Source organism: Typopeltis vanoorti, chromosome 11, assembly GCF_054136105.1.
Source record: "Typopeltis vanoorti isolate ZY-2024b chromosome 11, IOZ_Tvanoo_1.0, whole genome shotgun sequence".
Taxonomy (NCBI): domain Eukaryota; kingdom Metazoa; phylum Arthropoda; class Arachnida; order Uropygi; family Thelyphonidae; genus Typopeltis; species Typopeltis vanoorti.
The window spans coordinates 124,561,414-125,686,807 of NC_143559.1; the positions used below are offsets into that span (position 1 = coordinate 124,561,414).

The following is a 1,125,394-nucleotide window of genomic DNA, read 5'->3' on the forward strand; positions in this document are numbered from 1 at the left end:
CTCCTCTTGCTCTAATTCCTCAAAGTCGTGCATAAATGCTGGAAGAAGTTTTCACCATGCTCCTTTTAAACACTTTGCTGACACGTCGTTCCAAGCTGCCTCAATGTTGTTAATGCCCTTCAAAATATCGAATGACCGCTAATAGTCTTTAATAGTTTTTCCTGAAGTGTCCAAGACTCTTACCATTTCCATAAATGTTATACGGAGGTAATAGGCTTTGAAGATTGATATAATTACCTGATCCATCAGTTGCAAAAGCAATGTTGTGTTTGGGGACATGTAAACAACCTTGACATTCAATGGTGTTCTTACTTCAGCAAGGTTTTGAGGATGTCCAGGGGCATTATCCAAGAGAAGCAATGCCTTGGCTGGCAAATCATTTTCTTTACAGAAGCGAAGCAAGGTAGGACAAAAATAATTTGTGTACCAATCTATAAAAATGTCTTGTATAACCCAAGCTTTCTTGTTCCATTTCCAATAGACCTGCAGCATGGCTTTTAGACCTTTGAAGGTGCGTGGTGTCTGTGAATAGTACACCAACATTGGTTTAAGTTTCAAAGTTCCGGAGACATTTGCACCCAACAAAAGCATAAGTCTATCTTCTGCAGCTTTAAAACCTGGAGCAGAACGTTCTTCACAGGAAATGAAGGTGTGTGATGGCAATTTTTTCCAGTAGAGCCCAGTCTCATCAACATTAAAAAGGAGATCAGGAGGATAACTTCCTTGTTCTACACAGTCTTGAAAATCTTTAGGAAAAGCAGCTGCTGCCACAACATCTGCAGTTGCTGCCTCAGCACATAATTTGACACTGTGGCACTTACTTCGCGACTTAAATCTTATGAACCAACTTTTTCTTCCTAAAAATGTTTCTTTGCCTCCATCTGCCTTTTTAAGATCCTCAAAAATTGTTTTTGCTTTCTCAGTTATAACAGCCTGCATCAGAGGAATGTTTTTCTGATTCAAGTCATCCACCCATAATGATAATAATTTTTCCATTTTTTCATGAAGTTTACCCTTGCTATGACGTACCATTTAGTGCTGCCATAGATTGTTGCACAGACGGTTTTATTCTATCTGCATTTTTCATAATTGTAGTAACAGTCGATGGAGGTAAGTTCATACTTCTACAGACATTAGCACGTGTCTGCCCATCTTCCATTCTTTGAATCACCTCCATCTTCTTTTCAAGTGTGATTGATTTCCGTGCCTTCTTAACACCAAGTTCTGCTAATTTTTCTGCACTTCTATTATCAGACATGGCATGTAATTATGTACTTTATCAATTTAAACACGTATGTACGTAAAAAAAATTAAATAGAACAATTATATAGATTCAACATTAAAACTAGGTTTGATACATATGTCATAGTAGCTCGGTAAACACTCAAACACTAGAGTGCTTGCTAGTGTCTTTTCTCAGTCAACCACACTACAGTAAGAAAGCACGCGTAGGCAACCACCGTTATTGTGAACCGGCATAAACCGAGGGCTGCCTGTATATAATTCAACAATCCATCATATGAATGAAATACGACAGATTAATCACCATCTCAAAATAAAATTTTATTCTAAGACATTTTTATTGTATTTGATTCTTAATGTTTATATTACCCATATTGTATGGAGGCTGGTCATCATCATCATCAAATTCCTGCCATGTACCCTCAAGGGGTGTACAGGATATGATAGTACTACATGAAAAAAATTACATCATTATTAATTTCCTATCTACAATTTTCCTCCAAATCAGTCTGTTACTTGTCAAGACTCCAACATTATCAGATCTTATATTTCTATCGTCTAAAGCACTTTGTATCGTATCAATCCACCTATATCTTGGCCTTCCTCTGGGTCGTTTTGCTGCCACCCTGGCAGAGAACACTTGTTTTGCTAATCTTTCCTCGCCCATTCTATTTAAGTGACCATACCACCTGAGATTAGCTCTGCTAACGCATTCCTGGATGCTGACAATGTCAAGAGTTCTTTCCTAATATCCTCGTTTTTAATATGATATTGCCATTGATGCCTCTAATCTTTCTCAGGACTCTCATATCTGTGGTCTCTAGTCTTTGGTCAAGTGTTTTACTTCTGACCCAGCTCTCAGATCCATAAGTTAAAACTGGTTTGAACACTGTCTTGTATACAGCTAATTTAGTGTTCCGAACTAATTTCTCTCTTATTCCATATGAATTTATTCAATTGACCTCCCACCATACCAGCTTTGCTGATTCTGTTGTCTATTTCTATATTTAATTTACCATCTTCAGTAAAAATCGTGCCTAAATAGCTGAAATGTTTTACTTGTTCCACAGGTTCTCCATTCACAACACAGTTGACATTTTCAATGATTCTGCCTGTTTTCATTGTCTTTGTCTTTTTATTGCTGACCTTCATACCATATCTATTACAACAGCTATTCAATTTAGTCAGAGAATCTTGCAGACTTGTAGCAGATTTATTTAGAAGTATAACATCATCCGCATAAAGCAAAGAGCTGACATTTACATCTCCAATTTTGATATCATGTTTAATACCACTTTCCTTCATAATGTGATCCATATAGATAATGAATAACAGAGGGGATAATGTACATCCTTGTCTCACACCAGATTTAACATTAAACCATCTTCCTGTACTTCCTTCAATTCTGACTGCTGACTTACAACTCAAATAAAGACTAAGTATTGCTTGATATAATGCCCCATTGACACCATATAACTGAAGCGTATTGAATAGCTTCTCTCTTGGCACCTTGTCATATGCCTTTTCCAGATCGATAAAACTTAAATACAGATCTTTGTTATATTCCCATGCTTTCTCGACTATTTGTCGTAAAGTGAAGATCTGATCCTGACAGCCTCTATTTGGCCTGAATCCAGCTTGTTCTTCACCAAGCTTTTCTTCCACAATTCTTCTCAACCGTTTCTCAAGTATACTTGCATAGGTCTTGCCAGGAACACTCAGTAGGGAAATACCTCTGTAATTCTCACATGCAGTTTTATTTCCCTTTTTATATATGATTACTATGAGAGCTCTACTCCAATCATCGGGAATTCGTCCCTCTGTCCAGGCTTTCTGAACTATGCAGTGCAGCCACTGTAATACTCTTATACCACCATACTTCAGCATTTCTGGTCGAATATCATCTACTCCTGCTGCCTTTCCACATTTCAAGCCTTTGATGGCTTTTTCTACTTCAAGTATGGATATGTATTCCTGACTGCATGCCTGGTCAGTGTTTTTTACCACTGTGCTGTCATCACTGCTTGTTTCATTTAGCAGTTTTTCAAAGTAATTACTCCATACTTCAAGGATATCTTTTTCTCCCATTTTCAAGTCACCTTTATCATCTCTAATTCCTTTTACAGCACTCTTTCCTCCATTCTTAAGTTTCTTCAACAACCTCCAGAATATTTTGCCACCTTCTTGATATTTATTTTCTATATTCTTGCCAAAGTCCTCCCATGACTTTTGTTTCGCTAGTTTTACACAGTGTTTAGCATTCTTTCATTTGTCTCTATATTCTCTAAGAGCACAAGCTGACTTATTTGCCAGGAACTTTTGGTATGCTTTCTTCTTTTCCTTCACTGCCTCTTTAACTTCCTGTGTCCACCAGGGAGTTCTGATTTTTTTATCCTTACAAACAACCTCACCACATGCCTCTCTGGCAGAATCAATCAATGTTTTCTTCAGAGTTTGCCACTGAATCTCCAAGGTTTGATTCCTGTTCTCAAACTCTTTCATTTTTTCTTCAATAATCTTTGTGTATTTTAGTCTACAGTTCACATCTGAGAGCTGCTCAACTTTTATTCGCTTTAAAACTTTCTTACATGTTATTCTTTTCAATATGAAATTCAATTTTATCCTGCTCAAGACTAAATAGTGATCACTTCCAATTTCAAATCCTCTGTACACTCTGGTGTCCTGCACCAGGGAGAAAACATCACTATAAACAATAACATAGATAATGAGACTTTTCTTATTCCTAGCCTCTTCTCTTCATGTGAATTTGTGCACATTTTTATGTTGGAACATGGTGTTAGTAATGACCAGTCCATGTCCTGAGCAGAAATCCAGCAGATATTTGCCATTATTATTAGCTTTGCTCTTTTCTCCAAATTTTCCCAAAATATTTTTGTATGTCTCACAATCATTTCCTACTCTGCTATTTAGATCCCCAACAAGGACCAACTTTTCATTTTTCATTGTGTCAGTTGCTTTTTCTAAAGCCTCAAAAAATTCCTCCACTTCTACCTTAGTAGAACCTTCTGTGGGACCATAGGCACAAATAAGTCTCATTGTCCAGTTCCCCATTCTCATATTTGCCCACATTACTCTACTTGAGACTGCCTGCCATTCAAGAAGATTAGCCTCGTATTTTGTGTTGAATACTATGGCTACTCCTTCTTTTCCTTGATTGTCATTGCCTGAATATAACATTTTGTATTTATTGCTCAGAAAGAGCTCACCAGTTTTGGTCTTTTTTTGTTTCAGTCACCCCTATTATGTCGATCTGGTACTTATCTAATTCCTCAGCTAGCTCCATTTCTTTGCCATTCAGGCTTCTTACGTTGATAGTACCGATCTTTAACTCTGGTGATGTTGAGTTGGGGTTTATTTTCAGATTTGTTCCAGTAGCTGACTTTTCGCTTTTCGCCCTGGTTCCCTGGCGAAAACAACGGGGGCCTTGTTTAACCGGGCGACGCCCCAGCCGGCATGAAATTTTGTCATGTTGTACCATCATTCTATATTTTGGTTTAACCAATAAGAATACAATTTGGTCGGCTAAATCCCATCCCAAATTGCCAGCCCATCCTTGTCCATTCAGTATCCAAGTAGATACCCAACAGGGTGCACCACGAGAAGGTGATGATTGGACATTAGGTCAGAAGCCCTGGTCGGTTCTCTGCATTCCTTTAAAGGCTATGTGGAGGTCTCCTCTCAGTTATACAGCTTTGACCCTTAAGTACCCCTTGGAGGCTGGTTAGGGACAGAATCCAAATCTGGATTGATGAGAATGAAAATCTTTTGAGAGAGAGCAACATGGGTTTGACAAGGGGAAGTCATGCTTTAGTAACTTGGTTACATGTTATAATAGGGTGACTAGCATAGCAACAGTAGTTTATCATGCAGTACTTGATCAAGTACTGCATGATAAACTACTGTTGAAATTGGGAAGGATGGGGATGGATAGTCATTTGGTTAAGAGACTGATTGACTGATAAGAAGCCAAAGAATTGTGTATGGAGGTGCAGTGTCCCAAAAAAGGAAAGCGACAAGTGAAGTGCCATGGGATTCAGTTCTGGGACCACTCTTGTTTAACTTATACATCAATGATACAGTTGTTTGCTGATGATGCTAAATTAGGAAGAGCAATGTCAGGAAGTTCTGCTGTGTTGTTGCAAGAAGATTTGAATAGGTGGTGCCTTGGACTGAAGAATAGGGAAGTCATTTTAATGTTAATAAGTGTAAAGTTATATTAAACTTATTAACATTAAAACATTACACTTTGGCCAGAGAAGATGGAATGAGGTTTACCACATTGAAGGAACTTTGCTTTAGGAGGTGAGGAGGCAAGGGAACTGGACATCTTGGTGGATAGGGAACTGAAGTTCGGGGGATACATTGTGAAAGTTATAAAGGTTATCTAAAACAATTGCTGCTATAATGCAAAGAACACTGGCATGCATAGATGAGGAGGTAATAGTTACACTCTAATTAGGTTCACCTGCCTATATTGGTGATAAGGAAATATTGGAAAGAGCGCAGAGGCAAATAACTTTTAAGGACTCTGGAATATTGAATATAACGGAGTGAGGGAATGTGGTCTTCAGAGCTTGGCATACAGGATGTGAAGGAGTGATATGATTGAGACATATAGGCTGTTGAGAGGAACCTATCAAATGGATACAGGGTAATTATTACATAGGATAATGGGTGATGCAAGACCAACAGGTCACCCCCAGAAACTGTACAAAGGTCATGCGAGTAAAGAGTTGAAAAAGAGATTTTTTGCTTGATAGGTGGTGAACAAGCGGAATGTATTGCCAGAGTGGTTAGTCAGTGCTACAACACTGAACATGTTCAAGGCAAGGTATGATAGTCACTGTGGTCTGTGAGTGTCTGACCTCTTGTGATGAATCTTTGGACAAACTGGAGGCATGGAGTTAATACTAATATTTTTCAGTAATAGATAAAATAAAATGTTCACATCCTCTCAGGCAATGTATTCCATGCTCTTACCACTCTTCATGCAAAAAACTTACTTCTTACCCTTTTACTCATCACCTCCTGTTGCAACTTTGGGATAGCCTCTTGTCTTTGTTCCTTTCCCTTGTTCCACCATATAAAAAATGTTTTATCAACTGGTTTGATGAAAATGACAAACAAATCTGGTTTCTGATTGATAGAAAACAAAGCTTTCCATACCTGTCAGATTGATCCAAACTATTCTTTTAAAAAAAAGAAGGTATGGGAGAAGAGGTATAAAGGGAAAGAATACATGTTCTGAAAAATCAGTGGTAGCTGCAAAAATCTAAGACAATACAATGCTTTGTTGACATTTGCCATGGTTTCTTTAGTCATCAAAATATTTTATGCACCTTCTATTCAAGGCTCGAATCCAATGGATGCCAATCCTCCTCAAAGACACTGCCTCAGTGAATCTTGTTGCAGAGAACATTTCAAAGATCTCTCCAGAACACAACCATTACTAATCAATTGCTTAGCATTTTCAAGAGTCAATTTATATTACCTTAATTCTCTGCTGCTTTTGAATAAAGATGTCTTATGAAGTGTGTGAAATTCAAATGAGCCTACTAGTCCTGATGACATCTGTGCTAAGAAGGAGGAGAGTAGAACTCAAAAATCAGTTTCACAGTCTCTTTGTTCAAATTTTAAATATGCTGTCTGTAATTAACATCTTCAAAAAAAAGGTGAAAAATTAGACCATGACAGTTATCGGGATATTGATGAAACGGTTATTTTCGATCACAAGAACTATAGGAATGATTGACTTCTATTTCAATTTATAAGTCAGATTTATTTCAAACTAAGTTATACCAACTAGTTTTGCCAACTATAGCTGTTGGCTTCGTCAGGGTAAAAGATATATAGATGTAAGAGCGTGTATGATCTCACTTGTTGTTATTATATAGGAACGTTCTATAATTTGTAGCAAAATTTAATTCTGGCAAGTTTAAAGATCTAATGAGGGTCTTCCAGATCTCAGACAGAATTAATCCTTTGTTTCTATTTAGGTTTTGTTTTGAATGAATAACTGTTGTGGCTTCTTTTATCATTCAGGAGTAGAAATCCTCCTCTAAGTAAGGCATGGAGCTTTGTCCCATTCTATGGTATGGTTTTTCCTAGAGAAATGAAAGGCTAACCCCGATTTGTCTTCTCTATTATTGTTTATGTCTCCTATGTGTTCCTTTTTCCTGATTTCAAAACTTCTAGAAGTCTGGCCAATATAGTTCAAGCCACATGAGCAGGGGATGTTGTAAACTCCAGCATATTTGTAAAAAGGATGACTGTCTTTTGGAGATCTCAAGAATTGGCGGATGGTCTTCGAAGGTTTAAAAATAAAGAAAGAAAATAAATTTAAAAATTTTATAAAAAAATCACCTTACTTTTTTGAAGAGATGCAGGAACCATAATATCATTCCTAAGTTTCTCATTTTGAAAGAACGATTCCATTCGAGACAAGCTAAGCATATATATTTTAAAACATCTTTGAAGGTTTAAATATGTGGATGACATTTTTATTGTTTGGAAAAACACTGAAAAGGATATATTCAAGTTTCTAAACAAGATCAACTCTTTGCACCACAAAATTAAATTTACTTTAGAACTTGAGAAAGAAAACCAATTACCATTTCTGGACACTTTAATTAAGAAACAAACAGATGGACCCATCAGCCTTACAGTTTATCGTAAACCAACGAATACAGGTCGATTCTTGCACTTCACTTCTTCACACCACATTTCTCAGAAACTTAGCATTGTACACATGCTAAAAAATAGTCTCTCTCATTACGACAGATGATAAAGCCTCAAAGATGAACTCTCCCTGATATCAAATAACCTTACAAAGAATGGTTATCCTAGAAAATTGATCCACAAGATACTTTTCTGTGATCCCCCCCACACAGACAGCCTCAAGATATACATTATAATTCCACTATCATAATTCCGTATATGGGGAAAGTTTCCAATAAGATTGCCAGACTCCTCAAGCGACATAGAATACGAGTGGCTTTTAAACATACAGAGACCATCTGCCAATTCTTAAGATCTCCAAAAGACAGTCATCCTTTTTACAAATATGCTGGAGTCTACAACATCCCATGTTCGTGTGGCTTGAACTATATTGGCCAGACTTCTAGAAGTTTTGAATTCAGGAAAAAAGAACACATAGGAGAAGTAAACAATAATAAAGACAAATAGGGGTTAGCCTTTCATTTCTCTAGGACAAACTATACCATAGAATGGGACAAAGCTCCATGCCCTATTTAGAGGAGGATTTCCACTCTCGAATGATAAAAGAAACCACAATTATTCGTTCAAAACAAAACCTAAATAGAAACCAAGGATTAATTCTGCCTGAGATCTGGAAGACCCTCATTAGATCTTTAAACTTGCCAGAATTAAATTTTGCTACAAATTATAGAACATTCCATATAATAACAACAAGTGAGATCATACATGCTCTATGTGTGATGTATGCATTCTTCTGTTTTTGTAAAAATGCAATTATATTCGGTTCATTTACAGTTTTATTGTAACAGTTTTAGCGTTTAAGTGGTCTTACATCTATATATCTTTTACCCTGACAAAGCCAACAGCTATAGTTGGCGAAACTAGTTGGTATAACTTAGTTTGAAATAAATCTGACCTATAAACCCAAATAGATGTCAATCTTTCCTATAGTTATTGGAATACTTATTATGAATTGCTAGGAAACTCTCCCTTGACGAATCCTTTGATTCCAAGGAGCTCAGATGTTTATAATAATAAAATCTTTGCTTACATTCTTCCTAGCTGGTTGCCTCCTCTTACTGAAAAAAACTTCTGAGACTTTTCCATGAGTTTTAGACCATCTCGTGAAATAATCAGCATGATCTTCAGTGCACATCAACTCCTAAAGAAATATTATGAACAAAAATTTCTCACCCTTAAGACCTTTACTGATCTAACCAAAGTACTTGACTCAGTCAATCCAGGAAATCCCTGGAAAATTATTCTATTGAAAATTGGTTTTTCCACCAAAATTCAGCTTATTTATAGAGGAATCTGTGGCATAGTATAATTATTAAAGAACATATAAGTCCACAGTAATAACTTTTAATTAATAAATAAGGGTACAGATATTTTATACTAAAACTAATAGTACATCTTCAGTGTTACAAACAGATAGGAATGGAATATAAGTAACGAACATTCGGTGGATCACCTATCCTATTAAAATACATTGTTGTTGCGAGCAAGGAAATGAAAGAAATTAATAAATAATTAATATTTAAGATAATTGGTTTTTTTAATGATTACATAAAATAAAAGTCTCCCAGATCTTCGAGAGAGAGAGACAATCATTTCAATTTAAATTCAGTCGATGTAAAATAGCTTCACAAGTTTCTTTAAAGAGGCGTTCATATTTGAACCTGCATCTATGAAGGAGAATAGCTTTATCCAACTGGATATTATGGGTAGTGGTAATACTGTGTTGTCTTTCGAAAACCCACATTTACTGGCAGATATATTCATAAAAAAGTCTGCTCACCACACATCTCAAAAATTTGGCATTCTTAAATCTGTAATTAATAGAGCACATAAAGTTTGCTCTTCTCCAGAAATCTTACAAGAAGCACTTTCCATCATTAAAAAGTTAATGGAATCTATTAATTATCACCCTAATCAAATCCAACAGATAATTGAATCATATGTTCCAATACCTAAGGTTTCTTCAACAGTCTGCAGAGTTTCAATCCCCTACATTCCAGGAATCTCAGAACCCATAGGTAGAATTTTAAAAAAGTACCAATTGATTCTCATGTATATTCCTATCAACAAAATTTCTTCCTTATTGCCTTCTACAAAAGATAAACTGTCATCTCTATCTTTGGCTGGTGTTTACCAAATACCATGTGAATGCGATGTTTCTTATTTTGGACAAACTGGCCGTTCTGTGGAAAAAAGAATTAAAGAACATCAATATTATATTATTATTATTATTCCGGGCAACTCCAAGGAGTCGACAGACTCATCCAGGGAGGCCCTAACATCATGTCAAGAACTATTCAACATTCACACAGTATCTATCATACCTTGCCTTGAACTCATTCACGGTCGTAGCACCCACAACAGACTCTGGAAGCTTATTCCACTCATTTACCACTCTCCAAGTAAAGAACCTAGCTCTAACACCCTTGTCAACCACGCTCTTGCCCAGCTTCCATGCATGGCCCCTAGTCCTCCCACCACCAGTCATATTTTCAAATATATCTTCTGGATCAATCTTATAAAAACCCTTCAGTAATTTGAATGTCTCAATCATATCACCCCTCCTTCGCCTATCGTCCAATTTCTGCAACCCACAAATCTTCAACCTATTCTCATAAGGTTCATTCCACAGACCTGCTATCATCTTGGTCACTCATCTCTGGACCCTCTCCACTTCCTCCCTATCACAAAGAAACCCTGGTGCCCATAGCTGGGCACAGAAGTCCAGATGGGGTCTTATCAAGGCTCGATACAGAGGAACAACAACTTGTTCGTCTCTGCATGTTATTTTTCAGAAGCCAAGTGATTTGGTGAGCTGTTTTAGTTACTTTTGCAATGTGCCCCCTAAACTTCAACTCCCTATCCACCAACACTCCCAAATCCCTGGCCTCATCAATCTCCTGGAGTATGGTTCCACCAATGCGATATACTGCTGCTATTCTCCATTCTGCTAATATCCAGTGGGATAAAGCTATTCTCCTTCATAGGAGAATAGCTTTATCTTTAAAGAGGCGTTCAAATATGAACGCCTCTTTAAAGAAAGTTGTGAAGCTATTTTACACCGACCGAATTTAAATCGAAATGATTGTCTCTCTCTCTCGAAGAGCTGGGAGACTTTTATTTTTTGTAATCATTAAAAAAACCAATTATCTTAAATATTAATTATTTATTAATTTCTTTCATTTCCTAGCTCGCGACAATAATGTATTTTAATAGGTGATCCACCGAATGTTTGTTGCTTGTATTCCATTTCTATTTGTTTGTAACACACTGAAGATGTACTATTAGTTTTAGTATGAAATATCTGTACATTATTTATTAATTAAAAGTTATTACTGTGGACTTACATGTTCTTTAATAACCAAAATTCAGCTGTTTTAAGACTGCAACAAATGTAATCAGTAACAGTCATGCAGGAGATAAATTCATTTTAAAAACAAGTATGAAGTAAGACAATCTTAGTGTCTGTGATAATTGTAGTCTTCGTTTCAGCAATTCTTCATTTTAATAATTAAAAACTTCCTCAGTGTAGAAATAACCTATAGTATGAAGGAGATGTGTTTTTAACTTTAATAGAAAAACAACCAAAATGTCACTTGTGGAACTCCAGTATGCTCGCAACAATGGCATTTGGAAAATGAAATTTGTCATCATTGACAATTTCAAAGAAGCGTGTGAATAAATTGGTCTAAACATAAACATTAAAAAGACTTCAAGTGCTTCAAAACTTACTCTAACTGATTCAGCACAAGTTATCATTCAGTTAGATGGGGCAACACTACTGGAAAATGTGAACCATTTTACTATTTCAATACTCATCTCTCAGCCAGTGTTGACAGCGATGAGGAAATTCACTGTTGTTAGAAATGTGTTAGTGTTACTTTTGCATGTTTGAGAAAATTAGTCCACGATGACCAGGACATCCATGTTGTGATCAAACCCTGGTTTCAGCTACTGTTTCCCAATTGTTGTATGGTTGTAAAGCCTGGACCACATACCACAGGCACCTGAAAAATATCAAAATATACCACTAGTACTATCTTCAAAGAGTCCTCAAAATTCAGTGGAAAAACTGATTCCCTAATGTTATTGTTGTGACTGAAGTTAACTGCACAAAGTACTGAGGCAATGATTATCCACCATCAACTTGATTGGATTGGTGTCCTGTCATCTGTATGCTAAATATGTTCCTTTCAAAACAGATTCTTGAACTGAAGGAATGAAAAAAAAAAAAAAAGAAGTATTTAAGGAATAGCTTTAAGGTGAATATTATTATTAGTATTATTATTTTTCTGATCCCCATGGAGTTACAAGACTCATCGCTGGAAGTCAACACTAGTGAACACAGTCTATCATACCACTCCTTAAAATCATCCAGTCTGCACATTCACCACCCTCTCAGACAATGCATTCCATTCTCCTACCATTCTCCGTGAAAAAACTTCTTACCTTTTTACTCACCTCCTCCTTTTGCAACTTCCAGGGATGGCCTGTTGTCCTTGTTCCTTTCTGTCATTCTACTATATGAAAAATCTTCTCTGTGTTAATACGATAATAACTCTTCAATGGCTTAATTGTTTTGATCATATCCCCCCCCCCCAGGCCTTCTATTCACCAAACTGCAATCCACATGCTCTCAATCTATCCTCATAATCAACATTGTAGTCCTGACATTTTTTGTTATCCATCTCTGCACCCTCTCCAATGTTACTTCATCCCATTCAAGTCAGTCCTGGTGATCTCAGCTGAGAATAGAAATCCAGATATGGTCTGATCAAAGCTTTATATATGGGAGCAATTTATCTCTCATGGTCAATTTTCTCCTCCACATTGCCACAATTCTCTAAGATGTCTTCACAACCTCTGCAATATGTCCCAGGAACTTTAAATCTCAATCCACAATCACCCCAAGATCCCTTGCTTCCTCCACTTCTACCAGTATAACTCCACCAAGTAAGTATGAAGCATCCCATCTATGGATCCCAAATTTAAAAACTTTAATCCCCATGCCTCTGCCCACCCATCCAGATTATTCAAATCCTCTTAGAGCTAAAGCATCAGCACTATTACTAATAACCTTCCAAGCTTCATATCATCTGCAAACAACTGAACATCTCCCTGTAGTCCTCTGACAATGTCATTGACATAAAGAGTGAACAGCAATGATCCCAGGATCCCAGGACTGAACCCTGTGGAACTCCACTTGTAGCCTTATTACTCCTTGATATTGCTTCCCCATATACAACTCTCTGATGTCAGAGAGCCAAACACCAATCCACTAACCTGATATCCAAACTCATATGATGCAACTTAAAAATCAACTTGTCATGTGGCACCCTGTAAAATGCCTTGAAAAAAAAAAAAAAAACAGTGTATGTCTTACCTTCATCCACTGCTATTGTTACACTACTATAAAAGGTAACCAGGTTACTAAAACAAGAATGCCCTTTAACAAATCCATGTTGGCTCCATAAATAATATTACCCTCAACTGCCCCATTCTATATACATGAGTTCTTACCAATTTTTCTAAACTCTTAACTACAGAAGAAATACAGACAGTCCTATAGTTTAATTCTTCTATTCTACCACCACCCTTATGTAATGGTACTATCTTGCCTTCCTTCCACTCTAGGAACCTGACCCTATCGCAAGACTTTCAGTAAACAGCCAAGTTAACATCACAGTCAGTTCCATAGCCCATGCCCTAGATGGTGAAATTCCATCTAGTCCCCTTGTCATTTTACCATTGATATTTAGTGTATCAGTATTCAGAATACATCCTCTTCATTCACTTCTAACACTTCACCAATCATTATCCTTCTAGGAATAAAGCCTGTAGAACTAGGATGAAACACTTTAATAAAGTGATAATTAAATAGCTCAAGTATGTCATCTGCTTTGGTCACCCAATTCCCATCTCCATCTTGCAAGATAATCTGCCCACTATCATTTTTCCTCCTACTCATCACACAGTGAAAAAACTCTTTCAGATTCTCCTTGAATTGCAATGGCAGTCTCTTCTCATATTCTAATTTTTCTCTCCTTACAATGCTAGTCACTTTCCTAGCCTGAGCCTTATATTCCTCATGCAATTGTTCTCCACCTCTCTCTTTACACAATGCCTTCCACCATCTCTTTTTCTTCTGCAATTCCCCTTCTATTCCTTTTGTTATCCATTTGTCTCCAAATTGCTTTATCTTCTTCACTTGAGGTATACAATGTCATTGCTGTCAACAATTTTTTTTTAAGTATCTCCCATGCACTAATGACTCCTTTTCTTTTAAATTCTTTCATCCATTGCATTGCTGCAATCTGGTTTCTAAGTCTATGATAGTCACCTGCCTTATAATTCCACATAACTTTCTTCTGTTTTGATACCTCCTTTTGATTCATCCTCCAAGTCAGGACTATGTGGTCACTCTCACCAAAGGGGAAAGACAAGTATGCCATCTCAGTCATAATCAGAACCTATGATGCTATGACAAAATCCAGAACTTTTGATCCTTGTGTTACCTCCACTACATGCTGTCTAAGACAGTTGCCCCTCAAGAAATCCAAAAATTCAGTTCCCTTATTACTTTATGCTGTCTCCTCTGCCCAGTTTATATCATTATAGCTGAAGTCCCACATAATGATCACTTGCCAAACTAATTTGCCTAAACATTTCCTGCTCATCACCATCTATATTCCCTGGTCTGTAGCAACATCCCACTAAATATCTTGTCCTATAAATATCCATTAGTGTTATTTCCAATGAGATTCTCCACCTTGAGAGCACATAATTCATTGCTTATCATGACTAACACTCCACCACCACATTTACCTTTCCTATCCTGCTGAAAGATGTTATACTCTTCGATTTCTATCTCTGTTAAAACATCCTCCTCAGTTAACCAAGTTTAACTAATATGAAGAAGAGTAACATGAAAATAAACAACTAGGAAGCTCTAGTTCTATATTGGTCAAAACTGGAGAAAAGTAGAGTCTACAGCATCTCTGTATTTTGAAATTGTATGGTATATGCCAGAGACTGAGTGTACAGGAAAAGCATTTCCTGAAAACATATCATAATTGTTGATGATATTTATATCATGCCTACTTTGGATATATATGAGCTTTAGTAGGAAGGGCATTTAACCTAGCCCTGACCAGATCTATATATTCCCATCCAGGCAACATTCTTGTTCCTTTACAGATGCAAAGATGTCGAGACAGAACCTTCTCTGAGCCACTGAAGGGTTTCCCATTGAACTGCAAGATATAGAACTCTTTCCCATCTCTTCCCTTCAACAGAGTTAGAAACAATATGCATTCCGTTATCAAAGGTCCAGCATAGTGTTTTAGTTAATTCTTGTTGAATCAAAGAATTTCTAATGGCAGCTATGGTAAAAGGTGAAGATGAAGGTTGGAGTTTATTTAACCTTAGATGTTTTAAGCAAATCCATTTCACTGTATGAATTCCTAATCCATCAGATTTAACATCCACATGAAGATAAGCAATCGGAACATCATGTGGTGGTCTCAGTCAAGATCTTGTTGATGTACTTGTTTAACTAGTCTATTCAGGATAGTCAAAGTTGGTTTTTCTAATACTACAGAATGGAATAATTTAGGTAACACAAAGGATTTAATAACACAAAGCATTGCAAGTACCACCCAAGTACCACCATTCATCCAAAATATCAGTAGATTAATAAGGCTGTTGGAAACATTAAAGTCTTTCGTTTTCCTGTCATGACCTAATGGTATTAAGGTGATGGTAAAAGACTTGTCTTCATTAATAGCAAGACCACTGGGAATAAAACACTAAGCAGCATGGTCTAAAAACTGCTGAAGATCCATCTTAGTTTCAGCAACAAGTATCAAATCATCTGAAAATGCCACTGCATTTATTTGGCATCCATTGAAATTAAAACCAATATATGGCAGCATAGATGAAAGAAGGCCATCAATAACAATAAAGATAAATGATGATAAGGGATCTCCTTGTCTAATGCCATGTATAGAAAGAATAGACAATGTTTTATCTCCAATACTAATTGTAATGGATGACTTACTATATAACTCAATCCTTGAAAGTGCTTCAAGAATAGCAGTATGGGAAACATTATCAAAATATCTCTGTAAATCCAGCGAGGCAATCATAAATGGAATTCACAATTGACAAATTTCACTTATGATTTAATTAAGGCAGCTATTATGATGATATTTTCAGTATATTCACCAGCAGGAATAAGGCTTTCTGCTTGACATCATAAAGTAAATATCATTTATAAATATCTTTACCAATATTTTGTGGAATAGTCTAAGAAATATAGGAGCTATAGTAATAGGTCTGTATTGGGGCGAATGAGTAGCAGTTGAATTTTTAGGGATAAAAATGGTCCTTGGCTTTTTTAAGCAATGGAGGAATATGATTAATATAGAAGAGAAGATGCTAAATGTCCTGTAGGATCTTGAGAGGAATATTCTTCATTCAATGAATGGCAGTAAAACAATCAAGACCAGGAGCAGAATAACTTTCTGGAAAGGCAGCTTTAACAGTCAAATTTGCTTTCATGTTGATTCTCTAAACCAATTCAGAAATGCATTTGTCTAAATGAAATAATCTCATGATTAATGAAAGATAATCTATCTTTTCATTAGTTTTGCTTTCAACATCATAGTGTATATACCAAATTATTACCTAAACTAGCCATCTGCTATAATAATACAAACAAACAAAATATACTGTTAGTTCCATTTCTTTTATTTACTTTTATATATATATATATATATATATATATATATATATATAATGCAGTTGGAATATGCTCCATTCAGGACCAAAATACAATTATTGTATCTTCCATTTCACATCATTCAAATATAAAAATGCTTTAAATATATGTATTACATGGTCACAAATATCACAAATATCAAATATCAACATTTTAGATGCTTCAGTGCCACAGAGGTCTACTGTATGTACGTTGTATGTAATAAAACAACTCTCAAATTTTTTGAATAAGACAAATGTAACAAATTATATTCTTTATAGTTATCATTCTATACAATTTACCCATCAGATATTTTTTGACATAAAAATTTTAAAAAGTACAGTCTCTTTTGCCTTTTTTTTTTTAAAGTAACATTATAACAATTTTAGAGAACTGGTATTAAGTAAAATGTGGTCACCTGATGCATTTCACTTATATATTAGTATAATCACTATAAACATGTATTTTATCATGGTATGTTATCAGGTATTATCACAAGTCATATATAAATGCATTAAATTGAGATAGGACTGACTCACTAATTTTAGCTGTATACATTTCACTGTATTAAGCCAACCAAAATTTACTGAATCATCAAGATTTCATGTGAACCAGTTAGGTGTGCATCATTCATACCTTAACAAAATTCTACAAAATAATCAGAAGCTCAAAATAAATTAATACATCAATTAGAAGTCATTCTGTTTTGATGGGAAGTTCTCTAGGACAAAATTTTTCTCTCAGTTTCTGGTGGATGACTAGCGATGTAGTTATTGTATTCCCAAGAAACAAAATAAAAAATATCACAGCTGAGCAGAAGACCTAGAATGGAAGAAATAAGTAGAACTGATTCATTAGCAAAAAAACATTTTGACATTAACTGTTACTTTCATAAAAAGAATAAATGCTGAACAATATCTAATATTATATTTACACTTTGTGCAAGGATGGGTTATTCAAAAAGGCCTTGATATTAGTCTTCTAATTTTCACCAAAGTTGTGCACTGGGCTTATCTCATATCTAAGACAGATCCTAATATTATATACACTGTGAAATATATAGTGTAAAAAAGTAAAGTGAAGGTGGACAACGCTCAATACGTACTGGAGGTGTAGCTGTATACCAGGGAATAAATGCCTTTCTGAAATTCTTCAAGCAGCATGACAGAGGGAGTGCAATGATGAAAATATTTTGGATTTAGTCAGAACATCAAAGGATGTTATTGTAAATTAAATGCCACCTCTACTTCCAGCTGAAAGTATCAATAATGTGGTCTTGAGTTGTGATGTGTGTAGGCAAATAAAGATCCAAGAAGATAAGGGATTAATGGGGACATGCAAAAGTCAACAAGTTAAGGAAGATACCAGTTAAATGTGACCATGTATAAAATTTTAAACTATGGGATTCAGAGAAGGAAAGCAGTACATTCTGTTGGTAATATCCTGAAAAAAAAGTAGAGAAAGGGATCTTAGGTGATGGTTAATAAGGGAATCGAAATTCAGGAGAGGTACACTGGTGAAGACTATACAGAGGAACACTATGATGGTGAGAAGAGCACTGACCAGCAAGAGATAAGGATGTGATGGTTCCATTGCACATTGGGTTATTGTGCCCCAGATCTTGTCACCTGGATTTTGAGCTGATGAAGAAACTGAAAAAGATAGATAACAAGAATGTCAGACCAATCACAAAGGAAAACGCTTCTAGTCTATGTCTAACATCAAGACTTTGGAATATTAGAGTGGAAATACAGAATGAGGAAATACAATCTACAGAAATTAGTAGACAGGAAGAGAGGAGAAGAGATATCATCATCATCATCACGAACCATGGGCACACTGTCCTTTGGTGTCCAATGCCTCCTTCACTATCTTCTATCACCTTTCTTTGTCCAATGCAAATTGTTGCAGTTTCTGTAACCCCATTCAACATCTATCTATTCTCTGTATGGCCTACCTCTTCGGTTTACACCATCCATAATACCAAACATGAATGCCTTTATCTTTTGATACGCCCTCATTCTGCAGATATGCCCAAATAATTGCAGCTTCCGTTGTATAATTTTCTGCATTAAATTCTCCTTTTGTTGTATCTTTTGAAAGAGCTCTTCATTTGTGATTTTTTGTACCCTTTCTATTCTTAGAATCTTACTGTAACAAGTTCTTTCAAATGTCAAAATTCTTTTTCTTAATTCCTTATTTATTACCCATGTGTTAGATCCATACAGTACACACTAAAGATAAATGTTTCTAGTACTCTTTATTTTGTTTGCAGGCTGATCGCTTTACTTTTCCAGATGTTATCCATGGCCTTCAGATTTGTTCTCTCCTTTACAATCTTGATCTTTATTTCTTTTTTCCAATCCAAGTTGTATGTCATGTTTACTTCCCAAATATGTACGGAGATTCCTTAGTAAGAGGTGTGATAGTTGAGAGTTTAACAAAATCGTATACCAACCTGGTGCAAACATTAAGGATGTAAGCGAATCAATTAGAATGCAAAAGCAGCAGGTGAAAGAATTCATAGTAGTAGCAGGTACAAATGATTTGAAAGGAGACAAAATGGCTATGAGAGAGGATTTGAAGGAATTCCTGTAGATAGCAAAAGAGAAGAGTGACAGAGTTAGGATGGTGAGTCTGTTTCCACGGTATGACAGTGAAGAGTATAGAAGGAGGGTCATAATCGCTAATGACATTATGAGTGAATTATGCAGGAGGAGTGGTGTGGAATTTGTGGAGTGAGTTCGATAGGCGAAAGGATTTATATAAGATGAATGGTTTACATTTGAATGGATTTGGTGTATGGAGATTTGAAAAGGTGTTGAATGTAGTGGAAGTGGATGTGCAAAATCAGGGAAACTAGAGTTATTAAGGGGGGGGGGGGTCGTAGATATGCAGACTTTAGGGAGATAGTTGATTTGGATGTAACGAATATATCCACGTTGCCACCAATTGGTGAGTGATCATAGGTCTTGACTTGGGAGGTGGCTAAAAGTGTGGAATTTACAATTAAGACATGGTACATGCAGAATTATTGGGTTGGTAAGTATGACAAGCTTAGGAATTTGATTGGTTCGGTGCCATGGCATGTAAAACTGCAAAGGCTAGCTGTTGATAGCAGTTAAGAAGTGTTTGCATGAGGCAATGGCTGACTGTATACCTAGAGTCCGAATAATAAATTAAGTTGGGGTTAAATGGATGAATAACACCATTAAGCTTGAGGTGCAAAAAAAGCAACAACTTTGGAGGGAATTTAAGGAGAAAGGTGACCAGCAGGCACATGAACGGTATAAAGCGCAGGCCAGAAGGGTAACGAGTGTGGTAAGAAAAGCAAAAACAGATTATGAAAGAACATTAGCCATGCAGGCTAAAGAGAATCCCAAACAGTTTTTTCAAGATGTTGCAAGTAAAAGAAAAAATGTATATGGCAGAATGATTTTAAAGAATGCCGATGGTAGGGAGGTAACCGAATCAGTTGATATAGTTGAATTACTGAGCAAGCACTTTGCAAGAGTATATCAACCAGGTGGTGACATTGCAGGAATGAATGAACCAATACATTATATGGGAATTGTGGAGAATGAAGTGGAGGTGAATAGTCTATTACAAAATTTCATCTATCCAATCTTGTATTTTTCTCTTGACTAATTTCTCCAAGACCTTGACAATGATTCCTGATATGCTAATCGGTCGGTAATTTACAACAGCAGTCTTGGAACCTCCTTTATGCAGTGGAACTATTTTCTCCTCTTTCCACCTCCTCGGGACTAACCCATACCCGAGACTCAAATTAAACAAAATGGTCAAGGGCACTGACAGTTCTTTAGCCGCTTCACGTATGACACGAGCTGGTATACGTGAAGCGGTTAAAGAACTGTCAGTGCCCGTGACCATTTTGTTTAATTTGAGTCTCGGGTATGGGTTAGTCCAGAGAAGGTGGAAAGAGGGGAAAATAGTTCCACTGCATAAAGGAGGTTCCAAGACTGCTGTTGTAAATTACCGACCGATTAGCATATCAGGAATCATTGTCAAGGTCTTGGAGAAATTAGTCAAGAGAAAAATACAAGAGTGGATAAATTAATATGGGATACTGTATTGGGGACAACATGGTTTTGTGAAGGGTAGATCATGCCTCAGTAACTTGCTCACGTTTTATAACACAGTGACGGCTGAACTAGATAAGGGTAATGGGTTTACAGTGATTCTACTGGACCTTGCTAAGGCCTTTGACAGGATACCACATGGAATTCTAATCAGTAAACTGCAGAATATGGGGATGGATACTGGGTTGGTGAGATGGATAGGAGGGTGGTTGATGGAAAGAGTGGTTTATTCAGGAGTATAGTCTAAAAGACGACGGTGTGCCACAGGGTTCTGTTCTTGGACCACTACTTTTCAGTTTGTTCATTAACGATATAGGAAAGGATCTGAGAGGAAGTGTTAACTTGTTTGCTGATGATGCAAAGTTGGGTAGAGCAATAGTGAGTGCACAGGATGTCAAAATTTTGCAAGATGATTTGGATACTTTGGAGGACTGGGCTAAGGAAAATTGATGTCAATTTAATGTGTCAAAGTGTAAGATTATGCATTTTGGGGTGAAAAGATTAGCAGCAGTATATATCACATTGGTGGAACCGTGCTCCGGGAGATTGATGAGGTCAGGGATTTGGGAGTGTTGGTGGATAGGGAGTTGAAGTTTAGGGGGCACATTGCAAAAGTGGCTAAATCAGCTCATCAAATCACTTGGTTGCTTAAAAATACTTAAAGCAGAGACAAACAAGTTATTGTTCCTCTGTATTGAGCCTTGATAAGACCCCATCTAGACTACTGTGCCCAGATATGGGTGCCAGGGTTTCTTCTTGATGGGGAGGATCCAGAGACGAGTGACCAAGATGATAGCAGGTCTGTGGAATGAACCTTATGAGAACAGGTTGAAGATTTGTGGGTTGCAGAAATTGGTTGATAGGCAGAAAAGGGGTGATATGATTGAGACATTCAAATTACTGAAGAGTTTCTATAAGATTAATTCAGAAGATATTTTTGAGAATAGGACTGGTGGTGGGAGGACTAGAGGCTATACATGGAAGCTGGGCAAGAATGTGGTTAGCAAGGGTGTTAGAGCTAGGTTTTTTACTTGGCGAGTGGTGAATGAGTTGAATAAGCTGCCAGTCTGTTGTGGGTGCCATGACTGTGAATGAGTTCAAGGCGAGGTATGATAAATACAGTGTGAATGTTGAATAGTTGTTCTTGACATGAATGTTAGGGCCTCCTTCGATGAGTCTGTCGACTCTCTGGAGTTGCCCATAATAATAATAATAAATATTTGACTTGTTCTACATTTTCTATATCAGTTCCATCCACTTGTATCTTTTGTTTCATGTTCTTCTCACCAAATACCATTGTGTTTGTTTTTTCCGAGTTCACAACAAGTCCAAATCTCTTCCCTTCCTCATTTAACAGTTTCAGTGATTTTTGTAGTTCTCTTTCGTCTTCAATAATAAAATATCATCCGCAAATCTTAGATTGTTAATTCTCATCCCATGTACTGATATTCTGTTTGCATCTTCCTTCATTTTGTCCATTGCTCTTTCTAAATGTGCGAGAAAATGCTTGGTGATATTGTGTCGTCCTGTCTAGTACCTCTGCTTGTTCTAAACCATTTTCCCAAATCCTCACCTAACTGTTGCCATTGCATTCTTATAAACATCTTTTAATATGGCTATTAGTTTTCTGTCAATTCCATAGGATTCTAACACTGCTAATGTCACTTTCTGGTCAATGTTGTCAAATGCCTTCTGAAAATCAACAAAGCAAATATATATGTTATTGCTTTTTCTCCTAGCTTTTTCTCTGCTATTAACTGCATTGTCAAAACTGTTGAATTGTACTTCTATCGTTCTTAAATCCTGCTTGCTCATTGCAAGATATACTTCCAATTGTATTCTCAATCTTTCTGTCAATATATTCATCACCTGACCTAGGTGACTTGTCAAAAGCAATTGTTCTATAATTTTTACATTCTAGCTTATTTCCTTTCTTGTATAATGTCACTAATATCAATTTCACCCACTCTTCTGGCATTCTCCCTTCCTTCCATACCATGTTATATAGTTAGTGCATTTCTGCAACCATACTTTCGCCAACATAGTTAATAATTTCTCCAGTGATGTTATCATTACCAGGACTCTTGTTGTGTTTTAGCCATCCTATTGCTTTTTTACCTCTCCTCTTAAAATGTCTATGTCATATTCATTACCTGGTGGTGATATCTGCTTTAATTCTTGAATCAGTTTCCCAACTTCATCTAGTTTTAGTTTTTCTTCATACAGCTCACTACAGTATCTTGTCCATTGCTGTACAATTTTATCTTTATTCATCAATACATTGCCTTTTTCATCTTTAATTGTGATCTGTTTTGGTTGCCACCTTCTATTAATAGTTCTAATCATTTTGTACATCTCCCTAGTGCTGTTCTATATTACTGCATTGAGCTTCTAACCATTTCATCTTATCCATTCTGACTGCTTTTTACACCTCATTACACTTTCTTCTATATTGCTCCTCTATTTGTTCTGATGTATCCCTTCTTATTCTCAACTTTCTCTTCTGTTGTACTAACTTTAGTGTTTACTGTCTAATCCACTTCTTGATCTTCTCTTCTTCTGGTGTGGTTTCTTCAACTGTGTCTTTTATCGCCTTCATTATTCCTTTCATTCTTAGATTCAATTTTTTTTTCTTTTTCCACACTTTTTTAGTTACTCCTCTAACACTGTTCTGTATCTTCTTCCTATTTCTACTTCACTTATTCTTGCTGTATCTCTTCGTGTTTGATGACAGGATTTATACTTTCTTTTTAATTCTGACTTGATATTTGCAATCACTAAGATGCGATCGAAAATCTATATCTGCTCCTTGAACAGTTCGACACTGTCGTAATCATATTATTCATGTTCTTGGTTTTCTCATCATTCGATCGCCATGTCCATTTTCTACTTGCTATCATGATTTGTTCATTGACTGGTTTGTAGCCTAACAGTGTCTCTCTAGCTCTTTTGTTAAGAAGGAAGCCAACTCCTGCTTCGTGCTTGGTGTCATGCCCTGACCATATGACTTCGCATCCATTTATCTCTTCTGATGATGTCCATCGCATCTCCACAAGTCCTAGTATATCACATCGATATCTCTTCATTTCCTCGCAAAGTATTTCTAGTTTTCATCTTGTGGTCCACAGCAAATTCTAACATTTTTTCACCTCGTTCCTTTCTTTCTCCAAAACCATATTTTCCCATGACGCTTTCCCAACCATCATTTTCTATTCCAATTTTGGCATTCCAGTTTCCTTCAATAATTAGTATATCTTTTTTTTGGTATTCTTTCTATTGTCTCTGTCAGATCTTTGTAAAATAAATCAATATCCTCATCTGTGCTGTCAGATGTACGTGCATATATCTGGACTATTGATATGTTAAATGGTTTTGCTTGAAATCTTGCTATCATGATTTGTTCATTGACTGGTTTGTAGCTTAACAGTGTCTCTTTCTAGCTCTTTTGTTAAGAAGGAAACCAACTCCTGCTTCGTGCTTGGTGTCATGTCCTGACCATATGACTTCACATCCATTTATCTCTTTTGATGATGTCCATTGCATCTCCGCCAGTCCTAGTATATCAAATTGATATCTCTTCATTTCCTCGCAAAGTAATTCTAGTTTTCCTGACATCCAAATCCGTACATTCCATGTACGGATTTGGATGTCAGGAAAACTAGAATAACTATTATCCCTACTGATAATAGTTCTGTCAGTTTCAGTTTCTGTTGAGAGACATTAAAGTTGTTAGGAAGGGAGTTTATTTACCAAATACTTCGCTAAATAGACACTATGAAGATTTTTCAAAGAAAAGGAGTGTGGGAGAAGGACTATTTCTGTGGAAGTTGTACAAGCAAGAAAAAAATATATTTTTATTCATAAGTTTAATGGAATGAAAACATTACAAAGAAATCACTAAACACGGGTTTAATAGTTCAACAAACTATTAATTCCAAACTCCTACAAACTCCAAAGAAACAGTTGAACATGAGGCACACATTACAGTAGTCTGTTTTGACTATTTTTGTTCTAAACATTTATTGTTCTACTATCAGCTGTTTTCTTCATTTCTCCTATTATAGCCCTGAAGAAGCCTCCAGAATACAGGTGTTGAAAACTATTTCATATAATTTGTTCTAGTGTTAAGTAACAGCTATTCTCGAAGAGGGGCATCTCCCAGCTAGAAGATCCTACAAGTTATGGTAGGGTAGTTTGAATATAATGAATAAGGACTTCGTTATATTCAAACTACCAATAGGGCCATATGCCCTTATCTTTTTATCACAACTCCTTACCTTATCTTTTTGGATGACTTTGTAAAAAACAGACAATGATTTTTAAACTTCATGGAATGCATGAAGTTTAAACAATAAATATCATGAAATAAGTTCCATATATATATATGTGTGTGTGTGTGTGTGTGTGTGTGTGTGGAATGGAATGGATAAAAGCAGAAGAGCTACAGCTGGTGTGTCTATCTTCATAAAAAGAAGATGGAAGAACCAATAAAAATATTGGAAAGAAGTAAACAAATCAGCAAGCTGATGCAAATAATTATTCGTGTTAGGAGACTTTAATAGTCAAGTTGAGCAGAGTGATAATCACTGTGCGGTGCAATGTTATGAAGAAGATCATGTTAATGACAATATGACAACGGGTGTAGGTTGATTTAAGCGTGTTAAAATGAGAGGTGTCAGGTGCTAAATGGATATTATCAGCATAAAGATATACACAAATATACATTACATGGACCCAACCAATTAGAGGTTTGAAGTCAATAACTGATCTAGTGATAGCTAGACAGGAGCAAATAGTAGTAGTGAAAAATCTGAAAATATTCTGTAGAGCTGAAAGTGGAATAGATTCTTATATGGTTACAAGTAAGACTGTGTATCTTGTTACATCTAAGAGGCCAAATGCATGATGATGACAGTAGAGCTATTGAGACTCCCTCCGATACAAAATAGGACTATTAACAAGATGACAGTATATAGGATTTATATAATCATCACCAGAGATGAATCTGCATCTGAGTTGTATGATGATTTAAAGAATTGTATACATGAGGTTGCTAAAGAGGCCCTTGGAAGGAAAGGTAAGATGTAAGGAAATATAGAATAGATGAGTCAACAAGTGAAGCAGAAGATAGAAGAAAAGAAGAGAGCATACAAGAGATGGTTAAGTGGTAACACCTTTCAAGGACAGTGGTGTTATTAGAATGGTAATTAAGGCTAAAGAAGAAGTGTAAGATAGAAAGTGTGGTGAAACTGAACACCTGGTCAGATATAACTGCTTTTCTGAGGTCTAGCGATTTGTGCAACAGGTATGAGCTCCTTACACATCTTGAACAGGACTTAATATCATCTCCCTTCAAGATTTTAAGATACTATGAAGCTTTATTATCAGCATGCAACGGGTATGAGCTCCTTACACATCTTGAGTAGGACTTAATATCATCTCCCTTCAAGATTTTAAGATACTATGAAGGTTTATTATATGAGGATAGGGTGGAATATCAAGAAAACATATTTTCAATTGTAGGCTAAAATTGCATCATAAATTTTTTTTATGATTCTTTTAAGTATGTGGTGAGATAACTAGTGTAAAATGAAATCTTTTACAATGCAAAACATATTGCAATTTTTCAACTGTGTAATCACATAAAATAAGTACAATGTAAACTGAAGGTCGACTGAAATGGAAATTCTTATACTTACCTGCCACTCAATGCATTCTTTGTGTTTACTTAAATGATAAAGTGTGTAGGCATTATATAGTTGAAAGCCCTATAAAAGAGAATTCTGACTATAAATGAAATATTATACATTTGAAGAAAAAAAAGTTTTAGAACTTATATGAACTAATTGCTAATACAGTAATCTCTCAATTATCCAAACCATCAATGAAACTCCCTTTTAATGAGTTAGTGCCTCAACTGACTTCTGGTATAGCACTATTTAACAGTACCTTCATTTTTTCGATTTTCTGATTAAACATTTTTACTACAAAGTTATTGTATGTGACTTAATACCAGCATTACAGTTTCATCAGTGGTGGTAGTGGCTTAAGACTGACAGTGTCGAAATTGGGGTAAGCAGGAATTTTAAATACTTAGTGAGAGAGAGGGATTGATGATTTTGAGAAGTTTGGGCAGGTGAGATTGGTGAATGATAGGGGACAATGCTTTATGACTAACTTTTGAATCTGGAAACAGCATAGGAGAATGAATTTTTGAGTTGCAAGATGTGGTGGAAGCAACGCGATGGATGGGAGTGATGGATTTAATAATAACACACATAATAAAATCTCACCATAATATGTTACCAGTTAGTGAGAGTGATCACATGGTTTTGACATGTGATCTTGTGAAGGTTGCCAGGTAAATGCATTCTACCTGGAGAAGAAATGAGTAAACTATAATAAACTTAGAAAATAGATTATTGACTTTCTTTGACATGATCAGTCACAAGGGAGGGAAATCAGTATCATCTAGAACTTGGTTCAAAATTTGTTAATGATGGCAATGTCGGATTGTGTCTCAAGAGTTAGGATAAATAAAATGGAGGCAAATTGGATGAATCATGAGATCAAACAAAATCTGTGGAGGAAGATGTTATGGAGGCAGCATAAAGAGGAAAGACATTCAAACAGTTGCATTAAGAGTACAAGATAAAGACCAGCAATGTGATGAATACATGAGGAAGGAGAATGATTGAGGTACCAACTCAAAATCGTAAAGAATTCCAGTTATGAATTTAGTAGAAAAGAGTGCACTGCTTGCCACCTGTCTTGAAAGAGAAGAGTAATAAGCAGGTGCCACAGGATTCTTTCTAGGCCAATGTGCTTAATTTATATATCAATAAACAGTGTGACAGGAGATATTCAGTTATTTGCAGATGCTAAACTGAAGGAGGATAACTGCCCACAACTTTGATGTGTTTTAGTTACATGTTTGAGCAGATTTAGTGTTGGTGTATTCACTATTCTTCCAGTGCATTCCATTCATTCACCACTCACCAAGCAAAAAATTCTACTTTTCATTTCCGTACTCACATAACCCAGTACATCTATGAGGAATGAGCTTTTATTCTCCTGTTGATTATGCTATGCGATAATTCACCTATATCTAATAGGCCCTTCTTACCCATATATATCTCAGTCATATCATCCCTTCTCCTATCCACCAGGCTCTCTGCAGAGTACACTCCATCAATCTGTTCTTGTACTGAATATTTCACAAAGTATTAGTCACTCACCTCCAGATTTTCTGTTTCCTTATCCCCCAGATGACTAGATCTGTGTATATAGAAAATCACATGTGGCCATTTCAGTGCCTTAATTGCACTGATATCAGAGTAAGTGATTGGACCAGGAGAATATAAATGGTAATCAGACCATTACAGAGGCCACCCATTGGTACTACTACTTCTTTGGTGCATCAATCTGAAGATTGGCTAGTTATAGCAGCACATAACATCCTGTCTTGTGACCTCCTTTTTATCACTTCATAACTCTTAGCACCAGTTAACATCATTAAGTTATTTATATATGAAATTCTTGGTCTGCCTTGTAGCCTCTTTCCTTCTACAGTCCCCTCCATTATTTCTGTAATCAGTCCCCCATGCCTCAGATGGTGTCCAATTAGGCATTTTCTTCTCTCATTGATGTGGTTCATTAGTGGCTGCTCTTCATGAACTATATTTAGAACTTCTTTATTACTTTTTCTTTCTGTCCAACTAATTTTCATCATATTTCTCTAGCACCAAAGTTCAAATGCCTCCAACTTTTTGATGTCTTGTTTTGTTAGCATTAAGGCCTCACAACCATATAATACAATGTTCCATATGTATGTTTTCACCAGTTTTTTTTTTTTTTTTTTTTTGAGCTGGATGCAAAGTCCTTTACTGGTATAAAATGTTTCTTCTGTTGTAGAATGCTTTTTAATTCCATCTTCTGTGATAAGACTTCCAAGATATTTAAAAGAGGATACCTATTGTGTTAGGTTATTATTTAATTCCAGATTTATTTTCATTGGACTTGCTTTACTTGTAACTAATAGTTTTATTTTCTTATAATTAATTTTTAGGCTGTACTGTGTGACAATTTCTTCCATCTTTGTCAGGGTGGATTTCAGTTTATCTTCATTATCAGCTATTACTGCTATATCAACTGTAAACCATAACCAGTTAATATCAATTCCATTTATCTTAAGTTTTTATTAGTTCTTTCAATTTATTTATTGCATCTTCAATGTAGAGATTAAACAGTATGGGTGAAAGAGAGCACCCACTGTCTTACACCTGTACGTATTCTTGCTATTGCGGTTTTTGTTTTATTGCTGGCTGTTTATTTTAGGGCTTCTTGGTGCTTGTCAAGATTAAATATGAGCCTTCTTATCTCTCCAATCTACCTTTATTATTTTTAGGAGGTGAAACATTTGGTTCCAGTCAATACTACCAAAGGCTTTCTCCAAGTCAAGAAAGCCTATCAGAGTATTTTGATTCTTCTCAAATCTTCTTTCAATAACTGTTCTTAGAGCTAGGATTGCTTCTCTTGTCCCCTGCTGTTTCCTGAATCCAAACTGGTCATTGCCAATATACTCTTCAGCCTTATAATAAATTTAGTTTAATCCTTTATCCAAGTGTGAGCAAACAAAGTTTGCACCTGAAAGTATCTTCAGGACTGGGGTAAGGTGGTGCAACACCAGGATGACTCCTTGCAAAGGTGGAGCAAGCTACTAACACTCCTATCTCAGTATCTCCCATAATGCAAAACACATCTCCTTGCAGATATGTCTAATGTTATGCATTAAGGGAAGGGCCACTTGTATTTATAGGCTTTGTATGTGTTTTGGGTGTATGGTAGTTTGATAATTTTTTGTGTAGGGAAGTTCGTTTTGGTACTTGGGTTGCTCACACTTGGATAAAGGATTAAACTAAATTTATTATATTCTAACCAAGTGAAAAATAAACTTTCAACATCTTTCTCTAAATCCAGAGTAATTTATTAAAAAGGTGGCACACCATTTGGCAACTCCTATAGGTAGAGATGACTTTGCTAATGCTTCTGGCTGGTATCTCCACTTGGGCCTGGCTCCCACTGAAGAGACCTCAATAAAGGTGAAGGGAAGGGCCACTAGTCTGGGTAGTGGCCCTTCCCTTAATGCATAACATTAGACATATCCGCAAGGAGATATGTTTTGCATTATGGGAGATACTGAGATAGGAGTGTTAGTAGCTTGCTCCAACTTTGCAAGGAGTCATCCTGGTGTTGCACCACCTTACCCCAGTCATGAAGATACTTTCAGGCGCAAACTTTGTTTGCTCACACTTGGATAAAGGATTAAACTAAATTTATTATATTCTAACCAAATGATAAATAAACTTTCAACTCTTCAGCCCTCTTTGTTAGTCTTTTTTGTAAAATTTTTAGTAGTATTTTTGATGCATGTGATATTAAGCTTATTGTTCAATGATTTTCACACTTGTTTGCATTATTTACTTTAAGAATGGGTATGACAGAGCATTATGTAAAATCTTTGGGAATGATCCCTGTTTCATATATATCCTTTGTTATCTTGAAAAGGTATAACTTAGTTATGTTTCCTGAATATTTTATTAATTTTGAGGAGATGTTATCAATGCCTGGTGCCTTGTTGGCCAACAATTCATTTAGTGTCTATTCAAATTCATCTTTTAATATAGTTAAATTTCTTCCACATCAAGTCTTGTTTCATCTTTTATAGCCTTGGCATCTAGATCTTTTACACTATATAGATCTTCTAAGTACTCCCATCTTTCCAAAATTTCTTCCTTATCTATAAGTATGTTCCCCCCCCTGTTTATTTTTGATAATTGTATTTCTTTTCTTGTTTTACTGGCTTATTCCTTTTATAATGTTATAAGCTTTATCGATTCTCCCAGTCTTTGTTAGATCTTCTATTTCTTTACATTTCTCTGTATACCATTGTTCTTTTGCTTCTTTATACTTTCTATTTATCATATTTTTTATATGTTTATATTTGTCTTTGCTTCTTAATTTAGGGAGGTTTTGTATTTTCTTCTTTCATCCATTAGATCTAGAATGTCCTGGGTGATCCATGGCTTTTTTTATTTGCTTTTTCCTTAATCCTATGCAGTCATTGGCAGCCTTGATGATTGTATCCTTCAATGAGTCCATTTTTTCTCTATGTTTTTCTTTTTCCTCTCTCCGGTTTAATGCTTTCATCAGTTTGCTGTTTATAGTTTCTATGGTTTTCCTCTGCTTTCAGGTTATTTGTGTTCCATTTGGACATTTTCCTTGGATATGACAGCTTTTTAAATTTCAGATTGCATTTCAATAAAATCAAATTGTGGTCACTGTCGACATCAGCTCCTGGGTAACTTTTGCATGGTTTTACTTGATTTTTAAATCTATTTCTTATCATAATATAATCTATTTGATACCTTCCTATATCCCCTGGCATTTTCCAAGTATATCTTCTTCTTTTTGGTACCTCATACCAGGTATTAGTAATGATCAGATTAAATTTGTGATAGAACTCCAAAAGTCTATCTCCTCTTTCATTTCAGCATCCAATTCCATACTTTCTCACCTCTTTACAATCTTTGCCTTCGCCAATGATTGCATTCTAATCACCCATGACAATAAGATTATCTTCCTTTTTGGCGAGTTTGATTAGATTCTCAATATCTACATATACTCTCTCAACTTCATCATTACTGTGGTCGCTAGTAAGCATATAAGCTTGTATCATTATAATATTTGTTGGTTTTGTTTCTAGTTTTACCATTATCAATCTGCTACTACATTTTACTGAGTTCATTACTCTTCTTCCCCATTCCTTATTGAGAACCACCGTGATTCCATTTTTTGCCATCTCATCACCTGAATAAATGATTCTGTAATCACCACTCCAAAAGTCTCCAGTTCCATTCTATTTCATTTCACTAATTCCCAATATGGCTATTTTTAATCTATCCATTTCTTTCTTCAAATTTTCCAATTTGTAGGAGGGTTCTCACATTCCACGTCTTAATGAATGTGCAAGGATTTTGCTAGTTTACGACCTGGGAAGCCTTGCATCTTCCCCTGCCATGCACAAGTATTTCACAAGTATCCATTGTGCGCTTTACTATCTCTTAGATGTCCTACTGCTAGCTTACTAGAGAAAAATAGAACAAGATCCCCTTACCTTCCTTATCCAGCAATAGTCTTCTAAAGAGGCTCACTATACTAGCCATTTCTCATTCTTTATGAATATCTGCCTACCACTGTCACTTATGGTGATCTTCTGCTAATCAGGATGAAAGTTGTTGCAGCCCCAACTTCCAGCGGGCTGTAACTTATTGAATGGCGGTTACATCTCTCCATGTCACATCCCCGTCAGTGGAAATGTGTGGCTTTTTAAAGAAATAGCCATGCTACTATCTCACCACTTCCTGTTGGTAGATGCCGTCCCACTGTCCACGACTGCTTATTCACAGATTTCCCTGTTTATTCATCACTAACTTCTGAATCCAGAGGCCATTCCCCTATCTGCAACCTGAGGAAGCATTTGGCAGCATGGGACCCATGTGACACTGCTATAATGCTAAAAAAACACAGAAATTTGGACTAGCTGAGGAAAGAAATTTCCACGACGAAGGAAATGTATATGAGATTATGGTCTGAGAGAGAACTCTATAGTGTATGCAGAAGAAGAAGAAGAATTGACTAATAAGAGGTCAGAGGATGGTGAGTATTCTGCTAGCCTGATGGAAAATTTGTTTTAGGTCACTGCTAACAGCAGCTCTCTGAATCTATGCATATTTGATTACAAGTACCAAGAGATTGGAATAGTTTCATTGTGATCTTATATGTTGAGGGGGGGGTGTATTTATTTTATTTTTTATGTTGCTAAATACCTTAACTGAATTCTGCAGCAAGAGCTGTGTTATCAAACAGCCTTACCACTAGAAAGTAGGAATAATGTTTCTTGAACAGTAGTAGAAAATTTTCAAAAGGAATGCAAACAGGAGTACTTATCAATACTTTAGGTAGGAAAAAACCATCAAAAAACTTGAAATATGGAAAAGCAGCTGGAGTAGATGATATTTAAATAGAAATACTCATATAGATATAAAAATTTTGCAGTGACTACACTGCATAATTCAGAAGGCCTAGTCAGAAGGTTGAATTCCAGATCAGAGTAGAGTTCATAGTTTGGATCTATAAACAAAGGAAATAAACCTGAATATAAGAATAACAGAGAAATTTCTCTAATAAGAATTAAAAGTAAGACTTATGCAAGCATGCTTTAAAAGAAGCTGAGAATAATTGTGAAACAGAATCTGGGAGAAGATCAAGATGGGTTCAGGCCAAATATAGGTTGCAAAGATCAGATTTTCACTTTATGACAAATAATTCAGAAATCTGGAGAGTATGATGAGGATCTGTAGTTACGTTTTTGTAGATCTGTAAAAAGCATACGACAAGGTACCCAGAGAAAAGCTTTTGAAAAAATTACAATTATATAGGATAAATGGAACATTATACATAGAATTATACACAGTTTATATTTATGGTGTAAGTCAGCAGTAAGAATTGAAGGAAATACAGGAAGATGGTTCGATGTAAAATCAGGGTTAAGTCAATGATGCAACATTATATCCACTCTTATTATTACGGGTATCTCCATGGAGTCAGTAGACTCATCGCGGGAGACCCAAACTAGCAAAACAATATCTGTCATATCGCTTCTTGAATTCATTTACAGACGAAAAGCTCACAACTAAGTCAGGCAATGAATTCCACTCATTCACCACCCTCCAGGCAAAAAACCTTGTTCTGACACCTTTGTTAACCACACTCTTCTTTAATTTCCAGAGATGACCTCTTGTTCTTCCATCACTATCACACAGCTGAAACATTTCCCCTGCATCAATCCTATAAAAACCTTTTAGTAATTTGAATGTTTCTATCATATCCCCTCTTCTTCGCCTATCAACCAATCTCTGCAATCCACAAGCTCTCAATCTATCAATGTAGGGAGCATTTTTTATATCACTCACCAACTTGGTCACTCTTCTCTGAACCCTCTCCACAGCCTCCTCATCTCCAAGGAATCCAGGTGACCAGACCTGAGCACAGTAATCCAAATGTGGAAGTATCAATGCTTTATAAAGGGGAATAATAACCTCTTTATCTCTGGATGTCAGTGTGTTCCTCAACAACCAAGTAATCCTATGTGCAATCTTGGACACCTTAGCAATGTGTCCTCTGAACTTCATCTCCCTATCTACCAATACCCCTAAGTCCCTAGCCTCATCAATCTCTTGGAGTACCTTTCCATCGATGTAGTACACAGCTGGTAATCTTTTAATCCCAAAATGCATGACTTTACACTTTTCCACATTGAACTGACATCCATTTTCTTTTGCCCATTTTACCAGCTTATTTAAATCCTCCTGCAAACTTTCAACATCACCTTGATTTTTTATTGCACTACACAACTTTGCATCATCAGCAAACAACTGAATATCTCCCTTTAAGCCGTTTCCTATATCATTTATATACAAATTAAACAACATTGGCCCAAGCACAGAGCCCTGAGGCACACCACTGGTCACCTGCCTCATTCTGGACTCGGCTCCTCCATACACCACCTTATGGTATCTCTCCCTGAGCCATTCTCCTATCCATATCACCAATTTATTATCCATTCCCATCTGCTCCAATTTGCGTAACAGTGTTCTATGGGGTATCCTGTCAAAAAGCCTTAGCAAAATCCAGAAGTACCACTGTGTAGCCAGTTCCTTTGTCCAACTCAGATGTTATTCTATTATGAATAGTTAATAGATTGCTAAGGCAGGATCTACCTTTAACAAAACCATGTTGGCCTCTATAGAGTATCATATCCTGATCCACCCATTCTTGAATTTTGTCTTTAACCAACTTTTCCAATACTTTTACCACTACTCCTGAGATGGTGATTGGTCTGTAATTCAATACCGCAGTTTTAGAGCCACCCTTATGCAAAGGAACCACTTTGCCTAACTTCCACTCCTAAATCGATTCATCATCTTCCAGATATTCATCATCTATATGGATAGCATTATGAAAGAAAGCAGCATTAAACCTGATATTAGAACTGGAGTTAGTCCACTGCATTTTGCAGATGATGACATAAACCTGATATTAGAATCATAAATATCAAACTTTGCTCTTTGCTTTATACAGATGATGTAGTCCTAAACACGTTCAATGCAAGTCTCTCTTCTCTAGGATTCTCGGATTCTAAGAAATTTGGCATGAAAATCAACAATAAATAAGACCAACATTATGAAAATAGGTAGGACCATTGAAAACTTGAGCTGAAATCTGAATGGAGAACCTATAGAAGAAATAAAATATTTCAGCTATTTTGACACAGTTTTTAGTGATGAGAAAATTAGAATTGGAAATAAACAGAATAAGCAAAACTAGTATGGTGGGGGAGCTAGTTGAATAAATGTATATGGAATAAGAGAGAAATTAGCCAAAACACCAAACTACAGTATACAAGACAGTGTTCAAACCAGTTTTAAGTTATGACTCTGAGAGATGGGATAGAAATAAAGCACTTGATCAAAGACTAGAGACCACAGATATGAGAGTTCTGAGAAAAATTAAGGAAGTGAACAGATGGCATTAATGACAGAATCATATTAAAAATAAAGATATTAGAAAGGAATTTTTCATTGTTAGCATTCAAGAACATGTGAGCAGAGTTAATCTAAAGTGGTATGGCCACTCAAATAGAATGGGTGGGGAAAATGAATACTGATCACCATGTAATATTAAAAGAAAGGGTGAGAAAAGGTTAGCAAAGCAAGTATTTGATACCAAATACAATATTCAACAGTATTAGAGTGCAGCACTGTCACATAATCATTATAAAAGGAGGAACAACAATAAAGAAAGCAATTGTATGCAATTAATTGCTTACACATAGTGTCTGTGAATGTGTTATGTATTGGTTTAAATTTTTTTTTCTCTGTATAATGCAAAATTAATTTCAATCTTTTTACTCATTATGCTAAAATATGAAAGTCGTTCTAACAATTCAATAAAAGCTTAAGTTCATAAACAAATAAAGTTCATTTACCAACATCCCCAGAAAATCAGAAATCTACCATGATATAATATATCATATTATATCATGGTAGATAGATTTTTATCTACCATGATATAATATCATATAACTGATATGATATATATAATATGATTATCATAATATATATATGTAGAAAGTATTTTACCTTGGGTATAATAAATGTTAAAGATACCAAGCTATTTTAAACCTGGTTTTACTCCATTTCCCAAGTAAGCAAACAGACAAACAAGTCAAGTTTGTGCCTGCAAGTGTTGCAAGTCTAGCTGACCCTGCACGTAGTTCAAGACCAAGGCAACTCATGGTAAAAGTAGAATAAGCTCTGATGACTAATCTTAATATTTACCCATAATGCAAAGCACATCTCCTGGAGGAGATGTATGATGCTTTGTATTAAAGGCAAGGAGCCACTACCCAGGCCAGTTTCGACCTTTATTGAGGTCTCATCAGTGGGAGCCAGGCTTAGAAGTACAAAGGTTTAAGTAATACAGAGCTTATAAATATTTTACCAAAACAAGTTACCATAAGGTGCTTTGACCTTATTAAATAAAAATCTCAGGAGGAGATATAAATATAGAAAGTATTTTACCTTGGGTACTTTTACCATTAGTTGCCTTGGTCTTGCACTACGATCAGGGTCAGCTAGACTTGCAATACTTGCAGGCGCAAACCTGACTTGTTTGTCTGTTTGCTTACTTGGGAAATGGAGTAAAACCAGGTTTAAAATAGCTTGGTATCTTTAACATTTATTATACCCAAGGTAAAATACTTTCTACATTTATATTTCCTCCTGAGATTTTTATTTAATAAGGTCAAAGCACCTTATGGTAACTTGTTTTGGTAAAATATTTATAAGCTCTGTATTACTTAAACCTTGGTATTTCTAAGCCTGGCTCCCACTGATGAGACCTCAATAAAGGTCGAAACCAGCCTGGGTAGTGGCCCCTTGCCTTTAATACAAAGCATCATACATCTCCTCCAGGAGATGTGCTTTGCATTATGGGTAAATATTAAGATTAGTGATCAGAGCTTATTCTGCTTTTACCATGAGTTATCTTGGTCTTGCACTACCTGCAGGGTCAGCTAGACTTGCATTACGTGCAGGCGCAAACTTGACTTATTTGTCCATTTGCTTACTTGGGAAATGGAGTAAAACCAGGTTTAAAATTGCTTGGTATCTTTAACATATATATATATATGATAACGAAGCCTTTCTACAGCTTCGTTATCCCCTCCAAACTAAGGAGACCAAATCTGTACACAGTAGTCAGGTACAATTAAGGCAATGTAAAGAAGCAAAATGACCTCCATATCACTATACATTGTAGTGATGTAGTGATATGGAAGTCATTTTGTTGAGTTGTATTTGCAAACAATTTTTTGCCATGTGGCCTTTGCATTTCAAATTTCTGCTCACCACAACTCGAAGATTTCTAGCCTTGTCAGTTACTGATGGACATCTCATCATACCAAAGGGCATGAATAATATTACACTTACTAACATTGAATTAACAGCAATTATTGTTTATTTGCCCATACTTCCATCCTATTGAAATCACCATGTAAATACTGTATATATCAGTAAAATCTCTGATTGCCTTGGCTATCTTTGTATCATCGAACAATTGAAGATTGAATTAACAGCAATTATTGTTTATTTGCCCATACTTCCATCCTATTGAAATCACCATGTAAATACTGTATATATCAGTAAAATCAGAGATTTTACTGATATCTCTGATATCAGTAAAATCTCTGATAAAATCTCCTATCAGCCTCTTTCCACCCTGGGATCATACTACTGGTCACCTTAAACCTAACAATTCCTCCCTCCCATATAATACTTTGTGGGTGATTGACAGATACCTATCTGTTAGACATCCACTTATCTAGGCCAACAGTTTATATAACAGTCCCATATTCTCCAGTTTAAACAACACGATTTCATGTAGCAGCCTATTGAATGCCTTAGTAAAGTCTAACAGTATCATAGTGTATTTTCCCATGCACTGCTGATATTCTTCCCATTCAATAACCAATACAATGGGACCAAAGATAATATTATCCAGAGTTTGTCATAATTTCCAGCTTTTTCAGTAGTTCAACATCTAACCTGTCCTGAATGGAACATCTATATAGTTAGTTACTTCCCAGGTTCATTATACAGGATTGCTGTCACAAACTGGTGGCAAAATGGGCACATCCTTAACTGAGATGCCTTCTCATGTTATGATCAACAGGATTTCATGGAAATGAAGAAGTGGAGAAGATCTAGAAACCAGCAAACAAGATTGTGGCAAGTCTGTGAAATTCTCTATATGAGGAAAGACTGAAGGTCTGTGGTCTACAAGGTTTAAGGATTGACAAAGACTTTTCAGTGCATGTTAGGAATGAAGAAAACAAAGGGTCACTCCTGAAAAATGAAAGAGTGGTTAGCAAAGGTGTTAAGATTAGATTTTTTGCACAGAGGGAAGTGAATGGGTGAAGTGAGTCGCCAGAAGTGATCTTAATTGTTTCATTAGTCAATGAGAGGTATAAGGTGTAGGTTTCTTGTGATGAGTGACTCCTTGGAGATGCCAATGAAAATAATAATAAATATTCGGGATGCTTAAGGATCAAGGCTCGATGAGTGGGAGGGAGACCACCAGATGGCCTTTTGGGAAATGCGGGGACCCAAACACAGCTTCTAACCTGCTGTCCAATCTTCACAATCTTATGGTGAACCTTGTTGGGTATCTACCTGGAAATTGAACGATCGAGGATGGGCTAGCAATCTGGGGTTTAGCTGACTAAATTGTATTCGTATTGGTGGTACAATATGGAATTTCATTCCAGTTAGGGTGTTGTCTGGATAAACAAGGCTCCCATTGTTTTTGTCAGTGAAAAAGAGTAAACTGCGAAAAGTCAGCTATGGAACAAACCAGAACCCCAACTCAACATCAGCAGAGATCAAGATTAGCACCATCAATATATGAAGATGGTCTGAATTGGTTGGCCTCGACCATAGATGGCAACACTTTCGGCAAGATTTTTTTTTCTACGTTGGTACATCTGTCATAAGCATTCATGTGAAACTGCAAGTCATTCTATCAAATAGTTTGTTTTATACAGCTGTCTGAAGCAAAAGTGCTGTATCCCATGAAATGAATAAAATTGAGTATCGTGCGGTTATAAAATTCTTTGTAAAAGAAGATTTATCGCCAAAAGAAATTCATTCGAAGTTCATAAAAGTTTATGGGCATCTTCTCCTTTTTTCAACAGTTAAGAAATGGACTGCTGAGTTTAAACATGGCCGTACCAGCCTTGAAGATGATCCATGGGAAGGACATCCAAAAAGTGTAACAACACCAGAAATTATTGATCAAGTGCATGACATAGTATTGGATTACCGGCAAGTCAAAGTGCATGAAATTGCTGAGACTATAGGCATTTCAAAAGAACATGTAGGATATATTTTGCAGGAAGAATTGCAAATGAAAAAGTTTTGCGCAAGATGGATGCCACGCTTGCTCACAGCAGATCAAAAACACACTCACATGAAAATCTCTGAGCTTGGAGCGTTTTAACAAGAATAAAACTGATTTTGTGCATCGATTTATTAATATGGATGAGACTTGGATTCACTATTACACACCAGAATCCAAACAGCAGTCAAAACAGTAGACAGAACCTGGCTGTTCAGAGCCAAAGAAGACAAAGTCGGTTCCATCACCAGGAAAGGCCATGGCATCGGTGTTTTGGGATGCTAAAGGCATTTTTTTTATTGATTATCTTGAAAAGTGTAAAACAGTAACCGGACCAGACTAGATAAAAAAAATTCGTGAGAAAAGACCTGGTTTGCAGAAGAAAAAAATAATCTCTCAGGACAATGCAGCTGCACACAAAGGTGTTTTGGCAATGGGAAAATTAAGGGATCTGCACTATGAATTTTTGGAACATCACCACCCCTATTCCACAGATTTGGCTCCCTCTGACTTCTATCTCTTCCCAAAACTAAAATTCTTCTTCGCTGGTCAGCGTTTTTCTTCAAATCAAGAGATGATTGCAGATGTAGAGGACTATTTTGCAGATCTTACAGAGAACCAATACATGGATAGGATAATGGTGCTGGAATAAATGTATTAGTCTTAAGGGAGATTATGTTGAAAAATAAAAAGAATTTTGAAATTATAAATTTGTTTTTTTCATTGTTAGACTGTGAACTTTTCAGACCACCCTCGTATAACAAAGATCTGTATTTAAGTTTTGTTGATGTAGATAAAGCATATGTAAAAGTGCCAAGTGGAAAGCTGTTCAAAATGCTACACTTATATGGTGTCAATGGGGCATTATATCAAGCATTACTTAGACTTTATTTGAGTTGTAAGTCAGCAGTTAGAATTGAAGGAAGTACAGGAAGATGGTCTGATGTAAATCTAGTGTGCAACAAGGATGTACATTATCTACACTGTTACTTTATGTACTTAGTTTACTAAGACTTAGTAAAGTAGTACTTTTAGTACTTTGTTTACTTTATGCAGATGATGTTCAGAAGTATAACATCTGAAATCCAGTACAAATCAGCAAGATTCTCTGAGAAAGCTAAATAATTGTTGTAATAAATTTGGTAGGAAAATGAGCAATAAAATGACTAAGATAATGGAAAATAGGCAGAAATATTGAAAACATCAACTGCATCCATGGTGAACCAGAACAAGTAAAACATTTCAGCTATTTAGGCACAATTTTTATTGAAGATGGTAAATTAAATATGAAAATAGACAACAGAATTAGTAAAGCTGGTATAGTAGGAAGTTAGCTGAATAAATTTATATGGAATAGTAATGAAATTAGTGAAAACACTAAATTAGCTAAATACAAGACAGTGTTGAAACCAATTTTAACTTATGGATCTAATTGCTGGGTTACAAAGAAAAAACACTTGATCAAAGACTGGAGACCTCTGATATGATAGTTCTCAGAAAGATTAGTGGGGTGAACAGATGGCATCAATAGCAGTATCATATTTAAAATGAGGCTATTAGGAAAAAACCTGACATTGTTAGCAGAACTAATTTCAAGATGGCAGAGAATGACCCAGAGGATGACCAAGTCGATTGATACAGTAAAATGTGCCTTAGAAGACAAAAATATACGATCTGATAATATTGGAATGTTGACAGATAACAGACTAATCTGGAGGAAACTTGTTGATTGGAGGTTAGTAATAATGTAACTTTACTATCATAAGATCTTGTACATCTCCTAAGGATATATGTCAGGAATTTTATGATAATGATAACTTTTCTAATACTTCTCATTATAATCTATATATAAAGCAGTATGTTTTCTATGTTCGCTTATAACTCGAGAACAAATTGACCAATTTTAATGATGTCTTCACCAATAGATAGAAGATGTTCCAAAGATGGTTTATGTGTATTTTCATCAATGTACACCTCCAGATTGTGGGGCAGCGATTAAGTTTTTTTTGTTTTTTTTTACCTCCCTCCACAGGCATTACTGCAATTTAACAATATCTGGCAGATATTGTTAAATTCTATTGTTAGATATTGTGATATTAAGTTTTTTTCATTATTACCCATTATTATGTTTATTAGTAGTTTTTATAATTATTAGTATGAATTTTATTTATTTATTTGCAATATGCCACAACAAAGAGCAAGTTCTATAAGTGGCTCGACTTCAGCAGCAGAGCGAATGAGACAGAGTGAAAATAGACAGAGTGAAAAATATTGAATCAAACCATCCTGTGCTTCTAGATACAAATTTAACCCAAGAAACCTCATACAATTTCAATGAACTTTGGGATTTATTAAGTCGGCATGAACAATTACTAACTTCAGATCAAGCTGAAGTTTTTCACAATGTTTTAAAAAGCTGTGAAAATCAATCAGAGAAACTATTTTTCTTGGATGCTCCAGGTGATATCGGGAAAATATTTTTACTAAATTTGTTATTAGCTAAGTTGAGAAGTCAAGGTAAAATCGCTCTGGCTGTGGCATCATGAGGTATAGCAGTTACTCTATTTCAAGTGAATTGCTTATTCTACTTTCAAAGTACCACTTACAAATGTGATTTATACCACGAACAAAGTAATTTGTCAAAATTATTACAAAAGGTTTCTTTGATTGTCTGGGATGAATGTACAATGTCCCATAAAACATCTGTTGAAACAGCTGACAGAACACTGAGGGATATGATTGAAGAATGGGTGGAATAACTGTTTTATTTGCTGGTGATTTTTGACAAACACTGCCCATTGTATTCCATGGAACCAGGGTGGACGAAGTGAATGACTTCCTTAAAAAATCATCACTATGGCATGATATAGAGAAGTTTCTCTCAAAGTCAATATGTATGTTCACCTACATGGAGATTCTAATGCATATTCCTTCTCCTAAAAAATGTTAAAAATTGGCAATGGTGAAGTACAGCAAAGAAATGGAAAAATTATATTAACACACCTAAATATTCAGAAAATTGTCCAAACTGCAGATGAACTGTTGTGCAATGCCTACCCATCTATTGAGAACATAACAGAAAAGTCACCTTCTTGGTTCAGGGAGAGAGAGCTATCCTCACACCTTGAATGACACTGTGTCAATAATGAACGAGTTGGTTCTTAATAGGGTTACTGGATCTGTTAGTATTTACAAATCAATAGATGATGCAGTTCATTTTTCCATGGAATTTTTAAATTTGTTTAATCCACCTGAATTGCCTGGTTATGAAATTAAATTGAAAACAGGTGTTTCTTTTATGTTGCTCTGAAATCTATCCCCCAAATCTTTGCAATGGAACTAGGCCTCAAGTAAAATCATTGAATCTGAATATAATAGAAGCTGTGATATTTATAGGTCCTGGTATCAGAGAAATTGTCTTCATTCCTCGGATACCCGTCATTCCTTCAGACTATCCGTTTGCATTCAAACAGTTACAATTTCCAATAAGAGTTTGCTTTGCAATAATATTAATTATTATAAGATCATTAATCCCAAGGAGACCCTTAGATATGCAGGTTTAGATTTAAGAGGTGAATGTTTTGGACACAGGCAGTTACATGAAGCATGTTCTCGAGTTAGCAGTCCTGAGAATTTAATTATTTTTGTCGAGGATAATGAAACTCAAAACAACAATACTGTTGCTTTGTGGACTTTAAACAAATGTTCAATAGCATCAACAGAGAAATCCTTCTTAAAATTCTACTAGAAAAAGCAATAGACAAATATATATATATAATACAGTTTCTGATAAAATATTACTCTAAGACAAATGCAATAATTAAAAAGGACACACTCACAACAGAACCCATAGAGATCCAAAAAGGAGTAATGCAAGGATGCCTATTCAACATATATTTAGACGAAGTTGTAAAGAGGACAACAGACAATGAGCCTGAAATCAATGTCAATGGTTTAAACATAAATAATAACAAATATACGGATGATCTCATCCTTATTGCAAGAACCCCAAATGAACTACAAAGGTAGATAAACAAGCTAAACGAAACTTGTAAAACATATGACAGGACAATAAATATACTAAAGACAAAAGTGATGAAAATAGGGAGGAAAACAGAACTACCATCTCAGCCACCCTAAATGGAGAACAAATAGAACAAGTAGACAACTTCATATATCTTGGATCAAAACTAACAGAAACAACAGATGAACTCAAATAATTCAAACACAGAATAGCAATAGGATGGACCATCATGGGAAAATTACAGAAAATCTGGAAAACAAACAAGATATCTAAGCAAGCCAAAATCAAATTATATGAAGCAATAATTATACCAACAGTCATCTATGGAGCAGAAGTGTGGACAGTTAAGAAAAGAGAGGAGAAAAAACTACTGGTATTTGAAATGGAAAATAAAAGAAAATAAAAATATTTATTTTTCTTAAATTTGAAATTTAAGAAAAATAAATAGAACGAGTTAAATAGAAAAGAAAACAAACAGCACAGTCAGACAAGAATTATTGTATAAAAAGACAATAATAAAAAAAAATTAGAAAACAACAACTGAGATGGTTTGGTCACACTGTACGCATGGACACGAACAGACTTCCTAACGTCCTAATCAATACTTTTCCAGCTGAAAAAAGAAGACCTGGAAGACCAAGAATTACCAGGCTGAAATTAATAAAGAACATCTCGGGATGCAGAACATATAAGGAACTTTTTAGAACAGCAAGGAATAGAGAAGACTCAACTCGTCTTAGACGGAAGAGAAGAAGAAGATAATGAAACTTGTAATGTTGTTTACAAATAAGTGTTATAATGCTCACAATTCTACACCATGATGAAAGAACCAGCACCAAAAACTTTAGTAAATACCTTAAGTGAATCACTGGCAGTATAAGTTCACCTCGGTGAAGCAGGAGGGCTCAGCTAGTACTATATATGCCACAGGTATCATCTCTAGTCATAGTTAGTTATTTGCTGTTTTTATGCTATTTTGTTTCTTAAATCACATTTCACGCATCACTCATCTGGTTTCACAACAGCTGAATAATGCATCCTGTAACGTATGTGATTATTTCATTTTTGCTTCAAAACTAACAAGCTATTTTCCAATTGAACTCAGAAAATATGAGAAAATGGTTTTCAAATGTGATTAATTAAATACTTCAGTTACTTTTGAATAATTTGAAAGGTTTTATTCATTACAATAAGTTCAATACTTAAAGTTGTGTAGAGGAACAGATTCACTAATTTTTTTTTTTTTAATGACAATTCTGACTGCAAAAGGTAATAACTTCACACCATATGTGAAATAAAGGTTAAATAATATAATATGGAAATTCTTCTGTAATGACCAAACATGGCACCATAAATTAAAGATACCAAGAAATTATATACTTGATTTCATCCTTCATCCAAGCGTAAGCAAAGTTTGCACCTGAAGTATTTTCAGAACTGGGGAAACTCGTGGTAAAGGTGGTATGATTTCACATCACTTTCCTTAGTATCCCATAATGCAAAACACATCTCCTTGCAGACATGTATACTGCTATGCATTATGGGAAAGGTCAAAACCCAGGCCGGTTTTGACGTTATTGAGGTCTCTTCAGTGGGGGCCAGACCCAGAGGTGATGCTAGGGTTGCAGAAATACAGGTCATAATTTCATATACGAGTTGCCAAAAGGTGTCACACCTTATTATTAAATTACTCTAGATTAGAGAACGATGTTGGAAGTTTTTTCCCACTTGGTTAGACTATAAATTACATATTTACTTTAATCCTTTATCCATGTAAAAACAAATTTTGCATCTGAAGTATTTTCAGGACTGGGGCAACTCGTGGTAAAGGTGGTATGACTTTACATCACTTGCCTTAGTATCCCATAATGTAATGCAAAGCACATCTCCTTGCAGACATGTATACTGCTATGCATTAAGGGAAGGGTCATACCCAGACCAGTTTCGATATTTATTGAGGTCTCTTCAGTAGGAGGCAGACCCAAAGGTGATACTAAGATTGAAGTAATGCAGAAGTCATATTTTCATATACGAGTTGCCAAAAGGTGTCACATCTTATTATTAAATTACTCTGGATTAGAGAAAAGTTGTTGGAAGTTTTTTCATTTGCTTATGCTATAAATTAAAGATACCAAGAAATTATATACTTCGTTTAATCCTTTATCCAAGTGTAAGCAAACAAAATTTTGCCTGAAATATTTTCAGGACTGGGGCAACTTGTGGTAAAGGTGGTATGACTTCACATTACTTGCCTTAGTATCCCATAATGCAAAGCACACTGCCTTGCAGACATCTATACTGCTATGCATTAAGGGAAGGGTCATACCTAGACCACTTTCGATATTTATTGAGGTCTCTTCAGTGGGAGGCAGACCCTGAGGTGATTATTGTATAGCCATATACATGTCTGCAAGGCATGTATACGGCTATACAATAATATACAATAATAATATAATCAAATACATCGGTGAAAGACCGATGTATTTGGTTATATTATTATACATTCGAACCATCACTGGTATATGACGACAAGCACAGATAAGCTCTGGTGGGGGGTCGAAACGACAAGCCGAGAAAATGTTACGAACCTCAAAAAGAAAATTTCTTCCTGCTCAAATTGGTGATACCGTATGAACACAAGTCCCTGATGTCAACCGTGGTCATACAGATGCCCAAAATGTGTTGGAGGTTGTTGTTGGAATAGAAGACTCTGACTTTTATAAATTAGCAAACAAAAATGGTACCCTCAAGCAGCTTTATACCCGTAATCAGTTCGTAATTTGTAAAGAAAAGTTACTTTCCATAGATGAGATTTCTTCTCAAGAAATGTTGCTGAGAGAAGCAGCTGCAACTAATTCGAGGAGTGGAGGGCAAGGCTATACATGCTGTAATTGCAAAAAGAAGTGTTCCACGACTAAATGCAGTTGTAAAAGCAAGGGACTCTTGTGCAATTCAAAGTGTCATAACAGTTTAAGTTGTTGTAATAAATAAGATTGTATAACGTTAATCACATAATTTATGCGTAAGTTTATTATTGGTATTATTTTCTTTTCTGATTTAGAATGTACTGTTCGTTTTAGGTTCAACAGTTGATTTACATGTGCTATTACTTAAGCTTTCTCCTATTTTGACATATATCATAATATTATTTCTCCTATCCTGACATATATCATATATTAAAAAGTTGCATTTTTGTCTTAACGTAATAAAAATATTTTTATTCAACATTCACCATCAGTGCATGCTGAATGTTGACATTTGCCGGTGTAAGTGAGAAATAATGATATTTAGCAAATATTTCGTACATACACCAAGCGACTATGTGAATGCTGATATTCACCGGAGAATATCGACATTTGCCAGATATCGGTCTCTCACAGTAACATATACAAGAGATAACCAGCCGTGTTTTTGGAACGTTAAAAAAATATGGATTATACATAAACCTACAAAAAACAAAAACAACGATAACCTCAAAATCAGACATTGAATTCTTAAAGATACAAATTAGCAATAAGCAAATTGAGAATGTAAAGAAGTTCACTTATCTAGGAAGCATGTTGAGTCAAGCTGGTCATTCAAAAACCGACATTAAATACCGAATTGCTAAGGCAACCGTGGCCCTACAGAAGTTAAAACCATTGTGGGGAGATAACAGAATAGCAATCACAGCCAGATTAAGATTAACTGACACCTTGGTGAATTCTGTCCTCTTGTATGGTTGTGAGGCCTGGACTTTATTGAAGGAAGATGAGAGGAGACTCCTGTCTTTCGAAATGAAAACTTACAGAAGACTTTTGAGAATTCCCTATACCGCTCACGAAACCAATGAAAATGTCCGAAAACTGATTGATTCAATAGATGGGAGAAAAAGGGAAAATATTCTGACAGTCATCAGAAGAAGACAGATGAAATGGTTCAGACATGTGGAGAGAGCTAATGGCATTCCAAAGCAAGCACTAGAAGGAATCATTCCGGGATCAAGGATTAGGAGCCGACCTTGATTAAAATGGACTGATAACATCAAAAAATGGACAAATTCCTCCCTTTCTCAACTGACATCACGAACAAGACACCGAGACGACTGGAGGAGACTACCAAAGAGTATCACCTACCAGCCATGAATGACCCAACGGTTCATTTAGGATTACGGGAGAAGAAGAAAATACATGTTTGCAAGGAGAGGTGCTTTGCATTATGGGATACTAAGGCAAGTCCTTTACCACGAGTTGACCCAGGCTTGAAAATACTAACTTGAAAATACCTTTTCAAGTTATCAGAGCTCCAAATAAGTCAGGTAATATTCTCACGCTGGGCAATGAAATAATCAGCCATATAAAGAAACTAATATCTATCCATGCCAAATTGAGATTCAAACACACAGCCTAAAGGCTAAAAAAGCAGAGACACTATCCACCCCACCAACAAAGGTGACAATTTTCTTTGATAAAAGAAATAAGATAATAAATAAATAATTAGCATGAATGATTTCTTTTCATGCTATGAGATCATACACTTTTTAGTCAATGCACTGCTGTTTGGTTTACAAGTTATACTAAAAGAACTAATCAGCTCTCTCTCTTTCTTCCTCCCTTCACTGACTACATATTCCTCCCAAAGGTTAACATTTTTCAAAATCCTTTCTAACAAATATGAATTAATTTCCTTTGCTCTCAGTTTCTGAAAGAAAAAAAGAAAGCACTGTTTCAATAAAATTTAATGCTAGCAAAACAAACTTAATCTAAGCAATATTATAAGAATTACACAATATGAGTCTCAAATAATGTGTGCTACTTGTAATACTGCTTGGTGTCTGACATATGCTGTCAGACTTCTTGTAAGCTTGAATAATCAATAAAACAGCTAACTACCTCATTAAATGACAATGAAACATAATACTTACATAACCAAAATAGAGAAATGGCAATAGAAAACTTAGTCCTTTCCACATCCAGGAATGGAAGCCATCTAATTATAAAGAAGTTTTCACTATTGAACTGTCATCAAATATAAAAATCTTTTCCCAATTAAAAAAAATATATATACAGCAATTATCTTTTTACACGGCCTTTTTTTTACATGATTTTGAAATAACACGGTTTAAAAAACAAAAGCCATTCTATTATTACAAGGTATATTTTGATTTAACATGGCTCAAGTGGCACTTATTTTTAAAATTTCTGTTTGAATTCAGTTCTGTTAAAAAGGGTATTTTCATTATAATTATCATTTCCTAGAATGGTACATATGTACTTATACTAGAATCTTGGGGACCTCTCAAGTCACAATTGAATGATCACTCTTCTCACTTGGAGACATAAAGGTTAACTCATTTATAGACAGATTCTCAGATGCTATTACTAAATTCAATGTTCTTGTGCTGCAGGTCTCTCTCTCTCTCTCACATGCTGTTGAAGGTAGTTATTCCAGAGTAATTCTAAAACTTGAATTTCTCTCATCATGTATGCTTTCTCCACCCTGTATTCCCACAACTGAAATCATCATAATGATGATATTTCTTGTATCCCTAAGGTTCAACTGTGTAGGCAATTCACAGTCCTCTTCAGATGATCTTGGTCTACGGCCAACTGTCTATTCTGTCCTGTTAATCTCTGTCTTTCACCTAACAACAAACCCATTTCCTACATTACTTGTATAATAACTACCATTTTAGAGTTCTATCCTCTTCTCTAATCAGTGTTGATCCTTTCTGAATAAACTGAACCTATCACATTTTTCTTTTATGTTAACCAAGTCTCACTAATGCTAATATTTCACTACATCTACCAATACTAAGAACTCCTTGCTTTTATTCCTGATGCTTCTGGCATTAGTGTATGTGTGTGTGTGTGTGTGTGTGTGTGTGTGTGTGTGTGTGTGTGTGTGTGTGTGTGTGTGTGTGTGTGTGTGTGTGTATAAGGGCTGCTTAAGGGTCAAAGCTAAATAACTGAGAGGAGATCTCCACCACATAGCTTTTAAAAGAATGTGGAGAACCGATCAGGGCTTCTGACCTAATGTCCAATCCTCAACTTCTCGTAGTGCACCCTGTTAGGTATCTACCTGGACACTGATTGAATGAGGATGGGCTGGTAATTTGGGATTTAACCGACCAAATTAAAATGATGGTACAACATGACAAAATTTCATGCTGGCTGGGGAGTTGCCTGGTTAAACAAGGCCCCATTGTTTTTGCCAGGGAACAAGGTCAAACAGCAAAAAGTCAGCTACTGGAAAAAATCCTAAAACCCACCCCCAACTCAACATCACCAGAGTTAAAGATCGGTACTATCAACATAAGAAGCCTGAATGGCAAAGAAATGGAGCTAGCTGAGGAATTGGACAAGTACCAGATCGACATAATAGGGGTGACTGAAACAAAAGAGGCAAAAACTGGTGAGATCTTTCTGAGCAATAAATACAAAATGTTATATTCAGGCAATGATAATCAAGGAAAAGAAGAAGTAGCCATAATATTCAACACAAAATACGAGGCTAATCTTAAATGCAGGCAGACTCAAGCAGAGTGATGTGGGCAAATATGAGAATGGGGAACTGGATAATGAGACTTATTTGTGCCTATGGTCCCACAGAAGGTTCTACTAAGGTAGAAGTGGAGGAATTTTTTGATGCTTTAGAGAAAGCAACTGACAAAATGAAAAGTTGGTCCTTGTTGGGGATCTAAATAGCAGAGTAGCAAACGATTGTCAGACATACAAAAATATTTTGGGAAAATTTGGAGAAAAGAGCAAAGCTAATAATAATGACAAATACCTGTTGGATTTGTGCTCAGGACATGGACTGGTTATTAAGAACACAATGTTCCAACATAGAAATGTACACAAATTCACATGGAGAGAAGAGGCAAGGAATAAAAAAAAGTCTCACTGACTATGTTATTGTTGATAGTGATATTTTCTCACTGGTGCAGGACACCCGAGTGTACAGAGGATTTGAAATTGGAAGGGATCACCATTTAGTCTTGAGCAGGATAAAATTGAATTTCATATTGAAAAGAAGAACATGTAAGAAAGTTTTAAAGCGAATAAAAGTTGAGCAGCTCTCAGATGTGAACTGTAGACTAAAATACACAAACATTATTGAAGAAAAAATGAAACAGTTTGAGAACAGGAACCAAACTTTGGAGATTCAGTGGCAAACCCTGAAGAAAATACTGATTGATTCAGCCAAAGAGGCATGCAGTGAGGTTGTTTGTAAGCATAGAAAAATCAGAACTCCATGGTGGACACAGGAAGTTAAAGAGGCAGTGAAGGAAAAGAAGAAAGCATATCAAAAGTTCCTGGCAAATAAGTGAGCTTGTGCTCTTAGAGAACAGAGAGACAAATGTAAGAAAGCTAAACACTGTATAAAACTAGCTAAACAAAAATTATGGGAGGACTTTGGTAAGAACATAGAAAATAAATATCAAGAAGGTGGCAAGATATTCTGGAGGTTGTTGGAGAAGCTCAGAAATGGAGGAAAGAGTGCTGTAAAAGAAATTAGAGATGATAAAGGTGACATGAAAACAGGAGAAAAAGATATTCTTGAAGTATGGAGTAATTATTTTGAAAAATTGCTAAATGAAACAAGCAGTGATGCAGAACAGTGGTAAAAAACACTGACCAAGCAAAGTCAGGAATACATATCCATACTTGAAGGAGAAAAAGCCAGCAAAAGTCTGAAATGTGGAAATGCAGCAGGAGTAGATGAAATTCGACAAGAAATGCTCAAGTTAGAGGTATAAAAGTCTTACAGTGGCTGCGCTGCATAGTTCAGAGGCCTGGACAGAGGGATAAATTCCAGATGATTGGAGTAGAGCTCTCATAGTACCCATATATAAAAAGGGAAATAAAACTAAAACTGAATGTGAGAATTAGAGAGATATTTCTCTACTGAATGTTCCCGGTAAGATATATACAAGTATACTTGAGAAAGATTGTGGAAGAGAAGCTTGGTGAAGAACAAGCTGGATTCAAGCTAAATAGAGACTGTCAGGATCAGATTTTCACTTTACGACAGATAGTTGAGAAATCATGAGAACCCAAGATCTGTATTTAAGTTCCTTTCTTTAGTGTTGCACGGTGATCAGCATTCATTTTAGAAATTATGGACTTTACAACCGTGTTATAAAAAACTATTTTAATTTCCCGACGTTTCGAACTTCATATTAAGGTCATCGTCTGGAGTATATACAAGGACAAGCTGAGTTACATTTCACGCAGTAAGCTAAAGTAATAATGATTTGACCACCGGTTATTCTACTACCAAAACACCTTTTTATATATGACCTCTAGTGAAAAAAATACAGATAAAATTAAACATTAATTATTTAGAAACCACATCAAAGCTAAATTCTATTTAAGATAACATGAGAGAAACATTCTTTCATATAGATAGTTTTCTTACAGTAACAATGATGATGTCCTATTTTTAACATTAAAATTGTTATATTAGATTTAGGATTCTGGATTATCTACAGTCCTGTTTATAGTTAACTCTTAGGAAGAAAGGTTCCAAAGGTAGAATATGCGCCTTCCATCCATATGCTTGGGATTTTTAGACCATCATTATTGTTCAGAATGGAGTGGTTGATAAGAATCTAACAGCCTTCCTTAAATTTGCATTCATACCATATTTTGGTGTGATGTAAATAACTGGTGCTTTTCCAGTCAATGTAAAGTCAATTCTATGTAAAGTGTTCAGCGCATGATCAGAAAGGCCAGCGTTACAATAGTTATTATATTTAATGTATCGTTTATGTTCCTTTTGTATGACAGGAATTGTGTATTTAAGTTTTGTAGATCTGAAAAAGGCATATGACAAGGTGCCAAAAGAGAGAAGCTATTCGAAAAGCTACAGTTCTAGTGTCAATGGGGCATTATATCAAGCAATACTTAGTCTTTATTTGAGTTGTAATTCAGCAGTTAGCATTGAAGGAAGTACAGGAAGATGGTTTAATGTTATATTGGGGTCAGACAAGGATGTAAATTATCCCCTCTGTTATTCATTATCAATATGGATCATATTATGAAGGAAAGTCATATTAAACCTGATATCAAAATTGGAGATGTTAATCTCAGCTCTTGCTTTATGCAGATGATGTTATACTTCTAAATAAATCCGCTACAAGTCTGCACGATTCCCTGACTAAACTGAATAACTGAGAGCTGGGTCAGTAGTAAAACACTTGACCAAAGACTAGAGACCACAGATATGAGATTCCAGAAAAAGGTTAGGGGCATGAACAGATGGCATCAATGGTAATATCATATTAAAAAGGAGGTTATCAGGAAAGAACTTGACATTGTCAGCATACAAGAATGCATTAGCGGAGCTAATTTCAGGTGGTATGGTCACTTAAACAGAATGGGAGAGGAAAGATTAACAAAACAAGTGTTCTCTGTCAGGCCGGCAGGAAAAAGACCCAGAGGAAGACCAAGATATAGGTGGATTGATACAGTAAAAAGTATCTTAGAAGATAGAAATATAAGATCTGATAATGTTGGAGTCTTGACAGGTAACAGACTGATTTGGAGAAAAATTGTAGATAGAAAGTTAGTAATGATGTAATTTTTCATTTAGTGCTATCATATCCTGTCCCTTGAGGGTATATATATCAGGAATTTGATAATAATATTTATATATAATTTCTATATAATATATATAACATAATCTCCCTTAAGAGTAATACATTTATTCCCCTCTCTATAGTGATTCTCAGTAAGATCCGCAAAATACCCCTCTACAGTTGCAATCACCTCTTAATTCGAAGCGAGGAAGAGTTTTAGTTTTGGGAAGAGACAGAAGTCAGAGGGAGCCAAATCTGGAGAATAGGGTGGATGTTCCAACAATTCATAGTGCAGATCCCTTAATTTTCCCATTGCCAAAACACTTTTGTGGGCAGGTGCATTGTCCTGATGAAAGATTGTTTTTTCTTCTGCAAACCAGGTCTTTTCTCACGAATTTTTTCGTCTAGTCTGGTTAAGAGATTGGAATAATATTCCCCAGTTATTGTTTTACCTTTTTCAAGATAATTAATAAACAAAATGCCTTTAGCATCCCAAAACACCAATACCATGACTTTTCCTGCTGATTAAACTGACTTTGTCTTCTTTGGTGCTGAACAACTTGCCTCTGTCCACTGTTTTGACTGCTGTTTGGATTCTGGTATGTAATGGTGAATCCAAGTCTCATCCATAGTAATAAATCGACACACAAATCAGTAATTTTATTCTTGTTAAAACACTCCAAGCCTGATCAGAGATTTTCATGCAAGTGCATTTTTGATCTGTTGTGAGCAAGCGCAGTACCCATCTTGCGCAAAGCTTTTTCATTTGCAATTCTTCGTACAAAATAGATTCTACACATTCTTTTGAAATGCCTATAGTCTCAGAAATTTCATGCACTTCGATTCACCGGTCATCCAATACCATATCGTACACTTGATCAATGATTTCTGGTGTTGTTACACTTTTTGGACGTCCTTCATGTTGATCAACTTCAAGGTTGGTACGACCATGTTTAAACTTGGCAGCCCATTTCTTAATTGTCAAAAATGCAGGAGAAGAGTGGCCATAAACCTTTATGAACTTTGAATGAATTTCTTTTGCCGTTAAACCTTCTTTTACAAAGAATTTTATAACAGCACGATGCTTAATTTTATCCATTTCAAGGGATACAGACAACGTTTTTGACAACATTTTCAAGTGATATAGACAACATTTTTGACAACATTTTCAAGGGAAACAAACAACGGACAGCTGTATAAAACAAACTACTTGAGAGAATGACTTGCAATTTCACATGGATACTTATGACAGATGTACCAACTTAGAAAAAAAAAATCTTGCCAATAGTGTTGCCGTCTATGGTCAAGGCCGAGAACTTTTCAGACCACCCACCAGCCCACACACACACACAAAACAAAACTAACTACTCTGCTGATGAGTTGACTCATGAACCAAATTTCCTCCTTCCCATTTCTAAAGTGAATTCTTTTGTTTCTTGACAAAATTACTGTATTTCCTGGTCTCATTCCTAAAAAGCTAATTACTTTCACATATTTGTTATTATACTCACAATTCCAAATTAATGCACACATCCTCACTTCCATGTAATCTAGACATTTCTAGTTTTTCTGACAATTTCCATTCCCACTTTCAATCATCATCATCATCATACTTTTCATGGATTTAAGCCTATAATAGCCTGTTCTGCCTCAGAAGTCATTGTTGAATCTCTTCAGAGGATGTCCTGTGTTTCTTTTTTCTAATGGTTTGTAATTTAATACCTGTTTTGATAATCTTTCTGTCTTCATTCTTTTCATGTGTTCCATCCATTTCAGTTTATATTTTATATTTTTTTCTGTTACTGATTCCTGATTTAATTCTTTCATACTTTCTTCATTTCTTTTGTAATCGAATAGGGTATGCTTTGCAGTTTTTCTCATAAACTTCATTTCAGCTGTTATTAATCTTTGTTTATCTTTTTTGTATTATTGTCCAGATTTCATTTCCGTACAATATGACCGGTAGGGCTAATGCATTATATACTTTTAATCTAGTTTGTTTTTGAACTAGATTAGTTTTAAATACAAAGTTTATTACACCTGTTATTTTTAAATATTTCATAATTTTTAAGTTTATATCTTTTTCAATTACATAAGTAATTATACATTCAAAGTAGTTAAATGAATTCACCTGTTCTAAAATCTTGTTATCTATTACTATTTTAGTTCTTACTAGAACTAAAATAAAGCCTTTGGTATATTTTATTAGTTTGTTATTTAAAATTAAGGTATAAGTATTTAAGTATAAGAGTTATTTAGAATACTTATACCTCTATAGCTTTTAGGGTCATCTCTATTACCTTTTTTAAAAAATAGGGATCACTATTACTTTTTTCCATTCCATTGGTGGGCTACTTGTTGAATAAATTTTATTTAAAAATAAGTCTTTCTTTAAATTCTTTCAAGCTGATTTCTAATTCCTCTTTAGTTATTTCTGTTTCATTTAATGTTTGCCTGTTATCTGTTTTAAAATATCTGCCTGTCCACAATTCTGTATAGAAATTCTTCTAATTTCAATTCGGTGTTTAATTTTATGTTTCTTTAGTATCTGTACTAAATTAGAAACAAATATGTTCCATGACTATGTCTTTTTCTGACTTCTCATTTAGCTATAGCTCTTATTCTTTTATACTCTATTTCATCTTCTAATCTTTTACTGCTTAACCATTTTATGATATGTTTTTTTTAATTGTATCATTCCATATCTTCAGTTTTTTTCTTTTTACTGATTTCTACCCTTCGTTTTTATCTAAACATTGGTTAATTCTTTATTGATAAATCCATTGTATATTTGTGCCATTTAATAATTGACTTTTATAAAAAGGATGTTTTAAATTTTCATTCTGTTCTTCTTATTTGTAGATTTAGTTAAAATAAAATTTTAACAAGTGTAGCCACATGTTAAAATAAAATCTTAATTTATTGTAACAAGGAAATGGTCACTACCTATTTCATATCCTCTGTGGACTAACATCAATAGAAACTTTGATGTCTTTTTATTTAAAATAAAGTAATCTAATATTGATTTCCATCCTCTTGCTGTCAATGTATATTTATGTGTCTTTATGTTTATAGAAAGAATTCATTAATTTAATATTATAAATTAACGAATTCTTTTACTGCTTAACTATTTTATGATATGCTTCTTCTTCTTTTTTTTTTTTTTTTTTTTTCTTTTTGGTTATTTTTTTGATTGTCTCATTTCATATCTTCAGTTTTTTTCTTTTTACTGAATTTTTTTTGGTCTTTCCTAAGCTTTCATTTGCTGCTACAAAGCCAATCAATTTTTACCATTCCTGTTTAAAATATATTCTCCATGTATTCCTATATCATTATTAATTTTTGTTTTTCCAATTCTTGCATTTAAGTCTCCTGCTAATATTACATAATCATTTTTATTTATTTTATTATACATATTTTGTAACTGATTATAAAATTCAATATTATCTTCTCATCCTTCTTGTGTGTATATAAACCAATTATTGTTAAATAATTGGTTTATATACACCAATAACCTCTGTCTATTTTTATTCTAGCTTCTATTATTCATTCATTCCATAGTTTATAATATGTTGACTGTTTTGAAAGGGAATTATGAATCCAAATCATAACACCTGCTTGTGCTCTTTGGTCTGTTGACTCCACTATATATTACATTAAAATTTTCAGTTCTCATGATACCTTTTAATTTCTTTTTTGTTGCAGTGATTACTGCTATTTGAAATTTTCTTTCATTTAATATTAAATCTAATTCTATTTCTTTATATGCTATGCCTCTTACATTTCAGTTTGCTATGTGTATTATATTTTTCATTCCAGGGTCATTTTACATAGATTAATTTCTAAAATATTTCTCTATCAGCTTAAAAGTTAAGTGTTCTCCATGTCAGGTTACTAGCCTGGCAATGGATAGTCCAGTGGTAGGGCTGCTAACTTAAAGCTTCTGAACTTGCCTTCTTCCAAATTTAGACCTGTAGGAGGAATAGGGTGCATTGAAGAGAAAAGAAATGATTTTAGAGGAGACATCAATATAGACCAGAAATGGAAAGACCCAATAGCTCCCAAGTGCTCTAATAGAATAAGGATCATAAAATAAGAAGAGTTGGCTTATAAAACCTTATAGGAAAGGTTAACGTGAGTGGATGTGGATCTTCCTCACATTCACCAATGGGGGTGACCAACAAAGTCGCCCCCATGTATCTACATACCGATTAATTTGCAAATGCAGTTCTGCTCCTCAGCTCACTCCTGCCATACTATGGCAATAAATCCAAAATCTTTGCTCTCTTCTTTTTTGCTTACATTAATGACTCTTTCATATTCTCTCTATGGTACTAATTTACTCCTGTCAAATGACTTCTGCCAAACTGCACAATCATATCATCCACTTGTTCTGCTTCCTTTATATTACATATTGTTTCAGTCACATCTTGAATCTTCACATCTGAGAAATACAATTTCATTGCTTGCATGTCCAGTATGTCTCTGATCATGAAGCAGCATATATCACCATATTATTTTTCATCCATTTATTTTCTTTATTTTTTCTTTACCTTTTCATGTTTTCATCTCCTTTTCTGCTATTTGCCAAATGCTTTTCCACTCTCTTTGGTTCTTGTGTAATATTGTGCAGCACTCATCAAAGCTTCAAAATTTTCAATACTCTCTCACCTCTTTAATACTGGTATCAACGTCTTGCATTCTAACACTTTGTTATATAGTGTGTGTGTGTGTCCTGGTCTCCTATTATTTATTCTTTTATTTTATTTATTATTACTCTATTTTGTTATTATTTTTATTATTACAGTCGCAAATATCAATTGTATCGCATATGTCTCTATGTTGAATAGATTTGCGTTATTGTTATGCATCCCACATTAATAATAATAATAAACTAGGCCTTATATCGCGTTTCTTCTATGATTTTCTTTCTTAGCTTAACCTTTAGGGCCACCAGAAAATTACCCGTTCCCTGAATCCTATATATTATCCTTATTACTCAAGCAAATTTATTTTTTACTGCACCAGCTTGAGCCTTAAAGTTAGGGATAGACACTACCTTTAGGTTAACTATAGAATCTCAGGTGTTACTGGCGATATAATTAAATTCCTAGAAACTTAGAATCTCTGGCATAATCTTATTCTTGTTTGCAGTCGTGCTCTTACTTTCACTTGGGGTATTCCCGCACACTCACACGTACTCAGGTTCGATTTTTATGAAGGGTCAGAGTCAGTCAACATGATCAGATACACATACATTTAAAGAATCAAACATTTATTAAATCCAATTAATGAAGCTACACAAATTAAATTGATTATCAAATTCTAAAGTTAAAGCATTACCTCTCATTCACTCCCTCAGTCATAAATTAATTTTAGTATTCTACCTCAGAGTATAGCAATTCAATGTCTCAATACATAATACACTTATAATTATAATTCATTTTTAACACTAAGTTCAGAATATAAGCAAAATTTCAATATCTCAATAACTCAGAACATGTTACATTTAAGGTTTACAATTCACTTTATACATTAAACTCAGAGTATTAGTAAAACTCAATACTTCATTAACTCAGTATATGTTACACTTACAATTACAATTCATTTCTCTCATTAAGGCACTTTAACACACTCTTCGAATTCTCTCAGAACAAACATAACAGAATCTTTATAAGGTTGAAAGTTCCAAAAGTTTGTCTCAAGAAAACAGAGTCATTTATATTCAGATCTAAACTTTTCACTCTTTCCTCTAATACAATCTTAAATTCCTATTCTCTTAAATGTAAGTCAATCTCAAAAAAGGCTAGAATAAGTGAGAGTACTTATCTAATTTTGTCTTCGGTTTTCTTGCCATCCTTCGTCCTTTGTTTTCGAATCTGGATTTCTCGATATCAATGCCACATGGGTTACATGCGCTCGTTGGGCTGGATGCTATCCTTCTGCCTAGATTTTTACGTAGTTGGACTTCTTACTACGGCCTGCGATTTTATCTTGCCGACTCTACTATGGTGACATACTGAACTCTGTCGTAAGTTAGCCCTCATATATGAGAGCTGAGCCGCGAAGACTTCTCGAAGCACATGGAGAGAAATTTCAGGAACAAGAAAAAACGGGGGGGGGGGTCATTTCTTTCCGTGTTACGGGTTATATACTTTCTCCAAGAGTGCCACCTTTTCACGTTTGAAATTTCCCATCGTTTCACCGATTGGTCTCCATTCGGGTGACTACACTGATTTATATACGGGATTACAGTATGCGTCAGCGTGCTTTTTAAGATATAGTGCCCTCAGGTATTTCTCTGATCTTACTGCATTTAGGGCGATCTTTGCCCTATGTCGTTGAAATAGTTCGCATTCTTTCTTTGCATTATTTTGTTAATAATTCCCCTCTTATTCTGCCCTTTTTCTGACCTACATTTATGCTAGACACTCAGGTATAGAGTTTCAAAATTCACAAAATTATTATACAGAGAGTAGTTACAAACAAAAAACACTTTTTTTCTGCTAAAAGATAAGTATGCAATTTTGATCTTATGTAAATTGTTAGATTCTGGAATGGTGACGTCAGATAAATTCCGAAGTCGCCAATTTCAGATCAAACAACTTCCAATCCTGAACATATCATATAATGCATGATTTATACCTTATATATTTATGTACATCCCACCCATTAAAAGCTGCAAATCTTTGTTACATTATTACTATGAGAGAGCAAAAGGTTTCAAGAAACTTGAGTATTCTCCACTAAGAAGACATAAGAAAACATAAGAGAATAAAAAATCATCCACTATTTATCTTTTCCTATTTAATATAGATTTTTTAAATAATTCATAACTAATTTGGATGATTTAAAAAATTGTTGAAATACATCTCATCATCTTACCATTATTCACACTGAAAAACACTACTGCCAGACTAAAATCTATTCTGATTATAATTCAATCAATAAAGTAAAAGTAGCTAATGAGCACAAAGACAAAATAAATTGAATTAACATGAATACTGCTAGTTTGTTATCGTTATTAACGTTAGACTTCCAAGACCATCACAAGACTCATTGCAAGGGGGGCTTTCACTTTCACACATAAATATCAAACCATGTGAGTACAGAAACATTGTGCAATGTTTCTGTACTCACATGGTTTGTACTCATTCGCATGTACTCACATGCTCTGAGGTTTGCACCTGGAACGCATTCAACACACAAATCTTTCATCAATCTCTTACTTAATACCCCCACCCCCTCTAGCACTGTATGATCAAAAAATTCCTGATAACCTTAAGGGATATACAGAATACAATTATATTTCTATGTGATTAAGTTTACATTACTGAATCCTTATCAACAATTCTACTCTAGATCGGTCTCTAATTTTTCAGGACTCCAACATCATCAGCAGTGTTTTCCAAAACAAAAATCGAAATTTTTGTTTTGGAAAACACCAAGCTGTCTCATGAGGTAATTTATCTAAGTGAAGTGCTTTGATAAGTGGCAACTGAAAATTTAAATCCATATCATGAGCACATGATGATAAATTTTCAAATCCATGGGCATAGTTGTGACATGGATGTCCATTGTCCATGTCTCAGAGCTTAGGAACTGGCAGTGTATTATTATCAGATCATGAGTGATAGCAACTTTCAGTATTTTACAGAAGTAAAAACCATATGCATAGTCTTCAGACTTCATCCATACTTACTGGATGCAGTGATATGGACAAATGAAATGAAATGACAAGTGCACATTATTCAACCATCCTCTTAAGTGCAATGCATATCAAGTTCAAAATGCAGGGAATACAGGTCTGGTTCCAATCTTTTGCTTTACATCCAAAGTTAGAATAATAAACAGTAATGAGAAAAAGATATACAGATTGGGCAATTATGACACATGCTTCCTTGTTTTTAACTGTTATGCTAAAACATTCCACTTAATAAAAATAAGTTTTTTTCCATGTTATAATTTATTATTCTAATACTTACGACTTACATTTTGATCTGCTGCCATACATCAAGCACAGACTTTATCAATCAGAGGAATGAATGACTGTTTTGCAGATTTTAATGTCACTACACTACAGACATAGCAAAATGAATCTGCACTGTTTATATAAGTATGAGATATCATGCAACTACAACTTAAATGCAGCTGGCGCTTTGTGCAACAAGTTACTTTCACTTAACTAGTGTTTCATGATTGAAGTGACTATGGGAAGTGCATTTTGGTGGAGTGGCTAAATTACTTGGGAGTAAAAACATAACACGATGCTCAGATCGGTAGCCACGAACCCGAACCTGCCTCCTCTCACTTAATTGTTAATGCAATCTGGACTTAAAAACAACTGCAGAGAGTTTCAGTATTGATACCACATGTTTTAAGATAATTAAAGAGTTTAATCCAGATTCTTACATCTAGCAAAACCTCCACATCATCCCATGAAAAAAAACAGGTGTTTATGAGATTCATTGCTTGCTTTTGTGGCATTTGCTACATAGGCCAAATGGGAAGGTCATGAGAGATCTGCATGCCTGAACACATAAGAGATGCTGAAAAAAGAAGAAGACAGCATAAATCAGGTTTGGCATTGCATACAACTACCACATGCCATCAAGTAATTTGACAACAAATAAAAATGCCTTATATTGATCATAATTGTTTTAAAACAAGGAAGACTCTGAAATGCTGTAGATCCCACATAATGTAACAAAAACCAACACTTAATCCTATACTAAGTTCGGTCTGCTTTCATTAAAAATCTAATCGTTGCAGACCTAAGATATGATATGCGTAATGCTACAGAACATGACAGCAGAAACTAGCATTGTTCCAACATGCATACAGTAACTAAACATTTTTATTCTGGTCGTTTATTTATATGTACGAATTGTGAAGTTCTGATAACATCTACTATATGTAATTAATTGTTTCTAGTCTCTTTTCTGTACAACTTTTGCTAATACATCTCATGATGTAAGTCTGGCGACTTATGAAACTTGTAAGGTTATATTTTATTAAACTTGTTAATTATCTTAAAACATGTAGTCTCAATACTGGAAAGTATCTAAACCACAGAAACTTACACATTCAATATTGAATAACAATCTCATTGTACAGTGATAGAGGCATATACATCTGCCAAATGATGTATTTCTTATATATTTGCATACTCTCTCTGTGTCACCAGTGAACTGACTCAATGCAGCTCACTTCTGAACAAAAGACATTTTCTTAAGTAACTTTGGATGTAAAACAACAGTGATATTAATTTTGTATTTCAGCACCAATTATGTTAAAATCACATAAAGGCAAGTTTCTATGAGCACTATATAACTATACCACTTATCTTTCTCAATTAACAAGGAATTGCCTGAATATGTGTAGTCCTGTTTAGTAAAAAAATTTTTATATCAAATAGCATAACTTACCTATAGTAATATCCATATTGTATCGTTCACCTAAAGCACGTAATCGATACAAACAACCTTGCTGATAATTATACTGTAGAAACTGGAGAAAACCTATTAAAAACATTTAATAATTATTAATTCTGGTGATGTCCAACTTGAACAATTTAATTTTTTTTTTTTTTTTCAGCTTTATGGTTTATGGCTCCTGTCCAGTTATAAAGTAATATTTTCTTCATATTGATCTTTAATGATTTCAAAATTAAAAAAAAAAAAAAAATTATAAATAATATATAGACGTCTTTTTCAGATATATATATATATATATATAATCCCAAGTGTGCAAACTTAATTGTTTGCACACTTGGGATTAGGAGCTAAAATAACCAAGCATATAAAATTGCTTGGTTATCCTAATATATATATATATATATATATATATATATATATATATATATATATATATATATATATATATATATATATATATATTCTCTATATATAAAAAGATAAGCCGAAATTTGAAATGTTTTTATGTCATGTTTTTTGTCTCTTCATTGTTTTGAAACGTCCAACAATGTGTTTGCCTTCATGAGACAAACACAGGGGGGGGGCTAGTATATATATATATATATATATATATATATATATATATAGTCAGAATTACTACAGAATTAGAGATTGATGGCCCTCTTCCATTCCGGAATGTCAAACTCACTCATGTATCTGACAAATTAAAAATTTCTATTTACAGGAAACCAACTCACACCAATAGATATCTCCATGCATAGCCCCATCACTATCCATCTCAAAAACTTGGCATTATTTCTACGGTAGGCAAATGTGTTCGCTCCTTCCTCTATGAAGAGGAAGATATATATTAACAAAGAACTTCAATTTCTTCTTACAACCTTTCAGCAAAATGGTTATTCAAAACAAACAGTTAATAAGCTACTATTTAATCCATCTCCTTGCCATACTGAAGATAGAAATAGTTCAAAAGGCTACATATCCATACCATATATCAGTTCTGTTTCACCAAATTTAGCCAAAGTTCTTAAAAAATATAACATACGGACTTCTTTCACTCCTCTACTTAATCTCCATTCCTTGCTCAGTATGCCCAAGCAAAAACATAACAACCTGAAATATCCTGACATTTACTGTATTTGGTGCAACTACAACATGCCTTATTTTGGCCAGACGGAAAAATCCATTGAATTACATCTAGAAGAACATAAAAGAGATGTCACATATGGCAGAACCAGAGCAACTACTTTGTTGAAACCATGTCCTGAATTCTGCTGATGCTAACAAGGAAAACTATCATTCATCAGTCTTATGGGACAGATCAGAAAATATCGTTCGATGCTATGATGAACTGGAAAGAAGAATTGTCGAATCTAAAAAAATTGTCCTCAATCCAGTACATCTCGACACTAACCTCCGCTATAATCTCTCACACTGTCATTGCACTACTATCCAACTTTGGCATTCACGAGACCTTGAACGCATGTGCACGTCCAACAATAAAGAGATACACAGAAGAGCTTCAAACGTAAATATGTTAACACTTTTTTTCTTTCTTTCTTTTAAGTGACACTTTTAAGGAGGTCAGCATTTATAGTTAAGAATTTATGGAGACACAACACACGTGTCAAAATAATTACTTTACTTAACTTATATTTCCTAATATTAAGTAAAGTAATTATTTTAACACACGTGTTGTGGCACCATAAATTCTTAACTATGAATGTTAACACTTGAATGTATAGATTTTTTTGTCTTTTGCAATGTTTTTTGGTAGTTACCTAGTTTTCTAAGAAGAAACTAGTTATGCAGTTTACTTAATTAAAATAGTGTTTCCATTTTTATCTCTCAGCTTATAGTTATTTAATCTATTTAACACACACACACAACCAATAATTGTCCAGACACTTTAGCAACCTACAACTGATACCAGCAGGCAAACCCTAATATCAGGTATGTCCACCTTTGGCTTTGATCACCTCCAGCACTCTTTGAAGGAGACTTTCCATCAACGTGTGGCAGACATCAGGCAGAATTTGTCTCCATTCCACCACCAAAGCAGCACTGAGTTCAGTGACAGATCAAAGACGTGCTGCTCTGGACCTCAATAACTGCTCCAATTAACCACAGGCATTCGATGGGGTTGAGGTCAGGACTCTGAATATGCAGGGCAGTCGTTTAACACCCATCTCTTCATACCATTCCATAACAGCTGCAGCTTTGTGGCATGGGGCATTATCATCTTGATAGTAACATGGATCTGTTCCATAAAAACTCCACAGTGAAGAGAGCACCTGATTATCCAGAATATCAAGGTACTGAGCTGCCTTTATACAACCATAGACAACAACCAGTGGTCCCACTCCAAACTAGCTGAATGCACCCCACACCATTACTCCTCCTCCACCAAACTTTATTGTTGGTAGAACACACTGTGGTAACAAGCATTCACCAGGCTGCCTCCACACCCACACCTTGCCATCAGACTGGAAATAGGTGAACATTGATTCATTGCTCCAGAGTTACTGTTTTCCACTGATCAACTGATCAGTTCACACGCTCTTTGCACCAAGTTAGATGAGCCACCTTGTTCGTTGTTGTAATGTTTGGCTTGTGTGCTGCTGCTCTTCAGTGAAACCCAGTAAATGGAGTTATTTTTGTACAGTAATAGTGTTCACCATGGTTTACTGGCTCTGGAAATCATCGTGAATGGTCTGTGCCAACTGCACAGATCATTCACTAGTTAGTAAATAGGTGGCACGCAAAAACTAGTTTTTGCGTGCCACCCATTTAACACCCTCCTGTCCCTGTCTGAGTATTTTCTTGACCTAGTGATTCCAGAATGTCTCCATTTTTTAATCGCATCGCCAACTGTTGATTTTGGATGCTCCAGCTGAGCAGCAATAGCGTGTATGGACATACCACCAATGTGACAGCCCATGATGACACCTCTCTAGAAGTCCCTGAGTTCATGTTGTGTTGCCATATGTAGCAGTTGAATACCACCTGTATTCAAGTGCTACAATGAAATGCTGCTTTCTGCTGTACACCAGTTTTTATGTTATTAACAAACCCAAAATGTTCCATAACTTCAAATAACAGGGGTGTCCGGACAATTATTGGTAGTGGTGTGTGTGTGTGTGTGTGTGTGTGTGTGTGTGTACATATATATATATATATATGGTCTGAAATGTTCTCAACTTAACAATGAAAAAAAAATTTATAATTTCAAAATTATTTTTATTTTTCAACATAATCCCCTTTAAGACTAATACATTTATTCCAGCGCCATTGTCCCGTCCCTGTAGTCATTCTCAGTAAGATCTGCAAAATACTCCCTCTACAGCTACAATCACCTTGTGATTTGAAGAAAAATGCTGACCAGCGAAGAAGAGATAGAAGAAGAGATTTTAGTTTTGGGAAGAAATAGAAGTTAGAGGGAGTCAAATTTGAAGAATAGGGTGGATGTTCCAACAATTCATTTTGAAGATCCTGTAATTTTCCCATTGCCAAAACACCTTTGTGGGCAGGTGCATTGTCCTGATGAAAGATGATTTTTTCTTCTGCAAACCGGGTCTTTTATCATGAATTTTTTCCTGTAGTCTGGTTAAAAGATCGGAATGATATTCCCCAGTTATTGTTTTACCCTTTTCAAGATAATTAATAAGCAAAACACCTTCCAAAACACTGATGCGATGACCTTTCCTGCTGATGGAATCAACTTTGTCTTCTTTGGTACTGAACAACCGGCTTCTGTCTACTGTTTTGACTGCTATTTCGATTCTGGTGTGCAATGATGAATCCAAGTCTCATCCATAGTAATAAATTGATGCACAAAATCAGTTTTATTCTTGTTAAAAGGCTCCGAGCACTGTTCAGAGATTTTCATGCAAGTGCATTTTTGATCTGCTGCAAGGAAACGTGGCACCCATCTTGCACGAAGCTTTTTCGTTTGCAATTCTTCATGCAAAATACATCCTACACATTCTTTTGAAATGCCTATAATCTCAGCAATTTAACACACTTTGACTCACCAGTCATCCAATACCATATTGTGCACTTGATCAATGATTTCTGGTGTTGTTACACTTTTTGGCCATCCTTCACATGGATTATCTTCAAGGCTGGTATGGCCACGTTTAAACTTGGCAGCCCATTTCTTAATTGTCAAAAATTTTATAACCGCACGATACTCAATTTTATCTATTCCAAGGGATACAGACAACACTTCTGCTTCGGACAGCTACATAAACAAACTACTTGGTAGAATGACTTGCAATTCCACATGGATGCTTATGACAGATGTACCAACTTAGAAAAAAAAAAAAATCTTGCCGATAGTGTTGCCATCTATGATCGATGCCAAGAACTTTTCAGACCACCCTTCATATATTATACCTGACAAGATGCTGGCAGATTAAAAATTCACAATAACATTCTCAAATCAGAAACTAGCAGGCTTTTCATAGGGTGCAAACGTGCTTAGTACATTATTATTATTATTATTATTATTATTAAGAGAGTCTTCCAGGGAGCCAAGATATCAATGAGGGAGGCCATACCATTCGCACCAGCTGTGATACCTGTTCTTGAATTCATTACACTACTTGTACATACAACATCCAATCCATTCCCATCACGCACCACTCTATGAGAGAAAAATCGAGCTCTCACTCCATTCTTGACAGCATTCATTCTCAACTTCCAAGGATGCCCTCGCTTCCTTTCCTCACCTTCCAAAAAATTAAAAATTCCATTTACTGAAATTCTGTATAACGCTTTAAATAGTTAGCAAGTTCTCGAGCATATCATCCTTTCCTTCTGCTGTTTGCTAGTATCTGCAGTCCACAAATTCTCAATCTATCTTCATAATCAGTATTCCACAATTCTGATATCATTTTTGACACTCTCCTTTGCACTTTCTCCACTGTATCAGAATCATCATTTAAACCCGGAGACAAGACCTATGTGCAATAGTCCAAGCGAAGTCTTAACAAAGCCTTGTATAGAGGCAAAATGACTTCTTTATTTTTACTTTTCAAGGTTTGTTTCAGCATTGCCATTATTCTCTGAGTTGTATTTACAATTTTTGGTATATGACCCTTGAACTTCAAATTCCGGCCTGCTAAAACTCCACGATCTCTAGCTGATCAGCTTCTTCTAGCATAATCCCACCAATATAATACAACATTGGATATCTAATCACACCAAAGTGCACAAGTTTACATATATTAACAGTGAACTGACAGTCATTTTCCCATGCCCCAATTCCAGCCTATTCAAATCATTCTGCAAGTATTGCATATCAGCAGCATTCCTGATTACCCTACCTATCTTTGCATCATCAACAAATAGCAGTATGTTGCTTATCAAATCCTTTCCAATCTCATTAATGTTTAGATTGAATAACAAGCAGACCAAGCACTGATTCTTGCAGTACACCACTGGTTATTTTATTTTATTTTATTTTTTTTAATCTTTGTACTGGTTATGGGCAGTACTACTCTTACATCACATCCAGACATCTCGTCCAAACTTGATATAGGCTTAAGCCTTTACAAGTGTTTTACCCTATGCCTGTTCTAATTATCGTAGTCATTCTCTGGTGGCAACGCCATGCCACCAGTATGCCCTGTAGGGCCCTCAAGGAAAGAACTTTTATATTCTTCTGCATAAACCCAAGCTATTTTAAGTCCTTATAGCTATTTGTGCTCCATATGCCATGTAAAGAGATGGAGGTGCTGTTAAAAATTGGAGTTTCCCCATACTCCTCCCGTATCTTACTAACTAGATCTTGGTTATTCTTATAATAGTTTACCTTATTATTATGGCTATAGGCTAGTGGGCATCCTATTTCCACCACCTGGGCATCAACTACCGAAGCGTCACCATCTCTTTTAATCACTAAGTCTGGCTTATGCAAACTCTGCACATGGACCATGGGTGTGGAAGCAACACTAGGCTATATGAGACAATGTCTCACTGTAGTGGCAGCGAGCCCTACAGTTTGAGTTGTCACTAGCCCATCGAGCTGCGCAGGCTTGCGTGGGAAGGGCATTGATTCCCGTCCTGATAAGGTCAATATAGTCGAACCCAAGGAGGAATCTGGTGCCATCCCTTACCCAATCATGCTGGGGAGGCACCAGATATGACTCTTTTAAAGGAGTGCCATCTACAGAACAGTGCAGCAGAGATGCCCATCTCTTATGTTCTGCAGGTGCTGACTCAATTAAGGTACCTTGATAACGAGACCAGCCTTTAGCCCACCTAAAGTATTCTTGTATTAATGGGCTACAGCAGTGATCGGCAACCTTTTTTAATATGAAGGGCGCAATACTGCGGGTGCCATGATGCTCGTGGGCACTGTGTTGCCGACTCCTCCTGATTTAAATAATTAAACTTAAAATTGCAATTGGCATGAATGGTTTTGAAATGTCTTTCAATATTACTTTTTTTTTTAGAAATAGCTACCCTATTATTGCATAATAAACAAATACATTTGCCATTATGATTGATAAAGCAAGGCACTCGCATCTAATCTCACAGATACATGCTAATTGTTAACATGAATATTCTCTTTTTGTATTCATTTTTTATTTTTTATGGTATTTTATATTCATTCATATGTGACAAAAATATGTTATAAAAGCAAGGTAAATAAAATAATGTTAAAATTTGAAATCTCATTTTTCTTAAAAACAACTAATCAGAATTTCTAAGCCTCAAATGAGAGAAAAATTGCCTGTGTCATGAGCCCTCCATAATTTTCAAATTTTATATTGCGTTCTTCTTATTAAGAAGGTTGCTAACCTCTGCAAGATGTGCTTTACATTTATGGAAACCACTGGAAATATGTATTATATTTGCAGTGGTTTTTTTTCTTTATGTTTTCTTACATTTTAGTACATACTAGTAATGAATGTATCTCTCAGATATACTGTGATCTACGCTGCAAAATTACCACTGCGAGCTCCAAAGCAGTTTACAATAATTTCTCTGAGGGCACACTAAAAATTCACTGCAGGTGCCATGGTGCCTGCAGGCACTGCATTGCCAACCTCTGGCTACAGAAAGCCTCTCTGCAGATAGGGGAAGAAGATAGTTCTAGCTTCATGATTCTGGACAGCTGCAGGCGTGGGATCACCCATCTAAGTGATGGAACCCTGAGCCCGCCGTCCTTCACCCTCATGTGGAAATATGCAGTAGGGGGGGGGGGTCAGGTGGCAGGCGGAGTCGTGATCTCATGGCTGAACGGATAGCCATGTCCGTTCAGGACAGTACTAAGATATACATCCTACCAAGCACCAAATTGTGGTAAAAGCGAGGTAGGACATAGTGGGAAAGGAGAAACAGTCTTTGCTAGGGCTTGAGAGGAGCTCTCCTCAGAAAAGTGATCCCAACTTCTAGGATAGGGCAGAAGACCTTCCCTTTGAGGTGAACATGATACTTCGAGGTATCTCCGCTCTTCCAGGATGGTCAAAGCATGCAACGGCCTCCCGTGCAGGGAAAACTCTATAATCTTGACTTTAAGCTTCTTGTCACAACCAGAGGGGACAAGAGCTAAAGAGCAAGACTTCTCTACATTAATAGAAAGGCCTCGAATAGAAAAAAAGTCAACTTCCCGGTCAAGGAGTTCCTGCAAGCCTACCCCTTAGTAGAGGCTATGAGAATAAGACCGTCCGCAAAGGCCAAGCATTAAAGGAAGAAGCACTTAGAGAGTAGCCTATATGGCTAGGAAGAGAATGAAGAAACTCATCTATGATGCAGTTAAAGAAAAGGGGAGATAGAGGATCACCCTGGTGAACACCCCGCACTGCAGGAATAGAAGCTGCACGAGACCCTGTAGTGATAGTGATGGAGCTACCCAAGTATAGCCCCATAACACAGGAAAGAAAGGGTTCTGGACATCCAGCAATAGACAGCACTCTAAGGAGAGCAGGAAGGGAGACACTATCAAAGGCCTTTTCAAAGTCCAGTGAAGCCATATATAGAGGTTTAAGGTGGTGTCGGGAATCGGAGAGAAGAGAAGAAAGAAGATATATATTCTCAGCACAGCCGTCCAAAGGGACAAAAGCTCTCTGTCCATAATATGTTGCTGAAACTGTTTGACTAAGATTTTATGATAGAATGTAAGTATCACAGGGGAGATGGTAATAGGTCTAAAAATATGATGCATGGCTTGAAGTTTCTTTCTTCGGAATGAAGACAGTTCTTGAGACGGGTAGGTATGGTGGTATTGCTTTACTATGAAGAAACTCATTTTATATGAAGAAACTCATCTATGATGCAGTTAAGACAGTTCTTGAGACGGGTAGGTATGGTGGTATTGCTTTACTATGAAGAAACTCATTTTATATGAAGAAACTCATCTATGATGCAGTTAAGACAGTTCTTGAGACGGGTAGGTATGGTGGTATTGCTTTACTGGAAAGGAGAATGTCCAATAAATCTTGAAGAATCTTCAGCAGCACCTTCTGAAGCCTAGTCGCAGGAAAGCCATCAGGTCCGGAGGTGGAGAAATTGGATGGAAGAGCTGCTTTGATCTCCTGGATGGAGACAGGCTGGTATATTTGAAGGGCAGGAATGGACATCAATATCGTAGCCTGGTCATCATTAGGAGAGTGTGGAGGTGGAGCAGAAAAGACTGTACTCCAGAATTTAACAAAATCATCACGTAAGTCTGCTAGAGGTGGAGGGGAAGCACAGTCAAGGATGTTCTTGGTACATTGCCCTTTATTCTTTTTATAGCGGGCAATGCACCAAGTCTTGTAGACGCACATCCCCCATATACCACTTTTTGATATCTGTCAGTCAGCCACCCTCTTATCCATGCTAACATTCTATAATCCAAACCCACATTCACCAATTTATGCAACAATATACCATGCTGTATTCTGTCAAAAGCCATAGTGAAATCCAAAAGTATCATGGTGTATCTGTTCCCCTTGCCTAACTCAGTGGTAACATTATTATAGAATGTGAGCAAGTTGCTAAAACATGACCATCTCTTAGTAAACCTAGACTGTTCATTGCAAAATAGAGATTCTTTGTCAACTCATTTCTGAATTGTTGGAAGTTTTTCATGATGTGAAGTCATACCACTACGAGTTGCACCAGTCCTGAAAATACTTCAGGTGCAAACTTTGTTTGCTTACATTTGGATAACGGATTAAACCAAGTATATAATTTCTTGGTATCTTTAATTTATAGTATAACCAAGTGAAAAAACTTTCAATAGCCTTTCTCTAATCCAAAGTAATGTAATAATAAGGTGTGACACCTTTTGGCAACTGGTATAGGAAAATATGACTTTTGCATTACTTCAAGCTTGGTATCACTTTGGGTCTGGTTCCTATTGAAGAGACCTCTATAAAGGTCGAAACTGATCTGGGTAGTGACCCTTTCCATAACACATAGCATTATACATGTCTGCAAGGAGATGCCTTAGTATCCCATAATGCAAAGCACAAGTGATGTGAAGTCATACCACCTTTACCATGAGTTTCCCCGGTCCTGAAAATACTTCAGGCACAAACTTTGTTTGCTTACACATGGATAAAGGATTAAACAAGTATATAATTTCTTGGTATCTTCAATTCATTTCTGAATGTGAGCCCTAACGAATGTTTCTAAAATCTTCACCAGTACCCCTGAGATACTGACTTGTTGATTGTTGGTCTTTGCACCACCCTTGTGCAATGGGATTACCATACAATCTTTCCATTATTGCAGAATCTTTCCTATTCTGAGATTCAACTTGTATATCCTGCTCAAAGGCCTGAACATTCTTTTAGCAGCCATGCTGTTATCCCATCAGTACTTATTGCAGAATTCTTATTCAACTTGTGCAACAGCTTTAGTACTTCTTCCTCATGAGTTTCTTCATGCAGTGAAGAGGTAGCAGTGAGTTCAATGTTGCACATACCAGGTTGACAGCTTTTAGCAAAATAGCTACTCATTAGTTGAACAATCTCTTCTGTATCATCAGTCACCTGTATAAATCAGCATTCAGTAGAGTAATTCATTCTTTGTTTTTTACTTGCAGCATAATGATACAATTCTTTTGGGTTGTCTTTAACTTGCAGAGTCAGTTTCTTTTCATATTCAGACTTAGCTTTCCATGCAGCACTTGTGAATCTTCTCGCTTGCTGCTTATAATTTTCATAACAAACATCATTATTATTATTATTATGTGACACCTCCAGGGAGTCCAAAGACTCATCGAGGGAGAGTGTGCCAACAGCATCGAATGATTGATCTCTTCCAACTACTAACTGCGCTTAAACTTGCTTAACTTTTTTTTTTGTGTGAGCCATTAGTAGCAGAGGCACTACCAATCAACCAACCTTTGCTGGTAAAGGTTGCCAGCAAAAGTTGCTGGCACTCGGCTTCAAATTATGCACTTGGTATTCCTTTCACATCATCTTTTTTTTTACAAATCTCTTGCTTAATTAGATTACACATCCATTTCACCTTCAAACTCTAAGGACACATTCTGATTTTGCATCTTTAAGTATTTTTAAACACTTCCCACGCACTGTCAATATCCTTCCCATCCAACAATGGATACCATGGCACAGGACTTGGCATACTCCTCGAGCGGTTATAATTTCCAGCTTTCTTGTTCATCATGTAACCTTTCCTGAATGGAACATTCATAAACTTTACAACTTCCCAAGTGAGTACCGTATGATTACTATCTCCAACCGGAGGCAGAATTGTTATGTCTTTAACTGAAACTCTCTCTGACACTATAATCAGATCAAACACTCTTTGACCACAAGTTCCTATTGTCATACGTTGCTTGAGGAAGTTGTGTCACAACAGCTCAATAAATTCAGTTTCATTTTTCTCATGAAATTTCGCAGCTATCCAATCAATGTTTGGATAATTAAAGTCGCCCATTATGATTACTCTTTTTGCACCATTATCTTTATTGATTGATATATTTTTTCATCACTAGCAACCAATCCACAAAGTCTGTAACAACATCTTCACTAAGCATTTGACCTTGTTAGACCACTTCACACCAGATGGCTTCAAACTCACTGCCACATGAAAGACTGTTACTAGCATTGCAGCTATAGGTCTCAACACTAACTGGATTCAAGTCATCCAATATCATTAGTAGTACATCCCTCCTCTCCTATGCTGTCTATTGTTCCTAAAAATACTATACCCTTTACACTCAATAACAGTTAGTATGTCTGCTTCTGATAGCCAGACCTCACTAATGCTTATAATCTGAGGTACCAATGTACTGACCAAGGCAACAAACTCTACTCCTTTATTTTTGATACTCCTAGCAGTCATGTACAGACATAATAAGTTACTTGCATGCTGTTTTGCACACACTTATCTGTGTGACACACTTGTTTTTATCTAATGTCTTATTTATGCAGACATCTTTGCACATGTTTGATGGGTCTGAACCGGATGTACACTTTATCATTCTCTCTCTTCATAATCATTTCCATAATAATAACCATTCCCAGCATTTACCTGACATTGTTGCTCTTACACACAGATTATCACAATTCCTCCCATCATAATTCCCTGAATCTCTGTGTTAGATCTCATATTACTAATTTCTCAAGACTGCTGATGCCAAATGCATTTGGCATATGCATTTAAGTGTAGGTTATCCCTCTTATACAAATCTATTCTTCCCTCAGACTCACTCCACATATCCAAAAACTCACATCCATTCCTTCTACACAGTTTATGCATCAAATCGTTTGCCATAACAGTCCTTATTCATAATTCATTTTCATCATATCTAGATAATATATTAATCATTTTTACTTTCTCACACTCATTTCTTCCAACAACCTTTCATATTCTCTCACATACTAAATTTATCACTAGTTATGTCATTGGAACTTATCAGAATTACAACCTCTTTTGATTTTCTGTTCTGTTTTTAATTGCTTGCACTATATTTGTAATTTTTTCTCCAGGAAAACTTGACATTATAACTCGCTCATCAATGGCATGTTTTATGATAGAATCACCACACCAAATAACATCATACTTTGTACAATCAACTTTACTTACCTGATTTTTGTTGTTATGCAACAACTTACTTGATTTCATGCTTTGTTGTTTTCCATTTTGCTGCTGAACTTTTTTTATTCTCCATGTGTTCCTCTAAATGGCACATGACTTTCTGTAATTGCTTTCTTGTCTGTCTAATAATCTGCTTAAAAGCAATTTCAGAGGTTAAAGTATTCTTAACATCGTCTTTAGTGGAGAAAACCTTCTTCTCTACTTCTCTGTTCTTGTTATCATTCCTTTTATGTGTTTTTGGTACAATTTTATAGTTGTATTTAATATTACAACAGTTATATATGAATAACAGATTTGGCATTAGTGTTTCCCACAGCAGAATACTGCTCTTCAGGTTGGCTTAACAGTACTCACTAATTGATGTCAATCTATTAATGAGGTGTGAGCACTGTGTGAACCAAGCCATGAAATTTATCTCTGGAACAATAAGATCAACACGAAATCACTGGCCTTTATTTTTTTTTTTTAATTTTGTTTAGGATTTTAAGCAAACTATAGAATAATTACTGAGAACAGTGCTTGTCCATGCATGAAGAAATTCTCCATATTCTGATGTGCAAATGTTGCATGAAGCCTTTGTATATCTATGGTCTATACTTAACTAAATCAGGACAGGACATAGGAGATGAAAATAGATGCTCTACAACAAATGGAACCGGACAGACTCTCCATACTGTGATTGTGGGAACGTTGCCCAGCCCATTAACCATATTGTTAGTGATTACCCTGTGTTTTCTTATCCTGGAATTTATCTGGAATTTTTTTATGTTAAACTTGAAGCTTTATTGTGGACTCAGAATCAGACTGATGATGCCTTTTCTGTTTTATGTAAAATTTCACCTGTTTATTCTCTTATCACTTATCATTCTCTAAATTAACTTGACAACAAATTATATTCTTGTTTTAATCCTATATCCACGTGTAAGTGTGAACATTATGGGAAGAATCACTACCCAGACTAGTTTTGACTTTTACTGAGATCTCATCAGTGGGAGCTAGACCCAAAAAGATACTAAGGTTAAATCAATGCTGAAGTCACATTATTAAATACTCTGGATGAGAGACAGTATAGTTGTGGAAAGTTTTCTCCACTTGGTGTGAGGAACTTAGGATCTTTCTCAGACATAGCCAAGTTAGCCAGTCTTGGGCATGGACTACAGGGTTTTTCTCCCCAGTTTATCTAGGATTTTTCATCCTGCAAGAAGGCAAACCAGCCTTGAGGACTCAACACTGGGAGGTATAGGACTAACCACCTTATTCTTGTGTACAGTTGCAGTTAAATTAATAGAAAACCCTCAACACCACAATGTAAAAGAGGGAAAAAAGGAAGAAGAAGAATACAATATATATTACACCTGATTTGAAGGGTCACTGCATACATTAGTAATGCCCATTCTAATAGTGACACACTTGGATATAGAATTAAAACAAGAATATAATTCCTTGTCAAGTATAATATACATTGTAACCAAGTAGAAAATCTTTCTATAATTTTCTTTAATGTTCATAAATCAACTTTAAAAGATTACAAGTTTTGTATGGGATTTAAAAATCACTGTTTCTTAGTCTTAATCTGCCAGCCTAGTTGGCTGAGTGGTTAACATATCCACTCTCCAACCAAAAGGCTGCGAGTTTCATCGCCCAGTGCAAGACACCACTACACCACTTATTGGAGTCTTGAAGTGGCTTGAAAAAGTTACATGTTTGGTCTCTAAAGCAAGGTTTCTGAACCTGGTATAAAATAAATACAATATACAAAATCAATAAAAATTGGAAGAAAGAAAAATCCTTAACCAAACTGAGGTATGATCTATAGGTTTATAGAAGCCTTCTGTGGGAGGAAGGGAGCCACATTTAAAAAAAAAAAAAAAAAAAATCAGAAGAGGATTCAAACAAACAAGAACAAAACTCTGAAGTATATCTCTCAAGTATAATATATATACATATATATGTGATATAATTGATTTACTTAGCTGAAAGCAACTGTTTAAATAAACAGCACTAGTTGTGCAGTTTATTTAAACTAAAATAGAGTTCTAATTTTTATCTCTCAGCTTATGGATATTTATTCAGTTTCAAAAAAAAAATATATATATATATATATATATAATTTTATAAAGAATTGAATGACTAGAACCGAGATTTAAGTAAAAAGGTTTTAATATAAAAACACGACTAGTTTCGGCTTAACAGCCATCATCAGGTGAGATTATAAAAGAAAGAAAAATGAAAAAACACTAAAACACCAAAGCTTAAATAAACTATGAACATCATAGAGAGTCTCTATGCATAACTGACACTAAATCGTTGCGGTTGTATTTAAAGCTGTTCTTTCATTAGTTATATTGTTCGGAAAGTGCGTGCTAGTAGCATCTCGTGAACGCCAGTACATGATTGCAGCTGAATGACAATCTGGGAGGTTGTAGCTCAAGTTATTATTTAGATGAACAGGAATGAAGATGATTTCACTAGATTCCACGATTTTTCTCTCTAGTTCAACATTGCAACGGCAGATGTTAGTAGATTTTTCCCAGCAGACTTTGTGACTTTGCATTTCATCATTAGGATTAGCTGAGGAAAGGATATGACTTGATAATGCACTGGCTCGCTGTCTCTTGTAAGTAATGTCCCTCACGTGTTCTTCCATACGCAATTCGACAGATTTGTCTGTCTGTCCAAAATAAGGAATATCACAATCACACAATATTTTATATACACCAGGGTATTTGAGTTGATGATGACATGGTTTCGGGTGGCTTATTAAGAAACAGATCTTTGGAAGTGGAGTGAATAAGTTTCTGATATTGTATTTTCTTAGAACATTTGCAAATTTATGTGAAACTGTACTTATGTAAGGAATAGATATATTACCTTTGAATCTGTTTGTTTCTTCTGAGTGATGTCTAGGAGGATTAAGAAGGTATTTTTCAATGATTCTCTTGGAATATCCATTAACTTCGAAAGAAGTTTTCAGATGGTTTATTTCTGTAAGAAGTTCATTTGGGTCATTCAGAAGAGAACGGGCTCTGTGTCCCAAGGTGGAAATTATTCCAAGTTTATGAGGAAGGAAGTGATGGGACTGATTATGCAGATATCTGTTGGTATGTGTGGGCTTTCTATATATCAATATTTTGAATTTACCAGAAGAGCGAGTCAGTTTGACATCAAGAAAAGGCAAGGAATTATCCATTTCAAGCGTGGCACTAAACTTAATACTTTGATGTCAGAAAACCTTACGGTTTTCCGGGCACGAGGAAAACCATAAGGGAATCATGTCCATGGCTCCAAATAATGAAGACATCATCTAAATAGCATTTCCAAACTTTAGGTGTTAAAATAAAGGAAGAGATAGATTTGGTTTCAAAATCCTCTAAGTAAATATTTGCAAGTACAGGGGATAAAGGATTACCCATAGCTAGTCCATGATTTTGTTTGTATATATTATCTTGAAATTTGAAGTAACCGGACCTGATGCAATGTGTAAGCAAGGCTAACATTTTTTTGGATAACTTGTCCTTGAGTAATGTTAGGACTTCATCTGTTGGGACATTAGTGAACAGAGAAGTTATGTCCAAGCTAGCCATAATTTCATCTTCATTAAATGTTATATCCTTGATGTATGTAACAAAATCTGTAGTGTTCTTGATAAAGGATGGTGACTTGATTGAAAAACTTTTTAGGTATTTGGCAAGATATTTTGAAAGGTTGTACGTTGGAGAATTGATACCTTCTACAATGAGGCATAGTGGGGTGTTCTCTTTATGGATTTTAGGAACACCATATATGCGAGGAATTAATGGAGGGAGAGAGAGCGCAGAGATAAGTAAACGTTTCGGGATAATTCAGTGGTTGTTTTTAATAAGTTGTTTGTACGATTTTGAAGTTCACGAGTTGGAACGTTGGAGAATTGATACCTTCTACATTGAGGCATAGTGGGGTGTTCTCTTTATAGATTTTAGGAACACCATATATGCAAGGAATTAATGGATGGACAGAGAGAGCGTAGAAATAAGCAAACGTTTTGGGATAATTCAGTAGTTGTTTTTAATAAGTTGTTTGAACGATTTTGAAGTTCACGAGTTGGATCTCTCTCGAGTATTGAATAGGTATCATCTTGTAGTAATTCAAGCATTTTATCAGGTAATCTTCAGAGTTGAGGGTGACTGTTGCATTGCCTTTATCCACAGGAAGGATTATTATATCTCTGTTGTTTTTTAAACTTTTAATAGCTTTGCGTTCTGTTAAAGTAATGTTATCTGCAGGTGGTTTTGCATTATTGATAATGAAGATTGATTCAATACGTAGAAGTTTAAGAAACGACTTTGTCATATTGATGTGTGGTTTTGAGAAGTTCCTATTATTTTGTATTCTTTTTAATGTTTCAAATTTTCTTATAAGATTTACTTTGTTATTATATTGTATTGTGGCTGCTTGAGATTCACAGTTTATATTAAAGGTATGCCAACTTTCGTTATCTAGAGATTCTTCCAGTTTCTCCGCTATAGTTGTTTTTTATTGAAAAGAAAAGCGAGAGTTCATTTAGTATCCGAGATACTTTCAGACAGTAGGTCTAATTTAGCTTTATGATATTTTCTCCTTGCACGTTCAGTTGTTATATTTTCTTTAAAGGACATAAATTTAGGAAAGACAGTGTGAAATTTGCAACGTTTCAAGAAGACCAACCTGTTGATGCTTAGTCCAATCCTCTTCAGTGTTTTGAAGTTTCTTTTATTATTAATAATAGAAGCCTCGTCATGAAGATTATAGATTAAAGAATGATCAATAGCTCGGTTAACATACATATTTTTTTAAAAGAATTGAATGACAAGAACTGAGATTTAAGTAAAAAGGCTTCAATATAAAAAGACGACTAGTTTCGGGTTGTAACAGCCTTCATCAGGTGAGATTATAAAAGAAAGAAAAAAGAAAAAACCCTAAAACACTGAAGCTTAAATAAACTAGGAACATCATAGAGAGTCTCTATATATAATTGACACTAAATCGTTGTGGTTGTATTTAAAGCTGTTCTTTCGTTAGTCGAATTATTGGGAAATCTCTCCATCCGTTAATTCCTCGCATATATGGTGTTCCTAAAATCCATAAAGAGAACACCCCACTACGCCTCATTGTAGAAGGTATCAATTCTCCAATGTACAACCTTTCAAAATATCTTGCCAAATGCTTAAAAGCTTTTTCAGGCAAGTCACCATCCTTTATCAAGAACACTACAGATTTTGTTACATACATCAAGGATATAACAGTTAATGAAGATGAAATCATGGCTAGCTTGGACATAACTTCTCTGTTCACTAATGTCCCAACAGATGAAGTCCTAACATTACTCAAGGACAAGTTATCCAAAAAAATGTTAGCCTTGCTTACACATTGCATCAAGTCTGGTTACTTCAAAATTCAAGATAATATATACAAACAAAATCATGGACTGGCTATGGGTAATCCTTTATCCCCTGTACTCGCAAATATTTACCTAGAGGATTTTGAAACCAAAGCTATCTCTTCCTTTATTTTAACACCTAAAGTTTGGAAACGCTATGTAGATGATGTCTTCATTATTTGGAGCCATGGACATGATTCCCTTATGGTTTTCCTCGTGCCTGGAAAACCATAAGGTTTTCTGACATCAAAGTATTAAGTTTAGTGCCACGCTTGAAATGGATAATTCCTTGCCTTTTCTTGATGTCAAACTGACTCGCTCTTCTGGTAAATTCAAAATATTGATATATAGAAAGCCCACACATACCAACAGATATCTGCATAATCAGTCCCATCACTTCCTTCCTCATAAACTTGGAATAATTTCCACCTTGGGACACAGAGCCCGTTCTCTTCTGAATGACCCAAATGAACTTCTTACAGAAATAAACCATCTGAAAACTTCTTTCGAAGTTAATGGATATTCCAAGAGAATCATTGAAAAATACCTTCTTAATCCTCCTAGACATCACTCAGAAGAAACAAACAGATTCAAAGGCAATATATCTATTCCTTACATAAGTACAGTTTCACATAAATTAGCAAAAGTTCTAAGAAAATACAATATCAGAAACTTATTCACTCCACTTCCAAAGATCTGTTTCTTAATAAGCCACCCGAAACCTTGTCATCATCAACTCAAATACCCTGGTGTATATAAAATATTGTGTGATTGTGATATTCCTTATTTTGGATAGACAGACAAATCTGTCGAATTACATATGGAAGAACACGTGAGGGACATTACTTACAAGAGACAGCGAGCCAGTGCATTATCAAGTCATATCCTTTCCTCAGCTAATCCTAATGATGAAATGCAAAGTCACAAAGTCTGCTGGGAAAAATCTACTAACATCTGCCATTGCAATGTTGAACTAGAGAGAAAAATCGTGGAATCTAGTGAAATCATCTTCATTCCTGTTCATCTAAATAATAACTTGAGCTACAACCTCCCAGATTGTCATTCAGCTGCAATCATGTACTGGTGTTCACGAGATGCTACTAGCACGCACTTTCCCAACGATACAACTGACAAAAGAACAGCTTTAAATACAACCACAACGATTTAGTGTCAATTATGTATAAAGACTCTGTATGATGTTCATAGTTTACTTAAGCTTCAGTATTTTAGTGTTTTTTCTTTCTTTTATAATCTCACCTGATGAAGGCTGTTAAGCCAAAACTAGTCATGTTTTTATATTAAAACCTTTTTACTTAAATCTCGGTTCTAGTCATTCAATTCTTTAAAAAAATATGTATGTTAACCGAGTTAATGATCATTCTTTCATATATATATATATATATATAAGGGGCGAATATTCCAGGTGTACTAGGTGTGTGATGCTCATCTATAAAATATCAGTATCACCAATATTATATTTTTGTATTTATTCTCGTTAAAGACTCCTCCAATTGTTTGCAGACTTCACGCGATTCCTAAAATCGAACACAATATACTAATGCTTCATTGTCCTCTTCACGGGGATAATAAAGCATTAGTGCTTCATGAAAAGTGCACTTTTCGATGCATCACATTCGCGTTAATAGCCCAGGTGTGCTTTCAAAATGCACACACCTTTGAGCCCTTCGAAAAGACGTAAAGAGAGTGCAACGGGTCAAATTCTTAGCGTTTTTGTATTTTTAAACGGCTGAGAAGGCGAGACTGGGTGAGCTAACATTTTGAGCTCATCCAGCACCTAGTGGCTGTGGTTAGTTATTGTGTCAACCAATCCAATTGAATGTTGTCACTTGTCATGAGTTGAGCGCTTTCTGTATCCGATGGCTGTATTACAAACAGCTGTTACACATGTTTTCTGGAACTGAAAATTTGAAAGTGGATATTAGGAGAAAAAAGCTAAATGTTTCTCATGCAGTATAGCATCTGTTGAGGATACAAAGTTTTTTAATGGTATAGAGACATTTTTATTCTAGTCTTCAGAAACAAAAGACAGTAAAAAAAATATCTATTCCTGAATAAAAATGAATATTCTGAGTATTATAAGATGTTGATCTACAACAAAACACCAACATATGTGAGATTGATAAGACAGAAGAACCCTGATACTAAAAGGGAAAAAAAAACCTGATGAATTTAGGATTCCCGAAAGTGTGGATAATTCTGATAATGATTGGATGTTATGTATGAGTCTCAGTTAAAAAAAAAAAAAATTCTTGGAAAACGGAGCAAAATATGCACAAACCAGAGAAATACACATAACATGGGCAACAAATTTTAAAAGATGATTTGCTGCTCCATCAAACAATATTTATTCCTGCCATTCTCTGTCTCCTTGTAAGTTTTTTTTTTCAATTATGCCATCATAAATTCACTTATTCATGTCTAGACTTTATAGGATCATGCTATTCGCTCTACCCAGCAACTTATAGGACACACATATCACAAATGTCAATATTAATAATTCGTTTACCACTAATGAAAGCATTTCTACTCACACTTATTCTTTCTTTTCATTTCCTATTCTAACATGTCCTATAAATGATGGCTCACATATTTTCATCTTTGAGTATTTCAAATATACCAACCAACCAACTATAGCATTCTCCTTCATTGTTGCTTTCTAGTAAATCTTAAAACAGATTGTTCCCCCACTCTACGCAGAAATATTCAAAATTATCCTGCAATTAATTGCACTGGACCAATTAAGATCAGCACTGATGTGCTATGCACTCTCAAAACTTTCATACATCGATAAAAATGCAATCATACGGTCATGGGCGTCTGCAGAGGGAGAGGGGGAAAACGTGGGGGGAAATCCCCCCATGGCTCGAGTAAAAAATTCCACAAATTATAATCGTAAAAGTGATTGAGATGTATAAATTTAAACTCTCTACCATGGAAAGCTTTGTCTGTCTTAAAATTTTATTATGAGTTGGCCTGTTCCGGCCCACAGCAGGGTAGCCATAGAATATGTGTTTTATTGCAGCAATAAAACGTGTTCCTGTTTTTGGTTCATCTTTATCTGATTTGTGAACAGCGAGACCAATTCGTTTGCCATCTGTGTCTAGTGAGTCACTGAGTGAAGTGTAAACTGTAAATTTATAATGAAACAAATTTAAACAGAAAAATACATTTTTAAAAGGTAAGTGTATGTAAATTAATATTATTTTACTTAATAGTTTTATGATTTCTTTTGCTTTTAAACTGAAATAATTTAATTTAGGGATTAATTAATTAGTTGATTTTTAATAAAATATGCCAGTAATTTTTTATATATGAAATTGTGCTAAAAACTATTAATTCTGAATACTTTTTTTTTCCCAAGAATTAAAGATCATTAAAATTGATGTAAATGAAATAATGTACTGTATTTATAGTTTACATTGATAAATAATTACATCAAAAAACTAAAAGACGTTTATTGATGTAATTATTTAACTAAATCAATAATTATAAAAATTTATTGATGTAATAATTTCTCTCCAAGCTTCCCCCCCCCAATACTGGAAAACTTCCTGTGGATGCACGCCCCTGCATACAGTCAAACTGACGTGAAATTTATAGCATGTGTTGCATAACTCACATGACAGCACACCCAACTGAAATGGGCATACGACGCTACTGATATATATTCATCATCATCAAATTCCTGACATGTACCCTCAAGAGATGTACAGGATTATTACTATTACTATTATTACGGGCAACTCCAGGGAGTCATTAGACTCATCGAGGGAGGCCCCAAATCATATTCATCACAACTATTTGACATTCATACAGTATCTATCATACCTTGCCTTAAACTCATTCACTGTCACAGCATCCACTACAGACTCAGGGAGCGCATTCCACTCATTCACTACTCTAAAAGTAAAGAACCCAGCTCTAACACCTTTACTAACCACACTTTTGCCCAGTTTTCATAGATGTCCCCTAGTCCTCCCACAACCAGCCCTGTTCTCAAAAATATCTTCTGAATTAATTTTATAGAAACCCTTCAGTAATTTGAATGTCTCAATCATATCTCCCCTCCTCCGCCTATCAACCAATTTTTGCAACCCACAAATCCTCAACCTGTTCTCATACGGTTCATTCCACAGACCTGCTATCATCTTGGTCACTCGCCTCTGGATCCTCTCCACCTCCTCCCCATCAAGAAGAAACCTAGGTGACCAAATCTGAGCACAGTAGTCCAGATGGGGTCTTATCAAGGCTCGATAGAGAGGAACAATAACCTGCTTATCTCTGCTTGTCAACGTATTCCTCAGCAACCAAGTGATTTGATGAGCTGTTTTGGTCACTTCTGCAATGTGTCCCCTAAATTTCAATTCCTTATCTACCAACACTCCTAAATCTCGTGCCTCATCAATTTCCTGGAGCAGGGTTCCACCAATGCAGTAATCTGCCGCCAATCTTTTCACCCCAAAGTGCATAACCTTACATTTTGCCACATTAAACTGACATCCATTCTCCTTAGCCCAGACCTCCAATCTATCCAAATCATCCTGCAAAATTTTGACGTCATCTGCATTCACTATTGCCCTACCCAACTTCGCATCATCCGCAAACAAATGAACTGTTCCTCTCAGATCATTTCCTATATCATTTATGAACAAATTAAACAGCAGTGGTCCAAGAACAGATCCTTGTGGCACACCACTAGTCACAGGCCGTCTTGTGGACTCCACTCCCGAGTAAACCATTCTATCTCTCCATCAACCACCCTCCTATCCATCTCACCAACCCCATGTCCATTCCCATATGCTGCAATTTACTGATTAGAATTCCAGTGGAATCCTGTCAAAGGCCTTGGCAAGGTCCAGCAGAATCACTGTAAACCCATTACCCTTATCCAGGATATGATAGTACTACATGAAAAATTTACATCATTACTAACTTCCTATCTACAATTTTCATCCAAATCAGTCTGTTACTTGTCAAGACTCCAATATTATCAGATCTCATATTTCTATCATCTAAGGCACTTTGTACCATATCAATCCACCTATATCTTAGTCCTCCTCTGGTTCGTTTTCCTGCCAACCTGGCAGAGAACACTTATTTTGCTAATCTTTCCTCGCCCATTCTGTTCAAGTGACCATACCATCTGAGATTAGCTCTGCTAATGCATTCCTAGATGCTGACAATGTAAACTTTCTTAATATCCTCGTTTTTAATATGATATTGCCATTGATGCCATCTGTTCATGCCTCTCATATCTGTGGTCTCTGGTCAAGTGTTTTACTTCTGACCCAGCTCTCAGATCCATAAGTTAAAACTGGTTTGAACACTATCTTGTAAACAGCTAATTTAGTGTTCCGACTAATTTCTCTCTTATTCCATACGAATTTATTCAGTTGACTGCCTACCATACCAGCTTTGTTGATTCTGCTGTCTATTTCCATATTTAATTTACCAAATATGGAAATAGACAGTGAATTTCCATATTTACCAAATATGGAAATTCACTAAAGTGCCTAAGTAGCTGAAATGTTTTACTTGTTCCACAGATTCTATATTCAAAACACAGTTGACATTTTCAACGATTCTGCCTATTTTCATTGTCTTTGTCTTTTTATTGCTGACCTTCATACCATATCTATTACAACAGTTATTCAATTTAGTCAGGGAATCTTGCAAACTCGTAGCGAATTTATTGATAAGTATAAGATCGTCCACATAAAGCAAAGAGCTGACGTTAACCAATTCTGATATCATGTTTAATATCACTTTCCTTCATAATGTGATCCATATAGATAATGAATAACACAAGGGATAATGTACATCCTTGTCTCACACCAGATTTAACATTAAACTATCATCTTGTACTTCCTATAATTCCAAATGCTGACTTATAACTCAGATAAAGACTAAGTATTGCTTGATATAATGCCCCATCAACACCATATAACTGTAGTGTATTGAATAGCTTCTCTCTTGGCACCTTGTTGTATGCCTTTTCAGATTGACGAAACTTAAATACAGATCTTTGTTATATTTCCATGCTTTCTCAACTATTTGTCGTAAAGTGAAGATCTGATCCTGACAGCCTCTAGTTGGCCTGAATCCAGCTTGTCCTTCACCAAGCTTTTCTTCCACAATTCTTCTCAACCGTGTCTCAAGTATACTTGCATCTATCTTACCAGGAACACTCAGTAATGGAATGCCTCTGTAATTCTCACATTCAGTTTTATTTCCCTTTTTATATATGAGTACTATTAGAGCTCTACTCCAATCACCTGGAATTCGTCCCTCTATCCAGGCTTTCTGAACGTTTTACATTGCAGAAGTCTTACATTGCAGCCAATGTAAGACTTTTATACTCCACACTTCAGTATTTCTGGTCGAATATCATCTACTCCTGCTGCCTTTCCACATTTCAAGCCTTTGATGGCTTTTTCTACTTCAAGAATGGATATGTATTCCTGACTGTATGCCTGTTGAGTGTTTTTTTTACCACTGTGCTATCACTGCTTGTTTCATTTAGCAATTTTTCGAAGTAATTACTCCATACTTCAAGGATATCTTTTTCTACTGTTTTCATGTAACCTTTATCATCTCTAACTCCTTTTACAGTATTCTTTACTCCATTTCTAAGCTTCTTCAACAACCTCCAGAATATCTTGCCACCTTCTTGATATTTATTTTCTATGTTCTTTCTATTTTCAAAGTCATCTCATGACTTTTGTTTAGCTAGTTTTACACAGTTTCGCTTTCTTACATTTGTCTCTGTATTCTCTAAGAGCAAAAGCTGACTTATTTACCAGGAACTTTTGATATGCTTGCTTCTTTTCCTTCAGTGCCTCTTTAACTTCCTGTGTTCACCATGGAGTTCTGAATTTTCTATCTTCACCACATGCCACTCTGGCTGAATCAATCAGGGTTTTCTTCAAGGCTTGCCACTGAATCTCCAAGGTTTGGTTCTTGTTCTCAAACTCTTTCATTTTTTTCTTCAATAATCTTTGTGTATTTTAGTCTGCAGTTCATATCTGAGAGCTGCTCAACTTTTATTCGCTTTAAAACTTTCTTACATGTCATTCTTTTCAATATGAAATTCAATTTATCCTGCTCAAGACTAAATAGTGATCGCTTCCAATTTCAAATCCTCTGCATACTCTGGTGTCCTGCAGAAGTGAGAAAACATCACTATCAACAATAACATAGTCAATGAGACTTTTCTTATTCCTTGTCTCTTCTCTCTATGTGAATTTGTGCACATTTTTATGTTGGAACATGCTGTTAGTAATAACCAGTCCATGTCCTGAGCAAAAATCCAACAGGTATTTGCCATTATTATTAGCTTTGCTCTTTTCTCCAAATTTTCCCAAAACATTTTGTAAGTCTGACAATCACTTCCTACTCTGCTATTTAGATCCCCAACAAGGACCAACTTTTCTTTTTTTCATTGTGTCAGTAGCTTTCTCTAGAGCCTCATAAAATTCTTCCATTTCTACCTTAGTAGAGCCTTCTGTGGGACCATAGGCACAAATAAGTCTCATTGTCCAGTTCCCCATTCTAATATTTGCCCACATCACTCTACTTGAGACTGTCTGCCATTCAAGAAGATTAACTTCATATTTAGTGTTGAATACTATGGCTACCCCTTCTTTTCCTTGATTGTCATTGCCTGAATATTACATTTTGTATTTATTGCTCAGAAAGATCTCACCAGTTTTTGTCTTTTTTGTTTCAGTCACCCCTATTATGTCGATCTGGTACTTATCTAATTCCTCAGCTAGCTCCATTTCTTTGCCATTCAGGCTTCTTATGTTGATAGTACCAATCTTTAACTCTGGTGATGTTGAGTTGGGGTTTGTTTTGAGATTTGTTACAGTAGCTGACTTTTCACTGTTCGCCCTGGTTCCCTGGCGAAAACAGCGGGGACCTTGTTTAACCGGGCAACGCCCCAGTCGAGATGAAATTTTGTCATATTGTACCATCATTTTGTATATTGGTTTAAGCCAATAAGAATACAATTTGGTCGGCTGAATCCCAAATTGCCAGCCCATCCTCATTCATTCAGTATCCAGGTAGATACCCAACAGAGTGCACCATGAGAGGGTGAGGATTGGACATTAGGTCAGAAGCCCTGGTCGGTTCTCTGCATTCCTTTAAAGACTATGTGGAGGTCTCCTCTCAGTTATACAGTTTTGACCCTTAAGCACTCCTGATATTTTTCATAGTAAGCGTAACTGATTAGAGCTTTGTGCATTTGATATAGATGTTTCTTTTACTAATTTTTGAAGTTTGCAGTGAACAACAACAGAATGGAAATATGAATGGGATCAGCAAGTCATGCAGTGCAAAACCTCACAGCATGGACTTTTCAAGAATGGTTTGTTGTCATGAGTGCAACATGTATATGTGGCAGAACATGGAAAATATGTTAGTGCAGACACTGAACAGGAGCGAAGAAAATGTATCGATATGTTGAAAATGTAATATTCTGCTGGATTACAAGTTATCAGTAAATGTGAAACTGAAGGTTGGAACAAAAGATAGCATCATTTCAGAAGCAAAAGGTTATGAATGAAAGTGAGCAATGCTAGAAGATGAGAGTAAAATGAGGAAAGAAAAGACAGACTGACAGATATTGCCAGGATGCAAGACCTGAAAAATGAGTTGATTAGAATGAGAAGTTAGGTGAAAAATGTGTGTAGTAAGATGAGCTGTTTGGTGAAAAAGAATGAAATAGTGCAAAAGGATAGGATGAAGGAAAGCAGAGAAAAGAGGTGATGAAGACTCAAGAATAGAGATGTTTAGAAATTCCATTATTAAAGGTGTAGTAAATGAAAGATTACACAATGTGTGTTTTCCAGGAGAAAGAATTGGCAGGAAAACTGATTTGCTGGAAATGAGAAGCACATGAGCAAATGAATTAGTGGTGGTTGGAACAAGTGACTTTTTGGACATGAAGAGAATGCGAGGATGGTATTAGGAGGTTGCTGAAGAGAATAAAAGACAACGGCATAATAGGAAAGGTAATCAGTGTGTTGATAAGGTATGACAGTGACAAGTTGAGATAGAAAGCAGGGATCATGATTAGCATATTGGCAAAACTTGTGTGAGAAGGAAGAGGGAAGTTTGCAAATGCATGGGATGCATTTAAGAGAAGGATGGAATTTTTTTTACAAAACTGACAGGTTACATTTAAATACATTTGGTGTGAATCAGCTGAAGAAACTGTTGTTAAAAGAAAGCGCGATGAGTAACGTGAGCAAGAGTTGAAGCGAAAGACCAGAACAGAGGAAATTGGAAGACTGAAGCAGTTTTAAATGGAAATAATAGTAGTGCGAGAGATAATGATGAGAGAACAAGAATGCAAGATGGATAGGAAAATACATGGTGTAAGGAGAGTGGATATTGAAAGTAGTAGTGAATGTGTGTGGGGGGGGGGGATGGTCAGCATAGCAATGGAATAGCCTGGCATGTAAGTGTGGGGATAGTTAAATCTGATTTGGTTTTGGTTTATTTAGATTTACATGACTGGGCTACCTGTATATAGAAGCTGTTGACTTAACATTAATTTTCTCACTATCTCATAATGCAAAAACAGGGAAGGGCTGCTACCTCAACCATGGTATCCTCCTAGGTCTGGCTGTCAGTCATAAGAGCTCAATAAAAATCAAAACCAGTCTGGTTAATGGCCCTTCCCATAATGCTTATGCATTATGGAATGGGCCACTATCCAAGAACGGATTAAACAAGAACATAATTTATGTTGAATTTTTTCTTGACAATTATTTATAAGACTATTACGCTTTTTTTATATAATCTTTGTCGAGTAGCTTTATTTTATCCTCCTACATGTTTCGCCAATTTTTCTATTGGCATCCTCAGGGAATACAAACTAGTAAGCTAAAATGAAGGTTACAGACTAGGTTATAACTGATGGTTCTAATTCATACAAAAAATTGGTATTGTGTGTGACAATGTGCGTGTCTCGTTAACGTGATTTATTCGTTATGGCTCATGACATAATTGTTATGGAAGTTCATTTCTTTGATATTCAATGATCTGATTAAAGTTTTCCAAATTTCTGTTAAAATTAGACCTTGATTCTTGTTTAGGTTTTCAGTTTTACGGGCAACTGTAGCTGCTTCTTTAAAGGTTCTTAAATGGTAGTTATCTTCTATGTATGGCATAAGGCTCTTATCCCACTCAATGTGATGGTTAGTAGAGGCAAAGTGGCATGAAAGGCCTGAAATGTCTTGTCTGTTATTTCTGACATATCCTATGTGTTCTTTCTTTCTCATTTCAAAGCTTCTAGAGGTCTGACCTACGTAACTAATACCACATGAGCAAGGTATATTATATACTCCAGAGTACTTGTAGAATGGGTGAGGATCTTTCGTGATCTTAAAAATTTACAAATAGTGTTGATCGGTTTGAATGCCACTCTGATCTTATGTGGTTTTAAAAGGTTAGCTAATTTTTTGGAAATGTTGGAAATACCTCAACCATGGTATCCTCCTAGGTCTGGCTGTCAGTCATAAGAGCTCAATAAAAATCAAAATCAGTCTGGTTAATGGCCCTTCCCATAATGCTTATGCATTATGGAATGGGCCACTATCCAAGAAAGGATTAAACAAGAACATAATTTATGTTGAATTTTTTCTTGACAATTATTTATAAGACTATTACGCTTTTTTTATATAATCTTTGTCGAGTAGCTTTATTTTATCCTCCTACATGTTTCGCCAATTTTTCTATTGGCATCCTCAGGGAATACAAACCAGTAAGCTAAAATGAAGGTTACAGACTAGGTTATAACTGATGGTTCTAATTCATACAAAAAATTGGTATTGTGCGTGTCTCGTTAACGTGATTTATTCGTTATGGCTCATGACATAATTGTTATGGAAGTTCATTTCTTTGATATTCAATGATCTGATTAAAGTTTTCCAAATTTCTGGTAAAATTAGACCATGATTCTTGTTTAGGTTTTCAGTTTTACGGGCAACTGTAGCTGCTTCTTTAAAGGTTCTTAAATGGTAGTTATCTTCTATGTATGGCATAAGGCTCTTATCCCACTCAATGTGATGGTTAGTAGAGGCAAAGTGGCATGAAAGGCCTGAAATGTCTTGTCTGTTATTTCTGACATATCCTATGTGTTCTTTCTTTCTCATTTCAAAGCTTCTAGAGGTCTGACCTACGTAACTAATACCACATGAGCAAGGTATATTATATACTCCAGAGTACTTGAAGAATGGGTGAGGATCTTTCGTGATCTTAAAAATTTACGAATAGTGTTGATCGGTTTGAATGACACTCTGATCTTATGTGGTTTTAAAAGGTTAGCTAATTTTTTGGAAATGTTGCTGACAAAAGGAATCGTAATTGTACTGATGTATTGGATGTCATCACGTTGTCTATGTGGTATATCAGTAAAGAGAATCTTGTTATAGAGTCTTTTTGGGTAACCATTTAAAGAAAGTTCTCTGGATATTGTAGTTAATTCCGTTAGTAGGTCATCCTTGTCTGTCGTATACTGTACAGCTCTTTTCTTGAGACTATGGATAATGCTAAGCTTCTGAGATATGTGATGAGCTGAGTTGAAATGGAGGTAACATCCAGTATTTGTAGGTTTTCTGTACACAGATAGGTTGATACTATTAATGGTTTGTTTCTTTATTAAAATGTCAAGGAATGGCAGTTTTTCATCTTTTTCCATTTCTAATGTGAATTTGATGGTATTGTGGAAACTACTGATTTGGTTTAGGTAATTCATTAGTTCTTCTTTCGTATGATCCCAAATGATAAAGATGTCATCTACACATCTGTACCAAATTTTCGGTTTTGGAATGATCTGGGATAAGATTTTTTTCTCTAGATCTTCCATGAATAAGTCAGCACAAGGAGGTGAGAGGGGGCTACCCATGACTAATCCAGTGAGTTGTTTGTAGATCGTTTTTTGCCAAATAAAATAGAAGTTAAACAATGATTGAACAAAGTAGTGATGTTTCTTGGGAACAAGCTGTCTAAGATGTTGATGACTTCAACCACTGGAATGTTAGTAAACAGAAATGTAAAGTCCAGGCTTGCTAGTATATCCTCTTTAAAGATAAGGATGTTTTTTATTTGATCTATAAAATGTTTTGAGTTTTTAATATAAGTATCCGAGATGTGAATGTGTTGTTGTAAAATCTTCGCAAGATACTTGGACAGTCGGTAAGTGGGAGAATAGATTCCATCAACTATTGGACGTAACGGTATACCTTCTTTATGAATTTTTGGAAGGCCATACAATCTAGGAGTTAGTGGGTGCATTGATTTTAGATTTCTTATTACTTCTATAGGCCAGTTATTCATTCCACGTAATAATTCATTGGTGTCATTATGGTTTTTTGTGGTAGGATCTCTACTGAGAACTTCATATACAGACCTGTCAGATAATAGATTTTTAATTTTTTCTTCATAATTTTTAGTATTTAATATAACTGTATTATTACCTTTGTCGGCTTTGAGTATGATGATGTCTTTATTATTCCTTAATTTGAGAAGCGTTCTTCTTTCCATTTGGTTGGAGTTGGAGTTAGGAGATCTTGACGGAGCTGAAACGATTATGCTGCTTTTTAATCGTAAGTCATTAGCTATTGGAAGTGGTAGTAATGAGAAGGCTTTTTCTAAGTTGCAGATGAACTCTATTTTAGGAATGACAGTGGGTTTTAAAGCAAAATTGAATCCTTTTTTGAGGATAGAGATCTCAGGTTTACTTAAAACGTGTTTAGATAGGTTAATTATCACTTGGTTATCTGGTAGAGACGGTTTGTAGTTGCTATGATTATCATACAGCATGTTGAATTTATCAATTTGTGTCTTTTTGCTGTGATTAAAGGTTTTGGTAAAACTGTTGCTAATCATATTGTCTAATAGTTGCCATGTCTCAGCATCAATTTTACCAGAAATTTGGAAAACTTTAATCAGATCATTGAACATCAAAGAAATGAACTTTCATAACAATTACGTCATGAGCCATAACGAATAAATCACGTTAACGAGACACGCACATTGTCACGCACAATACCAATTTTTTGTATGAATTAGAACCATCAATTATAACCTAGTCTATAACCTTCATTTTAGCTTACTAGTTTGTATTCTCTGAGGATGCCAATAGAAAAATTGGCGAAACATGTAGGAGGATAAAATAAAGCTACTTGACAAAGATTATATAAAAAAAGTGTAATAGTCTTATAAGAACATAATTTCTTTTCAAATATAATTTACGTTTAAAAACTTTTGACACAATTATCGATGTTTGCAGTGACTGTTGAGAATCCACTGTTACATAAACAAAAGTGGATTATTCTACTCGATAGTCACAGCAACAGAGTAGAATCCTAATTGGCTTAAAAGTGTCCATATTCACTATTAATTTTTAATTTATCGATTAATGCACTGTCAAAATTTATCAATTTATTAAAATTGTTCTTCAAAATTTTCTATGTTATATCTAAGCAGAGATCTGCTAGAATATTTTCTTCTTCAATCACATACAGGACATTTGACTGCCAAAACTGAATGGATCAAAAAGAAATTAACTTATGCTATAAATATTATCTCTGGAAATTTTCCATGTTACTCCTCTAAAATTTATATTAATATTTATGACTATTCTGCCTATTTTTCTTAAGGATTACATGATTGGCTTTTTACTCCAATTTACTTAAAACATTAATGGTATTTTAAAGATATAAATTAAATGAAAAATATGGAAGGAATAATTTTTGAACATACCACTGCAGAATCCTCAAGACATCCTTTTAGGGAACAGCATCAGAAATATATTGATAGAAATTATATAACTGAACTTTAGACCTTTAGAATGAACTCTGGATGATGGACTATAACCATTTAGATAAATACATCATTGCTTTTTTTCAAAAAGAAGTGGTGTGTGTGTGTGGGGGGGGGAATATGGAGATACTTTGTCGAAATGGCTCACATCCGTAACTCCCACTTTTAATCTTTATTTATTATATTTTATGTTTCTCCTTTTTCTAAAAAAAATTTTTGTAGTTCATCCTCGATACAAGGTCATTATGAAATTACTATATGCTTCTAATTTGCATATCAAAAATTCCAAAGATTTTTGCAACCACCACTGATCTAAAGTACTATTAATTGCAGAATTTACCTAGATCTTAGTTTTTCTATTTTTCCTATCTTCCTGACACTCGCTTTGCTAAACTTCCTATCATGTTCTGTTTAAGTAATTATACCACCTTAGAATAGCTCAGTCCACACATACTTGAAGGCTAATAAATGAAGCTCATTTCTTTCATTAATGCCTTCATTTTTAATAAGATTCTGCCAATGATCCATCTGTTCATTCCTCTAATTTTTTTTCAGAAATTCATATCTATGGTCTCTAGTTTCTGATCAAATTTCATATCTAAGCTCATTCTCAGTTGCATAAATTAAAATTAGTTTAAACACACACCAAGCTAACTGATATAAATTTATTCAAGTGGCTCTCAAAATATTAAGCATTTACAGACATAACAAACAGAAATTTAACAGATAACAGAAATGTACAAATATAAAAATCAAGTTAGTTACTATACAATTTAAAGAAGAAAACACACACACTTAACTATTTAAAACTGAAATTATGAAAAAATAATCTACTTACTGATATAACACGTATACCATGTAAATTGTTTGCGAAACTGGTCATACATAAAGCCATCTGGCCTATAAAGTTAAAATTCTGTATTATAAACAAAAACTAATTAAAACAAAACAAATATCCACATACAGGAAGGTCTCATTTTACATTTCTTTTCCTCTATTTATAAAGATCCAAATTAACAAACATTTCAAAATCAATAGCAAAACATCAAAAACATAACAGAAGACAAGAATGAAATCATAAATGTAACATGTTGGTAATATCAGTGATCGTCATTTGTTTTATATTCTATGGCATTGTGAATAGAGATTACAAAAAAGTTCACGTTTTGGTCCACCATGAATTGCATTGTAAAAATGACTAAAAAGTGAAAATTTTACTAATATTAGTATTTGAATAAATAACTTAAAAATGTCATCTAAATGTACAGCTGATTCAACATCTTCTTCAGAAAAAAAAAAAAAAGCACAAACCATTGAGTAAAACATGGAAATGATTCAACGGATCAAATCAGGCAGGCATCATTCTATTATACAGTATTTTTGCTTTAATTTATAACTTACTGTGTTATGTTATTTATAAACATAAATAATAATAAATATAAAGCTACTAACGCCTTTTATCCTCCTATTGGGAGTAAGTGAGGCTGATTTTTTCACTGGTAGCCAATCAGAGATAGCCCAAGGCTATCATGAATAATTACACAAAGAATCCAGTGAAGAGAGGCAGCTGACAAGTGCCATCATCAGGCATGACAAATGCCTAATCCTAACTATGTTTTACAGTCTGAAATATTGTGGATTCTATGGTTGATTTTCTTGAGTTTAAAGGGCAAAAAAATCTGAGTTTCTGGCAGAAAAAAAAAAACCTGCCTCCTGTGCCAAAGATAGATCAACTCTTTCTTTGCTTGTTCTTTGTGTGGCCTAGTGCCACGGATGAACACACCACTCCCACTGAGCTATATATTTATAAGCATTATTTACATAAAATAATTATAAAATCAATCATAATTGATTTTTTAAATATTTGCAATTTTATAAAATTGCAAAATATTATCTTGTAGAGGCCAGTTTTCATTCTGAAGAAACCAGACTCAAATATACATCGTAATTTTACCACAGTTTACAAACGATTCTATTTATAAAGAGTTAGTTGTGAACCTAACCCCTTCACAAAATTAGGCCTTACTGTATTTCACAGTGAAAAAAAAAAATCAATTTGAATCTAATCTAAATTTTGAGAGCTGCTTAAAATATCCCATGGTGAAAAAGAACTTTGGTTATATTAATTTATGTTATTATTATTAAGTTTCTTTTATTATTAATAATAAAAGAAACTTCAAAACACTGAAGAGGATTGGACTAAGCATCAACAGGTTGGTCTTCTTGAAACGTTGCAAATTTCACACTGTCTTTATTAAATTTATGTCCCTTAAAGAAAATATAACAACTGAACGTGCAAGGAGAAAATATCATAAAGCTAAATTAGACCTACTGTCTGAAAGTATCTCAGATACTAAATGAACTCTCGCTTTTCTTTTCAATAAAAAAACAACTATAGCGGAGAAACTGGAAGAATCTCTAGATAATGAAAGTTGGCATACCTTTAATATAAATTGTGAATCTCAAGCAGCCACAATACAATATAATAACAAATTAATCTTATAAGAAAATTTGAAACATTAAAAAGAATACAAAATAATAGGAACTTCTCAAAACCACACATCAATATTGACAAAGTCATTATCAACAAATCTTTTTATATACTTTCAGATGTAAAAAAAAGCATCCTTAGTAAAGGTCTAAACTTTATTCCTTCCCTCAAAATTAATACCAAAGGAGACACTACTTACAAAAGTAGAAAAAAGCTACTTCTTTTCTCCCTCCATAAGATGCAAAACTTCCACATATTGAATCAATCTTTATTATCAATAACACAAAACCACCTGCAGATAACATTACTTCAACAGAATGCAAAGCTATTAAAAGTTTAAAAATCAACAGAGATATAATAATCCTTCCTGCGGATAAAGGCAATGCAACAGTCATCCTCAACTCTGAAGATTACCAGAATAAAATGCTTGAATTACTACAAGATGATACCTACTCAATACTCGAGACAGATCCAACTCGTGAACTTCAAAATCGTACAAACAACTTATTAAAAACAACCACTGAATTATCCCAAAACGTTTGCTTATCTCTACGCTCTCTCTCCATCCATTAATTCCTCGCATATATGGTGTTCCTAAAATCCATAAAGAGAACACCCCACTACGCCTCATTGTAGAAGGGATCAATTCTCCAACGTACAACCTTTCAAAATATCTTGCCAAATACTTAAAATGTTTTTCAATCAAGTCACCATCCTTTATCAAGAACACTACAGATTTTGTTACATACATCAAGGATATAACAGTTAATGAAGATGAAATCGTGGCTAGCTTGGACATAACATCTCTGTTCACTAATGTCCCAACAGATGAAGTCCTAACATTACTCAAGGACAAGTTATCCAAAAAAATGTTAGCCTTGCTTACACATTGCATCAAGTCTGGTTACTTCAAAATTCAAGATAATATATACAAACAAAATCATGGACTGGCTATGGGTAATCCTTTATCCCCTGTACTCGCAAATATTTACTTAGAGGATTTTGAAACCAAAGCTATCTCTTCCTTTATTTTAACACCTAAAGTTTGGAAACGCTATGTAGATGATGTCTTCATTATTTGGAGCCATGGACATGATTCCCTTATGGTTTTCCTCATACCTGGAAAACCATAAGGTTTTCTGACATCAAAGTATTAAGTTTAGTGCCACGCTTGAAATGGATAATTCCTTGCCTTTTCTTGATGTCAAACTGACTCGCTCTTCTGGTAAATTCAAAATATTGATATATAGAAAGCCCACACATACCAACAGATATCTGCATAATCAGTCCCATCACTTCCTTCCTCATAAACTTGGAATAATTTCCACCTTGGGACATAGAGCCCATTCTCTTCTGGATGACCCAAATGAACTTCTTACAGAAATAAACCATCTGAAAACTTCTTTCGAAGTTAATGGATATTCCAAGAGAATCATTGAAAAATTCCTTCTTAATCCTCCTAGACATCACTCAGAAGAAACAAATAGATTCAAAGGCAATATATCTATTCTTTACATAAGTACAGTTTCACATAAATTAGCAAATGTTCTAAGAAAATACAATATCAGAACCTTATTCACTCCACTTCCAAAGATCCGTTTCTTAATAAGCCACCCGAAACCTTGTCATCATCAACTCAAATACCCTGGTGTATATAAAATATTGTGTGATTGTGATATTCCTTATTTTGGACAGACAGACAAATCTGTCGAATTGCGTATGGAAGAACACATGACGGACATTACTTACAAGAGACAGCGAGCCAGTGCATTATCAAGTCATATCCTTTCCTCAGCTAATCCTAATGATGAAAAGCAAAGTCACAAAGTCTGCTGGGAAAAATCTACTAACATCTTCCGTTGCAATTATGAACTAGAGGGAAAAATTGTGGAATCTAGAGAAATCATCTTCAATCCTGTTCATCTAAATAATAACTTGAGCTACAACCTCCCAGATTATCATTCAGCTGCAATCATGTACTGGCGTTCACGAGATGCTACTAGCACGCACTTTCCCAACAATACAACTAACAAAAGAACAGCTTTAAATACAACTGCAATGATTTAGCGTGAATTATGTATAGAGACTCTCTATGATGTTCATAGTTTATTTAAGCTTCAGTGTTTTAGTGTTTTTTCTTTTTTCTTTCTTTTATAATTTCACCCGATGAAGGCTGTTACAAGCCGAAACTAGTCGCGTTTTTTTATATTAAAATCTTTTTACTTAAATCTCGGTTCTAGTCATTCAATTGTTTTTAAAAAATATGTATGTTAACCGAGTTAATGATCATTCTTTCATATATATATATATATATATATATATATATATATATATATACACACACACATATAATCAATAAAAAGTTAGGAAAGATTAGCTGATTTATAAAGTTCTATCTCCTATAAAGGGGACAGACATAAACCGTCGGATCTGTTCAAGTTAGGAGAATGAAGTAAAGTTTCACATGTTTTTTTTTAAAGCCATTCTATGAGGAACCGACTTTTGTGAAGGACACTTGACTTTTTCCAACAAACTCTATGTCTAGTGAAGATGGCATGTTCTGCAAGTCCAGACTTTTCAGGTTTAAAGTATTCAATATAAGATTGGTGTTCTTCTAGCCGAATAGAGGCACATCTTCCTGTTTGTCCGAAATAAGATAATCCACAAGAATACGGAATCTGGTAGACACCTGGATTATTAAGATGTGGAGCTTGTCCTTAGGAGAAGTGAGAAAGAAGGAGATTTTTCTAAATGGTCGAAAGGCAAAAAAAATATTCAGTAGTTCTATACGTTCACTAATTCCTTGTACATAAGGAATAGGAATGTGCGTTATTTCTTCTGTATTCGAAGAGGAAGACATATTAAAACTACTCAAAGCTCTTTTGATGAAGGAATTCTTATATCCATTAGATAGAAAGGAAGAAGTAATATATTGCAGTTCTTTCTGTAAAAGATCATCTGAAGAACAAAAGGAGTGGGCCCGATGAGTGTTTTAATAGTTCCTGCCTTTTGACTGGAATGGTGATGAGATTCAGCATGGATATAATGGTCTGTATGAGTCTTCTTTCTATAGACTGAGAAATGTAGGTTGATGAAGAATTAAAAATCTAAAAAGGCTAACTGCTTATTTGATTCTACTTCTAGGGTAAACTGTATCCTAGGATGAAGTGCGTTTAACATAGTGAGAAACTGTTGAAGTTCATCAGAAGAGCCATTCCATATAGCAAAAATGTCATCGACATATCTGAACCAATGAGTAGGTCTGGGAAAAATGTTGTCAAAGATACGTTGTTCAAAATGTTCCATAAAGAAATTGGAGATAGCAGGAGAAAGAGGAATGCCCATTGCTGTTCCTTCAATTTGTTGATACAACTTATTTTTAAAGGAAAAATAACCAGAATGTATTACAAAATCAAATAATTTTACAATATCTGAAGGAAATTCCTGTTGCAGTAATTCAGTGCTTTCAGAAAGACACACATTTGTAAATAAAGAAACAACATCTAAACTGATCGTGATATCAGAAACGTCCAAATGAAGATCTGAAATTTTATTTTTGAAATCCGAAGTATTTTTTATACAAGTATCAGTTCTTCTAGTTGAAGAAGAGAGTAATTTTGATAAAAATTTTGAGATTTTGTAAGTAGGGCAACCTATACAATCTACAACTGGTCTCAACGGAATGCCTGGTTTATGAACTTTCGGAAGACCATACAATCTAGGTGGATAACCGAAGAAGGTTTTAAGTTTTTTCTTTTGATCTTCATTCCATGTAGATACATTATCTATAAGAGAATTAAGTCTCTTCAATTGACTCCCCATAGGATCTGATGTAAGAGGCCTATAAGTTGAATAGTCACAAAGTAATAGAGACATTTTTCTCTCATATTCCTTCCTATCTTGAAGCACTATAGTATTAAAAGTTTCAACTGTTAAAGCAGATTCTAGAGCGTTTTTGATGTCCATAATTTCCCTATTTAAGAGGGCTAGAGATTTTTTAGCTTCGTGTAGCTGATTATTTAAAAGAGACTTACTAGCTTTTAAGTAGATCTGATGAGCTTTTGGAGAGCTAAAAACTTCTTTTATTTTACAACAGGTAGGAATAACCTGAGCCATCTTACATCGCTCAAGGAATATTATTCTGTTAATGCATTTGGCCTTCTTTACCAACACTTTACCGTATCTAGCAGACTGTTTGGAAATAGACTTTCCATGAAGTCTAGCAATAATTTTGTTAGTATTTTTATGAATATGCAACTAAATCAGAGCTTTAGTATTTAATAAAGTTTCATGAAAGTGGATGGAATGGAAACCTGTCAACTAAATAAACTCACACAACCAATTTACAAGTTTCAGACAATACTGTCTTATAAATTCTCTCTCTCTTACACACACACACGAGCATGAATGTAATTTCATGCACAAATATTCAAATTTGTTTGTCTATTTTTTAGAATAAAAAGACAAATTAATCAATAAGAAAATGAATAATGTTGGAAATATAATGGACAAACAATGTTACATATAATATACAATAATTACATATGAAAACTCAATGTACATGACACACGTTTGACATAATGCAATAAAAATGAAAAGATCATAATTAAAATAGATAAATGAGTTATGAGAGACAATATGCTAATTAAAATAGATAAATGAGTTATGAGAGACAATATGCTAAACTTATAAACAATATACCACATATGTGAGGGTGTGTCAAACAATTTTCATACACAAAATGGTAAATCATTCTCATGGGGACTTCACACTCATTTTATAAGCAGTTTTAATTGTCTGATATATGTAGCTTCTTATATTCTCAGTTTTCACTTAATAATTCTGTAACTTGGTTTAAGAAGGTGAAGAAGTTATTCATAGTAACCACAAAACTAAGGCTAATCAATATATAAATAAATAACAATCTTTTATGTATAACAATAGCATAAAAATACAAGGAAGAAAATATAATTTCATCAGTGAAGTGGTAAGAATGAAGTGAGACAATATATCTCATATTTAAAAATAACTAAAAACATTACACAAAACAATATTAGCAAATGAAAACAAAATTTTTACCAAACAATGATGACTCCAGCTTGGATAGTTGTGATGAAATGGTTTGTTCGCCACCAACCTTTCATGCTGTAATTAAATTTTGTTCGAATAGTAAAAATTACTTTTTATTAATTCTAAAAAAAAAATAATAAAATCATTTGCTCAATAAAAAATAGTAAACAGACTAAATACAAATACATTCGGATTATATAGCATAATCATTTTTATATCTAATAATTATTATCTACCTACCCATACACATCTTTACAAAAGTTCCTCATTCAGACTGATCAAGTTACAGCAGCCACTATATTAATACACACACACACACACACACACACACACACACACACACACACACACACACACACACACACACACACACACACACACACACACACACACACACAGGGTGGTTCAAAATTCCACGTACAAACATTGAAGGGAGGTAGAGAACATCAAAATCAACTATATTCACATAGGAAAGCATGACAGGAAATGCCACTGGAAGGTACTAACAGGGACACAAAGCTACAGAAATAACACAAGGCAGTAAGTAGTGTAAAAAACTTTATTAGGCATAACTGAACAGTTCAATAGTAGTTGAATACATAATATGATAAACGAGGTGCATGTCTGCCATCTCAGTGTTTGTAAAACGATGTGTTCTTCGTACGATCGAAAGCTTGAATGAGGAAGCCCCAATTGCTCACCTGAGCTGGCGAACAGCATACCTATCACTTTTGGGTGGCATTTCCAGTCATGCCTTCCTATGTGAATATGGTTGATTTTGATGTTCTCTACTTTCCCTCAAAGTATGTAGTAGAATTTTGAACCACCCTGTGTGTGTGTGTGTGTGTGTGTGTGTGTGTGTGTGTGTGTGTGTGTGTGTGTGTGTGTGTGTGTGTACACACACACACACGCGCACGCACGCACACACACAGGAATACCTTGTATAGCGCGGTTTTGAACAACGCGGGTTTTGGTCTAACGCGGTTTTTATTATTATACTTATCATTATTACACTGACTGGCGACTCCCAGGCACCACAAGTGACAGTTGAGAGCCAGTAATTATTTGATTGGTTCTCACGTAGACACGTTCTTTCCCCGCGGTATTTTATTCTTTACGTTAATATTAGTATTTAAAATTTTTTTATTATTTAAGTATGAGCAAAAAGAGACAAAACAATGAAGACACTGTTGGAGTAACAAAAAAACACGAATGGTTGACATTAGAGAAGAAACTTGAAATTATAAAATGTCACGAGAATGGCGCTTCATTTGCTAAAATAGCACGTGAGAATTCAATGAATGAGTCATCTGTACGAACAATTATTCAGGGCAAAGAACAGATTAAACAACATGGAACAAGCACCACACTTCTTCTATGTCAAAAGTGATCACGGGAAATCGATCTTCTACAATGGAAAATATGGAATGCCTTCTAATGATCTGGATTGAAGATTGTAATCAGAAAAAGATTTCTTTGAGTCAAATGATAATCCAGGCAAAAGTAACAAGTCTATATGACAAAATAAAAGAAAATGAAGGAGGTACAACCAGTGAAACTTTCATAGCAAGTCGCAGGTGGTTCTACAATTTCAAAAAGCATATGGGACTCCATAACGTAAGAATCCAAGGTGAAAGCGCAAGTGCTGACACTAAAACTGCAGAATTATTTTCCAATGAATTGAAGGAGCTTATTGAGAAGGAAGGCTACACAGAGATGATCAAATTTTTAACGCTGACAAGACTGGCTTGTTCTGGAAAAGAATGCCATCGCACATTTCTAGCAGAGAAGGAAAAAACACAAGCTGGGTATAAAGTGTCAAAAGACTGATTGACACTTTTACTAGGAGGTAATGCATCAGGTGATTTAAGCTTGAAGCCCACTGTTAGTGTACAGAGTGGAAAACCCAAAAGCTCTTAAGAGCTTTACAAAGAACAATTTACCTGTTCATTGGCGTTCGAATAAAAAAGCGTGGGTGACTTGTTCAATTTTCGGAGAATGGTTTAAAACTTGTTTTTGCCCTGAAGTTAAAAGCTATTGTAAAAAAGAATGATATTCCTTTCAAAATTTTTTAATAAACAAACTAAATTGAAAACCTTTATAAATAGACCTTGAACAACACGGTTTTACATAGCACGGACACTTCTTGGAACTAATTAACCGTGCTATACAAGGTATTCCTGTATATATATATATATATATATATATATATATATATATATATATGTTAAAGATACCAAGCTATTTTAAACCTGGTTTTACTCCATTTCCCAAGTAAGCAAACAGACAACAAATCAAGTTTGTGCCTGCAAGTGTTGCAAGTCTAGCTGATGGTAACTCATGGTAAAAAATAGAATAAGCTCTGATCACCAATCTTAATATTTACCCTTAATGCAAAGCATATCTCCTGGAGGAGATGTATGATGCTCTGTATTAAAGGCAAGGGGCCACTACCCAGACCGGTTTCGACCTTTACTGAGGTCTCATCAGTGGGAGCCAGGCTAGAAATACCAAGATTTTAGTAATACAGAGCTTATAAGTATTTTACCAGAACAAGTTACCATAAGATGTTTTAACCTTATTAAATAAAAATCTCAGGAGGAGATATAAATGTAGAAAGTATTTTACCTTGGGTATAATAAATGTTAAAATACTTTCTACATTTATATCTCACATTTATATCGCATTTATATCTTCTACATTTATATAGGTAAAATACTTTCTACATTTTAATCTCCTCCTGAGATTTTTATTTAATAAGATTAAAACACCTTATGGTAACTTGTTCTGGTAAAATACTTATAAGCTCTGTATTACTAAAATCTTGGTATTTCTAGCCTGGCTCCCACTGATGAGACCTCAGTAAAGGTCGAAACTGGTCTGGGTAGTGGCCCCTTGCCTTTAATACAGAGCATCATACATCTCCTCCAGGAGATGTGCTTTGCATTAAGGGTAAATATTAAGATTGGTGATCAGAGCTTATTCTATTTTTTACCATGAGTTGCCTTAGTTTTGCACTATATGCAGGATCAGCTAGACTTGCAACACTTGCAGGCGCAAACTTGACTTGTTGTCTGTTTGCATACTTGGGAAATGGTGTAAAACCAGGTTTAAAATAGCTTGGTATCTTTAACATTTATTATACCCAAGGTAAAATATTTTCTACATATATATATATATATTATTATACAGCTTTGACCCTTAACCACCTTTATGTGTGTGTGTGTGTGTGTGTGTATGAAAGTGCTTAAGGGTCAAGCTGTATAACTGAGAAGAGACCTCCACATAGCCTTTAAAGGAATGCAGAGAACAGAACAGGGCTTATGACCTAATGTCCAATCCTAACTAATTCTTGTGGTATAACCCTGTTAGGTATCTACCTGGATTCTGAACAAACGAGGATGGGCAGGCAATTTGGAATTTAGCTGACCAAATTGTATTCTTGTTGGAAGTTTTATCCACTTGGTTAGACTATAAATTTTTATTTATCTTTATCCTTTATCTTATCTTAATATTTATCTTAATCCTTTATCCAAGTGTAAGCAAACAAAGTTTGCACCTGAAGTATCTTCAGGATTGGGGCAACTCATGACAAAGGTGGACTGAGTTCTGATCACTTTCCTTAGTATCCCATAATGCAAAGCACATCTCCTTGCAGACATGTATACTGCTATGCATTATGGGAAGGATCACTACCTGTTACTGACTGGTTTTGACCTTTATTGAGGCCTCTTCAGTGGGAGCCAGACCCAGAAGTGATGCCAAGGTTGAAGCAATGCAGAAGTCATATTTCCATATGCCAGCTGCCAAAAGGTGTCACACCTTATTATTAAATTACTCTGGATTAGAGAAAGATGTTGGAAGCTTTTTTTTCACTTGGTTAGACTATAAATTATATATTTAGTTTAATCATTCATCCAATTGCAAGCAAACAAAGTTTGTGCCTGAAGTATCTTCAGTACTGGGGCAACTCGTGGCAAAGGTTGACTGAGTTATGATCACTTTCCTTAGTATCCCATAATGGGAATGCAAAGCACATCTCCTTGCAGACATGTATAATTCTATGCATTATGGGAAGGGTCACTACCAAGACCAGTTGCGACCTTTGCATTATGGGATATTAATGAAAGTGATCAGAACTCAGTCCACCTTTGCCACGAGTTGCCTCAGTCCTGAAGATACTTTAGGCGCATTCTTTGTTTGCTTACACTTGGATAAAGGATTCAACTAAATATATAATTTAAATTGCATTCTTGTTGGCTTAAACCAGAAACAAAATGATGGTATATGTCAAAATTTCATGCCAGCTGGGGAGTTGCCTAGTTAAACAGGTCCCCCATTATTTTTGCCAGGAAACCAGGGCACACGGTGAAAAGTCAGCTACTGGAACAAATCCTGAAACACACTAGATCATTCAATATCAGTACTATCAACATAAGAAGTCTGAATGGCAAAGAAATGGATCTAGCTGAAAAAGTGATAAGTATCAGATTGACAATATAGGGGTGACTGAAACAAAAAAGACAAAAACTGGCGAGCTCTTTCTGAGCAATAAATACAAAATGTTATATTCAGGCAATGACAATCAAGGAAAATAAGGAGTACCCATATCATTCAAACTAAATATGAGGTTAATCTTCTTGAATGTAAGGCAACATCAGGTAGAGTGATGTGGGCAAATATCAGAATGAGGAACTGGACAATGAGACTTATTTGTGCCTATGGTCCCACAGAAGGTTCTACTCAGGTAGAAGTGGAGAGAGAGACTTTATAGAAAGCAACTGACAAAATGTAAAAGGAAAAGTTGCTTCTTGTTGGGGATCTAAATAGCAGAGTAAAAAATGATTGTTAGATATTCGAAAATATTTTGGGAAAATTTGGAGAAAAGAGGAAAGCTAATAATAATGGCAAATACCTGTTGGATTTCTGCTCAGGACATGGACTAGTTATTACTAACACAATGTTCCAACATAAAAATGTACACAAATTCACATAGAAGAGGCAAGGAATAAGAAAAGTCTCATTGACTATGTTATTGTTGATAGTGATGTTTTCTCACTAGTGCAGGACACCAGAGTGTACAGAGGATTTGAAATTGGAAGTGATCACTATTTAGTCTTGAACAGGATAAAAGTGAATTTCATATTGAAAAGAATAACATGTAAGAAAGTTTTAAAGCGAATAAAAGTTGAGCAGCTCTCAGATGTGAACTGTAAAATACACAAACATTACTGCAGAAAAAATGAACGAGTTTGAGAACAGGAACCAAGCTTTGGAGATTCTGTGGCAAGCCCTGAAGAAAACACTGATTGATTCAGCCAAAGAGGCATGTGGTAAGGTTGTCTGTAAGGATAGAAAAATCAGAATTCCATGGTGGACACAGGTAGTTAAAGAGGCAGTGAAAGAAAAGATGAAAGTATATCAAAAGTTTCTGGCAAATAAGTCAGCTTGTGCTCTTAGAGAATACAGAGACAATGTAGAAAGCTAAACACTGTGTAAAACTAGCTTAACAAAAGTCATGGGAAGACTTTGATAACAACATAGAAAATAAATACCAAGAAGGTGGAAACACCTTCTTGGTATTTATTTTCCAAGTAAAAGATATCCTGGAGGTTGTTGAAAAAGCTCAGAAATGAAGGATAGACTGCTGTAAAGGGAATGAAAGATGATAAATGTGACATGAAAACTGGAGAAAAGATGGAAAAGATTATTTTGAAAAATTGCTAAATTAAACAATCAGTGACAGCACAGTGTTAAAAAAATATTCAACAGGCATGCAATCAGGATACAGATCAATACTTGAAGTAGAAAAAGCCAGCAAAAGCCTGGATTGTGGAAAGGCAGCTAGAGTATATGATATTTGACAAGAAATGCTCAAGTTGGAGGTATAAAAGTCTTACAGTGGCTGCAATGCATAGTTCAGAAAGCCTAGATAGAGGGACGAATTCCCGATGATTGGAGTAGAGCTCTCGTAGTACCCATATATAAAAAGGGAAATAAAACTGAATGTGAGAACTACAAAATTATTTCCCTACTGAGTGTTCCTGATAAGATTTATGTAAGTATATTGAGAAGGATTGTGGAAGGGAAGCTTGGTGAAGAAGAAGCTGGATTCAGGCCAAATAGAGGATGTCAGGATCAGATTTTCACTTTATGGCAAATAGTTGAGAAACCATGGGAATATAACAAAGATCTGTATAAGTTTTGTAGATCTGGAAAAGGCAAATGAAGGTGTCAAGAGAGAAACTATTCAAAATGCTACAGTTGTACAGTGTCAATAGAGCATTATATCAAGCAATATTTGGTCTTTGAGTTGTAATTCAGCAGTTAGAACTGAAGGAAGCACAAGAAGATGGTTTAATATTAAATCTGGTGTCAGACAAGAATGCACATTATCCCCTCTGTTATTCATTATCTATATGTGGTATTAAACCTGATATCAAAATTGGAGAAGTTAATCTCAGCTTTTTACTTTATGCAGATGATGACTTCTAAATAAATCCAGTATAAGTCTGCAAGATTCTCTTACTAAATTGAATAATTGGTGTAATAAATTTGTTATGAAAATCAGCAATAGCCAGACAAAGATAATTAAAATAGGCAGAAGCATTGAAAATATCAACTGCATTGTGAATGAAGAACCTACAGAACAAGTAAAACATTTCAACTACTTAGGCACAATTTTTCGTGGAGATTATTAATATCATTATACAGGCACCTCCATGAAGTCCGAAGACTCTTCGTGGGAGACCCAATCTATCATACCTCTACTTGAACCCATTAACAGAAAAAGCACTCACAACTGACTCTGGCAACCCATTCCACTCATTCACCACTCTCCAAGCAAAAAAATCTAGTTCTCACACCCTTACTGAAAACAACTTTATTCAACTTCCAGGAAAGACCCCCCCCCCTTGTTCTGGGCACTCTAGCCAAATGCTGAAACATTTCCCCTGAATATATCTTATAAAATCCTTTAAGCAACTTAAATGTTTCTATCATATCTCCTCTTTTTCTACTATCGACCAACTTCTGAAATCCACACACCTTCAATCTATCCTCATATGGCACATTCCACAGATCACACACCATCTTGGTTACTCGCCTCTGAATCCTCTCCACTGCTTCCACATCCCTAAGAAACCCTGGGACCAGACTTGAGCACAGTAATCTAGATGTGGGCATATTAAGACCTTATAAAGAGGAATTACAACTTCCTTAGCTCTACTTGTTAATGTGTTCTTCACTAGCCAAGTAATCTTATGTGCTACCTTAGCAACATGTTCTCTAAATTTTAACTCTCTGTCTACCACCACCCCTAAATCTCTAGCTTCACCTATTTCCTGGAGTACAGTGCCATCAATGTGATAAATGGCTTGTAATTTATTTATCCAAAAGTGCATAACTTTACATTTCTCGACATTAAACTGATATTAATTGTCTTTTGCTCATACTGACAGCCTATTTAAATCATCCTGCAAACTCTCCACATTGCCTTGATTAACTATTACTCTAACTAATTTCGCATCATTAGCAAACTACTGAATATTTCCTTTCAGGTTATTTCCTATATCATTTATGTATAAATTAAACAGCAATGGTCCCAGCACTGAATCTTGTGGCACACCACTACTCACCTGCTTTTTGCCTCAATTCTGCCCCTCTATATACAGCTTTTTGATATCTGTCCAGCAGCCACATTCTTATCCACTTAACCAGTCTCATATCCATCCCTATTTGTTCTAATCTGTAACAGTATTTCATGTGGTATTCTGTCAAATGCCTTTGCAAAATCATCATGTAGCCATTTCCTTTATCCAACTCAGCTGCTGATCTATTATAAAAAGTTAGTAAATTACTAAGGCATAACTGACCCTTCAGAAAACCATGTTGACCCTTATACAGTATCATAGTTTTTATCTACCCATTCTTGAATTTTCTTTTCTACCAATTTTTCTAATACTTTTACCACCACATGAGATACTGATTGGTCTATAATTTGCTACTGTAGTCTTAGAACCTCCCTTATGCAAAAGAATAATTCTGCCCTCTTTACATTCCCTTGGAACTCTACCAGAGCTGAGACTTAATTTAAACAGGTTAGTCAAAGGCATTGCCAGTTCTCTTGCACATTCTCGCTAAACCCTAGCTGATCCCATCTAAATCCACAGCTGTATTTACATTGAGATTCTGAAACATCATAAGATGGTAAATTAAATATGGAAATAGAAAACAGAATCAACAAAGCTGGTATAGTAGGATGTCAACTGAATAAATTGATATAGAATAAGAGAGAAATTAGTCAAATCACTAAATTTGAACACTGTATACAAGACAGTGTTCAAACCAATTTTAACTTATGGATCTGAGAGTTGGTTAGGAATAAAAACTTGACCAAAGACTAGAGACCACAGATATGCGAGTCCTGAGAAAGATTAGGGGTATGAACAGACGGCATTAATGGTAGAATCATATTAAAAAATGAGGATATTAGGAAAGAACTTAATATTGTTAGCATCCAGGAATGTGTTAGCAGAGCTAATATCAGGTGGTATGGCCACTTAAACAGAATGAGTGAGGAAAGATTAGCAAAACAAGTGTTCTCTGCCAGGTTGGCAAGAAAAAGACCCAACTATTTGTCATCAAGTGAAAATCAGATCTTGAAAACCTCAAAACTATTCCCAAAGTTTCTCCACTATTTGTTAAAAAGTGAAAATCTGATTTAGATAACCTCCATTTGGTTTTAGCATAATTTGTTCTTCTCCAAGTTTCTCTTCCACAATTTTTCCCAACCTTTTTTCGAGTATGCTTACATAAATCTTACGTTAACTACTGGCAGACAAATTTCTCTGCCAGTAGTTCCCTTTTTTCAGCTTTATTCCCTTTTTTTTTTTTATAGATGGGAACTACGAGATCTACTCCAATCTTCTGGAATTCGACTTTCTGAATTATGCAGGGCAGCCACTGCAAAACCTTCATATTTGAATATTTCTAGTTGAATAATAACAACTCAGGGCTGCAACTAACAGACAGGATGTTAACAAACAGCAAACAACCGGGAACTTTCAAATCTGAAAGATGAGAATCAGAGAAACCCTGACCTCTGTTTTATCACCAATCATATGGAAGGAACTCCTCTCAATTCAACCTATCAAGTACTGCCTCCTTTTCTCCATAGCCAACATAGATCCTGCTAACTATTGCAAAACTATTGTATAATCCCCAGAATAAACAGCTTCCCAATACCCTGATGGAATCTTGGGAAAGCAAAGTAGCCAAAATTTACTAAATTCATTGAAAACAATATCAACATAATCCCACCTACAATTGATAACCATGAAAAATTCAGTGAATGGGTATTCAAGAAGAGAGTAAGACAACAGATAATGGCCTTTGAAATGTGGTGCTACAGGAGAAATCTCTGAAAATCTCATGGACAGATTACATGACAAATACAAATGTTCTACAGAGAATGAGAACACACATCTTTATTACAGGAAAGGATCCAGAGAAAAATGAGATTGGCAGGACATGTACTGAGAGGTTCAGCAGGACAGAGGATACTAACAGTTTTAGAAGGAAATATTATGGGAAAAGGATCAAGAAGTAAAAAATGAAGGACATGGTTTGAAGATATAAGATGATGGAGAGGATCACATGGCTGTGCAGAAACAAAAAGGAAAGCCACCAAAAGAGAGAACTGGAAGGACATGGTGCTGCACCCTCTCTCTGAGGATGCTACATGATGATGATGATGAAAAATTCAGTAGTCTCATAGCACCTGGCAAGAAAAATATCTTGAAGAATTCAGAAAAATCTACACATCATGCTGGTCAACTGAAAGTAGTATTCTTCTGGGACCATCCAGACTACTTCTGCTCTTTTAAGGTGCTTGGATGACAGTGTCTTGGAGTTTTTAGATAAGAAGTTGAAGTTCAAAGGTCAGAGAGCAAAAATTGCAAATACAAATCAGAGGGTAACTGCAATGTTGAAACAAACATTGACATATAAAAGTAAGGAAGTGATTTTGTCTCTGTACGAGGACTTCATATCACTGCACCTGAACTAATGTGCATAGATTTGATCTCCTGGGTTAGAAGGGAGATAGAGAGGCTGATGCAGAGAAGAGTAACAATAATGATATCAGGATTATGGAATGTAGTTAGACATGTGAGTGAGAGAGAGAGAGAGAGAGAGAGAGGGGGGGGGTCTATGATCTTCTAAAAGGGTGTTATTATAGGATATCAGATGATGAAATTTATTGCTATTTGGAAGGTGGGGAGAGGACAAGGGAGCATTCATGGATTTTAAGTGCGCTTAAGGAGTTCGATGTTGTTCAAGCAACAACCTCAACACTTTGTTTCTAATGCTCCTGACATTTGTGTACAAACATAAAAATTACCCCCTCGCTTTTTCTTATACTTAAATCTACAATCTGTTTGGTCCAGTTAACATCACAATAAATAGAATACATTTTAAGAAAAACTAGAAATAGAAAAAAGCTGAAATAGACAAAATTCAGAATGAGTTGTTAAAATATGGAGAAAGAAATAATTTTTCAATTAAAACTATTCAAAAGTGTTTTCTAAAAAACAAATACCAGATGGATGCAGAAAAATAATAACCATATAGGGAATCTATTATCAGTTAACTTGAAAATGTGTACCAAACTTAGTCACGAAATTATAAATGCTGTAATATTTAAATAATGAGCAACAAGATTTAAAATCTGAAAGATGATGCACAATGACACAATATTTATAGTGAAACAACAGAGACAAAAATGAATATAATATGATGTTTCAGTTTTAAAATGTTTTATATATCTACATAAAGCATTTGAAGGAATAACATTGCAAGATATCTTAAATAAAACAGTGAAAAGCAAAATAAAAACAAATGGTAAAGCTTAGAAGAGAGACATTTATACAGATAGTAAATGTGTAATAAGATACTGCAATAATGAAACAAAAGAAACTGAAATGATGAAAGGAATTAGATTGATTTTTAAGCCTACCACTGTTCGATATTTAATGGATAAATTAATTTATCACTTTATTTTATCATTTATTATTTTATTAATTAATTATATTAGCAGGATTATGCTACAAGAAACTGGAGACAAGGGATCTTGGTGACTGGTGGATAGGAATTTGAAGTTCAAAGGTCACATAGCAAAAACTGCAAATACAACTGAGAGGATAATTGCTTCTTTATAAGGCTTTGATAAGATCCCACATGGATTACTATGCACAGATTTGGTCTCCTGGATTCCAAGGATATATAAAAAGCTGTGGAAAGGATGCAAAGAAGAGTTACAAAGATTATATCCAGATTATGGGATTTAGATTATGAGAACTGATTATATGGATTACAGACTCTAGTTAACAGGAGAAAGAGGGGAGGGGTGATATGATAGAGGTCTATAAACTTTGAACAGGTGTTATAGGATATCGTCTGATGAAATTTTTCGTTATATCGAAGGTGTAGAGAGAACACAGGGGAATCCAGGAATTTAAGTTTGTTCACAGTCAAGAAAGGGGTAAGAGCTAGGTTTTTCCTCTCATAGAGCAATGAGTGAGTGGAATAGTTTGCCTTTTGGGATTGTGAGTGCATCTAGTGTGAATGAATTTAAGGAAAGGTATGAGAGCTGGTTTGAGTGATTCATAGCCTCCCTCAATGAGTCCTTGACTTCTTGGCAGTCTCAGATAATAATAATAATAACTGAACTAAAAGATAATAATAATAATTATTATTATTAAGAGAGACCTCCAAGGAGTCAGAGACTCATCAAGGGAGGCCACATACTACACACACCAGCTATCATACTTACTCTTGAATTCATTCACACTGCTTGCATTCACAACATCTAATGGTAATCCATTCCAATCAAGCACCAATCTCTGAGAGAAAAATCTAGCCCTCACACCCTTCTCGGCAGCCTTCATTCTCAGCTTCCAAGGATGTCCACCATCCATAAATTGAAAAATTCCATCAATTGAAATCCTGTATGACCCTTTCAGAAGTTTGTAAGTCTCAATCATATCACCCCCTCTTTCTCCTGTTGTGTCTGCAGCCTACAAATTCTCAATCTGTCTTCATAATCAGTATTCCACAATCTGATATCATTTTTAACACTCTCCTTTGTACTCTCTCCAATATATCAGAATCAAAACGGAAACCAGGAGACCAGACCTGTGTAAAATAGTCCAAGTGAGATCTTATCAAGGCTTTGTAAAGAAGCAAAATAACATCCTTATCTTTACATGTGAACGTTCGTTTCAGCATTGCAATTATCTTTTGAGTTGTATTTGCAGTCTTTGCCACATGGCCCCTAAACTTCAACTTCCTACCTGTTAATACTCCAAGATCCCTATCCTCATCAGTTTCTTCTAGCCTAATCCCACCAATATAATATGACTTTGGATATCTAATCATGCCGAAGTGAATGCCTTTACAGTTACTCACGTTGAACTAACACCCATTTTCCCATGCCCACAATTCTAGCCTATTCAAATCATTCTGCAAAGACTGCATATCAGTTCAGTAGCATTCCTGATTATCCTACCTATCTTTGTATCATCAGCAAATAGCTGTATGAGAAGGATTGTGCCAAATCCTTCTCAATATCATTAATGAATGAATAACACTGGACCAAGCACTGATCCTTGTGGTACACAACTTGTTACCTTAAACCTTGCAAACTCAGATCCCTCGTATACCACTTTTTGATATCTGTAAGTCAGCCATCCTCTTATCCATGCTAATATTGTATAACCCAAACCAATTTTCTCCAATTTATTCAACAGTCTACAATGCTGTATTCTGTAAAAAGTCTTAGCAAAATCCAAAAGTATCATGGTGTATCCATTCCCCTTGTCTAGTTCAATGGTAACATTGTTATAGAATGTGAGCAAGTTGCTAAAACATGACCTTCCTTTAGTAAACATATGTTGTTCATTGCAAAGTAGAGATTCACTGTCAACCCATTTCTGAATACAGGTCCTAACAAATTTTTCCAAAATCTTTGCCACCACTCCTGAGATACTAATTGATCTATAGTTGGATACATCAGTCTTTGCACCACCCTTGTGCAATGGAATTACCATACATTCCTTCCATTCCTGCAGAATCTTGCCTGTTCTGAGACTCATATTAAACATCCTGGTCAAAGGAATGGCCAGTTCAGCTGAACACTCTTTTAGCACACGTGCTGATATTCCATCAGTCCCTATTGCTGAATTCTTATTCAGTTTGTGCAACAGCTCTAATACCTTGGCCTCACACACCTGCGTTTCTTCCTCTAGTGAAGAGGTAACAGTGAGCTCAATGTTGCGTTCACCAGGTTGATAGCTTTCAACAAAATTGGCACTCATTAACTGAACAACCTCTTCTGCATCTGTAACCCACGTGCCATTTGGATTTAGAGGAGTTATTCTTTCATATTCATTCTTTCTTTTACTTGCAGCATATTAATAGAATTCTTGTGGGTTGTCTTTAGTACGAAGAGCCAGTTTCTTTTCATAATCAGACATTGCTTTCCGTACAACAGTTGTGACTATTCTAGCCTACTGAGCTGTTATGAGACAACATCCTCAAGCAGCATGTGACAGAAGGAACACGAGGTCAAAGAGTGTTAGATTTGATTATAGTGTTAGTTAAAGACGTAACTGTTCTGCCTCCGGAACATTCATAAACTTAGTTACTTGCATTTCTTCATCACCAGCTACCGATCCACCAAGTCTGTAACAATACCCCGCTATGTAATTTGTCTTGTTAGATTCCACCTCACAACAGATGGCTTCAGAATTACTGCCACATAAAATACTGTTAGTAGTACTACAATCATAGGTCTCAATTCTAAATGGATTCAAGTCATCCGATATCATAGGAGCATGCCCACTCCTCTCCTATCCTCCCAAAAAAATACAGTACCGTTTACATTCGATACCAGTTAGTATGTCTAATTCAGATGGCCTGGTCTCACTAAATGCCTACAATCTGAAGTCCCAACATATTGACCAAGGCAACAAACTCTATATCACTTTGTTTTTGATACTCCTGGCATTCATGTACAGACATAATAATCTACTTGCATTTTCTTTTGTATACTCTTGTCTGCAGTCTACATGACAACACAGTTGGACAACTTGCAGATCTCTATTCTTCTCTAGTGGCTTATACATGTAGATATCTTTGCACACGTTTGATGTGTCCGAACCGGATGAACACAAAGTCAAAATCATTTCTCTCCTCCTCAACATTTCTGTGGAAAAGTTCATTCCCATCATTAGCACAGTTATATAACATTGCTGCTCTTACCCTCAAATTCGGACTATTCCTCCCTTTACAATTTAGTTTCCCTGACTCTGTGTTAGGTCTCATACCAGTAATTAGTTTTTCAAGACTCCTGATACCAAATGCATTCAGGTGTAGGCCATCCCTCTTATACTAACCCAATCTTCCCAGAGACTCACTCCACACATCCAAAAAACTCACATCCATTTCTTCTACACAGCCTATGCATCAAATTGTTTGCCATCATAGCTCATTTTTATCATATCAAGGTAATATGCTGACAATTTTCACTTTCTCACTCTTCACTCTCAGCTCTTCAAACAACCCTTTCATGTCCTCCCTTAATATGTAACCTTTTTCATTATTTCTATTTTCAATACAGTGAGGAGGTGGTTTCAATAGTAGCTTTCTAACTATGTTTTGAATAACCATTTTGCTGAAAGGTTGTAAGAAAAAACGGAAGTTTTTTTGTTGATATATATTTCTTCACAGAGGAGAGAGAGAGCATGCACATTTGCCTAGCATATAGATAATGCAAAGTTTTTGAGGTGGATAGTGATGGGACTGTGCATGGAGATCTTAAATTTTTCAGATACACAAGTGAGTTTGACATCTAGGAACGGGAGAGAGCCATCAATCTCTAATTTTATAGTAAATTGGGTTTTCGGGTGTCGACTGTTGAGATGATCTAGGAAATTCTTTAAGGAATCACGACCATGACTCCAGATTAGGAAAAATGTCATCTATATATCTCTTCTACAACCTAGGTTTCAATGGAATGAAACCTAAGTTGTAGAAGAGATGGCTTTTTTCCTCAAAAGATATAAATATAAATTCCAAAACTCTGTAGTGGTTCTCAGAAGGTTCTTGGTATACTCCTGGCATTCATGTACAGACATAATAATCTACTTGCATTTTCTTTAGTTGTAATTGGATTTGTTAATAATCTTTAAGTCTTTAAGGAATCAGGACCATGACTCCAGATTAGGAAAAATGTCATCTATATATCTCTTCTACAACCTAGGTTTCAACGGAATGAAGAGATAGCTTTTTTCCTCAAAAGATATAAATATAAATTCCAAAACTCTGTAGTGGTTCTCAGAAGGTTCTTGGTATACTCCTGGAATTCATGTACAGACATAATAATCTACTTGCATTTTCTTTTGTTGTAACTGGATTTGTTAAGAATAATTTTATGGAGTTCATGAGTTGAATCACTGTCAAGAATAGAGTAAGTATCTGTTTGTAATAATTGAAACATTCTGTTATTATATTCCTCAGTATCCAGGATGACAACTGAGTTACCTTTATCTGCAGGTAGAATTATTATTTCTGTCTCTTTTATTATTGTTATTATTTTTTTTTTACTGCTTGGCATTCTGCTGGAGAAATATTATCTGTAAGAGGTTTTGCATTATTAATTATAAAAATGGATTCCATACGAAGTAAATTAGCTTCTTGAGTAGGAAAGAAAGAGGTAGCTTTTTAAACTTTTTTAATTAACAGCTCCTTTGGAATGCATTTTGGGCACATAACATAATTAAAGCCTTTCTTAAGGATATTCTTTTCAACATTAGAAAGGTTATAACTGGATTTGTTAATAATAATTTTATCAAGAGAGAGTTGAAACTTTGATTTAGATGATTTTTCTTGTTTTAGAGCAGTGGTTGATATAACATTGTTAGAGGTCAATTCGGGCTCGGGTCGAAAGAAAAATATAAGACATCATTGCACGGGTAATATTTAATTTTCGGTTAACTTGGATTACCTCCATCCTGAATGACAATGCAATTAAGAGTGAATCGTGGGAACAGTGACATGAATAGGACCTATAAGATGGAGCAAGGTCATGAAAATAGTTACGGAGGCCAATCAAGTAGGCCAAAATTATGTATTTACCAATAAACGAATGTCGGTGGTTCACGCCCGGCTGGTGTGGCGGGAGCAAGATTGCAACACGTATGCGGTTCTTATTTACTTATACTTGCACATATTCAATCCCAGTCTTATTTTTTGCGCATCGACATACAAGTAAGCATTAATGTTCTAAAATTCATCAACATACATATTATAGTTCAATTGTTATTCATTCACGAACTAAACTTCTGTATGTTGAAGAGTTGAGCAGGGCTGGTAGTAATACTGGTAGTTTATTAATATCAGTATATTAATATCACTAGTAATACCAGTGATATTACTAGTGATAGTAATAGTAATATAATAACATATACTATATTATATATAGTATACGTTATATATTATATACAATATTATATACAATAAACACTGTAACTATAAAATAAACAATCTAAAAACTCACGTCTTTTTTTGCTTGTCCTATTATAATTACGTAATAGTAAAATAGAGGGGGGGGGTCGATAAAAAGTCAAGAAACTCTTGAGGGGGTTGACAGTCAAAGAAGTTTGGCGACCCCTGTTTTAGAGCTTCGAATTTCTTAATTTTATTTTATTGGCATTTTGAATCTCGGAAGCCTGTAATTCGATCGTATCTTTAATAAGTTTCCAAGTATGGTCTAAAGTTTGTTCTATAGTGGTAGATAAAGAAGCTTTCTGGGAAAATAAATGTGCTAAGGTTCATTTTGTATCATAAATTCTTTCATTAAGAAGTTCTTTTTTAGTTCTATAGTATATTCTTTTGCAGTTTACTTAAATAAAATAGTGTTTTTATTTTTATCTCTCAGCTTCTAGTCATTTAATCTGTTTCAATAAAAAATATCCAGCCGTGGGTATGGATGTTTGTGATTGTCCTACAAACTTTGTGTGGAAAGGGAATCTGCGACCCTACCACTTATTGTAGCAGAAGACATTACTGCCAAAACCATGTGAGGTACGGCAGCGACCATACAGCGTCTACGGACGTCAAATGTGAAAAAAAAAATTTATATATATATATATATATATATCAAAAATACGGAAAACAACATGGTATCTAGTTAATCCTCTCAAGGGAGTCTGAAACCTCTAGACGACACATCCCTCGGTGGTGGATAGGAGAATGTCTCTTAGATATGAGTGGTAGGAGAGAAAAGAAATACCCCCCATGGACCAACAGATAACAGCAGCATCTGATATCCATAGTGGGCAGCTGCGAACAGCGTCTGTTCCCAGTGTTAAGGATGGCTGAACAAACTGTTAAGACTGGTAAGATGAAAAAAAATCATCTAATGTGACAACAGTACAAAAAATGAAGTAGGAATTGGATTCCTTCTCAGTAAATGAGAAAGAGAAGCATTACTAGGATACAAACCAGTAAATAAAAGTATAATAATGGCAAGATTTGCTTCAAGAGCATGTAACATCACAGTGGTCCAGGTCTATTCACTCATTTCAGAAATTATTCAAGAAGAAATAGAGTTGTTCTATAGTAACTGTCATTACTATAGTGACTATAGTAACTATATAGCAACTATAGTTGCTGTCCAAAGCATGGTCAGCAGGTCCTGAGTGGCTGTATTGGTGTGACTCTAGGACTGACATCAGTTGTTGTCTTCAGCCATATTTGTTTAGTGTTAGTGCCTGTGTGCACATATCATTATTTTTATGTTCCCTGAAGATGGTAATGTAACATTACCGAAATACAGGAAGTATTAATTATAGTTTTTTAATTAATATTATAGTATATGTCGTCTAAAAATCTGACCGTTAAGATCAATTCTAATACCTATTCACAAATAAAAAGGAAGTAAAATGGATTTCAAAAATTACAGAATAATTACTCTAACAAGTAATGTGTGAAAAGTACTTATGATGATATTTAACATAAAAGATAAGAAAATTAACAGCGAAGAAAGCGCTATATAAGGGGGAGGGAGAAATTATGCCTGTTTTTTTAACTTTCAGAAGGCATGTGACAGTACAGATCACAATGAGGCAGGCTGTGTGCTGAGACAACAGCACCCAGAAATCAGTGGCTGTGATTGGTTATTGTCAACCAATCCAACTGAACATTATCATTTGTCATGAGTTGCAGCTTTTGTTTTCTGAGTTTCATCTGTTTTGTGAGCATGTGTGAACTGGCATGTTTAGGACACCGATATAGACAAATTTTGAATATATAATTTTTTATAAATAATTTATAACTTTTTGGTCCATATTTACAATGGGTAATAGTGTTGACGATCTACTGAATATCCCATTTTCAGTCCGAGCTTTTGCAGATTGCATGATTATAGTCAAAGAAGATTGGAATTTGGGTATAAGTAAGTAAAACAAGTTATTTCAGCCTTTCTTTGGTTCAATCCAGAAAAATAATAATTTCCCAAAGGATTACTTTTTCCAATTTCTGTGCATGTTATATGGCTGTTCAAAAATCATATCAAAATTCAAATTAACTACATCTCACTCTAGTATTTGCCAATGATAATCTAATATCACTACGAAGCATAAACCCTTTGTGCTTCTCACATAAACATTGTCCATGAAGTATAGCTATTGTTCATTTGACCTTTATGCTTTCCATATTTAAAATTATATTAATTGATAACTTAAAATATTCAAAGTTATCCTTCAATTAATTGCACTGGACCAATTAAAATGAGCAGTCATGCACTATGCACTCTTAAAACTTTCATACATCAAAAAAATGCAATCATACAATCAAATTGGCGTGAATTTTGTAGTGCAGCATAAGCCACACCATTGCACACCCAACCTAATTGGGCATGTGATGCAACTGATCTTCATCATGCTTTTGGAAAGAACAGTGGATGTCATAAAGGAAAATATAAAGAAATTCATATTTAAGATGCAAAAATCAATAATTTGCAATTCACAGATGATTCAGGTTTTCAATTTCTTCAGTAATGAAGAAGATGAAGAACCAGAAAAAACAGTGCTGAAACAAAGAAGGAAAGAGATATGAGCTGATAATAGACAAAAATAAAACAATGATATTTGGAGAGAAGAGGATGTAACTTTGATGATAATGAGCAAATAAAGGTCAATGGACATGATTTCAAAAAAGTTAGGAACTTCACATACCTAGGATAAAACATGACACATGATTTAGATTGTAAAAAAGAAACAAGATCTCAGATAACAAAAGTAGAAGTAAACCTACAGGCAGCAGATAACATATGGAAAAGTAAATCAGTAAGCCTTGCTATAAAGCTTGTGGAGCTTGTGGAACTTGCATATTCACAAGTGCTCTCTATAGTGGTGGGTCATGAGTAATAGTCAAAGACTTTGTAAGCCAAACATTGGCTTTTAAAAGAAAATGTTATAGAAAGTTTCTACAAATTAGATGGATGCAAAAGGTAAGAAATGCAGAATTGTAAAGTATAAAAACAAACTGAAGAAAAGAGCCTAATGCAGACAATAATACAAAGGAAACTTAAGCTTTCTGGACATACCTGCAGGTTGGATAAAGTAGAAAGATCAAACCTTGATGTTTGGTATAAACAGCAGAGAACAGCTAAGATGGCAATGCATAAATAATATGCAGGAGTGGTGTGGAAAGAATTTACAGGATTTAAGTCATCTGTGGTATACCAGTGGTTTATTAACATTTTTCTTTTCTGTTAACAGGGTCATATCTGGGATATTATTATAAAAATAAGTTAACTTAAGAATGAAAGAGATTGAGAGAGAGATAAAAAAAATTCAAAATTAATATTTTACTAACAAATAATATTAATGTAAAGTATGGTATTGCATGAGCGTAAAAGTGTGTGTAAAATGTTTGTTTTACACGTCTCTACAATTCTGGATTATATCTTAAACTTATATTCTAAAGATAAAAAAGGCCCACAGACTGAACAGCAGACAAAGAACTTTCTCCACTGCAAATCTTCAGAACAATCTTGCATTCTGAACTCACAAAGTCATCATCATCATCAACAAAGTCGGTGACTTTTATTTCTTGTGTTTTGTTTCCATGTGAAAAGGTGCACATTTCTATGTTGCATGCAGTTGAGAAACAACTAGTTTATGTATTTAATAGAAATAGAACAGGCACTGACCATGACTATCCTTACCTTCCTGTCCAAATTTTCTCAAAACATCTCTATATGTATGGTATTCATTTCCAACTCTGCTGTTTAGATCTCAAACAAGTAACAACCCCTCTTTCTTTCTTTCTTTCTCCATGTCAGATATCCTCCTCATTAACTTGGAAAATTTTCACCCTTACAGAACTTTTTGTGGAACTACAGGCATATTTTTAATATACATATATATATATATATATATATAGATGCTCTTATTCTAGCTATGTGACTACATATCTATTGTAGTCATGTCTACATTCATTTGCAACATGTGTTTTAGTGTTCTCGTATATTCAAACTTTTATCTCCTGTTCATTCCACATTGATGATTTATGAGATGTAAAAAATATTTGCCAATGTGGCATGTGTAGTGTGTAAGTATGAATAATAGTCTATTCCATTGCTTCCATGCAATGGAATAGATATCAAACAAGAAAGAAAAATGATTATAGGATCGGTTAATTCTGTACAGTTTTGAGGACAATTTGAGGAATATCATATTTGGATTTGGGATGGTTTTTCTGCATCACTTGAAAGATGCAACATAATATGAGTATGAAGATGGAGTTGTTGTTGTTGTTAAAGAGACTTCTGATATGATTTCTTGGGCTGATGCACTTATTGGTATGAGGCAAGGCCTGGGTGGCAGTCAGGAATTTTGAATGGCATGAGGAATGAAGCCCTTATTCCAGTTGGAATTACTTCTGTTAACAGATGAAAGCAAGTGTTTGGATCAAAAGAGAAAATATAGGGATCCAAGAAAATGGAAGGAAAACTTGCTACATCCTTATAAACTCTGATTCCACTGATGAAGTGGAACTTTCATTTAGATTCTTTGATAGTTTGCTACAGTGAGTGAATTCAGTAAAGCATATTCAAGTATAGCATTTGCTATACTTGAATATGCTATCTCTTCAACAGAAGAATGATTTTTTTTTATATATTTGAGTATAACACTCAGATCTTGAGAAAGAATATGAAGTAGCTAAATAAATAATTTGCTGCAATATTAATAATACGTTTAGTGATCTCTAGCTGTATGTATTGTTGTTAAAGATAGTTATGGCAGGGGCGGCTCGTCTATAGGAGCCGGGCCTCACCTATATTTGTATAAGTAGCCCAATAATTGCAGCTTTAAAAAATATGTTTCTTGTAATTATTATTTTTTGATCTATTTCCAACACGTTTTATTGATTAATAAAAAAAATACTGTAGTATTTTGTGGCAATATTGTATAATGAGACTTAGTACAGTCTCATTATACTGGGGCCAGCCACAGTTGGCTCTATTTTATACGTGTAAAACACAGGGCATGTATGAGCACGTACACTAGCGATCGTATTTGTTTACTGGGTGCAACACTTATCTTGGGGCCAGTTTAGTCTGGCCTAGTCACTGTGTACGTACATAGCGTGCGCTTTTTTGATTGTGAACCACTTGCACTAGCAATCGTGTTTGTTTACCGAGCACAACGCTTATTTTGGGGCCCGTTTAGTCTGGCCCAATCACTACATTTGTACATAAATAGCGCACACAATTCTTTCACTGTCTTATTATTTATTCTCGTTGTTGATCTGTTTTATTGTTTAATAATAAAATTACTGTAGAATTTTGTGGCAATATTGTACAATGCGCTTAGTACGGTCTCTGGGGCCAGCCACGACTGGCCCTATTTTATACATGTAGAACACAGGGCATGTATGAGGTACATGCAATAGCGATCGTGTTTGTTTACCAGGCGTAACACTTATCTTGGGGCCCATTTAGTCTGGCCCAATCACTGTCTTTGTACGTAAATAGCATGCAATTATTTCATTGTCTTATTATTTATTCTCGTTGTTGTTCTGTTGTATTGTTTTTAGTGTGTTTAATTATTGTTGTTGTTTTTTGTTATAATTTATTTTAAAGTTTAAATTTTTATTACGTCCATAAACAATATATTTTAACTATGAACAAAATCGATAGTTTATTGGAAAAACGTTTCTCGTTTTTCCAATTTTAAAAAAATTAATAGCTCAATGCATCAGTGGAGTCTGACTAAACATTATTGTAATAGAAATAACAACTATAAATCCATAATAGAACCACTATATAAATATAAAAAAAATTAAGTTGTTTTTGGCCCCTGGTTCCATCTGTTTCTATTGTCACCAGTGGCCACTGAGTTATGGGTACTGCTATCTTTAATATTGGTAACGTGGAGCAATCATAAGAGAAAAGAAATAAAGCAAGCATGAAACAGGAACCAATTAAAAAAAAAAAATCAGCTAAAAGAGGCCAAAAAATTCAATACAATAACCACTCAAACTTACCGTGAGCCATTAACAACTAATATGCTTTCTCTTATAGTCAAGGTGCAATAGTACCATACCATAAGAAAATGAAGAACAGCATCTAGTACTCTAAAGAAAATTGTTTTCAAATTAGCAAAAAAGACAGAAAAATATATTAGAAAATGTATATTTTTATGTATGCGTAAAAATTATAATTAGGCTATCGATAAAATCATCATTCTTTATTATACTGAACAAAAAATACTAAAGTTTTAACAAACAAAATTTATCCCAAATTCACTTAAAAAATAAGGAAATTCTCTAGCTTTAAAACATCATAAAACTTCAGTAAGCTTTCTACATCATAAATACCATGATCTCTGGATTATCCAACTTTAAATAACTGAACTTTTAAGTAACCAACCCTTGAACAGTATATCAGTCTGACTTCTGGTATAGAATGACATAACTGTACCTTCAGTTATTTGACCAGCAAAGTGATTTCCCTGTTGGGAAAGATAATTGGGGATCATGTAATTTAGTCATTCCTCCTCTAGATAGTTTTCTCTTTCATTTAGTATCTTAGAACAGTGTGATCCAATGATAATGATCTCTAGATGTATGCATTGTTGTTAAAGATGGACCACATATCCAACTTTGGATATGTGGACCAGATCCAAACCATTGTCTACAAATCATAACATAAAATTTCCAGGATATAAATCTCAAATAAATAAAATTAATGATTAATAAAAATAAATAAAAATAAAATTAATTAAAAATAAATAAAATAAAATAATAATGGCAAATACCTGTTGGATTTCTGCTCAGGACATGGACTGGTTATTACTAATACCATGTTATAACATAAAAATGTAAACAAATTCACACAGATAGAAGAGGCAAGGAATAAGAAAAGTCTCATTGACTATGTTATTGTTGATAGTGATGTTTTCTCACTTCTGCAGGACACCAGAGTACGCAGAGGATTTGAAATTGGAAGTGATCACAATTTAGTCTTGAGCAGGATAAAATTGAATTTCATATTGAAAAGAATGACATGTAAGAAAGTTTTAAAGCGAATAAAAGTTGAGCAGCTCTCAGATATGAACGGTAGACTAAAATACACAAAAATTATTGAAGAAAAAAATTAAAGAGTTTGAGAACAAGAACCAAACCTTGGAGATTCAGTGGCAAGCCTTGAAGAAAACCCTCACTGATTTAGCTAGAGAGGCATGTGGTGAAGTTGTCTGCAAGGATAGAAAAATTAGAACTCCATGGTGGACACAGGAAGTTAAAGAGACAGTGAAGGAAAAGAAGAAAGCATATCAAAAGTTCCTGGCAAATAAGTCAGCTTTTGCTCTTAGAGAATACAGAGACAAATGTAAGAAAGCGAAACTGTGTAAAACTAGCAAAACAAAAGTCATGGGAGGACTTTGGCAAGAACATAGAAAATAAATATCAAGAAGGTGGTAAGATATTCTGGAGGTTATTGAAGAAGCTTAGAAATGGAAGAAAGAATACTGTAAAAGGAGTTAGAGATGATAAAGGTGACATGAAAACAGCAGAAAAAGATATCCTTGAAGTATGGAGTAATTACTTTAAAAAATTGCTAAATGAAACAAGCAGTGATAGCACAGTGATAAAAAACACTCGACAGGCATACAGTCAGGAATACATATCCATACTTGAAGTAGAAAAAGCCATCAAAGGCTTGAAATGTGGAAAGGCAGCAGGAGTAGACGACCAGAAATGCTGAAGTATGGTGGTATAAAAGTCTTAAAGTGGCTGCAATGCATAGTTCAGAAAGCCTGGATAGAGGGACGAATTCCCGATGATTGGAATAGAGCTCTCATAGTACTCATATATAAAAAGGGAAATAAAACTGAATGTGAGAATTACAGAGGCATTCCATTACTGAGTGTTCCTGGTAAGATAGATGCAAGTATACTTGAGACACGGTTGAGAAGAATTGTGGAAGAAAAGCTTGGTGAAGAACAAGCTGGATTCAGGTCAAATAGAGGCTGTCAGGATCAGATCTTCACTTTATGACAAATGGTTGAGAAAGCATGGGAATATAACAAAGATCTGTATTTAAGTTTTGTCGATCTGGAAAAGGCATATGACAAGGTGCCAAGAGAGAGAAGCTATTCAATATGCTACAGTTATATGGTGTCAACGGGGAATTATATCAAGCAATACTTAGTCTTTATTTGAGTTGTAAGTCAGCAGTTAGAATTGAAGGAAGTACAGGAAGATGGTTTAATGTAAAATCTGGTGTGAGACAAGGACACACCTTTATCCCATCTGTTATTCATTATGTATATGGATCACAATATGAAAGAAAGTGGTATTAAACATGATATCAGGATTGGAGATGTTAATGTCAGCTCTTTGCTTTATGCGGATGATGTTATACTTCTAAATAAATCCACTACAAGTTTGCAAGATTCCCTGACTAAATTGAATAACTGTTGTAATAGATATGGTATGAAGGTCAGCATTAGGAAGACAAAGACAATTAAAATAGGTAGAATTGTTGAAAATGTCAACTGTGTTGTGAACGGAGAACCTGTGGAACAAGTAAAACATTTCAGCTACTTAGGCACGATTTTTACTGAAGATGATAAATTAAATATAGAAATAGACATCAGAATCAACAAAGCTGGTATGGTAGGCAGTCAAATGAATAAATTCGTATGGAATAAGAGAGAAATTAGTTGGAACACTAAATTAGCTGTATACAAGACAGTGTTCAAACCAGTTTTAACTTATGGATCTGAGAGCTGGGTCAGAAGTAAAACACTTGACCAAAACTAGAGACCGCAGATATGAGAGTCCTGAGAAAGATTAGAGGCGTGAACAGATGGCATCAATGGCAATATCATATTAAAAACAAGAATATTAGGAAAGAACTTGACATTGTCAGCATCCAGGAATGCATTAGCAGAGCTAATCTCAGGTGATATGGTCACTGGAATAGAATGGGCAAGGAAAGATTAGGAAAACAAGCGTTCTCTGCCAGGTTGGCAGGAAAACGACCCAGAGGAAGACCAAGATATAGGTGGAATCATATGATAAAAAGTGCCTTAGACGATAGAAATATAAGATCTGATAATGTTGGAGTCTTGACAAGTAACAGATTGATTTGGAAGAAAATTGTAGATAGGAAGTTAGTAATGATGTAAATTTTTCATGTAGTACTATCATATCCTGTACACCCCCTTGAGGGTACATGTCAGGAATTTGATGATGATGATGATAAAATTAAAAAAAAGATCTCAAAGGATATGGAAAAATTAAATTTTTAACATTTTTTTCCCTCCAAATTTTCATAACCAGCATATAAATCTCGACAACCAGAAGCAAATTTTGAGAGACCCTTAAGGTGACTGAAGGTGACCAGGATTTCATCATCCCGCTGAAGGATGGTATGAAAATTAAAGGTCTCGAGTTGGTTATTGATCTTTTAGTCAGACATTTGAGTACCGCAAGGTTTATCATGTGAGTAGGAGGAATAGGCAGTGCTATCAGCAAAAACTATGAAAAGAGTTTGAGATCAGAGAGAGAGAGAGAAAATAAGAGAGAGTATTATTTATGTATACAAGGAAGAAGGTGAGTGAGACAGAGCCCTGAGGAATACTCATATTAGTGGAAAACACCCTCCACCATTATGCAGAAACCTGAGAGAAAACTGGTGATCCAATTACAAAGAATATGCATCACAAGCAATATGGGATACAGATGTCACATCTCTAGGGTATAGATGTTGCATCACCATGTCATACTCAATGTAGCATTTAAAAATGGATAATTTTAAGCATGAGGATGGTGCTAAGATATAATAGTTATTTTATATAAGGAAGATGATAATATATAATAGTTATAATATACAAGGAGGGTGATAATGTATAATAGTTATCAAAAGCAGTAATGTACACACACACACACACACACTCGTTCAGGTGCAGGAGTGAGTGTTGGCAGCTAAAGATAGAAATAATGCAGTTTGTGGACTCCACTCAAGGTTGCCTTGATTTCTTTTAAGTGTAAACAAATCAAACCAAGGAAAATCAAATTTATGAGCAGAACTTCAAGATGTTTATTTATTGTGGATGATGACTGTTTGCCAGCTGCCTCACAACACAGAGTTTGTTTTCTTTAAAATATAATTTTATTCAGAAGCACCTTGAAAAATATATGGATTCATATATTTTGTTGAATTGAAAAGCAAGCCATGGCACCTTTCTTCCTAAATAAGTCTGGTATGATTAGAATTTTAATCTAAGAATTACTGCTAAGAAAGAAATTAGTGCAATGGTAATAGGTGCTGATAAAATTCAGGTTAGATGTTTAATGGAATAAAAATGAATGAATTAAACAATTTAATGTTTCAAATATCTTATATTTGAAAGCCTAGATTGTAACTTGGAATGTCTAAAAATTATCGTTTCCCATATTCTAGAGAGTTTAACACAACCATGCTTAAAGGGTTTTTTTTTTTTTAAGACAGCTACAGATTCATAAAAACTTCAAAAAAATCTTGCATCGAGGAACAGTGTTTTCCATTTGATTCTGTAAGTTGTATTTATTATTATTATTATTATACTGATTGTCAATAGCCATGTTTTTTTGCTCTTCCAATATGACCATAGTATACCAGCCTTGCAGATATACAAGGAATCCTATACATGCCTAGGAACTGAAAGAAGATGGAGCTGGTCCTTAGAGGAATGTATAAGGACAGCTAGTTTTTTTTCTGAGTAGAGCTCGAATGCAGTGCAGGGATTGTATTTTTTCAAAATTCTGGCTATTTTTCTGATGTGTCCAAAACATAGCTACTAGTAATCACATTACTATGATCTGCATAAAGAAAAGGCTAAAGGATTATGGGAAGGATCAAGCATTTTAGGTTTGATATGAAGATATGAAGATTAGATATTAGACATTAGATATGAAGGTCCACATATATGGTTAAGTGCAACTGTGAGAATATATGTCAGTTTAAATAGATTTTCTGCATGTGTATGTGTGTATACACACAGAGCTTGACAAATTATTCAAAATCCTACTCACCACATAAAACATTTACTCGCTCAAGAACCCCCCCCCCTTATTTTTTTTTTAATGATATATCCCAATAAGTCAATAGGTGTTCCACAGAACAATTAAAGCATTCTATTTTGTCCAGTTTGCAGCTACTCATCATTGGCGAGTAGGAAAGCATATCTGTCGAGCCCTGTATATAATAAAAGAAAAGTTGTCATTTGAAAGATGTATTAATATTGTGTCTAGAAAAGCTAAACTGCTGTTGATCTCTTTTCCATAGTAAAACAAATTAAATGTTGACTATTGAGGTGAAGAAGTAAAACTGAATATATCTTAATCAAATGGAACTTAAGTGGGGCTGTTTCAGAAGCATGCTTTTCAAAACTCCATATAAGAATTGCCAAGTGAAATAACCCATTGCACTTTTAAGTATATTTGTCAACCTACCTGTATATTTTTTTTCTTCCAAGAGAAGTAACTATGAATAACAAAGTAGAGATCTGTGATGTTGTGGGGGGGAGGGGGAAGCATAAACATTTTTTAAACACGTTAAGATGTTATTCAGGAGGATTTGGGTGAAGAGAGAAGTGTTATCAAAGCTGACCATAATAGAATTATTTAAAATTACATTTCTTGCAAAAGCCTTTTGCTAATTGTTTAAATAATCTCTACAAGAGGAGAAATTCGTAGCATCTACATTGGGTCATAGAGGATTACAGTGGTAATTTCAGAAAGGCAATAAGTTACTTTTCTGAGTAATCTTTTCATTATTTTAAAATGAGATTTGATAAGATTGTAATCAAAAGGATTTTAAAAGATTTAAAAAGAATTAAAGTTGAGCATTTTTTACAGTTAAACTGGAGACTCAACTGTACAAACATTATTGACAAAAAAATGAGACAGTTTAAAAACAAGAACTAAATCTCGGAGTCTCAGTGACAAACATTGAAAAAAACATTGACTGATTCAGCTACAGGAGCATGTGGTGAAGCTGTCTGCAAGAATAGCCAAAAGCTCCAGGGTATTAGAATGGCTGAAAGCTCAGTCTGTAGTGAGCTGATGGCTTATTAGTAGAAATGGGCCAGTACAAGCAGCAGCAGCAGAGATTAGGAGGGATCTGACTATACACAGTCAGGTCTAGCAGGCCATGCCTGGAGTTATTCAATATCACCCACAGAATCAAATAGGAAATGCACACACTTTTGTTTCACTGCAGCAAATTCAAATGTGAGAGGATTTTTTTAAATCTTCAGCTGTCCTTAATTCTTAATTTTTGTATTTTTTTTTTTTTTTAAATACAAAAAAATACATACAAATTGATAAAAATAAAAAATAATAAAATCCTCGATGGTACAAAATATACTATAGGTTTGCAAATAACCTTTCATGGGTGGGAGCAACATAAAAAAAAATTCATTCTTTATGCTACTTTCAGTCTATTAAATGGCCAAATCATATTAAAAATGAAGACATTAGGAAGCAACTTGACAATGATAGCATTCAGCATTGTGTCAGCAGAGCTAATTGCAGATGGTGTGGGACTTAAAACAGAATGGGGCAGGAAAGGTTAACAAAACAAGTGTTTTTTTTGCCAGGAAGAAGAGACTCAAAAGAAGATAAAGATGTAGGTAGATATGATGCAGTTAGAATTGCCTTACAAGAATAAAATTAAGATCTAACAATCTGGAGTCCAGACAGATAAGACTAATTTGGAGGAAAGCTGTTGATAGGAAGATAATAATAATGTAAATTTATCATGCAGTACCATCATAATATCCTGTACATTTCTTGAGGATACATATTATGAAACTGAATATATTTGAGCATTTCTGATTAAATATCATCTACTCCAGCAGCCTTTCTACATTTCAAGTTTCTGGTGAATTTTTCTATCTTGAGTACTGATATATACTGTGACTGCATTCTTCTCGGTGCATTCTTTTCTACCCCATTCGGTCACCTAACATTTCATTTAAGTCTCAAAGTAATTATTCCAGATCTCTGTTTTCATGTCAATTTATCATATAATTCCTACATCTACTTCCATTTCTAAGCTTTTAGAATACCTACCAGAACATTTTGCTACCTTCCTGATATTATCTTCTATATTCTTATCAAAGATTTCTTTGTTGTGAATTTTGTTTAGCTAATTATTATTATTATTAACATCTCCCTCCATGGAGTCAGACATTCATTGTGTGAGATGCACACTATCGACAACAAAGCTCATCTGCCTGTGTCTAAAACTGATTTAATGTGTCTACATCCACAACACACTCAGGCAATGCATTCTACTTACTAACCACTATTCGTGCAAAGAACCTACTCCTCATTCCTCTGCTCACACCCTCCTTATACAGTTTTCAGATATAGCCTCTTGTTCTATCCTCCCACTCTCCTATTGTATAAAAAATGTCTTCCGTGTCAATCTGATAACAACCCCTGACTAGCTTATATATCTCAATATCCCCCCCCCCATTCTCCTCCTCCTATTCACGATTCTTTGCAATTCACATTCAGATTAAGAATCTGTCCTCATACTACTCCATATTCCAAAGACCACTGACTACCTTTGAGTATCTTCTCTGGACCCTTTCTAACATATCATCACCATGAAAACCTGGTGCCCAAAAATCTGTGCACAATAATCCATATGAGCCTTATATAATGGAATCATAACCCCTTTATTTCTGCACATCAGGGTCCTTCTGCATCATTGTCATTATCCAATGTGATGGCTTCACAACTTGTGCAATGTGGCCCCTGAATTTCAGGTCCTTCTACACACCCATTCCCAGATCTCTCATCTCCTCTACCACCTTTAAAGTTTCCCCCAGCAAATATATACAGCAATCCCTCGATTAATGTGCCTAATGAGGTCTTAAAAACAGGCGCATCAAATGAAAACACACTAATCAAATATAATAACCTATAATTCATTCCTCAAATTTCTTTTTTGACCCTTAATTTTTTTATAAAAGAATTAGGATATATCTCAGGGGCTCTAGTTAGAGGAAAATCATGAAGCTGAAGGAAAATAAAACATATTCAGAATATAAATTTATTATTCTACTTCTTAACAAAGAATTAAGCTACCGTAGTTTGACAGACATTCTGTTTCTATTTTTCATAAAACTGATGGTATGGCACTATTGCCTCTTTTACTACTGCAAATTTTACTGCCTCTCTCTTCATCAGGGTCAGTCTCTAAGCATTGCTGCTTAAAAACTTTGAATGTATGAAAAATATTTTTAATTATTTCTGTGAAATCTCTTCGGGCTTCTCAGTGATTAAATTTTCTTCATATTCTTCAGGATCTTCCCATTGTGCATCTAAATTTAGCAGGTAGGCAGGTAGGAATCACTCTGTTTCTCAAAATAAGATTTAATTAACTTAGATTCATGTGAAAAGCCTCTAAAATCATTTGCAAAATGTGGAAGAATGTGCTTCCAAATGGCTTGCATATTGGTAGCAGTAATTTCATTCTGCTTTGAGATTTTATAATCATCTGAGATTTCTCTGTTTCTTGTAGACAGGCTTATACGTTGGTTATGCATTTCTAAATCACTTAGGGAATTGAACAACGTAGATCCGAATATAAATTAAATTATACTTTAATAAATATTTCCAATATTTCGGCAACGTCACGTTGCCATTTTCAAAAGGAACTTACAAAAAGGCACGTGCACGCAGGCACTACAACACAGTAACTGAGAATGAAGATATGAAGCTATCATTCTCCTAGAAGTCCTGATTGCCCTCTAGCGGGCTAAGTAGGTGTTCTTGGCCGTTGGGCTGAAGGTCTGCTGATGTATGCCTCCCAAATTTGGGGCAGTCGCATACAACCAAATTTGTTGAGGTTTGGAGAGTTTCTATGGCTGAGGCTGATTCCATAAATAGTCTTTCGAATTTGTATTTGCTACGGTGTATTACTGTAGCTTTCCTCCACCGTATTCTGTGGCGTGTATCCAGAGCATGGTCTGCAAGACCAGAATGGCTGTACTTGTGAAACCGAATGTAGTCCTTGTGTTCAAAAATTCTGATATTCGCTGTCCTGCCTGTTTGGCCAAAGTGCGACAGTTTACAACTGCAAGGGACCTGGTATACACCAGGTAGGTCTAGGGGAAGTGGTTGGTCTTTGATGGAGCGGATAAGGGATGCCAATTTTCTGTAAGGCCTGTAACAGGAGGTGAGGTCATGTTTCTTTAAGATTTTGGTAATTTTTTCGGAGGTGCCTCAGATGTAGGGAATAGTGATGGATTTAGAGTAATCTTTGTTGTGGAGGGGGGAGGCTGTGGTTTGTAGGTTTTAATATTTTTTGGATTTTTTTTTTTTTGGGGGGGGGGGGCAGCCATTGGCTGAGAAAGTGTTGAGGATGTGATTTAGTTCAGTGTTTAGGGCCATGTCGTTAGAACAGATTAGTTTAGCCCTGTTGTATAGTGTTTTCACCACTCTATATTGTTGTGAGGGGGAGGGGGAATTGTTAGTGAATGTATCTGCCTGTATGGGTGGGTTTTCTATAAACTGAGAAAACCAAGGTTCCATCAGGCTGGCAGGTGACTAGTGTGTCTAGGAAAGGGAGGCTGTTGTTTTCCTCTTTTTCCAGGGTGAACTTGATTCTAGAGTGTTGGTTGTTTAAGTGTGTAAGGAAGGAGAGGAGTGTTTCAGAGCCATGAAACACTCCTCTCCTCCTTCTTAGCAAACACATTATCAATGTAGCGAAGCCATATGGTTGGTTTTTGTGGCGCAGAGGCTAAGGCTTTTTCTTCAAAGGTCTCCATAAAGAAATTGGCCAAGGGTGGGGAGAGTGGTGAACCCATGGCTGTCCCCTCTATTTGTTTGTAGAATTTTCCCTGCCAAACAAAATAGCCTGAGTTCATTGTGAACTGAAATAGGGCTGAGATATCGGGAGAATATTTAGCTTGAATTAGCTCTAAAGTTTCCTTGAGTGGGACATTTGTGAATAAGGAGGAGACGTCAAAGCTGACCATTATGTCAGTATGTTGGAGCGTAAGGTTTTCTATGCTGGCTTTGAAGTGGGCTGAGTTTTTTATGTGTGATGGTGTGTTGCCAGTATTGTGTGAGCTCTTTGGCCAAATGTTTAGCTAATTTGTATGTGGGGGAATCAATGCCATCCACTATGGGAAGTAATGGCAGATTTTCTTTATGTATTTTTGGGAGTCCGTAAATACGGGGGAATATAGAGTTAAACGGCTTTAATCTGTTGGTAACTTCTACAGGCCAAGAAGTGACTCTCTTAAGGAGCCTGTGAAGTTTTCTAATTTGAGAGTTGGTGGGACTGTAATTGATAAGGAGGTAAGTGGCCCAATCTGATAGAAGAGCATTAAGCTTACTTTTGTAGTCCTTTTGGTTAAGTACTACAGTTGCATTTCCCTTATCCGCTTTAGTGATAACTAATTCTTTATTATTCCTCATTTCCTGCAGAGCTTTAAATTCTTTGTTGGATATGTTGGTTTTTGGTGGTCTTGCTTTGGAAAGGACACAAGCTACATCCAGTCTCACACTGTTGGTGATTTGATGTGAAAGGTGGCAGATTCCCCTTTCGATCTGGATCATAATATCCTCACTAGGTATTTTTTTGGGAGCAATGGCGAAGTTGCAGCCACGTGCAAGCACGTTGAGTGCTTCAGGCTTCAGGGTGACTGAAGAAAGGTTGATTACGGTGTTGGTAGCAAGTTTTGGATTGACGGTAGAATTCTAATCTGTTCTAACGACATGGTCCTAAACACTGAACTAAATCACATCCTCAACACTTTCTCAGTCAATGGCTACCCCCCAAAAAATATTAAAACCTACAAACCACAGCCCCCCCCCCCCCTCCACAACAAAGATTACTCTAAATCCATCACCATTCCCTACATCCGAGGCACCTTGGAAAAAATTACCAAAATCTTAAAGAAACATGACCTCACCTCCTGTTACAGGCCTTACAGAAAATTGACATCCCTTATCTGCTCCACCAAAGACCAACTACTTCCCCTAGACCTACCTGGTGTATACCAGGTCCCTTGCAGTTGTAAACTGTCGTACTTTGGCCAAACAGGCAGGACAGCGAATATCAGAATTTCTGAACACAAGGACTACATTCGGTTTCACAAGTACAGCCATTCTGGTCTTGCAGACCATGCTCTGGATACACGCCACAGAATACGGTGGAAGAAAGCTACAGTAATACACCGTAGCAAATACAAATTCGAAAGACTATTTATGGAATCAGCCTCAGCCCTAAGAAACTCTCCAAACCTCAACAAATTTGGTTGTATGCGACTGCCCCAAATTTGGGAGGCATACATCAACAGACCTTCAGCCCAATGGCCAAGAACACCTACTTAGTCCACCAGAGGGCACCATCAGGACTTCTAGGAGAACGATAGCTTCATATCTTCATTCTCAGTTACTGTGTTGTAGTGCCTACGTGCACGTGCTTTTTTGTAAGTTCCTTTTGAAAATGGCAACGTGACGTTGCCGAAATATTGGAAATATTTATTAAAGTATAATTTAATTTATATCCGGATCTACATTGTTCAATTCCCTAAGTGATTTAGAAATGAGATTTCTCTGATTTGGCCAGAAAAGTCTTGGAAGGCATCTGCTTCCAAAAAAGGCCGGCTTCATCGGCATTAAATATTTGTTGGCCACAATAGCCTCCTTCTTCCACAATGTTCTTCAAAATCTCTGGATAATTTGCAGCCACCTCCTTATCTACACTTAGGTAGCTAAGGAGGTGGCTGCAGCTTCGCCTATGATTAGAACATTATGTAGGCTATACTCTTTTTGAAACGTTCAAACCACCCAGCACTAGTGTTGAATTGTTCTTCTTTCCATCATAGATAGTATTTTCTTTCAAGGTTGCAAAGAGACTTAATGCTTTTGATTTAATAAGGTCAGTGTTTAGCGAGATCAGTTTTTGGTTACAATCTTCAATCTATGTAAAAAGAAGTCTCTCTAATTCAATCATTATAATACTTTGATTTCAAGTGATGCATGATGAACTTGAAGCAGCCTTACCTTTCTCTTTGTATTCAGCAGCTTTGCTTAAAATTGCTGATAGTTGTTGATTCACCTATTTTTGTGTCCTTGTCTTATCTTTGCTCTGGACTTGCCTTGTTCATTTTTCTTTATTATTTCAAATTTTTCTTCCAATGAGATTACTTTTCGAATCATTTTCACACTTCCACTTTTTTGCTCACTTATGATGAAAGGTTGGGAAAATACTTTAAAATAAAAAAATAAGGAAAACAATTGCAAAGGAGGCACGAGATAAGATCATCAAAATACTATGTAATTAGCAGATGACAAATTTTGGCTATAGCCCCAAATTGTAAGTTGTAAATTTGGAACATAGTGTACATGAAAATAGTGTAGTACTGTAAGCCATTAAAAAATAACTTTGTAAAATGTTTTAAACTGGAAATTTTTTAAATCTGTAAAATTTATTTTTAAGATGTATGTAGGCACACTAATCGAATTTGGGTATAGAAAAAAAAATGACGCACTAATTGGAGGCATACTAATCGAGGGATTGCTTTACTAGACATCCCATCGCTGCTTACCAAATTTCAAAACCTTACCCTTTGCAACACTGAACTGACAGTTCACTTACCTGCCCATTTCATAAAATCTATTCAAGTCCTCCTGTAAGGCTTTTACAGGAGGATATACAAACTGAACAACAATGGCCCCAAATACAGACTCCTGTGGCACACCACTAGTGACCCCCCTCCTTTGGGACACTGCACTCCCACATACAACTTTCTGATAACCTATCTGACAACTGATCACCGATCCAACTCACTGGTCTATTATCCATTTCAGTTTATTTAAGAGTTTGTCATGTGGCAGTCTATAACAAAAGTTTTTGCAAAATCTATGTATACTACTGTATATGCATCTCTTGTCCAAGACATTTGTCATCATGTTATAGTACATAAGAAGTTAGTTAAATATGATCTACTTTTAACAAACCCATGATGACAGGCACAGAGAATAATGCTGTTCTCACCACTCTCTGCAGTATCTTAACCACGATTGCAGATATACAGATCAGCCTATAATTTGTAGCCACAGCCTCATCACCACCTTTATTCAGTGAAACAATTTTATCTTCTTTCCATTCTCTTGGAACCTTCTGTTGTTATGAGACTCTTATTAAACAGGCATATCAATGCTACTGCTAATTCCCTGGAACATTCGCTTAAGACACGTGGTGATATGTCATCAAATCCTATTGCCTTATTGACATGAAGCTTATTTATTTCTTCATATACCTCCTGCTTGCTCACAATTAAGCCATCCACTTCTATGTCCTCTACACTTGAGTTTTTCATGATTTCACCCTAATAAGAATGAAATGTCCTTATAAATTGTTTACTGAATACCTCAACAATGTCTTCTGCAGCAGTCACTATTCTACCATTTTCATCCATTAACATCATCTTACCATAATTTTTCTTTCTACTTGTCACATATCTGAAAACTCTCCAGGGTTTTTCTTGGCCTGATTTACTAATTTCTGCTCACACTGTAGTTTTGCTGTTCTTACCAACTGGATCATCTTTCTGGCCTGATATTTATGCTCCTCATGCAATTGATTGTTACCATTATTCATCTTGTGCTGCTTGCACAGTACAGTATTCTCTTCTTCCAAATTTCATGATTAATCCCTTTATTCATCCATTTTACACCTACTTTATTCAGTCTTTTGACATTCGAAATACATTCGCACACCAATGCTGTTAAATATCTTTTGGTTACTTCCAACACAGCATTTATCTCTCTCTTTCCCACTTAACACATTCTATACTATAGTTCCAAGCTGTCTCCTAAGCTTTTCAAAATCACCAGCCTTGTACTGGTGATTACTCCCACATATCCTTTCCTCACAGAAGTCTTCATATGGCTAGTCACAACCAAGGAGATCACTTCATGATCACTTGCACCAACTAAAGAGGGGAAATGTGACATCCCGCTCACAATCACATCCTCTGATGCTATCTGTTTATTCCAATCTACACTGCTATAATTAAAGTCACCCATAATAATCGCTCTTCTCTTGCTCACTCACCCAAGTTGCTTATACATTTTTCCATCACCATCCTTCACATTCCAGGTCTACAGCAGCATCCAACTAAATATCTCTTCCTATCAACCTCCACCTCACACCATACTGACCCAACGCCATTGCCACTATTTACATCTCACATCTCTGCTTTGCATGGACACATCTTTCACCTTCTATCATCAACAGCACCCCCCCCGACTTCTTGTGCTTTCTATCCAAACGAAAAACATTATATACTTCCATTTCTAGTCCTGTCAGGATATCATGTTTCATTTATTCCAACAATTTTTGGGCAAGTAAATTCAATCAACAAAACCATTTCATCTCCCTTATTTCTGATGCTCTAGGTGTATAACTACTCCTGCCCATACCACTTGTAGGTTGTGATTTCCCCACACCTAACCATTCCCAATTGTCTTTATCACCACTTAAACCTATCTATCTCTTCAGACTCGACTACATCCCAGGCCACACCATTCTCATATTGACTATTCCCATATACTATTACTTCCAACATCCATTCTCGTTATACTGTCTCTCCCTGTCCATCCTGACTCTCCCCCCCCCCACCCATTTTTCTGTCCATCTCCCATTCTTGTTCTATCATTACCTCTCACAGTAGTAGTACTACCACTACTACTATTATTATTATCATTTATGATAACAGTCTCACCAGTTCTGCTCTCCTGATCTCTTGCTTCACCTCTTGCTCACATCACTCGTTCATCCTTGTGGTAAGTCTCTCTGATTGACTCACATCAAATTCATTCAAATGCAATCCATCACTTTTGTACATTTCCATCTTTCATAATTTTACATAAATTTTTGCTCTTTATTCTCTTGGGGAAACTGATGTTTTACTTGAATGTTTTGATATGATTTTTTCTTTTCCAGGACTGTCTGTAACTTCTTGATGTCCACCAATATTTAGATTTTTTTTTTTTTTGCAAATAATTTCACAACATGCTTCTCTGGACAATGAATTTTAAAAGATTGAGTTCTTATTTTTGATTGTTATTCTCTCAGAGAAATTGATATCTTACTTGTTGAGAACTTTGATATGATTTCTTTTCCAGCTAACTTCTTGAGGTCTATCAAAATCAGATTTTTCTATTCTTGCAAACAATTTCACCATGTGTTTCTCTGGCCAATGAATCTTAAAAGATTTGGTTCTGATTTGCAAACACTTCCACTTTTTTCTCCAATAATAATTTGTATTTGGGTCTCAAGTTCACCTCTGAAGCTCAGCTCAACTTTGATTCTTTCTGAAATTTTTGTATCCCCCCCCCCCTTTAATGTGAAATTATTTTTATCCTGCTCTAAACTAAATGACAATGATCATTTCCCATTTTAAATCTCCTATATGCTCTTATCCTGAACCAGCATAAAGATACCAATCACTATTAGCAATAACATGGTAAGACTTTTCTTTTTGTATATTTTCTCATCTTTATGATGGAACGTGATATTAGTAATGGCTAGTTCCATATCCTAAAGAGAAAACCAGCAGGTAATCCAACCATGATCATTAGTTTTGCTCTTTTCTTCAAATTTTCTCTAAACATTTCTATATGTCTACTATCCGTTTCATACTGTGTTTAGATCTCCAGCAAACACCAGTTATTCCGTTTTTACTTGTCTATATAATGAATGTGGATCAGACCATAGGCTGTACTAGCAAACCTAAGAATAAAGTTAAAAACTGAAAGGACTTTTAGAGTCAAAAGGAGACTGAATGTAAATTAAATATAAGACAATAATATTCTAAGAAAATATCAACTACAAGATAAAAACCTGAAGGAACTACCAAAACAGAATATGAGCATTAAAGAATGTTGGTGCAAATTAAAGGAAATAATATTAAAATCAGCAATAAATACAATAGGTCACACAGAAAGAGAGAGTAAAAAGGATTGGATCTCGAATGAAATAAAAAGGTTAAGTGACCAAAGGAAAAGCATGAAATTAAAACAGGACTATAACAGAAATGAATATAATAGCTTAACCAGTGAAATTAGAAAATTAGTTAAAAGAGACAAGAATAATTGATTAGAAGAAAAATACAAAATGGCAGAGAAGTTATCAAAAGAAAATAACCTTCATGGATTATATAAATGCTAATGCATGCAGCAGAGCTCCGACCTTCAGGGACAAGTGCTTTTATTAGACCAAGATTAACCAGACTTCAGTCCGAAACTCCTAGTGACTCTGGATAACTTTGAGCAGCTCGCACGGTCTCGTACTGGCGAAGCATCTTTCCAGTGTCTGCCTTATCAACTGTCAATGGTAGGTTATGCACCTACCATGGTTGTAATGGGGAATCAGAGTCTGATTCAGGAGAGGGAGCCTGAGAAACAGCTATCACATCCAAAGAAGGCAGCAGGCATGCAAATTACCCACTCCCAGCTGGGAGGTAGTGACAAAAAATAACAATATGGGACTCTATTGAGGCCTTGTAATTGGAATGAGTATACACTCTAAATCCTTTAACAAGGATCTATTGGAGGGTAAGTGGTGCCAGCAGCCATGGAAATTCCGATCCAATAGCATATATTAAAGTTGCTGCAGTTAAAAAATTCATAGTTGGATCTCAGTTCCAGATGGGTAGTCCACTGCCCGGTGGGTACTGTCAGGCCTGAACAATCTCACCAGATTTCCTTGATATCTTTATTGAGTATCTTGGGTGAATGACACGTTTACTTTGAAAAAATTAGAGTACTTAAAGCAGGTGTAATGCCAGAATAATGGTGCATGGAATAGGTTAGAGTATCCACTCTCCAGACAAAAGGATGTGGGCTCGAATCCTGCCATGGACATGGATGTTTGTGATTCTCTGTGAAAATGCTAGTGGTCGTGGTGGTCAGTAGATGGCATTGTTGTAGATGATGAGGTTCGCTGTAGTTGGTGGACGGAGTAGTGGAGACAAAAAGTTGTAGAGTAGGTGCCCTCCCTTGATGAGTCTTTGGACTCCCTGGAGGTGTCATGTAATAATAATAATAAACAAATAGATCAAATTAGTAAGATATGGACAACAAAAATGATAATGATCAAAAACAAAGAGGGACAACTAATTGAAAGTAAAACAAAAAGAATGGCCATATGGGAAGAATACTTTAAGGACTTATATAATAAAAACAGCTCTCAGGATATTATTATTCCAGCCACTGAAATGGAAGGGAAAACAATATCTTTACCAAAGAAACAAAAGCACGCAGCATAGATAAACTTAAAACTAGGAAAGCACCTGGTAATGATCAGATACATGCAGAAAAGGAACACCTTCTGGAACCATTAAAAACATTATTTGAAAGGTTCTACACAAAATCCTATACACAAAAAAGGAGATAAAACAGAATGCGATAATTACAGAGGCATTAGCCTCCTCAGTATTCCAAGTGACATTTTCAGGAAAGTACTCCCAGAACAAATGAAGCCATATATAGAACTAGAATTAGAAGAAGAAGAAGAACAAGCAGGTTTCAGACCAGGGCCAAACACAATTGATCAATTATTCGCCTTAAGACGGCTAATAGAAAAGACTGTAGAGTACAACCAAAGTTGCTATATAAATTTCACAGACTTTCATCAGGCATTTGATTCAATCCGTATTAGAGAACTATGGGAAACTATGAAAGAATTTTGAATTCCCAACAAAACTATAAGAATAATAAAGAATCTATACAAAAAATCTGAAAGTGAGGTATGAGTGAAGGACACCTTAAACAACTGGTTCCACACAGAGAGAGGAGTAAGACAGGGATGCAATCTGTCACCAGGCTTGTTCAATCTCACACTGGAAGAAGCAACAAGTAAGGACTTAAACCACATATGAACAACCTTGGCCGGATCCAGCCCTAATCTATTTCGGCGAAGTTTGTCTGATACATGGTGGGAGAAAACATGATGTGTTCTACTACCTCACATTAAGCTGATGTCATATGACTTGTGCAAAACACACTGTTTTCTCCAACCAAGGTCTCTTTCTTACTTTGACTAGCGGTGTGTGTGTGTGTGTGTGTGTGTGTGAACGTGTTACAACATGTCAGTTCGGTACTTGCGTTGGTGTTGTGCTTCGTTCAGTGCCTGCATTGATCTTATGTTCTGTTCAATGCCTGCATTGACGTTGTGTTCTGTTCAGTGCCTGTGGTATAGTAGACGGTTTTGTTTGACAGTTCTGAATATTGCTTATAAATTTGGGACAATGTCAGGGGTTATTGCAAAAAAAAAGAAAAGTAGGTGCAGAGAATCGTCAATTTCAAGACAACTGGATGGAGGATTATTATTTTATTCTGAATAAAGGTTTGCCTGTATGTTTGCTGTGCAACGAATCCGTATCTGTCAACAAAGAATACAACTCGAAGAGACACTTTACTTCAAGACATGTGGATCACCCAAAAATTGATGGACAACTATGAAAAGATGAAATACAGAAGTTGAAGAAGAACTTGGATACCCAGCACCAAATATTCAACAAGCAAAGAACGCAGCACCACAGCATTGTCAAAGCCTGCTTTATGGTAAGCGAAAAAATCGCTAAGCATTCTAAGGCATTCAAAGGAGAATTTATCAAAGAATGTCTGCTGGATGTTGTAAGTATAATATGTCCTGAAAAGAAAAAAGACTTTGAGAATATTCGTTTGTCGAGACGTACTGTTGTCCGAAGGATAGAAATTGTGGCTGATGATATCAAAAAAAGTTTAAAAGAGAAGATTGCTAGATTGGAAGCATTTTCAATTGCTTTGGATGACAGCACAACTAGCAATATTTATTCGAGGAGTTGATGCGGATTTCGACATCACAGAAGAATTATTGGCACTTTGGCCGTTAAAAGGAACAACTACCAGTAAAGATATATTTGAAACAGTCAACACAGTCTTCGAGAGATTTGGGCTTAAATGGAGTTCACTATCTGGCATATGCACTGATGGAACCCCCCTGCAATTGGTGCACAGAAGGGATTTACTGGAATAGTTCATGAAACAGCAATGGAACTACACATCCATCCGGAAAATTTAACAAATTTTCACTGCATCATCCACCAACAAAATCTGTGTGCAAAATCAATTAAATTCACAAATGTTATGAAAGTTGTAGTAGCCAGTATCAACTTTATTAAGTCATGTGCACTTAATCACCACCAATTTAAGGAGTATTTGACAGACCTATTTTCGGATTATGAAGATGTGTCATTATTATGAAGTGAGGTGGTTGAGTAAAGGTAAAATGTTAAAACGATTTTATGATCTGGGACAAGACATTGCAGATTTTTTGGACATAAAAGGAAACACAATTAACCAAGTAAAAGATGATGAGTAGGTGTGTGATTTAGCATTCCTTGTAGATGTCAACAGATACCTAAACGAACTGAATCTTAAATTGCAAAAACAAGGACAATTGGTTCATGAACTGCATGGACATGCAGTTCATTTATTAAAAACTTTTTGTAATAAATGATTTATTACAAAACTTTTTGTAATAAACTAAGATTGTTGGAAAGTCAGATAAGAGCTAAAAATTGTTATCATTTTCCTACTCTAGCAACTCATAAAAATATCCCTTATATAATTGTTATGGAGATGAAAACTAATAAGAGCAATTTGATACAAGATTTGCCGACTTCAAAAACAAAGACTCCACATTCGCTATATTTTCTCATCCAATGGATGAGAAAATATATGAATAATGTGCCAGAAAACTTACAGATGGAACTTATTGAGCTTCAGGTGGAAGTGCTAAAATCACAATTTAACAACATTGCTTTGACAAATTTTTATAAATTTTATTTGGTGGAAGAAAAATATACAAATTTACGTGCCTTTTCAAGAAAAATCATTTGTCTTTTCGGCAGCACATATATGTGTGAACAGTTTTTCCAAGGATGAAATACAATAAATCAAAAATTCGGACAAGAATAACGGTCGAAAACCTCAAAAATTCTATGTGATTATCCTTAAGTAATATTGATATTGATAGTACAATATTGATAGTACAAGGCCAATCTTCACATTAAATTGTTATGTCGTTCATTATATTATAAAATTTATGTAGAGCTTTATACCAAAGCATTATATTATAAATAAATGAAATATGAAGTAGCAAGTTGTTTTAAATCATTTAATATTAGTTTATTTTATTTAATAATTTGGTCCGGCCCTTGACTCGGAGACAGAATGATAATTTGGCCCCCAAATTAGGAAAGGTTGCCCATGCCTGCCTTAAACAAAGAAGACTCTGGAATCAAAATATATGGGAAAAATACAACAAACTTAAAATTTGCAGATGACATTGCATTACTTGCAAGCAGAAGATCTACAATGAATTTCTGATAAAATAAAAGAAGAATGTATGAATAAGATGAAAAGCCAAAAGGCTATTTGGATACGCTGACAGTTCGTCGTCATGAAACGTTACAGATCGTAGTGTTCGATCTTAGTTTCGCTTACTGGCTGTAAAACAAGAAGGGATTTTTATCCCCTTAACTTATATCAACCTCGCCAGAAAAAAATAGCCTTTTGGCTTTTCATCTTAGTTATACTATGTTATAATGTAATATAGTGACACACCTTTCGGTCAATCGTTTAGCAAAAGTATGTAAGTTTTCTTCACTTAAACTCTGATATTAACTAGGTCTAGCTACTCACTGATGAGACCTCAAATAAGGTTGAAACCGGTCTGGGTAGTGACCTCTCCTCATAATGTAAAACAGTACTACATCTCTTAAGAGCTGTGTTTTACATTATGAGAAAATATCAAGAACAGTGAGGAAGCTTGCTTCACCTTTGCAACGAGTTGCCGTGGTGTGGCACTACCAAGTGGTCACTTACGCTTGGATACGCTGACAGTTCGTCGGCATGAAAAGTTACAGATTGTAGTGTTCGATCTTAGTTTCGTTTACTGGCTGTAAAACAAGAAGGGATTTTTATCCCCTTAACTTATAAGAATGTATGAAATTTGGATTAAACCTAAATATAGATGAAACAAAATTTATGCAAATAGAAAAAAAAACACCAATCTGAAAATTGAAACTGATAGTAAGAATCTAGAGCAGGTAGAAAACTTCACCTACCCCGGAGGAGTAATTGAGTACAACAGTGAAATTACAAAAGATATAAACAGACAAATTAGCCAAGCATCCCAAACTTTTTGATGACTAAATAAAATATGGAAGTTAAGAGACATCAAACAAGTAACAAAATAAGAATCTATGAGACAATGGTCTTCCCAATACTTTTCTATGGAATGCTGGAATCTCAAAAAAAAAAAGCTGAGGAGAAAAAATTATCTTAGTCTATCCAGCAGAGCTACATGGAGTATCTCTGCTGGATAGACTAAGAAATGAAGACATAAGGAAAAATGAAAACAAGAAATAACAATAATAGACAAAATCCAAGAAAGAAGAATGCGATGGTTTGGCCATGTGACTAGAATGGGAACAGAAAGATTATCAACTAAAGTCCTATATACAACGATGGAAGGTAAAAGATCCAAAGGGTTGCCCAGAATTAGATGGATAGATAAAATAAAAGAGGACCTGAAAACCAAATCACAACAAGTGACACCAAACTGGACAGAACTGCTTGGACTCTCCAGGGACAGACAGAAGTGGAAGAGAAAAGAAGAAGAAGATATAATGACTAAATTCCTCTCCATCTTCCTTAACTAGAACCTTCTGTGGGGTCACAAATGCAAATAAGTCTTACAGTCCAATTCCCCATTTTTAAATTTGTCCACATCACACGAAACTACCTGGCATTCAAAAAGTTTATCTTCTTTTACATGCTGAATATGCCTTCCTTTCATTGAACACAAATGCCTGCATATAACATCGTAGTTATTATTTATCAGTATCTCACCTATTTTAGTCTTCTTCATCTTAGATTCATCAAATATGTTACAGCACTTCTCTAATCCTTCTGCAAAGTTCCACTTCATTTTTATTAATACTTATGTTGATCATGCCTATCTCCAATTCTGCTAAGGCTGAATTTACTACAGTACTGACTTTTTGCTCTCTGTTCTGGTATTCTCAGAAAAAAACAAGGTCCTTGTTTAACTGATGAAAATTAAAAGAGATAATTCAGAGGCTGCAGATGAGTTATACCATCAAAAATGTAATGAAGTATGGAAAGAAGCAAGATCTGATAAAGCCAAATGGTTGGAGGATCAGTGCAAAGACATTGAACAGTACTATGGAAAATACAAAACTAGAGAGGTCTACAAACTTATAAGAAATGTCAATAGGAAGTGGCAAACAAGATCAGTAGCAGTCAAAGATGAAGATGGTACAGTATTAATGGACAAGACAGAAATCGTACACAGATGGACAAGATACTGCAGTGAACTATATAAAAATCAACTAAATAATACTGCAACAGAAGTTATCAAAGAACTAAAAGCAATCTCTCCACCAGCAGAGATCTTTGAAAATGACATCTTGGAAGAGGAGGTGAATAAGGCTATAAAACACCTCAAGAGTCCTGGAGATGACAACATAATAGGCAAGATGCTAAAATATGGGGGAAAATCAGATGTAAAATGCATAAGCTATGTAACGAAATATGGAGATCAGGGTATGCCCCTGAAGAGTGGAAAAATCAGTCTTGGTTGTTCTTCATAAGAAAGGTAGTGCTTTAGAATGCACCAATTACAGAACTATTGCATTAATGAGTCATCTTGGCAAAGTGCTGATGAAAATACTAACAGAACACCTGAAGGGTCATATGGAGGCACATCTTCCTGATGAGCAAGCCGGATTTCAAAAAGATCGAAGTACAGTGCAACAAATATTCACACTAAGACTAATGTGCGAGAAAGCTCAAAGAAAGAACAAAAAGATATACTGCTGTTTTGTGGACTTCCAAAAAGCTTTTGATAATATTGACCAAAATATAACATTGGCTGTCTTGGAATCCTATGGTGTGGACAATAAATTGATCTGTCTGCTGAAAGATATAAAGAGCCAAGCACAAGCAAAAATCAGGATAGCAGGTGCGACTGGAGATTGGTTTGCCAGTAGTCAAGGCATAAGACAAGGGGACTCAATATCACCAATCATCTTCATCACACATCTGGGAAGAACACTAGATAAGATTAAAGAAGAAGGTGGAGGCATTTCAATAAATGGCATGAGAATAAACTATCTCTGCTTTGCAGATGACATTGTCCTGATTGAAGAAGATGCAGTAAGGCTGGAACAGACATTACAAACACTATACACAGAAGGAAAAAGATATGGACTAAATGCCAACTTTGAAAAAACTAAAACAATGATATTTGGACAACAGGAGTTACTAAACAGAGTTACGATAGACAGATTTCAACTGGAAAATGTGGAACACTTCACATATCTTGGATGCCACATGATGCATGACTTGGACCCCAAAAAAGAGATAAAAATTAGAATAGCCAGAACAACAACGATTTTAAAAACCATGGAAAAATATGGAAGAGCCGAGCTATAAAGATGCAAACTAAACTGCGCATTGCAGAAACCTGTATCTTCAGCAGCATGCTCTATGGATGTGAGGCCTGGGTACTCCTGAGAGAATCTGAAAGGAGGATATTAGCATTTGAGAGGAAGTGCTACAGAAAGATCTTGAGAATAAGCTGGATCCAGAAAATAATCAAAAGGAAACTATGTCTCTTTGGCCATATATGTAGAATGAACAATGAGAGGAAAATAAAAATGCTGCTGTTTGGGATGATTGAAGGAAAGAACAAAAAAGGAAGACCAAATAGAGAATGACATTTTCAAATGGTGTGGAAACTCTATACACAAACTGAGTCATCTTGCGCAAAATAGAATGCAATGGAAGAATCATATCAAGATGGCATCAGACACTTACGTGTGTTGGACCAATGGTTGTTGATGACGAGTACCATTTTTGTTGTATCCTTTTTTTTAAGACAATCCAGAACACAATTTGATCAACCGTGTCTCAAATTCCCAGCCCTCCATTTAAATATCCAGATAGATACCTAATAGTGGAGCAAACCCTAAGGTGAGAATTAGACATTGGGTAAGAGGACTTGATTGGTTCTCTGCATTCATTAGAAACTATGGAGGTCTCCTCCCAGTTAACTTTACACTGTAAGTTTGCTAAATGAAATAGCAAGAATATAACAAATTTTTTTTTTTCATTTAAATTCAAAACTGTCAGCCCATTCTCATTCACTTAAGTGGATACTGATTAACAGGATACATCACTGAGAGGGAGAACTTTGCAATGGATCAGAAGCCCTAATCAATTTCATTTTCCACAGGATATGTGAGTTTCCTACTTTCTAACTATTTCAACATCATAATATGATCAGCCCATAGAAGTGCATGACCATGCAGAACTGAATGTCACAAGGGTTCTGTATATCATGAAATTTATTAATCAAATGTCAATATCACTAATACAGTAAGTCCTCGACTTACATGGTTAATTTGTTCCAAAGGTTTCTGTGCAAGTTGAAAATCCATGTAAGTTGAATGGTGCTTAAATGCGATGCAATTTTAATATAATTTTGACGTAAACACATGCAGTATGTTCATTTCAAAGGATAATTAAAGTTACAACAGCTTTTGTTTACAAAAAGAAAACAAAGTTTATTCAGAAGTCTATTGAGTACATAAATATAAAATCATATGTAATTATAAAAAAATTTAATAAATTTAATACAAGCAGTATTATCATATATTCATTATGTAATACTGTATATTAGCTTCTTTATATGAATTGCCCCAGTCCTGAAAATACTTCAGGTGCAAACTTCATTTGTTTACAATTGGATAAAAGATTAAACCAAGTATATAATTTCTTGGTATCTTTAATTTACAATATAACCAAGTGGAAAAACTTCCAACATCTATCTTTAATCCAGAGTATTTTAATAATAAGGTGTAACATCTTTTTGCCACTCATATATGAAAATATGACTTTTGCATTATTTCCACACTAGTATCTATCAGAATTATCGTCCAATCAGTCTCATCTCCAATCTGGGTAAGGTTGCAGAGAAGGTCATCCTCTCACGACTCCAAACCTCAGTAAATGACCTAAACATCCTCCCTAAAGAACAGTTTGGATTTCGACAACACCATAGTACTACCCAGCAAATCCACAGAATTGTGGAATATATCACCACCAGCTACAACTGGCGCCAGTGCACAGGAGCGGTATTCCTAGACCTATCTAAAGCATTTGACAAAATCTGGCATTTTGGACTCCTGCACAAACTTATCTCAGCCGGTATCTCACTAAAAATGGTTCATCTAATCCGTTCATATCTTCAGAATAGATCAATGCAAGTTAAAATTAACGGTACTACATCGTCCCAGCGCAATATCTTTGCTGGAGTGCCGCAGGGATCTCTACTGGCTCCATTGCTGTTTTCTGTATACATGTCAGACATCCCACACAATCCGATGACTTCCATTTTAGCACTGTATGCGGACGATATGGCAATACTAACCAGATCTCTCAAACCCCACTTCGTTACCAGAAAGCTTCAAGAAAATCTTCTAAAGCTGGAGGGTTGGTTCTCCAAGTGGAGATTGGAAGTCAACCCCCTGAAAAGCTCAGCGGTTCTCTTCTCAAAAAGGCCAACGTCTCCTGCAGGAGATGTATTACTATTCAATACTAAAATTCCCTGGCAGAAAGAAACAAATTACCTGGGTGTGATTCTCGACAAAAAGCTATCTTTCAACCAACATATCAAGTCTGCATGTGCAAAAGCATCTAAAGCCATAGCTCAGATCTACCCACTAATTAATAGAAATAGCAAACTCAGCAACAGAATCAAATTGCAGCTATACCAGATGACGATTGGTCCTATAATCACCTATGCCTCTCCAGCCTGGAGCCACACCTCTAATACTAACATTATTAAGATACAGCGAGTGCAAAACAAGTGCTTGAGAATGATTTTGAACGCCCCGTGGTATGTTAGAAACAGCCAACTCCACAGAGACACAAATATTCCCTATATTCTCTCTTATCTACAATCCTCAGCTTCCAAATTTTTTCTAAAGACGTCCACACATCCCAATGATTTGGTTCAACAAGCTGCAGCATACGAGCCAACGGACATATTTAAATATAGAAGACCAAAAACTATATTAGCCTCCTATAGCGATACATAATCTCCATGCCCATTCAGGGCGAGCAAACTGCTCGTAAATTTTACCCTCACTGTAACCACGACAGATAGCGGGGAATATGAAAAGCATTGTGCTTCACCCTTAAAGAATAAATGTCAATTGTCAGTCAAAAACTGGTATCTATCACCTCTGGAGTCTGGCTCTCACTGATGAGACCTTAATAAAGGTCAAAACCAGTCTGGGTAGTGACCCTTCCCATAATGCATAGCATTATACATGTCTGGAAGGACATGTGCTTTGCATTATGGGATGCTAAGGCAAGTGATGTGAAGTTATTAGTTTCTATATATAAGAGTTGCCCCAGTCCTGAAAATACTTTAGGTGCAAATTTTGTTTGCTTACACTTGGATAAAGGATTAAACCAAGTATATAATTTCTTGGTATCTTTAATGTACTACTGCAGATTTTACCCTTGTAAATTGTATAGCAAGCAATATTTTGGGTTTTCTCTTGCAAAAGCATGAGACATTGACATTCATTGTTACGTGTCTTCAATGAAAATTGCCAATAATTTTTTCATCTATTAATATGCTTCTTTCTAGGAAGTGATCAAAGATTGTATTAGCTAAATGTATTACGTGCTGCAAAATTTTCTTTTATAATAGTTCTAATAGTCCATTCATTTCATAAGCACTTGTAATATGTATGAACTTGAAACCTTTTTTCAAGTCATTTTAATAATTTCTACTTTTAGACTCCATTGTTATAATGTGCCTCTTCTCATTATGAATACGTGTATTATCATCACTTTTACATTTCTCCGACATATTCGGGGTTTATATTTTGTTTACAATAAATACCTATCTAGGATCACTAACAACATACAACTTGCACTCAAAGCAGAAACAAACTAAATGGCAATGATATTATCAACTGTGCATTAGCTTACTAAGAAAGCTTTTGTTGGATGTTTGCCCAACAAAAGCCAAATGTGCAGGCTCCTGGAAAGTGCAAATAAGACACATTCTTGTAAGCATTATGTTGAATTTTCAAAATTTTTTTAAAGTTTCTTTCCATATTTGACTGTAAAATATAGCTGAATCCTAATATCTGCCATTTTAATATCGTACCTATGCCAAACTGAAGCCTTGGCTCTATTTTAACCATCTATTATATTCAAGGAGTGGCACTTGGTAGATGGCATCACTAGTCATAAGATGAAGTATTGCAACTGCATATCCATGAATATGCATAACTCAAATTCATGTAACTCTACAAATTAAATACTTCCTTATTTCCTGCATGAAATGTATGAAGGAATTAACCACTAAAAATGCAAAAATTGATTTTAAAAAAAAAATGCATTTTTTTTTTAAAATCAATCTATGCTTTAAGATTGCAAGTACTCCAAAAAAAAGTCCTTAAAACTAAACTTTCAATATATCCTATTGACATCCTATCCTATTGTGTGAACTAAATTCTATTACATGTTTAAAAGAGACAAGAATGACATAAAAAGAAGTGCTATCATGCATTATGTGTTCTTGGCCTGAATTTTTTGAAATTCAGGTCAAGAACCTCATTTGGTTTCAATAAGCAAAAATGCTAATCTGACAAAAACTGGTTTCTAAAATGTAACTTTAAAAAGAACCAAAATGGAAATACAGGTAGTTCTCACTTTATGAATTCCCAGTTTGCGAATTTTTTGGATTGAAATTTTTACTTTAAATTGTGCACGGTGAAGGTGATTAGGAGCATGAATGGGGAATTACACAGTATGTAATGATCAGTTAGAATGAGCCTCAATCACTCACGAGCCTTGGCGACGCGAGTGTGTTATTTGTAGCTTTCTTCAATTACACCTGATTTTTTATTTTGTTTTCTTTTTAACTATAACCCTTTCACTTTTCCAAATATAACAAAAAGAAGCAACAATGCAAAACTAGAAAATGAGCAAAAGAAACAAAGAAAAGCAATTATGTTAGAGAAAAAATATGAAATTATTACCAGCCGTCAAGTGGGTTGCACTGTTAAAGTTCTTTCTGAGAAATTTTCTCTTGCCACTTCTATAGTTTGCACCATTTGAAAGGATAAAGAAAAATATTTGAAAGAAGTAAAAAATGCACAATCCATGCAGACTACATGGTTGTGTAATCAAGAAACAGGCAGTATAATTCCTCATATGGAAAAACTGTTTACCAAACTCAATGATTAAACATGCCTATTACCTATGCAATGATTTGTACTAAAGCATTAGCCATTTTTAAAATGCTGAAAGACCAAAAAAAGGGGATGATTGCAAAGAAACTTTTGCTGCTAGTGGGTGGTTTGACTGCTATAAAAAGCAAACTGGTTGGCATAACATTAAAGTACAAGGTGAAGCTGCAAAACCAGTTGCAAATGGAAGTTTTGGAAGGTGATGTTAATGAGTTGTTTCAATCTCACACTATGGAACTCTCATCTAATGTCTCCTTGAAACTTCTCGAAAAAGCTTAAGCAATCTTTGAATCACAAGATTCAGACTTTGAACAATTTAGTAAATTTGCCCATGAAATGAATAATGCTTCTGCTTACTTTCGAGCTATTTTAAATGAAAAGATGCAAAAGTCAATGAAGCAGATGACACTCGAGGCCTTCTTTGAAAAAAAAGATGCACTGAAGCTTCCTAATATATCTCCTACTACCTCGATGGCTGCCGATTCACCAGGTGATTTAGAAATGAGCTAATTTTTTTTTTCAAAGAACCTTTTTTTAAAGAAAATTTTTCTTATGTTATTTTTTAAATATGTAAATCTTTGGCCAGTAAAGTCTTTTCTTATCATTTAATATTCATTTTATATATTCCTTCTTATGAATGTAACTCTCATTTATAGCATTATTTCTAAGGCAAATAAACTCCTGCTTTATGAATTCCCGATTTATGAATGGTCGCAAACAGGAATTGTAAAGATAAAGGCAGGAACTACCTTTTTACTGGATTTGGAAGCTGTTCAATTAATCTGATTAAATTTAATTTATCATCACTAAACTAAATCTATTTCAGGATTAATTACCTGTAGGAAATTAATATACCCTGAATGGATAGCAGCAAAATAATGGTTGTCACAGTAAGCTTGAATCTTTCATATTCTTCTTTATACTTGAATCTAAAATACCAAAAAATATCAATTAACATTTTTAATGTTAAAATGAAATGCATAAAATGCTTTCATGTACTTACTAAATAGTAATTAAGTTATAATAACAACAACAACAAATCACCTCTTTCAGGGTCACAAGCTGCTTGCAGCATGTATCCTCTAATCTTTTGCCATAAATCAATCAGAAAACCCTTATCAGTCCAGACTATGCTTAACACCTTCCCAGAGTTGACACCTAATGTGTATAATTATCTATATATAGATAATACACATTAGGTGCCACATTACTAGATATATATAGATAGCTATATCTATTATCTCTATATCATATTCATTTGGCATCTACCAAACAGCATGGAAATAAACCTTGGTCTAGCCTTTCCCCAGATAGAGAGACAGGGGTCAGTCATGAAACTATCGTCCCACAGCTCTCACCTCAGTACTCTCAAAAGTGATGGTGAGTATCACAGACAACTGGCTTCTTAACTATCTGGAGAAAGGCTAGACCAAGGTTTACCTTTCATCATCTTTGGCCTATGTCCAAAGATGAGGAAAGGTAAATAAGGAGGTCCACTGCAGAATGTCAGAATCCAAATTGGTGCTCATTAATTAACCAGTGGATCTCCTTATTTACCTTTCCTCATCTTTGGACACAGGCCATTTGGAAATATTGAAAATATTTCCAAATGCCAGACACAATCAAATACTTTGTAATAGCAACAGTAATTTGTGATCACTTGAAATTTCCAGAGCATTTAATTACATCTGGCAATGAGGCCTTCACAGCAAATTATGATCTTTTGGTCTCCTTCCTACCTTCTTTAATGGATTAAAAAGAGTAGGAAGGGATCTATTCACTGCATGTCATGGTGAAGGACAACTTCCTCTCATCAGATTTCCGTATCAATGCTAGACTGTCCAAGGGTTCTATGTACTCACCCACTCACTCTTAATGATTTGTCTCTCGTTCTAACCTCAAGAACACAAGCAGCCACTGGACAACATAGACACAGTTCAACTCCATACATATCAAGACAAACTCTGATAGTGCTTTTTGCAATGAATACAATCATCAGTGTTGAAGAAACTTTTCAAGAAACTTGTTAATAGAATCCTTCCTTCCTCAACCACCTGCCTGCACATGGCATTATTGCACTATACGTCCTATGTCCTCTCATGTATGTGGCCAATATAAAAAAGTGAAACCAAAACCTAAATATTAATTTAGAAAACTGAAATGACAGAAAAAGTAAACATTTTTATTTAAATGATAAAGAAGTGGATTCTAAATTATTATTTTGCATTATAACAACTTGTAATATTTGGAAGTTTTTCCACTTGGTTATACTATAAATTAAAGATACCAAGAAATTATATACTTGGTTTAATTCTTTATCCAAGCACAAGCAAACAAAGTATGCACCTGAAGTATTTTCAGGACTGGGGCAACTCGTATATAGAAACTAATGACTTCACATCACTTGCCTTAGTATCCCATAATGCAAAGCAAATGAGACCTCAATAAAGGTCAAAACTGGTCTGGGTAGTGACTCTTCCCATAATGCAGAGCATCATACATGTCTTCAAGGATATGTGCTTTGCATTATGGGATACTAAGGCAAGTGATGTGAAGTCATTAGCTTCTATATACGAGTTGACCCAGTCCTGAAAATACTTCAGGCGCAAACTTTGTTTGCTTGCACTTGGATAAAGGATTAAGCCAAGTATATAATTTCTTGGTGTGTTTAACTTGTAATATTTGAAACTTTGTTTTTTAGCTGTCCTTAAAGAAAAAAGTTTGCATATTATATAAGTATTTTTTTATGCTTGGTTACAAAGTATATTACACTTGACAAGAAATTACATTCTTGTTTTTTACCCAATTATGAGCAAAGTTTAAGTGTCTCTTTACAACTGGTATAAAGAGGTTATTGACTTCATATCAATCCTCAATATGCCAATATACACATCCAAAAGAATATGCACTTTGCATTATGGAATACTGAGCCAAATTATGTGAAGTCAACAACTTTTATATACAATAGATTAGCAATGAAAATACTTTACACACTAACTTTGGTCAAGGATTACACCAAGAATATAATTTGTCAAGTATAATATTATTATTATTATTATATGGTATCTCCATGGAATCCATAGACTCGTCATGAGAGACCCACACAAAAAAATAAACACAAAAGCTATCATGCCTCTCCTTAAACTCATTTACTGTCAGTGCACTCACAACTAATTCTGACAATCCATTTCACTCTCCATGCTAAAAATCTAGTCTGTAAAATCACCTTGTTAACTACACTCTTACACAACTTCTACAGATGATCCAAATATAATATACTTTGTAACCAGACAAACAAAAACTTTCTAAAACTATTTCTAATGTAGAGTATTTTAATAATATGGCGATGGACAATTTTATTACTTGTATATGGAAAATATATGATTTCTGCATTGATTTAACCTTAATACCTTCCTGGGTCTGGCTCCCACTCATGGCATAGCATAGCATTTTGGGTAAGAGCTAAGAGATAAGCAAGAGATTTATAAGATCTTTGTTTTGTTGGAAGCAACACGAGAGATTCAATTTTTAGGTCATGATGAGTTTCGGGTTTTCTGAGGATACAGAACCAATGAAATCCTTAATGTCTGTCTTTGGACATTAATATAGCAGTTCTACTCATAATGGACATAATGTAAGTGGCTGTACCTGGTAGCTGTTTTGTCCGTAGCTGGATGGAGCCAAGGGCTTGGCACAGCTTTGTCTAGCAGAACCACCATTAAGTGTCCTGGAGTGATTCAGGTCAGGAGTAATGAATTTAGAGCAATCCTTTCAGATCATTCAGTGAGTTTTTGGAGATTATTCCTCCCCCCCCCCATGCACACATTTTAATAGAAAGTTTAAACTGGTCAAGATAGTGATTTTTCCTATGCAATATACATGAATGAAAAGAATTGTGTTCTCTGCATTAGGGAACAGAGATAATTGAAGTGAAGTCAACAGCCTCTATACAGATGTAAACTAGTCAATAAAATACTTATGCATGGTTAAAGGATTAAAAACATTAATATAATTTCTAGTCAAGTATACTATACTTTATACAGATATATTAATCGTACGATTAAAAAAGCATGTTTCTAAGTAGACATGCATGCATTTCTAAAACTCATAATGAGCAATGTACTCTAGATGTCACTATGTTTTTTATATGTTCTGTATATTCGTCTCACATCAAAGCAATCGCTCAAATGATGTTCCTCAAAACATGAATAGTAGGTGAATCAGCACTATGTGAGTCATTATTTAACATACAAAATTCATGATAATTTCTCATACTGATGAAACTAAAGAAAATTTATTACAATCAAATCTATTAATGAACATAGTCATATTCCATAAATGATAAAAAATATATATATTAATCTCCATGTTATAAATAAAACAAGCATAACATTTGAATATTATATTTTAATGGCCAAAAAATTGTACTGCTTTCATTCATCATTATCTAGCATAATAATCAAATGATAAAAGTTTACTCATGAGTACTTCATGACATGATATTTGTGTAATGGGAATAGTTCACTTCACTATAAGTTGCTCAAAGTATCCTATAATACAAGTCACACTTTCTGGGGTATGTGTTGCCATGTATTACTATGAGGGTTATTTCCCAAATCAGTTTAAACTTTTAATGAAGTCTTATTGGTGGGAAGCTAAATTCATGGAGACACTGCCGATATATACCATCAAGGGATGTTCGGGCTACTAAGACAGCACTAAATGATTAAGTTTACATTATTATTAATCTCCTATCAGCAATTTACTTTCAAATTAGTCTATTATTTTCAGCACTCCAATACTGTTGTATCTAACATTTTGTTCTTCTAAAGCATTTCCGACTGAATCAATCCACCTTGGTCTTCCTCTGGGTCTTTTTCCTGTTATCTTGGCATCAAACATCTGTCTTGCTAACCTTTTTGTTCAAGTGACCATACCACCTACGATTAGCCCTGCACACACATTTTCGAATGGTGACAATGTCAAGTTCCTTCCTAATATCTTCATTTTTAATATGATTCTGCCATTGATACCATATGTTTATTTCTTTAATCTTTCTCAGAACTCTCATATCTGTGCTCTCTAATCTTTGATTGAGTGTTTTATTTTTAACACAATGCTCAGACTTGCATTTTTATTATATTCCCATGATTTCTCAATTATTTGTCATAAAGTGAAAATCAGACCTTGACATCTGACCTGAATCCAGCCTGTTCTCCAAGTTCCACTCCCACAATTTTTCTCAATCTCTTTTCAAGTATGCTTGCCTAAATCCTTAGTAGAGAAATTCATATGTAATTATCACAATTGGTTTTATTTCTTTTCATATAGATGGGAACTATGAGCTCTACTCTAATCATCTCGTCAAATTCCAGATGATTACTGTGCATAGGTTTGGTCACCTGGTTTTCTAAAGGATAAAGAGGAAATGAAAAGGGTCTAGAGATTATTAGCTAAGGTACCTTCTACTCACTTGAATACAAAGTATGAAGCAAAATTAAGGAAATATAGCTTGCAGAGTCTAGTGGATAGGAGGTGGTGGAAATTAACCCTCAGAAGAAAACAATACCTACATCATAGTCCATCCAACCTAAGTGCTGGAAAATGGGAAAAAACAAATGAACCACATCAAGAGTATTCACCACTGTGACAAAACCAATACTCATAACATAAGTGGCCAGCTCGCATATATTTACTCTCAGCTTATTTCATTCTCTATTCCACATCTTGGCTGGGTTTTTTAATTATTTTTACATATATATTTATAAGTAACACATAACAAAAATGATATTGATGTGTTTTATACTAAATTAGAAAATCTCTCTCTCTCTCTATATATATATATATAAACTTTCTACACACACACACACACACACACACACACACACACACACACACACACACACACACACACACACACACGCGTGTGTGTGTGTGTTTGTAGAAAGCTTTTTTAACTTGGGTATACTATGTTAAAGATACCAAGCAATTTTATAAGCTAGGTTTTAATCCTTTTTTTCCCAAGTAAAACCTAGCTTATAAAATTGCTTGGTATCTTTATTGCTGGGTTTTTTAATTATTTTTACATATATATTTATAAGTAACACATAACAAAAATGATATTGATGTGTTTTATACTAAATTAGAAAATCTCTCTCTCTCTCTCTCTATATATATATATATATAAACTTTCTACACACACACACACACACACACACACACACACACACACACACACACACACACACACACACACACACACACACACACGTGTGTGTGTGTGTGTGTTTGTAGAAAGCTTTTTTAACTTGGGTATACTATGTTAAAGATACCAAGCAATTTTATAAGCTAGGTTTTAATCCTTTTTTTTCCCAAGTAAAACCTAGCTTATAAAATTGCTTGGTATCTTTAACACACACACATATATATATAACTTTTATAATTTTTTTATATAACTCACCCTCATGAACAAGTGTAAACTTATAGTGCATTAGTACTGTGAGTGAACTAAGGATTTTTTTTTGTTTTTATTCATTTTGTATAATTTTTTTTTGTATTTTTATTTATTTTTACATAATCCAGAAACCTGCTCTAGAAGTCAAACAAGAAACTTTTTCAAGCAATTTCAAGTCTCCAATAAGTGGAAGGCAGTAATCTCACAATGAGATGAAATTCATCACCACCTAAATATGGTTGCAAACATTCATGCCCATGGCAGAATTCAAGCCTCTTGGATAGAAAGCAGATATGCTAATCACTCCTCCATTCAGGCTGAAAATTAATCCATCTTCCAACATAAGTATTTAATTCTTTTTCAAAGTTAGTTAAATTTGTCACTTCCAAAATCTGCTAGCAAAGGTTCGTTTTGCATATTTTCCACCATAACAAAAAAACCTTCATACTTCCATTCTTCCTCTCTCTCTCTCTCTTTCATCCTCTGGTAGAGCTCATTATTTATTTATTTTTATTTTTTTAATGTGAAATTTTATCTATAAAAGATTGTAAACTCATAGTATATTAATATTGTGGAAGGTTTAGATATTCTGAAAATCCTGTTCTGCAAATTAAACACAGAATTTTTTTTTAAATCATTTCAGCCCTGAATAAGGATGTAGTCTCGCACTGGGCAAAGAAATTCATCTATCACCTAAAAGTATTCACAAGCATTCATGCTCACAGTGGAATTCAAACCAATAGCCTATTTGAATGAAAAGCAGATTTTATATTGATTTTATATTTTATACTGATGACTTTGCTCCCTGTCACATTTCATAAATTCAACAAGTTACAACTTACCAAATGATTCTCATGACTAATATAATATATCCTCTATGCACTTAATTTACATTAAATGTCTTTGATTCTTTGACATCCTTTAAAAACCTTGGTGAAAACAGCAACAGCAATAATCTATAATTTGTCTAAACTAGTAAAGCCTAGAAGGTGAGTTTGACTCATAACAGTATCAAATGTCCTTTCTCAATAGATGAGGCTTCTTTTAAACCCATCTTCTGGGCTTTACTGGGCATTGCAGTAATTCCTGAACTTAAATGGTGTAGTCATTTCCTTTATCCAACTACAGAAATTGAATTTAGAATTAGGTCTCCGAAGAAAGTGCTGTCAGTGAGAGTAAGTGGATCAAAAAATGATCCACTTACTCTCACTAACAGCAGGGGAGAGTAGTGAGAATAAGAAGGATCAAAAAATGCTGAAATATAATTTCTTATACATGAACTTTAAATAATGTCAGGAGCATCAGGTATATAAGAAACAGGAGTTTTTGGCAATGGTTGTCCTCCTCTCCCCGCCATCTCATTTTCCTCAACATGTTAGGCTAAACAGCTTGTCACAACACGGTAAAACCTGATTAATATACAATAAGGTGGTTAATCCTAACAGGAAAATCAATATGCTTGTTTACTGAGTGTATTCTTCTGGATAGTTAGCCTGTCGTGGAAGACAGACTATCTAGAAAAACCCCATACTAGCCAAAAACATAATGCCATCTTCATTTAAAACTAATTCAACTTTAGCTGAAATCCCAAATCAAACTTCTTTGTGTCCTAGACAAAATTCAAGCCCAGGTCTGGCCTTTTGCCCATGGTATCATCATTAATTACTGAGTTATGGAAACCAATGGGTTCTCCTTGACCAAAAATTATTAGCAATAGTGACATATGGCCGGAAAAAGGATCATACACAAAAGAATTATTATTATTATTATTATTATACAGGTGTCTCCATGAAGTAAGAAGCCTCATCACAGGAGATTCATTATTCACACAATATCTATCAAAACTCTCCTTAATATCATTCACTGACAGTGCACTCACCACCACCTCTGGCAACCCATTTGACATCCTCCAAGCAAAAAATCTAGTCCTACCACCCGTGCTAATCACACACTTACATGATTTCCATGAGTGATCCCTCATTCTGTCCTTCCTGCAATGTACACAGGAGATCCATTATTCATACAATATCTATCATACCTCTTCTTAAACTCATTCAATGACAACACGCTGGTGCAAGCATGCACACACACACACACACCCCTGCTAACCACACTCGTATATGATTTCCATGAGTGACCCCTCATTCTGTCCCTTCTGCTAATGTACTAAAAAAAAAAAAGTCATCAGTGTTAATCGTATAAAACTCCTTTAATAATATACATGCTTCTATCATAGTACTCTTTTTTACCTATCAGTTAGTTTTTGAAGCCCATAGACTATCAATCTATTCTGATAGGGAGCATTCAAAAGACCTGAGACAATCTTTGTCACTCATCACTGGATCCTCTCCATCACTTCTTCATCCCCACAGAATCCAGGTCTGCAAGCAGTAGTCTAGATGTGGCCTTATTAAAGTCTTATAAAGGAGACCAATAACTTCTCAATCTCTAATTGTTAAGAGTGTTCTTTGACAACTTGTAATCTCTCCTCTATCGTAATATAGAGGAGATATTACAAATATCTCCTCTATATTACAATCATCCAAGTCACTGGCCTCATCAGTTTCCCGCAGTTCAATTCCATCAATATAGTACACGGCTAGTGATCTCTTCTTCCTAAAGTGCATCACCATATACTTGGCCACATTAAACTGGCAGCCATTTACATTTGCCCATAATGAAATCTATTAGAGTCATCCTTCAGAATCTCTACATCACCTTCATTTATCATCACTCTTCCCATGTTTTCATTATCAGTAAACAAATGAATGTTTCCATCAAATCATTTCCTGTATCACTGATGTACAAATTAAACAACAGAGGACTTGACTGAGCCCGGTGGTACACCACTGGTTACCTGCCTTTTCATGGACTCATCTCCTCCATAAACCACTGTTTGATATCTGTCCATCAACCATAATCTAATCCAAATCACCATATTCAGAACCATCCCATCCCTATTTACCCTAATTTATGCAACAGAGTTCCAAGTGGAATCCTTTTTCAAATGCTTTTGAAAAGTCCAGCAGCATCACTGAGTAGCCATTTACCTTATTTAACTCCATTGCCACTTTATTATAAAAAGTAAGTAAATTACTAAAGCAAGACCTATCCTCAAGAAAACCCATGTTGCTCCCTCCCTCCCCCCTTATAAAGCACCATATTCCTGTTCATCCAATTCTAGATTCTGTCTTTTACCAACTTCTACAATATGTTAATCACCACTCGTGAGATACTGATCAACATATAATTCGCTACCCCTGCCTTGGAGTCTCCTTTATGCATTGCAACTGTTTTTCCCTCTTTCCACCTTCTTGGCCTTTCCTGAACTGAGGCTTAAATTAAAATAGATTGATCAGAGGAGCTGAGAATTTCCTTGCACATCCTCGCAGCACATGGGCCAATATGCCATCTAATCCCATGGCTGTATTCACATTGAGGTCCTGCAATATTCTAAGCATCTCCATTTCTTCAACCTCTATTTTCCCATCAGTCAATGTCACATCAAGCATTGCAACATCACTACCTAGATGGTACATCCTTGCATAATGCTCACTCAGTAATTCAACTATTTGGTTTACTTCTGTTACCACCAGGGGCGGCTCGTGCATAGGCACTGCAGAACTGAAGCACCCCCAATTTTTCTCGATATATATTTATGAATTTATTTATATTTGCTTGTAATATTTAATTTTATCATCAACAATCCTATACAATTCTCTTATTTTGTATAAAAAATAATAAAAATCCATCTTGTAGCACTTAGGAGGGTGAAGGACGCTAGCAGCACTGTGTTTACCACAGCGTCATATTGCTAGTATTTGCTACGTGTGCAAGCATATGCATGTCATAGTGAGATGCGAGCTATTAGCGTAATGCGGCACTGTCCGTCACGCAGTTCCACTGTTGTTTATATGCAGTTTGAGCCAGGAGTAGTAGAGTGTTCATAGTGCTTATTGTGTTTATTCTGTCTCTTTAAATATTTGGACATTACAATTAAAGACATAACATTTGTTATAGTTTTTATTTTAAAACATTATTGGGGTTATGATAATGGATTTTATTTTTAAGTAATTTTGAATTATACTAAACTGTATAATTTTTAACGATAATAAACAATATTTTTCCATGAAACAAAACAAGAAGAATATACTTTATTTTTAAGTAATTTTGAATTATACCAAACTGTAAAATTTTATCAATAATAAACAATATTTTTCATGTTTAATTTTTTTTTTTAATTTTTTACCATAATTTTGATATTTTATCCAAACACATACACACTGTACTTACAGCGTGTATGTATATTTTGAAAGTTGCAGTACCCCTACGATTTCAAGCCACGAGCCGCCATTGGTTACCACCATCAGCACTTTTTAAAGTGCTAGTTCCATGGTCATTCCTCCTTTTATTTGTCACACAATGAAAGAGCTCTTTAGGATTTCCTCTGCCTCATCAGCCAGATTTTGCTGAAAATCAGCTTTGGCCTTCCTTAACATACAGGTCACCCTCCTTGCTTGTGCTTCATACTGCTCCTAGTCATGCTGATCACCTTTTTCTTTATAATCTCTCCACAACTTTTTCTTTGTCTGCAACTCTTGCTTAGTGAAACTATTCATCCATCTAACTCCTATCTGATTTATCCTTCTGACTTTGGGTATACATTCTGATAGTGCTTTCTTCAAACACCCCTTAACCACCTGCCATGCACCACCACCATCTCTCTCCCATCCAAGTGCTTATGCCATGGCACTTCTGAAAGGTGACCCCCCCTCAGCTTGTCATAATCACATGCTTTGTAATTCCACACATATCCCTACTTAGCAGAAAATTCCACATGCCTGGCAATCTCCCAGATCAGGACTACATGATCACTTCCTCAAGTGGATGCAGTGTAGATAGATTGGTTACTGTTAAATTCGTTGATGCAATGACCAGATCAAGCACTCTCGATTATTTTCAATTTGATAAGATAATTATCTCTCAGAAGCTGTATAAAATCCATTTCCTTCCTTCCTTCCTTCCTTCTTCCCTCTCTGTGCCCATTCCTTCTCCTAATCTGTCTCCATAGTTGAAATATCCTACAACAATTACTTGACCTACACTCATTGTGAGCACACATCATCTACATTCCCCTTATACCCCACAGATTATATCAGCAATTACATATTTCATCCTGCTGGCCTCTATCTCACACTAGATAGCATCAAATGAACTGCCCTCTGCATCCCTGCCCTCCTACTCTTTCTTTCTTCAATTCCTCTACTATGATTAACAAAACCCTTCACCCATCATGCTCCTTCTGTCCTCTCTGAAGATACTACATCCTTCGCATTCTATTCCTATGACTATCTTCCTTGGTCAATCATCACGGGATTGACCAATCTCATGATCATTTTTACCTATGTATTGTTCCCTGCATGTGCATATCTTTACATTCAAATGAAGAAAAAGCAAAAAATCATAAGTTTGCTACTACTTGAGCTTGATGGGACACATGTGGCCTTGGAGTTGATGATCAAAAGATTATGATTTCTAAGATGTCAGCTCAGTTTTATGTATCCAAATGTACTGAGCACAGATGTTTTCTCAAGGCTAATGCAAATTCAAAAAAAAAAAAAGTATGCTTCTATTCGCTTTTGTGAAGATAAAGTAAGACAGAGGCTTTTTCTTTTTCTTTTTTTTTTCAACAGTCTCTGGAGCAGATATCCAGAACAGCCTGAAAGTGCTAAGTGGCCATAGTGGTGGTACCAATAACATTTTACTGGTACCAACAGTAACTTATGACCAGTCAGGATTTGCTCAAGACTTCATCATCAAATTCCTGACTTGTATCCTCAAGGGGTGTACAGGATATAATAGCACTACATGAGAAATTTACATAATTTCTAACTTCCTATCTACAATTTTCTTCCAATTCAATCTGTTACCTGTCAAGATGCCAACATTATCAGATCTTATATTTCTATCTTCTAAGGCACTTTTTTTTTACCGTATCAATCCAGCTATATCTTGGTCTTAGTCTGGGACTTTTTCCTGCCAACCTGGCAGAGAACATTTGTTTTGCTAATCTTTCCTCGCCCATTCTGTTTAAGTGACCATACCACCTGAGATTAGCTCTGCTAACCCATTCCTGGATGCTGACAATGTCAAGTTCTTTCCTAATATTCTCGTTTTTAATATGATATTGCCATTGATGCCAATCTGTTCACGCCTCTAATCTTTCTCAGGACTCTCATATCTGCGGTCTCTAGTCTTTGGTCAAGTGTTTTACTTCTGACCCAGCTCTCAGATCCATAAGTTAAAACTGGTTTGAACACTGTCTTGTATACAGCTAATTTAGTGGTCTGACTAATTTCTCTCTTATTCCATATGAATTTATTCAATTGACATCCCATAAAGTCTGTCTGCACGGTTAGCCTAGTGGCTTTGCGCTTCACAACTATATGCCTGGGGAAGGAGTGTCCTAGGTTCGATTCCCGTTGGTGACGTGAGGAGCTGAAGGATCTTTCTCAGCCATAACCAAGTTAGCCAGTCTTGGACATGGGCAGCAGGGTTTTTCCCCCAGTTTATTCTGGGGTTTTTCATCCCGCAAAGCAGGCAAACTGGCCTTGAGAACTCAACACTACAGGCCATAGGATACACCGGGACATAAGGCTGACCACCTTATCCTGTAAACGGAGTGAAGTCCGATGATCAATGGACCCTCGACACCGCAAGGTAAAAGAGGGTATAAGGAAGAAGAAGAAAGAAAAAAGAAGAAGACTATAAATTTATTCCAGCGATGTGCCAGTTCCATTATCCCATCCCTGTAGTAGTTCTCAATAAGATCTGCAAAATATCCCTCTACAGCTGCAATCACCTCTTGATTCGAAGAAAAACGCCAACCAGCGAGGAAGAGTTTTAGTTTTGGGAAGAGATAGAAGTCAGAGGGAGAAAAATCTGGGGAATAGGGTGGATGTCCCAACAATTCATAGTGCAGATCCCTTAATTTTCCCATTGCCAAAACACTTTTATGGGCAGGTGCATTGTCCTGATGAAAGATGATTTTTTTTTTCTGCAAACCGGGTCTTTTCTCAGGAATTTTTTTGTCTAGTCTGGTTAAGAGATTGGAATAATATTCCCCAGTTATTGTTTTACCCTTTTCAAAATAATTAATAAACAAAATGCCTTTAGCATCCCAAAATACTGATGCCATGACCTTTCCTGCTGATGGAACCAAATTTGTCTTCTTTGGCACTAAACAACTGGCTTCTGTCCACTGTTTTAACTGCTGTTTGGATTCTGGTGGGTAATGGTGAATCCAAGTCTCATCCATAGTAATAAATCGATGCACAAAATAAATTTTATTCTTGTTAAAACACTCCAAGCACTGTTCATAAATTTTCATGCGAGTGCATTTTTGATCTGCTGTGAGCAAGTGTGGCATCCATCTTGTGCATAGCTTTTTCATTTCTTCATGTATATTTCCTACAATTCTTCATAATACGTTGCTGTACGTTCTTTTGAAATGCCTATAGTCTCAGAAATTTCATGCAATTAGACTCGCTAGTCATCCAATATAATATCATGCACTCGATCAATGATTTCTGGTGTTGTTACACTTTTTGGACGTCCTTCACATGGATCATCTTGAAGGCTGATATAGCCACGTTTAAACTCAGCAGCTCATTTCTTAATTGTCAATAACTAAGGAGAAGAGTTTCCATAAACTTTTATGAACTTCGAATGAATTTCTTTTGCCATTAAACCTTCTTTTACACTGAATTTTATAACCGCAGCGTACTTAATTTAATCCATTTCAAGGGATACAGACAACACTTTTGCTTCAGACAGCTGTATAAAACAAACTACTTGGTAGAATGACTTGCAATTTCACATGGATGCTTATGACAGATGTACCAACTTAGAAAAAAAAAATCTTGCTTATAGTGTTGCCGTCTATGGTCGAAGTGGATAACTTTTCAGACCACTCTCTTATATCTTTGAGATATGTTACTATGCAGCCTAAAGAATTAAACTGTGTAACCTGTTCAATTTATTTATATTCTATGACTATTTTTGATCTAGCATGATGTCAACCTTTAAATGCCATGATTTCTTTCTTTTCTAAAATTATTGAATTGTATTTTTAGTTTATTTTAATTTATAAACTGATTTTTGTAATATTCTTTCTTTTTTTTAAATTTCTATTTAAATTTTAAATTTGTAAATTTCTTTCTTCTCTTCTTGCTCCTTCCCCCGAATGCTATTAGAGTATTCGAGGGGAATCTTTCCTATCTTTCTATGTCATTTCATCTTGTGCTAACAGGACATTATCAAACACTGTAACATGATCAGCCCATCAAAAAATGTTCATACCGCATCATCCGTTGCGCGGGTTACCAAGGGATGTGTTCGGGTTTTAGGCAGAGGGACCAGTTCGAAAAATATGTTACAGTCTCCCTTAGACACCACTCCTCAGCATTCTGCTAGAGGAAACTTCATCAATGGGCCCGCTACCCGTTTGGGGAGGTGTTTAGGGGCAGCACAAAGAAATGGTTCTGCAAAAGGACGGAAATGGCAATGACAACGGCACCAGACTATGACTTTAGGCAACTGGAACATCCTCTCTGTGACAGGGAAGGAGTTGGAACTGGTTGGGGAAGCCAAGCGCTACCGGCTAAACTTAGTCGGACTTTCTTCAACCAAGAGGAGAGGCTCTGGAACTGTCGACCTGGATAAGGGGTGGAAGCTCTACTACTCTGGTGTGAGCCCGACAATGTCTGCTCAGGGTGTGGTGATACTCACAAGCACCCAGCTGTCGGACTGTGTTGCTGAGTGGATCCCATTGGGGGGACGGGTATGTGTGTTAAGGCTTCAGATGAAAAACCATGATTTGGCTGTGGTGCAAGCCTATCCACCTAATCTGGAGTCAGAATACTCTGCCTTCCTAGAGGAAGTGGATGCTGCTTTTGACAGGGTGGCAGACATGGAATCAGTCCTGCTAATGGGCGACTTCAATGCACATGTTGGAACAGATGACCAGACATGGAGGGGTGTGGTTGGGAGGAATGGTGCCCCTGACCTTAATGCGAATGGGTTGAAATTATTGGACTACTGCTGTACTAACAGCATGTCCATAATGAATACCTTCTTCCAGCACTGAGAAATCCATAAGTATACCTGGTACAGGGATACACTAGAACAAAGGTCTCTGATTGACTTCTTTATAGTCTCAGCAGACCTATTTTCCTCGGTGTTGAACGTTCGTGTGAGAAGAGGGGCAGAACTGTCAACTGACCACCACCTTGTTGTGTATACTCTACAGCTTCAGAAACCAGATGCTACCATCAACGGTGGTAGGCCGAAGCAGTTATACCACGTGAAATGGGAGACATTGGAAAATGAGGCTGTGGGGAAGAATTTTGCAGATGACATTTCCTCCAGGTTCAAAAAGATTCCCAAGCATACTGCAGATGTTGAGGAGGAATGGAAACTGTTCAGAACAGCTGTCACTGCCTCTGCACTCTCATGGTGTGGCAGAAAGCGGCTCAGCGTGGCAACGGGCAGTGAGAAAAGAACACCTTGGTGGAACCAAGAAGTCCAAAAAACTGTCCGGGCAAAAAAAGAGTTTTACCTAACATGGCTTAGAGTCAGGTCACCTGAGATGTGTTTGCGGTATGCTGAGACACGAAAAACTGCTGATAAGGCAGTAAAGACAGCAAAGCAGAAGGCTTGGGAATCCTTTGAAGAAAGATTAGACTCATCCTATGCAAATGCAAGCAAAGTATTCTGGCAGACCATCCGCCGACTTCGAGGGAGGAAATCGTGCACAGCAAGGGCAATTAAGGCCTCTGATGGTGCACTTTTAACAACCAAGAAGGATATCCTCTACAGATGGAGGGAATACTTTGAGAGCCTTCTTAACCCGGGTGGCCCAGCAATTGTGGACATCCAAGAGGTGCAGATCGGGGCAATGACTAGTCTCACAGCAGAAGAGGTCCATTTAGCAATAAAATCACTAAAATCAGGCAAGGCTGCTGTCAATGATGAAATTTGGCCCGAAGTGCTAAAAGCCTTAAATCAAAACGGTGTTCTCTGGCTGACTCGAGTGTGTCAGGCTGCTTGGATATCTGGGCAAGCACCAAAGCAATGGCAGACAGGCATAATAATACCAGTCTTCAAGAAGGGAGACCAGAAGGATTGCAGTAACTATCATGGCATCTCTCTCTCTCTCTCTGCTCAGCTTGCCTGGGAAAGTGTATGCTAAGTGCTTAGAAAGACTGTGCAGGAGCATAGTTGAGTCAAAGTTCCAGGAAGAACAATGTGGCTTTTGTCCTGGTAGAAGCACAACTGACCAAATCTTCACTTTAAGGCAAGTCTTTGAGAAATCTTGGGAATATGCCAAGAATGTCTACACATTTTGTGGACTTGGAGAAGGCATATGACTGGGTTCCTCGGGATAAACTATGACAAGTAGTACAGGCGTATGGAGTGGATGGTCAATCAACTATTAGCTGCCATCAAGTCCCTGTATGAATGCCTAGAGTTTTGTGTCAGAGTAAACAGCACAAAGTCTGAACCTTTCACAGTCTCCGTTGGCCTCTGCCAAGGGTGTGTTCTGTCACCCCTTCTTTTCATAATATTTATGGACTGGATTGATAGGCACAGCCAAGGCAGTGAGTGTGTCAGAATTGGAAAACATAGCATTGGACGTCTGCTTTTTGTAGATGACCGAGTTCTGTTTAGCTCTTCCACAGATGACCTCCAGTGGAACCTGGATAGGTTTGTAGCTGTTTGTGCAGACGCCGGAATGAAGATCAGCGTGGCCAAAACTGAAACATTTGTGGCCTCGAGACAACCATCCCAGTGCACTCTAAATGTAAGTGGAGTCCCAATGAGGCAGGTGGAGAAGTTTAAATATCTTGGGTCCATATTCACGAATGATGGAAAATGGGACGTACAGCTAGATACTCGAATTGGCTTAGCAAGCTCAATATTGTGGGAGCTTGGCCGTTCGGTAGAATTGAAGTGGGAGTTAAGCCAGAAGGCAAAGTTGGCTGTCTTCAATACAGTCTATGTTCCCATCCTCACCTATGGTCATGAGAGTTGGGTAATGACCGAAAGAATGCAGACATGAATCCAAGCGGCTGAAATGAGGTTCCTTCGAGGGGTTGCGGGGCTGACAAAACTCAACAGAGTCAGAAGCTCTGCAATTCAGGAAACCCTCAATACTCAACCGCTGCTTCTCCGTGTTGAGAGATCACAGTTAAGTTGGTACGGGCACCTGGTCAGAATGCCACAAGAGAGGCTCCTTCAGCAGGCCCTCTCTGCCAAGCCAGAGGGTGGGAGGCCACGTGGAAGGCCAAGGACTCGCTGGATAGATTATATCCAAAACCTTGGGTGGACACTTTTGGGAATCCCACCAGAACACCTGAGCTTGGTGGCAGTGGATCGTGACCATTGGAAGTTCCTCTTGTAGCTGTTGCCCCCACAACCCAATTAGGAGAGCCTTGAAGATGTATGTATGTATGTATGTATTTTTGTAATATTTGTTGTCTTGTAATGTAATCCGATCATCTTCATACAGCATTGTATTTATAGCAGCTCTTCTTGTTAACTGGATACCTTGTTTTACTGTTGTTTTCCATATTTGAATAACCTGATCAATATATATCCACCTCTATTCTATATATATAGAACAGAGGTGAAGATAAGCTACATCCCTGTCTAACACCTTGATTAATTTCAATCTCTTCTGCTAATTTATTAACAAACTATATTTCTGTATCTTTATATAAACTTTGTATAGCTCATACCAAATGTAATGGATATACTTGTTTTTTTTTCATTATTATTATTATTAAGTGAGACTTCCAGGGAGTTAGGGACTTGTCAAGGGAGGTCACATACTACACACACCAGCAATCATACTTGTTCTTGAATTCCTTCACACTACTTGCACACATAACATCCAATGGCAATCCATTCCAATCATGCACCACTCTATGAGAGAAAAATCTAGATCTCACCCCTTTCATTCTCAGCTTCCAAGGATGCTCCCTCGTTCTTTCCCAGTCCTCCATAAAATGAAAAATTCCATCTATTGCTATCCTTTATGACTGTATGACCCTTTCAGACGTTTGTAAGTCTTAATCATATCATCCCTCTTTCTCCTGTTTGCTAGTGTCTGCGGTCTACAAATTGTCAATCTGTCTTCATAATCAGTATTCTACAATCCTGATATCACTCTCTCCTTTGCACTCTTTCCATTGTATCAGAATCACCACAGAAACAACAAGACTAGACAACAAGGACAAAACATGAGCTAAAGTGACTGGAGATGTGACTGGCATGTGGTACAACAGGAAAGAGAAAAGTATAAAAGTGCAGAGAAACTGGGAGTAAAGATAAAGTAATGTATGAGGATTCAATGATTAGAGGTGTACTTAATTAAAAAGTGACAAAAAAGTTTCCCAGGTGTGAAGATCAAGGATGTTAGTGAAATTGTTAATTTCTGAAAAAGGAAGTGAAAGAGTTGATTGTTTTGACAGGCACAAATGATTTGAAAGGTGAGAAACATGCAATGAGAGAGAGAGAGAGGGGATATGAGAGTTTTTGAAAGAAGTGAAAATAAAGAGTAGGAAAGTAAAGACTGTGAGTCTGTTATCTCAGTATGATAGGACAGAAGTGAGAAGAAAAGGACACGATTGTTAATGAGTCAATGAGAAGACTGTGTAGGAAGAATGGGGTGCAGTTTATAGATATATGAAGTTAATTTTATGGACAAAGGAACTTGGTATAGCTGATAGACTGCATTTGAATGGTTGTGGAGTCAGATCTTTGAAGAAAGTGTTCAGTGAGAGTTTGAAAATGTAAAATCAGGGAAACTAGCGATATGGAGGAGCAGAGATGTGACAACCATGTGTCTGGTGCCACCCTGGGACAAATGAATATGAGTGCAGAAATGATAGTTAATAGCTGGGTGCGGTTTTGAATCTTAATGGGCTGGTAATGATATTATGCAAGGGTAACTGTGGGCCCAAGGGGGGGGGGGATGTTGAAATGCATGTATACAAATGCCAGACGTATCAGAAAGGAGGGGTTTTTGGGCATGGGTCACTTGACTTGGTCAAAAATTATTGGCATCAGTGAGACCTGGTTGACAGAAATGATGTAGTTACAGGGATTGAAAGTAAGGGAAACTGTATTTTCAGAGAAAATAGAGGGAATAGGACAGAAGGAGGAGAAGGGGTGGGGGGGGATATTATTAATGATAGTTGAAGAACTTAAACCAACAAAAATAGAAGTTAAGGAGGATTGTAGATCTGTGGGAAATGGTTCATTTGTGTACGAGATAGAGACACCAAATTCCTCTGGAACCATAGGTCTGTAGTAGCAACCAACTACAGACCTATGGTTCCAGAGGAATATGTGGATGCCAAAAATAATGAACAGATGGCAGAATAAATATTCTTAAATATGGTGCCCTTTCTCCCTATTCCAGTTTTGTAAATATTAATATTCCATCTGTAGAATCTGTAGTATAAAAGTAAAAAAGAATATTTACAACTTTTTAAGATGCAACAGAAATTAGAAAACTTAAATCAAAAGATTACTTTCACTGTATAAGAATAAAAATATTATGAAAATCAAATTAAAATCTAAATAAATAATACATAAATATATAAAAAAACTATATTTTGTGAAATTTATCTTGCACTGCATTTACTTTTCATATATTGGTATCAATGCAATATCATTTCAATTTTCTAGAGAATAACATTTTCAGCAAATTTTTTCTGCAATGAATTTTCCCATGAATCCTTTTATAGAGCAGGGGATGTAATGGATAATGGGAACAGTATGCATCAGCAAATAAGCTGAAAGAGTGGAGAATGAGTAATTATTGTGGGAGGGCTTCAACTATCGAAATATAGACTGGAAGCAGGAAAGAACACAATGGAAGAAGGAAATGAAATTTATGCAGTTACTAAGGGATAATTACCTGAGGTAGCATGTGATGTAATGTACTAGGCTGTTCAGAGTGCTAGATCTAGTAATTGTATCAGAATTTGCATGTAACCACGATGACCACATTGCCTCCAATGGGTGAGGGTGATCATATAATCTTGACCTGGGAGGTAGCTGAATGTGTAGAATTTTGAGTTAAGAAGGGGTATATGCAGAATTACAGGACTGGTAATATGAAAAACTTAGGAAATTGCTTGAATTAGTGCCATGGCATGTGAAACTGCAAGAGCTGGAATTTGATATTGCATGAGAAGTGGTAAAGGAGTGTTTGAGGGAAGTAACAGCAGACTGCATACCTACAGTCAGAAGAATGAATCACGTGGAAGTTAATTGGATGTATATCATCATTAAGCTGGAGCCACAAAAAAAGAAAATAATTGTGGAGAGAATTCAAGGAGAAAGGTGAAAAGCAGCACATGAGCAGTATAAAGCATAGGCCAGAAAGGTAACGAGTGTGATAAGAAAGGCAAAAGTAGAGTATGAAAGGAAATTAGCAGTACAGACCAAAAGATAATCAAAAAAGAGTTCTTTCAATATGTTGCAAATAAAAGGAAGAATGTTCAGGGCAGGATGATTTTCATCAATGTCAATGGCAGGGAGGTAACTGAATCAGGCAAAAGAGTAAAATTACTAAGTGAACACTTATCAAGAGTATATCATCCAGGTGGCAACAAGGGAGGCAAAGGCCTATATGGAAACTGAGGTAAATGAACTGGAGGTGCACAGCATATTACACAACCTTGATGTGAATACATCCATGGGATGGATCAAATGGTATATCAGCTCAAGTTTTACGAGAAGGTGCTAGGGAATTACTAGTGCTTTGACCACGTCATTTAATCTAAGTCTCAGTTCTGAGTTAGTCCGAAGAGTATAGAAAGAGGGGAAATAGTTCCACTACATAAAAGACTCATGTAACAAATTACCAACCAATCAATATATCAGGAGTCATAGTCAAGGTAGTGAGGAGAAGTTAGTCAAGAGCAAAATACAGGAATGTATAAACAGATATGGGATACTATATGGGGGTGGGGCAACACAAGTTTTGTGAAGGGGAGGTCATGCCTCAGTAACTTGCTCACGTTTTACAATACAGTGACAGCTGAGCTGGATAAAGGTAATGAATGGGTTTACACTGCTGGACTTCGCAAAAGCTTTTGACAGGATACCGCATGGAATTCTAATTAATAAAATGCAGCAAAGAGTAGAATTACTTTTTGCTGCATTGGGGTTGGATATAAAATTGAAGTGGATATGATGGTGGTTGATAGAGAGAAAGCAGAGAGTAGTTTATTAAGAAGTAAAGTCCAGTAGAAGGCCTGTGACTAGTAGCATACCACAGGACTCTGTTCTTGTGCCACTACTATTTAATTTTAACATTAACGATATAGGAAAGGATCTAAGAGGAACTATTCAGTTGTATTCGATGATACAAAATTTGGTACAGCAATAGATAATGTTCAAATTTGCAGGATGATTTGGATAGACTGGCAGTCTGTGCAAAGGAGAATGGATATCAGTTTAATATGGCAAAGTGTAAGGTTATGCATTTTGGCATGAAAAGATTACTAGCAGTGTACCACACTGATGGAACTGTACTCTAGGAAATTGATGAAGCCAGGGATTTGGGAGTGTTAGTGGATAGGACATTAAAAAGTTTAGATAGCATGTTACCAAAGTGGCTCTAGCAGCTCATTAGATTACTTGATTACTGAAGAATACCAGAGCTGGAGAGGATCCAGAGGGCTAGTGGCCAAGATCATTCCATAGAGCAGGTCTATGGAACACCTCTCCTATTCTGTTTAAGCAACATACCATCTTAGATTAGCAATGTACATATATTCTTGGATGCTGACAATATCCTAATATCTTCATTTTTAATATGACTATTATATGTTCATTTCTGTAATTCTTCTCAAGTCTCTAATCTGTAGTCTCTAGTCTTTGATGAACTGTTTTATTTCCAACCCAACTCTCAGATCCATAAGTTAAGAATTGACTTGAACATTCTTGCATACATTAGTTTAGTATTTCGGCAAATTTATCTTGTTCCATATAAATTTTTCAATTGGCTTCCCATAGTGAAGTGAACCAATTAAATAAAATGGCTTTGATGGAGGGGTAACATTAAAAATAACCGAATCCTAATGGCTGGAGAAATTCTGAATCGAACACAAATAACAAACAGCAATCAGAAGAAAATGTGACCCAAAAATGGATTAAAAATTAGGCAGTACTTTTTGTTTTCCCATTAAAAAAAAATGATAATAAAAATATCAAAATTCAATGTGTATGATCAGCAATTATGGCTAATCTAATTTTCCTTATTTCATGTCCTGGTATGGTAAAAGATAAATTTAAAGAAACAAAATGCTTACTGTTCTTAGGTACACTTAGTTTCAACCTACTTGTCTTCTCTATTCATAAGTGTTACATTTATTCCTCCAAGTATTATCCTGAGATATAACCTAAATAAAAAAAAAAAAAAGAAAAAAAAAGCATCCTTTAACAAAAGGTTTCAAAGATATATCATTAAAGCTAAATGATTTTAGAATAAATTATACATAATTTGCTGCACACCACATAACATTTATCCATTTTTAGTTTAGAAGAGCCTGAAGACTACAGATTGTTGATTAAACTATCCAAACCAACAAAATATATTTCCTCTCCCACCTCTCCAATTGGTGCAAAAAACTGAAGCCTCTGAGAGTAACAATGTTAGTCCAGTTTATGTACCATATTTGCTCACCAGTTCACTTATAGTACTACTTAAAACATAAATCCCAGAAAGAAGAAAATGCTATATGAATAACAGTCTCTCTAGGTGACTCAAATAGTAAAAGATTACTTGTAATTGCTTGAGTTCCAGTTTGTTTCAAAAATAAAATGTATGAAATTTAAATTATTAGATAGTACACTGGACCGAAACTGACAGTAATGAATCAGGGACTTTCCTGATTATGGATTTCCTCTCTCAAGTATTATGGATGAAACATTTTCCCATAAAAAATACAAAAAACATCCATAATACTTGAGAGGAAAAAAAAAAAAAAGCTTCCATTTCTACTTTTCTGACATTTGTCGTCTTAACAGCAATACAAACTGTGTGAGCCACCATTTACAGTTATCCGAACCAGACCTGGTTTGGATTGTCCAGATTCCTAACAGAATTTTTATGAGCTAGTTAAAATCCATAAAGATAATGTGCCATTATGCTCAACTGTTGGATTGCACTAAATCATCTACCTATAAATTAATCAAATGCTCTCTCAGAATACTGGGAAATACCTCTTCACACATAAAGAACTTTGCCAGCTTTAAGTCCAGAAGAGAAAACTTCACTCTCTATAAAATTAATTTAATGGTCAACTATGATGTTTCCTACTTATCCATTAAACTTTCCCCTTAAAGACAGAATAATTCCTTATTCTGGAATTTCCAGAATTTCCGGCAGAAAAATCCTACAAATAAATAGAGGGTTCAGACATTTCCTCCACAATTAGCCAATTTCTTTATGGAGACATCTAAAGAGACAGCTCTAAACTCTGCCCCTCACATACTACACTATGTGAACTATGAGTTCTCCCATTTGGCCACAAGGCTCTGCCACACTAAAAATTCTTCTTTAACACATCTTAAGTCAACACATCCAATTCACTTTAGAAAAGAGAGAGTAAAACTTTAGTACTTTAGCAGAGAGAGAGAGAGAGAGAGAGAGAGAGGAAAAAGTGATCGTGTTGATGAGATGGCCTCAAAGAGTAGAGAATTGTTATGCTTCTGTACTAATGTATGGAGTATCAGAAATAAAGGTACTTTATTTGTAGCATTGATTGAATCAGTATGCTTTGGGCATACTGATTCGATCAACTGGGCATACCTGCATTCACAACACACACACACTGAAGGCAGTGTATATAACTTCAAAGCTCATTGCGATAGACATGTTACTGGTTAAGTGGGCCTCCATGATGAGTCTGTTGACTCCATGGAGGTTACCAAATAATGATAATAAGAAAACAAGTTTTCCCTTCCTAAATCTCCATGATATACCACCTGGATACTAGACATTCTCCACCAACAGAAAAATTATACAGGTGGATACAGCTACTAACAGTGACACCACCATCCCTCTCAATAATATGGCATCATAAAAATTTTATTTGACAGAGCAAAATTGATTTGCCCTGATGATAATACCCTGATCACTGAACTTAACTATATACTCAATACCTACTTTTTGATCTGGCAAGGTCTGTGACCAATGACTATAGTTCTCATCAGATCAAAAAATACAGACTACAATAAAACCATCACCACTCTATATCTGTGACACATCTGAGAAGCTAAAAACCATCCTTGATGATGATTTAATCCTTCAGTCATATTCGACTCTTGGTAACTTTTGTAGACAAGTGTTCTTGCCACAAAATATTTCCAGTGAGATTATTACAGAGTAGTTCATCATTGCTTTCCCCAACCTCCCCCATTTTCTCCAGGCTTGGGACTGGCATATAGCTGACGAATCAGACCTATGGCTGGGATGCAAGTATTCATGGCTGTAAACCATGTGTGTTCATGTAGCTGGTTTGCCGGTTCACAACCATTCTTAATTTAATCTAATTACCACCTTCAGTCCACATAAAGAATCTGCATCCCTTACTTGCTCTCCTAATGACTGGCTATGTTTCTTATATGTCCTTGGGGGTCTACAAAGATGTAGACCCCAAGGACAAGGGCAAGAGACAGCCAACATCAGAATTTCTGAATATCCAGTATGATGACTAACTGTACACAAATGCTCTGGACTTGCAGATCAGGCCTTGACTACCTATGAAAAAGGGGGCCTTACTTCACAGAAGCAAGCATAATGCAAAAAACCATTCCTTGAATATGCATATGTCTAAAAACAATCCTAATATGAATAAGTCTAAATTCAGGTTAGTCTAAATTCTTGGAAATGCTTATTCTCAGGCCATTTAGAACGTATGAAAGTGGGTCCATAAGTTTCTGGCCTGACAGAGGTGATAGAAAGAAAACAACATTTCAACATACTCTCCCTTTACTTCAACACACTTTTCACATTTTTGAATTAACATTTCTATGCTCCTGAAAAAATAGTCTGTACTTTTGTCAACAAAATGGCCTAAAACTGCATCTTTCACCTCATTGTCATCTGCAAATTTTCTTCCTCAAAGGTCTTTCTTCAGTTTCAAGAAGTAATCACTGAGTGCTAGATCTGGAGTGTAGGGTGAATGTTCAATCTCCTGGAAGCCACAGTACTTCACTGCAGTCTTTGCAACAATAACCGTATGGACTCGAGCATTGTCGTGAAGCAGGCGAACACCATGACTCAGCATGCCTTGTCTCTTCTCCTTTATGGCATCATGCAGTTTGTGCAGGAGTGCACAAACTTGAATCTCGAAAAAAGGAAGGGGATCTTTTACAATAAATTAGAGAGATGTACAGAACAAGAACTGAAGCATGACATGTTTATTCTTATGGGTGACATGAATGCTAAAGTTGGCAAAAGAAATAATGAAGACGAAAGAGAAGTAGGTAATGAAGCATGTGGTCAAAGAAACGAGAATGGTGGCTTTCTATGAAATGAATAATCTTGTGATAAGAGGAAATTTATCACCAGATGGCAAAAGCCAAACCCAAATTGATCATACTGCAATCAAGAATAATTTTAAGAGTTCGCTCTTAGATGCTAAAGTAAGGCAAGGAGCTGATGTAGGATCTGCTCATTACTTAGTAACATTAAACTTAAATCAAAACTGCATGGGAGTAAAAAAATTAGAAATCAAAAGGGAAGGATAAGATATGATAGGTCTAAATTAAAAATGAATGAAATAAAAGAAAATTTTTCTATTGTGATAAAAAAAATCAGTTTCAAATTTTGGAAAATGAGAAGCTAGAAAGTGAAAAATAGAAAGCTCAGAAGACAAGTTGAGAAGCAACAGAAAATTTTCTAAAAGGTATATAATGTGGTGGCAAGAAACACTGGCTATCAGACAAAACCTCGAAACTCATAGAAGAAAGGCATAAAATAAAAATGTTTGAAGATCTGTAAGAGAAGACATTAGGCATTATGTGAATAATTTGGCAAAAAAAGCACAAAAGAACGGTATGAGGTGACAAAAAAAAATATGCTCTGAAGAAAAGAAGCAAGTTAATGCTTCTTAAAGATAAAAATGGTTTGCTGCTAACTGAAGAGGATAACACTGCTAGAAGATGTAATGAACAATTTTTCTTGAGATTTTAAATGTTCAAAATAAGATAACTGACGTGAACAGAACTTCAGTAATGGAAGAATCTCCTATAGGAGATTTAAATACTAACTAGAACAAATATCCAAAAATGAAATAATGAATGTAATTCATCCATTTGTTCATTGGACATCAACAATGCTATATGGTCACTCAGATGCTTGATGATGTGCCACACCAGTCCTTGCCATATGGTCCTGTTGTATGCTTTTCTGGAGGTTTCAACTCTTTGAAGATCAATTACTCCAGACACCATCTATCCATCTCATTGATGGTCTACACCCTTCCTCTTTTTCCAGGAACTTTACCTTCTATTATTACTGTTCTGAGAAGTCTGCCTTCCATCCTTTCAATATGTCCAAAGTATTTCAACTTTCTTCTGTCAATAATAACTTGAAGGGGCCTTCAAGTTCTACCAATCCTTTCTAGTGCCCATCCACTTGTCTACCCAACTGTTGCTGAATTGCAACTTTTTTAACATGTCCATTCTACTAATTTTAACAATTACTAGAATAGACTAGACTAAAAAGATACTCAAACACTGAAAAGAAGTGGAAATGACAATTATAGATTGAAAGAAGGACAATCTTATTAGATGTAAAAACTGGAGGAGAATTAGTCTATTATCAGTACATGCAAACGTTTTTTTGTAAAATATTGATAAATGGGATTAAAAATGAAATAGAAAAGACATTAAGGCATGAACAAGTAGTTTTAGAACAAGTAAGAGTACTGTGCATCATATTTTTATCTTAAGGAACATTACTGAACAAAGTATAGAGCTTGTATCTAAATTTTATAGATTTTGTCAAAGCATTGGACAATACTGATAAAGAATCATCATGGTTAATTATTAGAAGCTATGGAATTCCTGACAAATATCTGAGAGTAATCAAAAAAATGTATAAAGGAAGTAAAAGTCGTGTTATTATACAGCAAACAACACTGAAATGGTTTGAGATAAGGATTGGGGTAAGATGGGGTTGTGTAATGTCTGGTTTACTGTTTGACAGTCATTGATTGGATTATGAGAAAAGTTAGGTGTAAAAAGAGGAATTAAATGGAATCCTATGTCACAGGTTGAAGATCTAGATTATGTAAATGACATAGCCTTGATATGTCATTTGCATAATCTGAAATGCACTGATATATAAGCAAAATCAGAAGCATTAAATAAAACAGCAGAAAAGTCTTAAAATAAATATGACTGAAATGAAGGTTCTTAAATTGAACAGCAAATAGCACAAAGAAATTAATATTAATCAACATACAGTAGAAGTTAAGAATCTTGGAAGCATACTTGAAAGCAAATGTAGATACTTGAAGGTGAAAATGACAGGGATATAATGCAAAGATTGACAAAAGCAAATACAACTTTATACTGCTTTCAGAAAATTAAATAATATATGGAAATCATTAATAGCTTTAATGGAACATGTGCACTAGACATATTAAAGTAAGCTTCATGACTTATACATATAACAAAAATTACATAGAATTTATTCAAAAACTACAACATATTACATCCAATGTTACGTGAATATCGTCAGGGAGATAGACCGTTAACTTCATTCAAAAAAATTAAAATAATGAGTCATAAATCATGCGTATATACCATTCAGTATTATCATAAAATTAATATCTTATTAAGAGATAGATCAACCTACAATGTTATCAGCAGAGATCCAACAATAAGCCAAATCAGTAAATTAAACACAGTATTAGACAATGAACAATCGTGAGATGTCATCTGTGTCAACTGTGGGATTCGTAACTGAGAAGTTACGAATTCATCATGCCTGTCTCTCTCATTATGGTCTTCCTAAAATGCATAAGGATGGCAACACTAAACCCAATAATGGACTGTACCAGCTCTATAACTTACTACCTTGCAAAACACCTTTCTCATCATCTTCGGAATCACATCATATGAGCTCTTATATCAAAAACAGTCTTCGCTTCAAAGAGAAAATAAAAGATCTACATTTGTCTAAGAAGATTATGGTTTCTGTTGGTGAGTAGTCTCCCTTTTCACCAACATACCATTACAAAAGACTCTTCACTATTTACAATCTGATTCTCAGAAGACATTGTCAACCTATTTAAATTTACCATCAATGCAGGTTATTTTACATGGCATAATAAGTTGTTCAAACAAATAGAAGATATAGCAATTGGCTGTCCTATCTCACCAGCCTTAGCCTGATTATGTATGGAACATCTAGAAAAAAAAACTGATACTATATTCCCTCAGCCTCATGTGGATACGTTTCATTGATGATATATTTTCAATCTGGTCTCACACAGAGTCAGAATTACTTCAGTTTCTAGAGAAAATAAACTCTTTGTGCTCCCGTATCAAGTTCACTAATGAACGTGAATCCAATAACCAACTATCCTTTTTGGATACCACAATAATTCGCAATTCCACAGGTCATGTTGAAATTTTAGTTTATCGGAAGCCAATCTTGAGTGGCAGATACATTCCCTCATCCTTCTACCACCATCATTCATCACAAAAAAATGGGTATTATCAAGAGTCGTATACACAGGGCTCATATGATCTACTCTTCTTATCCTCTTTTGTTAGATGAACTGAATAAAATTAAAAGCAATCTGATATGTAATGGATACAACAAAACTACCATTCAAAATGTATGGATAATTATTATCCATCTACAATCATACGTGAAAAGAATTTGATACCCTACTTTAAAGGAACCTCAGAACAAGTAGCAAGGATTCTTCATAAATTCAATCTATATACTTCCTTCAAACTAGATTGGGAACCATCTTCCTTCATACCATCAACAAAGGATACATTATCACCTCTTTCCTTACCAAGTATCTACTGAGTACCCTGTTTATGTCATCTTTCCTATTTTGGCCAGACTGGCATTCTGCCTTGATTGGAATTAAGAACATGAAGACTATATTACATTTTTGGAATCTGACAAGTCTAGCCTTGTTTCCCACGCTATTGACACTAGGCACAGAGTTCTCTGGAACCAGACAAAACTTCCTCAACCCAGCAAGTTCAAATTTTATCATCTTTTCCTTGAAACGTGAAATGCTAAGAGATTGTCTGAACCTGAATTAATCAGACTGTATGCCAATATCCAAGTTTTGGGAAGTAATCACTATTAATTATTATTATTATTAGCATCCAATCTCCATGGAGTCAGACTCATTGTGAGATAATTGTTTGTAAGTTTTTGTTCTTTTTTTTTTAAATTCGTAATTATTACACACACACATATGTATTTTATCTATGCCATTCACTACATTAATCCTTTGAACTCTAATAGTGTAATATCACCTATTTCAGATGCGATCAAAACATGAGCTAATATATCCACGCTTTATGACTCATTATTTTGAATCATCTTTTGAATGTAGTTAATGGTCCATCATTTGTCAACAGGTTTAGAAGAAAACATACTGCCCTAGAGATTGGCAAACATCAGTATTCATCCCAATTCCAAATAAATCAAATTCCAGAGATTGAGAGCATTACAGAACCATCGCTTTAATTTCACATGCAAGTAAAGTCATGCTGAAAGTGATCCAACAAAGGTTAGACCATATTTATTATTTAGAATTTCAGAAGGAAGTATTCATCTGTTTTATTGATTATAAGAAAGCTTTTGATTGTGTGGATTACAACAGACTGAAATGTAATCAGATCAATGGGAATACCTAAACATCTAATTCTCTTGATAAGAGAGCTATATGACAACCAAGAAGCTTCAGTAAAAACAGTCTTTGGAGAAACAGTTCAAGTGGAAAAAGGGGTGTGGCAAGGTTGTATATTGATGCCCTATCTTTTTAATATTTCTACTGAATATATTATGAGAATGGCTGATTTAGACAAAGATCCAGCTGGAATTAAGATTGGTTTCAGTAAAATAAATAACTTAAGATATGCAGATGATACGATCCTCATAGCAGAAACTAAGGAAGATCTGAAGCGGTTGATTCTATTGGTAAAGACAAAAAGAAACAAAGCTGGGCTTAATTTAAACATCAGCAAAACAAAAATGATGACTTTTTTTTCTTTTTTATGGCTGTCTCTTTAACTTCATGATTTTTTTATCCTTGGAGACAATTTGCTACATGTCCCAACAGCTGAATCAATGTTTTGTTCAGTCTGCCAGTGAATCTCCAAGGACTGATTATTGCTTTTAAAAACCTTCAATTTTTTTTTTTCTCAAATAACATATATATTGGACTCAGTTCTTATTTGAAAGTTGCTCCACTCTGATTCTATTTTAAAACTTTCTTAGACACTTTTATTTTCAATATGATATTCAATTTGATCCTGCTCTAAACTAAATTCTGATCACTTACTATTTCAAACCCACATGCTTTTGTCAAGTAGCAGTGCAAAGAATGAAACTTTTCTTATTACTTGTATCTTTTCTCCATGTGATTTTGTGCACATCTTTGTTGTGAAGTATAGTATTAGCAATGCCTAGTCCATCTCCTGAACAAATACCCATCAGGTACCTATCATTATTATTAGTTTTGCTCTTTTCTCCAAATTTGCTCAAAACATTTCTGTGTTGAGATCTTCAACAAGTATTCCTTTTCCTTTATGTCAGCTGCCTTTTCTAACAACTCGATACCTCAAAAAATTCCTCCACAGTAGAACCTTCAGTGGAACCACAGGACCAAATAAGCCTTATCATCCAATTTCCCATAGTGATGTCCGCCCACATCACTACTTGATTTTGCCTGTTATTCAAGAAGATTATCTTCATGTTTAGTGTTAATATACTATAGCTGCTCCTCTCTTTCCCAGAGATGATTATTGTCTAAGAAGATTCAAACCAGTTTTTGTCTTCTGCTTTGTAACATCAATTATTTAATGTGATACCTCACTAATACTACTTCTGCCAGTTTCATTTCTTTTTCTTTGATATTTCTTTCATTAATGGAATCTAACTTGAATGCTGATGATGTGCTGGTTTTTGTAGCTGACTTTTCATTTTCCCTTCATTCACTGACCAAAATAGCAAGGACCACGTTTAACCAAGTGATGCCTTAGCCAGCATAGCATTTCATTGTGTTGGACCATTACATTTGTTTCTAGTTTAAGCCAATACAATTTGCTCAGCTAAATCCCAAAATGGAAGACCAATCGCATTTACTCTGTATCCAGAAAAAAAATTACAATGTAGTGCACCACAAAGGACTGAGGAATTGAAATTAAGTTAAAAGTCCTAGTCAGTTCTCTATATTCCTTAAAATACTATGTGGAGATCTCCTTCCAGTTACCTAGCTTTGACCCTTAAGCCACCCAAGAAAGATTGTGCAAAATCTATATGTTGCAAATGAAACCTTGCGCAGACTGATGAAATTTATATGCAAATTACAAAGAAGCAGCTAGAATAAAAAGATAAGTAGAATGATGGTTTGATGAAAACAGAAAATAAAGCATGGTTATATGCTATTGCTACTATTATTTGTAATTTACATGAATCACATTATTAAAGAAACTGGTATCAAACCTGATATTCAAACAGACTTTTCCTTTGATACTTCTTTCATTAATGGGACCTAACTTGAATGCTGATGAGTTGTTTTTGTAGCTGAATTTTCATTTTCCATTCATTCATTCACTGACAAAAATAGCAGGGGTCTTGTTTAACTGAGTTATGCCTCAGTCAGCATAACATTTCATTGTTTTGTGCCATTACATTTGTTTCTGGTTCACTATTTTGAGTGAAATTAAGTAACTGCTCAAACAAATTTGGAAAGAAAATCAATAATAAAAGACAAACTGTGAAAATAGAGGTAGAAAAAAATTTGATAATGAAGAACATGTTATGTATTTCAGTTATTTAAAAATAACTTTTAGTAAAGATAGCAAATTAAATGGGGAAATTAGTTTCTAGAATAAGTAGAGTGCCTTGTATGATAGGAAGCCTGCTAACTAAATCATTATACAGGCATCTCTTGAAGTTCAAGGACTCAATGCAAGAAACCACATTAACGATTATTAACAAAATATCTATCATACCTCTCCTTAAATTGAATTCACTAAGACTGCACTCACTATAACCACCTTTAGCAATCAGTTCCATTCATTCACAACTATCCAAGCAAAAAATCTAGTTCATGCTCTTGGTACAGAAATATTTACATAACTGCTAGGAATGATCCTTTGTTCTCCCATTTTTTTGTCATGAACTGAAAAATTTCTTTTGAATCATCCATATAAAATTCTTTTAATAACATTCCTCTTTTCTGCCTGTCAACTAAAATTTGTAATTACAAAACTTCAATCTATTATCAGAGAGAACATGCTACAGATCTTTCACCATCCTGATATCTAAACTTCATGTTGGAGGCTTAATAGATTGTATACAGTACTCAGAAAGGATTAAAACAGAATTTAATACTTCCTATATTTCGTCTCAGTCACTGAGACATCTTCAGGGATTACAAAAAAACTAATGTAACATATACACAAATACCACACAATACTAAGCTCAATCACATGGGTGACTCTAAAATCCTATCTAGATGGAGCACCCTCTAAGGGCAGTTGTAGGTGGCCTGGAATGTAAGGTGGGATCTCTGATGATAAGTGTTTCTCATATCTTAGGAAGCTTAATGCAACCGTATTTATTAAGATTTGGTTGATTTCTGAGAGCTGCTGCTGATTCTAAAATTAGTCTCTCTTTTTTGAATTTGCTGTGGTGAAGCATGGTGGTTTTTTCCCATGAGATCCTGTGGGTTGTATCCAAGACGTGGTCAGCCAGGCCTGACTAGCTGCAGATGTATGACTTATGTTCCTCCAGGCAGATGGTTGTTGATCTGCCTGTCTGTCTAAAGTATGCCAGCTTACAGGAACAGGGTACTTTATAAACTCCAGGCACTGAAAGAGGAGAGAGCTGATCTTTTGTAGAACAGATAAGGGTAGCAAGTTTGCAGTGGGGCTTAAATGCTGTGTATAGGTTGTACTTTTTTAAAATCTTGGCTATTTTTTCTGATGTGCCATGGATATAGGATATGGTGATGGCATTTCCAAACTCTTTCTGAAGAGAAAATCGGGGAATGGGGGAAGGAACTGATTATTTTTTTAATACTGTGATCGCTGTAGCCATTGGAGAGCAAAGTGTTGTGCATATGGTCAAGCTCAGTTGTAAGGGCGGTTCCACCGGAACAAATATTGTGGGCTCTCTTGGTTAGAGTTTTAATAAGGCCATATTGTTGAGCATGGTGGTGGGAGAGTTTGTGAATATATCTGCCTGTGTGCTTAGGTTTTCTATATACAGTGCAAGAAAGTGTACCATTAGGAAGGCGTGTAACTAAGGTGTCTAGGAAGGATAAACAATTGTTCTTTTCCTTTTCCATCGTAAACTGGATTCTTGGATGTAGGCTGTTGAGGTAACTGAGGAAGGAGTCTAATGTGTCTGGGCCATGAGGCCAAATAGAGAACACATCATCTACATATCTTAGCCAGATAGAACGGATATCTAAACCCTGGATCCCATCCATCACTTCCTCATCCCCAAAAACCCAGGCAATGAAATATGTGCATGTTAGTCAAGATGTGTCAATATCAAACTCTTATTTAAAAAAAAAAAGGGATAATAAGCTTTTCTCTTTATCTCTACTCCTATGTGTGCTCCTCATCCAAATATTCCTTTGAATTTTTACTGCCATATTTTGCAATATGCCATCTGAACTTCAACTCCTTATACATAAATCCCTATATAGTAATTCCATCACTGTAATATATAGGTTGCTAAAGCACTTTGCTACACTATATTACAAATGGGGTGGGTAGAATTAAACAGCTTTAATCTGTTGGTAACTTCTACAGGCCAAGAAGTGACTTTCTTAAGGAGCCTGTGAAGTTTTCTGATTTGTGAGCTGGTGAGATTGTATTTGATAGGAAGGTAAGTAGCCCAATCTAATAGAAGAGCATTAAGCTTACCTGTGTAGCCTTTTTGGTTAAGTACTATAGTTTCCCACTCAAGGAAACTTTAGAGCTAATCCAAGCTAAATTTTCTCCCGATATCGCAGCCCTATTTCAGTTCACAATGAACTCAGACTATTTCGTTTGGCAGAGAAAATTCTACAAACAAATAGAGGGAACAGTCATGGGTTCACCACTCTCCCCACCCTTGGCCAATTTCTTTATGGAGACCTTTGAAGAAAAAGCCTTAGCCTCTGCCCCACAAAAACCAACTATATGGCTTTGCTACGTTGATGATGTGTTCGCTATTTGGCCACATGGCTCTGACACACTCCTCTCTTTCTTAACACACTTAAACAACCAACACCCCACAATCAAGTTCACCCTGGAAAAAGCGGAAAACAACAGCCTCCCTTTCCTAGACACACTAGTCACCCACCATCCTTATGGAACCTTGGTTTTCTCAGTTTACAGAAAACCCACCCATACAGACAGGTACATTCATCAACAATCCCCCCCCCCCATACACACACAACAATATGGAGTGGTGAAAACACTATACAACAGGGCTAAACTAATGTTCTAATGACAAGACCCTAAACACTGAACTAAATCACATCCTCAACACTTTCTCAGCCGATGACTACCCCTCCCCCTAAAAAAATCCAAAAAATATTGAAAACAACAAACCACAACCCCCCCCTCTCTCCCCCCTCCACAAGAAGGATTATTCTAAATCCATCGCCATTCTCTACATCTGCGGCACCTCGGAAAAAATTACCAAAATCTTAAAAAAACATGACTAGACCTCCTGTTACAGATCATACAGAAATTGGCATCCCTTATCCGCTCCACTAAAGATCAACCACTTTCCCTAGACCTACCTGGCATATACCAAGTCCCTTGCAGCTGTAAATTGTCTTACTTTGGCCAAACAGGCAGGACAGCGAATATCAGAATTTCGGAACACAAAGACTACATCCGTTTTCACAAGTACAGCCACTCTTGTCTTGCAGACCATGCCCTGGATGCATGCCACAGAATATGGTGTTAGAAAGCTACAGTAATACACCGTAGCAAATACAAATTCGAAAGACTATTCATGGAATCAGCCTCAGCCCTAAGAAAATCTCCAAACCTCAACAAATTTGGTTGTATGAGACTGCCCCCAATTTGGGAAGCCTACATCAGCAGACCTTCAGCCCAATGGCCAAGAAGACTTACTTAGCCTGGTAGGGGGCACCATCAGGACTTTTAGGAGAACAATAGCTTCATCACTTCATTCTCAGTTACTGTGTTGTAGTGCCTACTTGCATGTGCTTTTTTGTAAGTTCCTTTTAAAGATGGCAACGTGATGTTGCCGAAATATCAGAAATATTTATTAAAGTGTAATTTAATTTATATTCTTATCTACATTGTCAATTCTTTAAATGATTTAGTAACACCCCATTTTAGGATGTTGAGATCAGTATTCAAGTCACTGGTTATGTTTACTGATGATCAAGTATTACTTAGAGACAGCCAGTCTATAATTTGGTGCCTTGGTTTTGGAACTTCCTTCATGTAATGGAACTATTTTGTCCTCTTTCTACTACCTTGTGACATTACCAGAGCTGAGGATAATATTAAGCAGACTAGTCAGGGAGACCACCAATTCTCTTGTGTCTTCTTGTAGCATGTACACTTGTATTCCATGGCTGGCTGCATTCACATTGAGATTATGTAATATGATAAGCAATCCAACTTCATCTACTCTACTCTACTCTTACACTGGTCCTTGTCACTTATATCAATAAATTATCTCTATCTTGATGATACATTCTTGCAAACTGATCTCAGTAATTCAAACTATTTCTTCTTCTTCTGTCACAATCCCATCATCTGTAGTCATTAAATTTATCCTTCCATAATCATTCTCCTTTCTACTTGCCTCATAATGAAAGAAATCTTTGGAATTTCCTTAGGCCTAATTAGTTAATTCCTCTAGTAATTTGATTTTGCTTTGTTGCCACCTGGCCACCCTTCTATCCTGCACTTTATACTGTTCGCAAACTCTTTAATCACTTCTCTTTATATTCTGTCCACATCTTTTTCCCAGCATCTACTAAATGATTCTAATCATCATTTAATTCCTACTTGATTTATTTTTCTCATCTAAGTAAGCATATGGTACAAAAACAGCTTCCAAATTTTTATTTCATGTAACATGAAAGAAATAAGTCAATATGAATGCTAGTATACAAGACAGCATTCAAACCAATCTGACAACAGATATGTTGTCAGATTGGTTTCAATCCAATGGGAAAGTGAGGAGAATGATTGGATCCAAGGGAAAGTGAGGAGCAAACATGGCATTACCATATTAAAAAAAGGTATAAAAAATCAACATAATTAATATTATATAATGTAATAATCACAAGCAGCTATAAGTTGCTTGACCAGAACAGAAAATAAAAAAATAATAATAATCAAGTTTTGAAGCAAAAACAGCAGAGGAAAATCATCATAAACTCCAAGTACAGGAGTATATGTTGTCTCTAATTTGATCAGCACTTACATTTCCATTATCTATAATCCCACAGTTGGCTAATTGGTTAGCATACCTACTCTGAACAAGTCATGGGTTCAAATCCCACTGCAGGAATAGATTTGTAACTGTCTTTAGGAGGGAGATGAATTTCATCACCCCATGTGGGACCACTATCCTGCTTACTGGAGGTATGAAGTGGTTTGAAAAAAAAAGTCCATGTTTGGTCTCCAGAGCACGTTTTATGGAATATGTAAAAATAAATAAAACAGATAAAAATAAACCTTAGCCCACCCTATAGGTTTACTAAAAACTTTTCATGGGTGGGAGCCACCTAAAAAAATAATAAATAAATAAAAACAATAGCTCTTAATATAAGAGAAAGCTGAAGATAGGAAACAAATCATGAAACATAATTATGTTAGATTGTCATAATGTCTGATACATTCTTTACAGGTATGCACCAGAAATGATAATGAAACAGATTGCTGATTTCATTCTTGAAGTCTAATGCTTTTGATAACAAAGAAGCACTCTTCCTGATAATGAAACCAAGAATGGGTAACTATATAACCAACTATATAACTATATAACTATGAAACCAAGAATGGGTAACTATGAGTCTTTGGATTCCTTGGAGGTGTCACGAATAATAATGATATAAGTTGACCATTCTTACAAAGTAAAAGAAGGCCAAACTATTCCTGACAAAATCATACTGTATTAGTAGCAGGAATTAAGTGAAGAGAACAATTGTCATGAATAGCATAAAAATACAATTACATTATATTACATAATCACACAATCACAGGTAAATATACAAAGTATACTACTTTCAGATAGGAAGGGAGATGAGTGAATGTATTCCTACACACATAATGAAGTAAATAAACTTTATTAAGAGTAAAAAATAAACACCTACCCACTCTTTTGAGGTAAGGTAGCACAAATGTTGTTAACCTGTTTTCTTCTCCTTGTTATTTTCTGTTCTAAATCTTTCTTTCTTGCCTTTTCTCCTGGTGAGCTTGAGGGAATTCTATATTAAAAAAATCAATGAGATTCAGTATATAAAAATATTCAATAAACTATAAAGAAATAAACAAAGGCAAGATTTTTAGTTGCATATGAGAAGAAAATAAGATCAAATTCCATTCAAATTAAATTCATATCATAAAATGAGAAGTATTTTATATATTTTGAGAAAATGAAAACAGTAGGAGAGAGGGAATGAGAGAGAGGTATGGGAATGAAAGAAGAGGAGAAAATGGAAACAATAGGAGAGAGGGAATGGTAAGAGGTATAATGTATGGGGACTCAATGATCCGTGGTGTTCAAGATAGGATGCGTGAGGAGTGTTTGCCAGGAGGAACGATACAAAGGGTGGCTTTGGCAGTTAAGAGCGGTGAAAGGGTGGATGAGATGATTGTGATGGTGGGAACAAATGACTTGAGTGGTGGTGTAAATAGGGCAGCGAGAGACAACCCCGACCAATAGGCGATAACACAAACACTTCAAAAGCAGAAACACCTAACCGACCTGACATAGCATCCACGTCCTCCATGTGTTCAGACGACGACCAAGCATAGTCGAAACAGACTGCACCCCGTCAACCCCCTTTTCCCACAACCCCCCCCCTCTAAAAATCAGTTGCTGTTTTCACCCTTTCCCACCCTATATAAAAAAACGCTCTGCCCATCCCTAATAATATAATATATATATTATGCAAAAAAACCCGGTTTTTTTCCATTTTCTATTTTAATTCTCCCACACTGCCTACCCCCCCCCCCACCACCACCACACACACACACACACATACACACTTCCTTCCAAAACACCCTAACTGCAGTAGTTTGCACATTGCAGAAACAAGAAAAGCCACAACACCCAGAAAAAGGTATGTGTAAATTTCTCTTCCTTTATGCTACATATATTTATTGGTAAATATACCCTAAGAATCCATGAGTAAAAAGCCAATGACATTTAAACAGGGGCACTCCTAAACAGAAGCAGGCAAAATAGCCGTAAATATAATAGTTTGTTAAGAGGAGTAACATGGGAGTTTTCCCAGAAATAATATCCATAATAATAATATTTTAGGAAGTTTAATGCAACCATATTTATCTAAATTAGACTGATTTCTGAGAGTAGCTGCAGATTCCAAAAATAGTCTTCCTCTTCTAAATTTACTGTGATGTAGCATGGTTTTTTTTTCAACTGTTTCTATGAGCATAGTCTGCAAGGTCTGATTGACCATAATCATTACAAGACGTATATGTTTTGTGCTCTTCTATGTAGATGTTGGCTCATCTTCCTGTCTGTCCATAGTAGGCCAACTTGCAGGAACAGGACACTTCATATACTCCAGACACCAAGAGAAGAGGGAACTGATCTTTAGTAGAATGTATAAGGGTATCAAGCCTGCAGTATCTACAAACATGCTAGTTTTGCTCTATTACAGGAAGAAATTGCTGCTACAAATGCAGCCATTAGCTCACTGCAATCACAGCTCTCAGTGATGATCCATAGTTGGGGAGTACATTTGTATAATTTTCAGTTGGTAACTTTTATTTATGAAGAGACTTAGTTCAGCTATTCTTGATGTTATTTTATTAACAAACAGGACACTGTCCTTGATTGTTTTATTTATTAGGAATCCTATACCACCAGTTGAGTTTCTGTCATATTCACAGTGGTAGAGTAGATGTCCATCTTTTAATCGCATGAGAGTTTCTTCTTTCCTTCTTATGTCTGAAAGACCCACAACATTCCATTTTATAAGGTCCAATTCATCAGTTCTTCCAATCTATCATCATCCCATAGAGATGTGCAGTTATATGTTCCTACTAATATCCTTCTATCATTATGTACTATAGGTGGACTCATTGTAGCTAGTGGAGACTGCAGCATATTTTTCGACCTAGGCCCTCTGCCTAAGTCCAGGACGCATCCCTTTTATGCTGGGTGACGGATGAGTCAGTATGTAATTTTCCTACTTTATTCATCATTTGCATTATCCTCATAGGGAGGTATTTGTTATTGTAATAAGCTTTGCTGTTTAATACCTCAAGGTATTTGGCCTTATGGCACCAAACTGGCCAGATGGATTGGTGCCTCACAATAGTGCATAAGATGAAATGACACAACAAAATAGGAAATATTCACCCCTAGCCATCGAATACTCTAATAGCATTGGGGTAAGGAGCAAGAAGAGAACAAAGAAGGAAGGAAGAGGATGGACCAGTCTACAGATAATATAACAGATGTATATTACATGAAGTAAGGCATGGTTCCAGCATCAGGTACCTCGGGTTTGCCACGCCCGTACTCACTAAAGTGAGCCCCTGAGACAATCAGAGAACTAAAAGTATCCTAATCATGAAGTATCTTCATGACCAGTGACTGTTTACTTCACATCAACTGCCTCAGTATCCCATAATGCAAAATGCATTCTCTTTTAAGACATGTATACTGCTACGTATTAAAGAATCAACCCAGAGATTGGTTTGCATTGAGATGTCTTCAGTGGAAGCAGACCCAATAAGATACTGATGTTGAATCAATTCAATGTCATTATATTTTCCCTCTTCTTCTTCTTTGGTGCATCAATCTGAAAATTGGTAAATATAGCAGCACATTACAACATCCTGTCTTGTGACTTCCTTTTTATCTATTCATAACTCTTAGTGCCATAACTCTTAACTCTTAGTATATTTTCATAACTCTGAGTATATTTTCCCTATATAGAAATAAAATGTTGTATCATCATACTATTGAAACACTCCAGCTCAGAGATAATTGGAGAATTGCTTATTTACTTATAAACTAAAAGTATACTTGATGAGAAATTAGATTCTTTGTTTGTTCATGAAGTATCTTCACACACAAACTTTGTAGACACTTGGTTTAAAAATTAAACAAGAATAGAATTTCTTGAGGTATTAAACAGCAAAGCTTATTACAATAACAAATAATTATCAAGGTAATTATACCCAATAAGAATACCCAACAACTCTTAGTGTATTTTCCCTATATAGAAATAAAATGTTGTATCATCATACTATTGAAACACTCCAGCTCAGAGATAATTGGAGAATTGCTTATTTACTTATAAACTAAAAGTATACTTGATGAGAAATTAGATTCTTTGTTTGTTCATGAAGTATCTTCACACAAAAACTTTGTAGACACTTGGTTTAAAAATTAAACAAGAATAAAATTTCTTGAGGTATTAAACAGCAAAGCTTATTACAATAACAAATAATTATCAAGGTAATTATACCCAACAAGAAATTATATTCCTGCTTTAAATCTTTATTCAAGCTATTGCTGATCTGGGAGCATTTTAATAATGTGATGATACATTTACTATCTATATATGGAAAATGCAACTTAATTTAACCTCTGTCTTGATTACAGAAATGGAAATGCAATTACTGGAGTTGTATTCAATGATTGTTACAATTTACTTGATTATTGAGTAACTAAGTCAGTTAAGTACCTATTATTTAGTTTCAAAAGACTGATATTTACTGTATTAATTTATTTTTCCTTTTGTAGATTATACTCAGTAATTTTATCCTCTTTCTCTTAGACTTAGAATTGACAACTGCATTATTAGTTCCAAATGATCCACAATAGGAAGCCTAGAATTCAAACAGGCATTTGCAATGTTCAGAAATTTCTAAGAATTCTTCCAGACCAAATGGTCCAACTAATTACAAGGTGAAATTGATAGATCATTGGTCACCCTAGACATTGACACCAGACAAAGTCCCTGACTATATATCCTCAAAGCTCAAAGTTTACCCAGGAAACAGCTGAAGAACAGGTCTGTAAAATTCAACAGAAAAAGAAACAATATGTACCAAAACTACAAACAACCCTGTGGATGTAGTGACTGATCACTATAAGGAAAGAGCTCTTCCAGTCATACTGTGAGCTAAGGAGCAATGGACAACAATGCCCACAACCTCAAAAGTCCAAAGATCAAATTCAGAAATGTCAGATACGAGGGTTGTTTGAAAATTTTGGTAAATTTCCAATAGACAGTGACACAATTCGTTCATTCATACCAATGTCAGCACATGTCATCTTTTTCATGCTCACTGGCAAAATTTTAGACACATGCGAAGCGTGGTTCTCATTTGGCAAACATTTAAAATGACCATGTTCGCATTTTTCATAAACATGGACTTCTTCAAATAAAACTTTTATTTTAAGAAGTGGATGGCCGCACAGATCAAAGCCGAGTGAGATTCAGTTCATGGGGACTCTGCACCAGCATTAAAGACTATTTATTTTTGGATAAATGAGTTTAAATGTGGTCGTAAGTCCATCAAAGATGAAGTGTGCTCTGGACACCCGACTGAGGTCATACTATGAAGGAAATGATTGACAAAATGTATGGTATCATTATGGAAGACTGCCAAGTGAAAGTGCGTGAGATTGCCGAGATCGTAGGCATCTCAACTGAATGGGTGTATAATATCCTGCATGAAAAACTGCTTTGATTGACAGTCAACGATTGTTGACTGTCAATCAAAAACACATGCAAAAAGTATTTCAACGCAGTGTTTGGCGATGTTTAATCACAATTCACAAGCTGTTTTCATTGATTCGTGACTGTACACGAAACTTGGATCTACCACTACACACCTGAGTCCACGCAGCAGTCAAAACAGTGGATAATGCCTGGTGAAAGAGCACTGAAAAAAGCGAAGACCATTTTGTCAGCCGGGAAGGTGATGGCTATTGTTTTTTTGGAATTCCCAAGGAAATTATCATGATAGACTATTTGGAAAAGGGTAAGACAATAACAGGAGTCTATTAGGATCATTGTTGGATTGTTTAAAAGAAGAACTGAAAAAAAAAACTGCCAACATTAGCACACAAAAAAGTGCTCTTTCATCAAGACAATGCACCATCCCACACATCGGCCATCGCAAAATTGCACAAATTGAGGTTCGAATTGGTTTCACATTCACGGTATTCTCTGGAGTTGGCCCCATGTGACTTATTCTTGTTCCAAACTTAAAATTTAGGCTCAGTGGAAAAAACTTTTCTTCGAATGAGGATATCATCAAGGTTGTCAATGACTTACACAATTTGACAAAGCCTACATTTTAGATGGGATGAAAAAATTGGAAACTCGCTGGACCAAATGTGTAGACCTCGATGGAGACTATATAGAGAAATAAAGGTGATTTTACCAAAAAAATGTGTAACTTATTTTTTTACTGACCTTTTCAAACAACCCTCGTACATAGTTCAATAGAGTCCAAAGACAGCTGCATATGATAGCCAACTACTGAATATTAACTATACTCTTGAATGACAAAAATGTCTCTTATAATACCTTTCATTTAGTAAATGAAAACAAGAAAAAAAAAAAAAAACTTGAAGATAGTACTACATGTCATAACAGAGTCCTCAACCATGGAAGAAATCACTGCAGTTCATCTAAACCACAAACTAACTATACCCCATTAAAGTTAGCCATATACTCCAAGCAGACCTGGTAGAAATCAAGAAAAATAATAGAGATCTACAAACTAAAAACTATCCAATATCTGGCTATAGAACTAGAACCATTGCAACAAAAGGATCAACCAAACAATGCATGATGCCTGCATTAAATGTGGAGATAAACAATACAACACATTCCTGTAAAAAATCAAAATTGAATCTTGTGCAACTACTGCTTAATGATATTAAGTAGTGGCTGCACAGTATTACTCATTCAATTAATTCCATTTATTTCTGCTCTTGGATATGCCCTCTGAACATTAATTCTCTGTCCACCATTATCCCCAAGTCCCTAGCCTCATCAATTTCCTGCAATCCAGTACCATCAATATTATTATTATTATTCAGGCCTCCATGGAGTCAAAAAGACTCATCGTGGGAGGTCCTTCCTAGGAAACACAAAGTCTATCATACTGCTCCTTGAACTCGTTGACCGTTCTTGCACTCACCACTCTATCAGGTAATGCATTCCACAGTTTAACCACCCTCCATGCAAACAAACCACTCCTTATCCTCTTGCTCACAGCTTCCTTTCGTAACTTCCAGAGATGGGGGCCCATTGTCCTCGCTCCTTTCCCCAGTTCCACCAAGCAAAAGAACTCCCCAGTGTCAACCCTGTAACTACCTCTCAACAGTTTAAAATTCACAATCATATCACCTCTCCTTCTATCTACCAAACTCTGTAGTCCACATTTTATTAGCCGATCCTCATAACTAACATTGTAAGACCTGAAACCATCTTTGTTTTCTGCCTTTGTACCCTTTCCACAGTTAATTTATTCCCTTCAAAACCTGAGGACCAAATTTGAGAACAATAGTCTAGTGTGGTCTGATCAGGGTCTTATACAATGGAACGATAACTCTTATCTCTGCAGGTCAGCATCCTTCTCAGTATTGCAGCAATCCTCAGAGATACCTTCACCACATTTGCAATATGTTCCCTGAATTTTAAGTTTCTATCAATCATTACCCCCAGATCTCATGTCGCCCCTACGTCCTCGAGCATAGCTCCTCCAATCAAGTATGCAGCCTCCTATCGATGTATCCCAAACTTCAAGACTTTACATTTTGATGCATTGAACTGATAATCCCATTCATTGGCCCAACTGTCTAGTTTATTCAAATCCTCTTGCAGGGCTGCCACATCTGTACTATTACTAATAACCCTTCCCATCTTCACATCATCTGCAAACAACTGAATATTCCCCTGCAATCCACTGACAATGTCATTGATATAACGGTTAAACAATACAGGTCCCAGTACTGAGCCCTGTGGGATCCCACTTGTAACCTTCTGCCTCCTTGATAATGCCCACTATACACAACTCTCTGATACCTATCAGACAGCCAATCCTGAATCCAGTTGACATCTAAACCCATGTGCTGCAACTTCAATATCAGCTTATCATGTGGTACCCTGTCAAAAGCCTTCACTAAATTCAAGAAAATGGCAGTATATGCCCTTTCCCTCATCAACTGCTCTTGTAACTTTATTATAAGAGGCAATCATATTACTAAAGCAAGAGCACCCCTTAACAAATGCATGTTGACTCTCACAGATAACATTACCCTCATCTGCCCAACGCTGCATATGGTCCCCCAATAATTTCTCCAAGATCTTAACAACTACTGATGAAGCACAAACTGGCCTATAATTAGACACTTCCAGTCTGCTTTTCAATGAAAGTCCGTAACCAGACTTTCATTGAAAAGCCAGGTAAACGGAGCTGTCAGTTCTTTAGCACATTCTCTCAAAACTCGTGGTGAAATACTATCCAGTCCTACAGCTTTACTGACATCCAGAGTACTCAGTATTTGGAACATGCTCACCTACCCTATCCCTCTAGTATTAAAATTATTTTCCTAGGTTGAAATACTCCAATAAAGTGTCATTGAACAACTCCACCATGTCCTCTGCATCAGTCATGCTATTCCCATTTTTATATCCCACAATCATTTCTCCTCCTACTGGCCATATAGCTAAAAAATTCCCTAAGATTTTCTTTAGATCTTAGTGCCAATCTCTTTTCATATTCCAGTTTTGCCTTCCTTGCCATACTAGTCACTCTCCTGGCCTGAGTCTTATATTCTTCACGAATCTGCTCTTCACCCCTCTCCTTATATCTCTTCCATAACCTCTCTTTCACCCAGTTCCTGTTTGATGTTGTTTGTCATCCACTTTGTCATACACCAAAATGTGTCCCCTTCATCACTCATGGAACTCATGGAATACAGCTTACTATTGCTGCTAACATTCCTTCACAATTTCAAACTCTTGCATGTCTATTCATCTTCCAAGTCAATACCACATGGTCAATCTCTCCAACTGGGAGGGGGGGGGGTGCCATTTCACTTATAATAATCAGCTCTTCTGATGCTATGACCAAATCCAAAACTCTTGAACCATGTGTTCCTTCTATTGCATGATGCCTAAGACATTTGTCCCTCAAGAATTCTAGAAATTCCATTCCCTTATTACTACATGCATTTTCATCTTCTCAATTTATATTGCGATAGTTCAAATCTCCCATAACTATCATTCTTCTTGCACTTGCCAAGCTCAACTGCCTAAACATCTCCCACTGCTCACTCTCTATGCTTCTTGGCTTGATAGCAAGACCCCACTAAATATCCTGTCTTGCCCAAGGACTCCATTCCGAGATGATATAAGTCATCACTTATCATAAGCAGTACTCCACCACCTTCTTTTTCCTTCCTATCCTTTTGAAAAATGCTGTACCCTGATACTTCTATTCCTGTTATTATATCATCTTCTGTCAACCACATCTCAGAAAACCCAATAATCTTTGGCCAGGCTGATGCTATCAGTGCCACCAATTCATCTCCTTTATTCCTGATACTCCTGGCATTAGTATAAAGCATACAAATGTCACTGTTTCTATACCTTTCATTATCCCTTCCAGACTCCACTGGACTCAGTGTTACCTGATGTTGTTTCCCCTTCCTCCCAAGCACTCATTCCCACAAGAGGCCACCTCTGCTACCACCCACCCTGAGAATTCTAGTTTCCCTGCATTGATACACCGACTTGTCAGAAAACAACAACATCTTCAGATGCCTATGTCCTTCCTCATTCAAATGCAAGCAGTCTCTCAAATACAGTTCCTTTCTGTCTTCAAATGTCCTCCAAGCATCCACATATTCCAATCCTCTCTTCTGACACATTCTGGCTATTATGCTATTCATTATTACTGCTCTTCTGCTCAGCTCGTCAGTATCTCACACACACACACACACACACACACACACACACACACACACACACACACACACACACATCTTTCCTCTCTGCATTTTCTTTTGTACTATCCTCCAAGCATTAATCTCAGATCTCTTGCCAGCCGATTTACACTGCCTCTCAAGTCATTCGTGCCCACCATCACAATCATCTCATCCACCCTTTCATCCTGCTTAATTACCATAGCCACACTTTCCATTGTTACTCCAGATAAACACTCCTCTGGCATCCTATCTTGCACACCTCAGATCATCGAGTCTCCATACATCACACCTCTGTTCCTTGATTGCTCACCTGCATCCCTCACTCTCTCCTCTTACACTTTCTCTATGTGTTCCCCTGCTTACCTGCCATCACTCTATCCCTGGTTCCAGCACTCCCTCACATTCTATTCATTCCCTCTTTCTGACTGTTTCTATTCTCTCCTCTTCTACCTGATACACCGATCTCTTCTATCTGATAAATATGATACACCGTATGCAACCTTTTCAATCCAAAGTGCATAACCTTACATTTTGCAACATTAAAGTGACAATCATTATCCTTTGTCCACAATGCAAATTTATTTAAATCTTTCAGGATATCTACATCACCTTTATCAACTATTTCTCTCTTCCCATTTTTGCATCACCAGCAAACAACTAAATATCCCCTCTTAAATATTTCCCTATATCACTGATATACAAATTAAAGAATAGTAGCCCTGGTGCAGAACCTTGAGGTACTCAAGTAGTCAACCTCATTCTACCAGATTCCACTCCACCATATACTACTCTCTGGTGACTGCCTGTCAGCCATCCTCCTATCCACGCTACTAGCTTCATATCCATTCCCATTTGCTCTAACTTTTGTAATAGCTTTCCATGAGGTATTCTGTCAAATTCCTTTGCAAAGTCCATCAATATCATGGCATCGCCATTTCCTTTATCCAATTCTGTTGTCACTATTACAAAATGTGAATAAATTACTAAGACAGGGCCTGCCTTTTACAAAGCCGTGTTGCCCATAGAGTATTGCATCCCTATCCATCCAATGTTCGATTTTATCTTTAACAAACTTTTCCAATACTTTAACAACCATCCAGAGATAATAATTGGTCTATAATTTGCTATATAGCTACTTCTGTCTTGGAGCCACTTGATGCATTGGAACTATGTTATTCTCTTTCCTTTCATCAGAGGCAGTGCCAATTCTCTTGCATATTTATATAGTACACTCACATGCTGCCCAGCCCTACTACTGTGTTTACATTCATATTTTTCAACATGCTGAACACCTCCTCTTCATTTTGATATGTGTCTGACATTAGCAACTGCAAAATCTCCACCTGGATGATACACCTTTGCAAAATGATCACTCAGCAACTCAAATATTTCTTTTGTCTCTGTCACCTTCCTACCAAGAGCATTGTTTAAAGTCATTCTACCATAGTCATTTTTCCTCTTAATTGCTACATAATGAAAAAACTCATTTGGGTTTACTTTATTATTATTATTATTATTATTTAGGCCTCCAAGGAGTCAAAAGACTTATCACAGGGGGTCCTTCCTAGGAAACAAGTCTATCAAGACTCATCGTGGGAGGTCCCTCCTAGGAAACACAAAGTCTATCATATCACTCCTTAAACTCATTGACCATTCTCACTCTCACCACTCTATCAGGCAATGCATTCCATGGTTCAACCACACTCCATACAAAGAAACCACTCCTCACTATCTTGCTCACAGTTTCCTTCCATAACTTCCAGGGATGGCCCCTTGTTATCACTCCTTCCCGCTGTTCAACTAAGCGAAAGAACTCCCAGTGTCAACCCTGTAACCACCTCTCAACAGTTTGAAAGTCTCAATCATATCACCTCTCCTTCTATCCACCAAACTCTGTAGTCCACATTCCCTCAGCCGATCCTCATAACTAACATTGTATAGTCTTCAAACTGTCTTTGTCATCCGTCTCTGTACTCTTTCTACAGTTAATTTATTCCATTCAAATCCTGGGGACCAAATCTGAGAACAATAATCTAAGTGTAGTCTGATCAGGGTCTTATACAATGGAATAATAACTCTTTTACCCCTGCAGGTCAGTGTCCTTCACATTATTGCAGCAACTCTATGTTACCTTCACCACCTTTGTAATATGTCCCTTGAATTTCAGGTTCCTATCAATCATCAACCCCAGATCTCTTGTCTCCCCTACTTCCTCCAATATAACTCCTCCCATAGAGTATGCAGTGTCCCATCAATGTTTCCCAAACCTGAAGACCTTACATTTTGCTGCATTAAATCAACCCCCCCCCACATTTATTCCTTTCCAGGGGGATATTCAGAGGAAAACAAAAACCAATAACCCTTCCCATCTTCAAATCATCCGCAATATCCCCCTGCAATCCACTGACAATGGATTGCAGGGGGATATTCAGTATATATTGATATATATATATATATATATATATATATATATATATATATATATATATATATTGATATAAAGGTTAAACAATATAGGTCCCAATATTGAGCCTTGTGGGACTCCACTTGTAACCCTCTGCCTCTACTAAATCACTTAAGGAATTGACAACATAGATAAGAATATAAATTAAATTACACTTTAATAAATATTTCCGATATTTTGCAAAGGGCATGTGCACGCAGGCATTACAACACAGTAACTGAGGGTGAAGTGATCAAGCTATTGTTCTCCTAAACGTCCTGATGGTGCCCCCTAGCGTGCTAAGTAGGTGTTCTTGGCCATTGGGCTGGACTCCCAAAAACACAAAGAAAATGTGCCATTATGTCTCATACTGGCATTGATTCCCCCACATACAAATTAGCTAAACATTTGGCCAAAGCACTCACACACTATACTGGCAACACACCATCACACATAAAAAACTCAGCCCACTTCAAAGTCCAGCATAGAAAACCTTACACTCCAACATACTGACATAATGGGCAGCGTTGACGTCTCCTCCTTATTCACAAATGTCCCATTCAAGAAAACTTTAGAGCTAATCCAAGCTAAATTTTCTCCCGATATCTCAGCCCTATTTCAGTTCACAATGAATTCAGGCTATTTCGTTTGGCAAGGAAAATTCTACAACCAAATAGAGGGGGACAGTCATGGGTTCACCACTCACTCCACCCTTGGCTAATTTCTTTATGGAGACCTTTGAAGAAAAAGCCTTAGCCTCTACCCCACAAAAACCAACCATATGGCTTCACTATATTGATGATGCGTTCGCTATTTGGTCACATGGCTCTGATCCTCTCCTTCTTAACACACTTAAACAACCAACACCCCAGAATCAAGTTCACCCTGGAAAAAGAGGAAAACAACAGCCTCCCCTTCCTAGACACACTAGTCACCTGCCAGCCTGATGGAACCATGGTTTTCTCAGTTTACGGAAAACCCACCCATACAGGCAGGTACATTCACCAACAATTCCCCCACCCCCTCACAACAATATGGAGGTGGTGAAAACATACAACAGGGCTAAACTAATCTGTTCTAACGACAACACCCTAAACACTGAACTAAATCACATCCTCAACACTTTCTCAGCCAATGACTATTCTCCCCCCCCCCCCTCCACAACAAGGATTACTCTAAATCCATTACCATTCCCTACATCCGAGGCACCTCGGAAAAAATTACCAAAATCTTAAAAAAAAATGACTTGACCTCCTGTTACAGACCATACAGAAAATTGGCATCCTTTATCTGCTCCACTAAAGACCAACCACTTCTCCTAGACCTACCTGGTGTATACCAGGTCCCTCAGCTATAAACTGTCTTACTTTGGCCAAACAGACAGAACAGTGAATAGCAGAATTTTGGAACACAAGGACTACATCCGTTTTTCACAAGTACAGCCACTCTGGTCTTGCAGACCATGCTCTGGATACACGCTACAGAATATAAGGTGGAAGAAAGCTACAGTACACAGTGTGAGAAAAGTGGATGCTCCAAGAGGAGGTGAGAGTATGTGTAGGAAGGAAAGGAATGGGATGACCAAGGATCAAGAGGAAACAGTTGGAACTGAAAAGGGTTCTAAAATGAAGAAGCAGAAAGGGAAATGGCCCCAGTCTAGCATGGAGAGATCACATCGAGTGAGTGGTATCAGCTGAACTAGCTGGAGATCCAGAAATGAGCTGTTGTGTTTGTATACCAATGCTAGAAGTATAAGAAACAAGGCAGATGAAATGGTTGCACTAATTGCGTCTGTTTACCCAAAGATTGTCGGAATAAGTGAGACATGGTTGGAAGAAGATGACATCCTGACAGGAATAGAGATGGAAGGGTATGATATGTTTCGTGAGGATAGGTTTCGTGAGGGGTAAAAAGGGAGGGGGGGAGTGCTATTGATGATAGAAAAAGAGTTATGTCCATACAAAGTAGCGATGCAAGACAGAAATAGTGCCAGTGGTTTTGAGGCAGTATGGTGTGAGATAGAGGTGAATGGAATCAAATACTTGGTGGGATACTGTTATAGACCAGGTAATGTGAATTGTGGTGATAGTGAAATATATAGTCAAATTAGCCAAGCAAATAAGAAAAGGGTGATCATTATGGGTGATTTTAATTATGGCAACATAGACTGGAATGATGAATTAGCAATTGGAAAAGAAAATGAGTTTCTTGAGTTTTTGATGGATGACTACCTCAGACAGTATGTAACAAAGGGCACACGAGGATTAAGGATCTTGGATTTGGTCATCTTATCAGAGGATGCAATTATAAATGAGGTGTCAAATCATCCACCAGTTGGTGAGAGTGATCATGAGGTGATTACCTGGGTGGTTGCTAGCAGTGCGAGGACCCCTTTGAGAAAAGGGTACATGTAGAACTACAAAGAGGATGATTATGAAGAACTCAGGAGACAGCTTGCAGGTGTAGCATGGAATGAGGAGTTAACTGGAAAAGAGATCAATGCAGCTTGGGGGATTTTCAAAAACTATCTAGTAGATGCAATGTCTAAATGTATTCCAAGGGTGAGAAGGTTAAATAAGGTAGATGTGAGATGGATGAATAAAGAGATTAAGATACAGAGAAAAGGGCATTGTGGAGGCAGAATAAGAGAAATGGAAATAACCAATTCTATGAGGTCTATAAAGACCAGGCAAGGAGGGTGACTTGGTTGTGAGAATAGCTAAAGAGAGATATGAACAGCAGTTAGCTAATGAAGCCAAAAAGAATCCTAAGGAGTTCTTTCGATATGTAGCCAGCAAAAAGAAAGAATGATTATGGAAGGATGATATTGATTGGAGAAAATGGTATAATGACAGCTGTTGCGGAATGTGTAGTGGAGATACTTAATGAGCAGTTCATAAAGATCTTTCAATCTTGTGAATGTGACTTCATGGAGAGATTGAGAGCAGTTAATAATGGGGAGGAGAGACTGACTGTAAGTGAGCAAGAGGTGTTTGGGGAGTTGAGTAAACTAGATGTAAATAAGGCTGTGGGACTTGATAATATATCACCGTGTATTCTGAAGTAATGTGCCAGGGAGTTGACACGCCTTGGCATATTTTTTTTAATGCAAGTCTTGCACTTGGATAAGTTGACAGTCAAACTAGAGCAGATGGGGTTGGATATTAGATTAGTGCATTGGACTGGAGACTGGCTATCTGATAGGTATCAACAAGTTGTGAATGGGGGGTGCAATATCCAGGAAAAGGAAATTCACTAGTGGAGTGCCTCAGGGGTCTGTTTTAGGGCCATTACTGTTTAACTTGTATATTAATGATATTGGCGAGGATTTGGATGGATATATTCAGTTGTTTGCAGGATGATGCAAAGTTGGGACAAACCATGAAGAGTAGTGAATATGCTGTGGCCTTGCAAGAAGACTTGAATAAATTGAGTGATTGGGCACGGAATTGGACATGGTAGTTCAATGTTGCAAAATGTAAGGTTTTAAAATTTGGAAAAGAAAGATGGGATGCAGAATTTATGCTTGGTGAGAATATATTGTTGGAGGTAGAGGAAATAAGAGATCTGGTGGTGATAGTGGATAAGGATCTGACGTTTAGGGGACAAGTAGCCAAAATTGTGAAGACAACACAAAGGCTTCTGGGAATGATGCGGAGGACATTCACTTATAGATGTAGGGAAATTCTTGTTCCATTGTATTGGACATTGATTAGGCCACACATGGACTGTTGTGCTCTGATTTGGTCACCAGGTTTTCAGAAGGATGAAGAGATGTTGGAAAGGGTTCAAAGGCGACTGACTAAGGTAATTTCTGACCTCTGGAATGGTGAGTATGAGGAAAGATTGAGATGTAATTTGAAGAGTCTGGTGGAGAGGAGGAAGAGGAGAGATATGATAGAGACCTACAAGTTGGCAAGGGGTTGTTATAAGATCAATGTTGGAGAAGTTCTACAGAAAATAGTGGGAGATCAGGGGAGAAACAGAGGTCATCCCTGGAAACTGTATAAAGAGAGTGTGAGTAGGGGAGTGAGAAGCAGGTTTTTTTCATGCAGAGTTGTGAATGATTGGAATGCTTTGCCTGAGAGTGTGGTGTCTGCAAGGAGTTTGAGTGTGTTTAAGACACGGTATGATGAGATGTGTGTGGGATAAAAGAACCTCCCAGATGGGTCTTTGATTCCATGAGGTCTTGGGATGATAATAATAATAATAATAAAGCTACAGTAATACAACGTAGCAAATACAAATTCGAAAGACTATTCATGGAATCAGTCTCAGCCCTAAGAAATTCTCCAAACCTCAGCTAATTTGGTTGTATGAGACTGCCCCAAATTTGGGAGGCTTACATCAGCAGATCTTCAGCCCAACAGCAAGAACACCTACTTAGCCTGCTAGGGGACACCATCAGGACTTTTAGGAGAACAATAGCTTCATCACTTCACTCTCAGTTACTGTGTTGTAGTGCCTACGTGCACGTGCCTTTCTTGTTGCCGAAATATCGGAAATATTTATTAAAGTGTTATTTAATTTCTATTCTTATCTACATTGTCAATTCCTTAAGTGATTTAGTAATGCATAACCAACGTATAAGCCTGTCTACGAGAATAACCCTCTGCCTCCTTGAAACTGCCCCACCATACACAACTCTGATACCTATCAGACAGCCAATCCTGAATCCAGTTGACCAACCTGACATCCAGACCCATGTGCTGCAACTTAAATATCAGCTTATCATGTGGTACCCTGTCAAATGCCTTCGCTAAATTCAAGAAAATGGCAGTATATGCCATTTCCCTCATCTACTGCTCTTGTAACTTTATTATAAAAGGCTAGCATATTACTGAAACAAGAGCACCCCTTCACAAATCCATGTTGATTCTCACAGATAACATTACCCTCATCTGCCCAATGCTGTATACGGTCCCTCACTAATTTCTCCTAACTACTGATGACACACAAACTGGCCTATAATTAGACACTTCCAGTCTGCTACCACCCTTATGCAATGGCACTATCTTACCTTTCTTCCATTCCCTGGGCAACTTTCCCGTAGCCAGACTTTCATTGAAAAGTCAGGTCAAAGGAGCTGTCAGTTTTTGAGCACATTCTCTCAAAACTCATGGTGAAATACCATCCAGTCCCACAGCTTTACTGATATCCAGAGTACTCAGCATCTGGAACACACTCTCCTCCTGCACTTCTAACCTCGAACCTGCGCTATCACTCTAGTATTAAAATTTACTCCTCCAGGATGAAATATTCCAATAAAGTATCATTGAACAACTCCAATATGTCCCCTGCATCAGTCACTCTATTCCCATTTTTATCCCACAATGTCATTCTTCCACAATCATATCTCCTTCTACTGCCCATATAGCTAAAAAATTCCCTAGTATTTTCTTTAGATCTTAGTGCCAATCTCTTCTCATATTCCGATTTTGCCTTCCTTACCATACTAGTCACTCTCCTGGACTGAGTCTTATATTCTTCATGAATCTGCTCTCCACCCATCTCCTTATATCTCTTCCATAGCCTCTTTTTTACAGGCAGCTCCTGTTTAATATTGTTTGTCATCCACTTTACACCAAATTGTGTCCTCCTCTTCACATGTGGAATACAGCTTACTATTGCTGCTAACAAATATTCCTTCACAATTTCCCAAGCACTAATGATATTCTGGCCTTTCAATTCCTCTGTCCATGAAACTTCCCCAAGTTGATGTCTAAGACTATTATAATCACCTGCCTTATAATTCCACATATGTTATCGTCTCTTTGATACTTCTGCATGTCTATTCATCTTTCAAGTCAAAACCACATGGTCACTCTCTCTCCAAACTGGTGGGAGAGATGCAATCTCAGTTATTATCGACCTTCTGATGCAATGACCAAATCCAAAACTCTTGAACCTTATGTTCCTTCTATTACATGTTGCCTAAGACATTTGTCCCTCAAGCATTCTAGAAATTCCATTCCCTTATTACCATATGCATCTTCCTCTCCCCAATTTATACTGCTGTAATTAAAATCTCCCATAACAATCATTCTTCTTGCACTTGCCAAGCTCAACTGTCTAAACATCTTCTGGTCCCCACCCTCTGTGCTCCTTGGTTTGCAGCAACACACCACTAAATATCCCATCTTGCCTATCTCTACCTCACACCATATGATTTCAAAATCATTAGTGTCAATGCCTTCCAAAGCCTCCGCTCTTAGAGGACATAAGTCGTCACTTATGATAAGCAGTACTTCACCACCACGCTTTCCCTTTCTATCCTGCCGAAAAATGCTGTATCCTGCTACTTCTATTCTTGTTATTGTATCCTCTTCTGTCAACCACGTCTCAGTGATCCCAATAATCTTTAGCTAGGCTGATGTTATCAGTGCCACCAATTCCTCTCCTTTATTCTGGATACTCCTGGCATTAGTACAAAAGCATAAAAATGCCACTATTTCTTTGGCCTGCTTAGCTAATTTTCTCTGAATCTGATTTGACCTTTCTTACCAAAGTAGTTATCCTTCTTGCTTCCACTCTGTACTGTTCATGAGCATGCTGATCACCTTTTTTCTTTATATTCCTTCCACAGTGTTGTGTTTTTTTTTTGGTTCCCCCCGCTTTTGCTTTATATCTCTGCTCATCCACTTAATTCCCACATGGTTTATTCTCCTAACCATGGACATGCAGTCTGATACTGCTTCTCTCAAACAATTTTTGACCACTTCCAATGCACTACTGACATCCTTTGTTTGTAGCTTCTCAAGCCATGGCAATGCTCCAAGATGATCCAAAATTCATCATAATTTCCAGCTTTATAGTAAATCTTTCTTCAAGAGAATTCCACCTGTTCGGCAACTTCCCAGAACAAGACTGCATGGTCAATCTTCCCAAATGAAGCAAGAGTCTACCTTGGTTATGGATATATCTTTTGATGCTATGATCAGATCCAACACTCTCGCCCTTCTCCCCTCTATAACATGTTGTTTCATATTTATCCCTTAACAAAAATGTAAATTCCACTTCCTTCTTGCCATGCCCGTTTCCACCCTCCCTCCAATCATGTCTCCATAGTAAAAGTTTCCCATAATAATTGTTTAGCCTGCATTTATTGTGCTAATCTACTGATACATGGCATCTACATCTTCCTGTGGACCTCCTTCCCCCCCCCCCCAGTCTACAACAGCACTTAATATTTTTTGTCCTATTGGCCTCTATCTCACATCAGACAGCCTCAAATGAACCATCTCAAGCAACCCATACACCCTCAAAGGGAGCATTCCACAGACCTGTCACCGGCCTGGTTACTTTTCCCTGGATCCTCTCCATCACCTCCCAATCCTAAGAAACACAGGTGGCCAAATCTGTGCACAGTAGTCAACATGCTGAATCATAGCCTTATAAAGAGGGATAATCTTCTTCTTTCGCTACACGTTATTCCCGCTTCCTATGCAGGGTCCGCATGTTACTTAGATGCGATGTTATAAAGAGAGATAATAACCTCCCTATACTATTTACTTTAAATTTCTTATAGTAAGTTTATTTTAGAATAACAGTGATACTATTGGGATCATGTGTCTAGTTTACTATATCAGTGTCTGCTAAAGTACAAGTTAACTGTAAACTGAATGTCTTTACTTGTATCCTATTCATGATATAATAAAACCAAGCAAATGGCTAACCAATGTTTCTTCTCAATACTTATTGTACTAAATTTAATTTTCAAAATTATGTTTTTTACATTTCCAAGAGCTAGTGCATGTGTCCTCACAATGATGTGTTAAGGGCTGTAAATTGTTTTCCAAATGATCAAAAACGATAATAAAAAAAAGACGAAGAAAAGAAAAAAATTTAAACCATTTGCTCTACTTAAAAAAAAAAAAAACTTGCAGAATTTCAGAAACTTCCATAATATTATTAATTACCATGAATAGTTTTGCAGTTTTGAGTAACAACCAGCATCTGAATTGAATTACTTTTTAAACATTAGAAAGAAGGGATGGTTAAGTGTCAAAGCTGTATAACTGAGAGGAGGCCTCCGCATAGCCTTTAAATGAATGTGGAGAACCAAACCAGGGCTTCACACCTAATGTCCAATCCTTATCTACTCGTGGTGTACCCTGTTGGGTATCTACCTGGACACTGAACAAACGAGGATGGGCTGGCAATTTGAGATTTAGCTGACCAAATTGTATTCTTATTGGCTTAAACCAAAATACAAAATGATGATAAAACATGACAAAATGTCATGCCAGCTGGGGTGTCGCCCAGTTAAACAAAGCAGCCCCATCGTTTTCGCAGGTTGATACCCAACAGGGTATCTACCTGGTGAAAAAAAGAAGGAGTAGCCACAGCATTCAACACTAACACGGCTAATCTTCTTGAATGATAGGCAGTCTCGAGTATAGTGATGTGGACAAATATGAGAATGGGGAACTGGACAGTGAGACTTATTTGTGCTTATGGTCCCACAAAACGATCTACTAAGGAAGAAGTGGAGGAATTTTTTGAGGCTTTAGAGAAAGCAACTGACGCAACGAAAAAGGAAAAGTTGGTCCTTGTTGTGGATCTAAGCGTAGGAAATGATTGTCAGGCATACAAAAATATTTTGGGAAAATTTGGAGAAAAAAAGAACAAAACTAATAATAATGGCAAATACCTGTTGGATTTCTGCTCAGGACATGGAATTGTTATTACTTACACCATGTTCCAACATAAAAATGTGCACAAATTCACATCGAGAGAAGAGGCAAGGAATAAGAAAAGTCTCATTGACTATGTTATTGTTGATAGTGATGTTTTCTCCTTTGTGCAGGACATTAGATTGTACAGAGAATTCGAAATTGGAAGTGATCACTATTTAGTCTTGAGCAGGATAAAATTGAATTTCATATTGAAAAGAATAGCACGTAAGAAAGTTTTAAAGCGAATAAAAGTTGACTCACAGATGTGAACTGTAGACTAAAATACACAAAGATTATTGAAGAAAAAATGAAAGCGTTCGAGAACAAGAATCAAACCTTGGAGATTCAGTGGCAATCCTCGATGAAAACTCTGATTGATTAAGCCAGAGAGGCATGTGGTGATGTTGTCTGCAAGGATAGAAAAATCAGAACTCCATGGTGGACACAGGAAGTTAAAGAAGAAAGCATAACAAAAGTTCCTGCAAATAAGTCAGTTTGTGCTCTTAGAGAATACAGAGACAAATGTAAGAAAGCTAAACACTGTGCAAAACTAGCTAAAAAAGTCATGGGAGGACTTTCGCAAGAACATAGAAAATAAATTTCTTAAATATAAAGAGCCAATAGGCTTCATTTCGGTGATGTAACATTATTTTAAATTAAGGGGATATTAAATCCCCAATTGTTTTAAAACCGAGTAAGAAACTCAAAGATTGGAATCAAACAGTTTCATGCAGAATATAGTACAGTAAACTATAAAAGTATCAGCGACTACCAGTGTAAGCTAAAGCACGTAGTACATAGTACAAACTAGGGCAACTCGTGGCAAAGGTTGGTAAAGCTCTGGTCACTATTCTTAGTATTTCCCATAATGTAAAACATATCTCCTAGGAGATGTATGATGTTATACATTATGGTGAAAGGTCACCACCCAGACCAGTTTCGACCTTTATTGAGGTCTCATCAGTGAGTAGTTAGACCAAATTAATACCAAGGGTATAGTGAAAAGAACTTATATACTTTGCTATACGAGTTGTCAAAAAGATGCACCCATTAAGTTACTTAAATATAAAGAGCCAATAGGCTTCATTTTGGCGATGTAACATTATTTTAAATTAAGGGGATATTAAATCCCACATTGTTTTAAAACTGAACAAGAAACTCAAAGATCGGAATTAAAGAGTTTCATGCCGAATACATTATATTAAACTATAAAAGTATTGGCGATTACTAGCCTAAGCCAAAGCACATAGTAGTACAAACTAGGGCAACTCGTAGCAAAGTAAAACACATAGCAACTCGTAGAAAAAACACATCTCCTAGGAGATGTGTTTTACATTATGGGAAATACTAATCATATGGGAAGTACTATCATATCCTGTACATCCCTTGAGGGTATATATCAGGAATCTTGGTTTTCCTTTGTCACTTTCTCAGTATTCAAAAATAAAATCTACACATTTTAAAAGTTTCTCAATTTAATGGACTATTAGGGGATAAGGGTTGTCGTAAAATCAAAAGTCCTTTAAATCACAAATCTTAGGAATAGTACTGAAAATAAAACACTTTCGGTGGTACAGTATTAATATATTTCAATGAGAGCATTTTTATGTAAATACCGTTTTACTGGGGATTGGGCTTGAAAAAAGAATTAAGTTTTTAAGTTGCTTTCCACTTTTAACACTGTTTCTTAATAATTAACGATCAAAATTGCCAAAAATGTTCATAATAAGCAATCACCTCTGGATCTGAAGATGCACCTATAAACGAGATGATGTCATCCATGTGTTCTCTAACCCCCGATAGTTTCAGACCAGCTGGAACCATTTCTTCTTCTTCCTTGTTGTCAACCTCCTGATCGTCCCATAGAACATCTTCAGCAATCTCTTCCTGGCTGAGAATTTGGTAGCCTGGGTCGCCCTCGTTGATATCTAGCCACTGTTCAATGTCATTCTCACTGACATTATCACCAGCTCAAATCAAAATTTCATGGAAATCAGAGGTTTCAAAACCTCTGAAATCATATTCTGGTTCACTCCTATTCAGTAACTTGGTCCGGCCATTAGCCAATGTTGTAGTCTTTATCTCCTTCCAAGTGGCAGCAAAATTAAAGATGGCAGACGTGGCGTAAATTTTGAAGTATCTTGGCTTCTCTTGTATCTTCTTTGGGATTGTTTTTTTGTTCTCCAAGACAACCATAACCTCTTGCAGGCAACAATGACTCTCTGGTCTATAAGCTGTATTATAGAAGTGGCATTTGGAGGAAGATACATTTTATTCTTCCATTCCGCTTGTATCCTGTATCCCACTTCCTTCTCAGCCTCTCCATCCTCTTCCATTGTTGAACTGCAAGAGGTTGGAGCTGGAAGGAAACGTCATCAGGAAGGTTAGTATCTAAAGTCCCTAACCTTCCTGATGATATTTCCTTCCAGCTCCAGATCTGTCTACTGGCCACCGTCCATTGCAACACATATACTCTGTCTTACTTCTGCTCAGTCTCATACCTCTCTCTTCCAGTACTTTCCTCCAGCTTTCCAGTTTAGCTACCACTTCTTCCCTTGACTCTGCACAAAGCAAGATGTCATCTGCATACAATGTTGTCCAAGGCACGTCTTCTCTCACCTCCTCTGTCACCACCTCCATTCACAATATAGGAACGGACTTAATGCTGACCCTTGATGCAAGCCAACTGTCACTTGAAAACTTTCTGTCTGTCCCAGACAGGTCCAAACTCTTGTCTTCATATTTCTGTACATCTCCTAAACCAATCTGACATATTTCTCCAGTACTTTCTTCTCTGTCAGACACCTCCAGACTTCTTGCCTTGGCACTCTATCGTACGCTTTCTCCAGCTCAATAAACCTCAGATGTAGCTCCCATTGTTTCTCTCGAAACTTTTCTATCATCTTCTGTAACCCAAAGATAGCATCTTTTGTTTATCAACCAGGCATGAAGCCAAATTGCTCCTTTGCAATCACCACCTCCTTCCTCAATCTTCCATCAAGAACCCTTTCTAGGATTTTCATTGTGTGGGACATCGACTTTATTCCTCTGTAATTCTTACAGTCTTGTGCATCCCCTTTACCCTTATAGATGGGGACAAGAGTACTTTCCCTCCATTCCTCGGGTATAATTTCCTGTTGGCAAACTTTCATGAACAGGTCCCACAGCAGATCAATTCCTTTTTCCCCCAGTGCCTTCCATCCTCCACTGGGATCCTGTCAGGGCCCACCGATTTTCCATTCTTCATCTTCTTCATGGCCTCCTTCACTTCCACTCTACTGATGTTCTGTAACATCCCCTCAGAAGGCTGCCCATCTTCTCTGTGAGTCCTTGCATTTTCCTCATTCAAAAATCCTTCAAAGTATATTCTCCATCTGTTTCTTATATCCACATCTCTCCATAATACTCTTCCTCCAGTCTTTGAACTGCCTCACATGTAAGATGTCCTTTGATGCTTTATTTCTACATTTTGCTTGTGGGGAAATTTTTCTCTGTCCTTCCTTTGTTTCTAATTGATCATAAAGATCTTGATATGCCATGGCCTTTGCCTGTGCCACAACTCTCTTGGCTTCTTGCTTTCTCTCTTTGTACGCCTCTCTGTCCTCTTCCACTCTTGACTCATCCCACTTCTGGTTTGCCTTCCTCTTAGCCATCACTGCTTCTTGTACATTATTATTCCACCACCAATCCTCCTTCTGCTCTCTAATCTTTCCAGATGTCTCACCAAGCACCTCGATTGCAAAGCTCAGAATTGTTTTTGAATTATGTCTTCACCAATCTTGTACACTTTCTAGTCCATCCAAAATCCTCTCTAACATCCTCTCCTTAAAACAGTTACTCACAATCTCTTCTTTTAAGCGAAACCACTTAATTGTCTTCATCCCATGGCTTCCCAACGTTCTTATCTTCGATCATATTTTAAAGTCTGCACACAGCAGCCAGTGTTGCTGCACCACTTGATCTGTTGGGATTACCTTACAATTTGTCACTTCTTTAAGATGTTTTCTTCTAATCAAAATGTAGTCAATTTGTGAACGGTTGTTACCACTTCTAAATGTTATCAAATCTCCTTCCCTCTTGTAGAAAAACGAGTTCACAATTGCCAGATCAAACACTACTGCAAAGTCCACAATCCTCTCTCCTTCGTGGTTCATCATTCCTACTCCATGGCTGATGTGCACCCTTTCAGAGTCCCTATTCTGCATTCCTATGTGTCCGTTCAAGTCTCCTCTGACAATCACCATCTCAATTTCTTCCAGTTCCCTCATTTCTTCATCTAGCACATTGTAGAACTCATCTTTCTTTGCTGTACAGCCAACTTACAGAGCATATACACATAAGACGACTATTTGCTCTTCTCCAAGCACCAGTTTCGTTCGCATGATCCTGTCGTTCCTCCTACCTACTTCAAGTACTTCGTCCTTCATTCTGCCACACACCATAATTCCAACACCATTTCTTTCCGCTTTATTTGCTCCAGAGTAGAACAATTTATACCCATTTTCCAGTTCCTTCGCCTTTTCCCCTTCCACCTTGTCTCCTGCACACATAAAATGCCTAACTTCCTCTTCCTCGTCATATCTGCCACCTCTCTTCCCTTTCCAGTCATGCTTCCAACATTCAATGTTCCCACTCCCAACATCCTCTCCACCTGCTGGGCGGCTTGCTTCTTTACCTGCATCTGCCCTTGAGGTAGCCCTTGTCCATTTCTCACAGCTGTAGGGCGATGTTGCTGTGCATTGCCTAAGGGATACGTCCTAGCCCTTGAATCACTTTCTTTTTCACTCATTAGATCACAGCTAGAGCTGGCAGTGAAGTTTTACGACCGGATGCCCTTCCTGACGTCAACCCTCGCCATTTATCTGGGTTTGGGACCAGCACCTATTGAGGCTAGCTTGTCCCCTTCAATAGCTGCATAAGACAAAATGACAGCAAAATAGGAAAGATTCACCATTAGCCCTTGAGTACTCTAATAGCATTGGGGGGGGGGGGGGGGGGGGGGGGGGGAAGAAGAGAAGAAAGAAGGGGACGGACCAGTCTACAAATAATACAACAGATGTATATTACATGAAGTAAGGCATGGTCTAGCATCAGGTACCTCAGATTTACCATGCCCATACTCACTAAAGTCAGCCCGCCCTTGAGGATATTTATTTGTCAAATTATGTCTGTTAAATCCAAAGTCCATTGAATCAGGGTCCATTAAATCAAGAGTTTACTGTATAAACAATCCAAACTAATTTTTCCCTAGTCAGAGGATTAAAAAACAATGTTTAAAATATGATTTGAAGAAAATACAGAGAATGATGATTTATACATGCTTAATGTAACAACAGCAAAGAAAGGTAATGTGAAATTGCAAATATCAATGCACTGTCAATTCATTACTATGTTATGCTGAATTCACCATGAGCATCTTGATTGCAAATCATATTACTGATTCTGGCTTTTAGCAGCATTCTTGGCAAAAACCAAAGAAAGGTAATGTGAAATTGCAAATATCAATGCACTGTCAATTCATTACTATGTTTTGCTGAATTCACCATGAGCATCTTGATTGCAAATCATATTACTGATTCTGGCTTTTAGCAGCATTCTTGGCAAAAACCAAAATACAAATAATGAGGATATGTGTATGTTCAAGTTCAAGTGTATTTTTGGTACTTCTGAAAAAAACGACCTTCCCGAAATAAGGAATTGGTTCTTCAATGTATAATCTCCAAACAAAATTCTAATGATAAATGAATTTTGCCAAAAAACATACTTGCCTTTCTAAAGAATGAAACATTTGGCCCATACGATAATTTTGATGTTCTATGCCTTTCGTGCATTGTCCTTGTAACTTAATTAACTCTTCACTTGTCTTTATGTATTTTTTCTGAAGAACCTATATTTTAATATATAACAAAGCATTCCTCAAGCTATTTTTGAATTTTCATCTAGCAATCTATTTTTAACATTAGCACAATAATGTACAAATAGACAAAATTTTAACTATTTAAGAATTCAAGATTTACATTATAGATATGTAAATAGTAAAATAAACTGAATTACTAGTATTTGCTTTTTGTAAACATTGTATATTTAAAAAATAATTTACATATAATAACTAAATGAATGCTCTGAAAAAAAAGTATAAATCCCAAAATCCATAAAAGTTATAAGATGGCTTTAGTTGCTGATAAGCAATTAGGTTGTCCTATTCAAATTTAAACCCCCCCTTTTTTTTTTAATATGAGCCCATTCATGAGAGATCACAAAATCTATAACACACTGATGCCATGTGTGAGCAAGTGACAAGAAAATGTTAATGTGTTCTGAAGAGCTAGGGTTGTATTCATCAAGGAAAATGGTATTACGTGATACCTCCAGGGAGTACACAGACTCATTGAGGGAGGGCACCTACACTACAGCTCTCTGTCTCCACCACTCAATCCACAACTACAACTAACCGCAACTACACCAACACCATCTACCGTCCACCACCACTAGTATTTCCACAGACAATCACAAACATCCATGTCTACGGTGGGATTTGAGCCCACAGCCCTTTGGCTGGAGAGTGGATATGCTAACCACTCAGCCAACCAGGCTGGCTGGTATAGAGAAGGAAGAAATGGTATAGAGAAGGATGTTCTCCATACTATTTAAAAAAAAAAAGACGTGGATGAAATGAAGGAAGATGAGAAGTTGGTGCAATATGATTCACAATGAATTGTGTATGGATGTTGAGCAACAGTTTGTTGTGTTACACATAATTAAAGGAATGTCAGTAACGAGAGAGAGAGAAAGTGAAAACTACCAAGTTTTTTTAAGGCTATGAATATGATGTGATGTGTTTATGCCAAGATAAGTTAAATGTGAAAGTCAATCCAAGAAGAAAAAATTGATCTTGTCAGGAACAGAAGCATTATTAAAAGTAAGTGGAAGTTAAGTAAGATCTTACACTCAAATAAAACAAGATTGGGTTCTGATAGCATTGAAAATTATCTTCCACCCCACTTAAGAATAGTGAGATCAGATTTTAAGATATTGGTTATGAAGATCTTGAAGTTGGAGTCGCCAGGGGACTACAAGGTTTCTCAAATGAGAAAGAGGAATGGAGTATACTGTCATCAGTAAGACTACTGATAAGGATAAGTAAGGGTTGGTGAGAGAAGGTCACTGATGTACAAGAAGAAGAGCACAAGAGTGGAGCACATTCCATAGTGAAAAGTAAATCCGATAAAAGGAACTGTCCACCATATTATGCAATAAATGACCACAATGAAAGCTTGCAATCCAATCAAAAGGACAGGAAGGAGACCACAAGATGGAAAGCTGTAAGAAGATCTCAATGCCATATCCAGTTAAATCACTTGGAAATATCAAAAGCAACCAGGTAACTTTCTTCAAACTGACAATGTCATGGACAAGAATTTTACATTTAGACAGCAAACAAAATAAAAAAATAATCAACTGACTATTTCTTGACACATTATTATTATTATTATTATTATTATTCTTACCCAAGCCCCCATGGAGTCAAAGACTCATCTAGGAGGTCCGGCTGATCATACCATGCTTTAAACACACTCAAATTCGTTGCAGATACCACACTCTCAGGCAAGGCATTCCAATCATTCACAATTCTGCATGAAAAAAACCTGCTTCTCACTCCCCTACTCACACTCTCTTTATACAGTTTCCAGGGATGACCTCTGGTTCTCCCCTGATCTCCCACTATTTTCTGTAGAACTTCTCCAACATTGATCCTATAACAACCCCTTAATAACTTGTAGGTCTCTATCATATCTCCCCTTTTCCTCCTGTCCACCAGACTTTGCCAAGTTGCATCTTCTCAATCTTTCCTCCTACTCGACATTCCAGAGGTTAGAAACTACCTTAGTCACCTCTGGACCCTTTCCAACATCTCTTCATCCTTCTGAAAACCAGGTGACCAGATCAGGGCACAACAGTCCATGTGTGGCCTAATCAATGCCCTATACAATGGAACAAGAATTTCTCTACATCTATAAGTGAGTGTCCTCTGCATCACTCCCAGAAGCCTTTGTGTTGTCTTCACAATTCTGGCTACACGTCCCCTAAACTTCAGATCCTTATCCACTATCACCACCAGATCTCTTATTTCCTCCACCTCCAACAATATATTCTCACCAAGCATAAATTCTGAATCCCATTTTTGTTTTCCAAATTTTAAAACCTTATATTTTGCAACATTGCACTCACATCTCCATTCCCGTGCCCAAAACTCAATTTATTCAAGTCTTTTTGTAAGGTCACAACATCTTCTCTACTCTTCACAGTTTGTCCCAACTTTGCATCATCCTGCAAACAACTGAATATCTCCATCAAAATCTTCACCAATATCATTAATATACAAATTAAACAGCAATGGCCATAAAACAGACCCCTGAAGCACACCACTAGTAACTTTCCTTTTCCTAGATATCACTCCCCCATACACAACTTATTGATACCTATTAGATAACCAGTTTCCAATTCAATGTACATCTAATATTCAACCCCATCCACTCAAGTTTGACTATCGCCTTATCATGCAGTAATCTATCAAAAGCCTTTGCGAAATCTAAGTATATTTCTGTGTATCCTTCTCCTCTGTCCATGGAAGCAGTCACCTTATTGTAATAAGTAAGTTGATTACTAAAACATGACCTGACCTCCCTTTAGTAAATCCATGCTGTCCACGAAAGATAATACCATTGTTGTCAATCTAATTCTGAGTCCTAGTTCTCACAAGCTTCTCCAACAACTAAACTACAACATCTGACACATGGATAGGCCTATAGTTTGATGCTTGAGTTCTATCATCTCCTTTATGAAGTGGCACAATCTTGTCCTCCTTCCACTCCTTAGGAAGTTGACCCAGTGCAAGACTCGTATTAAAAAAGTATGTCACAGACGGCGTCAACTCCCTGGCACATTCCTTCAGAATACACGGTGATATATTATCAAGTCCCACAGCCTTATTTACATCTAGTTTACTCAACTCCCCAAACACCTCTTGCTCACTTACAGTCTCCCTTCCCCATCATCAACTTCTCTCAATATCTCCATGAAGTCAGATTCACAAGATTGAAAGACCTTTATGAACTGCTCATTAAGTATCTCCACCACACATTCCGCAACAGCTGTCATTATACCATTTTCTCCAATCAATATCATCCTTCCATAATCATTCTTTCTTTTGCTGGCTACATATCGAAAGAACTCCTTAGGATTCTTTTTGGCTTCATTAGCTAACTGCTGCTCATATCTCTCTTTAGCTACCCCCAACAACCAAGTCACCCTCCTTGCCTGGTCTTTGTAGTCCTCATGGAATTGGTTATTTCCACTTCTCTTATGCTATCTCCATAAAGCCCTTTTTCTCTGTATTGCATGCTTAATCTCTTTATTCATCCATTTCACACCTTATTTAACCTACTCATCCTTGGAATACATTCAGACATTGCATCTACTAGATAGTTTTTGAAAATTGCCCAAGCTGCATTGATCTCTTTTCCAGCTAACTCCTCATTCCATGCTACACCTGCAAGCTGTCTCCTGAGCTCTTCATAATCATCCCCCTTGTAATTCCACATATACCCATTTCTTACAGAGGCCCTCACACTGATGACAACCACCCAGGTAATCACCTCATGGTAACTCACCAATTGGTGGGTGATTTGACACTTCATTTATAATTACATCCTCTGATGAGATGACCAAATCCAAAATCCTCAATCCTTGTGTGCCCTCTGTTACATATTATCTGAGGTAGTTATCCCTCAAAAACTCAAGAAACTCATTTTCTTTACTTCCAGTTGCTATCTCATCATTCAGGTCTATAGTGCCTTAATTAAAATCACCCATAATGATCACTCTTTTTTTATTTGCTTGACTAATTTGATTATACATTTCAGTCACTACCATCCACATTTCCTGGTCTATAACAACATCCGATCAAGTATTTCATTCCATTCACCTCTATCTCACACCATACTGCCTCAAACCCACTGGCACTATTTACCTCTTGCATCTTTACTTTATATGGACATAACCCTTTCTCTATCATCAATAGCACTCCCCCTCCCTTTTTACCCCTTCTATCCTCACGAAACACATACTCTTCCATCTCTATTCATGTCAGGATGTTGTCCTCATCTAACCATGTCTCACTTATTCCAACAATTTTTGGGTGAACAGACTCAATTAGTGCAACCATTTCATCTGCCTTGTTTCTTACACTTTTAGCATTTGTATATAAACACAACAGCTCATTCCTGGATCTACAGCTAGTTCCACTGATATCACTCATTCGATGTGATCTTTCCATGTTCGACACTGGGGCCATTTACCTTTCGGCTTATTCATTTTAGAACCCTCTTCAATTCCAACTGTTTCCTCTTGATCCCAGGTCATCCCATTCGTTTCTGTCTACAGATGCTCTCACATCCTCTTGGAGCATCCACATTTCTCACGCTGTGTACCCCTGAGCCTCCCCATTTCCCTGTTCATCGTGCATACCCATTCTCTCATTTTCCATGCTTGTGCCACTTACTTCCTCATTCATAACCACCTCTTCAATCTCTCCTGTTATACTCTCCTGCTCTTCCACATCACTTCCCACTTGATTTGATTCATTCTCTGTACTTACTTCTCTACTTTCCAGCAAAAGTCTCTCCAAGTGACTCACACCATAACCACTCAAATGCAGTCCATCGCTCCCATACAGTTCACTTCGTCCTTCAAACTCATTCCACACATTTACAAATTGTACTCCCCTCTCCTCACACATTTCAGCCAACATATCATTCATAATCCTTGCTCTCCACTCATCTCACCATAGTCATACCTGGGCAACACACTTACTACCCTTCTTGTCACACTAGTCTCTTTTATCCGTCTAAGCAGCCACCTGTTATCCATTCTGACGTACCCTTTGTCTTCTGTCAAGTCATTCGTATCTATTAAAACCATCAACTCCTTTGCTCGCTATCTCCTCATATCCAATGCCTCAATCACTCTACTCATTTTACTGCCTGGAAAACATACCTTGTGCATCCTCTCATCCAGCACACCTTTAATAATGGAATTGCCATACAACGCCACTCGCTCATCTTTCGTATCAACTTGATTTGTTTTAATTGTTTTCACCCGAATTTTCTTAATATCACTCCTCATCCATTTCATCTCTTGCCTCATCCAACCCAATTCAACTTTCGAATTTTGCGCCACATTCTCTCTATCACTCATTCTTTCTAATTTTTGGACTCTTGACTCCCGCTTCGCACTCATTCATCTTTTTGAGTTTCTGTACTTTCGGTCCATGCATCCAACTCTCATTTTCATTCATTCTTTCCATTTTTCCCACTTTCGAACCATGTTGACACATTAGTCAACATTTGAAAGACAGTTCATTATCTTTTTCTATTTACAGAAAGACACACACACACACACACAGAGGAAGATAAATGAACAATCACACAACCATTCAACCAACAATAAGATTTCTTTAAAACAACAATCCACAGAGAGGTTATTTGTTCTAATGACACAGTTCTTGCCACAGAACTTCACTACTCAGTACAAGTGTTTAGCTTGTACTGAGTAATGGTTACAATCCTTATAAAACAGATAAAAAAAACAATCTGCTCTTTCCTATTACCCCTCCCCTCCTCACCAAATACACATAACCAAAATACAACTATTCCTATTCCCTACACCTGGAGTACATCTGAAAAGATCTGCTAAAGTACTAAATAAATATAACCTTCACACCCTGTTCAAACCACAGCTCAAATGAGTAACCCTTATTTGTTCAAGGAAAAACTTCATTCTCCATCGTATTCAGGAGTGTAAGAAATGCCCTATAGCTGTAACTTGGCCTATTATGGACAAGATCTGCCTCAGAGAAATTAAAAATAAATAAATAAATAAATAAATAAAAATTGCATTATGAAAGTTAGGACTAGCAAACCACAAGCAGTTTTCTTCCATGAGATGAAGCAAACTATAATGCTATATAAAAACATTACAAGTCAAAGAGAACATTTTTGAAGACAGAAGCAGCAATAACACTTCTCTAACCCCAACAAGTATGGTTATATTAATTTTTTACCTAAAATTTGGGAGACAAGTCATTTTAAGATAATCTCCTACCCACCAAGTGGAACCTTCTGGAGAGTGGATACGCTAACCACTCAGCCAACCAAGCCGACAAAGAAAGTACTCCCCGGCACGGAATCGAACACCAGTCTTCTGTGTGACAGGCGGGGATACTAACCACTATACTACAGAGAAACTTGTCATAATGACATTGTTTTAAGCATCAAATACTGATATACAAAATACATATATTTTCAAGGACAATATAACTTAAAACATTTACCTAACAAACATGTAATAAAGAATGTGCCTGACTAATCCCAGGAATCATGTATAAAAAACATTTCATCACAGAAAAGGAAGTGATGGAAAAACTGTCGAATGAGGAAAAATTAGTATTTCATCTTAGTTTGATACAACTTGTAAAACCAATACATATATAAACTCTTAACAGGGTGTGATCAGGTCTTGTCTATTGAACTTATTACTGAATTAAAACATCATGGCTTAACATATATCAATGCAATAAAAAAAAAACTAATGGAGAAAATCCTAGTAAATTTTAACATAGGAGAAGGGTTAATTTATCACTGTGCTGTTTTAAGGAATATAACTTTAATTTTGTTCATATTAAAAGGGAGAAAAAAAAAATCACCTGTGGTGGTGATGGTTGTGGGCAGTAGATGGAGTTGATGTAGGTGACTGGTAGTAGACGTTCGGTGTAGTAGTGGAGACAGAGTTGTACAGTAGGTGTCCTCCCACGATGAGTCTTCAGACTCCTTGGAGGTGTCATGAATAATAATAATATCTTCCATACACTATACCATTCACTTGATGTCATTTTCCAGTCAACATATTTCTCACCTGTAAAAATGCTAACACTATAAATCCCAAATCCTCCCAACAATAGAATATTGTTCCCACAATCAGGGTAGTACACCAAAAACCCTCCGTAAAAGTGGTTGATGTTACCCAAAAGAGAGCTGTGTGGTTATCTTATAAGTCCTATCTCTGAAAAACTCATTCCAGTCACTTTTGCACAGATGTTCTTCTGCTTCCTTTTCATGAATACTGTTCCAAAGAAATTACTACCATCAACATCATTTACTGTTCAGCTTTAAAAACTTGCCAAACCAACTTCTAACCCTGCAGTTTCAATCTATCTGTTCCTGTTTTATGGAAGCCTTCCTCACACAGCTTTTTCCAAATTGCAAACTTCAACTCTTCAATAAAAACATCAAAAGATGCTACTTCTCCTTAACCTCTTTCCAACATAGTAGATTATTAAACTACTTGTTTGGAAGGCTGATTAAGAAAAAAAAAAAAAACGATATACACAAACACAGAATTTCAGATGCTTTATAATCCAGAGAAGATTCAATTCTACAACTGAATTAAATGAGGTGTGGATTCACTAAATCAAAAATGAACTAATTATTCTGCAATTCATAGAAATATAGAGGTGGCTATTTGCAATATTCAATATTTTATGCAATTAGAGATGGGATGTGTGTGTGTGTCGAATTCCTATATGGAATTTATATATCACCAATTGCAACTTAAAATATAAAAATCCAAAACAATTCTCCATTCAATTTAAACTCAAGGCATCTTTAACCCTTATAACTGAAATTTCCATGTCCTCGTGAGTCAATGAAGGTACAATTTCTTGTTTGTGTGATGACACAACAGCAGTGTTCATGAAACCATTTCATCTTTTAGTGTGAAACTGCTACTTTATGTAATACACTAAAACATACTATTTGATATGCTGCTAAAACAGAGGAGAAACTTCCCACCAAAACATTGAATTTAAAAACTCATTGTGTAATTATATGACATAACATATTCACATACCAAATCCGAAAAACAATCTTGCCTTGAATATTTTTCTAAAATATATAAATCATTTGTGATTTTTGTTTCTCAATTTCTTGGCCATGATGGCCTCAAGAAGGGAAGATGGGATATGAGATATGTTAGTTCCAACTTATATTGTTTATATTAGCAAACTTACAGTGTATATTACAAAAATATGTTACAGTAATTAATATAATTACGGCTATCATAGCCTGTTTTTGTTTAGGAGTGTCCCTTATTTTAATACATTGGCTAACATTACTCAAAAAAGGGGTATATATATATATTTTTAGGGCATTATGGGTGAGTATAGAAGGCAATTATGGCAGAATAAAAGAGGTGAAAAAATTTTGTACATACCTTGTTTTTGGTTCTATGATGCCTTCCAATTTCAAGATCCTGCTGAAGGTTGTTTATAAATGGGGGGAGGGGGGAAGGAACATGGGGGTGTGTTTTGACATGGAAAATAAGTTTGGAAACCCGGGTTACTATTAATAATATATATATAAATATATATATATATATATTATTTTGTTTAGGACTGCATTTTGTGTGTGGGGGGAATGAAGGGGAAGGGTATCCTTATGTGGAAACTGGGACAGGGGTTAACAGGGTGTGGACCGTTTCGGTCATCGCCTGACCATCATCGGAACCTTGTCAGAAACTGATGATGGTCAGATGACGACTGAAACGGTCCAGACCCCGTTAACCCCTGTCCCAGTTTCCACATAAGGATACCCTTCCCCTTTGTTTTCCCCCCCACAAAAAATGCGGCCCTAAACAAAATAATAATATATATTATTAATAGTAACCCAGGTTTCCAAGCTTATTTCCTGCATCAAAACACACCCCCATGTTCCTCCCCCCCCCCCGTTTATAAACAACCTTCAGCAGGATCTTGTAATTGGTAGGCATCATAGAACCAAAAACAAGGTATGTACAAAATTTTTCCACCTCTTTTATTCTGCCATAATTGCCTTCTATACTCACCCATAATGCCCTAAAAATATATATATGTATTTTTTTTTGAGTAATGTTAGCCAATGTATTAAAATAAGCGACACTCCTAAACAAAAACAGGTTATAATAGCCGTAATTATATTAATAGTGTTTAAGAGGAGTAACATGGGAATTTTCCCAGAAACTATACTTAATGTTACAGTAACTTCTGTTAGTATGTTTACTGAAATAAATCTTAATTTCTTGATGTATCAAATGGAATTCCATAACTAATGTATCAAATGTAACATATTATAACTGTGAACGCATCTACTGTTGCGCTATACAGATTTCTATTTCATACCCTCCAGCTTTTTGAAACCAGGTCTCAAAATGTACAATATATCGACAGAACCATAATTCGGTTACTACCGGAGTATTTTTATAATCAGCACGAATGGTTGAGTGACCAAAAATAACAATATATGCCATAATTGTTGTTGGAGAGCTTTTGTAAGGAATATTTATGACCATTAGGGAGTATTCATAAAGTACATTTGTGGTTACGAAAAAGCTATATTGGGCCATCCAATATATAATTATTAAATACAGCATGCAATACTAATAACGTATATTAAACATAAAATCATTGCTCCACGATTGTATGATACTTTTGGCTGAAATGAAGCCAACAAATCTGATGTGAAAGAAAGTAAAACCATTGTTTTGTTTAAACATCAGTAACCTTGCATATTTAAAAACCTCACCAACTAACCTCTAATTCTTTGAATTCATTATCTAACACATTCCATTCATCCGATAACGAAGAAAGGGTTTCCTCTCCCATAATACGTAACTTACAGATTTTGCTTACAAGAAGAATAACAGTTTATCTAACGCGATGCACTGAAAGGATCACACAAACCATTTCATCCGAATATCACGAAAACGAGTAAACTCTTTCCTTGCTAATAATAACCTTGTAGTTTCTAAGGTTACCTAACCAACATCTTCTCAGAGACACCTATAAATGAAAAAAGTATTCATAATAATAAAGATGATTGTAAATAATAACTATTTAGCTGAAGAATAATAAATATTCATAGTATTTTATAGTCATTTGCTTAAGGAAATAGTATATTTCCTTAAGCAAATGACTTAAGAAATATATCAGTGTGTCTGTTGCAGACTGTATTTCTAAACAAAAAGTACTGTGTTTAGAAATTTATAACAATTTCAAAACGGACGGAGTTTACAAAATTCTCCAATATAATTTCCAATAATCCAATATATAGAATCAGTTAATAATATTCAAAACATGGCCTCCTTAGAGCAATTAGTAGAACGACGGTACGTTGCTCCCTTCGATTGGAAAAGGCATTTGATTTGCCGATTTGCCAGCCTGGTTGGCCGAGTGGTTAGGTATCCGCTCTTCAGCCAAAAGGCTGCGGGTTCGAATCCCGCGGTGGACATGGATGTTTGTGATTGTCTGTGAAAATACTGGCGGTGGTGGTGGTGGTGGATGGCGCTATTGTAGATGAAGAAAGTAGTTGTAGTTGATGGATTTGAGTGGTAGAGATGGAGAGTTGCGGAGTAGGTGTCCTCCCTCGAATGCTTGGACTCCCTGGAGGTGTTATGTAATAACAATAATAATAAGTTCGATTCTCGTTTTGATGAGGAGAATCTTAATAGGGGGATTTTTCAATTGCAGGCGAGTTAGCCTATCTCATACAGGGGTAGCAGGGTTTTCCTTCTGCATACAGACACATCGGCCTTGAGTACACAAACAATTTACAGACAAAAAATACTAGTAGTGGTGGTGGCACATAGCGTTGGTGTAGATGATGGTAGTAAAGGTTTGCTGTATTTAGTGGATTAAGGGTGAAGATTAAGAGTTATAGAATAGGTGCCCCCCCCATCGATGAGACTTTAAACTCCTTAGAGGCGTCATATAATAAAAATAATAATAATAATAATAAACCTTTGGCATGAGCTATTCCAGACCATCAAAAACTAATCAGGAATTAGCTGCATGTTATACCTCCTGTTTAAAAGTTGTACATGTTTCATAACCAAAATCTTGATGCTGAGTAAATTATTATTAATTTTTTTATTATAATTCTGCTAACTCCTTTCCTCCTATAGGAAATAAGCTAAGCAGTTTTAGCTCTATCTAAATTTTGGAGACAGCAGACAGATCAGTCTCTACTAGAAACCAGTCAGAGAGATGGTTGGCCCAAGACTATCTCCAATTATAAACAGCATACGGTTAAGAAATGGCTGACAAGTGCCGCCATCTCGTGATATCTTACTCTAACTTAATATATTTTTTGTCTAAAACAGTGTGGGTTTCAAGGTCGATTTTTTGAGTTCAGGGAACAAAAAACCCCGTTTGTCTGTTGCAGAAATAGACTGACTCGGGAGCAGGTCGAACAAAAGATTAGAAAATGTGCCTCAAGTCAGCAAGTACATTCAAATTGAACGGCTTTGCATCCTAGCGCTATGGACACAATCGCCACTTACACTAGGCTACATAGGCCTTATTATTATTATTATAGACTATCTGTATGGAATCAGAAGACTCATCGAGGGAGATCTATTATTCAAACAAAACTTATCATACTTCTCCTTAAAGTCATTCATGGTCGAAGTACCCACAATTACCTCTGCACCCCTCAAAAAAACAAAAAAATCTAGTCCTAACATCCTTGCTGACCAGAATCTTACACAATTTCTATGGGTGACGCTTCATTCTCTCTATCCCTGCCACGCAGTGAAAAATGTCTTTAGTGTCCGTCCTATAAAAATCCTTTAATAACTTATATGCTTCTCTCATCTCTTCTCTTTTTCCGCCTATCAGCTACCTTTTAAAGCCCACTGATCTTCAATCTATTATCATAGGGGACATTCCATAGACCTGCCACAAATATTCTGTCTGGTCAATGAAGAAAGGGCTCTTAAACTAAAAAATAATGCATATTCTTTGTTATTTGATTGAACAAGTAAAACATGTTGCTTACTTGTCTCGAAACTTGTACAAAATCTACAAGTTTCGGGAGGAATCAAGAGCTTGAGAAAATACAATTCTCTGGAAAAAAGAAGCTTTGGTGTTATATACATTAAAAGAAAAACCAACCACTGCCGAAGATTTCCTTAGCATTCCTATCACTTAATGCTTTTTATTTACTGCCCTTAAAGCTGTTACCAGTTCTTGCACGATGGATTAGACATCTGGTTCCTTATCCCAGGCCCATTTCTACATTTTGCGCCCCGCAAAATGTAAAAGTGCGAAATGGAAAAGCGGGGCCCCTGAAAGTTAGTAACATTTATGGAAATTTTAAATGGAAGAATATCTTGTTAATTAATTAATTAAATCAAATATGAAAAATATTTATGCCCATAAATAAACAAGTATGCTCTTTAGCATCAATTTAAGTAAAGGGAAAAAATTAGTTAAAAAATAAATGTGTTTGTATATACATGATATATTATTTTATTATGTAAGTACGCATTATCATATAAATACGCCAGAACAATGATTTATTTAATAATATAAATAGTAATATAAAAATATGAAAAAAATATCCCTTTTTACTATAAAGAATGAAATATATGTATAACAACTTATAAGATTTAAAAGAAATCTTAATATATTAAATTTTATTTAACCTAATGCGCTTATCAATAAAATCATTTATAACGCTATCAAAATTAAATTCATTGCAATTTCATGCTCCTCTATAGATATTATTGCCAGGGACGACAAATGTTCTTGAGACATAGAAGATCGCAAATAGGTTTTTATTCATTTTAATTTGGAAAATAACCTTTCTGCTGATGCGACCGTAACTGGACTGGTCAATAATATTTTAAATGTCGTAGTAATATTTGGATAAATATCCGACAAATTATTCGCAATTATGAATTTTAAAATATTAATAGATGCATCTTCTGGAACAATATTTCTAAAAATAATGAATTCATTGTAAAAATTCAGATTCATCAATAAATGTATTTAATTTTTGATACAGCTGTTTGCAGCAAAATTTTAATTAATTTTCTGTCATTTTTCTTATTAATTTCATATCATAAAGAAATCCAAATGATTTTTCGTGAATTTCATACAATTCAAATCTCTTATTGACAGATTATAGAGCAGTATCTAAAATTACAAAAAAGAAATTTATCCTAAAATTATCTTTATCACCTATGTGTGATTCATTAGGCGTTTCATAATCAAAAAATACTTTTCTTCGACGTACTCGACTTTCTTTAAATTTAATTTCTATTTCTAATAGATTTGACAGTTCTTTAGCAATCTCAAAACAGCTATCATATCCTGATATTCTCTGCTCTTCAAAGTAGTGCACTAACTCTTTAATATGCTTAGTTGCTACGTCTATGAAAATTTTTGCATTTTGTAATACTTTACTTACTAAATTAACTTTTGACCAGTGGCGGCTGGTGAAAATTTAAAATGGGGATGCTGCATATAAAAAAAATTTAAATATAAAAAAAAACATGTTTTCCCCCTGATCAGTAACGAATTTATTAATAAATAAATTCACATATTAAAAATTGCTTTATTAAAAATATTTCATCCTCACCACGAACAAACACCAATAATGAAAGTTTCGTATCAATAGCAATGACAAGCGCAAACGAATATCGGCGTTAGATCGCAGTGCATTTGTTTTGTAGCTGCAGGAGTTTGCAGCAGAAACCCAAGCAGACATCATCCTCATAAATGAAACACATCTTCGTCCAAGTGACAAAATCAGAATCAACAGTTATAGTACTTCCGTACACACAGATGCTTTGCTAGAGGTGGAGGCACTGCCATCTTTGTGAAAAGAAATATAAAACATAATTCAATAGCCGAACCCCAAAACTACACACGGAAACTACAGGAATAGAAATACATATGGAAATGACAAGCAGCATTACGATATATGCAGCCTACAGCCCCCCAAATAAAAAGCTTCTTGAATCTGACTTAGATGTGATGCTAAATACAGGCAGAGCAGTGATCATAGCCGGAGATTTTAATGCCAAACATTTAGTCTGGAATAGCAGAAACTCAAATATTAACGGAAGAATACTCAACTCTTACACCACCTCAAGAAATATAACAGTAATAGGACCCACTGAACCCACACATTACGGAGCAACCGGATGTCCTGATGTAATAGATATAGCTATATTAAAAAACATAGCGCACAGCTATCAGATAAAGCAATCAACGACTTAAGTTCTGATCATAACAACTAGGCACCATACAAGATTTAACGGAAAATACCACCACATTTATAAATTATTAACAACTTCCCTCAGCCTTCCAGGAAACCTTGGTCCAATGCCGAATTTAATATCTGCCAAAGATATAGAAAAAGCAGTGAAAACTCTTGAAAAACAACTACTGACAGCTATAACACAGGTAACAAATATAACCAAATGTGCACCATCAAATAAACTCCCGGAGGATATAAAACGTCTTATCCAAGAGAAAAACAGATTAGGAAGACAATATATCAGAGAACAATGGACCCAGCGGATAAACAAGCAGTCAATAGAGCAACAAACCAGGTTCAATATGCCCTAAAAGCCAACTCTGGAATAACAAAATTCACCAATTAAACACAGAGGATCAATCAATATGGAAAATGATGAAAACACTCCGTTCAAAGCGTTTTACATTTCCTCCAATCCAAGGTGAATCTAATGTTGTCTACAACGACGAGGAAAAAGCTGAAGCATTTGCTGAGAGTTTAGAAAAACAATGCAGCCCCAATTATATCAATACGGACATAAATTTCATAAGTAAAATTCACACCCAAGTGCGTAAAATAACTGAAAATGCCTCAATCCAATCCAATAACAAATCCGTGTCACCAACAGAAATATATGAGATTTTAAGAAAACTAAATAACAAAAAGGCTCCGGGTTCAGATGGAATAACCAACAAGGTATTCAAGTTACTTCCCCGCAAAGGGGTTATGCATCTGGTAGCCATCATTAATGACATCCGCCGGCTAAATTATTTCCCAGAGCGATGGAAAATTGCCGACGTTTCCTAAAACCTGGAAAAAATACACAGTTTCCTGAAAATTATAGACCAATCAGTCTTCTTTCATGCATAGATAAAATAGCCGAAAGTGCTATTCTCATGGGTTCAAGAGGCAACAGATATCAACCATGTCATTCAAGATGAACAATTCGGCTTTAGGAAATATCACTCCACAACGCTACAAATTTATAGAGTTATCGAACATATAACCCAAGGGTATGTATGACACCAACACTCTGGCGCAGTTTTCCTGGACATCACTCAGGCATTTGATAGAGTGTGGCATCACGGACTAATTTTTAAACTACACGAAGTTGGTATTCCATTACCACTAGTTCTACTTATCAAATCATATCTAAATAACAGAAATTTTTGTTATTTTGTTATTTTCAGCCCAAACGGCAGTGTATCGTATGACGTAACGTGCAAGCCCAAACGAATATCGGCGTTAGATCGCAATTATCATTACACGAAACAAATGAAAAAATATAATTCTTTTCATATTTTCGACAGTGATACATAGCCCAAACGGCAGTGTATCGTATGACGTAACATGCAAGCCTAAATGAATATCAGCGTTAGATCGCAATTATCGTTACACGAAACAAATGGAAAAACATAACTCTTTTAATATTTTCGACCGTGACACTCATCATAATTCAGCCTTGTATTTGTAATAAATAAATAATTATATGTTATTTTAACAAAATAAAATAAGATTTACAAAAAATAGTTCACAACTCACACACACCAACAATAAACGTTTCATATCTCACAGAAATAACGCGCGGAAGCATACTAAACATACACTGCCGTTTGAGCAGTTAGAGTTGGGAATGACGTAATAACGTGCAATGACAAGCGCAAACGAGTATCGGTGTTAGATCGCAGTGCATTTGTTTCGTAATCTAAAGCGTTAATAGTAGAACAATTCCAATTATTAACTATTTAATCAATGTCGAAATATAAGCTGTAACCTTAAGCATGTTGTATTGCATTTATATAATGTTGTAAGCATTGTTGTTATTTATAAACACAAACAAAATTTAATTTTTTCCTTTTTTCCTTGGGGGTGGTGCAGTGTCGCTGGGCCGCCACTGCTTTTGAGAAAAGTTCATACCAAATTACAAGGCTTAGTATAAACACAAATGAATCTATTTGTTCATATATTGAAACGCTTCTACTTTGATAGTATGATTTGATGCAGTTTTAAATAACTCTTTTAGTGCATTTAAAAATTATGAAATTTGAAAACGTATAGCTCTAACTGATTCTATTGTACATTCCCATCTTGTATCACATATCGGTTTTGGAGTTAATTTTTTAACAAATTTCTTTAATATGTTCCAACGTGAAGTTGAGGCTGCAAATAATGTATAATTTTTTGTACAACATTAAAAAAAATTATTGCTCTAAATGATGATTTTGCGACATCCCCTAAAATCAAATTTAAATTATGACAGGCGCAAGGAGTATAAAATGCCTTTTCGGTTTCATTTAAAATGAACTTGAACTTGAACTTAATTGGTTGATGGACTGAGTCCTTGACTCTTTATCCCTTCATCTGGATTTTAGATTGTGGGTGATGAGATTATTGTGGGTAATTTACCCGCTCATTGTGAGCATTGAGGCTCTATCAGCTTTCTCTTGCGATGGAGGATTTCGGTTTTTTATGTTTGAAACGATCTGTGGGCTTGTAGTCCGCTGCCTGTCGAACTAACTGATTTGGGTGATTATCCGTGATTGTGAAGAATTTCTCTGCAATGCTTGTCATGTAGGTCTCAATATCTGGAAGATTGGCTTCTTGATGTAACTGGATGTTTCTGATGAACCATGGGGCATTAAATGCCATTCTTAGGCATTTATTCTGTATTATCTGAAGTCTGTTGATGTTGCTTTTAGTCGTGTGACCCCAGGTTGGAGAGGCATAAGTTAGTTGCGGTCTAATTACCGATTTGAAAAGTAAGATTTTGTTGCTTATGCTTAGGAAGCTGTTCCTGTTCAAAAGTGGATATAGCTGTGCTATAGTCTGACTTGCCTTAGTGGTAACACTATCCATATGTGACTTGAAGTTTAGACGTCTATCAAGATGAATTCCCAGATATTTGGTAGAATTGCGCGAAGGGATGATTTTACCAAACATTTGTATGCTTGTATTCGGTTCTGCTTTACGTCTGGTGAAAAGTACTGCAGAGCTTTTGTTTGGATTAATTGCGATACGCCACTTGGTGTACCAATCCTCCAATTCATTGACTGCTCTCTGCAGCTTGATTGTGACCAGGTGTGGACGGAGGGATCTGGCTATAATGATTGTATCGTCGGCATACAGAGCGGTGATAGCTGGAGACAGTTTGGGGAGATCTGCCATGTATATGGAGAAGAGTAGGGGAGAGGTACTCCGGCCGTGATTCTCCTCTCCGTGGATCTGATACCGTTGAGTTTTATTTTAAATTTTCTGTTGTGTAGATATGATTTGATAAGTAGCACTAGTGGCAATGGAATACCAACTTCGTGTAGTTTAAAAATTAGTCCATGATGCCATACTCTATCAAATGCCTGAGTGATGTCTAGAAAAACTGCGCCAGTGTGTTGGTGCCATTCATACCCTTGGGTTATATGTTCGATAACTCTGTAAATTTGTAGCGTTGTGGAGTGATATTTCCTAAAGCCGAATTGTTCATCTTGAATTATATGGTTGATATCTGTTTCCTCTTGAAGCCGTGTGAGAATAGCACGTTCGGCTATCTTACCTATGCATGAAAGAAGGCTGATTGGTCTGTAATTTACAGGAAACTGTGTATTTTTCCCAGGTTTGGGAATTAGGAAAACGTCGGCAATTTTCCATCGTTGTGGGAAATAATTTAGCCGGAAGATGGCATTAATGATGGCTACTAGATGCATAACCCCTTTGCGAGGAAGTAACTTGAGTACCTTATTTGTTATTCCATCTGGACCTGGAGCCTTTTTGTTATTTAGTTTTCTTAAAATCTCATATACTTCTGTTGGTGATACGGATTTGTTATTGGATTGGAATGAGTTATTTACGCACTTGGGTGTGAATTTTACTTATGAAATTTATATCTGTATTGATATAATTGGGGCTGCATTGTTTTTCTAAACTGTCAGCAAATGCTTCAGCTTTTTCCTCATCGTTGTAGACAACATTAGATTCACCTTGGATTGGAGGAAATGTAAAACGCTTTGAACGGAGTGATTTCATCATTTTCCATATTAATTGATCCTCTGTGTTTAATTGGAGAATTTTGTTATTCCAGAGTTGGTTACGATGGTCCTTTAGGGCATATCGAACCTGGTTTGTTGCTCTATTAACTGCTTGTTTATCCGCTGGGTCCATTGTTCTCTGAATGTAAGCACGGACTCCCTTATATACTCCTTTCATATTCGCTCCGTTATTATACCCTTGCCCTCTACAATCTGACAACTTAAGATTTAATTTATTCAAAAGTGCTTTTATATTTTCAAATATGCCTTTACCAGTAGTGTCATTAGTTGTTAAAAACGTCAAAAAGTGTTCAGAAATTTCAATATCTGCTTCAAATATATGTAAAAATTACTGAATTTTTGTCCTGATGACTAACATCAGAAGTACAATCGAGAATTATTGAATAGTACTTTGCCTGTTGTATCATAATTACAATATTTTCTTCAATTTTGGTTCCCATATCAACAATTAATTCATTTTGCACAATGGGTGATAGATACGAATTTTGTTTCTTACCTATAATTTTTTTCCCGAACATTAAATGATCTTTTAATAGTGAATCAAATTCTGCAATTAATTCTATAATTCCAAAAAAATTACCATTATGGGCTGTGTACAAAGTATCAAAATTACCTCTAAAATCTAAATTATGTTCGGATAAATAAAGAATTGCTACTACTATTCGTCTTAAAACATTTCTTAACCGTTCTGCCTCAAATTTTATGACATTTTCATTTGTCTGATCAATTGAATTGTGATTTTTTAAATTACATTCCATTTGTGTCCATGAATACATGCATTTCATGTGCACTGGATTTCGTTCGTGCGACTTTAATCTTTCGCTTACATGTCGCCACTCAGAGAAGGCATTATTAGATAAAAAATTATCATCAGAAGAAAATAATTTGTAACAAAAACAAAAAAATAGAGTTGGAAGAGTTTGAATATACAAGCTATCTTCTGTTTTGTTTCTCTCCGTTTGTGATTGTCCAAACATAGTGAGCTGTGGAAAAACACCTCTTGTTGTCATCTTTTGAAAAATCATTTTCATTCGGAGGAGACGGTGGATCACGTTGTACAATTTGTGTTAGTGTTGTGTTGTTCAAAATTTTGGGCCATGTTCCTGGATCATCAATAGTAAATAGTTCACCTTACTTTAGGATCTACAATACTCATTGTTTGACCAAACGCGTCATGTTCTCCGCTTTCTTTGAGTATTTCAGAACTCTCATTATTAATTAATGTTGAAGCCGAAGAACCGTTTGTAGTTATTTCAGAACTCCCGTTATCAACTGATATATCTGAACAAATATGAGTTCAACTTCATAAATTTAAACAGTGAAATTTCTTTGACGTTCCTCAGCCGCTTCTTTTTCTTATTTTCGCTTTCGTTTTTCATGACCACTTGGGTATTTTCTTCGATAATAATCTCTCTCACGACTAGTCATACTCTAGAATTAAATACGATAGATTAATTATAAAATAAGTTAATAAATTAAAATAAAATTACTTACCATAAATAAAATATATCTAAAATAGATAATATTAGAAAATAAATAAATCTAATATACTTTGAAAACTGCTATTGAAGAAAAGTTCTGATGTCGTTTAACCTAAAACCAGTTTATAAAATATATTTTTTAAGATGTTTTGCAAGTAATGTCACATAAAAAAATTGCCATGACAGTACGTGTATATACTTACTTGTTCATAAAATCATAAACTAAAATAAAAAAACTCCTTAAAATTATTAAAAACACACCTGGTTTAAATGCACTTTTCCCTATTTAACACTATGTTAAATAGGGAAAAGTGCGATATTGTTATATATCTTAGAGTAGTTTCAAATACTACCGCTCTAGCGCTACAATCTTATTTCGCTTACTATAACAACAATAGCTGCTTGTAAAATTATATACATATATTTTTCTATAGAATAATATTTTTATATAATAATTACAATATTAATTTATATAATAATTTAAAAAAATAATTGATTTTCTTTTTTCAATTTTTTGCGCTTTGCGGGGCCCCTGTGCCACCGCACAGTTTGCACACCCATGAATACGGTCCTGCCTTATCCCTTATTGGATTTGAAAAATAAATTATTGGATTGAAGGTGATTAGTGAGCTTGTGGTTAGCCTATTATGGGCTATTTGCAGTTAGTTAAAAATAATCTTCTTCTGGTTCCCATCTGCCATACAGCCGCGGGAGGGTAGCTAAATGCTACCATTCTAGGGAGAGATAATTATGAGCAAGGTGGTTTCCCGTTGCCTTCCTTGCCGTAAGTATTTATGACTGTAACCTGTGTGTTCACGGGGCCGGTTTGCCTGCTTGCGGGATGAAAAACCCCAGATAAACTGGCTGAAAAAACCCTGCTGCCCACGCCCAAGACCGGATAACTTGGCTATGGCTGAGGAAGATCCTTAAGCTCCTCACGTCGTGAACGGGAATCGAACCTAGGACACTCCTTCCCCAGCCATATGGTTGCGAAGCGCAAAGCCATTAGGCTAACCGCGCGGACTTAAAAATAATAATAAAATAAAATGAAAACTTTATTTTTATATTTTTATAACTGACACAGAACAAAGATATTCGTTGATTGTAGTCTACAACAGATTTGGAATGTTATGGAACCTTTGGCTCATCCATTGTGTGCTTCTGTCAATAATGATTTTAAAACCTAAACTCAGTACGTTTTGGAGAATTTTATGTCTTATACAATCATATTCACTGTAGTATCTTAGCAGATTAATAGATTATGGTGAGCGTCGGCATTTGCAAAGAAATTAGCAACCTTGTCATCTAGAAAATTCTTAATCTCGGAGATACACGCTTCTAGAGGAAGCCACACGTTTCTTACGAACCAATGAGTGTTGAATGCTATCTATTCGTAAGAATTTCCACAGGATTATCTAATGTGATGAAGTTTGAGTCAATCACGTGACTGAAGGCGGGAACGCACACGTTAGGATTGGCCTGATCAATATCTTGTGAAAAAGTTATTTGTCTGATGCTTAGCTGTCTAGGCTTACACTAGGGTCGATTGAATAACGGTTATAAAACCTTATTGCCCTATTTGAATTTCCGAAAATGGTCGTTATGGGTCTTAAAGTGAAGCACTTTATCTGGTTGTACCCCTAGATATTTGGGTACTGATTTTCATGATATGTGGGTGCCGACGACTTTCCAATACGAGAATACTTGTCTTTGAATAGAACTGCGCTGTTCGTGTCTGCATTGACATCGATTTTCCATTTTTTTATACTACTATTCAAGTTCTGAGGGTGAATTGTGCATTTGTTTTTCATTTTGTTCAACTCACCAAGTCAGAATTGCAATCGCAAATTCCAACTTGGTGAGTTGACCGTTTTTAATGGAAATTTAGCTTCCAATAGTTTGAAAAGAAGCCTATTCCGAACTTTGGAAATGTCTGGGAAAATCGCTCGTTTGACGTGCTTCCAGTTTTACATTATACTGATGTTCTCTATGATTATGAAAATTTGTTGTTTTTGGAGTTGTTCTTTAGAATCAAAATTGTACATCGGGAGATGATATTTAACTGATTTGTGACTTTCTCTAGTCTTATTATTATTATTACCTTCTGGGGGTTTACAGTCTGTACGTAGAGCGTTGGTAATTTTCGAGCGAGTCTGGCCGCCTCTGTTAAAGGACAGAAATTTTGTCTCCCACTCTTGAATTCCATAGTTTCTAAGCGCATATCAAATTTGTTCGTAGCGCTGTTCAGCCCTTGTCGGTGTTCTGGACTAGCGTTCTGGATATGGGCGTCAGACATCCTACTTTTCATGGATGCGGTTTTGGAATTCATCAAGTGTTGGATGGCATTTGCATGTGATATGTTAGCAGGACAGATGTTAAGGTAGTTGTCTGCTTCCGGATTTTGAAACTGAGACGCTTTTGAATTCATAGTAAGAACTGGGTCACTGAATTCGTATACAGCGCTCATTAGTTTTGCTCATTTGATGGTTGGAAACCAATCGGGTTTAGTGTTTCCACTTTGGTGGAGTAAAACTAGCTTACAGTCAGTGCTGAGATCATCGATATATTTTTAAGTATTACTATGTATAAAACATTGGGAGGTCCTGTCACGTTGTAGTGAGTTCTGGAGTTCTGGAATCACGACGTTCCTGGTGAAAGAGTCGTTAAGGATACCGCGTTTCGGTTTGTAGTTCTCCTCTTGTAAGCTGTATGCCTGGCATTCAGCTCGCATGCTACTAGCACTGCTTGATGTGTCAATCATTTCAAGTATATTTTATTGTTTCCAGTAATGTTTGTCTGGAAAGTTATATACAGTATATATTTTCTATTTGTTGCATTTTCAGTTTCGACCTCGACAGCTGTGATTACATGTTCGTGTTGTGGGATTTACATTTTCATTCTGTGCTGCATTGTCTTTGAAACAGATGGCCGTGCTGCTCCTCTAACGTTCGTTATCAGCGTTTCGACTATAAGAATTAGCTTAGCACTGTAGCAAATCATAAATTTTTGAAGTTTGCGCATTTTATTTCCTAAACCTCGAGCTTTTCTTAATGAACACATTGTGTAGGGAGTAGACTTTCTTGGATGTGGTAATCATCAATTAAAGTACAGTATTATTATAAAATCGCACTGTACCACAGTAAAAAATTGATTTCTTACACAGATATTTCGACTTACGTATTGCAAGACATCATTACTGAGGACATTATATATATATATATAATATATTGGGGGATCTTCCCCCCCCCCCCGCCGCCTATGGCGCCCAACCCTCTGAGTTATGGGCTGGTAGGCTGGAAAGACAAAAAAGTGACATTAAAACGTTTCAAATTTCGGCTTATCTTTTTATATATAGAGACTAGATATATATATATACTAGGGGTCTACGCCCCCCTGGAGCCTACGGCGCCCAACTCCCCCGAGTTTTGTGCGGGTAAGCAGGTAAGAGCCGGTAAGACAAAAAAACGTGACATAAAAACGTTTCAAATTTCGGCTTATCTTTTTATATATAGAGAGAGTAGATATGCATGTGTGTGTGTGTGTGTGTATATATATATATATATATATATATATTTTTTTTTTTTTTTTTTTTTTTCAAAATTCATTTTTACTCGGTTGGAATATTATAAAAAAGCTTTAATGACTGTTACCGAGAGATAAAAAGATGACAAGATATATTTAAAAAAGATACTACTAGTTTACTAGTTTCGTTACATGAACATCCTCAGGTATCACAATCAAAGAAGTATATAAAAAATTACAGAGACTTAAAATTGTAATAACAGAACAAGTATAAAAAGACAGTAGCGTGTTTGAAAAAAATGCAAGTATGAGTTCCAAACAAACGAATACTACGCGCTGTCGCGAGTGCGCCACTACTGAACAGAAGCAACGTGTGCGTCAGAGAGATTGTAACTCAGGCTGTTGTTGATATGAGAGGAATCTAGAGAAATTTCCCTAGATTCAACAATCTTTCTTTCGAGTTCATCGTAGCACACATGGATGTTAGAAGTTTCAGTCCAGTTTACAATGTGCTGGCGGCCTTCGTCTGAGTTAGCTGAAAAAAACGTTTATTAACAATGGTTTCTCTCCAAAGAAAATTGACAAATTTCTTTCCCCCAGGCACTCAACTACTTCTGAAGATCCCTCTTCCCCAAGAGCATTCATCTCCTTGCCTTACATCAGCTCTCTTTCACCAAAACTGGCCAAGATTCTCAAGAAATTTAACTTCAAAACGTGCTTCACTACGCTTCCAAAACTTCGTTCATTACTTAGCAAACATAAACAGAAACATCTTCCTACTCAGTTTCCAGGAGAGTACAAGATTTTGTGTGATTGTGAAAAGCCATACTATGGACAGACTGCTAAATCCATCCTTCTACGTTTGGATGAACACCGTAGAGATATCTCCTATAACAGGACTAGAGCTAGCGCTCTCTCTAGCCACGTTCTCTTTTCAGCTAACTCAGACGAAGGCCGCCAGCACATTGTAAACTGGACTGAAACTTCTAACATCCATGTGTGCTACGATGAACTCGAAAGAAAGATTGTTGAATCTAGGGAAATTTCTCTAGATTCCTCTCATATCAACAACAGCCTGAGTTACAATCTCTCTGACGCACACGTTGCTTCTGTTCAGTACTGGCGCACTCGCGACAGCGCGTAGTATTCGTTTGTTTGGAACTCATACTTGCATTTTTTCGAACACGCTACTGTCTTTTTATACTTGTTCTGTTATTACAATTTTAAGTCTCTGTAATTTTTTATATACTTCTTTGATTGTGATACCTGAGGATGTTCATGTAACGAAACTAGTAAACTAGTAGTATCTTTTTTAAATATATCTTGTCATCTTTTTATCTCTCAGTAACAGTCATTAAAGCTTTTATATATATATATATGAATACTATTATTAACTCGGGGTTGGGATATGTTCATTTTTAATATAAACTGACTATAAACCCGAGAATTATAACAAATTGAGATTTATTTGCAAACGCAACATGTTTCGTCGAGACAATCTCGACGGAACATGTTGCGTTTGCAAATAAATCTCAATTTGTTATAATTCTCGGGTTTAAATCTCGACGAAACATGTTGCGTTTGCAAATAAATCTCAATTTGTTATAATATATATATATATTCTATACTATATCCATAGAATAGAGCATCGGTGCGTATCTTGATTGGTTTAATGTAATTAATATAACTTGAATACTTTAAATTATCAATTAATTGTAACGAAATCTATGCAGAGGGGGGGGGACAAAAAAAATAAATAAATGAGCTAACGCCTTTTTATTCCCTTATAGGAAGTAGGCAAGGCCTTTTAACCCTAGCTAGCTTTTGGAGACTGAGTGCGCAGTTCAATCTCGACCAGTATCCAATCAGAAATAGCTGGCTTGTGATTATCACTAATTATAAGCCACTACCGATGAAGAAACCGGCAACTAAGTGTTACCATCTCTTGGTATACCTAAGAGAATATGTTACTGTCTGAATTAATGTGGGTTCTAAGGTCGATTTTCTTCAGTTTATGGGATGATAAACCCGAGTTGCCGTGCCTGAGGTCGACTAACTTGGGAACCGTCGAAGACAGGCTCAGAAAAAGTTCCTGAGACAGCAACTAGACTTGAACAGTCTATCGTCGGGCGGCCTAGCGCAGAAGATGCGAGTACCACTTTCACTGAGCGACACGGGCCTTTTGAGAAGTGGGGTACAATGTGTTTGTTTTAAGATATATTAAAAAACAATAATGAAGGAGAATGCTATATTTGGTTGATATATTTGAATTAGTCAGAAGTGTAAAATATGGAAAAGGAGGATGAGGCTTACCTCCTTCGAGTACAATACTGTTTTCCATTGTTCATATGGGCAAAAAAGTTATAAATTTATCGAAAATGACATATTAAAAACTTGTCTATACTGTATTATATATTATATTATATATAAAAATTTGCCTGAAACGTTATTCACACTTCACACACAGAAAACAGATGAAATTCAGAAAACAAAAAGAGCTAAATCTTCCTGGTACAACTCTTTGTTTACCATCTGACCACGTAGTACAAATTCATAATTGTACAATGACTTTCCAATCAAAAAACAAAACCAACATCACCTTGATCTTTGACCAACTCATCCATCGACGCTTAAACAACTCATAGTACTGAGTTGGGTTCATACAGTCCTCCCCGTATGGTTGGTTAAGCAACTGAAATGTCTCCGTAAAATTTCTACCAAGTTTGCAGCACGCATACGTTGAGTATGCGTGCTGCAAATTCAGCTCATTGACTGATCCGACGAACAGCTTGTGCACGTGCTCACTTCAGTGGATGACTAATGGTCAATGACTGATGCTCATAGCAGAACCGGCAAATGGTAGTTTTTGTCAAAACCTGCAGCTAGGTGCGCTCAATAGCCTCAGCATGCTCCCTCTGTGCCGAATGGCATGCTATTTAAAAAGTTTGGTCTTTTTGTGAATACGCCAAATAGATCTAAGTGAATTTTTTTTATGTAATTTCGGTGAGCCGTATATTCTAGGGGGTCTTTTATGTTCTGAAAGACACCCCCACCTAGAAAGACCCTATAGAAGAAGATCCCCACGTTTGTGTTCTAAGCCTTTTGGTGGTCTCTTGACCTATGGATGTCATTTAATCCAATAACTTGTTGAGTTTAATGAGTTGACTTTTGGTAGAATCCGTATTAAGTAGGGAGTATGCGTTTCGATCACGAAGAAATAATTACGTTTTCCGGTCATAAGATCTGGATTCTAAGACTAAATTGGTGTTCCCATTGTCCACTTTGGTGATAACTATATTAATATTATGTTTTAAGAACTTCAGAGCCAGGGCCAACCCTAAAAATTTTATCGCCTCTTCCCCCTAAAAAAATTCTTTTAACGTTTTGAAAGCCATGATGTTAAGCTAGGCTTCAACATGTCTGATTGTAAATTCTAAATAGTAGCATTGGCTAACGAAAATTCATAAGTTAATGAAAAATGAACATAAACTATAATTTTTACAGAAAGAGAGAGACAATTAACCCTTTAACGGTGGAATTTTGTTCTGAAAATATGCATCTGCATGGGTAATTAAAATCAAGCGAAGACGAGTGTACTCGTCAAACGCAGAGTAAATGCAATTTTTGCGCCTCATGCAAATGCACGTGTTACACCGTCAGTAGAGTCGGCCCTGTTCAGAGCTTTTAGTTCTGATGCCTGTGCATCATAGATCAATTTAGCTACTTCAAAACATAGTCTGTTAACATCATCACCAAACATGAACACCGCGATTGTTTTTTTTTCAACGTTATGCACGAAATCTAGATAGGGAATTCCTCTGGGAAATCACAAACTTTGTCGCCACGAGATAGTACATTCAGTTCGTCTTCTGTTAGGGACAGCCCTGATATATATATATTCTTATTCGCGACACCTCCAAGGAGTCTGAAGACTCATTGCAGGTCATCTACTGTACAACTCTCCTTCTCCACAACTACACCGAACCTCTATTACCAATCACTTACATCAACGCCATCTACTGCCCACCACCACAACTAGTATTTTTGTCTGTAAATTGCGTGTGTTCTGAAGATATATTTGAAATATTAATAACCATATTTTGTACGTCTTTATTTAATATATATTTGACAGATCAGAGATTGGAGCTCTAGCTCTGTAGTTTTCATATTTAATGCAATTAAAAATAAAAAAAATAAAATAATAAACCCGTAAACGTTTGCAATTCTTTAAAAATCGGATTCCAGCAATTAGCTTACCCTGTTTCTGTTGTTTTTCTAGTAAGTTCTTCTTCTGTTCTGTAGACAAATTGTGAAGAAATAAGAGTCTTGTATGTATAATGACACCTATCCGATATCCATTATTATACAATCACACGTGTACCAAGGTAAAATATTGCCTGATTACACAGATATTTCGCCTGACGTAGCATAATATCGTAAGACGTGGTGTTATAGTGTGGTACAGTATACATAGATGGATACCAATGTAGCACATGCGTTTTACTGTTTCTTTTATTTATATTTCTTTTTTTGTTGTTCTCTCTCCACACTGATAAGATCTTATGATTCATAAGATAAAATATATGTATAATCAATCAAGTTTCTTTTTTTTTTAAGCTCTATAATAATGGATACCACACGGGTTCGTGAAGTCTCAGCTGAGATGTTTTTTGCTGAATTCAAATGGTATCTCACTCAAAATGGCTACTGATTGCAGCAGCTTTTCTACTTTTCAACGCTTAGCGACTAGATCAATGCTTGGGTGCACTGATTAACTGTTGCTGAGTTATCAGCATTTGAAACGGGTGCCCGTGCCCTTGCAGTTGTTGGTGGGGCTTTGATTTACTTTTGGTAGTGGCCACTATTGCTTGTACTGTCTATAGATGGCAGGATGTGATCTGCTATACATAACACATTTACCGTATAGGACAATAAGAAAAAAATTGCGGAAACATAGGATCGTCTTTTACTCCGGATATGATATATGATCCTTTCAACTAGGAGATGGAAAGCAACGTCCAGCAACTACAGTATATAATGAGACCCATGTACTGTATTCTAATAAGCGTTTGCTAGAAAAATTAACATACCGACGTATGAATTTTGTATATAAATGCTTATCTGTTAAATATATTCCATAGCAGGACATGTTTTTTTTTTTTTTTCATTTAAATCTCAATAGTGGCGTGATGATTACAATTATTATTATTACGGGCAACTCCAAAGAGTCCTTAGACTCATCGAGGGTGACCCTAAATATAATATCAAGAAAAACTATTCGACATTCGCACAGTGTCTATCATACTTTGCTTTGAACTCATTTACATGGCACCCACAACAAACTCTGGCAGCTTATTCCACTCATTCACCACTCTCCAAGTAAAAAACCTACTTCTTAAAAAGTTACTAACTGCACTTGTGCTCAGATTCCATGGATGGCCCTAGTTCTCCCATCACCAAACCTGTTCTGAAAAATTTCCTCTTAATTAATCTTGTAAAACCCTTTCAGTAATTTGAATCTCTCAATAATATCACCACTTTTCTGCATATCAACCAATTTCTGTAACCCACAGATCTTCACCTCCCTATCCACCAACACACCCAAATCTCTGGCTTCGTCAATCTCCTAGAGTACAGTTCCACCAATGTGATATACTGCTGCTAATTTTTTCACCCCAAAATGCATTACCTTACACTTCATCATCAAATTCCTGCCATGTACCCTCAAGGGGTGTAAAGGATATGATAGTACCAGATGAAAAATTTACATCATTACTAACTTATTATCTACAATTTTCCTTCAAATCACTCTGTTACTTGTCAAAACTCCAACATTATCAGATCTTACACTTCTGTCTAAGGCACTTTGTACTGTATCAATCCGCCTATATCTTGGTCTTCCTCTGGGTTGTTTTCCTGATAACCTGGCAGAGAACACTTGTTTTCCTAATCTTTCCTCACCCATTCTGTTTAAGTGACCATACCACCTGAGATTAGTTCTGCTAACGCATTCCTGGATGCTTACAATGTCAATGTCCCAATATCCTCGTTTTTAATATGATATTGCCATTGATGCCATCTGTTCACGCCTCTAATCTTTCTCAGGACGCTCATATCTGCGGTCTCTAGTCTTTGGTCAAGTGTTTTACTTCTGCCCTAGGTCTCTGATCCATAAGTTAAAACTGGTTTGAACTCTGTCTTGTATACAGCTAATTTAGTGTTACGACTAATTTCTCTCTTATTCCATGTGAATTTATTCAATTGACTTCCTACCATACCAGCTTTGCTGATTCTGTTGTCTATTTCCATATTTAATTGACCATCTTCACTAAAAATCGTGCCTAAGTAGCTGAAATGCTTTACTTGTTCCACAGGTTCTCCATTCACAATGCAGTTGACATTTTCAACAATTTCTGCCTATTTTCATTCTTTGTTTTTTTTTTTATTGCTGACCTTCATACCATATCTATTACAACAGTTATTCAATTTAGTCAGAGAATCTTGCAGACTTGTACCGGATTTATTTAGAAGTATAAAATCATCTGCATAAAGCAAAGAGCTGACATTAACATCTCTAATTCTGATATCATGTTTAATACCACTTTCCTTCATAATGTGATCCATATAGATTATGAATAACAAAGGGGATAATATACATCCTTGTCTCACACAAGATTTACCATTAAACTGTACTTTACTTCCTTCAATTCTAACTGCTGACTTACAACTCAAATAAAGACAAAGTATTGCTTGATATAATGTCCCATTGACACCATATAACTGTAGCGTATTGAATAATTTCTCTCTTGGCACCTTGGCATATGCCTTTTCCAGATCAACAAAACTTAAATACAGATCTGTTATATTCCCATGATTTCTCAACTATTTGACTTAAAGTGAAGATCTGATCCTGACAGCGTCTATTTGGCCTGAATCCAGCTTGTTCTTCACAAGCTTTTCTTCGACAATTCTTCTCAACCGTTTCTCGAGTATGATGTTTTAAGGATACTTGTGACATAAGGACTGAATAATATAAGCACGCAAACAGAAGAAAGATATTTAATTAACCAAATATTTCGGTCTAAAAATAGCAGACCATCTTCCGTGACACTACAAGAATAGTTTAAAAAAAAAAAATACAAGGTGGAATACTAACAATAGATCATTTAAAAATAGAACAAGCTGCATGATGTTATATCACTAAGTATTAAAGGGAATATTTTTATGCAGAGATATGATTGAAATAAAGATATTAATTAATAATATTAAATAATTCATATTAATTTTATGTTATCCTGATTGGACTTTCCCAGATTTTTGATATACAGTCATTCCGATTCAGGTTAGGACGATAGAGTAAGGCCTCTACGCTTTCTTTGAATAAACATTCAAATTTATAATGGGATCTATGTAAGAGGCGAGTTTATGACCAAAGGATGTTGTGGTTAGTTTCAATCCCGTGCCGAGCCAATCCAGATTTTTCAGGTTTGTTGTGATGAATGGAGGATTGATGTTCCTGGATTCTTTTTTTCAAGAGAACGTCCAGTTTGTCCAAAATAGGAGAGATCACAGTTGCAGAGAATTTGATAAACTCCAGGAAGAGACATAGTTGAGCGTTTGTCTTTAGGAGAAGGAAAATGGGAAAATAATTTGTTAATATGTGAATACGTAGCTGTTAACTCATATTTCTTCAGAATTCTTGCAATAGGTTCTGAAATCCTGGAGATGTATGGAATTGGACCTCGACGTATTGAATCTTTGTTGTTTTGTGGTGGATTATAAGAATCGAGATGTTGAGTACTCTTTTCGGAAAAGCCATTGAGTTTCATGTGTTGTTGGATAGTAGAGCGTTTTTTCTGTAGAAAATTAGAAGTAGAACAATTAGTTTTGACTCTTCTGATTAGACATTTTATGATTCCTGTTTTTTGACAAGGGTGATGGGCTGATTCCTTAAGAATATAACGACCTGTGAACGTTGGTTTCCTGTAAACTGTAGTTATAAGAGTATTTGAAGGGACCAGATGAGGAGAACGTCTAAAAAAGATAACTGGTTTTCTTCCATTTCCATAGTAAACTTTATACGATGATGCTGAATTGATACTGTTTAAGAAAGAAAGTAAGGAGTCTGTTATGCGGTCATACAGTAAAGATGTCATCTATATATCTTACCCAAAAGGATGGTTGAGGGAAAATAGATGAGAAGAGGACTTTTTCTAGATGTTCTAAATAAAAGTTGGCTAAAGCAGGAGAGAGAGGACTTCCCATGGCCGTTCCTTCTACTTGGCTGTAAAATTTGTTTTGAAATAAGAAATATCCAGAGTGTAGTACGAAATCGAATAGTTTTATAATGTCTTCTGGAAAGATGTCAGCAAGTAATTTTAAAGTCTCCTTGAGAGGTACATTTGTATATAAAGATTCTATATCAAAGCTCACCATAAGCTAAGCAACAGTAGTTATGGACTCAGCAAATTACAGAAGAAAACTTTCTCTTTTACTTCGAGATCGCTCCACATATCAAGAACTTGATTATAATCCAATCAACAGACAACTAAAGAAATTAAATTCTCTCTTAGATGAAGTCATCAGTTAAGATATAGACACAATTGAAAGAATTAAAACTCATTTTGCAAGACCTCCTAGATTTTATGGACTTCCTAAAATACATGATTGACTTTCCCTCTTCGTCCAATAGTAGATTGTATTGATTCTCCTACTTACCGCATAGCCAAATATCTAGCTAAATTATTGAAATCTCACATAGGCAACTCTAGTTCCTTTCTAAAACACTCCTCAGATTTCTTAGAAAAATTGAAAAATGTCTCATAGCAACCTACAAGATATAAACCAACTTTCACAGGTCGTTATATTCTTAAGGAATCAGCCCATCACCCTTGTCAAAAAACAGGAATCATAAAATGTCTAATCAGAAGAGCCAAAACTAATTGTTCTACTTCTAATTTTCTACAGAAAGAACGTTCTACTATCCAACAACACATGAAACTCAATGGCTTTTCCGAAAAGAGTACTCAACATCTTCTCGATTCTTATAATCCACCACAAAACAACAAAGATTCAATACGTCGAGTTCCAATTCCATACATCTAAGGGATTTCAGAACCTATCGCAAGAATTCTGAAGAAATATGAGTTAACAGCTACGTATTCACATATTAACAAATTATTTTCCCATTTTCCTTCTCCTAAAGACAAAAAACGCTCAACTATGTCTCTTCCTGGAGTTTATCAAATTCCCTGCAACTGTGATCTCTCCTATTTTGGACAAACTGGACGTTCTCTTGAAAAAAAGAATCCAAGAACATCAATCCTCCATTCATCACAACAAACCTGAAAAATCTGGATTGGCTCAGCACGGGATTGAAACTAACCACAACATCCTTTGGTCATAAACTCGCCTCTTACATAGATCCCGTTATAAATTTGAATGTTTATTCAAAGAAAGCGTAGAGGCCTTACTCTATCGTCCTAACCTGAATCGGAATGACTGTATATCAAAAATCTGGGAAAGTCTAATCAGGATAACATAAAATTAATATGAATTATTTAATATTATTAATTAATATCTTTATTTCAATCATATCTCTGCATAAAAATATTCCCTTTAATACTTAGTGATATAACATCACACAGCTTGTTCTATTTTTAAATGATCTATTGTTAGTATTCCACCTTGTATTTTTTTTTCTTTTCTTTTTAAACTGTTCTTGTAGTGCCACTGAAGATGGTCTGCTATTTCCAGACCGAAATATTTGGTTAATTAAATATCTTTCTTGTGTTTACGTGCTTATATTATTGTTTCTCAAGTATACCAGCATAAATCTTACCAGGAACACTCCTCACACTTTGCTACATTCAACTGACATCCATTCTCGTTAGCCCAGAACTACCAATCTATCCAAATCATCCTGCAAAATTTTCACATGTGCATTCCCTATTTCTCTACCCAACTTTTGCATCATCAGCAAATAAATGAAGTTACTCTCAGATCCTTTCATAACCGCGCGGTTAGCCTAGTGGCTTTGCGCTTCGCAACCATATGACTGGGGAAGGAGTGTCCCAAGTTCGATTCCCGTTGTAGACGTGAGGAATTTGAGGATCTTCCTCAGGCATAGCCAAGTTAGCCGGTCAGTAGGGTTTTTTCCGCCAGTTTATCTGGCGTTTTTCATCCGGCAAACCGGCCCCGTGAACATACACCTCTACAGTCAAAAATATATCCCCCCCAGCGGCAGACCAGGCGACGGGTCGGTTGGGAGTAGTACTAACAAGTAGTCGCATCTAAGTAACACGCGGACCCTGCATAGGAAGCGGGAATAACGCGAAGAAGAAGACTCTCAGATCCTTTCATAGCATTAATGAACAAATTAGCAAAGCCCAACAGTATCACAGTAAATCCATTACCCTTATCCAGTTCAGCCGTCACTGTATTATAAAACGTGAGCAAGTTACTGAGGCATGATTTACCCTTCACAAAACCATACTGACCTCTACACAGTATCTCATTTTCATCATTCCTCTATTTTGTTCTCGACTAATATCTCCAAAACCTTGACGATTCCTGATATGCTGATCAGTCGGTAATTTGCAACAAGTCTTGGAACCTCCTTTATGCAATGGAATTATTTTCCCCTCTTTCCACTCCCTCGGGTCTAATCCAGAGTTGAGACTTAAACAATGTGGTCAAGGGAACTGACAATTCCTTTGCCACTTTACAAAAGACTCGAACTGGTATACTATCCCATCCCACAGATGTATTTATATTAAGGTTCTGTAACATACTATTCACCTGCATTTCATTCACTTCAATATCTGTATCAGCCTTTCCTTCTCTCATTCCTGCAATATCTCACAGCCTAGGTGATATACTCTTGCAAAGTATTCGCTTATTAATTCTACTATTTTATCTGATTCAGTTACCTCCCTGCCATCGGCATTCCTTAGAATCATTTTGCCATATACATTTTTTCTTTTACTTGCAGCATATCGAAAGAACTGTTTGGGATTCACCTTAGCTTGCATTGCTAATTTACTTTCATAATCTGCTTTAGCTTTTCTTACCACACTAGTTACCCTTCTGGCTTGTGCTTTGTACTGTTCATGTGCCTGCAAGTCACAAACGAAATCGAAGACTGGTATAAACACAACTGGAAGACATCATTCATAAATTACAGTAAAGAAAATACTTCGTTAGTGAGAAAATCTGATAACTTCAGCTCTATACTTTCATTCACAGATCCATTCCATAATTTAATAATTTCATAGCTTAGTTACGGTTATTACTATTAGGTTATTTATATAGGAAATGCGTGGTCCATCCCTTGGCTTTTTCTTTGCCATGGTTCCCTCCATTATTTCTGTAAGCAGTCTTCCATATCTCAGGTGGTGTCCACTTAGGTTGATGTGGTTCATTAATCTCCGTCCAACAAATTCTCATCTTTCTCCAGCACAAAAATTCAAATGCCTCCAACTTTTTTGTTGATATGCATTCCATTTTAATTCTTCATCATTTGACAAGCTGTATAGCGCACCCAACAATACTTCGTGATCTTTCATGATCAATCCATAAATTCACCAATTTCTTTCCTATTCTTCTGTGAGAAAAGGATATCCTTTTGAAGTTTGTTACCAAGAGGCAGTTCTGTCTTAATTATTGTAATAATAATAAAATTATTTACTTGTTACTTCTAACAATACTCCAGATCTCCAAATGTGAAACTTCTCTTTTGGGCTAAATTACACCCACTTCATCCTCAATAAACTTGGTATACTTTACCGTTCAGTACTCTAATTCTTATCTGTGAAAATGCTGACATGATACCAAATTCTAAATTATATATAAATATCTAGTGATATTTTAATTTAATATTATACCATTGCACGTTATCTACAAAATCGAAAAAATAAAAACAATCTTGCGATCAATAGTTCATCTTATCTCTAGAAATGGTGTCCCTTATGATGAGCAGCTGTGACATGCATCTTATGGACTTTTTTTTTTAATTTAATAAAAAATTACTTATCCGCGCAATTAGCTGAGTGGCTATGCACTTCCCAACCATATGCCTGGGAAAGAAGTGTCCTGGGTTCGATTCCTGTCGCTGCCGTGAGGAGCTTAGGATCTTTCTCAGACATAGCCAAGTTAGCCAGTCTTGGGCGTGGACTGCAGGGTTTTTATCCCCAGTTTATCTGGGGTTTTTCATCCTGCAAGCAGGCAAACCTGGCCTTGAGAACTCAAGACCTCTACAGACATAGGATATAACGGAAGGCATAGGGCTAACCACTTTATTATGTACGGGTGCAGTTAAATGAATAGAAAATCCTCAACACTGCAAGATAAGAGAGAGAAAAAAGGAAGAAGAAAAATTGCTTGCAGAAAGGGAGAGGATTGTATACTCATTGGTAAGAAGATGCATGGCTATTCGAATTATCAGTTAATTCATTGAACTTGTAATTATTTCTATACTGGTTACATAAATATGGTTTTTGTTATTTTTCTCTAGTACAGTCATCAGAAATAAGTCAAACATATCATTATTCCTCTCATATAATAATCACTTTATTTCTAGAAAGTGTAATGACATTTCTCAAATAATCGTAATACTTCACCAAGTTTTGAAACGTAATAGAATTAAGTAGTGAAGGTGAGTTGCATGTACTCTCCCACAATGAGTCCTTTGACTCCTTGAAGGTGTCATGTAATAATAATCTGCAAAAAAAAATCCATTAACACAGTTCATTCCCAATAGGGAGTAGGCAAAGCTATTTTAGCCCTGATTTTTGGAGACTAAGGGGAAATCACACTCCACTGTAGCTAATCAGAGGTAGCTAGCCCAAGACTATTGCTAATTTTAAATGCCATCCGGTGAAGAGAGACAGACAAGTGTCACCATCTCTCGTGGACCTAGTCGCAATATATTTATTGCCTGAAACTGTGTGGGTTTCACGGTTGATTTTCTTGAGTTTACAGGACAAAAAATCCACTTGCCTGTGCCAGAAATTGCCTAACTCAGGAACAAGTCAAATAAATGCTCAGAAAAAGTTCTAAAATCAAACTTAGAATGGTCTTTCTTTGGGAAGCATAGTGATATGGATTCAAACACCATTTTCACAGACCTAAACAGGCTGAGAATTATTCACTTATAATAATCAGGATGTAAAGGTGGTTGGGAGGGAGCCCTAAGTGGATGCTGTAGTTTCTATATATTAATGCTAGACACATCAGGAATAAGAGGGAAGTTTTTGACATTAGTTAGCGCAAGCTCACCAAAAGTTATAGGCATTATTCAGACTTGGCTAATAGCAGATGACACAGAGGATGGAATACCTATGATGATACAGAAGGTGAATTGCAGCAAAGTTTAAGAGTCAGTCAGGCAGGTGGTAATTCTTTTGAGTTAATCTAGTGTGAGATCAAGGTCAATAGGACACAATAAAAAAGCGGTTGTTGCTACAGGTAAGGGTATACCAGAGATAACATGGAAGACATGCATCAGCAAATTGGTACAATGAGTGCAAGTCAAGTAATTATTATGGATGACTTCAATTTCAGAGACAACGATCAGAAGAAAGATCACATGGCAGGAAGGAAATGGAACTTATGCAATTACTGGGAGATAATTACTTGGAGCAGAATGCGACAGAGTATGAATGTATAGGATCTTATAGTTTAAGAAGACCTGTCCATAACTAAGGTGACTGCATAGCCTCCAATTGGAGAAAGTGGAGACAATGTAGTCTTGGCTTAGGCAGTAGAAAAAATGCAGAAATTCCTGTTAAAAAAGGATATATGTTGAAATATAAGGTTGATTATGAGAAACTTAGGAGGATGCTTGAAGCAGTACTGTGACAAAAATCTGCAAGAGAAGGATATTCATTGTTCGTGGGGGATAATCAAGAAATCTGAAGAAATCACACTGTGTATACCTAAGGTCAGGAGGGTAAATCAGGTAAGAGTTAGATGGATGAGTAGTATCTATCATGAACTGAAAAATAAAATTTAAAAAAATGTTCTGGAGGGTATAGAAAGAGAAAGGTGACCAAGCATGGTAAGGAAGGCAAAATCAGATTATGACAAGAAATTAGCCAAACAAGTGAATGAAAATTCCCAAGTTTTTTTTTTTTTCATTATGTGGCAAGTAGGAGAAAGAATGACTATGGAAAGATAACTTTTAACCTTTGACTACGCTGTTTAATTTAAGTCTCAGTTCTGGCAACGTCCCAAGAGAGTGGAAGGACAAAATAATTCCTTTGCATAAAGAGGATCGGGAGCCTCTGTAGCTCAGTCGGTATAGACGAAACTCTTTGGTCAGAAAGACCTAAAGGTGAGTTAGCTGGTCTCATACAGAGGACAGAGGGTTTTTTCATCAGGAAACTAAAGTTTTTCATCCCTCAGAACAGGCAAACTGGCCATGTAAACACACACACACATGGATTTACAGCCATGAATACTTACAATACGTGGAAGAGATAGGGTCTTAACCATGTCATTATGCCCGTGGTCAAGCATGAGTGAATTCATGGTAGCCATCCTCCTGGATAGGAGATGACACACTAATGGGAATGGGGAAGGAGGATCTAAGTCTGTGGTGGCCAATTATGGACCAATTAGTATCTCAGGAGTGGTGGTAAAAATAATGGAAAAGTTGGTCAAAAAGAAAATTCAGGAATTGGTGGATAAGAATATGATACTATATGAGGAGCACATTGAGTTTGTGAAGGGTAGGTCTTGACTTAATCTATGAATGGCAACACAATAATAGTACTGGATTTCGATTTTTGACAAGCTTTTTGACAGGATACCACATGGAATGAAGATGGATATGAAACTGGTGATATGGATAAGAGTGTAGATGATGGACAGATACCAAAAAGTAGCATATGGAGGAGCAGAATCCAGAAGAAAGCAGGTGACTGGTGGTGTGCCACAGGACTCTGTGCTTGGACCACTGCTGTTTAATTTGTACCTAAATGATATAGGAAATAATTTCAAGGGAGATATTCAGTTTGTTTGCTGATGATACGAAGTTTTTATAGGATTGACATAAGGGAAATGTTTTACGAGGTGGTCTGAAAAGTTCTCAGCCTCGACCATAGATGGCAACACTATTGGCAAGATTTATTTTTTTTTTTTTCTAAGTTGATACATCTGTTATAAGCATTCATGTGAAATTGCAAGTCATTCTATCGAGCAGTTTTTTTTCATATAGCTGTCTGAAGCAAAAGTGTTGTCTGTATTCCTTGAAATGAATAAAATTTCCTCCAGTTATAAAATTCGTTGTAAAAGAAGGTTGGGCACTCTTCTCCTTCGTTTTCAACAATTAAGAAATGGGCTACTGAGTTTAAAAGTGGACGTACCAGAAATGAAGATGATCCATGTGAAGGACGTCCAAAAAAACAACACCAGAAATCATTTGATCAAGTGCATAAAATTGCTGAGACTACAGGCATTTCAAAAGAATGTGCAGGATATATTTTGCATGAAGAATTGCAAATGAAAAAGATTTGTGCAGGATGGGCACTGCGCTTGCTCACAGCAAATCAAAAATGCACTCACGGGAAAATCTCTATCTACCCTATTCCCCAGATTTGGCTCTGACTTCTATCTCTTCCCAAAACTCTTCCTCGCTGGTCAGCATTTTTTTTTTTTTTTGAATCAAGAGGTGATTGCAGCTGTAGAGGGGTATTTTGCAGATCTTACTGAGAACCACTATAGGGATGGGATAATGGTGCTGGAGCATCACTGGAATAAACATATTAGTCTTAAGGGAGATTTATGTTGAAAAATAAAAATAATTTTGAAATTATGACGTTTTTTCATTGTTCTTTTCAGACCACCCTCGTCGCACTAGCCTAGAGGGGGCAGAACAAGATCATCCCTGGAAGTTGGGTAGGTGTGTGGGTTAGCAAGGGTGTTAGGAATAGATTTTTTTTGCTTGAAGAGTGTTGAATGAATGGAATGGGCTGCCCGAGTTGTGAGTTCTTAGTCTATTAATGGTTTAAAAAGGCGTATGATAGATACAGTGTTAGTAGTATGGGTCTCCCATGATGAGTCTTCAGATTCCATGGAGATGGTGTAAAATAATAATAACTGGCTTGCTATGTTTCCAGTTTTGCTATAAGTTTTCATCCTTGGGTTTTAAACATTTCCAAGTTCATAATTTAACATTTTACTGGATTATATTCACATCCTTGTTATTCCCTGTTTCCAATTTATATATTTTAGATAATCATACGTTTCCAGTTTTTCATTTCAAGCAGTTTACTTTTTATATATATTGATCGGAGTCCGTGTGGTTAGCCTAGTGGCTGTGCTCTTCACAGCCATATGCCTGGGGAAGGAGTGTCCCAGGTTAGATTCCTGTTGGTGACGTGAGGAGCATAAGGATCTTCCTTAGCCATAGCCAAGTTAGCCGGTCTTGGGCGTGGAGAGTAGGGTTTTTTCCGTTTATCCTGGGGTTTTTCATCCTGCAAAGAAGGCAAACCAGCCTTGAGAACTCAACACTACGGACATAGAAGGGGCGTAAGGCTGACCACCTTATCCTGTGAACAGTTTGAAGTCCGATGATTAATAAACCCCCGACACCACAAGGTAAAAGAGGGAAAGGAAGATAAGATGAGAATGATTGAGGTGCTATTGTAATTCTATACTTAAAAAACCCTTTAAATAATTAAAGTAGAATTAAATAGCTAATCTAATTAAACAGACTGCATTATTACATTTATGCCATGTAATTCCACTAAATAGTAATTACATAAAATTTTATATTTCAGAAATCAGAATTTTTATACAAATTTTATCAGAATTCCATCATCAAATTCCTGCCATGTACCCTCAAAGGGTGTACAGGATGTGATAGTACTACATGAAAAATTTACATCATTACTAACTTCCTATCTACAATTTTCCTCCAAATCAGTCTGTTACTTGTCAAGACTCCAACATTATCAGATCTTATATTTCTATTGTCTAAGACACTTTGTACTGTATCAATCCATCTATATCTTGGTCTTCCTCTGGGTCGTTTTCCAGCCAACCTGGCAAAGAACACTTGTTTTGCTAATCTTTCCTTGCTTATTCTGTTTAAGTGACCATACCACCTGAATTAGCTCTGCTAACGCATTCCTAGATGCTGACAATCTCAAGTTTTTTCCTAATATCTTCGTTTTTAATATGATATTGCCATTGATGCCATCTATTCATGGCTCTAATCTTTCTCAGGACTCTCATATCTGCGGCCTCTAGTCTCAATTCCATAAGATAAAACTGGTTTGAACACTGTCTTGTATACAGCTAATTTAGTGTTCTGACTAATTTCTCTCTTATTCCATATGAATTTATTCAAATGACTTCCTACCATACCAGCTTTGTTCTGTTGTCTATTTCCATATTTAATTTACCATCATCACTAAAAATCATGCCTAAATAGCTGATTTGTTTTACTTATTCTATAAGTTCTCCATTCACAATGCAATTGATATTTTCAATGTTTCTGCCTATTTTCATTGTCTTTGTCTTTTTAATGCTGACCTTCATACCATATCTATTACAACAGTTATTCAATTTAGGGGAATCTTGCAGACTTGTACCGGATTTATTTAGAAGTATAACATCGTCCGCATAAAACAACTGACATTAACATCTCCAATTTTGACATCATGTTTAATACCACTTTGCTTCATAATGTGATCCATATAGATAATGAATAACAGAAGGGATAATGTACATCCTTGTCTCACACCAGATTTAACATTAAACCATCTTCTTGTACTTCCTTCAATTCTAACTGCTGACTTACAACTCAAATAAAGACTAAGTATTGCTTGATATAATGTCCCATTGATACCATATAACTGTAGCATTATATAGTGTCAATGAGATCTGGAAAAGGCATGGAATTTGTCGATCTGGAAAAGGCATATGACATTCCACCTGGTGGAATATGTTGAAAAACTAGGTCAGTCACAGATGAACAGACATGACACCACATATTTCTCTTTGTATTATGTAATGAATATCAAAAATCTTTCAAGATACCATAAATCAACAGAATTTCAAGTCTGCACAAGCGCAGTGCTGAATTATTTACTAATGGAAGCAAACCAAACTGAATATTTAATTTATGATTGTGTTATTTATTCGCATCCACTTAGATGCAAAAACAGTTTATTCAGAACAAACATCAGTTTTATTATTCACTTTTATTGCACCTGATTGTTTTTAAATATCAGAATGTTTGTTATGTTCTCATAATTATTAATGCATATATAGTCAACTCTCACTATAAGCAAACATCACTACAGTAAATTCACATACAAACTAAGAAAGGGTTTAATGAAGATTAGCAATGTAATGCAATGCTAAAAAAAATTCCCTACAGCAAACTTTTTCAACCAATCCTTTGGTCCCTACGAGTTTGCTATAAAGATAGTTGATTATATAAGCAGTCAAAACTTCATGTAACTAATTTCATATAGATAACTTATAAATCATAGAAATTCAAGGATTTAAAAAAGAGCTCAACAATTGTACAATTTTATTTTTCACAGAAACATTCACAGTTATCGGTATAATGACAAATCAGAAGGCAATGATTGCATAACTTCTGCTACTTTTCACTTCTAATAAATCTATTTATTTTAAATTTACTTTTACTTTCCTGATACAAACTTTTTCAAATTCTCAAGAATCTGAATGTATTGTCTATGTTCATATGAAGTGCAATAGCCTATTAATTCTTCAGCAAATTCATTCGAAATACCCCTTTCCTCCAGCATATTCATCAGCAAGTCATACAGATACTAAAAAATAATAATAATAAATAATTTAAACTAATTGAAGATGCAACATATGTAGCTAAAAAAGAAAAAAAACATACATTTTTAAATTGAAAAAAGTGGTAAAATTAAATTCTCTAATGAGTCCCATTTTAGCCTACAAACAGCTAGACATTCTTTGATCTGAGAAGAATGCAGCACTATTCCTCCAACATAGAGAAAGGGACACGTTCATGAAGGCAGTGTCTGCATGAGAACACTGCCTTCACTGTAAGGCAGTGTTCTCATGCAGACAGAATAATGATCAATGGTCACACCCTTCATGTTTTTTGATAAGGATACTGTAACCGCACATAGGTACCGAGAACAAATCTCCAAACACTATGTGCAAACTTTGTCGAGACATGACTGGCACAGGTTTTTTCAGGCATGACACTAAAATTGCTCATAGAGCTCAAGTGATGAAGGAGTATCCTGAAACTGAGATATCCAATTGCCATGACCAGCACAATCACCAATCTTAAATCTGATTGTGTATGTATGCGACACACTTGGGCATCGTATTGAATGTCGGCATCCACTTCCTCAGCCAGTTTGATTCTGTAGCAACACAACCCATTCTTCCACCATAGTAGTGGAAGAATGGGATGCGTTCTTCCTTCCCATTCTTCCACCAGACTCTTTTAGACACCCTTATATCAACATTATGTGATATTTTTGGTAATTCTTATACATCCCTATGTAATATCCCTTATACCCATCCAATGTTATTCTACTGTACACTCCATACCAAATTTTGTTCAGCTTTATCATGAACTACATGAGTTACAACACATTTAATAAGTGTTTTGTTAACCAGTGTATTATCAAAATAGGTTTTTTCTTTTAAGAGCAACCAGTCAAGAGTCAACAATAATATTGTTATTGCATATGACAAAAACACTGCACACAGTGCCAACTGTATTTTAATGGAATATTATTATTATTATTAAGGGAGACCTCCAGGGAGTAAGGAACTCATCGAGGGAGGCCACATACTACATGCACCAGATATCATACTTATTCTTGAATTCATTTAAAATGCTTGCACATACCACATCCAATGGCAATCCATTCCAATCACACATGAGAGAAAAATCTAGCCATCACCCCCTTCTTAGCAGCATTCATTCTCAGCTTCCAAGGATTCATTCTCTTGTCCTTTCCCACCTTCCATAAAATGAAAAATTCCATCAACTGAAATAATACATGGCCCTTTCAGAGGTTTGCACATCTCAAGCATATCACCTCTTTCTCCTGTTTCCTAGTGTCTGCAGTCTACAAATTCTCGATTTTGTAGACCCCCCCCTGAGAGTTCCAGACTGGTAGGCTGGTTTTCCTTGAATTCTGCTTATTATTTTATATATAGGAGGTGGTATCAAAAAGTTTTGAGACTAGCTCTGTTTACAAGAAATTACTTTATTTATCTATGTTTACACACTATCACCTTCAAAATAGTCCCCTTGCATATCAATACAGTCTCCCAGCTTTCTTGCCAGTTCTGGAATGTGTCCCAGAAGTCTTCTTTTTGAAGCATGTCAAGCACCTTCTGCGATTCGCGCTGGATCTCCGCAATGGTGTCAAAACGGTGACCTTTGAGCTGGATTTTCATCTTCGGGAAGAGGGCGAAGTCTGCAGGAGCCAAATCTGGTGAGTAGGGTGGGTGCAGAAGTGAGATCATGTTGTTTCTGGCGAGAAACTCACGTGTGAGGAGAGCTCGGTGACAGGGCGCATTGTCATCGTGGAGCATCCAGTTTTACGTGCGCCACAGATGTGGTCGCTTTCGCCGAATGTCCTCCCTCAGATGCCTTAAAACTTGACAGTAGAACTCGTTATTGACGGTCTGGCCCCTATGGACAAATTCTCGATGCACAATGCCGCTAATGTCAAAAAAGACGAGCATGCACTTGGTCGAGCTGCAGACCTGCCTCGCCTTTTTTGGTTGTGGAGACAATGGACTCTTCCACTGTGAAGACTGTTGCTTTGCCTCAGGATCGTACCCGTACACCCAGGTTTTGTCACCGGTAATGATCCTCGACATGAATTGCCCCGTTTCATGCAGAATTTCATGTTTGCTCTTTGTTCTAACTTGCTGTCCATGATGAAATCGCAGATGTGGTAACGCAGGTGGTCAGAATAGCATCAGCTGCACAGCTCCCGATGTACACATGATGATGTCTTTTGGCACACTGACTTATGAAGGTAGGCACTCCCTGTGACTGCAGCCTTGTGCTGCCATCCGTTGCCGTGTTACAAACCTAGTCTCGAAACTTTCTGATACTACCTCATACAGGGTAGATATATTTTTGAGTTATCATTTATTGTTACAAAGACATTTAAATTGGCCATTAAAATCAATAGCCATGCCCAAAAGATATAAATTTAATGAATCCGTGAGGGAAGAATATACTATTTATATATTAGACATATTAAGTGCTTCTTGAATTAAAATAAAATAAACAAAAGCAATAATATTGCCATTTTATGAAAAATTAGCAATTCTCTATGCATACCCCATCCATTATTTCTCCAGATACTGCATAAGAAGATTCTTTCCTTTCATTTTCATAAATTGATAATTCATCAATATGAAAAGCATCATCTGAAACAACAAAATGATAATTCAGGAAAAATACACCTAAGAAATAAATCCTAGAAAATAATTAAATAAAGACATTAAATTCTCATGTATGATCTCATTTAAAATTGTTTCAGGATTATAAAATCAGCCTGAGTTCTATTGCAAGCTGGATTCAAATCCCACTTTGGTATGTGATGTGAATATCTAATGTGGTAATATATATGATCTTCCTTAGCTCAATTGGTTTCAATGACAGGAAAGACCTGAGTTAGAATCCTGCCTAGAATGAGAAGAAATTTACCAGGACTTTTCCACCTGGAAAAACTCAGGTTTTTCATCCTGCAAAATGGGCAAACTATGCAATACAAAATGACAGCTACAGGGTGTTCGGGATAAATTTGACATATTTATAATTAATTATATTTTTCCGTAAGTTACATGTATTAACACACACTTCTCTTCATTTAAAAGTTTGGACCCTTCTTCATTCATATACAAGATGTCAGAAAGGATGGATAGCTGGAACCCACCTGAATCATGGAAGAGAATAACTTGTATCATGATGATTCGTGCCCGCCATCAAAATAAGGATATTACGACTGCTGCCCAATGCTCCCTGAATACAGTAAAAACAATCAGGCATGAACTAGAGACTTGCAATGGTGACTACGAGGATGTAGCAAGAAGAAAGATCCCTAGCAGACGATCTGATTGCGTTCGTACAGCAGAATTCCTCGCAAATCTGCAGGAACAGGTGTTGAAGAACCCTGGCATTGGAATTCGGGCTTTGTTCGTGGAGTTGCTAACTGTAGTCAAGCCCTGGATAACAAGGGTAGCCAATGGTAGGCCGTATGTATGGCAGCAGGATTCGGCCCCTTGCCACACCTCTGGGAAAAGTCAAAAATGGTTGTCTGAAAATTTCTACGACTTCACCAGTCCAAATGTTTGGCCTCCAAACTCCCCAGACCTTAACCCCATGGATTATTTTGTATGGGGCGCAGTTGAAAAAGACACCAATCGCACTTCCAGTAATACAAAAGCCCAGTTAATGGATAAAATTAAAACAGTTTTTGCGGCCCTTCCCAGGGAGACTGTAGCATCAGCTTGTTCGAGGTTCCGAAGCAGAATTGAAGCTGTGATCGATGCTAATGGTGGTTATTTTGAGTAAATCTTGTTGATAGTATTGTAATTAACTCTGCCTGTAATGTTTTTTTGTCAATTCATTAAATTTAATAGATACAAAGAAGATTTTCGTTTTCCTTACGAAACTGTCAAATTTATCCCGAACACCCTGTATAATACACTTTGCAGATAAAATTAACTGCCCTATCAAAACATCGGCAGGTTTCAAAGATATTAATTATTTGACCAAGACAGGTCACTGAGCCTAATGCACAAGGAAAATGGAAAATATTTTTATATATCAACCCTAAACATGAGAAATCTAAACCTATAAGACAACAGTGACTGTGTGGTTAAGTGATCAGGAAAAAGAAAGGAAACTGTTAGTGTTTCTCAAAGAGTTGTAGGTTGTATACACTGGGAAATATATAGGAAAGACTGTTCTCCAAAGGAGGTATATGGAATAAAGAAGAAAGACAAGAAGTTGGTTTGGTGTGAGTCTAGAGCTGAATAGTATAGGGATGTTGACCAGCAGCTGCCTGTGTTTGTAACATTACAGGAGTAGAGGAATAGTGGAGGCTAGTTAAGAGGAGCATGTCCATGGAAATACCAACAGAAAAGACATAATACAGAAACAGTCTATGGGTAAGTGATTACAGGGAGTGAGAAAAAGCAAATAATCTCTCTTCTGAATGCAATCTAGAATTCTTAAGTTTTGTAAGACTACCCCAATATGGGTGAAATCTTTTAAAGTTGAAGATTTGGGCATTACAATGTTAAGAATTGAGCAGAAAAGAAGTAATGTTTATAACAAAAAAAGATATCAAGTTTTGGGGTTGAAGAAGCTATGGACATGTATGCCATGTATGCCAGGATAAGCTAGATGTGAAAGTAAAACAAAGTGGAGTTAGCCATGGTTGGTGAGGAGGGGGGGGGGTATCAAAAGGCAGGGAGAATGAGACATGGCCTTTCTTCTGGGAAATAAGGTAGGACTGTATTTTGGTAGCATTAAAATTTACTAAATCACATCTGGGTGCAAGGTTTTGTCATTTATAAAGAGAAATGTATATCATCAATAAAGCTAAGAACAGGAGTGGACGTTAGTGAGAGAAGATCGCTGATGTATAGGAGAGAAAGAGTAAGTGCAAGCACAGCCCCACAGGGACACTCTGGCATTGATGACAAAAATCAGATGATAGGGAACCAATCACCTATTCTTCTCCCTTCTATGTGTTAGGCATACTGGCCTGTTACAAAGCTATCTTAAGCCCTTCTAAGTCGTACCTGTCCTGAGAATCAGGTGACAGGTGACATATTCTATGGCTGTAGCTGCGTGTGTTCATGGGGCCGGTTTGCCTGCTTGCGAGAGGAAAAACTGCAGATAAACTGGGGAGAAAAATTCTGCTGTCCACACCCAAGACCAGTAGCTAACTTGGCTATATCTGAGAAAAATCCTTAAGCTCCTCACGTCGGCAACAGGAATCAAATCCAGTACACTCCTTTCCCAGGCATATGGTTGAGAAGTGCATAGACACTAGGCTAACTACACAGACAAAAACTGTACAGAGCTCACTTTTTCAAACATGGGATCAAACCCATGCCCTGATGGATGGAAAGTGATTGCACTTTCCACTTGACCAACCGCACAGGCACACCCAATCAACTATTATTATACAGGCACCTTCATGGAGTCTGGAGACTCATTGCGAGAGACCCAATCTATCCACACTATCTATCATACTTCTCCTTGAACCCAATAACAAACAAAGCACTCACAACCTCTGGCAACCTATTCCACTGATTCATCACTCTCGAAGTAAAAAATCTAGTTCTCACACCCCTACTAACTACACCTTTATTCAACTTCCAGGGATGACCCCTTATTCTGGTCCCTCTAGCCAAGTTCTGAAACATTTCCATGCATCTATCCTATAAAACTCTTTAAGCAACTTAAATGTTTTTATCATATCTCCTCTTTTTCTTCTATCAGCCAACTTCTGCATCCACATACCTTCAATCTATCCTCATAGGGAACATTCCACAGGCCACTCAACTATGAATCCTCTCCACCACTTTCTCATCCCAATGAAACCCAGGGGAGCAGACTTGAGCACAGTAATCCAAATGTAGGCATATCAAGGCCTTATAAAGAGGAATAACAACTTCCTATGTCTACTTATTAATATTTTCTTCAATAGCCAAGTAATCTTATGGGCTATCTTAGCAACATGTCCTCTAAGCTTTAACTCTCTGTCTACCACCACTCCTAAATATCTAGCTTCATCTATTTCCTGGAGTACAATACCATCAATGTGATATACAGCTTATAATCTATTTATCCCAAACTGCATAACTTTACATTTCTTGACATTAAACTGACACCCACTAACTTTTGCCCATACTGACAGATTATTTAAATTGTCCTGCAAGCTCTCCACATCACCTTGATTAACTATTACTCTACCTAATTTCACATCATCAGCAAACAACTGAATATTTCCTTTCAGGTTATTTTCTATATCATTTATGTACAAATTAAACAGCAATTGTCCCAGCACTGAACATTGTAGCACATCACTAGTCACCTGTTTTTGCCTCTATTCTGTTCCTCCATATACCACTTTTTGATATCTGTCCAGTAGCCACTATCCACTTAACCAGTGTCATATGCATTCCCATTTGTTCTAATTTGCATAACAGAGTTCCATGTGTTATTCTATCAAATGACTTTGCAAAATCATCGTGTAACCATTTCCTCGTGACTAAACCACTAGGATGATATATCCTTGCAAAGTGATCATTTAGAAACTCAACTCAGCTGTTACTCTATTATAAAAAGTTGGTAAAATACTAAAGCATGACCGATCCTTCACAAAGCCATGTTGCTCTTCATACAGTATCATATTTTTATCTACCCATTCTTGAATTCTCTTTTTTACCAATTTTTCTACTACTATTACAACCACTCTTGAGATACTAAAAGGTCTATAATATGCTACTATAGTCTTAGAACTTCACTTATGCAAAGGAATTATTTTGCCCTCTTTCCACTCCCTTGGAATTGTACCAGAGCTGAGACTTAAATTAAAGAGCCTAGTCAGAGGCATTGCCAGTTCCCTTGCACATTTTCGAAAAACCCTAGCTGATATTCTACCTAATCCCACAGCTGCATTTACATTGAGATTTTCAATATCCTAAAGACCTTCAATTCATCCACCACTGTTCCCATATTAGTGTCTGTTATACATGTTAAAGCAGTAACCTCACCAGGATGATATACTCCTGCAGTGTGATGATATATCTATATCATCACTTAGCAGGGATATATCCTCACTAGGATGATCACTACGATAACCTCACTAGGATGATATACCCCTGCAATGAATTGAAGGACCTTCAATTCATCCACCACTGTTCCCATATTAGTGTCTGTTATACATGTTAAAGCAGTAACCTCACTAGGATGATATACCCCTGCAAAGTGGTCACTCAGTAACTCAACTATTTTACCTGCTTCTGTCACCTCATTACCATCACCATTCATTAAGGTTAATCTTCCAGTCATTCTTCCTCTTACTAGCCACTTAACGAAAGAATTCTTTGGGATTGGCTTTAGCCTGCTCAGATAGATTCTTCTCATAATCTGATTTTGCCTGTGCTTAAGGGTCAAAGCTGTATAACTGAGAGGAGACCACCACATAGCCTTTAAAGAAATGCGGAGAACCGACCAGGCCTTCTGACCTAATGTTCAATCCTCACCTTCTCGTGGTGCGCCCTGTTGGGTATCTACCTGGATACTGAATGAATGAGGATGGGTTGGCAATTTAGGATTTAGCAGACCAAACTGTATTCTTATTGGTTAAACCAAAATAAAAAATGATGGTACAACATGACAAAATTTCATGCCAACTGGGGTGTCGCCCGGTTAAACAAGGCCCCATTGTTTTCGCCAGGGAAACAGGGCGAACAGCGAAAAGTCAGCTACTGGATCAAATCTGAAAACACGCCCCAACTCAACATCACTAGAGTTAAAGATCGGTACTATCAACAGAAGAAGCCTGAATGGCAAAGAAATGGAGTTAGCTGATAAATTAGATAAGTACCAGATCGACATAATAGGGGTGACTGAAACAAAAAAAGACAACAACTGGCGAGATCTTTCTGAGCAATAAATACAAAAAGTTATATTCAGGCAATGACAACCAAGGAAAAGGAGTAGCCATAGTATTCAACACAAAATATGAGGCAAATCTTCTTGAATGGCAGGCAGTCTCAAGTAGAGTAATATGGGCAAATACGAGAATGGGGAACTGGACAATGAGACTTGTTTGTGCCTATAGTCCCACAGAAGGTTCTGCTAAGGTTGAAGTGGAGGAATTTTTTGATGCTTTAGAAAAAGCAACTGACACAATGAAAAAGGAAAAGTTGGTCCTTGTTGGGGATCTAAATAGCAAAGAAGGAAATGATTGTCAGACATACAAAAATATTTTGGGAAAATTTGGAGAAAATAGCAAAGCTAATAGTAATGGCAAATACCTGTTGTATTTCTGCTCAGGACATGGACTGATTATTACTAACACCATGTTCCAACATAAGGAATAAGAAAAGTCTCATTGACTTTTCTTATTCATTATCATTTACAGAGGATTTGAAATTGGAAGTGATCACTATTTAGTCTTGAGCAGGATAAAATTGAATTTCATATTGAAAAGAATAACATGTAAGAAAGTTTTAAAGTGAATAAAAGTTGAGCAGCTCTCAGATGTGAGCTGTAGACTAACATACACAAAGATTGTTCAAGAAAAAATAAAAGAGTTTGAGAAAAGGAACCAAACCTTGGAGATTCAGTGGCAAGCCTTGAAGAAAACCCTGACTGATTCAGCCAGAGAGGCATGTGGTGAGGTGTTCTGCAAGGATAGAAAAATCAGTACTCCATAGTTGACACAGGAAGTTAAACAGGCAGTGAAGGAAAAGAAGAAAGCATATCAAAAGTTCCTGGCAAATAAGTCAGCTTTTGCTCTTAGAGAATACAGAGACAAATGTAAGAAAGCTAAACACTGTGTAAAACTAGTTAAACAAGTCATGGGAGGACTTTGGCAAGAACATAGAAAATAAATATCAAGAAGGTGGTAAGATATTCTGGAGGTTGTTGAAGAAGCTTAGAAATGGAGGAAAGGGTGCTGTAAAAGGAGTTAGAGATGATAAATGTGACATGAAAACTGGAGAAAAAGATATCCTTGAGGTATGTAGTAATTACTTTGAAAAACTGCTAAATGAAACAAGCAGTGATGACAGCACAGTGGTAAAAAACACTCAACAGGCATACAGTCAGTATGCCTGTTGAGTGTTTCAATACATATCCATACTTGAAGTAGAAAAAGCCATCAAAGGCTTGAAATGTGGAAAGGCAGCAGGAGTAGATGATATTCGACCAGAAAAGCTGAAGTATGGTGGTATAAAAGTCACAGTGGCTGCACTGCATAAGCTATTCAATATGCTACAGTTATATGGTGTCAATGGGGCATTATATCAAGTAATACTTAGTCTGTATTTGAGTTGTAAGTCAGCAGGTAGAATTGAAGAAAGTACAGGAAGATGGTTTAATAATGTTAAATCTGGTGTGAGACAAGGATGTACATTATCCCCTCTGTTATTCATTATGTATATGGATCACATTATGATGCAAAGTGGTATTAAACATGATATCAGAATTGGATATGTTAATGTCAGCTCTTTGCTTTATGTGGACGATGTTATACTTCTGAATAAATCCGCTACAAGTTTGCAAGATTCCTTGACTAAATTGAATAACTGTTGTAATAGATATGGTATGAAGGTCAGCTTTAAAAAGACAAAGACAATGAAAATAGGTAGAATTGTTGAAAATGTCAACTGTGTTGTGAACCAGGAACCTGTGGAACAAGTAAAACATTTCAGCTACTTAAGCACAATTTTTAGTGAAGATGGTAAATTAAATATGGAAATAGACAACAAAATCAACAAAGCTGGTATGGTAGGAAGTCAATTGAATAAATTCATATGGAATAAGAGAGAAATTAGCCAGAAGACTAAATTAGCTGTATACAAGACAGTGTTCAAATCAATTTTATCTTATGGATCTGAGAGCTGGGTTAGAAGTAAAACACTTGACCAAAGACTAGAGAACACATATATGAGCGTCCTGAGAAAGATTAGAGGCATGAACAGATGGCATCAATTGCAATATCATATTAAAAATGAGGATATTAGGAAAGAACTTTACATTGTCAGCATCCAGGAATGCATTAGCAGAGCTAATCTCAGGTGGTATGGTCACTTAAAACAGAATGGGCGAGGAAAGATTAGCAAAACAAGTGTTCTCTGCCAGGTTGGCAGGAAAATGACCCAGAGGAAGACCAAGATATAGGCAGATCGATACAGTACAATGTGCCTTAGACAATAGAAATATAAGATCTGATAATGATAATATTGGAGTCTTGACAAGTAATAGACTATTTGGAGGAAAATTGTAGATAAGAAGTTAGTAATTATGTAAATTTTTCATAATTATCTATCATATCCTGTACACCCCTTGAGGGTACATGTCAGGAATTTGATGATGATGCCATATGGTCACCTTTCTTGCCTGAGTCTTGTACTGTTCATGAGTACTGCTTCCTCTAGATGACCCTTAACTATATCCCATGCACTACTAACATCCTTACCTTGCAGTGTTTTATGCCATGGTACAGATTTAAGATTCCTCCTAAGCAAGTCATAATCACCTGCCTTATAGTTCCACAAATACCCCTTCTTGATAGAATATTCCTCATGTTTTATGATCTCCCAATTTAAGGTCACTTCATGTTTTATGATCTCCCAATTTAAGGTCACTTTCACTAATTGAAGGCAATTTTGTCACCTTGGTTATGGATAGCTCTTCTGATCCTATGATCAGGTCCAATACTCTCGCACACCTAGTCTCCTCCATCACATGCTGCCTTAAGTAATTATCTCTCAGCAGGTGTATAAATTCTATTTCCTTCCTGCCATGTGATCTTTCTTCCTTCCAGTCTATATCTCCATAGTTGAAGTCCCCAAATAATCACTCAACCTGTGCTTATTGTACTAATTTGGCGATACATGTCTTTCAGATCATATGTGGAACTCACTGGCCTATAACAACAAACAACTGTATATTTTGTCTTGCTGGTTTAATCTCACACCAGATGCATCAAATTAACAGTCCCCCCCCCACACACACACTGTTTCCTATCAACTATGACATGCAATGAATGACCAGATAGGAAACTGATAATCTACCCACAAGAAGACCATAAGATAGCAAGCAGGCTGAAATGCCAGACTAGATCAAATGCCTTGTAAATATCAAGAGTGATTAAGCAAGTCTCCAGATCTTTCCATGGCTTGTGTTCAAAGGAGTAAAGTTAGTCAGGTCTGTTGTAGAACAAGACTAGTAAAATCAATATTGGTGACCACTAAATAGTCAATAGGTCTCTTGGTAGTGAAGCTGGTTGTTGCTGATCCTCTGCATTACTTGAGGTCAATGGGGCAATAGCTGTTAGCTGACTTTTATCTCCCTTTTTAGAAACAGGGCTTGCTTCCATGCTGTTGGACAGATGCCAGATCAGTAGGACAGCTTGTACAGACAAGACTTATCAACAAAGTATTTTTCTGTCATTCAGTCAATAGATTAGCGATAGCATGATCAGGATGATTTTTAGAACAGTAGGGAGGAAATTTACTTTGGTCATCTAAATAATAGCTGGAGAAGAAGAAGTCTAATGCCAAGAGGTCTGCTCTATCTTTAGGAGATGCCGGAATGAGAGAAAAGGTGAAGAAGGACAGTAGTTTTGCCAAGCAGTTTTGACAAATGTTAAGCAAAAGGGCCATTTAAGCAAGAAGCAAGCTTACTGCATTTCGCTCTTACATAGACTGCTTTGGATTTGCAGTGTTTTGGAGCTTAGTTGGGTAGCATATTGTCTATACAACCAACAGGTTGTAGGTTTAAATCCCATCATGGATGTATGTGACTGTCCTTAGGTAATAGATGAATTTCATCACCCAGTCTGAGATCAGAACAGTGCTTACTTATTTCAAGCCAAGTGACTTGAAAAAAGTAAACAATGTGAAAAAGTTACAAGTTTGATTTTTAGAGTGGGATTTTTTCAGACCATTTAAAAAACAGCCCATCTACGGTACTAATATACTATAGGTTTACAACCTTTCATGATTAGAATCACATAAAAGCTGAGCAAGAAGCTAGAGTCATTATTATTGCACGGGCAACTCCATGAAGTCTTAAGACTCATCATGGGAGACCCAAATTATTAACATGCTATCGTACCTCTCCTTGAAACCACTAGCAGACAAAGCATTCACAACTAAAGCAACCCATCCCATTCATTCAACACTCTCCAAGCAAAAAATCTATCCCTAACACCCTTGCTAACCACACTCATACCAAACTTCCAGGGATGACCTCTTGTTCTCCCCCTCTAGCCAAGTGCTAAAACATTTCCCTTGCATCAATCCTAGAAAATCTTTTAGGAAACTTAAATATTTCTATCATATATCCCCTTTTTGCCTATCAACCAACTTATGCAATCCACAAAATCCTCAATCTATCCTCATAGGGAGAGCATTCTACAGAGCACCCACCATGATGGTCACTTGTCACTAGATCCTCTCCACCACTTCATCCTCAAGAAGCCCAGGTGACATTACTTGAGCACAGTAATCCAGATGTGGTTGTATTAAGGCTTTATAAAGAGGAATCATAATTCCCTTATCTCTCCTTCAATAACCAAGTAATCCTGTAAACTATCCTAGATACTTTAGCAATATGCCTTCTAAACTTCCTGTCTCTCTCTCTCCTACTTGGGGGGGGGGGGTAGTGACCCCCCCCCAATCCCTGGCTTCATCAATTTCCTGAAGTACAGTTCCCTCAATGTGGTACACAACTTGTAATATTTGTATCTCAAAATGCATAACTTTACTTTTCCATATTAAATTGACATCCATTATGTTTTGCCCATAATGTCAGCCTATTCAGATTATTCTGCAAGCTCAGTACATTACCCTGATTAACTATTACCCCTACCCAACTTTGCATCATCAGTAAACAACTGAATTTATCCCTTGAAATTATTTCCTATATCATTAATGTGAAAATTAAACAGCAGTGGTCCAAGCACAGTCCTGCTGCACACGACTAGTCATCTGCCTCCTCCTGGATTCTGCTCCTCCATATACTACTTTTTTGGTATCTGTCCATCAGCTACACTTTTATCCATATCATCAGTTTCATATCCATTCCCTGTTGCAGTTTGCATAACAGTGTTCCATGTGGTATCCTGTCAAATGAATTTGCAAAATCCAGCACTATTATTATTGTGTAGCCATTTCCTTTATCCAACTCAATTGTCAGCCTGTTATATAAAGTTAATAGATTACTGAGTTACTTACTTACCTACCCTTCACAAAGCCAATGTGCCCCTCTTATCTACCTATTCTTGAATTTTCTTTTTGACCAACTTTTCCAATACTTTTACCACCACTCCTGAGATACTGATTGATCTCTAATTGGCTACCACAGACTTAGATCCTCCTTTATGCAAAGAAATTATTTTACACTCCTTCCACTCTCTTGGGACCTTGCCAGAGTTGAGACTTAAATTAAACAGCCTAGTTAAAGGCATTGCCAGTTCCCCTGCACATTCTCTTAAAACATGAGCTGATATTCCATCCAAAACTACAGCTGTATTTTCATTCAGATTCTGCAGTACCCTAAGTACCTCCAATTCACATCTGTCTCTGTCACCTCTGCCATAACATCTCCACTTGGATGATATACCCTTGCAAAATACCATTCAGTTTGAGCCAAGGATGTGCTGCATTTATAGCTGGGGTTGCTTTGCTGCATTTGTTGGAAAACTAAGGTGTGGATAAAGATGGAGACTTTGAATAGAATGGGGAAGAAAGGCACTCATTAACCCAGAAAGAATACCTTCCGTTATTAGATTAGAGAAAGTATTTGGATCAGAGAGTGGAAGCAATAGTCATACCACTGGAAAAAATGGCTAGGAAATCCAAAAGGTTATTCTAATTGGCACCACTGTAGTGCAATAAGTTAAATAAGGTGGTGGTGGTCAAAGTAATCAAGAGAAGTGCTAATGTTAATGGTGTAAGTGGAGGGATTGGGTTAAGAAGAGATCTGGGGTGTTGGGAGAATAATGGATTATCTGGAATTTTGATGGGTAGGTTAACAGCTTCTGTAAACATGCATTCCTTCACAAAGTGAAGGAATTCTTTCACAGGTATTCTTTCACAAAGTGAAGGAATAATAATAATAAAAAAACTTCTTTCAAAGATATTTGGAGGCAAATTTATCTTGTCTTTCAACTTAGTCTGTGAGCTGGCTGGTTGGTTTATGGTTTATTTGCACAAGAACAGCAAAGGTTACAGCAGTACACAAGGACAAAAGCTATAGCAGTATATAAATAGGCAAAGATAAATTAGTAAATAACATGTACAAAAATAAATAAAATTTATTTTTGTACATGTTATTAATAAATACATATAAATAAAATTACAGTCAAATGTATTTGTACAAATTAATTCTAAGTGACGATCACTTCCAATTTCATATCCTCTTTATACCCTTGTATCCTGAAACATGTTCAATGAGGTGTTTCTTATTTCTTGTGTCTTCTCACCATGTGAACTCATGCACATCTTTATTTTGGAACATGGTATCAGTAATGACTATCCATATCCTGAACAGAAATCCAGCAAGTAGTTGCATTATTATTTGGAGAAAGACCTTTTCTCCAAAATGTTTCTATATGCTTCATGGTATTCATTTCCTAATATGGGCTGAGGAACTGTGATGATAAAAATCTGCTGCTCAAAATGAATCATTAAAAATTAGCCAGCTTTGGTGAAGGACTGCCAATAGCAGTTTCTTGAAGTTGTTGATAATATTTTCCTCTGTAAACATGCATTACTTCACAAAGTGAAGAAATAATAAATAAATAAATAAAAAAGACTTTTTTCAAAGATATTTGGAGGCATTCAAAATAACAGTCACCTTTCCGTGTCAATCCCCTGTATTAGGACGTTATATGAAAATTGCACATTTAGATTTAATATATTTCTGTCATTATTTTATCACTCAGAGATGTTGCTATCACTTTGAACATGATTAACTGATTGGAACTGTGATGTTAACTGTTTATTTTTAGTCCCTGTTACTCTGATGATGATCATGTGACTCTAAAGAAATATTTGCTGCAAAGTTTTCTAATAAGTTAATTCTTTTCTTCACAACATGTTTGCTATCTATTAACTTATTTGCAATAACGTTACATGGACAAAACATAAGCTTTAAAAAAAAATCTACATTCGAATTATTTCGGTTCTGTGACCACATTTTTATTAAAAAAAAGACTTTTTTAAAACCAAAAAAGTACTAAAAAACAAACCCGACAAGTTTCATTAGTCGTAGACTAACATCTTCTGGGATAAAGATAACCAACAGTTTAAAACACAAACTATAAGAAATTACAAAACAAAAAAAAAAGTTAATTTCTTCGTATTATGAACATCAAAAAAGCTCATTAAAAAACCGAATAACAGATCTATACAATCGTTAATATGTGCTAGCTGGAAACAAATGCTATTTGACGTTGCGTTATATTGGTTCGCTTTCACTCAGTCTGAGATTTGAACTGGGTAAATTTTTGATAAACTGACCAAACTTGATTTAAAATCAAACCTCGATTTTTGTTGCAATGCGCAGGAATTTTGATCATATTTGCTGCCTCTTTGAATTTTCTTGTGAAACAGTTTTTATCAATGTAGGACATATTTGTTCTGTCCCAGAATACATCATGACCAGTAGAAGTTGTGTGAAATGCCAGACCAGACTTATGTTCTCTCCTTTTTTTGTATGTCCTTTTGTTGTTCGCTCATACAGATTAATCACGATCTACATTGCTCAATTTTCTATTGTGAACTTTGTCTACACGTTAAAATTGACTCCCATCCAAGAAAATTATCTTAATGCTTAGTATTAAATACTACAGCCACCTCTTATTTTCCTGAATACACATCATCACCATCAAATTCCTGACATGTACCCCCAAGGGGGTGTACAGGATATGATAGCACTACATGAAAAATTGACATCATTACTAACTTCCTATCTACAATTTTCCACCAAATCAGTCTGTTACTTGTCAAGACTCCAACATTATCAGATCTTAAGATGAAAAGCCAAACGGCTATTTTTTTTTTTTTTTTCTGGCGAAGTTGATAAGTTAATGGGATAAAAATCCCTTATTGTTTATCAGCCAGTACGCGAAACTACGATCGAAAACTACAATCGGTAACGTTTCATGCCGACGAACTGTCGGCGTATCCAAGCATCAGTGACCACTTGGTAGTGCAAAAAAAAAAAAAAAAATAGACGTTTGGCTTTTCATTCTGGCAATCGTATAGCAAAAGTATATAAGTTATTTTCACTTAAACTCTGATATTCTAGGTCTAGCTACTCACTGATGAGACCTCAAAAAAGGTTGAAACCGTTCTGGGTAGTGACCTCTCCTCATAATGTAAAACTGTACTACATCTCCTAAGAGCTGTGTGTTTTTACATTATGAGAAAATATCAAGAACAGTGAGGGAGCTTGCTCCACCTTTGCAACGAGTTGCCATGGTGTGGCACTACCAAGTGGTCACTGACGCTTGGATACGCGGACAGTTCGTCGGCATGAAACGTTACCGATCGTAGTTTCGCGTACTGGCTGATAAACAATAAGGGATTTTTATCCCATTAAATTATCAGATCTTATATTTATATCGTCTAAGGCACTTTGTACCGTCTCAATTCACCTATATCTTGGTCTTCCTCTGGGTCGTTTTCCTGCCAACCTGGCAGACAACACTTGTTTTGCTAATCTTTCCTCGCCCATTCTGTTTAAGTGACCATATCACCTAAGATTGGCTCTGCTAACACATTCCTGGATGCTGACAATGTCGAGTTCTTTCCTAATATTGTAGTTTTTAATATGATACTGCCATTGTTGCCATCTGTTTATGCCTCTAATCTTGCTCAGGACTCTCGTATCTGCTGTCTCAGTCTTTGGTTAAGTGTTTTACTTTTGACCCAGCTCTCAGATCCATAAGTTAAAACTGGTTTGAACACTGTCTTGTATACAGCTAATTTAGCATTCCGACTAATTTCTCTTATTCCATATGAATTTATTCAATTCACTTCCTACCATGCTAGCTTTGTTGATTCTGTTGTCAATTTCCATATTTAATTTACCATCTTCTTGAAAAATTGTGCCTAAGTAGCCGAAATGTTTTACTTGTTCCGCAGGTTCCCTGTTCAAAACACAGTTGACATTTTCAACAATTCTACCTATTTTCATTGTCTTTGTCTTTTTAATGCTGACCTTCATACCATATCTATTACAACAGTTATTCAATTTAGTCAGGGAATCTTGCAAACTTGTAACGGATATATTTAGGTATAACATCGTTCGTATAACGCAAAGAGATGACATTAACATCTCCAATTCTCATATCATGTTTAATACCACTTTCTTTCATAATGTGATCCATATAGATAATGAATAACAAAGGGGATAATGTACAACTTGTCTCACACCAGATTTAACATTAAACCATCTTCCTGTACTTCCTTCAATTCTAACTGCTGACTTACAACTCAAATAAAGACTAAGTATTGCTTGATATAATGCCCCATTGACACCATATAACTGTAGTGTATTGAATAGCTTCTCTCTTGGCACCTTGTCATATGCCTTTTCCAGATTGACAAAGCTTAAATACAGTTCTTTGTTATATTCCCATGCTTTCTCAACTATTTGTCGTAAAGTGAAGATCTGATCCTGACAGCCTCTATTTGGCCTGAATCCATCTTGTTCTTCAACAAGCTTTTCTTCCACAATTCTTCTCAACCATTTCTCAAGTATATTTGCATAATCTTACCAGGAACACTCAGTACGGAAATACTTCAGTAATTCTCACATTCAGTTTTATTTCCCTTTTTATATATGGGTACTATTTGAGCTCTACTCCAATCATCAGGAATTCGTCCCTCTGTCCAGACTTTCTGAACCATGCAGTGCAACCACTGTAAGACTTTTATACCACCATACTTCAGCATTTCTGGTCGAACATCATCTACTCCTGCTGCCTTTCCACATTTCAAGCCTTTGATGGCTTTTTCTACTTCAAGTATGGATACGTATTCCTAACTGCATGCCTGGTCAGTTTTTTTACCACTGTGCTGTCATACTGCTTGTTTCATTTAGCAGTTTTTCAAAGTAATTACTCCATACTTCAAGGATATCTTTTTCTCTCATTTTTAAGTCATGTTTATCATCTCTAACTCTTTTTACAGCACTCTTTCCTCCATTCCTAAGCTTCTTCAACAACCTCCAGAATATTTTGCCACCTTCTTGATATTTATTTTCTATGTTCTTGCCAAAGTCCTCCCATTACTTTTGTTTACCTAGTTTTAAACAGTGTTTCACTTTTTTACATTTGTCTCTGTATTCTCTATGAGCAAAAGCTGACTTATTTGCTAGGAACTTTTGATATGCTTTCTTCTTTTCCTTCACTGCCTCTTTAACTTCCTGTGTCCACCATGGAGCACTGATTTTTCTATCCTTGCAGACAACCTCGCCACATGCCTGTCTGGTTGAATCAATGAGAGTTTTCTTCAAGGCTTGCCACTGAATCGCCAAGGTTTGGTTCGTGTTCTCAAACACTTTCATTTTTTCTTGAATAATCTTTGTGTATTTTAGTCTACAGTTCACATCTGAGAGCTGCTCAACTTTTATTCCCTTTAAAACTTTCTTACGTGTTATTCTTTTCAATATGAAATTCAATTTTATTCTGCTCAAGACTAAATAGTGATCACTTCCAATTTCAAATTCTCTGAACACTCTGGTGTCCTGCACCAGGGAAAAAACATCACTATCAACAATAACATAGTCAATGAGACTTTTCTTATTCCTTGCCTCTTTCTCTCCATGTGAATTTGTGCACATTTTTATGTTGGAACATGGTGTTAGTAATAACCAGTCCATGTCTGAGCAGAAATCCAACAGATATTTGCCATTATGATTAGCTTTGCTCTTTTCTCCAAATTTCCCCAAAATATTTTTGTATGTCTGACAATCATTTCCTACTCTGTTATTTAGATCCCTAACAAGGACGAACTTTTTGTTTTTCATTGTGTCAGTTGCTTTTTCTAGAGCGTCAAAAAATTCCTCCACTTCTACCTTAGTAGAACCTTCTGTGGGACCATAGGCACAAATAAGTCTCATTGTCCAGTTCCCCATTCTGATATTTGCCCACATCACTCTACTTGAGACTGCCTGCCTTTCAAGAAGATTAGCCTCGTATTGTGTGTTGAATACTATGGCTCCTCCTTTTCCTTGATTGTCATTTCCTGAATATAGCATTTTGTATTTATTGCTCAGAAAGATCTCACCAGTTTTTGTCTTTTTTGTTTCAGTCACCCCTATTATGTCAATCTGGTACTTATCTAATTCTTCAGCTAGCTCCATTTCTCAGCCATTCAGGCTTCTTCTGTTGATAGTACTGATCTTTAACTCTGATGATGTTAAGTTTGGGTGTGCTTTCAGATTTGTTCCAGTAGCTGACTTTTCGCCCTGGTTCCGTGACGAAAACAATGGGGGGGAGGGGCTTGATTAACTGGGCGACGCCCCAGCCGGCATGAAATTTTGTTATGCTGTACCATCATTTTCTATATTTGTTTAAGCCGATAAGAATACAATTTTGGTCGGCTAAATCCCAAATTGCCAGCCCATCCTCGTTCGTTCAGTATCCAGGTAGATACCCAACAGGGTGCACCATGAGAAGGTGAGGATTGGACATTAGGTCAGAAGCTCTGGTCGGTTCTCTGCATACCTTTAAAGGCTATGTGGAGGTCTCCTCTCAGTTATACAACTTTAAACTTGCTGATGTAATCCCAAAACATAAGCCAGGCAAGAACCCACCCTAAATACACAGCGTGAATCAAAATTATCGCTTCAAAACAACTTTTTTATAATATATTCTTAAAGGACAGCTAGCAGAAGAAAAATCACACATGCACACATACAGAACTGCTTAGTGAAAAATTGGTGCTCAGAAGAGGTCAGAATGGACAGTATATTAAAAAGAATGGATGATGAACTGAGCTTCTAGTCTAGTATTTCTTGAACAGCAAATAGAATGACTTCTTCAAAGAAGCCATTCTGATTTTTAAAAAAATTATATGAATAGAAATGAGTAGTTATTGAGTACCAAGTGGACTTTATTATCCTAATAAAAGACTATAGTAATTCTAAAAAAGTAACTCAAAAGGATTCAATAATTAAAAAAGCAATATCTGAGCTTTATATCAGGTTAATTTGAATTTTTTGTATTTCAATCACACGAGTTTATGATGTTGCTTTGCCCATAATGCTAATTTGTCTTATTAGTCTTTGATTACAACAAACTTGTAAGAACCACAAAAATAGTTCATTACAGCGAATTTCCTTTAAAATAGAACTGTAAACATAAAAAGCCCTTTGGATGGAAAGACCTGGGTCTGAATTTTCCTAGAATGCAAACAACTCATATAGGGATAATTCAATTGAAGGCAAGTTAGCCAGTCTTATATTGAGATGGCAGGATTCTTTCCCTAGAAACTGCATGATGGCAGGAAGTTTATCATCCTGCAAGATATAATCTAGCCAAACAAAGAACACAAGCAATATATGGACAAAATACATTTAACTAGTAGTAATTAGCTTAACAAAATGTGTCATACTTATCTGTATGAATCTCATGGCTGTTATATCATCATACACTAATTAATTAGCATGCCTATTGTAACAAGTTTGCTATAGTGAGTCTAGCGCAGTTACGACTCATCTGTTTGTGTATTTTTTGCTTGAGCAACGCTAATATGGCATTTTTGTTAATTTCTCACTATCCCTATCTGTTTCTCATCAGTGCTTCATAAAGTGATGATGCCTATCTTCAGTCCTGTTGAGTTATTACAAAATAGTTAATTTCTGTTTAATGATAAAATGTTTCTATGGATATTGCAATTTCTGCCTATAACTAATATGAAATTGACATTAATGAAGGTAACATATCATAACTAACAAAAATAAAACTTTTTACAATACCATAGTCCTCCTCATTAGCACCCATGTGGTCATCATTAAAACTGCAATCGAAAGCTAGAATTTTTTCACCTTTTTTAATTTCTACACTAAAGCTTGGTCTGGATTTCATCTATATAAAGAACAGGTTAGAATTAAAAATAATTCTGCTAAAATACAAAAGTTATGTAACAATTTTATCATAAAGTTGACAAACATGTTAAGAAAACAGCAATGCATATGATAGGCCAACAATTAGAATGCAAATGATTCTTTGTGTCCTATCTGTTGAACAATGAATGGAGAAGAATGAAATGTATTGTATGCTACTATTACAATTGTGTTATTAATTATCTCTTATAACTTCAATGCCATATGGGATACAAATGCAATGAAAGAAGCAATTTATTATACATGAGATGTTTAGTTCATAACCAGATAGTTCACAGAGAATTAACATATTCAATATAATAGAGGTTGATTTTTCAGTTAAGTGTTTTGCTGAATCTTATTATATAAAAGGTTTGTTATAAATGTTAATATAAGAGTAGTTGTTTTTATATATTAAGATGTATAAGAATACAAGGGTCAAAGCTGTATAACTTAGAGGAGACTTCCACATAGCCTTAAAGGAATGCGAAGAACCGACCAAAGCTTCTGACCTAATCTCCAATTCTCACCTTCTCGTAGTGCACCCTATTGGGTATCTACCTGATATTGAACGAACGTGGATGGGCTAGCAATTTGGGATTTAGCCGACCAAATTATATTCTTATTGGTTAAACCAAAATACAAAATGATGGTAAAGCATGACAAAATTTCATACCAGCTGGGGCATCGCCCAGTTAAACAAGGCCAACATTGTTTTCGCCAGGGAACCAGAACGAACAGCGAAAAGTCAGCTACTGGAACAAATCTGAAAACACACCCCAACTTAACATCACTAGAGTTAAAGATCAGTACTATCAACAAAAGAAGCCTGAATGGCAAAGAAATGGAGCTAGCTGATAAATTAGATAAGTACCAGATCGACATAATACGGGTGACTGAAACAAAAAAAGACAACAACTGGTGAGATCTTTCTGAGCAATAAATACAAAAAGTTATATTCAGGCAATGACAATCAAGGAAAAGAAGGAGCAGCCATAGTATTCAACACAAAATACGAGGCTAATCTTCTTGAATGGCAGGCAGTCTCAAGTAGAGTAATATGGGTAAATATGAGAATGGGGAACTGGACAATGAGACTTATTTGTGCCTATGGTCCCACAGAAGGTTCTACTAAGGTAGAAGTGGAGGAATTTTTTGACGCTTTAGAAAAAGAAACTGACACAATGAAAAAGGAAAAGTTGGTCCTTGTTGGGGATCTAAATAGCAGAGTAGGAAATGATTGTCAGACATACAAAAATATTTTGGGGAAATTTGGAGAAAAGAGCAAAGCTAATAATAATGGCAAATATCTGTTGGATTTCTGCTCAGGACATGGACTGGTTATTACTAACACCATGTTCCAACATAAAAATGTGCACAAATTTACATGGAGAGAAGAGGCAAGGAATAAGAAAAGTTTCATTGACTATGTTATTGTTGATAGTGATGTTTTTTCCCTGGTGCAGGACACCAGAGTGTTCAGAGGATTTGAAATTGGAAGTAATCACTATTTAGTCTTGAGCAGGATACAACTGAATTTCATATCGAAAAGAATAACATGTAAGAAAGTTTTAAAGCGAATAAAAGTTGAGTAGCTCTCAGATGTGAGTTGTAGACTAAAATACACAAAGATTATTGAAGAAAAAATAAAAGAGTTTGAGAACAGGAACCAAACCTTGGAGATTCAGTAGCAAGCCTTGAAGAACACTCTGATTGATTCAGCTAGAGAGACGAAGTTGTCTGTAAGGATAGAAAAATCAGTACTCCATAGTTGACACAGGAAGTTAAACAGGCAGTGAAGGAAAAGAAGAAAGCATATCAAAAGTTCCTGGCAAATAAGTCAGCTTGTGCTCTTAGAGAATACAGAGAAAAATGTAAGAAAGCTAAACAATGTGTAAAACTAGCTAAACAAAAGTCATGGGAGGACTTTGGCAAAAACACAGAAAATAAATATCAAGAAGGTGGCAAAATATTCTGGAGGTTGTTGAAGAAGCTTAGAAATGGAGGAAAGAGTGCTGTAAAAGTAGTTAGAGATGATAAAGATGGCATGAAAACGAGAAAAAAGATATCCTTGAAGTATGGAGTAATCACTTTGAAAAACTGCTAAATGAAACAAGCAGTGATGACAGCATAGTGGTAAAAAAACACTGACCATGCATGCAGTCAAGAATACATATCCATACTTGAAGTAGAAAAAGCCATCAAAGGCTTGAAATGTGGAAAGGCAGCAGGAGCAGATGATGTTCGACCAGAAATGCTGAAGTATGGTGGTATAAAAGTCTTACAATGGCTGCACTGCATAGTTCAGAATGCCTGGACAGAGGGATAAATTCCCTCTGTCCAGGAGTAGAGCTCTCATAGTACCCGTATATAAAAAAGGAAATAAAACTGAATATGAGAATTACAGAGGTGTATCCCTACTGAGTGTTCCTGGTAAGATATATGCAAGTATACTTGAGAAACGGTTGAGAAGAATTGTGGAAGAAAAGCTTGGTGAAGAACAAGCTGGATTCAGCTTAAATAGAGGCTGTCAGGATCAGATCTTCACTTTACGACAAATAGTCGAGAAAGCATGGGAATATAACAAAGATCTGTATTTAAGTTTTGTCGATCTGGAAAAGGCATATGACAAGGTGCCAAGACAGAAGCTATTCAATATGCTACAGTTATATGGTGTCGATGGGGCATTATATCAAGCAATACTTAGTCTGTATTTGAGTTGTAAGTCGGCAGTTAGAATTGAAGGAAAAACAGAAAGATGTTTAATGTTAAATCTCGTGTGAGACAAGCATGTACATTATCCCCTCTGTTATTCATTATGTATATGGATCACAATATGAAGGAAAGTGGTATTAAACATGATATCAGAATTGGAGATGTTAATGTCAGCTCTTTGCTTTATGCAGACGATGTTATACTTCTAAATAAATCCGCTACAAGTTTGCAAGATTCCCTGACTAAATTGAATAACTGTTGTAATAGATATGGTATGAAGGTCAGCATTAAAAAGACAAAGACAATGAAAATAGGTAGAATTGTTGAAAATATCAACTGTGTTTTGAACGGGGAACCTCTGGAACAAGTAAAACATTTCAGCAACTTAGGCACGATTTTTAGTGAAGATGGTAAATTAAATATAGAAATAGACAACAGAAAGAGCAAGGCTGGTAGGAAATCAATTGAAAAAATTCATATGGAATAAGAGAGAAATTAGTCGGAACACTAAATTAGCTGTATACAAGACAGCGTTCAAACTAGTTTTAACTTATGGATCTGAGAGCTGGGTCAGAAATAAAACACTTGACACCACAGATATGAGAGTCCTGAGAAATATTAGAGGCGTGAAACAGATGGCATCAATGGCAAATATCATATTAAAAATGAGGATATTAGGAAAGAACTTGATATTGTCAGCATCCAGGAATGCATTAGCAAAGTTAATCTCAGGTGGTATGATCACTTAAACAGAATGGGCGAGGAAATATTAGCAAAACAAGTGTTCTCTGCCAGGTTGGCAAGAAAACGACACAGAGGAAGACCAAGATATAGGGGATCGATACGATACAAAGTGCCTTAGATGAATTGTAGATAGGAAGTTAGTAATGATGTAAATTTTTTCATGTAGTACTATCATATCCTGTACACCCTTTGAGGGTACATGGCAGGAATTTGATGATGATGAAGAATGCAATATAACAAACTGCTTTATTGAAATTTTGCTTTGGAAAAAAAAAAAAAAAAAATGCAAAATAAAATATTAAATTTTATTTAGGATTCCTGTGCTTCGAATCATAAACTGTCTGCAGGAAATAATTTTTAAAGACATCCTGTTTGAACTCATGAAAATATTTAATTATTCCTCTTGAAAAGAAAATCAATTCTCTTATCTTTATTCTGTCCTAATAAACAATATTTTACTAGTTTATAAGATGGATTCGCATCACGAAAAGTTACAAAGAGCTACCATCAACAATAATCTGTTCTCAGCTTATTTCAAGTGCTAAAGTTTAATTATAGTCTTGCAAATGAACGTAATTAAAACAGTGAAGTGTAAAAGATAACACTCAGAGTTAAAATTGTATTCATCACAAAGCTATATAATCTTTGGTATTAAAAATGCCAAGAAATTATATTATGGTTCAACCCTTTATGTGAGTGTAAGCAAACAAAGTTCGTATGTGAAGTTTCTTATTGACTCGGCTACTAATATATAGAGGCTAATGACTTCATATTAATTGCCTTAGTATCCCATAATACAAAGCACACATCCTTTCTGATGTGTATAATGTCATATTTTATGAGGAAAGGCCACTACTCAAATTGGTTTCAATCTTTACTGAGGTCTCATCAGTGGGAGTCAGAAGAGATGTTAAGATTAAAGAAATGCAGAAATCATATATTCCATAAAAAGCAGTGAAAAGATGACATACTTTATTATTAAAATACTCTGGATGAGAGCTAGTTTTAAATTAAATTAAAAATGACAAGAAATTTGTTTAATCCCTTATCCAAACAAAAGCAAACAAAGTTTCCAAGTGAAGTTTGTTTGGTATATTGGCGATTTCACTCGTTACTTATGAAAATCCAAGCAAATTTATTAAAACAAATATCAGATAAAATAATTAAAGCTACTGAGAAAAAAATAAGACTAAATTAGGACTAAATCAAATCTAAATACAGGTAAACCTTGATGTGTGTAGTCAATTAGTGCAACAAGTGTACCATATATTGTATATCAAAGTTAAAAATTTCTAATTCAATGATGTTTTGGAACATTCATCAGATTAATTTATATCATTAAAATATTTTAACTGTAATGAAAAGAAAGTAAACTAAAGTTTATGTATTAAAGAAATGAACTACACTACAAAATGAGTGAAAAATATATATGCTACTTTCTACAAAACATATCTTTCAAGCGTTGTTTGAACAGTTGCAGCCTTCTTTTTCTTTACATAAAATTTACAACTAATTCCATTTTCTAGGGTTCAACAAACTACATGCTTCTTTCTATATTCAGATCTAAATCTGTAATTTGTTGTTTAACAATTTCCAAATTTTGAAATATCTGCTTGAATTCCCTTAATAAAATTTCCTTTGACACACTCCTCTCCTTCAGTCACAATTTCTTCTTTCTCATTGTGGGCATGCAGCTGCAACAATTCTACACCCTCTGTCCAAAAAGAAACCGAACTTTTGATAGAAAATAAAACACAGGCCAATTATAATTATTCAAATCATTTATTTCAATCAATATACTCTCCCTCACCTTCGATACAGCTTTGACACGGTCAATTAATTCATTAAATGAGTTTTTTTTATATCGGTTTTTGGGATACTGGGTCGTGGTTACTGCCGCCTGAACATTTTCAGTGGTGTCGTATTGCTTTCCTTTCATCGGCAAACGAATTCGGGAGGAGAGAAAGAAGTCACAGGGTGCTAAATCAGGTGAATCCAACAAACTTGATTTTTGCTCAAAAACTGTCTCACAATATTCAAATGATGAGATGGTGCATTATCGTGCAAAAGTGACTAGCTGCTTGCATCACGATATTCATGCCATACAACAACGAATTCTCATTATCAATCGCTTCAAAACTTCTAGATAAAACTCATCATTGACCATTTGGCCACGAGGAACAAATTCTTTGTGGATAATGCCTTTGGAATCGTAGAAACAAATCAGCATTGTCTTTACTTTTGACTTCTCCAAGCAACTTTTTTTCGGATACCCTCTTCTGGTGGTTTCCACTCAGCCTGGTGTTTTGTTTTGGGCTCATACTCAAAACACCACGTTTCGTCACCAGTAATGCTCGTTTCAAGGAAGTTTGAGTCCTTACGAGCAGTTTTAATGAGATCCTCGCAGTGTTCAATTTGATAAATTTTTTGGTCGTCAGTTAACTTGTGGGGAACAAATTGCGAATTCAATTTACGAAGGCCCAAATTCTCGGTCAAGATGTTGTGCACGGTTGATTTTGGAATCCCCCAATTCATCTTCAATCAATCTCACGGATGATTTCGGGTTTTCTTTGATGAAATCACACACTTTTTGGATATTAACTTCACTCAGCCCAGTTTTTGGACGGTCCGGCTTTTCATCATCCTCAAGAGTCTCACGACCACTTTGAAATTGTTTAAACCACTCATAAACTTGAGTATGGAATAAGCATTCATCACTGTATGCTTTGTGAAGCATTTGATGCGTTTCGGTAAAACTTTTACCAAGTTTAACACAAAAGTCAATCGCAGCTCTCTGTTTGAAACTCATTTTCCAACAGTTCATCGAAACTCACTCTTGGCACTATAACTCCGCTTCTAATGAAACAAATGTCATAAACAGTTGACACAACACTAATGAAGGTTGCCGTTTTTGACAACAAAAAGATACAACAGGTGGCACCACTAGTTTATTCTATTTTCGAAAAGTCCGGTTTCTTTTTGGACAGAGAGTGTATAATCCATGTCAGTGAGTTGCTGTGAATGCAAATCCAGCCATTCTCTTACATTGGGGAAATGAACATCTTCAAAGCCAAGATACTTTTCAGTGATGCTAATTTCGTTAATAAGATCGTCAACTCAATTTCTGAAACAACAAAAGCCATTTACACAGTAAAGCAGAAGTGGCAGCTTGTACGCAAGCACTGCGACACTGCAGAACCCCCAAGGAAAAAACGAAAAAATTAAAATTCGTTTGTGTTTTTAAATAATAATAATGCTTACAACATTATATAAATGCAATACAACATGTTAAAGGTTACAGTTTATGTTTCAACATTGATTGAATAGTTAATAATTGGAATTGTTTGATTAACGATTTAGATTACGAAATAAATGCACTGCGCAATCTCAGAATTATCACGTTCGGTCAGTTATGGCTAGATTCACCAATATTCGTTTGCACTTGTCACTGCACGTAGTAAGTGAATCTGACACTCCTCGTTGAGCAGTGTCACTACAGATAAATTGTATGCTTGCGTGCGTTATTTCTGTGAGATGTGAAACTTTTATTATTGGCATGTGTTTGTGGTGTGGGTGAAATATTTTTGGTAAATTGTATTTTATTCTGTTAAAATAACATATAATTATTTATTTATTATAGATACAAGGCTGAATTATGACGAGTGTCACTGTTGAAAATATGAAAAGATTTATATTTTCTCAATTACTGTTATATGAAAAATTATCGTTACACAAAACAAATGCACTGTGATCTAAAGCAGTGTCAGAATGTCTAAACCGACACTGCTCATTGAGCAGTGTCACTACAAATAAATTGTATGCCTGCACGTTATTTCTGTGTATGAAACTTTTATTAATGTGTGAAATATTTTTAATCAAGCATTTTTTAATATGTAAATTTACTTATTAATAAATTGGTTATTGATTAGGAAAAAAATGAATTATTTTTATTTTTTATATGCAGCACTCCCACTTAAAATTTTCACTGGCAGCCACTGGCAGATGGTATTTCCACACAGCCCTCATTGTACTAGTTATGATTCAAATATTTTCAATAGTTTACCTAATGTTAAAATTCTTCCAAAATTCAGTCAATGAAATTGCACCTTCCCCATTATAGCGTGAACAAAAGTTTTTCATAGATAATACATCTTGAAAGTTGAAATCATGCACCGGTCAATTGGCTGTAGGAAAGATGTAGTGTTTGGAGGTAAAAATATGACTTACATTTTCACACAGGTTATTCAGTGCAGAATGATGGCCAGGGGCATTGTCAAGAACTAAGAGGGCTTTAAATGTAAATTATTTGCTTGCAATAGTTTTTACTGCTGGACAAAAATATATCTTGAACCAATCTTCAACCAAAGCTTGCATAACCCATGACTTTTTATTTGCATGCCAAATTACAGGCAGTGATGATTTGTTGCAACCTCTCAAAGCCCTCAGATTTAGCGCATGATGAATAAGCATAGGTTTCCATTTGAAATAATCTTCAGCATTTCCTCCCAGCAGTCTTCTTTGGAGACATTGTAACCAGGTTGTAATTCATTTTTAACTAAGAAATTCTGGATAGCATTTTCATCCTATAAAGGCCATTAAAAATCAACATTGAAAATTTGGCAGCTGCATGTTATCAGCACTCGCCACTTCCCCCTGTTAACTTGACGTTATGCATTCCAGTTCAAGCTTTAAACTTCTCAAACCACCCTCCACTGGCAGAAAATATCACGGTATCCTCTTTGAATTTGTATTCCAATTTGAGTGATGAAAACAGGCTTAAGTGCTTTTACCAATTGGAATCTGTTTCTGATTGCAATTTTCCAGCCAAGTTATTAAAAGATTTTCCATTTCAACCAAAAAAGGTTTTCTGTTCCTAGTGCACTATGTACTGAATGATGTTGATGCAACTTTACCTTGTTCTATGTATTCCTTATATTTAAACAGAATTAGTCGTACCACACACTCATTGAGGCCTAGTACCATGCCAATGATTTCCTTGCTTTGACCATTATCAAACCATTTAATAATGTCAAGTTTCATATACAAAGTAATACCTTTATGTTTCTTCTCATCGCATTTCACTGGCATATCACTTTTCCTTTTGGACATGGTGAATGTTTACAGAATATTAAATACAGAACTACTTAGCATGAAATACAGTAATGGGAAGACACGCTTTGACATGTCTGCCTTGGATGTTTGCCTAAGCAAAACGGAGCTTACGGCAGCATAGTCGTGCAGCAGAAGTTATTTCTATTTAAATAAAGACAAATTTTTTGATAGTACAAAGATACTTCTAAGCCATAGTTATGCATAAATAAATTTAAGGTAATTTTTCATTTATATAACTTTTTTTAAAAAAAACTTGGCATTGTTTAATAATGTGTCAATTTAAATCCTAAGATATTTAAAACCAAAATGACATGAAAAAAAAATATTTATAAAGATATCGTGGGATGATGAGATTAAGGCTGGAACTCAGTGGCATAGAAAATCTCAAAACAGGACTGAATGGAGGACAATGGAGGAGGCCTTCGTCTAGCAGCAGACAGAAAATGGCTGATGAAGATACCAGCATTTATGGTACTTGAGCTTCCAGGAATAAAAACCATCACCTCTGGCAGACAGATGGAAATGATGGATGATGCACCATTATAACAATGTATCTTGTCACTTTTTTATTCAGTAATTTTGATAAGTAAAAATATATTGGTCACACAAGAACCATTTTATCTGACTTGTCACTGTACAATCTCTGATGTCCCATAGAGTCCAGAAAACAATGAAAGAAAAGTAATTGGAAACTCTCAATGCAATCAAATCAGGCCCAAGTGAAATTGCTGAAAGCAACTTTAAAACAGTAGGTCAGAAATGACATCAGCAGTGGAACTCATGTGAATGTGGTTGGGATAGGCATCTACTCTAAATAAAATTTATTCATTCAATCATTCACCAACTCATTGAGGCCTTATCTTTAGCACGAAGCATCCTTTGTGAGAAGCCAGAAACAGAATTATATTTAAGCAGAAAATACTAATTGAAATAAATAAAAAAAATAAATGATTATGTAATATGCATAGTTGATATTAAGTCTCAACTTAATATCATCAGATCTTATATTTCAGTCTTCTAAGCAATTCATACTGTGCCAAACCACTAGATCTTGGTCTTCACCGGGGTCTTTTTTCCTGCCTTCCTGACAAAATAAAAAAAAAAAGCATGTTTTGCTAACCTTTCTTTTACCATTCTATTTGACTAACTATATCACCTTATAATGACTGCTCATGCACTTCTGCATGAAATATCAAGTTCATTCATAATACTCTCATTTTTAATATGGTTCTGCCAGTGATGCCATGTACATCAACACATCTATGCAGATCATTTCCACATTTATTTTTAATTTCAAAGAAAATTTAGTCAAAATTAACCACTCATCAGCAGGAAATTAATGATTTTGTCATAAGACTAAATATGCATCTCTTGATCAATATGTCATCATCAAATTCCTAATATGTACCCTCAGGGGTGTACAGAATAATTATGATGGTCCTACATGAAAAGGTTGCATCATTACTAACTTCCAATCAATAATTTTCCTCCAAATTAGTCTGTTATCTGTCAAGACTCCAATATTATCAGATCTTATATTTCTGTCTTTTAAGGTACTTTTTACTGCATCAATCCACCTACATCATGGTCTTCCTCTGGGTATTTTTCCTGTCAACCTGGCAAAGAACACTTGCTTTGTTAATCTTTCCACTCTCGTCCTTTTTACCCCATACTACCTGAGATTGGCTGTACTAACACATTCCTGAATGTAACAATGGCAAGTTCTTTCCTAATATCCTCATTTTTAATGTCATACTGACATTGATGCCATCTATTCACTGCACTAATCTTTCTCCAAACTCTCATATGAGAGGTCTCTAGTCAAGTGTTTTATTTCTAACCCAGCTCTGAGGTCCATAAGTTAAAAGTGATTTGAACAACATCTTGTATACAGCTAATTTAGTGTTTAGGCTCATTTCTTTCTTATTCCATTATAAATTTATTCAGCTGATTTCCTACCATACCAGCATTACTAATTCTGTTGTCCATTTTCATATTTAATTTACCATCTTCACTAAATATTGTGCCTAAATAGCTTGTTCTACAGGTTCGCCATTCAGGATACGGTTGAGGTTTTCAATGTTTCTACCTATTTTCATTGTCTGTCTTTTTATTGCTGATTTTCATACAAAATTTGTTAAATAGTTAAGGAATTTATTTGTCACAAAATAATTGTTACCCCTAGGTCTCCCCACATATATTAGTTATGTACTGAAAAATTTCCTCTGAAACAACTGTATTAAATCCTTTAAGTAATCATATTCCCCACACTTTCTGTCTATCAGCCAACCCAACTCGAACATTAAAATCACCAAGAAGAATCACTATCTTAAGTGTTACACAAGATGGTGATGGTGTCTAATTTGAGTCCAATCTGGATCATTATCAGCAACTAGAGTTGGAATATATAGTGGTACTGATCACTGTGGCATGCTGATTCTTGATCAGTTTCAAGTGTAAGGTCATCTTATGATCAATGATTATAGTTTATACTTCTGATAGATGGCTGACTGACAAGCTTATTTTTAATAGCAAAACCAACTTCATGAATCAGTTTTTATTTTTCAAAAGTAAGGTATATGCTACAGTCTTAGCTGTCCATCTCCAACACAGTGGATTTCTAAGAAGGCAGCAAAAGCAGCCATTTTTTACTCATACTGACTGTTATGAATATTCATACTGCTGACATAAATCAACATAGATGAATAATTATAACAGGTTTAACATTCAGGCTGCGAAGAGCACTTTTTTTAGTCCCCTTATATAGAGTGAACATGGTAGATCCTGAAAGAACTACTGTGTCACAAGTGCCTGTCACTTATGTGCCAATTGATGAGTAGGAACTTCGATTGATGGTCCTGTTCTCTCTCTTTTTTTTTAAAAGATGAATCAGTCTGCTTCTTGACAAAGGTTACCCTTAATTTTCTAAAATCTATTCTCTCTTCAGGATTTCTCATCCATTATATTCCAGAAATCCTAATAATTTCATCTTTCCATCTCTTCTTCAGTCTTTTCCTCTGCTTATTACCTATCTACAGGTCTCCACTCAGTTAATAATTTACACCATTTTGTTATATCTTGTAATGTGTCCAGCTCATCACTTTGAATGCCTGATGTATTTGATAATGTTATGTAAGCCGATTCTTGATCATATTAAATGATTAAAATATAATTTACATACTTAAATACAAATATCACTATAGTTAAAGATATTTTTTCAAACATACTACTCACTTCTCCCATTTCTGGTTGTTTTTCTTGACTGGGATCTACACTGTCATCACTTGCAGTATCCACTGAGTGGCTGACATTAAGTTTCACGACAATTCTAGAACAAATTTAAGAGGTCAGCAATGTTACTAATAATTATATTTGAATAGTTTCACATAAGTAATAATAAATGGAAATTATCAAACTGCAATGCCAAAAAATTTCCATGCCAACTTTATACTCTACATCCCACCCTTGCCTACTAGATCTCAAATTCTGACACTTGGTCTCACTGAACTGACAGCTCCACAAACTAGCTCATTTATACAGTTTATTCAGATAATCCTCCAGCATGGTTTTATCTTCTTGAATTAACTTTGCATCATCTGCAAACAGCTACAAATCTCCAGTTAAATCCATTCCGATATCATTAATCTTGTAGATTAATTAATGGATTCCAAAACAGATCCTTGCGTATACTACAGTTGACGTTGTTCTTTCGGGATACTGTGCCCTCATATACTGATATCTCCCTGACAACCGAGCACTTATCTGAATTACTAATTTAGTATCTATCTCATCTATTCCAATTTAGTTACAGCTTTTTATGTCGCAACATATCGAAGCCCTTTACGAATTATATAAATATAATAAAATTCTGATGCAAATTTGAGCAGTTAATTCACCACAATAAAATAGAATAGTTTCTCCCATGATTTTCATGTATACAATATTAAAATTAAATACATATATATTTCTATGATATAAAATTAAATACATACTGCATATATTTCCAGGAGTGATAAAGATGTCACAGATGCAATCCAGAAAGAGACGGTGCTCATATAAAGAAATGATTTAAGTAATAAGATACAGCATGAGAGAGAATTGCTGAATAAAGAGAGAGGGAATTGTTACTCTATTATTGACATATGTTAATTTCAGCGGTCCTTTGTTACTCTGTTACTGACATATGATAACAGAGTAACAAAGGAGGGCTATGATAGCAAATGATTCAATGTGCAGGCTGCATAGAAGAAATAAGTGCCAGTTATTCTATATGTGGAGTGAATTTGATAGCAGAAAAATTTCATATAAGACAGATGGACTTAAATGGACTTGGGATTCCATAGGAATACCTAGAGAAATTATTTATTGGTATAAGACCTAAATGCAGGCAAGAGGTGGACCAAGATAATTTTGCACCCTGGGCAGACTCCGTGTGTGATGCCCCTAAGTTTTTTTTTTTATATTTTTTTTATACTTATACTATACTAGCAAAACCGGTAGGCAATATTGTACGAAGATACGTACGAATTAAAAATCTATGGTCAGTTTAACAAGTTTAACAATAAGTCTTATATTTTGTAACATTTTACAACCAAAAATATGTATAATTTAAATAGCAATCTACATATTTGGAACTATATTATGCAAATTGCTTGCTTTTAAAAATTGTAAAGTTTCTAATGGCGAATTGATGTTTTCCGGAAGTAAACTGTTTAGAGATTTAATTTCTTCAAAGCGTTCATTCCTGTCAATGTCACTACTATTTTAGATAAGAACCATTGGCCTTTGACAAAAAAAGAAGTTAATTAGTTTAGTTAACCGTAATGGGGTTTGTATTTAATTGTTTTTATTTATATTTGGTTATTTTTATTACAAGCAGAGAATAGTTAAATTGTTAGTGGTGTTTATTTCTTTCTTTTTTCCTTATTTACTCTTTTGTGAAATAATGTAGTGTTTGATTTTTAAACTTTATTCTATTTTTGCTTTATTATTGCAAATACATTTGCAACAGGTTATACTAGTACATATATAAAGATAAAAAGTCTATAGATTCTTAAATATGTGACTTTACTTGCTAAGTAGACATTTCTATCAATAGAAGATAATGAACTATTTTATGTTCTTTCAATATTTGCATCTTTTTGGAGCAGAAGAAAATATAGCAATGCTCCATTGCCAGGTAATTATTTTTGGAAGGAGCGCAGGCTCTCAGGCCCTAGTGCCAGTCTTAGTTTTGACACCTCTATGTTTGGTGCCCGGTCAGCCTGTCCCTTAATCTGGCACTGAATGCAGGGAAACTAGATTATCATGGGAGGAATGGTGAGAATATATAAGTTCAGCTAGGGTATGCAAGTGTGATGATGATACAAATGGCAATAAGTATAGTTATGACTTTGGTGAACAGGTAGACCAGTATGCATTGAATTTGGACTTTCTGAATGTGTACAGGAACAGAAAAGACATAAAGTTACCCACTGGGCCAAGCAGACTGCTGATATAAGGATATAAAAAAAGCTGGGAAGTAACTTATGTCTATATACAAATGCGAACAAAAATCAGGAACAAAGAAGTTGAATTTGTTGCTTTGGTAAATATGTCAGCAATCAGCTAATGCCTTTTTGTTTCCCCTTTGGGAGTAGGCGAGGCCGTTTTAGCCCTATCTAACTTTTGGAGACTGAGTGGGTTCGCCCATTATTGAGGTCTTGTCAGTGGTATATCCAAGGTAAAAAACTTTCTACATCTATCTCTCATCCTGAGATTTTATTTAATAAGGTCAAAGCACCTTATGGTAACTTGTTTTGGTAAAATACTTATAAGCTCTGTATTACTTAAATCTTAGTATTTCTAAGCCTGGCTCCCACTGACGAGACCTCAATAAAGGTCAAAACCGGTCTGGGTAGTGGCCCCTTGCCTTTAATACATAGCATCATACATCTCCTCCAGGAGATGTGCTTTGCATTAAGGGTAAATATTAAGAATAGTGATCAGAACTTATTCCACCTTTAACACGAGTTGCACTACGTACGGGGTCACCTCTACTTGCAGGCGCAAATTTGACTGACTTGTCTGTTTGCTTACTTGGGAAATGGATTAAAACCAGGTTTATTTATATTTAAAATAGCTTGGTATCTTTAATGTACATTATACCCAAGGTAAAAAACTTTCTACATATATATATATATATAGTTTCGTTTCACTTAGTGTTTGAATTAAATACTAATTTATGAAAATTTGCTACAAAATCTCAATGTAGAAATCAATAGACCAAAGATGAAGCCTATATCAAATACTCCTGCTAAGCAATTTTGTGCCATTACAATTCAGTTGGATGACCGCCTCAAACATGAAAGGTTGTACTTTCTTATTGTACCTTAGCAGAGTGGGATAGGGTATTTTTTATAATATTTTTACACACACACACACATATATATATATCACATAATCCAGAAACTTTAGAGATCAAACATTTCTCAACACATCTAAACAATCAACCCTCTAGGATCCAGTTTACCTTAGAAAAGGAAAAAGAAAAAGAAAACAGTCTCCCATTCCTAGACTCTCTGATTACATGCCAGCCTGATGGATCCCTGGCATTCTCAATTTACATGTCTGTAAATTCTGTATGATCCTTTCAGAGGTTTGTAAGTCCCAATCATATCACCCCTTTTTCTTCTGTTTGCTAGTGTCTGCAGCCTACAGATTCTCAATCTGCCTTCATAATCTGTATTCCATAATCCTGATATCATTTTTGACACACTCTCCTTTGCACTCCCTCCACCATATCAGAATCACCACGGAAGCCATGTGTTGAGGCTCAAGTGCTGTGAAGACATCGTGTTGGAGGTTTAATGGAATATCATCAGTACTGGGAAAAGATTAAAACTACTTTTAATGCTTTCAATATTTCATCTGTCATTGAGACATCCTCAGGAATTACAAATAACTTTTGTAATAACACACTCAAATACAATACTAAGTGAAACACATGAGTGACTAAAGTCCAATTTGGTGGTGCGCCTTCTATGGGTGTTTGTAGGTGGCCTAGGATGTAACTTGGAATCTCTGATAAGTAATGTTTCTCAAATTTTGGGAAGTTTTATGCATAAATAAATAAATACAGTTACATAAAACTTCCCAAAATCCAAAAGCTGCTCAACTTTTGTTCGCTTTAAAACTTTCTTACATGTTATTCTTTTCAATATGAAATTCAATTTTATCCTGCTCAAGACTAAATAGTGATCACTTCCAATTTCAAATCCTCTACACTCTAGTGTTCTGCAGAAGTGAGAAAGCATCACTATCAACAATAACATAGTCAATGAGGTTTTTTTTTTATTCCTTGCATCTTCTCTTCATGTGAATTTGTGCACATTTTTATGTGGGAACATTGTGTTAGTAATAACTGGTCCATGTCCTGAGCAGAAATTTAACAGGTATTTGCCATTACTATTAGCTTTACTCTTTTCTGCAAAATTTTCCCAAAATATTTTTGTATGTCTAACAATCATTTCCTACTCTGCTATTTAGATCCCCAACAAGGACCAACTTTTCCTTTTTCATTGTGCAAATGCTTACTCTAAAGCACCAAAAAATTCCTCCACTTCTACCTTAGTAGAACCTTCTGTGGGACCATAGGCACAAATAAGTCTCATTGTCTAATTTCTCATATTTGCCCACATCACTCTACTTGAGATTGCCTACCATTCAAGAAGATTAGCCTCGAATTTGAATACTATGGCTACTCCTCCTTTTTCTTGATTGTCATTGCCTGAATATAACATTTTGTATTTATTGCTAAGAAAGATCTCACCAGTTTTTGTCTTTTTTTTGTTTCAGTCACCCCTATTATGTCGATCTGATACTTACCTAATTCCTCAGCTAGCTCCATTTCTTTGGCATTCAGGCTTCTTATGTTGATAGTACCAGTCTTTAACTCTGGTGATGTTGAGTTGGGGTGTGTTTTCAGATTTGTTCCAGTAGCTGACTTTTCGCTGTTCGCCCTGGTTCCCTGGCGAAAACAACGGGGGCTTTGTTTAACCGAACGACACCCCAGCCAGAATGAAATTCTGTCATGCTGTACCATCATTTTATATTGTTCGTTCAGTATCCAAGTAGATATAGTTCGCCCACTGTTTATAGATCTCTCCTTGGCATTTTGCCAAGAATAGTCGATTCATACTGAAGGGGAGAAAGAAATGAAGGATATACAAATTGGTCACCAACATGCGAAATCGCATGCTTTCTTGTCTGTCGCTGTACTAGTAGTAGCTTGATTTTTGTTGTCATTTTTTTGCATTATTTTTTTATTATTAATTTGTATGATGCATCCAGTACAGTCAACAAGTTCTATTGTTAAACGTTTCAGTAGCCCTTGCAAAAGAATATTGAATAATGTGCTGACATTCTGCAAAAAAGAATTGTCTCCATGTTCCCCTTTCTCAAGTCATAAAATGTGCAGATGCAATTGCGGGCATATCAGGGTAGACTGTTAAAAGAATTCGTTGGGAATCAAAAGGTGAAGGTAAGCCATAATTTAAATCTCCTAAAAAAAGCGTCAGAGTAAAGAAAACCATCGAAACCATAGCTTTGAATGATTTTGATGTAGATGTTATAAGAAGAACTATTCACGAATTTTACGTGGTCGTGAAAAGGGTGCCAACTGTTCCGAAATTGATTCCTGTGCTTAAAGAAAAAATTAATTTTCCTTGGAAAGGAGAAAGTTCAAGGAAAATACTTCATGAAATTGAATTTTGTTTTAAAAAGTCCCAGAATAAAAGGAAACTTATCATGGAGCAAAGTGACATTGTTTTATCTAGAACGCAGTATTTGAGAGCAATAAGACGTTTCAGGGAGGAGAAAAAAACGATTGTGTATCTAGATGAAACTTGGATTGATAGTAATTTAACTTATGGAAAATGTTGGCAGTCTAAAGAAGAATGTGGAGTGCTACAAACCAGAAATGCCTCGCTGCGCATAATAATTTTGTGTGCGGGTGGAGAAATGGGTTTTTTAGAATTGAAACTTACTATACAAAGCCAATTTAACTACTGGAGATTACCATGGGCAAATGAATTCTAAGATCTTCGAAAAGTGGGCAGAAGAAAAACTGATTCCAAACCTTCCTAAAAATGCTGTTGTTATAATTGATAACACTTCATATCACTCTATTCAATTAAACAAAGTTCCAAAGTGGTCTAATAAGAAGCAAGTTCTTATAGATTGGCTCTCTGCAAATAACATTTACCATTCCCCAGATATGCGAAAAATTGAATTGCTTAATTTGGTCAAAAGAAACTCGCCCACAACTAAACTATTTAAATTCAACACGATGCTCAAAGAGCATGGATTTCTAGCTTTGAGGCTACCACTATATCATTGCACTATTAATGCTATTGAGTATGTTTGGGCATAAGTGAAAAGTTTCATTCGCCATCGCAACGTAACTGGAGATATTGACATGTCGAAACTTTTTAAGCTTCCAGAACAGGTGATTGAAAGTATTACAGTTCAAAACTGGGGAAAATATTGCTCTCGATGTCACCTCATTGGAAAATATGTATTGGGACAGAGATGGAATTATCGAAGAATTATGCGAACCTTTGGTAATCAGTTTAAGTGAAAGTGATGGCAATTCGGACACCGATTCAGATGACTCTGAAGATTGAAAGGATTTGATAATGGTATTTTTTTCCAACATTTTTTTGCATGGGTTTGTTAAAAGTCACAAGTCATAAATAATTAATCAGTTTAGGACATTAAAGTGTCTCAGTTCTCTCAACTGTAAGTTTAGAATATCTAAGTTCATTTGAAAAAATTTCTGTTTTTCTGTATAATTATTTTTATTTTATAGAAAACTTTCTTAAAAATAAACTTAGCTAAATTTTTGTTTTATGCTATACCTTTTTTAATTTTGTTAATACTCTACGTACATTTTTCCGACTGTTACACAAGCAAAATAGTTACACTTTAAAAACTACAATGTTCATAAAAGAAATGCTAAATTTTCCGAACTGTAATAATAAACAAACTCATCCCAGAAGACAGATTGATTACCCTATTATCGGAATGGATTCTCCTTTTTCTGACATGCACACAAGTGTCGAGGGATCTCTAATCGGTGGGCAAACTATACCTAACAGAGTGCACCACGAGAAGGTGGGGATTTGACATTAGGTCAGACGCCCCAGTCAGTTCTCCACATTCCTTTAAAGGCTATGTGAAGGAGTTCTCCTCTCATTTATACAGCTTTGACCCTCATATTCTTTAAAAAAATTGCTTCCAAAAATATGATTCACTACTCTTGGATATACATCTATTCAGGGGATACAATAGCCACAAACCACTAGGGAGGACCAGAGAAATAGCATGTTGGTTATAATGAATTCAGGAAAAAATAAATAATATATTCCCATGAAACAAAGAAAATGATTGGAAACAAAACAAATAGCAGGAAATGGTACTGTCCACAGAACAATGTTTATGTGTGGCAAAAACCATACATAAAATGAAATCATAGATAAATACAATAAAGAAACTCAAGGGGCATATAACAAAGGAAAGCTCTGGAAATACAAGATAACCAATGAGAAAGAACAAAAAAGAACAAATGAACAAAAAGAACCAATGGCAGAAAATCATTAAAGAAGCACATAAAAACAACAAAAAGTGCAAATGTGAACATTAATGGGAGACATATAAGAAACAAATAACAAACTAGAAGAGAATGAAATTATAAAAATAAAAATCCTGAATTAATATATATATATATTTAATATCGTGCCCATACACAAGCGGTTGGTTGATCAACCTATAGTACATTAGTACCGTGTGTGGGTAGTGGGTTTAAATTAAGAAGTGTTACTTCTGAATGGAAATCTTCATAATAAACTAAATATGTGCAGTTTGTACTATTAATCCAAAATAAACTGAAAACTTAAACAGTCATTTGATTTTATAACTGCAACTTCCAATTGCAAATGAACACAAGATGAACATTGGTCTGTTTTAGTAATAATGTAAAAGGGAAAGTAACTGAGCATGTGGTATAATCAAGTCAGCTTGAAATTGGACAGGCCCAATGATGAACAGTTGGCAAAATTAGATACTGTTCTCCTAGAAATGTAAATTGAAGAACTATAACATGTAAAGGAGATACAGTATTCCTTTAATACAAAGTTTAAAAAATTGAATTTTGCATGGATAACAGCTTCATTTGTTTGCAAGATGCCTCATCCATGGTTTAAAAAAAAAAAAAAAGCTATATTGATTCTTTTTTCAGCTAAATTTATTTAATGGTACAGTTTACTAACATTTTGGTTCATTATGAAGATTTTAGATAAGTGACATTAATTCTGCATTTTCATTTTTTGATTTCGTACTCCTAGTTTTTTCTTATGTCTCTCATTAGCATTTGTACTTTTTCTTGTTTTGTATTATGTTTGTTCCTACTACGAATCCTTTATTCTCTCATCAACGCATAATTTCTCATAATTTTCTTTGTTCTATTTCCTATAATTTGCTTCTTAAATTAAACTTCCCAAGAAATTACATTCTTCTTTAATCCTTCATCCAAGTATGTGCAGTTACATAACTATCAGCCTGCAGTTATAGAGCAATTACATTAATTACTCAGCCAACCAGACCAGCAAACCTACTGAGTGATTTAATGTACATCATTTTAAAACTATATGATATTAGTTTTAAAATTTACATTTTAAAACTAATATCATATAGTTTTAAAATGTCCAGAAGAAAATCATTTTTCAATAATTCAAGAGTGTTAGTGTGAAGCAGCGTTTCTCAAAGTGTGGTACGCGGACCCCTGGTGGATCCGTGGCAATTTTCGGCTATGCATCATTAACGCATGAAATAAAATTTAAGTTTGAGATCGTAAAACGTTCCTATTGTATCACTGAATAAGGCACAGAGACATCTGCAGGCTGTGTAATATGTTTCTGTAATATGCAGGCTGTGTAATATGTTTCTAATTGCACTGTTTGTGTAACAAACAGTGCAATTAGAGACAACTGGGATAAAAACGAAATAAAGAATCGCATGACCCCTACCACATAAAATGCTGTATAGTAGACAATCAAAACCATGGTGGACCGGCAACATATGGTTTTGTTTGAGTGAATGTGTTAAAACTAAGAAATATATAGTGAATGTGTTTCAGATAATATATAAGGAATTCGGTTGAAGAGAATTAGCATTTCAACTGAACTGTCAGCTTGCCTTTGTCAATTAATAGCACAATCTTTTGTTAATACCACACCAATCATATGAATGTCTTCATAGCTGCTTTATCTCTACTGGCCTACCATTGCTGTCTGTTTCAAGTTCTGCTTTCACTAGCCATTTGTTGAAGGACTGTTCGTTAAATACGATAATTTTTTTTAGCTTTTAAATTCTTAAGTATGGATCACTGGTTAAAGACTTGATTTTTAAAATGTGCAAAAGAGAGGAACATAGTAGATACAAGTAGCTGTCAGCTACAAGAAAATGTTGATATTGTATCTGGATCAAGTGAAATTGATAAGTGTGCGTTGTCTGACATCTCTAAAGAACCAGCTAGGAAGAAGATGAGAAAACTTCGTGAGTACGATATAAACTACTTGAAATGTGGATTTTCATGGACGGGAAATGAAGAGGAACCTATTCCATTATGTGTAATTTGTGGTGAAACTTTAAAAAAATGAAAGCATGAAACCATGTAATTTAAATCGCCATTTTGAATCGAAACATAATGAATGCAAGGACAAACCTGTCGAATTTTTTCGAAATAAACTAAAAAATTTAAAAGAATCTGAAAAAGTGATGTCAATCATGTCAGGAGGTGAAAACATGAAGGCTTTAGAAGCTTCATATTGTGTGTCACTATTAATAGCAAAAAGTGGTGCAGCAGAAACAATTGGTGAAACTTTGGTCAAGCCTGCAGCAAAAATAATAGCGGAAATTATGATCGGAGATAATGCAAAAAGATCTTTTGATCGGATTTGATTTTCAAATAGTACCATTCATTGAAGAATCACTGAAATGGCTGAAAATATAAAACAAACATTGTTATCCGATATATGTAAGAGTCGTTATTATGCGTTGCAGGTAGATGAATCCACCGACATTACAAATTTTGCAAATCTTCTGGTGTTCGTTAGGTACAAAAAATATCAAAAAATTCATAACGACCTTTTATATTGCCAACCCTTGCTAGAACATACAGCAGGAGAAGAAATATTCAACAGTATAAATACCTTTATGCATCAAAACAAGCTTGATTGGAAACGTGTTGGAATAAGCATGGACGGAGTGAAATCCATGATTGGATCTAAAAAAGGGTTTATTTCAAGGATTCAAGCTGTTGCACCAAATGCAAAGTCGACACACTGCTGCATACACAGGGAGGCTTTGGTTACACATATGATGTCTACAGACCTAAGAAAAGTTCTTGATGAAGCTGTAAAAATCATAAATTATATTACAGGCCGTCCTCTAAATGCTAGACTTTTCTCTCAACTTTGCAAAGAAATGGGAAGCAACTATACACAACTTCTTTTCCATACCGATGTTCGTTGCTTTCTCGTGGAAAATAATTTACTCGTTTATCTGAACTTCGGAATGAACTACAAGTTTTTCTTGATGAAAAGTTTGAATTGAAAAAGCATTTACATAATTGGAAATGGCTCAGTCAATTAGCATACCTGGCAAATATATTTACAGGATGAGAGATAGATGTAGAAATTTCTACATCTATCGCTCATCCTGAGATTTTTATTTAATAAGGTCAAAGCACCTTATGGTAACTTGTTTTGGTAAAATATTTATAAGCTCTGTATTACTTAGTATTTCTTAGCCTGGCTCCCACTGACAAGACCTCAATAAAGGTCGAAACTGGTCTGGGTAGTGGCCCCTTGCCTTTAATACATAGCATCATACATCTCCTCCAGGAGATGTGCTTTGCATTAAGGGTAAATATTAAGAATAGTGATCAGAACTTATTCCACCTTTAACATGAGTTGCACTACGTACGGGGTCACCTCTATCTACTCTTTCAATGAATTTGAAAGAGTACCTCTACTGAATGTAGATGGTATGCAGGTGTCTAATGCAGAAGTGATTGTTCAACTAATGAGCAGCCATTTTTCTAAAAACTATCAAACTGGTATATACAACATTGAAATCTTCAGTGTTTGAGGAAACTCGAGGAGGAAGTACTAGAACTTTGCACAAACTGAATAATAATTCTGCAATAGGAACCAGTTTTTCTCATAAACTTTATATCAGCACGGATGCTAAAAGAGTTCAGCTGAACTAGCTATTCCCTTGACAAGGCTATATAATTTGAGTTTCAGAACAGAGAAGATTCCAGGAGTGGAAACAATGTATAGTAGTCCCATTGCACAGATGCAGAGACTGATGTATCCAACTATTGACCAATCAGTATCTCAGGAGTGGTGGTGAAGATCTTGGAAAAGTTGGTTAGGACTCGCATTCAGAAATGGGTTGACAGAGAATCTCTACCTCGCAATGAACAGCATGGGTTTACTAAGGGAAGGTCATATTTTAGCAACTTGCTTGCATTCTATAATAATGTTACCAGTGAACTAGACAAGGGGAATTGACACACCATGATACTTTTGAATTTTGCTAAAGCTTTTGACAGAATACAGCATGGAAGACTGTTGCATAAATTGGAAAATATGGGTCTGGATTATAAAATATTAGTGTGGTTAAAAGGATGGCTGATTGACAGATATCAAAAAGTGCTATTAGGGGGGAGGGGTGAGTCTGTCTGCAAGATTTGAGGTAACTAGTGGTGTACCACAAGGATCAGTCCTTGGTCCAATGTTATTCAATCTATACATTAATGATATGGGAAAGGATTTGTTAGGCAAAATAAAGCTATTTGCTAATGATGCTAAGATAAGTAGGGTAATCAGGAATGCAGATGATATGCAGTACTTGCAGAATGATTTGAATAGGATGGAATTGTGGGCATGGGAAAATGGATGTCAGTTCAATGTCAGTAAATGCAAAGTCATACAGTTTGGTGTAATTAGATATCCAATGTTGTATTATACTGGTGGGATTATGCTTGAAGAAACTGATGAGGATAGGGATCTTGAAGTTTTAGTAGACAGGAGTTTGAAGTTCAAGGGTCATATAGCAAAAATTGTAAACACATCTCAGAGAATAATGACAATAGTGTAATGAACCTTGCCATGTAAAGATGAGGAAGTCGTTTTGCCTCTTTACATGACCTTGATAAAACCACACTTGGACTATTGTGCACAGGTCTGGTCTGCTGGTTTACATGGTGATTGTGATATGGAGGAGAGAGTGCAAAGGAGAGTGTCAAAAATGATATTAGGATTGTAAAATACAGATTATGAAGACAGATTGAGAATTTGTAGGCTGCAGACACTAGCAAACAGGTCAAAGACGGATGATATGATTGAGACTAACAAACTTCTGAAAGAGTTATACAAAATTGCAGTATACTTTTCATTTTATGGAGGGTAGGAAAAGGGCACGAGGGCATCCATAGAAGTTGAGAATGAATGCTGTCAAGAAGGGGTTTAGGGCTAGATTTTTCTCTCATATAACAGTGCATGATTGGAATGAATTGCTGGATGTTGTGTGTGCAAATAGCATGAAAGAATTCAAGGACAGGTCTGACAGCTGGTGCGAATAGTATGGCCTCCCCCGACAAGTTCCTGACTCCCTGGAGATCTCTCTTAATAATAAGATATATCATCACCATCATCATCCGTATCAAGGATTTAGGCCTAGCATGGCCTGTTCCGTCCTTAGAAGTCATCGTTGAATCGTTAATAAGATATATATATATATATATATACAATTTTAAAAAAATGTGGGGGGGGGGGTATTGTTTTCAATGAATAAGGATCAGTCTTTTCCAAATTTCTGGTAAGGAAATAGTCATTCTGGATAATAAATTCTTTCAAATTATAAGAATACCGAAATTCCATCAGATGCTATGAGTCAGACAAACTGGACCATGCTCAGCATGCAATCTCTAGTAGTCATGGAGTTCAATGTAATAAAGCCAAAGTTCTCCACAAAAGCCATTTCTTAATAGCATTCATGAGAGAGAGAGAGAGATGTAATATGATTCACAAATTGAATTTAAGGAATGACTGCCTTGGGCTATCCCAATTTGGGGAGAGGTATTTCTACTAAACATCCATATCGCTACTAATGTAATACTATTTATCTATGTAATACCTATGTGAACTAACGGTATGCTATATCTAGCTCACTACTAGTTGCACAAGAAGTGCAATGGCACATGAACCACAACTGTGTGTTTTGCTGTATATTTAAATTGAAATATCTATTCCCTTTAGCTTTCTGAATGAAAAATGGAATTGAATTGCAACTAGCTGGCCATGTAGCTATGATGAAAGATTATCCCAGAAAGAAAGAGATCAAGAAGGAGACAGAGGATGAGGATGGCTTGTGTAAGAGAGAAGAATGGAGAAATTTGGAAAGGCCTTTGCCCAGCAGTGAGGTGCAACAGGCTGATAATCATCATCTTTGTTGTAAATTTAGCCATTGATGGCATGGATTCTAGGCTAAAAATTTTGAAATAAATTACTAAGCGATAGTTGAATATTTTCATTAAATCATGACCATGCATTAGAGAACAATTCATTCTCTAGTAAGAAGCATCTAACACAAACATTTTTTTATTCATTTGTTAGCATCTGAAATACATTCGGAACCAGAAATTGAAAAGGAATATAGTAGTCCCCCCCCCCTTCCTTATCTGCGGGGATACGTTCCAAGAACCCCGCGCTAAGCTGAAAACACAGATAGTACCGAACATACCTATGGTAGAGTTTGATTTATAAATTAGGCATAGTAAGAGATTAACAACAATAACTAATAATAAAATAGAACAATTATAACAATATATTGTAATAAAGTTATCTGAATATGAATGGAATCTTAACAACCACAGAAGAGTGTGTAGCTTTCTCCACCTTTTCAACATGCTGCACTGTGTTGGTATATCTTTAGAATCAGCCAAAAATCTCTATTACTAAAAGAAAGAGCCACATGGCTTCATTTTGGCAATGTAAAATTACATTTGCAAAGTGGATATTAGATTCAACATTATTTCAAAGCAGAATTTTTGAAAGTTTGTAGAGACTATGAAAGTTTCGTAAGTTGACCGTTTGTAAATTAATATCTTTGGATCGGGGTTGACTGCAGATAACTGAAACCGTGGATAGCGAACCTGCGGATGGGGGGGGGGATAACCGTATAATGATTTTTTTTTTTAAGATATCAGTTATATCACAACACGATGGTAATCTTAACAACCATCATCTGCTTAAAATCCAGCTTTATGGCACAACCACTTTAAGGAAAATTAAGAATAGAAAAATATTAGAAAAATCACCAATTTTTCTAAAATTTTACAAATACGAAAACTATAATTTTAAAATTGTTAATTAAACTTACTTTTCATTATCAAGGTTTCTGGTTAATGTAACTTCTGCACCATTTGTTTCTATTTCAAATCCTTCAATTTTTGGTAATTTTGGAGATTTCTGTTGTTTAGTTTCATTTACTATTTCTTCTTCCAAAAACTGAATCAGCTGTTCATCACCTAAAAACAACAGCACAAATAGAAATAAGTCCACAGTTCTAAATAGATGTATTCTTCACTTCCCCCCCCCTCCCCCCCACCAAAGAGAAACATGAGATTAGGATAAATCAAAGAGGAACTTCAGAAGGTATGGATATGGAGAGCAGTTTCATGAGGATTATAAGGCTCAATATAAAAAAAGTATATCAGTAAAATATGAGGGGAAAAAAGGAGAAATTAGAATATCAGAGATTAGCACTGTAATCCTAAAAATTCCAAAGAATTCTTTCATTTCACAAACATTTCCTCACATCTACAAACAAAAAAGCCTTCAATTTGGTGGAGATACGTAGATAACATCTTTATCATATGGAAATAGTGTTGCTGAGTTGCACTATTTTCTTTCGTCTATCAACTCCTTCCACCAAAAAATTAAATTCACTTTGGAACTTGAAAATGAAGGAAAACTACCTTTCTTAGATGTCTTAATTTCCAAAAAATCCAAAGGAGGTTTCTCTCTTAGAGTATTTTTGTTTTTTCTTTTGGTGACAATATTCATGTTCTGGCATAAGGAATAAAAAGTATGTATTTCCAAGAAGGATATATTCAAAGGAGGTGGTTTTGCTTTTTATAGAGTTTGGGCAGTCTCAAAATTAAGTATTATAATATGCTTTAAAAAGGGCAATATATTTCACAAGAGATGAAGAAAAACTAAAGAAAGTATTACCATCTCTACTCCAACTACTTGGGAGAAAAGGATATTCTTAGAAAATGGTATGAAAAAATACTATTTTGTACTCATGCTCCAAAATTACAATATTCTCAACTGAACTTATGTTTCCATCTCTTTTATTGATACTTTCTCAAGACTAAAGTCTGTTCAACTCTCGTGACATAAGAATGGCTTTCAACCCTATTTTGATTATATGAAGTTTATTGCATTTGCATAAAAACCACAACGCAATCAATAAACATTTGTAGTTTATAATGCAGACATCTAAAACTTTGGAGATTAGAAAAAGCATATTGGAGATGTTAATAACAACAGAGAAGACAGCTCAGGCTTAACTTTTCACTTCTCCCACACTCAGGGGAATGGGATAAGAGCTCCATGCCTTACATAAAAAAACAACTTCACTTCCTGCGACAAAAGAATCTACTATGATCATCCCTTCACAAGACACATTCAACAGAAACCAAAGAATAATCCTGTGTGATATTTGGAAATGGCTCATTATATCCTTCTGCACATCAGATTAACTTTTCAACCAACTATCTTGCACACATTACCAATAGCAAACCTGTACAAGATCCCACAATTCATATGGTTTCCATTTTCAACTTATGTCATAAAGGTTCCTACGTGTTCTATACTTAAGTAATGTTTTAGTTCATATTAGCATTTATTGTATTTTTTTTTTTTAATCTTAACCCAGATGAAGCCACAAATATCTGTGGTGAAACTAGTTGGTTCTCATTTTTTCTCATTATTGCAGCCAAATAAACCCAATGTATTTCTCAGAGGAAATTTCTTTCAGCATAGCTCTAGATGAATACACTGGTATTCATCTAGAGATTTTTCACAAGATGGAAAAAAATTAGAATATCATATCATGAGATTAGCACTGTAATCCTAGAAAATCCCCAAGAATGAACAAACCAGAATAGATCACTCCCAAAAAATGCTGAAAAATTCCTACATCATAATTTATTGCAAATTTATTTTGATTATTAAATTCATAATTATTTTCTATATTTTACAATTTAAAATAAAAGCTTAGTAATATTTTTTATTTTATTTGAGGAAATAAATGCAATGTTTTTCAAATTTTTATGCTGTATTGTTTTTATTATTATTATTATTATTCAGGCCTCCAAGGAGTCAAAAGACTCATCGAGGGAGGTCCTTCCTAAGACAAAGTCTGTCAAGACTCATCGAGGGGGAGGTCCCCCCCCCCGAAAAACACAAAGTCTATCATACCACTCTTTAAACTCACTGACCGTTCTTGCTCCCACTTTTTTAAATAAATGTTCTCTATAAAATTAAGTGACAGTTTTATTATACTGAAATGAAGGATGTAATGGATCGATCGCTATTTTATAGCCAAATGTAGAAAGTAACTTAAGTTTTGAAACTTTACCAGACAGCTTATGAGAACATAACCTTCGAAATCAGGACTGACTTGACTTACACTATTTAAAAGAAAAGAACTCTGCCAAGAAGTCTAGATATTCCCCTTTTATTAGTCCACTAATTAGATTACACTGGCCTGACAGATGTTTTGAACTGTTGATTCTCATCAGAGAACAAACAATGTCTGTTCAAACTGCCCAAGTTCCAAAAACTTGTGAGTGACCTAAATAAGTCACTCTTTCATGTAAGTCCAAAATTGGATCTCTCACAAATCTCTAAGCTAAGCCAAACAATACTATGCCAAACCTCAGCCTGACACAGTCACAGACAAAGTCTGCTATCTCACCAAGCATCAGCTCTGAGCAGTGGCAAGCAAAAATCCATCAGCATGCATGGGCCTACTGCTGTCATCAGAAGCTTCGAACTGTTCAAGTTCAAGAGCTACAAGCAGTAATCAAGAAGGTAAAAACTCATATTCAATATTATAGTAATCCTATGTGGCTGTGGGTAGAAATTCTCAGTGAGAAGCTTAAATTTCACATGATTAAGATATTGAAATAGGGGATATATACACACACACATCAGTGGCATTGCATGCCCATTTACTGTGGGTGTGCTGTCAAGTGGCTTTTGCAACCTGCACTACAAATTTTGTAGCACAGGTTGCAAAATAATGTTTTAAAGTGCTAAGAGTGCATAGCACATCAACACTCATCTTAATATCTAATGCAAATTAATTATAGGATAACTTTGAATACGTTAATTTATCAATTAATATTTTAAATATGGAAAGCATAAAGGTTAAATGAACAACAGCTATGTTTCACACACACCATTTATGTGAGAAGCACAAAGGGTTTATGCTTCATGGTGAAATTAGATTATCATTGCCAAATACTAAAGTAAGAGATAATTTAAATTCTGAGTGTATTAAATACAGCCATTTAACACACTCAGAAATCTGAAGAAGTAATCACTTGGTAAATTACTTAAGTATAAAGAGCTAATAAGCTTCACACTTGGTAAATTATTATTTTTCCGAATCAAACCAAAGAAAGGCCGAAATACTTCATTTATAAACAAGTTCCAACTCTTCCTTCAACTATAATCGATCATACAATCTGTGAAAGCTCTGGCAGAAAACAGGACATTAAATCACCAACACTGTTTCTCATTGTAAATATGCAAAAAAAAAGTTATAATTTATAGAAAATGCCCTGTCTATATCGGTGTCCTAAACATGTCAGTTCACATTTCACGCACATACAACAGATAAAACTCAAAAAAGAAAAACAGCAGCTCATGACAACACTCAATTGGATTGATTGACACAATAACCACTCACAGCCACTGATTTCTAGATGCTATTGTCTCAGTGCTCACCCTCATATTGCCTTCCAGGTGGTTTAAAACCACTGGAACAGTAAGAATTTGATCTGCTGTGTCATCTGTATGTCTGTTCAAATGGCTCAAAGGTGTTTATTTTGTGATCTCACACCTGGGCTATCAACGTGAATATGATGCAATGTTTACATGTCAAAAGTGTCCTCTTCATGAGATATTAGCATATTGTGTCTAATTTTAGAAATCGAGCAAGGCAAGGAAACAATGAGGGGAGTCTTTAACAGGAATAAATGCAAACATATAATATCAGTGAATTGTTATTATGCTGGTGTGCACTGCACATCTGGAATATACCACCTGATATATATATATACATATATGGATCCAACCATATTTTATGGCCAAATACAGAAAGAAACTTAAGTTTCTGTCTACATTTCTAAGTTTTAAAAATTTACCAGAGAGGTTGTTTTCAAACTATCTGGTAATTTTTTGAAACTTTTATAAATTTTATAAATATGGATGGATCCATCCTTCCATTTCACTATCCAACTTATGCCAAATTGAAACCTCTATTTCAGTTATTATATTTAGAGAAAGAAAAAATTTTATTTTCCCTTTTTATTAAAGAAGAGCCTAAAACTCTTCATTCTAGCAAAATAAAAATAAACAGAAATAGCAATATCAAAGATTCATGCTTATTTCATAGCTAAATATATACTAGAAACTTGGAAAGTTTCAAATGAAGACCAGAGAGCTTATGAGAATACAATCCTCAGCATCATAGTTACCGTCGCTTGCACTACTAAGAAATCTTCCAAGTTTCTATGTATATATGTGGATTGATTTCTTTATTTTATAATGGTTAGGCTTTTCTTCAATAGTAACTCTTATGGTTCACTTATGAAAAATACAACTCTCTGATAGGGTTGCTTTGGTAGTGAATGAGGGTTCTTGCCATTTTAAGTTTTCTGCTTGATCTCTGATGAGAACCAACAGTTTAAAATAGCTATAAGGTTGTGAATTCTGAATCAAAATGCAATAATAAAAGGCAAATATGTGGGATTTAATATCCCCTTAATTTAAAAAATATACAGAAGCCTGGAGAGTGCTCATGCCTTTTAAGCAGTGCTAAAAATTATATTCTCCTAAGCTCTTGATGCTGAAGATTGTATTCTCATAAGCTCTTGCCTTTTCAAAACTTTTCAAGTTTATCTAGTTGGCTATGAAATAAGGATGGTTTTCTTATTTTCACAAAAATAAGAATGCATTTTTGTGTAGTTGCAGAGTTAGATGAAGTATTACTACACTTTTTAAATCTTTCTTCTTTCCATATTTGGCTAAAGCATACCAAATTAAATTTTATAAATATTTTGAACAAAAATAAAACTAATTAAATTTTTTTATCATTTTAATATGTACGTTTTTTCCGTAAAAAAAAATTTTTTTTCCAAATCAGAGCATCCCTAGTTTTAATAAAGAACATGTAAAAAAGTCTTCATGACATCCTTGCTTAAGAAATGTATGCATGTTGATTTAATCGACTCTAAATTAACTTTCTTTAATAAAATTTTTTTTAAAATTTGAACATTTTTTAAAATTTTTATTATATATAAAAAATATAAAGAAAAATATTTTTGGAAATCTACTTCAAAACAAAAAGCAATTTTAATTAAAAAACTAAGCATAATGGGGGGAAGGGGGGGGGGGGGGTCAAATAAAAAATACTAAAATCAGTGTGCAAAAAAAATCAACTATGACTTCACCTCTCTCAGCTCATTAAGTGATATAACATTTCATATTCAAATCCATAAACTTTTCAGACTTTTATTATTATATTAACTCTCCTGAAGTCAGAGACTCATTTAGGGAAAGAGATTTATACCATTAACAATTACATACACTTATTAAGTTAATATATTTTCTCATATATAAAAGATGTTCAGCAGTAAAAAAAAAAAAAATAATAATAAATAAATGGAAAAGAAATAGAAAAAGGAGTCAGACAAGGAAACTATTCCACCAAAATTATTCACTAGTGTCCTTGAATATGCTATGAGAAAACTGAACTGGGAGAAAAGAGGATTGAATATTGATGTAGAATAATTAGAGAATAGGTCATTGATGGGAATGTAAGATCTTGAATGCTGGTTAAAACAAAAAATCTTCACACTGGTGAAAATCTTTCGTATTAAACAGTTTGGTATTCTCAAAGTGTGGTACGCGTACTCCTGGGGATACGCGAAAGGTCTTCAGGGGGTACGTGGCAATTTTCGGCTATACATCATTAACGCATGGAATCGTTATATTTCTCAACAAATAGTGCAATTAGAGACAACTGCGATAAAAACTGCACTAACTAATGAATAACATCTCCTCTCCAACAGAAACTGCTGTATAGACTCAAGCAAAACCTTATGTTGCCGGTGCAACATATGGTTTTGCTTGACACCATTCCATCGTGAACATGTTAAAACTAAGAAATATATACCTATATAGTGAATGTGTTTCAGATATTATGGAATTCGGTTGAAGAGAATTAGCATTTCAACTCAAACTCCATATCCGCTTTATATTTGCTTGACACCATTCCATCGTGAACATGTTAAAACTAAGAAATATATACCTATATAGTGAATGTGTTTCAGATATTATGGAATTCGGTTGAAGAGAATTAGCATTTCAACTCAAACTCCATATCCGCTTACATATAAATCCAAATAAAATAGACATTTACAATGAAATATACTTCGTTTACTTATTATTTGATAAGGGGGTACTTGGTAATAATGAAAATTTAAGAAGGGGTACGCAGATATCTGAAGTTTGAGAACTAACTTAGAGAATAGGTCATTGTTGCGAGTGAAAGATCTTCAACACTGGTTAAAACGAAAGATCTTCACACTGGTGAAAATCTTTTGTTTTAAGCAGTTTGGTAAACTGCCCTTAAATATATCTCTGTAATGGTTAAAAACTTTCCACCCTGTTGTTATTCTAACCAAAAATTCATTATCAAGTTTATTGTTGTTTGTAATGATTTGTACTAGATATTTGTTTGAACTTGTTATTTCAATCTGTCTGTGATTTTGATTAGTTTTCATTCTGGAGCCTTTTCATTATTACGTAATCTGTAATTTGCTGACGATATCATATTAACAGTCATATTACCTAAAGAATTAGAACGCATGATTATTGAATTAAATGAAGAAGAATGGAGATAAGCCTGCAAATAAATATGGACCATTGAATGAAAAATAAATTCAAATTGTTGAAAAGGCTCCAGAATGCTGATAAAAGCAGATACCCACTGTATAGAAGTGCTACAAGTTTACAATGTGTAGGTGGGATTCTCACATTACAAAAAAGATAATTTTCACAATCATAACACACCACATTTACAGTATTCGTGGAGGATATAGTGACTACAAATCCATATTTTAAAGAAGTTAAGACAAATTATTTTGTACTATGAAACACTACAAAAATTCTGGAAAGCATTACTACAGTAATTATTAGTTGCAGTAAATGAAACATTACCAGCACCAGTGGCCAAGCAGAGCAAGCTTGACCACCAGATGAATGGTTTCATTAGCTGAATTGTTGAATTAGTGGAATGGTGAGAGGATAAGAAATCACCACCACCACACATAGCGTGCATCCAAACAGAAAGCTGGCCAACTGCAGAAATCCTGAGACAGACCAAATGATGGGTGTTTGCTTAGTTTGCCCTTGTGGCAAACCTGGTCAAAAGCTTTGGAGATATCAAGTGCAACCACTTAAGATTCGCCAAACATCTCCATGGCATTTGTCTAGAGATGGGTGATATATGTGAGTAGATCTCCTGTTGATCCGCAGTGACGGAATCCATACTAGTGGTCATTTCTTAGATGGGTGCCTTCAAGGTAGTGTAGGAGTTGGGAATTGATAGTTTTCCCCATTACTTTAAACAAGACTGAGGTGAGTAAGATAGGGCGGTAGCTAGACAGCAGTGCTTTGTCACCCTTTTTGGGATGGGTTGAATATAGACCAATTCCCAAACAGGCGACTAAGGATAGGAGTCAGTTCTGGTGCACAAACCTTCAGGAATGGCATCAGGATCAGGAAACTTTTTTGTGTCTAATTTGGACAATATTTTACTAATCTTTCTGGTGAAAGGATATAAGGGGTATTGCATTGGGGGAAGGGGTCATTTATTATGGTCAATTATGTGCATATTGGATGCAAAGTGTGAAGCCAGGAGATTGGCTTTTTCTGTGGGTGATGATGCAATAGAAGCTATCTGGGTATGATAGGGAATAAAATTGCTCAGACAATAAACCAAAAGGCTCAGCTGCCATTTGAACAGGCTGCAAGTTTCCTGCTTTTTTTGCTCTTTTAGACTGTTTTGGAAGCACTGATAGTTTTTTGCAGCTATTTCAGGCTTGAGTATAAGCACTAAAGGAGGATGCAGTTTGTGATGTCAGTCAGTTGTGGTACACTTAATTTCATTTGTACACCCTTGGCACATCTGGAAAACCCAAGGTTTAGTTAGGGGATGGCAGTTCAGAGTAGTATGGGGAATGTATGCTTCCATGCCAAAGGTCATTGGATGACAAACGTTTCGGCATCTCTGCTTGATAGATCTGTACACCCGGAGGAGGAAAGCCAGTTGTGTTGTAGACATTAAAATCTCCTAAGAAGATGATTTCACTCTTAGGGAATTGGGACAGGAGAAAATCAATTTTAAGGAGGAAATTAAAGAGCTCAGAGTGGTTAGTGGCATAGAGACAGTAAATGAATTTGATCAATGGGTTAGGGGCATTTTCAACCAGAGAAGGTCAAAGTTGGATGATTCTAGATTGGGTGCTCCCTGGCAAGGTATGTCAGAACAGATGTATGTGCAGACAGGAGTTAAAGAGTGTGTAGTTCAGAAGGTTGACATGAATAGTGCTGGAAGGAGGCAAAATTTGAGTTTTGGCCAAAAAAAAAAAAAAAGTGGGTGGGGTTTCCTAGACTGAAGATGATAGTGGACACTATTAGGGTTGAAGCTAAGGCAATGGATGTTAGTGAAGTGGATATGCAAAGTCCTGTAGGGTATATATTTGACCACAAGGGTCTTGCACATCTTGCTTGCTTTATGGTATGAGAAACGCACCTTCGGATGAGAAAATCCTTATAAACGTTCTTCCTGCCCTGGACAAGATCAGAACTGAAGTCCTTGTAAGTCCTTACAGTCAATCGTCGATATCAATTGAGCAACGGACACTTTGTGTGAATGAATGCTCTGCACAACAACGTGTGAAAATTATATGCATTTGCCAAGTACCTACTGCAGTGAATATACGTCTTTAACCAAATAATGACAGTGATTTTTATGTGAAATAGATACACAAAAATTTCGAGTAATTATACAAATCCAATAATTGCCAATGTCTCAAAATGTGTTTGAGACATTGGCCATTTGTTTGATTACGTTGTATTTATACCAAGAAAAGTTTAAAGATACTGATTGATTCAAATATGTACTTCCCAGATGAGTCTTTGACTGCATGGGGTCTTCGGTAATAATACTTTTTCTAGCCTACGGACTAATGTTCATTACCTCCAGTTCAACGAGGGTCTAAACATAATTTAATAGTAAAACTGCTAACCTTTGGTATGCATTCCAACGGCATGACACCCACAGCTACACGTGTTACTGCAAGCAATATTAACACCAGCTAACTTGAGTGGATCTTGAGGTGAATTACTCCGTTGGCACAAAAGCCACATTGATCTCATAAATGTTCTTGATCGATGATCATCTTCTACTAACCGAAGGGGCGAACATTTCCTAAAATTACTCTTATTGAATGGCCTAATATTAGGTACATATCGTGCTAATCTTGAAACGGATAAAAAGTTAAATAACGACATGACAAACCTAAAAAAAAAGTTCCGAAATTTATCACAACCTCGTGTATAACTGAAAAATGTCGCTGTATTATGAAAGGAACAACAGCGCCGACATCAGCATTATATTCCGTTCACAAAAAATAAGTTATATATTAGTGATTTTGGAAATCAAAATTAAGAAATGGGAATAATAAAGATTCATTAACATAACACTTGCGTTAATCATATTCGTGTTGTTTATGTTTCGTGTAAAAAATATGTACGCAAAAATTACAATAATAATAACTTTCCTAGTGGAAAGCCGGCAAAGGTTGGTCGATTAGTAGAGCTTCTGCTACTAATGGCTCAGTTAAGTAACTTTAAGCGCGGTTAGTAGTTGGAAGGGACCCAATCGTTCGATGCTGTTGGCACACTCTCCCTCGATGAGTCTTTGTACTCCCTTGAGGTGTCAAATAATAATAAAAATAATAGGTTTGGGGCTCTGAGGATACTAAGGGCTATTATTTTAATGGCTAATATAGCCCACTTTCGTTTAGGAGTGCCCCTTTTTTAATACAATGTCATTGGCTCTTTGCCCGAAATTCTAGGGCATTACTGAATTGTATAAAACTAATATATGAAGAATAGAATAAAATAGGAGGAAACTTTGAACATACCTTTTTTTGGATGTTGTTTTCTGTCTTCTTATCCCGGCGATGTGCCTTCATATGTTGTTAAGCTATTAAAGGACGGAGAGGATTGGGTAAGGTCCAAAAAAGGTATGACCAAAGTTTCCTTCTATTTTATTTTATTCTTCATACATTAGTTTTATATACTTCAGCAATGCCCTAGAATTTTGGGTAAAAAGCCAATGACATTGTAAAAAAAACAGGACACTTCTAAACGAAAGTGGACTATATTAGCGATTAAAACAATAGTTTGTTTTAGAGAAGTAACATGATAATTTTCCCAGAAATAATAACTACTAAGGGTTATTCTGTTGGGTAGCAGCCCAGCATAAGGAGTGTCCTAAGCAAGAGGGGACGTGTAGAGAAGCTAGAATAAGTGCCCTTCATTCCATTCCATTTTACAATAAGGAATAGAAACATGAAATGATCCACATCCGATCACTCATCGCCTTGGTTAACAAGGACTGCGTTCGATATTATAACTCCTGGTCACCAGCAGATAGATGAAGGCTCAGCTCCTTTGCTAGTCAAGTAAGGAAAGCAATAGAAAAACAAATGGAAGAAGGACGAAAAGGAGGGAAAGGACCTTGGTTGTAACCATTATGATTATGCAATCTTGTTATGAATCGAATCTAGCATTAAGAGAATATAGAAAATTTGAAGCAGAAATCCCTGGTACTACATCACTAAGTAGCGATTGATGGACCAATGGAGAACTACAGGGAAAGAAACTTTCCAGTGATATATTAGTACTTGAAGAATTGGAAACAGAGATTGTCACTGAATCCTAGAAAGAAACTGAATCATCTGCAAGACAAAAAAAAAATCAAAAAATCAGCTAATGCCTTTTTATTCCCGTATACGGGGAGTAGGCGAGGCCAGACAAGTGAAAAAAAAATTAAGATTGATTTTTTCAATATAAGTAATCAAAAGGATAACAAATAAAATCAAGTCAAACTTGAGAAAAAGAAATTAGATCTATATTTATAGATAAAATTCAGGTACCAAAGAAACAACTTGTTCAAAAACATTTGGAGAGAAAATCGTGATGCAGAGAACTGCAGCTGCAGTTATAGATAGATGAAAACTTAGGTGCTCAACAAAAAAAAAAAAAAAACATAAAAGAAATCAGCTAACGCCTTTTTATTCCCGTTTTACGGAGTAGGCAATTCCATTTAGCCCTATCTAACTTTTGGAGACTGAGTGGGCCGTTCAATCTCCACTGGTACTCACTCAGAGATAGATGGCCAAAAGCTATCACTGCGTAAGAGACACACAGTGAAGAGAGACGGCTCAACTGTGCCGCCATCTCGTGCTCCCTAACCCTAACACAACATATTTAATGTCGGAAATGATGTGCATTATACGGACGATTTTCTTGAGTTTACGAGACGAAAAACCCGAGTTTCCGGGAGAAAAAACCGCTTGCCCGTGCGAGAGATCGACTAACTCGGGAATCTGTCGAAAAAAGGCTTAGAAAAATTTCCTATAGTCGCCGACTAGATTCAAAAACAAGTCTTCCTTCTTGCGGTCAAGCGCTGTGGTCAAACGCCACAAACACTGAGCTACAAACATGGATAAATTAAAAAAAACAAACAAACAAAAGTACACCTTAAAGCCGAAATTAGATTTGGAATAAATAAATAAAAAGATCTTTGAGCAGGTATCAGTAATTTAAAGATTTTAAAACAAGGAAAATGTAACCAGGAAAAGATCAGAAACAAATTCTTCAAGGCCATAAAATAATGAAACGAAATCGATCACTTGAAGAATCAGAAGAATTAAAACAAAGAACTGTTATGGCGTCAATAAAGTACATTCGATATATATGATTTATTTTTTGTAAAGTTTCGGCCAATTTTTCAGCCCCAAAAAACTTGTCTCCGCATGCAATTGCACATATTGCACCATCGGTAAAGTCGGCCCTGCTAAGACCTCCCCATCAGAATCAGACATACTAATTGGTATCGAATGTAAAGAGGACAGTATTTTGAGACCTATCATTGTAATACTAGTAACGTTTTTTCATGTGGCAGAGCGTTTAAAGCCACCTGATGTGAAACGGAAAATGAACAAATGCCCAGTTGGGTGCTGATATAGATCTGGAGGATTAGTTGCTACTAACGAAGAAATGCATCACCAAATAAAGATGATGGGCAGAAAGAGTCATAATAGGGGAATTAAATGACCCAAACATTCATTAGGTGGCAGGAAAAATCTAATGTAAAGAATAAAAAAATTTATTGAGTTTTTGAGAAAAAAATTCCACAAGCAGCACGTGACAGAAAGAAATCGAGATCAAACAGTGTTAGATGTGATTATGGTCTCAGCAGGTGTTCAATTAAAAACGTAACTATTTTGCCTCGAGATACTGAGAGTGATGATGCTGTACTCACTTGGCAAATGGATAGGTTTATGAATGTTCCTTTCAGAAAGGGCTACATGCCGAACTAAAAAGCAGGAAATTATGACCAGCTGAGGAGTATATTGGGTTTAGAGCAATGGTTTCGGTTGCTGGATGGGAAAAATATCGATATTGCATGGGAAGCATTTAAAAAAGTACTTAAATCATACAATATCAGAAGACCATAGAGTTCACAGAAGAAATAGGTTAGGGGGGAAATTGATGCGTAATCTTATTAAGTTTAATAAGTATGTCCGTTATGAAAATTATAAGCAGTGGGCCAAAAGAGTCATATGGAAAGATAAGTCTGAGTATGAAAATAAACTTGTTACGCAAACTAAAGACAATTCCAAAGAATTCTATCGTTATGTTGCCAGAAAGAATGAATGAATATGAAAGAATAACTCCACTGAATGCATACGGATGGGGATGAAAGAGATGGAGAATAAGTTGTTCAACTGGGTGCTTATTTTGCCAAAAGCTCTCAAGATGGTGTATGCAACATATAGCTCACTGTCACATTTTCGCTGGAAGAAGAAACTCGGGTGTACGAAGATCAGGTGTTAGAGATGTAATCTATTAGCACAAACTGAATAAGAATTCAGCATTAGGCACTGATGAGATATCAGCAATGATGTTAAAAGACAGTTCAGCTACAGTGGCTATTCATTTGACTAGGTAATATAATTTCAGCCTCAGAGCAGCTTAGAAAACTCTGCAGGAGTGAAAAGAATGTATGGTAGTCCCATTGCACAAGGGTAGTGCAAAGACCATTCCATCCAACTATAGACCAATTAATATCTTAAAAGTGGTGGTGAAGATTTTGGAAAAAATGGATAGGGCTTGCATTCAGAAATAGGTTGAGAGAGAGTCTCTACTTTGCAACGAACAGCATGGGTTTAATATGGCAAGATCATTTTTAAGCAACTTACTCAAATTCTATCACAATATGACTATTCAGCGAGACAAATCATGATACTTTTCGATTTTGCTACGAACTTTGTCAGATTATAACACAGAAGACTGTTTCATAAATTGGAGAATATATATTTTGATATTAAAATATTAGCGTGCATAAGAGTATTGCTAACTGAGAGATATCAAAAAGCATATGGTTAATGTGAGACTGCAAAATTTAAGGTAACTAGTGGTCTACTACAGGTTACCAGGATCAGTCCTTCGTGCACAGTTATTCAATCAGTAGATTAATGATATTGGGAAGGATTTGACAAGCGAATTTGACATTATCAGCAAATACAGCTATTTGCTGATAATGCAAAGATGGACAGGGTAATCAGGAATGCTGCTGATATGGAGTTCTTTCAAAATGATTTGAATAGGCTGGAATTGTGGGCATGGAAAAATGGATGTCAGCTCAATGTCAGTAAATCAAAATTCGCACTTTAGCGTGATTATAAATTCAGTGTCGTATTATATTCGTGGGATTGTGCTAGAAGCTGAATAGGCTAGGGATCTTGGAATATAGATAGTAGATAGGAAGTTGAAGTTCAGGGACCATGTACCAACGATTGCAATTACAGCTCAAAAGATAATTGCTCTGGTTAATCGAATTTTGACATATAAAGATAAGGGTGTCATGTTTCTCCTTTCCAAGGCATAAGTGAGACCTAGATCGCCTGTGTAACTTGATTTCATTGTCCGATGAAATAGCGTCTTGAGTTCAGTTCTAGTCGCAGTCTAGAAGAACTTTTATTAAGTTCTTCAACCGGTGCCCGATGCCCGATTTAGTGGATGCCGGCCATGGGAAAGAGAGTTTTTTCTCCTAGGGCTTTTCATGTTGTAACACTCATGAAAATTGACACCGTAGAACCCATGCTATTTTATGACACTAAATCGAGTGTTAGGATTATGGACCAGTTCATAGCGGCTCATTTAAGCCGCCTCTGCACCTGATGCCATGTGTAATTTGTGATAGCCTTGGAACAACTTTTTCTGATTGGCTATGGTTGAGGTTGAACTTCACCCTCATCCAAACGTTAGATACGGCTACAAATATTCTTGCCTACTCCCTATATATGAATGAAACGTGTCAGTTGATTTTTTTGAAGCGGGTCTTCATGTTTCTATTGTGATTCTGATATATTGGAAAGAGCGCAAAGTAGTGCTAAAATTTATATCAGGCTTGTTAAATATTGATTACAAAGACAAATTGAGAATTTATGGAGTGTAGACTAGTAAACAGCATAAAGAACGGTTATATGATTTAGACATGAATTTTTGAAAGGATTATACAGGATTTCAGTTGATGGAATTTTTTCAATTTATGGAGGGTGAAGAGAGAACAAGAGGTTATCCTTGGAAACTGAGAATGAACCTGTAGCGGGTAGCCTCCTTTGATGAGTCCATCACTCCCTGGAGGTCATTCTTAATAATAATAATAATAATAATAATAATAATAATAATAATAATAATAATAATAATAATAATAATAATAATAATAATAATAATAATAATAATTTTCCAGACAGGGATAAGTTAGATAAGGCTAAAAACGGCTTCGCCTATTCCCTATATGGAAAAAAAAGGCATTAGCTGATTTTTAAAAAATTTTTTTTTTAATTTTCCAGATTTCCTTTTCCAATCCCGATTTTACATGTAAGGTGTTATCTCTACAGGGGAAAAACTCTACCTCTTCCTTATTAGAATTTATGAACTGTATACAAAATTAAACCCCTCATGAAATTACCTATTTTGAAATTTCTTGCCATCAATCAACTTGAGATCATCTGCATTCAAGAATTCTAATTCATGTTTAGCGTTCAATATCATGGGTACTACGGTTGATTTTCTTGAGTTTACGGGATGAAAAACCCGAGTCTCTGGAAGGAAAACCCGCTGCCCGTGCCAGCTGTTCCCCCCCCCCGAAAAATTGGGTTTTTCATCCCGTAAACTCAAGAAAATCGACCGTTGTACCAACATTATTTCAGACAGTAACATATCTTGTTAGGGTTAGGTACCAAGAGATGCCAGCACTTGTTTGTCTGTCTCTTCATTGGTGACTGCTATAATTAGTGCTAGACATGGAGCAGCTATCTCTGATTGGCTACCGGTGAAGACTGAACTGCCCACTCAGTCTCCAAAAGCTAGACAGGGTATAAAACCTCGCATACTCCCTATAAGGGAATAAAAGACGTTAGCTGATTTATTTATTTTCTCATAGCTAATTTCCTTTCATTAAGAACCCTTGCCTGAATATAACATCTTGTAGTCATAATTTTTATTGCTTTTCATGTCAAGGAAAAAGGTTAACAAATAAAGAGGAAAAAAACAACAGATAGAGAGAATATTTACAATATTTACATGAATTACTGAATAGGAACATTACTTCAGCAACTCAAAGTTATTATTATTGTTATTATTATTATTATATTCACAGCTTCAGAGAGTCCAAAGACTCATCGTGGGAGGGCACACTACTCTTTTTCACTAAATACATCTCATCCTCTCAACTACTACTTAATTCTCCAACTACAACACTACTATCAACGGCATCTATCGCCAATCATCATCATTACAACAGTATTTTTTGTCTGTAAATTTCGTGTTCTGAAGGCCGATTTGTCTGTACGCGGGATAAAAAATCCGAGTTACCGGGAGAAAAAACCTACTCTCACCGTATGAAATGGGCTAACTCACCTTCAACTGATAAAGCCCATATAAGGGTTACCCTCGTAGCGACAAGAAGCGAACCTAGGTCTTTTCCAATGTTCTGCTGTTCTTCCAATTGCTCTACTGCGGCTCTAAATATGCTACACACTACTGTAGAAGGAGAATTCTCTAGAACTATGGTAAATGCAAGAGCATAGCTATATTGCTTAATTCAGGAACAACACATTAGAATAGATAATATTCCAGAAGAGTTGTTAAAAGAAAAGAAATCCTGGAAAGAAATCAACGGACACAGTAGTGTGAGGACCAAACAGCCATGTCGCCACCTTAATAAGATGTAGGACCTCCTTTCGATGCTCTAATTGCAGTAATCGTAAGGGGCATACTTTCCAACGTACGATAGGGATAAATGGGAATTTTGGACCATGCTTCCTATAGGCAAGGAATGAGATTCTCAAATATTATAGGACGGACGTCACTTGATCTCACCCAACGCTGCACTTCATTCCATAGATGTTCAATAGGATTGAGATCAGGGCTCTGTGGACGCCAGTTAAGTGTGGTTACGTTCATATCCACAAAACCAAACGGTTATAGCAGCCTTATGACACAGTGCATTGTATTGCTGAAAGAGACAATGGTCGGTCCTGTAGAAACGCCACAAAGTAGGAAGCATTGCATTGTCATACAATGTTCAGATACCTCTCGAGTTCAATCTTGGTAGCGCAAAAACAGAGGTCCTGTGGCCAAACAAAGAATAACAGAACAATTTCGTCATCATGCGAAGAATAAAGCGTAATTCGTCCAATTATTATACAAAGTTGTGGAATCTGGATATTTACAGAGAGAGCGAAGAACTTGATTTCAGTTTTTGAAAAGAAATTCTTTAGAAAAATATTTGGTCCAGTGAATGCTAAATGTCGCTGAAGAATTAGATTTAACCACAAGTTACTTCAACTCTATAAGGAACACATAATATCTAATTAAAATGCTGGTCAAAAAGTTGCAGTCATCAGGACAGGTTTTGCATATGGAAAATGACAATATTCTTAAGTAGAAATAGTAAAATTCTTGGTAAAAGATCAAGAGGAGTACCCAAGAAAATAATGGCTAGATACCATATGTCAATATGGCAACATCATATTGCCATGTTCAACCATATTTCCATGTTCCTCGAGGAGTAAAGTTATAGACAGAGGGTTGGAAGCAAAAAATTCTGAAGGGGAAGGTTTGATTTGGGGCTGTAGAGATATAGGAAGAACTTTTTGAAGCCTGGGACTAGCCAATTCTACCTTTAGCCGATCGCTGATAGCTGATAGCATTAAAATCATATTTGTTAATATATACATCATGTATTCAGTAGCGTAGTTAGAGATTTTGCGCCAGGGGAGATTGCTGAGTTTGCCGTCCCTCTCAATACACACCAGAAATAATACAAAAAAGTCAAAACGAAGTATAGGTAAATAAATAAAAATAAAAATACAAATCAAATATGTTTATTTTAGTTGTAAGTATAGTTGTTAAAAATGATTATTAATTAGTAATAAAAATTACTAAGTTCATATAAATAAAAGAATCGTCGAAAAATAAAATTGCGTCTCATGTGAAAAGTGCTGCCCAGGGAGGACCTCCTCCTCTCCCCTCCCACAAGCTACGCAACTGCAAGTATTATGTACTCGTGTATCAGCGAAGGAGAGTATGGCTGTAACAGATAAATGCAGCCGTTTCTCTAATCCTAATACTATACGTGAGTGGTCTGAAAAGTTCTCGGCTTAATAATGAAAAAACGAATTTATAATTTCAAAATTATTTTTATTTTTCAACATAATCTCCCTCAAGATTTACTCCATCGATGCTCCATCGCCATTATCCCGTCCCTGTTCTCAGTAAGATCTGCAAAATACCACTCTACAGCTGCAATCACCTTTCGATTCGAAGAAAAACGCTGACCAGTGAGGAAGAGTTTTTGTTTTCGGAAGAGACAGAAGTCAGAGGGAGCCAAATCTGGGGAATAGGGGGGGATGTTCCAACAATTCATAGTGCAGATTCCTTAAATTTCCCATTGCCAAAACATCTTTATGGGCAGGTGCATTGACTTGAAATGTGATTTGACTTGAAATGACATTGATGAAAGATGATTTTCTCTTCTGCAAACCAAATCGTTTCTCACTCATTTTTTCGTCTAGTCTGGTTAAAAGATCGGAATAATATTCCCCGGTTACTGTTTTACACTTTTCAAGATAATTAATAAACAAAAGCATTCCAAAGCACCGATGCCATGACCTTGCCTGCTGATGAAACCGGCTTTGTCTTCTTTGGCGGTGAAAAGCCGGCTTCTGTCCACTGTTTTGACTACTGTTTGGATTCTGATGTGTAATAGTGAATCCAAGTCTCATCCAATAAATCGACGGACGAAATGAGTTTTATTCTTGTTAAAACGCTCCAAGCACTTTTCAGAGATTTTCATGCGAGTGCGTTTTTGATCTGCTGTGAGCAAGCGTGGCACCCATCTTGCACAAAGCTTTTAAATTTGCAATTCTTTATGAAAAATATATCCTACACGTTCTTTTGAAATGCCTATAGTCTTAGCAATTTCACGCTATTTGACTGGTCGGTCATCCAATAGAATAAATTGCACTTGTTCAATGATTTCTGGTGTTGTTACACTTTTTGGGCGTCCTTCGTGTAGCTCATCTGCAAGCTGTACGGCCACGTTTAACCCCGGCAGCCCATTTCGTAATTGTTGAAAATGAAGGAGAAGAGTGCCCATAAACTTTTATGAACTACAAATGAATTGTTTGGCGTTGAACCTTCTTTTACATAGAATTTTATAACCGTACGATACTAAATTTTATCCATTTCAAGGGATACAGACAAGACTTTTTGCTTCAAACAGCTGTATATAAAAAAACCTACTTGATAGAATGACTTAAAATTTCACATAGATGCTTATAACAGATGAACCAACATAGAAAAAAATTGGTGCCATATTGTTGCCGTCTATGGTCGAGGCCGAAAACGTTTCAGACCACCCTCGTATTAACTTGACGCACAATATATTCTGGCTGTATATGCACATGCAGGCAAAGTAATTTGAAAAGTAAAAAAACAGCTGAAAAAAGACATAGAGTAAACGCCTTATCTACTCAATAAAACACGTCACCTGATTTATTTTTTTTTTTGTTGTTAAAAACAAAATTTGGATGTCTATACTTGGTCTAAATTTATTTTTTCTACTCAATAAAAGGTGTCAGCTGATTTATTTATTAATAAATAATAATAATAATAATAATAATAAATAATAATAATAATAATAATAATAATAATAATTATTATTATTATTATTATTATTATTATTATTATTATTATTATTATTATTATTTATTGTTATTAAAAACAAAAGTTTAATATTGAAAGAAGGGAAAATAGTTCCACTGCATAAAGGTGGTTCCAAGACTGCTGTTGTAAATTACCGACCGATTAGCATTTCAGGAATCGTTGTCAAGGTCTTAGAGAAATTAGTCAAGAAAAGAATACAGGATTGGATAGATGAAAATGGGACATTGTATGGGGGAAAACATCGTTTTGTGAAGGGTAGATCATGCCTCAGTAACTTGCTCACGTTTTTTAACACAGTGACGACAGAACTGGATAAGGGTATTGGGTTTACAGTGATTCTACTGGACCTTGCCAAGCCCATTGACAGGATACCACATGGAACTCTAATCAGTAAACTGGAGCAGATGGAGATGGTTATAGGTTTGGTGAGATAGGAGGGTGGTTGATGGAGAGATACCAGAGAGTGGTTTATTCAGGAGTGGAGTCCAAAAGATGGCTTTTGACTAGTGGTGTGCCACAGGGCACACCACTAGTCAAAAGTTCTGTTCTTGGACCACCACGTTTCAATTTGTTCATTAACGATATAGGAAAGTATCTGAGAGGAAGTGTTCACTTGTTGCTGATGATGCAAAGTTGGGTAGAGCAATTGTGAGTGCACAGGATGTCAAAATTTTACAGGATGATTTGGATAGTTTGGAGGACTGGGCTAGGGTAAAATGGATGTCAATTTAATGTGGCAAAGTGTAAGATTATGCATTTTGGAGTGAAAAGATTAGCAGCAGTATATCACATTAACATTAGTCGAACCATACTCCAGGAGATTGATGAGGCCAGTGTTGGTGGATAGGGAGTTGAAGTTTAGGGGAACATTACAAAAGTAGCTAAATCAGCTCATCAAATCACTTGGTTGCTGAAAAATACTTTAACAAGCAGAGACAAACAAGTTATTGTTCCTCTATATCGAGCCTTGATAAGACCCCAACTAGACTACTGTGCCCAGATATTGGTGCCAGGGTTTCTTCTTGATGGGGAGGAGGTGAAGAGGATCCAGAGACGAGTGACCAAGGTGATAGTAGGTCTGTGAAATGAACCTTATGAGAATAGGTTGAAGATGTGTGGGTTGCAAAAATTGGTTGATAGGCGGAAAAGGGGTGATATAATTGAGACATTCAAATTACTGAAGGGTTTCTATAGGATTAATCCGGAAGATATTTTTGAGAATAGGACTGGTGGTGGGAGGACTAGGGGCCATACATGGAAGTTGGGCAAGAATGTGGTTAGCAAGTGTGTTAGAGCTAGGTTTTTTACTTGGAGAGTGGTGAATGAGTGGAATCAGCTGCCAGAGTCTGTTGTGGGTGCTAAAACCATGAATGAGTTCAAGGCAAGGTATGATAGATACTGTATGAATGTCGAATAATTGTTCTGGACATGAGTTCTGGACATAGGGCCTCCCTCGATGAGTCTGTCGACTCCTTGGAGTTACCCGAAATAATAATAATAATAATAATAATAATAATAATAATAATAATAATAATAATAATAATAATAATAATAATAATAATAACAATAATAATAATAATAATAATAATAATAATATCTATACATAGACAAATTTTATTTTTATTTAATTATTGAGGCAATATTCAGAATTGCTTTCTCTCATTTGCCAGTGGCTCAATTATTCTCCAAGTAGAACAGTGTTTATTTTCATAATCAAGTACCGTATTTGCCGGCGTATAAGATGCACCGGCCTATAAGATGCATCCACTTCTTTGAACACATTTTTTAGGGAAAAAACTTTATCACTGAATATTATAATGAATTTACAAAAATGCTAGGCCTCTTCCTTCTTCCTGAATATTATAATGAATTTACAAACCCAGCCACTGGGGAGGGCAAATTAGTCTTCTCGTTGCCAGTCCCAAGCCCGGATAAATGGGGAGGATTGGCGTTAGGAAGGGCATCCGGCCATAAAAAAAACATGCCAAAACCAAGGATGAAATGTTGAATAACAGAGAAAGGACCACGGCTAGGGCGTACCCCGTAAGCGACGCGCAGTTCTGTCGCCCGAGGACTGTGAGAAGTGGGCTAGGGCTACTGAACCAAGGACGGGTTCAGCTAAAGAAGCGAGTCCAACAGAAATAGAGTGTGTGTAAAGTAAGAATCGGGTCGCTGAATGTGGATACGATGAATGAGAAGAGTAGGGAGATAGCGGACATGATGAGAAGAAGGAAGCTGATGAACTTGTGCGTGCAGGAGACAAGGTGGAAGGGCAATAAAGCAAAGGAGCTGACGGAGGGATATAAACTGTTTTATAGCGGTGTGAATGAGAAGGGAAGAAATGGAGTTGGAATTATCTTCGATAAGGAGCTGAAGGGTGGAGTCTGCGAGGTGTGCTGGAAGAATGATCGGATTATGAGCATTAAGCTTGAGATGGGGGGACGTGTGGCTACTATAGTGTGTGGCTACGCCCTACAAGTAGGTTGTGATGAGGACGATAAAGAGACATTCTGGAGAGAACTTGAACAAGTAGTAATGGGAATCCTTGATAGTGAGAGAGTGATCATCGGAGCAGATCTGAATGGGCATGTAGGAAGGCGACGAAGCGGTGAAGAAAGGGTACATGGGGGTTGGAGTGGTGGTGAAAGAAATGAAGAAGGTAAAAGAATCATAGAATATGCTGTGGCCTTCGATCTGGCTATAGCTAACACGTGGTTCAAGAAGAGAGTTGGGCATCTGATAACATATAAGAGCGGGGATAGAATGAATCAGATTGACTATATTATGTGCCGTAGGTAACATCTGAAGGAGGCGAAAAACTGTAAAGTGATTAATGGAGAAAATGTAGCGGCACACCACAGGTTGGTTGTAGTAGACTGTGATATAAAAAGGAAAAAGAAGAATAGACGGAATTGGCGGATACAGAGGAGAATAAAGTGGGGAAATTGGAAGAGGAAGGCCCAAGGAATATATTTAAAGAAAAGGTATTGAAAGAAATGAAGTTACCAGAGGATGTGGAAGAATGGTGGGACGTTAATAGTCGGAATATTAGAAAAATTGGAAAAGAGGTGCTTGGTATAACATCAGGAAAGGGACCTCCTGAGGATAAGGAGGCATGGTGGTAGAATGAGGAGGTGCAGTTGGAGATCAAGGAAAAGAAAGAGGCAAAGAAAAAATAGGACATGACTGGAACTAAAGCCGACAAGGAGGCATATAGTTTAGCGAAGAAAAATGCAAACTGTGGCAAGGGTGAAAGCGAGGGCAGTTGATGAGGTTTATCATGGCTAACTCTAGATGATATAGCTAGTGGGATTGAATGTGATGGGTAGAGTGTGTTCAGGAATGACAGGGAGAATAAAATGGGGAGAGGAGTATTGTTGATGATAGCTGATGAGCTGCGGCCAAGGAGAATAGAAGTTGAATTGCAGGATAGAGAAAAGAGCACATTTTAGGCCATTTGGTGTGAGATTGTGGCTAGCAGAACTAAATATACAATTGGGTGCTGCTATAGACCAGGTGATGGAAAAGATGATGGAGAAAGTATGTACAAGCAAATAGAAGAAATGAGCGGAAGGATGGTAATTATTATGGGAGATTTCAACTATGGTCGTATTGATTGGAGTGAGGAGAGGACACACGAGAGGAAGGAATTGGATTTTATGCAGTTATTAAGGATTATAACTATCTTTTATGCGGTTATAACTATCTGCGAGAGCATGTAATGGAAAATACACCTGAGGATTTGGTTCTAACAAATATGACCACATTGCCACGAATTGGTGAGAATGATCATAGGGTTTTGACTTTGGAGGTGGCTAACGGTGTGGAATTTACAATTAAGACAGGGTACATGTGGAATTATCGGGCTGGAAAGTATGACAAGCTTAGGAGTTTGATTGCTTCAGTGCCATGGCATGTACAATTACAAGGACTAGAAGTTGATAGTGCATGGGAGGCAGTTAAGAAGTGTTTGCATGAAGCAATGGCTGACTGCATAGCTAGAGTCCGATTAATAAATCAAGTAGGGGTTAAATAGATGAATAACGCCATTAAGCTTGAGCAGCAAAAAAAAAGAAACAACTATGGAGGGAATTTAAGGAGAGAAGTGACTGGCAGGCACATGAACGATATAAAGCGCAGGCCAGAAGGGTAACGAGTGTGGTAAGAAAAGCAAAAAAGGATTACGAAAGAACATTGGCCATGCAGGCTAAAGATAATCCTAAACAGTTTTTTCGATATGTTGTAAGTAAAAGGAAAAATGTATATGGCAGAATGATTTTTAAAGAATGCGGATGGTAGGAAGGTAACTGAATCAGTTGATATAGTTAAGTTACTGAGTGAGCACTTTGCAAGAATATATCATCCAGGTGGTGACATTGCAGAAATGAATAAACCAGTAAATTATATAGCAATTGTGGTGAATGAAGTGGAGGTGAGTAGTCTATTGCATAACCTCAATGTCAATACATCTGTGGGATTGGATGGTATACCAGCTCGTGTCGTACGAGAAGCGGCTAAAGAACGGTCAGTACCCTTGAACCATTTTATTTAATTTGAGTCTCGGGTCTGGGTTAGTCCCGAGGGGGTAGAAAGAGGGGAAAATAGTTCCACTGCATAAAGGTGGTTCCAAGACTTCTGTTGTAAATTACCGACCGATTAGCATTTCAGGAATCGTTGTCAAGGTCTTAGAGAAATTAGTCAAGAAAAGAATACAGGATTGGATAGATGAAAATCGGATATTGTATGGAGGACTGAATAAACCAGAGAGTGGTTTATTCAGGAGTTGAGTCTAAAAGATGGCTTGTGACTAGTGGTGTGCTGCAGGGCTCTGTTCTTGGACCACCACTTTTCAATTTGTTCATCAATGATATAGGAAAGGATCTGAGAGGAAGTGTTCACTTGTTTGCTGATGATGCAAAGTTGGGTAGGGCAATAGTGAGTGCACAGGATGTCAAAATTTTGCAAGATGATTTCGATAGTATGGAGGACTGGGCTAAGGAAAATTGATGTCAATTTAATGTGTCAAAGTGTAAGATTATGCATTTTGGGGTAAAAAGATTAGCAGCAGTATATATATCACATTGGTGGAACCGTGCTCCGGGAGATTTATGAGGTCAGGGATTTGGTAGTGTTGGTGGATACGGAGTTGAAGTTTAGGGGGCGAATTGCAAACGTGGCTAAATCAGCTCATCAAATCACTTGGTTGCTGAAAAATACTTTAACATACAGAGACAAACAAGTTATTGCTCCTCTGTATCAAGCCTTGATAAGACCCCATCTGGACTACTGTGCCAGTTGTGGGCACCAGGGTTTCGTCGTGATGGGGAGGAAGTGGAGAGGATCCAGAGACGAGTGACAAAGATGATAGCAGGTATGTGGAATGAACCTTATAAGAATAGGTTGAAGATTTGTGGGTTATAAAAATTGGTTGATAGGCGGAAAAGGGGTGATATGATTGAGACATTCAAATTACTGAAGGGTTACTATAAGATTAATCCGGAAGATATTTTTGAAAATAGGACTGGTTGTGGGAGAACTAGGGGCCATGCATGAAAGCTCGGCAAGAATGTGGTTAACAAGTCTGTTAGAGCTAGGTTTTTTACTTGTGAGTGGTGAATGAGTGGAATAAGCTGCCAGAGTCTGTGGTGGGTGCTACGACCATGAATGAGTTCAAGGCAAGGTATGATAGATACTGTGTGAATGTCGAACAGTTGTTCTTGACATGATGTTAGGACCTCCATCGATGAGTCTGTTAACTCCTTGTTGCCCGGAATAATAATAATAATAATAATTTATGAAGAACAGGAGAGAAACGGTGGTGAAGCTCAGTTGTTGAGAATAGCGAAAGCCAGAGATAAGGCCTCGAAAGACATAACATCAGTCAAGCAGATAAAGGATGCCTCAGGAGTAGTATTACAAGAGGAGGACAAAATCAACGGAAGATGTAAAGAATATTCCCGTAAACTACTAAATGAGGAGAATCCGTGAGAGAGGTGTGAGGATGGAGTGGCAAACGAAAGACCGGTGCAAGACATAAGTAGAGAGGAAGTGGATTGGGTACTGAGAAAAATGAAGAATGGAAAGGCTGTGGGGGCAGACCAGATACCTGAGGAACTGTGGAAAGTTTGGCCAGTGAGGGCGTGGATATGTTATGGGATCTGATGAGGAAAATAGCCCAACAGGAAAAGATACCAGAGGAATGGAGGAAAAGTATTCTCGTCCCAATCTACGAAGGAAGAGGAGATGTTCAAGACTGTGGCAACTATAGAGGAATCAAGCTGATGTCACACATATTAAAGATATGGGAAAAAGTAACTGAAGGGAGGATACTGCAGGAAAACGAAAATTGGTGAGGAGCAGTTTGGATTTGTGCCAGGAAGAGGGACAACGGATGCGATATTTGCGCTAAGGCGATTGATGGAGAAATATAGAGAGATGTAAGTGGAGCTGCACATGGTGTTTATAGACCTAGAAAAGGTGTACGACAGAGTGGCCAGGCAGGAGGTATGAAGGTGTATGAGGAAGAAGGGGGAGCGTCTGAGAAGTACGTGAAGTTGAAAGAGATGTATGAGGGAACAGAATCTCAGGTCAGGTCTATTGTCAGCATGTCAGAAAGGTTTCCCATTGTCGTAGGGCTACACTGAGGGTCAGTTCTGAGCCCCTACGTCTTTGACCTGGTCATGGATGTACTTGTGGAGGATGCCAAGAAGGAGGCACCATGGAGCATGCTGTTTGTCGACAACATTGTTCTATGCGAATCATCACGAGAGATGCTTGAAAATACCCTGGAAGAGTGGGAAAAGGTATTGGAGGAGAGAGGCATGAAAATTAACCGGGAGAAGACTGAATATATGTCAACGGGGAGTGATGAGGATATGATCATACGACTTCAGGGTGAAAGGCTAATTTCAGGGAAGAAATTCAAGTACCATGGGTCGGTCGTCGAGAGGAATGATGACCTGCATGAGGAAATACAGCATCGAATAATATGCGGCAGGGTGAACTGGAGGATGATGAGCGGGGGTCCTGTGCGATAAGAGAGTGAGTTGTAAGAGGAAAGGAAAGCTGTATAAGATGGTGGTGAGGCCGGCGATGTTTCATGGCGTGGAGACGTTACCTATAACAAAGGCACAGGAGAGGAAGATGGAGGTAGCAGAGATGCGGATGTTGAGATGGATGAGTGGTGTGACAAAGGACAGGATAAGGCATGACTACATCAGAGGGACGGTTAAGGTGGGACCAATTGGCAAGAAGATACAAGAAAGTAGGCTGAGGTGGTTCGGACATGTAGAGAGGAAGGGTGAGGAGTATGTTGGTAAACGAGTGGAGTATATGGATTTGGAGGGAAGGAGGAAAAGAGGCAGGCCCAAGCTCAGGTGGAGGGATAAGGTGACAGAGGATCTTAGGGAGAAAAGATGGAGTCCGAAGGACGCCCTGGACCAGAGAACTTGGAAGAGGAAGGTTAAAGATCGGTGCGCCGACTCCGTTTAACATGCGATAAGGCATAGTGAAAGAAGAAGGAGAAGAAGAGTTATAATGAATTTAGGAAAAAGTAGATTAAAAGGTGGGAAAGAGTACCCACCTTTTAATCTACTTCTTCGTCAAAACCCAGAAATTCATCTCCAGAGCTAAATGAAGAGACACTTGAAACCTCTTCTAAATCAGAATTTGAGTTCCTCACAACAAATTGTCCTTTGTACTATCCAGTGCATTACTAATGCCACACTTCTTAAGTGATTAAACCACTGTCTCAGTTTTCACAGCATCCCATGAAGCGTTGACCCACTGACAAACTTGAGAAATGCTAGGTCTCTTCTTTCTTCCTGATGGCGTAACCTCAAAATCTGAAGACTGCATCTAGCTGTTCCACTTCTTCAAAAATCTCTTAAATGGCTTATTAATACAGACATCTAAAGGTTGAAGCTAACTTGTCAGCCCTCCTGGAATTACACCTAACTGAGTTTTCAACTCCTCGAGTTTATTTTTAACATCTGTTGTTCTCTGAGAACGAAACTGATCCAATACTAGCAGGTAAGGCTTCTTCAACAGGGCGCGTAGACCAAAGTTTACTATCCATAACTTCAATCCTCCTCCTCCATTTATCCAGCCTTTTGCGTGAACATGTACAATCACTCCTTTAAGTAGTTTTTCTTTGGGTAGCGTCTTCCTTTTAAAAATCACCAGAGGCGGCAATTTTGTCCTATCAGCACAGCAGGATAAAATAACCGTGTAGTGAGTTTTTTCGTGCCCCGATGTTTAAACAGTAACACCTTTTGTACCCTTGGAATCTACAGTTTTGTTTGAGGGCACATCAAAAGTCAGCAGAATCTCGTTTATGTTTCCTATTTGCGCAAGTTCAAAATTTTCTCGTTTCCTTGCAGTAATGACGAATCGATGAAATTCAATGATTTTTTTCTTTATATTCAGCTGGCAACTTTTGTGATATTTTTTGTTTTAGTCCGCATACATACCTGGTTTCTCTTCATGAATCTTGAACACCATGATGTTGATCCAGTAAAGTTGGCGATCCCTCTGTTAGTGGCTATCGCTTTGGCTTGATGAATAATCATTTTTGTAGACACCGAAAGTCCCATTTTCGTGGTATAAAATCAAAGTATTTAGTTCTGCCTCAAATTCTGGCCATTTTGCAGTTCCACTTCGTACGTTATGTTTACTGTGAGTTGCTTTTTTTTTCAGATCCTCTTCCTGATTACGCCAAGTTCTTATCATTTTCTCAGTTGGGAGTGGCCCGAAATGGCTCTCTGCAGCTCTGTTTACATGTCCTTTAGCATACGCAATCACACGTAGCTTGTATGCAATATTGTAGCACTGCCGACATTTTTCAGTCATAATTTGGCAAGATATTTGGAGAAAATTTAAACGCAGAAATTTATCACCGTTCACAACAACATTCGCATCCACTGAATTAAACGTAACTGGAATGTTCACCCACACTGCAAAGAAACAAGAAAGAAATCCCGTAAATCGGAACAGAGAAAAGTTCCAGAAATGAAAGTAATAAAAAACTGAGTATTGTCGTATAAGACGCACCCTGTTTTTCAGACCTATTTTCAAAGAAAAACAGTGCATCTTATACGCCGGAAAATACGGTAATTAATCTCGGATAACATTTATATAAGAAAGACAATTATGGTCAGTTGTCATTAATTGATGTTTGGATTTATTATTATTATCATTACATGACACCTCGAAGGACTCATCGCGGGATGGGACACTGTTCTACTTTGCTATGAACAGCTCAAAGTCTCCACAACCACTTAATTTTTCAAATACACACAATACCACGCAGATACCGTCCATCACTACAAACAGCAGCATTTTTCGTTCTCTAAATTGGGTGTATTTTCATGACCAATTTGCCTATACGTGGGATGAATTATCCGGGTTTCTGGGAGAAAATACCCTACTACTTCTGTATGAGATCAATCAGCTAACTTGCCTTCAATTTAAAAATCCCAATATAAAGATTCCTCTCGTCACGACGAGAATCGAACTCAGGATTTTTTCCAATCAAAGGGCACGTTGTTCTGCTGTTCTTCCAATTGCATTACGGAGGCTCTAGGATTCGAATGTCCTCACGCAGGTCTAGAACCGATCGAGAGTCACACAATTTTTCATTTCTCCTTAAGCCAATTCATTTAGTTGCACTCACCATTACGATTCCTGAGTAATAATGTCCAGTATGTACTCACCACATAATAAATAGCAACTGTGCAGAGATTATATATATTTTTTTTCTTATGACTATTGTGAATCTCACTTATCACACGTCATGAGTAGAACCTAGATTGCTCATTCTTACTAAACACAGTACTAGTCACCTTCCAGGATTAACCTTTTGGTACATTTCCCTCTCTCTTTTTCTTTCTTTTCTTTTTTTTTTTTACTGATTTATTAAATTTTGTAATCTCTGTATACTTAATATTTCGTTATGATCAACATTTTATACACCCAATATTATCTTAGTATCTGGAACTTTGTTTCTTCATCACAGTATAACTGATGTAATCAAACACAAGCAGAGTAGTCCACAGGTTGTTTTATGTGGTCCCCAAAGAGGAAGAACAACATCTTTATTACTACATGTGAGTTTAGGAATAAAGATATTATTCTGCGAACCATGAATTTGTTGAAGGAAATTTGGGGAAAATTCCAATTATTACCGTACGGGATCTGCAGTTTTACGTTTGTGAACAACTGGAAAGATTATTATTATTATTATTTGTTACTTCCAGGGATTCCAAGACTCATCGAGATGCCCTGAAGACCAAAAGCCTTTTTAGTGTCCAAGTTATTTAGTAGTTTTCTGATGTCTGTTTTTCGAAAAACTACAGGATGCATACGGTGTTTGGATTTCGGTATGCTAGGAGGTGATTTCCTTTGGTTATCTGTGCAGGAGTTTGAGAAGAAGAGTGATGCCAGTAGGTCAACTTTATCTTGGGGTGAAGTAATGGTGTGATGAGGATGAGAAGTAGGTGAAAGTGGAGATGAGTTTTCTGCTGTTGGCGTTCATCAAATTTGATTTGGATCTGATGATGCCTGATTTGCATATGTTGGTATAGGCCGAATATGAAGCTGGAGTTCTCGATGACAGCCACATGCGATCAGCTGAAGTTTTGTCTTCGAATGTTTTGATACACCTTAAGTTGAACTAGAACTTGGAAAGCTCATGAAGATAATGGGTTGAATGGGGGATCAGGATCTTAATACCAGTTAGAATAACTTCTGACTCGTTCGCAGCAGGTGCTATGGCCAGATGAGTAGAATCATTGATCATATAAGGAAAGGAGGAGTAGGATAATTGACTATATGACTTCCTTTTTATGACATTGTTCGAAAGATAAATCACTAGGACCAATGACTGGAAAGCATGTAGAGGAGTCATGTTATTCTTAACTCAAATACCGTTGCATAAACACAGCAGTATGCGATCTTTTCTAACTTTTCCGGCTGAACATCATCTGCCAATGGCTATGGAATACTAAATACGTATGATCAGGCGAGAGATATAATGAGTTCTCAGGAACGCCAAAGTTGTATTATTGGTTGATATGGCTCAGAAGAAAGTATTCTTAATGCACAACTCTCACAGCTACAAAGAAGATCGTAATCATGTTTTGAGTCTCTATACGATTTTCGCCATTCTTTGGACTAATGATCATTTATGAGATAGCTCTATGAAGGAAATTCAGTTTCCGAAATGGTTTTCCCGCGTTTAATAGCAAACGCAATGAAAATCTGATTCCAAGTGACTTTTTTTTTTTTAAATAAACAACCGAACAATTAATCTGGCCTTAATATGAACATTACAAAATCAAGGTCATAATTAAGTAATACAATAATTAGCAAGTTGAAGTCATATTGCTCGCAGTTCGTGTCTATTGTAACTAGCTTAGAACTTTTGGGTGCTACCTTGTACTTGCCACCAGCTTCTTACCCATCTGCTGCACTTTTACAATAACTTTACATGTGATATCATGCCATATGCTTTCACAGTTCAGTAACTTCACTATGTTTTTATCTAAACCGATCAGTGGCGTATCTAGAGGGGGGGGGGGACCAAGGGCCCTGGTCCCCCAATAAAAAAGGGAAAAAAACACTAGAAAATTTTCCAAAAATCTTTTCCTAATTAAAATTCTTTTTTTTTTTTAAATTTATGTTGTGTCGTGTCTTCTATATCTATACTAACTATAAATTAGCGATCATTGCAGATGCTCAGTTATAGGTCGTATGTGATGTAATGTGCATTCTCAAATCGTCTACTCAACTCGGCCCCCCTCCAAGATTAAATCCTGAGTGCGCTACTGAAACCGATTGACACATTATAAAATGCGAATAGATTACTAAGGTAACCACAATCACTTTACCAAAGCCCAGCTTCTCCCTGTAGAGCAGTCATATTAATCTGTCCACTTATTCAATTTGGTCTTCCAGCTGTTCAAAAACTAATTATTATCACTTCAAAAATACTATAATTCACTGCTGTCTTGTTATTGCTTGTAGGTAGAATATCTGATCTCGTTTTCGCCATACCTATGGTAATATTCAAATGAAATAATCATGTAAGTAAGAATTCTTTAGCGCAAGGGCTAATATCCATCTAATTCTGTTGGATACCATCCTGAGATCATAGACTTTGTCCACCACCTTCAGCTCATTCACTTGTTATTTCTCGACATGACATTATTATTATTACATTACATGACACCTTCAGGGAGTCCAAGGACTCATTGAGGGAGGGCACCAACTCCATAACTCTCCGGCTCCACCACTTAATCCACGAAATATTGAAACGCCATCGACCGCCGACCACCACCACTAGTATTTTCACAGACAATTACAAACATCCATGTCCACGGCGGGATTCGAACCTGCAACCTTTTGGCTGGAGAGCGGATACGCTAACCACTCAGTCAACCAAGCTGGATCATTATCCCAATTTTATCCAAATACTACAATGATGGAATGATTGTCCAACAATTCATCCACTATTTGCTGATGCTATCTTCATACTACCTGAATATATCTTTCGGTTGGCTTGCCGCTAAAACTTGATAGGATTTTCTTTCATCTTCTCAGTTAATTTGGTTCCATAATCAGATATTACATTCCTTGGTGAAATGAAAAGAAAAAAGAAAACTCCAAAGAAGCTCCTTGGAGTTTTTCTTTTTTCTAACTTCTGAAAACAGGTGGGCTTTGGGAGAGAGATGATGAGAGACGACTGCCGTTATTACATAGCTTTAGACCATAATACTCATATTATAATTTTCTAATAGTGAGTTCTACGGCCAACTTTTTTAAAATGTAAAAAAAAACTACTTGCTCGTGCCAAAGATCAACACAGGAACCGAGTCGATTCTTCCTCTTTTAGACAGCCTAGCGCTGTAGAAACAAACACAGTGCTACTCAGGTTCTACATCTTCGTTTCCGTTGAGTTTTCGATATGATGGTAGCATTTCATATCCCTCTAAATTTGTAATCATTTCTTATCTATGGTTCCATCAAATCTTGGAACGTCTGCAAGCATGGTGCATCTGAATTTGAAACTGTTTATTCCATCGGATTGAAGGAAAAAACAGTAACATTGCATTTAAGGTCACAATGTCATCATTAGAGCATCACTCGTAAATCTTAATTCTCCTCTAACATGCTAGCACAAGTAATTATTCTTTAGATATCTCCTCCATGATTAATCTCTCGTAATAAACTTAATTTATATTTATTTTTGTAGCAAAAACTAAATATAAATAAATGCCTGTGAAACCCTGTGGAAGTGAAGTTTGCATCAATATTGCTAATCCGCACAAAGAAAGACCTAAGTTCAATTCTAGTTATCGAGTAGAGGAACACTTTAAAATCCTTCCTTTCACCAGTTTCTGAATTAGACGATATCCAGCACAGCAAGCGATTTTTCTTCTCTCATAAACTTGAGTGTTTCATCCCCTAATTGCAAGAAAATTAGTGTGTAATGTTTCTTTCAGTCTTTTTGTATATACCTTTGTGCTTTGACAACTGATGAAGTTGGCTTACTAACGAAACTAGTTGTGTCCTTATTAAAATTTTATTCTTAATTATCTCAGTGTTTTAATTCATTAAAATTATTGACCATATATAACTTCGATGCATTATTGACTAATTTGCATTCTACTGTGATCAGATGGGGACTTGGTTTCAGTCAGTCGCTAACATTTGCATTCCATTTCTTGAATCACCACATCATTCACAGCCCTCTGACATGGTATATTATCATGCGGAGACATAAGTGAGTTGCTTTCATAGAACTGGCATAGTCAACATAGAGCTGTGAGGAATGGCGAAACAGCATACCATGTATGCTTTTCCCACTACTATGACAAGGTATTCGTTGAAACTAGACGACGTCTCCTCATGCCACTGTCCATGAATATTGCTTTCTGCTCACATCTACAATTTCTTGGAAACAGATACTTTAATTCAGTAAGTAAATTTCTGGTTGTACCAGAATTTCTATCTTGGTTGAGAGAGTTCAATGATGCATGACAAGCAGAGCACCCAATCATTTTTATGCTTTCCTTCTTATTCCTTCCTTACTCTTTTACCTTGAGGTGTCGAGGATTTTTTCTAAATTTAACCGCTACCGTATCGAGGATAAGGTGGTTAGTCCTATGCCTCCTGGTGTGTCCTACGTATGTAGATACGTGTGTTCAGGGTCAGATTTTCCTGTTTTGTGGGATGAAAACCCGCCTATGCCCGTATGAGACCAGCTAACTCACCTTTAGTCGAAAGAGAACCAGCTAAAGGTTCTTGTGTCACTGAAGGGAATCAAGCCCATGTCTTTCCGCACAAAGGACTTCGTCTATACTGATTGAGCTATGGAGGCTCTTTTACACTTTCCTATTTCATTTTATACGATCAATCTGCTTCTTGGGCTCTTTTTCACCCCTACACATCATCTTTTAATGACATGAACCATAGCTAATATACTCCATTTTAAATAAACGTTCAATTTTTGCTGCCTGCATTTTCTAGATATTTCGCAGGTTACTTTATCAGAAACGTCTTGCGAGTTATGGGGAAATTCCTGCAGCCTCTTCTAAACATTGACAGCAGCTATTTAACATTGACAGTTCAAATCTAAACTTACAGAACAAGAAGAATTTTCTTGTTTCATTTCTTTCTTCTACAGTTCTTTTCAAATTGTTTCTCACTCATGTATTTCTTTATCTTTAGATAACTTCTTTATGCTCAACCGACTGTCCATTCATGGTATTAATGTACTGTAGGTGCACGCTTCGCGTGTGGCATTGCGATGTGTACGCGTGTGTGATTTCACGATTTTTAAAAGTAAAACCTTTCTTCTATTAGTTCCCGATTTAGTCGATCTCTAGCATGAGCAAACGGATTTTTTTTGTCCATAAACTCAAGAAAATCGACCATAGAACTCGCACTATTTCAGGCACACATGGCAGCACCTATTTGCCAATCTTCAGTGGATGCCATTTAAAATTAGTGAGGGTCATAGGCCAGATATCTCTAATTGGTTACTGGTAGAGATTGAACTGCCCACTCAGTCTACAAAAGTTACATAGAACTACAAGGCTTCGGCTACTCCCTGTAAAGAAATAAAAGGGGATTAGCTAATTTTTATTTTATTTTCGATTAACAGTAAAAGCGGTTGAAAAGGAATACGAAATAGATTTTTTTTTTTCAACAGGTGTTGTGCCTTTCTGCAAAGCAATATATAGTTAGTGAATTGCATATTCTCTGGGTGGCCTGCGTGTATGTTTACTAGTAAATGAGAATTGGTTTCAATTCCCTAATCATTTCACGATAACTTATTTAAATCCCAAACTGAGCAAGACAATTTTAGTTAACTTTGAGTGCTCTACCGAGATAAAAAAAAACATACGTAGCGAAAGTAGGCCCCTACATCTTATTAAGGTGGGCGCTATTGCTGTTTGTTCATCACAATAGGGTGTCTGTTGACTTTTTTTTTTTTTTCAACCGGTGCATTTCCAAAGAATCGTTGCCTCTCGTTAATGCTTTTTACGAATTTGAAAGTCGATTTGCCAGTATAAGATTCAATGAAATAGACATAAGCTTGTTAATCCATTTATTTTTATGGAAAACTACAGTCCCAGCATGCAACTTGAAACTATTTGTCTTCAAGCCAAAATGTTTAAAAATAAGTAAATGAACTAGGAAAATGAACTACTTGAATCGTACAAGGTTTTCCCATCTGAAGATGTTCCACTAATAAACGAAATGGCTAATTTATTCGTATGTTCAACGTGTTTGCATTTTTTTCACTCATGAAATCTAATACATATTTAACTGATGAGCACCTCCATTCCGTATTGAGAATTGACATGTGACAAATTTTGAACAATTATCTAGAACTATTTAGCCTCAATCTCAACTAAGTACTTTCAAAAGTGATGAGATTATCAACACCAGCTTCTTCGTTACCTGGAGACTCATCAGTTGATTAGCAATCACCAATATAGATTACACCACTGTCGTTCTACAGCTGACTTCTTAGCTAATCTCACCTACATTTGGGCACAGGCCATGGAAAGATTCTGAGAAACCCATGTTATTGTTCTCGATATTTCAAAGGCATTCGATAGTGTGTGGCACCGAGGACTCCTGAACAAGCTGCCATCTTATGGCCTCCCTCCTGCACTCTGTGATTGGATTACAAGCTTCATCACTGGTTGTGTACCATAGTGGATACCTTCCTGTCATCAGATATCCCAATCACTACTGTGCTCTTCCTTTTTTTTATATCAATGACCTCCTTTCCATGACTTCAAATCCTCTCACAGCTTCACTGATGATAGTACTCTTCATCATTCGATAAACTCTGCAGTACCCTAATGTTAGATGTCTCAAGTTCTTCAATTCACCAGTCACTTGAACACTGACCTCAATATCCTGAAATGGGGTGAAGATAATTTAGCAAATTTCAATGCCAAACAAAAAAAAAAAAACTCAAGCCAGCATTACCTGCAGAAAAATCATACATCATTCCCTCTTGTTTTTGATACTGTTCCAGTTTCCTTTCAAGATCAACTTTTTCTTCTTGGGTTTACTGTCACATTCAGGCGATCTTTTCCGTTCTAAACACTGCTTATTTCCTCTCAACACAAAACATTTTGTCTCAGCTCCAATTAACCTTGGAGTATTGTTTCACTATTTGGGGTGGAGCACCCAAGACCTTCCTAAGCATTCTTAGGGAAGTCTTGAGTGTCAGTAAATGTATATGGCCGTTTTTTTTTTTTTTTTTTTTAATGGATATTGCTCCTCTGAATTGGCTGCTACCATTCCTCCACTTTCTTCTAACTTTGTAAGAACTAGAACAGCCACTGGCCAACACTCATACGCTCTCCAGCTCTAGACCCACCAAACTAACTCCTAACGATTTTTCTTCATTCCATCCATCTCTAATTCTTTAGGACTATCTCCCCAATACTGTTTTTCCTACTAAGTACAACCTCCCACTCTTTAAGAAATATATCAATAAGCTATATTTCTCCTTAATCACTTGCTCACACATGGCGCTGTAGTGCTACAGGTCTTGTGACCTTTCATGTGTGGGGATCATCATCATAAAAAATAAAATAAAACTCATTAAATGTTTTGTTCGGTACATGCGTATCGTACTTATTAAAAGTTTCGAATAGTTTCAATTTTAGATGTATGATATTTATTCACCTTAATATTGAAGCAGTGATACTTTTCAGGTAGCAACTTTTCTACAATATTTAATAGTCAAAGTAAGGTGTTTTTTAAAATATTTTAAAAATAAAAAAACGTCTTTTTATAATTTGAATGAAATCTAAAACATAAATTACTGATGTGTTGGGAGTTTCCATTTATTTATATTATATATAGCGTGAAAATAAAAACTAATACACTAAGTTTTCTCGAATCGCTGAATGTGGCATAGAAAGAAATTTAACTTTTTATTACCGCTATACGGAAAAAAGTTTGGATAAGCACTTTAGTGGGTACGTGCCTCTTCATTTTTGACTATCAGGAAAGGGGAAAAAAAAATTCCCCTCATAGCACTATAACTATTCATTATCAGAGTATTTTTTTTTTTTAATCAACTCAAAAAGACCTCTACTGTAAGTTTCTGAAGTTACACCTAGTATTACTTAACGCAGTTACATGAACTGCGCACTTCGATTAGAAAAGACCCGTATTCGATTCTCGTCGTGACCAGAGGAATCTTTATATGGGCTTTTTCCAGTGAAAGTGGGGGGGAGTACAAAAACATGAACAGCAGGCAAATCGGCCATAAGAACACGTAATTTCTAGACAAATATGCTGTTGTTGGCGATGGACGGCAGATGGCGCTGAGTGTAGTTGGAAAATTAAGTGGTAGGGAGAATGAGATGTGTGTTGTGTAGTGAAGTAGTGTCCTCCCGCGATGAGTCCTTGGTCTCCTCGTAGGTGTCACTTAATAACTTCGACGACAGAAAAGTAATATGTTAGGAAGTTATACTGTACATAAGGCGAGTCGAAAGGACATACCTAGACAGGAAACACAAAAGTTTTGAGACTTAAAAAAATTAAATATTTTGCATTACAATTGGTTATGTTTTCTGATTAAAGCAATTTGTATTGTAATTTTGGATATCGCTGTATGTTTTTAAACCTGTTTATCCAATTCTTGGCCTTCTACAAGTACTAATGTGTATATTATTCAAATTCATTGAAGACAAAATATCTATATACGAAGACTGAGAGAAATAGTGATACAATTCTTTCATTTTCATGAATGTACAGCTTATATGCCTTTAATTCATCGGCCATCAGGATAAATTTTCAACCGAGCCGTTACCAAAAAATTCTAACCCCAGAGGGAGATCAGTGAATATCAACAAGGGTCAAGTTTATATCTTACACAACAGATGACCAAGATTACAATTACTTCCCTTTTTTCTTTTTCTACTCTCTCTCTCTCTCACCGGAGATTTTTTAGTTGTAGAGATCCTTCATAGCTGAGTACTTCAAAGTTTCACTTCTGAATTTGTAAAATCATGTTGATTTCTTGATCTAACACAAAATTATAGCATTTATTTATTTTTTTAAATATTTTTATACTATCGAATAGCGACCTTTTCTATTCACTAAAATCCGCATCTATTTACGTAAAAATTTACATTTAAGTAACACTGCTGCTGACTCTCCCATAGTTGCAGATTGTCCTCAACCCTACTATAACTCCCCACGCACAAACACCAGAAAAAGTTTACGATATAAAAGACTGCGCCTAAATATGAGTAGTATTATACTTTGTCCCGTCAAAATCTTCGTTTTTTGGTTTTTTTTTAATAATAACAGCAGACAAACTCTAAACGTGTCTCGTGTATTATTTTTATAATACATTTTTGCTTTCCATTCTTGTTATGCAGGCTGATAATAGCCAGGAACATTCTGTAAATAACCACGCCTACTCCGAAGTGCTGACGGAGGGAGTCTGAATGACGTTAACAGGAAACTTTCCAAAAGTACAGTCATATATCTAACTACATTCATGTTACTCTACAATAGTGGCAATTAAATGTCGTTGCCAAAAGAAGTTACTTTTGGTTTACATAAGAGGAAAAGAGCAAGCGAGAATAAAATTTAAAAATATTTATCTGGTAACATACTAAGTACACAAACTCTAATGAAGAGAACAAAGCTTTAAGCCTAACAAATTGTACATCCCCCCCCCCTTTGAATCAATAACAAAAACATGATTATTTGACAACTTCGACCCACATTGCACCATGATACGATGTGGAACATACTAACAATTTTTTAATACAAGAAATGTTTATTTAAGTAACAAGCATATTCAAGTCTAAGTATCCTACGGTACTGTGGATGGCTGAACGGCAAATATCTCGATTCCGTGGATATGATTTTTTTTTTTTTAATCGATGGGAAAATCCTTCCAACTGCGACAGTTTATTTTTCCATGTTTTTTTTTGGTAATCTTTTAACTGTCTATTGGGGTTGTTTCACACGTTTAGTACGTATGGTCCTGCGACCCCCGTACTTGTTCCATTATTTTGCAGCTGGGATGCCATAGTCTCCAATTCGCGCAGTCCATGTGCTGAACACTCGTATTTATGAGAAACGAGTTTTCGATAGAAATGAACGGCAAAAATTATGAAGATTATTACAACTGGTATCAAAACGATAGTACCAGCAATTGCAGCGTAGATACTGAACTCATAGAATTTCACCCAGCACAAGATTGCAATCTCGGAGAGAAAGAGCAAAATTCCAAACACTGTAGAAAACGCCCACGCTGTCTCAATGTAATAATTCATTTTTTCGTGTGGCGATTCGGTTACTGCTGCAATCCCATGAATGCTAGCGACAGCTTCGACATTTGGTAAAATACACGTGGATATCATGAGAGCCAATAGATGAACGGATACCAGAAGGGTGGTGCAGATACTGAAAGCGACAAGAAGTCCTGTCGGGATGTTTTCGCTCACTTGAATTTCTACCATCGCCACCTGAAAATAAATAAATATAACAATTAACTAGATATATATTTTAAAGTGCATATTAAATATAAAATGCATAATAATAACAAAATAATGATTACCAGTTATAAAAATGTACTGCGGGTTTACAACCTTTCAAGTTGTAAACATAAAAAAAAGTAAACATTATATTCCTGTTAAGGCAAAAATCTCAAGCTGAAAAATTCAACACAATCTTCATTATCCCGCTTTTATTTTAAATGCTAAAGTGAAATATAATTCCCCCCCCCACACACACGTATCTTCTTTCTCTTCTACCTGGGAACGGTTAAATCTTAACACAATTCCGATAATCTTCCGGTTCTTACCTCCACTAAAAAAACTCAATGATGTGAAGCAGCGCTATCAGGTGGGATCTTGAAATATATATGTAGAAAGTTTTTTACCTTGGGTGTAAAATACGTTAAAGATACCCAGAAAATTTTATACTTGGTTTTAATCCTTTTCCCAAGTAAGCAAAACAAAGTTTTGCAGGTGAAATATATTCACGTCTGAGCTACTTGTATATAGAGGCTGATGACTTCATATCACTTGCTTAGTATGTATCGCATAATGGAAAGGGCCACTACCCAGACTGGTTTTGACCTTCATTGAGATCTCTTCAGAGAGAGCCAGACCCGGGAGAGATACCAAGTAATACAGAAGTAATACAAGTAATACAAGATATATATGACTTCTGAAGTAATACAGAAGTCATATATCTCATATACAAGTAGACAAAAAGTGCTTGAACTTCATAATAAAAATCTCTGGATGAGAGAAAGATGCAGAAAGTTTTTTACTTTGGGTGCAAAATACGTTAAAGATACCAAGAAATTTTATTGTAATAAAAGGCAAACACATGGACACTTCGGTATTTATGCCTTAAGTGCAATAGCATCTACATCGAAGGTCGTAAAAGCAATTGAGCATAATGTCACTGTGGCGTCTAAATTAAAATCTGAATATATTAGAAAGTTCGCCGATCTCAAATGTAATAATATAAAATATAATCCCGGAAGTGAGTTTCAAACGTTTTCTATTTTTCGAGAAATGTGAAAACTAAGTGGTTCCGTTTTATAAAATGATTATTTCTAATGCCCTTGTAATATAAACCTCTTCTTTGCTCCAACTGCACCTACTTTAGACAGTAGCTTATCTCTGGCTGTAGCGTTCCTAGTATTTCCGTAAACACAGGAAGGGTAGGTGGTTTCTTAAAAAAAAAATCTGAACTAGTGGTCTGAAAACTAGTCTTTGGAAGTGCTTCACATAGTGGCGAGATGGGAACACATGAAATTACCATAATTTAAATCTTTTCTTTCTTTTTTTCCCATCCGTTTTAAACCGACTTGAATATATTGCAACTAATGGTCTCATTCATGAATATATATATATATAAAATACCAGTATACATTTCCCTTATATACAAATTTAAATGAAGTACATTAGAGTATGCTGCAATTCACAAGAAAGATTGAAACAATTAAACAATGAATGTGGCAAATTAATTCTAAACTTCTCATTCTTAAATAATAATGATTAAAAAAAAAACTCCTATAGAATATCCTTAAACAGAATGATTACAGATATTATCAAGAAAGCAGGATTTAAAAACCGAAAGCATTACCAAGGTTCTTTAAAACCAGAGAAGGCAGAACAACGGTAAAAGTTATGATGCAAAGCCATCTATCAGTTCGGAGTTTAATTTAAATGAACTCCAATTTTCATATGGAAAAAGTTAATGTTTAAGACAGTTATTTCATTTTTATTTGTTTCTGGTGTTCTGCAAAGTTTATTAAAACATTGCGGCTGCCGAAGATACGAATGATTACAATCACAATTTTTTACAATTTTATTTATATTTATTTTATCCTTCGAATCAGACTGATCATTATTAAAGCTTTGCAAGGCACAAAAAATGTTTGATCAAGATGGCTGACCGGATGAGAACCTAGAGGCCCTCAGGGCATTGATATTTAAGACGAATTTAGATGTGGAAATAAGGAAGAAATGTAAATAAAATAATAATTAAGTTACAGTGAAAAAGAAAAACCCAGAAAATAGTCAAGCAGCATCCCTGTCCACATGGAAAGGGTTGGGCATTGTCTTCTCGTCTTGTAGCTCAAAGAAGAGTTTAAGGGAATCTACAGTTGTAGAGACTGATGTTAGAGTTCATTACATGCACTCTATAGCCGCCGTTTCTAGAAAGGACTATTGTGTACAACCAAACACTATTCTAAATAATATTCAAGCTCGACTTAATGCACAATTCGCCTTTGACTGGACAACAGAAAACTGGAAAGCTTTCTGTTGTTTCTGAAAAAAAGATGTGGCGTGACAAATTACACGACAGATTCAAATCTGATGAAAGTTGTGTACGAGCGGCAGTTAAGAGAAAGTTAACTATCAATATATTGTCTCATCTGTTTAGTGTGGTGCTGTTATGGCGTTAGGATGATTTTTCTGATTCACCTTAGGCCTTTTTTCGTCCTAATGTTCAGTAAAAATGAGTTCCAGTTGGGCCTGTTCTATGGAATGGCATAGTTAATATCAATATGATAATATACCATAAAACACTGCAAGAGCTGTGGCAATGTAAAGCAATGGAACTTGAAGAAACAGGATATAAGACCGACCAGCACAGAGTGGAGATTAACACGTACAAACACTGATGCCAAGTGGTTAGGATTTCCAATTTTCTGCAAAGTAAGAAGAAAATATTGTTGCCGTAGTTGCGCATTTAATAAAAAAATGTTCGATCACCAAAGATAGTTCTATTTATTTATGAATATTATGATTTTGATACTAAAAACACATAATAAGATAATAATAAAAATGACATATTTCATTAAAAAAACCTGCAATTAATATCAAATAGACTATATAATAGAAGTCTGTTTACGTTTTACAAGACATTTTGAATATTTTCATTTTGATCAATGCAGAAAACCATTACACAGTAACTGTTGTGGTGTTTTTACTTGTCGTGCACATGGTTACGTCCATGGTAACGATGTTTCCAGATAGCTATTTCAAGAATAGAACACGTGGCCATGAATGCTTATAAACGTACGGCAGAGGTGTCAAGTTTAAGGACAGAGATATTTTTTTAAACAGAACAATCGGGTTAAGCAGGGAAAATATATATGTATAAAATTACAAATATTATAATTTCAGAATTGGAGTATAATAATAAATAATGCTTTAAACATTAACCATGTTTAATGAAATAAGAATTTTGGGATATTTCAGGGAAAAGTTCCGAAACATCACAGAATTTTCATATTCATTTAAAATATATTTATGTTGCCAAAATGTTGGAATATAAAATATTCGCTTTACTTTTAAGAACAAAACTGCTGAAATAGAAATTTTGGTACTCAGAGCCGACGTTCGAATTATGATGGTATGGCAGATTTGAGAGCGACTAGAATAGTGATTAAATTTCAAAATAATTAGGAGAATTATAATCAAACATAAGTGTTCTTCCAAAGCTTCTGCCGTCATTGATGAATTATTTAATAACTTCAAAGGATTCACAAAGCAGAGAGATACATATAGGCATTGGTTATGTAAGCAACTAATACACAGCATGCTATTTGACAAAGTCCATTATAACGAATCAAGGTATGTTTTACACATTGCTTCGTTCGTAATGACGTATTCACGATTTGATATACTGAACTTGGTTGGCAGCCGAGCAGAAACTTCATCTAAAAAGGGACACATGTAGAGCCACAAAGAAGTACAGGTAACCCTCGTATAACGCGGTACTTATACAACGCACTTTCGATATAACGCGATCTACAAATTGTAGTAACTCTTTATATTTTCATACATTTTCCACCGCGCGACTTAAAAATCAAATTTTATCTTCGTTAAATTTGCGTCTTCCCGTATCGCGCATGTAGTTATAAGTAGCGAATTTATATTAGGGGAAATACCATATAGCAGGCATGTAAGTCAATTGTTTACGGTATAAAGTGTTTATTGTAAAAAAATTGTCTTCGTTTTCTGCCAGGAAAGCGCATTAAGAGTTACATACAATATGTAATGCTTTTTTTATATAAACATTTTAATTTTATAGTAATGGCCACTTAGAGGGATTTTACGATATGCTTGAAAACGAAATTAGTGAATTAATTGATGAGGAAATAGATTTAAATTAGGAGAAACTGGTACAATTAATGGATGATGTTGAACCAAATGGGGGGAGGGAGGAAGGTTTTGCCGAAGATTCTGATGAATCCGTTAAAGAATTCAGTTTAAAGAAATTAGCAGAAGGAATGGACTTGGCAAGAAAGTTAGGAAGTTATTTTGATAACTTCCTTTCTTTTTTTTTTTTAATTTGGATAATGATCCCTCAATGGAGCGCTCCGGAAAATTCACGAGGCAATTGGAAATGTGTTTAACTCCACATTATGAACTTAATAAAAAATTGCAGCATAGTCGTAAGCAAGGTCTTATTACTGACTTCTTGATAACTAAACCAGCCGAAGTATGCAATGAGAATTATACAAATGATCTCAAAGAGATTTTAAGTGATGAATGACGTCCGGCCACTCAAAAATAAAGAACATCTACGAAATGTTAGTTTTGAAGACAGTGATGACGATTACAATATGCACTTTATTTTATTTTGCCTAAAACATTTATGCATTATGTGCAATGAAGTTTACGTACAATTTGTAATTTTTATAATTTTATACTATGTATTTGTTTCATAGTTTATGTTTTCTTAACTTACATGAATTACCTGAATTAAGTAAAAATATGTTTTTGTTGGATATGTCATTGTTGTTTATATAATTAAAAAAAAAAAAACGATTTCGGAACATAACCCTACTTTTTCTATGTGATCTGAGTCTCGCATAACGCGATTTATATAACGCGGCATTTCTGTGGAACCTAACATCCGCGTTATACGAGGGTTACCTGTAATATTATACTGTATGGAAAATGACACAGTCAACTTACATCAATGCTATGGACTGATGAGCTCCGAGGGGGGGGGGAAGGGAATAAGGATACATTTGAGGAAGGGTTAAGCGATAAATAAGGTATAGTACGCCCACAGATACGAGACCCTTCGACACTTCTGCGCATGTCAAAATAAGAAGAATCCATTCCGATAATAGGGTAATCAATCCGTATTGTGGGATGAGTGTTTATTATTGCACGTCGGAAAATTAACTTCTCTTTTATGATCATTGTAGTTTTTAAAGTGGTAACTATTTTGCTTGTATAACAGTTGAAAATTTTTACGTATAAAGCACATGATTTCGAGTGTTGGTGACCAATTCGTGCATCGCCTCATTTCTTTCTTCCCTTCAACATGAATCGACTCTTCTTGGCAATCTGCCAACAATAGCTCTCGCTTCTGTGGTCGTACATGGATGAACTGCAAAATTAGCCAGTCAGGATAAAGAAATTCTTATTGAGAAGGTATAAGATTTGTTAAAGCAGACAATAGTCAGCTACGATAACTATGTTAAAAAAAATAAAAAGGACACCGGCTAGTAAATCAGGAGGAATCCTAGGAAGTTGTATATGAAGCAGGAGGAAGAATAATTAAGGAAAAGAGATATTAGTGGACGTAGTGTAATTATATAACGAACGCTTGGTCAGTGTATACCATACTGATATGATTTATGCTGTGCAACATCAAAATGAAAGCAAATGCTAATTGAAATGGACGTGAATGAACCAAAGATGGACGAGTGTTACCTACACATTACTAAGCATATAGAGTTAGTAACATATCGCATGCAGGAAATATGCAAAAGTTGACTGCCATTGACTAGGCTGTTAGTTTGCAGTAGGAATGTCTCCGAATCAGTGAAAAGATGGCAAAATGGAGTCAATGCACAAGCCAGATCTTTCCAATTATAGACTAATCTGTGTATCTGCTGTTGTTAAGTACCAGGGAGAAAAGACTGGATTCTATACGAAGGTAAGCGTGGATTTGTAGAAGGTGGATCTTATTTTAGAGATGAAAAATTTCAATAATAGAAAAAAAGACAACTTTGCTGAGTAGTAGGGGTGGCACTAGTGACCAGATCAAGATAAGATAAGGAATCGGGACGTGATTGGTTGTTTATTGGATTACGTCATTGTGTGTGACGTCATGAGTTTGTAATGTTTGAAATTTCCCTGGGGGCATATGTGTCAGTGAGGTCAGTTCTTGTGTTTTGGTTCGCGTATGGAATTATGGGTAATGGCAGAGATAAGGATTCGTGTTGTGTGAGAAGTGATTGGTGGTGCACTTCTGACCAGATCAAGATAAGATAAGGGATCGTGTGGTGGGTGGGTGGGTGTTGTTATCAGATGTAGATAAGTGCCGTCATTTGTTATTTGTAAATAAGTGACGTTATTGTTTTGAATGGAAAAGGGAGATATATTAGTGGATAAGGAATCGTGTCGTGATTGGTGGGACACTTTTAACCAAATCAAGATAAGATTAGGAATCGTGAGGTGGATGCGTGTTATTATAGATTTTGGAATTTCGCTGGGGCCCTCGTCTGTTAGGGAGATCACGTGGTGTGTTTGGTTCGGTTTTTGCATTGTGGGTGTTATTTAGAGATAAGAATCGTAACGTTATATGTTTGGAAATTTCTGGGGAACATATGTCTCTCTGTGATATCACATGGTGTTTTGGTTCGGCTATGGAATTGTGGGCGATGTTTTTGAGATAACATATCTTGGAATTTTCCCAGGGTGACACACATCTGTCATTGTCATGTTTTGTGTTTGGTTGTCTATAGATGGGTGTACTAATTTTCCAATACATTTTGGGGTATTTCTTTCCTGTTAAAGGGTGGGAATGCTTAGAGTAGAGTAGAGTCGTGATGGCGGCTGTGATTAGGTTTTTCTGAATAATTTAATTATATACTGGTGTCCCTCAAACACACACTTTTTTTTCCCATAGCTCATCCGTAATTTCTTCTATATTCATATTTTAATTCAAAATCATATTTTATTCATTATTCATCCGAATATTTTGATTTGTCTACAATTAAGACTTAAAGTTCAATTAATAAACAAATCGTGTGTGAATTCACGGTGTTTCAAAAGTGATCTTACTTAAACATACATACACAACAACGACACTGTTTGTTCTTTTAAGTTTACATATTTATTTCACATATATTATTTACAATGCATTATGCAGAAATAGGAATTTACAGATATCACCAATGCATATGGTGTTTTTCTTGTCGTAACATTTCTTTGATGAGGCATGTGTGATTGCCTGATTTTGATACTGCTGACCGGATGAGTATGGCAATTTCAACGTACACTAATATTAGCAGCACTGCTATAAAAGCAAGTATCTGCCACTTTTGCGATGGATCTTGATTTTTACCTGTAAAGAAAAAAAAATCATTGATAGTGATGGAAAAGTTAGCAGATTCAAAGCTTTACAGAAACATACAAATTTGCCACATGAAACTGTGAAAAGTGGTTAGCAACACAGCCTACTTATGTGAGACATAAACCCATTAGAAGAAAGTTTAAACGCAATCAAATCAAAGTCCCGACACTTTTACACACTTTCAATGTGATTTGGCAGATATGTCATCCCATGTAAAAGAGAATGGGGGTGTGTGTTTCCTTCTTGTATGCATTGCTTGTTTTTCCCGATTTGCGTGGGTTCGAACACTGAAGAAGAAATCAGCAGACGCTGTTGTTAATGCTTTCGAGTCTATTTTTAAAGAGGAAGCGCCATGTTACATAAACACTGATCAAGGAAAAGAGTTTTACAACAAGAAAGTTAGTGCATTGTTTAAGAACCATAATATTCATTTCTACACGACCAGGAGCGAAATGAAAGCACCCATTGCAGAAAGATTTACCAGAACATTGAAAACAAAAGATCTACAAATGGATGACGTATACTAAAAGTTATACGAAAGTTTTGCCGACCCTTGTACATACTTATAACCTCACACCACACCGCACTATCGGTATGGCTCCTTCGGAAGTTAACCTTCACAACGAGGATCGTGTTTGGAAATATTTGTACGGAACACAAGAGGAGACTACCAAACCAAAATTTCAAATAGGTGATAGTGTGGTTTTAAGTGATGATACCCACAAATTTAGAAACCGGTATTGGGGTAACTGGACAGGAGAATTGTTCACTATTGCTCAGGTTATTAATAGAAACCCTGTAGTATATAGAGTTTGCAGTCGGGACGGAGAGATAATAGAGGGAACTTTCTATGAACCTCAACTGCAAAAGGCTGATATACCCAATGAACTTCCGGAAGACGTGTATCTAATCGAACAAGTTCTTAAACACCTAACAGAAAGGAAAACCTCAGTATTTTGTTAAGTGGCTCGGTTAACCCTCATCGTATAATTCTTGGGTTCGTAGCGAAGATGGTTTACTTAACCCTTCCCAGTAATGGCGGTATGAAAATGTTTCCTACAAACACGCAAACGAAATTTCAAGTGGAATTACCACACGAGATCAGACTTAAAAGGTAAATGGGAAGTTGCACTTACCGAAATTCATCTTCTGGGAGAATTTAATAACATCGATTCCGGTTACGATGAGTTTCATATGATACGTGCAGTTGGAGGAGGAGTCAACACTATCGACGATAACAACATCACAGAAAATAAAGTTTTTGAAAAGTCTAAAGAAGGATTTTACAAGGTCTACAAGATTCCCCCATGGCAGTCACAATTCACCCTCTGAACTTCAAGCAGTGTTTGATGTGAGTTCTGTGATTACTGGAAAAAAGATCCCAACCAACACCATTTCTCCGACAGTCTCAAAAGATTACAATCTGTTGACTGCAATGGGGGAATCTCATAGATCTTGTAAAATCCTTCTTTAGACTTTTCAAAAACTTTATTTTCTTTGATGTTGTTATCGTCGATAGTGTTGACTCCTCCTCCAACTGCACGTATCATATGAAACTCATCGTAACCAGAATCGATGTTATTAAATTCTCCCGGAAGATGAATTTCGGTAAGAGCAACTTCCCATTTACCTTTTAAGTCTGATCTCGTGTGGTAATTCCACTTGAAATTTCGTTTGCGTGTTTGTAGGAAACAATTTCATACTGCCGTTACTGGGAAGGGTTAAGTAAAACATCTTCGCTACGAACCCAAGAATTATACGATGAGGGTTAACCGAGCCACTTAACAAATTACTGAGGTTTTCCTTTCTTTGGGTTTTTAAGTACTTGTTTGATTAGATACACGTCTTCCGGAAGTTCATTGGGTATATCAGCCTTTTGCAGTTGAGGTTCATAGAAAGTTCCCTCCATTATCTCTCCGTCCCGACTGCAAACTCTATATACTACAGGGTTTCTATTAATAACCTGAGCAATAGTGAACAATTCTCCTGTCCAGTTACCCCAATACCGGTTTCTAAATTTGTGGGTATCATCACTAAAAACCACACTATCACCTACTTGAAATTTTGGTTTGGTAGTCTCCTCTTGTGTTCCGTAAAATATTTCCAAACACGATCCTCGTTGTGAAGGTTAACTTCCGAAGGAGCCATACCGATAGTGCGGTGTGGTGTGAGGTTATAAGTATGTACAAGGGTCGGCAAAACTTTCGTATAACTTTTAGTATACGTCATCCATTTGTAGATCTTTTGTTTTCAATGTTCTGGTAAATCTTTCTGCAATGGGTGCTTTCATTTCGCTCCTGGTCGTGTAGAAATGAATATTATGGTTCTTAAACAATGCACGAACTTTCTTGTTGTAAAACTCTTTTCCTTGATCAGTGTTTATGTAACATGGCGCTTCCTCTTTAAAAATAGACTCGAAAGCATTAACAACAGCGTCTGCTGATTTCTTCTTCAGTGTTCGAACCCACGCAAATCGGGAAAAACAAGCAATGCATACAAGAAGGAAACACACACCCCCATTCTCTTTTACATGGGATGACATATCTGCCAAATCACATTGAAAGTGTGTAAAAGTGTCGGGACTTTGATTTGATTGCGTTTAAACTTTCTTCTAATGGGTTTATGTCTCACATAAATAGGCTGTGTTGCTAACCGCTTATCACAGTTTCATGTGGCAAATTTGTATGTTTCTGTAAAGCTTTGATATTTCCAAAACTAACTACTGTATTAGGATTATAGTAATCTGCTAACTTTTCCATCACTATCAATGATTTTTTTTCTTTACAGGTAAAAATCAAGATCCATCGCAAAAGTGGCAGATACTTGCTTTTATAGCAGTGCTGCTAATATTAGTGTACGTTGAAATTGCCATACTCATCCGGTCAGCAGTATCAAAATCAGGCAATCACACATGCCTCATCAAAGAAATGTTACGACAAGAAAAACACCATATGCATTGGTGATATCTGTAAATTCCTATTTCTGTATAATGCATTGTAAATAATATCTGAAATAAATATGTAAACTTAAAAGAACAAACAGTGTCATTGTTGTGTTATGTATGTTTAAGTAACATTACTTTTGAAACACCGTGAATTCACGCACGATTTGTTTATTAATTGAACTTTAAGATCTGAATTTTAGACAAATCAAAATATTCGGATGAATTATGAATAAAATATGATTAGAATATGAATATAGAAGAAATTACGGATGAGCTATGGGGGAACAAAGTGTGTGTTTGAGGGACACCAGTATATAATTAAATTATTCAGAAAAACCTAATCACAGCCGCCATCACGACTCTACTCTAAGCATTCCCACCCTTTAACAGGAAAGAAATACCCCAAAATGTATTGGAAAATTAGTACACCCATCTATAGACAACCAAACACAAAACATGACAATGACAGATGTGTGTCACCCTGGGAAAATTCCAAGATATGTTATCTCAAAAACATCGCCCACAATTCCATAGCCGAACCAAAACACCATGTGATATCACAGAGAGACATATGTTCCCCAGAAATTTCCAAACATATAACGTTACGATTCTTATCTCTAAATAACACCCACAATGCAAAAACCGAACCAAACACACCACGTGATCTCCCTAACAGACGAGGGCCCCAGCGAAATTCCAAAATCTATAATAACACACACCCACCTCACGATTCCTTATCTTATCTTGATCTGGTTAAAAGTGTCCCACTAATCACGACACGATTCCTTATCCACTAATATATCTCCCTTTTTCATTCAAAACAATAATGTCACTTATTTACAACTAACAAATGGCGTCACTTATCTACATCTGATAACAACACCCACCCACCACACGATCTCTTATCTTATCTTGATCTGGTCAGAAGTGCACCACCAATCACAACCATCACCCATAATTCCATACGCATACCAAAACACAAGAACTAACGTCACTGACACATATGCCCCCAGGGAAATTCTAAGCTTTAACAAACTCATGATGTCATCAAATAAACAACCAATCACGTCACGATTCCTTATCTTATCTTGCTCTGGTCACTAGTGCCACCCCTACTACTTTGTTCAATAAGGGGATCACAAAATAATACGGTAACATTTTTGGATTTCGCAAAAGGCATTTTTTTTTTTTTTTTTTTTTTTTAACCAGCTGGAACACTATCTTGCGATGCAGCAAGCTGGTGTACAAACTGGTGAGAGATAATCAATTAGTGAAATGGATAGCAGACTGATTGTCTGAACGATGACAAGAAATTGTGTATGGAAAGTGAGGGAGAAGAAGTGTCTCAGAAGTGTGTCATAAAGTTCTGTCCATGGGTCACTACAATTCAGGAAGATTTAAATCGATCCTCAGCCTACATTGATCAGCGGACTTGCTCTTTTAATGTTAAGTTCAAAATGTTGCACTTCGGATGGCACAGGTGTAGGACTATGTACTGTAGTGGTGAGAATGATGGTCGAAAGAAGCCCGAGATTCAGAGGGCACTCGAGTTACGAAGGCAACTCCAACAGAAGCAAAAAATTACAGACCTATATCACTACTCAGCAACCTCTTTAAACTCTATGAACGATTAATTTTGAATAGGCTACAATCCCTAATCGAACCCCATCTTATTGCTGAGCAGGCTTTATTATTGATTAGGCTTTAGACCAGGTAAATCCTGCACATCACAAATTCTCAACCTCACTCAATATATAGAAAATGGTTATGAGCCAAAACTAGCCACAGGAGAATCTTGTACACCTAACTGCAGCATATGATACCATAAACCATCTCACACTCAGAAATAAAATATACAGAATAACTAGAGACTATCGCCTTGTCCTCCTGATCCAATCACTCTTGAAAAACAGACGCTTTTGTGTGGACCTGGGGGGGGGGGGGCAGGAAGAGCTGCTGGCACCTCCAAAAAAATGGCCTCCCCCAGGGAAGTGTGTTATCACCATTACTTTTCAACATTTACGTCAATGATCTTCCCATCTTTCCAGGAACTAGAAATTTTATCTATGCTGATGACCTTGCCATAGCTACTCAATCATAAAATTTCAAGTCCATTGAAACTACTCTAGCACTTGCCTTAAATAGTCTAACCACATACTATACCAGCAATAAACTAAAACCAAACCCCTTGAAAACCCAGACTGGCCTTTTCCACCTTAACAATAAGGAAGCCAACAAGAAGCTACAGATTTCTTGGGAAGGCTCTAAAATAGAACATTCCTGGAACCCAATCTACCTCTGTGTGACTCTTGGTCGCACCCTCTTATATGAACCCACATAGAAAAAACAAAGGCTAAAGTGAATGCAAGAAACAATATATTACGAAAGCTTACCTCCTCCAAATGGGGTGCAGACCCTAACACTGAGATCTTCTGCCTTGGCCCTTTGCTATTCTTCTGCTGAATACGCCTTCCCAGTATGGTCCAGATCCTGCCATGCTGAAAAAACTCGATCCAGCATTGAATGAAAGCTGCCGCTTAATTACAGGATGCCTGAAACCAACACCACTAAAAGACCTGTATACTTTGTCTGGTATTACATCCCCTTCAATTCGAAGATCTGCATTCTTAGCTGATGAAAGAAGCAGACAAATGAATGATGAATGCCACCCACTATTCGGCCAGACCGCAGTGCCCCAAAGACTAAGATCCCGACATAGCTTCCTGGCAACTTTTGAACCACCTAAAACCCTCCCAGCGACAATATTCGGCAATGGCTTGCACTATATCCTGAAAATAATACTGGTATTCCAATAGTCGAACATCTTCCACGTGGTGCCCACTTGGACTCGAATACTTGGAAAAAGCCTCAACAGACTGCGAACGACAGGACGCTGCAAACAAAACCTCATCAAATGGGGCTACCTCACCGGCCTAGAAAATTGAGAGCGTGGGACAACCCAGTCCATGGAACACCTTCTTGCTTGCCCCTTTCTTCCATCACCTTGCACAAAAGAGGACCTTATATCCTGTTCAGAAAGAGCAGTTGATTGCGCAAGATACTGGATATCTTGCACAATCTGACCATATCTATTGTATATGTTATGTATAGTTTTCCTTTTTTTCATATTTAATTATTATTCCCTGTATAATTCACCCACCAAATCTAAGCTGATCTCATTGTAATGTATCCTAATTTAATGTAAATTATGTTGTACCACTTACTACTGGTGTTTGGATACGAAATAAATAAATAAATGGAGGTTGTTAATAATAGCAAGAATAACTTCCTCTCCGATAGCATTATGCTTATTCTAATTTAATGTATACTTCTTCGAAGCATCTCGAAACGATCTAATACACTGTCGTTTAACTGGATTTGGGGAAACATTTGGCAATATTTAAGTCGATGCCAGAAAGATGATCAGAAACCGTAAAATTGATAGCAAACCAAGTGGCAGTTATTGTTGACGTTCTTTAGAATTACGGTCGAAGCTACCAATATGAGTCAGGTGTTTTATGTCTGTTAACTGCATGTGTTCTCTGACTAAGTTACCTATTTTATGGATGAAAAGCTGAGCTTTCCAGGGCAAAAAACCCACCACCTCCAAATGAGACCGGCTACCTCACCTTAAGTTGAAATACTCTTATAAAGGTTCTTCACATCCTAGATGGAATTCCAGCTCATGCCTTTCCAACCAAAGGCTATCGCGATACCGACTATGGAGATTCACTACATGGCGAATTTAGGGTTTCAGAGCTGAGGCACAAATTCTCAAAATTCATGAGAAAAGTAGCTTAAATAGCTAACTAATTAATGATCTCCCCTCTCACAGACGTTCAGTTTCTGCTGAATTGGCCACGATTATTTCTGCACTCTCCTCCAACATCATTAAAACAACAGCCACTGCTAACCAACACCCCTTTTACAGTCCACCTTAAAACTCACTGAACCAACTTCACTGCCTCCTCTTTTATTTCATGTACTTCTGTCCTTGAGAAGTCTCCCCCACTCTGCTTTCCCCAAAGACTACAACCCTCAGCTGTTCAAGCAGAATGTGAACAAACTGCTTTCTTATATTCCTCTTGCGCACACATGGCATTAGTGTGCTATAGGTCTTGTGGTCTTTCGTGTGTAGATCAGATTTTACACACACACACACACACACACACACACACACACACACACACACACACACACACACACACACACACACACACACACACACAGTGGTATCTCGCTAATCCGAACTAATAAAAATCGTGCTCGTTCGGATTAGCGAATTTCTCCCCAAGAGACAACAATAACTAGCGTTTAAGACAAAAACAACCAGATTCTAATGGTATATCAATTTAATTCTGTAAATAAATTAACTGATAGAAAAAACCACTGTACTGTAATATAAAACAAGAAAATAATAATAATACGGTACACAAGTTTATTTTAGTAAAAAATTTAATTTGTATGTACCTATATTGTTGAGGATTCTGATTTAATAAAATTGCATAGTTCAGTAAGTAACTTAATTTAGGTAAAAAAAATATCACTTTCTTGTACACAACACAAAAAAAGTTTTTTTTTATTTCTTTGTAAAAAAAGTCCCTGATTTTCTTTTGCTTCTTTGAAGCTAAACGTTTTTCGAATGCTTTCGGAGCTGCATTAGCAACAAAATTTTGTGCAATGGCTTATCATTCTGCTTAGTCCATTCTATACACATTAAAACTGTCAGCTGCCTCTTCATGTTTTACTTCATAACAACTTTTTTTTCTTCGAGTTCTTCATCGTCTTCTAATTCATTCTGTAACGTCATATTTATAATTTCATCATGTGATTTGATTTCGAATTCACTTTCAGTTCTATCTGTAATTAATCCATTCTGCAACATCTGTTTGCGAAATTTCAACATCTGGATTTATATTTTTAACCAAATTATGCACGTGTTGAATTTCCTCTTTTTGTGTATATTTGTGATTCATGCCGAAAATACAGTACGTACTGTACAGTATAAAAAAAGCAAACGTGAATACACAATAAATCAAAATAGTCCTCCAGTATAACCGTGCAATCGACAGTATGAAAAAAATACTGTACCGTAATAATAATAAAATACATAATAATAGTTAAAATAATAATTATTAATTAAAAATAATAGTACACAAAATAATAATACGTAATAAATAAAACTTTTTTCTTTCAAACCGCAGTTCGGATTAGCGAGATACCACTGTAATGTTAAAATCTCATAGCAGTCACCTGGAGCAAACGGGAAATGAAAGAACGCGAAATTGGTGATGAAGTGACATGAGGCGTGAAACTTTCTTCTGGCCATGAATTATTATTTTACGACGTGCCACGAACTCAAATCTCAATAACATGAGACCGAGTATCCGTCTCAAATATATTGTATGAAGGCCTAATTTGCAGGATGGGTTGTGTCTTAACTCTGCTAACAAGCTATGGATTCGAACCACTGTAACATATTGTTCGGATTATCTAATCCGAAAAAGAAAAAAAAAAGCCCAAGGATATAATACTCGTTATATCACTAATTACTACTACTATATAACTGATATTCTCACTGCTCCTCTCGTACTAATTTACTTTAGGATGAACGTATCAATTTGCATGGTCTTCACTTAACAATGGGAAGACCAAAAGTCTGACTCTCTCCCTCCGGTTTTTTGTCTTATATAAATCGTTTTCCATTCCCTCATATTTTTCTATTGTTTATTCAAGTAAGCTGAGAGAGAGAGAGAAACTATTGAACTGCAACATGTTTTTGTCGTTTTCAACATCTTATGTTGAAAAGAACGCATAACAATTTTAATATAAAATTTGAAAATTCCTGCTTAAAAATATTTTGAATTTATGCAACATTCTCTTATTTGAATTCATACCAGAAAGGAAGCTCAGATAAAGAAGGATGTTTAAAGAAAACGTTACAATAAGGAGCAGAAACCGATCATATAAATAAACAGCCCTAAAAAGAAAATGTAATTTTTTAAAAACTCCTGTTTAGGACCAACGAGAAGAATTACAAACTTAAGTCTCTTGTAAATGGCTCCAAGTACTTTTAGCTATAAGAAAGGAAACAAAGGATATATTATTAGTGTGATCGACAATGTTCATTTTTGGGTTAGTTTTACGGACAAAGCAATTAATGCTATTCATTAATTAATGAATAGCTGTTAAAATTTTCCCGTACGCTCTGTTTGTTTGCGGAATGAAAAACCTAATTCAAGGAGAAACATTCTCTCACTTAAGTGATAACAATGTTATTAAACGGGTCTCAAAATATTTAAATTTAACCAGGACAGTTTGCCAGCTAGGTTGGTCACTCAACTAGTTACACTTATACGAATGGATACATATAAAATAAATAAAAAATGTTTCAGTTTTCAAAATTTTCACAATGAATTAATAATTAGATGAGGGGGATGTAGAAAATGTCTCCATATTCTACATCCAGTTTAATTCAGTTTAATTTTTTTTCCTCGTTACATTTGGGTATTTTTAGCAGAACGCATAAGAATGCAAGTTCCGCAGTCACATTGTACCGAGAGTGCACTTAACAGTTGGGCGCTGGACCAATACAAATATTTGTGTGGAATAGGGTATGCAAAAGCAGTTATCAACCGACTTGTTTAACCTCTTCATCATTACGGCGAAATGAGTAAAAAAAAAACTTAATAAATTACTTCCATTTGGAGAAAGACTCGTATCCTAAAATCTATTACGTTAGATTCAGACATGCCAATCTTTATTACCAATTATAAAGATAGCAAAGAAACTGTCAAATTTAATAAAATAAAAACAAATTCAAAATAGAAGAGAGAAGTCATGCAGGGTTGCTCGCTCTCACCAAATTTATTTACTATTTCAAAAAATGAAACCATAATCAGGTCTACAAATAAACGGCACGAATATCAGCCACATTAAATATGTAGACAATATTATTCTTGCAGAATCTAGAGCAAAGACAAAAATTTTAAATGAAGAGTGCAAAACTTTGCTGGAATGAATGACAGTGTTTTGTGTAGGCACGTATTTTAAGTCGGTGAATATTTGTACATACGTGTTTATATTCCAATTATCAACATGTCACAGCAAGTGAAAGAGAAAGGTTAAGTGTGAATGCCTCAGTTTTATTGTTAAATGAAGTAAACATCACAATACTTCACTCAGTGGAGTATTGTGATTATTATGCAACGACACTATAGCGGTGTTAAAATCATACAATATAGGTCGATATTACTAAACTAAACACTCACTCCAGCTAACAAGAAAAGCACAAGTCAGGCAAATTTGAAAACTTAAAAACGCAAATCTTATCACAGCAGAATCTTTTCGTAAGGGGAAAGCCAGCCTGGGTGGCCGAGTGGTTAGCAAACTTGTTCTCCAAACCAATAGGTTGTGGGTTCGATTCTCATTATGAGCATGGATGTCTGTAAAAGCCTGCTCCGGCGCTTGCATAGCTCCTTGAGTTTACAAGGTTCATCTTGAAATAAATAAAATACACACACACGCACATAGATGGCAATCTGCAAATTTTTCAAAATCCATTTAACTACACTACTGAGGAGCTTCCACTTAACCTTCAATTGGAAGCAATTAATCTACAATGCAATGGCAAACTTCTATAAATGCCTTCCATATAACCAGTTATGCTCAAATGAAATCTTTTGCTTGTGGATATTTACCACTATCTCTCTGTGCGAGGAGATATTTACAAAGATCAAGTAAAAATCTCATTATAGATCAGTCTTATCTGATAGTATTTGCAATCGATTTATTTTGATGAGTGGGAACAACTTTCAACCTCAATAAAGTGTAATTATGTCTCCTAAAAAAAAAAAAATTCATACTTTTAATATCCCCAAAATCTAGACAATTATATTCTGCCCTTTGCTAATGAAGAAAACTATAAATTTCGTTTTCTAAGTACGTGATAGTCTCCTCTCGAACAGGAGAGCGCAACATATTTACTACCGATTCTTCTCAGAAAAAGTTTGCAGCTCCTGATCTAAAGCAATATGAGAACCTATTATTAGAAAGGAAGAAAGGAAGGGGGGGGGGAGAGAAGATCTTGGATTTGATAATATCAGAGGAACTGATGGAATCATTACTTAGTATTCCTCCACCACTCCGGACATGAATCATTTGATCCTGGAAGAAGAAAAAAGCGAGCTTTGATAGTATGTTAAGAATTAAAAAAAGTATTAACTAGGAAAAGAAGCTAAAATTGATAGTACATCTTGCATAACTAATATTTAAGTTTATACACAGGAGTAAATTTAGTAATATAGGGTTAACTGGATAAATAATGAAGCTCTTAAAGATACGCTAGAAGAAAAGGATATGGAAAGAGTATCGATCTGATAAATCAGTTATTAAGTATAATAAACAGAAGTAACAACGAGCACATTAACTGTTAATTAAAGATCGCAAAGCTATATCTGATTAACAACCAGCTAGGAATTCTAAGATTAAAAGCTTTTTCGGATTATATATGACAACAGAAATGAATTAAGCATATTCATCTGGGACCGCAGAAGAATTAGTGTTTTGCAAGTATATATGTGGAAATACTGGTAACGTTTTGATATCTTAAATCACTTGACAATTGGTAAGGTTGGAAGTAACAAAGACGTATATCAGGATTAAGTAATTGACTTATGATCATCTTTAATAAACTACTGAGATTGGGAATAGTTCCATCTACGTGGAATATGCAAGAGTTGTTCCAATTCATAAGGGTGTTTATTACATTGAGAATTACAGACCAGTAAGTCATCGTAGCGTTCATAAGAATCGTACCCAGGTTGGTCGATTGGTAGAGCCTCTGCTACTTATGGCTCAGTTAAGTAAGTTTGAGCGCGGTTAGTAGTTGGAAGGGATCAATCGTTCGATGCTGTTGGCACACTCTCCCTCGATGAGTCTTTGGACTCCCTGGAGGTGTCAAATAATAATAATAATATTCTTGACAGGGATCGCATGAGCATAGCACATTATATATATATTGTTTGCTATAACTGGACCATATTAATGGCAAAATAAGTCAAACAAATTAGTACATAAGACAAAAACGTGTCTAAATTCAATTATTGTAATAATGAAGGGTCTAGCTATACAAGAATGCTAATGCAAAAAAGCAATTTTTATATCTGCAATCAAATCATTTTCAAGTGTCAATTCCCTTGCCTGTGTGGATTATCGTATGGTGGCCAAACAAGTAGATCTGCAGCCGTGCGTCGTGATGAACATATAGACTACGTTAAATTCTATGAGCGATGGTAATCGGGAGTTGCGAAGCACGCTATCACCACCAGACACACAGCGTTCTTTGGAAGAAAATTAAGGTTCTCTAAAGAAAGTAATAATCTCTTGGAACGTTTATATAATGAGTTGTGAGACCTTGCTACACAAACGAATTGGAATAAAAATAATAGATTTAAATTATCCCTCTTATGGGAAATAGTTCTTCAAATTCCAGAATTTTATTATTATTAAATCTTATTCAAGTTATGTTTACTAGAATCTTAATATTAGACATGACGCTCTACATCATGTGCAGTTCGCACGTAAGAGCCTCCGTAGCTCAGTCGGTATAGAAGACCTGGGTTCGATTCCCGTCCATGATGTGAGGAATCTTTATCTGGTCTCTTTCGACGAAAGGTGAGTTAGCCGGTCTCATAGGGAGTTAGGGTTTTTTTTTTTTTTTACCCGAAAACTCGGAATTTTCATCTCCCAGTACAGGCAAATCGGCCCCTGAACACACACGGATTAGTCAGGAATACTTAAGATCCAGCCATAGGCCTGATTCGTTAGCTATGCCAGGATAAAATTTGGGCAGATTGAGATGGTGCCATACCTCAACGTAAAAGGGCCTAACGGCCGTTGTATCATCATAAGAAATAAATTTTAAAAAAAGTTCGCGCGTGTCCATTGAGAATATATCGGTTTCTGTTCTTGTTTAATTTGAAAGTAATACTGAAGGTGCCCTTGATACCAGGGCGAACATTTTATACTTCGAAAATATATACATTAAGTTAAATCCGTTTTATGTTATTTATTATCATGTTAAGAACAGAAACTGATATACGGTAATCCCTCGATTAGTGCGTCAGTTTTTTTCGATACCTAAATTCGATTAGTGCGCAAATATACATCTTAAAAATAAATGTTACAGATTTTAAAAATTTTCTCTCTATACATTTTTATGACTAACTATTTTAAAAAAATCACTCACCAGAATGAAATAAAATAATTTAGTTAGCGATTTAAAACATTTTAAAAAGTTATGTTTAATGGCATACTACACTACTTCCATATACTATGTTCCAAATTTTTACCGCCAAATACAACTTCTCTCATACAATATTGGAATGAAATTACTGCTAGCAATATGCGAGCCGTTTGGAAGCACATTCTTCCACATTGTGGAAAAGATTTTGGAAGCTTTTCAAATGAAATGGATAATGTTGTTGAGGAAATTGGCAACATCGGGCATGAACTGGGTTTTGATGAGATCGACAATGATAACATCCAAGAGTTAATTAAATCTCATTCTGAAGAATTGAGTGATTCCGACCTGCTAAATTTAGATGCACAGCGGGAAGATCCCGAAGAATATGAAGAAAATTTAACCACTGATAGTCAGCCAAAAGAGATTTCATAGAAACAATTTGAAAATATTTTTCGTACAATCAAAGTTTTTAAGCAGCAATGCTTAGAGGCTGACCCTGATGACGAGAGAAGCAGTAAAATTTGCATTAGACTAGAAGAGGCAATAAGGGCCATATCGTCGGTTGTATGAAAAAAAGAAACAAAATGCCCGCCAAACTACGTTAGCTCAATTCTTTAAGAAGTAGAATAATTAAATTTATATTCTGAATATGTTTTATTGTCTTTCAGCTTCATGGTTTTCCTTTAACTAAGCCATGAGACATACCCTAATTCTTTTATAAAAAAAATTAAGGTTCTAAAAAGAAATTTGAGGAACGAATTATACTTTTTTTCCCGTAGGTTATTATATTCGATCAGCGCGTTTTCGATTAATGCGCCAGTTTTAAGGAACGCATTAGGCGCACTAAACGAGGGATTGCTGTATTCTAAATGGACACGCGCGAACTTTTTTTTTTAATTGATTTCTTATGATGATACAACGGCCGTTAGTCCCTTTTACGGCACCATCTCAATCTCCCCAAATTTTTCCTATACGTCAAGTTATTTAGCGTACTGATGCCGAAAACCGAACAAAGGTAGACCAGATAGGAGAAAATCATTGATACTCATGACTGCAGTCTGTGTGGCTCTATTCCACAGGCTTGAGACAACCAGGTCAAATCAAGTTAGTGACAGTAAGGAGACTTGAGAGCCAGCAGTAAAATTAGTGACGACTGGTTATTTCTTGAAAAATTAAGATGCTGGATGACTGTTTAAATTACGGCAAAGATACGGAGTGTCTGCGCGGTTTAGCCTAGTGGCTTTGCGCTTCGCAACCATAAGCCTGGGGAAGGAGTGTCCTAGGTTCGATTCCCGTCGACGACGTGAGGAGCTTTAGAATCTTCCTCAGCCACAGACAAGTTAGTCGGTCTTGGGCGTGGACAGCAGGTTTTTTCCACCAGTATATCTGGGGTTTTTCATCCTGCAAGCAGGCAAACCGGCCCGTGAACACACAGGGATACAGCCAGGAATACTTCGAGGCATAGGGGGTTGACCATTCTAGCCTCGTATTTCGGTTACGAAATCCAAGCAAGGTTGTGGGCCATAAAGGCCTGTTAGAGCCATTGGGATAGGAAAGATACGGAGTGTATTGTATAGATAAATCGTGTTCTTAGTCGGTATACAGATTGCGTTGAATAAAACACCGTATCAATTTTGTATGAGACTGGCGAAGTCATCTTCAGTTGAACTCATATTCTCCACGTGTTACAGATTTTTATCCCATTAAAATGTATCCTTTAAGGATGACTCCCAATGTAACTTTAAAAAAAAAGTTGATGGGTTCTTTGGCAATGAACTGTCAGTACAGTTAACATCCACGATGCGATAAGCTGCAACACTTTAAGTTACCTCGAAGTTACGTTTTACCAGGAGTAGGGAATATTCATATTATTAGTTTCGAATATGCAGAGTGATCAAAATTAAAGTATCCCTGTATAAGGCCTTGTGGAACGCCACCCAGTGATCCAAATGCTGAAACTCACCCCGGCAAATTCTGGGGGAGGGTATTGCATGATGTACCGAATGTAGATGTAATTTTTCTTTGTGTGAGAAGAAGAAAAGCGACGCAAGCATAAATTAAATATTTTTATTCACTTCTATTATCATTCACTGGGCTACACTGTTTAATGTGCTGTCTTTCCCGGTATGCTACAAATTATATTCTTCGCACAGTATGTTGAACGGCAGAGCGCAGCTGGTCGAGACTGATGTTGCGCACATGATGCATTGCGCTGGCAACTTATCTTATATATTGTGTCTTTGAGAAATTCCCAGGGCTAGAAGTCACAGGGAGTCGAGATCAGGTGAACAAGGTGCCATGCTGTGGGAAACGCACCGCTGATCACTCTGGCTTCCGTGAAATTTTCTCAAATAACCTTCTGTATGGTTCGACCGATGTGTGGAGAGTGAGCCTCATTCATCCTGCATGAAAATGACTGAACTAATGCAGAGGTGCTGCTGTAGTTGTATAACCAAATTGTTTTCGAAATACCGAGAGATATCACGATATGATAAACTGAGAGGGTCGCAAGAACCAACTGGCGAATGTCCTCAAAGAAGAAGAATGGTCCAATGATAAACGAAGCTGTAAACCCCCACCAGACAGTAACTTTGGGTGAATGCAAAGGAATTTGTTGGATTGGATGTAGGTTTTGTGTAGCCCATACCCGGCAATCGTGGTATTCAACAGCTCCGTTCAGGTGAAAGTGGGCCTCATCTGCACAGCCACAAAATCATCCAACTCCACTTAAGCAAGGAATGTTAAAGCGAATGTTAGTCGACTTTCAAAGTTCTACGGGCGCAACTCTGTGTAAGGGTTATCTTGAATGGGTAGAAATGCAGTCTTCCAGACAGTTGTGTAAAGCACATCCATGTGTCGTGATACAGAACGTGCACTGCAGGAACCAACGCAGTTATTCATTGCCTGCTCCATAACGGCAGTAGCAACTTCCTTCACTAGCTGCTAACTGATTGGTTTGTGACCTCTGGTCTAACTCCAACGATCGCGTTTCTTCAAAACGAGTAATCATTCGTCGCAGAGCACATCAAGATAGTGGACCTCGTCGACATTTGTTCAGGCGAAGAAATTCGCCGGGTGCAGCAATTGTTTAGGTAGTACAGATTCACGAGCAAAGTATGTTGGGGAAAGGTTAGTGTTATCACCGTGGACGGTATTAACCAAAATGAGGAGGAGGGAAAAAAAAAAAAAAAAAAAAAAAAAAAAAAAAAAAAAAAAAAAAAATCCCAACGTCCATTTTTTTTAAAACCCTCCCAGAACGCCGCCAAGTTGCGTGATACGCAAATTCCGTGTATTTGGTTTTACAGATCGCTTCCGCATGACGCATATGATCGACAACCTGTAGACTGTTTTCAACGCTGTCCAAATTTCAAATCATGCGCACTATGTATTAAGATTAACAAGCGCGTTTCTAATATATTCAAAAATATAGTAACTAATGTATCTCTTACTGTGCACGACGCTACTCTTGGTGTATTTTTGCTTATTTCCAGAATTTTGTAGTGACGCCAGGGAAATATCTAAACAGTCAGCAACATCGTGACTTCGCAAACTCTGTTGTCTTCGAAGTTGTGCATCTTATGGAGAGGTCATGTCAATAAGGACTCAAGATCACAGGGTGCAGTGCGTTTGCTGCACGTGTAAAAAACAATCTTAATTTGTTCTCAATGACACGCAGCTGGTTTTGTTACAACATTACTGAGGTTTACGTAAATGGATAAAATTCATTTATTTTTAATACAAAAATCTATTCAACATAATTACTGTAATGATAATTTTCGTAATTCTCATCTAGGATTTAGCTTGTTAGAAAATACGAAATAATTTAATCGAAACCTTTAAGTTTAAAAGAAAAATCACGAAGTGTGTGTTGGGAAGGGAAACACTAAGTGCGAATCGCAAATAATTTTAAAGGAATCGCAAGCATCATAAGATTTATTTTATTATGTGGCTCCTACCCACAAAAGGTTTTTGTGTACCTAGATGACAGTGGAAAATTGACAAGAACAAAAGCAATGAATTCTATGATAGTAGCCAAAACAGGATGAGGGCATGTAATTATGTGGGTGTATGGGATATGTTTGATGGTAGAAAACACAGTTTAGGGAAACGAGAGCCATTATGAAAAGAAATGGGATTGGCCTCGGAAAGAAGTATTTACAGGGATAAGGAAAGATTAAAAAAAAAAAAAAAAACGATATAGCGCCCACTGTGGACATGAATATTTGCGAACGTCTTTACATGGAAGATGAATTTCATCTCTCGGTGTGAGACCACCTCCCCACTTATTGGAAACTTGGCTACAGAGCTGGGAATACTGCGAGTGATGAGAAGAAAATTAACTGGTGTAGTTAGTAATAAAACAATTATCATATAATTTTAACTATTGATATATAAGCTGGTGATGAACGGTACATGGCGTTGGGTGTTGATAGCAGTGTAGTTGGAAAATTAAGATTAGGGGAAACTGAATTGTGTGTAGTGCGCCCTCCCACAACGAATCCTTGGAGGAGTTACGTAATGATAGCTGGAAGGAGGAAATAGCATATGGAATAAGTAAAAAAAAAAAAAAAAATTCGAGTTCTAGATAGATCAATACTTCGTGCAATTTTTGATGGAGGGACGGGGAATGTCACTAGTGATACCAGATTTGATAATAGCATCATGATGATGCGATTGTGAACAAGATGTCAACTTTGCAAGGAATGGCGAGGGTACCGACTTGGGAGTCACAGTGTAGGCATGCAGAAATATCCGAACACACACAGTTACCCCTTTCACAGTACTACTGTAGGTTTGCAGCATTTTCGGATGGAATTCACGTAAAAATATATTATGACTTACTAATGCTGTGAGGCCAGTGTAATGTTTTGATAAACTGCATGTGTCTTGTTGTTTTACAAGACGAGATCTAAAGGTGTAAATAGAGCAAGTATCAAATAGATAAGCAGAAAAATTACGAGAAAAATTAATTAAGAGTTTAAATTATAGATACAGTATCTTAATTCATGTATCGTGAATCATCTGTGTATTACAGTTGGAAATTAAAAATTAACAGTGAAGGTATAAGAATGAAATCGCCCCTTGTATGCAGTCGCAAGACAGCTAAGTGAAAACCGATTCTATTAGAATCAAATGAAGTGTGTGCGTGTGATTAAAAATGATTAACTGTACGGTTTGATATTATAATTTCCCAGATTTCTGGCATAGAAGGTTTATCACTAAAGTTGAGATCTGGGCAAAGTGAAAGGATTTTGGAACTTTCTTTAAAGGGACGGTCGTATTCATGGGAACATCGTGTAATAATGTGGTGTCATTCCAAAGGAATCTGTGGCTAGTATCAGTAATCCCATGTTCTGCTAAACGTGACTTTTTTGTGTTTCTTGGAAGTAACGTAGGACTGGTGTTCCGAAATATGTACAGAAACAGATCGGCCTGTTTGTCCAAAGTAAAATAACTGGCAGTTGCATGGAACTGATTACACTCCAGGTAGCAATAGAGGTGGAATTTTATCTTTTGGAGAGAGTATTACAGAGTTGAATTAAGAGGCTTGAAAGTGGTGATATTAAACTTCTTTGAGATATACGTTGAGACGCCTTTAACGTACGGGATGGCAATTCTATGCGAGCCTCATTTCTAATAGAGGATGGTGAAAAACGTTCGATAATCTTTGATTCCAGGAGGTATTTGTAATAACAGTATAGAGCCGTGAGCAACAAGCACTGCCTATGTAATGTTTACAGCAGAAGACGTGTGTACCAATGAATTTACTCCAAAGATATCTCGTGATAGACTAGTGGTAAACATGGAATGCGAAGGACGCATCTGGACTGCATCCACAGTTCTTCTAGTATTAGTGTTATTTTCATCGAGTCAGATAATTTTGAGGGGTTTATTTTATTAAGCTTGCACAGTAGTTTGGAATTTTCAAAAATGCTTATCTAATTTGTAGATAGAACGACAGAACACACGTTTGCATCTCCAAAAGAATTTGGAGATGCAAACGAAATGCATAATTTGTGTGTGTATTATCATTTATCTTTGTTGAGAATTTGAAATGTTGGATATATAATTTGAACATAACATATGCTGCCTCGGTCCAGGACCCGTAGAGCTGCGACTTCCTTTGTGTGGTCTTTATTACGTAAATTTCTAGGCATTCTTCGGTTCCTTTCAAACTTATTTCCTCCCTTCCTACTGGGATTTGTTTTGAGATATTGTATTCATTAAAAAAATTAATTTATTCATATTTCAGAAAAAAAGGCTGATTCACAGGATATGTGGCGGTTCTTTTGCTGCATGGTTCCACTAGGTTTGCCATTATGGTTAGTGGATTAATCTAGTTATTATTTTGCTTAATCTGGAATTAAGCAAAAAGCAATGCTATGTGACATTGATCCATCTGTAAAATGCATATGTTCATCAGTCAGTTTGCTTAAGGGATGAAAAAAAATTCACCTCTGAAATATCCGATTAAATAACTCACTATCTCAACAGTTTTACTCTTACAGTAGCTTCCTTGCGTCGTACTATGCCCGACTCCGAATGATGCTAAATCTCGCGACTGAGTCATAGACACGATCACAAAAATTTTCCATTTGTGATTTGATGCCATCATATTGAAGAACTGGATATCTTTTAATTTCATTGTTTACGTCCAAAGCCGTTAAAGCGTATGTGCGAAGCATAATTTTCAATTATGCTTATTTTGTTTGTGTTATTTAGTTAAAATCTAGATGAAAGAAGAAAAATAATTCTTAATTCCCCCCCCCCCCCACACACACCACTACTTTAATTATGCTGTTCCTGTATTCCTATAATCACATTTGCTGCTCTGGATTGTAAGCATGCATCATAAAGAAGTGTTTGAAGATTGTGCCCATGTTCTAAGATAGATCTGACTGCCGATGTGCAGGTTATTTTGTAATCTTGCTTATCATTTTGTTCCACATGAGTAACTTTATTATATTAACCGCTTTAATGTTTTATACATAGCGTTTTCGATGTTGCTTGCGAATGTCAACTGTCGAAGTTCATTCCTCGGCATTCTGGGTCGTTTGTTTATTGATATAGCAGGTTTTTTTCTCCCGGAAACTCGGGTTTTTCATCCCGCATACAGACAAATCGGTCCTTCAGAACACACGCAATTTACAGACAAAAAATACTAGTTGTGATAGTGGTGGATGTGGAAGGTAGATGGCGTTGATGGAGATGATTCGTAGTAGAGGTTCGGTGTAGTAGTTTAGACAGCTGCAGGTGTCCTCCCGCGATTAGTCTTCGGACTCCTTGGAGGTGTCACGAATAATAATAATAATAATAATAATAATAATATGTAAACTCAATAAACAGAAAGACGGAGACTATTTGCGAGGTAGGCAATTAGCAATGAAGCCCTCTGAACCTCAACAAGACTTGAGAAATTTATCCAAAATTTGAGACGGTGCAAATCCTCAATCCAATGGTCATAGACTGCCTTTACATTCACAATTACATTATTGAAATGGCTTGTGTTTTGTGCTCCAAATATGTAACTTGATATTAACGAAATATAATCGTATAAGAAAGGACATGGTCAAGTTTTGATGTTAGTCCAAAACTTTACATACTGGTAGTGCCGGATTTACGTATAAGCTAAAAAAAGCTACAGCTTAGGGCCTCAAATAAAAAAACAAAACAAAAAGACCAGCTGATGTAATTTAAAACAGTAAGGGACTCTGGGTTTTGTATAGCTTAGGGCCTCAGCAAGTCTAAATCCGGCCCTGCATACTGGATAGTAGTAGTATACTCAGCCAAATCTGTACAAGGTTGATCAAAAGATGTTTCATGACTATTTTATTCCACTTGCAGGGGTCTGAATCGTTCATGTAATCCTATTATTATTATTTGAAGTTGTATCGTGTAATAACTTGATAATGCTGCACACCTTACTAAAGCAGAATCTGCGATTGTTAGTATCGGCAGCAGATAAGTTTAACTAGCATGTCTCGTCGTCTTAAGCTTTCTTTCAAACTTGCATTCAGTGAACTGAGCAAGATTCTGAATCTAATACATAGGACTTAGCATATCTAAAGCCATATTTTTTTCGAATGAAACCTCAAGAAAGCAGAGACTACTGACGATCATTCTTTCACATATTTCATACCGGAAAGGAATCTAGATTAAGATCTGTTGGCGATTTGTCTTTTTTTTTTTTTTTTTTTTTGTGGCTCCCACCCACGAAAGGTTTGTTTGTGAACCTATAGAACACTCGTACCGCTGCGAGTTAAGGATTTTTTTATTTTTTAAAATATTTTTTATTGATTTTATATATCTCCTTAACTCACATTCCATGCCTAATTTTTTTTTTTGGAAGAAACTCCAAAATTAGATTACATGTGCAATGAACAAATATTTAGCTTTGGCCCAAAGTTCACAAACTGGATTTATATACCTGTCCACAACTGCTTTATGTATATTGCTTTCCTAAAACCGAAATGTCAGCGAAAAAAGTACAAAGTAGAGAATTTGGGCAATAGCTGTTTATTGATATTTATTTTATCTTTTATGGTATAGTAAGTTAATACCGCACAAAATAGCACGAATGACAGACACCAGTTACGCCTTTCTACATTGCTCAGCATGTTTCCTTTAGGAAACAAGACAATTGTCCTGCAATTTTCTTGAACAAATGGACTTATATAAACTGTTTTTGTAAATACTTCTGCTGTATAGGTCTGATTATGCCAAATTCACGATGGCGTAACTTATATGATGACTAGATGATGCAGGCTTTGTATGTTTTAATCAAGGCTGGAATATACTGTCACGAGACTACATACTATCCAGTATGTATTCGCATACTGAAGTACGCAGTAAGCTGAGCTTGGTATAAAGAGAATGATTTGGTCATCTATTCAAGAGTTGGACAATAATGATGACAGCAACTTGACTATTGGAGACGGTAGGCAAGCTTTCTGCAATTGGTCATTTCAAAGTAGGGGTTTTCTTAACACAGATGTTGCAGGGCTGCAATGTCATACATGTGAAAGAGGGATGTTTTTGACACGAACCACTCGATGTATGATCAATTTGCATTCTGGATTACACTGACATACTTACTGGAAAACTAATATGTGGATAGTGTTTACACATTTAGTGGAGTGGAGGCCAAAAGCACTCACCGCAGGTGTTTGGACAGGAAAAGTGGATCTTCTTAGAATTAGTGGCAGATTTGTTAAACCAGCCTAGTCTTAAATAAAGATGGTTGTGTGTTAAACTTCCCAAGATTTGGGAAACTAATTCTTAGGCCTCCCACCCAACAGCACCCGTAGAGAGTACTCATCATAGGAATTTAGGCTTTTAATCTAAGTTTTTTCCACTTATTGTTCTGAGTGTACTTTTACAATTTTAAGGTCTCAATCCTGACAATGTCTCTGTGACAGAAACAAAATACAGGATTTTGTGTTGTATTTATTCCATTAAACCTAATAATGAGCTGTGGTTAGATAATTGAGGGAATGGTGTACTTACATTTTCCAAACAATGCTGCATGAAACACTTGCCATTCTCACTCAAAAGTGAAAGAAAGATCATTCCCATAATGCAAAAAGGAGTATTACACTCACCTTTTAATGATGCATTATATGTAGTAAAATTAATGTTTGTTTTTTGTTCAATGTGCTAACCATGATAAAGCCATTCATTTTAAATCTTCTTGAAGAGAACTGACATCAACTCCTTATAACTTCTCTTCAACTTTGCTTTATCAGCAAACAATTCGATATTTCCCTTGCAAGCCACTTGCAATGTCAAAAACTAAACTGAACTGTAGTGGTATCAAGAGCAGAATCCTGCAGTATACAGGATTCTGCTAAACCATTCAAATCAAATGATGCAAACAGCACTCTGAATGTGATATTATACAAGAAAGAGGCTAGAGTATTATCTCTCTGTCCAGTGATGCTTAGACACACTCTGGTCAGTGGTTTACGTGTAGAGAGGGGATAGGTACTGTAAAGGCTAAAGGCATACTGTCCACATTGACAGCATGGCCATATTTACTACTACTCATCATACTTCTTCCTTACTTCCCTTCCAATCCATCACTAAGAGATGAAAATAAAAGTTGCCACTAGAGGATGGGGACCTCTCTCAAAACACAACACAAAATTCAAAGTTTTTTTATATCTATTTCAAACATTCATAGCATTAACCCAAACAGAAATGAAGTATAATACAATTTGCAGCCATTCATTCCTAATTTATTCTCAGACAGTGTCAACAATCACCTTACTTGCCTAAACTACTTGCTGTTTGATTCCTTCTATCACAAGGACATCATTTGTGAATTTTGGCATCCTATCCCACAGAATGCAAAACCGCTTTTTAAACCCCCCCCCCTCCAGTAAAACTTTTTTTTTTTTTTTTTTAGAGAAATAAAAAAAACACTCAAACTCTTGACTTTCTTCGTGAATATATTTCTAGTAATCAAACTAAATGAACATCAAAGCCATTATAACAAGCTATAACTCCAACATCCATTTTCCAATTCTTAAATTCTAGCTAGAATGATGCAATATTTAACATCAATAATAAAGATGCTTGTCAGGATTCTACACAATCCTCATTATTCTAACATATTTGTTTCTTATAAATAATCCTTCCACGTAATTTGTGGTTTAGCTTTCAACTATATAAGTCAGATTATAACTTAGTGGAAGTCTCCGCCCCCCTCTCTCTTACAGAACACTTTCCCTCACAATCACGTTCAAGTTTATAATCTTGACACTACAATCGCATCAAGTGGAATAATTTTTGTAAATTTTATTCCATGGTTGGAACATTGTTTATATACTCCTGATTCAAATATTTACTCCACTCAATTACTGAATCCTTACTGGGATGAAGATTCGTTCTTCATTCTACACAAAAATCTAGCTTGCAACTAAATTCAAATAATTCCTATGCATACATAGTGATCCCCCCCCCCGAACAACTGAATCTACTAAGAAGACAATTCATCTTTGATCAACTCTTTATGATTTGTCACAGAGATTTTTTTTGTTTGTTTGTTAATATGCTTTTTATAGGTGGTTTCTGGAATTTGGGGTATGAAGATAAATCGAGGGAATGCCATTTGCAGAGCCTTCTGAACAGAAGGAGGAGAGAGAAAAATATAACATAAGTTAGAAAATAGTTGCTACCATGTAAAAGATTTTTCATAGGATGGGAAAAAGGCAGGAATAGAACTGAGTCCATCCCTGGAAACTGTAAAAGGGGGGGGGAGTGAGAAGCAGTTTCCTTGCATGGAATGCACTACCTGATAGTGTGGTGAGTGCAGAAATGTTGAATGAATTTAAGGCATGACTTGATCCTTGAGACTCATTGCAGGGAGGTCCTTTTTGTCACAACTCCATGAAGGTCTAATGCTAACAATCATAATAAAAATAAAAGCTATCCCCACTGCTATCTGTTCTGTCTAACCATGCATCCACCTCTTTTACACTCACTTTCAACTAATGAAAGTGAGTGCAATAAAATCAAACCCTTTCCTAGATTAGATCACTGTTCAAATCCTTGCACTAATATCTTTCGTAATATCCTTCGGTATTCTAAACTCACAGGTAAGAAGAATACTTTTCAATCTTGATACCAAACAAATCTCCTCTTGATTACATTTCCCAACTGCTCCAAAGAAGGTTATGCTCCAGAGTTGGCTCATAATTTGCTCTGACTTTTCTATTCTACCAGCATTTATCCTACATCTCAGAAATTGGCTCCATCTCATTCTCAAGAGGAGTAACAAATCTTTGCATTAAAATTAATGACCAACTACTCTCGCTTCACTTCTTTCTAAATAGACTATACAATAGTTAATAGGAAAACAATTAACATGATACTAAATAGCAGGGCATTTTGAGGTACAGAAAAGAATCAGATCATTATCTATTACAAGGAAAATTGAGAATACCCTCAAGATGGTTTAAAGTTAACCAAATTAATGCAAAGAGAAATCTCCTTTAGAGTTCAACTCTTGTATAACAAAAGTATTAATCATCTTTATTTCCAAAGAAATAAATGAAAAACTATATTAAATAAAAGTAAATGATGATCTTACAATTGAATAATTTAAAAACCATATTAATAAATGCAACAGTAGAATGCCCTGTAACAAAAAGTATATGGAAGAGAGGGGGAATAAGAAACTGGGATGAGAATATTGAAGCAATAATCAAAAACAAAAAACAATATAAACAACATCACTAGAAACAGAAATTAACTATAAACACAAAAGAACTATAGCAAAAAATAAATAAATAAAATAAAATTAATTTCTAGCATGCAGCAACTGTTTTTAATTGGTAAACTGATTGTTGTATGTTTTTGATTTGTTTGTTGCTTCTACATACTGATGATGTACTGTTATTTTCAGTACAAAGTATCTGTACTTCATTAAAGTTTATTACCATGTAATTTTGTGTTTTATAGTTATGACACAGGTACCTTTGAAGAACAGAAAGAAGTGAAGATGAACTCCAGAGATTAATATACTCCTTAAACATAATTGTTAAAAATTTGGAATAAAAATATTATTATTACATGACACCTCCAATGAGTCCAAAGACTCATCGAGGGAAGGCACCTACAATTCTCTGTTTTCATCACATAATCCACCAACTACAGCTAACCGCAACTACCATCATCAACACCAATGCTATTTACTGTCCACCACTACATTAGTATTTTCTGTGTATAAATTGCATGTTTTCTCAAGGCTGACTTGTCTGTTTGAGGGATGAAAACCAGAGTTTCCGGGAGGGGAAAACCCTGCTACCTTTGTATGAGATTGGCTAACTCACCTGCTATTTAAAAAAAAAAAAAATCTTGTCATCATGATGAGAAATGAATTTAGGCTTTTTCCAATAAACAGGTGCAAAGCCACAATTCTTCCACACAACAGAGATTGGATATTACCAAACAATGCAAAAATCATGGTTTTTAAGGGACCGCTTCAAGTCAGAAGTGAAATCATGACTGAAAATAAAATTTTAGAACAAATTAACTGCTTCAAATATCTCAGATATGCTATATCCTACAGAAAAGAAGCTGATATTGATATCAATAGTTCAAAATTCCTAAAGATAACAGGGATGATCAATAATGTTTTCAACCCTAACCAAGTTCAAAATTATACAAGAATAAGAGTTTATAAAGTTTTGGCAAGATCTACTGTACGAAAGTAAATTATGGACCATAGAAACTGCAGAAGAAAACAGAAACTGGAAAAACAAAATTCCTATGAAGAACAGCAGGATATGCTCCTGGAACAAGGAAGCACAGAAATATGAACAGTGCTAACAATAGACTGTGTTCATATATTTTGCCCAACACTGAAAGAAGTGGATTGAACATACTGAAAGACTGGACAGTTCAAGACTACCAATACCATCCATTTAGGGAGAAGTCAGAGACAACTAAGAAAAAGATGGAATGAGATCAGACATTGGGCCTAAATCCCTGAAAGGATGATGATAAATAAATTACACACATACACACTTCAAAAGAAGAAACAAATTGCACATAATGAAAAACAATCAAAACTTCCCGACTTAGTTTGGAGTGTCAACCAATCCTTCTAATAAGGTAAAATAAACTTGCCAATAAATAGGAAATCATATAAGTGCACATAAACTTAATATGGAAAAAAGTGTAACTTACTAGTAAAGAATTTAATGGTGAACAGAGAGAAGCATATATTAAAAGTTTTCCTTCTTACCATGGCCACAGATGCAAGTGAATTTCTTTAGATGGAAAAAATACATTTCATCACCAGGTATGAGACCAGTCATCTTCCTTATGAAGGTCCTGACGTGCCTTGAAAAAAGATCCACATAAGCCCTTAGCCCACTCATAATAAGACATAGGTACACCACTGATTTTCTGGTGCCCTTGGGTCCAGCCTTGACAATTTTAGACAATTTAATAGAGTCAGTAGCATCTAAAGACAAGTATTTTTTTATGTCTGCAGATACATATGTTCATAGGGCTGGTTTGACTGTGGGAGGAAAAAGCCTGTCACTGTTATGAGCCTGACTAATTCACCTGCAGTTGAAAAACCCAGAAAAAAAGGTTCTTTGCATCTTAGACAAGGTTCAAACCTAGGCCTTTCCAACCAAAGGGCTTCATTTATACTGACTGAGCGACAGAGACTCTCCAAAAGGAGGTCAGGTAAACATAATTCATCAGTGCACCTCTGACCTACTAATCATACTTCTCTCATGTCTCTGAAGCACTATGGAGATATATATATATATATATAGAATGTAAATTAAATGTGAATTAAGTGTATGTACAAACAAAAGTACAAGTTTACTAGTATTAGTGAAACAGGATTATTAATTAAATGGGCATTAAATGCAAATTAAATGTCAATTTAATGGTATATTAGTACAGTATAAATAAAAACAGATTTATTAATTGCTGTACTTATGAAGAATGTTACTGGTATTTTAGAGCTGAGATTACGATGTTTCACAGATAACTGTTCATCATAAATCCGTGATATCGCAGATGAAACATCTGTAGTCCGTTTTATCACACATAAATCTACCTACTGCTCCAACACACAATTCTTCTTGGTTATGTTTTTAAACGTTTCATGCTTTCCGTACTCCTCATGCACCTGATTATTATTATTACCACCCATCATATAATGCCTTCTTCCAAATTGCATGCTTCACAAAACTCTTCTTTCACCCATTTCACACCCACTTTATTTGACCTCTTGTCCTTTGGAATGCATTTGGACATGACCTTTGGCCACCACCCAGTAATCACTTCAAGGTCACCATCGCCAACCAGAGGATGATTGCATTCACTTCACTGTTTACATGGTGGTAAATTTTATATTTTGTTAAAGCTTTGATAGACTGTCATATGACAAGCTGGTAATTAAAGTGGAACAGATGGGATTGGATAGCAGATTAGTGAGTGCACTGGATTGGAGAATGGCATGTTCGAGGTTTAATGGAGTGCTGACAGCACTAAGAAAGGATTAAAAACTATTTTTAATGCTTCCAATATTTTTAATGCTTCCTACTCTCTTCTTCAGAGAGTAGCATACAAAAAGGCAACAATATTCAATGAAACATGGCTATGACTGTAAAGTCCTATCCAGTGGTGTGCCCTCTATCGGCATTTGTAGTAGGTCTAGTATGCAAATTGGGACATCCGATGATTAATGTTTTGAAGTTTTCTGCACCTGTATTTGTTTAAATTCAGTTGATTTCTGAGTGCCACTACAGATTCTAAAAATAGTCTTTCTTTTTTAAATTTACTGTGATGGAGTATGGTAGTTTTCTTCCAGAAGATCCTCTGAGTGGTATCCAATACATGGTCTGCAAGACCAGATTGAACATGATCGTGATTGCAGATGTAAGGTTTGTGTTCATGTACACATGAATTGGAGAATGGCTGTCTTATAGATATTAGCAAGTTGTGTATGAGGAGTGATATCCAAAAAGAGGAAAGCCACTAGTGTTGTGCCCAAGTTGTGGGTAGTTGGAATGCATTGCCTGAAAGTGATGGGTGTGGAGACAGTGGATGTATTCAATTCATGGTATGGGGAGTTGTGTGATGAAGGATCTCCTGCAATGAGTCACTGAGTCTGATAATAATATGGAATATTGCCTGTGGCATCTTGGTGAACTAGATGGATGGTCATGGAAATTTCAAATGACCTTTGCATAGTGATGTCTAATCTAAAGGAGGTGCTGGACCATCCATTGCCAGGAAATCAGCAGTATACCTGTAATACAATTAAAATCATTTGTGTTGTGGATATCAAAAATTACAGAAAGCTACAAAATTGCTTAAAGTGCACTTTTATAGATCTCATTCCCCCCATAAAATGGGGAATGGCGATAAGCAGCATTATCAAAATAAAACTAAGTAACTCATATCTCCATCATATCCCCACTTGTCCTATCAACCATTTTTTTTTATAACCCAGAAATCTTCAATCTATCCTCATAAGGAGCATTCCACAGACCTACCCAATCTTCATGACTAACCTCTAGATCCTCTTCAACAGTTAGGGATGTGGTAGTCTTCCACATCTCAAAGTGGTAGAAAGGCCCTGTGCCCTGAACCAAGTACTCCAATGCCTTCACCATTTCTCCTGAGATGCTGATTGGTCAACAATTTGCTACCTGTCTTGAAGCCTTGTCTATGCCACACAACCCCCCCCCCCACACTTCACTCCCTTGGGACCCTAACAGATCTCAAATAATCTGGTCAAAAACAATGTAAATTTCCTAGCACATTCTCATAATACGAAAGTTGATATCCAATCTAACCTGTTATTGCAATATTCCACACAGATGATTTGCTTTGAAAAGTGACCACTCTGTAATTCAACTATTTTGCTTGCCTCCCTACCATCGGCATTCATCAAAATTATTCTACCATAGTCACTATTCCTTTTACTTGCCACATACTTCTCTTTGGGATTACTTTTTGCTCGCTCAACAAGTTAATGGCAGCACTGAAACATTCTGATAAACACCTAAAACAAAAATGATATTAAAGCAACTGATATAACCACAAGAAAGAACATATCTTAAAACCCTTTAATCTCCATGTTTCATCAAACTGTAATAATTTGTTCTTTTTCTTTTAGGATATATAAGAAGACATGTCAGAGGTTTTGAAGAAATTCGAAGACACAGAGGTGCAGGCAGTCAAGTTTTTTGCACTGCGAGAAAAGTCTGCAACTGAGATTCACCAAATTTTGTGCGAGAATTGAGGAGATTGTGTCCCAGCATATTCAACAGTTGCCACATGGGGAGCCAAGTTTAAAACTGGGCATCCTGAGACAACAGATGCCCCTAGGTCAGGAAGATCTTCCACAGCGATCACACCTGAAATCATTGATGCAGTGCATGCCATGAATCTTGATGATAGACAAATACCAGTCAAAAACATTGCAAAGATTCTGGGAATATCCAGGGAATGAACTGGTGTCATTATCCACCAAAATCTGGACATGCAACTTAACAAAGTGGATCCCTAAATGTTTGAATGCCGACCAAAAGAGAGAACATGTGCTGCCATCTCAAGAGATTTTGGATCATTCTGAGAAATCAGGTGCATATTTTTTGGCTCTTATTGTGACTATTGATGAAACATGGCTTCATCACTATGACCCAGACAAAACAACAGTCAATGGAGTGGACACACAACAGTTCTCCACAGCCAACGAAGTTCTGAACTCAAAAGTCATCAGGGAAGGTTCTTCCCATTGTCTTTTGGGAGATGGATCAAGTAACTCAAAAAAAGGTGAAACTGTTACAGCAGTTTATTCAACAGCTCTGAAGGAAGTGCAGAAAGAAAAACACTGCAGGAAACTGAGCAGAGGCATGTTTTTGCAGGACAATGCACCTGCTCACGAAACCCAATAGACAATACACAACTTGGGATTTCATGTCTGCTTCACCCACCATATTCACCAGGTCTGGCCCCAGACTATTTTCTATTCCCAAATTTAAAGCATTTAAAAGGAGCAAAATTTACCACAGTGATGAAGTCATATCTGCAGCTGAGGACTGGTTTGTGCAAGGGAAAGACTTTTTTCTCTGAGGATTGCAAAGCAAATGATGCAGCAGCATTGTAACAAGTGCACAACACTTTGTGGGGTTATGTAGAATAATGTACAGGTTACATGGGTCTACCTCAATTTCTTCATGGTGATTATCAAACCTTTTCAGCACATCCTTCTTTCAAACACCCCTTTACCATATTTGCTAAAATAAAGAGCCAAAAGGCTTCATTTCAGCAATGAAAATTATATAAATCAAGCAGATATTAAATCCAGCATTATTTCAAAGCCGAATGCAGAAACCATAAAAAACTGCCCATTTACTATTTTCCACGCACTAGAAACATCTATCTCTCAAAGTTTCTTTCCAGCAGTCTCTTGAAATTGTTCTTAAAATTTTAGCATCATCAGCAAATAATAAATATCCAATCTCATGCATTGAACTATATCACTGATATATGTTATATCAGTCCATTATCACAACGCAATGTTGTTACAGAACTTATAGAAAACATCCACCTTCAGATAATGCTATCCAACGTTGGTTAAGGCAATTTCAAGAGACTGGTAGTGTTCAGCACCAAAACGGAGCGGGAAGACCAAACACTTCGAAGGAAGATGTTGATCAAATTCAGGAAGCATTTTATTAAAGCCCCCAAAAACCAATTAGACGAACTTTTTTTTTTGCAGTTAGGTATACCATAACTGTTTGGAGGGTTGTTCATAACCACCTTCAACTTCGTGCCTATGAACTGCAGATTGTGCAGACTTTATAGCCAGACAATAAACCCCGCTGTTTCCAATTTGTCAAAGACATTTTGTCAAAATGTCTAAGCTGATAAAAATTACCTTCGGGGGATGGATATTTAGTGATGAACAATATTTTGCATATCAGGGAGAGTAAATTGTCATAACTACAGAATATGGGGATCAGAAAAACCCCCATGCCATATTTAGTTTAAAGGTGAATGTCTGGTGTGCTTTGTCAAGATTTTCTTTGCAGAAAAAACAGACAGTGACAACAATGAACTATCTGGACATGCTACAGCTGTATCTGTTACCCCAACTGGAAGATCATTAGCCAAATGTGGTGTTCCAGCAAGATGGAGCACCACTACATTGTGCTCTTGTTGTCCGAGAATTTCTTGACATGCATTTTCCTGGGAGCTGGGCTGGATGTGGTCCGATTCCATGTCCTCCGTGCTCACCCAATATTACGCCACTTGATTTCTTCCTGTGGGGATACGTGAAGGACACTGTTTACGAGACCCCTGTGACCTCCCCCAATGAACTGAAGATGAGAATTGTTGCTACAATAGAAACATTTCCACTGCAAATGATGGAGAACACTTGGAGGGAAATTTATTAATCACTTGGATATCACACGTGCCACAAAAGGCAGGCATGTGTTAGCATTCTGCATTATTGATTCTATAGGTAATTAAACTTTTTGAGTTACACTTTCATATTCTGCAAGCAGTTTTATTTTGTTGTTTCTGGTTTGAAAATTGTAGGCCATGGAAACTGACAATAATTTAGAATCGCACTGTATATTAGCCTATTGACAGATGCAGAATCACTCTTATTGAGATTTGGCTAATGTGGAAAGTCGTCAAATGTTCTTTGAAGAATCTTTAAATTTACATGGACTACGATGTAAAATATCATGTGATGCCATGATACTCAGACTTACTATGAAGGCTAACATACTCTATATGTTCTTCAGGCATAACCTCAGCCGAGCACTCAATAATTATCAGCCTAAATAGTCTTCTGATGAAGATTAGAATAAGATTATTGTTCTGTACATGAAAAATTTGTTTTGAAACCTAGCACATACATTAAAAAATTCTAGTTTCCTATTCTCCAGTTAAAGAAACTAGGAGATCATGGCAACAATACAGATCATCCAATTAAATATTATATGACTTTTTACATCATAACTGTTGTAAATTTACAAGAATATTTAAAGAATCATGATAACTTGAAATATCAGTGAAATTTTAATAAGACTATGTCTAATTCTTGCTTCTGGGAAGTATTTATCTGAAAGTACTAATACTGTATACAGTAAATTTACATTTTCTGCCACTATTTATTAACAAAAATTGACCCACTAAACACGAATTCTTTATAAATTTGAAAAAGACATTGTTTATTTTGTCTAACATGGCTCTAATGATGCTAACATTAATACGCAAGAAATATTAGATGCAAGTTTTTAAATAAACTAATTTTGCTGTGTCTAATCTCTTAAATATAATGAAAAATTTCAAAGAAAAGTTTTAAAGACAACAATCCAAATTTTAAGTGGGAAAGGAGGTTGCAAAAATGATTATAATCTGAATTTATAGCAAAAATGCCAACCCAGCTATTATTACATGATGCAACACTTCCAAGGAGTCTAAGGATTCATTGTAGCAGGACACTCAACTCTTTTCCACTACATACATATCCATCTTAATTGCTTAAGTACTACTATCATAAATGCCCATCATTACCACAAACAACAGTAGCTTTTGTCTGTAAATTGCATGTGTTCTGATGGCCAATTTTTATTTTCATCCTTACAGGGATGAAAAACTAGTTTCCAGAACAAAAAAACCCTGTAACTTCTGTAAGAGATCGGCTAACTACCTTCAATTGAAAAGGTCCATATAAAGATTCCTCTCATTATGATGAGAATCAATAAGCTATAAAATGATAAGTTCCATTTTATTCACAAGGCAGTAGAGCATTTTTTTGGGGGAGGGGGGGAGATAATCCTTCAAAATTGAAGAACTTGAAATGAAACAAAAATTATGTAAAAGGAAATCCTCTCCCAAACACTACTGAGATTTGAGTATTAGAAAATCCTGAATTACCAATTGAGGTTTCTCCATAAATTAGATTTTTTTGATTCCTGACATAAAACTCCTTGTGTATAATAAATCCTCAAGCAAAAATTGAATATTCAAACATTTTAGAAAAGTGAATATGATTAAAACCCCGATTTTATATTTCTAAAATTTTAAAAAATTAAAACATAAAAAAAAAGCTGTGTGGCTTTTAAACAATGCAATTATAAATACAGATTTATCTTTACCGATTGTGTTAAATATATATCCAGCGCCTAGTATTTTTCTTGTGTGTGCGATTAATATTTGGCGTCTTTCCAAAAAAAAATTTTTTGAATAAAGTGTGAATAAAACGAACAGGAAATGAAAAACAAACGAAAGCCGCTTTACAGTACAATGTTACTTACGGATTAGTCCTGCTTATACAATTTTTTTTTTTTACACGGAACACAACGATTAATCATAAGTTGATTTATGATACATAAAAAAATAAAGAACTATTTTAGGTATATTTTCGTAAATTTTAATAAAAAATTTAGTGTATAATCGGGTCCAGGATACAATTTCAGAATTTATTTGTTCGCTTCCGGGAAGATCTGAAGGGGTCCGAATGGAAGACGACGTACATTCATAATTATATGTACCATTCGCTGTTCATTTAAACTCTTATCTCATATTTTTTGACATCTTTTAGGCGCCTTTACTTCGGCGGCGCCTGTGTATATCGCACACACATTTCGCCTGTATGATTACGAGTCGGGTTTTTGCTGTCACTGTGATCGGACGTATTCCTTTAGACTCTGCCTGGTTGATTTTTATATAGGGTTTTTCGGGAAGCTCGCATTGCACTGGAACTAACACAGTTCGTGATTTGTAGACAGTAGCAAATCCCGTAGACAGCTTAGTTAAAAAACTTAGTTTTTTTAACTAAGCTGTCTACGGGATTTGCTAGTAGACTCTCAGTCTACAGGATTACCCGGGAAACTGCTAGTTTCTCTCAAGCCAAACTATGGACTCTCCATAACGAGCTTGATTTCAAACAGCTTTGGGCTGTCTTTAAGCATATTGGAGGCCTTCTACAAAGGAAATGGCCAGGTAAGGTGGCAATCCACCAAGTAGAGGAGGTGGATACAGAGGACTGTCAATCCCCTGACCCGCTCCCCAGCACTTCTCAAGATAACACCAGAGAGATTATGTCACCGGTTAACGACCAGCCCCTAGTGGACTCAGATGACTCTACAGATTATCAGGTTGTCAGCAGAAAAAAGCGTAAGAAGAGTTTACCAGCAGCAGAGCCTGAAATAGTATGGCAACCCTTGGAAAAACAACTCCAATGGAATTAACAGCACAACCTGATGAGAGGACAAAGACTGTCTCCAAGGTACAACCCAAAGAGAGGATTCCACCTGTAATCTTAAGAACAAAGGATAAATGGTCTGCTATCACAACAACGATGAGGAGCTCAAACATCAAATTTACATCAGCCAAAAGCACAGATGAAGGAATCCGAATCCAACCTGAAGGAATTTCGGACTACCGCCAACTCACCAGACTTATGGATGAACTAAAAGTCCCATATCATACATTTCAGCTCAAAAGCTGAAAAAACTTAAAAGTCGTGATTAGAGGGCTGGCTGAGACCATTCCAGTAGAAGAAATAGCTACTGACCTCAAATCACAGGGCCTAGAGCCGATCAAAATTTCACGAACGTATCGTGCTGACAAGCGCCCTATGCCTCTGGTCTTGGTCGAGATAAGTAAAGAGCATAGAGAAATTTACGACCTTAAAATAGTATGCAGTTTGGTCATCAAGACTGAGCCTCTCAGAAGAAAGGCTTCAGTCGGTCAATGCCATCGCTGTCAAAAATATGAGCATGCGCAAAAGCTATGCAAAGCAGAATACAAATGTGTGAAATGTGGTAACAACCATCCCTCACACACCTGCACCAAACCACGAACCACTCCTGCTAAGTGTGTGAACTGTGGTGGCCCTCACCCAGCAAATTACAAGGGATGCCCACTCCACCCATTCAACCTGCAGAAGGCTAGAGAGGAACATCCCCTGCCCAATCAGAAGCGAATTACACCTGAAACCAAAACACGGGTCGTTATTCCTGAAAAGTCATATGAATCTGCGGTCTCTACAAATAGCAAACTAGCATCTTGCAACCAAACCACCGCAGCAACCCTAATTGCTACTTTAGGAGAGATGTTAACAGCCTTTAGCAAAACAAATCCCAATCAGGCTGACACCAACAAATTCCTCAAAAATACACAAGCCATCTTCTCTTCTCTATGATTAATGGATAATACAATCAACTTAACTAACTCATTACAGATTGCTTATTGGAATGCCAACGGGCTAAACAACAATCTCCTGGAAGTAAAAGAATTTGCTGAAAGTTATAAGATAGATATTCTTTTAATCAATGAGACGCATCTTCGGCCCTGCGACAACCCCAAAATAAGGCACTACACGTTGCTAAGATCAGATAGACTCAATGCCAGAGGGGGCAGAACTGCTATATTTGTCAAAAAAAGCATTAGATACAATGAGATCAAGAAATTAGCAACCACAAACCTGGAAGAAACTGAAATTGAAATACATGCAAAAAACACAGGCAGTCTAAAACTATATTCAGTCTACAACCCTCCAGGCAAACCACTTCTGGCCTCTGACCTCTCCCTGCTCCTTGACACAAACGAAGTAACAATAATGGCGGGAGACCTAAACGCAAAAACATCCCACATGGAACAGTAGAAACACCAATAATAATGGGAAGAGCCTACACAAATTCGCTATGACAAGAAACATCACCATAGCAGGTCCTGTTGAACCAACACACTACGGACCACTCGGCAAACCTGATGTGCTGGATATCGCCATTTTCAGGAACACCCCACATCAATTCCAGTTGCAGGTTATTAATGATCTTAGCTCCGACCACAATCCAGTTCTGCTTAGCCTAGGTGGAGAAGCAGAAACCATCCCTGAGCAATCCTACACAAATCTGAAGAAGCTCAACTCATCTCTCAAGAACATCACAGGCCCAGTCCCATCTATCCCCTCACCCAAAGAAGTAGACATAGCGATCAACAAACTGGAAAGCACAATCCAAATTGGCCTTGCAACAGCCTCCACAGTTACTGTTCCAGCCCAAACTAACCTGCTCCCAGAAGAGATTCTAAAGCTTATCCGCAGCAAAAACAGAATTTGGCGTCGGTACCATACAACACTATCACCTCAGGATAAGCAAGAGCTTAACAAAGCAATAAACCTAGTCCGATATGCAATAAAAGACCATAAGAATCAGCAATGGGAGAGAAAACTAAGCTCCTTAAAAGCCGAAGATAACTCACTATGGAAAATGACTAAAGCCCTCCGCAGCGATCACCCCAACATAAAACCAATACATGGAGAAAAAGGTATAGTCTACTGAGATAATGAAAAAGAAGAAGCTTTTGCAGACTCTCTGGAGCTGCAATTTCAACCAAACTACACTCATGCAGACTTGAGCTTCATTGAAAAAATCCACAAGCAAGTACGCTATACACTTTGGTTGGACAATGAAGTGTACGCTATACACTTCATCGTCCCACCACCCATGATAACACAAACTATACCACACCAAATGAAATATACCAAATCATCAAGAACCTCAATAACAGGAAAGCACCAGGTACTGACCAGATTTCAAACAAAATTATAAAAGCACTCCCTCACAAAACAATAATGCATCTAGTGGCTATCATTAACGCGATGCTAAGACTTAACTACTTCCCCACTCACTGGAAGCAGGCAGATGTAATCCTTATCCACAAGCCAGGAAAAACGCCTCAGTTCCCCCAGAATTACAGACCTATCAGCCTCTTGTCAGGCCTGGGGAAAATAGCAGAAAAATTCTAAAATGGCTACAAAGTGAAACGGACAATCTAGGTCTAATCCCAAAAGAACGATTTTGTTTTCGAACTGGACACTGCACAACTCAACAAATCCACAGACTTACAGAGTACATAACTATTGGATTTAACTGGAGACATACAGGTGCAGTTTTCTTAGATGTGGCAAAGGCCTTCGATAAAGTGTGGCACAAAGGCCTCATCCACAAACTAATTACTGCAAAATACTCACTAAACCTCATCCAAATCATAGATTCTTACCTGAAAGACCGAAAATTTCAAGTGAAACTTCGTGGGCTCAGATCAACCACAAGAAGCATCGCAGCAGGTGTCCCACAAGGCTCCCTATTATCGCCGTTGCTCTTTAACATATTTATCTCTGATGTCCCAAACACGACATCAACCACCATGGCATTTTATGTGGACGACATGGCAATACTGACCAGATCACTCTGACCATACCTGGCCACACAAAGATTACAAAAGGCAACAAAGAATCTTGAAAAATGGTTTCGGTTATGGAGGATTGATGTTAATGCAGATAAAAGTACGGCCATTCTATTTACAAGGAAGAAAGCAGACCATCATGGAGCAATCACGATGTTCAATACTGTTATTCCATGGCAAAAAGAAGTAAAATACCTGGGAATCAAACTAGATAATCATTTCAGCTTCAACTCCCACATCGCTCATGCTTGCAACAAAGCAAACTCTACAATAGCTCAGCTCTACCCTCTACTCAACCGTAGAAGCAAAGTCAGTCCAGAAAACAAATTAAGAATATACAAAGCAATCATCAGACCTATTCTGACTTATGGTTCGCCAGTGTGGAGCCACACCTCTCCAAGCAACATCAAACGACTACAATTAATCCAAACCAAGTGCCTCCGAATGATCTTTGATGCCCCGTGGTTTGTAAGAAACACTATTCTCCACCAAGACGGAAACCTGCAAGACATACCTTCATTTCTCCTCCAGATAGCAACCAAATACTTTGTACAGGCATCACTCCATCCCAACCTACTCATTTGTGAGTAGTCAGATTATGATGAGAAAGACAGATGGAAGCATAAACTCCCAAAGGCGGCCCTGATAGCAAATTGAAATCTCTCAACACAGCCCTAATTAGGTGAGCCAAGCGCTCAAAAATATCTTCCAATAACCGGAAATTATTCAAACCGATGAAGGGATCGAAGTCCACGGGACTGATATCCATCAAGCCACAGAAGTTATCACTTCACCTGTATATATCTAATTCCATTTTTGCCGTTTAATGTGCAAATGAAGGGTATCCTTATCTTCGGAGCAAGCACCAGCACTCTTAGTATTACATTCGGGCCTCCACAGATCAGATTCACCATGTAAAGTCCTTCCTTCTATACACAATGGCTGTTGACTAATTGAAACATAAGATTATTATTACTTGCACTGTCGGTGCCAGGTTATTTTGCGCCCTAGGCAAAGTTTACAAGTGCATCCCTTATTTCATAAACTAAAATGTTTTTAATTGACATTAAACAAAATAAAATTGTCTTTCAGGTTAAATTAATAGGGCTTTATTTTCTTTTTTAATTAATTTGAAAATTCTTTGTTATAATTCATTTACAAAAAAAGTTATAAAATACCGAAATTTAATATTTTAAAATGTTAAATGTTTTAAATTTATCTTAACTGAATTTTAAATAGCAGTAACTTCAAATCATTTAGGTAAGGAACAAAAAAGAACCAAGAGTTAAATAGTAAAATAGTGTGATGTGTGAGGGATAAGGAAAAAAGAATCGATACCTAAATCATATATCACTATTTAATTTTGATATTTTAGTAAAGCATGAATAAAGCATAGCTTGAAGTTTTGCACCCCTTCATGGCTTGCACCCTAGGCGGTCGCCTAGTTTGCCTAAATGGTAGCGCTGGCTCTGATTACCTGACACCTCCAGGAGTCCAAAGACCCATCGAGGGAGAGTACCCACTCTACATTATCTCCACTACTCAATCTGCCAACTACACTGAACTGCACCAATGCTATCTACTGCCTGCCACCACTAGTATTTTCACAGACATCCATGCCCATGGCAGGATTCGAACCCACAGTCTTTTGGCTGGAGAGCAGATATGCTAACCACTCGGCCAATCAGACTGTCAGATATTTAAATTTAAAAAATTAATACAATGGATGACTTGCATTAATATTTTTAACAGCATCAAATTTTTTCACGTATCAGGATATCTTCAGTATGAATTCAAAATTAAACAAGGCACAAATAACATAATAAAGATATCAATGAGAATGTATCATGTATCACATGAATAGAACAGCACTGTGCAAATTGCTCTAAAATCCTAATGACATTTTTATACAGTAATGCCATGGGTAGCTTCTTTCTCCTACCCCACCCCAGACTTAGTATGTAAATTATAATGGAAAATAAATTATATTCTTGTTTTAATTCTTTATACAAGCATAATCCAAAGTTAGTTTGCCATGTGAAGAATTTTTACAACTGCTCTTGTATACAGAGGCTGTTGATGTCATATCAGCTGCCTCTGTATCCCATAACGCAAAGCACACTTCATTTCAGATGTATACGTTGCTATGCATTATTGGAAGAGTCATTACCATACACATATGAAAAGGCTACATTCATAGCCTTTTCAGCTTCCAAAATATCTTGGTATTCTTTTCCATTCTAAACATTACTTCTCTTCTGCCCATTAATACTTTATCAATCCCCGACTGCCAATTAAAATACTTTTCTCATATTTGTAGTACCACATCAAAAATCTTCCTCTGAATGATGCTTGATTGTATCCAGAGGAGAGCTATTTGCTTAATAGATAATCCATCTCTGACTTCCTCCAAATCACTTTCTCAGAGATGCTCTGTTTATGTATTACAGTATGTATTTTTGATAGTTATTTTCATGGACACTGCACCACTGAACTAGCTAACATTTCCTCTAGTTCCCTCTAATATAAGAACACAGGCAGCTTCTCATCAACACCTTGATAGCATTCAGCTCTAGACTCACTGAACAAATCCTCATCCTCTTTCTTTATTGTATATACTTCTGTCCTTTGGAACATTCTTCACCTGCTCTCCTCAAAGCATACAATCTTCAACTCTTTAAGCAACACATTAACAGATTATTTTCTTTCCTCTCTCTGTGATGATTTACCAATACATGGCATTGTTATATTATACACTGAATTAGCTTTATATTAGGAACACCCACCTAATAATGCTTTGGTCCGCCTTTCTATGCAATCGTGACTCACAGATGCCTAAGAACAGATTCCACAAGTTGTCGAACATCCTCCATGCATAACTCAACCCATGTCCACTGCAGCAACTCCATTTCATGCTCATTCTATAGAAGAGGACCAGCAGTTCTCACATCCTATTCTAGCATATCCCACACATGTTCAATTGGGTTACAGTCAGGGGAGTTTGGGGACTAAATGGGGTAAATTTGTTGTTGTATTCCTCCAACCAACCAGTTGTACAAGCCCAATGAAAAGGTGCATCATCCTGTTGAAAGATGGCGCTGTAGTAAGAGTAGACCTCCTGCCGATTTGGATGGAGATGGTTAGCTAACAGGTCCATGTAGAATTCACCATTCACAAACTGCACCAGACCTAAGGCATGCCAGGAAAAAGTTCCCCAGACCATAACACCACCTCCACCGGCCTGTTGAACCCAAACTGTGCAACCAGGAGATAGGTCTTCATGTGCTGTTTACACCAAATGCAAACTCGGCCATAAGCATTGTGCAGTAGGAAACGGGACTCGTCACTCCAGGTGATCTTCTTGGACCTGTCAAGGATCCATTGCTGATGTTCCTTAGCCCATGCATGCCGTTGTTTGCGATGCCATCATCTTGGGTACCCTTGTTGGCTCTGGCTGTGGAACCCCAGGTGAAGCAAGGTATAGTGCATATGGAAATCGGTTTTGAACTGCCCCACTGTTGTACTGGCGGGTGAGCTGTGTGACTGTTGCAAATCATTGCCGAGATACCAGTCATGACTCCTGACACTCACCTCTAGGATCAACCACACGTAACTGACCAATTTGAGCATTTCTGCTGGATTCATACTGAAGATGCCCTTGATAATAAAGGAGCAACCAATAAGTGTGGCTATTACTGAAATATTGGCACCTGCCCTCCAGGCCCCAACTATTTGCCCACAGTCAAATTGGTTATGTACAGAGGAGAGGTGTGCCCATTTATAGTAGCCACATGTGACGTTGATATTACGTGGTACTTCATTATCGCATCAAATGTATAAATATCAGAGGAGGGTGTGTGTTCCTAATGCAAAGCTAACTCAGTATATTATAGGTTATGAAAACAGTGTGCGTGTGTGGGGGGTGGGGAGAGGAACTGCTTTAAAAAAAAGAAAAAGTTAAGATTTCAGAACAATTTGGACTATGCTACTCTACTATATTCATGCATGGTTGACATATTTTCATTGTTGTCATCATTGTGTTACTCATACCTTGTTTAATTTTGAATTCATACTGAAGATGCCCTTGATACATGGGCAAAATTTTATACCATTAAAAATTGTAATGTCTTGTACTGTATTAATTTTTTAATGTAAATACAATATCTATCATACTTCATCTTGAAGCCATTCAATATTAGATGCATTAAACTGCCATTCTAGTAGATCATTCCATACCCATCACTCTCTCAATGTCAAAAATCTCTTTTACATAGCAGTCTTATATAGATTCCAAGGATGACCTTATGTTTTCCTATAATGGCCTAACCTGAGCAATATTTCTCCATCATTCAGTGTCACCTTTCCTCCTGTCTGCTAAGTTCTACAAACTACTCCTGAACCCAGATGTGGCATGATTTGTGCCACATTGTTAAGTTTATAACTTTAACCAGTCTAAAAGAGCGGTTTGTATACATCAGAAAGATGCAAGGTCAAATCTTATAACTAAGATTTGACCTAACATTTGACTAAGATCTTCTGGCATCCCTCTTCCCAACCAAGTAAGTTTCCAGCATTAGAGAGAAAAACAAAAGTCCCCCCCCCCTCAAATTCTATGGATTTACAGAAATTTTCTTTTTCTGTTGTAAAACATCAAGCTTTTGAAAATGCTATTCCAGACAGAGCCATGGAGACAATAACATAAGACATAAGGATGGCCAGCCCATGAAAATTAGGCTGAATATAAATGAACTATGATATAAGATTCTAAGACATGAATTAGAGAATGAAAAACAAGAAAACTACAAGCCATCTGAAATATACAAACTGCTTCTTCACTTAATTCCTTCCCTGACTAACTTCAAATCTCATCCATAGTTTTCTGATGACAATGCACTCCATTTCTCTCTTTTTTTTTTTTAATTTGACAAAACCTGCAGTGCTCAAATTACCCAGACTATGAGTTCTTCTGCAATTAATGTCTTAAATTGCAGGCCTGGATAGTGTACCTGCTCTCCAACCAAGAGGCTGCAGTTTGACTCCTGCCCTGGGCATGAATGCGATTGTCTTTAGGTAGAAAATGAATTTCATCGCCTGGTGCATGAGCACCGCCCCCTCTTATTAGAGGGGCATGAAGTGGCTTGAAAAACTTCCATGTTTGGTCTCTTGTGTAGTTTCCAGACTATGTAAAAAAAAAATAATAATAATAATAATAATAAGAAGAAGAAGAAATTTTTAAAAAAATACAAAAAATATATATACCGTATTTTCTGGCGTAAGTAAGGGCGAAGTAAGACAGGGATGCAATCTGTCACCAGACCTGTTCAATCTTACACTGGAAGAAGCAACCAATAAGGCTTAAACAATGAAGACTCCGGAATCAAAATATATGGGAAAAATGCAACAAATTTAAAATTTGCAGACAACATTGCATTACTTGCAAGCACAGAAGAAAATCTACAGCGAATTTCTGATAAAATAAAGGAGTGTATAAAATCTGGATTAAACATAAATATAGGCAAAACAAAAATTATATAAATAGGAAAAAGAAGCACCAATCTGAAAACTGAAATTGATAGCAAGAATCTAAAGCAAGTAGAAAACTTCACCTACCGTGGAGGAGTTATTGAGTACAATTGTGAAATTATAAAAGATATAAACAGACGAATCAGTCAAGCATCCCAAACTCTTGGATGACTTAATAAAATATGGAAGTCAAGAGACATCAAACAAGTAAGAATCTATGAAACAATGGTCCTCCCAGTACTCCTTTATGGAAGTGAATGCTGGAATCTCAAAAAGGCTGAAGAGAAAAAATTATTAGTTACTGAAATGGGTTGGCTAAGAAGATTACTTGGAGTATCTCTGCTGGATTGACTAAGAAACAAAGACATAAGGAAACGACTAAAACACGAAATAACAATAATAGACAAAATCCAAGAAAGAAGACTGCGATGGTTTGGCCATGTGACCAGAAAGACTACCATTTAAAGCCCTGAATACAACGATGGAAGGTAAAAGATCCAAAGGATGGCCCAGAATTAAATGGATAGACAAAATAAAAGAGGACCTGAAAACCAAATCACAACAAGCGACACCAAACTGGACAGAATTGTACGGACTCTCCCGGGACAGACAAAAGTGGAAAGAGTTCATTCGGCCTCATCATCATCCACATTGATGATGGAAGAGAGAAGATGATTTGCTGGCGTATAAGATGCACTTTTTTCTTTGAAAATAGGTCTTGAAAAACAAGATGCGTCTTATACGCCAGTACTCAGTTTTTTTATTACTTTCATTTCTGGAAATTTTCTCTGTTCCGAGTTAAGCGATTTCTTTCTTGCTTCCTTGCAGTGTGAGAGCATTCCAGTTACGTTAGTTATGTATTCCAATTACTGGAATACATTCTAGTATTCCAGTTATGGATAGATAACATTTGGTCTAGACACCCTGGCAGACTGTTGAAGAACCCTGCCCTGATAGTATGGGATCAGTTTCGTTCTCACAGAACAGATGTTAAAAATAAACTCAAGGAATTGAAAACTCAGCTGTAATTCCAGGAGGTCTAACTAGTCAACTTGAACATTTAGATGCCTGTATTAATAAACTATTTAATACAGATGATTTAGACTGCTAGATGCAGTCTTCAGATTTTGAGGTTATGCCATCAGGAAGAAGAGGAGGCCTAGCATTTTGCAAGTTGGTGAGTGGGTCAAAACTTCATGGGATGTTGTGAAAACTTAGACACAGTGGTTAAATCATTTAAGAAGTGTGGCATTAGTAATGCACTAGATGGTACAGAGGACAATTTGTTGTATGAGGGCTCAGATTCTGATTTAAAAGAGGTTTCAAGTGTCTCTTATTTAGCTCTGGAGATGAATTTCTGGGTTTTGACAAAGACTATTAAAAGGTGGATACTCTTTCCTAGTTAGATTAGGTATTTGTTGAAAGTAGACCTACTTATTACTTTATATTTGAAATGCTGTAAATTCATTATAATATTCAGTGATAAAGTTTTTTCCTAAAACATGTGTCCAAAAACAGGGATGCGTCTTATAGGCCGATGCATCTTATACGCTGGCAAATATGGTAATTGATAAAAATGGAAGAAAAAAAAAAAAATCCTTAGCCCACCCACAGTACAAATGCATTACAGGTTTGCTAATAACTTTTTGTTGGCGAGAACCACACACACAAAAAAAACAACAACAACACCGATCTTGATATGTTTTACTGGGATGAGGCCAACCAACCTTGTCAAATTGAATGTTACCAAAACACAGTCCCAACTTTTTTCATGAAAACAGACACACCTCACTTTTTCTTATTGTTTTCCCACCTCTAACCAAAAATACAAGGAGTCCTTTCCTGCTCCAGATTACTTGTTATCTGTACAAATTCATCCTACCTTAGAATACTGTTCCCAATGTGGGAACAGTATTCTAAGGTAAGTGGTGTTAGATGTTATGCAGAAGAGGGTAATCCAGTTCTCAATAACTTCTACAGGTACTTAACTGGATTCTGCTTAAACCTCTGCCAAATGTAATTTGGGACAGTCTTCCCTATGGACTAAAACCTTCTAGTTACTTAAAGCATATCAACAGGTTCCTTTTTGATTTTTAACTATTTGACTACACATGGTGCTGTTGGCCTTGTGCGAGTTTTTAATATAAATAATCAATTTTCTACTTGATTTTACTGCAAGTAGCACTCTTCCCTCCAACTACAACACAATAGGGTTCAAGCCAACAGCTATTTTAGTAGACAACAGTAGTATTTACTAAATGGGTTAGCAAAGGCAGACTTTCCACTGCACTGAAAATCAGATTCAATCGGAAGTGTTAACTCTGTTTACAAAAAAAAAATTGCTAGTTCAGCTGTTTAAATATTGCACTTATAATTAATTGGCATTAGTCAGCATTTTCAGGACTTGCTTTTATTTTATTTTTATTAATATATCATTGCTTTTACTACTTATTGCTATATTATTCCCACTAGTACTTTTAAATTATTTTAATTTGCATATATTCAATAGCAGGCATGTAAAATCAAGCTGCATAAAGACTGATTACCTCAAATGATATGCTATATCCCAGTATTTATCATAGCTAGAACATTACATAGCACAATTATTACTCTCATTGAAATTATAATTATTCAGCAAATCCAATCTGAAGGTTAAAGTCATTTCAATTCTTGTGTTTCTTTCCTCCATAATCTGACTGCAAAGGCTTTTAATCATTTTGAATTGAAAATCATTTGTCCATGACAGTCAACATAACAATCCAAATTGTTCTAACTTTGCCATAGTCAAAGCCATATGATAAAACACATTATCTATCAAATACATTTGCTTACCAGGAAGTCTGTCAGATTTGTAGAAAGAAAAACTCAAAATTTTCAGGAAGCAAAAATTATTCAATTTTAAATGTAAACTCAGCTGAAGCTGAAAATACTAGAAAATGTATCTTTTCAACAAATTCTTTCATCTTCTTTTATATCACAGAAAACATTTTTTTATAAACTAACAACACACACACACATAATATGGAGTTAGAAATGAGGTTAATTTGGATACATAAAAGGTGTCTCATGGCAGGCTTTCTGAAAGTGCTACTATTTTTCCCTCCTTATTCCCCTTTTTCAATTTGGGTTCAGCTAAATTTGTTAGCCAATGTAAGTGGGTAATTTCTTTTATAAATCTACTTTTCTCTCCAGTTCTCTAAACTAACCATCATTCCTCCTTATTTGTCATTCTTCACCAAGGCAGTTTAGCCCTTCTTTTTCCTTCCGGGATCTCTGTTAAAGCTACCCTTGGAATTTATCCTTTATCCATTCTCAGTACACTGTCAATCCACTCCCCAAAAAAAAGTGCTTTTTTTTTTTTTTTTGCCTGTTTATATAATTCATTTGTTATACATTGTGTACAATATTAGAATGTATTTTGGCCACAAACAGCAGTCTCTGTTTGAACACTAATTTGCTTCCTATTTCTTTGTCACTTTCCATGTCTCTCTTCCATATAACAATGTGGCCTTCACGGATCTTAATTGCGGTTTTATTATGTTATTTGAATGATTCATATATTATTCCATTATAAGACTGAATACTATATTTCCATATATTATTCAATCTCGTAAAGATTTTGATATATAGGCTACCTGAAATTGAACTTCATATTCAAAGAAGTTTATTCATTTCATTGTAAAATAAATTTCCAGCCATAAATCAATTTTAGGAAATCTTACCTAGTATAAAAATATTGAGATACACATTAAAACTACTAATTAATTTCAAATGTGATCTAATTCATGCTGCTATGCAAAGTACCTAGTAGAATAAGATGTTCAAACCGGCTATTGTTTCTAATAAAATGATACGTCAAAAGTAACGAAAAATTTATTTTAAAATGAAATTAATAAACTTCTTTGAATATTAACAATGAATACGAAGAGAATATGAAGTTTACAATTCTGATTTCTGGGTATTTTAAGAAGCATGCAGTATTAGCTAAGATCTATCTTCTGTTACTTTTTAACTTTCTCTCGAATTAGACATCTTATAAACATATTACAGCTGCTTCATCAATAATCAATAATAATAATAAGACATGTTTGCTTACCATTGCAAAACCTGATAAAAGTGCTGATGTTCTGCTGGAAGCTTTTAGTTTAGCTTTGCTGAGATGCAGTCTTCTCCATGACAAAGCATGAATATTGTTTTCAGGTTTAGACATCTCCTTCATGAAAGTTTGTAGCATCCACTCTGACAAGACATTAGGTCCACTATCTGGTCCAAAGAGATCGTTATGGGGATAAAAATGCATCAGTACTGATAAACAAACCAACTTAAGCCATAAATCACTAATATTATCTATATTATTATTTATTAGCTATTGTATTAGAGGTATAACTTCGGCAAAGGAATCCGTAACGTGCTGTAGATATTCCCAAGCTTTGGTTTACTTTATCACTGAAAATACGCAACTATTTTCAAATTCAGCTCGAAGAAATTAATCCCAAGAGTATCAGAGTAAGTGTAAATTTAATTGGTAATTATGAAGACTGTCGATGAATATCCTTTTTTTATCTTTCAAAATAACACTCGTGCCATTCAAATTCATTGATGTAAGTTTGTCGCTTGACCTATTCCACAGATGCACACAGCTTTTTTCTTCAATTAATTTAGGCTTACCACAATTCTTAGACAAAAAATTAAATTGTTATATGCACAAAGTGGATAAACTGACAGCAATAGGGCATTTAAAAATAAACTAACTTCATTATCTTATCAAGCACATCCAAATGTATCGCACAGCTCGATGTACACTTGCTACGTACGTACACAACCACATTGTCGATGTGACTGCCTACGTGACAAGCGACTATGCACAAGTCAAGGCAACCGCCCGTTTCCCTTTCTTCCTCCGTATTCTCCCTTATACTAATATCAGAGTAGGAATATTAGGCATATTGAACCTTATTGGGTTGATGTGGAATCCTTCAAGGAGTTTAAGATATAATGTACAAATACGAATTTTTGAAAATGTATTGGCTTTTACAAGTTTAAGCAATCAATTTAATTAGTTTTTCTGTAGCATGAAATTATACGTATTAGAGATTCACATCACGTGGTAGTGTTTTTTACGACCTCTAGACTGTGACGTCAAGTAGCACAATACACAAAAGTTAGACGAGAGCGTATTGTCTTAACTACCGCTAGTAAGTTTTCTGTTTTAGGTATGAGAAGTGATACATGTATATGTATACATAACTATATTAATGAATATGGAGTGTTTACTTATCATTGACGATTTCAACTTGACGGCCATGGAAAATCACGAAGACAACGGACCTAAGTTGGTTAGTATATCAAGCATATGAACATACTATTTAGGGGAGCATTGAATTCTTTAATACATAATAATTATTTATTCATTAGTAGCCATTTTACATAGCATGTGTTAATTTTTGTTATACTTGCTATTAACATGGTGAAAATTTATCAAGAAACATTCAGTAGTTTTATGAATTGTATTTGTACACAGTGTTGGTGTTTATACATAAAAAAAAAAAATCAAAGCACGTGGTTTAGTTTACATTTTGTTTTGCATTGTGTAAACTTGCATCCTTTATTTAATTTCATAAATATGAATCGATTCTTTAATTCATTATCATGAATACTGGTTATTTTGTAATTCTGTATCATAAAAATCATGTTATTTGTTAATTTGCAGCTCATCTGAATTTCCAATGCTGGAAAAAATTGTCTTTAATTAAATTAAAAGTTTTTAATTTTTATATTTGCCCAAGCAATGTATAAGGTAGAAAATTGTGTACTGTGGGTGTGTGGGTGCGTACTCACGCTGGGAAATATGTTTATCACTTCAACAAATGAAATATGATGTGTAGCTAAGCTACATTCAGTATTAAGCTACTGTTCAATAATGCTATTTTCTACGTGCAGTTTTAAGGGGGGGGGGGAGTCTCGTTATGGTATGCTTATTTTGCAGCATATTTGTTTATAAATATTCATGCAGTTGGCTGTTTTCCCACTTGTTTTGATCAACGCTCCTCTAAACTAAGTTTCAAATTAAAGCCCACAAAATGTATAATGTAGTTTACCAAACCTTATTCTCCCTCATTTGTAGGCAGGATTTTTTTTTAATCTATGTACAGTTAATTCTGATTCGGGATAGTAATCGTCAGTAATGAACATATACCTAATTTTCATTAAATTCCCTTAATTAAGCAGCGCCTCATAGCTGGTAGTACTTCCTCCTAAGCGCATTTCACAGAACAGATAAAGAACAATTTTAATATTTAAAATAATGTTGATTTAACCTAATTAATCAGTACTCTTGAAAGCTGTTAGGTTTATTATTATGTATACTCTTGAAAAGTACACATAATACCAGATTATTTTGCTGCTGTTGCGAACTTGGAGTCTTTGACTCCAACCGGTATTTGTATAATAATTATTATTATTATACGGGCTGTTAGATATTGCTGTTAATATTTTTTCGATAAAGATGATTAATTACCCACACGGTAACTTAATAAGTTATCAAAGTTTCCCAAAATGGTGTTTCCTTCGAATTGCCTGGTAACTTGGACCCACCGTTTTGGGAAAGATAGTTTTGTTATGACAACTGAAAAAAACCTCCCGAGATTTGATAACGAACGAAATAACCATCACATGTATATGTTTATTGATGAAATAACTATTAATATAATCATACGAGTAAATGAAGACAGGTAGTGATTTTTAGTTTCAGCTGTATTTATGAGAATGGATTTTGTGGTTACGAGATTTTAGGATGGCAGATTTCCCGAATAGCTGCAAGAAGCTCTGATATGGGCTTTGAGGGACCTGCCTTTAACAGTGAACAACCAATCATAATAATAACATGGCATCGTCTTCGAAATTACTCATTCTTGCTGCTAAAACAAGAGAATAACATAATGAATTCATATTAATGTGTTAAATTAAGATAAATGAATGCATTACTTTTCTGTTCTTGAATCCCAGCATTTTGTTATGCTCTGAATTCGCGCATGCTAACTCTGCCACCGGATTTTACATGCATTTTACGTGTGTGTGTGTTCTCCAATCTATTAATTATATTCTTTTACATATGTCTTTTCACACAAGATGAAAAACTGCTGTTTATGTTGTTGTTAGAGGGTTTATATTGGATGATTTGTTTATAGATTCACATAGAACTATAATTATGTGTCGGAGGTTTATTTTTGCTAATCCATATATTTTGAAATCACTTAAAGCAAGAACTTTTAATGGCTGATAATTTAACATATAATGAAAAATAATGCATTTCAAACATACTTGAGTTTAGCATCATTATATTGATGGTAATTTTTTTTAAAGAAAACCTAATTTAAATGTTTGTTTATAAATGAGTGCTTAAAAAAAAAGTGAGATTTATATAACGTATAAATGCAATCATAAACACAGTAGCCAGGATTGTTTACAAGGTTACTTTGTATTTGAAATTTCAGAAGAACGTATCAGAGCATGGTAACGTGGGGAAGGGGTGGGGATGAGGCGATAATCACTTGCAGGTACTTGATGTATTTATAACATTTCGAATTTTTGTCGGGTGTGATTATAAAAAAAAAATCACATATACATATATTATTTTTTATTCTGTATATTTTCAAAGCATGTTGCTCTAAAAGTTAATTTTAGAAAGGAAGATTTTGACCATTTTCGATTGGCTGGCGTCTTTGTTAAACCTAGTAATGGATGTCAGACTGATTACAGTATTATTTGTCATAGCTTTTTTTTTTTTTTTTTTTTTGTGTGTGTGTGTGTGTGTGTGGTTATGTATTTTCACATGAAGATTTATTTATCTTACTAAGCCGTGTATCAGTTATACTTTGAAGTATTATTGTTTTTAGGAGTTCGAATGGAGGGGGATTTGTAAAGACGTCGTGTAATTGTTTTGAGAAGGAAAGAAAGCGGATTATACAGTTTTCGATTAAGGGTTCAGACTGCGTGCAAATGCATGGGAAAATTATTTGATCATGTTATTTTTAGATTTGTTTCGTTGCTCAAATTAACAGAGAAAAATACATTAGACAGGTAGATTAAATATGGTGTTGAGTGGCTTGTGATGAGTCGTAGACCCCATGGATGAGCTGCAAGTAATAATAAATCGACATTTTAATTAGCATCCTGTTTAAGAGAAACGAACTTGTTCATCCAGCCTACTTTGCAGAAAAGTTTGAAATAATATTGAATATTAGTAATAAATATGTTAGGGCAGTGTTTTACCAGGCTGGTTTAGGCATTATCTCCAGAGTTGTTTTAAGTTTTTTTTTTTTTTTTTTTTAACTTATAAAAATTATTTTCTACAAAACAATAACACTTAAACAGGGAAGTAATGGAGGTGTAGGATGACTGCCTTTCCAGGCCACCAAAAAACAGAAAAACTTATTGTCGGTAACGGTAGTTCTTCGTGTGATCCCTGTGACAAGAAATCAAATGGGAAGATATTCCCCATTTGATAAGATGTCATTATTTATTCAATTGGAGATGAATTGGACACATTGTAAGATATAACGCAAAATAACCTAAATTGGTAACAGAATGAAGACCTATAGAAGGAGTAGGTAAAGGGGAAGGCAGACCAAGGAAGAAATGACAGCTTCTCTTATCTGCTGCTTGGATGCAGCAGATAAGAGAAGCTGGAAAAGAGAATGGAGAAATTGGGGAGATCTTCGTCCTACAGCGGACTGATCCACTTTGAAAAGAAAAATAATACCCCCTCCAAAACAAAAGTGTACTCCCCAACGCTATTTAGTGGAAGTGACAGTGTACGTTTTTGTAGCCAAGCATATCCATATGTCTTATACTTTTAAGCTTTTCATAACATTGTTTTAATGACATAAAACGAATAAACATAGGCTCTATTACAAAACTTAAGTTCGTTAAAGATTTAACAGTTAATATTTCTCCAGCTTAATATTAGTATCATCAGAGCAAACGACGAACTTTAAAATCAATCAGATAAGTGCGTTGGAAATGCAAAGTGAGTATATATTATAACCGATTAATAGTATTTAAATAAGACATTTTAAGAACAATAAATTATAAATGTTCATCTTTCGGGTAACCATCTCTCTCACATATATATAATATCAAAAATCGATTGCTGGATTTAGTTGGTGCAGAGAGAGTCTTCACTAGATTCCGCTGGCCATAGCACTTCATTGCATTTCCTTTTAAGATTATTCAAGGAATCTTATGAAGACTTTCTGCATCAGCCAAATCTGAACAGGTCTGATCCCATATTGATTTCTCTCGTTTCGGAGATAATTATCCGAAAGATGATTACTTAAGTTACTAAAATTCTTAAAATGTTTTTTGTACTCTGAGAAAGCGATTATTATCTTTAGACTCCGGATGTCTGTAATTTTTTTTTTTTTTTTGGGGGGGGGGGTTAAGAAGTCCCTTATTTCCAGCATAATTATTTATCTCCCAGGACTCATTGCGGAAGGTCACCTCACTCCACACAACAAGACATAATCCATTGCTGCACTACCCAGTATTTTTATTTTAACTGTGCGTGATTCTGTCCGGTTTGTATGTTTTGCGGGAGAAGAACACTTGCAGAACTGTTTGCTTTGAAGACACTAGAAAATATTCATTAGAACACTAGAATTGTTTTCTAATTAATAAAACGTGTTTCTATCCATTATTATTTTATTAAAATACTGTATTCACAAAGATTACGTTTTCATTCAGATCAGTGGTGCTGTGCCCGTTTATACCATTATGATTAAATTAATGTTTGCATTATATAAAGCGTTTGTTATGCAGTAAAACAGTTTTTCTAGTCATAAATTCCTCATCCCAAATGAAGTTTCATTAATACCAGTTTCCCTTTTCTTCTAAATCAGTCTTATTTGTCAGGTCACAAATGTTATGTTATATATAATCAGTCCTCGATTTACGACTAGGTTTCGTTGTATCGATTCCCTCGTAAGTTGAGAAGGTGGCAAGTCGGAAAATCTGCATGAACCATAAGGATATGTTAAAAGTTACATCTGAATGCTGAAATGTGTAAATCTCTTTTATTATATATTTTAATTAATTTTACTCTTTGTTTATTGTGAAATAGTGCAACTTACAAATTATAAAATTACTGCAATAAGTAAAATCGAAACGTGAGTGTATGGTGTTTCTGTGCGCTTACCAGTAAAATAATTAGCTGGAAACACATGGTACAAGAGTAATTCTTCAAAGCTGCTGCTTTTATTAATTGAATGATTCATCGGAAGAGGCAGGATGGTCATCAACAATAAATCCTTCAAATCAGGAATTTCAAAAAAGCGCATGGCTTACCAGATGCATAACTTGTGAAAGGTCTGGGCTCGTCTTCAGAAGGCGAGGTGACAGCAGGAGTGAGCGTCTTTAATATTTTGTATAATAAATGCAACTCAATCTGCACAGTGTCTTTTCTATTCTGTATAAATTTATTGCAGCTCGCATTATTCTTTCTGTCTATTTTGGTCATATTTGATTAAATGAACTCCATGTTGGAGTTCATTTAATCAAATAACCGAAATGCATTATTAACAGAGACAGTTCGGTTATTTTTCCATTTCTATTTTTCGCTTAAGTTTATGGCTTGGGGCTTGGCTGCTTCTTCTTGTTCATCTGCTTCTTTTTTTTTTTTTTTTTTTAAATCTTCTTTTGCAACCTGTGCTTTTACTTCTATAAAGTCTTAATTTAAGAGCTTTTCTTCCACAGCTTCCACCAACTGCTCCAACTCCAAATTAGTTTGCAGCACAATTTTGCCAAAGAGTTTGTCGAATTCTGTGAATGTATGAACATATTTTCGGCTGCTTCTGACAAACACCATTCACTCTAGGCTGTATCTATATTCTTTGTAAATTCAAACTATCACGTTTCTTCTAAAGTCTCTGAGGGTTTCTCACTCAGTAGTAGCAAGTAGCCTAAGCAAAAGTATTTCTTGATATGCTTTGAAAACAGCAATAATTACATCCTGGCCCATGAGTTACATAAGTGAAGTTATTTGGTGAATCTGTTAATGGAATGACTGTCGTAGTTCGAAGAGGACTGATTGTATTTTATATCCAAACAAAGGATGTAAATATACTTCTATACCATGTTAACTGATTTTAGAATAGTTCCCTTGCGATTTTAATCGGCACTTAATTCTTATTGTTTCATTTGCAGCTGCAAGTAAGATTTCTAGGCTAGTTATCAGTTATGTACTTTTATGACTTCTATAATTAATCCGTCGTGGTACTAATGCGCGTGCGTAAGTTTACTGATTCTTGTTTGTATTATCGTTAAAAAATCTGTGGAATAATTTTCCAGCTGTTTGCGTTAGGAGGAAAGACACTTCCCATAGGTTTAAATTTCCTAAAATTTTAAACAAAAATCCCCCCCCCCCTCAGCTCCCACGAGAATTTGAATTTAGATGATGGTTTTGTTTTTGAAGCATGCATATGTTACCCGGAAGATGAATCAATTTTATTCAATTCCAAAGACATGAGAAATATTTAAAATCTTTTTAGCTACTGCTGAAGTTCGAACATATTTTTTTCTGATTTTAGTACGCTATTCTTATTGATGCGAAGAATAATTTCTTGATTCCTTATCGGAATCAGTGTATGTGGGTTTAAAGTGCAGTTAAGATTATCTTCTTAGAAATATTTTGTTTTTCAAGCACACATTGGAGTAGTTAAATTTCAAGATTGCATTTTCTTAATCTTTTGAAACGGAGAGAATAATAAATTTAGATACTGCAGAACATTTGTTATCTTGGATACACCACAAAACTATCTTAAAGAGTCGAAAACCAACACATAAATAATAAATCCGCTCACACCCTTTATTCGCCAAAGAGAGTAGGCGGTGCCTTTTTGACTATTAACTTTTGGAGACGGGGCAATCAGAATATATCAATACTAATTGTATGATATTTCTTTGCAATGCATATGAAGAATGTTTGTTCTTTTGTTGTAGTTTCACGAATGTTGTATATAAAGAATGTTAAAGAAACTGAAATTGTAATAAAGTAGTAATAATCATTAAGACCGATTGTAAGTTTATTTTATTTAATTTTTTTAATAATTCAAGAAATTTTTTTCGTACCAAAATTAGAATTACGAAAATTTAGATTATTTAGGAAAAAGAAAACCAGGACGTCCTCTTAAAAGATTCAACGATGACTTCTAAGGCCGGAACAGGCCACGCTAGGCCTAAATCGTTGATATGCATGATGATGATATTTGCCCCCCATCTTGCTCTAATAATCATTGGTGTACACAATTCCGAATTGAATACGGCTAGCCTAAAGAACTGGCGAATCAAATATTCTGTAATGATTTGTTTCCACTTAGTATTCCCCCCCCCCCCCGTGGAGAGACTAATGAGTTTTAGATTCCAATGTCTATGATTAGAAACTTAATGTGTCTAATCATAGACATTGGAATCTAAAACTCAAGGTGGTTACATACAAGGTGGCATATCCACAAATTGTGTGGATATGCCACCATGTCTATGATTAGAAACTTAATGTGTCTAATCATAGACATGGTGGCATATCCACACAATTTGTACAAATAGCAGTTTTAACCTTAAATTGCATAATACCCCAAGTCTTGTTTAAACCATAAAAACGATAACATTCTCTTCCCCCTCCCGTCTTTGTGTGTTATCTGACACGTCTATTTTTGTGTTCATATTTTTATTATAACCAGAAGTTCAGTTGGAGGTAAGGACACTGACTGTTAACAAGAGCTTAAATAAGCTACAAACAGTAATAATGATAATATATTGAAGAGACTGACTAAGGTAGTTTCTGACCTCTGGAATGTTGAGTATGAGGAAAGATTGAGAAGATGTAATTTGCAGAGTCTGGTGGAGAGAAGGAAGAGGAGAGATATGATAGAGACCTACAAGTTGGTAAGGGGTTGTTATAAGATCAATGGTGGAGAAATTCTACAGAGAATAGTGGGAGCTCAGGGGAGAACCAGAGGTCATCCCTGGAAACTGTATAAAGAGGGTGTGAGTAGGGGAGTGAGAGGCAGGTTTTTTTCATGCAGAGTTGTGAATGATTGGAATGCCTTGCCTGAGAGTGTGGTGTCTGCAAGGAGTTTGAGTGTGTTTAAGACACGGTATGATGAGATGTGTGTGTGATAAAAGGACCTCCCAGATGAGTCTTTGACTCCACGAGGTCTTGTTTAATAATAATAATATACTTCCTTTCTCCTTGAGCAACCACTAGTTATTTCTAATTTTATATAGTGACCTGCATTTTAAACTCCCTTTTGTTTAAGTGGTTATTTCTTTTTTTTGTTTTGTATGAAGAATTAAACGGTTGTTAGAAGAAGCTATTCAAATACTAGAGGAAAGAAGAAAAATGAAACTTCAGAGAAACAAAGAAAGGGTTAGACAACTGAGTGCAGATTTCCAAAGACAGACTAGGAAAGATAAGGAAAAACATAAACAAAAGGTTCAAGGAAATTGAAGAAAGCAGTATTATGGGTAAGAGGTCTGTTTGGAAAAAATAAATGATGCTATGGAGAAGTTTATCCTCAAATTAGGAGTTTTAAAAAGTAATTCGGGAAAACTTCTGATGGAAGTTAGAATTGTCAAAGCAATGGTATTTCCAGTAGTGATGTATGGATATGAAAGCTGGATTATTAAGAAGGAAGACAGAAAGCGAATTGATTCATTTGAATTATGGGTCTGGAAAAGATTATTAAGAATCCCATGGACTGCAAAAATGACCAATAAGAAGGTTTTTAGAAAATATAAAGACAGAGGCAGTGAAAAAAGATGGAAAGAGTATGTGGAGGATTTGTATAAGAAAGATAAAAATATTGAATGAGAATTTATTGAGGAATCCATGAAGTGATATCATCAATTTAACAGCTGCCAAAAGGAAAAGTTCTTGGAGCTATGGTATGTCAATGGAATTATTGTGAGCATCTGGAGATGAAGTTGTGAATATATTGACTGAAATTTGTCAACAGGTTTGGAAGAAAATATTCTAGCCTACAGAATTGGAAAACATCAGTATTCATCCCAATTCCAAAAATAAAAATAAATAAATAAAATAAAATCCCAGAGATTGAGAGAATTATAGGACCATCGCTTTAATTTCACATGCAAGTAAAGTTATGCCGAAAGTGATCCAATTGGAGCCATATATGAATAGGCAGGCTTGAACAAGAACAAGAAAGAACAAGAGAATTTTAGAAGGAAGTTTCATCTGTTTTATTGATTATAAGAAAGCTTTTGATTGTGTAGATCATAACAGACTGTGGATTGTAATGAGATCAATAGGAATACCTGAACATCTAATTCTCTTGATAAGAGAATTGTATGACAACCAAGAAGCTTCAGTAAAAATAGTCTCTGGAGTAACAGACAGTGGAGACAGTGTTTGAGTGGGATAAGGGGTGCAGCAGGGTTGTATGCTGTTGCTTTAACTTTTTAATATTTATGTGAATATATTATGAGAATGGCTAATTTAGACAAAGATCTAGCTGGAATTAAGATTGGTGGCAGAAAAATAAATAATTTATGATATGCAGATGATACAATCCTCATAGCAAAAACTAAGGAAGACCTGGAGCGATTGATTCCGTCTTGATTAAGATGGAAAATAACAAAGCTGTGCTTAATTCATCAGCAAAAAAAAAGTGGTAGATTCTGGCAATTTAAATGAGTTTATAATAAATAGAGAGAAAAAGAAAATTGTTGAAAGTTGTGAATTGCTGTGGTCCAGAATCAGAAATGATGGTAATGTGAAGATTACATCCATACATCACTACTATTTCCAGTAGTGATGTATGGATGTGAAAGCTGGATTATTAAGAAGGAAGACAGAAAGTGAATTGATTCATTTGAATTATGGGTGTGGAAAAGACTATTAAGAAGGAAGACAGAAAGCGAATTGATTCATTTGAATTATGGGTGTGGAAAAGATTATTAAGAATCCCATGGACTGCAAAAATGACCATTAAGAAAGTTTTAGAAAATATAAAGACAGAATGCTCCTTGGAGGCAATGATTGCTAAGCAGAGATGGATGTACCCTGGATGTGTTAAGCTTGCTGATGAATCATTGGGGAAGACTGAGGGAATGAGAAGAAGAGGAAGACCACAAAAGAGTAGGATGGACAATAAAAGAATTGAATTACAGTTACTGTAAGAAAGAACAAGAGGTGAGTGGGATCGAGAGCCTTTGTTCAGGATCATCACCAAGAGTCGAAGACAACTGGATGGCACATAACAACAACAAATGAAGAATTTGCATGCATCATTACTTTGCTGAAAGTTGAAACTACCACCTTTGTGCAAGCTTATTACAGATCCTTTTCTCCTCTACTTCTTGGAGTACAGCTGTGCTGACAAAAGAGCAACACTTATTCATAATAATTCTTTAGTTTTGCATCATCTGTAAACAGATATTCATTGCAAACGGGCACTGAGCACTTTGAAATCCAATCACACCCTCTTATTTCTACCAGCTTCTCTACTTACAGTTCTTGAATATATGTCAGAGGTCCTCCTCTATTCAATCCACCAGCTAAATGCCCAACTCCAATTGCCACAATTTAAATATTAAGTTGTCATGCAGAAAGTGATCAAATGCTTTGCAAAATCTAACAGTATTATAATATATTTTAACAAAAGAATTTTATTGTTATACCACAAGAAAAAGAAGGAATGAATGTGAAAGAATAACTTTACTGAATGCAGATGGTACTCTAGTATCAGAAGCTAATGAGATTTGTTCAATTAATGGGTGCTTGCTTTGCTGAGATATATCAACCAGCATATGTAACATGGTGCACAGTGTTACTGCTACATTGGATGAAGAGTTAGAAGTGCATGAAAATGAGGTTGAAGACCTGTTGCATAACCTGGATAAGAATTTGTAAATAGGGACAGATGGAATATCAGCATGTTTGCTAATGGAATGTTCATCCGAATCTATTGGGCCTTTCACATGTTTGTATAACTTGAATCTTAGCTGAGGAATGATACCACAGGATTGGAAGGAATGTATGATAGCTCCATTGTACAAGGATGGTACAAAAACTGATGTGTCTAACTACTTACCTGTCAGTATCTCTGGTGTGGTAGTGAAGATTTTAGAGACATTGGTAAGAACTCGAATACAGAAATGGGTAGACAAACATGCTATACTCTGCAAGGAGCAGCATGGGTTTACTACAGGATGATCATGTTTTAGCAATTTGCTCATATTTTATAGCAATGTTATGGCCAAGTTGGATAAAGGGCATGGATACACCATGATGATGTTGAATTTTGCTAAGGCATTTAATACATTACCACATGAAAGGCTGTTGCATAAACAAGAATATGGCATTGGAATATATAAACTCTTGACTTGGATCAGTGGATGGTTGACAGACAGATATCAAAAAGTGGTATACAGTGGGTGTGAATCCTCCAGATTTAAGGTGACCAGTGATGTACCTCAAGGTACATCACTGGTCACCTTGAATCATTGTTCAATCTATATATTAATGATGTTAGGATGCGTCTAACAGGAGATGCACAATTATTTGCTGATGATGCAAAGATAGGAAGGGCAATCAGGGATGCTACTGATATCAAGCACTTACAAAATGATTTGAATAGGCTGAAAATTTGGGCAAACAAAAATGGCTGCAGTTTAATGTTAGTAAGTGTAAAGTTATGCACTTTGACGTGATGAGATTTCTGCAGCATATTATATTAGTGGGTTTATGCTACAAAAAACTGATGAGGCTAGGGATCTTGGTGTCATGGTGGATAGGAATTTGAAGTTCAAATGGCACGTAGCAAAAGTTACAAATACAACTCGGAGGATAGCTGTAATGTTGAAGTGAACTTGGACATATACGGAAGTCATTTTACCCCTTGATAAGACCACACCTGGATTATTGTGTGCAGATTTGGTCTCCCAGGTTTCAAGAGGATAAAGAAGCTTTGGAAAGAGTGCAAAGACGAGTTAAAAAGATTATATCCAGATTATGGGATTTAAATTATGAGGACAGATTGATTGCGGATATGTGGATTACAGATTCTGGTAGATATGATAGAGGTCTATAAACTTCTGAATGGGTGTTATAACATATTGTCTGATTAAATGTTTCGTTATATGGAAGGTGGGGAGAGAATACTGGGGCATCTGTGGAAGTTAAGTTTGTTTGCGGTCAAAAGAAAGATGTAAGAGCTAGGTTTTTTCCTCTTAGAGAGCAGTCAGTGAGTGGAATAGTTTGCTTTTTTTCATACCTTCCCTTAAAATGAATTTAAGGGAAGGTATGACAGCTGGTTTGGGTGATACATGGTCTCCCTCAATGAGTGAGTCCTTGATTCCCTAGAGGTCTCAGATAGTAATAATAATAGCGCATCTCACATGTTCATCATTATTGGCAGCTTAATTTATAACTGATGGTACTTTTTTCATTCCTTTAAGGTCATTTTTCATCCACAGGACTCCCCATGAATCAGTTAAGGATCTCTCTCTTTTTCTAAAAAGAGTAATATTTTATTTTTACCCATGCAAGAATCATATATATAATGTGCATGTTTTCAGGCATGCTACCATGATATAATAAATAAATGCTTTGGAATAAGAAATTATAAATTACAAATGTTCGATATTTCTGGCTAGTAGAGCGATAGTAAAGATCAGAAAATTAATGTTTGCATATAAGACTCATCATGGGAGTTAATACTCCCATGATGTCTAATATGGGAGTATTAACCCATACAAGAAATCCCATACAAGATGTCATCTTGTATGGGATTTCTTTCTTATTTCATCATATTATTTCACTTCTCTCCACTGTGTTTCTCAAGGATTATGTTCCACATTTAAAGAGAACATCAATAGAATCCTCTGTGTGTGAGAGGTTAATACATATAAAATCTGAAATTTCAGAAATTAATTTGTTATTTAGTATCATGTAAGCTTTCTTGAAAAGTAACTAAGAAAAATTTTTCTTACTTCAGGTTTCTCTTAGACAAAGAGAAACCTGAAGCAGAGTTCAGGCCAAATTGGTATTGTCATGACTGCATGTTTACTTAAAAACAAATGGTCAAGAATCGTGGTAAGATAACAAGAATTCATATTTATTTAATTTTGTAGATCTGGAAAAGTTATTATATGATAAGGTGCTAAAACGACAAGCTGTTCAAAATGACTACAATTATATGTATTCAAATATTATGCTGAGCAGCATACTTAAGGTAAATCAGCAGTTAGAATTGAAGGATGGTTTCACGTAAGACCATATATAAGCAGTGTTTCCATTCAGGTTGAACTCGGAGATGGATTTTTGTGCTTCCATCTCTGGATTTCAGGATTACTTTTTTTTAAATCTCAGGGCAACCACCTTTTTTTGTCCTTAAATTTTTGTGAGTGACATCTTATGATTGTACTCTATGTATAAGCCCTTTTTTGATAATATCAGCTAACAAGTGTCTACAAGTAATGTTATTTAAATTTTATTTCTGTTAAAATATAAAACTTCATTGCTATGGAATTCATTAATCAGAATTTTAGCAAAATGTATGGTTAAGAATAAAATTTTGTATTCATCATGGTTTTAAAATACATATGTCTGCTTATTCAGATATTTTTTAGTCTATGCATACAACATTCTAGATTTTCTTGTTTTGTTTTACTGTTTTTTTATTATATAATATATATTTAGAGAAAAAAAATTGATTGGTTTTTGGTTTATAATTTTTTATAAACCAAATAATGATTTGTAAAATTTTATAAATTAGTAAATTATTTTTACTAAATGAAATGTCTCTGGATTAGAAGAATTTAGAAGTTAGTAACCCCGAGTGTAAGCAAGGGGGCATGCGATCTACTGTTATTCATCTTCTGCACAATCATGTTATAAACAAAGCTATATAGTGAGGAGTTGAATAACTTATATTGAATAAGAAAGAAATTTACAAAAGTAAATGAAATCAGTCTTAACATATGGATGAGAAAGTTTGGTTGAAAAAATGAGGTAATATGAGAGTTCTGAGGTAAAGGTAGTGAACACAGATAAGCATACATGGCAGAATCAATATTCAAAATGATGATCTTACAAAGTAATTTGACTGTGTGAATCTGTGAGCTGATCTAAAGTGCTAAGCTGTCTTAGAAGGAAGATTATATAAAGTGGTAATCCATCTTAGAATTTAGGAAGGAAGGAGTTGTATTCAAAACTCTGCTAGTAAGATAAAATACCCAAAATACAATTAATATCTATAATTAATGGTTTCTTTTAAAGACTGAAATATAAGATCTGTGTTGGATTCAGTTATGGGAACAAAGTTAAACCTCATGAGGATGTTTTCCTGTGAGTCCCCTGTTACAAGTTCATATCAAGACTATTATGAATAAATATCAAACTATAATACAGTTTATTGATATTTATTCATAATAGTCTTGATATGAACTTGTAAATTTTGGACCAGATTTCCTCCATTCAAAACAAAAATGCCTTATGTGTTGTAATACGCTACTTGCAGTCTATAAACTTTTTTTTATTGTGGATAATGATTTCTGATCCAGTTACTGTTAATCAGATCAAAAGGTATATTTGCTTTAAAAAAAAAAGATACAATTTTTCTCTTTGAGTTTTGACACATTTAATATCCTAGATTTTTAAAGCAATCATTACATTATTAGCATGATTACAGCAATATTGACACCTTCCAGTGTTGTGGAAATTCTGTTTTACTGATAAAACAGGTATGCAGTTATTTTAAATGCAGATGTTTATGGGTGGAAAAAAAATTAAAATACTTCAGCAAAAAAATATGAGTGACAATTTTGAGTATTAAGTTTTATCAAGGATGAACAAGTTCAGGGTCAAATCATTGGATATCACATTCTTTCTCCAGATAAGTCTAAATTTATCACAACTATTTCAGTCTTGAACTACCAGAACTTCTGATTTATTAAATTAAACAGGCAAATCTTACAAAGTGATTTTCATAGGGAGATTTTCTGTTCTTCATCTTCCTTAATGCTGTTTCAACTCTTGCCAGACATATTTCCCTATCTCTCTCATTCGATCACATTATTCTAATTTATTTCACAGTCTTTAAGAGATTTCTAAAATAATGTTACCTCATCATTCTAAGCTCTCTTCTGGTAATCACAAATTTTTCCTCTGCATTTATTAAAGAAATCAGAATCTCAAGAATAGAGTGTAGTAACTGCAGAGGAATAAAATTGTGTCATTGTGCAAAGATTTGTGAAAGAATAATGGCAACAAAAATAACAGAGAAAATAGAGGATGGTCTAAGATAAGAGCAGTTTCATTTTAGAAAAGGGACGATCAACGTTTGATTTGATTTTTGTTAAAATTAAAAATTTTGTTTTTGATTAAAACCTTATTTGAAGGCTTTTCCAAATAAAGAGATTTTGAAAAGCTTTCAATTGGTTCCAAGGAAAAGTCTGAGAAAGTTTGGAAAACATAGGCATAGGAAAAGAAGAAATAATTATAATCAAGAATATATATGTTAAATGTGTAATCAAGAATGTCCTAGATATGGTTAATGACCAGAAAGAAGAAACAGTTGCTTGCAGATGGTGATTTGGACACATTCAAAAGAGCTACAGAAGAAACTAGGCAGTGTGACACAGAAATATGGGTATATATTGATAGATAAAATAATAAATCGGCTAACGTCTTTTGTTTCCTTATAAGGAGTAGGCAAGGTCTTTAAACCCTATAACTTTTGGAGACTGAGTGGGCAGTTCAATCTCCACCAGTAGCCAATCAGAGATAGCTTGCCCATGCCTATTGCAAATTAGGGACGGCAAACAAGTGCAGCCATCTCTTGGTACCTAACCCCAACAGGATATATTACTGTCTGAAACTATCCAAATATCCGCTTGCTATGCCTAGCGCAGCGGATGCAAGCCTCGCTTCCAATGAGCTACACAGGCATATTAATAGTATGATTTTAAATTGCAGAAAAAAATGTACAAGTTACCAGACAAGGCTTGAAGAGTGGTGAAAACTTCAAATATTTGCAAAGTGTATTTTGTGGTGATGAAAGTTGGTAGTTAGGTGGAAGTTTAGATCAGGAGATATCAAGAAGGATTTCACCGGGACAATTTTTTTTTTTTTTAAACAGTAAAATGGCTACTTTTTTTTTTTTTATCTTATGCAGTAGAGACATGGAGACTAGCAAGATGTCACAAAATGTAGAATAGAAACGAGAGAAATGAAAATTTTGAAGACAATGCTGGAAACGAGTAAAGATAAAATAAGGAATTTGGATATTAGAAATGTTTTTGGGATTAGAAAGTAACTGTTAGCAGTTTGTACTGTGTTTATATCAAATGTTGCCACTCATAAAAATATCTGGAAAATGACACACAAAGTTACTTATACTTTGTGTGTCATTTTTTGGAAATAGAATACTTCTAAAAAGAATACTAAAAATAATATATGAAATGAAAATTGAGGAATAAAGACCAAGAGGAAGATCAGTCTTAATGTATACATCCAATGTGATTTTCCAACAGTTAACCGTGTAGAATAAAAAAAAAAAAAAAGGGTAAAGGCAAGACCTGAGAAAATGGATGTACAAAGCTTGTTGCATAACGTTTAATATACTTTGTTTGTAAATGTACACCTCATATTCACTTTGGAGGAATTTCTTTCAGGGTTTGGATATTCACTAGGTAAACAAGAACTCCAAATTTGACAAATGTGCATGTTTACATTCCATGAAATATGGAATGTTACTTCATTTGAAAATGCCATTTGTCAATCTTTTACTTTCACACAGAATCTGTCACATTCAAAATTGGGATGTCCATCAGTTTTCAGTGATAATTTGAAAGACTAGTAATTTAATGAGGTTATACTGCAATCTTTTTTTGATGTAGTTTGTGAGCAATAGACTGAGAAGCCCAAAATTCCCATTGATCGCTATCCTATGTGTGCAGAAAGTATATCCCGTAGGATTGCTGCTGTCATCGCAGTGAAAGGAGGTTCTGTATCCTATTAAGGTGAGCGCCATGACTGTTTGTTCCTTGCACTGTGGTGTCCTTTGACTTCTTTTCAAGTAGTGTATATTGAAATATCATCAGCCATTTTCTCACTGCTGTTGAGCAAAGGTTCCCCAACGCCCTCCTTAAGAGCATTAAGTTTTAGAGAATCCAAAGTTACACACACACCTTATTAGGATGTGGGCCCTCTTTTGGCTCTAATCACACTTTTCAACCTTTCTAGCCATATTGTGTGCCAGTCTATGCTAATGTGAATTAGATATTTTGTACCATTCTTCCTTTAACCTGACTATTGGTGCATTTTTTTCTGTTGGATGAACTGGACCTGCATTTCATGTTCCTTTTTTTTTTTTTTCAGAGGTGTTTTGCTAGAGTGTGATCAGAATTCTGAAGTCTATTCCAATTTTTCCCGCATCATTTTCGTCAAACCATATCGCATTAACAACTGAAGTATGCGAAGCATTTCATTAACCAGAAGTGTTGTGCTCCTTCTAACCACTCCAAGACTATCAGGAGAAATCGTTTCAGTATGTCTTATCTTAACCACCAAATAACATAAGGTGTATCCCCAGGCATCCACCATGCCTGTCTATCCAATCTGAAAAGAGTGTAGCATAATTCGTCGCTTCATATCATGGACTTCTAATGCTTTTTGGACCAGTCGTGATATTCTTTACTCCCGTGCAGTCTGCGTTCATTGCCATGATTGATATTTGGTTGCAGAAACTGGTTACGTAGAAATCTTGATTTGTGGATCTCTTTACTTAGCGTTGCTGTTTCGGCTGAGCTGAATTCCTGTCGATTATTAGACCTTCTGCTTCATCATTTTGGTATCGGATTGCTGAGATTTTCTTAACACCCTTCTACATTACAATGTTTTTAGCTTCCTGAATCTTTCTGTGAGATTCTTGGTTGAGGTGATACCCTCAGATTTCTGTCAGCTGATAGTGCTTCCCTACAGTTGATTTGGTGATTTTTTTTTTTTGCCGCGGATATGACATTATCTCTTTCGAAAACCATGAGTTTTGCACGTACCATTGACAGTATACAGATGTTCAGTCGACTGTCCAGGGATAAATCTGTCTGCATTGTATAGAGAGATCACTGAAACGATAGGAATATACTGTACATATTAGCGTGTTTCATTCTAAAACAAGAGTGTCTTACTACTTATTTGAATACGGTGTATTCATCGTGACTAATTGCAAGACGTCGCATCAACGCAGTGCTTGAGAAGCTTCTCAGACCACAACTCGCAACAGACTTCTGCTTTTCAGGTCATTTTTCATTTTAAAATTTACTAGTTACATACTGCACATTTCTAAAATGTGGAGATCGTTAAGCGGATGTCATTAGTCTTACAAAAGCGAGTAACTATAGCACATTTAGTATCATGGATAGGCCTGAAAGGGTTGAAAAATCCAAGAACACTGTTCTAGAAACCAAACATGGAACGTTTTCGAGCTCCTCATTCATACTTCCAATAAGCTGGGATGGTAGTCTCATTCTAGGAAGCAAAAATTGTCTTAACATCCCGAAGGCCTTCTCAAACAGCCATGCTTGGAATGGGATATGAACCCACGTTGGTTGGAGAGTGGAGACGTTATCCACTCGGCCAAGCAGTCCAGTAGCTAATTGTAATGGTGAATTAGAGTACTTAGCATTATTACGAAATAATCCAGAGGTTCATACGATAAATATTAGTTCAAATACTTGATTTGTTACATAGCCAACTGAAAGATATTAAAGGGCAATGTATCCTGATAAGTTAAAATTCATGGTTAACTGCAGTTTTTTTTTTTTTTTTCCCTTCCCTAAAATGTTTCTTGACCTGGTAGCAAAGATGTAGAATCCTTCCTTCTATTTTTTAAAGCATTTTTTAAGGTATAATGGTATGAAAGATCTCAGGTGGTTCTTGTTGGATATTCAATGTAATGAATGTCTTTGGGTGTGTGCAAATTCTGATTGTGTTTTGTTACGATTTGCTTATTAATCTTCATGAAAGCTATCATTTTAAAATACTGAATCATTATGATTACGGAGGAAGATTTTCTTTGTTAATATTTCTAATAATACAGAACTTGCAGGCAGCAAGATTAGCTAAACATTTACCAGAAATGTCATAAATGTAATAAAAATAGCTTTGTTTTATTTTATTTATTTTGCGAAATTAAATTTATGATCAGTTTTTAAAATGAAAGGTAACCAAGTTTGTCTTACTTGATTAATACTTACTTCACCACAAAGCTGTCTACCACTACTCAGTAGCGTTAGACAGCTTTATAACTAATAATAAAAGCCTTTTGTGACGCTTTTTTATGTTAAACATTGTATAAGCAAACTTGGTTGTGTGAGAAAAAAAAAAATCAGTGAAATTTATGTTAAATTGGCATGTCGTCCGTATTCTGCATTTCTATTCCTCCCAATTTTCCATTCGATTGTATATTATGAATGGGAATTGTTATTTTAATTAGATTCATAGTAAAGAATGGAAACTATTAGAGTGTAACAAGCAAACTTAGAAATATTGGAGGGGGGGGTCACAATCCTGTATAATACTTAGTAGCATTACTATAGAAAACAGAAGCAGAAGGGATGAGTTTTCGTGCGTTACTGAATGACTAGGTCACTGACTTCTGAAGTGTGCCGTAGCGTCTGTTGCTATTATTGGCACTATTTAACCCTTGGATTCGTTTGCTGATCTCTCAGGGTCAGAGGTAGTGAAAAACTTTTATATATAAACGTTTCATTTAAAGCTGACAGTTTGTCATCTAGTATTACTGTACATACAATGCCAACTTTAATATTTTGGGAGACATTAAATTCGAATATCGGCCTTGAAAGTCTTAAGACGATAACGATTAAATGTCTTGAGTTCCTTCACTCTGCTTATCTGCAAGTCATTATGAAGAATTGCTGCTTGATTAATAGATAATTTGTAAAACTGCAAATTACTGATTCAGAGAAAGAGAGGGATGAAACAAGTGTCGCTATAAAACTTAAAAGCCCATGAAATGGTGCTATCAGCTGTCGTTCCTTACTGCAGTATTTGTTTCTAAGGAGGAGGCGTATGATTCAGTATAATGTTTGGTAACGTTGCTATATAAAACCATCGGAGGGGTTGATTTTCAGTATAATTAATTACAATATGATACGTACATGGATTTGTGAAAGCAAATCCGTGTCAGTATCATATTGTAATTATGAAGGAGATATATATATATATATATATATATATATATATATAAATGCTTTTTGGTGAAGTAAGTATTATCTGTCCTATGAGATCACTTGCTAGCACTCTTGAAAATTGGTGAAATACTTAAAAAAAAAAAAAAAAAAAAAAAACTTGCAAAAATTCTTGGTGATAATCGGCTGAAAGCTGGTTCAGCAAGAAATATTTCAACAAATGAGCAACCACTCGGAAGGTATCCATGCCTTCAGATGGCATTGCCGTCTGAAGATACTGATGAAGGCAATGAATCATTTTCAGTACCTGAAGGATTAACAAATATTGGTCTCTGTTCCGATAACCAGTTCGCAACGAAAGTCATTCATCATCCATTTGTGATAATACTGATTTGGTTAATTCTCAGCATTTTCTTACAGCCCTTGGATCATGTGAAAATGATCGGACATTGGTTCTTCACACTTTCCGATTTTCAATATCATCTTATACTAAATCTGACAGTGATTGATTGCAGTTTGAATAGGAAGGAATTTGTAGATGTCTGGAGAGTTACCGTTCTGTGAGTGAGTCAGGAAACTGGTCTTTATAGTGGGAGGTATCAATAGTAGTGACTGTGATCCTTTCTAGATTTCGAAAAAAAAACATTTCACAGTTTTCTGTAGGATAGGTTGTTATTTAAGTTTTATGAAGTAGATTTAGATATCAAGTTCACGGATTGGACTGACTATTCAACATATGCCGTATTAAGGAAGCAGGCTAGGGAGATTGGAGTGATAAGGAATTCAGGGAGCATTCGAGAAATGGTAAACAATCCGATTAGCTGTAATAGAACGACCCACAGCAGTCATAATGATGTGATAGTTCTGTTGGATAAGGTCCTGATCTGATTGTACAGATCTGATCGTGTGGATTTCGAGGGAATGAGGGTACAAAGGGAGAGGTAATCTATGACTGAGGAGTGACGACTATGAAGATAAACTGTATGTAATATGCAGAGTATTTTGGATAGGAGGGGACGAAAGGCAAACCGTTGAAGAACGTGACATTGACAGATATAACATCCTGGTTTCATAACCTTAGTTGCGTCTGCGTTTTTCCAAACAACATGGGCTGAATGGTATATACACCTGGTGGATCTTGAACAAAAAATGGTAGAACAACAAAAGATACATGGACAAATGGCAATTCCTTGAATTTGCTCAAGGAATTTGAGAAGTAACTTTATTTCGCATGAAGATGTGTGGAATGTATTACCTGAGAGGATAAGAAGAAATGGTTACTAAGTTATTATATATTAAACTTGTCAGGTGGTTAATGAATTTCAGTATGAGATATGTACTAAAATATCAACCCAATTTTTGCCCATATTGAAAATTTGATGCAGAATTTTGTATGGAATTAGTTTATATGTAATAACCTAAATCATAAAATGCAATTATTTACCGATGCTCCGATTTTCACTTTTACTTGAGCAAAGCAAGCATGGTCGAGTAAGTAATATTACGCACTACTTTGTACTGCTGTAATGAGGATTCGTGTGTGTCATTCAGCGCGTAACAGTAGGGGCCCCTCTTATCCGCGGGGGATACGTTCCAAGACCCCCAGCAGATATCTGAACCCGTGGATAGTACCGAACCCTACATATACGAGTACTGTGTTTTTTCGTATATATACATGCATACCTATGATAAAGTTTAATTTATAAATTAGCCACAGTAAGAGATTAATAACAATAACTAATAATAAAATAGAACAATTATAACAATACACTGTAATAAAAGTTATCTGAATGGAATCTTAGCAACCTCAACATGCTATTTTCTCCCCCTTTCCTATGAAGTCGAGACCTTTCGCCTTTTCACTTAAAGGCTTCTCTTTGGCATATCCGAATTGCCAGCATCACTACTCTTGTGCTTTCAGCCATTATTAACACTCGGGAGGTCGCGGTGGTAATTTTGCAGCGTAGGACGCGGTATATCTGAGAGATAACATTCATTACCAGTATCTGCTAAAATGCAAAAAAAATAAAGAACAAACACTGTAAATATAATTCATGATGGTACAAATTAAGTGAATATCGAATCCAACATTATTTCATAGCCGAATATAGAAACTACAAGAGTTTCGTGCCGAATATATATATATATATATATATATATATATATAGAAACTAAAGGTTTCGGCGGACGCAAGCATAGGTAGTGACATACTGAGCAACTCGGAGTAAAGGTGGGGCAAGCTACAAACCACTTTCCTTAGTACTGTATTTTCCATAAATGTAAAGCACATCTCCTAGAGCATATATATGATAAAAATAAGCCTTTGGCTCTCTATTTCAGTAATACATGATGGTTTATTTATTTTCAGTTACAATCTAGAAATTATTGAACAAAGAATAAAAAAACAACAACTAAACTATGCTATACTGACATCGGAGGTCGCGGTATCTCTCAGATAACATTTACAGTCAAGCATCATAAACCTTTACATAACAGTGTTAAACCAAACTGACAGCAAAAAAAGTGCGGAATATTTCTCATAACATATGAATGCACTGCTACTCATGACCTTCAGCCTATACAATAGATAGATTGAAGAATATTCATGTTAACAATTAACAGTTATTTGTCAGATCGGATGCGACCTCCCAAGTGTTAAGTAAAATAATGGTTACTTGAACTGGGGGGGGGGAATGCTGTATATAGTTTAGCATTTATGAGAGTATAGCGCATAAATTTTTAATGGTGTAACATCTTTTTGCCTTGGAATTTAATACGAAAGCTGTTTCAATCTTCACCATCAGTTTGTGCGATGAATACAAAAATGTCATCAACAAAATATCAGTGTTTTGCCACCAGCTGATAACCTACCTCACATAAATACTTTAGCGAGTTTGTTGATTTATATTATTAGTTTACCATTTAACATCACTGTATCGTTTAAATATACAGAAATCATCTAACCAAGAAGAAGTTATGGAAATTAAGAAACGGTATGGTTCCATATATATGAAAGATCAAGATGGTGAAAGATTGTGCAGAACGAGGCAATATAGTATACTCTTACATATAAGCGAGAAATCTGACAGATGTTTCTCGAAATGCTGAACTTATCCCCGGGGGAATTGGGAATTTTGAGAGAGAGAGAGAGAGCTGGCTATGGACAAGAATATCATGAACTGCCACGTGGCAAATCATTAAGAAATATGAATACAAATTAAGGAAGGCCCTTATAGTTTTTCAGGGAAAATGAGAAAAGATTTTGATTATGCGAAAAGATGTCTTAGATAATGTTAATAAAGAGTTCATTTGTAATAACTCCCCAGTCGGTTTTGTTGCGAATATATTAATCCTTTGAGTATATGTTAAGTTTGATCTTTGACAGGTGAAGTTGCATTGAAAGGAGGTAATATTCAGTCAATAAGCGGAGAGGATACGAAATGAAATTAGAATCATTGTACCAAAAACTAGTGTGGTAACGAAGACTCTCTCTTTCACACACACACACACACACACACACACACACACACACACACACACACACACACACACACACACACAATAAAATAAAATAAAATAAAATGTGCTATAGATTTTTCAGTCTTCAGTACATCAATGCCGTGCTTGTGTGCGCGCGGCATTGAATATGAACAGTTGCTAGTCAACAAATGGTTGTTGATTGGCAACTGTTCACGTTCTTAGGTCTTTCAAGAAGTGAAGAACTAATGGTTGTTAATTAAGCAGAACATCCATGAAAATTCTCACATAAGAAACAGAAATTGAAAGTCTGTGAAGGAAAATTAATTGGGATGCCTTCTTCTGGTTAGCACAAGCATACCTCTTCTTCCCTTTCCCTCCGCTCATCACCAGCAAGTGATGAGGGGAAGAGAAGAGAATAGCGTTTTGAGGCTGAAATTTCACGAAGGGAAATGAACAGAAATGGGTTCTGCAAGCATTAATTTCATAAGTTTATCTTAACGACACTGAAGAATGGCAAGGAGATCAGAGTTATTAGTTGTATTAAATGCGTATCTTATTTCATATTACATTTTAATTTTTTAGCCTGTAAAAGACGTCCACAGTGCATGATATTCCGCTTGATCGAAAATGCTAATGGATATTTGAACAGTATTTGCAGAACCATTCTGAAGTCCGTTTTTATTATTATTTTAGAAATTGTATAAATTTTTTTCAGAAAGCATGCTCAGCAAGTTAGTCTTGTTTGTACAATAAACAAAGCACACATGAGAGTTTTGTGTGTGTGTGTGGGGGGGGGGGATTTTCCGAAACAGAAAGCTTTCCGCCATGCTTATAGTTGCAGTTATCGTGTAAACCAGTTATTGTTATATTTATATACCGTTATGAAAGAAATTTTAACCGGAATACAAATCGATAAAAAAACGAAAATAAATGATAAAAGAATAAAGCGAAAATAAAGAATAATAAATTCTACATAGCACAGGGTAAGCCCGTGTTATGTAGAATTGGGCCCTTTTTGTTTTACAGCAGGTTATAAATTAAATACAAAATTTAACATTTTGAGTACTGGCCAGTACTGTTGAATATAAACCACTTCTTTTGGAAAAACATAGCTATTCGAGAGTATTTTTGTGGGGGGGGGGGATCCAAGAACCTCCAGAAGTACATGTAGTTATTGCAGGTAGACAATTTAGTCTACATGATCAATTTCGTCTCAGTACATTAATTTCAAAACAGTTACTCGAAGTCTATATGTATGGAGTTGTAAGTTCATGAAAATATTAAAAGTAAAATGAGAAAATTGAAATCGCAGGGGGAAAAAAAGCACGCTTTAAAAGGAAGAAACACAGAAATCAGTTTTTTTTTTTTAAGTGCCATGCATAAATAGAATTGAATCTACAACTTCTCTTTTATATTTGTTCTAGTCACTTGTTTCAAGAATTGAGATTTTCTTAGTAAGACAAAAGAACAGTAGAAATTGTAATTAATCAATATATACGGATCTCATAACCTTAGTTGCTTTGGCCGTAATGCCTAACAGCTCATAAGTGATGTGATTGCAAATAATTTTCAGTTGGTCGGACTCCGTGTACAGTCATGCATTATTGACACTCCCTATACAGAGGTATCCGTATTCTGTGAAACGGCGATGTGTAATGAGCGGAAATTTCAACAGAATTTATTACAGCAAAGCAGGGGGCTTAGATTCACAAAGCCCAAAATAGCCTGCGCAGTGAAGGTGCAGTCCCAGCTTGGAAATATACATTGTTTTGGCTAAATAGGTCGGGTTTGGCCTACGGGCCAAAATGTAGCATTAAGAGCCACGTCTGCCTATTTCTGTCTAATGCCTCTGATTTCGACCGAAATATACGAAATGTTCGGTTAATGCAGGCATGGGCAACCTTTCCTAGTTCGGGGGCCAAATTATCATTCTCTCTCCGAGTAAAGGACCGGACCAAATTATTAAATAAATTAAATTAATATTAAATGAATTAAAACAAGTTGCTACTTCATATTTCATTTATTTATAATATAATGACCGACATAACAATTTAATGTGAAGATTGACCTTGTACTTCGACTACGAGACTATCAATATTGACTTTAATATTACTTAAGGATAATCGCATAGAATTTTCGAGGTCTTCGTCCGTTATTCTTGTCCGAATTTTTGATTTATTGTATTTCATCCTCGAAAAAAAACTGTTCACACATATATGTGCTGCCGAAAAGACAAATGATTTTTTTTTTGAAAAGGCGAGTTAATTTGTATATGTTTCTTCCACCAAATAAAATTTATAAAAATCCGTCAAAGCAATGTTGTTATATTGTGATTTTAGCACTAAATCCGCCTGAAGCTCAATAAGTTCCATCTGTAAGTTTTCTGGCACATTATTTATATCAGCATCCATCGGACGAGCAAATATAGCGAATGTGGAGTCTTTGTTTTTGAAGTCGGCAAACCTTGTATCAAATTACTCTATTAGTGCCTTCAGTTCATCTCCATAATAATTATAAGGGATATTTTTATGAGTTGCTAGAGTAGGAAAATGATAACAATTTTTAGCTCTTATCTGACTTTCCAACAATCTTAATTTATTACAAAAAGCTTTGACATGTCCATGCAGTTCATGATCCAATTGTCCTTGTTTTTGCAATTTATGATTCAGTTCGTTTACGTATCCGGTGACATCTACAAGGAATGCTAAATCACACACCCACTCGTCATCTTTTACTTGGTTAATTGTGTTTCCTTTTATGTCCATAAAATCTGCCATCTCTTGTCTCAGATCATAAAATCGTTTTAGCATTTTATCTTTACTCAATCACCTCACTTCACAATAATAAGACACATCTTCATAATCCGAAAATAGGTCTGCCAAATATTCCTTAAATTGGCGGTGATTAAGTGCACGTGACTTAATAAAGTTAATACTGGCTACTACAACTTCCATAACATTTGTGAATTTAATCAGTTTTGCTCACAGATTTTGTTGGTGGATAATGCAGTGAAAAGTTGTTAAATTTTCCAGATGGATCTGTAGTTCCATTGCTCTTTCATGAACTATTCCAATAAATCCCTTCTGTGCACCAACCATTGCAGGGGGGCTCCATCAGTGCATATGCCAGATAGTAAACTCCATTTAAGCTCAAATCTCTCGAAGACTGTGTTGACTGTTTCAAATATATCTTCACCGGTAGTTGTTCCTTTAACGGCCGAAGCGCCAATAATTCTTCTGTGATGTTGAAATCCGCATCAACTTCTCGAAAATGCTTCCAATCTAGCAATCTTCTCTTTTAAACTTTTTTGATATCATCAGCCATAATTTCTATTCGTCGGACAACCTCGACAGATGAATATTCTCGAAGTCTTTTTTCTTCTCAGGACATATTATACTTGCAACATCCAGCAGACTTTCTTTGATAAATACTCCTTCACCAAATGACTTAGAATGCTTAGCGATTTTTTCGCTTACCGCAAAGCTGGCTTTGACAATGCTGTGGGGTTGCGTTCTTTGCTTGTTGAACATTTGCTGCTGGGTATCCAAGTTCTTCAACTTCTGTATTTCATCTTTTCGTAGTTATCCATCAATTTTTGGGTGATCCGCATGTCTCGAAGTAAAGTGTCTCTTCAAGTTGTATTCTTTGACTGATACGGATTCGTTGCGCAGCAAACATACAGGCAAACCTTTATTCAGAATAAAATAATAATCCTCAGTCCAGTTGTCTTGAAATTGACGATTCTCTGCATCTACTTTTCTTTTTTTTTGCAATAACTGCTGACATTGTCCCAAATTTATAAGCGATGTTCAAAACTGTTAAACAAAACTGTCTTCTACACCGCAGGCACTGAACAGAACACAACATCAACGCAGGTACCGAACAGAACATCAATGCAAGTACCTGACACGTTGTAACACGTGTCAGTTCGGTACACACACACGCCGCTAGTCAAATTGAGAAAGAGACCTTGGTTGGAGAAAACAGTGTGTTTTGGCAAGTCATATGACGCTTAATGTGAGTTAGTAGAACACACCATGTTTTTTCCCACCATGAATCGGACAAACTTTGCTGAAATAGATTAGGGCCGAATCTGGCCGACCTGGGGTTGCCCATATGTGGGCTAATGCATTGCAGTGTGTAATGTGTATAGTTTAATATTTGATTTTAAAATGTGATTGCATATACATATTCCACTGAGTTCTCATAAGACGCGACTATGGTTTTATTTCACGTGTGCACTGTTTTGTCATGTGTTGTGTGCCGTTTCGCGTTATACGTTTTCGGCATATGAAAATGAATGCCCCCCCCCCCACTTGGAAAATCAACAATAGAATGTTAGCATAAATAAATGTCACTCCAATCCATGCCATCGCGGCTGAGTGATTTTAGCAAGCGGAAACGTTACATGTTATTTTTATCTATTCGTTTAGAAATTCGACTTCAAATCTTTTTCTGTTTGTTTGTTCTTGAAGGTGTGAAAAATATCCCCTACATAGGCATTGAATACATGCAGCGAAGTACGGTAGTACAGTGTATCTATTATGTTGTAACAAGGTCGTTCCTTCTGTTGTTAAAGCATCTGTGTACAGTCTACAATTAGTTGCACTTTCTTGAATCATTAACATTGAACTCATAAGTTAAATTCTTCTTTTTATTCCTTTCTTCCTCTTTTACCTTGCGGTGTCGAGGATTTCCTATTCATTTGACCTCAACCGTATTGCGAGGATAAGGTGGTTAGCCCTGTGTCTTCCAGTGTGTTCCTACACCCTCTGTCCAAAAAGAAACCGAACTTTTCGAAAATAGAAGAAACTAGTGGCACCACCTGTTGTATATTTTTGTTGTCGAAAGCGGCAACATTTCTTTCATTAGAAACTGAGTTATAGTGCCAAGAGTGACGGTGTGTTTTGACGAACGGTCGGAAAATGAGTTTCAAACAGAGAGCTGCGATTGACTTTTGTGTTAAACTTGGTAAAAGTTTTACCGAAACGCATCAAATGCTTCAAAAAGCATACGGTGTTGAATGTTTATCCCGTACTCAAGTTTACGAGTGCTTTAAGCGATTTCAAAGTGGTCGTTTGACGCTTGAGGACGACGAAAAGCCGGGCCGTCCAAAAACTGGACTGAGCGAAGTTAACACCCAAAAAAAAAGTGCATGATTTCATCAAAGAAAATACGCCGTGAGATTGATTGAAGATGAATTGGGGATTCCAAAATCAACTGTGCACAATATTTTGACCGAGAGTTTGGACCTTCATAAATTGAATTCGCGATTTGTTCCCCACAAGTTGATCGACGACCATAAAATGTATCGAATTGAATACTGCAAGGACCTCATTAAAACCGCTCGTAAGGATTCAAACGTCCTTGAAACGATCGTTACTGGTGAAGAAAAGTGGTGTTTTGAGTATAAGCCCGAAACAGAGTGCTGAGTGGAGATCCCCCAGAAGAAGGGGGATCCGAAAAAAAGGCGCTTGGAGAAGTCAGAAGTAAAGACAATGCATTTGTTTCTACGATTCGAAGGCATTATCTACAAAGAATTCGATGAATGGTGAGTTTCAGTGGCGAATTCTCCATGCTTGCTGCGCAAGCTCATTAATTGAGAAAGAATTAATAGTTATTTGTTAATAAATGCATGCATTTATACGCATTCCATTTAGGATTTTATTTTTGTAGACAGAAGACGTTTTAAGCTTGCGCGGCAATAATTGAGCTTTGCGTTGTGTATCGGCTGACGCTAGTTGGCTTGCTCGGTTGTGGGAACATCGAGGTCCTCGCTTCATCACTGTGATTTCATGCGCGTGCATAGCCATTTCCACTCCCTTCACGTCATCTCGCCCTGTTGCTTAAACATGGGCCATACGCAGTCAAAGTAGCTCTAGCAAGTGAGCTTCAGCTAGCCTTTACAAGTGTGCATGTTGCTTGGGAAAATTAAGTTACAACCAACTTTTTATGATGATGTTATTGACCAGTTCATAAAAAAGAACCGTAGGGTAGAATTTGTATTCAAGTAGCTAAATTGAAAAAGATAGAATATCATTTGTAAAATAAATGTTGTATTTGTATGATTAACTGTGGATAAATTTCTAAATACAGGTAAACCTCGTATAACGCGGTACTTATACAACGCGATCTAACAGTATTGTAACCTTTGTTGAACGCGGTTTCGATATAACGCGGTCTACAAATTGTAGTAGCCCTTTATCCTTTCATATGTGTTTTTCACCGCGCGACTTAAAAATCAGATTTTATCTTCGTTAAATTTGTGTCAGCCTGTATCCCGCATGTAATTATAAGTAACGAATTTATATTAGAGGAAATACCCTTTAGCACACATGTACCTCAATCGTTTACCGTATGAAACATTTATTGTTGAAACTTGTCCTCGTTTCTGCCAGGACAGTACGTTAAAAATCATAAGTGTGTTCATCTCAAGCTGAGCACTTTATTTTCTGGTGAGTTACATACAATATGTAATGCATGCTTTTTTGTGCAAAAAATTATTTTTATAGTAATGGCCACAAACTGCAACGAAAGAGAAAAACAAACATTAAAAACAAAATTAATTTCTCTCGAAGAAAAAAATTCAAAATCTTGGATCGGTTGAAAAATGGAGAAAAATGAGGAGTTTTTGCAGGGACTTTGAATTTAAATGAATCAACAATTCGAACAATCAAACAAAATGAACATAAAATCCGAGAAGGTGTTTATTGCTGGGTTAACGAAAAGTGCAAAGCGCGTTGCTCGTGTAGGCGATATTCTAATGGAAAAATAGAGAAATCTTTAATGATTTCGATAGAGGATAGCACCTCAAAAGAAAATTCCTATGGATGGAGATCTTATTAAACAAAAAGCTCTCAAAGTATATAAACATTTATAATGCAGACCAGGTGTTCGATGCGGATGAATCCGGGTTATATTGGAAAAAAGTGCAAAAACGCACCTATATATCGAAAAATGAAAGATCAGCTCCTGGATTCAAAGTTTCCAAAGATAGAATTACTCTACTGTTTTGTAGTAATGCATTAGGTGATTACATGACAAAACCAGTGTTTATTAACCAATCCTCAAATCCTCGTGGTATGAAAGATTAAAATATGCACTATTTTATTTTGCCTAATACATTTATGCATTATTGTGCAATGAAGTTTAAGTACAATTTGTAATTTTTATACTTTTATACCATGTATTTGTTTCATAGTTTGTTTTCTTAACTTACATGAATTACCTGAATTAAATAAAAATATTTTTTTGTTGGATATGTCATTGTTTATATAATTAAAAAAAAAAAAAAAAACGATTTCGGAGCATAACCCTACTTTTTCTATGTGATCTGCGATTTATACGTTATATAAATTTATACGTTATATAAATTTATATAACGTATAAATTATATAAATGCGCGATTTATACGTTATATAAATCGCGTTATATAACGCGATTTATATAACGTGGCATTTCTGCGGAACCTAACAACCGCGTTATACGAGGGTTACCTGAATATAGTTTTAAATGGTCAGTAATTCCTTATTTTCCGCTAATCAGACTTCAATCACACCTCTCATTTCCTGAATGATAACAAGAGCAAGCGTGAATTTCAAGATCAGCATTCCCCCCGGTGAGTTTTATCTCGAAGTTTTGAAATGAGTGATAGCGAGAATTCGTCGCGTACGGCATGAATATCGTGAAGACCGACAGTTCATCAAAATACGCTGCCACTCTGGGCACTATAACTCGGCTTCTAATGAAACAAATGTCATAAATAGTTGACACAACACTAATGAAGGTTGCCGCTTTCGACAAAAAAAAAAAAAGGTGGCGCTACTAGTTTCTTCTATTTTCGAAAAGTTCGGTTTCTTTATGGACAGAGGGGGTATACAAGACAGTGTTCAAATCAATTTTAACATATTGATCTGAGAGCTAGGTCTCAGATCCAGAAGTAAAACACTTGGCCAAAGCCTAGAGGCCGCAGATATAAGAGTCATGAGAAAGATTAGGGACATGAACAGATGGCGTCAATGATGCAATCTATTCACTAATATTTCTCAAAACTCTCATATCTCTGTTCTGTAATATGTTTTTTTTTTTTTTTCTACGCCTGTTCTGAGACCACAAGTTAAAATTGGTTGGAAATTTGTATACAACTAGTTCAATGTTTTAACTTCTCTCTTATTCCATATAAATTTAATCCATCGATTTACTAAAATACCACTATGCTAATTCTGTTGTCTACCACCATATTTAATTTGCTATCTTCACTAAAAATTGCATTCATACATCACTGCATTCAGGATGCAGTAATGTTTCCAAAGTTTCTGCCTATTTTCAGTGTCTCTTTGCCTTTTTATTGCTGATTTTCATCCCAAATTTATTATAAGAGATATTCAATGTAATCAGGAAATATTGCAGAATTGTACTGGACTTATTTAGAAGTATAATATTCAGCATAAAGTCAAGATCTCAGATTAACATCTCGAATTTTGATATCACGTCTAATACCACTTTTCTTCAATGTGATCCATTTAGATGATGAATGACAGTGGAGATAATGTACACCCTTGTCTCACACTTGATTTAACGAACGAGGATGGGCTGGCAATTTGGGATTTAGCCGACGTTGTGTTCTTATTGGCTTAAACCAATATACAAAATGATGGTACAACAGGACAAAATTTCATGCCGGCTGCGGCGTCGCCAGTTAAACAAGGCCCCCCGTTGTTTTCGCCAGGGAACCAGGGCGAACAGCGAAAAGTCAGCTACTGGAACAAATCTGAAAGCACACCCCAACTCAACATCACCAGAGTTAAAGATCGGTATCAACATAAGAAGCCTAAATGGCAAAGAAATGGAGCTACCGGAGGAATTAGATAAGTACCAGTTCAACATAATATGGGTGACTGAAACAAAAAAAAACAAAAACTGGTGAGATCTTTCTGAGCAATAAATACAAAATGTTATATTCAGGCAATGACAATAAAGGAAAAGAAGGGATAGCGATAGTATTCAACACTAAATACGAGGCTAATCTTCTTGAATGGCAGGCAATCTCAAGTAGAGTGATGTGGGCAAATATCAGAATGGGGAACTGGACAGTGAGACTTATTTGTACCTATGGTCCCACAGAAGGCTCTACTAAGGTAGAAGTGGAGGAATTTTTTGAGGCCTTAGAGAAACTACTCATACAATGAAAAAGGAAAAGTTCGTCCCTGTTGGGGATCTAAATAGCAGATTAAGAAGTGATTGTCAGACATACAAAAATATTTTGGGAAAATTTGGAGAAAAGAGCAAAATTATTAATAATGGCAAATACCTGTTGGATTTCTGCTCAGGACATGGACTGATTATTACTAACACCATGTTCCAACATAAAAATGTGCACAAATTCTCATGGAGAGAAGAGGCAAGGAATAAGAAAAGTCCCATTGACTATGTTATTGTTGATAGTGATGTTTTCTCCCTGGTGCAGAACACCAGAGTGTGCAGAGGATTTGAAATTGGAAGTGATCACTATTTAGTCTTGAGCAGGATAAAATTGAATTTCATATTGAAAAGAATGACATGTAAGAAAGTTATAAAGCAAATAAAAGTTGAGCAGCTCTCAGATGTGAACTGTAGACTAAAGTACACAAAGATTATTGAAGAAAAAACGAAAGAGTTTGAGAACAGGAATCAAACCTTGGAGATTCAGTAGCAAGCCTTGAAGAACACTCTGACTGATTCAGCCAGAGAGACATTTGGTGAGGTTGTGTGCAAGGATAGAAAAATCAGAACTCCTAGGTGGACAGAGGAAGTTAAAGAGGCAGTAAAGGAAAAGAAGAAAGCATATCAAAAGTTCCTGACAAATAAGTCAGCTTGTGCTCTTAGAGAATACAGAGAGAAATGTAAGAAAGCTAAACACCGTGTAAAACTAGCTAAACAAAAGTCATTAGAGGACTGTGGCAAGAACATATAAAATAAATATCAAGAAGGTGGTAAGATATTCTGGAGGTTGTTGAAGAAGCTTAGAAATGGAGGAAAGAGTGCTGTAAAAGAAATTAGAGATGATAAAGGTCACATGAAAACGGGAGAAAAAGATATATCCTTGAAGTATGGAGTAATTACTTCGAAAAATGCTAAATGAAACAAGCAGGATAGCACAGTGGTAAAAAAAAACTCAACAGGCATACAGTCAGGAATACATATCCATACTTGAAATAGAAAAAGCCATCAAAGGCTTGAAATGTTGAAGGCAGCAGGAGTAGATGATATTCGACCAGAAATGCTGAAGTATGGTGATACTTCAGCATTTCTGAAGTCCTACATAAAAGTCCTACAGTGGCTGCACTGCATAGTTCAGAAGGCCTGCACAGAGGGACGAATTCTCGATGATTGGAGTGGAGCTCAAATAGTACCCATATAAAAAAAGGGAAATAAAACTGAATGTGAATTACAGAGGTATTTCCCTACTGAGTGTTCTGGGCAAGATTTATGCCAGTATACTTGAGAAACGGTTGAGGGGAATTGTGGAGGAGAAGCTTGGCGAAGAGCAAGCTGGATTCAGGCCAAATAGAGGCTGTCAGGATCAGATCTTCACTTTACGACAAATAGTTGAGAAAGCATGGAAATATAGCAAAGATCTGTATTTAAGTTTTGTTGATCTGGAAAAGGCATATGACAAGGTGCCAAGAGAGAAGCTATTCAATACACTACGGCAGTTAGAATTCAAGGAAGTACAGGATGATGGTTTAATGTTAAATCTGTTGTGAGACAAGGATGTACATTATCTATATGGATCACATTATGAAGGAAAGTGGTATTAAACATGATATCAGAATTGGAGATGTTAATGTCAGCTCTTTGCTTTATGCAGACGTTGTTATACTTCTAAATAAATCCGCTACAAGTTTGCAAGATTCCCTGACTAAATTGAATAATTGTTGTAATATATATGGTATGAAGGTCAGTAATAAAAAGACAAAAACAATGAAAATAGGTAGAATTGTTGAAAATATCAACTGTGTTTTGAACGGAGAACCTGTGGAACAAGTAAAACATTTCTGCTACTTAGGCACGATTTTTAGTGAAGATGGTCAATTAAATATAGAAATAGACAACAGAATCAAAGCTGGTATGGTAGGAAGTCAATTGAATAAATTCATATGGAATAAGAGAGAAATTAGTCGTAATACTAAATTAGCTGTATGCAAGACAGTGTTCAAACCAATGTTAACTTATGGATCTGAGAGCTGGGTCAGAAGTAAAACACTTGATCAACGACTGGAGACCGCAGATATTGAGAGTCCTGAGAAAGATTAGAGGCGTGAACAGATGGCATCAATGGCAATATCATGTTAAAAATGAGGATATTAGGAAAGAATTTGATATTGTCAGCATCCAGGAATGCGTTAGCAGAGCTAATCTCAGGTGGTATGGTTACTTAAATAGAATGGGAGAGGAAAGATTAGCAAAACAAGTGTTCTCTGCCAGGTTGGCAGGAAAACGACCCAGAGGAAGACCAAGATATAGGTGGATTGATACGGTACCAAGTGCCTTAGTCGTTAGAAATATAAGATCTGATAATGTTGGAGTCTTGACAAGTAACAGACTGATTTGGAATAGAATTGTGGATAGGAAGTTAGTAATGATGTAAATTTTTCATGTAGTACTATATCCTGTACACCCCTTGAGGGTACATGTCAGGAATTTGATGATGACTTCCTACCATACCAATTTTGTTGATTCTGTTGTCTATTTCCATATTTAATTGACCATCCTCACTAAAAATCGTGCTCACAATCAGTTTTATTTCCCATTTTATATATTGGTACTATGAGAACTCTACTCCAATCATCTGGAATTTGTCCTTCTGTCCAGGCCCTCTGAACTATGCAGTGTAGCCACTGTAAAAACCTTTATATCTCCATACTTGGGCATTTCTGGTGGAATATCATCTACTCCTGCTGCCTTTCCACATTTCAGAACTTTGTCTTTTTCTATTTCAAGTATGGATATGTGTTCCTGAGTTTTTTTTTTACCATTGTGCTATCACTGCTTGTTTCACTTAGCAATTTTTCGAAATAATTACTCCATACTTCAAGCATATCTTTTTCTCCAATTTTCATGTCACCTTTATCATCTCTAATTCCTTTTACAGCCCTCTTTCCTCCATTCTGAGCTGCTTCAACAACCTCCAGAATATCTTTCCGCCTTCTTGATATTTATATTCTGTGTTCTTACCAGTCTTCCCATGACTTTTGTTTAGCTAATTTTACACAGTGTTTAGCTTAGCTTTCTTACATTTGTCTGTGTATTCTCTAAGAGCACAAGCTGACTTATTTGGCAGGAACTTTTGATATGATTTCTTCTTTGCCTTCACTGCTCTTTAACTTCCTGTGTCCACCGTGGAATTCTGATTTTTTTTCTCCTTGCAGACAAACTCATCAGATGCCTCTCTCTGGCTGAATCAATCAGTGTTTAATTCAGGACTTGCCACTGAATCTCCGAAGTTTGGTTCCTGTTCTTAAATTCTTTTATTTTTTCTTCAATAATCTTTGTGTATTTTAGTTTACAGTTCACGTCTGTGATCTGCTTAACTTTTATTCGCTTTAAAACTTTCTTACGTGTTATTCTTTTCAATATGAAATTCAATTTTATCCTGCTCTAGACTAAATAATGATTCCTTCCAATTTCAAATCCTCTGTTCACTCTAGTGTCCTGCACTAGAGTGAAAACATCATTATCAACAATAACATAGTCAATGAGACTTTTCTTATTCCTAGCCTCTTCTCTCCATGTGAATTTGTGCACATTTTTATGTTGGAACATGGTGTTAGTAATAACCAGTCCATGTCCTGAGTAGAAATCCAACAGATATTTGCCATTATTATTAACTTTGCTCTTTTCTCCAAATTTTCCCAAAATATTTTTGTATGTCTGACAATCATTTCCTACTCTGCTATTTAGATCCCCAACAAGGATCAAGTTTTCCTTTTTCATTGTGCCAGTTTCTTTTTCTAAAGCCTCAAAAAATTCATTTACTTCTACCTTAGTAGAGCCTTCTGTGGGACCATAGGCACAAATAAGTCTCACTCATTGTCCAGTTCCCCATTCTCATATTTTCCCTAATCACTCTACTTGAGGCTGCCTGTCATTCAAGAAGATTAGCCTCGTATTTAGTGTCGAATACTATTGCCGCTACTTTTCCTTGATTGTCAAAAAAACGAATAAAAATATATATAAAATTGGGAAAAAATCTTTTATCCGGTTATTCGATAATATTTGGAAATAATCTTTTGTTGGTAGGAACAATATAAAACAGATTAATTTAGAGGGAAACTGTTTATATGAATTTTATCAATTTCCAGTTGATTGGAGTAGACCTTTCATAGTACCCATCTGTTAAAAAGGAAATAAAACTGAATGCGTGAATATAGTTATTTCCTTTCTGAGTGTTTCTTGTAAGATTTATACAAGATTACTTGAGAATCATCTAAAAAAAATTGTGAAGGAAAGCTTGAAGAAGAACAAGTCGGATTTAGGCCAAATAGAGGTCGTCAGGATCCGATTTTCACTTAAAAACAGTTAGAAATCATGGAAAGAAGAATACAACCATGTACATCCCCTGAGGGTACATGTCAAAAATCGGATTATGATGAAATATCGGGGAAGAGGGGGGGAGGGCGAGTAGGTACAGGTTAATTGAAGCAACATATTTTGATTCATATGTTTAGAATCATGCCCGTACTCAGACGATCGGATTCGTTGCTCACTCAGTGAGCAACGAATCCGATCTTGTGAAACTTCCATCATTTGGTCTGTCTCAGGAATTCTGCAGTTGGATTGCCAGCTTTCTGTCTGGAAGCACACTATGTGTAATGGTAGACGGTTCCTTATCCTCTCACTGTTTAACTAATGCCGGGGTTTCACAAGGTTCTGTTCTCTCAGCAACCCTTTTCCTTCTATATATCATTTACCTACTTCAATTGATCTGTAACTCAATACACAGTTTTGCAGACGACAGCAGATTCTATTACTCCCTCTCATTTGTAAACTCTACACAAATCACCTCAACCTACAGAATATCAACCACCACTACCCTCATTTCTGACCTCCAAGCCATCCTCCAATTGGGCTCAGATAACCTCATCGATTTCAATGCTAGTCAAACCCAGGTTCTGTCTTATTTCTCACAAAAAAAAAAAGAACCATTTTCTCCGAGTATTATTTTTGATAACACTCAGGTTTCCAGACAAGACAAGATTTCTCTTCTTGTAATCGCCCTGACATCAAGCCTCTCCTGGAATAAATACATCATAACATTGCGTCCTCAGCTTCTGAAAAACTAGACTCTTTCGCTCCAGACGTTACTTCACTGCTGAACAGCTGTTAACCTTATACAAATCACAAATCTGCCCAGCCATTGAATACTGCTCTCACATATGGGGTGGGGCCCCTGAAAACTTCCTCAATATGCTTGACTCGATACAAAGGAGAGCAATCAGACTTATTAATGACCCATCTCTTACCAACTCAATCCCCCTACTTTCGCACAGACGTTTGGTTTCTGCATTCTATAAATATTTCCATGGAAAATGTTCATATGAAATAGTATCAATAATTCCCCCACTCTGTACTAAGACCATTGGAACACGTACAGCTGCTGCCCAACAACCTTTCACAGTACACCTTGAAACTCACAGAACAAGTTTCTTTTCCTCCTCCTTCATCCCTGCTACTGCTGTATTGTGGAACAGTCTTCCCTGATGTGTTTCCCAAGTAATTTAAATCAAATGTAAAGAAGTTTCTCCTTTCCCAACCCACTATCCATATACGGTACTAATATACTATAGGTTGATCAACCAACCTCTCGTGTAAACATAAGAAAAAAAAAAAAAAGTAATATTTCTACAGTTTTAGAAATTAAGTCTGCGCATAATTCGAACTAGAATTAAGCAAAATATAACTTAATTGATTTGTTCTCGATATTATTATCCTTACAGGATATAAACCTGGCAATTTATATACTGTAAAAAGACGTAAAATGTAAAGTGCAGTGTGTTCGTTCATAAATTTACGAACTGTAGCCTTTCGATTTTGCTTTATTGCTACTTCCAGTTAGTGCTGTTTAAATAGGTGACCTTTAGATTGCTTTTGCTCTTTAAAGACGTATATTTCTACTTTCTATTCTATGATATAGCACATTTTTAAACGAACACTGAACTCACAAAATACAGATTTAAGTTTCTATAATGAAGAATGTTCGTCTCCATGATGGGTTTGTGCGGCACGCCATTTGGTCAAAAGCGAAAACCAAATTCAAATCTCAGCAGTTCAGGTCTTGAGTGTCGTGACCAAGTTAAACAGTTTTATGTTAAAGGATGGGAATTTCCCTCTGCTTGCGGAACAGGCAAAACATAGTCTGTCTTTTAAATAGACAGACTAAGCATAGTATTATGCCTTATATTTGCATTGGAAATCGAACATTGCTTTATTTCTTAACCATATAAAGCCGAACACGAAAAACAAGAAAGAATTCATAACCAGTTGTGGTTTACTGCCTAAAAAAGCAGTACACAGTTTGTAGAATCAGATGATAAAGTCCTTAATCTGTGATTCAAATGCGTGTATGAGTGAGTGAATATGTACAAAAAGAAACCCTGCTTCTTTATTATTTTATTTTTTTTTATTGTTGTACTTTACAGTTTCTGTTAGCGGGGAGGGGGGTAGTATGTGAATAGTCCAACGTGACCTAGTTCAGAGGTTACTTAGCAAACTGCCGCGAGACTACGTCAGTTGTCATTTGGCAGTATTGAATAGTCATCAGATAACTTTCGTTTACGACGCAGTTTACACTTGTTCTTCTGATCTGTGATTTAGCGACTTCTGCCATCTCTCAGTTCCAGTTAGGAGGTGAGAAGTTAAACTCTCCATTCCACAGTATCAGAATTGAGTAGAGTATTTGAGAGTTTTTTAAGGGGGAGGGATACAGATGTGCTTTTATTGCATTTTCAAAGTATTTTGCCCTACTCTCTTAAGGACAGAGATTTTCGTTCTGGAAATCAACAAAAAACATACTAACCAGTCGAAGATTATCGATAGCATATATTGTAGGGTTACGCTGAAGCATTACTTGTTTCAGCGTAAGTCTACATCAACAGGTCAGACGCTATGGTATGAGTTATATCAGGTATGTTGGAGAGATACCAGAAAGTAGTGTATAGAGGAGCAGAGTCCAGGATGAAGCAGGTGATCTGTGGTGTGCCTCGGGGCTCTGTGCTTGGACCGTTATTGTTTAATTTGTACATAAATAATATAGGAAGTGACTTGAAGGGAGATATTCAGTTGTTTGCTGATGATGCAAAGTTGGGTAGTGCAATAAAAAATCAAACTGATGTTGAGAGTTTGCAGGATGATTTAAATAAGCTGGCAAAAGGTAATGGATGTCGTTGATACTTCCACATTTGGATTATTGTGCTCAAGTCTGGTCACCTGGATTCCTTGGAGATGATGAGGTTGTGGAGAGGGTTCAGAGGAGAGTGACTAAGTTGGTGAGTGATGTAAAAATGCTCCTTGCATTGATTGATTGATTGATTGGGAGCTTGTGGATTGCAGAGGTTGGTTGATAGGCGGAGAAGAGGGGATATGATAGAAACATTTAAATTACTAAAAGGTTTTTATAAGATTGATGCAGGGGTAATATTTTGGCTGTGTTGATAGTGATGAAAGAACAAGAGGTCATCCTGGAAAGTAAGGAAAAGTGTGGTTAACAAGGGTGTGAGAAGTAGATTTTTTGCTTGGAGAGTGGTGAATGAATGGAATGTATCGCCTGACTCAGTTGTGTGCTTCGTCTGTGAATGAATTCAAGAAGAGGTATGATAGATATTGTGTGGATAGCTCGTGTCTCCCTCGATGAGTCTTCTGACTCCATGGATATACCCGTATAATAATAATATGCGCTCAATACCTCCTTTATAAAGCATTCGCCAATCAAGCAAGGGTTCTATATGTCAATGTTTCCTCTCTCTCTCTCTCTTCACCTAAGGGAAGTGCACGTTGGCCAAATTACAATCATCCCACGCAAGTTGTCCAGATATAGGAGCAGGGCCTTACAAAGGTATCTGTGGAACAGAGAAGAGTTAAAGCTCTTTCGTCCCTTTCTAATATTTTTTTAAATAATTTTTTGTATATTATTTAGTTGAAAATTCACTGTTTTGGCATTCTTATGTTTCAATTAGAAGAATGAGATTTAAACTTATTTGAAAGAGGAATCGTACGAACTGTGGGGATGGAGTTACTGTACAAAATAGAATGAGGGAAAAACAAAAAAAGAAACTAACAAATGGCAATACTGCATTTATGAATATAAATATAAAAATATCTGTAATTGCCGAATCATGTCTTGGAGCACCACTTTTTAGTTTTCATAAATAAAAATATTTATGATTTTGACATATTTCCAAAAATATTTCAAACACAAATATTGCCATGATGACATAATCTCACACACACACACACACACACACACAATATTTGCATCAGTCAACGTATGATTGATGCAAACTATATCAATGATGTCATCTGCGCGTCACACGCGGAAATCTTGATTGTCAGCAATGTTGATTTACCGGCGGTGGTACCATATTTTTCCGCATTTTTATGGACCGTAATTCTTTTCTTTCCCGAATACTATGCACTACCGGATTTAATGACTGCTCAGTCTCTTAGAAACGTAAATCACTAAATCAGGTCACTCAAGTCCAGGTTTTGCTGTATACATGATTTAGAACGACCTGATCAGTAGGACATCCAAGTAAGTCGAATCGTCTCACTTCTACTGTCTACTTTTTGTAGACTGAACTATTCCCTTATTTTAGACCAGAATCCACAAGGTGTTTGACCTTCAGAATTGACTCCCTGTCATAAATAACTTTGTCTTTTGCATCCTAGCTAGGGATAAATCTGCATAGCAAGGAATGGAAAGTTAATTCATTTTAATATAAAGTATATATAAGATCGTGCATATATAAACTAGTGCTGTTCTAACTTAAGAACAATGAGCAGGGTTAGGGCTATTGTTTTACTGTTTTCTTTCCTCCCTTCAACCCCCCCCCCGTTTTTTATTATTTTTTTTTTAGTTCTCCCAAATTTCCCACGCTTGGTATATCAAACTTTAAATAATGCATTCAGATAGATAAACTTACTGGGAGGCGGGATACAGCAATCTTTTAAATTATTTTCCTGTTAGTTGTATTGGCATCAATAATGCCAATACAACTATTCAAACTTGCGGTTTCTCTGATGTTTTGATTATATTCATGGGTTCCACGGATTTGGTGACCTGTATCATGAATTATACATTAGTAAGTATAAATACTTTTACATTGTAAAAGTGGTCATGTGTCAGAGTTAAATTTTAGTTAAGTTCAACATGGAAAAATTTGGACTAGAGTTTCTCCTAAACTCGACCGAACTTCTTTAAATTTTTCAGACGTTCTTATGAGAAGTTATGTATATAGCATAATGAAGTTATGCCTTTTAATTGAAAGTACCCTTAAGCTTATTTATCACGTGTTTCTTTGTGACACTTCGATCTCCTCAATTCTTACCCTCAAAGGTATGAAGTTCCCTCGCAAAGTAACCAACTCATTTCACAAATAACATAACTACATGGGTGGTTGGCTAGTAACAGGAGGGGGAGAGTGTTGGACTTGATGTTCTTCTGGTGTTCAAATGATCTTATCTAGGCATCAAAGTTCCTAATTTGTGATATTTTCTTCACAGCGCAGGTTTCCGATACTCCCAAATTTAGTTCCTGCTTAAGCAATTCTCACACAGATCTGTATCCCCCTTTTTTCTTAGCTAGCTCGAATGAACACTGACCACGTAATCGCATAGGTCTATTATAATATGCTTCAGTTGTTTTTGTCGACTTCACTGTATTCTCAGACCGGTTGTCTGTTTTCCAGAGAAATCATGTCACCTTCGTGCAAAAGTAGTTAATTCATCTTCTGATAGAGGAAGGAAGTAAATTTTATTCCGAAGAATGTTACTTGAGCGACGAGAGTCGGACCCAGTTCGTCTCATCTCCATTCAACTGCATAGTAGTGCAAGGTTGTTATTTGCATTATATCAACGTTAACGAAGTGCCTTTCAAAAGTACTGGTTTTCAATGGACTTTGTTAGCATATTGCTTAGAACAGCGGCAAGAGGAGCATCTGCTCTAATGAAGTGAATATTGCAGTAATTTTGCTTGTTAATAATGCAGCAAAGAAATTTAAAAAGAGGGTTAAAATAATTTTAAAATAAACCTTCCCTAACTATCACAGGTAATGCATCTCTTTTTTTAAAATAAAAATCATTAACGTAAGTGTTTTTGCCATCTTTCTGTATTCCATATTTCAGCGATATCTTTTTTTTTTTTTTTGCTGTCAAGAATGTTTTTGCAATAAACCCTTTCCCCAGCACTTTTTTGAGGTCCCCCCTATACCTCGTTTGGTGACCACTGATATTCTTTCATAGAACATATCAGATCTCCCTCCCTTCCCCCCATAAATAACGATAAACTATTGCAGCAGTAATGTTCCATGATATTAAATTTCAAAATCTCAAAGCAGTTACAAAACGAATCGTCATATGAAAATGAGAAGAGAAACAAACTATCTTTGCTACGTTTTCCTCCTTCAAGGTTGCTACTGTGCGAATTTGCATCTAAGGTCACAAGCGCTGCTACTATTGAGCAATTCGTTATATTTATCTAGCAAGAAATCGGTGTCGCACATGCCTCCCCCATTCCATAACCTGCATAATTTGGAGAGAACGCAAAAACAAAGAACGGAAATTGCGTGTCGCCTATTCATGGGCACAGCGTTGTTTGTCGCTTCTATGAAAAGTGTTATTATACGCACGCTTTTAACATGTTTTTCTTGTCCGTGGCATTAAATTTAAGTCGACTGTCCTCCATTATGAGAAATTATTATTCTTATTCTATTAAGCACCATGGATGAGTTTTTTAATAGAACGTCTCACTCTTAATTTGATTAATAAATAATTCTAAATGAGTTAGTTTTACAAGTCCAATGTCATTAAGACAAATAAATTCTAAACCCATTCACGACTTACCTGGGATTGAAAAAGATTATGCAAGTAAAAGAAATGTTAATTTTAAAATTAGCTTTCGGCTCTTAATTGGTGAAATGCTAAGTTCAACGTATATAATTTTACTAGGGGGCTCCGCCTTCTGACGCCCCCCCCGTGTTCCGGACTGGTAGGCCGGTTCTCCTTGAATTCCTATGACTCGAATTTTGAAGACTCGACACTTAGGGTAGCCCCTGAGTTTCAAAACGTTTAAAATAACTTGACAAAACGTTACAGCCTACATTCCGTTTCAAGCCTACGTCACATCCGTTTCCAATTTCAGCTTATCATTTTATAGTATAGAGTCAATAACAACAATGAAACTTTAGTGTTCTCATTGGGCTGACTTTAATGGTCTTTTTTATGTCACGCTACCAGTTTTTTTATATATAATAATAATCCCTTTTAATATGATTTTGGCTAAGTTTTATTACCTAATAGTAACTAATTTTATGGATAATTTGATTCATACATTTTTGTTAACTTATTAAATCCGACATAAACGAGCATTCAGGATTATTTAAAACACACACATATATAAACAGATACATTGGTTATAGCCAATGTTGAACATCTAGAAAGGTACAAATTTCGCACAAATCAAATAGCCAATACAGTATTCCTCCCCCCCCCCCACTTCTATACTGCCGTATTAATTTTGTCTTGCAGAGTGAACAGATTCTGGGACCGCATGAAAAGTTAAACATACTGTAATTAAATAAATATGACTGGGATAGATACTATTAAAGCGAAATTATTGCGATACAAACATTAGTACTATGGATGGGTTTATGAAATTGCATAATCCGAGAAATCTTCTATTACAGACAAAATGCGGCGCTTTCAATTGTGGGATTCGTCGCCAGATGCAGCAGTAGATAGCAATCTCATACCGGCAGTGGGTTCGACGAATTCACTGCCGGTATGAGACGCTATCTACTCGGCCAACCAGGACGTCCAAAAGCCTTTGTTATAAAACATGAAATAGTGCTCTCACTATCAAAAAATAATCTTGACTAGTTCTTCGGTGCATCAGCATTGTAATTGACAATTTTAAGACTACAAAAGGACTAATTAGCACTATACGACCAACTGATTATAAAGACCATGCTCAATATATAACTGCATAAGTCATTCGGTTACTGAAACCAAAATTAACGATACCTTACAGACACATACATAGACTACTTTCGCCACCTGATTAACTCAAGCAGAACCTACTGTATCCATGGGACTAGGAAAGCATCTGTCTGATCATATCCAACTCGACAAAGCTGTTGTACGCATGGTTTTCATAAACATACTTTTTTTGCTGCATGTAGGAACGCGATAGGTACTTCCCACTTTGAATACTCACTGGCCAATGAGTCCAGCCTCTACGATACACAGGGAAGTTGGATTCATTGATGTCTTTTTTTCCTAGTATCCAAGGAGCAATATGTGGTGTGCTACTTTACACCTTATGGTTTTCTGTATTGTTCATTGTTGAGCTGCTTAGTCCAAATGAATAAGCACCACGATTCATAGTAAAGTACTTTGGCCAGCTCTTGCATGTCAGTTCCATTATACAAAGATCTTAATCTCTATCCATGGCTTTATGGAATCCACATGCCCAACGTTTTGTTGGCTAATTGTTTGTTGCCTATGAAATTTCCTTGATAAACTCTTGGCAAAGAGTTTATTTGCCAAGAGTTTACCATTCCTGACAAATTTCCATAAGCTGTTTCGATGTTGTCATAATTAAAAAATATGAACTTCGAACAATTTTGATGTAGTTCGTATCTTCTTTTTCCAAAAAGAAGATACGGACTATAAGATACTTTTTCTGTAGTTAAAACTTCACTTGATTTTTCAGACCTATTAGGTTACTGATCAGAATATCAGTGAGAAGTTCCTACCATATTCATTGACAGCGGATATTTCGTGTGCTTGTTTCTTTAATTGCCTAATCATCTGAAGCTGAGTAAGCTGTTGAAAGTTTTTTCACTTCGTTAAACTATGAATTAAAAATTCCAAGAAATTATATTCTTAGTTGAATCCTTTATTCAAGTGTAAGCAAACAGTTTGCACGTGACGTATCTTCACGACTAGGTTACTTCTATACAGAGGCTAATGACTTAGCATTAATTGCCTTAGTATTACATAATGCAAAGCACCCATCTTCTCGGGTGGGGTTACTATCCCGACCAATTTCGATCTTTGAACAGGAATTAATTAAAGGGTATTTTCCAAAAACCCTTTCCTTATATACACTGAAAATGGCCTAGTCATGAAGATACAGCACTTCACGTGCAATTTCGTTTGTTTACACTTGGGTAAAGGATTAAACCAAGAATAAAATTCCTTCCCATCTTTAATCTGAGTAAGCTAGATCTGGGCACAAGTGGCTTTTATAATAGCGAAACAGGGAGGTAATCTGATTTGTATTTTTACAGGACAATACAACGCAGCTATTCATACTTGTTTTAAATATAGTGAAAAGATAAAAGTTTATCTCTCTTCACACATTACCTCTCTGTTTTTCACGAAACAGAAACATGCAAAACGAACTTTAAACAACCAAGCGACAAGATAAAATATTTGTTCGTCTTAATCCCCCTCCCCACCCATAAGAACGTCGTTCAGAGCTGGCTTTTTATTATTACATAACAACCCCCCTCCCTCTCCAGTTAATTTTTACAACACGGCTAGTGATTTCAAATTTTGGATAGCCATCCACTTAGGGACATGAATACTTTCATTGTGTTTTTTTCTTCTCTCTCTTTTCATTAAATAATTATCTCAATAGATACATTTATCTGAAATGTATTAACTTATAGGTGAGGACATTTTGAATATTAACGATATGCAAAGAAGATTAATTGCATTTGTCTATTTTATATAATTCTGAAATAGATTAATATTTCGACTTGTTTTTCGCATAGTACTTTCAAAATTGCCGGGTTTCTTAAAATAAAGATAATTGCAATTCTTACCAAATATACACATTTAAAATAGCAATTTCAGCTGCTTTATTTGACAACTGTCTGAAACTAAACATTAGCTAACTAGACTTGAGTGGATAAAATATGCATCTTTTTTCTTTCTTTTTTTTTCTTTCTTTAAACTGTATGCGTACAGTTTCTAAATAATACGATAAAACAGATTCTTGAAAACGCTATTTTTAATTTATCTGTTTATTTATTTTCATTAGTTTTCGCTGCCTCACGATTGGAAATCACTGCTTTAGAATAAGCTTACAAAACTGAGAAAAAGGCTCGTGGATTGAGATTGAAGTCACTCTGGATCGTAGCACTGGAACATGTTTGCGGAGTGAGTAACATCGTCATGTGTGTAACCTGTTACGGCATTGGCAAAACTATTCGAAGCGGTTGTAACATTATTGGTATCCCTGTCAAGAAATATAAATTTCGACTTCTGGTCTCTCCATTCTGGAAACCGGAGAGCCGCAATTGAGCTGGGGGTTGCAATAAATCAGAATGTGCATTGCCTGTTGAAAGATATCTTACTCATGCGAAAGATTGCAGTGCAGTATTCTCCCACCCATTACCAGAGAGCAAGACCGCAATCTTACTCTCGCTTACGTTACATGAAATTTTCTGGATACTATCCAGGTGATTATATTTTTAAGGAAGGTAACTAACTGCAAGTGCTTCAAAATAATGCGAATCATCTCTCCATGTTTAACCATTCGAGATGTATAAAATGGCGAATATGCCGCTTTCTAAAACAGGACGGATTATTTCGAGAAAAAAAAAAAAAAACTTTTTTGCACCTGTTTTGTTATTCGTGAAATCATTCCCACCGGTAGAAATCGGAGGCCCATTTTGAATAATTTTGGTGGTATCCCTAATTTAAGATGATTAGGTATCAAAAATATATGCAAATTAAAGAATACTAAAAAATAATTATTATTAAGAGAGACCTCGAGGGAGCCCACATACTACACGCACCAGCTATCATACTTATTCTTGAATTCATTCACACTGCTTGCATCACAACATCCAATGGCAATCCATTCCGATCACGCACCACCCTATGAGAGAAAAATCTAGCCCTCACCCATACATTTATAGACTCTGCAGTCTACAAATTCTTAATCTGTCTTCACAATCAGTATTCCACAATCCTGATATCATTTTTTACATTCTCCTTTGCACTCTCTCTCCAATATATCAGATCACAACGTTTCCGTTGTGATCTGATATAAAGAATTCCCGAAGGAATACTTTAAAGAACATGTCCGTTATTTGTTACTGTTAAATCTGAATATCATTGCATTTTACGTCGCTACAGTTAATCTTCTTGAGATTCGGTGGTTAGCAGTTTAAATGAATCACGACCAGTTGTTGCTCGTGTTATTGTTGGTTTAACAGAAATTAAATGAAGGATGTAATTGAGCAAGTTCTTCTTTTAGTAGCAGAAACTTTCCTTCCCCTCTCTGCTGTTCTGAGCCTTCTCTTTCAAGGTTGTGTACCTGTCTCCATTCAGCATGTCATCTAGCATTGTTTTCCTTACTCTTTCTCTGGGTCTTTTTCCGTTTATTTTTCCTTCGATGGCATCTCTGATGATTCCATTCCCTCTCAGAATGTGTCCGATCCAGTTTCCCTTGCTTCTTTTTATCCTCCTTAACAGACTTCTTTCTTCTACTCTTTTTAAGACCTCTTCATTAGTTATTTTATTTGTCCATTTGATTTTTTCCATCCTTCTCCAAATCCACATCTCAAAGCTTTCCAAAATCTTAATTTCTTCTTTCTTCAATGTCCAAGTTTCAGATGTATAGAGGGCAACACTCCACACATAACATTTTATTAGTCTTTTCTTTAGGTTTCTATCCATTTTACTTCTGAATAAATTCCATTTTCTATTAAAGGCATCTCTTCCCATCGCAATTCTTGCATTTATGTCACTTTTACATCTTCCATCACTGCTAATAACACTTCCTAGATATTTAAATGTCTTTACTTGATTCAATTTTCTTCTATTTATTCTGATATCCATATTTGCCTCTTTCCTTGCTATTTTCATTACCTTTTGTTTTTCTGATGTTAATTTCCATTCCATAATTGAGATACAGGATTCCAGTAATCTGTTCAACAGATGTTGTCGTCCTGTTTCAGTAATTGATAGTAATGTCTTGTCATCTGCATATCTTATTGCAAATATCTGTCTACCTCCAATCTGTATTCCTTCTTCCGAATTCTCCAGTGCTTCTTTAAGCATTGCTTCGGAATACACGTTGAACAAAATTGGTGACAGAGAACAGCCTTGTATTACTCCTTGTCCAATGATACCTGGTTCTGTTGTGCTATATATGTCTCTCACCATGGCAGTTTGTCCCATATATAGTGAAATAATTAGCCTTCTGTCTTTCCGATCTATACCAATCTTTTCCATTATTTATACAGTTAATATCGGTTGTGAAATATATGGATGAAACTTCTCAACAATATTTGTATCATCTGATGGCAGAATATTTATTATGATATTAGTGTATGTTGGTATTTCACAATGTGTATCCAAAACTTGCTCACGTTACATGCTGGTTAACGATACGATACCCCTAAATTGTTATACGGGATCGTTACTAAAATTTCTCGAGCCATTTCTATTTTCGGACAATTCGAACTAAGAGGGCGAAATACTCCGTTATCATCCACGGGTAGTTGTTTGGTGAAGGAACACGGTTGGGTTATTAGACAATTAGCACAACCCCCTTTTAGAAGGTTATTTCGCATCTATTTCATATGTCACACTTCTGAAAAATTCGTTTCCGTTTATTAACAGATGGCTGTAATGGATTTGGATATACTATAATCCTCAGGTATGCGTTATTCATATGGTACTCTTTTTTTTTTCTTAATCCCACTGACAAACGTTATAAACTTTTCAGTTTGTACCGCAGTTGGGCTAAAGATTATCATCCGGAAACTCTGCTCTATTGACCAAACATGGAACTTTTTCATGCCTCAAGTAAGCACGGAGGTGGTGAACGATGTTCATAAACATCCAGAGTTGCCGTGGAATTCGAATTAATAGCCTGTTGAAGGCGAGCGAAGACGCTATCTACTTGGCCAGCCATTCTGCAAATTAGAAGTTTTTAATTTTTCTGAATTAACTGTAATGTGTATAATGAGCTGTTAGTTGCTAATTCTAAGGAGCAAATTTTGTTGCTGTTTGCTAATGTAAACACTCCACTCAGAATATTAATTTTATTATGGCTGAATTAACCGAATTAAGAAATCGGCGACAGAAATTTAAGTGACAATTTTAAGGAAATAGAGTTGATTTTAACGGTTTAAACGAATAGTACTGGGTGCATATAACTGAAAACGGAAGAAAACCACAACAGATATAATTACATTACAAAAAAAAAAAAAAAAAAAAAAAAAACCTTATTAAAATAATAATTATGCACGTTCAAAATACACAGTTGCTAAAAATGAAAATGAATTAAAAGTAAAATGATAAGTTTGAACTTGAACATTCTGTTATATATGCATTCCCCCCTTCCTTAATATCATCCTCCCCATGCAAGTTTGCAGAACACGTGATGCAGCGTGTGGGTAGGGATGAAAAGTAGGAATCTTATCTTCGTTTTTGAAGAGGTTAGCGGTTGTAGTGTTTAGAGAATACTTCATGGAGAAGGCTGTTCCCGATAACACAGGTTAAGTGGAATGAAAGTTGATTGGGAGTATCAGATTCGGTGGTTAGCAGTTCAAATGAATCACGAACAGTTGTTGCTCGTGTTATTGTTGGTTTAACAGAAATTAAATGACGGATGCCAGTTCTGCTAAACACTGCTCATAGAAATATATGGAGAAAAAAACAATGCAAAAACCAGTCGTTTGTTAGAGAGGAAACATCAGTTAGCCGAACTGTAATGAATCTTTAGAGAGATATTTGGGGCAAATTGAGATCGGTATTCTAAGGTTGATCGGATTTAGGATTTTAACAAATTTTGTGCAGAAATGCCTAGGTTTTTTTTTTTTTTTTTTTTTCTCAGAGGTTCAGTGCACATAGAAAAATTTAATTTAAACTTTTTATATTATTATTATTATTATTATTACGGGCAACTCCAGGGAGTCATTAGACTCATCGAGGGAGGCCCCAAATCATATTCATCACAACTATTCGACATTCATACAGTATCTATCATACCTCGCCTTAAACTCATTCACTGTCACAGCATCCACCACAGACTCAGGGAGCGCATTCCACTCATTCACTACTCTAAAAGTAAAGAACCCAGCTCTAACACCTTTACTAACCACACTTTTGCCCAGTTTCCATGGATGTCCCCTAGTCCTCCCACAACCAGCCCTGTTCTCAAAAATATCTTCTGAATTAATTTTATAGAAACCCTTCAGTAATTTGAATGTCTCAATCATATCTCCCTTCCTCCGCCTATCAACCAATTTTTGCAACCCACAAATCCTCAACCTGTTCTCATACGGTTCATTCCACAGACCTGCTATCATCTTGGTCACTCGCCTCTGGATCCTCTCCACCTCCTCCCCATCAAGAAGAAACCTAGGTGACCAAATCTGAGCACAGTAGTCGAGATGAGGTCTTATCAAGGCTCGATACAGAGGAACAATAACCTGCTTGTCTCTGCTTGTCAACGTATTCTTCAGCAACCAAGTGATTTGATGAGCTGATTTGGCCACTTTTGCAATGTGTCCCCTAAATTTCAATTCCTTATCCACCAACACTCCTAAATCTCGTGCCTCATCAATTTCCTGGAGCACGGTTCCACCAATGCAGTAAACTGCCTCCCATCTTTTCACCCCAAAATGCATAACCTTACATTTTGCCACATTAAATTGACATCCATTCTCCCTAGCCCAGACCTCTAATCTATCCAAATCATCCTGCAAAATTTTGACGTCATCTGCATTCACTATTGCCCTACCCAACTTCGCATCATCAGCAAACAAATGAACTGTTCCTCTCAGATCCTTTCCTATATCATTTATGAACAAATTAAACAGCAGTGGTCCAAGAACAGATCCTTGTGGTACACCACTAGTCACAGGCCGTCTTGTGGACTCTACTCCTGAGTAAACCACTCTCTGATATCTCTCCGTCAACCACCCTCCTATCCATCTCACCAACCCTATGTCCATTCCCATATGCTGCAATTTACTGATTAGAATTCCATGTGGTATCCTGTCAAAGGCCTTAGCAAGGTCCAGCAGAATCACTGTAAACCCATTACCCTTATCCAGTTCAGCCGTCACTGTGTTATAATACGTGAGCAAGTTACTGAGGCATGACCTACCCTTCACAAAACCATGCTGTCCCCGATACAGTATCCCATTTTCTTCTATCCAATCTTGTATTTTCCTCTTGACTATTTTCTCTAAGACCTTGATAATGATTCCTGTTATGCTGATTGGCCGGTAATTTTCAACAGCAGCCTTGGAACCACCTTTGTGCAGTGGAACTATTTTCCCCTCTTTCCACCCCCTTGGGACTGACCCAGTCCTGAGGCTCAAATTAAACATAATGGTCAAGGGCACTGACAATTCTTTGGCCGCTTCACGTACGACACGAGCTGGTATACCATCCAATCCCACAGATGTATTGACATTGAGGTTCTGTAATAGACTAGTTACCTCTACCTCATTCATCACAATTCCAGTATAAGCTGTTGGTTCCTCCATTTCCGCAAAGCCACCACCTGGATGATATACTCTTGCAAAGTGTTCGCTCAGTAATTCCACAACATCGACTGATTCAGTTACCTCCCTACCCTCAGCATTTTTTAAGATCATTCTACCATGAGCATTTTTCCTTTTACTTGCAACATATTGAAAAAACTGTTTGGGATTCTCTTTAGCCTGCATGGCCAATTTCCTTTCGTAATCTGCTTTTGCTTTTCTTACCACCCTTGTTACCATCCTGGCCTGAGCTTTATACTGTTCATGCACCTGATGGTCACCCTTCTCCTTAAATTCCCTCCACAATTGTTTCTTTTTTTGCAGCTCAAGCTTAATAGTGTTATTCATCCATTTAACCCCTACCTGATTTATTATTCGGACTCTTGGTATACAGTCAACCATTGCCTCCTGCAAACAGTTCTTGACCACCTTGACATATATACAGTATATATAGAGAGAGACGGTTGTTTTAGAATCATTGAAGGTGATTAGGTTGTAATCCCATTCTAGTATGGTTATGGAAATCAGTGTTTATGGCACTGGTTGTAAATCTTAAAGCTCGGGATATTTGAGTACTGCAAGGTTTGTCATATCAGTAGGAGGAATTGGGGATGTTGTCATCAAATAATAATAATAATAATAATAAACTATGGATAAGGTTTTTGAGGTCAGTGAGAGGTCTTTTATATGAGGAGGAAAGCGGGTGATATAATAGTCCTTAGAAACTGCATTAGTAGTGTAATCTGAAGAAAACACCATCCACTTACACGCAGCAGAATACCCGAGAGGGTATTCTGCTGAGGGTATATGCGTGCAGACCATTACACGCAGCAGAATACCCGAGAGGGTATTCTGCTGCGTGTAATGGTCTGTCTCCCACCTTTTGCAACTGGCACCCAGTTGCAAAAGGTGGGAGACAGACCATAGCATTTGTTGAGCAGCTCTCCATGCCAGATCATATCGCGTGCCTTGGAAATATCAAGCATCAGCACTGAATTTTCAAACTTTGTACGAATCCAAGGCGGGTAATGTACTACGGGAAAAAAACAACAACAGATTTTTGAGTTTTTCACATCGGCTAAGACAAAGTACTCGTTAATTACTATAAAAAAAAAAAAAAGCCCTAAGGAGTGAGCGGTCATTTGCAATTTTGAGGTACTCAGATCAAATTGTGAAAGTACGAAATATTAACAGCATCAAGAACACTAGCTGAGCAGTGAATTCTATTGAAATTTGGTTCATTAAATTTTACTAAAATTGCCCAGAAAATTTATTCCCCCCCCCCCAATGACAGTTTGAAACGTTTCAAAATGAAACAAAATTTTACATATGACAGTGCTGTGAACTGTTTAAAAGCAGAACATAAACTAAAAACGGCTCCACACAAAAGTCAAAGAAATGCTAATGAATAACGTCGTTGTACGAAAATGAATTCTCATATTCATTTTAATTAGCAGAGAAGATAAAAAGTACAAATTGAAGAGAATAAAACAATAAAAATGAACACCTGCAGTGAAGTACTTTGGAGGACGGGAGGAGTTAATGGGAACATGTGAAACTCATCGACAGGGTCGTTCGCCAGATTAGATCGCGCCCGGAAGCAAACAATTAAATATCGCCCCTGATGGATTATAAGACAAAAATATAAGAAAATAGAAAATCTCGAATTGCTGTTTCTCTTTTATTACAAGAGAAACATTAATGCAAAACGATTACATAATAATATTAATTAAATGTTTGCTCTACGGGCTATCGCGCAATAAAACTGTTTATAAGCTCTTCTAAATTTAAATTATACGCCTCTATCGATATAGCTGCTAGACCAACCAATCTTTCTTGAGTCATTGCTGTTCGAAAATAAATTTTAATCAGTTTTTAGCTTGGAAAAACGTCTCTCCGCACTTGCTACTAACAGGAAGTATTAACATAGCGACGGCGCCTACCGCAATATGGCTGAATGAGCGCCGTGAGACTACTCCTATGCTACACACTGTCGACGTTACTGCTCATTGAACATATATAACTGTGTTTTAACAAAGTCACATTAATCCTGCACAGTAATAGGTTGCAGAACTTTGTCTACATGCCGTATATGGCAAGTAGACAAAGAAATCTGATGTTTTTCTTTGAAAACTGGAGGTCGTAGGTCTTGGAAATCAGTTTAAGGCAGGGATCGACAAAGTGGTCGATATCGACTCCTGGGGATCGATGTGGTTATCCAAGGGGTCAATAAACCCCTTGGATAACCACGCTTAGGGGTCAAAAGGGGGTTGAAATTTTTAATGTTCTCTATAAATTTCTTTAAGTATTTTCTTTAAATATTTCTTATCGAGAAGCAGTAATGAAGTAAAAGGGTGAAGGAATTATTACAATATTTTTCACTCTGCGGAGGTTGCGGCTGATCTGACAAATAGAAACAAATTGATTAATATAAATATTCTTACACATATCCAGTGTATAACTTGGAAGTCATGACTAGCTGCGCATTCATATATTACGAGTGATATTCCATACTGTTTATGCCGTCAGTTTTGGTTTAACACGTTCTGTAAAGGTGTGCAATATTTGATAGTAAATTGTATCTGAGAGATACCGCGAACTCCGATGTCCGTCTAGTATGTTTTTTTTTTTTTTTTACCGTTGAAAATGGCTGGAAAAATATATCGATTGGATAATTCATCAGATATTGAAGAGATTCAGCGAATGTTACTCGAGTCCGGTGATGAGAATGATAGAGTCGAATGTGAAAGTGATATTTGATAGTAAATTGTATCTGAGAGATACCGCGAACTCCGATGTCAGTATAGTATTGGTTTAGTTTTTTTTTTTCTTTGTTCAATAATTTCTAGATTGTAACTGAAAATAAATAAACCATTATGTATTATATTTGCAGTTGTTTTTTTTTTAAATCGCATTTTAGCACATAGTAATGAATGTATCTCTCAGAGAGGATAATACATGCGACCTACGCTGCAATTTTTTCGACCGCGACCTCTGCAGGGTTAAATTGAGAAATTTATTACTGATAACATTTATTCATTTATTTAACATGATGGGGGGGGGTCGATGAGGAATCAAGGATTCCATGAAGGGATCAATAGTCTAAAAAGTTTGCCGACCCCTGGTTTAAGGATAACAGGACCTTAGTTTGGTAGGTTTGAAGATCTTCCTCCTGGTAACTTTTTTTTTCCCAGGAAGTATCCCGCAGATCTGAGGACATATGACAAACTGTTGTAAATAAAGATCCTTTCAAGTCTTTTGTTCCTTATCAGCAGGGTCGCTCCAACATAAACTAGTTCTTTCACCTGTACGAGGGAGATGAAGAAGCACATGCCGTCCATACTTTTCCCATAAGATCATATGCTTCATATTGAAACGTGTCTTCGTTGTCATGCGAAAATACGCGATATACGACCGGAATCAGATGCGTCCTGTATTTTGTACTCTTATTTCGAAGAACAAGAATACCACAATAAGCTGAAAACGAGCAAGTGGGTGTTTTTACTTAGATTCTGAGTGCAGAATCGTTTGAAATGAGAGAAATTTTGAAATGATCCTCGTGAAGATGCTGACCCATCTTCGTACAAAACTGCTATTCATTAAAGGGCAGTTTCTCTCTCAAGAGAACAACTTTCCAGTTCGGGTCACAGATTTTTCTTTACAATATTTGGCATTTCACTCTTCTTTTGTTAAAAATGATCACTAATTTATCCCTGAATGGTTATGAATTGAATGTTTGAAAGCAGTCTTTCATGTCATAAGAAGAACAAAGTTATTGTATAAGAAAGACTGTTCAATGAAAGTAAATAAAAACGTATTCCGTAGACGTTATTACAGAATGACATCAGCCAGTTTCTTATCTCTAAATAAATGATAGTAATAATTAGAAATTGCTTTGCTCATGCACAGATATCTCTATATAATGTCTGTTATCGGCATCCGCCCCTTTTCGTCAGTAATTTATAAGACCCGTAGCTGTCATTTAGGTAGAGACTTAGGAATCCGCTGGCTTATTGTTTGAAAAGTTGATATTCCGTTAATGTGATCCCTTTCGATCACAGTAAACATTAAAATTCAGAACACCGATACTTTAATGCCTTTTGTGATCAAAACCCATTCTGATCCACTTGTCATTGCTCTTAAGACTACGAGATATAAATTAAAGCGAAGTTGTACTAGTGAAATTTGTTTCTTGGGTTCGATTATTGAGTATTACGTCATACAAATGTCAAGAATTGCATAAAGGCGGAAGGGTAGAATGCTTGCTCATTCAAGTACTGATTGATCGCACTGTTTCGCAATTAATTAGTTCCAGAAATATCATTATTAAGCGAAATGGTAATTGCTACAATCTTTATGCTGCATCGTACCATTATTCGCGTTGTTAAAATAAGCAATTCAAATTTTTACTGGCTACATTATTCAAGATCACGTCTGTTCTGGGAAAATTTGCTTGTCTCGTTTTTCTTATCTGTCATCAATGTCATAATGTCGCATTTCTTGTCTTGAAATGTGTGCCATTGAAATGTTTAAACGTGCGGGAACAGATGTAATGCAAATCCTGGAACACGGAATTGTTTCGCTCATCTCGGCTTTTCAAGTGGAGGTGTGTTAGGCTTTCTCACACAGAGTGGAGGGATTTTCCTCTTGGAAACTGGAGTTTTTCAGTTAGGCAAACCGGTCAGAACATTCTTAAGAGACAAACTCTTGCTTGATAGTCTTAGTTGCTTCGGTTATAATCTAAAACAATTCGAGCATCTCGACACGAATGAACTTTTATCGAAAATAACATATCGATATATATTTAAACGTATCGAAGCTTGGTGTGTATGTGGATGGTGTGGTTAGTGTCGATGGCAAAAGAAGCCTTTCCCCACTAATTTTTGGTAATAGAATAATAATTATATTGTTTACTGGTTGGAATATTTCATACGGTATTTGTTCCGTCCTATTTTATCTTTTGTTGGAAAGACTTGCGTTCAAATCCATTGAAAGACGCTAGGAACGTTGTTATTGTCAACTGCAGTAGACACACTCGCTTTATAACCTTTTCTGCCTCATCCGTTCATTTTAAAGTTTAGACAGTCCTTGTCATTACTAAGCAGCACTCAAACATGGCACTTTCTCAAGACGCTCCAGGCTTCCCATAACCAAGATTATGGTTTCGCACTGGACGATGAAATTCATCTATCACCCAAAGAGATTCCACGGTCCGCGCGGTTAACCTAGTGGCTATGCGCTTCGCATCCATATGCCTGGGAAATGAGTGTCGGGAATCGAACCCAGGAGTGAAGATCCTGAGTTCGATTCCCGTCGCCGACGTTGAGGAGCTGAAGGATCTTTCTCAGACATAGCCAAGGATCATCGTATGTTCACGGGGCCGGTTTGCCTGTTTGCGGGAGGAAAAATCTCAGATAAACTGGGGAGAAAAACTTGCTGTTCACGCCCCAAGACCAGCTAACTTAGCTATGTCTGAGAAAGATCCTTAAGCTCCTTAGTAGGGAGAAGAAGAAGATGAAATTCTTTGAAACCCCTTTTGATCGTTACACTTGGAAATACCTGGTGCATGTTTCGTCTTCACTGTCACCTACGGCTCTGTATTGCAGTTTTCAACATTGTTTTCAACGCGCGCGCGCGCACACACACACACACACACACACACACAATGACAAATGATTTTGATTTTGTTCTTTCATCGATAGAAAAAATGCAGGCCATCTTACACTAATCGAAATTTTTGTTACAAACTTTGAAAGTCGAATTAATTTCACAGTATTGTTTCCGCAAATGCCAAAAAAAAAAAAAAAAGGTTAAAGCTTAAAGTAACCTCTTTGCCTTTTTAAATCTAGAGAATTTATAAACTAACTAGAAGTCCACCCTACCTGATTGCGAAGTGAGATTATAGTGACTGTTCCTTTTCTTCTCTAACTTTGGATCAAATAGGCGTCGAACGTTTCCTAAAGTCATTGGCTATGTTGCCAAGTTTCACTCCATCACTAGCCAGTTCAAATTCTCTGGACCGTAACCTCCACAGAGGTGTGCATATATTCTTGCTTTCGTCTTGAAGTATAACACTTGCAGCACTCTTTTCGTATCAAGAAAAGAAACGAAGTACCTGTATTATACTTTTTTACCTATACCTTCACACTCGTGTGGTCATATGGTGGTGGGCTGCTGACAACGTCATAAAGGTGCTGACCCGTACGGTTTTTACCACGTGGCTGCATTTATGAATATCAAACTCCAGAAGCATTGCGTAATATTTCCTTTGTGTTTTGACATGACTTTAATTAGAGGCAACGTCTGTGGAACTTCTAATTTACTGTGATATACCAGATAATTGCTGTTATTTCAGTGACTAACTTCGCTTTTCCACCTTTGTTGCATCGTTTTTTTTTTATAATTACAATTGTACATCTATCCAAAAACACTCACATGAGAGTGCTTTTGATTTTTAAGGTAACTTAATGTTATGAGGTAGAATATCTTCTTGTGTATCGGATTACTATTAAGTTGACCTGAGAACTTACGAAACTTTCATAGTTTCTACAAACATTCGGCTTTGAAATAATGTTGGATCTAGTATCCACTATGCCTAATATAATTTTACATCGTTGAAATTAAGCCTTATTGCTCTTCCTTTAGTAATTACTTGTACGCACCGACCGAGAGTTCACCTATGAAAAATACATTTCTCTCACATTTCGATTTCCTTAGTACTGAACGAGAATTTTTCCTATCTTAAATTTTCTGCTTTAGGAGAGCATTTTGAGTATCTGGGGTTGGTGTTTTCGGCCTTGTCGGTGAATGCTTTTCCCTGGAATATGAGCGGTTCTGCTCAGTGGTAGTTTGAGACTCACTGAGTAGAACCACCGCTGAGTTAAATAATCCTTCGGGTTACTCGTTGAGTGTAGCGTGATCTGGGGGATCGCCTAGTGTTTAGATCAGACCCTTTACTTGTATAGTGGTCTCTGAAGAGAACCAACCCGTTTAAAACAGCCGTCAGGCCAGTGAAACTTTTATCAAATGCACTAATAAAAGGCGAATATATGGACGCTTGGGCAGCGCCCATGTCTTTAAGTAGTGCAAGTTAAGGCAACTAGGGGATGCTGAGGATTGTATTCTCGTAAACTCTCAGGTCAACTTACGAAACTTTCATAGTTTCCACAAACATTCGGCTTTGAAATAATGTTGGATTTAATATCCACTTTGCCTGTGCAATTTTACATTGCCGACATGAAGCCTTATGGCTCTTCCTCTAGTAATTACTTTAAAACTTTTTTCGTTCGAGTCTAACTTACGCCACAAGATATTCGAATCGTTTTTATCCGGGGGCACATTATAGGAATGATTTAGTGTGCTACACGCGTGCGCCGGAGACTAGGTGATAATAAATGCTTTCATTATGTGGTACATGTTCTTTTAAACAGAAACACAGCGCCCTGTGTTTCAGTTTACAACATTTAGTGTTCCCCAAGACATTTTCTGAACTTAAATTGGCCTTGACATGAAAGTCACATCAATACGTACGTTATTTATGTTTAAGTTGGAGTGTACGCAGGCCCCGTAAAGATCCACTCTCGAGAAGTGCACCAATGGAAATAGGGGAGGAGGTGTATCTCAACTCCAGGCACATGATTTTGTGTTAAGACGATTTCTTTCTACCAAAACAAGCTTGCATATATTTGATTGCATGATTTCATTCTGGCAAAAAAAAAAAAAAAAAAAAAAAAGTGAACTATTTATAAATGAGTTATTATTTTTAGCTACTCGGTATGAATTCTGTGCGTCTTAAATGTCTCTTGTTTCCCTGTCTTCCCTTTCATCTGTATGCATACACCACAGCAAATCTGACTGGATGGATTTTGCTGAAATTTAGTACTCGTGGACTTTAATCAATTACTTGACATCTCTGTTTTGTTCTTAAATTGGAAATTTAAAACTGTCATAATCATAAAGCGTGCACCGTTATTTCAACAATTCTATTTCTAAATTTAATGAACCGATTTTAAACAAAAGCTCATGAAAAATTTCTGACTGCACAGAGTTTGCTTTTGATTTTCGAAACTTTTTTTTTTGAAAGAAAAAATAAAACTTCGCCTTTTCCTTACTATTTCTGTTTACCTCATTTCAAATGTAGTATGTGATGGTAGAATCTTTCAAGCCTTTTTCAAGAAAGAACACCTTCACGTCTTAGAAAAGTATAGCGTCGTCCATTTTATTCTGTCAAAAATAACGTTTGTGAAAGCCAATTGCTGGCTCACAACAGACATTTACGCCTAAAAATATAGCATTGTCCCTTTTGTACGTGGGCTGTTCAAAAAGTAATAAGATTAATTTTACTGTGGCGAAACCACTCATCACAATATTAATTTCTGTGCAATAAAGAAATGGTGTTGTCTGTATTAACAAAAGAGGTTGATAGATGGTGTATACGGGCTGATGTGCCAGAGTGTCACGTGACTAAACACAAGTGCTCATCGGCGCGCCTACGAGGCGCGACCAGTCTTCGAAATGGAAGCTTCCTTGGAACAGCGTTATGCGATTAAATCGGCATCGGACACTTTTAACATGATACGCGAAGCTTTCCACGATGAAGCAATGCCAAGGGCAAGTGTTTTTCGCTGGCATAAAACTTTTAAGGAAGGAAGGCAAAATGTGGAAGATATTGAACGTGAGGGAAGACCTTCAACGTCCATCACAGAGACAATGATCAACATAGCAGCGATTATCATCAAGCACGTCAAAAGGAAGCGGCCATTGCTGAAGAATGGCTTCTTATTGCACCACGATAATGCAAAGCCATATATTGCTGGTTGTGTAGTGGACGTTTTGCAGAAGAACAACACAGATATCCTACCACACCCTCCATACAGTCCTGATCTCGCACCGTGCGATTTCTGGCTGTTTCCTCAGCTCAAGAAACTACTAAGAGGCCGCCATTTCGAAAGCAACAAAGCATGTGTAAAAGCTGCGGAGGCGGTTTTGAAAGAACTCTCAAAAAACGGACTCTCACGTGTATTTAAGAAGTGGGCGCAACGTTGGAACAAATGCATCGAGTCTCACGGTAGTTACTTCGAAAAAGACCGTGTAAATGATGGCGATTAAAGGTGATCTGTTTTCTGTATAAATATAGCCTTATTACTTATTGAACAGCCTACGTATTATAGCTAGACAACATTGATATTGCTGTTAGTCTTAGGATGACCCCGCAGGTGACACCTTTAAGAGTAGTCATTCCGACCTTGGTTTTTCATCCTCCCTGGGAATACACGTAATTACCCTACTACCAAGAGTGCAGAATTTGCTAGATCATTAGAATGGATAAATTACTATCTTGAATATACATGAGTTGGCATTTTCAGTAAAGTCGGTTGTGGCGTGTGTCACCATACACGCAATGAAGAAGTACCGGGGTGAGAGTTGGCTCTAATTACACTCAAAGTAGCTAAAGCTACCAAGTCAATATAACCGTGTGTTCTGTGGCCCATTTCTGGTTTTGTCGGAGGAAAAAAAAAAAGAAAGAAAAAAGTGTTTGACAACTGTGAGATAATTTTTTGGGAGAATTTATTTCTCATCTTTCCTGGTTCTTTTCATACATTTCGTTTCCTGTTTTGAATATAAAGTCAGGTCTGAACCTTTGAAACCATTACTTCTATTTTACTCTTTTTCTTTTTTCTGCTATCAGTCTTTTTAAGAGTTGCGTTTTTGACCATGACTTTTGTAGTATCCAGCAGATGTATAGTTCGGCAAGTTCAAACTGCTGCGCGCAGATACGGTGGTTGCACTTTCTTCCGGTTCTCTGCGTTCATGAGTGACTGATCAGCCTTCCCGGTCGGTCTGTTAGTTAACAGATGCCCAACAAAAGGAGGACATTTCCCTTCCTTACGTTTCGCCTTATCAAGCAAATACGATCATGTTATTTATGGTAAGCGAAAATCTTATTTGATATATCTATGCATAATTAAGACAACTTGAATGCTTTTCGCAGTTTTAAGATCGTTAATTTCCAAACACAGTAAAGATAAAATTGTACATATGAAGATTGGCTTTCAAAGTTCTTCATAAGTAATCCAAAAAATACCAGATTTCATTCCCAAAGTACCACTAATAAAGCTGTCAAGTTACATTTTCATATGCGTTTTAGGTCAGAACGTCTACAACTGATTTATTTCCCTAATGGTAAATATCCTTTCCTAGGAAATTTTCTGTGAATGGGGAAAAACCTGAACGTTAGAATCGAATCTCTTCCTTATCGTTAGATTGCCGTGTTAAGAATTTTTTCGTCTACACTTTGAGTATGATTGAACACCCAATTATAGATACTCAATCAGAGATGGAGGGGGGGGAGACCACTACGATTAAGGGATGCAACAATTTTTAGAGAGAGCTTATATCACCGAACACGGGGGGGCGTGCAAGAATATAGAATTCCTACTGAAATTCAAATATTACAAAAAATCTTGATATTTTATCAAGATCAGTTTTTAATTAGTGTGTAGAATTTAAGTGACACGGAATCCACAATAATTTTTATTTTGAAAGTCGGTGAAAAATTTGGAATATTTTTATGTTAATATTAAATCTGACACCTGTCGGGTTTCATATTAAAATAAAACAAGTGTTTAAAGAGAGAAGAAAAATCTGCGGTTATGTCTCGTTGAACAGCTGGTTGTTGTGGGAAAAATGTTCCAAGGAACAGAGATAGATGGAATGAAAAATGAAAGCGAGATTACTTCGGTAGGTATGTAGGTAGTCAATGAATGGATGTCGATTAGTAGTTGGGTGGAACAGCGTCCACGAAAACATATCTGTGAAAAAAAAGTCATAAGACAGAAAGAGAACGCTTGCTTGCTGGGGGGGGGGATTCATTCATTGATAAGATTGACCTGGATATCAAGCCTTTTTTATGGAGGTTTTTGTTGCACCACTCCAAATGTTGACAACATTTCTAATTGGAATTTATATAATGTTACTGAACTGATCGGATATTATCAAAAGCAAGGAGAAGTGAGGCGAGTTCGTTCTTTCTTTGTTGATAAAAATTGTCCTCACCCTAGTGGAGAATGCAAGGAGATTAGTTTTTAAGTGTTGGTTACAAAATGTATTACCGCTTGGTATGTTTGAGCACTACGAGGTTTACCAACCGAAGAAGAGTGAAGTGTACTCTGAGTCAGCAATATTGTGGCGAAGATTTGAGGTTAGTGAAAAAATGTAAATTATGTAATTATGTATAGGAATAAGCGTGTGGACGGGGGGTATAAGCAAGCCCTGAAGTATTTCACCACTGCTGGAGAGGAAACTAGCCACCCAGTTGTGAACAGTAAACAGTAATGGTAAACAGGCTTCGATGCCAGATCCAATCATATGCTTTGAAATATTACGAACGTTCACACGACATTTTTTCAATCTTTTTCGTAGATTGTGTCCAAAGGTTGGGGAAACAAAAGCATCCGGATCTGTTGAAGATCGAGGGACAGAATCTATATTGTTGATGACTAATTAATCGTTAGATCTCCAGGCAGAATGGTTCGAGGTTGGCTGCCGGATTACGTTGTACTTTATTTTCCATCTTGTTTGAGAAAGATACCGGAATGAGTATGAAGTATTACAAAAAATGATATTGAATAGGTAGCGTTCTGGTATTCAATCGAGTATAACCGGAACAACACTTTCAGAATCAGAAGACTTGTTAGTAGTCAAGCTCTTCACAGAATTTTTCTGTCTTTTTTGCGCAAGATTGAAGAAGGCACGGAACCAGCTGTTCTTGGTATAACGGAAGATGATTTGTTGTAGTCTTCGCAGAAGTTGGAGATAATGATGCAAGGTTATCAGCTTTGGAGGTACTACCATCTGCACAGGAAAAATGGAAACATGACAGGGTAGGAATCGAGCCCAGTCGTTTTTCCTTCTTTTTGGATGGGCCGATAATTTGGAACTTTTCCCCCTATCAGTTCATAACATATCTTGTCCAATCCGTTTTCCTTTTCACATTAATTTTAGCGGGAATTTCTTCCTTCTTTTCTGAATTTTATTTTAACTGATTTTGTTTTAAAAAAAAAAAAACAGTTCCTGATTACACTTTTTACTGCTTTGTATAAATTATTCACGAAAATGTGCAATTTCTGCATAAGTAAAATTAATTTTTCCGTGCATTGGTTAATTAAAGAATGTATACAGTAAGACGAAAAAAAATTATTGTGGAACCAAACTAGAAACATGTTTCTCAAAACTTAGACATGAGCTTACAAGGCATTTATGGCTATAAAATAATAGCCAAATAGACTATTATTTCAATACCAAAATGGAAGCCTTTTGAAAAGCTGTTTCATCATCATTAAGCAACGATCGAGAGTTCACAAAGACATAGTTTTCAAAGCTCGCGGCATTCAGAAGCTTTTTGCCTCTTCTGTAAATGGGAGAGTTCTAAACAATCATGCAGAAATGATTGGATAGTCACAATCTGCAATTTTATTATTTATAAAGTCTATTATTATTTATTATTTATAAAATCTTGCCATCCAAGATGTTATTGCAAAAAAATTTGAATTTCTTATCCTTTCCTGTAATTTAATTTCTGATTTTCTGATTCTGGTTTACAGTTCTGAGCTAAATGTGATATTCTGTATTTGGAAAACAATCTGCAATTTTATTATTTATAAAATGCAGCTATGATAATAGTCCGTGAGTGTGAAGAGAATCCAGAAGTAATCTCAGAGGAAACATACATTGCTATCCAAGATGTCCTTAGACAGCTCTGGTACTCGACACGATTTTGAAGCTTGTCAGTTGGGACAGTTAAGTGCCACGTGTAGCGTGGAGAGTATCGAAGCCTTTTGCAATGCGAGGGAAGCCGGGAATAGAGGAGTGGAGTGCGAGCGTTGGGAGCAGATGTTGAAAGCACTTCCCAACATTTGTTGAAGCTGACAGACTCATCTGAAAAGATTAAAATATGTATGTACGTGCATGCGAACAAATGACTTTTATGTAGAACTTGAAAAAAGAAGTTGTAGGTGAGTATTCCAAGAGAGAAAAAAAAATTCTGTTTCCTAACGCATTTTTCCTTTTGGTTCGGAATAACACAAAAGCTGCATAAATTTGCACTACACCATTCTACCTAGATCACTATTTCCGTTTATGCTGGTAAAGCTAACAGGAGTACCTATAATCAGTGGTAATTGCCACGCTCCCATTTAGCTTAATTCTACATTCCAACCTGCATAGATCAAGCGACTTAGTGTTTGCACAAACGAAGATAATCTAAGCTTACCGTTTGAGGATGCATCATATCATCCTGCTGAGTATTATGAAATACTAACTCCATTCCTGCATGTGGGTATGCATGAGCTTTTCAACTCAACTTGCCTCTGCTATCGCATAGCCTCCTTTCCTTTCTAAGGTCTTATTTGTTACAAACCCAGTAAGTATGATATTTGGGGGAGGGACATGACCTGATCAGTTCTTACGGATAAAAAATAGGCTGCTGATATTTTACTTATTATATTTTGAGAACAATATTGCAATTATAGATGCCATTTTCATTTAAACAGTGACCATATCTGTTACGTACTGAACAGATCTTGTGCGTCTGTTCTGTGGAAAGTGGAGTGAATAAGAGAGGTTACTAATCAGTCTGGTTTGTTCTTTGATTAACATAGTCTAGATAGTGCTTTAAAAGGCTGTAGGACACCTTTAAAATATGGAAGCAGTATATCATAGGCAGATCTGGGATTTATAAAGTGGTAGTTGTTCACATGAGATGAGAAGCTTGGAGCGGAAGAGAAACCCCACGTGTTTTTGTTTCTTCACTGAAATCTCAATGTTATTGTTACTTCAAGAAAGGAAGAATTCCCACTCTTTAATGCTTTGAAAAAAAAAAAAAAAGAACTTCAAGAAAAAAGGATTTCCCCAATAACCCTAATTGCAGGTGGGAGAAAACACACAACGCACGCACATTTATTTAGATGAAAGGACGGGAGAAAGAACAACATTTTACATACTCTGGGTATTGATTGCTAGAGGATAAATACATGCTAAATAAAAATTTGTGACTCGTATCCAACTTATATTATAGGTTGGAGACATAAGAAAGATTTGACCGGTTGTTGTGTAATCATAGTGGCTATCGCAGTTTAGATGAAAGTTCAAGTAATGGATACTTGAACTATGAATAGATTTTTCCATTATTTTTTCCAGTATTGTGGTGAGGTGATAATTGGCACTTTTATATTATACCAAATAACGCTTCCATTTTTAAGAACATTTAGTTTTTAATTTGTGCTCGCGAAACTTTTTTGTAGCCCACACACATCAAATTCACGTCGCTAGATGAACGGCACCGTGTCCAAATCGAAACTTCATGCTTCGTAAGAACCAACTTATCTAGAGTTCCTTCTTTAATCTGTGATTTTTCGGCCCACTCGCGTCGCATTTGTAGTCTTCTCCAACATCCAGTATGTGTTTTTCAAACAGGCTATACCTCAAGAATACCATTTTCTCATCTGTAGGATGCGAAAACATTATTCTTTTAAGATTTCGCATCTCTCAACTTTTTTTTTTTGCTGAGTTTTATTGATACAGAAAGCAGTTATGTTAATCATTGACCTCTCTAAATCTCAGATCTGTCGTTCATTCAGTTGCTGCTATATTTCTTTTCTATAGATATGTCTATCGGCAATTTTCATCTGAATTAGCATCTACAATTGTCTTTCTTCCAAATTTTATTAGCACGTACTTCTCTACCCACTCTGTTCACAATTCCATCATCAAATGGTCCGAAAAACTTTCTGCATGTATTTCGTTGGATCATTTTTATTCGCCGAAACGAACTGTAGTAAAAATTCCACGCCGTTCAGAAGGATGGAATTCAATGAAATCTGGTATGTAGGATCTCTTTTTAAAACTTAGCGAGTCGTTTCAACTGCTGTTTCACTAGGATCATTTGTATTGTCAAAACAAGTTACAATATATGTCATAGATGGGACGACATTTCACAAACAAACTATCCTGTATCTTCTGACGTAGTTATCAGGTTCTTACAAAAGAACCACCATTCGATAAATCTCGTTGAATAGGATTTGTTACCGACATTATAACCGTTCTCTTGAAAATGATAGCTAGGAATATCGACAATCGAAATTTAGCTCCTAACAATTTGAAACTGCAGTTGTATCTCGCTAATCCGAACCTCTTTAGTCCGAATCCCCCAGTAATCCGAACTGCGGTTTGAAAGAATTTTTTATTTATTTATTTATTACGCATTATTATTATTTTATGCACTATTATTTTTATTTAATAATAATTATTTTAACTATTATTATTTATTTTATTATTATTACAGTACAGTATTTCTTTCATACTATCGATAGTACGATTATATTGTAAGCCTATTTTAATTCATTGCGTGTGTTCACGTTTGCTTTTTTATACTGTACATAAGTATTGTATTGTCTGCATGAATCACCGAATTTGAAATCAAATCAGATGCAGAAATTATAAATATGACGCTACAGAATGAATTAGAAGATGATGATGACGATAAAGAACTCGAAGAAAAAAAAGTAATCTATGGAGAGGTAGTTGACAGTTTTAATATGTGTATAGAATGGGCTAAGCAGAATGATACGCCATTCCACAAAAGTTTTAGCTTCCAAGAAGCAAAAGGAAATCAGTGATTTTTTATAAAGAAATAAAAAAAAACTTTTTTGTGTTATTTTGTGGAACGTTTTGTGTGTTTTGTCCAAGAAAGTGATATTTTTTATGCACATTAAGTTATGTACTGAACTATGCAATTTTATTAAATCAGAATCCTCAACAATACAAGTACATACAAAACTAATTTTTTTTACTAAATAAAGTTGTGTACTGTATTATTTTTGAAGTTTTACATTAAAGTCGCTTTTTTTCCCTATCAGATGGTTCATTTATTTAGAGAATTAAATTGATGTACCATTATAATCTGATTATTTTAAAATCTTAAACGCTAGTTATTATTGTCTCTTGAGGGGAAATTCGCTAATTCGAACAAGCACGGTTTTTATTAGTTCTGATTAGCGAGATACCACTGTATGTTTATTGTATAAATATAGTTTGAAATGTAAACGATTATAACAGCATGCTAACGCCATGTATACATACATTTTGCTACAGCAAATGTCAATGCTAGGTTCAAGATTGGTCGGTGATAATTTCTCCTCCGCCCCACTAATAGTTCCTCATCAGTTAGATAGATTTAATCTGTATTCCCTCTGGTCCCTCATTTATCTAAAAAATATTGTGCCAACCTAGGCTTGATGCAAAACGTTTGTTGGAATATCTATGCGGGTGGGGGGAAGGGGAAACAAACTCCATTTTAGAAGAATTATGCACTTGGCTGTAAAACAGCACGATAGTGGCATAACTATGACTACATAACATACCCAATGAAGCTGCTTGAAGTGCGCAACAAAATCTTTCTCCAAGGGACTTGGATGTTTTTGGGAAAGAATCGTAGTTATTCGCTTTTGCACGATATTTGCTTCGTCTTACGCAGGTACCATTGAAGTTGCTAAAATTCGATGAAAAAATGACATTCGTCCCAGTCTCATGTCATTCGAGAGGTCGAAAAAAAAAAATCCAAATTATTGCAAGGATCCTATGAGTTCATTTTTTTTTTTTTTTAAAAATGACAGCACCGAAGAAAAGTATTTTGGAAGTATGTTGCCAATCCTCCCTCCCCTATGTAGTGCTCGGTGGAAGAACAACCCTCCCTCCCTTTAGATTCGAATCCCCTTCGAGAATATGGTGAATATTTATTACGGATTTTTCAGCTGAAGATGTTTCATCCGGTCTCAGTCGAAGCGACGGGATTTTCTGCTTTCGAAACATATAAGCCCACTGGTTTTTCTCCATCACACAATTTAATTGCCTTATGATTCCCCCCCCCCCTTTTTTTTTCATCGACAGCGGTGTTGCACGCGATTGAGAACTATTAAGATATACACATTCTACAATGCTGATATGTAGTTTGATCATTTCAAATTCCTGCGAATGGGGTTTGTGTGTATGTGTGCTTTGTCAGATATAAGTTGTACGTGTATACGCACACATGTTTCTTCGGTTAGTGGCATGTTTGCCTGTAATCTATTATTCTCGTGCAAGGTGAAAGAAATTATTTTTAATTTTGTGTAATATATGATTGAGCGTAAAAATTCCTTCTTTGGAATTTCCTTTTCAAGTAAAATTAGCATAACTGCTCTTTCGTCGTTTGGGATTCCATTGCGAAACCATGATTCAAATTATATGTTTCTGTTTTTATTTTCTCACTTATCTAAAGTTTCTATACCTTCTTTTGCTCCTCCCTACGGACAGGTGATGAGGTATCTGATGTCACAGCTCTTACATACGTTACGCCTAATGAACATTTTACGCCCATTAATTGTCTTATTTTCCTTTCTCTTTTACTTTTGTCATGATTTGATTTTGTACTCACCTGTGATTTCCTCTGACAGCGTCAGTCAGAAAAGCAAAGGACATTCACAACGGAAAAGGGAGCTGAAATGTTACTAATTGTAACTAAAAGAAAATTTATTTAACTGAAGTTAAGCTGTGCGTTTCCTTTTATGAAATATTCTTCGCTAACGGCAATACTGACCGTATTGCCGTTAGCGAAGAATATTTCATGTTGAACGTCAGCGTTCAACATGAAATAGACTATTTCATGTTGCTATTTTTATTGCTTTAATTTCGTGATAAGATTGAAAAAAAAAAAGAAGAAGAAAGAAACTATCCATAGCTTTTTAAATAAAGAGGAAACTTTGGAAGCACAACATTAACTCTTCTCAGTTATTATAATGGAAGAAGCTCCGTGGCTCGAAATGTTCTCCGTTCTGAAATTTGGCCTTGACAAAGCTAGCATTTCATTAACTCGTCCTATCTATATTCTTAAGATGCAAACTAGTCGTTAATGACTTTTCTTGCATAACGTGGATAGGGGATTGGACTAACAAACGGGTTAATGTCACTACTTCGATATAATAAGTCCCACGGGGGGAACGGGAAAAAAATTCGCCGTTGTTAACCGGATAGCATTTACTTGAGTTATGATGTAGTTGCTTTCAGCTGACATAACATGTATACAGTTCATTAATTTATAACCGTCATTACAATATCTAACTTTAAATTGGATAGTTTTTACATTCGTATCAAGAGTCGTGGTGATTTTTAACCCGAGTTATCGTAGTCACCGACTACTCTTTATTAAAATTGAATTCTTAGGATACAAATTCGAATTATCTTTCCACCATCATTATTCCAAGGATATTTTGTTTGATTAAAAGTGGGGCTCAACCTGCCATATTTGAAACATTAAATCCAGTTAACGAGGTTCTAGAAATAACGGGAAATGGGCAGAAAGTGACTCAGCCCAATCCCCTTTTGTCGTTTGAAGAACTCTATACTGTTGTATCTTTCAACCGTGCAGAGAATCGAAAGCAAGGTTTCAAACGTTAAGAAACTCCTCTGAAAATTTCAATCTATTCGTACTAAAATAAAGGAGAATTGCGAGGGACAGGTGGCAACTTTCTACGCAGACATATTTACAGATCATATTGGTGGAGTGATTTTGACCAGAGCTGATCTATAGTTTCATACATTACTTAGTCATGAAAAATTTCAACCCCAGTTGGACTATAATGAAGGGGATTGCAGTTGTGGAGAAGATTAGCAGATAACGCCTAATGATCGCATTGTTCAACCGATTTCTACCAACTCGAGGAATCTCATTAACGTTAAGCGTTTCCTGAGGATTTCTTTCCGTTTGGATTCAAAATAAAAAGTTGGGTGTGTATCTTCTGTAAATACTTCTACAAGTCTTGTTTCGATTCTTTTCGAAATATTGTCTTTTCTTACATTGCTCTTATAAGATGCCTTTTGAAAATATCAGCACAATCGGATTTAAATGAAGGATTGGAGGCATAAAAGAGAAAGAAGAAAGTGAAATGCCACAGACACAGCTCTGTTTCTCATAGTTGTTATTTCGACCAATTAGTAATCGAATATTTTACTTATTTAATGTGGGCAAAAAACTTCTCATATCTAAAAAGTCAGATGCAATTTAGAAGGCTCCCGGGACAAGCATAGTTTGACGAGCATGTCCAGTAGTATCAAAACAAATTATAACTCTCTCTCCAGTCTTTTGATATATAATTGGCTGATTAAGAATGTTACAAAAGATTAATATATTTCGCAGATTTCAAAAAAAAAAGTATATTTTTTTGCCGTGAAAGTTACTTTTCTCGGCAAAGTAACTTTCGTTGATGTCGAAATTTAAGTTCCATATTCTTATTCTCTTAGATGCAAGCCGAAATGCTATCAGTTTTTACTTATCGGGGATAAAGGTCCTTACGGTGAGGCCTGAAATTTATTTCTTTGGAAAAATAAGCAATTCAGATTCCTCTTTTTTGACCTTAGTCTGCATATAGAATGCATATCTATGCTCTTTGAGAAAAGTAGTGAGTGGACTAAATATATTAAGATCAACTAGATTAGCTTCATAATTTGATTTTATTAATATGATTAAGAAGTTGAGGTCATGTATTGTTATTGGGTTTCGGGAGTGTAGTTATAAGAGTATTTTTACCGGAATGATATCGATTTGTGATGTAACGCAACGTTACATCGAAGTTTTAGTACATCTAAGCGTGTGTGAGTCAATAGGATAAAAAAAAAAAAAAAAATTCCATAGTTTTTAACCAAGCAGTAAAACCAAATAAAAGTTTGCATGGTGAAATCAGATATTAATATCGTATCCTCATTGGGTCTGCTTTAGAGCCATATCTCCTCCGCAAAAATTTAAGTTGATGCATAAAAGAAAACGATTTCTTTTATATACACATTTTATGCAATATTTTTTTCTTGTTATTTTAGAGTTTAGCAAGAATCCCAGATATTGGCATCAAGATCCTCAGTTGTTTGGGGGAGGTGTATTTTGCCTTTTTTATTTTAAGTTTTCATAGGTAAGGCAGTTAAAGCCTTATCATAATGGAGGTGGGAAGAATGCTCATAAAATAAAGAACTTAGAGTTGGTTTTGTTTCAATTTTTTTTTTAATCAGAAAAAAAATGAAAATGTCAAGTTTCATTTCTACATGTTTGTATTAGACATATGCTCTTTAAAATTCTCACCTAGAAGACGTGCTGGCCTAGTTAGCCAAGTGGTTAAACTTATCTACTCTCCAACCCACAGACTGCGAGTTCGAATTCCGTTGTGTAGATATGAATGTTTGTGATATAGAACTCGCAGCCTAGTCACTAGGTTGCGAGTTCTAATCCAACTATAGGATTGGATGTTTTGTAGATGTCAAACGTGCGAGAGATGAATTTCATCGATCACCACCTTTCTTATCGGAGACCCGAAGTGACTTTAGAAAGTTCCATATTTGGTCTCCAGAATAGGGTTTCCGGAATTATATAACCGTTTAGATCATTGAAATTAGTACCTAATATTAATGTACAGAGCCATCTTTCGTGGCTGAGATTCATATTTCAAAAAATAAATAAATAATAATAAATAAATAATAAATTTTAAAAAATGCTCGGAGCTTTCAGTGACGTTCATTATTACGAGTTTCTGGTTTTATGACTTTTAAAATTTTATCTACTTTATGGTAGTTCCATCCACGGAAAGTCGGAAACCTATAGCACATTAATATCACTGGTGGTCAAGTAGACAAATTGCTCATTATAAGGAATAAAACTTTTCATTCTGCCCCTACTGCCTAATGACTTTCCCACCGTAGATTTGAACCCATAACCTTTTTAGCTCAATTGACACTGCCATCATCAATGACCGCATATTATACGACTCTTCTAATCGTTACTATTAAGAAAAGCGCATTCTTACATTATTCAGTGATCTTTATCAGCACAGTATTGATTGTAATTAAGATGGCTACCGATGAAAATTTTTTTTATTTGGTGCACTTTTTTTTTTTTACTTTTTTATTCAATTAATGAAAAGTGTGCGCTACTTTACGCTCAACAGTTCAGCGGCGGAATTCGAGCACACAGTAATCGGAGCACAACAGTCCGCGCGGTTAGCCTAGTGGCTTTTCCCTTCGCAACCATATGGCTGGGGAATGAGTGTCCCAGGTTCGATTCCCGTCGAAGACGTGAGGAACTTGAGGATCTTCCTCAGCCATAACTAAGTTAGCCGGTCTTGGGTTTTTTCCCGCCAATTTATCTGGCGTTTTTCATCCCGCAAGCAGGCTAACCAGCCCCGTGAACATACGCTACTACAGTCAAAAATATACCCCTCTCCAGTAGGCGACAGGTCGGTTGGGAGTGGTACTATTTTTTTTTTATAACAAGAATAGCATCTAAGTAACACGCGAACCCTGCATAGGAAGCAGTAATAACGCGTAGTGAAAGAAGTAATCAGAGCACAACAATTCTCAGACAATATTTGTTGTGCGAGGAAGAGCAGCCTTGATTCCGCTACTGGTTAACATGCATTTACTATTAAATTCAAAGTACCACGTAAATGTTAATTACTGAATAGGCAGTTGCTTCTCTCTCCTAAACAGCTTTCCTCTTTCGGTTATATGCTTCATTCTACAAATTTAAAATAAAATAAAAAGACACTACTACAGCAAGAAGCATCTGTTTTAAAGCAATTGGTAACTAGAACTTATAAATACTTGAAAGTCGTTTTGCATTCTTTTCCAGATAAATAACCGTGTATTAACCGTATTTAGCTTGCACATTAGCACAAATGTTCAAGTTAAAATATTGCTCATTAATAAATCGCGGGATAAAAATGTATTGCTCAGCACAATGATTGATAGCCGGGTTCGCAATCATTACTAGTGGGTTTCATGTCAATTGGCCCATAATAATAGTAAAGTCAATCCGTCGTTTTAGCTGGTGGCCAATCAACACGAAATCCATTATTATACTAGTATTGTATAAACTCAGCTTTTTTCCCCCCCATTAATAAGAACTGTAGAATAGCTATAGCGATATTCATTTATTGAAATAGTTACTTCTTGCATTTCCAAACCACTATATTAAGAACAATAAAACATATATAACGGCTGTTACATGCGGACTTCAATCTGCTCAAAATGGTATATCAAATTTAGCCTGTGTTAAGTGAGGATCTCTTATACCAAATATCAGTTTGCAACATGGCATCTTACTGTAAGATATCTCTTTATTAATCATGATTAAGTATGTAATAACTTAATCATGATTAAGTTATTTCATCATAATCAGTTTTTCTAGAACTAAATGTGCGAAATCTACTTGTAATTCGAGTAAAGGCTACAGGTTCTGGTTTGTGGTTTTCGGGTTTTAGTTTTGAATTGTTATAATGTAATGTAGCTTAATTTTTTGTATTTTAGTGAGTAGAAAATTTATTCCTGTCGGAAGTTACTCTGTAACCAGACTAGGATACGCCATCAAATTGTCCCCGTAGTCTATATACAGACAGAAAGACAGACAACGTGGTTCCCGTCAGTCTGCCTTAGCGTACTTTACTTGCACAACGATTATATCACCCTACCCTCCACTTTTTTAAGAAGCCGCTAGCTTCAGATGACCCGCTTTATTGGCCCCTTTGTTCGGTAATATTACTTAGTCCGAGAGGTTTGTGTTTTTCTTGAACGATTCTCTGACCTTGGACGTGATGCGAAGGTCATTATCACCACACAACGACCTTTCTCTTAATATCCTTATAGCCACCTCGAAGATAAATACATAGAGGAAAGTGTAATTTATATATGCACTTTTTAGTTTGCGATAAGAAACCTGTCAAGTAGTTTAATAATAATCCCTAAGTAGCGTTATTTCCTTAGTTCACTTGTATTCTTATGGGATATGGGGAAGAAACAATTCTGAGTAAATGCTCTATCTTTCTCTTTATCCAAAAATATATTATTGCGGAATGAATTTTCTACTCATTAGAACAGTTTTGTCAATTTGTTGTTACTGTGTCAGGGGATGGGAGTCATAATCTTGTGACAAATATACTTTAGATTTGTCAACTGACAATTATTGGGAGCAGAGGAACGACTGAGAAATTTTTACTTTTACGACGCTTAATAGCATTTATCTCAAATTTTTAATTTCCATTATAATTCCAAAGAACTAGATATTTTAGTTATTTATTTAAATAACGCCAAAGACGTAAACATTTAGGTGGGAGATGAAAGACCGGTGTGAGACCAGTAGTCTCCCATCGGTCTTTCATACTTGCGTTCTTCCATCCAGGTTATTTGGAGGCCTGAAATCGCTTAGAAAGTTCGATGTTTATTCTCGAAAATTTCCGGATTATGTTAATTTTTTTTTTTTAAAGATCGCTTTAAACCAAAGTTGTGATGATTCGACAGATTTTAGTCAAGATACTAAATCCAAAATTTCTTAAAAGTTGTTCAAGAGAATTGTTTTCTGATGGACAAAAATATAATCATTATATTTTACATACACTGGTTTGCATATATTATTTATTTAAATTATTATTTATTTATTTAAATAAATAATAATTTAATTATTTAAACTTTTGGGCACTAAAAATCGGCTGTCACTTGCATTTTCAGCATTTAAAAATACATAGAAATGTAATCTTTCGTGAAAAAAAAATGGACATTTGTTCAATCTAATCACTTCCTTTATGAAACTTTGAGATTTGGCAAGAAAAATCGTAATTCAGAGGAATGTCTTTCTGTCTAATCATCGTTTTGAAAAATAATCTTCCAACATGACGAATCTGATCCTTTTGGATCCCAGTAGGCCTCTGCATAATTCATAAGTAAACGTTTTAATATTTTCGATTATAAACAGTATTCCAGAAGGTGATACATATAGGCTAGATTTCGGGTCTCGTTGTATGTGTGCGTGCAATCAGTTGAACAATAACCTCGATTACATCGCCGAGCATTACCACCGGGCAGTGGCATAATCGCTTTGTAACAGGTTTAAATAGCGACTTTCTGAAAAGCGTATTAGTGGATTCAAAGAATTAGCTACTCGTTTAGCTTTTAAAAGGCTTTCGCGTATTAAGGTTTACTGAGCTTAGCATTGCTGCTTCTTGGTAGGGGGGGGGGATCTTTTGTTGGATAGTTTACTCCATACAAGGCCGACTTTGCGTCTGCTTCTTTTTCTAAGAAACCCACATTCCTCGTTTCCTCCTGGTATTCGACCCCTCCCCATTCCCCAATTCTTTTCACTTGGTTTTCTTTTGCTCTCCGAACCGTCCCTACTTCACAGTTGTCAATCAAAAACTCTCTCTCATATATATAATCCCCCCCCCCATGCTATATTTTTGGATATTGTATCTTGCACCTTGTTATTCCCCCTTGAAGAACCGGTTGATGTTCAAGGTGGCCAAAGTATATTCCACATGTGATCCCAAATAAAACAAATCTTGATTACCGAATATGTATGAAAAATGTGACAAGATTTCATAGTAAGCAAAAAAATATATATTTCAGAATTAACTTGCGATTGTTGGCAATTTCATAGTATGAAAAAGTAGAGGATCATTCAAAGGTCATAATGAAATGCGCGTGTAATTTTCAGATTAACTCTGTTTCAAATGTTCGAAGATTGCTACTTCACTACCTTGTGTGATGTGACAGTTAATGAACTGGATCTTGTGTTATTAATTGGGCATCATGAGATAAAAATCTTGAACATAAGAGAAATACTTCTTTAAAAGCAGTATCAACGCTTAGGTTCACATTCTTGTGGTAATCGCCACATCGTAGCGCATTGCTGTGGTAAATTGCTTCCTACCGAGAGAGAAATAAGAGGTTATCGCATAATACAGCAAGTTAAGTGAACTTCGGGGGAGGGGGGGGGAACCTAAGCAATAAGCTAGTTAATTTTTTTTTTCCCCGCCATTTATGTATTTCAACGCTAATTTAGCATAAACAAAACAAGAAGCCTGGGCACACTTTATTTTATATTTTTATTATTTGTAAGCGTTCTATAATAGTACAATATGTTGAACAATCATATGTGTAACCTAAGAGCAACAGCTCATCCAGGTTACGATATGCATAAAGTTACAAAAATTAATGTAATGCATTTTCATTATATACACATATGTACATTTATATAATATACCGTATTTTTCGGACGATAAGACGCATCCCAAATTTATGAGACGATTTTTAGAAAAAAATATTTTATTATATAAAGATATATTTACAAATTCTTACTTAATTTTTATTTATTGTTACAATAATTTGTATTAGCAATATTCAGCTCATCTTCACTCTCGGTACTATCACTCGTCTCGTTAATGTCACCGTTCGTATTACTTTCGTCTGAACTATTGTTGTCACTCCCTTCAAAAACTTCATCTTTGGTACCATCCATCTCATTACTTATCCCGCATTTCTTAAATGGCTTTATAATCGTCTCTTCTTTCACAGCTTCCCATGAATTTTTCACCCAGGTACACACTTCTGAAATTGTTGGCCGTTGCTGTAACATCGTGATTTGGCTTTGTCATCTATTTGTTCCACTCTTCCCGCATAAAATTTTTAAATGGTTTATTAATAGATCCATCCAAGGGTTGTAATTGACTTGTGGGACCTGAATCGATCCCACACTAACATCGCAGGCTTTTTAAACAACGCACCTGGACGTTTTGCCCATATCTTTTGTATCCATAATTTCATTTCTGTTTCGTCCATCCAGCCTTTATCTTGAACGTGCATAATAATACCACGAGGAATTTCATCTCTTGGTATCGTTTTTCTCTTGAAGATTAACATGGGGGGGGTAGTTTTGTTCCGTCCGCGCAACAAGCTAAAACTACAGTATAGTGAGTTTTTTTCGTGATCTGTTGTTTTGATCACTATTGATTTGGTGCCTTTTGAATCTACTGTCCTATTTGAAGGAACATCGAAAGTTAGAGGCACTTTATCCATGTTCGCAATCAAATTTCATTCTCGGTGAGATGATAAATCTATGGAATTCTATAATTTTAGCTTCATAGTCAGCCGGCATTTTTTGGGCTAGAGTGGTTTTAGTACGCATGCATAACCCCATAAATCGAAAGCACCAAGACGGTGATCCAGTAAAATCTAAAATTCCACTCGCAGTTGTTGCCCATCGTTTCACTTCAATAATTACCATTTTCGTAGAAACAGATATTCCCATGTTTCGATGATTTGTACTACTAATTCTGGCCATTTTTCTAGGTGCAAACGGAATGTTTTCTTGTGTTTACATAGCCGTTTGGTGGTGGACCAAAATGTCTTTCTGCTACTCTGTTTCCATATTGTTTTGCATAATTTATCACATTTAATTTATAACTCACATTATATGAAAGTCCTTTTTTGTTTTACACTCATTTTTTTTTAATTTTAAGATAAAAATTTTAACGACTTATAGAAATGAGCCGTACAAAAGCACACATTTACACACTAATGACTATTGATGCTCTAAATCGGTGATTCATCCACACGCAGCAAGATAACCTATGTACCTATCTTCAGTGGCGTACTTGTTAATTTTATTAATATATTGCGCCAGTAATTTAACTTCGGTACAGCGTAAAGATTCGTATTTTAATGTTACCTTCGGACCATAAGACGCACCCCAATTTTAAGTCGATTTTTCTATGTAAAAAGGTGCGTCTTATGGTCCGAAAAATACGGTACATATTATTATAATATAATTACATAATAAAATCGCAGATAAAATAAAAAAAAAAATTTCATCATACAGAGAAAGCTTCCTAACAATTAATTAGGTACAAAATAAAACAAAGCAGTTAAATAACATTTTAACTTTTACGTTTTACACATATGACTGGATCTTTGAATACAAATATGCTAAAAACCAATAATTTATACAATTATTTTGAACAGAGCTTCCTCATTTCTGTGGGAAAATAAATACGCTTTGATTAGAGTTTTGTATTTGTTTGGGTTAGTTTCATTTCTTATTGTTAAAGGTAGTGTGTTGAATACTTTTGGCGCTAAATAAGCATGTTTGTGTATTGCTTCTTTATTTGCCTTTGGAACTAAATATTTTAGGCCCTTATGTCTACTAAGGAAAGTATCTTGTTTGATATTTACGTATTCGTTGTCGTTTTTTATGAATAATAGTAACCTATAGACGTATAAATATCTAAGGGGCAGTATGTTTAATATGGTGTATTTATTACACATTGCAGTATCCTTATATTTCTAGTTAAGATTTCAATTACTTTATTCTGAGTCGAGACTGAAGGTTTCAGAGTAGTGCGATAGATTCCTCCCCAACTTAATATACCATATTGTAGTGAGTTTTGAATCCGGGCAGAATATAATATTTTTAGCATATTTAAATTTAAGAATCTTTTTAGGTAGTAAAGTCTGTTTAACATAATCCTTACTTTATTTACGACATCGGTAATGTGCAGTTTCCAGCTTGAATTACTATCAATTTTTAATCCCAAGTAAGTTATTACACTGACTTTTTCTATTTTCTTGCAGTTGCAATTTGAATTTGTCCGGCAATTCCAATCATGCAAAATTAATTGTGCAATGAAGTTCATTTTGCTAGTTGTATTTCGCAAGTTAAAATTTACATATTTAGTTTTTGAGACATTCAGACAGCTTGTTTGAATATATGCACATATTCAAACAAATTACACACACACACACACGTGTGTGTGTGTGTGATTAATAGATTTTTGCAAATTTAGTTTCCGATTCTCGTTTCGAAAAGGGCTTAGGATATACAGAAGTGGAGGTGGGGGGGGGAAGCACGATTTAAGTTCTGGCTATGCAGATTACGATTATCAGATTTCATACCCAAAACGTCAACTACAGTACTGGAGAAGCAAGCCAGCATTTGGGCAATGTTTGTTACTTGTTTTTTTCCCCATATGTACTTCGATTTCTGTAGTTCAGACTGACTGGAGATGAAACATATTTCTTTTACACCACTTGCTGTAACTTATTTTGAAATCAAGCTGGGGTTACTGACACACATCAGTCAGCATTGTATTATATCAGTGATTTGCAACATTAGCAACTGCAGTATTACGATCACCTGAATGGTCGATGATCAGGATACTGTAATGTGTTTTCCTCCGAAATGTTTCGTACAGCTTTGAAATAAATATATTTCAGAATTGATCTAAAGCATTTGTCGTAGCCTGAATTACAATATATTAATATATGAACTGTCCTAGAGAAGAAGAAAAAATTAAGAAAAAGAAATTGAACAAGCTGCCAGTATTTATTAAAATTGTTAATATATAGGTATCTGTATTTAAAGAATTTGAGTTAAATATGAAAATAGAACAAACAAAAAAAAAAAAAAATCAAAACGGGCAACTGAGATCGTTAACCAACATGTTATTTGGTGTAACTCGAGATTCTACTTTGTGTCTGTTTTGCAAATGGATGAAAGCCTGAGTTCGGGGGGGGGGGGGATTCATCTGCCTTCTCTTGAGATTGGATAACCCATTTTTAATTTAAAAGAAAGATCCGAATACTGCGCTGCGGTGGTTCATTTGTTTACTATTATTCCACACTCCCTTGGACGCATAAGTCAATCTAAAGTACTCGGTAGTAGCGGAAGAAACTCTTCCATTATTGTTGTAGTAGACATCGGAAGCCGTATGGACTTCAAATCTCTGTGAAGTGCGAAACGAATTCTCTCCAGGTGCTGTTGTGAGTTTTTTCATTATCCATCTACGATGTCAGTAGATGGATAGTGTCAGTGAAAGTCCGGCACGTCCCTTTCCCCGGGTTCTACTCCTACTACTATTGCCTTCCCCTTCCATCCTTATGTACCCGAAGTACTTCATTTTTTTTTTTTTTTCCTTTCAGTGCTCTTAAGATGTTTCAAAATCTTGCAGATCTTTCCTAAAGCCCACCCTACAATATATATGTAGGATGTTGCCTTTCAATATATGTAACTCTCCACAGTCAACTGCAATACCGTATTTACTCAATATAATTCGAATTTTTTTCTCCCAAATTAAAGTTAAAAACCGTGCTGCGAGATATATGCGGGGATTTTCTGAAAGTAACGTTTTTCAGGAAAAAACGAAATTGATATTTGTAATTAAATCATCAGTATTCGTTATAATTTGTAATTGGTTATATTTGAATTTTTTTTTTTAGCGACATTGCTTCTGCAATTATTTTTGACGAAATCATGTCCCAAGAGATGTTGGCACATGATTTTGCCAATCCAAGATCGAATTCAAGTCGGTGATGTCACTCCCACATTTCCTGTACCGTTTCCTTCCATCTTTATGCATATTACTGGTGTGGTATTAACAAAAAATCGCGCGATTCAACGGAAAAGGCAAACCGACGATTGTTGAGTTCAAATGCTGATTCTCTTCAACCGAATTCCAAAATATCTGAAACTGCCATAACATTCACTATCTGTTTCTTGAAGTTTTAAACTTTTTTCCTGTGTGAACTATATGCGAAACTTTTTCATTTCTTTTTTTCATAAACTAAAATCAAGGGTGCGAGATATACGCGAGGGCGAGTTATATTCGAGTAAATACGGTAGTACATCTCAAAGGCTACTATCCTTTCCCCTCTAGGACTTCTACAGATTTCAAGTTTCACTTCTATAAGTAGTATAGAGATGGGGGAGGAGAAAAACCGGCATGCAAAATCTTTTTCCTCGTTTCCTCCTGCCTTTAAGCAGAACTTCATGTTGTCTGTCAATCCCTTACCATTTCACTGTCAGACTTCTGCAAACTCGTTACTTTCCTAAAGCAAGTAGGTTTGTAATAATCCATGACCTGCTTAACAAACGACCTATCTAGAATAAGCTCTATACCAGTGGTGGCGAACCTTTTTTATGTCCGCGTGTCAAAAGTTTACAAATCAAGTTGCTGACGTGCCCGGCACGTCAGCAACTAATTAATATAACACTAATTAATTAATATAACACTAATTAATTAATAAACATTAATTAATACAAAATTAATTGCATAATTTTATTGAGACAAGTTTAAAAATTAATATAGAATTTCATAATAATGAACACATAATTTGACATACACATTGTCGTATACAAATCAATATTAACCTTTTTATCAATATATCGATTTATTAATGAGATTTTTGCTGTTGTACAGTAGATGCCAAATGCTTTATATCAGGTTCATATTTTGTCACTTTTAGTAATACACACGCGGAACTAGATTCATCAGTCATTCTATTTCTTAAATTAAACTATCTGTTATAAAATTCATTTAAAAAAATGACTCACAAGCATATGTAGAGGAGAAAATTGATAATATAGCCATCGCTAGTTTTTTTTAAACAACAAAAGGTTTCAGGAATGGCATTCCAAGTTCTCAATATTCCCTCTTCTGCATTCTTTTTAATTGTCCCCAATAATCGATCATTTTCCATTATAGAACTAGATTGAAAATCGATTAGTTCCATTTCTATATCTTCCAAATTCAGCCACTCGAAAATCTCCAAATTGAGTTTATCTGTTGATTTTGTGTCCGGATGCAAAATAAATTTTGATATTTCTGCAAATTGCCTGAACTGCGTAAATCTTGAAGAAAATTCGTTGATTATTGACTGAATAACTGTAGAAAACTCTTTTGTCAATTTAACTTGATCTGTTTTTTCATGGGATTCTAGATCTGCAAAGACTTTTTTTTTTTGTATTTGGAAAATATCGGAAGGTATTGGAATTGACGTCACGATTAAAAATTGGTAATTTAGCTTCGAATGCTTTGATTAAATCAAACATGACAATAATTGTCTTGTTAACACCTTGCAGTTTAACATTTAATTCATTTAAATGTAAACACAAATCATTAAAAAACATTAATTTCGAAAGCCATTCGACGTTCATTAATTGATTGTATTTTTCAATGATTTTCTCATTATGTAAAAAAAGTTTGCCTTCATCTAAACACTCAACAAATCTTTGAAGAACTTTCCCACGACTTAAGCATCGGACGTTGTTGTACATAAGTAAACCATTGTACACCGAGTTTACCTCATTTAATAATTCTATAAATTTTCGTTTATGACCAATTTTGTTACAATGCTCATAATATCTTCCAGTGGCTTGAAACTAGCCTTTGCGCATAAAACCTGCTAATGTATAATACAATGAAAATCCAGAACTGAATGTCCAATATATTTTGGTAAATAAATTGACCAGTCCATGAGTGGTCAATTTATTTACCAAATAAATTGACCACTCATGGTAAATAAATTGACCATGAGTGGTCAATTTATTTGGTAAATAAATTGACCACTCTCCTGTCATACTGCGAGCACCATCAGTAGTTACTGATACAATTTTGGAGGGATCTATATCTCTTTCAGCAAGTGCATTTAAAACTGCGTTGCAAATATCTATTCCTTTTGTTGTTGTTGCTAATGATGTTAAACTTATCAATTCTTCTTTGATGTTATTCCCAACACAATAACGAATAAAAATTGCTAAACGAGCTGATCCAGTTATGTCAGTACTCTCATCAAGACAAAGAGAAATTAAACCAGAAGATTTTATCTGTTTTTTTTTTTTTTGTTGATGAGTTATATTTTTAGCCATTTGTATGATTCTATCTTTCACCGTGTTTCTAGCCAAAGGCATATCTTTTGTTCTTTGAATAATTTTTTCCTTGTTTTCAAAATCTTCAAAGAGAACTGGTGCGCATTTTAACCATGCTTCTTTTATATATTCCCCATCACTAAAAGCTTTCCGGTGTTTAGCAATTACATTTGAGGAAAAAAACTGTCTGTCTGTGTTCACTGGGCATCTACAGACGCCGTATGGTCACTCCGATGCTCGATGATGTTCCACACTAGGCCTCGCCATGTAGTCCTGTTGTTTGCCCTTCTGGCAGCCTCAACTCTCTGAAGATCAGTCACTCCACACACACCATCCATCCATCCATCTCATTGATGGTCTACCCCTGCCTCTTTTTCCAGGAACTTCTATTACAGTTCTGAGAAGTCCTCCTTCCATCCTTTCTATGTGTCCAAAATATTTTAATTTTCTTCTGTCAGTATCCTTAAGGAGCCTTGAAGTTCTACTAATCTTTTCTAACACCCATTCATTTGTACGCCTTTCAGTGTATGATATCCTCAACAGCCTTCTGTAACACCACATCTCAAAAGCTGATATCCGTTTCTTATCTGACTTCTTTATGTTCCAAGTCTCGCATCCATAAGTTGCTGTTGGAAAAACAACTGCATCCAAAATCCTCAACTTTGTTCCCATGGAGATAGATCCATCCTTCCAGATTTTAGACAGGTCTCTGACTGTTGTTTTAGCCATTCCTAACCTTTTTCTGACATCTTCTGAACAGCAATTCTTCACATTAATAATGGATCTCAGGTACTCAAACTTGCTGACTTCCTCAATTCTTTCTCCATTAAGATACATTTGTCTCTCAAGAGCTTCTCTGTTTGTTTTTCCTTTGAGAACCATGATCTTTGTCTTGCTAAATTGAGTTGAAGTCCTCTGTTATTACTCTTGTTGACTTTGTCAAGAATTAGTCCTAGTTCTTCCATGTCATTACAAAGGAGTACTGTATCATCAGCGTACCTCAGATTATTGATCAATCTACCTCCTATCGTAATTCCTGTCCTGAGCTCATCCAATGCTTCACGCATGATGTCCTCTGCATATATACTAAACAAGTGAGGAGAAAGTAAACATCCTTGTCTAACTCCTTTTCCAACTTCTAGCCAGTCGGTCAATCCAACACCTGTTTTTACCATGGTTTCTTGCTCCTTATACAAGTTGGCTATCAACCTGATAGTGTGTTGAGGAAAACCCATTCTTTTCATTACCTCCCACAGTTTCACATGCTCAACACAGTCAAAAACTTTAGAGTAGTCTAAGAAACACATTACCAGAGGGAGTCTGAATTCTTTATATTTTTCTATGATCTGTCTAAGGCAAAGGATCTGATCTCTGGTGCTCCTACCTTTCCTAAAACCTGCTTGTTCCTCGGGCATCTCTGCCTCAACTTTGGCCTCAATCCTATTTAGCATGATCTTTAATAAAATTTTGCTTGCATGAGATATCAAACTAATAGTTCTATAATTCTTGCATGCCTTCATATCACCTTTCTTGTGTAGTGGTATGAAAACTGACTTCTTCCAGTCTCTAGGCCATGATCCCGTCTCCCATATCCTTGTAATCAATCTATGAAACACTCTTATCCCTCCATCTCCTGTGGCCTTAATTAACTCTGCTGGGATTTCATCTGCACCTGGGGCCTTATTGCTGTTGAGCTGCTTAACTGCTCTTTCAACTTCATGCCTAAGTGGAGAAGGTTCCAAATCAAAATTTTCTTGGTGGAAGGGCTCCACGTTTTCTTTATCCACTCTGCTGTACAGTTCCTCACAGTATTCTTTCCATCTGTTTTTGATTTCCAAAAAAAAAAAAAAAAAACTAGCAGCAGTTATATTTGAATGACTGCCGATAAATTTCATTACGGTTATTGACTGGATATTCCTATTTTTAATTGCCCGAGCAATAAATTCTTTCTGTTCGTCCTTGCTTTTCTCAAGGAGCGATTTATGGTTTGTCTCATAATGCCGTTTTACTGACGACGTTCTGCACACAACTGTCCCGGAACATAAAACGCATATTGCTTTATTGTCGTTATTAATCATGCCATACTCTTCAGTCCACCAGCTTTGGAACTCTCTACTGCTTGACTGTGATAATTTTCGTTTTTTATTTTCGCCAGCCATGTTCGGTAGAACTGTAACAAAATAATTCACAACTTAAATCAAATGCATTTTTTATAGTTTCAAATAAATCAACATTTTATTATATGCCTAAATTAAATTATCTTTATAATTCCCATTTACAGTAGCAAAAACAGTGCACATACGCAACAATAATGCACTTGCCGCTGCTTATTTCTGCCTGCTGCCGGATGCGCGGTGCGAAATGCATAATGAACGCACGTGCGATTAGAAAAGGGAAAAGTCAGGGAATCCTAAGGATCAGTCGTTCTCGATTCTTTTTCTATAGACTGTATTTTTATTTATTCTTACTGTATTAGAGGGCTCAGTCCCAACAAACTTACTCGTAATTTTTTTAAAGTTCATACATTAAACTAACAAGTATTGATATTATATAAATTAAGTGGATATTAAATCCAAGATTATTTCAAAGCCGACTACAGTAGCTATAGAATTTTCGTGGGAAATTTGGCGAGTGTATTCCGGTCAAATTTCGCAAGAAACGTCTATAGTTTCTGTAGTCGGCTTTGAAATAATCTTGGATTTAATATCTACTTAATTTATATAATTTTGTATCGCCGATGTGAAGCCTTTTGGCCATTTATTTTAATAAATACCGGTAAGTATTAATAATTAATTATGGCATAATCATAGAGTATTAATACACTTAATGTATACGGTGTAGCATGTCGACAAATATAAAAGTACGCATTTAAATTAGTTATCAATCACAGAACTAACGCTAAAATATTGGAGTTTCCTCAGGCCAACATCATTAAATTAACTTCTGGTAAGTTTATTGACATATCCCATTCTAATCACCAAAAATTTATAATATTATTCAGTATTAAAATTAATTATTGCATTATTAAATTGATTTTAATGATGTTGGTTCGAGAAAAAAAAAAACGGTAGTGAGAAAAATATTTATGCATTGTAACTCACCATAGAAGTCAGCGGAGCAGGGGAAGCAGCAGAAGGATGTCGACTTGTCGGCGAACTTACTGTCGAATATAACTTGCCCTCGCGTATAGCTGGCACCCCCTGATTTCACTTTACGAAAAAAGACATTAAAAGGTTTTGCATATATATCTCCCACACAAAAAACAACACGCCCTCCCCAACAGCCATTATATACTGTAGATGCAAGAAAAAAAAAAGTTTTATTATATCCATGAATAAGGTACAGAGGCTTTTGCAGTCTGTGTAATATATTTCTCAACAAATAGTGCAATTAGAGACAGCTGGAATAAAACGGCGCCTAACTAATGAATCACATGTACCCCTCTCACAGAAACTATGCTGTATAGGCAAGCAAAACCACGGAAACACAGTATCTAACTATTGTCCAATTTTTCAATTACATGTAATAAGTCTTTGTTTGATTGGATTTGAAATCCTCGATGTCATTATGACAGATCACAGAGGCTAACTTCAAATAAAATTCTACCACGAATTGAAACATGCCATATAATGCTTGCGTGAGTTTCCCCTTCCAGCTCAAACGCAAACAAGGCAATAGAAACCAATCATGGGTTGAAACTTTGTGTGAATTGAGCCCGCCGGTAATGAGAAGTTCTGTTGGAACGGTAAACTACACCCTGTCGTGAATGTCTTAAAACTAAGAAATATATAGTGAATGTTGTTATGACAGTTGCAGATGTTATGGAATTCGGTTGAAGAGAATTAGCATTTCGACTCAAAAATTGTCGGTTCCATTTGTCTTTGGGTTGCGTGATCTTTTGTTAATACCGCACCAATCAAATTCATGTCTTCATAGCTGCTCTCTCCTATAAAACAAAAATTTAACTTGTACGTATTGTAACAATTAAAAAAAGGCTTAATAATTTATAATTGTTATAATTGACTAACCCTGATATACATCTGCTTACAACCAAAGGAAATATATTAACCCTTTTGTTGGTAGCTGATATTAAGTTTAAATATTGTTTCATTTTTATGCAGCATAATAATTAAGAATGAGGTAAAATAGTCTAGCATTTCATCGGACAGTATCTACAGCTGTTTGAGCGAAATAAATTTGTTACTGCAAGAATGATGCACTCACTGCAATTACTTTCTGGTGCTGGTAATATGAACTCTCCCTTGGGCTGCGAGTCCTGTCCAGTGCAGTAATCTCGCACTAATTTACTCGTTAAGTAGCATATCTTAATATCGCGAAAGCATGTACAATGTTGCAATGTAAATAACATTTTAAATCTGTTTTTGTTTCGTAGACAATAAACTAAAATAATCGTCTTTGGTATAAATTAATTATAACAGTCACTGCTTGGGGTGGTTACAAGTTCAAATCCCGTTTCTAATAGGTGAAACTTTGTAGTTCTTTGTAAGATAAGCCTAGTAACTTAGCCAATGTTATTGGGAGATAGAGATGGTAGAGTACTGTCTTAGCAACACGTGGTATTTCTTCCTACGGGGAAAAAAAAAAAAATGCCTTCTCGTGGCCTATGCTTTTGCATAACTCCAACCAACCGGTACTGCGGTTTTGTCGCAGCATCGTTGGCACTTATCTGTAATTTCATTTCATTCTCCGATCGCGCTTTTCATTTCATTCTCCGATCGCGCTTTTCATTTCATTCTCCGATCATCATTTGTGTCAGGTCACGGATGGAGATTTTCAAGAAAAATTTGCAGAGAGTACATATCAAGATTATATGCACATGCACGTAATCATATAACAAAATTAGCTTTGTTTTTCTTCAGTTTTTAATTATTATTATTTTTTTAATCTGAAGGCAAAATACTTTCACTTGCATAGCCGTTGAGGGGATGAAGTCTTCCAATTAGAACGAGTGGAAAAATAACCTAGTTTTATTGAGGAATAGTTTATAAATTGTGTGCATTTGGTGTACTGACGATCTGAAGTCATCATGACGATCATTTTCGTCATGATGACGATCATTTTTTAATCTGAAGGCAAAATACTTTCACTTGCATAGCCGTTGAGGGGATGAAGTTTCTTCCAATTAGAACGAGTGGAAAAATAACCAAGTTTTATTGAGGAATAGTTTATAAATTGTGTGCATTTGGTGTACTGACGATCTTACTATCGTCATCATGACGCCTCTGTAGCTCAGTCGGTATAGACGAAGCACTTTGGTTGGAAAGATCTGGGTTCTATTCCGTCTGTGAGGTGAGAAACCTTTAGTCCTACCACAGAAGGGAGAGCTATCGTTGCCAACTGCCAAGAAGAATCAATTCATGTTGAAGGGGAGAAAGAAATAAGGCGATGTACAAATTGGTCACTGACACGTGAAATCACGTGCTTTATACGTAAAAGTTTCCAACTGTTATACAAGCAAAATAGTGACCACTTTTAAAAAATACAATGATCATAAAAGAGAAGTTAATTTTCCGACGTGTAATAATAAACACTCATCCCACAATACGGATTGATTACCCTATTATCGGAATGGATTCTCCTTTTCACATGCGCAGAAGTGTCGCAGGGTCTCGTATCTGTGGGCGTACTATATCAGGTATTCACTAAAGGTAAGTTAGTCGGTCTCATACGGCGGTGGAAGGTTTGCCTTTCAGAAACTCAGGTTTTTAATCCCTCAAAACAGGCAAACCGACCCCCATGAACACTTCCGGGGAATGATGTAGTCTGCAAATCCCCCCCCCCCCCCCGGCTAGAAGGTAATAAAACTCTGACGACAACACCTCATCTCAGATCAAACTGTCAATGCCGGTATCCTGGATACTTCCATACTCTAACAAGAACGATATCATCATCGAGGTTCTAACGCCCAATCTGCATTTCGTAACCATAATTCGAGGATAAGGTGTTTTATCTGTACGTATAGTTTGTCTGTAAATTGCGTGTGTTCTGGTCCTAGATGTTCGAACTTTAGAAATGATGGGATTTGGAAAGATCTGGATCTTTTCAAAAACTATAGAATGTTCTGTGGTTATTGATTTTAATCGACAACTGGAGTCATCCTCTGGATGATTTTTTTTTTTTCTTTTTGTAGAAAAACGTGAAATTTAGCTGAAGAAAAATATTCAATCACTTTCGTCTGAAAGCATTTCACTCAGTCTCACTTGAAGAAAATCAAGAAAATGCCTTCTCTAGTCCTTGTATTATGTCTCCAGAATTACATAGTCTTTAATTTCTACTGTATCATTTCTATCCATTTGTAAACCTACATATGTGGCAGGTCTAAGGTTTAAATAATCAAGAGAACTGTGCTCTGGTAATTAAATATAGTACTTTTTCAAGCCTTCAAGAATTACTATGGCGATGATGATATGATGTTGCACCGACGATCAAATTCTGCCGATCAAAGACATCCGTAATTTTTCCGTGCCTGCATTGCAATCATCAAATTCCAAAAAACCTGTTAATTGGAGAGAGAGGAGTTGCTATTGATTGATTGATTCGCGGGTAACCAGGACAGTATTTGAATATAGAGTAAGTAAAAATGGCTGAATATAGCGATGAAAAGGAGAGGAATATCCCAAACTGTGCAGCAGCAGCATAATCGAAATCAGCAATACAGTTCCGTTTAGCTAATTCAATCTTAGTTATAGCTGAGCATTTGGCAACAAAAACAGTTTTAAAGACGAAAACCTTGAAACTGTTTTTAACCATTATATAGATCATTATTTCAATACATTTTGATGTGTACATGGAGACTTATATGATCATCATATGGTTGCGTAAGCGAAATCACGTTTTCACATCGCCATTCCTCAAAATTAAATGCTAGTAGATTGTTGATTACTTATCCCCCCCTAATATTCAATAACTTGAATTATGTGTAATGCTTAACCTGTTGACCAATTTTCCCCTTGAGTTCAAAATGTCCAAACCTCGCTTTAATTAGCCGAGAGTATTTCAGAAATAGATCACAGTGATGACATCAGTGTTTTTGAGCGAAATGCCGATAAACATTTCCAGATTTTCTATAGTTGTATCATGGTTTCGTGATAAGGAATTAATGATTCAAGTCTATATTTATCTGCAAGAGGGGAAAAAAGCATAATGTGGATATTACAAACACGCGTGCAACCTTGTAAAATTGCAAGAAATTAATTTTTTTTTTTCATTGGAATTTTAAAATGTCAGGGCAACGAATAAGAGAGAGATCGCTCCGACCTTAAAGATTTTTAAACGATTATATCGGCGGCTGAGATAAATTTAGAATTGCCTGATATTATACGATGACTGAAAACTTTGTCAAGAACCTTGTGCGTCTATTATGATGTTTGTCCCCACATCGAACTACCACTTATTAAATTGTCACAGTCATCTTTTGTCTCATTTCTATAGAACCGTTTCTAGGTCAATGCACTATTGTTCCGGAAGTTGTTATTTACTTCTGTGGTGCATGAAAACGTGTAAAGATGACGCGGTGTACTACTTGGAAAGTGTGAGCACTCGAATCATTTCCGTTGTGTTCAGTCGCGAAACGACGAATGGCCCATAACATACTTTTCCTCAATGGTGCACCTTTTGGACTCCGCAAAAATGCATGACAAACTGTTTTACTTAGACTGCACAAATCTTCAATAGTTTAACGTAGTTCTGTTAAAAGTATTTCTCAACTGGTATACAGACATTGGGTATTCCACTTTAAACTACAGATTACAGCCCGATATTAATAATAATAAATAAAATTAGCATAAATTAAAATAATATAAAAATAATAAAACAAAATACCACACGAGGAAGTGCGATACGTTTATTTCTAGTAGTGCCGTTCGGAGTGAAAGTTCGTTGCTTTCAACTGTACCCCACTAAGAAGGCCTCAGCGGTCTATAATAATTGGTGGGGTGGGGTGGGGGGGACGTTCTTCGGACTCCGCCAATGTTCGATTTGTGGTGTGTATAATACGAACACTTGTTGAAAGTTCTTAATGAATTTTATTTTATTTGCAGTGCCCGTTTAGCTAATCACATCTTAGTTATAGCTGAGCATTTGGCAACAGATCAGACGTAAAACATTCAAACTGTTTTTTTTTTTGGGGGGGGGGAGGATTTCATTATTTTTCGTATGCGCCCTCATCATATGCATCATCATCATGCCTGTCAAGGATTTAAGTCTAGAGTGGCCCTGTTCCGGCTTTAGAAGTCATCGTTGAATCTCTTAAGAGGACGATCTGTTTTTTCCTAATGGTTTGTAATTTAGAGCTTCTTTCTTTGCAGTTTTTCTCATAAACTTCATTTCAGCCGTTATTAATCTTTCTGTGTCTTTTTGTTTTATTGTCCAGATTTCACTTCCATACTATAGGACTGGTAGGGCTAATGTATCGTATACTTTTAGCCTGGTTTATTTTTGAACTAGGTTTGGTTTAAATATAGAGTTAATTACACCTGTTATTTTTAAATATTTTGCAATTTTTACGTTTATATCTTTTTCATTTTCATATGTGATCATACATCCTAGGTAGTTAAATGAATTCACCTGTTCTAAGATCTTGTTATCTATTACTATCTTAGTTCTTACTGGATCTTGTCCTTTAAATGCCATCGTTTTTTATTTAAATATGAATTTAAAGTTAATTTGATTTAAAGAAGTAAATCCTAGAACACATTTTCTTAATTTAGAATTTCATTTATATAAATAAGACTCAAATACATATAAACTTTTGAAGCATTTTGGTAAAGATATTAGAGAAATGAGTATTGAACTTATATTTCTAAATGAATAATTTCTAAAATTTTATATTTAAATGAAGCAGCTTGTAAACAAATAATACAAATTATGAAATTTTATAACAGTGAAAAAATTAAACATTAACTTGGAAGAAACAAATTTAAAAACTTTAAATTACGTAAATATGCAGCATACTGTTCAGAGATTATATTTTTGGATAAATTAGATTCACCTAATGAGTAGGGAAAAAAAAAGAAACATTTCCTTTTTATGAAAAATATTACAGTTAATAAATACGATACTAAAATTTGTTACACGTATTTTAAATTCTTGTTGCATAATATTCAGATTTTATTCTAGAATTACTGAATGGTATCGGAAGAGGATGCCCATCAGATCTAACTTTCTGTCAAAAATTCATAATGGAAATTTCTTTTTATTTATATTCCCATCCACGAAAGGGATGGGAATATCATGCATTTAATTGAAGTCTGTTACCTGTCATGGTACATATTTGAATTGGTGCACTAAAATTTGCCCAAAATATTTGGTTATTCAGAAGGGATGGAGACAAGTTAATTGATGACGCCTCTCTCTGTCGCGCTCACAGATTTACCTCTCATTTCACACAGACGTTCTGTTTGTCTTATGTGTAGTTATTTTTATGAGCAATGTTCCACTAAACTGACAACCGCCAATTATCCGTTTTTTCTTTATGCCTATAAGAACGAACCACTACTGGTTAGCATCCATTTACTGTCCAGCTTCAAATCTGCAGAAACAACTGCTCAGCCTTTTCTTTCATTCCATCTACCTAATGCTTTTTTGGAACAGCTTTCCGCTCACTATTTTCAAAGATTTTACAACCTTCTGCTATTCAAGACATGCATGAATAGGTTCTTTATTTGAACTACCTATGTAATATAGGTTCTACAACTGCTCGTGTGTGTGTGTATACATGGAGGGGGGGGGGAGAGACTAGAAAAATACATGAGTATCCTCGATGGGCTAAGGGCTAGATAAGCCAGATTATCTAACACCTGTCTAGACCTATTGCATGCATTTTATATGTATATCAGTACCGGATATGAGAGGTTGCGAAATATAGAGCACATTAGTGCTCACGGTTAGTTGGAGAGTGGAGATGCTTATCCACTTAATAAAGCCAGTATTCAATGTAAATATTACAATAATGGCATTTACCAACTAGCATTCTAAGAACTATTACGGAAAGAAAGGGAACACCTCTGTATATTTCCTTTTGTTTCTGTCTCGAACACCATCAGATATATTTAAATGAAACAATGAATTGGAATGGAAACAACATCCAGAAAACTGTTCTTTAATGTGAATTGAAACTCAAATTTTTACAGATGACCAGGGAATAATTACTGAATCTGAAAATTGACTATAGAAAGCTGTTTCTTAATACTAATGTAGTTAGCTGAAAATTACGGAATGATAATCTCGGCATCTGTTTAGATGTTTATGATACAACAACAATACTACTTTATGGAAGTAAAATCTGGGCAATAAAACAAAAAGATAGATTAATAACAGCGGAAATGAAATTTATGAGAAAAACAGCAGAATATCCCCAAACTTTATTATAAAAATAGAGGAAGAAATATAAAGTAATTGGGTAGATCATATTAAAAAGAATGTCAAGAGAACGTGTGCGTAAACAGGTTCTTTAGTATAAACCCTTTCTTGGGGGGACGGGTTCATCATTTTAAAATATTGAAAAGCTCTTGAAGTCTTCTAGCTTACTGAACCCGCTAATGTTCTTTGCCAACTTCTAGTCAGTACCAACTTCTTTCACTCCTTTCTGCCTCAGTTTTTCCGATCTAGTCATGAATTATCTCAGCTAAGGTCTTTTTGGACGATATCCCCTCAACGTTGCCGCGGTCTTTTGATGTCTAAATCTTTGAAATATGTGTAAATAATACGCCATTTGTCAGCCTAGTTATTCGGGTGAATAGTCGCGCTCCATTCAGAAGATTGTAGGTTCAAATTTCACTGTGGCAGTGTCTTCTAGATGGTACACGAATTTCATCGTTCGATGGCAGACATTGTTTGAAATTACAAAGCATCTAAGGTTATGAGGCCAGTGTGTTATGTTCTGGCCTATTTGCTTGTTTTGCTGGATGAAAAGCATGAGTTTCTGAAACACTATCCCAGCCATTTGTGTGATACAGTGTTGAGACCTGTACCCTGTTTGTCAAGCCATTCCAGGTCTCCAATCACTAAAGTTCTTTATTTGGTCTCTAAAGCGCTGTTTCCAGATTATATAAATCTTATCTCATCCACGATACTAGTGAACGATAGGTTTACTATCTGTCGTAGGCTCAATCCCCACTTTGCTAGTTTTCTTTTTTTCTTTTCTTTTTTTTAATTTAATAACTTTAGTTAACTATACATTATTAATCTGTCTGTAGAACGCTTACATAGTCATCGAAAAATACATATGCTAGAAAGACAGCAGCATATTCATCAGCGCTACTAATTCATCCTGGTAACGCCATTCCTACATCTTCATTTTCCTCATCAGCAATAATTACTATAATTACGTTAGCCCTTTTAACGACGTGTATCAGCTTTGTAAATGGGGGTGATATGGTGCAATCGCATGCGACTTGTGCGCTTCAGCAAAACAAACGTTACAGTAAATATATATCTTTTTATTATTTATTTATTTTATTTAATTTATTTATTTTTTTGAAGTGATATTTCAGTTTTTAAATCTGGTATCAGATTACCCTCTTTTTGGACTAAAAATATCAACATTAAAGGCAGAGATCATATTAAACCAAGAATAGTAATAGAACAGGTGATACAGTTTAATTCTTTAGTTTATAGAATAACATATCTAAAAGACAAAGATATATAGATGAATAAATAAATTACTTAAAGAGAAAAATTCATCCTTAATTTTTATGAAGCAATGACTTTCACCACTCTATTATATGATTCAGAAATATAGACTTTATGTGAAGAGATCAAGAAATTTATAGAGATGGAAATGGAAAGAGCATTTATATAGGATGAAAAATATCAGCTATTAAAAGGAAAGATAGAGAAATGAAGACCACTTGCAAGATGGAAAGACCACTGAAGCCAAAACAGGCAGATTTCTGATCCTTGATAATAAGAAATTCTTGACAAATTAAACTATAATGAAGGTTAGCAAGAGTTAATATAAAATCGTATGAAATTGACACATTTTAAAATTGGAGTGATGGAAGTGAATATCTGTAGGCTATACTTGTTAATACTCCGGCAGATTCTGGTTTCGTCGATTGTGTTAGATGAATAAACATTCTTGGGATGGGGTGGGAGGGTTGCTTTAGTAATCCCATCCCCAAGAATGCTACGTAATTTATGGACAACATTAGGTTCGTCCAATCATGACTTCCTCGAATATTCATGCCGCATAATATTCCATTTGTCGTTCTTATATATGTTTTTAGGCGTTGTCATACACCTAAATCCTCGTGTCCAACCGAGGATTTTGGGTGTATCATAGTCTTATACAATAACTGCACTTGTTCAAGTATGGTGGTTATTATATGAAATATTTCTAATTTGCTTAAGATCAATACAAAGAAGATTGAAAAGGCAGTGATTTTAAATGAACATGGCTTATGATGAAAGGTTACAGGTTTATAAGTTATTAGGAACGAGACATTTTCATGTTAGTTGATACAGATTTACACGTTTATGAATGTATTAAGAGGCGTTGAAGTTGGAAAATTTTTGTGCAAGCCGAAGAAACATGTACAAAAGATCATGCATTTAGACGCTGGCTAATATGTTGGGCTAAAATCACCATTATGGGTTTATTAACAAAAATCATGACGTGTGGAGACTTGGTTACTGACATTGTGCTATATATTATATATTACTAAATTAATGTGGGAAAAGGCCACCTCCTAATCCAAATTTGCCAGCTTGGTTTACAGAGCAGATAGCATGTCCGATCTCCAACCAGCAGGTTGTGGTTTCAAATCCCATCATGGGCATTGCTGTTACTATTATTATGACACAGTACTCCACTACACACAACTCACTGTCTCCCCCTACATAATTTTGCACACACCATTTATCGTCCGCTACCACCACTAGTATTTTTGTCTATAAATTGCGTGTTCTTTTGGCCGATTTGCCTGTATGCGGGATGAAAAATCCGAATTTCCCGTAGAAAAAACCATGTTAGCCGTTTCATATGCTTTTGAATATTCAAGGAGATGGAAGAATTTAATTCGCAGACTTAAACCATCACCCTGCTTATTTAGTAGCTTGAAGTGGTTTGAAAAAGTTCCATGTTTCTGGACTATCTAATCCATATTCCATCCATGGTGTAGAGATTTACAACTTTTCTTGTGTGGAATTCACATAAATGTTGATATTTTGGGTTAATGACATGTTCATTTCTGTTATATGGTATAAGATGAACATAGAGAATATATATATATATATATATATATATATATATATATATATATTTTTTTTTTTTTTTTTTTTTTAATTTTTATTTTTTTTATTTTTTTAAGTTGCGAAATCAAATGTAGGTTCGAATGTTAATAAGGTAATGAGAATCTTTTCTGGTCTTTTCAAGAAAACTGAGTTAGTCTCAAAAGTGGTAGCAGGGATTTTTCCGTCTTAATCTTCAGTTCTACATTGGGAGCGTACTAATCCGAATCTATTCTTCTGAAAAACCTCCACTCAGTTTATTTATTTTTATTATTATTATTTTTTTTTTTTTTCCTAAAGTGTTCCGTCAGTAAACTTTAATGTTAATATTTTCTTTCTGGCGGACCACTTTAGAAATTTTTTTTTTTTTCTAAAGTTTATGCGCAGCTTGCGATTATGACGAAATTTCAATACAAACTCCAAGTACCCTATATGAATAGTCATGCATATTCCAGGGCTACGTACGGCAGCGATTCCGAATAAACCACTCCCAAATAGTAGGGATTGATGAATAGGACGTGTAACATCTATAGGATAACTGGCATGCATCCTGATATGTTGTCACTTTGTAGGCCACCACGCTCGGACTTGTGTTCTCGTTTGTGTGATATTGTTGTGGGTTATTTGATGAATGTGCACGCGACTCAACAGTCCCAGCTGCCTTGATGAGTAAATCCCAAACACTAGCGCGTATATCCTCTGGGATGCACAGAGGAATATGTCTAGCCGTTGGTGGTAATACAGAGGAGTGAAAAGAATTACTGTATCCTCTATAGCGCTGTTTACATACTAGCGTCCTACTCGAACAGTTTTAAATTGCAGTTCATTGCGGAGTCCTTGCGCTTATTCTTAGACCAGAAAAGATTTTTTTTAATCGTTTTTTAATAGGTTTCGAACTCGCAGCCCTTTGATTGGGGATACATTATTCGCTCTGGCAACCAGTTGGGTTTAGCTTTAACATACATGTCACCTTTAAAGATATCTTTATTAATGTTTCGTGTTAATGAATTTGCATAATTCAAAAGCCAAGTCAGAATGCATTTATTTTATTTATATACAATTCTTTATTTGTAACGTTACGCGTATAATATATATATGCGCGTAATATATATATATATATATATATATATATATATATATATATATATATATATATATATATATATATATACGCACACACACACGCGTGTGTGTATGTATATATACGCGTGTGTGTATGTGTATATATATATAATATTAAATACATTTAAGAGCAATTTATTTTCTGGTGCTGCTGTTGTTACTATCTCAGACACTGGTCATTATTTATTTTTGAATTCTTTAAATTTAAAAAAAATTAAGGCCCAAGATATTTTAAAACTTAGGCATTGTACTTTTTTTTTGAAGGATATAGATAGGTATATTATATTTAAAAATAAACGTGACTTAACCTAGCAGTTTGTTTTTAACACTGAATCTTTGTGATAATCTAAAAGATGAGATGTGTTGTGTGTCGAAACTATTGGTCTACGAATTGAGGAAAAAAAAATTCGATTCTTCGACTGACACTCTCTGGAGCACTGTTGTCAATAGAATTTCCTCTCCCAAAGTACCGTAGATTTGAGGCCATTTTCTTTCCCCCTCAACATCCTGGCTTTCTCATCGGTCTTTTCATTTGAGGAATCATTTTCTCATTTCATCAGAGGAAATGTTTCTCTGAATTTTTGTATCGCAAAGGAAGGGGAGGGGTTGTATATCTATTGCTCAGTTATGTGCCCATTGCGGTATGATTCATTAGTTTTCTGTGGTAGAATGCATAACAATACGATTGCATTTGGAATGGTAAATGACAAGCTTGTATGGCGTAGTGGATAATGTCTCCGTGTCTGCCCTGCAGCATAGAATCCCACTGTGCCACGACTGCTTTGTGAATATTTTATTTATTTATATTTTATTAAGTAGATGATATTCATCGACCAGTTAGACCACCGCTCTGCTTAAATGAGATCTAAAGTAGCTGTAAAAAAAACAAAAAAAAAAACACCTTAATTGTTAGTTACCTTGTTTGTCTCTACCAAAAGAAGGTTCTTTGGATTATCTAACACTTTAACCTACCCGCGGTACTAATGTGGTATGGTTCTTAAAACCTTTGAATGGGATTATCATATGTGAAATATTTGATTTTAGCTTAGCCTCTTTTTAAGGGCCCACTCTTTATTAGTGTTTTTTTTTTTAATAATGAATTAAATAATACTTGAATATGATAGGACAAAATAAAAAAAATTGAATTGATTCACTTACCCAGTGAGTTAAACAATGATTATAAGTGGGGCCTTAAAAATTCGGATTTTCTATGTTGCTCATATGCATCATTCTAAATACATAATGGTAAATGTTAGAACAGGGGTTTGATGTAAGAATGGCAGGTAAAAAGACTTGGAGGAAGAGACCACGATCTCGGTGTGCAAGCAATTAGCAATACTCAAGACCTAAATTTATGAACTCCCAATATTGGAGAAGTGATAAATTAATTAGGAAGACAATTTTTCTTTTTCTTTTTTTTCTAGGAAGCTAGTAATAGTGAAAATAAATTTTATTGGAATGGTATTATGTCTTCTATCGGCGCTTTAGGATTCATATCAGAAAATGTTAATCAGAAAATTCATATCAGATGATGTTAATTCATATTATGAATTAACATCATCATCTTGATGATGTTAATTCATAATAAAATTTGGACGCATGAATAAATGTAAATAAATAGAAACAAATAAGCGATTACCACTTATGGACTTCAATGTCCTTTCTACTAGATTTTTGCTATAATAATAACAATCCCAATTTGGCTACAATATTATGATTTAAATTATGCTGCAGTTATTTTCGCCCAAAAATTTGAAAAGCAATGTGTTAGTTAATGGATCACCTCATTAAAAAAAAAAAATCTAATTTCAGCTCATTGGCACCCAGTTCTGCTTCTCTATTCAAAAACTGCATTCTTTTGAAATTGTAATTTTCACAAAAATATAATGACCACACAAAGGCTTTCACCATGCGCTTCCAAATAAGCAAAACGGGAATGAGAATTATGATTTTATGTAGTTACAGGCAACTGCGAATTAAATGAGAATTAACGAACGTATTAAGAAGCAGTAATCACTAAACAGAATTATTCATTCAAATATTATTTATGATTTCACAGGCGCGAATATCTTGAATAATATTTATTCAAAATCCAGTCTTATTTCGCCCAGTTCTTGTAAGGATTATCTTCATCCGTTCTGATTTTTGCAGACTGAAAATTGAACAGTAATTATTGTGGTTTGCAAGGACAACCACGTGCACTTCTTCCCACGATATAACAAAGTATTTTGATAGCTAGTTGGCTGTAACAGAGTCATTCGGTCTTCTCAATGTCAACACAAGTCTTAATGCTGTGATGATATTTCTCGAATAAAAATTTTTCTAGTAAATTTTTGCGGGTATCACCCAGAAAAAAAAAAGAAGTTCTTATGCATTATATATATGTGCGGGTGTGTATGTGTGTGCCCCCTAATAATGTTTCGTTTTGCACAGCTATTTGACTGCCGCTAAGATTTTTCATGCTTTTAAGATGGAGTATGCTGAAGCTTCGACGAACACTTAGCTGCCATCTATCGACAACCATTTATGATTTCACGTCTAAAATATTTTTTGAGTATCGTTTTACTGTGTATATTCAGCTGTGAACGGTAACATTAGGTTCTCTAGAACAGTTAATTAAATTTTAAGAATATATAAATAACCCTCTTTTTAAGTTTAGTTCTGAAGAGCATATTTTTAAACAAACAAAAAAGATACATAGATGTAAATAATCTCCTCAACATTACATCTTTATACTCAATGCAAATAACCACTTAGAGTAAGAATTGTGTGTGTGTGTGTGGGCTAACGATAAACGTATTTCACTAACAATGACATACATACACCATAAGAATAAGCTAATTATTGTGTACATCCTCTCCTCACCAAAATAAATAAATATATAATTTAAAAGAAAAGGTTGAAGGTAAGATTAGAAAAAAAAAAATACAGGCTAGTTGATATTTTATGTAATTGTCTCGTTTATTTTATTTATTTTTTGGTAATGGATTTTTTTTGGAAAGCATAATCATCCATTATAGCTTGCCATGTTTTCTTGTTAATGTGTTTTAATTACTTGATTCTCTATGGTATTTTTCGATGTTCAAAATGAGTCATCAGTGTGAAAGAGCAAATCAAATTCTGTTATAAACTCGATAAAACTGCTTATGAAAACGTTGTGAACAACATTTGAAAGTGATAAAATAGGGCGAACTTCTAGTATTTTTCTAGAAGTCCGCCCCTCCTGTAGATTGGCAAGGATTTTGAGAATTCCTGTCTTAAAAGGTGGCATAAAAATTCATTCCTGCAGGTAACCGACCTGTTAAGCAACGATATTACATCATGGAAAGATATTTTCCCAATAATAACCAGAAAAGTGGCTCAGTTGATTGGTTTCTTCACTACAAGAATATCCCGACACACACAATAACACGTGCAACACAGTTTGGCTAAGAAAACGTGGTTGTAAACCCTCCATACTTGTGACAAATGGTTTCCTGTGACTTCTTTTTGCTACCCAAGATGAAATTCATTTCAAAGACAGAGATCTGAGCACATCGAGATGCATCATAGCTAGTTCTGAACGAGATCTTAAAGGAGCGTCAGAAACCTAGTCTTATATAAATTTGTAAGAGGAGCGATTGCTTTGAAGGGAAATAACAGTGGGTCTCTACCTCTAAGTTAAGCGTCTATATGCTTTTTTAGCTGGTCTGACCGAGAACTTAACAGCTGTTCATTTGCAGGTTTTTAAATATCCCTCCCGCATACGAGAAGTCAAAAACTATAATAAAATAGCGCCCTGTGTAGACAAGCGGGTTAAATGGAAGAAACCTCTGCTTATGTTTCCTGAACAGAGAAATCGTAATTTATAGGATGTGGAGATAGTGAGAGGAAGCATGTTTCAAAGAACAGATGGACTGAAGGAGAAAGATAAGAAGTTGGTTCCTTAGGTTTGAAGTTGAACTGTGTAGGGGATGTTGATCAGCAACTGCTTGTGTTTTGACATGCTGGGAGGAAAGCAGAGAAATGGTGGCCAGTTTGGTGTAGCAGCTTCCCATAAACATACCCACATAAAAAACACAAAATATTGATGAGAAAGTAATTTGAGTGAGTCTGTGTGAGAGAGGGATTATCTATTAAGCAGACTGCCCACTTCTGGATTAGTTTTTGATGGTCCACTCCGGATGTCAGAGTAGTATAAAATTAGGAGAAGGGGGAAATTTTGGAATGGTTAAAAGTTTTTTAAATTGCTCGATTGTTTGTATTTTATTTTAAATTTTTGCTTTCCTCCGTTTTCTCCAACCAAGGAGGTCATTTTTAATTTTATAACGTAATTGCACGCGCGCACACACACAAAACATCCATAATTTATGGACGAATACATACTTTTATAGTTAAGTTTCAGAATCTGCATGTTTTGTATGCTATATATCAGTGAATTATGATCCTGATGGAATACAGTTTTGTCCGAGGATAATGAAGATGAGAATAATTGGGCCGTGTGTGTGTGTTGGGGGGGGGGGGGGCAGTGACATGACCATATTAAAAATGAAGATATTAGAAAATAATTTGACATATATAAGGAGCGTTAATTAGTAAAATCCGTTGTCAGAAGTTAAAATGGGAGGGAAAATACAGAAAGTGAACAACATGTATCACTATTGTTCGGAATGTTTTAAAAGATAAAACTGATAAATAGTAGACTAGTTTAGAAGAAAATTGTTCATAAGGAATTAGTAATTGTGACTACAACCAATTGTGGTGGATTCTGTTCCTACTACACGAGAAAATATATTGCAATTAGATCTAGGATATGTGGTGAGTTTGCCGTGCCATATCAGCCAAACCAGCAGCCTGTTAATACTTAAACGCAATCACAGATGATATCCTAATTCAAAACAAACCAGTAAATAACTTAAAAAAAAAAAATAATTAATCATGTTGTCTAATGAAAGAAACATTAAATTTTGTGCGTTATAGAGTTCATTATATTGTATTATAATATATATTTTTATGTTGTCCACTTAAAGGTTTTACATTTTGTATTCCAGTACTGTGGGTAGATAACCATTACGTATACTAGGACATTGCTAGCCTTTGGCAATATGGAACATAAAGATGGTTGTTTTTATATTGGGCAATCAAAATATTATCTCTTCCTCGCTTTCATTTTCTTCCTCACCTTTTTTTTTATCCAAATCAGTCATAATCTATTTATACAGCTGAAAAATTTATGCATTACGATTCTAATCTATAGTTTATCGACGGCACAACGATATGCTGGGCCGCCGAGTGCTGCGAAAATCATTAGTAATTAGAATGCCACAACTATAACATATGTTAAGGACGAATATATACTTTTATAGTTAAGTTTCAGAATCTGCATGTTTTGTATGCTGTATATCAGTGAGTTATGATCCTGATGGAATACAGTTTTGTCCGAGGATAATGAAGATTCTCATCTTCATTATCCTCGGACAAAATTATTAAAGCTTGTAAAAGTTAACTTTGTGTATGTATTTTACTAAAAGTATTTGACGCATTTCTTCTTTGAATATAGAGAGCTGAGACTTTTAAGTTATTGTAGGACCTGTTGGAAGGCATATAATAAGAGGTTGTGCGCGTGTGTAGACTTCTCGCCACATTATCACAAGACTGATCCGAATTAAGTCAATAACTAAGAGTTAAAATACGAACCATTATTAATATAATGCAGCCAGAATGTTTCCTTTTCTGCATATCATACAGTACTATTTAAGTCATATGGAGACACCAGTAATAATAATAATATTTGTTAATTGTTATAAATATACTTGGACAGACAAATGTGCCACTCATCCATTTTCCAGTTTGAAATTGCGATGAAAGCTTCAAAAGGATGTCGAGAAAATGGGATAATATCCCAAGTCCGACCATGTTAATTTGTTTTTCAAACTTTGTTCTCTAGTTATTCATCTTTAATCAATAACAGTTGCACTGCCTGCTGCAATTTCGACATCTACAGTTGCTGTGGAGTGAGCTCCTGTAATGTCGTATTCTAGGTTTATGCTTTCATATGAAAGCTTGACAAAAACATTGTTTTTAGTTTGTTGCTTGTTTACATTACATTTGATGTATCTAAGGCTACTGTATTATGTCTGTAAATTATGCTTATTAAGAGAGACCTCCAGAGAGTAAGGGACTCATCGAAGAAGGCCATATATTATCCACACCAGCTGTCATACCTGTTCTTGAATTCATTCATACACACACAGCATCCAATGGCAATCTATTCCATGAAAGAAAAATATGTAGTTCTCATCCCCTTCTTGACGGCATTCATTCTTAACTAACAAAGGACGCCTCTTGTCTTTTCCCCACTCTCCATAAAATAAAAAATTCCATCAAATGAAATCATGTATGACCCTTTGAGAAATTTGTAAGTTTCGATCGTACCATTCCTCTTTCTGTTGTTGTTTGCTAGTGTCTGCAGTCTCCAAATTCTCAGTCTATATTCATAATCAGTATTCCACAATCTTAATATCATTTTAACACTCTTTTACTTTTTCTATCTCTCGCCACTGTATTAAGAATCGCCACGGAAACCAGAAGACCAGGCCTGCGCGCAAATTTCAAGTGAGTTCTTATCAAGGCCTTGTAAAGAGGCAACATGACTTCCTTATCTTTACTTGCTAAGGTTCGTTTCAGCATTGCAATTATTCTCTGAGTTGTATTTGCAATCTTTGCTTTATAGCCCTTGAACTTAAACTCCAAGATCCTTAGCCTGATCAGTTTCTTCTAGCATAATCCTACCAATATAATATGAATTGGATATCTAATCACGCCAAAGTGAATGACTTTAGATTTACTGACATCCATTTTCCTTTGCCCACAATTCCAGCATATTCAAATCATTCTGCAAATACTGCATATCATCCGCATTCCTGATTACCCTAACTATCTTTGCATCATCACCAAACAGCTGTATGTCGCATGGCAAATCTTCCCCAATGTCAATATATAGATTGAATAAATGGATCCTTGTGGTACACCACTGGTTACTTTAAATATTGTAGACTCGCATCCCCATATACACCACTTTTTGATATTTGTTAGTCAGCCATCTTCTTATCCAAGCCAATGTTTTATAATCCAGTCCCATATTCTGCTTGTCCTCTCGCCTTGTATACACTTTAGTATATTCTCAGTGTATTGTTAGGAACGTAGAATGATAGTGAAACTGTCGATTTGTAACCAATAAAAAATATAATTTCATAATTAAATGTATTATTTTTCAAAAAAAAATTTTTTTTTTCTTTCTTCCTTTTCCTGTCCACTTTAAGAGGATCTTTCAAAGCTACCACTCAGTAATACCCTCTTACTGATCTCCAATCCCGTCTATAGTTTTGTTGGTGGCACTATATTCCTTTCTTCTCCTTCATTTGACTTTCACCATGTAGTGCTCAAACATTTCAGCATCTTTCATAACCTGTGCTTTAAACACTAATTTCTTTGACATTCTGTACTGCGAATGAGGATAAGTGCAAAACGTTACATTTATTGGTTTTGAATCCTAATCCCCATTCGTCTGCCCACATAGCCAAGCTATTCAAATCTCGTTGAAACTACAATACATCAGTGCAATTCTTACTAGTTTTGCCCAACTTTGCCTCATCTGCAGATGGTTGGATGTTCGCTTGCAGACCTCTATCAATATCATTGACAAACATTGAACAGCAATGGTCCCAGGACACAGACCTATGGGACTGTGTTCTGCGACTAAACTGATCACTCTCCTCTTTAGGGACAACAGCTCCTTTATACACAACCCCCTTTGTGTATAAAGCCAGTTTTCTATCCATTCAACTAATCGCTCATCCAAATCCATTTACCTTCATTTATACACCAATGTATTATGTGATAGCTGGCAAAAATGACTTCACAAAATCCAGGAAATCGTCCCTTTCCACTAGTGAGGTCGCCTTATTATAAAATGTAAGTAAATTACTACAACAAACCCTCCCTTTAACAGCTTCCCCCATGTCTATACAAAATATTTTCCTTATCTACACTGTCCTATTCCTTACCAGTCTTTCCAAAAGCTTAACAACCACTCTAGGAATGCAAATAGATCTGTAATTTGAAATATCTGTTTTTGTTTCGCATTTATGCAATGGAAGGATCTTTCCTTTTTTCCCCACTCGTTGGGGATCCATGACCGTCATAAAACAACGTAGAAACGTCCATTTCTTAGCACATGCTTTCCCAAAACGTTTGTTCCAGTCCATCTGTGCCTTATTCACATCATGATTACTTTAAAACTTAGATTTCCATTTCATCCACCTTCAAGAGTTGAGGTATTGATATTTCTCAATACCTCAAATCAGTTGAGCGATCCTTAGAACAATATCTTTTCCACTAATACGTTAAAAAAAAAAAAATGAATAGGTCCACTATAACCTCTAACGAAATTTTTTTTTTTCCCGCTAGTCTCCTGGTATTTCTAGGTTCTTTATATATATATATATATATATATATATATATATATATATATATATATATTGTACTTGTCACTGTTCTAGTTTGCAGTTGATAGGTTTCATGCAACTGTTCACTTTATATTTTCTCTATAATTTTCTTTTTCTGTAATTCTTGCTTAATTTTCCTTTTCATCCATTTGACGCCTACTGTATTTACTTTTTTGAATTTAGACATGCAGTCTGTTTAATCTCTTTTCAAGTTCCTTTTCCTATAGACCTGCTTCAAGGTATTTACTGAACCTTTCATAATCTCATGCCTTTTAGTTCCACATGTATCCTCTTATTCCAGTTACTTCTGCATGCCTTCCCAGCACACAGGACTACGTGATCACTGTCACCATCTGGTGGTAAAGTTGATATCTTGTCCAAAGTGACATCATCCTACGTTATTACTAATTCCAATACAGTTATTTCTTTTATATGCGAAATAAACTGTTTCGCATATTTTATGTGCGAAACATTATTATATTTTTAAAGCCAAAATGGACATTTTAAAAGTGAGTTATCTACTTAAATGTTTGTTTTATTTAGTTATTAATACAGTTGTTTGTAATGGAATAGCGACTCAATCATGTGATCGCAAAGAGGGGGGGGGGAGTAAAAAAAATAATCAGCTGCAACCTGTGTTTATTGAAATGAGCATGTATTCCTGACATGCACAGTTGTTTGTTCAATTTTTCTTTGTATTTTTACCCGTTGCAGAGTGTGAAATAAATTATTTCAATATAAAACTACGCAGTTATTTAGCAGTCGATTAGTTGGCATTCTCGATGGAGTAGCATTTAATGTTATGCGATTTTGTCCACCTTGCAAATCTGTTATGCATCCAGTCGCTGTTTAGTATTTGTTAATATTACAGTATTTTTAAAGTTTAATTCCAATTACTAATACCGTTTGAAGCATATTCGTACGACACATCGATTATCACATTGTTCTCTCTGTAGAGCAGGTGATCTGTAGTTCGACATTGTTAGTAGGAGAAATTGGGAATAAATTCTTCATGTTCTACAATATAGAATTCGAGATAGATTACACGCTACTTTATTTATTAAGCTTCCTAAGCTACGAAGCTGCAGGCTGCAATGTACATTACGAGTAACAGGTTAAAGACCTCTACGGGAAATGATAACCAATAGCTACTTTCCTGTTAATGCTAGAATGGCGTCAACACGCGATAGTGTTGTGCTATTACGTATCCAGCGTGTGTTTTCGAAACACTACTACGTAGCTTGATTTTAATGATTGTTTCATTTCTAGTCTCATATACGCAAACGCGACTAATTCATCGAATGGATGAAAGAAAAAGAAAAAAAAATAGAAAAGGGGGAAAAACCACAAGACGTAGTGAAATCTCATGTTATAATTACTTTTAAGTAATTTTATAACAAATGAATGGAAATTTTATAATCGATTTCGAATGTTCTGTAGAAATAATATATAAAATCAAAATGCCTTTGTTTACAGTACTTTTCCGTATTATTCATAGAATGAACAGGGTTTCTGCAGAAGTATTTCTTGCATTTTTCAAGTCACAGATAAATTGATAATATGCAAATGAGCAATTTATTTATATTTATACATTAACTCAGGTAGCAGAAAACTCGCTGAGATGTCGAGCTAAAAATGGTTGGATAAGGGAAAATTATTCCGAGGCCTGGATATTTCATTTGAGATAATCGCAAATCTGTGTTAAAAGGAATTTTACCTTTGTAAATTGAATCTTTATTTGCATGAAGATAATTAATTTAAAAGAAAAGAAAACGAGAGAAGGCATAGTGTGCTTAGTGTGCTCCACTGGAATATATAGTGTTTACTTATGCATGGGATTTGTATAGCTTAATGATTTTATCGAGTCATCCTAAAATGTCTTCTCCCCCACGTCACAAAGTATCACAATTTTCAGGCTAGTAGAGGCAGCATGGAATGAAGTGGCAATTTTGAATCAAAATTTCTAAATAAATTTATATAATGTAATTATTATTAATTACAAATTATCGTTACACATGAATTTTCAGTGGAGTTCAAAGACATTGCGGACGGGTCACACTAACCATTACTTAAACAATACCTATCATATCTCTTTAAACAATTTCATGACTGGCTGCCAATGATTCCACTTGTTCCCCACTCTCCAAGCAAAAAAATCTAGTCTTCTGTTTTTAACATTATAATGGTTAAAAATAATTTAACAATAAACGCGTGGCGACATATGATACATATTATGCACTTTAGGATGTAGTAAAAGTCTTTTTTTTTTTCATTTTTTTTTTTTCATATCTATTTCTTGTAACTCTAATTGAAGAGTTTTCTCTTGTAGTTGTGTGTTCTATAGACCGTAATTCACATGACGAAATCTAGTCCTCAAGCACGTGTATATAAGTTCTGGGGGGGGGGGATCCCCTTTATTATACTCTGTCCTGTCATATACTGAAACATTTCTTCAGCATGTATTCTAAAAAATTCCCTTCAGTATTTGTCATATTCGACCCCTCCCCTTCTATCATATCTATCAATTAAATTTCGTACCTCGCAGATTTTCAGTCTGTCTTCACAGGGAATACTCCACAAACCAGTCTCCATTTCGATCAATTGCATCTGGATTTTCTCCACCATCTCCCCCATCCCACAAGAAGTTCACACAATTAAACTGTGCTATGTGCCGTATCTAAACCTTATAAAGTGATACAGTACTCCTTATCTGTAATTGTTACTGTGCTCTTCAACATCCAAGGTGATCCTGTGAGATATTTTACTCGCCTTTGAAATATGCCCCCTGAAATTTAAACTGCTGTTCCAACTCCCGGATCTAGCCGCCATGTTTTCTGCAGCCCATTCCTATCAGTGTAATATACAGCAAGCAGTCTTCTGATTCCCAAGGGCATAATTTTATTGTATTAAACGTGCATCTTATTTTCTATCCCCATATTTCCAATATGTTGAACTATGAATCGTTTGCAAACAACTGGACATTCCCCTCTAAAATAATTCCTTTTAGTTGCGTGCAAATTAAATAGCAATGGCCAAACTATGGACTCCTCTGTTACACCACTAGTCAAATGCTCGGATTCTATCCGTCGCACACCATTAATAATATAAATAACCTTTAATAGTTATCAAGAATGATGATTTTTATAAAATAACCATAAATACACAAGATGTCTATTATTTTTTCCGATTTAGCAGTTTTTAGAATTTTAAATTTCGATTTTATTTCATATAGTTGTTTTTAACCTTGTCTAATAACTGCGAGTGATGTCGACGAGTACAGTAATTTTATTTATTTATCCGTATGGCGTTTCCTCCCTTTTTCTTCCTCGTCCCTATTGGGGCGAGTTGAGCCCCCTCATGGGGGGGGTTAAGTATTTATGGCTGTAGATCCGTGTGTGTTCACGGGGACGGTTGCCTGCTTGCGGGATGAAAAACGCCAGATAAACTGGCGGGTAAAACCCTACTGCCCGCGCCCAAGACCGGCTAACTTGGCTATGGCAGATCCTCAAATTCCTGACGTCTTCGACGGGAATCGAACCTGGGACACTCCTTCCCCAGTCATATGGTTGCGAAGCGCAGAGCCACTAGGCTAACCGCGCGGACAGTACAGTAATGAGCTGTCTTGAAAGACAACTCCTCATTAGTCTGTAGCAAATTCACTAGGGTGTGAAAGGACTACTTCGTCAGCATTTTATTATTGAGATCAAATTTTAACAAGATCTTTGCATCTTCCAAAGAAATCTAGAATTCAGCTATAATGTAAGTTTGTTCTGTTAGTTTGTTCAGTGCTTGAAGATTAAGCATAAATCTCAGTTATCCATTGTTACTTTTTTCAACAACAGTGTACACGAAGAATTCTATTTTTCTGTTGGGAAATGTAGAATCTTGAGTCGTATATGCACGAGTTGTGTCCCTGATGGACGGACTCCCCGATCGTCGGGCCCCTCGCACGCGCATGCATTATAATTGAAAAAGTTTATAGTGCTTCGTAAAAGCCACAGATTTGTGGCTTTGGATGACTTCACAGTCGATGCATGGCATTCTCTCCACATTCTTTAAAAGGCTAGCTGAAGTGCTTCAGGAGTGTGCAATTATAATTATACAATAAAGTATAAAAAATGATATAATAAATAGGTTGTTCACCATTAAATCAAATACTGACGTAACTGCAACCAGCATATCAATAAAAGCAGACTAAAAAAAATTATATTTTAAAACTTACCGATAAGTGGCTGATTATGTTGAGGTATGTTATAGTGCTGCACAATATCACTTTACTGGTAATTTCCTAACGGAAACGTATGTATGCAATTGTGTGTGTAATTAGAGCGGTTTTTAATATAAATGGGCCATTACATATATGCTGAGTGATCGTTCGAGGTTTTTGTCTTTAGGTAAGATAAAATTGAAAACTTTTCGGTGCACATTGGATAATCTAAAATTGAATGTGGGATTTGCTATTTCAATACACTTGTTGCAATAGTAATATTTCAGAGCATGAATTTTCTTCTCTCTTTTTCCACCATCCCGCGATACTTGCATGCATACGAATACATTAACACACAGGCATATATAAATATTAGTATAGAGATAAAAAAATGCAAGTTGATATTCGAATTAATATTGATTATTATTGCCTTTATTGATGCATTTTGACTCAGTTTTGTTTTTCTTCTATTTTTACTCAGTTTTAATAGAAATAGGGATATTATAAATCCATCCTTATTTCATGGCCGAATATAGAAACTTAGTTTAGAAAATACCCAATGCCACTTTGGTGTTATGTTATCTGCTTTGCTGAAAATGACAAACGTGGACATTTTAAAGGAACTTGATGGGGAAGGGAGATTTGTGAGAGTATTAGGAATTGCACAGCCAAGTTTCCACTGAAAATAATTCGGCCTTTGTAATGGAAATCATATGTTTTTTATTTTTTGTGACTATCACCCATGAAAGGTTGTGAACCTCTAGTACATTAGTACTGTGCGTGGAATTAAAGATTATGTTGTTGTTGTTGTCAACCTGTAAAATCCCACTGCTGGGCAAAGGCCTCCCCCATGTATTCCATTCGACTCTGTTTTGGGCTTTTCTCGACCAGGTTGGTCCTGCTGTTAGAGTAAGTTCATCTCTTCATCTGATCTTCTATCTACCTTTTACTTCTCTTCCCCTCTTCAGGTATCCAGTAAGTGGCGAGTTTATCCCAAAGATTATTATTACATAATCCAGGAAACCCTGCTTTAGAGACTAAGCGTGAAACTTTCAAATGTCTTCAGTAAGCGGGGAGGTGGACTCACACCGGGCGATGAAATTCATCTCCGACTTAAAGACCATCACAAAACGTCCATAGCCACGGCGGGATTCGAATGAGCAGAGTGAGTGATCACGTTAACCCCTCGGGCCATCTAGACCGGTCTGAAGTACCATTAGAACCCTGTAGAATTGATTAACCTTGATGTGGTTACAGTTTCATTTCAAGTGACCTCAAGTACTTTTATTGGGATCTTTCAAGTTTATATGTAATTGCCTGCCTGCTTGGTCAATAGCCTCTCTGTTTTCTGAATAATAGGTCGTGAGTTGAAATCCCATTACGGGCAGGGTGTTAAATGAGAGGAGAGTTTCTTCTCCACTATCACAAATCCGCTTATTTGAGTCTTGAAGGGGCCTGCCTCGTTTGGTCTAAGAGTTTTCTGGAGTATTTAACTTAGACCATCCTTAGTGCTAATGTACAGTAAGTTTACAACCCTCGGTGGATATAGGGGGGGGGTCACATTAAACTATTCAAGGGATTATTAAAATTTATCAAATCAAGTTATTCGATTTATAAAACGTTTTACAAAATATTATCTTGTCTGCTCCCTGCTTGCCCAAGTAAATAGTGTACATCTGAGTTTGAATTTCACTTAGGTATGGTTGTAAATGGTTTTAGGCAGTTTAATTCTCATCGGCCGATGTTAGACCACCGGGCGATGAGAATTAAAGCCCGCCTCCAATCATCCTATTGGAGGCGGGTTTAAAACCTCCATGTGTGACCAGAGTGGAGTATCAGGACTATGTAAAAAAAAAAATAAATAAATACAATAAAAAGTAAATAATAATAATTACGACACCTTTTTTTATACCGTATCCCACTCACGCTACTAATGTACTCTAGGTTTTCGTGGGCGTTGGCACATAGTGAAAACACACACACTCACATTAATAAAATATGACATTTTATATTTTATTTTAATCGAATTTTTCAGTTCTATCCGTTGTTGGAATTATATCATTTCAGCTATATGTGCATACAGTATCGAGTGTTACAAGACTTATTATTAGAAACAGCTTGAAAAAATTTAATGGATCCACGCTGGCCAATGTAGATATGCAACAGATCATTGATTTTATTAATATCAAATAAAAATGTAAAATATCACCTATTAACCACATAAAATTTTGTTTATCAACTAAACTCTAAAGTCCGCATTTATAGTTTCAGCGACGAACTAAACATTCTCTAGTTTCGTCTACTTATTGCACAGCGGTCATATTCCCATTCTCATCTTGGCCATCATAGTTTGGCAACATATTTCCATTAATATATTCTTTACTTCTCTCTGCATTTGCTGGATGCGAGTTTAAATGTGGCTGAGAAACCATTTTCAAGTAGTTTTTCAGCGAATGAAACGAAGGCCATCACATGTAAGGATGTTTAATAAGCCTCATTAATAAATATAGCTTATTATTATAAAACGTTAATGAACCATAGCCGGACATAATAATAGATTGTAGTTTGAAAAACATTACAACAATTTCGTTTATTATAGTAGCAATAAAGAAAAGACCTAACCAGCAAAAATAATTTCTGTATTGCTTCAAAGATACCGCTCCCAGTTTTCAAATAAGAGGCTTATCTTCCATTATTAACGACGAATTTATTTTAAATTAATTTGTTTCTCGTGTGATTTCAATGCGATTTATTTTTTTACTGGCGATCTTTTTACATTTGCATCCTTTTTTTTATCGAAAAAGTAACTTTATTAAGACATTAATTTTATTTAATTTAAGATAAGAAGCGTAGAAACGCCATTTCTCCTACTAATTAAAGTACAGACCGACGAATCCACTTTTACCTTTACCTAAACAGCACTGTGATTTGGGTATTATCAGAGATAAAGGTGAGGCAAGTTTTCTTATGGGGCGAAACAAGGCGCTACTGTTGCATTGAAGTTGTGACAAGGTTGTCAAATCAGTTTTCTAGGAAACATTTTGGTTGTTTTTGTTTCCAAATGAATCATTTCTGTTGTATTATCAAATAACCTGAAGCTAGACTAAGTGATAAAAGAATAAAAATAGAATGTTTCACCTTTTATTTTCAGGGGCGAGTTCTCAATGCTTGCTGCGCAAGCTCATTACTTGAAGAAGTAATATTTATTTGTTAATTAATGCATGCATTTATAAACATCCCATTTAGGCTTTTATTTTTGTAGACAGAATACGTTTCAAGCTTGCGCGGCAATAATTGAGCTTTGCGTTGTGTATCGAAGGCAGATACTTGCTCGTCTAGTCAAAGCTACTTTGGCTTACTCGTTCTCGGAGTTTCCAGGTCCTCGCTGCAGTACTGCGATTTCATGCGCGCACATAGCCATATCCGTTCCCTTCACGTCGTCTTAAAAACAGGCCATACGCAGTCAAAGTAGCTCTAGCCAGTGAGCTTCAGCTAGCCTTTACAAGTGTGCGTGTTGCTTCTGAAAATTAAGTTACAACCAACTTTTTATAACGATGTTATTGACCAGTTCATAAAGAAGAAGCGTAGGGTAGAATATGTATTCAAGTAGCTAAATTGAAAAAGATACAATATTTATTTTACAAATGATATTCTATTTGTATGATTAAATGTACATAAATTTCTAAATATGTAGTTTTAAATGGTCAGTAATTCATTATTCCGCTAATCAGACTTCAATCACATTTTTCACTTCCTAAATGATAACAAGAGCAAGCGTGAATTTCAAGACCAGCATTCGCTCCTGTTTATTTTAGATCTTCTTTGTTCTCCGTGAGCCCACAATGGTTGACGTACTCTCATCTAGTTCCTTCTTCCCTTTTAAAAATACAATTGGTCTCCTTGTCCAAACATAAGTATATAAGAGACCTCGTGGAGCGCGGCTTTTTTTTAAGTTCTTGAGGGGAAGAAGAGGGGGATTAACGTCCTCGGTTGGGCGTGAAAAAAATAATTCGGCCGCATAAATTGTAAAGAGTAAGTTTGGCAGCAGTAGTTTTTATATGATTACAACTGAAAACAGTTTTAAAATCGAACCGAAATTTAATGCATTTGAGCTATGACGTCACTCCTCTCTTGACTGGTTACTGGTCGGTTGTGGTTAATGTGTGCACTAATTGTTCAAGCAAATGGAGCTGCATGTTCGATTACATTGCTGCGTTGATAATGGACTCTGTTGCTTGTACTTGTCGTTAACGGTATTTATCTGCATGATGGGAAGGACTGTAGATCAGATTCTCCAGCTAGAACGGTTTAGTTATTATCTCTATTCCTTCCCACACTGGGTGCCATGTTAGCGTACCTTTATGGAGTATTTTTCAGTGCAGTGGGTTTCATCGTCTGATGAAACCCACTGCACTGTTCTGGCCTAGTTTTTACTTTCCAGTAATCCTCAAATCGATTAAACAACTGAATACAGTACTTGAATAAAGTCTTCAAAAACCTGGAAAACGTTTTTGAAGACTTTTTTTTTAATAGTTTGGTTTTCGAAAATTGCTTAACTCTGTTACGTTTTATTCTTTAATATGCACGCAGTATCTGTACTTTTGATGCACGGATTTTATTGAAATTGTTGATTTTCACTAAGATTTTCACTTTAGGTATCTCAGTTTTACTTACAACCAAAACTTTCTGCCAAAATTTGGTATGAAAATTTGATATAAATGCCAATAACTGCACCTTAACTGGGAGGAATTTAGTGAAATGCGTTATTTGGTATTTTTTATTAAAATTTGTTGAATCATCTCACTTTTAGTGGAAAAACAAATTGAAATGATTCAAAATTATTCGTTACAAATGACAGCAAGAAAATGGCTCTAAGGTAAACAACAGTTCTACTACCCGCAGGTTGATACTGCATAAACTTCTGTCGTTAACCAAAGTTTAGTCCTCGAGAAAAGGACCAATTCCTTGACCTTCAAGGTCTCCACCACTCTCCGTACGGCGGCATGTCAGAGAACGTTTATATTCTAGCACGATCAACTTCACCGAAAGAATTGAAAGAGCTAACCGCTTCATGAATGTAGTCTTAAATGGGAATTGATTGGAGATTCAGACTGCATATATTCATGTTACCTAGCGGCATATTTGGAATTAGAAAGCAATTAGAGAAATGTTATCAGTAGTACTGGAAAACATTTTAGCATGCAAATTGGAAGATTCTTCAGAACTCTTTCTGTCGATAAATCACAGGAACATGAATACATTGTCCTTTCCAAGTGTTCATCGATGTAGGAGTGTGAGCGAAAACTAAACAGGCCACACATGGTCACAGTACGACCATCTGCGTGAAAAGAGCGAAAATTGCTAATAGTTTTAGCAAGCGACCTGAAATCGTGATGTCGTTTCAGCATACCATACTTTCTACATTTGAAAATATATAATGTAAATAATGTTTGGCTGGCATAAAGCTTGTAGCTACGAGAGTGTCGTACGTCACACAACTGCTGTTGTGGATTTGGGGAAATTTCGCTCACAATTTTTTTTTTTTTTAAACATCTAAGAACAATTCATAATTATTCAGTTAACTAGTTTAGTCTGTGTACAATTTTGTCATATTATTAACATTGGGGAGGGGGTTAAGAAGAGAGAGAGAGGGGAGGGATCGTTTGCTTTTGGGTGATATCTGCAATGTTTCTGTATCAAGTTTTAATTGCAGTCATTATTTTGTATGCATATGTGTCATTTTTTTATTATTATTTCTAGCGGTCTCTTCATAGATATTGTTGTAACACTGAGATTAAACTAACTTAAAATTAAACACACACACACACACACACACACACCATTGTTTAGGATTATACATTATGGCGAAGGAGTTTATTTACAGTCTTGAAACTACAGCATATAATGGATAGCTAACCGACAATTAAGCGGGGGGGGGGGGGTGACGCGTTCATCCCTGAGGAGCGTCTCTGAATTCTTCACTAAACATTGCACTACTGTTTTAAAGTTTACTCAATTGGTTACAGCTGAACAAAGAACGAAAGAAGTATCCCATAAGGAATTATTTCTCGACCGGAAGTCCACGGTTGGGGGATTCGTAAGCTGAGTAGGGTCTAACCAGTAAAACTTATTTTCATCTTAGATCTTAGTTTTATTATTATTGCTAAACGTTATTGTTTGTTTGCAATATACTATTTTTGCATCGACCTGGTAGTTACAGTATTTTTTTTATTATATATATATATATATATATATTTGTTTTTATTTTATTTTATTATTATTTGTAATCGGTCTTAAAATGAAGCGCACATAAAGTCTTATTTATGTATTACGATTTTAGAAATATTTTATTTAATACGAGTAATATTATGAATTCCATTTTTGAACATGTATTTGCCATGCATGAAATATTTCTTGCAGACATCGGTTTAACTCTAAATGAGATTATTTTACTTTTGTAGAGTATCTCTGTTATCTTGACTTCCAGCAAAGCACCAACCAGCCGGAGAACGTACGCATTTAATGATTCATGTACTAACATCATACCTTTTTAGTTGTTTGGCCTAATGTTAACAAAACCTACCTTGCTTACGGCTAATACTCTTGACCTTCAGATGTTTCGCCCTTTCTTGCACTCAACTCTAGAAATATTTGTTTATCCGACAGAAGGATTTGAAATTGAGGTAAACCCTACTTTCGCGTGTATAATGTCCTTCCCATGATTTCGGAAGTTAAATTCAGTGGGAAAATATTGAAACATTAGTAATAGAATACTTAATCAGAATGTAAAATGAAAACATTAATCCTACATCTTAATTTTAAGAACATGTCAAGTATGTAAGTCCAAATATACTTGAATTTTATTCAAGTATGTTTCGACATGTAATGCTCACTTACGTGCAAAGACACACAGAAAGAAATTAAGCTCTCATTCGTGAAGGAAGACTGCGCCTTTCCCAAAAGTTGGGCTAAAAGAATTATTTCATTGAAAACAATATAATACATAAATACTCTGCAACTTAAAAGCAAGAGAGTACTTCGAGAAAAATAGTTACATTCTATGTTGTTTTATGGAATTGCATTTTCTCCGTTGGTTCTGTCATTTTTATCTGAAAGGAACAAATAATAGTTACTTGCAAAACATTACGAAAGTGACGTAATCAGAGCTAGGTTACTATCGATAACTATTTACCCATTCAATTGGAAAATTTTCGTCTATTACGCGAGCGCCTGTTATATAATACGAGCTCCACTTACAATTCCAGGGAAAAAAAAATACACATTAAAAAAAAAAGACGACGCTATTATGATTATTTTATATTTAAGAGTGGAGCAGAGGAAGAAGATAACCTATGAGTGAATATACACAATCCACTTTGCGCGATGAATTTCATATTAACGCTCATCTGTATGGCCATAGGGATTTTATATTTACTTCTCATTATATGGTTTGCCCACGTTTTTCCTTCCTTGACTTAGTCGACCTCATATAGTGCATGTGGAGTTGGTTGTAGTCTAGATGGTCCTGAACTCCCCCCCCCCAATCATAAAACCGATCTCGAACATATATGGTGGTGGTGGTACTAGTTACATGTATTGTCCAGGTAGAAATAAGAATTTATAAAAAGTATCTCTATAAGATTGATAATAGTACTAGTTTCATCAACAGAAATGTAACTTGGATTGGGAAAGCATAACTTCGAACAAAATAAATAAAATTCAGCTTTCATTTTATAGACTCAAGACTGATAACACGAACCATTAATTATATTATATAAAGATAAATCGTCATTTGTTTTTGTTGTGTTTCTTCTTCACTCAACTCATAAAATAGAGGAAAGTTAAAATGCAAACCATCACGCAAAGTAGGATTGTCGCACGTTATCTGTGGGCATAACTGAAAGTTGTCATTTGCAGAGTTTTTTATAAAACGAATGATATGATTGAGACGTTTAAGCCGGAAGGAGGTATTTACCTGATCTTTGAGGGATTCTTGAAATAATAGAACAAGGGGAGAGGACAAGGATAGGGACATTCCTGGAAAATGCGGAAGTTAGGGGTGAGTAAAAAAAAGTGAGATTTTTTTTTTTTTTTTTTAATACTGAAGAGTAGTGGGTGAGTGTAAAGCATTGCCGGAATGTGTTGGGAATGCTAGTGCGAATGATTTTGAAGTTTATGATATATTGCTGCCACTGATGAGGAGTCTATAATAACATGGCGTATGTAGAACCTCGTCGCTCTACCCGGGAAACGGATCCATCAACCCTTTGTATACGTAAGGAGCTGCTTGCGCAAGGCAACATTAGTGCAGATGGAGGATTAAGTAGTGTAGACAGTGAGTTGCATAGAATGGAGTGCCCTCCCGTGATGAGTCCTTGGAAGAGTCATTTAATATTTATAGTACAGTGTTCGTTAGTGTAGTTGTGTACAAGATTATTTTGCGTCAGAAGACTATTTCTGTGCTTGATCTTTGATCTCTTGGAGTATATATTATAAAACTCGTAATGGTTTTAATTATTATTATTTTTTTAATATTTTCATGCTGAACACTTCATACCTGTTTGTAATTTTTTTTCTTCTTAACACCTATGTAATAATAAGCAGCAAGTAATTATTTCTTTCATAGTTGTTGATCCCATAAAATTTCCCCATCCTCGGTAATATAAACCTCAAAGGAATTAATGATTTTGATATCTTTCCTACAGTTGAAAAACAATAGTTCTCTGCCCGCTGCTTTATTCATAAATAAATACACACACACACACACACACACACACACACACACACATTTTGAAATTGAATTGTTTGACATCTGGTCTTCTTTAAAGTTCTTATAAACATCTGTAATTGTTTATAATTTAGTCTTTGTGTAACTAAATGATTAAAAATTAAGCATTAATAAATAATTACTAATAATTAATGAATTAAAATTAAATTAATATTTTAAACTAATTAATTTTATATTCACTTTGATCAAATTACGTAACATTGTTTTATTATTTATCTGTTACTTATAGATTCTAGTTTTGCAATATATATCACTATTGTTAACATACAGACTACAGATGTGGGAATATTTTTGTGTTATTTTCCGAAATGAATGTTAATTGTATTGTTTTATCTGTTATTTCATTTCTTTATAATATTTCGCCGATGTATATAATTTAACTCAATTCTGGAAAATTCACAGAGACCTCTGTGTCAAATGGCAGTGGTCTTCGTATTTAACTTTTCAGGTCATTTTAAGAATTCCGAATTATCTTTTTTTGAACGACCTAGAAATTTAGTAAAATGACAAATGTCGTTCACTGCTAGACCCACTTCAGAAGTTTCTTATACATTTATGAATATATATAAAATAAAACTTCATAATAGTTATGGACAATCAAGAAATATAGGGATTGTTTAGGACACTTGATAACTAGTAGTGTTGAACCCTGATATTGCTATTTACTGAATAGGAGGAAGATGAGAGTGGAAGAAGCAAGAAATACGTTATACATTTGAGGAAGCGTGTAACACTCTGTTCAAGGTTGCGAATTTGAATCGCGGAAGTTGAAACACGTGCGTCGGTCGTTGTTACAGTATAGATAGTGCACTGCTCGACTGATATCTAGAGTCGGGTTTCCTCCTCAAAATATGAACACCGCCTTTTTATCTTGAGAGATAATGCTGCTGTTACCTTTAACGGACTTTAGGTCTCCTAGTAGAAAGCTGCAATAGTATTATTTATTTATTTTCATTTGAAATACGCTGGGTCTGTCTAGGGTTCCAGTTGTATAATTCATTTATAGTAGCATAGCTAAAATAGTACTGTTAGTATTTGTGCCTTACTAATTCATCAGATTTTTTTATTATTTAAATATCACACATAGAAAATGATTTTTTTTTTTGTTACTTGTATACCATTATACAAACACAACCAGGAAAACGAATAGAGAAGGTCCATGTTATTATAACGGTCTTCTGTGTAATAATTTATTCACATTGAACTTGGAACCGTTTTCGGCTTATGTACCTAAACATATGTTTTGTCTAATTTTGCCATTAAAATGGTATGATTTGGAACCAAACTGAATTAGCTCGACAAATTTTAGTCGAGCTCCTAAATAACAAATTTCGTTATTAAATTCCATCCAGTTGCCGATCGAGTTGGCCTAGAGGTTAACGTACTCGCTTTCCAACTGACAGCAAGTTCAAATCCCGCCGTAAGCACGCTTGTTGAATGTGTTTAGTTGGGAGATAAATTCATCACACGGTGTGAAAGTACTAGGTCGCTTATTAGAGATCTGAAGTGTCGTGAAGAAGTTTCTTTGGTCTCTAGAGCAGGTGTTCTGAATTACATTAAAAATGCAAAAAAATGTATATAATTAGTAATAATTGACTTATTGCTAATTCACCTGCAGTGCAAACAATTGAAACGTTCGAGCATTGATGGTTTGATGGTGTTATTATTAAAGTGGTCAAAGTTCTGTGTACATCATAAACAGCAAATTTCATCCAACCAGAGTGAAATTATTGCACTCAGTAATTTCAATAAAATGCATTAAGCCAAAGTATAGATTCCGTGGGCATGCGTTTATCTTTCTTTCTAGACATTTTTAAGGGGGTAAAAATAAGGCGCCTTTTTAATTGAATTTTAATAAATCCGGCTTGAGCAAAATGCTGAATTTGCCAGTTTGAACGCCACCGGGCCTATATATATATATTAAACGTGGAAGTAATTCGGGAAAGGGAATACCACTGTTTATGACCGGTCATAAAAATTGCCTGCAAGCTGATTGCAACAATAGGCGGCGTATCCTCTGTTCTCAAAACTGAACGAAATAACATCTGTGTTGCAAATGTTAATGACCAATCAGCAAGGAAGTACAGGTATCCCTTGCTTAACCCGAGATTTGATTAATGCGGCGAAATTAATTGCGACAGTCCCTTTATATACGCGGCAAGAGTTTTAATTAATGCGCCTTTAAATTTAGCAAAATTCCACCAAATACGACATCATTGCTACAACCCACGGACATGGACGTCATTGCAACTTTCAAAGCCTATTTTCTTAAAAAGACATTCTCAAAGGCAGCAGAAACAACTGGAGGAAATGCGATTAGGCTCAAAGAATTTTGGAAAAATTTGCACATTAAACACGCAATTGAAAACATTCATGATTCGTGGGAGCAAATGTCTTCTAGCTGCATGAGAGCTGTTTGGAAAAACCTTTTGCAGAATGCGCTAATGACTTAGGATTTTTGGGGAAAAAAAAAAAAAACCTATGAACAGTGTGGTTGAAGAAATCGTTGCAATTGGTGAAGACCTTGGTTTTGATGATGTTGATGCAGATGATGTTAAAGAATTATTGGATTTCAAATTCAAAAGATTTCAGCGTCTTCTTGAAACTGAACGCGCATATGAAGACAACGAACAAATGGAATGTGAAGATGAGGTTACAAAGGAGATAACAAAGAACTGCATGGAATATTTCACAGTTTTAGAATCAATTAAGCAGCAAGTAATGGATATGGATCCAGGTGTTAAGAGGAATGCTTGTTTGCCGAGTCTAGAGAGTCATTTTTGCTTGTTATCGTAGAATTTATGCTGATAGGAAAAATAAACTAAAACCGATCAAACGACTCTTGATAACTTTTTTTTGATAAAAAAAAAATTGCAGTAACTAATGTAGGTACAAATTTGTTAAACATTTACTTTGCGTTCATTTTTTATCTTTCCTAAAAGAGTACCATATAAAACGAATTATTAATATAGTAATCGATCATGGACGGATTATAATTTTTGGCATTGGTTATATTATTTTATTAACGCGATTTTGATATACGCGTAACATCGAGGGATTAATTAATCTCGTTAATCAAGGGATACCTGTATAAGGAAAATTTTTCCACTGAAATTGAAGATGAAGATAGTCTGTATCCGGTTCTCAAATCTAGTAATACTGAATACGTTCTTCGCAAGTTCGTATTTAGGGTGAAAGTGCTTGTTTCGAAACCGTAGTGCCCTGATTTTTTAAAGTAATAGGCCTACAGATTGAAATTTTAATATGAATAAGAGACAAGGGACTTTGTTTAATTTTGGTGTTAAGAAATCTCTTATTGAAGGTGTTTGTGACGCAACAGATAGTGATTCATCCACCTCCAGCCTACAAAGCGATCTCCAGGATGTACAAAAGGAGGAGAAAACTACCAGCACACAGAAGAAAAAGTCTGCATTGATTGGTAAGTACTTATAATATTAAAAATTTTTGGTGATCAGAATGGGATATGTCAATGAAAATCAGCGCAAATTAATTTAATTATGTTGGCCTGAGGGAACTACAAGATTTCATTAGTCTAGTGATTGATAACTGATTTAAATGTAATTTTATATTTGTCAACATGTCACCCCGTATACATAAGTGTACTAATACTCTTTATGATTATGGCATAATTAATTATTAATACATTACAAAATAACCAGGGTGTTCCGTGAAATTTTCAGGATTTGTCAAGTGCTCCGTCGTATGAAAATCTGGGAATACACTGTGGCATACATCTGCTATAGCAAATGAATGCCGTGTGTGGCAGATTTTATTACAATATTGTGTTATTGTGGTTTTTTCATCGAATTTTTGGCATATAATTGTTTGCCTTTCCTCTACCAGTTTGTTTATGAACGTGTTAAGTTTTTTGTAGTATATACTCTACTCTTTTGTTTATTCCTGAATGTATCCAAGTTAAAATTGTCATTTTACCAATGCACTTTAATTTAAATGATGGTTTGCTTTGAGCTTGATATTTTTATAGCAGCTGAAATATAATAAATCAAAGAAATTTCGTCGCTGTTTTTCAGCATGATTTTTCTTCACACTGGTCTGGTGTGCTCCTGCCGAAGGCTTCACGCCCGAGATTCGTTCTGAAAGCTGTGTAGGCATGTTGAAGCTTCAGTCAACGTCTGCACTTCCAGATGTCATGCATAACAAGGTCACGACAGCCGAGACAACAGCGGAAAGCAATTCTTTCCCTCTCTCCCTCCCTTCTGAAAACACGAAAGACAGGAAGTTCATGGTATTGGATGCAGTGTCTACAAAGTATCAAAATTATATAGATGCTTAATCAAATCGTCGAAAACTTACTTCACACGTTTATGAACTTTTTATTCATATTTATGGCATTTTTTTTTTTTTTACTTTACACACCGAAGTTTTGCGTACCATTTGGCGAATATAATATAATTTCCTTTTTTCGTTTCGTTTGTTACCAAGAGTTTTGTTTGTTATATTTTTATGATAATCTCATCTACAAAACTTGAAATCTGTAACACATTCATGACATGGGTGCATTAAAGGTCAGCTACTCTGGAAAACCTGCTCCAAAAGTTTCTCTCCACGTTTGGTCTGAAGATCAAACATGGAACAACTTGTTCAAGCCATTTTAAATAAGCAAGGGTGATAAAATCATCTTTCATCTAAGGACTTTTCCAAACAGTCTTACCAGAGTAAGATGCAAAATGAACAGCTTATATGTAGGGACAGAGACCATTTTCCCTCTTGATAAATCAGCCATCATTGCCTGCATCCATCGGTGTTTTATTCCGATCTTAAATTTTTTATTTAAATTTTTGACCCACTGAATCTTAAATTTTTCTTGGTTTCAAGCTCTCACTTTCTCCTAATATTATTTGTGTCTGCAGATTTACATACTTGAGATATAATGTTGATACTTAGGTAGAACAAGGATATGCAAAGACTGATGTAAGCAAATACTGCTTTCATCAGATTGAATAATGTATGAAAATCATTCGATTATTGTAATAAAAAAAACAATACAATACTTGAATTTTATCGTAATAAAAAAAAAGCAAAACGAAGATCTTCAATAGCAGTGTGAAGGCCATATTTATATATTATATAGAACGGAGAGTTGGAAATCGACGTAGAAACATGAAGCCACATTAAATAACTTCATTGACGTAAAATATTAAATATTTTGGCGATAGTGTATAACAAATAAGTTATACGAACACACAAAGGAAAAACGTATTGCTAGTTAAATAATAATAAAAACAAGACAGAAATGGATTGATCATGCTCTGAGAACGGACAGAGATGCATTTCCAAGGGCACCTTTGGGATGGATCCCGGAAGGAGAAAGAGGAAGACTCAAACTAGCTTGGCAAAGAATGACAGAAAAAGATAGCTGGTTAGTATTTCTGGAGAGAGAGAGAGAAGGGTGGGTGGTTAGAGTTGCAAAAGACAGGGGTTACCGGAGAAGATAGAGCTTGCCCTTATATATCACTGGATGCGAAGAGGATATATATGTAGATAGATAGCGATTGTTTTTATTCGTTTGCACAGCGTGTGTGCAAATGTGTACCTTAATAAGTAAATAGCACAATTTAATCGCGTCCGGATTTTGTCACCTTTATCAACATTGTCGTAGATTTTAAGTGATAGATGATTTTTATCATTCATTGTGTGAAACCACAATGAACGATAACTTGAAATAGCATGAAAAAGACTTGTCTAGTCCACTCGCATTTGTTTTAGGTTTCCAGCCTTGTAGTAAAGCCTGTCGAGAATATAAAAATAAATGAATAAATAAAAATCAAAGCAAATTATTGCATCGCTCTTAGTTATAATGAACTATCTGTCCGAGAGAACGGTAGTGTTTCACTATTAAAAAAAAATAAAGTTTTTATGTATAAAAAACAAGAATTAAGTTGTTGACTTTGTACGCATTAGTGCTGAAACAAGTAGGTTGGAATAGGTAAAGAGTTCTATTAAATTTTGTTGCTGAGAGGATTGTGTTCTGTCCAAACCGTAGGTCGTAGTTTGGAATTCCACTGCGGGCACGTGATTGCGAATGTCTTAAGTGATTAGACGAGTCATTGCCGGGTATGATACCACAACCATGATTATTGGAGGCTTGAAGTAGTTTAAAAGTTTCCATGTTTATTTTCTAGAGAAAACATGGAAATGTTTCCGTATATAATTCTTGGACCACCCATAATATAATCATCGAGAGGTAAAACCACCTTTTATGGGTGGGATTCGCATAACAAATAGTCAGTCGCTTTGATAAGGATCAGGATTATTTCGTCAATAAATAGGAATACGGATATTTTCCTGACAATTATTAGGAAAATATCTGTATTCACATCATCCTACAGGCCTTAAAAAAAAAGTGAAGACATGTTTACCATCATGTGTTCGTTTATCCAGAACTTGTCGTATGTTGTTTATAATATCAGAAATCGGTATTATGCACGACATTTTTGATATTCCATGCTGTTAACAGTTTAAGAATAATCCCCCCCCCCCCATGGAGGAGGAGAACGCTGGTTTATCCATCTAATTTTTTAATTGAAATAATTTAGATAGATAGAAATAGGTTAGTTGTTCATTTTTCATGGGCAATTGTTTAATACCTTTTGTAGCACTTATACCTCAATGTACTCTTTTCTTTCATTTTGCTTTATATCGCCTTTAACAAATTTTTGATATATTCTTGCCTACTTGCCGATTAAAATAGTTGGAGTTTCATGTTGAATGGGGCCACAGGTAGAAGAATGCCTACTGTACATTAATTCTTCGACAGACACTGTTTTACATCAAATTCCTAAATCTGCCATCTTCGTCTGTTAGTGTCGCTGAAAAACCAGGGATCTTCTTCAGTTGGTATGTTAGATCCCATTCAAATCTAAACATTCTGGTTGAGGAGATGAATTTTTTTTAATATTGTTAACTACTGCAAAGGAAATGTTTTTTTTTGTTTTTTTTTCAATTTATATTAGTATATAGTATACATTACATTAGTCCGCGCGGTTAGCCTTAGTGGCTTTGCGCCTTGCAACCATATGACTATTGAAGGAGTGTCCTAGGTTCGATTCCCGTCGACGACGTGAGGAGCTGAAGGATTTTCCTCAGCCATAGCCAAGTTAGCCGGTCTTGGGCGTGGACAGCAGGGTTTTTTCCGCCAGAAATTTTCATTCCGCAATCAGGCAAATCGGGCCCGTGAACACACACAGATACAGCCAGAAATGCCTCGAGGCATAGGGGTGACCATTGACCATTCTATCCTCGTATTTCGGTTACGAAATCCAAGCATCCTTGGAGGGTTGTGGGCCTTAAAGGCCTGTTAAAGCCATTGAGATAGATAGATAGATACATTACATTAGTATAAGTATAATATATACTAATATGCATTATATACTCCGGTAACCCCTGTCTTTTGCAACCCTAACCCCACCTCTCCCCCCCCCCCCCAGCAATACCAACCAGCCATCTTTTTTTGTCATTCTTTGCCAAGTCAGTTTGAGTCTTCCCCTTTCTCCTTCCGGGATCCATGCCAAAGCTACCATTCGATTTGTTTCTCTATCCGTTCTCAGAACATGATCAATCCATTTCTGTCTTGTTTATTATTATTATTTAACTAGCGATATTTTCTCCTTTGTATTTATACATGTATATTAGTTGTTAGTATACAGCTTATTTAATAATAAAGAATATGCTGATATAAAATGTAATTAATATTTTGATGATAATGAATGAAAAAATATTAATTTACTGTCATTCGCTTGGTTATTACCCCACACAGTATTAGTGTACTATACTGTATATGCTCTGCAACCTTTCTGTTGTGCGTTTGATCGATGTGATATTCATGTCTCTACTTATGAAAATCCTGTGCCCAACCCTTCCAGTAACTAATTATTCAGCACAGCTAATATATTTATAAGATAACATAGGTTTGGGATAAAAAAAAATCTTCTGAGAATCCATTAGAAATATATTTCAGTCTTGTTGTCCATGCTTCATTTTATGCTCTGTATTTACCACTGTCTCCAACATGACCTTTAATTTCATGTGCATTTTAAACTGAGCTGAATATAGTATATTGTAGCGTGAGCTGTGTGTTTGATAATGAGTAATTTGCTGCAGTGTGCATTTAAAATGCAAGACAGTGGAGTTGTATATGTTTGACTCTAACATTCAGTATGTTAAATCGTCCCGATTATTTCTAATATCAAGAAGAGTAAGAATTCTTGTTTTTTTGTTCCGCCAAAGAGTGAAAAGTGAAACTGATTCAGTTTATTTAAATTTTCGATTTTGAGAGAGAGGAAAAAGAAACAAACAAACAAAAAAAACAACTCCTTTCCAGAAATTATATTTCATAGGAGAGAATAAATGACTACTATTTGGATTTTTTTTGGTCAAATTTATTTTAAAACAAAGTTATACCAACTAGTTTCACCAACTGTGGCTGCTGGCTTCATCAGGGTAAAAGATGTATAAAAATAGTCAGAACACTTAAATGCTAAAAACTGTTAACACTAAAACCATAAAATAAACCGAATACAATTTTATTTTTTTATAAAAGCAGAAGAACGCGTATATCACATGCATAGTGCGTGTATGAGCTGCTAGTTGTGTAGGAACGATTTGTAGTTGGCGGCAAAATTCAGTTCTGGCATTTTGAAAGATCTAATAAGGGTCTTCCAGATCTCGGGCAGAATCAGTCCTTTGTTTCTATTAAGGTTTTGTTGTGAGCGGAGAACCGTTGTGGCTTCTTTTATAATTCGGGAGCGAAGTCCTCCTCTAAGTAAGACATTCAAAAATAACAGTATTACCATCAACTATATTTCATTTTCAAGTGCTGACGAATCGTCCCATGGAATCAGTCATACTGTGGAATACAACATTCGTATATATAACCATTAATATATAAGAACCTTGAAAATGACAAGCCGTATTTTTGAATAAAAGTCTGGAAATCACGTATAATTGAGTCCTTTTAGATGTTTTAGAGCAGTGCTTCCCAAACTGTGGGCAGCGACCCCCTTTGGCGCCGTTAGTTTTGTTGAGGGGGAGGGTGAAATAATGAAAACAAATTTAAAATGTTTTAAGACTAAGTGTGCCATGTTAAATGTGTATGTAAGATGCTAAAAATGTAATATTTGCATTTGATTTTTTGTAATATTCCTTGTACATGTTTTGTATTGAATATAAATACAATAAATATTATAATAATATATGTCTGTATTACGATTTTTTTTTTTTTTTTTTTCGATGGGGGCCGTGAAATATTTTAATTTTTGCAAGGGGTCTTTACATCCATAAGTTTGGGAAGCACTGTTTTAGAGACTTGAAAGCGTATATTTAGTAACAATGTATTTAAATGTTAATTGATCTCATTACTTTACGTTTTGGTCAACTAGTTATGCAGCCCTTTAAAAAATAGCGTTTGCTTGGCCTGCATGAACACGCACAGTTCATTCTAGTCGCCGACTACAGGAACTATTTCTAGGCTTTTCTTCAGTTGGTTCTCCCGAGTTAGTATATCTTGGACACCGGTAAGTCAGTATGCTTTTCGAAAACTAGATATTTACTCACGCATTTCAAAAAATCGACTAGAACTGCTCTGTCACGGACAATAATAGGAGTTTTTGTGTTTAGATTACTGCTACCACGAGATGATAGCAGTAATCTGCTGTTTCTCTCTCACCTGAAAAGCCTGATTGATTTAATAGCTTGAATTTAACACCATTAAAGGATGGAGACCAGCTTCCACCTGTCGTCCAAAAGTTAGGACTAATGGAGCTTCATCTACTCCCTTCAGGGAATAAATAAATCTACTAACGTCTTTTATATACAATATTTTTGGTTAATAACTTCAGAGATGTCTATCTTCAGACAGTATTGTTGTTAACATCAGTCGTGGCGGTGATTGGCAGGCTTCTGTTATGAAACACAAACAACTGTAGGAAGGAAATGTTTGATACAGTCGGTTATTTCTGTTTGTTTTGTGCATTTCGCGACAATGTATAAGCTACAAGCTCGGTTTTCTTCGTCTGCTATATTATTGGTGTAATAGATTTCTATGAAATTTGGTATTTGGGGCTAAATTTTGTTGAGAAATTTTCTCAACATTGTTTAAATTGGCAACATTTAGCCTAAAAATGAAAATTGATATTACGAAATTATACGAAACTAGGTTTTGAGAGCTTACTTTCCTCGGCCTTATCATTGCTTAATTGTAAAACATGGACCTGATGATTCTCATGAACTGATAGCTATGTATTGTTATTACTATAATATATGGGCACTTCTATGGAGTCCGTAGATTCATCGCAGGAAATCCACTAACATTTCGCCAAACAGTAACCAACATTGCATTAGGATTTTATATTTTACATTTGTATTACGTTTATCAATTATTTATCTTTTATCTTCTTAGGAAAGGAAGAAGTAGAGTTTTTTTCTGGAACACTTCCTGCCACTTAAAAGGTCTAGGAAAAAATAAAATAAAATCCATGATTCTTAGATCTTTTGTATGCTTTTTTATTTATATATAAAGAGCCTAACAGTTGTGTGCACAAAGTTAACTGTATTTAACCATTCTCGAAATGAACATTATTTTGTCACAAGTAGTGACCAGCTGTGAGTTAGTTTTGTATGTCGCACTGCTAAATTTAACTTGCAATATTCGAAGGCTCATTTCTTTATGGAAATTATTACACTGTGTGTACACATTTGTATACGCGGTGGACCGACGAATTAAGCTGGGACGTGCTTGTATTTCATCGTCCTGTTTTCCGAGAGGAGTCTTCAAAGGAAACACTGTCACAGAAGCATTACTGAGAGAAAAAACAAACTTATTTTTATTTTATTAACCGACGTCGAGAGCATTATCTGGGAAGCCACATCTACTTACTTCCTGTCTGTCGTGTGGAGTCAAGGTACGCACAAATGTCAGGAATGATTTTATCAGAATTGATATACGTTGAGATGAATAAGTTGCTTTGAACGCACAGTGGCTGCGAAATCGGTGGAAAATTTAACCATTATTTTAGCACAGATCACTCTAGAAAGTTAACGTTTTAACTGTATAATTCTGTTAACATAATACCTGAGAATACTAGTTCATTATTATTATTATCACAACTCTCGGCCGAAGATCGTTTCGAATCTTCCTCTTTTTAGTAGTATATTTACTTCATTCAGATCATGTGCTATTCCTTACATTTACCTCAAGGTAGCGTCAGGATAATTTTCACCATAAAACAGAACCAATAAATAAATTATATGACAGAAATATGTCGTATAAAAGAGAGTGATTACAGAAATATGTTAGCAAAGCAATTCTAAGTCGTAATGAAATTTGCTGAGAAATATGCAATGTTTGCTTTTTTTAAAGTAGCTAACAAAATTCTTTTACTAATTTTCCAGCAATAAAAATATTGGAAAAAGTAGGTTGAAAAATTGTAGGACGTATTTCTTGAGAATTGGGATGCCTTAAATCAGTTTCATCATTTTGAAAGATATTTTAATAAAATTATATTTTAAAAGTATTTGTTTGTATAGAATTTTATGCAGAACTTACCCCCTAAAGATTAACATATTAACTAGAATGAAGAAAACAAAATAATAGACCCATGCTTTATAGACCCAAACGTAACATAATATAGTTTTTCACAAATTATTTGTTACGGGAACATTGACAAAATAATAATGATAGTTTTGCTAACGTGCGAAATATCAATATACAATGTTGTATTAAATGAGGTAAGCCTAGCATGTTAATCATAACTACCTTTAAAATATTTTTTAAAGTTATCAGGTACATATTACTGTAACTTGGGGGGAAAGGCTATATAATTCCAGCCGAAAACCTTCATTGCAAGTGGCTACTGTGTGCCGAGTTCTTTATCAAAAAAAAAAAAAAAAGTTAAAAAGCCAAACGGCTATTTTTTTCTGGCGAAGTTAATTAAACTAAGGGGATAAAAAAAGCCCTTATTATTTTACAGCCAGTATGCGAAACTCTAAGATCGAAAACTACGATCTAAGAATTTCATGCCGAAGAACTATCAGCGAAAAGTTCGAACTTAGATCGTAGTTTTCGATCTTAGAGTTTCGCATACTGGCTGTAAAATAATAAGGGATTTTTATCCCTTAATTTTAAAAAAAAAAAGTGTTAGAATGTGAGCGCTATTATCATTGTACAAAAGGAATAAATAAATTTGTTCATATTATTTCATAGTTTATTTTCGTATTTATTCTTATTTCCTTCCTTTACTAACAGTAGTTTGAAATCTGGGTTTTCACTCACCCAGAAATATTTTAATGACCTGGAGATCAACTGATCCTGCTTACCTTCGTTTACGCATGTTGTGGTTGAGAATCGCGCTGTGTGCAGAGCAGGAAAGCACAGTATTTTTATTTGCTGAATTGAAGTCTCCTGTTACAAAGGAAATTTCAAAAATACGAACAGAATCCATTTAAGTGGCATGGCGTAAACAGCTGTTGGGAACTACTTCTATGTTGAGGAAGAAAAGAAGCAATAATCAGACAATATCTGCAGATGAACCTGAGGCGATATGTAGTTTTTATGGTCATTGTCCGTATATTCATTTAATTTGTTTGGCCGAATGGGAGGGGTGCGTGTTAAAGATCTACGGAAAGTTGAAAATTCGTTGCATGTGCAAGTGAGAGTTTGTGATATTCATCACCATCATTCCTATCAAGGATTTAGGCCTAGAGTGGCCTGTTCCGGCCTTAGAAGTCATCGGTGAATCTTGAAAGAGGATGTCTGGTTTTCTTTTTCCTAATGGCTTGTACTTTAAGGCTTGTTTTAGTAATCTTTCTGTTTTTATTCTTTGAACGTGTTCCATCCATTTATGTTTATATATAATTTTTTTTGTGATGTTGTTGTTATTATTATATATATATATATATATATATATATATATATATATACACACATAATATACTGGTAATTCTGCATTTCAAGATATATGGATTTTAGTTTCTGACGAAATTCAATTTCTCGTGCTGTAACAAACCACGAAATTAAACATGTTTGTCACAAACCATTTCAGTATTCTTTTAAATTCGATACGATTCTTTTGAAGTAGTTTTGAATTGCGGCTAATGCATCTAGGACCAATGAATTATGTCTTTTAATTGGTCTGGCCGGTTTGCCCGGTGTCTTAGAAATAACAGTACTCGTTAAAGTCGATAGGTACCATGGGTACGCTGCTATTTCTAAATATACTTGGCGTTGATTGGTTTCTTCCAAATGTAAGTCATCACTGCGAAGACTTATAACTGATCAAACCACACGACCTTATGTAATTTTTATTACTGTTACAGTTTGAGTAGTTATTATTTTTTGCGGAGCACATAGAAACCTCATTTTCCTGTGACCTGGAAAAAAGTGGTCTGGATGTTGAATATGCAGAAGGAACTTTTTTCTAAAATTTGCCACCAACTGTTCACATTCACAATCTCAAGCGAAGGTTGCAAAATATTCCAACCTTTGAAACTACTTTCAAACAGATCAATCGTTTATACCATTCAGTTGCTATAGTGCTATCTAAAATGAGCTCAGCCTAAAGCACTTATGTATTCTAGGGATTTCGCTTGTATATGTTGGTCATTCGAATAGGAAATCAGTATTTTTATGATATTAAAGTATTTATTTGTAAGTATATATATATATATTTTTTCAGTCTTTAAAGGTTATATTCACAGTTCTCACTTTTGTCCTGCAGAACGGTGTTAATTATGTTTGTGATCAATTTGTAACAGTACTTACTTTTCGCAGATGGAATTATGCAAAATTATATGCTATGGCATTGTATCAAAGATAATTGCAACAGCGTGTATTTGAATAGTTAAGGCTTATAGAAATTTGTGATTCGCTGGAATTATTTTTTTTTCTTCTGGCACTTCCCCTTCATCGAAAAGGTAGCAAGTACATACAGTCACACCGGTGACAGAGGTTTGCTATAATTTTGATTACTTCATTCTCTCCCCTTCCCCTCCAAAAAAAAAAAAAAAAAAAAAAAAAAAAAAAAAAAAACTTACTGTTATGTAGTTTTAGTGCTATTCGTGGATAATCACCTCACTTTTCTGATAAATGCATTTTTAAAGTATTTTTGGAATTCGGGTAATTATCTAAAACTTGTTGGTTATCACCTAATTAGCAATGCTTTGGAAATCTTTGGGATATTTTATTGAACGATTTATTTAGTTTGAAAGCTGTATGTGTGTGTATATCTAAGTATGTTGTGCTTACTTTTCTATATTACACTTCGTACGTTAATTTCAAAATTAACGTAAATTTTGAAATTAGATGTAAAATGCTTTATAGTTGATGAAATAAAATATTCCCTCAAAAGATATATTTCGGTGATTACACCACATTTTTTATTATTCAGTTATACAAAATACTGAAATAATAGTTACCGACAAGTTTCGTAAATCGTAGGATTTACATCTTCAGGTGGTAAATAGTATAACTTAAAGTTTAAACAAGAGAATTAATAAATACAAATCATAACCGTCTGGCTATTCATAAACTCAAATAACAGAATGCAGTTTTAAAACGTTATTGATGTTGAACAATACTGGACGATGTCACGTGTTCTTGTTCTCGTTCATACAGTCTGAGTTCAGATTGAGGTAGATTTTTTTATTAGAGCTGACCACACTTGATGGAGAATTAAACCTTGGTTTTTATTGCATTGGGTTGGGTTTTTCAGCATATTAGTAGCTTCTTTAAATATTCTTATATAACTTTGTTTTCTATGTATGACATCGTTGTTTTTTGCCAGAGTACATCGTGTCCAGTGGAAGTGGTATGGAATTCCATACAAACAAGGCCTCCAGAATTTATCATAAAATGGAACTAGCTTTTCTAAGAGAAAGAATTACAGTCGCTAGAGCTGAATTAGCATCAATTAGTAATAACACTTTTTCTCTTCATAATGAACTGGCCACATTTCTTCCATCTTGCCTACGGAACAACATCGATAGTGTTACATTCAACAAAGCAATAGCGATCTCAGAACAGAAGAAACATACATTAATTCATAAGTTCAACATACTCCTTCAGAAGAAGGAAATACATAAAAAAACAACTAGATTATTCAAAAGTAGTTATTAACCTTTCTTCGAGAGTCCTAACAAAAGAGGAGAATAACCTTTTACTTAAGGGTTTTTTTAACTTCTCCTTAACCCCACGTTTCCTACCAAAAATTGATATCATAGCACAAATAGAAAAAGGAATTAGAAATCTACCGGACAACACATCAGATCTTATCCGTATAGAAAGTACAGCTTTACTATTAAAAAAGCAGATTACCTCGTAGGAACCTACCTTACAATGAATACCCTTGCCTTAAAAAGTTAAAGGATGACAAAAAATATTGTCATAATCAAAGCGGATAAAGGCAACGCAACTGTCGTTTTAAATGCTACAGAATATGATAACAAAATGAAAAGTCTCCTGGAAGATACAAACACCTACAAACCCTTAGACAGAGATCCGACTTGGCAGACACACAAAAAAAAAACAAATGATCTAATAAAAAAAAGTGCCTCTCTGGACGGAAGAACTTAAAAAATTCTTACAATCAAAACATCCTTTGATACCAAGGATATATGATGTTCCAAAGATCCATAAGACATATATACCTTTAAGACCAATAGTAGATGGAAGAGATTCACCGACTTCCAACTTGGCGAAATACCTCACCAACATGATTTCACAACATATAGGAAAAACATCTTCCTTCATAAAAAATAGTAAACATTTCATAGAAAAAGTAAAGGATATACATATTGGTCCAACAGACATCTTAGCAAGTCTAGACATTATTAGCTTGTTTACAAACGTCCCGAGACAAGAAATTTTGAATCTCCTAGAAGACCTCTTCCCTGTGGACATCTTAAATCTCTAAACATTGTATAAACAATAATTTTTTCACCTATCAAGACAGAATCTGGGAACAAAAAGAAGGACTGGCCATGGGTTCATCATTATCACCGGTATTAGCAAACCTATTTATGGAAAAATTTGAAAACAATGCTCTTAAGAATTACCATAAAAAACCAAAAATATGGCTGCGCTATGTGGACGATATTTTCATCATATTCAATGGAACAACAGATGAACTTATCAATTTCAAAGATTATCTCAACAGTTTGCACAGCACCATAAAATTCACTTTAGAACAAGAAAAAAAATAGAAAACTTCCTTTTCTGGATATTCTATTAGAAATTAATGAAGAAAGTTAACTCTCCTTCTCAGTATATAGGAAGCCGACAAACACTGGAAGATTTCTAAATGCAACCTCACACCACCATCCTTCACAAAAAATAAGCTTAATTAAAACTCTTCGAGACAGAGCATACAATATTTCCAGCACACAAGAAAGATGTAATGAAGAACTAAAATACTTAACACAAATCCTCCAATAGAATGGGTATGAAACAAAAAAACCATCAAGAGAATCCTTAAAATGCCTCCAACTAACAACACAATAAAACAGGATTACAAAAACGCAATCTTGCTTCCTTATATCAAAAATGTTACAGATAAGCTAGCCAAATTAATGAACAAACACAACATAAAAGTAGCCTTCCTTCCTATGGAAAAAATCTCAAGATTCCTACATCCACCAAAACCACCTCATCATCCTCTTAAAAAACCAGGAGTCTACAAAATCCATTGCTCTTGCGGGATTTGCTACGTAGGACAGACAGGAAGATCTGGAGAAATACGCATGGCTGAACACCAGAAAGACGTACAATACAAAAGAGAACAAAAAACGGGTCTTGCTTTCCATACCACTTCCACTGGACACGATGTACTCTGGCAAAAAACGACGATGTCATACATAGAAAACAACAGTTATATAAGAAAATTTAAAGAAGCTGCTAACATGCTGAAAAACCCAACCCAGTGCAATAAAAACCAAGGTTTAATTCTCCATCAAGTGTGGTCAGCTCTAATAAAAAAAATCTACCTCAATCTGAACTCAGACTGTATGAACGAGAACAAGAACACGTGACATCGTCCAGTATTGTTCAACGTCAATAACGTTTTAAAACTGCATTCTGTTATTTGAGTTTATGAATAGCCAGACGGTTATGATTTGTATTTATTAATTCTCTTGTTTAAACTTTAAGTTATACTATTTACCCCCTGAAGATGTAAATCCTACGAGTTACGAAACTTGTCGGGAACTATTATTTCAGTATTTTGTATAACTGAATAATAAAAAAATGTAGTGTAATCACCGAAATATATCTTTTGAACCAATTAGCCACAGAAGTTTACGCCTGCAAAAATATCCCCTATTTCGTTTTTACCATTCATTTAAAATAACAATTCGTTTTGTAAATTGACTAATGAAGAACATTTGGAAGCAGCAGCGAACATCCTACCAGATAGATGCTGATCTGTTTCAATCATGACGGCGGAAGTTGAGCTCATTGTTGCCAGGATAAATTTTAGTTTAACACGCCACATCTATTTTTAAAAAACACGAGATTATTTTATATTTAAAATACTAATTAACTTTTAAAAAGTTACATGGATTTATAACTTCATCAAATGAGACGTAAAATTCAGTACATTTCGATAAATGTATACGAAATTATTATTGAGTGGTGCCCAGATTTCCTATCATTAATCTTCCTATAGTTTAAAATTATGGAACTGTATTGCTTCGGCTAATCTCAAATAATTTCGTATCAAATTAACAGTTGATGTAGAAAATTAGAAAAAATATACAGAAACTTAAACCTTATATCTTTTCGTACAACAACAAAAACAAAGAAAGCAATTTTTTATTTTTACTATTTTTTTTAATAAGGCTATCGAAACACACAGAACATTGAAAAATTACTAAACTTATCCATAAAATTGTGATAAAACTCAATGAAATTAAAAAAATTATCCTTTAAGCAAAAGGAAGTTTTTTAAAAAAATATATAAATTTTAATTAAAATTAAACAGTTGTTACAAAAATTTATTTATTTTAATATTTTATATGAATATCATCCATGGGTTGATCTTGATGACTAGATAACCCAGAAATCCTGCTCTTGAAATTAAAGCAGGGCGGTGGTTTTTCGTCGGGCGATGAAATTCATCTACCGACTAAGCTATTTATCTATTTGCCGATGTTTATGACCTCCCTTCCAGTAGTTTCTCTGATAAGTCAGCATACAGAATTCCTTTGAAATAAATGTTTTTTTTGCTGGTGGCCTGATGAAATCCTTCGGTAAATGCACTTTAGTGATATATCACAAACATTTATTTTATAGCACTTAACATGTTATCCACAATATTAACATATCGTCATACCTAAACAATACCAGGAAAGTTCGAGGGAAATTAATTTAAAAAAAAAAAAAAGTATCAATTTTTTTTTTTCTTTCTTGCACATAGTCGAAACCTGTTCTAGACGCCAAATATAGAACTACTTCAAGTCAATCCAGGCCTACAATACGTGAAGTAGTGGTTTCATACCGGGCGATGAAATTCATCTTCCACATGAGAGCATTCACAAAACATCCATGCCTATGGCTGAATTCGAACCCGCAGCCGGATTGCTAGTACGCTAATCACTCGTCCAAATAGGCCGGCGATGTCCGTGTTTGTCCAGTAAAATATTTTAACCTCACTAATCCGTATCGTTAATTTCACTAATCCTTGAGAATATCATCAAATAAACATATTCTTCACTGCACTTATTTAGATATATCGACCACTGAATTAGAAACCTTTGTGTAGATGTACGTGAAAGTCATTAACACAGCATATATGCAAAATATTTGGTCACGTGTGTTGTAAGCAACTATTTAAGAATGCTGCTGGTCAGTAATTGTCAATAGGGTTGATCACAATGGGGAAAAAAAAAAGGATCTTTCAGAGTTCGATAAAGGGCTTACTATTTGTACCCGTCATGGCTGGAGCCTCGATTTTGAAAACAGCAGAACTGACTGGTTTCTTAAAAGGCGAGCTATCCTGGAGGTTTAATCAGTGGAAAATAATCCGCATTACTTGTCTAAGAGCCGTAACTGTGGTCCTAAGACAGTCGGTCAGGAACGAGATCGCCGTCGTCTGAGAAGGCTGGTACGGACAAACAACTTCCTGTGTGCAGCAATTGACTAAAAGCATTTAATGAAGCCTGTTTCTGATCCATATCTCACCGAACTATGCGCAGGGAATTGAAGAGGATCGGTGTTGACTGTAGCATGTCTATACGGAAACCACTGATTTTTGCGAAGAACCGGAAACTTTGTCTACAGTGGTGCCAGGAGTACCGTGACCGGACACTGGAAGACTGGGAAAAAGTCATGTGGTCCGACCATTCACGGTACACCTTGTTCTTACTGACTGTAGACAGTTTTGCGGGATTCCCATTAAGCGAATGAACACAACTTGCCTTGAAAACAACTCAAGGTTTTTAATCTGTTGTCATGGTGTGGGGATATGTTCTGTTGCTACGGAACGGATCCCCTAATATTGCCATAAGGCCGGGTGTTCTCCAAGGAATATCTGTACATTGTTGTCTATCAAGTCCATCCTGAAGTGTTGACTTTTTATCTATCTCGCAAGAATTGTTCAGCGAGCATCGCAGCGACTTCCACCGTCTTCACTGACCATCGCAAAGCCTGGATCTGAACCCCCTCCTCTCATTGAGAACGTATGGGACATGTTCGAAAAACATATCTAGGAACAAAGTCCTCTTCCGTCAAATCTGAGCCAGTTAAAGGACTGTCTAGTGAACGCTTGGTATGTTATATGTATAACATATATTATATACTTATGTTATAGACGTAGATGCAATCCAACACCTTATGAAATCTATGCTAAACCGCATATGTTCTGTAATTCGGGGTAAAGGAAGTCCAAAACGGTATTAAATAAAAGTTTTTAATTCAGTGGCCGGTATGTGTATCAATATAATTTTCCATCAAGCCCATCAATAAGAAAAATTGTAAGTGCAAATTTATTAAATAGGTTAAATTAAATATTATTACAATCATATTAAAAAAAAACAAAAAACTTAAGATTACTCAGAGAATTCAATTATTGATTTATCTTACGATTTCAAATTATAGCAGTGAGAACATATAAAACAATCTATTATGTTTCATTATTATTTTGTTGCTATTACAGACAAATCCGCGCGGTTAGCCTAGTAGCTTTGCGCTTCGCAACCATATGCCCGGGGAAGGAGTGTCCTAGGTTCGATTCACGACGTGAGGAACTTAAGGATCTTCCTCAGCCATAGCCAAGTTAGCCGGTTTTGGGCGTGGACAGTAGGGTTCATAGGTCTGAATGCCGGTTCCGACCCGGATAAAAATAGGGGGGATTGAGGTGGTGCCGCTCCTTCCCGTAAAAGGGGCCCACGGCCGTTGAATCACCATACGAAATGAACCCGAATACAATATAACCTCCTCTTGCAGCAATATATGTGGGCTATTTTGGAAAGTAAGTTAGCCAGTTTCGTTGAGATCTTTTCTCATATATGAATTTTTGTAGGGTATTTGAGTTTTTTTTTCATCCCATCGAACAGGCAAGCCGACCAAAAGAACACACACAAATTTAACCACTTTATTCTAAAATTGTCCGCGCGGTTAGCCTAGTGGCTGTGCGCTTCGCAATCATATGCCTGTGGAAGGAGTGTCGTAGGTTCGATTCCCGTTAATGACGTGAGGAACTTAGGATCTTCCTCAGCCATAGCCAAGTTAGCTGGTCTTGGGCGTGGACAATAAGGTTCCCCCCCACCCCCCAGTTTATCTTGGGGTTTTTCCATCCCATAAACAAGCAAACCAGACCCGTAAGCACACAGAATACAGCCATAGGCTATATAGTACGGCAAGGAAGGCAACGGGAAACCACCTTGCTCATAGTCACTTCTCTAGTATGGTAGCATAGCTGCCCTACCATCCGTATGGATGAAAGGAAACTAATCATCATCCTAAAATTATCATTACGAAAGCTAGGGAGTCGTGGACCTTAAGGGCCTGTAAGTATCACGGATGATTATTATTAATAATTCTATTAGTTAATTTCAGAACAATGCATATAACCTTTTTAAATAGTACAGAAGTGAAGTAATGTCCTACGCATCCCCTTCATGTTTACTGAATATCAAAAGATGTTAATTGTATGCAAGTTTTGTCTTTGTTTATTGACTGTAAATATACACCTTTTTATTGCTTTATCAAATTTGGTTTTGTTCGGTATCAGTGTACATCCCCTTAGATTTGTGTGTTTATACGCTTAGAAGAAAATGAACTTTTTTTTTTTAAAACTAAAACGAAATATTTTCTGTTATGTAACACATTCCGAAAACCCCACTACCCCCATTATATCACGAATCAGAACCCCCCCCCCCCCCCAAAAAAAATGTAATTTATGGACCATCCCTAAATCGAAGATTTTTTACTTCAGTTTTATTTTTTATTTCAGTGTTCGTTATTCCTCATGATAGAACTGAAATATTTTGAAGTATAATAGTTGATTCATTTCAAGCAAATGCGAAGAATTATCATAATACTGTTAGGTAAATTCTCTCTTAAAAATAAATTTCCTAAGGAAGAACAATTTTTTGATATTTAAAGGAATTCCTCCAATGTGACTGAGTTTGCCTATGCGTTACTAGTTTGTAAAAGAGACCTAGGTTCAAGTTACATTTCTGAATAGGGCAATTTTGTAGGCCGTTTTCAAGAAATAGTAATTTATCTTTAGGCAAATTCTCACTCGATAGTCTTCGAAACTCCGAGGGTAACGTGATGCTCTTTGATTGGAAATACTTGGGTTCGAATCCAAGGCTGAATCATAAGAGCCTTTCATCTGAAGATGAGTTTAGATGGTCCCAGCTTTAGTACAGTAATAGTTGTTTACGGTACAGTGAACATGATGTTGCCTGTTAAAACGATGTGACAATAATAGAAACATTGCTTTCTAAATCTCTCGAAGAAATAATAATTTTTAATTAGATGCGGATCATATTGACTTTCATGATGCTACGTCGTAGAATAATGTTTTCGTAGTAAAGGTTCTATTCTGGTCGCTTACTAAAGGATCTTCTAAGCATTTCTTCGACTATTTTTTAGAATAGTTGATCTTGGGTGCATACGAGTAGGTTTTTTCAATCCTGTTATGAATTTAGGGTTTTGATCCTACAATGCAGCAAAATTTTTAGACAACTGACCTCCAACTCACCGGTTGGAGGCCAGTTGTTTACCTAATTCAGTTTTATCTAAAATAATATCGCCTACTCCTTCACAGATCGATACCGTCATACCCAGATATCAACTTGTAATGAATGTTATGTTTTCTATGATTTAAGATTTCTGGAAGTTATTTCCCTGTGGCTTTAAGATGAACAGTAAGAGATCTATGCTTTATGGACGAGAGCTGACTCTTTGACCCACCCTTATGGCAATTAAATGTTTAACTTTTAATTGCCTTATGGGTAGGTCAAATTTTGTTATGAAAAAAGAATATTAACTGAAAAACGTAAGGGGAAATTTTTCGTATTGAAACCACATTATGATGTAAATAAAGAGTAATCCACGAGGTTCTAATATCTTTCTCCAGAAAGATATTACAACCTCAAATAACTTATAATGCTGGCAAGTCTTTTTGTTTTAATGATATACCTCCTGTAATGTTCTCCAGAATATCCGGCCATCCTATGACGTGTTATTATACTAATCTGATATGTATTCCTTAGCATGAAGACTATCTTCTTTCCTCGAGAAAGATCCCACTTCACACCTCCCCGTATGTTTGATGACACCCAGATTTCTCTTCTGTTCCCACATTTGGGATGATACATCCAGTGTCTATGTGATAATCTCGCTCTAAAAATTGTTCGTGGTCTCCAAAAGGAAGTGGACCAGTTGATTAATACCATCCTCTACCACTTCTTCACTCTACCTATCTTAATCAGTTTTTGCTGAAGATATTTTCCATAGATGTTATTCCACTGAACTGGCTTCCATCATTCCTCTGTTTTCTTAATAGACCTATAAAATCGCAGCTGCCTGCTTGGAGGTAAGCAGTCATATTATTTGAGTACAGTTGTGTCAGGTATGTATATTTCTAGCGAAATTGAAGCTGTTGTGAATTGTGACATAGATATTTTGCCACTTGTGTCCAGAATTGTGTAACATTACAGAATTGATTATTTTCATATGCTGTATATTATATAATCAGTGTAATAGTCCATCTATTCACAGACATCAATTTCGTATAGACCATTTTGTTGATTGAATTTGCATATTCCCTCTACCGAAACATCATAAAGGACATTTCTTCCTCTCCTCCTCTTTATGTAATTTGTTGTCTGATTATCGAGTTATTAGTATCCTAAAGTTGAATATTATATAAAACTTTCACTGAGTTCTCTTAGAGATTTGTTATTTATATGTATATATTAATGTCTATCTACTATGAACATTTTCTTAATCTTTAATTTTGGAAACCACAAAAGCGTATAGTGCATTTAGAATTTTATTATTTTGCTAACATAATATTCCCTGCCGCCATTTGCACAAATACTAACCATATACATGTAAACGATAATTAGCATGCGCCGGGGGGATCAATGTGTATGTGTGTGTGTGTGGGGGGGATATTCTGGATACTTACTCTTTGAAGGGGTAATTATCTTGTATACCTATTATCTGTATAATTATGTGCTTTATTTTGAAATGAATTTGTTCTTTGTGAAAGATTAACGCTATATATGTATAGTTAATAAAATTATGAACTAAATATAAATAATTATATTATTGGAATGCCAAAGCCCTTTCAGTTTCAGAGGGGAAGAAAAATTCCTCGCAGTATGAGCTTATTTCTGCTGTTCTTTTTATTTTCGGGTTTATTTTCGCATTCAGCCGCCGCCGCCTTTGTAGCCAAGTACAAAAATAACAACAAAACATATAATTTAATTTAATGTTTTATTTAATTTATAACATTATTATTTAAATTGAATTATTTCCGTTTCTCTTTTTCCGACGTGTACACAGTATTATCTTCCTCATGGTGCCAGCACAGTTTGGTTTAGTAACGTGTGCACTTTGTACTGTCGCGAAGTGATCGCTGCACACTTGACGTATAACGGACGAACTCATCTGTTATTTCTCGTCTGCTGCAGGCACCTGTCTGCTGAGCATAAGTTTGTCACTGAGACTTCCTCCCCTGCTAGTGCATATATGTCTTTACTGTTTGAGTCTTCTCTGTGCCATCCGTTCTCTTGCTCTATGGCAAATGCATTGCTCTGTGTATTTGCTATAGAGCAAATACATGGCGCTATGGCAGAGTGGCAGGTAAGAGAACTAAAAGATTGTTTTGGCCAATAAGAACGGCGACGCCACCCGCGAGAGGTACGTCAACATGGCGGACGTGGGAACAAGAGACGCTACGGGAACGGCAGTAGTTTCTAAAGTAAGTTCACTTTTGATGTTGTGCACTTTTAATGTGGACTTGGGGTTAGGCTATATTTGCACAATATTTGTGTGGACGTCTCTTCGCTCTGTGTTAACAGTGTGAAGCACTTGGTACACTTACTTGAGCCTTTGACCATCGAGAGTGTGTGTGTATTTATATCTATCTATCTATCTATCCATCGAATATATATATGTATGTGTGTGTGTGCGTGCATGCATGTGTTTAATGATAGGCAGCAGACAATGGTGCAATACTTGTGTGATATTTCAGTAGTTCTCGTTAGGCCTAATACATGGACTGCTATTAGGCATGGTGATGAAGTGTATTAGTTTTTACGAAGCATGGGAGTACCTTATGCTGAAAGTCTTTCTTATTCATTACCACCTATCTTAACATAACTTGCACTGCTCTAACAGTAGTTATTTTTCATCTTAAAGTTTTGCCTATGTGAACTTTTATTTCCAGTGTTTTACTTTGCCACTGGAAACAGATGAATATTGATGAGTCTACACAAAATAAGGGGGAAATATCTATTTGCATACGAATCTCATCCAAATGTGGTGTGCCACTGTTATGCTTATGATCATTTGATTATTTTGATTGATTGTTAATTTTTTTTAAAAGTATTTAAAGCTTCTTTGACGTATGTTTTTTTCCTTGGATAAGAACAATGAAAGAAAAAAAAACTTTCTTACCAAGGTCACAGTTTACTGCAGATGAATGAGACTGGTGCAAAATGTTTAGTTATTTTTTTGTAAATGTACTTATTTCCTTACGTACTTTTTGCTGTATTCGAAATTTTTTCAGCTCTTTATGTAATAAACAAAATTGTATAATACATATCTGATCATTGTGTTATCTTGTATAAAAATGCTCTCATGCAGCATTAAAATTTTTGGCTGATAAAATTCTAAACTATTCATCATTTGCTTTTCACATTATTTCACCATATATTTACTTTCTTATATGCATTTTAAATATTTATAACTTTTCGCAGATGCACAGATCGAGTAAAATTTCGAAACATATCCACAATGACTGTTACGATTTTTTTTTTCCCTCTCTTGCCATGCAGATTTGATTTGAGGATTTCTGTGTCGTGTTTATTTTGCTTATTATGTAACACAATATTTCATAACGTATCTGCTACTAAGAGAAAAATAGAAAAAAAAAGTTGCATGATTTATATAAATCTCAATTTCTGGGCATGAAATTATAATAACCTCTCAGATTAGCGTGTTCTCTAAACATAATTGCTATGTTATCATTTCTATGTTTTAAGTATTCCTTTGAACTCTTGAATTATGACTAGCTTCAAGTGAAGTAGTAGCTGAAAATAATATTTTACTTTTTTTTTTTTTTTTTTTTTGCACATTTCTAGATTTTTTTTTTTCTTTTTTAGGCCTAATTGCTGTAAGTATAGCTTTAGACTTAGTGCAACGAACTACAATTAACTTGTATATGTGGAAGGCGTTTCTAGACAGGGACTTCTGTGGAGGTTAATTAGCCGCTATTATAAACGAACTTGCCATCGGTTTTTGAATCCGAATTGACAGGTGTTCACAGCCGACTTCATTGGAAATTTTTCGAAAAGTTTGATTCTGGCGATGGTTCATAAATGTTACTTTGTCTGAAATAAGTAACGAAATAAATTAAGTCTATTGCCTGTCTGTCTTTCTAAGCATCGCTGTATGCTCTGAAGCAAAAACGAAACTTTGGTTTCTCATCTGGTTTTCATGTTTGTTATTACGTATTTGATGGTCTTTTTACATTGGAATGTAAAATTAATGATTTTACTAGCAGACATTTCAATTGGATCTGATACCACTTAAGGCAAACTTGAGTTGGATAGTTTTGAATTTGAGTAGTATTAGTACTGAAAATGGTTTGAATCTTTCTTCTTCTTTAGAATTCTCAAAACAGTAACTATTGTTACAAATGAGACTGCTGTATTGCTTTTTGCCTTTCTATTAATGATGAAATACGAACTTCTTGTCTTTCACCTACCTAAGCCTATTTATTCACACAGATGTCAGCGAACACGAGTTGCAGGCTGACGCATGCTAATTACCAGTCATTCTTCTTTCTCATTCTGCGGTTCTGGCATAATGTGAAAGCAAAAGTAACAGTTTTATGCCGAAGCGAATATTAGCTTTCTCGAATTGGTCAAAATTTTCTTTATCTTCATTTACGTATTTATTTTATCCCTCACGAAAAGTTTTTAAAACCTATAAGCACTTTAGTGCCATGTGTGGCACTACTATGTTAGAGCAAGTGTTAAGAATAGAACATCTGTACTTTTTTTTTCCTTTTTTTCCCATCAACTGATGAAAGTATATCGACGTTAAGATTATGACTCCGATTCGCTTCTATAAGCCTTATTATTTCATGACTTTCATTAACCGTTTTTGCTTTTGTATAGTTATACTTAGGTTTGTTACTATTACTGATGTTGTAAGACCTTGGCCTGCCCACGGTACTAAATATGCTATCGGTTACTAGCCTTTCCTGATTGGAATTGATATTACGATATAGTGCTATAATATATGATGCGATATAGTGCTTATGTGCATAATCTCATGTAAATATTTATTTTTGTTAATATGAACTTTAAATTTGACGAAGTTGAACAAAATTTTCAAATTTTAATCGGAATTCTTTAAATATTAATATAGCATTTTTTATGCTGCCCATTTCAAGCACTATTATTATCCTACTAATGTTCATCGCATATTTTATGTAATTTACACTTAAGCATCATTAATAACACAACAAAGATAGATATAATCATTTTGAAGTGGGCGTCTTTAAAAAACGAAGTATTTCTTCTCCTCTTCAGAAACGGATTATAACCTCATATATGGCGTTCTTGTTAATGCAGAACGTTGGTATAAATAATGTGCATTTGTAGTATTGCTTAATGATATCCGCTAAGAGTTTGAAACCTATTGCACATTTCTTTCATGAGTTGGCTAAGGATTAGATAAGCTGGCAATCCTGCTCTAAAGACGAAAGTTTTTTGGAATTGCAAGTGCTTTTTTCAAGCCACTTTAGGCTTCAATTCTCCTTCATTCCCCCATTATGGTGGTCTCAAACTGGGAAATTGATTATCATGTACTACTACTATCTAAACACGAACGTCTAAATATGTGTGTATATTCGAACTCTGCATATTTACAATATGCGTCAAAGTGATGAACATTTGAGGAGTCACCCTTAATAGTGGTATAAATATTTTGTATAAACTGAATGAAAATGTTTTTAATAAGTAAAAATAATTTTATATTTTTGCTGTTCAGCGCTCCAGAGTCAGATTCTGGCAGCTGCATTGAAATATAAAAAAAGATGCAGTTGAAAGAAAAATTCAGCCTGCTGGAATGAATTTTGTCTTCAAACTACTGTTGCCTATTTTCCCACTCTTGAATATAAGTTATATATATTTGTATTAAAAAAAATGGTATATGGAAATGTGTCTGGAATTTGGCTGTACTTTAGGGGTTATATTAGTTTCTTGTGACATGAATAGTTCACCTGAAAAATTAATTAGGCACTACAAATTAATTTTTCAATTAGAACTTTATTTACTAGCTTAGCGATATCATAAGTAAAATAGCAAACTGGAATAATATATTTTCAGTACATCTCTCCTCAAATTTCGGAATTGCTTGACAAAGCACGAACAAATAGGTTTGTCTCCTACTACTTAAACGAATCCGGTAGAACATGTCTAGACTCCTGTGACCCAAAAACGCTAGTAGAAAATCCTGTTACAAAGATGATATTTATTTGTAGGTTTATGTAATTTTTTAAAAAATTTTTTATAATAGCAGTAAGTGCGTATATTTTTCAGTGCTTTTAGTTTTAATTAACCATATGATAATTTCTTTTGAATGACATTTGGAAATATTAAGTGCGTTTTAATTTTCGTATATTGCAATCTTTGTATTTTTTGCTGTGTTATTATGAAATTAATTATGCTCTTGTAGTATGATCAAGATAATGAGCAATTTTCCAAGAGTGTTATTTATTATTCTTTTAATCATTATTATTATATATTTATTTATTTTTTATTCTTTTCGTGTAGCCTAGGTTCAGGAACACTAATCATTTCAGATGATATATGCCACTATATATAGTGAAAACGTTTTTTATTTTTTTTTCGTACTTTAATATATTTATTATTGTTTTATTTAATCGATTGATTATTTTACTGTAAGACACGAATTTTTAACTTGGTCATCGAGAATCACTCTGACTATTGTACTGTACTGAGGCTTTTCATAATTGTAGCAGAATCATTAAGATTCAAATTCGACTTGTGGATCAATAATGTTCAGCATGTTCCAGGTTGAATATTATTAATCTACCACTTGCATTCAACAGACGTAACCAACAAGACACGTCTTTCAAAAATCTGAATGTTCATTTAAAAATGAACACTCAGATTTTTGAAAGAAACAGAATCCATTGCAAGCGGGAGAGGAAGAAATAATAGGTATCTCTCTCATCTGAAAAACAGTTTCGACTATAAATTGTTTTCGGCTGATTTCGACAAGGTTCAGAATATAGTTGTTTCTTACGGTTTTCTGAGAACTACATAATTTTGACTAAAAGGGGAGTTGTAAAGGAGGAAAAGTAGAAATTACAACGCGATAGTTGCTGCTGCAGTAGAACGTGTCGTTCATTTTTTTTTTTTTTTCTTTCCTAAACTGGTTTTACCTACTTCTTAAAAAAAAGTGAGTTAAAATTAATTAAAAATTCTTAAAATTCCTCATATGTAAATTAAGTACTGAGAAAGCAGGGGGTTGACTGCAATGCTGAAACGACTATGGTGCTTGCTGTATGGAAATTATGTTTGGTCCCATACACCAGACCCCCAGACCATTATAGGTTCGATTCCAATCGCAGACACGAATTTTCTCTAGGGTCTTTTTTGTAGCTGGTTCCCGAGTTATCGATTTTTGGTACAGGCTCTAGGGTTCCCTCTCCTGGGAAAACTCGGATTTTTGTCATGCAACTCTAGAAAAAGTGACCGTAGATCTGTTTCACACAAATATATATTATTGTTTCTGAAATCATGGATAGCCATGGGACAGCTAACGGTGGAGATTGGCTGTTTGTCGATCCTCCAAAAGTTAGGCCTAAAAGCGATCCTCTACTTTTTCTGGAAATAAAAGGGATTCACTTTGCTCACATTGTTGACATTTTTAAAATCTCTTAATCGGATAATACAATACCACATTAATTAACAATAATAATTCGACTACTAAAAATATCCAATTATCGCTTCTAATTCACAACTGTCCTGTGGTTGCTTCCTCGTTGTTTTATAGTGTTATATCAATGATTTAAAAAAAAAATTAAAAAATACTCCGCAACTCACTACCCAGCACGTAAACTCGAAAATGATAAGGAATGCCAGAATATCAAAATTGTGTGTACAAAGAAATATCTTGTTTTCGCGATCAATTTCAAAAATTCATATGGTTTTAAATTTCCTTCCACTATAAGCTGAAGCATTTTACTTTTCATACTATAATTATCTAAGACATTTATCTTAAATTATACTTAATAATAACTTATATATATTTTTTTTATTCTTTGCACAAGTGTGAGCATGTGAAGTAACATCTCGACAGGTTTTTTCTTATATGTATATGGAAGCAGATGATTTCGCATCAGATTCTCCTAGTATTCCATAATGTACAGCTCACCATAGTCATGCATTATGGATTTCGACTTTTATTCAGGTCCCATCAGTAGGAGGGCTTGTGGAGGTCGTGTTTCCCATATATACGTAGGAAAACAGTGCATTACTAAAATACTATTAAATATTTTAAATTTAATATTAAATACTATAAAATGTTTTTAAAATACTCTGGATTAATGATAGTAAATTTTTTTTTCTGTAAAATTCATCCAGAGTATTTTAATGATATGGTGACAAACCATTTTTCTATTTGTATATGAAAACATAACTTCTACCATTGATTTAATTCTCAGTACTTTAACAGATTTAGCTCTGACACTTCAGTAAATAATGCTTATCTGGAAGTCCCTGTTCTCATCACCGTTAGAAACTGAGGTTTGGCACAGTGATGACAGGTTGGGTTTTTGCTTGACGCTTAGTACATTCAAGATGTGGAACGATGGTGGGTTACGAAGCGGGCTTCATGTTTGTTACTTAAGACAGCTAAAGTTTCGAACGGTGGCGGGGTTCTGTGTGATATTACTGCTGCTGAGCTTTTGCTCTCCCAGAGTATAGTTATGTTGAATTTTAATAGTTTTAGCAGCTGAGGTTGAGCTTGGACGAACTTTTTTTTTAGCTATTCCAAGTTCATTTATTTCATATAAATGTTCATATAAATTCATATCAAGTTCATATAAATACAATTTAACAATGACTAATGTGCATAACCCAAGAGCATAAGCTTACTCAAGTTATAAAATGTATAACAATTACATAATTCAATATATAATGCATAATAAATGCAAATTACTTCAAAAGTCGGAACTTGTCTGGATATGGTGACTCTTTCCATAATGCCATGGCAATATACACGTCCATTAGGAAGTTGCGTTATGGGATACTAGGGCAATTTGATGTCAAATCATCTATCTGACTCACGTGAAGTATGCTACTTCACGTGCTCATGTTTAGGTAAAGGATAAAGACAATATTCTAATTTCTTGTTAAGTATAATTTGACTTTCGTAACCGAGCGGGAAAAAAAACTTGCTCCTAGATAGATATTTATTCATCAGTAACGCTTGAATTTTACTTTCTTCAACTAATTTTATTTTATATACATACCTTATTTTTCGGACGATAAGACGCACCCCAAATTTATGAGACGATTTTTAGAAAAAAATATTTTATTATATAAAGATATTTACAAATTCTTACTTAATTTTTATTTATTGTTACAATAATTTGTATTAGCAATATTGAGTTCATCTTCACTCTCGGTACTATCACTGGTCTCGTTAATGTCACTGTTCGTATTACTTTCGTCTGAACTATTGTTGTCACTCCCTTCAAAAGCTGCGTCATCTTCGGTACCATCCATCGCATTTCTTAAATGACTTTATAATCGTCTCTTCTTTCACAGCTTCCCATGAATTTTTCACCCAGGTACATATTTCTGAAATTGTTGGCCGTTTCATACGTCCTGTTGCTGTAACATCGTGATTTGGCTTTGCCATCCATTTGTTCCACTCTTCCCGCATAAAATTTTTGAATGGTTTATTAATAGATCCATCCAAGGGTTGTAATTGACTTGTAAGGCCTCCAGGAATGACAGCTAATTCTGTATTCATTTCTTTTAGAAGCTTCTTTGTTGATTCTGTTTTATGCGCTCTGAATTGATCCCACACTAACATCGCAGGCTTTTTAAACAACGCACCTGGACGTTTTGCCCATATCTTCTTTTGTATCCATAATTTCATTCCTGTTTCGTCCATCCAGCCTTTATCTTGAACGTGCATAATAATGCCACGAGGAATTTCATCTCTCGGTATCGTTTTTCTCTTGAAGATTAACATGGGGGGGGGGGTAGTTTTGTTCCGTCCGCGCAACAAGCTAAAACTACAGTGTAGTGAGTTTTTTCGTGACCTGTTGTTTTGATCATTATTGATTTGGTGCCTTTTGAATCTACTGTCCGATTTGAAGGAACATCAATAGTTAGAGGCACTTCGTCCATGTTCGCAATTTGATTAAGCTCAAAGTTAAATTTCCTTCTCGCTGATATGACAAATCTCTGGAATTCTATAATTTAAGCTTCATAGTCAGCAGGCATTTTTTTGGACTGGAGTGGTTTTTGTACGCATGCATAACCCGTGTCTTTTCATAAATCTAAAGCACCAAGACGGTGATCCGGTAAAATCTAAAATTCCATTAGCAGTTGCCCATCGTTTCGCTTCAAAAATTATCATTTTCTAGAAACAGATATTCCCATGTTTCGATGATTTGTTACCCAATTTTTCATTTGTACTTCTAATTCTGGCCATCTTTCTAGGTGCGAACGGAATGTTTTCTTGTGTTTACATAGCAGTTTTAATTGTTCCTCTTGTTTTCTCCGCTCGCGAACCATTTTTTTCTGTTGGTGGTGGACCAAAATGTCTTTCTGCTGCTCTGTTTCCATATTGTTTTGCATAAATTATCACATATAATTTATAACTCACATTATATGAAAGTCTTTTTTTTGTTTTACACTCATTTTTTCTAATTTTAAGATAAAAATTTTAACGACTTATAAAAAAAAAAAAATTCAAATGAACCGTACAAAAGCACATATATTTACACATTAATCACTATTGACGCTCTAAATCGGTGATTCACCCACATGCAGCGAGATAACTTAGGTACCTACCTTCAGTGGCGTACTTACTAATTTTATTAACATATTGCGCCAGTAATTGAACTTTGGTAACAGCTTCGGTACAGTGTAAAGATTCGTATTTTAATGTTTCCTTCGGACCATAAGACGCACCCCAATTTTCAGTCGATTTTTCTATGTAAAAAGGTGCGTCTTATGGTCCGAGAAATACGGTAGTTACGCATATCACTGCTCCTAAATAAAGGATTTCTCCAAATGTGTGACATATTTGATATTGTTAACCATCCCATACACGAAAGATTGATTGGTCGATCAACGTATAGTAGATTAGTATCCTGTACGGGAAATGTGCTCTATTATATAAGCCTTTTGCAATAGCAGCTAATAAGTTGCTGGTCTGGGTTATTCCTGTAATTAGCATATCTGCTGTCCAACTGACAATTACTGGTTCGTATCCCGATGATGTTTGTGACTGGGAAATGAATTTCATTGTCCTGGTTTGAGACATCGTCCTTGTTTATTTTAGGCTTGAAATGGCTAGAAATGTTCCGTGTTTGGTCTCTAGAGCTGGATTTACGGATTATGCAAAATAAATAATATAGCAACAAAAAACTTAGTCCACCCACGGTAGTAATGTGCTATAGGTATACGACTTTTCGTGGGTTTGCACACACGAAATTATGCGATTTGTTACCCGTAAACCAGGCACCGAACCCAAAATGAAAAATTACAGTTCTTAGAATACATTTGACTTATGCTTAAATGATGGGTTATCTATCAGTCGTGTTTCTTAAATTTTTTCAAGATTTTTTCCCCCTCTGCCCATGGTACAAGTGTTAATATAAATTTATTTCTATAACTTTAGATAATAATATTCCCTCTGCTTCGCCTGTGGTAACCTGCATGAGGTTAGTTTTCATAAGAAAGGTATAATTTCGATTCTGGTCCCTGGCTAGAACTTATCTAGCCGATTCTAAAGTTTTGTCTGGTTTAAGTTGGGTGTTATACCAGATAGAAGTGGCGCCTCTAGAGAGAAATCGCGAGGTCTCCAGACATTTGCTTTCAAGTTGGGGGAAAACTAGGCTCGAATGTCGCTTAGGACGCGAGGAATTTCTATAAGGACTTTTCAGTTGAAAATAGTTTCTCTCATACCGAGGCGAAAGAGTTTTACTTCTCTAGAAGTAGTATATACTGACTTCATGGCCTTCGCCCGTAATGATAATAAAGCCAAGTATGGAAGAAACTCGGGGTTTTAACCCCACTTTTCAGCAAAATCGACAGTAGAACACGAGTATATGCAAATATATATCCAAATCACTGAATTGCGAAGATGAGGAAAAGTGGGCACTAGCCTACCAATTTAAAAAAAAAATGAAAAAAAAAGATGAATGTTTTATTATGATTATTACGTGACACCACCTCCAAGGAGTCCAAGTACTCATCGCGGGAGAGCTCTACTTACATCTCGCCGTCTCTCCCGCTACTTAATTCTCCACTTATAAACACCACTACCATCAACACCATCTACTGTCCACCACTAGTATTTTTGTCTGTGATTCTGATCCTGTGGCTTCCTCTCTTTGAGAGGATTGCAGCTGATTACTAGGAAGATAATGACGCAAGGTGGTTTCCCGTTGCCTTCCTTGCCGTATTTCTATGACTAGCCTGTGTGTTCACGGGTCCGGTTTGCCTGCTTGCGGGATGAAAAACCCCAGATAAACTGGCGGAAAAAACCCTGCTGTCCACGCCTAAGACCGGCTAACTTGACTATGGCTGAGAAAGATCCTTAAGCTCCTCACGTCGACGGCAATCGAACCTAGGACACTCCTTCCCCAGGCATATGGTTGCGAAGTGCAAAGCCACTAGGCTAACCGCGCGGATTTGTCTGTAATAGCAACAAAATAATAATGAAACATAATAGATTGTTTTATATGTTCTCACTGCTATAATTTGAAATCGTAAGATAAATCAATAATTGAATTCTCTCAGTAATCTTAAGTTTTAATTATTTTTTATATTAATTCTTAATCATCAGTATTTTCTAAGAATATACAGAAGTAATGCTTCTTTTTGACGCCATTCAGAATATATAGCGGATTGGATAGTGCTTCCGGTTCTCAATCAGTTGCCTGTGTTCAACGCCCATGTAATGGATGTTTGTGAAAAGTCTTTAGTTTGTAGATGATTTTCATCTCCCGACCGCCATCCTACTTATTTTAGTCTACTACTACTGGCTTGGTATAAAAAAAAAATAAATAAATAAATCGTTGTTTAATCTTTACAACAAGCCCTCTGGATTATCTAATCCACTGAAAGTAGCTGTTGACTTATAAACCTTCGCGATTGAGATGGACATAAAAACATCCCCTTAAGTGCGCCATAAGATGATGCCCAAGTTTTTACTTAAAAAGAAAACTATTGGTTACGATATTTCACCCATTCCTTCGAAGTATAGAGATTGTCTAGAATTTCCTGGCTGTCTTATTGACTTCTCGTACAACAGAGTGGTGCATTAATGAAAGTGATTTTTACTATTCTCTTTATCTCCATCTTTCCTTCATTCTTCCACGATCAAACCAATATATTTTTTTATTTATTTTATTTTAAAAAGTAACTTTTATTTTCAACGTAATTATTACAAATGTAATTATTCGGGAACTAAAGTTTTCCAATTCCAAACTTTTGTTTAAAGTAAATTAGGGTGTTTTTAAGTTTCGATCCATTTTTTGTAACACTGATACATATTTCCTTTATAATACAGTGTAGTCGTGCTTGACCGTTCATTTAACTTAATGTTTTCCAACCGGGATGTCGTAATTCGGTAGTAGGGATATCTAGAAATTATATATTTCTTTATTTCTTATAAATAATCCTTTTATCTATATATGTATATAAAATGATAAGCCTTTTCATGTCACGTTTTGAAACTTAAGGGCTACCCTGAGTGTCGAGTCTTCAAAATTCGAGTAATCAGAATTCAAGGAGAACCGGCCTACCAGTCCGGAACACGGGGGTTGGGCGCTAGGGGGGGGGGGGGAGTATCCCCCGTTGTGTGTGTGTGTGTGTGTGTGTTAAATGGTCTCAAAGTTTGATATTTCCTTTTGGGCTAAAAAAACGATTGGCAAGCGCTAGTTTAATTCTTTTTTTATGCATGGGAAATAGGCAAATAGCCGGGTGAACACATGCGTTTCATAGATATTACTGGCTTTTTTGCTTCTTCGATAAGTTTTGTGAAACTACCCAAACCAGTGTAAGCAATTCAGTAACATTTTAGCATTAATGGCGAATTTGGATCTTATCGGGAGCGGGGGAATTATTAGCAATATGTTTATTAATAGAACAAAAAAATGCAATAGATAGTTTTCTTTATGAAAAGAACAACATATCCATTCTTTTCACAAAGAAAATACGAAATAGTGTTTTTTGTTGTTTTTTCAGTTTAGAGAAAGATCGGATTCTATTTGAAACTATGCAAGAATTTTAGTATTCCATTTTTATTATTATTTGTTTATACTCCGTAGACACCCCTAACCACTAAATACCGTAATTTGATTTGTGATTCACTGAGAAATCAGCCAGGTTTTTTTTTTTCCTTAACATACAAATCGGTTTTTTTTTTTTTTTTTTTTTTTTTTTTTTTTTTTTTTTTAAGGGGTGGGGGTAGGCAGAGAGGATGGGACCCAAGGTTTCCAAACTCGAAGCCAGCTCAGCATTTAAGTTATCTAGAAGACATGTAGTTTACAAAATTGAAATTATTGAACTTATTTTTGCTTGACATCGCTTTTTATGTACGGTTTTTTTAAACATATTCATAAAAATACTCTGTTTTGAGAGAATCACGCTTGTTCAGAAAATCAATTTTCTTTATGATAAAAAAAATTTGAATGAAAATATATTTTCAGTATTTCTACTTGCTAAGTTTAGCAAATTTGTTTGTCTTATCTGTTAAAATATTTCATTCATACACAATTTTACATATGGTAACGATATTTTGCATCTATTTTTTTTTTTTCTCTCTCTCTCTCTCTCTCTGAGAGAAGATATTTTTCTTTACTTGGTTGGCAGGAATGGTGCTCTCACATCGAGAAGACGAATTGTGTCTTCCCGATTGTGTAACACCTATTCAAGTTAGTATATGTTCGATAGGGTCCCACCTTATGTATATCCCACCTTTCCAATTGGGATTTATATAAATACCTTTTCGGTAATGAACTTTTCAACTAAATTGCAGAAAATCAAGAAAAATGCATTTGAAAAGTTTCGTAGCGTGTTTTTATTTATTTAATTACCAAGAAAGATAAGAGAAATACATTTAGTACTTAAAGATTTAGCTTTAAGCTCTCCTCTGGTCGCATAGAACAGCAACGAGGGGAATGAGACTTGTATACTTAGCACTCGAGAAACGTTTTAGATATTTTCATTAGCATTTATAGTATTTTGCTGACTATTTTAGTGTACTTAACATTAAAATACTAACATTAATTAACATTAAAAAATAAATAATTATTCAAAAATTAACATTTTTGAATAATTACTTCCTATAACTCTTTTCAGCTTCTCTTCATTTTTATTATTATTATTTTTTTTTTTTTTTCTTCTGTCTTCTCTTAACTCATCAGTGGAAAGCTCATGTAGTTGAGTTCTGAACACTTGGGTTATGTGCAAATTTATCATTACTTAGTTGTCATGGCAACAGGTTATCACTATTTTCTCCACAAAATCTGTTCAACTGGCAATTGTTCAGTTGTTGAGACGAATGAAAACTCAAACCGTAGCTGAAGTGGGAGAACGCGATAGCACTAGTTGCAGCTGTTTCATGAACTCCAAAACAAGCAAAATAGAGAGATTTTTTAATTATAAGAATATCATATCCTGTTTCTATTTTTGAACTGGGAATCTTCCATAATGCAGTACGAAGAACGACGAGACGTGTGCACTCGATTGAAAAAATGACGATTTCGATTCTCTTCATGACGAGAGGGATCTGTATAAGGACTTTTTTTCAGTTGAGGGTGATTTAGCCGATCTCATAATGATGTTTGCAGGATTTTTCTCTCTGAAACTGTTTTTTTCTTTCTTCGCAAAATAAGAAAATCTGGTCAGGAGACGCAATTAGCCGAAATACCATGCAGTGAGCGGTTAATGATGTAGTGCAGATGGTGGATCGGGTGTAGAGCGACAACCCCCTGTGGAAATTATGGAAATGGATCATTTTGAACGGGATAAGCTCAAGTAATTTTTGTCTGTAAACGTTTAGCAGTTTAAAAAACCCTTAGTTATTGAACATGCCAAGTAGCAACTCGCAATGCACCACGGAAACCTCAACATTTTATATAACCGTTTTCAATGGTTTTCTTATCAAAATTTATCGTTGTTGTTTGTTAAGTAATTGATTAATATGGATTTTATCGGAAGAAAAATGAGCAAACTTCTTTTTTATATAAAACGGAAAAATGTGTATGAAAATATTCATTGCCATCCTCAATCGTAATGTGTCATTTCTGTTTCAAGTCTTGTTCGATTTCATATCGTTTGGATGAAAGAAAAGCAGGCATAAAGTTGGCAACATTACTAATTTTAACATTTTTAAAGTCGTCTCACTTGATGAATTAGCTTTATTTATTTTTAATGAATTTTCGCGATTAAAATTTCGCATCACAGATTTACGCAACGTTCATCTTTTAATCGATGTCATAAGTGTGACAAAATCACGGAGTTGTAGATTTTAAACTTTCCACCTCCTCATTTGACAAACGCTCTCATGCGCTCATTCAGTGTTACAGGTGCTCTTGTTTTTTGATGCTTGAGATAGTCTTGCAGCTGCTGTTCGTGGATATTTCAGCTCATTAATTGCGCTTCCGTGTACACTTTATGTTGAAAATATGTTAAAATTCGAGTTAGACATCGTCTAATTTATCACGTATTTCAGGCTTCTTAATAAATAGTTTCGTTTGTTTCACAGATGACATAATTTCCTAGATTATTCCGCTTTTAGTAAGGCATCAGATACGCGCTCTATTGCTTGCAAAACATTCTACGTTCTAAGTCCAACTTAGGACACGAAATATTTTTTGTATTTTCAATTTTTGGAATTATCTGCCAATAATGTGTGTGTCCACGCATGCTGGTAAAACTGTATTTGGGTGATCAGTGTCATGACAATATATAATTTTTGGTATAACATTTCGAGATTATCACACACACTGCTTGAAAAGAAGTTAACGGACACCATAGTGTGAAGAACAAACAAACATAGCGCCCACCTTAATAAGATGTAGAACCTCCTTCCGATATGGATAACTGCAGCAATCCTACAGGCATACTTTCCACAAGCGTACAACAGCAATCAATGGAAATTTTGGACCATTCTTTCTGTAGGCATGTAATGAGGTCCTCACCGAACGCTTTAGTTCATTCCACAGATGTTCAGTAGGGTTGAAATCAGGGCTGTGGTCCTGATCAGGGATAGTCAAGTTTGGTGATGTTCATGTCCACAAACCATGCAGTTACAGCAGCAGCAGCCTTATGACATGATACACTGTTGTATTGAAAGAGACAATGGTCAGTTTCGTAGAAATGCCACAAAGTAGTAAGCATCGCATTTTCCAGAATGTTCAGATACCTATCGGAGTTCAATTTTCGTGGCACCACAGAGGTCCGAGGCCAAAGCAGGCTCTTACCATCACAGCGGCACCTCCGAATTTCAAAGTTGGGGTTACTCAGTCTGGTGGGAGATGTTAATCGAGCATCCGGAACACCAGCACTCGGCAATTGTTTGGTAGAGGGTGTAGCGTGATGTGACGCTGCATGTTAGTTCAGGTAATATGGGGCTTGCATATTGCGGTTCTGCCATCCATGGAAACCCATGTTGTGCGCCTCGGTTCTGAATGTTTTTGTGCAGATACGTGTTCGAGTCAATGCCCGGAACTCCGCATTTATCGTGTTGGCGGACAACTGGCGGTTTTTACATATTATCCTTCGTAGCAACCTACGGTCACGTTCGATGAGTGCGGTGTGTCATCCACTGCGGGTAGCACTTGCAGTTGATTCCCTATGCTTCCATCTCGATATGGAATCGTTAACTGGGAGGCCCAATTTGCCAAACATGTAGGCCTGCAACATGCCATCCTATCATTATCCTGTAAAATATCAACATAATTTTTGTTGACTATTGCTCTACCTAATTTTGCATAATTTGCAAACAACTGAATATTTTCCCTCAGATTATTTTCTAATCATTAATGAACAAATTAAACAGTAGTGATCAAAGTACAGAGCCATGTGGTCTACATGACTGTGCACTTGCATAAATTACTGTCTTATATCTCACCATCAGCCACTCTTATCGACAACACCAGATTCATATCCATACCCAATTGATGTATCAGGATTCCATGTGGTATCCTATCAAATGCTGCGAAGTCCAGCAATATCACCGTATAGCCCTTACCATTTATTCAACTCGGCTATCACCTTATTACAGAAAGCGAGTAAAGTAAGTTACTGAAGCACGACTTTCTACCCTTCGCAAAGCTATGCTGTCCCCATACAATATCTCATTCCAATCCACCTAGCCCTGAATTTTGTGTTTAACCAATTTCTTCAATACTTTGATCACCACCAGTTCTGAAGTACTAATTGTTCTATAGTTAGCTACCCTTATTCAGGGGAACCATTTTTACTTCTTTCTATTTTCTGGGACTCGAGCTGAGGCTCCGATTAAACAATCTGATATCCCGTCCAATCCCATAGCTGTATTGACATCCAGATTCTGTATGATCCAATGTACCTGGACTCCCTCTATCTTTATTTCCACATTAATCTCTGACATATCTATTACTGTAATATCATCACTTGGATGATAGATACACTGTTACAAAATGATTATTCAATAATTCAACTAGTTCATATATTTCAGTAACTTCGTACCATCTGCATTCTTCAGAATCATTCTACTGTGGTCATTCTCTCTCTTTTGCCTGCCACTTTAAACGTTTTCAGATTGCTTTTAGTTTGTTCGGCTAATCTCCTCTCGTACTCCGATTTTGCCTTCCTTACCATACCAGTCACTCTTCTAGCCAGTGCATTATACTGCTCATGAGATTGCTGGTGATCTCAATTTATGAAAAGATAAATTTATAATTCAAACTTTTAAAGAATTTGAAACCATCAGATATAATCAATAAGTGCATTCTGTTCGTTTAGCAATTTTTTGAATTGTTTTATTATTTAAAAAAATATTGTATCTAATTTAAAAATTTTGAATTACCCCCCCCCCCCCCCCCAACAATGTATTTTGATTCTGAAGCTGCAATCGTTTTAGTCGGTCTTTCCTCGCTTTCCTGTCTCGAAACGTTTTCCAGCCCTCTTCACATTCTCCCGCGTAAAAAAACAAAGTATTACCTTTTTTACGCGGGTGGGGGGGAGATAGTACGTGAATTAGGAATAATACTACTCATGATGTTGTACCTTGACTTACGTAAAAAGTTGCCCTTTTTCCGCGTACTATTACAAATTTGCATCTCCAGATCTATTATCACCAAATGTTGCATGTTTTTTCATTAAAGAAAGCATTAGGTTGTCTTGGAGCCCAAATTGGGTTTCTCGGCTAGTACAGCACTACTTGCACAACATCACCTGTTATAAGTTTTTTTATATTGCAAGAACTGTTTATCATAGAAATATGTTTCTCTTTCCCTCGCTTTCCATCTCTTATTAGCATCATCTACTGGAAAGTTGGTCACTGCCAGGAGATGATGCCGTTAGCCCAGCGTGTCTAGTTTCCCTCAACCTAGTTTTAATTGGTGGGCCAGCAGTTCTACTTTATTGGGAATTATTATAGAACAGAGTGGTTTTCCCTTTGCCTTTCTTCTCCAGTACTCTGTGACTGTAGATACGTGTGTTCACCAAGCTAACGCCCGGCTAACGTTTGATTGAAAACTCCTGATAAAGATTCTTCGCATCCAGACGAATCCAGGTCTTCCAATCAAAGGTCTCCGTCGAAACGAACTGAACTATATAGAGGCTTTGTTTAATTCGTGCAGATATGTAACTTTTTATGAATAAAGGGAACGGATACTCACATTACTTGCGCTTTTGATGCACCACTGTAATTCCGGAAGATTTTGCAAGCCGCTAACCAGCTTTTTCAACTTAACATGCGATAATAAATACCATTTTTGCCTTCCACACTCGTCTGTGTTCTAGGTCTATAGTTCTCTGTATTAAGATTTCTGCGTACTTAAATAGTACTCCGTTTTAATCAGTGTATTAAATGTTGCTCCTAAAATTTAAGAAAATAAATTTTCTAAGATCTTCGTGTGTAATGAGCTTTTCAGCTTAATTTATGATTCAATATATTTATTTATTTATTTATTTTCAGTGTGCAAGTTACTGCAATGTTCTATTATGCATAAATTTGCGGGTCGTACTCGAGTTGCACCAAGACATTTTCTTCTTCACCAGGCGAAGTAGCATGCTACAGATATTACTAGTTTTTCTAAGACCTGTACTAACCTAACTTCAAATAGGGGAGAGGAGTCATGATATAACTGCTATCTGTCGTGTTTGAGACTCGCTGTAGACGTGTTTGTTTTATAGCATGTGTTGTGCCAGCACAGGATAGGGTTTAAGCATTTAGAGAACACGTGAACAGCAAGTCATTCACACAAGATACGAGTTGAATGCTACTCTGGACTGTATCGTGGAAATGTTGAACCCTCAGAGACATGAGTTCTATTAACATAAACGTACTAAGTTCTAAACGTGTTATAAAATATAACATAATCTTGTAGATGATGAAAATATACTCGGCGACAGGTGTCTGGGATCTATTTGTTGTGCAATAAATATTGTGATTCATTGCGGCTATATAGAAGAAAGTGAGGCTGTTTCGAAGTTCTTTAAAAAATTCTTAGAAATATGTTGACTCGGGTAAAAGTTCTATATAACGACTTTCAGTGAATTAAAAAAAAAAAAATCCCCCAAATTGTATTTTCTGTGCTAAACTACTAGAGCATAATACTCTGACTTGTTATGACAGTAAGCTCAGTAGTATGTTAATCGATACTTAAAAAAAAAAAAAAAAAAAAAAAAAAAAAACACTTGTGCTACGTAATAATCACCTAATGAATTTTTATATTAAACAGTTATTCTCCACTCAATCTGAAATGTTTGCGCCACTCGTTTTATTATATTTATTTTAATATAAAAATGAGGTAGTGTTAAGAATATACTAGGTCTGTCCATCACGAAAAATGTTGCTTATTCTTGAAACTTTTGATGAATTTCAATATAGGAGATATACATAATCTTGAATATTCCAGTTTTTTCCCCTTCATTTATTATTAATTTATTTTATTTTTTTATTTATCAAAAACAGTTAATTGTTGATTATTGTATGTGCTTACGTGGGCAAAATAAAGTGATCCCCCCCCCCCCCTTATGTTGCTGGTGTAAGCGACCTGCCCATCTTTACGTTATCTAGCCTACTTAGAATTATTACTTGCAGCGGATCAACTCTCTATGAAAGATGCCACCTTCCCTCGACTATATGCAGTGTCTTAACGTTATCTACCATTCTTAATTTTAGCTAAATTACAGTACAACCAGTAAGTGTATATAGAAAATATTTGAGCGACAAATATTTATATGTACATCGCTATTGTACCCAAATTATAATAGGACAAGTTAAAGAGAAAAAAAAATTAACAAGCAGATATGGAAAATTTTGTATGTACTTGCTTCGTATATTTATACAATATACGCAATCAAAATATTTCGTCCTAATAGTTCGCCCCACACCTCTGCTCGAATTGCCACCACTACGCTGCTAAGTGTCATGGACTCTATAAGACCTTTGCAAGAAGTATGCATTCCGTGATGCCCGTAGGGATCAGCTGCTGTGATCAAGTTGCAAGTCATTTCTTAACGGAAATTATTTGCTTCCCTAGAGAACAGCATGCATTCCTCATTAAAATGAAGAATATTACGGATCCATTCATATTTTCTAGCCCCGTATAGAAAGAAACTGAAAAGTTTCAAAAATTTAAATAGGACTGGTTTCTGAGAACCAACAGTTCGAAAGAGCTGATTAAAGCTAATTGAAGCACTAATAAATGGCGAACATACGGCCACTTAGCCAGAGTTCGTGTCTTTTAAGCAGCGCAAGCCAAGGCAACTCAGATATTGGTTATATTCTCATAAACTCTCTGGAAACTTCTGCGTTTCTTTCTGTATTTGGCTATAAAATATGGATGAACCCATAATATCCTCTATTTTAATATTTGTTTATGTCAAATTGAAGCATTTAGGCTCTGTACTTTAATGAATAATTTCCTCAATTACTTTGACCACTGTTGCATTTACAGTGTTTATAATTTATAGATTTTTAATGTAAGGCTTCACCTTTGACTAGAAAACTCCGAGATTTTTCCAGAGTTCTCCCCCACACAAATAGAATACCTACTTTTAGAATGCATTAGCTTCACAAAGAATTACTTATGCCTTTCCGGTATCAGTGCAGCAAGAATGATAGGTAATTAGTTGTAAAATTTACTTAATTATAATAGTTAGAATTAGTTTCTTGTAATATCTTTCTCTTGAAAGAAATTTATCCATTCGAATGGATAATAAGAATAGGATACTTATCCAGACATGATTTTGAATAACTCCATTCAGTTTGAAATAAACAGCCAGGACAATAGGATTTCTTGAAAATTCTTCATTGGATTTGTGTGATAAATGAGAACTAGAGAAATAGGTTTGAGAACTGTAGTAATAGCTATAAAACTTAACATAAATAATCCATCGAAAGTAGCTTGAGTAACCTGGAGCCATGTGCATGTTTTTGAGGAACCTATTTCTTTTTCATCTGCATCTAAATAACCTATCTAGATTTGTACCAGCCAAATCATGCCTATGCATATGCAGCATTTGCGTTTTTTTTTTTTTTTAGTTTTTTTTTATTTATTTTTTTTTTTAACCTGAAGTTTTCTCTGTAAGCTGTTTGAAGCGAGTATAGTACGGGAATGGCTTTGGTAGTGGGGGAAGGGATAAAATCAAGATATTGATGGATTAGAATTAGCTTGGAGATCGAAAGAATCTAGTTATATTTTAAGACGTTTATACGCCCACATGACTGTACATTTTAAGAATGGAAATCAAGTTGCAGAGTTCTTTCGGTATGAATTTTAACAAACCATCGAATTTAAAAAGCACCTGAAGAAAATTTGAATTTTCCAGATCCCCCCTCCCCAAATCAAATCGTTAACTTACAGTTTATGTGCTCAGTAACTGAATACTCTTTTTAATGAGCCTTCTGCTAAGGCTTGTAAAAAGACAGTCATTAACAAAAATCTGACTGGTTTGTTTGGAATTTGGAACGAAGCATCTGGGGGCTATTCGTGCGAGTGTATTGTATCTGTAAGCTGCGTGTGCTCTGGCGAATTTAGCAGTTTTTTGCGTGATGAAAAAAGCTTTCCACTTGAGACGTGCTCACTCACCTTCAGACGAAAAGAACACTATAAAAGGTACTCGGGTACTATATGGGATTCGAACGTGTGTCTTTCCAACCAAAAACTGAATTCCTAGCACTTTAAATCTTAATCCTCTCATCCTGACCTTAGAATATTGTTCTCATTGTTCTGAGGGAGACTGGTGCACCTCCTTCAGAATATTTGTTTATATTCAGGAGGGAACAATCCACTTAAATGGTGACCCCCTCTTTCACTTCTCCCTTCAGTGGCATGGCTTTCTCTTAGGGGCTCTATTGGAGGAATGGTGGCCAGTTCAAGAATTTCCATGGCCATTGCTCCACTGAACTGGCCACCATTCCTCCACTTTCTTCTAATCATGTATGAACCTGCGCAGCTGCTAGTCAACACCCACATATAGTTTAAGCTCCAAACTTATTGAACCAACTTCTCATCCTCTTCCTCCTCCATTCCGTATGCCTTTTGTTTTTTATAACAGTCTCCCCCATACTGTTTTCCTCAATGATTGCGACCCTCGGTCTTCAAGAGACATCAACAAATTCATTTCTTCCTCCTAACTACTTGCTCACATACGGCACTGTCGTGTCGTCGGTCTTGAGACTTCTGTTGGCTGATAGAATACACTTGGTACTGATTGAGGCAGGGAAAAAGAAAACCAGGACGTCCTCTTAGACGATTCAACGATGACTTCTAAGGCCGGAACAGGCCATACTAGGCCTAAATCCTTGATACGTATGATGATGATGACTGATTGAGGCACAGAGGAGTTAGGCTGAACTCCCTCAGGAGAGGGATCAGAATAGGAAACAGTTGAACTATGGAAGAACATTTCTTAAAAGAATAACTTGTACTGTTCTGTATTCCCGTCTAAGTTGTGAGGAACTGTAATGAGCGATTTTCACATGAAAGTGATTTATAGTCTCATACAGGAATTGAAGGGTTTTCATCCCGCATAACAGGAAGACTGGTTTGAGAACGTATTAATATATTTTTTGTGATATTCTGTATTCATCTCATTTCATCTTCCTTTTTACCCTCTTTTGCCTTGCGGTGTCGAGGGTTTATTAATCATCGGACCTCAAACCGTTCACAGGATAAGGTGGTCAGCCCTACTCTCTGGTGTATCCTATGTCCGTAGTGTTGAGTTCTCAAGGCTGGTTTGCCTGCTTTGCGGGATGAAAAATCCCAGGATAAACCGGGGTAAAAACCCTGCTGTCCACGCCCAAGACTGGCTAACTTGGCTATGGCTGAGTTAGCCGGTCTTGATCCTTCAGCTCCTCACGTCACCGACGGGAATCGAACCTAGGACACTCCTTCCCCAAGTATATGGTTGCGAAGCGCACAGCCACTAGGCTAACCGCGCGACTTTCTGTATTCATACAACCAATAAATATATTGCAAATCAAGTGAAATATTTTAAATGTTTGTCTCTACTGGTCCTGTTATACACTGAATATTCCGTTTCGTTGTGGTTATAATCTTTAAGAATTGTCCCAAATTCTCTTGCCCAGAAGTCATCATTAATAACTTTCTCTCTACAATATTAAAGCTTTCACTTCACAGCTAACAGACATTCTAAATGTGATGCTCTGAATTTATATTCATCCTCAATATATCCAGCTTAACTGAGTTATCACTGATTATGCACGCCATCTTAATTGGTGGATGTCTTGATTAACCTTGAAAGGTCAGTGAAGATTTCCAGTTACTTAGGTCCAGGATATTCTTCTCGACGAAGCTAATTTGTTTGGCAGCAATACTAATATGATCGTTGCAGCGTGTCAAAATGTAGTCTTTGTGAATAGAATCGTGTTCGCGTACTTATAATACGTTCCGTAATTTGTTCCGACAAAAAATGGAGCATAGATGTCAGAAGCTATACCTGTCAATCTTGAATTAAATAAGCTGTGTATAAATTATTTTTCTATTGCAGTAAACTTATAGCTCAGCGTATTTTTTATACCAGTAATATTAACAGATCGTATTTCCTCAAGTGTTTGGAGTTTATAGAATGAGATTCGTTGATATTTAACCAGTCAAAACTGATCACCTAATAAATCATTTAAAAGACAATACTGCACTACCTCTTCCCCCACTTTTATTTATTTTTTTTTCACTTTATTTTTTTCTCATGGTGCATTGCGATCACTGAGATAGGAATTACATTGTGAAACGGTTCATTGGCGTCTCTTATTATTATCAAAAAAAAAAAAAGATGTATATAAAGACTGTTTTTAGTTTTTTGTGGGGAAGATGATTTTGGTTTAGTTTAGTTTAACTTATGTTATCTCTGTTCTTGTCTATTATTAATTTTCAACCTTCAACTAAATTTTGCATTTCGCTATATAATTCCCCCCCCCCAAAAAAAAAAACTTATTCGACCAAAGCTTGTGCTTTGACATCTGTTCGTATTGTCAAGTGTATAAAAAGAGTGCATACGGATCAAAAATTAAGGCTTAACTATACGCCAATTGATTAGTCCTCTGATTGACGCACGTAACAGTGTTATGCCACCGTGAGCCTTCGGAACATCTTCCGTACGTAAGGGGATCGATTTCACAAGGTTCTGGAAATATTTCTCAGGTGTTCTATTTCAGATGGATGTGATGAATTCCTGCTCTTCTATTAGATTTGCTTTTTGGTTGGAACTCTGTCACGAACATTTCTTTGACCACATTCCGGAGACACTTAATGGGATTGGGATCCACTAACGGAGAAGGAGGGCAGATCAGTCACTATCCTGTTTTTGTAATAATTTTTGGATAATACTTGCCATGCGACGTGGAGGATTATCTTGTTGAAAGTTTCCATCATATACGGAATACATAATGGCATGAATAGGTGCACTTGGTTGCCAGTGATGTTGAGGTATACTTGACCATTTACTCCTTGCCTCGCTGGTACCAAGGGACTTTCCCACACCATCAATCTACAGATTTTACCTCTCGTAATGGGTCTATGTCTTTACGTTATTGTTGTTGTTATCATACTGTGCTCTCTATCACGAAATATCAGAATTCGTCACTCCACGTGATCTGATATCCACTGCTGCTCCTCTGCCCATCATTGCTATAGCTATTGTCAAGCAGTTGTCTGTCCTCATTGGCCATCTGCTGTTATACGCCATTCGGGGATGCATCGAACACATGATGCGTTCAGATAGTTCTCGATCAATTGTTACAGTCATATGAATCATAGTAGCACTACTGTTTGGACTTTTTGATCCTTCATCCACCTCCCATACCTGAAATTGACGTTTTCTGTATAACGCACTATTCTTATAATAGTGACATCTGTACATTGCAGGCCTAACAGGACAACGATTTCGGAGATACTTTCAACCAACCCGTCTGGATCCTGCTATCTTATACAGTTTTGAATCCACACACTTTCACGACCTTGCGCGTTATCGCATTCAGTTGAACATGGATACCATCTCCGAGGCAGTTATCTCCTATTTATAGCCAGTACCTGCCACCGGCTATAAAGATTGGCCACTTATTTAGTATTTTAATTAGTTTCATTTTATTTTAAATTATTTTTAAATGACTATTTTAATTATTTTTATTTAATTTTTTTATTTTTTGTCATTTATTTACTTTCTTTGCGTAATTTTGTTTTCTTTGTTGGTACGAAATTTAAATAAACCGCATAGACTCTGAAAACAATCTTCTCTACTCTTATTGGATTAATGTCGAATATATGTTGATTCTATATATGAAATACTGAAATCCGTTTCAAATAAAAATGTTGAATTTGAATACAACTCATTTCAAAAACTAACTATAATGTAGACGAGAATATTAAATCGTTTATTCATAAATGAACGACATTTGTCTTGTTTTCTAGTTTTACATCAAAAAATTTCATTTTGGTAGCTCTTCGTCAGTAGTTGCCTTTAAATTTATATGAAATGCGTCATATGAACGACTAATTTTTTAAGTAAAAAGTTAAAATTTTTAAGTAAAATGACAATATCATTCACAGTACATATAAAATACAGGCGGTTAAAGGATGTATAGATTAAAGAGGAACGACAGTACCTTCTTTTTGCCAGACTCAACACGCAAGAACGTGACTGGTCACCAAGAGAGGACCACAGGATATTTTATCTTCATTTTGAAAAGCTGTTTCGGATCCTGTCTAGGATTCCTGGATAGGATTCGAAACAGCATTTTATGCATTATAATTGGCGGTGACAATTTTTTTTTTTATTTTTTAAATTTCTAAGTAAAAAAAAGTTTGTATCAACATGTTAAAATTAAACAAATGATGAAATACATGAATTACGTAACATGTATTTCATATTGTCTTTGCTGTTGTTTCTTTTACTCTTTACTAAAGGAAACTGTTGTCTAGTAATCCTAAACATGCGACTGACGCTTCAGAACGTGGACATCTTACCACAAGTCCTTAAGATACTGGATTTCCCACATTTTATTAATTCATACCTCTCAGGTTTATGAACTCTGAGATAAAATCTAGTAGGAATGAAAAGTTTCCCGTTTGCTTGGAGCTGTTATCACTTTGTCTAACTCCCTCTCTCTCTCTCTCTCTCTCTCATGTAAAAGTGCGTTAACAGAAGGACTGTGTGACAATCCCGTTATACAGCACTTTCTTGCAGAACGTATGTATGTAGTGATAGGGTACTTGAAGAACTAGGTTCAAGTGTATAGGCTCAAGGTTGTGGAAGTATCTTTCAGTATGACACCTCTCAGGAGAAGATCTTTCTCATTTCCGAATTACATTGTTTTACTTTGTAAATGTATTACTTTCTAGTATAACCTTATGTCCAGATTAAAGGAACATCGAGCAAAAAATAAGCTGGGGCGGGGGGGGAAGTGAGCGATTGGGCAACATAAATAATTTGATCGCCTCTCATCGCCGAGTATTTTTATTCTTGGTTCCTGTAGTTAATTTAATAAACAAAAGTTGAATAATTGTTTGCGAGCTATTTGATTTGTAATTTGAGTTCGCATTTAGCAGAGTCTTAGTATAGACTCTGATAGGGAATTAATCAGTTATTTTCAAGTCCAGTCGTTCTGGTTAGAGGTCACTGTGTGGAAAGCTATTTTTAGCTCATGAGATTCGCATACGGAAGTGCTCTGAAAAATCTATATTTCACTCTTCATAAACGTAGGTGCGTTAAAAGAAGTGCAGATGTCTAGAGGTATAGTGGTTCGTTTTCCTATCCCTACCTTTAAAGATGTCTGTAGAATTGCTATCCAAAGAAATAACCACAATTAGCTAAACACAGAAATGTGTTTTTTTATTGCATGTCGTCTGTTGCTATGTGTCATGTCGGAAACGATTTTTCTTTTCAGCTCAGTTTGTCCCGTGTATGTCTGCGCTACCACTTGAACAAACTTTCTACATGCGCTGTTTCGGTTACTCTTTCTCTCTCTCTGTCCTTAATTGTATGTGTGGCGAAGTTGCGACAACCAACTGGTTAACATTAATGATGTTTTTTGAAGTATTACTCTCATCAACACTGACCTGTGGGAATCGTGTTTTTAACTTGCTACACAATTAGAAAAGTGAACAACCTTTCCTTTCAAATAAAAGGAAAGGCTGATTTTTTTCTTTATACCCGGCGAACAGAATGCAATTATCAGTTCTGATATTATTTCACAAAATGTCGGTCGTGTTAAGTGCTACGTCACAAACGGCAGTGTATCTTTAGTATGCTTCCGCGCGTTATTGAGATATTATTATTATTCGTGACACCTCCAAGGAGTCCGAAGACTCATCGCGGGAGGACACCTACCATATAACCGTCTCAACCACTACACCGAACCTCCACTACCCATCAACGCCATCTACCACCACAAGTATTTTTTGTTCTGTAAATTGCATGTGTTCTGAAGGGCCGATTTGTCTGTATGTGGGATGAAAAACCCGAGTTTCTGGGAGAAAAAACCCTGCTATCACCGTATGAGATCTGTTAACTCTGGTAACATTAATGATGTTTTTTGAAGTATTGCTCTCATCAACACTGACCTGTGGGAATCGTTTTTTTAACTTGCTACACAATTAGAAAAGTGAACAACCTTTCCTTTCAATAAAAGGAAAGGCTGACTTTTTCCTTTATACCCGGCGAACAGAATACAATTATCAGTTCTGATATTATTTCACAAAATGTCGGTCGTGTTAAGTGCTGAAGATCTGTGTATTTACCGTAAGATACAAGGTTTATAATTACGTTTATTTTTAAATAACGAAGATAAATCAGAAAGATCTGTGATGTATTTATTGAAATTAGCTTAATAATAATAATAATAATAATAATGGAAGTACATCATTTCTCAGCATTCGCTGCCTTATTTTATAATGTGCTTGGTCCGACTTTGTCCAAACAAAAATTTCTATTATGTAGACAGAAACATTTTCTTTTAAGTAGCAAGCCACGTATACTCCTCCTAGGTGGCCTTTGTATAGCTAAGCATTTCATAGTGCGACTAAGCAGCGTCTGGACTGTATGGAAGACGCCAGGCTCTCAAACTATAGCGTCAGAAGTGTTTCCATATTTTGGCGTGCAGTACGGGAACGCGCGTTTCATGTCAACGCAACCAACAGTAGTCATCTGCTTAATCCAGATCGCTGGCTTCAGTATCCCACTTATCAACTACACAGTGATTACCGTTGTATTCCTTTCTTGATAATGCTTAAGGATTGGCTGTTATGAATTCCAAAATTTTACGCTGTCGATTGAAAAAGATACTATCCGCACAGATCAAATAGTTTTTTGTCTGTACTTTTTCTTAAGGTGTTTTGACACCAGTCTTGTGAACGATCTGGGGAAGTTAATTGTTCTGAAGAGCTTCATACAGAACCGTGATCAATCTACATTTGATTTGCCACTTTGACCATCAACCTCCTATCGTCTATTTTAGATTTAAGTGCTGGTCGAAGCTCTTTTTGGTTTATTGGAATAATGGTAGCGCTAAGAATGAATGCAATATTTCGTCTCTCACGAATAACTATCATCCGGAATGCAGTATAAGAATGCTCAAGTGCACACAGCAACACAAAAACAAGTTGCAATGATATACGAGGGTTGTTCGATAAGTCCGTGCAAAAATGAAGAAAACATTTTTTTTGGCACAAACATTTTTTATTTTTCAACATAAGTTTCCTTTGAGGTTTATACACTTAGTCCAACGATGCTCGAGTTTTTTGATCCCGTCCATATAGTATGATTTGCCCAACTCTTCAAAATAGTTAGCTGTTTCGGCAATCACCTCATCGTTTGATGAAAATCTCTTCCTGCCAGCCATTTTTTAATGTTTGGAAACAGATAGTAGTCCGAGGGAGCCAAATCTGGAGAGTGGGGGGGGGGGGGGGAAAGAACTCCGTAGCTTAAATCGAACAATTTTGCAGTCATAATTGCAGAAGACTGAGCGGGTGCGTTGTCGTGGTGAAAAAGAATCTCCTTTTTCGCCAAGTGTGGTCGTTTTTTCTTTATTTCATTATTTAAACTATCCAGCAAAGATACATAATACACTCCGGTAATTGTTTTGCCCTTTTCCAAAGAAGTCTATGAAGATTATGCTACGAGCATCCCAGAAGACGGTGGCCATAACCTTCCTTGCTGAAGGAACGGTTTTCGCTTTCTTTGGTGCAGATTCCCTGTTTACCCATTGTTTTGACTGTTCCTTGGTCTCAGACTGGTAGTGATGAATCCATCTTTCGTCCACTTTTACGAAACGACGCAAAAATTCCTCTGGATTCCGTTGAAACAGCTTCAAGCTGTCCTTGCAACAGTTCACACGTTGACGCTTTTGATCCACTGTGAGCAAACGCGGCACAGCCTTGGCAATTTCATGCACCTTCACTCATCTATCATCCATCACCATATCATGGATTTTTTCAATAATTTCTGGAGTAGTGACCTCAACAGGGCGTCCAGAACGTTCAGCGTCACTTGTGCTCATATGGCCACTTCGAAAGTTACTAAACCACTTATAAACCTTTTTAATCGAAGGTGCAGACTCACCATAATGTTTATCAAGCTTAGCTCTGGTTTCCTGAGCGTTTTGCCTTTAAAAAGTAATGTTTAATCAATTTACGAAATTCTTTCTCAGTCATTTTTCACAAATCACGGTACTTGATCGATTCAAATGAACGCCAAACACATATAATAGATCTGTCTGACTGAAACTTAGTGTGCGATCCTCCAACAGTTGCCAGCAACTAAAAATAACCTCGATACGTACTGGTTGCGCCATCTCTTAGACTTTGCATGGACTTATCGAACAACCCTCGTATTCATTCAACAATTATAGTTCTTAGACTATCGGCAACTGAAAGCCAAATAGCCTAAGGATAGATTCCTCTGTTGGCTGGTATGCACTCTTGGTTATGGTGGTCTAAGAATAGTTTCCTGTATGTTGAGGAGTTTCTCACAACCATACTTACTGAGGTTGGATTGGTTTATAAGAGATAACGTTGTTTCTGCTTACTTACTGAGGTGAAATATGGCAGTTTCTTTTTGATTGTGTGCAGTGTGTATGACTGCACAATGTATGCAATGTATATGACAGTTTTTTTGTTTTTTTTTAGATCTGATTGACCATGATTAAGATGGCGGCGTAGGATGTGTTTATAACGTTCTTTCAGGCATTAACAGTTCTTTCAGTTAGATAAGTTATAAGTACAAGGAACTTTATAATTACATCAGTAACTGAAAGGGGCGGGAGCTGGTCTTTAGTGGAGCAGATAAAAGCAGTCAGCTTGTGATGGAGTTTGCAAGCTGTTTTGTGAGAATATTTAAGGTTCTAGTTGTCATTTTTTTTAGATTTTATTTTATTGTTATTTATTTATTTATTTTTTTGAGGTTCCTCGGACGTAGTACTAGCTTTACTGCAATATGTATGTTAAGAGGGTTACGGGATGGAGGGAAGAACAAGAATTTTGTTAATTATGTTAACATTGTAGCCCATTAGATGGTTAAATTCAACTGTGATGGCCGGTCAGAACAGACTTTGATAGCTCAAACTAGTTTTCACAATATGGCAGTTTAGAAAGTCGGTGATTGCATGCTGCCCGTACGAGTTCGTTTTTCTATAAGCTGCAAAAGAAAGTATACCATTGGGAAGACGTTTAGAAAGATCAGGCTTATTTTCTTCCCTATGGTAATTGGGTACTGGCTGTTTAGGGCACGAAGGAATATGTCAGTCACGTGACCAAATGGAGAACGTATCGCCAGTCTATCTTAGCCAGATAGTTTGAGACTAGCAGTTTAAAGAGCGTCTTTTTCGAAATGTTCCATACAAAAATCGACCATGGAGATGAAAGGGAAGAAATAAACACGTAGCTGTACCTTTTTATCTCTTATTAGGGGGAATCCTCCCCCCCCCGACGCCTACGGCACCCAACTCCCCCGAGTTCCGGCCTACCAGTCCGGTTCTCATGGAATTCTGATGAATCGAATTTTGAAGACTCTAAAGGCGAGTTCCGGACTGGTAGGCTGGTTCTTCTTGAATTCTGATGACTCGGGGCGCCTCCCCTGGCGCCTACGGCTCCCCCCCCCTCCGAGTTCCGGACTGGTAGGCTGGTTTTCCTTGAATTCTGATGACTCGAATTTTGAAGACTCGACACTCAGGGTAGCCCCTGAGTTTTAAAATAACTTGACAAAAAAACGTGACACAAAAAGTTACAAAAAAAGGGCTTATCATTTTATATTATAGAGTAGATATGTTGTCCATCCATAACCATCATGGATGGCAGAATTATAGAGATCACTTGCCAGCGGGAGAACATTTTAATTAATGCCTACTTAATCATTATCCTTATCATATGATTTCTCATATACGGAATCTCCTAGTCAGAGCTCATGTCTTTAAGTAGTGCCAGCTAAGGCAACTCTAATGCCGCGGGTTGTATTAATCTATTCTTATTTCTATTAAGATGATTTCTTATATTTGTCATTGTAATACAATCTCCGTGGATCGCAATAGCCAGTATATATCAGTCGATTGTCAGCATTTTTTCTTGAAAAGTTATTTGAATGTTGGTTTATTGATTATAGTTTAATTCGACTACTAACAGTCTTCACATAAATTTAATTTGTCATAAAGTAATCGACGTTTTTGTCCCGAATTGTACTTGGTCTATAGACTCCACTGAGATAACAAGGCCACTAATTTATCACATTTTAATGCAGAGTTGAATGTTATTTATTGAATTTATATATCGCTTTTTTCTTTATGATTCTCTTAAAAATGTTTAAAGCGTATATTACGCGAATCGCTTAACTCTGAAAAAGAATTTTCTTTCCAGATTTTGGATTTTTATTTGCTTTTCAATGTTGAAACGTGTGTTTCGTCGTAAAAATTCTATAAATCATGTATAATTTTATTAGCACCCTTGTCGCGCACAGCATGCTAAAATATTACGTCCGTGGTTCTCTTTCATGGATCCTCCATGGATAGTTTTTAATTTTGGAAGTTTTGGCAGTAGAATTCAGCTGGAGCAATTCTAGCGAATGTGGCAGGACTGCTATTGGACTGTGATCGTCCAGTAGCAGTCCCCCCCAAAAAAGCTAATTTTCTTTCATTTTCTAAGCTGTAGATATATAGATGTTTCGTCATTTAACTAATCTTGTCCGAATTTCGAACTGGAGTTTACTTCCTATGTTGTTTAAATGATTTCATGAGAATTTCAACGCATTTGTATACAAAAATGAAGGAAGGTTGTGGAGGTAGCTTCCTTTTTATGCATTGCTATAGATCGGTCAGCCAATTTTGATCCAAATTGGAATACAGTACAGCTGTTTGTAAACAGCTATATAAGGTCCGCTTAAAACTTCAGTCAGATTGAACTAAAACGGGGGGGGGGCAAGTTGTAAAGGATTCGTTGCTTTTACGACATCTTTGCAAGGTGCATTGTTCAGCAGGTTTCGACAATTTATTCCTCGACTGTTTGTACTTACTTTATCTAAAAAAAATAAGTGATATCATAAAAAATCTCGTATATAAAAATGGCGAAGCAATTACTACGGAAGCAAGTGGCTGGCTACAGTTTAAAAGCGGCCACTTGGCTGACATTATTGCTTTTAATTGATAAGAATGGCAATTGATTCTGAAATTCCTGAAGGTGGTATAGCAGAAGCAGCAACAGTAAAGTAGGTCACTCCTGCTTCATTAGTACCTGGCTCTCATTTTTTACACGATTTGGAATTCTTGAGTACAGTCCCCCCCCCCCCCACACACTGTATTGACAAAAACCGGTTGTGGATCGTAGATGTTAGAGAAATGTCATGGAAAATTTTTGTATGTTAATTTAGGCCAGTGTGCCAAACACCTCTTCCTGTTCAAATCTCTTATGAATTATTTTTGCCATTCTATATTTACCTTTTTTAATGAAATATGCAAATTATTAAATTTGCATATTTCATTTTGCAAAGGATGCAATACTTAATTGATTTATATTAATTGTGTGATTCTAGATATCTCCACTGTTGCCCATATCCTAAATTTTTTCTTCTATTTTCAAGTAACATTTTCCAGTTAACAGAGCAATTTTTATTATTTGTGTATTTATTTATTATTATTTTTTATGTAAAATATTTTTATGTAGTACTTTACCGTAACTCTCCAGTAAGTTTGTTTTTGTTATCCCTCTCATTATTTCTATACTTGGCAAAATATGCCCGCTTCTATGACACTCCGTTTTCTGTGAAAACGATGTGTTCCCACCAGGAACTGTTTTGATAATCATTGTGAGCTGGTTTCTTAAACAAAACTGATGATTCACAGCCATAACTGTGGATGGAATCTAGTGTGTGTATTGGGAGTGGGGGTTGAAAAGAATCAAATTCGCAGTTGCATTTGTTCGAAATATGTCCAGAGAGAGTACTATACTTCTATTTCAAAGCTGAAGCATCTCTTCCTGTTATCAGCAAATTATAATAAAAGATCCTGTTATCAACAAATTATCAGTACTGCAAATAAAATAAGCTCAAAGGTCAATATGAACATTCCCTGATGGCTGCAGCATTCACTGTGGCTGAAATCCTCACAAAGCTGTTTGATTGCGTATTGTCTCAATTCTTATAAGACTATTAGAATACAGTAATGTACTGATGTAGGAGGTTGGTTGAAGAGCACATTTCGAAATTATTATTTTGCAGTCTTTATAATTAATATTAAATGACCACAAAATAGGAGGCCTGTGTAACTCTGTGGGAAGGGCGTTTGCATCCATACCATACCTGAAGAACGACCGCTTTAAGTTCTGCTCTAGTCACCGACTAGAGAAACTTTTTCTAAGCCATTTTTGACCAGTTCCCCAGCTATTTATTCTCTGGCATGGTTTTTAATTTCGTAACTCAAGAAAATCGACCATAGAACTTGCACTATTTCAGGTAATATATAATGCTAGTGACCATGAGATGGCGGGAGTTGTTGTTCGTACTCTTCTTCTCGGATGCCAGTTAAAATCATTGATACCCTTGGCTAGCTATCTATGAGTGATATCTGGCTGCCCACCAGTCTTCAAAAGTTCGGGCTAAACGGCATCACCTATTTCCTTTAGTAAATAAAAGGCATTAGCGGATTACATACTATTAGATGTTAAAAATATAGGCATTTGGCATCTTTACCTAGAATTAATATTAGACATGAATCCATGTAAAGAGTTTTTCAATTGAAGACTAGTTAGCTAGTCTCATATGGAGGTGAAAACGGGGTTTCCTCATCGAAAATTTGACCATTATCTTAACGAATTTCACTTGCAAACAGGGAAGGAGAACATATGTAATTAACATCCATAAATAATACATTGGTCTTCTTATAGCTTTTAGTTGCTTTGTCTGTAATTCATACTAATATTTACCGAGACATTTTTTATCTATTTTAAATAAGCCCGAGTTCGAAAGCACGTAACGTGCTGAAGCTGGAAATTGGAGTGTTATCAAAGGTAACGGTTCCGCGAAGTGAGATCTTTTATTACCAGAAATAAGGCATCATTGGTAAAACGGAAGTTCAGTAAGTTGTCCTCGCTCTTCCCCCCTTTCAGAAAATTGCTATACCAAACCCTTCCATGACTTGTGCTCAGAAATGTTGGCCCGGTGATCTGCTGTAGTCAGAATGGCAGGATCCAATGGATGATTACTTGATGATCCTGATTCCTTTTTTTTTTATGCGTGACCTTGATGGTGTCCATGCACATTAGATTCCCTTCATGAACACTCTGGAAGAGCAGATATCAGCAGAATTTATTTCTAGCTGAAAAAGGTAGTGAAGAAGTCGACTGTTGATGATGAGCTTCTCCATTGTTTTCAAGAAGATTGAGTTGAGATCATTGGGGAAGTAACTGACTCTGAGTTTTATCTCCCAGTTTTTGGGATGATATAGGCTTGCGTCTGTGCTGTTGAGTAGCGAACAGCTTGTATGAACCATATACGATGGGTGTTAATTCTGGAGTGCAGATGTTAGTGTGGGATAATCTCTGAATCAGGAGACTTGCTCGTATTCTCCAAGCTGTTAAGGATTTTTGACATTTTTCCGGTGAAAGATAAGACATGCTATGAGCGCTTATAATGGGGGGGGGACAAATTCCAGGAGGTCAACATTATTAGGGCAATGTTATCCAGTGGTACCACCCACTGGATGTGTGAAAAGTGGAAAGACAGTGTCAAGTCTTGGCAAAGGATCAGAGAACACGACTTGCGTTTGAGTTAGAGGTAAGTTTCGTGCATTGCCCTTTTCAAGTTTTTAACATATGTTACTGGCTGCAGCGTAACTGAATACTAAACCGGAGATTTGTGAACTTGAATCACTTGATATATATCAATTTTTTTATTTTCTACTGCTTTTGGTACCCTGTTGGAGAAAATTATAGATAGTTGTCAAGGGGTTTTGTTTGAAGTGAGAAAAGAGGAATAGGAATCAGATCATTCTGTTCAGTATCATTGTAGTGCCAAAGAAGAAACCGAAATGTTTCTTCTCTTTTGGATCCTCGTTCCCTCTTCTGCAGACATATTTCCTGTCCATGCGAGTCTGCGACCATGTTCCCTATCTTCTGCTAAATATGATTCCCTCCACGGAGGAAATCATGTATAGCGGAATCTGGCAAATAATCAGCAGCATTATTTAGTGGTTGATTTGAAATTACAAAACAGTCAACTATGTCTGTAAATTCCATTTTCTTATAGCTAGTCTGTCTTGTGGGATGAAAAACTCGAGTTTCCATGAGTACAATCAGGTAGCATCCTGTTCCGTTACACCGGGTTTGGTGTCGTAAATCTGCATATTCTGCATGTGTGGGAAATCTCCGTATCTCATTTGGAAAGTCCTATGCTTGAATCCCTCAGTAACGCGAAGAACCTTCACAAAGGCTTCTAAACTGATGGTGAGTTAGTCGGTCTCATATTGTGCCCCATAATATTAACCAAACCAAGCCTTTCTAGGTAATTGTAGTGACCCACTAGCGAACTCGCTTTACTGCCATACGGAAACCAGTAGAAGGTACTGGTTTCCTGGTTAATTACAGTGTGCCTATGGAGGGTGTCACCCGGAGGGGGGGGGGATAGAAAAGACGTCCCTGCTCTGTAGATCAAACATGGTCTGCAGAGTAGAACCCACTTCAGGCGTCAGTATGCATTTATGGTTGGTTCACGGAACGATGAAAGTTATCCATGACCTGTTAGTCTAGCTGGTATTTCCTTCGACTGAAGAAAGTATTTTTGCTAGCGGCAATACGCCCGGTACACCAGAACTCCTTTGTGGAAGTAGGTCTTACCGCGGAATGTGGGGTAGGATTGGGTTTGTTGGGAGATGCTATTTGTTTTTTGCAATTGTCAACTCGTTCGTGGCACTATTGGCGATTTATTAAAAGAACACTTCGTAAACTCGAGTGCTTCCTCTTCGTTAATTAAATGATTACTGAATTCTGCATTGCAGTGAACGTTCAGAGGACATTGTCAAATTAAGGAGATCTTCAAATTCCCGGAGTTAATACTTAACAAGCATTACTGTTTGTTAAAAAAAAAAAAAATAATAATAATAATAATAAAGGATAATAAATACCCATCATTATTATATACTAAGCAGGCAAAAATTGTGTTTGCCAGTGAAAACTTTAATATTTCCAAGGAGCGAGTGCTTAAGAAAAATACAAAATTTCGGCACGAATTGCCGAAACGGTTTTATCCTTGTTTGGCTGTATAGTAGTTTTCTATGAGTGCCGTATGCGAATTTAGTGGACCATTTAATTTTGTTCCTAATAGCACCTTCTCTACAAGGACTGTATAAAATCATCGGCTGGGGGGGGGGGGGAGACACTAAAAACTCGAGGATTAATGCCGAACGATATTCATAACAATAATAATAACAATAACTTGGCTTTCTAACGGAAAAAAAAAGTATACAAATCCTACTCTTTATAAGGATATTAAAAAAAAAAAAGTGGACTAAATGACTGGGCAGTTGGTTTAGAAGAGCTTTTTGGTTGGAAGGAACCGGATTCGAATCTCTTCTATGACATGAGGAATCTTTATCAGGTCTCGTCAAACAAACAGTGAGTTAGCCGGTTTCATTAGGAGGTGGAGGATTTTTTTGCTCCCGGAAACTCGGGTTTTTCATCCCTCAAAACATGCATACCTATTCTATGAACACACAGGTCTACAGACATAAATAGTTGTCCTTAAAGCTAAATGAGATAATGTCAATACGCCATTCATTTTCAGTTTTGTTCTACGTACTTAATATAGTAGTACAAAAACATTTAATTAATTACTGCTGTGCTTTCTATAGAAGCATATTCAGAATATTTTATTTCGTCGGGAATAGAAATACAATCGTTAGAGCTCCTTCAAATCATATTCCCCAACTTTACATAGCCCGTAAATATGCATAATCATTCTCATCTGTTGCACCATAAGCAAATCCCACTGACTAATAGCAATCAATAACAGTATCTGGCTGTGCTATGACCCATGGATTTAAATTTAACTTATGAATTTAAAAGACGCTCCAAATCAAGAATCTGAAACTCGGATGTACGTGCTTCTTTATAAGTAGCCAGTCGCTGACACACAGGGTGATTGATTGCGTTCATAGTTGTATTTTTGCAACTGTATGGGATGGCAAATTACAGTTGCATATTTTTGCAACTGGTTTGACATTCCAAATAGACCATTTAGTGCTTGTTAAAACTGTATTCAGTCATTCGATGATTCTGAAAACGTCACTCACATTGCTCATTGATAACCATTCATTATCATCAGACTGTTCTAATTATTTCAGATCTTTAGGCATAATGTTTACAATCGAATTAATTTAAGTAAAGCTCTGGCTTACGTTTAAAGAAATATTGTGAATTCTGTTCTAATTATTGCTTTTGGAGGTTCAATAAAAATTGTATCATTTATAACTCCGCTTAGGTTCCGATAGTTTATTTTGATACTAACAAACACCTTAATGGGTTGTCCATGCTTTTATCAAAAACACTAAAAATTGAAGCAAATGTGCTTCCTTAGAGAAAACTATTCAGAATCCTTGATATCCGAGTACGATGTGACTACATACAATCAGCTTTGGTTGCACTAAATTTTATCTATTCATACAAGTTAGAATCAATTTAAAAAAAATTACTAAATCGAATATGCCTCCAACTATCGCACTTTCACTTTCTCTGGAGATACACCAAAGTAACGGTGCCCCTCTACTAATAGCTGGTTAAGTTTTTTGTATACAACTTTGATATGCGAAATTGACGGCTGTGAATTATTTGGCAAAAAAATCAGTGTTTTAGATGCATTCCACTCACCGAAAGTTTTAATTGGTACATTAAGATAATGGGTTGCGTGTTCAAAGGTTAGAAAATCCGGAAACCTTATTATGTGGAGATCAGACACAGAAGTTTTTCAAGCCACCTCAGGCCTCCAATAAAGCAGGCTAGTGATCTCACACCGTGCAGTGAAATTTAACTTCCAGTTAAAAGTATTCACAAAACGCGCCATACTACAATGAAATTTGTAAACTACAAATTGGTTGGTTGGAGAGTGAAGACGTTATCCACCCGACTAACCAGGTGGGCAGTTATCCAGGTAAAGCACTAGTTAATTTAAAAATCCGAACCACTGAAAACAGTGGAATAAAGAGGAGTCCTTTGTATGAATAGAGTATCCTCTCTTCAGACTTTTTTTTCTTCTTTCAAATCTTAATAATAGGAATGACTTGGACAGGAATGAGAAAGACTTGCTATGGGGTTATTAACATTTTGAATTAGTCAACTTTAAAGAATTGCACGGAACGAGTGCACTGAACAGAACACAACGCTGCTTATGTAGGTGCCATGAAGATTAAGAATTGTTCTAACTGACTACATTGGATTAGATTTTACACTTTTTAATGATCAGTTTGTTGGTATTGTTGTGAAGTCCAGGTTCTTCTCATGGCATGTGGTGATTATATGGAATGGCCTACCGTTGGATGTTGTATGTCTTTGTAAAATTCCATATCCAATTCTAGAGAATTGTTGTACACTTTTAAATTGTGCTGAGCCGGATAGTGCTGAAAGCTCCAGAAAGTAAATATTGCACTCAAGGGTATTCGGAAAAATTCGTGTCTTAATGTGTAGGTTGATTAACCATTATTAATGGAAAACCTTAAGGTTCATTGCGTTTTCAGCAAAGTTGCAGGTTTCATTTGTGTTCGAGGGGGTGGGGGGGAATCTCCCTTATGTTCATATGACGCTAATCATGCAATAATGAAAGGGCATTTCCTTCAGCTTTACGAATGTTATATCACCCAGGTGGAAAGAGAATAAGCATAGCTCAAGTGAACATAAATAATTAAAAAAAAAAAAAAAAAAAAGCAAAGCAGAATTATTTCTCTAAGTTGTTTCAGGGTAAATCAAATTCGGGGGGTGGGGGGTACTAAATACATTGAAACAGGAATGAAAAATAAAAGTTTAGGATATAAATGTGATATTGATACAATCAGAAAGCAATTTATTATAGAATATTGCAAGCTGCTTATTTCCTTATAATGCGAGATGAATTTTTAGCATCATGAGTCTTGTTAACGGCCATACGCTTATCTAGTGTGCAGCATCTATGTTTCAGTTGTAAAGAATTCTCATTGAATTCCTCTTAGGTGCGTAAGGAAAGGTTGCAAGGAATTTTCAACTGAAGGAAAGTTAGTCTGATGTGGAGATGGTAGAATTCCCCTTTTGTTTTATTTGTGAATAGAATGAACACACACGCACAAAGCTCTCTCGAAAATAATAGAAGTTCATCAGTGGCTGAAATTTTTTTTCCAATTGATCGCCCATTAATATTAGCTAGTGATCACCAATATGAATTCCGCTATTCTCAATCCACAATAAATGCCCTGGCCAAACATCACCCACCTTTGGGCATAAGCCATGGAAAGGTTTGGGAAACTCTTCTGGTTGCTCTTGCCATTTCCAGAACATTGCGTTTGATTGGGACCATCACGGCAACTGCAATTGAGTTGCCAACTCCCTTTCTGACCATTCTCTCTGTGTCATTGTAGATTGCTTCCCTCTTCCCTTCTGATTTCCCACAGTAATTCAGAAAGAATCCAGGAGCGCTATAATTTAGCCCACACTTTCCCTCCTAGATATAAATAACTTTCTTCGCACTAATCTCCGTCTTTCCGTCGGCGTAATATCATTTTCATTTGACAAACCTTGTGTCCTCGAAGATTCAAGCTTCAAGTCGTCATAACGAATGCCCTACACACTGATTTCCTTCCATTGTCCTATCAGGTGAGGAAAACCTTCTGAAATTCAATACTTCCAAACACACATTTCTATCTTATTCTTATTTTCATTTACAAATGCTAACACTATATAAATCCCAAATCTTCCTCTAGCCTTAGAATACCATTCATGCCTTAAAATACCACTCATACATTTGGGTGGTACACCAAAATCATATAAAAATTCTTGATTGCATTCAGAAAAGGGCAATCTTCACCCTTGTCACTTTCTCATAGATATTCTGTTTCTTGCCTGTGCTTCGATATAGGTATTTTTATGGGCGCTGAGTTGACCTCTTCTATTTCTTCATTTCCCTATCAACTTGTAAAAACACGAGAGGCAGTTGTCAACATATGGATGTTAACAGTTGTCTCTCGTGCAGAATTCAACCTGAAACTTATCGTCCTTATTTTTTTTTTATTTAATATAGTGCTTGTTTTTTTGAAACAGCTGTACAAGAAACACATGTTCCTTCTCAACTACTTTGCTCACGGCACTCATATTCACGAGTATTTTGCAACTTCTCGTGTGTAGGTGGGTGGGTGGGGGGGAAGTTAGATATGACCTTAGTCATCTAAGGTGACCGAGTTAATGCCAATCGAATGACACCAGCTTTTCTGTTCTCCAGAATCCATTAATTTTTGATCGATTCTGGTTAACTATTAAATGTCTTGAGCGACATAGCACTGATTCAGATTAGCAGATCTTTTTGAACAGCTTGATTTTTAATAGCACATTTCAGGAGACTGAAAAGAAAAAGTTCAGTGTAAATATTTGATTAGCATTAATTTTGATATACAGCTACCTCAATATTACCAGTCCATAATGCTAATAATTCAACTAGCTATGAAAGTTTTTTTTATTTAATTTTAGTTTTTGAAAGATATATTAATATTGAGACATACCTGAATATCCACGAAGGAAGATCATGAGTTTGTCGAATTTTGACAAAACTTACAATCGAAAATTAGAACAACAAAAAAAAATATTAAGTTAATAATCAATGTATGAAGGGATAATTGCAATGCTGAAACGAAAGTTCACATGTAAAGATAAGGATGTTATTTTGCCTCTTTACAAGGCCTTGATAAGACCTCACTTAGATTATTGTGGGCAGGTTTGGTCTCCTGGTTTCCGTTGTGATTCTGATATATTGGAGAGAGTGCAAAGGAAAGTGTTAAAAATGATATCAGGACTGTGGAATACTGATTATGAAGACAGATTGAAAATTTGTAGACTGCAGACACTAGCAAACAGGAGGAAGAGGGAAGATATGATTGAGACTTACAAACTTCTGAAAGGGTCATACAGAATTTCAATTGATGGAATTTTTCAATTTATGGAGGGTGGGGAAAGGGCATCCTTGAAAGCTGAGAGTGAATGCCACTAAGAAGGAGGTGAGGGCTAGATCTTTCTCTCATTGGGCGGTCCGTGATTGGAATGAATTGCCTTTGGATGTTGTGAGTGCAAGCAGTGTAAATGAATTCGAGAATAAGTATGATAGCTGGTGTGTGTAGTATGTGGCCTCCCTCGATGAGTCTCTGACTGCCTGGAGGTCTCTCTTAATAATAACAATAAGTTAGTAATATGGAATGACAAAAGTATGAATACTAAACCAATGGATATTAAATTTTTGAAATAAATGTAAGAATGTATAAAACGACTATGAACGGAAAGCCTTAAACAAAAGAAGCCAATTATCAGCAAGTTTTTTGCAGCGATTATTTGTTAAGCTGCTAGCGGAATGCGACTTATTTGTGATTTGAAGCACGTGCATGTTAACCAAAAGCAGTTAAGTCTACGAATGTCATATGTCTATTAAATGTGAGTTATTCGGCCGGTTTTGTCAGTTTTGTTAGTTTGTATGGGACTGGCTAATTCACCTTCATTTGAAAAGTCCCACAAGTTTTTTCGCATCCTAGGAAAAAGCATAATATAGGTATAATAAACATAGTGGTTAATTATAGTCGACTTAGTTAAATAAGCGAACAGTCTCGTCAAGCTTTCGGATTTTCGATTTCGGATTGCGAATAATCCGAACTAGAGAAATTATCAGTGATCGACAGATTTTTGTTAGATATTAATAGCAGTAAGTTGTAAATATATACAGAAACTAGTCGCGCCCATTATGAGTGTAAAGTTTGAGCTGTTTATTGATGAATCCTATTGTAACATTTGATAATTCTTCGCATCCTAGGAAAAAGGAGTCAAATTGAGCAGATTAATTTCATTCCTGCAGTATCAAGTAGGTCAACCATAGATGTGGAAAAAGACTGGAAAAGGATTTGTTAATATGGTGTCTCGCTGACATGGACATGTTTCTAGTTAATATAATTATTTTGTAATGTTTGGGTAGAATGTGCTTCTTAAGGACATAAATACTCCCTCATTGATATGTTAAAACTGAATTTGAAATGGACGTTCTTGGCCTCATGGCCAGAATTTACATGGAAGGGTTAGTACAGTGAAAGAAGTGATCAGGTAGCGAGAGAAGAGCAAATAAAATACACTTCATTTGTATAAGGCGTCCGAATCAGTTGCGTAACAAAGATGAAGGTGTGAGGCGGAGCAGTGTTGCGTGCAACCCATCGCCTAGGGACGCGTACACAGTTCGAGGTCTGAAAGGATGAATTCAGCCAAAAGCGAATATTAGTAATCATTGAGAACCTGTTACAGAACCTGTGGGCGGATCCTATCAAAAACATATATCCAATCAGGGAACGGAGTTAGCTGTAAAAGAACGATCGTAGTAGAAGCAAGTTGAGAGTGGCACTTCTTAGACCATATAACTGCCTTTTGACCAAATCTACAGTTATGTTAATATTTCAATTAAAAATAAACACCGTTTGTCCATTACGTTCGCATTACTAAGCAGTGCAGAAGCCTCGAATTAGTTTTACCACTGGTTCTTAATTCAACTTCTTGCCATTTTTTGAGCAGAAGAGTTCAAATGTTTTCACCATGTTTTTTTTTGTGTGTGTGTCTGCTATAAAAGAAAGGAGGTTTCCTGTTGCAAGTGAGTTATGAATGTCGTCGGTAAAATCTTTCAGCTTTTGTTTAATTTCATAAGTTTGTGGATTTTACAGTCACAGATATGTGTTTAAATCTGATGCTTGAAAAGGCAAATTAACATTGTACCCGTTGAAGTCCTCGAGAGTAGGACGAAACTAGCCATGCTTTCAACGAATAGTTTACTTTTTTTTATTTCTTTCTGCTTGATTATCCATATAATGTGTTATAGTTCGCCCACCGATTAGAGATCCTTCGACACTTCTGCGCATCTTAAAAAAGGAGAATCCATTCCGATAATAGGGTAATCAATCTGTATAGTGGGATGAGTTGTTTATTATTACCGGTCGGAAAATTAACTTCTCTTTTATGATTATTGTAGTTAACTATGTTGCTTGTATAACAGTTGGAAATTTTTACCTAATAAAGCGCGTGATTTCGCGTGTTGGCGACCAATTCGGACGTCCTTCATTTCTTTCTCCCCTTCAGCATGAATCGACTATTCTTGGAAAGACGCGAAGCAGGGACCTACAAACGGTGGGCGAACTATAGCTGTATTATGCATTTTGATTTCAACATTAAAATTTTAAAGAGCAGGATTAATTATCTCTGTTGAACATCTTAAAGGCGCAGTTTTAGGACTTATTTATACACTGCTTGGAAAGAAGTCAATGGTACTCCCCCCTCCCACCCATGGACAAAGTGCATCGTGTCATGTAATGAGTCACGTGTTTGTATAACCAGTATAAATTGGACGAATATGATGCTACCAAGTCAGTGCAACTGTGTGCGGGTGAAATGGATGCGAGAACGAAACTGATGGAGTTGGAAAAAGGCGTTGCAAGCCAATCTGTTCTGCAAAGTGTTCACAAATTGGGCCATCCCAAGTCAACAATCAGTGATACCATACTGAGATGGAAGTGTAGCGAGTCAACTGCAAGTGCTACGCACAGTGGACGACCCACCACACTCACCGAACGTGACTGTAGGGTGCTAGGAAGGATGATAATTGTCATTCGTCGGCCGACACGTTGAATGTGGAGTTCCGGGCATCGACTGGAACACGAATCTGGACATTCAGAACCGAGGCTCACAACATGAGTTTCTATGGTAGGATCGAAATTCGGTTCCAAAAAGCCTAAATTTCCGGTGCGGCCGGAAATTCCGTGTTTTTCATCACTTAAAATAGGCAAACCGCCCGAAGAACCCACGCAGTATACATTGCGTGGATATAGAACAATTAAGGAATAAAGATTAAACACGTCATATTTGGTTTTGAATGCCTGCAGGGTGAAGTGTGGGTCTACGAGTAAATCAGGAAGGAATGGTTCAGGTTTTGCCTCAACCATCATCTTTTTGAAAGTTCTGTACTGTTTGTCGTACTGTGATTGTTGCAATACATACTTCTCTTATTGCTGTATTTTATTATTTATTATATGACGCCTAGTTGAGAAATTACTCTCGACAAATGCATGTTTACATTGTACAAGAGGGCTACTTCTTTATTTACACCCACCTGTCTTTTTTCTTTTTTTTTTCCCTATTGGTTAAAATGAAGTTGTCATATGCACATTAGACACACAGTAGTAAAGAAATACCTGGGTATTATTATTCAGGCATCTCCTTAAAACGCGTTCACTGACAATTCATTTTCCACTCGTTCGCCAATCTAAGCAAAAAATCTAGTCTTCACACCCTTTTGTGGTTAAAGAACCACACCTCCCTCAGTTTCCAAATATCACCATCATCCCCTTCCCCATCATCTATTTATAAAATCCCATTAATAACGTGTTTCTGTTCATATCCTCTCGTTTCTGCCTCTCCACCTTTATTTTGCAGCAGTTAATTACTAGTATCTGAATTCTATCCTCCACTTATCCCCATGAAATTTATGCGATCAAATGTGAGTAGTTCTGGGATATCAGAAAAAAGGGATAACTTCCTCAGCCCTATTGGTCGTTCTATTTTTTCAACATCTCAATTATCTTTATACTAGTTTTTCCTCTCACGCAATACACTTTCTATCCATTATTACTTCTAGATTCCTATCCTGTCAGGTTCTTGTAGTCCTGTTTAATGTAAAGCGCAGCGTGTAATCTCTTCAAACGAAAGCGGTGACTTTACAGCATTATTTGAACTGGCAACCATTATACTTTGTCCCTGATGTCAGTGAATTCAGTTTCATCTGTACATCAGTTTTATTCACTGTTACTCTCCCCAGCGTAGCATCGTCGGTAAAAAACTGGTATTCCTCTTCAAATTATTGCTAATAACTGCTTATCCTGTACCAATAACGTACAGTGATTCCAAGCTTAGAGCCCTATGGCATCAGGAGTAATTGAATTACTGTATTCGAATTCATCGAATACAGTAAGTCATGGAATTCTCCTTACAATCGAGTCTACCTATAATGCCTGTCAACCATCCTTTTATCACTAGATCCCTCTTTTCTCCATTTGTCTAGTTTTCTTAATAGCAATCCGTGCATAATCCTGTCAAATCTTATCTAACAGCCGTCACTTTATTATAGAAAGTGAGCAAATTGTTAAGCAAGGCTTCACATTCACAGATTCATCTTGTCCATCCATTGCTAAATTTTAGCTTTAACTAATCTTGACTGTACTTTAATCGCCACTACCACATCGGAAATACTCACTGGACTGTGCTTTGCTACCTCCTCCCCGTATCTCCCTCATATATACGAATATATAAATGGGGTTATCTTTCCTTCTTTCAATTCCCCCCCCCCCCAACCCCCTTTGGAACGTCCTGAATGAAGCTCACAGAGAAAGGTTACTCGGAAAGGACTGTTTATTCAGTTTTATTTGAATTGGCACGAAGCCAAATACGCACAGAAGCGTAAATGATATTTGGGCACTGTTATAAACTTCCCTCCTTCATTTCTAATTACTTTGAATTAGGTATGGAATATTTTTTTCTTCCAAGAAACTATACATAGTCGAGAAAGAGATTGTTTTTATTGTTAATTTCTTGAACTTTTATAGGAATTAGTTCCAATTCAATGAGTAGGATCTTTTTCAGTTAGATATTGCGCCTTTCAAATGATTTTTCGTTTTAATTTGAAAAATCAAGTAAGCTAATTCACTGAACTTTGCCAGAGTTCTTTGGGTAGGAATAGATTGTTTTGGAATTACGACTATAGCAGTTCACCCCAGTGAAATGAAACCAGTGTATTATGTTTGTTAATCGCAAATGTGTTCTTTTGACCGTTTTGCTTGTTTGTAAACAGGCTGAACGGCCTGTTTAGTCGAGAAACTCGGATTATAAACCCGAGTTTCCTGGAGACAAAGCATTTTCATCTCCGTGTGATACTGGCTAACTCACCTTTAGTTGTAAACACCTTAAAGAAGTTCTTCGCGTCTTAGACTGAATCCGAACTAATTTTTCCCCCAATTTCTGTGAAGTGAACTGCTCACATATATGTTAATAGTAATCCCCAGAATCAAAGTTCTCTAACTTGGATAAGGTTTAATGAAAATGTTTAATTTTTAGAGAATTTACTGTTCTGGTATCTCATGTGAGATCGCTTTATAAAATAACACCATTCTTATATTTCTGGCCAGTCTCGGTCTGCCACAGCTTAGCAACAAAGCAGACGCGTTCGCTTCGGTAGTTAAGGCATGCACACACGTGCAGTTTCCTCACCTGGCTATTTGAGTGACGTCATATACCAGTCACGACAGTTGTATTTCTAGAGCACTTGCCTTTGTATTATACGGTCATGACTTAAGCATGCCTAAAAAGAAAAGAAACAAAATTCTGAAGCACTGAAGTTGTCGGTTTCGGAATATTCAGATGGCAGTGGAATATTTTTTATTTCTTTATTTTATCATGTGGGAAACACATGAAATGCCACAGTTTCAGCCAAAGCATGACCACGTTGCATGAACGAATAAAACTTCAACAGGCAACCTGTTGCAAAGAGGAAATATTAAAATTTGCGGTTTTGCTAACGCCCATCTTGCTTGGGGTGATATTTTTAATAGGATCGTTTTTAGCGTGCAGTAATACCACAAAACAGTGAAGGTAATCACTATTTTTGTTCGCTTTTGAATAAATTAGTAAAATCCCAACAGAACCACTGAGTATTTTGTATCAGGTAGTATTATCCATACAAAATGCGAAGTTATTTAATCGGAATGCAAATACCTCTGTAGAGTGCTGTAAGAAAACTTGACATACATGCTGCGTTCCGGTTAATCATATGATTCACTGATCAGCTGCCAGCAGAAGTGTAATTAAAACAATCTGACTAAGCAGTACTTACCCAGATCTTTACGATTTCCATCAAAATAAAAACTAGTAGGATCATAGCACAAAGGAAAGTCACTTCGAAATTTTTATCTTATTTTTTCTGGAATGTGTACATGTTCATAGGACTTTAATTTAATTTGTAGACTATTAATGATATTTTATTTCTAGATGCTTATGTTGTAATCGATATGTAAAAACTACCCTGTAATTTGTCGAGGATTTAGCATTTTATAACCTGCTAAGGTAAAAGAACATTATCTACATCAGTTAATTTTGCTGCGTGAATAAAAAATAAATAAGAAGAGAAGAGGAGCTTACCTCATGGGAATTCATCTTAATAGTATTGCGATGCTTGCTGTGGAATTAGCATAATACATAATACAGTGGTATTTTTATAGCGACAGTCCCAGTTTATACCATTGATCAATGTACAATATGGTGTTGTCTTTTGGACAATTAAAAAAAGAAACGAGACTGAAACTAAAGGTAAAAAGGAAAATTTCAAAAGCGAAAATTAATAATAATAAATACACAAGGAATTGGAGGGACTCCTTTTCTGAGACAGTCTCAAATGTATGGGTTCTTTTTATTTCCCTGGCCTTCTAAGACTTATGACAAAGGCGACGACTTATGGTGAAGGGATACTAATGGCATCCCGTTGCCATTAACCAGTTAGTTTCAGTGTTCGCATATGAATTCTATGTCGATATCTTCATTGCGTTCTCTTTCTTTCGTACCAATAAATAAAGATCTTGAAAAGATATTTCATTTCACACGAACAACAGTCACTCGCAACATCTTTTTCAAATGTACTTTACTACTGATACGTTAGCTTACTTGATATAAAACCCAGTCATTATAATATCGGATACTTTTATTTTATTTTCCATCTCATCTCGAATTAATAATCGACTTTTCATTCTCGTTTCTTACAAGATTCATCTCGGGATTTTTAGTACGCAGTTTTTGTTCAGTTTTAGTTTTCATTTTTATTTCTTTCCATTTCCATTTGTCATATATATATATATATATCCCCCCCCCTCCAACCCACACCCACATTTCATTTATGATATCGTGAACTGAAAGCAATACTAAACTGCAGAATTCCTTAGCGTGTTAAAGTGCATTATGCAATAAACGAAGTCATTAAATTTGATTGAGTCAACTGTTTATTTAGCTTAGTTATATAGACTGTAAATTTTAAATGATATTTAATATAAACACGAGTGATTATCTCGGTGAAGAATTTTTCTGTACAGTATATGAATCCCATTCATGAGAGGTATTGTAAACCTATAGTATTATGGGAAGGACAAACGTTATATGAACTAATTAGAAAATTAATAATTAATTCTATAAACTATTATTACTAGTACCACCACCACCAGGGAGTCAGAGAAAGACATGGAGGGAGACCCAGCTGTCATACTTAATTCATTCACACTACCACAAGACAATCCCTTCTAATCACTCGCCACTGAAAAAATCTGAGTAAAAAATCTAGCTCTCATCCCTTTCTCGTATATATTCATTCTCGAATTCCACGGATGTCTTCTCTCTGCCCTTCATAAAATGAAAAATTACATCTATTAGTATCTCATATAGCCTTTTTAGAAGTTTGAAGGGCTTTAATCACATGATATTACTCCTCTTTCCTGTTCGCTAGCGTCTGCAGTTCGTATGTTTTCAATCTGTTCTCATAATCTTTACTCCGCACAAAGTATAGATGTGCTGTAGGTTCTTGTACCTCTCGTGTGGTATTCACATCTGACGCCACTGAAGACCGTATTGTCACTCTCATATCTCATAGGGTTTTGGGAGTCACACCTTCTGCTAGAAGTGGTAAGGTCACAGATTCCCTTTCCACACAGAATTAGAAGACAAACATAAACATCCATGGCTACATTCGAACCCGCAGCTTCTTGGCTGGGGAGTGGATATGCTAACCACTTAGCCAACGAGGCCATCCTCCCGTGTGTAGGATACACACATACACTCTATAATCCAGATCTAAAGCACCATCCTCTATACTGTATCTGTATCGCCTCCGAAACCAGATAGCGAACTATAGTCCAGATGTGATCGTATCAAGATCTCGTAAAGAGGAAAAAATCACTTCCTTATCTGATATGTCAGTTCATTTCAGCATCGCAGTTATCGTCTGAGATGTATTTGTAGTCTTTGCTATATGGCTTAAAATTCAACTTTCAGTCTATAAAAACTCCAAGATCCCTAGCCTGATCAGTTTTGTTTAGCAAAATCCCACCAATATAATACGTCAGTGGATCTCCCATCTGTTCATTTTTTATTATAAAGGATTGCACTAAAGATGAATATTCAGTTAGCATTGTTTCTTCTGAGACTTATTTAGATGGGGAACATGTTGGGGAAAAAATATATATACACGAGCAAAATCAAGCATTCATATGAAGTTTGCTCTGTGGGACAGACAGGCACGTCTGATGAGAAATGTGTATCCGAACATACCAAGGATGTGAAAATGAAAAAAATATATAAATCAAGACTAGCCGCACACAGAACAGAAACAAACATCAAATACTATGACACTGTATAGAAATGGTCTACGTTGATTTACAAATTCTTCAAGCATTCCAGAAATCATCGGAAATGCTAAAGGGGAAAAAAAAAAACTAACAAAGGTAAGGTATGATTCTCTTATCTTTTTTGGTTCATCCTTCATAAAAACCTGCTACACGCAGATCTTGGAATTCTATGCACATCATGACTTACTCCCACGCAATATTATTGGTTTTTTTAAATGTTCCTTACTAATGAGATGTTAGATTGCTTGTTGTAAACCCATTTTTATTTCACTCTCTTGAAGAAGTGTACTATAATTCACATAAAACTAGTAGAGATTATAAAAAATAAATTGTGATTTTTCAAACCAACATTTTCCATATTGTACGAGAGGAATTAGTAAATATACCGGACATCCATTTACACATGCAGTACACACTTGAAAACCGTCGTTTTGTTATGGGCAGTGTCAGTTATTGCTGATTGTTATTATTGTTTGGTTACTGCTATTTAATACCAGTGCTGTTTAAAGATGTACTAAATCAAATCTAGCTTGATGGATAATTAGCAGTGTTAAACATGCTCTTTTGTACTTTAAAAAAAGCGACGAGGTAATAAAAGGAGAATGGAATAGTATGAATATAAATAAACACAAGCCATCTTGCCTGCATTTAGATGTGTGTACTGACTGTCAGATCGCAATTCTAACAGAAAACGAGAAGAAAAAAAAAATCGTGTGCATATATTGAATAATACTAGATCCAAACGTAAACTAACGAGGCTCCTATATATTATTGCCGTTGCTATTACATAGCGGTAGCATTCGTTCTAGAAAGGAATGACACATCTGGAAACAGATAATTTAAATTTAAAAAAATGAATAAGCAATTAGCTTATTCATTTATTAAAAATATTGTATCGTCACTCTTCATGCTCTTTATATAAATAAGTTTATAAAAGTATATGAAGGCAGTATATATGTATATAACTAATAAATAATAACATGACACAGAATAACAAAAATGTTTTTGTTATTCTAGTTAACCGAGTGAAGGGCGTCTTCGCTCTCAGCGAGTTCGAGCGTACTTAGTGGATGGCCCAATTGCTCTTTAATCATATTTCTGGTGGATTCGAATCCTGTTTGAGACGTGAGAAACATTTTTATAAGGGCGACTTTTTTTATCAAGGTGAATTATCCGGTATCGAACGAGAATAGAAGGGTTTCTCATCCAATAAAAAGAACTCGGTGGAATTAAAAAAAAAAAAAAAAAAACTGCTAGAAAACACACGCAATTAAGTGATGATATGTTGGCTTCATAGTCTCAGTTCCTTTTACCCTAATTACAATCAAACTTCCTTTTGATACGAATCCGAACATAGTGAATTCCACCAATGCGTGTGAATGTTTTCAGGTGGAAGACGAATTTCATTACCTTACCCTGCATGATATTTGATGCACCTTGAAAAAGTGTCATATTTGGTCTCTAAAAGCAGAATTTCTCGATTATCTGATGAATAGTCCATTCATGGTATTAATATGGTTTGAAAACCACATTTATATGGGTTGTAAACTCACCATATAAATGTGGATAGGATTCACATAAAAAATATATTCGAGTAATAATATATTTGTGTGTGTGAGAGAGAGAGAGAAATTTTAATAGAGAACAGAATTTCATCAGCCAATCTCATATTTGCTAAACCACCCTTTCTCAAAGTGTGATATAAGTACAATCCCACTGGTGGACCGCAAGAGAATTTTATTACTAAATAAATTATTTTATTTTCTTATCTTAATTTGTAATTTTTCAGATACATTTCAGAATACGATATATTAAAAATTCTTTTACATTTCATTTAATTTCAGTATAATAATATGTTTAATATTTTATGCATAAAATCTTGTATTAAGAAATATCAGCGAACACATGCAACTTTTATTTCATGTCGAAGTTCGCCGGCTGTTGCTTGAAAAAAACAAACAAAGTTCTTACCCGTTTCTTTGAATTGCTAGACGAGATCAATATCTACTTCCATTATTGTAGAGGCAGATTTTGATGTCTCCTTACCTCTCCGATCGCATGCATGATTTCTCCTGGCTTGCCACGACTGGCATACCTAGCCGATATTTTGAACATCTTGAATGAATGGTTGGAACTTTGCTTTGCAAGGAAAATGTGTCGTTAATGTTCATGAAAAAGTAAGAGCGATTCGCACAAAAATGGAGTTATGACAGAAACGCTTACACAATCAAGATTTTGAGTTTCACAACACTGGAGAAAAAAAAATTCTACTCTGATTATCGAAGACATCAAACCTGCGAAGCGTGCGAACAACTTAAAAATATTTAAAATAAAGAGCCAATAGGCTTCATTTCGGCGATGTAAACAATATTTAAATTAAGGGGATATTAAATCCCACATTGTTTCAAAACCGAATAAGAAACTCAGAGATCGGAATCAAAGAGTTTCATGCCGAATATAGTAACTATAAAAGTGTTGGCTACTAGCGTAAGCTAAATACGTAGTTCAAGTACGTAGTACAAACTAGGGAAACTCGCAGCAAAGGTGAAGAAAGTTCTGATCGTTATCCTTAGTATTTCACATAATGTAAAACCCATCTCCTAGGAGATATATATGATGTTATACATTATGTTATGGTGGGAGGTCACTACCCAGACCGGTTTCGATCTTTGAGATCTCATCAGTGAGTAGCTAGACCAAATATAATACTAAGGGTATAGCGAAAAGAACTTATATACTCTGCTATACGAGTTGTCAAAAAGGTGCACCCATAAATTATTTAAAATAAAGAGCCAATAGGCTTCATTTCGGCGATGTAAACATTATTTAAATTAAGGGGATATTAAATCCCACGTTGTTTCAAAACCGAATAAGAAACTCAAAGATCGGAATCAAAGAGTTTATATTTGGTCTAGCTACTCACTGATGAGATCTTAATAACGATCGAAACCGGTCTGGTTAGTGACTTCCCACCATAACATAATGTATAACATCACCCATCTCCTAGGAGATGGGTTTTTACATTATGTGAAATACTAAGAATAGCGATCAGAACTTTCCCCACCATTGCTGCGAGTTGCCCTAGTTTGTACCACGTACTTGAACTACGTGCTTTAGCTTACGCTGGTAGTCGCCGACACTTTTATAATTAGTATATTCGGCATGAAACTCTTTGATTCCGATCTTTGAGTTTCTTATTCGGTTTTGAAACAATGTGGGATTTAATATCCCCTTAATTTAAATAACTTAAAAATATTTTTCCGTTACTAGAGACAGGGTTCGAGTGCATCAGGAATCCTTTTACATGAGTGGAGTAAAAATTATCGAGGATAAACTTTCATTGGAAGAGATAGACGACCTTGTGGAACTAGATAGAGACATGTCACTGTAAGGCTTTTTCAGGAAGAAAAGCTTGAAGGACATTTGGCTTCATGTTTAGTCTGATTATCCTTCTTGCCTAAGTAGCAAAGTACTTACTGTCATTCTCCTCAACTTTGATAACTTCGAAATTTGGGTTTTCAACACTTGTCTGGAGGAGGGGGGGGGTCGACTAAAACATGTAACCGATTGAAACACTCCAGCTTGGAATGACTTGTTTTCTGGTGTCTGAAAAACAGACGTGCCAATCTTCGCATTAATATATTTAGTATATTCTCTACTTTTTTTTTATACAACTTAATTCCTTGAATTTAAATTAACAATTAAATACTCTACAAGTGTCTCAGTTTTTAGTATAATTCTCAATATATCTCATTCCTATCCTAATTTTTCGCTGAAAAATATGAGTACTCCGGGAAAGCTGAAGTCTCCCCTCTGGTGATAAAATATGACCTATATGTAAAGGGTTGAGTATAGGGGAGTAATGGGTTATTGGCCCATGATCCACTTGGACGAAGCATATAACTATATGTTTGGTCCAAGGTAGGCCGAGGCCTGGAAAGTTTGAATAGCACTGCTCTAGTCTAGACTAGCTTAATGACGTGCTCTGGCAACTCTACAGGTTTTAATTAATTAGTTGTTGATGAAATGAGATTCCTTTTCCCTTTGACTGGCAAATGCTGATGTAACCGATTCATTTTAATGGATTTGTCCAGTAATTATATTTGTTTCTCCTGTAAATACTTCTTAAATTTTACTGTTATGGAAAAAACGAGAGGGAGAGAGAGCAAGGCTAACAAATCTGCAAAACGTAGCAACAAGAAAAGATGCAAAATATTCTTAATGTATAGTGCAGGCTTTAGATACGTATCGACAATTCTCTAAATTGAGAATTCCGTCGTAACAAAATCCACGTATACCAATAAACATTCTGACATAATCGTGTACTGCAAATACCCAAATTGAGTTCTAATTTAAGGTACAACAAAGACTTACTTTAAAAATGGTACTTAAAACATAAATTTAATCGAAAAAATTAAAACGTCAAATTTGACTTGAGTAATGTTTTAATTGTCCATACTAAAATCACAACTAATACTACGTAGAGTTTGTAAACAAACGCTCTTGTCTGTGATTTGCAAACGCACTTTGCATTTAGTTCATTTATTATTATAACTCTATTTCGTTATTATTTTCGATTACTAGAATTTTTAAACCATCGTCTTTCCATAAATTTTCATAATACCATTCGTTTTTACCGCCGATATCTATATTACTTTATTCGTCCGCTGCTGTGTTTATTATGCTACCTATATTTTTCCACTGCATTCTGTTCCAGTACTTTCATTTACCTCTGTTTTTAATAAATTCTTTTCAGAATTTCTTAAGTATTCTCTGATGCTTCATCGATTATGTATACTCGTTACATAATGCGTAAAAATTGTTACTAATAATATGCATGGTATCTATGAAAGAATATTCTGTATTCAAAGTAACTTTGTATCGACCAGCATGTGTACAGAATACTTGGGATTTCTTTCCTCGTCCCAACCAAGCAATCCACATACTATTTGTTTATTCTCGCCACTTGGCTGTATCTAGCTGCTGATCACTTTTATTTCTGCTAATATTTCTTGGAAACGGTAGAAGGCAATCTGCGCTATAAAGTATGTGATTATTCAGTTTATTATGTTCTATAAAAATGCGAAATCTACTTATTTCTTCTTAGTTCAGTCCCGAAAAACTCATACAGTGGAAAAATATAGGTAGCATAATAAACATAATAATGCCCATGAAGACTTACATAAGAGGCAATGTAAGTCTTCATGGGCATTATTTTACTGTACTGGCTACTATCTTTGGTACTATTCGGCAAAATTCTTCCGAATAGTACCAAATTCCAATTCTTTTAATGTTGTAAATACACGAGCAACGGCTGGCGAACATTGCCCGGCTTCAAAACCTACCGAATCAACTTTCGTCCTCCTCTTTCATTCCATGTACTTCTAATCACCTTCTGGAACAGCTTTCCTTGCTCTGTTTTCTTCAAAGGCTGCAATGTCTATAACTACATCTACGGTTACATGTGAATTTTTGTTATGGGACATTAATGTGCTGCGTCATTCCAGTTGATAACTTCTGGTGTTGACCGATTTAGATTGGTCAAGATACAAATCATAAATCAGCATACTCTGAAATACCGCTTTCATTGTCTTGGTTAGTGATGTCCTAAAAAGTCTCCTTAAATCGAAGAGAGCCATTACTGATTGTTATTCATAACGTTTTTGTTTAGCTGATTCATTTCACAGTCACCCATATGTTATCGTTTCATGCGTTTTCTGCATGCATGAAAATTGCAGTCATTATTTCCCTCTACTTTTTCTAAACTTGTTAATATATATTAACATCCAGCCTCTAATATTTTCGTAACAATTTTTCTTCATATGTATTTACCGTAAAAATTAAAAAAAAAAATTACATATATAGGTCTTCGACGTCCGAGTTTCTTTTATCTCTTCAACCTTCCGCCATTTCACTTGGTACTATAGTACCAGAAAATAGTTCGATCAGTGTTTTATGTTTTCATACCCATTAAGATTTTTCATTTAACTGTGTTCATACGTCATCTTTTGAAATTTATCGCAATAAATTTTATATCGTAACGTTTTTGCTTAGCTTCAGAAGCGCAACATTCGGGGGGGGGGGGGGTGTAAATGAAAAAAAAAAGAAAAGGCGTATATCTGTAACCTAGTTGTTAATTGACATGCAACACTACCTGCACGGCGTAGCTGTTTTCATGATTTTTTATTCAGTTGTTCTGCAGCGTTCACTGGAGCTTATTCGGCGAAAAGGATCCTTAACGCTTACATTGAAGATTGGTGCTACTTGCTTTCCGTCATGCATGAATTTCAGACTAAAGATTATTGTTTGACATTCTACTTACTTTCTTCTCTTATTTATTTTTCCAAATGTTATTTTCAGGCTGCCGCTGATGAGAATAAGCTTGATTGTAAAAATTGATTGACTAAAATAAAAGCTTGACTTACCAAACACAATTCCATAAGGCCTCTCCAAATGTTTTCACCAGTGGTGCTTATGACCAGTCTTGTTATATCAAGTCTCAACTGAGCCTCCGTAGCTCCGTCGGTATAGACGAAGCTCTTTGGTCGGAAAGACCTGAGTTCGATTCCCGTCCGTGACGTGGGAAACCTTTATCTGGTCTCTTTCGACGAAAGGTGAGTTAGCCGGTCTTATACAGAGATAGAATTTTTTTTTTTTCACCCGGAACAAGCAAACGTCCCCGTGAACACACACGGATTACAGTCAGGAATACTTAAGACCCAGCCATAGGCCTAATTCATCAGCTATGCCGGTCCCGAGCCCGGATAAAATTAGTGCGGATTGAGATGGTGCCTTACTTCTTCGTAAAAGGGGCTCACGGCCGTTGCATCATCATACGAAATAAAGTCTCAACCACTTTGAACGGAGAAACATTAACGAGTACTCTCTCGCTCTCTCTCTCTCTCTCAAGATGGTATTTAGAGAAATACCATCTCAGAGCGAAAAGAAAAAAAAATACAAGCCTGAACTATTTATTTATATCCGATATAATCACCAACCGCCTCAATGACGTTTTCCCTACACCACTCGTGAGATAATCTGGAAATACTATTCAAAACGGTGTTTTTGAATATCCAGTAACCTCTTTCTCCATAGAGCTTTTTTACAAAGTTGATGAGGGCAGCGTCGCAGAAACTCATGTCATCGGCGTCAGATGTTCCAGTGTGTCTTGGTTCCACCAGTTCACTGATAGGTGTAAGCTTTCTGTGAGTTCTGTTGCCTTTTGGGCGTTTCATATACGGCACAGGTTCTTAAAACTTTATATTTATGTTTTATTTACGATCCCCTTTTCATAATACGAAATTATTAGTCACCCATGACAGTACTGTACTCGTTAAGTTGGGATTTTTTAATACTGTAGTGTCCGTGATGTTTGACGACGTTTCTACAATAAATTAAATAAATATCGAATGAAAAGTTGTAGTTTATGATAATTTGAATAGATCTATAATAAATATTTACTTTAGTTGTATTTATCAATGTTTGCGGCCCACAGAAACTTTCGTGACCCCACAATTTTAAGAACCGATGATATATAGCTTAATAGTTGGAGTCCGACAACCTCCATTAAACCGAGCAGCAATAGTAGCGTGAAATGACCGTTGTTGCACTCTGTGGAAACAGCACGCAAGAAAAAGAATGTCCATACAGTCATATGCAACACAGATCATCATTGCAGTGCATTGAATTTGTCGTTTTGCGGAGGGTAGATAAATGCACTGTTGTCCAAAACCAAAGAACGAACACTATTTCTGAAGATTACAACCACAAATTCAGACGAATCGATTTGTATAACTGGCGATTTCGAGTAGAAAGCGGGTATACATTCAAATTTTCGAATCGCGCGCAAAGGGGTCACGTGGTAGCACTCAACAGTATAAAAAGGCAAATGACTGCGCTAAGCGAATTGTGTTTGTAAGCTCTTTTCGTGAAGGAATAAACTTGAAGGTCTTGTAATCTCTCAAAGACATCACTAGATGATTTCACACTATGAAGAATTATTGAAAATCTTGAACGCCGCAGATATTGCCAGTGAGTTTGGAATCTCACATGGCGTTGTATGTAGGCTCTGTACAGCTTTTCAAACCAATGGAATGTGTTCCAGATGTTTGCTAAGATGTCACCCTAGCTCTACCACGGAGCATAAGACAGATTTTTGGTTATAGCAGCAAAACGTAATCGACGCATCATGGCAGGTCACCTTGCAAGTCGTCTCCATTCAAGCACGTGTACTCAAATATATCGACAAACTTTGGGAAGACGTCTGCGACAAATAGGCCTGTACGCCCAAAGGTCTGTAGTCTACGTCTGTTTATCCACAACTCATCGTAGAGCACGTTTTCAGTGGTGTTGTATCTTCATAAAAATTGAATACACTACCAATGGGTTAATTGCTTTTTACAGATGAGAGTTGTTTTAGTCTTTTCTCCGATTCTAGAGGACAGTTGATCTGGCGTGAAAGTGGTACTGCTTACCATCGCAAGAATGTTCTTGGAATGGATAGATATGGCGGTGCTGGGGTCATGGTGTGGGGAGGCATTATGCTAAATAGATGCACCGAGCTATAAATGCTGGAACTATGACTGGTGAACGATATTGCAACGAAGTTCTTCAACGTCATATTAGATTGTTTCGTGGCGCTGTAGGCGAATTTATTTTTATGAATGACAATGCCACATCTACATCGTACGCGAGCAGTGGAGATACTTTTGGAGGCCGAAGATATTAATCGAATCGAGTAGCCATCATCCTTTCCAGATCTCAGCCCCATAGAACACGTTTGGGAATCAATAGATTCCCAAACATGTTCCCCTCGAAATTCCCCTCCAGAAAACGAAAACAAGGCCTTATCTTTGTTCTGAAGGAGGAGTAGGCTACTCTTTGCCACAAGAACTACTGAATCACTTGGTGCTAAGCATGGTTCGACGTTGCGAGAGCTACATCGCAGTTCTGGTTGGACATGTTCATGCTGATATCTCTCTCCACATAGTTTTCTGCAAGTAATGCTCATTGATTCCTTAATTGCGTCCTTAGGAAATTTACAATTTGTACGAAATTTAAAATACGTTTTTTGTGTAATATAATTTATTAGTATGCTGGCAATAAATTTATGTCCACATTTGGCTTGAGTCATGAAAATTTTTTCACATACAGGTAAAAATATAGTTCGAGCTTGGCTTTTGGATACCACTGTACATGGTCATGCCACATACTCGCGTCCTATCTCCTCCAGTGAAGATTGTGACCTCAGTCTTGAACAAAGTGTTTTTTAACATTTTGATTTACACTGGTATGTCGATGAGTTTTGTTCTATACAAAACTCAAGTATATGTTCCCGTATACATACTTTTTAAGACAATCATAAATTTAAGGAGCTATACAAGGTGTCGTTCACAGCAGGCTTTTAAAAACATCCATGCCCACAGTGGGATCCGAACTTACAATATGTTGATTGGAGAGCCGTGTGTTATCCATTCGGCCAACCAGGCCGACAAGTCATAAATATTTATAAATTCATACTTTAATCCACTTCAGTCCATTTACGCATAGCGATCTTTGAATTGCCTATCGCCTTTCGTTGCTTTGATTTTTAAAACTCAGTAAACGCCGTATATACAAATTAGAAGTAATTATAACTACTGAATACAAATTACTTCATTTCGCTATATGAAAAATGTATGGATTTTGGTACGATGAGTTGATTTCCAATGTTTTTGTCTCAATTTGTTCATTTATATTAACTGAATTCCAGATGTTAATTATCCGCCGAAAATAGTTATCCCACGCACTTATGTGCATCGAGATGAGGCTAAAATTGTCGCTGCTCTTATAAACAAAGCCTGAAAAACAATGTATCCCACATAACGATAATATTTTGGTGCGCTATCAACTTTGCTGAGTTGAACAAGAGGATAGCAAAACTTGTTTAGTAATGGAGCTGCTCCGAACATTTCAACATAAGGCAAAATACTTTTAATCAAAATGATTTTTTACAGATTATATTAAAAGTATTTAAATGACATGTCGGAGGACTAGAACTAATTAGAACTAATAATGGAGAAATAATGAATAATTTAAAAAATAGATTTTTAAGGATTAATTAAAAAATTAAACAGTTAAAAGAATGAAAAGTAATTAAACGTATAAAATATATACAAAGCCGATATCATGACAATGTGTAGTTGTTACGATTTGCAATTCTAATTTTATTGCATAGAAAATAATTACCAAATATCAATTAGAATCATCTAAATCTGCATATTTGTAGATTATATAACCATGTAAACACATAAAAATGTAATATAAATAAGAAAACTTATTTGAAAACATTCACAAAATTCGAATAATTTCTAATGTGGTTCAAAATATTAGAATATTCCAAATTTTTCTGATTGGTTTTGAGGAGAGCATAGAAATAGCATGTATTTCAGTAGCTCCGGGACTGACTCGTGTGTGAGGAATCGTGTGCGCGTGGATTTCAGTTAAGCATTTCCTAAACATGGGTCGAACGAGTGACATATCGGAAATTAAGACGTTTCGTATTGTCTCTACACAAAGAAGGCCAAACTCAACAGTTTTTATCTAAGGCACCGGTTCCCAACCGTGGGTAACGTGCTGGGCCGTTCAGGGGTACACGAAAAATAATCAGTAATGGCGGAAAAACAAGTAAAGTAAACAAATTTACATTAAGATAAGCACTCAACAAAAGTGTCAGTATTTAAAAACAAGGGGTACAATTTATAGAAATGGGTTTAAAAGGGGTACACAAGTGCAAAAATTTTGGAAACCACTGATCTAAGGAATTGAAATGTTCTCAAGCAAGCGTGAGTAGAGTCTGCGGCCAGTATTCTATAACCGGAATTTTCAAAATAATTGCTGTAATAGCGGTCGAAAGGTAATAACTACACCAAGAGATGAGAGGATATTGAAGAATATCGTGCAGAAAAACCGCTTCCGAAGTAGTATTTTCATAGGAGTTGGAATAAACTAGGTGTGAATGTGTCTAAATCTACGAAGTGAGACGACTTCACAAATTGGGTTTTAAATTATGTGTGTCTAAGACGAAGCCGCTTATAACTTCCAAGCAAAAGGCAGCCAGAGTGCAATGGTGTAAGCACAGGAAAAAAGGTACTCTTTAGCGATGAAAGTATGTTTTGTGTGTTCCATGGTCATCAAGGGATACTTGTTTTGACGTCTTAAGCAAGAAGCATTTCATAGAGAATGCGTGAAACGTTCGGTGAAATTTGCAACCTCTGTCATGGAATGGACTTGTATGACCGCAGAGGGTCCAGGTAGGCTGTGTATTGTGTACGAAAGAATCGATTCCAAAGTGTACCAAGAAATTCTTGAGCAATTTATGTTACCGGCATCGGAAGATTTATGTGATAGTGATTTCATTTTTCAGCAAGATTCAGCTTCTTGTCATACTTCCAAGACCACTACTAGATGGCTCAAAGAAATGCAAATCAGTGTAATTCCTTGGCCGGCAAACTCGCCAAATTTAAATTCCCATTGAAAATTTGTGGGAAATTATGAAGAAATGTCTTCAAGAAATTGCCCTAAGAGACGAAAATGAATTTGTTTCCAGTCTGCAGACCATATGGGCATGTTTTGATGAAAGGGACCGTGAACATATATATGTTAAAGATGCCAAGCTATTTTATATGTATATAAATATAAACTTGGTTTTAATCCATTTCCAAAGTACGCAAACAGACAAGTAAGTCAAGTTTGCGTCTGCAAGTCTTAGGCAACTCGTAGTAAAGTTGGAATACATTCTGATCATTATTTTTAGTATTTACCCTTAATGCAAAGCACATCTCCTTGATGTGCTTTGCATTAAGGGTTTCGACCTTTATTGAGGTAGCTTGGTATCTTTAACGTATATTATACCCAAGTTAAAAAAAACTTTCTACATCTGTCTCTCATCCTGAGAATTTTATTTAATAAGGTCAAAGCACCTTATGGTAACTTGCTTTCGTAAAATATTTATAAGCTCTGTTTACTTAAACCTTGGTATTTCTAAGTCTGCCCCCCCCCCCCCCCCCCCACTGGTGAGACCTCAATAAAGGTCGAAACCAGTCTGGGTAGTGGCCTCTTGCACATTTACCCTTAATGTGCTTTGCATTAAGGGTAAATACTAAGAATAGTGATCTGATCAGAGCTTATTCTACCTTTACCACGAGTTGTCTAAGACTTGCACTACTTGCAGGCGCAAACTTGACTTACTTGGGAAATGAATTAAAACCAAGTTTATATTTATCTACTCTATAATATAAAATGATAAGCCTTTTTTTGTAACGTTTTTGTGTCACGTTTTTTGTCAAGTTATTTTAAACGTTTTGAAACTCAGGGGCTATCCTGAGTGTCGAGTCTTCAGAATTCAAGGAGAACCGACTTATGAGTCCGGAACTCGGGGGGGGGGGGGGAGTTGGGTGCCGTAGGCACCAGGGGAAACGCCTTTCGAGTCTTCAAAATTCGAGTCATCAGAATTCAAGGAGAACCGGCCTACCAGTCCGAAACTCGGGGGGGGGCGTAGGCTTTGGGGGGGGGGATCCCCCCCTAGTATACATACAAAATAGCTTGGTATCTTTAACGTATATTATACCCAAGTTAAAAAAAAAAACTTTCTATATATATATATATATATATATATATATATATATATTAAGGATACCAAGTAATTTTATAAACTTGGTTTTTTTTACTCCTTCTCTCAAGTAAGCAAAACAGTTAAGTTTGCGCCTGAACGTAGTTCAAGTCTAAAGGGAGTGCAACACAAGTTTTGCTTACTTGGGAGAAGGAGTAAAAAAAAAACAAGTTTATAAAATTACTTGGTATCCTTAATATATATATATATATATATATATATATATATATATATATTATCCCCAAGGTAAAAAACTTTTCACATCTTTATCTCATCCAGAGTTTCTTATTCAAAGTAAAAGCACCTTGTAGCAACTTGTATAGGTAAAGTTGATAAGGCTCTGTATTACTAAAAACCTTGGTATTTCAGGGTCTAGCTACTCACTGAGGAAACCTCAAAAAAAGGTTGAAACCGGTCCCCCCCATCCATAATTTATAACAGTATGCAACTCCTAGTGAGATGGGTTTTACATTATGGGAAAAATACCAAGAATAGTGATCAGAACTTTATCCACCTTTACAACGACTTGTCCTGGTGTTCTACTACCTTTAGAATTGAACTACGTTCAGGCGGAAACTTAACTGTTTTGCTTACTTGGGAGAAGAAGTAAAAAAAACCAAGTTCATAAAATTACTTGGTATCCTTAATATATATTATCCCCAAGGTAAAAAACTTTTCACACACACACACACACACACACACACACACACACATATATATATATATATATATATATATATATATATATATATATACACACACACACACACACATATATAGAAGTGCTATCCCGTGTTATGTGAATAATGTAAATTTACGGCAGACATAAGGATAACATTTTCAAAATCAGCGGAAATTTGGACTATCTTCCTCCTAGAAATTAAATTATCATTCCGCAAAGAAGCAATCAACACAACATTAATATTCACATAACACACGCAAATAACATATAATATACTGATCTCATAGCTGTAGTTGCTTCTGCCGTTAATATCAAATAACCATAACTATTAAAAATTTAAGTCTGAATAATTTTATTGTTATGTAAACAATTATAAGAGCTTGATAGTGTTTTGTGTATTTGTTTATACGGGCCCGCTGCTGTGCGATAATTTTTGTTTGTGGAACTTGCTTTAGGTTTATTTTTTTATTTTAATTTATTTATTTTATTTATTATATATTTTTTTGAGATGCCATAATTGGAATATCTTTATTAAAAAAACAGAGGAATTTTGGTAGAGATGATGACAATAATTCCTTCCTGATGGACTTTAATGGAATTTGGTATCTGAAGAAGTACGCAATAATGTTGTATGAAACTATTAATTTATTAAAGTGCTTTACTTGTTGCGTGATTTTAGTATATATTTCCAAGTAAGAGAATGATTGCTGTCGTAGAAAGCTGCATTTTTAATAACATTCTTCTTTAGAAATAAACTGAGTGTTGTTTGGTTGTGAATAACTATAAAAATAATGAAACCTACTAGTTGCGCCACTAAAACTTGTGACTTCTTCTGGTTAAAAAAAAAATTAAAATTAAAAAGCAAATACATAAAGTCAAAACATGTACTATAACATTACAATATAAACTGGTCGAAACTACTTCGAACGTGTGAGGTGACACATTTTAGGTATTGTTCGGCATTGTGTGCAGATAGTTGACTGAAGTCTGACGTGTGAAAAGATCTGATAAGCAATTTCCATATATCGCAGAGGATCCTTTTCGAGTGTGCCTTTAAAAAAAAAAAAGACCAAGAGGTTAATTTTGGATTAGATAAAGAACACGTTTTTCCACGTTTCTGTTGTATTCTATTCTATTAACTATCATTTAAGTCACTATTTGGAAAATGAGACAGTCGTTTAAAAACCTCGCAGTTTCCATAATCTTTGTATCATCTAAAATTTTACTAAATTTTCTTTTGTAAGTCTATAAAAATATCATTTCCCTTCTGTTCTTTAGTATCTCAGTCGCTTGGATGTTCTGACGTTTCCCTTTGGTTAAAAAGACCTGGGTTCGATTTCCGTCGACATGAGGAATCTGTATACAGTACGTCAGTGGCATTTTTGTCAAGATGCGTGGAAAATACAAAAAAAAATAATAATCAAATTCTTGCCATTATCCTTAAAAGGTGTATAGGATATAATGATAGTACTTAGGGGGGGGGGGGGAAGCAAACCTAAGCTCACCTGAAAAAGAACTGTAGGAGAAAAGAAAGAGAGGTAAAAAAGATAGGCCAGAACTGGAGTGAGAGGGAAAAAAAAAAAAAGAAGAAAGAAAGAAAAAAATCGAATCTCTAGGACGAATGCAAAAATGTCCGGGAGAAGTATCGACTAATTCGGGGAACAGACTGGGAAAAAAAAAATTCATAAATAAAGTTGCTCTATTGACTACCAGAATCGAACCTGTAACGGTCCTTCTTTTAGCAGTGTAGTATTATGGTGTGTGTGTGTGTATATATATATATATATATAGTCTCTCTCTCTCTCTCTCTCTCTCTCTCTATATATATATATATATATATATATATAGATATATAGATATAGAGAGAGAGAGACTATTTTTGGATTTTTACTATCACTGTAATGCTTGTATTGAATCACCGTTGTAGATATTACTTCTTCAGGCCTAACAAAAATAAATATCCACTAAGTCCTCGCGATATAATCAATGTAATTAGGCCACAAAACATGATTTCGTTTTGATTAAACTTTTAACCAGTGTTGGACTGTTTCATTATCTAGGTAAACACTTTGAATTTCATTTTATTTGCGATTAAGATATGAACTGCAGATAAGCAAACAGCTTTGATCTTTTTCGAAACCCACTGAAAGGGTTTCGTAATGACACTCGAAACATTGACGATTTTTTTTTTTTTATGTTATCTCCACTAACATTACTAGAATTGCTTCCGATTTTATATTGAATATGTACCTTTTTAAGTTTTTTATTATTATTATTCTTCAGTTCGGATTGAATGGCATAAAGCTCCATGGACCGATTAGAGAGGATAACTCATTTTAATTCGCGGTTCTTTTCAGTTATCATTATATCTTAAATTTTTTTATAATTATATAAACTTTCATTTATGCATATTTTGCACTAAATTTCAATCGTCTAGCAGCTCCATGGTGGTTATTACTGTACTTTCTGTTTCTCCATTCATTTGAAGTAGACAGCAGGCATGTTTATTGCTGTATCTGTCATGAATGAAATATCTCCCCGATTTATTTTCCATAATTACTCAGTAGTCCCTCGAAAATTATAAGATGCTGTATTGCGCATATTAATTTTCGAATCGTCTTGCCTTGAAATCTAGAACATTCGTAATGCTTATTATTTTGTGTGAATCCAAACCCGTGAAAGGTTGGAGACCTGTCGTGTATTTAGTACTGTCTATGGATTAGATAAACTGAAATCTTGCTTTGATCAATCCTGTACTTTTTTTTTAATGCTACTTCAAGCCTCCAGTTAAATAATGGGCAAACAGTGGGCGAAGAAATTTGTTTGGTCTGCTACCAAAAGTTATTGTTAAAATCATTGTAGTATCTCAAGACAAGAATTAATTAATTAAATATTAAGCGTTTGTAAATTTTGACGACCACCTTCGTGTAGAAAAAATCTAAAATGAATTTTACTGCTGTGCTGCGATTTAAAACAAAATAACCAACGAATTAATTTAGAATAGGCTGTTATTCTATTTATTAAACCATCATTTAAGTCACTATTTGGAAAATTAGACAATCGTTTAAAAAACTGGCCGTTTCCATAATCTTTGAATCATCTAAACTTTTTCTAAATTTTCTTTTGTGATTTTTAGACGTACGTAAAAACATCACCCCCTTCTGCTTTTTAGTAACTTAGTCGCGAGGACCTTTTGATCTTTCTCTTCGGTTAAAAAGACCTGGGTTCGATTTTCGTCGATGACACAAATCTTTTTAATGCTTTCAGTTGAAGATGATTTAGATGCTTACGATGGTAGTAGAATGTTTCGCCCTGCATCACTGAGCATACGCAATTAATAGACAGAGCACATTGGAGCTATCACCTTGTGGTATATTTCTATTGACGCTAAATATATCAGTCCTCTTTGCTGTGAGAACACGATAACACTCCACTCCACACACACACCACCACCACCACCCAATTTAGTATTTGATCCTGTCGAATTACTATTAGTAGGGATGGATTTGAAAATTTACTGCTTATGATGTTTTTTTTTTTTAATAAATATCAATTCCGTTTCCACAAAGTTGTTATACAATGGTGAGCACAGTGGTGAGCGAAGTGTTTGAAAGTTGTCAACTTATTTTGGATTGTATGTACTGGAGAGAAATACAGGACGTAGGTTCCAGAACACAAAGATTTTAGGTTTTATGAAAGAGCGTAGTTAGTAAGTTGATTTGGACTAATTATGGATGCTGAGTAATCGCTGATCTAACCGAATTATAACATGCAAGACACATTTGTCCACTAGGGAATAGGCCATTATAATGCACTTGTCTCGTGAACCTTAACTGTCTTTGCTTTTAAGATTACACCAAGACAACTAAGGTGTAATTCACGAGACAAGTGCATCATAATAGTCTGTCCATTTGGTATGGTCTCTGGCTGGCATCCCCGTAAGAGACAGGAAAACTCATTTCCCCAGGTGTGGATTCCAACTTATGCATAGACAACGTGGGTCTTCCCATTGTGCTACGGAAGCACGGTGAGGTTGTTCTGAAAGTGGAGGTCAATAATCCGTTCATTGTTCTCCGAAAAATTTCTGTCTGAGTGCAAAGTACTTTCATTAGCATCATTGAAAGAGCAGGAGTTGGCAAACTACGAGCCGCAGCCTGTTATTACAGCCCATGAGCTAAGGATAGTTTTAAAATGGATTTCATGTCAGTATCATGAAATTGGAACAATTACATAATTATTCTAAATTTATTCAACATACATAAATGCTTGTGGCCCATAAACAGACGAGAATGTCCGTAGCTTAAAAAAATATACAGTATTAAGAGTGAAGATTGTGAATTTCAATACGATGGGAGAGAGTATTTTACACGCTCTGCCATCGTTAATTAATTACTTCAACTTTCAACGACAAGCACCGAAGTGGACATGCACCAACTTTTAGTAGCGTTTAATCGCCCACGCTGTTCTCATTAAATGTTTATCAAATTTTAAATTTTAGTTGATCATTCATTACACGGCTGAAAAGTTTAATAAATTAAGCAGAACAGCGTTATATTTACGTCATCTTATTTATATTAAAAAAAAAATGCGGCCCTCCATCTAACTCTTAAAAACCTTGTCTCGCGGCTCTATATAATATCAGACAGCACTGAGTTGGAGGATTAAGTAGCGGAGATGGCTAGTCTTCCTTGCAGTGAAGTAGCGTCTCCTCCCACGATAAGTCTTTGAACTCAATGTCACGTAATAATAATATCATTTTTATTATTTGACACTACCTGTGTTAAGACATTTTCAAAGAAAGATGAAACACGTGAAATCTAATTACAGATCGACCTCATCTGATGAGCATTTGCAATATATTTTGATAATAATGATCACAACTTTGGATCCCAGTTAAGAATAATTGTCTCATAGAAAAGAATTCCATACATCTCAGTAATTTCCCAGAAATCTATTTGTACACAATTCTGTCTCTTATTCATTAAAAAAAAAAAAAGTGTAAAATCCAGAATTTACGCCTCTTCGCTGTTAAGCCTAGCATATTTACCATCCGATCATTCTCAGAAAAAAAGTTTGCCGACCCTTGTTATATAGAGAAGAAAGAGTGAGTGAAAGAGCGAAAACGACGAGACTCCAGTATATTAGTAGAGAAGTTAGAGAATAAAGTCAACAGGGCTTTAAGTGCCCACGACCTTCCAGGTATCCTTGGATTTCATAACCATAATTCTATGATAAAGTGGTTGGTCCCGGGTTAGCGTGTATTTCTTCTAACCTTCCCATAATTGTTATCTAAAGAGGTTAATAATAACTTTAATTTCCCGACTTTCATATTAAGATCATCTGGAGTATATGCACAGACAAACATTTTCTCAATTAATTTTAAAATAAATGCGGATTACTATGTAAGATTAAAAAGAAAGGAATTATCTAAAGGTGGCATACATGTTTGGACGGCTGCGTCAGAATCATAGTGTGGGTGCATGATTTCTTGCAGGGTTTCAACCAAATCGATCAACAGCCAAAGCCTTCCTTTGGTTGTTGATCGATGTTTTTTCATTATCCTGGAAGGACTAAAATATGAACGCTTTGATTAATCTTTGGATGGTAAAGGTTTGTCCTCTTTCAGGATGGCTATTTAATTTGCAGGTTGAAGTGTAAATGCCCTGCAATAGGAGGCATAAGATTTGAGTGAGCTGTGGAAGTTTAGAGAGCAGTTAAAACAAATACCTTCAACATTAGAAAATTCTTTTTTGTGTGTCCCGGTTGCTCAATATTTTTCTGATTTCTCGGTTATAAATAATGAAGAGAGGTGTTGAAGTACTTAATAGGAGATTTTTTCTTGGTTATTAAAGCAGGAGTTCCAGGGAAAGTATGATACAGCGAGACCTGTTTAGTCTTCTAGCGATGTAAACCGGTTAATAGTGTTTATTAATCTAATCAAAGGCTTACTGACTTGGATTTTTAACCAACCCAAAGTGTTAAAGGTTGGTGAAATGGTAAGTACTGGGTGAGAGGTAGGTGAAGTGACCAGGTCCTGTTAAAATCGGTCTTACTCCTCTTAATCTGGAACCCCTAACCAGTTTGACTCATATAGCTGAGTTGTAATACAAATTGGAAGATATAGGCGGTATGGTTGTTTCTTCTATCTTTAAAAAAAAAAAAAAAAAGCAGCTGCAACAGTTGCTCTTGTTTGGCAGCACCGACTATGCACTTTGAAATGCTAAGCTCGGAGGAGTTTAAAGGTTTTGTTTTGTTTAAAAAAAAAAAAAAAAAAAAAAAACACGTGATCACACGTAAATAGTCTTTCGAATCATGCATCATTGCTGACGTGTTCTGTGCTTCATTCTTCTTAGTTCAGCTGGCACAGATAAAATAGACAGCCTGTATATTTAGCATGTGGAAACGTAAGTTTTGTATTCTCTTGGGCATCAGGCCATTGCTTCATAAACTCACGTGATCAGTTCCCGATGCGTTCTTTCTATACTGAATCTTCCAGTTGAGGAAATATATATATCTTTACATAAAAATTGTCACCGTAATACATAACTGTGAAGCATATAAAAATTTAGTAATTAGCCAAATATATGGAATGTGTTCAGTGACATTCGTCATTCGTGAAATTTGAATAATTGCTTGTCCTTTATAAACATTCGATCTAAACTAAATAAAATGAAAGCAGTAAAGAAGCAATAAAATATGCTTCAAAATTAATTCCATACGAAGTAAATTTATATCTTCGATTAATGTTAATATTCAATAATCAATCGAGCTCATTTAAGATGGATAAAATTCGGGAGCAAATATCTTGTTTGCTTCCTTCGGGAGCAAATTACAAGTATGATTCTTGGTTATTAAATTCGCATAAATATCTTTGTTTTGTGTGAATCAATTCTAAATTGTAGCTAATATAAATACGTGATGTTCAATTTAATTAAAATTACTTGTAATTTATAATAAATTAAACTAATTACTGTATTTGCTCTTTGATTTGGGATATTTGCTTTTCTAAATGTGAATCCCACCTTTCGGAGGTGAGATTCACATTAGTAACCTTGCTCTGGTACTAATGTACTATACGCTGCTTGAAAAAAAGTCAACAGATCTCCCCCCATAGGCAAGGTATATCGTGCCATGTAATGATTTACGTATTTGTAACCAGCATAAATTGGAAGTAATATAATGTTCCCAAGTCAGTGCAACTATGTCTGGTTGTAATGGCTGCGAGAAGAGAACTAACGGAGTTTGAAAGAGGCTTTGTGATATAGGATGCCATGTTGTACCAGACAACAAATCAGACAAATTGGGTCATCGTAGGTCAGTAATCACTGATACCATACTGAGATGGAAGCGCAGGGATCAACTGCAAGTGCCCGAACGTGACCGTAGAGTGCTACGAAGGATAATATGCAAAAAACCGTCATCTGACAGGTTGAATGCGGAGTTCCTGGCATCGACTAGAACCTGAATCTGCACAACAACATTCAGAACCGAGGATCACAGCATAGGTTTTCATGGTAGGACTGCAAACTGCAAGCCCCGCACTACCCTAACCAACATGCAGCGTCGTTTTCAGTGGTGCAGAGGGCATGTCCAGTGGGATATGGAAGCTTGGAAAGCTGCGTTATGGAGCGACGAATCACGCTACACTGTATACCGAGCAGATGGACAGTTGTAGCGGATTCCAGGTGAACATTCCTACCAGAGTGTGTAACCCCAAACTATGGAATTCAGAGGTGGCCGTGTAATGTAGGGTCCTGTTTTTCCTGGTTTGGCCTCAGACCTCTTTGTGTTGCCACGAACTTTGAACACCGAGATGTGGCTGGACAATTCAATGCTTCCTACTTTGTGGCTTTTCTACGGAACTCACCATTGTCTCTTTCAGCAACACACTGCACCATCTCATAAGGCTTCTGCTCTAACTGGGTGGTATAGACATGAACCTCACTACACTTGACTGGCCTCCACAGAGCCCTGATTTCAACCCTATTGAACATCTGTGTGATGAACTGGAGCGTCGAGTGAGGTCAAGGGACGTCCGCCCCATATACAGTCCAGGACCTCATTACATGACTACAGCGAGAATGATCCAAAGTTCCCACTGATCCCTATCGTACGCTTGTGGAACGTATGTCCCTTAGGATCACTGCAATCATCTTATCGAAATGAGGTCCTATATGCTTTTAAGGTAGGCGCCATGGCTGTTTGTTCCTCACACTATGGTATCGGTTGTCCTCTTTCCAAGCAGTGTTTAACCATTTGTGGACGAGATCTCAATTTAAAAAAAAAAAAAAAAAAGTCGATATTTGCACATGAAATTATATTCATGATAATGCTAATTGCTGTGAACGTAAAATTCTCCCTCCCCCCGAAATTTCTTCAAGGACTGTGGAGTAACCAGACAGCTAATAAAAGCTGTCTGGTTACTAATATAGGTAAATAGGTAGTTTCAAATACTCGACAAAAGTGTGCATTTCGTTTTGGATTGGATTTGCATTGCTCAAGTTATTCCGGAAAAACTGTGGCTTGACTTATTGAAATTTGATATTTTAGATGCCTATTTAAAAACTACGAGACCATCCCGATTTTTGTTTCAGTCAAACCACTTATCGAGCCAAAAAAAAAAAAAATCTGTCATAAATATAACAATTGTACGCAGGCTGAATGGAATTGTGAATATGTACATTATATGGATATCATTATTGTGCATCCTGAACTAGGTTTTGGTTTAAAACTAAACTGAATACAAACCAACTTTTGGTTGGATTCAGTTTATTTCTATTCTATTGGGAAAATAATTCAAACTGATATTAATGTATCATACTGGTGAATGGAATTTAATAAAATGTGATATTTAGAATCTCTGTTGAAGTTTACCGGATCATTCCAGTTTTAGTTTCAGTCAGATAGTTTCTAGTTACAAGAGAATTACTTCTCTAGCATGCATTATGAAGCTTTGATCCGTCTTTATCTTAAATATGCAGTAACGTTTGACACACTCATAGGGTTTTATGAAAGTACCACTGCTTGATAGAGTTTTGTGAATAACATAAATATTTCACTGATAGCATAATAATATTCACTAGAGCAGAACAATAGGAATATCGACAATCGAAAATTCCAACTCTGACTCTCTACTGAATGTAAACAAACGATGAGCTTGCTAGCGCGATGTATATTTAGCAATATTGGTATCGTACTGTGCTGTCAAATGTTAAGTGTCGTTGATAAATCAGAGTGATGGTCTTTTTCTGTCTTTATAATATCGTTTTTATTGAAATAATTCATTCCCTACCTTGATCAAATTAACTATTGAAGTTTGTCAGATTGTTTCAATTGGATTATTTTAGCGATAAAATTAAACAAAAAAATTAGATATAGGTCAAAAACACTGAAGGGTTTCAGTTGTGATGATGATTGGTGTCACATTCTTGTATAATGTTATGAGATTTTTTAAAAAGAAAAATGAGTTCAGTTATTGTTCTGTAAAAGAGAATTCGACTTATGTAAATAATTTCTATCATTGATAGAAATGAGGTTTCAAGCCTACAGAGAGAGACATTATCACCATTATATGTCCACTACTGCTTATACAGGGTGTCCTAAAATTCACGCAAGAAGTAATTTTGATAGAAAACACAGGTTTTTAATTAAAAATTGTAATTTCTTATTGATTCATAAAGTATACAGTATAGGGTTATGCATGGAATAGCATATCGGGTAAATGGCCTTCACGGCTTTGCTGTTTGTGAAAATGATCGCTTTTTAGTGACGATGGCTTATTTCATCGCTTGCAAAATGTAAATCGTCATAAATTTTATATGCTCAGGTTTTTTCCTTGAGCAAATGAAATGCTCAGGTTTCTTCCTTGAGCAAATGAAATGCTCAGGTTTTTTCCTTGAGCAAATGAAATGCTCAGGTTTTTTCCTTGAGCAAATGAAGTCGAAATTTTCCATGACCGTTTTGCATAAATGTGGCTGAATTTCGTTGATACAGCGCTCAATTTCCTCCTTCAAGGCGTGGGTGGTCGTAGGCTTGTTGGCATAAACCTTAGACTTCAAAAAACCCCAAAGAAGAAAGTCCAACGGCATTAAGTCACATGATCTGGGCGGCCAATTCTGATCACCAAAACGGGAAATTACACGACCAGGAAATGACTCATGCAGTAATTGAATTGTTTCTCGGGCTGTATGGCATGTGGCACCGTCTTGTTGAAACCACATGTCGTCCACATCCATATCTTGCAATTTAGGCACAAAAAACTGGATTATCATGTTGCGATAGCGAGCACCATTAACTGTTATTGCCTTACCAGCCGCATTTTCGAAGAATGAACCGATGATGCCTCCAGCCCAAAATCCGCACCAAACAGTGACACGTTGTGGATGCATTTGTTTCTCAACAATCGCTGGTGGATTTTCTGAACCCCAAATGCGACAATTTTGTCGATTAACGAAGCCATCAAGATGAAAATGGGCCTCATCGCTGAAGATGATTTTGTTCGAAAAATAAGCATCCACTTGTTGTTCCATAATCCATTCAAGAAACTCTCTTCGCTGTGTGTGTGTGTGGTCATTTTTAATAACCCCGAACTGTCAGCTGTCACGCTGTCTTTTTTTTCTCGTTGGCAACACTTTACCACACAAATAGCGCTAAATTTAAATCTTGCGTGAATTTTGGGACATCCTGTATGCTAAGGTGGTTAATTCTGTCTGTTGTGGCTGCAAATTGCATGTGTTTTTCTGGTCGGTTTGTGTTTTGCTAGAGGAAAAATCCTTCCTGCCATGCTGTATGACACTGGCTAAACTTACCTTCAGTTGAAGAGCCCAGATAAAGGCTCTTCATGTCCTAGATTGGATTCAAACCTAGGTCTTCCTGGGTTCGAATTATTAACGCTGTATCACAAAGTATATTCATAAAGGTATTTTGATATTAAAATGATAGTCATATCTGTTCGCAAGGCCTTAGTAATGAATGAAGTACCCAAGGTACATATGGATTAGAGATCTACCTTGGATAGCCCTGTGGAAATGGCATTTGCTTTCATAGCTAGACTGCTGGAAGACCATTATTAGTTCTTTTCTAATGTCCATCTAGAGGAACTTTTTCCATTTAGTCGATCTTTCCTCCAGCCAAGTGCATTTTTTCCCTTCCAGGAAACTCGAATTTTTAACAGGGGTCAGTGAAGAAAATCTGTGAAGCTCCTGATTTCAGACAATAATATATAGTATTAGGGACCACGATATGGCGTTAGTTGTTTGCCATACTCTCTCCCCAGATGCATATGAAATTGATAGCTTTGTCCAAGGTTAGCAATGGCTAGGGGTAGAGATTGTCTTTCCCCCCAATCTTCATAAAGTTAAGCTAAATGGCCTCTCTCTATGTCATTTTTTGGGGAGATAAAAGGCATTCAGCCATTTATTTATTTTTTAAGATATCTGTTTTTTGTAAGGAGTAGGGAAATTACATTCGAATTTAAAATCAATTCTCTAATGCTTCTATATCCCAAAAGGAGTACATCTCTGGGAGTAAATCCACGAATCTTATCCTTTCTTAAATGCTAAATTAAGCTATTTCAGATTTTTGAATTATCACTCTGTTTTTATTAATGTTGATTGCTGGTTCTTTATTTTGGTCCGCTCATTCAAAATTATAGCTTGATTTGCATAAAAGACGTTTGATCTTGCAGGTGTTGCACCATGCTTGTGTTCTCTAGAATGGCACTTCTTTCACCTTAAATGATTTGAATCTATATGAAAAAGAAGAGCTGCTTTGGAGGAGAGATCAAATAGAAGCACTGACCAGAATTCAAGAGGAATATAAAATACAAATTTAGAAAAGTGCCAAGTATTGTAAGAGGAGGGGGAGGGTTAAGAGAGGTCTGCTGTGGCGACGGGGAGTCATAATTATGGATTGGGGTGATGGTGGTGGCAGAGTGACTGCTGTAGAAGATTAGTGAAATTAATGAGCACTTTGTCGGTACATTTCATACTGCCGTGCATCATTTGCTTCCCCTTATTATGCACAGCATAGTGAGGGGAGGCAAATGTTACACGGACTAGAAGTGATTGAATCCGAACTGTACGAAGTTTAATAGGCTAGATTAACGTTAATAATGCCGTGAAGTTATATGACCAATCAGTATACATTTTTAGGGAATGTGTGAAAGAGCTAATGAAGTATTGGGGCCTAATTGAGTTTTATAACAGAGGGTGTCCGAAAACAGAGGAAGAAGGGCAAACGTGTACAGAAGAGGTACCACAATAACCTTGATCACATTGATCAAGGCTATGGTGCTAAATCATTCTGATTATAGACCAGTTTATATACTTGCAGTTGTGGTTTAAGGAAAGATTTGATAGGAACAGAATGCAAGATAAGGTTGAGAGATACCCATTCTCAAATGGGTTTGTTAAATAGTAAAACTTATTTTAGCAGGCTGCTTACGCTTTAGGAAACAAATGTGCTGAAAAGGAGATATACGAAACATTTTTGGGGCTTACTCTTTATCAAATGCTTTTTTAAGTTGCACAAGCTGAGCGAAATAGGAATAGGTGGGATTATTATTTGTCAGAAATATACAAGTTGAGTATGGGAAAGGGATAGCGTCCCAAAAAAGGAAGATGACTGGTGGCATGCCGCAGGGTTACGGTCTAACCATTCAACTTCTTTATTAATGATATTTCATGTGGATCAACGCAAAAATATGTTCAACCGATAATGTTAAGTTCAGAGTTATAAGGCATGTTGTGGATGTCATCCTTTAACGATTGAAATAAACCTTGAACATGGACTGGGTAAGTTGTGTTTTGTGTTGTCCTTTTAATTTTAATAAACGTGTGTGTGCGTGTGCTTTGGAATGCAGAAGTGTAAATGAAGTTATGACTGGTGGAGCTGTACTCCAGAAGGAGAATGAGATTAGTAATCCAGGGCTATGGCTGAGAGAGGTCTTAAGTTCAAAGGACTTTTTGAAGAGAATTGTGAAGACTACAGTACATTGTTCCTATAGCAAGGGGAACAGTAACATGTAGAGAAGAAGAGTTACCACCAAAGCCTTGATTACATTGATCAAATATTCGCACATATTAGTTCATTTTCCACTTTATTTTCGACTAGTTTCCAGATGAGGCTGTTAAACCTAATTATTTAAATATGTACTTGTGGTCTGATTTTGTGACTTTCTCTAATGTCTTACTCATTTTATCTACTTTCATATTGCCAAGTTATTTGTGACAGATTTTGTTTTCAGATTACGACATCTGGTGTTCATCTTCTGTACTGTTGACTCATTGAAGTGGTGAAGAATCGATTAGTTTAAGAAGAAAATAGAATCGTGTTATACGTATATCTTTATGTGCCTGTGATTTTCATCGATTTTTGTCCAAAAATTACGTAACACGTTTCCCTGCTTTTTGCTTTGGAATTCCGCATGGCGCATAGTGTGGGCATGCGTTTACATGAAAGTGTAATCCACATATATAGTACTTTTTGATAAAGTATTTAAGTTTGGACTCGCTCTTATAAAATATACGAATATTTTTGATGTTTAGTTTTATATACAGCATTTGATTCTTCTCCCCCCTTTTTAAATTCTATTTTTATTTTTTTGTCAGAAAGTTGCGAAAATTTGTGGACACAGTTTCTGTTTGGTAATTGTCCACAAATTTTCGCAACTTTTTGCCTCAGAAAGCAGATATAGTTTTTTGGAGATCTGTTTGTAAATTATATGGTATTAAAAATATCGCCTTACACCGCCATACTCTCGTTGTATGAAGAAGCGGCATTCGTTATAAATCAATTTTAATTATGTCATTCCAAGAAAAATTAAAACGAAGTGCTACGGATTAAATAATTTCACTTTGCTGCTTCTCCGTAGCTTTAGTTATTTCATTTATACATAATTTAGTGTTATGTTATTTATTTAATTTTTTGAACTTTTTTATAATTATACAAACATTCTGATGCAATTCGGTTTTTGTTCTAGTTCTTGGTTACTTCTTCAGCGTGTGTGACAGGCTTTCTCTGGTGTGCTGCTTGTTTTATCTACTTTCATATCATGTTATTATGACAAATTTTGTTTTCAGATTACAACGTCCGGTGTACATCTTCTATACTGTTGATTCATTGAAGTGGCGAAGAATCGATTAATTTAAGAAGACAGTGGAACATTTGTGTGTGCGTGGCGTATTTTGTGATCTAAGGGCTCTTAAAATTCTCTCGAAAAATAGCAAAATTTTTATTTTATTATGCAAAATAATAATAAAAAAAAGTTTGTGTGATTACTTTGTAAAACTGAACATCTGTGCACAGTTACTGGTATTTCTGCAGCATTTTTTATTTCTTTTTTTTACCCCACAGATAGCACTGTCATTTTTTTACATTAATAAATGATCGCTTCCTTTATTTATTTATTATTATTAATGGTAAAGAATAGATAGATTATTGAAAGTTAGAAGTTTTGGGGGATGTTTATATAGGGAACGTTTTATTGTTCAATAAAGATACTTGCTGCTGTAATAGTTCTGAATGTTAATATATATATATAACGAATACTGTATTTTTGAAACGAGAAAAAAAATCATATAAACGATAGTTTTTTTTTTTTTATGATATACTAGTTAATACTCTTTCCAAATTTCTCTTTATGATGTTATTCGCTATTTATGTATATTTTTCTGTGCTTAACACACAGAATGTTAATCATTTAATCCATAGGTTGCAGTGTATTGTAGGTAACAGCACATCAACTGGTTTCAGTTCAAATAAAAACCAGGTTCAGAACTGCCCTGGTTATAAATACTGCAAACTTATTTGTAAATACGGTGCATTGATCATGTCAACAAAATTATTCAACATGAAAAGATTCCATCATTCTTACTCCAAATAATGGAGTACTCTTGAAGTAATGATGGTAACTTAGACAATTTACCCTTCTGCTCCCAGGAATTCTCATAAACAACAGCTATAGAAATATCTATAGAAAATGTATTGACCAACAACAGCTGAATGTCTATGCAACAAAGAAAGTGAATCAGAGAGAGATCAATGTCAATGCCCTCTTCTCTGATGAAGCATTTTAAAGTAACTCTTAGAGACACTATTTCAGATGTAAGAATAATTACTATAACTGGACGGGTTTACGATTTGTGTGTATAGTCAGTTATTCAGATTTGTTTGGAAAGAGAGAACCTAGCTTCTTGGATGTGAAGGATATTTGTGATATGTTTAATGTTTTTTTATGTGTCTCACCACAAAAGATTGTAAATTATCAGTATTGTGGGGACTAAGGAAATTTTCAAACCAATTTTTAAATTATATTTTATTTATTTTTAATATTTTTTACATACTCCAGAAACTTTTGCTCTGCAGACTAGGTATGGAACTTTTTCATACCACTTCAGACCTGCAATAAGTGGGATAGTGGTTTCACATTGGATAATTAAATAATCTTCCAACTAAAGTTTATACAAAGTTAATGGAAGGTCAAAGTTACTTCTCTCTCACATATAAAAAAAAAAAAAAAAAAAAAAAAAAAAAAAAACATTTTGTTTAGTGACTCGAGTATTATTGAAATTAAACACAAGAGAGAATAGGTATTTATTTATTTTGTAAAATAATAATAAGACCGGATTAATTTTTGTAAAGAATGGTTTGAAATTATTATCTAGGATTGTCAAGGTACATGTTCTGGAGGGTTTTTCATTTATTGCAATGTTTGCCAAATAAGAAAGACATTACATTGCTCTCACATTGGAAAAACTGTTGATTGGATTTTGAGTATAGTCAAAAAAAAAACTTGGGAAATTTTTTTTGGGGGAAAAAAGAGTAGGTGATAAACAGAATGATGTAGTACCACAACATTAGATGCTAAGTTTGAAAATAAAGATCTGTCTCTGACATGTAATATGTAATCAGAAAAGGTGTGAAAGAGAGAGTTGTGTAATTATAATATAGAAAATCTATATCATAACTTGGGAGTTTAATCAGATGTCATATCCATCAAGATGGTTTATCACCTACCCTATTCCATAGCATTTATTTATAGTAATGGCCCCTTGGGGATTGATAGTGGTGGAATGCATATGAGTGATCATTTATTAGGAATGATACTGGTAATCATTTCTCATTTATTTTATAAAGGATGGAAATAAGAAAAACAGTACAATAATTTGATGAGATTTTTCTGTTCTAGTTAAGTCACCCACAGGACAGCTAATTTCCAAGCTGTAGAGTAGAATTTAAGACAGGCTTTCAAAACAACTGAAAAATGCTATTAAAACCAAGTTACTTTTGTTTTTGTTATCAAAATTGAACAACACTGGAGAAAATCAATCTGTGAAATAGAAGAGTTCTGAATAAATTAATGCCATTAGGAGAATAATGAAAACAACAAATGAATTGAATGAAGTAAATATATTTTCAGCTAAAGAAGATTAAAAAATCTTTTGGAGGAGACAGTTGAAAGATCCAACATGAGTAACCAAGATGACACCTGACCTCAGTAACTGTCCATATGAGGACATAAGATAGAAGAAATGTCAAAGCTTTGGTAACAGATGGAAGATAGGAGATGTATCATTGAAACATGTACACTATTGTAGGGAGGTGGGGGGGGGAATCAGGGTTATCCCTGAAAACTAAGTGTGGTTAGGAAGTATGTAAGGTCCAGTCTTACAAACATGCAGTGAGTGTGTGGATCGGGTGTCTATTGGATGTTGTGCATACATCTTCAAGGAATATTATTAAAGAAATATGCCAGCTTTTTAGGCATTGTCTGACCTTGAAACAGATCATTATTATGGTTCTTCCAGGCAGTCCTTATGAAGGCAATCCCTGGAGGAGCTTTCATAATATTAATAGAAGAGAGTTAGGGTTTCACACACACATAGGATCAAGGTTAGCATGCACAGATATCAAAGATGAAAATAGTCATATTGTTTGTAATTGGAAAGAGTAAGATAAACAGCAATTGAACAAGATGCTATTTGAGTTTGTTAGAAAACAAGTAGGCATGCTTTGTAGACTTGGAAATCAAATGGCCTTCATTTCTGCAGTTCATTTCAGAACCACTTTGCCTGTTCTGAGGGACGAAAAATCCGAGTTGCAGGTGGAAAAACCCTCTATCTCAGTATGAAACTGGCTAACTCACCTTTAATGAAAAGAAGCCAGATATCCTCACATCATGGATGGGAATCTAACCCAGGTCTTTCCAACCAAAGAGCTTCTTTGATACTGATTGAGTTATGGAGACTCGTTTTGCTGTTATAACCAAAAATCTGTCTTCATGCTCAGTGGTAGAGTGAGAGTGATCTCTTAGCAAATATCTGGAATACCTTCTATTCGTTTGAAACACTGCCCGGAGCCTGGATACAATGCTATATGAGATTCTAAACTCTCTGTCAATATCAGTAATTCTGTGGCCTTCTTCAAGATTTCTAATAATTCTTCTCCCACGTGAAATCATCTAGACGAAGTTTTTGAGACATTACAAGACATCCAAGTTTGCAACTTTATTATTTCATAAAAAGAGCTTCCTTTAAACATAATTCACTTAGTGTAGCCTTTTGCTCTTTATCCTGTTGAGTGCTACCACTCGACTCCTTTGCACATGATTTGAATGTGTACTTGCTGTCTGCTCATAATCACCAGGCATCCAAATTGCCACAAGTTGACTGGTCTGAATTTGTGGTTGTAATCTTCAAAAATAGTGTTCATTCTTAGTTTTTACACCAGTGTGTATATCTGCCAGTAAAGGTAGGTTTCCAATAAGCACTGGTTGACCATCCTTCTTACTCTCACGGCCTCTTACCAGAGGCCGTGTGAGTAAGAAGGATGCCTAAAAGAATGGTAAACTACCAGCACATTCTTTTTTTCATAGTGATTTGAATACATGAATGAAGGCTATTGATCTGTTGTAGGAAGGTGGTGAATTCATTTTCAGAACAAGGCCAAACAGCAAAAATGTCATTGACATAGTAAAAACAAGGCATCTTCCAGATGGTTCAAATAATAGTTCATCAAGGGTGGAGACAGAGAACTACCTATGGTTTTGTACTTCCAATGTGTTTATTGATCTCTAGGAGGAAATCATCATATAGAAAACTAATCGTGTCAGGCAACTGAATGTTGGTAAATAGAGAAATAATGTAAAAACTGACTAAAATATCTGACTCTTGTATTTCAATATCCTTGATTTTTTAAAATTTTATTTATTTATTTATTTTTTCAAGGAAATGTTCGGAATTCTTGATGAACTGGATTGTCAAGTTGTGAAGTCAATTCAAGTTAGGTCTTACACTGACCTAACTTGAATTGGAATGAACCCCCCCTCTCCCAAAAGTTTAGGAGATTCTCATCTTATATAAATATCAAAAATAGTTTGTTATTTCTCTAGCATGTGGCTACCGTTTCAATTGGTAGACCAATTGTTGTATTTACCTTGTATTTGAATTGCTTGTTATTTCCACATGCTTTCAATATCAATTTTAGTATGAAATATTTGTGCTTTTCATTAAGTTCATTTCAGTGATTATTGTGTTCCTTTTTATTGTTTGATTGCTATGCCACAGTTATCTTTAAAGATTAGTTTAAGTCACTTTTTTTCGAATGGATCAAATATAGGCTTGATTCTATCCATGTGAGATAGGTATGAAGGATTGTAGAGATGATATAGCAGGGGGGGTGACCACAATGTGGCTCACAAGCTGCATGTAGCTCATGTCCATACGTCACATGGCTCTTCATGCTCTACCAGGAAAAAATAAAAGAGAGGAACAAAATAAAATAAAGAGAGAGAAAAAACAGGGTTAATAAAAATTACTGTAATAAAAAGTTTAATTCGAAACACATTTGATGAAGTTAACTTTGAACGATTAGAATAATTTTAAAGTCAAAACACAATAATTTTAGTTACTTATTTACTATTAGTCTGCACAGTTAGCATAGTGGCTGTGTGCTTCGCAACTATATGCCTGGGGAAGGAGTGTCCTAGGTTCGATTTCCGTTGGAGACGTGAGGAGCTCAAGGATCTTCCTCAGCCATAGCCAAGTTAGCCGATCTTGGGTGCAGGCTGTAGGGTTTTTTTCCTCCAGTTTAGCTGGGATTTTTTCATCCCACAAACAGGCAAACTGACCTCATGAACACACGGACTACAGTCATGAATACCTCCATTAGGGATACAGCAGAGGAGTGATGTGCCGGCTGCATTATTTTGCCATGACTCCTCATTACGAGGAGACCCAACCCATCTGAATGAGATGGAAGGGAGAAATAGATTTACTATTAGAGGCCTTCTTTGTATCAGTTTTCTTATTAAGCTCCTTAAAATTAGGTGTGTAATTAGTCAAAGCAGTTTTTACAAGTGTGTTCAAATGTTCATAATTTAAAACAGATCTATATTTAGATTTAATAAATTTACGAGTCGAATATAGCGCTTCGTAGGAGTACCAAAAATGGAGATCAGTTGTCTGGCACATTGCTTAAGTGTAGGATACCGTTGGTCCGGAACTTGCTTCCAAAACTCAATTACGGAACATCCACTTTGCTTCACTCGCTTCAGTCCTTCTTTTGCTTGTAGTTCCAAAAGCTTTAGTAACCCGAACCCCTTGGGAATACATATCTGGAAATTGATAACGATGATGATACATTTCACTGTATTGGAGAAGAGCTGGACAGGAGGACCATGCAGTGTGAATTAATAAGCTCTTAGATATGTTTCCCCATTCTCCAGGCCCTTCCCTACCATTATTCTTACAAAGCTTCCTCTACCCAAGCACAATTTAATAAAGCTGGTGACAGTGAGATTATGCATTAATCCTGCCAATTTCTGATACTTGACCATTGGGTTTAGTGCCACTAAACTCAATGGTCAAGTATCAGGAAGTAGTGGCTGTGACTGAGTACTTTATTTCTGTACTCTTCAGTGAAATAGTTGCAGTATTTTCACAGTATGTTTGACATACTTTTGAAGGGTATCAGTCACACTGGATGTAAGAAGTTGAGTAGATGCTAGCACTCTAGCTCTGAAGTGGCATTCACTACTTCAGGTCTGCTGGTTGGCTGAGTGTTACTGTATCCTCTCTTCAGCAAAGAGACTGTTGGTTTAAATCCTTCTACTTATCATTTAATTTAGAAATGACAGTTTTTGTTTATATATGTTCTAAGAATTCCTTTTATATTATGCATCCATCATTTCATAATCTAATATTTCATTAGATCACTTTATGTGAATTAATATTGATTTGGAAATTATTTTATGTATTAAAACTTTCCTAACCATTGCTTTGTTATTTAGCGTGTTAAGGAAAGAAGGCACTATACAGAAGATTGTTTGCAAGATGAAGAAATCGAAGGAAGGCGAATGTTTTCTGTTGAGGAGAAACTCACAAGTGATCAGTTTGGATTTCATTTTGTTAAAGAAATGAAAGGCGAAGGTATATATATGTTGTATAACCGATTCTTAATAGGAAACTAAGATATATGCTAAGCAAAAACTTATATTTAGATTAAAGCTAAAATTGTAATTAAAATTATCACTGATACATATTTTTATTCAATATTGCAGATTTCAACCTTAAGTATATACAGGAACATGGATTTGAAAGTCCTGTAGTATTTAAAGAAAAAACCGGACTAGGCATGACTAGGTATCCTACAGTTTGTGCACCATATTTGAGAATTTCATAATACAAGTTAATACTCATTTGAAAGTTTAAAATTGTGTTTAAATTTTTTTCATATTTCAACTATTCTTTTTTATTATAGATATTGTAAACAATGTCGACAAAAAATATGAAGTCTAATTAAGTAAGTCGAAAAGTATTAAAATTTTCACTCAGGTGTTTCATTGCATCCTCAATATGAATTTACTTGGAATACAAGTATATGGGAATAGAAAATTAAATAGTGCTAATGTGAAATCATGAATTTAATTGAGCAGCATTATTAAAGTCTTCATGATGTGATACAATACAACCATGTTTGTTAAGTGAGAAAAGATGCATTAAGAAGCATTATTTCACAAAATGGGGACTGAAAGATTTCAGAAAAATCCTCATAAATCTGGATACTAATAAGTTTCCTAGTCAAGAATGTACCCATCATATTCAAATTGGGCTCAAAACTTATGCTCCAGTATTGACACCTATCCTCTATTATTCTTTCATGCTTTATACTCATCTGGTGCATACCTATGTGTTATAATCCAGTTATGAATTTCTACTATGTATTTCTACTACCCTGCTTTGTCTTTGTTGTTCTTTCACTTAGTATTCGTGAAATTGCCATAAATGGTTGACTGCTGCCATTTATTTATTTTTACTAGATCCCATATCCTCGTGCTCTATAGTCGTAACAAATTTGTCTTACGACTGTGCCAATTGGACTATGTAGTGAGTGCGAGATTATAAGATCTTAAACTAAAGACAAAGCAGATATTGTTTGTATTCCCTGCTTATGTTAATCTTTACCTTTAATTAGTCATGGCTTAATCATTGATCACATAAACTTCTATCTTATGCAGGTTTGAAAATTCAGGATAGTGCATTGACAGAATCAGAGTGTTGTTCACAAACAGTGAACAACAGTCCAGTGTGGTGTTCATAAGACGGTGCCCTTAAGATGGTGCTAAGCTACCATCTTAAGGGCTGTCATCAGTCCTTTGTCATTAGATTGCAGGTTTCCTTTCTGGTCATTCACTGATGGTCATGGTGACCCTCTTCAGATTTATCTGTCGATGCTACACTTCCTCTGAGATCTGGGCTTTTGCTCCAAACTCTTCCTCCAATATATTAACCTTCTCTTACTGACTTGAAGTCTCTCCATAATTTTACATAATGAATAGAAACATAAGCCTTAATTAGAGAAATAACTCATTACAGGTTTCCTACTTACCTAATATTGTTTATTTAGCACAGAAGTTTTGCCCTATATCGAGAGCATCTTCAGAATGACTTTTAAACAAGTAGAAGAAATACCATACTGAAGATGTCCTTAATGCTTAGTGATGAAAACCTGAGCTACACACACATGATAGTGGCACAGTCTGAAATACATAAAGGTCTAACTGTACAAAATGAAAACAAGAGACAAAGTATTTACCTTAAAAATAGTGTCTACAGAATGTGTGGATGAAAATAGTAGAATGGTAACCGCTACAGAAGACATGATTGAGGTACTCAGTGATCAATTTAGAAGAGTGCTACATCCTGATCGGGGAGGAATCATGAGAAACATAAGTGTAGAGGACATATGAGAGGATGGTCTAATGGTAAGCGAGCAGGAGGTATCTTCTCTTCTTCTTTAGTATTCTGCTCTGCAATTGAGCAGGTTCTTCTTTTAGTAGCAGAAACTTTCCTTGCACTCTCTTCTGTTCTGAGTCTTCTCTTTCAAGGTTGTGTACCTGTCTCCATTCAGCATGTCATCTAGCATTGTTTTCCTTACTCTTTCTCTGGGTCTTTTTCTGTTTATTTTTCCTTCGATGGCATCTCTGATGATTCCATTCCCTCTCAGAATGTATCCGATCCAGTTTCCCTTGCTTCTTTTTATCCTCCTTAACAGACTTCTTTCTTTCTTCTTCTACTCTTTTTAAGACCTCTTCATTAGTTATTTTATCTGTCCATTTGATTTTTTCCATCCTTCTCCAAATCCACATCTCAAAGCTTTCCAAAATCTTCATTTCTTCTTTCTTCAATGTCCAAGTTTCAGATGTATAGAGAGCAACATTCCACACATAACATTTTATTAGTCTTTTCTTTAGGTTTCTATCCATTTTACTTCTGAATAAATTCCATTTTCTATTAAAGGCATCTCTTCCCATCGCTATTCTTGCTTTTATGTCACTTTTACATCTTCCATCACTGCTAATAACACTTCCTAGATATTTAAATGTCTTTACTTGATTCAATTTTCTGCTATTTATTCTGATATCCATATTTGCCTCTTTCCTTGATAATTTTATCATCTTTGTTTTTCTGATGTTAATTTCCATTCCATAATTGATACAGGATTCCAGTAATCTGTTCAACAGATGTTGTAGTCCTGTTTCAGTATTTGATAGTAATGCCTTGTCATCTGCATATCTTATTGCAAATATCTGTTTACCTCCAATCTGTATTCCTACTTCCGAATTCTCCAGTGCTTCTTTAAGCATTGCTTCGGAATACATGTTGAACAAAATTGGTGACAGAGAACAGCCTTGTCCAATGTTACCTGGTTCTGCTGTGCTGTATGTCTCTCACCATGGCAGTTTGTCCCATATATAGTGAGATAATTAGCCTTCTGTCTTTCCAATCTATACCAATCTTTTCCATTAGTTCCATCATCTTATCCCATTTTACATAGTCAAAAGCTTTCTCAAAATCTATATAACAGATGATCTCTTCTTTATTCACTTCTAGACTTCTTTCACTTACTATTCTTAACAGTCCAATCACATTTCTTGTTCCCCTACCCTTCCTGAAACCAAACTGATCTTCTCCAAGAATTTCTTCCACTTTAAATGCAATTCTTTGTGTTAAGATTCTCATAAGTATTTTTGATGTATGGGAAATGAGGCTTATTGTTCTAAAATCTTTGCAGTTCACTGTATTATTTTTCTTTGGTATAGGTATAAATATTAAGGTTATAGAATCTTTTGGTAGTTTTCCTTTGTTATAAATTAATGTGTACACTCAAGGGATGTACAGGATATAGGGGTGTACAGTACTACTTGAAAAACTTACATCAATACCAGTGGCAGCATGTATGTAAGCACTGAGACACTGCAGAAACCCCAGGAAAAAACAAAAAAATTAAATTTTTTTTGTGTTTATAAATAATAACAATGCATACAGCATTATATAAATGCAATACAACATGTTAAAGATTACAGCTTATGTTTCAGCATTGATTGAATAGTTAATAATTAGAATTGTTCAAATTACGCTTTAGATTACAAAACAAATGCACTGCGATCTAATGCAGTGTCATAATTATCATGTTTGGTCAGTTCCGGTTAGGCTTGCCGATACATGTAACAAGTAAATCTGACGCTGTTCGTTGAGCAGTGTCACTACAGATAAATTGTATGCTTGCATGCGTTATTTCAGTGAGATAGGAAACTTTTATTATTGGTGTGTGTTCGTGGTGAGGGTAAAATATTTTTGGTAAATCTTATTTTATGCTGTTAAAATAACATATAATTATTTATTTATTTATTATAAATACAAGGGCTGAATTATGATGATTGTCACTGTTGAAAATATGAGAAGAATTATATTTTCTCAATTATCGTTACATGAAACAAATGCACTGCGATATAACGCAGTGTCGGAATGTCAACCATTCTGACACTGCGTTATATCGCAGTGTTGGAATGGTTTCGACACTATGATATTATTGCTGTTTGTTTGTAGTGAGGGTAAACTGGCAGAGAGCACTTGTTTTGCTAACCTTTCCTCTCCAATTCTGTTTAAGTGACCATACCACCTGAGATATTAGCTCTGCTAACACATTCCTGGATGCTAACAGTATCAAGTTCTTTCATAATATCCTCGTTTTTAATATGATGTTGCCATTGATGCCATCTGTTCACGCCTTTAATCTTTCTCAGGACTCTCATATCTGTGGTCTCTAGTCTTTGGTCAAGTATTTTACTTCTGACCCAGCTCTCAGATTCATAAGTTAAACTGGTTTGAACACTGTCTTGTATACAGCTAATTTAGTGTTCCGACTAATTTCTCTCTTATTCCATACGAATTTATTCAGTTGACTTCTTACCATACCAGCTTTGTTGATTCTGTTGTCTATTTCCATATTTAATATACCATCTTCACTAAAAATCGTGCCTAAGTAGCTGAAATGTTTTACTTATGTTATAAGTTCTCCATTCACAATGCAATTGATATTTTCAATGTTTCTGCTTATTTTCATTGCCTTTGTCTTGTTATTGCTGATTTTCATACCTAATTTATTACAACAGTTATTCAGTTTAGTCAGGGAATCTTGCAGACTTGTACTGGATTTATTTAGAAGTATAACATTATCTGTACGATGTTCTTAACTAATTGATAAGTTGTGAGTTGATTTCTAATTCAAATATAGAGAAAATTTATATTTAAAGACTGCGCCACTCTATATCTGAATTAGTTCAAGAATTGAAGAAAAATCAACCTTCAACTATTTCTCCTTAAAATATATACTGGCCGAGTATATTTGACTTACTTAATTTTACCCACTTTGGTTCGAATATTTTATGAATGGTGCAGTAAAAGAGATTCAGGCAAAATACAACTTTAGATAAACAAAAACAAACATTTCATTTTATAATTACAAATTATACACTCAAGATCAAAATACTAAATAAGTTATTATAAACACTTCAGCCTTTCTGATAATACTGTCATACAAACTCAGACAATGGTAAATCTGTTGTCTCTATAATACAGTCTTCTCACAGTTCCTTAAATTCCAAATACAACAAAATTTGCAGTAATACCTCTTCACAAACAGACACTTTTAAATATACACTTTAGCTAACTTCCTCAATAGTTACTGTTAATATAAGGAAATTCTAGGATGAAACTTGCACACTTCTCTGTATAGAAATATTAATGGTTGGAATAATCTTACCGATAATCTTCTATCTTCATCTACTTATACATGTACACTTTTTATAACTGTAAATACTTTAAACAGTAAACGGCCCTCATTAAAATAATTCTTCTAAGCATTAACTGAATTAATCATCGGTCACAATACACATAAACAAAGATTGTTGCATAAAGTACTACTGATCACTCATGAAATAGGGCAACAAAATTAATTCCTTAACTTTAGGTTTTATATGCACAGTTGTTCACTCTTCCGGCATTCATTTAATTCTTTAGGCAATATATTTCTAAGCACAGCTAATGATAAACTTCAATTTTACAGCCTCTACTATTCTAGTAACTCCGTGCTTTATTTCAAGATTCTGTGTGTCCTTGACAGGTTGGCCCTGAAATTAAATCTCAACTCAAATATCGCTAGTCTATTTAGTTGCCACTCAGCTGTCTTCCATAGCTATAATTGTTATTCTACAATTTATTAGCTAACCTTCTCTCGACTAGTAGACTTTAATTAGCTGCTTGAATGACTTGCTGACTCTCTATTATCGCACTGTGATTCCCGAATGCTCCGATTCCAACCTAATGCCAATCCCCTCTCTCTCTTAATAATCTATCTAATCTCTCCTTAATTTTCAGCGTTCTTTCCTTTTTATATCCGTTGTTCCCACCTAAATTGTTCTCGTGATCTAAAACGCTTTTCAATAAACCTTCTCTTCACGTGGTGTTCCAAAACGTACTCGCTCACTTACATACGTCTCCATGACAACCCAACATAATATAATAAAATTGAGTTATTGCATAACACTAAACTTCTACAAATAAGAATAAATAAAGAATATTTACATTTCAATTAATGCGCAGTTAAATTATCAAATACAAGTTCTTATAATATTAATATAGTAATAAATAAAATAGCTTATTAATATTTAAATAGTCTTTTCATTATTAATACATATATCTTTGATTAAATAATTAGATATTAGACAAAATTAAAGTAGTTATATGAATATTAAATTGTAAAATAAGTTGTTTACATTAAATAATATTTACAAGTCTAGACTTTGTGATGGAAGATCATGTTGGATTCTGAAGCAAATAATAATTACTTTAATCTCTACATAATCAGAATCTAACACCTGTCAGATTACACCACGAGAAGGTGAGGATTGTACATTAGGTCAGAAGTCCTGCCCAGTTCTCTGCATTCCTTTAAAGGCTGTGTGGAAGTCTCCTCTCAGTTATACAGCTTTGACCCTGAAGCAAACCCCCCCTCCTCTCAAGGAGGTATATGAGGAAATAAATAAACTTGATGTCAATAAGGTGATAGGATTTGATGACATATCACCACTCATCTTGAGGGAACGTTCTAGGGAATTGGCAGTAGCATTGGCATGCCTTTTTAATAAAAGTCTTACAACAGCACAGGTTTTAAGAGAGTAGAAAGAAGGCAAAAATATTCCACTGCATAAAAGTGGTGATAAGGCTGTAGCTTCAAATTATAGGCCAAGCTGTAATAAGAGTTAGATCAGTGACTAGCTGTCAGATAGTTAGCAGGAAATTGTACATGGGGGTGCAGCAGTGTATAACTTTTGCGAAAAATTTTACTTTGTTAAAAGTACAAATCAGTTTATATTCATTCATAAAAAATAAATTTTATTTAACGATAGTAGAACATTGTAATCACTAAAATTCATTAATAAGTAATATTTAATAATAAAAAGTTTCAAAAATGTTAATTTCATTAATATATAAATACAACAGAATATATACCGTATTTGCCGGCATATAAGACGTACTTTTTTTCTTTGAAAATAGGTCTGAAAAACAGGGTGCGTTTTATACGCCGATACTCAGTTTTTTATTACTTTCATTTCTGGAAATTTTCTCTGTTCTGAGTTATGCGATTTCTTTCTTGATTCCTTTCAATGTGTGAGAGCATTCCGATTATGTAGAGTTCAGTGGATGCGCATGTGCTGTCATCAATGATCACAGCTCTGTTCCTGTTCCAATTGTTGTCACGGATGTTTTGAACAGTGATAAACTTCTGCTGTTAAATTTTCTCCAAATTTCTTGGCAAATTATGGCTGAAAAATGTCGGCATTGCTTATGCGATTTCTTTCTTGATTCCTTGCGATGTGTGAGAGCATTCCGATTATGTAGAGTTCAGTGGATGCGCATGTGCTGTCATCGACGATCACAGCTCTGTTCTTGTTGTCACGGATGTTTTGAACAGTGATAAATTTCTGCTGTTAAATTTTCTCCAAATTTCTTGGCAAATTATGGCTGAAAAATGTCGGCATTGCTTATGCGATTTCTTTCTTGATTCCTTGCGATGTGTGAGAGCATTTCGATTATGTAGAGTTCAGTGGATGCGCATGTGCTGTCATCGACGATCACAGCTCTGTTCCTGTTCCAATTGTTGTCACGGATGTTTTGAACAGTGATAAATTTCTGCTGTTAAATTTTCTCTAAATTTCTTGGCAAATTATGGCTAAAAATGTCGGCATTGCTACAATATTGCATACAAGCTACGTGTGATTGCATATTAGGTTTTTATTGAAAGTAGACCTACTTATTACTTTATATTTGAAATACTGTAAATTCATTATAATATTCAGTGATAAAGTTTTTTTCCTAAAAAATGTACAAAAAAAGGGATGCTTCTTATACGCCAGCAAATACAGTATATATAAACAAAAATTATTTTATTTTAATATAAAAAGAAATTATTATTACATAACAAAGATAATTTGGAGGTGTGCTTTTAACTATATAACAATTAGGATAAATGTAGATTTATTTTACATATTTATCCATCTTGTTTAGTAGCCACAAAATTTTTAATAATATCTTTAATGTCTAATGAATCCATAATATTATTTTCAATTGATATAACTGATAAATCCGTTAGACGCTCTCCAGACCTCGTTGACCACAAATAATTTTTTATTAGTTTCAGTTTTGAAAAACTTCTTACACTTAATGCTACGGATATTGGTAATGTTAAAATAAATACCCATTACAACTGCAGTATTCGGAAACGTGTTGGTTAATTTATTTTCGTATATATAATTTAAAACATCCTGAGGATCCAACTCTTTTTTAATCGAACATTACAAAGTTTTTAATTCCTCAAAGTCATACCATCAATATCACAATTGTCAGAATCTTGATTGTTGCTCAGTTTTAAGTGCAAAAAATGTTTCATTAAATCTTCACTGCTCCAATCTTTTAATTTGCTAATGTCCCTTGTAACTTCAAAATCCTCACTATATTGTTTTAAAAGTATGAATCTTTCTGTGACTGAAATTATCATTATGTCTAAAATCATGAAGAAAAAATTAATTTTAAACTTTTGTTTAGGATCATGCGTTGTCTCATCTGATGCTTTGTAACCAAACATTTTTATTATTTTGCGAATGTCTTGAAAAATAGGATCAATATTAAAATTGTTTGCTACTTCTTTTGCGGTTCTAATAATATTTTTAAAATATTGGTCTGTTCAGTGAGTATTTAATTCTTGTATAACATAATCAAGATGTTCTGTAATTTTTCCTGATTATTTATTTTTTTATTACAGAATTTGATTTTTCAGATGTTTTGAATAATAAATATGCTTGCTTTTTTTTTTTTTGAAAATGTAGATATTAGCCACCACTGATTGATTTTTCAGTGATATTTATTTAATATTTTTTACATTCTGGTAATTGTTTAATAATTAAGAAATTTCTAGAATATTAAAATTATTTATTAAAGAAATTAGTAAAAATACCCCATCCCCAATTTCTTCCAACCAGAACAAGAAGAAATATATAAATAAATCTCTTATTGGAAATTATTTATTTTCTAGACATCTATCCAACATAACATAAAAGTCTTTTTTTTTCAAAATAAGATAATTAGCTAAAATAAAACAATTTAACTGATTTTCAAACATAGCAAAAATATGATAGATGTACTTACTATACGTGAATAATAATCCAAATTCACAAAAAAATTACTAAATAACAATAAATGTATTTTTTAAAACAAAAGGCAACTACACAGTATCACTGTAACGCACAAAATGAAATGATGCGAATTACATCAAAAAAGTATCAAGAAAGGGCTAATTGAAGTATGTGTAAACAAACCTAGATCATCTAAAGAGTTTATAGCTCATAAATAACTATGTTTATTAATTTAAGATGAGCCGCATCGGCCTGACGTGTCGATAAGAACTCTGATAGTCTACCCAGCATATATACAGGATTTTTAGGAATATGGTCCCTCAGCAGCGACCCGTATATATATATGGGATAATCGGTTAAGGGGTTAAGAAGAAAATAATAGGTAAATTTATAAAAAAAAAAAAAAAAAGATGAAAATTATTCAACTATACAACAAAAATAACTCATTTACAATTCATTTTTTTTTAAAAAATGTTATAAATGTTTTTCATGAAAACTAGATTCAATTAAAATCAAAATTTATTTTGGCTGATAAATTTTACTGCCCTTTTTATTTTAAAGTCTCACCAAATTCTTACTGCCAAAAAAAAATCAGTTACGTTATAGTTTCTTACTTTCCAAATTTGCAGAGCAATGGCATTGTTTCAGTCTCAATCACACATCCACGAAGGGCAAAAGCACAGCATAAGAATGAATTCACGGTCTGTCTTAAACTAATAATTTCCACTAAAAATATAATAAACAATCGAGAAAATTATACAATTTTCGCTGAGTCGATACTTACTCTGTGAAATAAAATCTCTGGTAATATTGATAACGTTTCGCTTCAAACAAATTATAATAAAACTGGTGATGTATTAAGTTAAAATATTGTTAGATTATTAAGAATTCATAATAATTTGACTAATTTTAAATTTCATTTTTATTGCATTAACTATAATTTGTAATTGTGTAATTTATATAGTATGATATAATTGAAGAATAAGAAAATTTAATCTTTCTGAGCAATAAATACAAAATGTTATATTCAGGCAATGACAATCAAGGAAAAGAAGGAGTAGCCATAGTTATTCAACACAAAATATGAGGCTAATCTTCTGAATGGCAGTCAGTCTCAAGTACAGTAATGTGGGCAAATATGAGAATGGGGAACTGGACAATGAGACTTATTTGTGCCTATGGTCCCACAGAAGGTTCTACTAAGGTAGAAGTGGAGGAATTTTTTGAGGCTTTAGAAAAAGCAACTGACACGATGAAAAAGGAAAAGGTGGTCCTTGTTGGGGATCTAAATAGCAGAGTAGGAAATGATTGTGAGACATATAAAAATATTTTGGGAAAATTTGGAGAAAAGAGCAAAGCTAATAATAATGGCAAATATCTGTTGGATTTCTGCTCAGGACATGGATTGGTTATTACTAACACCATGTTCCAACATAAAAATGTGCACAAATTCACATGGAGAGAAGAGGCTAGGAATAAGAAAAGTCTCATTGACTATGTTATTGTTGATAGTGATGTTTTCTCCCTGGTGCATGACACCAGAGTGTACAGAGGATTTGAAATTGGAAGCGATCACTATTTAGTCTTGAGCAGGATAAAATTGAATTTCATATTGAAAAGAATAACATGTAAGAAAGTTTTAAAGCGAATAAAAGTTGAGCAGCTCTCAGATGTGAAATGTAGAAAATACAGAAAGATTATTGAAAAGAAAATGAAAGAGTTTGAGAACAGGAATCAAACCTTGTAGATTCAGTGGCAAACTCTGAAGAAAACATTGATTGATTCTGCCAGAGAGGCATGTGGTGAGGTTGTGTGCAAGGATAAAAAAATCAGAACTCCCTGGTGGACACGGGAAGTTAAAGAGGCAGTGAAGGAAAAGAAGAAAGCATATCAAAAGTTCCTGGCAAATAAGTCAGCTTTTACTCTTACAGAATACAAAGACAAATGTAAGAAAGCTAAACAGTGTGTAAAACTAGCTAAACAAAAGTCATTGGAGAATTTTGGCAAGAACATAAAAAATAAATATCAAGAAGGTGGCAAAATATTCTTGAGATTGTTGAAGAAGCTTAGAAATGGAGGAAAGAGTGCTGTAAAAGGAGTTAGAGATGATCAAGGATATCTTTTTCATGTCACCTTTAAGTATGGAGTAATTACTTTGAAAAATTGTTAAATGAAACAAGCAGTGATAGCACAGTGGTAACAAACACTCAACAGGCATACAGTCAGGAATACATATCCATACTTGAAGTAGAAAAAGCCATCAAAGGCTTTAAATGTGGAAAGGCAGCAGGAGTAGATGATATTCGACCAGAACTGCTGAAGTATCATGGTATAAAAGTCTTGCAGCGGCTGCACTGCATAGTTCAGAAAGCCTGGACAGAGGGACGAATTCCCGATGATTGGAGTAGAGCTCTAATAGTGTCCATATATAAAAAGTGAAATAAAACTGAATGTGAGAATTGCAGAGGTATTTCCCTACTGAGTGTTCCTGGCAAGATCTATGCAAGTATACTTGAGAAACGGTTGAGAAGAATTGTGGAAGAAAAGCTTGGTGAAGAACAAGTTGGATTCATGCCAAATAGAGGCTGTCAGGATCAGATCATCACTTTACGACAAATAATTGAGAAAGCATGGGAATGTAACAAACATCTGTATTTAAGTTTTGTCGATCTGGAAAAGGCATATGACAAGGTGCCAAGAGAGAAGCTATATCATATGCTACAGTTATATGGTGTCAATGGGGCATTATATCAAGCAATACTTAGTCTTTATTTGAGTTGTAAGTCAGCAGTTAGAATTGAAGGAAGTACAGGAAGATGGTTTAATGTTAAATCTGGTGTGAGACAAGGATGTACATTATCCCCTCTGTTATTCATTATCTATATGGATCACATTATGAAGGAAAGTGGTATTAAACCTGATATCAAAATTGGAGATGTTAATGTCAGCTCTTTGCTTTATGCGGATGATGTTATACTTCTAAATAAATCTGCTACAAGTCTGCAAGATTCTCTGACTAAATTGAATAGCTGTTGTAATAGATATGGTATGAAGGTCAGCAATAAAAAGACAAAGACAATGAAAATAGGCAGAATCATTGAAAATGTCAACTGTGTTGTGAATGGAGAACCTGTTGAACAAGTAAAACATTTCAGCTACTTAGGCACAATTTTTACTGAAGATGGTAAATTAAATATAGAAATAGATAACAGAATCAGCAAAGCTGGTATCGTGGGAAGTCAATTGAATAAATTCATATGGAATAAGAGAGAAATTAGTCGGAACACTAAATTAGCTGTATACAAGACAGTGTTCAAACCAGTTTTAACTTATGGATCTGAGAGCTGGGTCAGAAGTAAAACACTTGACCAAAGACTAGAGACTGCAGATATGAGAGTCCTGAGAAAGATTAGAGGCATGAACAGATGGCATCAATGGCAATATCATATTAAAAATGAGGATATTAGGAAAGAACTTGACATTGTCAGCATCCAGGAATGCGTTAGCAGAGCTAATCTCAGGTGGTATAGTCACTTAAATAGAATGGGAGAGGAAAGATTAGCAAAACAAGTGTTCTCTGCCAGGTTGGCAGGAAAACGACCCAGAGGAAGACCAAGATATAGGTGGATTGATACGGTACAAAGTGCGTTAGACGATAGAAATATAAGATCTGATAATGTTGGAGTCTTGACAAGTAACAGACTGATTTGGAGGAAAATTGTAGATAGGAAGTTAGTAATGATGTAAAGTTTTCATGTAGTACTGTCATATCCTGTACACCCCTTGAGGGTACATGGCAGGAATTTGATGATGGTGAAAATTTATATATTATTATTTCCCATGGTGAAATGGCACCCCCCTCATCTTCAAGCACCCTTGTGCTGGGCACAACTGCAACTCGCGCCCCTTGGGCACAGTATCCCAAAGAGGAACGTCACCAGTTCTGTGCCGCAGGGGTCAGTTTTGGATCATTCCAATATCATTCATTTATATATGAATGATATTGGAATGGGTTTAACTGGTGATATGCAGATGATGCAAAATTATGGAGAGCAATGCAGTCAAGCAGATGTTACGCCCTTACAGGAGGACTTGAATCGATTGCATAAATTGGCATATAAGTGTAACTGTCAGTTCAATGTTTCAGTGTCAGATTTTAAAATTTTGTAAGCAAAGTATGCAACATTGGATGCAAAGTATAAATTTGGTGCTTTATACAATGGCATCATAAAGAGTTTATGATGCCATTGTATAAGGCCTTGATCAGGCCTCATATGGATTACTGTGCACGGATTTGTTCACCAGGTTTTCGTGGTTTTCATTGATATGTTAGAAAGGGTCCAGAAAAGATTCACAAAGGTGGTCTTTGGAATGTGGAGTGTGAAGATAGATTGAGAGAATGTAAATTGCAAAGCGTCGTGAATAGGAAGAGGAGAATATGATTGAGGCATATAACTAAATCAGTGTTTGTTATCGGGTTGACGTGGAAGAGATTTTTCATATTATGGGAAAGGGGAGGATAGAACAAGAGGCCATTCCAGGAAACTGTATAAGGAGATTGTGAGCAGAGGAGTGTGGAGAAAATTCTTTAAATGGAGATTGAAATGCATTGCCTGAGTGTTTTGTGAATCAGTTTAACGCGTGGTTGAATGAGCTTTGTGGATACTATGTACCTCCTATGATGAGTTTCTGATTCCATTGGGGTCAGATGTCATCATCATCATCAAAGTACTACATGAAAAATTTGCATCATTACTAACTTCTTATCTACAATTTTTCTCCAAATCAGCCTGTTAAATGTCAAGACTCCAATATTATCCGGTCTTATATATCTGTCTTCTAAGGCACTTTTTACCGTTTCTCTGGGTCTTTTTCCTGCCAACCTGGCAGAGAACACTTGTTTTGCTAATCTTTCCTCTCCCATTCTGCTCTTAAGTGATCATACTACCTGAGATTAGCTCTGCTAATGCATTCCTGGATGCTGACAATATCAAGTTCTTTCCTAATATCCTGATTTGAAATATGATATTGCCATTGATGCCATCTGTTCATGCTTCTAATCTTTTTCAGGACTCTCATATCTGCAGTCTCTAGTCTTTGGCCAAGTATTTTACTTCTAACCTAACTCTCAGATTCATAAGTTAAAATGGTTTAAACACTGTCTTGTATAGCTAATTTAGTATTTTGGCTAATTTCTCTCATATTCCATATAAATTTATTCAGTTGACTGCCTACCATACCAGCATTGTTGATTCTGTTGTCTATTTCCATCTATACTAAAAATCGTGACTAAGTCGCTGAAATGTTTTACTTGTTCTATAAATTCTCCATTCACAATGCAGTTGATATTTTCTATGCCTATTTCATTGTCTTTGTCTGCCTTCATACCAAATATATTACAACAGTTATTCAATTTAGTCCCTGACTAAATCTTGCAGACTTGTAGTGGATTTATTTAGAAGTATAACATCATCCACATACTGACATTAACATCTCCAATTTTGATATCATATTTAATATGATATCAAAAACCACTTTCCGTCATAATGTGATCCATATAGATAATGAATAACAGAGGGGATAATGTACATCCTTGTCTCAAAGCAGATTTAACATTAAACCATCTTCCTGTACTTCCTTCAGTTCTAACTGCTGACTTACAGCTCAAATAAAGACTAAGTATTGCTTGATATAATGACCATTTACACCATATAAATGTAGCGTTTTGAATCGTATGCCGTTTCCAGATCGACAAAACTTAAATATAGATCTTTGTTATATTGTCATGATCTCTCAACTATTTGTCGGAAAGTCATGATCTGATCCTGACAGCCTCTATTTGGCCTGAATCCAGCTTGTTCTTCACCAAGCTTTTCTTCCACAATTCTTCTCAACCGAGAAGAATTGTGGAAGAAAGTATACTTGCATATGTCTTACCAAGAACACTCAGTAATGAAATGCCTCTGTTATTCTCAAATTCAGTTTTATTTCCCTTTTTATATATGGGTACTATGAGAGCTCTACTCCAATCATCTGGAATTCTTACCTCTGTCCAAGAATTTTGAACTATGCAGTGCAGCCACTGTACCTCCATACTTGAGCATTTCTGGTCAAATACTATTGCTGCCTTTCCACAGTTCAGGCTTTTGATGGCTTTTTCTACTTCAAGTATGGATATGTATTCCTGACTGCATGCCTGGTCAGTGTTTTATACCACTGTGATGTCATCGCTGCTTGTTTCCTCATTTCTCCTGTTTTATATCACCTTTATCATCTCTAAGTCCTTTTACAACATTCTTTTCTCCATTTCTGAGTTTCTTCAACAACCCTCAGAATATCTTTCTACCTTCTTGATATTTATTTTCTATGTTCTTGCCAAAGTCCTCCGATGACTTTTGTTTGGTCATTTTTACACGGTGTTTAGCTTTCTTACATCTGTCCCTGTATTCTCCAATAGCACAAGCTGACTTATTTGCCAGGAACTTTTGATATGCTTTCTTCTTTTCCTTCACTGCCTCTTAAACTGTGTCCACTATGGAGTTCTGATTTTTCTATCCTTGCACACAATCTCACCACATGCCACTCTCTGGCTGAATCAATCAGTGTTTTCTCCAGAGCTTGCCACCGAATCTCCAAGGTTTGGTTCCTGCTCTCAAACTCTCATTTTTTCTTGAATAATATTTGTGTATTTTAGTCTAAAGTTCACATCTGAGAGCTGCTCAACTTTTATTCTCTTTAAAACTTTGTTACATGTTCTTTTCAGTATGAAATTCAGTTTTATCCTGCTCAAGACTAAATGGTGATCACTTCCAATTTCAAATCCTCTGTACAATCTGGTGTCCTGCACCAGGGAGAAAACATCACTATCAACAATAACATAGTCAATGAGACTTTTCTTATTCCTTGCCTCTTCTCTCCATATGAATTAATGCACATTTTTATGTTGAAACATTGTGTTAGTAATAACCAGGTCACGTCCTAAGCAGAAATCCAACAGGTATTTGCCATTATTATTAGCTTAGCTCTTTTCTCTAAATTTTCCCAAAATATTTTTGTATGTCTGACAATCATTTCCTACTCTGCTATTTAGATCTCCTACAAGGATCAATTTTTCCTTTTTTCATTGTGAGTTGCTTTCTCTAAAGCCTCAAAAAAATTCCTCCATTTCTATCTTCTGTGTAACCCACAGTAGAACCTTCTGTTTGACTATAGGCACAAATAAGTCTTGTGCCAGTTCCACATTCTCATATTTGCTTACATCACCCTACTTGAGACTGCCTGCCATGCAAGAAGATTAGCCTCGTATTTAATGTTGAATGCTATGGCTACTGCTTCTTTTCCTTGATTGTCATTGCCTGAATATAACATTTTGTATTTATTGCTCAGGAAGATCTCACCAGTTTTTGTCTTTTTTGTTTGACAAAAAAGACAAAAATCTGGTACACAAAAGATAAGTACCAGATTGACCCTATTATGTTGATCTGGCACTTATCCAATTCCTCATATGATCCATTTCTTTGCTATTCGGGCTTTATGTTAATGGTATACCAATCTTGAACTCTGGTGATGTTGAGTTGGGGTAAGTTTTAGGATTTGTTCCAGTAGCTGAGTTTTCGCTGTTTGCCCTTGTTCCCTGGCGAAAACAATGGGGGCCTTGTTTATTCAAGCGATGCCCCAATTGCCATGAAATTCTGTCATGTTGTACCATCATTTGAAATTTTGGTTAAGCCAATAAGAATACCATTTTGTCAGCTAAATTCCAAATTGCCAGCCCATCCTCGTTCATTCAGTAACTATGTAGATACCTAACAGGGTGCACCACGAGAAGGTGGCTATTTGACATTAGGTCAGAAGCCCTGGTCGGTTCTCCACATTCCTTTGAGAGCTATGTGGAGGTCTCCTCTCAGTTATATAGCTTTGACCCTTAATCACACCCCCTCCCATGTGTCAGATGTTAATAATAATAATAATTGGGATAATTTCAGTCATCATTTCTGTTTAGATTTGGTTGCTGAAGCAAGTTTTCACAAATCTCTTTGTATTAGTATTTCATAAGATACTTTTTTTTTTAAGGACCTTAATCTTCCTCCAAAAGTGTTGATGTTAATGGAAGTGGCATGTTCTGCAAGTCCTGACTGTTTTGGCTCATGAATGTAATGTGCCAATTTGTTCTAACTCAAAAGTTTATCTTTTGCAAAGACTATAGGTCACCTGTAGACCAACCAACCTAAGCTTTTTGGCTATTCCTTTAACATAAGGAATCGTGATATAATGGATAATCTCTTGGGATTCTGATGACAAGGAAACTTCATAGTTATTAACAACTTTGTTGATATAAGACCAGTTAAAGCGATTATCAAGGAAGGTAGACTTGATGTATTTATTTCCTCAAACAGCAGTGCTTCAGTAGAGCACAGAATGGGCTAGATGTACCAGAATCTTAATGGCGCCAGATTTTTTTACAAGGATGGTGATGTGAAAGAGTATAAACTTAAAGGCATCTATGAATTTTCTTTCTAAAAACAGAAGTGAAGGTAATATCAGTTTTTCTCTTCATGGGTTGACTTATATCTAGTTTATCTTGACATATAACAACATATAACATCCATAGTTACCTCAGTCTGCACAAAACCTGTTATTATTATTTTTTGTTCAAAACACTTCTTTTTTTCCTGCTCATCCAACATTTTATAAATTCCAAATCCAATCATCCCTTTATTGTTCTCATATTTGGAGTAGTGCACCCAAAACCTTAAAGAATTCTACTTGCAGAAAGAATGGTCCTTTCTGCAAGTAGAATTCTTGCAGAAAGGACCATTCTTTCTTTTAAGCAGATTGCAAGAATTCTTGCAATCTGCTTAAATGCCTCTCTCTCAGAAATTCCCTCCAGTCACTTTCTCACAGGCATCCTTTTTCTTCATTATGCTTTTATTTATTTATTTATTATTTTTTATGTGTATTGCTACACCAAATTGGCCACTACCATTTCTCACTTTTTCTCTAATGATGTAAGAAAATTTGCTGCCTCTGGTCAACATCCATAACGAATTCCAACTTATTGAACCAACATCTCATTTTATCCCTTGATTCAATTATCCTCTTTTTCTTTGATTCAATGAATGCAACCTCTAGCTTTTCAATAAACTTGTTAATAGATTCTTTCCTTCTCCTACATCACTTGCTTGCTCATACATAACACTAGTTATTTGGCACGCGCGCGCACACACACACACACACACACAGTCATCAGGGCTTGACAAATACACTTGCCCATGGTGAGTAGACAAAACAGAACATTTCCTTATTTAATAAAAAAATAACTTTCTAAACAAAATCTCTTTTTAACTTTGAGGAAAGACAGAAGAATATGCATATTTTATATACATAACGGACCATTCTAGTGATAAAAAATTGCTGTACAAAATATTTTCCAGAAAATCGATGTTTTATCTATTTTTCATATTATTATTATTAAACAAGACCTCATGGAGTCAAAGACTCATCTAGGAGGTCCTTTTATCTCACACACATCTCATCATATCGGGTCTTAAACACATTCAAACTCCTTGCAGACACCACACTCTCAGGCAAGGCATTCCAATCATTCACAACTCTGCACGAAAAAAACCTGCCTCTCACTCCCCTACTCACACCCTCTTTATACAGTTTCCAGGGATGACCTCTGGTTCTCTCCTGATCTCCCACTATTCGCTGTAGAACTTCTCCACCATTGATCCTATAACAACCCCTTACCAACTTGTAGGTCTCTATCATATCTCCCCTCTTCCTTCTCTCCACTAGACTCTGCAAATTACATCTTTTCAATCTTTCCTCATACTCGACATTCCAGAGGTCAGAAACTACCTTAGTCAGTCGCCTTTGGACCCTTTCCAACATCTCTTCATCCTTCTGAAAACCAGGTGACCAAATCTGGGCACAATAGTCCATGTGTGGCCTAATCAAAGCCTTATACAATGGAACAATAATCTCCCTACTTCTACACGTCAGTGTCCTCCTCATCATTCCCAGAAGTCTTTGTGTTGTCTTCACAATTTTGGCGATGTGTCCCCTAAATTTTAGATCCTTATCCACTATCACTCCCAGATCTCTTATTTCCTCTACTTCCAACAATATATTCTCACCAAGCATAAATTCTGCATCCCATCTTTGTTTTCCAAATTTTAAAACCTTACATTTTGCAACATTGAACTCACATCCCCATTTGCTTGCCCAATCACTCAATTTTTTCAAGTCTTCTTGCAAGGCCACAACATCTTCACTACTCTTTATGGTTCGTCCCAACTTTGCATCATCTGCAGACAACTGAATATCTCTATCCAAATCTTTGCCAATATCATTAATATACAAGTTAAATAGTAATGGCCCTAAAACAGATCCCTGAGGCACTCCACTAGTGACTTTCCTTTTCCTGGATATTGCACCTCCATACACAACTTGTTGATATCTATCAGATAGCCAGTCTCCAATCCAATGCACTAATCTAATATCCAACCCCATCTGCTCTAGTTTGACTGTCAACTTATCATGAGGTACTCTATCAAAAGCTTTTGCGAAATCCAAGTATATTACTGTGTATCCTTCTCCTCTGTCCAAGGAAGCAGTCACTTTATTGTAATAAGTAAGTAGATTAATAAAACACGACCTCCCTTTAGCAAATCCATGCTGTCCATCAAAGATTATACCATTGTTGTCAACCCAACTCTGGATCCTAGTTCTCACAAGCTTCTCCAACAACTTAACCACAACACCTGACACACAGATAGGCCTATAGTTTGATGCTTGAGTTCGATCACCTCCTTTATGAAGTGGCACAATCTTGCCCTCCTTCCACTCTTTAGGGACTTGACCAAGTGCAAGACTCGTATTAAAAAAATATGTCAAGGCAGGTGTCAACTCTCTGGCACATTCCTTCAGAATACGCGGTGATATATTATCAAGTCCCACAGCCTTATTTACATCTAGTTTACTCAACTCCCCAAACACCTCTTGCTCACTTACAGTCAGTCTCTCCTCCCCATCATCAACTGCTCTTAATCTCTCCATGAAGTCACATTCACAAGATTGAAAGATCTTTATGAACTGCTCATTAAGTATCTCCACCACACATTCTGCAACAGCTGTCTTTATACCATTTCCTCCAATCAATGTCATCCTTCCATAATCATTCTTTCTTTTGCTGGCTACATATCGAAAGAACTCCCTAGGATTCTTTTTAGCTTCATTAGCTAACTGCTGTTCATACCTCTCTTTAGCTACTCTCACCAACCAAGTCACTCTCCTTGCCTGGTCTTTGTAGAACTCATAAAATTGGTTACTTCCACTTCTCTTATGCTGCCTCCACAATGCCCTTTTTCTCTGTATTGCATGCTTAATCTCTTTATTCATCCATCTCACACCTAACTTATTTAACCTTCTCACCCGTGGTATACATTTAGACATTGCATCCACTAAATATTTTTTGAAAATCCCCCAAGCTGCATTGATCTCTTTTCCAGCTAACTCCTCATTCCATGCTACACCTGCAAGCTGTCTCCTGAGCTCTTCATAATCACCCCCCCTTGTAGTTCCACATATACCCTTTTTTCACAGGGGTCCTTGCACTGCTGGCAACCACCCTAGTAATCACCTCATGGTCACTTTCACCAATTGGTGGATGATTTGATACCTCATTGATAATTACATCCTCCGATGAGATGACCAAATCCAAGACCCTTAATCCTTGTGTGCCCTCTGTTACATACTGTCTGAGGTAGTTATCCCTCAAAAACTCAAGAAACTCAGTTTCTTTACTTCCAGTTGCTATCTCTTCATTCCAGTCTATATTGCCATAATTAAAATCACCCATAATGATCATCCTTTTCTTATTTGCTTGGCTTATTTGACTATACATTTCACTATCACCACCATCCACATTACCAGGTCTATAACAACATCCCACCAAGTATTTGATTCTATTCACCTCTATCTCACATCATACTGCCTCAAAACCACTGGCCCCATTTCCCTCTTGCATCTCTACCTTGTATGGACATAACTCTTTCTCTATCATCAATAGCACTCCCCCTCCCTTTTTACCCCTTCTATCCTCACGAAACACAGCATACCTTTCCATCTCTATTCCTGTCAGGATGTCGTCCTCATCTAACCATGTCTCACTTATTCCGACAATCTCTGGGTGCACAGATGCAATTAGTGCAACCATTTCATCCGCCTTGTTTCTTATACTTCTAGCATTGGTATACAAACACAACAACTCATTTCTGGATCTACATCTAGTTCCACTGATACCACTCACTCGATGTGATCTCTCCATGCTGGACTGGGGCCATTTCCCTTTCTGCTTCTTCATTTTAGAACCCTTTGCAATTCCATCTGTTTCCTTTTGATCCCTGATCATCCCATTACTTTCCTGCCTACACATTCTCTCACCTCCTCTTGGAGCATCCACCTTTCTCACGCTGTGTATCCCTGTCCACCCTGAGCCTCCCCGTTTCCCTGCTCTTGCACACCCATTCTCTCATTTTCTATACTCATACCACTCACTTCCACATTCATTTCCACTCCTTCAATCTCTCCTGTCTTACTCTCCTGCTCTTCCACATCACTCCCCTCTCGATCCGATTCATTCTCTCCATTCACTTCTCTACCTTCCAGCAGCAGTCTCTCCAAGCGACTCGCACCATAACCACTCAAATGCAGTCCATCGCTCCCATACAGCTCACTTCGTCCCTCAAACTCATTCCACACATTAACAAACTGTACTCCCATCTCCTCACACATTTCAGCCAGAATATCATTCATAATCCTTGCTCTCCGCCTCATTTCATCACAATTATACCTAGGCAACACACTGACCACCCTTCCTGTCACGCTATTCTCCTTTATCTTTCCAAGCAGTCTCCTGATATTCATTTTGACATGCTCTTTGTTCTCTCTCAAATCATTCATACCAATTAATACAATTAACTCTTTTGCTCGTTCCCGCCTCATATTCAATGCCTCAATCACTCTACTCATTTTACCGCCTGGAAAACATACCTTGTGCATCCTCTAGCACACCTTTAATAATGGAGTCGCCATACAACGCCACTCGCTCATCATTTGTTAACTCTTTCATGCCATCATGATTTATTTTAATAGTTTTGACCTGAATTCTCTTAATTTCATTCCGCATCCATTTCATTTCTTGCTTCATCCAATCCAATTCACCTTCTGAACCTCGCGACACATTCACTCTATCATTAAATCTTTCTAACTTTCTAACTCTCGACCCCCTCTTCTCACTTTCCCTCTCATTCATCTTTCTTTGGTTCAGTACTTTCGTTCCAACATGCATCCAACTTTCGCCATCAGTCATTCTTTTTTCACTATCATTCATTCTTTCGATTTTTTTTACTTGCGATTTCTGCACCACGCCATTTCTACTTTCATTCGTTCTCTCAATTTCGTTTCTTTCTGCCTCACTTTCGTCCCTTTTAACATCCGTTACGGTTGTCAAATCGCTCTTTTTCTTTTTTCCTGATTTTTTAACATTTTTTCGCCTGTCTTTCTCGCCATCCTGCTCTTTCAAACGTGCACTCGCGACACAATCGGTACTAGCACTTTCTGTCATCAACTTCATATTCGCATTCATCAATTCCTCGTTCAGGTCACATTTCGCACACACCCTTCTTCCATCCGCACTAAACATCCACAAATCGTTTATGTAATCGAAGGAATACATATAACAGACCTCACACTTAATGAACCGACTGAAATCCAAATTAAAATCATGGAATGACAATGCTGCCGCCATTTTTTTTTTTTTTCTCTGCAGGTTACTAGGTCTAATATTAACATTTTCGTATTTAGTTTAAGCAAGAAAAAAACCTCCACACTAATAATATCGGTAGCGTACAACGTTTACAGCCGCTCTTACTTAAACAATTACGCATATATACTTAATTATTCCTAGTAAAACTTATCTGAATCAGGAGCTCTTCAAAACACGTTCATAGCGCTTGGCCCACTAGCGCCCCCATCTTATTATTTATTGACTTCTCCTTCTCACAAAAGCTGTCACACAAAGGAAGTGTTCTCCAAATAATGATACAGCACCAACAATCCCTTTATTGAACTCCTGTCAACATATCATAAAAAAAAATTGGAGAGCGGAAGGTATATTTGTTTTGTGGTGAGTAGTATTTTCGATAATTTGTTGACCCCTATGTGTGTGTGTATGGAGGCATAGGGCTAACCACCTTATCCTTGATACAGTAGCGGTTAAGTGAATAGAAAATCCTCGACACTGTAAGGTAAAAGAGAAGGGAAGGAATAATAAGAATATATATATATGAATCACTGCAGTTGAATAGTCACCAGTACCTAAAATTTTCGTTATGTCTATGATGATACTTGCTTGAAAATTTTATAATTTTTCCTGCTTATTTAAATTAAAGATGCCAAGAAATTATATTGTTGGTTTCATTCTTTATCCAAGTGTAAGCAAACAGGGGAATTCAGCAAGTTTGAGTACCTGGGATCCATTATTAATGTGAAGAATTGCTGTTCAGAAGATGTTAGAAGAAGATTAGGAATGGCTACAACAACATTCAGAGACTTGTCTAAAATCTGGAAGGATGGATCTATCTCCATGGGAACAAAGTTGAAGATTTTTGATGCAGTTGTTTTTCTTCCAACAGTGACTTATGGATGTGAGACTTGGAACTTTGTAGTATGAAATTATGAAAACCTTGTACAGCAAGCAAAATTAATTTTTTTTATGATGAAAATGCCTTTTGAACCTAACCACATTCGCACAAGGCTATTATTCTTCCCCTCCTCAAAAAAAAAAAAAAAAAAAAAAAAAAAAAAAAAAAAAAAAAAAAACTTAAGACTACCCCAAATCTGTTACCATCCTATATGTCTGTACATTTTCAACTGTTAATGATAATTTGAATTACTTTGCCAAAATTTTTGAAACTGGAATTATTAAATTATTCTAATTTATATATGTTCTATGTTATAATATCCTGTGTGATCTTTCTGAGCAATAAATACAAAATGTTATATTCAGGCAACAACAATCAAGGAAAAGAAGGAGTAGCCATAGTATTCAACAAACAAAATATGAAGATAATCTTCTTGCATGGCAGGCTGTCTCAAGTAGAGTGATGTGGGCAAATATGGGAATGGGGAACTGGACAATGAGACTTATTTGTGCCTATGGTCCCACAGAAGGTTCTACTAAGGTAGAAGTGGAGGAATTTTTTGATGCTTTAGAAAAAGCAACTGACACAATGAAAAAGGATAAGTTGGTCCTTGTTGGGGATCTGAATAGCAGAGTAGGAAATGATTGTCAGACATACAAAAATATTTTGGGAAAATTTGGAGAAAAGAGCAAAGCTAATAATAATGGCGAATACATGTTGGATTTCTGCTCAGGACATGGACTGGTTATTACTAACACCATGTTCCAACATAAAAATGTGCACAAATTCACATGGAGAGAAGAGGCAAGGAATAAGAAAAGTCTCATTGACTATGTTATTGTTGATAGTGATGTTTGTTTTCTCCCTGGTGCAGTGCACCAGAGTATACAGAGGATTTGAAATTGGAAGTGATCACTATTTAGTCTTGAGCAGGATAAAATTGAATTTCATATTGTAAAGAATAACACGTAAGAAAGTTTTAAAGCGAATAAAAGTTGAGAAGCTCTCAGATGTGAACTGTAGACTAAAATACACAAAGATTATTGAAGAAAAAATGAAAGAGTTTGAGAACAGGAACCAAACCTTGGCAATTTAGTGACAAGCCTTGAAGAAAACATTGATTGATTCAGCCAGAGAGGCATGTGGTGAGCTTGTCTGCAAGGATAGAAAAATCAGGACTCCATGTTGGACACAGGAAGTTAAAGAGGCAGTGAAGGAAAAGAAGAAATCATATCAAAAGTTCCTGGCAAATAAGTCAGCTTGTGCTCTTAGAGAATATAGAGACAAATGCAAGAATGCTAAACACTGTGTAAAACTAGCTAAACAAAAGTCATTGGAGAATTTTGGCAAGAACATAGAAAATAAATGTCAAGAAGGTGGCAAAATATTCTGGAGGTTGTTGAAGAAGCTTAGAAATGGAGGAAAGAGTGCTGTAAAAGGAGTTAGAGATGATCAAGGATATCTTTTTCATGTCACCTTTAAGTATAGAGTAATTACTTTGAAAAATTATTAAATGAAACAAGCAGTGATAGCACAGTGGTAAAAACACTCAACAGGCATACGGTCAGGAATACAAATCCATACTTGAAGTAGAAAAAGCCATCAAAGGCTTGAAATGTGGAAAGGCAGCAGGAGTAGATGATATTCAACCAGAAATGCTGAAGTATCAAGGTATAAAAGTCTTGCAGTGGCTGCACTACATAGTTCAGAAAGCCTGGACAGAGGGACGAATTCCTAATGATTGGAGTAGAGCTCTAATAGTGTCCATATATAAAAAGTGAAATAAAACTGAATGTGAGAATTGCAGAGGTATTTCCCTACTGATTGTTCCTGGCAAGATCTATGCAAGTATACTTGAGAAACGGTTGAGAAGAATTGTGGAAGAAAAGCTTGGTGAGGAACAAGTTGGATTCAGGCCAAATAGAGGCTGTCAGGATTAACAAACATCTGTATTTAAGTTTTGTCGATCTGGAAAAGGCATATGACAAAGTTCCAAGAGAGAAGCTATTCATTACGCTACAGTTATATGGTGTCAATGGGGCATTATACCAAGCAATGATTAGTCTGTATTTGAGTTGTAAGTCAGCAGTTAGAATTGAAGGAAGTACAGGGAGATGGTTTAATGTTAAATCTGGTGTGAGACAAGGATGTACATTATCCTCTCTGTTATTCATTATCTATATGGATCACATTATGAAGGAAAGTGGTATTAAACATGATATCAGAATTGGAGATGTTAATGTCAGCTTTTTTTTTCTTTATGCGGATGATGTTATACTTCTAAATAAATCTGCAACAAGTTTGCAAGATTCCCTTACTAAATTGAATAACTGTTGTAATAGTTATTCAGTTTATGAATAACTATTACAACAATTATAATTAATAATATGAAGGTCAGCATTAAAAAGACAAAGACAATGAAAATAAGTAGAATTGTTGAAAATGTCAACTGTGTTGTTAACGGGGAACCTGTGGAACAAGTAAAACATTTCTGCTTACTTAGGCACGATTTTTAGTGAAGATGGTATATTAAATATGGAAATAGACAACAGAATCAACAAAGCTGGTATGGTAGGAAGTCAATTGAATAAATTTGTATATAATAAAAGAGAAATTAGTCGGAACACTAAATTAGCTGTATACAAGACAGTGTTCAAACTAGTTTTAACTTATGGATCTGAGAGCTGGGTCAGAAGTAAAATACTTGACCAAAGACTAGAGACCGTTGATATGAGAAGCGTGAACAGATGGCATCAATGGCAATATCATATTAAAAACGAGAATATCAGGAAAGAAGTTTACATTGTCAGCATCCAGGAATGCGTTATCAGAGCTAATCTCAGGTGGTATTGTCACTTAAACAGAATAGGCGAGGAAAGATTAGCAAAACAAGTGTTCTCTGCCAGGTTGGTAGGAAAACGACCCAGAGGAAGACCAAGATATAGGTGGATTGATACGGTACAATGTGCCTTAGACGATAGAAATATAAGATCCGATAATGATAATATTGGAGTCTTGAATTAATCAAGTAATTCAAGTAATACACTAATTTGGAGGAAAATTGTAGATAGGAAGTTAGTAATGGTGTAAATTTTTCATGTAGTGCTATCATATCCTGTACACCCCTAGAGAGTACATGTCAGGAATTTGATGATGATTATGATGATACGTTTTATCACTAACTGCATCATAGGTATTAATTTTTAAAAATTTTTTTCATTAAATTTATAAATATCCTGAAATGATTATAGAAGGAATATTCTTTTTGAATATAACCTTTACCTCAAAATTAATTAATTAAATATTATAGGTGATATTAATTTAATCTCCCGCAGCTGTACTTTGTGGGAAGGGGGAAGGGATGTTCAGGAAAGACTGCTTTACAGAATACTTGAACAACTTATGGTGGATCAACTCTCTCAGTATACAAAAAATCTCATGAAGATATTTCACGAACAAATTATTACTGTTTGTTTTAGGATAATATTTGAATAAATACAGGAACATTATTTCTTATGTAGTAAAATGTAAGGATAGAATGTTAAAACAAATATCTTCTTGGCATTTTTTGTATACTCATAGAGTTGATCCACTATAAGTTGTTCAAGTATTCTGTAAAGCAGGCTTTTCTGAACCGTACCCCCTTCTCAGAAAGTACAGCTGTGGGAGATTCAATTAATATCTCCTTAACTTCAGTTACATCAAATTTTCTAGCTGGTTGATCAAGGGGTAACTGCTAACTAAACCAAGTGGTTATGGTTTTGATATTTCATTTTAAATGGCTTTAAGTGGGTGTTGAATTTCATTGTCTACTGTGAGATTCTCATCCTGCTTAATGGAGACTTGAAAAGTTTTGTGTATGGTCTTTAGAGTAGAGTTTTCTGGATTCTGCAAGAAATAAATTGAAAAAAAAAAAATTTTTTTTTTAATCATTAGCCCAACAAGAGTACTTATAGTAAGAGTAGCTTACTATAAGTTTCTGACCTTTTGTGAGTGTGAGTCACAGAAATTTACTGGTAATGATTTTCTTAAATTTTTGGTAACTTTTTTAAAGCTGCTTCCTTCATTCATACTTCTTTCCTTCCATTATTTCCTCAAATTTTTCTTTAGGGTTTGTTATATCTTCACTTTCTATTGTGGGTTTTTTTTTATTACAAATTTCAATCTCTCTCTCTCGATGTTTATTTATCCTTGCTGTCACTATCATAGTTAAATTCGTTGGCAACAGATACATTTTGCAGTATTTCCATTTTGTGCACCATAACATAATCAGGTTCATTAAAACTTCTCAATTTGATGATATCCATGTCTATTTTTATTTACTTCACTTTTTAAAGAAAGTATTTTCTATATACAATCCCTGACTTTATCCTGTCTTATTCCTTTGTTCCATGTCTTGCACACCTAAAGCACTTTCTCCTTATTGTTTCTTGCCTACTTTACAGTTAATATAATCCCATAATAATTTTCCAATGACATGTACTATCCCAGAGAGTTTTGGAGAGATCATCAGAGAAATTGTCTCATTCTTCATCTGATTGACTTGAGGTAGGTACATATATTTGTATTATATAGGCATAATGCAATATCAAAAACAAGCAAATCTTCTTTCTCATTCCTTACCTACATCTCCGAGTTCTGATGGGTTACAGGTTCTTGTGTCTCTTTGTGCCTGGAATAAATAAAATAAATAAATGCAAAAGAAATGAGACTATACAAGAGTGGTCTGAAAAATTCTCAGTCTAACAATGAAAAAACGAATTTATAATTTCAAAATTATTTTTATTTTTCAACATAATCTCCCTTAAGACTAATACATTTATTCCAGCGATGCTCCAGCACTATTATCTCGTCCCTGTAGTGGTTCTCAGTAAGATCTGAAAATTACCCCTCTACAGCTGCAATCACCTCTTGATTCGAAGAAAAACTCTGACCAGCGAGGAAGAGTTTTAGTGTTGAGAAGAGATAGAAGTCAGAGGGATCCAAATCTGGGGAATAGGGTGGATGTTCAATTCATAGTTCAGATCCCTTAATTTTCCCATTGCCAAAACCAAACCTTTGTGGGCATTGTCCTGATGAAAGATGATTTTTTTTTCTTCTGCAAACCAGGTTTTCTCATTAATTTTTTTCATCTAGTCTGGTTAAAAGATCGGAATAATATTCTCCGGTTATTGTTTTACCCTTTTCAGGACAATTAATAAACAAAATGCCTTTAGCATCCCAAAACATCAATGCTGTGACCTTTCCTGCTGATGGAACCGACTTTGTCTTCTTTGGCTCTGACAACTGGCTTCTGTCCACTGTTTTGACTGCTGTTTGGATTCTGGTGTGTAATGGTGAATCCAAGTCTCATCCATAGTAATAATCAACCCACAAAATCAGTTTTGTTCTTGTAAAATGCTCCAAGCACTGTTCTGTTCAGAGATTTTCATGTGTGGTTTTGATCTGCTGTGAGCAAACGTGGCACCCATGTTGGGCAAAGCTTTTTCATTTGCAATTCTTCATGCAAAACATATCCTACATGTTCTTTTGAAATGCCTATCGTCTCAGCAATTTCATGCATTTGACTCGCCGGTCATCCAACACCATATTGTGCACTTTATCAATGATTTTGTTGTTGCACTTTTTGGACTTCCTTCACGTGGATCATCTTCAAGGCTGGTACTCCCGCGTTTAAGCTCAGCAGCCCATTTCTTAATTGTCAAAAACAAAGGAGAAGAGTGCCCATAAACTTTTATAAACTTCAAATGAATTTCTTTTGGTGGTAAACCTTTTACAAAGAATTTTATAACCACACGATATTCAATTTTCTCCGTTTCAATTTAATCTCTTGTTGTCTGTATCCAAGGGATACAGACAACACTTTTTCTTCACAATACTCAGACAGCTGTATAGAACAAACTACTTGATAGAATGACTTACAATTTCACATGGATGCTTATGACAGATATACCAACTTAGAAAAAGAAATCTTGCTGATAGTGTTGCCATCTATGGTCGAGGCTGAGAACATTTCAGACCACCCTCGTAGATTCTGCTAGATGAGCTTGGATCCTGTTTATCTTTCTGCTATTACAAAATATAGCAGTTAATAAAACTGAGCTGATCAGTGGCAGGTCATCCTGACATGAAGTACTAACTGATAAATTGCATGAAATTAAGTCTGAAATTATGCTTTGGCAGTCCAGTGTAAGTAGAAACAGAAAAGGGAAATTTTTCTTTCTAGGCTCTGCATAGGTCACTCATTTTACACATGCTAATCTACCAATGACAGATGACTTACCAATGTTTGAACACTGTAACAGTCACCTTACAATATGTCATCTTCTAGTGGAGTGTCTGCACTTCACTTGAGAGTGGAATACAATTTTTACTAATTTGGCTAAGCCATATATACTCAGGGAGATATATATATATATATTTTTTTTTTCAAATTCAAACTTTTTTTATTATTCATTTCTGCTGTTTTCATTATGCACATGTATGCTTATGAGAGTACAAGTACATACATATATAGAGTACAAGTATATACATACATTATGCATCTCCGTTTCAATATAGTATTATCATTATTATTTGACATCTCCAGCGAGTCCAAAGATTCATCGAGGGAGGGCACCTGCTCTACAGCTCTGTCTCCACCACTCAATCATCCAACTGACCACTACTACACCAACGCCATCTATTGCCGACCACCACTAGTATTTTCACAGACAATCACAAACATCCATGCCCTCAGCAGGATTCGAACCCGCAGCCTTTTGGCTGGAGAATGGATACACTAACCATTTGGCCAATCAGGCTGGCAATATGTATAAATTACATATATATAAAACTACAACGAAATTTAGATAGAATTCTAATATAGTTTTTTTACATATTTCTAACATTTTTTTACTTTTTTACTGTACTACTTATGTTACTTTTTTTTTACTTTGCATTTACATTTAATAACATTTTACATATATTTAAATTGAATTTTACACACACATTTAATTTATGTATATTTATTTACGTATACATTTTGCTTTTTTCTACAGAATTCTATACTGATTACTGTATTATACAGTGGTGTATACTCTAGATTGCTACAGTGTGAATCTAAAAAATTAAATGATCTGTCCAAGATTCATGTTTGTTTGTTTGTTTGTTTGTGTGTATTTATATTGAATAAACAGTGGCTTTTTTTGTATTATTTTATTAAATATAATGATAACAATTGAATGATAAAAAACCTCATTTCTATAATAATTATGTTCTATAATATTGGTCTATCTTTTTGTAAATGTGAATAGTTATTTATTAATGGTAAATATATATATTGAGCAAGCTACTCTGAACTTCATTAGTGCCTATCTAGATATGCATTCAAAATTCATGAAGTTTGTAACTTTTTACCAAAAATTAATTTGTACAACACATCAGATCATATATATCTTTTATATGTATATACTGCATTTTCTTGTACATAAGACGTTATTTACTTATTTAGCTACGTATTTTTTTACCTTGTGTGCTTGTGTCAATCAACCAACTAACCCTTTGTAATTTCTGTCAGCTAAGCATAATTTTCTTGCTATACTGAATGAGAATAAACATTGTATGTGTTTGTATGTTTCATTTTTTTTCTTCTGAGTTTTGCAATTAAAAATCAATTTCTTCTGGTCGTTTAAAGAAAACTTCTTATTATCAGAGTTAGTTGCTGAAACAGGCTTTTTTGAGAGCAGAACTTAGAAACAGATCCAGTTGTTGAATTTAGTCCATAGGTCTTTTTTGTTTCTGTGTAACTTCATGTAAGTTACCACAAGATATTCAGATACCTAATAGAAATGATAATAACAAAATTCAGACCAGTATTATCTTTAATGATACATAATATATAATAATAATATATAATTATTATTATATATTATGCTAAAAGAAAATTATCCATAACTTTCTTTTTTCCTCAACACTTTTCATTTCCATTTTATTGCATTTAATATTTTCTGTATCTTTTTAATATTCTTTGCACTATATTTTTCATGTGATACTGTATTTGCTAAACACCTTTGCAAATGATCCCTTGGATTGCTGTTATCTTTTTTTGGCAGATTTTATTCTGTTCCTCTCTTTAATGACAGAGTAAAATTTAGTAAATGAATATGCTGATTGGTGGGGTACCCTTTCTTAAAAATAATTTCTTTGGTTCGACTAGAAACTGTTCTAATCAGTTAACTTAAAATTTCAGGATGCCCAGTAGTAGCTTCTCAGTGAATGATGTCCGACAGTGTGTTGGTAAGTTCCACCTTTTATTAACTTTTTTTATAATTAAAACATATTTATTTTTATGCTAAATATAGAGTATATACAAAGAATATATTTACATATAACAAGTAAACAGGGATATGAATAATTTGTTATATAAAGCAGAGGATTTGACCATAAAATTTTAGTAATTTGTTATATTGAATGAATTCATTATAATAATGATGATTGTTGTTTAAGAGATACTTGTGCCATAAGGTTCCTTTAATTCATATGGAGATACATGAAAATATTATAGGATGTTAAAATGTTATAGGATATCATATGATGAAATTTTTCATTATATGGAAGGTTGGGAGAGAACATATGGACAACCATGGAAGTTAAGTTTGTTCGCAGTTGAGAAAAGGGTAGGAGCTAGATTTTTCCCTCAGAGCAGTGAGTGAGTGGAATAGTTTGCCTTTGGGGGGGGGGTAGTGAGTGCATCTAACATGAATGAATTTAAGAGAAGGTATGACAGCTGGTATGGTTGATTTATAGCCTCCCTTGATGAATCCTTGACTTCCTGTAGGTCTCAGATAATAACAATAAATAAAATAAGTGAAAAATATATTTCCTGTCAGATTTCCTGTTGATTTTGTATGACTGGTGTTCTTGTATTCTCTTTTTTGCTGAACACCCATTTTGTCTGAAGTTAGAATGGCTGACAGGAATAAATGTAGTTTATTCCTGTCAACAAACTATCATCATGGCTTCCATCTTCTAAAGATAAACATTCCCCTCTTGCTCTTCCTGGCGTCTACTAATCTCTTGCGACTGTCACTATCCTTACTTCAGACAAGCTGGGCATTCACTAGAAAAGAGAATACAAGAACACCAGTCCTACATCATCAACAGGAAATCTTAGAAATATGGTCTTGCACAACATGGAATAGATGTGGACTACAATGTCCTATGTTCTGAAATGTTCTTACTCATCTCTGTCACTATAAATTCAAATGTTCATTGAAAGAAAGTGCTGAAGTCTTACTTCACCCCTGTGAACTTGAATCAGAGCACTTTCTTTTAATCCTATTTAATCCAGTTAATTAATAACTAATAATACAGTGTTTCATCTGTTGTTCTTTTGCATTGTAATATATAACATCGCATAGCTCTCACTGTTTCAAATCAATCCATTGTTCGCATTCTACCTTGTAATTAACTAACGTCGTCACTGATGATGGCCTTCCCTGTAATTTTCAGGGTGAAATATATGGCCTTTAAATAAATATTATTTACTTTAATTTCCTTGTGTTTTTTGTGTGAATTGAAAAATAATGATGATAATGGCTGTACTGAAAGTTGACTTTAATTAATTGTGCCACTTATTTGAGAATTCTAACGTCAAGTAGATATACCCCAATGCTTAGTTTTCTTATGTGATGTATATTATTATTATTATTATTAAGAGAGACCCCCAGGCAGTCAGAGACTCATCGAGGGAGGCCACATACTATACACACCAGCTATCATACTTATTCTTGAATTCATTCACATTGCTTGCACTCACAACATCCAATGGCAATTCATTCCAATCACGCACCACCCTCTGAGAGTAAAATCTTGCCCTCACACCCTTCTTGGTGGTCTTCATTCTTAGCTTCTAAGGATGCCCTCTCGTCCTTTCCCCACCCTCCATAAATTGAAAAATTCCATCAATTGAAATCCTGTATGACCCTTTCAGAAGTTTGTAAGTCTCAATCATATCACCTCTCTTTCTCCTATTTGCTAGTGTCTGCAGTCTACAAATTCTCAATCTGTCTTCATAATGTATTCCACAATTCTGATATCATTTTTAACAATTCTCTCCAATATATCAGAATCACAACAGAAATCATTGAAAGATAAAGTTATATAAACAAAAATATAAATATAAAGTTATAAAGTTAACTTTATAAAATAACATAAAGTTGTACAAAGATATATAAAACTGAAAGGACAAGTAGAAATGGTTCAACATTGCCAGAGTATTGCTGTTTGTCTACAGAGAAAAATTCTGAAAAATCTTAAGACTTAATTGTATTCACATATTTAGATGGAGGAACTTATCAGTGCTGCAGTTCTCTAAAGAGTTATATTAAGTATTGATAGCTTATTTTATTAAAGGAGATTTATCTGTACTTCATTTTGTATCAGTTATTTCCATGTTCTTTCCACTAGACCTCATTTACTATACCTCTGGTAAAAAAAAAAAAAAAACAGAAAATAAGAACAAACTACTGTTATTAGATATGCTAGTCACCAGACAACCAAATGGCAGAATTATATAAAAATTACACTAAAAATTTTTGGCAAAGGAGCAGAAAGCATAAAGAACAGGATGTTTCTTACCTTTATTGTTTTTAAATTCAGTTTTGATGTACTGATAATTTGCATGCAGGTTTTATGCTTTGTAGCCCAAAATATTATAAGCAGAAAAGGAAGATTGAGATTTTGGTGAAAACATGCTCCAGTATGCTTTTTAATAACTATTTTACGTTTCAGAAGGAATGATAAGTTATGGTGTTAAATGGTTAAGAATTGTTTCAGTGAAGCATTCTTTACACATGTTTTGGATTAGGAGACTGGAAAGAAACTGAAATTAAAAAGGTGTCATCTCATCGTGTGTTGAGAATGGTTGCATGCGAGTTTTTTCATAAAAGAATTAACAATAGGTTCTGATATGATTTGCATAAATGACAAACATCTGTGTGCTTTTAGAACTATTGACGAAGAAGATATCATGAGTGGAAGAGTTTTATTATGGGAATCTCACCCATGAAGGACTGTTAATCTGTAACACATTAGTACCATAAATGAGCCAAGAATATGATAATCCAGGTGCCCTGTTCTAGAGACCAAAGATGGTACTTAGTTCAAGCCACTTGTCTGATGGTCACATGCAAAAGACTTTCAGAAACATCTATGCTGCTTTTGATTTATATTCTTTTCTACCATCTCTGAAGGATAAATTACCACATCTTTCACTGCCAGTTGTCTATTAAGTGTCCTGTTTTGTCAACTTTCATTTTTGACAGATTGGCCATTCTGCTAAGATCAGAATCAGAGAACATCCAGACTACATTAAATTTTTAGAATCAGAAGTTTGGCCTTGCTTGCCATGCCATTGACACCAGACAGCGAGTTCTTTGGAAGCAAGCCAAGCTAGTTCATTCCAGCAGATTTAAATTTGATTGTCTGTTCCTTGAAATTTATGAAACTTTACAATATCATTTGGAATTTCAACCACCCTGATTACATGCCATTCTCAAAGTTCTGGGAAGTGATCACCATAAACTGTTAATAATAATTATTATGGTTGTTGTTATTATTTTATAATATTGATTCATTATTTGTCCAGGTAGGATCGTGATCTAATGGAGCCTAAGTGGATGAATCTGAAAGTAACATTGAAATCTTTGACATATAGTCAGCTTTATTCATGATAATTGTTACATTGCCTTTGTCATCTTTGATGATGATATCCAATATTTAACAGTCTTGATGGGGAAGTCAAGAAAAAGGTATATCACCTTGTTCTTTAAGCAATGTTTCCATTCTGGAAGAGCTAAACATATTTATCTCAAGGTGTCTTTTGGTGATTTTTGTGATAGGATACAGTCCACAAGGTTGGCTATTGAAAGTTGATTCTTTGTCTTACTTGAAATTACATTTTAATAATAGATGCTGATCTATAGTCTTTTTTAGACAATATGATCAATTCTTCTTATTATGTTACTTTTTTATCCTGCAATAACAGACAAATCAACAAGCCTAATGCTCTTTACAACAAAAAGTTGTGAAGATCATTGTAAGGAAGTTGTACAAAGAACAAGGAAATTATCATCAAAGCAGACAAAGGCAATGCAACAGTTATCATGAATAAAGCTGATTACATGTCATAGATTTCACTCTTGCTTTCAGATTTGTCCACTTATACTGCATTACGCCACGACCTTACTTGGACAAATCATGAAAATCTTTTATGCAACATGCTTGCTTTGGCCCATAGATCTCAACAAAAAGTTGAAATCAATGCACTCTTTAACTCCATGACATATATAGAATATGTAAGGTTTACAGGGCAGGCATTCCTCTTATACCATTTGTGGATGCTATTATATAGGGAAACCTATATAACATTTTATTCATAACTAAAAATTCACACGTATACCACAGTAATTAAATTTTAATATGTAGATATTTTGTCTTAAGTATCTTAAGACATCATCAGTACAGTTATTACAAACAATACTAGGAATTACATTCAAAGCATGTGCACAAACTGTTCCTTTTAATGTAATTCCTAGTATTTCTGTAATAACTGTACTGATGATGATGTCTTAAGATACTTAAGACAAAATATCTACATATTATTAAAATTTAATCACTGTGGTATACATGTGAATTTTTAGTAGCGATTGTGGATGGTATCAATTCACTTGTACATCTTTTATCCAAGCATCTTTCTAATTCACTAAAAACTATATTAGACACATGGACTCCTTCATAAAGAGCTCTGAACACGTTGTGCAGAAACTATCTGAAATTTCCATTGTGCCATTGGACATTTTAGTTATTCTAGATATTGTTTCTTTGTTTACCATGTCCCCGCAGATGAAGTCCTAGAGTTCATTGATGATCTGTTCACTCCTGATATTTCTCATATTCAGACATTATCTCCACCCTAATTACTTCAGATGGAATGGAAAAATTTTCAAGTAACTTCTTTATGGTCTTGCACTGGGCAGTCCCCTATGTCCTCCATGTGCTGATTATTAATGGAAAATTTTGAAAAATGTTTTCTCACATCAACAAATTCTAAACTTTCAATTTGGTGGAGATAAGTAGATGACATATTCATCATCTGGAAGAAATATAATGCCCTGATTTCCATGATTTTCTTTTGTCTGTACAACTGAACTCATTCCACCAAAAAAAAAAAAAAGAAATTACTTTAGAACTAGAAAGTGAGGGGAAAAAAACCTTTTTTAGATGTTTTAATACCCCCCCCCCCTAAAAAAAAATAAAATAAAGAAAAGGCTTTTCACTTGGTGTATATTGCAAGTCTACTCATATGGGCTGTTACCTGCACTCATCTTCTTTCAACCATGTCCAACAAAAACCAGGTATTATGAGTATGCTTGAGCCTCCGTAGCTCAGTCGGTATAGACGAAGCTCTTCATCATTATCATCATCATTAAATTCCTGCCATGTACCCTCAAGAGGTGTACAGGATATGATAATATTACATGAAAAAAATTACATCATTATTAACTTCCTATCTACAATTTTCCTCCAAATCAGTCTGTTACTTCTCAAGACTCCAACATTATCAGATCTTATATTTCTTTCGTCTAAGGCACTTTGTACTGTATCAATCCACTTATATCTGGGTCGTTTTCCTGCCAACCTGGCAGAGAACACTTGTTTTGCTAATCTTTCTTTGCCCATCCTGTTTAAGTGACCATACCACCAGAGATTAGCTCTGCTAACGCATTACTGAATGCTGACAATGTCAAGTTCTTTCCTAATATCCTCATTTTTAATATGATATTGCCATTGATGCCATCTGTTCATGCCAATAATTTTTCTCAGGACTCTCATATCTGCGGTCTCTAGTCTTTGGTCAAGTGTTTTACTTCTGCCCAGCTCTCAGATCCATAAGTTAAAACTGGTTTGAACACTGTCTTGTATACAGCTAATTTAGTGTTTCTAAATTAGCTGTATATTCCGACTAATTTCTCTCTTATTCCATATGAATTTATTCAATTGACTTCCCCCCATACCAGCTTTGCTGATTCTGTTTTCTATTTCGATATTTAATTTACCATCTTCACTAAAAATTGTGCCTAAGTAGCTGAAATGTTTTACTTGTTCCACAGGTTCTCCATTCACAACACAGTTGACATTTTCAGTGATTCTGCCTATTTTCATTGTCTTTGTTTTTTTATTGCTGACCTTCATACCATATCTATTATTACAACAGTTATTACAACATTTTTATATTACAACAGTTATTCATTTTAGTCAGAGAATCTTGCAGACTTGTAGCGGATTTATTTAGAAGTATAACATCATCTGCATAAAGCAAACAGCTGACATTAACATCTCCAATTTTGATATCATGTTTAATACCACTTTCCCTCATAATGTGATCCATATAGATAATGAATAACAGAGGGGATAATGTACATCCTTGTCTCACACCAGATTTAACATTAAACCCTCTTCCTTTACTTCCTTCGATTCTAACTGCCATAGTGTATTGAATAGTTTCTCTCTTGGCACCTTGTCATATGCCTTTTCCAAATCGACAAAACTTAAATACAGATCTTTGTTATATTCCCATGCTTTCTGGACTATTTGTCGTACAGTGAAGATCTGATCCTGACAGCTTCTATTTGGCCTGAATGCAGCTTATTCTTCACCAAGCTTTTCTTCCACAATTCTTCTCAACCATTTCTCAAGTATACTTGCATAGATCTTGCCAGGAACACTCAATAATTCTCTGTAATTCTCACATTCAGTTTTATTTCCCTTTTTATATATGGGTACTATGAGAGCTCTACTCCAATCATCGGGAATTCGTCCCTCTGTCCAGGCTTTCTCAACTATGCAGTGCGCCACTGTAAGACTCTTATGCCACCATACTTCAGCATTTCTGGTCAAATATCATCTACTCCTGCTGCCTTTCCACATTTCAAGCCTTTGATGGCTTTTTCTACTTCAAGCATGGATATGTATTCCTGACTGCATGCCTGGTCAGTGTTTTTTACCACTGTGTTTCATTTAGCAGTTTTTCAAAGTAGTTACTCCATACCTCAAGGATATCTTTTTCTCCCGTTTTCATGTCACCTTTATCATTTCTAACTCCTTTTACAGCACTCTTTCCTCCATTCCTAAGCTTCTTCAACAACCTCCAGAATATTTTGCCACCTTCTTGATATTTATTTTCTATATTCTTGCCAAAGTCCTCCCATGACTTTTGTTTAGCTAGTTTTACACAGTGTTTAGCATTCTTGCATTTTTCTCTGTATTCTCTAACAGCACAAGCTGACTTATTTGCCAGGAACTTTTGATATGCTTGCTTCTTTTCCTTCACTGCCTCTTAAACTTCCTGTGTCCACCATGGAGTTCTAATTTTTCTATCTTTGCAGACAACTTCACCACATGCCTCTCTAGCTGAATCAATCAGAGCTTTCTTCAAGGCTTGCCACTGAATCTCCGAGGTTTGATTCCTGTTCTGAAACTCTTTCATTTTTTCTTCAATAATCTTTGTGTATTTTAGTCTACAGTTCACATCCGAGTGCTGCTCAACTTTTATTCACTTTAAAACTTTCTTGCATGTTATTCTTTTCAATATGGAATTCAATTTTATACTGCTCAAGACTAAATAGTGATCACTTTAAATTTCAAATCCTCTGTACATTCTGGTGTCCTGCACCAGGGAGAAAACATCACTGTGAACAATAATAGTCAATGAGACTTTTCTTATTCCTTGCCTCTTCTCTCCATGTGAATTTGTGCACATTTTTATGTTGGAACATGGTGTTAGTAATAACCACTCCATGTCCTGAGCAGAAATCCAGCAGGTATTTGCCATTATTATTAGCTTTGCTCTTTTCTCCAAATTTTCCCAAAATATTTTTGTATGTCTGACAATCATTGCCTACTCTGCTATTCAGATCCCTAACAAGGATCAACTTTCCTTTTTCATTGTGTCAGTTGCTTTTTCTAATGCCTTAAAAAATTCTTCCACTTCTACCTTAGCAGAACCTTCTGTGGGACCATAGGCACAAATAAATCTCATTGTACAGTTCCCCATTCTCATATTTGCCCACATCACTCTACTTGAGACTGACTGCCATTCAAGAAGAATTAGCCTCGTATTTTGTGTTGAATACTATGGCTACTCATTCTTTTCCTTGATTTTCATTGAATGAATATAAATAACATTTTGTATTTATTGCTCAGAAAGATCTCACCAGTTGTTGTCTTTTTTGTTTCAGTCACCCCTATTATGTTGATCTGGTACTTATCTAATTCCTCAGCTAGCTCCATTTCTTTGTCATTCAGGTTTCTTATGTTGATAGTACCGATCTTTAACTCTGGTGATGTTGAGTTGGGGTGTGTTTTCAGATTTGTTCCAGTAGCTGACTTTTTGCTGTTTGCCCTGGTTCCCTGGTGAAAACAACGGGGGCCTTGTTTAACCGGGCGATGCCCCAACCGGCATGAAATTTTGTCATGTTGTACCATCATTTTTTATTTTGGTTTAACCAATAAGAACACAATTTGGTCGCTAAATCCCAAATTGCCAGGCCATCTTCGTTCGTTTATTATCCAAGTAGATACCCAACAGGGTGCACCACGAGAAGGTGAGGATTGGACATTATGTCCAAAGCCCTGGTCAGTTCTCCACATTCGTTTAAAGGCTATGTGGAGGTCTCCTCTCAGTTATATAGCTTTGACCCTTAAGCATCTCTATTCAGAATGCAAATGAAGTTTTCTATGATGCTGCCTATTTTCATAGTCTTGGTCTTTTTATTGCTGACTTTCATGCCATATTTGTTACAGCTGTTATTCAATTCAGTTAGAGAATGTTGGAGATTTGCACTAGATTTGTTAAGTACAACATCATCTGCATAAAACAAAGAGCTGAGTTTGACATCTCCATTTCTAATATCAGGCCTAATGTCACCCATATAGATGATGAATACGAGTGGAGATAATGTGCATCTGTGTCTTACCCCTGATTTTACATGAAACCATCTTCTTGTATATCCTTCAATTCTAACTGCTCCCTACAACTTAAATATAGACTATGTATTGCTTTCTATAACGTTCCATTCACCCAATGAAATTGAAGTACAGTATTTTGAAAAGCTTTTCTCTGGCACCTTGTCATATGCCTTTTCGAGATCTTCAGAATTTATGTACAGATACTTGTCATATTTCCACAATTTCTCAACTATTTGTCTTAAAGTGAAAATCTGATCTTGACTACCCTATTTGGCCTGAACCAAGCTGCTTCTTCTCCAAGTTTCTCTTCCACAATCATTATCAACCTCTTTTCAAGCACACTTGCATAAATCTTACCTGGAACACTCAGCAGAGAAATTCCTCCGTAATTCTCACATTCAGCTTTATATTCCCTTTTTTATATATATAAATGGGTACTATAAGAGTGAGAGCTCTATTCCAATCAGGTCCTCTGAATTATGTAGCGTAGCCACTACAAAACTTTTAGACCCCCATACTTAAGCTCTGGTCAAATATCATCTACTACAACTACCTTTCCACATTTCAAGTTTTTAACGGCTTCTTCTACCTCAAGTATTAATATGTACTACTCCTCTTTGCATTCCTCTTGAAAATTTTCTAGTATTGTTCTGTCACTGCTTGGTTCGTTTAACAGTCTTTCAAAGTAATTACTTCGACATCTAGGACAGCGTTTCCCAGATTTTTCCTACGATGGAACACTACACAAATCCTGAAATTTTAACGGAACACCTTGGTTATTTTGTAATGTATTAATTATGGCATAATCATAAAGAGTATTAGTACACTTATGTATACGGTGTGACATGTTGACAAATATAAAATTACATTTAAATCAGTTATCAATCACTGGACTAATGAAATCTTGTACATATTGTAATTTCCTCATTAATTTGTGCTGATTTTCATTGACATATCCCATTCTGATCACCAAAAGTTTATAATATTATAAGTACTTTCGAGTGAATGCAGACTTTTCTCCTGTGTGCTGGTAGTTTTCCCCCTCCTTTTGTACATCTTGGAGATCGCTTTGTAGGCTGAGGTGGATGAACACTATCTGTTGCATCACAAACACCTTCAATAAGAGATTTCTTAACACCAAAATTAAACAAAGCCCCTTGTCTCTCATTCATATTAAAATTTAAATCTGTTGACCTATTACTTTTAAAAAATCAAGTCACTACGGTTTTGAAAGAAGCACTTTCACCCCACAATATGAACTAGCGAAGAAAGTATTCAGTTTACTAGATTTGAGAACTGGATACAGACTACCTTGATCTTCAATTTCAGTGGAAAATTTTTTTTTTATACTTCCTTGCTGATTGGTCACTAACATTTGCAACACAGATGTTATTTCGTTCAGATTTGAGAACAGAGGATATGCTGCCCATTGTTGTAATTGGCTTGCAGGGAATTTTTATGACTGGTCATAAACAGCTGTATTCCCTTTCCCGAATTACTTCCATGTTTAAAAATATAAGCTTGGTCACTGACATCACGGAACACTTATTTACTTTCTGCGGAACACAATTTGGGAAACCCTGATCTAGGATATCCTTATCTTCGGTTTTCATGTCACCTTTATCATCTTTGATTCCTTTTACAGTAATGTTTCCTCCATTTCCAAGTTTTTTCAATAGCCTGCAGAATATTTTGCCACCTTCCTGATATTTATTATCCATATTCTTATCAAGGTCTTCCCATGACTTCTGTTTAGCTACTTTTACACACAAGTTAGCCCTCTTACATTTTTCTCTGTATTCTTTTAGGGCATCTGACAAATTATTTGCTAGGAACTTTTATTATGCTTTCTTCTTTTCCGGGACTGATTCTTTAACTCTTATGTCCACCATGGTGTTCTTATTTTTCTATCCTTGCAGACAACTTCACCACATACCTCCCTAGCTGAATCAATCAGAGTTTGCCACTGAGACTCCAAGGTTTGGTTCTTGTTTTCAATTTGTTTCATCCTTTCTTCAATAATGTTTGTATATTTCAGTCCACAATTTACTTGTAAAAGCTGCTGAACTTTAATTCTTTTTAAAACTTTCTTACATACTGTTTTTTTTTTTAATCCTGTTTAGTACTAAGTAATGATCACTTCCAATTTCACATCTTCTGTACGCTCTTGGGTCTTGAACCAGCATGTTGATATCACTATCAACAATCATCTAGTCAATGAGGCTTTTCTTATTTCTTGTGTCTTCCCTCCACGTGAACTTGTGCACATCTTTATATTGAAACATGGTGTTAGTAATGACCAGTCCATGTTCTGAGCAGAAGTACAGTAAATAGTTGCTATTATTAGCCCTTTTCTCAGGAAGGGAAAAGCTCTTTTCTTAGCGCTGCCCTTCAAAAATGTTCCTATATGCCTGGTGGGATTCATTTCCTACTCTGCTGGTTGGAAAAACCTAGGTTCGATTCTTGTCCAAGACGTGAGGAATCTGGTTTCTTTCGATAAAGGTAAGTTAGTTGGTCTCATATGGAGGTAGGTTTTTCACCCAGAAACTCGGGTTTATCGTCCCCCAGAACAGGCAAACTGTCCCTGTGAACACACATCTACAGACATAGGACACACTGGGAGGAATAGGGCTAATCACCTTATTCTCGAGGTCGTCACAGTTTTGAATCATAATAGGCCATGCCTAATACAAATATAACGGAACACTAGGGCCTAATATATGGAAAAGGAGGATACATATTCTTAAAAAAAAGGGGGAGTCTTTATCATAAGAGGTGAAGTAAACTTTATGAAGAGCTACAAACTCCATTCTAACAACTTGTTTGCAATGGTTATTCACAGAAACTCATACACAAACTGTTCTCTAATCCTACTCCATAGAAAATTCCTGACATTCACTACAGGGCTTAGTTTCTATCCCTTAATTTCCATCCAGTACATACCTTACTCTCCATCAAGATTACTAATTTCCTCAAAGCTCATAAGATCAGGGTGGCCTTCAAGCCTATTTTGACTATACAATGTTTACTTTGTTCTCCTAAAGAACACAACCCGCACCATAGACATCCTGGGGTTTATAATATTCCATTCTCTTGTGGCCTTGCTTACGTTAGCCAGGTATCGTGACGATTTGAAATAAGACAGAAAGAACACATTGGAGATGTCAACAACAAAGAAGACAACCCTGGCCTGGCACTTCATTTTTCCTATAGACACTATAACACTGAGTCAAATAAGAGTTCCATGTCTTACATGGAAGACAACTTTACTACTTGCAACATGAAAGAATCTATTATGGTAATCTTTTCACAAGACACTCTTAAAAGGAATCAAGGATTGATATTGAGATCACTTATCAGATCTCTTCATATGTCAGACTTCAACTTTTCAGCAACTATCTGCATACAATGCTGAATAGCTAACTCATGCCACCTTCCATGTTCCACTTTGTTTCCACTTGCCCTGAAGAAGCCACAAAGTTTTAGTGGTGTCATTATCTTTTAGCAGATTTCATTATCTTTTTGGAGTCAGTTATGACCAAATAAAACCCACTTTATTTCTAATTAACTCTTACTGGATATGGAAACTTTCAACCAATAAGATTGAATATTAATAGTATTGAAATGTAAGTTATTTGAAAATCTCTGAAGAATGCATTGGAGATTGCTAATTAAAAGAAGGATAGATATTTTAGAATTGGAAGTATTTGTCTAGTCAAATGAGAAAGCAGAGTATAGAGTATTGTCATAAAAAAAAACAGTAATAGATATACATTTGATGTAGAGAAGGAATGCAAAGTTGATGAAAAAATTAATATAGAGCCTTGAGGCATCCTATCATTAGTGCATAGTTGAGGATAAAAATCCATATATCATTGCACATGTTTGTCTAGGAAGAAAAATGATAATCATTTGCAAATGATAGAACTTAGGCAATGTTCTTGTTTGTTTGTTTTTATCTGAGTATAAGGTATTTTTTCATGCATTCTTACATTTGATTATTTGAATTTTTATTTATTTATTTTTTGAAGTAATTCAGTTATTATATCTTTATTGAATTACTTTAATTCAAGTTTCTGTAAATAGTATTGATTTTGCTTTTTAAGAGATGGAAATATATATTGTCATTATTAATATAATTAACGGCTATTTTAGCCTGTTTTTGTTTAGGAGCGTCCCTTATATTTAATACATTGGCTAACATAACTCAAAAGGGGTATATATATATTTTAGGGCATTATGGGCGAGTATAGAAGGCAATTATGGCAGAATAAAAAATGTGGAAAGATTATATACATACCTTGATTTTGGTTTAAAGATGCCTTCTAAATCCAAGCTCTTGTTGAAGGGGGGGGGGGAAGAGGGAAAGAACATGGGGATGTACTTGAGACACGGGAAATAAGTTTGGGAACCCGGGTTACTATTAATAATATATATATATATATATATATATATATATTATTTTGTTGTGGGGAGAGGGGGGGGGGGAAGAAGGGGAAGGGTATCCTGGGGCAAGGGTTTACGGGGTGTGGACCGTTTCGGTCATCGTCTGAACTTTGTGGGAATGACTGTAGGGCTATGCCAAGGCTGCAAGATGTGATCTTGCAACATAAAATAGCCATTAATTATATTAATAATGTTTAAGAGGAGTAGCATGGGAATTTCCCAGAAATTATACTTAATATATTGTCATATTTCCATCGCCTATAATGCCCTAAAATATATATATATACCCCTTTTGAGTTATGTTAGCCAATGTATTAAATATAAGGGACACTCCTAAACAAAAACAGGCTAAAATAGCCATTAATTATATTAATAATGTTTAAGAGGAGTAGCATGGGTATTTCCCAGAAATTATACTTAATATATTGTCATATTTCCATCTCTTAAAAGTCATATTGTGTCACTCACATGGTTTTGGGAGTGAAGTCTCTGTTTGAAGAAGCTGTACGGTCTCAACCCAACTCCCTTTTCACACAGAATTAGTGACAATTATAAATGTCCATGTTTATTCAAATGTGGATTCGAACCCTCAGCCTGTTGTTTGGAGTGCAGGTATGCTATCCACCAGCCAACCAAAACAGCACTTTTGCCTATACATGGATAAAAATTATAAAATCTATACCGCATTAACCACATTGGTCTAGTGATGATATTCATCATTAGGTTTATTTGGTAACTTAGGAACCTGATTAAATTTCTGTTCTGCCATGCTGTATTCTGTTTAAAAGATACATGAAATTTTCTAACAGAATCAAATGAATTGTAAAAATAACTGTTTTAACTTAGAGTTTTTTTCATCATTTATTATTTGAATATTAGGAAATACAGTTGATCCTTGAACAACACCAGTTTGAACTGCCTGGGTCCATTTATACACGGATTGTTTGCAATAAATATATTTGAAAAATTTTGGGAGATTTGCAACAATTTGAGAAAACTTGCAGACAAACTGTATAGCATAGAAATTTCAGAAAAATTAAGAAAAAGTTAGGTATGTCATGAATGCATAAAATATATGTAGATATTAATCTACTTTATCATTTACTACCATAAAATATACACAAATCTATTATAAATATACACAAATCTATTATAAAAAGTTAAAATTTACACTTACAGACTGTACATGACATCATTTGTAGTCAAGAGAGATGTAAACAAATGTAAAGATGCATGCATTATTAAATCATAACTGCATAAAAGTAACTGTTATTAATTAAATAGCATAAAATAAGTTTTATAATGATTCATTCATTCATTATAACAGTATATAGGCTAGGCTACCATAATGCAATCATATTGCAGCTTTTTCATTATCAATGCATGAATTGTTATGCCTGTAAATAAATATGAATTTGTTTTTCGTTATCTTTTCATTTTTGATGTCTAGTGTTAGTAATACAAATAGCATGTACAGTGTTTTGTATCGTCCGCACGGTTAGCCTAGTGGCTATGCGCTTCGCAACCATATGCCTGGGGAAGGAGTGTCCTAGGTTCGATTCCCGTCGGTGACGTGAGGAGCTGAAGGATCTTCCTCAGCCATAGCCAAGTTAGCCAGTCTTGGGCGTGGACAGCAGGATTTTTTCCCCAGTTTATTCTGGGGTTTTTCATCCTGCAAAGCAGGCAAACTGGCCTTGAGAACTCAACACTACAGGCCATAGGATACACCGGGGCATAAGGCTGACCACCTTATCCTGTAAACGGAATGAGGTCCGATGATCAATGGACTCTCGACACCGCATGGTAAAAGAGGGTATAAGGAAGATGAAGAAAATGAGATGTGTTTTGTATCATATAAGACAATATTGATGTAGGTACTGAAAGACAGACAATAAACAGATGAAATAAACTTACTGTATCAATAAATACAGTATAGTACTGTAAACGTATTTTCTCTTCCTTATGATTTACTTAATATTTTCTTTTCTCTAGCTTACTTTATTGTAAGAATATAGTATATAATACATATAACATACATACAAAATATGTGTTAATTGACTGTTTGTTATTATTAAGGCTTCCTGTCAACAGTCGGCTATTAGTAGTTAAGTTTTTGGGGAGTCAAAAGTTATACACAGGTTTGTGACTGTGCAGACGGTTGGCATCCGTAACCTCTGCATTGTTCAAGGGTCAACTGTAATATCATTTGTTACTTATTTCTTTCAGTATTTAGTTTTATTAATACTACTCTTCTATCACAAACTGTAGTTGATTAATATATATGTAATGTATATATATATATAGGAAGTCGACGGATGTTGGATGTAATGGATGTAACAACACAAAAAGATATTGAAATGTCAATGAAGGATTGGTGTCGTTACTTTGAAAATCCCAATCGTGATAAACTTTTAAATGTGATAAGCTTAGAGTTTAGCCATACTAGATTGGAGAATTATGTAGAATCTCCTGCATTAGTAAGTTTAGAACAGTTTAGTACTATTTGGAATTTGATTTGAACATATATTAAAAACAATAAAAAATTATTAATGAATGCTACTAAGTTGTTATTAATATTTTTGCTTTAAATAGAATAGATTGTATTTATTACTTGTAATTGTAGCTTATTGTGTTGTTTTAACCAAAAATGAAATGCATCACACTCTCAATTATTGTAATGCACTGGGAGATAAATTTGTTGATCACTTAACTGAGGAGTTAATGTAATGTTAATGAAATGCACTCTCGCCACATAGATAAATGCACAGCTATGTGTTTCTAATTTTAATTGAGAGGTCACTGTATAATTATGTTGCATTGCAAAATCTTATTTGGTATATACACAAAACTTAATTTTGTGCACACCCATTTCACTGAATATTTGCATTACTGTAATTGAAAATTTTGTTAAAGTAAATGGTATAATAAATAATATATTTAAACCATTCCTGGCACAAAAGCACATCTGAATCAGACTATATAATGTCCTGTCTAAACAACCTTTACTATATGAAAGTGAAACATGGACCAAAAAAAAAAAAAAGAATGAAAGATGAAAAATGAATTCAAACAGTAGAAATAAAATTTTTGAGAAAAACAGCTGGATATATCAAGTAGAACCAAAAACAGATTCAGAAATTTTATAATCCCTGAATATAAAACCAGTTAACTTTTATAGAAGTAAACAAACGAAAATGGATAGAATGCCTAAGTTGAATGGACAGTAGTAGACTTCCAAAAATACTATCATCATCATTATCATCAATTTCCTGATGTATCCTCAAGTTTTGTACAGGCTGCTATAATAGTACTGCGTGGTTATGTTTACATTATTATTAATCTTCTTTCAACAAATTTCCTCCAGATTATTCTATTACTTGCCAGCTCTCCAGTATTGTCATATCTAACATTTCATGCTTCTAAGGCACTTCTGATTGAATCAATCCACCTAGACCAGAGGTCTTCAATGCATGGTCCACCGACCATTTTGAAAAAATAACTACTTAACATTGAAACACAATTAAATAAAAAATTAATTTCACTGAAGCTTGCAGGCCACTAAGCTATACTACGGTATTTAGAATTGTATGATGCTTTCCAGATTCACAAGGAACGCTGTGCATTAGATACTTTACATAAAATCCTATAAAAGTAAATATTAAATAGACATACTTCTTCAACCATCTACCAGTGCCAAGCGGTACTTAAGTACTATTACTAACATCGCAGGTAGATGGCTGATGTAGTAGTTCATTCGAGTATGCTGTCTAGTGCCTTCCAGATACATCTGGAAGGTTCTCGATACTTCGTTATTTTCATATAAATACAAGAGGATCTTATCCACAGTCAGTCAGTCATGAACAATGTGATATTCATTTATAAGTGCACGCAGGTTTGTCGTGTCAGCCATAGCCTATTGTGGTTTTATGTTGCCAGACTTTTTTCATTATTGTGAGACACATTCAGTGAATAATAACCGTTACATGGCCATTTTGGATCCTTTTTTTGGGTTTACCTTCCATCACTATGGCATCTACGAATAAAAAGTGTTAATTAAGTGATTCTTGTTGGGTTTTTAATGAAAAGTCGACCAATTTGTACTTTTTTATGCCAATCGATGATAAGCCCGTGTGTTTAATTTGTCGTGAGTTAGTATCAATAGAATACAATATAAATCGATACTATGAGACAAAGCATGCATCCAATTTTGATCACCTTCAAGGGTGGCTTCATGTGGACAAAGTCCACATGAAGCCGCCCTTGAAGGTGATCAAAATTGGACCGTCTCCAGATTGATTTAAAATGCCAGCAGGGTACTTTTAAAAGGCAGAGGGAAGAGAGCGAAGCATGCGTCAAAGTAAGTTATGTAATAGATGAAAAAATTGCTAAAAATCAAATGCCTTCTTGGACGGCAAGTTTGTGAAAGAATGTCTCATCACAGCTGGGATATTCTCTGCCCAAATAATAAGAAAATGTTTAAAAAACTGAGTTTGTCTGGGGTAACTGTAGCACAACGTACCGAAGAAATTGCCAATGACGTTGAAGGAACTTTAAAAAAAACGGTTGTCCGAATTTACGTCATATTCACTTGCTTTAGATGAGAGCACAGATGTGAAGGATACAGCACAACTGGCTATCTTTGTCCATGGCATTGATCAACAATTCAATGTGACAGAACTGCTAGCACCCATATCTATGAAGGGAACGACGAAAGGCACTGATCAACGATAAGCCAGTGTGTTTAATTTGTCGTGAGTCAGTATCAAAAGTATTCTTGAAGCTGCCAGAAAACGCTTCAGCATTTTGACCTCAGCTTAACTGGCCTCGAGGGTGTGGTAACTGGTGGTACCCCTGCTGTAGTGGCAAAGAACGAAGGGTTTGTTGCACTCATATGGAAAGAACCGGAACTAGAAGGAAAAGATTTGTCCATTACCACTGTTTAATCCACCAGGAGAATTTGTGTGTAAAAATTATTGGATTTGAGAATGTCATGAAAGTTCTTGTGACTGTCGTCAACATTATTAGGGCAAGAGGATTCAATCATCATCAATTCCAAGAGTTTTTGACCAAAGAGCGCGAAGCGGATCATGGCAATGTGGTTTATTATAGTGGTGTGCGTTGGTTGAGCAGAGGGAAGGTTCTTAAAAGAGTCTTTGACTTAAGGAGCGAAATACAGCATTGCAAACCAAGGGGAATCCGATTGTGAAATTTAACGATCCAAAGTGGATGACAGACTTTGCCTTTGTGACCGACATCTCGTTGCATATGAATGCCTAAATACGTGGCTTCAATCCAAAGATCAACTGGTGCACATTCTGTTTGATCACATCAAAGCTTTTGTGGCCAAGCTCAAACTTTGGGAGGCACAACTCGCAAAAAAAGATTTAACTCATTTTCAGCTTCTCGCTGAGTCCAACTGTTCATCTCTTGATGAATACACTACAAAATTAGTCGTGTTGCGAAGTGAGAGAGAGATTTAGTGATTTTTGTAACCAATATCTTCTTTACATTTATTTTCAATGCCATTCAGTGTCAATGCTGCTGAAATGCCAGGCTGGAGCTGCTTGAACTCCAAAACAACTCTTCTTTGATATAAAAATTATTCAATATGCTCTTGCTTACATTTTACAAAGACTACATTTCTGAGGATGCATTCCCTAATCTTCGCCAGCATGCTTTGAAGATGTGTGCTTTGTTAGGAAGCACATACTTATGTGAGCAGTTCTTCTCCAGGATGAAGCATGTGAAGTCCAAGACAAGAACTCAGATTACGGACCAACATCTTGAGAATACTCTGCACATAGCGAATTCCAACATTGATGCCAACATCGACAAGCTGGTCAAGGAAAAACATTGCAAATTGCCCATTGACATTGGAAAAAAATGAATGTTTTCTTCATTAAATTATCTTTTTTCAAGTATTGATTCTATTTACTTATAATGAACTCTACTCCTACCTACGCTATTAAAGCTGCGTTTGTTTATTTTTGTAGGATTTTATGTAAAGTATCAAATGCACAGCGTTCCTTGTGAATATGGAAAGCATCTTACAATTCTAAATACAGCAGTATAGCTTAGTGACCGAGGGCTTCTCTGAAATTTTTAATGCGACCAGCACTATCTGAGAGGTTGAAGACCCCCTGACATAGACCCTGGTCTTCCTCTGAGTCTATTTTCAGTCAAACACCTGTTTTGCTAACCTTTTACTCTCCCATTCTGTTAAAGTGACCATGCCACTTTAAATTATCCCTGATAACACATTATTGAATACCAACAATATCAAGTTCCTTCCTAATAGCTTGATTTTTAATGATTCTTCTACTGATGCTGTCTGTTTTGAGGCTTCTAATTTTTCTCAGAATTCTCATATCTGTGGTCTCTAATCCTTGGTCAGGTGCTTTGTTTCTAACCCAACTCTCAGATCCATAACTTAAAACTCATTTGAACAGTCTTGTATACTGCTAGTTTGTGCTTTGGCTAATTTTTCTCTTATTTCATATATGTACTTATTCAGTTGGATTCCCACCATACCAGGTTTATTTATTCTGTTGTCTATTTCCATATTTAAGTTGCCATTTTTACTGAAAATTGTACCTAATAACAGAAATAATTCACTTGTTCTATAGGTTTCTATTGAGAATGCACATGAGGATTTTCTATGTTCTTGCCTATTTTCATATTTTTTTGTCTGTTGATTGCTGATTTTCATGCCAAATTTATTACAGCCTTTTCCACTTTGAGAATCCTAGGGAGACTTATACTGGATGTGTAGAAGAATTGGAAGATGAAGGAAGTGATGGCATGAAACAGAACAGGCTGCTTGACCTAAAATCCATGATAAGAAGAACAAGAAAATTTAGAGAATTTTCAGTGTTGGTGTTATTCTCTGAAGATGCCATTTGGAAATCTAGCAAAATATTAGTAATGAAATAAATGTTTTATTTGTTCTTTTGGTTACCACAAAATATCACAAAGCCTACTGACATCTAAGGTTGTGTGCACATCAGTGGCGGCCCGTACATAAGCACTGTGACACTGCAGCACCCCGAAGGAAAAAATGAAAAATTTAAATTTTGTTTGTGTTTATAAATAATAACAATGCTTACAACATGATATAAATGCAATACAGCATGTTAAAGGTTACAGCTTATGTTTCGACAGTGATTGAATAGTTAATAATTGGAATTGTTCGATTAACACTTTAGATTGTGAAACAAATACGCTGCGATCTAATGCATTGTCGGAATTATCACATTCGACCAGTCGCAGTCAGACTCGGCGATATTCATTTGTGCTTGTGATTGCACATTACAAGTCATTCCGACACTGCTCGTTTGGGCAGTGTATCGTACGCTTGCGCGCGTTATTTTTGTAAGATACGAAACTTTTATTATTGGTGTTTGTTCTTGGTGAGGGTGAAATATTTTTAATAAAGCAATTTTTTAATATGTAAATTTATTTATTAATAAATTGGTTACTGATTAGGAAAAAAAATAATTTTTTTATTTTTTTTTTGTAATATGCAGCACCCCCACTTAAAATTTTCACTGGTCGCCACTGGTGCACATTTAAAGATATTTTACTGAGATGATAGTGTGCTCAGTGCATGGCATTTCATTAAGTACAAATTTGGTGGCATAAAAATATGCCAAGCCACAACAAGAATATAATATCTTGTCTTCAGCCAAAGGCAAGTGTATTTACAAACAGGTATGGTTCAGCATTAATATGGGAGCAAAGTAGCACTCTTGCAGAAGTTACAAATATAATTATCAATGCTACAGGGAGAATTGTGTACAGTTTTAAGTCCTGAACTGTGTGCTCTCTTTTTTAACATCTATGAAGCTGCAGAAACTAAAAAATAAAAAATAAAAAATGTTAAAGCCATCACCAGAAAGAATTTCAAACAATCCAATAGTATACAATGTGTACCGTATTAGGTGCCAGCAATATTTTTCTCAAGGTCATAAACTTGCCTCCACACCTAGGTAAGTACCTAAAAAGGAAATAATGATGTATGTTGATCATGGAATGTATAATCTTGTAGGATATCTTCATTAAAATTCAGATATCTCCCAAATTAAAAAAAAAAAAAAAGAATTTAATTTAAAGTTAAGAAATTAATTATGCAATATTATTTTATAAAGTTCTTATTTAAATGTTTCTTTTTGTATGCAGCAAACATGATGTTTTGACATTATTTTAGTCTTTAGTTACTGAAGTCTTGCTTAACTATAAAGTAAATTTATTTTAATTAGATATTAGAGATTAATTATAATTTTATATCAGTTATCATTTTTTGAGATATCAGTGCTGTTTGTATTCACACAAACATTGTTTAAAACATTTGTTATAATATCACTTACAAGAGAAGCCACAGTGAAGACTGTATTCACGTTGTAGAAGTAACTAAATATACCTACCTTGGCATTTAAATAGTATGAAACTAAGAATTGATCTCTGCTACTTTTATTTAAAAATTATAATCAACTTTCCTCCAAAAAATTAACTTTCCTTCGCATAATGCATAGTATTATACATGTCCATAAAGATATGTGCTTTGCATTATGGGATACTAAGGCAAGTGATGTTAAGTCATTATCTTCTATATACAAGTTGCCCAGTCCTGAAATTACCTCAGGTGTAAACTTTGGTTGCTTACACTTGGATAAAAGATTGAACCAAGAATATATCGTCATCTTTAATTTATAGTATAACTAAGTGGAAAAACTTCCATCAACACAACTATGGTCAGGCAACCTGTAGTCTGGTTGCACTATGCAGATGATGTTAGATCAATTTTTAGTACATTCAAACAACTAACATCCAAAAATAGACTGTATAGAAAATATGTGAAATTACTTTTTACCCTTTGTAGACATATTAGTCACACACCTTTCAGATGGTTCATTATTATTTTTTTTTATTTATAGCAAGCCAACACTAACTATATAATATTGACACAACTGAGCCATCATCCAGTTCAAGATATGTTATCCTTAAAACACTAACACCCAAGCTAGGTAGATTCCATAGATCAGGAAATATCACTGATGCTCTTTGATTTGAAAGACCAGGGTTTGAATCTTGTCTAAGGGCATGAAGAACCTTATATGGGTTTATCACCTGAATGCAAGTTATCCAGTCTCATATAGAGGTGGCAAATGTTTTCCTCCAAACAAGCAATGGCCAAAAGAACACACACTGACTTAATAGCTTAAGCTGCAATTCCAAACAACCACAACCATTCAAGGTAGGGCCATCTGTTCCAGTGACATGATTTTACCACTTAACTTGCCTATCTCAGTCACACAGCTTGATCCAAGGGCTATAATTCCTTTAAAATAGATAACATATTAGATGCTCCCATCCACTTAATATACACAAGACCACAGCAGATTATCTCTGTCCTGTATATCTGAACCACTTCCAAAGGGATAGCTAGATTACTTAATAAGCATATGTGCCATGTCACATTTAAACTAGTAAGCCTTATCCATTCACACAAGAACAAATTCCATCCTCTTTTGCATCCAGGATCATATATGAAGACTATTGACTGACAGGAAAATCTGTTAACATCTGCCCCAGGAAAAATAAGAAATGCATTTGCTTGCATTGTTATGAAAAGTGAGAACTGACAGGATACACTTTAGTTACCCTTTTGCACCAGATTAGATTGCAGTGTGGGGGAGAGAAGATGTAATTGCTATGTAGAAGTCTTTACAAGTTGGAGAAACTGATTTTGACGTAAGCAGCAGTAATAAAGCACTTCCATCCTTGAAATCTCAATAAGAATGTATATTAAATTACCTCCAGAAATGTTAGATCAATCATTTTAAGACTAACTTCAATGTAATATTGGTAAACAGTTTTAAATTGTTCTCATTGCTGATGAATTGTTTTTGCTCTGAAGAGGGATCTTCTGTTTCACTTTTGGAAAAATGCCACGGATAAGTCTCGAGAAACAAGTAGTTGCTGTTGCTGTCTCTGAAGCATGTAATCAAGTGTAGTGCAAGGTTGCTCAAATGAGAAAGTTATGCACAGTATATTTTCATAAGTAAGACTACAGATTGGATATGAAGTTAATGGGAAATTCCATTGATAATATACAGACAAAAGTGAGCTGTTAAAATTATGGAGCCTGGTACTTCCCCATTTGCATTGCATATAAAGATTGATCTAACATCACAGAAAATGTGAAACTAAAGAGGGAAAACTAGTAATTCAATTACATAAGTCATAACAGATATTATTAAATATGTATTTAATAATATTAAATAAGCTCCCGGGGTGCTTAAGGGTCAAAGCTGTATAACTGAGAGGAGACCTCCACATAGCCTTTAAAGGAATGCGGAGAACCGACCAGGGCTTCTGACCTAATGTCCAATCCTCACCTTCTCGTGGTGCACCCTGTTGGGTATCTACTTGGATACTGAACGGACGAGGATGGGCTGGCAATTTGGGATTTAGCCGACCAAATTGTATTCTTATTGGTTAAACCAAAATATAGAATGATGGTACAACATGACAAAATTTCATGCCGGCTGGGGCGTCGCCCGGTTAAACAAGGCCCCCGTTGTTTTCGCCAGGGAACCAGGGCGAACAGCGAAAAGTCAGCTACTGGAACAAATCTGAAAACAAACCCCAACTCAACATCACCAGAGTTAAAAATCGGTACTATCAACGTAAGAAGCCTGAATGGCAAAGAAATGGAGCTAGCTGAGGAATTAGATAAGTACCAGATCGACATAATAGGGGTGACTGAAACAAAAAAGGCCAAAACTGGTGAGATCTTTCTGAGCAATAAATACAAAATGTTATATTCAGGTAATGACAATCAAGGAAAAGAAGGAGTAGCCATAGTATTCAACACAAAATACGAGGCTAATCTTCTTGAATGGCAGTCAGTCTCAAGTAGAGTAATGTGGGCAAATATGAGAATGGGGAACTGGACAATGAGACTTATTTGTGCCTATGGTCCCACAGAAGGTTCTACTAAGGTAGAAGTGGAGGAATTTTTTGAGGCTTTAGAAAAAGCAACTGACACAATGAAAAAGGAAAAGTTGGTCCTTGTTGGGGATCTAAATAGCAGAGTAGGAAATGATTGTGAGACATACAAAAATATTTTGGGAAAATTTGGAGAAAAGAGCAAAGCTAATAATAATGGCAAATATCTGTTGGATTTCTGCTCAGGACATGGACTGGTTATTACTAACACCATGTTCCAACATAAAAATGTGCACAAATTCACATGGAGAGAAGAGGCTAGGAATAAGAAAAGTCTCATTGACTATGTTATTGTTGATAGTGATGTTTTCTCCTTGGTACAGGACACCAGAGTGTACAGAGGATTTGAAATTGGAAGTGATCACTATTTAGTCTTGAGCAGGATAAAATTGAATTTCATATTGAAAAGAATAACATGTAAGAAAGTTTTAAAGCGAATAAAAGTTGAGCAGCTCTCAGATGTGAACTGTAGACTAAAATACAGAAATATTATTGAAAAGAAAATGAAAGAGTTTGAGAACAGGAATCAAACCTTGGAGATTCAGTGGCAAACTCTGAAGGAAACATTGATTGATTCTGCCAGAGAGGCTTGTGGTGAGGTTGTGTGCAAGGATAAAAAAATCAGAACTCCCTGGTGGACACAGGAAGTTAAAGAGGCAGTGAAGGAAAAGAAGAAAGCATATCAAAAGTTCCTGGCAAATAAGTCAGCTTTTACTCTTACAGAATACAGAGACAAATGTAAGAAAGCTAAACAGTGTGTAAAACTTGCTAAACAAAAGTCATGGGAGGACTTTGGCAAGAATATAGAAAATAAATATCAAGAAGGTGGCAAAATATTCTGGAGGTTGTTGAAGAAGCTTAGGAATGGAGGAAAGAGTGCTGTAAAAGGAATTAGAGATGATAAAGGTGAAATGAAAACAGGAGAAAAAGATATCCTTGAAGTATGGAGTAATTACTTTGAAAAACTGCTAAATGAAACAAGCAGTGATGACAGCACAGTGATAAAAAACGCTGACCAGGCATGCAGTCAGGAATACATATCCATACTTGAAGTCGAAAAAGCCATCAAAGGCTTGAAATGTGGAAAGGCAGCAGGAGTAGATGATATTCGACCAGAAATGCTGAAGTATGGTGGTATAAGAGTCTTACAGCGGCTGCACTGCATAGTTCAGAAAGCCTGGACAGAGGGACGAATTCCCAATGATTGGAGTAGAGCTCTCATAGTACCCATATATAAAAAGGGAAATAAAACTGAATGTGAGAATTACAGAGGTATTTCCCTACTGAGTGTTCCTGGCAAAATCTATGCAAGTATACTTGAGAAACGGTTGAGAAGAATTGGGGAAGAAAAGCTTGGTGAAGAATAAGCTGGATTCAGGCCAAATAGAGGCTGTCAGGATCAGATCTTCACTTTATGACAAATAGTCGAGAAAGCATGGGAATATAACAAAGATCTGTATTTAAGTTTTGTCGATTTGGAAAAGGCATATGACAAGGTGCCAAGAGAGAAGCTATTCAATACGCTGCAGTTATATGGTGTCAATGGGGCATTATATCAAGCAATACTTAGTCTTTATTGGAGTTGTGAGTCAGCGAGTTGTGAGTTGTGAGTCAGTTGTGAGAATTGAAGGAAGTACAGGAAGATGGTTTAATGTTAAATCTGGTGTGAGACAAGGATGTACATTATCCCCTCTGTTATTCATTATCTATATGGATCACATTATGAAGGAATGTAGTATTAACCTGATATCAAAATTGGAGATGTTAATGTCAGCTCTTTGCTTTCTGCGGATGATGTTATACTTCTAAATAAATCCGCTACAAGTCTGCAAGATTCTCTGACTAAATTGAATAGCTGTTGTAATAGATATGGTATGAAGGTCAGCAATAAAAAGACAAAGACAGTGAAAATAGGCAGAATCATTGAAAATGTCAACTGTGTTGTGAATGGAGAACCTGTGGAACAAGTAAAACATTTCAGCTACTTAGGCACAATTTTTACTGAAGATGGTAAACTAAATATAGAAATAGACAACAGAATCAGCAAAGCTGATATGGTGGGAAGTCAATTGAATAACTTCATATGGAATAAGAAAGAAATTAGTCTGAACACTAAATTAGCTGTATACAAGACAGTGTTCAAACCAATTTTAACTTATGGATCTGAGAGCTGGGTCAGAAGTAAAACACTTGACCAAAGACTAGAGACCGCAGATATGAGAGTCCTAAGAAAGATTAGAGGCGTGAACAGATGGCATCAATGGCAATATCATATTAAAAATGAGGATATTAGGAAAGAACTTGACATTGTCAGCATCCCGGAATGCGTTAGCAGAGCTAATCTCAGATGGTATGGTCACTTAAATAGAATGGGAGAGGAAAGATTAGCAAAACAAGTGTTTTCTGCCAGGTTGGCAGGAAAACGACCCAGAGGAAGACCAAGATATAGGTGGATTGATACGGTACAAAGTGCCTTAGACGATAGAAATATAAGATCTGATAATGTTGGAGTCTTGACAAGTAACAGACTGATTTGGAGGAAAATTGTAGATAGGAAGTTAGTAATGATGTAATTTTTTCATGTAGTACTGTCATATCCTGTACACCCCTTGAGGGTACATGGCAGGAATTTGATGATGATGATGATGATGAAATAAGCTCCCACAGATCTGTCTTCTGACTTGTGCAATTGGGTTTATCATTGGTCCATCATGTTGTGGAATGTTACATTTTTTTTCTTTCAACTCTGTTGGATTAATTTCCAATTTTTTCCTCTTGTATTTATCAGTGATCTTCTGTTAATGCATACATGTTTGTTCCACATTTGGAACACTGTATTTTTCTTTCTCATTTGAAGAACTTTGCACCACACCTAATCACATGCTCTAGTGATATCAAGAGTGGCTACTTGTTTTTCCAGAATTTTTGGCATTTTCTAAAGGTGAATTACCTAGGCTACAAGATTCCCTGTTGAAAAACAGTGGTAGCAATCCATACTGGCAATTTGTTATTTGTTGAGAGGTTTCCAGATAGTGTAGAAATGGTTGATTATTGGACACTTGAAATAATGCAAAAATTTCAACTTATTTTCTTTTTTCCTTTCACATTTGGTTGAAAAGCCAGCAAAGGTTGGTCTATTGGTAGAGCATCTGCTACTAATGGCTCACGAAAAAAAAAAAGTTAAGTAAGTTTGAGTGCGGTTAGTAGTTGGAAGGGGTTCAATTGTTCGATGCTATCGGCACACTCTCCCTCGATGAGTCTTTGGACTTCCTGGAGGTGTCTAATAATAATAATAATTTGAAGTGTGAGGGGGGGGGGAAAAACTCACTAACTTCAGCAAAGATTTGTTATCTATCCTTAGGAATAGATTGGATATGGATTAATTTCTAACTTGCATGATAAATATTGTAGAACAGGGATATGGATATTGATTTCTCACTTGCATGATAAATATGGTAGAACAGGGATATATAAAAGAATAATGTAAAACAGAGATCATCTCTGGATTATCTTCCAAGTAGCCAAAGAATATTATTAAGGAGGGAAGAACTTCTTGGTATCCATATATTGGACAAGATTTCTCTTATCTCCTTCTCTCACAACAGAGAGACATTGAATGCCGTGGATTCTAAATGCTACCTAAGCTACAAGATATTTACACGAACATCAAAAAACCAAGAATTGGAAGAAAAGTTAGCCAAGAGATTGGTTTTGTCTGTTATTATGAATGTAGTAAGATCAGCCAAGTTCAAAAGGAGTGAAAGTAGTTGGTAAGAGTTGTGACCCCCGTGACTTTCTCAAGGGGCCAGAATTCATGACTGCCATTTGGATATGGTGAATGTTTCCTGCTTTTGGCCTCTTACAAAATCAGCACTGGATGTGTTGATAATTTACTTCCAACTGCCTCAAGCTTTAGTAGCAGATATTTTGATGAATGCCAGTTGTTGATATGTCATATTCTTACTCTTGAACAGCTTTCTACACTTTTTTTTGAGAATCAAGACTTTGATAAGGGACAGGTATTTCAAGTAGGAAATGAATGTTTCCATTGAAACCAGGAATCAATATTAAGTGTATCAAAATTGGATCTGTTAATCTCAGCTCTTTGGTTTCTGCAGATGATGTTATACTTCTAAAAAAATCTGCTACAAGTCTGCAAGATTTGGTCAAGGACTAAATTGAATAACTGTTGTAATAGATTTGGTATGAAGGCAGACAAAGACAATGAAATAGGCATAGAAAATATCAACTGCATTGTGAATGGAGAACTTATAGAACAAGTAAAACATTTCAGCTACTTAGGCATGATTTTTAGTGAGGATTGTAAATTAAATATGGAAATAGACAGCAGAATCAACAAAAAACGAAAGAACTGGTATGGTAGTAAGTCAACTGAATAAATTTATATGGAATAAGAACGAAATGAGTCAAAACACTGAATTAGCTGTATACAAGACAGTGTTCAAACCAATTTTAACTTATGCATCTGAGAACTGGGTCAGAAGTAAAACACTTGACCAAAGACTAGAGACCGCAGTAATGAGAGTCCTGAGGAAGATTAGAGGCATGAACAAATGGCATCACTGGCAATATCATATTAAAAACGAGGATATTTGGAAAGAACTTGACATTGTCAGCATCCAGGAATGCATTAGCAGAGCTAATCTCAGGTGGTATGGTCGTTTAAGCAGAATGGGAGAGGAAAGATTAGCAAAACTAGTGTTCTCTGCCAGGTTGGCAGGTAAAAGACCCCAGAGGAAGACCAAGATATAGGTTGATTGATACAGTAAAAAGTGCCTTAGAAGACAGAAATATAAGACCTGATAATATTGAAGTCTTGACATTTAACAGACTGATTTGGAGGAAAATTGTAGATAGGAAGTTAGTAATGATGTCAATTTTTCATGTACTACTATCATATCCTGTACATCCTTTGAGGGTATATATATCAGGAATTTATTATGATGATGGTCTTTTTATTGCTGATTTTTGTGCCAAATTTGTTACAGCTGTTATTCAGTTTATTTAGAAAATTCTGGAGAATTACACTAGATATGTTTAAGAGTGCAAGAACGTCTGCGTATAACAAAGACCTAAGTCTGATATTTCCAATTCTAATATCTGACCTAATGCTACTTTCTTTCACAATGTGATCCATATAGATGATGATGAATAAGAGTGAAGATAATGTGAATCCTTGTTGTTCTCAAACATGTGAAAGCTGCACTAGTAAATTTCAAATGATACTTCATTCATATCAGCATTTTCTCAGAGATGACTGCTAAAATATTGAAAATTGTTAGTATTTTCCACTCTTAGCACTTGTAATTGCAATTGAATGAATCACTTTAAGCAAGTTTGCAAAAAATATGCATTGTTTTGATGTTTATTTACATTCCCAGTTGTTCCATAGGGTGTTCATTGAAGTCAACAATGATTTGAATTTGAATTTTTGGTTTGTTTCAGAATGAGAGAAAAATGGGGGGGTCATCAGTACATTTCTGCAATTCTACAAGTGAGTACATTTTTTGTAGTCCTTGTTTTGGATCAGTCTATTAAGATTAAAGTTTCTCCTCCATCACACAGGTCATTTCAACTCTTTGGAGGAAGTTTTCCATAAGTGAGATGAATTGTTGCAACAAAATAAGTTACATGGAGGTTAAGATGATAGCCCTGGTTCATGTGTTTTCTCCCATTAACCTCCATAGCCATGACATTTTTCCATCAACCAAAATGTGGGTGTGAAGAATGTGATAGAGTTGGAGAAACATAGATAAGAAGTGCTTGCTATCAGGAGAACCCCTCAACCAGATTAACTTGTGTTCGTATCAGTGGCGGCCCGTGAAGTTTTAAGTGGGGGTGCTGCCTATACAAAATAATTAAAAAGAAATTATTTTTTCCTAATTAGTAACCAATTTATTAATAAATTGGTTACTGATTAGGAAAAAAAGAATTTTTTTATAAATTATTATGTATAGGCAGCACACCCACTTAACAGTTCACGGGCCGCCACTGGTTCGTCTCTTGGCCCTGAGATTCACAGTTCGTTATAGCATATGCAGTCCAGGTGTAATTTTTAATATAGACATACACTAAATGTATACAACGTATTTTTACATTTCTAGTCATTTTATCATATAGTTTGTTGTTAAAGGCAAGACAAAATAAGAGAAACTTGTATTTTGAAATATGTTTATTATCTTGGAAGGGAATGCTAGCGATGCATGTGGAAAATGGTTGCTCTCAGTTATTGTACAATAAATCTTATATCAACCTAAAAAAAAAAAATGTATAAATACATTTATAAATAAAAATGTAATATACTGGCAATGACAATCAAGGAAAAGAAGGAGTAGCCATAGTATGCAACACTAAATACGATGCTAATTTTCTTGAATGGTGGGCAAGTATGAGAATGGGGAACTGGACAATGAGACTTATTTGTGCCTAGGGACTCACAGAAGGTTCTACTAAGGTAGAAGAGAGGAATTTTTTGAGGCTTTAGAGAAAGCAACAGACACAATGAAAAAGAAGAAGTTGATCCTTGTTGGGGATCTAAATAGCAGAGTAGGAAATGATTGTCAGACATACAAAAATATTTTGGGACAATTTGGAGAAAAGAGCAAATCTAATAATAATGGCAAATACCTGTTGGGTTTCAGCTCAGGACATGGACTAGTTATTACTAACACCATGTTCCAACATAAAAATGTGCACAAATTCACATGGAGAGAAGAGGAAGGAATAAGAAAAGTCTCATTGACTACATTATTGTTGATAGTGATGTTTTCTCCCTGGTACAGTACACCACAGTGTACAGAGGATTTGAAATTGGAAGTGATCACTATTTAGTCTTGAGCAGGATAAAATTGAATTTCATATCGAAAAGAATAAAATCTAAGAAAGTTTTAAAGCAAATAAAAGTTGAGCAGCACTCGGATGTGAACTGTAGACTAAAATACACAAAGATTATTGAAGAAAAAAATGAAAGAGTTTGAGAACAGGAACCAAACCTTGGAGATTCAGTGGTAAGCCTTGAAAAAAACCCTGATTGATTCAGCCAGAGAGGCATGTGGTGAGGTTGTCTTCAAGGATAGAAAAATCAGAACTACATGGTGGACACAAGTAGTTAAAGAGGCATTGAAGGAAAAGAAGCAAGCATATCAAAAATTCCTGATAAATAAGTCAGCTTGTGCTCTTAGAGAATACAGAGACAAATATAAGAACGCTAAACACTATGTAAAACTGGCTAAACAAAAGTCATGGGAGGACTTTGGTAACAACATAGAAAATAAATATCAAGAAGGTGGCAAAATATTCTGGAGGTTGTTGAAGCTTAGAAATGGAGGAAAGAGTGCTGTAAAAGGAGTTAGAGATGATAAAAGTGACATGAAAATGGGAGAAAAAGATATCTTTGAAGTATGGAGTAATTACTTCGAAAAATTGCTAAATGAAACAAGCAGTGATAGCACAATGGTAAAAAACACTCAATAGGCATACAGTCAGGAATGCATATCCATACTTGAAGTAGAAAAAGCCATCAAAGGCTTGAAATGTGGAAAGGCTGCAGGAGTAGATGATATTTGACCAGAAATGCTGAAGTATGGTGGTATAAGAGTCTTACAGTGGCTGCACTGCATACTTCAAGAGGCCTGGACAGAGGGACGAATTCCCGATGATTAGAGTAGAGCTCTCATAGTACCCATATATAAAAAGGGAAATAAAACTGCATGTGAGAATTACAGAGGTATTTCCCTACTGAGTGTTCCTGGCAAGATCTATGCAAGTATACTTGAGAAGCGGTTGAGAAGAATTGTGGAAGAAAAGCTTAGTGAAGAACAAGCTGGATTCAGGCCAAATGGAGGCTGTCAGGATCAGGTCTTCACTTTACGACAAATAGTTGAGAAGTCATAGGAATATAACAAAGATCTGTATTTAAGTTTTGTCGATCTGGAAAAGGCATATTACAAGGTGCCAAGAGAGAAGCTATTCAATACGCTACAGTTATATGGTGTCAATGGAGCATTATATCAAGCAATACTTAGTCTTTATTTGAGTTGTAAGTCAGCAGATAGAATTGAAGGAACTACAGGAAGGTGGTTTAATGTTAAATCTGGTGTGAGACAAGGATGTACATTATCCCCTTTGTTATTCATTATCTATATGGATCACATTATGAAGGAAAGTGGTATTAAATATGATATAAAAATTGGAGATGTTAATGTCAGCTCTTTGCTTTATACTGATGATGTTATACTTCTAAATAAATCCACTACAAGTCTGCAAGATTCCCTGACTAAATTGAATGACTGTTGTAATAGATATGGTATGAAGGTCAGCAATAAAAAGAATAGTGAACAGAGAACTTGTGGAACAAGTAAAACATTTCAGCTATTTAGGCACGATTTTTAGTGAAGATGGTAAATTAAATATGGAAATAGACAACAGAATCAACGAAGCTGATATGATAGGAAGTCAGTTGAATAAATTCATATGGAATAAGAGAGAAATTAGTCGGAACACTAAATTAGCTGTATACAAGACAGTGTTCAAACTAGTTTTAACTTATGGATCTGAGAGCTGGGTCAGAAGTAAAACACTTGACCAAAGACTAGAGACCGCAGATATGAGAGTCCTGAGAAAGAATAGAGGCATGAACAGATGGCATCAATGGCAATATCATATTAAAAACAAGGATATTAGGAAAGAACTTAACATTGTCAGCATACAGGAATGCATTAGTAGAGCTAATCTCAGGTGGTATGGTCACTTAAACAGAATGGGCAAGAAAAGATTAGCAAAAGAAGTGTTCTCTGCCAGGTTTTCAGGAAAACACGACCCAGAGGAAGACCAAGATATAGGTGGATTGATACAGTACAAAGTGCCTTAGACGATAGAAATATAAGATCTGATAATGTTGTACATTATCAAATAACAGACTGATTTGGAGATGAAAATTGTAGATAGGAAATTAGTAATGATGTAAATATTTCATGTAGTACCATCATATCCTGTACACTCCATGAGAGTACATGGCAGGAATTTGATGATGATGATGAGAAAAAGAAATGATAGAATCTTTTTTTTTTTGCCTAATTACCATTTGATAGGCATGTTTTTTTTTCCTTTATTCTCTCTCAGAAATCTTTATTGAAGATAATTGCTTTCATGAAACAGTTATTTCATAACTTATCAAGTCTTTGTTTCAAGTTTTTGCCATCTTTACCTTGGCTTTTACACAGGATTGTTAATAAATATCCTGCAATTATAATCCTATTAAATGTTTCCTCTAAGCCTAGTCATTACAAAGGATCTGCTTCATTGCCATAAATAGCTTAACTTTTTCTTTCCTACTTAAAGCATTATTATTTTTATTGTACAGGAACCTGCATGGAGTCCAAAAACTCATGGAGGTCTTTGAACTCATTAACAGACAAAGCACTCACAACTGACTCTGATAATCCATTCCAATCATAACTACTCCAAGCCAAAAATCTAGTCTTCACATGCCCACTAACCACATCTTTATTCAATTTTCAAAGATAACCCTTGTTCTGGCTCCTATAATTATCTTTTGAAAGATTTCCGTTGCATCTATCCTATAAAACCATTTAAGCAATTTAAATATTTCTGTCATATCCCCTCTTTTTCTCCTATCAATCAACTTCTCCAATAAACACACCTTCAATCTATCTCATAGGAAATGTTCCGCAGGCCACTTACCATCTTGGTTACTTGTCTGTGAATCCTCTTCACCACTTCCTCATCCCCAAGAAATCCAGGAGACCAGACTTGAGCATAGTAATCCAAATGTGGGCATATATCAAGTCCTTATAAAGAGGACTAAGAACTGCCTTATCTCTACTTATTAATGTGTTCTAGCCAAGTGATCTTATGGGCTATCTTAGCAACCATTACTAATAAAACAATCTGTTGAATTCATAATTGAACTACATGGATATATTCCTATATCGATATAGGAATATATTTCTATTCTAATGTATATCCCAAATCCTAGCTTTTATTAAATTCTATTCATTTAGAGTAGAGTTATTGCAATGTATAATTTCTGCACATATCTCCCATTTTTGCATCTACAATGATTAAATTGAAACAACAATTTTAAGATCAAAAAGGATTTTAAGGATTTCGGTTACTAAATTTCAATAAAATCTGTCCACCGCTAGTTCTAGAATAACTTGTTTACAGATGATCAGATAAACGAAAGGAAATGTGCTCTTGCATTTTGCAACCTAAAAAGAAATTTAATATTGAAATATATTCATTTCTGTATATAAAATTTCCGTTTACAAATTACCTTTTGTAATTAATGAAAATTATTCATTCTTTAAGGCCATCTCCAATGCAATATTGCTTTGGACATAAATTATTTCATATTGTATGTTTTTCTTTCAATTGAGTAGTTTGCATTTCTTTTTCAGGTGCGTCAGATGGATTGGGTAGACTGGGTATGGCCTCGTCATTTAAAGGAAAGCCAGACAGAGGGAACAAATGTTATTGAAGAAATGAAATATCCCAAAGTGCAAAAGTTAGTAAATAATAGATAAATTGTATTTGATAAACAAATAAAGTAATCATTGAAAAAAGATGTACCAAAGGATTCTTTGTCACAAATCAGACTTAAGTTAGGTTATGAGTAATACAGAACATTATATTGAAAGGTCATCTGCAAGTATTTTTATTTATCATCAGCAGCAGCCATTGCCAATCCATTGCTGGATGAAGGCCTTTTCAAGATTACTCCAAAATTGTCTATCCATGGTTCTTCTTTCCCATCTTACTCCTGCAAATCTTATATCATTAATCTATCATGATTTAGGTCAGCATTGTGGTCATTTGTCCTCTCATGGAATCCAATCCTGTACCTTTTATTCATCATTGATCTTGTCTTCAAGCAATATGCCCAGCCCATTGCCACTTCAGATGTTTCACTCTTCCTATGATGTCAGAGACTTTGGTTTGATTTCTTATCCACGTATTCCATTTGAAGGAGTAGATATAATATTGAACACTAAACACGAGGATAATATTCTTGAATGACAGGCAATATCAAGTGGAGTGATGTGGGCTAATATCAGAATAGGGAACTGGATAATGAGTCTTCTTATTTGTGCTTATGGTCCCAGAAGGCTCTACCAAGGAAGAAATGGAGGAGTTTTTTTAGGCATGAGAAAAGGCACCTGGCACAATGAAAAAAGAAAAGTCAATCCTTTTTGACAATCTAAACAGCAGAGTAGGAAATGATTACCATAACCATACATACAGAAATGTTTCAGAAAAATTTGGAGAAAAGTCACAAAGCTAATAATAATGGTAAATGCCTGCTGAATTTCTGTTCAGGACATGGGTTAGTTATTAATAACACCATGTTCCAACATAAAAATGTGCACAAATTCACATGGAGAGAAGATGTAAGAACTAAGAAAAGTCTCTTTGACTATGTTATAGTTGATAGCGATGTTTTCCCATTGGTTGATTGAATGAGTGGAATGATTTCCAGAACTAGTGAGTGCTCTTAGAGTATATGAGTTTAAGGGTGTATGATAAATATTGTGTGTATACAGGTAGCTAAATGACAAATACAAAATGCTATTTTCAGGCAATAACAATCAGGGAAAAGAGGGAGTAGCTATAGTATCATCATCATCATCATCATCAGAGGTACTATATCATATCCTGACATGTACCCTCAAGGGGTGTACAGGATATGTTATAGTATTTATCAATAGCTATAGTATTTAACACTAAATATGAGGAAAATCTTCTTGAATAGCAGACAATATTGAGTAGATGTGGGTACATATCAGAATGGGGAACTGGACAATAACACATTATTATTATTATTTGTGACATCTCCAAGGAGTCCGAAGACTCATCGTGGGAGGATACCTACTATACAACTGTCTCCACCTATACTATCAATTATCTCTATCAATGCCATTTACTGCCTACCACCATCACAACTAGTATTTTTTGTCTGTAAATTGTGCATGTTCTGAAGGGACGATTTGTCTGTATGCGGGATGTATGAGATCAGCTAACTCACCTTCGATTGAAAAAATTCCACATAAAGATTCCTCCCATCATGACAAGAATTTAACTTAGGCCTATTCCAATCGAAGGATGCAATGTACCATCATTCTTCCAATTGCACTACGGAGGCGTTTTTTATTTGTGCTTATGGTCTGATAGAAGACTCTACCAAAGAAGAAACGTTTTTTTTCTTAGGCATTAGAGAAAGCAGCTGGCACAGTGAAAAAAAAGGAAAAGTTGATCCTTGTTGGAGATCTAAACATGATTACAGACATGCAGAAATGTTTGGGGAAAATTTGGAGAAAAGCATGAAGCTAATAAGAATTGTAAATGCCTGCTGAATTTCTGTTCAGGACATGGATTAGTTATTACTAATACCATGTTCCAACATTGTGCACAAATTCACATGGAGAGAAGATGGAAGAAGTAAGAAAAGTTTCATTGACCATGTTGTAGTCGATAGTAATGTTTTTTCCATTGGTTCAGGACACGAGGGTATACAGAGGATTTGATCACTGTTTAGTTTTGAGGAGGTTAAAATTGAATTTCATATTGAAAAGAAAAGTGTCTAAGAAAGTTTGAAAACAAATCAAAAGTTGAGCAGCTTTCATAGGTGAGCTGTCAGCTCAAATACACAAACATCATTGAAAAAAAAATGAAAGAAGTTGAATACAAGAACCAAACCATGGAGATGCAGTGGCAAACACTAAAGAAAACTTTGGATTCAGCCAGAGAGGCATGTATGGGCAGTATGTTTGCAATTCTGCCACTCTCACTGCATGTTCCACTTCCTTTTTATTTCTTCCTCATCACTGTGAACCACAACCCAAATAAATGCAATTTTACCATGGGTCTCAAAAATTCTTCCATAAAAAAATAATTAAAAGAAAAAAAAAACTGCAACCATAACACCTAAAATCCAACCAAACAACCCATCAATAGTAATTCTTACCAAAAAAAAAGAATTTCCACATCCACTTCATCAGCATCTATGACCTTAACAACAATATAAATGACATGTACTGCCTACTGTCATCTAAACCAGAACTGCTATTCCTATCAGAACCTCAACAGCCACCATCCTGATGTAACTTTTCATGTAGTACTATCATAAGATCCTGTACACTCCCCCTTTGGGTATATTGACAGGAATTTGATGATGATGATAATGTAGTCCTCATGTTATCCAGTCTTGTGATATCAAGCATACATCTTTCCACTAAATTGTGTTCTTAATTTTTGAAGTTTCTTTGCATTTAGTGTCCATGTTTTACATCCATATGTCAAATATAGAAAGAATACATTGGTTAAAAATTTTTCTTTTCATTCATAATGGTATTTGGCTTTTGAATATTGACTGTAATTTTCCAAATGCTTTCCAACCAAGCATTGCATGTTTTTTGCTTTTGGCAATGATATTTTGTTCTGTTGATATCTGTTGTCCTAAGTATATGTAATGATCTACTTGCTTCCATTTATCTTCAGTCTTTTCTTCCCATACAAGAAGTTTGAATATTTCTTCTAGGCACGTTGTGAATAATTTTGGAGATATTATATCTCCCTGTCTTATACCTCTGTATTTCCACAATAGATATGTTTCCATTGAAATGAATTGCTGCTGTTGCATTGGTGTATGCTGATTTGATAGTCCTGACATATGGCTCCTCCAGTTGCTGGTTTTGTAATGCTTTGAGCATTGCACATGTTTTTGCTGAATCAAAGGCTTTCTCATAATCAATAAAAACCAAGACAATAATGGTGATTGGTATTCATTACACTGTGTGATAATCTTTTGTACAACTTGAATGTGGTCCATTGTAATAAAGCCACTTTGAAAGCCTGCCTGTTCTTTTGGTTGTGCTAGGTCTACAGTTGCACAGTGCTTATGTGCCAAGACATTTGTAAACACTTTGTAAACCACTGATAGTAGACTGATCACCTTTTTTGTGTATCAGAATTAGGGTAGCTTTCTTCCATGTTCTTGGTACATAATCATAATTTTCTGTAGACAAAGGGTAAATAGTTTTGCCCAGATTTGTAGATCATTTCTCAACCTGCTTTTAGAAGTTCAGCTATAACTCCTCACCGGCAGCTTTTCCATTTTACAAGCTTTGGATACTTCACATAACTTCTTCAGGTAGAATCTGTAGCACTTCAGTTATTTCATAGTTATCTTTATCTTCATTTGATTCATCATCATCCTGATATAATACTGAGTAAAATTTTTCAATTCTTTTTGCTATAGCTTATCTATCCATGGTTATAGATAGTTCCAACTCATAGTTTGACTGCAACCATCTGTCTGTTGTTTGTCGTTTTTGAGAGTACTGTTGTTTTCAATTCTTTTTTGTATGAATTTACAACTAAATTTTCTTATTTCAAAATAAGAATTTTAAGAAATAAGAATACACATCACTTGCAATTCAGTGTATTCAGTTTTATTCTCTAGGTTATTTGCTTATTTAATTTCTCTTTGTTTCTTCATAAGCTGTTTTATTTTTTCAGAAATTTTGCGTCGTTTATTTTTTGTGATTCCAGCTATTTCAAATGAGCATAGTAAAAAGTTTTGGTGAATCTGATTATATGGCAATGCTGATTGACCAGCATTGTCATATAATGAGATTTGTAAATCTGTTGTTTAGTTCATGTTGGAAGATATCTTCTTTAATGTTGAGTTCGTGTATCTATGTTTTGCTTTGATCTTAAAAACATATTTCTTCTTTCTTTTTGGCAGTTTATTTGAATCTTACTTTGTACAATATGATGGTCACTTCCAGTGTTGAAGGTGTTTGATAACAGGACAGTCCTGAAAGATGTTTTTCTTATTGCTGAGGATAAAGTCAGCTTCACTAGTTTTTTTTCCATTTGGACTTTTCCATGTCCACTTCCTATGTGTTTTTTTATTGAAAAAAATAATTCATGATGCACAGGTTTTCTTTTTTCTGCAAATTCTATTAGCCTTGCTACTTTATAATCTTACATGCCATATCCAAAATTTCCCATTGAGCTTTCATGTGATTGTTGTATACCAATTCTAGCATTAAAGTCTCTTATTACAATTTTGAAATGTTTTCCTTTATTGTAAAGTTAGGATACATCATGGCAGAAGTCTTTAATTTCTTCACCAGCATGACTTATTGTTGGTGCATAGACTTGGATGATCTTAAGAGTGTATCTTTTTGAGATTTGGACAACAATACTTGCTATTCAATCAGATATACTGTCAAATGTCAGAAATGGTTCCATGAATCCAAATCCACTGATTCTTTCCTCACCTTCATCATTTTCTTCATCATGTCTAACTTTACACAGTCGAAGAATGTCCCATTTTAGTCGCTTTATCTCTTCAATAGTTCAGTTAGCCGTGCTTCACTGCTCTGAATCCTACAGTTTAAAGTTTCATGCTCTAGTTTCCAATAGCAGTGTGATCTGGTTACCCAGGGATTCTTAGCACACTTTGCCTTCAAGTTTAACAGCTTGCTGCCATAGGTAGTAACAATCTGCAAGAAATGAGAGCCATTTTATTTCTGTTTAATTCATCTTGGAAGATTGGACTATAATTCACCATTCTAGCTCACTGCAGATTGGTGAATGGCAGTATTTTCAAATATTGCCATTCACCACAGGAACACCAAAATTGGACAAATGAGGATTGAGCTCATGTACTTTTTAGTGAAGAGTCCAGATTCAGTCTGCAACCAGATAACCCACATATCTTGATATGGCCCTGAAAGTGGAACAAGAAATAATCCAGAGTTTGTTTGTGAAAGACCCCAACATCAAGGTGGGCATTTGATGATATGGGCTTGAATAAGTATAGGTAGCCATACTGATTTCTATTTTATCAGAAATGGTTCCTTAACAGCCGAAAGGTATCGCAGCAGCATGGAATGCTTCTGCAATTGGCCAAGAATTCATTTTTATGGATGACAGTGCTTGTCCACACTGTGCAAATTTGGTACAAGAGTGGTTTGAGGAAGAAGGTATTGAACGAATGGACGAGCTGCCTGTTCACTGGATTGTAATCCAATCAAACATGCCTGGGATGCTTTAGGTAGGTGCGTTTCTGCTCAACTGGTGCCACCACAATTGCTTCAAGAGTTCGAAATTGCTCTCACAGAAGAGTGGGGAAATATTTCACAAGAAGTGTTTGATCATCTTATTGAGTCCATGCAATCAAGATGTACTGCTGTTTTGGCTGTTAATGGAGACCATATGTCCTATTAAAAATTAACAAAAGCGTTTTTGGCTATTCTTGTTGTTATTCTTGTTATAATTATTTCACACTAAAATGTATAATTTGTTAAATTTGTAATAAATATTGGTTAATTAAACAATATCTCTCAATTACACCTTATCCATAAGTAAGAAATATTAATTCATATATAAAGTACCCAATAGTTATAATCATTTGCAGAAAGTTATAATTATCCGACACAGAGATTGCCTCTCTGAACGATATCAGCAAGTTGTGTATGATTGAGTAGTGTCTCAAAAAAGGAAGGTAAACAGTGGCATGCCCCCCCCCCCCAGGGTTCTGTTCTTGAGAGCTTGCTGTTTAACTTTATAAATGATATATCATGTAGACTGACTGAGGATCTTCAGTTGTTTGTTGATGATGCAAAGTTAGGGATAATTATAAGCAGCACTACTGATGTTAATTCCTTTCAGGAAGATTTGAATAGACTTTACATGGACAAAGGAGTGAGGTTGTAATTTTAATATCAATAAGTGCAAGGTGTTGCATTTTGGAGTGCAGAAATATAAGGCTGTGTTTAATGGCGGTACCTTACTGCAGGAAGTGAAGGTTGATGGTAGACTGAAATTTAGAGGGCATGCTGCAAGTATAGCAAAGACTGCACATCGTAGTGCTGCTATGATAAGAAGTACTCTAACATGTAAGGAAAACGAAGTAGTTGTACCACTGCATAAAGCACTGGTCAGACCACACATTGATATTGTGCTCAGATTTGATCACCTGGTTTTCAGTGTGATGTGGAAACATTGATCAAGGTCCAGAGATGAGTGACTACGACAATATCAGGACTTTGGAATGCTGGCCATGAAGAGAGGTTGAAGAACTGTGGATTGCAGAGTTTGGTGGATAGGAGGAAAAGAGGTGAAATGATAGACATTTAAGCTAGTGAGATTTTATCATATTAATCCAGATGGGATTATAAAAAGAGTAGAAGGCAGAAGGGGAAGAACCAGAGGCCATCCCTGGAAGTTATGTAAGAATACAGTGAAGAGGGGGTGTGAGGAGAAGATTTTTTTACATGGAGAATTGTCAGTGAATGGAATGCATTACCAAAACATATTGTTAATACAAAAAGTGTTAAGGATTTTAAGATTTGGTATGATAATTATGTTATTACTTGAATGAAGTAGATAAAGCTGATTTAATCAGTTTATTACTTTCCTCTTATATGTTTATTATGAACATTAGTCATTTTTAGAATGTGTGTGTGTGTGTGTGTGTGTGTGTGTGTATTAGTGAGAGTCTAGCATATAACATGTACTACTCTGAATTTATATATTAAACACAAGTAAAAGAATAGTTGAAGGTGTTCAATAAATACTGTTTGAAATAATATTTTCATCATCAGTTTCCTGATATGTACCCCCAAAGGGTGTTCAAGCTACTATGACAGCACTACATGATTAAATTTTGCATTATTATTAACCTCCTATCCACAATTTCCTGCAAATTGGTCTGTTACTTGTCAGCACTCCATTATTGTCGTATCTAACATTTCATGCTTCTAAGGCACCTCTGACCGAATCACCTAGACCTTGATCTTCCGGTTCTCTTTCATGCCATCTTGACATGAAACACCTGTTTTACTAACCTTTCCTCATCTATTCTGTTTAAGTGGCCATATACCATCTTAGATTAGCTCTGTTTACACATTCTTGAATGCTAACAATGGTGAGTTCCTTTCTGATATCTTAATTTTTAATATGATTCTGCCATTGATCACTGCAGTTCTTTCTGCAGTGATCAATGACCTTTCAGACCTTTCTGTTCACTCCACTAATTTTTCTCAGAACCTTCATATCTGTGGTCTCTAGTCTTTGATCAAGTGCTGAATATTGTATACTGTCAGTTTAGTGTTTTGGTTAATTTCTCTCTTATTCCATATAAAGTTATTCATCTGGCTATTCGCCGCACCAGCATTGCTTATTCTGTTGCCTATTTCCAGATTTAACTTGTCATCTTCACAAAAATGTTTCTCAGAACCTTCATATCTGTGGTCTCTAGTCTTTGATCAAGTGCTGAACACTGTTTTGTATACTGTCAGTTTAGTGATTTGGTTAATTTATCTCTTATTCATCTTGCTACTCACCACACTAGCATTGCTTATTCTGTTGCCTATTTCAGATTTAACTCGTCATCTACACTAAAAACTGTGCCTATATATCTGAAATATTTTATTTGTTCTGTAGGCTCTCCATTCAGAATGCAGTTAATGTGTTCAGTGTTACTACCTATTTTCATAGTTTTTGGTCTTTTTATTGCTGATTTTCATGCTAAATTTGTTATAGCTGTTATTCAATTTAGCGAATCCTGGAGACTTGCACTAGATGTGTTTGATACAACATCACCTGCATAAAGCAAAGAGTTAAGTTAGATACCTCCAATTCTAATGTTAGATCTAATACCACTTTTATTTCATAATGTGATCCATATAGATGATTAATAAGAGTCAGGATAATGTGCATCCTTGTCTCTTGTCTTACACTTGATTTTACATCAGGTCATCTTCCTGTATTTCCTTCAATTCTAACTGCTGACTTACAATCTAAATGTATACTATGTATTGCTCTGTATAATGTTCTATTTATCCCAAAAAATTGTAGTGTTTTGAAATGCTGTTCTCTGTGCTCCTTGTCATATGTCTTTTCCAGATCTACAAAACTTAAAACATATCCTTGAAATATTCCAATAATTTCTCAACTATTTGTCATAAAGTGAAAATCTGATCTTGATAGTCTGTTTTGTTCTGTTATATTATTCTGTAGACTGGTCCCTCCTCTTCTTTCTTTGCTTCTTTCTCCTCTCCTTGCTCCTTCCCCCTGATGCTATTAGAGTATTCGAGGGCTAGGGGTGAGTCTTTTCTATCTTGCTAAGTCATTTCGTCTTATGCAGCCACCGAAGGAGGCAAGCTAGCCTCAATGGATGCCGGTCCCAAGCCCGGATAAATGCGAGGGCTGATGTCAGGAAGGGCATCCGGTTGGAAAGCTTCAATGCCAGCTCAAACTATGATATGAGTCAAAGAGAAAATTATATAAGGGCTAGGGCGTACCCCTTAAGCGACGCACAGCCACATCGCCCTACAGCTGCGAGGTGGACGAGAGTTACTGCATCAAGGGCAAGTGCGGTTAAAGAAGCGAGCCCAGCAGGTGGAGAGGATGTTGCGAGTGGGAATACTGAATGCTGGAAGCATGACTGGAAGGGGAAGAGAGGTGGCAGACATGATGAGGAAGAGGAAGTTGGACATTTTATGTGTGCAGGAGACAAGGTGGAAGGGGGGAAAGGCAAAGGAACTGGGAGATGGATATAAATTGTTCTACTCTCGAGCGAATAACGAGGGAAGAAATGGTGTAGGAATTGTGGTGTGTGGCAGAATGAAGGGTAAAGTACTGGAAGTGGGTAGAAGGAACGACAGGATCATGCGAATGAAATTGGGTCTTGGAGAAGAGCAGGTGGTCGTATTATGTGTATATGCCCCGCAAGTTGGTTGGTTGTACAGCAGAGGAGAAAGATGAGTTCTGGAACATGTTAGATGAAGAAATGAGGGAATTGGAAGAAAATGAGATGGTGATTGTCAGAGGAGACTTGAACTGACACATATAATGTGGCCACCATGCACCCTTGAAAGGGTGCATGGTGGCCACGAAGTGGGAATGATGAACCAGGAAGGAGAGAGGGTTGTGGACTTTGCAGTAGCATTTGATCTGGCAATTGTGAACTTGTTTTTCTACAAGAGGGAAAAACATTTGATAACATTTAGGAGTGGTAACAACAGTTCACAAATTGACTACATTTTGACTAGAAGAAAACATCTTAAGGTTGTGACAAATTGTAAAGTAATTCCAACAGATCAAGTAGACAGCAACACCGACTGCTGTGCGCAGACTTTAAAATAAGATCGAAGATAAGAACCTCTGGATGCCATGGAATGAAGACAATTAAGTAGTTTCGCTTAAAAGAGGAGAGTGTGGGGAATCATTTTAGGGAGAGTGTTACACCCTGATACCTTAAGAATGTAGAATTCCCAGTTATCATGGTGTAACATGAAGAGAAAATAAAATAAAACCCCTGTATAAAAGCTAATAAATGAATTATTTAAAAGAAAGAAAAATATTCTTGCATCCAAGTAAAATATATATATAAAAAAAAGGTGTTTGTTGAACTAACTAATAAAAGAAGGAATATTTTACGATTGTGATATAAAAGAAAAATTTAGCTAAGTAAGACAGAAAAGATTAGTCATAAGGAATTATATGTGAGAGGCTAGAGATTAAAATATTAAGCAAATTCCTAGAAAATTTGGAAAGGGGATTAATTTAGAGGCTAGCAAAAGAAAAACAACAGACTATCGCTCAGGGTAAATTCCCAGATTTGAGACATCGTCACGGGCTCGCCGACCAAAGGATGTTTGGCAGAAAAACACCACCCTAATTGGTCGATGAAGTCGAATCAAGTAAGGGGCGGAGAAAAGAAATTAAAGTGGGTGCTGTTAGGGGTCAAGGTATAAAAGGGTTAGAAACCCCTAACAAAAGGGGCTTTTTCCTGGATAGTTTCTTCACGAGCTCCTTCGTATAGGTTTTCACAAGGTTTTCCTGAGTGGCGGGATTGGAGTTATCTCTGTCGTCACAACAAGGAAACAAAAGTGAGTGGGATTTCGATTCCGTATTTCCTATGGTAAGAAACGAGGAATGCCATTTAGCCAAAGAAAAGAAGGTATTGTCTAAGTGTTTCATCATCCAGTGACAACTACGAGAAAGGGAAATCTGTAAAGAAGTCGGTGTTCACGTGGCGAGTTTCATAGCCATGATAGATCATTCTATAGTGTGTTATTAATTCAACTACGAAAAGTAAAGATCGCATGAGCACAGTTTAATGCCAAAAGAACTTTTGTCACTCCTAAGTTCTTTAATGCCAAAAGAACTTAGGAGAGATCATACCAGGATAGTATGATCGGAAAAAGGTAGAGGCCAATATAGAAAACTCAAGAAAAAAAGGTACTGTAAAAATCTCGTGTTAACCGAAAATCATCTATAATTGTAATCATTATTCTATTACTGAACTGTTGAAGAGACTAAGGAAATTTATACTAGGACTTTAGTACATGACTGATTATAATGAAAGTATGCTTGTTAATATTAATATTATATAAGTAATTATGTGTCCTGAGATTTATGCATGTGTATTGTAACTTATAAGAAAGTTTAAATGTCAAAGTTATGTGTTAACACAGTGAAAGGATAATTTAATCTCATAGTTTTAAATAGTTAAATAGAGCGAGTTGATGACATATGTCCATGTGCTACAGCATATAGAGTATTTAGACTAATATAGGGTTAGCTAAAGTGTTAATTAGATAAGGGATTATACATATGATTGTATGAGTCGAATTTGTCATGGCGGCATGATCGCATTACTCATATAGGATCATAGCCAAATTACTTGTGATAAGCTAATGTTATTTTCTACATATTTTCTTAGTATTGAATTGAATTATATTAGAAATTGAATTGTACCATGCTAATGAGTTAATAAACCTTTGTTCATTGATAAAACAGTTGTCTGAAATTGCTGCACAATGCACCACTTGAAAAACGTACGAACCTAATCACATGGGAAATTAATGTGTTAAAAAATGAGATAAAGTGTCATGACTGCAATATTGTTTCACATTCAGACATATTTTAGTAATTGCTCCTTGTTTTTGTATTTTATATCTCAAACTAAATGTCCCAAAAGGCGCAGCATAATATAAATATTAGGGACACTAAGGGGAGAAATAACTTAAATATTTATATTTTGGGGTGATATCTTGTACATAGATAAAAGTTGAATATAGATAAGCAGAATTTCACTAGATAGAATAATAATCAATAAATGGGACACAACAAGAGGGTGTTAGTGAGGATTTCGGATGGACTGGAAAGTGTACAAGATTGGTGGAAACATAATTCAAAAGTAATCCTGAGCTGTGTAGTCGAGGTGCTTGGTGAGACATCTGGAAAGATTAGAGAGCAGAAGGAGGGTTGGTGGTGGAATAATAATGTACAAGTGGCAGTGACAGCTAAGAGGAAGGCAAAGCAGAAGTGTGATGAGTCAAGAGTGGAAGAGGACAGAGAGGCATACAGAGAGAGAAAGCAAGAAGCCAAGAGAGTTGTGGCACAGGCGAAGGCCATGGCATATCAAGATCTGTATGATCAATTAGAAACCAAGGAAGGACAGAGAAAAATTTACCAACTAGTGAAATGTAGAAATAAAGCAGCAAAGGACATCTTACATGTGAGGCAGATCAAAGACGCTGAAGGAAGAGTATTATGGAGGGATGTGGACATAAGAAACAGATGGAAAATATACTTTGAGGGACTTTTGAATGAGGAAAACGCAAGGACTCACAGAGGAGATGGGCAGCTTTCTGAGGGGATGGTGCAGAACATCAGTAGAGTGGAAGTGACAGAGTCCATGAAGAGGATGAGGAATGGAAAATCGTTGGGCCCCGACAGAATTCCAGTGGAGGCATGGAAGGCACTGGGGGAAGAGATAATTGACCTGCTGTGGGAACTGTTCATGAAAGTTTGCCAACAGGAAAATATACACGAGGAATGGAGGGAGAGTACTCTTGTCCCCATCTACAAGGGTAAAGGGGATGCACAAGACTTTAAAAATTATAGAGGAATAAAGTTGATGTCCTACACAATGAAAATCCTAGAAAGGGTTCTTGATGGTAGATTGAGGAAGGAGGTAGAGATTGCAAAGGAACAATTTGGCTTCATGCCTGTTAGATCAACAACAGATGCTATCTTTGGGTTATGGCAGATGATGGAAAAGTATCGAGAGAAACAAAGGAGGCTACATCTGGCATTTATTGATCTGGAGAAAGCATACGATAGCGTGCCAAGGCAAGAAGTCTGGAGGTGTCTGAGGGAGAAGAAGGTGCTGGAGAAATATGTCAGGTTGTTGCAGGAAATGTACAGAAATGTGAAGACAAGTGTTCGGACCTGTCTAGGACAGACAGAAAGTTTTCAAGTAACAGTTGGCTTGCATCAAGGGTCAGCATTAAGTCCGTTTCTGTTTAATATTGTGATGGAGGTGGTAACAGAGGAGGTGAGAGAAGATGCGCCTTGGACAATGTTGTATGCAGATGACATCTTGCTGTGTGCAGATTCAAGAGAAGAAGTGGGAACTAAACTGGAAAGATGGAGAAAAGTACTGGAAGAGAGAAGTATGAGACTGGGCAGAAGTAATACAGAGCATATGTGTTGCACAGTGGGCGGCGGACAGGAGACTGATCAGGGGATGGAAGGAAATGTCATCAGGAAGGTGAGAGACTTTAGATACTTAGGTTCGACAGTGGAAGAAGATGGAGGAGCTGAGAAGGAAGTAGGATGCAGGATACAAGCAGGTTGGAGGAACTGGAGGGAGATGGCTGGAGTGTTATGCAATAAGAGGGTGCCAATCAATCTGAAAGGCAAAATCTATAGGACAGTAGTGAGTCCAGCTATGACATATGCTATAGAAACGTGGCCCTGAGGAAAAATAACATCAGCAGGATGGAAGTAGCAGAGATGAGAATGCTTAGGTGGGTGTGTGGTGTGACCAGAAAGGATCGTCTGAGAAATGACTGTCAGGGGAACAGTGAAAGTTACGAACTTAGGAGCGAAAATACAGGAGGCAAGGTTGAGATGGTTTGGTCATGTGATGAGGAGGGAGGCCGAATATGTGGGAAGAAGGGTCATGCAGATGATGTGCAAGGAAGGCTGAAGCGTGGGCGGCCAAAGAAGAGATGGAGGGAGCTGGTAGAAGAGGACTTGAGGATGAAGAACTTGGATGTGGTGACAGCCCAAGATAGGAAGGTGTGGAGGAGACTCATTATCAACAGTGACCCCACTTAAGTGGGAGAAGCTGCAGAAGAAGAAGATATTCTGTTTTGGCCTGAACATAGCTTGTTCTTCTGAAGTAATATTTTAGATAGTGTTAACTTAATATATTATCTGAATATATTAAGCTAACTTAATGTTACATTGACTTAATATATTCTCTGAAACAAGATAATAAAAAACATATTCATAATACTGAAGTTTCATTAAAAGCACAAATTAGACGCACATATTTTTGTCTTCTATGACACATGGTTGGTATTCCAGGCAGTGTGCTATGCAAAAATAACATTATTAAATTCTCATTGCATTTATATAACAAAAAACGCAGCTTTATTAAGGTAAGTTTTTTTTATATAAATGTAATTTTATATATACAGTTCAATCTGATGTATAAATAGAACAATTTATGAGATGCAAACAAGCTGTAAACACAAGGTACGTTTTCAAAAGATAGACGTAGTTACCATCTTTAACAATTTATAACTTGACTTTATATTCTCGATTTGAAAATGGTGTACATAAAATATCTTCAACACCGTTTCCCATTGTCAAAAAGGATAAAAATAAACGTCAGTTTTAAAAAAAAAATAGTTATCTAACAGGCAACCACAAGCAATAACTAACTGCACTGCATTTCACAGCTGCAGGCAATTTAATGAGTATAACTATGCTACCCGTGATGTTGAGAGCCTGCATGCCTTTAATTCCCATAGATATATATCAATCGGTGCCTAAGTGTGGGTGGGTGCATGTGCATACGTGCTTGCACATACACGCTCTAGTTTTTGCTTGCCTAAAAATGCTCATTAATCCCTCCTCACAAACTCTACATATGGAATTCACATTATTCTCTTTTGTAAAGGCATTTGATAGATTACCGCATGACAAATTGGTGTATAAGCTGCAGACGAGGGATTAGGTAGCAGATTGGTTAGATGGATTGAAGATTGTCTTTCTTAAAGATACAAGCAAGTTGTGTATGATGGAGCAGAAAAGGAAGATGACCAGTCGCATGTCTCAGGATTCCATTCTTGAGCCCTACTGTTTAATTTATTTCTTAATGATATTTCATGTGGAGATTGACTGGGGATCTTCAAATGTTTGCTGATGATGTCACGTTAGGTAGAATTATCAGGAGTAGTGCTGATGTTAATTCTCTGTGGGAAGATTTGAATACACTTTTAGCTTGGACAGGTGAGGGCTGCAGTTTTAATATGAATAAATTCAAGGTGTTGCACTTTGGGATACAGAGACATAAAACTACATACTGTATTGGTGGAGCTGTACTTTAGAAGTGAATGAGATTCGGGATCTTGGAATGATGGTAGATAGCGGACTGAAGTTCTGAAAGCACATTGCAAGTATTGCAAAGACTGTACATTGAATTGCTGCCATGATAAAAGTGTACATTGACATGTAGGGATAAGGAGGTCGTGTTGCCTCTATATAAGGCATTGGTCATACCACACACACATTGGCTATTGTGCTCAAATTTGTTCTCCTAATTTTCATTGTGACATGGAAACACTAGGAGGATCCAAAGACAAATGACCAAAGTGATATCAGGACTCTGGAGTGTTGGTTATGAAGAGCATTTTGAGGGAATATGGATTACAGAAGTTGGTTGATAGGAGGAAAAGAGGAGCTATGGTAGAATCCTTTAACTAACTTGAAGATCACTATCAGATTAATACAGAAGGAATTATAAAAAGAGTGGATGTTAAGATGGGTAGGATGAGAGGCCATCCCTGCATGTTGTATAAAAATGTGGTGAAGAAGGGTGTGAGGAGTAGATTTTTTTATGTGGAGAGTTGTTGGTGAGTGGAGTGTATTGTGAATGCAGGGTGTGTAAATAACTTCAGTTCATTATGATAGGCATGTGTTAGATCTTGAATGATGGCTCTATCAAGAATAGAACTGCCCCATTCAAGATTTAACAAGAGAACAATATCAAGCAAAAGCACACTTGTACTCTTGGCATAACAGACATAATATGTGAAGATGCAGATATTAACTTTGCTTAAAAAGGAATTAAAATATCAAAGAAGAGGTTGAATCTTAAATTAAAATGAAATCTAAGGAGGTAATAAATATTAAATTGTACTATGTTTAAGGTTATTGTCTAAAATAGATGGAATCTTAATTTGTCAAAAACATCAATGTTAAAATATGCCATGTATAAAGTCACATGACTTTCGTGTGATCATCGTGTGAACGAAAGTTCAAAGGTTGCAGTTTGACCACCAAAGATGACGTAACAAGCAATGAGTAAGCATTCATGGAAAGCGCAAGAAATTCGCATTCCCTGAAAAAAGCAATATGCGTACAGCAAGGAGGTGATGTCACTCGGTGACAGCAAATGGGAGAGCATAGTAGACAAGTTTGGAGTGAGAAAAGAGGGTGCTATAATGGGGTTTAAAAATGGATTCACATTGTTGAGAGGGGCCTTCTTTTTGCTTCTTTTACATTTTTTCTCCTGCTTCCTGTGGTGTTCCCCGGTCACGTGTGCCCTCCTTGTGGGTCTCCTGCTCGAAGTTCCTGATCGAATCAGCATGTCTGATACCCGACAAGACGTGTGAAGACGGCAGAGCGGCAGCATGTTTCCCGTTGCTGAGCGATGTGAATTAAAGAAAATATAGCATGAGATGACGGCACTGTTAGAGTTCTAGACCATCGGTGTGGATCTAACTGATGAGAAAGCAGCAAAGGATTCCTTTGAAGGTAAATCGTGTTAGAAATGGCAACGCGGAAAGTTCATAAGCCCAGAAGAAACAAGTGGTGAATTCTGGATGAGCACGTGACTCCCACATGGCGGCAATCCATCGTACAGAGGGACAATCTATAACAAAGAACAGACGGAAGGATCTAGAAAACATCTAACAAGGTGGTAATGTACAAATCTTCCCTTTTATGTGTTACCTATTGGTGATGAAGGTGTAAAATGGACAGAGTTTAGAAGAGAGAGAGAGATTTTGAGACAGTTTCCTGTGTTATGTAAAATTCGAATTGGACTGATAGTCTACGTTCATAAGTTGTCTAGACCAAGTTTAATGTGTATGGGTCGTTAGTAGCAGTAATCTAGCCTAATACTGACATCCATGTTTGTGATATAGATTGAACATAAGATTCTCATGAGTGTGATTGAATAGCCTGTCTGTTTGATTATTATTACCCTGCTTTACTTGTATTTTAGTATTAACCTTGATTTGCTTGATTATATGTGTTGTTTAAATTGCAATGTTCTTAGAATTTTACCACTCACGAAAATATCGAACCTATGTTTAGAGGAGAAAAAGGGGAATTTAAGATTGTCAAGGCTATGACTGTATACCGAGAACTCAATCTACCTACTTAATCTATATAAGGTATTACTTGAATTCTGGGAAAGTTTCTTCGGATAAGAATTTCTATCCTAGAGGTCTGACTGCACAGCATAAACAAATAAATTTCGTCAAAGAGAGAAACGGCCCCAGAAAGTCAGTTTAGAAGCCAGATCTCAGTTGGCACAAGGAGAACAATTGAGGTAAAATATTTAAGAAAACAATGACGTAACACATGTTACTGATTAAGTGTGCTTCCCACGATGAGTCTGACACCATGGAGGTTACCAAAATAATAATAATACAGGTAACCCTCATATAACGCGGATGTTAGGTTCCATAGAAATGCTGCATTATATAAATCGCATTATACGAGACATAGATCACATAGAAAAAGTAGGGTTAGGTTACGAAATCATTTTTTTATTTTTAATTATATAAACACCAATGAAATATCCAACAAAAACAATATTTTTATTTAATTCAGGTAATTCATGTAAGTTAAGAAAACATGAACTATGACAAATATGTAGTATAAGATTATAAAAATTACAAATTGTACATAAATTTCATTGCATATAATGCATAAATGCTTTAGACACAATAAAATAAAGCACATATTTTAATCATCATCACTGTCTTCAGAAATAACATTTCGTAGATGTTCTTTAAGTGGCCAGAGGTCGTCACCACTTGAAATCTCTTGGACATCGTTTGTATAATTCTCATTGCATACTTCGGCTGGTTTAGTCATCAAGAAGCAGTATAAGACTTTGCTTTCCACTATGTTGAAAATTTTTTATTAAGTTCATAATATGGCACTAAACAAATATCCAATTGTCTCGTGAATTATCCCAAGTGCTCCATTGAAGGATCATTATCCGTAAAATAACTTCCTAACTTTCTTGCCAAGTCCAATCCTTCTGCTAATTTCTTTAAACTGAATTCTTTAACGGATTCATCACAATCAGAATCTTTGACAGAACTTTTCCTGCCATTTGGTTCGACGCTATCTATTAATTGTACCAGTTCTTCCTCATTTAAATCTGTTTCTCCATCAATAATTCACTAATTTTGTTTTCAACCATATTGCAAAAGCCCTTTCCACCAAAAATGTGTGCGACGTTTATTATACGACGTAGCTTGGCATCCACTGGAGGTATGAAATTTTGTTCCATTAAGGCTTCAGGCCATATTTTTTTCCAGCAAGTATTCAACGTAGAGGGTTGTAATTCCTTAATGGACAGAGAAATAATTTTTACACAATTCAATATTGAAAACTCTTTCCACGTTTGAGGCAGTGTCATGTTTGGATTAGATTCCATTTTTTCCAAAATTAATTGAAATGTTTGCCAAATATAATATGACTTGTTGATTCATTTAAATTCAGAGTCCTTGCAACAACTCCTGGTTTTTCTCCAATTTTCAACCGATCCAAGATTTTAATTTTTTTCTTATCGAATTTCCTCTTCAATGTTGGTTTTTTCCCTTTCGTTGCAGTTTTAGTGGCCATTACAATAAAAATAAACTTTTACATTAAAAAAAAAGCATTACATATGTATAATAACTCACTAGAAAATAAACTGCTCTGCTTGAGAATAACACACTTGCGATTTTAAATGCGCTTTCCTGGCAGAAAACGAAGACAATTTTCAACAATAAACACTTGATACAGTAAACCCTAGATGGCGAACCTATGGCACTCGTGCCATAGGTGGCATGTCTAAGAATTTTGCTGGCATGTCAACGATTTACAGGTGATATCCTTTTATATGCTTATAAATTATTCAAGTTTTTTTTTTTTAATTGTTACAATACAGTGGTATCTCGCTAATCTGAACTAATAAAAACTGCGCTCATTCAGATTAGCGAAAAGTGTGGAGTAGCGAATTTTCCCCCCAAGAGGCAACAATAACTAGCGTTTAAGACAAAACTAATCAGATTCTAATGGTACATCAGTTTAATTCTGTAAATAAATGAATTAACTGATAGAAAAAATGCTACTGTACTGTAACATAAAACTTAAAAAAATAATACAGTACGCAAGTTTATTTTAGTAAAATATTTAGTTTGTATTTACCTGTATTGTTGAGGATTCTGATTTAATAAAATTGCATAGTTCAGTACATAACTTAATTTGCACAAAAAATATCACTTTCTTGTACACAACACACAAAAAAAAGTTTCACAAAATAACACAAAAAAAAATTTTTTTTTATTTCTTTGCTTCTTGGAAGCTAAACTTTTTTTGAATGCTTCTTCTCGGAGCTGCATTAGCAAAAAAATTTTGTGGAATGGCGTATCATTCTGTTTAGCCCATTCTATACACACATTAAAACTGTTAACTGCTTCTTCGTGTTTTACATTTTTTTCTTAGAGTTCTTTATCATTATCATCGTCTGCTAATTCATTCTGTAGCGTCATATTTATAATTTAAGCATCTGATTTAATTTTGAATTCACTTTTGGTTCTGCCTGTAATTCATTATGTACAATCTGTTTGTGAAATTTCAACATCTGGATTTATATTTTTAACCAAATTATGCCCGATTTGAATATCCACTTTTTGTGTATCACTCTCTTCGAAGTAAATTCTAGAAGGCCCACAGTTTTTTCAATGACACTCGACAGCGGTGATTCATGCCAACAATATAGTACGTACTCTACAATATAAAAAAGCAAACATGAACGCACAATAAATCAAAATAGGCCTACAGTGTAACCATACAATCGACAGTATGAAAAAAAATATATGCTGTACTGTAATAATAATAAAATAAATAATAATAGTTAAAATAATAATTATTAAATAAAAATAATAGCACACAAAATAATAATATGTAATAAATAAAACTTTTTTTTTTTCTTTCAAACCGCATTTCGGATTACTGGAGGGTTCGGACTAAAGAGGTTCGGATTAGTGAGATACTACTGTACGTACAAGCTGAATTTTGTTTTACACAAGACAGCAGCTATGAAGACGTGCATATGACTGGTGCGGTATTAACAAAAGATCCCGTGACCCAAAGACAAAAGCAACCGACAAGTGTTGAGCTGAAATGCTAATTCTCTTCAATCGAATTCCATAACATCTGAAACTGTCATAACAACATTCACTATTAGTTTTAACATATTCACAACAGGGTGTCATTTAACGTTCCGATGGAACTTCTCATTACTGACTGGCTTAACTCACACAAACGTTTCAACCCTTGGTTGAATTTTATGAATTCTTGTTTGCATTTGAGGTGGCAGGCGAACTCACACATTCATTATATGGCATGTTTCAATTCTTGGTAGTCTTATTTTAAGTTAGCCTTTGTGATCTGTCATAATGACATTGAGAATTTCAAATGCAATAAAAAAACACTTACTTCATAATTGAAAAATTGGATAATAGTTTTTAGTTAGATACTGTGTTTCGGTGCAACATATGGTTTTGCTTAAGTCTATACAGCATAGTTTCTGTGAGAGGGGACATGTGATTTGTTGAGAATGACTCAGACTGCAGAAGCCCTCTGTACAGTACATTATTCAGTGATACAATAAAACTAAATTTCGATACTTATAACTACTTGCGCGATACGGGCAGACACAAATTTAACGAAGATAAAATTTGATTTTTAAGTCCCGTGGTGAAAAATATGAAAAAATAAAATAAAATTAATAAAGGGTTACTAGAAATTGTAGACCGCATTGTATAAGTGCCATGTTATATGAATGTTACCTGTATATGACTATGCAACTTGTGCTTGGACAGCAATACTTGTCTTATCTGATTTTCAATTGCACTGTGAATATCTTGTAGTGGTTTACGACTATTTATTTCAAATAAATAACTGCTCAAAAATTATTTCTTCATGAATTTCCCAGGTATATGGTGTACAGCTAACATAATGAATATATACTCCTGTTTGTCTCATTAGCTATCATCATTGTTAACAAATAAATAATGGAAAATTCAAAAACAGCAATGTAAACATATGGTAAATATCTTTTCATGTATGGCCAACCACAAAATACTAAGTTAAAAATGATTGCACTGTTATAATCCAACACACACACACACAGAGAGATAGAGAGAGAGAGAGAGAGAGAGACAATATTAAAAAAAAAAAAAAGGAAAGAAATACAATTATTAATGGCAATTTCCCAGAGTTTTGTCTGCAAATAAAGTCCATGGGATTGAGATTTGGACAAAGTAGAACTTCAGCCAGGCCTGTTCCGTGCTGGGGTGCAAAGAACCCGGATGGCACAATTTAGGGGTAGTAACGTAACATGTTAATGTACTTCGGGATCTTTTCATTTTTAAGGGGGGTCACACAAAAATCTTGTACCCAGATGGCGCAAACCCACAGAACGGCTCTGACTTCAGCACTTACAAAAGTTGCTCAAATTGTAGGTGCTTCTATGTAGAAGCTTAGCATGATCCCAAAGGCTCTTATATTTAGTGTTATTAATTCCATATTCTGCAAGGCCAGACTTATAATATTTATTGAGTTTAATGTAGAATTGGTTTTAAGATGTATGTTTTGCAACAGAGCTGCCAATTTGTCCAAAATAGAATAACTGCAGTTAAAGGAAATTTGATGCTGTAGATATAGCATTAACACCTTATATTTTAGAGAAGGTAATAGGAATCTGATTTGGTTGATGCAAGATGAAATTTGTTTTGAGCAACCCATTCAGGAATATCTTGAATATAAGGAATAGATGGTTGATTTTTTCTGTAATTCTTGGCCATTAAAAGAACAGATCTGATCATTACCTCAAAGAACTTAACACTAACCAATCTATCTACTCTGCTTGGTGAAAGTGATCATGTAGTCTTGATCTGGGAGATTGCCAGACATGCAGAATTTTCTATTAAGAAGGAATATATGTGGAATTACAAAGCAGGTGATTATGACAAGCTGAAGAGACAGCTTTCATCAGAGCAGTGGCATAAGAATTTGAGAGAGATGTGTCAAGTAAAAGGAGAAATAACTATGGAAGGATGACTTTAAAGTGCTGATGATGGGAAGGTAACAGAACCAAACCAAATAGTTGAATTACTAAATGAGCATTTTGCATGGTTGTACCATCTAGATGGTGATATTGCAATACCAGATATGACATTGACTGATAAGAAAATAGAGGTTGAAGAAATGGAGGTGTTTAAAACATTAGAGCATCAATATGAACACAGTCATGAACTTAGATGCCATATCAGCTATGTATTATGAGAATTTGCAAGGGAATTAACAGTTCCTCGGACCAAGCTGTTTAATTTATGCATCAGTGGAGTGAAAAGAGGGCAAAATACCATTGCATAAAGGAAGTTCCAAGACAGAAGTAGCAAATCATAGACCAATCAGCTGTCAACAGCAGTAGTTAAGGTATAGGAGAAATTGGTGAAAAATAGCATTCAGGACTGGATGGATAGGATAATTCTATAAGGGAGATGATTTCGTGAAGGTTAGGTCTTGCCTTACTTTTTATAATCAAGTAACAGTGGAGTTGGATAAGGGACATGGCTATTCAGTGTTATTGCTGTACTCTGCAAAAGCATTTGACATGGTTCCACATGGAATTCTATTACATAAAATGGAGGAGTTGAGTCCAGGAGAAGGAATGCGACTAGTGGTGTACCACAGCGCTCAGTAGTTGGTCCTCTGTTGTTTAATTTGTATATTAGTGATATAGGAAATGGTTTGACAGTAAATATTCAGTTGTTTGCTGATGATGCTAAGTTGGGAGGAGCAATGATAAATGAAGGTGATGCAGAGATCCTGCAGGAAGACTTAAAAAGACTAGTAGTATGGGCAAAGGTAAATGCCTGCCTAAGTTTAATGTGGCCAAATGCAAGGTGATTCACTTTAGGAAGAGATCAGAAATTGTGTACTATATTGATGCAACTGAACTGCAGGAAATACTTTTTTCAGTACGTGGCAAGAAGTGAGAGAACAAGGATTCACCGATGGAAGTTGTATAAGAGCGTGGTTAGCAAGATGGGTATTAGGACTTAAGTTTTTTCCTTGGAAAGTGGTGAATGGGTGAAATAGGTTGCCAGAGGTGGTTGTGGGTGCTTTGTCAGTGAATGAGTTTAAGAGAAGTATAACATGTATTCTGTGAATGATGGCTAGTGTGAAAATAATGGATCTTCCACAATGAGTCTTATGACTTCATGTAGATACCTGTATAATAATAATAGTAATAATGGTGATTTGATCCCCCCCCCCCCCCACCCCCCCCCCCCCCCACCCCCCCCCCCCCCCACCCCCCCCCCCCCCCACCCCCCCCCCCCCCCACCCCCCCCCCCCCCCACCCCCCCCCCCCCCCACCCCCCCCCCCCCCCACCCCCCCCCCCCCCCACCCCCCCCCCCCCCCACCCCCCCCCCCCCCCACCCCCCCCCCCCCCCACCCCCCCCCCCCCCCACCCCCCCCCCCCCCCACCCCCCCCCCCCCCCACCCCCCCCCCCCCCCACCCCCCCCCCCCCCCACCCCCCCCCCCCCCCACCCCCCCCCCCCCCCACCCCCCCCCCCCCCCACCCCCCCCCCCCCCCACCCCCCCCCCCCCCCACCCCCCCCCCCCCCCACCCCCCCCCCCCCCCACCCCCCCCCCCCCCCACCCCCCCCCCCCCCCACCCCCCCCCCCCCCCACCCCCCCCCCCCCCCACCCCCCCCCCCCCCCACCCCCCCCCCCCCCCACCCCCCCCCCCCCCCACCCCCACCACATAAGCCTTTGCCTCTCTTGTTACTGAAATATCTCCATCTGGATAATATACTCTTGCACTTAGTAGAATCAGTCAAAATTCTACTATTTTGACTGATTCAGTTAACTCCCTACCATTGCCATTCATTAAAATCATTCTGCCATAAACAGTCTTTCTTTTACTTGCAACATATCAAAAGAACTGTTTCTGATTATATTTAGCCTGCATCGCTTATTTCCTTTCACACTCTAGTTTGCCTTTCTTACCACACTAGTTACCCTTCTGGCCTGTGCTTTGTACTGTTCATGTGCTTACTGGTCACCTTTTTCCTTGAATTCCCTCCACAATTGTTTCTTTCTTTGCAGATTCCACTTAATGATGATATTTATTAATTTAACTCCTCTGACTCTAGGTATGCAGTCTGTCATTACTTCCCTCAAACACTCCTTTATTTGTGACCAGATTGGCATCATTAGCTTGCACAGCTTACATTCGATTGAGGCCATTCAGAATAACTTGGACTTTCAGAATTGCATTACTGGCACTGCTTTCAGCTTTTATTCTAAGTAAGTGATAATTAAAAAAAAAAAATCAGATAAACTTCAAATGTAAATGTATAATCATACATCATTCTACAACAAGATCAAGCTCGTTAATTTGCTCACATAACATATGTAATTATTTATTATGACAACAACTGAAATGCAGCATAAAAACAAACTCAGGAAAGTTTTGGATAACTTTTGTATAATTTTCATTCATTTTTTTTTCCTTTTTGTAGATTAATACATTGAGATGGTCATGTATTATTAACCTACTGAACAAACTTCAAGAAGTTTGTTCAGTAGGTCCTTTTTGCAGTACAAATATTATCCTATATTAATTTGTATGAATTATTTTTAACTTTCATATCCACAGAATGTTCATCATGATTTACATTTTCAAGGCTCTTCTCTTTATTTCATTGGCTCTTATTGGCATGGATGGGTTCAAATTGGCCTAATTGTTTGTTCTTTCTGGTTTTTAAATTCGGATATTTATATATGCACGATTTTTATATTTTCATTAAAAAATTATGATTTTTATTATTTGTGAACCTTTTGTGTTTTAATTTATTATATTTACTAGAATTTATTTAATTTATATAAAGTTACCATCCACTGGGAATCCCAGCAAAGCTTTTGTAGATTTTATCTAAATTCTGAGTTAAGGCAGTGATTTAGTATAAACCTTCCTCTAGTGATAAATTGATACATTATGATTTGGTCAATCCCTCATTCATTCTCCTCCTCTTTGTTGGGAAGGGGAAGAGTAATGGAAGATAAAAAAAAAAAATTGAGAAACGTAGTCAGATATCATGTTAAAAAAAACAGCAAAAATGTATTCAGAGAAGTTGTTACATTTCTATGAAGACCTCAGATTACTCGTTAACTCAACATCGTGGAATGTAATATGCAGTTATAAGGGCTAAGAGAATTCCCATTTGTTATTGAACACTGTTCTCTCTGTCTCTTTTTTATCCACTGAATTTATAATAGTGGTTTGTTAATAGATTGATAACGAATAGATATGTAGTCATTTTAAACTTAATATTTGTTAATATATATAGTGTGTGTGTTTCATGATTTATTTGGTCATCTCTTGGTATTTATTTACAGATACTGTCTTATGAGTGTCAAAGGCTGCTACACTGATTTCCATATAGATTTTGGTGGTACCTCTGTTTGGTATCACATCCTGAGAGGAGAGAAGGTAGGCTGATAAATTGGATGTATTTACAAATATCATGATGCTATATATAAAAAAAATACTGGGCAACTGTAATTAGTTGTCTAACCTTGTCATGAGATTCCCATAGCTTTTATGCTCATAAATGGTCTCTGCATTAACTTGAAAGAACTTATTTAAGTTCTTTCAAGTTAATGTAATGCACCAAAATATCTGATTGCTTTATGTCCACTTCTCTCATTCACAAGAATTAACTGCTATGTTTTTCACATTATTACACAACACACCTCTATGAAGTCCCCAGAATCATTGTGGAAGACCTCTTTACATTACATCACACTGCATAATCCACCTTCTGTGCTACACAAATTAGTCACCTGCACTACACCCTCTACTACATATTTCAAAGCATTTTTGCCTATTAATTGTAATATCTGGTGAGTTTCCTTGTTTTGTGAGATAAAAAAAAAATGAGTGTTTTTAATCCTAAGTTTTCAGGATTAAAAACAATCCCTGCTACCTTCATATGAGAGTGGGTAATTCATTTCATTTGAAACAGGTCTTTTCTGATTGTGAAGGGTTCATATCCTGTTACTCTTCCAACTGCACTACAGAGGTGACCGTACTTGAGCACTTGCAAATTGATTGTATGTGATGATAATAATAATAATAATTTTATTTCATGCTGTTATGTTCTTGATGGACAAGACAGAAATCATACACAGATGGACAAGATATTACAGCGAACTATATAAAAATCAACTAAATAATACTGCAACAGGAGTAATCAAAGAACTAAAAGCAATCTCTCCACCAGCAGAGATATTTGAAAATGACATCTTGGAAGAGGAGGTGAATAAGGCTATAAAACATATCAAGAACAACAAGAGTCCTGGAGATGACAACATAATAGGTGAGATGCTAAAATATGAAAGAGAATCAGTTGTAAAAGAAATGCATAAGCTATGCAATGAAATATGGAGATCAGGGTATGCCCCCAAAGAGTGGAAAAAATCGGTCTTGGTTGTTCTTCATAAGAAAGCAGTGCTTTAGAATGCACCAATTACAGAACTATTGTATTATTGAGTCATCTTGGCAAAAGTGCTGATGAAAATACTAACAGAATGCCTGAAGGGTCATATAGAGGCACATCTTCCTGATGAGCAAGCCGGATTTCGAAAAGATCGAAGTACAGTGCAACTAATACTCACACTAAGACTAATAGCAAAGAAAGCTTGAAGAAAGAACAAAAAGATATACTGCTGTTTCCTGGACTTCCAAAAAGCATCCGAAAATGTTGACCAATATATAACATGGGCTGTCTTGGAATCCTATGGTGTAGACAATAAATTGATCTGCCTGCTGTGAAAGATATAAACAGCCAAGCACAAGCAAAAATCAGAATAGCAGGTGTGACAGGAGATTGGTTTGCCACTAGTCAAGGCACAAGACAAGGGGACCCAATATCACCAATCATCTTCATCACACATCTAGGAAGACCACCAGATAAGATTAAAGAAGAAGGTGGAGGCATTTCAATAAATGGCATGAGAATAAACTACCTCTGCTTTGCAGATGACGTCGTCCTGATTGAAGAAGCAGCAGCAGCAAGGCTGGAACAGACATTGCAAACACTATACACAGAAGGAAAAATGATATTCGGAGTTACTGAACAGAGTTACAATAGACAGATTTCAACTGGAAAATGTGGAACACTTCACATATCTTGGATGCCACATGATGCATGACTTGGACCCCAAAAAAGAGATAAAAATTAGAATAGCTAGAGCAACAACTATTTTAAAAGCCATGAAAAAAATATGGAAGAGCCGAGCTATAAAGATGCAAACTAAACTGCGCATTGTAGAAACCTGTATCTTCAGCAGCATGCTCTGTGGATGTGAGGCCTGGGTACTCCTGAAAGAATCTGAAAGGAGGATATTAGTATTTGAGAGGAAGTGCTATAGAAAGATCTTCAGAATTAGCTGGATCCAGAAAGTGAACAGTGAGGAAATCTACAGACGAATACAACCAAAAGAAAACCTGATCCAGAAAATAATCAAAAGGAAACTATGTCTCTTTGGTCATATACGTAGAATGAACGATGAGAGGAAAATAAAATGCTGCTGTTTGGGATGATTGAAGGAAAGAACAAAAAAGGAAGACCAAACAGAGAAGGGGAGATGACATTATCAAATGGTGTGGAAACTCTATACACAAACTGAGTCATCTTGCATAAAATAGAATGCAGTGGAAGAATCATAGCAAGATGGCATTAGACACCTACTGGCATTGGACCCATGGTTATTGATGATGATGATATGTTCTGACTATTAATGTCTTGATTTTTAAAGTGACCTTAGTCAGGCAACTAAGTGATCTCTTAGGTCATATGCATAAATGTTGAAGTTCGAAATTTGCTCTTGTTTTTAATAATAAAAAAAATATATCCAGATGACTGGAGTTATCTCCTGTTACTCTAGAAGATGTAGTGTTACAATCAGCATGCACTAGACTTCTAGTTTAAGGAGATTAAGACGATTTTCATTTTCATAGTGACAAGAGGAATCTGTACGTGTACTTGAAGTGAGTTAGTTTGTCTCGTGTAGAGGTAGCAGGGTTTTTTTCTCCTAAAACTGGTTTTTCTTCCTGCAAAACAGAGAAATTGATCAGAACACATGCATGTCACATGGAAAAATATTGTAGACTGAGTAGTAAACATTGTTGATTGTTAATATAAACCAAAAAATAATATTAAACTGAAGTTATTTTCTAACATGGTAGTTGTTTCCATAATTTTTACAATGAATTCTGATCACTGTGTAATCATGAAGGAAAGTAAACAATGTATTATTACAACAGTGGATCATGCACTGTAGACACCAGATCGTATAAAGAGTAAATCCTGCGATTCGATTAAGATGTCATGCAATAGTAATAAAGTTATCTCACTTCTTATTATGTGGATTCTTGACTCAGATACTTTCTGAAAAAAAAAAAACCTTCTCTTCTTTGATTACCACAAGTAAAAGAAAGAATGAATATTAAAGAATAGCTCTACTGAATGTAGATAGGATGCATTACTGCAAATAGGTGACAAATGCAGAAGAGATTGTTCAACTAACGATGCCCATTTTGCTAAAAGCTATTGACCCAATTAACAGTTTATGCAGACTGCTACCTTTTCATTGAATGAAGGAACTAAGGTGTATGAGGAAGAGTCAGTAAAGATTTTTCACAAACTGAATAGGAATTTGGCAGTAGGGACTGATTGGATATCAGCATGGATGCTGAAAGAGTGTTCAGCTGAACTGGCTATTCCTTTGGCTTGGCTATATAATTTCAGTCTCAGAACAAGGAAGATTCCATAGGAGTGGAAAGAAAGTATGGTAATCCCATTGCACAAGGGTGAGGCAAAGATTGATATATTCAACTATTGATCAATCAATATCTCAGGAGTGGTGATGAAGATTTTGAAAAACTTGGCTAGAGCTTGCATTCAGAAATGGGTTCACAGAGAATCCCTACTTTGCAATGAAGAGCATGGGTTTACTAAAGGAAGATCATGTTTTAGCAACTTGCTCACATTTTATAATAATGTTACCACTGACTTGGGAATGAATACACCATGATACATTTGGATTTTGCTAAGACTTTTGACAGAATACAGCATGGTATTCTGTTGCATAAATTAGAGAATATCAAAGTGGATTAAACACTACTATTTGGATAAGAGGATGTCTGACTACTGACAGATATCAAAAAGTTATGGATAAATCTGCAAGATTCAAGTTAACCAGTGATGTGCCTCGAGGATTAGTCTTTGGTCCATTGTTATTCAGTCTGTATGTTAATGACATTGGAAAGGATTTAACATGAAACATACAGCTCTTTGCTGATGATTATAGGTAGGTATGGTAATCAGAAGTTCTGCTGATATGCAGCACTTGCAGAATGATTTGAATAGGCTGGAATTGTGGACATGTGAAAATAGCTGTCAGTTCAATGTTAATAAATGTAAGGTCATGCACATTATAATGATTAGATATCCAATGTTGTATTATATTGGTGGAATTATGCTTGAAGATAAGGAAGACATTTTGTCTTTTTACAAGGCCTTGCTAAGACTTAACTTGGACTTTTTTTTTTTTGTACCTGGTGTTGTATCACCTTACCCCAGTCCTGAAGATGCTTTCAGGCGCAAACTTTGTTTGCTCACGCTTGGATAAAGGATTAAACTAAATTTATTATACTCTAACCAAGTGAAAAATAAACTTTCAACATCTTTCTCTAAATGATACTCGACCAGAAATGCTGAAGTATGGTGGTATAAGAGTCTTACAGTGGCTGCACTGCATAGTTCAGAAAGCCTGGACAGAGGGACGAATTCCCGATGATTGGAGTAGAGCTCTCATAGTACCCATATATAAAAAGAGAAATAAAACTGAATGTGAGAATTACAGAGGTATTTCCTCTGTGTTCTAAAAGATCTTGCCAGGAACACTCTACTGAGTGTTCCTGGCAAGATCTATGCAAGTATACTTGAGAAACGGTTGAGAAGAATTGTGGAAGAAAAGCTTGGTGAAGAACAAGCTGGATTCAGGCCAAATAGAGGCTGTCAGGATCAGATCTTCACTTTACGACAAATAGTTGAGAAAGCATGGGAATATAACAAAGATCTGTATTTAAGTTTTGTCGATTTGGAAAAGGCATATGACAAGGTGCCAAGAGAGAAGCTATTCAATACGCTGCAGTTATATGGTGTCAATGGGGCATTATATCAAGCAATACTTAGTCTTTATTTGAGTTGTGAGTCAGCAGTTAGAATTGAAGGAAGTACAGGAAGATGGTTTAATGTTAAATCTGGTGTGAGACAAGGATGTACATTTTCCCCTCTGTTATTCATTATCTATATGGATCACATTATGAAGGAATGTGGTATTAAACCTGATATCAAAATTGGAGATGTTAATGTCAGCTCTTTGCTTTATGCGGATGATGTTATACTTCTAAATAAATCCGCTACAAGTCTGCAAGATTCTCTGACTAAATTGAATAGCTGTTGTAATAGATATGGTATGAAGGTCAGCAATAAAAAGACAAACACAATGAAAATAGGCAGAATCATTGAAAATGTCAACTGTGTTGTGAATGGAGAACTTGTGGAACAAATAAAACATTTCAGCTACTTAGGCACAATTTTTACTGAAGATGGTAAATTAAATATAGAAATAGACAACAGAATCAGCAAAGCTGGTATCGTGGGAAGTCAATTGAATAAATTCATATGGAATAAGAAAGAAATTAGTCGGAACACTAAATTAGCTGCATACAAGACTGTTTTCAAACCAATTTTAACTTATGGATCTGAGAGCTGGGTCAGAAGTAAAACACTTGACCAAAGACTAGAGACTGCAGATATGAGAGCCCTGAGAAAGATTAGAGGCGTGAACAGATGGCATCAATGGCAATATCATATTAAAAATGAGGATATTAGGAAAGAACTTGACATTGTCAGCATCCAGGAATGCGTTAGCAGAGCTAATCTCAGATGGTATGGTCACTTAAATAGAATGGGAGAGGAAAGATTAGCAAAACAAGTGTTCTCTGCCAAGTTGGCAGGAAAACGACCCAGAGGAAGACCAAGATATTGGTGGATTGATACGGTACAAAGTGCCTTAGACGATAGAAATATAAGATCTGATAATGTTGGAGTCTTGACAAGTAACAGACTGATTTGGAGGAAAATTGTAGATAGGAAGTTAGTAATGATGTAATTTTTTCATGTAGTACTGTCATATCCTGTACACCCCTTGAGGGTACATGGCAGGAATTTGATGATGAATGAAATGAATCTTTCTCTAAATCCAGAGTAATTTATTAAAAAAGGGTGGCACACCAATTGGCAACTCCTATAGGTAGAGATGACCTGCGAATGCTTCTGCCTGGTATCTCAGCTTGGGCCTGGCTCCCACTGAAGAGACCTCAATAAAGGTCAAAACTAGTCTGGGTAGTGGCCCTTCCCTTAATGCATAACATTAGACATATCTGCAAGGAGATGTGTTTTGCATTAAAGGAGATACTGAGACAGGAGTGCTGGTAGCTTGCTACACCTTTGCAACGAGTTGCCCTGGTGTTGTATCACCTTACCCCAGTCCTGAAGATACTTTCAGGCGCAAACTTTGTTTGCTCACACTTGGATAAAGGATTAAACTAAATTTATTAACTTGGACTACTGCATGCAGGTCTGGTCTCCTGGCTTGCCTTTTGAAATAATATTGCTGCAAATAGGTGACAACGACTTAATTCAAAGGATCGATTATATTTTGTCAAAAACACCGTAATCATAAGCACTGCGTCAGATGCATGCCAGCAAACTGACAAGCATATGAACTGTTTCAGTTTTCAGGAGAGATTTTTTAAAAAAATTAGTTAATTAAATAACATCTTAAATATACTGTCCAACATTAATAAATGTTCTGTACATTTTCCTGGAGATTTATTAGCAGGATAGTATACAGTATTAGAAACCAGGATGGTTGATCACCCTATATATATGCTACTGCCAGTGTCCCATGACAAGAAGAATTTGTTTATTTCACTCTGTCATCTTCAAATACACATCTGAGTTTTGGAAAGGAATTGTGTAAACAAATGCATCCTCCAATTTTATCTGTGCCTCTTATATATATAGATGAGTTTTTCCTCATTGTACTATCTATAGTGCATCTAGAAGACGACTTGCCACTGAAGTCTTTAATTCCCTTAAACTAATTTTTGTTTAACAAATGTTACAACATCAGCAGTAACTGACAAATTTTTTACATTTCATGTCATGTTTTTACTTGTTTTACTACTAATCCTATAATTTTTTTGAAGTCATGAAATGGTTTATTTAATTTAATAGACCGTATTGAAAAGGCACTTGCACTTCAGGTTTTCTGAACTTTTTAGAATACATCTTTCTTTGGAAAGCAGCATATGTTTCCTGGCACTTTTTTTTGTGAAAATTGAACTTTCAAATTTTTTATACATTACAGAGTGGAACTTCATCTTCAAAGAACAACTACTTGAATTCCTTGAGCCATTTGTCTTGAAAGCATGTCTTAATTGTTTTTAGTCACAACAGAACTCCTTTCTCCAGTGTTATTAATATTTTCTGGTCTCTTACTTTTGCCTTCAGTTTTGCAGTAAACTAAAAAGTATAGTTTACATTCTAATTCATTGTCCATAATGAAAGGTCAGTTTAAATAACTTGTTCATAAAAATAATTCAATAGGAAAGACAAATAATAAAGTTTGCAAAAACAACAGAAAATAGTCAATGCTAGCAATCAATAATGTGATCCAGTCTTCAGCTCGTCTTTGTAAGATACTTGTATTTTTTAATTAACACTATTAAAAAGACCTAAGCTAATTCTTGTAAATTGTGAAAATAAGCTTATGCTAATACTACTGCATACATGTTTAAGGGTTAAAGAGAGAATATTTTATTTATAATATTTGTGCATAGATCATTTACAAATATGTGAAATAAAAAGGACTCCATATTCTACTCTGAACACTATTTCATCTTGGTTGTTTGTCAACAGATTCCTTACCTATCTCACTAAGTGAACAACAAGATCTGTTTGGCACCTTATAAGCTAAATTTTATTCTGGATGCTATTACATAACATGACTTTGCCAAAGTCCAAACAAATTACATTATAGCCATTGCCTTAATCTATTTTCCCTGCTTTCTTTCATTAAAAAAAAATAATAAAATAAATAATGAACAGATTCATCATAATTGATCTCCCTTTAACAAAGCCGTGTTATGACATGCTCAACAGGTGATCTATGTTAAGAATGTCCTGATGTATGATGACATTACTTTGTTCATTTTGTTTATTTATAATACTAATAAGACTAACTGGTCTATAATTCTCTGCTTTATGCAATGAACCACTATTATGAATTAGAATAGCTCTTGCAAATTTCCAGTTAGAAATTGCTATGCCCCATCTCAGAGAATCATTGAAAATGACGAGAAGTAGACCAATTAACCTGACTACATCAACTTACCACCAAAGGAAATGTGTCATCCCTTTCAGCAGTAGTAGATATCACCATCTTTATACAAGAAAGTCATCATCTAATAAATATCATTTTGTATGATGTTTATTCATAGTATAGTCATAGCAAAGTAGTGAAGTACAAAATATTCATCTTTCATTTGAAATATATTCAGAAATATCTTAATACTGGAAAATGTTAAATTAAAAAAAAAAGTGAAGTCTTGTAGAGGGGGGGAACTCTAAATCCTTGCCATTACAACAGCCCCTGTTAACTTACACTGTGAATGATATTTTTCCACCACAAGTGTGGTATTTATGTATTTGTGGGATCTGATATTCCTTGCCAGATGAGTAAATCTCTTGAATCCTACCTTGTGGGCCTTCTGTGGCTTAAGATTCCCTTTTCTCATTATGTATCATTTATCTGCAATCTCTACTTTATGCAATTCTGTAAATCATTCTGACCTCTTTGTCATCATTTGTGACTTCAGTGTTCACAACTGTAACTGGCTCTCATTCCAGTTTCACTGACCAAGCTAGAAGAGAAACATTAGCAATTGCTGTAAGCAGTGACCTAAAGTAAATTGTTCATCTCCAGACCATAATTCCTGACATTTCTTATCCACTCACTAAATGCTCTGGATCTTTTCATTCATAACCATTTCTTTCCGGTACACTGTTGAGGTGACCACTCCTCTTGATAATGTATGTATGTATATATTTCAAAAAAGTAAAGTAATGTAATAACAAAAGTAAATATTTATGGCACACCAGGTTTAAGTTTTTTTGGTAGAATTTTTGTTTAAAAACTGATATATATGAACTGTCTTCATGGTATAGAGCTCAAGGCTACCTTTACAGTGAAGGAAGAAACGCAGTTGTATGAGGAGGAGGTACTAGAGCTGTTACATAAACCGATTATGAATTTGGTAGTAAGAACTGAGGGGATATCAATACAGATGATAAAAGAATGTTCAGCTGAATTGGCTGTTTCTCCTGTTTGTACAGTCTGAGCACAGTAAATTTCACAGGAGTAGGGGGGGGGGATGTATGATAAATCCATACATTTAACTGTATGCATCTCATGATAAACCCCTGTGTCTAACTATCAACCTATCATTATCTTCACCACTCCAGAGATAATGATAGGTCATTAGTTAGTGAAGTTGGTGAGAGATCACATACAAAAACGACTTGACAAAGAATCTATGCTTTGCAATGAACAGCATGAGTTTACTAAAGGAAGGTCATGTTTTAGTCACATATTCACAATTTATAATAATGTGACTGTTGATTTAGACAGAAGCAATGGATGCACCATGATACATTTAGATTTTGCTGAAGCATTTGACAAGATTCAGCGTTGGAAGCAGTGGTGGCTAGTGAAAATTTTAAGTGGGGATGCTGCATGTACAAAATAAGAAAAATAATTAATTTTTTCCTAATCAGAAACCAATTTGTTAATAAATAAATTCATATATTAAAAAATTGTTTTTTATTAAAAATATTTCACCCTCACCACGAACACACACCAATAATAAAAGTTTTGTACACAGAAATAACACGTACAAGCATACAATTTATCTGTAGCGACACTGCTCAATGAGCAGCGTCGGTTTCAAAATTCTGACACTGAGTTAGATCACAGTGCATTTTTTTCGTGTAATGATAATTTTTCATGTAACAATAATTGAGAAAATATAATTCTTTTCATATTTTCAACAGTGACATTCATCATAATTCAGCCTTGTATCTATAATAAATAAATAATATGTTATTTTAACAGAATAAAAGAAGATTTACCAAACATATTTCACCCTCACCACAAACATGCCAAAAAAAGTTTCTCACAGAAATAACGCATGCAAGCATACAATTTATCTGTAGCAACACTGCTTGTTGAGCAGTGTTGGATTCACTTGTTATGTGCAGTGACAAGTGCAAACGAATATCGGCTAGTGTAGCCGTAACTGACCGAACGTGATAATTCCAACACTGCGTTAGATCGCAGTGCATTTGTTTCGTAATCTAAAGCGCTAATCAAACAATTCCAATTATTCGCTATTTAATCAGTGTCGAAACATAAGCAGTAACCTTTAACATGTTGTATTGCATTTATATAATGTTGTAAGCATTGTTGTTATTTATAAACACAAACAAAATTTAATTTTTCGTTTGTTCCTTGGGGGTGCTGCAGTGTCACAGTGTTTATGTACAAGCTGCCACTGGTTGGAAGAGTGTTGCATAAATTGAATATTATAAGATTGGTTTGAAAAACTACTAGTGGAAAAGAGGATGGCTGACTACTGACATATCAAAGTGGTAGATGTGAGTCTGCAAGATTTAAGCTAACCAATGGTATATCTCAGGGATCAGTCCTTGATCTATTGTTATTTGATCTTTACATTAATGACATTGGAAAGGATTTGATAAGAAACATACAGAAATATGCTGATGATGATGCATGGTAGGTTAATCAGAAATGCAACTGACATACAGTAATTGCAGAATGATGTGAATAAGCTGGAATTATGGGTGTGTAAAGATGGCTATCAGTTCATTGTTAGTAAATGTAAAGGTTATGCACTCTGGTGTAATGAGATATCTAATGGTGCATATATTGGCAGGATTATGCTAGAAAAAACTAACCAGGTTATGGATCTTGGAATTTCAGTGGATAGGAAGTTGAAGTTCACAGGCCATATAGCAAACATTGTGAATACCACTCAGAGTATAATTGTAATGCTGAAACAAACATTTATATTTTAGAATAAGGAAGTCATTTTGCCTCTTTACAAGGCTTTGAAATGACTCATCTGAACTGTTATGTACAGGTTTGGTCTCCTGATTTCCCCAGGTGACACAGAGTGGAGAAGGTGCAAAGGAAAGTGTTAAAGATATGGAAACTACGACATGTAGATTATGAGGAGAAATTGAGAATTTGTGGATTGCAGATGCCGGTAGACAGGAGAAAGAGGGATGATATGATAGAGGATACCAGTAGATGGAATTTTTTATTTTATGGAGGACCTCCATGGAAGTTAAGAATGAATGGCTCACCTTTGAAGGTTGTGAGTGTGGATAATGTGAATGATTTCAAGAGAAAGTGAGATGTGTAGTAAGAAGGATATGTGACCTCCCTCAATGTGTCCCTGACTTCCTGGAGGGGTCATATACTCATATGAGTTAATATATATATATAACAATTTTAAAAATATTGTACTGTATTGTAATTTAAGCAATACATAAATGGGTTGGTTTCTGTGCCAAGTGAAGCATGTATAGATATCTAGCAATGTTTCTGTTTTATGATTATAACATGGTGTTTTTTCTACAAACTACTAAAAAATAAGAAGGAAACTGCAGTCATTGCTGTCTACAGTTTCCGTCTTTCCTCACCATTATCTCTAGGAATATATATTGTACCACAGTTTATATTTTTCTACAACTGTTTTTTTAATTCAATAAGATATTGCTTTGAGAATGTGTATATTCAAATTATCATAACTTATGACTATTATTTTTCAGGAAATAACAACGTATACTAAAATATTAATTATAAAAACTTTACTTAATACTTTTCTATATTTGAGCAATGTACATTGCCATGATCATGGATCACAAAAAGCAATGATATGTGCACGTAGGCACTAAGGCTGGGCAAATGAGCCCAAAGAAAGGCAACTTTCTAGAGTCCTGAACAACTCCCCCCAGTGGGCTAAATTGGGTAGTCTTGGCCATTGGGCTGAAGATCTGAGGACAAATGCTTCCCAAATTTGTTGAGGTTTGGAATTTTTCAGGACTGAGGCAGATTCGAAGAATAACCTTTCATATATGTATTTGCTGCAGTGTAATAGAGCAGCCTTCTTCCATTGCATCCTATGGCAGATGTCCCAAGAATGGTCAACAAGTCCTGTTCAGAATTTCTGATAATGGCTGTCTTTCCTGTTGGGCCGTAGTAGGGCATTATGCAACTGCAAGGGACCCGGTAGACAATTGGTGGGTCTAAGGAATGTGGCTGGTCTTTGATGGAGTAGATAAGAGAAGCCAATTTTTTATGTTGTCTGTTTGTGGTTGTAAGATTGTATTTCCTTGAGTATTTTGTCAATTTTTCGAATGTGTCCTGGATATATGATTTGTATGGTATTCAAGGTTAAAAACACATTTCATTAAATAGTGTGTTAAAACTTATGGTCTTGTGTGTTGAGTTGCTTTGAATTATGGTCAAAGCAACTAAGTGTATGAGACCACCCTGTTAGTTAATGCATAATTTTTAAGCAATAAATTCTTAGCATAATAAATAATTATCATTGATTTTACTATCAAGATGTAAGTGGAAGACAGTATAATAATAAATAATCACAGAAGTCACTTATGTAAAGGTGTTATTTCTGTAGAATTTTGGCTATTTTCATAGCTATTTTATATGCATTAGTGCATATAATATCACACATTGTTATTCATTTTTATGTTTTTTTTTTATTGTAGTGTATCAAAAATGGCTGTGAAACATAGCCTAAAATTTCACAGAAATAAATAATACATTTATGTAAGTAACTTCCATAATTATGTATTATTATAATTTATTATCATAATATAATTTATTATCATTTCATAAACAAAGATCTGATAGATATGCTGTATAAATAGATACTATAACAGTGAAGTAAAACATACATGATATCATTGTAATCATCATCATCATCAAATTCCTGCCATGTACCCTCAAGGGGTGTACAGGATATGAAAGTACTACATGAAAAAATTATATCATTACTAACTTCCAATCTACAATTTTCCTCCAAATCAGTCTGTTACTTGTCAAGACTCCAACATTATCAGATCTTATATTTCTATCGTCTAAGGCACTTTGTACTATATCAATCCACTTATATCTTGGTCTTCCCCTGGGTCGTTTTCCTGCCAACCTGGCAGAGAACACTTGTTTTGCTAATCTTTCCTCTCCCATTCTATTTAAGTGACCATACCACCTGAGATTAGCTCTGATAACGCATTCCTGGATGCTGACAATGTCAAGTTCTTTCCTAATATCCTCATTTTTAATATGATATTGCCATTGATGCCATCTGTTCACACCTCTAATCTTTCTCAGGACACTCATATCTGCGGTCTCTAGTCTTTGGTCAAGTGTTTTACTTCTGACCCAGCTCTCAGATCCATAAGTTAAAACTGGTTTGAACACTGGCTTGTATACAGCTAATTTAGTGTTCCGACTAATTTCTCTCTTATTCCATATGAATTTATTCAATTGACTTCCCACCATACCAGCTTTGCTGATTCTGTTGTCTATTTCTATATTTAATTTACCATCTTCAGTAAAAATCGTGCCTAAATAGCTGAAATGTTTTACTTGTTCCACAGGTTCTCCATTCACAGCACAGCTGACATTTTCAATGATTCTGCCTATTTTCATTGTCTTTGTCTTTTTATTGCTGACCTTCATACCATACCTATTACAACAGCTATTCAATTTAGTCAGAGAATCTTGCAGACTTGTAGTGGATTTATTTAAAGTATAACATCATCCGCATAAAGCAAAGAGCTGACATTAACATCTCCAATTTTGATATCAGGTTTAATACCACTTTCCTTCATAATGTGATCCATATAGATAATGAATAATAGAGGGGATAATGTACATCCTTGTCTCACACCAGATTTAACATTAAACCATCTTCCTGTACTTCAATTCTAACTGCTGACTTACAACTCAAATAAAGACTAAGTATTGCTTGATATAATGCCCCATTGACACCATATAACTGCAGCGTATTGAATAGCTTCTCTCCTGGCACTTTGTCATATGCCTTTTCCAAATCGACAAAACTTAAATACAGATCTTTGTTATATTCCCATGCTTTCTCGACTATTTGTCGTAAAGTGAAGATCTGATCCTGACAGTCTCTATTTGGCCTGAATCCAGCTTGTTCTTCACCAAGCTTTTCTTCCACAATTCTTCTCAACCGTTTCTCAAGTATACTTGCATAGATCTTGCCAGGAACACTCAGTAGGGAAATACCTCTGTAATTCTCACATTCAGTTTTATTTCCCTTTTTATATATGGGTACTATGAGAGCTCTACTCCAATCATCGAGAATTCGTCCCTCTGTCCAGGCTTTCTGAACTATGCAGTGCAGCCACTGTGAGACTTTTATACCACCATTCTTCAGCATTTCTGGTCGAATATCATCTACTCCTGCTGCCTTTCCACATTTCAAGCCTTTGATGGCTTTTTCTACTTTGAGTATGGATATGTATTCCTGACTGCATGTCTGGTCAGTGTTTTTAACCACTGTGCTGTCATCACTGCTTGTTTCATTTAGCAGTTTTTCAAAGTAATTACTCCATACTTCAAGGATATCTTTTTCTCCTGTTTTCATGTCACCTTTATCATCTCTAACTCCTTTTACAGCACTCTTTCATCCATTCCTAAGCTTCTTCAACAACCTCCAGAATATTTTGCCACCTTCTTGATATTTATTTTCTATATTCTTGCCAAAGTCCTCCCATGACTTTTGTTTAGCTAGTTTTACACACTGTTTAGCTTTCTTACATTTGTCTCTGTATTCTGTAAGAGTAAAAGCTGACTTATTTGCCAGGAACTTTTGATATGCTTTCTTCTTTTCCTTCACTGCCTCTTTAACTTCCTGTGTCCACCAGGGAGTTCTGATTTTTCTATCCTTGCACACAACCTCACCACATGCCTCTCTGGCTGAATCAATCAGGGTTTTCTACAGAGTTTGCCACTGAATCTCCAATTTTTGATTCCTGTTCTCAAACTCTTTCATTTTCTTTTCAACAATCTTTCTGTATTTTAGTCTACAGTTCACATCTGAGAGCTGCTCAACTTTTATTCGCTTTAAAACTTTCTTACATGTTATTCTTTTCAATATGAAATTCAATTTTATCCTGCTCAAGACTAAATAGTGATCGCTTCCAATTTCAAATCCTCTGTACACTCTGGTGTCCTGCACCAGAGTGAAAACATCACTATCAACCATAGCATAGTCAATGAGACTTTTCTTATTCCTTGCCTCTTCTCTCCATGTGAATTTGTGCACATTTTTATGTTGGAACATGGTGTTAGTAATAACCAGTCCATGTCCTGAGCAGAAATCCAACAGATATTTGCCATTATTATTAGCTTTGCTCTTTTCTCCAAATTTTCCCAAAATATTTTTGTATGTCTGACAATCATTTCCTACTCTGTTATTTAGATCGCTAACAAGGACGAACTTTTCCGTTTTCATTGTGTCAGTTGCTTTTTCTAGAGCGTCAATAAATTCCTCCACTTCTATCTTAGTAGAACTTTCTGTGGGCCATAGGCACAAATAGGTCTCATTGTCCAGTTCCTCATTCTCATATTTGCCCACATTACTCTACCTGAGACTGACTGCCATTCAAGAAGATTAGCCTCGTATTTTGTGTTGAATACTATGGCTACTCCTTCTTTTCCTTGATTGTCATTGCCTGAATATAACATTTGTATTTATTGCTCAGAACGATCTCACCAATTTTTGTCTTTTTTGTTTCAGTCACCCCTATTATGTCGATCTGGTACTTATCTAAATCCTCAGCTAGCTCCATTTCTTTACCATTCAGGCTTCTTACGTTGATAGTACCGATCTTTAACTCTGGTGATGTTGAGTTGGGGTTTGTTTTCAGATTTGTTCTCCAGTAGCTGACTTTTCGCTGTTCGCCCTGGTTCTCTGGCAAAAACAACGGGGGCCTTGTTTAACCGGGCGACGCCCCAGCCGCCATGAAATTTTGTCATGTTGTACCATCATTTTTTATTTTGGTTTAACCAATAAGAATACAATTCAGTCTGCTAAATCCCAAATTGCCAGCCAATCCTCGTTCGTTCAGTATCAAAGTAGATACCCAACAGGGTGCACCACGAGAAGGTGAGGATTGGACATTAGGTCAGAAGCCCTGGTCGGTTCTCCGCATTCCTTTAAAGGCTATGTGGAGGTCTCCTCTCAGTTATACAGCTTTGACCCTTAAGCACCCCGTCATTGTAATCAGGATATCTAATTATTGTGATTATTTTTATGTCTCTGTTACCCATGAAATTATAAGCCTGCAGTACAGCAGCACCATGGATATGAGAGAGAGAGAGTGATACCCAGCATAAAACCTTTTCCAGCCACGTCAGACTCCACTAAGCAGGGAGATTTTCTTGCGCAGAGTAATGAAATTCATCAATCACTCAAATATTCACAAAAAAAAAGCCATGGCCATGATGGGATTCAATCCCACAGATTGTTGATTAGAGAGTTCATATGGTACCCACTCTTTTTAATAAAAATTGCCAACCTAGTTGGCAATTTTTATTAACAAGGTTTTATTAACTAGGTTTTATACTATTAATGAAGTTAATAGTATAATTTAATTAGGCTGTAGTTACTATCGCCTATCAAAGTGACTAAGTGCATATGACCCTCCTCTCTCTCCCATTTCTGATTTGCTCTGGTCTTCCACCCCACTTCAGTCCCTAGAGCAATCAGAGTTGTTAGCTTACTGTAATTTAATGTTATTATTGTGTTGTGAATGGAGAACCTGTGGAACAAGTAAAACATTTCAGCTACTTAGGCACAGTTTTTACTGAAGATGGTAAATTAAATTTAGAAATAGACAACAGAATCGGCAAAGCTGGTATGGTGGGAAGTCAATTGAATAAATTCATATGGAATAAGAGAGAAATTAGTCGGAACACTAAATTAGCTGTATACAAGACAGTGTTCAAACCAGTTTTAACTTATGGATCTGAGAGCTGGGTCAGAAGTAAAACACTTGACCAAAGACTAGAGACTGCAGATATGAGAGTCCTGAGAAAGATTAGAGGTGTGAACAGATGGCATCAATGGCAATATCATATTAAAAATGAGGATATTAGGAAAGAACTTGACATTGTCAGCATCCAGGAATGTGTTAGCAGAGCTAATCTCCGGTGGTATGGTCACTTAAATAGAATGGGAGAGGAAAGATTAGCAAAACAAGTGTTCTCTGCCAGGTTGGCAGGAAAATGACCCAGAGGAAGACCAAGATATAGGTGGATTGATACGGTACAATGTGCCTTAGACGATAGAAATATAAGATCTGATAATGTTGGAGTCTTGACAAGTAACAGACTGATTTGGAGGAAAATTGTAGATAGGAAGTTAGTAATGATGTAATTTTTTCATGTAGTACTGTCATATCCTGTACACCCCTTGAGGGTACATAGCCGGAATTTGATGATGATCATGATGATGATTGTTATTTACTAATTTTTGAATGTAAATATGCATTTCTTGCTGAAATCAGCTTTGTATGTTGCAGGTGTTTTGGCTGATTCCACCAACAGAAAAAAATTTACAGCTTTATGAACAATGGGTTTTATCTGGTAAACAAGGCGATGTGTTTTTTGGAGATACTGTTGAAAAGTGTGCAAGGGTTCACCTATATGCTGGTTACACATTTTTTATTCCTACAGGTAAAATTTTTTTGGATTTTTTTTTTTTTTTAGTTTGGTTTTATGCTTGTAATATTTTTTTTTTTTTTTTCATAGTAAATTTCAAATGTTATTTTATTTCGTTTACTGTACCAAATCAGAATTTTTTGAAACATAAAAATCATTAAACATAAAATTTTTAACATAGTTGTTAATTTTATATTAGAATTTTATTCTATATGGTTAGGCATCTGTCCTTCAGAGTGAACAGACTATTTAATAATCTTTTCACTCTTGCCATTCTAGGTGGTCAAGTGACTAGCATTTTTATTTTGCTTCCAGCAGGATATACTTCAAATCACTCTATGAGATTGATGCTTGTAAGCAATTTTAGTTGTTTAGAGTAGTTTTCTGTATGGAGGTGTTAGTGTTTTTTCTCCTAGAAACAAAATAAGCATACTAGACAGAAGAGCATACACACACAAAGGCCTAATACATTGGCTTCTTTGGCTTAGTTGATTTTGCATAAATCCTCATAAATTCAAAACAACAGTAGTAGTACCAAAATAAATTAAATTTATGTTATATTTCATCATCATCCAAAAGGTCTGCGTACTGATGAAATGTTTCATCACAATGAAAATAGAATGTTTCATAATGTGACAGAGCTAGCTAGCAAGTGATAAACATTTCTAAGGAAAAGTAACATTGTGTTATAAACAACTCTAGATAAAACCAGAACAGCACTTCAAAAAAACTGTGGGCTGTGGCCCCCTTGGGGGCCGTGAGCTTTGTTGAGGGGGCTGTGAAATAATGAAAAGAAATTAAAAATGTTTTAAGACTAAGTAGTTCTTTTTTTTTTCTTTTTTTTAATCTTAAAAGAAACATATTTAATTTTTATTATATATTATTTCTTTTTTTGTTAGTTTTTATATTTTAATGGAAAAAATCACGCATTGGTTTTGGTTCACAAATTTTGTTTCCTGCGTATTTCGGTGCTTAATGAATATTAGTAAGTATATGCTTATTCATATAAGTTTCATTTCAAAGGTATTGATAAGAAGCACAAAAAAAAGCTTACAAATGCAAAATCTTGAATATAAATTGTGTTGAATACAAATACAATAAATATTATAATAATATATGTCTGTATTAGGTTTTTTTTTTTTGATGGGGGGGCGTGAAATATTTTAATTTTTATAAAGGGGGCCTTTACATCCATAAGTTTGGGAAGCACTAAACTAGAAAATGTGGAAGACAGAAAAATGAAGCTACCAAGGTCATGTCCACACACAAAAAAAGTTTGTAAAATTATTTTGTTACATGTAATAATTTTCATGTTTTATGAAGTTTCTGTTCTGTGAAATGGCCTATATTTTTAATTCATCACTTTAGCTTAGTGAGTATGGTCTTCATAGGAGCAAAAAAAGGATAGTTTTGTTTTAGTGAAAATATTGCTATATGAATTTCCTTCAGGATATCATTGATGCTAAGTAACTTTAGTGGGGCTTGTGCCTCAGGTGGTAGCTGAATTTTCTTATTCTTTGCTTAGACCACTGGATGCAACTTCTGCATGTTCATATTTCTACCTTTTTCGCTCCCAGATGGATGTTGTAACCCCACACAATGACAAGGCTGACTCTTAGCATCTTTATTCTCATCGAATTTCTACTCTGCTGATGGTCAAGGCAAAGTTTCCTATATTACCTAGACCAGTTCACAGAAGATTCCTGAATTGCTTTAGAAGACAGAAGATTCCTGAATTGCTTTAGATATTCTGGTCCTGATGGATCCTCCACCCCCCCCCCCCCCCCACCCTCAACCACCCCAGTGATGCATAAACCGTGTGCTCCAGAATTAATGTCTATCCTATCTACTTTACAATATTTACAAGATATTTACAATATCTTTCATATTCATATGGCATTTTATTTATTTAGCTTATGGCATCACATACAAAATTATATGATTTCACACATATACTCACATACAAAACTTACAAGGTTTCAAAATGAAATTAAATGCAAAATAAGAACACAAGTCAAATTTTCAGGTCTAAATATTGCAGCCACTGAAGCAGCCTTAGGAGAAGCAGTTAAAAATGTCTTCTTGATTGCCTAATAAATGGACACTCGGTAATGTGATATATGGTATGGTTTTCTCACCCACAATTGTGTGGATGAGAAAACCCACTATTGAGGGTAACCCAGCTGTTATGAGGAATTTCAAATCCTACAGGATCTTGACCACTTAGGAGAAGCTGCCATGCCATAGGAGCCTTGTTACCATGGCACTCTCAGTGTCATGCAGCTAGCTCATTATAGTTGCCAGAAGTAAGTTGCTTAGCATATTCAACCAGTGGGCATCTTGATTTTAATCAACCAAATCCAATATTAATATCATGGTGAATAGGAAGAGATGCACCCTCCAATATTTTATTGCTCTTTCATAGTAGGTTTCTATTTTTCCTTATATGGGATCATTCAATGTGACTTAGAACTAGGAGCCAAAATACAGATGTTTTTCTAATAGGACCATTTATAATTCACATTTTCTGGCTTAAAACTGTGTCAATTTTACTTTGGTGTTGACAGTTTGGCCAAACAAGCAAACAGTATTTAGCTGTCAAGTATACTAATGTTATTGCAGAAACACGGAGAGTAGATGCACTCCCAGGCTGTACCAGTCAGCTTGCTGAGAATGTTATTCCTTATTCTCAGTTTAGAGCTGTGTTGGTAAGATATTTATTATATGATAATGTTCTATGCAAAATAATACCAAGATACTTGGGATTAGGATTATAAGAAATGTCCTATTTAGAGAAATATTTAAAGTGAGATTAGTCATCTTTTAATTTAAATGAAAGCAACAGAACTCTGTCTTCGTGATGATTGGTGTAAGTCTCAATTTCCTAAAATACCAACTCAGTGTGTCCAAGTCTCCATTTGAGATATTCTCCAAAACCTCCACTCTAGTGTGTTATGTTGAAGTTTCAATATTATTTGCATAGGCGAACTGCCAAGAGCGTGTTTGAGGGAGGTTTTCTATATACAAGCAATGGGGCCAGCACAGATCCTTGCATTACTCATCATGATCTGGATAATTCTATCAGAAAGCATCTTCTTTAGCAGGTGGGTCATTTTGTTGAATTTTGTAATTTTCAGGAACTTATAATTATCCCCTATCTCCAGACTGTATCATAAGTCACAGTAAGTTCTATGAAGACAGATCTAGCTTTTAAGCACTTCTTGAATCCTGCCTTGATGTATGCAGTAAGTGCAAGAACTTGGTCCTTGCAATTTCAGTGCAGTCTAAAACCAATTTGGTCAGATGGAAGAGTATTGAAGATCAAAGTGCTAACTCTGTTATTTATAACAGAGTTAGCACTTTGCTACATCAACTTGTAGCAGAAGAAGAGATATTGGCCTATAGCTTTTGGGTCAATTAGCAGGCTTCCCTGTATTCAAAATTATGATTTTTGACTGTTTAAACTTTGCTAGTAATGTACCTCTATTTAAATTATTTGTGAAGAAGTCAGCTAGCCATTTTATCACCTTTTTACTATAATAGATTAAACATTTTGGATGAATACTATCAAATCATGGTGACTTTCCTGGTTTCATTCCTTTAACAGCCATCATAAGTTTCTTTTCTTCACTGAATGGCAAAAATTAGTTTTTTTGGGTTGGACAAGATGTGAGGTACCACCAACTATTTTAAGAAGGCTCGCTGCATTCCGACTAGAGCGTTTGAAGTTCAAAGTTGTAACTGTCTACTTTTTCTAACTGCATTTAATTCACAAAGCAGTTCATTGGCCACATCTGTTAATCTATTCTCTTGCCATTATACAGTTTATTATATATTTCATTCCATCATAGTGTATATTATTATTATTATAATACAGGCACCTCCATGGAGTCCAAAGACTCATCACAGGAGATCCAATCTATCTACACAATCTATCATACCTCTCCTTGAACCCATTAACAGACAAAGCTGAAAACTGATTCTGTCAACCCATTCCACTCATTCATAAATCTCCAAACAAGTAATCTAGTCCAAATACTCCTACTAACCACACCTTTATTCAACTTTCAAGGATGATGCCTTGTTCTGGTCCCTTCAGCAAAGTCCTAAAACATTTCCTCTGCATCTATCCTATAAAACCCTTTAAACAACTTAAATGTTTCTATCATATCCCCTCTTTGTCTCCTATCAACCAACTTCTAAATTCCACACACCTTCGGTCTATTCTCATAGGGAACATTCCACAGTCCACTCACCATCTTGGTCACTCGCCTCTAAATCCTCTCCATCGCTTCTCATCTCCAAGAAACCCAGGGGACCAGACTTGAGGACAGTAATTCAAATGTGGGCATATCAAGGCCTTAAAAAGAGGTGTGACAACTTCCTTATTTCTAATTGTTAATGTGTTCTTCAAAACTAAATAATCTCATGTGCTACCTTAGCAATATGTTCTCTAAACTTTAACTCTCTATCTACCACCACCCTAAAATTTCTAGCTTCATCTATTTTCTGGAGTGCAGTGCCATCAATGTGATATATAGCTTGTAATCTACTTATCCCAAAATACATAACTTTACATTTCGCAACATTAAACTGACAACTATTAACTTTTGACAATACTGACAGCCTGTTTAAATCATCCTGCGAGCTCTCCACATTGCCTTGATTAACTATTACTCTACCTAATTTTGCATCATCAGCAAATAATTGAATATTTCCTTTCAGGTTATTTCCTATATCATTTATGTGCAAATTAAGAAGCAATGGTCCCAGCACTGAACCTTGTGGCACACCACCAGTCACCTCTTTTCACCTCAATTTTGCCCCTCCACCACTTTTTGATATCTGTCCAGCAGCCACCTTCTTATCCATTTAACTAGTGTCATATTCAACCCCATTTGTTCTAATTTGCATAACATAGTTCCATGTGGTATTCTGTCAAACGAATTTGCAAAATCATTGCATAGCCATGTCCTTTATCCAACTCAGCTGTTATAAAATGTTAGTAAAATTACTAAGGCATGACCGATCCTTCACAAAGCCATGTTGATCCTCATACAGTATCATATTTTTATCTATCCATTCTTGAATTCTCTTTTTTATTAATTTTTCTAGTGCTTTTACCATACCTGGGATACTAATTGGTTTGTAATTTGCTACTGTAGTCTTAGAATCTCCCTTATGCAACAGAATTATTTTGCCTTGCCCTCTTTCCAGTCCCTTGGAACTCTACCAGAGCTGAGACTTACATTAACAGCCTAGTCAAAGGCATTGCCAGTTCCCTTTCACATTTTCTCAAAGCCCTAGCTGATATCCCATCTAATCCCATAGCTGTGTTTACTTTGAGATTCTGCAATATCCTAAGAACCTCCAATCATCCATGTCTGTTTCCACATTAGTGTCTGTCACATAGATTAAAGCACTAACCTCACTAGGATGATATATCCTTGTAAAATGGTCACTCAGTTGCCTGAGTCTTGTACTGTAAATGAGTTTGCTGGTCATCTTTCTCTTTATATGCCCTCCACAGCAATTTCTTCTTCTGCAGCTCATGCTTAATGATATTACTCATCAATTTAACTCCTACCCGATTAACCCTCCTTACCCTAGATATATAATTTAATACTAATTTCTCCAGATGACACTTAACTATATCCCATGTACTACTAACATCCTTACTCTGCAATGTTTTATGCTGCGGTAGAGATTTAAGCAATAACTAACTGTATATTTTATCTTACTGGCCTTAATCTCATACCAGATTGCTTCAAATGAACAGCCACCCTTCTTCCTACTCTCTCATCCTTTCCCCATCCTCCATAAAATGAAAAATTTGATCTACTGAAATTCTGTATAACCCTTTCAGAAGTTTGTAAGTCTCAATCATATTACTCCTCTTTGTCCTGTTTGCTAATGTCTGCATCCAACAAATTCTCAATCCGTTTTCATGATCAGTATTCCACAATCTTTATATCATTTTTTATCATTCTCCTTGAACTCTCTCCACTGTATGAGAATCGCCACCGAAACTGGGAGACCAGACCTCTGCACAATAGTCCAAGTGAAAACATATCAAGATCTTGTAGAGAGGCAAAATGACTTCCTTATCTTATCATGTCAAGGTTTGTTACAGCATTGCAGTTATCATTTCAGTTGCAGTCTTTGCAATATGGACCCTGAACTTCAACTTCCAATATACTAACAGTACACGATCCCTAGCCTGATAATTTCTCTAGCATAATCCCACCATATAATATGACATAGGATATCTCATAACACCAAAGTGCGTGACTTGACAACATTTGCTAACGTTGAACTGATAGCCATTTTCACATGCCCACAATTCCAGATTGTTGAAATCATTCTATAAGTGTCATTCTATAATCTTCCAGATTTGTCCTGAACTATGGATGCAGTTTTCTTGTTGATTGGTCTCCTCCCCTCTTGTCGAGTTCCCTGTAATGAGCAGTGAATTTTCTTCTCTGTTTTAAACTTGGAATACCATGAGCAGGCATACCTAATAATAATAATGTGAGACGGACACCTACCTCATATTGAAAATATTGATGTTTTATTGAATGATATAATCACGTAATCACAAGAAAGATATTTATTTAACCAAATATTTCGGTCTGGAAATAGCAGACCATCGTCGGTGGTATTACAAGAACCGTTTAAAAAATATACAAGCTAGAATACTAACAATAGATCGTTGAAATTAGAACATGCCGCGTGATGTTATATCACTAAGTATGAAACGAAATATTTTGAAGTAGAAACATGATTGAATTTGCTATTAAAAAAAAAAAAAAAAAAAAAATTAATGAGTAATCTTGATTAGGCTTTCCCAGATTTTTGATATAGATATGCAGTCATTACGATTCAGGTTGGGATGATGGAGCAAGGCCTCCACGCTTTCCTTGAACAAACGTTCGAACCTATAACGGGATCTATGTAAGAGGCGCGTTTTGGACCAAAGGATGCTGTGGTCAGTTTCAATCCCGTGTTGAGCCAAACCAGACTTTTCAGGTTTATTGTGAAGAATGGATGATTGATGTTCTTGGATTCTTTTTTCAAGAGAACGTCCAGTCTGTCCAAAGTAAGAGAGATCACAGTTGCATATAAGAGAGATCGTAATGACTGCATATCTGTATCAAAAATCTGGGAAAGCCTAATCAAGATTACTCATTAATTTTTTTTTTTTTTTTTTTTTTTTTTTTTTTTTTTTTAATAGCAAATTCAATCATGTTTCTACTTCAAAATATTTCGTTTCATACTTAGTGATATAACATCACGCGGCATGTTCTAATTTCAACGATCTATTGTTAGTATTCTAGCTTGTATATTTTTTAAACGGTTCTTGTAATACCACCGACGATGGTCTGCTATTTCCAGACCGAAATATTTGGTTAAATAAATATCTTTCTTGTGATTACGTGATTATATCATTCAGTCTTATGTCGCAAGTATCCTTAAAACAACAAATTGATGTTTTATTGTAACTGTCCTTTATATTCTTAGTAACCTAAAAAGATTTACTTGATTAATAATCCATCTCTCTTAACCAATTATCCCACTCTTTTTCACATTGATGTTAAGTTTTGCTTCTTGCTTCTACAGATACTTCCATAGTCAATGTTCATCATCAGAATTGGCATCACTAATTTCTCTTCCTCATTCTAAGCCTGTTAAAACATGCATGCAGCATGTTGTAACAGGCTGAAAAAAAAAAAAAAAAAAAAAACATGTTAAATTAGAACATCATTGTTACTGTAAGAAAACTATCTATACGAAAGAATATTTCTCTGATGTTTTCTTAAATAGAATATAGCTTTGATGTAGCTTCTAATTAATTTTTAATTTTATTTGTATTTTTATTTAATTTTTTTTTAATATATATTATATTTTCACTAGAGGTCATGCCAGTAGAATAACCGTTGATCAAATAATTGTCTCTTTAGCATACTGTGTGAAATGTAACTCAGCTTGTCCTTGTATATTTGTGTATACTCCAGATGATGACCTTAATATGAAGGTCAAAACGTCGGGAAATTAAAATAGTTATTTATAACACGGTTGTGAAATCTATAATTTCTAAACTGAATGCTGATCACCGTGTAACACTAAAAGAAAGGCAGTATAGTTATTACTGACAAATAAATAAATAAAAAAAATAAATGGGGGGGGGGGGGAGTAATGAACTTTTTTCCTCTTTAATGGTAATTCTGTATATTAAAGGTTATTCAACCAATAGTACATTAATATTGTGGTTGGACAAAAGGTAAGAAGATGAAACTTATCATTTGGATTGGAAGATATACATATTGTAATCTTCAGGAAATACAACACAGGATGAGACAATTCCATAGGAAAGCAACAGGGAATGAATGAAAAGGAAGAAAATTAGGTAAAAGGACAAATGATGCAATCCTTCTTTTACAGGACAAATTCCCTCCAGATATCACGTGGCTCTTTGCGCATGTATTATATTCTGGTTATTTTGTATGACAAAATGCTTTCTACCTACAAAAAGAAGGCACAGTCATGGACTTGCCATTATTCTCCCCTCTACCATTGCTAACTTTTATATGGAATATTTTGAGCAACGTGCTCTAGATTCCTTTCCTTTAAAATCCAGTCTGGCTTAGATATGTTGATGATGTTTTTGCTATCTGGCCTTATTGCCGCTAGATATTAGACACTTTCCTCAGCTGCCTAAACAAACAGCACAAAAGCATACAGTTTTCCTGAGATGGAAAAGCAGAACACACGTTTCTAGATACACTTGTCCTTCTGGCAGTCTTTCCTTCTCTGTTTACTGGAAACCGACTCATACTGGCTAGTATATACACAGAAACTCCCACCACCACCACCACCACCACCAAACACAAAAACTAGGTGCCATTAATACTCTAAAAAAACAGGGCTTTGAAGATGTGCTCCAATGAACAAGCGCTTAAAGACGAATTTAAAATTATCAGTAATACTTTCCTAAAAAAATGGTTACAGCCAAAACACTATCAACAAAATTCTCTGCAAGACCTCACTGAAAAACAAAGATAAACTAGACTACAATAAAACTATAACCATTCCATACATTAAATGGACATCAAATAAATGTCCTTAAAAAACAACCTTAAAGCCACCTTTAAACTTCCTGCAAAATTAAGAAGCTTAACTCATTCAAAGACCCACTCCCTCCACTGGCCCACCCTGGAGTATACCGTATTTATTGCACCTATAATCTACCATATATAGGGGAAACAGGACGCACAATTCCTATAAGACAAAAGGAACATAAATGACACATTAAATTTAATAATTATGGTGAAGACCTTTCTGACCATGCTGTAAACACTTTACATAGAATTGACTGGAAAAGCACTAGCTGTTTACATTACACCGAAACATGGTATGAATGTAAATTTAAGGAAGCCTGTGAGATTCTTACCACCACCACCACCACCCCAATCTGAACAATAATGATGGTCTAAAAATCCCAAGCATATGGAAGGCACATATTCTACCCAAGGGCCCTTTCTCCCTAAGAGTTAACTATAAACAGGATCTTAAATCTAATATAACAATTGTCATGTTAAATTAGGACATCATTGTTACTGTAAGAAAACTATCTATATGAAAGAATGTTTCTCTGATGTTATCTTAAATAGAATATTGCTTTGATGTGGTTTCTAATTAATTTTTTAATTTTATTTGTATTTTTTATTTAATTTTTTAATTTTATTTGTATTTTTTATTTAATTTTTTTTTTAATATATATTATATTTTCATTAGAGGTCATGCGAATAGAATAACCGTTGATCAAATCATTGTCTCTTTAGCATACTGTGCGAAATGTAACTAGCTTGTCTTTGTATATTTGTGTATACTCCAGATGATGATCTTAATATGAAACTCGAAACGTCGGGAAATTAAAATAGTTATTTATAACACGGTTGTAAAGTCCATGATTTTTAAAATGAATAACTATACTGCAGTCATCTGGAGGATTCAGCCTTTTGATTCTGAATGATGTAATCATTTAAACTTTGAATATTTTTTTTAAAAAGAATTCTGTATTTAGAGAAAGAATGAAAGTGCATTCATTCTTTCTAAATCCCCCCCCCCCCATGTTTTACCACTCTAGCCACATTTTTCATCATCTTTAATTCTGATTGTGAATATCATTATATTTTATTTTTTATAAACTATGACATGCTTTTTGTCCTTTATTGTCAGTACTTTCCCTCGTAAGTTTTCTTAGAAGGTTAGCTTATCTGCATTCAAGTACAAATGCAGACATCAGTGGCGTTGTATGCCCATTTAGATTGGATGTGTGCTGTCGTGTAGCTTATAACCCCTGCTACAAAATTCACTTCAATTTGACCATATGATTGCATTTTTATTGATATATAAAAGTTGATTTAAGAGTGCATAGTGCATCAGTTCTCATCGTAATTGGTGCAATGCAATATGGAAAGCATAAAGGTCAAATTAACAGTAGTTAATGCTTCATGCATGCTGTTTATGTGAGAAGCACAAAGGGTTTACGCTTCATGGTGAGATTAGATTGTTATTGACAAATACTAGAGTGAGACACAGATAATTTGAATTTTCAGAGGATTCAGAGATGAGTGATCAAGATGGTGACAGTTCTGTAGAATATTCCCTATGAAAATAGGTTGAAGGTTTGTGGATTACAAAGTTTAGTTGATAGGTGGAAAAGAAGGGATGCGATAGAAACTTTTAAGATATTAAAGAGGTTTTATAAAATTGCTGCAAGCAAAATTTTTTCAATATATAACAAATAGAGAACTAGGGGCCGTCCATGGAAGTTATGTAAGCGCATCGTTAGTAATGATGCAGACCAGATTTTTTTGCGTGGAGAGTGGTGAATGAGTGGAATGGATTGCTAGAAAAAATAAAACTATAGTTTGGTTATATATATTGGTTGTGAGTTACCTGACGGTGAATGGATTCAAGGAGAGGTATGGTAGGATTTGTGTATATAATGGTTAATTTGGGTCTTCTACAATAAGTCTCTGGACTCCATGGAGCTGCCAGATTTTTTGCATAAAGAGTGTTGAGTGAGTGGAATGGATTGCCAGAATTGGTTGTGAGTTACCTCATGGTGAATGGATTCAAGGAAAGGTATGATAGGATTTGTATGTATAATGGTTAATTTGAGTCTCCCACAATAAGTCTCTGGAAACCATGGAGATGCCGTAAAATAATAAAAATAAAAATTTACTTTTGACCTGTGTCCAATTCCTTTCCCTCTTCTTCACATTCCTTTCATATATATATATATATATATACTATCACATGTATACTTTGACATATATATACTATTTGTGCAGAGCACTAATGATAATTTTGTTGTTAAACAATGTGTTTTTCTTTTTTCATGATTTGTCATTTAATATAAATGGCACTTTACTCCTTAGTACTATACTATAAAAAATTTTGTTTGTTATATTATAAAGTTAGACCTTTATTGTTTGCATTTAAGGTATGGAATGATATATAACATATGATTTTTATCACATTATATAAAATTAGATTATTCATAATTGCATTTCTGTACACTAGGGTGGATCCATGCTGTTTTTACACCAGAGGATACTTTAGTGTTTGGTGGTAATTTCTTACATAGTTATGGAATTGAAAAACAGTTAAGAATTGCTGAAGTAGAAGATGCAACACATGTGAGTAAATAGTTATATTTTTCCATTGTGATTGCTAAGCTATTAGAGGTGTATTTCAGAGACAAAATGTTATGAAATAAGTGCCTTTGATATTATTCTGCCACATGTTGGTTAGTCTAAAAATTATTCTAGTAAAGGGATAAGGGTGTTTTCCCATCTGTTGATATCTTAGTGTTAATTACCAAAGCAGTCACCTGGGTATTGAAAATACATCTAAAACTTTTTATAATAACAGGTAATATACTTGTACTCTTCCAGGAGAATAATAGTGTTTGTTTATAGTAGATATTTAAAGTAACCTATGGTGAAGCCAGCCATTCTAATATATGATTGATTTACATTAATGTAGTTTTGTGCACAGACTTGGAGGGTTTTTTCAATCCTATGGAAAAGATTGTCTGGGTGGGGGTGGGACCAGTAGTGGAAGAAAAATTTGTTCTGTAAATTTGGCATGGAACTCTGAAAAGGTGTTGAATAACTGCTGCATGTGTCTTAACAGCTTCTTAATTGGATGCAGACCCACTGGTGTAAGTTGTTAATTTGTAGTAGGTTCTTAGACCTGTAAATTAAAAGAAATACTGCAAAGTGTACAGGTACAGTATTTCTTAAACTTGAAGTTTAAGTAAAAGTTATGAAATTTGTTTTGGTAATAACACTAGTGTTTGAAAACTTCTTTATCCATGCAGTACAAAAATTCTAAATTTCAGATTTAGAACTTATGAGTATTTCACCTAATATTTTGATTTTAATGGTACACACTGCACATATTTAGTTCATTATGAAGATTTCATAAAATTATTCTGTGACATTAATTTAAGCTAATGTAACATTTTGAAATTTAAATAATTCTGTATTTTCATTTTTATGATTTCATACTCTCCTAATTCTTTCTTATATCTTCCAGTATTGTTTTCATGCCATATTATTATTAGACCTCCATGGAGTCAATGACTCATTGCAGAAGGTCCTCCATCACAAGCAGCTCATCATATTTTGACTTGAATGCATTCACTGTCTCCACACTTCCAGTCAATGCCTTCCAACTACCCACAGCTCTCCATGCAAAAAACCTACTCCTCATCTCTTTGTTCACACCTTCCTTATATCGCTTCCATGAATGGCCTCTTGTTCTCTCTATCTCCACCAAATTCTATGAAAAATCTGATCTAGATTACTACTGTCATAACCACTTACCAACTTATTTGTCTTGTTCATGCTCCCCTCATTCTTCTATCCACTAGACTTTGCAATTTGCATTCCCTCAATCCGCCTTCATACTCTACATTCCAGAGACTAGAAAGTGCTGTAGTCAGTCATCTTTGAACCGTTTCTAACATCTTGTCATACTTTTGAAAACCTGGTGACCCAATTTGTGTACAGCAATCCATGTGTGATCTGATCAAGGCATTATACAGCAGAATCATAACAGCCTTACTCCTATGTGTCAGTGTTTTCTGAATCATTGCTATAATGCACTGTGCTGACCTCAAAATTTTAGCAAAATGTCCTTGAAATTTCAGGTCCTTATACGCCAACAGCTGAAGATCCTTCACCTTCTCTATGATATCCTCACGAATCTTATACTCTGCATCCCACTTGTGGCCCCCCCCCCGTTCCTCCATGTGAGGCACCTGTTCGTGGTGGAGGGGACCTCCCTGTGATGGCACCAGCCTTTTTCATTTTCTCCCTCTACTTTGACACACATTCCACTCTACTTCTCCTGAGTCTTTTTTACTATCCTATTTTCGAGACTACCATCACTGGGATCCAATGCCTTGCCATCATGTTTGTCATGCAATGCGACCCATGGACATCTGGAAAGGGGATCCTGGTAGTCTTGCGCTACTTTGGCCTCCGCTTTGACAAGACAGGTGTTCTAGATATCCAGCCAGGATTGATTGGCTAGTGGACTTGTCTGCTAGGATCAAGGGTGTTGCAGTAAGTCTCCTTCCCCCCATGGTCTGGGGGATAGAGCCTAAGGGTTGCTGTGGTGCTCATATGATGTCTAGGGTAACCCTGGCGTTCCACTCTTGAGCTCAGTCATTGCTTGCCGGAGAGTGGATGTCCATGTGTGGTCGCAGGTGGGTGGGGAGCTCTGGTGCTGAACCATAAACCGCTTGAGCATGAATCCTTCATTCTGAATTATTTCCTGGTCCCTAACAAAGCCCCAACCAAGTATTGATACCATTGATACACCTTTCATCAACAAAAGAAAGAAACAAAAGATATGTGATACCAGTATAAATGAATTAGATTTTCTAATCATTGATACTGCAGGTGAAAAGCCAATAAGGGAAAATGTCATCCTTTTTCATTCAGGACTGACAGATTCTCCCATAATAAAGAAACTGTATTCTGGCGATGTCCTCGTAGAAACATCATGTCAGCAGCATTCAGAAAAACTACTCAGAGCAACACTCCTGTAGAGGAGGGATCGCCTAGATGTCCCTGATAGGGAGATATGTTCTGAGCTGAAAGATCAGGGGATGACAGGTATGAGATGCATCGTGATCGGTAGGGGATGGTCACCTGGTTCCAACCAGAAACATCATCCTTACATTTGATACTCCTAAGCCTCCAACATCTGTTAAAGCAGGGTATTTCAATTATCCTGTTCGACTGTACATTCCTAATCCACTGTGCTTCAAATGCCAGAATACAAACATGCCTAAACTGCCTGTCATGGCTCTGCCACTGTGCCTGACATGGTAGTAAAGAGCATGATAACCAGTCTTGCTCTGCCAAGAAAGCGTAAACTGTCAGGGAGATCACCCAGCATACTTCCATGCATGTCAGAAGTGGAACGATGAGAAAGAAATACAAAAAATAAAAACAGAATAGAACATATCACAATTCCAGAAGAAAGTTAGCCACCACACCTTCTCTGAGATCCTCTTATGCTGAGAAGGTAACAGTAAAAAAAATGTCAATAGCAACTCAAACTCGCATGTCTATTCCACCATTTGGTAATTTCACCATATCCAAACTTTGCAATCATGACTGTTCTCTGTTGAGCGTATCAATCACACAATGTACAGCCCCTCTCTGAAAAATGGTTCCATTCAATGAGAACCTACTTGTAAAAAAATTTATGTCAAGGTTATTAGACCCTTCCACTGAAAAAATGGATACTTCAGTGCCCATTGAAAACAAATCGAACTTACCTTGTGATCCTGATGCACCTAATGATGTACAGTCATACCCCAACTTACGTGAATCTGGAGTTACACGGCTTCTTGTATGTACATATTCCTGTTCCGCCTCACCACTAGTCGTATGTTTCCGGTGCCGGCCGCATTCTCCAGTGTTGCACATGCTGTGAAGAAGCACTGATGTGTTTCACGCATTCTCCATTCATACACGAATTTTATAGTCTACAAACCTTGCGATTGTTTAATGTTATGTTCTTGATACAAATTTTATCATATAAAAAATAATAATGCCGTCCAAAAGAAGCAAGCCCGATTCTGATGTAGCTAGCAAGAAAAGAAAAACATAGACTTTGGAAACAAAACTCAACATTATTAAGGATTTTAAAGGCGGAATGAAAATTTGTGAGCTAGCAGAGAAGTTCAGTCTACACAAATCCACAGTAAGAACAGTCATAAAAGAAAGGTTTACAGATTTTGGAGGACATAGATTCTAATGGGGAACGAATTGTAGCCACAAGGCAAGGAATAAAAAAATCATTGGCTTGCTATGAAGAAATTTTGCTTGACAAGAAAAAGACATTATGCCGTCAGACGAATCTATTAGATTTTATGAAACGATCGACATAGAAATAACTTTCTTTTTATTATGTACAAAAAACTACAATTATGATTATATTTCTTTAAAAAAAAAAAAAAAAAAGTGTTTTTGTAAATCTTTGGTCCCAATTAACTAATATTTGAATGTTTGTATATATAAATTACATGCAAAATTATACCCAGAGTTATGCGAATTCGACTTACGTGCTTTTTGTAGGTCCCACCTACCGTGTAACTTCAGGGTATGACTGTATTGGATATTTTTCCACAGGAAGAGATGGACACTGGTTTTTCCATACTTCTCAAAATCTAATGAAAAATATAAACCTGATAAGGACAAGTCCTCAACTCCCAGAAACCAGACAAATCTATGAAGCCTAAACAATAGGAACATTTTTATAATTGAAAAACTGCCTTGGATTTCACCAGCATATCGATTATATCAAGCACCTGCTGTAGAAACAAACCTTTTTGCTTCTATCTGTAGGAAACTTATTTAAAACCAACCAAGGCTCTTACCATCAAGAATATCACTCTTGTATGCAAGGACACAATTGCTGATGGCCCTGCATATGGTGGAGTAGCTATTCTCATGAGCAGTCATACTTTATTTCATCATATTCATCATGATACTGCTCTGGAAGCAATAGTGATTTGCCTAATCTGTGGGTGTATCTAATCACAGTATGCTGAATATATTTACCACCACGTTCTGAACTAAATGAAACAGAATTCAATAATCTCATAATACAATTGCCTCAGCCCACTCCTAATGAACGACTTTAATGGACATAACACTCTGTGCAGTAGTGCCAGTATGAATAGACAAGGTCATATTGTTGAGCAACTGCTCAATAACCATGACCTCTCCCTTATTAATGATGGAGCAAATACCTCCTTCCACATACCTACCCGCTCTTATTAAGCAGTTGATCTTACAATATGCTCCCCTGCTGTTTCCACTGTTCACATGGAATGTTGATGAAAACATATACGGAAGCAATAATTTTACTCTTATGAGTACTATGTCTTCACAGGACCCATATCCTTTTATCCAGATGTCCATGTGGACAATAGACCAGGCTGACTGTAATGCTTTTCCCATCTTGCAAAATTTAATACTGAAGCATGTCACAGATTGTATTTTCCATGCAGCAACCTCAGCAATTCCAAAAACATCATCCTGATTTCCACTCTATTTATGGAATAAAGAGTGCCAAGCAGCCAAAAAAGATCGAAATAGAGCATGGGATATTTTTTGTAGATACCCTATCACAACAAACCTAACCACATTTAAACATGTTTGTGCCAAAACACATCATGCGAGACATCAGAATCAAAAACAATCCTGGATCCAATTTACATCATCGATTAATCAAACAACCCATGCAAAAACTGGCTGGGATAAAATCCAGAAGATGAAAGGTAGATATGGAACACGTCAGTTGTCTACCTTGGAACATATATGATGTATTATTGCTGATCCCAAAGCTGTTGTAGAACACTTTGGACAAAAACTTTTTGAGAAACTGCAACAGATCATATCCTCCTGAATTTTTCATATTGAAAGAGCAGCAAGAGAAGCTTTTAAGATCTGTGCTCTAAGCTCTGTGCCCTTACAGAAGCTTAATCACTTCTGCAAGGGCATAGAGCCATACAGTCAGCCATTTGTTAAAGAGGAATTCAAAAGCATCCTTTTGCTATCTCATCCTAGTGCAGTCAGCCCTGATGACATTCATTACGAGATGATAAAACACCCCTACCATCTTCTATGGATCCCCTTCTCTTACTATAAGTCAATTGTTATTGCTATTCCAAAGCCAGACCAACAATTATCATTCCATTGCTCTCACTAGCTATCTTTGTAAGGTCTTGGACAAATAGTAAACACGAGGCTTCTGTGGTACTTAGAAAGCAACAAACTTCTTTCCAACACACAATATTGCTTTCATAGACACCAGTCAACCTTGGATCATTTGATCTGTTTGGAAACATATTAAAGACACTTTCCTGAATTGAGAACATGTGGTTTCATTGTTCTTTGACATGGAAAAAGGCTATGATACAACCTGGAGATATGGTATATTAAAGGACCAGTTTAATCTTGGTATGAGGGGATACCTTCCTGTTTTTATTAAGAACTTTCCTTCCAGCTGTGTGTTCCAAATCTGGTTGAGTAGCATGTTATCTTCAGCATATCATCAAGAAGAGAGGTTCCTCAAGGCTCTGCCTTAATTGTGACCCTTTTTGATACTAAAGTGAATGCAATTACTCAACATCTTCCTTCCATAATAGGCAATTGTCTTTGTGTTGATGATTTCACAATATACTGTCACTCCTGCAATATGGTTGTCATTGAAAGATAACTTCCACAAGCAATCGATCATATTCCTTCATGGACTCTTTGTCATGAGTCAGGTTATGTCTGTGTACACTTTTGCCAAAAATGCACTCTCCACCCTAATCCTGATTTAAGAATAAGACAAGCTATTATTCCTGTAGTTTCAGAGGCTAAGTTTCTGGGACTCATCTTTGGTAGAAAGCACACTTTCTTTATACATGTTCATCTTAGGGATAAGTGCAAAAAAAAAGCATTGAACATCCTCCACATCTGTCTATCGAATGGAGTGCTGATCAGTGTTCCTTGCTCTGTGTTTATCATGCACTTGTATGTTCAAAGATTGATTATGGGGTCCCAGGTTTACAGTTCTGCAAGGGAGAGCACACTTTGGTAGTTGGACCTGGTTCATCATAATCAAGAATTCCAATTAGCTACCAGTAATTTTTGCACATCACCTAATTCAAAAACTTTGTTGGATCAAATGAACCCCCCCCCCATCACTTGGATGAAACAATGTCTCTTAATTATGACCTAAAAATTCTGCCCTTCCAGATCACTATACAAGGACTAATCTCTTTTCTCTATGTTTGCGGTCCTGTATCACATATGCCAGACTGCCATCCATCCATTTGGTATGCATGTTAAAAAGGCTATGGAAGCTATTGGCATCAGTGCTGACAACATTACCCACATCAACCAAAACTGCATTCCTCCCTAGCAGGCTTGCATCCTATCCTGCAACCTTTCACTTTGTCAACTACAGCAGTGTCGTCCACCCTCATCTGTGTCTGCCTTCAACTGTTCAATGCACACAGAGTAGCCTGCTCTAATTTCTTGCCCATCTGTTCTGATGATTCAAGATCAGATGTTGACCGTGCTCCCTAACATTACAAACTCTAACCAGATCTCACCTGATTGCAGTAACTATACAGCAGAATTGCATGCCATTCAGCTTGCACTTGTGCATATCAAAAAAACTCTTGCCAGAAGTGTATAATTGATACAGACTCTTTGGGTTCTTTACAATGGTTATCTCCTCTCTGGTGTATAAGCCACATCCAGTGCTTGGTGAAGTGCTTCAACTCTTGCACAAAATAAGGACCCTTAATTTCGATGTTTAGTTGTGTTGGATTCCTAGCTACATTGGAATTAAGCGAAATGACATCACAGATGCAGCTGTTCAATCATCTCATACTTTCTCAATCTACTGTTTGATGGTTCCCTTATACTGACTACACTCGGGTTATAAAATCAAAGTTAATTGCACAATGGCAATACTCATGGCAGGAAGCACTGACGAACAAATCACATGAGATTAAGCCTGACATTAAGCACTGAAGAAGAACAGAAGAGAGGAAGTTATTCTTACTAGGCTCTGCATGGGTCACAGTCATCTCACACATTCTTATTTACTGAGGGCTGATTACTCAGCTCTGTGTGAGAAATGCAACACCTGTCTTACCTTTAGTCATATTCTGGTTGAGTGCAGGCACTTCGCACAAGAGAGAAATGACATATTTTTAGTTATCTGGCTGAGTCCTATACACTCAGCCTGATATTATCAGACTCAGACAGATTGCACATTTTTAGGTTTTTAAAATAAACATTCATGTATTCAAAAACATTTGATTATGGATTTATATATGTAGATGCATTGTAAATACTAAACTTTGTACATATATTTTATTTACTTGCTTTACTTAATCCTATCTCTTCAAAGTTTTTTCCAACTAACCGCAACTGTACTCGATAAGGTGGTTAGGCCTCTGCCTCTCAGTGTGTCCTATGCCTGTAGATGCGTGTGTTCATGGGGTAGGTTGTCTGTTCTGGGGGGACAAAAAGCTTGAGTTTCGGGGCACCCCCCCTCCATCTCCATATAAAACCGGCTAACTCACTTTTTCGAAAGAGACTAGACAAGGTTCCTCCCATCACTGATGGGAATCGAACCCAGATCTTTCTGACTAAAGGGCTTTATCTGTACCAAATAAGCTAAGGAGGCTCACGTATTTATACTATTTGCTATTTTATCTTCTTGTAACTATTTATTTACCTACCAACACCCTGTATACTGTTGTAACTTGTGTCTCCTGGCACAGTATGATCTTTGTTGTCCTTCCACCATCAATCAAACCATCTGTTCTTCGCAAAATTTAAACCTTATGCTTTGCTACATTGAACTGGTAGGCTTTCTCATTTATTTGCCCATTTAGAAAGTCTATTCAAGTCCACTTGCAAACCTACAACATCCATTCTGCTCCTTTTAGTTCTTCCCAACTTTGCATCATCTGCAAGTAACAATCTAGATTACCAGTGTACTCTTTCCCAGTATTGTTTACATACAAATTAAATAGCAGTGGTCCCAAAACAGACCCCTGGGACACACCACTAATTGACCTTCCTTGTTTGGAATATCTAACCTCATCTGTTCCAGTTTAATTATCAGCGTGTCATGTGACAACCTATCAAAGGCTTTAGCAAAATCTAAATATACCACTGTATATGCATCCCCCTTCATCAATGCATTTGTCACCTTGGTGAGATGTTGTAGAAAGTAAGTAGATTTCTAAAACATGATCTTCCTTTAGCAAACCCATGCTGTCCATCAAAGAGGATGTTGTTGTCATCAACCCAGTTCTGAATCCTGGTCCTCATTATCCTCTCTAACACCTTTACCACAACTTCATGCAAACAGATTGGTATTCCGAAGCCTTAGTGTTATCACTCCCTTTATTTGCCCTCTTTCCACTTCTCTGGAACTTGGGCAAATTTAAGACTCATGTTAAAAAAGTAAGTAAAGTATTTTTACTAAAATAAAGAGCCAAAAGGCTTCAATTCAGTGATGCAAAATTATATAAATTAAGTATATATTAAATCCAACATAATTTCAGAGCCGAATACAGAAACTATAAAAGTTTTGTATTTGAAACGTGTTTGAACTCGTAGTATGGCGGTGAATGTATTCTTGCAAGCTCTCCGATCAACTTTCAAATATGAAACTGTTATAGTTTCAATGTGAAACTTTTATAATTTCTGTATTCAGCTGCTCTGAAATTATGTTTGATTTAATATCCACTTAATTTATATAATTTTGCTTCCCCAAATTGAAGCCTTTAGGCTCTTTATTTTAGTAAATACTTTACGCACCAACAGAAAGTTTGCTTATGGAAAATGCACCTCTCTGATGCTTCGAGTTCCTTAGTACTGAGAGTTTCTGCTCTCTTAGGTTTCTGCCTGGTCTCTGATGAAAACCAATGGGTTTGAAACAGCTGTCAGACTAGTGAAACCTTATCAAAATGGACCAATAGTAGGCGAATATATGAGCACTTCGGCGTGTGTGCTTGCTATTAGGTTTGGCTAGAGCAACTCGTACCATGACGGCGAATGTATTCCTGCAAGCTCTCATTTCAAATACAAAACTTTTATAGTTTGTGTATTCAGCTTTGAAATTATGTTGGATTTAATATCCTTTAATTTATGTAAGTAAAGCTGTTATTAACTACCAGGAATGCTCCCTCTAAACATGCCGTTATATACTAAGTCCTACAGCTTTATTGACACCAAGTTTACTCAATTCCTCATATACTTCCTGCTTGCTCACCATTAGTGACAGCTCCTCATCCCTTCCCACTGCTCTGAAGTTCTGTATGATGTTACTTTCACAAGGATGAAATACCTTTATGAACCACTCATTTAGCATCTCTGCTATATCCTCCTCAGTGGCTAGCATTTTACCATTCTCTTTATTACCAGTATCATCCCTCCATGATCATTCTTTTTTTTATATACTGGCCATGTATTAGTCAAAAAACCTTCCTAGAATTTTTTTTACCTCATTAACTAACTGCTACTCAAACTGCACTTTTTGCTTCACTTACCAAGCAAGTTACTTCTATTGCTTGCTCTTTGTACTCGTGAAAATTGACTGTTATCACCACTCATCATATGCTGCCTCCATAATTTGTTCTTCTTCTTCCAAAGTGCATGTTTCACCTCTTTATTCATCCATTTCACACCTGCCTTATTTGACCTCTTTGACCTTTGGAATGCATTCAGACATTGCTGCTGTCAGACAGTTCCTGAACATGTCCCAAGCAACATTGATCTCCTTTCATTCCAGCTCTTCATTCCATGATATTGCTGTAAACTGTCTCCTGAGCTTGTCATAATCACCAGCCTTATAGTTCCACATATATCCCTTTCTCATAGAAGTCCTCATATGGCTGGCCACCACCTAAGTAATAACTTCATAGTGACTCTCATCAACTGAAGGGTGAATTAACACTTCATTTACAATAACATCCTCTGATGAGTTAATCAAATCGAAGATCGTTGGTCTCTCTGTTACTTACTGCCTAAGGTAGTTGTCCCTTAAAAACTCAAGAAATTCCTTCTCTTTTTCCCTAGATGCGGTCTCTTCATTTCCATTCTTATATTACCATAATTAAAATCACCCATGATGATCACCCTTTTCTTATTGTCTAGACTGATTTGTCTATACATTTTCTTCTTATTGCCCTCCACACTACCAGGTCTATAGCAACACCCAACCAGATATTTCATTCTGTTCACCTTTGCTGCACACCAGACTGCTTCAAAACCAGGGCACTGTTTGCTCCTTTCATCTCCACCTTAGATGGAGATGACGACTCTGTTTATGGTGATATCACCAGCACTTGCCCTCCTCCCCTTCTACTCTGCCTCCTCACAAAAAAATCGTGTGCTTTATGGTGTGGTTTCCATGCAAATCCTTTGTGTTCTGTTGTCATTGTACAGTTTTTTGCCATTTCCTTTGTTCTGTTTCCTCATGATTTTCCTGATAGAATGGGGCTGAGATTTTTTTGTCAAAGAAGATCAGAATGAAGCAACTCTCAGAAATGATAGATTAGAGAGAGAGAGAGAGGAAACATATGCACAAATGTCCCCTTTTGAGATGAGAAGAATCAAAGAGTAGTATAATTCAGAAAACAGGTGAGTAGCACTTGAAGAGGCTGACACATTTGAGTTTTGTTAAGAACAGTGTATGCTGTTTTGCAGACTGGAAAATTTTACCCAACTCATCTGGAAGCTTCCAATTTATTAGCATTAAGTACGTTTCAGTATACTACCTATCTGTCAGCCAGTGTGTCCAGGAACTGTTTTAAAACTATACCATTGAAAGGAAGCAGTACTAAATTTCTCTATGATGTTTGGCTTGATTCTGAAAATATCACTTATATCATATAGAAGAAATGTGGAAAAATAATTAGGGCTTTGTTCTGGAACAGGAATCCAAACATGGTTTTCAGCCACGTCAAACCTTTAGCAAGCAAAATGGTGGTATTACACTATATGATAAACTTATCACCTGGTGGTGCTTAGTGCCACAGAAATTTGACATTTGCTCTTGAGGGGCCTGGGCACCATACCTCGACCTTGTGTATGTTAGTTCACTCCTGGATATATCCACACCAGTGGATATATCCAGGATTGCTAACATAGTCATGGGTCTAGTCTTTTAATTCCATTTACTTTCATACATGTTTGTAAGAGAAGATAAAAATTGTTTAGTGTTGAACCAGTTAACTCAGCCATGATTAAAAAGGGCCTAGATAATTTTTCATTGTGGGAATTGAACATTGGTCTTTTTAATAACTAGATGAAATATGACAAAATCACAGAGAGGCATTCTTGTGTTCTGTGAGGGTTTCAATTTAGTTTTGATTGTGTTCTTATATATATCATAATTAAAGTGAAAGTATGAAACCTCTGTATTCCACACTGTTACCTCCCTGATGAATGGATGTTTTGGGAAAGCTGAAATAATGATTGTCAAAATTTAGTAAAAAAAATAATAATTAAAAAATTATGAATGTAGATTTATATTTTACATTAGAGCAATTATTTGATTTTATTGTTAACCTATTACAAATATCAGTGTTCTTTTATTTAATTTGGATTCTTCATTTACTGTTTATTTAACTTTGTATAACACAGCTTTGTGTATGGTGATTAAGATGCTAACAGAAAAGTGGAAATTATGCTTTTATTTTCTGTATGACATTTTTTTGCATAACATGTAATGTATACCATATGCATACCAAACTGTATCTATTTTATCCATAGGTTCCTGTGAAGTTCCGTTATCCTTTTTATATGGAAATTTTGTGGTATGTACTGCAGCGCTATGTACATTGTGTTTTAGCTAAAAATCATCTTTTATGTAATGAAGATGGCGATCCCGTTGATCCTAATGAATCACCTCCAGATATCCCCAAACAGCAAACTAGTCTAGAAGATCCTCTACCTCAAGAAAATGGTATAATGAGTAGTGAAAAAAGCGATGATCTCAATACCTCAGCAAAGTCAATAATTGCAAATTTAAAGACACCAAGTACCAAAATTATGGGTGATGCACCAAAAACTGTCAGTGGTGATATTAATACAGACTGCAAGATTTTAAATGGAACTGCTGATGTTGTACCAACAGAGGATGCTGGAAAGGAGAATGTAAAAAATGGTCAAAGACCTTATGTACATTTAACAAAACTGGAACTTAGTGGTCTAAAGGTATGATAAAATTCACACTTTTATTTATTTAATAATTAACGGCAGATAATACTTTATGATGTATATTCCTTCTGAGTATATATATCAGAAATTGAATGGTGATAATTACCTCTTGATTATTTTTATTATGTTTAATTTAAAATCAGAATGAAAACACTGGATGTTGATAAAAGAACTTTATACAACATGTGAGAAAAAAAAATCATCTCTCTCTGCTGTTAAATTCAAAATGAAAATGATATATGTGATGTGTGTGTATATAAATATATACCATATTTGCCGGCGTATGAGACGCACCCCCTTTTTTGTACACTTTTTTTTAGGAAAAAAAACTTTATCACTGAATATTATAATGAATTTACAGTATAAATGGTAAATGGTCAGTAATAAATAAGTTTGTATTTGAATTTACAGTATTTCAAATATAAAGTAATAAGTAGGTCTACTTTCAACAAATACCTAATCTAACTAGGAATATTGTAGCAATGTCGATGTTTTTCAGCCATATTTTGCAAAGAAATTTAAAGGCTGAAATTTATGACTGTTCACAACAACTGCAACAATTAGAAAGTTTAAACGAACAGGAACACAGCTGTGATCGTCTATGACAGTGCATGCGCATCCACTGAACTCTATGTAACTGGAATGCAATCACACACTGCAAGGAAGCAAGAAAGAAATTGCATAACTCGGAACAGAGAAAATTTCCAGAAATGAAAGTAATAAAAAACTGATTATCAGGGTATAAGATGCACCCTGTTTTTCAGACCTATTTTCAAAGAAAAAAGTGTGTTTTATATGCTGGCAAATACAGTATACACACACACATGTGTGTGTGTGTGTGTGTAAATAAATTTTTTTACCTTGGGAGTAATGTATATTAGGGTTACCAAGTAATTTTATAAACTTGGTTATTTTACTCCTAATCCCAAGTAAACAAACAGTTAAGTTTGTGCCTGAACATAGCAAGTCTAAAGGTGGTGCGACACCAGGGCAACTCATTGTAAAGGTGGGTAAAGCTCTGATCACTATTCTTAGTATTTTCCATAATGTAAAGCACATCTCACTAAGAGATGTATACTGCAATATATTATGGGTGGGGTCACAACCCAGACCAGTTTCAACCTATTTTGAGGTCTCTTCAGTAGCTAGCCCTAAATACCAAGGTTTTAGTAATACATAGCCTTATCAACTTTACCTATACAAGTTGCTACAAGGTGTTTTTATTTTGAATTAGAATCTCTGTACGAGATATAGATGTAAATAAGTTTTTTTACTTGGGTAATAATGTATGTTAGGTACCAAGTAATTTTATAAACGTGGTTATTTTACTTGTAATCCCAAGTAAGCAAACAGTTAAGTTTGCTTACTTGGGAAAAACACCGTGTAGCAACTTGTATAGGTAAAGGTGATAAGGCTCTATATTACTAAAACCTTGGTATTTAGGGTCTAACTACTCGCTGAGGAGACCTCAAAAAAGGTTGAAATCGGTCTGAGTAGTGATCCCACCCATAATGTATTGCAGTATACATCTCTTAGTGAGATGTGCTTTACATTATGGAAAATACTAAGAATAGTGATCAGAGCTTTACCCACCTGTGCAATGAGTTGCCCTGGTGTTGCACCACCTTTAGACTTGAACTACGTTCAGGTGCAGACTTAACTGTTTGCTTACTTGGGATTAGGAGTAAAATAACCAAGTTTATAAAATTACTTGATAACCCTAATATATATGTGTGTGTGTGTGTGTGTGTGTGTGTGTGTGTAGGTGTGCTTAAGGGCCAAAGCTGTATAAATGAGAGGAGACCTCCACCTAGCCTTTAAAGGAATGCAGAGAACCAACCAGGTCTTTTGACTTGATATCAGTCCTCACCTTCTCGTGGTGCACCCTGATAGGTATGTACCTGGATACTGAACGAATCAGGATGGGCTGGCAAATTTGGAATTTAGCCGGACAAATTGTATTCTTATTGGCTTAAACCACAATATAAAACGATTGTACAACATGGCAAAATTTCATGCCTGCTGGGGCATTGCCAGTTAAACAACCCCCGTTGTTTTCGTCAGGTTGAACAGCAAAAAGTCGGCTACTGGAACAAATGCTAACATGCACCCCAACTCAACATCACCAGAGTTCAAGATTGGTACTATCAACATAAGAAGCCTGAATGGCAAAGAAATGGAGCTAGCTGGGGAATAGGATAAGTACCAGATCAACATAATAGGGGTAACTAAAACAAAAAACTGGTGAGATCTTTTTGAGCAATAAATACAAAATTTTATTTCAGGCAATGACAATCAAGGAAAAGAAGGAGCAGCCATAGTATTCAACAACTAAACATTAGGCTAATCATCTTGAATGGCAAGCCATATCAAGTAGAGTGATGTGGACAAATATCAGAATGGGAAACTGGACAGCGAGACTTATTTGTGCCTATGATCCCTCAGAAAATTCTACTAAGGTAGAAGTGGAGGAATTTTTTGAGGCTTTAGAGAAAGCAACTGACAGAGTGAAAAATGAAAAGTTGGTCCTTGTAGGGAATCTAAATAGCAGAGTAGGAAATGATTGTCAGACTTACAAAAATGTTTTGGGAAAATTTGGAGAAAAGAGCAAAGCTAATAATAATGGCTAATACATGTTGGATTTCTACTCAGGACATGGACTGGTTATTACTAACACCATGTTCCAACATAAAAATGTGCACAAATTCACATGGAGAGAAGAAGCAAGGAATAAAAAAATAAGTCTAATTGACTAAGTTACTGTTGATAGTGATGTTTCTCAATGGTGCAAGAGACTAGAGTGTACAGAGGATTTGAAATTGGAAGTGATCAATATTTAGTCTTGAGGAGAATAAAATCGGGGTGCTTAAGGGTCAAAGCTGTATAACTGAGAGGAGACAGACCTCCACATAGCCTTTAAAGGAATGTGGAGAACCGACCAGGGCTTCTGACCTAATGTCCAATCCTCACCTTCTCGTGGTGCACCCTGTTGGGTATCTACTTTGATACTGAACGAATGAGGATGGGCTGGCAATTTGGGATTTAGCCGACTAAATTGTATTCTTATTGGTTAAACCAAAATAAAAAATGATGGTACAACATGACAAAATTTCATGCCGGCTGGGGCGTCGCCCGGTTAAACAAGGCCCCCGTTGTTTTCGCCAGGGAACCAGGGCGAACAGCGAAAAGTCAGCTACTGGAACAAATCTATAAACAAACCCCAACTCAACATTACCAGAGTTAAAGATCGGTACTAACAACGTAAGAAGCCTGAATGGCAAAGAAATGGAGCTAGCTGGGGAATTAGATAAGTACCAGATCGACATAATAGGGGTGACTGAAACAAAAAAGACCAAAACTGGTGAGATCTTTCTGAGCAATAAATACAAAAATGTTGTATTCAGGCAATGACAATCAAGGAAAAGAAGGAGTAGCCATAGTATTCAACACAAAATATGAGGCTAATCTTCTTGAATGGCAGTCAGTCTCAAGTAGAGTAATGTGGGCAAATATGAGAATAGGGAACTTGACAATGAGACTTATTTGTGCCTATGGTCCCACAGAAGGTTCCACTAAGGTAGAAGTGGAGGAATTTTTTGACGCTTTAGAAAAAGCAACTGACACAATGAAAAAGGAAAAGGTGGTCCTTGTTGGGGATCAAATAGCAGAGTAGGAAATGATTGTGAGACATATAAAAATATTTTGGGAAAATTTGGAGAAAAGAGCAAAGCTAATAATAATGGCAAATATCTGTTGGATTTCTGCTCAGGACATGGACTGGTTATTACTAACACCATGTTCCAACATAAAAATGTGCACAAATTCATATGGAGAGAAGAGGCTAGGAATAAGAAAAGTCTCATTGACTATGTTATTGTTGATAGTGATGTTTTCACCCTGGTGCAGGACACCAGAGTGTACACAGGATTTGAAATTGGAAGCGATCACTATTTAGTCTTGAGCAGGATAAAATTGAATTTCATATTGAAAAGAATAACATGTAAGAAAGTTTTAAAGCGAATAAAAGTTGAGCAGCTCTCAGATGTGAACTGTAGACTAAAATACAGAAAGATTATTGAAAAGAAAATGAAAGAGTTTGAGAACAGGAATCAAACCTTGGAGATTCAGTGGCAAACTCTGAAGAAAACATTTATTGATTCTGCCAGAGAGGCATGTGGTGAGGTTGTGTGCAAGGATAAAAAAATCAGAACTCCCTGGTGGACACAGGAAGTTAAAAAGGCAGTGAAGGAAAAGAAGAAAGCATATCAAAAGTTCCTGGCAAATAAGTCAGCTTTTATTCTTACAGAATACAGAGACAAATGTAAGAAAGCTAAACAGTGTGTAAAACTAGCTAAACAAAAGTCATGGGAGGACTTTGGCAAGAATATAGAAAATAAATATCAAGAAGGTGGCAAAATATTCTGGAGGTTGTTGAAGAAGCTTAGGAATGGATGAAAGAGTGCTGTAAAAGGAGTTAGAGATGATAAAGGTGACATGAAAACAGGAGAAAAAGATATTCTTGAAGTATGGAGTAATTACTCTGAAAAACTGCTAAATGAAACAAACAGTGATGACAGCACAGTGATAAAAAAAAACACTGACCAGGCATGCAGTCAGGAATACATATCCATACTTGAAGTAGAAAAAGCTATCAAAGGCTTGAAATGTGGGAAGGCAGCAGGAGTAGATGATATTCGACTAGAAATGCTGAAGTATGGTGGTATAAAAGTCTTGCAGTGGCTGCACTGCATAGTTCAGAAAGCCTGGACTGAGGGACGAATTCCCGATGATTGGAGTAGAGCTCTAATAGTGTCCATATATAAAAAGTGAAATAAAACTGAATGTGAGAATTACAGAGGTATTTCCCTACAGAGTGTTCCTGGCAAGATCTATGCAAGTATACTTGAGAAACGGTTGAGAAGAATTGTGGAAGAAAAGCTTGGTGAAGAACAAGCTGGATTCAGGCCAAATAGAGGCTGTTAGGATCAGATCTTCACTTTACGACAAATAGTTGAGAAAGCATGGGAATATAGCAAAGATCTGTATTTAAGTTTTGTCGATTTGGAAAAGGCATATGACAAGGTGCCAAGAGAGAAGCTATTCAATACGCTGCAGTTATATGGTGTCAATGGGGCATTATATCAAGCAATACTTAGTCTTTATTTGACTTGTAAGTCAGCAGTTAGAATTGAACGAAGTACAGGAAGCTGGTTTAATGTTAATTCTGGTGTGAGACAAGGATGTACATTATCTCCTCTGTTATTCATTATCTATATGGATCACATTATGAAGGAAAGTGGTATTAAACCTGATATCAAAATTGGAGATGTTAATGTCAGCTCTTTGCTTTATGCGGATGATGTTATACTTCTAAATAAATCCGCTACAAGTCTGCAAGATTCTCTGACTAAATTGAATAGCTGTTGTAATAGGTATGGTATGAAGGTCAGCAATAAAAAGACAAAGACAATGAAAATAGGCAGAATCATTGAAAATGTCAACTGTGTTGCGAATGGAGAACCTGTGGAACAAGTAAAACATTTCAGTTACTTAGGCACGATTTTTACTGAAGATGGTAAATTAAATATAGAAATAGACAACAGAATCAGCAAAGCTGGTATGGGGGGAAGTGAATTGAATAAATTAATATGGAATAAGAGAGAAATTAGTAGGAACACTAAATTAGCTGTATACAAGACAGTGTTCAAACCAGTTTTAACTTATGGATCTGAGAGCTGGGTCAGAAGTAAAACACTTGACCAAAGACTAGAGACCGCAGATATGAGAGTCCTGAGAAAGATTAGAGGCGTGAACAGATGGCATCAATGGCAATATCATATAAAAAACGAGGATATTAGGAAAGAACTTGACATTGTCAGCATCCAGGAATGCGTTAGCAGAGCTAATCTCAGGTGGTATGGTCACTTAAACAGAATGGGAGAGGAAAGATTAGCAAAACAAGTATTCTCTGCCAGGTTGGCAGGAAAACGACCCAGAAGAAGACCAAGATATAGGTGGATTGATACGGTACAAAGTGCCTTAGACGATAGAAATATAAGATCTGATAATGTTGGAGTTTTGACAAGTAACAGACTGATTTGGAGGAAAATTGTAGATAGGAAGTTAGTAATGATGTAAATTTTTCATGTAGTACTGTCATATCCTGTACACCCCTTAAGGGTACATGGCAGGAATTCAATGATGATGATGAGAATAAAATCGAATTTCATATTGAAAGGAAGAACATCTAAGAGTTTTAAAGCGAATAAAAGTTGAGCAGCTATCAGATGTGAACTGTAGACTAAAATACACAAACATTATTCAAAAAAAAAAATGAAAGAGTTTGAGAACAGGAACCAAACCTTAAAGATTCACTGGCAAGCCCTGAAGAAAATATTGATTGATTCAGCCAGAGAGGCATATTGTGAGGTTGCCTGCAAGGATAGGAAAATCAAACTCTTGGCGGACATAGGAAGTTAAAGAGGCAATGAAGGAAAAGAAGAAAGCATATCAAAAGTTTCTGGCAAATAAGTCAGCTTGTGCTCTTAGAAAATACAGAGACAAATGTAAGAAAGCTAAACACTTCGTAAAACTAGCTAAACAAAAGTCATCTGATGATTTTGGTAAGAACATTGAAAATAAATATCAAGAAGGTAGCAAGATATTCTCTTTGAAGAAGCTCAGAAATGGAAGAAAGAGTGCTGTAAAAGGAATTAGAGATGATGAAGGTGACATGAAAACTGGTTTCATGTCCCCTTTATTTCATGTCAACAGAAACCTAATTTCTGCTGATTTTACATTTGTCCAAAAACTACAAACTACATTTTTACACATATATGAAAAAATTTCATCACTACAAGCAAATGTGGACATAAATTTATTGCCAGCATACTAATAAATTATATTACACAAAAAATGTTATAAATTTCGTACATTATTAAATTGCAATATGTTTTTCGCATAAGTTCAAATTTCTTAAGGACATAGTTAAGGAATTAATGTGCAGTACAGGCATTCTCGGTTACGAACGAGATATGTATCTGAGAACGTCTTTAAGTCGGATTTGTATGCAACTCGGATTCCTGATGAACAGCTCATATGTGGTAATAATAATAATGACAATACTGTAATGGCTCATATGTGGCAATAATAATACAGTGTAATATTCCTGTACTGTAATAATATGTTACAGAAACTATTTTGCTCTTTCTTTTAATTCAAACAAACATTACATAAAAACAAACTCATACAAAAAGTTGAGATAGGAGAAATTTTAAATCAGACTAGTGAAGGTTGCATCAATGTCTTGCTTACTGGAAGCAGCATTTCTGAGGCAAAAAGGTAGGCTAACATTAATTAAAAGATGATGATGGTGGTAGATAGGATCAACCTGGTGCTGGAGAATCAGGATTTAATTCTGTTTCTGGAGGAGGGGAGCTTACCACTGAAGTTGGATTTTTTGAAAAAGGTATCTAGAGTTGTTTGCACAGCCTTTTTCTTTTTTTCATCATAAATGGTCTAGCAGCTGATGTTCTCACTAACTATGGTAAATCTTTGTAAACTGCTAAATGTAAGGATCTTGCTTCTCACGCTTAGCAAATCCTGCTTCAATGAGACGAAAGGCTTCAGCTAATTCATTTGTCGTAAACTTTTTCGACATATGAATTAACTGATTCTTCTGATTCTTTGTGCTCTTGTGTTTCTATCAGCTGCTTCCTTATCTCCATAAGGTCTTCATTGGTTAATTCTTGTGAATGGGAGACTCTAGTAAGTCAATGACATCATTTTCATTGATGTCCAATTGCAGTGCATTATCACTATCCACAGCTTTTCTGGCTTCGGCAATGTCTTCTGTGAAGCCACAAAAATTATCACAGAATTGAGGACACAGTTTGTTCCACACTCCTTTGACAATTTCAATCTCTTCCCCTTGATATTTATTTTTATCTTTGCTCTCACTAGCCTATGAGCACTGTCATAATTAAACTGGTTGACAACGGATACATATTCTAGTATTTCCATGTTTTTCACCATAATATAATCAAATTCATTAAAAACTTCTCCATTTGATAATCTCCAGGTTCATTTTCATTTAGTTCTCTTTTTAAAGAACATATTTCCTGTATACAATCCCTCACTTTCTGCAAATTAACAAAGTCTTTGTCCTCTCTCATTTCTTTGGCCTATGCTTTGCACACTTAAAGGCACTATCTCCCTGTTGTTTCATGCTAAGTTTACAGTTAAAGTTGCCCATTACAGTTTTCCAGTGACATGTACTATCTCTTGAAGTGTGGGAGAGATCCTCATAGAAATTAATTTCTCCATCCGAATGACTGGAGGTGGGTGCGAATATTTGTATTATACTTAAATGATACTGTTGGAACGTCCTATCTAACTGACTGTTCCATTTTTGTTGGTTTGTTAATCTTATGTTTATCTCTTTAAATTCTGTTTTTATTCATTAGTTGTTGATTGATGCTCATCTGAATATAAAGAAATTTATATTATACTGCGCCACCCTATATTCAGATTAGTCTAAATAATATAGAGGAATATATAGAGGAATCAATCACCAACTATACTTTTATTATCACTTTATCTTAAGGCCGAGGTTATTACTAGTATCTAAGGCTTCCGCAAAGGTCCGAATAATTTTATGAGTGGTGCAATGAAAGAAAATCAGGCAAACACCAAGTTTAACTCAACAAAAGAAAGCATTTAATGTGGAAAAGTACAATATATACATTTAAGTATAATTATCTGCAGAAGGTTATCCAATTAAAATATTATAAGAAATCACATTCATGCATTAATAATTCTCGATTACGTTTGAGGATCATGACTAATATTAACAATTGTTAATTCACAAAGCATTAGTATTTCTCTGACATACTTCACTCTAACCAATTGGATGAATCATATAAATATACTAGCTCAGTTTAAAGTAATAAGAATAATACAATCCATAAATTATCAAATATTCATTTATCCATTCTTTATGTTCAGTCAATCAACTTGAAAATAGTTCTTAAAAGTTCGACCTTCCAGATGTTACAATAATTAATCTTATGACAAACTACACTTTATTCTTTCTCAGTCAGCTAACATTTAATAGAACAACATGACACTTATTATTTTGAGGGGAAAGTACTTCAGTACATCTAACATTCGACCATTAATTGACATAACACCACAGCTAAGGTTAAAATATATCCGATAGAGTTAACAGTTATAGCTTCACAGGTTACAGAAAGGACAACTCTTACTGGGTTACTGCTTCTACACATCGAATTCGCAAAGGCACATTTGAAATTCTTGTAGACTTTTACTCTATGGCTACACAATTCTAAAGAAATCTTCCACTATACTAACTGAATTATAGACACAGAAATATACAAGTCTTGATGCACTAGATTTCAGTTATCTACTAATTCCTTATTTTCTTCTATGTATTAACTTCGGTTCTGCACCATTCTTCCACAAACCACTTGGAAAATAATGCACTATCAGAACTCCCATAGAAGTAATTCACGATGCCTATTAATTCCCGGTCCTTTCGTAGTCGATTTACGGTATATATTCCTTCCCCTTCTGTCACACACAACCGGTCTCTATGCTATCTCTAAAGCTTCTCCCTTACTTACTTTTGTTTTCCAATCAACTACGTTCCTTCTTCCTGCCAAAATACAGTTCTAACCAGTTCAGCTTATATCCACTGGCTTCTCTGTTTATACACAGTAGCTCACATTCTCAGCACGAGCTAACTAAAATAAACTCCATTTCTCCTTCAGTAGCCAATCAGAAGAATTACATAAAATCACTTACATACAGAAATAAAAGGATGTATCACAATTCATATAATATACATTTAAATTTACATACACACAGTTTCTTATAATAAATTTTACAGAATAAACTAAATAAAATGAATGACATATTTATATAGTCTTTTCATTATTATTACATATTCTAAGATTAAATAATTAATTAATAACAAACAAAACTCAAAACATTTATATGAATAACATATTACAAGCAAGAGACTGATAACAAATAATATTTACAAGTCTTGCTTATGACATGGTGGATTATGTTAAATATGAATGAAGTATTATAATATATAGAATATCTTCATTCACAATTTTAACAACACAACTTATTAATTTTCAATCTAAGAGTTGTAATTTTCTGGGAGACAGGTTTAAATTCAAGAATGTTATTTTTCCATTCTTTTATGGCACATCTCTCCAGCAGTGTGTAAAATATAATTGTTTGTTTCAGTAATTTTTTTTGCCATTGAAAAGGCTTAGAAATTGAGGAAGGAGTATTTGAAAGGAATCAAAGATGATAAATATGACAGAAAAACTGAAGATATCCTGTATGTTTCAGTGATTACTTTGAAAGATTGCTAAATGAAATAAGAATTGGGAGATCAGCAGTAGAAAATAATCAGGATGGATGCCTTCAGGAATACATAATAATAACTTAAAGTAGAGAAAAAGCCATCAAAAACTCGAAATGTGGAAGGCTGTTGAAGTAGAATATATTTCACCAGAGATGCTGAGATATGGAGTTATAAAAGTTATACTAAGCAAATGAATTGACTGAATTGCATAATTCAAAAAGCTAAATTCCGATACAGATTATTGGAGTAAAGCTTTCATAGTACCCATCTGTAAAAAGAGAAATAAAGCTAAATGTGAGAATTACAGATGAATTTTCCTGCTGTGTGTTCCAGGAAGATTTATTCAAGCATACTTGAGAAGAGACTGAGAAAAATTGTGTAAGAGAACTTTGCAGATAGACAATGCCCTTTGGTTAGAAAGACTTCCTATCTAGGATGCAAAAAAACTTTTATCAGGGCTTTTCAAGTGAAGACGAGTTAGCCAGTCTCATACAGGGGTGGCAAGGTTTTTCCTGCCAGAAACTCAGGTTTTTCATTTTGCAAAACATGGAAACTGGCCAGAAGAACACAACACAATTTACAGACATAGACAATGCAGAGACAAAGTTGGTTAAACATGTCTGTATAACCAAGGGGAGTCTCTACATAGTCTGTAATGCTGAAAAGCAGTTAGGACTTCCAACTCATTCCCCACTTTTCCATTAGGTAACCATATGTATGGTGGATGAATGAGGATTGGCTAGTAGTTCAGGACTTAGCTAGTCAAATTGTATTTTGTATTGGCTAAAGCTACTTGTAATATATAATGATATAATCAGTTATCATTCCAGCTGAAGTATCGTGGTTATATGAGGGAGGGGACCCCCCCACACACATTGTAGAAACACTCTGTATTTCTCCAATTAACTGGTGTTACCGAGACTACACCAAAGCAGCCAAAAACTTTTTCTTCAGGGGAAAGAAGAAAATAGCTACAGTATTCAGTACTGAACATGACAATAAACTTCTTAAATGGACGACAGTTTTTAACTTCAGTGGTATAGGAAAGTCCGCGCGGTTAGCCTAGTGGCTTTGTGCTTAGCAACCATATGCCTGGGGAAGGAGTGTCCTAGGTTCGATTCCCGTCCACGACGTGAGGAGCTTAAGGATCTTCCTCAGCCATAGCCAAGTTAGCCGGTCTTGGGCGTGAGCCGCAGGGTTTTTTCCGCCAGTTTATCTGAGATTTTTCATCCCGCAAGCAGGCAAACCGGCCTCGTGAACACACAGGTTACAGTCATAAATACTTATGGCAAGGAAGGCAACTGGAAACCACCTTGCTCATAATCATCTCTCCCTAGAATGGTAGCATATAGCTACCCTCCCGCGGCCGTATGGCAGATGGGAACCAGAAGAAGGTGTAGGAAAATATCAACATGCGAAATATGGCAGTGAGATATGTCTTCCTATGGTCCCACAGGAAGACATATCTCACTGCCATATTTCGCATGTTGATATTTTCCTATACCACTGAAGTTAAAAAGAAGCATCTAAGTAAATAAAGAAATAAAGTAAATAAAACAAAAGTAAATAAAACACAGAAGCATCTAAGTAAATAAAGAAATTTTTCAAGTTGCTAGAGAGGAGATGATGATAAGGTAAAGGAAAAGCTGGTTCTTGTTGAAGATCCAAGCAGCAGACACAGAAAACAATCCTAGATATAGCAAAATGTTCTGGGAAAATTTTCAGAGAAGGATAGACATAATCAAGTTCTCAAAAAATTTCTGTGTTTAGTAGGGAAGACAAGAGATCTGGGGGGGGGGGTAATGATTGATAGAAACCTGAAATTCAGGGAACATATTGCAAAGGTGGTGAAGGTAAGCACAAAGGATTGCTGCAATACTGAGAAGGATGCTGACCTGCAGAGATAAAAGAGTTATCATTCCATTGTATAAAGCCCTGATCAGACCACATGTGGAGTATTTTTTACAAATTTGGTCCCCAGGATTTGAAGGGAATAAATTAACTGCAGAAAGATGGTTTCAGGACTATACCATGTTAGCTATGAGGATCGACTGAGGGAATGTGGACTGCAGAGTTTGGTAGATAGAAAGAGAGGTGATGATTGAGACTTTTAAACTGTTGAGAGGTAGTTACAGGGTTGACACTAGGGAGTTCTTTTGCTTGGTGGAACACAAGGAAGGAAATTTTACTTTCCTTCCATACCCAAGGAATGGAAGGAAAATAAGATAATGGGGTACCTTTCCCATAGCCAGACTTTCATCGGAAAGCCAGATCAATGGAGCTGTCAGTCCTTCTCTCAAAACCCATGGTGAAATTCCATCCAGTCCCACAACTTTATTGGCATGCATAGTACTCAGTATTTGAAACAAACTCGCCTCTAAACCTCGAACCTTCTCTATCCCTCTAGTATTAAAACCTACTTCTCCAGGATGAAATACTTAAAGTGAACAATTGAACAACTCCACTATGTCCTCTGCATCAATCACTCTATTCCCATTTTTATTGTCATTCTTCAACAATTATTTTTCCTCGTACTGGCCACATAGCTAAAATATTGCCTAGGAGTTTCTTTGGATCTTAGGGCCAATCTCTTCTTATATTCCAGTTTTGCCTTCCTTACCATACTAGTCACGCTTCTGGTCTTGGTCTTATATTCTTCATGCATCTGTTTTCCGCCTCTCTCCTTATATCTCTTCCATATCTCTTTTTCACCTGCAGTTTATGTTCAATATTGTTTGTCATCAGCTTTACACCAAATTGTGTCCTCTTCATCACTTGTGGAATACAGCTTACTATTGCTGCTAACAAATATTCCTTCACAATTTCCCAAGCATTAATGATATCCTGGCCTTCCAATTCTGCCCTCCATGGAACTGCCCCAAGTTGTTATCTAAGACTATTATAATCACTTGCCTTAGAATTTCACATATATTCCCTTATCTTTGATACTTCTGCATGTCTATTCATCTTTCAAGTCAAAACCGCATGGTCACTCTCTCTCCAACTGGGGGCAGAGATGCCATCTCAGTTATAATCAGCTCTTCTGATGAGTTCAGAAGAGCTGAACTCTCTCTTGTTCCTTCTGTTACATGTTGCCTAAGACATTTGTCCCTCAAGAATTATAGAAATTCCATTCGCTTATTACTACATGGATTTTCGTCTTCTCTATTTATACTGCCGTAGTTAAAATCTCTCGTAACAATCATTCTTCTTGCACTTGCCAAGCTCAACTGCCTAAACATCTCCTGCTCCTCACTCTCTATGCTGCTTGGCTAACACCCCACTAAATATCCTGTCTTACCCACCTCTACCTCACACCATATGCTTTCAAAACCATTAGTATCACTGCCTTCCAAAGCCTCCACTCTTGGAGGACATAAGTCGTCACTTATCATAAGCAGCACTCCACCACCGCATTTTCCTTTCCTATCCATACAAAAATGCTGTCCATCAACCACTTCTCAGAGATCCCAATTATCTTCAGACAGGCTGATGCTATTAGCACCACCAATTCATCTCCTTTATTCCGGATACTAATGCTGTTAGTATAAAGTATAAAAATATCATTTTTTTTACCTATCCTTATCCCCTCCTGATTCCATTGGACTCAGTGTTACTTGATGTATTCCCCCTTCTCCCAAATACCTATTCCCACAAGAGGCCACTCCTGCTACCATTCACCCTGATAATTCTAGTTTCCCTGCATTGACACACCAACTCATTCAGAAAATAGCAATCTCTCCTGATTCCTACATCCTTCCTCATTCAAATACAAGCAGTCTCTTGCATACAGTTCCTTTCTGTTCTCAAATGTTCTCCAAGCAGCCATGTATTCCAAGCCTTTCTTTGACACATTCTGGCTATCATGCTATTCATTATTAATGCTCTTCTACTCAGCTCGTCATTATTATACCTGGGCATCACACACAAACACACACTTCCCTCTCTGAGTTTTCTTCTGTACAACCTCAAGCATGAATCTCAGATCTTTCACCACCTGATTTACACTGCCTCTCAAGTCATTTGTACTCACCACCACAATTATCTCATCCACCCTTTCACCCCACTTAATTGCCATAGCCACACTTTCTATCATTCCTCCAGGCAAACACTCCTCTGGCATCCTATCTTGAATATCACAGATCGTTTGAGTATCCATACATTGTACCTCTTACCATTCTGTTCTTTGATTGCTCACCTGCATTCCTTACTCTCTCTCTCTCTCTCTCTGTGTGTTCCCCCTACTTACTTGCTTGCTGTTTTGGCATCTCTCTATCCCTGGTTACAGCACTCCCTTGCATTCTTCTCTTTCCCTCTCTCCTACTGTTTCTATTCTCTCTTCTATCATTCCCAGAATTCTCTCACTCCTACTCTGATTCGCCTTGCATTCATCTCTTCCATTCACTTAATCTCATCTTTTGCACTTCTCAACTTGTTCCTGAGCCATTCCACCTCCTCTTTCAGTTCATCTCTCTCTCTCTCTCTCTCTCTCTGCAAGCTACCCACTCTTGCTTGGCATTCATCCTCCCATTTAAGACCATCTCCAAAAACTTCACAATTATTCAAACTTTCCACACTCCCCACTCTTATTTTTTCATTTATATTTTGCTCGTTATTCTCACCCTCTATCACGCTACTCATTTCTCTAGGTCAATATTCTCCTGCCTCTGATGCAATGCCACCGAGATCAGTTATGGTAATCTGTAACTCACAAAGTTCTTCCCACTTCCTACATTTTTTGCATACGTGCCCCCCCCCCCATCTCTCACCTACCCAACTGCCGGGATGTGTACATACCACAAAATCCTGTAGTATGCTATGCAAAATGTAGTCCTTAAATGTTGGAGGACTTGGTGACATGCCATTTGTAATTTGAGCTACAGCTGCCATCATCATTCAAATAGTGCCAAGTACTAGGAACTACTATAACTATATACTAAACACTCTACTATCAGCTATATTTATGCGATACTATGAGTATAAACCATACTTATCTATAAACTATACTATACTAAATAATGAAACATGTTTTTCTTCTCTTCTACCACAGAACGCACCCGACTCTGACCTTGTCCTCTCACTAAGGATAAACCAAAATTAAACACAGTATATACAACAACTAAACTTCGAAAGCAACACCACTGAAGAACACTTGTGTATCACTGACTAAAATGTAGCAGAATTTGAAATAAAAGCCACACAATATACTGATTAAAAACACTTTCTTTAGCACAGCTCAAATCTACCACTACGTTCTTCCATGTTATTGTTTTCTAATATATCCTAAAAAAAAAAAAAACACATTGTCCTCAACTCTGTACAAATTCTTTACAATTAATTGATAAATGAGAGTATTCAAAGTTATCCTTCATTTAATTGCATTGGACAGTTAAGATGAGCACTAATGCACTATCATCATTATCATCATCAAATTCCTAACCTAATTGCATATAAAATCCTCAAAGATCTAAGCAATGAAACTAGAGAAAAAGCAGATATTAATACCATTAAAATAGAAACATGGCAAAATCACTACCAAGATCTATGGTATGATGAAAACATTCAAAACAGAAAACTACCCTTTGTAAACATCTCTGATAACTTGGAAAACATCACTCTAGAATAATTAACAGAAGCATTAACCCAAAGCAAAACAGGAAAGGCTCCAGGAGAAGACAATATAAACTTGGAACTTATCAAATATGCAGGACTTGAATTCTCACTCAGGTTACTTAACTTTTATAATATGATCTGGAAAGAAGGAAAATGCCCACAAGATTGGACCAAAGCAATAGTGATTCCCATCTACAAAAAAGGACACAAATCTGATTGTAATAATTATCATGGAATCAGTTTACTTAGTACCTGTTATAAAGTATATGCAAAAATCTTACCATATAAACTTAAACGTATAGTAGACCCAAAATTAATAGAAGAGCAAAATGGATTCAGAAAAGGTAGGTCTTGCATAGACTCTGCATTTACTTTAAAATTATTAATTGAAAAACACAGAGAAATGAACATAGAAACACACATAGCTTTTATAGATTACACCAAAGCATTTGATAAAATTATCAGAGAAAAAGTATGGGAAATCCTTAAAGAATATGAAATACCCAACCAACTCTTTAGAGCCTTATATAATATATATCAACATAATAAAATATCTGTGAAGTACAATAATTCAACATCAAGCTGGAAACCAATAAATCGAGGAGTACATCAGTGTTGCCTCTCTCACCAGTTTTATTTAATATATCATCATCATCATCAAATTCCTGCCATGTACCCTCAAGGGGTGTACAGGATATGATAGTACTACATGAAAAAAATTACATCATTACTAACTTCCTATCTACAATTTTCCTCCAAATCAGTCTGTTACTTACCAAGACTCCAACATTATCAGATCTTATATTTCTATCATCTAAGGCACTTTGTACCATATCAATCCACCTATATCTTGGTCTTCCTCTGGGTCGTTTTGCTGCCAACCTGGCAGAGAACACTTGTTTTGCTAATCTTTCCTCGCCCATTCTGTTTAAGTGACCATACCACCTGAGATTAGCTCTACAAATGCATTCCGGGATGCTGACAATGTCAAGTTCTTTCCTAATATCCTCGTTTTTAATATGATATTGCCATTGATGCCATCTGTTCACGCCTATAATCTTTCTCAGGACTCTCATATCTGCGGTCTCTAGTCGTTGGTCAAGTGTTTTACTTCTGCCCCAGCTCTCAGATCCATAAGTTAAAACTGGTTTGAACACTGTCTTGCATACAGCTAATTTAGTGTTCCGACTAATTTCTCTCTTATTCCAAATGAATTTATTCAGTTGACTTCCCACCATACCAGCTTTGCTGATTCTGTTGTCTATTTCTATATTCAATTTACCATCTTCAGTAAAAATCATGCCTAAGTAGCTGAAATGTGTTACTTGTTCCACAGGTTCTCCATTCACAACACAGTTAACATTTTCAATGATTCTGCCTATTTTCATTGTCTTTGTCTTTTAATTGCTGACTTTCATACCATATCTATTACAACAGCTATTCAATTTAGTCAGAGAATCTTGCAGACTTGTAGCAGATTTATTTAGAAGTATAACATCGTCCGCATAAAGCAAAGAGCTGACATTATCATCTCCAATTTTGATATCATGTTTAATACCACTTTCCTTCATAATGTGATCCATATAGATAATGAATAACAGAGGGGATAATGTACATCCTTGTCTCACACCAGATTTAACATCAAACCATCTCCCTTTTCTAAATCACTTAGGGAATTGAAACAACGTAGATCCGAATATAAATTAAATAATACTTTAATAGATATTTCCGATATTTCGGCAATGTCACATTGCCATTTTCTAAAGGAACTTACAAAAAGGCAGGTGCACACAGGCACTAACAATACAGTAACTGAGAATGAAGATACGAAGCTATCGTTCTCCTAGAAGTCCTGATGGTGCCCTCTGTGGGCTAAGTAGGCGTTCTTAGCCATTGGGCTGAAGGTCTGCTGATGTATGCCTCCCAAATTTGGGGCGGTCGCATACAACCAAATTTGTTGAGGTTTGGAGAGTTTCTTAGGGCAGAGGCTGATTCCATAAATAATCTTTCTAATTTATATTTGCTCCGGTGTATTATTGTTGCTTTCTTCCACCATATTCTGTGGCGAGTATCCAGAGCATGGGCTGCAAGACCAGAATGGCTATACTTGTAAAACCAGATGTAGTCCTTGTGTTCAGAAATTCTGATATTCGCTGTCCTGCCTGTTTGGCCAAAGTACGACAGTTTACAACTGCAAGGGACCTGGTATACACCAGGTAGGTCTAGGGGAAGTGGTTGGTCTTTGGTAGAGCAGATAAGGGATGCCAATTTTCTGTAAGGCCTGTAACAGGAGGTGAGGTCATGTTTTTTTAGAATTTTGGTAATTTTTTCTGAGGTGCCTCGAATGTAGGGAATGGTGATGGATTTAGAGTAATCTTTTTTGTGGAGGGGGGGAGGAGGGGGGCTGTGGTTTGAAGGTTTTAATATTTTTTTTTTGGGGGGGGTAGCCATTGGCTGAGAAAGTGTTGAGGATGTGATTTAGTTCACTATTAAGGGCTATGTCGTTAGGACAGATTAGTTTAGCCCTGTTGTATAGTGTTTTTACCACTTCATATTGTTGTGGGGGGGGGTATTGTTGGTGGATGTATCTGCCTGTATGGGTGGGTTTTCTGTAAACTGAGAAAACCAAAGATCCATCAGGCTGGCAGGTGACTATTGTGTCTAGGAAAGGGAGGCAGTTGTTTTCCTCTTTTTCCAGGGTGAACTTGATTCTGGCATGTTGGTTGTTTAAGTGTGTAAGGAAGGAGAGGAGTGTTTCAGAGCCATGTGGCCAAATGGCGAACACATCATCAACGTAGCGACTCAAATTTGGGAGGCATACATCAGCAGACCTTCAGCCCAACGGCCAAGAACGCCTACTTAGCCCGCCAAAGGGCACCATCAGGACTTCTAGGAGAACGATAGCTTCATATCTTCATCCTCAGTTACTGTATTGTTAGTGCCTGTGCACCTGCCTTTTTGTAAGTTCCTTTAGAAAATGGCAATGTGACATTGCCGAAATATCGGAAATATCTATTAAAGTATTATTTAATTTATATTCGGATCTACGTTGTTTCAATTCCCTAAGTGATTTAGAAATGCATAACCAACGTATAAGCCTGTCTACGAAAACCATCTCCCTGTACTTCCTTCAATTCTAACTGCTGACTTACAACTCAAATAAAGACTAAGTATTGCTTGATATAATGCCCCATTGACACCATATAACTGCAGCGTATTGAATAGCTTCTCTCTTGGAACCTTGTCATATGCCTTTTCCAAATCGACAAAACTTAAATACAGATCTTTGTTATATTCCCATGCTTTCTCAACTATTTGTCGTAAAGTGAAGATCTGATCCTGACAGCCTCTATTTGGCCTGAATCCAGCTTGTTCTTCACCAAGCTTTTCTTCCACAATTCTTCTCAACCGTTTCTCAAGTATCCTTGCATAGATCTTGCCAGGAACACTCAGTAGGGAAATACCTCTGTAATTCTCACATTCAGCCCTATTTCCCTTTTTATATATGAGTACTATGAGAGCTCTACTCCAATCACCGAGAATTTGTCCCTCTGTCCATGCTTTCTGAACTATGCAGTGCAGCCACTGTAAGACTCTTATACCTCCATACTTCAGCATTTCTGGTCGATTATCATCTATTCCTGCTGCCTTTCCACATTTCAAGCCTTTGATGGCTTTTTCTACTTCAAGTATAGATATTGTCGTGACGTTCTATTTTAATGTTATGTTCTAAATCCGCCATCTTGGTTCAAGTCACTCTTATCAATATAACACTTAATCGCAAATTGATCACCGATCCAAAAGTAGAGAAATTTATAATTATACTGCGCCACCCTATTTTTAGATTAGTCTATATAAAATAGTAGGATCAATTCTTAATTAAGTTAGCAGTCTTCTCATTAGTTTAGGCCGAATTATTTACTATTCCACTTGGGGTTCCTGCAAGATTCGAATATTTATGAACGGTGCAATAAAAAGGAATTCAGGCAAACACAATAATTAGATTAACAAAATAAAACATTTAATATATGATATATAACAAATACAAGAATTCTACTTTTAAATGAAACAATACAAATAACTTAATACATCTTGCTAAGTCACTCATTCCAATTCAATGTTCTAAACTTTAACATATAATTCACTGCTTCAATATTACAAGTTTTCTTAACTCAAGTTAATACAACAAAACTTCTCATTTGATCAGTCTGCACACATCTATCAGTTGTACTTAATGTTTAAATTCACAGCAGGCACTAATCAAGGTAGATAATATTCCAAGCAAACTTATTCCGGACCTTGAACCTTGGAGATACGCTATAGTTAATGTTAGAATAAATAAACATGTATGACTACTCTTACCAGATATAATCTTCAATACATCAATCTATTGCGAGCACACTTATAAATTAACTTATTTGAGCTAGCGGAACACATTAAATAAAATTCTCCAACGCTTTAACTGAACTATTGTTATTCGCGCTTCACTACTCTAATAAAAAAAACACATCAACAAGCCACTGATATCCTTCCTTATTTACTTTTCTCAAACTAGTTAATCTCAATATGATTCTTCTCAGGACAACATAGAATTAAGACGTAATCCTAGACTAACTGGAACTAATCAGAATTTTGCATTCAATGTCCAGTTCTTTATCCGGTTACGGCATTAATCTTCCTTTTACAACACAGCTGACTTCACTTGCAGCTAAGTATATGATTCACTATGTTTTGGCTCACTTCTAAATACTCTTCTCATGAATTTCTGCCCTAGAGAACTTATAATTTTCTTCCACTTCTTTTGCTTGTATCCTACCTTCCTTTCCGCTCCGCAAAAACTTCCTCTCTTCTCTCTAATTAATAATCTTCTCTTATTTCTTTTCCAACCCTTTCAGTCCGAAGATCACGCTCTATTCGACTCGTGTTGTTTATTTCATGCGTCTCCATGACAACGCATGAACGTAAACATTTTGCTAATGTAACACAACGCTCTACTCTTACATAAGTGATTACATAACGTTAAATTTTCACAAATAAGAATAAACAGAATATTTGAGCTACGTAATCAGCGCTCTTTCATTACGTATACAATTATTTATAATACACTTTTCGTTACTTTACATATATATATTTCAGTTATTATAAATTCTACACATATTATTATTTAATAAATTAATAGTAGGTTAAGTTTAGAATAAATATTTAAATAGTAATCCTTAATTAAGGAACAATAAATAATCTTTATACAAATTATGATTAATATATAATAAGCAATGTTAAATGTGAATGAAAAAAAAAAAATTACACAACATAGTTTTATTCACAATTTAACAATATGTATTCCTGACTGCATGCCTGGTCAGTGTTTTTTATCACTGTGCTGTCATCACTGCTTGTTTCATTTAGCAGTTTTTCAGAGTATTTACTCCATACTTCAAGAATATCTTTTTCTCCTGTATTCATGTCACCTTTATCATCTCTAATTCCTTTTACAGCACTCTTTCCTCCATTCCTAAGCTTCTTCAACAACCTCCAGAATATTTTGCCACCTTATTGATATTTATTTTCTATATTCTCCCATGACTTTTGTTTAGCTAGTTTTACACACTGTTTAGCTTTCTTACATTTGTCTCTGTATTCTGTAAGAATAAAAGCTGACTTATTTGCCAGGAACTTTTGATATGCTTTCTTCTTTTCCTTCACTGCCTTTTTAACTTCCTGTGTCCACCAGGGAGTTCTGATTTTTTTATCCTTGCACACAACCTCACCACATGCCTCTCTGGCAGAATCAATAAATGTTTTCTTCAGAGTTTGCCACTGAATCTCCAAGGTTTGATTCCTGTTCTCAAACTCTTTCATTTTCTTTTCAATAATCTTTCTGTATTTTAGTCTACAGTTTACATCTGAGAGCTGCTCAACTTTTATTCGCTTTAAAACTTTCTTACATATTATTCTTTTCAATATGAAATTCAGTTTTATCCTGCTCAAGACTAAATAGTGATCGCTTCCAATTTCAAATCCTGTGTACACTCTGGTGTCCTGCACCAGGGAGAAAACATCACTATCAACAATAACATAGTCAATGAGACTTTTCTTATTCCTAGCCTCTTCTCTCCATGTGAATTTGTGCACATTTTTATGTTGGAACATGGTGTTAGTAATAACCAGTCCATGTCCTGAGCAGAAATCCAACAGATATTTGCCATTATTATTAGCTTTGCTCTTTTCTCCAAATTTTCCCAAAATATTTTTATATGTCTCACAATCATTTCCTACTCTGCTATTTGATCCCCAACAAGGACCACCTTTTCCTTTTTCATTGTGTCAGTTGCTTTTTCTAAAGCGTCAAAAAATTCCTCCACTTCTACCTTAGTAGAACCTTCTGTGGGACCATAGGCACAAATAAGTCTCATTGTCCAGTTCCCCATTCTCATATTTGCCCACATTACTCTACTTGAGACTGACTGCCATTCAAGAAGATTAGCCTCGTATTTTGTGTTGAATACTATGGCTACTCCTTCTTTTCCTTGATTGTCATTGCCTGAATATAACATTTTGTATTTATTGCTCAGAACGATCTCACCAGTTTTTGTCTTTTTTGTTTCAGTCACCCCTATTATGTCGATCTGGTACTTATCTAATTCCTCAGCTAGCTCCATTTCTTTACCATTCAGGCTTCTTACATTGATAGTACCGATCTTTAACTCTGGGGATGTTGAGTTGGGGTTTGTTTTCAGATTTGTTCTCCAGTAGCTGACTTTTCGCTGTTTGCCCTGGTTCCCTGGCGAAAACAACGGGGGCCTTGTTTAACCGGATAAAACCCCAGCCGGCATGAAATTTTGTCATGTTGTACCAATATTTTTTATTTTGGTATACATTACATAAAATCATAAAAGAATGGAAGATAACTAATGAAGGAGGATGGAAGATAAACCAATAATACCAGATTAGCTACTCTTATTTTTTGCTGATGACCAAATAATCCTTGGAAACATTGAAGATGAACTACAAAAATCATTATGCAGTCTAAATAATCTGATAAAAACATATGGTATGAAAATATCAACAGAACAGACAAAACAAAAGTCATGGCCTTCAAAGGTGCTAATCCAATAAGAAGCAAAATAGTAATAAATAACAAAATAATAGAGCAATTAAATACATTCAAATATTTAGGTTGCACAATGTCATATGAAAACGAAGCTGATATTAGCTACTCTTCTTTTTGCTGATCACCAAATAATCCTTGGAAATAATGAAGATGAACTACAAAAATCATTATGCAGTCTAAATAATCTGATAAAAACATATGGTATGGAAATATCAACAGACAAAACAAAAGTCATGGCCTTCAAAGATGCTAATCCAATAAGAAGCAAAATAATAATAAACAACAAAATAATAGAGCAAGTAAACACATTCAAATATTTAGGTCGCACGATGTTATATGAAAATGAAGCTGATATCGAACTAAAGATATCAAACTTTTTAAAAGTAACAGGCATCATAAATAAAATTTTTAAACCCAATTATGTACAAAAACACACACAAATAAGAATCTACAATACTGTTGCTAAACCAACCTTACTTTATGGCAGTGAGATATGGACAATAAAAAAAAAGCAGATGAAAGAAGAATTGAATCATCTGAAATAAAATTTCTGCACAGAACTGAAGGAGTCACAATAATGGACAAAATGAAAAGCAGCAAAATCAGAAAAAATCTTGGAATTACAAACTCCCTAAATGAAACAGTTATTTGCTATAGAGAAAAATGGAAAGAACATATACTAAGACTGAATAGAAGCAGAATACCTAAACAAATTCTAAATTACCACCCAAAAGGTACTCTATGCAGAGGAAGACCTTTAAAAAGATGGAATTGAGTCCAGAACAGGCCACTTGCCCTATAAGCCTGGAAAAGAAGAAGAAGACATTTATAATTAAATCTTCAGTATCATTATGATTTATAATTGCTTATATTATATATAAAAGGAATGCATTTAAATCATAATTATCAACTTTATTTACTTGATCGGCTGCTCACCTTAACGTGATATATTTGAACCTTTAGTAACAATATTTCTGTAATTAAATTAAAACAAGCAGTTTCATTATTGCTTGTCCTTTTACCATTTTCGAATCATAAGATCACCATGATTTAAAAATACTGAAAATGGGTATGACTTACCAAGAATCTGCTATTCACTATCACTACTTCTGGTCTCATACGATTTGAGTGGTATTAACAAAAGATTGCGCAACTCAATGGATTTCAACTCGACAATTGTTGAGTTGAAATCCATTTGGTTGATAATCTTCAATCAAATTCCAAAATATCTGAAACTGCCATAATAATATTGACTATCCATTTTTTAAAGTTTTAAGCTTATTTTATTGAGTTGAAATGCTGACAATCTTCAACCAAATTCCAAAATATCTGAAACTGCCATGATTACATTGACTATCCATTTTTTAAAGTTTAAACTTTTTTCATGTATGTAAAAAGTGTGTGATATATGCGAACTGTTTTAATTTCTTTTTTTAAAATCAGGGGTGCAAGATATACGTGAGGGCGAGTTATATTTGAGTAAATACGGTAATTTCCCATCTTCACTAAAAATTGTTCCTAAGTAGCTGAAATGCTTTACTTGTTCTATTGGTTCTCCATTCACGATACAGTTGATATTTTCAACATTTCTGTCTGTATTCATTTTCTTTGTCTTCTTATTGCTGATTTTCATACCAAATTTATTACAACAGTTTTCAGTTTAGTTAGTGAATCTTGCAGACATGTACTGGGTTTATTTAAAAAATATAACATCATCTGCATAAAGTAAAGAGCTGAGATTTACATCTCCAATTTTGATAACAGGTTTAATACTGCTTTCCTTCATACTTTTTACTGTATTTTCTTTCACATTATGAAATGTGATCCATATAGATAATGAATAACAGAGGGGATAATGTACATCCTTGTCTTACATCAGATATAACATCAAACCATCTTCCAGTATTTTCTTCAATTCTAACTGCTGACTTACAACTCAAATATAGTCCAAGTATTGCTTAACATAATACTCCATTGACACAATATAACTATAGCATTTTGAATAACGTTTCTTTTGGCATCTTTTCATATGCCTTTTGTAGGTCTACAAAACTTAAATACAGACTATAACTTTGTTAACCTACGATTTCTCAACTGTATGTCATAAAGTGAAAATCTGATCCTGACAGCCTCTATTTGACCAAAATGCAGCTTGTTCTTCACCAAGCTTCTACAGTCCTTCTCAATCATTTCTTAAGTATACCTGGATTAATCTTACCAGGAACACTCAGTAGGGAATTACCTCTGTGATTCTCGCATTCAGCTTTATTTCCCTTTTTGTATATGGTTACACTGAGAGCTCTATTCCAATTATCTCTAATTCATATATAAGAGTTCATATATAATTCATATATAATGTGAATTATATATGAACTATATATAATTCATATATAAAAGTCTTTTTATATATGAATTAGATATTCATATATAATAGACTTTTATACCTCCATACTTGAGCTGTCGAATATCATCTCCTGCTGCCCTGCCTTTCCACATTTCAGGCTTTTGATGGCTTTTTCTACTTCAAGTATGGATATGTATTCCTGATTGCATGCCTGCTAATTGTTTTTTTACCATAGTTTTGTCATTGCTTGTTTCATTTATCAATTTTTTGAAGTAATTACTCCATATATATCAAGTGTTAAATTTATGGTGTTTAATTAAATCTTGTCGTCTTCTGCGGCATTGTAAAATATACGTTTTATTTTATCTTATTCAAAACTTATTCTCAAAATTTACTTTACTTTAACATTATACTTTAACTTTACTTTAACTCAATCTTAACTTAAACAGTTGTAACTCAGAGCTCGTAATCCATTGCTTGATTTAATCTCTTAACCTTCAATTCTCTCACTCAACTTAATTTTCCCTTTGTCTCACGGTTGCAAATATTATTATTCATGTGTGCAAAACCTTCAGATCTAAGAAATTACCTCTGGCTGGAGCCAAACTCTTTGTTTGAACTACTGGCATTTTTCTAAATTGAATTTTGGAAATGATTTCTAGCTGCGCCACCAAAATTTGTAGATAGGAGATGAATATACTTCCAAAGAAAAACACTCAGTAAAACACAGAAACTTCTCTCTTATTTAATACTAAATCTAGCAACAAAAAAATTCTATACTATAGTCATGGCTATTCAACTCTAGGACACACACAGATTCGAATTTTAGGAGCAGTGCATTGGTAAGCAAGAATCAGGCAAATTATTTAAACTAGAAAACAATTTATTCATAATCAAAGAAAGTACAAAAGGGTTAATACTAAAATTACAAGAAAGTTCAGGTTCTATACTTCAATAGCAACTCATAAATGCAAATACAGTTAATCTTCTTAAGTAACCAATTCTTGTAAAACAACGTGTATATGATGTTTCTTTAGTTAACACTTAATCACACACAGAGCAATTCTTCGATTCTGAACAAAAGCAGACTTAGCTAATATCAACAATATTAAGCACATATTATGTCACCTTAAAGTATACTAAGTTTTCTCTAACTCAGCAAGATAATTCAAAGATTAGCTTAATGCCTATAGTCCTCAATTATTATTACAAAGAAAACTTCAGACAAATCACCATCACAATTCTGTCTCTAGTAAAAACAATATAAAGGCCTTACTTTGAATTAGTAGTCTAGTCCACTCTCATAGATTCTTGAATTCTCTTTCCTCTGATACTTTCCAATCTTGGCTACGCACACAGGAACTTTTTCCAGGATTTGTGAGATCTCTTCTTACAATTACAGACGTCAGGGACTTGGCGGCATAAAAATCCGGTAATAACCTTCTTCAAACACAACTCAAATTAGTTGTCTCGCACTTCTGGCATCTATCGACTGGAACGCAGGACTCCGACCTTGAATCGGGGCTGCTTTCCTGAACCTGGATCCAAATCAGAACGAAGATGAACTTATTCTGCCACATACACACTTCTAATCTGCCTCTCCTTCTGCATGGCCGTCCACGTGAAGACGATTAGCAAAACTCCGTCGCGACTCTATAACTTCTGACCTCCGTTGCCGTAACCCTCGTAACTGTGTAACCTGCCTCGGCATAACTCGTCGTGTCTCAGCAACCCTTTTATCTTAGTCTTTTGAGTTCTGGCTACATTTTTAATCCCTTGGGGATGTCGTGGGTCTGCACCTGCCACCTTTTTTTTTGTCCTTGCATTAAGGCAGGAAACCCCCGTACATATTTGACCTTCATGATGGTAATTGCCCTAGGTCATAAGTTAATAAGATAATCCGTCTGAGAATATCTTTCTCTGGAACTTTCTTTTGACATAAATTATTTCACATTTAATTTTCTTTGTTCTTTTTACAAAATTTTGGTAGTTACACTATTTAACAATTCACAATAATTTATTTCTATATTACTAAACATAACAGATTTTGCTGATTAATCACAAGTATATTGAATAGATTCTCGTTTACCAGTAAAATCGGTATATAAGGTAAATTTGTATAAAATTCCTTCTGTACCCGATTTTACACAAGAATATCTTTTTTCAGCAGTTTTTATGTCACCTTTATCATCTCAAATTCCTTTTATAGCACTCTTTCCTCCATAGCTGAGCTTTTTCAACAGCCTCCAGAATATTTTGCACCTTCCTGATATTTATTTTCTATGTTCTTACCAAAGTCTTCCCATGACTTTTGTTTAGCTGGTTTTACACAGTGTTTAGCTTTCTTACATTTGTCTTTGTATTCTCTAAGAGCACATGCTGACTTATTTGCCATGAACTTTCAATATGCTTTCTTCTTTTCCTTCACTGCCTCTTTAACTTCATGTGTCCACCATGGAGTTCTGATTTTTCTATCCTTGCAGACAACCTCACCACATGTTTCTCTGGCTGAATCAGTCAATGTTTTCTTCAGGATTTGCCACCGATTCTCAAAGATTTGGTTCCTTTTCTCAAACTCTTTCATTTTTTCTTGAATAATGTTTGTGTATTTTAGTCTACAGTTCACATCTGAGAGTTGCTTAACTTTTATTCACTTTAAAACTTTCTTAGATGTTCTTCTTTTCAATATGAAATTCAATTTTATCCTACTCAAGACTAAATTGTGATCACTTCCAATTTCAAATCCTCTGTACACTCTAGTGTCCCCCCAGGAAGAAAAGTATCAACAATAACATAGTCAGTGAGACTTTTCTTATTCCTTGTCTCTTCTTCCCATGCGAATTTATGCACATTTTTATGTTGGAACATTGTGTTAGTAATTACTATTCCTCTTCAAGTGATGAATAGTAATTTGGTGATTCCATCATGCGCTAGAAAGCATTCTGTCCTTTTCAAATGTTTGCTTCTTGATATCAAATATTGAAATCGGGTCCATCTGTAAATCTTTAGGTGTGATTTTTGTACCCCCCCCCCCCCCAAAAAAAAAAAAAAACGCACACACATGCAGATACTTGAAGCTACAAAGCCTATACCAAATCATAATCATATGTGGGCAGTACTCAAGAGCAGAATAATCTGTTGATGTGGTTTTTGAACTGATAGCAGTTGTAGTCTTTTGGGGAGATAATTCAAATAATAAAAAATGAACGGAGCAGCTGGTTTGCTGTGTCATCAATTCTTTGTAAAAGGATGTTGGACAATTGTTATGATATTATAAATGTAGTAGAAATGGTGGCATGATGGATGTCAGTTCTGCTGTGTCTATGTCCATGAGGTGCATCAATTAGCCTGAACTCTTCTAAACAGCAGTTTTTGAGAGATCTTTAGATGCACCAACAAAAAAGTAAGTACTGTATTCCAAGGTTGTTGACAGTTTTGTGAGTTGTATAAAGTTAGTGGACAGATGAAAAATAATATCTTAGCAAAATAAAAAAGATGCCAAGTTTTTCTTGGAAGCCAAACATATAGATATAATTTGCTTGTGCCAATAGGAGTAAGTGTCTGTCTCAGAAGATAGATCTAGCTGTGACTATCATATCAAAGATAAGGGGGGGGGAATAACTAATAATTTTTTGTGAGAACATGATGTGGAAATCTGTGTTTAGGGCACTTATTGTATAATCTTGAAGCTTGAGATGTTTGAGCACTGCATTTGTTATCGGAGTAGAAGAAATGCAGAGTATTATCATCTTCAAAACCCTAAAAAAGGTGGGTGAATTAAGAAATCCTTGAGGAACACCTTTATTAATAGAAAAAAAAATTGCAAGAGAAAGAGTGCACCATCCACCACAACACTCAATGAGAGTAACCAAGAGGAAACTGGAAATCTAGTTACAAAGGGTAGAAAGCAGACCATAAAATGGTATTTGCTGAGAAACCCTCAGTGCCAAAATGGATCACTTATTTAATCTATGAAAGATTATATTAATCATGCGCATGTGTTTTCATTATGATGTTTTCTTTTGTTTTGGGGTATAGTTTTAGGAAATCTGACTGATTTTTACTTTTTTTTTTTTTGTTATCCATAACATAAGAAATTTGTATTTTCATTAAAAAAAAACAAAAAAAACTGTTCTGTATCAGCAGATTAGGTGAAACAAGCTAGTTTTTGACTCCAATATTTCTGATAAATCATGCATTTTTGAAAAGAAATAACACTGAAAAATCCTGTTGATAAAAACTACTCTGTTTCAGCTAACCCATAGTTTAAAAACTTGCATCATTTACCTGAATGAGAGAGTGAATGAGTTAAAGGTTGGGGTCATATGGAGCTTTGATGCAGTATTATGCTTTTATCATGCAATATAATGGACCACTACTTTTCAATTTGTTCATTAACGATATAGGAAAAGATCTGAGAGGAAGTGTTCACTTGTTTGCTGATGATGCAAAGTTGGGTAGAGCAATAGTGAGTGCACAGGATGTCAAAATTTTGCAGGATGATTTGGATAGTTTGGAGGACTGGGCTAAGGAAAATGGATGTCAATTTAATGTGGCAAAGTGTAAGGTTATGCATTTTGGGGTGAAAAGATTTGCAGCAGTATATCACATTGGTGGAACAGTACCCCAGGAAATTGAGGCCAGGGATTTGGGGGTACATTGCAAAAGTAGCTAAATCACTCATCAAATCACTTGGTTGCTGAACAATAACCTGTTTGTCTCAAGCAGAGACAAACAGGTTATTGTTCCTCTGTATCGAGCCTTGATAACACCCCATCTAGACTACTGTGCCCAGACATGGGCACCAGGGTTTCTTCTTGATGGGGAGGAGGTGGAGATGATCCAGAGACGAGTGACCAAGGTGATAGCAGGTCTATGGAATGAACCTTATGAGAACAGGTTGAAGATTTGTGGGTTGCAGAAATTGATTGATAGGCAGAAAAGGGGGTGATATGATTGAGACATTCAAATTACTGAAGGGTTTCTCTAAGATTAATTCAGAAGATATTTTTGAGAATAGGACTGGTGGTGGGAGGACTAGGGGCCATACATGGAAGCTGGGCAAGAATGTGGTTAGCAAGGGTGTTAGAACAACTAGGTTTTTTACTTGGAGAGTGGTGAATGAGTGGAATAAGCTGCCAGAGTCTGTTGTGGGTGCCATTACTGTCAACGAGTTCAAGGCAAGGTATGATAGATACTGTGTGAATGTCAAATAGTTGTTCTTGACATGATGTTAGGGCCTCCCTCAATGAGTCTGTCGACTCCTTGGAGTTGCCCATAATAATAATAATAATAGATTTCATACTAGTTGAACACAGCATCTGTATTCTTTCTTTCTTTCCTTGCCAGTTACCACTTTGCTTTTTTATGGTAACTGCACTAATGGTCAAATTATTTTATATATTTTTATTATTATATTTATTAAAGTATTTCTTATTTCCTCTTTTGCTTTTTTTCTTGTAGGCAATACTTAAGTGGCTTCATCTGCTTCCTGCTAACAAAAAAAGTGTGCCAGATTTAATTAAAGATCCAGATGGGCTTCTAGAAAATGTCAAGGTTTGATATCATTTTATATACATATCAAAAGGCTTAGATGTTGTTGGTTATTCATATTAGTGCTTCATGGTATAAACAACACAAAGAGATGGAAAAAATAAATTAATTTATTGAACTTACTAATATCTTGCTGGTTTCTAACCCAGCATCATCATAGCACAAATTATAACTGTAATAAGCACACAAGCACTACTCTAAAATATTAGTAACAATTCAATTTGTAACTGACACAGAACCAATGTCCTAACAAGGTGCCCTGTATGGGCCAGTTAACTATAAAGTTAATTTGGAAAAGTCAGGCTATCTGTTCTCATAATGACTTTCTCCCAGATCTTTGGTAAATTAACGAACCATGCTTATTGAGGTTAAATTAAAGATGCCAAGAAGTTACATTCATGTTTAATCCTATAGAGCCAAATGACTTCACATTAATTAACCTTACTAATAGAGAAGAAATAGTTCAGTTACTAAGTGATCACTCTGCAATGGTATATTATTCTGGTAGTAGTGACTTTGCATTTACTGCCTGGCAAAGACTGATGTAAGAATTTAGGTAAATGAACTGGAGGTACTCAGTATATTGAAAAATATCAATGTGAATACAGCAGTGGGCCTGGACAATATGTCAGCTCGTGTGTTATGAGAACATACAAGTGAATTAGCAGTGTCTCTGATGAAGTTGTTTAATCTGTCTCATGAGGGTAAGATAGTTCCATTACATAATGCTGGCTCCAAGACAGAATTAACAAATTATAGACCAATTAGTATCTCTCTAGTGGTGGTTAAAGTTATTGGAAAAGTTGGTTAAAAGTAAAATTCAGGAATGGGTGGATAGGAATATGATACCCTATAGGAGTAGCATTGCTTTGTAAAAGGGAGGTCCTACCTTTGTAATTTATTCACATTTTATAAGGTGACAGCGGAGATAAAGGAAATGGCTACATTATTATACTACTGGACTTTGCAAAGCGTTTGACAGAATACCACATGGAAAATTATTACAAAAATTAGAGCAAATGGGAATGGATATGAGGTTGGTGGAATGGATGTGGGGTTGGGGACTGATAGACATCAGAGGGAGAGTGGTGTCTGGTGGAGTAGAATCAAGGCAAATAATGGTGACTAGTGGAGTGCTGCGGGGTTCCGTACTAGGACCACTACTCTTTAATTTGTTCATTAATGAATGGTATAGCAGAAGATTTGAGGTCGGGGGGGGGGGGGGGGCATCATTCAGTTGTTTGCTGATGATGCAAAACTGGGAAGGGCAATAGTTGATAAAGGTGATATAGATATCTTGCAGGATGATATAAATAAATTGGCTGTGTGGGCAAAGGACAATGGTTGTCAATTCAATGTTGTAAAATGTAAGTTTGAGATAAAAGGGATACCTCATTTCATATTGTATGATGGCACTAGATTATAGGAAATTGATGAGACCAGGGGTTTGGGGTGATGGTGAATAGAGATTTGAAATTCAGAGGACATATTGCAAGAGTTTGCAAAATAGTTTAGAGGATTACTTGGATGTTAAAGAACAAATTGACAAGTAAATATAGGGAGGTTATTAACCTTCTTTATAAGGCTATGATTCTGCCACATATTGACTATTGTGCACAGATTTGGTCACCTGAATTTCTTGGGAATCAGGAGGTGGTGGTGGTGAGAATTCAGAGATGAGTGACCAAGCTCGTGAAAGTATGTGGAATGTACCCTGTGAGAATAGATTGAAGGTGTGTGGGTTGCAGAGTTTAGCTGACACGCAGAGGAGAGAGTATATGATAGAACCTTATAAGTTATCAAAGGGATTCTATAAAATTGACACAAAAGAAATTTTTCAATACTTGGGGAGTACAGAAAAATCAAGGGGTCGCACTTGGAAGTTATCTAAGTGTGACAACTTCCTAAGGTAAATGAACTGGATTTACCGTAGGAAGTAAATCCAGTTATCTTCACTAAGGTAGCTGAAAGATGCTCAGTCACCACTCTCCAAGTTGTCCATTACTTGGAGAGTGGTGACTGAGTGGAATGGATTGCCAAAGGTGGTTGTTGTGAGTGCCCAAATAGTGAATACGTTTTAAGGAGATGTATGATTAGATACTGTGTTAATGGATAGTGTGGATTTCCTGCGATGAGTCGTTTGACTCCATGGTGATATAGAGTACCCATATAAATAATAATATCCTGTTATGCAACGCACACATCCTTTCAGGTGTATATAATGCTATGCATTGTGGGATGGTTTTCATTTTTATTAATGTCTCATCAGTAGCAGCCAGATCCAGAAGAGATACCAACTTTGATGTAATGCAGAAATCATCTATTTTCTGTATACAAGTGTAACACTATCATTTAAATACTCTGGGCTAGAGCTAATTGTCGAAAGTTTTTTCACTTGGTTATAAATTAAAACTGCCAAGAAATTATATTGTTGTTTAATCCTTTATCCAAGTGTAAGCAAACGAAGTTTGTCAATAAAGGATTAAACAAGAATATAAATTCTTGAGTCCTTTAATTTAATTTATAACTAAGTGAAAATACCTTCAACAACTTGTTGAGGTTGGGGCTGTACCATTATACCATGTTCTTTATGCCATAGTCCCAATATAAATAATATGAATATTATTATAGTTTCAGCTTTCACCAGAAGCATGGCTATAACATTAACTCTCACCAGATTCATGATGATGAGGGGAAGACTATAATACCTAGAGAAAATCCCAAATTACAACAGTTGAGCCATATACTTACTGACATTGTGGTAACAGCTAAACACATAGTTATATTTCTTAATTATGAATGATGAATAGGATGACTTATACTTCCTCATATTCATAATGTGCAACAAAACAGTGACAAGTTCAATAATGTTGATAGCTAGCATATTGTTAAATGTCTTACTAATCACTGTTTTTCTTGACTGTCCATATGAATTACATGAAATTTATCAGTAATGATAACAATTAACAATGTCCATGTCCAATGCAAGTTAATAATAATTAACTAAACACCTATGTAACATTCAAAAAAAAAATGCAGTAAACTATCAGCAATAATGCCAGCTGTTCAACAATATTTGAATTGTGCACACATTTATGTTTGAACATGTGATGACTAGTTCGTTCCTGAACAAAAATCCAGATACTTACCATTATTATTAGATTTGCACTTTTTTTTTTCCAAATTTTCCCAAAACATTTCTATGTGTTAAGTTTTCATTTCTTATTTTGCTGTTTAGATGTCCACATCGACCAACTTTTCCTTTTTCTTTGTAAGCTCTTTCTCTAATTTACTTGAAAAATTTCTTCACTTCTTCCTTAGTAGAACCTACTGTGAAGCCAAAGCACAAAGAAGTCTCATTGGTTAATTTCCCATTTTGATGTTTGCCTACATTTCTCTCTCTCTCTCTCTCTCTCTCTCTCTTTCTCTCTACATGATATTTCCTTAGCATTTAAGATTATCTTCATATTTAGTGTTGAATAAGTACTCCTTCCTTTCTCTTCACATTATTGCCTGAATATAACATCTTTTAGTTATTTAGAAAACTTACCTGTTTTTTTGTCTTCTTTGGTTTGGTAACACCAATTACATAATCTACCATTTATCCAAACCGCATTGGGAAAGCAATTCGATGTTTGAAGGATCATTAACTTAAAAAAAAAAAAAAATTAAAAAAAAAAAACACTTTGTTGACTGCAAGGAAGTACTCTTGAGCCCACTGAAGCGTTTTTGGTTTTGATTTGATTAAAAAAAAAAAAAAATTTACCAAACATTTTCGGCATAATGGCTTTCTCACAAACAAACAGACGAAGGTAGCCATTAGGAAATTCTTGAAGCAAGGAGAAAAAGTTATTGCAACAAAAATATCAGTATCACTTGCTTGTAATCTGTTTCTGTTGGAAAGCTGTTGTTTTCCAGAATGGTTTATAACTTCCTTTCAGTTAAATGGAGAATTCTAACTCCCCTTCCATCAAAATAAATACATAAATAAACAACCATGTAGCACAGCGGAAGTGGTATGTGTTTTCAACAGTGCTAAATCCCAAAGAGAGAGCCGCATAAGTTCAATTCTACTCACCGACTAGAGGAATCAAAAAAAGCTTGGAACTTTTACTAAGCTTTTTTTTGATTGGCTCCCAAGTTAGTCTATCTCTGGCATGGGGGAAGCAGGTTTTTTCCCCCAGAAACTCAAGAAAATCCACCATAGAACCCACACTATCTTCAGACAGTAAACATAGTGTTAGGATTAGGAACTATGAGATGTGATGCTCTTGTCACTCCCCTCTCTTCACCGGATGTCATATATAATTAGTGATAGTCTTGGGCCAGCTATCTCTTATTGGCTTCCTGTGGAGATTGAACTGTCCCCTCAGTCTCCAAAAGTTAGATAGGACTAAAACGGCCTCTCCTACTGCCTATATGGGAATAATAGGCATTAGCTGAATTTTTTTTTAATAAATTACAATAAGTATATAATGATGTCCAGTCTAGCATGAAAATTTCATCAGACTCATCTGCTAGCTTCTGAAGAGTTAGAGAAGAAACCAAAAGATATTGTAGATTATTTTAAAGGTAACTAAAATGATATGTTATGGTGAAGAAATCCCAGGATTATATGCAAGTTATCTTAAAGCAGCTTCTTGTTCACTTATACTTATTGTTGTGGTTTCCCCCCCCCCCTTTTTTTTTGCTATCGCATTAAGCAATTAATCCCCCCCCACACACACACACACTCAAGTACATCAACACACAAAACAAGCATGTTTTGTGATTGAGCATTCCACTTTTATAAAAGTACCATGTCACTTCAAATTTGAAAACAAAACTTCCTTCAAACTAGTTAATAATTTCTCTGCAATGCATTCATCATGCTGACTTGAATAAAGCAATGCTCTTTGCCAATTTCTTTTACAAACTTGGTTTGTAAAGGTTTAATAGCTAGTTTAATGATAACATTTTAACAGCAGTAATGTTAATTAACAATGACAATCCTATTTTAACAATAATATTATTAATATGCAGGAAGGATAAACATGAATTTATTTGCCAAGTAAGTATTATTAGCAGACAAATTCATGTTTATCCTTCCTTACTAAATTATTCATTAACTTGTTTTATATGACATGTTCAGACTTGTGTTATAATAACTAAACTATATCAATATATCTTGGTCAGTCAAGGCTAAGATATATCACTATGCAGAGGTAGTAATGCTATGGCTGGTGCCAGTTGCATGACATTTTATCGAAATTGTTACACTGAAAAAAGGCACATATGAAAGAACTAGCTATGAATTTGTCATTGATGCCAGTAACCAAGCTACACTACTATCGATATGTACTTTGTTTCTAAAATATCTTAATTATTTGTATAATTTCTTTATATATAGCAACCAATGAAAAAAAATAACAATTCAAAAATTGCTGATTTTTAGGTACATCGCTTAAAAGCATACCTCTGGATGCACTAACTTAATCAGGAGAACCATGAAAGTTACTTACAGGAAAATAGAAATATAATTTTCCGATGTAGCTGAAATGAATGCAGATTGCTTTGGAATGGTGACACTTACATCCAATGTTCTCTCTAAGCTGTAAACGTGTAAAACACATGATTTACATGTTTACAGCTTGTAACCATGTATAATTACATGCGTGCACACATGTTTTACAACTAGACACAAAGCAAAAAATATGCGCACACTAGATTTTCAAGATGAAATTAAAATTTATTAATTAAAGAAGTTCCACCTAAACATTAACCTATAAATTCTTTAAAAAATACAGTAACTCAGCAACACTCAAGCCTCTAACTTCGTATTTTTTATTACATTCTCGAAGTTGCACAAAACGTATAAATTATTTAAGGCTAGCGATTTCATGCCAAAGTGAAAGAGGTGTGGCTTAAATGTGTAATTTTTAAGTAGCACATAGAATGGCGTGTGGTTTGTTTACATCTCAGCCCTGACTCATGGAAAATTCCCAAATGTGATTGGCTGATCAAATTAGTTCAAGATCATGACGAATTAAAACAATGGTTTCATCATTATCACCATCAAATTCCTGCCATGTACCCTCAAGGGGTGTACAGGATATGACAGTACTACATGAAAAAAATTACATCATTACTAACTTCCTATCTACAATTTTCCTCCAAATCAGTCTGCTACTTGTCAAGACTCCAACATTATCAGATCTTATATTTCCATTGTCTAAGGCACTTTGTACCATATCAATCCACCTATATCTTGGTCTTCCTCTGGGTCGTTTTACTGCCAACCTGGCAGAGAACACTTGTTTTGCTAATCTTTCCTCGCCCATTCTGTTTAAGTGACCATACCACCTGAGATAGCTCTGCTAACGCATTCCTGTATGTTGACAATGTCAAGTTCTTTTCTAATATCCTCATTTTTAATATGATATTGCCATTGATGCCATCTGTTCACGCCTATAATCTTTCTCAGGACTCTCATATCTGCGGTCTCTAGTCGTTGATCAAGTGTTTTACTTCTGACCCAGCTCTCAGATCCATAAGTTAAAACTGGTTTGAACACTGGCTTGAATACAGCTAATTTAGTGTTCCGACTAATTTCTCTCTTATTCCATATGAATTTATTCATTTGACTTCCCACCCTACCAGCTTTGCTGATTCTGTTGTCTATTTCTATATATAATTTACCATCGTCAGTAAAAATCGTGCCTAAGTAACTGAAATGTGTTACTTGTTCCATAGGTTATCCATTCACAACACAGTTGACATTTTCAATGATTCTGCCTATTTTCATTGTCTTTGTCTTTTTATTGCTGACCTTCATACCATATCTATTACAACAGCTATTCAATTTAGTCAGAGAATCTTGCAGACTTGTAGCGGATTTATTTAGAAGAATCACATCATCCGCATAAAGCAAAGAGCTGACATTAACATCTCCAATTCTGATATCATGTTTAATACCACTTTCCTTCGTAATGTGATCCATATAGATAATGAATAATAGAGGGGATAATGTACATCCTTGACTCACACCAGATTTAACATCAAACCATCTCCCTGTACTCCCTTCAATTCTAACTGCTGACTTACAACTCAAATAAAGACTAAGTACTGCTTGATATAATGCCCCATTGACACCATATAACTGCAGCGTATTGAATAGCTTCTCTCTTGGCACCTTGTCATATGCTTTTTCCAAATCGACAAAACTTAAATACAGATCTTTGTTATATTCCCATGCTTTCTCGACTATTTGTCGTAAAGTGAAGAGCTGATCCTGACAGCCTCTATTTGGCCTGAATACAGCTTGTTCTTCACCACGCTTTTCTTCCACAATTCTTCTCAACCGTTTCTCAAGTATACTTGCATAGATCTTGCCAGGAACACTCAGTAGGGAAATACCTCTGTAATTCTCACATTCAGTTTTATTTCTCTTTTTATATATGGGTACTATGAGAGCTCTACTCCAATCATCGGGAATTCGTCCCTCTGTCCAGGCTTTCTGAACTGCAGTGCAGCCACTGTAAGACTCTTATACCACCATACTTAAGCATTTTTGGTCGAATATCATCTACTCCTGCTGCCTTTCCACATTTCAAGCCTTTGATGGCTTTTTCTACTTCAAGTATGGATATGTATTCCTGACTGCATGCCTGGTCAGTGTTTTTTATCACTCTGCTGTCATCACTACTTGTTTCATTTAGCAGTTTTTCAAAGTAGGTTACTCCATACCTCAAGGATATCTTTTTCTCCCGTTTTCATGTCACCTTTATCATCTCTAACTCCTTTTACAGCACTCTTTCCACCATTTCTAAACTTCTTCAACAACCTCCAGAATATTTTGCCACCTTCTTGATGTTTATTTTCTGTATTCTTGCCAAAGTCCTCCCATGACTTTTGTTCAGCTGGTTTTACACAGTGTTTAGCTTTCTTACATTTATCTCTGTATTCTGTAAGAGCAAAAGCTGACTTATTTGCCAGGAACTTTTGATATGCTTTCTTCTTTTCCTTCACTGCCTCTTTAACTTCCTGTGTCCACCATGGAGTTCTGATTTTTTCATCCTTGCAGACAACTTCACCACACGCCTCTCTGGCTGAATCAATCAATGGTTTCTTCAGAGTTTGCCACTGAATCTCCAAGGTTTGATTCCTGTTCTCAAGCTCTTTCATTTTTTCTTCAATAATCTTTGTGTATTTTAGTCTACAGTTCACGTCTGAGAGCTGCTCAACTTTTATTCACTTTAAAACTTTCTTACATGTTATTCTTTTCAATATGAAATTCAATTTTATCCTGCTCAAGACTAAATAGTGATCACTTCCAATTTCAAATCCTCTGTACACTCTGGTGTCCTGCACCAGGGAGAAAACGTCACTATCAACAATAACATAGTCAATGAGACTTTTCTTATTCCTAGCATCTTCTCTCCATGTGAATTTGTGCACATTTTTATGTTGGAACATGGTGTTAGTGATAACCAGTCCATGTCCTGAGCAGAAATCCAACAGATATTAGCTTTGCTCTTTTCTCCAAATTTTCCCAAAATATTTTTGTATGTCTCACAATCATTTCCTACTCTGCTATTTAGATCCCCAACAAGGATCAACTTTTCCTTTTTCATTGTGTCAGTTGCTTTTTCTAACGCCTCAAAAAATTCCTCCACTCTACCTTAGTAGAACCTTCTGTGGGACCATAGGCACAAATAAGTCTCATTGTCCAGTTCCCCATTCTCATATTTGCCCACATTACTCTACTTGAGACTGACTGCCATTCAAGAAGATTAGCCTCGTATTTTATGTTGAATATTATGACTACTCCTTCTTTTCCTTGATTGTCATTGCCTGAATATAACATTTTGTATTTATTGCTCAGAAAGATATCACCAGTTTTGGTCTTTTTTGTTTCAATCACCCCTATTATGTCGATCTGGTACTTATCTAATTCCTCAGCTAGCTCCATTTCTTTGCCATTCAGGTTTCTTACATTGATAGTACCGATCTTTAACTCTGGTAATTTTGAGTTGGGGTTTGTTTTCAGATTTGTTCCAGTAACTGACTTTTCGCTGTTCGTCCTGGTTCCCTGGCGAAAACAACGGGGGCCTTGTTTAACCGGGTGACGCCCCAGCTGGCATGAGATTTTGTCATGTTGTACTATCATTTTTTATTTTGGTTTAACCAATAAGAATACAATTTGGTTGGCTAAATCCCAAATTGCCAGCACATCTTAGTTCGTTCAGTATCCAAGTTGATACCCAACAGGGTGCACCACGAGAAGGTGAGGATTGGACATTAGGTCAGAAGCCCTGGTCGGTTCTCCACATTCCTTTAAAGGCTATGTGGAGGTCTCCTCTCAGTTATACAGCTTTGACCCTTAAGCACTTTGAAAAACTTAAATTAGAGTACAATTAAAAATATTGTAGCATTTCAAAATTCTCTAATTTTTAAAAGGAATTTTAAAATAGTAGACTAAATAATAACATTCATGTATACACATTGAGATACAACCAAGTTAATTAAATCTTGCCTCTAGACATATCTTTTAGCTCTTGTGTTGCCCTCGGCAATGTTTAGTGTTGGTTCAGCTTTTGCCTTGCCAAGTTATTCAGTGAATAGAGTAGATTTGTAAATTTATAAAAACAATAAAAAACATTCTTCAAATAACAAAATTGCAAAAAAACTGATGCACCATGTCAAATTCAAAGGAAGCAAAAGGTGTGAAGCGAAAACGAACTGCTAGCTGCTTTAAAAGTGAATGACTGGATGAAATAGTGCAAACTGCTATGCCAGAAGCTCATGAGTTTATAAACATTTTGCTGCGTGAAATATTTATGTATGATGCTACAATTTGTATTGTTTATATTTATTATCTTGATGCAAAGGTTGCTGGGGATTTACTAATGGGAAGAAGTTTGATGTCACTTGGAAGTTGGACTTTTTGAAATGCCATTTGACATGTAAAATACATGTGGATGGTGTACACAAACTTAGGCAACAAAATTGTTCATTGCCAGCTACAGGAGTACTGCGTATGCTACGTGAAAGTTCAGATGACCGAGAGAGAAAACGATCAAAAGGCAATCAGTCACTAGTGTTATTTTTTTTTTTTTACTTTATTTCTTACTTCTAATCAGATCAATATTAAATACATATAAAATATTTATGTTAGCTCAGTGATTGATGTCACACAACTTACTTGGTGATGGTAATAATACACACACTCAGAATCCTATCTAGTACAGTCGGTATCGTGGTTGGCCTCACATGCGCGAAGTTCCCGGATCGAGTCCTGCCCAAGGCTTGTGAATCGTGATTTCCGACTGTTTACTGGGGAGGCTACTGCCGTGTGTGGGAACACGGTGGGGAGTTGGGGTGACCTGGCTGACGTCTCATTGACACTAGAAGGTAAAGAGTGAACTAAAATGTTTTAACTTTTTTGCTTAAATGATCAGTATGGTGACTCGTTTGGGTGCGCACATACTTTTCAAAAGAAGGCAAATTTTGCACCCACGCAAATTTCTGCGCACACTCACAGCAAAAAATTAGAGGGAACATTGCTTGCATCCATATGATCTTTCATACTTCAAAATTTAATTTCATTGTTCTTTTTTAAAGAAAAATAACACAATTCAAAAAATCATATAATAAATGTTTCCTTCTCATTGGTCATGCCTGCATACAGCATAGTCAACTTGTGAAACCTTTCATACTGTCATAAAACAACTGTGTTTCATAGTTGAATTTTGCACTGATAATTTATTCAACTTCCTGAAAAATGGCTGATTTTGATGTGTAATGTTTTCACTTAGTTGCAATATTTAGATATATGAATGCAAAGAATATAATTGAAGTGCTGAAATGGAGATAGGAGAGATTTTTTTTAAGCAGTAAAACTGGGGGAAGTGAGGACAAGAACTAAGGCATTCCTAGAAGTTGGCAAGTTATGTTGAATGAGAACAAGAACAATTTTTTTTTTTTTTTTTTTTTTTTTTTTACTTAATGAGTAACCAGCAGTTCATGAGTAGAATTAGAGTATGAATAGATCTAAGATAGATGTGTTGAAAGTAAAGTTGACCTTCCATGATGAAACTATGAACTCTAAGAAGCAGGGCAACCAACTTTAGAAATTCACAAACTGGGATATAATATTTTCTTGCATTTCCTAAAATATCTGTGGAGAGTACTTTGGCATTCAGTTTGATGTCTTCAGAATTGTTTGTCATTCATTAATGTGTGTGTGATAATTTGGTTAAAGCAATTGATAGGATGCCACATGAAAGGTTGTTGCATAAATTGGAGAATATGGAATGGATAAATGAGTGGCTGGTGGTAGGTATCAGAAAGTGGTGTGAATCTCCCAGATTAGGTGACCAGTGGTGTACCCCAGGGATCATTCCTTTGATAATTATTGTTCAGTCTATATAAATTATTTAGTGTAGCATATAATCAACTGGTTGCTTCAGAATGAACCTTAAAATATATGTTGGTATGTGCTCTCCTTTGTTTTTTGTATTTATTTGCGGACCTCTGTACATATATCTCGAAGGAAGAATGATAATCTGGAGATGATGATGCAGGACAAGGTAGAACGAAACAGAAAAAGAGAATGTCTATGGTCAAGATCACTGGATCAAATCCCAAAAATATGGTTTATTTCAGTTGAGAAAGCTTCAGCTGCCACAGCAGAAAGAAGATTGAGGAACATTGTTAACAAGGTCACTAGTCCTCAGATATGAGGAGACTGAAGAAGAAGTACATTAAGAGATTCAAAATGTATTGATAATAAATACTTATGAAATAAATGCATTTCAAACAGGAGAGTTTGTCTTGTAATATAATAAAATTATGTCTATAAAGCTTTCCATCCAATGTTAAATCTTTGTTTCTGCTTTCCTATCCCAAGTCAAATCTAAAAAAAATTTTTTTAAATTACATGTGAATCTTAATTAGAATGAACAAGCTCAAAGTTTTACCTTTAAAAGATCCAAATGTATTGTTATAACCTTCAGTAATTACATAATTAATGGATACAATTGAGTATTGATTTCTATTCAGCCATTTTTTTGACCTCCCAATAAAATGTGTTTTTAATCAGGGGAAAAAAAAACATTCAAAAACACAAAATCCTTATCTTTTTTGCTTCATCATTCAAGATATATCCTTTCTTCCGGTCACAGTGTAAGTTATAAGGAGATACTGATCTCTGGGAAAATAGTAAGATGCTTCATTAGTATGTACTGGTATAGTGCAATGCTTTAAGTTACAGTAGTCCAAAACTACCATAGTCCAAAATAAACAAAATCAGTGAACAAAGAGTACACTAAGTTTTCTTTTGTTCTGGGATATTATTTCACTTTTACACAAAATTACTAAAACAGGGAATGTGCCATTTTCATTAAAAATTGTGCCTGAATAGTAGAAATTTTCTATGTAGAAATGTTTTACTTGTTCTATGGGTTCTCCATTCAAGATGCAGTTGATGTTTTCAGTATTCTGGCTATTTAATAACAGTAAAAATGAAAAAGAAATTGAAAATTTTCTTGATATTTATTGCTGATTTTCATACCAAATTTAGTACTTTAGTCATTCAATTTAGTCAGGGAATCCTGCAGACTTATACTGGATTTATTTTGAAGTATAATATCATCTGCATAAAGTAAAACTTATTATTATTCGTGACACATCCAAGGAGTCCAAAGACTCATTGCAGGAGGACACCCACTGCAAAATTCTCCATCTCCACCACTACTGAACCTCTACTACCAATCAACCACATCAGCACCACCACCACCACCACCATTTTTTTTGTCTGTAAATTGCATGTGTTCTGAAGGGCCGATTTGTCGGTATGCAGGATGAAAAAACTGAGTTTCCGGGAGAAAAAACCCTGCTACCTCCGTATGAGATCGGCTAACTCACCTTCAATTGAAAAAGTCCATATAAAGATTCCTCCCATCACGACGGGAATCGAACTCAGGCCTTTTCCAGTCGAAGGGCGCAATGTACCGTCGTTCTTCACTATGGAGGCATACAAACAAGTCCAAACTATTATTAATGACCAATTTCGTAAAATAATAAATGAAACCTCCTTGGCCACTGCATCAACATTAATATCTCTAATTTTGATATCAGATCATAATGTGACCCATATAGATGATGATGATGAATAACAGTAACATAGCATTTTGAACAGCTTTACTCTTGGCACCTTGTCATATGCCTTTTCGATCAACAAAACTTAAATACAAGTCCTTGTTACATTCTCATGAACTCTCAACTATTTGTCTTAAAGTAAAAATCTGATGCTGATAACTCTGTTTAGCATGAATCGAGCTTATTCTTCTCCAAGCTTCCCTTCCATAATTTTTCTTAACTATTTCTCAAGAATACTTGCATTGATTTTGCCAGAAACACTCAGTAGGGAAATTCCTCTGTAATTTTCACAATCAGTTTTATTTCTGTTTTTATACATAGGCATTATGAGAGCTCCACTCCAATCATCTAAAATTTGACATTCTAAACAGGTATTCTGAATTATGCAGAGTATCCACTGTAAAACTTTTATATTACCATATTTGAACATTTCTGGTTGAATATCATCTACTCCAGCTGCCTTTCCATATTTCAGTTTATTAATGGCTTTTTCTACGATATGTACTGATATGTATTCCTAATTGCATTCCTGCTGAGTGTTTTCTACCACCACTCTGTCACTGCTTGTTTAATTTAGCAATTCCTCAAAGTAATTACTCCTTGCAGAAGTTTGACGGAAAGGAGGATTTGTGCAATGTTGATGGACTGCATCTAAATGGTTTTGGTGTCTGGAGAGCGCTTTGTTCATCGAGCATGCTGAAGTGCAAATTCAGGGAAACTTAAGCAATTAGGGTGGGAGCAGGTGAGTTTGTGTGAAGGCATCCATGAATCGAGCGAGTGTAAGAATGACCAAGTGAGGAATCTAGTGTCTCAAGCAAAAATATTGAATAGAGTAGTCAATTCAGAAGTAAAAGTGGGTGGAGGACTAAAGAGATGTTACAGTTTCTATATACTGATGTCAGAAATATCAGGAACAAGAGGGAGAAGTTTTTGGCATTGGTTAGCGCCAAAACATCACCAAAAGTTATAGGCATTAGTGAGACTTGGCTAACAGCAGATGATGTGGTTACATGGATTGAATATGAAGGGTTTAGTATTTTCAGAGAAGATAGGATAGAGGGAGAAGTACTGCTGATTACAGCAGATGAATTGCAACCAAAAAAATAGGAGACAGCCAGGAGGGTAGCTGTTCATTTGAAGCAATCTGGTATGAGATTAAGGCCAGTAAGACAAAATATACAGTTGGTTGTTGCTATAGGCAAGGGAGTTCCACAGATGATCTGGAAGACATGCATCACTAAATTAGTACAATGAGTACAGGTTGAGTAATTAATATGAGGAACTTCAACTATGGAGATAAAGACTGGAAGGAAGGAAGATCACATGGCAAGAAGGAAATAGAATTTATGCACCCACTAAGAGATAATTACTTAAGACAACATGTGATGGAGGAGACTTGTGGTTGGAGAGTATTGGACCTAGTCATAGGATCAGAAGAGCTATCCATAACCAAGGTGACAACATTGCCTCCAGTTGGTGAAAGTTACCATGCCTTGACTTGGGAAATTGTAAAACATGAGGAATATTCCATCAAGAAGGTGTATTGTGAAACTACAAGGCAGGTGATTATGACATGCTTAGGTAAAAGCTTTAATCTTTACCACGGCATAAAACGTTGCAGGGTAAGTATGTTAGTGGTGCATGGGATATAGTTAAGTGTCATCTGGAGAAATCAGTATTAAATTGTATACCTAGGGTTTATAATTTAATACTGAGGGTTAATCTGGTAGGAATTAGATGGATGAGTAATATCATTAAGCATGAGCTGTAAAAGAAGAAAATGCTGTGGAGGGTATATAAAGAAAAAGGTGAGCAGTAAACTCATGAACAGTATAATGCCCAGGCAAAAAAAAGCGACCAGCATGGCAAGGGAGGCAAAATCAGATTATGAGAAGAATCTGGCTGAGCAGGCCAGAGGAAATCCCAAAGAGTTCTTTCATTATGTGGCAAGTAAGAGGAAGATTAACCTTATTGAGTGATGATGGTCATGAGGTGACAGAAGCAGATAAAATAGTTGAGTTACTGAGTGACCACTTTGCAGGGGTATATCATCCTAGTGAGGTTACTGCTTTAACATGTGTAACAGACACTAATGTGGGAACAGAGGTGGATGAATTGAAGATCCTTAGGATATTGCAGAATCTCAATGTAAATACAGCAGTGGAATTAGATGGGATATCAGCTAGGGTTTTGCGAGATTGTGCAAGGGAACTGACAATGCCTTTGATTAGGCTGTTTAATTTAAGTCTCAGCTCTGGTAGAGTTCCAAGGGAGTGGAAAGAGGGCAAAATAATTCTTTGCATAAGAGAAGTTCTAAGACGATAGTAGCAAATTATAAATCAATCAGTATCTCAGGTGTGGTAAAAGTACTAGAAAAATTAGTAAAAAAGTGAATTCAAGAATGGGTAGATGAAAATATGATACTGTATGAGGGTCAACATGGCTTTATGAAGGGTCGATCATGCCTTAGTAATTTACTAACATTTTATAATAGAGTAACAGCTGAGTTAGATATAGGAAATGGCTACACACTGATTTTGCAAAGGCATTTGACAGAATACCAAATGGAACTCTGTTATGCAAATTAGAACAAATGGGGATGGATATGACACTGGTCAAGTGGATAAGAGGGTGGCTGCTGGTGAGATCTCTATAAAGGTCAAAACTGTTCTGGGTAGCGGCCCTTCACATGATGCATAGCATTATACATGTCCATAAGGGTGTGTGTGTGTGTGTGTGTTGCATTATGGGATACTAAGGCAATTGGTGTGAAGTCATTAGCCTATACAGAAGAAGCACCACCACCATAGTGCAATTAGAAGAACGACGGTACGTTATGCCCTTTAATTGGAAAAGGCTTAAGCTCATATATCAAAAAGTTGTATATGCAGGGCCAAAATTGTGGCAAAAAAAGGTGACTAGTGGTGTGCTGCATGGTTCAATGCTGGGACCATTGCTTTTTAATTTGTATATAAATGATATAGGAAATAACCTGAAAGGAAATATTCAATTGTTTGCTGATGATACAAAATTAGTTAAAGTAGTCATTAATCAAGGTGATATGGAGGGCTTGTAGGGGTATTTAAATAAGCTGTCAGTATGGGCAAAAGTTAATGGGTGTCAGTTTAATGTGGAGAAATGTAAAATTATGCATTTTGGAATATAGATTACAAGTTGTGTACCACATGAATGAAACAGATATTGCCAAGTTTGCCCATAAGATTACTTAACTGTTGAAGAACACATTTACAATTAGAGATAAGGAAGGTATTCCTCTTTATAAAGGCCTCGATATGCCCACATTTGGATTATCGTGCTCGAGTCTGGTCCCCAGGGTTTCTTGGGGATGAGGAAACATTGGAGAAGATTCAGAGGTGAGTGACCAAGATGGTGAATGGTCTGTGGAATGTTCCCTATGAGGTAAGATTGAAGATATATGGGTTGCAGAATTGGTTGATAGCAGAAAAAGAGAGGATATGATAAAAACACTTAAGTTGCGTAAAGGATTTTATAGGATAGATGTAGTGGAAATGTTTCAGCACTTGGGTAAAGGGACAAGAACAAGACGCCATCCCTGGGAAGTTGGATAAAGGTGTGGTAGTAGTGGTGTGAGGACTAGATTTTGTGCTTGGAGACTTGTGAATGAATGGAATGGGTTGCCAGGGTCAGTTGTGAGTGCTTTGACTGTTGATGGGTACAAGGAGAGGTATGACAGTTTTGTGTGGATAGATTGGGTCTCCTGCGATGAGTTTTTGGACTCCCTGGAAGTGCCCTTATAATAATAATAATAATAATAATAATATATATAGAATTTCTTTATTTTCTATTTTCGTTTCACCTTGATGATCTCTGATTCCTTTTATAGTACTCTCTCCTCCATTTCTAATCTTTTTCAATATCCTCCGCAATATTTTGGCACTTTCTGATATTTATTTTCTGTGTTCTTGCCAAATTTTTTCCATGACTTTTGCAGTTTTACACAGTGTTTGATTTTCTTGCATTTCCCTCTAAGAGCAGAAGATTACTTGTCAAAAACTTTCGATATGCTTTCTTCTTTTCCTTGACTGCCTCTTTAACTTCCTGAGTTCATCCACCACGGAGTTCTGATTTTTCTATCCTTGCTGACAACCTCACCATATAAATTAAAGATGCCATGATATTATATGCTTGGTTTCATCCTTTATCCAAGTGTAAACAAACAAAGTTTGCACATGAAGTAATTTAACGACTAGATTTATTATTATTATTCGTGACACCTCCAAGGAGTCCGAAGACTCATCGTAGGAGGACACTTATTGTACGACTCTCTGTCTCCACTACTGCACGGAACCTCTACTACCAATCATCTACATCAGTGCCATCTACTGCCCACCACCACCACAGCTAGTATTTTTTGTCTGTAAATTGCATGTGTTCTGAAGGGCCGATTTGTTTGTATGCGGGATGAAAGTCCCAAGTTTCAGGGAGAAAAACCCTTGCTACCTCCGTATGAGATCGGCTAACTTGCCTTTGATTGAAAAAGTCCATATAAAGATTCCTCCCATCATGACGAGACTCTGAGCTTAAGCCTTTTCCAATTGAAGGGCACAATGTACCGGCGTTCTTCCAATTGCACTATGGTGGTGTTTCTTCTGTATAGGCTAATGACTTCACACCAGTTGCCTTAGTATCCCATAATGCAACACACACATATCCTTATGGACATGTATAATGTATATGTATAATGCTATGCATTATGTGAAGGGCCACTACCCAGAACAGTTTTGACCTTTATAGAGATCTCATCAGTGGGAGCCACACCAAGAAGTGATACCAAGGTTGAAGTAATGCAGAATTCTTGGTTTAATCCTTTATTCAGATTTAAGAACACAATGTTTGCCTATGAAGTCACTACATGTCTTTCAAATGCATTCACCACATGCCTCTCTTTCTGAATCAGTCAATGTTTTGGAAGTTTAGGGTGTTGGATGTTTATTTTGCACTTGGTTAGACTATAATAAATTTAGTTTAATCCTTTATCCAAGTGTAAGCAAACAAAGTTTGCACCTGAAAATATCTTCAGGACTAGGTAAGGTGGTGCAACTCGTAGCAAAGGTGGATCAAGTTCTCATCACTCCTTGTCTCAGTATCTCCCATAATGCAAAGCACCTCCTTGCGGACATGTATACTGCTATGCATTAAGGGAAAGGGTCACTACCCAGACGGGTTTCGACCTTTATTGAGGTCTCATCAGTGGGAGGCAGACCCAAACGTGGAGATACTAAGGCAGAAGCAATAGGAGAGGTCATATTTACCTATACAAGTTGCCAACAGGTGTACCACCTTATTATTGAATTACTCTGGATTTAGAGAAAGATGTTAGAAGTTTATTTTGCACTTGGTTAGACTATAATAAATTTAGTTTAATCTTTTTTCCAAGTGTAAGCAAACAAAGTTTGCACCTGAATTACACTTGGATAAAGAATTAAACTAAATTTATTACGGTCAATGTTTTCTTAAGAGTTTTACAGTAAATCTCCAAGGTTTGATTCTTGTTTTCAAACACTTTTATTTTTTTTCTTGAATAATGTTTGTATATTTTAGTTTGCATTTCACCTTTAAAAGCCACTCAGCTTTGATTCATTTTAAAACTTTCTTACATGCTTTTTTTTTCAGTGAAATTCAATTTTATCTTGAATTTCAGAACTAAATGGCAATCATGTCCTCTTTCAAGTCCTCTGTATACTCTTGGCCTGAACCAGTGGGAAAACATATAACATAGCCATCCAGTGGGATGATAATTATATAGATTTTCAACCAGTAAAATCAAATTATAAGAAGGAATACATTAGGTTTATTTGGCTATATTAATACATATAAATGAAGTATATATGCAGCAGATCTAGTCTATTTCATTTATTTGTATTAATATAGCTCAATAAACCCAGTGTGGTCCTTCTTATAATAGTCAATGAGAATTTTCTTATTTGTTGCATATTTTCTCCATGTGAATTTGTCATCATCATCATCAAATTCCTGATACATACCCTCAAGGGGTGTATAGGATATGACGGTACTACATGAAAAACTTGCATCACTACTAACTTCCTATGTACAATTTTCCTCCAAATCAATCTGCCAAGACTCCAACATTATCAGATTTTATATTTCTGTCTTCTAAGGCACTTTTTACTGTATCAATCGACCTATATCTTGCTCTTCCTCTGGGTCTTTTTCCTGCCATCCTGACAGAGAACACTTGTTTTGCTAATCTTTCCTCTCCCATTCTGTTTAAGTGACCATACCACCAACATTAGCTCTGCTAACACATTCCTGGATGCTAGCAATGTCAAGTTCTTTCTTAATATCCTTGTTTTTAATATGATATTGTCATTCATGCCATCTGTTCATGCTCCTTATCTTTCTCAGGACTCTCAGATCCATAAGTTAAAATTGGCTTGAACACTGTTTTGTATATAACTAATTTAGTGTTTTGACTGATTTCTCTCTTATTCCATATAAATTTATTCAGTTGACTTCCTATCATACTGGATTTGTTGATTCTGTTGTCTTTTTCCATATTTAATTTACTATCGTCACTAAAAATCGTGCCTAAGTAGCTGAAATGTTTTACTTGTTCTGTAGGTTCTCCATTCACAATGCAGTTGATATTCTCAGTGCTTCTGCCTATTTTCATTGTCTTTGACTTGTTATTGCTGACCTTCATACCATATCTATTACAACAGTTATTCAATTTAGTCAGCGAATCTTGCAGACTTGTAACGGATTTATTTAGAAGTCTAAATAAATATCATCCACATAAAGCAAAGAGCTGACATTAACATCTCCAATTTTGATATCAGGATTATTGGCACTTTCCTTCATAATGTGATCCATATAGATAATGAATAATGGAGGGGGATAATGTACATCCTTGTCTCACACCAGATTTAACATTAAACCATCTTCCTGTACTTCCTTCAATTCTAACTGCTGACTTACAACTCAAATAGAGACTAAGTGTTGCTTGATATAATGCCCCATTAATACCATATAACTGTAGCGTTTGGAATAGCTTCTCTCTTGGCACCTTGTCATATGCCTTTACCAGATCTACAAAACTTAAATACAGATCTTTGTTATATTCCCATGATTTCTCAACTGTTTGTCCTAAAGTGAAAATCTGATCCTGACAGTTCTATTCCAGTTTCAACATGTGAATTTGTGCACATGAATACGCACATTAATTGGTGCGAATTTTTATTTTGAAAGATAGTGTTAGTAATAACTAGTCTGTGTCCTGAACAGAAATCTATCAGGGACTTACCATTCTTATTAGCTTTTTCTTTTTTCTCAATATTTTCCCAGAATATGTCTGTATGTCTGGTAATCATTTCCTACTCTCCTGTTTTTAGTTCTCCAACAAGGACCAACTTTTCCTTTTTAATTTTGTCATTTGCTTTCTCTAATGCCTCAAAAAATTCCTCCACTTCTTTCTTAGTAGAAGAATATTCTGTGGGAGACCTTAGGCACAAATAAGTCTCATTGTCCTGTTTTCCATTGTTATATTTTCCACATCACTCTGCTTGATATTGACTGCTGTTCATGACGATTATCCTCGCATTTGGTATTGAATACTTTAGCTAATCCTTCTTTTCTTTGATTGTTATTGTCTGAATATAACACCTTATATTTGTTACTTAGAAAGAACTCATCTGTTTTTGTTTTCTTTGTTTCGGTAACTTCTGTTATATTGATCTTGTATACATTTCTTCTGCTAGTTTCATTTCTTTTTCATTGATGCTTCTTATGCTGACATTGAGTTGTTCTGGGATTTATTCCAGTTGTTGATGTGTGCTGTTTGTTCTGGTTCCCTGGCAAGAACAACAGGAGGCTTGTTAAAATGGCGACATCCCAGCCAGTATGAAAATTTTGTCATGTTGTACCACCATTTTGCATTCTGGTTTAAGCCAATAAAAATAAAATTTGGTGGGTTAAATCCAAAGTGCTAGCCCATCCTTATTCATTTAGTACCTAGGTAGATACCTAACAGAGTGTACCATGATTAGGTGAAGATTGGTCATGATCAGTAGCCCTAGTTGGTTCTCTGCATTCCTTAAATGGCTACATGGTCTGTTCCCAATTATCAATTATCTAGCTTTGATCCTCCTTTAAAATTTCTTGGTTTTAATGAATATAAGAATTTTCCATTCTATGTTTAGGTACACCTGACTCCAAGCTTGCCTTATTGACATCTTTGAATTTTGTGATCCATGTTTAACTTGCACTACTGTTCGCCCATGGAATAAATTTGCTATTAATATATACATATATATATATATATATATATATATATATATATATATATATATATATATATATATATAGTTATGCATCTCCAAGATCATAGCTTTTATTTAATAAAAAATATATTTTAAGCAGATTGTGATGTAATGCTGTTTGTGTTTCCATAATAACATTGTCCTACCTATCAAGATCTGAACACTTGAGTTACTAATATGAGTTATAAATTCTGCTTAAATATTTTTAATTTGTATGTTTTTATTTGTTTTTAAAAGAAATGTGTATTATTTTAATGTAGATATGTCCTGAAGCTTTGTTTTGTCCTGAAGCTTGATTTAAATAGTAGTCAAAAATAGCCATGCTAATTGGGCGATGGAGTCCTCCCCCCCCCCCCCCCCGACTCACCAACCAAATGCTAAATTAGAATTAATGTAAAATTTTAATTTATATTAAAAGAGTAATTAAAAAGACATACCTGGTTGTTATTAATTTTATGGCTATTTAGCCTATTTTTTTGTTTAGGAATGTCCCTTTTTATAATGTCATTGGCGTTTTACTCAATTTTAGGGCATTATTAAACTTTGACATAGATAGATATATGAAGAATATCAGAGGGAAAATTCTGACATATCTTTGTAGGATATTGCTGGTTGTCTTCTTATTCTAGCAGCATCTGGTGATATACATTCATCTACTGAATAAGAAGACAACCAGCAACATCCTACAAAGGTATGTCCAAATTTTCCCTCTTATGTTCTTCATATATCTATCTATATAAAACTTCAATATAAAATTGAGTAAAAAGCCAATGATTATAAAAAGGAGCACTCCTAAAAAAAAAAAAAAAAAAAAAAAAAAAAAAAAAAAAAAAAAAGGCTAAATAGCCATAAAATTAATATTTACTTCGAGGAATAACATGAAAATTTTCCGAGAAATAATACCTATAATATCTGGTTGTGTATTTTTAGAAGTTAGGGATGATAACATATTTGGAGCCAAACTTGACTGAGCCAAAATGCACAATAAGAGAAAGGTTTTGAGAATGAAGTTTAATTATGTCAACTTAAATATGTTTATTCAGTAGCCAAAAATGAAATATGAATAAAACTAATAAACAAAGGAGATGCTGAATCAAATGGACTATAGATTTTGAAAGATTAAGAATTAAAAATTGTAAAACTAACAGATTTTGAAAATTAAAAGAACAAAAACTAGTAAAGTATTTACAGGACCAGCAACTTGACATTGTACTAAATGTCATGTTGCTGGTCCTGTATCTAATGATTGCATCTCATGGTTGCATCTCATGATGATTTCCATGAAATGATTAGTAACTTTAAGCAGAACACAAACAAGGCATCTGCTCCTGATGGTATCCTACCTATTATGTTAAAAAGAATGTGTCCCAGAACTAACAGCTATCCTGTATCACCCCTTCAATCTATCCTATTTAATACCCTACAACATGGAAACAGACCCACATCCAGCCTCTCCCAAAGAAAGGTGATAAAAGTTAACCAGCAAACTACCATCCAATTGCTTTCACCTCTATTCTCTTTAAAATCACAGAGAAGTTTCTGTCCTTTGGAACAATCTATCTATTCCACTCTGCTTTCCACAAAGATTACAATCCTGAGCTGTTCAAAACAAAATGTGAACAGTTCCTCATTTCTTGCATTTGTCTTTTCCACACACAGCACTAATGCGCTATAGGTCTCGTGGCCTCTCATGTGTTGATCATGTATACACTGATGCACACATTTGTTTATATATATATATATATATATATATATATGCATGTAAACACAAGAAAGATATTTAATTAACCAAATATTTCGGTCTGGAAATAGCAGACCATCCCCAGTGGTATTACAAGAACAGTTTTAAAAAATACAAGCTAGAATACTAACACTAGATCGTTAAAAATAGAACATGGCGCGTTATGTTATATCACTAAGTATGAAACAGAATATTTTGAAGTAGAGACATGATTGAAAAAAAAAAAAAATTAATGAGTAATCTTGATTAGACTTTCCCAGATTTTTGATATAGATATACAGTCATTACGATTCACGTTGGGACGATGGAGCAAGGCCTCCACGCTTTCCTTGAACAAACGTTCAGACCTATAATGGGATCTATGTAAGAGGTGAGTCCTGGACCAAAAGATGCTGTGGTCAGTTTCAATCCCGTGTTGAGCCAATCCAGACTTTTCAGGTTTGTTGTGAAGAATGGAGGATTGATGTTCTTGGATTCTTTTTTCAAGAGAACGTCCAGTCTGCCCAAAATAGGAGAGATCACAGTTGCAACGAATTTGATAAACTCCAGGAAGAGATACAGTTGAGCGTTTGTCTTTAGGAGAAGGAAAATGAGAAGACAATTTGTTAATAGGTGAATTATGTGTTGCTTTTTTGCACAAGACACTGCTTCACTACTGCTAACTCTATACAAGGCCCAAATCCACCCAGCCATGGAATATTGCTCCATGTTTGGGGTGGTGCACCAAAATCCTGCCTAAGATTGCTCAGTTCTATCCAGAAGAGGGCATTCTGGCTAATTAATAATCCTTCTCTGACATACCACTTCAATCCCTCTCTAACAGACATTCAGTTTCTGCTTTGTGCCTTTTATATAGCTGATTCATTTTCAGCTATTGAATGTAGATGATTTAAGTTCATGTAATTAAACTTCATTCTCAATACCTTTCTCTTATCATGCATTTTGCCTCAATCAAGTTTGACTCCAAATATGTTGTCATCCCTTCATTCTAAAATTAAAGGTATGTCTTTTTAATTGCTCTTTTAATATAAATGAAATTTTCTTCTTCTTTACTGTTCAAAATAAATACTTGTCTGTTTTCAAAGACCATTCTGCATCTTTTTGTTGATCTTCCTTTATTTCTCTTTCCCTTTGATATCCAGTTCTTTATTTTCTCTGCCCATCTATTATCCTGCATTTTTTCTATATAATTTTTATATTCTTCTTTCCATTTTTGGATGCAATGATTTATTGCCTATATTTTACAGTTTTCTCTGATTTTGAGTTCCTGATTTTTTTTTAATATTTTCAATTTTTCTTAATGTTTTCATCTCAATAGGGCCATTGATTTGTCTGATTTTTGTAGTTGCTTCATGTATTTCTGTTTCATGTGTTAATTATAATATTATAATAAAATTTTATAAAATTATATTATTAATTTTATAAAATTTTATATTAGTTCTAATTTAGCCTTTGGGTGGTGGTGGTGGGTAGCTTTTTCACTTAATATGCTTTGCTATTTTGGAATATGTATTATTTATTTATTTTCTTATTGCATATTAAGTTATATTTTTGCTTTCTTTTAATTTAGATTCTTCTTCAGGAACATGAGAATGATGATCCAGCCTTATCAATTACTGGAAAACCAGTTTTATTTTGGTCAGAATCTCCCAAGGTTGGTATACTGCATTATAACATTGTTGATTACATGTGTTGATTTAACATTTAAAAAAAACTTGCCTTTCTGTTTAAGAAGCATATGTTGTTGTTATGTGCCATCCAGTTGTTTCCAACTCTTGGTGAGCTTGTTAACAAAGGCTCTCTACCTCACTCATTCTCGTTTTTTCTTTCAGCAGTTGTCAGTTCAAGTTGATAAGTTCCTTTATTTTGTCCATCCAACTTTTTCACGATCTTCTCCAACATAATTGTTTTTTCCAGTTATTCATCTGCATGCATAATATACCCAAAGTACATTAACTTCTGTTTAGTGATCATTGCCTCCAAGGATCATTCTGTCTTTATATTCTGTAAAACCTTATTAGTCATTCTTATGGTCCATTGGATTCTTAATAGTCTCATCGACATCTATAATTCAAATGAATCTATTCATTTTCTTCTTAGTGGTCCAGCTTTGACATGCATGTCTTTCATAATTTTTGTCGGATTTAACATAACTGTTTTCCTTATGCTATCCTTCTTTTAATTTCATTTCATATTGATGATCATTTCTTCTTATGAACCCCAGTAAGTCATAGTTTTGAACCATCTCTGTTAAATTCATACAAATTGCTGGAAGTCATCACTTTTGTTTTGCAGATGTTTAAATTAACCCTTTTTTGCTTTCTCTCTTAACTAACAGATCTTCCTTAGCTTCCATTATTAGGATTGTATCATCTACACATCTAAAATTATTTATTTTTCTACCTCCAGTCTTAATTGTTGATGGGTTTTTGTCTAAGTCAGCCATTTTCATAATATATTCACTAAATATTAAAAAGACAGGGTGACAATATCAGCTTTTTTTTTTACTGAAGCTCTGTGGTTATCATATAGTTCTGTAATCAAGAGAATTAAATGCTCAGTTATTCCCATTGCTTTTGTCACATTCCACAGTCTGTTATGATCCACGCAATCAAAGCTTTCTTATAATGAATAAAACAGATGAATACTTCCTTTTGAAATTCTCTTGTTCTTTCCCTAATCTATTTCATGTTTACTACCTGGTCGCTAGTTCCTAAAACTGCTTACCTGCCTGGTTCTTCTGGCATTTCTCTGATTTGAAAGTAATCCAAAAAAATTTTATTTTTTGGATTACTTTCAGCATAACATAGCATATAAAACTTGAATGTATTGTGATTTTTGTGGGTCTTTCTTAAATCAGCTCAGCTTGATAACAGTATATTGCAGATAACTGAACATTTTAGTTTATATGAATGCTGTTAACTTTACTTCTAAAAAAGTATAGAATTCGTATACTTCTGAAATCTGAGGACATGAAATCATTATCAGGAACCTCCAGGGAGGCCAAACATCACCCATACCAGCTGTCATACCTTATCTTAAACTCATTCACACCAGCTGCACTAACCACCTCAGCAGACAAACTGTTCCACTCAGTGATTGTTCTATAAGAGATAAATCTAGCTCTCACCATTTTCTTAACTGCACACAAGCTCAACTTTCATGGACCCCCCCATGTGCTCTCCTCACCTTCCATGTAATGGAAAATTTCATCAACCGATATCGTATAACACTCATTCAGAAATTTATAGACTTCTATCATATTATTCGCCCTCTTTTTTTTTTTTTTTCTTTTTTTTTCAGACTATGATTGAAGTATGAGGAGACTTTGATGGGCAAAAGGATTTGTACTCTCAAGATGGATTTCACTTTAATAGTTTTGGTGTTGGAGTAGGTTGGAGAAATTGGCATTCATGGAAAGAGTGAATGTGAATAATGACGGAGACGAAATATTGGAAGTATTAAAATTAGTTTTAATCCTTTCTCATGCTGTTAATATTCCATTAAACCTCTGATATGAATTCTTCACAGCACTTAAGCCTCAACACACAAATTCTGTGGTATGTTTGGAGTGCGTGGTCAGAAAGGCTGGTTTTTTCCAAAATGGAGGTATTTTATGTGTCGTTTGTGTTCATCCTTCCTAATTGGGATGGTTTGTGCTGTTTCCCCTATATGGTATGTTACATGTGCATTGTATTTAGTAAACCCCTGGCTGGGCTAGGTGTGGCAGAGGATCCTTGGAAGAACTGAGTAGGTGTCTTAATTTTGTCGGGGATTTAAAGGCGGTTTTGATGTTGTATTTGTGTAGTGTTCTGTCTATTTTTTCGGAAATGCCTCTAACATATGGTATGGCAATAGCATTCTTGAAGTCTTTTTTGTTATTAGTGGTATCTCTGTGGAGGATCTTGTGAATTTTTTATACTGTATCCATTTTTTATAAAGGTATGTTTGATGGTCTCATATTCATGGTTAAGAGCTTGTTCATTTGAACAAATAGTTTGAGCTCTGTGTTTAAGGGTGCTTATGACCCCTAGTTTTTGTATTGGGTGGTGATAAGAAGTTTTTGTGTATGTACTGGCCTGTGTGTGTAGGTTTGCGGTAGACTGAGAAGGAGAGACAGCCTGAAGGAAGACGTGTGACGAGTGTTTCTAGGAATGGAAGAGAGTTGTTTTTTCTATTTCAGTGGTGAATTGGATGCATTTGTGTTGTTTGTTCAGGTGGCTAAGGAATGTATTTAGTGCTTCATGGCCATGGGGCCAAATGGCGAAAATATTGTCGATGTATCTGAGCCAAATTTTGGGCTTTAGGCACGGCGACTGTAGAGCTCGTTGCTCAAAGTCTTCCAAAAAAAAAAGTTCGCTATTGGGGGGGAAAGTGGTGAGCCCATGGCTGTACCCTCTTTTTGAAGGTAAAAATTATTTTGCCACACAAAATATCTGGAGCGGAGTATGTGGGCAAAGAGGGCCGTGATGTCGTGTGGAAATATGTTCTGTAAGATCAAGATAGTATCACTGATTGGGACATTGGTGAAAAGGGAAGTTATGTCAAAGCTGACTAATAGATCTTGGTCGTCGAGTGTAATGTTTTAATTTTGTTTATGAAATGTCGTGTATTTTTTATGTAAAAATTAGTGGCCACACCAATTCCTTGAGTGTGGCCACTAATTTTTTGGCTAAGTGGTAATTCGGGCTGTCGATTCCTTTCACAATTGGACGTAATGGAGTGCCTGTTTTGTGCACTTTTGGCAGGCCATAAATTCTGGGTGCACGGGCATACTGAGGTATTAATTTTTTTAATTGTTTCTTTGGGCCACATGTGGGCGGATTTGATTAATTCACTTGTTTTCTTTTTTGTTACGTTTTGTGGGGTTGTAATTTACCATTTGGTAGGTGTTGTGGTCCGATACCAAATGGTTAATTTTTTCTATGTAGGTTGTCCGATTTAAAACAACAGTGGCATTCCCTTTATCTGCTTTTGTGATAATAACGTCATGGTTATTTTTTAGGGATTTGAGAGCCAGTTTTTCCCACTTTGTTTAGGTTGCTGCTTAATTTTTTGGTTGAATTTAGTAAACAGGCAGTTTACTAAATTGTCAGCTAAATTGGCGGGAAGGGATCTTAAATCTCTCTCGATATGATAAATTATATCAAGTTTATTTACTGACCTCTGCGCCATGGCATAATTTAAACCTTTCTCCAACAGTGAGAGTTCACCTTTGGTGAGATTGTAATCCCATTGGTTGATAACCAGTCAGTGATCTGATGGTGGTTTGTTGCTCCTAACTGCGTTTGTGGGTGATTGGCTGCTCCTTTCGTTATGGTGTCGTAATTGTCTTGTGCTTTCCTGTAGTTTTAATGCTTGAAACTTTGTTATTAATTGTTCTTTGTTTTTGAGTAATAGGTGTTTAGGCCGAGTCATCCGTGATCTTGTCCAAAATATCCCAAATTTCTGGATTAACGTAACTAGATAGCTCAAATTTAAGTTGTAACACTTTGGCTTGGGTAGATGCTAAGTTTTTTTTTGTGCCTCATGGATCTGTTCCCTTAACAACGCTTTTTCTAGCCTGGCATAGATATAGAGCGCTTTAGCGGATGTAAATTTCTTCTTTAGTTTAATGCAGTTGGGTATTAAGTTGCTGTCTCTACATCGTTTTAAAAAGGCTAGTCAATTAATTAACATAGAACTACGTATCTTTAGCTTACCGTAGAGGCTGCACTGCTTGTGGGTCACATCTCCATGGATTATGATGACTCTTTTTTTTAAGGTTACATGGTGATCAGCATTCATATTTCTGAATTTAGGGACACAAAACACACGCGTTTTAAAGATTATTTTACTGATTATTAATAAAATAATAACTTGACGTTTCGACTCCTGTATTGAGTCATCATCAGAAGGATACATGTGTATAGGACTTTAGCAGAGTTTATTGTAGTTTTTATTTATAATTTTTTTTTATCACTAGAGGTCAGGCTAAGATAAAGATTAGTTAACAATGTAGATTTAATTTACCTGAATAGAGTGCAACAGCATGTAGCTTGGTTCCTATACACATGTATCCTTTGGATGATGACCTCAATACAGGGGTGGGGTCGAAATGTCAAGTTATTTTATTAATAATCAGTAAAATAATCTTTTCAACATGTGTGTTTTGTGTCCCTAAATTCAGAAATATGAATAATTTAGCCCTGTTATATAAAGTTTTAATAATCCCTTACTGTTGTGTGGGGGGAGTGAGTTTGTGAATATAATCTACTGGTGTGTATGTCTGTGTAGGGTTCTGTAAACAGAGAATGCCAGGGATTCATCAGGAAGGGATGATGTTATTTTCTTTTTCTAATGTGAACTGGAATTCCCATTTCACATGCTTTTAACATATCTAAACAATCAACATTAGAGAGTAGTCTTCATAGTTTGAGTATGGAGAACTTATAGTATAGATACAAGTGAGATTTTGTTGCTCACTTTGTACAATGTCCCATTAATATCATACAGTTTGCAACGTTTTGAACAGATTTTCTTATAATACTTTGATTTGCCTTTTCCAGATCAACAGAAAACTCAAAAAAGATCCTTGTTATATTTCCATGTTTTCTCAACTGTTTCTCTTAAAGTGAAAATTTGATTCTGACAATTCCTGTTTGGCCTGAACCCAGCTTGGTCTTCCCTACATTTCTTTTCCACAACTTTTCTTAAATTCCTCAAGTATGCTTGCATACTTGAACCTTACTCTTACCTAGAACACTAAGTAGAAAAATTCCTCCAATTCTTTTCTTCTTCCTTCCAGGCTTATAGGCTAAGTGGTCTGTTCCGGACTCAATTCCATCTTTTTAAGGGTCTTCCTCTGCATCAAGTACCTTTTGGGGTGGTAATTTAGAATTTGTTTAGGTATTCTGCTTCTATTCATTCTCAGTATATGTTCTTTCCATTTTTCTCTATAGCAAATAACTGTTTCATTTAGGGAGGTTGTAATTCCAAGTTTTTTTCTGATTTTGCTGCTTTTCATTTTGTCCATTATTGTGACTACTTCAGTTCTATTTCATTTCAGATGATTAAATTCTTCTTTCATCTGCTTTTTTTATTGTCCATATCTCACTGCCATAAAATAAGGTTGGTTTAGCTACTGTATTGTAGATTCTTATTTGTGTGTGTTTTTGTACATAATTGGGTTTAAAAATTTTATTTATAATGCCTGTTACTTTTAAAAAGTTTCTTATCTTTGGTTCTATATCAGCTTCATTTTCATATAATATTGTGCGACCTAAATATTTGAATGTGTTTACTTGCTCTATTATTTTGTTGTTTATTACTATTTTGCTTCTTATTGGATTAGCACCTTTGAAGGCCATGACTTTTGTTTTGTCTGTTGATATTTCCATGCCATATGTTTTTATCAGATTATTTAGACTGCATAATGATTTTTGTAGTTCATCTTCATTGTTTCCAAGGATTATTTGGTCATCAGCAAAAAATAAGAGTAGCTAATCTGTTATTACGGTTTATCTTGAATCCTCCTTTATTAGTTATCTTCCATTCTTTTATGATTTTATGTATGTATATATTAAATAAAACCGGTGAGAGAGGGCAACCCTGACATACTCCTCTATTTATTGGTTTCCAGCTTGATGTTGAATTATTGTACTTCACAGATATTTTATTATGTTGATATATATTATATAAGGCTCTAAAGAATATTTCATATTCTTCTAGGATTTCCCATAGTTTTTCTCTGATAATTTTATCAAATGCTTTGGTGTAATCTATAAAAGCTATGTGTGTTTCTATGTTCATTTCTCTGTTTTTCAATTAATAATTTTAAAGTAAATGCAGAGTCTATGCAAGACCTGCCTTTTCTGAATCCATTTTGTTCTTCTATTAATTTTGGGTCTACTATACGTTTAAGTTTATATGCTAAGATTTTTGCATATACTTTATAACAGGTACTAAGTAAGCTGATTCCATGATAATTGTTACAATCAGATTTGTGTCCTTTTTTGGTAGATGGGATAACTATTGCTTTGGTCCAATCTTGTGGGCATTTTCCTTCTTTCCAGATCATATAAAAGTTAAGTAACCTGAGTGAGAATTCAAGTCCTGCATATTTGATAAGTTCCAAGTTTATGTTGTTTTCTCCTGGAGCCTTTCCTGTTTTGCTTTAGGTTGATGCTTCTGTTAATTCTTCTAGAGTGATGTTTTCCAAGTTATCTGAGATATTTACAAAGGGTAGTTTTCTGTTTTGAATGTTTTCATCATACCATAGATCTTGGTAGTAATTTTGCCATGTTTCTATTTTAATGGTATTAATATCTGCTTTTTCTCTAATTTCATTGCTTAGATCTCTGAGGATTTTATATGCATTAGGTCGTTTGAGCGTACAGTCTCTCGCTCTCTCTGATTTTGTTACAAAATTGTTCCTTCTGTTTCTGTTTATTCTCCTGCATGCTGCTTTTGCTATTGCTTTTTTTTTCTGCTGTATTCGATTTTTCATTCTATTGTTTTTAAATTGAGCCAGTTTTTATATGCTTTTTTTCTTTTCTTCAATGATGCATTTAATTTCATCATCCCAGTCTCTAAGACCACTTTTCTTTGTTCCTAAACTTTCTTTTGCAGCTTTTGTCATTATGATTTTTAGGTTTGACCATTCTTCTTCTATGTTCTGATTTTGTTTTATACTTGTCATCCAGTTCTTTATTCCTTTTTAGTACAAGTCTTTAATACTATTGTGGTCCAAAAGTCTAACTTTGAAGGATTCAAAATTTCTATTTTCCTTTTGCTTTTTTGTTGTTTACCATCTCGGTTCCCATTTTATTTTTCCAATTATAAGGTAATGATCTGATTCTATTTCAGATCCTCTGTATATTCTTGTATCTATTATCATTTCTGACATTTTGATATTGCTGATTATATAAAGAATAATGCTTCTTGTGTCTCTTGCTTCCCAGGTGTATCTGTGGTTTCTTTATGTTTGAACAAGGTGTTCATTATTTTAAGGTTATTGCTTATAGTAAAATTTCTTAATCTATTTCCATTTCTATTACAGTTAAGTTCTCTGATAGGTCCTATGTTTGGTTTATATGGTTTATTGCCAATTCTTGCGTTGAGATCTCCTATTACCAAAATGTGATCCTTAGGATTGGTCTTATTTAATATGTTCTGCAGTTGAGTGTAGAAGTTTTCTGAGTCCTTCTCTTTTCCTTCTTCAGGTGCATAGGTTCCAATTACTGTCATATAGCCTCTGTCTATTTTAATTCTCATTTCTATTATTCTATCGCTCCAAAAGTTGTAAGGGATTATATTGTTTCGAAGAGATTTATGTAGAAAGATCATTACACCAGATTTAGTTCTCCTTTTACCCTACTGTATATATAGATGTAATTTTCAGTTTCCTCTGTTCCTCTCTGCTTATTTTAGATTCTGTAATTGCTGCTATTTTTACATTTCTTTCTTCTAGTGCTTGGTCCACTTCTATGATTTTGTGGTGGATACTTCTCACATTCCAGGTGGCTATATTCCAATAGGTGTATTTCTGCTTTTTTTTTTTTTTTTTTTTTTTTTTTTTTTTTTTTTTTTTAGAAAATTATGTACTATCTTCATGAGTCTTTTTAGTGGGTTAAAATTTTGACTGAGAGGGTTACTGGCCATCTGCAGTCTAGCTTGGTGATGGGGCTGTCATCTTGAGGCCTTCAAGCTTGCTTAAAGTGGTGGGAGGGAATTTTAAAGAGAAGACATAGAGATAGAGTAGAGATAGGAATAGAATGACCCATAGCCCTCGATTACTCTAATAGCATTAGGGTCATGAGCAGAGGCGTAGCTAGGGAGGGGTGGAGGGGAGGTCCACCCCGGGCAGCACGTTGAACCTTTTTGAACTTTTGCAGTTAATTCTAAAATACAGTCTTGAGAACTCATTTCCAAATATTGTAATACTACTGTGAATTTTCTTCACAATTACTGTAGGTGTTGCTAGTTGTGAGAGGAGTTTTTCTAACTAAAATAGATTAAGAATGACCTACATTATTATGAAATAGACTTTGCCAATATCATCGATTTTGCTAACAGAAGAGCAAGAAAAATAACATTTTAGAATGTTGAAATTAAAGTTTTACTTCAAAAATAAATAGTGTTTTAATTTATTTCCCTGTATGTCGTTTTGACTTTTTGTAGTATATGAGATTATGAAGATAAATTGAGAATTTGTGGACTGCAGACAGATGCTAGCAAACAGTAGAAAGAGGAGTGTTGTGATTGAGACTTACAAACTTCTGAAAAGTTCATACAGAATATAATTAGATGGAATTTTCCATTTTATGGAGGGTGAGAACTGAGTGCACATCCATGTAGTTGAGAATGAATGCAATCACGAAAGGGGAATAGAGCTGGATTTTTCTCTCAGAGTGGTATATGATTGGAATGGATTGCCTGTGGAGGTGATGAGTGCAGGTAGTATGAATGAATTGAAGAAAATGTATGACACTGGTCGTGAGTTATGAGAGTTGGGCGAGGAATGCCATATAGGAAAGATTAGAGAGCAAGGGACCTGCCTCAAAGAAGAGGCAAGAGAGAGAATAGACCCAGCTAGGGGACCATGGGAAAGCCACTTCCCTTGCTATCAAGATGATAGTCCCCTCTTGGTCCATGAGTCCTTATTCAACATATTCGGACCACCCACCATATCTGGTGGGCTCCCCTCTCCGTCACCCAGGGGACACACTCCCTAGAAGTCTTCCTCTAAATCTCACATTTTTTTATTTCCCTTATTATACTCTGAGAGCTCTACTCTAATCATCCAGACTTCTGACAAGGCATTCTAAACTTTGCAGTGCACTGTAAAATGTTTATTTCTCCATATTTGAGCATTTCTGCTGAGATATTATAAGAAATCATTTTGTGCCTTTATTACAAAGGCTTGGTACATCACTTGAACTATTGTAATGTGCAGATCTAGCCTCCTAGTTTCCATGGTGATCTGATACAATGGAGAGAGAGAGAGAGTGTGTGCAAAGGAGAGTGTGAAAATTATATTAGTTCTATAGAATGAGATTATGAAGATAAATTGAGAATTTGTGGACTGCAGACAGATGCTAGCAAACAGTAGAAAGAGGAGTGTTGTGATTGAGACTTACAAACTTCTGAAAAGTTCATACAGAATATAATTAGATGGAATTTTCCATTTTATGGAGGGTGAGAACTGAGTGCACATCCATGTAGTTGAGAATGAATGCAATCACGAAAGGGGAATAGAGCTGGATTTTTCTCTCAGAGTGGTATATGATTGGAATGGATTGCCTTTGGAGGTGATGAGTGCAGGTAGTATGAATGAATTGAAGAAAATGTATGACAGCTGGTGCAGGTGATATGTGGCCTCCCTCAACGAGTCCCTGACTTCCTGTAGTTTCTTAATAATAATAATGTTATATATTCTGGCTTGCCTTTTCACATTTCCAGGGTTTTGATGAATTTTTCTACCACTTTCTTCAGTTTTCATTTTACCTTAATCATATCTGATTCTGTTAAAGATACTCCAAGTATGTTAAAGTATTTCCATTCTAAGCTTCTTCAATATCCTGCAGAACATTTTGCCATGCTCTCTTCCTAATATTTGTCTTCTACAAGTATATTCTTATCAAAGTCTGACTTTTATTTAGCTTTCCAGGACTTATTTAGCTACTTTGCTATATTGCATAGCTTTCATACCTTTTCCTCTCCCTGTATTCTCTCAGAGCTCACACTGATTTGCTTATAGGAACTTTTGATATGCTTTCTTCTTTTTCATAACTACATTTATAACTTCCTGAGTCTACCATAGAGTTTTGATTTATTTATTTTTTTCCTTTTTCTCCTTTTGTTTTGCAGACAACTTCACCACATGCCTCATGGCACAAATCAGTCAATATTTTCTTGAGTCTACCACTGAATCTACAAAGTTTGAGCCTTGTTTCAAACTCTTTCATTTCTTTTCTTGAATGATATTTGCATATTTGAGTCTGCAGTTTACCTCCAGAAAGCTGTTCAACTTTAATTCCTTTTAAAGCTTTTGCACATAGCTTTCCTTTCACTGTGATTCTCATTTTTATTCTGCTCAGAATTAAATGGTGATAATTTCCTATCACAAATCCCGTCATATGTTCTCTTGTATCCTGACCAGCATGAAGATGTCACCATTCACAGTAACATGGTCAGTCATATTGTTCTTATATCTTTGTGGTCTGTTCATGCAAATTTATGCATTCACGTTGGAACGTGGTGTTAGTCATGATTGGTCCATGACCTGAACAGAAATCCAGCAAGTACTTACCATCATTAACTCTGTCCCAATTGCTACTCTTTTCCTGAACTATCCTGGAAGTAAAACAAAACAGTGATATTTTATGAAACTACTTGTAGTCAAAGCACATGAAAGATCTGCTTCAAATCAGCATATCTACCAACAGTTTTCCTTGTATCTGACAGCATTCAACATGAGAGACAGTAATAGTAAGTATCCATCAAGTAAATGGAAATGCGTACAAATTCTGATGACATAAAAAAGTTCTTTTGAAAATACCAAAAAAGATTATCAGTGCTAATTTCTAAATGTTCTCGAGGCCCACCAGTTCATTAGTGACTACTAATATGCATTTATTCCCAATATACAGTGAATTCACCAGCCGTAACCAATAATTTTCTACCTTTGGACACATGCCATGGAATGGCCATCTAGCCATACTTGATGTTTCCTTCTAACAAAGCTACCCTCATATGGGCTGCCTTGTGCCTTTTGCAATGGGATCACTGATTTCTTCTCTGGCAACTCATTACACATGCACACCAAACTGCATCTCTAACCTGTTCAACCTACAAACAGGGGTTACATCCTTTTCCCTCAAGACACTATCTGATGGCCTAGGATGTAAACTGGGATCTGGAAGTATTAGTATTTCTCATATTTTAGTTTTATGCAATCATATTTATTCAAATTAGATTGATTTTTAAGAGCAGCAGGTTCTAAAAGCAGTCTTTCTCACCTGTGCATCTGCTAGCTCATGTTAGAAGTTTAATGGAGTGAAACAGCACTATGAAAAGATTACAGAGAAAAAGTATTTAATTCTTCCAATACTAATAATTTATATAGTTATAGACACATCATCAGGGAGTACAATATGAGATTTGTAACACATACGTAACTAAGTGAAACATGTGGACAAAAGTGTAATCCTAACTAGGTGAAGTACCCTCTATGATACCTGGTGGCCTAGGATGTAAACTGGGATCTTGAAGTATTAGTATTTCACATATTTTAGTTTTATGCAATCATATTTATTCAAATTAGGTTGATTTTTAAGAGCAGCAGCAGGTTCTAAAAACAGTCTTTCTCTTCTAAATTTAATGTGATGGAACATAACGGTCTTTTTCCAATTGATTCTGTGAGCTGTATCCAAAGTGTGGTCTGAAAGGCCAGATTGACCATAGTTTTGAACCCAGATGTATTTTTTATGTTCTTCCATGGATGGTAGCCGATCTTCCTGTGTGTCCATAGTAGGTTAACTTGCAGGAATAAGGACCTCTATATACCTGGAACTGAGAGAGGAGGAAATTTGTCTGAAGTGGAGCAGATAAGGGCAGCTAGTTTCAAGTGGGCTTGAAGGTGGTGCAAAGATTGTATTTCTTTAAGATTCTGACTATGTTTTCAGATTGGCCTCAGACATAGAGTATGGCAATAGCCATACTCTATGTCTGAGGCATTGTCCACGACATTGACATAGAGTATGGCAATAGCCATACTCTATGTCAATGTCGTGGATTAGGGGAAAGGATTGATTTTTTTTTTTTTTTTTATATACTGTGCAAACTGTAGCTATTAGAAGGGGGAAAAAGTGTGGTGTATATGATTGAGTTGATGTATATGATTAACGACATCATATTGTTGGCAGGCAGGGTGGAGACTGCTAATGTTATTTAAAATACAAATCTGCCCAAGTTTAGAATATTCTTCTCACATTTGGGATGGTATACCAGAAATTTCAATAAAAATGCTTGATACTGACTACATGATGGCAATCTCATTCTCATAGTAATTCTGTTTGTAATGCCTTTTCTGTAGACTGTCATGTTCAGCTGGTCTGCTGAACCATTATTCTTTTCCTTTAAGCTGGAAAAAAGACAAGCAGCTATTGAATCAGCTGATCATACTCATCTTTCATTCTATCTCCAGCCTTTCTTATTCAGTTTTCCCGATTTATAACCTCCAGCTGTTCAAGAAAGATATTAGCTCTTTATTTCTATTTAACCACTTATCTGTGCATAGCACTATGGGTTATAGGTTTTGCAATTTCTCATGTTTGAAGATATAAAGATGCCAAGAAATTATATTCTTGGTTTAATCCTTTATCCAAGTGTAAGCAAACGATGTTTGCACGTGAAGCATCTTTACAACTGGGCTACTTGTATATAGAGGCTAATGACTTCACACCAATTGCCTTAAGCACATACACCCTTTTTGGATGTGTATAATACTATGCATTATGGGAAGGGCCACTACTCAGACTGAGATGCCCAGTCATGAAGATACTTACTTTCATGAGATGGAATAGGTGCAAGCTGAGTATAGAAGATTGAAGAGACAAGAGAGGACAGGTGTAAGCTCTGGAGCATGTGATGTGTTTGAAGATCCTGTTGTATTCATACACAGTGCTTGAGTACAATAGGAAAGATGCCATTGGGACCAGGTGACTTTGTCGTGTTCAAAGTTGTCTAATATTCTTCTTATGTCTTTTTTGCCAAAAGAACACTGGAGATTGTTTGCTTACACTTTGATAGAGGATTAAACCAAGAATATAATTTCTTGGCATTTTTAATATATAGTATAACCAAGTGAAAAAAATTTCCAACCTGTCTGAAGGTGTTATAAAAATAAATTAGATAACATTTTAAAATCTACTGATTTCAAAGGTAGGGGAGCACTTCAAATTAAAATCTCACAAGTTATTGAAATATATTAAAACTGTAAGTGAAATCTCTTCCGATTTTTATTATTTTTTTTTTTTTACAAAAAATGCTAGCTTGTACCAATCTCAAATTACAGACAGAAAATGATCATAAACATTCTGAATTTTTTTGGATACTTACCATGTACTAACTTCAAAAAAAAACAAAAAAAAACTACATACTATGAGAGTTGAATGGCTTACCACAACAGGCAAAACAAATCCTTTATTTTAAAATATTTAATACCAGTATTTTACTTTATATATTACTTCACATGTGAAAGGCTGTTCTGGGAATTAGCATATACACTACAGAAGATGCCTAACTGAAATAAATTTTCAAGAAACTGTAAAATATTTGAGCCACTGTTATGCTCTGCTAAAAATAACTACTAGCTATCTATCATTTACTGCATCAAGAAGGATTCATTTGAGCACCAGCTTAAATAGTTTATGCTCTTACTCTTTTTTGTAATAGAATTCTTTCTATTACAAAAAATCAATTTGTTGTAAAGATGCTTCACGTGCAAACATCGTTCATATCAATTCACGGTTTGATATGAACACAGATGGATAAGAAAATAACTATTTATTAACTTAAAAGCTAATATTTCGCTAGTGCTTTCCATAATGCATAGTATTATATTATGTATTATATTATATTATATTGTATTATATTATGTATTATATTATATTATATTATATTATGTATTATATTATATTATATTCTATTACAAAAAATCAATTTGTTGTAAAGATGCTTCACGTGCAAACATCGTTCATATCAATTCACGGTTTGATATGAACACAGATGGATAAGAAAATAACTATTTATTAACTTAAAAGTTAATATTTCGCTAGTGCTTTCCATAATGCATAGTATTATACACATCCAAAAAGGGTGTATGTGCTTAAGGCAATTGGTGTGAAGTCATTAGCCTCTATATACAAGTAGCCCAGTTGTAAAGATGCTTCACGTGCAAACATCGTTCATATCAATTCACGGTTTGATATGAACACAGATGGATAAGAAAATAACTATTTATTAACTTAAAAGCTAATATTTCGCTAGTATTATATCCAGCATCTTCAGAGCACACAACACAAAGTTTGTTACAAATGCAAAACAACCACAATCCGGTGTAACAGCAGGGCTAGTAAAAGTAATTGCAGCATGCAATACAAGACTAAAGTCCTAATATGATGCCATCTAGGTTTAAAAAAAAAAAAAAAAAAAATTCAAAGTTTTGAAATAGTAGTCTTAGAAAGTTTGAAAAAATGAAATAAAATAAAAGTAATAAATATTAATTTGGTCTTAAGATGACTGTTTCCCAAATCTTTGGTAGATTTATACAGTCATACTTGTTAAGGTTTGGAGTATGTTTTAAGTTAATAAATAGTTATTTTCTTATCCATCTGGGTTCATATCAAACCCTGAAATCTATTACAAAAATGTCTGACGAACACATAAGCCTATCCACGCGTATAAATATTCTTCACGGAGTTAACATCGTACGTAAGGCACGACAATGTAAGTGGAAAGTAAAATTGGCACGGCAACTGAACAGGTTAGCCTTCTTAAAAAGAAGGCTAACCTGTTCAGTTGATACCAATTTGATACAAAACTGTATGAAAATTAGGAACAAGTTTCACTCGGCCAAAGCCCAACGTATTTATAAAAGGGCGAGTTTAGCACTATTACGATAACAGGTATACGCTACTCGCTGAGAACTTTCAAAAATAAATTCCTCCATCAGTGTACTATGTGATATATTATCTGACATTTTGAACCCGGAGCTATGGGATATCTTGGATAGAATCTCTGACTCGACAGCCAATAAAGAATTCACTAAAGTTAAAAACCGACACCGGAAAAAATTTGAAATCCTCCAATGATGAAATGTTATGCAGCGGCCACAATTTCATCAAGATGGCGGTGTTGTGAACCTATCATTGACAACTTTATCCAAAGAGGCCACGAGTGCATTAAGTCTTGGACACAATTTTGCCGTTACTCCTAAAATTCTAAAATTATGCCTAAAACCAAAATAATGGCTTCCATTGAATGTGGGATTTGCCACTTGCCTCCAGCTATAGCCAATAATATTAGGTTAGACGTGGCCAATATCCTTATCGATTCTAAGCCTCCCAAAAATAATATCCCACATAAAGAAATAATAGCTCTAAAAGAACTACGCAATAATAACCACATTACAATAACAAAATCAGACAAAGGTAACGCCACTGTAGTAATGGATACAACAGAATATGAAAGCAAAATGCATAGACTGCTCCAAGACCAGTCTACATATCAAATCATAAATCGAGATCCCACCAACTCACAAAAGAATAAGATGTGCAAGTTATTGAACAAAGTCACTTCCTGGCCAAAAGAAATTGTCAAAAAACTCAAACCCTTGCACATTAAAACACCCAGAATATATGGTGCTCCTAAAATACACAAACAAGATACACCTTTGCATCCTATTGTAGATAGTATAAACAATCCTACGTATAAACTAGCTAAACATTTAGCCAAATTACTAACCACTTACACAAACAATTCTTCCTCTTTTGTTAAAAATTCTACCCACCTAAAAAGTATTTTAGAAAACCACACCTTAAATAGTTCAGACCTAATGGTGAGTTTTGATATCACCTCATTATTCACTAATGTACCACTGATTGAAACATTTAACTTACTAAATTCACAATTTCCCCCAGATATATTTCAGCTATTTAAATTCACAGTACAGGCAGGTTATTTTACTTGGAAAGGGAAAATATACAAACAATTAGATGGGACAGCTATGGGTTCCCCCCCCCCCCCAGCCAATTTCTACATAGAACATCTGGAAAAATTAGCTATCAACGCAGCCACTCTCATACCTAGTCTCTGGCTATGCTATGTTGATGATGTGTTTGCTATTTGGCCACATGGCCCAGACACATTGAATACATTTTTAGTGCATCTAAATAGCCAGCACCCTAAAATCTACTTTACAATAGAACTAGAAGCCAATGACTGCCTACCCTTCCTGGACACACTGATCACACATGTTTCAGAAGGTTCCTTATCATTTTCGGTTTATAGAAAACCCACACATACAGGGAGATACTTACACAAACAGTCACACCATCACCCTTCTCAACAATATGGTATCTTAAAAACACTAACCATAGAGCTAGAGCAATCTGTTCCAATGACATTGCCCTTACTGCTGAACTTTCTCACCTACGACACACCTGCTTAACCAACGGTTATAATCCCCATAAAATAGATAACATACTAAATGCTACACAGAAATCCCCTCTATCTACCACAGAAGACTACAATAAAACTATCACCATCCCATACATTAAAGGCACATCTGAAAAGATATCTAGGGTGCTTAACAAACACCAACTATGCACAGTATTTAAACTTTATGTAAAATTAGCAACTCTCATCCATTCACCTAAGGGCAAATGCACTCCTTTATCACATCCAGGAGTCTATGAAGTGCCCTGTTCTTGCCATCAAGCCTACTACGGACAGACAGGAAGAATTGTGGACATCCGCCTCAGTGAACACAAAAAATATATCAGACACTTTCACTATGGCAAGCCAGGTCTGGCAGACCATGCTTTGGATACTCCTGCACACAGGATCAATTGGAAAGAAAGAAAAGTAATGCACAGAAGCTTCTACAAGTCAGAGAGGTTGTTCCTGGAATCAACAGAAGCCTTAAAACATACTCCAAACCTTAACAAGTATGGCTGTATAAATCTACCAAAGATTTGGGAGACAATCATCTTAAGACCAAATTAATATTTATTTTATTTTATTTCATTTTTTCAAACTTTCTAAGACTATCATTTGGACTACTATTTCAAAACTTTGAATTTTTTTTTTTTTAATTTATTTTTTTTAAACCTAGATGGTGCCATATTAGGACTTTAGTCTTGTGTTGCATGCTGCAATTACTTTTACTAGCCCACTGTTACACCGGATTGTGGTTGTTTTGCATTTGTAACAAACTTTGTGTTGTGTTCTCTGAAGATGCTGGATATAATATCAGCGAAATATTAGCTTTTAAGTTAATAAATAGTTATTTTCTTATCCATCTGTGTTCATATCAAACCGTGAAATCTATTACAAAAATGTCTAATGAACACATAAGCCTATCCATGCATATAAATGCTCTTACTCATTTCTGCATTTTCTGTCTTTGTGATTATTTTTTTATTTGCTTTAAATTTGAGAATGCCTCAGTAATTGGAGACAAAATATTGGTCATAAATTATTTATTTCTTTTACTTGTTGTGATAAACCATTAAACTTGCATAGTAATATACCAACATATAAGTTTACGGACATTTCTAGCAATGTTATAAACCTGTGTGTAAAATTTTTTCAAATTCAGAGCAATCAACACACACACACACACACACACACAAAATATGTACATGCTTTCAACTGATATGCCTCTAACACAGTTACTAAAAGCACTCAATGAATAATAAACAACAAAATATAATTCTGCAACAGAATTTGCCATTCCTACAATGACACATTTGAATTCTTTCTTTTAGAGAAACTTGAAAGTGATGATGACAAGATGATTATGTTCCTGATGAGGAAAATAGTCCAACAGGAAAAGATACCAGAGGAATGGAGAAAAAGTATTCTCGTCCCAATCTACAAAGGAAGAGGAGATGTTCAAGACTGTGGCAACTATAGAGGGATCAAGCTGATGTCACACACTTTGAAGATATGGGAAAGAGTAATGGAAAGGAGGACACTTTGAAGATATGGGAAAGAGTAATGGAAGGGAGGATATGGCAGGAAACGAAAATTGGTGAGGAGCAGTTTGGATTTATGCCAGGAAGAGGGACAACGGATGCGATATTTGCACTAAGGCGATTGATGGAGAAATATAGAGAGATGCAAGTGGAGCTGCACATGGTATTTATAGACCTGGAAAAGGCATACGACAGAGTGGCCAGGCAGGAGGTATGGAGGTGTATGAGGAAGAAGGGGGTGTCGGAGAAGTATGTGAGGATGGTGAAGGAGATGTATGAGGGAACAGAAACTCAGGTGAGGTCTAGTGTCGGCATGACAGAAGGGTTCCACATTGTAGTAGGGCTACACCAAGGGTCAGTTCTGAGCCCCTACCTCTTTGACCTGGTCATGGATGTACTAGTGGAGGATGTCAAGAAGGAGGCACCATGGAGCATGCTGTTTGCCGACGATATTGTTCTATGCAAATCATCCCAAGAGAAACTTGAAAATACCCTGGAAGAGTGGAGAAAGGTATTGGAGGAGAGAGGCATGAAAATTAACCGGGAGAAGACTGAATATATGTCAACGGGGAGTGACGAGGATGTGATCATACGACTTCAGGATGAAAGGCTAATTTCAGAGAAGAAATTCAATTACGTTGGGTCGGTCGTTGAGAGGAATGGTGACCTGGATGAGGAAATACGGCTGGATGAACTGGAGGAAGATGAGCAGGGTTCTGTGTGACAAGAGAGTGAGTTGTAAGAGGAAAGGAAAGCAGTATAAGATGGTGGTGAGGCCGGCGATGCTTCATGGTGCAGAGACGTGGCCTATAACAAAGGCACAGGAGAGGAAGATGGAGGTAGCGGAGATGTGAATGTTGAGATGGATGAGTGGTGTGACAAAGAAGGACAGGATAAGGAATGACTACATCAGAGGGATGGTTAAGGTGGGACCAATTGGCAAGAAGATACAAGAAAGTAGGCTGAGGTGGTTTGGACATGTAGAGAGGAAGGGTGAGGAATATGTTGGTAAACGAGTGGAGTATATGGAGTTGGAGGGAAGGAGGAAAAGAGGCAGGCCCAAGCTCAGGTGGAGGGATAAGGTGAGAGAGGATCTTAGGGAGAAAGGATGAAGTCCGAAGGACGCCATGGACCAGAGAACTTGGAAGAGGAAGGTTAAAGATCGGTGCACTGACCCCGTTTAACATGGGATAAGGCATAGTGAAAGACGAAAAAGAGAAACTTGAAAGTATAGGGTGTCCACATTGGACCTCCATAGTTTCAAAGAACAGTAAAAAAATCAAAATGCAGAAATATGTAATGTTTGTAAAGTTTGGGTTGTTCAAATATTCCAGAGACTCCACAAGTTTCATCCAGAATTTTTTCCTGCATGCGGTGCCACTTCTGGACAGGGCTATCATAGTTTTAAACATGTTGTCAGGGGCAGAGAAAATGCAAGTTGTGTGGTGGAAATTTTTTTTCATGGAAAGCAATATCGACAGAATGATTTACCTCGACATGCTGGAAAATTTCACCTTTCCACAACTCGAAGACTTGCAATCACACATCCTCTTTCAACAGGATGGTACCTTGCCATACTGGCATTTGGAGGTCCATGCAGCTCTTAGCCCTCCAAATGTCCTCCCTCAGCAGTGGATTGGATGTAGAGGACCGATTCCTGGCCACCACAATCACTGCTTCCCAACTTACTTTTTACCCAACTTCATTTTTTCTTGTGGGAATATGTGAAGGACACAGTCTGTCCCACTAAAGTGGACAACCTAGAGAACATGAAGTATCACATTTCTGCTGCTACGTCCTACATCACCCCTGACATACTTCAGAGAACCTGGTCGGAGATAGACTATTGATTTAACATTGTGCGTGCTTCTACTAAACGAGCACACATGGAAATGTACTGATTTTTTTTTTTTTTTTTTTTACAAAAACCTGGTGAATGTTCCTCCTCATTTGTATAATTTCGACATCATGGTCCATATATTTAAATAGTAGTAATACTCTGAAACTAGGAGGTCTAATGTGGACACCCTGTATAACATCACATGGCTCATTCTATTACAAATAAATCCATTGTTTTCATTTTACCTTGTATCAACTGTCATTGCCACCAAAGATGGTCTGTAAGTTTTAGACCAAAATATATGGTCTTCTAATCAAATAAATATTTCTTTTGCCTCGTAAATAATTTTCATGTAAATAATTCATATAGACCCATTTGAAAATGGGGTGCTTAAGGGTCCAAGCTGTATAACTGAAAGGAGACCTTCACATAGCCTTTACAGGAATGCGGAGAACTGACCAGGTTTCTGACCTAATATCCAATCCTCACCTCGTGGTGCACCCTGTTGGGTATCTACTTGGATACTGAATGAACGAGGATGGGCTGGCAATTTGGGATTTAGCCGACCAAATTGTATTCTTATTGGTTAAACCAAAATAAAAAATGATGGTATGACATGACATAATTTCATTCCCACTGGGGCGTCGCCTGGTTAAACAAGGCCCCCCGTTGTTTTTGCCAGGGAACCAGGGCGAACAGCAAAAAGTCAGCTACTGGAAGAAATCTGAAAACAAACCCCAACTCAACATCACCAGAGTTAAAGATCGGTACTATCAACATAAGAAGCCTAAATGGCAAAGAAATGGAGCTAGCTGAGGAATTAGATAAGTACCAGATCGACATAATAGGGATGACTGAAACAAAAAAGACCAAAACTGCTGAGATCTTTCTGAGCAGTAAATACAAAATGTTATATTCAGGCAATGACAATCAAGGAAAAGGAGTAGCCATAGTATTCAACACAAAATGCCAGGCTAATCTTCTTGAATGGCAATCAGTCTCAAGTAGAGTAATGTGGGCAAATATGAGAATGGGGAACTGGACAATGAGACTTATTTGTGCCTATGGTCCCACAGAAGGTTCTGCTAAGGTAGAGTGGAGGAATTTTTTGAGGTGTTAGAAAAAGCAACTGACACAATGAAAAAGAATAAGTTGGTCCTTGTTGGGGATCTAAATAGCAGAGTAGGAAATGATTGCGAGACATACAAAAATATTTTGAGAAAATTTGGAGAAAAGAGCAAAGCTAATAATAATGGCAAATATCTGTTGGATTTCTGCTCAGGACATGGACTGGTTATTACTAACACCATGTTCCAACATAAAAATGTGCACAAATTCACATCGAGAGAAGAGGCTAGGAATAAGAAAAGTCTCATTGACTATGTTATTGTTGATAGTGATGTTTTCACCTTGGTGCAGGACACCAGAGTGTACAGAGGGTTTGAAATTGGAAGTGATCACTATTTAGTCTTGATCAGGATAAAATTGAATTTTATATTGAAAAGAATAAAATGTAAGAAAGTTTTAAAGCGAATAAAAGTTGAGCAGCTCTCAAATGTGAACTGTAGACTAAAATACACAAAGATTATTGAAGAAAAATTGAAAGAGTTTGAGAACAGGAATCAAAACTTGGAGATTCAGTGGCAAACTCTGATGAAAACATTGATTGATTCTGCCAGAGAGGCATGTGGTGAGGTTGTCTGCAAGGATAAAAAAATCAGAACTCCCTGGTGGACACAGGAAGTTAAAGAGGCAGTGAAGGAAAAGAAGAAAAGATATCAAAAGTTCCTGTCAAATAAGTCAGCTTGTGCTCTTAGAGAATACAGAGACAAATGTAAGAAAGCTAAACAGTGTGTAAAACTAGCTAAACAAAAGTCATGGGAGGACTTTGGCAAGAATATATAAAATAAATATCAAGAAGGTGGCAAAATATTCTGGAGGTTGTTGAAGATGCTTATGAATGGAGGAAAGAGTGCTGTAAAAGGAGTCAGAGATGATAAAGGTGACATGAAAATGGGAGAAAAAGATATCCTTGAAGTATGGAGTAATTATTTGAAAAACTGCTAAATGAAACAAGCAGTGATGACAGCACAGTGTTAAAAAACACTGACAAGGCATGCAGTCAGGAATACATATCCATACTTGAAGTAGAAAAAGCCATCAAAGGCTTGAAATGTGGAAAGGCAGCAGAGGTAGATGATATTCGACCAGAAATGCTGAAGTATGGTGGTATAAGAGTCTTACAGTGGCTGCACTGCATACTTCAGGAGGCCTGGACAGAGGGACGAATTCCCGATGATTAGAGTAGAGCTCTCATAGTACCCATATATAAAAAGAGAAATAAAACTGAATGTGAGAATTACAGAGGTATTTCCCTACTGAGTGTTCCTGCAAGATCTATGCAAGTATACTTGAGAAACAGTTGAGAAGAATTGTGGAAGAAAAGATTGGTGAAGAACAAGCTGGATTCAGGCCATATAGAGGCTGTCAGGATCAGATCTTCACTTTACGACAAATAGCCGAGAAACCATGGAAACATAACAAAGATCTGCATTTAAGTTTTGTCGATTTGGAAAAGGCATTTGACAAGGTGCCAAGAGAGAAGCTATTCAATACGCTGCAGTTATATGGTGTCAATGGGGCATTATATCAAGCAATACTTAGTCTTTATTTGAGTTGTAAGTCAGCAGTTAGAATTGAAGGATGTACAGTAAGATGGTTTAATGTTAAATCTGGTGTGAGACAAGGATGTACATTATCCCCTCTGTTATTCATTATCTATATGGATCACATTATGAAGGAAAGTGGTATTAAACATGATATCAGAATTGGAGATGTTAATGTCAGCTCTTTGCTTTATGCGGACAGTTATATTTCTGTATAAATCCACTACTAGTTTGCAAGATTCTCTGACTAAATTAAATAGCTGTTGTAATAGATATGGTATGAAGGTCAGCAATAAAAAGACAAAGACAATGAAGATAGACAGAATCATTGAAAATGTCAACTGTGTTGTGAATGGAGAACCTGTGGAACAAGTAAAACATTTCAGCTACTTAGGTACGATTTTTACTGAAGATGGTAAATTAAATATAGAAATAGACAACAGAATCAGCAAAGCTGGTATCGTGGGAAGTCAATTGAATAAATTCATATGGAATAATAAAGAAGTTAGTCGGAACACTATATTAGCTGTATACAAGACAGTGTTCAAACCCGTTTTAACTTATGAATCTGAGAGCTGGGTCAGAAGTAAAACACTTGACCAAAGACTAGAGACCACAGATATGAGAGTCCTGAGAAAGATTATAGATGTGAACAGATGGCATCAATGGCAATATCATATTAAAAACGAGGATATTAGGAAAAAACTTGACATTGTCAACATCCAGGAATGCATTAGCAGAGCTAATCTCAGGTGGTATGGTGACATAAATAGAATGGGCGAAGAAAGATTAGCAAAACAAGTGTTCTCTGCCAGGTTGGCAGCAAAACAACCCAGAGGAAGACCAAGATATAGGTGGATTGATACCGTAGAGGGTGCCTTAGACGATAGAAATATAAGATCTGATAATGTTGGAGTCTTGACAAGTAACAGACTGATTTGGAGGAAAATTGTAGATAGGAAGTTAGTAATGATGTAATTTTTTTCATGTAGTACTATCATATCCTGTACACCCCTTGAGGGCAGGAATTTGATGATGATAACATTTGAAAGTTATTTGAGAAGACTGAGGTGTATATTTTCTGGACATCAGAAAAGGCTGGCATTTCATATTCATTTGAAATGCAATTGAAGACGTGGAAAGAATGTCCTACAATCGGTGCCAGAAACATTACTAAAGAAAGGTTTGCAGCTTAGCATTAAGCATATCTAAAAACTGGCACTTGTAAATTTAGCTCTGATTGGTTTGGTAATCCTCACCTACATAATCTACTTTAAGGTAACTAACTAGTCTTCAGAATATACTGAAAAAACCACCACAACATCATGTGCATGCTATAGAATCTATTATAGCATTTGCATACTAACATAGTATGTCTTTGTTCCTGTTGTTTCTGTGCAGGAGGAATTTCAGTTTTTATGCATACCTTTTTAAGAACAACCTAAAAGGTTGAACAGTCTGCATGCAAATGGGAGATCAGTCTCACTCTTGTAAAAATTTATTTCCTAAAATATGGCGAGAAGTTTATTGCACCACTTGATGGCATATTGCACTTATGTTATATTATGTTATTAATTTACTCTAATAGCCAGACAAGGTTTCATTACTGGATTTTCTTTTGTTCAAAAGTAGTATTGGTTAATGAGTTAAATGTTGGTCGCAATTTCATACTAATGAGGTTTTCCTTATATGAATCCAATATGTTGTATTTTATTATAAAAGATTTCTTTTATCACATTGCTGTACCAGAAGTGGTATGCTATAGGAGGCAACATGTTAAATCATTTAACATGTTGACTTCCATAATGATAGATATTTGCAAAATGGATCCTTTAAAAGCTAATCATAGTGCATCATCTTTACTTCTATTATGCAGTCACTTTTGGACCTGACTATTCTGTAATACACTGCAAAATTTCAACTGACACAGTACTATTGCTTAGTTTTGAATATGCTTCATTGGTTGATGTTATGGTCAATGTTACTAAGTATAAATATTTTACACTTCCCAGATACTTTATTATTATACAATCCCTATCCCTTTCTTTATCAATTCTCTTGTAGATAATTGCCATTAAAGAAAAGTCAGATGTATTACATTGCACGATTTGCAATGTAGTCACTGATAATTGACCAACTTAGATTTATACTGTGTAATTATATTACACAGTTTAGATGAAACTGTGTAATATAATTGCCACTTTTTGTATTTTGTTTCACTACTGTACATATGATAATATATGAGAAAATTCTCATTTATTAGAAAGTTTACCCAAGTGTAATTTCACTTAATTTTTATATAATTGTTATATAGAAACCACGGCCTAAACCTCGTTCTGGTCCACCATCATCATCAAAAAGTTCCAAATCTGGATCTAAATCTGGAGGAAGTGGAAACAATTCTAACAGTGCACGACGAAGAAGAACACGTTGTAAAAAGTGTGAAGCTTGCATGCGAGCAGATTGTGGAGAATGTCATTTCTGTAAGGATATGAAAAAATTTGGAGGTCCAGGTAGAATGAAACAGTCTTGTATTAGTAGGCAGTGCATGGCTGTAAGTATGTTTCATATATAATGCAGTATGCTACTAAAGATTGTTTGAATTGTTATGCATCTGAATATATGTGATTTAGGTATAGTTCTCAAACTTGCAGATCACGTGTGCTTTTTATCTGTGATCTGCCATTTGTTTCACTATATCTGTAAAATGTCTCATGGTTTAGAGTTAAATAAATTTCAAGATTTCCAAAGATGTTTTATTTCCACTGTTTATTTTTCTTTGAACATATCTTTGCTTTTATGTCCATATCACTGTTTGATAATAAGACACTTCATATATTATGGTTAGCAATATTGGTGTATGAATGTGAAGTATGATTGGATAGTTAATTGTCAGACTGAATACATTATTATTATTATTATTATTATCTGAGATCTCCAAGAAGAAAGTCCAGGACTCATTGAGGGAAGCCTTACATCATCCACACCATACCTTCTCTTAAACTCATTTACGCTAGATGCACTCACTGCTTCAGCAGACAAACTGTCCCATTCACTATTACTGAGTGAATGGGACAGTTTATTAGTGAGGGCTAGATTTATCTCAATCTAGCCCTCACTCCTTTCTTAACCCCACATAAACTTAACTTCCACAGATGATGCCCCCCCTGTTCTCTCCCCCACCATCCATATAACAAAAAAAATCATTAGTTGATATTCTATAACACCTTTTCAGAAGTTTATAGATCTCTACCATATCACTCCTGTTTACTAATTTCTGCACTCTCCACATACTCTCAATCATCTTCATTATCATCTTTGTTACTCTTCTGCATTCTTTCCAGAGCTTTTTATCCCCTCCCCCATATATTTGGTATATATGGGGGAGGGGATAAAAAAGGGGATCCTGCTTGTTTCTCTGAACATTTATAAAACAGTGCAATTCACAGAATTGCACTGTACTCTTTACATTTTTTGTTTCATGTAAATATACCTTGATATATATTGATTCGGATATTCTGAGATTTTGCTAACCTTTCATTTCCATTCTGTTTATGATCTCTTTGAGATTAGCTCTACTCATTCTTCAATCAACTGTATTATTTTTAATCTATCTGTCGCTTCTGAAAGTTGCTGATCCTTGATTATTTTTAAAACTTTCATGCTCTACATCAGCATTTACCAAAGTGTGGTACGTATTCTCCAGGAGTCTTTAGGGGGGTACGATACACTATTTAAAAAAATTTTGGTTACTTTTTTTTTGTCACCATATTGTTGCAGATAAGCAACGATGTGGTGACATTTATTCTATTCTATTCTATAATTCTAACTACAGCATAGTTAGAACATTAAAAGTTTACATTCAAATAATTTGAATTGTGGTGTTTTTTTGAATCATTCATATCTAACAAATAATAACAGTCTTCATTTATTGTTACACCACTCATATGTGCATGTATACGTGGTTAATCATGTTTGTGTCACAAGTTGTCATTTTGACATGGGCTCCATCTAAGAGTAAAAATAACAAATATAGAGAAGATTTCATCCAAATAACTTTCCAAAATTTCATTTTGTCTCTTTAAACTTTTTTTTTATAATTGAAAATTTTATAATTTTTGTTTCTATTGTGTATCTGTGTCATGCGTGTATGTATATATATATATATTATCTGTCTATTGCTCCGCTCTCTTCATTCACTTATTCCCCATTTATATTGCCTTCTGAAGATCCATAAACAAAACACTCCTCTTAGACCAATAGTTGAAGACATTGACTCCCTACATACAATCTCTTGAAATATCTTACTTCCTCCTTAAAACATCTCACAGGAAAATCCTTTTCATATATCAAAAACTTGAATGATTTCTTCTCAAAGATAAAGAACATCCAACTTAACGAAGCAGACAGAATGGTAAGCTTAGACATAGTCTCACTATTCACGAACATTCCAACCCAGGAAGTCCTTAGTCTTTTAAAAAACAAGTTACAAGTTATCTAAAAAGATTTTTGCCTTACTTGTGCATTGTGTGGATTCAGGCTACTTCTTATTTGAAGACAAGATCTACAAACAGAATTTTCTAGTTTGGCAGTGGGTAGCCCATTGTCTCCAGCGCTAGCCAACGTTTTTCTGAGGAAATGGCCTTTTCCTCAAAATCTGGCTACTTTACATAGACGACATTTTCTTAATTGGGAGCATGGCCCAGAAAACTTACAAACCTTTCTGGATCATTTAACAATTTTCATCAAAATGTTAACTTCACATCCGAACCAGATGTTAATGGTGTTTTAGCTTTTATAGATATAAAACTTACTAGAACAATGGATGGTCTCAAGAAATCTTTAGAAAGCCAACATACACAGATAGATACCTACATGCTTCGTCTCACCACTACCCCCCCCCCCCAGAAATTAGGAATTATTTCCACACTAACTCATCGGGTGAGATCCTTGTTGTCAGAAGAAGAGGAACTTCAACATAATAAATTTAGTTTAATCCTTTATCCAAGTGTGAGCAAACAAAGTTTGCGCCTGAAAGTATCTTCAGGACTGAGGTAAGGTGGTACACACCAGGGCAACTCGTTGCAAAGGTGGAGCAAGCTACCAATACTACTGTCTCAGTATCTCCTATAATGCAAAACACATCTCCTTGCGGATATGTCTAATGTTATGCATTAAGGGAAGGGCCACTACCCAGACTAGTTTCGACCTTTATTGAGGTCTCTTCAGTGGGAGCCAGGCCCAAGCTGAGATACCAGGCAGAAGCATTCGCAGGTCATCTCTACCTATAGGAGTTGCCAAATGGTGTGCCACCCATTTTTAATAAATTACTCTGGATTTAGAGAAAGATGTTGAAAGTTTATTTTTCACTTGGTTAGAATATAATAAATTTAGTTTAATCCTTTATCCAAGTGTGAGAATTTGAGATTATGTGAGATTAAACTAAATTTATTATATTCTAACCAAGTGAAAAATAAACTTTCAAGGAACTTCAACAAAAACTTAGTTGCATCAAAAGGACTTTCCTAAATAATGGTTACTCTCCTAAAAATATCTATAATTGTCTTAGTGTATGTAATCAACATAGTAATGAAGATAACTCAAAACCAACAGCCTACATCTCCTTACCATATATAAGTTCTCTTTCTCCTAAACTAGCAAAAATCCTGAAGAAATTTAATGTTAAAGCATATTTCTCCACCTTTCCAAAACTCTGATCTTACCTCAATCAACCTAAAGTAAAACACAACCTTCTTCAGTTCCCAGGAGTATACAAAATCATTTGCAGTTGCGGCAAATCATATTATGGCCAGACAGAAAAGTCCATCTCTCTCCACTTAGAAGAACACCAACATGACATTTCTTATAACAGAGTCCATACTGCTATAAGAAATGTCATGTGCACTATCCAGCCATGTTTTATTCTCGACTAATGTTGAAGGACAACAACATCAAATAGACTGGAACTCACCTTCAAACATGCATAAACGCTTCAGTGAATTAGAAAGATGTATCTTGGAATCCAAAGAAATAGCTCTCGACCTTGCCCATCTAAACAGCAATCTCAGTTACAGCCTGCCCAGTTCACATAGCGCTGTAATCCAGTTTTGGCGAACTCATGATATCATTCACATGCACAGTGCTTCACGTCAGAATTAATGCTCGGACTCGATTTCAAACACAAATAGTACTTGTTCTAAACTCTGTTTTCTCTAAAGTACAATACAGCAATCCCTCGATTAGTGCACCTAATACGTTCTTTAAAACATGCGCATTAATCAAAAACGCACTAACCGAATATAATAACCTATGGGAAAAAGTATAATTCATTCCTCAAATTTCTTTTTTGAACCTTAATTTTTTTATAAAAGAATTAAGATATGTCTCAGGACCTAGTTAAAAGAAAACCATGAAGCTGAAAGACAATAAAACATATTCAGAATATAAATTTTATTATTCTACTTCTTAACAAAGAATTGAGCTAATGTAGTTTGGCGGGCTTTTTTTTTTTTTTCTTCTTCTTCTTTCCCATACAACCGACGGTATGACCCTGTTTCCTCTTCTACACTTCTGCAAATTTTACTGCTTCTCTCTTCATCAGAGTCAGCCTCTAAGCATTGCTGCTTAAAAACTTCGATTGTACGAAAAATATTTTCAAATTGTTTTTGTGAAATCTCTGTTGGCTGACTATCAGTGGTTAAATTTTCTGCATATTCTTTGGGATCTTCCTGCTGTGCATCTGAATTTAGCAGGTCGGAATCACTCAATTCTTCAGAACGAGATTTAATTAACTCTTGGACATTATCATTGAAGGGGAGAAAGAAATGAAGGACGTACAAATTGATCACCAACACGCGAAACCACATGCTTTATAGATAAAATTTCCCAACTGTTATACAAGCAAAATAGTTAAAACTTTAAAAACTACAATGATCATAAAAGAGAAGTAATTTTTCTACGTATAATAATAAACAACTCATCCCATAAGTCGGATTGATTACCCTATTATCGGAATGGATTCTCCTTTTTGTGACATGCGCAGAAGTGTCGAAGGGTCTTGAATCTGTAGGCGTACTATAGTAGACGACATACATTTTGGCAGTAAAAATTTGGAACATAGTATACATAGTGTACATGGAAGTAGTGTAGTATGCCATTAAAAATAACTTTGTAAAATGTTTTAAACCGGTAACTAAATTATTTCATTCTGGTGAGTGATTTTTTTAAAATAGTTTGCCATAAAAATGTAGAGATAGAAAATTTTTAAAATCAGTAACATTTATTTTTAAGATGTATATAGGTGTACTAATCGAATTTTAGAGGTGCACTAATCGAATTTGGGTATCGAAAAAAAAAATTATGCACTAATCAAGGGATTACTGTATGTTTTTGAGATGTTGTTTTCTACATGGTACTGTATTCACCTGACGAAGTCGGCATTTCCGATTAAACTAGTAGTGAAACCTTATTAAAATCTCTTGTATTTTTTATCAGTGTTTAAGTCAGTTAATAATTATAAACGTGTATGTGTGTGTATATACGGAAGCTGTTCAATAAGTTATAAGACTATATTTATACAGAAAACAGATTACCTTTTAATCGTCATCATTTACATGGCCTTTTTCGAAGTAACTACCGTGAGACGCGATGCATTTGTCCCAGTGTTGCGTGCACTTCTTAAACGCATGTGAAAGTCTGTTTTTTGAGAGTTCTTTCAAAACTGCCTCCACAGCTTTTATACATGCTTTGTTGCTTTCAAAATGGCAGCCTCTTAGTGGTTTCTTGAGCTGAGGAAACAGCTAGAAATCTCACAGTGCGAGATCAGGACTGTATGGAGAGGTGTGGTAGAATATCTATGTTGTTCTTCTGCAAAACATCCACTACACAACCAGCAATATGTCGCCTTGCATTATCATGGTGCAATAAGAAGCCATTCTTCAGCAATGGACGCTTCCTTTTGACGTGCTGTACCATTGGCCGTAAAACATCCGCATAGTATGAGCCATTTACAATATTCCCAGGTTCTACACTGTGTTGGTAAACAATGCCTTCATAGTCAAAAAACATTATGGTCATAACTTTACCAGCTGATTTTACAGTTTTTGCTTTCTTGGGAGTAAGCAAAGACAGATGCTTCCATTCACTGCTTTGTTCTTTCATTGTAGGGTCATAGTGATACAACCAAGCTTCATCTGCTGTAATGATGCGTTTTAAGAAGTTGTCACCTTCTTGTTCCAGTCTTTCTTTCCATTCTGTGCACACATTCACTCAATGGTGCATTTGCTCCGGTGTCAAGAGTTTGGGAATCCATCGGGCGCAAACACGTTTCAGTCCCAAATGTTCAGCCATGATTGAGTGAACACTTCCCACAGAAATATTCAGGACAACATGCAGCTGGCGTACTGTAATTCTGCGATCCTCCTTTATGATAATCGCTGCTTTATTGATCATTGTCTCTGTGATGGACGTTGAAGGTCTTCCCTCACGTTCAAGATCTTCCACATTTTGCCTTCCTTCCTTAAAAGTTTTATGCCAGCGAAAAACACTTGCCCTGGACATTGCTTCATCGTGGAAAGCTTCGCATATCATGTTAAAAGTGTTTGATGCCGATTTTTGCAAATGCACACAAAATTTTATCGCATAACGTTGTTCCAAGGACGCTTCCATTTCGACGACTGGTCGCGGCTCGTAGGCATGCCGAAACAAGCTTGCGTTTAGTCACGTGACACTCTGGCACATCAGTCCGTATACGCCATCTATCAACCTCTTTTGTTAATTAATACAGACAGCAACATTTCTTTATTCCACAGAAATTAATATTGTGATGAGTGGTTTTGCGACAGTAAAATTAGTCTTGTTACTTATTGAACAGCCCTCGTATATTGGATTTTTATAACTAAAATGTAGTTAATAATTAATGTAGTTAATAATTTTAAAAAATGTATATGTTTGTGTATGTTAAACATAATGCAAATGTTTAAAAATAAATACCTTTATAATTATTTGTGTTTGAGTGAAATGTTATTGTAATTTCTCCTAAATTGCCTTTACTTGAGAGAGGGTATGCGGTCACTAAAAGTTAGAGAAACACTGTTCTATGCATATTTCTTTTCATTATGCTATTTAGTGCTGGATATTGATTACTTTCTGTTTCAGCCCTTTATGTATTCTTATATCCAAACCTGTCCAAAGATATCGCTATCAGTAATAACATTGCCAACAAGACTTTTCTCATTTCTTATGTATTCTCTTCATGATTGTTAATGGCTCATCTATGCTATGGTCATCCAAGTTCACTACCTTATGTATCTTTTGATTGTTTCTTCTCCATCTGTCTGTAGTATAGAGCATTTCATCAAATCCCTGATATGTACCCTCAGGGTGTACAAGATATGATAGTACTGCATGAAAAACTTACACCATTACTAACTTCCTATCTACAATTTTCCTCCAAATCACTCTGTTACCTGTTTTTAATATAAAATCTGACAATGCTGTTACTTCAGCATTATCAGATTTTATATTTCTCTCTTCCAAGGCACTTTTTACTGCATCAATCCATCTATATCTCGGTCTTCCTTTGGGTTTTTTTCTTGCCAACCTGGGCAAAGAACACTTGTTTTGTTAATCTTTCCTTGCCCATTCTGTTTAAGGAGCTAATCTCAGGTGGTATGATTTTAGGCCGTTAGCAGAGCTAACCATACCATCAGGTGGTATGGTTAGCTCTGCTATCGCATTCCTGGATGCTAACAATATTAAGTTCTTTCCTAATATCCTCGTTTTTAATATGACATTCCCACTGAAGCCATCTGTTCACTCCTCTAATCTTTCTCAGGACACTCATATCTGTGGTCTCTAGTCTTTGGTCAAGTGTTTTATTTCTAACCCAGCTCTCAGATCCACAAGTTAAAATTGGTTTGAACACTGTCTTGTATACAGCTAATTTAGTGTTCCGACTGATTTCTCTCTTATTCCATATGAATTTATTTAACTGACTTCCTACCATACCAGCTTTGTTGATTCTGTTGTCTATTTCCATATTTAATTTACCATCTTCACAAAGGGACGTCTTTCTTTCACCAATGAGACTTCCATAAAATGCTCTCTACCAGTTCACTTCAACTTTTCTATCAGGATCATCATCCATTGTATCAAACACCAAGGTCTCTATTTGTTGTTTATCATTCATTCTATAGGTGGCTTCTATATAATTGTAACTTTGTATTAGATTTTCTTCAGCTTTCCTTAAAAATGTTAAGTCCTCTGCCTCACCTTTTTTTTAATATCGTTCCACACACAAGAGCAAGTAATTAGTTGATATTCCTCTTAAAGAGCCGAATGCTGTAGTCTGAAGTGATATTGTCTTTGCGAGAAGACATTCATCTTTTGGTTACCACTATATTCACACAGTCACATTTTTCAGATTTCTCAGTTTGAAATTTTTTATATCACTGTAATTGAAATTGTCTCACATTCAAGGAATTATACTGAATGTTGTAGCCACCCCTTCTTTTCCCTGATCAACATACCTGTATAAAGCATTTTATTATTTAAAAGGATCTCAACTGTTTTAGTCCTGTTTGTTTTTAGTAATGTCAATTATGTCTCTGTTTTTGTAATTCTTCACAAAGATTAAAATAATAATTCATTTTTGACATAATAAAGCAATTTGGACGAAAACCGTTGCATTGACAATTTGATTTTATTGTACTGTCAGTTGTGCTGTTTTTATTCTGGAAATAAAAATAGTGTAAATAATTATTGCAAAGCTTCATAGACAACCCATGACTGTCTCTTAATGGGTAGCCAGAAACAGTGCTCTATCAATAAATGAATTTAAGGAGATATGATAAGCATTAGTGGTGTTGGTCTTCCATGATGAATCTTGGACTTGATAGAGATGCTGTGTAATATCATAAAGAATTAGAAAAAAGAAATTAAAAAAATAATAAACCTTTTATCAAGATGCCATGTTCACTTGTTCAGAACATGTCATGTAATCTATGCCTCTTATCATCCTTGTATCAGTTGAGCCACAATCGTTTCAAAATAATGAAATATGATGGCAAGTTACTAAAACCATAAACTCTCACTAATGTTGGTTGCATTTCTTCTGCTATCATTTGCAATTACTTTACTCTCTCATATACTGCTCTTTCTATTCTTCGTAAAAATATGCATTTACATTCTATTTCCTGTAATAGTATCTTCCTCTGTCACTGATGCCTATAATTTTGGCCAAGTGAACCTGACCAATACCAAAACTCATCTTAATTTCTGATGTTTCTGGCATTAGTGTACTTACAATGCAATATTGGGCCTTCAAGTATTGGTGTATCTTTTAATGATAGTTTTCTTTAATTCTGAAATGATGTGAAGCTGTATTCAGCATTCTTTGAAAATTCACTTCAAGAATGCCAGCACACATAATCATCTCTCTCCCTTTCCTCCCCTCATAGTCTTAGTATTCCTGACTTTCATTTTCATTCTCTTCCTGAACAAAACATTTTCCAGACATGTAACTCCAAATCTGTTCAAGTGCATTCTTTCAGTCATCTACAAGTCATCTTATCCATTATTTGCTCCAAACAGCTAAGACCTGCACACCATTTCCTCCTACAAATTGAGTCATTTGCAATTATCACCCTTGTTTGAATTCACTCCTTTGATACCCTGAAAATAGACTTACAAACTTTACTCTGTTATTCTTCTAGTATCTCTCTAATATCCTAACAGAAAAAAATTACAGAGAACTAATAATTTTTAATGACAATTATACCTTAGGTGAGAAAAAAGAAACATCACCTGATCCTTTTCATGCTTCATGTGAGACATACTTTACAATTTGAGAAATACTGTTAGAGAATGTGATTGTTTTCACTTGCTAGAATATAACATTTTATGACTCAATATCTGATAACTGAAAGATAATTGTAATTTAAATGAAACTTTGGTATTAATCATTGCTTTAACAGTATTTCTATATTGGCTATGAATTAATAAATTAAATTAAATGTTGAAGATCATCCCTGTCTAGTTAATTAATGTGTCTGTGTTAAAAATGTTACTTTTAGCCTGTTTTACCACATACAGCTTGCTGTATGATTTGTGGAAAAGATGGATGGGATAAAATGAGTAATCCTCCTCCAGAGAATGAAAATTCTAGTCTTATGGAATGTTCTCAATGTTGGGAAATTGTTCATCCTAAATGTTTGCAAGAGAAGTTTCCAGATCTCCCAATAGAAGGAAACGTGAATGATGACCTACCTAATAGTTGGGAATGTCCAAAATGTTGTCGTGATGGTAAACCAGAGCAAGTCAAGGTAGTATTTATCATCTTGATTTTTTTTTATTATTTATTTATTTCTGAAATTCAAAACAGGTTAAATTTATACATGAGCTCAAAATAGCAATATTTACCCTTATGATGTAAATGGTGTTAATTGTTCTTCTAGCTCATGTCAGAAGTGTAATAAGCGTTGTATTATATTTCATTTATTCCATGTTACAGAAACATGAATTCTACATATGAGATATACACCGAGTTAGCTTTGCATTAGGATTTACATTTACATATTTGGTGTGAAAACAAAGTACCATACGATATCAATGTCATGTGCAGCTACTCTAAATGGGCACATCTAGCCTCTGTACGTAATCAGTAAATGTTTGCCAGTAATGGGGAAATGTAGCTACATAAGCCAATTTGATTGCAGGCAGATAGTTGGGGCCTGGAACGCAGGTGCCAAAATTTTGAAAACAGCTGCAATCCCCCCCCCCCCCCAACACACACACACACACACACACAACTGTATCAAGGTTGTACCGGAACTGGATTAACCATAAACAGACATCCAGCAGAAGGGCTCATGTTGGTCAGCCATGCATGGCTGATCCTGTGGTGAGCTTCGGGTGTGATGACTGGTTTCTCAGCAACAGTCACACAGCTCAACCACCAGTATAAAAGTGGGGCAGTTCAACCCATTTTCATATGCACCATGTGGCATACCTTGCTTCACCTGGGGTTCCACAGCTGGAAACCACCAAGGGTACTTATGATGACAGCCAGACATTGCAAACAACACACTGCATGGGCCAAGGAATGTCGCCAATGGATCCTTGATAGATGGAAAAAGGTCGTCTGGAGCAATGTAACCCATTTCCTGCTGCACCATGTGATTGCTGGGTTTGGTGTAAACAGCATGAAGTCCTATATCCTGGTTGCACAGTTGGGGTTCAGCAGTCTGGTGGAGGTAGTGTTATGGTCTGGGGGAGCTTTTTCCTGGCATACCCTAGGTCATCCCACAAACACTGAATGGTGAATGCTTCAAGTTAGTTTTTAAATCGATCCTGCCCACTACTGTTTCATGCAAAATCATCGCATCCAAATTAAGCAAATTTTTCTGTTTGAGACTGCTGATTGAGAATATAGCACTTCTTTGTGTAATGAACAATTTAAGCAGTGCATCACTGACGTTTGTAAGCAGCTCAAACGTTTAAATTTTTTTTTTTTTTTTTTTTTTTTTTTTTATTATTATGTTGTTTTCCATTGCTGATATACATATAAACATATTTATTCTTCCACAATGTCAATACTGTTGAAGAGGACAAAAAAAAAAAGCTTTTTACACACTTTAACATTTTTCACATATGTTCTAACTCATGAATAATTTCGACTTTTTCATAAGTTGAGAGATACTTTCTTTAGTAGACATGTTTTTTATAGAAAAGTTCGTTTTTAACTGATTTTACAGTTGTGGCAATGTTTAGATAAAATGAGGGTGGAGGGCTTGAGGATAGACGCTGGAGAGGTAGGTAGTGAGGGGTTCATCTTTATCAACAAGATTAGGTTATAAACCTGCCCATAATATGATGCAGATGGTCATAAAAACTAATTGACTACCTTCATTTTTGTTTATTCCAAGAATTGGGTATTACAAGAATGCGTAGCTACCAAAATTTGTACACTATATCTGTGTAGTATGCTCATTATAAAAGTGAACAATTGTATGAGAATATGCATAAATTAAAATATCATTATGGCTTGTTGCTCAGTACAGCCATGATCTCATTATTTCTGTGCTTGTTTACAAATAAAGTTCGACTATATATATATATATTAACTAGATTTAAAGAGTAAAACTGTTATTAGTGTCATTAGACATCTTAGAAATAATATTAAGAATTTGCAATTAACTACTATGTATTATAATTTTTTAAATATGCCCTGTTTTTGGTTATTAATATTTTTAGGAAAAGGCTTTGAAAATTTTCAAATCTTAGAAATGCATTTAAAGTGCTGAAAGATTATCTGAAAACTTAGTTTATTTTTAGAAGAAAATATTCCTTTAGGTAAGTTATTAATATTAATCTCTATTTTCTTAGCCAAGACAGATGAAAGGAAGTAGACAGAAACCTACAGAACCAAAGAGAACTGCATCAAATGGAGAAAATAGTATTCCATCAGAACTAGCACCGGTATCAACAGATTTAACAACAGAGTCTAATAAAAGATTAGAAGAAAAACCTTCAGTTAATAATTTAAATTCTATTAAATTGGAACCAAAACCTATAAAACGTGAAGAAGACAATACAGATTTAACACCACTCAAAAAGAAGGTATGAAAATCATTTTTAAAATTGCTGTGATGTAACATAGTCGCATATTTGTAATGTCACCCATACACGAGTCATTGCAGAATCTTTAGTACATTAGCACTAACTCTGCTATTGAGGTAGAAGCTTTTGAATCATTTGGACATAGCAAGTTTTTAAAATAGGTGTTGAAAGCCTTTCCAGAGAGCAGATAGACAGAAGAAAAAGCTTGTTAAAATATCATTATAGGTTTATATTATTATCATTATTGGGTTTATAGTTTATAAACAACAGGGCCATGAGGGGCAATCATCTTGATTGTAAGGGAAGTGGCACTCCCTTGGACCCCTAGCTGGATCTATCATCTTCTTCTTCTTCTACTTTGAGGAAGATCCATTTACTTTAATCTTTTCTATAATGCTTTATCAGCCAACTCTTCTTATTTTATGACCCCTTATGCTATTAGAGTGCTCGAGGACCATGGGTCTTTTCATTTCTGGCCTTACAACTATGCTCTCTCTCTATAAACCTTACTATAATTCTTCTATAATCTACTCTTTCTCCCTTCAATATACCCTATTCCTCCTATGGGTTTAAATTCGGAAGAAGGCTAGTTCAGAAGCCTTAAGGTAGCAGCCCTACCACTGAACCATTCCATCGTCAGGCTAGTCCCCTGACATGGAGAACATAATTCTACTTGTAAGCTGACAGAAAAAGATAATCGGATTGAATCTATGGAAAAGGTAAAACAAAAATGGAAACGACAAAATATAATACACATAGCAAACTGGAATGTAAGAGGAATAGCATATAAAGAAATAGAATTAGACCAACTATTAAATGAAAGAAATTTTAAAATAGTAGTAATCACTGAAACAAAAAAGTAATTAAAAGGAACTATGAGAACCGAAAATTTTAATGTGATATACAGTGGAGTCGACAGAGACCAAAGATCACAAGCAGGAGTCATAATTTGGATTCATAACTCCCTTTCAAAACAGTTAAAACATTATTAATTATGGATTGAAAGAATAATAGAAACTAGAATAAAAATAGATAGAGGCTATTTAACAATAATTGGTATATATGCCCCAGAAGAAGGAAGAGAACAGGATAATATTGATTTTTATAATCAGCTACAAAACATATAATAAAATAAATAAAAATGATTACGTAATTTTAGCAGGAGACCTAAATGCAAAAATTGGAAACACGAAAATTAATAATAATATAGGAATACATGGAGAACATACTCTAAACAGGAATGGTAAAAAATTGATTGACTTTGTAGTTTATAATAACATAAAAATAATGAATTCCTTCTATAAACATAACGACATACATAAATATACTTGGGCAGCAACAGGATGGAAATCAATATTAGATTATTTTATATTAAATGAAAAGAAATAAAAATTTTCACTAGATGTTAGAGTTCACAGAGGATATAAAATAAGCAGTGACCACTTCCTTGTTAAAATAAAATTACGATTACCACCTAAAAGACTACAAGTAACAAGAACAGAAAGAAAATTTGAAACATTTGTTTATAATACAAGACTATTGAATGACACAAATGTACAATGGCTATATGAACAAAGAATTAACCAATATCTAGATAAAATAAAACAAAATGAAGAAATAGAAATAGAATGGCTTAATATAAAAATGATACTAAATGCAGCAGCAAATGAAAGCTTAGGAAGGACCAAAAAATTCAATAAAAGGAAAAAACTGAAGATCCGGGATGATACAATCAAAGAAATAATCAAAAAGAAAAAAGAAGCCTCTCACAAATGGTTAAGCAGTAAAAGATTAGAAGATGAAATAGAATATAAAAGAATAAGAGCCATAGCTAAAAGAGAAGTCAGAAAAAGACAGAGAATCATGGAACAAATTTGTTTCTAATTTAGAACATGATTTATATAAAATAAGATCCAATGTATATAAGATTTTGAAACACTTAAATGCAGATACCAAAAAAAACATAAAATTAAACACCGAATTGAAATTAGAAGAATTTTTAAATTAGCACACAGAATTGTGGATAAATATTTTAAAAAAGACAACTGGCAAACAATTAACAAAAATGAAAAGGAAATAACTAAAGAAGAATTAGAAATCAGCCTGAAAGAAACAAGAAATAGAAAATCACCTTGAGAAGATAAGCTAGGTTCAGAACTATATAAATATGCAGGAACAAGATTGAACGAAAGACTCTTATTATTTTTAAATAAAATTTATTCAACTGGTATCCTGCTAATAGAATGGAAAAAAAGCAGTTGTGATTCCTTTCTTTAAAAAAGGTAATAGAGATGACCCTAAAAACTATAGACGTATCAGTATACTAAATTCCTGTTACAAAATATATAGCAGAATCTTAAATAGCAAGTTAATGAAATATTCCGAAAACTTTATTTTAGAAGTAGAGAATGGATTTAGAAAGGGACGATCATGTATAGACTCAGCCTTTTACCTAAAATTAATAATAGAGAAAAGAAGAGAATACAATTTAGAAACACATATTGCATTTATTGACTTTGAAAAAGCATTTGACAAAGTTAAAAGAAACATATTATTTAACATATTAAAAGAAAGACAAATACCAAATAATATCCTAAAAGCTATCACAAGTATATATGAAAATAATCAAATACAAATAAGATTAAATCACGAGCTATCATATACAAGAGAGATAAACCAAGGGGTCCAACAGGGATGTCCCCTCTCAGCAACTCTTTTTAATATCTACTTAAATGAAATAATAATAAAATGGAATAAAAATTTACATGAAGGAATTAAACTTTCTCCTACAGTGAACTTAAACACACTCCTTTTTGTCGACGACCAAATAATAATTACAAACTCTGAAGATAACTTATAGAAAGCTATTTTAGATCTAAATGAGATAGCCAAAGATTATGGTATGATAATATCAACAGAAAAATCAAAAACTAGCCTTTAAAGGATAAGATCCGGCAAGAACTAAATAGTAATAGATAACAAGATCTTAGAACAGGTGAATTCATTTAACTACCTAGGATGTATGATCACATGTGAAAATGAAAAAGATATAAACGTAAAAATTGCAAAGTATTTAAAAATAACAGGTGTAATTAACTCTATATTTAAACCACACCTAGTTCAAAAACAAACCTGATTAGAAGTATACAATACATTAGCCCTACCAGTCTTAATGTAATGAAGTGAAATCTGGACAATAAAAAAAAAAAAAAAAAAAGGACAAACAAAGATTAATAATAGCAGAAATGAAGTTCATGAGAAAAACTGCAAAGTATACCCTATTTGATCACAAAAGAAACGAAGAAATTATGAAAGAATTAAACCAAGAACCAGTAATAGAAAAAATTAAAAAATATAAACATAAATGGATGGAACATGTTCATAGAATGAAAACAGGAAGATTACCAAAACAAACTTTAAAGTACAAGCCATTAGGAAAAAGAAAACCAGGACGTCCTCTTAAACAATTCAACGATGACTTCTAAGGCCAGAACAGGCCATGCAAGGCCTAAATCCTTGATATGCATGATGATGATGATAGGTTATAACAGTCTAATTGTACAAGGATATTGCAAAAAATTGATGTGTTCAACTGGCAGCCTGTCAAATTCTTTGGTGAGTTTAGAGAAGTTAATAAGAATTTGCATCCAAAAATGAGTTGACAGACAAGCTATACTTTGCAAGGAACAGTGTAGGTTGAATAAAGGGAGGTCATGTCTGAGCAATTCACTCATAGTTTATAATAATGTTATGTTATGGCTGAGTCGGATAAAAGGAATGGATACACTTTGCATGATGAGATTTTCAGTGTCGTATTATCACACTAGAGATCTTTGAGTTATGGTGGATAGGGAGTTGAAGTTCAAAGGTCACATAGCCAAAATTCTTCTGAAAGGTGTTATAGGATATCAGCTGATGAAAATTTTTCATTATATGGATGGTGGAGAGAGAGAGGACTAGGAAGCATCTGTGGGAGTTCAGTTTGTGTGCAGTTATGAAATGAATGAGAGTACTTTTTTTCTCATAGGATAGCAAATGATGCAGCAGCATTGTAACAAGTGTATAACACTTTGTGGGGAATATGTAGAATAATGTGTAAGGTACATGGTTCTACCCCAATTCCTTCGTGGTGATTATCACAACTTTTCAGTACACCTTCGTAAATCTCTTGATCAAAGACTGCAGATATGAAAGTCCTAACAACTTAGCATTCAGGAATGTGTTTGCAGAGCTAATCTCAGGTGGTTTGGCCACTTAAACAGAACAGGAGAGGAAAGATTAGCTAAAGAAGTGTTCTTTGCCAGGTTGGCAGAAAAAGACCCACAGTTAGACCAAGAAGACAGAAGACAAGAAGACAACCTTAGAAGACAGAAATATAAGATCTGATAATATTGGAATGTTGACAGATAACTGGCTAATCTGGAGGAAAATTGTTGATAGGATTTGTAATGTAACTTTTTATGTAGTACCATCATAAGATCCTGTACACCTTCTAAGGAATTTGATGATGATACAAAATCTTGTGCAGAAGTTTGAGTATTATAAGCAGACATTAGAAATCTTCTTCAGCCTACAGATAAATGGGTAGTAAACTTTTCTGATTTTAAATGTACTGAAGATGAAATTAATATTTTATCTAGAGACTTTAGTTTCTCTGCCATTTTGTAGGAAATTCCTTATGCTGATTTCATGCTACAGATAGAAAGTGACCTACATGATCTTCCTTCTGATTCAGCTAAAATTATGTTTTGAAGTGACACATATTTTATCATCATCATCATCAAATTCCTGTCATGTACCCTCAAGGGGTGTACAGGATATGACAGTACTACATGAAAAAACTACATCATTACTAACTTCCTATCTACAAATTTTATATAGTACAAAATTGCCAGCTTTAAATATTCCTAGTCAGAAATTAATTCATTTTGACACATTTAATTAAAATATTTTAATTGAATGTGTAAGTACACTAATGCAGTTGACTCACTATAACGAATCTGTAAGTTGTAAAAGAATAGTTTGCTCTAGTGGAAGGTTTGTTATATTTGTTATATTTGCAGTGTATTGATGCTATGGAACTTGAGCTGGAATTTTGATGGTTTATTATAATGAATAAATTCACTCTAGTGGTTATTTGCTGTTGTAAGAGTTGACTATAATACACTGTTTGTTTTCTTCACAAGCAAAATGGCTTCTTTTAAAAAAATCTTGGATTGTGTAGTATGTTGTGGAGCTAGAGAATTGTTGAATTATAGGCTGTTCAGTTACAGAGGCTTGCCCATACATAAAATCCATTATCAATGCATAAGAAGACATGTGCCTAGTGACTGCTAGTTAAGACTTTTAGCAGAGCCACACAATTCCATGGTAAAAGTATACATAGACTTTTTTTAAAGGAGAATCCCATCGGCAAAAGATTATAAACCTATATTGTATCAACACCGAGTGAACTAAGGAACCAATAAGCTGGGGACCTTGCTCTAAAAACCAACTTGGAATTTTTTCAAGCCACATGACATCCATTAAGTAGAATAGTGTTCTAACACCAGGCAGTGAAAGTTACTTGCCACTTAAAGAATGATCCAATCCATATCAACTTTGAATGATTAACCAGGTTTGATTCAGAATTTTTATTCATTAAAATAAATGAAAATTGAATGAAAAGTCTATGAGTCATACCTTGTTAATTATTCAAAGGTGATCCAGTCCATAGTGAAATTTGAACACAATAAGCTGTAAGTTGAAAAGTAGAGATGTTATCCAATCCAAATCAATATTAATTTGATCAGTTCAGTGATCACTTGCCTTTTTTCTTACTAAGATTGTTTAAAAATAACCATCTGAGTGTGAACAGATGGTCTACTGATAGAAAAGCAGCAGAGAGTATCCATTTCATTTGATACTATTCAACAACACAATTCTAGTAGTCCAGTACAAGTCTAATTAGACAAGTTTTTATTTACTGTTAGAATGATAAATATTTTAAATGTAAAGTTTGACATAATTAGAATACACCTAACTCTCAATTTACAAGGTACTCAAACCACAAGATTTTGATTTTGCATGGTAGATAAAATGCTGCAAAAATTTTGTTTTGCATGGTATGATTTTGGTTTCACATGGTTTAGGAATAACAAAAAAAAAAAAAAAAAAAAAAACTGTGTTGTATTAAAAAGCTATGTAGATGTGCCCTATACCTATTGTTATGTGTTTTATACCTAGCATGTAGCTATTAAGTATGTCACTCCAGTTGTTGTTCAACTGTTACTGTACACTGAAGTATCAGTCTCCAGACATGTGTATACAGTGTTTAGATGTAATAATCAAGCCGTGAACTTTTATTTAGGCATATAACTGGTTCACTAATATAAGTATTACTGTATTATTTATTAACATAAATTGTTTGAAAATGATAAGGAATCAGTTGATCAAACATTGCTACACACACACACACACACACACACACACTATGTTTTTAATTATAAATTGTTTAAATAAAGGTATTGTTTTGTAGAGTATTGTATTATCTTTAATTTTTGTTCTATCTATACATAAAATAAACTGCTAAATTTATTTTAAAAAATGCATAAATCTTTAATTGAGTATTACAAAAGCTATCCTCTCATTTTCTGTACGGGTGTTAGTCTCAGTATTTTTTGCAGAATCAGTCTAGTCTAGTCTAGTCTAGTCTAGTCTAGTCTAGTCTACCATGTAAATTGAGGGTTAGGTGTAGTAGATTTATTCTCTGTAAATTTTAACATAGTTAAAGTAACTCAAAAGAATGCATTTCTTTTTTTTTTTTATCCCCACAGATCAAAGCAGAACATATCATAGTAAAACAAGAACCTGTGGAAGATGGAAGCTCTGTTAGTTCAGATGATGGAGAATGTAATATAAATAGAATCAAACTAAATAACAGTCAGTCAAGAATGACAAGGAAGCGATCAGCTTCATCAGCTTCAGATGATAGGGAGGAGGTGGGTTCACATCATTCATTAAAGCAAAAATATGCTCGTGTGCGCTTAAGACAGAGACATTAATATTTTAATTGTAATTAATCAAGACATTTTATATGTAAATTATTAGCTCTTTGTTGATGTGCTAGTCTCACATTTTTGGGAAATATTTGTTTTCTGCAGCTCTTTAGTCACATACTTTAAATCAAACAAAAAAAAAGTACTACCTTTTACTTCTCAGGTCTATAAAAAATTTTGTATAAGAATGAACTGTGATATATAGATATAGATATATATTAACATACAACCTGACTGTGATAATAGTATTTTGATATGTAGGAAATAGTCAATAAATCTGTTTGTTTTTCTGACTGTTAGTTCAGATGAGCTTTTAATCCTTAGCTGAAAAATTATTTTTTTGAAAATCATTTTCAGCATTATTGGCATTATTAGTCCCATATAAAATAGCAGTAAATGGAACATGACAAATTTATATTAATTTATAGCTTAATAAATTTTACCTTAATGTTATAACATTAACACTTTCATTTTATTTGGTTATAACAGTAAGATTTATGTTGTTTTTCTCTGGTCATTTTATTTATTTATTTTCTTGTATCTCGATTTGAATATATTCATATACGTAGTTATTACTTGGAAGATTTCATTAGATTTTACTCTTCTCTAGAAACTTTCTTGTTTTTTAATGGAAAAGAGTCTCTACTACAACTGTTTTAAATATCATAAATATTTTACACACTAATGTTCACATTGAAATATATCAGAATTAAAATGAAATCTAGTTTGACTTTGAAGTAGTCATTTTTCTGTACACAGTAGCTACTCATCAGTAATTTTATAATGCAGCTATTCATATTAGTAATTTTACAGTTATTTGCAGGCCAAGATAAGAGACAATTATTTCATTTTTTTTTATAGAATATGTCATACTTTTCTGTTAAATATTTTTGCATTAGGTTTGGTTCACCTCTTATATAAATAATCTGCTTATGTCTTTTTTTAATTACCATGTAACATCACCTTGTAAGTGATGTACAAGTCAAGATATGAGTCCTGCATAAATTTATTCTTTACTAAAAATACTCAAGTACCTTTGAATTTTGAGTAGCTTAATGTAAATGACTTATTGACTAATTGAATGGTGTGTAAGTTAAATTATTTGGAAGATAACAAGAAGCAACAGAATTCATGCTCAAATAATACATAAAAATGATTACATGTTTAACTTACTAATAACCTAAAACAGAATGTTTATAGGCAAGTGATATCATTGAGGGATTATTTAATGAGAAGGAGTATTAGTTTTCATTACTGATATTATTATATGTAGTTATAACAAGAGCACGTAATGTATTTTGTTATTATTCCATTTCTATTAATATTTTATATTAATAACAAAATTCTATTAATAGTTTATATTAATAATAATAATATATATATATATATATATATATATTATTAAATTTTTATATGTAAGATAATCCAAAGTTATTTTCTGTTGTAAAAATTTAATTATCGAATAACTAGGTGTAAGTTAAATGACTAATTGAATGGTGCGTAAGTTAAATTATTTGGAACAGAATTCATGCTCAAATAATACATAAAAATGATTATGTTTAACTTATTAATAACCTAAAACAGAATGTTTTAGGTTATTAGTAAGTGATATCATTGAGGGATTATTTAATGAGAAGCAGTATTAGTTTTCATTACTGATATTATATGTAGTTATAATAAGAGCACATAATGTATTTTGTTATTATTCTATTAATATTTTATATTAATAACAAAATTCTATTAATAGTTTATATTACTAACAATAATATATATATTATTAAATTTTTATATATAAGATAATCCAAAGTTATTTTTTGTTGTAAAAATATAATTACCGAATAACTAGGTGTGTTGTTTTTAATACCCTGCAACCCAACTTCAATACATTAATAGTTCTTGACATGTCTAACCAATATTCAGTTTCAGATTCCATATTTTCTATATTCCCAGTTACAGTGCATCATTATTTTAGAGTCTTCACTTTCAAGTATGTGTACAGATGTATGTAAATGAGTGCTAACTGAAATTTGTAGACATACATAACAATTCAGGAATATTTTATCATTTTAATTTTTTTCTGATGCACCTATGCAATTACTTATAATAAAATAAACAACAAGTTGAGTGTGCAGAAACTGTTTGGATATTGTTGTTTATTTTTATTTTATTTTATTGGAAAAAAAAATCTGCTTATGCCTTTCATGCCCTTATAGGGAGTAGGTAAGGCTGTGTTTTAGGCTTGGAGACTGAGTGGGCAGTTCAACCTCCACTGATAGCCAATCATAGATAGCTGGCCCACGATTATCACTAATTTTAACTGGTTTCCAGTGGGTAGACTGGCAAACAAGTGCCATCATCTCATGGTCCCTAACACGATATGCTATTTGTCTGAAATAGTGTGGGTCTGTGGTCAATTTCTTGAGTTATATATATTTTTTTGTTTGTTTGTTTGTGTGTGTCACCTGAAAAACAGTAGTCTCTGGTCCTGTTGTTTTATTTGCATTGCTGTCAGTTACTTAGAAAGGTGTAGGAAGCAGGAATTGAAAATTGCATGCTTCGTTTGTTATTTGTTTCGTTATTAAATTTTAAAATAAGAAAGTCCATTTCATTAAATCATTTTCATTAAAGCAGGAAGGAAATTACGAATGATTAATATCAATTACAAAAATTATGACAGTAATAATAATAAAGATTTGGATGTCTATTTTAAAGTACTGAATTCTCAGATTATTTATTTGCTTGAAATATGTCTAGAGATTCCTTTTGAAAGAAATGCTTTTACCATATTAAAGCAAACAGGAAATATTTACTTTATTTCAATAATTTTAATTATTCACATACATTAAATCCTTATATAACCAAAGGAATATTGCTTTATTTACATATATCAAAAGTTCTAAAGCATAACCTGAGTTTTGTCTACCCTTTCACTTTTTACACACACACACACACGCACAAAAACCATTTACTTTATATATGATTTGATTATGTAGCCTTTTTCTATATATATATATATATATATATATATATATGACACAAAATTGCTAATTACAAGTTTTTAAGAGAATTGAGAATTTCTTATTCACTTGCTTTAGAAAAATGAGTGAAATTAAGTAGTTTACTTTCACCATGTAAAAAGTTCTAAAATGTTTAAGAAGAAATATACCATGCTGTAGATGCTAAAAGTTCCTGACTTGTATCTTGTAAGCAGATCTGCAAACTGATTACTGGAATTCTATTAAATGTTTTTGCTTGAGGAAGTTGTTAATAGTAATAGTGACTCCAGAATAAATCTCTTCTTTCTTGTGAATGGGATTCACATAATAAAGTCTGTTAAGACAAAATTTTAAATGAAGGGAAATTTTTATTTAAATATTACTCAAGCTTTATTGCAATCAACAAGCTAAACTTTTGGAGTCATGCATTCCACTCCCAACTGTCCATTTTCCAAATCCTGCTACTATTAGTCTTTTTTCTCTCTCAAAAGGCAGCAGATAGGTGATATTTTCTGATTATATATTCATTACTGAGTAGAAGATATGTGTCATGTTGCTTACGAATAAAAATGCAGAGATAGTGTGCATAGATAATTTAAAATTCATTTTTTAAAATTAATGTAATTATTCGTATTTGGAAAAAATTTTCTTATATCCAAACATAGCTTATATAATTTTAATAGTTTCTTGAAATACTTTGTATTTTTAAAATTGTACTCATGCAGGTAATATCTCCTCTTCCTCCCCCCCCCCCCCACTTCCATTTTCTTCAGGATCATAAACCAAATCATAACTGTTAAAAATCACTTGCCTTAAACACATATGTACATGTTTAACATGGGTCATTACAATAATAATAGTTAATCTAACATTTACCAGTCATTCTGAGGTGGTAGGTTTTTGCCTCCTGCAGAAAAATAGATTAACAGACATACACAGATGGACATAATACATTTTTCTCATGACCTTAACTGACTTTTGATATAATCACAGACAACAGTTACTTTTGTCAGTCAAGTTTAATGTTTCTTTCTTTTTTCTTCATAATTTTACTACATTGTAGATAAATTTGATATAGTGATTTTTCAGTTTATCATTTTGTTGTTGTTATTATTACTTTCTAAGAATCTACTAGCTTATTGTAGGCAATTAATCTCTGAGTATCTAATCCTGGAATTAAAAGAATTTATCTTTATTGCCCTGACCACCCACTCTTGATAGTGCATTTCATTTTTACCACACAGGAATTTGAAACTAATTTCTATCTTTCTCGCACCTCAGAGCTTCCATGATGGATCACTCTCCTCTCACTATTCTGCTTGTTAACAAAACATATAGTTATTGTAGATGTAACTTAAGTATATATAATTGGACTGTATACTTAAGTCACATCTCTTTCATATTTGTGAATATGCTAAAAATTATTAAGAAATGAAAACAGAAGTGATAGTATGTATCTCAGTAAAAGGCAAGGCATTCTGGTGAGATATTTAAGATGTGAAAAAGATTACAGTATTTCCTTTTCTCCTTGTGGAATATTAAAAAAATCTATCATTTACACACACATATATCATATGAAAAGTACTCAAAACAAGTACTTCTAATAGAAGTACTCATTTCTATTCATGCATGAACTAATTTTCCTGATATATATCCTTATCATATTTTATAAAATATATCAGATAAATGTTCAATTTATAGAAGAAATAAAAATATTTAAAATATTAATATTAAAAAATTAAAAGGAATATTAATAATAATATTAATATTCCTTTTGTAAGTGTTGCATGATTTTTTAGATCAGAAATTTAGATCATTATAATCATATATTTGAATCTTATGTAGATTTCCACCATTCACCAGTTGATAACTTTTCAGACAACTTTTTAGCAACATTAGTAAAAAGATTATAGGTAGTAAAAACACCATGTATTAATGACCGTCAAAAATGATTTTAATCATTTTGGTAATAAAACCATCCTGCATTATAATTATGAATAAAAGCGGTTGTTGAGATTAATAAAAATATGAAAAAAATTCTTTTAATAGAATACTGTTCATTATTTTTATTATTCTATTGATTTCTCATAATGTATTTTATGAGAATAATTATATGGATAGTTATTAGCTTCCAATTCAAATTAAGCTGACAGAGTTTTCTTTAGCAGCCTCACCAAGTATATTTTGAATTGGAAGTTAACCATCCATATGTAAACTAAAATAGACTCCAAATTATAAAATAAGTGTTGATGTGTTTTTGTGTGTAATATATTTTGATATTCTGGGAAAAGATCTTTCATAATAATGATCTTTTGATAGTTGTGAAGATTAGTCGTATTTTATTGTTGTATTTTAATGAGAGTTTACTCTGACAGTTTGAAAGTCTGTTAATTTTTTTTTCTCCTCGTTATCTCCTTTTCTTTTGTTCCTGAGTTTTAATTAGAATTTCTTCTTCACTGTCTGGCTGTAAATGTTAAAAGAAGTTTGAAGATTGTTTTGAAAGGCCTAATCCTCATTCACAATCAAATTGAATAGTTCAAAGTGTTAAGAAATATTGATTGAAAACAGGATTATTTTACTGAATGGTTGACATATAATGCACCTGGTTTTAAATACTAAAGTGCAAAAAAAAAAAAGAAAAAAAAATTCTTATTGCACCACCTGCTTTTTTTTTGGAATGAAACATTTAAGACTTCCTACTGCTTTTCCAGCATTTTCACTTGATTTTGGAACTAAATTCTCTCTCTCTTTGTCAAAAAAAAAAAAAAAAAATAGTATTTAGAAGATTATAAAGTATAGTAACACAATAAACTATGTGTGAGTGATGACTAGTATAAAACATATTAGCCATTAAAAATAGCTGCTCAAACAAGCTTGGTGCTGGGGTTAAAAAAAAAGTGGTGATAAATAGAGAACAAACATAAAAGAGATCAATAGGGAATAGAAAACAAGGAGGTAGGGAAATGATGCTCTGTGAAATTGTTGTTGAAATTGAAGTTTTTATCTGATTGATATCGTTTGCATAAAGGAAGGTAATACAGTCACTATTTACTGTATTTATAAATATATATATATATATGATGATGATGATGATGATTTGTTGTATTAACTGACTGAGATCTCACGATTAGAACAAACAGTTAAATTTATTAAATACACAACATGTTTCATCAGAGTGGCTGACTTCTTCATGTATGAGAGAACATAGAAAGCCAATAAAAAACACTATAAAGAAACATTGAGTCACTATAAAACTATAAATTCCACAGTTAACTTTGAACTGGAGCTACAGTCCGTGTTAAAGTTCTATTGTTAGACACCTGTGCGCATGTGGCTTAACGAGCGTGCTAATATCTGACAGCAGAGCTGAATGAGTCCGGTAAATTGTAGCTGATGTTATTGTTTGTATGGAGACTATGAAGTTCTTCATATTCTACCTCATTGTGGCATATGTGAAGGTTTGAAGTTGTTGTCCAGTTTATCTCATGTTGGTGGCCTTCATTATTTGTTTATTGAAAACAGGACATGGCTTGAGAGGGCACTAGCTCTGGTTCTTTTGTAAGCAATGTCTCTTCGAGACGTAGGAGGATGGATTTTTCCATTTGGCCATAGTATGGTTTTTCGCAATCACATGTGATTTTGTACATATCTGGGAATTGTAGATGGTTATGAGCTTGTTTGTATTTGCTTAAACTTGATCTTAGTTTGGGAAGAGTAGAGAAGCACGTTTTTATGTTAAACTTTCCCAAAATTCTTCTTAGTTTCTTGTAGGAGCATGCTGATGTATGGCAAGGAGATATAACCTTTGAGATCGTCCTGTGTTTCTACGTTGTTTCGTTTACGGCGGTATAGTTGTTTATTGATAGTTTTTGAAGAGTAGCTATTGTTTTTGAAGGTCCTTTTAAGATGCTGTAGTTCATTTTTTAGTTCTTCTTCATCTGACAGTACAGATCTGGCATGATGCGCTAGAGTTGAGATGATACCCATCTTCTGTGACAGTGATGTGAGGATGCATGCGGGTATCTGTCTGTGTGTGTAGGTTTTCTAAAGATTGAGATTTTTATGGAGTCAGATGTCTTATTAAGTTTTACATCCAGAAAAGGTAGAGATCCATTTTCTTCAATCTCCATGGTTAATTTGATGTCTTGGTGGAAGTTGTTTAAGTGATTTAAAAAAAATTGTGAAGATTGTCAATACCGTGTTCCCAGATAAGGAATGTGTCATCAACATATCTAGGCCAAATTTTTGACATAGTTGAAGACTCAAATTTTGTTTTCAAAATTCTTCAAAATTTTGTTGAATTTTGAAGACTCAAAAGGGGGCAGAACCCTCTTTTGAGTCTTCAAAATTTGAGTCATCAGAATTCAAGAACTGTCCTACCAGTTTGGAAATTGGCGGGGGGGATTCTTTCACCCACTCTCTTCCTCTTGTATATAAATGACCTGCTCGAACAGACTTCTAATCCTATCCATAGCTTTTGCAGATGACAGTACACTCCATTCCTCCTTTTCATTCAACAAACCTGTTAGTGCTCAAGTATTAGAATCCTCAAGATCTATCATGACCAGTAACCTAAACTGGGGAAAGGACAGTCTTGTAAATTACACAATCAGATTTCTCTTCATGGACTTGCCCACTCACACCACTAATGTGCTATAAGTCTTGTGGCTTTTCATGTGTGGATCTGATATTTAAAAAAAATCATATCGTAAGAACAAGCCTTTAAGCCCCCATGACAATTTCCAGATTGGCTTTCATAACCATAATTTTTTAAGTTAAGGTGGTTAATTTTATGTCCAAATATGTATTTTTGTGTGCATTCTGTTGCATGGTTGTGGGATGAAGAATTTTCCAAGAGGTAAAACTATGCCACCTCCACATGAGATATCTCATTTACCTTCAGTTGAAAAGCCCCAATAAACTTTCTTCACACCCCACACAGGATTTAAAAACAGATCTTTCCAACCAAAGATCTTTATTGAAACCAACTGAACTACAAATTATTAGTGAAGGCATTTTCAAGGCATCATAATTCATTCTTATAGAATCGGGGTGCTTAAGGGTCAAAGCTGTATAACTGAGAGGAGACCTCCACATAGCCTTTAAAGGAATGCAGAGAACCGACCAGGGCTTCTGACCTAATGTCCAATCCTCACCTTCTCGTGGTGCACTCTGTTGGGTATCTACCTGGATACTGAACGAATGAGGATGGGCTGGCAATTTGGGATTTAGCCGAACAAATTGTATTCTTATTGGTTAAACCAAAATAAAAAATGATGGTACAACATGACAAAATTTCATGCCAACTGGGCCGTCGCCTGGTTAAACAAGGCCCCCATTGTTTTCGCCAGGGAACCAGGACGAACAGCGAAAAGTCAGTTACTGGAACAAATCTGAAAACACACCCCAACTCAGCATCACCAGAGTTAAAGATCGGTACTATCAACATAAGAAGACTGAATGGCAAAGAAATGGAGCTAGCAGAGGAATTAGATAAGTACCAGATCGACATAATACGGGTGACTGAAACAAAAAAGACAAAAATTAGTGAGATCTTTCTGAGCAATAAATACAAAATTTTATATTCAGGCAATGACAATCAAGGAAAAGAAGGAGTAGCCATAGTATTCAACACAAAATACGAGGCTAATCTTCTTGAATGGCAGGCAGTCTCAAGTAGAGTGAAGTGAGCAAATATGACAATGGGGAAACTGGACAATGAGACTTATTTGTGCCTATGGTCCCACAGAAGGTTCTACTAAGGTAGAAGTGGAGGAATTTTTTGATGCCTTAGAAAAAGCAACTGACACAATGAAAAAGGAAAAGTTGGTCCTTGTTGGGGATCTAAATAGTAGAGTAGGAAATGATTGTGAGGAAATGATCACATATAGGAAATGATCAAATAGCAGAGTAGGAAATGATTGTCAGACATATAAAAATATTTCGGGAAAATTTGAAGAAAAGAGCAAACCTAATAATAATGGCAAATACCTGTTGGATTTCTGGTCAGGACATGGACTGGTTATTACTAACACCATGTTCCAACATAAAAATGTGCACAAATTCACATGGAGAGAAGAGGCTAGGAATAAGAAAAGTCTCATTGACTATGTTATTGTTGATAGTGATGTTTTCTCTCTGGTGCAGGACACCAGAGCATACAGAGGATTTGAAAATGGAAGCGATCACTGTTTAGTCTTGAGCAGGATAAAATTGAACTTCATATTGAAAAGTATAACATGTAAGAAAGTTTTAAGGCGGATAAAAGTTGAGCAGCTCTCGGATGTGAACTGTAGACTAACATACACAGAGATTATTGAAGAAAAAATGAAAGAGTTTGAGAACAGGAACCAAACCTTGGAGGTTCAATGGGCAAGCCTTGAAGAAAACCCTGATTGATTCAGCCAGAGATGCATTTGGTGATGAGGTTGTCTGCAAGGATAGAAAAATCAGGACTCCATGGTGGACACAGGAAGTTAAAGAGGCAGTGAAGGAAAAGAATTAATCATATAAAAGTTCCTGTCAAATAAGTCAGCTTGTGCTCTTAGAGAATACAGAGACAAATGTAAGAAAGCAAAACTTTGTGTAAAACTAGCTAAACAAAAGTCACGGGAGGACTTTGGCAAGAATATATAAAATAAATATCAAGAAGGTGGCAAAATATTCTGGAGGTTGTTGAAGATGCTTATGAATGGAGGAAAGAGCCCTTTAAAAGGAGTTAGAGATGATAAAGGTGACATGAAAACAGGAGAAAAAGATATCCTTGAAGTATGGAGTAATTACTTCGAAAAATTACTAAATGAAACAAACAGTGATAGCGCAGTGGTAAAAAAACACTCAACAGGCATACAATCAGGAATGCATATCCATACTTGAAGTAGAAAAAGTCATCAAAGGCTTGAAATGTGGAAAGGCTGCAGGGGTAAATGATATTTGACCAGAAATGCTGAAGTATGGTGGTATAAAAGTCTTACAGTGGCTGCACTGCATAGTTTAGAAAGCCTGGACAGAGGAATGAATTCCTGATGATTGGAGTAGAGCTCTCATAGTAACCATATATAAAAAGGGAAATAAAACTGAATGTGAGAATTACAGAGGTATTTCCCTACTGAGTGTTCCTGGCAAGATTTATGCAAGCATACTTGAGAAACAATTGCGAAGAATGATGGAAGAAACGCTTGGTGAAGAACAAGCTGGTTCAGGCCAAATAGAGCCTGTCAGGATCAGATCTTCACTTTACGACAAATAGTCGAGAAAGCATGGGAATATAACAAAGATCTGTATTTAAGTTTTGTCGATCTGGAAAAGGCATATGACAAGGTGCCAAGAGAGAAGCTATTCAATACGCTACAGTTATATGGTGTCGATGGGGCATTATATCAAACAATACTTAGTCTTTATTTCAGTTGTAAGTCGGCAGTTATAATGATGTACAGGAAGATGGTTTAATGTTAAAATTTGGTGTGAGACAAGGATGTACATTATCCCCTCTGTTATTCATTATCTATATGGATCACATTATGAAGGAAAGTGGTATTAAACATGATATCAGAATTGGAGATGTTAATGTCAGCTCTTTGCTTTATGCGGACAATGTTATATATCTGTATAAATCCACTACTAGTTTGCAAGATTTGCTGACTGAATTGAATAACTGTTGTAATAGATATGGTATGAAGGTCAGCATTATAAAGACAATGAAAATAGGTAGAATTGTTGAAAATGTCAACTGTGTTGGGAACGGGGAACCTGTGGAAAAAGTAAAGCATTTCAGCTACTTAGGCATGATTTTTAGTGAAGATGCTAAATTAAATATGGAAATAGACAACAGAATCAACAAAGCTGGTATGGCAGGAAATCAATTGAATAAATTCATATGGAATAAGAATGAAATTAGTCAGAACATTAAATTAGCTGTATACAAGACAGTGTTCAAACCAGTTTTAACTTATGGATCTGAGAGCTGGGTCAGAAGTAAAACACTTGACCAAAGACTAGAGACCACAGATATGAAAGATTAGAGGCATGAACAGATCGCATCAATGGCAATATCATATTAAAAAACGAGGATATTAGGAAAGAACTTGACATTGCCGGCATCCAGGAGTGCATTAGCAGAGCTAATCTCAGGTGGTATGGTCACTTAAACAGAATTGGCAAAGAAAGATTAGCAAAACAAGTGTTCTCTGCCAGGTTGGCAGGAAAACGACCGAGAGAAAGACCAAGATATAGGTGGATTGATACAGTACAATGTGCCTTAGACGATAGAAATATAAGATCTGATAATGATAATATTGGAGTCTTGGCCAGTAATAGACTGATTTAGTAGGAAAATTGTACATAGGAAGTTAGTAATGGTGTAAATTTTTCATGTAGTACTATCATATCCTGTACACCCCTTGAGGGTACATGTAAGGAATTTGATGATGATGATCATAGAATCTTCTGAGGACAAATAGAGATCTGTTAGTGTATCAGACATAACCCATGTTTTGAGCTTTATACTGATGGGAAATATAATGCAAGTAAATATTAGAGTTGGGTTTTTATAAATAGAAAAAGACAATTCATTGTTGGATTTCTTTTCATTAACATTCTTTATGAATATCATAGAGTCCAATAGATGTGTACTATGCAACTGGACTGTCTTGCATCAAAGTCTGCTGAAGCTATATGAACATTCCTAATTTAAACTGCAGTGACTTCATACAAATGAATAGGATTTGGGTGGATTCTTTTACACCACTAAAACTTCAAGTGGATGACTTAATTTTTTTTGTATGTATTTTATGTAATTCAATTGATACTCACTACAACAAACTTCAGTTTGATCCCAACAAGGTTACTGTATTCATCTGTATGGTAACTTGATTGATTTAAAGTAGTGTATTTCTATCCTGTATCATGTCTTTGTATTCCATAAGTAAGTTAATAAGATAATGATGAATTATATGTTAATTGAATTGCTTTCTTGTTCTGAAATGTGTGGCAATAATCCTACAAACTTTTACACATTTAAAGAATTATACACATTTTTCAATGTACTTATTTATTGATTATCCAGTATTAATATCTAAATAAGTAACACATGATTACACTAATAGTTTTTACTAGTCATAAATAAAAACAGTTTAATTATCTTTATCTTATGCAAGAGGTAGGGATTTAATAGACTATAATAATTGGTAATTACAAAATAAGCAATACATTGAGGTATTATTTCAATTCTGTTTTTTTTTTTAATGCTCTGTTGAGATGAATTTTGCAAGTATCAGTGTAAACAGGGGGGACTATTTATTTTATTATTTATATATATCTTACACTATTTATCCTTTCTTATATATCTGCCCCTTCTTTATATCTCTAATTAAATATTTTCCTTAATTGGCTTATCTTATCTCTGCATCCACTCTATATACACACACACACACACACACACACACACACACACACACGTTAATGCAATAATTATTATGTACTTATAACTATTCTTCCTTATCTCTCTTTGTTATCTCTTTATCCCTTTAATATCTCTTTATGGATCTCTTTGTGCTATACTGCCTTCCGCACTTACCTTCTTATTCTTTGGACACCAGAAAATTTATTTGATTAAAAGCTGCGCCACTGAAGTCTGTTTTCTAGTAAAGAGTGTTAAATGCATCCAGTAGTTTCCCATTATATTCAAATTATCTTTGATTAATTAATATCTGCAATCGTGGTCTACTATCTATCCTTTACTAACCTTTCTCCTGGGTTCTTGCTAATAGGCTCTAATATTTTTTCAGAACAGTGCATCAAAGAATTAAATATCAGGCAACACTCTATTTAAACAAAACATTTATTTACCACAAAACAATTTACACTATTATTGCAATTAAAGAAAAAATTGCTTAGTTCAACAATTAGCTTAAAATGCCCTTTCAATTCATGAAAATTATGTCACAAAATTAACCACTCACTTCCAAATTACTACCCTAAGCAATGGTACCTATTAATAAACTGTTACTTCTTAACTGTAATGCACATAAAAAATATCATTACACACAAAAGCTCTTTCCTTCTGATATTAAGGTAAATCTATAGGCAAAATGCACCATTGACAAACAGTTAACCCTCTGACTGTTACACATAAAAATTTCTATTAATTATTAAACATCTAATTTTCAACCATTAACTCTGCTCAATTTCATCAGCCTCAACTTAATAGTTCACTAATAAAGTTCTCCTTTAATTCATGAAAATTGAATAAACAGATCAACTCACTTTATGGTTACTACCCACTGTGTACTTGGCTTCGAACTGGAGTCCTGATCGTTTTTTTTCCCCCCTTTACGCTGGTGATAGATTTACTGACGCTTTTGGGATGCTCTGTTCTGCTGCACTTCGGGCGAAGATCATCAGCTTGTGGAATGCTTGCATGCGCGTTGGACTAACAGAACAATTTCTTCCCTTGGACAACAGCTCCCGGTGAAGATTCGTCAGTTCATCATCAGATATCTGCTTTGCCTGATGGATCAGCTCCCATCATCTTTCTTTTAGATCATGATTTCTCTTGAAGTCGCATTTCTCGATTTCTTACATCTGACGGACAACTGCTGGTGACTTCTCGATAACGACCTCTCGACAACCTATGAGGGACTCTTGGAACCGATACTCGATCTTCGGACCAACACCTTTTATTCGTCTTCTTTTGTATCCCTTCATGAAGATATGGGACCCCGAACATTTCGGCGCGGTCCCTTGTTCTTCCACTGACGCTGACCCTTTCTTTGTTCTTCTCGTGTACACATCTAATCCTATTTGATTCGGGCAGCGGACATTCATCTGAAGTTTGTCGGTCTGTTTAACACTGACCTTGAGTATTTACAGGTGCACTTCACAAACAAATTTTATGTCCTTATAAGGAGCTAACATATATGATTTTCTGGTGGCAAGGTATTGCCTTATTCAGCACATTCTAGAATTTGTCTTAGGGCAGCAAGTAAGGACAATTCCCATAGGGATTATTTACATTAACAATTTTAACTATACACAGACATACAGGTCTGTCTATGTATAGTTTCTTACTGGGCTTGACTTCTGTAACAATTGATGTAAGGCTTTCTGGCATTATTAAGCTACATCAAATTTTTACATCAGTATGTTCTGTTTCTTTTGAACCTGCTATTAATTATAGATGATAGAAAACAAAAGTCTTGTTTATTTCCCAATTCATTACATATGCATTATGACAAGTCATCTCTTTCATACCCTGTGGTTTTACAGATTTTCTTGGTGTTTTTCCAGTTTTCGGTTTTTTTTTAAAAGTGACATATTTCAATTTTGGTGTTACCCACAATTTTGAAGAAAAATATTTGAATTTTTTTATATTGAGTTATTTTTTCAACCTTTACATGCAGATGATTTATACCTTTTGCATATAATAAAGTGTTGTAATGATCGAAATTTCTATAAATATACTCAATATCATAAAGATGTAACTTTTTTGGCAAAGTGAAAAATTAATATAAGGATTATTGATTTCACATTAAATCTATCTTGAATTTTAATTTTTATTTATTTGTATATAGATGATTATATAGCTATGTTGGATAAATAATTTTTTCAATATATTTTTATTGTATTTGTAAAATTTTGATTTATTGTATTTTTTTTATTAATGCTAATTACTGCTTGCACTCTTTCTGCTTGTAGTATGGTGATGGGCTTGTGATCATAATAGTAATTTATTATCTTTTTTTGCACACTTCTTGTTTTGCTGTTAATCAATAGTACTGCATGGTGTCTGCTGCTGCTGTAATAGCATGAAAATATTGATTATCACTTTGTTGCCTTTGAAATTCTGTAAACGTGTTCTAGCACCTGAATTGCATGAAGGCTTTCGTTTCTTTTCTGCTTGAATGCATGGCTACATATTGCTGCCTTTTCCTGATTGTATCTGAATTATTATAACTGATTGCCATATAAAGAAAGTGGAAGAATTTGAATTGACTGGCTTAATTGGTTTCAGGAGGAGAGCAGCAGTGGTAGCATGTCACCTCAGAGTAAAAATTCATCGCCTGAACAGATGAAAAGGAAGAGGATCCATTCTTCATCTTCACATGTACGATCATGTGCGCGTTACCCAGTGACTTTAAAACGAACGAGTAAGGGAGATGGTAAATTGCTAAGTACAAAAAGTGTTGGAAAGATGAATGGCACTAAATGTGGATTAGAACTGAGGCCTCGTTCATCACGTCTAACGCCTGGTGTGTCTACCAGGCGTCATGGGGAGACAGCCCGTGAACGTCTGTTTCGTAGTTTGAAAGGACTTAAGAAGAATTCTGAATTATTAAGGCATGGTGTGTTGAGGGTCAGATCTCATAATATTATCAAAAGTGAACCTTCCAGTGGTAACAAAGTATTACCAAAATGTGCTATTAAGATGGAAAAAGTAGATAGAGAATCAGGACCAAAAAGAGTAAAAAATGGAGTGTCACTTGACATAGAAGAGGAAGATGAAGATGAAGAGAGAAAAGTTGGACATAAGCTTTTGGTTAGAGATAAAGCAATTAAAGGTGATAGAGGTTCTGGAGATAAGCCAACTCCTCCACAAAATCAGAAATTTATTATGCCACTTCAAGATGGTCCCAACCTCAAAAAACCAAAATATGTTGTTAGGCCAGCTAATATACACGAGGATACAAGAGAAGAAAAACAAAAATCTTCCTCATGGACAGGTGCCAGCAACTTAGCTTTAAAAAAAGATGTTATGTTGCCTGTATTCAGCTTTCTTTCTTCCCGTGATCTTTTTATTTGCCAACTAGTGTGCAAAACATGGAATTGTTGGTCAGTGGATCCTCGTTTATGGACACAAATGGACTTGACTCGTAGAAAAGTAACTGCTAATATTTTAATAGGGATAGTTCGCCGCCAGCCAGTTTCTTTGAATCTTAGCTGGACAAATATTTCACGTAGACAGTTAGCTTGGCTTATTGCTCGGCTCCCACAAATGAAAGAACTAGTTCTTAGTGGCTGCTCAGCAGCTGCTGTAATCGCACTGTGCACTTGCAACTGCCCTATTCTTCGTTGCCTTGACCTAAGCTGGGTTGAAGGTCTGACTGATTCTGTGATCCGTGATCTGCTTTCCTCACCGCCTGATTCCAGACCAGGATTTATAGAAACAAAAACACGTCTTCGTCACTTATCAGAAGTGCGCTTAGCTGGGGCAGACATTTCTGATGTGTCAGTTCGCCTCCTTGCTCATCATTTACCATTGCTTTCACGTTTAGATCTAAGCCACTGCCATAAAGTGACTGATATGGGCATTGCTGTTCTTGGGGCTGCTAAGTCATCACGCCTGTGTTCATTAGATGTTTCTTCATGTTCTAACATAACTGACACCAGCCTAGAGGCTTTAAAACGTTGTATCAATTTGACTTATTTAGACATGCGTGATTGTCCCCAAGTAACAGAAGCTGCCTGCCAGAAGTTTGTTAATCAGAGCCGTCAGTCTCTTGAACTTAATGATATTAAACTTATACAGAGACATCATTGATGAATACTGACTTCTGTTTGTGAATCTGTACATTTTTAGTTAGGCATTGCACCCAGACCTAACCTATACGCTCAGTACATAGGAATTATTATTATTGTACATCAAGGTGAGTTGTCTGCAATGGTTATGTAAACAGTGGCCTAAGTAATGGACCTATAATCAAACATGTTCATTTTATCAACATTAATGTGTATGTTTATCACAAGCTTCATACCATTCTTAAGATGTTCATATGTCATTTAATCATTCATCATACTTCTGTTACATAAAAGTAAAATGTCTTTTGAATCTCATTGTTGTTCTTGATTATCTTGTATTATTACATATTTATTGTTCTTGTAAACTTTCACAAACATAAAACATTGATTTTTAGAATACACTGTTTGTTTTGAACTTTTACATATCCAGCAATTGAGATTTATAACTGAGCTAAAGATGCAGTAAATACATGTAGTTTTTTCCATAGTAAAATGTTGAATTGGCCCATATCCAACATTTTACTGTGGAATTATCTATTACAAGTAGAAATCAAATCAGTTTTAGCTTATAATTACACTTTATAAAACTACCTTTACAAAATATATCTAAGAAAAATAAATTTCCTCCTCAAAATTAGACATATATAGAATGTTACATACAGGAGGGATTTATTTATAAAGGTGCCTTACAGAATATATCTCAGAAAAATAAATTTCCTTTTCAAAATTTGGACGTTATAAGATGAAGCATGTAGAAGAGGATCTGGCCAACTCCTTCCCCTCACTCCTTTAAAAAGTGTGTGTGTGAATATATCTGTGACAGTAGTAGAAAATATTAAAGTGGAATGCAAACTGGTTATTTGTATGAGTATATGTATATTCATATAAATAACCTACCTTTTGTAGGTTATTTATATGAGTACTTCATGAAGTCAAACGATTCATCACAGGAGACCTACACTATCCATTAACACAATATCTATCATACATCTCCTTAAATTTATTCACTGTTGGGGCACTCACAACCTCCAGCAATCCATTCCACTCATTCTGTACTCTCCAAGTAAAGAACCTAGTCTACATACCTTTACTAACCACACTCTTAGACAACTTCCAAGTGTGACCCATTGTTTTTCCCCTACTCCCCATGTATTGAAAAAAGTGTTTGCATCAGTCTTATAGAATTGCTTTAGTAATAACTTATAAATTATCATATTATAAAATATCATATCCCCCTTCCTCCACTTGTCAGCTCAACTATGCTACCTACATACCTTCAATCTATCCAGATGGGGAACATTCCACTTATGGAATATTCCCCATCTGGTGACCATTAGCTTAGTCACTCATCTCTGAATCCTGGACACTACCCATTGAAATACAAGTAACCAAATCTTGCACAGTAGTCAACATAAAGCTGAATCATAGCCTTATAAACAGGGATAATAACTCCTGTCTTGACTTGTGAATGTGTTCCTCAACATCGAAGTCATCATCATCATCATGCTTATCAAGGATTTAGGCCTAGAGTGGCCCGTTCCAGTCTTAGAAGTCATCGTTGAATCTCAAGTAATCAGCTATTTTGCTGACCTTTGCAATAGGTCCTCTGAATTTCAGATCATCCATCTACTATCACTCCCATTTCCCTGGTCTCATCAATTTCCTGTAATTAGTATCATCAGTATAATACAAAGTGTATAATCCTTTCATCCCAAAGTGCATTATTGTACATTTTACAATATTAAATTGAAAACCTTTGTCCACACTGCCATTTATTTGAGTCATCCTGCAATATATCTATATTACCTTTATCAGCTATTGTCCTCCCAATTATTGCATCATCAGCAAACAACTGAATACCCCCCCCCCCCTCAAATCTTACACTATATCATTAATGTACAAATTAAAGTGCAGTGGTACAGAGCACTTCACTAGTCACCCCCATTCACTTTGATTATACTCCATCATACATAATCCTTTGGTGCCTGTCTCTTTCCCCCCCTCCCCATCCATCCATGCCACCAACCTCATATCCTGTTAAATTAAACAACTTCATTTGCTCCAACTTACATACTAATAATTTTCCATGTGGTTTTCTGTGAAATACCTTTGCTATCACCTTATTATAAAATGAGAGTAAATTACTTATGCAGAACCTACCTTTTCCACCCATTCATGAATTTTACTTTTAACCAACTTTTCCAATACTTTAATCACCACTCCAGGGATATTAATTGGCCTGTAATTTGCTACTTCTGTCTTGGAGCCACCTTTATGTAATGAAACTATCTTGCTCTCTTTCCACTCCCTTGGAACCTTGGCAGAGCTGAGACATATTAAACAACTTCATCAGGCGCACTGCCTAGTACACTTGCACATTCTCGTAGTAGCACACAAGCTGATATACCATCTACGCCTACTGCTGCTGTATTCACATTGATATTTTTCATTATACTGAGTACCTCCAACTCATCTACCTCAATTCTCACATTAGTGTCTATCACTTTAGTAACTGCAAAGTCATCACCTGAATTACATACTCTTGCAAAGTAATCACTTAGTGACTGAACCATTTTTTCTGCTTTTCTCTCTTACTTACTATGTAGTGAAAAAAAAAAACTCTTTTAGATTTACTTTGGCCTGTTTAGCTAATTGTCTCTCAAAATCTGATTTAGCCTTTCTTACCATCCTTGTTACCCTTCTTGTTGTGCTTTGTATTGCTCATGAGCATTCTGATCATCTTTTTGTTTATATTCCTTCCACAATTCTTTGTAGTGTTTGCTTCATATTGCTACTCATCTGCTTAATTCCTCCTCAGATTTATTTTCCTGACTTGCATTGTATGCAGTCTCATACTTCTAACTCAATCTCTAACCTCTTCCCATGCATTAATGACATTCATTTCATAGATTTTTATGCCATGGCTCTGCTCAAAGTTTCCTCCTAAGTTTGTCATAATCACCAGCTTTTTATTTCCATATAAACTCTTTCTTGACTGAAAATTCTACATGTTGAGCAAATTAGGAGAAGACTGCATGCCACTTTCCTGATTAGAGGTAGAGTTTCTGCTGTATTTATAGGTACATCAGAAGATGTACCTATAAATACATCAGATCCAACACTCACATCCCTGGTCCTCTCCATCACATGCTGTTTCAGATAATTATCCATTAGTGACTGTATACATGCAATTTCCATTTTGCCATTTGCTCTCTCCTCCTTTCAGTCTATATCACCATAGTTGAAGTCTCCCATGGTAATTGCTTGTCCTGCACTCATTGTGCTAATCTTCAGATTCATGTCATCCATATCTTCTGGATCCCTAGGTCTATAGCAACAACCAACAATATATTTTCCTATTTGTCTCAATCTCCTACCAGACAGCCTGAAATGAACCATTTCCCTCAGATCTACAATCTTCCTTAACTTAACTTCGACCTTCATTTTTGTAGGTCGAAGTTCTTCAGCTATCATTAATAATACCCCTCCTCCTGACCTATTTCCTCTATCTTCTCTGAAAATACAATCCATTATATGATATCTGTTACATTCTATCTCTGTAACTATATCTTTCTCTGACAACCAGATCTCACTAATTCCAATAATTTTTGACCAAGTTGAGCTGACCAATGGCCAAAACTCTTCTCCTTCATTTCTGGTACTTTGAGCATTCATATACATGCATTTCAACATCCCCTTGGTCCCACAGTTACCTTTACATAATATCATTACGTGTCCATTTAGATTTGAAACCTGGGGAACTGTGCCCAGCTCCTCACAATCATACCTGTACTCATACTTATCTATCCCAGAGGTGGTTATTTCCTCACAGTCATTCCCTGCATTCACACTCATTTGTTCTAGAGATGAATAGACACACATGCTTGATTGTTTCTCCTCTAGTTTCCCTGGTTTTGCACTTCCAAACTCTCACTGAACAACAATTTCTCCAAGCATCTAACTCCGGAACCATTCAACTGCAGTCCATCAAGCATATACAAGAATTTGATGGAACTTTTGTCCATCAAATTCACTCCACTCATCTATAAACTGCACAACATTTCCTCCTACACAATCTTCTCATTGGCAATCAGCCCTTCTCAATGCTGTCCTGTCATACTAAGGCAGCTGATTCACAATCTTTACTTTCTTGCTCTTCATTTTTGTTTCTTCCAACAACTCTCTCATATCTGCTCTCATTGCATTTTTCTCACCTTTCAAATCATTTATGCCTGCCAATACAACTCATTCACTTCTTTTTTCTACCACTTACAGCTTTGTTAACATCATTTATTTTTGCACCTGGACAACATGCTTTCTTCACTTTCTCATTAAGTGTACCCTTATCATCAAATTCCCATATAATACTTTCTCTTTTCTCCCAGTTTCTCACACCTTTATGCTCTTCCCATTCGCTCTTTCTTTTTCCCTCCTGATGTACCACATGCTAGTCATTTCTCTAATCACTTGAGCTCAAGTTTTGTTCTGTGAAATAGTCTGGTGAGCAGTATTTTAGGCAGTACATTTGATAGGTACAGAAAATGCTATCAAAGGCCTGAAATGATGAAGGGCCTGGAATAGATGATATTCCACCAGAAATACTCAAATATGGAGGTATAAAAAGATGTGCATTGGTTACACTGCATAGTTCAGAAAGTCAAATTTCAGATTATAATTGCAGTAGAGTTCCCATCTCTTAAAAAGGAAATACCACTGAATGTGAAAACTACAAAGGTATTTCTCTACTAATTGCTCTAGGCAAAATTTTTATAAGCATATTTGAAAGATGCTAAGAAAAATTGTGTTACAGAAACTTGGAGAAGAACAAGCTGGTTTCAGAATAAATAGATGTTGTCAGATTTTCACTTTATGACAAATAGTTAAAAAATTGTGAAAATAACACAGATCTATGTTTAAGTTTTTAATATCTGGAAAAGGCATATAATAAACTGCTCAGAAAAAAATTGTAGAAAAGTTTTACAATTATACAGCAGTCAATGGAACATTATACAGAGCCACACATAGTCTATATTTTAACTGCAAGCGATCATCAACTTCCTGATATGTGCCCTCAAGGTGTGTACAGGATACTATTACAGTACTGCATGTTTCAGTTTATATTATGACTGCTCTCATATTAACAGTTTTTCTCCAAGTTGATGGAGATGATTCATAGTAGAAGTTCGGTGTAGTGGTTGAGACAGCTGTAGGTGTCCTCCTGCGATGAATCTTCGGACTCCTTGGAGGTGTCAGGAATAATAATAATAATAATAAAAATTAGTCTGTTACATGTCACCACACCAATATTCAGTCGGAAGTGCCCTCAAAGGCCATAATATTAATTTTGGCCTTCTAGGGGCACTTTCTTTAATGTTCACCTCCCTAATTTTTCTTATAACTGTAGTGTCCAGTCTCTGATCAAATACTTTTATTCTAACTCAACTCTCCAATCCATAACTTGAACTTAAAACTTGACAGGTTTGAACACTGTCTTATATACTGTTAGTTTTGTGTTTTGGCTAATTTCTCAATTTATTCAAGATACAAGCTTTGCTTATTCTGGTCTCTGTTTCCATATTTTATTGGTTCTTCATTAAGAATGCAGGTGAAGTTTTCTTGTTCCTGTCTATTTTCATGGTTTTGGTATTTTTATTGCTGATTTTCATGCTAAATTTGCTATAGCTATTATTTGGTTAGAGAATCCTGGAGAGTTTCACTTGATTTGTTTAGGAGTACAATATCATCTACATAAGTAAAGAATTAAGTTTGATATCTCTGATTCTAATATCAGGTTTAATGTCACATTCTTTCATAATGCAAACCATATAGGTGATGAATAAGTGTAGTGATATGTGTGCCTTTTCTTACACCTGATTTTACATCACACCATCTTTCAGTATTTCCTTGATTTCTAATTGCTGACTTACAGCTTAAATATAGACTCTGTATTGCTTTGTATGATGTTCCATTTAGTCCATATAATTGTATCATTTTAAAAACCTTTCTCTGGACATCTTATCATATGCCTTTTCGAGATCTACAGAACTCAAGTATAGCTGCTTTTTATATTCCAATCATTTCTCAGTTATTTGGCCTGAACCTAGCATGTTCAAGTTTTATCTTCCATCATTTTTCTTTTTTCAAACTTGCTTGCATATTTACCTGAAACCCTTAGTAGAGAAATTCCTTTGTAATTCAGTTTTATTTCCATTTTTATAGATGGGAACTACGAGAGCTCTACTAGAATCATTTGGAATTTGATCTTCTGACCAAGTATTCTTAATTATGTAATGTAGTCAGTGCAGAACTCTCTTATTGTTTCAAATTATTATTATTATTATGTGACACCTCCAGGGAGTCCAAAGACTCATCGAGGGAAAGTGTGCCAACAGCATCGAATGATTGATCCCTTCCAACTACTAACCGCGCTCAAACTTGCTTAACTTTTTGCGTGAGCCATTAGTAGCAGAGGCTCTACCAATCGACCAACCTTTGCCAGCAAAGGTTGGTCAGATATGAGCATTTCTGGTTGAATACATATCTACTCTAGGTGGTGAAGAGAAAGCTGTATTCATCAAGATTGCTATGAAAAGATAAGTTAAAAATTTAAAATTATGTGTGGCAATTGCAATAATTAGTTTTTTAAATATTGCTGAATGATAGTTGGGATTGGTAAGTGGTGTTTGTGTAGTTATAATTTTGTATTTATTAAATTTCTTTGTGTTTCTTGTGTGCAGCTTTGAGCTTGAGTAAAATGGCAGAAAAACGTAAGATGGCACAAAGCAAGTGGCATGGATTTTTCAAAAATGGTGAGATGCCATGAATACAGTATATATGCTTGGAGAGAGATTGAAGATATTTATGTGGAGAGGATAAATAGGAGAGATGGGAGAGTTTGGGTGTGTAAGAAGTAACATCTTATGGATTATGAGATATCATTGAACGTAAGCAGTAGCTGACAATGATCGTGGACGTAGCTATAGGAGTAAGCAAAGTTGACGGTATGTCTAAGTGCTTGAACAGTAACGGTAAGGTAGCGGGTGAAAGTTGTGATGAGTTGGTGATGCTGATTGGTAAGACGGTGCATGTAGATGGCAGCAAGTTAGCAGTAAGACAGCAGATGTGCAAGGTAGTGAAAATGCGATTTGTGTAAACGGCACTGAAAAACTAATTAAAGATATGAAAGCAGAGTTGGTAAAGATGAGGCAAGAGATTAAATGTATGAGGAGTGAGCTGAGGAGAATTATGGATTTGCATGGGAATGTGAGGATGAAAGATTTGAAAGAAATATCAAATGATTTGAGAGTGGCAGTGTACAGAGATTCGATGATAAGAGGTGTGGTGAATGAAAAGGAGCACAAGGTTTGTTTTCTGGGAGGTAGAATGAGCATGGTGGCTGAAGCATTGGATAAGAGATATATGTGAGGAAAAGAGTTGGCATGAATGATCTGACTGGTAACTGGTGCTCAGGTATGATGATGATGAGTTGAGAGGGTGAGCAAAGATTATGAATAGTATACTAGCAGGATTGTGTGAGGAAAAAGGAGTTCATTTTGTGAATGTGTGGAATGAGTTTGAGGGATGGATCGAGCTTTATAAAAGAGATGGCCTACATTTGAATGGATTTGATGTGAGTCAGTGGGAGAAACTGTTGCTGTAAGAGACAGAGAGTGAAGTGAATGTAAGATCTGAGGAAGCAAGAAGTGTTGTGGAAGAGCAGGAGAGTAAGGTAGGCAAGTTTGTGAATGGAGAGATGAGTGACATGAGTAAAGAGAATGAGAGAGAAAAGGAATACAGAGTGGACAGGGAAAAGAGGGAGGGGGAACACTGCATTAAAAGTGTAAGTGAGGGCTTTAGGAGTAGATGTGTGAGTGCACAAGAAAGGATTAAGGCTGTGCGTGTGGGGAGAGTAACATTTAGGTCTGAGGAGGGGTATAATATCAGTGAGGATAGAGAGGAGTGGATGGAGGGAAGTGTGGAGGAGTCTTATCCTATAAGCAGGATCAGTAGGACTAGTTACAGAAACAGAAATGAGCTAGCATGTATGTTTACAAATGCTTGAAGCATTCAAAACAAGTGGAAGGAAATTATAGCATTGATAGTTCATTCAACAAAAATTGTTGGTATAAATGAGATGTGGTTGATTGAGGATGACATTCTGACAGGAATAGAGATGGAGAGATATGTACTTTTTCATGAAGACAAAGTGAAAAAGGAGGAGTATTATTCATGATGGGCAAGGAGTAAATACAAACAGTGGTTTTGAATCAGTATTGTGTGAAGTGGAGGTGGACAGGATGAAATGTTTAATAGGCTGTTGTTGTTGTTGTACAGGCACCTCCATGGAGTCCAAAGACTCATTGCTGGAGATCCAAATTATCCATACAATCTATCATACCTCTCCTTGAACCTATTAACAGACAAATCACTCACAACTGACTCTGGCAACCCATTCCACTCATTCACAACTCTCCAAGCAAGCAAAAAAAAAAAAAATCTAGTCCTCACACCCCTACTAATAACACCTTTATTCAACGTTCAAGGATGGCCCCGTCTAGCCAAGTGCTGAAATATTTCCCCTGCATTAATCCTATAAAGCCCTTTAAGTAACTTACCGTATATTATTGCGTATAATATGAAAAATTGATGGTTAAAATTTATGGTCTAAAGTTAGGGTTCTTGGGTTCGCATTATATGTGGATCTTAAAAAATATACATCTTATTAGACTTGCACACACAATATATACTACCTAACGCCTATACAACCAAATCTACTTGACCCACTCGCATGCGGCGACCGAGCATGCATCGTATCTGTGCATAAAGCCAGTAATGTAAGTAGTGCTAATATCCCACCCCCTTGGTGGTATATTAGCACAATTATATCAGTTTAACCACAGTTCATTTTAAATATTATTCGTTAAACAAACCTAGCCTGAAAATGAGCCAACAGAAATGTAAACGTTCATCTTTTGAAGCAGGATTTAAATTGCGTATCATGCAGTTTGCAGAAGAACATAATAACAGTGTTGCTATGAGAGAATTTGGTGTAGCAGAGAGTAATATTAGACTTTGTGTAAGCAAAAAGACAGTCTTGAAAAAATCCCCAAAACGAAACGTGCCCGTCGTGGAGATGTAGCATCCTTTCCAGAACTCGAAGAAGAGCTAAATGAATGGATTTTGATGCAATGACAAGATGGCATTATAGGAAAAAGAAATGCAATTAGTTTTCGAGCTCTACAACTCAAGAATGGTAAATTCAAGGACACACCGGGTATTTCATCTTTTCTTGCTTCGCCTGGGTGGTGCAACAGATTTATGGAACGCAAAGCATTAACTTTACGACACCAAACAAAAATTATGCAGAAGTTACCAAAGCAGCTTGAAGAAAAAGTGGAATCCTTCCATAAATTTATCATAAAATTATGGAAGTGTCACGGATATGAACTTTCCCAAATAGGCAATATGGATGAGATGCCCATGTACTTTGATATGCCTGGGAATCGAACAATAAACTCAGTTGGTGAAAAGAGTGTCCTCATAAAAAAAACGGGACATGAAAAAACACATTTTACCGTTGTTCTAGCATGCATGCATGGCAGACGGAACCAAAGTAAAGCCGACAGTGATATTTAAAAGAAAGACAATTCCAAAGCATATGAAATTTCCACCAGGTGTCTTTGTTCGTGCCAATCAGAAAGGTTGGATGAATGAAGAAGGTGTACAATTGTGGCTGGATCAAGTATGGAACATACGTCCAGGCAGCTTGTTACGTCAACAAAGCATGCTAGTCTGGGATATGTTCCGGCGCATTTAACGGAAGGCAAGCAAAGAGAAAGCACGTGAGCTACGTACAGACCTAGCAGTCATACTGGGTGGGCTAACTTCCATTTTGCAGCCGCTTGATGTCAGCTTGATTAGGCTGTTTAAAGATCACTTACGTGAAAAATGGAGAGAATGGATGTCATCTGGTTTGATGAAGATGACAAAGGGTGGGAATTTTCAGAAGCCTGAGATCACCCTAGTCACCAGCTGGGTTAAAGAAGCTTGAGATTCGATACCATCTGAAATGATTCAATGCTCATTTCTTAAATGTGGAATAAGTAATTCAATGGATGGATCCGAAGATGACATCATATACGAAAGCGAGGATGATGCACAACAAAATGGAGAGCATGATGACGATGACATCTGCTACACTGATGATGCAATGCCTACAGATGAATTTATAAATGAAATGTTTGATGACTCAAAAGATGAAGAATTTAAAGGATTTTGACATTTTGTTTTAAAATAAATATTTCTTTCATTAATTCATATTGTATTTTGACATTTTGTTTTAAAATAAATATTTCTTTCGTTAATTCGTATTGTTTTATTTATAATGTTAAGGAACAAGATTAACAGATCGCATTATACGTGGACATGGCATTTTAGGGCTAGTTTTGAAACAAAATTTCTAGTTTGCTTTATACGTGGATCACATTATACGTGAAAATATACGGTAAATGTTTCTATTATATCCCCTCTTTTTCTCCTATCAATCCTCATAGGGAACATTCCACAGCCCACTCTGAAATTCTTCACTGCTTCCTCATCCCGAAGAAACCCAGGAGACTAGACTTGAGGACAGTAATCCAGATATGGACATATCAAAGGCCTTATGAAGAGGAATAACAACTTCCTTATCTCTACTTGTTAATATTTTCTTCAGTAGCCAAGTAATCTTATGCGCTACCTTAGCAATATCTCCTTTAAACTTTAACTCTCTGTGTGCCACCATCCCTAAATCTCTAGCTTTATCTATTTCCTGGAGTACAGTGTCATCGGTGCAATACACAGCTTAGTTTCTATACTAAAATGCATAACTTTGTATTTCTCCATATTAAACTAACACCCGTTGTCTTTTTCCCATACTGACAGACAGCCTATTTGAATCATCCTGCAAGCTCTCCACATCATCTTGATTAACTATTATTCTATCTAATTTTGCATCATCAGCAAACAATTGAACATTTCCTTTCAGGTTATTTCCTATATCATTTATGTACAAATTAAACAGCAATTGTCCCAGCACTGAACCTTGTGGCAAAAAAGATTCTTTTTTTATATCTGTCCAGCAGCCACCCTTTTATCCACTTAACCAGTGTCATGTCCATCCCCATTTGTTCTAATTTGCATAACATTGTTTCATGTAGTATTCTGTCAAATGCCTTTGTAAAATCAATCCAGCAGAATCATCATGTAGGCATTTCCTTTATCCAGCTCAGCTGTTACTCTATTTTAAAAAAGTTAGTGAATTGCTAAGGCATGACCTACCCTTCACAAAGCCATGTTGCTTCTCATACAGTATCATATATGAGGGGAAAACGGCTTTGTATCCACATGTATCATCCACCCATTCTTGAATTCTCCTTTGACTAATTTTTCCAGTACAGGTAACCCTTGTATAACGCTCATGTTAGGGTCCACAAAAATGCTGTGTTATATAAATCTCATTATGCAAGACTTAGAAAAAGTAGGGTTATGTTCCGAAATCGTTTTTTTTTTTTTAATTATATAAACAACAATGACATATCCAACAAAAATATATTTTTATTTAATTCAGGTAATTCATGTAAGTTAAGAAAACATATAAACTATGAAAGAAATACATAGTATAAAATTATAAAAATTACAAAATGTACATAGACTTCATTGCACATAATGCATAAATGTTTAGGCAAAATAAAATAGAGTGCATATTTTAATCGTCATCACTCTCTTCAAAAATAACATTTCGTAGATGTTCTTTATTTACGAGTGGCAGGACGTCGTCATCACTTGAAATCTCTTGGACATTTGTATAATTCTCATTGCATACTTCGGCTGGTTTAGTTATCAAGAAGTCAGTAATAAGACCTTGCTTACCACTATGCTGCAATTTTTTATTAAGCTCATAATATTGAGCTAAACAAATATTCAATTGTCTCCTGAATTTTCTGGAGCACTCCATTGAGGGATTATTATCCGTAAAATAACTTCCTCACTTTCTTGGCAAGTCCAATCTTTCTACTAATTTCTTTAAACTGAATTCTTTAACGGATTAATCACAATCAGAATCTTCGGCAGAACTTTCCCCCCATATTTGGTTCGACATCACCTATTAACTGTACCAGTTCCTCTTAATTTAAATCTATTTCCCCATCAATTAATTCACTAATTTCATTTTCAAGCATATCGCAAAAGCCCTCTAAGTGGCCATTACTATAAAAATGAAATTTTTACATAAAAAAGCATCACATATTGTATGTAACTCACCAGAAAATAAAGTGCTCAGTTTGAGATTAACACACTTATGATTTTTAATGCTCTTTCCTGGCAGGAAACGAAGACGTTGTTCAACAATAAACACTTTTCTAGGGTAAACAATTGACGTATATGTATGCTAAAGGTTATTTTCCCTAATATAAATTCGCTACTTCTACATGTGCGATAAGAGCTGATGCAAATTTAACGAAGATAAAATTTGATTTTTAATTAAAAATCAAATATTAAAAATATGAGAAGATGAAGGGTAACTATAATTTGTAGACTGTGTTATATCGAAATCGTGTTGTATAAGTACCACATTGAAGAAGGGTTACTACAATTTGCAAACTGCATTGTATAAGTACCGTGGTATACGAAGGTTACCTGTACTTTTACTACCACAACTGAGATACTTGATTGGTCTATAATTTGCTACTGCAGTCTTCCTTATGCAAGGGAATTATGTTGCCCTCTTTCCACTCCCTTGGAACTCTACCAGAACTGAGACTGAAATTAAAGTCTAGTCAGAGACATTTCCAATTACCTTGCACATTCTCAAAAAAACCTGAGCTGATATCCCATCTAATCCCAGAGCTGTATTTACATTAAAATTTTGCAATATCCTAAGAACTCCAATTCACCACTATTGTTCCACATTAGTGTCTGTCACATATGTTAAAACAGTAACCTTCACTAGGTTGAATATACCTTTGCAAAGTGGTCACTCTGTAACTCAACTGTTTTATCTACTTCTGTCACCTCGTGACCATCATCACTCATTAAGGTTAATCTCCATAGTCATTCTTCCTCTTAATAGTTGCCTCATAATGAAAGGACTCTTTGGAATTTCCTTTGTCTTGCTCGTTGAGATCCTTCTCGTAAACTGATTTTGCCTTCCTTGCCCTGCTGGCCACTTTTCTTTTTTGAGCTTTCTACTGTTCATGAGTTTGCTGGTCACCTTTCTCTTTATATATCCTCTGCAGCTCATGCTTAATGATATTACTCATCCAACTCCTACCTGATTAACCATCTTTACCATAAGTATACAATTTAACACTTTGACTGCCGTGTGCAATAAGTGTGCCTCACACATACTCTTTATGCTAGAGCCATGTGATACGTATCTGTTTCACAGGTTAATTTGTTATTATTCCCAGTGGCCTGTGAAGATGGAAAAAAATTAGTATTGCGGCAGTTAACATGTTAATATTGCTTCCTCTAAATGACCCTTAACTGTCTCCCATCCACTACTAACATCCTTACCCTGCAGTGTTTTATGCCATGGTACAGATTTAAGCTTCTTCCTAAGCAAGTCGTAATCACTTGCCTTGTAGTTCCACAAATACCCCTTCTTGATAGAATATTCCTCATGTTTTATGATCTCCCAATTTAAGACTGCATGGTCACTTTCACCAATTGAAGGCAATGTTGTCGCCTTGGTTATGGATTGCTCTTCTGATCCTGTGACCAGGTCCAATCCTCTCACACCTAGGGTGGAGATGTGAGGAGCAAATAATGACAGTGGTTTTCAAGCAGTATCATGTGAAGTGGAGGTGGATGGGATGAAATGTTTAGTAAGGTGGTGCTATAGACCCGATAATGTGGAAGGCAGTGAGAAGGAAATGTTTAGACAAATTGGTCTGGCTAATAAGAAAAGTGTGATCATTATGGGCGATTTCAATTATGGTAATATAGACTGCAGGGTAAGGATGTTAGTAGTGGATATGTAACTTGGATATGTAACTCAATTATGGTAATATAGACTGCAGGGTAAGGATGTTAGTAGTGGATATGTAACTTAAGGTAGTTATCCCTCAAGAACCAAGGAGAATAAATTTCCTGAGTTTATAAGGGATAACTACCTTAAGAAGTACATAACAGAAGCCACACATGCATTGAGGGTCTTGGATTTTATTATCTCATCAGAAGATGTTGTAAATGAAGTGTCACATCTTTCTCCAGTTGGTGAAAGTGATCATGAAGTGATCACTTGATTGGTGGTGGCCAGCCATATCAGGACTTCTGTGAGAAAGGGTTATATGTGGAACTATAAGGTGGGTGATTATGGCAAATTCAGGAGGTGGCTTGCAGCTCTATCATGAAATAAGGAATTGCATGGGAAGGAAATCACTGCTGCTTGGTCTCTACTCAAGAAGTATGTGGCAGAGGTAATGACTGAGTATATTCGAAAGGTCAGGAGATTAAATAGGTATAAAACGAATAACTGAATATGTGAATCATGCAACTGGGAAGAAAAAGGCATTATGGAGTGGCACAAGATGAGTGAAAATAATCAGTTACATGAGGAGTACAAAGAGCAAGTAAGAAGGGTGACTGACTTAGTAAAGGTAGCAAAAGTGCAGTATGAGCAGAAGTTAGCAAATAATTCTAAAAGATATCGTAGGGAGTTTTTTCAATATTTGGCCAGTAGAAGGAAGAATGATATATGGGAAGATGATGTTTATCAGTGGTAATGGGAGAATGATAAACACTGAGGAGGATATAGTAGAAGCATTTAAGAGCAGTTCGTTAAAGTATTCCATCTTTGTGATTGCAGCATAATGCAGAACTTGAGAGAATGCCAATGGGAAGGATCCACTGATGGTGAGTGAGCAGGATTTACATGAGGAATTGAGTAAACATGATATCAACAGAGGCATGAACTTGATGGTATATCACCACATGTCTTGAGACCATGTTCCAAGGAGTTAACAACAGCTTTAACATGCATTTTAACATGTCTTAGATTAGCCCAGGTTCCAAAGAAGTTGAAAGATGGAAAAATTGTTCCACTTCATGAAGGGAGTGAATTATAGGCCAATCTGCTTGTCTGGAGTTGCAGTCAAAGTGTTGGAGAGGCTAGTTAGGACAAGGATTCGCAACTGGGTGACAGCAGTAGAATTCTCTTTAATGGATAGCATGGATTTGCTAAAGGAAGATCGTGTTTTAGCAATCTGCTTACTTATTATAATAAGGTGATGAATACATTGGACAAGAGGGGGGAGGGATACATATACAGTAGTATGTTCAGATTTTGCACATGGGGAGTGATATTCCAGAAGAGGAAAGTCTCTAGTGGTGTGCCCCAGGGAATTCTATTTTGGGGACATTGAAAAAGTGCTTAAAAATGGTAATATATAGTTGTTTGAAGATAATGCAAAGTTGGGGAGAGTTATGAGAAGTAGAGCAGATGTAGCTTTGCAAGAGGACCTAAATAGAATGTCTGAATGGACCAGTGTGTGAGGATGTCATTTTAATGTTACAAAGTGTAAGGTTTTAAAATTTGGGAAGCGAAGATGGGATGCAGAGTATAGGATTGGTGGGGATATTTTTCTGCTAAAATTGTGAGGACAGCACAGCAGTTTATGGGAATGATGCAGAGAACACTGATGCACAGAAGTAAGAATGTTTAGATTCCATTGTACAAGATTTTGATAAGGCTGCATATGGATTCCTGTGCACAGATTTGGTTGCCTAGTTTTTAAAAGGATGATGAGATGTTGGAGAAGGTTCAGAGATGATTGACTAAGTTGGTTTCTAGAATGTGGAATATGAGAACAGATTGATAGAATGCAAATTATAGAGCCTAGTGGATAGAAGGAAGATAGGAAACATGATTGAGACATATGCTAGTAAGGGTAATTACCAGATTAACGTGGATGAGATTTTTCTTAGAATCGAGGGGGGGGGGGGACAAGAGCCCATCCCTGGAAGCCGTATAAGGTGGGTGTAAGAAAGAGAATGAGGAGTAGATTTTTTTGCATGGAGAGTGGTAGGCGATTGGAATGCATTGCCTAAGAGTGTGGTGAGTGCAGGGACAGTGAATGCGTTTAAGTTGAGGTACGATGAGCTGTGCATGTGAGAGCGGGACCTTCCACAATGAATCTCTTGACTCCATGGAGGTCTGTTGATGATGGTAATAAAGTCTGTCAGAAGAACATAAAGAATGAGCACGATGTAATAAGGTCTTTTGACTAGGATGGTGGTGAGATTCAGCATGGATATAATGGACTGCACAAGTCTTCTTCCTAAAAACTGAAATCTGGTTTCAGTTTTTAGGCTTCCATCTGATTGATGAAGAATTAGAAGATCCAAAATGACTATTTGGTAATCTATTTCTTTTTCTAAGATGAATTGGATCCTGGAATGAAGTGCATTTAATTGAATGAAACTGTTATAACTCAGAGGAAGAGCCATTATGAATTGGAAAAATATCATATCTCTCCCAATGTGTAGGTCTAGGTGAAATGTTATCAAAGATGGTTTGTTCAGAAGCTTTCCATGATGAAGTTGGAGAATAATGGACATCATTAAGGTGTTGCACTGATTAGATCGTCGGCTTGTCGAGAGCTCCTGAAAAGATTAGTAGTATTTTGTGTTAACATTAGATATTTTACTAGAATTTTAAGTAGTATTGTTTGCTTTTTGTTTCTTGGTGTGTCTGTGCAATTTTTGCTTGTTTTCTGTTATTTTAATTATTATTTTTAAGAAAAGATAGCGTACACATGGCACCGATAAAGAAAAAAATGGCGGCCAGGTCGCCATGTTTGTTTAAGAGTTTTGATGTAAACGAATTTATGCAATGTGCTGTCTGTGAGATGTATGCCTTGCGAAGAGCGGTGGGAGTCTGGTTAGAAAGTGATAGTGGAGTTAATATGTGTAGAAAGTGTAAAGAGAATGAGGACTTCAAGTGTGTTTCGTGTGTCAAGAGTGATATCGTTAACGATAGTCAGAATGTAGAAAATGGCGGTGTGCTAGAGAATTGCGTAGTAGTGCCAGATAGGTGTGAGAGCGTCGCTGAATGTGTAAATGAAGGTAGAAACACAGAAAGAATGAATGATTTGATCGATAATGAAAATGGTGAGATAAATGCGAGTAGCGAAATTGCCCGTTTGAATGGTGTGATACACAGAGCTAAAAGACAACTGGAGCATATGGAAAAATGTGTGTTGAACGTACCGACAAATAACCGGCGGAAGTCTGTGATGGCAAATAATAGAATATTCGTAAACGTCAATAAAATGAAGGAGCGAGTGCTGTATGGGGATTCGCTATTAAGAGGCGTAATAATTGAGAGTTTAACGAAGTCGTACCAGCCGGGTGCGAACATAAAGGACGTCAGCGAATCTATTCGACTGCAGAAACAGAGGGTGAAAGAGATGATAATCGTGGCAGGAACGAATGATTTGAAAGAGGACAAAATGAAAATGATAGAGGATGTGAGGGAGTTGTTTGAGGTAGCAAAAGAGAAGAGTGAGAGAGTTAGGATGGTGAGTATCTTACTGCGGTATGACAGCGAAGTGTTTAGAAGGAGGGCCAAAATTGCCAATGACTTTATGCGTGGGTTATGCATGGAGAGTGGAGTGGAATTTGTGGATGTGTGGAATGAGTTCGATGGGCGAAAGGACTTATATAAGATGGATGGGTTACATTTGAATGGAGTTGGTGTACGGAGACTTGAAAGAGTGTTGATGAATGATGTGGAAGTGGATGTACAGACTCAGGGAAACTAGATTTATTAAGAGGGGGGGAGTAGACATGCAGACTTTAGGGCGGCAGTTAAGTGTATGAATGAGTATATTATGCTCGAGCGAGTATGACGGACAACAAATCAGAATGGGATAGTTGTATAAGGTTGTATATATAAGGCATCAAAGGAGGGATGGGACAAATGGGCTTCTGCGATTCATGTACGCTAATGCCAGGAGTATTAGGAACAAGAAGGAAGAGTTTTTGGCCATGGTTGGCAATTCCAGGCCACAGGTTGTCAGTATTAGTGAAACATGGCTGACAGAAGATGATAAAGCTAGTGGAATTGAATGCGATGGGTATAGCGTGTTCAGGAGTGACAGGGTGAATAAAAAGGGGGGAGGAGTGTTATTGATGATAGCTGATGAGCTTCAGCCAAGGAGTATAGAAGTTGAACTGCAGGATGGGGAAAAAAGCACATTTGAGGCTGTTTGGTGTGAGATAGAATCTAACAGAACAAATATATAATTGGGTGCTGCTATAGACCGGGTGATGGAGTGGATGGTGGGGATAGTATGCATAAGCAAATAGAAGAAATGAGTGGAAGGAGGGTAATTATTATGGGTGATTTCAATTATGGTAACATTGACTGGAAAGAGGAGAGGGCACATGGGAGGAAGGAATTGGATTTTATGCGGTTATTAAGGGACAGCTATCTACGGCAACATGTATTGGAAAATACCAGGGGGCAGAGAGTGCTGGACCTAGTAATTGCAAATGAGAATGTGGCTGTAACGAACATGACCATGTTGCCACCAATTGGTGAGAGTGACCATAAGGTCATGACTTGGGAGGTGGCTAAAGGAGTCGAATTTACAATTAAGACAGGGTACATGTGGAATTACCGGGCTGGTAAGTATGACAAGCTTAGGTGTGTGCTTGGCTCAATGCCATGGCATGTAAAACTGCAAGGGCTGGATGTTGATAGCCCATGGGAGGTGGTTAAGAACTGTTTGCAGGAGGCAATGGTTGACTGTATACCAAGAGTCCGAATAATAAATCAAGTAGGGGTTAAATGGATGAATAACACTATTAAGCTTGAGCTGCAAAAAAAGAAACAATTGTGGAGGGAATTTAAGGAGAAGGGTGACCATCAGGCGCAGGAACAGTATAAAGCTCAGGCCTGCAGTTTACTGCATTGGTGGAACTGTGCTCCAGGAAATTGATGAGGCATGAGATTTAGGAGTGTTGGTGGATAAGGAATTGAAATTTAGGGGACACATTGCAAAAGTGGCCAAATCAGCTCATCAAATCACTTGGTTGCTGAAGAATACGTTGACAAGCAGAGACAAGCAGGTTATTGTTCCTCTGTATCGAGTCTTGATAAGACCCCATCTCGACTACTGTGCTCAGATTTTGTCACCTAGGTTTCTTCTTGATGGGGAGGAGGTGGAGAGGATGCAGAGGCGAGTGACCAAGATGATAGCAGGTCTGTGGAATGAACCGTATGAGAACAGGTTGAGGATTTGTGGGTTGCAAAAATTGGTTGATAGGCGGAGGAGGGGAGATATGATTGAGACATTCAAATTACTGAAGGGTTTCTATAAAATTAATTCAGAAGATATTTTTGAGAACAGGGCTGGTTGTGGGAGGACTAAGGGACATCCATGGAAACTGGGCAAAAGTGTGGTCAGTAATGGTGTTAGAGCTGGGTTCTTTACTTTTAGAGTAGTGAATGAGTGGAATGCCCTCCCTGAGTCTGTGGTGGATGCTGTGACAGTGAATGAGTTTAAGGCAAGGTATGATAGATACTGTATGAATGTCGAATAGTTGTGATGAATATGATTTGGGGCCTCCCTCGATGAGTCTGACTCCCTGGAGTTGCCCGTAGTAATAGTAATAATAGTAATAAAGAACTGCCTATTCTTTTAGTTTGTTTCTTCTTTTTTTCTTGATTCTGCCAATTTCTTCTTGGAACACTATATATTTTTGACCCCCATCAGAAAAATATCCACTTTTCTCGCTACGGACAAGTGTCCACCTTTAGGTTTGCCAGGCATCTACTAGATTCCTTGCTCTTGCAGCATATCTTATTTTGGACACACCAGAAGATCTGCCATAATTTGTCTGGAAGAATACAAGTCTTATATTAAATATCATGAGCCTGGATTTGCCGAGCATGCTATTTGTACTAAACATGGAGTTCACTGGAACAGGACAAGAATTCTTCATAAAAGTTGTTTCCTCATAGAACATGTTTATAAAGAAATGCATAAAACTTTACTCCACTGTCCTAACTTAAACAGATCTAATGGTCTTTGGGAGATAGTATTTTTTTTAAATCGTCTAATCTTTTCTAGCCTTATTTAATTTTTTTAAGTTAGGAAATTATTAAACTTTTTAGTTATTTACATTAGTTGCCAAGGTGACACTTTATAGAATTATTTATTGTTGTTGTTTCAATCTTGCTCTATAATCCTGTACTAAAGATGCTTGTGACACTTAGGCAAAAATTCTACAATAAATAAGTTTTAACATGAGATTTCTTTCATTTTTATAGTTATATTATTATGCCATTTCACAGTATTCCAATATTTAAGAAATCTTCCATTTTCTTACTGAAGTCTTCCCATAACTTTTGCTTAATTGCACATAGTTTAGTTCTTTTACATATATTCCTGTATTCATTTAAAGCATCTGCCTACTTATTCGCAAGGATCTTTCAGTATGCTTTATTCTTCTCTGGAACTGCTTCTTTAACTTCTTGTGCCCAGCATGGTGTTCTTATTAATTTCACTACATGCCTTCCTAGCTGAATCAGTTAAAGTTTTCTTCAGAGTTTGCCACTGAGACTCTAAGGTTGTTTGATTCTTACTTTCAAACTATTTCAATTTTGTTTGAATAATGTTTGCATATGGAGGAAGTAGGAGAGACAAGCGATCTGGGGTTGATGATTGATAGAAACCTGAAATTTAGGGGACATATTGCAAAGGCAGTGAAGGTAACACAGAGGATTGCTGCAATAATGAGAAGGACGCTGACCTGCAGAGATAAAACAGTTATCATTCCATTGTATAAGACCCTGATCAGACCACACTTGGACTATTGTTCTCAGATATGGTCCCCATGATTTGAAGGGGATAAATTAACTGTGGAAAGGGTACAAAGGCAGATAACAAAGATGGTTTCAGGACTGCAGAGTTTGGTGGATAGAAGGAGGAGAGGAGATATGATTGAGACTTTTAAACTGTTGAGAGATGGTTACAGGGTTGACACTGGGGAGTTCTTTCGCTTGGTTGAGCAGCAGGAAGGAGTGATGACAAGAAGCCATCCCTGGAAGTTACGAAAGGAAACTGCGAGCAAGAGGGTGAGGAGTGGTTTCTTTGCATGGAGAGTGGTTGAACCATGGAATGCATTGCCTGATGGAGTGGTGAGAGCGAGAATGGTCCATGAGTTCAAGAAGTAGTATGATAGACTTTGTTTCTTGGGGAGGGAGACCTCCCCTCGATGAGTGGTATGATAGACTTTGTGTTTCTTAGGAAGGACCTCCCACGATGAATCTTTTGACTCCATGGAGACCTGAATAATAATATTTATGTCTACAATTCACCTGGGAAAGCTGCTCAACTTTAATTCTTAGCAGCTAGAACTGAAGGAAGTGCAGGAAGATTGTGTAATGTAAAATCAGGTATAAGACAAGAGTTCATGTTACTTCCTCCCTTATTCATTATCTCTATGGATCACATTATTAAAATAAATAGCATTTAAACCTGGTATTAAAATTGAGATATCAAGGTTAAACTCTTTACTTTATATCTTTGCTTCATTTTTCTGTATCTTGTTGTTGTTCATCTTGTCTACCTTTGTCTTGAACATGATTTTATATCTGATGCAAAATCACTATCTCAACTTTTATTCATCATTCACCATATTGCATAACAGCTGTAACATTTAGCATGAAAATCAGCAATAAAAAGACCAAAACTATGAAAATAGGCAGGAACATAAGAAAACTTCAGCTGTCCTCAATGGAGAACTTATGTAACAAGTAAAATATTTTAACTATGGCAAATTATATATGAAAATAAATACAGAATAAGCAAAACTGGTGTTTTAAGGAGCGGGTTGAATAAATTTATATGGAACAAGAGCAATATTAGCCAAAACACTGAACTATCAGTATACAAAAGTGTTCAAACCCGTTTTAAGTTATGGATCTGAGAATTAGGTTAGAAATTAAGCATTTGATCAAAAAATTATGGACCACAGATATGAGAGTTCTGAAAAGGGAATGGACGAATTGCAGTGGCAGAATCTTATTAAAAATGCTGTAGGTATTAGGTAGAACTTGACATTGTTAGTATTCAAAAATGTATGAGCAAAGGTATAAGGTGGTATGGTCACTTAAACAGAATGGGAGAAGAAAGGTTAGCAAAACAGCTGGTCCAGAGGAAGGCCAAGATCTAGGTGGATTGATTCCATCAGAAGTGCCCTAGAAGACTGAAATATTAGTTATGAGTATTGGAGTGCTAACAAGTAATAGACTAATTTGGAGGAAATTGCTGATAGGAGATAAGTAATGATGTCAACTTAATCACATAGTGCTGTTAATGCCCCCTCCCCGCTCCTTGTTAGTACATATCAAGAAATTGGTGATGATGATATCTACTATAAAATTACCACAACCACACCAATCACTGTCATTTTGGTGAACTTTATCACTGCTGGTTGTAATATATTGGCAGATAATAACAACTATTATTATACAGACATTTCTATGGAGTCAGAAGTTTCATTGTTGCTGGCTCACAGTAACTGTTATTCACACAATACCTATCATTCTTCTTAAACTCATTTCCTGACAAAGCAATTGCAACTTATTCTGTTGCCAAGCAAAAAGCTAGTCTTTGCTAACCACACTCTTACACAGAATCTAATAATAGAAAAACTAATTTAAATGAAATTTAACCTCTTCTTAATTTTCCTGGAAAATTCTGTGAATGTGATTGGTGTAGTATTATCAACAGTGTTCATTTTAACCTATGGCTATGTTAAAAAAAAAATGCAATTTTTTTTTCCTATTAATTTTATGTATCATCAAGAGTCATAGCAGCAACTCTTTTAATCAGATACTTTAAGAAATTCACTAAGTATGCTTTTATAAAAATCATTATGCCATCAATTTGACCTTTTGTGATTCATTTTTAAGCTGAATATTTCATCGTGCCAGTTTTATTCAGTGGAGGTATTCATCAGGATGCCCTATCAAATATTGAAGCATTAAACATATTAAATGAATGAATTAGTGTACTTGGAAAATATTAAAATCCAGCCAATAAGCATTAATTATTTTTTTTTCTCTTTCTCTGCAGACCTCTCCATTGCAAAATGATTCAGATATTTTTGATTAAATTTAGACTACAATTTTTTCTTCTAGTTATATAACATGGATCTATATTAATGTTTTATAGAGGAAAAGAAACTACAAGTTACCAAGAAAAAATCTTAAAACATTACATTATAAATACAGGATAATGGGACATTATACAGAACAATACAAGTCTATTTAATTTATGTTATGTTGACCTGTATTAAACAGAGGAATACCTGACCAATATTTAAGTATGAGTCAGCAGTCAGAATTGAATTAATTACAGGAAGATGGTCTGCTCATTTTTCTGTACCTCCTTGTCAGTTCATATTCTTATCCACCTTTGAGTCCCTATCCCATACATTACAAGCATGTCTGAGATGATTAACAAGATCCTTAAAAGATAATTTAGTTCCTGTTTTTTTCCCTATCAACCATCCATAAAAGATTTCTGGAATTCTTGAGGGACAAACGTCTTAGATAATATGTAGAAAGAACACGAGGTTCAAGAGTTTTAGATTTAGGCATAGCATCAGAGGATCTGTTTATAACTGAAACAGCATCTCTGCCTCCAGTTGGAGAGAATGACCATATGGTTTTGGCTTGGAAGATGAATAGACATGCAGGAGTATCAAAGAAAAAGGAATGCATATGGAATTCACAGGTGATTATAATAGTCTTAAATATCAGCTTGGGACAGTTCCATAGAGTTGGAAGGGCAAGATATTATCAGTGCTTGGGAACTTGTGAAGGAATATTTATTAGCAGCAATAGCAAGTTGTATACTGCAAGTGAAAAAGAGAGCACAATTTGATGCAAAGTGGGTGACAAACAATATCAATGGGGAACTGCAAGTAAAAAAGAGGTTATAGAAGAGATATAAGGAGATCGGTTGAGAGCAGATGCATGAAGAATATAAGATTCAGACCAGGAGAGAGATTAGTATGGTTAGGAAGACAAAACTGGAATATGAGAAGAGATGGGCCCTGAGAACCAAAGAAAATCCTAAGGAATTCTTTCAGTATGTGGGCAGTAGGAGGAGAAATGGTTATGGAAGAATGACAGTTTTGGATAAAAAAAAAATGGGAATCAAGTGACTGATGCAAAGGACATAGTGGAGTTCTTCAAGGAACACTTTATTGGGATATTTCATCCTGGAGAAGTAGGTTTTAATAGTAACGTGATAGGGCAGATTCAAAGTTTAGAAATGTAAGAAGAGAGTGTTTCAAATACTCATTACTAAAGTATAAAGTAATAGGACTGGATGGGATTTAGCCATGGGTTTTGAGAAAATGTGTTAAAGAACTGACAGTTTTGTTCACCTGGCTTTTCACTGGTTTGGCCATGGGAAAGGTGCCCATGGAGTGGAAGGAGATTAAGATAGTGCCATTGCATAAGGGTGACAACAGACTGGAAGTGTCAAACTATACACCAGTTTGTATTTCATCAGCACTTGTTAAGATTTTGGAGAAATTAGTGGGGGATCATTTACAACAGGAGTTGGCAACCCGTGGGCTGCATGCAGCCCAAACTTGCATTTTTGGCAGTCCATAAAAGGTTGACCATACTTACATGGTGTGTGGCCTGTATATTGAATTATTTAAGTAATACATTTTATACTATGAATAACAAATTAAAAATTTTATACCTATATTTCATGATATCCCCGTGCAACTTGGCACGAGTCAACCGTGTGAGTCATCATCATAAATATGGATAACAAAGGCGACTTCATCCAACAACAACTGAGGTTTTGGCGCACTTTTGCAGTCGCTTTTCCTGGTCTGTCTTTTAATATAATTCAATAACATCAACTATTATTTTCAGGGGATATATATTTGTTAAAAATAATTCCAAAAATTGGTTCAAGGTAATGTAAAATTGCAGATGAAGGAAGAAGGTTTAATGATGAATGGAACAGCAAGTACTTCTTTATTGAAAATGGGGATAAGCCCCTTTGTCTTATTTGTCATAAAAGTGTTGCTGTTATGAAAGAATATATTATCAGACGTCATTACGAGAATGTCATTCTTTATTTCGTAATCTCGTACTTTAAATATTTTTGTGTTTTTTAAGATTAATATAATATATATATAAATTGATAACTTAAGTATTTTTTTCACTCATTATTTTCTCTTAATCAAATGCTTGTGGCCGATTATTAAAAAAAAAAAAAGTTGAATGTGGCCCACAAGTCTGAAAAGGTTGCCAACCCCTGATTTAAAGCATTGGGCAGATGAGGGTAATATTATCTGTGATAGCATGGATTTGTTAAGGGGTGCTCTTGTTTTAGTAATATGATTGGCTTTTATAATAGTGACAAGAGTGGTTGATGAGGGGAAGGCATATTCTGCTATTTATCAATATTTATTTATTATTTTTTTATTTTATAAAGGCATTTGACAGAGCATACCACATGATAAGCTTATATTTAAGTTGCAGCACATGGGTTTAGATGTCAGGTTAGTGAACTGGATTTAGGATTGGCTATCTGATAGCTATCAGAGAGTTATGTATGAGGGAGCAGTATCAAGGAATCAGAAGGTTACAAGTGGGGTCCCACAGGACTCAGTATTGGGAACTATATTGTTTAACCTTTATATCAGTCACTGGATTGCAGAGGGATATTCAATTGTTTGCAGATGATGTGAAGTTGGGAAGGGTTATTAGTAATACTGCAGATGTGCTAGCCCTGCAAGAGGATTTGAATAAACTGTACAGATGACCAAATGAATGGAGATGCCAGTTTAATTCAGTTAAATGTAAAGTCTTGCAGTTAGGGATACATCAATGGGAGGCTTCATACTCTGTCGGAGGAAGTAGGGGGGCAAAGGATCTGAGGGTGATGATTGATAAAAACCTGAAATTCAGGGAATATATTGTGCAAAGGTGGTGAAGGTAATCCAGAGGATTGCTGCAATATTGAGAAGGATGCTGACCTGCAGAGATAAGAGTTGTCATTCCCTTGCATAAAGCCCTGATCAGACCACACCTGGACTATTGTGCTCAAATTTGGTTCCCAGGATTTGATATATTACTGTGGAAAGAATGCAGAGGTAGATAACAAATATGATATCAGGACTGCACAATGTTAGTTATGAGAATAGGCTGAGGGAATGTGGACCGTAGAGTTCGGTTGATAGAAGAAGGAGAGTGATATGATTGAGACTTTTAAGCTGTTGAGAGGTAGTTGCAGGGTTGACACTTGGGCATTCATTTGGTGGAACAGGGAAAGGAGCAAGGACAAGGGACCATCCTTGGAAGTTACGAAAGGAAGCTGTGAGCAAGAGGGTGGGGAGTGGTTTCTTTGCATGGAGGGTGGTTGAACTATGAAATGCATTGCCTGATAGACTTGTTTTCTAGGGTGGGCCTCTCATGATGTGTCTTGTGACTAAATGGAGGCCTGAATAATAATAATAATAAAAATAAATTGCCCCCCCCTCTGGGAACAAGGATAAGGGGCCATCCTTGGAAGTTACAAAAGAAAGCTGTGAGCAAGAGGGCGAGGAGTGGTTTTTATACATGGAGGGTGGTTGAACTGTGGGATGCATTGCCTGATAGACTTGTTTTCTAGGGTGGGCCTCTCATGATGTGTCTTGTGACTAAATGGAGGCCTGAATAATAATAATAATAATAAATTGTCCCCCCACCCCCTTGTGTTTACCAAGTTCAATGTGAGTGCCTCTGCTTGTAATTTGGACATACAGGATGCTCTGTTGAAAAACAACTACAAGAACATCAGTCTTATATTGACAACAATAAACCTGAAAAATCTGACCTCGCTCAGCATGGAGTGGACACTGACCACGATATCCTAGTCCAATACTTACCTTTTACATCGATATAGGTTTGGATTTGAGCAGTTATTTAAAGAGAGTGCATAAAGCACTTCTACACTGACCAAATTTAAATCATAATAACTCTATTGCCAAGATTTGGGAGAGAGTCTCATCCTCATAAATGCGAAGCATAATGTACCCTTCTTCCATTTTAATTATTTTTTTAAAATTTTATTTAATATACAATGCTGTCATTTCATTATGTAGTTAAATTTAATTTTATTTTAAATGGGTCCAAAGTTAAGTGGGCCTTAATCGTAATCTTATTTTATTATAAACTAACTAGTCATCATTTTATCTTTATGATTTTATTGTAAACTAACTGGTCATCATCAGTGCATCAGCATAATCATAAGGTGAAGCTACAACAAAGAATGTTAATCCTGTTTACAGAGCTGAGCCACATGCCAGATGTCCACTAGGTGGACATGTGGCTCAAATTACCTTCCTTCCACTCCATTGGGACTTGTACTGTTGCAAGACTCTTGTTAAACAGGTAGGTAAGTCTGATTCAAACTCCTTGGAATGTTCCCTTAAGACACGTGGCAATATGTCATCAATTCATATTGCCTTATTGACATCTAGCTTCCTTTACTGCTCATATGCTATATCTCTTGTTCACTCACCATTAAGTCTTCTCTCATTTCATTCTCTACACTTGAGCTTCTGATTTCATAGAGGATGAAACATCCTGATGAACTGCTCACTGAATACCTTGACTCTGTCCTCTGCAGCAGTTACCAATCTCCCACTTTCATTCATTGACATCATTTTTCTTTCTATTTGCCACACATCGAAAAAACTTCTGAGGGTTTTCTTGGTCTGATTTGCTAATTTGTGCACATATTTCACTTTTTACTTTACTTCACGTTGTCCTTACCAACTGAGTCACTCTCCTGGCCTGCTCGTTAGATTCTTCATGTAGCTCATTATTACTATTATTCATCTTGTGCTGCCTCCAAAGTGCCTTCTTCTCCTTCCAGATTTCATGCTTAATCACCTCATCCATTTTATATATACCTTATTCAATCTTTTGACCTTTAGAATATTTTCACATGCTGTTAAATATTTCTTTACCAGTTCCCAAGCAGCATTTATTTCCTTTTCACTCAACTCCTCATTCTATACTATAGCTCCAAGGCTTGTCGTAATCACCATACTTGTACTTCCACATATATCCTTTTCTCACAGAAGTCTTCATATGGCTAATCTTTAATAAAGGTATCTGTGGCATAACTAAACAACAAATTGCATGATAACCACAGGAATTAAATTTAATGAAGGTACAGATATTTTGTACTGAAAATAATAGTACATCATTAGTGTGTAGAAACGAGAAAAAGAACAGGAATACAAGATACATACACCAATTGGTTTATTGATTAAAAAGCAGTTTTAATATTATTCATTAATATATTAATATCTAACTCACAGCAACTGTTTTTAATTGGTGAACTGATTGTTGTATGTACCTTGCATTCCTGTTCTTTGATTTGCTTGTTTCTACACGCTGATGATTACTGTTATTTTCAGTGCGAAATATCTATACAGATATCCCTCGATTAACGTGGTTAATTAATCCCTCGATGTTACCGCGTATATCAAAATCGCGTTAATCAAATCTAATAATCAATGGTAAAAATTACAATTTGTCCATGATCAATTGCTGTATTAATAATTCGTTTTATATGGTACTCTTTTAGGAAAGATAAAAAATGAATGCAAAGTAAATGTTTAATAAATTCTTGTACCTATATTATTTACTGCAATTTTTTATCAAAAGTAGTTATCAGAAGTCATTTGAACAGTTTTAGTTTTTTTCTTATCGGCATAAATTCTACGATAACAAGCAAAATGACTCTCCAGACCTCGGCAAGCAAGCGAGCAATAAAACATAAAGAAAAAACACTGCAAATATAATACATGATGGTATAAATTAAGTGAATATTGAATCTAACATTTCATAGTCGAATATAGAAACTACAAGAGTTTCGTGCCGAATATATAGAAACTAAAGATTTTGGTGGATGCAAGCATAAGCAACCTTATGGGCAACTTGTAGTAAAGGTAGAGTAAGTTCCAGATCACTTTCCTTAGTATTTTCCATAATGTAAAGCACATCTCCTAGAGGACATGTATGATAAATAAGCCTTTGGCTCTCTATTTTAGTAATACATGAAGGTTTATTTATTTTCAGTTACAATCTAGAAATTATTGAACAAAGAATATATATATATCGATACAAAATTAATAACGGAAAAAACTCGCATACAAAGATTATTTAATAGTATAATTTTCGCCTATGTGTCACAGGCATCTTCAGTACATATTAAGCTCAAATTAAACATTAACTGACAATTCCAAAAAGCACCACCTAAGTAGCTGGTGTAAGATAATTAAAAAGGTCAATAAATTTCCTAAAAAAAAAATTTTTTTTTAAAAATCGTTACAATAAAAAGTTAGGAAAGATTAGCTGATTTGTAAAGTACTATCTCCCATAAAGGGGATAGACGTAAGCCATCGGAACTGTTTAAGTTAGGAGAATGAAGTAGAGTTTCACATGTTTCTTTATAAAGGTATTCCATGAGGAACTGACTTTTGTGAAGAACTCTGGTCTTTCTCCAATGAACTCTATGTCTAGTGAAGATGGCATGTTCTGCAAGTCCAGACTTTTCAGGTTTAAAGTATTCAATATAAGATTGGTGTTCTTCTAGCCGAATAGAGGCAGATCTTCCCGTTTTTCCAAAATAAGATAATCCACAAGAGCACGGAATCTAGTAGACACATGGATGATTAAGATGTGGAAGCTTGTCCTTAGGAGAAGTGAGAAAGGTGGAGATTTTTCTAAACGGTCGAAAGGCAAAAAAATATTCAGTGGTTTTAAAACTTTTGCTATACGTTCACTGATGCCTTGTACATAAAAGGGATAGGAATGCGCGTTATTTCTTCTGTGTTTGAAGAGGAAGACATATTAAAACTACTCAAAGGTCTTTTAATGAAGAAATTCTTATAACCATTAGATAGAAAGGAAGAAGTTATATATTGTAGTTCTTTCTGTAAAAGATCGTCTGAAGAACAAATGGAGTGGGTCTGATGAACCAATGTTTTAATGGTTCCTGCCTTTTGACTGGGATGGTGATGAGATTCTGCATGGATATAATGGCCTGTATGAGTCTTCTTTCTATAAACTGAGAAATGTAGGTTACCATCTGGTTGGCGAAGAATTAGAAGATCTAAAAAGGCTAACTGCTTATTTTATTCTACTTCTAGGGTAAACTTGATCCTAGGATGAAGTGCGTTTAACTTAGTGAGAAATTGTTGAAGTTCATCCGAAGAGCCATTCCATACAGCAAAAATGTCATCGACATATCTGAACCAATGAGTAGGTCTGGGAGAAATGTTGTCAAAGATACGTTGTTCAAAATGTTCCATAAAGAAATTGGAGATAGCAGGAGAAAGAGGATTGCCCATTGCTGTTCCTTCAATTTGTTGATACAACTTATTTTTAAAGGAAAAATAACCAGAATGTATTACAAAATCAAATAAGTTTACAATGTCTGAATTTTATTCTGAATGATGAGAATTTTGTTCTTCAAATGATCTTTTACAGAAAGAACTACAATATATAACTTCTTCCTTTCTATCTAATGGTTATAAGAATTGCTTCATTAAAATAACTTTGAGTAGTTTTAATATGTCTTCCTCTTCAAACACAGAAGAAATAACATGCATTCCTATCCCTTTTATGTACAAGGCATCAGTGAACATATAGCAAAAGTTTTAAAACCACTGAATATTTTTGTTGCCTTTCGACCGTTTAGAAAAATCTCCACCTTTCTCACTTCTCCTAAGGACAAGCTTCCACATCTTAATCATCCAGGTGTCTACCAGATTCCGTGCTCTTGTGGATTATCTTATTTCGGACAAACGAGAAGATCTGCCTCTATTCGGCTAGAAGAACACCAATCTTATATTGAATACTTTAAACCTGAAAAGTCTGGACTTGCAGAACATGCCATCTTCACTAGACAGAGTTCATTGGAGAAAGACGAGTTCTTCACAAAAGTCAGTTCCTCATGGAATACCTTTATAAAGAAACATGTGAAACTCTACTTCATTCTCCTAACTTAAACAGATCCGACGGCTTACGTCAATCCGCTTTATGGGAGATAGTACTTTACAAATCAGCTAATCTTTCCTAACTTTTTATTGTATCAATTTTTAAAAAAAAATTTTTTTTTTAGGTGGCGCTTTTTGGAATTGTCAGTTATTGTTTAATTTGAGCTTAATATGTACTGAAGATGCCTGTGACACACAGGTGAAAATTATACTATTAAATAATCTTTGTACGTGAGTTTTTTCCATTATTAATTTTGTATCGATATGTCTACTTAAGGTATACTTTCTTTTAAAACTTTATATATATATATAAATAAACTAAACCATACTGTACTGACATCGGAGGTCATGGTATCTCTCAAATACAATTTACTGTCAAATATCACAATCCTTTACATAACATGTGTTAAACCAAACTGACAGCAAAAAAACAGTGCGGAATATCACTTGTAACATATGAATGCAGATACATCCCTTCGCAACTCGTAGCAGACTTGCGAAGGGATGTACCACCTTACCTCAGTCCTGAAGATATTTTCAGGAGCAAACTTTGTTTGCTTACACTTGGATAAAGGATTAACCTAAATTTATTACTGTGTTCATAGCTGATTCAAATACAGGATTGGAAGAAATGCTAACCAAGATAATCCAAAATGGAAAGGAGTATAGAATAGAATTAAACCTTAAAAAGACCAAATATGTGATAATAAATAAAGGAAGTACTATAGAAAGCAAACTAGAAGTGTTAGGTCATAAGATACAACAATTGGAAATATACAATTAACTCGGATGTATATTCACAGAAGCTGGGAAAAGGAAAGAAGGAATAGAAATCAGAATCTGAAATTCAAAAGTAGCCTTCTGGAATAATGGATACATCCTAAGAAATGATATTGACAACAAAACAAAACTAAGAATAATCAAAACATATGAGGGATCAGTCTTAAATTATGGATGTGAAAACTGGATACTGGATAAATGGACAATCAGAAGACTATAAGCATTCAAGTTGTGGTGCTGTAGAAGAGCCCTCAAGATCTCATGGAGAGATAAAATAACAAATGTAGAGGTACTATGAATGATGAACATGAAGAACCAACTAGTGCCAGACATCATGAACAGGAAGATGAGAATGGCTGGACATATAATGAGAGGGTCAACCGGAGAATTGAGTAAAATAATTTTAGAAGGAAAGATAGAGGGAACAAGAACAATGAGAGGGAGAAGAAGGACATGGATAGATGATGTTCTGGAATGGACGAAATCTAAACTATATGGCGACATCAAAAGAATGGCAGAAAATATAGCGATTTGGAAATCCATAATTGCGAACTTTCAATATGAAGATGCCACCTAAGAAGAAAGGTGGTTAGGGACCTAAGGGGATGCTACAGTTTATATATACTAATATAGAATCTGTAGCTGTATTAGTGTAAGAATATTATCTATATAAATACTAATGCCAGGAGTATCAGAAACAAGGGTGGGAGAAGCTGGAATCAGTTAGTGCAACCTTGCCAAAAGTTAGACATTAGTGAAAAACGGCAGGTGGCCAGCATGGAGAGCAAAGTACTGCTCATGATAGGATGAATTACAGCCAAAAGTACAAAATATATAGTTGGAACAGGAGTAAGTGTTTTATTGCTGCAGTAAAACACGTACTTCTGTTTTTGGTTCATCTTTTTCTGATTTGTGAACAGAGACCGGTAATAAAATGCAATAAAACACGTGTTCTATGGCTACCCTGCTGTGGCCCAAAACAGGCCAACCCATAATAAAATTTTAATACAGACAAAGTGTTCCCAGGGTCGAGGGTGTAAGATTACATATCTCAATCAATTTTATGATTTTAATTTATGAAATTTTTTAATTGATCCTAGGGGAATCCCCCCCACCTCTGCAGATGCCCCCATGACCCGTGCGATTGTATTTTATCGATGTATGAAAGTTTTGAGAGGGCATAATGCATCAGCTCTCATCTTAATTGGTCCAATGCAATTAATTGCAGGATAACTTTGAATACTTCTGTGTAGAGTGGGGGAACAGTCTGTTTTAGGATTTATTAGAAAACAACAATGAAGGAGAATGCTATATTTGGTTGATATATTTGAAATACTCAAAGATGAAAATATGTGAACCATCATTTATAAGACATGTGAGAATAGGAAAGAATAAGTGTGAGTAGAAACACTTTCATTAATGGTAAACAAATAATTAATAATTATTTGTGATATGTGTGTCCTATAAGTTGCTGGGTAGAGTGAATAGTGCAATCCTATAAATTCTAAACATGAAAAAGTGAATTTATGATGGCATAATTTAAAAAAAAAACTTATGGAGAGAGAGAGAGAGTATTGCAGGAATAAATATGGTTTGATGGAGCACCAAATCATCTCGTAAAATTTGTTGCACATGTTATATGTATTTCTCTGGTTTGTGTATATTTCGCTCTGATTTACAAGAATTTTATTATGTTTACTGAGACTCAGTATACAGGATAAGTTTATGTATATCGGATATAACAACCGATAATGATCGGATGTTACATCCGATCATTATCGGAATTATCCACACTTTCATCATCATCATCATCATCATCAAATTCCTGCCATGTACCCTCAAGGGGTGTACAGGATATGACAGTACTACATGAAAAAATTACATCATTACTAACTTCCTATCTACAATTTTCCTCCAAATCAGTCTGTTACTTGTCAAGACTCCAACATTATCAGATCTTATATTTCTATCGTCTAAGGCACTTTGTACCGTATCAATCCACCTATATCTTGGTCTTCCTCTGGGTCGTTTTCCTGCCAACCTGGCAGAGAACATTTGTTTTGCTAATCTTTCCTCTCCCATTCTATTTAAGTGACCATACCATCTGAGATTAGCTCTGCTAACGCATTCCTGGATGCTGACAATGTCAAGTTCTTTCCTAATATCCTCATTTTTAATGATGTTGTCATTGATGCCATCTGTTCACGCCTCTAATCTTTCTCAGGACTCTCATATCTGCGATCTCTAGTCTTTGGTCAAGTGTTTTACTTCTGACCCAGCTCTCAGATCCATAAGTTAAAACTGGTTTGAACACTGTCTTGTATACAGCTAATTTAGTGTTCCAACTAATTTCTCTCTTATTCCATATGAATTTATTCAATTGACTTCCCACCATACCAGCTTTGTCGATTCTGTTGTCTATTTCTATATTTAATTTACCATCTTCAGTAAAAATCGTGCCTAAATAGCTGAAATGTTTTACTTGTTCCACAGGTTCTCCATTCACAACACAGTTGACATTTTCAATGATTCTGCCTATTTTCATTGTCTTTGTCTTTTTATTGCTGACCTTCATACCATATCTATTACAACAGCTATTCAATTTAGTCAGAGAATCTTGCAGATTTATTTAGAAGTATAACATCATCCGCATAAAGCAAAGAGCTGACATTAACATCTCCAATTTTGATATCAGGTTTAATACCACTTTCCTTCATAATGTGATCCATATAGATAATGAATAACAGAGGGGATAATGTACATCCTTGTCTCACACCAGATTTAACATTAAACCATCTTCCTGTACTTCCTTCAATTCTAACTGCTGACTTGCAACTCAAATAAAGACTAAGTATTGCTTGATATAATGCCCCATTGACACCATATAACTGCAGTGTATTGAATAGCTTCTCTCTTGGCACCTTGTCATATGCCTTTTCCAAATCGACAAAACTTAAATACAGATCTTTGTTATATTCCCATGCTTTCTCGACTATTTGTCGTAAAGTGAAGATCTGATCCTGACAGCCTCTATTTGGCCTGAATCCAGCTTGTTCTTCACCAAGCTTTTCTTCCACAATTCTTCTCAACTGTTTCTCAAGTATACTTGCATAGATCTTGCCAGGAACACTCAGTAGGGAAATACCTCTGTAATTCTCACGTGCAGTTTTATTTCCCTTTTTATATATGGGTACTATGAGAGCTCTACTCCAATCATCGGGAATTCGTCCCCCTGTCCAGACTTTCTGAACTATGCAGTGCAGCCACTGTAAGACTCTTATACCACCATACTTCAGCATTTCTGGTCGAATATCATCTACTCCTGCTGCCTTTCCACATTTTAAGCCTTTGATGGCTTTTTCTACTTCAAGTATGGATATGTATTCCTGACTACATGCCTGGTCAGTGTTTTTTATCATTGTGCTGTCATCACTGCTTGTTTCATTTAGCAGTTTTTCAAAGTAATTACTCCATACTTCAAGGATATCTTTTTCTCCTGTTTTCATGTCACCTTTATCATCTCTAACTCCTTTTACAGCACTCTTACCTCCATTCCTAAGCTTCTTCAACAACCTCCAGAATATTTTGCCACCTTCTTGATATTTATTTTCTATGTTCTTGCCAAAATTCTCCAATGACTTTTGTTTAGCTAGTTTTACAAAGTGTTTAGCTTTCTTACATTTGTCTCTGTATTCTATAAGAGTAAAAGCTGACTTATTTGCCAGGAACTTTTGATATGCTTTCTTCTTTTCCTTCACTGCCTCTTTAACTTCCTGTGTCCACCAGGGAGTTCTGATTTTTTTTTCCTTGCACACAACCTCCCCACATGCCTCTCTGGCAGAATCAATCAATGTTTTCTTCAGAGTTGGCCACTGAATCTCCAAGGTTTGATTCCTGTTCTCAAACTCTTTCATTTTCTTTTCAATAATCTTTCTGTATTTTAGTCTACAGTTCACATCTGAGAGCTGTTCAACTTTTATTCGCTTTAAAACTTTCTTACATGTCATTCTTTTCAATATGAAATTCAATTTTATCCTGCTCAAGACTAAATAGTGATCCCTTCCAATTTCAAATCCTCTGTACACTCTGGTGTCCTGCACCAGGGAGAAAACATCACTATCAACAATAACATAGTCAATGAGACTTTTCTTATTCCTAGCCTCTTCTCTCCATGTGAATTTGTGCACATTTTTATGTTGGAACATGGTGTTAGTAATAACCAGTTCATGTCCTGAGCAGAAATCCAACAGGTATTTTCCATTATTATTAACTTTGCTCTTTTCTCCAAATTTTCCCAAAATATGTTTGTATGTCTCACAATCATTTCCTACTCTGCTATTTAGATCCCCAACAAGGACCAACTTTTCCTTTTTCATTGTGTCAGTTGCTTTTTCTAAAGCGTCAAAAAATTCCTCCACTTCTACCTTAGTAGAACCTTCTGTGGGACCATAGGCACAAATAAGTCTCATTGTCCAGTTTCCCATTCTCGTATTTGCCCACATTACTTTACCTGAGACTGACTGCCATTCAAGAAGATTAGTGTCGTATTTTGTGTTGAATACTATGACTACTCCTTCTTTTCCTTGATTGTCATTGCCTGAATATAACGTTTTGTATTTATTGCTCAGAAAGATCTCACCAGTTTTGGTCTTTTTTGTTTCAGTCACCCCTATTATGTCGATCTGGTACTTATCTAATTCCTCAGCTAGCTCCATTTCTTTGCCATTCAGGCTTCTTATGTTGATAGTACCGATCTTTAACTCTGGTGATGTTTGAGTTGGAGTTTGTTTTCAGATTTGTTCCAGTAGCTGACTTTTCGCTGTTCGCTCTGGTTCCCTGGCCAAAACAACGGAGGCGTTGTTTAACCGGGCGACACCCCAGCTGGCATGAAATTTTGTCATTTTGTACCATCATTTTTTATTTTGGTTTAACCAATAAGAATACAATTTGGTCGGCTAAATCCCAAATTGCCAGCCCATCCTCGTTCGTTCAGTATCAAAGTAGATACCCAACAGGGTGCACCACGTGAAGTTGAGATTGGACATTAGGTCAGAAGCCCTGGTCGGTTCTCTGCATTCCTTTAAAGGCTATGTGGAGGTCTCCTCTCAGTTACACAGCTTTGACCTTTAAGCACCCCATCCACACTTTCGAGAATCCTAAATTCATTAGTGTTTTTTTTTTTTTTTAATTTTTTTTTAGGATCAGCAATTCTTCTGTCTTATCAATCTCACATGAGCTGGTATTTTGTTGTAGATCAACAACATAATACACAGAATATTCATTTTTATTCAGGAATAGATATTTTTTACTGCCTGTTGTTTCCTAAGACTAGAATAAAAATGTCTCTATATACTGTCAAAAAAACTTTGCAACCTCAACAGATGCTATACTGCACAAGCAAAAGAAAACAACAATTAGCATTTTTCTCCTAACATGCATAACAACCGTTTGTAATATACATCGCATACGAAAAGCGCTCAACTCATGACAAGTGACAACGTTCAATTGGATTGGTTGACAATAACCAATCACAGACACTAAGTGCTGAGTGAGCTCAAAATTTTAGCTCACCTAGCACGCTTTCTCAACGGTTTAAAAATACTACAACGCTAAGAATTTGACCCACTGTGCCCTCTTTACATATTTGCAAAAGGCGCAAAGGTGTATGCATTTTGTAAGCACACCCGGGCTATTAACGCGAATGTGACGCAATGTTTATGCGCCGTAAGTGCCCTCTTCATGAAGCACTAATGCTTTATTACCCTCCTGAAGAGGACAATGAAGCATTAGTATATTGTGTTCAATTTTAATTCTGCAAACAATTGGGGGAGTCTTTAATGGGAATAAATGCAAAAAATATAACATGGGTGATATTGATATTTCGTGGATGAGCACCACACACCCGGAATATTCCCCCCTGGTTGGAACACATGCAGCTGCTGCTCATCATCCCTTCACAGTGCACCTTGAAAACCACAGAACAAATTTCTTTTCCTTCTCCTTTATCCCTGCAACTGTAGTTGCAGGGATGAAGGAGAATTGTGGAACAGTCTTCCCTCCTGTTGTGTTTCCCAAGGAATACAATATACAGTCACTTAAATCAAATGTAAACAATAAATTAAAGATACCAAGAAATTAAAACTTGGTTTAATCCTTTATCCAAGTGTAAGCAAACAAGTTTCCCCTGAACTATTTTCAGGGCTGGGGCAACTCGTATATAAAAGCTTATGACTTCACATCACTTGCCTTAGTATCCCATAATACAAAGCACATATCCTTACAGGTCTGAAAATAGTTCAGGTGCAGACTTGTTTGCTTACACTTGTATAAAGGATTAAACCAAGTATATAATTTCTTGGTATCTTTAAGTTATAGTATAACCAAGTGGGAAAACTTTCAGCAAATGTAAACAAGTTTCTCCCTTCCCAACTGACTACCATATACAGTACCAACATATTATAGGTTGATTAACCACCCTCTCATATATGGGCTCAACTTAAGGGGGGGAGAAAAGTCACTAATAAAGATGATATTAATAAAGTTACCTCCTCTAAATTGTAGCAAACCTTCTGTGCAGTCACTTTTTTACATCTTGGTATTTTTTTAGGAATACAATATTATCAGATCTTATATTTCAATCTTTTATGGCAACTGTATCAATCCACTTAGATCTTCCTCTGACATCAAAATTTTGCTAACCTTTCCTTTCTCATTCTATTTAAGTGATCATACCATTGAAAAAATAGATGTTTTTTTTTTTTTATGAGAGTAATTTTATTTTACTGTTTAAAATTATTCCGTAGACAAGGAGATGACATTAAATATAAAAATTGTTGATAAGCTATATTTTATTTTGTTATCCAGGGGACTATTCAGGTATTCCAAAATTTTTCTTCTGCTAAGTGACACATTATTATTATTACATGAAACCTCTATGGAGTCCGAAGGCTCAGCCAGGAAGGGCCTGCTCTACAACTCTCTGTCTCCACCAACCACAACTACCATCATCAGCTACACAAACGTCATCTACCAGCCACCACCAGTATTTCCACAGACAATCATAAACATCCATGCCCATGGCGGAATTCGAACCCTCAGCTTTTTGGCTGGAGAGCGGATACGCTAACCACTCGCCCAACCAGGCCATCACATATATACATTGTTGTCAGCTTCACATATATGTTATATATAATACAATATAACTTCAGAATGGAGTCACTATTTATGCAGTGTAGATTTCATCCATAAGTGATAGTGTATTGCATTAACAATTTTGTGTCAAGTGTGTGAGTCGCACAGTAAGGTTTTTTCTCCTTCTGTATACATGTGTGTGTGTATTTTGGAGTTTCTGTCTGAAACTAATCTATACTAATTTATACTAATTTTGTTGTAATTATAAATTAAATTACATCAGTATACCAAGCATCAAGAAGAAAAGGAATGAAACTAGCAGAATAATTAGAAATTTAACCTAAGCAAAGAAGACCAAAAAGCCTGTTGGATTTCTGCTTTGGAGAAAAGAGAAAACTATTGATTACATTAGTAATCAATATTAATAAGTTAGAAAACCAGTATTAACTGATCTTCTGACAAATCTATATATAAAGAAAAGTATAAGACATAAATTGACTTACATTGTCTTCAGGCTGGTGCAGCTTAAAAGGTTTCTGTAGAAGATTTGAAATATATTACCATTATCTGATTGTCATAATCAAATTTGTGATATGTACTCTCAAGAGGTGTACAGGATACTGTGATAGTACTAGAAAAAAGGTTTACATTATTATTATAACTAACTCTCTGTTGACTAATTTCCTTCTAAATTGGTTTATCTGTTAAGAATACAATATTATCAGATCTTATATTTCAATCTTTTATGGCAACTGTATCAATCCACTTGGATCTTCATCCTCCTCTGACATCAAAATTTTGCCAACCTTTCCTTTCTCATTCTATTTAAGTGATCATACCACTTAAAATTGGCATTCATCATACATTCCTGAATGCTAACAATGTCAAGTTCTTTCCCGATATATTTTTAATATGATATTGTCGTTGATTCCATCTGCTCACTCCTCTAGTTTTTTCCCTCAGAACTCCCATGTCTATGGCCTCTAAGCTTTGTTAGGTTGTTATTGGTTTGAATATTGTCTTTTATACAGCTAGTTTAGTGCTTTGACTAATTTCTGCTATTGACTCTCAACATACTAGCTTTGTTTATTTTTATTCCATATATTTAAGTTGCCATTCTCATTAAAAATTGTTTAAATTTAAATATTTAGCAGAAATTTACTTGTTCTATTAGTTTTCCATGCTATATTTTCAGGATATAGATGGTATTTTCAATGTTTCTGCCTATTTTTATAGCCTTTATCTTTTTATTGCTGATTTTTATTATTATTATAATATGACACGTCCAGGGAATCCATAGACTCATCATGGGAGGACGCTCTACTCTACTTCACTAAATACATCTCACCCTCTCCACTACCACTTAATTCTCCTAGTATGACACTGCTACCATCAATACCATCTACTGCCCATGATCATCAACATCAGTATTTGTTGTTGATGATCATGGAATATTATTAATTTATATATATATTAATTAATATAAATTATATAAAATAATATAAATTAATATTAATTAATATAAATACATCTCACCCTCTCCACTACCACTTAATTCTCCTAGTATGACACTGCTACCATCCACACCATCTACTGCCCATGATCATCAACAACAGTATTCCTTGGTTGTAAATTGAATGTGTTCTGAAGGTTTTGTCTGTATGCAGGATGAAAAACAGGAGTTTCTGGGAGAAAAAACCCTGCTATCTCCATATGATATTGGTTAACTCACCTTCAATTCAAAAAGCCCATATAAGAATTCCCCTCATCACAACAAGAATTGAATGGTGCAATGTTTCACTGTTTTTCAAGCTGCGCTACAGAGGCATCACTCTCATCAAAATCGTTTGGCATTTAATCTACAGTTATTTTATTATTATTATTATTATTTCTTAGCACATGTGCATTATTTAACTAAATAAAATGCATATTGTATATATTTGACATTTTTGTTGATAAATATATTAATAATTACAATCCTGTTACATTCTAATGAAGAATGATTTAAGTATAATTAAATAGTTAAAGTCTGCGCGGTTAGCCTAGTGATTATGCGCTTCACAACCATATGCCTGGGGAAGGAGTGTCCTAGGTTTGATTCCTGTCGACAATGTGAGGAGCTCAAGGAGCTTCCTTAGCCATAGCCAAGTTAGCTGGTCTTGGATGTGGGCCTCAGGTTTTCCCCCCTCCCCCAATTATCTGGGGTTTTTCATCCTGCAAACAGGCAAACTGGCCCTGTGAACACACATAGATTACTTCATGAATATCGCCCTTAGGGGATGCAACAGAGGAGTGGCGAACCGGCTGCATTAATACGCCAGTAACCTCTCATTATGAGGTGTTCAACCCATCCTAGGATGGACAAGAAGGATAGGATAGGAAATAGTTAAAATAACATTTTAACATAATTTCAAATATTTTTAAATTAATGATTCAGAAGTTAAAAACTTACTGATTGAAATTTTCCAGGGTTGATTTAAACTTGGTATAATAGTTTTAATAGGCTACATGCCTATTAAATATTTGAAATACATACTTATGGCAGTGGTATTAATCACTTTATTGTATTCAATAATTCTTCAGGGAATCAGTAAAATCAATAAGTAAATCAATCCTAAGTAAACTTCAGTATTTTATCCTGCAGGATCATTGCGTTTTCATCTTTTCTTTAGGCAGAGATAATATGCTACAGCCTAGTTCTGCATCTTCACTCAACATGACTTGCTTACATTAAATTTTATTTCTGAAAAGAAATATCTTGCAACATATAACTAACAATGACTGTGACTCGCTCAACTGGTCTGCAAAACTGTGGAACCTAAAATGAATGAGTCAGTGGTATTTTCATAAGGACTATCTGTACACTAACAAATGAGATCAGTCACAATTTTCCTTACCTTTTTTGTAAAAAAAAAAATTCTAATGTACACTAACTAACATTAAAGTGATTCCCATTCCCAAAGTACCAGTCTATTTAAAGCCTGTTGTAACAGTATCACCTCAATGTATCCTGCCATTGTTCTTCCTAGCATTATCAACAAACAATTGAATGTGTGCTCTAAAACTTTGAACTAGTTGTTGATATTATTACATGACACCTCCAGGGAGTCCAAAGACTCATCGAGGGAGGACATCTACTCTACAACTTGTCTCCACCACTCAATCTACTAACTAGTTCAAAGTTTTAGAGCACACATTCAGTTGTTTGTTGATGATGCTAAATTAGGATTTAGCATCATCAACAAATGCACGATTTGAACCCACAGCCTTTTTTTGGCTGGAGAGCAGATACGCTAACCACCTGGCCAACCAGGTCGACTGACTCACTCGTTCATTTTAGGTTCCACATTTTGCAGACCACTTGAGTGAGTCACAATCATATATTGATGTATAAATTAATGATGATTTATACTTTTGATGTATACATTAAACATCAGGATGATAATAATATATACATTATCTAGCAATTCCAGCTAGAATCTTGTGGTACCCTCATCATCATCATGTTTGAAAACAAGACAATGAAATTATTAAACACAGGTATAATTATTCCTGTATTTCATCTCTGTCATAGAGGCACATGGGATACAATATCATCATCATTATGCTTGTCAAGGATAATGATGTTGCAGCCTTAAAAGTCATCGTTTGAATCTCTTAAGAGGATGTCCTGTTTTTTGTTTTTTTTTCCTAGTAATTTGTGATTTAAGGCTTGTTTTGGTATTCTTTCAACATGTTCCATCCATTTATGTTTATTTAATTTTTTCTATTACTGATTCCAGATTAATTTTTTCATAATTTCTTCATTTCTTTTGTGATCAAAGTATACTCTAGTATACTTTGCAGTTTTTCTCATAAACTTCATTTCAGCTGTTATTAATCTTTGTTTGCCTTTTTTGTTGGGATACAATATAAAAATTGTAATAACACAAAAAAAACACATTGCACAAACAATAAGTTCTATGAGTATTGAGAAGAAAAGAATGATAAGAACATTAGTATGGCCAATTTTCACATATTGAAGTGAGACCATATTCAAGAAGAGAGTAAGGCAACAGATAATGGCCTTTGAAATGTGGTGCTATAGGAGAGCTCTGAAAATCTCATGGACAGAAATTGTGACAAATACAGATGTCCTACAGAGAATGAGAACAGCATCAATGTATGAATATATTCCAGAGGCCAAAAGGCTGATTAAGATAGGTATAAAATGTGGAGCTTAAAGCATGAAATCTGGAAAAAGAAGATACTTTGAAGGAAGTACAAGATGAATACTGGTAATATTCAGTTACATGAAGAGTGTAAAGAACAAGCCAGGAGAGTGACTCAATGGTAAGATGATGTTAATGGATGAAAGTGGTAGAATGGTAACTGCTGCAGAAGACATTGTTGAGGTATTCAGTGATCAGTTTATAAGGGTGTTTCATCATGATCAGGGTGGAATCATGAGGAACTTAGTGTAGAGGATATAGGAGAGGATGGCTCAATTGTGAATTAGAAGGAAGTATTTGAGAAAATAAACAAACTTGATGTCAATAAGGCAATAGGATTTGATGACATATCACCACACATATCAAGGAAATATTCCAGAGACTTGGTAGTAGCATCGTCATGGCTGTTTAATAAGAGTCTTGCAACAGCACATGTTCCAAGGGAGTGGAAGGGAGGCAAAATTGTTCCACTGCATAAAGATGGTGATAAGGCTGTAGCTACAAACTATAGGCCAATCTGTATATCTGGAGTTGTGGTGAAAGTACTGGAGAGATTGGTGAGAAGTAGGATACAGAAATGGGTTGATAACAGCAGTATTCTCTGTTGTTATCAGCATGGGTTGTTAATGAGAGATCATGTTTCACTAGCTTACTTACTATAACAAGGTAACAAATACCTTGGACAGGGGAGATGCATATACAGTGGTATACTTGGATTTTGCAAAGCGTTTGATAGACTGGCACACAACAAGCTGGTAAACAAAGTGAAACGGATGGGATTGGATAACAGACTTCTGAGGTGGATCAGTGACTGGCTGTCAGATAGGTATCAGAAAGTTGTATATGGGTGGTGCAGTATACCGAAAGAGGAAGGTCACTAGTGGTGTACCATAGGGGTCTGTTTTGGGACCATTGTTGTTCAGTTGGTATGTTAATGATATTAGGATGAGTTTAACTATACCCTTTTTCAGGTTATTTTAGAAGTAGTAGAATAAGTTAAATTTCCGGCTTTTCTTACCATTCGTACTATAGGCTTACGCTGCATAAAATAGTTCCTTACATTTTTTACGTTATCACATTGTGTGGTACTTTGTATATAATTATTTTACTACTTCCTTACTTGCCAATGCTAGAATTATATGTTTCATACCATTAAATTGTTACAGGGAACTTATGTTTGGAAAATGTAATTATTTATCATGTGGTCTCTGCTGACTTTACCCTAAACATGGCAGAGATGACTGGTGGTGTTGGCTCTTGTATTCCCACTTGTGGTAATCCTAAATTAGTAAAGCATCCTCAAGGAAAACATGTGAGTAACTCTGAAAAGCACATCATACTAAATGTTTATGCTGGTTTACGGACGAGAAATCCTGATGAAACAGTGGGCAATGTCGTGAAGCAAAGAGCGGAACTGACAGGTGTCAGCAAGACAGCAGTATAACGCATGAAGAAGGAACTGACCACAACTTGACAACTGTGTATGCCGGGGAAGAAGACTAGCGCTGTAGGACTACACACATGTTCAGTGAAATACAACAACTTTATGCTGTCAGCAATTCATCAGAAACTGCACGATTTTTTTCCAAAAGAATGAAATTCCTACGATATATAAGGTAATGACTGCTGTAAACAAAGCTGAAGATCAGAGATCCTCTCATATTTCATTAACAACAACTTACCAGTTGTTAAAGGACCTTGATTTCGTTTACGCCACAAGAAAGCAATCATCTGCATTACTTGAAAGGGAAGATATAAATTTATGGCATCGCCACTATTTGCATTCTATCAGGAAATATCGTCATGAGGGATGATATATAAGATAATGACTGTTGTAAACAATGATGAAGATCTCCCTCACATTTCATTAACAACAACTTACTGGTTCTTAAAGGATCTTGATTTTGTTTACACCACAAGAAAGCAATCATCAGCATTACTTGAAAGGGAAGATATAATTTTATGGCATCTCCAGTATTTGTGTTCTATCAGGAAATATCATTGTGAGAGTTGAAAAATTTATTATACAGGCTGGGTGAATGCCAGTCACGCCTGCACTAAAGTTCTCCAAGACACAACAGTAAAAAGTGCTTGTCAAGCATTTTTGTTGGGCTTAATGACAGGCCTGAAAGCATTGAGTGGAAAGGGGTCCATCTCATATAATCATAACACACACACTGGCAGCAAAGATGGATTTATACCAGGGGCCCTGAAATTTTATGAGCGCAGAAATTGTTTTTCTGCGCTCATAAAGAGCGCAGAAATCACAAAACGATTTCTGTGCTCATAATCATAAGGAATTGGATGGAAAGCATTATGAACAATGGTTCACGAACATGTTTTTGCCAAACATTGAGCCTAACAGTGTTATTGTAATGGACAATGTGCCTTACCATTCTGTCTGACTGGAAAATGTGCCATCTCAAGCTACATGCAAAAAGTACATTCAGAAGTGACTGAAGGAAAAAGGAATCTGTTTTACTTCTCATATGGTGAAAACAGAACTATTGAACTTGGTGGCAAATATCAAGAGTCAGTTTCAAAAATATTGTATTGACAGCATTGGCAAGCAGAAAGGACACACAGTTATTCGTCTTCCACCATGCCATTGTTAACTGAATTCCATAGAACTCTTCTGAGCACAAATTAAGGGGCATTGCAGCTAAAAATACAACTTTCAAAATTTCAGATGTTGAAAGACTGGTCATGGAAGGATTTCAAAAAATTACTGAGCACATTGAAAAGTTGCATAACCCGTGTTATTGAAGAAGAAGAAAAATTCTGGGTCCTTGATGGAATGATAGATGAGGTGGTGGAAAATGTGTGTTTCACGTAGATGACAGCTCTGAATTTTTATTTAGTGAAGATCCACAATCTGATGATGGAATCTGAGCTGTGTTGAGGAGCTTCCTCATTAAATTAATGAGGGGATAAGAGTGTTTATGTATATATTGTAATAAAATATGTCATGTTCGGAAATGTGTGTTGTGACGAGTGAAGTTCACTTCATAACGTAAACAATCACTGCTTATCTTTAGCCAGTTTATAATAAACTATGTGTCATCTACTTTGTTACAGCCTATCAGTTAATTCCAGAAAATGCAAAGGCACACAGTCGTATAGAGTCATCTTGACTGTGCAATTTCATATTAGCAATCATAATGTAGAATGGTGTGATTCGGGAATGATATATGCTTAGTTACAAATGTGATGTGCTTCGCTGTTGCCATAGTAACAGCGAACTAATATCCCGCTACCTTCAGAAGCTGTATAGCCTGTAGTATATTTCTTTATTCCAAGATAACCTGAAAAAGAGTATAGTGATATGCAATTGTTTGCAGATGATGCAAAACTGGGGATAGCAATGCAGAGTCAAGCAAATGTTATGGCTTTACAAGAGCTTTACTTGAATAGATTGCATGAATGGGCAGGTAAGTGGAACTATCAGTTCAATGTTGCAAAGTGTAGGTTTTTGAGATTTGGTAAGCAACGATGGGATGCGAAGTATACTCTTGGTGGAGAAACTTTAAAGGAAGTAGGGGAGATGAGAGATCTATTAGTGATGGTGAACAAGGACATGAAATTCAGGGGCCACATTGCACAAGTTGTGAAGACGTCGCATCATATAATTGCAATGATGCAGAGGATCCTGACATGCAGAAATAGTTTATGTATAAGGCCTCATGGATTATTGTGCACAGATTTGGTCATCAGGTTTTCATGGTGATGAGAATATGTTGGAAAGGGTCCAAAGAAAATTCACAAAGGTTGTCAGTGGGGAATTTGGATTATGAGGACAGATTAAGAAAATGTAAATTGCAAAGCCTCATTATTGGAGGAATGAGGGAGGAGATGATTGAGACATATAAGCTAGTCAGGGGTTGTTCTCAGGTTGACATGGAAAATATTTTTCATAGAATGGGAGAGGGCAGGGTAGAATGAGGCCATTGCTGGAAACTCTATAAGCATAGTAGTGAGAAGAAGGTCCTTTGCATAGAAAGTGGCTTGTGAGTGGAATGCATTGCCTGAGTGTGTGTATGTGTGTGTTGTGAATGTAGACACATTGAATCAGTTTAAAGCACAGTTGGATGGGCATTGTGTGCAATAGTGTGTAGCTCCTATGATGAGTCTCTAACTCCATTTAGGGCATGTTAATAATAATTATTACAAGAAGAAGGGACTTTGTACAAATTTTTCTGAGGTGTCCCAGATATAGGGAATAGTAATATCATTACTATGATCTATATGATTGTAGAAAGATGTGAGATGATGAGATAAAACAATTATTTTGTTAATCTTTTTTGCCACTTTAGCCATTGGATAGGAAGTTACATGAAATAAAGGAACATTCAGGGTGAAGAGTGGTTGGAAAAACATTAAAAACACTGCTTAAAAATATCACCTTTCTTGATCCTCTGAATTAGTTTAAAAAAAAAAACAAAAAAACTTTTAGTCCCCTCCTACCCCTATATATATATTTTACTTAAAATTCATAAATCCAATAACCCAGTGGTTCTCAAACTGTGGGGCTTAACCCCCAGGGGGGGGATACCTTGAAACACTATACACTATACACGTGCAGCTGAAAGCGGTGACTTAATGACATTAGGCCTAATATTGTGATACTTGAATTATTTTGACACAAAATAATTCAAGTATCACAATATAAGTTTTCTACATACTATTAAATAGTATGTAGAAAACACAAAATAAACTGAATAAAATGTGAAACTTGGTATGAATTCTATTTTGATAAATAAAACCTAAAACCGGCAAGGGGGGGGGGGTGATGATAGTGTTTTCTCTTGTCAGGTGGGGCTCAGAGGTAAAAAGTTTGAGAACCACTGCAGTAACCCTTTTGATCCTGTAGTAGATGCTACTGACTCCCCTGCTCTTTTAAACTAGACAAGCAGTTAGTTCAATTTTTAACTGCTTTACTGGATATACATTGTATATAAAAAAAATTCTATGCAGTTCAAATCTTTAATCCAAAATTTATGCTGAAAGTTTTTTCACTTGGTTATACTATAAAGTTGAGATGCCAAGAAATTATATTCCTTTATCCAAGTGTAAGCAAACTAAGTTTGTGTGTGAAGTAACTTCATGATGAGACCTCAATAAAGGTCGAAACCACTCTGGGTAGTGACCCCTTCCCATAATGTATAGCATTATACATGTCCATAAGGATATTTGCTTTGCATTATGGGATATTAAGGCAAGTGATGTGAAGTCATTAGCCTCTATGTACAAGTAGCCCAGTCATGAAGTTACTTCATGTGCAAACTTTGCTTACTTGGATAAAGGATTAAACCAAGAATATAATTTCTTGGCATCTTTAATTTATAATCCAAAATTTAGTTTTAAAAAAGTAGTGAAGTCATGGTTAATTTTGACATCACTTCGTTATTTACCAATACCCTCCCCCTTTCTGATTCCTTAACTGTACTTAAATATGCCTTTCCCCTCCTACACATCACTGAATTCTTCAATTTTGCTATTATACTGATTATTCACTTGGATGGACACCACATATAAACAGAGAGGGTACAGACAATTTCTACATGCACCATTTTTAAAAACATGCTCTTGATACTGTTATCCTCGCCCCTTCTATATGGCTAAGATATATTGAAGATCTGTTGTTCATTTGGCCACATGGCTCAAACATGTCTCTTTCTTCCTCCACCTCAACAACCAACATCAAATCAATCAACTAACGCCCTTTTTATTCCCTAATAGGGAGTAGGCGAGGCCTTTATACCCTATCTAGCTTTTGGAGACTGAGTGGGCAGTTCAATCTCCACTGGTAGCCAATCAGAGATAGCTGGCCCATGTCTATCACTAATTATAGCAGCCGCCGATGAAGAGGCTGGCAAACAAGTGCTGCCATCTCTTGGTACCTAACCCTAACAAGATATGTCACTGTCTGAAATAATGTGGGTACTACGGTCGATTTTCTTGAGTTTACGGGACGAAAAACCCGAGTTTCCGGGAGGAAAAACCCGCTTGCCTGTGCCAGAGATCATCGGGAACTGGTCGAAGATAGGCTTAGAAAAAGTTCCTCCAGTCAGCGACTAGACTAGAACCTAGGTCTAACTTCAAGTGGCCAAGTGCAGAGGACGCAAGCACCATTTCCACTGAGCTACACAGGCCTTAACAACCAGCCAACATTCCAGAATTAAGTTCTTTATGGAAAAGAAAATAACAGTAGTCTGTCTTTTCTAGACAGATTTCATGCATCTTTCAAATGGCACTCTTTCTTCTTCACTTTACAGAGCACTTACCCACATGAGTTGATTGATACAACTCATGTGGGTAATATGTGAGATACAACCCCCCCCCCCCCCAACAGTATGGTATCGTAAAAACCTTTATCAACTTCCAACCCCTGTTCTAACCAGGTTTCCCTCGCAGCTGAAATCTCCCTTATTTTCCCTGACTTTCTATCCACTGGCTTCAATGGCAAAAAGAACAAAATAATTGTGTTCCTTCCTCATTTCACATTCCTCTCAAAATACGAAAATAGCCAACATATAAGCCTTATCACCAATCTCAACATACGGATTATAGTAATGCTATTACTCGCCCTATATAGAGAGCAACTCAGAAAAAATAGGCAGAATTTTAAAGAAATATATAATCTATGCACTACTTGCAAACCTGATATGAATCTGGCTGTCCTTATCTACTCTCATAAGGATGAACTCCCTTCCCTCTCTGTTCCAGTGTGTAGAGGGTCCCTTGTTCTTGCTACTTGTCACATTGTGGACTTGGAAGAACATAAGAAATATATCTGCCACTATAGTTGTGATCAGTATGGTTAAGGTCTAGCTGGCTGAACACGTGCCTAGAATAACTTGCATAGAATCAGATATGGGGGGGGGGGATCTGTCTTCACTGCTGCAAATATAAATTGATTATTAATTTTTATGGCTATTTTTCCCTATTTTTGCTTAGGAGTATACCTCTTTTTATATCATTGGTTTTTTACTCAATTATAAAAAATGATGTTTTAAAGACATATACATGAAGAATATATGGGAAGAATAATTTTGGACATACCTTATGTAAGATGTTCCCGATTGTCTTCTTATTCATCGGCATCTGGCATATGGTAATATATATTTGTATTACTGCTGAAGTATGACTGAAGGGGGGGGGGGGGGGGGGGAGTTGGAAATGTGGAGATACAGAGAGAGAGAGAGATGTGGGAGAATTGTGGGTGAGGCAAAAGGTATGCGAATTTTAAAATCTGGGTGTTTTAAAGACATAAATTTTATATTTATTTAGAGGAGTAACATGGAAATTTTTCCAGAAATAATACCTGTAATTTTTTTTTTTTTTTTTTTTTTTTTTTTTTTTTTTTTTGTAATAAGCAGCAGATTTAAAAAAAAACTAATCATCATCATGCATATTAGGCCTAGCGTAGCCTGGTCTTAGAAGTCATCGTTGAATCTTTTAAGAGGATGTCCTGGTTCGAAATAGTGGCATATAAATATAGCCATATTTATATGGCTATAGAAATAGTGGCATTTTTATGCTTTATACTAATGCCAGGAGTATCTGGATTAAAGGAGAGGAATTGGTGGCGCTGTTAGCATCAGCCTGGCCAAAGATTATTGGGATCACTGAGATGTGGTTGACAGAAGAGGATATAATAACAGGAATAGAAGTAGCAGGATATAGCATTTTTCGGCAGGATAGAAAGGGAAATCGTGGTGTTGGAGTACTGCTTATGATAAGTGACGACTTATGTCCTCTAAGAGTGGTAGGCTTTGGACGGCAGTGACACTAATGATTTTGAAAGCATATGGTATAAGGTAGAGAGAGACAAGACGGGATATTTAGTGGGGTGTTGCTACAAACTAAGGAGCACACAGGGTGGAGACCAGGAGATGTTTAGACAGTTGAACTTGGCAAGTACAAGAAGAATGATTGTTATGGGAGATTTTAACTACAGCAGTATAAATTGGGGAGAGGATTATGCATGTAGCAATAAGGGAATGGAATTTCTAGAATTCTTGAGGGACATATATCTTAGGCAACATGTAATAGAGGGAACAAGAGGTTCAAAAGTTTTGGATTTGGTCATAGCATCAGAAGAGCTGATAATAAGTGAGATGACATCTTGTTTTAGTAATATGCTAGCCTTTTATAATAAAGTTACAAGAGCAGTAGATGAGAGAAAGGCATATACTGCCATTTTCTTGGATTTAGCAAAGGCATTCAATAGGGTGCCACATGATAAGCTGATGTTTAAGTTGCAGCACAATGATTTGGATGTCAGGTTGTTTAACTGGATTCAGGATTGGCTGTCCGATAGATATCAGAAAGATGTGTATGGTGGGGCAGTTTCAAGGAGGCAGAAGGTTACAAGTGGGGTCCCACAGGGCTCAGTACTGAGACCTATATTGTTTAACCTTTATATCAATGACATTGTTAGTGGATTGCAGGGGGGGATATTCAGTTGTTTGTGGATGATGTGAAGCTAGGAAGGGTTATTAGTACTGGTGCAGATGTGGCGGCCCTGCAAGAGGATTTCAATAAGCCAGACAGATGGGAATGGGGGGGGTCGGTTTAATGCAACAAAATGTAAGGTCTTGAGGATTGGAACACTTCATACTCTATTGGAGGAGTTGTACTGGAGGACTTAGGGGAAACAAGAGATCTAGGGTTAATGATTGATAGAAACCTGAAATTCCTGGGACATATTGCAAAGGTGGTGAAGGTAAAAAAGAAGATTGCTGCAATACCGAGAAGGACGCTGACCTGCAGAGATAAGAGTTATCATTCCATTGTATAATACCCTGATCAGACCACACTTGGACTATTGTTCTCAGATTTGGTCCCCAGGATTTGAAGGGGATAAATTAACTGTGGAAAGGGTACAGAGGCGGATAACAAAGATGGTTTCAGGCTTGTACAATGTTAGTTGTGAGGATCAACTGAGCTAATGTGGACTGCAGATCTTGGTAGATAGAAGAAGGAGAGATGATATGATTGAGACTTTTAAACTGTTGAGAGGTGGTTACAGGGTTGACACTGGGGAGTTCTTTCGCTTGGTTGAACAGCGGGAAGGAGTGATGACAAGAGGCCATCCCTGGAAGTTACGAAAGGAAACTGTAAGCAAGAGGGTGAAGAGTGGTTTCTTTGCGTGGAGGGTGGTCGAACCGTGGAATGCATTGCCTGATGGAGTGGTGAGAGCGAGAATGGTCAATGAGTTTAAGGAGTGGTATGATAAACTTTGTGTTTCCTAGGAGGACCTCCCACGATGAGTCTTGATAGGCTTTCTGTTTCCTAGGAAGGACTTTCCGCGATGAGTCTTGGACTCCATGGAGTCCTGAATAATATTTAGATCATCATCTGGAGTATATAGTATGCTAAAGAGATGATGATTTGATCAACAGTTTGGTCAACCGTTGATCAAGTCATTGTCTCTTTAGCATACTGTGTGAAATGTAATTCGGCTTGTCTCTGTATATATGTGTATACTCCCGATGATGGCCTTAATGTGAAGGTCGAAACATTGGGAAATTAAAATAGTTATTTAAAACATTGTAGAGTCCATAATTTGTCTAAAATGAATGCTGTTCACTATGTAACACTAAAGGAAAAGGGAGTATGACCTAGTGTTGTAACAGTACACTTGACAATGTTCAGACTAATTTTAAAATGAGAATATGAGAATTGGATTAGAAATAAAATAGTTGACTCATATCAGATATTAGAGTTCATAGATATGATGTTAGCAGTAAGCAAATCAATGAAGTAAATGAATGGTGTCTATGACAGGCCATAATAAAAATGAAAATATCAGAAAACTACTTGAGATTATTCATGTTCAAGAATTTGAAAAAAAAAAAAAAAATTAAGATCAATGCATATGCACTTATACAGAATATGAGATGATAAATTAGCAAAATAAGTGTTGCAAGGTATAAAGTGACAGAAAAAAAAAAGATGCTGGGAAAACCAAGATATGGGTGGGTTGATGAGGTTAAGAGGTGCTTTAGAACAGCCTTTCTCAAAGTGTCTGCAGCTCTCTAGTTAGCCAGGTGGGACCTGGATAACTAGAGAGTTGTTGGACTTATTGGACCACAAGAGAATTTTATCAGTAAATAAATATTTTATCATCATCATCAAATTCCTGACATGTATCATCAAGAGATGTACAGGATAGTATGATAGTGCTACATGAAAAACTTGTATCATTACTAACTTCCTGTGACCAATATTCCTCCAAATCAGTCTGTTATCTCTCAAGACTCCAGCATTATCAGATCTTATATTTCTTTCTTCTAAGGCACTTTTAACTCTATCAATCCACCTATATCTCGGTCTTCCTCTGGGTCTTGCCAACCCGGCAGAGAACACTTGTTTTGCTATCCCATTCTGTTTAAGTGACATTACCATCTGAGATTAGCTCTGCTAACAATGGGAGGTTCTTTCCTAATATCCTCTTTTTTAATTTCAATATGATAATACCATTGATGCCATCTGTTCACGCCAATAATCTTTTTCAGGACTCTCATATCTATGATCTGTAGTCTTTGGTCAAGTGTTTTACTTCTAACCCAGCTGTCAGATCCATAAGTTAAAATTGGTTTGAACACTGTCTTGTATACAAATTTAGTGTTTTGACTAATTTCTCTCTTATTCCATATAAATTTATTCAGTTTGACTTCCTATCATACCAGCTTTATTGATTCTGTTGTCTATTTACATATTTAATTTACCATCTTCACTAAAAATCGTGCCTAAGTAGGTGAAATGTTTTACTTGTTCAATAGGTTCTCCATTGGCAATGCAGTTAATATTTTCAATATTTCTCTCTATTTTCATTGTTTTTGTCTTATTATTGTTGACCTTCATACAATTCCTGTTACAACAATTGTTCAATCTAGTCAGGAAATCTTGCACCAGATTTATTTAGAAGTATAACATCATTTGCATAAAACAAAGAGCTGACATTAACATATCCAATTTTGATATCAGGCTTAGTATCACTTTCCTTCATAATGTGATCCATATAGGTAATAAATAAGAGAGGAGATAAAGTGCATCCTTGTCTGATACCAGATTTAACATCAAACCATCTTCCAGTACTTCATTTCTAACTGCTGAGTTTCAACTCAAATAAAGAATAAGTATTACTTGATATAATTCCTCAATGACACCATATAACTGTAGTGTTTTGAATAGCTTTTCTCTTGGCACCTTGTCATATTCCATTTCCAGATTTGCAAAACTTAAATACAGATTTTTGTTATATTTCCAAGATTTCTCAACAATTTGTCATAAAGTAAAAATGTGATCTTGACAGCCTCTATTTGTTCTGAATCCAGTTTGTTCTTCACCAAGCTTCCACAATCCTCAATCTTTTCTGAAGTATACTTGCATAAATCTTACCGGGAACACTCAGTAGAGAAATACCTCTGTAATTCTGACATTCAGTTTTATTTCCCATTTTAATATGGGTGCTATGAGAGCTCTACTCCAATCGTCTGGAATTCTTCCCTCTGTCCAGGCCTTCTGAACTATCCAGTGGAGCACAGCAACTGTAAGGCTTTTATACCTATATACTTGAGCATTTCTGGTTAAATATCATCCATCCAGCTGCCTTTTCATATTTCAGGCTTTTTCTACTTCAAGTATGGATGTGTATTCCTTGCATGTCTGGTCAGTGTTTTTTTACTACTGTTCTGTCACTGCTTGTTTCATTTAGCAGTTTTTCAATGTAATTACCCCATACATCAAGGATACCTTTTTCTCCAGTTTTGATATCACCTTTATCATCTCTAATTCCTTTTACAGCACACTTTCCTCCAGAATATCTTGCCACCTTCTTGATATTTATTTTCTATGTTCTTACCAAAATCCTCCGGCGACTTTTGTTTAGCTAGTTTTACATAGTATTTAGCTTTCTTACATTTGTCTCTGTATTCTCTAAGAGCACAAGCTGACTTATTTGTCAGGAATTTTTGATATGCTTTCTTCTTTTCTTTCACTGCCTCTTTAATTTCCTGAGTCCACCATGGAGTTCTGATTTTCTGTCCTTGCAGACAACCTCACCACATGCCTCTCTGGCTGAATCAATCAGTGTTTTCTTCATGGCTTGCTACTGAATCTCCAAGGTTTGGTTCATGTTGTCAAACTCTTTCATTTTTTCTTAAATAATATTTGTGTATTTTAGTCTACAGTTCACATCTGAGTGCTACTCAACTTTTTTTTGCTTTAAAATTTTCTTACATGTTCTTCTTTTCAACATAAATTCAATTTTACCTACTCAAGACTAAATTGTAATCACTTCCAATTTCAAATCCTCTGTACACTAGTGTCCTGCACCAGTGAGAAAATAACACTGTCAATATCAATAAACTTTTCTTATTCTTTGCATCTTCTCTCAGTATGAATTTGTGTAGATTTTTATGTTGGAACATTGTGCGAGTAATAACCAGAGGTTCGTTCATGAACAATTCATTGTGGGAAAATTGACCAAGAGGAAAATTCATCACAAGGAAACTCATGGAGAGGAAATATCATCTCAAAGGAAAATTTATCACAGGGAAATTCAATGCAGAAAAAATTCGCTGAAAGCGTTATTTGCTAGTAAATTGTATCTGAGAGATACCGCAAACTCAGATGTCATTATAGTATTAGTTTAGTTTTTTTTTTATTTTTTTTATTTATTTTTTTCAATAATTTCTAGATTGTAACTGAAAATAAGTAAACCATAATGTATTATATTTGTAGTGTTTTTATTGCATTTCAGCACATACTAGCAATGAATGTATCTCTCGGATACACACGACCTAAGCTGCAATTTTTTCGACCACGACATCTGCAGGATTAACCACAACAACATTACTGTCTAGATGGGCGAAGCAAATATGCTTTTATATTCCCCTTTGTCTGGGTAGGTAAACTGATGAATGGGATAGTTTGAGCTTTATGCTCTCCCTTTATGGGCAATGTGGTTAGTTATTTCAGCTGGGAGCAGGATTGCTTTTGGTCTTTTGTACTTGCTGTAGACTGTCTCATCGTATTCTGAGGTTTGTTTTATCAGTGGATTAGAATGAATGATTGCACTGGTGAAGAACTTTTCTGCTAGATCATGTAGTAGGGGGCAATGTATGAAGTTTTGGTCTCCTGATGGATCTGGGTGTTTCTGACATATCACGGTGCGTCCAAAATCATCCATAGGCACTTGTTTTGAATCCTCTGGAGTTTTAGGATATTAGACTGTGAGGTGTGGCTCCACACTGGGGAGGCATAAGTAATTAGCAGAGTTATCTTCCCAGCCAGACAGAAGATAACAAAATAGTTATCTTCCCAGCCAAAATATATATATATATATATATATATATATATATATGGAAGTATATATATATATACTTCCAAAATATTTGCTGGACGTATATATACGTTCAGCAAATCCTGGATACAAGTCAGATCACCTGTTGAAAAAACATGGATATCAAGTGTATTTGACTGTAATATATTAGATGGTGCTATAATCCTTCATGCTGATGAGAACACTTAACCAGATTACCTCACGTATGTAGCTATGTTCAGTTACCTATTGCGAGAAACACAGTTGCTTGCCGTTTGCTTGGTAACTGCAATCTAAATTATATTACCTACAAGTTACATTTATTTTTGCTACTTGTTTTATCGTATAATTAAAGTTTTTAATGCCAGTGCAAATAAAAGATCCTTTCATATTTCTTCACTTAAAATTGTATCACTCTGGACCAGAACTTGATTCAAGATAATTATTTTTGTCAAACAATTATTTTATAAATACATAAAAATCCCTATCTTAAAATAAATACATCCTCCATCTGTTACAAATTGTTTTATTTTTATTCATAATCTTAGTTAGAAAATTAGTTCACAGATTGCGTGATGGTTTGCTCTTTTACGTTATTACTTTATATATAATTTTGAGTGAAAATTGGAATATTGGTTTAAATCATAACGCAATATTGTCTAATTTTGGTAGCTTGTTGTGTCTGTGTGATTTTGCTGTGAATCCCGTTTTATTTAATTTAGTATTTTAACGATAAGTTTCAAAAAAACGGGATTCACACCAAAATCACACAATGTGACGTAAGATAATGGCTTCCAAAAATACGATGCTTTGTTCAAAAACTGTAATGTGAGGCAGTTGTCCAATTTGATGTGTGTGGGATGTATGCATTCCCAAATGAGGCTGGAGTTTGGATAGAAAGTGGTAGTGGTGAGAGAATGTGCAGAAAGTGTAAGCAAAGTGAGGAATTGAAGTATGTGTCAGGCCGTGAGATAGTTATGGTTGAAGAAAGCCAGAATGTGAGTGAAAATAGTGGCTTGATAGGGAATTGCTATGTTGTACAAGATGGCAATGAGAGCAGTGAGAAAATGGTTTAAATGATGAAAAAAAATGAGGAATTGTTTATAGGGAGTGAGATTGCTAAGTTGCGCGGCAGCAATTAGAGCACCTGCAAAACTCTTTCTAGAGTGCCTCAGCTAACGGAAATAAACAAGTGCCTCAGCTAACGGAATAAACAAGTGTTTAAAAGGAAAAATAAGCGTAAGAGTGGGAGAGTTTCAGAAATGAAGGAAAGAGTGTTGTATGGTGACTCGTTATTAAGAGGAGTGATAGATGGGAGTTTAACTAAATCGTACTTACCAGGTGCGAAATTTAAGGATGTAAGTGAGAGTATTAGAGCTCAAAAACAGAGGGTGAAAGAATTGATAGTTGTGGCGGGTACGAATGAATTGAAAGGAGATAAATTTTTTATGAGAGAGGACTTTCAAGTATTGTTAAAGGTAACGAAAGAAAAGAGTGACAGAGTTAGGATGGTGAGTTTGTTGCCGTGGTACGACAGAGAGGAGTTTAGGAGGGCCATAATTGCAAATGACTTTATGCACAGGTTATGCAGACGGTGTGGTTTGGAATTTGTGGACGTGTGGAATGAGTTTGATGGGTGAAAGGATTTATACAAGATGGATGGCCTGCGTTTGAATGGATTTGGTGTACGGAGACTGGAAAAAGGTGTTGCTGAATGAAATGAAAATGGATGTGCAGAACCAGGGAAACTAGAACTACCAAGGGGGGGGGGGGTGGATATGCAGACATCAGTGAGATATTTGAGTGTAAGAATGTATATAATATACCCGAGCCAGTACTAAGGACAAGAAATCGGAATGGGATAGTTAGAATAATGCATCAAGATAGGGGTGAGACAAAGGGACCTCTGCATTTCAAGTATGTTAATGCCAGAAGTATTAGGAACATGAAGGAAGAATTTTTGGCCTTGATTGGCTCTTCCTGGCCACAGGCTATTGGCATTAGTGAAACATGGCTGACGGAAGATGTATAGTTGGTGGGATAGAATGTGTAGGTTCTAATGTGTTTAGGAGGGACAGAGAGAATAAAATGGGGGGGGGGCAGTGTTATTGATGATAGCTGATGAACTGCAGCCAAGGAGAATTGAAGTTGTATTGCAATTGCAGGATAGTGAAAAGAGCTCATTTGAGAAATTAGTTGATAGGTGTGAAAGGGGAGATATGATTGAGACATACAAATTGCTAAAGGGTTTCTATAGGATTAATTCAGAGGATATTTTTGAGATCAGGACTGGTGGTGGGAGAACTATGAGACACCTATGGAAGCTGGGAAAGAGTGTGGTTAGCAAGGGTGTGTCAGAGTTGTGTTCTTTACTTTTTGAGTTGTAAATGAGTGGAATAAGCTGCAAGAGTCTGTTGTGAATGCTATGACAGTGAGTGAGTTCAAGGCAAGGTATGATAGATACTGTGAGAATGTCGTGTAGTTGTGTGGACATGATGTTTAGGACCTCATGTGCTGCTATAGACCAGGTGATGGAATAGATGGTGGAGATAGTATGCCTAAACAAATTGATGAAATGAGTGGAAGGAAGGTAGTTATTATGGGGGATTTCAACTATGGTAACATTGATTGGAAGGAGGAGAGGACACGTGAGGAAGGAAATGGATTTTATTCAGTTATTAAGGGATAACTATCTGAGACAGCATGTAATTGAAAATACTAGGGGTTTGAGAGTGCTTGACCAGGTAATAGCATCAGAGAATTTGACTATAATGAATATGACCATGTTGCCACCTATTGGTGAGAGTGATCATGAGGTCTTGACTTGGGAGGTGGCTAAAGGTGTGGAATTTACAATTAAGACAGGGTATATGTGGAATTACCATGCTGGCAAGTATGACAAACTTAGGAGATTGCTTGGATCAGTGCCATGGCATGTAAAACTGCTAGGGCTGGATGTTGATAGAGCATGGGAAGTGAGCAAGGAGCATTTACAGGAGGTTATGTCTGATTGTATACCTAGGGTCCGAATAGTAAAACAAGTAGGGGTTAAATGGATGAATAACACCATTAAGCTTCAGCTGCAAAAAAAAAGAAACAACTGTGGAGGGAATTTAAAGAGAAAGGTGACCTGCAGGCACACAAACGGTATAAAGCGCAGGCCAGAAGGGTAACGAGCGTGGTAAAAAAAAAAAAGCAAAAGCGGATTATCAAAAGGAAACTAGCTATGCAAGCTAAATAGAATCCCAAACAGTTCTTTCAATACGCTGCAAGCAAAAAAAAAAAACTGTACACGGCAGAATGATTTTAAGGAATGCCGATGTCACTGAATCAGTCGATATAGTGAAATTACTGAGAGGAGATCACTGAATCAGTCGATATAGTGGAATTACTGAGCGAGCATTTCAAGAGTATATCATCCAGGTGGTGACATTGAAAAAATGAAGGAACCATTAGTTTATACGGGAATTATGATGAATGAAGTGGAGGTGAATAGTCTATTACAGAACCTTAATGTGAATGCATCTGTGAGATTCGATGGTATTCCGGCACAGGTCTTACGTAAAGCTGCTAAAGAATTATCACTGCCCTTGACCATGTTGTTTAATCTGAGTCTCGGGTCTGGTTTAGTCCCGAATGTGTGGAAAGAGGGGAAAATAGTTCCACTGCATAAAGGAGGATCCAAGACTACTGTTGCAAATTACCGACCGATCAGCATATCAGGAGTTGTTGTCAAGGTTTTGGAGAAAGTCGTCAAGGGAAAAATACAGGAATGGATTAATGAAAATGTGATACTGTATGGGGGGGGGACAGCATGGCTTTGTGAAGGGTAGATCATGCCTCAGTAACTTGCTCAAGTTTTATAACACAGTGACTGCTGAAGTGGATAAGGGTAATGGGTTTATAGTGATACTGCTGGACCTGGCTAAGGCATCTGATAGGATACCACATGGAATTCTAATCCGTAAACTGCAACATATGGGAATGAATATAGTGTTGGTGAGATGGATAGGTGAGTGGTTGATGGAGAGATATCAGAGAGTAGTTTATTCAGGAGTAGAGTCCAAAAGATGGCCTATGACCAGTGGTGTGCGGCATGGTTCTATTCTTGAACCACTGCTGTTTAATTTGTTCACTAAAGTTATAGGGAAGGATCTAGGAGGAACACTTCATTTGTTCGCTGATGATACAAAGTTGGGTAGGACAATAGTGAATGCAGAAGATGTCAAAATCTTGCAGGACAACTTGGATAATTGGAGTTCTGGGCTAAGGAGAATTGATGTCAATTTAATGTGACAAAATGTAGGGTTATACATTTTGGGTTGAAAAGATTAGCAGTAGTATACCACATTGGTGGAACTGTACTCCAGGAGATTGATGAGGCCAGGGACTTGGGAGTGTTGGTGGATAGGGAGATGAAGTTTAGGGGGCACATTGCAAAAGTGGCTAAATCATCTCATTGACTCACTTGGTTGTTGAAAAATACTTTGACGAACAGAGACAAGCAAGTTATCGTACCTTTGTACCGAGCCTTGATAAGACTCATCTCGACTACTATGCCCAGATTTGGTCACCTAGGTTTCTTCTTGATGGGGAGGAGGTCGAGAGGATCCAGAGGCGAGTGACCAAGATGATTGCAAGTTTATGGAATGAACCTTATGAGAACAGGTTGAAGATTTGTGGGTTGCAGAAATTAGTTGATAGGCAGAAAAGGGGAGATATGATTGAGACACACAAATTGCTAAAGGGTTTCTATAGGATTAATTCAGAGAATATTTTTGAGATCAGGACTGGCGGTGGGAGAACTAGGGGGACACCTATGGAAGCTGGGAAAGAGTGTGGTTAGCAATGGTGTTAGGGCTGGGTTCTTTACTTTTAGAGTGGTAAATGAGTGGAATAAGCTGCCGGAGTCTGTTGTGGATGCTATGACGGTGAGTGAGTTCAAGGCAAGGATGATAGATACTGTGAGAATGTCGTCCGTAATAATAATCGCCAGTAATAATAATAATCATACGTAAATCTTGAATCATATCACATAATGTATAATATTCATAACGTAATCTGTAGTTCTTTGCATTTCAACTTTCTTGGTTTCCTGGAATCGCTCATTACATTGAAATGAGTGGCTATTATGAAGTAAACTGTTATGTACTTATTTTCTGCTAATTTTGATATTATGCAGCAATTTTGAAGTAGCGATACTTTCCCTACAGTTTATCATTCAAAACATATATAGGTGCATGCATCAAAATGAAAGTTTATATCCAAAATCTTCATAATAGAATTAAAATTGTATTTCATCTTTGATGCCCCCCCCCCCCCACACTGCTTCCAAACTATCACACACACAAATACTGCTAGGTAACATGTGTGCACCATCTTTTTATTTGAATTTGTTATTTTTCCAAAGTAATTGTACAAGATAACTTTTAATATTCCGATACTGAAATTAAATTATGATTATTACAAATGAGTAAATTTTGTATATTTTCTCATTTATATTATTTCCTGATAAATATAAATCATTAAATTATATGATATTGGGGAAATTAATGTTTAAAAAACAGTGTCATCATACAAAAGCAATATCAGAATAAAATGTTTCGAATATCTGTAAATCAATCAGAAAGGTGTATTTAAAAATAAAATAAAATAAATTCTGTGTGTATTCGGCTATTGTTAGTGACTTTTTAGTGTGTCTACTGGAAGTGTTCTTTCCTCACATTCTCAACTGAAGTCTCGATTATTAGAACCTGATTGTTGTCAGAAATCTGAGATCTTTAATAATCCTTTCTGGTTACTAGACAGTAATCCTTAGACATACTAGAAAATAATCCTAACAATCACAAGACTAAAAGCTACGTCTCTTAAATGTGGTGCTCTTTCTTTATTACCATCCTATCCCAGTTCTGTAACAATTAATATTCCATTTACAGAGCATGTAGTAAGAAAGAATATGAATAACTTTATAAGTAAATTGTAAAAAAAAAATTTTTTTTCACATATATCTGTGATGAATTTTCGTGCGATTCATTTTCCCCACAATTGAATTTTCAGTAATGAATTGCGGGCAATTCATCACTGAGCAGAAATTCAGCACCTGAGCAGAAATCCAAGAGGTATTTGCCATTATTATTAGTTTTGCTCTTTTTTCCAAATTTTCCTAAGATATTTCTGTATGTCTGACAATCATTTCCTACTCTGCTATTTAGATCTCTGACAAGGACCAATTTTTCTTTGTGTCAGTTGCTTTCTCTAAAGCCTCAAAAAATTCTTCCACTTCCACCTTGTACCTATTTAATTTGTACCTATAGTCCCACAGAAAGTGGGACTATGGGTACAAATAAGTCTCATTATCCAGTTCCCCATTCTGATATTTGCCCACATCACTCTACTTGATATTGCCTGCCATTCAAGAAGATTAGTCTCATATTTACTGTTGAATAGTATGGCTACTCCTTATTTTCCCTGATTGTTATTGCCAGAATATAACATTTTGTATTCTCACCAGTTTTTTGTCTTTTTTGTTTCAGTCATCCCTATTATGTTGATTTGGTACTTATCCAATTCCTTAGTTAGCTCCATTTCTTTGCCATTCAGGCTTCTTATGTTGATAGTATCGATCTTGAACCCTGGTGATGTTGATTTGGAGTACGTTTCAGGATTTGTTCCATTAGCTGACTTTTCGCTGTTTGCCCTGATTCTCCTGGCGAAAACAATGGGAGGGGGGCCTTGTTTAACCAGGCAATGCCCCAGCCAGCATGAAATTCTGCCATGTTGTACCATCATTTTACATTGTGGTTTAAGCCAATAAGAATACAATTTGTCGGCTAAATTCCAAATTGCCAGCCCATCCTAATTCATACAGTATCCAGGTAGATACCTAACAAGGTGCACCTCAAGGAGGTGAGGATTGGACATTAGGTCAGAAGTCCTGGTCAGTTTACATTCCTGTAAAGGCTATGTGGAGGTTTCCTCTCAGTTATACAACTTTGACCCTTAAACACCCCAAATATTTTATTTTAGTTTGTAAATTTTTGCATACGGTTTAGAATAGATTAAAAATCGTATTAATTAAAAAATGTTCTTTTACAAAAATTGTCTGATTCAAATATAATAATATTCATAATGTTAAAGATACCAAGCTATTTTAAACCTGGTTTTTATTCCATTTCTCAAGTAAGCAAGCAGACAAATAAGTCAAGTTTGCACCTGCACGTAATGCAAGTCTAAGTGACTCGTAAAGTAGTACAAGTCTAAGTGACCCATAAAGTAGTACAAGTCTAGACAACTCATGATAAAGTTGGAATGAGCTCTGATCACTATTCTTAATATTTACCCTTAATGCAAGGCCCATCTCCTTGAGGAGATGTATGATGCTATGCATTAAAGGCAAGGGATATTACTAAACCTTGGTATCTCCTAGCCTGGCTCCCACTGATGAGACCTCAATAAAGGTTGAAACCGGTCTGGGTAGTGGCACCTTGCCTTTAATGCATAGCATCATACATCTCCTCAAGGAGATGGGCCTTGCATTAAGGGTAAATATTAAGAATAGTGATCAGAGCTTATTCCAACTTTACCACGAGTTGCCTAGACTTTTACTACTTTATGGGTCACTTAGACTTGCATTATGTTCAGGCGCAAACTTGACTTATTTGTCTGTTTGCTTACTTGGGAAATGGAGTAAAAACCAGGTTTAAAATAGCTTGGTATCTTTAACATATATTATACCCAAGGTAAAAAACTTTCTATAAATATGCATAATATTTTGCTACACACTGTATGCTTGTATATATATCCAGATTGAAACATGACATTCATTTATTAGTATCCGTGAAAGCAGTACCATTCATCACATTTATATGTTTTGTACTTTTTTTATACAAACTTAATTCCTTGAATGCTTGAACTTGAATTGACAATCAAATACTTCACAAGTGTCTCAATTTATTTGGTATAATTCACATTATATTCCATTCCTATTTTAATTTTCCACTGAAAAATACTAAGGTTTTGTACATTATGTCAACTACTTCACAATTCTGCACTTAACAATGGCATTTGCGCTCTTGCCCCTCGTGGTAAAATACATTTGGTGTCCAAAACCTAAGGATGAACACTATTTCTGAAGATGACAACTGCAAGTTCAGACAAATCAGCTTGTGACAATTTGTATAACTGAAAATTTCAAGTAGAAAGTATGTACACATTCAGATTTTCGAATTATGCACAAAGTGGTCATGTGGTAACACTCAATAGGGAAAAAGGCTGCGCTAAGCAAATTGTGTTTGAAGGCAGCACTTTTCAAGAAAGAATAAAGTTGCAAATTTCTATGTCTTGTAATATCTCCAAGATATCGTGTAGATGATTTCATGCAATGAAGAATTATTGGAAATCTTGAAGGCTGCAGAATTGCTGATATTGCCAGAGAGTTTGGAATCTCACATAGCATTGCATTCATGCTCTGGGAAGCATTTCAAACTAATGGAATGTGTTCCAGATGTTTGCACATTCAAATTTTTGTTGTGAAAATTTGAATATGCAAAAAAAAAAAAAAGTGCATTTAGAGTTAGATTGCCCTCACTCTACCATGAAGACAGATTTTTGGTTATAACAGCAAATCGTAATCAATGTACAATGGCAGGTCATCTTACAAGTCTGCTCCATTCAAGCAGGTACTTGGATATCTCAACAGATATCCAAGTACAGGTGTCTTGTCACAGATGTGTTGCCACATCTGTGACAAGCAGACCTATAGACCTTTAGTCAACATCCCTTTATCCACAGCTCATCATACAGCACATTTTCAGTGGTGTTGTATCCATAAAAATAGGACAATACAGCAATGGGCTAATTATTATTATTATTCAGTCCTTCATGGAGTCAAAAGACTCGTCGTGGGAGGTCCTTCCTAAGAAACACAAAGTCTATCAAGACTCATCGAGGGAAGGCCCCCCCCCCCCCCCAAGAAACACAAAATCTATCATACCACTCCTTAAACTCATTGACCGTTCTTGCTCTCACCACTCCATCAGGCAATGCATTCCATGGTTCAACCACCCTCTTACTCACAGTTCCTTTCGTAACTTCCAGGGATGGCCTCTTGTCATCACTCCTTCCTGCTGTTCAACCAAGCGAAATAACTCTCCAGTGCCTATAACCACCTCTCAACAGTTTAAAAGTCTCAATCATATCACCTCTTCTTCTTCTATCCACCAAACTCTGCAGTCCACATTCCTTCAGCCGATCCTCATAACTATCATTGTACAGTCCTGAAACCATCTTTGTTATCCGCCTTTGTACCCTTTCCACAGTTAATTTATCCTCTTCAAATCCTGGGGACCAATTCTGAGAACAAGAGTCCAAGTGTGGTCTGATCAGGGTCTTATACAACAGAATGATAACTGTTTTATCTCTGCAGGTCAGCGTCCTTCTCATTATTGCAGCAATCTGTCAAACCCTGTCAAATGCTTTCACTAAGTCTAAGAAAATGGCAGTATATGCCTTTTCCTCATCTAATGCTCTTGTAACTTTATCATAAAAGACTAGCATATTGCTAAAACAAGAGTGCCCCTTCACAATCCATGTTGACTTCACCACCTTTGCAATATGTCCTCTAAATTTCAGGTTTCTATCAATCATCAACCCCAGATCTCTTATCTCCCCTACTTCCTCCAGTATAACTCCTCCCATAGAGAATGCAGCATCCCATCGATGTTTCCCAAACCTCAAGACCTTACATTTTGCTGCATTAAACTGACACCCCCATTCATTTGCCCATCTATCTAGCTTATTCAAATCCTCTTGCAGGGCTGCTGCATCTGCACCATTACTAATAATCCTTCCCAGCTTCGCATCATCCGCAAATAACTGAATATCTCCTTGCAATCCACTGGCAATGTCATTGATATAAAGGTTAAACAATATAGGTCCCCGTACTGAGCCATGTGGGATCCCACTTGTAACCCTCTGCTTCCTTGAAACTGCCCCACCATACACAACTCTCTGATACCTATCGGACAGCCAATCCTGAATCCAGTTGACCAATCTGACATCCAGACCCATGTGTGCAACTTAAATATCAGCTGATCATGTGGCACCCTGTCAAATGCCTTTGCTAAGTCTAAGAAAATGGCAGTATATGCCTTTCCCTCATCTAATGCTCTTGTAACTTTATCATAAAAGACTAGCATATTGCTAAAACAAGAGCACCCCTTCACAAATCCATGTTGACTCTCACAGATAACATTACTCTCATTTGCCCAATGCTGTATATGGTCCTACACTACTTTTTCCAAGATCTTATTAACTACTGATGACACACAAACTGGTCTATAATTAGACACTTCCAGTTTGCTACTGCCCTTATGCAATGGCACTATCTTACCTTCCTTCCATTCCATTCGATGGGCACCTTTCATTGAAAAGCCAACTCAAAGGCACTGTCAGTTCCCTAGAATATTCTCTCAAAACTCATAATGAAATACCATCCTGTCCCACAGCTTTACTGACATCCAGAGTACTCAGTATTTGAAACACACTATCCTGTACCTCTAAACTGTGAACCTGCCCTATCCCTATAGCATTAAAACTGACTCCTCCAGGATGAAATACTCCAATAAAGTGTTCGTTGAACATTTCCACCATGTCCTCTGCATCAGTTACTCTGTTCCCATTTTTATACCACAATATCATTCTTCCACAGTCATTTCTCCTCCTACTGGCCACATATCTAAAAAAATTCCCTAGGATTTTGTTTGGATCTTAGGGCCAATCTCCTCTCATATTCCAGTTTCATCTTCCTTATCACACTAGTCACTCTCCTGGCCCGTGTCTTATACTCTTCATGCATCTTCTCTTCACCTATCTCCTTATATCTCTTCCATAGCCTCTTTTTCGCATGCAATTCCTGTTTAATATTGTTTGTCATCCTCTGCATCAGTCACTCTATTCCTATTTTTACTGAGTACTGGGACCTATATTGTTTAACCTTTATATCAATGACATTGTCAGAGAGTGAGAGAGTTCTTGATGGAAGACTGAGAAAGGAGGTGGAGATTGCAAAGGAGCAATTTGGCTTCATGCCTGGTCGATCGATGACAGATGCTATCTTTGGGTTATAACAGATGATGGAAAAGTTTCGGGAGAAGCAACTGGAGCTACACCTGGTTTTTATTGATCTGGAGAAAGCTTATGATAGAGTGCCAAGGCAAGAAGTCTGGAGGTGTTTGAGGGAGAAGAAGGTACCAGAGAAATATGTCAGGCTGGTGCAGGAGATGTACAGAAATGTGAAGACAAGAGTTCGAACCTGCCTGGGAGAGAACAGAAAGTTTTCCAGTGACAGTTGGCTTGCATCAAGGGTCAGCATTACATCCGTTCCTGTTTAATATTGTGATGGAGGAGGTGAGAGAAGATGCGCCTTGGACTATGTTGTATGCAGATGACATCATGCTGCTGGGTGCAGAATCAAGAGAAGAAGTGGCAGCTAAACTTAAAAGTTGGAGGAAAGTACTGGAAGAGAGAGGTATGAGACTGAGCAGAAGTAAGACAGAGTATATGTGTTGCAATGTGGATGGCAACCAGAAGACAGATCTAGAGCTGGAAGGAGATGTCATCAGGAAGGTCAGTGACTAGGTTCAACAATTAAAGAGGATGGTTAGACTGAGAAGGAAGTGGGATGGAAAAACTGGAGAGAGGTGGCTGGAGTGCTATGCGATAAGAGTGTGCCGATTAATCTAAAAGGCAAAATCTACAGCACAGTAGTGAGACCAACTATGACGTATGCTATGGATACTGTGGCCCTGAGGAAAAATAACATCAGCAGGATGGAGGTAACGGAGATGAGAGTGCTTAGGTGGATGTGCAGTGTGACCATAAAGGATCGTCTGAGAAATGGCTATGTAAGGGAACGTTGAAAGTTACGAACTTAGGAGCAAAGATACAGGAGGCGAGATTGAGATGGTTTGGTCATGTGATGAGGAGGGAGGAAGAGTATGTGGGAAGAAATGTCATGGAGATGGATGTGCAGGGGAGGAGGAAACACAGACGGCCAAAGAAGAGATGGTGGAGGAGGATTTGAGGATGAAGAATTTGGATGTAGCTACAGCCCAAGACAGGAGGTTGTGGAGGAAACTCACCACAAGCAGCGACCCTACTTAAGTGGGAAAAGCTGCAGAAGAAGAAGAAGTCATCCACTTTACTCCAAATTGTGTCCTCTTATTCACTCGTGGTATACAACTTACCATTGCTGCTAGCAAATATTCTTTCATAATTTCCCACGCACTAATGATATCCCGGCCTTCCAATTCCTCCCTTCATGAAACTTCCCCAAGTTAACGTCTTAGACTATTATAATCACCTGCCTTATAATTCCACATACGTTCCCTTCTCTTTGATACCCCTGCATGTCTATTCATTTTCCAAGTCAAAACCATATGGTCACTCTCTCTCCAACTGGTGGGAGAGATGTCGTCTCGGTTATTATCCACTCTTCTGATGCTATAACCAAATCCAAAACTCTTGAACCTCTTGTTCCCTCTATTACATGTTGCATAAGACATTTGTCCCTCAAGAATTCTAGAAATTCCATTCCCTTATTGCTACATGCATCTTCCTCTCCCCAGTTTATACTACTGTAGTTAAAATCTCCCATAACAATCATTCTTCTTGCACTTGACAAACTCAGCTGTCCAAACATTTTCTGGTCCCCACCCTCTGTGCTCCTGGGTCTGTAGCAACACTCCACTAAATATCCTGTCTTGCCCACCTCTACCTCACACCATATGCTTTCAAAATCATTAGTGTCACTGCCTTCCAAAGTCTCCACTCTTAGAGGACATAGGTCGTCACTTATCATAAGCAGTACTCCACCACCAGGCTTTCCCTTCCTATCCTGCCAAAAAATGCTGTACCCAGCGACTTCTGTCAACCACGTCTCAGTGATCCCAATAATTTTTGGCCAGGCTGACGCTATCTGCACCACCAATTCCTCTCCCTTATTCTGGAAACTCCTGGCATTAGTATAAAGCATATAAATGCCATTGTTTCTATACCCAGCATTATCCCCTCTAGACTCCACTGGGCTCAGTGTTAGCTGATGTCGCCCCCCCCCCCCTTCTCCCAAGTACCCATTCCCTTCTACCATCCTCCCTGGGACACACTGAGTCGTTTTAGTCTTTCAAGACGACATCTAATCTGGCTAGAAACTGGTATGGTATGGTATAGTCATAACTGTCTTTCAACTGGAAATTATTATTATTATTAAGGCCTCCATGGAGTCAAAAGACTCATTGTGGGAGGTCCTTCCTAAGAACATAAAGTCTGTCAAGACTCATCGAGGGGAGCCCCCCCCCCTAAGAAACACAAAGTCTATCATACCACTCTTTAAACTCATTGACCGTTCTCGCATCCACCACTCCATCAGGCAATGCATTCCACGGTTCAACCACCCTCCATTCAACGAAAACACTCCTTACCCTCTTGCTCACAGTTTCCTTTCGTAACTTCCAGGGATGGCCTCTTGTCATCACTCCTTTCCGCTGTTCAACCAAGCAAAAGAACTCCCAGTGTCAACCCTGTAACCACCTCTCAACAGTTTAAAAGTCTCAATCATATCACCTCTCCTTCTTCTATCCACCAAACTCTGCAGTCCACGTTCCCTCAGCCGATCCTCATAACTATCCTTGTACAGTCCTGAAACCATCTTTGTCATCCGTCTTTGTATCCTTTCCACAGTTAATTTATCCCCTTCAAATCCTGTGGACCAAATCTGAGAACAAGAGTCCAAGTGTGGTCTGATCAGAGACTTCTGCAACGGAATGATAACCCTCTTATCTCTGCAGGTCAGTGTCCTTCTCACAATTGCAGCAATCCTCTGTGTTACCTTCACCACCTTTGCAATATGTCCCCTAAACTTCATGCTTACCATTGCAAGAATGTTTATGAAAAGGATACATATGGTGGTGCTGGTGTTATGGTGTGGGGGTGGCATTATTATTATTATTATCCAGGCCATGGAGTCAAAAGAATCATCGTGGGGCTGATGTCGTCCATTATACTTAATGGGCACGCTGAGCTACAAGTGTTGGAAAAAGAGACTATGACGATATTGCAACGAAGTTCTTCAACATAATTTTTGATTGTTTCGTGTTGCTGTAGACAAAGAATTCATTTTTATGAATGACAATGCCACACTGCATTGTACATGAATGGTGGAGATACTTAAGATGACAGAGTATATTAATCAAATTAAGTGGCCAGCACACTGTCCAGATCTCAACCCCATAGAGCATGTTTGGAATGCAATAGGGATATGCAGTGCTGCTCAAAATTCCCTTCAGAAAAGAAACAAGGCAAATGACCCACTTCTCCTTACTCTGAAGGAGGAGTGGGTCATTTGTTCTGAACACTCCTGAATCACTTGGTGCTAAGCATAGTATTACTTTGTGAGAGAGCTGCATCGAATTTAATGGTGGACATATTCCATACTGAAATGTCTCCTCATAGTTATCTATAATCCCTGTACATTGATTCCTTAACTACTTCCTTAGGAAATTTGTAAAAACGTATTGCAATTTAATTTGTATGAAATTTATAATACATTTTTGTGTAATATAATATATTAGTATGCTAGCAATAAATTATGTCCACATTTTGCTGTAGTCATGAAATTTGTTCGTATACAGGTAAAAATGTAGTTGTAGTGTATGAGCTATCAGTAAATAGTGGAGTATGGGGACTAGTACATCTGTTGAGGATATATATCATGATTGGAACTTTTTAGTGGAGAGGGTGCATTGCCAAGTTAAGTATAATTAATTATATTTGGAGTAATTTAAAAAAAATATTAAATGCAGGAACAGCATAAAAGCACTGTTACGGACATACCTGTCCAGATAAATATAGTCATAACTGTATTTCAATTGGAAACAAAAGAAACAAACCAATGGAAACGTTTTAGTGGAGAGGGTGCATTGCCAAGTTAAGTATAATTAATTCTATTTGGGGTAATTTAAAAAAATATGTTAAATGCAGAAACAGCATAAAAGCACTGTTCCGAACATACCCGTCCAGATGAAATATAGTCATAACTGTATTTCAACTGGAACCAGAAGAAACAAACCATACTGCCTGAAGAGGAAGGTGACTGGTGGCATATCTTGGGATTCCTGTGCTGTGGACCTCTACTGTTTAACTTATTAACATTTCACGTGAATTGACTGAGGATCTTTAACTGTTTGCTGATGATGCAAAATTGGGGATAATTATAAGGACTTGCTGATAATTCCCTTTGGGAAGATTTAAATAAACTTTTAGCTTAGATAAATGATGAAGGTTGTAATTTTAATAGTAATAAATAAATACAAGGTAGTGCACTTTAAAGTATAGTATTGTAATGGTGGAACTGTGCATCAGGAAATGAGGGCACATATTTCTTCTCTATTAAGAAGTACATTGACAGTACGGATAAAAATGTGTGGTGCCACTATATTATGACATGTTGGCCAGGCCATACGTTGTGATGTGGAAACATTACACAGCATCCAGATGAATGACAAAAGCATTATCGGGACTCATGTTGATTATGTGGATACATTTAAGGAATGTATATTGCAGATTGGTGGATAGGAGGAAAAGAGGTGATAGGATAGAGACACTTAAGTTAGATTTTATGAAATTAATACGCACAGGATTATAAAAAGAATGGAGAGGAAAGAACAAGGAGTCATTTCAAGTTGCATAAGGGTGTGATATAATATGAGGAGTAGATTTTTTACATGGAGAGTGGAGCACATTGTCAGAAAGCACTGAATATAAATGATTTCAATATTCAATATGATAGCCATGGAACTAGCAGAAGAATTGGATAAGTACCACATTGACATAATGTGTTACAAAAACAAAGAAGGCAAACACAGTGAGATCTTTCTAAGCAACAAATACAAGATTTACATTCAACCAGAAAAAAGAAGAGTAGCTATAGTATGCATCAATATGAGGATAACCTTCTTGAATATCAAGCAACATCAAGTAGTGATGTAGGCAAATATCAGATATTGGGAACTGGATAATGAGACTTGTTTCTGCTTATGGTCCCACAGAATATTCTACTAAGGAAGAAGTGGAGGAAATTTTTAAGGCATTACACAAGGCAGTTGACACAATGAAACAGAAAAGTTGGTACTTGTTGAAGATCTAAACAGAGAATTTGAAATTTGATGTGATCACCATTTAGTACTAAGCATGATAAAATTGAATTTCATATATTGAAAAGAAGTGTGTAAGAAAGTTTCAAAACAACTCAAAATTCAGCTGCTTTCAGAGGTGAACTATAAACTCAAACATACAACATACATTATTCAAGAAAAAATGAAAGTTTGAAAACAACACCAAATCTCAGAGAGTCATTGGCAAACACCAAAGAAAACATTGATCAATTCAGCTATAGAGGCATGTGGTGAGGTTGTCTGCAAGGATAGAAAAAATCAGAACTTACTTGTCAGGAAGTTAAAGAGGTAGTCACGGAAAAGAAGAAACTTGTCAAACATTCCTGACAAGTAAGTCAGCTTGTGTTCTTGGAAAATATAGAGTAAAATGTAAGAAAGAGAAGCATTGTTTAAAGAAGCAAGCTAAACAAAAGTGATAGGGAGACTTTAGTAAGAACATAGAAAATAAATATCAGGAAGGTGGCTAAATATTCTGGAGACTATTGAAAAAGTTTAAAAATTATTATTATTAAGAGAGACCTCCAGGGAGTCAGGAACTCATCGAGAGAGGTCATAATATTCTCACCAACTATCATACCTATTCTTGAATTTATTCACGCTACTCGTACACACAGCATCCAATGGCAGTCCATTCCAATCACACACCATTCTATTAGAGAAAAATCTAGCTCCTCATCCCCTTCTTGACAGCATTCATTCTCAACTTCCAAGGATGCCCTCGCCTGCTTTCCCTATCCTCCATAAATGGAAAATTCCTTTTCCTGAAATTCTGTATAATCCATTCAGAAGTTTGTAAGTCTCAATCATGTCACCCCTCTTTCTCCTGTTTGCTGGTGAAAAGTCTGCAGTCTACAAATTCTCAATCTGTCTTCATATCATTTTTGACACTTTTCTTTGCACTCTCTCTCTCTCCAATTATCAGAATCACCATGGAAACCAGACCTGTGTGCACTATCAAAGCTTTGTAAACAGGCAAAATGACTTCCTTATCTTTACATGTCTTCATTTCAACATTGCAATTATTCTTTGAGTTGTACTTTACAATCTTTGCTTTAATACACTTCAACTTTCTATTCCTCTTGTCTACTAAAACTCCAAGATCCCTAGGCTGATCAGTCTCTTCTAGCATAATTCCACCAATATAATACGACATTGGATATCTAATCACACCAAAGTGAATGACCTTACATTTATTAACATTGAACTGACACCTATTTTTACATGCCCACAATTCCTGCCTATTCAAATCATTCTGCAAGTACTGCATATCAGCAGCACTCCTAATTATCCTACCTATCTTTGCATCATCAGCAAATATGTCATATGTCAAATGCTTCCAAATGTCATTAATGTTTAGATTGAACCAAGCACTAATCCTTGTGGCACACCACTGGTTACCTTGAATTTTGCAGATTCACCCCCGCCATACATGATTTTCTGTTATCTGTCAGTCAGCCATCCTCTTATCCATGCCAGTAATCCATAATCCAATCCCATATTCTCCAATTTATGCAGCTGTCTTCCACTGTATTCTGTCAAAAGCTTTAGAAAAATCTAAAAATAAGACATCTATTCCTCTTGTCTAACTCAGTGGTAACATTATTATAGAATGTGAGCAAGTTGCTAAAACATGACCTTCCCTTAGTAAACCCATGCTGTTTGTTGAAAAGTAGAGATTCTGTCAACCCATTTCTGAATGCAAGCCGTAACCAACACTTTTCCAAAATCTTCACCCATCACTCCTGAGATACTGATTGGTCAATGTTTAAATACATCGGTCTTTGCACCACTCTTGTGGAATCTTCTCTTTTCTGAGACTCAAATTATATAGCCTGGTCAAAGGAATAGCCAGTTTAGCTGAACACTCTTTTAGCATCCATGCTGATACCATCAGTTCCTATTGCAGAATTCTTATTCAGTTTGTGCAAGAGCTGTAGTACTTTCTCTTCATCTACATGCGTTTCCTTATACAGTGAAGAGATAGCAGTGAGTTCAATGTTGCATATACCAGGTTGATATATTTTAAAGTAACTACTCATTAGTTGAACAATCACTTCTGCATCAGTCATCCCATACAGTCTGCATTCAGTAGAGTTATTCTTTCAAATTCATTCTTTCTTTTACTTGCAGCATAATGATAGAATTCTTTTTGGTTGTCTTTAACTTGCAGAGCCAGTTTCTTTCTTCTACTCAGTCTTAGTTCTACATACAAGACGTGACTCTACTGGCCTACTGCTTCTAATTATCATAACAGAGATCATTCTTATGCACATGGTATTCCATCCACATTATCTTTTTCCTTGCAAATCTCTTGCTTAATTAGATTATGCATCCATTTCACTCCCATTCTATTCTTTGAACTCTAGGGACACATTCTGATATCACATCATTTAAGTTTTTTTTTTTTTTTTTCAACATTTCCCATGCACTATCGATATCCTTTCCATCCAACAACTGATACCAACTGAATGGCTAAGTTTATGAATGCTCCTTAAATATAAAGAGCCAACAGGCTTCATTTCGACGATATAAACATTATTTAAATTAGTGGGATATTAAATCCCACTCTCTGATTCCGATCTTTGAGTTTCTTATTCGGTTTTAAAACAATGTGGGATTTAATATCCCCTTAATTTAAATAATGAATGTTCCTTTCAGAAATGGTTACGTGCTGAACTACAAAGCAGGACATTATGAACACGTTCTGCACGTAACCTTTTCTGAAAAGAACATTCAGAAACTTAGCCTCTTTTTTTTTAAATAATGAAACCTGTGGTGTGATCATAAATTAAAAGAAACACACGTATTAATTGTAAAATTGTCATAGAAAATTGTATTAAATAATATATATATATATATTTTTTTAACACGTTACGCACGTTTAATGAGATGCTATTGTAATCATGCGCCCTAACTGTATGTTATTCCTATTATTGTTTTAAACTACTGTACTGATGATGTCCTAAGATACTTAGGATGAAATATTTACAATTAAATAATTTTCACTGTGGTTAATACGTGTGTTTCTTTTAATTAGAAACTTAGCCATTTCCCAAGTTAGTACTGCAAGATCACTGTCACCAACTGAGACAGAATAGTTATGTTTTTAACTGAAGTCCCCTTTGACACTGTAATCAGATTTAACTCTTTGACCTTAAGTTCCTTCTGTCACATGCTACTTGAGGAAGTTGTGTCTCAACAGCTCAATAAATTCATTTTCATTTTTCTCATGCAATTTTAAACCTACCCACTCAATGTGTGGATAATTAACGTCCTCTATTATGATAACTTTTTTCACACCCATTGTATTCATTTGGTGATGCATTTGTTCGTCACTAACAACTGATCCATAGGTCTGTAACAACACCCTACTATCTATTTAATCTGGTTAGACTCCACCTTACACCACATGGCTTAAAACTCACTGCTGCATAAAAAAACTGTTACTAGTATTGCAGTCATAGGTCTCATCTCTGACTGGATTCAAGTCATCTGATATCATTAGCATGTCCTCTCCTATCCTGTCTATCTTTCATAAAAATACCATACTCTTTGCACTTGATACCAGTTAGTATGTATACACTTCTGATTGTCAGGTCTCAATAATGCCTACAATATGAGGTCCTAATATATTAACCAAGGCAATAAATTCTACTCTTTGTTTCTGATACTCCTAGCATTCATGTACAGACATAATAACCTGTATGGTCTGCATGACATAGTTCAACAACTTGCAGATCTCTGTTCTTATATCTAGTTGCTTATTTATGCAAATATCTTTACACATGCTTGATAGGTCCGAGCCAGATGAACAATCATTCTCTCTTCATAATCATTTCCTTAATAATAACCATTCCTATCATTAACATAGTTACCTATATTGTCTCTCTCACATAGATTCTCCTATTAGAATTCAGTTTCCCTGACTGTGTTAGGTCTTATATCAATTAATAATTTTTCATCAGGAGTCTTGAAATAGAGGAATGAGTACTATCAAAAAATCAGAGATAATCAAGGTGAATCGTTTCCTTCATGGTTACACAGTGATCAGAATTCATTATAAAAATTATCGAATCAACTACCATATTAGAGTAAAATTTCAGTTAATAAAACTTCAGTTTAATATAAACCAAAATAATCACTCGACATTTCGACCTCCACATTAAGGTCGTCATCTGGAGTACACACACAGAGAAACAAGCTGAACTACAATCTACATGGTATGCTAAATTTACATCGACTTGGTCAATCATTAAAACTATTGGTGTGATCTCTGGCGGAAAAAAAAAAAAAAAAAACCTTACTATATCAATGCTAGAGTCCTGTTGTTATTATTATTGTTATATATATTTGGTTACAAAACTAAATTAAGATAGCAACATGTTCACACAAAGTTACTCATATCAGTATACATATAAACATGGATGGTGGCCAATAAAAGCTGAAAAAATTGCTTAGTAGTATAAATTTTTGTTCATACCAAGTTTTTGTATAGCATAAAGAACATGTACATTTCCAATCAGATTGGTGTATGGTGTTAAGAGAGCATGATCTCAGAGGCCTCCTTTACTAAAATTGTAAAATTTAATCAGTAAAGTGGATATTAGATCCAGCATTATTTAATGTGTCGTTTGCGTTCTTTTTTATGGATTAGGGATTGTTATGTCCAGATTGCCCAATATAAATAAATGCCAATATAGTTAGCTTAAAGGTGGCATTAAGATTATAATGGTATAGGATTCTATTTATTTTTTCTGATAATCCTTTAATGTATGGGATAGCTATGGTTTTTACTGTAATCTATATTATGTATATTCATAGTGAAGAAATTATGGAGTCACAACACACGTGTTAGAATAATTACTTTACATTCGAAAGTAATATTCGACGTTTCATACGTATGTACAAGCTACATGACACTGCGCTATACAAAGGTAAGCTGAATCTAAATGTTTGTTAATCATTTACTCTAATCTGACCTCTGGCAGGAAAAAAATAAATAAATAAAACGGAACTACATGAAACAATTTCTTTAGTCTTCTCATATTGAGATTTTCTTCTGTTTGGGGTTGTTCTATATGGGTCCTGCACATTCTTGGAATAATTAATCCATCATTTTTGTTCAGATTTGGATGATGTTTCAGCATTTCACAAGCTTCTTTGAATTTTCTTTCAAACCAGGTTTTGGTGCAGTGCCCTTTTCACTAATGTCCCAATCAGTGATGCTATTCTTTTCTTACAGAACATATTTCCGTCCAATATCACCAATATCATACTCCGCTCTGAATATTTCATGAGGCAAAATGATTTTTACCTACAAAAAGAAGGTATGGCCATGCCCCCTCCCCCCAATAGCTAACTTTTACATGGAAGACTTCGAGCAACGAGCTCTAGATTCGGCCAGCCCAAAGTCTGGCTCAGATAGGTTGATATTTTTGCCATTTGGTCCCACGGCTGCAAAACATTAAATACATTCCTAATTAAATAAGCCGCCTGAACAAACAACAGAAATGTATCCAATTCACCGTCGAAAACAACTCCTTTCCTTTTCTAGACACACTCGTCACTTCTTCCCTCAGGCTGCCTCTCCTTCAGTCTACCATAAACCTGCACACACATGCCAATACATACATAAAAATTCATACTACCATCCAACACAAAAACTAGGAGTCATCAGCACCCTCAATCACAGAGAACTAACAATTTGCTCCAATGAACAAGCTCTGAACCAAACATTTGAAAAAAATGGCTACAATAAAATAAAAAACTGTCAATTTTAAGGTAAAAACAACGTATACTGTTATATTAATTAAAAAAACTTTAATTAATACTTCCTATATTTCAGTAATGTTACATTACCATCTTCATGGAACATAAAATTAATGATATGTGCCAGGCACTAACACTGAACAAATATGGCTGAAGACAACTGAAGTCGGTCCTAGAGTCCTAAAAGGTGCCACGTAGTTGGCTAAATTGAGTAGTAGTAGTCTCGGCTGTTGGGCTCAGGAAAACTTCCCATATTTGGGGCAGTCTCATGCATTCAAATCTGTTGAGGTTTGGGGAGTTTTTTTTAGAGCTGAGGCTGATTCCAGGAATAATCTCTCATATTTATACTTACTGCAGTGAAGTAAGGTAGCTTTCTTCCAGCATATTTTGTGGCTAGTGTCCAAAACATGGTCATCTAGTCCTGAATGACTGTATTGGTGGAAATTGATATAATCCCTATGTTCAGATATCCTGATATTAGCTGCCCTGCCTGTTTGGCCATAGTAAGACAATCTGCAACTACAAGGGACCTGGTATACTCCAGGTAGGTCTAGGGGAAGTGGCTGATCCTTGGGGGGGGGGATAAGAGATGCCAATTTTTTATATGGTTTATAACAAGTTGTCAAGTCATATTTTTTTTTGGATTTTTGTTAGCTTTTCAAAAGTACCCCGAATATAAGGAATGGTGATAGATTTAGAGTAGTCCCTGTTATGGAGGAAGGTTGAGGTTAATTGGTTTAATATTTTTTGGTATTTTATGGGGATTGTAGCCATTGGCTACAAAGGCATTAAGAATATGGTTAAGTTCAGTGGTAAGGGTATTGTTATCTGAACTGATTAATTCTGCCCTGTTATATAGGGTTTTTATAATCCCATATTGTTGGGAGAGGGGGGTGATTGCTGGTGAATGTATCTACCTGTATGTGTAGGTTTTTTTGTAAACAGAGAAAGCCAGGGATCCATCAGGCTGGCATGTAATCAGGGTGTCTAGGAAAGGGAGATTGTTATTATTTTCTTTTTCCAAGGTAAACCGGATCCTGAGGTGTTGATTGTTTAAGTGTGATAAGAAGTTGTGGAGTGTGTCCAAGCCATGCGGCCAAATAGCGAACACATCATCTACATAGCATAGTGAAACAATAGGTTTAAATGGAACCGAGTTTAAGGCTTTTTTTTCAAAGGTCTCCATAAAGAAGTTGGCGAGAGGTGGAGAACCCATAGCTGTCCCCTCTATTTGTTTATAGAATTTTCCCTACCAAACTAAATAGCTTGAGTTCATGGTAAACTGATATAGGGCTGAGATATTGGGAGGAAATTTGGCTTGGATGAGGTCCAAAGTATCTTTGAGTGGGACATTGGTGAATAAGGAGGAGACATCAAAACTGACCATTATGTCAGTGTGTTGGAGTGAGAAGTTTTCTACACTGGCTTTAAAGTTGGCTGAAATTTTTATGTGTGAAAGGTGTGTTGCCAGTATATTGTGTGAGCACTCTGGCTAAATGTTTGGCTAATTTGTATGGGGGAATCAATGCCATCCATAATGGGACGTAATGGCACATTCTGTTTATGGATTTTTGGAAGTCCATATATTCTGGGGGGGGGGAGTCTAGAGAAGGTTTTAGTTTGTTAGTTACTCCCTCAGGTTAACAAGTAACTTTCTTAAGGAACCTATGGAGTGTTCTGATTTGGGAGCTGGTGGGATCATATTCTATAGGGAGGGTAAGTAGACTGATCTAATAGTAAAGAGGAAAGCTTACTTGTGTAGTCAGTTTTGTTTAGAACTACAGTGGCATTTCCCTTATCCGCTTTAGTAATTATTATTTTACTGTTATTTTTCTTTCCTGTAGAGATTTGAATTCTTCTTTAGATAAGGTTGCTTTTTGAAGGTTTAGCTTGGGTAAGAACACCGGCTACATCTAGTCTTATATTGTTGGGAAGTTTGTGGATACCACATTCTAACTGAATCATTATTTCTTCAGAAGGGATTTTTTTCTGGTGTTACGGTGAAGTTGTGGCCTAGCGAGAATGTGCTGATTGCTTCAGGCTTCAAAGGGATGACAGGTTTATTACTGTGTTGAGAGGTAGTTGAGGTTTGCAAGCCAAGTTCTTTTTTAAACTTTCAAAATTTTTGATGTGCCAACATCGTACTTTTTGGAATTTCTTTTCTGCCGAACACTTAGAGACGTCGGAGAGGATCGTTCAAAGGTCATCATTCAGCATGGCGGGAAGCTCTTCTTCTAGTGCACGAATAGCCTCGTTAGTGTCGGCCAAGAGAACATGGGTAGCGGCAATTTGCTCCCGTAACAGAGCAAAGCTAGTGCGCCTGTATATGCACAGAACTTTAGGAAAGTGAATCGGTGCTTTAATTTTACACAATTAGGGATTACATTATTATCCTGGAAGAGTTTTAGAAAAGCTAATCGATTCAGTTTTCTAGAGATCTTCAGTTTTAACTTGCCATATTGATGGGCCTTGTGTGCGATGGACTCTGTACATATTATTGGAATTCTTGCAGATAAACTTATACGTTGGTGATATTGTTTGGCTACGCTATGTAGATGATGTGTTTGCTATTTGGCCGCATGGCTTGGACACACTCCACAACTTCTTATCACACTTTTACTATTATTACGGGCAGCTCCAGGGAGTCCTTAGACTCATCGAGGGAGGCCCTAAACATCATGCCCACACAACTATACGACATTCTCACAGTATCCATCATACCTTGCCTTGAACTCACTCACCGTCATAGCACCCACAACAGACTGGCAGCTTATTCCACTCATTTACCACTCTAAAAGTAAAGAACCCAGCTCTAACACCCCTGCTAACCACACTCTTGCCCAGCTTCCATAGATGTCCCCTAGTTCTCCCACCACCAGTCCTGATCTCAAAAATATCCTCTGAATTAATCCTATAGAAACCCTTTAGCAATCTGAATGTCTCAATCATATCTCCCCTTTGCCAAGTATCAACTAATTTCTGCAACCCACAAATCTTCAACCTGTTCTCATATGGTTCATTCCATAGACCTGCTATCATCTTAGTCACTCACCTCTGGATCCTCTCCACCTCCTCCCCATCAAGAAGGAACCTAGGTGACCAAATCTGGGCACAGTAGTTGAGATGAGGTCTTATCAAGGCTCGGTACAGAGGTACAATAACTTGCTTGTCTCTGCTCGTCAAGGTATTTTTCAACAACCAAGTGAGTTGATGAGCTGATTTAGCTACTTTCGCAATGTGCTCCCTAAACTTCATCTCCCTATCCACCAACACTCCCAAGTCCCTGGCCTCATCAATCTCCTGGAGTACAGTTCCACCAATGTGGTATACTGCTGCTAATCTTTTCACCCCAAAATTCATAACCTTACATTTTGTCACATTAAATTGACATCCATTCTCTTTAGCCCAGAACTCCAATCTATCCAAGTTGTCTTGCAAGATTTTGACATCTTCTGCATTCGCTATTGCCCTACCCAACTTGGCATCATCAGCGAACAAATGAACTGTTCCTCTTAGATCCTTCCCTATATCGTTAATGAATAAATTAAACAGCAGTGGTCCAAGAACAGAACCCTGCGGCACACCACTAGTCGCAGGCAGTCTTTTGGACTCTATTCCTGAATAAACTACTCTTTGATATCTCTCCATCAACCACCCACCTATCCATCTCACCAACCCTATATCCATTCCCATATGTTGTAGTTTATGGATTAGAATTCCATGTGGTATCCTGTCAAATGCCTTAGCCAGGTCCAGCAGTATCACTATAAACCCATTACCCTTATCCAGTTCAGCAGTCACTGTGTTATAAAACTTGAGCAAGTTACTGAGGCATGATCTACCCTTCACAAAGCCATGCTGTCCCCCTGTACAGTATCACATTTTCATCAATCCATTCCTGTATTTTTCCTTTGATTACTTTCTCCAAGACCTTGACAACTCCTGATATGCTGATCGGTCGGTAATTTGCAACAGTAGTCTTGGATCCTCCTTTATGCAGTGGAACTATTTTCCCCTCTTTCCACACATTCGGGACTAAACCAGACCCGAGACTCAGATTAAACAACATGGTCAAGGGCAGTGATAATTCTTTAGCAGCTTTACGTAAGACCTTTGCCTGATACCATTGAATCTTACAGATGCATTCACATTAAGGTTCTGTAATAGACTATTCACCTCCACTTCATTCATCATAATTCCCATATAAACTAATGGTTCCTTCATTTTTTCAATGTCACCACCTGGATGATATACTTTTGCAAAGTGCTCGCTCAGTAACTCCACTATATAGTAAAAATTTATTTTTACCATTTTACACTTAAACAATCAACACCCTAGGATCCAGTTTACCTTGGAAAAAGAAAACAATAATAATCTCCCTTTCCTAGACACTCTGATTACATGCCAGCCTGATGGATCCCTGGCTTTCTCTATTTACAAAAAACCTACACATACAGGTAGATACATTCTACCTGTATGTGTTGGGGGGGGGGGGAGTGATTGCTGGTAGATACCAGCAATCACTCCCCGCCCAACAATATGGGATTATAAAAACCATATACAAGGGGTCCTTGACCCACGTCATTTCGACTTCACAGCGGTAATCCCATAAATAATTTTAAAAATAAATTTCGACTTGAAGCAGCACAACATAAAATTCAAACGTCACGGGCGAACTTGTTTGTGAGCGCCACGGAAGAATACGCCATTTGTTTGGGAGAGGTGGCATTGCTTGGGTCCCAGCATACACTCTTTGGGTACCGCGTGCTTTGTTTACATTTGCTCTTTCACTTTTGTGTTTGTGTTTTTTTGCGACTTTTTACCCTTCAATATGGTTCCCAAACATAAGACAGACTCTTCCGATGGCAATGTGTCGAAGAAAAAGAAAGCCATTACATTAGAAGTGAAATTAGACATTATTAAAAGGGAGAAACGTCAACAAACATCGGCCGCGCGTTGAACTTAAGTCGTACCACAGTCGAGACTATTATCGAGGATAAAGTTCACATCCTTGAACACGTGAAAGGATTGCCGCCCATGAAATCGACTGTGATTACGAAAAAACGTAGTAGGCTCATGATTGAGATGGAAAGGCTTGTTGTTCTTTGGCTGGAAGACCAGCCTCCTCCTTCCATTAAGTCAGTCTCTCCCTCCTTGCAACACCCTTTCCAGTGTGCAAGCCAACCATGGGATAAAAGGTAAAGGATTGTTTTCATTTTTTAATCACCTGTACAGTTTCATTTGTCATTTTGGGGATTGTTCTCATTTTTATGTTTTTTATTACAGTTTCATTTTTGTCATTTTTCTGTACTATACAGTAATTATGTTCTCCCTTTCATTTTCCTATGGCCTATTCTGTTTCTTGATATATACGTATGACTTTAGGGTGTTTTATGTTAGGTAAGTAACTTAGGCTATGGTAATTCCGACTTGCATCAAAAATCGCCTTACGTCGCTCCAGATGTTCGACATAACTCGAAGACCCCCCCGTATAACAGGGCAAAATTAATCAGTTCAGATAATAATACCCTTACCACTGAACTTAACCATATTCTTAACACCTTTGTAGCCAATGGCTACAACCCCCATAAAATCCAAAAAATATTAAAACCAATTAACCTCAACCTCCCTCCATAACAGGCACTACTCTAAATCTATCACCATTCCTTATATTCGGGGGTACTTCTGAAAAGCTAACAAAAATCCGAAAAAAATATGACTTGACAACTTGTTATAAATCATATAAAAAATTAGCATCTCTTATCCCCCCCCCTCCCCAAGGACCAGCCACTTCCCCTAGACCTACCTGGAGTATACCAGGTCCCTTGTAGTTGCAGATTGTCTTACTATGGCCAAACAGGCAAGACAGCTAATATCAGGATAGCTGAACATGAGGATTATATATTCGTTTCCACCAGTGCAGTCACTCTGGAGTTGCTGACCATGTTTTGGACACCAGCCACAAAATATGCTGGAAGAAAGCTACCTTACTTCACTGTAGCAAGTATAAATATGAGAGATTATTCTTGGAATCAGCCTCAGCTCTAAAAAATTTCCCGAACCTCAACAAATTTGGATGCATGAGACTGCCCCAAATATGGGAAGCTTGCATTCTTAGAACATCAGCCCAACAGCCAAGACTACTACCCAATTTAGTCCACTAGATCAGCGCTTCCCAACCTGTGGCTGCGGCTACCTTGGGACCGTAGGTTTTGTTGGGGGAGGCCGTGAAATAATGAAAACAAATTTAAAATGCTTTAAGACTAAGTAGATTTTTTTTATTTTAAAACAAACGTATTTAACTTTTATTATTTATTATTTCTTTTTTGTTATTTTTTATATTTTAATGGAAAAATTCACACATTGCGGTTGGTTCACAAACTTTGCTTCCTGCGTATTTCGGTGCTTAATGAATATTAGTAAATATTGCTTATTCATATGTTTCATTTCAAAGCAGTGGTTAATTGTATTTACTTCGAATGCTCTCAGGGAAGCTCCAAATCTTCCTGTCCCTTTCATCACGCGTTCGTAATCAGGGACTGTTGATATTGACTTTATATACATATCAAAACTCGTTTTATATTATTACTGTCATCCGAGCTAGTTTTCTGTTACCAATAAAAGTTTCGCATATACTTCACACATGAAAAAAAGCTTAAACAAGTTCATGTGGGGCAATAGTAACTTGCTTGCAGTGGTAAACAACACGCCCTCCCTAACAGCCACTATACTGCAGAGGCAATAAAAACAAGTATTTTTATTATGCCAGTGGATAATGTATGAGGAGTCTGTGTAATATATTTCTCAACAAATAGTGCAATTAGAGACAACTGGAATAAAAACACACGGTTGAAGAGAGTTAGCATTTCAACCCAATTGTCAGCTATGCTTTTATCTTTCGGCTGCGCGATCTTTTGTTAATACCGCACCAATCATATGCATGTTTTAATAACCTGCTTTTGCTGTCTGTTTCGCGTTAGGCTTAATTACAATAAAGGGAGAAAAGAGTCACAAAAGAGAAAAATGTTCCCGGTCTGGGGATTCCCTTATTCAGGTAATATTCACTAATTTTATGTTATCAGTCTGTGGTGTGCCAGTATCGGTAAGTGGTGATATTTGATCTATTCTACGTTAAAATATTTAACCTTGAGATGGATAAGTGGCTGATTAAAAAAAAAAAAAAAAAAAAAAAAAAAAAAATTCCCGTGAACAATCAGAAGCAGAAACAGACTCAAAAAAAAAAAAAAAGGACAGCATTTATATTTTACCAGAACAGCCCGCATCATCTTCAGAACCAAACGGTAAGAGGCAAAAAATGTAATATATGCATTTGATTTTTGCAATATTCGCTGTATATGTTTTGTATTGAATATAAATACAATAGATATTATAATAATATATCTCTCTATTATGATTTTTTTCGAGGGGGGGGGGGGGCGTGAAATATTTTAATTTTTGCAAAGGGGGCCCTGACATCCAGAAGTTTGAGAAGCACTGCACTAGATGGCACCTTTTAGGACTGTAGGACTGACTTCAGTTGTTGTCTTCAGCCATATTTGTTCAGTGTTAGTGCCTGCATGCACATATCATTAATTTTGTGTTCCCTGAAGATGGCAATGTAACATTACCGAAATATAATAAGTATTAATTCAAGTTTTTTTAATTAATATAATAGTATACGTTGTCTTTCCCTAAAAATTCTCAGTTATGTATCACCAATGTATGAGTTTATCTACAGGAAGAAAAAAATAGTTACACAATCCTCCAAAAAAATGCTATTAAAAGCAAAAAACGACCATAGGCATTTCAGAAAAATAGATAGTACAATATTAAGACGATATTCAAACCCTCAGCAAAATTAAGAAATTTACTTAGCTCCTCCATACCTTGCCCAATCAGGGGGCAAGGTAAGTTTATTTCAGCAGCAATTTTAGAAAAAACTTAGTATGTTTGATTTCTAGCAGTCATTTTTAGGCAGAGAGTGGAAAAGTATATTTTGCTTGGGTGCACAGATAAAGGGCATTATTAGTGAACAATTTAAATAGTACCATATTCTCCAGGAGATATGGTACTATTCTCTCTCTCTTTTTTTTTTTTCCCCCCAGAAATCTCTATTAACAAATAGTAATTTCATTGTTAATTCTCTTTGTTTTTTTTTTGTGTAATTGAACTGTTTTTTTTTTTTTTTTTAAGTTGTCTGCAAGTTTATAGTAGCATAAATGGTGTAGCAAGACATTTTAATTAATGCACAAAATAGATTATGATAGAAATGTTATAACCAATGCTATTTAGTTAATTATAAACTCCACTACATGTCACAATCAGAAAAAAACATAGCAATTGAATCAAATGTGTGTGTAATACAATCAGATTTTGGATAGTAACAAAATAATTTCCTTTCAATATGGACAAATATCTGCAGTACTTGTGCAAATGTTTGATTTGTCAAACATTTGCATGAGTACTGCAACATATGCAGTGATCTTCAAAATTTGCTGTGAAATGTTTAACTATATATTTTATATATACCGATCTATTTTGTATATTAAATAAAATGTTTCATGCATGACTAAAACAGGTGACTCATTTTTAAATAATAAGCATATGATTTAATACTATCAGGATAAAGAATCAGTAACTACAGTATTCAACACTAAATATGAAGTTTTTTGATTTGCAAGCAGTTTCAAGTAGTGAAGTGAGCAGACTGCAAAATGGAAAAATGCAAGTAAAGTAACAATGGCCTTTAAAGGACAAGATCCAGCAAGAAACTAAAATAGTAATAGATAACAAGATCTTAAAACAGGTGATCACATATGAAAATGAAAAAGATATAAACCTAAAAATTGCAAAGTATTTAAAAATTACAGGTGTAATTAACTCTTTATTTAAATCAAACCTAGTTCAAAAACAAACCAGACTAAAAGTAAACAATACATTAGCCCTACCAGTCTTAATGTATGGAAGCGAAATCTGGACAATAAAACAAAAAGACAAACAAAGATTAACAACAGCAGAAATAAAGTTTATGAGAAAAACAGCAAAGTATACCCTATTTGATCACAAAAGAAATGAAGAAATTATGAAAGAATTAAACCAAGAACCAGTAATAGAAAAAATTAAAAAATATAAACATAAATGGATGGAACACGTTCAAAGAATGAAAACAGAAAGATTACCAAAACAAGCCTTAAAGAAAAAGAAAACCAGGACGTCCTCTTAAACGATGACTTCTAAGGCCGGAACAGGCCATGCTAGGCCTAAATCCTTGATATGCATGATGATGACCAATATTCTTATGGAAGATCTAAACAGCAATTAAGAAATAAAGCATAAACATACAGAAATGTTTTAGGAAAATCCGAAGAAAAGGGAAAAAAGCTAATAATAATAATGGTATCTGCTGGGTTTCTGTTCAGGACATGGAACAGTCATTACTTATGCCGTGTTCCAGCATAAACAAATTCACATGCAGAGAACAATACAAGAAATAGTCTTATTTGACCTTTATTGGTGATAGTGATATATATTCAGACTTGTTCAGAATGTAAAAGTATACCAAGGATTTGAAATAGGAAAAAATCACCATTTAGTAAAGTGCTATTACAGGCAAGGAAATGTAGAGTGAGATGCTTCTGAAATGTTCAAGCAGGTGAGATTGGTAAGTTATTGGTAGGTCATAATAATGGATGACTCACTATGAAAGCAGGAAATGATGGTGAGTCAAGAGATTGAATTGCTTTAGCTGTTTAGAGATAACTACTTTCATAGTGCATGTAGTTGAACACAAATACAATGTTGGATTTAATAACTTGTAGTAATATTCAGTAATTATCACCGATATGTTTCCTTAGTGTATCATGATTTTCTGCTGTGGGATTTCTCACCAGCTGGTGGAATCATTGTGACATCAATTATCATTGAATATTATTACAAGTTATTAAATCCAACATTGTATTTATATTCAATGTTGGATTTTCAATTTAACTGAAATGTCTTATTTCAGTTATAAAACTCTTGCATTAAGTTCCTACAATATCATAAGCACCTCCAATTCATCTACCTCTATTCTCCCATCAGTTACTTATATCTGGCAATACAATACAAAATACACAGGGCCGTACTTATGCACAGGCACATGAGGTACTACCTGGGGGCCCCTGGAGTACTCTAGCACCTTGGATCCACATGCCTTGGGAAAAGTGTAAGTACGGCTCTGCTGGATAGCATACCCCTGCAAAATGATCATTTAGTAACTCAACTATTTCATTTGCTTCTGTTACCTGTTTACTGTCAACACCCATTAGTTATTCTTCCTTGTACTTGACACGTAGCAAAAAAAAAGAAACTTTGGGATTTCTTTTCTCCTCATCAGCGGCTTTGTCTGTGCCTTATATTACAAATGGGCTTGATCCCCTTTTTCTGCAACTCCTGATGCACATTCCCTGCATTACACATCTCAAGTAAGTATCTCTTAGCAGCTGTGTAAAATTCCATTTCCTTCCTCCCTGTGACCATAATTACTCAGCCTGTGCTAATTGGCCATCAACATTACCTCTATAACTCTTCAGCCATAGTTTCTTGTTGCAAGAATGAAAATGCCAATTAAGACCCTAGAATCCCACCATTTATCCCATCTGTTTGCTTTCTTGCCAGTGTGCCTACATGCATAGCATTTCTTTGTGCTCATGAAAAATATCTTGATGACCAAGGATAATAAATATTATATTTATTAACCAAATAAATTTAGTTAGCATTTATGATATAACTTTGGACCAGATTGAACTAACCAATTCAAAATAGTTGTGGCATTAGATACATAAAATGCAATACTTCATTTCATAACTTTCCTTACATTTATGCTGATTAGCTCACTGTTAAAAGCCTGAACTGCATTATATGATCATTTTACAGTAAGCTGGCCTGTATGCCAGACCTGATATCAAATGATATAAATGGAAACTCACTGGTCATTCAACATCACAGATATAGAGGATCATAAAAATCCAGTTATTATAGATGTAGTCATACTCAGGTTTATTGTTACATTATTTATGTTGATAACGGGCACTGTATAAGTCTACAAAGATAAGTTTAATGACCTTGCGATGACAGAAAAATTGCATCACTTGCTTAATAACAATTTTTATCAGATGTGAGAGAAATTTTATTTATTATTTTTTTTTTTGTTAAAATACAATACAACGTGAAAACTTGAGAAATAAATTACTTCTGTGTTTTGAACAATTAAAATCATTTTATTCGACAATAAAATAATTAATAAAAAAACAATAGTTGACTGTACATAAATATTTCTTTTGGCAGGCTTGCCTTGTCCAAATGTGACATAGACCTAATTCATATTTATTTAGCTTGTACTTGTATCACGTGTTTTGTATGTAATACCCCTGCTCTTTAGTTCTCTGATGATTCCAGGTGGCAAACGACCAGAAACTGAGACAGCATAGATTCCTTTAGACATACGATCTGAAGAAAGAAAAAGTACTATAAAAATTTAATCATCCCTTAAGTGATATACAAAATAGCATACAGTTTTGAATGTTACTTCTGCTGATATCATACAGCAAAAGATAAAGGTTTGTTGAAGAGTACTAGCAAACTTGGATTCAAGTTTGTTAGTCTAATGAAATAAGAAAAAAAAATAAGCAAGATAAAAAAAAAAGTTAAGTAATTTGAAATAACTTCAACTGTTCGAAGACAGTGCACTGCAGAATGTAAAACAGAAACCTCATGGAATTATCAAGCAAACATTTGTTTTGTGTAATTTACTACCTAAATTAAGTACAAGTTTACATCTCATTGTGGTCTAAGTTACTACTGTTAATTGATTGATGTAAAGATTACCACATGGATAATTCAAGTTAATACTCGTACACAGTAGTAGTCTCCATAATTTTACTGAATTATTCACAAAATAAACAAATTTTATTATTTTTATTGCATAAAACAAAACAAAACAAAAAAAAAAAACTACTATATTCTTTAGGCAGCAGGTCCAGTAAAATTAGTGATTTCTTAACCAAAAACCTGTTATTCATCTATGGAGATTATTACTGTGCAGGAGTAATAACTTTAATTTAAGATAAACCAAACTAATTACCTAACATGTTGACTTATATTAAAATCATTTTGCAATTTGGGGGGGGGGATGAGAAAAACCCTACAAACCTGGAATTCTCTTTTATACATAGCTGCTGGAGGACAATTTCAGTTGCAGTATTCATTGTTTTTCACACTAATTAGATTATTATGCCATTATTGTGAGGTATATATTTATCCAAAATAAGAGCTGAAATAGTGTTATTATGTCTAAGGTCAATTCAGTTAAGAATTACAAAACCTAAAATCCTAATTATTTGTAACCTTGAAACAAATTATGCATGTAAGATGTGTAGTGTAAGAATTATCAATCATTACTTATGTTCATAATTGTTTGCATTAGTATTACCTTAACTGCATGTAAGCACTGGTCATACAAAGGGAGACTTAAATGTATCTAACTTACTTACTGTACCGTTACCGCACGGTTAGCCTAGTGGCTTTGCGCTTCACAACCATATGAGTGGGGAAGGAGTGTCCCAGGTTCGATTCCCGTCGAAGACGTGAGGAATGTGAGGATCTTCCTCAGCCATAGACAAGTTAGCCGGTCTTGGGCGCTGGCAGTAGGGTTTTTCCGACATTTTTCATCCCGCAAGCAGGCAAACCGGCCCCATGAACACACACACACGGATCTACAGCCATAAATACTTAACCCCCCATGAGGGGGCTCAACTCGCCCCAATAGGGACAGGGGGGAAAAGGAAAGAAAACTCCATACGAATAAATAAATAAAAACTGTAGTTGTATTCCTTAGGGATTTACATTGAAAAAAATGTTTGTATATGTATATTATTGTATGTTTGCTTATGGTAGTTTTGCCGTTCCATATAACTGTAATGTGCAACCACTATACTAATGACGGCCAGTTTATCACTGGAATTTTGCTTCAAATCCTGGTAACGGGAATGCCAGTAAGAGAAAAGGAGAGCTAGAAAGAGGAAGAAAAAACTACTGCGTTAAATTCTCTGATCTCATAAAATTTTTTATATGCATTTATATCTACTCTTCAAGGACATAAATATAAATAAAAATAAAAAAGACATATATATATATATATATATATATATATATATATATAAAATGCATCAAGCCTTCATATATTGGTGAGAATGCCATGTGCTCAGTTGAGAAGCAAGTATTTGTTCTATGAAGTGAGATGGAATCAGCAGTAAGGTTCTTCTTTGGAAATGCTTTGGGGAACATCTTCCTGGCTACTTTAGCAAATGAAGGCAAGATGTTTTTCATGAAACTTGACTTCTAGAAGATACAAGTGGAATGAAATAAGTTTATTTCTTTTATGTTGGTTCTGAGAAATTTGAGGTAAGACTGAAACTGCAGAACCAGAACTTTTAGCTGGTGCTATATTCAATTTAATTTATACAGTATTTGATGATATCCCTCAGATTTGAATTTAACTTTGAGAGAGCAAAATGATTTTCTTGAGCTCATATTTTGCAATTCTTAGAATGGCCATTTGTAATAATCTAGATATATATATATATAGAATATGAATATCAGAGATAAAGAGAATAACCGAACTGTATCTTATTTTTGCAGTAAATTTTACTTTTTTTTTTTATACTTGAACTTCATTCTTTGAAATTACAACATTCTGATTTTGAAGTCAATGCCCCATCGTGGACACGAATCGGAAACATTTTAGCCAACCAATAAACAAAATAAAATTATACTTAATGTTTAGGTAATTACTTTGTTTTACTTAACCACACGGTTCGTATAGGTATGGCTGATTAGAATTTCATGGGTATCTATAAATTTGTGTTCATACCAGGTTTTGGTATTATGTGTTAACAGGTGTTTTCTCCAATCAATTCTGTGGAGAGCATCCAGAGTCAAGCATGATTAGAAAGGCCTAATTCCTCATAATTATTAAAATGGACTAGAATCATGTATCCTGTTTCATCTATAAGGGTAAGTTGCAGGTGCATTGGATTTGGTACACCCAGGGAGTTGGATAAGTTCTTTAATTTTGTGTGTGGGGGGGGGGGGGGGGGGAGAAGGCTCCAGTAAAGGTATATTTGGAAACTCAGAAAACAAAACTCATGACTAATGGTTATTGTGTCAGCCAATTGAATTGGTTGACACAATAACCAATCACAGCCACTGATTTCTGTGTGTTGTTGTCTTTGTCTCTATGGGAACAAAATTTGAGGATTTTGGATGCAGTTGTTTTTCCAACAGCGACTTATGGATGTGAGACTTGGAACCTAAAGAAGTCAGATAAGAAATGGACATCTGCTTTTGAGATGTAGTGTTACAGAAGGCTGTCGAGAATATCATATACTGAAAGGTGTACAAATGAATGGGTGTTAGAAAAGATCAGTAGAACTTTAAGGCTTCTTAAGGATATTGACAGAAGAAAGTTAAAATATTTTGGACACATTGAAAGGGGACTTCTCAGAACAGTAATAGAAAGTAAAGTTCCTGGAAAAAGAGGAAGGGGTAGACTATCGATGAGATGAATGCTGTGTGTGTGGAGTGACTGACCTTCAGAGTTGAGGCCTCTAGAAAAACAAACAACAGGACTACATGGCGAGGCCTGGTGTGGCACACCACCAAGCATTGGAGTGACCATATGGCATCTGTGGATGCCCGGTGAACATATAGATTGCCTTGCCTTCTGGATGGTTTAAAACCACTGGAAGACTAAGAATTTGATCCACTGCACCATCTGTACAAAGGACTCAAATATCCAGATTTGTGACCACATATCCAGGCTATCAACGAAAATGTCCTCTTCATGAAGCATTAGCATATTGTGTTTAATTTTAGGAATCAATGAAACTTGATTCATGCTCTTGCAATCTTTCACGTGAAGCCAGGAAACAATTAGGTGTCTTTAACAAGAATAAATGCAAAAATATTATTTCACTGATTTTGCTATTCTGTGGATATCCTGAGTACATGCCTCTAGTATTTTGGTTTTCAGTGTCAATGGGAAATTGCATAGGCAGGTTTATTCGGGAGAGGGGATCTTTTAAACTTTGGACCATGGAACCATATAATGAAAATATCAATGTAGCTGAACCACTCTGTGTTTTTTAAGTAGAGAAATCAAGAGCATGTTGCTCAAAAACTTCAAAGTATTTTGCTACACAAAGTAGCAAGAATCTAGTATGTGGACAAAGAGGGCTATGACATCAGGCAGGTTTGTAAAAAGGGACAGATACGTCAAAACTGACTAATATCTTTGAATGTGATGCTTTTAAGGCTAGATGAAAGATGCAAATAAGGCTAGACGAACAAGACATAAGACTAATAACAAATCTGTATTGGAATCAGTCAGCTACCGTTCAATTAGACAACATTACCACCAGTGATATTAACATCAAAAGAGGAGTGAGACAAGGATGTGTGCTCTCACCACTCCTGTTCAACATATACGCAGAGGTAATCTTTAAAAAAGCATTGGAAGAATGTCCAGAGGGAATCGCAATAAATGGAAAGATTGTTAACAACCTACGATATGCAGATGACACCGTGCTAATTGCAGATAACATTATGGATCTCCAAAAACTCATTGACAGAGTATACATAGAAAGCCAAAGAATGGGAATAAATATAAACATCAACAAGACAAAATACATGATCATCAACAAACATCCAGCCTCATCAATGAAACTGACACTCAATGGGAAAAATATTGATCAAGTGTCAAGATATAAATATCTTGGTTGTTGGCTTAATGAACGGTGGGAATCCAAAAATAGATATAAAGACAAGGATTGAAGTTGCACGGCAGTCCTTCATGAAAATGAGAACACTATTCTGCAATAAAGACCTAAATATGGAAGTCAGATGCCGAATGCTGAAATGTTACGTGTGGTCTATTCTGCTCTATGGAGTTGAAACATGGACATTGAAGGTGACAACCATCAAGAAAATCGAAGCCTTTGAGATGTGGCTATACAGAAGAATGCTAAAGATATCATGGACAGAAAAAATTACCAATGAAGAGGTCTTAAAATCCATTGGCAAAGCTAAACATCTTGTACAAATAATCAAGAAACGAAAAACATCATATCTTGGCCACATCATGAGAAACAGTAAATACCAACTTCTACAAACTATTTTGGTAGGAAGAATTGATGGCAAAGGAACTAGAGGAAGAAAAAGAATATCATGGTTTGACAACATCAAGACGTGGACAGGAAAGAGCAGTGCACAACTGCTCAGATTAGCACAAGACCGCAGTTTGTTCGCCAAGATGGTCGCTGACCTTCGATAGAAGATAGCACAATAAGAAGAAGATTTTTAACACTTATCTAACATTTTGAATATGAATTCCTTGCAGTAATTAAGCTACCACTAATATTGCTATCATAACTAGTGGATGTTATGATAGCAACACCTAAAATTGATTTCACTATAAATGCAGAGCATTTTTTCGTACCAAAATAAACTATACAAACAAATCAAGGAAACTTCAATGGGTTGCCTATATCTTCCACTTAGCCAAGTACTATATGGAACATTTAGAATAGCATATACTCCCCTCTCCCAAGGTTTCAACATATTTGTAGTTTGGAACAGGATTATCTGAGCTTGATGTTTTTCTTTATAAAATTAATTTAGTTCATCCAAGAATAAAATTTACTCAATATACCAGACAATAAAAATCTTCCAATTCCTGGATATTCTCATTCCACTAGTGGGTTTTCAGTGCAAGAAAATAAGTATACAAAATATAAGAAAAAATATATTTTATAAGTTTAAAATAATAGATATCCTGATGCTGCTTATCATCATAACATTAGCAAGAAGCCCATACCAATATCTCAAATAACAGCATTTATCTAAGTTATCAAAAAAAAATTAAGTCTCCCTTCTATATATCAAAGGTTTGTCTAAGCACCAAATTAACTTTCAGGTATCCTTCTGTCCACGCTCATAAACTAAACTCATTCTTATGCACTTTGCAGGACAAATATCCTACTCTTTTCTATCCAGGTGTTTATTATAGAATTTCTTGTCTTGCAATCTCTCATAGTTATGGAGAAAGAGACAGGCAGGACTACTCAAATACGTTCTAGAACACCGAATTACACCCATTTCCATGATTCCAGTAAGACCATTTCTGCAAGATATAGGATTCAGTAGAAAAAATGTTACACAAAGCTGTTTGTTTTCCTGTTAGATAAAGAAAGAGCTATGAAGCTCATTCACCAATCAAACTTTTTTTTTTTATGAGAACATACAGAGGATCTGAAATAGGATGCGATCACAATTTAGTTTTGGGCAGCTTTCACAGGTGAACTGTAGACTCGAATATTATTCAGGAAAAAATGAATTTTAAAACAAATTGATTTAGTTTGTTTGTGGTTTGCTGGCAGAAGGACAGCAAAGGTCATACTGTACCAATTCAAACAAAGTAATAGACAAATAATAAATGAATATCATCTCGAGTATACAGGAAAACCGGTATTTAAACGCAGTACATAAATATGTGCAGAAACATTGTATTAAAAACAGCTATAAAGAGTAGCATATAAAGATGACTAGAAAAAAGGGTATATTACATAAAAACTGATCTATCTATCTATCTATATATATGTATGTATGTACATTCCATAAACAAAACTTATAATATACAATTTACAGTTATATAGGGTGTCTGAAAAGTATCTTTACAAACCATCCAACATAAAAAGTCAACTAGGACATGTAGAAATACTGGAAATTTCTCTATTTTTTCTCCTAGATCTTCATTCCTCTTTTCAGTCACAATGAATCCACAGGTGAAAGCACAGTGTGTTGAATAGTTTATTCAAACAAAAGTCAACCAGGACATGTAGAAATACTGGGAATTTCTCTATTTTTTTCTCCCAGATCTTCATTCCTCTTTTCAGTCACAATGAATCCACAGGTGAAAGCACAGTGTGTTGAATGGTTTATTCAAACAATATCTGATAGACAAGTTCAATGAAGGTTTAGGTGTTAGAACAGATTGCCCTATCAAGACCAACCATATGAGCTTGGTATAAAAAGTTTATGGAAACTGGAAATGTGCAACACAAAGGAGCATGGTGGCCTCGAAAAGCTTAAAAAAATTTCAAGTGTATTGGAGAAGTCCTTGTTAAAAGCCCACAAGTCGACACGAACTGCATCATGTGAGTTGCAGCCACGTTTGATAATGCACGAGATGTCTTGCAAAATCATTTGATGCAGCAACCTTACAAGTTGCAACTCTTGCAAGAGATTACTCTGTTGGACCTGTGTATCAGATTTTGTTTGAATAAACCACTCAACATACTGTTGTGTCCCAATTTACGATTTCTACTCTAATCTTACAAATTCCTTTTATCTATATTCTTCTAACTTCTATGCCCGAGATTTTACCAAAACTTATACCAATATCTAAGTTATTGCTCCCCGTAGTACCCCTAATATTTGTATTTATACTGGGATATTTAGTTTAGGATATTTCATACATATTTCATACATAAACAAGGAGAAAGAACTCAAATATATCTGAAAGTGTAACTATTGCAGTCGTGACACTTAACTTGATTCTCAACTTAAATTTTCCGCATGACTAAGTACAATATTTTCAAGTGGTTATCAACTGCACCATTTATGTTGTCATAAATAGGGAGAAAGTCGATCTCGAATATATCTCTTAGTATTTAAATATTATTGCAGTCATGACTCTTAATCTCTTTCCTCAACATTAAATTTCCCGCGTGATTAGGTACGATGATTTTAAGCAGTGCATTGGATTAGCAACATCAGACAACTCTTTTATCATTGAACAAAAGGTTTATTAAGTTTCTAAACATGGTACAATTCAAATACTAAACTAAAATACTTATGGACTAACATTAAATCATTACAAGCAATATGGCTATTTGTGATTATGCCGCCATACACATTAATTCATAAATTCACCTGATGTGAACAAATTAGATCAATTCACACTATCTGATTTTTCATACTGAAGTAGATTAACAAATTATTCACTGCTAACACATACTTGTGACATTATTTTATACATTACATTAGGCATTCAATCCTTAGGATACGTAATTACTTAATTCACACTATTCCGTTATACCGTTGTTTGCACTAACACACAATTATGTCATTTAAATATCTTGTGCAATATAATAGACATGCAAAAATACCTTAGGACTCTTAACTATTCACAAATCTTTAACACTAGTCAATCTACACATAACACATTTTATCATATACTGAAGTCCTAGTATAACTTCAACAGTTCTGTATTGGAATCACGATACTTTTCACAGACAAATTTCTAGTTAACATAGGTTATGATTTACAGTACCTTTCTAGAGCTTTTCGTATGGGCCTTTATTCTTTTCTAAACGAACCTTTGGTATAACTTCTCGTAACTCTGGAATACTTTAACACACACATATTTGCTCTACTATCAGCAACGAGGACATCGATCTCTTTACAGCTTTCTGCTTTGCGTAGTTATCACTAGCATCGAAACGAAGAAGATCCCTCCTTTTCTAGGACTCTATGGCAATTTTTCCTTTGCTTCCTACTCGGGAAAACAGGAATCGAAATCCCGCTCACTTTCGTTTCCGTGTTGTGACGAGGAGATATCACCCCTGTCGCCACTCAGGAAAACCCCGTGAACTCCACCGGAACCAAAACCAAACTCCAAGGCCAAAAGCGACTATCTAAAAAAAAAAAAGTCTCCCCCAGGAGGTTACCAACCCTTTTATAGCTGCTCCCCTAATGGCACCTTTCTTACTTCCTTTCTCCTCCTTCTATTTGTTTTTTAATCATCGACCAATTAGGGTGGCGTTTTCTCGCCAAACGTCATTTGATCGGCAAGCCCGTTCTCAATGTTTCAATCCGGGGATCGGCCCTAAGCAATAGCTTTGCTTTTCTTGTGCTAGCCTGACTTAATCCCCTTTCAAACTTTTTCTATGAATTCTACTTAATAACTTAATCTCTCACATAATGTATTTTATGACTCACCCCTTTCTACTTATTTACTTAACTCTCTCATTTTTAATCGTATTACAATATTAATCTATACTTTCCTTTGTTAGCTGCTTATTTAGTTAGAATTCCTTATTTTAAGTCATATTACAATATTAATACATTCCTTCCTTTATCAACTTCTTTAACAACAACCCTTATGTTTTATACATATTACTGGATGCAAGAAATTTTCCATTAAATAATTCATTTTTTATGCAGGGGTTTTAATTTATGATATATTACAATATTAATACATTCCTTCCTTTATCAGCTTCTTTAACAACAACCCTTACGTTTTATACATATTACTGGATGCAAGAAATTTTCCATTAAATAATTCATTTTTTATGCAGGGGTTTTAATTTATGATATTTATTCTTCATGTTACACCATGATGACTGAGAATACTATATTCCTAAGATATCAGGTGTAACAATACTGCTCTCTCCTGTGGATTCATTGTAGCTGAGGGGATGAATGCAGATCTGAAAGAAGGGAAACAAACTTGCATTGATGTTCAGAAAGATTTATTTCTCTATAAAATGGGACACCCCAGTACATCTCCTGGTTGACTTTTTTTTTTTACACTGGATAAAAGTTGTAAAGATAACTTTCAGATACTCTGTATATGTACTATTTTATATAGTACATATACATGATTATAAATGTTAATGGTCTATAGAAATATAAACACAAAATGAATACTTGATGAATCGGATAAAATTTGAGTGCATAGGACTCGAACAGATTATTGAAATGACTAAAATAATAAAGAAAAAGCTAAAAGGCTTAATTTCAGCAATGTAAAATACTAAATCCAACATTATTACAAAGCTGAAAGTTTTTTAAGTTTACCTCAAAAATTACAAGAATACAATCCTTTGTTCAAAAAACTGAAAGTTTATTAACAAATTTTGAAGTTCTGCCAACCCTTTCTAATAAATTTAAGGATGAAAAATTACTTATTCTCAAAAGGAATTTGTTTCAGTGCAAGAGCTCTTCATCCACCATAGAGCAACACATGGATGTCCACTTTCTGGCAATCAGTAACTGCACTCAGGAGTGGAAAACCAGGACTACCCTAAAGCATGCCAACATACAACAACATTACTGATCCTGGCAAAAGATGAGACCAAAGTAATGCAAGACTATCAGAAGTCTCCTTTCCAGATGTCCACAGGTCGCACTGCATGGCAGCAAGGTAGTGGATCCCAGTGATTGTGGTCTGCAAGATAGGAAAGAAAGACTCAAGAGAAGTAGAGTGAAGAACATGGGAAGAGAAGTGTACAAAATGGAAGCCCCTCCCCCTTTCCCTCACCATGAACAGCTGTTTCACATGGAAGGGTTGAAAAACAATAATCAAACCTTAGAGATTCAATTGCATGTGCTGAAGAAAACATCAAATAATTCAACTAGAGAGGTTGAATTATTTGATGAACTTAGAGAGTTAGAGGTAGTCAAGGAGAAGAAGAAAGCATATCAAAAGTTCCTGTCAAATAAATCAGCTAGTGCTCTGAGAAAATACAGGGGAAACTATAAGAAAAAACATAAAAGATAAATATCTGGAAAGTGACAAAAATGTTCTGGAGGTTATTTGAAAAGCTTAGAAACACAGGAAATAATACTGTTTTAAAGGGAATCAGAGATGACAAAGGTAATACGAAAAATTAAAATGAAAATATTCCAGAAGAATGTAATTGAAAGAACATATAAGCACATGAAGTAAACCAAGCAATCAAAAACCTGTGGAAAGGCAGCTGCAGTAGATGGTATTCAACCCAGAAATACTGGGGGGGGGGGGGGGGTATGTTTTACCAAGCTAGACCATAATTCAGAAAGCATGGACAGAGGATCAAATTCCAGATGAGGTTTAAAAAATACATAAGTAAAATAAAAAAACAGTTAAGAACACACTAGGTTTAGGCCAAACAAACAGGTATTGGGATTTTCACTTCGGACAAATAATTGAAAAATTGTGGGAAATAAGTATCCGTATTAAGTTTTATAGATCTGGAAAAGGCATAAGGCAAAGTGCCAATTGAAAATCTGTTTAAAATGTAAAATGCCACAATTCATCATTATGATGTTCCCCATAAGGCAGGTCAAGGCTACCATGAACAAGATTTTCAGTCCAATCTATCTAAATTTCTGTAAAAGTTCAGACATCTTTTACTCAATGTTTTCTATCTATTTGTTTCTGAGTCTTCCTTTCTGAGTTTCTACATTTGAGTTGTGAGCAGTTAGAACTGAAAGGGAAAGAGATATAGAAAGATGATTTGATGTAAAACCAGATGTTTTCCATGTCCTGTATATTTTTTATAGTTTACCTTTTTAGTACTGATTTTTAATAGGTTTAATGCTACCTGTCTTCATTATGTAACTTATAGATGATGACTAACAATGAGTATTATGTGCATTCTTCCATTAACCTTAATTTTTGCATCAAACCATCTTGCAATGGTATGAAGAAAATTCCTCAAACACAATTCATTAAAAGACAATTTACTGAAAAATAATTCATTGCAAGCCAATTCCTCGAATAAGCAATTTGTCAATTAGTAATTCTTCTAAAAGATAATTTATTGCAAGACAAATCATTGAATGAACAATTCACCATATAATGAATTATAAGGCATGAGGACTATCAAAAATAACTTCAGTTTTACTGGATTAAATGTGATGCTGTTGAAGTTTACCTACAGTAGATTAAAGTATAAGCAAGGATTGACAAAACAATCCTTGCTTTGTCTATACACAAATGAGAGGAGCATTAGAAACAAAGTAGTAAAGTTTGTTCCTTGGATGAATATGTTGTGGCCTAAAACTGTTGGCATCAGTGAATCCTGGCTCTCAGAATTAGATGTAGTAACTGAAATAGAGTGTAAAGAGTATAGTGTTTTTAAGGTTGACAGAAGAGATTGGAGAGGGGGGGGGGAATACTACTAATGATAACAGAAGAATAATGTACTATGAATCAATGAATGATTTAAAGCAATGGGGCATTGCTTTAAATGTGGAGGTTAATTTGCTGGGGCTGAAGAAATACATTGCCAAATAATTCTGATGAGTTGTAAACAAGTAATTATTATGGGTGACTTAAATTGTCTGATTCTTTTTAAAACACTTTATCTTTTTTCTTTTTAGTGCAATACAATTTTTTTTTTCTTTTTGCTCAAAACTAAATGATCATTTCCTATTTTCAAATATCCTGGATATTCTGGTATCTTGGTTCCGAATAAAAGAGTAAGATTTTCATATTTCCTGCTTTCTCACCACGTGAATTGGTGCCCATCTTTATGTTGGAACATGGAATAAGTAATGTCTAGTCCATACCATGAACAGAAATCCAGCAGGCGTTTACCATTATTGCTCCTTTTTCAAATTTCCTAATAACATTTTTAAGTCATATGCCAAGTATTCACTTTCTACTTCAGTTAAAGATCTAAAGCATCATCTTTTTCTTTGTCAGCTGCTCCCTAATGACTGAAAAAGTCCTATACTTCTTTGTTAGAATTCTCTTGCAACAAGGACACAAATCTCAATACAATTTCATGTTCTTCTAGTATTGTATGCTGTTTGTAATTAATTCACCAGGATGCTAAACAAAGATAGATAGGCTGCACAACCAATTACATTCCGTTTTAGCTCAAACCACACAAATATTGGGCTGTAATAGACTCACACATAAGCACTTTTTTTTTAAAAATGGAAAACCCATCTATAAGAGATTGGTCAACTCATAGCACAATAGAACCATGGATATGCAAGCAGGTACATGTTCACATTTGACTTGAAGAAATTTGCTATGTGGGTATGGAGTTAAATTGCAAAAGTGTGTTTTGATTGGCTTCTGCACATGTGTTTGACAGGGTGGGAGAAATGAAAATAAAATTTTATTAGTTTAGAACTTTTAAGAATGATACTGTACTCACTTAATCTCTGCCATTTTGCAACCCAGCTGTCTTCTGGTCCCATGAGTGCTATCATGCTAAAAATATAAAAACAAAAATTACCAACATTTTTCTCGTAGTAAAAAAAGCAGCAAAGTAATATTTTTAAAATCCATATTTTTACACTCATTATTTACCATTTATTATTTTGTATCAATATACTGTTATATGTTCATAGCATTTTTCTTTTGCTTTAGATGTCATGTAATTTTTGAATATTTTACACATTGTGATAATTTTTGCATAAATGTATAGTCATAATAGGATTTCTACTAACCAGTGACTATTTCACAACATTACTGGGATCAGTAACGGATCCAATCTGGTGCTGAAAGTTTTTCACTTGGTTATACTATAAATTGGAAATATGATTTCTACATTACGTCAACCTTGGTATCACTTTTGGATCTGGCTCCCACTGATGAGACCTCAATAAAGATTGAAATTGGTCTGGGTAGTGGCCCTTCCCATAGTGCATAGCATTATACATGTCCATAAGGATATGTGTAATTATGGATACTAAGGCAATTGACGTGAAGTCATTAGCCTCTATATATACAAGTAGCCCAGTCTTGAAGTAACTTCATGCACAAACATTCCATTCCACAAGTGTACAGCAGTGATCAATGGGAATTTTCAAACATTGTTCCTATAGGTATGTAATGACATTTTGGACTGTTGTGGGACAGATGTTCCTTGACCTCACCCAATTCCTCAGTTCATCTCACAGATGTTCAATACAGTTGAGATCGGGGCTCTGTAAAGGCCAGTCAAGTATGGTGACATTCATGTCCACAAACCAAGCAGTATAGAAGCAGCCTTATGACATGATGCATGGTTTTTCTGAAAGATACAATGGTCAGATCTATAGAAATGCCAAAGAAGAAAATGCCCAGAATGTTCAGATACTAGCTACACTGCATAATTCAGAGGGCCTGGTCAGAAGGTCAAATTACTGATGATTAGAGCAGAGCTCTCATAGTACCCATCTATAAAAAAGGAAATAAAGCTGAATGTGAGAACTACAGAGGCATTTCTCTAAGTGTTCCAGGTAAGATTTATGCAAGCATACTTGAAAAGAGGTTGAGAAAGATTGCAGAAGAGGAACTTAGAGAAGAACAAGCTGGTTGAGGCCAAATAGAATTTATCAAGATCTGATTTTTACTTTAAGACAAATAGTTGAGAAATCAGGGGAATATGACAAGGATCTGTACTTAAGTTTTGTAGATCTGCTGGAAAAGGCATACAATAAGGTGCCCAGAGAACTTTTCAAAATACTTCAATTATACAGGGTGAATGGAACATTATAAACATTATACAGAGCAATACATATCTATATTTGTCACTCGGTAATTAGAATTGAAGGAAATACTGGAAGATGGTTTAATGTAAAATCACGGGTAAGAACAAGGATGCATGTTATCTCCATTCTTATTCATCATCTATATGAATCACATTATGAAAGAAAGTGGCATTAGGCCTGATATTATTACAGATGTCAAACTTAGCTCTTTTCTTTATGCAGATGATGATGTACTCCTAAACACATCTAGTGCAAATCTCCAGGACTCTGTAACTAAACTGAATAATAGCTGCAACAAATATGGCATGAAAATCGGCAATAAAAAGACCAAAACTATGAAAATATACAGGACCCGAGAAAACTTCAGCTGCATTCTAAATGGAGGTCCTATAGAATAAGTAAAATAGTTCAGCTTTTAATCAGTTTTTAGTGAAGATGGCAGGTTAAATCTGGAAATAGAATAAACAAAGCTGGTATGGTAGGAAGCCAGTTTGATAAATTTATATGGCATAAGAGAGAAATTAGCCAAAACACCAAACTAGCAGTATACAAGATAGTGTTCAAACCAGTTTTAAGGTATAGATCTGAGAGTTAGAAATACAGGCACTTTATCAAAGACTAGAGTTGAATAAACCTCCTACGATGAGTCTGCCAACTCCATGGAGGGTGTAATAATAATAATAATAATAATGCAAACCATCTCTCCTCCCAGATACAATATTGCATACATGCATGCAAGCAAAACAAAGTTTTATTGTAGCACCTATCACAGTATCTAACCAAATACATTTGTCTTAACATCCCCTTTCAAATTTTTAGTTGCAGAAAATGCATGGTAATACTTATTTATAATGTAAGTCATTGAGTGTAGGAAGCAAACAATTTATATAAAGCAAATTACCAAAAGCATGTATGTGAGTATATATATATAACTTCAAGTCATTCGACTGCATTTAAGATTTGATATCGTTTTTGTTCACATATATATTTTTTATTTGTGAACAAAAATTTTACAAAAAATTCTATTTTATTTGTTTTATATATAAAACCAAAATAAAAAATGATGGTACAATATGACAGAATTTCATGTTGGCTGGGGCACTGCCCGGTTAAACAAGCCCCCCCCCCCCCCCCCCCCGTTGTTTTCTCCAGGGAACCAGGGCAAACAGTGAAAAGTCAGCTACTGGAACAAATCCTAAAACCCATCCCAACTCAACATCACCAGAGTTCAAGATCGGTACTATCAACATAAGAAGCCCGAATGGCAAAAAAATGGAGCTAGCTGAGGAATTGGATAAGTGCCAGATCCACATAATAGGGGCGACTGAAACAAAAATGCAAAAACTGGTGAAATCTTTCTGAGCAATAAATACAAAATGTTATATTCAGGTAATGACAATCAAGGAAAAGAAGGAGCAGCCATAGTATTCAACACTAAATGTGAGGCTAATCTTCTTGAATGGTAGACAGTCTCAAGTAGAGTGATGTAGACAAATATGAGAATGAGAAACTGGACAATGAGACTTATTTGTGCCTATAGTCCCACAGAAGGCTCTACTAAGGTAGAAGTGGAAGAATTTTTTGAGGCTTTAGAGAAAGCAACTGACACAATGAAAAAGGAAAAGCTGGTCCTTGTTGGGGATCTAAATAGCAGAGTAGGCAATGACTGTCAGACATACAAAAATATTTTGGGAAAATTTGCAGAAAAGAGCAAAGCTAATATTAATGGCAAATGCATGTTAGATTTCTGCTCAGGACATGGATAGGTAATTACTAACACAATGTTCCAACATAAAAATGTGCACAAATTCACATAGACAGAAGATGCAAGGAATAAGAAAGTCTCATTTGCTATGTTATGGTTGAGAGTGATGTTTTCTCCCTGATGCAGGACACCAGAGTGTACAGAGGATTTGAAATTGGAAGCGATCACCATTTAGTCTTGAGCAGGATAAAATTGAATTCCATATTGAAAAAAGAACATGTAAGAAACTTTTAAAGTGAATAAAAGTTGAGTAGCACTCAGATGTGAACTGTAGACTAAAATACACAAACATTATTCAAGAAAAAAATGAAAGTTTGAGAACAGGAGCCAAATCTTCGAGATTCAGTGGCAAGCTCCGAAGAAAATATTGATCGATTCAGCCAGAGAGGCATGTGGTGGTGTTTTCTGGAGGGATAGAAAAATCAGAACTCCATGGTGGACTCAGGAAGTTAAAGAGGTAGCGAAAGAAAAGAAGAAAGTATATCAAAAGTTCCTAACAAATAAGTCAGCTTGTACTCTTAGAGATACAGAGACAAATGTAAGAAAGCTAAACACTGTGTAAAACTAGCTAAACAAAAGTCATGGGAGGACTTTGGTAAGAATATAGAAAATAAATATCAAGAAGGTGAAGGTGGCAAGATTTTCCGGAGGTTGTTGAAGAAGCTCAGAAATGGAGGGAACAGTGTTCTAAAAGGAATTAGGGCTGATAAACTGACATGAAAATGGGAGAAAAAGTTATTCTTGAAGTATGGAGTAATTACTTCAAAAAATTGCTAAATGAAACAAAGAGTGATGACAGCACACTGGTAAAAAAACACTGACCAGACATGCAGTCAGGAATACATATCCATACATCATCATATGCATATCAAGGATTTAGGCCTTGCATGGCCTGTTCTCGCATTAGAAGTCATCGTTGAATCGTTTAAGAGGACATCCTGGTTTTCTTTTTCCTAATGGCTTGGACTTTAAGGCTTGTTTTGGTAATCTCTGTTTTCATTCTTTGAACGTTTTCCATCCATTTATGTTTATATCCATACTTGAAGTAGAAAAAGCTATCAAAAGCCTGAAAGGCAGGAGTAGATGATATTCGACCAGAATTGCTCAAGTGTGGAGGTATAAAAGTCTTACAGTGGCTGCACTGCATAGTTCAGAAGGCCTGGACAGAGGGACGAATTCCAGATGATTGCAATAGAACTCTCTCATAGTACCTATATACAAAAAGGGAAATAAAACTGAACGTGAGAATTAGAGGTATTTTTCTACTGAGTGTTCCTGGTAAGATATATGCAAGTATACTTGAGAAACAGTTGAAAAGGATTGTGGAAGAGAAGCATGGTGAAGAACAAGCTAGATTAAGGCCAAATATCAGGATCAGATTTTTACTTTATGACAGATAGTTGAGAAACCATGGGAATATAACAAGGTGCCAAGTGAGAAACTATTCGAAACACTAGTTATATGGTGTCAATGGATATTATATCAAGCAATACTTAGTCTTTATTTGAGTTGTAAGTCAACAGTTAGAATTGAAGTAGGAAGATGGCTTAATGTTAAATCTGGTGTCAGACAAGGATGTACTTTATCCCCTCTCTTATTCATTATCTATATGGATCGCATTATGAAGGAAAGTGGTATTAAACCTGATATCAAAATTGGAGATGTTAATCTCAGCTCTTTGCTTTATGCGGATGATGTTATACTTCTAAATAAATCCGCTACAATTCTGCAAGATTCTCTGACTAAATTGAATAACTGTTGTAATAGATATGGTATGAAGGTCAGCAATAAAAAGACAAAGACAATGAAAATAGGTAGAATCATTGAAAATGTCAACTGTGTTGTGAATGGAGAACCTGTGGAACAAGTAAAACATTTCAACTACTTAGGCACGATTTTTAGTGAAGATGGTAAATTAAATATGGAAATAGACAACAGAATCAACAAAGCTGGTATGGTAGGAAGTCAATTGAATAAATTCATATGGAATAAGAGAGAAATTAGTCGCAACATTAAATTAGCTGTATACAAGATAGTGTTCAAACCAGTTTTAACTTATGGATCTGAGAGCTGGGTCAGAAGTAAAACACTTGACCAAAGACTAGAGACCGCAGATATGAGTGTCCTGAGAAAGATTAGAGGCATGAATAGATGGCATCAATGGCAATATCATATTAAAAACGAGGATATTAGGAAAGAACCTGACATTGTCGGCATCCAGGAATGCATTAGCAGAGCTAATCTCAGGGTGGTATGGTCACTTAAACAGAATGGGCGAGGAAAGATTAGCAAAACAAGTGTTCTCTACCAGGTTGGCAGGAAAACGACCCAGAGGAAGACCAAGATATAGGTGGATTGATACGGTACAATGTGCCTTAGATGACAGAAATATAAGATCTGATAATATTGGAGTCTTGACAAGTAACAGACTGATTTGGAGGAAAATTGTAGATAGGAAGTTAGTAATGATATAAATTTTTCATGTAGTACTATCATATCCTGTACACCCCTTGAGGGTACATGTCAGGAATTTGATGATGATGATAAATTAGGTATGACAATCAGCAATAACAAGACAAAGGCAATGAAAAGATGGTAAATTAAATATTGAAATAGGCAACAGAATCAGCAAAGCTAGTATGGTAATGAAGTCAACTGAATAAATTTATATGGAATAAGAGAGAAATTATTCAAAACACTAAATCAGCTGTATACAAGACAGTGTTCAAACCAATTTTAACTTATGGATCTGAGAGCTGGGCTATAAGTAAAACACTTGAACAAAGACTAGAGACCGCAGATATGAGAGTCGTGAGAAAGATTAGGGCCATGAACAGATGGCATCAATGGTAATATCATATTAAAAACGAGGATATTAGGAAAGAACTTGATATTGACAGCATCCAGGAATGCATTAACAGAGCTAATCTCAGGTGATATGGTCACTCAAGCAGAATGGGATGATACCAGTGTGCTGTCATCAGAGGAAAGATTAGCAAAACAAGTGTTTTCTGCCAGTTTGGCAGGAAAAAAGACCCAGAGGAAGACCAAGATATAGGTGGATTGATACAGTAAAAAGTGCCAGAGAAGAGAGAAATATAAGATTTGATAATGTTAGAGTCTTGACAGGTAACAGACTGATTTGGAGGAAAACTGTAGATAGGAAGTTAGTAATGATGTAATTTTTCATGTAGTATTATATCCTGTACACCCTTTGAGGGTATATATATCAGGAATTTGATAATGATAAAATTCTATCCAAAAATATTGCAACTAACAAGCCATGTATATATGGAATAACTATTAAAAATGTGCCCACCCAACGTGGAAGAGATGATGTATATCTAGCTCCCACAGGAAGCATAATGTGCAAAATACTGTTGAGCTAAAGTTATCTTTCCAAAGTCATTCTTCCTTTAACCCAAAAAGATTTAACACAAGTTGTTCACCAACCTAGCACAATTCTTGATAATTCTCATCATTTACCCCAAATATATTGCTGATATTAGCTCCTCTCTTCTTGGCAATTCTGACTATAACATTGTCCATGCTTTGTTTTCTACAGTTCATCCTTCTCCCTCTCATTCTTACCATTGAATACTGTGGCATTACAATGGTGCCAATTTGGATGATTTTTGGAATTTCCTTGGTCTGCTTCCGCTCTTCTGATCTAATAGCAGAAATTATTCTCACCAGTATAAATGTTTTATCCCCCACACTCCACTCAAAATTCTCAATCCTTATCCAAACCAGTTTTCCAACAATTATGCCAATGCAATTCAAGCCAAAATTTAGAAAATGCGCAATGGCTCAAATAAAATCAAAAACTGCAGCATCTCTCTCACACTCACTTTATACTACAGCTTGTAACAACTGCAAAAAATGCATCAGCAAATCTAAAACTTAACTTTGTAAGGGCCAAATACACTAAGCTTGTCTCTTGTTCAAATGACAGCTGAGCCTTCTGTTGCTTCAGCATGGCTGTGATGTCACAGAAGCACTTTCGTGTTTCTACCTCCTTTATATTCTGAAGGTACAGTGGTGATATATCCTAAAGATAGGATAGACCTCTTGGCATCAGTTGTTCCCTCCAACTCTCGTACAGGTGACATGGCAAATCTCCTCCCAGTATTCACAGTATGCTTTCTCTGAAATTTATCAGGACATCAAAAAATACTTAGTAGCCTTCATTATCCATAAGTCTCTTGGCCTGATAGTATTCCTCCATATGTATTAAAAGTTCATGCTTCAGAACTTCTGAAGTCTGTACTGTTTCTTCAAGCTATCATACTCAAATATGGTATCTATCCTACAGCATGGAAAAATGGAAGAAATCTTTAAGCCAGCTGATTCCCATAAATGTTGATAAAAGTTAACAATCAAACTACCCCCCCCCCCAACACACACAGATCTAACTTTAATGGTCTCGAACACTATGGAAAAAGTCAACAGTTAGCCAACTGCTTTACTACTTGGAGACTCCATTACTTAGTGATCAGCAATATGAATCACATCATTCTCATCAATGTGGCAATTCAAAAGCTGCAAAGTATGATGTCATCATGTTGAATGACATTACGGACCACATATGGAAGTTTTGAGAGACTTGCACGTGCATACAACAGAAGTCCAGGCCTTTATAAGGCGAAACATTGAGAAGGACTTTGTCTTATGTTTCTCTTAACTGGGTCCACCGCCACATGAGGTTCATTGTTGGTAATAGAAAGAGAAGCATCGTAGGTCTGAGGGTTCTCAATCTTCTCCTACCTGGATCCACTGCCGTGAGAAGCACTGTGTCAATCATCGGAACGTCTTGCTAGGAAAGAGTTGCACATTGCCACCATATTAAGGGTCCTAGAGGGCATAGAATAATTGTCAACTTGAACAAAGAAATGTTGCAGGAGGTCATGAACGAGCCAAAAGAAGGAAAGAAAAAAAGGAACACTTTCATGTGGATAAAAGATTCATGCAAAAGGCAATGTGAACAAGAACTTACTTGTAAGTACTTATATATATGATATTCCCAAACAAGAATGTACATCAAGTGTGTCTGCTTATGGATACAATAAGATTATGTAAGTTAATATTGAAATAAGCTCACTCAAGGTGTGTCTTAATTTAAACTGTGAATAAGTAATTATTGTAAGAAGAAGAATACTGTACTGGATAATTTAATTTATTATTGAATTAAGCTTGCCTAAGGCATGCCCTATTTTCAGTTTGTGTATGTATGACTAAGAGGATTTTCTAGATTGTGATTTAACTTTAAGGAAAGAAACAAAACAATCTGAATCGGGACGAATTGAAATTAACAAAGAATTGTAATGCAATTGTGTGTCTATATATATATATATGTTAATGTGGATCAGACTCAGTAAATGTTCTTCTTTCAATTGAATTAAATGGTTTGTGAACAACACATTGGACTAATTCTGCCAATGCACCATCCCAAAAATTTCGAACCTGCATTAGATTGTGATCAATAATCAAGCCACAACTAAATAAAGGTAAAGATTAACATAAGTCGATTTGGGATTTAGCTGACCAAATTGTATTCTTATTGGCTTAAACCACAATATAAAATGATGGTACAACATAAGAGAATTTCTTGCCAGCTGGGGCGTCGCCCATGTTAAACAAGGCTACCATTGTTTTCCATTCTCATCCAGGGAACCAGGAAAAACAGTGAAAAGTCAGCTACTGAAACAAATCCTGAAACACACCCCAACTCAACATCAACAAAAGATACTATCAATATGGCAAAGAAATGGAGTTAGCTGAGGAATTGGATAAGTACCAGATCGACATAATAGGGATGACAAACAAAAAAAGACAAAAATTAGTGAGAGCTTTCTGAACAATAAATACAAAATGTTATGTTCAGGCAATGACAATCAAGGAAAAGGAGTCACTATAGTATTCAACACTAAATATGAGGCTAATCTTCTTGAATGGCAGGTGATATCAAGTAGAGTGATGTGGGCAAATATCGGATTGGAGAATTGGACAATGAGACTTATTTCTGCTTATGGTCCCACATAATATTTTCTACTAAGGAAGAAGTGGATGAATTTTTTAAGGCATTAGACAAGACAGCTGACATAATGAAAAAGTTGGTCCTTGTTGGGGATCTAAATAGCAGAGTAGGCAATGACTGTTAGACATACAAAAATATTTTGGGGAAATTTTTAGAAAAGAGCAAAACTAATATTAATGGTAAATACATGCTCAGGACATGGACTGGTTTTTACTAACACCATGTTCCAACATAACAATCTGCACAAATTCACATGGAGAAGATGCAAGGAATAAGAAAAGTCTAATTGGCTATGTTATTGTTGACAGCAATGTTTTCACACTGGTGCAGGATGCTAGTGCACAGAGGATTTGAAATTCAACGTGATCACCATTTAGTCTTGAGCAGAATAAAATTAAATTTCATATTGAAAAGAAGAAAATGTAACAAAGTTTTAAAACAAATAAAAGTTGAGCAGCACTCAGATGTGAACTGCAGACTAAAATACACAAACATTATTCAAGAATAAATGAAATTTTGAGAACAAGAACCAAACCTTGGAGATTCAGTGTCAAGCTCTGAAGAACACATTGATTGATTCAACCAGAGAGACATATTGGTGGGGTTGTCTGCAAGGATAAAAAAAAAAATCAGAACTATATGGTGGACTCAGGAAGTTAAAGAGATAATGAAAGAGGGGTGCTTAAGGGTCAAAGCTGTATAACTGAGAGGAGACCTCCACATAGCCTTTAAAGGAATGCGGAGAACCGACCAGGGCTTCTGACCTAATGTCCAATCCTCACCTTCTCGTGGTGCACCCTGTTGGGTATCTACTTTGCTACTGAACGAACGAGGATGGGCTGGCAATTTGGGATTTAGCCGACCAAATTGTATTCTTATTGGTTAAACCAAAATAAAAAATGATGGTACAACATGACAAAATTTCATGCCGGCTGGGGCGTCGCCCGGTTAAACAAGGCTCCCGTTGTTTTCGCCAGGGAACCAGGGCGAACAGCGAAAAGTCAGCAACTGGAACAAATCTGAAAACAAACCCCAACTCAACATCACCAGAGTTAAAGATCGGTACTATCAACATAAGAAGTCTGAATGGCAAAGAAATGGAGCTAGCTGAGGAATTAGATAAGTACCAGATTGACATAATAGGGGTGACTGAAACAAAGAAGACCAAAACTGGTGAGATCTTTCTGAGCAATAAATACAAAATGTTATATTCAGGCAATGACAATCAAGGAAAAGAAGGAGTGGCCATAGTATTCAACACAAAATACGAGGCTAATCTTCTTGAATGGCAGTCAGTCTCAAGTAGAGTAATGTGGGCAAATATGAGAATGGGGAACTGGACAATGAGACTTATTTGTGCCTATGGTCCCACAGAAGGTTCTACTAAGGTAGAAGTGGAGGAATTTTTTGAGGCTTTAGAAAAAGCAACTGACACAATGAAAAAGGAAAAGTTGGTCCTTGTTGGGGATCTAAATAGTAGAGTAGGAAATGATTGTGAGACATATAAAAATATTTTGGGAAAATTTCGAGAAAAGAGCAAAGCTAATAATAATGGCAAATATCTGTTGGATTTCTGCTCAGAACATGGACTGGTTATTACTAACACATGTTCCAACATAAAAATGTACACAAATTCACATGGAGAGAAGAGGCTAGGAATAAGAAAAGTCTCATTGACTATGTTATTGTTGATAGTGATGTTTTCTCCCTGGTGCAGGACACCAGAGTGTACAGAGGATTTGAAATTGGAAGTGATCACTATTTAGTCTTGAGCAGGATAAAATTGAATTTCATATTGAAAAGAATAACATGTAAGAAAGTTTTAAAGCAAATAAAAGTTGAGCAGCTCTCAGATGGGAACTGTAGACTAAAATACAGAAATATTATTGAAAAGAAAATGAAAGAGTTTGAGAACAGGAATCAAACCTTGGAGATTCAGTGGCAAACTCTGAAGGAAACATTGATTGATTCTGCCAGAGACGCATGTGGTGAGGTTGTGTGCAAGGATAAAAAAATCAGAACTCCCTGGCGGACACAGGAAGTTAAAGAGGCAGTGAAGGAAAAGAAGAAAGCATATCAAAAGTTCCTGGCAAATAAGTCAGCTTTTACTCTTACAGAATACAGAGACAAATGTAAGAAAGCTAAACAGTGTGTAAAACTAGCTAAACAAAAGTCATGGGAGGACTTTGGCAAGAATATAGAAAATAAATATCAAGAAGGTGGCAAAATATTCTGGAGGTTGTTGAAGAAGCTTAGGAATGGAGGAAAGAGTGCTGTAAAAGGAATTAGAGATGATAAAGGTGAAATGAAAACAGGAGAAAAAGATATCCTTGAAGTATGGAGTAATTACTTTGAAAAACTGCTAAATGAAACAAGCAGTGATGACAGCACAATGATAAAAAACACTGACCAGGCATGTAGTCAGGAATACATATCCATACTTAAAGTAGAAAAAGCCATCAAAGGCTTAAAATGTGGAAAGGCAGCAGGAGTAGATGATATTCGACCAGAAATGCTGAAGTATGGTGGTATAAGAATCTTACAGCGGCTGCACTGCATAGTTCAGAAAGCCTGGACAGAGGGACGAATTCCTGATGATTGGAGTAGAGCTCTCATAGTACCCATATATAAAAAGGGAAATAAAACTGAATGTGAGAATTACAGAGGTATTTCCCTACTGTGTTCCTGGCAAGATCTATGCAAGTATACTTGAGAAACAGTTGAGAAGAATTGTGGAAGAAAAGCTTGGTGAAGAACAAGCTGGATTCAGGCCAAATAGAGGCTGTCAGGATCAGATCTTCACTTTACGACAAATAGTCGAGAAAGCATGGGAATATAACAAAGATCTGTATTTTAGTTTTGTCGATTTGGAAAAGGCATATGACAAGGTGCCAAGAGAGAAGCTATTCAATACGCTGCAGTTATATGGTGTCAATGGGGCATTATATTAAGCAATACTTAGTCTTTATTTGAGTTGTGAGTCAGCAGTTAGAATTGAAGGAAGTACAGGAAGATGGTTTAATGTTAAATCTGGTGTGAGACAAGGATGTACATTATCACCTCTGTTATTCATTATCTATATGGATCACATTATGAAGGAATGTGGTATTAAACCTGATATCAAAATTGGAGATGTTAATGTCAGCTCTTTGGTTTATGCGGATGATGTTATACTTCTAAATAAATCTGCTACAAGTCTGCAAGATTCTCTGACTAAATTGAATAGCTGTTGTAATAGATATGGTATGAAGGTCAGCAATAAAAAGACAAAGACAATGAAAATAGGCAGAATCATTGAAAATGTCAACTGTGTTGTGAATGGAGAACCTCTGGAACAAGTAAAACATTTCAGCTACTTAGGCACAATTTTTACTGAAGATGGTAAACTAAATATAGAAATAGACAACAGAATCAGCAAAGCTGGTATCGTGGGAAGTCAATTGAATAAATTCATATGGAATAAGAAAGAAATTAGTCGGAACACTAAATTAGCTGTATACAAGACTGTGTTCAAACCAATTTTAACTTATGGATCTGAGAGCTGGGTCAGAAGTAAAACACTTGACCAAAGACTAGAGACCGCAGATATGAGAGTCCTGAAAAAGATTAGAGGCGTGAACAGATGGCATCAATGGCAATATCATATTAAAAATGAGGATATTAGGAAAGAACTTGACATTGTCAGCATCCAGGAATGCGTTAGCAGAGCTAATCTCAGATGGTATGGTCACTTAAATAGAATGGGAGAGGAAAGATTAGCAAAACAAGTGTTCTCTGCCAGGTTGGCAGGAAAACGACCCAGAGGAAGACCAAGATATAGGTGGATTGATACGGTACAAATATAAGATCTGATAATGTTGGAGTCTTGACAAGTAACAGACTGATTTGGAGGAAAATTGTAGATAGGAAGTTAGTAATGATGTAATTTTTTCATGTAGTACTGTCATATCCTGTACACCCCTTGAGGGTACATGGCAGGAATCTGATGATGATGATGAAGGAAAAGAAGAAAGCATATCAAAATTTCCTGGTGAATAGGTCAGCTTGGGCTTTTAGAAAATACAGAGACAAATGTAAAAAAGCTGAACACTGTGTAAAACTAGCTAAACAAGTCATGGGAAGACTTTGGTAAGAACATAGAAAATAAATATCAAGAAGGTGGCAAGATATTCTGGAGGTTGTTGAAAAAGATACAAATGAAGGAAAGAGTGCTGTAAAAGGAATTAGAGATGATAAAGGTGACATGAAAACTTAAGAAAAATATATCCTTGATGTATGAAGTAATTACTTTGAAAAATTGCTAAATGAAACGATCAGTGAAAGCACAGTGATAAAAAAACACTCAGTAGGCATGCATACAGGAATACATATCCATACTTGAAGTATGAGCCATCAAAAGCCTGAAATGTGGAAAGGTAGCGAGAGTAGATGATATTCAACCAGAAATGTTCAAGTATGGAGATTATAAAAGTCTTGTAGTGCCTGCACTGCATAGTTCATAAGGCCTGGAGAAAGGGACGAATTCCAAAATTGGAGGAGAGCTCTCATAGTACCCATATATAAAAAAGGAAATAAAACTGAATGCGAGAATTATAGAGGTATTTCCCTACTGAGTGTTCCTGATAAGATTTATGCAAATATACTTGAGAAACGGTTGAGAAGTACTATAGAAGAAAATCTTGGTAGGAAACAAGCTAGATGCAGGCTGAATATAGGCTGTCAAGTTCAGATTTTTCATTTTACGTCAAACAGTTGAAAAATCGTGGGAATATAACAAAGATCTGTATTTAATTTTTGTAGTCCTGAAAAAGGTATATGACAAAAGCAAGAGAAAAGCTATTCAGAAAGCTAGTTATATGATGTCAATGGGGCATTATATCAAGTAATACTTAGGCAATACTTGATTTGAGTTGTAAATCAGCAGTTAGAATTGAAGGAAGTACGGGAAAACGGTTTAATGTTAAATCTGGCATCAGACAAGGATGTACATTATCCCCTCCTTTATTCATTATCTATATGGATCACATTATGAAGGAAAGTGGTATTAAACCTGACATGAAAATTGGTTATGTTAATCTCAGCTCTTTACTTTATGCAAATGATGTTATACTTTTAAATAAAACTAGTACAAGTCTGTAACATTTCCTCACCGAATTGAATAACTGTTGTAATAAATTTGGTACGGAAATCAGCAATAACAAGACAAAGGTATTGAAAATATCAACTGCATCGTGAATGGAGAACCTATAGAACAAGTAAAACATTTCAGCTATTTAGGCACAATTTTTAGCGAAGTGGCAAACAGACAACAGAATCAATAAAGCCGGTATGGTAGGAAGTCAACTGAATAAATTTATATGGAATAAGAGAGAAATTAGTCAAAACACTAAATTAGCTGTATACTAGACAGTGTTCAAACCAATTTTAACTTATGGATCTGAGAGCTGGGTTAGAAATAAAAGATCTATTTAATACTTGTTTTCTCTCTTTTTCCAACATAGTGACCAATTAGGACTTTAGTTCCTTGGGTTGCCTATTACAATTTTCATGTACTGTGATAAACCTGTTATGCTCTGAAGATGCTGAATAATACCAGCAGAAATATCAGCTAATAAGTTAATAAATATTATTTTCTTATTCTGTGTTGTAATCAATATCATGAAAATAAATTAATGTGTACTGCCTTTCCACATATTATTTTACTCAATGATTGCAACCCTTAATTTTTCAAGAAATACCTGATTATTTAGGAGTAAATAACCAAGTTTATAAAATTACTTGATAACCCTAATATAATATACATTATTCCCAAGGTAAAAAAAATTATTTACACACACACACACACACACACATATATATATATGTATGTATGTATATATATATGTATGTATGTATATAAAACAGCAAAAACGTTCTCTGGAATTTGTGTTTGCCTGTTTATCTAATTTCATGTTAATATTCATTTTGACTTTCTTTCATGCTGGTCATCCTTCTCATCCTTGCTTGTACCTTGCTGAATGACATATCACTTAGAAAGATAACATAAGTGAAAAAAATTTTTGATTTTGATTTTATTTTGACAAAAAAAAAAAAAAAATGGTTTGAGGAGTATAACTAGAAACAACAAATTTGTCTGGATGCATTACAAGAAAATAGTTGTTCTGGATTTACAGTCAAAGAAACTAAGACAAAGAGGCTAGTGCATTATGTCTTTAAACTGGATATTTCTGGCTGGTTTGCATACAAGAAGAGGATATGACTAATACAGATGAATGGAATGGTTAGGTCAAAACAACTATAGGAATACTTTCATGATGAAATTTAAAACACTAGATAAGAATAAAGAGTGTATAAAACTTCTTTGGGAAATAGGAAAACAGAATTAGTGCTGTCCAACCTCCATACCAGATATAAACTGATATAAAGCATTTACTTTATATCAGTATAAAGTACTGATGTAACAAGAAAAAAGCCATATTTTTATCTTGTTACAATGACATTTGCAATAAATGCAACAAATTAAGGGAACAACTATTGAAAAAAATAATTTCAATAAAACTTTAGTAAATTATTATTTCACTTTCACTAGACTGAATCAGTGTCTTAATTCTTTTTTTTTTCTTTTCATATCACAGCTGAAAAAAAAATATACAGAAAACTAAACAACCTGTAAAAAATTTTAAAAAGTTACACAGATGTGTATGTGCATGAATTATTTCATTATGTTTGCAGATATAAAATTTAATGAATTGAAGATGGATATTTAGCATTCTTAAACAAAAACATGTCATGGAATTTTTTTTGCTCTTTACAAATATATCAAAAGAATAAAAACACTTACCCATCAAAGTTGGAGCTTGTGCAGTCATAAACCATATCTCTATTATTTTTCATTCCTAAATACTCATCACAGTTATCACAGCCATCAAATTCAAACTGTTCAAATGTCTGAAATGGAAAGATTTCTCATTATTCTATGCTTAATAATTAAGCCTATTGCACTTGGGTGCTCACTTTTCACCTATTTAATTGAGAAGTGGCATAACTATTTAACACTAGTATATTATTATTACGTGACACCTCCAGGGAGTCCAAAGACTCATCGAGGGAGGGCACCTACTCTACAACTCTCCATCACCACCACTCAAATCCACCAACTACAACTAACTGTAACTACACCAACACCATATATTGCCCATCACCACCACTCAAATCCACCAACTACAACTAACTGTAACTACACCAACACCATATATTGCCCATCACCACCACTACTAGTATTTCCACATATTATTAAAAAATTTATGGAACCTACGTCTAATGGGAATAAAGTTACAATACCCATTTGACATTTCACTATTAAAGAGAACCACTACAGACTGCATTTACTTGTAATTCTGGAATTATGTGACTACAGAAATAGCACCAAGGAGGAGGGGGGGAAAGTCATGGTAAATAGTTTTACCATGATTTTTTTTTTTTTTCCCTCTTTTCTTCTTCTCTGTGGTCCATATGTGGCTTGAATAGGAAATTCTCCATGTAGAAAGATTTTTGCAGTGTCTGCAACAGCAGTTGAAAGCTTACATGAGTAATTATGAATGCAAAGTAACCATTAAAGCCCAACAATAAGTGTAGTTATCAACAGGCACTCTGTTGCATGAGCAACCAGTTTATTTTGATGTATATGCTTGTAACCTAGCACACACAAGATAAGGACAGATACTGATTCAATTATCTGGAAACTTTGGACAAAGCATTCAAATTCTCTTTGTATTTGAAACAGCCATAATATCACTTCAAGGGAAGGAAATTATACAATTTCTATATTTAGGAATTTAGATAAATAAAAAATAAAATTTTTTATTTATCTAAATAAATAAAACTCTAAACTCTACCACTAAGCTACACCCCCCCCCTTGAGTGTGTGTGTGTGGGGGGGGGTGTAGCTTAGTGGTAGAGTGTTCGCTTTGCATGTAAAAGACCCCAGGTGTGATCTCCAGCACCTCCAGATATAATTTTGGGTTACAAAGTTTAGTTGATAGACAGAAAAGAGGAGACATAATAGAAACTTTTAAGATATTAAAAGGGATTTCATAAAATTGATGCAAGTAAAATTTTTCAATATATGACAAATAGAGAACTATGGGCCATCCATGGAAATTGTGTGAGTGTGGTTAATAGGAATGTACAGACCAAATTTTTTACTTGGAGAGTGGTGAGTGAGTGGAATGGATTGCCAGAATTGGTTGTGAGTTCCCTGACAGTAAATAGCTTCAAGGAGAGGTATAATAGGATTTGTGTGTTGGATGGTTGATTTGGGTTTCCCATGATGAATCTCCATAATGCCATAAAATAATCATCATCTTCTCCCTGCTATGTGTTAGGCCTACTGGCCTGTTACAGGGCTCTCTTAAACCCTTCTAAATCATACCCGTCCTGAGGATAAGGTGACTAGCCCTATGCCTCTTGGTATATTCTATGGCTGTAGCTACATGTGTTCACAGGGCCGATTTGCCTGCTTGTGGGAGAAAAGCCCTGCTGTTCACACCAAAGACCGGCTAACTTGGCTATGTCTGAGAAAGATCCTTAAACTCCTCACATCAGCGATGGGAATCGAACCCAGGACGCTCCTTTCCCAGGCATATGGTTGTGAAGCACAAATAGCCACTAGGCTAACTGTGCACCATAAAATAATATTTTAAAATAGGATGAAGTAGGAACAAAGAAAGTGAACAGGAGAGAACTAATATCTACAGCAAAAGAGAACAGAAATTTTTGGAACCTGAAGTGCTTGAATGCAATACACATAAACCTGGAACTTCAAGCTTCTGATAAGTGTGGGGGCAGTGATCTCACCCAAGGGAATGAAATTATCTCCTGCCTACATGTCCAAAGTGAGATTCAAAAAAGGTTTGTTTGGTCTCTAGAGCAGTTGCTGAATATGTAAAAAAATAAATATAGAAAAAAAAAATCTCCTATTCAAATTTCACTTTATTATTTCAGGATTCCTTTCAAGGAATTCCTAGTAGTCAATGCTGTTGACCAGTTTAAATACAACATGCTAATATTTCTGTAGTAAGTTATGTAGGTATTATATTTTCTTTTCTTTTTGTGAGAGATTTGCATCTCTCACAAAAACATTTTGAATATAGTTTAGCGCCTGTGAAAACATTCGAAATCAAGTTTTATTTTATGTTTAAAGTCTTGTTAATATGCTTACATACTACATCAATGACTAGTGTACTATACTATAAAATGAAGTGTAATAAATCTGACAAAGGTTAAATCAGATTTTGAGAGAAAATTTGCTGAGCAGGCTAAGCAATGGGTATCAAGACTTTATAAATGAATTTTATGAAGATAAAAGTCCTCTACGTAGCAAGTAAGAGAAAGACTGATTATGGAAAAATAACTTGACTCATGGCTGTTAGTAAGAAAGTGACAGAAACAGAAGAATTAGATCAGTTACTAAATGATCACTCTGCAAGGGTATAACATCCAAGTTGTGACTTTGCAGTTACTTACGTTAGAGATTGATGTGAGAATTGAAGCATATGAACTGATTGCACTCACTAGATTGAAAAATATCGACATGAATACAGCAGTGGACCTGAACGGTATGTCAGCTTGTGTGCTATGAGAATGTGCAAGTGGACAAAGTGGTTTAATTTAAATCTCGGCTCTAGCAAGGTTCCAAGGGAGTCGAAAGAGGGTGAGATAGTTCCATTACATAAAAGTGTCTCCGAAACAGAAGTAGCAAATTACAGACCAATTAGTATCTCTGGAGTGGTTAAAGTTGAAAAAGTTGGTTAAAAGTAAAATTCAGGAATGGGTAGATAGGAATATAATACTCTATAGGGGACAACATGGTTTGGTAAAATGGAGGTCCTGCCTCAGCAATTCATTCACATTTTATAAAAAGGTGACAACAGAATTGGATAAAAGAAATGGCTACACTATGATATGGATGTACTTTGTAAAGGCATTTGACAGAATACTACATGGCCAATTATTACATAAGTTGGAGCAAATGAGAATAGATATGAGGTTGGTGGCATGGATAGTGGGGTGGCTGATAGACAAAGAGTGGTGTATGGTTGAGTGGAATCAAGGCGAATGAGGGTGACTAGTGGAGTACCCCAGGGCTCTGTACTAGGACTACTATTCTTTAATTTGTACATTAATGATATAGTGGATTTGAAGGGGGGAATATTCAGTGAATGGCTAATGATGTAAAACTGGGAAGGCAGGGGAATAGTTGATAAAAGTGATATAGATATATTGCAGGATGACTTAAATAAATTGGCAGTGTGTGCAAAGGACAATAGCTGTCAATTTAATGTTGTAAAATGTAAGGTAATACGCTTTGGGATGAAAAGGTTATATACTCCGTATCATATTGATGATGCTAGGGATCTGGGGAATGATGAATAGAGATTTGAAATTCAGATGACATATTGCAAAAGCTGGCAAAATAGCTCAGAGCATCATTTGGATGTTGAAGAATACATTGACAAGTAAAAAAATAGAGAGGCTACGATTCAGCTAGCTGTTGACCATTGTGCACAGATTTGGTCACCTGTAGGTGACTGGGAGGTGTTGGTGATGATTCAGAGATGAGTGACCAAGCTCATAATAGGCCTGTGGTATGTTCCTTATGAGGATAGAAGGTGTGTAGGTTGCTGAGTTTAGCTAACTACCAGAGAGAAGATATGATAGCAACTTAAAGGGATTCTATAAGACAAGAAATTTTTCAATATATAGGGAGTAGGGGAGAAAACAAGGGGTCACACTTGGAAGTTGTCTAAGAGTGTGGTTAGCAATGGTGTGCAGACTAGGTTCTTTATTTGAAGAGTGGTGAATGAATGAATTGGACTGCCAGAGGTGGTTGTGAGCACCCCAACAGTGAATAAGTTTAAAGAGATGTGTGATACATATTGTGTTAATGAATAGGGTGGGACTCCTGTAATGAGGCTTTTGACTCCATGGAGTACATGTATATATAAATAATAATAATCCAAAGTAAACCATACATGATTAAGATGGTAAATGTATTATTAATTGGCATATAATTAAATATAAAATATCGATTCCTTATGTAACTAAGGTATTATTTTACATTATCACAGAAAGTATACCCTGCCTGCAACACATCTATCATATTGAAAGTTAAACTTGCATGATTAGCATTCACAACATATTCAAGCATTGCATTCTGCTCATCCACCACTTTACATTAAAAATACTCCTTACTCTCTTATTCACCATTCCTTTGGTGAATTTTTTTTCTCCTTCCTTTTTGCTAACATTCCACAGTACTTAAATAATTTTTATCAATCATCTCTGCACTCTCTCTCCAAAGTATCTCCATCCCTTCCAAATTTAATTGATGACCAGATTTGAGCAAGGCAATCTAAATGTGACCTGATCATGCCCTTTTAATTTAATTTATTCATGTGCCCCCCCCCCCCCCCCCCCCCCAATTACTCAACTGTCCCTTAGGACTGGTTGAGCCCTCTTAGTGAGGGATTAAGTATCTATTTATGACTGTAAATCCATGTGTGTGTTCACAGGGTTGGGGTTTTCTTGTTCTGAGGGATGAAAAACCCGAGAGTTTCTGGGTGAAAAAACCTTCTACCTCCATATGACACCGGCTAACTCACCTTTAGTCGAAAAAGACCAGATAAAGGTTCTTCGTCATGGACGGCAATCGAACCCAGGTCTTTCTGACCAAAGGGCTTCGTCTATACCAACTGAGCTATCATGGCAATTATTATGTGACACCTCCAGGGAGTCCAAAGACTCATCGAGGGAGAGTGTGCCAACAGCATCGAATGATTGATCCCCTTCCAACCTGAAAAAATTCAGTATGCTGCTCAATTTCGCTATGTGCGTATACATATTATATATAATTTCCTTAGTTTTTTCATATAAACCAATTGGAAAGAGAAGGCCGGGTAGACCTAAAAAAAAAAAAAAAGCATAATGACACCGGAATAGACCAATATGGTCTACATTCGCAATTAGCGTTATGATGATGAGTTGTTTTACATGCGATGTGGAACATTATATTCTGCAATTCCTTACATTTTATCGAGTAGAAATGCCTGAGGAACATTATCTAGAAGACGAGACTTTTCAGAGACTGGTTCTTGTAGATTATCCTTCTGCCGCTTAGAAATGCATTCGACGATGACAAGTCCTTGAATTCCATAGAGATGTCACTTGATATATAATTTATCGATACACGACATACTTTGTCTGATCACGTAACATTTAATTTAATGCGTCTGAGCAGTTTTGACGAAAAGGTTTATCTCCCTCGATGAGTCTTTGGACTCCCTGGAGGTGTCAAATAATAAAATAATAATAATGAACATTTCAGAAAAAGAAAATGATCTTTCTGGAATGTTCACTTTATACAAAACATACCTTTATCATGGAACATAACAAACACGCTCTAAGATTCCGAAGATCTTTCGGTATACTTTCTAAAGACATTACGAAAATATAAAAGCAACTTATTATAGCATAGAAAGAAGGATACGCTAAATGCGCCCTCTAAAACAAAACTCCGTTACTTGAGATTCCGAAAAACATCAAATATTTGTATGAATTATTACAGTTTTAATTATAAACACAGCTTAGGTTAAATTATAGTTGCTGATTTAAAATAATTTTTTTCAAGAGCTTTTCTTTTACATTCGATTCCTGAGTTATTGATCTTTAGTTCAAAACAGCACGACAGTTGTTTTCGTGGTAAAAAGTTTTTTTGCCAGCAAAGTTTGATCGATTGGTAGAGCCTCTGCTACTAATGGCTTGCAAAAGTTAAGCAAATTTGAGCGTGGTTAGTAGTTAGAAGTGGAAATCGTTCAATGCTGTTAGCACCCTTGATGAGTCTTTGGACTCCCTGGAGGTGTCACATAATAATAATAATAATAATAATAAATTCTGCAATTCTGAAAACCTCCCAAAGAATCGCATCCTTTTTCAAGAAACAACAATTATGATTTAGAACATGAAATGGGGACGTGGCAGTGGCGTAGCTAGAACTGTTGCCGCCCGGAGCGGTCTCTGAATTTGCCGCCCCTCTCAATACACACCAAAAATACTACAAAAAGTCAAAACGCCATATAGGGAAATAAATTAAAATACTATGTTTATTTTTGAAGTTAAACTTTAATTTCAACATTCTAAAATGTTATTTTTCTTGCTTTTATGTTAGCAAAATCGTCGATGACATTGGCGAAGTCCATTTCATAGTAATGTAGGCAACTAATCAAATGTTATTTAGAAAACTCCTCTCACAACTAGCAACACTTACAGCAATTGTGAGGAAAATTCGCAACAGTATTACAATATTTGGAACTGAGTTCTCGAGACTGTATTTTAGAATTAACTGCAAAAATTCAAAAAGGTTCAAAGTGCCGCTCGGGGTAGACCCCCGCTAGCTATGCCACTGGGACGTGGTGAATTGTAATCTCATCACATGTAAGTCTACAATTCATCGATGGAAATTAACTCTGCTGGTAATGATGATGATGATGAAGTATTGACTTCATTATCATTAATTCGATTGATAATTATAATGAAGTACTAACTTCCAAAAGTTAGGGTTTTATTTATTTTAAAAGAAACACAGCTTGAATTTACAATATTTAGAAATATCGATACCCGGAACATAAAATTAAGTAAAACAGCAACTTCGTTAAATGTAATTACAAGAGTTTATAAAAATTTTGTAGCTTTACGTAACCAACAGATCATAAGTTCTTCGGTCTGCTAAAGTTATGAAATTTCTTCATTTTATTTAAATATTCCAATTTTTTTTGTTATTTATTATTTTTATTTATTTGTTCTTCTACCCTCTGAATTCTCGTTACTGACATTTGTATGACCCTGTTACTTGTCATTCTTTCAATATGTCAGTTTAGCAGTATTCGTATTGATATTCTTATAAACCTCTTAACGCCTTTTATTCTCCAGCGGCAGACTGTCATAGCTTACCATGGTACCTAGAAGACTTCAGAACAAGAGCATGGTGCAAAATGGCTGCCATGTTGTGTTTTCAACCCTAACTAGTATTATTGTTTGAAAGTGGGATTTATAATAGCTTTCTTTGTTGCGAGCCAGAGAAGTTCCATGACAGGAACATCCGAAATAAATGAATCGCTTTTAATTCCCTTAAGGAAAACAAAAAGCCATTTAATCCTAATAAACAGTTAAGCAGCCATGGTTTTCACAGGCATCTGATGGGAAAATGAGAGCAATAAACTTCCCCCACCTCATGTCCCAAACACCATATTGTTTTCTGATATAGTCAGAGTTCTATGTTCAATTTTACTTTAAAATCCTATTTAGCCAATCATTGAGCCAATGATTGGCTAAATCAGGAACATAAAAAAAGGCCTCGAAAACGTTTTTACTAGTAACTAGAATAAAATATGCTAATACGACAAAATAATTATTACCAGAGATTTAGAGACCCATGCTTATACAACAATAGCAACATGGAGGAACACAGTACCTGCATATACCGAAACATTCACAATGGGCAGGTATTTAAAGGAGTGTCTTTGGCTATCAGGGCTCCAAGTAATTTTCACTAAAACTGCTCCTCTTTCTGCTGAATCCGATGTTTGGAATGTTTTCTCTTGAAGGTTTTTTCTGAGTCCTCCACTTATCACCCATCCAAAGAGGTAAATTTTTTTCCCGAATTCATTTTTATCAATGATTACTCTCATATGCAAACTACATAGGTAGTCGCGATGATTGGGAAATATATTACACAGACTGCTCATACTTTATTCACTGACATAATAAAAGTGCTTGATTTTCTTGCAAAGGGGAGGGCGTGTTGTTTACCGCTGCAAGCGTGTTATTATCGCCAGACTTCAATGTGTTTAAGCTTTTTTCATGTGCGAGGTATATGCGAGGGCAAGTTATATCCGAGTAAGAATGGTATTTCAACTATGGATAAGTGCATTGGCACCTTCTTTGAACGAAAAAATAGCTCCGATGACAGTGATAATACAAAAAGGGTTTTGTAATGATAGTTGTGTGTAGTTTCTGAAGAGAAAGATGTCTGTAACGAATCCCCAAAACACAGAATTCCCATCATTTGCAATGCGATAATATTAATTACGATGAACGAAAGGAAAGATTTGCTGACTTGCTAGTCACTCGACCAGTGGATCACATTCAAAGGTAAATACAATTGGTTATTTTGTAGGAACATTTTTCTGTTTTGTGACTTTTCCTCCTCCATGGTAATTATGCCTACATTGTGTTATTATACAATGTCTGTTTACAGTTTTGAATGTGTATATAAAGTCAATTTCAACAGTCTCCTGATTACGAACGAGTGATTAAAGGGACGGGGAGGTTTTGAGCTTTCCCGAATAGCATTCAAAGATAAATACAATTGTTTATTTTGTATAGGGCCCCGGAATTTATTCGTTTAGAATTTAACCAATGAGTAAGCCCGAATACCAAATATGAATTATATTTCCTACTGCATTTTTCCTTTGAACTGCTTGTTTCTTCTACTTTAATAGTATCTGATTTATTCGCCGTTACAACACGTGTATCACAATTAGGGTTAGTATAATCTGTTTCATTTACTTTTCTTTTCAAAGTCCTAGTTCTAAGTCACTTTTCCATTATTAAAAAAAAAACGTTTCCGAAAAATATATAAATACTGGGGTTAACTCACGACACACTTTGTCCAAGTATTACTTAACACTTCTGAAGATATACTGAGCCTTGGTTGAATTGTAGCTCAGTGGATGTGGCGTTTGTACACCACGGCGCTTGGCCGCACGAAGGAAGACTTGGTTTCGAGTCTAGTCGGCGACTAGAGGAAATTTTTCTAATCCTTTTTTCGACCGGTTCCCGAGTTAGTCGATCTCTGGCACGGGCAAGCGGGTTTTTCCTCCCGGAAACTCGGATTTTTCGTCCCGTAAACTCAAGAAAATCGACCGTAGAACCCACATTGTTTAAGACATTAAATATATTGTGTTAGGGATAGGGACCACGAGATGGCGGCACATTTGAGCCGTCTCTCTTCACTGTGTACCGCTTAATTAGTGATAGCCTTGGGCCATCTATCTCTGATTGGTACCAGCAGAGATTGAACTGCCCCCTCAGTCTCCGAAAGTTAGATAGGGCTAAATGGCCTCGCCTACTCCCGTATACGGTAATAAAAAGGCGTTAGATGATTTTTATTTTTTTATTTGGTTGAAGGAGGAAAATATTCAATAATAAAAATAAATAAACAAGCAATTGGTTGAAATGTGGATAACACACGTTTACTTCAAATCTGACAAAACATCAAGAGAAGGAGGAAGCAATAAAACCATATTGTTGTTCACTTCACCACTCTATTACTCGCCATTCTACTGCTATTTGTCGGCTATTTTAAGTATCCATTTTATTTCAATAATTTTTTACTTACTTATTCAATTTTAATTTGTTTTATTTATTTAATTTAAATCTGCCTGCAGACCACAGGTTGAAAAACACTGTCATATATGATACAAAACACTGTAATATGTCATATGTATTACTAACACTAGATATCAAAAAAGTAATGGTAATTTGAAAAAGAAATTCACATTTATTTACAGGTATAACGATTCATGCATTGATAACGAAGAAGCAGCAATATGATTGCTTTATGGTAGCCTCGTGCAGTCAACACGATTGCTTCGCAGTAGCCTAATCTATAGACTAGTGGATAAATCGTTATAAAAATTTTATTTTATGCTAATTAATTTAATTAACAACAGTCAATTTTATGCAGTTAAGAATTAACACTGCATCCTTACGTTTGTTTACATTTCTCTCGACTGAAAAGGCTATGTACGGTCTGTAAGTGTTTGTGTGCGTAAGTTTTGATAAATTTTAACTATTTATAATAGATTTGTGTATACTTTATGGTAATAAATGATAAACTAGACTAGTATCTACATATATTTTATGCATTCATGACGTACCTAACCCTTTCTTAATTTTTACGATATTTCTAGGCTACGCGGTTCTTTTTAATTATGTCAAATCTTCAAAAATGTTTCCAATCTATTTATTCAAAAAAAAAAAAAAACTCGTACAAGTGATACTACGCACTGCGTTCTTCAAGGGTCAACTGTACTTTGCTATTCCCACCATTTCACAAAGTAGGACAGAATGTAAATTTTCAATGCTTTCAGTAGATCAGTTTATTTCACTTTTTTGACAGATCGTTACTGCAAAAATTTCTTCCTGCATAATGCTTTGTCTATCACTTGACTATTAGAATTGGATATTTTGTGGTGCCGTCACTGCTCCAAAACTGTGGAATCCATGGCCAGCCATAATATCACATATATTTACAATTTCACTTCTTAGCTTAATAAACATTTAAGGTGCTTTGCTAAAACCATTCTTCTACTGTTTTATGTTCACCTCTCTTCCATACTGTCAAGAATTTCTGTCCAACCCAAGTTTTGGTGGATGCTAATCTCTGGGCAAAAGCTAGACAGGGTTTAAATAGCTCCCCTACTCCACATAATAGAATAAAAAGCATTAGCTTCTTCTTCTTCTTCTTTTTTTTTTTTTTTGAAATATCTTGCATCTTAAAACAAAATTATACATTAACTGCCTGGTTTCAAGAATAAAAAAATTAGAAGTAAATTGGTGCTTCCCCTACTGCTTTGGATATGAAATTGTATGACCAAGAACAGTAGCATTGTGTGAAGGCGCGCAGAATTCGTCAAAGTTCAATTCTGGTCGGCGACTAGAATTAAACATTGTCCTAAGCCTTTCTTCGACTGGTTCCTAACTTAGTCGTTCTCTGGCACGAGCAGTCTGGTTTTCCCTCACAGGAATTCGGGTTTTAGGTACCTTAAACTCAAGAAAATGGACCACAGAACGTACTCTATTTCAGGAAATAATATATTGTGGTGGGGTTAAAGACCACGAGATGGCGCCGCTTCTCTACCGTGTCTTCACCAGATGGTGAAGACACGGTAGAGAAGTTTAAAATCAGTGATAGTCTTGAGCCAGTTCTCCCTAATTGGCTACCGGTGGAGATTGAACTCTCGACTCTGTCTCCACAAGCTATACTAGATTAAAATGGCTTCGCCTCCTCCTCCCTAGGAGGGAGATAAAAGACGTTAACGTATTTATAATTTATTTATTTAAACTAATATAGATTCGTCATAGTCAGTAAAGAATGAATTATTTTGGAAAATTCTATTTAAAGAGATTGCTTTGTAAGGTCTTTTCAATTAAATAGAAGTTAGCCTGTACCAAAGTGATGAAGATTTTCCTCTGGAAAAATGATATTTCACCCTGTAAAGTAGACACAGGCCTGAGAATATATGCAAAATGACAAACATAGCACACCATTTAGATATAATTAACCATCATATTAGAGCTTTAATTACATTTATATACAAATCCAGATTACTTGGTCATGATAATCCATTGATTCTGGCATGATAAAGTGCAAGGGAGGGTGATAAATTAAGATTCAGAAACATTATTCAACAAAATATATAAGATATTGTGCCTTAGGTTCTTCATCGTTCATCTTTCTATAAGTAATTCAGTTTCCTCTTTGATACCAGCCCTTGATACACAAAACCGAAAGCATCCACGAGCCAGTATTTATGAGCTTTAACGTCCTTCCCTGCTAGAATTCTTGCGCTATTATCCTTTATGCATCATTGACTCAACTTCAACTTTGGGAAATGCAGTTTTACGTATGAAGTTAGCCATCCATCAAAACAAATGAATATCAACGTCACTAGATCTAGATTGTATGTTGGGCAAGGGAGGAGCTCCATCTCCTGCTCCTTGATTTTCATCTTGTATCCAAACTGCTGTGTACAGTCTGACATTTCTTGTTAAAGGAGCATCCACTTGTGATTGAGCAATTTGAGTAGTTCTTGCAGAGATGATTGAGAACAGATAATGGGGTTGATAGCGCAGCTTTCTGAAACTAGGTCAAGAGTCTATGTTCGAAATTGCACTAAATGCTCATGACCCTGTGTGCAAATCAATGCGATATCAGTGCTTCAAGTTGATCTTCTATTCATTTCGCGTGTCTAGACTATTGAAATAGACCCACTTTTATTTGCGGTTAACAATCAATGAAATGTTCGTTCTGAAAACAAAATCAGTGAACAATTCTCTAGATTTAGAGAAAGATGTTGGAAGTTTTTTCCCACTTGGTTAGACTGTAATAAATTTAGTTTAATCCTTTATCCAAGTGAAACCAAACAAAGTTTGCACCTGAAGTATCTTCAGGACTGAGGCAACTCGTGGTAAAGGTGGCCTGAGCTCTCATCACTACTTCTCTTAGTATCGCCCATAATGAGCAGCACATCTCCTTGTGGACATCTATAATGCTATGCATTAAGGGAAGGGCCACTACTCAGACCAGTTGAAACCGGTCTGGGTAGTGCTGGACAGGATACTAGGTAGTGCATTATGGGAATACGAGTAGTGATGAGACCGTGGTCCACCTTTACCATGAGTTGCCTCAGTCCTGAAGATACATCAGGTGCAAACTTTGTTTGCTTACACTTGGATAAAGGATTAAACTAAATTTATTATAGTCTAACCAAGTGCCAACATCTTTCTCTAAATCCAGAGTAATTTAATAATAAGGTGGCACACCTTTTGGCAACTCCTATAGGTAAAGATGACCTCTCCATTGCTTCTAACTTGGTATCTCCACTTCTGGGCCTGGCTCCCACTGACGAGCAATAAAGATTGAAACGGATCTGGGTAGTGGCCCTTCCCTTAATGCATAACATTATACATATCCGCAAGGAGATGTGTTTTGCATTATGGGAGATACTGAGATAGGAGTGATGTTAGCTTGGTCCATCTTTTCTTAGGAGCTGCTCAGTGTTGTACTACCTTACCTCAGTCCTGAAGGTATTTTCAGGTGCACACTTTGTTTGCTCATACTTGGGTAAAGGATTAAACTAAATTTATTATTACTGCATACATGGTTCAGGAACTACCTCTCAAACAGAACACAAGTAACAAAAATAGGTACATGTCACAGCAGTGGTGTACAAATAAAACACGGTGTTCCTCAAGGCGCCATATTATCACCCACTCTATTCAACATATACGCTAACGATGTTCATAACATGGCCATAAGAAGTCAAATATTTCAGTACGCAGATGACACCGTCCTACTAGCATTCCACAAAGACATCAACACAGCTCTCTCCAAAGCACAACAAGACCTAAATTAAATCAAAACATACTTCTACCAAAACGCAATTCTAATCAACGGCACCAAAATACAGATGTTGATAATACACAACCCAAGAATCATACACCCCGCTCCACTATCGATACACTGTCACACATACCGTTGCATTAACAACAAAAATACCTGCCATTGTCTCGAAATCAAACCTGTAACACATGCAAAATACCTTGGTCTTTACATAGATTGCCACGTTAAACGGACAAAACATACAGAATACCAACATACCAAACTCCGGATCATTGCAGCAAAACTCTTCCAAGTAAAAGACATTATTCCATCCAACATAAAAAAACTCCTATATCAATGTATCTGTGAATCCCTACTCAGATACGGTATAACAGTCTATGCAAACACACCAAACAGCCACCTAACAAAATTAGAAATATTATACAGGAAAATTGTCTCAACAGTGATTTGGACACTTTACACGCAATAACCAATATCGGACCAGCACATGGCGACACACAGAATCCTCAGCATTAAAAACCTGAAACACTACATAATATTATGAAGGAATTACTTCAACATCACCTATCGAAACGACAGACACATATCGCATAACACGACCCACAACAACTCTCTACATCCCTACAACAACTCATACGGTTCTTTTGTGAGATCACATCAGATACCCACGCAACTCTACAACCTACCAAGAAATTTAAAACACATAGATAACTACAGAACATTAAAACATGAACTCTGGAATATATACCAACAAAGTTAATATACCATTAACACTATAATATACACATCACAAATCACCTACATCCCATACATAAACAGCAACAAGAATAACATAAATAGTGAAGGCTAAATCCCACTCTCTTCATAAAAGCTAACCCAAGCACAGAAGTAGGTGGGATTAAATTGCCTCGCTCATCTACATGTAATCTTTATAATCAAAGAATGCAGATTATGTAATAAAACAGTCAGTAAAGTGTATAACAATAATGAAGATACTGATATTAAAAAAATAAAAAAATAAAAATTGTGTATATGTAAATAGGCTGTATAATAATAAGCTATGATATTGATATTGAAAAAAAAATGTATATTTATATATAACAAAATCACTGTACTCTACATTTGTACTGAACAGAAAATGTACTGTACTAAATGTTACTCAAGATGTTTATTGTATGTGTAAATATTTTAGCAATTAATAAATTATTATTATTGTTATTATTATTTCTCCCGGAAACTCAAGAAAATCGGTCGTCGTACCCACATTATTATCAGACATTAAAAATATTGTGTTAGGGTTAGGGACCACGAGATGGCGCCACTTGTTAGCTGTCTTCTTCACTGCCTACCGATTAATTAGTGATAACATTGGGCCAGCTATCTCTGATTGGCTACCAATGGAGATTGAATTGCCCACTCAGTCTTCAAAAGTTAGACAGAGCTAAAAGCCTCGCCTACTCCCTAAGCAGGTACAAAAAGGCGTTAGCTGATTTATTATTATTACTATTTTTATTATTATCTTTTAACTATTTTAACTTGGAATACAGGAACCTTACTAACTACAATAGCCCGAAAAGAGGCTTAAGGACATACTACGATCGAGAAATACATGGAAAGCCTTACAAATTAAAGGCTTTCCAGTTCAGTGAAGTGTCATGATATTCCAAGTAATGGTGTGTATGTGTGCGTGTGCGTATGTGTGAGCGTGTGCTTGTGAATGAATTGAACTGCAACTATAAATTACCAACTGTAGTAACTGTTATTAATACATTATACAAAAAAAAAAAGAAAGAAAAGTATGAACGTCATTGTTGAAAAACGGACCAATATGTGTTGTAAACGCATAATATATAATCATAATTCTAATGATAAGCCTCGGTAACTCAGTCAGTACAGACGAAGTCCTTTGGTCAGAAAGACCTGGGTTCGATTCCCGTCAGTGACGTGAGGAACCTTTATCTGGTCTCTTTAGACTAAAGGTGAGTTAGCCAGTCTCGTATACAGGTAGAGGTTTTTTCAGAAATTCGGGTTTTCGTCCCTCAGAACAGGGCAAACCAGCCTGCGAACATACACGAATTTACAGTTATACTTAATCCCTCATTAGGGAGAGCTCAACCAGTCCTAAGGGACGGAGGAGGAACGGATGAACCCCATATGTATAAAAAAAATAATAATAATAAAAATATTACGAATAAAATATATTATTAAAATTTTTTGTAGAAATCTGATGTAAAAAATGAACCACAATCTGTACTTCGTAAAATAACATGTTGGAATGTTATTTCTCAAGAATCGCTCAAGATGAGTGTTGTGTATGTGCAAATATTTTTGAGATCAATAATAAAAAAACGACTAATCCTCATAATATTACTATGTAAAATGTAATAAACAATACTATTATACTAAAATATAATGTAATAATGTGATAATATTACTATTATTAAAAAAACTGTAAATAATGAGTTTACATTGCACTGTATGTTTGTGAGAAATGGAAAATATAATATTTTAATCGTAGAAGTGTAAATACTGTGTATAATCACACTTTCTCAAACTTGAAAAAAAGAATCAACTGCAATATGCATTGTTATTTAACTTGGAACTGTGTAATTGTATATTATTACTGTGATTATTATTTAAAACACTGACAGGTCAAATGTTAGTATACTTCTTAACACTCTAGTCTTTCACACTGCTTCAGTTGTCATATTTCTCACCTCCCCTTCCCAGTAGTGAGTGATTTGTGCTATCCCATTATGCTAATATCTACTACTGTTCTGGTTTAAATATTTTTTGCGAAAGCGGAGAGCTATTGTTTGACATTGTTGGAACAGTTTGGGAGTTGGAAATTTTTATGTTACTAGTTTGTTTTGCTTCAGTTGTGTACTTACTTTGATTGTCATGTCACTCGAAATCGTGCCGAAAAATCTTCGAAATCTTCGCGCTTGTTTGTTGTGTTCGTTGGTAAAGGTAAATGGTTTATCCTTTAGTACTGTTGTTACAAATGAATTACGGCCTAATTTTAAGTTTTTATTATTTGAGTTTTGCTTGAAATTGATCAGTTACATTAGTACAAAATGTTTCCTGCGCTTGGAGAAGCATTCGTCCCTTATGCCAAACTATGTTACTACCTCGATCTGAAAAAAAAAAAAAAGGATTGCAGAAGAACACTTAATTTTCTTTTTATTTAATTAGTGTTAAAGAACTCTTCTGTTTGAAACTTAAGTTGCGAAAAGTTTCACCCCTTCGGTGTTCAAATGAAAATGTAAACTTTTCTATGATTTAAAATGGCAATACTTATGACCGACAGGGTTTGCTACTGTATGAAATCAAATATTTATGCCAAGAGATTTATATAAAAAAAATTAATATCTCGAAGTATTTTCTAATGCGTACGTAATTTTTGACGATGCACAAAGCTGTCGACGAATACAGTATTTACATGGTATTTATTATTCGCTTGTTTTCAAAATTTACTGCGTTTAAACTTATTTAACTACAATTATTCTTTGTCCAAAGATCTTTCATATTTGTTTGGGAACTACTCAGGAATAACAGTGCTGTAATCAGTTTTTTCCCTGCAAGAAGCAAGTACTTTTAATGTGTGTTGGAGGGGGGGCGTGAATTTAGCCTTTCGCTGGGATCCGCTTGTCTTCCCTTTCCACATTGCGGCTTTTCGTAGAATGCTGTTTAAAATAGATACATCTACTTCCCAGTAAAGTATCCAGACGGGAAGATTACCTGACAAAGATATTTGCCACCTTTAGGCTATTAGCGCTTTGGAATTCTGAATACTCGTCGAATACCACTAAAATGTATTCCTACGGTTTTACAGATCAAGGACGCCGAGGTGTTTGCCATTAGCAACGACCAATTACAGATCATTCTCCCCCCACTAGAACACCTGACAACCCCACCCCCCTCCAAACTGCCAATACACTTTCTCTTTCTAACAAGCTCCCCTTACCTTGTAAAGTATACTGTGGATGTCAGTTCTCTTCTTGGTTAGATCGCAACTCAGGCGAATCTTCTGCCACCCACCAGTTCTGTCTCGTATCATTTGGCCCTACAAGGGTACCAAATGAATGATCTCCATGACTTCTATTCTTTCTTCCCATGGTCCGAATTTGCTTGTTCTCCTGGTACAAATATCTGCTCCAACCGAATATCAGAAATCCTCGCAGGAATTGAAGGCCTTCATCCCTTACTTCACTCCAAATTCACAGCAGCCATCCAAGCCTTAGCTTTCAAAAGTGGGCCAACTCATTGAAAGAAAGCATCTGCAAACCACGAATGACTCGAGGCCAAAATTTCCAGCTGTTCACTCTGTCTATATTGCAGCTCGCAATAGCTGTAAAAAAAAAATCACTAAATTCAAATCAAACTTCAAAAGGACAAAATGTTGCAAACTCGCCTCTTGCCAAATGGCGGTCGCTCTTTATGGTTCTCTGCGAATCCCATTGAGGGCAAATTTTGCCCACCCAGGTTTTCGCCACCCTTGCATCTGGATGATACTCACTTAAAAACAAAACTGATTTACTGGATCGCCAAATTTCTGGTGAGAAATTTGGCGATCCAGTTGCAGAGTGTGGATGGAAGTTTGCTATGAGGACCTGGCCAAAGTTCCCTCACTCGGCCAAGAACCGCTCTCCATGACGCCCATACTCTTCCTCCAGAAAGAAATCCGAAGAATCTTAAATAACCTGAACGTAATAAGGCATCTAGTCCTGATCGTATCCCACCTATTATGTTAAAAACTTGCGCCTCAGAACTAACACCTATTCTGTATCGCCTCCTCAATCTATCCTATTTAACTGGCATCTACCTACAGCAACGCCCACATTCATCCTATCCCAAAGAAAGTTGATAAAAATCAACCAACGAACTACCGTCCAGTTCCTCTCACTTCTGTTCTCGTTAAAATGTTGAAGGTCATCAACAACCAACGTTTGAACCACCTACAGGCCTATCAACTAAGCAGTACTATGGATTCTGTCATCTGAGGTCTTCAGCTGATCTAGTTTCAACCACCCATCTCTGGACTCAAACCATGGAAAACAGCGGAGAAACTTACTGGTTTCCCTCTACATTTCAAAGGCATTGGATTGAGTTTGGAACAGGGTCCTCATAGCAAACTTCCATCCACAATCTGCAACTGGATCGCCAAATTTCTCACCTGACTGCTCACTACATGTCATGGTAGGTAGTATCTTCTCTTCAATTTCCCACCAATGCAGAATTACACCAGGGTTCCTTTCTTTTATATACTTTTCCTCTTGTATATATAAATGACCTGCTCTCACATACTTCTAATCCTATACATAGAAGTGCCGATGACAGTACACTCAATTCCTCCTTTTCTTGTATAGTGAGACTTGAAGAGTTTCCATAATTAAACATTCACATATGTGCCACAGTAAAAAAAAAAAAAAAAAAACAATAATAATAAAGCTGCGCAAATGGGAACTGGAAACCATTAACTTATGAACATTTCTATTAAATGGATTCAACCCAAGAGCAACAGAAAATAGTTATCACTACTCCAAGATAACCTCCAAGAGAAGTGGATCTACACAGCACTCCCACATCAATGGCATCTCTGAACGACTTGCAAAGATTATTAAAAAAAAAAAAAAAAAACTTATCGCAACATTCAAACCCATTAACCAAATTTATAATCTCTTATCCTTGTGTATACCAAGTCTCTTGCTCATGTAATCTATCATACTACGTATTTTTAAACATTTAGACCACATCTAGCTCATGAAAACGCAGGGCTTTCCATAGCATGGAATTAAAAATGCAAAACATAGGACCCAATGGAGAAAACGGATTTTCAGATCTATGTATCCATGAAAGGATATTCAAAGAAAGTACTGAAGCTCTACTTCATATACCAAACCTTAATCGTAACGATTGCGTTACTATCCACCAAAGGTTTGGAAAATCCAAAGAATTAAATTGTTGTACTGTATATAATTATTTCAGCTCAATAGTTTTCATCCGCCAAACGCGCAACTACTTGTACAGAGTGGTTCAAATTCGGCACATGCGCTTTACTATTTATTATTCAAATTCCTTACCATTGTTCTTCGCTCTCAATGATATCTTACGATACGCAAGACGAAATACTTTTAATTTTTTTTTAATACTGGCTCTCATGTGAATGTTTAATCTCCCCGTTTTCATTTCACTAACATTATAGTGTTGAAGTATTAGCATCTTCAAGATCCACCATGGTCAATGGCCTGAACTCTGATCTCCTACCTATATCCCAAAGGAGCAAGGACAACCTCGTCCACTTCATGCCACCAAAACTCAGTCCTGTTTGATCTCTCACAACCGTGTCAGGATAAAATTGCACTACAAGAATTACACGAGGACGAAATTACACAGGGGAGAAATTACATAGATAAAAATACACTAAGGAAAAATAGGAAAATATTTACACAAATAATTACAAAATTAAGAAATTACACAGGAAAGAAAAAATTACAAAAAAAAAATTACACATAGATAAAAATACACAAAGAAAAAAAATTAAAAGGAAAAAATACGCAAATAAGAAATTACACATAAAATGAAATTGTACAAAAATTTATAATCAGCAAGGGGTAAATCACCAGTGCAGATTTGGGCAATGGGATTAGGGAAGTGGTTGAGTTGGAAACTCAAAATGATGTAGTAATTAGCTACCCTAATTAGTACTTACCTTAGATTTACAAGGAATAATTTCCTAAGGTAAAACCAATCGACAGCAGTTAATCACCATGAACTGCTCAAGAATTTCTAATTGTTTGGGTGAAGGTATATAAGTAAATTTTTGTGTTGCATTCTTCAGTTCTAGTTTAGTGACTCGTAATACAACTAGTGTATAACGTGCGAGTTAAATTTCGTGATTAATTTTTTTAAATTAATTTTTTATTTACCCATGGCTGATTTTGAGTACGGTGTTAGTAATAAAGGGAGTCAAATTATAATTTACAAAGAATTAAAGTTTGTTCGTCACCGTGAAACTGCTATCGGAACTATTCATTGGCGTTGTGCAAAGTTTAGAACTTTACATTGTCGATCGCTGCTCCATACCAGAGACAACAAGATTATCCGTGAGTCTTCAGAACACTGTCATGTTAATAGGACTTTTGAATCTGAAGCTCATCAACTTGCAAATGAAAAGAAAAATGTTGAATTCAGGAGCAACGGCTCGTGCAATTATAGCTAACAGTTTAGTGACTGTATCAGACGGATTAAAAATGTGCCTACCGAAGAAGAGCTCAATGACGGGGCGATTAAATAGATCCAAAGCTAAAACAATTGGAAACGTTCCGTCAAATTCAGATAACAAAAACTTTGAAATACCAGAGAAAGACTCTAAATGGATTATTCATGATTCCGGGCCAGAAGATCCAGAACGTATAATACTAATTGGTCACAAGACTCTTCTAGATCAACTTATAGTTAACGAGTTTTGGCTAGCAGATGGTACATTTAAAGTGGTTCCAGAAATATATTATCAGTTTATACAGTATCCATGTCCAATATGATTCAGGCGTCGCTTTTCCTGGCTCTTCTACCAGGGAAAAAGGACGAAATATACGTGAAGATGCTGAACATATTACTGGAGAAACTTCCTCAAGCTCGACCACGAAAAATTTTGACCGATTTTGAAATAGCAGCAATGAATGCTTTCCGTGGCGTGTTTTGAAAACATCGAAATTGGTGGCTGCTTTTTCCACTTATCACAATCTATTATACGCAAAGTAAATGAATGTAGACTAAAATCTATGTGAATCCAATTGGTCATTTGCAGTACACATTAAAGTGTTAAAATCACTTGCACGTTTGACAGAAGAAGTGTTAGAAACAGTTTTAGAAGTTGCTGATCTGTTCTCTAATTTAGACGAATATAATGAACAAATCGAGCAAGTTCTCATTTACTTCAAACGTACATGAATTCGAGGTCGACAGCTCAGGAACGGCACTTATAGACAACCTTTATTCAATATTTCTACTTGGAACCATAGACACTCTGCAGCCAACCGTATAGCTAGAACTACAAATTGTATCGATGGATGGCACTATGGACTTCAGTTTCTCTTTCAGCGTTTCCACCCAGCTGTTTGGAAATTTTTGGATAACATTGTTAAATAATTATCTTTACAACATACAAACTATTTGCAGCATTTAACTGGTCAACAAAACCCAAGACGTTCATTTAGGTACATTTCGTTAAAACAACGTATTTCAAATATTCTACAAAATTACGACTCTAATAGACGATTGGATTTTTTACGTTGTATAGCTTATGACTTAGTGTTTGTTTTTTTTTATTTTTTTAAAATAAAAGTAATTTTTTCAATATTAAGAAAGTTTGTTTAATTTGACAACAAAATACCAATAATATTTTAATCGAATTAAAGTCAACAGGTAAGTCTTTATAAGTATTTGAAATACTTATAAAGTATTAATTTGAAAAATGAATATAAAATTCATCATAAAAATTTAAAAACTCTAAAGTAAAACACTTCAGTGTGAATATTCAAATTTGTGTAATTTTTTCTCAGTGTATTTTTATCTATATGTAATTTCTTCCTTGTGAAATTTTGTCACGTGTAATTTTAGCATGTAACCCTCACAATTTCTCTTTTTTGACTGACCTATACCTCCAATCTTTCTTGGCACAACACATTTCAACTATAGCGTTTGCAATCTCCAAAAAACAGCTGGTATACTCTTTCGCACAAGACACTATCCCTCACCTTCACAGCTGCTAACTCTATGCAAATCTGCCCGCCCAAAGAATATTGTTCCTATATTTGGGATGGTGCACCAAATTCTTAAGTTTCTTGATTCTATCCAGAAAAGGGCAATCGAGTAAATTTAATGATCTCTCACTCCACTCGACTTTCATGGAAAGTACTCTGCTGAATTGACCACTGTTATTCCTCCACTTTCTCCAAAATCATTAGAAGAGCCTCTGCTAACCAACACCCTTTTTAAAGACCATCTTGGAACTCGCCGAACCAACTTCTCTGCTTCCTTTCATTCCATCTACTACTCTTCTTTGAAACGGCCTTCCCCAAGGAATACAGCCATTAGTTGTTCGAACAAAATGTGAAATACGTCACTTTCTCATGTTCGAATCTAAACATGACTTTAAGTCATATATACAAAATATATACCACGAAACACACCGTAAACAAGCTAACATTCAAAACACAATAACGCTAGGAAGCAGATAAACGCAAGTTGGCTCACCGCCCAGCAACAATAAAATTATTGCCGGAATACAGCAGGGATGGTACATGCAATTTTGTTTCATAAGAAATTAAGTGGCTTGAGGGGCAATGTCTTAATGTAAATCCATCTAAATGGGATCCCAACAGTCTCGAATTCGAGCGTAGGTTGGTTTGGATTTAGTGGCACAATTTGATAAATGAAGAACACTATCCCACCTCCCTTTCGATTAGAACATTTCTCGCGTGACGATGAGAATCGAACTCTTTGACTGACACCTTTTATATTAGGTCTCCATGTAATCTCCTATCATCGTAGCAGGGATCGTCCAGCATAGAACCTTTTAAATGGGATCTGCAGAATGCGTGTGTGTGTACGCTCGTCCATTCCCAGCACATTGAATCAGGTTGTAAATAAGGGGCAAAGCTCCCATACTAACCGATTCAATTCTGAAGACGTGAAAACAACTTCTTAAATAATTTCTTCTCTACGACAACTACTTAAATCGTGCGTGTTATGTTTTATAAAGGACATCTGTAAGGACTAAGCTCTTACAGATGTCTACGAAGAAATTTGTCTTCTACTGTTTTACCAATTTGCAAATAAGTATTTAAATTGCAGTAGTTGTTGTAGTAAACAGCATTTGTAACTCATTTGAATTCAATAAATCAGTTTTCTTAAGAAAAACGTTGACCTCCCATGACATATCGTGTTAATGTCGGGAACTTAATAGTCACTCCCAAAAATGTGTGCTCTTGTTATATTATGTAGGTATCTCTTATTGCGGGAGATCCATTACTCGCACAATACCCTCTCCCTCGCTTCTTAAACCCATTCACTGAAGCACTCTACCATCTCGCAACTGATTCCACGCAAGTAGTTGGAAGCACTCGCAACTCATTCCACACACTCAACGCAAAGTCCCTACACCCTTGCTAACCATTCTTACACAATTTCCATGGGTGGCCTCTCCTTCTTCCTTTTTTACCATGTACTGAAGTGTTCAGTTTCAATCCTATAAAACGCATTTAATAATTTATCTGTTTCTATCATCTCATTTTCCCACCTAGCGGCTACTTCTTGAAGCCCATAAACCGGCAATCTCCCCTGCTCAATCTCCTCCCCAAGTCCATGGCCTCAACAATTTCCTAGAGTTCAGTTTCATCAATTTAGTACACAGCTTGTGGTCTCTTCTTCCTCAGGTACATCACCTTACACTTGGTCAAGTGTAAACTGGCAGCCATTATCTTTTTGTCCATACTGCCAGTCTACTTATCACCCTGCAGGATCTCTACATCACTTTTACTAACTCTTCAAATCATTTCCTACATATCAAATAAACTTACTTATAAACTTACTTAAAGTCTTCACTTAAATAAAATAAATCTTAAAACGCATTGTTATTCACACACAAATATTCTTTTACTAACGAGTAAAAAGCAATCATCTCCTACCTTTTGGACTTCAATAAGCCAGTTTTCACTCCTTCGCCAAAAAGACAGTTGAATTGAAACAAAAATGACAATATTGCATAACATGCCATGCGTTTTATATTTTTAGTTGCGAAGTCAAACGATTTTTGAGACACAGACTTCTTGACTGTCAGATAAACTGGCTGTTTAAGAAGCCTGAAACTTCTATTCATGGAATCCCCCCCCCCGTCACAGAATCATGGAAATTATCATATGGCTATGCAGGCATTCCCCGCATGGATTTTTTTAAAATTTTATTTCATAGTTGTATGATTAAAAATACTTTCAAAATTTGAAGAAAACTGCAAGTAAAGTACCTTAAGTATTAAAATACATATTAATTTACTTTCCTATATTCTGGAAGAAAACATGTGAAACAAAATAAATAAAACAGTTTATACTTGCATCATCTATCATTTTTGCTTAAAGATCAGGGGTGTAGTCCTAAAAGAAATAGTGCTAGGACTCTACCTTGGAAACAAAAATTAGAGCACGAAGTGCGGCATTATTATTGCGACGGCCATATTGCAGAGAGATCACTTTTTTTTTCTGAAAAAAAGTGACAAGAGCGGCAAGCTGCTATTTTTTGACCGAAAGCTGGAAATGAATAAAGTCTCATTCTTATAATTTATTACAATGAATTTAAAAATTGATAGTTTTAAAGGAGTACCAGGGCGTCGCCCAGGTCCGACTACACCCCTGTTAAAGATCTGTTACACTTCCTCTAGTGGCAATAATTAGTTGATAGTAAATCATGCAACAGATCTTAAAAGTGACATCTAGAAAGCCTGCTAAATTTTCCATTTTTAGAAATTACGTTTTCTAAACAGAAATCTCCTGTAAACACTTCGCGTAGTTCTGACGTTGAATGCATGACACATCCGCTGTTCGATTGCCATCTTTTAACAGCATCACATCTTTTCAAGAAGTTTATTATTTTGGATTTACGGCCGAGTATTCTTTGCTATAAGACCAGAAAGTGAAGTAACAGAGGATAAAACGGGTTTACATCGTCGAGATGAAGCCTTTTGTCTCTTACTTTGATAATTACTGGTGTTTCTTGGTATTTTTAATAACACTACTTGGATTATTTCGAGTAAATTCTCTACGTGTAACTTACATGGAACAATCAAATTTGAAATGTAAAATATTACACCAAAATCTAAAACGTTTTTGATATTAAAATAATGAAATATTTATTGGATTATTTTAATCAAATAGGTAAAAGTAAAACGAATCCTTTTCTCTTAAATTCATTCAAACTTTGTACTTTGTTCCACATCGAATAACCTTCAAAGAAAATCTTACGCCAAGGACATAGCGCTTGCAACTATATCATCGCAAAAAAGCACTCCGCTTACAAAAGGACAGCTTAATAGCGATCGAATTTCGTGGTTAAATACTGTACGGGAAATAACAGCGTGACTGTGTCAGTTGCTTGATGCCTGGCTAAAGGATCAATGTCAAGGTAACAGCTCCCCGAGCTACTTTCAGATGAGATTCTGATTTTTATTGCGAAATCTTCTTGCGATAAACATTTTTCCCCATCTTGCCTTTTCGCTAGACTTGAATTAATCCCCCACCCCTTAAATTAAGATCGATGCCGAGTTGCGTTATTTATTCAAACTAAAATTCGTTCATTGCTCTTGATACCATCTGTTATCGCCACCTAGGGACAAATGTTAGCATTATTTTCTCCAAATACTATCGCAATTTCAAATTGCTTTCTCGTCGTATTCTTAATCTCGTGGAAATGTTGATTCCTTATATTCTAGACTACTTAAAATTTATTACCGAATTGGGAAAGATTAAATTCAATACAAAATATCATTGATTTTTGCAGACGCTACTGATTAATAGTCCACACTTAAAAGTGAGCTTTGTTGTTCTTCCAATAATCGAATGAGTTTTTAACTGCATTCCATTTCTTTTACACAGTCGGTGTTCACCCTCACTTCATTTTAAATTTGGCTTTATTTTTGTAAAGACTGAAGTACTCCACTATACTATAATACAACAGTGATGTAGCACAAGTACTGCAGCAATACAAGTGATAATAGAAGATAGAGAAAACAATGCTACATATTATTATTTGACACCTCCAGGGAGTCCAAAGACTCATCGAGGGAGAGTGTGCCAACAGCATCGAACGATTGGGTCCCTTCCAACTACTAACCGCGCTCAAACTTACTTAACTGAGTCATTAGTAGCAGAGGCTCTACCAATCGACCAACCTTTGCCGGCTTATATTAGTTACTATTAAAGTGGTAATATAGACTAATAGATCAAAGAAAAAAGTGGGCAAAAAACGGAAGGAACTGTACAATGTGTAACCAAGAGCCATAGCCATACTAATTACTAAAAAAAAAAAAAAAAAAAAATGTAGACGATAATCATTTCATTTTGTAATTACTATCTGTGAGGCACATAACATATAGTATGTACTTGAGACAAGTTTATCTAGTAGGGGAGAGTTGCCTAATGCGTACCTGTTGCCTAAATCATAATTTTGGCATTTTTCATAAACCAATTAATATAAGTGGCTATTAATATAAGTATCTAGCGGCTGGCACATAAACTAAATGACTAGTCTGTATTGTAGGAAAAAAGTTGAGAGGTTACATTGTGATTTTCATGCGTTATTAAGTTCGAAAAAAATCAGGTAAGTTCAATGTAAATTTTGACTTTATTTATATAGATGATATTGATCGAATAATAACATTTCACGGGACGTTACTAGAGTTTTTTTGATACTAGACTTGTTATATTATTTTCAATATTTGTTTTATAAAAACCATTTAACTCTTGTTAAGATTATGTTAGTTTTTTAAACGAAATGCATAGTTTCTAAAAAGGACATTACATGTACATTTTTATTATTTTGAAAAATTCTTCATTCAACCGTGCTGACGAGTAGCCCTCATAAAAAAATTAGTTGAAGCTCTGAAGGAAAAGAAACTAGCAAAGATTGATTCTATGAGCAAGAAGTTGCAACATCTAAAGAATACCTCCAAAAGACTTTCAAAACATCGGAGTTCTGATAAAGTTCATTTTAACGCTCCATCAACAAGTACCGCTCCAGCATTTAATATATCTGTAAATGAAGAGTCGACAAGCACGTTTAGAAAATATGATTCAATGCATTACTTGCAAGTTATGGGTTCATGAAAGTTGTGGTGTACTGAAAGAGGAAAAAATATACTACTAAACGTGCTTGTCGACTCTTCATTTACAGATATATTAATTGCAGGAGCGGTATTTGTTGATGGAGTGTTAAAATGAACTTTATCAGAACTCCGATGTTTTGAAAGTCTTAGGGATTTATAAAAAAATCCCTAAAAATTTTGTAATTTTTCAATTTTGTTTATAAATAAATTGACTTTCTAGAGGAAGTTTCATGTTACTGTCATTTCCTTATTCACAATTATTAGGTACGATTTTGGAAACAGACCAGTACTATTTAGGCACCGGGTTTCCAAATGGTACCGATTGCAAGGTCATAAAAAAAACGTCTAAAACCTTGCAAAAAAGGAAAAAACGTGCTAAAAATACAGACATGAGGTACATAAGGAATCAATTTGTAGAAACAAACAAAATTTATCATTTAAAAGCATATTGGGCAATAAATGTCAAATGTCCTAAGCAGTACGATTTGGGCAACTCTCCCCTATGTGTCTAAAATAAAAACTAATTCTAAGAATATCATGACAACAAAGTAATTTAATCCTTTTGGTTCCTCAATTTCGATTACACCTCGATCACATGTTACTAAAACACTTTAGTGATAGAGAAAAGATCGCTCCCATCCCAAAAAAAACAAAACGCGAAATGATTTTTCAAACTATACTTTAAAACAATGTTTCAGTCCCTCTACATCTTCAAAGGCTTCATTCACCTTTGTCATACTGCAAAAGTTCTATAGGCTCGGTTGGAAAGACGCAGGTTCAAATCGCATGTAAAATGCGAACAACGCTTTTCTGAAGCAGTTCAGCTGAAAGTGAGTTAGCTTACCTCATGTGGAAGTGGGCGTTTCCTACTGATATTTTTTGCCTACAAACCAACCGGAGCACAGGCAATTATGACCTTAGTTGATTTGAATGTAATTCCAAACACCTGAACTCATTTCAGTTCCCTTATTTTACTACCTTCGTTCAAGGGTTATTCTCGGATGAGATCGCATTTTTGGGAAAGCCGAAACTATCGTAAAATATCTTAACTTAGTCTGAAGAATCTATTTGCATTAATAGAACTTGTCAAAATATTTAAAAAAAGAAATCGCATTACTTTCAGACCGCATCTATTAAAATTAGGACAATTTGGCCAAAGTGAATGCTTCACTCTTGTATTCCGTAAGTCTAGAGTTCTTGAGTGAGAACGAACCAAGTACCAGTGATGGAGACCACTTGCCTACCAATTAAAGAAAAAAAAAAACTCAAACCTCATCTATTCACCCTTGTGAAATAATAAAAATGCGTCAGGAAAAGACGTGACTAACAGTGGAAGATTCAGAAGTCGCAAAATTTGACATTTGAAGATGGTAACAGTTTTTCATACTTTGAAAATCACTTGTATTCGCATGTAATCCAACCGCTGCCTTTTATTGTGACCACATGAGACACAACATACGGAAGATGAGACAGATCAGATGATTTCAATAATCAAATGAAGTATTGCTTCAGCAGACTGGAAGGTATTGGTGCTTGGGGTTTTTTTAGAAAGCATTTTGTACTTCTGAAGTTATTAAATTTTTGAAGAATTTAACATTTACTTTTATTTCCTTTATTTTTAGTCGTTTGACCAGTTCGTGACGGATGGCTGCGATAATTGTGAGCAGTATTTAAGGATGAAACACAATAAAGAAATGGTCTATGACTGCACTAGCTCCAGCTTCGAAGGGTAAGATTAAGACTTTCTTTTTATTATATAGGAAGGTGAGGTGTGAAGTGATCTTTAGATCAAATTAAGAATGTATTCACTCTGAAAGTTCTGAATTATCTACTGGTAAAATTTTATAGTCGTTACATTACGAGAAACGAAAAAAAAAAAATTTTCAGAAACAATCAAGCTAGCCTGGTTTGCAGAGTGGTTAGCGTATCCGCTCTCCAGCCAGAAGGCTGCGGGTTCGAATCCTGCCGTGGGAATGGATGTTTATGATTGTCTGGGAAAATACTGGTGGTGGGCGATAGATGGTGTTAGTGTAGATGATGCGGTTCTCTGTAGTTGGTGAGTGATGGAGACTGCGAGTTGCAGAGTAGGGGACCTCCCACGATGAGTCTTTTTGTTCCTTGGAGATGTCAAGTAATAATAATTTTACTTATCCGTCTATGCTTCACGGTTAGCTGGCATTATTTCTGCGGTATATGAAAGGGGTGGGGAGTTCTCCGGCTATTTTCCGAAATGAAAAAATGCAGTTTCGTTATTACGGAGAGATTTTAACAGTAAAACCAAACATTAGTTTTTCGATCTGTGTTTACCATACTTTGCATTTTATTCACGGAACATTCAGTAAAGATGAGTCATTATCTTTGCGGTGCCATCTGCGAAGATAAATTCTAAGACAATCTTTGACGGTCATAAACAAAATAGGTCAAAGCACAAACATGCAGCTATCAACATTTGCATGGAAATGTGCAACTTGCGTAGTATAACAAAGCTAACTGGTGGCCAGAAGAAATCGGTATCAGTGCATTTTATACGATCGTCTTTCTGGAATATTTCCAGAACTTGTAGTTTAAGGCACGAAGAAACCATGCAAAGATTTTTTTTAAACTCCCTCCTAATCGTATACCTCTTTTTTTTTTTCAAAATTTTACGTCAGTGATCACTTCAATGAAGGCAGTTACTGGGAATAAATTGGCAGCGCTACTCCATAAACGTGGAAATGAAAAACTGGTTTTCTAATATGTTGCTTAACACACGTTTGCATTTCGGATCCCAGCGATTGGTGGGCCAATTTTAATTTTGCGAAAGCCATCTCATCAAACTCGGTATTCTACTTGCAGCAGAAATGCGACAGGACCTTGTTTTCCGTTTCCACCACAGTGCTCTATTTGGGAAAGAGAATACTGATCACATGACCAAGCTGAAACAATTCAGTCGCCATACTCTGACATCTTTTCAGAGTATGGCGACTTTAGAACCAGGTGGTTTTGTGTAACTGATTTCTCTACAAGTGATTAGGTCGGTCTGTGGATTTATTTGGGCGTTCACAGTATCATAAAACGATTATTAGGGACGTTCAGAAAGTGTGCTCTAATTATGATTCTCCTATTTCGAGAGGCAAATCGAATTTTGACTTCGAAACTGGATTCAGTTCTAACACCAAGGTCCTTAAGTATTCGTTCCCAACAAAAGATGCCGTATTGTATTTTGCAACCTTTCGCAAAGGCATCGAAGAAAGTATGGTAGCCAACAATTGCCGTCATCTCGTGAATCTTAATTGTATTCTATGAAACAGTGGGATCTATGGTTGACTTCTGAGATGCAGAGCTTTAAAAAAAATATTTATGGATAGGGATAAAAACATTACTTGCCTGTACCACATCATTCAGAAAATAGGCTGGATGATGTTGATAATAAATACAACGTTCCTCTTCTCAATGACTAGAACCGAACCTATAACGTCTAGCATTATGATAACAAACTTGACCACAGGGTACACAATTATCGTCGCACCGAGCGTGGCTCTTTATCCAATTGTTGGGTTTTCTTGTACATGCTATATTTAAGACCTCGTTAACACCCTCCTCGAATTTCAGCAATTTTCATAATTTTCTTAAAACAGCTAGCAAAAATTCTTTAGTATTGACGTAATAGAATATAATATTGCGTCAATACCATAACACGGGATGGTGGGTTGGATCCCTGAACACCACAATAATTGTAAAAGAAATAACAGATACGTATTGTAATTATTTGCACGAGAGGGCAGCACTGGTAGCGTACTCGTAGGGCATACGTTTTGAAATTCAAACAATACTCGACGAGAAAAAGATTTCTCATACCACGCAGCAACACACCTGGTCGATTTTGAAAATTTCAATGCAGAAGACTAAAAGCTCTACAGAAATATAATGAACACTTCATAAAATTGCGGAGTCAGATTACACACCGATAATTTCATTTCCATCCGCTGTTTTTGAATAGAGGATGGAAATGCATGTGCATGTTACAGATCGTGACCTTCATTAATGTTTCTCTACTCGTGTAGAAAATCGCAATAAATAATTTCCAAACCTAACCCAAAGTAAATGAGTAATTGTATCACTGAAACTGTATGCAATGCTGTCGCCTTTTGTAGGAAGCCCTTGTGACTTCGCAACAAATGCGGTAATTTGTCTTCTGGATAATTAATTTTGGATTTAATCATTCATTTAAATGGACAGTCCAAACATCACTACTTCGATCTAGCTATGTGCCTGGAATAGGAACATCGAGCAAGGGAGGTTAACTTGAAGATTCAAATTTTTTTTCTTTTTATAAGAAGGCATCGCGATTAAAACTATTTATAAATATCTGAATTCTCGCCAACGAAGTGGCAGACCTATCCCACGTTGCACTATTGGTTTATTAAAAGTTAGATAAACTTTTTCGAGATATTGGAACTTTCAAACTTCATCATGATCTCGCATATTTAGCGACGAGTCAGGCCACTTGCATTCGCAAGTGGCCTGACTCCATGCAGTGATATTTGAAGTTTTTTTTTCCTTCTCAAACACTTCCACAGACGCCTCCGAGTGTTTATTGTAAAACCTTCGTAATGTCGTAATGAGGTGACCTGTTATTACAAACCGTTCTTTCGAATAAATGTCTAAAATTATCTCAGTCACCACACTTGAGATTGCAACAAATACAAATTATAATTAAGGTTGGTCGATTGGTAGAGCCTCTGCTACTAATGGCTCAGTTAAGTAAGTTTGAGTGCGGTTAGTAGTTGGAAGGGGACCCAATCGTTCGATGCTCTTGGCACACTCTCCCTCGATGAGTCTTTTGACTCCCTGGAGGTGTCAAATCATAATAATAATAATTAAGTTCCATAATTTTGTCCTTGTCTCTTCAGATTTTTAAGTCATCACAAATCTATATATTGGCTTCTCGCTCAAAAACAAACTTGCATTGAATATTGGGTTGAAAAAATAAGTCTTAAATGTGTGGACATACAGAAAAATCGGCCCTTCAGAACACAACCAATTTACAGACAAAAAATACTAGTTGTGGTGGACGATAGATGGCGTTGACGTAGATGATTGTTAGTAGAGGTTCAGTGTAGTGGTGGAAATGGAGAGTAGTCCAGTAGGTGTCCTCCCGCGATGAGTCTTCGGACTCCTTGGAGGTGTAACGAATAATAATACAGGAACCGTATGTGTACAAGTTGACTCGGTATCCTTTGAAATAGTAGAAAGAAGTTTTAAAAAAAATACAATAATAAATTTAGCTTAATCCTTTATCCAACTAATGCCTCGGTTTTTTCTCTCAGTTCAAACTAGTCCTAATCGGTGTAAAACTTTACAGAAGAACAAAATCTTTTTTAGAAAACGACATTTGAAAGCAGAATAAAAGCCGACTGTCATGTTGGCTCGTTAACTTGGACAACTTAACAAGATCACTTTCATTGCTCATACTTACCAATTTAAAATATGGTAGTGCATATCTGAAAGTAAGAGTAATATTTTTATCTAGATATTTGAAAGACAAAGCTTCATATTTTGTCTTTCATTTAAAGACAGCCAATCCGTAAAATAATCCCAAATTAGATTACTTAATAAGATTAGAAGGGACTCTTTCAAGGCCAATTAGTCTTTTGAATAATTATCATTAGCAGTAATTTCGTTTTTAATAAATTTCATTAAACCGATCAAAACATTATGCGTTTTTAGTTTTTGACCCCCGATATGAGCAAAATGGTCAAGTGGCAAAGAAGAAAATTGAGGCCTTTGGAAAATATCTAAATGCAAGAAGTTGCTAATTAAACGAGCGACAAATAAAAATAACTCTTCTCTATAAACTTTATAGCTTTTGCTTAATGCCGAATTCTCTGGAATTCGGAAGGCAGCCGGTCTCTACCCTAGCTCCACTCTTAATCCAATAATCCTGAAGATTTTGGAGTAAGAGTGCAGCAGAAAACTGCCATCTCATCTTGTGTTCCTAAAACAATAACTGGTATTATCTGAAATCAGTTCTACAGTCCTGGTTAACTCGAGTTTAAATTAAAACGGAAGGAGATACTTTTCTACTCGAAAGACCGACTAAATCAGGAACAATGAAAAGAATGAAAAGTTCCAGTTTGCAAATCCAATCGCACCTACAATAGTCTTCTGGATGTCAAGCATTACGAAATCGAATCTCAGTGGCTGTGTAGCCTGATGTCAAAAAAAAATATTTTTTCGGTCTGTCACTACATATAATTTGTAACTGTTTCTAGGTCGAACCCCAATTTCAGAATTGAATTTCTATTTAAAAATGTTATTTGATTAGCCATTTTAATCTGATTACATCTATTAATGTATATAAGGCTTTTTAATTGCGCTATTTTATGCATCAACTTAATCTTGACTTAACTTTTATAGGTTGATTGCCATGATGAATCCAGACGAGAGTTGGGTATCTAGGTGGCAAAAATTACGTAAGCTCTTATTTTACTTCTGTTTATGGTTTAAAATTCACTGGAATAAGAAACGTACAACGTGCATTTCACAGCTTTAAACTAACTATCGGAAAGTGAAGTTATATTGCCCAAATTCATTTAATTACATTGTGTTCAAGGCCGAAAATATTGAACAAACGCATCTTAAATCTAACCTACACATACCGGCAACTGAATTAGAACCTTACAAAATGCTGCTGGTCAGTAATTGTGAATGATGTTCATCACAATGCGAAAAACAAAGGATCTTTCGGAGTTCGATAAAGGGATTTAATGTTGGTGCCGTCTGGATGCAATCACACTCGTGAAAGCAGAGCTGCCTGGTTTCTCAAACTGATATCCCGGATTGTTTAATCAGTAGAAAAATAACCGGTTTGCTTAAGGGGCGTCACGATGGTTTTAATATAGTCTATTAGGAACGAGATTGCCGTCATCTGCGAAGTTTGTGCAGACAAACAGAATTTATCGTGTACAGCAGTGGACCGAAGCATTTAATGAAGGCTGCTATCGATCCATATCACACCGAACTCATCGGCAGTCCCGTGCCTATAAGGAAACCACTGATTTCTGCGAAATTTCTTCTATAGCTCTATACTGCCCGAAGATATCAGAACGATTCTAGTTGCAGACTAGAACATTTTCCCGGCCTATTTCAATCATACATGTATGTTATATAAGTAAACTGGATATTAGATCCAGTATTATTTCAAAGCCGAATGTAGAAACTATAAAAGTTTTTACATTTTAGTAAATTTAATATTTTAGTCAATTTAGAAAATATTTTACGCACCCCATCGAGAATTTTCTTACGAAAGATGACCTCTCCGACATTTCAAGTTCCTTGGTGCTGAACGAGAGTTTTTGATCTCTTAAGGTTTCTGCCTGGTCTCTGAGGAGAACCAACCAGTTAGAAACAGCTATCAGGCCAGTGAAACCTTATCAAAATAACCAATACAAGGTAAATATTTGGGCACGCGATCATATCTTTTATACGGTCCACGCTAGGGCAACTCGTAAATGCCGGCAAGTGTATTCCCATAAGATCTCTCGTCAACTTATTTTTACGAAATTTTCATACTTTCTACATTCGGGCTTTGAAATAATGCTGGATCTAATATCCACTCTACTTATATAGTTTTGCATCGCCGAACTGAAGCCTTTTGGCTCTTTATTTTAGTAAATATATTTATGGTAATTTTTATGACCGTTAGGTAGTGACATTTGTTTTGCTGTACTCGCCTGAAAGAAGGTCAAATTCCGAATGGAATTTGACCTTCTTGCTAAGCAGTTTTTTACAAACAGTATCCGAAGTATGGCACGTTTATCTTTAGAAATATGAATCGGTTTTAGAAGCAAAAAAAAAAAAAAAAAAAAAATCGCTTCAGTAACACCTGACACGTGCCATAGGTTCGTTATCACCGTCCTACTTTCAGTACAGTTCTTTGCTATTCTAAGAAATGAGCATTTTGCGTTTGAACAATTCGAGCCATTCATTAAAATGAAATATTTACATAGCATAACGAAAGAATTCTGTTTGCAAGTTTCTAGTATTTTTGTCCTTGGGTCTCTCGGTTAAGTTGATCATAAAATCAAATAAAACATAACTCACTGGCTTTCCAAAGGAATCCCTCTTCCTCCATGTTGTATGCTGTAGTGAAATGAGACGTGAAGCAGAGAGCTAAATAGAACACTCCCAGATAGGATGGCAACAGTGTTGTAACGAATGCTGCTGCCGCGTACTTAATTTTGTATGCAGCGTTGGTCTAGGGCAGCGATTTTCAAACTTCTCTTGGTCTGCGGACCTTTTTAAATTAAGGAGCCCAAAGAGTTTGTTTGCGGATTATACTATCGATATTTACCGCATTTGAAATTAAAACTGAACTTTTTACCATATGTATTCATTGTGCTACGACAAATTCATTACATATTAACATTTCTTTATGGAAACTTTTCGGGAAAAAAAGTGAAGGGTAGCATTGTTTTCTTTTTAAATTTTTGCGAATTTCTTTTAATGTGTGGCTTAATAGACAGCTGGATTCTCGTCTGTTTCTGCATTTAGTCTGTTGGGTTATGTGTTGGTTGAGGTACATGAATGCTCCACTGCGTACGTGAGAATGAGAGCATAAAACGTCTTAGTATGGACCCCAGGAGTTCGTGGCTCACACTTTGAGAACCGCATGCCTGGGGGGGGGGGGGGAGTCTTGGTTTTCATGAGAAGGATAACTTTCTGTACAGGAGGGAGTTCTTCCAAATGATCGCATATTTTTACCTTTTTAATGAAGATTCTTAAATGCAAATATTCACTAACCCAGCAAAAATTTTAAATGTGTAACACCTAAATACGTGTTGAAAACCAAAGATTTTTACATAATCTCGAAACTGCGCTAGAGAAACTATGAACTTTCACATTGCAGGCCTCCTATAAGCAGGGAAGTGGTCACATATCCCAAATGTCTTTGGGATATGTGACCACTTATTATGCATTCACTTATGCCCACGAATTTTCTCCATAACCAGGAGAAAATTCGTGAGCATGTGAATTAATTATTTCCTTGTGAAAACTTGGAGCGAAAGTTTTTCAAATATTGATGTTCACACTTTAGCCATAATAGCCAACCAAGTGGGTCCCACTTTTTTTCAGGACGCTTCTGACGTGATGCAAACTACTCCAAATGTCAAGTATACGTTTTCAACAAATATCTTTTATCGCCTTCAACTGACTTCATGAGAAACGTGATTTAATCTACCTCTTTTTAACTATTAAAAGTTAAGCAATCGATCAAAAGCAGAATCTGTTTGAAATGGGAAATATCAGAAATTAATTCACACTGTGTTTGAATTAAAGACTTGGCAGGTCACATTTAGTGTCTTAAATACTTGATTCAAGAGCCTGTGTAGCTCAGTAGAAGTGCCGTTTGCACTCTACAGCTTGACCGCACGAAGAAAGGATTTGGTGGTTCAAATCTAGTCGCCGACTAGAGAAACTTTTTCGAAGCCTTTTTTTCGGCCGGTTCCCGAGTTAGTCGATCTCTGGCACGGATTAGCGGGTTTTTTCTCCCGGAAACTATGATTGGCTACCAGTGGAGATTGAACTGCCCACTTAATCTCCAAAGTTAGATAGGGTAAACGTCCCCGCCTACTCCCTATACGGGAACAACATAGGCGTTAGCTGATTTTTTTTTTTAATACTTGATTCGCAAAAATCGACTTCCATATGCACACGTCATTCACGGTACTGTACGCTCACAGATGCGAGATCCTTCGACACTTCTGCGCATGTCAGGAGAATCCATTCCGATAACAGGGTAATCAATCCGTATTGTGGGATGAGTTGTTTATTATTACACGTCGGAAAATTAACTTCTGTTTTATTGATCATTGTAGTTTTTTAAAGTGGTAACTATTTTGCTTGTATAACAGTCGGAAAATTTTATGTATAAATCACGTGACTTCGCGTGTTGGTGACCAATTCTTAGATCGCCTTATTTCTTTCTCCCCTTCAACATGAATTGACTCTTCATGACACCGAGCCAATAGGTTCTCGTATCTGTGGTAGAACAGTACATTGGCTAATCGCGAGTATAGTGGGCTGAGCGGGTAGCGTAGTTGCTCTTCAACCAACAGGCTGTCGGTTTGAATCCCACAATGAGGCATAGATACTTTGTGAATGTCTTGATGTTCACAAGATGGATCGTTCAAAGTTGAGTATTTTGGTCTTTAGAGTAGAATGTCCTAACCTCCTAGGAAAGCCACGTACAGTGCTAACGCACTACACTATAGGATCTTTCATCGATAGGATACATTTCAGAACCGAAGGTCCTTCGGTTCTCGTCTTAAAAGGTCTAAGAAACTTCCTTCCAGCATGCACCAAATGGTCCCAGTTAGGAAATACTGGGGATCGAATCTCATCGAGGGTGCGAATAACTGCTAAAAAGTCGGTGTCATGCGAGGATGATTCTGGATTTTTTTTTTTCTCTTAAACTCTTTCCATACTGCAAAATTGATAATATCCCCAAAACTCCTTTTGAAAATGGCTCACTTAGTCTTGGTTGCTTCGGCCTCATTTCCAACTGTCTACCTCATCTCTATAGGTCCATTTTGATTCTGGTCATCTCGGACTAGTTTTCTGTTTTAGCAATAATACCATTCTCTATGCTATATATACACACGCCACACTTTTTTGCAAAAGTATTTGTAATCTGTTTACGGACGATTAAATGTAATCGCACGATATTTTCTTAATCTCCTGGTCTCTCACAACCATTAGTTTTGATTTCCATATTGTTCATTGAAATTACAACTTTCCTGCAATTTGGTACCCTAAATAATCTTACCTCAATTTTCAAACTGGCGTGATCAAAGCATAAGATGAATACTAATTAGAACCGAGATCTCCGATCTCACTTCCACTGATAACGGAAGAAAGACCTACCTTCAGAGATCATGATCGGAGTAGTATGATTTGATTTGACCTTTTTGATTCTATTTTAAAGTTTGGACAGTCACAGACCATGATCTTAAACGTGCAATATAGAATAAAATAAAGTAGAATCTCGCCCCCGCCTTTTTTTTCTGAGGACGACTGTCTGCTCGAAATGGCCAATGCCATAAAGATACTCTTCCACTCCCCGTACTACAATGAGTGGGGGAGAGCTACTATCTGCTTGAAATACTAGTGGTCATTGGAATTTCAATCAGTTACCGTTGACAGATCACTTATTTCATACCATCAACCTTTTTTAAAAATGCTATTGCATATAATTTTACTTAAGTGTTTTTATTCTACTTTACCACGTTTATATATTGCATCGTTATTCGCATTGACTACCATCCGACTTCAAACAAAAGCACCCGTCTTCATACTCGCTGATCTCAGAATGTAGGCCCTTCTATTATCCTTTGCGATATCAAACCCTGCCATTCCCCTCTAGTGTTCATGAATTGTTTATTCTATGACTTAATTGGGTCAATTTGGAAGTAACCCTAAGGAAGATTTTTAGTACTGAACAAAATAAAGCCTGCTATACATCTTTTTCTTGCTTTCTTTTCAGATCATCATGCTCTAGGAATGTATGCAGTTTCCGTATCAGGCCACCTACCGCCTGGAATTGTGCGAGAATTAAAAGGAATGGGAGTCGCCTACCAGTCACGTGATACAAGAGTAGCTCAGTAAAGTAATTCTGTGCAGTTAATTAAAGAGCATGTTTAATCCAATTGATCTATTTGCTATGAATCTTAATCTTTGTTGCTCAATTCGGAAATTAAAGTAATTAAAACAGCTGAATTTGTCAGGATGAACTTCAATCTTTTGAGACGATACATTTTCGTATTTACGGAGGCTGTTCAATAAGTTATAAGACTATATTTATACAGAAAACAGATTACCTTTTAATCGTCATCATTTACATGGTCTTTTTCGAAGTAACTACCGTGTGTTTAAGAAGTGGACGTTGCGTCCACTTCTTAAACACATGGAAAGTCCGTTTTTTGAGAGTTCTTTCAAAACCGCCTCCGCAGCTTTTACACATGCTTTGTTGCTTTCGAAATGGCGACCTCTTAGTCGTTTCTTGAGCTGAGGAAACAGCCAGAAATCGCACGGTGCGAGATCAGGACTGTATGGAGGGTGCGGTAGGATATCTTTGTTCTTCTGCAAAACGTCCACTACACCACAAGCAATATGTGTCCTTCCATTATCGTGGTGTAATGTAATAAGAAGCCATTCTTCAGCAATGGACGCTTCCTTTTGACGTGCTGTACCATTGTCCGTAAAACATCCGCATAGTATGAGCCGTTTACAGTATTCCCGGGTTCTACAGCGTGTTGGTAAACAATGCCTTCGTAGTCAAAAAAAACATTATGGTCATAACTTTACCAGCCGATTTTACAGTTTTTGCTTTCTTGGGGGTAGGCGAAGACGGATGCTTCCATTCACTGCTTTGTTGTTTCATTGTAGGGTCATAGTGATGCAACCAAGCTTCATCTGCTGTAACGATGCGTTTTAAGAAGTTGTCGCCTTCTTGTTCCAGTCTTTCCATTCTGTGCACACATTCACTCGATGCTGCAGTTGCTCCGGTGTCAAGAGTTTGGGAATCCATCGGGCGCAAACACGTTTCAGTCCTAAATGTTCAGCCATGATTGAGTGAACACTTCCCACAGAAATATTCAGGACAACATGCAGCTGGCATACTGTAATTCTGCGATCCTCCTTGATGATGATAGCTGCTGTGTTGATCATTGTCTCTGTGATGGACGTTGAAGGTCTTCCCTCACGTTCAAGATCTTCCACATTTTGCCTTCCTTCATTAAAAGTTTTATGCTAGCGAAAAACACTTGCCCTGGACATTGCTTCATCGTGGAAAGCTTCGCGTATCATCATGTTAAAAGTGTCCGATGCCGATTTTTGCAAACGCGCACAAAATTTAATCGCATAACGCTGTTCCAAGGATGCTTCCATTTCGACGACTGGTAGCGGCTTGTAGGCGCGCCGAAACAAGCTTGCGTTTAGGCACATCAGCCCGTATACGCCATCTATCAACCTCTTTTATTAATACAGACAGTAACATTTCTTTATTCCACAGAAATTAATATTGTAACGAGTGATTTCGCGACAGTAAAATTAGTCTTAATACGTATTGAACAGCCCTCACGTTCAATTAATTTAATCACCTTCAATAAGGAAGTTACGTTAATCACGGAAGATTAACGTAACTTCCTTACGTTAATCTGCTGTATGTTTTGAATAAAATTCACTGAACTAGTAATTTTCTGAGTGAAAAGAATTTGCCAATTTGGCACGTCTTTTACTAAAAATTTAGTATTCTTATGGTCCGACCAGGAAATTCAGAGTAGTAAACTTGCTATGTGTGAATTCGATTGCTGTATTTCCGTGCACTCACTTAAGGATGCAGCAACTTTGACAAACAGGGCATGACAACTTTTTAAATTTACTACCTACTTTGGGCTTTCATAATTACGCATGTAAACCAATTCCAATGGAGATGAATATGTCATGGATCTGCCATCCAAGTGTGTGAACACAGGACTTGCGGATGGACTGCTAATTTAGCAGGAAAGCTACTCGGTGATCTCTAGATGAGAGCACCAGAACTAGTCAAATACTAAGGTTGAATTTCCAGCAACAGTCGCATTGAAGATCATGTCTCGCTCTTTTTAATCGACAGCACGAATGGATCTTTTCAAGGAACATGATCTACGTCTCATGAGGAATGGAGTGAGGAAAACTAAAATTAAAAGTGAAACCTTAAGAAAACGGCTGCAAAACCTCTCTGGTATTAAATACATGCCGTAGTTTTTTGTAACTGCTGAGTTTACACGTTCCATTTGAGGCGTTTCCCCTATATTTCCATGCACTCCCTACTTTTGAGAGTTAGCAGTAGGACAATAGAAATACCAGCACATGAAACATAAATAGCAGAGTGAAGATTATCGAAGATGGCATTTTTAACACCGAATTGTCTTTGACAATAAATATATTATTATTGCCTGACGCCTGCAGGGAATCCAAAGACTCGTTGAGGATCACTCTTGCCACAACTGTCTCCACCACTCGCACTCTGCCAACTATAACATAACAAACCGCAACTACCATCATAATCAACAATGCCATCTACTTCCCACCACCACCACTATATTTTCAGACAATCGCCAACATCCATACCCAAGGCGGGATTCGAACCCTCAGCCTTTTGGCTGGAGAGCGGATATGCTAAACACTCGGCCAACCAGGCCGGCTGGCTATTATTAAGTAAATACTTTTTGACAAATTAGGTTTTGTGTTGTCCACACCTTGCATAATGTTTAAATATTTGCTTCAACGATTCATTTCAGTTCAAGTGAGCAAATAGTGGATCACATATTAGATCTGATGTTTACTCCAATCATTTGCGCAAAACCTTAAAACACAACCACGGAAAAAAACTGTTTTAGCCTCATAATACAGCTCTACGAACCAGTATTGTAAACTTAACTCGAATTATAAATTGGGTTCAAATTCCATCTAGAATGAGAAACAGCTTTCATATGGAGATGGCAAGGCTCTTCTGCAGAACAAATCACATGAACACAAAATAGAACTGGTCAGGTACACATTTTTATATTAGCATACGTTTTGAGATTTGCTGTTTGTCTGTCATTGATCTTGTTTCTCAATGCAATTGAACTCACTCAGGCAGTGAGACCAGTTTCTTAATTTAGTGGGATTTTCTAGCGAGTTTTGTGGTATGAGGGAAAAATCTCCACCTTCTTATGATGGTGGGGTGGTAGTCTTAAACGTAAAGAGTGAAATGTTTTGAGTCAAATTAAAATTAAACTACATCAGCACAAAACAATTTTTTTTTTTTTTAGGATGGAAATTCTCGCTGCAGAATTTTAATTTTGCCATTTCAGGCTTTTTCAACTGAAAGTGCGTTAGCCGATCTCATACGGAGGTAGAGGGGATGGGGTTCGTGCCTCCAGAAGCACACACAGGCCATTAGGACACGCGTATTTAATTGGTTTCTGCCCAGGCAAGAAACCAATGGACAAATAGTCTAGCGGCACCCACAGCAGTGTATTGGTTAAGGGGCCAGCCCAGCTCCCTCCAGGCGCCAGCTAAGGGATAAAAAAAATTAAGCAAGTAGCCGTTAGGCAATTTAAACAAATTGTCACCCACCTAGTGTATTTGTACACTACTAATCGGTTTCCAACGCCATTAAAGAATTTTATCAACATCCATTACAATGCAACTCGGAATGTTGCATAACGAATACGATAACACAATACTTATGGATCCCAAATCAATTTCCAGCTCTTTTATTTTGCATAAAGAAAGATGTCCACTCACTTCACTCAGCAATCAGAAAAGCATTGCTTGAAATCTTCTGTTAAATACTCTCCTTTTACATCACAAGAGCCATACATTCTAATCTGGATTGTTTTTAAAAATCCACTACAGGGCTCGCAGAATGATGGAGACCGAGCCTGGCACAACACAACTCTAAAAATATGAGAGGGTAAGTACGTTGCATGCTAGACTACTCGTAGATTAGTACAACATAGCACAGTGGAGGGAGAAAGAATCATAAATTTTGCAGAGTATCCTTTTTATGGCGACAGCATTTATGACCACAATAGCAATTTTTTTTGTTAATAACTACGGTAGATAAAAAAAATGGCGCTTATGGAGTATTTAGCCGCAATATTTAACCTTCAGTTGAGAAGACCTCGAATTTAAAACCCCTCAAAGACACTTCTTTCATGAAGCTATTGTCAGCTGAAGATGAAATCAGCCTTGTTGTATGAGGTTAACCTTTCCCCTCATGGAAACTTGGCTTTCATCTCAAAATCGCAGGAAAATGCAAAATGAAGCCGTCTCATAGCCTTGGTTTCTTTGGCTGTAATTCCAATCAACCATCTTTAGTCATTACTTTAGTCATTCAGGGGAAAAAAAAGTAATCAAATCGTGATAATTGCACCTTTTTAGCTTGGTATAATTGATCTAATTGTTTTGACAAAACAAAGGATTCCATTAAGCCTAAATAATAGTCATGTTAAGACGGGTTTAATAAAGGAAGTTTCAGCATTGCAAGAGAAGGCTCTTACAATTTACATAATTGTTGACAGTTAAGTTTTCGATATTTCCGATTTCGCAAGAATTCTCATGGTTGTGAGAAATTAGTTATTCAAAGAAGTCTATTGATGGCTTTTTTAAATTCTAAACTCTGATTTATGGAGCTTCGCACCTGTTTCTAACTAGTATACCTTTTTTAGATGTAATGTTTTGTTTCCATTATAAATTCCGAATACTCGATAATCCCGCAAAACCGAACAAAAGAATCCACAGATAATTTAGTCAGAGTTTATTCGACTATGATTCGGAAACAGCCGATCCAAAGGTATTACGCGTTTTGATTAAAACACTGGAAAAATTTTAATGTGTTCCGAGGTCCTGAATATAAAATTCCATTCAGAGCAGAGCTGTTGTAATGCCATGATCACTTATTTTACTTCTTTAGGTCCTTGCAAATGGTGGACTGAATCGCAAATTAATAATCCGATACATATTTACAAGGGCTTAAAAGTTCTAATAAATTCGTATAGTTTCACTGGAATATGCGCATGGATGCTCGTACATTTTGCGAAAATAAAGTAACTTGGTTTACGAGATCAATCAGTAGATAAATTTATAAAGACACTATTTCTGAAAATTTTTCATGTGGCTCCTCTAAATACCAATCAGAACGTGAAAAATCCATAGTTTGTCTAAATTTAATGTAATTAGACTATAAAAATACAAAAATATTCCACAAACCTATTTTTCAGTCTATAAACGCGTATAAATTCTCAAGTACAAACATTTCTTAACGAAATTAAAAAATTAAACACGATTTTCAAAAATTGCTAATATCATACGTAATTTAATAAATTACGCGAACTTACAGCCAAAATTCGTTTAACCAATCTTAGCACTAAACAAGAGCCTCCATAGCTTAGTCGATATAGACGAAGCCATTTGTTCGGAAAGACCTGGGTTCAATTTCAGTCCATGGCGTGAGGAACCTTTATGTGGTATATTTCGGCTAAAGGTAAGTTAGCTGGCCTCAAAATTAATTTTCACCACTAACCATAAACTGGACACCTCTCTGAAACCCCCACCAATTCAAAGAAATATTGGAATATCATAAAAAGCATTCAAATTTCCTTGTCAACATGATTACGATCCTAGTTATACAGGCTCGACAATCAGATCGCCATGGTCGCGGTTACAAGAACATTTTCGCAACTGTAACATTCCCATTACTGAATACCCAAAGAATAAAAAATAATTAAAAAAAAAAATGTTGGTAAAAGTGAAATAACCATCCACACGTTCGAACGGAGCCACGTTCCACAGATTGAGAAACCATATTTGACCTTCCAAATGACGAAACTATGTTACGGATTGCAGAAACTATAAGAATTGTCACATCTTATGGCTATAAACATCCATCGCCCTACGCGAAAATTGGAAACTCCACAAGATTAAAATTACTCCAAGGTTTCCATAGTGCCTAAATTCTTTTCGGATGTTTAAACCCCGCCACCGGCTTCACCTTCATCTATTTTCGCTTCCCTCAGTCGAACGCGCTTCACACATCTGATCTACCTAAGTTGAAACTGCTCATACAGATGTAACAGATTTTTTTATTTTATTCTATTCGTTCTCTCTTGGAGGTCTCATCAGGTCACCGCATCGTTTATTTCTTTCTGGTTTTAAATTTGATATGTACGACTATTTCTAATCTTCACTTTTAATTTTTATTTCAGTTCGGGTTTGATTCTCTTGTAATGTATTTTATAGTGATTCGATTTTATGCTTATCGCTGATGTATCATCTCAGTTTATGTTCCAAGTAAACTTTCAACTTGAGCAAAAAAGAACGCGAAGTATTCCTTTCTATTCCTTGTGTGTCTGAATACGAATTATTTGTCATACTTCTAGTCACAGGAAAAATCCAATGGTTCGAAACAAAGGGGTTTAAAAACAATATATAACGATCACTAGTTTGGTTTCCGCTGCATTGGAAGACCAATAATTTAAGGTATTAGAACTTCAGAAGTATGCCAGCAGATCCATGTAATATCTAATCGCGGGGCATTACATAGTAAAAAAAAAAAAAAAAACAGCCAGATCTAATTTGAAATGGAGTTTTTGAAAAACTAGACAAAACATTTTGAGCATCTCAAGACCCATACTAAATCGGCAACCTTTGGTCTAGCCCATGAGCACAACTGATAGGATGCTAGTGAAGCTACAGGGGTAGCTTGCTTCGGGGCGACATTAGCGAGAGCATCAGATGAAGAAATTGCACAAAGAGAGAATATAAGTGAGTTTAGCAAAATTAATACCTAAACTATGGGACTCCAATTTTTCCTTCACTTCAAATGGTAACAGGTTTTGGCTCGAGATATAAATAAAACAGCTTGAGTGTATAGTTCCATAATTTAATTTAAACCTATCATTGGTTACAAATAACTTCTCCAATTAAGATTTTTTCATTTATTCATTTATTGACGTCTGTAATGGTTTAGAAAAAGTCATAAAAACGAGACAGCATAAGCTACAGATATTACGGGACATCTCACGGACTTATGACGGCTGTGGTCTATGTTAAATCCTCCATTCATACCAATGGCGTCGCGTGCCCATTTAGGTTGGGTCCATCCATGTCGTATGGCTTATGCAACCTGCGCTACAAAATTCTCGTCAATTTGACAGTATGATTGCATTTTTATTGATGTATGAAACTTTTAAGCGCATCAGTGCTCATCTTAATTGTAAGATAACTTTGAATAATTTAATCTATCAATAAACATAATTTTTAAATACGGAAAGCATAAAGGTCAAATGAACAATAGTTGTACTTCATGCGCGCCGCTTATGTGAGATGCACAAAGAGTTTACGTTTCGTGGTGTCTTACTCTAGTATTTTCCAATTATCATTGGCAAATACTAGAGTAAGACAGGATAATTTGAATTTTGATACGATTTTTAAATACACCCATATAATCCGCACAGAAATCGGAAAAAGGAATCACTTGGGAAATTATCTTTCCGGATTGAACCAAAGAAAGTTTGAGATGCCTCATTCTACTTGCTTATTTATACACGAGTTCCAACCTCCTTCGACTATAATCATACATACTGCGAATGCTCCGATAGAAAACGTGACATTCAATAGATCGTCAACACGGAGTCCCATTGTAAATATGGACAAAATAAAGTTAGTATTTATTTATAGAAAATTACTCGTCTCTATCGGTGTTCTAATCACGTATCAAAATTCAAATTATTCGTGTCTTACTCTAATAGTTCATACTTCCCACACCAAAACAGATGAAACTCAGACAACAAAAACTGCAACTCACGACAACGTTCAACTGGATTGGTTGATACAATAACCAATCACAGCAATAACCAAAAAGGATCTAAGCGCAAATCCTGCCACGCCTTCTGGATGGTTTAAAACCATAAATTGCCAAGAATTTGACCCGATGCGCCATATATATACTTCAGTTCAAAGGTGCCCGTATTTGTGACTGCACACCCTGGTAATTAACCCGAATATGATGCAATGCTTACGTGTCGAAAAGTGTCCTCTTCATGAAGCATTAGTATAGTATATTGCGTTTAATTTCAGGAGTCAGACGAAGCCAGGAAACAGTCAGGCGTTTAACAGGAATAAATGCAAAAATATATTGGTGATATTGCTGTCCGTGGGTGTGCCGCGCACACCCTGAATGTCATCTATCTAAACCACCCACCCTATTTTTGTCTGTAAATTGCGTGCGTTCTCTGGCCCGTTTGCCTATGAGGGAAGAAAAGTCTGAGCTTCCGGGAGAAATAGTAAAATAAAAATAAACGTTCGTAAGAAGTCGACTAACTCAATTTCATTTCGAAAAGTTGACATAGATTCTTCTTCTCAGCACGTGAATCAAGGTCGGGTCTTTTCCAATTGAAGGTGCATAGTCCGGTCTTTCTTCCAAATGCTGCGGATTATATATCTTTAAAGTTTCATATTTTCTAAAATATTTTGGATATTTTCATATATTATATTATAAACAAATGTATGTATTTGGTTCATATAATAATAAAAATTACCAACTCGTTACGAACGAAAGTTGGGAAAGCAGTTGAATGCATGTCTGGTTACGCTCAATGTGAAACGGGGAGGGGATACTTTCTCTATGCTTTTCACTTTGTAGTTATATATTATGCAGAACCTTATCAATGTAGTCAGACACAAGTGAGAGTTTATATTTTAGAAAATGCTTCGCATTTTCTAAAATATAAACAAAGCATCTGATCACACATAATCAACAGCACCCGAAACAACTAAGGCCGGTCCAGTATATTATGGCTGTTAATTGCATCTTTTTTTTTTCCCCTCTCATACGGAGGTGGCAGTGTTCGTTGTTCGCAAACGGGCTAGAAAACCACTCAATTCACAGAAGACAGTGCACTAGCTTCATATCCTTAGTTGTTCTTGTTTTGATCATAATTGCAAAGAACAGCATTTTTCGTCTAGTTTGGCTGTTATGCAGGATGGAAGAGAATTTAAAAAAAAAAAAAATCTACTAGGAAAATTCCTAACACTAATTTTTACTAAATGAGCTATGAACTCACTGAAGGAAGCATGATTTCAATTTAATTTTATTAGTGCCGCTGTCATCTCTAAATTCTATCAATATACAGGACATTCTTCAAATAAGTTTTTTTTTTTTTTTTTTTTTTTTTTTTTTTTTTTTTTTTTTTTTTTAAGCGAAGCCTCGCAGATCTCATTCGATCTGCTGGCTGAATTTCACCACTATTTTAGTAAACGGTTGTTTAATGGAATTTAAATTGTAATTAAAACAAATCAAACTTTATTGTTACAAAAACTATGAATACTTTTAAACAAATCATTTAGACATTACGTCAGCTGATATCTCTATTTCAAAAAAAAAAAAATTACTAACCCAGTAAAATTAAATATCATTTTACTCCTAGGAATGATAGTAGCAGGAATTGAAAACGAACGCTTGCTTGTCTTCTGTCCTTTAAATATTTTTGAATTAATTTGGTGCCTTTCAGACGCCCGGGAACAGTACTGCGAATTAAGCCTAACTTAACGCTTTTGTTTATTCTAGTAAAATCAAACTGCTGGACAAAAACTCCGATCAACACTCCAATAAACAACTCCCAGGAAGAAAGCAGATTGTTTTTATGATATTGAACGTCAATGATTCTTATTTCCTGTCTGCTGTCGTCAATTCTGAGCAACAAGGTAGTCGTGTCTCACGGGAAACTTCCGTACTGACCTACAGGTGTTTGCAACAGTTCCCTTCTATTCATCCCTCCCCCTATCCGGGAATGCTAGGGGCATTTACTTTCACCAGAGGCTTCCCTCGGGGGATGTCTAAAAAAAGAAACCACTCGCATTACCTCGTATCTTTTACTTTTCTTCTCCACTTTGGCTATTTGCTGGAATCCAGTCCGAAGAGTTTGATCAAAAGTGGCAGACAATGCGTGTAAAGAAGAAAGAGTTGAGGTCTCCTTGGACACACTGACCTCTTGGCCCTGTGCAGCGAAATTTGGTCAGTACGTAAACATCCCACACCTGCTTATGTTGATGAAGGCGAGAGGGCTTGTTGTGACGGCAAGCATTTGCCTGTCTACTCTAGGAGCGACCGCGGAACGACTGAAGCAGCAAGCGATCACTAGCGAAGCAAACAGCGAAATGACCGATGTGTGCAAAATGTATACGTTAAGAGTGTAAAAACATCTTTGGGAAAAGCATTTGGACACAGCAGGCCTGATGCTGAAGAATTGATCAATGGCCATATGTGGATATTACGATTGTATACGTTCCAACCAACTATAAGAGCCTTTTCGAAGTTCAGAAACTGTCAATTCAATCGTAATGGATCAGAAAGAAACATTAAACGCTGAACAAGAATTGTCCACCGGAACAAACGACACATGGATAGAAATGTACAATTTTATATGTTAAAAAATTCTCGATTCTTAACAGTATAAGATAATTTATACTCTCTCTTTGATCAGTGACAACAAGATACTAAAGCGGCAATAAAAATCATTTATTTTCTCCTCCCCAAATGCATTTCGCTAAAAGAAAAAAGTGTGAATTTTGATAATTTCCGCTCGAAAAGAAGGAAATTTTCCATAGGCCATATTTATTTATTTATGAAGTTATGTAAATGTCACAACGTTTCTCTTTTCAACAAGAGGGCGCGTTGAAATCTGCAAATCATTGAGAATAATTATTTCCATTTTTGATATATTTTAATTTGTCTGTAAATTAATTTTTAAAAGGGAAAGAAGTTTGTACTTAATGTGAGGTATTTGGACGATTATTAGCGCCTCTGGTGGTTGTTAGTCCACTATCGTCTTTGTCGCTGCGTTTTTTTTTTTTTTTCTTCACTGCACTAGCTGTTAAGTGCACTGTGCTAAAGTATGGATGGTCAAACAGAAAGAGAGTCAACTATTCGTAAAGAGTACTGGCTGCTTCGTGACCACACTCGGGCATGAACTTAATTAGCCATCAGTTTGCCACAAAAAATTTCTTTCTTGTATAATGAGAACTGTGAAGTAACCATGAGTATAGAATCACACACTTACCAAAGTAAAAATTAAATTTATTATTGCAGATATTTCATATATGATATTTTGTCTTACGTATCGTAAGTGCAAACAGTTAATAAAGAATTTGAATAAAGAAACAGAGCGCATGTGTTAAATTGGAATTCCTCCATGTATAACACTTGAGTATTCGTATGTTAAAACTATTATTTTAAAAATAAGATTACCAATTTAAATAGTTGAAGATGACAATTTTCCATACTACTGGACTAGTAAGGCAGTCATGATTGAAGTTAGGTCGATTAAGTGGGTCTTCAGCACTTTCTTTGTAAAAACGTTCATGTTATATGTATGTTAAAAATATCCAGGGGCGAATTGTCCATGCTTGCTGCGCAAGCTCATTACTTGAGAAAGAAGTACTATTTATTTGTTAATAAATGCATGCATTTATAAGCATTCCATTTAGGCTTTTATTTTTGTGGACAGAAGACGTTTCAAGCTTGCGGGCAATAATTGAGCTTTGCGTTGTTGTATCGAAGGCCGATGCTTGCTCGTCTAGTCAAAGCTACCTTGGTTTGCTCGGTTGTAGGAGCTTCCAGGTCCTCGCTACAGCACTGTGATTTCATGAATGCGCATAGCCATTTCCGCTCCCTTCACGGTGTCTTAACACAGGCCATACGCAGTGAAAGTAGCTCTAGCCTGTCTTTACAAATGTGCGTGTTGAGTGAGAAAATTAAGTTACAACCAACTTTTTAGGAAGATGTTATTGACCAGTTCATAAAAAAGAACTGTAGGGTAGAATTTGTATTCAAATAGCTAAATTGAAAAAGATAGAATATCATTTGTAAAATAAATGTTGTATTTGTATGATTAAATGTACATAAATTTCTAATATAATATATAGCTTTAAATGGTCAGTACTTCATTATTCCGCTAATCAGACTTAAATCACATCTCTCACTCCCTGAATGATAACAAGAGCAAGCGTGAATTTCAAGACCAGCAAGTCCTGTAGATATCAAGAAATTTTATACTTGGTTTTAATCATTTTTCCCAAGGATGCAAAACAGTGTTTTGTGCGTGAAATATATTCACATCTGAGCTACGTGTGTGTGTATATATATATATATATAGAGAGAGAGAGAGAGAGAGAGATTTTATTAACAAGGTCAAGCACCTTTTGTATACGATATATATATATGACTTCTGCATTACTTCAACACACACAATCACTACTTGTTGCAATCCTTAATGGATAAGGCTAATAGAAAACAAATCATTACATATTGTCAGCTGGAACGCAAACGGACTATCCAACAAGTTACAGGAACTACGGGAGTTTGCAGCAGAAACCCAAGCAGACATCATCCTTATATATAAATGAATCGCCTTCGTTCAAGTGACAAGGTCAGAATCAACAATTATAGCACCTACCGTACAGACAGATTCCTATGCAAGAGGAGGAGGCAGCCATCTTTGTCAAAAGAAACATAAAGCATAATACAATAACCCCAAGCAGAACACATGGAAACCACAGGAATAAAATACATATGGAATACACAAGCAGTATCAGGATATTTGCAGCTTACAACCCCCAAATAAAAAACTCCTAGATTCAGATCTGGATGAAATACTAAACACCAGTAAAGCAGTAATCGTAGCTAGCGATTTTAATGCCAAACATTCCATGGAACAGCAGAAACTCAAATATCAACGGTAGACTACTGAATTCATATACCACTACAAGAAACATGACAGTAATAGAATCCAAACACTACGGAGCAACCGGCCGTCCAGATGATACAACAATACTAAAAAACATTGTGCACAGCTATCAAATAAAAGCAGTTAACGACTTAAGTTCTGATCACAACTCCATCATTGCAACTAGGAGCCATGAACGATCTAACGGAAAACGCCACCACCTTTATAAACTGGAAACAACTACCCTCAGCTTTCCTGGATAACATTGGCCTAGTTCCGCGTATAACATCCACTGAAGATATAGAAAAGGCAGTGAAAACCTTTGAAAAGCAAATACTAACAGCAATATTACAGGTAACAAAAATAACGAACAAGGCGCTCGAGCTACTCCCACGAAAAGGGGTTATGCATCTGGTAGCCATCACTAATGCCATCCTTCGGCGAAATTATTTTCCAGAGCGATGGAAGCTTGAGGATGTCTTCCTAATTCCAAAAGCTTTAAAAAAAAAAAAAAAAATTCTCAAGCTCATCAGCCGTTTTTATTTTATTTTATTTTTGTGATTCCCATCCACAGAAGGGTGTAAATCTATAGTATAAAAATATAAAATTTTATTTTTTGTATTGCTATTTATTATTTTTACATAATCAGGAAAAACTTCTCCAGAGACCAAACATAGTTTTGTGGAGCTACTTCAGGCCCCCAATAATCGGACGGTGGTCTCACACCAGCCGATGAAATTCATCTCCCTCCTATGAGTCGGCAATTTCATTAGTGGAAGACTGAAATTACACCGAGCGTGAGAGATCGTAAAAAAAGTGGGCTCCAAGATGTTTCGGGATCTTCCACATGAAATTTCATACGAAGTTAACAATGAGCTTGTATAATAGTGAAGAGCATGCGCAAAGTCAAACCATGATAGCTTGATTTATTTATTTTAAATGAAAATGGATTTGTCATTTATTTATTCGTGTATTTTATTTAGAAAAAATAAAACGAGTTCTGAAAGGCTACAGATTTATGAATAGTACAGCTTACATTTCATTCATTTTGTTTCTTCACTTCTGTTGGTAAAGACACTAATTAAAGATGAATGTAATCATAATTGTGAGTTGTGTGTGTGTGCGCGTGAGAGAGAGAGAGAGATTGGGTGGTGTAGTTCAGTGCTTCCCAAACTTATGGATGCCAAGGTCCCCTTTGGAAAAATTAAAATATTTCACAGCTCCCCCATCGAAAAAAAAATCGTAATACAGACATACATATATTATAATATTTATTGTATTTATATTCAATACAATTTATATTCAAGATTTTGGTTTGTAATCTATTTTGTGTTTCTCATCAATATCTTTGAAATGAAACTTATATGAATAAGCATATATTTACTAATATTCATTAATCGCTGAAATACGCAAGAAGCAAAATTTGTGAACCAACACCAATGTGTGATTTTTTCCATTAAAATATAGAAAAAGAACAAAAAAGAAATAAAAATTAAATACGTTTCTTTTAAGATTAAAAAATATCTACTTAGTCTTAAACCATCTTAAATTTGTTTTCATTATTTCACGCCCCCCCCCCCCCCTCAACAAAACTTACGGCCACCAAGGGGGCCGCGGCCATCAGTTTGGGAAGCGCTGGTGTAGTTAACCGACAGACATGAGACTATGGTGTGTAGTTGAGTCCAGCCTATGAGAATTCGAGTAACTATGGAGTGCCTCAAGGTTGTGTCCTAGGACCACTTCTCATAAGGGTAGACATTCAATTGTTTACTAATCTGGAGAAGGCAATAATTGATAAAGGTAATTTGGACAATTTACAGACTATGATTTAAATAGATTGGCGATGTGGGCGAAAGAATGGATATTGATTTAATGTTGCAAAATGTAGGATTGTAAACTTCGGAAGAAGAAATTGCACGACATGCTTTACATCGAAGGCATTAAATTTGAAGAAAATTAGCGAAGCTAGGAAACTGGTGGTCATGGTGGATTGAGAGTTGAAGTTCAGAAGGCATATTGCAAAAGTTGACAAATTAGTTCATAGGATCACTTGGATGTTGAAGAATACAATGACATATAAAGATATGGAGGTATACATCCGTCTAAGGTTATGATTAGGCACGCACATTTTGAGTACGAGTACTGTGCCCAGAGACGAGTGAAAGCCGGTGTCAGATCTGCGGACTGTCCTCTGAGGACAGATTCAAGGTATGCGCGTTGAAAAGTGTGCATAAGAGGGGATGTGATATGGTAAAGATATTTAAGTTACTAAAGTGGTTCTATAAGATTAACACAAAAGATTTTTCAATACATGAGTAGAAGGAGAACTAAATGCCATCCCTAGAAGTTGTGTGTGTGTTGTTAGTAAGTGTGTGCGGACTAGATTTTTTACTTGGGGAGTCGTGAATGACTGGAATGGATAGTCAGAGACAGTCGTGATTGCCCTGACAGTGAATGAATTAGTGTGGATCTCCAGCGATGAGTCTCCTGACTCCATGACGATACCTGTAGTAGTAATAATAATAACAGCAGTTATTATTATGATAAGATAATACAGTGATTTAGTCTATCAAAGCTATGTTTCCATTTGGGCACAGAAATTTGTGCATATTTTCGCTTCAGTCTGTAGGTATCGTCAATCTTTCGGACTGGATGGTCTTTAGAAAAGATGATTCTTTGAAACATTTCCTTGTAACAATTTTTCTCAAGCCATAAAAAATCTTATAAGACATCTTTCGTTGTCCCTAATAGTATATCATAATTCATAAATGCACTTAGAAGGAAGTAATGATAACGGCTAGCATATAAATTGCATAACATATGACTAGAAGAGGAGGGTTGGTTCAATTTTTTGTGTTATTGACATGAATTTCATTATATTAAATATGTCCGTTTCTAAGAGATTGGAGCAAGATTCTGAAACCTCAACAAATAGTTATAATGTTCGTGAAAGTGCGCTTACTGATTTTTATGACCATTTGGGAAGTAAAATACACCGAATTCACAACTTTATAACTCCAAGCTGCAATAAAAATCGAATAAAATCAGGCAGAACGATGTGATAAGGCTTACATCTGAAATGCATCCTGCAGCTTTAAATTGACAAGATCTGCCAGCGTTTCTTTTGTCCCAGGGCATACTTCGATCTCCATCCAGGTTTGGTCCACCGTTCTTGTATGGCGGTCACGATGCAGCCGTAATCCTGTTTTTCAGGTCATCAATATCTTTAACCTTCGTTCAGAAGCCCATGTCCTTCGTATAACCCCATAAAACGAATATCCGGCGAACATGTAACACGCAATGTGCATACTGCAGTTTTTCTTGTGGGAAACGTAAAAGAAAATCTTTTGGCTCGTTATTTTTTTTATTTTTTATTTACGTCTGCTGAAAAGCAAACGACAGAAATGAAGATCCAAAGATCTGCTGCACTTGCGTTTAATGCATGCTAGAAACTGTCTTCTGCAGTTTTTAAATAGATAGAAATCCTAATTTTTAAATTTCATTTATTATTTTTTATTATGGTTTGTATTAGAAAACATTATATTTATTATTATTTGATAAAACAAATTTTTCCAACACTGGTACACGAGGTGTTAATTAGTAAAGATGAAGACAGCAGAGACAGATCGCGAAAAATTACTTTAAAAGTAATCATTTTGTGACCGTTCTTGCTGTCTGAATCTATTCTGCTGTTGTTGACTTTTGAAATCGACGAAATCATTTCGCGAAAGTCAATGTCTCAATTTTTACGAACTAAAATTTACAGACGTTTACGTTTGACTTTAGTAATAAAATAGATATTTATTTAAAATGTCAATGAATAAACGTATCATGAAAACAACATATTCCGCGATGAGTCTTCGGACTCCTTGGAAATGTCAAGAATAATAATAACAACAAAAGATACTGAAATTTTATTTTTCACATAAATAATAAAATACCTTGATTTATATTTAAGATTACGTTTAAAGAAATGTCGTAAAATGACTTTAAAATACCCAGCACTGATCTTTCTCATTCTTATCATTGCATAAACTGTTTTTTTTTTTTTTTTTTTTATGTATACTACGAGCTACGCTGTCTGCTTTGAGCATTTATTTCTGAATTATATTTTCCACCCGTTTACGTTTTCATGAAAATACAACCATCGCTCTAGATTTAGTAATTTCCTATCGCTAGCAGTAGTGCTATTTCTGGCATGTTTGAACAGCCACCACGTATATATTTTTTGTTTTGTTTTGTTTTTTTATGACATCAGCGTTGTCGCTGATATCATAAATGAAAAATTCCATCAGCTGAAATTCTGTATGACCCTTTCAGAAGTTTGTAGGTCCCAATCATATCAACCCTCTTTCTCCTGTTTGCTAGTGTCTGCGGTCTAAAATTCTCAATCTGTCTTCATACTCAGTATTCCACAATCCTGATATCATTTTAACACTCTCCTTTGCACACTCTCCAATATATCAGAATCACAACGGAAACCAGGAGACCAGACCTGCACACAATAATCCAAGTGAGGTCTTATCAAGGCCTTGTAAAGAGGCAAAAAATACATCCTTATCTTTACATGTGAAAGTTCGTTTCAGCATTGCAATTATCTTTTGAGTCGTATTTGCAATCTTTGCTACATGGCCCTTGAACTTCAACTTGTTATCTAGTAACACTCCAAGATTCCTAGCTTCATCAGTTTCTTTTAACATCAATATAATGCAACATTAGATATCTAATCACGCCAAACTGCATGCCTTTACATTTACTGACATTAAACTGTCACCCGTTTTCCCATGGCCACAATTAAAGCCTATTCAAATCATTCTGCAAGTACTGCATATCATATCAACGGCATTCCTGATTATCCTACCTATCTTTGAATCATCAGCAAATAGCTCTATGTTGCCTGTCAAATCCTTCTCGATATCATTAATGTACAGATTGAATAACAGTGAACAAAGGACTGATCCGTGTGGTACACCACTCGTTATCTTAAATCGTACAGACCTCCATCCCCCGTATACAACTTTTTGATATCTGTCAGTTAGCCATCCTCCTCTTAACCACTCGAATACTTTATAATTCAATCCCATATTCTCCAATTTATGCAACAGTCTTCCATGCTGTATTCTGTCAAAAGCCTCAGCAAAATCCAAAAGTATCATGGTGTATCCATTCCCCTTGTCTAACTCAGTGGTAACATTATTAAAGAATGTGGTCAAGTTGCTAAAGCATGATCTTCCCTTAGTAAACCGATGCTGTTCATTGCAAATCAGAGATTCACCGGCAATTAATTTCTGAATGCGAGTCCTAACCAATTTTTCCAAAATCTTCACCACCATTTCTGAGATGCTGATTGGTACGATAGTTGGATACATCGGTCTTTGTATCTAACCTTGTGTAATGGAATTACCATACATTCTTTCCATGCCTCCAGAATCTTCCATGTTCTGAGACTTATATAGCCTGATCAACGGAATATACAGTTCAGCTGAACACCTTCAGTACACGTGCTGATGTCCCATTAGCCCCAATTGCCGAATTCGTATTCAGTTTTTCCAACAGCTCTAATACCTCCTTTTCATACACCTGAGTTTCCTCATCCAGTGAAGAGGCAGCATTGAACTGATTCTTGCATACACTAGTTTGATAGCTTTTAGCAAAATTAGCACTCATTATTGAACAACCATCTATAACCCTCATGCCATCTGGATTTAGAAGAGTTATTTTTTCATGTTCATTCTTTCTTTTACTTGCAGCATATCGATAGAATTCTTTTGGGTTGTCTTTAACTTGCAGAGCCAGTTTCTTTTCATACTCACACTCATATCATCAGACTTAGCTTTCAGTAGAACAGTTGTGACTCTTCTGGCCCTGTGCTTATAATTTTAATAACGGGCATCATCTTTATGCACACGGTATTCCTTCCACATCATCCTTTTCTTACGAATCTCTTGCTTAATAACATTACACATCCATCTTAGCCTATTTATTCTTCGAACTATCAGGACATATTCTGATATTGCATCATTTAAGTATGTATTGTACTTGGATATGTATTATTCAGAAAACAACAACAAAAAATTATGTATGGATTACTTGAAAGTGGCCGATGCTGTGAGTATCTTCAACATTGCCTAGATTTCAAAATCTTCAAGCAAGTAACTTCGATCGATATTCAGATCTAAAAAAAAGTGATGCAAATAATAATTTGCATCAATTTCCCCCATATATATATATATATATATATATTTTATATGCTTGGTTATTTTAGCTCCTAATCCCAAGTATGCAAACAATTAAGTTTGCGCATGAAACAAAGTTCAAGTCTAAAGATGGTACAACACCAGGGCAACTCATTGTAAAGGTGGTTAAAGCTTTGATCACTATTCTTAGTATTTTCCCATAATGTAAAGCACATCTCACTAGAAGATGTATACTGCAATGCATTATGGGTGGGGTCACTACCCAGACCGGTTTCGACCTTTTTTGAGGTCTCCTCAGTGAGCAGCTAGACCCTAAATAGCAAGGTTTTAGTAATACAGAGCGTTATCAACTTTACCTATATAAGTTGCAACAAGGTGTATTAAGTTTTAATAAAAATCTCTGGAGGAGATATTGATGGGAATAAATTTTAAATTTTTAATAAAAATCTCCTCCAGAGATTTTTATTAAAACTTAATACACCTTGTTGCAACTTATATAGGTAAAGTTGATAAGGCTTTGTATTACTAAAACCTTGCTATTTAGGGTCTAGCTACTCACTGAGGAGACCTCAAAAAAGGTCGAAACCGGTCTGGGTAGTGACCCCACCCATAATGCATTGCAGTATACATCTTCTAGTGAGATGTGCTTTACATTATGGGAAAATACTAAGAATAGTGATCAAAGCTTTAACCACCTTTACAATGAGTTGCCCTGGTGTTGTACCATCTTTAGACTTGAACTTTGTTTCAGGCGCAAACTTAATTGTTTGCATACTTGGGATTAGGAGCTAAAATAACCAAGCATATAAAATTGCTGGTTATCCTAATATACAATATACCCAAGTTAAAAATTTATTCCCATATATATATATATATATATATATATATATATATATATATATATATATATATATATACAGGGTGTTCGGGATAAATTTGACATATTTATAATTAATTATATTTTTCCGTAAGTTACATGTATTAACACACACTTCTCTTCATTTAAAAGTTTGGACCCTTCTTCATTCATATACAAGATGTCAGAAAGGATGGATAGCTGGAACCTACCTGAATCATGGAAGAGAATAACTTGTATCATGATGATTCGTGCCCGCCATCAAAATAAGGATATTACGACTGCTGCCCAATGCTCCCTGAATACAGTAAAAACAATCAGGCATGAACTAGAGACTTGCAATGGTGACTACGAGGATGTAGCAAGAAGAAAGATCCCTAGCAGACGATCTGATTGCGTTCGTACAGCAGAATTCCTCGCAAATCTGCAGGAACAGGTGTTGAAGAACCCTGGCATTGGAATTCGGGCTTTGTTCGTGGAGTTGCTAACTGTAGTCAAGCCCTGGATAACAAGGGTAGCCAATGGTAGGCCGTATGTATGGCAGCAGGATTCGGCCCCTTGCCACACCTCTGGGAAAAGTCAAAACTGGTTGTCTGAAAATTTCTACGACTTCACCAGTCCAAATGTTTGGCCTCCAAACTCCCCAGACCTTAACCCCATGGATTATTTTGTATGGGGCGCAGTTGAAAAAGACACCAATCGCACTTCCAGTAATACAAAAGCCCAGTTAATGGATAAAATTAAAACAGTTTTTGCGGCCCTTCCCAGGGAGACTGTAGCATCAGCTTGTTCGAGGTTCCGAAGCAGAATTGAAGCTGTGATCGATGCTCATGGTGGTTATTTTGAGTAAATCTTGTTGATAGTATTGTAATTAACTCTGCCTGTAATGTTTTTTTGTCAATTCATTAAATTTAATAGATACAAAGAAGATTTTCTTTTTCCTTACGAAACTGTCAAATTTATCCCGAACACCCTGTATATACAGGGTGTTCGGGATAAATTTGACAGTTTCGTAAGGAAAAAGAAAATCTTCTTTGTATCTATTAAATTTAATGAATTGACAAAAAAACATTACAGGCAGAGTTAATTACAATACTATCAACAAGATTTACTCAAAATAACCACCATGAGCATCGATCACAGCTTCAATTCTGCTTCGGAACCTCGAACAAGCTGATGCTACAGTCTCCCTGGGAAGGGCCGCAAAAACTGTTTTAATTTTATCCATTAACTGGGCTTTTGTATTACTGGATGTGCGATTGGTGTCTTTTTCAACTGCGCCCCATACAAAATAATCCATGGGGTTAAGGTCTGGGGAGTTTGGAGGCCAAACATTTGGACTGGTGAAGTCGTAGAAATTTTCAGACAACCATTTTTGACTTTTCCCAGAGGTGTGGCAAGGGGCCGAATCCTGCTGCCATACATACGGCCTACCATTGGCTACTCTTGTTATCCAGGGCTTGACTACAGTTAGCAACTCCACGAACAAAGCCCGAATTCCAATGCCAGGGTTCTTCAACACCTGTTCCTGCAGATTTGCGAGGAATTCTGCTGTACGAACGCAATCAGATCGTCTGCTAGGGATCTTTCTTCTTGCTACATCCTCGTAGTCACCATTGCAAGTCTCTAGTTCATGCCTGATTGTTTTTACTGTATTCAGGGAGCATTGGGCAGCAGTCGTAATATCCTTATTTTGATGGCGGGCACGAATCATCATGATACAAGTTATTCTCTTCCATGATTCAGGTGGGTTCCAGCTATCCATCCTTTCTGACATCTTGTATATGAATGAAGAAGGGTCCAAACTTTTAAATGAAGAGAAGTGTGTGTTAATACATGTAACTTACGGAAAAATATAATTAATTATAAATATGTCAAATTTATCCCGAACACCCTGTGTATATATATATATATATATATATATATATATATATATATATATATATATATATATATATATATATATATATATATATATATATATATATATATATATATATATATATATTTATTTATTATTATTATTATTATTATTATTAAGCAACTGATATAACGACTGTTTTCTCAGAGGACTGCAAATGATGGAGCAGCGTTGTAACAAATGTATAACATTCCGTGGGGAATAGTAGAATAATGTGTAAGTTATATTATCACAATTTTCTGTCTCCTCTCGTATATGTATGCACACACACACACACACACACGCGCGAAGCCTCGATATAACGAAGCCCCATTTTACGTAAAAATATTAAAATTTTAAGGTCAACGACGGCGACTCGTCACGTACGTACTCCCAAGCAGTGGGTGTCTCTGTTTTAACAGTTTCGCGAGTGATCCGCGTTAATTTAATCGTTGCTTATACTTCGTAGGGTATGTTTCAATGTGGTGCATTGCAATAAATGACGTATGTTCTCTGATAGCATTACTGTAGGTTTTGTAAATATTAATTGATATTTTGTTTTTCTACCCATTTAGTTAAAATGCTAGAATCCAGGAAAAGAAAAGTAATTTCTTTAGAAAGTAAATTAAATATCGTACAACGTGTTGGAAGGGGCGTAGGAAAATCCGATGTGGCACATTCTTTAGGATTAGCGCAGTCAACTTTAACAACCATGCTTAGTCAATCAGAAAAAATTAAACAGTCTGCTAAGAATTGTACAGATGTTACAGCAGCAAAATTAACACGCTTAAGGAGCCCAATTTTAGAAAAAAATTGAGAAAATGTTAAGTTTGTGGATGCCTTTAACTCAAATAGTGATTCAAGAAAAAGCATTATTTTTGTTTAATCACCTGAAATCTAAACAAACTGAAGAAATTGCAGAAAATTTTGCGGCTTCTCGTGGCTGGTTTGAGAAATTTAAAAAGCGGGCAAAAATTCAAAGATTATCAGGAGAAGTTGCGAATAAGTTTCCAGAAAAACTAAAGGAAATAATTGAACGTGAAAATTTTTCAAAAAATTTGGTGTTCAATGTTAACGAAAGCAGTTTGTTCAGGAAACGGCTACCATCAAAAAGCTTCGTTTCTATTGAAGGAAAATCAGCAGCTGGGTTCAAAGCAGCCAAAGACTGTTTAACGTTACTCTTTGGATCAAACGTCTCCGGCGATTTGAAATGAAAATTGTTATGTCAGTTTGCCGAGAGCGTTAAAAGGTAACATAAAAACGAATTTACCTGTAATATGGAAAGCTAATAAAAAAGCGTGGCTTACCAAGGGGTTATTTACTAATTTTCTTTATTAACCATTTTATCCAGAAGTGAAATGGTATTGCTAAAGAAATAATTTTGGAGAAAAAGCTCTTTTTTGTTGGACAACGCTCCGGGACATCCTACTGATCTTAATGCGTTAGACACATGCATTCCTGTCGAAGTTGGCTTTCTTCCAGCAACCGAAAAGGTATTAGCAACCAAAGATTTAAAAAGGTGCTTGAACGACATTGAAACGTTTTCAGTGAAAATCATCCTGATTTAGGAACAAGTGTTATTGTTAAGCGATCAATTTTAAATGCAGTATATTCGTCTAGGCAATTGTTAAATGAAAGAGAAAAAAAGCATAAACAATCAACTTTAGATTCGTATTTTAAAATGTCGTGATTTTATCTTTGTCAGGTATGTAATATTGACTTTTTATTTAATAAAGCTTTTCTTTTTTTCAAAAAAAAAAGTCTTTCATTTTCTTTACGTACGAAAGTATCTCTATTATGGTCATAGGATTTTATCTTTGAGAACGAAGTTTCGCTTAACAAAGCAATTTCGTGCAACACATCCTCTTCGTTAATCGATGTATACCTGTATATATATTGTCAGTTTATGAAGTTTATGCAGTTCATCTACTGCATACCGAGTTTTTAAATCTGTGAATCCGGCCTACACCTATCATCATCATCACCGAAGCTGAATGCATTCTCAAGACAATCTAAATAAGAGATGATGTTACTAATTTGTGTACATTAGTAATATTCGCGTGTTTCCTGGTCGATTTTTCTGAGTTGAGAGATTAAAACAACGAAAATGTCTTCATAAAGAAGCCTACTTGCCTGCTATATTGACTGACTGCGACTTACTTCCTTTAGGAAACGTTTCTTTATCGGAAACCAGAATCGAATTTTTGTCTTTTTTCTGTAGACATTATAGAAACCACAAGGATAAGCTGCATTTTTTGGTAAATTACGATATTTAATTGATTTTTTTATAACATTGACAAGTGACATCTTCTGAATTCACAGTTTCACTATTCAACTGACCAATCAACTCTTTGACACAAATGCGAAAAGTTCTCCAATGTTGCGAATTCTGATAATCCTACGTTGCAAGAACGTGTTACCAAGATGGATTCTTATTTCTCTGCGGGCCTCATTTACTGCGAGCAGAGCCGTATTCCTGCTTTCCAATATATGTATCTCTCATATGCAACCAATCAAGAAACGACACAGTGTGTCACTATAGTAACTAAATTGCAAAGTTCCAAGAAAAAATTATTCAGCTAAAGCAGATTAAACATTATCATTACAAATAAATTGCTCGAAATGTAGTTTACAATAACAAAATACTATGTTTGGCCTTTATAAAAAAAAGTACACGGCATCGCATATATATGATCTCCCTCTCCTCCTATTCACGAAACTTACAAATTACCTCAATCTGTCTTCATACTCCACATTCACCTAATCACCTTAGTCGATCTTCTTTATACTCTTTTTAATGTATTCTCATCACAATAAAATCAGGTAACCAAATCTGATTAACCAAATAAAGGTAACCGAATGAAGAGGTCACGCCTTATACAATACATAACCTCTTTAGTTCTGCATGTCAAGATCCTCCACGCCATAAGCCAATGTGATTCCCGAACTTGAGGTACATGTCTACCTTGCCTCACTTCTGGATCCCTACCTCCTTGAGAATTTCTGCACCAAGTGTATATTTCTATTCCATCATTGCCTGCCAAATTTAAGAACCTTACACTTTGCATCATTGAACTAATATTTGAACTACTTATACAATCTATTCAAATCCTCCTGAAAGACTACATCTACTTGATTCGTCATTATTCTTCCGAATTTTCATCATTACGAACAGTTGCATATCTCCATTTAAACTCATTCTAATATCATTAAATATACCAGTTGACCAACAGTGATCCTAAAACAAATTCCTGCAGCAGACCACTAGTGATTTCTTCTTTCGTATCACAGAAACCCATATACAACTTCCTAACCTATCTGACGGTCAATCCCCGATCCAACTCACTAGTCTGCTATCCGGACCCATCCGTTTCAATTTATTTAACAGCTTATCGTGTAACAAGCTATCAAAAGCCTTTGGAAAATCTAAGTATATATACCACTGCATATGCATCTCCCTTATCCACACTCGTCTCCTTGTTGTGGGGCATATACTTTGTAAAAACATGACCTTCCTTTAATAAACACATGCTGTGGATCACCAATAATACTTCTATTATCAACCCACTTCTGCATCTCATCTCTCATTAACCTCTCCAAGACCTTAACCACAATTCCAGATATACAGACCGGCCTATAATTTATGGCCTCAATGTTATCACCACCTTTGCAAAATGCAACAGTTTAATGAATTAGATTTTGTGCTTAAGATAAACCATTCTGGGCATAATTTTTAAAGCTTTGTAGAACTCCCTAAGAAAGATGACTTCAGTCGATGGCAGGAAGCATCCTTTCCTACAAATGTTTTCCCGTGCGTATGTAGATTGTAGAGAGTATAGGTAAAATAATTCAGGAACAAATTGTGGCTGTTCTTGTCACTGTTTCGAAGAAAATGTGTTCACCTTAACACTTTCGCTCTTTTCTGCTTACCTTTTCGAAGTGTGATAAAAAAACACACCTTGTTTAAAATTACCCCTTGTTTAAAAGTAATAAAACACCCCATTTCCTTAAATCATAAGAAGAAATAAACAAATTCGACTGTTTAACAAGTGTCATTGGTAGACACCATCTGTACCTCGATGTGTATTGAAGGCGCCTTCGTAGCTCAATTGGAAGAACAACGGGATATTGTAGCCTTTGATTGGCAAAAATTTTAACTCGATTCTCAGGCAAATCATCCAGAGAATACACGTAATTTATAGACAAAATATACTTCGGCGGTAGATGGCGCTAAGCGTAGATGTTGATACTGCCGTTATGTGTAGTGACGGTGGATTTGATAGTGGATTAAGTAGTAGAAATAGGGGTTTCATGGAGTGATGTACCCCTCCTGCGATGAATCCTTGAAGGTTTTACTTATAATAATAATATTGTCTCAATTTTCACTGATGCAGTCTAGGTCAGTGGTGGCGAACCTATGACACGCGTGTCAGCACTGACACACTTGAGGGTTTCAGGTGAAACACCTTGGATGTTGAAAAATATTGGTATTCTGATGAAAAAACTAATTTCAGTAATTTCAGTTTATTAAATTAATTGTATAATATGAATTCATAGATTGTATATCAATGTCCTATTAAATAAATAGCCTAATATGATATGTATAAGTCACCATCTATGATTATGTAGTTAAATTTATAATGCATGTATGCAAGTGGTACATCAACAACGTCAATATTTGAAAAAAGAAGATGTTTGACACACCTGGGTAAAAAGGTTCGCCAACTGGTCTAGGTCATGTATTGTAACTGTCCCATTTACTCATTAAATGTATTTGAAGTATGCCTTTATTATTAAATAAAGTAACATCTTGAACAAGCTTGATAATGAATTACTGATCGATGAAACTACAATATTTTAGTGGTTACAAAATAAGCTGTATTACAATTTTTGTATATTTATTTTTTAATAATAAAAAGAAAGTATAGCTGTCGGATGGGAATAGATGACTAAAATGTTTTTTCTTTCTTTCTTCTTCTTTTTTTTAAAAGCAAACTCGAATTTTCTACTCGCAAAATAGAAAAACCGGTTAACACACGCAAGCAGGTATTTTGTGTATTTGTTGAGAATTAAGTCATACTTTGTTAAACATATACAGACACATATGACGATCAACAAAGGTGAAACAAAACCATTTGTTCGCAGTCATAAAACCTTCGATGTATTACTTTCATCATCTTTGGGTGGCCGTATCTTATTACCGATTGTCATAGAACAGTATTAAATTAGAATTAGAATTTGATGCTGTCAGAATCGTTGTATTAAAATTAACTAAAACTGAAAAATCACCTTTCCTCTTCCTACAAAAATAGGCTTTATTAAAGGCTGCTAAACTGTAATAAAGAGACGTATCATCTACGAAGGCATATTTAAAACAAACATAACTGATCCCAATTCCGTCAAATTTTATGAATATGTGAAAACGACTCGATGCCCAACGTAGATAAAGAGAAATGAAATGCATGCAGTTAACAGACATAAATACACTGGCTTCATAGTCTTAATTACTTTGACCATAATTCCAAACAACAATCCAGTTTCGAAGTTGGTGTCCTGTTTAAATTAAGGGAGGATTTCAGCTTTTTATTATGACAAATCTATCCACAGAAAATTGTAAATCTAACCTATAGTACATCAACACTATGGGCAGACTAACGGATAAATAAACTGGGAACCCGTATCTAGAGATCAAAACATGATACTGTTTTAACCACTTTAAGTCTCCAATAAGCAGATGATGAAAATCAATCTACTCCATCGAAAGACATTGATGCCATTATTCCACTGTGGGTTGGAGAGCGGACGCTACTCAACTAACCATGCCGGCCACCCACATTGATTCCCAAAAGAACTTATCACGAGCTAGTTCATAAGCTGTCTACGCAGTTTAAAGTTTTTTTCAGTTCTTCAATGCGCTGATGGCACTAAAGGTTTGGGTAAAGATTTGTATATCTTAAGATTTTGTAAACAATGAGGAACAGCAACTAGTGCCTACTGGTACTTTCCATTTCCACAGATTATTGGATCTTCTGGTGTGTTTGGTTAAACACATATGAGAAATCTTATCCGGTTTAACTTTAATATATCACAAACGAACGATATTGGCATACCTTTACTAACCCTTTGATGTTTAATGCCTTTATTGATCAAAGTGTATGACTAATGTCTAATGTCGCATCTCCACTGGCCGCTGAAACTCAAGTGTCTCTGCATCAGAGGAGGAAATATTAATTATGCATTTCCTCCAAGTTGAAGATTGCTGCTTACTATTAAAATTTTAGTTAACTTTGAGATTATATTATATTAAATCATATTAATATAATTTAATAACTATAAGAAAACATTAATAAACAAACAAACCATCAATAAACAATACAGAAGTAACAAGAATAACATCCACTTCTTTTTTTTTTTTTTACTGAAATTTTGTATAAATTATTGTGTTTATCGACTTCGCTCAGGGCGTGTGTCTCGCCCTAGTTTACAAGCCGTGCACCGACATATGAAATAATTCTAATTCCTTCTTAATTGAGGACATAGACATTCCTTTCTAAGAAATAAATATTATGTTTCGATGTTCCATGGGAGCGTATAGTAGCAAATGTGTTACTATATTATTATTAAAAATATTTATCTTTTGAGCATTAGCACAAACATAAATTACTTGTCACATTATTCTCAAGCAATGGAAAGGGCTCAATTTCTATTCTCGATTACTGACTTTTGTAGTCTATGCGTGTAAAATGGCTGGTGAGCTAGCAGATTTCGGGAGCGGTGCCGATGAAAAAAGATACTCTTCTAAAAGCGGGCGAGCTGGAAATTTATTTAGTTGCGAAGGGTTCTTTTGTAATCCAAGCCTGGTTGTGCGTATGGCTAACGAATTCACTAACACGACGTGGGTTTGAATCTCATCGTAAGTCAGTATTTTACAAATGTCTTTAATAAATAATAAGCTAAATGCGTTTGATTTTTGTTACTTCCTTCACCTGTCACTAAGCATCAGAGACCTTTACATTCCCTACCTCATGTCACATTCTTTACAGGAAAATTTCTTATAAATGCTTTAAATTTTTCCATAAACTTATTTCTATTTTTGTAACTTCAGTCATTACAGATAATTCTCAGATTCCGAAATTATAAGAAAATTCAGTAACTGGAGACTGTTTTTAATTAGGAATTTTTGTAATCACTGTTTGGTTTCAAAGATTTTTAAGATATTAACGTGCTGCCTTTCGTAATCTGAAAATTTCAAGCATTTTTTTTATGAAAATACTTTGACTTCTTTGTGAATTGAAGTCACAACATTGGATCTAGAAACTGGATTATCACAGAATATCACATTTTCTAGACATCCATGTTTCCTTCTACTGTATAATAAAAATATCTAACTTGTTTGAGATGAAAAGATTATACTTCCATGGCAACAGTAGGTTTGTTTTCAGCATATGTTTTGCGTCCTAACGAAACCATTATTATTTGACACCTCCAGGGAGTCCAAAGACTCATCAAGGGAGGGCACCTGCTCTACAACTCTGTCTCCACCACTCAATCCACCAACCGACCTCAAACTACACCAACGCCATTTACCGCCTACTACCACCACTACTTTTTTCATAGACAATCACAAACATCCATGTCCACGCGGGATTCGAACCCGCAGCCTTATGGCTGGAGAGCGGATACGTTAACCACTTGGCCAGCCAGGCCGGCAATAATGTTTGTCTTCATTTATTTCATTTATTAATTTGTTAATCGAAAATAAATTAACAATTCTTTACAAATCTAAACTCAGAAATTAATCAATTCGCATGAACTTTTGGATGATGTGGTTCGCAAGTGGCACGGTTGTACAGCCGTGTCCTTTTACTGTTATGATCGGCTGTGGGATTTTTTTTTTTTTTTAAGAATGTATCAATCAAAGACAATATCCTCAAACAGTATTCCATTTACATAAATTATCTAACTGAAATCAATGCCTTCGGTTTTTCTTATAAATATTTTAAGTGCGATCTTAAGCCATATAAGGAACTCATAAACTTTTTTTTAAATTCATCTTTCCCCATAGAAAAACTGGATTTTATTTCTTTTGAGTTTAATACGAGTAGTAAAGGTCTGTTATGATCCAAACCGATAGTTACAAGAAAATTTCGCTTATTTGGAACCATTTCTTCCATGAAAGCAGACAAGGAGCGTTCAGAACTTTTACTACCAAGCATTTCCGTTTAGGCAATATTGCGAGCACTCTTTGTATCCGTGGCATTCACGGTTCAAAACGTCTCTTTGATCTCTGACCCCTTTATCCACAATAGTGTGAGACGCCAGCTCAATCGTACATAACATTTTAACAAACCCACATCCCTCTATTGTGAGACCCATTTCAACCGCTGACTTGAATGTAATGTTTTGGTTTCCCTTTGCTTTCTTTCTTTTACTTAAAATCGCTTCTGATGCCCACCGTAGAGAAGAGCCGAAGCAGGAAGTTTTATCGAGAACTGTACAGGGGCAAATATCGGTGGAGTATATTTGAGCGCAAGTGAAGTACGCATGCATGTTAAGTTTTGCGAAATACATAATTTGCTTGCGAGGCAAGCTTGAAATTTTACAAAGTTTTGTCCTTAGGTTAGGTGGTTATATTACCTATTTCCAAGTTGTTTAATACGTTTGTATTTAGCATATTTGGACGCTGCATTTTAACTGAATAATAAGGAGTAACTCGGAAGCAAAGCAACTTGTGTCCAGAAGTAAGAATGTTATAGTTGCTTTTCCAAAAGGAAAATCCGTTTTTTTTTTTAAATTTTTATGAACAGATTTATTTAGGAAACCGTCTGAAGAAGCAAAGGATACTGGTTGTTTCATTTTTACAAATCAAAATTGCAGCTTTTATAGATTTTATTAATGCCTTTGACTCTTTTCCTTGAGGGACTCCCTCAAGGCAGCATTTTAAGCCCACTCCTTTTTTTTCCATCTACTTAAACGACTTAGATAAAAATATAAAGAAAGAAACAAAGATAGCTATGTTTGCTGATGATTTAGTCCTATTCTTAGCTCACAACAACCTAGAAACAGCAGAAGGTCACTTAAACAAAGCCACTGAAAGTTTAGCTACATACTGTGAAAACCAAAAAATCAAAATTAATCCCACTAAATCAGAAATTTGTGTATTTACCATTAATAACCACCTCAGAAAGTGGAGACCAAAGATTAAGCTGAACAGTCAACTGATTACATTTAATGAAAACCCCAAATACTTTGGAGTTACTCTCGATCCATCACTAAGCTTCAATAAACATATCAACAATGTTGCAGTCAGAGCAAAAAGAAGACTAAATATCATGAACAGTATCTCAGGTAAAGAGTGAGGAGCCGATGCTAAAACCTTAAAAGTCACATACACCTCTGTTATCCGACCCATAATGGAATATGCTTCGCCTATCTGGATGCAAACATCACAAACCAGTTTACACAAGCTTATAAAAATTCAGAAAAATGCAGCAATAATCATATGTGGACTAAGAAATACAACTCGTGGAAAAATAGAAGAATTCGAATCCAACCTCGTTCCTTTCAAAATTAGGTGGCAAGAAAATTTTACTAAATTTTTAGAAAAAAAAGAGCCAACCTTAGAACATCATAGAACAAGTGAACTTTTTAAAAATTGGCAACTAACAAACAGAATAAAGAAAAAAAATCAACAATGCATGAAATCATGGAAAATAAAATTCCCTTGGACTTTCCAAATAAAATAGACAACTACCCATCATTTCCTCCAAATCAAGACAGGAAATTGAGAAAAAAAAGTCTAGAAAACCCTGAAATCTTCAGATCATTAGCTCTTTCAAAAATAATGGAATACGGACCTGACCCAATAAAGGTCTACAAAAATTCAAATGGCAATTCTGGGAGTAGCGTACTCATCTATGGCTCTCAAAATATAGAACTAAAAACAACTAGCAATGTAGGATACAACTCATACCGTGCAAAATTAATAGCCATTAACACAGCACCGCAACATTTGGATAAACAAAACCCAAAGGAATTTATATTTTTCATAGATTCCTTAGCAGCCTTTCAAGCTATTAAGAATTGCTACGCTAGCCATCAAACAAACATAAACAAACATAAAAAGGATTCCGAAATAATTTTCCAATGGATTCCATCCCGTGTAGGATTAAAGGGAAATGAAACTGTAGATGAAGTAGAAAAATGGCTGCAACATCCAGTGATACCACAGATTTCGATCTTTTTAAAACCACTCAAAAAGAAAACATAAAAAGAACGATTCTCCAGGACATGACTCACCACTGGTATTCAGCAGAAAAACCAGGAGCTAGCATCAACTCCAAGTTTAATCGCAGTGCCACTACCATGATATCTCGCCTCAAGGTATAAAAGTCTTTCCCATCTGTAACATCGACGATGCATCTCCAGTGTATTTACTAAATTGTATGACTATTTCTAAATGTGAACTTTATAACAACCCAGAAAAGGTGCTTTATGAAATACATGAATTCGACCTCTATGATCTGGTGTAATAATACCATGGGATAATAAAAAAAAAAAAAAAAAAGCGAAACAATCCAAATCGGTAGCAATGCTACTTTACTGGAGAATTATTATAGAACAAAGTGGTTTCTCGTTGCCTTCTTTGTCCAGTTTTATCCTATGTCTGTAGGTATGTGTATTCACGGGACCGGTTATCCTGTTTTGAGGGAAGAAAATCTGGAGTTTCCGGAAGAAAAACCTACCTACATATGAGATCGGCTAACTCATCCCTGATTGGAAAAGCTTCTCGCCTCACAGACTTGATTCCAATCCAGTTCGTTCCAGCCAAAGGGCTCTGTGAAAACCAACTGACCTATATAGTCTCTAGTCATCCTTTAGAACTTAGAAATTAAAATTTAGTCATTGGTTAGAATCGGAACATAGAGATTAGAATTAATCAACCTTTTGAACTTGGAATTTAGAATTAGCATCAGTTAAAATTAGAACGTAAAATTAGAATTACTGTCCATTTAGAACTTAGAATTTAGAATTAGTCATCCATTAGAACATAAAAATTAGAGCTAGTCGTTCTCTAGAATTGCGTGTTTGTCGTTTTTTAACTCAACGGAACGTTGGTGGGGTATTATAAGACAAGTGGTTCCCCGTTGCTTTCTTTTTTCAATAATATTCTATATCTGTAGATATGTACGGAATTCGAACCCAGTTTGTTCCAGCCAAAGGGCTCTGTCAAAACCACCACCACCACCACCTGAGCTACAGAAGCTTTGCTCTAAAATTAGAACTGCTTTACTCCTGGATGTTCTAACTGTTGATCGTGTTCTCGCATGATAAATTCGCCATTTGAGGAAAAATTACAGAAAAGTGAAATATTCCTTAAAATACGGGGATGTAGTTATCATCGCCAAACATGAGCATGTACTCAGTGATGTATTTCACCCAGCAAAGCAAGTAAAGTGGCCAGAAGAACTAACGCGATTAAGAGACATAATACTGGCTTTAGAGACTAAGTTGCTTCAGCAGTAATTCAAAAAATAACAAGAACAAAAACAGCAGTAAGGTGCACTATGAAGTATGGCAGGTGCAAGCTGTAAGTCTCTACCCTTTCCGGTGAGTTCGGTGAAGCAAAGAAAGAATAATAATTAGCCTTAATAAATTAGCCTTAATAAAAGCTGAATTAGTATATTATAGAAAAACTGTGATAGAAAAATCCTCTTTCAGTTTGTTGGCACAAACTGAAAAGTTGTTATTTGCTCTTTCCTCAGCTCTATTGCTACTGCATACTGTATAATATATAAAACGTATAAAATAATAATTAAAGAATCTTTTTAGCAAATGCATGTAAGATTCCTTGGTTTAGTTTCTAAAGCAAAAATATACGAAGATTTCGTTATCAAAAATCAAGTTGTAAATTATTAAATATCTCACAGAAATCAATTTTCTTTGAGGATATTAAGCATTTACGTACAGTAGAAAATATAGGAACGATGAACTTGATTCTTTTGCAGGGCTGCCCCCCCCCAAAAAAAAAGAAAGAAAGAAAGAAATTAAATTAAATTAGAAGTAAAAATAAAGTCAGAAGAAAGAGTTTACTGAACTATCAGTTTGCAATTTATTCATGGCGTGTCCCGGATAATAAACAATGTGCTTAAGAAGCAGACGATACTCATAAAATGAGATTTCGACTGACTGGAATCAGTAATGAGGTAAAATTCAGATTATTGGTAAAATATGTCAAATCAGATTCAGTTAATCAAAAGATTAAACATCTTTAATCTTCTCGGATTTTGAAGATATTTAAAACATTGTATATAACAAGTAAAGTGAAATGTCATTTGAGATTTTATGCTTACTCCATTTTTATTGGTAGCTGAATTTCGTCACCAGCTTGAGATCACTATCTGCTTTTTTTTTTTTTTTAGGACTGAAGTGGTAGTTTCGTAATTGTGTTTAAATGGGTTTACAGATTTAGCTAGCAAGTCCTTACTCAACTTCTGTATGGAAAATGTTAGTATTACTGAAATACACCACGTTGTAAAAATTACATGAATATACTTGTTTCAAAAATCTCAATATTGCTTCATTCTGCAGCTAAAACTAGTCATATTTTTATGTTATCTTACTTAGAACTTTCTTTTTTAGTCTGAGGACAGACGAAAACAATAACTAGTTTTCAATTTTTTTTTTGGGGGGGGGGCAGCCCTACAAAAGAATTAAGTTCATCGTTCCTATCTTTTCTACTGTACGTAAATGCTTAATATCCTCAAAGAAAATTTTGTCTTTCAGACGAAATGATTGAAGAGTAGAGAGAGAGAAAGAGAGGATGGAGGCTGAATATATTGTTTCTTGTTTCTTAATGCAAACTGTTGTACTATGAATAAAGCTGCATGATATCCTTGAAGACTTTCAAGAATTTGAATCAAAAATTTATTCAGAAAAGGGCATCAATCTGCTTGACGTCAGTATAGAAATATTAAAAAGTACTTACTCAATCCATAGACCTGTCTCCGCAACATTACGGAACATTTAGAGATTTTAATTCTAACTGAAAAATACAGAATGACAAACAAGTAGTAACTTATTGAAGAACAACAAAAAAGTGAAACATCATACATGTCTATGTCAAATCAATCGCAGTGTGACTGAAGGAATTGTTCCCTTTACAGCATCAAAATGAGATATCCAAAGATTATGGTATGATAATATCAACGGAAAAATCAAAAACTATGGCCTTTAAAGGACAAGATCCAGCAAGAACTAAAATAGTAATAGATAACAAGATCTTGGAACAGGTGAATTCATTTAACTACCTAGGATGTATGATCACATATGAAAATGAAAAAGATATAAACGTAAAAATTGCAAAATATTTAAAAATAACAGGTGTAATTAACCCTGTATTTAAACCAAACCTGGTTCAAAAACAAACCAGACTAAAAGTATACAATACATTAGCCCTACCAGTCTTAATGTACGGAAGCGAAATCTGGACAATAAAACAAAAAGACAAAGATTAAACCAAGAACCAGTAATTGAAAAAATTAAAAAATATAAACATAGATGGATGGAACACGTTCAAAGAATGAAAACAGAAAGATTACCAAAACAAGCCTTCAAGTACAAGCCATTAGGGAAAAGAAAACCAGGACGTCCTCTTAAACGATTCAACGATGACTTCTAAGGCCGGAACAGGCCATACTAGGCCTAAATCCTTGATACGTATGATGATGATGATGATGATGACAGCATCAAAATATAAACTTTTTATAGAACAAGGACATCAGAGAACGCTCACTTGACTAGCATTACACTGACCACAAAGCAAAATACCTTTCAGCCACAATAATGAAGTTGTTAGAATTGGTGATACGAACATCAATACAGCTGATCAAGAATCTCCTTCTACATCAAAGTACTTGTATCTACTGGCCGCTTTCAACGTAACAAAGAGTTTTGATACAGTAAATCACAACATTCTATTGAGATGATGCGATAGGAATCCACGGCAAATTAATTATTTAAATTAAGGGATATGACAAATTGTTTCACAGCCGAATAAGAAACTCACAGAGTTTCATGCCGAGTATAGAAACTATATAAAGTTCGACAAGTCCAAGCGTAAGCAAATACCTGGAAAGTGCAACACATAACCCATTTGGTAGTGCAAGCAGAGGCAACTCATAGCAAGGGTGGAGCAAGCTCCGATCAACTATTCTTGGTATTTTCCCATAATGTGAAACCCAGCTGCTAGGAGCTGTATTACTGTTCTACATTATGAGAGAAGGTCACTACCCAGACCGGTTTCAACCTTATGTATAGGTGAAACGGGCTCTAAAAATAAGACGATCCCGAAAGATCGCCCAACTCAGCGTTGTTCCACTCAATGACAGGCTCACCCGTCACCGAGAAGAACTTCTCAGCATTGGCTCTACCCAGTGACAGGCTCACCCCACCACCAAGCAGAGCCATAATCTCAGCGGTGGCCTCACTCAGAGACAGGCAAAAACCTACCTCCAAGTGGAGCCTCTCAAAGCCAGATCCGCCCCGCACCGGTTTCCACCATCATTGGGGTCTCATCAGTGAGTAGGTAGACCTAGATAATACCAAGTTTGTAGCGAACAGAACTTACATACTCTACTATAAGAATTGCCAAGAAGGTGTCCTAATAAATTACTAAATATATGAAGAGCCAAAGGCTTCAATTCGGCGACGTAAAATTATTTAAATTAAGGGATATTACATCCCATATTGTTTCATAGCCTTTAGCAAATTAATTGTTTTCAAAAACTACCTTTAGGAAAAAAATCAACGCACCAAAGTAGGCAGGGAACTCAGTGCACCAACAGAAACACGCTGCACGCTGTGGCTTCCCGCAAGGAGCCATTTTCTCTCCTACATTATTTAATATTTATCGAATGACATCCATCATAAATGGCCACCTGCTTCAGCATGTAGACGATAGCTGTAGGCCACACCAACCCTCAGAAATAAATGAGACATCCTGCTCTAAAAATTGCACCATGAATACGATTGAACGATAATAAATTGCACTAATTACTACGGTATCTTAAAAAAAAAAAACTATCTAAGTATCGTATGAAATACCTTTTGTATAATGCTACCCATAATGCGATGCAGTTAACAAACAATAACAATACGCTTTCTGATCAACAAACCGTATATCCTTAATCCTTTTACGGATAATTTTGTTTATAACTATGACGTGACGCTGTAAATATAAATAAATTGTTAAAAAATTACCGTGTAAATTAGGAGTTTTCTACCTATGGTCCGAGGATAAGCGTCGTTAACGATTTGAATCTGGCTGGAGAAAACACTCTATCTTTAGCTCTTATCGTCAAAACTAAGAGTCCAAATAAAATATATCAGACGATCATTTTGGGGATTCTAATCATTAAAAAGAAAGAAAACGAAAAATATGTCGCAAATATACATCCGCCACTATCGCATTAATATATTCTGTAACCCAATAGAAGTAGCTCGATTTTAACATCTAATAAAACTTTTTAATCAGTCCAAATGCGTTGTTTTTCTATATTTCTATATTTGAAGGGTATTCTCTTCGGATACCCTTCTCTCCAAATTTGAACTTCGATGACAAGGTTCTCGATCATTTTTAACTTGCAATGCAACCCGTGTCCGAAAAGATTCGATACCACGAGTGCAAAGAATATACAAAAAACTACTGAAAGAAGATACAACTGGAAGATTATTCAGAATACTTTTTAATACTTCTATACCGCTGAAACATTTTCTTTTGCTGCAGAAGTGAAGATACTTCAGTAGACGGTTGCAAATTTCCAGTGTTGTTGTATGAGCCCAGTTGGTTCGCACAGGTTAATGTGAATTTCTGAGATTCTGTTTCGCCATCCAAACTGTTCGATGCTTCACTGCAACACTTCCTTATTCCCAACCAATTTATGATGCATTTTCGACTTTAAAAAACTGCCATCTGGAGTGCAAGAACTTTTTAATGAGGCGGAGGTTATTTTTAGAATCCAACCTCAGGACCTACTCCTCCCAGTTAGGGGGTCACAGGTTCCGAAGGGGCCACTGTTACACAGTCGTTTCCTGGGGATCACCCCTCCTCTCAGCTGGCGGCCTTAAAGCAAAAATTTTACTTTTAAGTTCGTTCTTTCATCCCTCCCTTATTTTACTTCCCCCCCCTCCCTTTGCATGCAGGATGCACATCCAGTCTAACATGGAAATCTATTTTTAAACAATTTCTCTTTCGCCATATGGCGGCACGGAGAAATTTGTGGTGGGGGGGGGGGGGAAGAAGAAAACCAGTTCGACAGGTCAGTGGCCATTGAACAGGGTGCCGTAGAGTGATGTGATGCTTTTCATCGAAGAGATGTTACGGAGTGAACACAACATATGTACCTTTTTAGATGCTCTAGAGAAAGAGACCAGAGGGTTTCTGTTCTCTTCTTTTATACAGAGCTGAAGAATATTTGGGGGGAAAAATTATGGTGTCAAACTGTCGGGATAAATTTATTAATACTAAATTTTCCCTCCATAAAGTAGGTTGTATTCGTTTGTTTGTTTTTTATGTAGTCACATCTCGGAAAGCAACAGGCGATAGTAGAGAGAGTTGTGTAGTTACCTTCCATTCTTAAATACTTCCAGTTCTGTTCCATGGATATTGAACCCAACATTATTTTATAGTCAGCTATGAAATAATACTGGATTCAATATCTACTTAATTGGAATAATTTTACATTGCCGAAGTGAAGCCTTTTGGCTCTCTTTTTCAGTAACTTCCAGCTCTATTTCAGCAACACTAACCACAGATGATCGGTAAATAAATAAACATTTATTTTATTATATTTGATTCAAACGCTAATAAAACCAAAATCCAGATACTGAAATGGTGGCGGGGAAGAATAAAATGTGTAGACGAATAATATTTCATTCGCTATGAATCCTAATTTTAATCCTCTTGTCAAGAACAACTTTTAGTACTTCGTTTTAGTACTTTCGTGCCGAGTTCTACCAAAATATTGCTCATTTGTATTTAGTGATTTCTTTCATAATATTCGCTATTGCAATTTTTTTTTTTAATATATATATTTGAATTGTGAGTATTGCAAGACGTCACTCAGAATATCCCTCTTTCAAATAACAGAACCGATCCGAACGGTCAACATGTCATTCATGAACATTTAACGTACAGACGTAGCCATTATACAATTATACTGTGCAATAATATGCAAATAATAATCAAAAGAAATATTTAATATGATGCGTGCAAAGCAAAAATGCGTACTAGTCGCTTCAAGTTGTGACCAGGATATACGGTGACATTGAAAGTACAGGCATGATGCGACTTTTCTTAATATGATAGTTTCGGGTGCGAAATAAACGCTCTTTATTCTTCCAACTTAACACTAAATAAACGGAGATATCGTATGATGCTGCGTTTAAATAATTTGAGATTAATTAGCGCCGAACATAACCCTTCATTAAATACGGAGTGGAATAATGTCATACATTTCTTTAACCTCGAAGTGGCGAAAATGATCTCAGTAGCGTAATGTATAAAGCAATGCAAGGGTAAATAATTAGTTTTTTAATACTCGAGCAAGGTTCCTCGTTCATTCCTTAGCGCTCCGTCTTGTTTTGTTGGCCGAATTGGCAGCGTATCCACTTATCAACAGGATGCGGTTTGAATCCCACTGTAGACATAGGTGTTTGCGAATGTCTTAGATGGTAACTGCTTACGATGATAATTGAAAAAAAAAAGCAGTATAATCGTAATCAATTACATCAATTATTCATATACTTTCGTATCATTTTGTATAATTTAGGTAGGAGAGATTTCTGACTGAATTCTCCAGGTTTGGTTTCAGCAACAGTTCAAGCCACAACTGAGTTAGCTCCACGAAGTTGAATAAAAAATTCTAGAGTGGTGCTATCAAAGTCAGTCTCATACGGAGGTAGAGGATTTTTCTCGTGGAAAGTCGGGTTTTTCGTCCTTCAAAACCAGCAAAATCGGCCCTGTAAATTCACATATCTACAGACATAGAATACTTGGACAACGAAGGCAACGGGAAACCACCTTGTTCTATAATAATTCCATAGTAAAGTATCATTGCTATCCCACCAACCACCAGTTTAAGGGAAAAACAATAAGATTTTTGCATCCTACGTCTAAGAATCCGAAATTTACGTCTTGAAGATAGCAATATACTAGGAGTCCCAAAAAGCGTTCTGACATTTCTCTCTTTGCGAGAAACTTCGATAACTTTAATGGACCCTTTGCTTTTCTTCGAAGGGCTTCTGCGTGTCCATTGGCTCTGTAATTTCGCTCTCGTTCGTATTCCCCTACATCGTCAAGTATGGGGTACCTTAGTTACGTAACAGCGGCAGAACTTGTTTCGGAGTCGTAGTATACTACAGAGTTTAAAAAAAATGTCGCTACAATAATAAATGAAATCGATTACTGTTATTATTTTCTGGCATGGCTTCATGCACGTTGATCTATGCAGAATTCGAACTTTGTTTTCAAAACCGAGCTCGTCTTTTTTGCATAGATCCATTGAACTGGTGACATTAGGTCGCCAATTCGATCTGGTTGCTGAACAATGCAACCTATTGACCGGCACAGAGAATGCACAAAGCATTTCATGGATTACATACATGACGTTAAAGATTTTCTATATAATTTATTTGACTTTCTCGATTTGCTTATTAAGATCGAGATAATTTACTAAAAATCAAAATATCTAAATAATTATTAACGAGAAAAATTTATAAAAATTGCTGAAAAAATGTACTGCAATTTGGCGAGCTTTCGCTTAGTAAAATGCCCGTAAACAATCTTCTCCAAACACCGTAAAAAATCATTACATAGCGAAGTCTGCTTTTCACGTCCGGGTGACGTAAGAGGTCACGACCCTTCGGAGATTACTTGAGACTTTCTCCGTCCCACCCATCCAGAAACTGACGTGAATCCCCGACCTCCCGTACGTCTGGTTCGGTTTCCTGTAAACAAGTAAACATCATAAATATGGAATAACTCACCCACCCCAGCCAACTTCGCATTGATCTGTTTACTTCATCCCCTGTCTCCCCATACACCTGCAAAACTTTTGCTTTTTATGCTCTGTCAAGTCAAAGGTCATATGTGTGAGCGCCAATCAGACTACCAGTTTCCTGCAGAATTAAAAGTGAAGTTCTCCGCCCATCCAAGTAAAGATAGTTCCAGTGAACATTAAAAATCACCGTGTTCACTCATTTAGGATAGCGCAAAACAGGGAGAACGAAAGTAGATTAATAGGGACTTTCCTATTTGGCGTGGTTCTTAACCGAAATAAAATAAGGGCCTCCCAGATTTCATTAGATAATAACAGCCACCTTAGGGTAGCTGTTATTATCCCTCAATGATGTTACACTTTTCTGCTGGGCAACGAAAATTTATTTTGTGACCGGGTTTATATAGAACTGTGCCATGCCAAAATTTTCGAAGTTGTTAGGTGAACTGAAAAGCGTCATACCCTAACTATTCTAAAAATCGTAAAGATCATTAAGTAATTTACAAACTTCCGATCTTTCAATGTTTTACAAGTATACTTTTTGAAAATGAACAGAGTCCAAGGCTTGATTTTTCTTATAATTTCAAAACGTGATAGTTTGAATGTCGTAGGTCTGATAAGTGAATTTCAATAAATTCTCTGTGCCAATTCCGAGGAGCCTTTATTTATTTCTATCACATATCTCTTACCGATATTTTCTCACGATGTAATTTTTAAGAAGTCATTTGGTACCATTTGTTTCGTTGCAGTCTTCATGAAATATTCATGAAGACTGTAACATGTTACATGTTTTATGTAACAGCTCCAAAATTTTGAAGAAAAAAAGAATCCATGTGAGTTGAAGAAATAAATTTTCAAGTTCACACCAGAGGCAACTAACGCTAAATTTATTTTTACTAATATTTCTGTAATTTGGGTCTTGGCCATTTCTTAAAAATGTGTACTAAACACTTCTTTTGCCAACATCTTTCTTTGATTTTTGGAAACTGTTCATACAAAGTTAGTTTCTATCCTATATTGCCTTCGTGATCTGCTGTTCCATTTGCACAAGGAAAAACATGAAAACTCTGAATAACCTGATACAAGAAAATAGATTCTTGTTTTAATGTTATTATTATTATATCTTTGTCAAGTATAATATAGTTTGTAATCCAACGGTAAAACTTTCGACAACTATCTCTGATCTGGAGTATTTAATAATATGGTGATGTATCATTTTATTATTTTTATATAGAAAATATATGATTTCTGCATTGACTTAACTTCGGCATTTTCCGGAGTCGGCCTCCACAGATTGTCTACCGCTTCGAGGAGCTAACGCTTGCCGGTGGCTGTATACTTGCTTCTGGTTTGCAGGACTGAAGTTCGGCTCGGTGATCAGACGGAGCACAAAGAGTCATATGTGATCTAGTTTGGGAGCTATTTGAGAGAGTGACCTATTAGGTCACTCACGAGATTTTGGAAGTTGACAATTTGAACAAACTGAATTCCCTGCTGAAGTAGTCTTGATCATATATCTTCTGTGGATGCTTGCCACGGGAGATGAGAGGTTCTGCTTGGTGGTAGGTTTTTTATTCACAGAGTGGAACCATCGCTGAATATCCTAATGAGTTTAATGATCCTTTTGAGGGATCAGATTTTTTGGGGAAAGGAACCCTCTCACTTTGATTGACAGCTGAAGGTTTTGATCACTGTATTCCAATGGAAGCCTAATAGCATAGCTTATACTGACGTGGCCTTGATCAGGACTCTTCAGTGGATGCTTATCCTAAGAGATGAGTGGTTCTGCTTGGTGGTTGGTTTTTGCCTCTTAGTGAATGGGAAAAAAATAGAAAAACAGTTGAATATCTTGAAGTGATCAAGAATTAATGAGCTAGATGATCCTTCGGGTTACTTTATTTATTTATTATTTATTATATTTTTATACTTTTATTTTTATATTATATTTTTATACTTTTATTTTTATATTATATTTTTATACTTTTATTTTTATATTATATTTTTATACTTTTATTTTTATATTATATTTTTATACTTTTATTTTTATATTATATTTTTATACTTTTATTTTTATATTATATTTTTATACTTTACTTTTTATATTATATTTATATATTACATATTATATTTATTATACGTTATTTATTATATTGTCCTAGTTTGCCAAGTGGGTAACATCTCCACTGTTCAACCAATAGGCCGTGAATTCTAATTGCACTACAGGCTTGAATATTTCTGAATCGGTTTTATGTGCTATCACCTAAAGTGATGGATGAAATTCGCTCGGTATGAGCCCACCGCTCTGTTTATTGGAGAACTGAAGAGTTGCTCCAAAAATTCCATGCTCATTCTTTGGAATTAAGGTAATCTAGCTCTTAAACCACCGACAATACGGATGTACTGTAGGTTTTCAACTTTTTTGTGGTATGTGGGATTGTTGTTTTGGAATTACAACTGAAACAACCAATGCTATGGGCCTTCTTAGTTACTATACATACATGACTAGTCAGGATAAAGTGACCTACATGGAATATGAAATAGGAAGAGATCACCATGTAGTTAGGAACTGGATAAAACTGACATCATAGTGAAAAGACAAACGTGTAAGATACGTTTAAAGATGTTCAGAGTTGAATATCTTTCGGATGTGAATACGACTGTACAAAATGTTATTCAAGAAAAAGTGAAAGAGCTCTCTCTTTCTCCAATTATATTTGAGTTCTTGAGTTGTCCCTCGTCTTTATCATCTTCGGTCTATCGCCACGAAGTTGCTATTTTTATTATTTGATGCTATTAGTTGCGATTTTTAATAGCAACATGATGTTGCTATTTGTATCTTCTCATTCTTTCTTGACTAAGCCTCTCAATATTTTTTTCCAGATTTTCCATTCAGTCTGCGACTGAAGGAAGAATGATGTCAAGTTATCTACAAATGCAGAAGAATGACGATACTTTGATGGACCAGGGAAAAAATAAATAAACTTAAGCGAATCAGTAGTTTCGTTTTAATATGCACAAGAAATTGAAAATTTTAATATAGATTGGGAGCGACATCGCTCACAATCACTAGACAGTAGACAACCATAAAATGGATTGTCCTACAGTTTCGGTGCCTTAATTCAAAAATGACTTTCCGTGTGTGTTCAAGGAATCTGCAAAACAGTTCGCTCACACTGTAGTTCTAAACAGAAGCTCATTTTGCGTATTATTTCGAAATCTCTTATCCTGTCAGTTGTCTTGCAGGACAACTGACCTCAACTATGCCAACAACCACCTGCAAGCTATTCGAAAGAATGAAGAGCATCTGTGAGAGATGCAACACGTATCAATCCGTCTCGGCTCTGAACAGATACTTTTTTTCAAAAAACGTGTAACTGTTATTATTTTCAATGAGTCTGGATATTTATGCATTTGCCCTTTCGAATTTTTGATGTCTAGAATGCCGTCAGGAGCCACAGGCAAGCACCTCTTAAGCTAAATGCAGTACTGTACAGTGACGAGTCATTGATTACTCTCATTACAAGAATCGTTAGAGACAAAATTCGATTTGCCGTAACTCCGGTTACAGATATTAGAATGTTCTCATAAGTAAAATATTATCTATCTGCCACTGCTATTCGAAAGAGACATTCAACTGGAAAGAGTGTGTGCCAAATTTGAAGCGTCCGTCTCTTCCTCTTTTGCAGACATCTCTCTCTCTCTACAGATCGCATCCTCTAACCGATAGCTGTTTCTTAAAGTAATTTGAGAAATTCAGAAATTCAGACCAATTGGACTAAAAGGGATTTTTAATAAACATGATTGTTTGTTGGAATCGATTCCAACATTTATTCAAAATTATTACTGTCCAATCCAGCTAAAGAAATAATGACAGACATAACATGTTTTTACTACATTCCACTTCATAGTGGCCCCTTGCCTTTAATACAAAGCATCATACATCTCCTCCAGGAGATGTGCTTTGCATTATGGGTAAATATTAAGATTAGTGATCAGAGCTTATTCTACTTTTACCATGAGTTACCTTGGTCTGTCTTGCACTACCTGCAGGGTCAGCTAGACTTGCATTTCGTGCAGGCGCAAGCTTGACTTATTTGTCTGTTTGCTTACTTGGGAAATGGAGTAAAACCAGGTTTTACTCTTGGTATCTTTAACATTTATTATACCCAAGGTAAAATACTTTCTACATATATATATATATATATATATATATATATATATATATATATATATATATATATATATACATACATGTCAGTCTTAAGTAAAATACTGGTTATATTTCACTAATTCCTAATTCGAGCCCTATGAACTGTGGAAATACCTTCTGAAAATATAAATGATGTGCCGTACAAAGCGGCCTTCTGAAACTGTCCGGTTTTTAATCCATCTAACTCGTGCTTCTAGATGTTTTTTCAATGTTTTAGGGATGGCGCCTAAAGCACCTATTATAATGAGAACAACTTTAATTTTCTTCTGCCAAATTCGTTTAACTTGCAACTTGCGATACTTTGTAGTTTTTTTCAGTTTCTTTGTCGTCAATCCGACTATCTCCGGATACCGATATTTCGATAAACAGAACAACACTCTTGTTTTCACTTTTTTTCAACCCCTGTTATATCGGGTGTATTACATTCCAAGCTTTTGTCAGTCTGGATTTTGAAATCCCAGAGTATTTTAGCTTTTTCATTCTCAATCACCTTTTGGTCAACTATATGCTTCCAATAGTCTTTAGATACTTTAAATCCGTATGTTTTACATAAATGCCAGTGAATCACCATAGTTTACATAAAAACCTTTCGTGGGTGGCAGCTACTTTAAAAAAAAATGTTTGTTTAACACAAATGATGGACAGTCCATCATTTAAAAATTTATTGATTAATGTGAAGTGTAGTCCATCATGGACTACACTTCACATTATATTAAGGATCATATTTATTATTTATATATTCAAATAAAGAACGAAAGTGTCCTCAGAATAGTTTAAATGGTCTGTAAAATAAAGTAAAAGTCATTTTTATGTTGTTTTCAAATCCAGAATAACATTAATCACTCTTGCGTCAACAGCAGACAAAATTAAAGTTAAGCCTAAACTCATAGTAACTTGACTCCAATTTTCTGCGTACGTCCCCAGAGGTCGACATTACGTGTCAAATAATCGAAAGGTCACCCTTCGAAAATTTAGTTAGCATTCAGATAAGTGTTACAGGACTTAAGGAGCTGTCACTAAGCTAAGATTTGTCATCATAAATCTGTCTTTTTAAAGGCTACCATAAAGCAAAATGGAAAAGTCAAGGTCCATGCCGGTCATGGGCAAAATGTCGAAGGAGAATCTGACAACGCCATTGAGAAAGATTACTGGTCAAGGTTGGGAGGCCCTTAACTGATTAAGAACAAATTTTATTTAATTATTATACAAACAGTAGTTTCAGCAACACTTATAGCATAAGAATAATGAAAACAGTGTGTAACAAATGATCACACATTTAAATAATGGTAGCGCATTTGCAGGTTCAGCAAATGAATGTTTTGTATGATAAAACAAGCTTTATTATCCCCCCCCTGCCCCCAACACTCATTTGCTGAAAATCATACAACTCTTAAAGAAACGTGAAGAATTTACACATAATAATATTTGTTTTGAATATCTAGACTTAAAGATTGATTATTTATGATAAATACTGCATTATATTTTATCATATTAATGTCGTTAACCTCAGATATTCAAAACAAGGGAAACTACACAACTAGTGCACAGATCTGATTATACAATTGTGAGACAGTTTTCCAAAATGATAAATAACCACGGACATCAGCTGTTCCCTATGTAGTACCCCAGCCAATCTCAGTTTGATTATTATGTGTGCCATTTATTTCTGTATTATACGATCAGGGCCGCCCCTAGGAATTTTGCTACCCCGTGCAGTAGCATATTTTGCCGCCCCTTCTCCCTTATTTTTCGTATAGTTTTTGCCAACTTTGCTGCCCTAAAAAAACTTGCCGCCCCGTGCAAATGCATGTATTTCACCGTCGGTAGAGCCGGCCCTGTATACGATCTATGTTTGACAAAATCTGCGCACCAGTTCTGTAGTTTTCCTGCTTACCAAGTGCTTTTCGTTTCTTTAAGAGTTCTATGATACGGAGTCAAAAGTATTAGGACAGTGAAGGACTAGCGCAAATTCAGATCTGAATAAAAAGCGAACTGCTTTTTATTCAGATCGGAATTCTGGAATGGAACTGATATCTGTGTTTAACACAGAGGAGGAGATGATCCTTTAAGATAAAGTCACTAGCACTGCCTGCCATGAGTTTTTAGTCTCGCATGTTGCTGGTAGATTCATCTAGAATGAGGATGTTTCTAATATAATTTCACAGTGAGTGTATTCCTTTAACTCTATACAAATATACCTTCTTCTGGCCTTTATAGCATTTATTTTATTTGGAGAACGCACATCAGTTCCCCAAAAAGATCATCTCGTTGAGAAACTCGCGATGCTTAAAGAAAATGAAAATATATACAGAAAAAGTAATATACCTATTACTTATTTTCATGAATAGCTTAAATTTTTTGTTTCTTTCTATAGTATTTTTAATGCAAGTGATTATTATAAATTATTATTCTCTCTCTCTCTCTCTCTCTCTCTCTCTCTCTAATATTTTCTTGCTTAAAATTTCCTGCTCCCTATTCTGTAAAATTAATGTGTTGTCTGCACTGTAAATTTTATTGTAGATTAATATATAAAATGTATAATATTTTATATATTAATTTTATATATAATTTATATATAACTATTTTTTATACATTATATAATATATATTATATATTTTTATTATATATTTTATTTTATTATATATTTACTAGGGGGGGATGCATCCCCCTGGCACCTATGGCTCCCCCCCCTCCCCCTCCCCCTCCCCCCGAGTTCCGAGCTGGTAAGCCGGTTCTCCTTCAATTCTGATGACTCGAGACATGTGATAACAATGTGTTTGTCTCATGAAGGCAAGCACATTGTTGGACGTTTCAAGACAATGAAGAGACAAAAAACACGACATAAAAACGTTTCAAATTTCGATTTATCTTTTTATATATATAGAATAGATTATATTAATATTTTCATTATATGTAGCCCTCCACCCCAAAGTGTTGTTTTTGACTATCGTATCCAAACCTCAACTGGATTTCCTTATCCAATTATAATGATCCAGAAATGCTAGGATATTGATATTAGCAGTGACGTAATGCAGTCGATCATTGCTATCACCACTGCCAACCTGTTTGAAAAAATGGACAACGTATCCACTCTCGAACTGCCAAGCTGTGAGTTTGAATCCGTGACTGCCGGATGTTTGTGAGTCCTTAGGTGGAAGACGATTTTTGCTTCTCAGTATGAGACTACCGCTACCTTGTTTACTGTACACCTGAAGCGACTGAAAATTACGTTGTTAGGGCTTAAGGGTAGTAACTTTTCCTGATAACCCATCCATGGTACTAAATGCGCGCTATAGGTTTACAATCTTGCTTTTACAACCTTTGTAACCCTGTTATAAATTATTATTGGTGTAATGAAGACCTTCTTTCCCCAATTCATTCAAATTCAAATAACAACCCACTGCACAAGTATTCATTCTCACCAGCTTCATTCTCAATCTACACTGAAGCACGTAACAATTTCAAAACAACAACCAGTAAGAAATCCAAAGCTTACGTTTTAAGGACCAAATGCAGAAAATTTGTCTTGTAAAATGGCATCGTGCCTTCAGGTTCCGTGCAAAAACCATTGGGCGCAAATTTTGCTCATATGAGTTTCTTCTTCTCTCTCTCTCTCTCTCTCTGTGTGTGTGTGTGTGTGTGTGTGTGTGTGTGTGTGTGTGTGTGTGTGTGTGTGTGTGTGTGTGTGTGTGTGTGTGTGTGTGTGTGTGTGTGTGTGTGTGTGGTCGTTCACTGGAAAGGAAACCTTCATGGTAGACGGCTTCCTTACCAATCTTCATGATCTTCCACAGACAATGTATTAAACATTAATCGCTATAGCATTTTTCGGTGAAAAGAAGAAAACTTAGTGTTTTCTTCTTTTCACCGAAATGAGGTCCTGTCTTATAACTATGTATTTAACCCATAAAACTCTAAGTTCATCCGAAAAGCTAAAAATATCGCTATCTATTGAAAATCAGCATACAAATAAACAATCTAGTCAAAATATTATGATTACTCCCTCCCATTATTTGACAATCGGCTATTTTACCCCGGGTACTCATATCAAGTAAAAAGTATGCATAATCTTGAATGTGTGTGACGTACTGTACACTAAAACTTGGTTCTGGCTGACATTGGCAAGGGACGCGAGTTTACGACTTTGAAAAGGGATTGTAGGATACTAGTTGAAGGATGGCAGTATCTAGTACACTGTTCACAGAATGCTGCAGTTAAGGTTCCATGAGTGGAAAGATATTAAATAGAACAGTCACAGGACCGATGATGTGCGTCCATACCTCATAGATACTCATAGTGAACGCAGGTAGTCCCATCTTATGCAAACCCACGAAAAACAGTGGAACATGACCATGGAATTTTACTAAGGGAACAATTATTCTGCCTTCCAGCTCACGGTCCAACGAACCCTCTTTCATAATGAGCCTCCGAAGTAGGAGCTCAGTCATACTCACGACTAATCATCGACGAATACGTCTATGGTTGGTATCTGAAAGGCGTCACTGGACCACTGAAGACTAAAAAAAAAATCTATTTTGAAATGAATCTCGTTTCCATCTATTCTGTGGATGGTAGGTGGAGGATTAGGTAAAAACCTATAGAAGATTCAGCCCGCTGTTATGGACTAGCAGAAAAGGGATGCAGAATACTTCTTGGGAAACTCTTGGAGCCCTGATATTTGAAAACCGGAAACTCAAATGTCGCTGTCGTGTTCAGCGAACAGCTCTCAAACGATGCCGGCCACATTAGACACTTGTGTGGTATCAGGACCGCCGAATTCGCCAGATCTGCATCCCGAAGAACATCTCTGAGATTATATGTATTGAGAGATCCAGCTTGTTTGAATCTTCCACCGCTGATCGCAAATCTTCAGGAAGCAATTCTGGCAACTTGGTGCAGCATACCTCTTGTAACATTCAAAGGTCTAATAGAGTCCAAACCACGCAACGTAATGAACGTTTTGACAGGGGAGCAACATAGTATGTGCACGGGGGGTCATAATATTTTCACTATATTGGGTAGACAATCCCTGAACACCCCATGGGGGGTACATATTAGGAAATTGATGATGATGATAATTTTATGCTGATTCACATAAACCTTAGAAATTAGGCATCACACATTTTAGCCCTTGAAACACGAGTATGCCATCGTATTAACGATGAAGATGAGTTAGCCAAAGACCTTTAGTTCCTTACTTATTTATAATACTTACAAAAATTACTTACTTCATAAATACATATTACGAATGAATCATCTCAAAATTTCTCCAGTCAACAGAGAAAAACTAAAGATACATTTCCCTCCTCTGTATTGGTTACATCATTATCGTACTTGCCAAATTCCCCAGAGAGAATAAAACCACAACATTCTTCATTCCTTTCATCAAATTGCAATATTTACTTTAATTTGTTAATCCTAAAACCATGATCCACTAAAATATCCTTGAGTTTATGAGTATCATATATGGTGTGACTATAGCATTCCATATTACGGAAAAACAGAAAATTCCATTGAACAATATATCGAAGAGCACGTCAGAGATTTGAAAGCCACAGCTCTTTAAAGAAACATTTTAATAATCCTAGACACCAAGTCACAATAATTCCAAAATCCTACACTGTTGTTACTTTAGAAAGAAAGATTTGACATACAGAAATCACGTAAAATCACAGTAAATATAAATTCATGCTTCAATTTTTCTGATTGCTACGAAGCAATGATCTAACAACTTTGCAAAGACCAAGCACCGTGCAACTAGGAATATGCACAGAACTGTTTGATATGCCATTGTTCCATGATGGACTCGTTCTCAGTGTTGCTTTCTCTATGACTGCAGGTTACAAAGATGTCAACTTTCTCTATCCTGAGCTGATCTTCTCTATTTCTCTCCTACTGACTTTAATATAGGATCCACCCACCTTCTAGGATTTGTTTTTATGTGTCTGGGATATCAGTCTGTTACTCTTGGAGTCCGGCTGCTGTCTTTCCTGCCTATATCTTGGAATCTAGACTTTTTCCTTATTTCAGTGTCTTATATGATCTTTCTTGCTTATATTACAGACTCTTCTTTTTATTGATCTTTGGGTTACTACTGTATTAGGCTTTGTTCTTTTGTTGTTGTTGTTGTTGTTGTTGTGTTCTACATCTCGCTGCCGTAGGTCATTGCTGGTAGAATAATACTGTTAATAAATAATGTTTTGATCTTATTTTGACATCCATTATTTGGTTTGTGACAGTGCCTTTTATCTGGTTAAAAATTTCCCACGCCCTTTTTTGTGTCTATTTATTTCATCTGATATATCATTGTCCATTTCGATTGCTTGTCCTAAATAAATGTAGCTCTCCACTTTGTCTATGACTTCATTTTGTAATCTGATTTGTTGGCCATGACAGTAATAATTTTCCATCCACTTTATCTTGTCATAATGGAGTTTTAAACCTACTATTCTACAGTGCAAGTCTATTTCATTCAACATTCTTTCTAGTTCAGACAGTCGATGAGATATCAGAACCACATCATTAGCAAACGAGTATTTTAAGATTCTCTACATCTATACTTAGACTTCCACCAAGGTTTGTGTTTTGGAGAATGTTTTCTATAGATCCTCATTATATTTACTTTACTTTTGACTTCGAAATCTGAACTTTTTTTGCTTGTAAGTATCAAAACGAAACGTTAGTTACCCATTAGCTATTTCGTGTATTATTCGTCTTTTAATTGCAAGACATCCGATCTTTATCTCTGAGCCAGTTATATTTCTGGAACTTTCTATAATTAGTTCCTTTAAGAGTTAAATCTCTCTCTCTCTCTCTCTCTCTCTCTCTCTCTCTCTCTCTCTCTCTCCCATAATATATATACACTATACATATAGCAATGGCTGTGTGTTATGAAACATTCTGCTGTATTACACATTAATACTCTATCATCGAGATTTGTGATCAACAGATGATCCTGTGATCAGACTAAACCGATTCAAAAGTTCGAAAATCCCGAGAATTAGCCAGCTGTAGCGGGAAATTGGATATCAGTCATTGCTTTTTTTTTTCTTTTTTAACAAGACGTGTTTATTAAAATGTTCAGTGCCGTGTTTTACGGTCCAAATAGTGTGTTATCTGCCGGGCAGGAACGTGAATAGAAAACATTCGACATAATTTATCCAACCGTCTCATCAGATAACACTCCTGCAGAATCGAAAATAAGTTGTTTTTTTATCAGCAGCGCTCCAGACGTGATATGATAATTACTCTACAAAGAATTAAGAAAGCGCTAAATCTGAAATCTTTCTAATTCGTGTCCAGATCACGTTGTTCCCTGATGAAGCCTTGAAGATTTGGTAGCAAGATAACTAATACATTCCCATACAGTGGCGCAAGGTCAACTCCGTATTTCAAGCTGTATTTAAAACCCTTGGAATGTGTTCTGGGGGTAGGGAAGTGGAGGGGGAATACACACTTATGGGCCTAAGTTATATTGAAACCAGAATCTGAAAACCCGTGCAGACGAAAACACGATGTGATATTTTGAAATATTTTAACAAGTCACATGAGCTGGCATATAAATTTTAGTATAAGATTTTTTGTGTGGGAGTAAAAATATCTCAAAAAATGAGCGATATTTCCCATCAAGTTAAACAGTAGAGCAATTGCAACCTAGCCATACTGTTGTACACTCCGAGGTGTGTGTGTGTGTGTGTGTGTGTGTGTGTGTGTGTGTGTGTGTGTGTGTGTGTGTGTGTGTGTGTGTGTGGGTGGGTGGGTGGGTGGGTTTCTAGAATACTTCATGTGTCATAGCAGTCATGTTAGGAAACTGCTAAGAAGGGCGAATCTCGTCCTGAAGGCCATGCAGTACTTATAACTGTAGGACGGACTCTTGTTCCATAGATGGCCAGTAATAGGCTGTATATTATTATTATTATTATTATTATTATTATTATTATTATTATACTTGCAGGAAATCAAAGACCCACCGAGGGAGGCTAGACATCACTAGATGCACTCACTACTTCAACAGGCAAACTGTTACGTTGACTCACAGTTCTATGAGAGAAAAACTGCACACAAACTTAACTTTCACAGATGCCTCCTTGTACTCTCACCACCTTCCATATAATGAAACAACTGATATCCTATAACGTCCTCTCAATATTTTATAGCCCTCTATCATATCAGGCTTCTTTCTTCTGTCTACCAGTATCTACAGTCCATATACACTCAGTATATTCTCTAAATCTATATTCCATAATTCCGATATTTTTGTAACTCTTCTATGTAGGCTTTCCACAGCTTCTTTATACCTTTGAAACCAAGGAATCTGCGCACAGTAGTCCAGACGGTCGGATCAAGGACTTGTGAAGAGACAAAAATGACTTCCATATCCTTACATGTCGATGTTCGTTTCCACATCGTAATCTCTGAGTTGTATCTGCAGTTTTTATTATCTGACATTTGAACTTCAACTTTCTATCCATCATAACTGCAATATCTCTATCCTCATCAGTTATTCCAAGCATAATCCCACCAATACAATATGCTATTGGATATTGCATCACGCCAAAGTTATGCACTTTGGCGTGATGCTTATTAACATCGAAGTGACAACTATTATTGTTTGCCTACACTTTTAGCTCATTCAAATCGCCCTGCAAATGCTGTATATAAGTAACATTTCTCTTTGGATCATTTGGCCAATCTTTGCATCATCAGTAAACAACTGAAGATCTCCTGTCATCCCCATTTGAATGTCATTAATATAAAAATTAAACAACAAAGGTCCAAGAACTGAGCCCTGTCGCATGCCAGGATTCAGTCACCTGGTTACCTTAAATCTGGAAGATTCACATCTCCCCCCCCCCCCCATATACCACTTTCTGATACCTGTCCTTCATTCACCCACTTATCCAACCTAATAGATTATATTCCAATCCCGTATTCTCTAGTTTATGCAACAGCCTTTCACATGGCATGCATCCTATCAAATGACTTAGCAAAGTACGACAGCATCATAGTGTATCCATTCCCTTTATCAATATCAACCCTGACGTTATTATAACATATGAGCAAATTGCTTCCTTTAGTAAACTGCTGTTTCTTGAAGAAAATATATTTTGTTTTTCGGCCCATATTTGCATCCGAGTTCTTACTAACTTCTCTAAAATCTTTACAGTTACCCCAGAAATACTGATAGGTCGGTAGTCAGACACATCAGTCTTTGCACCCTTGTGAAATGGGATTATCATACATTCTTTCCATTCCTGTGTTATCTTTCCTGAGCTACTCAAATTATACAAACATGTCAAAGGCCTAGCCAGTTCGGCTGAACATTCCTTTAGTCCACGTGCTTATGATCGGATGAGAATCACTGCTTGCGAAATAACACGCCCATCAAGAGGCACTGCAGCACATCACACTCCCCCTTACAAAAAGATGTGTAGATTGTTTGTTCACTAGCGTGAACGAACTGCAGAGGTAATTCGTGTTGCTTACAAAATCTCATGTGGTCGTCTCCAATCTTTAGCTTTATAATATGGATTTAAAAAAAAAAAAATCTGAATCGTGCGACCACACAACCGCTATTGGCCAGTAATCAAAAATCATTGCTTTTGAAAGTTCTGTAGACTGCGTTTTGAATATTAAAATAAGAAGTCAGGGATTTTTGAACACACGAAAAGCTGTTTGATCTCTGGTGCATTAGTACTATAGATGAACGGAAAGTTGAAGAGAAAGAAAATACGTGTAAACATTAGAATAGCTGCTGCACGCATTTTAGAGGAGAGCGGGAGAATTACCAATATCATAAAAGTATGTGTAGAAAACCCAAGCAATACAGCAACTGAAAATGGTTGTGAGAAAGAGAGTGAATTGGTGAGAAAGAGATCATAAATTAACGTAATTTCCTTCTTCTGTACTGAGGAAAGGATTTTTAGGGAAGCCAACCCGACATCAACATTCAATGGGTAAGGGAATTTGTGATCCGTATACAATTAATAGAGTTAATATAATATGTGGAAGTAAACAGAAAACCCAATTTCTTGAATGCTGAAGAAACAATACTTATAATATGTACATACCAAGGATTAATGCCAAAGATTGGAGGTCGGAGTAGATATAGAAATCCTGTGTAGAGGTTAGATCGAAAGCCTGAGCCTGAATCGCTGCTGTATATTGCATAAATTCATGTAAGAAACCAAATCCCTGCCATTTTTAATTATCTTTTGATGAGAATAATTCTTTTTCCTGTTATTTCCAGGAGAAGAAAATCTTAGACACTAATATCATCTACTAATATTACTTGAGTACTGTTCATAATTAAATTAGCCTGTTACTAATTACAATCATATCCTATCCTTCTCATCCTTCCTAGGACGGGCTGAGTCCCCTCCTAATGAGGGGTTACCGGCGTATTAATGCAGCCGGTTCGCCACTCCTCTGCTACATACCCTAAGGGCGATGTTCATGACTGTAATCCGCGCGTGTTCACGAGGCTGGTTTGCCTGTTTGCGGGATGAAAAATGATAAACTGGTGGAAAAAACCCGAGTGTATACGCCCAAGACTGGCTAAGTTGGCTATGGCTGAGGAAGATCCTTAAGCTCCTCACGTCGTCGTGACACTAAAATCACTAATATCATTTTTATCTCAAATACTGTTCGTGACACATTGACGGATTGATTCTGTACAGGCTTTTTTTTTTTTCTATCCAGGGTGCTGCCTTTTTCAGGAATGACAGATTATTTAGGCCCAGTCGGTTCAGTCTATCGCGGCCTGATTAAAAAGACTTCAATTCAGTTTGTCCTTATTCAATAAGGAGACCCTGAATTAGATGAATCTTCGATTTCTACGAGATTGGTGATTCTCCAAATTTTTGTCTAGGTTTTGTAATTAGTGCCCGCGCGGTTAGCCTAGTGGCTATGCACTTTGCAACCATATGCCTGGGGAAGGAGTGTCCTAGGTTCGATTCCCATCGACGACGTGAGGAGCTTAAGGATTTTCCTCAGCCATAGCCAACTTAGCCGGTCTTGGGTGTGGACAGTCGGGTTTTTCCACCAGTTTATCTGGGGTTTTTCATCCAGCAAACAGGCAAAGCGGCCTTGTGAACACACGCGGATTACAGTCATGAACATCGCCCTTAGGGTATGCAGCAGAGTATTGGCGAACCGGCTGCATTAATACGCCAGTAACCCCTCATTAGGAGGAGACTCAGCCCGTTCTAGGAAGGAAGAGAAGGATAGGATATGATTGTAATTAGTAACAGGCTAATTTAATTATGAACATTTTGTACTGAAGTAATATTAGTAGTCAATAATCGCATAACTACACTAATGTCAAAAATATATGATCGAAAACTATTTCTGAAGACTACAACCGCAAATTCAGACAAATCAGCTTGTGGCAATTTGCATAACTGACGATTTCGAGTAAAAAAGCGAGTACACATACAAATTTCCGAATCACGTGCAAAGGCGATTCACGTGGTAGCACTCAACAGGATAAACTACAAAAGACTGTGCTAAGCGAATTGTGTTTGAATGAAGCTTTTTTCGTAAAGAAATAAAATCGCTAACTTGGATGTCTTGTAATGTTTCAAAGACATCGAGATGATTTCACGCAGGGAATAATTATTGGAAAGCCAAAAGAAGGCTGCAGCATTACTGATGTTGCCAGAGAGTTTGCAAGCAGGTCAACTTGCAAATCGGCTCCATTTAAGCCGATATCTCGGGTATCGGATATCTCAGCAAACTGTGGTAAGACCTCTCCGGCAAGTAGGCCTATAGACCAGAAGGCATGTAGTCCACAGCTCATCGTAGAGCATGTTTTCAGTGATGTCGTATCCATATAAATTGGACAAAACACCAATGAGCTAATGTACTCTTTACAGATGAGAGTCAGTTTAGTCGATTCTAGTCTTTCCTCCGACATTTGATCTGTGAAAGTGGTACTGATTACCTTCGCGAAAATGTTCTCGCGAAGGTAATCAGTGTTGGGGTCTGGATATTGGGCGGCATTATGCTTAATAAACGTGCCGAGTTACAAGTGCTGGAAAAAGGAACTATGACTGGTGAACGATATTGCAAAGAAGTTCTTCAACGTCATATTCGATTGTTCCGTGGTGCTGTAGACGAAGAATTCATTTTTATGAATGACAGTACGACACGACATCGTACACGAGCAGTGGAGATGCTTCTGGAGGCCGTGGATATTAACCGAATCGAGTAGCCATCGCGCTTCCAGATCTCATCCTCATAGAACACGTGTCGAACGCAATAGAGAGACGCAATGCTTCTCGAAATTCCCTTCAAGAAAACAAACAAGGCCTTATCTTTGCTCCTCTGAAGGAGAGTAGGCCAGTTTCTCTCAAGAACTCCTGCATCACTTGGTACTAAGCATGGCAGACGTTGGGAGAGCTGCATTGCAGTTTGGGGTGAACATATCTCATACTAAAATGTTTCTCCGCGTAGCTTTCTGCAGGTACTCTACATTAATTCCTTAACTACGTCCTTAGGAAATTTGTAACTTTTGCAAAAAACGAACTGCAATTTAATTTGTACGAAATTTATACCACGTTTTTTGTGTAATCTAATTTATTAGTATGCTGGCAATAAATTTATGTCGACATTTGGCTGTAGTCATGAAAATATTTTCATATTCAGGTAAAAATATAGTTCGCCCTTAGCATTTGGATACCAGTATATGATGATGATGAACAGCCTATTTTTCTACCCACTGCAGGGTGAAGGCCTCTCCCATTGAGGGAGGTTTGGATCTACTACTCCCATGGTGACCCAGTCCGTATTGGGAGAGTGTATCAAATCCATGCCTACGCGGGATTCGAACCCACAGCCTCTTGACTGGAGAGCGGATACCACTCGGCCAACCAAGCCGGCACCAGTATTATTTATTTATTTATTTACAGAATGATTGACTCGGTTTAATGATATGTTTATAATTATTAACTGACTCACACACCGAGAAAAAATATATAAGAAATTTAACAAGGTTTCACTACTAGTTTCATTAGAAATGCCGACTTCATCAGGTGAATACAGTACCAGGGAGTAAATCACATCTTAAAAATATATTGTACTTTAAACAAACTCAAAGTTTAGAAGAAGTAGTAGTTGTGTTTCAAACTTACAAACCTTTCTGGATCATTTAAACAATTTTCATCAAAATATAAACTTCACATCCGAACCAGAAGTTAACGGTGTTCTGGCTTTTCTGGATATAAAACTTACTAGAACAACTGATGGTCTCAGGATTTCTATCTTTAGGAAGCCAACACACACCGATAGATCCCTACATGCTTCATCTTACCACTACTCCCCCTCAAAAATTAGGAATTATTTCCACACTAGCTCATCGGGCGAGATCCTTGTTGTCATAAGAAGAGGCTTCAACATGAACTTAATTACCTCAAAAGGACTTTCTTAAATAACGGTTACTGTCCTAAAATTATCTATAATCGTCTTAGTGTACGTAATCAACAAAATAATGAGGATAACTCAAACCCCACAGCCTACATCTCCTTACCGTATATAAGTTCTTTTTCTCCTAAACTGGCGAAAATTTTGAAGAAATATAATGTTAAAACATATTTCTCCACCTTACCAAAACTCCAATATTGCTTCAGTCAACTTAAAGTAAAACATAACCTTCTTCAGTTCCCGGGTAAGGAACTGAAGAAAGTTATGAAACCATATTATGGCCAGACAGAAAAGTCCATCTCTCTCCGCCTAGAAGAACATCAACGTGAACATCAACATTTCTTACAACAGAACCCGTGCTAGTGCCCTATCCAGCCACGTTTTATTCTTTGTTAATACCAATGTTGAAAGACGACAACATCAAAATGACTGGAACTTAATTTCAAACATCCATAAATGCTCCAATCAATTAGAGAAGCGTATCTTGGAATCCAAAGAAATAGCTCTCGATCCTGTCCATCTAAACTGCAATCTCAGTTACAGCCTACCCAATTCACATAGCGCTGTCATACAGTTTTGGCGTACTCGTGATATCATTCACACGCGAAGTGCTTCACGCCAGAACTAACGCTCGGTCTCCATTTCGAACACAACTACTACTTGTTCGTTTAAAGTACAATATATTTTTAAGATGTGGCTTACTCCCTGGTACTGTAATCACTGATGAAGTCGGCATTTCCGATGAAACTAATAGTGAAACCTCATTAAGTCTCTTAATTTCTTATTAAGAGACAACAAGGTCTCCAAGGTTGCCAAGGAACTCTCAGAGAATCCATAATTATCAGTTTAAGTCAACAGAGAGTTAAGGTAAGCTTAAGTCCAATTAACAATTACAGTTAATTTAAGTTCAACGAACAATTACAGCTAGTTTAAGTTCAACCATCTTTATTTACACTATCTTGAAATACCGTAGAATATTTATTATGGGATAAGAGAAATGAAATGTGTTCATTTCTATTATCCCACTTGACCTATACTTATGGTGACCACACGTCCTTTATTTCACTGCTCTGTCCATTAGATTTTTTTTTCTAAAATGGACATTATGTCCTTTATTTTGTGAATTGAAATAGTAACCTGAATATTGATGCCAACATATTTAAAGATGCAATTCATAAATTTTACCAAACCTGCATTGATTATTTAATTCGTGGAAATGGAAATATTTGAATGGGTCCTACTACGAGAAATCCTTCTGTGGGCGAAGATCGATGAAAGCGTTTTGTTCATTTCCAGTCACTGGAACTTAAATATAAATGACGCGAACTATTTGATGAAGTTTCATGTTAACTGAAATTGCAGTTTAGATGGGCAGGGTCGAGAGTTATTTCTTTGGATTTCAAGTTATTTCACCAGTGAAAAGATCGAATAATGGCGACAAAACGACGAGCCCTGCCAACGTAGATGGTTGAAAATTTTAATTATTTCACAGGTAAACACTTATCTGTTAAAAACATTTTAAAAATCGTTGTATTTTGCTTATGTCTCCGTGGATCTAATGCCCCACCGAACGAGTATTTTCATTAGTGAACAATATGTGGACCAGTGAAAAAAAACAATTAAAAATCGAAACATTGAAAGCATGCAAATGCAACTTTGACATGAATTGTATACAGTTTTATGAATTTTTGAAACACAAACCTGATTTATTAAAAAAAAAGTTCATTCTTGTGAAAAGTCGCTAATAATATGATCTTTTAAAATGCTATGTATATGCTCAGATTTAATAATAAATGTTATGAAGCTTTTTAGTTTTAGTGAAACAAATAAACGCAACCTGCTTTTTTATTATGAATTTCTGATTTGCCCTTTATTTTCTCCAAAAAAATATTTACCTATACTGCTAAATATAATAAACGGATATACCCTCGAGTCGAATTATCATTTGTATATCACTGACTTCTGGAAAAGAACTTCACTTCGAAAGATGAATTATCATAGGTTGCCATATTAGTGACCTATAGGTCTGTGACAATGGTAAAATGTGTACAGCCAAAAATTAACTGCAGACAGCATTATTAGCTTATTACGTAAATATGGCGGGACCAATTCACCCAACACACAAGAAGAAGGAAGAAACATCAAGAGATCAAATGAGCACTTAAAAGGGTAATAAAAAATCTTTATGGTCCACTGGGGAAACGATCAACTACCATTGCAGATTATACAGATTTCAGATTCAGGCAATTCAGGAGCCTCAGTAGCTCAGTCGGTATAGATGAAGCCCTTTGTTGGGAAAGACCTCGGTTCGATTCCCGTCAGTGATATAAATGAACCTTTATCTGGTCTCTTTCGACTAAAGGTGAGTTAGCCGGTCTCATACGGAGGTAGGGGTTTTTTCACCCGGAAACTCGGGTTTTTCGCCTCCCCAAAAACAAGCAAACCGACCAGTGAACACACGCATTTACATAGGACCCACTGGGAGCCTTAGGGCTAACCACCTTATTATCGAGGCGGTCGCGATTTCGAATCGTAATAGGCCATGCCTAATGCTAACGTAACAGGCCACTAGGGCCTAATATACGTATAAGGAGGAAGACACGGATTCAGGCAATTCATAAAGCAATAGGCCATTACATTAAAAGCTGCACAATCTCGATTTCTACAGAAGGGTATCGTGCACATACCAGTATCAACCATAGAAATCAGAGGCGCAGACTACCATTCTTTTCCATCTCTACTATTTCAGTTTTTTAGATCAATATTCGTGATTCTCAGACTTCGATGGATAGAACACTATCGTACAAAACTGCAAGTGGAAAAGAATATTGGTAGAAAGAAAAAGAATGAAAAAGAGTACTCGCACTTGAAATAGCAGATTTCCTGATAATAATAACTCGGTTATTATTTTCTTGTTCCCGGAGTTCTCCTATATATTTTTCTTTCAATTCGCATGGAAGTCCCAGATACGCTAAACTGCCGGTTGATGTGAGATATATTTGATTACTGATCAAACCATTTTCTGTTAACGTTTTGGAGCTCACTGACCAGAATATCAGCATTCCCATGTTCATTATGAAATGTCATTTGTATTCAAGAAATCCTTGGCAATCTGCCTCTGTTTAACTTATTAATAGATCGAAATGGGAAACAGTTGCAGGAAATAAGTAAATAAAGCTGATTAATAAAGCTCACTAAAACCTGAAACTTTGCAGTGGGCCTAAAATATTCATTTATAAATTTCCTGTTGCACACAGAGATTAGTAAACACGGAAATCTCAATGAAATTTGACAGGCTTGATTGATTTAGAACAGATTTGTGTTTCTGCAACGTCCTTTCATTAACAGAAGTTTGCTACAAACTTCTATTACTAAAACAGTGTTTCATCTGTTTCTTCTTTCTACCAGTAAATCAGTCAGTAATTAATTCCCATTTACTGGTACACTGCGCTGCCTCACATACTTATTTAACATCAATAACAAACTAGTGTTAATTGGAGTTACTTGAATAATGGTAGTACGTTTGCCATCATTGATCGTGTCGAAAGCGCAAATAATTCATTCTCCCTGACCTATATCACGTGAATAACGTTTCAATAATGTTAATCTTGATGAGCGTGAAACTTATATCAAAAAAAAAAAAAAAAAGGCTTTAACACGCATTCATATCTATGAGTTTTGAATCTGCTCGTGTATGTATTCGTGTCTTTAATGGTTTGATTGCATACATTTTCATATGATAACTGCTAGGAAGATATTTTAAACTGATTTCTTGACATGTGTCCGAAAGCAGAATTAAAATAGTTACCGAGCAATAGGTAGGACAGCCCTGGCGTAGTGCATAGACTGAAGTGTCTCAGCTGTGAAAGTATGGCGGTGAAAGTATCACTACAGAACTGATTTTGATAGTCTGATAGTGAAGCGGTGATTTTTTGTCGACAATAAAATGACTATTTAGAAATAAAGAAATAAAGAAATAAAATTTTTTTATAATTTTATTTCTTTATTTCTTTATTTTTGTTTTTCTTTTCTATTACTAGAGGTCAGGCTAGAAAAAAAAGATTTATTAACTACGTAGATTTAGTTTACTGGTATAGAAAGCATGAGCATGTAGCTTGGTTCTGTATACAGTTGTATTCTTCCGATGATGACCTCGATATAGAGGTCGAAACGTCAAGTTTTATTTTATTTGTAATTAATAAAATAATCTGTTCAACACGTGTGTTTTTGAGTCCCTAAATCTACAAATATGAGTGCTGATCACTGTGTAACCCTAAAAGAAAGAATAAAATGACTAGTGCGTCATATAGCAAATCCTCCATACCGCCGAAATAATTCTGCAATGAGTTAGTTCTGCAGCGAAGAGCATATACATTGAAATAAACAGAGCAATATCTTCCAGTTGCAAATTCCTATATGCAAGTCAAAATTCATGAGATCCATATATAGCCACTTTTTTAAATATATAATAATATAAACGTCTATTAAAAATGAACGGTGGTTTATTAAAAAATATCTTACTATATTTAATTTATTATAATTTCCTATTTGTTATTCAGATTTGAATAATTCATAGAGTTCTCAATTCCTATTTAATCGTTAAATTTTAAGCCATGTGTAGCACTAAAACAATGTGCTCTGATCAGGGAGGGAGATCAAGAAATACTTATTAGGTCAGCATTCTTTTATTTTACTGATATAATGTACTTTTTCACTGGTAACATTCATTTCTCGATATATGAAAGTTTTCTTTGTTTGAAAAGGATGCGATATCCTGATTCAGTGGCATCACATCATTTAACTGTGCGCAAGTCCGAAAACTGCGACACTGTGCACTGGACAAAGAAAAGTGGAAGAAGATAGTGAAACAGGATCAGACATCAACGGGCAGTGAGCCCATGGTTCGTGATGATGATGATGAAGTCCGAAAGTCTAGGCCTCTGTTACGTTTGCTAATAACATGACACTAATAATTCGAGTCGCTTGGTGTTGCACTGATTAGATCGTCGGCTTGTCGAGAGCTCCTGAACAGATTAGTAGTATTTTGTGTTAACATTAGATATTTTACTAGAATTTTAAGTAGTATTGTTTGCTTTTTGTTTCTTGGTGTGTCTGTGCAATTTTTGCGTGTTTTCTGTTATTTTAATTATTATTTTTAAGAAAAGATAGCGTACACATGGCACCGATAAAGAAAAAAATGGCGGCCAGGTCGCCATGTTTGTTTAAGAGTTTTGATGCAAACGAATTTATGTAATGTGCTGTCTGTGAGATGTATGCCTTGCGAAGAGCGGTGGGAGTCTGGTTAGAAAGTGATAGTGGAGTTAATATGTGTAGAAAGTGTAAAGAGAATGAGGACTTCAAGCGTGTTTCGTGTGTCGAGACTGATATCGTTAACGAGAGTCAGAATGTACAAAATGACGGTGTGCTAGACAATTGCGTGGTAGTGCCAGATAGGTGTGAGAGCGTCGCTGAAAGTGTAAATGAAGGTAGAAACACAGAAAGAATGGATGATTTGATCGATAATGAAAATGGTGAGATAAATGCGAGTAGCGAAATTGCCCGTTTGAATGGCGCGATACACAGAGCCAAAAGACAACTGGAGCGTATGGAAAAATGTGTGTTGAACGTACCGACAAATAACCGGCGGAAGTCTGTGACGGCAAATAATAGAATGTTCGTAAACGTCAATAAAATGAAGGAGCGAGTGCTGTATGGGGATTCGCTATTAAGAGGCGTAATAATTGAGAGTTTAACGAAGTCGTACCAGCCGGGTGCGAACATAAAGGACGTCAGCGAATCTATTCGACTGCAAAAACAGAGGGTGAAAGAGATGATAATCGTGGCAGGAACGAATGATTTGAAAGAGGACAAAATGGAAATGATAGAGGATGTGAGGGAGTTGTTTGAGGTAGCAAAAGAGAAGAGTGAGAGAGTTAGGATGGTGAGTATCTTACCGCGGTATGACAGCGAAGTGTTTAGGAGGGCCATAATTGCCAATGATTTTATGCGTGGGTTATGCATGGAGAGTGGTGTGGAATTTGTGGATGTGTGGAATGAGTTCGATGGGCGAAAGGACTTATATAAGATGGATGGGTTACATTTGAATGGAGTTGGTGTACGGAGACTTGAAAGAGTGTTGATGAATGATGTGGAAGTGGATGTACAGACTCAGGGAAACTAGATTTATTAAGAGGGGGGGGAGTAGATATGCAGACTTTAGGGGGGGCAGTTAAGTGTATGAATGAGTATATTATGCCCGGGCAAGTACGAGGGACAACAAATCAGAATGGGATAGTTAGTATAAGGCATCAAAGTAGGGATGGGGCAAATAGGCTTCTGCGATTCATGTACACTAATGCCAGGAGTATTAGGAACAAGAAGGAAGAGTTTTTGGTCATGGTTGGCACTTCCAGGCCACAGGTTGTCGGTATTAGTGAAACATGGCTGACAGAAGATGATAAAGCTAGTGGGATTGAATGCGATGGGTATAGCGTGTTCAGGAGTGACAGGGTGAATAAAAAGGGGGGAGGAGTGTTATTGATGATAGCTGATGAGCTTCAGCCAAGGAGTATAGAAGTTGAACTGCAGGATGGGGAAAAAAGCACATTTGAGGCTGTTTGGTGTGAGATAGAATCTAGCAGAACAAAATATACAATTGGGTGCTGCTATAGACCGGGTGATGGAGTGGATGGTGGGGATAGTATGCATAAGCAAATAGAAGAAATGAGTGGAAGGAGGGTAATTATTATGGGTGATTTCAATTATGGTAACATTGACTGGAAAGAGGAGAGGGCACATGGGAGGAAGGAATTGGATTTTATGCGGTTATTAAGGGACAACTATCTACGGCAACATGTATTGGAAAATACCAGAGGCAGAGAGTGCTGGACCTAGTAATTGCAACTGAGAATGTAGCTGTAACGAATATGACCATGTTGCCACCAATTGGTGAGAGTGACCATAAGGTCATGACTTGGGAGGTGGCTAAAGGAGTCGAATCTACAATTAAGACAGGGTACATGTGTGAATTACTGGGCTGGTAAGTATGACAAGCTTAGGAGTTTGATTGGTTCAGTGCCATGGCATGTACAACTGCAAGGACTAGAAGTTGATAGTGCATGGGAGGTAGTTAAGAAGTGTTTACATGAAGCAATGGCTGACTGTATACCAAGAGTCCGAATAATAAATCAAGTAGGGGTTAAATGGATGAATAACACTATTAAGCTTGAGCTGCAAAAAAAGAAACAATTGTGGAGGGAATTTAAGGAGAAGGGTAACCATCAGGTGCAGGAACAGTATAAAGCTCAGGCCAGGATGGTAACAAGGGTGGTAAGAAAAGCAAAAGCAGATTACGAAAGGAAATTGGCCATGCAGGCTAAAGAGAATCCCAAACAGTTTTTTCAATATGTTGCAAGTAAAAGGAAAAATGCTCATGGTAGAATGATCTTAAAAAATGCTGAGGGTAGGGAGGTAACCGAATCAGTCGATGTTGTGGAATTACTGAGCGAGCACTTTGCAAGAGTATATCATCCAGGTGGTAACTTTGCAGAAATGGAAGAACCAACAGCTTATACTGGAATTGTAATGAATGAAGTAGAGGTAACTAGTCTATTACAGAACCTCAATGTTAATACATCTGTGGGATTGGATGGTATACCAGCTCGTGTCGTACGTGAAGCGGCCAAAGAATTGTCAGTGCCCTTGACCATTTTGTTTAATTTGAGCCTCAGGACTGGGTCAGTCCCAAGGGGGTGGAAAGAGGGGAAAATAGTTCCACTGCACAAAGGTGGTTCCAAGGCTGCTGTTGAAAATTACCGGTTGAAAATTACCGGCCAATCAGCATAACAGGAATCATTATCAAGGTCTTAGAGAAAATAGTAAAGAGGAAAATACAAGATTGGATAGAAGAAAATGGGATACTGTATCGGGGACAGCATGGTTTTGTGAAGGGTAGGTCATGCCTCAGTAACTTGCTCACGTATTATAACACAGTGACGGCTGAACTGGATAAGGATAATGGGTTTACAGTGATTCTACTGGACCTTGCTAAGGCCTTTGACAGGATACCACATGGAATTCTAATCAGTAAATTGCAGCATATGGGAATGGACATAGGGTTGGTGAGATGGATAGGAGGGTGGTTGATGGAGAGATATCAGAGAGTGGTTTACTCAGGAGTAGAGTCCACAAGACGGCCTGTGACTAGTGGTGTGCCACAAGGATCTGTTCTTGGACCACTGCTGTTTAATTTGTTCATAAATGATATAGGAAAGGATCTGAGAGGAACAGTTTATTTGTTTGCGGATGATGCGAAGTTGGGTAGGGCAATAGTGAATGCAGATGACGTCAAAATTTTGCAGGATGATTTGGATAGATTGGAGGTCTGGGCTAGGGAGAATGGATGTCAATTTAATGTGGCAAAATGTAAGGTTATGCATTTTGCGGTGAAAAGATTGGAGGCAGTTTACTGCATTGGTGGAACCGTGCTCCAGGAAATTGATGAGGCACGAGATTTTGGAGTGTTGGTGGATAAGGAATTGAAATTTAGGGGACACATTGCAAAAGTGGCCAAATCAGCTCATCAAATCACTTGGTTGCTGAAGAATACGTTGACAAGCAGAGACAAGCAGGTTATTGTTCCTCTGTATCGAGCCTTGATAAGACCCCATCTCGACTACTGTGCTCAGATTTGGTCACCTAGGTTTTTTCTTGATGGGGATGAGGTGGAGAGGATCCAGAGGCGAGTGACCAAGATGATAGCAGGTCTGTGGAATGAACCGTATGAGAACAGGTTGAGGATTTGTGGGTTGCAAAAATTGGTTGATAGGCAGAGGAGGGGAGATATGATTGAGACATTCAAATTACTGAAGGGTTTCTATAAAATTAATTCAGAAGATATTTTTGAGAACAGGGCTGGTTGTGGGAGGACTAGGGGACATCCATGGAAACTGGGCAAAAGTGTGGTTAGTAAAGGTGTTAGAGCTGGGTTCTTTACTTTTGTCGTGACAGTGAATGAGTTTAAGGCGAGGTATGATAGATACTGTATGAATGTCGAATAGTTGTGATGAATATGATTTGGGGCCTCCCTCGATGAGTCTAATGACTCCCTGGAGTTGCCCGTAATAATAGTAATAGTAATAATAATAGTAATAATAAAGATGCTAGTTCAGGAACTGGGTAGTGGGAATCATTTTTATTCTAATGAAAGAATAATGCACTCAATACATAATAAAGAAGTAGTGATTATTCATAATCAAAAATAACTTTGTTCTTGCGGGGACTTAGTTGCAACATTAGCCTTAAATTCCTTCTACTTTTCATATTGAAGACGCAATTGTGAATTTACCTGCTAAGTGCACCAGTTGTCTAGGACAGCGCTTCCCAAACTGTGGACCGTGGCCGCCTTGGGGGCCGTAGGTTTTGTTGAGGGGGGCCGTGAAATAATGAAAACAAATTTAAAATGCTTTAAGACTAAGTAGATTTTTTTTATTTTAAAAGAAACGTATTTAACTTTTATTATTTATTATTTCTTTTTTGTTATTTTTTATATTTTAATGGAAAAATTCACACATTGGTGTTGGTTCACAAACTTTGCTTCCTGCGTATTTCGGCGCTTAATGAATATTAGTAAATATTGCTTATTCATATGTTTCATTTCAAAGCAGTGGTTAATTGTATTTACTTCGAATGCTCTCCAGGGAAGCTCCAAATCTTCCTGTCCCTTTCATCACGCGTTCGTAATCAGGGACTGTTGATATTGACTTTATATACATATCAAAACTCGTTTTATATTATCACTGTCATCGGAGCTAGTTTTCTGTTACCAATAAAAGTTTCCCATATACTTCACACATGAAAAAAGCTTAAACAAGTTCATGTGGGGAGATAGTAACTCACTTGCAGTGGTAAACAACAGGCCCTCCCTAACAGCCACTATACTGCAGAGGCAATAAAAACAAGTACTTTTATTATGCCAGTGAATAAGGCATGAGGAGTCTGTGTAATATGTTTCTCAACAAATAGTGCAATTGGAGACAACTGGGATAAAAACACACTAATTAATGAATCACATGTCCCCTCATACAGAAACTATGCTGTATAGACTGAAACAAAACCATATGTTGCATGGGCAAACACAATATCTAACTAAAAACTATTGTTATTAATTAGATGTGTGTGTGTGAGTTCGATTTCCCAAGGCAGCAATAAAATTCAACCGAACGTGTTAAAATTCGTAAAAGTGTTAAAACTAAGTAATATATGTATATAATGAATGTTATGGCAGTTTCACATATGGAATTCGGTTGAAGAGAGTTAGCATTTCAACTCAATTGTCAGCTATGCGGTTGCGCATAGCTGACAATCTATGCGCAACCGCATAGATTGTCTTTCGGTTGCGCGATCTTCTGTTAATACCGCACCAATCATATGCATGTTTTAATAACCTGCCTTTGATGTCTGTTTCGCATTAGGCTTAATTACCGTAAAGGGGGAAAAGTCACAAAAGAGAATTCACTAATTTCATGTTATCAGTCTGTGGTGTGCCAGTATCGGTAAGTTGTGATATTATTTGATCTATTCTACGTTAAAACATTTAACCCTGAGATGGATAAGTGGCTGATAAAAAATAAAAAAAAAAATCCCGCGAACAATCAGAAGAAGCAGAAACAGACTCAAAAAAAGGCCAGTATTTCATATTTTACCAGAACAGCCCACATCGTCTTCAGAACCAAACGGTAAGAGGCAAAAAATGTAATATATGCATTTGATTTTTGCAATATTCGCTGTGTATGTTTTGTATTGAATATAAATGCAATAAATATTATAATAATATATCTCTCTATTACGATTTTTTTAGAGGGGGGGCCGTGAAATATTTTAATTTTTGCAAAGGGGCCCTGACATCCTGAAGTTTGGGAAGCACTGGTCTAGGATATACAGAGTACGGAAAAAAAGTAATAAGACTGAATTCAAATAATAATAGTCAAAATATAGACAAGAAACCCATTTCTTTAAAAGAATCGAATATGCCTGTTACAGTGTTCATAGAATATTTCGAAAGACTTGAAAAGCTCACTTGCTGTGATGATATTTAATTCTGCTGTCATCGCATTATTCTCAATTTCCTATGCGCTTTCAAAGTGGCGTCCTTTCAAACTCGCAGTTTCAACTTGGGGAAGTCTGTTGGATGCAAATCAGGGGTTGAATTTTGCGACCTGTTTATAAGGGAGAAACATATGCACGTTGATCGTTGTGTGAGCGGATTCATTGGCATGCAATGAATCCACCAACTACACGTTTCCAAATCTGGCCACACGCACTGGATTCTCGAGAACAAATTTTCAACAAACAGTTGAAACTTTGTTCTCGAGAACAACCGCTAATAAGAGTCATGATTCCTTCTGTAACGAATTTTTTATGGATTTTCTTTTTGCGATCGAAGAATATGATCCGTATGACTCTGATACGCGATTTCTGGAAACGACGTTTCTTTTGATATTGGTGAGCTTGGTAGTCGCCATTCTGCATTTCGTCTTTTGGTCTCGGGATCATACTGAAAGCACCAATTCTCGTTCCCAGTAATAATGCTGTTTAGGAAAGCAAGTTCACTACCATCTGTTAGAACAAAATCTTTGCAAGCATCTAAGTCTGAATTTTCCCTTATCGTGAAAATAGTGTAGAGCAAATTCGGGACATTTTTCTTTTTCTCAAGCCTGTGGTAATTTTTGACGTTATCGATTCCTTATTTGCATTCACATGCTGGCTTTTTCAGTGTTAATCGACGAGATTAATCAGCGAAACCTCTCTCTCACTCTCTCTCTCTCTCTCTCTCTCTCTCTCTCTTAAAGTTGTTTTGGAATTAAAGTTGTTTTGAGGATTGCTGTGATGAGTTCATCCCAAGAAGAAGTGAAGAAATGATGCTAATTATCACTCATGTGGAAAACGATACTGTAGAATGGCGTCGCCATGACGAATTCGATAGCTCTGATAATCTCGAAGAGAAGGCCCAATAAACTAATTATTAAAATTAGTATAAGTCTAACTATAGGTAGAAAAAAGTTATCTATAACTATCTGCAGTAGAAAAATAGCACATCTGTGAGAAAAGCTTCATCAGTTAGCCTCAATTTTCACAGATGAGGAACTATATTTTATGATAAGGAAAATTATCACTCGTACCGAATTAAAGTTGTTCATAAGAATAAACATCTACAAGAAGGACAGTGCAGAACCTGAATTTTTGAATGCTGAGAAAGGTATAGTTAGTGATATTTTATATGCCAACAGGTCTGATGTTTAAGCTGTCCTTTGTGGTTAATCTGACCTTATCGAAACATTGTTCTATGAAAGGCAGACAAACAGAGAAGAGTTTACTACACGAAATCAGATATAACTGAATACTATCATTAAACGGTCTTCCCCTCAAAAAGTACAAACCGATGTTTAAAGAGCTAGTGGAAGATATTTCAGATGATCCGTTCAGTTTCTGTGACTGGAAAATAAAACACTTACGCATACACTGATTTCAAAAAGTAAAAACAAATTGGTTAAATCCCTTAGAGTTCGTGTGTATTATTTTTTGAGCCGTCTATTTTTCAGAACAGAAAACATTCGCTACGGTCAGCTCATATCTCACTTTTCATCTCTTTCATAAGAATAAGTGACAATAGCGTCGAATTAGCTGGCAATAAGCGCCGGCCTGTGCATTGCTGCAAACAAGCTCATATGGCGTATCAAATGGGAAAGAAAGCAGGAAGACATTTTCTGTGTCTCCGTCGTAAATCTAATCGGGAGTTCGGGGTGTCTCCGAAATTGGTCACTAGGTTTATTTTTGCCGCCAGTCAAGGTCAGGGGAGCAAGGCCAGTATTAGCGAGAGTTGACATAGATTTGAATGCCGGGAGTTCCAGGAGGATATTTTAACTCCTTTTCCTCCATAAACGTTGAGGTAAGACTCAGGCACGTGTAAATTGACTTGACTGTTTTGACAGCACGCTCCCAATCGAGCGCGCGCGAATACACACAAAAACACAGATGGCTAAAAAAAAAAAAGTAAAGAAAGAAATACTTCCAGAAGATTTAAGAGGAAAGACGCATACGCAAATTTAAATCATCCTATTCACAGAATTAGTTTTAAGACATAACTAACTCTATAAGTACAAAGAATCCAGAACAAACTGTGGAAAGATGTAAAAGTAGATCCTATTTACGCTAATACGATTTTTTTTTTTAGAAAAATTAGTTTTAAGTTAGAAGGAAAAAAAAATCCGTTGTTTCAATACACGAAGGAAAACGCAGAAGTTCTGGGGATGGAAAGAAGTTAGGTTTCGAGCCGAATTTGATATATAAAATAATTATTAATAGTAACGTTTATCCTAATTTCTTTGAGTTTCAGTTAGACTCTAATTGCCGTAAGAGGGTACTGTAGTTAATTGTTAAATGTATACTTACAAAAGTTATATATCAAATATGACTTCAAAGTGTGATTAACAAACGTATAAATTACGCAAGTGTTTTGAAATATCGTCTTTTTCCTTTATTAATAGCTTTTATAATATTTTATGGGAAAGAAAAGGAAAGGAAGCAAGTACTTGCCTGACGTAAGATGGCGCTATGGTTTGATTGTTGCAAGAGTTTGAAAAATGGAATTCACGTGCTGCATTGGAATTATATACAGTATTCCAGTACCACCCAGAAGACTTTTGCGGGATATTGTTACCCTGCTCAGAAATAACATTAAAAAATAACATCAAAATAAATACTTATTTTAGATAAATCATATGTGCAAAAATCTCGAAACCTGCAGTGCCAGTGTCCATCAACCTTATTAATAATGCTGGTGATGGCAATGACCTATTTCATATAAAATATGAAAGGGTGTCATGTATGGAGTATCATTTCTTCAAGAGGTTGTACTAATTAGCAAACATATGAATCACAAAAAATACTTAGAATAATTAATTCTAAATTTTAAACTATATTTAACGGACACAGAACTGCACATAACATTAAAGAATCACTTTCTCAGAATTCAACTATTTTATACTTTAATTAAGGTATTTAACTAATCGCCGACTTAGTAAGGCTCACCATAGAAGTACTGAATCAGTAGATTGTTTTCACGGCTTCTGCAGCTCTAGGAACGTGATTAGTACAACGTCTTGAAGAAATGATACTCCATACATGACACCCTTTCATATTTTGTATGGAATAGGTCATGGCCATCACCAGCATTATTAATAAGGTTGATGGACACTGACACTGCAGGTTTCGAGATTTTTACACATATGGTTTATTTAAAATAAGTATTTATTTTGATGTTATTTTTTAATGTTATTTCTGAACAGGGTAACAATATCCCCCAAAAGTCTCCTGGGTGCAAAATCACTTTCTCAGAATTCAACGATTTTATAGTTTAATTAAGGTCATTAACTAACTGCGTAGACCCTCCGTAGTTCAGTCAGTATAGACGAAACCCGTCGGTCGGAAAGACCTGTGTTCGATTCCCGTCAGCGACATGAGGGAACTTCATCTAGTCTCTTTCGACTAAAAGTGAGTTAGCCGGTCTAGTACGGAATTAGGTTTTTTTTTTTCACCCGGAAACTCATGTTTTTAATCCCCCCCCCCCAAGAATAGGCAAGCCAGTCGATGAACACACGTATCTACAGACATAGAACACACCGGGAGACATAGGGCTAACCACCTTATCGTCGATACGGTAGCGGTTAAATGTAGAAAATCCTGGAAACCGCAAGGTAAAAGAGGAGAGAAGGAATAATAATGATAACTAACTGCCTACTCAGTAAGGCTCACCATAGACGTACTGAATCCAGATATCTGTGGATTGTTTTCCCGACTTCTGAAGTTTTAGGAACGTGATAGACAGTATATCTGAAGTTCAAAAATATACCACACAAAGATTAGATGCAGAGCGTTCAGTTATTTATGGTGGTAGGGTTGGTTGAGTGAATAGCGTACCATCTCTCCAACCAAGAGGATGCAGGTGTGAAGCGCGCCATGACATGGATATTTCTGTACTTTTTATAAGGTGAGAGATGCATTTCATCGTCCTATGAGAAACCACCACCCACCACACTTATTGGAGGTCGGCACTGGCTCGAAAAGTTTCATATTTGGACTCTGGGGGGGGGGGGGGGAGAAGAGAGTCGTGTATACTTTAGGCATACTGGGAAGTTGGTTCATTATAAAATAGGATTGTGTGCGATAGTGCACGAGAATTTTCAAAATTGGAAATCCTCGCGCACTCCAGTAAGAAACTCCAATGAAACTTCTATATACTGAATTAAGTACATTTACCCTATCTTGTTCTTGTTTCGAACAACTGTTAATCTTGTACAAGTTCGCTAAACCATCGAATAATGTTTCCACACCTGAGATGATACCCATAAAACTTTATAAAAATATCTAGGTTAATCAATTACATAATGAGATGATAAGTGCTATAAAATCGTTTGTTATAACCTGTTGTTAAAGAAGCATTTCCTTGATTTTTATTGGGATTTCTTGGCCACCAGCTGGACACAGTAAGCATGATTCCAGAGAAAGATGGCATTTTTCTACAGAATCATTTTGACTATGACCAAGGAATAGTTCTCATTGTGCCTCAGATACCGGAAGGTTTCTGATAGAATCTTCCGGCGAAAGACTCATTAGGACATGGCTACTATGGAAAATCTGTTTCAACGAAAATAGAATTTCAACATGCGACCTTGTTATATGGAAACTCTACAAAGTGCTTTCCAACAAAAAAAGTTATCAAAAGTTATCAAACATTTCAAAAATTTTGTTTAAATTATATTCATATTTTACCCATTTATAAGATTTTATTAATTTCTCTTTAAAAATTTAAATAAATAAAAACAATAGGTGATACATTAATTGTACAATCAGATTTAAATTCCACGCACCCGAATTTATAAAAATCGCAATTTGCTTAAAAATATTTTTGAAATTTGTTGTGAAGTGTAATATTTTTTAAAAAAATATACCTTTCTCAAAAACAAATTATAAACAGAATGAAACGGGATTATCACTTTCAAAACTTACTTATGAAGGCATAACTAGCACTGCAAATATTTTAAACTATCACTATTGGTGTTTTGTTTGTTGTTATTGTTCTTGTTGTTTTGTGACGATTCTTATTGTGCTAGTTGGTGCGATATATGGACAATGCATTTCCAAAAAAAAAAAAAAAATATATATATATATATATATATATATATAGCTTTCTCTTTAAATCACGTCACTCGTGAATTCAGCCTGTTGTATAATTTGGAATTTTGTCTTGTCTATTAAAATTCAGTATTGTAACAAATTTAAAAAGTAAGATTTGCAATTACCTCGTTTTCTTGGACTCGTATCTATTAAAATGCTATTGAAGTGCTGCTATTGTTTTTGTTAGGTTCTGGAGTCCAGCATTCAATGTTGGAGGCCCACTCAACACATAATTACGGTGACCATACGTCCTTTATTTAAGAGAACATTTCTTTATTTCACTGCTCTGTCCTTTAGATTTATTTATTTTTTCAAAAAGGCCATTTTGTCCTTTATTTTGTGAATTGGAATAGTAAACTGAATATTAATGCCAACATATGCAGTTCATAAATTTTACCAAACCTGCATTGATTATTTAAATAACTGGGACAGATCTTTCGCGCAACAGGAAGTATTTGGATGGGTCTATTAGGTCTTCGGTCTTCGCCCACAGAGAAATCCCTCTGTGGGCGAAGATCGAAGAAAGCGTTTTGTTCATTTCCAGTCACTGGAACTTAAATATAAATGACGGTAAACTATTTGATGAAGTTTTGTGTATTAAAAGTTATGTCATCAGTGAAAAGATAGAAGAATGGCGACAAAATGACGAGTCCTGCCAACGTAGATGGGTTGAAATTTTTAAATATTTCGCAGATAAACACGAGTCTTTTAAAAACATTTTAAAAGACTCGTGTTTATCTGAAATATTTTTTAAAAACATTTTAAAAAAATCGTTGAATTTTGCTTATGTCTCCCTGGATCTAATGCTCCCACTGAATGAGTATTTTCATTAGTGAACAATATGTGGACCAGTGAAAAAACCCAATTAAAAATCGAAACAATGAAAGCATGCATTTATACCAAATGGAACTTTGACATGAATTGTATATAGTTTTTGAATTTTTAAAACACAAACCTGATTTATTTAAAAACAAGTTCATTCTTATGAAAAGTATCAAAATTAAATTTTTAAGTAATAATAATTTTATTATAAAATTTAAAATATTTTATAATAAACGTTATAAAGCTTTTTAGTTTTAGTGAAACAAATAAGAGCAACCTGTTTTTTTTTTTATTATGAAACAATTCCTGATTTGTCCTTAACTTTCTCTGAAAAAATATGGTCACTGTACATGTCAGCTTATTTACATCGTATAAATTTATTAACATTGAATGCTCATAAGGTGCTAATTCCATTCAATGAATTCCCTTAATATATATTCTGTCCTTTATTAATCGTTAAGATACATTTTGCGTAAATAATTATCAAAATTCTGTAAAACATTTCCTTGAAATATAATTTAAGAATGTATCTAAAGCAACATTCCTAAGATAATCCGTGACCTTTTCGATCAATCCTACACATACGTCTTTATTTCATCTATGTATTTTTTTTATTCCCCGAAGGTTAAAGGGGCCTCCTGAGAACTACTACATGAGGGTGGTTATAACTCAACCCTGGAAATTTTTTTTCACTTAAACTATCGAATCCATTATAGAAGGACACGAGGCCTCTAAACCTAGTGAAACACTTCCTCCATATACGTAGGTCGTAAGATTGATAAGAAAACAGAAAGTTGATCTAGATGGTGTCAAAACAAAATTATCTTCAATATAGCGAATAATTTTTACATCAAAATTATACACTAAAGTACAATGGTTAACGGATATTATTACAGTTAACAAATTAAATAAGCTTCTTTTTAATTCGTATTTTAAAATAAAAATTTAATTAAAATTAAAAATTCCTTATATATAAACGTCTGTATTGGACGAGTAAACTAAAGTTAGTGTTAGCATAAGTAGTAATAAAAAGAATTCATTATCAGATTAATTATGCATAGCAGCGAATATAATATAAAAATATAAAATATAAACATAATATTTAAACTAATACGGAGATTTCACTTCAAAGTTTACTTGGCAACACGGAATTTCTCTTAAATGTTGCTCGCTCAAATCATCGTCTGCTATATTTATAATACTGTACTAAGTTAATTTTGAAAACAAAAATATATGTAAAAATACAGTAGTGTCCTCTGTAATTTGCATCAAAATTAATTTTGTGGCAGGAAAATAATAATTTTTACTATTTAAGTGCAGGGAGGCTAGAATAAACATATTACTATTGAAATTCAATTTTTATAGGTGCTAATTTTCCGAAAAACATATGAATTGAGAGAAGGAAGGAAGGAAGGAAGGAAGGAAGATATCTTGGAAAGGAAATTCGGCCGGAATTCCAAGTGAATTAAATTGAATTCACCCTCTTGAATTTGGTTATTTGGTTTGTGGACATTATCAGTCAGCACTTGCTACTGTTATCAAATCATAGTGTACGATAAATATAGAATTATTTATTTTATCCTTTAAACAAAATATGTGAACTTGATTTTTGTATCACTCTGGGTTTTTAAGAGAAACAATAATTCTCGTAAGAACTTTACGCAGTTTAGGTAACTGATAAAATACAAATAAAATTGCATACAGATAAATAATACATAACGTACAGGGTGTTTCAAATAAAGTACCCCTATGTAGCACTTTGTAGAGAGAACGATTAGACGACATATACCCTCAAACTTTGTGTGTAAACTAATCAAACCATGGGAGAATTGATTTTGACAATAAAAAAAAAAAGTTCAAAAATGACCGATAGGGGAAATATGGCAATGTGAGAGGCAGAAAATTACATTAAATATGACCTGGATGACATGTCATTGTGAAATGATTCAGAATCAATGGAAACAAAGTTATTCGATTATGTTTATTTCGCTCATTTTAAAAAATAATTTGATACAAAAACATATCACATAAAGTAGGCATGCTGTAAGTAGCTGTCAAAAAGATCGGATAATCAATGAAGGTGATGTTCAATGTGCTGGTCTTTGTGAAGACCAGTAATCGATACTACAATACAGCATAGTTTATAGCGGAGCGCAACTGATCTGTCGAAATGTTTTACGCATGATGTGCAATTTTGTCTTTTAAATCTACCAGGTGAAGAACTTTTCCCCAATACACCTTACTTTTCAGGTAATCCCCCAAAAGCCAAAAGAGACCTGGATTAAGGTCTAGTGAACGCTGTGGCCCTTTCATAGCAGGATAAGCGCCTGATTACACTAATCTTCTGTGAAATGTTAACGCAGTAACTTCACGTCTTCTGTGGGGATGTGTTCCATCTTGCATCAACATTGTTCTGTTCAGGCGCCCTCTTTACTGCATTTACGAGATGACGAAACTACTCAAATGTCCCGATAACGGACATCCGTGACCACGTAGGTCACAGATTCGATTCGATTTGATTTTTTCGAAGAAACACTGTTTAATAATGAACTTGGCCGTAAATCCTATCCATACTGTGACCTTTAGCGAATGTCAGGGATCTTGTCGAAATGCACGAGGATTGTCTGTAGCCCAGATGCTGCAATTTGAGTGTTTACTATTCCACAAACACGAAATTGCGCTTCTTCACTCTATAGAATGGCTCAGGGCCAACCCTTGACCATTTCTATTTGTGCCAGAAATGTCAATGCAAACATTTCTCGGACGCTGGCATCTTTCGTTTGCAACTCTTGGCTGTGGCTGAGAGATTTAATTGTCTTGCTACGGTTCTCATTCATGGCGCAACATTCTCATTTAACTGCTCAACAACTGCAATTGCAACATCTTCAGTCATATGCAAAATTTCAGATTTGCGCCCACTTACCGGTGGGACTATCTAACTGCCTGCTTCTTCAAATCGACGAACCATGCGTCGCACTGTATTTGGTGTAATTAAATGCAGTGCGACGCATGGTGTCTAGCGAGTACAGACACTTAAAGACTTTTTTCAAAGTCTTTAGGTGTCTGTACTCGCGAAGTGCTGCAGCATTTCCCCCCTTTCCTATAGAAATACTTGATAAGCAAAGCAAGTTCAGGCAAAATGAAATCCATTATTGCACAAGTTGGATGACTGTAAATTTAAATTCGCTCCTTCGTTTATATCTCTTTATGACTGAACTAATTTTATTATGTGTGTGTGTGTGTGTGTGTGTGTGTGTGTGTGTGTGTGTGTGTGTGTGTGTGTGTGTGTGTGTGTGTGTGTGTGTGTGTGTGTGTGTGTGTGTGTGTGTGTGTGTGTGTGTGTGTGTGTGTGTGTGTGTGTGTGTGTGTGTGTGTGATAAAAAGTAAGGTGAGATGATAGTTATATTGTTAACTTTTGTCTCCCTCTTAATTAGGTACAGGATGGATGAAGGCCTGCTTGATGGCCATTGGACGAACTATGTATATATATATACTGCGTAAACAAAATGAAACGCTTACATTTTATTGATGGTAATATTCATTTATTGTTTATTAATTTATTAATGGTAATAATATTAATAATCGTACACAATCATTAAATGGGAATAGTATTATTGTATAATTCTACCACACATGCACACGCATATGTGGTTAAATTATGCACACACACATACATAGCCTAATTTTACCATTAAAATACTCTGATTGAAATTACAATCAGATGTTATGAGAGTAACGAAATATCAAATTTTATTAAATTTCGTCGCAAGAGCAACTGTTATCATAATTCTGAATTGTTTTGCCAATAAATTAAAAAAAATAATAATAATAAATTATACTGGAAAAAATTTCATATGCCAGTTTTACTCCACTGCTAAAACCACGCAGTTCTTTCCAGGTGTGGAAAGAACGTACACGAACTAAAATCGCTAACATGGGAGTTTTCCCAGAAATAATATCCATAAAATCGCAATTCTGCATATGTCAAGATGTCTGCAGAAGTCACCTAGCGACATACCAGCAGTGCAGTCTAAGAACAACACATCTGTTGGTTAGAAAGACTTGAGTTCGATTTATCACGAGGCAGCAATTATGAGAACGACTTTTCTCCTGGAAACTCTACCCTTCCCCTTTGCAAAGCGAAACTTAGAATTTGTCTAATGAATGCATACAAACAACAGACCAGATTAATTCTCAAAAATATAATAAGATGTTTGAAATCAACGAGAAGGGTCCACTTCACTGGTACGTTTTGGTGTCAATCAATGATTTTCAACTAAAATGATTTTAGTTGAAAATCGCATTTTCAACTAAAACACACAATGAAATAATGTAGGGCTAAAATCAGGTGCATTTGTTCCTATGCTGTGAGACTTGCAACACAGATTGTCGGAGACGACAACATTGGTCTTCATTAATGTATATTGCGAAATCTGGTTTTCCACTATGCTGTTTGTGAACACTGTCATTGAAGGCTGGACTGTAAGTAAGAAAGGAAACATGAAGAAAGCAGGTGTTACATTTGGAAGTTTCTTGTAAATAAAATTCTTGTAAATAACTTAAGAATTCGACTTTAAAAAAATAACTTTATAAAAACATCTGTTGTTATTGTTGTTGAAAGTATAAGGAAGAAGAGCAATTAAATACAATAGCAAACATAATAGTTCAAATACAAATCTGGCGTCGCAATTTTTATGGATATATACAGACATCCTAACTTCTGGAATAATCCAGGTTCACACTAGAATATAACAAAATGAATTCAATAAATTAACATGTTAATTCGATGTTTCACTTGATCAAGACATCAAAATGTACTGCATATTTTCAACTGAAACACACACTGAAATGACGTAGAGCTAAGATCATGCGCGGTTGTGTCTATGGAGAAGACTTGCATGCTTAACGATTGTCATGAAATGTTCAAGTTAACAGCTAAATGTTCTCGGTGACGCCATCTACTCACTTACAGTTATTAAGGTTTTATAGCACTTCTACTGCTTCTAGAAAGAAACTTTGACATTTATTTCGAGATGTGTATAAGAACTTGTTTTATTCAAATCCGATGCATGCTGAAGTCCACACTTTTATATTGTCTACTTCTAATCTGTCTTCGGTATTATTTATTCCTCCCAAGGGAGTCCTTCCTGTTTATCGAAAGTACTGGATGCTCAATGATATGGAAAGATACATTCCTGGAAAAGAAACGTTTCTGTGGATCTTTAATATGTCTTGAGTAGGCTCATCATCTGATCCTTTGAATAGTTCTGATGACAAAACAATACGGCTGCTAAAAATTACAGAAAGGTAGATTTACAGAACGATAAAAAAGAGCAAATTAAGCCGAAAAGTTAGGGAAAAGGGAATTTTGAGCTACAGAAAACAATGCACCCACTTGAATGCCCAAGTACGTATTGTGAGGACAAAGAAAGAATATGTTTGAAAAAGGACTATGCACTTGACAGCTGAGGTGAACAGTGGATGCCTCAGCTACCTGATGAATAGATCTGGCCTGGGAGTAGTACTGTACATCATTCAATGTTTGTGTTAAGCCTTGTAGGCCAGTGAAGGACGCAGAAATATTTTTGTTAGGATTTTGAATGTTTTTATGTTTTTTAATGTTGGTTTTTGTGGTATCTATACAATCACAGAGGTAGACTCTTGGATATGTTAGCCTTCCAGCAACAATTTGAACACGAAACATTTTCCTTTATCATTCAGCAACTCGGACTTTTTTCCGATCCTGATCTAGTAGAGCAGGTAATAGCACAATTATCAGAATTGACTTCACGTACTGTCCAGCGGTTGGCCTGCGTAACATCTTTATTGGTATATGATCGAATGTAAGAAGTTTGTTCTCCACAGTATGGTCAGCATGACATGTACAGCGTTCCATTAATCATAGCAGCCCCTCTGGTGGCAAAACTTGGTATCTGCCATATCGATTCCAATAAATAAGGTAGTACTGCTGCTCATTTCCAATAATAAAGAAGTGCTATTTTTTATTACTTTTTATTTTTTTTGGATTATCTCTCACATTTTAGCATCAGCTAACCTTATATCCAGCCTCTTAACCTTATTATGAACACTCATCAACTCAAACTTCATGCATTCCATATTTTCTCTTACCATTTCCATGTTTCCTTCCAAGTATTAAAACCTATAGTAGGCTTAACAACAACAACTCAATACTTATACAGTCTGATCGTATGCAAAATACAAAGCAAAAATACCTAACACGAAAATTTAAACGCGTAACTTCAAAGAAGGCATCTAACTGGGTATTGGTTGTTATGTGGCATCCAGTCGTTTTCGACTCTTGGTGATCCAGTAAAGCGGAGGATTCTTCTTCTGAGATCAACTTTATCAGAAATTGAACTTCCAGGAGACTTTGATCCAGCTTCATTATTCTTGTCAACTTCATTGGAAGTTCCTCTCTCCTCTTCCTCAGCAGTCATTTCAGTGCCTTCCGACCTGAGTGTCCCGTCTTCCAACACTTTATCACAATAACTTAAATCTCGATTCATAAGATCTTCTTGGTGAAGACAATGGTAAACCACTTTAGAAGTGGTCTGCCATTGCCTTCTTCTGTGTTTGTTTGGCCTGATAAACTGCAAGAGGCGAATAAAAGTAAAATAGGAAAGATTGGGGGAGGGGAAGAGGAGAAAGAAGGAAAGAACCAGTCTATAGATAATGTAATAGATGTATATTACATAAAATATGGCATGGTCCAGTATCAGGTAACTCAGGTTCGTCGCTCCTGTACCCACTAACATGAGCCTTTGAGGGTATTACATACTAGTAAAATAATATTTTTCATAAAATAATATTTCTCTGAAACTCTTGTAGTTTCTCTATTCGGCTTTGAAATAATGTTGGATTCAATATCTACTTAATTTGAATAATTTTGCATATTTTTCAATTTAACACTTTCATTGCCAAGCTGAAAATTGGAATTTCGTGTGGTGGCCAAATTTTTTTTATTTTTTTTTTATTTAGTTAGCGACTTCCACGCGATAACGCGTGCTCGGCCGTTTGGTGAGACCTCGCATCGCGTGATCGCGCTATATCGTTCATTGCCAAGCTGAAAATTGGAATTTCGTGTGGTGGCCAACTTTTTTTTATTTTTTTATTTAGTTAACGACGTCCACGCGATAACGCGTGCTCGGCCGTTTGGTGAGAACTCGCATCGCGCGACATCGCGTGATTGGCAATGAACGTGTTAAAAAGGAGTACAATAAAAACCAGTCTACGCCCACTACACATGCTGCCATAATAGCGAGATTAGGCTTAACTACAACAATTCAATACTTATACAATTTGATACTATACCAAATACAAACCAATTATATAAAATTCAAAAATACCCCACACAAAAATATTATTATTTTTGTGTAGGGTATTATTATTATTATTATTATTATTATTATTATTATTATTATTATTATTATTATTATTATTATTATTATTATTATTATTTATAATATAATTCATAATAATCAACTGGTGTCATCCTCAGATAAGCTTACATATGAGCTTCGAGGATGAAAGCAAAGAAATTAGTTCTCATCCAAGAAGTATCATATGTAACCAAATGCATGTAATGTACGTATCACATGAAAACCAATGTATGTAACGTATGTATTATATGTAAACCAATGTACGTAATGTAAGTAACACATGTAAACAAATGTAAGTAATGTATCCTATGTAATCAAATGTAATGTATATAATAACTGTAACAAATGTATGCAATGTAATAAAAAAAAAAATACAAACACCTCCTGGAGTCCAGACTCAAAGAGGGAGGCAACAGTAACATGTATTCTAACAGAGATAATGTTTATCATACCTCGTCTTAAATTGATTCAATGTTTGTGCACTCACTACCTCATCGGCAATACATTCCAATCACCAACCACTCCCCATGCAAAAAAGTCATGCTGCACTCTCTTACGCACCACACCTTTATACAACTTCCAAGAACGACCTGTCTCTATTCCCTTCCCTCTTTCAACCCCTTTGAAAAATATCCTGGGTATCTATTTGATAGCACCCCTTAACAATTTATGTCTCAATCATATCGCCCCTCTTCCACCTATTTAATAGAGTCTGCAATTTACATTCTCTCAATCTGCCTTCACAGTCAGTATTCCTTTTGTTATTCGCCCCTGAAAAAGTTCAGGGGCGAATAACATAGCTTGCTTCTCACCTAGGAACGCAGGTGACCAAATCGATGTGCAGTGGTCCATTTAAGTTTAACAATATCTTTTCAATTTAAAGAGGGGACACATTCCTCTTTGATATTGATCAGTGAATATTAGGTGACGCGAAAACACTCAACTAAATGTTTAGAAAATGAATATTTTCAATTTCAGTTTTTAATAAAATTTAACATTTTCAAAAAATAAAAAGACATCTCACACCATACAACAACAACAACAGTCGATTGTACCATATATCTGGTGCAATTGAGTCATTTAAGAGTATAAAGCCTGCTATCGTTCAAAATGCTATCATTCATCGGTATCACATTTCTTTTAAAAAATGTGATACCGTATGTGAGAGAGGTAATGTGAAAAGAAAACTAGGTAGTAGAAGACATTGTCTACGAAGAAGCATGAGCCCTACTAAAATCGTAAGACTACTTCAAATGAATCAAAATATCAGTGGAATGTTTGTGCACAATTCTCAACAGATTAATGCTAGTTAGGCGTCGGCAAGCCGACAGCTACCTAAAAGTTTATCGTATCAGAAAAGAAAGAAAGAAAAAACATGTTTAAAACCATACCTGCTGCAGGTTTAAAATGAACAACAAAACATGCAAAATAGAATTCAGATTGAAGAATTACCGTCTGTTTTTATTTATTTTTTGGATGAGCCAAAGTTCAACATATATGGATCATGCAAAATTTGGTATACATATTATGGGGGGTTAATAGAATAAATATAGCACATATAAATAATTAAATAATTAAATCAAGTTTAATCACCTCCTATATTTCATCTCAGTCACTGAGACATCGTCAGGGAAACAATATTAAAATTACAAAAACACACACAAATTTCCACAAACACTAAGTGGAAAATATTAGACTTAAAGCCTAAAGTCCTATAAGTGGTGCACTCTATGGGTGCTTTTGGCTAGCCTTAGCTGTGTTGGGCCGGAGGCCTAATAATTAGAGTTTCCGAAATTATGGGAAGTTTAATACACCCATATTTATTAAGATTAAGTCGTTTTTTTTTAATTCTGCTACTGATTCTAAAAAGTCTTTTATGTGCTGGGACCAATTTATATTTTTGTCAAATTTTTATTTTTTTATTAAAGCTAATCGTGATAATCTAAAATTTAATTTTAGACAATAACGATATCAAGATTAGCTTTGATGTCACCCCCCTTTTAACCAATATTACTCTTTCTGAAACTTTATATTTACTAAAAAAAAGTTTTCCTCCCGGATTTCATTGATCTTGATTTTACCATTCATTCTTGGTATTTCACTTGGAAAGATGCTATTTATAAACAAATTTAGGGTGCAGGCATGGACTCTCCTTCTCTTGCTCTTGATACTGCTGTTCTCAAACCTTCTATCTGGTTAAGATACACTGATGATGTGTTCTCTATTTGGTCACACGGCTCAGACATGTTAGACTCTCTCCTGCATCTCAACAGATAGCACCCCAGAATCCAGTTCACTATAGAAAAAGAAAATAATAATAGCCTGCCTTTTCTAGATACGCTAATTGCACGTCTTCCCAATGGCACCCTTTCTTTTTTAGCTTACATAAAACCCACTTATGCAGACAGATACATAGAAAAACTTTCCCATCACCCCAACAATATAGTGTTATCGAAACCTTTGTTAATAGAGCCTCCAATCTCTGTTCTCTGAGGCTGATTTTACTACTGAAGTCTCCTTTATTCGCCAGACTTTCCTGTCCAATGGCTACAATGCCAAAAAGGTCAACAAATTAATTGTTCCTCCCATCTCCTCTCATTCCTCTCAACATGTTGGCTATTGTAATGTTATCATTGTTCCTTATATCCAGGGCAACTCAGAAAAAATTAGCCAGAACTCTAAAAACAAAAGTACAATCTCTGCACGGCTTTCAAACCTCATCTAATGCTGGCTACTCTCATCAGCTCTCCCAAGGATCCTCTATCAGTTCCAACACAAAACTCCTTGTTCCTTCAACTTATTTTATTATGGTCAAACTGGAAGGTCTGCTAACATCCACCTTGAAGAACACAAAAATTACATATGTTACCATAAGTATGGTCAGTCAGGCCTTGCTGATCACGCCTTGGATACTTTGGACAAAATCAAATGAAAAAAACCTACTATGCTTCATCACAAAATATACAAATTTGAAATATTTTTTTAAAGAAAAATTTACAGAATTAAAAAAAACAACCAAATCTTAATAAATATAATTGCATTAAACTTCCCAAATTTTGTGACACTCTAATCCTTAAACCAACTAAGGCTAGCCAACAGCGCCCATAGAGGGCGGCCCCCTCTTAGGACCTTAGGCTTTCAGTCTAATATTTTCAGCTTAATGTTTGTGCAAATTTGTGTGTGTTTTTGCAATTTTAATATTGTTTTCCCCTGACGATGTCTCATTGACTGAGATGAAATATAGTAGTGATTAAACGTGTTGTTTAATTATTCATACGTGCTGTATTTATTCCATTAAACCCCATAATGAGTTCAAACCAGCACGCAAGTCTAAACAGTCGATTGGTATATCATATGTAATGGGGGGGGGGGAGAAAGAGGGAAGCATTTCTAAGGTTATGTCACTATAAAATAATGCTAAATATACTTTTGTACTTTTATGCTAATTTCGGATAATTTCTGTACTTATTAGAGGATGGAGAAACATATTCATATTCGAGTACTTTAACTATATTAAGGTTAATGAATTTCTCATTCTCATAGAATCACACCTAATTTACACACTCAACGTATTGATTAATACTTAGTACAAAATAATAATGGATATACAGGATATCGGAATAAAGTTGAATGACATTTAAACTGATAAATGATAGCGTAATTCTGCAACTGGAATTAAATCGCCGTATAATTTGAAATAAAACGATATATATAAGCATGTCCTAAATAAGTTCTATGAAAGCGTAAACAAGAAAATGGTGTCAAGCGTACTGATGATGATGCAAGAATTATGAACTGAATATCATTAATATTCTTCCTTGCCACGTGCTTCTGTTGTCCTTTACACTACACGTGGCTAAATGATATAAACATAACAAAAATTGCTATAAGTTTATTTCATACCCAACTCCATCTAGTGGTTTGTTTATTACTGGTAGAATAAAGAGGACAGATAATGCAATTTAACGAAACATATTAATGATAAACAGTACGTCACAATTCATACGTCACCAGTTTGACGTCCTGTTTACAATTTCAGTTCAGGACATAATGACATTTTAACTCATACTGTTTTTTTTTCTTTTTTTTAAATAGAATTTAAGGAACTTTAAATTTCATCACAGAATTATAATGCTTCTTTTTCAATAATAACAAACTCTCTGCATGTGTTTGAGATTTAACTGCAAATATTACTAGGGACAGAATATTTAGTGTTGTTGAATATTTAAATTTGTTTTCAGTAGAAAAGCATGTATTGCCCAATATGTGTTTGTCTGTTTTTAACTGTTTATGAAAGCCAACTTACTTCGCTATAACCAGCTATTGGGCCTAATACGTAAATAAATATCATGATATTATGCTTTTTTTTTAAAGAAAATTGTCAACGTTTGTTTTAAATTGCTGCAGTTATTTCTGAAAAACAAAACAAAACATCCATTTGGTGCTAAAAACACTTTTGAGGAGTCACCAAAAGTAAAATCAAGCAGCAGTCAAGATCAAGAGCAAATGAAGTCAACGTAAATTCTCTCTCTCCCCTTTGGAGGGCTACAAATTGCAGATATTCTCAAAATCGTGTTAATTTATACAACGCAAGGCTTCTGGTTGCGTAACTGCTATGTCATGCAGGAGGAGAGGGAGACGTCTCAGAGATCTAAGCAGGCCTACGAAAATTCTTATACGCTCCCGTCAATAGTCTTGCTGTGAGGGAGAGGGGATAAAAGTAGATAAAAGTAAAAGTAGGGATTAAAAAAATAGATAATGAAATTTATGCAAATTAGAAGATAATGTGAGATTATTGTTTGTCTTAAATGCAGCATGCATTAAAAAAAAAAAAAGAAAAGAAAACTTCAAAAGAGACTAAACTCATGAGATCTAGAAAAACCAAATAGGACGATGGGAGAAAGAATAGCAAGAACTGTGGAATTTAACGGATTATCGAAGGCAGCTTTCGTGCAGGTGTATTGAAATGGGAAAGGAGACTAAGTTGAAGGTATTAGCCTAACAATTAAATGACATCTTAAACTTCATCCGAAGTTAGACTCAATTATCTCGAGCTGTGCGTATGGAAATACAGCAACGACGTCTTCAGGAATGAACTTACATTGGGCATTAGTTGAGATTACTGCGGAAGCAACTAAAGTTGCGAGACCAGTTTATTATATCAGTTAATCACGTGTATCTTCCAACTGGTGTATCTGCTCTGAGGAAGGATAAAAAAAAATCTTTCCACCTCTGTATAAGAACGGCTAACTTACCTTCGGGTGTGAAGTCCTTATAAAGGTTAATTATATCATAGACAAGATTTGAACCTTGTGGTGTATTAAGGGAATGCGAGAATGATCTGTAGTCATATGAACTATACGGAAAGTTAGACCAGTGAAACATTCACTGATGGATTTTCCTTTTCGCCTCCGTACAAACTGTAGAAGCGGATAATGATATTGAGAATGTTCACACGACATGGACTGACCCTATTATTTCTAAAGAAGTGACAAAATGCGAATATCTTTAAACAATAATTCACACCATACATTAATTAATTGCCTACCTGATTGGCACAGTGGTTAGTATACCCGCTCTCGCCGTTGTGGATTCAAATTCAGCATTGGACAAGGATGTTTGTGAATGTCTTTGGATAGACGAAAGAATTGTATCTCCTGTGGTTACTTCCCAGCTTATTAGAAACACCCAGAAATTGTTTTAAAAAGATGTTGAGTTTCTAGAACAGGGTTTCCGTTTTATATAAAAAATATAAAATAAACGAAATAAGTAATGATTTAAAAATCCTTAGCGCACCAATATCATTTACGTAGTATAGGTTTAGGACATTTCATAGATAGGATTACATTTACATCTAATTTCAAGATGAAAATGTATTCTTTC

The 1,125,394-nt window shown here is 35.7% G+C and overlaps 6 protein-coding genes across 8 annotated transcripts; 2 read left to right on the forward strand and 4 right to left on the reverse strand.

Annotated features, from left to right (window-relative positions):
* Positions 1-17,325: 17,325 nt before the first annotated feature.
* On the reverse strand, positions 17,326-226,321 carry LOC150102022 (transmembrane protein 120 homolog). 2 transcript variants are annotated; one of them, XM_090400394.1, is made up of 12 exons: positions 226,140-226,321; positions 216,226-216,344; positions 190,491-190,604; positions 175,245-175,304; positions 153,203-153,295; positions 123,970-124,059; positions 101,362-101,427; positions 94,630-94,691; positions 62,462-62,554; positions 48,372-48,436; positions 26,565-26,633; positions 17,326-17,584 (listed from the first exon to the last, which is right to left on the reverse strand). In XM_090400394.1, exons 1-12 carry the CDS (start codon positions 226,209-226,211, stop codon positions 17,459-17,461), a joined length of 1,029 nt encoding a protein of 342 aa, XP_090256520.1. In that variant the 5' UTR covers positions 226,212-226,321; the 3' UTR covers positions 17,326-17,458. The 2 variants fall into 2 exon arrangements, with proteins under 2 accessions (XP_090256520.1, XP_090256521.1); XM_090400395.1 differs by lacking the exon at positions 123,970-124,059.
* Positions 226,322-258,207: 31,886 nt separating this feature from the next.
* On the reverse strand, positions 258,208-315,205 carry P32 (complement C1q binding protein P32). Its single transcript, XM_090400529.1, has 6 exons — positions 314,857-315,205; positions 305,622-305,769; positions 291,366-291,459; positions 279,435-279,543; positions 261,018-261,106; positions 258,208-258,489 (listed from the first exon to the last, which is right to left on the reverse strand). The coding sequence occupies exons 1-6, from the start codon at positions 315,119-315,121 to the stop codon at positions 258,340-258,342; spliced, it is 855 nt and encodes a 284-aa protein (XP_090256655.1). The 5' UTR covers positions 315,122-315,205; the 3' UTR covers positions 258,208-258,339.
* Positions 315,206-344,276: 29,071 nt separating this feature from the next.
* On the reverse strand, positions 344,277-400,857 carry LOC150102024 (calcium release-activated calcium channel protein 1-like). The gene is made up of 2 exons (XM_090400999.1): positions 400,121-400,857; positions 344,277-345,168 (listed from the first exon to the last, which is right to left on the reverse strand). The coding sequence occupies exons 1-2, from the start codon at positions 400,322-400,324 to the stop codon at positions 344,662-344,664; spliced, it is 711 nt and encodes a 236-aa protein (XP_090257125.1). The 5' UTR covers positions 400,325-400,857; the 3' UTR covers positions 344,277-344,661.
* A 308-nt stretch (positions 400,858-401,165) lies between these two features.
* On the forward strand, positions 401,166-879,611 carry LOC150102025 (lysine-specific demethylase 2A-like). Of its 2 annotated transcripts, none has more exons than XM_090400997.1 (17): positions 401,166-401,360; positions 628,419-628,557; positions 628,689-628,770; positions 660,603-660,649; positions 676,133-676,305; positions 695,281-695,387; positions 720,694-720,787; positions 738,165-738,318; positions 749,896-750,011; positions 762,204-762,647; positions 793,587-793,679; positions 818,449-818,532; positions 843,444-843,683; positions 853,204-853,452; positions 855,515-855,748; positions 862,564-862,728; positions 877,792-879,611. In XM_090400997.1, the coding sequence occupies exons 1-17, from the start codon at positions 401,280-401,282 to the stop codon at positions 879,316-879,318; spliced, it is 4,029 nt and encodes a 1,342-aa protein (XP_090257123.1). In that variant the 5' UTR covers positions 401,166-401,279; the 3' UTR covers positions 879,319-879,611. The 2 variants fall into 2 exon arrangements, with proteins under 2 accessions (XP_090257123.1, XP_090257124.1); XM_090400998.1 differs by lacking the exon at positions 401,166-401,360 and adding an exon at positions 545,095-545,379.
* An 89,464-nt stretch (positions 879,612-969,075) lies between these two features.
* On the reverse strand, positions 969,076-1,003,560 carry LOC150102026 (transcription elongation factor SPT4-A-like). Its single transcript, XM_090400690.1, has 4 exons — positions 1,003,429-1,003,560; positions 997,838-997,944; positions 981,874-981,929; positions 969,076-969,325 (listed from the first exon to the last, which is right to left on the reverse strand). Exons 1-4 carry the CDS (start codon positions 1,003,495-1,003,497, stop codon positions 969,207-969,209), a joined length of 351 nt encoding a protein of 116 aa, XP_090256816.1. The 5' UTR covers positions 1,003,498-1,003,560; the 3' UTR covers positions 969,076-969,206.
* Positions 1,003,561-1,014,082: 10,522 nt separating this feature from the next.
* Positions 1,014,083-1,036,877, forward strand: LOC150102027 (transcription elongation factor SPT4-A-like). Its single transcript, XM_090400313.1, has 4 exons — positions 1,014,083-1,014,211; positions 1,026,740-1,026,846; positions 1,031,517-1,031,572; positions 1,036,645-1,036,877. Exons 1-4 carry the CDS (start codon positions 1,014,143-1,014,145, stop codon positions 1,036,764-1,036,766), a joined length of 354 nt encoding a protein of 117 aa, XP_090256439.1. The 5' UTR covers positions 1,014,083-1,014,142; the 3' UTR covers positions 1,036,767-1,036,877.
* Positions 1,036,878-1,125,394: the final 88,517 nt, after the last annotated feature.

Coding starts and splice junctions, on each gene's coding strand:
- LOC150102022 (XM_090400394.1), bottom strand. CDS start 226,211: ATGGGAGAGGAAACCCTTTCTTCGTTATCGGATGAATGGAATGTGTTA. Junction 175,305..190,490: donor ACCTTACCTCAAAAGAGTGG/GTAGGTGTTTAT, acceptor TTTTTTATTTAG/GTTATATCTCAGGATAATAC. Junction 101,428..123,969: donor TTAGTTGTTAATGGCTCACG/GTAAGTTTGAGT, acceptor ATTTAATTACAG/CATGAAAGGTTGGTGGCGAA.
- P32 (XM_090400529.1), bottom strand. CDS start 315,121: ATGTCGTTATTTAACTTTTTATCCGTTTCAAGATTAGCACGATATGTA. Junction 291,460..305,621: donor AGAAACCTTGATAATGAAAA/GTAAGTTTAATT, acceptor AATTTGTTCTAG/AATTGTCGTGAAACTTAATG. Junction 258,490..261,017: donor CTGGAGAAATAATGGATGGG/GTATGCATAGAG, acceptor ATTATTTTTTAG/TATCTGTATGACTTGCTGAT.
- LOC150102024 (XM_090400999.1), bottom strand. CDS start 400,324: ATGCATTTTTATCCCCATAACGATCTCTTTGGACCAGATAGTGGACCT. Junction 345,169..400,120: donor TTTTATCAGGTTTTGCAATG/GTAAGCAAACAT, acceptor ATTTATTTTCAG/GTGGCGATGGTAGAAATTCA.
- LOC150102025 (XM_090400997.1), top strand. CDS start 401,280: ATGAATATGGAGTGTTTACTTATCATTGACGATTTCAACTTGACGGCC. Junction 738,319..749,895: donor CACATTTTTTATTCCTACAG/GTAAAATTTTTT, acceptor TCTGTACACTAG/GGTGGATCCATGCTGTTTTT. Junction 762,648..793,586: donor TGGAACTTAGTGGTCTAAAG/GTATGATAAAAT, acceptor TTTTTCTTGTAG/GCAATACTTAAGTGGCTTCA.
- LOC150102026 (XM_090400690.1), bottom strand. CDS start 1,003,497: ATGTCTTTAGAAAGTATACCGAAAGATCTTCGGAATCTTAGAGCGTGT. Junction 997,945..1,003,428: donor TGTTATGTTCCATGATAAAG/GTATGTTTTGTA, acceptor TTTCCATTTCAG/ACATTTGAACAGTTTGAATT. Junction 969,326..981,873: donor TGCAAAATGGCAGAGATTAA/GTGAGTACAGTA, acceptor TTCTTTCTTCAG/ATCGTATGTCTAAAGGAATC.
- LOC150102027 (XM_090400313.1), top strand. CDS start 1,014,143: ATGTCACTCGAAATCGTGCCGAAAAATCTTCGAAATCTTCGCGCTTGT. Junction 1,014,212..1,026,739: donor TGTTGTGTTCGTTGGTAAAG/GTAAATGGTTTA, acceptor CTTTATTTTTAG/TCGTTTGACCAGTTCGTGAC. Junction 1,031,573..1,036,644: donor ATCTAGGTGGCAAAAATTAC/GTAAGCTCTTAT, acceptor CTTTCTTTTCAG/ATCATCATGCTCTAGGAATG.